The sequence below is a fragment of the Tympanuchus pallidicinctus genome, unplaced genomic scaffold, assembly GCF_026119805.1.
Source record: "Tympanuchus pallidicinctus isolate F22 unplaced genomic scaffold, pur_lepc_1.0 scaffold3, whole genome shotgun sequence".
In the NCBI taxonomy this organism is placed as follows: domain Eukaryota; kingdom Metazoa; phylum Chordata; class Aves; order Galliformes; family Phasianidae; genus Tympanuchus; species Tympanuchus pallidicinctus.
The window spans coordinates 24,579,937-25,469,465 of record NW_026294747.1 but is presented as its reverse complement, the minus strand read 5'-3'; the positions used below and the strand labels follow the sequence as shown (position 1 = coordinate 25,469,465).

General features: G+C 38.9%; 29 protein-coding genes and 2 long non-coding RNA genes across 62 annotated transcripts; 21 read left to right on the top strand and 10 right to left on the bottom strand.

The window, feature by feature from the left end:
- Positions 1-4,679: 4,679 nt before the first annotated feature.
- On the top strand, positions 4,680-19,346 carry LOC128087153 (acyl-coenzyme A thioesterase 1-like). Of its 3 annotated transcripts, none has more exons than XM_052696483.1 (3): positions 4,680-5,274; positions 17,127-17,329; positions 18,602-19,346. In XM_052696483.1, exons 1-3 carry the CDS (start codon positions 4,692-4,694, stop codon positions 19,205-19,207), a joined length of 1,392 nt encoding a protein of 463 aa, XP_052552443.1. In that variant the 5' UTR covers positions 4,680-4,691; the 3' UTR covers positions 19,208-19,346. The 3 variants fall into 3 exon arrangements, with proteins under 3 accessions (XP_052552443.1, XP_052552444.1, XP_052552442.1); XM_052696484.1 differs by lacking the exons at positions 17,127-17,329; positions 18,602-19,346 and adding exons at positions 6,591-6,793; positions 7,238-7,850; XM_052696482.1 differs by lacking the exon at positions 4,680-5,274 and adding an exon at positions 14,249-14,947.
- Positions 19,347-19,436: 90 nt separating this feature from the next.
- On the top strand, positions 19,437-24,335 carry LOC128087021 (acyl-coenzyme A thioesterase 3-like). The gene is made up of 4 exons (XM_052696175.1): positions 19,437-19,534; positions 20,082-20,878; positions 23,398-23,600; positions 23,787-24,335. The coding sequence occupies exons 1-4, from the start codon at positions 19,437-19,439 to the stop codon at positions 23,796-23,798; spliced, it is 1,110 nt and encodes a 369-aa protein (XP_052552135.1). The 3' UTR covers positions 23,799-24,335.
- Positions 24,336-27,724: 3,389 nt separating this feature from the next.
- On the top strand, positions 27,725-41,624 carry DNAL1 (dynein axonemal light chain 1). Of its 2 annotated transcripts, none has more exons than XM_052696486.1 (8): positions 27,725-27,834; positions 30,153-30,191; positions 33,054-33,163; positions 33,627-33,682; positions 35,699-35,754; positions 36,651-36,777; positions 37,178-37,321; positions 37,816-41,624. In XM_052696486.1, exons 1-8 carry the CDS (start codon positions 27,832-27,834, stop codon positions 37,860-37,862), a joined length of 582 nt encoding a protein of 193 aa, XP_052552446.1. In that variant the 5' UTR covers positions 27,725-27,831; the 3' UTR covers positions 37,863-41,624. The 2 variants fall into 2 exon arrangements, with proteins under 2 accessions (XP_052552446.1, XP_052552445.1); XM_052696485.1 differs by having other exon boundaries at positions 37,175-37,321.
- LOC128087156 (uncharacterized) lies at positions 29,798-36,712 on the bottom strand. The gene is made up of 2 exons (XR_008209689.1): positions 36,627-36,712; positions 29,798-30,036 (listed from the first exon to the last, which is right to left on the bottom strand). It is a non-coding gene; the product is annotated as an uncharacterized LOC128087156 (long non-coding RNA).
- Positions 41,625-43,406: 1,782 nt separating the features above from the next.
- On the bottom strand, positions 43,407-109,215 carry MIDEAS (mitotic deacetylase associated SANT domain protein). 10 transcript variants are annotated; one of them, XM_052696472.1, is made up of 16 exons: positions 108,785-109,215; positions 100,512-100,619; positions 99,013-99,099; positions 72,314-72,419; positions 66,483-68,169; positions 61,402-61,722; positions 60,067-60,412; positions 59,527-59,593; positions 55,837-55,979; positions 54,898-55,001; positions 53,970-54,045; positions 52,673-52,761; positions 51,388-51,537; positions 51,003-51,176; positions 50,512-50,711; positions 43,407-49,519 (listed from the first exon to the last, which is right to left on the bottom strand). In XM_052696472.1, exons 5-16 carry the CDS (start codon positions 67,932-67,934, stop codon positions 49,297-49,299), a joined length of 3,345 nt encoding a protein of 1,114 aa, XP_052552432.1. In that variant the 5' UTR covers positions 67,935-68,169; positions 72,314-72,419; positions 99,013-99,099; positions 100,512-100,619; positions 108,785-109,215; the 3' UTR covers positions 43,407-49,296. The 10 variants fall into 10 exon arrangements, with proteins under 10 accessions (XP_052552432.1, XP_052552433.1, XP_052552434.1 ...); XM_052696473.1 differs by lacking the exons at positions 99,013-99,099; positions 100,512-100,619; positions 108,785-109,215 and adding exons at positions 76,629-76,705; positions 97,818-97,901; XM_052696474.1 differs by lacking the exons at positions 99,013-99,099; positions 100,512-100,619; positions 108,785-109,215 and adding exons at positions 97,039-97,099; positions 97,818-97,886.
- A 419-nt stretch (positions 109,216-109,634) lies between these two features.
- Positions 109,635-123,414, top strand: PTGR2 (prostaglandin reductase 2). 2 transcript variants are annotated; one of them, XM_052696714.1, is made up of 10 exons: positions 109,635-109,712; positions 113,320-113,388; positions 114,235-114,353; positions 114,945-115,136; positions 115,901-116,071; positions 116,669-116,878; positions 117,614-117,735; positions 118,561-118,648; positions 119,342-119,381; positions 120,623-123,414. In XM_052696714.1, the coding sequence occupies exons 2-10, from the start codon at positions 113,352-113,354 to the stop codon at positions 120,685-120,687; spliced, it is 1,044 nt and encodes a 347-aa protein (XP_052552674.1). In that variant the 5' UTR covers positions 109,635-109,712; positions 113,320-113,351; the 3' UTR covers positions 120,688-123,414. The 2 variants fall into 2 exon arrangements, with proteins under 2 accessions (XP_052552674.1, XP_052552675.1); XM_052696715.1 differs by lacking the exon at positions 119,342-119,381.
- Positions 123,415-125,563: 2,149 nt separating this feature from the next.
- TMEM62 (transmembrane protein 62) lies at positions 125,564-147,247 on the bottom strand. The gene is made up of 14 exons (XM_052696709.1): positions 147,073-147,247; positions 143,256-143,367; positions 141,993-142,130; positions 140,923-140,968; positions 138,797-138,938; positions 137,074-137,198; positions 136,799-136,921; positions 136,144-136,299; positions 135,040-135,199; positions 133,267-133,380; positions 132,222-132,306; positions 130,595-130,699; positions 129,652-129,770; positions 125,564-128,764 (listed from the first exon to the last, which is right to left on the bottom strand). The coding sequence occupies exons 1-14, from the start codon at positions 147,232-147,234 to the stop codon at positions 128,438-128,440; spliced, it is 1,914 nt and encodes a 637-aa protein (XP_052552669.1). The 5' UTR covers positions 147,235-147,247; the 3' UTR covers positions 125,564-128,437.
- A 662-nt stretch (positions 147,248-147,909) lies between these two features.
- On the top strand, positions 147,910-207,231 carry UBR1 (ubiquitin protein ligase E3 component n-recognin 1). Of its 2 annotated transcripts, XM_052696707.1 has the most exons (47): positions 147,910-148,097; positions 157,640-157,896; positions 159,126-159,204; positions 161,339-161,449; positions 163,499-163,629; positions 164,144-164,285; positions 165,491-165,553; positions 165,884-166,007; positions 166,952-167,059; positions 167,483-167,571; positions 168,314-168,412; positions 169,033-169,190; positions 169,489-169,588; positions 169,853-169,981; positions 170,744-170,924; positions 171,829-171,890; positions 172,059-172,169; positions 172,495-172,560; positions 172,714-172,815; positions 173,798-173,861; positions 174,299-174,423; positions 175,337-175,389; positions 176,436-176,538; positions 176,982-177,030; positions 177,772-177,926; positions 178,799-178,898; positions 179,575-179,684; positions 181,269-181,358; positions 182,680-182,867; positions 184,640-184,845; positions 185,848-185,941; positions 188,257-188,409; positions 188,806-188,903; positions 189,541-189,634; positions 190,844-190,992; positions 193,091-193,146; positions 193,359-193,455; positions 194,013-194,080; positions 195,370-195,520; positions 196,608-196,695; positions 198,072-198,205; positions 199,209-199,317; positions 200,517-200,573; positions 201,048-201,125; positions 201,709-201,879; positions 204,056-204,157; positions 204,613-207,231. In XM_052696707.1, the coding sequence occupies exons 1-47, from the start codon at positions 148,008-148,010 to the stop codon at positions 204,752-204,754; spliced, it is 5,286 nt and encodes a 1,761-aa protein (XP_052552667.1). In that variant the 5' UTR covers positions 147,910-148,007; the 3' UTR covers positions 204,755-207,231. The 2 variants fall into 2 exon arrangements, with proteins under 2 accessions (XP_052552667.1, XP_052552668.1); XM_052696708.1 differs by lacking the exons at positions 198,072-198,205; positions 199,209-199,317; positions 200,517-200,573; ... (2 more) ...; positions 204,056-204,157; positions 204,613-207,231 and adding an exon at positions 195,973-196,022.
- Positions 207,232-211,169: 3,938 nt separating this feature from the next.
- LOC128087306 (photoreceptor outer segment membrane glycoprotein 2) lies at positions 211,170-229,176 on the bottom strand. 4 transcript variants are annotated; one of them, XM_052696711.1, is made up of 5 exons: positions 228,691-229,176; positions 222,090-222,327; positions 217,608-218,276; positions 214,009-214,255; positions 211,170-212,873 (listed from the first exon to the last, which is right to left on the bottom strand). In XM_052696711.1, exons 3-5 carry the CDS (start codon positions 218,186-218,188, stop codon positions 212,607-212,609), a joined length of 1,095 nt encoding a protein of 364 aa, XP_052552671.1. In that variant the 5' UTR covers positions 218,189-218,276; positions 222,090-222,327; positions 228,691-229,176; the 3' UTR covers positions 211,170-212,606. The 4 variants fall into 4 exon arrangements, with proteins under 4 accessions (XP_052552671.1, XP_052552670.1, XP_052552672.1 ...); XM_052696710.1 differs by having other exon boundaries at positions 228,695-229,176; XM_052696712.1 differs by lacking the exon at positions 222,090-222,327 and having other exon boundaries at positions 228,695-229,176.
- LOC128087309 (uncharacterized) lies at positions 222,321-228,297 on the top strand. Its single transcript, XR_008209783.1, has 3 exons — positions 222,321-224,779; positions 225,532-225,626; positions 227,565-228,297. It is a non-coding gene; the product is annotated as an uncharacterized LOC128087309 (long non-coding RNA).
- Positions 229,177-229,434: 258 nt separating the features above from the next.
- Positions 229,435-312,745, top strand: TTBK2 (tau tubulin kinase 2). 2 transcript variants are annotated; one of them, XM_052694083.1, is made up of 16 exons: positions 229,435-229,809; positions 249,021-249,180; positions 252,038-252,185; positions 256,485-256,558; positions 257,608-257,748; positions 261,273-261,377; positions 275,352-275,417; positions 275,961-276,053; positions 277,010-277,135; positions 279,660-279,817; positions 280,879-281,095; positions 282,607-282,818; positions 284,149-284,752; positions 288,766-289,014; positions 302,501-303,765; positions 304,735-312,745. In XM_052694083.1, the coding sequence occupies exons 2-16, from the start codon at positions 249,112-249,114 to the stop codon at positions 305,201-305,203; spliced, it is 3,996 nt and encodes a 1,331-aa protein (XP_052550043.1). In that variant the 5' UTR covers positions 229,435-229,809; positions 249,021-249,111; the 3' UTR covers positions 305,204-312,745. The 2 variants fall into 2 exon arrangements, with proteins under 2 accessions (XP_052550043.1, XP_052550044.1); XM_052694084.1 differs by lacking the exon at positions 288,766-289,014.
- Positions 312,746-313,705: 960 nt separating this feature from the next.
- LOC128086553 (uncharacterized) lies at positions 313,706-318,115 on the bottom strand. Its single transcript, XM_052695338.1, has 2 exons — positions 317,555-318,115; positions 313,706-316,964 (listed from the first exon to the last, which is right to left on the bottom strand). Exons 1-2 carry the CDS (start codon positions 318,039-318,041, stop codon positions 316,306-316,308), a joined length of 1,146 nt encoding a protein of 381 aa, XP_052551298.1. The 5' UTR covers positions 318,042-318,115; the 3' UTR covers positions 313,706-316,305.
- Positions 318,116-318,338: 223 nt separating this feature from the next.
- Positions 318,339-376,023, top strand: CDAN1 (codanin 1). The gene is made up of 34 exons (XM_052696121.1): positions 318,339-318,468; positions 320,613-321,310; positions 322,545-322,769; positions 324,959-325,152; positions 325,582-325,701; positions 326,382-326,460; positions 326,842-326,962; positions 327,971-328,080; positions 328,686-328,775; positions 329,810-329,885; positions 330,871-331,079; positions 331,797-331,911; positions 332,710-332,853; positions 333,502-333,668; positions 334,241-334,322; positions 335,000-335,089; positions 336,182-336,236; positions 337,194-337,327; positions 337,993-338,096; positions 339,539-339,688; positions 340,136-340,199; positions 340,698-340,776; positions 341,754-341,911; positions 342,051-342,158; positions 342,549-342,612; positions 343,690-343,892; positions 344,619-344,726; positions 345,287-347,453; positions 347,555-347,661; positions 348,511-348,666; positions 349,247-349,311; positions 350,329-350,466; positions 358,666-358,765; positions 375,187-376,023. Exons 1-28 carry the CDS (start codon positions 318,373-318,375, stop codon positions 345,410-345,412), a joined length of 3,969 nt encoding a protein of 1,322 aa, XP_052552081.1. The 5' UTR covers positions 318,339-318,372; the 3' UTR covers positions 345,413-347,453; positions 347,555-347,661; positions 348,511-348,666; positions 349,247-349,311; positions 350,329-350,466; positions 358,666-358,765; positions 375,187-376,023.
- STARD9 (StAR related lipid transfer domain containing 9) lies at positions 347,750-446,666 on the bottom strand. Its single transcript, XM_052696120.1, has 34 exons — positions 446,522-446,666; positions 436,331-436,400; positions 433,493-433,609; positions 405,582-405,698; positions 403,511-403,543; positions 403,360-403,421; positions 402,644-402,756; positions 397,491-397,560; positions 394,630-394,702; positions 393,667-393,734; positions 392,944-393,041; positions 392,552-392,752; positions 392,036-392,133; positions 391,489-391,566; positions 390,670-390,741; positions 389,838-390,017; positions 386,377-386,428; positions 385,385-385,522; positions 384,406-384,488; positions 383,283-383,386; positions 381,062-381,109; positions 374,531-374,718; positions 369,935-370,418; positions 358,111-369,177; positions 357,146-357,343; positions 356,266-356,449; positions 354,869-355,015; positions 354,133-354,238; positions 353,406-353,548; positions 352,732-352,796; positions 352,439-352,644; positions 351,957-352,036; positions 351,412-351,570; positions 347,750-350,457 (listed from the first exon to the last, which is right to left on the bottom strand). Exons 1-34 carry the CDS (start codon positions 446,566-446,568, stop codon positions 350,356-350,358), a joined length of 15,051 nt encoding a protein of 5,016 aa, XP_052552080.1. The 5' UTR covers positions 446,569-446,666; the 3' UTR covers positions 347,750-350,355.
- A 2,430-nt stretch (positions 446,667-449,096) lies between these two features.
- Positions 449,097-454,175, bottom strand: HAUS2 (HAUS augmin like complex subunit 2). Its single transcript, XM_052696123.1, has 6 exons — positions 453,888-454,175; positions 453,422-453,514; positions 452,093-452,162; positions 451,086-451,218; positions 450,360-450,468; positions 449,097-450,213 (listed from the first exon to the last, which is right to left on the bottom strand). Exons 1-6 carry the CDS (start codon positions 454,122-454,124, stop codon positions 450,067-450,069), a joined length of 789 nt encoding a protein of 262 aa, XP_052552083.1. The 5' UTR covers positions 454,125-454,175; the 3' UTR covers positions 449,097-450,066.
- A 325-nt stretch (positions 454,176-454,500) lies between these two features.
- Positions 454,501-461,903, top strand: LRRC57 (leucine rich repeat containing 57). The gene is made up of 5 exons (XM_052696124.1): positions 454,501-454,619; positions 455,359-455,494; positions 456,606-456,874; positions 457,346-457,531; positions 457,774-461,903. The coding sequence occupies exons 1-5, from the start codon at positions 454,536-454,538 to the stop codon at positions 457,813-457,815; spliced, it is 717 nt and encodes a 238-aa protein (XP_052552084.1). The 5' UTR covers positions 454,501-454,535; the 3' UTR covers positions 457,816-461,903.
- Positions 461,904-462,090: 187 nt separating this feature from the next.
- On the bottom strand, positions 462,091-478,997 carry SNAP23 (synaptosome associated protein 23). The gene is made up of 8 exons (XM_052696125.1): positions 478,874-478,997; positions 473,837-473,942; positions 473,189-473,230; positions 471,443-471,491; positions 470,563-470,680; positions 467,219-467,371; positions 466,533-466,677; positions 462,091-464,545 (listed from the first exon to the last, which is right to left on the bottom strand). The coding sequence occupies exons 2-8, from the start codon at positions 473,891-473,893 to the stop codon at positions 464,480-464,482; spliced, it is 630 nt and encodes a 209-aa protein (XP_052552085.1). The 5' UTR covers positions 473,894-473,942; positions 478,874-478,997; the 3' UTR covers positions 462,091-464,479.
- A 463-nt stretch (positions 478,998-479,460) lies between these two features.
- ZNF106 (zinc finger protein 106) lies at positions 479,461-516,693 on the top strand. Of its 3 annotated transcripts, none has more exons than XM_052693409.1 (23): positions 479,461-479,599; positions 480,122-480,247; positions 486,472-486,557; positions 487,278-487,339; positions 492,689-492,883; positions 495,059-497,134; positions 498,099-498,720; positions 499,641-499,710; positions 500,678-500,832; positions 500,925-500,985; positions 501,167-501,499; positions 502,219-502,990; positions 503,371-503,426; positions 503,942-504,087; positions 504,387-504,521; positions 505,968-506,084; positions 506,528-506,719; positions 508,363-508,425; positions 509,171-509,290; positions 509,690-509,761; positions 510,618-510,689; positions 511,255-511,401; positions 512,399-516,693. In XM_052693409.1, exons 3-23 carry the CDS (start codon positions 486,504-486,506, stop codon positions 512,453-512,455), a joined length of 5,577 nt encoding a protein of 1,858 aa, XP_052549369.1. In that variant the 5' UTR covers positions 479,461-479,599; positions 480,122-480,247; positions 486,472-486,503; the 3' UTR covers positions 512,456-516,693. The 3 variants fall into 3 exon arrangements, with proteins under 3 accessions (XP_052549369.1, XP_052549367.1, XP_052549368.1); XM_052693407.1 differs by having other exon boundaries at positions 502,216-502,990; XM_052693408.1 differs by lacking the exons at positions 479,461-479,599; positions 480,122-480,247 and adding an exon at positions 480,937-481,012 and having other exon boundaries at positions 502,216-502,990.
- CAPN3 (calpain 3) lies at positions 516,665-542,317 on the bottom strand. 4 transcript variants are annotated; one of them, XM_052693410.1, is made up of 24 exons: positions 541,676-542,316; positions 536,049-536,118; positions 535,098-535,216; positions 533,889-534,022; positions 533,481-533,649; positions 532,728-532,868; positions 530,741-530,824; positions 530,220-530,305; positions 529,698-529,775; positions 529,113-529,273; positions 528,409-528,578; positions 527,776-527,787; positions 526,450-526,658; positions 525,712-525,748; positions 524,665-524,682; positions 523,556-523,657; positions 522,879-522,956; positions 522,156-522,213; positions 521,511-521,575; positions 520,442-520,510; positions 519,827-519,905; positions 519,281-519,397; positions 518,862-518,920; positions 516,665-518,731 (listed from the first exon to the last, which is right to left on the bottom strand). In XM_052693410.1, exons 1-24 carry the CDS (start codon positions 541,964-541,966, stop codon positions 518,705-518,707), a joined length of 2,433 nt encoding a protein of 810 aa, XP_052549370.1. In that variant the 5' UTR covers positions 541,967-542,316; the 3' UTR covers positions 516,665-518,704. The 4 variants fall into 4 exon arrangements, with proteins under 4 accessions (XP_052549370.1, XP_052549371.1, XP_052549372.1 ...); XM_052693411.1 differs by lacking the exon at positions 524,665-524,682; XM_052693412.1 differs by lacking the exons at positions 523,556-523,657; positions 524,665-524,682 and having other exon boundaries at positions 541,676-542,317.
- A 2,241-nt stretch (positions 542,318-544,558) lies between these two features.
- GANC (glucosidase alpha, neutral C) lies at positions 544,559-565,292 on the bottom strand. Its single transcript, XM_052696975.1, has 24 exons — positions 565,157-565,292; positions 564,180-564,242; positions 562,691-562,799; positions 561,621-561,748; positions 560,917-561,099; positions 559,758-559,803; positions 558,691-558,757; positions 557,282-557,378; positions 556,526-556,706; positions 555,552-555,705; positions 554,819-555,054; positions 554,288-554,414; positions 553,545-553,624; positions 553,012-553,155; positions 552,514-552,610; positions 552,067-552,168; positions 551,381-551,624; positions 549,762-549,826; positions 549,408-549,484; positions 548,451-548,525; positions 548,187-548,300; positions 547,530-547,642; positions 546,526-546,629; positions 544,559-546,308 (listed from the first exon to the last, which is right to left on the bottom strand). Exons 1-24 carry the CDS (start codon positions 565,183-565,185, stop codon positions 546,199-546,201), a joined length of 2,745 nt encoding a protein of 914 aa, XP_052552935.1. The 5' UTR covers positions 565,186-565,292; the 3' UTR covers positions 544,559-546,198.
- Positions 565,293-565,328: 36 nt separating this feature from the next.
- TMEM87A (transmembrane protein 87A) lies at positions 565,329-587,893 on the top strand. 2 transcript variants are annotated; one of them, XM_052696986.1, is made up of 20 exons: positions 565,329-565,495; positions 566,222-566,282; positions 569,762-569,859; positions 570,708-570,824; positions 572,422-572,475; positions 572,564-572,620; positions 574,303-574,453; positions 575,203-575,264; positions 576,307-576,490; positions 577,358-577,457; positions 578,066-578,159; positions 579,381-579,453; positions 579,702-579,806; positions 580,924-580,982; positions 581,185-581,288; positions 581,641-581,714; positions 583,017-583,078; positions 583,653-583,708; positions 585,062-585,092; positions 586,037-587,893. In XM_052696986.1, the coding sequence occupies exons 1-20, from the start codon at positions 565,364-565,366 to the stop codon at positions 586,076-586,078; spliced, it is 1,716 nt and encodes a 571-aa protein (XP_052552946.1). In that variant the 5' UTR covers positions 565,329-565,363; the 3' UTR covers positions 586,079-587,893. The 2 variants fall into 2 exon arrangements, with proteins under 2 accessions (XP_052552946.1, XP_052552945.1); XM_052696985.1 differs by lacking the exon at positions 579,381-579,453 and adding an exon at positions 578,743-578,818.
- Positions 587,894-590,253: 2,360 nt separating this feature from the next.
- Positions 590,254-614,835, top strand: VPS39 (VPS39 subunit of HOPS complex). Of its 3 annotated transcripts, none has more exons than XM_052696976.1 (26): positions 590,254-590,480; positions 591,855-591,920; positions 593,196-593,260; positions 594,567-594,609; positions 595,170-595,220; positions 595,645-595,739; positions 596,772-596,870; positions 597,528-597,620; positions 599,548-599,731; positions 600,207-600,327; positions 600,675-600,795; positions 601,626-601,755; positions 602,914-603,056; positions 603,931-604,074; positions 604,631-604,772; positions 604,977-605,063; positions 606,532-606,605; positions 607,148-607,246; positions 607,482-607,599; positions 608,071-608,199; positions 608,652-608,754; positions 609,629-609,674; positions 610,455-610,604; positions 610,759-610,893; positions 611,482-611,573; positions 612,633-614,835. In XM_052696976.1, exons 1-26 carry the CDS (start codon positions 590,408-590,410, stop codon positions 612,706-612,708), a joined length of 2,679 nt encoding a protein of 892 aa, XP_052552936.1. In that variant the 5' UTR covers positions 590,254-590,407; the 3' UTR covers positions 612,709-614,835. The 3 variants fall into 3 exon arrangements, with proteins under 3 accessions (XP_052552936.1, XP_052552937.1, XP_052552938.1); XM_052696977.1 differs by lacking the exon at positions 595,170-595,220 and adding an exon at positions 592,757-592,789; XM_052696978.1 differs by lacking the exon at positions 595,170-595,220.
- Positions 614,836-617,077: 2,242 nt separating this feature from the next.
- PLA2G4F (phospholipase A2 group IVF) lies at positions 617,078-638,127 on the top strand. Of its 2 annotated transcripts, XM_052696979.1 has the most exons (20): positions 617,082-617,326; positions 620,763-620,835; positions 622,557-622,693; positions 623,446-623,574; positions 624,837-624,877; positions 625,471-625,513; positions 626,727-626,793; positions 627,083-627,252; positions 627,503-627,616; positions 628,086-628,123; positions 628,928-629,063; positions 629,771-629,907; positions 630,955-631,177; positions 631,728-631,842; positions 632,653-632,790; positions 634,448-634,555; positions 635,448-635,642; positions 635,962-636,128; positions 636,686-636,872; positions 637,056-638,127. In XM_052696979.1, the coding sequence occupies exons 1-20, from the start codon at positions 617,216-617,218 to the stop codon at positions 637,283-637,285; spliced, it is 2,559 nt and encodes an 852-aa protein (XP_052552939.1). In that variant the 5' UTR covers positions 617,082-617,215; the 3' UTR covers positions 637,286-638,127. The 2 variants fall into 2 exon arrangements, with proteins under 2 accessions (XP_052552940.1, XP_052552939.1); XM_052696980.1 differs by lacking the exon at positions 637,056-638,127 and having other exon boundaries at positions 617,078-617,326; positions 635,952-636,128; positions 636,686-636,796.
- Positions 638,128-645,768: 7,641 nt separating this feature from the next.
- Positions 645,769-664,443, top strand: LOC128087421 (cytosolic phospholipase A2 epsilon-like). The gene is made up of 21 exons (XM_052696983.1): positions 645,769-645,795; positions 646,090-646,176; positions 649,037-649,109; positions 649,552-649,688; positions 651,655-651,786; positions 654,284-654,324; positions 654,738-654,780; positions 655,495-655,579; positions 656,144-656,310; positions 656,456-656,548; positions 656,914-656,951; positions 658,130-658,265; positions 658,613-658,752; positions 658,875-659,097; positions 659,763-659,877; positions 660,002-660,139; positions 660,637-660,744; positions 661,520-661,711; positions 662,221-662,387; positions 662,522-662,702; positions 663,905-664,443. Exons 1-21 carry the CDS (start codon positions 645,769-645,771, stop codon positions 664,141-664,143), a joined length of 2,562 nt encoding a protein of 853 aa, XP_052552943.1. The 3' UTR covers positions 664,144-664,443.
- A 7,420-nt stretch (positions 664,444-671,863) lies between these two features.
- On the top strand, positions 671,864-703,187 carry LOC128087422 (cytosolic phospholipase A2 epsilon-like). Its single transcript, XM_052696984.1, has 21 exons — positions 671,864-671,945; positions 672,438-672,473; positions 677,943-678,015; positions 681,110-681,246; positions 681,936-682,067; positions 682,549-682,589; positions 688,955-688,997; positions 689,462-689,525; positions 690,588-690,730; positions 690,878-690,967; positions 691,649-691,686; positions 693,522-693,657; positions 695,479-695,615; positions 696,709-696,931; positions 697,784-697,898; positions 698,574-698,711; positions 698,981-699,088; positions 699,520-699,711; positions 700,200-700,369; positions 701,770-701,956; positions 702,803-703,187. The coding sequence occupies exons 1-21, from the start codon at positions 671,919-671,921 to the stop codon at positions 703,009-703,011; spliced, it is 2,439 nt and encodes an 812-aa protein (XP_052552944.1). The 5' UTR covers positions 671,864-671,918; the 3' UTR covers positions 703,012-703,187.
- A 2,563-nt stretch (positions 703,188-705,750) lies between these two features.
- On the top strand, positions 705,751-729,030 carry LOC128087420 (cytosolic phospholipase A2 epsilon-like). The gene is made up of 20 exons (XM_052696982.1): positions 705,751-705,876; positions 707,359-707,431; positions 714,492-714,628; positions 714,978-715,109; positions 716,132-716,172; positions 717,077-717,119; positions 717,467-717,530; positions 718,329-718,489; positions 718,682-718,774; positions 719,374-719,411; positions 720,051-720,207; positions 720,551-720,687; positions 721,174-721,396; positions 722,612-722,726; positions 723,375-723,512; positions 724,187-724,294; positions 724,963-725,154; positions 725,489-725,655; positions 727,136-727,319; positions 728,180-729,030. Exons 1-20 carry the CDS (start codon positions 705,850-705,852, stop codon positions 728,416-728,418), a joined length of 2,469 nt encoding a protein of 822 aa, XP_052552942.1. The 5' UTR covers positions 705,751-705,849; the 3' UTR covers positions 728,419-729,030.
- A 2,573-nt stretch (positions 729,031-731,603) lies between these two features.
- On the top strand, positions 731,604-757,615 carry LOC128086482 (cytosolic phospholipase A2 epsilon-like). The gene is made up of 20 exons (XM_052695173.1): positions 731,604-731,633; positions 732,218-732,290; positions 744,555-744,691; positions 745,096-745,227; positions 745,966-746,006; positions 746,615-746,657; positions 747,386-747,446; positions 747,878-748,041; positions 748,304-748,396; positions 749,423-749,460; positions 749,906-750,041; positions 751,247-751,383; positions 751,868-752,090; positions 752,657-752,771; positions 753,286-753,423; positions 755,157-755,264; positions 755,415-755,609; positions 756,089-756,255; positions 756,900-757,086; positions 757,301-757,615. The coding sequence occupies exons 1-20, from the start codon at positions 731,604-731,606 to the stop codon at positions 757,507-757,509; spliced, it is 2,427 nt and encodes an 808-aa protein (XP_052551133.1). The 3' UTR covers positions 757,510-757,615.
- Positions 757,616-765,190: 7,575 nt separating this feature from the next.
- On the top strand, positions 765,191-797,024 carry LOC128086480 (cytosolic phospholipase A2 epsilon-like). Of its 2 annotated transcripts, XM_052695169.1 has the most exons (21): positions 765,191-765,287; positions 766,541-766,654; positions 774,994-775,066; positions 778,804-778,940; positions 779,861-779,992; positions 781,447-781,487; positions 782,477-782,519; positions 783,025-783,082; positions 783,537-783,703; positions 783,821-783,907; positions 785,024-785,061; positions 785,908-786,055; positions 786,880-787,016; positions 787,384-787,606; positions 787,965-788,079; positions 789,200-789,337; positions 790,753-790,860; positions 792,086-792,277; positions 793,027-793,193; positions 794,075-794,261; positions 794,893-797,024. In XM_052695169.1, exons 1-21 carry the CDS (start codon positions 765,192-765,194, stop codon positions 795,102-795,104), a joined length of 2,613 nt encoding a protein of 870 aa, XP_052551129.1. In that variant the 5' UTR covers position 765,191; the 3' UTR covers positions 795,105-797,024. The 2 variants fall into 2 exon arrangements, with proteins under 2 accessions (XP_052551129.1, XP_052551130.1); XM_052695170.1 differs by lacking the exons at positions 765,191-765,287; positions 766,541-766,654 and adding an exon at positions 774,036-774,331.
- Positions 797,025-799,471: 2,447 nt separating this feature from the next.
- Positions 799,472-817,714, top strand: LOC128086481 (cytosolic phospholipase A2 epsilon-like). The gene is made up of 20 exons (XM_052695172.1): positions 799,472-799,675; positions 802,373-802,445; positions 804,203-804,339; positions 804,713-804,844; positions 807,115-807,155; positions 808,037-808,079; positions 808,486-808,552; positions 808,750-808,919; positions 809,042-809,128; positions 810,142-810,179; positions 810,499-810,634; positions 811,568-811,704; positions 812,511-812,733; positions 813,424-813,538; positions 813,915-814,052; positions 814,859-814,966; positions 815,600-815,791; positions 816,273-816,439; positions 816,806-816,992; positions 817,159-817,714. The coding sequence occupies exons 1-20, from the start codon at positions 799,631-799,633 to the stop codon at positions 817,365-817,367; spliced, it is 2,445 nt and encodes an 814-aa protein (XP_052551132.1). The 5' UTR covers positions 799,472-799,630; the 3' UTR covers positions 817,368-817,714.
- A 6,397-nt stretch (positions 817,715-824,111) lies between these two features.
- On the top strand, positions 824,112-863,441 carry LOC128085740 (cytosolic phospholipase A2 epsilon-like). 2 transcript variants are annotated; one of them, XM_052693516.1, is made up of 23 exons: positions 824,112-824,236; positions 829,313-829,448; positions 830,139-830,240; positions 830,589-830,675; positions 836,190-836,265; positions 846,441-846,577; positions 847,344-847,472; positions 848,089-848,129; positions 848,678-848,720; positions 849,133-849,196; positions 850,128-850,297; positions 850,426-850,521; positions 851,275-851,312; positions 852,398-852,533; positions 853,551-853,687; positions 854,069-854,294; positions 855,304-855,418; positions 855,837-855,974; positions 857,740-857,847; positions 858,786-858,974; positions 859,858-860,024; positions 860,553-860,739; positions 862,689-863,441. In XM_052693516.1, the coding sequence occupies exons 1-23, from the start codon at positions 824,139-824,141 to the stop codon at positions 863,003-863,005; spliced, it is 2,937 nt and encodes a 978-aa protein (XP_052549476.1). In that variant the 5' UTR covers positions 824,112-824,138; the 3' UTR covers positions 863,006-863,441. The 2 variants fall into 2 exon arrangements, with proteins under 2 accessions (XP_052549476.1, XP_052549474.1); XM_052693514.1 differs by lacking the exons at positions 824,112-824,236; positions 829,313-829,448; positions 830,139-830,240; positions 830,589-830,675; positions 836,190-836,265 and adding an exon at positions 840,563-840,893.
- Positions 863,442-866,650: 3,209 nt separating this feature from the next.
- EHD4 (EH domain containing 4) lies at positions 866,651-889,252 on the top strand. 3 transcript variants are annotated; one of them, XM_052694425.1, is made up of 6 exons: positions 866,651-866,956; positions 873,283-873,459; positions 876,086-876,183; positions 880,799-881,211; positions 883,387-883,551; positions 886,092-889,252. In XM_052694425.1, the coding sequence occupies exons 1-6, from the start codon at positions 866,718-866,720 to the stop codon at positions 886,626-886,628; spliced, it is 1,629 nt and encodes a 542-aa protein (XP_052550385.1). In that variant the 5' UTR covers positions 866,651-866,717; the 3' UTR covers positions 886,629-889,252. The 3 variants fall into 3 exon arrangements, with proteins under 3 accessions (XP_052550385.1, XP_052550386.1, XP_052550387.1); XM_052694426.1 differs by lacking the exon at positions 866,651-866,956 and adding an exon at positions 870,155-870,471; XM_052694427.1 differs by lacking the exon at positions 866,651-866,956 and adding an exon at positions 871,450-871,467.
- The last annotated feature ends 277 nt before the right edge of the window (positions 889,253-889,529 follow it).

Below are 889,529 nucleotides of genomic sequence, written 5' to 3'. Positions count from 1 at the left end.
TCTTACTGCTTACATTCATATCTAGAGATGGTCACTGTATTTGCAGGGAGGTGCAGTTTGGTTGTGATCCCAGTAAGAAAGACTAAGACTTGGCGAGGCAACAATTCAAAAATGCTATTTGAGCTAACATTAAGAGCACTGATAGTCTCAGGTCCATTTAGATACTGAGCATCAGACAGGACTCTGACCCATGTACACAATGCTATATAGATAGCACGTAGCAGAAATCCTTCTCTGTTGGTCACTGAACTTATTACTGGATTTTCTGAAGGGAAACAGCTCATGTTTATAATCAGGGAGAAATGATGTGTGCAAGAAAACTTGCTGCACTGTTAATATCTAACAAGTTATTTGCTGTTGATAATAAACTGGGAGGAGCTGTTGACTCTCCTAAGGGTGGAGAGGCCTTGCAAAGGGATCTTGACAAATTAGAGGGCTGGGCAGTCACCAGGCACATTAAATTTAATGAGCGAGTGCTGAATTCTGCACCTCAGATGGGGCAACCCTGGCTGTACACACAGACTGGGGAGCAAGAAGCTGGAGAACAGCCATGTGGAAAGGGATCTAGGTGTTCTGGCTGATGGCAAGTTGAACATGAGTCAGCAGCATGCCCTGGTAGCCAAAAGGGTGAACTGTACCTTTGGGTACACCAAGCCCAGCACTGCAAGCCACGTAAGGGGAAGGATTGTCTTGCTCTGCTGTGTTCTGGTGTGGCGTCACCTTGACTTCTGTGTGCAGGTTTGGGCACCACAGTATAGGCTGTTAGAGTATGTCCAAAGGAAGGGTACACAGATGGTGAAGAGTCTAGAGGGGAAGACATGTGAGGAGTGGCTGAGGTCCCATGGTTTGTTCAGTCCAGAACAGAGAGGGCTGAGGGGAGGCTTTGTGGTGGCCTATAGGTCCACACAAGGGGAGCGGATGGGCAGCACTGGTCTCTGCTCTCTAGTGACAGTAACAGAACCTGAGGGAATGACATGGACCTGTGTCGGGGAGAGTCAGGTTGGGTGTTAGGAAACAGTTCTTCACCAGGGGGTGGTCGGGCCCTGGCACAGGTTCCCCAGAGCAGTGGTCAGCACTACGCCTGCAAGGTCAGTACTAGGCCTTCAATAAACGCTTGGACAGTGCTCTCAGATATGTGGTTTGAACTTTGCACGGTCCTATGTGGAGCCAGGAGATGGAATCCATGCTCCTTGTGGGTCCCTTTCAACTCAAAGTGTCCTACAATTCTACTGTACAGGAAAGGCCATGTACAGGAAAGGCAGCATGCTCACCAGTACCAAATGGGAGTTGCTCACAGACTTCTCTAGTTAAGAACAGATGACCAAGTGAGTCCTGCAGTCAGAAGGCCTGGAGGCCATGCCGTATGTACAATGTGGCACAGGCCTAGTCGTGCTCAGGTTAGTTGTGAATCACTGTGGATCACTCATTTCTTGATGTACAATGGTCTTCTGGTCATGATAACCACGCTGACTTCCACTGAGAAAAATAATGAGATGCCTAAATCACAGAATCACACAATTGTAGGGGCTGGAAGGGACCTCTAGAGATCATCTAGTCCAAGCCCTCTGCAAGGCAGGCTCCCTAAACCAGGTTGCACAGGTAGGTGTCTACACAGGTCTTGAATATCTCCAGACTCCACAATTCCCTTGGGCAGCCTGTTCCAGTGCTCCATCACCCTTACCATGCAGAAGTTCTTAGGTACATTTGTGCAGAACTTCCTATGCTTTGGTTTGTGGCGGTTTCCCCTTGTCCTATCGCCACACACTGCTGAAAAGAGATTGGCCTCATCCCTTTGCCTCCCACACCTTAGATATTTATAGACATGTTATTGAGGACTTCAGGCCTAGTGACAAACTGAATTGTCTTGCAACAGTGAAGTGGCCATGCTATTTAACACTTCCCTGAGCTGTTCTATTAATTTCTTTTGCAAGACACATGCCCCCAAGTGCAGGCTATCTGATGTACTCTTACATTTGAGTCCTTCCACATGAGCTAGGAAATGGCTGCATATGACCTGACTTATAGTTGTTTCTCATATTTCTCTAGTAAATCCCTGCTCACAGATATGCCACTACAATACCAGTAACATCCAAAGGAGGAGGATTGCAGCTGTGCCTTCCTCTGAGTGTGTTGCTCCAAGGATGAAAACTAGTAAGCCTGAAGGCAGATTGCTATCAAGAACTTTGTGCCTTGTATTTGGACTTGCCATTTGGAAACAGTGCTTGTGGCAGTTGACCTAACAGGATTTGCAGGTACGGCCTGTTTGGCAGCGAGACACCAGGCCTCAGCAGAGCTGCCAGCCTTTGGAGATGCTCCCACAGTGCCAAAGGACCAGCTGTCATGAGATTGCCCTGCTGCAGTCACTGGCAGAGCTGCAACTATGGCTCCAAGTAGCCTCAATGTCTATCAGCACGCGGGTGTCCCTCACTTGCAGTAACTCTGCCTGCATGTAGGATGGTATGGACAAGGACCATCTCAGTGGGGACCACAGATCTTCCCACCATGGAGCACTAGGATTCACCAAGCAGCCAGAACTTCCCTGTCTCATCAGGCAGTAGGGTAGACTGTCACCCCTGCTGCTTGATGCAAGCCCTCTGAAAACACTGCTCTGAGGGATCTGGGGAAGTGTTTAATCAGGCCAAATTATGGCTAATAGCAGGGAAAGCTCAGCATGCCATAAGGCAAGGCAAGGCTTGTTTGGACTGTATGCCTGGGATATAGCCAACAGATGCCTGCTATATGTGCCTGTTCCTCCAGAAGCACTAGTGTCTGAGGTGCTGGAGTGCAGCAATACAGAGCAGGGATGCGTACTGAGGTACATGAAGCAAACACAGCAGAAGACCTGGCGGGTACCAACATCCCTATACATTCTGTGCAACTCCTCAGCATATCTCAGTATCCTCACCAGTTACCTTCAAGTGCAGTCCAGCTAAAAAGCTGTGCTGGCATTTGGCTCAGGTTGTATTCAATCCAGCATTAGTTGACCGAGTCTTAAAGGCAGCCTTTGAAGTACTGAGGAAACCGCTCTTCTCAACAAGCTCTAAAGGTACAAGTCCATTTGCTCTCCTCCTCTTTGCACAGGAAAGTTATTTCTCTAAAAGGAATTATTTTATTAAACAAATAAACACAAACCTTGTAACCTCAAAGAAAGAAAATCCCCTGTGCTGAATCTTCTTTCTCACCACTGTACCAAGTGGCAAGGGGTCAATTTTGAAACAGATGATCTTCTGAGGTTGAGGACAAGGCCACTGGAAGTTCACTCAGGACCAGGAAGATGCTTGCAAGAGATTTAGCTTTGTTCTACCCTGAGCATGCCTAGGTCTGAAAGACCTAAGCTAACAGATGCCCTTTCATTTATGGAATTAGTGTTGTTCACTCCTGTACCAATTTAAACCCAATAACTTCACATACAGCTGCCACTAGAATTGCATTTACGTTTCCTGTGATTTCCCTGATCTTTCTCAATCAGGCATTGAGAAAAGGAATAGTATTTGAATTGATCTTAACTGCATAGACCATATGCAATATGCTGTTATCTCCCTGGTGGTTTGTGAACTTCAGATAAATGTCTGTACTTTCCAATGAACTATGGTCTCCTCGTCTATGTACCATCTTCAGATCTTTGGTGCAGAGATTTCACCACGTATAGAGTGAATGCCCCATCTCAAATGGGAACATCTCCAACTGCTAAATTGCAGAAGGATACAATGTGGGATGTTAGAAGAAATGTGCCGGTGGCCTTAGTTAAGAGCTTTCAGGCTGCTGGGAATAAGATCTTCCCTCTGGAAAAGTTGTGTCCTCTGTACCATGGGTTCACCTGCCCTCTGGAAGGACGTGCTCTGCCTGGTAATTTCTATTTCTGGCGCCACTGTGCTCTGACCATCCAAGAAACTCTGCTGCTTACTATAATCTCCTCCCAAAATATTTCTATCTTCAGCTTGGTGTTTGGATTGAAAAATCTTTCTTATGCAAGAGATCAGAACTGGCAAAAGAGAATTAGAAATGAAACTCCCTTCCCTACCCAGCGTATTTTGTAATTGATTCTCTTGACAGACCCAGCCAACGCCCTCACGCTAACAATGCTCTCTCATAAAAGTTGCCATCATCTGGTGAGAGGTGCAAGACTATTCCACGCCTACAGTTGGCTGAAGACAACCATGCTATGTTAGGATTGTTTCTTAGGGGTGGGCTTGCCCTGGGCAGCAGTTCATGAGGGAGCAGGCAGAAGCAAGCTGCCATAATGCTCCCAGTGTGTGGTGTCCATTGTCTGCAGGTCTGCAGGCAGCAAAACAGAAACCTGTCTTGTAGGGAGCCTACTGCTTGTTTGGGAGATGGCAGGGAGAGCCTGTGGGAGAAACTGGGTCCAGCCCTGCAAGGAGCAATTATCAGCAGCCCTGGTTTGAGGATCACCGCCACAGCATATTTGCACACTGTAAATCAACTGCCAGTGCTGGGCAGAGCTGAAAGCCGTTGGAAATGCTCCTATGATGTCAGAGCACCGAGCATGCCTCACCACAGACAGCAACAGGGCTGCAGTCACAGCTCCAGGCAGCCTTGAAAACCTCGCAGCCAGAATGGGCCCACGCAGTCCCTGCCCAGGATTCTCCTCCCTCTGTGTGGGAAGCGGCACTTGTACAAAAAGCTCCAGCCCACATGCAAACAGTGTGAAGCGACCTGGGGCCACAGGGCAGATGACTGCCCTCACGGCGTGCCGACAGGTCTCCCGCTGCTGGCAGAGCTGGCTCTCCTGGCCCAGGTTCTCTCCGCAGCCCCTGCAGATCCCTGGGGTGCCCACATCTCGCAGCCTCGCTTCCACAGCAACCGCCATCCACTTCTCACCAGCCACCCGCAGCCTCTTCGATGAGCCGTTGGGCATCTTCGTGCAGGGCCTCAGCCCGCGGCAGCAGGTCACCCTGCGGGCGTCCCTGCGGGACGAGGCGGGCGAGCTGTTCGAGGCCCACGCCCGGTACCAGGCGGCGGAGGACGGCGAGCTGGACCTGGCCCGCTGCCCCGCGCTGCCGGGAGGCAGCTTCAGCGGCCTGGAGCCCATGGGGCTGCTGTGGGCGCTGCAGCCCCGCAGGGCCTTCTGGCGGCTGGTGAAGAAGGACGTGCAGACCCCTTTCCTCCTGCGGCTGGAGGTGCTGGACGGCCACGGGGATGACCCCGGGCGGCTCCTGGCCCAGGCCCAGCACGAGCGGGCGTTCCTGCGCGACGGGGTGCGCAGGGTGCCGGTGCGAGACGGGAGGATCAGGGCAACGCTCTTCCTGCCCCCCGGTGAGTACCGGCTGTAGCCGTCCTTTTTTTTCAAAAGTATTGTGTTTGTCAGGCAAGCTATCTCATGACCTACATAAAGAGGAGCCCATGAAAGCTCCATCCCTGTTTTCCTCTCTACCGTCCCACTGACCCATTTGACTATCATTTACATTCACCCAGGCACTTGAATGCTAGAACAAGGTTACAGAAACAGGCAAAGGAATTATTCTTTCCAAAAGCCAGGTGGTATAAATGTGGAGGAACGCACAGCAAGCAATGAGTGTGCCAGAAGGCGTCTGGAGCCGAGAGGCTGAGATAAAGAGCTGTGCAGAGAGTCTATATGCCAGTCCTGCCTTGCTGCCCAGAGCTGGCTCCACATAAAAACCCTGGGAGTCCTCCTCCTGGAGGGGACTCCAGAACTTTCATGGAGAAGAAATCTTTCCAGCAGAAAAAGACAAACATTGAATAGCTTTAGTAAAGGATTTCCTTTTGGAGGTGTATGACTTGCTCAAGACACCACCAGGTTTCAGTATGTGCTGGGCTGCTAAACAGAAACCTCCTTGCCAGAGTCCAGGGTGTGCTGACTTCTCACCCTCAGCATCCCCCTTGGAAGTGAGGCCAGGGCTCCTCCCCCTGCATGCTGACCAGGAGATGAAGAAAGCTGCTTGCATACGTTTTGTTTCCAAACTTTCCTGCTTCCCTTCACTCATGCTGCTTTACGGTAAGCTGGCTTGTTTTCTCAGTGTCCCCAGGCCTGCTCCTTCAAACAGTGTGTGCTTTAAAATTATAAGCCTTTGCCAGTCCCTGTTTCTTTGAAATGTTTCCTAGGCATAGAATAGAAGGATTTCATTTTCATCCTGCAGCCAATAGGAGTTGGATACCACTTAGCAAACTTAGCAAAGTCTAAAAGTGGAGAGTCCAAATGGCTTTTGCTACAATGCTGTCCCGCCTCCGTTGAGTATCCCTACAGACCTTTTCTGTATTAGGACCTTTTCTGTGCATGTTCAGGGTAAGCCAACAGTGTTGTGCTACACTCAGCTGAGCCTTGGGTCATAGGCAACTGCATCCTGCTCTTTGCAGTACACGGCCTCTGCTTTGAATGCTCACAATCTATGTAAAGCCAGTGAATGTTCTGTCATCTGCATGCAAACAGCAGAGGAAGAGCAATGGGAGAGGTCTTTTTAGCAGCCAACGCTGAATTGCTGAGTGACTTGTCGTGTCCTTTCCACCCAAAACAGTCTTCTGCAGTTCCTGTTGTGCATCTGATTTTATGTGTTCTAAATCAGAGAAACATTTAAAGGACTAATTTCATGTGATACTGCTCTTGTCTGCTGCAGGACAAGCCCCCTTTCCAGGAGTCATCAACATAGATGGAATTGGAGGAGGCCTTTGTGAGCATAGAGCCAGCTTGCTGGCCAATCATGGCTTTGCCACACTGGCCCTGGCTTATTACCAATATGAGGATCTGATCCAGAAGCCAACCAAACTCCACCTGGAATATTTTGAAGAGGCAGTGAACTTCATGCTGCAGCACACACAGGTAGTAGCATGCTCCCTGCCCTCTGGCATCCAGAGGATGCTTCTTCTCTGGGGTGCTTATCCCCTCACCAGAGTTATCACTGGGGGAAGCTGCTGGATGCTTGTGCAACCCCATGGCTGGCATCTGCAGGGTGTCTGAGCTCTGGAAAGGAGGAAGGACTAAACAGATATGCACTGGAAGGGTGGTGGAAAGAGATAAAGCACACTCAAAAGAGACAGCTGAGACATAACAAAGTAGAAAGGCTCAAGCAGGAGAGCCTTCATGAATAACCACCCTTCTTCCTTCTCCTTCAGGGCAGGTGTTTAGCACTTGTCCAGCAGAAAAACTAATCATCCTCCTCTGTACTGTTATGTAAACTCTTGACATTACACAACATCCCCTTCCAGTAATTAGCTGTTGTGTTTTTCAGCTCAATACTGATGGGGCTTTCCTCCTATCCACCAGGTAAAGGGACCAGGGATTGGCCTGCTCGGTTACTCCAAAGGAGGTGATCTGTCTCTCGCCATGGCTGCCTTCCTGAAGAATATCACAGCAGTAGCTTCCATTAATGGCCCTGTGGCCATTACAGTTTTTCCTCTCTGCTACAAAGATAAAACTATTCCCGCTTTGATTTGTCATGAAAACCTTGTGAAGGTTTATGATAAGAATATCCTTGATTATTCTGATATTGCTGATGACCCTTTTAAAGCCCCTGGCAACCAAAGCCTGATCCCAATAGAGAATGCTGAGGCACATTTGCTATTAATTGCTGGACAAGATGATCATATTATCAACAGTAAGTATTATGTCACTGAAGCCTGCAAATATTTGCAGGCTCGAGGGAAGGAAAATGTTCAGACACTCATTTATCCCGGAGCAGGGCACTGCATTGACCCTCCCTTTTCCCCTTTTTATCCAATAGGAAACCACCCAGTTTTTCACAAACGAGCTGTCCTGGGTGGAGAGCTCACAGCTTACTCTAAGGCACAGGTTCATGCTTGGCTACAGATACAGGCTTTTTTCCACAAACATTTAAATGACAAGTGATGCATGTACAAGAAATGCACAACTCTGAACAAACACCTGATGAATTATTTTAAAATTATCAGGTCAACTCCCTTTCCCAGCTGTACCAATACAGCTACAGTGCCTTTGGTGACTTTGCACAACCATAACTCAGAAAAGAATTGGTTTTCATTTTCTGTTTTACATTTTTGGTCAAGTGTCAAGAAAAGGAAGGGAGAATAGGAAAAATATTCAGTTATTTTTCTCATTTGTCTTCTATTTTTATATTTGCTTTTCACATCACTGTGGCCTCCACGTGCATATGCTATTCACATTTCATACTTCAAAGCAAAACCTTTCAAACAATAATTTTGGTGCATGGACTTCACTACTGTTATGGTAAAAATCATAAATGAAAATGCTTCTGAACTCCAAGACACTGGAAGTGTGCAATAATGGATGTTATGGCAAGAATGTCATGGTCTCTCTGGTTAGCCCTCTGGAAGGGTTGTTTGTCTTCTGTTTCCATTTCCCCTTCAGAAGAAAGTGCTTTGCTTCATGTATACTTCCATCTCTAACACGTCATGCAAAAACTCAAATTTACAATCATTGTGATCTTCTCCCATAAAATGTGGAAACTTTTCAGCTTTGTTATTACAGCTGGTTGAGGTCAGACTAATGAGGGAACAGAGCTAGAGCAGCTCATACAGGAACCAAAGGCGTGAAGGGATCTTTCCGCTGAGTCATGAGACTCAGAGTGGACCCCCTTGCTTACTATACTCCTTTTGATGGCCTAGGTGTAGCTAGATCCACTCTTAGTCTTGGTCAGTGGTTCACATCTTAACAGAGTTTCTCTCATCCACACATTGACAACTAACCAGACAGTCACAAATAATTGCAGACAAATTAAAATTAATTCTCCAAACAATTAAGACTTTACATTTACCTCAATAAATAACATCTTCCTACCAAATTTGTCAGTTTACTTGTCAGTTTACATTTACTTTATCGGGTTTTCAGGTTCTGGACTGACCTGTATTTAAAGTCAAAGTGGTAATGTCAGAGTACAGCAAAGAGCCTGCAAACAATCCTCACCGATAATCCCAATAGGGAGTGATTTTTCAAGTGCTTTTTTTAGGGTGGCACCTGGAATCCTGAGGCTGTAATTCCTTCAAGCTGTAGCACCAAATGGGCCATCTGAGTCATGGCACCGTGACTGCCAGAGAATATGGAGACCCCAAGTGTGTAGTAGCCCAAGTACAACTTAACATGGATCAGAAGAAGCCTTATTGACTACAGTCACAGTTAGAAAATATTGGGGCAGCATCAGCCCCTCTGCTCCCCTCTTGTGTCAGATGTCTGTAGAGACCTCTCTTAAGTACTGTTTCAAATAAAGGAAAGAGGTAAGGAAAATCCTTCTAATGTTAGCAAAGCCAGTTGTATATTCTTGGGAAAAACAAATTCTAGACGACTATGAATATGTCTGAAAGGCCAAATCCCTCCACGCCTAGGAGGGATGCAGTCCTTAAGGAGCTTGTTAGCAGCCACAGCTGACAAAACAGAGAGGGCTCTCTGATAGCCCTGTAGGAGAGGCACAGCAGTATTAGCTGAGCTCACAAGTGGAGGTAGCAGTGGGCATTGGAAATGATCACACACTGCTAGCTTTTGCTTAGATAAAATTCTCAGCCATTCCTTTCAAATCTTACATATTTTACCACTGCACTCAACTGCTCTAGCTCCGTTGCCAAATTAGTCTGACCTCAGTTAGAACGGCCAGATCAAGCAGAGTGTGACTTGGAGCAGATCCCTACTGTAGGTGACTCCTTCCTTGGCTCATACCCACTGTACAAGCCGTATCAGTGTGGATAAAATGAGAGCAGACACTCAAGTCTCAGGTGAGAGATGAAATGCATTGGTCTTGGTGGGACTGAAATGCAGGCTGAGACCCTGGGAGGGCTGTCATCTCAATCAGTGTGATTAAAATTCGGGCTGAGATTTGAACAGCAAATCAACATCTTTATATAAAAATAAATCCTAGAAGTAAATAGAAGGTACCTTTAAAATCACAGGCTGACAAAAGTCATTCTGGTGAGGATAATACAGAGGCTGGGATACCCTGAAATTTGACCCTGTGGCATGTGTGTGTGTGAGACTCAGTACAGGTGGGCACTGGACTGTCCAAAGTGAGGGAGGTTGCCCTTAATGGTGGCCCAGCCCGATTTATATACAAAGATTACTCTACTAAAATTGGCAAGGTTGTTGGTCTTTTTGTTTGCTTTGTTTTCATAATGAAACAGCTACACCTGGGATGATGTCCCTCAAAAGTTTCCCTTTGAGACTTTCAAATTTGATAAAATACGGGAGGAAAAAAAAAAACAGGAAAAAAATTGAAAGCAAGATAGCACACACTCAGTGTGATGCTTTTTTTAGTTGATAAGGTGATGCAGCCGAACAGTGCACTGAATCACAGAACTCAGAGCCTAGAAGACTCCCAGGAAAAGCTAAGACAATAAAAATTTAAAATCAGAATTGCTTGGTTAACAAACAAAATCATCTCAACATCGATATATTTCTGGCACACATACTGCTGCTCCTGTAACTGGTAACTGATTCCCTATTGCAGCCCCTATGGATGGTGAATATTGTGACCATCTTTTACTAAACAGCTCCTTTATCCCATGTCCTGATCTCTAGAATGTACCCTTGCTCAATCCAGATCTTATCCTTTCTGTAGATGGCTCTCGCCTTTGTGACTCAAGTGGAAAACTTGCTTCCAGCTATGCTGTCTGTGATGCATGATATATTGCAGTATATTTCCTCTGTTCCTTCTGTACAAACTGCTAAACTTGTTCTTATCTGTGCCTGTATTATGGCACATAGCCAATCTGCAGCTATGTTCACCAACTCCTGCCTTGTGTTTGGTGTTGCGTATCATTTTGGTCAGCTCTGAAAACAACATGCTTTTCTTATGTCAGCAGGTTCCCATGTGAAGGATAGATGTTAGGTATGTGGATGCTCTTTTACAAGCCTTTCTACTGTCTTCTTTAGCTATTGCTTTAAATGTCAGTCTGCCATAACTCTATTCCACCCATTCCATTTGGCTGGAATAGAGTTAATTTTCTTTATAGTAGCTGGTACCACATTGTGTGTGCATCATGGTTTTGTGATTTTTTGTTATCAGTATTCCACATCATAACATCATGTAGAGCACCGGGAGTCGGGAGGGGAGATTTAGGTTGGATGTCAGGGGGAAGTTCTTTACAGAGAGAGCGGTGAGGTGCTGGCACAGGCTGCCCAGAGAGGTTGTGGATGCCCCGTCCCTGGAGGTGTTCAAGGCCAGACTGGATGGGGCCCTGGGCTGCCTGGTCTAGTATTAAATGTAGAGGTTGGTGGCCCTGCCTGTGGCACGGGGGTTGGAGATTCATGATCCTTGAGGTCCCTTCCAACCCTGACCGTTCTGTGATACTGTGAGTTAAAGTGTTAACGCTCAAGTTCCGGGCACCTGTCTGGAAGAGAAGAAGAGCTACATACCCCAGGGATTTGCAGTCATAGAAGAGATCTAACCCCTGGCAAGGTCACCTGATGTGCTCTTCATCTCCCCGCTGCTCAACCGGATTGCACATCTCACCTGAGCGTTATGGTGAGGCCTATCCACCTTTCGGACACTTGCTCTCATTATATTTGATTTATTGGCTTCAATTCCAATTATATTGTATTATAGTGTATTATCTTGCATTCCGATACTATACTTAGTAAATTAGTTTGTTTCTCCTCAGATCGTTGCCACTCTTTTAATTATTTTGGGGTTCCCCGTTTCCCTTTTCTGGAGGCACAGATTTTGTGAAATCCCTCTGCCACGCCAGTCACAGAACTGGGTTGAACCAGCCCGTAAACCATTGACAGTGTTTGTTGGATTTAGGAGGAAAATAGTGTTGATAGCACACGTATGTTTTAATTGTTGCTGAGCACTGCTTCCTCTAAGTCAAAGATGTTTTGGCTTCTCAAGCTACCTTGCCAGCGTGGAGCATGGATGTGCACAGTTGTTCTTTTCTTTCCCTCTTTTTTTATTTTTCTTTTTTTTTTCTTCCTTTTTTATTAAGGAAGGATTTTATCCTTAGTCCATGAGATTTCACAATTCTCTTTAAGCTGTGGGGGAGGGGCGTAAGCAAATGGCTGTGCTGTGCTGAGCTGCCTGCCAGATTAAACCATATCAGCTTTTTCAAGAAAGGACCCAAAATAAGGACTTCCTGTTGCACAAGTTGCATCAGAACCAGAGACATTGTCTACTCCTTGAGGCAGCTGAATAATGTGATGATTATATGATAGGTATAAACCAGACTCCAGCACTATGTAACTCTGACACTGCCACAGTCAGGATGTACCTTTTTCAAACATTTTTGTCAGCTTTCTATGATTCCGTAGTTCTTTGGAGATGAATTCTAAAACCATCAAAGGTGGCAACTGTGACAGGTAGCTACATCCCATACACCTATATCCTCCCATACACTTTTGCTACCTGTAACCATCCTGCATCATTGCAGATTTCTGGGTAGTATTTTTAAATAGTTATTTAACTTTAGACAAAACCAAAAACATATGCAAGAGACAATGTAATAGGATTGGTCTGCTGTGGTTTAACCCAGCAGGCAGCTGAGCAACACACAGCTGGTTACTCACTCTCTCCATGCACGACAGGATGGGGAGAGAACTTGTGGGTTGATAGTAAATAGTAATAGCTTCATAGTAAAGAAAGAAAAATGGAAAATAAGAAACAATGACATGAAAAATACCACAAAAGATGGGACACACAATGCAATTGCTTATCACCCACCAACAGATGCCCAGCTAGTCCCGAGCAGTGGCAGCTAACTCACCCAGTTTTATTGTTGAGCACAATGCCATACAGTACGGGACATCCCTCTGCCCAATCTCAGTGTCCCAGCTGTGACCTCTCCCAGCTCCTTGTGCTCCCCCAGCCTCCTTGCTGGCAGGGCAGTGTGAGAAGCTGAAACACTGCTGGCTCTTTGTAAGCACTACCCTCTAACAACAAAACCATCAGTGTGTTATCAACATTATGTTCCTCCTAAATCCAGAGCAAAGCATCAGTGGAAATGACGATGCAGGCCCATGCTACTTCTTATGAAGATGTCACACAAGGAGATGACCTGGCTGATCATGATGACCTTGCCTGCAGGCTTCAAATTTTGTTGTTAATTATCTTTCTGATTCAGATTCAATTTCTCTTTCAGAACTTTCATTATTATAGAACAATGAACCTATAACTGTGAAGGAAGAGTCCTGGAGGATTCTTAGCTCTGCAGTGGTTGCCAGTTATACCCAATACTTTATGGTCGTGTCTCATTCCATTTTATCCTTCCTTGCTTATGTGTCATACTGCATGGCTCACATTAGCAAGAGAGAATTACCACTGCAGTACAGCAGAAATCCAGAATTTTTCTGTAAAGCACAGCAGTATTGCTGTCCATACTGTACCTGTCCATAACAGTTGCCTAGTCCATAACACAGGCCAGTGTACAAAACCAACACCTGCAGCACATCCCAAACATCAGATACAAGCATATTTCGAACACAGCAGATACACGTCCTCCAAATGGCCAAACACTGTAATTCAGATAACAGTGCTTGTTGTCCTTTATGAGTAGTCAGGGTTGCAAACATACTGATGCCACTAATACAGCCAAGAAACTTTTAAGAGACTTGATACTTTGATTTGACATTTCTTTGATATAGATAGTAATCAAGGTGCTCATTTCACAAGCCAAATTATTAAAAATATTTGCACAGCTTTAAACATTTAGCAACACCTATGTTATGCCTCAGCCCAGCAGTGCAGAAGGAAGAATCTCTGACCTGAGATGTGAATTGGCCAAGGTATGTTAAGAAACAGGACTGAAGCAGCCAGAAGCACTGCTGCTGACATATATGCAACGCACAGTAAACAGGACGTACAGCCTGTCACCTCAGGAGATTCTTAAAGGATGGCCTACGTGCCTCCCTCATTCACCACCTGAAGAACGGCATGAACTTGGCCTGTGATTACCAGGCGTTTTAACACTGCAGATCCCTAAAAAGCGTGGGATATCTGTCTATCCTCAGGTGAAGGAAGCTCTCTTAGTGCCCTCCTTCGGACCGTGCCACGCTCTGCAGCTGGCAGACCGGCTCTACACGAGGCTGCCAACAAGTACCTCGGGTTCGAGGGGAGGAGAGGAACACACGCACTCTGGGAGGATCCCATCCCAACCGCCCCTTCCTACGGCTCGGCAGGGAGGTGGGGACAGGCAGTAGGACAGCGCGGCCCGTTGGAGCGGCCATCAACAGGAAGCGCCAGGAAGCGGGCACGTGAGCCCTACACTTTGCACCAAGCGTTTGAGAGGCTTTAAGGCCACAAGGGGCGGAGCGCGGCAGCATAATTATAAGTATTTAATATTACTATATTCGTATTAAGCACCCAGCGTTCCTCACCGGCAGCCCCGAATCTCCGTGACGAGCTCCTCTCGGCGCCGACCCACCCACCGCTGCGGTGCGGGCCGCCCTCCGGATCCCGCCCTCGGAGGCAAATGAGCGCCCTGACGGCGTGCCGAGCGGGCTCCCGCTGCTGGCAGAGCTGGCTCTCCCAGGTCGGCCCCGCTTCGCGGCACCGCAGCCCCCAGCGAGTAGCAGGGGCGTCCCCGGCCCGCCGCCTCTCCTCCATGGCCGCCACCATCCGCTTCTCACCAGCCACCCGCAGCCTCTTCGATGAGCCGCTGGGCATCGCCGTGCAGGGCCTCAGCCCGCGGCAGCAGGTCACCCTGCGGGCGTCCCTGCGGGACGAGGCGGGCGAGCTGTTCGAGGCCCACGCCCGGTACCAGGCGGCGGAGGACGGCGAGCTGGACCTGGCCCGCTGCCCCGCGCTGCCGGGAGGCAGCTTCAGCGGCCTGGAGCCCATGGGGCTGCTGTGGGCGCTGCAGCCCCGCAGGGCCTTCTGGCGGCTGGTGAAGAAGGACGTGCAGACCCCTTTCCTCCTGCGGCTGGAGGTGCTGGACGGCCACGGGGATGACCCCGGGCGGCTCCTGGCCCAGGCCCAGCACGAGCGGGCGTTCCTGCGCGACGGGGTGCGCAGGGTGCCGGTGCGAGACGGGAGGATCAGGGCAACGCTCTTCCTGCCCCCCGGTGAGTACCGGCGCGGCCCCGTCCGCCCTCCGCGGTGCCGCCTCCTTTGGCAGTGTCTCTCCAGGAGGCCCCTGTGCGCGGTACCGGGGCAGCGCAGAATTAGGACTCGCCGGCCAGCGCAACCCGATCGGCGCAGTCAGCTTCCACCTGCTTGCCACGCTCCTCCTTGTGTACCTTAGCTACAGGGTTCCTCTGCAAAAGTCCTAAGTCCTGACTGTGTTGGTTCCTTTCCTGGCCTTTCTCCAGATCCTCAACTCAGTCATTTCAGAGTTGCTGCAGCCCAAGCTTGTTTTTGCTGATGAATTTGCCCTGTTTCTCTCCATTTGTGAGTAGAAAGTCAAGCAGACCATTGCACACATTTGTGATTATGGCGTTTTTGTCATAGTTCTGATTCACAGAATCACAGAATCACAGAATGGCCAGGGTTAGAAGGGAGCTCAAGGATCATGAATCTCCAACCCCCCTGCCACAGGCAGGGCCACCAACCTCCCCATTTAATACTAGACCAGGCTGCCCAAGGACCCATCCAATCTGGCCTTTAAACCATCCAGTCTGTATGGATGCCTGGGATTCCTCCAGCCCAAGTGCAAAACTCTGCACTTTGCCGTGTTGAACCTCATCAGGTTCACCTGGGCCCACTTTTCCAGCCTGTCAAGGTCCCTCTGAATCCATTCCTTCAACCGCACCACTCAGCTTGGTGTCGTCAGCAAACTTGCTGAGGGTGCACTCGATTCCGTCATCGATGTCATTGATAAAGATGTTAAAGAGCACCGGTCCCAAGACAGACCCCTGGGAGACACCACTCATTACCAGTCTCCACCTGGACATAGAGCCATTGATGACCACCTTCTGTCTGCGTCCTTTCAACCAGTTTCCTATCCATCTGGTGGTCCACCCATCAAATCCATATCCCTCCAATTTGGAGATAAGGATGTGGTGGGGGACCATGTCAAAGGCCTTGTTCAAGTCCAGGTATATGACACTGGTCGCCTTCCCCTTGTCCACTGATGCCATCACTCCATCATAGAAGGCCACCAGATTGGTCAAGCATGACCTTCCCCTGGTGAAGCCGTGCTGGCTGTCTCGGATCACACGCTCATTCCTCATGTGTTCATGCTTGTCATCCAGAATGATCTGTTCCATGATCTTCCCAGGCACAGAGGTAAGACTCACCAGCCTGGTAGTCCCTAGGGTCCTCCTTACTCCTGATTGCCTTACAAATCCTGTGTACAAATCCTTCCCAGCAGTTGCCCAGGCTTATGCTAGTTCTCTGTAGGAAGCCTCTTCCCATTTCCCATCTTTATCTGGTGCTCATTTACAGCTGTCATCACCACCTTTAATTCTCCCTGTGACCCAGAGGCTCACCAGGCATGTCTCCGGTTTTGTGCTGGATTCCATGTGGTCAAGGAGCATCTCTATGTAGTATATGCCTTACTTTCCCCTCCCCTGCCTTTTTCCCTTGCCTGTCCCTTGTATCTTCTCCATTGCAACACTGCAATCATACATGTCCTAGCCAGCACCTTCTTTCGTACTCCCTGTGGCTGGTGGTGAGTTTCCAGTTGTTGCCCAAGTTCCGCACACTCATGTGTGGAAGCAGAGATGGAAGTCTTCCTTCTGTCCTCCTCCTTTAGTCTTCAGTTTCCTGCAGTTCCTCTCAGCCTCACTCATGAGAGTGGCAAGGTTGGTTGCAAATATTTTCTTCCCTTAGTGCCAGAATAAACAATTTATAGTGCATTTACACTGAAACTAAGAAGCTGGAACCATGGCAGATGGGATTTTTGGGTCAGTTTTTTGAGAAATGCAGTGGGGAAAAGCCTCCTGGGTATTTTTGGAGCAGAGTTTGTTATGTTTGCAGTGAGTTTACATGATACAGACAGCTAGCTGTGACTATCATCCTTTCCCTGCCAGTCATATGTTTCCTTATGTTCAGTAAAACATTGGCTAGGCAACTGTTTTGCACCTTTGTTTAATGTTTCATCTTGAAGCAATGCAGCCATTTACTGAAATGTAGTACAGAATTTGAAATGCTTACTACCATTCTGTGCTTTTGTGTGTGTGTGTTTTTTGTTTTTGGTTGGTTGGTTGGTTGGTTTTTTGAAGGCACGTTCCCAGGCCTGTGAATTTGGGATATAAATGAGAAATGATGGGTCAAGATGTCCCATTTTGTGGCCTCTTTCAGGAAACGGTCCCTTTCCAGGAGTTATTGACTTGTATGGCACTGGAGGAGGACTCCCCGAATACAGAGCATGCCTGCTGGCCAACTATGGCTATGCTGTGCTGGCACTGGCTTTCTATGGTTATGAAGATCTCCCCAAAGAGATGAAGGAGATCAACCTGGAATATTTTGAAGAAGCTGTTAACTATATGTTACAACACAAGCAGGTTGGTATAGACACTGACACAGCCTAACTACAAGGGAACTGTCATTAGTCAGCTCCTACCAGCCTGCAAGTGGGGCAAAGCTGTTGTATTTAGAATAGCATCTCTGTTCAGGTCAACTGAAAATAATTCCTTTCATATCCTTAACTCCCATTACAGTGGCTCTCTAGCAGATAATTCCAGTTCTTCCTTTTGTACTGGCCAGGTGACACAGTGACGTGGAGTCACATACCAGTTATTTCTGCTTTGTTCAACCCAGTGTCCTAACAAGGGAACCAGTTGCCTAGAGGCACATCAGGCTTCCAGTGGGGCTTTTAAGTTTACATTCCATGTAATGTGCTTGAGGACTAAATGGCTTTTTTAACCTTGGAGCACATGATATCCTTCTGTGATCTAAGGCTCAAGGAAGTCTATAAATACACATTTGTTGCTGTGTATTGTAGTTACAGTCACTTCAAATATTGATATGTAGTGCATGTGCTTGTTGGTAGCTGGCTGCAAATTCAGCTGAGTTCCTAAGCAGGCACCTCCTGGAAGAGAGCCCTGCTTAGCTCTGCATCTTTTTCCAAGTAGCTGCACATGACAATAGCTAGAATTCCACATGGCAATGTCTGACCTCTCTGGAGAGCTCAAAATAAATACCTTCCTAGAAAGATGAGTAAAGGCCTTTGTGGCCTTTCCGTTGCAATAACCCTAACTGCTTATGCCACTCCTATGCCCCAAATCTTGCACTTTTTTCTTTTTCTTCTCTCCCCTGAGAACAGTATTGTAGACTCTTGTTAACACCTTCACTGATGCCTCTCTCATGCCACATTTTTAACACTTGGCAAAATTTTAGCCATGTTTTCAAATTACCCCCTTTCTCTGCTTCAGACTCGGTGGGTGTAGAGCTTCTCATGCTGGTGATAAAGTACAAAAGATGCTAAATTTCAGCATTTTCTCAGAGCCTTTTTAGCCCTGAGGGTCTTTGAATGTTGTGACATTGACACCCTGAATTTCAGCAACCTGTGAGATCATTTAGCTTTCCTATTATAATTTGTCTGTGTAAAAGAAAATGAAGAGGCCTTGTAGTTTTATTAGGATGCTGCTGCAGTCTCAGCAGGGCTTCTGGCCATAAGCCAAGCACAGAACAGTGCTGCAGGGTCCCTTGCACACAGGACCTTAGGTGCTTATACCTGCAGTGCAGATCAGGACAGGCTGTGTTGACACGGCAGCACTTTCAAGAAATGGTTTGCATATTTCACTGATCATGATTTCTGTTTCTTTACCTTCCAGGTTAAAGGTCCCGGGATTGGGTTGCTCGGTTTCTCCAAGGGGGGTGACTTATGCATTTCAATGGCCTCCTTCCTGAAGGGCATCACGGCCACCGCTGTGATCAATGGCTCGGTGGCGAACGTGGGCGCAGTGGTCCGCTACAAGGACGTCACCATCCCGCCCCTCGGTGCCAACACAAAACGTATCAAGGTCAACAAGTCTGGGATCGGTGATATCATTGATGCACTTAACAATCCCCTAGAAGGGCCTGACCGCCAGAGCTTTATCCCTTTGGAGAAAGCTACGTGTCGCTTCTTGTTCGTTGTTGGCCAGGATGATCACAACTGGAAAAGCGAATTCTTTGCAATTGAGGGGAGCAAACGTTTGCAAGCTCATGGGAAGGAAAAGCCTGAGATAATCTGTTATCCTGGAGCAGGACATTATATTGAACCCCCTTTTTTCCCAATGTGTGCTGCCTCAATGCACCTGCTGGTTGGCATGCCTGTGATGTGGGGTGGGGAGCCCAAGGCGCACTGTGAGGCACAGATAGACTCCTGGCAGCAGATCCAGGCCTTCTTCCACAGACACCTTAATGGTGAGCCTTCCAAGACAGCCAATAAGTTGTGATGTGATTTGGGTTACTGTGCAGAGGAAGATGCTAGTGTTTCACATTTTTTCACATTCTGTGTTTCACAGTTGTTTTGTTAATTGGCTCTGAATGAGAGCAAAGAACATCAGAGAATAAACAGTTGGTTTTTTTTCCCAAGCAGGTGGTGGCTGAGAGTTGCATCCTCTCCACACCTTCCTCTAACACCCAGTGATATCTTGGCCTCCCATTGTGTGTAGTACGGGAGGGATGTGGAAGCATGATGATGACAAGGCTGGGACTGTTCTGAATGCAAGTTTAAGTGGAAAGAAATCAGCTGAGAAGTGGGATGAAAATTTATTTACCTTGTAAGTCTTCCTTATAAGAAGTGTGTTGGATGCTGCTGTCCTTACTGGAGACAGTGCACTTCTTTTTTGTCTGAAAGCAGCTGTTCCCTCTATCAACATCCAGTAATCTCATGTCACTAAGTTGTGTGTCTGCCTTAACTCTGTCCATTTTGAGATCTAGCATCTAGCACATCTCCGGGAAGAGATGACAACAGCCCACAGCCCAAAAGTGCATTCTGGGTATACATACTAGAACTGGTAGGCTTCCCCTCTGGCTTTCTAGGAGGCGTGGGGAGCAGTGGGGTTCTGTTCTGGAGATGCTGAGCAGTTTTTGGCTCCCGAGCACGCACGTGAAAGAGAAAGCACTGAATGTTGTTAGAGAAGTGCTGGCGACTCTTCGCGGTTACCTGAAAAACCCTTCAGTGCCTTACAGCGGCAGGCTGCGCGCACGCAGCTAACTGGCTCTATCCAGCGTTCGACTTGCGCGTCATTTCCACGGGTTACTAACGCACCTTGCACTCTCCGCGCTTTTCTAATTCATTAAAGTGAAACGTTAACTCGAGCACAGCTTGGTTTGTGCACGCGGGACTGGACGCGGCGGGAGGGCGGGGATCCGGCAGCCCCTCTGCCGCGCACCCACACCCCCGGCTCCCAGCGGGCGGGACGCTGCGCGGGGGCGGGCGGTGAGCGAGGCCGCCCCGAGCCGCCGGCGCCGCAGGAACGCCAACCGGTCGGGAGGGCTCCGCTCTCGATTGAGGCTGCCTGGCGGGGGCGGCCGTTACCGCCGTCGGCGCCGTCCGCTCTGTGGCTCTCGTCCCCGCGCCGCCGTCATGTGGAGAGCGGCGGTCGCCGCCAAGGCCCAAGCGTGGGCGCTGCGCCGCGGCCCGGCGCGCGGGGCGGTCAGCGTGGCCGTGACCCCCGCGGCCGGGCTGGCGGACGAGCGGGTGGACACGCGGGTGGCGGGGCTGGGCCCGGGGCAGCCGGTGACGCTGCGGGCGGTGGCGTCCGACGAGCGGGGCTGCCTCTTCCAGTCGTGCGCGCACTACCGAGCGGACGGCCGCGGCGAGCTGCACCTGGGCACGGACGCCTCGCACGGCGGGGACTACACCGGCGTGGAGCCCATGGGGCTCTTCTGGAGCCTGGCGCCCGCGGGCATGGAGAGGCCGTACCAGCGGCTCGTCCCCCGCAGCACCGGCATCCCGATGAAGGTGGAGATGTTGGTTCACCGGGGCCACAGCCAGTCCGGCGCCATCCACGGGCCGGTGATGGCCAAGGCCGAGGTGGAGAGGTGGTTCACGGCCCCCGGCGTCAGGAGGATTCGGCTGAAGGAGGGCGCCGTGAGGGGCTCTCTCTTCCTGCCGCCGGGTGAGTGGGGCCCGGCTTCTGCCCGGAACGGGGGTCACCGGGGGCGTCCGTGTTCCAGAGCAGCACCGAAGGGCGCCCGAGGACAGTCGCCTTCTTCTGGGGACGCTGCTCCGTGCCGGTCAGCAGCGCAGGCGCGGGCAGGTGCCTCTGGCGTGGGTGGAAGCTGAGCGAGACGAAGGCTTGTCGTTTTCCACGCCGCTGCTCTCGGGCTGGGAGATTCTATAGATTGTGGTTTTTTTCCTGAGCTCCCGGAACCCATAACGCTCAGGAAAGGTGATAGGCTTTGACCGTGTGAGCCTCTGTGCAGGATTTTATCCTGAGGATGAAGTGTAAGAGGCAATTTTTCTCCCTGCAAAGCATATGCCGATAAGCAGAGCCGCAGAGGAGACTCTGTAGTAAAGCATTACGGTTCTGTTACGCCAGAGCTCAAGCTAAGCTGCTATTTAGCAAGTTCTAGCAAGTTCTGTTGTTCTGTGTATAAATACAAATCGTTATCTGAAGAAGCTCTGCCTGTTCTCCCCGTGGGATGGCTGAGTTCTATGAGGTGTGACATTCCGATGGGCTGCTGGAAGTTGAAACCTTACACTGCTGGTGGTGTTGGAATGCTTCAGATATGATTTAAACTTCTGTGTTTCACTGGCTGTTGTACTGTGAGAACTGCCATCCGTATTGCCTCTGGAATAGTTTGGTTCTGCAAATCCTGTAAGCGCTGCTACAATTATCAGGGATTAAAATCTTGGTGAATGATTTCCAAACCAGTAATCTTTATTAGCCTTTTAGGTACGGATCCAAAGTCTGCTAAAGAAGGAAAAAAAAAAACCCAACATAGATTGGACTTTGAATGTTCGATCAAATGTTTAGTCAGCATTCTGAAATATCTAACACTGAGATGTGGTTGATACATCCTGCCTTAGAGAACGAGCCGAATTTCTGCGGAACTCAGTGGAAATCCAGAGATCTGCAATCAGGAACTGTATTTTTCCCTTCAGAAAGTCTGGTGTTGTAATACTATGGAAAAGTCCGAGATCATTGCTTAAATGATGCTGGCATCCTTTTAAATAAAGGATCCAGTTACGACACTAGCACCATATCTTTCTTTGCTTCAGGGATTGTTGAGAAAGGAACCTTAAAGGTCAGCCATCCTTGGTAAAAGTGAGATTACGTAAATGGGCTTATGCTGCAATTATGGTATGAAAGATATTTCTCATTTCAGTTATAAAGTTACAGGCTGTAATCTTTTTTAAGTAGTAATAAAGTTGTCTAGAAAGTTATCCTGCTTTTTCGTGAACTGTGGAGAAACTACGCTTGGGCTTTGCAGGCATTCAGGAAGGCAGTTGGGTGTCCTTGTGTAAGTTGAAGGTTATCGTCGTGGAAGAGAAGATAACCTTGACTGTGTCCTGCTTGCACATTCTCACTAGAATGTGTAGGGGTGAGAAATAAAAGTATGCTACAGTTTTTGCTCTCATACAGAATACTGAACTTTAATGAGAAGTTTTGGAACTGACAAAGAACCCAGAAGCATGTTTCAGCACTTTTCTGACTTTTTTTGCATTTCGTTAGGAGGTTTCTCCAATCTAACGTGTCTTGCCCAAATCTTCTTAAGCACCTTGAAACATCAGAGGTCTTTGCAGCATAAAAATAATGCCAGAGGCTCAATGCACTCTTGCACAAAAGGGTACTTTTTCTAATGAGAGCTGTGATCTGGGTCTGAATCTGTCAGTGGTGACATCTGATGGCAAGACACTACACCTCTCCAGAATAAACCCCCAAAATACCTGGGCTCTTTATGGTTGCAAGAGCTTTTAACACAAAATCTGTTAGAATAACAGACTGAAATATAAACAACACAAACTTCACTGCAGAATCATGGTTGCTTGAAGTTGTGGTTCTGGAAATCCCTGTAGTTTTACAGGGCAAGCACATATATGCATGTTTATCTGTGCATCAGTCACACACACCTAAGTGCACCCACGCGGGTCTCAGTTTTACTCTGTCATTTCACACTTGCAATAGCAATTTGGCTGCTGGCTGTGACAGTGCTGATGCCAAGATAGAGCGAGTGAGTTGAGCTGATTTCATCCTGCAGTGGGTGTCTCTGCTGTGCTTTTGTTGGTGTGCCTTATTTCGGGATTTGTATATCCTTGGCCTTAATGCTATTGCCTCATGAGTAACATGTTTTCACTTTGCTAATTAAGGAATGGCTTCTTTGTGGGAAAAAGCTGATTTGAAGCATGATTGTTCTGAGGGTGAGAGTTTAAGATCGTTGCAAAATACACTGAGAAAACAGTTGTTTTAACAAAATATGTTTAGCTGTTCTCTTACTTTCATAGTAAGCTCAGAACCTGAAATAGCTGAAGTCACACAGAGCACCAGTCTGTAATCTCAGCTGTGCAAATGGAAAATTTATGAGTAGTTATAGAAAACATCTAATGCTTTCTATATTTTGATTTTCAAACTTAGCTAGATACTTCTTAGAGTCCTGTTTGATAACTTGTGCTCTGTACCTCTTCTCAATCCAGGGGATGGCCCCTTTCCAGGAGTCATTGACATGTATGGTGATGAAGGAGGTTTGGTTGAATTTAGATCCAGTCTCCTGGCTACCCGTGGTTTTGCAGCTCTTTCTCTGCCATATTTTGACTTTGAAGATCTGCCTAAGGTCATGAAAGAATTTAAACTTGAGTACTTTGAGGAGGCAGCTAGATTTCTACAGCGTCACCCAAAGGTGAGTGTAAGGAGAGATCTCTCCAGACAAGGAACTAGGGAAGATTTGGTAGCCATGCCCACTTGGTGGCAGTGATTTTCTTGGAATGTCTTTGGGCAGATTTAGGCTCCGTAATGGAAAAAGTGTAGGTCCTACATAGGCAGCAATGCGTATCACTGCAGAGTGTATTTCTTCCACCACAAGCAGGCCATTAAATAAATGCACACTGGAAAATTGACAAATGCTGATCATGAGGACAATGAAGTGCTGGAACAACCTTCCGCTGGAACAGTGGTGATGTATGTATGTGGTGTTTTTGTGGGGTTTTGTTTGTTGTTTTAATGAAAGCAGTTAGCTTACGAGAGGGTGGCACAGCACTGCTCAGTGCTACAGACGATTTGATAACTTGAGATGTTCCTTTGTTTTACTCTCCAGGCTAGAACAGGAAAAGGCTGAATACGTATCTAATTCTCAAATGTCATTTGTGAGATGACTTTATGTGCCAGGGACATATTTTGCAATTGACTGTATTTGAATTTCCTGCTACCTGTTTGGGGGAAAATATTTGCAAGAAAATACACAGCGGTTGAATTCCAAGTGATTGTACTTGTTGTTCCTAGCCAACATTCCTATCCAAATGTGATACCAGTGTTATTTTACGGTGTTTGACATTTATTATTGGCTCTGAAGAAGTCTGGGTCCAGGCTATAGCTTTCCAATAGGTCACCTCAGTAATTAACTTTTTTTTTTTTTTTTTTTTAATAACACAACTTCAAAGACATTTGATGGCTAACCCTATTATAACATGTATTTATTCCTTTCTTCCTCTCTTTCCTGCAACCGCATCTTAATCTGAAGGTGAAGGGGCCAGGAGTTGGAGTGATTGGGACTGGGAAAGGTGCAGAATTAGCACTCTCCATGATCACCTTCCTACCAGAAGTAGTGGCTGCTGTCTGTATCTCCGGCTGTAGTTCGAACACGGTTGCAGACCTCCATTATGGTGAGATAACTCTGCCTGGGCTGCGTTTTGATATGAATAAGGTCAGCGTTTCTGACACTGGTGTATTTGACACTTTTGAAGCTCTGGATGACCCAGCAAATCCTGCCAATTCCTCTTGCACAATCCCCATAGAAAAAGCAGAAGGTCACTTTCTCCTAGTAGTAGGGGAAGCTGATCGTATGTGGAAGAGCTCCTTATACGCTGAGCTAGCAATTGGGCGCCTACGCCAGCATGGGAAAGAAAACTTTGAACTGCTGAGTTATCCAGGAGCAGGGCACCGAATCGATCCTCCTTCTACTCCGTTTTGTGAGGTGGCTCTGGATCGTGTTCTGGGGGTGCCTGTGTTGGGGGGTGGAGAGAGCAAAGCACACGCTCATGCCCAGGAACACTCCTGGAGAAAGATTCGGGAGTTTCTGCACTTGCATCTGGGATGAACACTTCAGCACCTGTAAGTTGCTGTCGCTGAGCTTGAGCCGCCACAATGATTGGAGAATTGGAGGTGTTGACTGAGAAAAGCTCTGAAATGTGAAATAGCCAAATGACAGTTACATATATAAATCAAGACAGAAAGGGATTGATTTGCACTTGCCCAAGTTATTTTAAGTAGGTATGCGGAAGAGAAGTGAAGCGATAATAAGTAGGCAGCACTGTAGTACAAATTTGAGTCTGAATTGGTCATGCTATCAAGAAACAAGTGTCTGAAGAAAGTGCTTTCTGATACCTGCTTTCTTGCTTCAGTATTTATGAATCAAAGAACTTCACTGCCAGCCTGTACCCTTAGAAATGAGAGATTGTTTTTCGCCTGGGAGAACATTGGCAACCTGTGGGCCATGAACTTTGATATCAAAATGATGAATGATTCTGGCTTCGGGTCTCAGATTATTTTAGCCTAGAACTTTCTGATTTATAGCCATACACTTTGGTACTTTGGATGTGTTTTCTACTTGCACAAAGCTGGGGATCTTCATTTTAATAAGTTTCTTATACATTGGCCTGAAACAGTGGTCTTCTGTTGGAAACAATCTTGCCTCTTTCCAACAACAGCTATGCTTAAATCCAGAAAAGGAAGAGTACTTCCAACTATAGAGGCAGGCAGCACCAGTGGTGTCCTGAATTGGGGATGTGACCATCTGTTCCTGTAATGCCTTGGGTGGGCAGTTGAGTCTTGGGAGTATCGATTATTCTGTTGCGTAGTACAGTTAAATGCAGTTATTACCATCTGCAAATCTTGCTTCTCTCATTACTTGTTTTAAATAATTAACACTTGCTATTAAGCTAGAGTTTAATTACGTGTGGAACTCTTCGTTAATGATGTCAACAGATGCTGACAGCTGTTATTAGGAAGGAAGGTGAGAGACAGAAGAGCTGGCAAGTAGAAGACTGTGAGACAGGTTGTAAAAAGCTGTCCTCCTGCAGTAATGATCATAATACAAATGAAAATACAAAAGAAAAGGGTAATCTGCGATCTTCTGACCCAGGCTGCCTGAGATTGTTTTTCATACTAATTAATCCTAGTATCTTATTGTTCTCTGCCATTTAGGTAGAAAGAAACAATTTCTTCCCAAATGACTCTTGTCTGTGATGAGGGTCTTGCCAATGCTGAAGACCTATTTAATAGGGGCTTCAACTGATAGAATTCTCCTTCCAAGTCAGACCTGTTTCAGAGCTGCCCAAAAAGAAACAAAACCATCATAAACAATAGTGACTTTTGCTCTGCTCTCAGGGATCTTTTCTCTCCAGTTGACTATCATTATGTTCAGGCCTGATTAGCTTTCTGCAGCTCATATTACTCCTTATCATTTGAGTTAAGTCACTTGTTCTCCACACACCATCACTGCCAGTTATTTAACCATACACTCCTTACAAGATAAACTTCATCCACTTAACTGCAGCGAAGATGTTCTCACACCCAGCCTTCCTCAACTCTCTGGCTGAAGAGCCTTTGCACAGCCTTATCTGATGCTCGGACCTCCACTCATCCTAGCTGCCCCAGGAGTCCCACAGCACATCCTGCTGTGATGTGCACCTTGAGGCACTGCTCATCCTTACTGCCCTTCCCTTCTTCCAAGTTGTAGCTATTGAGAAAAGGGTTGCATATAGGTTTCTTGTTCTGTCTGTCCTTGCCAGTACAAACGACCTGCCTTAACACTCGTGACCCGCTCAGGACTGATACTTGTCTCCGTACTGCAGTCTGACCACGGTACATCAGTTGCTGTGCAGCACTGCAAGCTGGAGACTCGGAAATGAGACAGGCAAAAATAAACCCAAACCATGACAAGTAGCTTAAAAGTCTCCAAACTTTGTTTTGAAAGGTCAAACCCTTAAAGTAATTCAATGTTAGATATCATCAGGTACCTGCGATTTAAAGACAAGTACTTATTTAAAAGCAAGGCAGTGTGAGAATTAGCTACTGTGTTTTGAGTAGCTCATTTGTTTGGCAATGAGGTATCTTTATTTCTCCTCTCTTGTTTAAATAAAATGTTATTATTTTACTGTGGAGATACTTTGGTGGACAGGTCAGGATGCTTCTGAACATAAACATTCACTAGATGGCTTGTAGGAAACCGACCAGTTTTTGTACTAGTGTTTTGTATTTCACATCGCTGCTGGGAGACCAAAACTACCTTACAGACACCGCAAAGACAGGCGCAGCCACTGCCCGAAGCGAAGGAAAGCTAAGCTGGGTGCCCGGCTCAAGTATCACTTACATCGTTTGCACGCCTTCCACGGCAGACGTCCCGTAGCGTTTCTCCGATGGCTGGATTCACCTGATGAGCCGGACGCGGAGGTGCCGCACGAAGGCAACGTGGGGATCCGGACCCGCTTTAGGGCTGAAGGAGCGCGGGCAGCAGCCTGGGGGCGCCGGCCCCGTGAGGGGCGGCCCGGGGAAGGGTCGTCCCCCGCCAACCGCTGTAACTTTCACAGAGCGATTTTAATTCAATAAAAAGCGCACGGCGACGGAGGCGGGGCGTGGCCTTTCTGTTGTCGGTTCCGGAGCCGGGACGGGGCAGAACGCAGCCGCCGGGCCGGGCTTGAGGACCGCGGCAGCCCCTGCGCCGCGTCCCACAATGCGTCGCGGAGCGCCCCCTACGCGACTTCCGGGCCGGGCCCGCGCGCCGCGGCGGAGCTCCGCGGTCGCCAGGCGCGGCCTCCTTCTTGCTCGGCCCCTCGGCCCCGACGCGTCCGCGGCGCTACGCATGCGCGGGAGACGGCCGTGCCATAGCAACCGGAGCGTCGACGGTAGCGACGGCGATGGTGGGTCCCGTCAGAGCAGGGCGTGGGGGGGAGGGCCGCGCGCGCGGGGAAGGCCGGCGGCTCGGGGAGACGGTGCTGGGGCGTCCTCGAGAGGCGGCGGCGGGGGGCCCCGCTCCGGGCCGAGAGCGAGCGAGGCAGGGCGGTGGCGGTCCCTCGGCGCCGTCCCCAAGCGGTGCTCGCGTGGGACGGGCGGTGCGGCCTCGCCGTGCCCGGGGAAGCGGGGCTCCGGGCGGCTCGCGGCGGCGGGAGCGGAGGAATCCCGCCCGCGGATGCTGCGGTGCCGCCGCGTGAGAGGTGCTCCCGGCGCTCGGCTTTGGGGCGGCGGCGTCTGCGGTGCCGCACGGACGGGCCTGCTTTCTCCTGCCGGGCGGCTCCGACCCGCTCCTGACTGCCGATAAATGGGTGCAAGCGAAGGCAGAGCCTCGCCGGTGTCTTGGCGGGACTGAAGTTTGTAAAAGCTCGGTGTCGGTACGCCCCGTGCTCAAAAGACCTCTTTCTGGGAAGAAGAATATTTCAATCATTATAGCTTAAATACATTTGTTTTCTGCTAAGATGTTATATTTCTTGTTCCTGGAGCCCTGATGGCGGTGTCTCAGGTGGCCGCTTCAGCCTCTGATGGCTCTTGAGGCTGTGTGACTTTCTTTCGCCTCCATCCCTGCAGCAGGTTGTTTGGTATCCATCTGGGGACTCCGAAAGCAGCCTTCCGAGGGAGGCTTCCCCAGCAGCCGTAGTGCCTTCTGCCGCAGGGGGCTGCTTATCTAGGGAAATTTCCAGTGCGCTTCAAAGAGCAAAACAAAGTCATTGGCGCACATTCTCTTGATAAGCCCTGTGCTGATTGTTTCTGTGTGCACCTGGTTCTCCGCTTTAAATCTGGTCTGGTTTTACGCCTGGAGCTGGGACAGCAGGAGGCTCTGTGAGGGACTGAGGTCATGGCCTCAAATAGTACAACAGTCAGCTAGCAGAACTGTGGAAAAGTGCTGGAAACTTCCCATCAGAAAAAAGAAACAACTAGAAGCCTTGGCTTAGCTGTCACACTGCTATGGCTGCTAATTGGAGTCTCAGGAAGACTTCTGGAGCGGGAGCTGGGGTTGTGTTCCGAGCAGGAGGTGATCACTTGGGTTGGCTTGCAGCAGGCTCCAAGGAGGCTGTGTTGTGGCAGAAGTTCACCCCCTGTCTGCAGCCGGGCCTGGAGCTGGCTGCTGTGTGGGACAGACAAGATGAAGCTCAAAGTCCTTGGTCTGGATGAGTATAAGTGTCGCTGGGCATTCTGTGCCTGTAGCTGTTCTCTTGGCAGCTATCATGGGTCTTTTACCACTGAGTCCAGAACTTTCAGTGGTCCAAAGTATCTGGAATTAAAGCTCTGTGACCTGAGGTGAATTCCCCTGAGATTTTTGGCAGTAGTTTCTTAGTTATGTTTCTTTTTCTTTTTTTTTTCCCTTTTTTCCTTCCCTCTCCATTTTCGATGGGATCTGATGACCAGAAAAGCTGCCATGTGTGGTTGTGCTACACTGGCTTGCTAGGAAGGAGGCTGTTGGTCAGTGCTGGTGGGATGTCAGTCTCTGGAGCCTTTTTAACTTGAAAAATGTCTTTGAATGTGTTCAGGACGTATCAGTTTCTCTTCATACTACTGTTACGGATATTGCCATCTGGTTGTAATGGGACTGACGTGAGGCAGAAAAGTTGAAAGTTGGTGGCACCTAAAGGTTGCTCAGTGAGTCAAACCTTGAAGAGCCTCCTACAGGAGCACTCAGATTGTTTTTAACTGATAACATGTGTTCATGTTACGTGATTTGATGACAAAATTGTTAGAAAAAAAAGAAATATACACATTTCAGATTGCTCTTAATTTTTTGGTAAGAGGTATCTTCTTTTCCCCAGTGAATTCTAACAGGCTTTATCATTCTGGCTATTCACAGACCAGCAGGAGATTACTAATGCACAGTGATAGTGTGTTTTCATAAGAGTGTTAGACCACATTTTTCAGTGCAGTAATTTCTAATGGCCTTGAATTCAGTTGAATTTCACTGTCAGAGGTGACAGTGCCCAGATTATGCTCCAAGATGGCAAGAGAATAAAGTCAGTAGAATAATGTGCTCTCAGAAGTCCAGCTTATTACTTCTGAAAATGCTTCCGAGTTCCCCAAAATAAAATGAAGAGCCACTCTAGGAGTCGTAGCTTCTGAGCATCAGCTAGAGGAAGATCCTGCAGGGAAGTGGTGGAAGAGAGGAGAAAAGCAGGACAGGAAAAGAAAAAGGGGAGAAGTGAAGAAGCCAGTTGAAAATTTGCAATGAACATTAATTTTAATTTGTTTGTTTTAGGCAAAAGCAACAACTATCAAAGAAGCTCTAGCCAAATGGGTAAGTAATAAAAGAGTATCTAGCTGCTCTGCAGTACTCAGTGGCATGGATTTTTACTATATTTAATTTTCTCTTTTTTCAGGCTTACTCTAACAAATGTTTGCTAGAAGTTTCACAGAGTAAAAATTCTATTCCTATTATCGAATAATAATCAGTTCTGTTGGATTTTCTGTGTGGTCTTGCTAAATTGATGTCTGTAAAGATGAGCCTGTTTTGCTCGCTCACTGTATTCTGCTGAATATGCATTGATAGAAGGCCTGAGGCTACAAAGAAATTTAAAGTTGGAGATGCTGTATGTTGCATTATGCCCTGTTCATTTTACCTGAGTACAGTTGTTCCCACAGGGTGAACAAGTTTGAAATACTGACTGTACTGAAGTCAGTGAACCTTCTGTATTGGCAGGTAGTGCTGTCCCTCACATTGTGCACTGTGCAAAGCTGAGCTTCTTGTTTTTAAAGTACTGTTTTAATACAGTCATCATTTAGTACCTTCAGTCTTTCACATTTATTTTTATTTTCACCCACGAACTTCACTCTTGCTCCCTTGGTGAGAATACAACAGCTTACAGATGTTTCTATTACTAGAGATATGAGCTGAGGTTTTTTTTAAAGTGCTTTTCCTTTTCCTTTCTCACTCTTTCTGCCCTCCAAAACCTGAACTTCATGTTTTCTGTTAAAGATTTATTTCACATTTGCTCCTTTGTCACGTGTCTCTCAGAAGCAGTAGATCCATGTCAGCGAGTTTCCATTTATGTTAACTACAAAGTGCTGAGTGTGCTGTCCTGTTCATGTTGTTTTGGAGGAGGAAAATTTTCCCTGTCCTGCTACTAATGTGTGTCCGTGTGATTTATAACATTGGATCTGCTGTTGTGTTGCATTCCAGATGTATTTCTTCCCTTTGGCATAATGGTTTACCTGTGTTCTACAGTCAGAACGAAATGAATTAAATCAAAGCAACTTTAAGTTGGCAACCAGGTAGCCTGTGCTTAAAAAAAGTGCTCTTCTACCTGTGGTTTCTCAGTGCTTATGGTGGTATTCCATCTGAGGTTTGTTTCAGAGGTGGGTTGCAGCCTGGAAGAATCTTCTTTATTCAGCTGCACACTCTCCACCGCAGGCCATGTTAGGGGCTCCTTCTCTGTCCTGTTTTAAGAGATAATGTAATTTTGTCTGTTGGTTTAAGGTGACTATAAGATTATAAGCCAAGGCTAAATGCAGATAGATACACGGTTGTCCTTGTCATTAGCAAAGGAAATTGAATTTTCAAGTTTGTGTAGTGACTCAGTTTGAGCAGTTCACCATATTCTAGAAAAACGTGTGGCGCACTTGTTTACTAAATTGCTAATTATGAATAAAAATCCTATCCTACTGAATTTGGACAGAGGTTGGAATTTTTAGTGAAACATGGCAACATAATAATGCTCTATTAAATTAAGTTGCCTGAAGTATTTTGGGCACGTAAGACAAAATGATGTCTGATCTTGTGTGCTGTGCTATTCTTACATGTTTCTGGGAAGCAATTCATTTTCTTCTCAAGTAAAGATATAAAACCGACCTCAGCTCTCTCACTTTTCATTAGCTGCATAAAAATGGGGGAGAAAACAAGACTCCTTGTTTTGAAAACAGAGCAGATTTCTCCTTTGTTAACAGAGCTCCAGTCTTCCCACTGAGCGCCGAGTGAATGGACAGAACGTTCCCTTTGTGCTGTCAGGGAAGCAGCTGTCACAACTGGTGTTACTGCTGGAAGAGATACTCGCTCCAAGTCTTGAGTGGATAATTACCATCACTTTGGAATTTTAAAAGGTTTCACAGGGTGTATTTTTTTAATAAACACACCCAAATGCTGCAGTTACGGCAATTCTTCCAAATCTCTGAACTCTGTATTTAATCTAGAAAGTCACCAACTTTAGTTGTAAATAGAAAATCTGTCTTCTAATGTACTCTCTGAAGCGTGAAATCTACCACTCCTTTCTAATGACTAACTAGAAGGGATTTTTTTGTTTGTTTAGAGAATTCTGTGAACTATCAGGATTTATTACTTTACACTGCAATTTCTCTGATTTCTAATTGGCCTTTGATTCAGAGGTGGAATATTATCGGTCCAGGCTCAGAGCTCTCTCCTTTCTGTCCTACACTGTTTGTTGTTGTTTTTTTCTTCCTTTTTTTTGAAGAGTGTAATCAGTTTCTCTTTTCATGTGTGCTCTGTAGGAGGTAGAGCTGAGTTACGGGCTTGAGGCTGAGCGCTAGCGCCACCTCAGGGGAGCAGCAGTCACAGCTCCCGTTTCAGGAGGAGGAATACATGGGAGCTATAAAAATGGTTAAAGCTGAGGGAAGATCTGAGGAAAGTGCTGCTGAGATTTCCACCCAGAATGCACTTCCCTGCCTTCTCAGTTTGTGCTGCGAGATGGGTGTGGGTTCTGAGTTTTCTGAGTGAAGAGGAAAGGAGATTTCTGTCAGAGATTTTAAGAATGTGTTTCTGCTACGTAAGCTTCTGGCTCCCACATGTCAGTCTTCACCGTGATTCAGAGTTTCAGACCTCCAGTTATTCTCAATTTCTTGTCAGTAGAGGACACCTGAATTAATTTGATTAAATGTAACTCCAATTTAAAAAAAAAAAGAAAAAAAAAGGGTATTTAATGTATATGTGCTTTTAGTATGTTGGAACTAAGCTGCTCTTCCACTCTTCATACTGCACTAGCAGGGCTCTTGAAGCACAGTATTAAAAATGCTTTCTCTTTTCAGTAATTTCTTTTATTAACATATTGGAATTACCTCTGTAGTAATTGCTTTCATAGGAATGTTATAGTACAACAGTTCTTAGAGATTTTGTGCAGTGAGCATATTCTTTACCTTCTCTTTTCCTTAGGAAGAAAAAAATGGCCAGAAGGCTTCAGAGGCAAAAGAAGTGAAACTGTATGGCCAGATTCCTCCTGTAGAGAAGATGGATGAATCTCTCTCCACTCTTGTTAACTGCGAGTAAGTTAAGCTAAAGATAAATTGGAAACCAAGCATTCTCTTCTATTTGTACTAATTTGGTTAATGTGCCCAAATGGCAACATGTAGTGGCATGCAGGTTATCTAATTAGCTCTAGGAACCAAGTCAGTTCAGCTGCTGTTTAGCTGAGAAAAATGTAGTGTTGTCTGTGTAGGCGATAAGACAGAGGAAAAAAAGCAACAGAGTCAGGGCTTTCCAAAAGAAATTAGAACTGCCTCAGAACTAAGTTTCTGTGCACTTGTTAAGGCTGTGCTTCCAAAGGTCATCCTGTATGTGAAGTTAGGAACATGTGGTACTTTCCTAGAAGCTAAACAAAGTCACAGAAATCATGATGCTTGAGAGAAGAATAGACAGATATGTCTAGCGCAGTGGTGTTTAGATGTGGAACTCTTCTAATATAGTGATTCCTTTTGTTCTGAGAGTTGATTGTTCTTGCTTTTAAAGGAAGCTTTCATTGTCTACAAACTGCATTGAAAGAATTGCCAACTTGAGCAGCCTAAGTAAGTGACAAACCAGTGATTATAATTGTTTTCTAGTTGTGGATAGGAAATATACTACAATTTGTAATGTGTGTCTAGCTTTATACCTTTTCTTATCCTTTTTAACTTCTTCCTCTTAGAAGGTTGCAGCTGACTTTAAAATTATCAGTCTTCCTGAAGAATGCATGTGTAGCAGTAAAAGCATACTAATGCATGTGTCTCTGTGCAGTCTGGGCAGTTGTTTTGCTGTGCAAGCTTCGTAAAAAAAATCCATGCAGAAGTAGCTATGTAGTCTCCAGTGGGACTGAGTTATGATATTCAACAGTAATTGATTCTAGAGTGATTTAACAACTAATTTCCACATTGATGTTGGAGAGAGTCTGCAGCTGAACAGCGTAATAATTGTGGCATAGTCTGTTGCTGAGGTCAGAGTGTTGGGGGCCGGGATGGAATCTGGAGGCGAGACAAAATGGAACTTCCCTGTCTGTAAGGTACAGAATGGGAGGAGCTCACAGTTATTATTGCCTTCCTCGAGAGAAATCGATGCTTACAGCAATGAAAAACCATCAAGTAATTATGACGTGTTTGCTTTTGTTCATTGCAAAGAGGACACTGAGAAATCCTCTTAAGCGTCCAGCACTGTTTTCAGATAGAAAAGATTAATATTAGTGTGCGTAGTGATATTGTCATGTGATATCATGCTGAGTAGGTAATTCTGTGCAAAGCACCACACCTCAGCGTCCATGCAGGTGAGGAGGATTTAAGTGATAGCAGCAAGTGTTACATTTCTGTTCAGTTGTGTGAAAATATTTCTTGAGGAACTTCTTACTGCTTCTAAAATATTTAATATCGCAGAAGAGGAGCACTAAAGAACAATAATGGCAGTTAGAAATGACTTGAAGGTGTGATGTTTTCTGCAGTCTTTCGTTTTTGTGTTTGTCACTATCCTCTCACCTCTTAGGAATTTCTAAAGCTAGTGCAGGCTTGTACTTTCTAAACATGTGGTACAGAGAGAATGAGAGAAGCTGGATTGTCTCTCTCCTGTGGATGGGGAACTGTAGGGATAGTCTGGAGAATATTAGCTGCAACTGACTTTAGACTGTGACTGATGATGAGTTTTCATATTTTGAGCCATGGCCATGTGTTAAGATGTTGCATTTAAAGAGAAAAAGAATTCTGATTGTGCCTCATATTTTTTCTAACTAGTTTCTAACTATTTTTATTCTAACTATTTTCTAACTAGTTTTTCTGTTTTAGAACGTCTGCCAGTTGTGGTTTCATCCCCTGCATTCCTGGAGATGGAACATACAACTACCTGTTTTAGATCAGCCTCAAATCTTTATCTGTAGCAATCTCCAGGCACTACATTGCTATCTCTGCAGCCTGTTGCTACTGGACTGGGACATTCATTAGTCTCACTGTTAGTTATTGTAGTTATTAGTTATTTGCTTGTTAATACCTGCAAGAAAGCTTATGTGAATACTGAAAAGGAGTTTTCTGGAAAGACTGCTATTTTGTCATAGATCTGAGTTACACTAATATTACACTGACCTCCAGCAACAGTAGCTCACTTCAGAAGCTTATTTGTCAGGGTTCTAAATTAAGCTGAAATATTTCTTATCAGACTTCAGTCTGACAGCTTTATATGCTACCTCCTTACAGCATTAAAATGAGATTAGAACAACTTTATTTTTTAACCTGTAAAAGAAAGGGTAAGAACTATTTGAAATCATTGCTAGGAAGCCAACAGAGCTCAGGTGTAGGATGAAATTCTAGTTTTTTTTCAGTATTTACATGGACTGAATTTCTGTAGGTAACCTACAAATGAACAACTCTGTGCTTGTGAGCACATTTCTGGGTTATCCTCTGCATCAACTCCCAGTCATTGTCAGTTTTTATTTCTGTTGTGTCATTCTTTCTTAAGACAATCTTTGGAATGTAGGTTTTTTAGGAGTATGGAGTTTTACCTGAATTATAACATCTTCTTATGCTTAAGAAATCACTTATGAATGAGAAACTTTCTGTTATCTATTTCAGAAAATTTGAGGATTTTGTCTTTGGGAAGAAATAATATTAAGAACTTGAATGGATTGGTATGTGCATCTTAATCTTAACTCCTTACTGAGTGGAGCACTATGCAGGATGTGGGATAATTGCCCCATGTTTATAGGTCTTGGCTGAATTGTATTCCCTAAATTTTGATTTTATTCTGGCACAATGGTATGTTTACTCTCTTTCCTATCATTTCTGAAAATTCAGATAGTTTTTGTCTGTTTGTTTGTTTGCTTTTGCGGAAAAGATCGTGGTGGGACTGAATCTATTGGGCATAGGAAGAATACTTGGGGAAAAAATGGGATTAGTTTTATTATATTTGTATTATATCTCTATTAAAGCAGAATATTTTTCAATTGACTTTGTTAAAAATGAGTACAGTATTATTTCCTTCCTTCTCGAGTATTGTGTGTTTCTCCTGCAGAATATTCCAGCTTAAAACTATTGCCACCTCTAGAGGTGCCGTTATCTCTTAAGCATAAAATGAAATAAATTTATAAAAACTAGTTTATAAAAACACTCTTTTTGAGGGAGTTATAAAAGCAACTTCTGTCCTACATGACCAAAATACACGTGCACTCGAGACAGACCATTCCCTAGTACTGCATAAAAACCCCAATGAAAGAGTTGCTGAATAGCAGCCCCTGTGTGCACAAACGGCCACATTTGTCTCCTCTGTCTCTATGCCTTAAGAACAACTGCTGTTCCTTCTCTTATTCTAATACTGTGATTTTTGACATCCTAAATATATTTCATGTCCTTTGCTCTTGTTCCTCTGAGTATTTGTAATACTTCACTAGAAACCTGCTTAAAAGGAAATGAAGACCAGTAGATCTTAGTGTTTTCTTACATGAGGTGACCTGCAGGGGTGAAGAAAAGAGAGTCTGAAGAATGAGGACTTACTTTCACTTACCTGAGTAGCTCTGTCATTTTCCAGGAAGCAGTTGGAGATACGCTAGAAGAGCTGTGGATTTCGTACAACTTCATTGAGAAACTGAGGGGTATCCGTGTAATGAAGAAGCTGAAGGTTCTTTACATGTCCAATAATTTGGTGAAAGACTGGGGTAAGCCATTCCAGTCTATTGTGCAGCTTCCTACAAATTACGGTGAATGCATGAGTAAGCAAGTTAAAAAATAGCTCTCCATGTCCTGGGGCTCAAGTTTTACTGATAAGCCTGCAGAAGTACACAGAATCCCTAAATAATTCATGCAAGAAATTAAAAATAGGAAATTGAATTTAAACTCTAAGCCCAATGGAGTTTGTTCTTTGAATCACTTTGCTTGGACTTCTTTTGAAATGTGTACTTGTTCCTTAACCTGTTCCCAGTTCAAGTCCAAATGGTCCCTATCTGTTTGTATCCCAAGCTATTTATGTGTGCGTGGAGTTTGAAAGGAAGGTTTGGTGCAGATGTCCTTTCCTTGTTCATAATCTGGTTACTGTTTTCATATTTGTGGTTGCAGCAGAGTTTGCGAGACTGGCAGAGCTGCCATTATTAGAGGATCTGGTGTTTGTAGGCAATCCACTGCAAGAGAAATACGCCTCTGATCAGAAGAACAACTGGATTGAAGAAGCAACCAAACGGGTGCCCAAGCTGAAAAAGCTGGATGGTAAGTTTGGGGCACGAGGCAACTGATCTAAGTGACAAGAAGTGACAAGCGTAGTAGAAAGATCAGGGAAATAAATTGTAACCTCAAAACCTCATCTGTGCAATCCTGCACCAGCTGCAGGATCTTCTGAAAAGTTGTCCACGTGGTGTGCAGCCCACAGGTTGGGCTTTACTCTTGAAATTAACCAGCAAATAGTTTTAGCATGTCACTAAATTCCCCAGAGAAGTGGCCATGGCACTGAGCTTGCCAGAGATCAAAGAAATGCAAAGCATCAACACTCTCAGACACGTTCTGATTTTAGGGTGGTCCTGTGTGGAGCCAGGAGTTGGACAGCAGCAGGAAATAGAATTATTTCCTCTTTCTGACAGCCTGACTCTTTCCTAGTTTTGATAGTCCAGATTAGCTTTCAAGCAGATCACCATTAACTGTACCTTTCTCTGCATAATCTCTTCATAAAGCTGTAGATCTTCTCTTTTCTTTTTTTTTCCTTGTAGGTACCCTTGTTATTAAGCAAGAAGAAGATGAAGAAGGAGGAAACTGATGAGACTTTTGCGTTGGTTGTTTAATAATTTAAATATCTCCAGATTGCTCAGCACATAGAACTTTTGTATAAATGTTTGTTTTGAAGAAAAGCTTTGGGCAAGTTTTATAAGACCAGCTTATCTCCACAGTCTCTTACCCAAAGAGTTATTTACCAAACTTCAGGCACACCAGTTTCGTCAAGCTTCTGACACCTTCTGCAGAGACCAGTGGAGTTGAGTTCATCTTTTGTTTGGTTAGTGAGAGATCTTTACCTGAGCTAATACCTAGCTATTCCTAATTCCTGACTAGTGGTGCTTATTGTTCGCTCTTGTGTTACAACAGAGCAATTTTAACTTGTTAGATGCAGCTGGCCAACATTCAGTTGAAACACCATTGTTACATTTTAGAACTATGTTATAGACTTTGTTGTGTTTAATCCTGTTACGGGAATCCCTTAATATTTTAAGTATGTGAATTTGCCTTTTCATCCCCTGAAGTATTATGCCAAATAGGCCCAGGAGTTGTGGACATACGCACAAGAAAGGTAATGGGCACATGATCTCTTGTTATGGACTGCAAGTTTTGAATTGGGCTTCTTGCATTGGAACTCTTAACTTCATTGCTTAGAAGGCCATGTATAACTTATATGATGTTATTTATTTTAAAGAGGCAATGGGAATTCTTTGCATGGTTTCAGTGAGACTAAAGCATCTTTTTTTCTCTTTTTTATAAATTATTTTGATTGGAATAAGTAGAGTATTGGCCTACAGCTGGTTCCTGTTCCCAGTCTTGTTTTGGCTCATTGATGGACGTAATCCTTCTCAGCTCTGGAATTTTCATGTAACTATAAGTGGGCTCAGAAACAAACTCAGAAACAAACAGTGAACAAGAGACCTGGGCTTGAGATGTAAAATGTTGGGTTTGGGATACTAATTTTTTTTGTAAAGCACAGATGAGTGAAATGTGTACGTGGTTACTGAGGAAGGTGAGACAAGGTGGGAAATGGGTATTGGAAAATAAGTACTGAAGATGTACTAAACATGCTCTGTTGCACGTTAACCGTTTTAGTGAACCTCCTTATATGGCAGGTAACTATTTTTAGTGAAAAGCATTATGTAATGCTAAAGACAGACATAATTGCACTGTTGGATGCAAAAAATGTTCCCTCCTCTCTACTTCCTTTAGAAAATGGATCAACTCAGCTAAGTGGATTTTTTGGCAGCTTGTTTTTATTGTTTTTAAGTTTTTCTTCTAATTCAGTGCATTATCTTTGTTTAAACTAGAAAAGCGTGCTTGCAGGTTTTAGAGCAGACATGTAAGGGACGAAGTTCAGAACACCACTTTTGTTTGTGAAAGAGTGGCAGGGGTTGATATCCTGGAAAGTCATGGGCAGGGATAAAAGGGTGGAAGGGACCCAGGCGACAGTGATATTGATCTCAAGCTCCAGGTGTAATTTTAGTAGAAGATAATTCTAGTGCTCATCAATATCTAAGTAAAAGGTGTGAAGATTACAAGGAAAGCAGAGCCTAGTTTCAATATATTCTTTCTTGTTATTCTGTGATTTTTAGAGAAATGCTTAAGCATTCCAACTTAAACTGGCAGATACAAATAAGTCTCGAGTTTCATTTAGATCCATTTCTTAAAATAAGGTCAGAAGAACAATGGCCAAAGCTGGATTTATTTTACAGATTGTGTAGTCTCTTGTAATTCCTTCCAGTGTTATGCTTTCTCGTTAGGAAAGGCAGCACTGATTAAGAAGCACGCAGGGAGGGAGTATTATACAGCAAACAACCATTTCACGTTGGCCTCTTAAAACCAACTCAGTTCACTTGCAGCCAATCAGCTTTGGAAAAGTGGATGTGATTTGAAGGAGCACCTAGCTTATGGGCACACATGGTCTTCACTGACCTCAGCTTTTGTGGAAGGGCAACAGGGAATAGGCTTGGGCCATTGCATGAAGTGATTAAAGTGTGCTTATAGTGAGAACTTCAAATGTTAGCAACAAATAGAAAAGCCAATTTCAGATGTGTGTGCAGCTGTTTTCAGGACAGAATATGCAGAATATATGCATGGATTCTAGCCAAGAGGCAATGCATTTAAATCCCTGCACCTTCAAAAACCAACGTGTGCAGTTACGGTACGTATCGCTTAAATTAATTAAATAAATTAATTAGCTCCTCAAAAGAAACAAGACAGAGATGAGAATGTTGTCCAGTGCTACATAATCCTACTGGTTAATTTTGTAATATCTAAATATGGTCTAACTCTGTACATCTACAAAGGCAGTGTTAGATACAGCAAAGACTCTGACTATTGTGGGACAATCTAAGAGCAGAATAGAATTTTAGCATTCTAGGTGGAGGTAGTTCCGTTGCCAAGGCTTGAGGAACCTCCAAGAGGTTCCTGGCTCTTGTAACTGACAAGTTGAGGCTCCACGGATTAATTACCATTAATCAGTCCAGCAATAACTATTGCAGTTGTTCGTTGGTAGAGCTGGGTGCAGCATATGCCTGTTGGCATCAGCTCTTTTCACAAATTAACAGCACAAATTCTTTTTTTTTGCAACTACGTTAAAAATATGAAAATCAAAGCAATCGTTACTGAAAGGAACAGGGCATCCAGTCTCAGCACAACTGTAGCAGCAGCAAGGTAAACTTAGAAGCTTTTCCTTTGCCTTTCACCCTCCTGCATCCTGCAGAACCTTTGCATGTAAGTTAACCCTTTTCTAAGTTTTAGCTTAATGTTATATGTGATGAATTGTGGGTTACTGCCTAGCACAAATCAAAATCCCATGGACTTTACTAGCCCCAAATAAATTAAGTTTCAATCAATTTCTAAAATTTGCACTTTAAAAAATTATGCACTGGATGTGGTAGAAGATACAGGTGATAGAATTTAAGCAACTGATCTGCAATGCAGATGGAGCTGCACTGCGTCACAGATACGCTATCAGAGATCAGATCGTGTGCCCAGGGGAGCGGCTGAGCAGCAGTTGGATGCTGAAAGAATTCTTCCTGTATTATTCTTTGCGCCCCCACATCTCACCACATCTAATGATGTCCTAAGCACATTATTATTCATGGATGAGAAGAGCACCCATGTAAAACTTGCAAGCCATGTGGAATTCTGCTTTTCCCACAGAAATTATGGAGGATTAGCATCCACTTAATTATACAGAGAAATATCCTACAATTAAATTAGAGATAGAAAATAGGTATTTTACTTGCTTGTTAGCACAGACCTCTCTTCAAAGAGATGATGTTTGCAGTGGTTATCTTTCAAATGGCTGGAAAAATGTGAGAAGAGACCCAAGAACCAGCAGCTGATTCAAATTACAAGAGAAGTAGATCCATCTAGGAAAATCTTCAAGCAAGAAAGCACTTTTTAACATCTACTTTTGATGACATTTTGTATACTGTAATTTTGTAGCATGACCAAACTGTTAAAGTTGCTGTGTTTAAATTATTTAGGCTTACGTTTATAAATGAACTTATGTGAAACTTGTTTAAAAATAACAATGCTATTTTATAAAAAAAAAAAAAAAAAGTCTTTGGCTATTGTGTAATGGAATAGGCTCAGCTTCTGGTGAATTTTCATAAATTAATTTTTGTTCTCATTAACTTTTCCTAGCTGCTCAGGGAGCAATGTATTTATAGTATGGAAATGCTGTGTCTTATTGCCTCTATATTTTAGGATAGGAAATAATTTAGGCTTTACAGATGTTGATCTAATTGTGATTGTTGTCATCTGATACATAAATATTTTTCAGTCTTTTAATACAGACACTGGTTGTCAGATTTGTTGTTAGTTCCTAAGAGAAAAGTCTGCTATTTTTATTTGGGGTAAAAAAAATTGCAAGTACATTAAATAAGGGTAAGTCTTTTTTCAGTACAAAAATCACAGGTTTGCTTTGAATTCAAGCTCTGGGAATAGCATTACACAATCAACTCCATTTAGCCAGCTCAGGAGAAGGTTGGTGCTTAATGAACTTCTGTAATAGGAACTTCAGCCTTCAATAAACAGTGCCACTGAAATGTAGTTTAAAAACTCATGAAAATGTAAATGATGTAAATGAGAAAGCTTTCTACTCCACAGTAGTCACCCTCAAAGGGATAAGAATATCATCCTGCACTGATAGCTGTAGGCCTACTGATAAAACAAACGTCTAGGGAATTACTGCAATATTCCTCATAATGTTGCTCCGTCAAAATGCATTTGAGCTCAGAAATCACTGAAGTGCTTTATAAAGTTCTCTCAGTAGATGAAATAACCTTGGATCTACCCATTTTAAAAAGATGAAAACCAAACTGCCCTAAACTTATCATTGTTAATTTTCCATCATCTAAATTTCGTTTGCCCAGTTTTAGTGCAGTGCAGTCAGCCTGTAACACTTGTCCATAGGCTGTGATAGTGAGGCAAGTGCATTGTTTTCTTTGCCATCTAAATAACTGCCACTTACTTCCTCACATGCTATTGCTGATCAACATCCATAGCTGCAGGAGTCAGCTGAAGCAGGGGCTCTTATGCTGCTCGACTAAATCCTTTTCCTGTCATCCTTGCCAACATCCTGGAAATACAAGTTCGTCAGCTTAAAAAAAACAAGGAGAAATTACTCTGAGTATGCCTTCTTAGCTTCTAACTGAGAGCTTGTAGGGGATCAGTGAGCTATCAATGCACATTGCTACAATCTCTGCAAGGTAGCATCTTTTAAAAACTTTCATGCCCACACATGTTAGAAGGAGTGAATAAACAGCATAAACAGCCAGCTTCCAAAACAAAGGAAGCTTTGCTTTGAGGATGGAGGGAAGGATATTGATGTTTAAAAACCCACAGCAAGAAATCCAGCTACTACCAGAGAAATAAGCTAGATCAATGCTATGTTACCATACCTATATTTAAAAAAAAAAAAATAAAATAGATCCAGGTAACAGACACATGCCTTTAAAAGAGTATTCACTAACATGTATATTTAAACATTAAGAATGAAAAATATCAATTACAACTGGTTTTGAGTTATAACCTACCATTGTTTCTACATGTAGCCAATTTAATTCCTGAACAGCAAGAAGCATTACCTCTTTTCCCAGCAGTTCCAGATGTATTTCGCCTGGATGTACTGCCCTGTGTCCCACCTACAACTATTCAGAAGTTCAGATGTAATACACACCCTTCAAGCACCAACTCACTTCATGCCACCTCAGCTCTGCAGCTGTTTACGTGACATCAGAAGCAGAATTCAGCTGTCTTCATTTACTGCTTGCTTGGGTTGGACACACCACCAGTGTTTCTGTAAAGCAAACAGAGCTATATATACACCAAATACTTTCTGGAGTCCTTCTTGTACCTAAGACCTAAAATACATCGCAGGCTGGTATCTTCAAGGAGAATACTGAGAATCAGTCCTGGTAATTGCTGTGGAAAACAGAGGGAAATACAGTCAGAGAGCGGAATTGCTTAAGATGGCTCATAAGAGGACTCAGAGCTGCCTCCTGTGTATGAACAAACCACCAGCCTGAGCCTGGCAGCCACCACTTCGTATCAAAAAAACCCTCACCTCTGAGACTATTTTTAAACCTCATTTAATAAAAGGGTTTCTTAGATATATAGAGGATATTAAGTAAATAAGTTACATAGTACATTACAATCACATCAGCAAGATTGCCTTTAGTGTATTAATATTTTATAAAAAAAAAGCACACAAAAAATAAATTCAGTCCAGTCTATCACAACTGTACAGCAACAGGTAAATATATTTATATATGTACATTTTTAACATGTAACAGTCTTTTAAAAGGTGCCAATAGGCAGCAAACACACAAAAGGAAGTGTCTGCTCACTTGCTAAAATAAAAGTAATATACTTTATTATAAAGCATTTATACAGTAATTACAAAGGCTGACTGCTCCTGTACAGTACACCAAAGCTTCGACTACAAATTTAAAAACAACGTAAAAAGAATGAACTCAACAAAAAAGTTTTTATCAAATCTGAACTACAAGGGGAAAAATACATATGGAGAAGCTGCAGGAAACAGATTTTTAAAATACACATTTCTATAAAAATATACGTTGTTTTTGATTCTCAAGAAGTTAAGTGTTTCTTGGGCTCAGCTGTTGATGGAATCTTGCTCTCTGGAAGAGAACTCCTCAGATGAAGCTCAGAGGCTGCCTTCACAACACTTGGCCTCACAGAGAACGAGGGCAAAAAAAGCAGCTGAACCCAAGTGAAGAATTTACACAGAAACTCACTCCTGTGAAAATCAAACAGTTTGTAGAAGCTGCTTCTTTGTCTCCTTAAAGCTTTATAAACTTTCAGACATACATTAGAAGATAAAACAGAGAATGCTTGCTGGGAAAATGGGGTTGAGAACGAGGTTTCTGGCAGAGGTAATCACTGGACTAAAAGTGCCTTTGTATGAAAGCAGATGAGACAAATACAGCTCTAGTCCTCCCCACTCACATTTTGTTTAGCGTAGGATACAAATACACAGGGACTTTCCAAGACCGCTCCTTGAGGGAGAACTAAGCGGTGCATAACAGCTAAGAGAGGGAGAGCTTGCTCTTTCTGGTTTGGGAAACACTTTTTTTGGATGATGACTTCAAGATAAGCTTGCTGCAAATATGAGAAACACCGTGAAGTGTCAGCTTTGTGAAATGGGAAGTTTTGTTAGCTAATCCAGACTCCATGAATTCCATCACTAGTATGGGAGTAACAGATGGGTTACCTTTAAGTTTCAGAATGTCTCTCTTTTCCCTGCCTTCAAAGCAGCTGCCATCCTGCCTGGCCTAGCTGTCTGTGCAGCTGTTCTGGGGCCTCCAGCTTACAGAAGTGAGTTCTCCAGGGCACTGCAGCCTATTCAGCTAAGCCGCTCCAATTTTAAGGAAAAACATCCAATACATTAAAATGCAGAGTTGCTCTTGCAGCCAGACAGCAGAACACCTGTAGCTATATCAGATATGCATCACGAGTGCATGCTTTACCTAGTAGTTATATATACACCATCTTATACAATGGAGATGCTATCCCATGCAGAGCACAAATCTGAAAGGCTGAATGAATCTATCTGTAAAGGGCAGACTACACAGGCAGAAAGGCAAAAAACATAGAACCAGAGCAAAATGTGACCATTAGCCCAATCTCTCACAGCATCTCTACAACACCCGGAGCTGGCATCGAGATCCAGCTGGGCGATGGCTTGGAAATACAGCAGCCGCTGTGAGTTGTAGCAGTCTCACCTTGCACTGTAAGGGACAAATGATCAGCACACAGCTACAGAGCTGCAGCCCTTATCTTCTATTTGTTCCCAGACAAAGGACAGCTAAGACAAAGAGACATGCTCCTTTTCCAACTCCACTTGGGAGTGCACAGCACTTTTTTCTAGATTAACAGCAAGAGTAGCGAGAATTGAGTTCTGTGAAAGTGCTTTCAAACAGAAAATAATCTGCACAGGACTTTCAAGTGGACAAGTTGTCAGAACATCAGAACAGACTGATTTTTTTTTTAAATCATAATTGGAATAACACAGCCTTAAATCAACACTTAAATTAACGCAGTGAAGAGACACTTAAGTAATTTTCCCCTACGCACAATACTGTAATTCATTCCAGATCAGACAAATTCACTTCAAACGCTTTGTCCACAGCAGATGGGGGATTTTTTTCCCAGTTATTTTCTGTATTTGTTTGCTTTTGGAAACAACTCTGCCACGCTTTGCTAGTTGGCATGATCCAATTCAGATGCCAGGTACTCTCCAAACTGCTTCTGTAAGCAGGTGGGCAGCAGGTTTAGTGCTGCTTGTTTTTAACTAAGACACTTAGAGAAACATTTTCGCTCATTATCATGACAGAAAAGGTTTTCTGGTGGCTACCAGCAATAGGGAAACACATTTGTTGCCACTTACTTGTAATACCTAACTGCTTTTGGTCAGCCCCACTAACCCATGTTTGTAGCAGCCATGCTATCCTCAGAAAAAGCCCTGTTCAGATTTTCTTCCACCAACAGGCCTCTCTGTAACATCTCGCTGTTCTCTGCTGCTGCAGCAGAGTGGGAGAGAAATCATCAGTACTGGATTTGGTGTGTAACAAATACATAGTTTCAGTGCAATTAAAGACAATTTCTTATTTTTTCTTAGCACCTCAATTGCTTACACTTCTTAAGAGGCAAAACAACTTATTGATTGCCTAAAGCAGACAGAATCAGTAGATCTGCCCTTTTAGAACACAGTAATAATGCTTGCCTTAAAACATTATCATGTCTAGAAAGATTACATTGGTACTTAAAGCAATAACATGATTTACTCTTTAAATCTTTGCATTGGATTTCACCTGTTAGTCATCTGCCACTGTAATTTGCTATGCAGTATCTAAAAGTACAGTCACCTTGAAAATTGCTGAGGGCCACTGCTAAGTGTTGGCTCATTGTTAAACCAGCGTACTTGAAGAAACTAAAGGTACTGGGAGAAATGGCAGTGTTACACAGAGTGCTATGGCAAAACAGAGGCACGTGTGAACTTCCTGTCCGTGCAGAGAACAGCTCACAACTACAAACTGTGCATCTGTTTTCTGGGAGGACATGAAATTCTTCTTCCAGTTCATCACCCCATTTTCTAGCTGGGACTACACTGCTGTTCCGCACTTTCCCTCATTTTTTCCTAAACAACTGCTCCTGATCACTGTCTGAAACAAGACATGAAGCGAGCCATTGCTTTGTCCTGATATGAACAATATGTTGTTGGTTGGTTTTTTTTGTTTTTGTTTTTTAAAGGATTAAAGAGTTGATTTTTATTTTACCATGGATAGTGAAAGCGTTTCCTAAAATAGTTTCATTAGCCTTATTTTAGTTATCAGGTTTAGGCAGACTTCTTCAACCTTAACAATCTTCATTTTTTGCCTTGTTTCTCAATGCATGCCATTTCCACCTCTATCTCTATTTCTTCATTCTGTCCTTCCAGGACTTCCCAGATTTTTTAAGTAACTGTACATCATAGTGCAGCTGAGATCAGTACTCCAGGAAATGCATTCATTACAACAACATCTACATTATTCTAAACCCCTTACACATATATAATTTTTTTTTTTTCCAGAAGCCCTGCATATTTCTGAGCTGATGCTCTGCCCTGCAGGTCTCAGGATCTGGAAACTACTGGCAACTTCCCAGAAACATACTTCAGAATTTTAACTGCATCATCACTTCACACTGGAATTAATCCCAGCAGTAGAAGTGAACCGTGAGTTCCAGTTGCTTCACTGGCTGTCCTGGCACAGCCAGTGCTAAAGCTTCAGTTCTCACTGAGGGCCCCAGGATAGCGGCAGACAAGCTTTTTCTCCAATTTACAAAAGGAAAAAGATAATAACACTGAAAATCTTAATAGGAAGACCAATACACTTAAGCTTCTCTTTAACGATAAGTAGCTTTCAGTTCTTTGCAGTTTATGAACGGATTGTAATAGTTTGTGACATGCCATCTGCTTCCATAGTCTTGTCAGCAAGACTCAGGGACATGCAGTAGTCATTCCAATATACTGACAGGATCATCTGGTTTTATTAGGAATGGAAATACAGCACTGGTAGGAAATCAAATGCAGATGGGCAGAATTGTCAACACTGGAAAAAAAAAGTGCAGTCCTTATGATAATGCTACTAGTTTTAAGAGTAGTAACTGTTTCTGTTAAGTCTATAAAAAGGCATATGTATGACAAGAAAATATGGTACAATACATAGCCTCCCAGACTTGGACAGCATGACCATGGTTGCATAAAACTACCTGGAGCAGGAAAAGAGGACCAGATGGCATGCTGAGTCAGATCCGTTTTCCATTGGCAACTTGACAAGTAGATACACTACCTGAAATTCATCTAGCAGCCCGAAGAGCCAAATAATAAAAAAAAATCATAAAAAAAAAATAAATCAGCACACTTCATGTGCAGTAACCCACTCAGATCTCCGCTTGGCCATGCACCACAGGAGCAGCATGCATGGGATGCAACGCACTATTGGCACCCAGAAATTGCTGCCTCCACACACTGCACTGAAGGAGCCAGAACAGGGAGCTGAGACAGATCAACTGTGAGAGCAAGGAAGTGATCTGATGCTCTACATCTTTATGAAGTAATGATGAAGTGGGCTATAAAGATGCACAGACCAATCTCGTGCAGTTTATGTCACCAGGACTCCTTTTGCATCTTCTTAACTTTCATTTACCAGCAGGCTTTTGGTGGCTAGACATTTTTTTTTTTTTTTTTTGCCATTAGCACATGTCAGTTGTGAAGGAAAAGTCAGCATTTCAGTCAGCCGAAGGGGCGACAGTGGATAACACAGCAGGTATGGCTGCCCAGCCACTTGCGTGGAAGTGAAAAACCTCCTGCATATGCAGTCACATACTGTCTGACAGGAAGTATTCGGAAAACAAGGGCCCCACAAATATAAGCTCTCAATGGCAACAGTTTCAGAAGATAAACGAAGGCTGCCACAGGAAATAAATGGATGTGCTGAGAGGTAAGAGCCATTCACAGGGAGATTTAAGGAGCTTGATAGAGATGAGAGTTCATTCCTCCCATCTCTGGGATGCACACAATCTAACACGCAGACAAGGTCCATATTCACTTTCACAAAACAAACTTGCTCCCCTTTAACCAAAGTCAAACCCAACAGTTTTCATTTCAAATTGCACTTGTGAAACCCAGACTACCTTCCAAGAAGTTAATCAAAGGCTAACTATTTTGTTTTCCACTAGGAGACAAACCCACAAGGCCTGTGACAACTTAAATCCCTCAGGATACCTTACACCCATTGCTGAGTTCTTAATAGCATGAAAGAAAACCACCTCAGGGTTCGTTGAAAAATAAAACCTCCTCTCAGAATGAGGAAGCATATCTTGCTCATCCCACTTTGCATTTTTGTGAAACAGAGGCCAAAACCACACACCGTCTTTCCACAAAACTTGCTGGCAGCCAGAATAAATGCTTAGAAAGGCAGGAAAGTGTAACAGGAAGAACAACTTGCTAAGAAAGAAAGCATCTAGAAATCACCAGTATCACAGTAACTGGATACAGTCACCACAGAGCAGAGCACCATTTTCTAACTCTGGTCTGGAAACCATTATATCCAAGAATCTTGTTATCGTAATTTCTGACAAGAACAAGAAGAGAGGTCATAGTGACCCAAGAGAACTTACTTCCACTGCAGGTGACGTTGCTTAATTGTGTACCTCAGATATGATTATAAATAGAATAGATTTTTTTTTTTTTTAAATCCAAGCTGAAAATAATCTTCTTGTCTGCCACTCTGGTTTGGTCAGTACTGGCAAGGTGAAGTGGAACGTGTGGCACAAGGAGGCTGCAGCACTGAAACTGAGACCTGATGGTTCAGGTCAGAAAAGCGCAAGCAAAAAAATCGTGAAACCACTGAGAGGGTGATAGGTCCAGCCTTGCTACTCCCTCCATTTCTAGCTCACTGCTATATTTCTCCATCTTCATCCGAGCTCCCACTGCTGCTTCCACTGCTGCTTTCCCCACTCTCACTGCTCTCTTCCTGCTGGGCCTGGCTGTGGGCTGCTGCTGCTGCCGCCTCTGCTGCTGCTGCCGCCTCTCTCTCTTGCTGCTTCAGTGCAGCTGCCTTCTTCTCCTGCTCTGCATGGCTCTTCATGTGAGCACTGCGGCTCTTCACCTTGTAGAACACCCTGAGGAAATATAGGTGCATTAGCATAGGTCTCACTTACAGCTTTCTCCTCCATTAATTCACTGAAAGAGCTTTCCATAGCTATACCCTCAAGTTTGTGAGCTTCAGCGTGTTGGTACTGCAAGAAAACATGTACAGCAAACACCACTTCTGCCTCAGCATGTGCCAGTGCACTGGTTGAAGTATTAGCAGAAGATCCTGAGCATCCCTGAGATACTTGCTTTGTTTCTTAATATATTTTCTAAATTCAGAGGCAACACTGGCATCTGAAACGCACGTGTGGCTGCTTAACACAACAGGGCCCCACTTTTTAGCCATTCCCCCTACACCACAAAAAAAAAACAAAAAACAATAAACATGGAAGTCAACGGTCAGTTGCCATTCCAGACACTTATGCACACAACTGGAAACATTTGAGCTTTTTCCTCCCGATTCTGCGCTACCATGATCTATCCCTCTATTGCTCACCATTAACTATTTTGAATTGACACCTAGTGTCACAAGACAGGTTTACGAACCCTTGCCTGCTCCTCCTCTGCCAGCAGCCAGGGTCAAGTCTTACCCATCTGCCTTCTAACAGCTCTAACCTTTCCAGTACAATGTGCTCTCTGAGGACACAGCGACAGTATACCTTTTCAGGATCAGCTAAGTCCCAGACATAGCAACAATTTGTTAACAGCCCTTGTGATACAACTAGATGGAGATCTCATTTTCTTGCTATCCAAATACTACACACCACTGCAATGCAGGCAGTGTCTCATGCTATTTGAAGAATGGCCAGAAGGTAATTAGCCAAGTAGAAGTATCTTAACGTCTTTCATACCAGAGGTATATTGATATCTCAAAGCCATAAATTGTTAAAAACAAACAAAAAAAACACCGTAAAAACCCCTTATTTGCAAGATTAAGTAGGGTTCATTAAAATTATTGCCAGTCTCTCCAGCCTGCCCTACTGTAATTCCATGACTACTGTTGGAAGCTAAGTTCTCTTACCTGCCACACTTTTTACATGGAAATGTGTTTTCCGTGTTCTGGATTTTACTGGTAACATCTGATTTTATCTTGTGTTTTCGCCGCCTTCTCTGCACAGGAGCAGGAATAAGCTTTCGAGGCTTCATGGTCGTCTCCCTTGGCCTTCTTCCAATTCTGCCTGTAACAGTTGCCTCTCGACTCCTTATATTGGCATCATTGGCCTTTGGAGAGAGGGAAATGTAAGGCAAACAAACCAAAACCCACTTCTCACTGTGGTCCTATGTATACATCAACTACAAATAATTAACTTGGGTTTCCCTGCCTTACTCATCTCAGTTCTTCCAGAATGGCACACAATCTTGTTACCAGCAACACTCTAAGCTACCTCAGCCCAGCCCTTGTTCTGGAAGAAGGCAGAGACTTAAATCTTGAACTGTTGACCTTGTATTTCCTAAACCACTTGCAGAGTGAAGGTAGTATAAAAAGCACAACATGCACAATGTAGCACTTACTATTAAATCATCTTGTAGTGTCTGTTCATCTTTGAGAAGGAGCGTGCTCTTCTTTCTGTTATCAAACCCTTCCTCTGCCTCCTCTTCCTCCTCTTCTTCATCTTCCAAGTGCCCCTGTTCTTCACTGAAAAAGTCCCTTCTGAGAGGAAGAACACGTGCAAACCTGTGGGAACTCTTTACCAGAAGATAAAGGAACTGTTAACCTTGGTGTCTGCAAGTAAATGTCATTATGTGACACAGGACATATAAGCTTATAAGCTTGTAAGTCTGAACTCTGCACTGGCCAGCCTTTTTTTGGTCCTGATTCTACTACCAAACAAGACAGCACACAAAATCAAACTTAGCGCCATAGCCCAAGAGAGAGGAGAGAAATTTAAGAAATTACCTTGATGTCAACTTCAGCTTCATCTCGCGCAGACTTTTCATGAGCAACATCTATGTCCCCAAAAATTAAGGTCCCATTCCGACCAATTTTCACTTGTTTCTTATACGTGTAGTAGAATTCCACACACTGAGCCACTGTCTTGGTTTTTATCTGGTGTTTGGAAAACATAAAAGTACAATAGATTACATGATTTTAAGAAGGCTTATAAACAATCACTAAGGGTGCAATAAATACACTTTGTGTCTTAATCCCACTACAACTGCTCTTAAACCCTTGTTTCCCATGTTCTCTTCTTCTGTCTGCCCACCCCATCCTACAGCTCATTCCTTACCACCAATGCTATTCATTTTGAGGAACGCAAGACCAGCTTCCCAAGAAAAGCTGGCCAATGTAAAGGTGACGGAACCTGGCACTTTGTTTATTGCACTTCTTAGCCTCTGAAACATTCCAATTGAGCTGTCAGGCTTGAGAGTAGCCTTTCAGTTTTATGGGAGTTTTATTTTACAGCAGCACTTCGGAGAAGACCAGAGCAGAATACCGTTCCAAAAATGGAAAGGAAGGTTTGCAGCACTTTCCCATTTTGGCCACATGCATTTCATACACATGTAGCAATAGACAATTATCAGTACAGATCTATGACCATCTACGTATTCTCTATCAGGGACTATTTTGAAAGTTTGGAAGTATATTCTTAATTTCTGGGCTTTTACAACTTAAATGCATTTTGGATGTTTTATTCAGAGAAAACAAATGCAGCTCCCAATTCTATGCTCTCAGTCCTTCAAGTGCTTTCCTCCCACTGAGGTGTCACACCTCATGGAAAACACATACAAACGATCATTAACAGCAAACAGCACAAAAGGATGCATCATTCACGTATCCTTCTTTGGTCCTTTTCATCAGCAACAAGGATGTGTTTCTATTTAGTTTTATAAGCAAGCCCTTTAAGCTGTACTGGAACATTACCAGCACTCTATAAATATGCCCCATGGAAGCGATATCTGCACTGTGTGGACTAATGGAAGCAATGCAGAAAGTACAAGGGTTGAGTAAACAACAACAGCAAAAAAAAAAATAAAAAAAGCCAACCCAATCCAACCACTGTTGTTCTAGCCATCTCTGGTGAGATTGTGCTGTGCTGGATTATAACATTTCTACAAAATCTTCTGAGTGCTTAATATTGAGGTTTCAGAAAAAAAAAATCAGGATTTAATCTCGTGTATTAAATGCTCAAACATTAGAAGATATCATTGCCATTAAAAAACAGCAACATTAAAACACTCACCAGCTTTTGGACTAAGAAAAAATCCTTCTTGTAGATTGCAATGCCTTTGTTGAAAAGCTTCTTTTCAGCAACTTTCCAACTGTCTGATCCTGTAGATAAAAAAGTTGCTACTAAGTCCTTGCAATTTCAAATGTTAACTCTATGTACTTTTTCTTAAAATTCCCCTTAAATAAAAGGAATGCACACATAGAAGGGTACAGTCTCACTTTGCACCTAATCCTACTTAACTACAGGCTGGTGTTAACCCATCCCTTACTGTTTCGCTTTGGCCCTTCTCTCATTACTTCATTCTAGATCTAGTACTCATCCCTCCAGGCTAACCTAGTTCAGCTCGCTAAAAGCTAATTAGAAGAACTACAACATTTTCCAACAAAACAGCAAGCTTAACAGACACACTCTGTGGTGCCCAGTCATTACATTTGATAAAAGAAAAATGGTAGGGGGAGGAGAACAGGCACTTCTCTTTCAGCAGAAATCCACAATAGCAGATGAGATGTAGCAGCAAACTGTACTCTGACAATTTATAACATCCTAAATACGTCAGTATTCTATCATACCTGCCTCCAATAACAAACATTCCAGAATCTCCTCCTCCCTTATAGATATGCCAAAGCAACAGCATTACAGTAGCAATGTGTAATAATGAATAAATGCAATTTCTTTACTTTATGGCAGCAGGTCTAAAATGTCTCTCTCCCACTTTGCATCAGGACTCTCAAGCAGCTAGGGGCACCCTAGATCACTGAACTTCACTAGTGTCACACAGCCTGACAATTCCTAATTAGGTATGATACTAAAAAGACAGTTTATGGCATGTACATTTCACAGAAACAATGACAGGTATCAACAGTTGGCTGAGCTCTTCACCTCCTAGCTTTCTTCAGCAAGCTTCAGACCTCTTCCCTCATACCCCCTTCTTAACCCCACCGTATGGAAATCCATGCTAAAGAGGCTGTGACCCCAAGGTTGCCACAGTCTTTCCTTTATGAACTAATCATTCTTCTGCAATCACCGTGGTTAAGTGTAAGGAATCAGATTCCTTTTTCCCCTAGTAAAGGAAACCGAATACACACATATGCAAATTCACAGATGCACATATTCTGAGAGATGAAGTGTTTCTTACATTGTGTCATGATTTGCACATGCGAAATTCCTGGCAAGCCATCATCTGACTTACTAGGGAGAAGCGTTGCTTTTAATTCTTATCATAATGTTACAGAGTGCCCCAGAAGAATAGAAAACTATGGAAGAAATCCCTTAAGACATATAGGCAGCACAGTTATTCTGGTTAGCAAACCTGTGTAGTGATAATCTGCCAGTGGATGGGTAGGTGATCGTACTGGCCCTTTCAATAGCAGCTTGGTCAGAGCTCCCTAAAATAAACAACACAAAATTTTTAAATAAATAAATAAATCAGGTAATTGTCAATCCACTCCTTCCTGGTAAACTAATTGAAAAGAAGTTCTTCTCTTTTTCCTACATCACAGTTAATACCTGTGACATGAATTGGGACAATTTTAAAATCACATTCTTGACTGTTGCAACACTCAGAAAGATCAATGCAATGGAATGGTGATATAAAAGATGTAATGACAAAGGGACTAGCATGATAGAAAGGCGTTACGAAAAGAAGTGTTCACCCATCTCTGAGGATCTATGCTTACAATAGAAACTCCATAATGGAGGGATCTCCAACCAGAGATCCTTTCCTGCTGGCACTCAGCCCTTAAATGAGGTCTCAGAGAGGTGCAGCCAGGCTCCACCCCTTCTGGTCACACAGCTGCTAATTGCCTTCACCTGTGCTCCCAGGGCTGACGGTCCTTTCCCCAGGTGCTCAATCAGTGGTTCAGGCCATGACTCAACAGTTACCGTAGAACTGTCCACTAAATTCTGGATACCAATGACAAGTGGTAAGCCTCTTCACTTACATTTAAGACAATGTTTAAAATTTGTTAGGCAGTCTCATCTTACTCAGTCCACTAGATTGACACTCTGTTAAAAAGTCAAAAGTTTGAAGCTTGAAATACGAACAATAGGGAATGAAGATGGTAGTGTACATCAGGAAGAACATTTTAGGGACAGCAGCATCTCCAAGAGATGCTAAGCAATGTGAACTAGAAGCAAAGGACAGAGTCTTCAAGAGGTTTCCATTTGTCAAATAACAGCTCACCTGGCCTTTGTTAAAATCTTTCACCACATCAAGGCAAAAAGGTGGAAAGACTCACCAGAATGCTTCCCTTTTCTTCATGTAAGAAATGCAGTGCCAGCTCCTGGTTGGTTCCACCTCCAGGAAAAATGCTTGAGCAGGCAGCAGCTAGCAGGCTTTCCACTATTCACAAAGAGATAGCAAACAAATTCAGATAAGAAGATTAAAATTGAGTTTCCTAGAGAATTCACATGACTAATTAGATTTTTTGAAGCAAGATTAGACATAACAGAAGATAAAACCAAAATGATGAATGACCTTGCAAATTTATTTGGGTCAGATTTGGACAAAGGAATTAATTAGACTGCAAAGTCACAGAGCAGAGTGCCATAAGCAGCACTAATTACACATGGAGTTTTGTTTTACCAACTCTTATGTCCTGTAATGTCTTCCAATCTCCCTTCACCTCAGATTTTTTTTAATCCCCCCTCTATTCTATCATCTATACCAAGTTTTCATTTCGTAACACCGTTTTTTCTTTTTAAGAAAAAATTCTTCTTCTAAAGACCACCCACACTCCCTCTTCAGTATCTATACATGCCACAGCCTGTGTGCACCAAAAGCAGACAGTTACTCAGCCTGCTAACTAGCGGACACAGCTCCTGATTCCTCCTGTTTGATGTCTACAACTTGATTTTCCCAAATACTATTATGTCTAGAGCATCTGTTTAAAAGTTGACTACGCTTGACAAGGAAGTTTCATTGAACGCAAGTCTCTCTTTGACAGGTAATAATGGTCTCACTTTATCTCAATAGAGAAATAAAATGCCTATCAACCTCCCAGCCCCCACACACAATCCAGAAAAATAAGTTTTACTCCTAAGGTTGCTTTCAAGACCACTTATGTATGCCATGATAACTGGCAGATCTATTTGAAGTTATGCCTATGGTAGACATGTGGTTAACTCTACCTCAGCTATGGCACTCAGCCCTATGTACCAGCCTTCCACATTCTTACCATTCTGTTGGGTGACTCTGTTGGTTTCCAGGTCGTCCCATGGCTGCCACACCAGCTCTGCTTTATGTTCATCAGCTGCTGCTAGAGATCTGTCTTGGAGTGAAGGGATTTCTGCTTGAAAGCGAGTTCCTACATTTATACGCCTGCAGAAAAGATAAGTCACAGTCAGGTAATTTCTACAATACCCAAACAGTCTCATCTCTTGTAAAAATGCCAATTATGGAGAAACCAAAATGCAGCAGGCTCTGTCATATAGCAAGAACAGCTTTCAGGTATTGTGCATTACAACTGAGAAGATAAGAGGTTTTATATTCACTGTCAGTTTCCATTGTCTTATTGATCAACAGTAGCTGGAACTGCACTTACAGTAGGATCTCCTAATAACTGCTCACAAACTTCCTTGGCAGTAGGTGATGGTGTGATAACATTCAGGTATAACTAATGTAACAGAGGAGCTTTATGCAGAACATCATATACTGCCTGTCATTTTCCCCAAAACACAATCTCTAGCTCCAGTCAAAAGTAAAGTGCTAGGGATGTTGTCAAGCGGCATGGCATGGGCTGGGGATAACAAAGGCAGCTGAAAACATCCCACCTGTAATGCCCACAGTTTTAAGTATTTCAGGGTGTCTAGAAAACAGATTCAACAGAATAGATACTGCTTCTGAAAAGTAATTCAATTTCATATATACTGAGGGTGGATGCTGCATGGAGAATAAAGAACCCTAGGAAGAACTCAGTTTGGTTTTGAGTGTTTTACAGGTATAGAAACCTATTAAAACTATAGTTTTCCACTTATTCACCTTTCTTGAATATCTACTTTCACCTTTTTTGATTATTTTGTTGAAAAACGTGATATTGACTGATTATGTTGTTGGTCAGATGCAGCACGAGAGCAAAACAAAAAACAAGAGATTTCATGCAAGATTGAGAAAACCTCGCTAAAGGGAAAAAAAAGCAAAACAAAAAACATTGATACATTCTCATTTCAGCACACTAATGGACTGCAAAATGATATCCGTATGGAATATTCTGCTCACTGTAATTAGTCTCACTTATTAGTATGGCATGCAGTTTTACAGTGGAAGAAAAGGTATGGTTACTGACCCACCCTAGAAGGGATAACTACAAGCAACTGACTTTGCTGTCAAGTGGAAACACAAGAAGTCTGTTAACACTCAGGGAAATTTGGTAGATTTTGTGTCCCCAGGCACAAATGAGGCTCTTCTGGCCTCATTTGTGAGATGGAAAGTAGTGGCTGAAGAACCAGAAGAAAAGAACGGGAGCTAGGAGGGATATCTCAGAAATTACCTTTTATCCTAAAACCAAATGCAGATTTATGGTGTCCCTATGCAGTAAGAGCCTGCAAGTATTGCACCTGCAAAGAAAATCAGATTTCTACCACAAAAGCTGATCAGTTACTTACATAATCTGAACTAACCTGGCCTGCTCCAAGCAGGGGCTTGGACCAAGTGACCTCCCAAGATCCACTGCAGCTAAGTTATTCCGTGACTCCTTTAACATGAAAGCCTAGATTTCAGTATAGCAAAAGCTACTGCCCGTAATCAATGCTGCTGGGACATCCTGTGGTACAATTATACGTGGTATCATTCAGAACTGAGGCTACCTGAGGAGTGACTACAAGGAAGACTTGAAAGGAACTGAACTTCAAGACTCTTAAGACATGCAGATCTGTGACACCAGCTGCCTATTAATCTATTTCCCAAGTAGAAGAATTAAGCTTCATTAGTACATTTCCTATTCCAAATCTCTGCAATCAAATAACCTTTTAAGAAGCATTAGCAGAAGGTCTGACAAAGCAAGCAATTAAGAACACAATATGTGGCAATCATAAGTTACAATCAGCTTTTAACAGAATCAAGAATACAAACCAAGGGATCAAATTGTACTTTTTTTTCTTAAAAACAAAAAATAATTTTAAAAATGTTTCCTGCCATCCTTTCTATAAAGAAAGAAGATATGTCTACACAACAGACCACAACACTACTGCATAAATTAGCACTGAAGTAGTAAATGAATTACTTGGACAACACAAAGTGACACTACCTTGTGATTTTAAAATGTAAAGTTCTCTAATCTGCCTAAACATCTATTCACTGTCTTAAGATAACAACACAGCTCTTTGCACACTAATGCAAGTTCATTTTCTTTTGTCAAAAGGAAGTTAAAAGTCACCACGATTTGAATTTTATAGTAACAAATTTGAAACATTTCATCCACAACTTAATCCACAGCCAATAGTATGTCATTAACTTCAGCAATTTAAACCATTGGAGGCAACAGCAAAACTTGGTAACATCATGCAATGGTGATCAAGATCTACTGAGAAAACAAAAACATCTGTTCTGAAGAGGTTCACTTCAACCAACAACAAAACAATGGAGTTAAGCTATTGTCAAAACTGATTAAAAACAAACCAAAATGAAAGGTGTGCTTGTTTATGAATTTGAACTGCTGTTGGTGAGATCCAAGATACAGGAGCAAAGAAATAGTGATTATCTGCTTGAGTTGTTCTGGAGCCAGACCCTGGGCCCAGAGGGAATTTGTGAAGGTGACAAGAATAACCTGAGTTTATTTGCAATTGCAATAGGTTCCAATCAGCTCAGGACAGCCAGCTGCCAAAAATGTACAAAACCTGAACTTCCAACAGGCAGGAGAGAGAAAGGGAAACAAGTCCTATAAGTTGACAGCAAATGCTACAGCTAATCTTTAAAACGTGGATAATTTTTGAAGTAGAAAACAACATTTATTTGGAGATGGTCTAAATTAAATTTCAAACATTAGCAAGATACACTACAGTTAGAGCAGAGATTCCTGACTACAAGGAGTCGGGTATGTAGAGCCCCATGAATGTTACTTCACATGGCTATCACCATGCCATACATCTTTATGCTTAGATTTTGCAAGAGTTTAAACAAAATTGGAACTACCTTGCTGCAGTTCTACAGGAATTTATTCTCACTGACAACATTCCTGAAATTTACAAGAGCTGTACAGAGACACTTGCAGCTTTGCTTTTCCTGACAGGTTTAACAGGACTGGCACCAACCCAAAATCATAATTCCAGTTTTTCTGTTTCCAAACTGTGTTCCCTAGTGCCACTGGGTTTTAATATCTGAGCTTTCCCAGCATACAAACAGCTAAAAAGATTAATTAAGCTTATTAGTTCTGGCCACACTGCATGCAAATGGCTACCATGCTTTCAGACTGAGCTGGTCTAAAAGGGAACAAAACCATGTTCACATTTGTGCTGAAGCTAGTACCTGCCACAGGGATCTGAAATCTGCGGAGCCCATCTGAAAGCTACCTACATTTGTCCTTATTCTTCTTTATTCTTTCACTAAAAGAGTGTTATTTCCCCACTCTCAAACAATTATAGATCTTCCATATAAGTGTATATAACAAAACAAGAGAGACTCACCTAACTCACTCTGCTGACCAGTACTAAAAAGTAGGTAAAATCACCAGAATTAAAAAGTGCATTTGCCCAAATGTTATTTATTGCACAGAGGTACTTTTTTAAAAGACCAATTATATTTTGAGCCATTAATAGGAATAGCTTTAATGTTTCTAAGAGGATATATCAACTATAGATGGAGCAGGTCAAAGGTTTAGGAGTGGGAAGAGAAGCAGGTTTACTACCAGGCTAAGACTCTGCTGGGTACTTACGGTTCAATGCTGACTGGGGTGGCTTCTCCCACCACAGAAAGAACGGGAGGGGTAACCTCTGAACTGTCTGCAAGGCAAAGAAAGAATTGCTCAGACTCATCACCTTCTCACGAGATATTTTCTTCACACAGATGATTGTTCTGTCAGAGCTATCCATATTTCAAAACAGGTACCCATATGCTAAAGAAGTTTAAGATCCAAGTGTAAGTCCCAGCAGAATTCAGCTTTTACAACTTACTAATAACTACTTACTGCCTACTCAGCCCCAGATAATAACAGGCTATTATAGAAAATGAACTGATTTTTCCATTCCTGAGAATGTCAGTAGGGGGTGTTGGAGATTACTTGTGAACGCATCTTAACATTTATGGACTGATGGAAGGGGCACTGCAATCCCTTCATCCTAGCTACCCAGACTTTATCACCAAGAAATCTCATTTTCACGTACTCCAGAAGTCATGATTATCCTCCTATTGCTCCACAGTTGCTAAGCACAAATTAGCCAAGAAAGAAAGAAGGGAAAGAAAAAGTGGAACTTACTTGATCTAAGCAGAGTTCTGTGAGCACTTTTAGGAGTCATTGGAGGTGGAACGGGATGACCACTTGAAGAGAGGATAGCATTAAAATATAGCCCAGATCCTTCTCTCACTGGACTAAGAATTGGTGGAGGAGTGTAAGGAGGTAGTTCAAAGTTCCTATCAGAAGGATGGTCTGCCAGACGGACAGGTGACCGTAAGTGGCTCTGATACGGTGTAATATTAGAATAAACAGGAGGTGCAATAAAGGTGCCAGCTTTTGGTGGTATGAAGAGTGGCTCAGGTCTTGGGCGCTGCTTTGGTTTCCGGGCAAAGCCCTCTGCTTCATCCTTTGGAACAGCATGTTCATGCTATTAGAAAAAGGTTATATATTTAATTTCATTATAAGGCCTTAAATCACATGAAAAATTTCAGCAATATGACAATGTTCTTCCACGGTAGTTCAAAATCTGATAGGGCACCTCTGGAGGGTGTGGGTCTCAACAATTAGCAAAGGGAAAAAACACAAGATGATAGGGAGCTACGTGGAATCTATTAGGTAGCAACACTATATCCAAACATTTATGAAGCTATATTTTACTACAATCACAAATATGTTTGATTCAACCTTTGGAAAGATGATAACGATCTGATGGTAGCTAGTAAAGAGCGCATATAAGCACAGCAGAACTCTGACACACATACAAAGTGATGTTAGAAGAGATAAGAGAATAGCAGAAAATATCACTGTGTTGTCTTAAATAGTTGTGCATTTAAATGCACAGAAACCTCCTTCGATGCCTGCCATTTATGTTTGGTATCAGAATACTCCATTATACTTCTCAACAGGACAGATAAAAAAGTTTAAAAAACAAAAACCCACTGACCACCAATACAACGAACAGGAACATTAAAGTACTGATCTCCAAAACTTCAGAAAGAGATTTAAATTTCGTAAGAATAAATCTTCAGTTTCCATTTTATTCACTCTTGGAGATATATACACATTACTCACAATTCATTACTGTCTATATACATATGGAGAAAGAATTATTTTCTCAAGGAGACAGAATATTTCTTTTCAGTGTTATTGTCCATCTGGCTTTATTTACTCTACTGTTCAGTAGTGGAGCACTGGTTTACTGTACTGTAGGAGCAATAAGTAATGAAAAGCCAGTGATACCTCAAATATATGGCAATATTATGAAATAAAAAACAAAAAACAACAAACACAAAACATTGTCCCATCCCAAGTTCAAAGGATGAGATCAAACTGCTTTAACAGAAAAGCTTACGGGTAAAAAATACATAATTAGAAGTAACAGCTATGGTTCTCTTTGGTTTCTTCACCTGCCCATACCTGATTTGAGGTTTCCATGTTAGTATTACGATTAGATCGCCTCCGAGTGACTATCACAGAAGGCTTGCGTTCACAGGGAGTTCGATCGTTTGTTTGGCCTCTCTGGAATTTCCCATCCTCAGACTTCTCTTTTTCAAGGTTTTGCAAGTCAATTTTTCTCACTGGCACAGATACAGGAATGATAAGAGGCACAAGGCTGCTATCCTCCCGGGCTTTTTTGGGAGCTGGTGAAGAACTGGCAAATTCCACAACACTTTTAGCAGCTGTAGGTCCTGAAGCTGCTACCAGCACGCTTTTCTTCTCTTCTGAAGTATCTGATTCCTGAGAAGACAGACAGATAACTTAAAAGTTCTGTAGCGCTTGCATAATGAATCAGATGCTCTCTCACCCTGTACAGTATATCAACTTTCTCAATGCTATTTGCAAGCTGAAAGGGATTCGAAAAGCATTACTGGAGGAAAAAGACTACTTGACAAAATCATGATGAACATTCGTTAGAATTAGTTGAGGATTCCTTCAGGTCTCAAATGCTTTGTTATATAACTTCCTCAAAGGTTCTTCAGTTTTAGTAATGACCATAAGCTGCAAATTTTTAATTTCGAATGTTAGACCTCCATACCAGAAAAGACTGAAACTTGGTAACCTTAAATCTTTCATAAAGAAAAAAAGAAAATAAGCTAGGTTTCTAGTGTACTTTTCCAATTTACTCAACAGCAGCATTCCTTATCTGTAAGTGCAGTCTTTGAGATTTGCCTTCCAAACCTCCCAAACAAGTTTTGCTCAGTAGAATCAACAAAGCATAAGTAAAAGCCAGCATGTTTTGCATTGGTGTTATAGCTTCCATATCTCTGCTTTCTTTTACTCATGGAAATTCTAAAAAACCGAGCTTCAAGGACGTAAGAATGGGTGATGAGTTACTGAACAGACACACGGGTACTGGAGCACCAAATAACTTAAGATACTTCTAGAAAAGTGATTTCTACTCCTTCAAATGACTGTCTGCGTGTTCATTCCATTCTCGGACCACTCCTTCAAAGTAATTTCCAGTTCACTTGGAAGCCAGATGTCAAAGGACAACTTTCAAAAATACCTTCCTTCAGGGATGCAAAACTCCTTCTCAAACTCCAGAGAAGCATCATCTAGAAGCTGTAGAAAATGCTTCTTTAGACATTTCAGAACTTCACTCAAACTTCATGCTGTGTTTGGAAAGTGATTAGAATGCAAATTCATTCTCTGTCAGTCACAATCTAATGAAGAATTCATGTGAACAGCTTTGTGAAGTGGAAACTAAGGCACATTATCTCTCATACAATGAGAGATCATGTGCCACTATGAATACCTAATCCTAATAAAAAAATCTTAGCATAAGAAGATTCTGTTGTAAGGTTTCAAAACTGTCATTTCAGCGTTGTCACAGATCAAGAGAGCTGGCTTCACTGGAGAGTGGATGAACTAGCTTTAGCTGGTGCACAAATAATCAAACTAACAGCTAAAAGGACTAGAATGAAGTCCCACTTCAATACTAGATTTATATTCAAAGAAGTGCAACCTCACCATCACAAGATGTTAGATCAGTCAGAGCTTGAAGCTGGAGCTCTGGACTCTCCAAAAGCCCTAAATCTAGGTGCTAAGCCTGAGTAAATAAAACTAATCAGAAAAAAGAGATTTAGGACTTCCTACCTATAAGATATTTTATTAGAGTAGCACAGTATGCTTTATCCCGTAAACAGCCCAGCAGTTTCAAAATTTGGCTGCTTCTTCACAGACTGGAGGTATCATCCTCCACTGCGTGATAATGAAACATAGAACTGATTAGTCACATTTGGCATCAACTGGCACAGACTGTACTGTAGAAGGAATCCATGAGATTTGAAGATCTCCCTTCACTCGACAATGGTGACTGGTACCATACTGTCCCAAGAGGTTACCAACCTTGGATTTGAAGGACATCCATCATTCTGACAGATATGGCGCTCGAGACCACTACTTATAGATATTAAGGGGCTCTTGCAAATTTTTGCAGCCTCTCACCTTCAGGAAAGAGAAACCAACAGAAACATCTTTCTAAAGAGATAAACAAGTCATCTACTGGAAAAAGCTGGCCAAAGAAGCAACTCACAGGTTCATACTGCTATATACAGGTCTCCATTCATCAAGGAGATCTGTGCTGATTATCACGCTATTACTGAGGACTAGTTAACTAACTGGGTATACCTCCAAAATATTCTTTCAGCAGAGATCAACAGTAGATATCTGTGCATCAGCATTAAAAGTGGTCTCTGGCTACTTGCACTGTTTAACACTATAATGTGATGGAAAACACAGTTTTTTTTGACACTGCTGCTGACAAAGGTCTCATTCTTACCAGATGACTGTGGTTTTTTTCCTCCTTGCATAGCTATCACTATTGCAAACACTCTGGTAAATACTTCATAGGTACCTGACAGACTAATGACAATACAAAGAAGTAATGGTGATACTGATATGGGAAGAAGAACCAATTTTGACCAGTCTACAGATCTCAGATACTTCCTCTGGGATACACACAGACCTCCATAGGTCAAGAGACGTGAACTTCTTTCCTGACTGCAAGGAGGAAATTATGGCAGCTAATCACACACAATCACATTGCTTTGGCTCTATGATGGGTCAACTGTGCTCCCTTTATTTTCATGTCTGGGAGGTAACCAGCAAAGCACTCTCTTCTCTGAAGACGGGAAAGATGACTTCTTCTAAGGAAAAGGGATGGGAGGAGACCTGAACAGTAGAAGAGGTAAAAAAAAGGCACCTCTGAGAAATAAATATACATAGCTCAGACAGCCTCCAATAAGATGCTTTGCTCCACAGCAGTGAGATTTCTCACATACTTATGGTTTATTTATTAGGAGGGAATACAATTGATTTTGGAGTCAAGCTATTTATTTGAATAAAACTAAATAATTTTGTAAACTGTTTGATTATGCTCACAGGTAGGCAAAAAGGAATCATCAGACAAGAGACAGGCCCATCATTTGTCAAATTGCTAGTGATTTTCAGCCAGTTCAGTATCCCTATTACAGAAGAGGTGGTAGGAGGGATGCTGGACAATTCCAACAAGTGCAACTTGTTGCATTTTCTCTTGCATAAATACTGACAGATGCACTACTGGCCTAGAGCCTTTCAGTGGATCCACAGAAATCCATCAGCCATTTTGATATTGACCATGTGTACTCCTCAAGTCATCTCTAAAAGATGTCAAATACAGCAGATACACTCAAAATGAAACATTAATACTAAGAGTTGAGATTTCACTGCAATCTGTAAGCAGCAAAAAAATATCTTAAAAAGGCAGACAGAGTAGATGGGCAGATCTGGTGCAAAGCATCATTTATGACACTGCACATATATTTCAATACTGCTGTCTAAAATAATGTTTTCACATGTACCTACTACACTGCAATGTTCAAACAACTGATTGAAATTATGAATATATCTTCTTTTATCAATAATTTAATCCTATAGCCCAATCATATGCTCTTTGCATAATCTGTACTAGGGAAGGCTTCTTGGTTGTTTCTATCAGAAAGATACTGGTAAGAGAAGACAGCTCTCTTCAAAATGTTTTCTTTTTCTCTCATGTGATATCCAACCTCCTTAGAGACAAAGTTAATCAGACACAGGGTAAGAATTTTAACCTCCTTCCAAACCTCATCCTGGAAGCCTGAAGAGATCCAAACACAAAAAGCTCTTCAGCTAGTGCCTCCATGGAAGCAAACAAGCTGCTTGTTGCTACAAAGAACAAATGAGCATTTGTCAAAGTGTTTTCTCTGGTCTTTGCATTATAAATTGAAACGCAAGCAGACAAGCCCTCAAGCGAGTAACTTCTTGTTTCACCTGTTAGGCCATTTTCTCAGATGCTTAGTGAGTTTTCTCTTGCCACTGTGTTGATCAGACTGCAGTTTGTACCAAATCTGCTGGTAAACACCTTCTTCAACCCGTGTGAGAGAAAAAGGATTCATGACAGTGACAGCCATTGGTTGCTGTACAAGATGGACTAGGTGATGGTTACTTTTCTCACTGTTTCTTACCCCAGTTCTTTTACTCAAGAAGCATATCCCTCTAAGGAAAAGACTGGGAAAAAACAGCCACAGGCAGACTAGGAAAAACAAATACCAACAGAAGGGGAAAAACTTTCCTTCCTTTTGTTATCTGATTGGTCAGCAACTTGAACAGCAAACCTGTAGGTAAAAGTAGTTTATGCTCTAACAGTTGTACTTCATCACTCCCTAGCAAAGCTTCCACAGAAAAAAAAGTGTATCTTAGCTTCTCATAAGAGGCACTCGTTGAAAGATTAGTCTAACCACACCCAAAAGAAAACTACAAAGCACACCTCATGAACAAACAACAAAAATGCTACCACTTGTCTCTCCTGCTAATTTTGAGCCTTGCCATCTTGCCAAACTGTATACGTTCCAGTGACTGTTAGACTGATGGGACACTAAAAGGATAGTAGTAGAGAATTACCTTGTCACTCAATACAATTTCTACCCTGTTCAACTCCTACAGAAAGTCTACATGCAGACTTTGTCCTCAGATTATCAATCTGAGCAGCTACTGCTGGACATTCTCAGAGGAAAAAAAAGATTTTATAAGCAGCACAACTTCTTTAAGGAAATTAGGCTTCCTTAGGCTTTTAATATATGGGAAATATTGAACAAGCAAGTAGCATTACGTAATTTTAGATAGCACAATTTAGAAACACCTCTACCTCTATAACTGAAGAATAGCAGGTAAGCAGTAGACATAACTTAAGAGGAGGAGAATGGTCAAAAGATATGTGAATTGTTTATATTTGTCACCCTAAATTCCAGATCAGCTTGAAGCCTAAACAGAAAACATTTGTTTTTTGAGTACTGAACTAAAATCTCATTCAGTATTAGTGAAGTATAACTGCCCTTATGACTACAGAGCTGCACTACAGAGCTTCTTGCATTAAGAGACAATACGATCCTGCATAGTACATAAATTCCTTTGCATTTCAGCCCTCTTTTGTTTTGTCTAAAACAGTCCTCATACTACACTGGCTAGGACGTATGCCTTACCTTGACATTCTGAAGAGAAGCCAGCTCAACGGCTTTTTGGGCCAAAGTTAGCAAATTGGCTTCTTGAGAAACACGCCGTCTCCTTCGTGTACTCTGTATTACACCACCTCTAACACCCTGAAAGTCATTAGTTCTTGAAGTGTTTTCTTCTGCTGCTAATGTTTGTTTCTCTGCATCTCTGCCATTTTGAGCGATGGTGTGCCCGTCTGTTTCTACCTGGCATGGTTCACTGTTGGCCAGGACATCCTTCTGCCCCTGATCCATTCTCTTGGGATGTGAATAGCTGCTTTTGGTATGGGTCAGTGATTCAAGCGGCTGCTGTACCGGGACCTCTTGCTGATGCGCTTGCCAGTGATGGAGAAATAAATTGCCGGATTGCTCTTCTGCCTGCTTGGAAGCCAACACTTCTCCAGTAGATGTCATCAGGACGCCTTCTTTGGAGAGTCTCCGTGATCTTCTTGGAAAAGGAATCTGGGTCTGAGGTAGAACAGTCTGTTGGTTCTGCTCTGTTAGAGCCTTGAATAGTTCCTGGTTCCTCTCCGTTTGCTGAAACTGGTGTGCCATCATGTGATGCTGAGGTGCTGCAGCTGCAACATGAGGCTGTGCTATGGAAGTAGTTTGCTGTAGACCAAAAGCTTGTGTGGCAGCCTGTTGCTGCTGCTGAGGATAGAAATTTTCAAACAGTTGTAGCTGAGGAAGAGCTTGCTGTTTTTGTTGAGCAGTAAATGCTGGAGTGGAAGAAGCTGGAGCTTCTTGAAAGACATGCAATAATTCAGGAAGTCCTTGCTTCTGGCCTTGGTGACCAAATGCAAGCTGAAAAGGCTGTAATGGCAGACTTTGATTCTGCTGCTGCTGTTTCTGCATCTGATGAAAGGAATTCATTTGTGCTTGCTGTCTAACTAGAGCTTGCTGCTCCAGCTGAGCCTTCTGGGACATCATTTGTTGAACTGCATCTTCATACAAATCCATCTGAGACACAAATACACCTTTCTCTTGATTTCTTTTAAGGGCTTCTGGGTGACCATAGAAGCCTGGGGCACCTGCATTGGTGTGGGGTCCTTTGGGATTGCTTCCAAAAACCATACTGTGGTTCCACATTGCAGATGGAGATTGCCAGTGGGCATCACCTCTCTCTGGCAACCTGTTTCCCATTAGAGAATTCTGCCATTTGACAGCTGTTACTGGCTGGGACATCATCATTGATTCTCCCCTATCTTGACTGTAAACTGAGTTCATCAAAGCAACATTGCTGGGGGCACTTGTTAATCCTGCTGTGTGAGGAATCTCCATAGTTTGGGAGGCTGGAATATTCCCTCCATGACCATAATACTGTCCTTCTTTAAGCTGCTGCTGTGGCTCTTTTGATGACACAGTTATATCTTGCTCATTAAAATAAGTCATTCGTTTCCCAGTCCTTTTGGTTGAAGACTTTTGCTGAGCCTGAAGATTCATGATTCAGTCTATTCTTCCAACTGCACACACCGTATTTATAATACACCCATCCCTGAGGCTGGGGGAATAAAGGCACATAAATCTCTCTTTTCCATTCAGTATTAGTAATAAAGGACAGGAAAGAAGTCCCAATGAAAGTGCCTCCACTTCCTTTTTCTTTGTGTGCTTCTCACACTTCTTTTCACTGTTATTCCTTGTTGTTCACAGGTCAGTAGGGTCCACTTAGGTGTAGGTCCTGAAAGAGAGAAGCAATTACAATGAACAAGACAATTACAGACAACTAGAACATAAACACTCATACAATAAGCAGTTATGTGCATATCTGATCTATTTTTGAAGGAAACAAAGATCAGGACAGTGTGTGTAAGAAATAATAGATATGACTTGCTAGGAGAATGTAAAACAACTTAGTTTTACAAAATAGGTATCATATATTTGCATGATGCAATACCCAATTGCACACAGACTTCTGACTAATCAAGCTCTAAAGGCTTTTCTCTTAAACTCTCATCTGGACAATTAGCCAGGATAATCTGAACTCAAAAACACAAAGCAAAACAAAACAAAAACCTCATGACTCACCAAAGAGAAAAATAATGTGTCAGGCCACATTTCCCAAAGACATTCAAACACACACGCACACTAAGGCTGCAGCCAAACACACAGCAAGATGCTCCAGTGAATATTTTGGAAAAAAAAAAAAAAAATCAAGCAGCAGCCCATCATCCTCTACTAACTCTCCAAAATTATAGTTGCTTTCTGTCATGGTTTTGGCCGGGATAAAGCTGTTTGTATGATGCTGTGTTTTGGGTTTTTGGTGAAAACAGTGGTGATAGCACACTGATGTTTAGTTGTTGCAGAGTAGTGCTTACACAGAGAGCCAAGGACTTCTCTACTTCTCATGCTGACCTACCACAGAGAAAGCTGGGGGAAACAGGAAGTCAAGGAAAGGGCACAGCCTCAAACTGACTAGAGGGACTTTTCATACAACATGGCATTGAGCTCAACACTAACTACTGGGGAAAAGAAGAAGGAAGGAGGGAACATTCACAGTGGTGTTTGTCTTCCCAATAAAGTAACATGTGTGATGCCCTTGTTTCCTGGGAGCGGGTGAACATTTACCTGCAGATGGGAAGTAGTGAATGGATTCCTTGCTTTGTTTTGCTTGTGCACCTGGTTTTTACTTTACCTAGCAGACTCTTTATCTCAGCCCACAAATAGTTCTACTTTTACCTTTCTGATTCTTTCCCATCCCACCTGGGGAGAACGAGCAAATAGCTGTGTGGTGCTGAGCTGCATGTCTGACAAGAAAAACCACAACACTTTCCAATGTAGAACTGCCTATCAGGCATCTACATGCTGCAGAAAAGGGCCTGCTCAACCTTTCAGATTGCTCTTTTCAAGAGCTGAAAGCAACTGCTCTTGCTCAGGTCACACTCAGGGCAAAGCAGTTCAGGGAAATCATTACAGTTGGTCCTGAACACCAGCAAACATTTTGATGTGAAGCTATAAATTTAACAGAGAAATTCTTTCTGGATCGTGGAGCCTAGGACAATTCCAGCCTTCTTTTTCCTGAAAAAAATAAAAAAAGGTTGCCACAAATGTAGGCTTTAAAAGCCTGAGAATTTATGCCTACCATATATATATAGTACATACATAAGTATTTCTATTAGGACACCTACAGCCTTTTAAGATCATTAGTTTTGCACTTGTAAAACTTGTTAAACCAATAACAAACCAATAACAATAGGCAAGTCTCTATTATGCTTCAAGCCAGATTGTGCCAATATAATTCTGGTAGATTGTAAGATACTTTAAGATGGATTTAAGATATTAAGATATTTATTGCATTCTTTTCGCCATAAAATCAAGTTTCTGTTGATGAATGGACTTAATTCTCAGGCATCAGAGGCACAGGCATGAACAATAATTATAGCTCTGTACTTGTTCAGGGATTCTGCAAAACATTTGGGACTTTTCCACCTGAGCTGAGATGGTCATCAAGAATTGCGGGGAAAACCTTCAGTAAAGCACCATTTGCAGGTATCAGCTAAATGGCCTTAAATCTCAGAGACCTGAAAACATCAAAGAGAAACATTTTTCTTAACTGATGAAAATAGGTTTGCAAATTCACTAATACCTATTACTGAAATAGTACGCTTCATTTCAGAGTCACAGAGTGTTTTAGAAACTAATACAGAATTTGGGGACCAACTGCAGGAGAAATTTCTTCTTTCTTTATCTGACAAGGCAGCTTTTCTATTTGTACTGTATGTACTCAAGAATTTTCAAGAAAGAACAAGGCTACTTCTCATAAAAACTGCCCTTGAATTTCACAAATGCAGACGCTGGTAAGATTAACAAACACATTCCACTAAAACCTGAAATAAATCCTTTAGTCTTTCTATATAAAAAAAAATAAAACAGAAGTATACAGCACACTAAAGTTCTGTGACTTGGGTTTCCTCTGACCGGATATGGCCACAGTGCAGCTTTTAGTACTATGGCAGAGTTGGTAGTGTGATGAGGAGGAAAAGACAAAGGGTTTAAACTAACTTACGCAACTTCCACCTTGGAGGCCAGGCTTGGCTCCAGTTCTAGTGGAACCATGGGCCTGTGTTTCACAGAGAAGTGACTCACTTCCTCAGTCTGTTACATAGCTGTTCCCTCCACTCCCTCCCCCTTCACCCTGGCTACAAACCATGGACCTCTGCCACCGCATATCACAGAGCCAGGGCGTTCCTTCCTTTTCTAAGCGCAACTTCTCAGCTCATTTTCCAGTCCTCTTTCAACAGGACTAAAATAACTCTAGGAGAAATTATGGACGTGTGAGATGGAAAAAAAAATATCTTTAAATTGTAACTAATACATCAGTGAGTGAAAACTTATTTGATGAAATCCCACTTCAAAATGTCACTATGAGAAGAAAAAAATATTCCACAATAGGAAACTGATTGCACGATAGCAAAAATGTACGGTGAAAACGTTGGTATATGCCTCCCAGGAGTGTTAATGTTATTCTCTCTCTTTGCTTTTTGTAGCACTGCTAGAAATTTATCAGAGCTAACAACTTCATCCCAGTACCTGATAATAACTGCAATAGTAGTTTATATTACCTTTCTGAGATTACTACAAAGTATTTTCCCCTCAAACCAAGTAATCTTATACCAGTTTTCCATCCATTGATGTTTGCGTGCTTTTGTATTGATCAATCACATATAATTATGATAGAAACAACATCATTTTTGTGTGTATATCAGAACAATACCACTAGCTCAAATTTAAATCTGTAACACAACATTTAGTAGATCTGCTGAAACACATTTTCTACTCTTTGAAGAGGAATACAAAGATAACTACCCAAAAGCTGACATACAACTTCAACACTTATTTTTAACTCTTAGAAAAGAAACAAAACAAAGCAAGCAACCTACCAAACTACACACCAACCCCTGATGCTCATCTTAATAGAGATGGCTGAAGTTTGCAACCATCACCTTCAAAACTATCCAGAAGACCTTTAGCAACAGAGTTCTCCATCGTTAGGTATTGCATTTATGGGGCTCCCCAAGCCTCCATTTGCTGTGGATACTCCACTACTATATAGGGAGCCATGGGTATTACAGAGCCTAGCTCAGGCTGGTTTAGGATTACTCTTACTTAGGAAAGAGATGTAGAAAAAGTATCAGGACACATAGTTCTCAAAAAAAAAAAAAAAAAAAAAAAGTACAGAGGGAACCTAAAGTAGAGGAGGGAAGATGCATCTCTGTGTTGCACAAGAGGTTTCTAAAAATATGGTGTACCTCTTACAAAAGTTACCTTGTCTCTCTAGAAGATTGTAATGGCTGAAGAACTGTAGTTACAGCAGTACAAAAACCAAGATAGTGAAAATTACACTCCTAGAGAGAAGTGTTGCATGCACTTTAAAACAAAAGACAGTGAAAATTCCAACTCTCCCAACTGTGTGCAAAAATGAAGAAATTGTAATTGACAGGTCTCCAAGAGGGAGGGACTTACTGCATTTAGTGCTTGATGATAAAATATTACAACATTAACTTTTATGATTTCTTGTAGGTCATCTTAATAATAATAGTCCATAGTTTAAGCTGAAGAGATGTTCAAGCTGCAGCATGACTATTCTGCAGGAAAGCTCACACTTGGCAGCTTCATTGGCTGAGCACAGCTAGCTCTATGACTAAGCAGGCTTCCCTCCCTGAGTTCAAGGGATGAGCTCACATTATCATCATCCCAACCAATTACCTGCACTGAGGTTTCATTTTACTCTAATTTCAGCACGAGTCATACTGAAGTAGCAAAGTGACAACACACTTCCAGGCTTAAGTGTGCTTTGGAGCAGTGAATCTCTGATGAGTTCTTACCTTCAAACAAAGCACAGTGCCAGTTCTGATACCATAATTCCCAGAAGATAATGTTTCTTTTCTCCAGATATACTGAGGTGTTATGATACTCTGCATTGCTTTTACACTGCACAGAGAAAAAGCAAAACCTAACATCAGTACACTTAGTTTTAATAACTCTAAAATTTAGCACACAACACTGTCATCAGTCACTTTCACTTTCAGGAACTCCTAACACATAAGAACAACTTCCAACTTCTTTTCAGAAAAATGCCAACTGGAGGATGTAACCTCCTTTAGTGCTGCAGATATTTGTAGATTTCTAAGGTTGGGTTTAGTTTTTTTTCTGTGTGTGTGTATGTATGTGTGTGTGTGTGTTGTTAAGCTTTTTCTTCTAGATTAACAAGAATTAGACATTTTCAATGGATGCTGATGCTGATGGAATGAAAGAACATACAGTTACTTGTGGCACATTACTGAGAGAAGTTAGAGTTAGTATTTTTAGCTAAAATTTCTCTGCACTAGAGCCCTATTAAAGAAAACAAAGCATATAAGATCTGTCTCTAGTTTGGGAAATATCGTCTAGAAGATTTAAACATATAATGGGATTGAAGAGGTTTCTGCCAACATGCAAGATACTGCTCTCAATTAAATAATTTCAAGACAGCAGATCTGAGGAGTGCAGGACTCAGGCATTCAGAGCCCCACACTGGGCAAGTGACAGCCCTGAGGTCCCATTAATTGATTTCACTTAACAGAAAGCGGCTTCTGAAGAATTGTTTAGACTGCAACCATGCAATCACAATTTATCCTTAGCCTGGAGAGCTTCTCACAAGAAGTTTTTAATGCCATGTATTCTTAAACTAATGTTAAGAGGTTATTTGATTTGATGGACATGCTGAAAACGTCCCACTGTCATCACTTCTTATAGCAAGCCTTATTTTACATCTTCATTTATTACTTTTTGTCTGTTTATGTAATGACCTCCCATCATTACTTCCTCTCTTTATTTACATGCTGTCTTCCATTAAGTACAAACATACTTCACAATTTCACATACCAAGTTTGTGACCTCACACACTGAAGTAACATTAAATATTACTGTTCAATCCATCTGTTGAGGGCTGTGCAGTCGTGTGCTTTGCTCAGTTATCTCTCACACCCCCTACACTTGGCATGCTAAGCAAATTATATTGTGCAGATTCCTAATGTCTTTTGGCATTGTTTGCAGGCAATATTTTCTGACAGAGAATGGTAGAAACGACTTTGGAAAGACTGATTTCACCTCAAACCTTGAAAAAGCTAAGGAAGCAGAAAATTACAATGAATTGTGGAAAGCATTTTCTGTTTCACCACTACAATTCTAGCTTTTAAATATTCCCATTATATATTTTTTAATGTGATAAACAAAAAACATTCACAAGTGTTAGCTAATGTACATTTTCAGCCTTGCTCACAACAGTGAGATCCTTGCAGGGAATCTGTTGAATTAGAGCAATGAGATCATTTCCCCTAAACAAAACCCTCCTGCTGCCAGCAACTCAAATTACTGATCTCCCCTTAGAAAGCTCAATTACTTAATGTTAATTAACAGATTCCAAGAATAATTATTGCATTTAAGTCGAATGTAGCAAGCTAGCCAGTGCCCTGAGAGAGCAATCTAGCAGTCCCCTTTGAACTTGCTCATCATATAATCAAATCCAATATTTCTTAAACAGGTAAAAATCATAACACACATTTTACCATTGAGGAACAGAGGGGAAGGAACTTACTTCTGAGATCACACAACAAACCAGGACAAAAACAGATCAAGAACAAAATATAGAATACTAGTTATCAGTCCCCCTCCATACCAAGAAGGGTAAGAAAGGTTAAGAATAGGATGAGCTACTTATATTCATCCAGTAAAGGCAAAGAAAATGGAATTCCTCCAGTGCAATAGCAGGACAGAAATAATTCAGTGAGTGGGTTTTGTTTCTGTTTGTTTTGTTGTTTTTTGTGTTTTGTTTTTTTTTTTTTTGTTTTGTTTTGTTTGGTTGGTTTTTAATGTTTTTAAATGACTGGAGATTTATGGCATATCAGAAACAAGAACTTTTTCCAGCAAACACAAATTGGCCTCTATCAAACTGCCACAAATTACAACAGTCTTGGGTAAGAACCAAGGAAGTGATGAAAATATGGGACAGTTTTTGTGTTTGGTAGAGGATTTGCAAAGCTTTTGCACAGCTTGTCCATGTCCTATGCATATGAAAACAGCTTCAATCTCTCTCTCAGAAGCCTCTCCCACACATGTACTTTGTCACATTTTCTTTCAGACAACAGCATCAGAATTCCTACAGATTGTTTGCAGCCTCCCACTCACCACCTTCAGACACCTTCAGCTGGAAGGGTAACAGCACAGCTTTCCTACAGATTGCCCTAGGAGGGAGCAAGGGAAAGTAGAAAATAGACCTTGCTTGTAAACTCGATACAGCAAAGTATAGCTATCTACCTGATAGATACAGGGAGGAAAAGGCTGAAAGCAACAGAGTAACAAGAAAGCTAGTTCAAGAAAGCCAAAAAGGTAAATGGAGAAAGATGGTTTTATGTCCCCTTCAGTGTGCTTTATACGGTAGGGCATTTTCCACAGATGACTGGAAAGCCTGTCCCTACAGTGAAAGGCATGTTTTCCAGGAGTCTAGCACCACAGAAGAGCAGCAACTGAAGCTCAAAGTGCACAAGCAAAACCAACCAATTGAACAGTCTCCAGTTTAAAAGATGACAGCAATAAGCCAAGTATCAATTACTCCATCCTTCCTGATAAGAGACTAATCTAAAGAACTGTAATAGATGGAAGTCCTGAAAATCAATAATGCCCTGGGAAATGGGAAGGCTTACTTGTTCAAACAGCATAGTATAGCAAAAAATGAATGCTTTACAGCTTGCCCTTAACTGGGACCAAGGGATCAAAGGAAAATGGCTTCACAGACAGACAATAACAAAAAGGAAAAAAATAATCCAGGGAGCTTGAGAATTTTCACCATTGCTTGAAGGTGTCTGCCTGGGACTAGCACAAACATGCCCACACGAATCGACATGCTGAAGCCTTCCATGGACAATGCAAGTTTTCATGTAATTGGTCCATTTCTATTGCAGAGGAAGGCGGAAGCTGTGACCAACTTCCTCTGGCACAGCACAGTTAAAATGACTTTGCTAGTATTTCCACTTTCCCATTATCAGAGGCTGGGAACTGATAAATATATATTAAATCAGTCAGCAGGCATTCAGAAGTCCATTAGCTTTGTGACATGAAGCAGAGGAGAGAATGGCTGTACTGAAGGAAGATCAGGTAGCAGGTATTACACCACCTTATGTGATGAACTGCTGATGCTATTTACACCATCCCAGACACAGCATCATAAGTTAATTACCTGCAGTGAATGAAACGATGCAAAATGTGTAATTGCCACATTTTTGGGGAAAAATGCACACGTTTAAGAAGACGGTACTAACTACACCAAACCAAGGAGAAATACAAATCCTACTGAAGTAAAACATTCTAGCCTATTGCACTAAAGCGTGGTAGAGATTTGGAGAGGCAGTGAAAACAAGTTCTCAGGAACATTATTTCATTGAGCAGCCTTTCCTTTATGTTTGAATGTTCCTAAAGTTCACATTCTGAATATATTTTGGCCTACCACTTACACATAAGGACATAATTTTCCACTCTCCATCTAAACGTATTGATGTGTTCAGCTGCACAGTATGTTACAGAGAAGAACGTAATTGATTTTAATTATGAGGTTTTGAAGCACCATGGATGCATCTCAAAAAGAAATTTTCAGATAACAGTTATATTAGGAGGGAGTTCTGCATCTTCAAGGAACCTGATAAAAATAACCCATGGTTTGGGTTGCCCTCCTCAGTATAAGCTATAAACTCTGCACAAGTTTTGGAGGATTGTTTTTCCAATCTCTGTGATTTTCCATGTAGTTTTGTTTTAAGAATATAAAAAAGATATACAAAAAAGCATTACAAAGAAAATATCTATTAAAAGCTGGTTATTATTTTGTCCTTACGGGCATACACAAACAGCTCCACCAGATCCAAATCACATGGATGAGGAAAGACAACTATTAAAGAAACAGAGCAGAGTTCTAAAACTTAATAGACGTAAAACTTAAAAGTATGAAAGGGAAAAAAAAACTGATCTATTTTTAAAGGAATTGATAATGTTGTTTCTAGCAGCTCTTGAAAAGGAATTACACTGAATACAAATCAGTTTCTCAATTTAATTTATCCAAGCAAAAGTTTGACTGCTATTTCCAAAACAACAGAAGTTTTGCCCAACACTCACCTTGAGGAAACTAAAGATCCATGATTTGCAGCAGACTCTTAGCTGTCATCTTGCATTGTAATGACACTTGGAAAGAACTATCAGAAAGAGACAGCCACATAAACCAGACTTTTGTAAACAAGAATGCAGGAAAGCCCTTCTTTACAGATGGCTTTAAAACACAGTGCAGAATTACACTTTAACAAAATATATACAGAGCACATTCTAAAATTAGTTAATATTTATAAACTCTACTGAAGTTTGGAATATTAATTATAATCCATCATCATGACAAATACCATGACCTGAATACTTCATGCAGACTCAGAGAGCACAGAGAGCAATTAAGGAATAGGAACCACTGCTTCCAGTCTTTGTAAAGTTACAGGAACGTCCTATGCTTTCCCACTGGAAACGGGTTAATTGTTCTTCTAATTGTAAGCTCCTAGATAGCTATTTTAAGCTTTTTTTGTTTGGAGCTGTCAGGGAAGGCAGTTGCTAGCAACAAAAAGAGCAATGCTCACTCACACGTACAGGAATTACAGAAGGCTCCAAAGTCAGAATGGCAAGAGCCAAAAACTGCTTGCTCTCACACAGCTGACATAGCCACGGTGCATCCTTCACTCCACATGCCTCTCTCACCACAAACACACCAGCTGCAGAGCTGGATGGATACACCCCAGATAAGGAGCAAATCTCTCTGCACTTTTGCCCTGAGTAGAAAATGCATGTGACTGCATTAGGCCACAACAAGACAGACTGCTACAGGTACCCTATTTCCATCTTGATCTCTCCAGCACTCCAACACAAAGCCAGACAGACATTTAGGTGGCCCAGTATACAGAGTTTGGGTGCTTCACCAATCCCTTCAAGACTTTGTAATGAGAATAAGACCTGAAACCCAATACGTTGATATTCATTAAGTATTTTGAGGTCATAGAAGTGATATCATCTTTAACAGTACCTGCTAATACACCAGACAATGATTCTTCCACAAAAAACTTAAGTGTAATTTGAGACATGATGCAACAGCATAGCAATAACCAAAGAGAGAGGAAGCCAAAAATATGGAGACAAAAAGGTCACACAAATACAAACACACAGTTGTTCTTTTGTTATATGCTACTCTCTGCCTTATTCTGCCCAGAAATAGGCTTACCTAAGCTGGAGCAGTGCTGCTCACGGTTTGTCTGCACCCACTTTTGCAGCCAGATGCCAGAACTCACTGAGGTAATCTTTTACAAAACTACTAATAGCAGAGATAGGACTTCAGATTTCTAAAATAATGTGTTTTAAGAAGTCTTGTCACTGCTGAGTATCAGAGAATCTTCTTATTGCACTGATTTGTTACACTAAATTCACTACACTAAATTCAACTATGCAGCTAAGCAAATGAACATTAGTTAGTAGTAGACGTAGGAGCAATGAAAGATATGTGTAAATATAACACAGAACTTCAAAGAATGAGGGCCTGGAAAACACTCTGATTTTGTCTTCCTTAACTGAAGAATCAGAGCATCCTTCAGGCCCCTGGATTCAGAGCTCCCTACCAGTTACCTGCCCAGACTCTCCTCCATTTACAGTAAGGGATTTCAGTGGAGGAAAGAAGAACAGATGGTTGGCACCAACACTGGATTAAAACCAAAGTAATCTCTATCCATTCCTGTGTACTTATTGACCAAACCTGTGCTATGAAGCACTTTAACAACCGGGCACAAGTGACACCAGCCTCAAACTTATTCAGAGCAAAGTCAGAAACTTCCTGAAAGCAGCTGCTCTACAACCTTAGTTGAAACAAAATGACCTGCCCTGTACTTTATAACCAACATGGAAAAAAATTGTTCAATAACAGCACAAGAAAAAGTGTCCTTCACCAAGAATTTTAAATTGAGCAAAGAACTCAATTGTTAGTAAAAGACAAAATTAAAGTCACAATGATTAAGTTAAACATGAAATAAAAAACAAAAACGTCCAAGTTTACTCACCTGCACATGCAATTCTCTGAGAGTTAGGCAGATTAGAAGAGTAAAACATGCATTTACATTTCCTTCTACATGTATACAGTACACTCTACAAATACATTCTAACTGAAGTTATAACATTCTGGGTCACTCACTCAATATTATGCTTTACAAACTACATTTGCTGAGGATATGTCTGCCACTAAAACCAACAGTTAAGTCCTTTATACTTGTGAAAAAACAGGCCACAAATGCCACACACCATCTTAGTGGAAAAGCAGGTAAGAGGATCACTTCTAAGCAGTTGTCCATTCCAAAATAAACTGCTAAGTATTTAAAAATAATAATAATAAATTTTAGAATAATAATAAATTTAGCAACAACAAAAGGCTAACTAACCAATTCTTAAAGTGTGTGGAGACAATCAACCTCATCCTGCTACACCGAATTAAAAAGGCATTGTGAGATCAGTGCTCCTCTATGATCATAACACATTTGGCTTTTTTTCCACCAGCGGGATAATATTCACCTCAAACAGATCACTAGTGCAACTTACATCCCACAGCTTCTATGACTTTACTATTTTGTCTCCAAACAACAAGAAAGAATGTCCAGCCTTCTGCCAGCAGGCTGGCATTTGTTACTCAGAAACAAACTGTTTGTTTTCCCTGTTGGAAAAGCATTTGGGATCCATGGACCAACTGAGGCAGAAAAACATTCTACCAGATTTTACTCTAAATAAAACTTTAGTTTGTGGCAAGTAGTAAGAGGAACTTGCACACAAACAAACTTGCTGTTATTGGACTACTTAATGTTTACATAACACTTTGCAATCACTAAAGCAATAGATTAACACTGACCATGCAACCTCATCCCATACCTAATGTGCAACATTCTGTATGTTTAGGACAGACAACTCTGTGTTTACCCACCTGTGACTAGCTTTGTGTTAAAGAGTACAGATGTAGCCAGTAATACCCCTCCCTGGAGGCGTTCAAGGCCAGGCTGGATGGGGCTTTGTGCTGGTCTAGAGGGAGGTGTCCTTGCCTATAGCAGGGGGTTGGAACTACATGATCCTTTGGGTCCCTTCCAACACAAACCGTTCTATGATTTTAAGAGATTATTCTTCTGGAATACCCTGATTTTCATTCCATCCTCTGTTTAATCCTTCACACAGCGCAACTAAAGACCGCATCCACAAGATGCCAGATAAAGCATCTTCATTTTGAACACGTGCACTAAAATCTAGGAAAAAAATATAGAACACTACTAATTAATACATCCTCTAGAACTCTCCTCATCTCCGTGTCTATGTTTAAGCTATTTTGACAAAAAATTACAGTGTTTTCTAAAGTACATAAATGTTCACCCACCCTTATCTGTGGAAAACTCTAACAGCATTTATGGCAGCATCTTACCAGAGATCTCTAACCAACCCTGAGTGCAGATGCAGTGCTCTGCAGTGCCTTTGCTCAGTTCACAAACTCTGCAGGGAAAGGACTCTGCCATTTCTGTGAACATAATTGGAATGGTGGGATTGTAGCTTTTTTTTTTTAATAATAATAATTTTTTTTAATGACAACAATAACCAAGTATACTCCCTCTTATTATCCATGGCTTAATTTTTTGTGCTGTAGTACAGAAATTGGATTACAGCACTTTTCTATTTTTGCTGGTGCATGGCCCCATAATCACAGAATAATAGCATCCCATACTCTTCAACACACACAGGCAACGCCTCAGTAAGGGAGGGAACTGCAATTATTCTCTTTTTATAGAACAGGACAAAATCAGAGAGGGGCTAAGAAATGGTTTGTCTGAAGAGGTCTATGGCAGAATAGGGACTGCAGCTCAGGATGCCTTTTAGTGATCTCTAATTTCTTATTCAGCTTGAAATCCCATTCCCATTGGCTAAAAGGTAAAAGAAACTCACCTGAAACTTCTATTTCCATTTTAGTCTGCCCATGAGATACTACAAAATGCCATGCTTAACAGTACACTCAAGCACATAGTAACCAGTGCAGGTTTATCGTGGATCTGAGATCTGGCTTTTAATAGAGTTGCTACCTATAAGCCATATATGCACAGTGATACACCAGTCTTGGCCATATTAGTGCCTAGGACTCACATGCAGCAGTGAAGGAGTACTGGGCAGACTATTCAGGTGCAAGCATGACATTAAGAATAATTTTGTCTAGGGATTAAATAACAGTGCTGAATAACCACATCACATCTTTTCCCTGCATGCAGCAAAAAGTTATAACGAAGAAAAAAGGGAATAAACTGATTTATGCCATGAATAGATTATCTTTGATACATCTTTTCATCTATTTTTATCACTATGATCATTATTGGCATAAAAACACACATTTTGAACTCAGATAATGAAAAATTGAAGGGGAACCCTCAAACCCTATAAGGCCACAGTTTTAATAATTAACTGACACATATAATCCTGTCTTCACAACCTCGTTCCCAATAACCACTCCAAGGGGATAGAAGTTTATTCTTTTCCCAAAGCCACCACATCCAAGGCACCACAGACAAGCAGCAGCTTAGGCACACAGGAAGCTCACACATACGGATTGCCTCTGTCCAGAGGGCACCCTCAAGGAGGTGAGCACCCACCCCCCTGCATTCTCCAAATGTTTTGGTTAATCCCATCTCCGGAGAAGCTAAGACCACAACTGATGGTGTTTTTTTAGAATGAGCGTGGCTGAGATGGCGGCAGCCTGCCCGGAACTCACCAGGAGCTGAGGGGCTCCGAGGCACAAACAGCAGCTTTCTGGCAAATGGAAGGGAGAAAGCTAAACTAGTGCTTTCATAGGCACTCAGTTGTGAAATATAATAAAGTGTCATGGAGGAAAAGAATAAGGGCAAGGGTTTAAACAGAACACACAAGAGATGAAAGTATGTCTTGTTTTTCCCCTTTCCATAAAAAGCTAAGTATTTATAGCAGCTGCTCACTAAAATAAAAAGCCTTGAGAGTTATGCATGAGGAATGCTAAGTCGCAGCATTACATAGAAAGAAAGAACAAGTAATAATTTGGACACAAGTGTGATGAAATTCACCTATTACAGTAGATTAAGTTGTTACGTCAACTCTGTTCCTAAGTCTCTCACTACTCATATTCTTGGCATTGTAACTCTTTGTTACGTATCTTGAACAATCAGCATGGAATTTTCCCTTGCAGATGAAACATACTGTATCAGATTAACCAAAGTACTGTCAGCCAGAAAACTGAAGAACAGAAAGAAAAAAATAATAATAAAAAAATTGCACTCATAGCCACCTGCATATTTTTAAGACCATCTGAAAAATAAGTTCAGATGACAGAGCGACTTCTAAACTTACATCATTTCTGTGTATAGCCAGCTAAGATCATGCAAACTTACAGCTTTGCTTAAACCAACAAAGTTTCTACTCTTCAGGTATCTTGAGCTCACCTTCTCCAAGATGTATAACCCTGGAGTTGGCACAGAGCTTCCCGCCTGCACCTGTGCAGAGAATCCCCCTCATTGTGAAGCAGCTTCACAACTCCAGGTTTTCCACCTTTTTTCAGAACTGAAGAATTTACAACTTCCAACTTTAAACAGAGACCAAGCACACTGCTTTGTTTCCACTCTTATTGTATCACAGAGGAAGTTTATGGGAGGGACAGGTGAGAAGATGATTAAGAATAAAATACCTCTTTTCTGAAGCCATAAGCATATTAGTTCTTGCAGATGCACTGCTTCCTGCACTTACATTCCCAGCACATTCTATCCATTTTCTAGAAGATGCTATCCAGTTAAATATACCTACCTACTTCCATAAAGATATCATGGTATGACAAATGTTTCAAAAGACATGAATCATCCAATTAGACACCTGCAAGAACTATTTACTCTGATTTTTAATTAAGTTCTGAATGTTTAAATTCCTCTGATTTATTTACTTAATTCTATCTGACCTAAATGCAATACGACAGATTTGGACAGCCACAATCCTTAAAACAAAAAAAGTTATTCAACACTATAATTACGCTTCTCATCTAACTTTTAAAGAAACAAAGAGTCTTCCCTTACCTTCCACTTCTGTTAATACATATATTTTATTTTTACATGTAATACTTGCACTTTGAAGAGGAGCAAACATTTATTTTCTCGTTATGGAAAGAATAGTGAATACCAAATTTCTCCACTACCATTGTAGGGACTGCTTACAGCTTCAAAGATTTATTATGAATTCTTGAAATTTTTCAAGACTTTGATTTTTCATGCACATACCTCCCCATAACATTCATTAGACATTGGATTTAGATATGTGGGTTTTTAACAGCAGCAGCAGGGAGAAAAAAATAAAGCACAAAACATTTGTCAGCTGCTCAACTTGCAGTATCACTTCACTAGCATCCTAGTCAAATTCTAAAATAAGCAGATCTTCAAGTCTAACGTTAAAAAAGGAAATTGGTTACCACATTCCAGCTTTGGAAGCTTTTTATACCTTAAACAAGTAAAGTAACACTTCTAACGGTTGTTGAATAAATAGGTTAAAATAAAATCCACAGCATTAAAGATATTTTGCTTGCCTAGTACTGCCTGCAGGAGTAAAACTTTCATCAGCAGAATACGAAAGCATTCTTTTCCTGTTCATTGCAAACAAGTAACTCTTCCATAAGAATACCCACCCACTCTTTTTCTTGCTATTTGGTGTACTTACAATGCTCTCTACTGCTGACAGAGATTTAGCTGCTTCACTAAACTTGCCTAGGAATAATTTTCACAATCATTCTGGAGAGGAGCGAGAGGAGATGTATATTTGTAAATAACACTAACACACTCCCTTCCTACTCCAAGCAACAAACCCAGACAAACTGGATACACACTCAAAAATGATAAGCTTTCAATTTCAGAATTTTGGCTTCAATTCCCTGAAGTAGTTTTGTGTGTTAAATCAACATACTGTAAGAATAATCACTGGAGACCAACTTGCTAAGGGCTGTGGAAGGCTGACCTGTGGAGTAGCAGAGAGCTTGTGCCAGAGATCTGGTGCAGTCTCTTCTGTTGCACAGATCTCAGTGAACGTGCGCAGCAAAAGCAGCGCTGTGTCCTCCTGATGCTCTGTGGAAAAAACTCCATGATTAAAAGCAAACACTGACTACCACTTCCTTCCCATGCAAAAGCATAAAGCCTTCAAAAATACTACTACTACTACTAATAATAAAAAAAAGAACAGCAAAGAATGGAAGGCATAGAATTGCAAATACATGCATCAACTCAGTCACGTTAGTCTTTAAGGAATGCAACTCCATCACATGGCCTCTTCTGGACAGCGGTACCATTTCTGCCGGGAGATACAACTCATTTATTTTAAGGATCAGAAGGTATTGTTTTAATTCACATTTGCTTTCAGTTTGATGTTATTTTTTCAAAATAGAATCCCACTGGCAGTAAGAATTCCCTTTTCACTTAAGTGTCTTACTATTTGAAATAATTAGGAATATTTATTTAAAGTATTCATTAATTGAAAAACAAAACAAAACAAACAAACAAACAAAAAACCACACAACAAATTCGCATTATCTTATACCAGATCCACTACCACAGCATTGTAATCCCTTTCCAAAAAACCCAGTCTGTAACAGTGGCTCTTATAAGCACAGCCTGTTGTAATTTTAGCTTTGTACTTTCTCTATTTAACGCCAAATATGTTAGGAAGTATACCTGTAATGACTAAATCTCTTCCAAATCTTCATCTTCTGAAAGATCTTACTTTTATATCCAAGATTACTCCAGCATTTTGGGGGTGATAACATGTTCTTTCCCTATGCACATCCTGACAGATAAGGGCTATTCTCCCCTCCGTTCTCTGAGCATGCTAGCATCCTGCTTTGTTTGTACTTCTGGTACATACACCTCTGGTCCAGATTCACTCACACCGATGTAAAATAACAGCTCCCATACGTTTCTGTGTATCTGTGGATTAATTAATTGTAATGCACAATCCTCCCTTACTTCATGGCTTGTCTCTCCCTAGATCCTTCAGTCTTTCAGACTCCCTAAGATGCCCATCTCATTCCTATTAGGCATCTTATGGAGTAGTGTTCTCAAATTGCTGATGCAAAAACTAGGGTAAGAATGAACTTTCATTTATAGCTCTCCACAGACAAGTTTCTTCCCTTGTTGAGGCAAATGCTGGCCTCAGTATGATTACAACCCATCTGTGCACATATCTGGTAAAAAAGTTATTTCCTTGTACAGCGGGTTATATTTATTTAGCTGTAGTACAGCTGCTCCAAAGCCACTTGGAGTCTAAAAGCATGCTTCTTCGATGTTGTGTTTCCCCTTGAAATGCATCAGCTGCTGAACAAGAACCCAAGCCCTAGCCCGAAGAAACAGTATCTCTGAAAGGAGTTGTGTTCACCCCGCAGCTGAACCCACCAGCCCCAGGGGTCAGGAAGCAAAGGCTGCCCTCGGAACCAAGCACCTGGCAGCCCCCCAGCCCTCACAGGCTGCTGGCGTGCCACAACCTGCGGCTGCTGTGACATGTTTGGCCCTTCAGGGTCCCCCACCTGCCCCTGCCAGACACTAAACACACTGCAAAGACGAGCGAGGCGACAGACGGAAATCAGCAACAAGAGCGTGGAGTCCTGTGTCTAGAGGCGTCCTGGGATACCATCATTTGATGTTGGTCTTAATTATGACAACTTGTTTTGCATTTCTATGAGTAATGAATTGTTTTTTCAACTCGTGCATCAGAAAGGAAGTAAACTTGCTAGAGTAATAAATTAGACAGAAGAGCCTCATTGCAAGTGTTCAAACTTTGCAGAAAGGGAATGATTTTGTTTTGTTCTTCACAGATTGACTACTCACACACTACTTTCACTCACAATCTTCGAGAAAAAAAACAAAAACAAAAAGTATCTCTCCGTACTGCTTCAGTCCTCAACTTCCAAGGCATGCAACACTTTTAAAGAAACTGAGACCTTAACATAATTGCAGCCTGATCAAAAGTGCTCTCTCTAACACTATCAGGACATTGCTATGGTTTTCTCCTTTCGTCTGGCAAGAAAGCAAGAATGCTACTTGCAAAGCACTTTTTATTTGAAATCACAACAGTAAGGATCTGTGATCATTAACTAGCTTTAGTTTACTTTGGGTATGTATTATACCTACACTGAACATATACACCCATACATTTATTTCATGACTGCATATAATACAGGTAAGAACCAGTTTAAATGGAAGTAATTCTTCATAAACAGTTTACTTGCATGTATTTTTTCTCATAATGATGTATTGTCCCCCTAAATAAACAGGCACTACGCAAGCAGTCTGATCAAGTTATGCAGGCTTCAGCTTATTCACAGAATGTTTGCAGTAAACAGCAATTGTAGCACTCATTCATTTACATTTGGGAATGAAGCTCACCTAAGAGAACCATCCAGGGCTTCATAGATCTTCTCACTTCCAGAAATTTAAGCTATCAAAAAAGCTATTAAGCAATACAAAAGTGCAACTACATACATACATATACACATATATATACACAATATATAAGTGTACGCATGTTTAACTAACAAGCTATTTGTAATAACTCAAATTTTCATGTAAAGTGATCTACAAAGGGGAAAAAAATAGATCAAAATATTTTTCAGCATTTTTTTTTATTATTTTTAAAATTGAGTGTGACAAAGAAAGCTTTTATTCCTAAATCTAGGAACAACTAAAGTGCTGTGCAAATGAGTAAGTTATAGGTTTATTAAAATTAAATTTAAAAATAGCACTGAGGATATGAAGAAGAAAAATTAACTCAAATATATAACAAACACTTTAGAAAAAAACTCATACCAAAACAATATCATCACTGCCTTTAAGAATGAAGACTTTTTCTAGTAACTATATTTAGTAATAGTAAAGAACTGTTGCTGAACAGATAAACTGACAGCTGACATCATTCTGTACATTGTGTTGAACTTTTCAGATCTTTCTTATTAAAAGAAATTGTTCATATAATTGCTTTAAAGCAAAATAGACTACATAAGTCCACACAGCAGGCCAACTATTAACTTTTGCTTTATTTCTTCAGCAGCTGCCATTTCTAAAAATTTTCTTCGGTAACAGAGAAAATTAAATCAGTGGTTCTTTCCCATCAAAGTGATTGCTAAGTCACCTGTTCTCAAAATTCAGCATTTGCAAGAAAATCTGAAGTGCTGCTGCGAGACCACAGTGATATGTATGAGCAAAGGGAGATGGAGTGATTAAGAGTAACGAAAAGTTAAAGCTGCATTCATTAAGACACCTGCAAGTAACGCTATCCACAATGCACTTTCAAGTAACTTACTTCAAATAATAAAGAAATTTTCAGTTAGACTGATGACACAGTTGAGAATGTCTGACAGCATAAGAGCACAGAATACTAAAGGTCAGAAGAAATCCAAATTTTGTCCAAATTTCCAATGTGGCCTTGATTCAGTCCTCCTTGCAAGGGCTACAGCAGTAGCGCAGCTAGACAAGGAAGCTTTCTTGTTCGTAGTCTTTCTTATGTTTTATGCTAAGAGGCAATAGATCAGCACAAGTCAGTCATAGGATGAGAACTTATAATAGGAAGGGCAATGTTTCTGCAACACTTCACAGTTGTTACTGTCAGTTTTTGATCCTGTCTGCAGTGGTCTGTATAGCTGCTGTGAAAAAGCTGTACCAACATCATACAAAATACAACCGTGCTTTTCTGCATAATAAGTACTCTTACTGTTTGCAATTGTACTTGTGTGCAAAACAGCTCTGTCTTTTCCCCTTCCCAGCGGTTTGTACCCAGGACCAATTTCAAACTACAGCTATTTCCTAGGAAGGATTTAACAACAGTAAGGGGTTACAGAATAGCAGTCTACCATCTAAACTCCTAAAAGGGGAGGTTTCTTTCCTCCCCTTTTTCAAACAAGATAGCCTACCAGTCTACAAGTATGCTTCAAATATGCTGTTGTGCATTACACAGTTTCTTGTTCGCAGAGGGGTATCACATTTTCATGACAATTTATCAACATCACACAAAAATACCCAGTGGGAAAGCAAAGAGTTAAATTCCCCATTAAAGCTGTCACAGTGATGTAGTAGCAAGGAACTCGATAAAATATTCACCAAGTTTCCTGCAGTCAAAGTCACTTCTCCTCTTCCACACAGGGTCACTGTGTCCTGCCAATTCATCAGCTCCCAAAAATAAACTAGTTGAGTAACTGAAGATAGCAATAGGTTTTCACATTTCCTCCATGCATCTAAACTGTACGACGCAGACAACTATTTGAAAACAGGCATTCCACACTTCAGCTAGAGCAATTTTCCAAGGCAAATTCTGTCACTTACAGTAGCTCAGTTATAGCTGCCACTAAACGCAGAATACCATTCCACCTCCAAACGGTGCTTCTCTCTCATAAATCAAGTCACGTAGAAAAAACAGCTTTCCTAAGAATACTTTTTAAACACACAGCAAAACTGAGTTCTGTTGATTGCCGCAATAAAAACCCAACACAGCAGCTGATAGGTTTAAAATAATCTTTGAAAAACATCCCAGAACAAAGCACCAAAAGACAAAGTTGATCAACCTCTTCCGTTTCTTCTTTCACATTTTTGATAACACTGCCAAAGTTACACAACTGAGAAACAAGAAAAAACCTCAGCATAAGAGCCACACAAATGAGCTAGGCTCACAGAACCATGGACGTAACAGCTCTGCTCACTGACAGCCTGATTTAAAGCTGTGTGAGTAATCTGGCTGGGGAAACTCTACTCGGTCTGCTTCATACAGAAATTGGTACCTCACTTTCAGAAAGGAATCCAGGAGTCTCAGTTCCACATTGCAGATTTTTGTAACACACGTAAAGGGACTAAAAGTCTCTCAGGGAACAGAAAACCAGCCTTCTGAGCAGGGTGTACTGAGAAAGTTCAGTCAAAAGGCCCCATGTGCAAACTATGTGCAAACACTCACGTGAATGAAAACGAGCTGTTAAACTATCTAAGGCTTAGGTGCCACTGTCTGCTGGCAGCACACAACTTGGGTTTAAAAGAGAGTGCCTATATCCTTTTCTGAGTAACACAACCTCTTCTAAAACGGGGGGGACTTGAGGGGGTGTGACCCCCTGCACAAAAGTAGCTGACAACATGAACAGCCATAGCAGCTGTGAATTCAGATTCCCACATCATGCTTTTCCCTCAAAAGAACCCCAGCAATTAGCTCCTCTGGGTGCAACAGAGCCTCTATCCCTACTGGTGATGTTATGCCTTTATTTGCAAGGTCAGAGCATGGCTCTGCAGCCCCTTTGTTAGCATATAAGGAAGACAATTACCTGCCTTGAAAAAAGGATGATAACAAGACAAAAATAATGTAAACTACTGTCAGCAGTGAGAGAGCAGCAAGAAAGGGAGAAAGCAAGAAGCAGTTTTAATGCATGTTCTACAATATCAGACAACATGTCCTCACTGCACACAGGGTTGCTTTTTGCTTGTTTGCTGTTTTTCCGTTTTTTGGTTTTTTTTTTTTTTTTTTTTTTTTTTTGGTGGTTTTTTTGTTGCCTAACAGCTTGTAAATGTGTAGACTCATGTATTAGAAGCAGCAAATTCTATGGCTGGAAGACGAATGGCACTGTGGGTCAGAACAAAGAGCATGCTCGTCTAGGTTCCAAATACATGTCCCTCACTGCTGACTATTTCAGTTTCAGTATAGGCGCCTTGTTGCATCTACAGACAGATAAAAGTCTCAATGGAATGACGAATGCAAACACTTCCCCCTCCCTCCAGCCACCTGTTGTTAACACTGTTTAAACTAGGAGATAAAACACTAAAAGCACTTTGGGCTGATAAGAGACCAAGAGTAAGATTTTAGTTCAGATTTTTAAAGGCTAAATAATAGCCATCGGACTTCTACCAAGAGTATGGCTGTTATTTCTTAAACATTTTTACCCAATTAATACATTAGAAAGCATTCTCTAACTTCAATTTCCAAGCTGTGGTCCTGCAAACAGGCCTCCATAAGAAGTACTTGTGCAGAGTCACAGATTGCAACCTTCACTAGCAGCTCAGATCCTCAAATTTGCTTTCAACAAAAGGGTTATCTATAGCTCACCTAAAGGCCTAAGTGTAGTCCACACCTTTGTTACATATTACTCAAATTAAAACTCCACAAAGCTGCAGTAGAACCATATTGCCATAGAACCTGAAAGAAAAATAGCGTAACTGTGAATTTATCTATGTCATAAAGCCTGAGAATTAGAAGTCATCTTAATTAACTGTCATAATGTAAAGAACAGGAGAAGCAGCCTATCTTAGAAAGACTTGAATTATTCTCGTGAACATTCATCAGTAGATTTCTGCCCAAATTTTCAGCAGGAGAGTAGAGAAAAGCTGAACATTTTGTTCCTTAGCACATCATTTTTCTGCATTAGACAACAAAGAGCTGCTGAAAACATCTATGGCGTCTCTGCCTTTTGGCCAACTCACAAATGAACTGGTTTGAATACTGCAGTTTTCTTGTTTGCTGTTACATCATCCAACCCAGTGACAGTCGGCACAAAAGAAGCAGCACCTTGCCAACACAGGTGTTTTACTACCAACTCCAAATATCAGATAAGCTGTCTGTCTCTTTAAGCAACTATTCCCATCTATGTGGCCAAGGAATTGTTGATGTTGGCAAGTATTTGGGCCACTGCCTTCGCTCTCATACTTAGCTAATGACATCTCTGACAGAGATGCCTTGTGGAGATATCCACAGACTTGTTAAAAATCATCAGTACAGCCCGCAGGCCAACGAAAGGTCCCTGAACCAGGCTCTTTTCTCTTTTCTGGAGGATGCTTTGCTTCTTCCTTCATGACAAGCGTGCCTGAGTTTTTTTCATTTGTTTGCTTCCTGTGCTGCACAATTTCATACATGTGTGCTTACGTCACTCTTAAGCAAACAAACAAAAAAGCATGCATTCTTAAATACATGTGCAAGCAGACAGGTTAGCCTGTCTTAAAATGCCAGGACAGGCTACCTGAATAAGGAAACTAAATCTTTCAGTGTGCAACTTATTATCAGCAGCACCCATTACTTAAGTGTTCAGCTGTAGAAGAAAACTTTACTGCACGATTCAAATCTATTTATTTATTTTTTTTCTATTTATTTATTTTCTGAACAAAGCCCTCTGTACCTTAATTTCCTGTTTGTAATGATTATGTTAATTTATGCAAATGAAAAATTTTAAATCTTATTCAGACAAGATTTGTTCATTTTTTTAAAGAAAAAATTATGAAGCACTGACTTCAATTAAGTTGGTTGTGAGGCTGCCCATTATTCACTTAAGTGTATAATCTAAGAGCAAGTATCATGCATTCCAATCTTCCTAGGTTTTTATTACCTCAGTATGTCAAATGTTCACTCGTTTTGCATCACAAATTCAGATTTAAAATGAATTGCTCATAAGGAGTTCCATATTCTTCAGCAGTAAAAGAGTATTTTACTACAGAACATTTTCTAAAGAAAAAAAAAGTCAGCTAGAGTCATAGCTGAAATATTTCACTTTCACCAAAGAATGATTAGTGCTAAAGCAAAAAAGAGTCAAAACAGCTCTCATACTTCAGTAGGAAAGAAGTTTCAAGGTGTGTTTTGTATACCCACATATATTTAAAAAAAACATAGCAATAAAGATCACTTAAATACTTAAATGACTTAAGTGAATAAGGATCACCTAAATGAAATTGAATTAGAAAAATGAAGCCCATAAGCAAATGAAACACTTTGCACTGCTTACTGCAATAACACCCTTTACGTGCAAGATTCTCCAAATGCCCAAGGAGGACAATTAAAACTAATAGTAAGAAGAATGAAGCAATGCATTTTGATTCCTAGCTTTCATTCGCAGAATATTCATATATTCCTTCCCCAACATCTCAATATCTATTAAAACATATTGAACAAATTTTGATGGAGAAAGTCTGCATGATTTAGCCATGTATGTACTTGAAATACATGTATTTTTAAAAATTGGGGGAAAAAGAAAAGCAAAACAATAGCTTTCCAATAAACAAATATTTCGAGTAAATGAATAATTTTAATTCAGTGTAATGAAGATTCTATTACGAACATTCCTAACATTCAGCATATCACATGCAGGATAACATCCAGGGCTTGACAAAAAAAGATTCAGTAATAGCTAGACTTGGAATTATCTAAGCCATGAAATGAAACTAATCTAAAGGACAGTCAGTTTTCAGTGCCAGTTTCACATATATATGAACATCTTTGGCATTTTAGATTGTCATCATGGCAATCAGAATGCCTTAGGGCTGTGGTTCTCTTTCTTCTCATCAGGGATTTGGTAGTGCTAGGATTTTGTTCTGAAATGATATAAAACCAATTGAAAAATAGAAAAATCCTTCATAAATTCTTCTCCACCCTAGCATAGTAATTTCCCACAAACGTAGCAAACTTTGCTTTCAGGAAGTGCTTGAAAGAATGAAGAATACATTACCTAGGAAAAAACAAAGCCTGAAAATAAGACATTCTTAATGGCAAACAAACAAACAAACCTCAAGTAAAATCTTAAGGATATTTTTAACATATGGCTCTTCGTTTTACTTTTCAATATCCGAAGTTACCTATTCAGGATCAAGAACCAAAAAGGTTAAGGATACTATGAAACTTCAAGGGCAGTTGATTCACATTATTATAAAAATTCTAATATAATTTGTGACAGAATGCTGAGAGGCAGATGCAGGAGTCCAAAAGGAGATGCTCAAGGAATCGTAAGTACGCACAGAAATAACAGTCTGAGATTGCACACCTATGTATGTACGAGTACATAGAGCTTGAAATCACACAACATCACTATTCTACAACAAAGCAATTTGGAGATTATTTAGAATTCAGAAACTATGACAGTGCACACCAGTGACAAGACGAAAGCATTCAGGCATGTGTAGTCCCACACGCACAGCTTCAGAGAACAGATTCCAGTTTACCCATAAAGAAGTGATGCAGCTGACCTGGTAGCTGGGAATTCACCATTTCCACCACATCCAAACTGCAAAGCCAAACGAGTATTTTAAAGTCTGCTCAGTTAAACACTCTCAGTAAAAAGACAAGAGCAATCCTTGCAGTCAAAACTAATGCCTGTCTTGGTCTCTATAGCAGTAACAATACCAAACACAATTAAACAATAAATTAAGATTAACAAGAAAGACAGACAAGCTTGAAAGAACAGCTTTTCTTTACCAACCGTTTTCTCCAACACCACAGAAAAAAGAAATATTTGTTCTCAGGAAAACTGAGTTATAAGACAATGAGAGATTTAAGAGCGTATATCAACAGTTTGTGTGCATACATAAGTAAACAAACAAATAATTTATTTTCCCAAAACAAATATGACAAAGAGGATATATCTATATATGTTATGCAACTATAGCCTCTCCTAATAGTGCAGGGGATGGCCAAGGAATTGAGAACCAATTTTCACGTGCGAAGATAGTATATAGCAAAGAAGTAAGGTCTGAACACTAACTTGATTCCAATTGCTTTCTCTTTGCATGCTAATGCTGGACAGGTAACAAACCAGTAAGATACAGTGAGAAAACGTATCAGAACCGTTTATCAGTTCACTGCTTCATTAATGGCATTTAACTTGTTTCAATCTTCACCAATACTTAAGTCAAACAATATAGAAAATTGCAGTTTCTTAAGTGCTAAAGACTACAAGGAAAAGTATTATTCTATGCTTTGCTGCAGACCTTTCAAGATGCTGTTAAATAAATAACAATACTAACCACTTTCCTACCCCCTTCAAATATTGCTTTTTCCCAGTTTTTAACTTCATAATTAATAGCAGCTATCAATGTAAGAAGATGCATTCATGTAATTTGTCCTTAAAATGAACAACCACTTTTTAAAGATGTAAATTTCAAGGAATATCTATCTGAACATATTCCATACAATAATATAATGGATCATATTAATTCGGGCCTGGAAATGAAGTGGTTGCAAGTTGCACCAAACTTGATAAAAAGCATTAATACAGAAAAGCAAATAATTTAATTGCAACATTTATTCCTGCATCCCCATTTGCTCCCGAATACTTGAATGTTGGCTCCAGGCCAAAAGCATGCACTCACATTTTTTCCAGTGAGAAGTACCTAGCTTTTTCTCGTAACAGTTAGTGTATTTTTCAGCTGCCTGAGTTGATCAGCAGAGCACTCTAGAAGGGCTACAGTTGGAGATCATTTGAAACAGAAGTTATGCAAAATGTTGCACAGCACCTATTGAGCGGCGTCACGCTGGAAACACATGCCATTTGTACACTGGGAGCTGCTGTAGCTGCCAAAGATCTTTCACACGGCATGCAAGCTGCTGGCATGCAATGCAGAGACTTAAATTATTGCTTGAGCAATCACCTCTTTCATGGATCTACACATCACACAACATGGGTTTGTTGGTCTGAACGCTGAAATCGCACCAGAGAGAACACATGATTCAAGCACGAACAACTCCCCTCTGACAGATAGCTCTGTGCCACTCTATTCCAATTATTAGGGGAGGTGCTAAGGATGATATTTCCTTGAATTAGCAGCACGTCCTTCCCACTTACAAATTGCTCAATGACAAGTCTTCCATTTGGAAGCTGACTCATTAGCCTTGGCTTGCCTGTGCCAGAATTTGCCAACTTTCTGGACGTGTCTTGCAAAACTTGAATGCTTGCCTTCTGCCCCCACCAACATTTTGTATGATGAACACTGAGTAGTTTCTCTCTCCTTTTATGTCACTTGGCATACAACTAACTGCACTGGAAACAATATGCACGCTTACAGCGCTGGGTTGTAGCATAAGCTGTAATTTAATGTAACCAATACTAAGATGTCACGCAATGCCTTATTTTTTTTTCTTCCCTCAACAAAAACCAGTAATGTCTTACCCCTAATATGAATCCTCTCAAGATCCTAAATCCACAATTTGATCAGTAGGTCACAAAAGCAACTGCTAAATACTTACCTAAGCTCAAAAGAATATCAGACGAGTTTCCTGAGTAGAAATTCCCCAAGAATTGCTGAAATGCACAGTAATTCCTCTTACCTACAGAGAGGGGAGCACAGGCTACACAGATCATCATTCTGATTCACAGTAGCCATTTGTCTCCCTGCATTCTGAGCCCCCTCCCTTTCACCACACTCACTACTCCCACTCAGAAGAAGGCTGCTTCCAAGGAGTGGTAGAGGCCCTCTCCTGAGGCATCTTGAAGGACTGCCTGGTAGCTTGACAGAATAACATCACAGGCTCGAAAATATCTGCAAGTTCTGCAGCTACCACATATGGGTGACAACAAGAATGAAAGCGCAGAAGCATAAATTCACCTCTGGAATGAGCACGTAGGCTCTTAGAAGGCTCTTACTGTGCTGCAGACCTCATCATTTCATATCACCACTATTCTCATGCACCTTGGTGGGGTAAAGGCTAACACGGCTAAGCTTCTTTTTGCAAATAGGCAATAAACATACGTCTATGACTAATTCCCCAGAGTACCACAGGACAACTCACAGATGTAAAAGTTATCTCCTCATTTGTATACAAGTCCAAAGAATCCTGGCCGGAAATATTTTCTCAAACCACTTAACTGTGGAAAGCAAAAGCTAACATAAGGAATAACTGAACTGCACCACTACCACAAATGATTTAAGGAATATTAAAGCACAATTCTGGGTTTTGCCAGAAGCCATTGATATTAGAACACCAAGGATTACGTATATATAAAGCCAGTCAGGACATGAAGAACAATACAAAGAAAAATCTACAAACAAAACGCCGTAGTAAAGGAAAGGTTACAAGATATTTGTTATTTGTTTGTTTTGTATTAAAACAAAGCATCCCATTAAAGTTACAGAAGGATCACTACGGAACTGAATTTGTCAAGCGATCAGTCCAGTGTTGTGGTTAATTAGCCACATGCTTGAGAGAAGAAAAAAACAGCAAAGCAAAACAAACAGCTTCAGCACATCATTATATTCTTCCTTAGCAATGTTACATATATTTTACACAAAGCATTTAAATTGGCAGTCTCAGGAAACTAACAACAGTAAGACAATCTATGTGTTTAACTGAAATAGCGTGTTCTAATGGAATACCAAGGAATTTTAAAGCAACTTTCCATTTTTTTGTAGCACTTTTCATCGTAGTGCTCAAAACAAGCCTTCCCAACATTCGTTACCTCCTCAGCAATGACTGTTAAAGGCAACATTTTCAGAAAATCTTCTCTAATCCTGGAAAGGCAAATTTCTGAATACCAGATCTGAAATCTTTTGGATCAGATGTTACACAGATTCCAAGGACTTCCCAAACAAAATTAAACTGATGGAAATTACAGGTAACCATTACCTCTGAAAAACCAATCTCAGGTACTCTTATTTGTATCCACAATGACTTTGCCCATCATTTTGATGATCTTTCAAAGCCTCAGTCAAAACCTTGCTTCTGCAGAGTTTGTGGCACACTTTCAACATCTTGTCAGCTTTCACTGCCAGCAGGATCACTAAGCAATATGCAACTCTTTAAAAACCACTTAAGTTGAAACAGCATGTTCAGAACCTATGTTCAATCTAGCTTTGCTTTCAACCTCGTGATTTTTTGTGGTCTGACACAGAAACTCTCCTCAATGCTCTTCTCTCCGTTTCCACACAAGACAGCTGAACTCAGCACTGAGGGTTTTTTTCCCCACACCAGCAAACAAGAAAAAAGATGACATCAGGAATTACACAAAACCTGCAGAACTACTAGCAAACCTGACTGATTTTCACTTTCTGCATAATCACTTCAGAAAAGCGAACCCACAGATTCAACCAGCTTGCTGTGCCCCCTGAGACTGCAGGCACTACAGGTGGCAATTCTGCTGAGTGTTTCAGAGCTGTGCCTTCTACGATCGGCCTCACTCCACTTCTTCTTTTCCCCCTTTCTAATTCTTCAGCGAAGTCTAAGAGGAACATGGCAGCTCAATACAAAATAAAATCTCATTTTAGCATTTGCAATGCAAATCTACGTTTTGTTCAGTACAGAAATCTGGCACAATGGCCTATGCACGCGTATTCATTCCAACAATTCTGTCCTATGCAATCACTCTGTAATTACACACAGTCATAAAGCTGCTGCTGTTGCTGCCTGGAACTGCAGTCTCGCCCTCCAAACAACCTAATGCCAGTCTCTGCATTAGGACATTTCGTTTCGCTCTTTCCCTCCCTCGACTGCCTGTGCTCACTCCAGACAGCCCTTCCACCACACTCAAACTCAGAATGAAAACAGCTTCTTTCTGGTAACAGCCATGATAATTTATTTGTTTTAAAGAGGCTGCCAAGTTGAATCTCTGTCAAGCAGAGAGAATATTTCTTGAATTCTGAAGGCTGCAATCACACAAGACTTTAGAAACCAAAAATAAACCTCGCTTATGCCTGGCAAAAAAACCGTAAGTATTATATAAGACACATACGTGCGTGGGTGTATTGTCAGCTCTGACTGGTAAACTGCAAAGAATCAGTCCTTTTCAGTTGCTGCCAGAGAAAAAGCCGTACGTTTAGGGGCACGGGATTTTCAGAAATGATCTAATAAATTCCTCCCCACCCCCTCCGTCGCATAGATCCCGGCAGAGAAACACAATCCGCGCACGCGGCGAGCCACCGCGCCTTACCGAGCGCCCCGAGTCGCGGTGCCGTACCCGCAGCCCCCGGAGCGCCCCAGCTCCGACACGGAGCCAGAAAGGGAAGCCCGAAGCCGTCCGCCCGCCCGAGTAACCCCACGCGCACGGACGGGCTCACCCAGCCGCAGACGCATCCTCTGCGCGCCGCTGCAGCCGGGCGGCGGAGAGGCCCCCGAGCGCCCGCGAAACTCCCGTAAGGGAAGGACGAGCGGCTCAGCGCCCCCCGCAGCGGGCTGCCCGGCAGAGCCTGCTCGGCCGTCCCGGCCTCGGCCCTGCGGAGCTGCGCGGCCCCGGCGGCGCCACAGGTACTCGTGCAGCTCGGCCTGCAGCCAGAGCTCGGCACCCCAAGATTAAAGCCCCGGGAGAAGCACCCCCTCTCCAAAATGGCAGGAGAACGGAAGCAACTCGTGCGAAGAAAATAAACCCGCGGAAAGCAGGAGAGGGAACAAAACGCGCTTCCTCACCTGCGCCGCGAGGTACGGCGGGGGCCTCCAGGGCTGCAGATTGCAAAGGGTAAACACGGAAGGAAAGACCACCGAGAAAGAGAAAAAGCGGAAAGGGAAAAAACCCACCAAAAAACTTTGTTTCTTTCTCTCCGGGACTCAGGGAAAGCGTCACTTCCTAGTGCGGTAAGCGGGGAGGCTCCCGGGCCCGGGCTCCTCAACTCCTCCTCCTCCTCCCGCCCTCCTCCTCCCTCGCAGCCGCAGCGCGGCTCCCGCCGGCATTTCGCTCGGTCCTGGCGGTGGCCGAGCCCTGCCCCTCCTCCGAGCGGGGAAGGAGGGGAATCCCCGAGAGCGAGGAGCGAGCACGCAGCACTGATTCGGAAGCCCGGCGTGCAGCGCCGTGCTCACACCTGGCAGAGCGTGCAGGCTCCGTGCCCTAAGTTCGGCGCCAGCCTGCCCCAGCACCATCGGGCTTCACGGCCCCTCTCACGGTGGAAAGTACAATCAAGCGTGCGAAGATCCCTAAAAGGGCTTTGTTTTTTCAGAACCCATTCGTAGCAGAAATAATGTGTTATTCCGTTTTCCCCTTTTTTGGTCATTTTTCTTTTTCTTCAGAGGGAGCTGTAAAAGGGGAAAATCAGGGAAGGGAGAAAGGACTTGTAACTAATACAAATCCTTGGGTCACATCTATGCTGCTGGCTCTTTTAGCACATTCTTGAAATTTAGTTTTAGTAAAACAAAAATTATTTCCAAGTCGAACATTTACTGCAATACTGCTGAGGCTTCTAAAAACGTTCAGCTCGTCTGCTGGAATATGGCTTCCTCTGTTGCGTTGGTCTGAAAATAAACAGCGAGCTGGCAAATGCAGACACACTGCTCCTCTTAAGGCAGGAAATAAAGCAGCTGCTTCGTCATTGCTCCCCCTGTAGACTGCCACGGATACTTGAGTTCATTAGCAATCAGGAAAACTTGCAGAATATAAAATAACATTTAGGTCAGCATTCGAAGATTAGACTCTTATTCAGTGAAATGTGCCAAGCAGCATGAAAATGGCAAACCTTTCCCTTCCAACGTGCACATAACCGTGTTTACCTTCTTCCAGGCTGGGATCATTCAGCACTTGCAGGCTGGCATAGAGTTTTTTCAGACCAGCAGGGAAATCTCATTTCTACCAGCCATTGCTTTATAGAGTGAAATACACTAACAGTTTTTGTAGAGTACACTAGCTGGCATTTCTCTCACAATAGTTCCTGGCTGCTGTGCAGAACTTTTCACCAGGGAAGCCCAAGATGCACGGAAAAAGGTGCCCAGAGAAACAACTTACCCATGACTATGAAGCGTATCTGATGCATAGCTGGGTTTGTCCGATGAGTCCCAGGTCGGTAGTTTAATTACCACACCCAATCTTTTCCTGCCGCAGAATAGAGAGTAACAGTGGGATGTGGAAGTGAGGAGCAAAACAGCAGCCAGAGGTACTTTCGGTAAAGCATTTCTCTTCCTTTCACAACTGAAGATCTCATTTGATGAAACACTGGCTTAATAAAACATTCAAGGAAAAATCTGCTCCCATTAAAACATTTGCTCTTCAAAAACCATCAATAAATTGGAGCTGGAGATTAATAATTCAATGAATCAATATAGAAAGAATGTTCAAAACTGCTCACAAATTATGTAATACATAAAGCAGACTTAAACACACGAACACATAATGACAAAAACTGAAGTCAAAGGCATACAATCAACTAGTTTAATTTGCCATAATACAGACTAAAAAGACATATTCCATAATCTGGAGTTAACTCCTTCTCTGTTACAAAGTATTGGGCAATCAGTGTTCTCCATGAGGCACATCATATATTGATAAATTGAAACAGCTTATGTCAGCTTCCATTGTGTGTGTGGAGGGGGAAAGTCTGCTGTGACTGTAAATCATAGTGTTGTAACAGTGAAGTTTAGCCCTTCCTTCCAGCCAGAACAAATGCGTATCATACTTCACCTGCTTGGAGTTTGGGAAGTGAAATGATGAGCAGTGTCTCATATTTCACAACACATAATCACATAAAAGCAGCAGACAGTGGCAGAAACGTCACCATCTGGCTACAGATGCTAAGGTTGCACAGAGTAGGGAGTATGCTTTCTATCCTTGTCTAGGAGGCATCTTAACATTGTTGTCCTTTGTTTCCTGAATTATATGTAAGGTAGATAGCAATCTACCTCTATTCTTTAGTCCAAAGGCAACATAGTAACAGCCAGATCAAAGCTGAAAGACACAGTAAGGGGCAAAATTTACAGGAAGGGATTGTGCTTCTTCCTAAACATTCCAAGAAGGTTAAGACTAAACAGATGTAAGGACATCAACCAGCTTATATATTCGAAGTAGAAGAATCATATTTTAAAAACTCCGTGGAACAAAGAGTATTTTGTGAGCAATAAACAGTTCTACGAAGTGTTCTGTAAAGATTCTACTATTTCACACTCTTCATTATTTTTCTCTGTACTGTGTAGTCTTCATGTCTCCAGAACCTGCCACTGTTTCTTCCTTTCACTAGCAGCTTTTGCTACGTGCCTTTTTTCTCCTTATCTCTTTTATCTGCATATGCAAAGTCTGTGTGCAGGCTACACTTCTATCAATTTTACAGTAACAAAATTTAATGCATGCATATTTCCTGGTATGACATTATTTTATTACTACATTAAATCAGGAGATTAGATGGCTTCTTTGTCTTGTACAGACACATCTTGTGCTGTAACAACATCGACTCATATCATTAAAGAACTACATTGCACTGAGTCAGGATTTGGATTAAAGACTGCTTTACATACTTGTGTTTGCAGAACTGGCTCATCCGCTCAGCAGGTGGCACTCTTTTCTCCAAGTCAGAGCAGAGATGGAGTCTGGTCCTCTTGTTCCAGTTTAGACATGCTGCAGCACTAAGGGACACGATATAGAGCTATCAGTTCTCTCTGAATACAGTTATTAAATGAAAGCCCTGAACATTAATAAGCTAATTAGAAAATAATTACACTCCTTGTAAATGAAGTTTTATATACCAATAAAATACCTCATTTGGAAAATTTCTCTGAAATTTACATTGGATGCAATATTTTTCTTAAATATATATTATATATATTATTTATATTATTATTTATATATATATATTTATATATATATATATCTTTTTTTAAGAAAAATATTGCATCTGATGTAAATATATATATTTATATAAATATATTTATAAAATAATAAAAAAAGGGGCACAAACCAGTAAAATATAGCTGCAGTGATTATCTCACAAGTATATTCAACTAGAGGGCAGGGCTGCCTCTTGGCAAACTAGAGAAATGGACTAATTGAAAGCACACAAAGCTCAATGCAGTGCAAAACCCTGCACTTTGGCCAGACTAAACCTTTTCTGTTGCACAGGCTGAGACAGACAGGTCACTCAGCTCCTCTGAAGAGCATCTGGGGCTTCTGGTGGCAGTGGAGTAAAAATGAGCCTGCAGTGAAGGCTAACAGCAACTTAGGCTGAAAAAACAGCTCAGAGCAGAGCTAGAACAAGGGAAATGATCAATCCCTTTAATTGACATGTGCATCTGGAATTCTGATTCCAGTTTTGAGCACCCAGTTTCAGAAATGTTTCTCAAGTTTATCAACAGTAAAGATTCAGGACAGACAGGTGCTGCAGCACAAGTTCCATAGTGGATGAGAGAACTGAGCTGGCCAAGCGTGAAAGAAAGCAGGCAGATAAGACTTAACAGCAGCCTTCCAACATCTACAAGACTAGATCTTCTCATACACAGTCATACAGGAAGAGGTAAAACCAGGCTCTTGCATGGGAGAAACAACAGTCGTATTTTGAAACAGAGGCAGTTCCAATCAGCTAGTGAGGATAATAAGCAGTGCAGCAGAGGTTGTGGAACACGAGTAACTTCCTTTCTTTCAAGTTTCCAGCACCTGGCTTGACACATGAAAACCCTACACAATCTGGTCTGAATTCAGTGCTGACCATGCTCTGAGCATGTGGTTGAACTGGAGACATACCCAAATTCCTCCAAAAGTTGTTCTGTCACTGAAGAGACAAATCCCTTTATCTCACAGAAGAGAAATACTACCTTTGAAATATTCTAGGGAACAACTTCTCATGAGAAATTTGATGCAACAATATAGAAAGTTCGTAGAGAAAGATTTTGTTTGGGTTTTTTTTAGCTTGCAATAAGAAAAAAAATACTCTTGCATAGTTATTTTACACTCCACATCTGAGTTTAAAATTAGAAACACTGGGTTTGCTTTACTAGAGCAAAAATCAGCTGTTTTGGTTTGCTTAGTGAAAGGTGTGCATGTTTACAGAGTGTATGTGTAAATACTAAGTGTCACAAGCTGTCTCCCTGAGAACACAAATGAGACTTTGCTACATGAGGGAAAAGGAGGGACACTGTGGTTTAGATGAGAAGCCACATGTAAAGAAGTTATTCACATTGCTTGAGCACTTCTAAATGAAGCTCAGACACCAGACTTAGAAATATAGTTTAAGAACTTACAAAGTATGAACTTGTATAGCATGCTAAAAATCAGAACAGAAAATTTTCTGTTTTCTCTGTAATTTTCTGTAACCTGTTTTCTCAGGTTACGTAGCCTTTTTTACAGTCCTTTTGCAGTCCTTTCTACATTTATTGCCATTTTTCCTAGAATCTCATGTTCTTTCTCTCAAAAACAATAATGTGTGGTAACATCAGTCACTGTTTACAACTGAGGAAAAAAAACATTTGGAGAAGACCTGTGTGCTTCAGAGTCAGGTTCAAGGGCCAGACATGGCTGCGATGCCGCTGCAATGTCACTCAGGCAGGGCTGCATCTGGAACCATGTGATTATGCACCTTGATGACCCAATCTATCCCTCTGCTTATTAATCCCTCTTTCCTGACTCTGCACACTTGCTTGTGCTGGCAGCTGACATCTGCACAAATCAGATGTGCAGAGGTTTTCTGCCACCACAGTTACACTGCAATGTGGTTAGCAGATTGCTGCACAGTTTTTGTTCTTGTAAAATTCATGAGCAAGTTATATCACTGACTGTCACACCTGTACACCAGATTAATTTCATCACTCCTCCAAGCTGCATTCCAGTGTCAATTTGTGCCCTCCTGTACTTTTAACTGTTATAAAGTACAGCGTGTTTGATAACACAGAGAATTGGTTTAGTCCCTCTTTATAATCTGATCAGGATAGAACTTGGTACGATTTTTTCTCCACCTTTTACTCCTTTTCCCTGCCCTTCTTCTCCTTTTCTCTTTTTTTCCTCATGAGTGGAAATCTTAAAAAGACTCACATTCAAAGTACAAAGTACAAGAGCTGTTGTGCAATATCTACAGAAGGAAAGTCCCTATCTAGGATGTGGTATTTCTAGGCAAGAATACTTCCCAAGCATATATGTAGATATTATCCACTATGCATTTAAGGTACAAGAAATACAGTAATAAAGCATCAACAAACATCTTCATGTCTGTTGCAGAATTGCTAGTCTGAATTTAAAAACAGGGAGCAGAAATTTCAACAGGTAGTAATGATGTATTTTATCAATACATCTCAGGCATTTTGCTTTCACTAGGCATTTTCTACACACTCTTCAAACTGTTCCCTACTCACAAACTTAGCAGTACCTTTCCCTCTCTGCAAATGCACACTTCTCTCTCACATTACCCCTACTCTTGCAGGTCCTTCTCCAGCTCCTTAAAGCCACGGAGAACTGAGAGAGCAAAGGCAACTGCAAGGAGCTAATGTAAGAGATCTGCGGAAGAACTGAGAGGAATACATGTTGTCTGTGAAGGCAACAACTGGAGAAAAGTATTGAAATACCAAGCAAGACCACTCACTCTAGCTAAGTGTACCTGTTGGTTTACAGCAGAATTAGTTTCTTTGCTCTTTCTTCATATACAGAGAGGCATCTTCCAATACCACAAAAAGTAATGGTGGTACTCAGGAAGCAGGTTTGTTTGGTTTTATTAAGATTAGTGAAAACTTGGCTTGAAAAACAAGGTGGCTGAACAGTAGGTTATCTGACACAGAGCTCAGCTACTCACAGACAGCATCTTAACTGCTGCCAACCAGCTGCACCAAATAAAACATGGTACACGGCTATCACACAAAGCAAGTAGCGCTTCATTGACTCAGACCTGTCAGTTGCCAATTGTCAGTCGGCCTCTAAAAGAAAAAACCATTGTTATCCTGCAGTTGCTTAGCTGAGAGTCAAACAGTTGTCCTCTGAGTATCACACATCCAACAAAATACTGTACCACCCATAATAAGAGGGGGCAAGCAGTGCTTCATAGAATACAGTCATTGACACCATTAATTCCTCCCAGGCTGTGCTTACTGATCACTGTTCTTTTTCTCAGAGGAGACAGGTGAAAATCTTTGCAAATTCTTATTTCCAGGCCAGTGGAATACAACAGCTGATTTGCTGATATCCAACTTGTTAATAATTGAGTGAAAACAACCAAATGCATTCCAGAAGGGAACATTCTTTCACTGAATGAATGGGTGAGAAGCATTCTACAAATATTCAGCAGCCCTGAAGGAAGCTTTGCGCGGAGATTTGGTTATTCTAAGAATGAGTCTTTGGTTACCTCAAGGCTACAGAAATCTTCGTAGTCCTCTTTCACAATATTGTTCAGAAACAGCACTGAATAAATCTGATGCTAGCACAAGTTTCTCCTGAAGTAGCTTGCTCCTCACGATTTTCCTCCTTGTTCATAATTGTCTTACTCTCCTTTTGTCAGCTTACTCCCCCTTACTTGCAACTGTAGTTACCGACGTTCACACAAACGCTACAGCCAAAATTCCAAAGCACAGCCGTTGATTTACAGAGCTCCACCCAGGCACAAAGCAGCATGACAAACTAAAAACTGTCTCCAAGTTCAGATGAGTGGCAATGCTGCATATTGAATTTGGAGAAATCAAGGTAATTTGGTTGTGATGCAGAAGTGTGCGACTGAATCTTAGTATATGAAATATCCCCACATAAATATATATTTATTAGCACCTCACTGGTTGTAGATTTTTAAAGGAATACCAGTATAACTCTTTGTTGTATAATTGATAGATATAGTTAATAGAATTATCTATTACTCTATTGCAGAGTAATGGGAAAAAAAAAAATCTACACAGAGGCTTCTGCTTGTATAATAGGGTGGTTCTAAAATAAATTCCTGATTTTCTAAACTGTTCTGCAATTAAAAAAAAGACATAATACTGATAAGATTCCACATAACAATAAGATAGTTCTAGTCTACAATAACGTCAGGCCTTATATTAATATATTATATATTATTATATATATTATTACATATATTATTATATATATTATTAAAAAATATATATTAACAAATATTAAGTTTTAGCTTTGTAAAGCTGCTTCACCACATTTAATATACAAATCCATAATTATGTGACACTTATGGATTGGATTTAAGAAATGGTCATGAACACATTAAAGACAATAAGAAAATGACTTCCTCTAGCAAGCACCTCAGTATTTTCTTTCATCTTAAGGATGAAATAAGACTTGTGCAGAAAAGGAAACAAATCTATGCGTAAAACTTTGATGATTGCAAAGTAATCATACTATTAGATAAAAGCAAAAGCATATTCATTTTTTTTTTTTAATTAAAAGATCCACAGTGAAAGATCAGACCTAGCAACTTTAATGTAAAATCCTTGCAACCCTGTATTTTCCTTACAAAAGACAAATACAAAGGAGTTATTGATTTATTTCACTAACAAAAGAACTTATTTGCCTTAAAATAAATGCCATTCTTCAAGATATTCTGCAGATAGCCTCCTGCATGAACACAAATAAAAACCAGTAGTTTTGAATAAAAAAAAAATCTGTTTATATAGCAAAGCTTCCCTAGCATCATAAAAATGGTAAGCAATAGAGCAAATCCAGATCATACCTATGCCCCTTGGCCTCTCAGATTTTTCTCCTGGGTTCTGAGATGAAGACAAAGAAAGATGAGTGGTGGCATTCCCAGGTATAATACAAGGGGGGGGGAAAAAAAAAAAAAAAAAAAAAAAAAAAAAAATCAGTTGCTGCTAACATTGGCAATTGCTTATCTGTATATCTCCCTGAACAGTTGAAGCCCACTTAGCAAAGACACTGCTCTCATAAGGCAGCTGAGTACCCAGCTGTAAAACATTCCCACAAATGTCTCTGCCTTGAGCTAATGCTCATTTCACCTGAGACCCACTGTGAATTTTGTTTCTTACTTCAAAACAGAACTTATATAATAAAAACTACAAAATCAGAGACCACTGATAAGCAGAAAACATAACCTGAGTTGGATGATAGCTTGCTTTCCCCAACTGTCTACCTCTTCTGACATTCTTTTTGGCCAGCAGTGAGCAGAGCTGCTCACAAATCACCCTCAAACTGCACTGCACAACATGATATGTCACTGATATAAAGTCAGATAAAGAGCTCAGTTTGAATTGTTTCTTTTCAGTTCACAAATGAGATTACTACACAGACTCAAATAGTCGCTACAAATGGCTGTAATGGCCTAAGATGTTTTTGTTCTCTTCTGAAGTTGTTGCACCCACAGCTGAGCTGGCAGAATGAATCATCTGAGATCTCCTAATGCATTTCATGCAAAGATACGTGAGTTAGCTCAAATGACACTCAGAAGCACTTCAGGCTGTTGGTTGGCATTGCACCAAATGAACAAGGAACATTCTCATTGTCCTTTGGGATCGGTAACAAGGACAAGAACTTTAATTGAAAGCTCGTAAACAAGCAGTTCAGAAAATCTCAAACATCAAGCCTACCTCAGATATATATATATATATATATTTACAATAATTCTTTCTTATTGCAGCCTGAAATACTGCCTTAGAATCAGTATGAGAAGCAAAGAGTTTTTGTTACAGTAGAACATAAATATATCACTTAATAAATTCTCTTCCACAGAAGGCTGCATTTTTTTCTTTGTCTCTTTTTTTTAATGGAGAAGGCCCACCTTGCCACCAGACCTTCAACAAATTTCCATCAATGCCTCTGTAAAAAACATTTGAAAACATTTCTCTAACTTTCTCTACTCTCGGAAAAATGCTTCCACATAGCAGATGACAATTTCACATCGTGTAAGAAACTCATTAAACAAAACAAAAAAAAATAAATTTTGCCAGATTTGAATGTAAATCCAATCAATTGCTTTTATTCACAAAACCCATCAAAGAGATGTTCCTTGTGCAGCCCTTGCTCTCCCTCCTATCTTCCCAGGCCTGTTTACCTTTTAGATGCTCTAGCAGGAATACGTATCAATACGTATCCATGTGCTTTGGCGAGCCTGCTCTGGTGATGCAGCTCCTATTCACCATCACACCACAGTGTTGACTCATCACCTGCACCACTGTGTCACTACTGCTGCAATACTCTTCTTTTTTCGGCAGAATTGTAATAATTTAATCATTAACGGTTATTAAAACAAACACAATACCAACAGCTAAGGAACTGCCCTCTAAGAAAGTCAGGAAATGGAACACTGTAGCAACATGGTATCAAAGATGGTAAGAAGAAAACAAGGACTTCATGGATACCTTTGCAGCCTGCACAGACAGGCTGAGGAGTCTGGCGTCACTCAGAGCTTAAACATAACCCAGGGGATTTTGATGGCCAAAACTTCAATTACATAAGCAACAGCTGTATTATTCATCTACTACCTACTTTAGTGACACTAATTAACAAGAACATTATAAATTACCTGTAAACAATGAAGCATGTAAAAGCAAATTATTTTTACATACCCTTACCAGTATGATCCAAGAGCCCAGCAAACCTTGGGAAATTAACAGGATTACCTGGTGCATAAAAAGCAATTAAGTTCACAGTTTGAGTGGAATATATAAGGTTTTCTTTTTCCATATTAAGGGCAGACTAAACAGAGAAAAAGAGGATTCACAGCCAGATTGTTTTGAAGAAAAAAATCCTCTATAGTTTGATTTTTGAATTCTACTTGATACTGTTGATACTGACTTCATTAAAACTGTTGGGAATATTATCTTAACCACTCTGAAACAGGTAAGAGCTGGGATTTTGGGAGCTAAATAGTCTTCTTTCCTTTTTGACCAGAGAAAGCCTTGAATCTGAGAGAACATCTGTGTGATGAAACAAGAGCCAAACTCATATGAATGACATTCCTGATCTGGGTGCTCAGCAACAGCTTGTCAGCAAGGATCACAGCCATCTTCCAGCATAACCACATCCCCAGTTTCACCTCTGCCCCATCTCTGATTGAATTTAAAACGATGACACCTAGGTTGACTTAAGCAGTGTTACCACATACAAACAAAGCTAATATGTGTTATGTAATAGCTATTCCACAATGGCCTGCCATTACTGACAGCTTTATTTGACACTAAAGGTGACTTTCTGAGGTTTAGCTTAGTCTGAGGGAGATGAAGTCAAACCACAAAAAGGCATTCCTAGCATAGAACACGTGTCCACAAGGCAAGTTGGTGCAGAATGGCTACTGCATTTTAAATTCACACCTAAGATTATTTCACAACAGCTTCCCTTCCAAGTAAGCAGCAGTCAGTGAGAGACAGACAGTAGTGAGAGAAAAGGGAGTAAAAGGGTTCAGCTGAAATTACAGGTGACTGCTGTAACATCTTTCACAATAACTTTGTTTAGCGAGAATATAAAGCCACCACAGCTAGGCGAGACAAAGTGGGCTCATCCAGAGATTTTCACTGCTCACTTAAACACTTTATATAAACACAGCAATCATTAAAGCAGTATTGCCACTGTATAGTATATAGAAACAAAATTATGCACATATGACCATATGGAGCAAAGTTTTCATCAGTATTCTTCCAACTATCAATAGTCATCAAGATATACTACGCTAACACGTAACGTGTAATCTTCTCCTGTTTGTTCCTTTAATGACACACAACATTACAGAAGTAATTATTTCAGAAGCTAATGTTATTTTCTTGCATGTATGAGGCAAGTGAGCATTCATCATCAGAAAAGGCCGTCTCTGTACAGGATACATCCACTCAAAACTGCAGAAGCAACTTCAGACTTGAAAACTTACTTGGAGAGTTAGTCCTGGTGAAGGTGTTATCTCTCATTCATCCAACTGATGTAGTTGAGAAAAGAATATGGAGGTGTAAGCCTTCTTGTTACTCCTCTTTTCTAGACCAGTATCAAATACGTTACTTCAAGTCCTGCGATGTTATGTTGGCACAGATGCAGACGATTCCTGGATACACTAAAATGCCATGGCTAAAGATATAGCAGAAAGAACTTGCATTTGTGCAAGTTGCAGGGCAGAGTCACTGGGACCATTGACCTGGAAGAGTTTTTCAGTCCTTGAAGTGGTTGGTTTGCACAGCACAGCACAGCAGCTCCCAGGGACACGGTGCCCACTTCACAGACCGGTTTGCCTTTCCCAGTCAACCCCACAGCTGCGTGTGTGTGGGCAGCCTGGGGACTCGGGGAGTGCAGGGAGAGCCCTGCCTTTTCATGGCTCATCCTCTTACTACCACTTCTTCAAATAAAGATGCCTCTGCATCTTTATATATATATGTACACACATGGAATTACAATGCGCACCACATTAACTTTGGCGGAATTTTAGGAGTGGCCATAAAGCTATACGTAATACAGCCCCATTTTACATCAGTGAACAAAACCTCATCCACTGAAACAGAAGAAGCACGTATCACTCAGCATTACCTTTAAAAGTGAAAAACAAACCGCCCTTCACAAGCAACAAGTGCCCGCACAGCTCAGTCTCCCTGAGGTGAAGGAACGTAGGACAAAGCGCTCGCTGCGAACAGGAGACGATCCTCCCACCTCAACCCTTCCCGCCTCCCTCACAACGCTCGCGCCCGGGACTCGGCCACTTTAAGCGGAGGCACGCGGCGCGCAGGCTTTGTGCGCACGCGCAGGGGGCGGGGCGCTCGGTCGTCAGTTGGCGCCGCGGGGGTCTGGCTGGGGTTTTGCAGGAGGGGTTTGAGGTGAGCGGGGTGCGTGGCTGCTGGCGCGCGCGCGCGCGGCAGGTGCGAGTTGTCACTGACCATCGCTCCCGCGCGCCGGGCTGGGAGTGAGCAGGCGGCGCGGTGCTGGGGCACCGTCTGGGCCCCTGCGTCAGCTGGGGCAGTGACCGGCCCGACCTCGGGGCCGCTGTTTCTTCTGAGCCTTCTTCGTTTCTCTCTCCTATGCTGTTCTGCCCGCAGCCTCAGAAACTGTGGTGTTGACCATCCACAGACTGTCTCCAGGGTCCCTTCCGCCTTGGGCAGCAGTGATTTCTCACAGTCTATTCACGGCCTGGCAGGTGTTCGGTCGGTGCGCTGCGGTGCTGCCCGTGTGTGGGTGTCCGTGTGCCGCATCGCAGAGCACTCGCAGCAGTGCCAGGTGTTTCTCCCACAGTGACGCTCTGGCCTTTCTGGGAGCCATCTGCACCCTTCGACTTCATCTGTGACTTGAAATTCTCCTAAGGGAAAATAAGCCTTAGGAGTTGGTAATTCTAAACAATTCTCATCAACTCTAATACAAGGCAGCTATTAAAAATAAATAAATAAATAACAGGCCCAAACCTGCCCAAGAGGTGGTACGTGGAAGTTTCCAATATTTAGGACACCTAAATCTGAGAAAACCTAAGTTTATGCAGTCCAACTGTATGTAGATGTGAGTCTGTGTACCTGCTGGAATTTCCAATCTGTGTGTCAGTCCAGTTGGACTGTAGGAGGAACTGTAGGAATTCACCTTGAGAATTAAATGAAGCATGAGACGTTGGGAATGCTGAAATTATTAGTTCAGCTCAGAAAAGTACTTTTTTTTAATGGTATGCATTTTTTCTTCATCATAGTCTGTACTGATTGTGGCTTCTACTTTTTGAAAACTTGACTTTGCAATGTAGTTAATGTTGTGTTCTAATGTACTGCATCTTAGGGGAGTGGTGAACTTTGACGCCTAATACATTGCATTCACTTCTTTGTTCTTTTCAGTTAGTTATGTTTTTCCCCCCCATAGTCCTGAGCTCCTTGCCCATCTTTCCCCATCTCTGCTTTCTTGGTCTCACCTCCTCATTTGTTGTTCCCAGTTCTTCCATTTCTCTCCATTATATTTCTGAGTTTTGCTGGCCCTTATGTTGCTATTCCGTGCACGTTTCTTTCCTCTCACTGATTCATAATACCAGTCCTTCCTTCCCGCATGTTCCTCGTTCAAAATCATTCTTCCTTGAAAGCTCGCTCTTAGGAAACACAGATCTTAAGACATTTTGATACAGTTTTAGAAGATTTCAAGTCTTGTCTTCTGCTTATATTGGCTGCCTAGGCCTGATACAGGAGGAATAAACTGCCCACTCTTCCTTTTTTTTTTTTTTCCCCATTCTTCCTTTTTTTTTTTTTCTTTAAACAGGACCACGCCTGATGTGGGCTTTAACAACTTGGAAGCAGACGAATTATTTTGTCAGAAGTACATGCAACTGAAAACTGTCTTATAAACAATGTCAGAAACAAGTAGATCTCTGCACCAAGCCCAAGACAAACAAACTGGAGTGTTTTAGTGCTGATGAATTTACACTTTGTAGAAGGAGTAGTCATGTGTCAGTTTGCAAAAATGGGAGAAGAAACAGGAGAAGGAAATAAGATTAAAACTGGGCTAGAATCTATTTGAGAATGCCCTAGAGGTGCTGCTATTGTGCAGCCTAATGCTGTTTACTCAAGATGTGGGTCAGACAATCTAGGCCTAGAATGATGATGTCAAAACTCACAATTTTTACTCCATTTGTTTTAAGAATAAAAACTCAGATAACTTTTATTTGGAAAAGCCAGAATGGCAGTGCATGCTGCTTCCTTTCGGTCTTTTCAAAATTTAAAATGGCCTGGGAAACCAGTAGCATTTTTGTTCCCTCAGAACTTCTGTTGTTCAGAGAAGCAATCCAAACTTACATTGTATATTTTTCCACTTGTGTTTTCCTGTGCCATTCCGTACTGCCTTTCCTTTGTTTTAATGTGTTTATATCTTTATTCAACACTTCTTTAAGAACTGCATTTTTTCCCTCTGTACCATAGTAGAAAGCAGATATTTCAAATATGTGTTGGGCTTTTTATGGCCTCTTGTTCAGATTGTGCTTGCATAATAAGGGTATTTGGTTTTGGGATAACAAAAATAGAATCAGTTTTGAGCACGGACATTTCCGTAAAGCATGAGCTGTACAGTGATTCTGCCTACTCTGTGCAGTTTATAAACAATGGATCAAACACTTAATACCATGGATAGGTTCGAACTGAATGTGAATAGTACTTAGAGGAATTATTTGTCCAGATTTCATGTGAACTGTCACGCTGATGTCAGTTTATATTCACTACATTCTTAACTCATTGTTTCTGCACAGAGCAGTGTCATTAATGGCTATAAACTTAAGCCAAGTTCTGTATGTGTGCAAATCGTTTACTGGAACATTTTAAATTATATTCTCTACATCTGGCCATTTGTAAAATGCTCATGGAATTAACACAGATTCTCAGATGCTAAGACAATTGCTATGTGGACCTCTTGAATGTAATTTTGTTATGCAAATACTGTTAGCCAAGGTAGTGTAAGAGGATTCAGAAACTCAAGAATGCAAAATTAGATCATTTATGCTTGAGTTGGCTCAGGAATGACACGAAATATGGAGTAAAAATATGTAATTTCATGTTTATAAAGTCTGTGAGTCCATTGTAAGAACAGACTTGCTCACTTCAAAGTTTAGAGAAGAATATGGATTTTTGTTCTGAAAATATTTTATGAAATGGCTAGAAAACAATGTGCCTAAGATCACACAGGAAATATGTAGTGGAGTATGATGCTGAACCCATGATTTGCCAAAGTTTACCTTAGGCCATCCTTCTTCTTAGGATTTTACCTGAGTGAAAACAGACGTTGTTTTAACTGCATGAGTATAAAGTTCACAAGTCTGTTTATTCTTCATTTGAGATTGTTTTATATGACTATTGGGCATGAATATCAAAAGTAGTGAGGCTCATGTTTCACTCTTTTCAAATTTGTAATGAAGCCACTGTGTGGCCTTCTCTTGGCAATTGCTTTGCCAGGATATCAGGCCATTGCAGATGGATCCAACTGCAACAGAGCAAAAGCAGAGCACTGCATTTTGGCAGCATTATCTGAAAAGCACGGGCTTTGGCAGAAGTCAGAAAGAACAGGTTATATTCTGGCAGCATGGAAATGTGTCTGCAGGGTTTCACTTGCACCACACCTCTAAGTTTAGTTTGTTTTGGATGAGCTGTTTGTATTTACACCCATTTGTTAGTTCTTCCTCTCTTCCGCAGCTCTGTGGTTGCTCATTGGGTTGCTCTCACTACAAATGCCAGCAGAGCAGTAGGAGAGCGGAGCTGTGCCTGGTGGGATGCTCCTGGCTCAGCGGATGGTGCAGCTCTCCCTTACTGCTGTGTAGGGGACAGAGTGGATGTTAGGTTTCCCATGGGATTTGTAAGTGGTGTCAAAACATGTGTTACGTAACTCCTGTACCCTCATTTCCAAATTGCTGAGTACTTTACCCCATTTTCTTTCTCAAGGGATTTTGTGTTTCAGCCCTTCAAGCAGTGTTTTCCTTTGTAGGAGCCCGGTGTGAAATCGCTGCAAAAGCAGGGATGATGATACAAAGAGTAGTGCTGAATTCACGCCCTGGTATGTATTTTATTGCAATAAGGGAGCAGTGTGTTTGTCGTGGTTGCCTAATAGTCTGAAGTGCTGAGAGTAGAAGCAGAAACAACTTCAGATTTGCATATCTTAATACTGTATGCAATAATAAACAAAGTTTATTATGAAGCGTATTTATTTAATCTCTACATGCAGACTTCTAATCTCATGGTTGAGAAAAATAATGCATAATTATGAGAAAACCCTAGGAGTAGAGACTCAGTGGGAAGAAAGATTATCAAGCGTTGCTTTTTAGTTCTGAAATTTCTTCTTTTTGTAAGATTATTAGAATATTTTTATAAAGTTTTCTGCAACAAGCAGCGTGGAAACTATCAGTAAGTACAAGTACCTTGTACTGGCCAGTGAAGAATAATGCCATCAGATTCATTAACATGAAAGTCTACATTGTTTGTCTAGATTTGCATAAAATGTAGATCAAAAGGTTGCTTGCAAATCAGAATAGACCAGGCAAAGAGAATTCGAATAGTGGTTAGTGTACAACTCTTGTGCTGCATACCCAGGATGATTTGAAACAAGTTATTTAATATTTCATTAGCCTTTGGAGATAATTCTTGTAGAAATTAGTCCTCAATAGTCAGGAGGGATTAGCTGAGCATTTTGGAATGTCTGTTATAGCTGTGTCTTCAGTTTGGGTGGTGGGAGTACACCTGTTTAAATCTCAGTCTGCTGAGTTAGCTGATAGTTTTATGGCTATGAACAGAGACAAGCTAACATAATCTAAAAGGGACTACCATAATTAAAAATGCCTTCCCTGTTGATTAAAGGAAGCTCCACATTGATTCACCTATTTTTTTCATTTCAAAATAATTCTAGGTAAGAATGGAGTGCCAGTGCCTGAAAACTTCAGACTGGAGCAAAGTACAATACCAGACACAGTGCAAGAGGGGCAAGTACGTGTTAGAACCCTGTATCTCTCTGTGGATCCATACATGGTAGGTGGTGAGCTTACAACTAAGCCAGAACTTCTTTAAAAATTACCTTAAACTCTACACCTCTCATGATGTTTAATACAGAAGTCAACAATCATAAAATCTCTAGTGGGGAGATACAAAGAAAATATTTAAATATTTAAATGCCAAGTTGTTTCGTTACACATTTCTTTGTGAGGGATGATCCAAACATATTTTACTGTTCTCCAGTGCATGGAGATGGACTAAATGACTTCTGGCTGTTTTTTGCAATCCTACACTTCTGTGATTCATGCAGTCAAGGAATATGAGGAAATCTTGTCAGGTCCAAGCCTTTGGGTATGAGGCTGACTTTGAGGCAATGTCTGTACAACGTGTTGGCTTTGGTAGCACTGGTGAAGGAGATTAAAATGATCTGCCTTTTTGTGCTGCGTGAATAAGCAGGGAAAGAAAGATCTAAGAGAAGATCATGAATATTTGGGGCTTATTGAGAGATTTTTGAGTAGCTCATTGTGTCTGACGTTTGAAACATATCCCATCCTCAACTTCATTTGAACTTCTTATAACCAAATGATGTGTTCCACCAGAGCTTCTCATTAAAGTCTTGTCTTTCAGCGCTGCCGGATGAATGAAGATACAGGTTCAGATTACCTCCTGCCTTGGCAGCTCTCTGAAGTTGCTGATGGTGGGGGCATTGGGGTTGTGGAGGAGAGCAAGCATAATAACTTTGCTAAAGGAGACATCGTCACTTCCTTCAATTGGCCCTGGCAGACAGTGGCCATTCTGGATGGAGGCTTGCTACAAAAGGTATACAAAACCCAGATTGTCACCATTTTATTTTCATAAATCTATTTATTTTTTTAAAAGAATAATTAATGATACTATTTGTTAGTCAAAATCAAGTTGATATTAATAAAGAAACCCATTTCAAAAGGCAGATGAACTCACAGTTGACAAAATCTGTAACAGTTTTTCTGCTTTTAACAAAGAAAAAGATGAATGCTTTTGTTGGCTGTCAGGCATGCCAGTATTATTTCACTTGCTGTCTTTTTAATAAACTTCCCCAAGGTTGCTTCTGTTAATTAATTCTGTTAGTTAATTCTAGGTAGATCTACTCCTGATCCATGGAAGTGTAGTCATGAAAGGTTTTAGGCACATTTAAATCAATTTATTCACCAACCTGTTAGTGAAAGCTTGTACTTCTTCCATAGGAGAAGTGCCACTGATCTGCAATCCTGATGTTTGATAACACTGCTATTTTGTCCTTTATGCTAACATAGGGATAGTTTGCCATTGCCTGAGACTTCTGATCTGCTGGACACTTCTTGATATTTCCATCATTCAAGCTCTTGTGAGTGATTTTACTCACAACCTTTTTCTGAAACTGTGGACCTATAATCTTAGTTTCATTTTATGTAAACTTTTTGTTAAGGTAGAACCAGTTTATAGCTAGCTGTCGCTGTCTGTAAGTATCCTTGTAAATATCCTGAATTAGTCTTGTATCATCAATCAAATGACAAACAGCAAAACCTCACCTTAGAAGAAATGAACATCATGTGATTTTGTTGTAGGTTGTTCCACAACTTGTGAATGGACACCTTTCCTACTTTCTTGGCGCGGCTGGATTGACAGGACTGACAGCCTTGCTAGGTATAAGAGAGAAAGGCCATGTGACTGTGGGTGCCAATCAGACCATGGTGGTGAGTGGAGCAGCTGGCGCCTGCGGTTCTTTGGCTGGCCAGGTAGGTTGGCTGAAGACACAAAGGGTATAGAGTTACTAAATTTGTGTTCTGAAACATGATGATTAGTAAACATACAGATAAAACCATTATAAACAAGTATAACTTCATGGGAAGGTTCACAGATTTGGCTCACACTCATGGAGAAATTTTAGGTATGAAACTCAAGCTTCCTGAAACTGGGATAGCAGAAAAGGGTCTGAGGCTAATGAAGAGGATACTCTAAAAACAGATGCCTAGTGTGTTTCTTAGAGTAGTCTGCCATTTGAGTACAGTCTTTGAGTTGACTGGCAACTTCCATTTTTCCTATATTATCAAATGCAGTAAACCTTTCCTCACATTGGCTCTCCAGTACTGCTGAGTGTTGTAATTCCACAGTCAGTGATTTGGAAAGGCGGTGTAATTCTGTTGGGAACTGCCTCTTCTCTACATGTGAGGAAGGAACAACAAAAGGCTCTTTGGCTGCAGTTATGTCACGTGGGATGGGAATGTACACTCAAATTTGCTGTCTTGGGTTTAGTGGGATAAGACATGCCTAATGTTTATGCGTGGGGAAAACGATCAACTTCTCTTTATTGTTTTGTTCTGTTTTAACAATAGATTGGCCGTCTGGACGGGTGCTCTAGAGTTGTGGGTATTGCTGGCACAGATGAAAAGTGCTCCATTTTGGTCTCAGAAATGGGGTTTGATGCTGCTATCAATTACAAGAAAGGGAATGTGGCACAGCAGCTCCGTGAACTCTGCCCAGGTGGTGTGGACGTTTACTTTGACAACGTTGGTGGAGAGATCAGTGATACAGTTATAAGCCAGGTGATTATGCCAACTATCAGGGTTATTCTCATCATTCTCCAAAGTCTGCGTACCCAGCTTTGAATTAAGCCTGTAATACAGTAGAATAGGCTTTCCACTTTGTTCATCTAATTTTGGTGCTGATCCCGATCAGGAATCAAACATTTGACATCAGTGCCTGTTACTTGGGCTAGCCTTACAGTACGCTAGTGAAAACATAGTTTCTACTTCTGATCTCTTGCTTCATTGGCCAGGAGACAGTAATGTTCTTAAAACATTCTCTGTCAGTGCAGTAATCTTGTGTTTTAGTACTGGTTTACTGGCAGCTCTGCTGGATCTCCATAAATGCTCTTGACCATCCCTCTTTCATGTTAACATGAAACTAGTCTGTGTCGCATAGCAGAGAGACCTTGCTGGCAATGCTGTCTTTGGGATCTCTAAATCACAGCTTGTATCCAACAGCTGTATCCTATTACTCCCATTCCTCACAAAAAAGGCACACAGTAAAAAAAACCTATTATGCTCCTCATATTTAATGCTACATATACTGCATAGCATGTTTTTCCACTCTTTGTCTGCATTTGTCTATGTGGTCATCACAAGTTGACGGGCTGAAATTCTGCTCTTTTCTAGGAGAGGTGACTAAATAAAGACACTTGTGTGAAAACTTTTTGATATATTCTAGTGCATGTCTAGAAAATGTGGTTTACAAGACCAAGGAATGTAATTTGTCTCACTTTGTGCTGTCCCAAATAGATGAATCAGAACAGCCATATCATCCTGTGTGGACAGATTTCTCAGTATAACAAAGACGTGCCTTATCCTCCTCCATTGCCTCCTGACACAGAAAAAATACAGAAAGAAAGAAACATCACAAGGTACATTTCTCCTTTGGAACTAGGTCACAAGATTTTTTTGAGTCTGATGTTCAGAAGATAGAACTGATGGTCTGTAGATCCACACCAGGCGTGTGTAATTGCAGCAGAATGTTGCAACACCAGAAAAAATTAAAACCACAGCATCATTAAATTCTTTCTCTTATAATTGTCTGTAATGGCATAAAAATGGGAAAGGATAATGTTACCTGTTAACATAGATTTGTGATTGCTTAATTTAGTCTTGGAGTCTCTGAGAGATTCTTCAAAATAAGGGAATGTTTTGCCACGGTTCTGTTCTCGGCTGTTCTGCAGCATGCTATCTCTCCAGGTGTAGTGGTTCAGGAGAAAATCAAATTCTTTTTAATGAAAGAATGCAGCTGAAGCTGTGGTTGTTTTTAAATTTCAGTTTTAGTATTTGGGTTTTCATTAGATAATGGGAACTAATGGGAACTTGATTGCTTTAGGCAGCTAAAATTACGCAAAATTTTGGGCAGCTAAAAAGTTAATTTGTACTTTCTATCTATGCCAGGTGCATTGTTCACTCCATTACAGGGAAAAAAGCAATCAGTCTGCATTTTATGGACATTTGCTTGTTCTTGTGGCAGTAGTTCTTGATTTTTGTCATGCTTCCCTCTGATGCTTGAAACAGAAATTTTTTTGTCCAAGATCAGTGTTATTCTCAAGTTCCTGCTCCTGTCTTAACAAGCTTGCAAAGCTCTGCAAGCATCATTGTAATCAGTACTGACATTCCTTCAATTTCAATAACATTGTTGTGTTTCTTTAAAAAGCCTTTCCTAGCTCAAGGCGCACTCTTTTCCTTGACAGAGAAAGATTCTTGGTGTTGAACTACATGGACAAACAAGAAGCTAGTGTATCACAACTCTGTCAGTGGATCCAAGAAGGTAAACTGAAGGTAGGAATCTTTACATTTAACCTGTGGCCTTCAATATTATCTCCTCAGATTAGTGCTATGAGTACAGGAAGTCTATTTCTTTGTCTCTGACTGTATTATCGTGCTCCAGGATCAAAGAGATTTTCTTAAGAATGCTGCAGTACACTTGAAAGCTTGCCAGGTAGTACCTATAGTGAATACTTGCCACGAATGGTGTGGCTGCACTATGACAGACAGGATGCTGATATCTGTACTCTGCCTTTCAGCATAGGATAGAAATGCTTTTTGACTTAAGGGATTTTAAAACTTTTTACTTTTGAATACCTGCTTAGTTCATGTTCTGAATGCTTTTGGGGATCTTGTCAGAGATTTTGTTTCGGGCTTTATAATCACTAATTGTTATTTTGGGATTGGTAAGATTCTTGGTATCTTTTTCCCTGTAAGGTCTTTCTAAATTAGTTTTTAATTCTTCAGATGATCAGTGTGGTTACCTGGAAGAATCCCAAAATATAGGATTTTGGCATGTGTGCAGATCTTCCAGTTCTGATTGAAGAACTAAATTAGCTATAGGTTTATCAAAGTATTGGCTTCTATCTTGATGTTGGAACATAAGTAGCTGAAACAGAGCAGAGAATCCTTACCATTTGTGTGGCAGTTCCTAAGAGATGTTAATCTTGTCTGGCAAAAGCTAAGAGGACATTTTTGTATTGACAGGTCAGAGAGACAGTGGTAGAAGGCTTAGCAAATATTGGTGGTAAGCTTTTATAACATTTTCTAAAAACACTGAATGCAACAATAGTAGAAGCCATTTGCCAATTCAAATTCTTGTTCTTTATTATAACACTAAAAATCATGTTTTAGATAATAAAAATCACAAGGTATTAAAGTGTCCTGTAAGAAACTCACATATCTTTAAAAATTTATTGGATATAAAGTTTGCAGGTTTTTCTCTCCCCAGAATTATGATGTGGGGAGGTGGGAGTTGGGTTAAAGTGTTTAAACTGTTACCTTAGCAGTTCACAATCATCCTGGTCTTACTGATTTAAGGTGCTGCCCATTTCTTGTAACTTGCATACAAAAGGGTCTTTTGGAAACTTTGAACTTACGTTTCAAAACAAAAAGTCCATCTCTAATAGTACTTGTTGCTGGATCTGCTAACAAAAAATGAATTGAAAGCTATGTACAAGGAAAGGGAAAACATACTAGCATGACAAAACAATCTAAGTTAATATTTCTGGAGAAACAACATAGCCTGTAGCCTCATCCAAAAATCTATAATTAATATAAAAACCATGGGGGTCTTGTGACTCCAACGAGACAAAGCTAAAAGGCCAGGTGACTCAAGATGCACTGTAAGAACACATCCCTACCGAGTAACAGGAAAGGATAGGATGTAGCCCATTTATTTCTGTAAGACTGAAAATCAGTAGAAATAGGCATTGGCCCAAGCATATAGATACACATTTATTTCTCATTTTCATTTCTTGTTGATACTTACTGGTAAAAATATGTATTTTGAAGGAATCAGATCAAGTTTTTGCAGGCATATTTCATACCTTATTTACTCATTCTTTTGGAATCAGTTTGTCACATTCCTTGCAGTATGTTGCCTGTAAGCACAGTACTTAGAAGTCTGTTCATTTCACAAAGGTTTGTGAAACTGATAGCACTTGTGGGCTCTCCAGTCATGCTTCATCTTCACGTTTGGCATTTGTGTCCTCGTAACAAAAGCAGAAAATATAATCATGAATTTATATTGGGTGAAATAGGAACTTAAAAATTGATTAAAAAAATAATCACACAAAGCTGCCTGTGGCAGTTTATTACACTAGGTTTTTTTTTTTTTTTCCCCTCCATTAATTTGGCATATCATTACAAATAAATAGGTGCTCCTGTTTGGGGAACTACTTCATGTTTGCTTCTATCGTTTTCTTTAAAAGAAGTTATTTGACACATTTGATTTGGAACTAACTTTTGTCATTATTTCTCTTGAAGCTGCTTTCCAGTCCATGATGAATGGAGGCAATATTGGAAAACAGATCGTCCTAGTTTCTAAGTAACAGTCATTGCTTGGGGAAAAGTAAACGATTCTATCCATAGTAATAAGCAAGTTTTACTTACAGTAACTACCACCTTAAATATACAATTGTTCTTTATGTACTAAAAGCAGATATTTTAGGATGCTAAGGCAAAAACCATGCTAATAAACTGAACAGAATTGGAAACAGGAATGCAATAGTTTATACTAAATATGGTAATATATTTGACATGACTTGACAGCAGTCAGTTAGCACACGTACAAATAATTCATGGGTATTGGAAGTTAGACCACCTCAGGAACTATTTCCAATAAGTAATTTGTATACAGCCACCTGGTTTTAGATGTGCATACATATGTGTTGTTCCTATGCTAATTTGTCTCATTGCCCAAGAACTTGATAATTTTTCATTTACTAGTATAAGCTTAGCTTGACAGTCCAATCAATCTGGCTATCATATTAAAATTAAAATTATATGTGTTATAACTTTTTTTCCCCCAGATAAGAGCAATCAAAAATTCCATTTCTACAACTCAAGTTCTGTGATATCAAAGATACTTCTATTTTGCCATCTGAAACAAGTTTCCACTGATTGCATTTCCCATTTTTCTGTACTGTATCATTATATAATCTATTTTCAGTGTACCTTAAACCTAGTTCATTTAGAATTCCATCTGTATGCTGCCTGAGACTTCCATCAGAGGAAGGTCCAGCTATAAGGGCTAGCTTGTTTTGGCATAACAGTGCTCTTTTACCATTTTGGAAGCTTGAGAAGTCAGCCACTGTTTCCAAGTCCGACTAACATAACCTCAATCCAAGCGATACGGATGCAATTTAAACATCTTCAAAATAAAGCCATTAGAATTCCACCATTATGTACATTTAGAAACACTGGCACATTAATTTAGTGATTAGGATAACTTACGATAGCGTAACTTACAAGCTATTGGTTTTGTTTTAAATATCTGCCTTTAAGAGGAGTGTTTCCAAGCACAGTAGGGTAGGCTGAGAATGGATCCTCTACATCTTCTTGAGTCACTACCTACACTCTAAATGGAATCCAAGAACTAGGAGAGAAACTATACAGGAAGTTTAGCATTTAAGTCTTTTTGCACACTGTAGAAAGAGAACAGATTACAGAACTGCCTCGTATCATTGTGAGCAATATGAAAAACAGTCCCTTGATTTCCTAGTGCTGAAGCTGACCCTGAAAGAAAGCATACAGTGACTAATGCTTTAGGCTTTGAAGAGAAAGACACCTGCATAATAGGATTACATTCACATCCAGCTAGATTCTCAATCCAATATCAACATCACTAACTTGAGCACTAGCAACATCATGCTGGGACAGAAGCCAAATTGTTGTGGAATAAAATCAACATCATTGTAGTTGGCAAATGAAGATAAAAAGCATCAGATGGAAGAAATTCTGTGAATTCCTGCTTACTGACTGTTTACAGATGATACTCATTCCTGAAATGTGGGCATTTCAAGCTTAAAGACTTGATAATTTGTACACAGATGAGAGAGAGAGGAGGGAGCTAAGGGGAATACAGCCTTTTCAAACAGAACCAGATGTTCTATTGAGTGTTCTGGTACATCAGATCATGTGACTTAATTGTCACCTTTCCTTTTTTTCTCTCCCACGTACACACACTTTAGATTGAAACAGCATCAGCCTGGAGGCTGTTATGCAATGCACACCCTCTTCTGCAGTAAACCTTCTACAAGGCAGTAGGCTGGCCTTAATGCACTGTAACAATCTTTCTGAATAGACTTCCTCCTCCTAAAGTCCAGTTCATTCCTAAAGTTCAACTCCAAATGTAAAAGAAAAAAAACAAAACAGCCCACTTCTTCACACAAATTTAAACATCTTTTTGCTAACATTTCCCTATATTTGGCTTCCTCCAATCTAGAAATTGTATGTCCGTTTCAACAACATTTTGAGAAAAAAAGATGCCTTATGATCTTAAAACTGAAGACCCTTTTGTTTTAATTCAAGCATTCTAGTTACTTACATGCATCTATTTCAGAAGGGATTTCATCCACAACCTGTGGTCAGTTTGTATTGCAAGAACGTAAGGAAGGCAGCATAGCAAGAACCACTGCTGACAAGGTGTTAAATTGTTTTCACACGTTATGGGTGAAGGTGACTTACTTATACTTGCTTGTCCAAAGTACAAATGTTGGACTTCTGAACATTGTTTGCTAAAGAGCTATTCTAGAACGAGCTCATAAGTGAGGACCATGAGCTGACACACCTTCCAAGAAGGACAGCCTCTAGGATCTGAATTTTCACAACTGAAAATATGATTAAATTTTAAAATTCCCAGCACTATGATTTTTACAGCAATTGCTTAGTAATCCATGCACTCTGTAAGCCCATTGCAGTCTGATGATGTGAAAGGTGACCCAGAGTGAGGTCATGCTGAGGTATTAATTCTTTACTGTAATAAAGGCAGCTTGATTGCTGCAGCATTCCAGTAGATTAGGTAACTCACTTAGGTAACTTAGGGAGGAATATTCTGTAAGCATAAGTCAGATGACTACAGGAAAAAAAAAAAAAAAAAAAATACAGACAGTTAAAGTGGACTTCATCATGGTACTCCCAATATCTAGAAAACTTTTCTGCATTTGTGAACCCTGGCTTAATGTTGTCTCTTCAGAATAAATAAAAATCAAAGGAAGAAAATCTTTTAAATTAAGTGCCTATATCTGTTAATAAAAACATTACTTTTTTTTTTTTTTTTTTTTTTTTTACTTTTTTTTTTGCAACCTTGTCTTAATTTCTTATTGTAATAGTGTGTCTCTTAAGTGATCCTACATTTTGCACTGTAGGGGAGGTCTCATTTAACAGAAGGTAACAAATAGCTGCTAAGGAAAATCTAGGCCACTCTGGATGTAGCACCACCACTGACTGCAGAGGATCAGCATCTGCACGTGAAGCCTTGCCATGCAGGGGCAGTGCATGGTAGTTCAGATGATCTTAAGTAAGGGCAGACATGAATGCAGAGTAGCAAGTTTGTGACCAGAAGGTGGTACTGGAAGTTTGGCTATGCAGTCTTTATCAATAAGCACTTCTTGTTGCAACTAGTAACATTTAAACAACATTGGACAGATATCACTGAAAAAAATTTGAGCCCAGCTTACACTTGTTTATGTTTTGCCTGTTTCACGCACTCCCATTTTCATCTCTTTTCCTTACGCACTGTGAAAAGTTGCTGTTGGCTACAGATTAGTACTAGGTCATATGGTTTAGTGCAAGGATTTAGTGGAAAATATCAGATACCTGGAAAAAGAGCTTACCAGCCCCCATAGAGGTGGTTCCTGTTGCCATTCACAGTAGCAACTTCAGACAAAGTGGTGATAGAAGGCAGACACCTTTCAAGTAGCTTCATACCTTTTTAATGCATTGATAGTAAAAGCAGATGCAGGACTATTTGTGCTTTTTTGTCTTACACTTTCCTGTATTGCAGCAGGGAAGTGGGAAATGTCTATGCAGTCCATAAGCAGACTGCCAGGGATAAAAGTTCCTAAGCAGAAGGCTTATCCTGCAAGGGTAACAAGAGCTGGAATTAACTCCAGACCTAAAGAATAACTTGTGAAACACAACTGAAAACTTCAGGAAAAAGCACGAAGGAAAATGAGTCGACTGTTTAGCCACATGGACACAATTTTTCAACTAGCAAGATATGTTGGATAGTTATATTGAGTCAGGTACAGCACTCACTGTAGACGAAATGGTGGTAAGAGAGCAGCCAGCAGTACTGAATGAAGTACAAAGCAGCTGGGCAGCATTTACCTAAGAATAGGGAGGTGTTATTTTATAGAAGACTGAGGGAAAACAGTGAACAAGGGCAGTCCCTGCTCCTGTCTTTTCTTAGACTGGCTTCTCCGTAGCTCTGACAGCATCCTCAGAGACCCTCCCTAAGCTCCTATTCTGCAACGTGGAGCCTCTCTCACTGTGCCTTGCTTGCTTTCCTTGTAACCTGGGTTGGGAATTTGGCCAAGGACCAGGCTCTGATGGGGAGAAGCTTGGATACTTGCCAGCACAGTAGGACTTCCTGCTCCTGGTTCTTGAGTGACTGGAGAAAGGCAGAATGCTGTCTACCACTGCTCTCACCCCTGGAATGGTACTGCCTTTACATCCCATTACCCAAACCCTTCCCCTGCTTCTCAGCAATAGCAATCCCACTAGAAAGCTGCACAGGCAGCAGTGAACACTGCAAACCAAAACAGCCTGTCCCTGCAGCTGACTTCATTGCCCTCCAGGTAGCCATCACTTACCACCTCAGCTACCCAAGCAGATGCAGAACAGGTTTCCTCCTTGAACTCTTGGAACTGTTCTTGTTCAGTTGGTTTTTCTTTTTCCTTGCCTTTTTCGATATGCCACAGAAAGCACGAGAAAAGCACAAAGAAAAATCCTCTTTCGTTAGCCAACAATCTCATGAAGAGAAAGTTACAGATGCTTTTTATAAAACTTAAGCTTTAATAATAACAAAAAAAGTATTTGAAAGCATTATCAGAACTTTTCTTTACAAAAGAAAATCTATTTTCAGTTTCAGATAAGAATCAAGTATTTTAAAGTCATTTTCACCATGCAGACTAAAAAGGAAAACCAAAAACAACAGAAGCACCCAAACCTGCTGAGTACTTTAAAAGAAGCGTTTAAATAATGAAAGGCTGATTTCTCACAGATGTTACGGATGCCTGCTGGCAATACGCAGTGTATTCCAGCAGTCTGATTCCATGATCTGCTACTTGCTTTGCTCACTTCATGTCTTGTCCTCTTACTGAACAGCTTGGAAAGGATCCTCTTGGCTTCAGAAGATATCTAGGTTCCTATGGTTACCCCCAACAGCCACATAATATTTTAAGAACCACGTGCTAGAATTAATAAGTGCCAAAGTTGCTTTATTTATAAACTTTAAGAAAGAAACAAAATCTTTCCAGGCTTAACTCATCCCTGAACTGGAAAAACCATGCAACACTATGACATCTTTTTTAAAATAATGCTAATTGATATAAGAGGAATTCATCCTGTTAGTGAGCAGAAGAGCTGAATTTTGAAAGAGGACCCAAACAGGCAATTAATTAGGTCAACACAGATCCTGCTATCACTAGAATGTTTTACTTTAGTCCACCACGTTGATTTGCATCTTTTGGGCATCACAGAGCAACAGAGGAGAAAAGGCATATTTTTATAGGGTGGCTTCCACATTTATTGTAATAGCATCTCCATATTTGTCTGAGTTTCATTCAGTTGTTAGTTTCCTTAAGTGACTGGTGCTATTTTCCCAGAGCCAGGCTATATTTCATAGAACCTATATCTACACGTTTCATTTTAAGGGAAAATCACATACATTGTGATTTTTGTTATCTGCAGTTAAATTGGGCAACCATGTACTTATACATATAAGGACAGCTAAATTAGAACTTATCTCCCTATGTGCTTTTGAGAACTTCCATTCTGCTGAGATGAACAATTTAAAAAGATCTTCAAGCAAATATTGGTAAATAGAGTTTCCCCATGTTAAGTTGCATAGCTCAACTAGCAAAGTTAACATTTTACTGCTGAAGTTCCAGAATATTGGAAAGGAGACTAAGGAAAGAAAGAAATCCGAATTACCATGAGACAAGGTCAGCTTTGCTTTTCTATGAAGCAACAAAGAGCTGTAACAGGTGTACCTTAGAACGGGTCTTTCTGGCATGGGGTAGAATTCTCAGTTTCCACACCACACTTTTCACTGAGATCAGGACAGAAGGGTAGCCCTGCTCATCTCACACTTAGGATGTATTACATCAGTCCCACATACATATGTAATTCACACATCAACCACATGTCAACAGCATGCCATTTTTAGGGAGGTCCTCAGAGCCAGGGACGGCACATCTGAAAATAAAACACCTTTCCTTGCCACACTAAGACTTGTTTGAACAAGTTCTTAAAATAATTCCATCTATCTAAGAAACATCCAAAAGAACCAAGAGGTATAGTTGATTATTATCTAAGAGAATAGGATGGCAGATGACAGACAAGAAAGGTCCATCTCCTCTCAGAGAAAAGTTCTTCCCACAGGCTGTAAGAAGCATTTTATTGCCGTTCATACGCTCTCTGATCAGAAGTACTTGCATTCCTAGCAACATTGTAAAATGCCACATTTGTCATTACATTTCCACTATTGTTTCTCACTAGTAAATGTTAAACCCTGCCTTTGATTTCTTTTTTTTTTTTTAACAGCTTTGCAAAACACTTACATTGCTTATCACAGTGTCATTAGCTGCTAAGTATTCTCTTAACAAGGTATTTAATTTACACAAATGAGGGCTGTTAATATCTTTTTTCTGCTATAGTCAGTCACAGTGGAATGGGAATTAAGGAGTAGAAAGGCTCTCATTTTAGAGATAACAAGTCTTAGTTTTAAGTAGAATTTTCTTCTAGTTTATTGTACTCTCTTATTTCTGTAATACAGTTGCTGTCTTTTCTAAGGTGACATAAGTTATACCTCCTTTTTCTTGACAAACCATAAATAAATTACTAAAATTACATAAACTACTTAAACATTCCACTCACAACAGTCTTATGAAGCAGGCCAGTGTCCTTATTTTATAGATAAGGAAGCTGAGGCAGGAAGCTTAGCAATCACTTTAAGGTATAACAAAGAACCATTATTAGAATTAAGGACTTCATGTTTTGCCTTTTGGAGAAGAAAACTCCCAGTGGGGTTAAGAAGAAAAGCAGAATAGATTCATAATTAGTAAAGACAGCTCTTTTGGCTCTAGTTTCTTAAGTTCTTCATAAATACAACTGCTCCATCATTTTTAGACAAGGAAAAACAAAAATGAGTTTCCCAGGCCACTCGGTGGCACTGAGACCCAGAAACAGAGTCCTGACTCCTCTCCCTTAGTAAGGATACAGCTACTAAACCACAGGATTCCTTTTGGATCTTCCAACCCAAGACAATTGTCACCATTCCTTGCTTTAAAGATGAACTGCTGACTACAACTGTGAATTCCAATGGCAATCATTCCCTGCCCTTTCAGTAGTCAACTATGGGAAAATCAGCAACCATAACAGTGGAAAACAACTATTTCCTTCTAGAGAAAGAGCACATTCATTAACTAGTGCTCCCAGGATAAGATTAGGACCATGGCTCAGGTGAACATATGCACAAATACATATTTAAACACCCAGCAGCCTATAAAGGACTCCTATAGGCCTTTATGAACTGAAAAGTGTATGTAAGCATTGGACTCTTACATTGAAGGCCATACAGAACCTTTGTAATAAGTATTAGTTTATAAGGACATCTGGTCTAATCCTCTAGAAATACACGCAGATCTTGAAATAAGCAGCAGTTACACACAAATCCTGGAGCTTGTTATCCAGATCTATTCATATTTTTCCCAGCATTACAAAAATCAAGAATTTAAGAATTAAAAATATTTTCCATTCAATTACAACAAGTAAACATTTCCAGTGGTGATCCATAGAGACATTCTGCTTTGTATCATAAAAAACATACTACAGATTACACAATTTACTGCACAGTGTATTAATGTATAATTGTATAACATTATACAGTATGCTGCATACGTATAATACAACACACATATATAATACATACCGTTATACATTTACTACAGCTATGCAGCAATGGAGGTGCAGCATCAGATCTTACCACTTCATGGCTGGTCTGTACAGAATTCCAGCAATACAAAACAGTAGGTTGCATCTTCAGTTGAAGAAGTTCAACTATTGTGTTGCATTTCAGAAGCTCTGACAGTTTTTCATTTCTATTGTGTAAGTTCTGAGCTCAGATGATTGAAACGTCCAGGTTTTATAAATCAGAAATGAGGTCAGGGCCACCAACCATGTTCTCATGGGAGAGAGGACAAAAGCCAAGGTCCCATAGGTTCGCTGCAAGAAATAGCAAGAATAGACCTGCCAGGCCAGCAGGAGTGCCATTGCCAGATGAATAAGCACAACCAAGAGGCGTTGGACATGATGGATATGAGAATAGAAACTGTGACCTTTGCACCGCAGGAAGAGGCACCAGCACAGATAGGCCATTAAGGGCACATTGAAAAACAACATCTGGGAAAAAAAAGTAGAAAAAAGACAATGATCAAGCCAAATACTCTGGGCAAGACACAAAGCACGGAAAGATAAGAGCACACAAAACTGTCCCATTTCAAATACTGACTGCAATTCCCAAAGGTAGAAGCTCAGGCTGCACTTCCAAGACACTGCAGCTGAGAGAGGTTGGCTTGCCTGAGCCTCAGTCCCAGGCCAACTATTCCTGCCTGCTCTCTTGCAGTGCACAGCACTAATGTTTACCTGATTCTTTATGGATCTAGTTGAGGGAGCTAGACTTGGCAAAATACTAGTGTAACAAAAAAATGAAAGCCTTTGTCCCAGTTTAGCTCTGTGACCCAATATGGTGTAAAACAAGTGTTAGCACTGACACAAGGGAGGGACAGTGAGGCGTTCAGACTTTGATGCTGAGGAAGTACACCCTGCCTTTCAGATTAAGGAAATGCAGAGGGCAGCCAGATCAAACCAGTGAGAAAACCAGACTCAGGTCTACTTGGAGAGTGACACCTACTGATCTGAAGAATGTTCAGTGTGCAACAGCTGCCCTGAACATTTGTTTTGCTTAAGTACTGCAACTCATTTGTAAGGACAAACAAAAAAATTCAGAGAGAAGAACAAATTTGTAGAGATTGGATGTCAGGATTAGAGGCAGAGTCTGAAACAACATCAAACAGGAGAAAAGAGAAGTGTGAGGAATATATGCACAACTTCCTTCTGTCCTATCTTTTAAGTTTGAAGAAAGGTTAGAAAGCTTGCCATAGAGTCAAGCATGGTTACTAGTCGTCTTTATCCTCCCAAAACTCCTTTCTTCATAAAATTATATAAAAACCCCAACAAAATACTCTCAGAAGAGAGCAGTTTGTCAATGTTCATCTCTAAACACATACCTGTAAAATTCCAACCACGTATGTGAGACCACCCCGTAAGAAGGAACCACCAACAAACACCCCAAAGGAAAAACAGGCTCCCACTTGGCCATCTATCAGTTCGCCTACAAACCATGGTCCTGAAAGAAAATCAACATACTTCTATATTGTATCTGGTGGTGCTGTAACTCTTTCACTAATTCTTAGATCAAAATGCTTGACTGGGTACAATGATTACTGTTTGTTTGTAGTATTAAACATGTTTCATGTTTAACAAACAGCAATCTGATGAACACTCCTGATGTGAATGAATCCTAACCTTTTGCTATGGTCCATCAATGAGCTGCAGTATGCAATTAAAATATTTTTAAGTTGCTTTAATCTCAGTGAGAATTTGTGACAACATAGGTAACATTTCCCTAATGAGAGGGATGAAAAAATAGATCCTTTCAAGTGCTAACCCCACCACAGAATTGCTAAACTAGTAAAATTTAGAGACAGTTATAAACTGAGCCAAGCTGGAATTGTTGACAAGTCAAAATGCATATCTTACACCACTTACTTCCACAACAGTAGCTATTTTAGAAACATTTTAAGAGAAAAGCTAAAATCCTTAATAGCAGAGCTGACACATCTTAGTGATTTGTCATGTGAGATGCACACTCTGTGCTTGTTTTATGCTAAGGCACAGATCTTACTCAAAGAATAAGTGAAACCCAAATTAAACATGAAAATATTCATTTTGCTTTCAAAATGTAATTTGCTAAATCTATTTGAGGATGTTTTAAGTCCAGCTCTTCATCATAAACCTTTATTCTCCTTAGACTTCCAACTTTTAAAGTTCCACATTAATTTCACAATTTAATATCTTTTCCTCCATTGTCCAAGATCTCTGAAATCCAATTTTTCAACAAAATCTGATGTGTAATTTCAAAGAGTAACTTATGCCCTCCAGGTTACTTACCCAGAACAGTGTATAAATTCAGAACCAGAACTGAATAATAGAAGGCATTTATTTTACTGAAGACGTGAAGGGAAAATGAGGTCAGACCCAGGAGTCCTGGCTTTTCTAAATAGAGGCAACATTTCAGAAAAATAAATGTGATTCAGGCTGTAACGTGCATACACATCTTTCTGAAAGAAGTTTGTACATTACTCATTCAGTTAATTAAGAAATATAAAAATGTTTGGTATGTCTACAGAGCAAATGAAAGGTAATGCATTTCTAAAATGTGATAAGAATAAGAAACTAAAAATAGAGCAATGCTAATAACAGCAGAAAAAGACTACCATTCTAAACAAATGCACTTACTGTGTGCAAATAAAACTCAGTGACCATTCTATACCCAGAAAATGAAGTCAGCTAGAATGAAAAACATGGAGAAAGTTCATATTAAATGAAAATAATTTCAAACAGTAACTGTGCAGGTCATGAAGGACTAGGCTTACAGGATATTCTTTGATCAGCTTTGCTTGATGAAGTCTAATAGCAACTCATATAAAACTAATTAAAATTAAATGTTAAAGCAACAGCATTCTGACAAGCATGTCACACTAGCAAGAAAAAGCAACTACTCTTCATTTCTTCTTTTAACTGCAGCGGTTAATTCATATTCTGAGATCCTTCCAAATGAAGTTAGCTTCTAGAAATCAGGCTTGTACATGGCTGCCCTTCTCACAAAGCACTAACTCCCAGAGGCAAGCTTGAACTTTGGAAATCGAGAGCTCTAAAATTTGTTCACTGCTCTGTGAAACACTTGTTGTCTACAGGGGCCTAGCTGATCATGAAGCACTAGCTCTTTCTACTTTAACTGCTGGATTCCCTCGAATTAACTGCAAATCTTTTCTCTTTCTAAGTAATAGGTTGCTGCAGTTGCCTCACAGTGCTAGGTGATTATGGGTGTAAAGGAAGGAACATAAACTGACATGAATCGGAAAGGAGGTGGCTTCTAAAATAATCTCATTAGTAAGGTGTGGTTCAAACAATTGTGTGAAGGATAAACACCTCCAAGCTCAAAGTATTTTCAATTGCCAGATTTATTATGAACAAGATATCAAGTTACAAGAACTGATATTATTATCCTGATAAAGACACAAGCCTGTACATATTGTTTGCAAAGATCAACAAAAATTATTGTAGCAGGAAATCTGTTCCTCCACTCTGGTGACAGCAATAAAGACAGAACTGTGCACTAGCTGTAGTGAAATGAATACACCTCCACAGGACTGATGCAAAATATTCCTCTCCCTATGCATCAGATTTTCTCAGTGAAAAAATTAAGATGTAGCCTTTAGACTTCAATTAATTGATTTTTTTTTTCCCCCCCCTCAAATGAAGATACCTGATTGAGTTTTTAAGCTCTCAACTGACTTCATTTGATGTACTGGAGATTTTCTGGGCCCTCTTAAAAAGCAAGAGCTTTTGAGAACCCAATCAAAATGCACAGTGCTAAATGCAAAACAATGGAGAATAAATATTATTTACATACTGTTAACATGCAAAACAGTAAACAATAAATAAGTTTAGGCAAAATAAGATCTGCATTTAAAAAAAAGCAAAAAAAAAAACGAACATAAACATTGGTTCATACCTTTGAGTGCTGGTTTTTGGAGGTATCTGAAAACAACCAGCAAGGCAATCTGAGTCAGCACAATCAGTCCAAAGAGCGTACGAGCCTGAAAATAAACAGTTTTAAATCTATGCCAGCTCTGAAATATTAACAGCCTTTGTGTATCCCTTTTAGACACTGATAGAAATACACATTTCTGATTGAAACAGGTATGCAATGCTTTTTGGCATTATGGCACCAATGGATTAAGAAACTTATTATGTTTACATCCACTTGCATTTTACTGACTTCAGTTCAGTTGGATGTATGACAGCAGTATACTTGTTGAATCTTTCAAAAGTGGTGTTTGTAAAACACATGTATTTATAGTCCATCAATACACTTCTTATGTAAAATTTTTTTCATACTGTCCTGTATAGAATTGCAGTTCAAGACACTGAAGAATACTGGTTATTAATTAAAATTAATGTAATTGTTTTGAGCCAATATTTATACTGTTTGCAGCCATGTGGACATCAATGCGCTCTTCCAGAAATACACCTTAACTACTGTTGCATGCCTTCTTTCTATGTACTGAGTTGTAATGTCTGGATAATAACCTGAAATTTACTGAAGTCAATGGGAATTTTGCCTTCCTTGCTACAGCTCCCATCAGCAGCTGAGAGGAGACTGTTTTGTCCAGTACACACATTACAAAAAAAAATCACAGTGAAGTTTTCTCTGATTCAATGTTTCCTTTTTCTTATATCTCCAGTAGCTTGTTTTCAATTTCTTGGTTACACAAAACAAGCACATATATATATATATGTTATGTATGTATATATATCAAAACAGATAATTTTGACTAAGCCATGGAAGGCAACTTGTGCAGCAATAGTTCATGCAAACTTCATGTTGGAAGTATGCACCTGGAGAAATGAAAATTGAAATGCCTGTGAAGTTCCAATGGAATTATATCTGAAAAAAAGCAAAGTGCATTCAAGTCTACTGGGAATTAGGATCTGCATCCTGCAGTCCATGGGGAGGCCAGCACAGAATGACAGCTGTTTTCATTGAGAGCACTTACTAGAACATAGTGGTCAGTAAGAAGAATAACAGATGGCCAAAAGCCAAATCTAAGAGGATGGTTTTCTTCCATAGAGAATATATGACCCTGTGTGATAATTCTTCCAGAAGCATCCTAGATTGAAATAAAATAAGAAACCAATTATGTACTAATAAATAGTGCTAATGTAACATATTACACATAAATGACAAAAAAAAAAAATCATGTTAAAGTAGCAAGTTGATCCCTTCAGCATTTCTGAAAAGCTAACGGTTAGTTGCATGCTGCTATATCAAAACACTTCTACCTACAGAATATTATTTACTGACAATTTTACAACTCCATTAAGTTTGAGATTTTAATTTAAAATCTGAAAGTCCTGCACATGGAGGAGATACTCAGCAGTTTTATGGAAGACAGCAACTATTTACTGACTATCACCAACACTTGTCTTTTTGAAAACTCAATTCTAGAGAATAGCCTGCCTTTAAAAAAATAGAAAGTTCTGTTGTACTTAGTTCCTGGCATATTTGCTGGTTACACTGTAAGTAACAGGTATCCTGATGATCCCGTAGCGCATTCTTATTCCCAATTCTGCTGTATTTTTGACAGAATTCTTTGATATTTGTACTGATGTAATATTGATATCTTATCTCCTAGGACATGATGAACTGGCTATTTATATTAAAGAACTCAGTATATTTACTGTGACACTTGAGACCATAACATTTAGACAGCCCCAGAAACAGTGTACAGCAATCAAGTATTTGTGTTTTCTCTAGACATCTAATAGAAGTTAAGGCTTCCCTCTTCTTTCCTCAAACTATTCAGTGACCAGATGTAATAGTGATTGATAACTGGAAAGGAATTTGGATTATTTAACATTCCGTATTTGCAAAAAAATGCGGAATTCCACAAAAAACACCACCATATTGCTATACAGGTCTGTGTAACCATCTTCATATGTTTTTCAGTTTTGTGCATTTGTTTTCAGTAGTCAAAATAAAAATCAGTTATAAAACCCTAAAAAAAAAAAAAAAAAAAATCACACCCTAAAAAGAAATCAGTAACAAGCTAAGAGTTGGAACACTGACAGTACAGAAAAGTCATTGGAGGGGGGTGGGTGGGCAGGGAGGAATTATGGAGCCTTATAAGTCCTTGTCCTGGGAAGAAGAATGCCCAGCTGGGTTCTACTGGGCAGGACAAAGCTAAATTCCCTACTCTGATTCGCCACTTGAAGGGTCAGAAATAAAATATGTTCGCAAAACAGAAGCACTGTATAAGAAATTTTTTTCCCCCCAGCAATCCAATGTGAGTTAAGACTGATGTTCTGGGAAAGAGAAATCACATTCCCTGTCAGCCTGCAAGAGGTTGTAAAAAGACAAATAATGAAAGGCAGCATTCCCACCTCCAAAACTTTCCAGACCCAGTTGCTCTGCACTCTGAACACCATGCTTCTCTGCATTTTCTCTAATCAATCCCAATCATCTTTACAAGGGTAAAGTTCAAAAGTTTCTTTTGAGTAATAGGCAATTTTTTTTCCTGAACAATGACTTGCTTTTCTGTCCTTTTTAAATATTTATCATGAAAAATAAGAAACCTTACACTTAACCAGATGCTTTATTGATCTTCTAGTGCTCAGTAGTCTATGCTTTCCTATTTAGCAAACGTAACTCAGACAAACATCAAAAGTCAGTTGTCATGTATTTCCCCTCTAGTTACGTGATGCAGAAGGCTGATGGCACACACGACTACATAAAGATTCAGCACAAAGAATGCCAAAAGGTGTCTTACCTGGACAGTCACATCTATTTGATGGATCCCTTCACTATAGTTCTGTGGGCTCCACTTCAGCACATAAAGAGGGCCAGATGTCTGATGAGCATTCCCTAGGTAAACTCCATCTATATAGACTTTGACAGAAGTAATGGCAGCAGGGGAGAAGGCCAGAATTCTAAGGATTGAATCAACAACAAAATAAACAGATCTAATTAGAGGAGTTGCAGATTTGTCATCATCTCCTTTAAGAGACTTCCCTTTGTCACGTAAGTCTGAAGAATTCAAAAGAATTAATTAGGAACAAAAATGATAAAATATCTGTAGGCAAATGATAATACAGAGCTCTCTTACAACTAACAAAGGAAATCCCAAGTGGTATTGTGCAAAATAATAGAACAGGAAATTGGGCTGCGGAGCTGATTAAAAAAAAAAGTTTAATATGATCATTAAAATGTTTAGATAAGATTCTAAACAGGAAACTGGAAAGTAGCTTCCTACACTGAGAAGTACAACAAGCTTCTTTTGATTGCAACTCTGCATATTTAATAGACTTGTATTTATTGATCTAATAGCATATCTAAGATGACTGAAAGTGCATAAAACTTTGAAACAAAGTAAAAACAGAAAAGGCAGAAGTGAAAAGATGGAGGAATTTAAAACATAAAAAAATCAGCTGAAGCACATATCCAATGTGTAATATTAAACATTTAATATTTGTAATACAGCAGGGCTGTAAAACTGAGAACAGAAGAAAAGGCTAAGATGTTTAAAATAAACAGAAAATAGACAAAATCCTGAAGTCAGTGAAGATGATGTGAACGTGCAGGATTAACACAGCATTAAGTGTTAAACTCTACCAGCTTTGGTCACACAAAAAAAGATGGACTTGGCTTTGGTAGAAATAACTGCATATGCAAAACAAGTAAGAACTAGTATATAGGATAGAATAGTGCTGTAAACTCTGCTTAAATTACACAAAGTGAGCACTCGGCAACAATCTCTCAGAACAGAGACTTTTTTTTAAGGCACATGTTACATAAATACACATATATACCATGAAATACCTCACCTATTAAAACATTGTCAAACACTCAAAATCAAGAGATTATTATAGGGTACCTGATATGAGTGGAGTAAAGAATTTTCACTAGTGGTTCATGAAAAGAACTGCTGTAAAGGGAGGATTTGGGATTGGTGATGAGAACTGCTGGCCATTCTTCAAAAGTGAGATCCACAAAACTAAAGAGGTCATGATCAAATGCAAGGATCCGGTACCTAAGATGAAAGAAAGATAACTTTGTTGACACAACTATTGCATGTCCAGGTGACACACATGCTTCCCAAGTTCCTACACAGAACTTGTTGGACATAGTTTCTGCTTCTTCTCTTTTGTACACAATCATATGTTAACTGACTGCTGTATTAACTGTACAGCTGCTTTTTGACATGCTGGTAAGGTAACAGCACAGGTAGGTGTTTTATTTCTAGAATTCCTACAGCTGGCCCAGAGCATGGATCTTAAAGTACTGATGCTGAATTTCATTACAATGTTTTCTTACTTAGAATATTAAACAGACATTACATAGACATTCAGATGCCATCTTTTTAGTTTTCAAATATCAAGAATGAATCAAAAGATTCATAGACATTTTTCAAAAAACACTGATAGTAATAACCAGACAGATCTAATGCTTCTCTCAAATTCTTTAAATAGCATAAAAGGTAGAACTACTTAGGATCCATATAATAATTTTCTCACACAGTGTTTACTTACTTCCTGTTATCCTTCCAGTCTCCTAATTCCAGTTCCAGAGTGCCACCACGGTGTTGGCTATACAAGGCTGGCATCAGTCCACCCATTGTATGGAGATGTCCACATAAATAAGCTGTGGCAGAACTAATAAAGAAAACATAACATTTATGATTGTTTGGATAGGAGGGAAACGCCATTGCAGAAAACCTGTGAAGTGACAGACGAGTATGTGAAGACAGACTAGAAGTGTACTTCAGATCAAAGACACACATGGAAAAAAGACAAATAGGCCTTACCTCATTAATGCTCGTATCCCTGGGGCAGGGGATATGATTGTTGAGGTGGGATAATGGCCGAACCAGACAGTATGATTGCTGCGGAGGCTTTCTGTGGCCATCACAGAGAGCTCTTGCATTTGATTCTGAAATGGACAGGTGTTTGGGGAAAAACAAACAAGCAAACCATTAAACAAACCAACCAATAAAACAACTATTTAACTATTTACCATTTCAGTTCTTTGGAAATAATAACAAATGAAATGCAGAAAGGAAGTAATGAAGAATGCAATTAATCTCTTGTCTACAGAGAACGTTCACAGTTGCTTTAGAATAAACAGGCTGCACTACTGAACACATCATAAAACTCCACTGTTGGAAAAAAAACATGAATTCAAGATACTTAAAGTCCTTACAACTTAACAGAGGAAGAGTGTACTGTAAGGATAGATGTAGTTAAGTTACATTTGTCCTTTCTACTGCTTGTTTATACAGTTAAAGAAACATTTCTGTTGATTTACCAATGTATTTACTCTGCAATTGTACTCTTATTATTTCCTGACTTGCTTGACAGCCTCTTACAGCCATGTCAGATCTCAGAACAGCACACCATGTGATTCAGTCATTTCACTGGAAGAACTGTAACACTGACTCTTGGAACTACTACTCTGTCACTGCTGTTAACTTTAAGCATAATTATCACTTTAGACAGCAAGTTGAACTTCTCTATCACTTCTTTGACTGTCTTTTTGACATCAACCACTTACAGTTTGGAGAGACTCAACACCAGCATAAGACTTAACTCAGGAGGCAGGGAAAAAAAAAAAAAAAAAGAGTACAAATCCACTCTTCCACCACTTCACGAAGCCTCTTTTAGACTAAAAGAAGAATCAGGATATTGTTTTCCTTCCTACCTAAAAATGAATGCTGTAATGCATGGACACAGGAAACAGAAATAGATCCTGTATTAAAAACAAATGGATTCAGTATACCTTTGAGTTAGCGTAACTAATTTAAGTGAAATTAAGATTTCATTTGTTTTATGTAGAAATTTTCTTAGAGACTAAACTCATAAGATAGCTATTAGAAACCCAAGCTATGCACTGATACAACTGCAATTTATTCTTTAAATTCTGGGCAGGGAATTGATTTCTAACAGTCACAAGTACCTGGTGACCCACGGCTACCTTTTTTCTTTACCTTAAGATTTATGCAAAAATCTGCAAGTGAGGCACTTCATACTCCTGGTGCTGGGTAATTACCAAGAAAGTTCTCTCCTTACTGCAGCCCAGACAGGAGCTGCATTACTTTACTCCTTAAGAATTTGTATGCAAAGCTACCCATGGATTACAGGAAACAATGAGAAGGGTACTATACCTAGCACTCCTACATCATCTTTCATCTAAGCAGCATCAAGTGATTTAAAAAACATTTAATGAAATGTTGGGTCTCCTTTGGATAAGATTAGAAGAACATGTTACTTGTCTTTGAGGCTGTTACCAAAGACAGAATACGACACATTTGCCAAAATATAGTAACTGTATGCAATAAGTCAGAAGAGTTATCTCAAAAACAGCAAACATACAAATTACACACACATGAACTTAGAAATGTAGAGACTCTTTTTGATGAGCATAAATCTTCCAGGTGATTCTTGATTATAAAAAAAAAAAAGGAAAGACACCCCCAGATTAATACACCTTAAAATAGACAGCAAAATGAAACGCTAGCACTTCTAAAATACCTTATTTAAAATCCCAAAGAAATTATAGGGTCTCTTTGGGCCTGGGCTCAGTGTGGCATCCACGCAGATGAATGAATAGCTCCCAAATGAGGTGGTGTGGACATAATGGAAAGAGCCATCTTTCTGCCAGGCAGAGTACTTCCTGTCATAATAAAATCAAAACACTGTTAATAGGAAAGCCTGCAGCAATGACAAAAATGACACATGTAGGATAAATGCAAAAGTTTGTGCATTAGATCTAGCTCCATATTGTTACTGCAGTAAAATCTTTTGGAAAAAAAAAAACAACAAAAAACAATGGCATTGCAAAACCTGTACTTAACAGAATATATCCTATACTTTCAGTGCCTTAAAGGCTCTCTCAAAATCTTTGTATTTTGAAATTAATGTTATCTTTATGAACATCATGAACTTTTAAACCTGGAAGATCAGTACCACAATCCTTAGATTTCTGCCTCTAGTCTCACCTAAACTATGTGCAACTGTTGAATTATCCCCTGCTTACACCGTGGATGTAAAATAAGAACTCATGCATTTGTCTCATGCATTTGTATAAAAATAGTATATTTCAATACAACTGCTGCCTTCTTAACATTAATACCTATTTGACATCAAGTCTTACTCTGTTATCTGTTTGCTTGGCCTATATTTTTGTACCTGCAGCCTGCAATGCCTCAGAGGTGCGCAGCAAAGAATTATTTGACCAGATATCATGCAAAGGATTCACTGTGTCTCAGACAAAAAAAAAAAAAGAAAAAAAAAAGGATGCTGTCCTTTAGAGTGTTTACTGATGGTGGCAAATGAAAGAAAACTTCCCCAAGACTCTGTTTACCCTGCCATCACCTTTCTATATCCTTTGAGTGTGGCACATTTTATGAAAATGTTCTTTACTTTTTATTAATCCTTTTGAATCCCTTTTGTGAGGCCTGTTTCTTCAGCAGGTGATCCATACACCTTCCCCAACAACTGTCTTGTCCAGGCCAAATTTCAGCACCAAGAATTCAGGGATGTTCCAACAAATTTACTAGTGCTACATCTTCTCACACAATTCACCAGGATTTCTGATAGCAACCATAAATTAAATAGTGTGGAAGACAGATACTACACTGCTGTAAAAAAGAAAGATACAGGGACATGCACTGAACTGGGCCATGCGAAAGCCTCATTAGTGCCATCCCTACAGCCCCGCACTGTAAATCCACATTTGAATTCCACATTCTCCTGCAAATGAAGCTGTTGTTGGATACCATCTCTGAATTCATGGGAAAACATTATCTGCTCTTGCCTGGATGCAGGAACTGAAGCAGATTGGTGAGCTATCAAATTTTCTGTTCTTACTGCGAGAAGAGCTTGAATTTAAGTAGAAATTAGATTTCTAAGTCCTCCCCGAGTTCTAAGAGTCAGAGCTGAGAACATCACTGAAGTTATGAGACAATATTTTGTGTTCAAATGTGAAGGGCAGGGGAAAAAAAGAGGGACTGAACATCAGTAACAGCTGTAGCTACCTTTACAATGTACAAACCAAGGAGTCAATGGAAAAGGTGAAAGCTTCCTGACCAATCTTTCCATTTAGAACTCCAGTGTGTTCCTTAAGACTCATCCACCCAGCATCTTTTTCTTCCCCCCCCTCCCATCTCTATTTCTACTTTTATTCTTTAAAAAAGAAAAATCACTCAAGTGTGAAGAAATAGTTCTGATAAAATTTAGACCCATATGACAAGAAAATGAGCATGCAGAAAGAACAAGTGTTGTGTTGCTTTTTCTCCCCCTCCCCCCCCCCCCCCCCCATCTATTTCAAATAGAAAAGATTCTTCAAAAATACTTGTTTCACAGAAACAAGCCACAAAATTGCTAAGGAAATACAATGCACAGTATGTTTCCCAGACGCAGCAGATTTACAATGTGTGCAATTACAAAACATATGGAGCTAAGAGATGAGAAGTCTAAGCAAGTAATTCTCTGTACTCCAAGTCCATTCTACACAACTAACCAGGAATAGGAATGGCAAATGTGATCCTGGGCTATAGAACAGTCAGGGAGAAAGCATAACTGATAACTGAAAACAGAATATTGCTCAACAATTCCACTATTGAATAAAATGGTGTCTGTGTAGAAAATAGAAATACCTGTAGTAATTCTGAATGCTATCCAGGTGTGGGATGTTGAATGAATCTATAAGAGAGAGGAAAAAAAGTGAATACATTTTCACATTAAATTGATTATTTGTCTGTATTTTAACATCAAGAATTAAAAAATAAAATGGTCTCAGCAAGCAGTGGCAAGCTGTATTTAAAAAAAATAACAAATACACAATTGATAAGCAGATTGTCCAATTGTACATAGAAATCATCATATACTTCATGCAGTTGACCCAGTAGTATGAAAACTTCTCATTCAAGTTTCAATTCAAAGGCAAAATTTTTGTAGACATGCAAGTTGTAATTTAGAGGCTAAAAGCTAACCACACAGTTTCAGTTTCAGCACAAAGCTTTACAGCTTTTCAGATTGAGTGTGTTATATAAAGGTCTAACTAACCTAGGGAAAACAAAGTAGCAATAGCATCAGAGACTAGCATAAATAAAACAAACAACCTGGGAACATTTGTACTGCATTGCACTACCACAGTCCTACTACAAACTGAATGTTTGTACTGGAGCCCACACCTCTCCATTATGGCTGCTAGCAGAAGTCTTCCAGGAAAAATGGGAGTGTTATGGGCCTAACACAGGATGTACTTCTCACTCCACCTAAGTACTAAGCCTTCTAGCTATGCCCTTCCAGTAGGCTATACAAGCCAGCTGTTATAAGGTTATTGATGAACATGTGCTACTTTTAGAATATAAACCAGTTAGAAGATACCTATGAAAAGCAAATTTAAACCATTTCTTCAGTACAGTAAGGTTACAGCTTGCTTTTCTATTAAAAGATGGGGTATATAAAACAACCATCCGGAAATTAACATCTGAAGATACATTCCACCACTTGACTTGCAAAGCAGTAAATGAAGACTCTTACTTCCTTGTTACTAAAATTCCAGTAAGTGCCTGTAAACAAGACATGCCCTTGGTGGAACAGGTGCTTGGATGGCAAGCCTTTCTACAGGCTTATAACCACCATTAATATGCTTGTAACTACTAACACTTCATATTTTAACTTACTTAAATCATCTCTGTCATCACAGAGAAAACCTTCTTACCATGGTTTCCTTTGATGTCTATCCACTTAGTTTTTTCCCTGACTCTTGATCGCTTCAGGACCGATTGGTAAGTTTTCCACTCTTCTTCTACCTGCTCAGATCCCAATTTATCTCTTGTCTTTGCATCTGTCAAATCACCTGCAAATGTACAAAGGTGAGATCTAACTAGATCCATACAGTTACAAATACTTCATACAAACACAAAATAGGCAAGCATGCAATCCAAGCTTCCTAGTGGAAGTGGCAGCAGGCCACCTGGGTATAATGTAGATGTTCCCAACTTCTGGTCTAAGAGGTTACTATAAGGGTAAATGCCTTCTACTGCAGATGCAGAAAGTTAATCAAACACCAAATGAGTCACTGTGGCACTTTTACTAATGCCAGGCTAAGTTAAGTGCTCTGCATTCTTTATCCTTGATAATTCCAGTCACAGAGACTTCATTTGACTTTACACCTTCAGTATTTCCTTAAGCTCTAACTGAAGTTCAAATTATTCTCATTTTCATTTGTATGCTAAGACTTTCCTGCAGTGTTAGTAAAAAGATGAATGCTAAGTATTGCTGAGCTGAACTTAAAAAGCAAATAGCAGATAAGCAACTGTCAGAAATGGAGACAGAAATGGAGAATTAGCACGAAACCACATCTACAGTAAGGGTTCAAAATCCTTTCAATTTGCTTGCTAAAACTTACTCCATTCCAACAGTAGAATTAAGATATCAAATTGAATGGCAAGACTTATTTTACCTGTCCTGGCATATAATAAGTTCAAACAGAAACCAGCAACAAAAAAAAAACTTACATTAGATGACAGCAGAATTTCATACAAATAAACAGGGACTGTTCTAGTGCAGAATAATTGAGGGAGGAATTAACTCCTACTTTCTTTCTGAGACTCTGCTCTCTCCTGCAGCTTCACACACAAAGAATGAAACAACCTCTACAAGAAAAGGTGACTACCAATCACAACTAATGCATAGTGATAAATAAGGGAAAAAAATAATAGCTACATTACAGCATTATGTCTTACTTACACATAATATGCTGAATTCCCATCAAATTCAAGATATTAAGCAAAAAATAATAATTAAGTTCAGAAGTTGGCCTCTTCTACTTCTAGCAATCTATTTTCACCTGCAATTCTACTTCCACAGCTCAATAAGCCTTTAAGTTTTAAGGCCCTCTTCTGAAATTCTAGAGTTTTGCTTATTTGCTCTTTATTTGACAGCACATTCAACAGGAAATCCATACTTCTGAATTGCTTACCTGTTGCGAGAACAAATGCTGGTTGAATTACATTGATTGTTTCAGAGCAGAATTTTTCCAAGTCAGAAGCTCGTGTGGGATCCTGAAATCTGCTTATATGGATATCTGACACCTGCAAAAGAGAACAATGAAATGCTGTCCCAAACAAGTTGTTCTGCAAAGCCAAATGTGCTAGAGTGCAGCACAAGGGCAGTCACATTGATTCATACCTGTACCAAGGATGCAAGTAAGTACAGAAACAGATGACTAGGAAAAAACAAGAGCAGAACAAACATACCACAGTGTTACCCCTGTAGCCCCTAAAATCACATATACATCAAGTCTCCTTAATTAAGGGCATACAACAGTATGGGGAAATACACAGCTATCTACAGTAAGTTTTGATAGCTGTAAGCAGCTGCTTGACTTCCAGATTCTGCAAGTTTCTGCTGCAATACAGTGATCCTTCTGCAAGAGAGACTTAAACAGTTCTGCAAAGCAAGAATAGGTTAAAATCAGCTTAGGACATGAAGCACACTAAGAAGCCATTTCATACCTGATACAAGATCTCCAATAGCTGGGCAGAAGGATTTCTAATATTCTCCCTATTTACTTTAATGGGAATCTGATGAGTCCATTTACATCCCATTCTACGTACCTTCGTGAATGTAAAGGTTACCAAGAAATGAGGAAACTGCTTGTACACAGCCATGAAATAATACATTGTTTATCTCTGAACTAATCAGTCAAAACCTTCACAACAATAAAGGCATATTGAGCCTTAGAGGGGGATTGGGAAGGAAGGGAATTCAGAACAAGAAGAATATGTGGATAGTTATTTATTAAACATAGTGGCTTTCCAGATCTGTCCAACCACATCTTGAGTGAATGCTTTCAAATCATCCCACCTCAGCCAAATCAATACTTTACCCTCCTCAACTTAGGTAAAGAATATTTCACACACAGAGATTAGTGAGCATGTGCTCATAGCTATCTGAGCATACAGGCTGATGGTTGGACTAGATGACCTTGGAAGCCTTTTCCAACTTCTATGATTCTATGCTATCTTTAACTGAAAAAAAAACATGAACTTCCACGTTTTACTGAATAAGTGTGTCTCTTTTTGCTCTTTAAGAAACGCAGGCAAACACCTCAGAAATAAAATGCCTTACCTTCTAGTTTGTCATTTTAACGTACTTGCAAACAGTTTCTCTTAGTTTAGTCTAGGAAAACTTCAAGTTCACAGAGACATTCATAAAGCTATTCATAAAGCTGTAAGTGAACTGAAGAGCATAGTAAAACTACAAAAAGAAAAAACATACCAAAAGAAGGCAATGACAACAGTGCCTTTAAATGGGACACAGGCACTACAGAGCAACACAAGTTAATAGAAAAGGAAAATTAGCTCACCACCTCCAACAACCATGAGCTTAAAAGACATGCAATCTCAAAAAGAAGACAAGCTTTCTTGGCTGCTAACCCTTAAATGAGGCTGAGGAGGGGTGGATCCATACTCCACCCCTTCCAATCACTCAGGTGCACTGCTCACACCTGAGCTCCCTGCATTAGCCACACCTTCTCACCTGGTGCTTAGCCACTGGTTCAGGCTGTGCCTTGCCAATTCCACTGCACTACCTCAATGCATCAAACCTACTTTAATCACTGATAATGCTACAGCATCTTATATCTTCTCCTAAGTCTGTAGATTTGCAACTTACTTATCTCAGCATTCTAACGGAGAATATGCAAACTTCTATCAATGCTGTCTCCAGATTCTTGAGCAAAAGGTCTTATAAAAAACCTTTCTCCTGTTCTACAAATAACAACAGAAAATGTAGATCTCAAATATGATAAGCAGACAGTTGTCAAGAGGCCTGATTTTCTAGAAGGATCTTCCCATTCCTTTTCCCTACAATACTAGCTTAAGATTTAAAAAAGGCTCTTCTTTTAAGTTCCAAGAGCTGCAGCATCCCAACACTTCTGCAGAACTGAAACTAACTTTGTTATTATTAAAAACCACAAAGTATGAAGGTGATGGGAGTTACAAAGAAGTGGAAATGAGCAGGCAAGGGGAAATGTTTGTAATGCTCTTAGCAAATCGGGAAATCATTTTCACAAAAGGAAATACAAGTCCACCTGCCACATTACTTTTCTGCCTCCACCTGATGGATCTAGAAAGCAAGCCTTCCCACCGAGACACAGGAAGAGGCTTTTATGAAAATGGGTTGGAAGAGCCTTAGGAGTGAGGAGAAATCACTATCCACATCCCTAACCTAGAGAAGTGGTTGTTTAAGAAAGGTGGGCATTAAGAAGGGAGTATTACAAGGCTTATAGAAACAGGATATACAAGCTGAAAGAAACAGGAAAAAAAATCCAAACAGTAATCTTGTCAAACCATACAATCATAGAACAGCCTGGGTTGAAAAGCACCTCAAAGATTATCTAGTTTCAGCCCCCCTGCCATGGGCAGGGTTGCCAGCCACCAGACCAGGCTGCCCAGAGCCACATCCAGCCTGGCTTTGAATACATCCAGTAACAGGGCATCCACAACCTTCTTGGGAAAACATTGAATTTGAAAGCCCACTGGGTACTAAGTTTATAAGTTTTACTATAAGAAAGTTGAAAAAACCCTTAATAGATGACTGTAGTAGAGAGATCATAATTTAGTTTGGTTTCACAGGAGATGGTCCTGTGGGTAAGAGGAAAAACATTGCAGAAGCTGCTGAGGGAGGAGCAGAACCTCCCAAGCTTGATCCAGTGACCCAGGTTAAACATGGGGAGTCACCAGGGAGCTTGCAGCCCGTTTCCCATAACATCATCTGGCACAACGCTGGATTTAGCACTTGATTCATTTCCCAGTTAGGTCAATGATAAAGTTGCCGTTAAAGGGCACATCTGAAAGAGAACATAACCACACGAAAGTAAAGCCAAGCCTCAAATTAGCTGTGCCGTGACCTATCCTTGGGAGAACTCCACTGGAAGTAACACAACCAAAGAGGAGTATGGAGCTGTGCGTGCTGCTCGCCAGCATAGCTTTGGAGCTACATACTGTTGTGGATGGCTCTGAGATTAAAACCTCCAGATAAGGATGTTACCTACGTTAATTCAAACAAAATATCGCATTTTGAAAACTGTTCTGCAGTGACAATGTATTAAGTCACAGAAGGAAAAAAAACACTGGAAAAACTGGCTTAGAAAATACACAGCAATCGGAGAGAACAATAGGACTCATAGCATGTTGGACCGCACGCTAAGAGCATTGCCTGCAGCTAACATAGAAAGTGTTTCGGAACAAGAGCGGAATAGCAGGAGCCCATTTGTTAACAAGAACGCTGCAGCCACCCGGCACGTAGGCGAACAGCGCGCGGGGAGCGAGCAGGGAGCGCTGCGGCGTCAGGAGCCGGCCGGGCCGGCACACGGCCAGCACCGCTCAGAGGTGCTCCGGGTTCAGCCTGGAGACAAGGCCGCGGGCACGAAAGCCGAGCTGTACCGCTCTCGTGCCGGCCTAGTACTTCCGACGCTAAAAAACATCGGGGGGATTTTTTCTGTCACCTAAGTTTCCTCATCTTTGGAGGAGGAAAGGGGCGGCCGAGCCCGGTATCACACAGGATGGGGTACTGATACAACACAGATTAATGCAATAATTAGGGGAGCTTTAACTACCCCTCCCCTCTCGCACTTCGTCTCCTAGGCACGGCGGCCCGACACCTGCCGCTCCTCACGGACAGCACTGGGGAGCGCTTACAGAGAAAACGCGCAGAGCCTCCCTCGGCCCCAGCGCCAGACCCCGTACGACCCCCGCCACCGCGGCGGACCCCCTCAGCGGGGCCCCGCTCACCTGCACCGCCCACAGCAGGTTGGCGGCTTCCGCCCCGGGGGCAGGCCTGGGGGCCCGCCGGCGGCGCAGACCCGCCGGCGCCGAAGAAGCTGCCGGCGAGTACCAGTTCAGCAGCAGCGCCGCGGCGGCCGCCAGCAGCAGGCCCGCGGCCAGCTTCAGCATCTTACGCCTCGCCGCCAGCCCGCACCCGCCCCAGGCGGCCCCCGCCGCCCTCCGCCGGCTTCGGCACTTCCGCCCGGCGGCCCGCCCCCTCGGGCCGCGCCTCTGCGGGGGGCTGGAAGAACGAAGCCGAGGGCTGGGTGCCTTGTGCCGCGCGGCACGCGGGAATCGGGTTCTCTGTCCGCGTGGGTCAGGAGCCGCGATCGCTCGTGTTGATGCTTAAGGCACGAGGAGAGCCCATCAAAATTCACGGCGTCTGCGGCCCGGGCTGGCCGCTGTACGCCAGCCCCACTGTCAGCGCTCAGCCAAAAGGGGCGACTACAAACCTGCGGTGCGTTCAGATGAAGATTTGCACTGACGAACAGCTGTGAGAGCACCCCCAGCCAGATAGGCCGAGGAAAACTTACTGACTACAGCTGGGAACGCACCTGCAAGTTTTCTCTGCAGGTCAGGTAAAGGCGGCGCGTGAGCCCCTCACAGCGCTCCTCGGCCAGGCCGAGGCAGCAGCAACATCACCTCGCCCCAGGCTGCCACCTGCCTCCACAGAGCGAGACGCCCGCACCGCCTCCCTAAGTCCGGACACACAGACACAAACGCGCCTCCGCCTACAGGGGCTGAGCTCCGCCGCGCATTCGCAGGGAGAGGGCGGCGCCTGCGCGCTGCAGCCGTGCCGCCGTTGGGGTGGGCCGTGGAGGTGGCGCAGCGCGGCGGCCCGGTGGCCGTGGGAGCTTCTTCCGGGCGGTGGTGGTGGCGGCCGCCTCTTTTTCGCTCTCAAAATGGCGGACGGAGGCAACAGAGGGTCCGGAGCGGCGGCGACGAGAGCGGCGGGGAGCCGGGTCTCCGCGCAGCCTCAGGAGCGGGCTATGGTGAGGCTGCTGCGTGACGCGACGGCGCGGTTCTCTCTGGTCCTGCTCGACGGCAGCCCGTGCCGTGCCCGCGCTGCAACTCCGCCGCTCGGCTGAACGTCCCTGGCGTCACCCGAGGCACCGACGTGCAGCGTTAGGCCGGGCCGCAGTACGCCTTTGTGTGCCTGTCAGTCTCCGCGGCGCCTGCTGAGGCGGCGTCAAGCAGCGGCGCTGGAGGCCGGGCAGGGAGCGGGAGGCACGGCCTCGGCGGGCCGCGGCCTCGGCGGCAGGGAGCCGGCCCTGTCCCGCTCCGGCCCCGCGGGGAAGGCGGGCTCGCCTGGGGCAGCCCCGGCGAAGGGGTTTGTCGGCTGCCGCCTGCGGCGGCGCCTCATCCGTGGCGTCCCCGCCCAAGTCCCTGTGTCGTAACTGAGTCTGTAGGTAATGATCCGAGGTCAGTCTTCTGGGAAGCCTTGGGCTTTCCCACATCCTTCAGTCGTTTAATGCGTGTGTGTATCTTGCTGTGACTTTGTTCCTTAATTAAAGGTAACTATTTTACTGTGAAAAAAATGATGGAGTGGTCATTGTTGTGCTGTGTGTGAATAAGGCAACAAGAAGTGGAGGTTGGGGTTGGCATCTGTGTTTCTTACCTGAACAGAACTATCCTCTTCTTGAATTAAATTCGATAGCAGGTTTAATATTCATTGTGAGCACTTGTTAGGGCTGATTTGTCCAGAGGCAGCAGGTACAGGGCCTTGTAGGCTTCCTTCATAACCTTGCAGTGTCTGTAACCATGCTGTATGCTCTTCTGCTAAAGTAGATTAAAGCCCACTGCTTGTCTGTTAGCTAAAAGTGTGTCTGAATGCCTTTTGGAAGTCCTCTATTTCATGTTAGTTTTTCCTGCTCTAATAAGAGCAACCTGGGTATGTGATGTGATGTTGAACTTCTGGCTATGAATATTTAGAAGTAGGGCAGCGTGGTGCTACCCTCTGTGAGTAAAAACAGGAAGCAGGTACTCAGTTCGTGCAGGCAGCGGCACTAAGCCAGTGACCGCTGTCTGTTATACTTTTGCTCAAAACAGTGAGGATCAAATCAGAGGGGTGTGTAGTCTAATGCCAGAACCATTTCTCAGGACAACCATATTTTTTCTGGCTGTAACAGACGTATGTGTGAATTTCTTTTTTCTATATTAGAAGCAACTTGATTTTAAACTAATAAAAATGTAATTCGGTTGAGTTGCAATGTCAAAAACAAACAAACAAACAAAAAAACAAAAAAAAAAAACAAAAACCAAACAACCAGCAACCAGAGTTAAGAGACTTGGTGAGTTTGAATGCAGCATACAGTCAGAGGAGTACTAAAGGCAGCTGTTACAATCAGTTAGCAAAGTAATAGTATCCTCTATTCATTACCTGGGGATGCTGGAGGCTGACTTAGCTCCAGCAATAGGGGCTATGTAATGATAATACTCTAAACAACACATGGAATGATGCTGAGGAGCATCATTCCATTCAGTTGTCTTAGGTTTTTATGTGGTTTCAGCCAGAATTACCATGATTACAAGTTTCTAGAGAGTCTGTTGTCATGGCAGGTGGCCACCTAGGTTGCATTGTCTGGCACGTGTACAAGCAAACTGCAGGAATTTTTAGAGTTGAATGTGGGGTGAAAGCATTGTCCTTAAGGGTGATTGAAAGAGATGAGCTTGAACTTAGACTGAGCCTGACAGAGTTGACAGAGTTCACGGAATCACAAAATGGCCCAGCTTGGAAGGGACCTCAAGGATCATGAATCTCCAACCCCCCTGCCCCAGGTAGGGCCAAGTTTATTATGTTAGACTGCAAGTGATATTGGACACAGCTGCAGTCTGAAAGCAATACATCCAGTATGCTGATGTATTAAATATGGTACTGGTTAGGTGGAATTAACTTATCCTGTCTGAGTTGTGTCCTTCTAGTGACAAACTAGTCTGTGCCCTTTTGCTGTGGTGGCTTGTGGAGTGTGGAACAAACAGCTGAATGGAGTGGATTTAAGCCAGGCTAAACTTGTTAAGTCTGTGTCAGGGTCAGCCCAGTCAGACTCACTGCTGCTCTTGTTTTTCATCTCTGACTTGAAGGGAGTGTGTTGCTTGCAGTGCTTGGTCGTGTTTGGCTGTGTGACACTTGGGCTGGTAAACCTTTGCAGGGTGTTGAGTGTTTGGTGCTGAATTACTGAATGACTGCAGGAGCCAGGCTCATTCCAGCTTGGATGGGGATGACTCAGGTAACCAGCACTTCTGCATCCAGCCCAGCTCTGTGGTCTTATCTGTGCTCTGAATTCCAACTCTTCAGGTTGGATGACTGTAGTTGGGAATACCTGTGCTTCCTTTTCACTGCAGTATTTAAAGATCCCATCTGCGCTTTTTCTTTCTTCTCTGTAGTGTCTGTATTGCTTCCTGTCCTTGAAAAAGTTACAGCTGCTCTTGTCAAGTTGACACTGACTTAGTAATAAACCCTGTCATCCAGACTTCTGTTTCCTCTGTTTTCTTTCCCTAGCAGCACCTCCAGTTTGCTTGGCTGCCTATTGGGCTGGACTTGGCTCATCTGGTAGTTGGCTAACAAGCACTGCTGGTGGCCAAATAAAAGCCTGCTTAGCAGGCTGAGTCCAGCCCATTGGTTGTTTGTCCATCTGTATTCCTAACAAGTTCCAGTTTGAATCCTACTTGCTTTGGTGGCTGCTATCTGGAATATACCAGCAGGGTTTAGATATTAAAATACTTCAGAGATTTTTATTCCTGCTAAATCTTCAGTTTTTGATGGAAGCGTACCTTCTCGACAGTACTTGTGAACAGATCTTTTTTCAGAATTCAAATCTTTTGTCATCTGTCAATACCTACATATATAAGTATAGTTTTGAATAGAATAGTGTGTAAAGGAAGAGAAAAGCTTTAATGGTAGGATCAATTTATGTAAGCTGAATTAGTTTAAATTGTCAGTGTTAGATGAAGTAGCTTATCCGTATACTGTGTATAGTCCAAGCTGGATGCATGTTAGCATGTCCATGGAATATGAAGTTGCAACAAGTAACTGGAGCGTTGCCAAGGTCTTGCTTGTGTCCTTATATTTAGCATTTTATTGAAGTGCTTTCATTTTGTTGTGGCATTGAGCAATGCTATAGCTTTCTCTTCTTTGTTTTCTTTTATGTTTACTGATGTTTCTAGGTCATTTTTGTGGCTTTTGTTAGTGCAGCAGTAAACTATGATTGTGAAGGTATGTCAGCTTCACTCTAGTTGCGGTTGCTGAAATACTATTACAGTGTTGTGAGGAGTATGTAGCTGTGAGTGGATATTACCCTTTGAGGGCAGCTGCTTAAGTGGCTTCTGGATCCCAAAGCTCTGGAGGAGCTAGGGATGAGCAGGTTGGTTTTGGAAAGTGCAAAGTCATTAGTACTGAACAGTGAGGGATTAGTGTGATTTCTATGGCACGGTTATTCTCTGCAGAGTTATGTATATAGTGGATTAGAAAATTCACGTTATTGTGTGGATACATGAGTTTGAGTACATGTGAATGAATACGAAAACTTAGTATAGACAGATGCGATCTCCCTCCCGGCAGTACCAAATTAGTTGTTTATAAATGTCCACTGTGGCTACAATTTTTGATGAACAGTGTGGGTGCTGGGAAATTGATTAGATATCTTGTTCCCTAGAATGCAGGAGACCATGCATGGATGTTAGAAGAGGAGTGGAGAGGAACAAAGACTTTTCTTTGTTTCCCTAGAAACAAAGGGATCTTCAATCTGTCAAATGAATATTCAGAACTTAAAGAAAAGGTTCTATTTTAAAGTCTCTTATGGAATACCACAACAAATAAATCTGCAAATATTATTTTGCTATTTTTTCCAGGGGGAGTTACTTTTTTTGAAGTATTTATTTTGCATGTTGATTTAACGCCTGATTTTGAATTCCAGTTTCTCATAGTGTTGCCACGTCAGTTACGCATTGCTCTCTGCCTAACTCTGATTTGACCCGAAAGTTTGAAATGTGAAAACTGTTCAGATTGTGTCTCCTCGGGCACCTGTCTGCATCGAAGCAGTTATCTCTGCGCACTGAAATTGCACCTGTGATTTTGGTAGTGAGTCTGATTGAAAACTGACAGCCGAGCAGTAGGGTGGTCGAGCAACCTGCAGCCAGGCCTTGCTTGCCCTGAAGGTAGCCCTGGCTTTATCTGTTCAGCATCTGAAACAGTAACTCGTTGTCCTGGTGACTACTTTTGATTCTCTGGTGGCACTGCTTGGCTGTGGTTCACAGGACTGGTAGCTATTGGAGACCACTGGGATTGCAGTAGGTTCTGCTGTAGACCATTCTTTAATAGTTGGCACTGATATTAAGAATGTTGTTCCCAGTGGGCAAAAACACCTGCATCATTACAGCATCTTTAACATTAATTGGCACCCTGCTTTGGCTTAGGGGTCAAAGATTAATGAATGTAGACATCAAACAGTTCTTTCGTGTCTTCAGGTCAGAGTTGATGTTTTGTTAGGACAATGTTAGACAATATTGAATGTTACCTATGTTGTGCCAGTAGAAAATAACTTTAGAAGCCAAACTTGCTGCTTTCAGTGTAATTGCTGATATCCAAGGCAGACCAAAGTTTGGTACACGACTGGTTTCCAGCTGTATCACATGAAGGAGGTGTGTTACTGACAGGTCAGAAAGCAGATGTTTTGTAACTGAATTGTAAGCAATCTTTTTTTTTTTTTTTTTTAAGCTTAGATTCCCTACTAATCTGTTGGCTGTACTTTGTCAGAGAGTGTGAGACATGAACACGACGTGGTTATGACAAAACTTGTCCTTTACCAGTTTCAATCCCTGACAGTGTTGTCCACCATCCCCTCATGTTTTCAGGAAATTCTTTCCATTTGAACAGCGTGCTGTACTGAATTAAATGTCTATGTATGATATATTTGAGAAACAGGGCATTATTTTGTTCCAGCAATTAAATATAAAGATTAAGTGCAAATTATTGAAAATTGACGTGTGTATAATCAGTTGAACAGTTTTGCATTAGACAAATGGCACAGTTATGTGAGATGATTTGGATGAGTTTGTGCAGAGTTGCTTCTTGGAATTGTCTTGTTTATCCTACTCTCTTTACAGACCTACTGAAATGAAGTTAGGAATAAATCTTTCATGTGTTTATTTATTGTATTCTGATTTAGTAGAACTTCTGCTTTTATTGACATTTAATTTGATTTAGGGTAGGGTGGGACAAATGTGATAATGAGTTTCTGCTTTTTATTTGATGCCTCTTTTTTGGAGAAACCATATCTCTGAATCTCCTTATTATGGTAACTACAGTAATGCCTGATGCTCCATACTGCAGTTGGCTATTTTCAGTGCATTGGGAAACTGATCATTTTAAACTTGAAAAAGAAAAAAAAGTTGAGCTAAAAACATAGATCAGAACCTTACATGGAAATGTTATTTGAAGAACCTATTAGTTTTCTTTCAAAAGTAATTTGAAGTGGTCTGTGTGCCTGTGGAAGAACTTCTGTGTTTGTCCTTATTTTTAAATGCCTTCCATGGTTGCTTAATTGGAGAGACTTTACCAGAATTTCCCAGTTTTCTGGGATCTGTTGTTTTGCTAATCTGTTGGTACCAACTGTTCTGTGCATTGAAGAAGAGGAGCCTTTTACATTTAATATTTCTCTTGAATGTCACTGGCTCAAAATCAGTGTGTTGACAACATTTTATACATTTATTGCTAAGATTTTGCTTATCCTTCCTGCCTTGACAACCAGCTGATATTGCCATCTCATGCTTGACAGTTTTATGCCATGCACAAACTAAGCTTTTTTTTTGTCTGCTTCTTTAAACTGGAATATTGGGCCAGACGTGGTTTTTTAGTTCATGCTGTTTGCATTGTCTGCTCTCTCCTAACTTGCTTTTCAATATTTATAAGTATTAATGTTCCTTCTTTTCACTGGTTGCATTAATGTATATTTCTAACAATAGTCTTGAAATTTATGCAGTCAGTTAAGCACCAAAGGACCAATATGTCAATCAGTGCAATTTAAGAAGAGCTGCTTTTTTATTATTATTGCCAAATGCAAATGATTTGTCTGAAAAGACTTGAGAATTCAAAGAGTGCTTGGAATTCAGATGTGCTTTGAATGGAAAACCATGTTGAGGCAATGGCTACTGGTAGTACATAATAAACCTGTTGCAATGATGAGGTTCTGTCATAGTACTGAGAAATCTCATTTGACACTTAATCTGTAGGTGAAAAGTGACTTGAAAAAGTTTTTTGCCTTTCTTCCTCATATATAAATACACAGAGAGAGAGAGAGAGATGAGGCCAAAATGATGGATGTTCTTCTCTTTTGTAGGAGTATTTGTAGGCAAATGTAAGTCTTCCTCTTGTGACCTTTTCTAATGTGACCCTTCCTTTTGGAAAAAGCTGACGTGCTGCCTTTTCAGATGTAGGACAAAACCAGATGTTTAGCTGGAATTCATTTTGGAAAGTTCTCTGTATGTTTATACATGTGGGAGAAGTATCAGTATTTTGTTCTCGTGGGAGAGGACATGTTTTAATACGAGATAAGAGATGATCTGGTAAAGCCTTTGTACGGCATTGTGAGGAGCTGCTTCTGCAGTGATGCTCTCCTGGAAGGTCGCATACAGCTATAGGTTACTGCTTGTGTTGCACAGGGCACGTGCATTGCTTGGACTAAATGGAGGTGATCTCTGCTCTTTCGACAGAACTGCTCTGCCTTGAGAAACATAGCTTGTCATCTCCTGGTGCCCAGCTTCTCCCTTTTTCCTGCAGTTTGGGAAGTGCCTGAAAAGGCATGTGATTCCTGAAAAGGAATGTGACAGGAGGAATTGGTTAGAAGAGGGAAAGAGATGGGGCTGCAGAAGGTTACAGCTGCAAAGGAGAAGGAAAGGAAGAGGAGGTGATGCGTGTCTGACACGCTCCTTGCTGCTGTCAGGTTCCCAGAGTCACATTTGCCTGCAGTTAGCAGTATCTGGGGAAGCCCACCAGTGTGCTGTGCACGTTGCTGTCCCCATGAGGGATAACAGGCATGTGGTATTGCTGCTGATTGTGGTGGTTTATTTGTGGCTCACGTGAGTGTCTCTGTGGTTCTATATGATGGCTTGTCTGCTTCTTGAGGCAGCATTTTCTGGAAATGAGAAAATAGGACTCCACACCCTCTCACGACAGCCTGTGCCAGTGCTGGCCAAGGAGCTTCAGGGAACACCTGATTTCTGCTTGCAGCTGGCTTGTACCTTCTTTGGACTATAAAGGACACCCAGCCCATTCAATGTACATGATGAGTAGAACTTAATTAAAGATAATGCAATATTTTATTTCCTCTTTACTGGCCAATATGTGGTCAGTCAGGAAATAATAATTTACTTTTGGGAGATAGAAAAGAAGTGGGTAGATCTGAAGTGAAGGTGCAGCTTCAAAAAATAAGAAAAGGAAAATTCTTATTTCCCTTTGTGAATATATTGACTATTTCCTGGGTGATGCATGAGTTGAAGATAAATGAAATGTTTACCAGAAGGCAGCCGGCCTTTTTGGGATAGTTCTGTCTTCCCTTCTTTCCTTTCTGTCAGTACTTCCTGCCCTCCATTCTCTGAATGACATTTAAGTAGAATTAAAAGCTTTCTGTAGGAATACTTGAAGTGTTTCTGAGTTAGACTGTGAGAACCCACTCTGTGTTTCTGGCAGCTTTTCAGGAAAGCTTAGTCCTGCGTTTCTTGGAGCTATTATGTGTTCTGTTCCAGCAATACAGAAGCTAAACTTACAGCGCCTCTTGGGAATGCCACTAATAGAGAGAGAAGAGCTAGAGACTGGGATTCTCTTTTGCTCTGGAAAAAGAGCTTATATAAGCTCCAGCTTATACAGTAACAGAGCAATACCATCATCCGTGCCTTCTCTCTTCCTTCAGTGTCTGTTCTGCATTCTCTTCCCTAACTTTGCAGTTCAGGTGTCACTGTGACAAATCAAATGAGGAACTGCCCCCAGGGTAAGCTAAAGTAGATACAAGGCCAAAATGTCAGTAGAAGCCTCAGGCTAACTCTGAATATACTGGAAGTACAGTGTTTATTATTCAAGATGTTAAGCAAATGTTTTACGTGAGTAGAGCACAGAACAAGTACCTTATGACAGATTAGCTTTGGGTATTGGATATTATTGTAAATCTGGGCAGACTTAACCTGCTATTTTGTTCCTATTTCTTCTGTTTAGATCTTGTGTAGATTATTTTTTGTACTTGTCTGTAGCGAGTAGATGTGTAACACCTCAGATAACAAATATGGGTTTTCTATATGATGTCTTGGAGTTTTGACTTCAATAGTGCTGGAGCTGCAGCACTATGTACTCCATCTGTTATAGTTTCACTTCTTTTTCCAGTGTTAAAGAACTCTTCTGATGTAGGCAGCAGACTAGAGAGCTGTAGCATTAGGTCCATTACTTAATCTTTTGTCTCTGATTTCTGGGGGAAGACCATTGATTCAAATTGATGCAGGTTTTATCAAACCATAAATCAGGATTTTTTGTTTTGTCTTTTACATCTAAAGTCAAGCATTTTTTGTCCTTTAAACAGTCTTTATTTCTCAAGGCTTTCCTCCAGTCCAAAGTTTTCAGTGGTTGCTGTGCTCATTCTCTGCTTCCTGGCCTACAGAAAGCTGTTTGTGGTGTTTCATTTTATATTTTTACAGTGAAAATAAGTTTTTGGGGGATAAATCAAAGTCCTGTATGAAAACAAGTTCTTTTAGGAATTCTGGATAGGTAAATTTGTTATCTGATGCATAATGGAGAAAAATAGAAGTTACTATTAAATAATGTGAATAATATGAAAGAATATTCAGACTTGGAGGACCAATAGAATATACAAAGAGAGCCACTCAGAGAATGAGAGAAGTCAAAAGTGAAATTAGGGTTTTATATTAAGAAAATTAGGGAACTTGGACCAAATCATGACCACTTTTCTCATAAAAACGTGAAATTGTATTTTAGTCAGGTTTCCCAAGGGCATTATATTTATATAATCTGTTGGCCTTCTTTCTCCCTCAGTAGTTATTGAACGCATGAGCAGTTTGAAGAAAATTCTACTGGAGGGTTGAGATTTCAAAGACAATTGAGTTGCTGCATGTTTTGTGACTATCAGCAGGCTAAGAAATAAATCTCAAATCTATCTTCTAGTGAAGGCAGGGAGACCTCTGCTGCTGCTCCTGCCAATTGTTGGCAGCTGAGCAGACATCAGGATTTGTGTATTGGCTGACTTCTGGCATTCATGTGGTTGTAAATTAGTACATGGGTAGCTCCACAGTAGCACAGCACTTGCCAACTCTGCCTCATAGTGTTTTAATAGAAGACTTTAAGGGAACAGAGGTTGCTGTGGTGGGTACTGAAATACAATCAGCAGGGAAGTTTTAGGGAAATGGTGCTTTCTTGGGATTTATTGTGCACAGAACTGACTTGCGATGCAAGAAAGAATTCTGGATTTACAGTAAAAGTACTTAATTGTTCTTACTGTGAGTTCATTAATGTTTATCCGTGGGTTTACTTCTCTTGCAGTGGTGTGATGAAAGATTTGACTTCCAAGCTACGTTTTTACAGTGCTTGGCAAAACATGTGCCAAATATTTACTCAGCTGAGATGGACCCCTTGCTGGAGAAACAAGAAGAAATGGTCCAGGCAGCAATATTTTACCCCCTGGAATGTTATTTATTTGGGGAAGACCCAGATACATTTCTAGAGAAACTACAGCAGAGTGGAATCTCCCAGCTCTGTGGGAAGGTGTTCAAAGGAGGGGAGACAACATATTCTTGCAGGTAAGGATGAAGCTATGTTTCTTTGCAAGGTAGTGCACCAAAGTGGATTTTATAAAAGCAGTTGCTCTGCTGACAGTTCATACCTTGTGTCATGGTAGGTCATTCCTTAACTTAAAGTAACATTTACTTCGGATTCCAAACCACCTTAAAATGAGCAAAATAACCTATGAAAAGCAAGCTCTGGCAGAGTAATGAGGAAGGAAATGAGGAGGATGGTACCATTGATTAAAAATAATGGATGAGAGCCATTGATTAGAAATAACAGGATGATAGGATATGATAGAGGTCTTCACCTGGTCTTGGGGGGTAACACGCATACAAATGTGTGCACTCTACAGTAGTCATAGTCTGAGTACTCAGACTTTCAGAGTCTGAATCAGAATCTAGCATTTCTGATCATCCTCAATCCTCTGCTCAGGTAATATCTATGTAATCAATTGTCGTTTTCCACCTCGTTTCTCATTCTGGAACATGTTAAAGATGACAGTGTATTCATTTGGTGTTTAATTAATTCATATGTTAAAGGTATTTGCAATGGGTTTGAAGATTCCTACTGTGCTGGCAATTCATTAGTCTTAATATGATACAATTGGCATAGTTTATATTAGTTTTCAGTTTAATTTAAGAGCCTAGAAAATTGTACTGGAAGTGCCGGAAAAATGTTAATAGGGAAGAATGTTATTTTGGATTGAAAAACAAATGACGTTGACTTCAGAATTCAGGAAATGTCAAAAATGAATGCCTCTCTGGAAAATAAATAAATAAAAATGGTGAAATGGAATGTAGGGCTTTAATTAGTCACGTAGGATGCATGATGTATGTTCTGGAGCTAATTTTGTGAAGGAGTTCTGTTGAGATTTTGACCTGAAACCACTGAAAAATTTTAAACCACTTGACAGAAGCATGGCTTAGCAAAGTGCCTACATTTGTTGAACTCCACAGTCAGTCACATTTTTTTAAATAACTGTTCATTCTTGGCAAAAATAAAAATGTTAGTAACAACTTTTGATAGTGGATATCAAGGATGTTTCTAAGGAATTTGAAACGTCAGGTTCAAGTATTTGATTCAAGCCTAAAAAGTCTGTGTTTCATCCTTCCCTGATGTGGAATTGTCAGTATCTTTATAATTTGAATCTGTTGTTAATCTGTGTTTTCAGAAGAGTATTTTCTTCTGTGCATGAAAATTCCTTTTGTTTTGGAAAATTCTCCAGTTGCCATTTTTCTTGCAGAGACTGTGCAGTTGATCCAACCTGTGTACTCTGTATGGACTGCTTCCAGAATAGCATTCATAGGAATCACCGATACAAGGTAGAGACATCTTCTCTTAATAAATGGTACACGTAGGTTTAGAGAACTTTTGCTTGAAGAATCAGGAAACTGCATGCAATCTATTAATATTTATTTTAAGTCTGCAATTTCCTAATTAGTAAAGTCATTCTCACATTTTTTTTTTTAGCTGTACAGAGCCTTTGATAAGAGAGGTACATTTCTAAGATAAGAACCAAAGTGTAGAATTGTTTAGCTGCATACGTTATTCTCTCTGGCAGTTTCACCTAAGTACCTGCCATAGCAAAGTGCTGTGATAGAAAATGGCAATTGTATCCTCGGTCCCTTTCAGCACTTTATACAAGAGTGCATTCTGCTTGGAGATGTAGAAGGAATGTTTATAATCAGAGAACACTGTTTCACCGCTGCTGTCACTGATGGGGTATCCACATTTTCACTGTCTTTCCATTTAGGTTCCCATAAACTACTTTGGACTATAAGAGTTAAAGTAAATGTTAAGCAACACATTTTTAGGGAGATAATTGTAGAACTGGATAACCTCTTTCTGGTATCCTCTCGATTCTCTTTGAGCCAAATCTGTTATTTTCAAAAGATTGCCATAATTTAACTGCAGAATTTTTAAAATAGTTCTTAGCTGACTCTCCCACCTAGGCTGTTGACTGTTCTTTACTTCCTAGCCCCCTTTTTTGTTTGCTCTTTGCACTTATACCTCTGTCACTTCAGCACTGTTGGAAGCAGGAATGGAAGGAGCAGTGTAATTTTTAAGCTGGTCTAACTCTGCTGCAAGGAACAAGAAAATGTGCAGAAACGTCATGTATTCAGTTTCATTATCCTTCACCACTGAAAAATGGGCTGATTTTTTTTGTCATTGAAGTTACATCCATTTCAAGGATCTATGTGTATTATCAGCTGATCATAAATCACCTTTAAATGGGGATGGTTCAATGAGATAGTTAGGAAGAAGATCTTAGCAATCTCAAAAATAATGAAGAAATACAATATTCTGCTCTTACGTATAAATCTTTATATATTGATCTGAAAATGTTTTGTAAGTATTGATTCAAAGTTGCATAAAGCTACCCTGGATAATGGAAATATAAATTCTGTATACACAAATGTGCACACTCACAATTTATGGAGAGGCAAGGTGAAACCAAGGGAGAAGAAACAGCAGTGGTTGTAGAGCAGTTTGGAACCGCAGCAGAGCTGAGATGCTGGTTTGGTAACCTGTTGTCCTTTCTGTTTTTTTCAGTAACTCAAGTTTCTGTGTCAGGCAAAAACTAGCTTGGAAATAATAGCAGCTGTGCTGCATTTCCATTTTAAAGATGCAATCTAAGGAATGCAGTCTATTCTTTACAGGTTTATAGAATAATTTAGGGTGAAAGAGACCTAAGGAGGTCACCTAGTCCAATTTTCTGCTCAAAACGGTCTAATTAGATCAGAGTATTTTAAAACACATCAAATAAATAATGACCTCTTCATATTTTTTTTAAGTGAGTGACTTAGTATTTTCATATATAATATACAGCTGGGGAGTTTAGAGTAAGCTATGAATAATTTTTTTGGCCTAAGTTTCTTCTGAACTTTCTGTCAAAGTGAATGGTTGTTATTTCTGAAAGTGCAGTGCAAAGTTAAAGTTGCAAATATGTATTTAGATACTGATTGTCTTACTTCTGTTAGGAATAAAGGCATCTGTTCAATACATACATTTGCTGTATAGATTACATTAAAACTTTTCTGAATAAGATGTGAGGAAGGAATTGAGCACCTTTCCTATAACTTTCTGATATGATCAGAAATATTTTCTGTTTATGAGGTGCTTATTTATCATAGTTCTCATTTATTTCTTGTTAGATTTGCTGAATGTGCTTTTTCTTTTTGCAACACCAAAAATACAACTGTATTTTTTCATTTACTTTCTGCTCAAAATATCTTTTGCTCAGTAAGTACCCATGATTTTTTTTTTTTGCGTTCCTCTGACTACTTTCCTTTTATCTCAAAGAAGTAAGAGAAATTTTGTGATAGGTCTGGATTACACCGGAACCCTTGCATTTTGTAAATAGGCATTTCTACTTGTGTTTTACATAAAGCGTGTTTCTGTTTTCTTTTGCTGTTTATGTGTGTATCTTGTGACTGAGCTACATGCCCTTTACAGATGCATAGCTCCACTGGAGGTGGATTTTGTGACTGTGGGGATACAGAGGCATGGAAGGCTGGACCAGTGTGTACTAAACATGAACCTGGAGCATCAGGTTCTCCAAAAGAAGTAAGGATGTTGCTTAAACAATAAATATTGACTTAAAAAAATGCTGATTCCTTTGTATGAAAGTAAATATTTTGTACAGTCGATGTGGAATGTCCAGGTAGGTCAAATCAGGGTTTCCTCAGTGAAGATCTTAGCTGGGGTAAAATGTATTGATTGGACATTTATTGTCTCCAAGCAGAAAGCAAAAACAAAAGTGCAGCTCTGTCTGCCTTTCTTGTCTTTTTTTGTCTTTGATTCTGAACCGAAATGGCAGTGTCTCACTCCTCTTTGCTACTTGTATTATTTGGTTCCTGTTTACAAATAGTTTCCTAGTGTATGGTATGTTGATAGATGTAATATATATTATGGGTGTCACCCCTGTCTCACAAAAAGACCCATTGACCTAGTTATAGATGGGTGTAAGAGGTATATAATGTTCTTTGAAGAGCTGCTCCCTTTTTCAGCACTGGAATGGGCTGCTAGTAATTTTTATTAGTATTTGGAGCGATTTTTAGTATTTTCTGTTTATGTTACAGTTGATTACAAAACTGGCTGTTTTCTGCAATAGCTGTCTAGATCAACATAAGGGGTGTTAAATATGCTATTTCTGGACACAAATTATTTAGTGTCGAACCTCTAAACGAAGGTTGCCAATTGTTAAAGCTTTGGTTGTATGTGATTTTTGTTAGCTGTATGCACTTAAGAATTTGCAGATAGCTTCTGTAGGACAAGAGGGGAAAAATGGAAGTTATTTGTTCCAGCAATTCTACTTATAGCCTGTACATTCTGTGAGTATGAGGCTTAAAGGTTGGTGGTAGCGTCAGCTACTCAGAACTAGATTTCTAAGCCCTTTCCTTAAAGGATCTGTAAGAAAATTGTGTAACACCAGTTTATCCCACTCTAGTGTTATGTGCTTTACGTTGTTAAGTCATACCCTGGCAGATTTGTATCAGTCTGCATTCATATTTTAAATTGCAAATATTCGAGTCATTGATTTTTTTTGTAATCTCACCCCAAATGAGCTGAACTTGTTAAAAACGAACAGATTAAGTGGAAAGAAAGAAGCTGCCTAGAACCACTTCCATTTCTGTCTGCCTGCTTATATTTAACATCTGGGTGGATTCCTGTAATATCCAAGGTTTGGGGAGCGCTATCATTACAAAATGTCATGGAAACAACATAATAAACTTTTAAATCTCGTTAAGCTGTCTCCACTAGCATTCCAAACTCGATGTGTTGTTTCTGTGCTCTTAGGCCAATTTAAAAAAAAAGAAAAAAAAAAAAAAGCTGATTGTTTAATTCCAAAACATGGAGTAAGATGAATAGGAGCTGATCGAGACCTATATTAGTGCTTATCTGCAATCAGAGTAGCTTCCAGCTCTTGCTGTTCTTACCAGTCTATCCTTGTGCTGGACACTGAGACAAAATTCTCACATACCACAAGCTAAGAGCCGCATGTCTACCTGCTTCCAACTGATAGGATTCTTGGTATCTTTATAGTAGGTGATCAAACATTAGTTGGTTATGAAGGCTGCTATAAGTTTCATCATCATTAGAATGAAAGAAAAACCTAGTTTAAAAAAAAAAAAGAACTGGGAAAATGGAAATCTTTTTGTCAGATTTTTTTGTCTGGTTTGATAAATGCTAACATAACAGTACTTATATACAGTACTTCTAAACACAAAGCTGTAGCTATTCTCTTTTTGGCTATGTTTTGTGCCCTGTAACTCAGCATTTGTGGGTTAAGTTCCTACCTGTATACGATGACCATACGGTGCTATCTGCCATATGCTGGAAACCATTCTGGGCACTTTTGAGGACTAGATCTTAGCGTGTAGTAAGTTAGAAACAATAGTGTTGTGAGATGTGAACTCCAGTAAGGGCTGATGCAACTCTGTACAGTGTCATCTTCTCTCCTTGTTATTCTAAATCTATTCATGTTGACATCGGATCCCAAGGGAACTTAGTGGATTTCTAAGTGATATAGCGAGGAAGAGCTTCATGCAGTCAGCACAGGATTATTATTAATAAGACATTCTACTAACTCTTTTTAAAAATTTCTTTTCACAGAATTCTGAATGTCATTTAAATGAAGAAGTTATGGAGCACTCTAGGAGGGTGTTTCCCTCCGTGGTAAAATACATTGTAGATATGCTTATATGGGAAGAAGAGAAGGAGCTGCCTCCGGAGCTCACAATTAGGTAGGGAACATTCCCAGCTTTTTCTCTGTGCTGTTGAACTTTTATATCCTATTTTACCTGCTGGCATTACTGCAGTTATGATAACTTAGCGTCAAAATCTCTGTAACTAACTCTATAGAATCTTTGATCTACAATTATATTGAGAAAAACTGCTATTTTTTTCTGAAAAGATAGTGTGTGATGGTACTCCAATAAAAATAGAAAAAGACCTTTATTTGTTAACTTGAGTCAAATGGGATCATAACATGGCAAAGAGGGAATAAAAATAGAATATTGGAGAAACTTAAAGATCTCTTCTTTCTTTGTACTTTGTGGTTTCTGTGGCTTATTTTGGTGTAGATGGTGTGGTTTTGGATGGTTTTTTTTTTTTTACATGGAAAAAAGCTTAATTTTGTTACGTAATTTGTATTTGATATTTGTCTGAAGCTTTCAAATAAGTTGTTGTTTGTGTTGGATAGAACATAATTTACATTTTAATTTTGATTTGTATGTTGAAATGTTGGCTTTTTCCCAGCAGGGAGAAGGTTGACAGCTACTACTGCGTCCTTTTCAATGATGAACATCATTCTTACGATCACGTCATCTATAGCCTGCAGAGGGCGCTTGGCTGTGAACTTGGTGAAGCGCAGTTGCACACTACTGCTATTGATAAAGAGGTCAGTGCATCCTGGATGTGAAAAAAGACGTTTTTAAACATTAAGAAGGGCTGCTGTGATCTTCTGATGTTTAGTGGGATGCTGGAGATTGAAGAGAGAGAAAGGCTTACTGCAGAATAATGGTTAATTAGCTTTTGTTTAAGCATGTCATGCTTCAAGGAAGTTTTAAAATTAGTGATTTTTTTTCTTCGTCAGAGAACTCTGTTGAGGTGAAGATTTGATTTGTCTGAATTGCTCTTGTGCTGATGCATCTTGTTTACTTTTACTAATTTCTCAGAATAGATGTCTGTGTTTCAGACAAAAATATTTAAAAAATAAACAACGGTTTACAACAGTACTATGGTTATTCAGTTATATTTAATGAGAATTACGGTTTATATTTTACAAACACCTCTTTTGAAAACTGTGAAGCTTCAAATTAAGCAAGTAAAGTCAGGGGCTCCAGGAGTGAGCATCAGTGAACCTGACAGTTTTACTACTTTTTCTCAAACCACAGTTCCAACCAATGTCTCAAAACAATGGTTGGAGATCTTAATGTAATTTTTTTTCTGTTTGGGAGGGAGCACATGGGGCAGAAGAACAATGGAGGGAAGAATGTTGAGTCTGTGACTTATCTTAAATGCAGCTGTAATTTTTTTTTTTTGTTTCACCTCACAAAAATATAACCCAGGCATTTATACTTAAACAGATGAGCTTCCTCTCTAGAAATTCTCCTGTTGAGAACTTGTTTTGGAAGACTGATATCTTTTCAGTGAAACTTGAGGACTAAGCTGATGCTATTCTTGGCTTTATTGAAAGAACTGTCAATCCTACACTTTCAATACATCCTACTATTTCACATACAAGAGTAAGAAATAATAGGAATAGTGGTAGAAAAGCAATCCAGGATATTTTCGTGTTAGGAAGAAAGTTGATCTGGTTTCTACTTATTGCATTCTGTGGAAACTGATTTCTTCTATTTTACTCTGCATGTGAATTTTCATTATTTACTAACACTCATGTACTGGAACTTTACTTTAAGCTATGCCATTTTAGTTTACATCAAATAGCTTGTTCCTAAAGATAACTACATTGATTTTGATTTGCTTCAAGATGTCTAAAAGCACTGTAAGTGATGTTGGTCCCAGTGTACGCAAGTAATAAATAAAGCCACAGCCAAGCTTCTGTGACACTTGGGTTTTATTTCAGATTGGTTTTTTCAACAGGGTCGGAGAGCTGTTAAGGCAGGACATTATGCCTCTTGTCAGGAAGCAAAGGAAGAAATCAAGGTAACTTCCTCATGTTTTTCTTAAAGTAAAAAAAACCAAACAAACAAAAAAAACACACAACAAAACAAATCAATCTCGTTATTAATGCTGAAGATTTGTGTGTTGTACAGCAAGTTAGTGCTTACATTCCTGTATAGCCTGTCTGTGAACTTCTTGACACGGAATTTATCCCACTACATTTGCTATGAGTAGACATCTTCAGAAAAAGAAACATCTTGTGAATTTATTTTTCATTAGGTTTGCTATTAACATGTGCTTTGGAGAGGTAATAGGTGGTGAAAATTCATGTTATCATTATTCTATATCTACTAATACTCACCTGACTCCTAGAGGCATTCTGAAAATGTTTCACAACGACCACTTCATGTGGAAGTTCTGCATGCTGATGTCATGGCTCACCAGAAGTTTGCCCTGCGCCTTGGTTCTTGGCTGAACAAACTCATGAGCTATTCAAGTAAGTGTAACTAACTTTGTTACAGTAATGCCTGTCAGAATTTTAGTGAGTAATTCTCTCAAGAAAATGTCTTCAGCACTGCTATACGTGATACCTCCTTATTAAAATACTGTTATGTTCCTCCTAATTAGTAAATAAATCATATAAGAATATGGGTGCTGATATTCATTGGTATGGTTATGAGTAGCAGTACTTCATTGTTCTTTCTTGCTAAAGTAAGTGCTTTCCCCTGCTTGAGCTTCTGTTCTTCTAGAAGTTTTTATCCTCAGTTTCAGCATTACATGCCTTATTTCAGTGATACATGTTTGCTTAAAGGCTGCAGTCCCGAGTGCTGGTGGAAAGCTGCAGTGAAAGCTGCATCAATGAAAGCATACATTTGTTTGAATTAATTCCTGTTTTAGGTTTGATATCTGTTAATTAAACAGGGTCAGAAAAGAGAAAAAGCAAACAGTCTTAATTTAAAAATGGGTCCAGTAGGAAGAAGTCTGCTTTAAGCTTTCATATGCTGTTCTAGTGCTTGATGGCATTTCTGGTTTTAAAGAATAAAATGTGTTATTTATTGTCTGAATCCTGTCTGGTCTTTGATACATGTGGAGCTTTGGTGAAACACAGGTGTGACAACTAAAGCCATTATCAAATTCATTTTATGATGGATTTTAAAATATCCTCCTTCAGTGGATTGATTGAATAAGCTGAGTAAAATTAATATGAGAAAATAACTTAGGATAGCATATGGGAGTATGTCCACTGGGAAAGACAGTTAAGAACTGATTGATAATTAAATATTTTAAAAATATATTCAAATACTAAAAAAATAAATAAATTCTTGTTTTTTTTCCTTTTATTATTTCAAGAACAGAATTCCATAATTTTCATCTTATTCATTCATGGTGTTTAATTATCAAGGTATTCTTGTACAAATTACCAGTTTTATATCCCTGTAGGTGACTTTCGCAAGATCTTTTGTCAAATATGTCTTAAAGAAGATGCTGGATCTGAAAAGCCATGCTTCATAAGCCAATTAATGCTTTGGGATGCAAAACTTCATAAAGGTTAGTATTGCCATGTTATTCTAAACTGAAGAACAAATTATTTTTTTTTAATATATTTAACAAATATTTTAAAGTAATTGTTATGCTTGTTTTCATTGTTTGCATATTATGCTTCTTTTGATACAGTCTTTATTTTTAGGGCTGAGATTATTGATATTTGCTGCCTTAATTTTTCCTGCTTTATGTATTTTTCAAGAAAATTTTCACAAAATTAGCTTAAATACAAGTGACTTGATACTTGCTGTGTTTTAAATACATATTGCAAAGTGTCAAAAGTAAAAGAAATGATGTGAATAACATTGTATACGCACTGTGACAATATCAAGGCTTGTAATTATTGTGAAGTATTATTTTTTAAAATCTATTCTTTTTCATGAAAAACTGCATCTTATTAAAGTCAAGTGAATTATTGGTTTTTCACAGGGGCAAGGAAGGTTCTTCATGAGCTTATCTTCAGTAGTTTTTTCATGGAAATGGATTACAAAAAGCATTTTGCTGTGGAATTTGTAAAGGTGAATATTTGCTTCTCGTGCTATTAATGTTTAGTAGATTTGTAAAATTTCCCCTAAACCTAAAAATTGTTTCAGTATAAATGAATCTCGATTAAGCAGAGTTTTAACAACTTACTCAGTCTTTGTAGAGTGTGTTAATCCCTTTTGTCTTTGCTTTCTTCCTTATGATCATGTAGGTATACATACATATTATGAATATAGTACTGTATTTTCTGTATAATTTGGAACAGCTGTTGAAGTGCAACTGAAACTGGTTGGTCTGCTTTAGAAGAAACATGCAATAGTTGTCTCTACAACATAAGGCTGTTTTCTTGAGAGTTTTTAATTTTGATAAGGATGTCTGACACTTTGTGGTTTCCCCTGAAAGTAAAAGAGGATAAATGAAGGCTCATTTACTGTACACCTTTCTGAACAGGTATTAAGCAACTCTCAATGTTTGTTTACTGGAGAAGGAGGAAGACTTGGTTTATAGTATTTTACTGTCTTATTCTTTTTACATGAGGAAGTTTGGTTGTAGGAGATAAAAAAAAGAATAATGTTGGTGCTTTGGGAGAGCAGTTTGTGCTCATCTTCAGTACTAGGGGCTCACATTAAGTACTGAAGTACATTGAGAACATTGTGGCATTTTTGTTTGAGCTACTTCTGTTGGGAAGAAGGGCATCTGAAATATAATTCTTGCTAATAAATGAAACATTTAATTCAAGCTCGTTTTATTTAATTTCCAAATATTTTCTTTTCCCAGTATTACAAGACTTTGCAAAAAGAATACATCAGCGATGATCATGACAGAGTTCTCTCTGTGACAGCACTCTCAGTTCAGATATTCACTGTACCTACTCTGGTATGTACTGCCTGTCTACACTAGAAATGTAAAACAAATGTGAAAATTGCTAGCAGTACTACAGTACTTCTCTACTTGACAGTCTATGTATTGCTGAGTTGAAAATGAATCATTTTGTCCTTGAATATGCAAGTACAGGCATTGAGTATACATGCAAATCTATTGCAGAAGATAATGGAGTGTAAGTAAGTGGATATTTTGGTCAGTGTCATTCTCTGTATTAGCTTATTTTTAATTTACTGTTCGTGTTAAAAATGATGTCAAAAACTGGTTAAAGGCATATTTGTGTGAGTGAGATATTAAGTTCCATGGGGAAAGTAGTATACTTGTATTTTTCTATTTTTTCCTTGATTTTTTTTTTTTTTTTTAACGTTAGTACTCCAGAACTTTTTTGTGATTGTCCTAGATCCATTGGATAATGTCTGCTAAATTGATGCTGTCAGAAAAAACAAACATGCCAAGTTGTTACAAATTGTTTTCATGCATAGTAAATATTATCACATCATTGGTGGCTTTTATAAATGCTTAAATAATTTGTAGTTAAGATACATTTGAAGGGAAAATTTTGACAGTTCTTTCAAATAGAAACAGGGGAAATAAAGGGTTTTAATTTTTTTCAGGCACGCCATCTTATTGAAGAGCAAAATGTAATCACTATCATTACAGAGACACTCCTGGAAGTCCTTCCAGAGTATCTAGACAAAAACGACAAGTTCAACTTCCAAGGTTACAGCCAGGATAAACTGAATAGGGTATATGCAGTAATATATGACCTCAGGTAAGTATAAAGCTGACAAGCTTAAGCAATTCATAAGAATTTGGAAGTAGGATGAGGTCTTGAGTAATGAATTGAGTAAGGTAAAAGCAAAATAGCCAAGTATCTCGGAATTCAACGTCTGTTAATTTCAAATAGAGTTGCACCAAGCACCTCTAATGTTTGGTGAAAATTTGAAGAGTTTGAGTTCAATTGTAATGTAATTTGATGATGATGTTGAGCATTTTAATACAATGAATACTTTGAATACAAGCATAAGCAAAAGAGAATTCTGAAAAAAAGATGTTTTCTTTGGGGACAGGTATGTTTTAATCAGCAAGCCTGCAGTATGGACGAACCGTCTGAGGGAGCGCTTTTTAGAAGGATTTGTTTCTTTCCTAAGGATTTTAACTTGCATGCAGGTATGATACATTCATGTAATTTCTTTCTAGTATGCTTATGTAAAGACAACACAATGCTTTTGTTTGACACAAATACGCAATTAAAATAAATGCTTACGTTTTGGATGGGTGATGAAGTAATGCTTTGTTTTAGAAGTACTATTCAGCAATTCTAGCTACAGCCAAACCACCTGGATTTTACCATTTGCTTATGAGGTTTTCTGTTACTTTAAGCCTGTGACCCTTGATTTAGTGTGTGTATGTTTTGTGGCATCTCTATTTCAGGGAATGGAAGAGATAAAAAGACAGATTGGTCAGCACATTGAGGTGGACCCTGACTGGGAAGCAGCCATTGCTATACAGATGCAGCTAAAGAACATACTCTTGATGTTCCAAGAATGGTGTGCCTGTGATGTAAGGAAACTTGTTGTCTGGAATTCATGTATTCATGGCATCCGTGAATATTTCTGAGTGCTTCTTAAATGGTAACTTTTTTAAAAAGCTTATTGTTGTATAATACAGATCCCCTCAAAAAAAGGAGTATGAAAGAATTGACGTGGTAAGATGTGGAGAGGGGATCCCAGAATATTGTCATCTAGCTGACAGAATTGCATAGAATATCTGACAAATTGTGAATGTTTCTCAGTATTCATAGTGGTCTATGAAGTTTTAAAAGTTTTGAAGCATATGGTGTTCATTTTGAACTGCAGAAACTTCATACTAATTGTATAATTAGCCTGTAAATAGTCTTATTTGGTTCTGGAGTTCATCTCTCTGCTGGGGGAAGGGAGGAAATTGTCTAAAAAACAAAGAAGTTCTTTTGAGATGGATTTCTTTTTTTTTTTTTTTTTTTTTTCCTAGCAAGAGAAAGCAAGAATTACAACAAATGAAAACACGATGTAATTTGGGATGCAAACTTTGCAAACCTATAAAACAGTGCAGCTTAAGTAGGCCTATTGATTTGAGAGTGTTTGACAGAGCAGCTCTCAGAATACTCTGAGCTAGCTTCAGCTGGTGCTCCTTGCTCCAGTCCAGTGTTCTTCGCTGTTAAGTGACAATAGTGATGATGGTGTGAATTTTAAGCAACTATTTGCAACACTGGAAAGAAACATGATGAAGTTTCATGTGTATGTATCAATTTAAGATGCAAATCTCTGCACTTGTTTGAAATTTCAGGAGGAGCTGTTGCTGAGGGCTTACAAAGAATGTCATAAGGCTGTAATGAGGTGCAGCACAAACGGCCGTTCACGGGAAAAGACAGTGTTTCACTTATGTGGCCATACTTTGGAGAGTAGACCTTACAGGGTGTCTTCAGATCCTGTCAGCATACATTTACCACTTTCTAGGACTCTGGCAGGTAGGTTTTATTTTGCTAGCTATTTGAGTTACGTTTCTCACCCATCCCTTTCTTTATTTTAGAAAACGTTTAGATAAAATGCTTCAGAGATCAGTTCCTTTGTGACATTCTCATGAAGTGACCCTGTTCCCCAGATGCTCCGCTATTGGAATTTTTTCTTAAGGGAGCATTTGTTGTATTGGAGGACATTCTTAAATCAGGAGAGAGAGAACAAAGCAGAAAGGCAAGAAGGGAAATGTTTAATGATTTAACAAGCAGAAATCTTCAGTTCTGTCTCAACTGTTTTTGAATTTCTGTCCTTCTTTTCCTTTTTCTAATTTTTATTCCAAAACGGATGTTCATTATTTCTGTATGCCAGATTTATTTTCCAGCCACTTATATCTTAGAACTGTTAAAATGTTCTTCCTAAAAGATAAATTTTTGCAGCATGCCAGGACAGATTTCTAGTCAGAATTCATGGGGACCACAGTGGTGGGTGATCATGGCTTTCTCTAAAATACAAGTGAAATCATATGCTGTTATTAAGCTGTAGATATTTTATCACATCATTTGATAACAAGATACCATCTGTTTGAAATTCTGTTACTAGTGGCAGTATGTTATTTAAATGTGATATTAAAAACTTGATGGTATTTATCATCTCTATTTAAATGGTTTTAATAAATTCTTTAAATAAATAGATTTATTCATAAAATAATGGATTGTAAAACTGGTTAAAACTGTTTGGACAATGTAACAGTTCTTCAGCGTTAAAGAGAAAAACAATGCTATGTTTTTTCTAAATAAGCCTCTTTCTTGTAATTCTGAATTATAGGTAATTCCACTAAAATTTTGAAGTGGTTGAAATAGAAACTTGGCTGATTTGGATTTATATTATATGCTTTTTTTCCTGTTTGTTGTGTAGGTCTTCATGTACAATTAAGCAAGACTGGAACCATCTCAAGATTGCATGAGTTTGTTTCTCCTGTAAGATTTTTGTTTTTCAAATGCTTCATATTATTTATACTTGGGAGGGGAGAAAGCATGTGTGTTGAAGTTACAGAATTTTGGCTTATTTTGCTACTTTGGACATGTCTGTGTTCATTAGCACTCTCTGTAAGATCACTGACAAACAGAACTCTTCTTTAATTCTAGGAAGAATTTCAAGTGGAACTGCTAGTAGAATATCCTTTGCGGTGCCTTGTTTTGGTTGCTCAGGTTGCTGCAGAGATGTGGAGAAGGAATGGTCTCTCCTTGATAAGTCAGGTACACACTTTGCGCTAAGCAGCGGTGATCTTAATGATCTTGATCTTAGTGGTGTATGCAAGTGTTTCTCAGTAGTGTTCTTGACTGATGGTAGTTCAGGGCAGAGAGAGGTTAGGGATGTTACTTTTACAGAAATTCACAGAGCTTTTAGACGGGAACGTAGATGACTTGTTTCACCATTGTTCATTCAGAAAGAAACATGGAACTTGCGTTTTAATAAAGATGCTTTACAATTTGAAGAAGTCTCAGACATTGACTAGTGCAGGTTTGATAGTGTGTTACTTCATCATATCTCCACTTTAAATTTTGTTTTCGTATCTCTCAGGTATTCTACTATCAAGATGTTAAGTGCAGAGAGGAGATGTATGATAAAGACATCATCATGCTCCAGGTATAATGTTCTGAATCATTGCTTGCTTAACATAACGTTTTAATGGATTTGTTTTTTATCTTAAATATGTATCATTTCAAAATATTTTCTTGGTAAAAGGGTATTTTTCATAATGCAGAATTGTAATATCTGATATACTGTTATTATTTGCAGATTGGTGCATCTCTTATGGATCCAAACCATTTCCTATTGCTCTTACTCCAGAGATACGAGCTTGCAGATGCTTTCAAAAAGATCAAGCTCACCAAAGATCAGGTAAGTGTCAAGTATTTCTGCTAATTAATTTACTTTGAACGGAAGGGCACGATAGAAAAACTAGCTACTGTTGCTCACTGCATTTTTTTTTTTTTTTTTTTTAACTACACTACATCAGTCAACAGAGGATCTAGCAGTTAGATAAAACACACGGTCACAGAATGGTTTAGGTTAGAAGGGATTTCTGGAGGCCGTCTGGTCCAACACCTGTCCTCAAGCAGGTCTATTTAGAGTGGGTTGCCCAGAACCATGTCCAGGTGGCTTTTAAAAAATCTCCAAGGAGGGAGAATATCTTGGAATTTCTCCAAGGATGGTTTCCCCACAACCTCTCTGGATAACCAGTCACTGACATGATGAAGAAATGCTTGCTGATGTTCAGAGGGAAACGATTTTATGTTCCTAGACTTTCATAATTTGAAATGAGTGGACAGATTTTGCTCTCTGGCACATGTAGTTCAAAGTGCTTCCCAGTAAAGTAGGCAGTTCAGGGAATAGCAGTACTGGCATGGCATAAGGTTGAATGAACAGATCTGAGCAGTGACCATCCTTCTCTACGTATGTTTTTTTTAGGTTTTTGTTACTTTTTGTTCTGCATTCAGAAGGTAGAATGATTGCTTGTGCAAACTGATTTCCTTGTTACTAATTTAACTTCAGAAGTTGTCCGCTAAAATACTGGAAAATTATTTATCTACAATATGTAGTGTCCTTCTATTGTTGATGAAACTTCCCTGGATTATTGTGCCACTTCTTGAGCCTTGAAACTTTTATGTAACTCTTCATTTGGGACATGTTTATATGTTGGTTTTTTTCCTGAATGTGAAACTTGCACTTCTGTTGCAGAATAGATGCAGGCATTTGTCCTACTCATTATAATGGAGAGATCTTTTCACAGTACAGTGCTTCAGTGATGTAGTGCATTTGAGGTTAATCTTATTTGATGGATTTTCATATAAAAAAACCCTAATTTCTTTCATTTTTGTAGGATCTGATCAAACAATGTAACGTATTAATAGAAGAAATGTTACAGATTATCATCTATGTAGTGGGTAAGTTGTTTTTTTTTTTTTCCTCTCTGGTGTTATGATGATGATGAATAACTACAGTTGGAAAGAACAGGCTTGATTTACTTTTTTTAAAATATAGATTATTTGAGAAGGATAGTAGAAAATGCTTTTTTTTTTTAAACGTAGATAGTTCAGTAATTTGAGCATTTGTCATCTGAAAGCAATAGTTTTATATAATAAAAAAGTCAATGTTTACTTCATAATTAGCTACAAGGTATATCATAAGAAGAAATTCAGCCCAGTTTGTTAGGAAGCTAGGTCAAAAAAATCCTGTCACCTTCTCTCACGCTTGATATAGTGGAAGTTTCTGTTCCTCAGATACTATAAATCTCAGCAATAGCTTTACTTCCTTGCAAAAGTCAGAATTGCTTTGTAACTGTCATGTCTGCCATTGTCTTCCTTTTGATCAAATCTGATAGGAGAAAGATATGTGCCTGGTGTGAGTAATGTGACAAAGGAGGACGTTATCATGAGAGAAATCATCCATCTGCTGTGTATTGAGCCAATGGCTCACAGTGCAATTACGAAATCCTTGCCTGAAAATGTGAGTCCTTGTTTGTTACTTTTTTTAACTTAATTAAACTTCTCTATTTTTATGTCATTCTCCTGTTAACCTTCTGTAACTTTGTATGAAACTATTTCATTTCTTAATATAAACGTTAAGGTTAGTTTGAGAAATAAAATACAACGTTGCAAGTGATGTTCTGTACCTTACCGATGTGAAGGTAAACATAATGATTCAAGAATGGTCTAATCTGAAAAGGTTTTGGGGGAGGATGATTCATTTTGAAGAAGGGGTGGATTTTTTCTTTTTTAATTGTATTTAGGCACAGCTCTCTTCATTTTCAAGAACAGAAATTTTGAAGTTATTTTTTGGCCTGTGGAACCATGCAGTTGGATTCTGTTCTGCCCACTTTACTATCAGTAAATGTGATTATGTACTTCTGATCACTTTAACTGGTGCATTGAAAAGTCAGATTTGTCTGAGAACACACATTTCCCTAGTATTCTATCTAAATGTTGAAAATTCACTCAAAGAGGAGTGCATTAGATTTTGGAGCTTGTGCAGGTTTTCAGGGCTGAAGATCAATGTAAAAAATAAAATAAAAAAAAAATTATTTGCAAATCTAATACCCTGGAACCAGTAACAGGTGATCCACAGTCACTATTTTTAGTGAGTAAAATTCTGTTTTCCCACTCTGCACTAAGGAAAGTCACTGCTCTGTTTAGGAATTAAATGAAATTTTATATAATGGGTGAAAGTATTTGACTGTCTTCAGTAATTTTTTGCAGCTTGTTAGTTGTATCTACTTTCTGAGTAACAAACGGGCAAAATCTATTGAAGAATTATAGAAATTTCTATTTTCTCTGAATTTTTATGTCTGTTTTTGTTATTTGAAGTGATTTGAATCATGATATGCTTATGCCAAATTTTCTTTTTTTTTTTTTTTAACCAGGAGAACAATGAAACTGGCTTGGAGAATGTAATTGATAAAGTAGCAACATTTAAGTAAGTTCATAACAATGCTTTTCATAACTAGCTTCAAAATGAAATACTGTATCTTATATGGGTTAAACAAGCTGCACTGCACTCTCTATTCAGTTAATATTGTACTGTCCTGAACTACATACATTGTTGTATGTGCTGAGGAAAGAAAAGCATGTTGAATATCTGAAGTTGCTGTATTTTCCTTTAGACCCAGTTCGAGGGGCCTTGCAAGTTTAGTGATGTTAAGTGGGAAGATGTTCAAAAACTAATTTAATTTCAGAAGTAGTTGGGAACCATAACAACTTGTTATATCTTTGATCACCCAATCATTCATTCAGGTGTTATTTGTTTGCTAACTTTCTGTAGCTTTCAGATGAAGGGTATATTTTGGAAAATGCAGATGCAGAAAAAGAGTTGCATCTGTTAAGGAAAAATTAGTTCAAATGTCTGCTATATTTTTGTCACAGAAACGTCTTTTTATTTTAATTGGTTTAGTGTACCTTTTTTCAGTTTCATGTGGCTTGCTTATTTAATCAGTGGTGACTATAAGATTATATATATATATATATATATATATACATACACTTTATATATATATACTTATATATTTAAATATATATATATTCCTATAATACCTAGGAATTTTGCTGTGGGAATTGTATTCAAAAAAATTGATGTTTTGGCTCATACAGATGGGAGGTAGCTCTCTGTATTGCTTGTTTTATACCTTGGTTAAAGTAGTAATGGATTTTTAGACAAGAATATTCAACATCTAAAATTGTAAGCCATACAGTTAAATGAATTTACCTGTCTTCATGGTGTGGTGTAGATCATGGAGACATAAATATTTTAGAACTAGGTTGGGTTTAAGGTAGTCAACAATCTTGAAAGTTAAAGACTTAAAGAACAGACTGGGTACAGTTTTTATTAGTTAACAAAGTAACCGTCACTATTTCCTTTTTTAATAGCTTTTTATTGGAAAACAAATCCTGTGTCTGGTTTATTTACTTTCAAAGATACACCAAACTTTAATTACTAATCTCTGTCATGAAATATTTCTTTTTAAGGAAACCAGGTGTGTCTGGACATGGAGTTTATGAACTGAAAGATGAATGCTTGAAAGAATTCAATATATTCTTTTATCATTATACTAAGACCCAGCATAGCAAGGTAAGCCATTGTAAAATTCATTCTCAGAGGTAAAAATTGTTCATGCTTTTCAGTGGCTGAAGGATCTTGCTGAATCAAAGGAGTTAATGGAGTTTGAAGTAAATGATTCTGGAAATGATGTGTGCGGAACTTCAGTTCCGAACTCCTAAAGCAGCTTACACTGTTGGTACAAATTGTTGCAGTGTGGCTTGTGTTAGTACTTTTCCTGTGTGACTTACGTATTAACTCTGCTAACTGTTAAAGGTAAGAGCAGAATGTACCAAGAATTATCTTTGAAGTGGAAGAAAGCAAACGTTGCTTTTTTCCAAATCTTACTGAGGAAAAAATGTATGTTTCTCAAATTTCTTACAAGAAAATGAAGTGCAAAATTAAGAATCAATAAGCAGATTTCATACAGGATTTTAGTTACGTGACCAAATATTGACTTTATATCTTTTCTGTAGGCAGAACATACACAGAAGAAAAGAAGAAAACAAGAAAACAAAGATGAAGGTAAAACTTTAGAGCTAATATCTCAACAAATGGGATAATACAGTGGTTCATGTGGTTGTGTGTAAAATGGGCATTGATGGATGGCTTGTGACTTGCAATGGATAGCTGAGTTCACGTTAAATATGTTGTTACATTAGAAATTGTAATTGATTAATGCTAACACAAGCATTATTCTTCCTTTGAATTTACTTTTACCCATTCAAGTCATGAGCATTAATTGAGTAGATTTAAGGAAGACTTTGTAAACTATTAAGTAAACAATTTAATGAAATAAACTGTTTCCTACTTCTGTTTGATGCAAAGGGTAATTATTTTTTCTCTTCCCATGTTACTGTTCCAGTGAATTCCATAATCTTTGTTACATATCCTCTTACTTAACTGACAACTGGTTTAAAGAGAAGATAGTATCAGATGGAAAACATACTTTGTATATGTTTGTGATACATAAATGACACCAGGCAGTGCTAAATATTGAAGTCTTGCATTTTTAGATACAACTAAATATTGTGATGGATTGCTTGCTTAGCTTAGTTTGCATGTGTTTTATGTAAGAACTTCTTGAAAGTGCTTAGTTTATCTAAAGACAAAAGCTGATTTAAACATTTGCATTTGAGCATGTTTTTATTAATTGTCCAAGTCTGGTGTTTTGCTGATAGTGGTGTGCTTGCTTCCTCTCCTTTTGCTGCAATTGTTGACATGGCAGTATATGTATGAATATATTTGCATACCTCAATTTCCTAGCATTGCCACCACCGCCTCCTCCAGACTTCTGTCCTGCATTCAGTAATGTGGTGAGGATTCTGAACTGTGATGTAATGATGCACATACTGCGAACCATCCTTCAGAGAGCAGTAGAACTGGAAACACACTTGTGGACTGAAGCTATGATTCAAATGGTATGATTAGTTTTGGTCCTCTTCCCTCCATGGTTGCTGTGTTGTCTCGTAACAGCTTCTGATAAGGTCAAAATGTGTAAAGATATTCTTTGAATGATTAGAAGTGACCTCATGGTCTCCAGACCTGTTTTTGTATATCATAAATGAAGAAAATATTTCTCTCTACCATAAAATAGAAATGCAGAACAAAATTGTTAATTGCGGATGTTCTGTTTTGCTTCCCCACCTTCATAGCATCTTCACTGTGTTTCAGTATGTAGTTCTCCTTACCCTCATCCTTGTCATGAAATAACCAACCTTTGGATCACAACATTAGGGTGTTATGTCATCCTGTAAACTGTAGAATGCGAAGGTAGAAATATCTCTGGGGACATCAGTCACAAAATAATTCTGTGAGCATTTATGCATTTTATTGTACCGCAGTTGACTTCGTGCTTTAAAAAAAATTGCTGACTCTGAGATGCTTTTCTGTATTCAAAAGTTCAGGACCTGGATTTCTAGACTTACTAAGTTAATTTTGTCAATTAGAGTACACTTTTTTTTTTTTTTTTCTTTAAACAGATGGCTTTGCCTGCTAAGCCTTGGATTTGGGAAATAATAAAATACTAAATATTTCTGTTTATGGATAAAATTATGTGGTTCGTATTTAGTAACGTAAAGTGTGCAAAATTTATTGACTTTAGTGCAAGAGATATGCAGGAAACTTCATATTGTACGTTACTATTTCATGTACGACTTTTGCACCTTTTCTTATTTCTGTGTTTTATCATGGATAAAACAAATCTATTATAGAATGCTATATTAAGCATTCTTGTTTGATATACTAGTTTTCTAGACCTCTAGAATAAGAAATACCATTTTTATCTTTTTAGGTGCTTCATCTCCTTTCTTTAGGGTTATTAGAAGAGAAGCAGCAGTTGCAGAAGTCTCCAGAAGAAGAAGTAACATTTGATTTTTATCACAAAGCAACAAGTATGTTTAATTTTCTTGGAAAGGGTGGAGCAAATTAGTGTAATTTGATTTTGTGAGAACAAGAACAACATCAGAAAAACCCTAACCTCATTTATGCATTTCTTTGAGGGATGTAAAAGTAATCACTGTTCCATAATAAAACTGTACTAACAAATAATTTATGAAGATCTTCCTTTCTTCTTTTTAATGTTTTTGTCTTTCCGCTAACAATGTGAAATAATTCTAAATGAAAAGTGTTGCAAAAGAAATCTAATTGAGGAGAGTGTTCCCATTTCTGAAGTATATTTGTATTTTTTTAAAGCCAAAAAAGTTATTAGGAGCCCAACTGCAAAGAAGAACATTAGTAGAACTCTATTTCAATGGCAAAATTAGCTCATACACAGCACATACTAAGCTGGTGTAAAATTCAAGGGATCCATTCATTCTCTTTGTAGCTGAAGGCAGCTCTGTTTCTGTTTTCTCTAATTCTCTGTCCTTAGAAGTAGAACTACTTACCACAATTGGGGAAGATTATATGACATTTAGAGGAATAAGTGGAGCTAAGACAGAAGTGTAGCTATACAGACTGTGTTTTCATAAATGTGTGCTATATAATTAGCAGTATTTTAAGGCATATCCCTGGTTGTAAGTACAGGCTTTTTCTCCCCTCTGAATGCATTTGCTTTCTTTGTTAAAGGAATGGGAAGCTCAGCCCTGAATGCTGTAAATGTGTTAATGCTTCTGGAAAAATTAAAAAGAGTTCCTCAGTTGGAGGCACAGAAGGACACAGTTATTTGGATACTGCAGGTACACAACGGGGAGATAAGTATGATTGGAAATAGCTTTTATATTTAAAAATATAATATAATTTATTTAAATTATTTATATTTTAAAGACATGTGTCTATACATATAAATGTATAAAACCTACTAGGGTAGTGTTTGCTGGGAAATGCTGGAATGTTTCTTGCCATATGTGTATTTTATGCATTAGTTTTGTTCCTCGTGGTTCTGTTGGAAAATACATAGGTCACTCTGAAAGTAATGCTGCTTGTTTATTTCTATGGAAACCTACGTCAGATGCAGAGAGCTGCCCTTGTAAACATCTACACCAGTGGAGGTGACCCGCTGGCACCACTGCTGAAATGCACCACCCATTACCTCACTGTACTCATATCTGCTGTTTTGTCATTATAAATGTTCATCAAGCATCAGGGAATGTCAATACGTGCAATTTTTTCTGCATGAGAGGATTAACTTACAAATATATGCACTTCCATGTCAGATGCCATTTTGTCAGTCTGCCCCTCTGCGGTCATCTGTTGCACAGTCATAAATATAACTCAGTACTGGCAGGAAGATTAAGCCTCTACTGCCATACCACCAACATCCACCTCTGATGTTGTGGGCCAGTGTTATAAAGGAGGAGGCATTACTTTTGGAGCAGCCCTCTTTAGTTGTAATTGAACAAAGGTTTATAAATTGGGAGAGCATTTCAGAGACTGCTTGTATGAAGACTTCAGTCAGACTTTATATGATGGCTGTGTTGGACATTTGATTTGGGCTATTTTTCCATCTTTCTCATTGTCTTTTCCCAACCAAAGAGATGGGAAAGTCCTCTGGAGCTGTGATGCCTTGCCCAGTGTAGAAACATTGGGTGCGGCTTCTGCTTAGCAGGAATTCTGCTATCAAATTTTGGGCCTTTGGTTTAGGTGGCAAACAGAATTCAAGTGCTCCCAGAAAGCAGTAGAAATGAGGACAAGAATCCATAGTAAGGTTCCAAGGCTGTCCTTAGCTATGGAAATTTGACTACCCTGGTATATACTGCAGTGGCAAGTTTGAAAGGTTTTTGAAGAAGTTATTCTTGTAAAATTCTAAGAGCAAAGGTAAAAAGATACTTAATATATAATTTGCTTTTTTTAACAATATGTCAATGTATTTAAAAGTATCTGAATTGGAAGTTTCTTAGAGTAGACAGCTGGAGGAAGTAAAAAAATAAAATGTAAATTTGTCTTATTTTTAACTAATCAGACATAAGCTGCAAAACTTTCTCTTCCACACGTTGATATTAGTGTCCATGGATTATTCAATCTCTTTCCTCATGGAGGTAAGCTAGCATGTGATATACAGATGTCATTCTGGCGAAAGCTTTAGCTCTTTAGAAATTTTAGTGCTGGAGAAGGACTGGAAAATTTGGTGTAATTCTACTTTCCCTTACATTCAGTAGTAGTCTTCAACTGCTGGGCTGCTTTAGTGATAGAAGAGCAGGGCATTTGATTTCATCCATTTGAAAATCTGAAAGCAATGAAACTAGATACCAAGAAGTTTGATCTTATGTAGTTAGAACAGGCAATTTGCATTTCGTTTTTAACGTGTAACTCTCTTTTTGTAGATGTTTGACACAGTGAAAAGAATGAGAGAAAAATCTAGTTTGACAGCAGTAGTGGCTCCATCAGGCTCAGAAACTGCAAAAGGTGATGAGGTAATAATAACACTAATAAAGTTCAATAGATTAATAAACTTTAATGTTTTTAATTGCATTCTCAAGGAGGTACATGATTTTATTATGCAAAAATAGTCATTTCAGGTATTAATTCCTAGTACTGCCTACAGATGGCATTTAGATTTCAATTCTTGTATTCATTAAAAAGAAATATGCTAAGCATGTCTCACTGAGTTAGCAGCAGCTATGTGTTTTTTGTTGTGCTTGTAGTTTAAGTGAGAATATTCAGGGAAAGTAAATGGAAAAGGGAATTTGCTTGTGTCTGTTTTTGCTTTTATCTTTGATTTGATCACCTTTGATTTTATTTGTGATAGTGTCTTCTCTATCCAACTTAGATGATTGCTCTCTCTGTGCATCAGTGTTTACTTGCTTCTCTCAGAGTAACTCCTGAATCCAGTGATGAAGTGACAGAGTCGAGTGGAGTTATTACAGATTACTGCAGTCCTAAAGTTTCTTTTAACAATAGGCAGCTGAATGGGAGAATCTAATTACTCTTAGTATACAAAAGCAGGCTGGTTTAAACTGACACATTCTGTTTGGCAATAACTTGCTGCTCAACAACTCCTGGGCAGTAATTGTGTGTATAACTCTAAACTTAGCGTGTGCTGTGTTTCTTTTTTGAGAAAGGTGTAATGTGATAGCTAGTAAGGGAAGTAAACAAAGTACAAGAAACCATAAGAAACCAGTTGATTAGTTCTCCTGCTTAGAGAGTAACTTTTTTTCCTGATTTTCTTGAAAAGTAATGGCATCCTGAATGAAAACTATGCGTATGACATTAAATTTGAGCATAAAGTTGTCGAATCAGAATTTAGTTTCATGTATTTTATCTGTGTTTTTGAATTCTACATTTTCAAGTTACGTAAATCCTTTCCTTTCTAGTTCTTGAGAACATGATAGATGAGAAAATACTGAAAGAGGAATAGTTGTCCAGTCTACAGTAAAGAAGAGTAGGGGGAAAGTACAATCCTCAGATGCATAAAGTTCTGCCATAAAACCAGAGTGACAGTCTGTTGGCAGTGTCTTTTGCAGACAGTTGACGACAAAATTATCTTAAACTTCTTAAAGGGATATATAAGGTTCACATTAGGGATGATGCTTAACAGTTTCACTTACAGTGGGAATAACAACACTAGAGAGGCAGCTTTGGGTGTTTGCTGAATAGACAGTGTTGGCACTTAAATAAAAATCACTGAAGAGATGTCAGCTAAATAATTTGATGTCAATACATAAATGCATGTAATAGTGAAATGAATCTACTCATTTTGTGTTCTCTGTTACTTGTGATTTCTTTTACTCTAAGACACAGAGCACTCAGGATAAAGAGAAAGCTGAGCGAAAGAGAAAGGCAGAAGCAGCTAGGTTGCATCGTCAGAAGATAATGGCTCAGATGTCTGCTTTGCAGAGGAATTTCATTGAAACCCACAAGCTCCTTTATGAAAACACATTGGAGGCACAGGGGAAAGAAGATGCTATTATGGAAGAAGAAAGGTAAGAAAAAGCAGATGTAGAGTTCTGGTGGGGAAATATTAATTACCTGAATGGGATTCTGCCATGAAAAAGTCCTGACAGTAGAGTCATCAAATTAGTTTCTCAAATTTCTCACCTGCAATGCTTGTTCGTTCTGTTAAATAATTATACATAAACTAGGTTACTTGTTGACGCTAGAACAGTGGATTTGCTTTATAGAGGAACATAAATTAAACTGTAAGTAAATTATTTTTTTCAAATGGTAAGTAATTATCTGGAGAATATCATTATAAAGGTACTTAGCTAACATCACTGTACTTCAGGAAATGACTGTCTACCTTGTATGAGAAATACCTGAAAAGATATGGAAGCCACTATGTGTTATGTTTAAGTTGCAGTGAATAAAATATGCTTCTTGTAGCTCTAGTTGCTGTTATTTCTTTTCATTAGTTTTTTAAATCTAATTTTATATTGGAGATGTTCAGTTTAAATTGATAGAAGGGAAAAAAAGGTACTTCAAGAGAATGAATTGCTAACTTGCAGACTAGATAACTCAATTTTGTGTTACTCTGTAATTATATGTACTGGAATAAATACAGTAGAATTCATTTGCTATCACTGAGGTCATACACAACTCAGAATTTTTTTTTTTCCTCTTGTACTGCTTGAGATGAGTAGGTGCATTATAAGCTTTTCTTTTTTCCTCTGTTGAGGCTTCAAATATATAAACAGTATTGTTTGTATTGGACAAAATTGGACAAACCTCTTAACTGGTTACGGTAAATCCTGATTTGAGTGTGTATTAACATCATATGTGACTTTTTTTTACCATCTTTATAAAATCACAGATTTACTATCACCCACTCGTTTTAGTTCTTGTGTTAAATTTCTTTGATTTTCCTTTATTAGATAAGTATAACTTGTATGTATAACTTATGTGTAACTTACAATGTTATATTTTTAAATGAGTCAGTTGTAGAGAAAATACTGCATTAGCAGACAAATAATTGGAATTGAAAGACATTTGCAATCAAAGGGGTCCTTGTTATTCATGAGTGGTGGATAATGAGAGTAGTGCAGCTGCACATGTGTGGGAAAGCCAGATGCAGAAATGTCTTAGCTTTGTGTCATAAACTTTCTGCAGTATGATTATACTTTGATAGGCCTTTAGCAATGCAGTTAATAACAGACATTCTTTTAATATGGGTGGGTATTGTTTTAACAAAATAAAAAAGGCAGAGCTTTGTGAGTTTGAGCATGGCTTATCATTTATGAGTAGAATAGTTTTAAAGAGTAACTATTTTTAACAGTTTTAACAACAACATAATTCTGGACGTATGCATTGCTCCTGTTCTAGAGATGCTTCAACAATACACTGCACTTACACCAAAAATTATGAATTGTCTTAGATTTGTTTGGGAAAGTAGAGAGATCTACTGTATGTGTTGATGGCTGGTTTTTTGTTGTTTTTTTTTTTTCCAAGAATGGGAGATACAATTTTACTGTATCTGTAAGATTACAGTAGGCTTAATTCGATCTGTATTGCATGTATTTGCCTGAATGACCTGCTGTCTGAACTGATTTCTTTCTGTTATTGAGCGTTAATTGGCTTCCATTTTTTGTTTTAAGAAAATACTAGATTTTAATGAGGATTCATGTTTCTTCATCATTTTGCCATTGTTTGGTTTTGTAAAGCACTTATGTATAAAACACGTGATGTTGGCAGTATGCTTTGAAGTCTGTTTCTTCAGGGAAAAAAACATTCTTCTTATCTGCTATCTGTGTTATTTCAGCGTATCTTCAGCAATCGATTACTCCAGAATTGCTTTGGGTCCCAAACGAGGTCCATCCATTGCTGAGAAAGAAGTTCTGACCTGTATTCTTTGTCAGGAGGAGCAAGAAGTAAAGCTGGAAAGTGCTGCTATGGTATTATCTGCTTGTGTCCAGAAATCAACTGCCTTAACTCAGAATAGGAGCAGAATTCTTGAATTCTCAGGGGGTATGCAGTTTTCTTCTTTCAGAGTGCAAACAGTTCTGTTCCTAGCGTTATGTCCTTTGAACTGAATTAACCTCTGCATTCAGATTGCTAAATGACCCACTTCTATTAAGGAAAAAAAAAAAGTGAAAAATGTTAAACTGCTCTAAAATCTGTGCTTTAACATTTAAAAATGAGAAGTGTGTGAAGATACAGACTTTTCCCTGGCAAATAAGAAAATGCTTTAATTATTCTCACAAGGAGTTCAAATGAACTTAAAGATTTGGTGGGAGTGGTTACTTCAGAGGAGGAAGAAAGCAAAAATGTTAACTTTTTTTTTTGTTCAAGTACAACAGCAAACTTTCACAACATAAGGAAAATACATTTTCAGAGTGCCAATATGGTAATCATGAGGGTTCTTTCATGTTCAGGAAGTGTGCTTTTCATGTTCAGTTGTGTTTTTTTAGGTATGTCAAATTCAGGTGTATTGTTCAAAATCATAAAAGTACACCAAATTTAGATTTAGAGATCTGCTGTTGTTGAGCTCAGCATTATTTAGGTATGTTTAAGGGGAAGATTGTATCTTGGCTTGGGTTCATATGCAGCACAAAGGCATCAGTATGTTATTAAGATAATGCTATAAAGATTTAGGCAGATTCAGTTAAAAGATAGCCTTCCCTTTGTTATTCACTCATGGTGTTTATGTTAGTGGCTTGTGAAAGTACAGTGGGTTAGTTGAAGAAATGTATTATATAAGGACTAGAAAAGTGCTTTGTTCATTTAGAACCAAATGAACCTCATTTTTAACCAGTTTACTGTTGCTTTTGGATTTCTTGCTAGCTTGTGGAAAGTCTTCAGTAGTTTGTGAACTCAGGCTTGTGATTTTGTTAAAGTACTGCTCTGGAAATGCTTGTGAAATCCATTTTAATTTGATGTCTTATATACAGGTGGTTTTTTCTGTTCATATTGATTAGAAATTGTTTCTGTTTTTGAATGTTTTTGTTTCTGCTCTGTTTTTTTTTATAGATACAGTAGATCCTCTGTTCATGCATCCTGACTTACCATGTGGAACCCACACAGGAAGCTGTGGCCATGTGATGCATGCAGCCTGCTGGCAGAAGTAAGGATAGATCATGGCAGTTTTTCCTGTTAATTTACCTATTTTCTGAAAAACTCTAAATGCATATTCAAAACACAGTATAGTGAATGGATATTGAATTGAAAACTATCTACTCATCTAAAAATGAAATGGCACAAAATAATTTTTCAACTGATGAGAAAATGCATCATCAAAAGGTTTTGGTTGCCTTTTATGACCCAGAGAAGAATCTGAGGAGGTTAAATAAAACCAATGGGTTAAAAATAGTCAAGAATAAGGAACTTTATCTAGTAGATCTTATTCTTCCTCAGTTTAGTGAGAACCGGTAGGAGCCTTCTAGATGGGTGTTCTACAGTAGTCCTTAAACACGTGAAGTCTGTTGTGTCCTCAGTGTTTTAAGTTGAAGCTGCTTAATCCCAGTGAACCCAGGAGAGAAGCGGGCATTTAGACTAGAACACAAATAGTTTAATCAATGAATGCAGTTTATCCCCTGTCATGTTTAACAAACTTAATAAAAAGTAAGACAGAAGAATTGGTACATGGATTAAAAAGTGTAATAGGCGTTTATTGTTTGAGGGAGCCAGGGATTTACACCAAAGGTGTTGGATTAGAGCACAGTCTGAAATATTAATAGACCAGTCTGCTCATTTTCCAGTTTATAGTCATCGTGTTTTCCTGTAGCTTTCTGTGTAGATCACAGGGATTGAAGCTAACATCTCTGTGTTTTGAATCCATAAAGGGTCAGTAACTCTAAACAAGATAGATACTGGGAAATAATACTAGAACTTCAGTCCCACCAAGGGACTATCAAGAGATAGAGTTGGGTCATGCAAGTACAAGTTATTTTATGTTGTCAAATAATGTAAATATTTTCTTGATGGTTGTTTGCACTTATGCCATTTTAATTTAAGAAGCCTGACTAAACTTCTGGTGTTTATCACTTATTTTTTTATATTAATGTTTTTATTTAAAAAAAAAAAAAAAAAAAAAAGAAAAAGAAATGCTACAAGAAAGATAGGTGCACACACTTAAAATGATACAGAAGTATGTTCCTTGAGTATAATACATCTGCTCTTGGCAGATCGATCCACATCTACGTAGATCTAAGTAGTACAACACTGGAGCTCAATTCCCTTGCTCTTTTTAAGAAAAGATGACTTGCTGTGTGGGTAAATGGGATTAAAATGGACAACAGGCTCTTCTCATACAGGATGGCACAGAAGGTTTGAGTATAGTCTTTTATTTATTATGTAACAGACATTCTAACTTACTAATATTTGTCCAAATTTTCCCTGCCACCTTTCTAGAGTGTCTGTGCAGCCTAAAAATACTGCACAATACTCTAATAGAGAACCTTTGTAGTTGATATATATGAGGAGGCAGAGAACTGCAGTAACAGTTGTTTAAATTTGGGAGAGCAGATGTATGTTTTTGTTGATTGTTAACAGATTGCTTTCATAAATACTCTGTAATCATTAGGATCTGTCAATCACCCCTGCATACAACCTTTTTCTTATTAGGTAAATTATATTTTTTTCTTAAGATATTATACTTCAAAGCAAAACAATAACTAGCTACTACCTTAGTGTGGAAGTTAGATAATTTCATATGTTTTGAAGATCCTACATGTCCAGCCTGAGTGTTAGTACTGAATTTACTTTCCTGTAGTCAGACAAGCAGGTTTGAGTGTTGGGTTGTTTTGTTCCCAGTAATGTCAATGCCACAGTGACGTTAATGAAATCTGAACACTTACTGCATTCACTAAGGGATCACATTTATGTAAGAAAACCTGTAAAAACATTATAGTTATTTCTCAGTTTGCTTTTGAGTTCAAAATGTCATATGATGTTGTAGTACAAATTACTCTTTCTTTCTTTTAAGAAAAGGCTATGGATTTTTTTTATTAAATCTTAAATAGATTTTCCTAAAATTAAATACAACTATGTATGAATCCTATTTCAGTGTTTTGAATGAGTTTCTTATGAGAGATATAAGATACTGTGTTTAAATGTTTAGAAGATGGGAAAGAAGAAGAGAGAATATAAGGACTGTTTGTGTATGAAAATGTCATTAAAATAAATCTAAAAGGATCTTAAAGCAAGGAAGAGCTGCCATTATTTTGACTGAGTGGCATACAATGCATTTTTGCCTGAGTTCATATAAGTGATCAAAGGTTCAATTTTATTTTCATGTCCAGGCACAAGAAATAGTTATCAAAGGAAAGGTATTAGGAAAAGAATTAATAGAGATAATAAGACTTAATTATGTGAAATTTAGTTTTCAGGTCACATTTGAGCCAATTCTGTTTTCTAGTAATTCTCTTTTCAACGTTCTAGGTACTTTGAAGCCATGCAGCTGAACTTCCGACAACGCCTACATGTTGAACAGATATTTGACTTAGAGAATGGAGAGTATCTTTGTCCACTTTGCAAGTCTTTGTGCAATACTGTGATTCCCATTGTTCCATTGCAGGCTCAAAAAATAAACAGGTGAATTAATAGACTGCATAGCCTTCTTTAAGAGTGATTTCTGGGGTGGATTGACTTTTCATATTTTGGGAGGGTAATCTTGGGCTGAGCTTCTTAGTCTGTGTAGATGGCTGTTTATCTGCTTATTGACCACTTGCTCAAATATGCTGCTTTCGGTAGCCAAAATCATTTTTGAAAGCATTTCTAAGCTATTTTTGGAGTATATGCCACACAAGGAAATATTTAGGTCTAGTACTTAGGCCAATGCTGCTTTTTTTTTGTTTGCTCACTACTTTGCCTGCAAAAGTATGCAACTACTGAGGTACTGTATTTTAATTGTGTGTCCTTTATTTTTAAAGACTTCATAAAGATTATTTCAGTGTTGAAGTAACAACTGCTTTCCATTTCTTCTCTCAGTGAGGATGCAGAGGCAGTAGCTCAAATTCTCTCCCTAGCCAGGTGGCTGGAAACCATCATAGTCAGGATATCAGGCTACAATGTGAAAAATGCGAAAGGTTTGTTATCTTCATTTTGAAGCTTGTTTGTGGGATGTCTAATACACCAGTTTTAAGTATGATACACGTGTTTTACGTAATATCCCAAGAAAACTTAAAATTTAGGGCAATTTTGCTCTCAGTCAAGTCAGGGTAAAATAAAGCCGGCATTGAAGTCATAGGGCTTTCAGAGCTTGATAGCTTTATTTTGGGGTGTTCTCACCAGTTTTCTGGTTTGTTACCATTTCTGCCTTCCCTGTACAAGAAAATTCCATAACTTAGGGAGGATAGATGCTTGTTAACGCTCAAAGTTAAGTTTTTGCTTGAGGAGTTTGTAATGAAACAAAGAAAAAATTAATTCAGGGAATTAGAATGAAATGTTTAGGAAACATATGTTACAAAGAATCAATATATTCCTTGCATCCTATGATGCAGGAAAGTTTTCATCTGCTTTGCTGTATTTTTTTTCTCCTTTCTCAAACTAAGAAAAAGCAGTATTTAAATCCTCACATAGTTTTAAATAGAAATGTTAGAAGTATCAGTAGAGTATCTTGGCTGGTCAGGTCTGTTTACAGTTATTTTCAAACCAGTTAACAAGGATAACTGTAAAAATGATAACTTATTTGTGTTTTAATTTGGATCTGATTTCTTCTGGAAGGAGATCAGCAAAATGCTCCAACTTTTGTCAACAAGGGATTGGGGAACTCAGCTTTGGAATTCCATTCTATCCTTAGTTTTGGAGTTCAATCCTCGTAAGTGCTTTTTTGGCTATATTAATTATCCATGAAATAATCTAAAAAACTTCAGGATTTATATTGAAGGAAGACATTCACTTTTTCAATCTCAATACAGGCTTACTTGTATGTTTCTCTAAGTGTTCATTGAATATCAGCTCTATACAGACCTAGATGAACCTCTTGATCAAACCTAGCCTGGCAGTGTTTGATTTATTTGTGCAAAACTGAGTTTTCTATTTCAGAATTCCAGTCGTTTGGGCCACTTTCTGTGCTTCTAGACAAGTCACTTAATGTCTGCTTGCCTTAACTTTCCTGCTATATGTGTGTTTCAGGGTAGTTTTCAGTTGTTTTAGATAAAATAATTTAATACAGATTACTCAGAGGTGTCTTGTCCACTTTTGTTGCAGTGGACAAAAGTTCTACCATCAAAACAAAGCAAATAGGTAGGGGCTTCTGAAGTGTACTTAGCTGTCTTCTTTTAAATCAAGTACTCTTAAATCAAGTACTCTACTACTGTTACTTCTATCTGACATCATTGTTATGCAAAATACTTACACATTTGCTATTGTGAAAATGTCATCAGAAGGTTAAATCAAGATCATAAACAGGAGGAAGTCTGAGTTTTACAGTCTGATAATGATAGGACAAGAGGGAAAAGTTTAAACTGTAAGAGGGGAGATTTAGATTAATGTTAGAATTTTTTTACTCAGAGGACATTAAGGTGCTTGAACAGGTTGCCCAGAGAAGCTGTGAATGGCCCATCCCTGGATATGCTCAAGGCCAGGTTGGATGGAGTTGGATTTCTTCCTCCCTAGATGGCTCCAGCCTAGCAGCTCTTATTCTTTCTATTTTACCCTATCTATTTTTCCATTTTATTGCTATTTTATCATGGCTCTTATTATTTGCAGTAAAAAAGAGAAAAAATAGGAGGTCCAAAATGAGATTTGAGTACTTGGAAAACAAAAGTTAGTGAGAATCAAATGCATTCCTTGCGCTGCTTAAGTGCAGGAAAGTTCTTTTTTTCTGCTTCTGCTATTTTTTTCCTTGCCAAGGCATGAAGAAAGGAGCACTGAAAGCTAGTCATTTTTTCCCCCTCTTTAGGAAGGGTCTTTGTATTTTAACAATTCTTTCATAAATAGTCTTGACTTTGTTAGCAAACGACTGACATAAATAACAAGCACTATTAATAGTGCAGGCTGAAGTTATCTTGGTTTACTCTTGCAGGGCCAAATACTCAAGCAGTATCAAGGAGATGCTTATTCTGTTTGCAACCACCATTTATAGAGTTGGACTGAAAGTTGCTCCAAATGAAGCTGATTATCGGATTCCTATGATGACCTGGAGCACGTGTGCTTTTACCATCCAGTGTATAGGTAAAGTATAATTTGGGTTCACTTCTTTTTATGGTTCAAAACTCTTAAGGCTGTTTGATTTGTAAAAATGTGTACAGTCTGGATGTATGTACAATAAAGATGGTTCTATATAAGAAAAATATAGGTTAATTCTTATTACATGTAACACATGATCTTTAATCTGGTATAAAGAATAGAATGTTTTTGTTAGTGTATCTATACAGTACTATCTATTTACATATGTAATGCTAACACTGGTGAGTTTAATCTTTAAGAGCTGTATTATGAACTGTAACATTAAGCATCTTCAACGATTGCAAAGCTGCTGAAGATGATTGAAATGCCATGCATCTTCTGTGTAGCCAAATATCTAATTACTATTGAAACAGAAGTTCCTTTTTCAGATTTTACTCAAAAACACTTTTCAAAGACTTCAGAATCTTTAATCATTCTTGAATGATCTGCATGATAGAACTCATTATTTCTGTTTGTCTTTATTCTTGAAAAATTCTCATACAATTTGTAGAACAAATGTGGTTTTCTGTAATCTGAAGTTGCTAAAAATGTGTTAGAGTATTTATTTTAATACCATGTGAATCTATTTTTTGAAGGCAGAATAACCTATTAGCCTAAAAATGCTTGCCTTTTCTGGCTAATGTACCTGCTTAGTGGTCAGTGTTGCTTCATTTGTCTGCTGTATGCATAAAGATGGCACTATAGACATGGAGCTGTACCTAAATCAGAAGTGGCTTTCAGGCAGGGAGAGAGTCAAGAGAAGTCTTTGTGTTCCAGGCATTGAAAATGTAACTCTACATATCCATAAGAATGATTTGCCAAGTATGCCAGTTTTCCTTCTGACAAAGCTGTTGAAGTACAAGTGTAGTCTACTGTAATTTGGTAGTGCACTTGATTCAGCTAGAGTGTCAGGAGTTCAGAAGGTTTGTAGGAGTGCTAGGAAGAAGGTAGGAATAGCCAGAAAAGCTAATTACAGCTATTTTGAATTCTATCAAATGTGCAGATGGTTAGGAGAGGACTGGAAGCTGCTCAGCTGTATTTATATGCACTTAATGCTGTGCATTGGTTGTTTTTTATTTTATCTCAAAGATAAATAAATAAATCTAAAAGCCACCAGCCTTGGTGGTTGTCAAGAGTAAATTTTTGTCAACAAGGGTATATATGGAATAGCTTCTATCACATGTGATATCAAAGACATATGAAAGAAGTCTAAGATTTAGATGCATTACCAGGCAAGGATTATAGCATATGAGAGGTTGATATGATAGTCTGACATATGCTGGGCCATGCAACTTCAAAATAAAAATGATTTTTTCCATGTTTTGTCTGCAGCACTACATGTTGCATATTAAACTGATGTATAGAAGTGCTAAGTTAAAGCACTTCTTTATATTAAAATATATATATGTGTATATATTAATATAAAGATATGATATATAGATATAAAGATATATTTGGTAAGATGAAATTTACCAGTTCATCTCTGAGGTGACTAAAACATAGTAGCATTCATTTAGATGTCTTTTTACTCAGTTAAGTTCATTTAGCTGCTTGGTTTTGTTTTGTTTTGTTTTTGGATTATTTTCTCTTTACGATCTCTCCAGAACCAATGTGCTTGGGGAGGGAATGTGAATTGTGTTCTAATTTGGGAAATGTGTTTTTACAAGATTTTTATTAAACTACAATCAAATGAAGTAGTGTGAAGTTGAGGACAAAATAGCTGTACAGTATCTCTGTTAACATACCTTGATATTTGTGAGCATTGGATAAGAGTAACTGAAAGTACAACTAAATCTATCCTATTATCCTATTATCATTCAATGAAGCAGTGTTTCTTTAAATCTTAGAAAGATCTGAAGACTTTAAAGAAAAAAAAAAAAAAGAAAAACCCTTGTTACAGCTTTTTACATAAAAATCCTTTGATGCTATTATGCTGGATTTTTCAAGAGAATTCTAAGCAAGTTGCTCATCAAATTATGCTGTGCTTTAAGAAGGATGTATGCTAAGAAATGTTTTTACACTTGATCGTGTTTGTATGTGTAACTCAAACAGAAATGTTATGTTCCTGTAGAACAAAGTAATGTTTTCTGTGTTTAATTTTAAGAAAACCTCTTGGAAACGGAGGGGAAGCCTTTATTTGGATCTCTACAAAATAGACAGGTATGGGCAAGTAGATATGTGATACATTTCTCTGTTGAGGATTATCTCTTAAAATACAGTTCAGGCTGATAACAAAAATGTTCTGGAAAAGGTTTCTGTGTTACATGGAAGTTCATATTTAATTCACTTGTCAATGCATTTCCTGTTTGTAGGGGTAGGATTTATTTTACTAGTATCATTTTCTTGTCCAACCATTTTCTCTTGTGCTCTAGCACAGTGGCCTTAAAGCATTAGTGCAGTTTGCAGCTGCTCAGAGAACAACATCACCACAGGTCCTGATTCAGAAACATCTGGTTCGTCTTCTAGGAGGTATTGTATTCCTTTTGTGTTGCAGAAGTTAAAACAACATAGAAAGAAAAGACAGATACTGAAAACAGTGCTAACTTCAGTTTCTCTGTTTCCTTACATCACAAAGTTTTGCTGCTTGACATAAACTAATTAGTAGTTCCAATCAGTAGAGCCAGCCCTGTATCATTTGAAGTTCCAAAAAATCCTCGAAGGCAGTTTATCCAGGCCTTGGAGCTACTTAGAGCATTAATGTTTACAGATGGCAGTGCTCAAATTGTAAAGACTGAACAGGTAGAAAAGGCCACAAATCAGATATTTCTCAATTGTTAGACTTAATCTATTTAGTATTTTTGAAAGACTACTTGCATTATAGTTTAAGATACCTTAAGAGTCTCAGAGAGAACTGTTTTTCATATTTCTTGCCAATGTGCTGAAAGTGGTGACCTTTTGTGAATACTCTTTTTTAAGTAGCCTTCCACTGAGCAGGAAGCTTATGTGTACAGGCTTTTGGATTCTGCTAGATTGCAAGGCATCTAGTGTTGATGGTGAGATGCATAATTAATATCTCTATTTTGCAGTTCTTCTACCAAACTTTAAAACAGAAGACACTCCATCCCTCTTAGAAGTAGATATGTTCCACATTTTGGTAAGGAGGTTCATTTTATTCTTCAGTAATAATGTTTTTGTTTTGTTTTTTTTTGTTTTTTTTAGAACCTAGATTTTTGTGATTTTAACCTGCATTGATTCTTCGCTTGCATGAATTAAATGATTGTGTGAGAGCTCTATACGAGCAAATTATTGTATACTTCTGTGATGAAGAAGTATTTACGCTTTGTTCAGCTGTTTCTAATTTTTGTCTCTGCAATCTCACTCTGTTTGAATTTCATATTTGTAATTGCAGCCATCTTTTTACTACCTGTATTGCTATCAAAACCTGAAAAAAAGCATGAGTACCCTTTCTCAGACTGTCATTTCCTCATTTTCCTTTTGTCCAAATAGGCCTCATACCTTTTCATTTATGTTCATTCTCATTATCTTCTTTATACTATTTCTCAGCATCTTCTTTCTTTCATAATAAAAATATTATATGAGGACCACGCTGAAAGTAGTGCCTCCTATTTTATTATGATGACCAGTGTCATCAGAGGCAGATGGTGGTATGACAGTAGAGGCTGAACCATTTTGCCGGTATTCTATGGCATTTTTGTTGCCATGCAGCAGATGACAGCAGAGGGGCAATGTGACAGAATGGCATCTGACATGGAATTGTGTATGAAGCAAAGGTGTGGAATTTAATTCAAACAGGAAAAAAGTGCACCTGCTGACCTTCATTGATGCTTAGTGAATGTTTATGGAGACAAACCAGTGGATGTGGGTGCACTCTGGTTCATAATTGGTGAAAATGCATAGCTGATGGTGATGACTGCGTTGAAAAAAGTGTTTTGTAGCTGAGAATTTGTTCTATCTGTAGTGTTATTGTGCTTTTCTTCTCTGTTGTAGTTTCCATGGAAATAAATAAGGCATTACATTCAGAGCAACTTATGTAGTTTTTTTTCTAGCTTAAAACATAATTTGCCCTCATTATCTTTCTAACGCTTGGTTTCCTTTCTCACACTTGTTCAATGTTCTGTTTTTTTACATGGAACAGAAACTAAGTTTTCTTGGAAGCAGACAAGCTTTCTTGACAAGTACAGTGAAGCTGTATCTGTTCCCTATGTGCTAGTGGGACAACTTGTTTTCAATGAAGTTTTTGCTTTATATAGTGTCTATATATATAGTTTATATATATAGAATTAAAACCAGCAAGATAAATGATGTCAAATTGACTACGGGAATGCAGTATAACTGTATAGTAATGATACAAGTCTTTTACATTACCCATTTAATTAATAAATTTCTGTTACTTGAATATTTACTGCTTCCTTTCCACTGTAGGTGGGAGCTGTGTTATCATTTCCGTCTTTATACTGGGAGGATGCTGTAGACTTGCAACCTTCATCAATTAGTTCAGCCTATAACCACCTCTACCTCTTTCATCTGACAACACTAGCACACATGACACAAATTGTGATTTCTTCAGCAACAGGTAGGGATGTATTTAGGTTGTATCATTTCAGCAGTTCACAGAATTTCTTAACAGTAGTGGTTGAACCTTTTGCTAGTAATGATTAACATCTTCCAGATAGGAACTTTCTTTTTCTGAACAGCTTTCATTGCTAGGTAGAAATAAACATTGTTACATTTGAAACAAACAGAAAGGTAGCACTACATCGTTTTCAGATCATTTATTTTATCATTTGTGTGTTTTGCATAAGAAAGTGAGGGTAATTACTGATCAAGTCCATCATTCCAGTGTTGGAACATACGTTCTTCCACTCCTTGCAGGAAAAGCAAAGCGCTGCCCAACAGCAGCACTCTGAGCAGTACAGTGAGAATCAGTATGGATTTTGGAAATACTTTCCTTTACCCATCAAACTATTAAATAGCCAGGATATGGAATCCTATAAACTGCTTAAGAGGAATTTTTACTTTTCCCAGTGTATGGGAACTGCTGAATCATGGCCTGAACCTCTGATTGATCACCTGAGGTGAGCAATGAATCAGCCCTGGGAGCAGAGGTGAAGGCAATTCACCTGTGCTGCTGGAAAGGGTGGAGCCTGGCTGTACCTCTCCTAGACCCATTTAAGAGCTGACTGCCAGTGGGGAAGGATCTCTTCTGGAGATCCTCTCCTCAGGAGTTTCGTAGTGAGCCCAGAGTATGGGTAAGCATTATATCTGTTCTGTTTTGGTATAATAACTGCGTAGCCAAACTCTCTGGTATATTTCATAACTGTAACATCTGTGAAGTCGTAACCTACAGGCTTTCTGGCTACTACTTCCTGTTTTCTTGAGCATGACAGAAGGAGGAATACAAGAAGTAAAAAATCCTGTTAACTTAATCCATACAGAACAATAACTTGTAAAGTTAACATGAAGAAAGCCGTTTTTACAGGAGTGTGCCAGTGAGACAGTAATCATTATCTATTGTAGCGTGCAGTTTTAGGAGGGCGTTCATTAGATTAAAAATAAGAAATAGAAAAGAATCAAAATGATATGGGGGAAAAAAAGTTCAATTTACTTAAAAAGTCACAAATGAAGTGCATTTACATTACGATTCATGTTTGTGTGTCCAGAATCCTCTACTGCTCGATCATATGACAACAGTGAGGAGGCATGCTCTGCCCAGGCTTTCTGTAGAGAAATTTATCAGTACACCAGTGGGTAAGTAACAATTCAGTGGCAGTACTGTGTCCTCAGAGAGTGACCTGAACAACAAAGAAAATGAGGAGGCGAAAAAACCCCAAACAACATTTCATATGGGGAGTTTAGCACAATGCCTTGTGCTTTGTTTCCAATACTCCTGAAATGTAGAAAGAAGAGGGAACTAGAGAAAGGAACTGGTGTCATTAAGAAGCCTGCTACTTGCAGGCAACGGGGCAAATTCTTACACTAAGGATGAGAAGTTACCTATGTTTATCCTGGAGGGAAATGTAAATATAAGTTAAAGAAATGTGAGACTATTTTGAATTTTTTTACTTACACTTTTTCTACTACATATGTGTCTAGTACAAAAGAAGAGGTGAGAAGTATAAAGCTAATTGTAGTTATTTGTTTGAACATTAGTACTGTCTTGGACTTTTTCGTTGGCTATTATCCTCTGTGTAGTGAAGCTCTTAAGTGCTTCAGTATCTATATGAAAAAGAAGGTAGGAAAAGTGGATGCAGCCTCCACAAATCCTGCTGTGACTTAACTTCACCAAAGCTAGTTGCAAATGTGGATTTTTTTTTTTTTCAAGGGTTGAAAATGCTGCCGTGTCTGAAAGTCTTAAGACTAAATTTCTGAACATTAAAAATTTTGTGTTTAAATAATAGTAATTTTTTTTCATGCGTGTGTTAGAATCATAGTTGCTGTATATTTTGGAGTGTTCAAACACAGAATTAAATGCCAGAATTCAGGCTGAAACTGTTAGCGTTGTTATTTCTGTATACGCAGTACCTCCTGATCCCACCATGCTTTAACACTAAAAATAGTAATTCTGAAATGGTCTGTGATGGAGCTTTACTTGTTGTTTCTCAGCAGATCCTCGACAATGCTTGTCATCATCCTGCTCACATAAAGGTGTACTTAGTGGTGGTTAATTTTTTTCTGAGAAAATTATCACTTCAGTATTTATTTTTTTTTTCCAGAAGTAGGACTAGGATAGTTTAAAATAACAAGAATAGTGTTGTAGTTTTTATAACATAATGAAATGTGAGGCATATTATTTTCAACTGTTATTTTTGCTGCGTGTGACGATTACTTAATCTTTTTTCTTCCTTAACCCTTTTGGATTGCATTTGGAGCTCTGAATGCATGGAAAAATGCTGTTAATTCCAAGAATTACTGGTTTTCTGTAATAAAAAAGCTGCAGATATACATTAGTTACTTCATGTGTATTATGCCATGCTGTATTGAGCAGTTTAAATCGGAGTTGTCTGAAGTTGGGCAGCTTTGTTTTGTACATAGCTAACATTGTAGCAGTTCTAGACAAAATGTGAAAGTATTCTAAAGATGTGCACTGTAAACTACTGCAGGTATTTCTCATTTGTGTATTACAGTTGCTTTAGTCAGGATATTCCAGGCTGGCTTGTGTGGGATTGTGTTAAGAGAGGCATCATGCCTTATCTTCGTTGTGCTGCTTTATTTTTTCATTATTTGCTGGGAGTTTCTCCACCTGAGGAGCTACTACAAGGTAAACATGAGAAAGCAAATGTATCCTTGTTGAAATTGTTTGTTCTGTTATTGGTGTGAAGGAATTTTTAATGTTCACAATAACTCAACAGTAGATAACGTTAATAAGACTTAAAAGGGAAAGATCACCATAAAGCTCAAAGAGCACATCAACTTTTTTGTGCAATTGCTGATGTTGGCAAATGCTAGCAAAATAGAACTTATTAGAAATAAAGCATGTTACAAAATTTGAAACCTATTTCTTAAAGAATTCTAATGCATTGCAGATACTAAAACCAAAGTGCTTTGTTTTTTGTTAGAATGCAAGGAAAAGCTGAATTATCAACTATTTGAAAAGGAGAACCAAAGCTTCAATACACAACAGAAACATAGTCTTGCACTTATTTATGTAAATTATGAGCTAAGGTTGAATATCATTAATTTGATTTCAAGTCCAAATCTTTGCACTGTACTTTTGTTGCCATAAGTAGAAAAGTGCTGTAAGTACCATGTGTAGAAAGGAGTCTCCTGGTGAAGCAGCAGTGCTGTTTCCTGCAGGCCCTGTGAGCCAATACTTGACCACTTAGTAAGCTAGTAGCCTGGCACGACACTGTTGCATGTTAGCACTGACTTGATCATAGAGGAATTAAATATCATTGCATGCTCAAAGAGTAGTAAAAAGCTGAAATAGAATAGGTAAGGAAATCTGCTGAACCAATGTGTTAGGTACTATGCAATGAAATTAAGTTTAAGCAATAAACCACATTTTTATAATGACTTGTATATGACTTAAATCTGATGTTATTACAGTATTATAAAACCAAAAGCAGATCTTGAGCTAATTGTCATAGCCCCAATTACATCAATGGAGCTATAGTCAGTTGTACAATCTCAAGAAGCTGTGCTCTGGCTGGAAAACCTGAATTATTAAATGGAAGAAGAATGGGGAGAATTGTAGTTTTGAGCGAATTATTCAGCAACACTGAGATGTTTCAACTGTCACTCTTTTCTTTTTTTTTATGCAGTTTCTGATGAAGGGCAGTTCAAGGCACTTTGTAGTTACCTTTCTCTACCCACCAATTTATTCCTGCTCTTCCAGGAGTATTGGGACACTGTAAATCCACTCCTTCAGAGGTACTAATTGAACATGGACAGGACATGTTTTTGTGTTGTGATGACCCTGTGGGAATTGCATCAAATTTCTTAACAGAGATTGAGCTCATGCTAGAGTTGTGAATGTTCACTTGATGTGCATAAATATAGTGAATTTTTTTAAGATCTTAAAAAACTTAGAGCACAACAATTATTTTTTCATATTTTACTAGTTATATTAATTTTATATTACAATTATGGTGTAAGTAACTAGTGCTTGCAGACATACAGGAGTTTGAGTCCTATAGGCAAAAGGTATCATGAATCGTTGCATGCATGGTGTGGCATCTGCTGTTCACTGGCCTGTTTTTAATGTCAGTAGCAAAAGTGTTGATTATATAAGTTATGAAATGAGAGCACTGAAAACTTTATAGCCTGCCAGATGAGTCTTTATACTGTATCTTCTCTGGAGACTGATGAAGGTAGAAGATAGCTGAATTGTGTAATATAAATATTATGTATGTTGTAATCTGGCAGTAAGGAAATAATTGGTAAAAATTCTTCTTTCAAAAATGCAAGTAAAATAACTCCTTGCTACAGCCGGCCCTCATCTATGAGAGTAGTTGAATAATTCTGCTTTATTGTGGTGAAGAATGTCTCCATGTATTTACTGTGACTGTTTCAGTCCATGGTTATGTTAATTATTATTGCTGATTCTTGGCAGAGTTCTGTGGATCTCACTAGCTTTTTCAGGTTTTTTTCTGCCTCTGTTTTGTTATCTAGCTTTCTTCAATTTAGTTGACATTCTGAGCTGCCGACTCCAGCCTACAGTTTATATAGCTCATTTAACAGTCTGTTACATGGAAGTTTGCTGTAGTTACATTTGTAGTATATACTATTGCAAATCAGTAGCATCTCACAAGTGTATAAGTTTGTGTTTAGAGTTTCTACATGTGTGCTCAAAGAACTTGTAAGAGAGACCAGCTCTCTTGTATGTGCTTGTAAACTTCAGCAAGTAATTGATAAGGGCAGATCTGAGAAATCTGTTGTAGTCTTCATAGCAAAAACAGAAGTTTTGAGTGAGATACAGCCTTTTTTAGGCAGTAGTAACAGCTGACAAGTCATCGTATGAGCTCAATACTTTACCTATGTATCTGCTTATTTCTTATTAGTTGAGTTTAGCAACACTGAAGGTATATTATCATCAAATGCTGTCTTCTGCAAATCTTTTTTCCAAATAGGTGGTGTGCTGATCCAGTGGTGCTCAGTTGCTTGAAGGGCAAGAGCACTGCAGTAAGGTTAGTAGAATTGGTTTTATTGGTTTTTGGGGGTTTTTTTTTGGTCCTTTTTTGCCTTAAAACTGTGTAGGAATGAAGTGGCTGCTAGGAGTTAGCAGTGCCTGTATTTTTTTTTTTCCTGTTGAAGTACTACTATAAATTCATTTCGCTTTGGCTCGGTGATTCTTCGTTGAGAAGGCACAGCATTCTGTTAACCAATTTATGTGCTTTGTCTAGGGAAAAACAAAAGCTAACTGAAACATGAGATACCTTTGTGCAAATATGTTATATATGCAATTTAATTTCATCAACTTTGTTGGAATGTAGAAATACTGAAACTTCCATCTGGACTTCTAGAGAAGCTGGTCAGGAATTGGAGTTTACATAAGGGACCAGAAACTTAGCAGGATAATTATCTATATCCATTATGCTTTTTGCTGTGATGTGTATATATATATATTTTTTTTGTGTGTGATATTTCTTTCACTTATGCAGGTATCCTCGGAAAAGAAATAGTTTAATAGAGCTTCCTGAAGATTATAGCTGCCTTCTGAACCAAGCATCACAGTTTAGGTAATGTACTTAGTTGTCCTGCTGGGTGTTTTGTCACTTTGATACTCCTTCAGTTATTGTAGCTATTGTTAGGACTATAAACAGAAGTGGTTTTGTGGAAGCAAAAGCACTTCTGCAGTTATACAAGTCAGTACTAGCAGTTGTTCATTTTAAGGCTGCAATGCAGCAGCTTGCTCAATGTATTCACTTTTGTTTGGAGGTATTCCACTTTAATCTGCTGGTCATTTTTCACCTTTGTAATGTGGGTTTGATGTGGCATTCAGCCTGAGTATTTTTGCATAGGACACAAGAAGCCTGTCAGGTTGGCTCCCCGTTTTGTGCCAGGGAGTATGAATCACAGGATAATTTGGATGAGAGTGACTTCAGCACATCATCTAGTCCAATCTCCTGCTTGGAGGGGGTATCTTGCAGCTGGAATCTTTGAAGCAGTGTAGAAACAGAACCAAAGGAACCAAGTGTGTGATACAAGGTTATGACAACAATATGTATCTTAAGTGTGGCTTTCTTTTTAGGAACATTATTGGTAGTTAGCTTTCTTCTGAAGTTTCGTGCTTAAATAACAATCTAATTACACTTTTTCTAGATGCCCACGGTCTTCTGATGATGAACAAAAACATCCAGTACTATGTTTATTTTGTGGGGCTATGTTGTGTTCCCAGAATACTTGCTGTCAGGAACTTGTGAATGGAGAGGAGTTGGGAGCCTGCACTTCTCATGCTCTCCAGTGTGGAGCTGGAGTCTGTATGTTTCTCAAGTAAGTAGCTAGATGGAATTTAACATACTAGTGAATAAAGGGAAATATTTGAAGGTCAAAAAGCAAAACGTTGTCAAAGCACTTAATTCTTTTCAGGCAAAACAATAACAACAACCAACAGTGACAAAAAAAAAAAGACAACCCAAAACATTACTTTAACCAAGTGGTGGTTAAATGTTAGTAGCATTACTTTTATACAGAATACTAAGAAGTCATATTGCTGCTGTTAGTTGTTTTGCATTGTTCAGGTTCTGAGTCAGATCATATGCTTTACAGAATGGGTATAGATATGAACTTGTTTGAAGGTGATACAACTACTCTGTACTGAGCAGTTTCATTTAGATAAGTTAGAATTACATATACCATACCTTTAAGCTGTGATTTTTAAGTGAACTTTACCATGGATTTAGCATCTAGGGGATTATCTTCTGTGATTAAAACTTCCCTGTGTTTCTGCTGTACCACTTAAAAATGTGAAGGAAAGAACTGATCTTTATCTTTTTTTTGTTGTTGTTGTTCCTAGTTCACAAAATGTTTGTATTTCTACTTCAACATAGGATTCTAGAGGAAGCTGTGTGGGTCTTCTGTGTATTTAGAGGATCATATACTGTGGCATTTCTAATAATGAGGTTAAACGGAAACCTGGAGACTTAAATTTAGAACGCTTTATTTCTTGTGGAAAGATAATATCAGGCATAACTGTAGTCCATGTCTGTTCTTTAAGTTGCCTAAGTTAAAATGGTGCTGTAAACATGGGCTCAGTTCTGGGATTGATATTTTTTCAGCATATCTGTCTAGACTACTCAGTGCTTCTCTTTATTAAGGTGTCAGTGGCAATACAGCTGTGACTCACACTAATCTTTCTTCACACTTAAAGAGCCTCAATAGGAATAGCAATCCAGAGGCCTGTGAGTTGGCAGAAGCAGAATACCTTTTTAGCTCCAGAGAGTACTGTCCTGCATAGTGTACTCAGAGATATAGGTACTATAAACTAACTTTTTTCTCCTTCCATTACTTAAACACACAGACTTGTGCATAAGTACAGCTATAAATGGAGGGGGGTATGTTGTTAAAGCTGGCTGGTTAATCAGCTGAATGGCATTTGATACATTTTTGGGTAAGCAACTCGTTATTGCTGCACTACTGACATGGCCACAAAGGTAATTGTAACAAGAACAACTTCTTTGAGTAATGAAGTAGCTAAGCACACAAGCCCAAAGAGGATGTACTGAGGTGCGTATCTACCATGGAGCCATGGCTGTAACCTCTTCTGAGTTGTGCACAGCACCTTGAATTGCTAGCAGAGGCAAATCATATTAATGGTATATTTTGTTTGGATTGGAGTTGTTTTATATCGTAGAGGGTGGATGGATGAGTTGTGGATCAGAACAACATGGTTTTCAAAATGAACACGTAACATTTGGTTACTTGAACAGATTCTAATATAGAAAGGAACCTAGCTGCAATAACTTCTAACTAATAACTAAGGAGTTTATACAGGATAGCTCACAGTTTTCCTTACCTCACGCAGGACTTGTACTGTCTGAAGACTGCTTCTGGTAGTTACACTAATTCTCATCTCAGTACCCCACAGTGTAGAACAGAGTATAGATATCTAGGTAGTGCCTCCATTCAATAATGATCTATGGGAATAAGATCCTGTTATGGCTAACCTGATGTTACAAAATGAGTTTCATATTTCCTCCTGTTTCTGAACTCTTAAATGCTATCAAGGATTATACTTAAAACAATCTTTAAAGTTGACTTATGGTGACACATAAGTGTCCTTGCTGCTGATACTGAGACAGTAGTTTAGATCTGGTGTATCTGTTTTTAAGCTAAATGCAATCCATGCTGTTGAATCTATCATAATTCATGCTATGTAACTATTAGTTTAATCTGTTTAAAATAGCTCTCCTGTGCAAAAGGATGTTTGCTGCAAAGTGATTGTGGTACAAACTCCATGCTTATGTCTGTAAGTTGGAAAGTTAATATGCTGCATGTATTCGACCACAAGCTGATGCAAAGTAACCTATATAAATCCTGACTAATTGAATCTGCTATTGATGTAGATCATACTTAAGCTATCAAAAGGTGTAGGTTATGAAAAATAATTTTGTGGTGATAATGTTGAAGATAGATATGTTTAAAATAAATACCACTATTTTTCCTTAAGAATCAGGGAATGCAAAGTTGTCCTCATAGAAGGTAAAACCAGGGGCTGCTTATATCCTGCTCCATACTTGGATGAATATGGAGAAACGGATCCAGGTCTGAAGTAAGTAAATGTTCGACTTGTTTGCTTTCTACATTTCTGTTTTGGTGCTTTTGTTTCTTAAGCACATTAGACATGACCTTCCTGCTAGTGCGTACAGCACTGTAATATGCATCTTAGCTTGGTGAACTTGTTTAACTGATGGCAGTTTCCACTCGTGAATGAGTCATTAGCAGTGGGAAAATCCACTTTTTTGGTTCCATTAAACTTTCTTAATTTTCTAAGGAAAAGCGTACAGCAACTGCCATTACTGAAGAGTCACCTTGGAAGCAACATTCATTGATCGTTATGCTTGGAATTCTTTCATTTCCTGTGTACTTGTTGGAGTTGCTGTTTATACAACTGTTCAGTATTTATTGGCTATTGCTAAGACTTTTAATGCTAGACTATTAATGAAATAACTTCAGTTGATATTCTGATATGCTTATTTGAGTATTCTCCTTTCTCCTTCTATGAAGAAGAGGCAATCCTCTGCACTTATGTCGGGAGCGTTACCGGAAGCTGCATCTGCTATGGCAGCAACACTGCATCATAGAGGAGATTGCCAGGAGTCAAGAAACCAATCAGATCATCTTTGGGTTCAATTGGCAACTGCTCTGAGTCTCTTTATAGTAGTGAAATCTTTTACATTTGGCAGTGCTTTGGAAACAGAAAGGGGAGTGGCAGTAAATGCTCTAAAGTGGGTTCTGTAGTTGAGATGCAATTGATGGATTCTCTAGGTTGGATGTAGTGCTGATACATTGAAACAGAATTTCATGTCAATTGTCTTGCTTTGTTTTATTTCTCAAAAGGAAAACTACCTTGTATAATTGTTACTGAACATTCAGATCCAGAAATATTTCCACTTTTTTTTTTTTTTTTTTTAAATTTGCTATCGTCTCACATGTTTGATGAGGACAGCTTTCCAAATCCTGTGCTTCAGGGCACATATATTTGTCTCTTCCTTGCCTTGAGAGTATACTTAACTGGTGTTGCTGAGTAAAAAATAACTTTATTTTCTTTCTTTTCCCAGGTTTAGTGTGACTTTTAAATACGTTAAGATCTGTGGGTTGGTAGTAGTACCAAGCCTGTAGTAATCTGTAGTAACAGGAACAGCAAACATTAAGTTGTATGAAAAAAGCCTGCATTCTGCTATATCCTGGAATTTAATGAAGAGTTTTTATCAATAAACTCTTTAAAGGAGAAATATGCATAGAAAGTGGAATTACCATCTTGTTTGTTCCATTAAAAGAATAGTCTGTGCTTTTCGCACTGCCAGAACCGCACTTTATCTAATGAATTTGTCCTCTATTAATGCTGTATATCCTGAGAGGTCTAGGGCTGCAGCGTTTGGTTAGGTTTGGGTTAGTTTTACTTCTTTCAGTTTTCTACATGATTTTTTTCTTGAAAGCCAAACAGGAAAATAACTGCTGTAGTATATCTCTGCAAGTTACGTAGGAGCCTGAGACTTCAATAAAGTAGACTACCTTCAACGCTGTCACTGGACTGAAATCAAGGCCCTAAATCAGTCAGCCTTGGAATTAGAAATAAATTTATTTGCCTGTGTTTGGGAAACTTTCCACTCTTCATCCTCTGTCACAATTGTTTGGAGCCCTGCCTGCATAAATGAAAACGTGTTTTGGGGGTCACATTCAGTACTAGGAGCAGAAAAGTGAAAGAAGATAAGTATGTCTCTTTGCCCTTAAGTAGTTAATGGCACATCGTGATTGAGCTCTCTCTTAATGCTGTAGGATTGTGCTTCAGTTCTAAATGTCTTTTGTTTTCTGAATTACAGCTGTAACATACATGAGAGAATTAGTTATGTAATGGATAAAAATGCTTTCCAAGGAAATCACATTGGCGTCAAAGCTGGAAGTTTTCAATATTCTTAATTTCTCCTCCTTTTGCTATTTGGATTTTTTTTAATGCCATTTTAATAAGGCTCACAAGGGAAAGTTTTCAAAATAATATCTGAGAATTTGTTTTTCTATTGTTTCCTTTGTTTAATTTTTTTTACTGACAGGTAGATTCTCAGATAATGATTTAGATATAATTAGAGCTGTTCTCCTAGTTTCTTAAAGCTTTTAGAGTACATGAGTACGCTGAACAGCGCCATAATTCATCTACAAATGGAGTACAGGTAGACTTGAATATTATGATTTGCAATTCTTTTTTTTCTCTTCAAGAACGTTTGCAGTAGTCCTTCCCTGGTGATATAAACAGCTGACTTTGGAGTGTTTTCTAGGCCTTTTTTTCTTGCAGTTATGACTATTGTCCTTATCTTGATTCTTGCAGATTTTAAACCTGAATATACAACCCTTCAAAGACGAGCATAATTCTATTAGACTTATCTAAAATGTATTTGAAACATGTAAAGAATTTAGAAGAGGAGTTGTGATGAAAACTTGCAATTGCTGAAGATATCTAAGGACGTTAAAACACTTTTTACCAAGAAAAACATGAGTTCAGACTAGGAAATTGTGGCTTATTGATACCAGAACTGTGTTGTTCTTCTGGTTTTTTTTTGTTTGTTTTTTTGTTTTTTTTTTCTTTTTGCTCAGAGTTCTAGCTTTTCATTTATCAGAAACTTTCAGTAACTTTGCACTTCAGTAATAAATTCTGTTATCGACGGTGAGGTGAAATCAGTGTTATGTTTTCTGTCTGAACTGTAATATATTTGTAAAGATGGCAGCTGGTTTGAACAGGTGAGCTCTTGTTTGAAGCTCTAGAAATACGTGTGTAGTTGGAAAAATGAGAGAGAAAGAAAAGGGGCAAAGTTGTGTCTCCACGTATGTTTGCACATACTCATTAGCAGATGGGCTCCCGTATCATTCACTGACTGGTGTGGTCATCTTTCATTTCATAAATTACTATGCAGTTTTGTTCACTGTGAGTATGATCTGTATTTAGTGATCACAAGATGCTTATGCCACCAATTTTCATTCCATCCAGGCTGACAGAAGAAATTTGATAATGCACATATTGGTTTCTTTAATTGCAAAAATGTAAATTTGAAACTTGTATAATGTTCTTGTGCTTTTGAAATAAAATATCTTGTATATGTATATTTAAAAAAGGAAATAAAGTAACTTCTCATAGATTATTCCACTTTTATTTGGAGGCACTTTCACACTTCTGATTTTTGCAAGAGTGTTACAGAAGGTCTGCAAGTATGGAAAAATGGAAGAATTATTAAACAGTGGTAAACTGTGATCCGCATCATCATTGTACCAGTGAGTACTGGTGGCAGTTTTTCTTATTTAAATAAATATTCCACTTGAAACTTATGCTAATATTTCAAAGATGCAGACTCCTGCAGTGTTTATCTCAATTTTTAAGAGAAGTCGTAAGCACATAAGGTAATACTCAAAGGTCTCTACCTGATTGATTGGTACAATGTAGAAAATAATATGGAGGATGATTATGGCCGTGATATGTTTTCTTCAAAGATGAAAATTGTTTCATTTCTGTGGCACAATCTTGTATTTTTTATCTATGTTTTGCAGATGGAGGCTAAATTTATTTGCTGATACAGAAAACAAATGAAAAACAAATACTGACTTCTCTACAAGTCTCTAAAATCCAATTAGTCCTAGTCCTAGCTGTTTCTGGAAGCTTATGTTGTGTGGTTGAATGTGTAGATTAAAGAGGAGCTGTTCAAAAAATGTGCCTGAGAGAGAGACCTGAAATTATATGTATTGCTTCTTGCAGTGATGATTAAGGTGTGAGACCAGGTATTAAGTTAAACATGAAATACTGAAAGTTGAGCCTGAGCTGCTTTTTGTATTGCTTGTTTATGAGGTCACTGTCAGGAAACAGGACTGTAGTTTAAGCAATTTAATTATAGGCTGTAACAATTAAGAATCAGACTGACCTAGGAAATTTCTAGGCTTCATGCTTGAAGGAGTGGGCCTGCACACCATGCGAAGCAGGGACTGGCACTTGGGTTTGGTCATTTTAAGCTCTTCGTTTATCTCTGGGGAACTGTGGCAGGGATTTTTCTGCAAACCACAGAATGTCTCCTCGCAGTACCTGGACTGTAATACTAGCTTTAGGTAAAGGTAGTTAAGTGCAGTCTAGGACTTGGAGAGAGGCCCTTCTGATGCACCTTCGAGTTTCTGCTTGAAGGTTTTGCAAAACATAACCGTGGCAGCTTGAGAAATAATCTACCTAAGATGATAAAAATGCTCCAGGTTTCTTTTGTCTGCTTTTTTATTCTATGAATTATGCTGTAATTAAAAATGGCAAAACCAATGTGTTTTGGGATTGTGATACTGAAAAATGATCTAAGAAGATTTATTTTCCCAGTTCAGACATGCGCAGAATTGAGCAATTTGGTTTTCTCAGGTGGATAATGCACAACAGTGTGACTTCAGGCAGCCCCCTCTGTTACATGCCTTGGCATAAAGCAGCAGACTGGAACAGGAGCATCCATTTATGTGATACAGTCCTCGTAAGAGCCACCTAGGTGATGTGGGCTTTCATACCTTTTTGATCTTTCTAAACTATGGAGTAGGAGTATCATGTGTGGAGACTAAACTGTTACCACGGTGGGAAACTGATAAAATGTGTTCCAAATGATTTGTCAGGTTTCAATGCTATTTGTTGTATTGGAGAGAGCTGTATGATCTCACACCAGTTAAACCAGTTTGGGGAGGTTTCCAGCTTCTAAGGGAGAACAAATGTGATTCTTAATATGCAGTATTCATATATGATTCATTATGTTCTTCTTTATGATCAATGTACAGCAGTAGTCAGAGTGCTTTAAAGGAAGAGCATCATAACTGCAGTTCCTGCAGGAGCCATCGCAGTGCCTTCAGCAGGAACCGAACATTAAAACGTTTCAGTTTTATGAAGAGCTCCATAAAAAGATTTTGTAGTCTTATATAGAGATAAATTCCTTGCTCTGGAAGTTGCTGGAGTTTCTTACACAAATGTATTGTTATTAATTCTGACTGGATTAGGCGTTAATAACAAATAGGATAAGAAGTGTCCCACAAATCGTATTTATTTCTGTATCTGAGCAGATGCTACGGATTATAGGCTTGACTTGCTAATGCCATCTTTGTCTTTATACGTTACAGAGAATTAAAGAAAGTCTGCACTGTTACCTGAGGGTTTTTTTTTTTATATGGTGGCAGTAATTTAGTTAATTACACAAGTTAATTTCACAAGTTTTCACACAGCTGTTTCTGCATCTTTTCAGCAGTTGTCTGAAAGAAAGATTGACAAACCAAATATTACTTTTTTATGGTAAAAATGTGTCCTCTTCATGTGAAAATAATCTGTGTGAACTATAGGAAAAGTGTAGCTGGCTATTGATACCACTGCTCTTTGTGCTGATGTGGCACAGCACTACGTACTGCTTTTGCTTTGTGTCATTTTACAGAGACACTCGGTCTGGGTGGTCATTTCAGCTCGCTCTTCTGCTGAACCTATTTTTTTAGAGCAAGTTCATGACCACCAGGGACCTCTGCTAGAGAACTGGACAAAGCTGTTGTAATTCAGTAAGCTAAATAAATGGCCTAGAGAGAGATTGTACGTGGCACGCGATGCCAGGTTTTATCTGCTTCTGAAGTTAAATGTGTTCTGCCATCAGGAAATTTTTTTGTATAATACTGAGCAAAAATCCCCTTAAAAAATATGAGTTTGTGCTCTTATTCCATGTCTTACAACTATTTTCATCAAGCTGAACCATTCCTTGCTTTTATTTTTAAAGTATTTTATTTTTTAAATTATTTCTGTCAAGTCCTCTTGATTCATTTTTCCTAATGAAGCCAAAGTTCTGTTTGTCACTCTGTTTTTCTTCCCTAATTGTGATCATTTAATTAAGCAACCTAGAACTGTTTTTCCAAATATAGATGGATTACAATTTTACTAGAAAAATGACTATTTACTGAAGCATGTGATGCTCTGCATGCTGGTCTGTAAAAAAAAATACAGGTAAAAATTGCATTTTTATCATATTATGTTGAAAAGTGTTTAATTTGCAGCATATGACTGCCTTTCTCCTTAATATGTAAAAATGTCAATTTTCAATGTTCATTCTTTTTCCAGTATTATATCATCTAATCTTAATGTTTCTGGTAGGCTCAGGAAACTGTTGTGCTGAGTGTTCTGCAAACCATGAGCTGCTTCCTTTGGGATTGTATTTCCCAGGTTCACTGAAGTTTGTTTTGTCTCACTGTCTAAAAGGTGGGTTACTTTTCTTAGTTCAGTGAGACATAAAAGCTGGGTGTTTTTCAGCCCAGTAATAAAGCTCTATGGAATTTTGTCATTACCACACTGAATGATAGAAAAGAAAGGGAGTCAGGATTGTGCCCAAGGGCATTAGGTAGAATTAGAAACAGCATAACAGCTGTAGAGCAGAAATGATATTTTTGGCTCTCAGAAATGTTTGAAGGAATGACGCACTGGTTTTTGCCTTGATATTTTTATGGATGGCTTTGTGAAAATGTTCCCCAAATGCTCAGACTTTCAAAAAAAGCAAGCAATGACAGGAAGTCTTAGGAAAAAGCCAGAAAGCCAGTTTAATTCATAACATCCTCGGTGTTACCTTGTTTTTCATTTAAAAATCATGAATAGTGAAGAGTTACAAAAACTGCCAAAGAAGAGCAATAATTTCAATAGGCAGAAAGATTAAATAGCAGCTTCTTCAACTTGGGAAGGTTGGACAGAGATTTTTAACTGAGGACAGTAAAATCAGGGACAGCATGAAGAGAATATCAGCTGCATCTTACAGCAGAGATTAAGGGATATGCATTGAGGTTAGGGAGTCAAAAAGCAAAGCACTTCTTCAAGAAATGCAAAGCTGAGTTGTGAGAAATCAAAATCTGCGTTTTGGATATGAAAACCATGAATGGGTTAAAAAAAAAAAAAAAAAGCACTATACAAATTCATAGAAAAAAAATCCATGGAGAGTTATTAAAACATTTGTTTCATATACAATCATGCCAAGTTAACAATATGCTGTTTCCTGGAAGTTAGGAAGCTTTGTCAGGAAAAAAGTGGTCTTGCTTCTCGTGTGCTTTCTGTAAAACCTCAGCTACGGTTACTGCTACAGACAGACCTGTAGTATAGACCTCTCTATTTTTATTTTTAACATACTTAAGTGATGCAACTGCATTTGCAATTACAATCATGCATATAGCTTGCTTGACTTACAATATAGATTTTTCCATCACACAAAGTATAATTCTTGCGTGCTGTAGTGTCACAGAAAACAATGTTGGGACAGGTAAAGCAATTTTTATTCTTAATTTTGTACAATTTGAAGAGCAGAATAGTTCTGCTTTGAATATCATACTGATGGGATTATTCCTTTTTGTTGATTATATACAAAGAGTGCACAAAGTGACCAAAGTTATATTCAAATAGTGTGTTATTCACAAGATATCAAGTAATATATTTTGTTTTTTTTATCCTCTGTTCTGTATGTATATGTTTTACTACTTAAAACCGTATTATTACTGATGAATTAAGCATAGGCATCCTGTTACTGCAAGTACAGAAAGGCTTTTGTGCTGTACGTTGACATACAAACTTCATAAGCACTGTACTAGGAATGTGATGGGAGAGATGACAATCTATCTTGGTCTTTGTTGGTTGCAAATAATCTCTTGTTTTCCAGCCTGTGGATCTGTATAGCTACTCCTGAAATTATGAGCATTTTTAACATCTGGGGCCATCAGTATTTGTTTTATGGGAAGTATTTGCTTATTTTTACTCTTGTGCTAGCACGTGCTACTTGGAGTTTTAATATCCTGTATGAGCTATCAGTTAGTGGTTTTGAGCAGAGAACTCCTTTTAATAGTGCTCTAACTTTCAGGCCAGCTGGCTTTCTCTAAGTTTGTCTTCAGATTGTTAAAAAACAAAACAAGTCACATACACTAGACAAACCAGCTTTTGTTGCCTTTAACTTGATTTCAATTTTACTTAGCTAATAAGTTATTTTGGAGGAGTGATAATATACTTCAATTTGGCTTAAAATTTACCTGTTGTAACTTAGACTTTAGTGCAATCTTCATTTCTGTGTTTGTGATCATTCTTTCTTTTAATAACCTTTTTATCCAGAGAAGTTATTTCTGATGAAATTTCTCTGCAGCTGGGATTTCTGAAGATGTGACAGTAATCACAAACTAGCTCAATCCTATCTAGAGCATACTGATCCAAGCTGTACGTCCCGTTTTGTATAATCATTATTCTGATCTATTCAGACCAGGACAGGAATGTGTAGGCAGGGGAGACAAAGAGGGAAAAATTCAAAAGACTGTTTTGTACACATACAAAAATCAAGAATTTCATTAGAATTGGTAAAGAAAATACATCCTGCCAAAGAAGCATCAGCATCCTGTTGCTGTAACCAGTCTATTTTTGTTCAGTTATCATATTGCTTTTTTTCCCATTAGTGAAAGTCCAGTGTCTTAAGATCGTAGTATATCAAAACTGAGCCATCATTTTGCTGAAGACTTGTCTAGCTGGCTGCAGGGATAGATTTTGGTGTAACATTGCTTTTGTCACAGTTTGTGTTTTGAACATTAATGTTGGGATCATTCATGCCTGAGACAGTGGAGATCTGGTTGGCTTTGCCAAGGTTCTTGATAATATTGATGTTGTGTTTGGCAGTTTCCATAAAGCTGTTTTCTAGTAACCAACCATCTGATTCACCCTGCAGATCTCCTCGCAGCAGAGTGTTCTTCATTGCTGTTTGTAGGTACCGAACACCAATAAGTACAGAGAGCTGTAAGGAAAGGTTAGTGCTTAAACAGAGCTTAAGTTACAGTCTGGATCCTACCACTAAGTCAGCTTTTGAACTTGATTGTGTACAGACCTAATTCTCAGTAAAATAAATAGCTTTTTTTTCCCAGCTATGTATCTAAACAATCAATTAATTACATGTTTTTGAATAAAAAAAATACCAAGGAGAAACTTTTTTGCTGTTTTTTCTCCCACTCTTCAGATAGCATTCCCACTTAATGTGATTAGTGCACAGATACCTGGAATTACCTGGGAATGTTGTAGCCTCAGACTGTGGCTTATCAGTGCAAAATAGATGATCAATTAATGGGGACATCAGTGGCTGGATGAAAAATCCTAGTCTGTTAATCTTTGTGGAAGTCTTTCCTCAGTGACATTCATTAAATTGGTGTTTCATCAAAGGTGTTTCGTTTGTTAAGTAGGCAATATGCATCCTACATGCCAGTGCACTAAAAATGAGGAAGGATGGTCTACAGAGGCATGGAGATGACAACTTTCTTTACAGGCACTAATAGAAAGACTGCATTTTTTCAAATGTGTATACTTGCCACTGAAGTGCTCATTTTGACTGCATAATAAGTAGTCTAGTCTATACCTAAAACGTATTCCATGTTTATGTCATAAAGCTATGCTATCTATAAGGGAATTTTTGAGCTATTAATGTTTACACTCAATTTTGGCCGTGGAAGGCATTCATACATTCAGCATAGGTCTGCCTCACATTTTTAATACTCTTTCTTAAGAAAAATTGCCTTTTAACAGTCTCGTGCCTTCCACCTATTAATTGTGTTAGTGCATGTGTTATCCTGCGTGCTGCCCTGTAAATGTTCTAGGAAAGTGAATATGCCATAATCTGTTGAAAAAGCTCTAAATATCCAGAATTATGTGCATCACTTCTAGTAGTTCTCATCTTCAATGAGATTTACTTCTCTACTGGATGCTTTGTGGAAACTATGCGTTAGAGGAAAGTCCTGCAACATTGCTGAAATCCTTATGGACTTGTTTTAGATATTGAGGTGCTTCTTACACTCCTCATATGTTACAGCATATTTATTCCCCATCCTGGAGAGCAGGAAATCTCTGACGTACCAAACACAGAGCATTTTCATGAGGCTTACCTCAAACAACCAGATAAGCAATGCCGCAATACCAATAGATCTCATTATAGCTGTGTAGTAGTCCAGCAAGGCCTCTCTGCACCCCTTCATCCAGATATTGAGCTCCTCTGTCAGGAAATCATAATTGTAGTGGGCACTGTTGTTTGTCAGCTGGTACTGGATGCAGGGCCGTGGGGAACTTGGATTGCAGCAGCTGAAGGGTACTCCATCCACTAAGAACTTCCCATCAACATTACTCTTGAAACGGCTGCAAAAGGACAGAAAGTTTGCATTACAACTGTGGTATCTGCAGCAGGATGCATCTGTAGTTTTTCTAAAAGGATGTAATTTGTCTGCTGCGAGATAGGCTTCTCCAGTGTAACAAAAGAGAAATACATTCTCATTTCCAATTGGAAATGTTGCTCACTACAAGAAAACCAAATTTTTCATTTGCAATGCTTTTCAGTATGGTATCTGCACAGTTTTCAATATGGCTCTTGGTATTATGCGTGTAAGATGTACACAGATACAATATGTTTCTAGATTTGTTTGCACTGAGAATATTAAAGATGATTTTAGAGTTTATCCTCATTTGTTTATAAAATTTATTTTTCCATTTCTGCTACAGATTTTCTAAATGAAAGAGAAGGCAGGCATTGCAAGAAGCTGACCAGGTGAACATAAGCAGTAGAACTCTGTGGTCCAGAATTTAGAAACTAAGTGTATCTTTCAAAAGAAACATAAGCTGAAAGGAGCCTCAGCATTTGTGGCAGTGCTGGCATGGCAGAATAATTGCCTTCATATTATTGTTTTGTGCCTCCTTTCTCTTTCATATATATATATATATATATATATATTTTTTTTTTAATTGTCTTTGAGGAAAATATTTTTAACAGATATTTCCAATTACAAAAGGAAGACCATTTGCTGTTTCCCACTGAGGAGCAAGTTAGGCATAATGCCTTTTCTTTTTAACATCTAGCTCTTCACTTTGTGGCCAACCTGCTCCAAGTAACAGAAGCAGGGAAACTAATGTGAAAGAACACAATCAACTGAAAATAGAATTAAGTGTACAAACAGTGTAAGTGACATAGGCAAAATGATGTAGAAAAATGAGGGGAGCCACAGAGGTACAGAAAAGAGGGCCAAAATGTGGGGAAAAGAAACTGTACAGAAAATGAAGATGAAGACAAGTTGGTTGTGAAATGGTGGCTTGTACCTGAACAAGTCTAATGCTGTATGTTTCAGTGATGTAAACTAAAACAATAGGACAGCATCTGAAATGGTTGAAATACAATCACTTAAGCTAGCTCTTAAGCTTCACTTTTGATCTGAAGCTTTTTTTTTTCTCTTTTCCTGCCATGTATGTGATAAGGTGATAAACTTCTTTCTCCTGTAAATGGTAACAGTTCCAGACTGGTTATGTTCCCCTTGCCATTGTATTTCCTTGTAACAAACTGAAGGAAGTTGTATCTGGATATTGCTGGAAGGGGAGAGCTCAGTAACAAAAACTGAGAAAGAAAGATGTTAATTACTGTTGTATTTCAAAATTGTAATGAAACTATGAAGCAAAAGTTGCTTATGAGACTACAAAAAGATTATTTTTGCCTAACCAAAGCAGTGATAGGATTGTAGTGCTGTAAACTGCTTCATCCTTGTACTGCTCCCATAGATGGACTCTGTTTTTTGTGATGTTGTGGCATTGGTAATGAAGTGATAGAGGGAAGAGAAGAGGATTATGAAGGAAGGTGAAAAGTTCAGTTCCGTAGAGATTCTTATTAAGTATGTCAGTTCTCAACTGCGTTGCCTCTTAATCTACCAAGTACTAACTGACATACACTACAAGATAAAACGAGGAAGATTTGATTCCTTCTCCACCCTCTCTAAACATTACAAGCTGGACTTTGGTTCTAGTGATTTCTTACCAAATGTTTCCCTACAAGGTTCTGAAAATCATAGTATAATTTGCCTATACAGTGCCAACTTTGATTCTAGCGATTGAGATGAGATTATAATATAAATATAAATATAAATGCAGTAGAAGTTCTGTGCTGTATTTATCTTCTTCACGTATTGTCTTCTTTCTACGTGGGGATAAGAAAAATTAACTGTATTTCCAGAATGTTGGCAGAGCACAGATGACTTTGTAGATGAAAACTGAGTTCAGTTGGACAAAACATTACTCTTAGTACGTGGCTCACAGAAATAAAAAGTAATGTTTTACCTATATCCATACAATAGGGTACTACTGTAAGTTCCTGCAGACTATATTTGTTGTCTTATGACTTTTCAGAGTAGAACAAGGATTTAAAACACCTTGAGTCAGTTTGCTTTGTGTCACTATTGCTCCCTAACATCTTCCTTTAGAACATCTGTTCTAAAGCTTGTTATTTCCTTAGCCAACTGCCTAATGCATGCTGATGTCCTTGTTTCACAGGTCCTGTCCTTTGGTATCTTTGCATCTCTGTTTATATGCTTTTCTGTAGGGCCATCTTCAAGTTACAAGTTCTGTTAAAAGAAGATCACTGACTTTCTTTCATCTGGCTTTGTTCCCCCTTTTTCGACAAAGCAGAATATTCCTTAAATGCCATTTAAACTTTTGTATTTATTTTTCCTAAGAATATATAGCTGCCTGGCTCTCATCAGTGAAGACTTTTTCAGCTTTTGAAGATGTATATTGGATTATCTGCTACTTTTTTTTCTTGTATTTTTGACTGCTACCATCTAAAATACTGTTGTCTATGGAAATTATCACTCTTTGTTTTGAGAATTTCACTTCACAATTCTGTGAGGCACCAACATACAAACAAATATCAAGGGTTTTTCTACTTTTTTACTGCAAGGTACACGGTGTTGACATGTGAACCTGTAAATCTGAACCTGAATTCTAGTCTAGTATGTGAAGGGAAATGTGAAGGGAAAATTTTTCAATGTTTAGGATTGAATGCATGATGTATTGGTAGGAAAATCTTTTTTTTCTTTTTACAACTCTTTATGACTGAAATTTTGAGGTAGATAACTTGCTACATTAAAAAAGGAAAGCGTATCGTTGCATTGCTTAGTATCCTTAAAAAGTTATCAAAAGATGACTTTTCATTATGTAGGTGTTTTAGCATATTTAAGGAGTAACATTGTCAGTCTACAGTTTTGTGATTAAGACAGTGATCCAGCGAAAATTATCTACTTGGCTCTGTGAAGTGTATGCTAGAAATTCAGAGTGATTAAATATAAGCAGAAGGATCTTTTTGGCCTGATTACTTCCGCATTTGTGTTTTTAAGAGAAACAAGTAATCTTGAAAAAGTGTTATTACTGCTATTGTTTACTAAGAATTTACATTAAAGTACCAGAGTGTTTGTAAATATGCATATGATTACATTATATATTGAGGTAGACTTGTTAGCAATTATTCGGATGGATCTTTGAGAGAAACCTAGCCACAAGTTGTCATGTAAGGAGGGAATACTGCTAGCATTTTGGGCAGAAAAAAATCAGTCTTACTGTGTTGTCTTTAATGTCAATATGTCTCGATCTTTTGACACTACTGTTCCTGATCAATTCTAGTCCTTCTTGAAGGAGTTTTTTTCCCTAGATTTTTCCATTAGAACTAGTAAATACTTACTCCATAACTTCCTTAGAAGCCATGTTCAGGTAACGAGCAGATACCCACTGAACTTCAAACCAGTCTCTAAAGCCGTTGTTTCCACAGCACTGGAATCCAATTTGTAACATATCCACGGTTTTTTTTAAGAAACATCTTCCAGGTATGTCTGTGTCCTTATAGAACTTAATAGCATCCCTCAGTCCCAGATAGAGAGATTCTTCCAGCTCATTCCTCATGGTATAGCACATGAGAGCACCCAACAGGATGCAGAAAGTAAAACAGAAGGTACATATGATGTATGGGAACATAATTAGCTTCCATCGGGAGAACTTGTTGGCATCTGAGCAGTCGTAGCAGATTTTGCCCCCCAAAAAGTTGACAACACATGCTATGACTCCTACAGAGATCAGCATGTTGGGAACAGAGTTAATGTCCCCTTTTGCCATCACTTCGTTGCGCTTCTTGATCTCTATTTTCAGAAAGAGGCCAAGACTGAAGAGAATGATCCCACTCACTACAGAAACCCAGTTGAGGATCCATAGGATCTGAGCCAGTTTGTCCCTCTTAGTTTTGGTGAATTTTACTTTGAGGACAGCCATAGTCAGATCAGCATTAGGAAAAGAAGCATAGGTCACGGAAAGCCCATAAGCTGCTTAGAAGCATGTATCCAAGGCATGCAGTAGAAATCTGAAGAAGAGAGAGAGAGATTAATGTCTGTTTGACTGGCTATTTATAAAGCCTACCAAGATCTTCCTGTACTGCCTCACGCACCTGAAACCTGCCAAGGGAGTGCCCCAGGTCTTGCTTAAGCTTCATACAATACCTCTTACAAAATTGGACTAGATCAATTAAAAACAAGTGACCATTAGAAACAATGAATGGTGGATTTCTGTGCATTTTCATCTCGAGAGCAGTCATCTGTGTGGATTTTCTGATATCTAGAAGTGAGCTGATCTGCTCACTGATTTGTCCCTTCAGAAGCCTAATGATGCTTTCTTGTTCTACACATTCCTGTCATTTTCTTGATTCTAGGAAATTATAATTCTTAGATTACTGTGTCATGGCCATATGTAGGTTTAAAAGCTGGATAAGCAGGCAGATAAATATAGTGTAACCATATAAGCCTTTTTCCAATGAAGAATTATTTTCGGGAAAAGAATTGCTGCTGAAGTCTCTTAATGGCTGCACTTTCTGCAGCAGCCTTGACTTCTTCACAGTCCGTTGGAATAATTTCCATTCTCTTGCGTAAACATTCCAGAGTCCAGGGTTACCAAAAGGAGTTTATTAGCTTGTTTTTGATGCACCTGTATTATGTCCTGGTAAGTAAGAAAGGTACTGTCCTTTCCTAACTTGCCCAGATAATATATAGTCACTTACATTTTTCTCTCAAAAGACCACAGTGATGGGCATAAGTTCAATTTCTCGCAACCACCCATACGCACCTAGTTTCAAATTTAATATTTTCACAGCTAAAGAATGGCTTCTGAGTTTCAAGATCTGTCATCTTTTCCCCAGCAACTAGCCAATCTAAGGAACTATCTTTTCATCACATCTTGCCTTGCTTCTCTGTATCGTTATGGTTTCTGTAAGACTACTACTGACTTCTTTGTACCCCTGCAGTTACATCACATTCACAGGCAGGAAGCAGTCCAAGACACAAACCTGCTAGAGCTGGAGACAGTATGTTTTCAGTGTACGTGATGTGAATGCAGAACTATGCTGCAGTACCTCAGGATTAAGTGGTGATCTCTTGCCATCCTTTATAGCTTCTGATGCTTTGTGATTGCCTTTCCTTAACACGTGCAAGAACTTCTTTCCTGCTCACAAAACCTGCTCTCAGCATGGTTATGTTCTAATTCAGTAATTTTCATTAGTGATTTTATATTATACAAATATGTATTTACATGATTCTATGTCATCCTTGTGGATTCTGCTACTACAATGGCATTTATAAACAGTAAAACATAATCCTATAATTTGAGGAAAGAAGGAAGTGTAAGCAGCTTTATTCATGCATATTTGCTTTTAAGCTTACTACTTAAGTTAAAACAGCATGAAAACCACCTGCAGACAAACCTTCCAGAAGTAGGGGCTGTACACTGCCCATCAAAGGATCCACAGCTGCAATGAAGCTTAATATTGGGCAAGTAGACTGCTGCAGAGTGCAGTTAAAAGAGGTAATGATACCATGGTGTTTTCATGTGTGTGTTGGAATGAATCAGTTCTGTTTGTACAGGTTCTTCCTTTCGTATTAGGATGTGATTTGTATATTAAAACATTTGAATGGCTATGATATCTAAATTATTCATGTTGCATTTATTTTTGCTGCGTACAGAGAGGAAATTGATTTCCTTTAAAACTGTTCACCTCTGTGTGTCTCTTGCACAATACACAGAATACTGTGCAAATGGAAATGAAGCCAGTAAGGAAAAATACTGAAGAGGTTTAGGCTATTGTCACTGCTTGATTTTTAAAAACAGGTGCCTAGTTTAATAATTAAGGCTGATTATCAATTATTGTTATTTATTCTGGTAATATTGTTATAATTATTTTGGTTATCATGGTGAAATACTTTTTTTTTTATAAAGATCTCTGTACAAAGAAGTCTGGAGAATATTCGTAAAGTAACAGTACCTTTTTCACACTATTCTTCCATGAAATACTTCAGCCCTCTTTCAAAAGAATCATACTTTGCTGGAACAGGATTAAGCCACCATAGCAATTCAGCTGACAGCCTGTCTGCTAAGCCTGCAGACAGTAGCCTTAACTGCTTCACCAGTTAAGCAGTTCATGACTTAAACTGAAATAGCTGTAAATGGCTGCTGCAAATTGTCTTTGCTTTGAATACTCAAGTCTCTGAGCATGCAGTAGAGGGAATCTGTTGTTATGAAATTGCTGATACAGGCTTCACGTTCTGCGCCTGGGGTTTGTGAATACGTTGCTCTTCATTTCTGTGAAATGTATCTATTTGCAAAATGCTTCTAAATTGTTAGACACACATTCAGTTAGCAGTATCACACCAAAAGGCAGTGACTTGGTGAACATCTTTTGCTTTAACATTTGAACAAAGTTGTAAGTTATTCTGTTTTCACTTAATCTGCTGTTTTTTATTTTGGAGGATGTAAATTTTAGGCTTCCTATTTTAGCATTCTAGCCATAAAGAAATCTGAAGCTGACTTTCATAAAGAGACACAGTCAGTCTTGTGTAGTTATTGTCCTACAGCTTCCTCCCCATCCTCAGATGACTAAAGCTAAAAACCTGGAACTTGCATGTGCAAAAACAAGTAATTCTGTGCCTTCAATAATTCTCAAATGCTATTTCAAGCTTTCTTGATGAAATTTTAATTACAAGACCAGAATGTATAGAGTATTCACATTCATTTAATAGAGGTACTTGCACCATAGTTCTTCAGCAGAAGAAAATTTGCCTAACACAAGCTATTTCACATAAGCCATACCACAAGAGGGAAGCAGAGGTAGGGTGCAGTGCAGCGACCATTTATTGTCTGACCCTGGCTGTCACTGGTAGAGCTGGAATTGCACAAAGTATCTTCAGCACTGTGCTTCTCATACAATGAGTGCCTTGAGTCTGGGACAGAGCAACAACTTACCTCATTTATTCCTGACAAATTAGTCTTTGGCAACACCAGATTTAGAAGATCAAGTGTACCCAGCTTCTATTTGTTTGTGTTTTTTAGCACCAATGTTTACTGCATTTATTTCAGGTAATATGAAGACTCTCTTCCCTTTATAACAAATTCTGTAAATATACCATAATGTTTTTATATCCCTAACTATTCAGTGAAGTGTTGGATATATTTATTCTGCACTGCCACATATTTGTTGTTTTGAGTGCTGCAAAGAAACGTTTTTTCAGCTGGAAGAACAGAAGCACAATTTTAAACTAGAAGTGTCACTGTCTTATTCTGCAATGCATATATACTCTTCTCCAAATTTTATCTGTGAGACTACTGCAAAGTCACATGTGCTCCTAGCAGATCAGAGGAACTAACCTGCCTATCTAAGTTTTTGGAAGCACACCTCAGTATTTCATATGAGCCACTCCAGAATTACAGTGTGTACATACAGTTTTTTTTCCCACCTTGTAGTGGGAAAGAAGGCTGGACTTTATTCTGTAAAGGGAGGAACATTTCTTTCAACAGAAAAACACGAATAAATGTGGAGATGTTTCCCACATCACCAATCCTATTCTTCAGCTTTTCTTGTCTAAATTTGAACTGAATTTGAACCTCAGCACAGTGTAGCTGTTTACTTTCCAGGTGCCACTTACCTGTTCCTTTGATTTCAAACATACAACACCACATCACAGCTTTTTATTTGCTTATAAAATGTACTTATTAGATGTAGTTTATGACAAAATAGCAAGCTAAATTTTTAGAGACAATTTACGTCTTATCTCACTGATTTTGCTAAAATGGCCCTTTTAGCTAGGCACAGATTTAATATTATTATTAACTTATTGCAAAAGAAACAACTAACCTGCTTCACAGGACTGGGTGAGGTCACAAAACTGGCACCTTGCTGAGTTCATGGGAGAAAATATCTGGATCTGGCATCCTGAGGAAGGGTGAAGTACTGATTTCCTGAAGTCTGTGTAGTTCTGTCTTTGTGCTGACACACCAATGGAGATGGTGCGAGACTTCAACTCTCTTGCCCATGCTAATCTCCCTTGCATCTCTAATCGTATTTCAAGGTTCTTATGCCACTGGGTTCAATCCTGCAAAACAGGCCAATTAACTGAGTGTGAACTGAGACCTCAGTGACCAGTTGAGTTTATGATAATGATTTTTTTATTCCTCATGAGTTTGGGCTTGTAAGAAGCAGAGATTTCATCACTATTTGTTAATGTCTTCATAACAACAACAAATAAAAACAAATTATCAATAAATATGAGTCTGGGAGAGAGAATAATGAAACTGTGTGGTTCTGTGAAAGAGCAAATTAAGATTTAATTATGATTAATTAAATTTTAAGGCATTAAGACATTAATTATGATATAACTTATCCATGATTCTGTATGTTGTTGCTTTATATGGAATTTGTCACCTCTCAGTGTGTATTGGCTGACTGTGAGACAAATTCAAGTAACCAGAGACAATGAGTTCATCGTATATGACTCACAGTAGATTCTGGCTTTGGAAACTTTACAGATTCAAGAGCAGTACAACTGAAACCTCTCTCCTAGATTCTTAGAAGCTTTAGCCAAGCCAGAAGCAAATGCATATTATCCTCCTCTGTCATTTCTGAGCTCTGCTCAGAGCTGTCAATCTGTTGGCTGAGTTGAACTGGCTGCAGAAGCAGCAGCAAGCTGAGTTTGCAGTGCTTGATCATGATAGTGGTGATGTTAGTACCATGATGGAGTCACTAAGAAAGCCCTGTTTTGTTCTATAGGGTTTATAATACCTTTAGCACAATGGTTCAGGGAGCACAAGCGACTGCAAGGGCTGTGCACCACAGACTGTCATGAATATGGAGAGTCTCAGAAGAATTAACTGTCTTCTCCCAGCTGATGATAAGCAATACAACGTGATTGTAATGTGAATGTAAGTATCCTTGGAATAAGCATGGGAATTCTGGGAATATACCTTGCTTATGCTCTAGGGTTTTTCTAAGGGTAAACACCCCTTTGCATGCATGAATATTGTGCTTATTATCAGGGAAAGGTGGAAGATGAGTTATCAATGCAACTCGGTTCTACAAAGCAAGGCAGAGATTACTGTACCTAAGCACACTGCTATAAGAAAAAAACTTTTAGCTTACTTGCTAGAAGTCATAATCTTATATGTGACACTGTTGAAGAGGAAGGCTCATCACTGCCAGTATCACTGTGCCTCCGTGAGGTGAAAAAACCAAGGACATGTCTCAGTAGGATAAAGACATACAGCAAGACTGTCTTTTTGATTTCTTCTTCTGATACGATCAAACTCATAACTAATGCTTATGCTGAAAGCTCCATCCATCAAAGCAATATCTAGAACAGCATAGCAGATTCAAACTGCAGCGTCCTTAAGAGTATGGGAGTACGTGGAGTCATACTCAATGTGCATTTTGCTGGCATCTTCCTTTCACAAACAAACAAACAAAACAGTTTTCCATAGCCTTACGTTTTTAAGGAGAATATCTGAAGAAGGGCTTCTAGTTCTGTCTTGCCTCTGTGCTCATGTACTGCATACTCAGGAAACTTCAGATTTAGAGTATCTGTGCTACGTGTGGGACCCTTACTGCATGTGAATCAGGCTAATGCTTGCAGGTGATCAAATGCACCTAGCCAAACTAAGTTTGTCCTATGCATGTGGATTGTTTATGCTTTAGGTTTTCTATACTTCTGCAGACTGCAAGGAATACATCACATCTGTTCAGTTGTGTACATATGTGCATCGTATTCAGCATATATTCCCTGTGGAATGTGCAATAGTACAACTGTATATATGTACAAAATGTACAAGCTTACTTGGGATTTCTGAGCTACTGCTCTGACTGGGATGTGGTGTATTAGCAATCCTGGATCAATTTTTTTTCCTGCCCAGATAATGCTTTTAAAAAAGCATTTTAAAAACATTATTTTTAAAAAAGACCTGTGTTATCCCTCAGTATTAGAAATAGCATTATTGCCTAAGATACCTACTAGAAGAAAAACGAATCTGACCTGTTGCTTTGCAATATGAGCCCAGTTCTCACATGCATGAAAAAAAGCAAACAGAAGGTGGCAGTGCTGCTGTATGTAGGTTTTTCTTCTACAATGCAAAGCAAATAACTAAATTTCAGCTAGAGAGATAAGATTAAAGGTCACTCAGTCAGGAATGCAAGCTCAGGAATGCATCATTTTAAAAAATAACTTAAATCTTCATGGAATTAGAGATCAGTGCTACCTGTGCTTTTTGTTCTGTATCACTGGAAAATTGTTTCAGCTGCCAAGTTAATATTCAGAATTGAATTATTCACACATCAGTTGTCTTATACTCATCTATGACTAGCCACGATATGCTGCTTTATTATAGACCTTCTGGAAAACCTGAACCCCAAGACCATAATGATTGAGCAGCATTTTCTAACCCAGCAGGAGCAGTTGTAGCTGTGGGTCTGTCAACTGTCAGCCAGTGATGCAGAAAGAAAACACGCGTCCTACTAACAGGGAAGATTTCTGTGCTGCAGCTTCAGATCTGAAAGAGGTATAAATGGATTAAGTGTTTGTCCAATCTGTTTAGTACTATTCATATGTAAGTCTGTAAGGGCAGCTATGTTATGAGTTAGACCAATTAAATACCTACTAGTGGTGTTGCAGGGATGGCTGAGATAATGTCAAAACTCATGGCAAGAGGTAATGAGGATAGATGGCAGTTTGAAATAACCCACTTTGTACACTAGAATGCCACAGAGCTTACTGCGAACACAGTCAAATTTATCATATTTTTAACTATTTCATTGCCTGAAAAGCTCTTCACAGATGAAATGAATCAGGAAAGAAATACTATAATTTTAACTTTACAGTTCGCAGCTATGTGGATGCAGAACCCAATTTCAGGCAAATGGGAAATTATAGCAGTCTTGCATGAACTGCATTGCTCTTTAACTGGTAGCCTCTGGGGCCCCTGCACGTTCCAGGAAATGCCAAACAGGTATCTACGAAGCTGGCTCTGATTTCAGTCCATTTGTAGCCGCACTGTCCGTAAGCTCTGAGTCATCCACTTCAGACTCACAGTGAGTCATTATAAATGGAAAACTAAGGTACAGAAGTGGTGTATTCACCTTAGAAACAGGCTGGCAGTCTACGGTAAAGCCAGAAAGTGAATCTGTATTTTAGGTTGGTAGCCTAAAACTCCTTCCGTCTTGGCTATAACTATTTTTTGAAGACCAGAATTTTTACAGCATTATTCATAACGAGACCATATAGCAATTTTTGTTTTTCACCTTCACTCCCTAGATAGTGCAGCAAGCCAGCCCTCAGGAAGCTTTCTGCAAAATGGAATTATACGCGTATTATGAGGGCTTAAAACAAAATTCCCTTTACATAATGAGGTAAAATTTCCTTTTTCAATTCTGTAACTCATAGCATCAATACTTTTGGTGCACTACAGTGCTAATAAACCTCTTGTTTCCTAGCAAAATATTCAGACATACAGTTTTACATTTCTCTTCTAAAATACAGGGCCTCCTATACTAACCATGAATCCTCCCTGTTCTTGCTTTATAAAACTGATGCTGATGTCATTTCTCATTCTCTAGATAATACTGGAATTAAACAACGTTACTCAGGACATCCTGTTGGAGAGTTGGTATTCTTTTAAAAAGATTCAGTGAAGAGATGTTTGTAAAAAAGAGAATAATGATTCTGAAGCTGTTGAGTAGGAAAAAAACAGGAACTGGACACTGCTCTTCTGTGTTCTTCTGAAAAAGATCCAAGATCCCTCTGTCCCTTTAGTGGTGACATAATGTTTTACTGACAGTTTGTGTCTAGAAATCACACTCTATGGAAAAAAAAAAACAACAACCCATACAGTAGGAGCTCAGTTTTCCTACCAGCACAACAAAAATGCTAAATTTGTTTGCTTTACATAGTGACTAATCAGTTACAATAAATTTTTGTGAGGTGTGCCTTTGGAATTGGGAATAATTTGACAGTAATCCTCTTACTTTCTAGCTTCGGAGTTCTGGTCTGCAGCAAGATTGCAAGGAGACAAAAAGATATTTTGGATTGATCTGTGACAAAACACACTGTGTTTTACTGACTGACTTTGCTTTTCTGACCACCTGAGACATTTAAAAATCTTCAAAACAAATGTAGTGGTGTCCATTCACAGTGTTTTACAACAATTAAGTAAGAAAAAATTCCTAAGTAATTTTTCCCTGTTTTGTAACCAACAGATTGTCTGCTGATATAATTGTCTGGATATCTAAACCAGCAGACAGTTCTTTCTAGAAGTTGTTCTTCTCCAATCCAAAGTGAAATTCTCTCAGAAGTATCTGAAACTCAAGAGTTTCAGAAACTTTGCAAATCGTGAGCTGCCCCTTCTTCTGTTTTTGACCATTTATCTATAAAAGTGATATTTTTAGCATGATTTATGATACGAACATTAACTTAATTTCAGTTTGTTTCTTGGAAATAATGGAAGTGATATAATAGTTCTAAAGATAAATATGTAGGTATGCTCTTTACAGGCACAAAGAAAGATAAAATGTACATATGAAAATTTATTCACAGTAGAAATAGACTCCAAGATCTGTAGCAGCTTGAAGCCTTTCTTATTTCTTCTTTTCCTTCTATAAGTACCAGTATACAAAACATGACTAGATGAATTCACAGCTACATCAGAGCTAAACGTTTCTCTCTGTTAAGCTACTGCACTTGAGTATGTTTTTAAGAGCTTTCTTTTATGTGAGGGTCTAGGACACGCATTATTATTCTGTGCAGGTGCAGAGGTGGCTCTCTGCTCATATATATTGATTCAAAGACTGCACGACAAACTCCCTTACAAAAGTACAGTTACATCAGAACATATGAGGTACCCTGTGGGGTCAGACTGGTTATGCACATACCTCATCCTCTAGTCTGTCTCTCAGAGGACCAATAACAGATCCTATTTAGATACACTCCTTACTGTCAATTCCTCTTTTAGTCCCCCAGCTTCCAATATTATTGTGAAAGGGATGTTGCAGAATATAAGATAGTTACCATTCAAAGATAGTTACCAAGATAATACAAGGGTGGGTTGGAAAGAACAAGGTTGGAGTTAAACTGCAAAAAGTTGCACACCTTTACACTGAAATAGCCAATTAGAACTGGCAATGTAATAGTAGAACTTCAAGAACCTCTTTGGTACATTCATGGAGCAGTAAATTCAAGATTGTGTTCTTTTTGTAAAGGCCTCCTGCACTTAAGTGGAAATAGATTTTCCTGTTGAGAAGATTCAGTTTTAGTTCATTTTTCCCTGCTTGACTTTTATTTGAACCGTGCAGGTTTTGTCTACTTAAGAAGATTCCATAGGAAATGGAAAACAGGTGACACAACACATTGCTAGAACTTGAAAGCTAACTGACAAAGGAAAAAGAAGAGTTTGGTCTTCTACAGCTTGCAGTGCACGTGCTGACTAATATGTGGAAGACGTGTGCTGATGGTGGGACATTTGTGATATTGTGCATGCCAGTGTGGTTATATTGGAACCTGTGAATTAACTTGTGAAGTTACAAACTGATGAGGAAAACTGTGCCCCTTGGATTAACAGTGATAAATAGGTAAACAGACAAACCAGACAGACAAGTTTGTTAAGGCCTTTCCCTTCTGTTTAACTGAATTTAAAAAGTTTTCCTGAAGAACTGTACAACTTAGACACCTGAGCTAATTAGGGAACAGTAAGGTGTGGGGAATGAGCTCCCTGTGTGATGATGTTTAGCTGCTGAGCAATGGATAAGAACATTAGTACCTTCTAATGTTACTATTTCAACAGTAAAAAGAGAGAATGTACACACTGAACATGAACTCAGTATCCAGAAAATCTAGAAACTTTTTTCATTGAAAATTTAGACCCAGAACGTTGTATGCAAAGAGCTGGGGCCTAGCCAAAGGATTAGGTTTATTAAGTATTCAAGAACTGTAGCTCAAAACCAGCATGAGCTGCAGCTGCGATCTCAAGTGCCAGTAACATTTGCAAGGACACATTATGTGCGTGTATACATATATATATACATACATAAAAATAAATTCTCATCACCTCTATCCATGTGGCTACTGCTGCTGTACTGCTGCTCATGCTGGTTCTCTCTGAATGAAGACACACCTGCCTGAAGCTGACTCTTAGAAATAGTAAGGGCAGTTAGGTTTTGCTGTTAGGTTGGGGTCACAGCCCCCCTGCTAGGGGCTCACTGGTGTGCAGTGGGAGCACGAAGATCCTGCTTACTCATAAAGCAGCAGTAGGAGACGCTGCTTTCTAACCCTACTCCCTGACTAAGCTCTCCTTGCAGTGACTGAAGAGAGCCTCAATTATGCGCACTGTCATCATCTTCACGGCCTGGCACAAGGGAAATATAAATCCTTTCTTTCCTCCCTTCAAAAACTTCACGTGAACGTAAGACTGCAGTGTGTTACCCACTTCACGCAGGCTGCTGGGTTCAGGCCAGGTCTGTCCTTCCCACGGGACGGGTCTTTGGTTGCCGGGCTGCCGCCGCGGCCTACGGACCCGTCCTGCCAGCCGTTACGTGGTGCCCGCACGTACCGACGGCGTTCAGAGGGCTGGAGCTTCTTGCCTCTAAGGAGGTGTCACGCTCTGGAGCCGAACCGTTCACCGAGCGTGCCGGCCGGTGGCCAAGCTGCACCAGTGCCTTTCCGCTGCCTCAGCGCGTAGCCCGGGGTGCCAGCCCGGCTGCTCGAGGTGGGCGGCTCCTGCTTTTGGCGGGGACGGGTCCCCTCCCGCCTAAGCCTCGGGCACCCCCGGCGACACCGGGGTCCGGCTGGCCCCGCGCTGCCGCGAGGCGAAGCTCGACACTGCAGCGGGGGAACGCGGCTCCCGCACGCTGCGGCGCGGAGCCTCCCGGGTCTCCGTCGCTCCCTCCGAACTGCCGCGAGTAACGGCGGTGTCGGCCCCGCCCGGAGACTGCATTGCCCAGAGGGCCCCGCGGCCCCGAGGCTGCGCGGGGGCGGATAGCGGGGCTCCGGGAACCTCAACCAACCCGGGGCTAAGCGCCGCCTCGTGTGTGCCCGCCTCTGCCGCCGTGACTGACCCGGCCGAGAGCCAATCGGCTGGCAGAATTCTCCGAGGCCACCCAATCGGCGCTCCGGAAGCATGGCGGCGGGCGGGTGCCGGAGCGCGGCGGACTCGGTGGCGTCGCGGCAGGGGAAGGGAGACCGCGGCGGCGGTAGCGGCGTGGCAGCGCTCGGAGCGGGACCGCCTCAGGGATGGCGGCGGCTCGCGGGTTAACGCCTGCGGGTTGGGCCGCGGGCCGCCCGTAACGCTCCGAGCGGCCCTCGGCGCCGCGCGCATCAGTTACCCCTCCCCGCGGGCGGGCCGGCTCCCGCCCGGCACCGCAGTCGCTATAGAGACCGCGCCGCACGCCACGGGGCGGAGGCTGGGCCGGGGGCCTCCTCTCTAGCCTCCCCCCGCCCCGCTGCCCGCAGGCCGTCGCCGCGGCGACGGGCGGCACCGTGCTCCGCAGGGACCCGCGGGGACGCGCGCCCCGAGGAACCGCCGTCGCCTCGGCTCCGTTCCAGGTGAGGAGACGCGGGGCTGCCTCGCGCCCGCCTCGGGGCCGAGGGCCGCGCGGGGGTCGCGGCCGGGGTGGGTCTGGGGGTCAAGGAGAGGGCACGGCTGTTCCTAGCCTCCCTCCGGGGCTGGGATTTACGGACGCTCCGTCCCTCCCTCTCGCTTGCCGCAAGGAGAACGGCGCCGTGGGGCGGGCTCGCGGCTCCGTGCAGCCGCACCGCCGGCCCAGCGTTGTGGCGGGCGGCAGGGCGCGGTGCGGTGCGGTCCGGCCGGCCGGCAATCTGCCGCCCCGAGTCTCGCAGCCATTAGCGGGGGCATCGGTACGTGAACGCGGCTCCGCCTGGCTAGGCCGCGGTGTGTGCTCACTACGGATAGTAGTAAACATACGGGCTGCGTAGGGACGGCGTTTAGAAGAGCGTCGTTGCGTGCTCTTCTCCTGAAGGAAGGGAGAGGGGAATGCCTCGCTCCGAAGGCTGCTGGGATCCCCGGGCTTGTGGCCGCATCCCTGAGTACGGCGCTGGAGCGGGAGCGGAGGGGACAAAGATCGGAGCGGGGCCGGTAACCCGGTAATGTCAGCGCAGGATGGGGGAGGGGGTGGGCAAAAGAGCCCCGTGCTGCTTCTGAGCACGGCCTTTTGGGAAGCGCCAACGCTATTCATTATTAATACGGAAAGGACTGTGGAAAATGGGTTATGAAATAGCTCGTAATAGCTCTCTTTGGCCGGCTGTGCAGAACCAGTTGAATTTTGGGTGAATTATTCAGAGTTATTCAGAAAATGTGTATTGATGGGAAGGTTGAAAACCCCCAGACTAAATGTACTCTCAGTTTGGAATTGTGTTGGCCTTAAAGCGTAGAATTAGTTTCCGTGCTGTCGTTCTGGAGGAACAAAATCACCGCCGACGAGAGTTCTTATATATTCTCCATAGTTAATGCCATGCCTCTGTGTATGTCAGATGGTTTCAGCTGCCGTATTTGAGCAAACAAAAGATGAAAGCTGCTTCTCTGCTTGTTTAGTTTTGGAAATATTTGAGGTGCCTGTTAATGGTATGGTGCAAATGTATCTACCACTTCTTTTCTATGTTAATGTCACAGAATACTTCTTTATGATGATCCCTCTGTTTTACAGCGTGAACTATGTTTACGAAGTATTAAAACTTTCTTAAGTTCATAAATGAGAAGTGTGCTCGTTGACGTTGATTTAGTCTGTAAGAAAATCTGACTGCTGTAATGCATTTCCTTATCTGTGAAAAGTTGTTTTGAAAATGAAGATACTGCAGTTATAAAAATGCAAAGATGGATTTGCTTCTGGCAAATACTTTGTTCATCTTTGATGTACCATTGTGCTCTTGAAATCCAGCATCCTTTTAGATATGTTACTTTGGAAGTATGAGGGGTTAAAATGAGAAGAGCCGTGTGTGAGGATGGAGCATCAAGATGCTGGTCGGGCTTGGTGTGGTTGTGGCACTACTTCTGCATGCGGCAGTTTCTCTTATCTCTGACATCACAAATTCCAGAGAGGTTTTTCTAGAGTAACTGATTAAATCAAGAAAGATTTTAGAGTGTAATTAAAAGAGAAGGATGTGTGATGTTTCCCCAGCTAGAAACTGATTTCTAACTGACAAGCTTCTGGTGATTCTCTGTGTATGGATACCTAAGGTTAAACACTTGCTTAGCATGTGAATTTGTGCTATATAGCGTGCTAATATACTCTTGTGTTTTCTGTTTCAACTGAGACTCGTTTATCTAGTGGGAATGAATTGATGCTCAGTAACATCAAATAACAAAAAGGAGATGTGCAGTTTCTGTGTTTCTCAGTGTTTTGTGTTGTGCCACTCCTGCTCTGTTAAACCCTGACACAAAGCCTTTGTGTTTGGCTGGAGGGGAGGAGAAACAGCTACCTCCTCTGCATGACACTGACTGGGGTCCTTCCCAGTCTCTCAGGGATGCATTAAATGCCATCCAGCCACTGTCCTTCCTCCCTCTGCCTACCTCGTAATGCACTCTGCTCTTGGCAGGGAAACCTGAGCTTTGTTGCATTGATCTCATAGATCAATGTGTTGTGCCATGCATCTAGGAGAAAGGTCTGACAGGCTAATTGCTCAGGTAGAGATGTGCGTAAGTTTAAGCATGCAAAATTGACTAAATGTGAGCTGGACATTAAGGGGTCCAATAGGTTGTGTTTTGTTTAAAAATGACTTACTGTCAGCTTGGTTTCTTGTCAGTGATGGGGATAAAAGAAGCTTTTTCAAATGCATGATCTGTTACATTTTTCTTTAACAAGCCGGTGTTTAGGCTGCCTGACTGGGAATTAGTACATAACGCAAAATTATTTTGGGCAGTTGTGAGAGTACAGGTAAGTGGGGCAGTTTAACTTTTTGCTTTTTCATGCCAGCAGAGTGCTATGATGGCTGTGCTGTGTTCCAAGTCAAGTAGTGGTGGAATAGAAGTGGATTTCCCTGCCTTTGTTGGAAACACCAAATATTGTGTAACACTGCTGTTAGCAGCCGTACCCATCACGGTTGCTTCTTTGAAAATATTCATCCAATCTTTTACTTATTATTACAACTTTAGTGTATTATTGGTATCTTCCTTTTTTTTTTTTTTTTTCTTTTTTTAACCCACAATGATAACTGTTATTTCCTACATTACTGTTACACATCACTTATTTAGAAGCATAATTAGTAGAAAATAAGAAGAATGTAATGTGACCTTGTGACTCTTTCTCTTGATTTGGTTGAATATTTTCCTCAGTTTTGAGAAGTCCTGCAAGCCATGTCTTGAATAACTTACTCTTCAAGTCTGTTTCTCAGTAACAGAGAGAAATCTTTGAGAACTTGAAGGAGCTTTTTGGGGAGAAGGAAAGGATTGAATTTGGGAGGAGAGAAGGAAAAGAGGGCGGACTGTGAGACTTAAGATGTCTGTAGCATTTTTATAAATCTGTTGTGAAGACTTCAAAAATCGGTTCACTGCTATGTTCAGGCATATTTTGTTTTTCCTGTGAGTCCAGTTCTTTGTGGTTGATTCTGTGATGAAAAGCGTTGTCAAATGCTTTTCAAAATGCTATCTTATGCTGTTGCTTTGTCTCCAAAGAGAGTAATCAATTATTGAGAATTAAGTTGTTTGCACTGATGAGGAATTCCATATGATAATTCTTCCTTTCAGAGAAATGTGTGTGTGTGTGCCTATGTTGCTTTGCCTTGAGTCTGTTTGCAGCTGGAGGTGAGGAGGGCTGCCTGTTCTTCTGTGGGTGAAGCTGATGAGCTCGCCCATGCTATCAGGGATGGAAGTCAGATCTTGCAGTGCACAGCCATCTGATGTATAAAGAGTAAAGTATGCTGAACTTGCTTTGAGAGCTTTTAAAAGATGTGAAATTGTTTTAATGTGAAGCCCATTTCTTATTCCTGAATGTTGCAAAGGGATTCATTAGGTGATGCAGAGATGAGTTAGTATGTGGAGCTAAAAGGAGGAGAAATTGAAGTGATCAAGGTGGACATCATCCTGACTTGCCTACATGTAAATAATATTAAGTTTTTGATGCACTGCTCTCAGCTGGAGTTGCCAAGTACTGTTCCTGTGTTAATAGGCTGATTTCAGTGCATTTGTCTACAGTTAGAGAAGATTGCCTTGTGTAATTGGTGTGTTCTGAGTACTTGGGAGCTGTCTCTAGTCAGCAGCCATTAACTGTGCACTCCATTACATCCCAAAGAATTTTCAGCCATTTGTTGAGTTTTTCATGCTGCCTCTCAGTATGTTCAGATTTTGCAACTTTTCTAGCAAGCTGCTTGATACAATGTTCTGCAGAGGAGTAGTAGAATTGGGTTGCTTTCTGTACCAGCAGATTGTGTTTTGTTGCAGCTGTTAAGTTTACTGCTTCGGGATCGCTACTCTTGTCCAGCAGTAGGGCTTCTGAGCAAATTGAGCACATCTGTTTAGCTTCTATGTTGACTATTTGAAAAAAGAAATTGAAAAAAAAAAAAATGAGGTGAGGAGGTGATCTGTAGATCTGTAAGTAAAGAGTGCTTCCCTTCAGCATACAATGTTCTTAGAAGATTGGTGTCATTATTTTGCTGTAAACAGTGTTATGTCCAGTTATTTACAATCTGAAAATGGCTTGTTACTTTCCTGTCTTTCCATTTGTCAGCATCCTGCACTACGTAGATTCAGAACGTGCGTTATCTGATGAGTGAAGCTGTATTAAAAGAGAAATGTCCGTGCTATTCCTTGAATTTCATTGGGTATTTTGCCTTTGCGTGTGACACTCTGACTTTCTGTTTCCAGTAAAATCAAGGAATTATTCCTGAAGAAGAGTCAGCCTCAAGCATACTGGCCTGTTGTACCCCCCAGAGCCGAAGGATTGGAATTGATATTAGATCAGGATGCTATTTCAATGTAACATTTATCTACTGCTGTGTAAGGCTCCAGGGATTATTGTGATGATCACGATGATTTGGGTGAAATGATATTTCTACAGTTTTGAGTGAGCCAGTGTTTCCACTGGGGAAAACTGTGGAACATTTCATCTGGATGGAGCAAACTTATGAAAGAATCATAAGACAGATCAGTAAGAAGAAAGTGTTTATTGGTCTTGTGGGAGAAACGTGCTAGCTAACCCAGGCAGTTTTTGTCTTGAGTAGGCAAGAACTAAGAAATGCTGAAACTGAGGAGCAAATTTGAGTCTCTCACAGTAAAGCAGATGCACAGAGGAAAGAAACTCCATCACTTACTGTTTTGTTCTTGACATTTACTTACAGAATGCACACGCAGAAACATAATTTTCATATGTTAACTTCTGCAGATGAAATTGCAGATTGTTGTTGAACCGAACAACTGGTTGCTGTTTGAGAAGAATGTGTCTTCTGCCTGTGCCTTTTCTAGCACCCATTGATCTCTGAGCTGTGCCTGTACAAACTCATAGGTTTGGTAGTGAATGATTGTAAGAAGGGAGTTGTTTATATTGCTTTTTTTTTTAAATAGGTTTATAATTCTTATTAGGTCCTGCTGTTCGGTGCGTCTTCACTCTGAATGGCTAGCTGAGGGAAGCAGTCATAACCAGATCCTTTCTGGTGCCGCAGGCTCGGTGCTTGGTTGGAGTTTTCTGCCTACTGTCAACTCAGAGAAGAGGCAAGAATAGGAGGAGCGTTTTATCTGGAAGTCTGTTGATAGGTCATATTCTTCTTCCTTTCCTATTGCTCAGGAGCGGGAAACTTGGACTAGTTGTTTCATTTGGTCTGGATGCTTCTTAGTGTTGATACTGTTCTTATATATTTAATTAAAATTATGATCCTAGGATACCTTGTTTATTTGGCTTTTCTTCTGTAATAATCTCCAATGACTGGATCTGTTCTTTCCTTGATGAGTCAATTTTCCCTTGTCTGCAAGACAGTTGCATCAGGACACTTTTGCATGTTTGGCAGCTAACTAAAATCTGAGCAGGCACTTTACCTCTTCTGATGTGTAAGAAGTTAATATCACTTTTTTAGTTCTCTTGGTCAACATGTTCATAATACATAAATTCACTAATTCTGTGATACTTTATTTTATATCCAATCCCTTGACTGTTAAAATATATTTTCTGGACTTAGGGCATACTCAACAAACTAAATTTACATAGGATAATTATAGTTCCCTAATGAAATATACTTTTATAGTTGAGTTTCAAGGATTAAGGAGTAATCAGTCTGTCTGCTTTGAGGGCAAGGGAGCCCTTGTGGTTACTGAGGCTAACTTTGTACACAAGAGCAGCTTCCCTTGGACTTCTCTGAGTAGTGTTTGTTAACAGTAGTTGAATAGAAGCATATAATTCAAAATAAATAATTTAGTTGTCTTTTAAGAATCCTCAGTAATGAGGAATCCATTGAAATAATTCATGAAGCCTTACAATAGTAGAATATCCTTACTGACTAAAATTAAAAACCTCAGGTCTTTTTGTAAGTGATCTAAATGTTCAACCTCTGACTATCAGGATTTTCTATGTCATAATGGATCTCTTGTGATTCCTTAAGCTTAAGCCATTTTATTTGGTAACCTAAAGGCACTGAACTTTGTGTTTTTCCCACTCAATGCATGTTGTCCAACGCTTTAATAGCTGTTTTCTGCCCCTTTTCTTGACATGCGAAAGCAGAAACTGGGTGTAGTACTCCAGCAGCAATTCTAACACTAGCAGGTAGAGAGGTGTTATGATCTCCCAAAGTATTTATTTGCCTACTCATCAGCGATTGTCTGAGCCTTACTGCTGCAGTAGATGAATCTAATTAGGAGTGACTGATTATCTGTATCATGTCAGATGATGCTTCCGTGTGTTCTTTGCTCCCTGATGTATAATGTCCTCTTTTATCTGAGTTGGAACACGTGCAGTTTGATTGCAGTACATTAAATGGCTGACACTGTTTGTTCTATGCCACTTCTTTATCTCAGGATCAGCTACAGACCTTGTATATTGCTTTTCCTAAACAATTAATAACAGAGATGTGAATAAAGTGATAAATTAGTTCCTGTTGGGACTAATTAGAGCAGCATTATTTCGGCTAACTTAGTTATATTTTGAGACCTAGTCTTCATTGTGATGTACTCATTTTTCTGCCGTTTTAGTTTCTTAAAAACAGACTTCTATGTGGTACGTGTCTTGTGGAGTGTTCTCACGGTGGTGTCGTTGCCGTAGGGTCTTTATGGGCCAAAGTTGTAATGTTATCGTTAAAAAGTTACTTTGACAAGAGCATCAGTTGAACAGCAGCTCTTATGTCTCGCTTATTCTTCATGCTTCACTTGTGCTCGCTGTGTCCCGGCGCCGTACCCGCTGCTGGCTGCGGCTCCCCGTGCTGCTCCGAGCCGCGCTCCCGCCTGGCCGCGCCCGCGCGGAGCTGGCCATGGTGCTGAGCGCCGCCCTCGGGATGCGAGTGCGTTCTGACCAGCTCCTGGATCCGCGCAGCGTTCTGCCTTTGGACCTTCGCCGCAAACCTTTCTGCCCACTCTCTGCTGTGGAAGAGGTTTCCCCAGAAGCGGCTGTTGCAGATTTCTCACTGCCCATGTTACATTCATCATTAGTAGCAGATTCCTTGTGGTCCAAATTGCATCATAGGTGTTTATATCAGCCTTGAGTGAGGGAGATAAACTCGTGCAGTTCTATTAGCGCCGCTATAATGTGACACTTGAGCAATCGCAGTCTGTCAGAATGAACTTTTAGATAGTATAATGTGCAAAATCATGGCTCTCACTGTTTTGTGATCTCAGCCCTGGTCCTCATCAGAGTCCAACAGAACAGCATCTGAAGATGAGCTTGAAAAATAATACATCTATAAGCAGGTTTCAGCTCACTACAAACATTTAAAAATGTATTTTCATCTGCTTTCCACTAATAACTGTATTCTCCTTTTCTCCCCACACCATTCTTTTCTTTCTCATGTACTTCAAACATGATTACTAATGGCGCCATTTCCAATGCTTACTAAATATGCTACACATAACCCTCTCCTCCCCCCCAGCAATCAAATAAAACTTAGAAAAACGCACTTGAGACTTTCCTTCCTTGTATTGCTCCCATCACCAGCTTTCTCAGCTTGACAAAGTTTCAGTAGACAGATTGTCCTTTGATCAGACTTTTCAGCTGATAATGACTGACAAATGGATTAAAGAAATGTACTTTGCTCTGGTCCCCCTACATATTAGTCTTGCAGGGTCTTTAATATTTAATAACGTGGTAAAAGCCTAGTCCTCCTAGGGCAAGAAATTCCATGTCAGCAGAAGCATCTGATTACTTACCTAGCAAATGCTGTAGAAATCTCTTCATCATTCTTCCTTGTTAATAGGTAGTGCCAGACCACAATTAGATGTATATGCACTGAATATAGTCAGGGCAAAAGTATTTTAATCCAGAGATAAGAATTGAATTTTTTTTAAAAAAACCTCTGTCTTTATACAGGGTTCGTATTTAATCTGTTGCCTGTGGAAAGGTAGTGAAACTAAGATGACAATTTAGCTAAAATTCAGAGATTCCTTATGAAATTATATTGAGGAATAACCCACTGAATTTATTTAGAGAAGTGAAAGTAATGTCAAGAGATTTGACTATTATATCAACTCTGGCAACAGAATTATGGGTTTTGCATTGTAACTTTTGTAGATGGCATCATATGTTTTCTGTGTTTTATGGCAGTTGTTTCTGGCTGTGTATGAGAGATGTTTTTTTGTTGTTGCTATGTGATGTTCTATTTTTTTCTTTTTCCCCCTGAAATAAACACATCATTGGAAATGCCTTAAGTAGCCACAGGTAGATACAGAAGTCACAGTTTTGGGGAGCTTTTTATGCTCTTGCTTCTCTTGATTCTCAGGTCTTCAGCAGCCTAAAATTTTCCAGTCGCATCACTTGTATAAAAATGGTTGTTTATGTAGCTGCTACCTGAAGTAACAAACTTTCATTCAGAAGTTGATTTCTTTGAACTCCAAGTGTTGCTTAGCTGTCCCCAAACTTCATTGTGCGCAAATACATTGCAGGAATTTTCATTGCTAAAAATCTGACCTAGAATCCCTCAACCAGCTATTAAGTAAACTTGAGGTTAAGAGACATGTATTAATGTGTTGGTTCTCTGCATCCAACCAGTGGAATTAATCAAATGTAATGATGAGAAGCATTTCCTTATCTGAAGCCAGATACTGGGATGAAAAAACATCCCTTGTCTAATCAATATCTTTCTGCAACCATCTGTAGTCTGTTGTTTTTGGTTTTTTTTTATATTGATCTTTGTGTGCAACAAGTCACATGCTAAAATGATAAGCAGAGATGATTGCCTTCTTAGGGTTGGCATAAGATCCTCTTGGCTTGAACCCTTTGGCATCTGATGAAAGATAAAGTAATAGAAAAATTGCAAGTAATAATGAACTCATGTATTTGCTGTTTTCAAGTAACTGATGTGTGGAAGTCATCCATGATCCTCACAGCTATGGAAAAGTTCACACATCCACAATAACCAATAATCACGCCATACTTAAATACTCCATTGGCTCAATTCTGTGCATGCACAATTTTCCCAACTGAGGAGTGTTTAGTTTCACTGGGAAGAACTATTGGGTATGTGAGAAGTAGGCGGGCCGTTAAAAATGAAGAAATAACATGATTGTGATGTGATTGTTATTTAAAAGATTACCATGCTTGTGTGTTTTTAGCATGTTTTTTATTTAAAACTAAATCCAAGTGCAGATTCCGTAAAGCAACAAAGAATTAAAGATGATTTTAGATATTCAAATTAATATTTTCGCAAGAATATTAGAGTAGAGGAGAAATAAATACACTCCATAAAGCAAGGCTCTTATGGGGGTTAGAGAAAAATAAATTGCTGGCAGTAGCGATGTCTAACTAATTATAACACCAACGTTGCTTTACTTGTAAATGTCACTCCTTTAAACTAGCACTTCCAGCTTGAAAGCAGTTCCACCCAATCCCTGCCTTTAGGAGGATTTGTATTGCCACATGGTAATTCAAATTAGGGAACTATTCTATCTTAAGACTAAACTTTTCTGTGAATCACCAATTTTAAGAAAGTTTTAGAAAAGTACTGCTGCCAAAATTTGTGATGACAATCTCTCTGTCATCTGGTATAACTTGCAAGAACAACATACATAGGAAAAGTAGTGCTTCCTAGGCTGATTCTGTTTTTTATTAATCTAAAGAACTGTTGTAATTGAAGTAGCAGTGCTTATCATTAGAGGATGATATCATATGAGTATGATTATGTGATGTTAAGTAATTTTGATAGTGCTGCAGGTTTTTAACATTTGAGAGTCTTTTACTGTAACTGCTTATTCTGTGACTAGCTTAACTTTATAGCAGTAAGTATAATTTAAAATTTTACTTCAAAGGATTTTAGCAAAAGCAGCATTGTAAAAGAATATCTGCTATTTTTTAAAGAATATAATTGCTGTTATAACCACATATTTTAAGGAACAATAATGAATGAATGTAACCAGAAGTGAGACGCATTTAATAGCCTATGAATGGTTTGATCTTTGCTATATTTAAAAATGCTCCAAGCTATATTTCTTTTGATCTTTCTTTGTGGGTTTTGTTTTTTTTTTTTTGTTAAAAGTTAATATTTAGTAAAAGACACATGGAAATTCAGTTTCAGGAGTCACTACTCATTATTTTCTTAAATACATATTGTAATAGATTGTGATACTTCAGCTGGGGTGTGCATTTCTGATCTTAATGAATCACAAAATTGCTCTTTGTTAAGGATAACAAATCTTAAAAGGAATATTGCACTTTCATAAGTGAAAAAAACATGAGCAAATATGAAAATTGTTGAAAGTTACAGGGATGTGCTTTAGATGCGAGTTATTAAGTCAACACAATTTAATTGCTGAAATGGTCTGCAGCATGATTTGATGTACCTTGATTAGAGGTAGAATTCAAGCTTATAATATTAGTGATTAGTATTAGTTTTTAATGTGTATATGAAAAATCTGAATTTGAATGAGAAGTATGACGATGGAGGGCATGGGAAGCATGTCAACTGATGGGAAGAGTACTATAAATAGATATATTGAGATTATTATAGACAAAACTCAGTATAAAAGGGGAAGGTGAAATGATGGAACAAACTGTACTTGGAGATCCTGAATGTTTTTTGCATACAAGATTTTTTCTTTTCCTCCAAGTAGTTGCCTAATGGAAGAGCTAGAGAAAAAGAATTTACTTGAGTTGAAGTTGCTTTCTGTCATCATTCCAATAACAGCTAGCTAGCCAATAGGTTTAGCGTTGGAACTTCTTTGAAGCAAATGACAAAATGTTACAGGCAAGTATTTAATTGCAATTAAATCCTCAGTTCAGATAATTTGAAATTATGGTATTATAGAGAACAGAATTTCTCCTCTCTACGTCTTCCCAGACATAATGTATGAATGTATAGTTGTTTGGTTTTTTTTAATAGGAAGTACTTGAATGGTATGCAATATTCAAGGTACCAGTGAACCAGGGATATAGAAAAAAGCAGAGATGATCTTTGTGTTGTTCTCTGTTTCATCTGAATTGCTAATGTTTGATTTTATTGCTTTTTGACTGCTACTTATTATTAAGTTGTCATCACTTTTAACTGTATATCATAAAAAACAATGTCTTATTTTTGGTTGCTAGTAGTCTGTTGTGTCTCTAATGAGAAGTTATGATTATTTTTTCTGATGTACATAATTTTACATTTATCTACGCAGAACCTTAACTGATATTTCATTCCCAAGTTATTTGGTACCGTAAGGTCACTCAGCAGTTTCTCACAGTTTTTTCTTGTCTTTTCTTTCTTCCTTTTTTAAAAACACAAACAAAATAAAAGACACTAAATGACATGTTGTCAACCGACTTCTGTTATTTTAGTTCTAGTTCTGCTTTCCACGTTATCTGTGAAAATGTTGATTTGTGCTGATCGTATCTTGCTCCTTTAGTCCTGTTTTGTGCCTTTTAACCAATTATTGTGTAAAGCACTTGTCCTTTTATGCCATAGCTGTTTAGTTTCTTTAAAAAGACTTGGTCAGATACTTTTTAGGAATTCTGGGTTGTGCTTACCAGCGTGACTGTTTGTTTAGAAACTCCGAGATTTGGAATATAGCTCTTTATTTCAAGAAACCATGTTATCTTCTCAACTATATCCCTTTTATTCCAATGTTCAGTAGTTCTGTTCATCATTACAACATCTACTAGTTTGCTAGGTGCAAATATCAGATTCCCAGACCTGAAGTTTATTGGATGTCACATGTAGCACTTCTTAAAAAATTGGCAATATATTTGCCACACTCTAATCCTTATATATCACTGCGTTTACAAGTGAGACCTTTTGAGCTATCATTTATAGATGAGTCATTTCACTCTCAAGCTTCTTTCAAGCTTTGGTGAATTCTGTCTGACACTGGTGACATTAATTTTTGTTTTATGTATTCCCTATTCCTTTCAATTTAAGGCAAATCTTCTGATGAGTTTCCTGGAGGAGCGTTTTTCCTGGATACTTTCTCATTTTCTTTCACTGTCAACACAGATGCAAAAAGTCACTGAGTTTCTCTATTGCAGTCTCACTTTCTTTAATGTAGTTCTTATACCAACAGTTTATTCTTCCTACATATTTTCTTGTAAGATTTACCATCTTGGGATTTTTTTAATTAGTTTTAATGTATTTTATTTATTCCTCAGTCGATTTTGCTTTGTCCCAGTTGCTCTTTTGCACTTTCAGTAACTTACCATTTTTTTAAAACTACATACTTTTTTGTTGCTTAGGAGTTCTCCTAGTCTGCTCTTCATTTATGTGGGATTTTTTTTTTTTTTAAACTTCCTTCAGGTCTGTCCTAATTGGTATTTTATGCTCTGCTCTGTGCTTCCTACTTGGTCTGTATTAGAGAGACTGCTTGGTTTGCAAGACCAAAATGAAGCTAAACTGGGAGTTAAGTTCAGGCAGTCTTTGAAGAATGTGACCATGAATTATGGCATGTGCTAAATAATGATCTTCTTGAAGAAAAATTGTGTTTAAATATCCAAGAAATCCATTCCAAAATTTGAAAGCAGTGCTATTAGTGATCCAGATAGAAGATCATGAGTCAGTTTCTCTATATATGAATAATTTCTGCAATAATATATTTTTCAGTGGAACTTGAATTAAAAATGTAAATATTGATCTTGATAAGTGATGACTCATCAGCCTAAAAATAATAGCTCTCTGTGCTGTACTGTGTAATCACAGATGATCTAGAAAAGCTGTGAATAGTGAAGAGACAGTGATGATAAAAGGGCATTGAGAATAGCAAAGCTGCAGACAGGCATGGAAGTGCTGCAGAAAGACATTGCAACTCTGAGGTAATTATAGATGAAAATTATTGTAAAGGAGTGCACAGATGGAAATAGTTTTGAAACGTACACAGTGATAGGCCAACCTTTCTGAAGTCTTGCAGACTTCCTGAAAATAGCAGTCCAGTGCCTAAGAACATCTCATACGGTTTCTGGTAGATCAGGGAAAAGTACACAGAAAGGGGAAAAACAAATCAGTGGTAAAAGAATAAATAGATGAAGAGAGACATGAAGGGAATATGACAGCAAGCTATTCCCTGCATGGGTCCAAAAAGTGAACGGGGAACAATTGCAAACTTTACCTTCCAGTACAAAGGTTAGTGAGCCTCAGATGTAAGTAACAGAAGATAAATTGAAAACAAAAACGTTCTTGCCACAGCATGGAAATAAATTGTAGCTTATTTGCAGTGATGTTATGGATGCTAAAAGATTTCATGGGTTCAGAAAATATATGATGAATTCAGAGCTGGAAAGTCTTAAATATCATCTTTGGCTCAAAAGGAGTTTTTTGTCCCAGCTTTTTATATCCTCAGAAAGTATCCCAGAAAAGTATGATAATATACTTTCTGCATCTTTTTTTCTTCCCTCTGCATATGCTGTTGGCAGCAGTCACAGACAGGAGATTGGGCTGAATAGAACTTGATCTAACTCAACTGTCTGCTCTCATGATTAGCTGTCCATGCTATCTACTCTTCTACTGTCTAAATTAATTATAGGTTAAGTGTCTACTACAAACTAACTTCATATTTTTTTTTGGATTTGTCCCAACTTGTAAGTACTGTTGCCAAAGTTCCATTTGAGTTTCTTAATATCTGTCTCCCATTTCAAACCAGTCATTATTGCTTGAACTAAAATTTAATTTTGATGTTGCTGCACTTATTTTGGACTTAAAAATGGTTTGTGTGCCTAACTTACACATTTTTTTCTGCCTATATCAGCTAGTTTAGTTAAAGATAATGTACTTGCTCCTTCCATAAACTTTGCCTTCTTTTTTTTTTTTTTTTTTTTTTTTTTTTTTGTAACATGTTTTGTGCTGGATTCTGTTGCATACTGGAAAATAGTGTGGGAACTTGAAGTACTTGTTTTTAAATAAGGCTGTTATCTTGAAACGAAATGCTATATATTTAATTTGTCTTCAAACTGAGGAAAATATTGCCACTTTTGTAATAACAACATAGCTGAATGTGCTGAAGTTCCCAGAAGGAAATCTAGGCTATTTGGCAGCAGATCACAAGACAGCTGGGAGCTTTTCACACCTGGAATCTGCAAATGGTAATAAGAATTTTGGTACCCAAAAGCTTGAAATAGAAAAACATAAAATAGCATTGGTTAAGTATAGTTTTGTGATTTGTTCTTTTTTTAAAAGAATTTCTTCATAACCAATGCAGTTGGAAATTTAGGTCAAGGTCTTAATTTTAGTTTTTCTCACTGACCTGCTGGATAATGATTATCATTTATTTTAAAGACCCCAACATTTAATTAAGATATTTAGAAAATACTTAGTTTGTAAGAGGAGAATAGTTTTCAGATACACATTTAAAGCATTTAGATTTTGCGTTTTGAACATGGACTTTACCATAAATGCTATGGAATTAAGACCTTTGAAAATGTCCTGTACTGATTCTCTGTTTATTCAGACTTACTGAAATATACATGTATGTATGTACGTATATACGTCTGTACATATATTCTGTAGAACAGAAGCAATCTTCTGTCCTTATTTGTTCTGTCCTGTGACTACATTCAGCAAGCACTGTACTACTTTCTCACCCTTATGTTCAGATTTTAACATCTACAAAGGCTGATTAGCAGATATTGGCTTCCGTTTTGGGCCATCTGTAAAGAAATTCTAATATACACAAGCATACATGTACACAAATTACATGTCAGTCTTTCCATTCTGAATTGGAGTCAGCTCTTAGAAATATGATAGTTTTTTTGGTAAAGTTTTGCTTTGTCTAACTGCGTGTAATGTTTTAATATACTTGGTTGGGTTAAATTAAAGAGTTCTTTCAGGTAGATGATAAGTAGTTATAAGTAGTTTAAGTGGGTAGAAGAGTATTGAATGGTGAATGCTGTTTGTACAATATTAAATTTGGTTATAAGCGCCACTTGTCCTTTATATTATACTGTGGTCAGTTCCCAGACAAAGGAAGGCTTTTGCTATGGAACAAAATCTGTACTTACAATTTTTTCCTAATTATTCCATGAACTGTCACCTGGAAATAAATTGCCAAAGGGATAATTGCCTTTAATTCTGGTAACTCTGTTATCCTGTTTGTTTACTCTCTTGACATAAACTGATCTGATAGTGAAACTGATGGATACATAATTTCATGAAATGCGTTGCCATTGAAGTGGTTGTTGTTGTTTAGGAGAGCAGTAAAGAAAAGTTCATTTTGCAGAAAATGGCCTTAGTGCCACCTGTAGAACTGCACTGTTGAAAGATTCCTCCCTTGATCGAATAAGGGAATGCTTGCACCTTAACTGTATGTCGTTAACTACTCATTTGCTTCAGTAGGATATGGAACATGCTGGAATGCTCTTACGTTGTTTGCCACCATTGTAAAGTCTTCAGTTGCTTTGCTGAAAGCAATAGCTGGCTGTATTTCAGTAATGTAAATGGAACTATCTGTGTTTTTATGCACTTCATAGTCATCTGTGGCATTTAGAATGTGTCTGAACAATCTTAATTTGAGTCCTCTAAAATTCAGAAACTTTTCAGTTTCATCCTGAACACCACCTCCAAAAAAAGTCCTCTGAAGGTAGTCCTCTCCAGAAATGTCTTTCCATATGAATTTTAATAGGGCTGGAGTCTGAACGGCACATGAGTGTGTTTTCTATCAAGATATTTACACAGTGCAGTGCATTAATAATTCTTAACTCAGTTGTTCAAGTCATTGGAGCACACAGCAGAGCAGTGAAAATCAGTATATGTCAGAGTGTGAATAAAAACTTTAAAGGAACCCTGTTCTCTCAGCAGTGTAGGCATGTAAGCATCTGATACAGCTGTGATTTTGCAGAAATGTAAATCAGCTTTGGACTTAAATTAGGAAAAAAAGGCTGTTAGCATAAACAAACAAAATTCATCTTTTCTCCATCTTAACCATTGGTATAATTGAGTGTAATTCAGTGTGTCTAACTGGGAGTTGCTGCCCATACCGCAGGAAGAATGTGGAACAAGAAGAGGCTTCTCAAAGGAGCACCACAGAGAAGACCCATGGGATAGGAAGGAAGGCTTAATTTAGAGGAGGTTAAAAATGATTTGATCTCTGTGTTTAGGATGCTTAAATGAGTTAAAATTAGTGGGACTGGAACTCAGTTTCCAAAAGTGTGACAAAATCCTGTGGTAAGAAACTAAAATTAGACAGGTTAAACCTTGAAAAAAAATCATCTGCTCACTGTGAGAGAAGGGACTTGACAGAATGCTTTATAGAGGAGAGTAGGGAACTTGTTGCTTCTGATGACCAAGTATGTGTGCATATACACTGCACAGGGTGAAGAGCTGCCTGAGCAGGTAGAGGTTCTGACTAATTTTAAACTCTTGTGGTCTTGAAATCTATGTACTTAAAGACTCCTACATTTGGGGAACACAAAGTTGTCCAAATTAATTGCAACATGTTTATAACATTTGTCTTTCTTAGGTAAAACAGTGCTTGGCTATTTCATGTGTACCAAAATAGTGCTAGCTTCTTAAGGGAACACCTTAGGGGTGCTAATTAGCATCAGGGGTCAGGAGAGAACTGCTTCCTGTCCATGATTCTTTAACCTACCCTCAGTTTTTAGTGTTTTAAATACTAGTCAGTGATAACGTAGAATAAATTTTCTTGCTTTCCTATAATGGAGGATGGCAAGAGATTTAACAAGGAGTCAGTATAGTGGAATAGAGAAGAAAAGGCTGAGGGGAGGCCTCGTGGGGCCTAGAGCTCCTCATGAGGGGAGTGCATGGGCAGGGCTGATCTCTGCTCTCTGGTGACGGTGACAGCATCCAAGGGATCAACATGGAGTGCACTGTGTATTAGGTCCCCGGGGCAGTGATCAGAGCCCCAAGTGCTGGAGTTCAAGGGGTGTTTGCACTGCACTCTCAGACATAGAGGTTGGATTTTGCATGGTGCTTTGTGGAGCTGGGAACTGGGCTCGGTGATCCTCATGGATGCCTTCCAACTTGGGATGTTCTGATTCTTTATGAGTAACACTGAGGAACTGTGCATAAAGGAAGATTTTTTTATCCTGGCCAGGCAGATGTTATCTACAGAATTATGGTACTTTTAAGGTAATTCTTAAAAATGTGGTATGTTTCTGTTGGTGTACATCTGTGTGGTAGCGCTGCACTCTGGGCTAGTTACTGATGCTCTCATAGCGTGCTCAAGACTTTGGAAATTGAGAAATCTCAAAAATATTATCAGAGCTGTGACTGTAAGTTGTGATTTGAAATGTATATTAAAAAGGTATCGAATCTGATACCAGATGAAGGCTGGTAGGAATACCAGTACTAAACTCTAAAACCATCGTTGTCATGTATTTAACCAAGTATTTAGTATTTGTACAGATGATGAATTTCTCTTGTGAGAAAGCTTTAGCAAAATTCAAACTTGTCAATTTTTGATCTCATTCCAAGCAGATGAATACTTTCTGCACTGCTTTTTTTTTTTTTTTTAATAAATAAACAAAACATGTGCCAGGGGAATAAAAGAAGTAGGAAAATAAAGAAAGATATGGGAGTAAATACAGTGCTTAGTGAAAAACACCACATAATTGGAAGGGGGTGGAAGGGTAAACAAAGACTCGAACAAATGGAAAAATCATTGAGCATGCTGTAAACATGTAATTTTAGAAGTGTTTAATAGACCTTTGTCAATTTGTTACTGCTGTTTAATTTTCTCTTTAGCTTACTTAGTTCTTATCTGTGTTATGATAACTCCAACCAAAAAGGCCAGTAATCAGTCAGCATTTCAGTAATGCTAGGAGCGTTAGCTTAAATTACTGCAACTTGCTGTATAATTTTGACCTTATATATGGGGAGAATTTACCAACACCAGATTAGTTTAGTTCAACTTGATTAAATTCCAGGGTGGACTTTTTGACTCAGAATATACAGTCTTAATTTGGTTTCCCTTCATTTGTTTGAGTTAAACTGATTCAAGCTGTGTATTCTTAATAAGTGTGCTTTCACAGGTATCTAATCCACTCTAACTAACTAGGTATAAATTTAAATCTTCAACTAATTCAGATTAATTTTCCTCCAGAGGTTTCTGTTTTGTTTGGCTCAAATATATGAATTTACAGTTGAAGTGAAAAAGGCATAAATGAATTAGGAAAAATGAATATGAAAGAGTATAAATACGGAACAAAACCACAACCAAATATAATTACTGTTGTGTTAAACCTCTGTCTTCATTAAGCAGTAGGGTTTTGTTTGTTTTATTTCTTGTGGTTTTTAGGTGTAACTTAGGCATGGTATTAAACTGAGCATTTCTACATATGAAAAGAGATCCTGTGAATTTGCATCAGAATGGTTGTGGAAGTGTTTACCATTTGGGTGCTGATTCTGGGGTGAGATGATTTTTCAATTTTAGCCTATGCTGTTTTGGAAGTGATTGAAATAAAACTGTATCAAATACACTTTTGATGAGTCTTATTGAATAAGAGAGCTTCTGTCATTGTATCAGTATAACAAACACAATTCTAGAAAAGCTGGTAGCAAAGAATTGTAGTAAGCTTTTAAATGGTTGGAGTAGGTGCTGATGAGAATCGTTGTATGTGGATTAATCTTCCTTCCCTTCAAAATATAGTATTTAAATTGCTGTATAAAGTTTGCTGTACGCTCCAACACAACTTGTTTCAGGTCTTTGTTTTTTTTTTTTTGTTTTGTTTTGTTTTTGGTGTTTTATTTTCTTTACTTGTTTGTACCCTGGCATAAACCAGTAAAACTGTACTTACAGACATAGTAATACTAAGTGTGTGAACTACACTGTAAAACATGAAGTAGTTGGTAGGTATTACAGTAAATTAAAAATAAATTGCAATTCCAATGTAAGTATCTATTTTTACTTGTGTAATTTTTAGGCTAATATCCTTTTCTAAGTTATTATTATATATTATTATTACTTAATTGATTATCTACTGAAGTGTTGATTGTATAGTTGATTAAAAGTTATTGTTATTAAAATAAAAGAAAAAGTTTATAATTTACAGTAGTTTGAAACTGCCTACGTATTCTTATTAACAGATTTAAAATTTATATAAAGAACAGTATACTTTGATTTCTTTCTCTACTGGAAGTTGCTTGGCTTAATTCTAGCACGAGTCACTATAGGATGCAAAAATCCTGGTTAACATGCTATGTGAGAAACATAACTTTCTGTATTTCTTGCCAGTGTTACCTTATGTTCTGCTCTTATTCTGCAGCCAGTGGTTAAATGGAAGCTGCTTCTGGGATCTGGATGGTTTTTACTGACACAAACGTGGCATAGCAGCTCCATCACATCAGGAGGTTGCAATGAGTGGAGGTGGGGAGCAGCCTGACATCCTCACTGTGGGAATCTTGGTCAAAGAAAGATGGAAGGTGGTAAGTATGTCTTCCTGCAGTTCTTTTTCATTTTTTAAAAATACTCCTGTTAGGATTTTCAATCCAATTAGCTAGTGATTATGTCAACCATTTTGGTAACCAATCAAGCATTCTATTTCAAGGCTGCCAGCAAAAAAAGAGTATCATGCAAATTTCATTTCTGCAATAGCAATTCTGTTGCACTCAGCGCGTGTATTTAAACATATTTCATAATCTAGCATAAAATAATTATTGATTATTTTTGCTGGGATTCTTGAAGGAACAGCAAAATTTCCTTGAGCAGGAAGATGAGGTGGCGTAAGGCAGTGGACTTCAAGATTTTGTATGAAGAATCACTGACCCCTATTAGTGCTCTCTCTGATTGTTCCTTGTGGAGTTCTCTGATATCCTGCTTTTTCTCTCCCCGTTGAAGATTGACAACCCTGCAGTTCGATTGCATGAGAATGTTCTATTGCAACCACTTTAAAAATAAATAAGAAATAAATATGTGCAAATTATATGTAGATCTGTGGCCAGTGTAGAACTGAGAATTTTTGCTTCTCAGGATTTTGTTTTTTTTTAATAATAAAATCACATCTGGAGTTTTTGAACATGACCATTTTTTAAACCTATGCTCAAATTTTATTTTATGTAGATATTCTTCATAAAATTTCTAATTTGGGAAGTAAACATAGGAAAGATCTTATAAAAGTGTTTGTTCTTCTCTGTTTCACTCTCTCTGCCAGTTTCAGTTAGTGTGGCTCCCTGTATCAGTGCCTTTCTAGTCCCTTTTTTTTGCCTTTGGAGCTGGAGAAATTGGAATGTAATTATAGTTTTTTATAGGTAGGTTTAAGACCATAATTTGGTGCGCAGTATAACAAAAAGCCCAAAGAAAAAAAAATTGGAATAGATGTACTTAAGGCTTGAAGCGTAGGAGGAGAAGAACAGTGGAGAAGAGGATGGAGAGAATGAGACAAGAGATGCTGAATGCAAAGATGGGAAGTGTGAAACTCATGTGCAGAGTGGAAGACTGTGGTGTAGATGTGAAAAAGTGCAACAGCACCCTTGTCAAGGTAGAAGACATTGAGTAGATGTAGCAGGATACCAGTATAAACAAAAACTTCTGTCTTAACTCAAAAGCAAGATGTTTTTGAACAGAAGGTGAAAAAGGGGCTGGGCTGCCTGAAAGGAAAATGGAATTTAAGAAAACTGGAGTTCAGCCTACAATTGAAACTTGGGAGATATATGAAAAGCAATCGAAAGACTTCTATAGGAATGTTGGCAACAAAAAGAAGACCAAGAAAAGTGTGAGCTCATTGCTTAATTTCGTGTGTGACCTAGTGAAAAGGAGGTGAAGAATGATTTTTCTGTCATCAAAGAGAAGTTTATTTGTGCCTGAAATTATTGTGTGCCATGATTATTGGATGCATGTTAATGATTCTGGTGTACTTCATCTGAGGACAGAAATTGATCTGTTTATTAATATGGACGCTTGTTTGTTTATTTTAGCCCACAAGCAGAACAAAAAGCCTTTCAGAGGCAGTCTTTCCCCGTCTGGCCATGTCTCAAAGCTGATAAATTGAAATTACGTGATTAACTGCTCTAAGTCTGTAGAAGTGACAAAGGTGACTGTATCTCTCTATCCTGTTTCACCTTTCTAATGTGCATTTTCACTGTCCCCGCTGTACTTAGATTAGTGCTTATGCTGAAAACTGCAGTCAAATAGACATCTACGTTTAGCTGTTTGAGCCTGAGCAGATAGGTAGGTGGGTTAGTTATGAAGTCTTAATGTAATGTGCTGTCTACACAGTGCATGTTTTTAGCGGTGACAATGAGAGACTAGAAGTGAAAATTGCTAGGTAGTATTTAGTATGCCGTAGTCATATAACCTTAGCAAATCTACATTTTCAAATGATGGTTAGAAAATCATGTCATTCATTTCAAGATAAAATATATTAAAAAAATTAAAATGAAAAGTAAGCCCTAAGGACTTTTTCTACCAGTCCTTAGGATAAGTTCGTTTTGACTCATTTTCTCCTGTATCAGTTGAACAATGGTAGCTACAGGAGACTTCACAATATAAGAACATTCAATGAAATAGCATTGACATTTTGATACTGGAAGAGACAGGTCTTTGTCTCTTATGAGCAGAGTTAAAACGCAACTATCAATATCTGCTCTGAATGTAGTGTATGCCAGGAGCATTCTTTTTGCTTCCTCCTCAAACAGATGAATTTTCTATTGGTGCCTGTTCCTTTAATATATCTGATAATAAGAATGGTGTTAGTGAACACCATTCTTATATAAGTAAATAAGAAACATTTAATATATGTATTCAAAGATAATCTTAGCCATTTTTAGTCATGTGTAAATCATTGCACAGAATAGAAAATTCTGTCTTTTTGTAGTAACTCCCAAGAAGTTTTGTACCTTTAGTATTCAGTGCTTATATTTCTGAGGGGAAGATAGCTTATTTTAAAATGTCACTGTACGTTTGTGTTTTGAAGGTCTGTGGGTAGCATATGGCTATTTGAGGAAAGCTTATATTCAGCATGCTGACTTTGGCCAGATTCATGCTGGGAGTTGTATTCTTATATTGTGTGAAATTGAGGAAGTTTAGTGCAGATAGGTATTGTGTGTATTAACTTGTCTGCCTAGGATTCTCTTCCAAATTTTATGCAGTTAACCATATATTTGTAGATTTTTCAATAGCTCTTTCCTTCGTAAAGGGTACAATTATATTAATCTAAAATCTAGAATAATAGTGTTTGCAGTTTGGAAGACAGTTGGAAGAAGTGTTGCTGTTTTGTTTCTTTCTGTTTCTGCTCCTCCTTTTCTAATCTTTTGGTTTTTTTTCTTTTCTTTTTTCCCAACGTAGCTAAGGAAAATAGGAGGTGGAGGATTTGGAGAAATTTACGATGCGTTGGACTTGCTTACTCGAGAGAATGTGGCACTGAAGGTCGAGTCAGCTCAGCAGCCAAAGCAAGTGCTGAAAATGGAAGTAGCTGTGTTGAAGAAACTGCAAGGTAGGACTGTACCTCGGATATACAGGAAGTAGCATGTCAGTGTATCTGTTAAAAAAGAATTAGAATCACAACGTAGTCGTAGTTTGAGTAAGTACTCTCCATGTTGTCTAAGTTTTTAATTATTCAGCCTCTGGAAGTTTTGCTACAATGAACCTTTTCTTTGAAACAGGATGAAATGAGAAAAAAAGATGAAAAGTTAAATTGCTTTCAGAATCTGTGTTCAGCTGTACTTTATTCTGGATCTGTTTGCTCTCTTTATCTTTTTTTTGCTCTAGATTTTTTTTTTTGTGTGTGTACAGAAAAAGGAGACATTTAAAAAGAGGAAACAAAAATACCTATTAGGCATTGAATTGCTGGTCCTTCATGTAGCACCAGTGATAAGAATACTCCTATTTCTTTTTCTCTTGTCAGTTCTCTTGCGAAGAGTTTTTTAAGCTTGAAATTGGAAGCATAATTAAAAAAACAACAACAGTGTACAGGAAACAAGAAACAACAACAACAGTAATAAAAATCAGCCCCAAACCACAAATTTTAAATCCTGTAACTCATAGAAAAAGTAATTATTAGTATCTAGAATACTTCTAGGGTTCAGTTCCTTGACTATTCAAAATTGTGGCTTTGGGTACTCACTTCCAATGTACCTTTTAATACTCAGGTCTGAAGCTAGTAGCACAAGTAAGTGTGCAAAGGTGTCTCTTCACTGCTTTTCACAATATTTGAATAAAAGGAGTGTTTAAAAAGTGACTTTTTTCTTTAAACAATTTATTCTGAATCTGGAAGACTGTGACTAATCTGTTGGTCTCTGTCAGCAGCCAGATTTTTTCTGAACTCTGAGTTCGAATAAAACAAAATCTGCATGACATATGGTGCTGCCTAATCAGCTGTAAAGGTCACATTGCTACAGAAATTGACAGCCTCTATAGATTTAAGAGGGCAAGTATGTCACGTGTGACAGTGTTAACAAACTGTTCCTATGTTCGTATCTTTTTAAAGAATTTCACAAAAACATCTATTAATACACAGCTGAGTAAGAAGATTCAGGGAGTCTGTATTAGTTTTCTTTGAACATCAGCATTAGTCTAGCGATGTAACTTTAATACGAGTTGAACAACTTGAATTTTAATTCGAAATACTATATTGGAACCTTCTAATTTGAATTTAAGTACAGTGAATTTTGAGTTCAATGGTTACAGAGGTTCTTTTTTTTCATTGAAAATTTTTAACTTCTTTAGCTTTTTTGCCTGAAATGGTCGTTTCCAAATATTGCTGTTGGACCTTACAAAACTTATAATATTTTGTGTCAATCTTACTTTGGGAATTTAACTCACTAATTCTACTGAATCTTAGTAAATGCTGTCTAGATGCAAAAAACTGAGTAATGACACACCTGAACAACAGATCCGCGGAGGCAAATAATTCACATATATTATGCAAATAAAGACCTCTCAGGTTTTGTTAATTATTTTCTCAATAGTTATTGAAATAATTGGAAGTTTTTACATAAATGAAAAACTGATTTAATAAAAGTACTTTAGAAGACACTTTTTTTGTCAAACCTTCCTTATATGAAAACAATCTAAATAATATTATTCGTTTACTTTTTTAATATTTAATTGTTCATCTCCTTATTTTTAAAAATACAAAACAAACAAACAAAAAGAAGAGAAGGCTGTGCTTTTATGATAGTAACGCAGGAAGTGACCGTTAGTTATTGCTGTTCAGACTGCACAGTACAGTGCAGCTGCTCTGACTTTAGGTGACGAATGTTGTGGGTAATCAGGAAAGTGACTTTGGTAACTGACGAGACAAAGATGAACTTTATGGTAATGTTGAGATCTATATTTCACACAGATATGTAGCTTGATTTTTGTGTGAGTGTATTTTTATCTGTACTTGATGGATTTTATCAAATGGGATGTTGAATTATGGTAGAGCAAACCAGTTTACAGAAAATCTTGATGCTTAGGAGCCATTTCCATTAAGTTTTCTACCTTCGTAAGTTTTCAAAATGCTAAAAATCTGTTGGAGAAAGAAAACCAAGAAAAATGGATAAGTGGGAGTAGAGAAAAACTTATTGTAATTGCTTCCCAAATAATATATGTTTTGTTTCTTGTATGGTATTTTTTTCTTATTTTTGATTAATTTTTTTTCTTCCATAGGCTTACAGATTTAGAAAATGCGACATTGTAGACAATTAGTTTAGGATACTTTTGTTACTACCTTCTAATAGCAAATGTGCAGTGTCAAAGCAACTTTTATCTTGTTCTATCCCTTTTTGCCACATGTCAATATAAGTATGTATGTGTATTCTGTTCCCAAAGAGCTCATGCTGTCTTACTTTCAAGGTGTTGTAGATACTTTGAACATAAATCAGATGGAATGAAACTGTCATGAAAATCCTTTTCTTGCACATATTTGGAAGGTTTCCTCTGTGACTAGTAGGTAACGAAAGGCATGGTGTTGCCCCACTGTTAGTGTAAGGTGACATTGTTCAGAACTCTCATGATGTATGGGGCTGATTTATTTAAAAATACGTATAATCTCATATATTTTCTGGGAAAATTGGGAAGAAATAGGCTTAAGGAAACAAATAGGTATAATGTGTCCCAATCCAGCCAAACAAATCTTTCAGTCTTTATTAGAACTGTACACGTTCTCATGGTTATGATGATGCTTTAGAGCATTTCTGTACTAGAATATTATTTCACAGCAACTGTGAAACTGAAATGAGCATAGCTGTTGGCAGAAGTGCAGGGCTGTAGTATTTTTTTTTATTATTTTTGCTTTGAGACATTTTGAAAATTAAAGCAGTGTGGTCATTCTTTGCAGGAGTGAAATGAGTCATAACTTTGTAGATATGCAGTGAAGTGAATAATAAAAAACTTCAAAGAAACTCTTATAAGACCCTGGTCTATCAAAACATGCTTGAATATATGAGTAGCTGTATGATTTATCTCATAATTATGTGGGAGGAGTATGTTGACTGATACGGCCATCTATTACATTCAGTTACCAATAGTTTCCTTCATTTATTTGGTTATTTACTTTTTCATGCCTATGATGCTGTCGCTTAATTCTTGTTGGCAGAATACTGTTTAACTCTTTAAATACAGTTTTTTAAAAGAAATCTGCTGCAACAGATGGTTGTTCTATTTAATCATGTTGTTAGGCCATCTGTTCACACAGTCAGATCAGAGAAGACAGATTTGTCGTATCTCACTCAGCGAGAGTGAGACTCCCTCAGTTGGTTTCTGTCTCACAACCTTACCGACTCTTATCTCACTCATTTACATCTCTGCAGCATAATTTGATGATTGGTTCCCTCTGGTGTGGTCCACAAAACTAGCTGTAGTGATACAGTGCAGCTTAAGGAATGGTTGTTGGTGCTCTCTGGCTAGAAATCTTTCCAAGGCCATAGCCATTTGCTGCAGCCTACTCATGTTTTTTCTCCTCACTCCTCTCCACTCACAGGCTTACAGATGTTTTATACTTAGAGAAAAGGATCTCAAGGTATCTGCAAAGGTGTAATAGGTACACAATGTTACACTAAAGTGTAAGAGAATTAGGTTATTTGAATAATGTGTTTAGGCCCTACTTCTGCCCTTTGTCACTTCTTCAGTTTTTTAATGAAAGTTAGTTTCCAAAGAATTTACCACACAGTTGGAATTGAGGCTTCAGATAAAAGGGATTTACTTGGACAAACCAAGTTTTGGACACTTACTGGAGTTCTTAGATAAGTCTCACCATGAAAAAGTGGACTGATGTGATTCTCTGAACTTGTTACTTCAGTATATCCACAGTGACGGTAAAGTGAGTCGTGAATGTTTGAGATATGAATTCACTAACTGGAAATGGAAGCAATGAATATACAAAACTTCATCTTGAGAAATGTGCTGTAAATCTTTCATAAAACTGTGTTGTCCATGCTGCTTTCCATCTCACTTAAATGAGTGGAAGAAACAGAAAAAGCAGTGTTATTGTTTGGCACTTATGTATTTGTAGAAACTGTAGAGATTTCTTTCAAAATCAGTTTAGAAATTATTTTGAACCATGAGATTTTTTTGTTTCTTTGCTTGTTTTTAAATAATTATGGTTAAATGGTGTTTGGCAGGGAGCTTCCTGGGGAGCTATTAAGTAGGAGCCTGTTCTGTTAAATGAGCTGGAAGTATTCAGAAGTTGTAAAACTAAGTTCTAGGGTTTTGTCTGAGCTTTTCTTGTTACTTACTAGGAATATAAAAGAGAAAAAACACATATTTTCATTATTATTGCCTAATTTGTTTCTTCTTATTCTTCCTTCAGGAAAGGATCATATCTGTAGATTCATTGGATGTGGAAGGAATGACAGATTTAACTATGTGGTCATGCAGTTGCAGGTAAGTGTACCAAACAAAGCTCAAATGTTTGCTTGTGTGATTTGTTTTATTACCCAAACATTAAAATAGTATGAGAACAGTATAATTTTAGAGAATAGCAAATGAAAATAAAACAATTCAAATTTAATAAGTTGTAGGGAGCTAACTTAAATTGACCCTCTCCTTGTATCGTTATCTTTCACATACTCTCAAAGAGGAGAAAGTTTCCATCATTAGAAAGGTTTGATTATTGAAAGGAAGAGGTTTTCTGTGATAATGCGCATTCGTTTAAAGACTTCATTTGGAGGTAGTCTAAAATATAGTATGCTTGTCTTTTCATCTTGTTAGCATTTTTGGATGAAAGTTTAAAAAACAAAAAAACAACCAACAACTCTTCGCAAGTCTATAAAAAAAAAAAAAAAGGATAAAATATGTGATTAATACTTGAAATTATGATATTGTGGTTCTGCATCATCTTGATTAATATGAATGGTGGATGAAGAAGAGGCTGGCCCTAGTGGATATGATACTGGAGAAAGAAATGAGCTGTTAGTCATATTGTTGATTGTTGGTTATTTTGGTAGACCAATTGTTCTTTGATGTCATAGGAGTGTATTTAGTGCATTATATGAATATTTTTCATCTGTTTCATTAAATCATCTAAGATATATTAACTAATTAAGTAAATTACATACTTTTCCATAAACAAATGAATGTAAAGTTGTCTTTGTGGGTATTTTCTCTCTGACTTTTTTTCAAGTATCCTTGATGGAGAAATATGTGTGCTGTTTTCTAGAGATTATTTTGGTCCATGTTATTTAGCTGTAGATACTAAAGATACTAAAATTAATATTTTTAAAAATAATTTGTAAATTTAATATTGTAGATATTTGGGAACATCTGCTCATTAGCTATGTTATTCTTGAATATGAAAACAAGTGATAAGAATATTCTATGGTCAACCACTATAGCTAAAGACGTGATGGGAAGACTTTATGCTGTCAGTGAATGTTGATATTAGGTTGTTTCGTTTTGATTTGTTTTTTTTAAATGTCCTTTTAATTTGTCAGGGTCGAAATTTGGCAGACCTGCGTCGGAGCCAGTCTCGGGGAACATTCACAATTAGTACCACTCTGCGGCTTGGGAGGCAGATCTTGGAATCTATTGAAAGTATTCATTCTGTAGGATTCCTGCACAGGGACATAAAACCGGTAAGTCTGACCGTTAAAACAACACAGGCAAATATTATGTGGATGTTGGATGGCTATGGAAATAAGAATGTGTTCTATTCTACAAGGGTGGCTGCAAAGGTAATGCCTCCCATTTTATAATATTGGCGCATGACATCAGAGGTGAACATCACTGATGTGGCAGTAGAGGTTGAACCTTCCCACCACTACTCCATTACTTTTTGTTGCCATGCTACAGATGGCAGCAGAGGGGCAGTTTGACAAAATGGTGGCTGACATGAAAGTGTGTGTGAAGCAAAGTGTGTAATTGAATTCTTCCATGCAGAAGAAATTATACCCATTGACATTTATTGATGTTTGCTGAATGTTTATGGAGACCAAACAGTGGATGTTATCACAGTGATGCATTTCAGCAGTGGTGACAGTGACATGAAGGGCACGTCATGTTCTGGATGGCCATGCATGGCTGTCACAACATGAAATGAAGAAAGTCTCAATCGGCTCACCCACACAAATCACCAGATTATGACAAGGGAACTGTACAGAGCTGAACTTCAACTTCAGTGTATTAGAAATGATGTTGGCAACACTGGAATATTGCAAAGTTCATGCCATGTGAGTCCCACGAATGCTCATACAGGAAGAAAAGTACGGTGTATGTGATTTTGTCATGACCTACTCAACGAATAAGAAGCTGAAGGTGACAGTTTCTTGGATTACATCATTACTGATGATGAGGTACAGCATCACCACTATGAGCTGGAATTAAAACAGCAGTCCATGGAGTTGCAACATGAATTTCTTGTTGAAGAAACGGTTCAATATATGGCCCTCAGCAGGTGGTAGAATGATGTGTATTGTATTAGGATAGGAAAGGGGTGATCCTTCTGCATTTCCTGGAGCCCAGACAAACCATCGATTTTGAGCACAACGTCATGATGCTGACTAAGCTGAAGGCTTGAATTTCCCGAGTCTGGCAAGAGAAGAAGACAGTATTTCTCTTGAAGCATGATAATACCAGGCTCCATACCAGTATGAAGACTCTGGGGCACATTGCCATTCTTGGCTGGACTGTCCTATCCTCCCTTCCCCCACTGCATAGTGAGGATTGGCACCTTCTGACCTTCTGACTCAAGTCTGTTCAGGTAGATGAACAATGGACTCCATGGGCAACCTTTTTGTAGCAAGAGTGATCTCATAGCAGCTTTGAAATAGTGGTTTATCTCCATTGGGACAGATTTTTACAAGCACGGGATGCAGATTCTAGTACCTGTTGTCATTTCCACTGAAATAAATGAGGCATTACTTTTGGAATGATCTGTGTGCATGATAAAAGGGAAAAATGAGAAAAAATAGAAAAGTAGATGCTTATTTACCAGAGTAGAATTTTTCTATTAATTAATGTTGTTTTGCAATGACAGTAACTTGTTCTTTTTCACCATTGCCTTGAGTACTTAGACCTCCTTGCAGTTTCCCACAATTAACACTAACAGCTCTTATCTGTAGAGTGTTCATGTGTTGATCACACATAAGTCAGTACGTGGTTTCGATTGATTTTTACCCTCCATCTCTGAAATGGAGCAACGCTTATATGTATATATAAATACGTAATTAGGTAGATTTTGGGGGGAAAACCCAAACAAATGAATTTGCCATTGTAGCTTTGTGTTTTTCATCAGAGAGATTTTCTGTTCTTCAAACTTTGCTTCAAAACTTGTGTTTTGCAGTTTACTAAAACAGTCAAACTTTAGGAGATAGCATATTGTATAATTGCTTACTTCTAATGAGAAGCAAGCAACAAGCGTTTCACCTTTTTGGAATGTTGCAATGATAAGTCTTCCAGTGTGGATCTTATCTATTATAACCTTTCAAATTCATCAAACTGAAGCTTTAAGCAATTCTATACATTAAAAGAAAAAACAATTGAGCAATCTTCCCTCCTAAGAAATACTAGTTGCATTGTTCAAAGGGATTCCTAAATGTTCCTTTTATCTTGTTACAGTTCTGCGTATTTTTTGGCTTCTGTTATGTATTAATGGCTGGTACTGTTAAGGTGGAATCAATGCATTTTTCTCCAACAAGATTTTCCATCAATCATTGACATTACTTGATGTGCATTCCTCCCTGCAATTTCTTATCGCAATAAGAGTTGTTTAGCATGTCTAGCTCATCTCTGGCTTCCCTGCACCTTCCATGATTTTCTATCTAGGTAAAAATTAGGAAATGTTTTGAAAAGAGCTCCCTTGTCCAAAGGTATATTTTAATTTCAACTTTTTAGCTCTGAATGGTTATACCAATAAGCAAATAATCACTTTGCTATTTTGTTTTCTTTCCCTTGTAATAGCTATGGGTTACTGGCAAAAAGAGTTCAGGAAAGTAGTACATGTATCATTAATAATCAACTAGGAAGTTGTGCTCTTTGCTGTAGCAGTGGAATCTGATACAAAAGATTCCCGTAGATTCCTGTATATTGCCTATTTGCTATTTTCTGGAATCTCTACTTTTTCTTTCACAAAAGTGACAGATTAAAGTTTGAGTATTTGCTACTGCCTTGTGATATTTTGCAGCATATTTTGAAAACTCAAGATTGCAATGTAACTACTCAACCTTTTTTGTTCTGGTGCAAACATACATTTGTGACCTCTTTCAGGTATTCTTTTCGGATTTGCATGAGATACATTGTTCCCCAAGGCTCTGATTTTTTCCCAAAGATAGGTGAAATCCAGTCTGGGTTCTAAAGGACTTTAAGTACTGCGAAATCCCTTAACACAAAAACAGAAGTAGTTTTTCTAGAGTTAACTTGGTGTAACTTCCATCTTGCTCAGATGTATAGTTTCAGTTTCATGTTGCAGAATCATTTCATGTTGTATCTTTTTTTAATGTTATGTAATTTGAGGGGATTTTGTGGGAGATGGATTTGAAACAATTCAGCCAATGTGTTGGGGTTTTTTTACAGGTTTAATGTGGAATGCTAATCCAGAGAAACAAAAAATTACTTCAGAATGAATTATCTCCATAAATCCTCATGACTTTCCAGCTCTTACTGATTTTAAGTTTCCTTCTCTCACATAAAAGAAAAAATGTTTGCACTCTTTATTCTGTATTCCTTGTATATGTTATTAGTGCATTTGTTTAGGTGACCTTGTTAACTCATAGATCAGTAGGGTTTTTTCTTGTTTTTTTTTTTTTTTTAAATGCTCAGATCAAAAAATATGAACTAGTGAGGTGGATGGAAAATTCTTGCTAAGAATGTGTGGTCTCTAAGTAATAAGGTGAGGCAGCAATCTATTTGGGCCTTCTAATCTGTGGTTCAGATATGGCAAACTGAGTGTCTGATGTTCTTAATGTTTTCTTCAAATTGGATAGGAGTATAAAAGAACTGAAAACATGGAAGGAAAGGTAGAGAAGTAGAACATGGATTTTCTGTGATGGTGCAACTGTGTTAGTATGTACACATTAAAATATATATACGTGTGTATATATTATATATTGTGTATATACATATTGTATATAAAATGTATATCTCTATTTGTTTTTCTTCCTAGTCTAACTTTGCAATGGGACGTTTTCCTAGCACCTGTAGGAAGTGTTATATGCTGGATTTTGGCTTGGCACGACAATTTACGAACTCATGTGGGGATGTCCGACCAGTAAGATTCTTTTCAAAATTATCAATTGTTGATGTGATTAATTAAATGTGGTAATACACCATTTCTTTTTTTCCTGGAGAAGTGTATGAATGGCATTGAACTGGTTGCTTACATAAACTTGACAAGCATGATCCCAGATCAGGAATGCCAGCTGATGTATGGGTTATGTTAAAAGATTGGCAGTTAGAGATGAATCTTGTTTCTGGTTTGAAACGCAGCCTACTCCATGATTTTTATGGGTAGTGAATCATTTGATTTGTGAAAACAAATCTGTATCGGAGTAGTGTATCAGCTCTGAATTTCACTTGGTAATGCATATTCTGTATTACAGAAAAAAATATGAGCAGGAAAAAAAAAACCAGTGAACTGAATAGTCTTGTGAAAGGGAATGGCTAAATAATTAAAACAGTGATAGGACACTGATTATAATATTAGCAGGACATAGCTAAGTGTTTTTGTTATTTGTCAATGTGATGCAGTTGGGAGAAAATTGTTGAGAAAAGAATATAAATGAGGACATTACAATTTAAGTACAGTAGAGCCTCCCTAATTCACTGGTGGGAGTCCTTTCAAAATTTCCAAGTTTCAAATCAGTATCGTGATACATGGCAATGTTTAAATGAAAAGTATTGTCTTTATTGATTTAATTTGTTTTTATAATAATGAATACTGTGCTGTTGAATGATTCATTGACTAATCAATAGTCAATATTGTGTATTGTATTTATTAATGTGGAACAGTGTGAGTGATAGAATCTACCTGTACAGGATTTTCAATTTGATTTTTCCTAAGGAGTTGGGAAAGTGGCAAACTTTTGTGTGCAAATTATGAGGTGTGTGAATTAGGAAGGTAAATTAGCGAGGTTCTGCTGTACTCTATTCCTTCAGCCATAATGCTGGACACTGCAATGAAAGCAAAGAGCAGGGGAGACCAACAGAGTGGCTGCTGCTGTTGGAAAGGTGAGCTAAACAATTTAAGTAGTTTTACATTTTTTTTTCTATTTATCAGTGTTCTTGTCTTCCGTATGTTTGTCTGCTTATAATGGTTTTTTTTTTTAAACAGACCTTAATTTTGAAAATAAAGCAATTCCCAAGATTCTGTAATTTCAGTATGTACACAGGAACACGCACAGTGGTACTATTTTCAGAAAGCGAGTAATAACAGATATTATTATAATATTTCTGCTTTTTTTTGGTAACGACACAACTCTTGCTTTTTGTTTTTCATTGCAGTGCCCTACAGTGTATCTGAAGTAATTATTCAGCTTAATCTATCTATAATTTTCAGACTAATCTATTATAACTTTCAAGGGTACGGTTCAAAGCAGTCAAGTTTGTTAGGACTGCATTTTCCTCCAGAAATCACTGACCATCTGCACTGGCTAATGTTAGCATTTTGATTCTTCAGTGTTTTTGGTACTCACTGTATTTTTCATTACCCTGAGGTGTCATATGTAGACAATCTTTTTAAAGCCCAGAGGAGCAAGCAGTTTACAGCTTATTTCACTATTCTATTCCTTAGTAGGATTTGCAATAGCATGATTTTCACCTTTGTTATAGATTACAAAAAATGACCTTCATTTGTTTTGCAGCAGGCTCTATGACTGGTTTTTGAAGGTTAAAAAAAAAAAAAAAAAAAAAAAGACTTGAAGGAGATGTATTGTACTGCTTGTCCATCAAGAATGTGATGGAATCTATGTTTGCCTGGATCTTATGTTGACTGCAAATACTTTTGAGATACAGGTGTAGGTGGAATTAGGATGAAGAGTATGGAAATTCTGGGAATAGTCTATGACTACATAGGCTTCTGAAACACATTTTTCTTGTTAAGATGGTACTAGGATGCAAGTATTTTGTGTAGATATAGAATGAAATTCTAGAATGTAGGTTAATAGGACAACATGGGATTGGTGGCAGGAACCTTTTTTGGTAACTGCAAAGATTCAAAGAGTGAAAAACGCATCTGGAAAGTAGAACAAAAGTTGCTGGAGATTATATAGGCTGTTATGGAAGGAGCAAATGATTTGGAGAATAAATTGCTAGAGAAAGGGAGGAAATGAAAATTTGAATCAATAGTATAGATAAGAAATGACTACTGCAAAGTGGGGTAATTAGAATTTAATTGTAGGGAGCCAGTTTCTAATCATCAGGCAAATACATTTAACACAATGTAAATTCAGTATGCTTATGCTCATGGTCTACTTCTGTTTTAATGTGAAGGTTAACTGCGAGTGTTCTTTGAGGTGCTATTAAAATTACTACAAAGGAAACAAAACAAAGGAAAAAAAACAGCTATTCTTCACTCTCAGAAAGATTAATCTTTCTCTTATTGAGCATTTAGAAATGAATTTGAGTTCTTAATTTAAAATCTGTATATTAAACTACCAGGTACTGTCACAGATCTGTTTTTTGTCATCTCTTTTATATAGACTGTAATTTTGAAATAACAGAATTGTGTTTGTTATACAAAAAAGAGAGTGTAACATGAAAAGCTAAGATAAAACAATTTGAAAAATATCCATGAGAAGTAGGTATCTAGGATAAAACCTTTTCATCCCAAATATCTCTGGTTTTTTTGCTACAGCAGACACATCTTACTGACTGGCAGCATAAAGAATTACTCAAATTAACATGCAGTCCCTTGAGTTTGGTGATTTAGACTGCAAATGTGAATGAAGAAGGAAACTTTTTTTTTGCCCTCTGAAAGAGTGGTCTAGTATTGGAATGGGCTGCCCAGGGAAGTGGTGAAGTTGCCATCCCTGCAGGTGTACAAGAAATGTGTACCTGTGGCACTGAGGGAGATGGTTTAGTGGGCAGATGGACTAGATGGTACTAGAGGTTTTTTTTCAAGCATAATGGTTATATGGTTCTATTATTGTTTGATCTGTATGTTCCCTCTGAGAGTATCGGAACTAGCAAGTTAAAGGGTAGTCTAAGGAACTCTCTTTTGCCCACTTTTTGGGTCAAAGGAAGAGTTGCTCTATGACTGTTTTCCTCAACTTCCTCCTGTCCTCCCAGTGAATAGATTTTTGGTTGTTATTCAGTTGTTATTTAAACCAAATAAAAAGCTTCGAAAGAGTCCTCTTCCTCATTGGTTTATTCAGCATGACCTTAATATCAAGTGTGTAAACTTTCCAGTAATTATTTAAAATATAGATTAAAAAAACACATTAGCATATATTCAGGAAATATTTTAGATCTAAATTGCTATGTTTTATTTAGAAGTTTGAAATCTTAAACCACTCCAAGCTGGAAGTTGTGATTTTTTTGAACAACTAGGAAATGTAGTACAGTTTTTCTGATAGGCTTTGCGTTAAAGGAATCACAAGATTCTTACTTTGAACATCAGCAGAAGTATTTAAATCTGAAGGAAATGAGTGTCCACCAGTATTTTCTGACGAGTTATCCATGCTCTTTACTGCTACTGTCAACCACTGAGTAACAGACAGTAACAGAATTCTGAGACCTGCTAAAGCAGAAGATGCAGCAGTGGCTGTGCAGACTGACCCATAGAAAAAAGCACAGCAGGAAGAATGCGAATGCTTAGATCTTTTTATTCTCTGGGCAAATGGTTACAGAACTGTTCACATCAAACCACAAGCTGAACCACATTCAGATGTTTAGGTACAAAACCAGTTAAAGGCTGATTGTCTTTCTTTAGCGCTCTCAGGTTCTGAGGATTTTCCAGCAAGTGAATTTTTATCTTGAAATTTCACTTTTGTACAATGACAATTTCACTTTTGGTGTCCTGGAAATTACTTTAAGGAACTGAATTCCACACAAAACAAACAAACAAATAACAACAAAAATATACACAAACCCTCCTCGAATGCTGTGCGGAGATGTGTTGCTAAATGTTAAAACCAGGCATTAAATACATTTTGAAAGCTTTCAAAGTCTATCATAGTTCAGTTAAATACAGAGAATATAGAAAGAAAATATACATTGTATATGCGTAGTCTTATTTTGTATGGGTTTTTTGTTTGCTTTTCCTACTTTATGAAGATTTTGAAATGTTATGTGTTTGAATTACATGGTGTTTCTTGTAATATTCTGGATGATTTTGATTGCTGAGGAGGACTAGAGAATGCTTCCATCTTTGCTTAAGACTTAACTTGTCTTCTTGGCATAAGAAGATAGAGTTGTGGATTGTTTATTTCTGTGGTGAGAATGGAACAGAGTTCTTGTGGTACTGAAGGATTAAACACTGCATTGATTAAATCATAGAATCATAGAATCACCAAGGTTGGAAAAGACCTAACAGATCACCCAGTCCAACCGTTCACCTATTCCCAATAGCTCCCACTAAACCATGTCCCTCAACACAACATCCAGCCTTTCCTTGAACACCCCCAGGGTAGGTGACTCCACCACCTCCCTGGGCAGCCCATTCCAGTGCCTGACCACCCTTTCTGAAAAGTAATACTTCCTCATGTCCAGCCTGAATCTCCCCTGCCGTAGCTTGAAACCATTCCCTCTGCTCCTATCACTGATGACACGAGAGAAGAGGCCGACCCCCAGCTCACTACAGCCTCCCTTCAGGTAGTTATAGAGAGCAATGAGGTCTCCCCTGAGCCTCCTCTTCTCCAGGCTGAACATTCCCAGCTCCTTCAGCCTCTCCTCATATGGCCTGTGTTCCAGACCCCTCACCAGCTTTGTTGCCCTCTTTTTTAAGATGGGCAAGAAAGTGGGATAATTTTGTGAATTAAAGAAGCAGCAATGAAGCTACAGTGCTGTAAGAAAAAAGATCGCTGTGAATGTTTTGTCCTTTCTGAAGGCCGTTTGGACCCACATACATTAAAGGTAGATGCTCATACATGCTTCTCAATATTCTTTTCAAGTAAGTGCTGTTAGAATCTGATCTGCAAAAAGTGTCATTACTTTTAAAAAAAAAAAAAAAAAAAAAAAGCCAGAGAGGCTGTCCACAGACAACACCAACTAAAACTGATGCTCTTCTCTATATTTGCCCCAGTGTCTATTTAGAGTTTATGTCACTAACTTTTCCCTGGTAGTACTTTGACTGCATGCTTTTATAATAAGTAAGAGACTACACGTGAAGTTTTCAAGAATAGCTACTGAACTTTGCTTAGGGTGAAAGTTCAGATTAAACTAAGACACTCTCATCCACCTGCCATTAAGTTTAAAGAGTAGGCAACACTGCAGTCAGCTTCAAGAGTTGTAAAATTTATCAGGTTTCCATTTTATGTGAAGGGCAAGAAGATACGGTATATCTTCAGCAGTCCTTGATACATTCTCTTTTATCAGCAATACCAATTGAAGCAACATTCAGGAACAACCCAGACATCTTTTAGAATTACAGTCTTAAATGGCAATGGATTACATGAACAATACACCAAAAAAACAAAAAATGTGACTGAGACTTGTGGCATATGAAGTCTATAGCAGATAATTGGCTAAAGTATGTTAACTGGTTGAAGAGACCGTTTTTCCAAACCTGTCCAAATCTACTGAATGTCAGATGCAGCAGGGTAATGGTCTATATCATTTTGTTAAGCATGCTGTTCAGTGGTTGTTTCATCCTATCAAGAAGCACTTTGTTGCTGGCACGTACCTTATGCTATCTTTTCCCACTAATGTTCTTTCAGTCTCTAACAGTGATGTGATTAGTTGAAGACTGAATGTTTTCACTGAAACAAGTAAAAAGATATTTTTCTTCTTAAAATCTTTTCATACTCCTCAGTTCACTTTCCTGTCTTTAACATCCATTGTGACTTACATTTGCAATAAACCTTTGAATTCCCCTTCTTCATTTCATTTTACCTTCAAGTTATCAATAAAACATACTATTTGCTCAATGAAACTTGTGTAAACTTCTCTAAAACTCATCCACGTGCCTTCTCTGTTATGATAAAATTTTCAGCAATCCCTTGGTTATTTCTTTATCATTTACACGGTTTCTTCTATTTTAACCTTCTATTTTGGCTGTCGTTATCGTACGAGTAGTTTTTTGTTTTGTTTTGTTTTGTTACTGGAGTCGTGTTTCACTAGGGATTGCACTGCTGTGTCTTTAGGCTGCAAGTGATGAAGGTGACAAAGAAGTGTTGTGATAGTTGTAGGTGCTAAGTACCTGCTGAGCTTAGCTGGAGGCATCCCTTGGCATGGAGCCCCCGGGAGCTGTGCAGCTCCTCAGGCAAGGAACCCCAGGGCTTTGCAACGCTCCTACAGGGTTCATTTGCTGAGGCTCAGGGAAGGTTCTGTTTACTGCTTTTGTACCTAACTGGCGATGCTGATGCACAATCCTCCTTACTGTCATGGAAATATTCAGGTTGCAGGAAGGCTGATGAAAGAAATAAATTATGTTAATAAGTTCTTATCTATATAATATTTCTTTCCAGCTTTTGTACATTGTTATACTCTAGAGTACTCCCTTCATAAGTTGTCTGGGTTACCAACCATTATCTTATACTGTAATTTCAAAGAAATTACTTAAACGTTTACTTTGAATAGTCTCTCCTAGGATTTTAAATATATGTTGTGTCTGGAGATGGGCTCTTTTATTAAGCTCCATTAACAGAGAACGAATTTGCTTTGTAAAATGTATTTAGAAATAATTTCTACCTTGCAATTCATGTGCAGTATATATTTAGGCTGTTGGTGGATAAATAATTTTGGGAAAAAATGCATGGCAAAAAGATGTAGAGTGAACAAGAGGTAATAAAGAAAATAAAGAAAAATTTAATATCTGTATGCTGTAAATCTCAGTTTATGGGAATAATGTTCTGATTGTGTGTTTCTGCAACAATTAGCAAAAATCAGTTCAGCTCTTGTGGCTCAAATAAAAACAGAAGAAGGAACAGTAGAGATGTATGTGATGTAATTCAGCTGCCAAATAGAACTCCGGGAAGAGGAGAAAACTTTTTACTGTATGTTCTTTGTTTCTAAAACAAATATTTTTATTAATAAGTAATGATTCAGAGGCAGTGTTGGAAGAAAGCACCAGGGTTATTTTCTGGAAACCTGACAATCCCTTCCTGTTACAGTCCACTTCTCCTATTTCACGTCTATAATGTTGTGTTTTCTACATTTTGCTACTGTAGAACAAAGAAAATGTTTAAAGAATAAATAACTTAAAACTACACTTTTAGTTTTTTCTTCACTAAATCTACATCACGTAGACTACATCACGTGAATTTTTGGAAATAGATGAAATTTGCAAGATTTCCTTCTAAGTTTTGATCTAAGTACTTAATAGTTAAGAACTTTTAAAAATAAAAATGTACTTTAAAGGAAACGAACTTTGTTTCAGTGAATGGAGTCTAAGAGTCTAAACTGAGTTATTACAGCTGTGTATATTCTTTATAATTTTAGTCATGTAGTAAAGATTAATATTTAAAATCAGAGATGTTGTATGGAAAGGAATAAGCATGTAGGCTCATTCTTAATCTCCTATATACTCCTTAATTCTTTTCTTCGTATAATCTGAGTTGATAAGACTGGAAAGTAGTTAATTATTAATTTTTTTCTTGAATAACAGGAAAAACTGAAAAAGTCTTAGGTTTTTATGTCAAAATGTGCTATAGGGAAATATTGCCTAATGGTTATTTTCTGGATAGACTAAGCGAAGAGCAATTTGCTTTTTTTCTTGTCATTGTTTTCTATAAGCAGGAATCTGCATGAGTTGGAAGAGCTGTGACACTAGTCATTTGAGGCTGCATGTCTGAATTAATGCTAGTTTACAGGAAAGAAGAGATTTGGTTTGTAGAGCTTTGTGCAGGCATTATTTTCTTCCAGACTATTAGGTTTCAAAGTTTTTGAAGTCACGCATCATATAAGTGGTGTTATATCTACCAGTGTCATGCTATTTACAATATTTCTCTGCCATAACTTCCTTCAGAAAGAAAGAAGACCATTCTTTAAGATACAGTCTTAAAATATATATGTTGAATTTTTTAATAACTGCTGAACTTGATTCTTGCAAGTTGATTGAATTAGTGTCAAAGAAAAAATGAAGGAAATAATCCAGCTGGTGGTGTGCATGATGGTATGCAGTGAAAAAGGCAGGCAGTGAGTTAATGTAAAAGTTGAAAAAAAAAGCACTGTGAATCAAGCTAAAGGGTGACACAAGTAGAGTGAATAGATTAATTTCATGCAGTGTGATATTATTTTGTAACATCTCTATGGAGTATTCTTGCAACGATGAAATTAAAGGAGAAATGTAGGAAAAATAAAACCCAAAAAACAACAAAACCACGCACACTAAACAGCAACAACAAAATCCCAAACACCTAAAGATGGGAATTTCATTGAGAGGAAGAGTCTTTGTGGTTTGGGTGATAAATAGAGTTTACAATCTATTAATATTCTGCCTGAAGGAAAAGGCTGATGAATTGTTGAGATATTAAAAGAATTTAATTCTTATAGTACAGTACTTTGTTATTCTAGGGGTATATTGGTTTTTTTTTTTTCCTTTTCAGTGATGCATGGAACATGGATATAATATCCTAGCAATCAGAACAATTTAATTTAGGAATTCGGATATGTGGTATAACTGTTCAATATTCTAATACAGCAGTTCCTTTATTTCCCTTAGAATGGTTAAATGCTTTAGGGAAGAATAGGCTACAACTGTCTATTTCCTGCTAGGATTTGGTATTATATTTGAAAAAATCTATTCCTTAAATGGTGAAATTGACTATTTTCCTGTTGCTTTATGTACTACTTCCTTTATGCCTTTCAAATGTCACTATTTTCAGCTCTATACTACACCCAGCCTTTCTGACCAGGATCCTAATAGTTGATATTAGCAATTCTAGGGATAGGCATGTGCTCGCTTGCCACCTAAAATGCTGATTGACCAACTGATCGTTGTCTGTTGAGATGGATGTGAGCCATTTCTATTGAATTTTAATTGACTGCCTCTGTGTCACAGTACTAATTTAGGTTCTCTAATCACCAATTTTCATTAAACTTGCAGGAACTGAAAGTCTTTGAGAGCTGTCCTATGTGCTTGAAATTAAAAGCTATTATAGTGGAAAGACAGATGGCTTGATCTAGTAGAATTCCTTTCCTGGTGAAAGTAGAAGCAAACCAAAATGAAAACAATCTCTAGTCTTTTTAATTCTTTCTGAGCTGTGAACTTCTCTGATTTATGAAAAAATATTACCAAATGGTTTAAAAAGAAAACACTTTTTTAATATACATTAACTTGTCAGCCTTAATTTTGCAGTCTTGAAATAAGTCTACTACTGAATTAACTTTGTACGATAGTATCGTAGTAAGTACTATATGTGATACATAAAAACAAGTAAAAAATTAGGATCTGAGTTCTCTCTTCTGCTAAGAACACAAGAATTCTGATAATGCAGTAAAAGCTTTTTTTCTTCTGGAGATGAGAAAAACATTATTTCGTCTGTTTGGAGAAATCCCCTGCTAGTGCATTAGCATGCTAAATAAAGTCGCTGGTCTTCCTCTTACGGTAATTTCTCCTCCATCCCCTGGTGTAAGAGAAATCACATACAGCAAAGTAAACATGCACATGGAAGGTGTGAGATGTACCCTGCGTGATTTTTTCACTGGAATAAGTTTAGGTTTGTGATAGACATACGGTAGATTGTTACCACTTCCAGCCTCCAACTTGTCTGCTTATGAATCAATTTTGAAAAGTCTGCTGTTTTCAGCTAGTGCATATCAATGCTGAAGTGAATACGCTAGATTGAAAATGCTCAGGAGCTTGTTTATGCACCAAGTGTTGCTGTGATGCTTTTTATACCACGGAAGTTGGTGCTAAATTTTGATTTGTTACTACATGCCTGTTAGAATCCACAATAACAAAATTAAATTGTACTGCTAGATGTTAACTCAGCTCGTTACTCAGCATCTGCTGGAACTGTGTAGCAGTATGGAAATCACAGTTTTTTGTTTAGGTAAAATGGAGATCAAGCTGTATGTCCTACTGATAGTTGGTAGGAGATAATTTAATAAGGATTTTTCAGTGTGAGTACTCTGTTGTTAGTGGCTTAAATGGTTTTTATAGAGAGCTAGAAGTATGGCTTTGAAAAGCTATACATTAAAGTGATAACTAATCATGATGTATTACTTATTGTAAAGGCAATTGTGTTTCAGCTATCTGATCTTTGCTTACCCAGATGATCCCTGAATGTTTCATTTTCTTAAAACTGATGCTAATGCATGCTAAGCAGTAAATTAAATTCCGAAGCTTATATCCACAAAAAAAAATGAGGGTGACAGAGGGTGCCATTTGATATAAAGAAAGGTAAATCCTAAAATTGTATTCCCAGTAGATGAACAGAAGAAAGGATTCTTTACAAACGGAAATAGAGTGGCTGCTTCTCGACCTATCCTCCTATTCAGCTTTAGAGATGGTATTGAGAAGGTATTGTTCACTGCCTGAGCTGGTTTCTCAATGTAAAAGCCTAAAGGCACTGAAGAATTACCAGTCATTGACTGGTAGAAAGATACTTGTAGTTTGTCAGATAAAATAGGAAGGAAGTCTTTATTGTTTTTATTTTTTTCATGTTTATTATATAGTTTCTGTGACTGTAGTATAAAAGTAACTTTTACTCCAAGTAAAATTTTCAACAATGCCCAGAGCATTTCTAGTGTTACTGAACTGTGTTAAAGGAGTATGATTTGCTTTCTCTATTGACCCACCAAAGAACCAGTGGATGTGGACAGGTTTGTAAGCTAAGTGTTTCTCAAGAATGTGCAAACAATTCTGCTTAGAGGCAATAGCTCCCTTTTCTAGTAACTCCTGATTTCCTTCATGTAGTTTTATCTAAATATTTTTGAATGTTTCTGTGACAGAGCGATGTCCAGGGAAAAAGGAGACTTAAAAAAAAGAAAGCACTATAACCCACTAAATTTCAAGAGGGGGAGGAAGAAGGGAGGGAACGAGCAGGGGAAAAAAATAAAAATTAAAAAAAAAAGGAAAAAAAAAAAAAAGGACAAAAAAAAAAAAAAAAGAGAGTTAATTATTTTGTTTGTCCTGGGAAGGAACATAATGTGGTCCATTTAATCAGGGATGTTAGTGGAATTCACAGATGCACTGAAACATGAAATTCACCATATCTTTACTGCAAATACATTCTGCAGCTACATGCTCCAAATATTCAATGATAAAAACACCACCAACCTCTGTTGTTGTTGTTGCCGTTTTCCCCTTAACAAGGAAATTTTCCTGTGCTTTGGTGGCATGTTTCTTAGATATCGGATCTGAAAGACATGACTATAAAAGTGGATCTACGAGAGTATTATTTCTCAGTTTTTGTCACATTAACTTGGGGGAAAAAACGAGTTAACATGAGTAGTAGCAGAGAGGCCACTATATTTGAAAAATGTAGTGAATCATTCAGGAAGTTACTATTATTGCCTCTAATGCTTCTCTTTTTCTACATGAACTGTAAGGTGCATGAGGAGCTCTGAAACAGTTTGAGAAGTTTTGCAGATGCTTAGAAGTCTATAAATTCTCTTGTGAATTGAGCGAACATGCTTTGGGCTACCAGACCCATAATTTGTGTAAATTACACAGTATAATTAATTTATTGTTGAGTGGGATTGTAATACAACTTCTAAATAGTGGTCAACTGCTTTACTAAAATGTATTTAAATGTGTCTTAAGAACTGGGACACAGTTACAAATCCTTTTAAATCAGATCTATGGGTACACTTCAGGACAGTAGCTCTTTAGGTTGGGAAAGGATTTAGATGTCCTTATGAAGTAAAGAATTCAGAATTTATTTCACAAACTAATATATAGAAAGAGTTAACATTCATTCTTTTCCCTGACCGGTGATCCTGAGATAACAGAAAGCACTGGAACTCTCCCTCTTCCTAGGGCAAATAATTTCATAGGTATATTTAAGGATGACAGTGGGTTCAACATTCAAAAGTAATAGACTTAATGCACAATGAAATACTTCCATTAGACTTTTCTCCCCAGGATAGTGCTGAAATAGGTTAAACTGTTAATTTCTGCAAACTGAATGGAGTCATTTAGATCCTGTATGCCTTTTCTTACTCTCCTTTTTTTTCCCCCTCCCCCTTATCAAGCAACTGTTTTTGTTTTTGTTTTTTTTGTCTACTTGTTAACAATTTCTTTGTCTACTTGATATTCTAAGAATAAAAGCCTCACTCCATCCTTGTTTTCATATTTTTCATTATTCTTAGAAGAATTATAGAATTAGGTTGGTAAAAGTGAATATAGTCCTTTCTTTTTAACATTCATGCCACAGGTTGAAATCAGTGTTTGTATGGTTTAATCTTCTGAAATTTTAATTCTCTTGTTTACTGAATTTATGGTGTTCTAAAGTTGTACTCTCAGTGCCCTTCTGAAGATGTGCTGTTGATCAAACATTTTGGAAATGTATTCTGATTGACTTGGCAATGATCTGTATTGTTCTCATTTGGATAATTTCTGGTCCTCAGCACTATTGGGAAGGAGAAATATATATATATTTTTAATAAAGGACTTTATTTTCTTCTGAAATTCAGCAGTACTACAGAACACTTAGAACTACTCTGTTTATTACTGTGTGATGTTATGAAGTTTCCACAGCTAGTGTTGTGCTTTGTTTCTGGGTAATGTTCAGAGTGAATGTGATGACTGAAGACAGTAACTCAATTGTCTGCCCTCCTGAACAGAAAATGTGCTCTGAGCATTATTCAACCTTTATGAGAATGTGAGAAATCTAAAATGATCTAAATGTAGAGTATTGTCTGAGGTCCTGGTCATATTAAAAATGTCCTAGAAAATACTTTTCACTTTAACACTAATTCATTTCTCATTGTATCTCTGTAACAGACATTGATTACATGAGCTGTTAAATCGCTTTAAACACCTTGCTGCAGGATTATGCAGGATTTAATCGATAGGTTTACTGACAATATTGGCAGCTCCTGATATACTTAAATGATAGTTCTCAGTATTACTGGTATTTTATTAATATGGCAATGGTTCTGTATTGTGGTTATCTTTGTGTGTGTGTGTATCAAGATTTTTAATGTATTGTGCAGAATTTTGTATGATCTTAGGAATTGTCATAGATCTCAAGTTTCTCACATTCAGTGTTGTAAGAGACAAAAAGAATTATTGATTAGGAAGTGCAGAGTACAAAGGAAAGCAAACTTTGCAGTTCCAGCAGTTCTCTTTAGTGTATACAGAATGATTGATCAAGAAGTGTAGAATGGATTGCATATCTGGCTTAGGCAAAGTAATAACACTACTTTGTAATTTTTAAATTGATAAATATACATTATTATCATTTATAGTTCTTTTTGTAACGTTTTAAATGAAGGAGGGAAGGCTGGCAGTTGACTTAGATGTGTCCATGCAATACCTACAGTGTGAGGGAAGAAAAGCTGGTATTTGGAAAATAGGAAAGAAATAAGTATTTTTAATTAGTGTCAGTTGTGAAACCCTTGTTGGTTATTGTTCAGCCTCAGCTTTCCATGCTATGGCTGGGACATGCACCTGTGGCTGTACTTTCTTTTGGAATTTCTCAAAATTTAGTGGTTTGCTGATTCAGCAAATGATTTGGGAAAATGTTGCATGTGTGTTTTGATAAGTACCTACTTGTGGCATGTATGTATGTGCCATATTGCATTTGAGCAAACTGGAAGTAATTGTTATGTTTTTAGATCCTGTCAAAATGTCGAGACACAGACTTGTACTAGTTAATAGCAGGAGATATTTCATTATTGGAGAAGAAAAGGAAATATTTCTGTCATAAAGATTTATTTTTTTGATGCATGAATTAAACAGGTTGTGATGATTCTGGAGATCAAAAACTGACAAACGTATGATTTAAGAAACTATGATATGTTGCTTTCTGATGCCTATGTAGATTTCCACTGATAACTGATAAATAGCAAAAATTGAAATAAATCAGTGATATTTGATATTTGTTGTGGCTCCACACCCACTTGATAGCTACATATTTAACTGTTCAGAGGGCTTCTTTCTGACGGGATCTTTTTTATTGTTATTCTTTAATAGCCTCGAGCTGTTGCTGGTTTTCGGGGAACAGTACGATATGCGTCAATCAATGCTCATAGAAACAGAGTGAGTATCTGAAACTGTATTATATCCATCTGATGTAGCTGAAAGCAGAAATGCACTTGCTATTGATTTTGTTTTGTATCCTGATATAAGTACATTTGTCTTGTAGAGCTACATACATCTAAATTTGGGGGAAAAGATGATGTAATTTACAGGAATTGAGAGTAAAAAAGGTTTCTGCAAAATAGTAGTGATATTAATGATTATCTTTGCTCAGTTGTACTGCAAATTTTATAGAACTGAGCTCTATAACATACATAATCTCTAACATGTTTTCTTACAATTAAACACCTCTTCTAGTGTAAAAGCTCTTCTAGTAAAGATACTATGTAATATTAGCACACTTCAACTTTTATCTGTATCTTTTATGGAAATAAAATTGTCCGTTCCTAATTATAATTAAATCGTCTATTTTAACAACTTATTTGCAGTGTTTTTTAATATGATTTTTTATGTATAACAATGTAAATTTAACAGTGAAGAGTTTATCTGTTCTTTTGTCTTACATCTTTTTGTAAGATGCATTACAGTAATTCTTTCTCATAGGAAATGGGTCGACATGATGATCTCTGGTCCCTGTTTTACATGTTGGTGGAGTTTGTGGTTGGGCAACTACCTTGGAGAAAAATAAAAGATAAGGTAAACCTGGAAGTGGAACCAAAGAGTATGAGTAAAATTAGTTGTGAATTGCAAGCAGATGCCCTGATAAAGATTCCACAAAGAATCACTGCTTTGTTATTTTGTACATTATTCTTTTGAGTGTTTTCTAGTATTCTTTTTCCTAATGTCATGATATAAAGTACAACCAAGCCTTATGAACTGGGAAACTTTAGTGGGAAAGTGCACTATTACTTCTAGTTTGAAAACATTTCAAAAACAAAAGTTAATGTATACACACCACTGAATTTGTGCTCTTGTTCTCACTTGGATATTTTTTTTATTTCACCTTTTGGACACTGAGCATTATTTATTTGTGAGGTGGGCATTTATTATGTGCTGATGAACAAAAATTAATCAATCAATATGCAGTACTCTTAGGTGAGATATTCCAAGAAAAATGGTATTTAAATTAGCCTATTAGTATTTCTACTTTCAATTTCTCCTGAATTTATATTGAAACTAGGTTACTCCTGTAGTTCATGTGTTAGTAGATGATAGTATGCTGTGCTGTGTAGGTAGCTTCTTTTGGTTTTGATTTGCTCATCTTACACTAAGCAAGATCTTCTGTGATGTATTGCAGTGACCGAATAATCACCAGAAAGTGATTGGACTTCAGATGATACAAGATATTTTAATCTTTAAAGCAGGGTTTAATCTTTGGAAGGGTTGAAATTTCTAATGATATCAGGCAGCATTCAGGCACAGAAGCGAACAGCTTTTCATATTCAATTTGAAGTTAGTATGTTATTCTTGTGTATGTACTGATGGCAATCTCTTATCTTGCTATCTGATTAAGAACTGCCTTCCCCAGTACTGATCAGTGTAACGCAACTGTCTGTCTGGTTAGTATTGTTTTGAATGGCTGTAAGGTGACAATGTGGGTACGTAGCAGAGAACAAAGGTATGCTAACATTTTTTGTATTATTTGCTCCTAGGAGCAAGTGGGATCCATTAAAGAGAGGTATGAGCACAGACTTATGTTGAAACACCTTCCTCAAGAATTCAACGTCTTTCTGGATCACATCTCTAATTTAGATTACTTTACAAAACCTGATTACCAGGTAAACATTTTTACTTTTTTGAATCTCTGGTTTTAAGTAGAATTTTATGCAGTTGCATCTTCAATTTCCTTTGATTTCATTGTCTGGTCTTGAGTGTGGCAGTCTCACTTCAGTGTCTGGCATAATTACAGAGAAGATTATTCTGGGAGTTACTGGAAAAACATCTGAAAGGCAATGCAGTCATTGGTTACAGACTACATGAGTTCATGAGGGAGAAGTCTTGCTTAACCAACTTAATCTTTTATGACAAGGTTACCAACATCTATGAGAACATTACCAACGTAGTAGTAGGAAGCCAGTTGTGGATTTCATCTAAGCTTTCTGTTTCTCACAGTATCCTTCTGGACAAACTGTCCAGACAAGCGATAATGTGGTGGGTGAAGAATTGGATGATCGGTCAAGTTCAAGTGATTGGAATAAATTGATTACATCAGGCTGTTGGTCAGGCACTAGTGGGCTGTGGAGAGGCTTCATTTTAGGACCTGTTCCCTTTAATGTTTTCATTGGTGACTTGGATATAGGACTTGAAGGTTTTGAAGGTCAACACTAAATTGAGAGGAGCTGTTGACTTCCTCAAGGACAGAGAGGCCCTGCAGAGACATCTTGATTAATTTAGAGGGCTGGGCAATAACAAGCCATATTAAATTCAAGAAGAAGTGCTGGATTCTGCACTCCACCCTGGGTCAGGGCAACCCTGGCTGTACGTACAAACTTGTGGAGGAGAGACTGGAGAGCAGATCCCTTGGAAAGGGATCCCTTGGAAAGGGATCTGGGTGTTCTGGTTGATAGCAATTTGGACAGGAGTCAGCAGTGTGCCCTGGCAACCAAAAGGGCCAACCGTACCCTGAGGTGCATCAGGCCCAGCTCTGTTCTGTTCTGCACTGGTGTGGCCTCACTTTGAGCACTGTGTGCAGTTTTGCGTGCCACAATGTAAGAGCATGAAACTATTAGAGAGCATCCGAAGGAGGGTTACAGAGATGGTGAGAGTTGAAAAGGTAAGACATAAGAGGGAATGGCTGATGTCCCTTGTTTAGTGCAGCCCAGAGCTGGGGGGTTAGGTTTCTAAAAGCGATTGTCAGTTGCTGTGCAGTCAGAGATCTCTTAGGTTCAGATGTTGTGCTCATATTCTAGGCTCCAGTGAGTGCTCTTTAAGTTAAATTGATGAGATTGTTTTATAGTAATAAGCACTCAGGCAATTTTCAGAAATCTTGAGCTCAGCACCCTTGATACTTACAGCTGGATCATGACATGAATCCATGCTTTTTTTTTTTCCCCCCACACTGAAGTATTGCCTACGGAGATCACTAGAAAACTAAATAGTCATTTTTCTTTGTTGAAGAGAATATTGCTTGCTGAAATAGGCAGCTTCAGATTGGTGATAAAGTAGTGTATTTTTAGTCACTCACTGTTGACCCATATTTTAACAAAAAATTAAACTAAAAAATACGACTGTTTTATGCTAGCATGTTGGAAACGGCATTTGGTTTTGCATTATAGCAGAAATTATAGAAAAGATTTAAAGGAGAATGCTGTCTAAAATAATTTGAGAGAAAGTGATGAAGGTACAGGAAAAATCGAATAAAGGAGAGTGTGAATGGGACAGAATGAATTGTGGCTTTGTGCAGTTCAGTAGGGTTTTGGATTGACAGAGATAGATAGTATTTTTGAGAGCTCTTAAGAGTAAAGATAAAATGAATGCATTTTGTGCAAGAAAAATAATCCAAACTTCCCATCCATTTTAAGTTAGAAAAAGTAGGTATTTTTAAAAGAGGCAGAGAAATTTCCAGCAACCTTGATAAGAAGAAAGAATGAAAACCAGAGATTTAGCTTTTAGGAAAAAAGTATAATTTGTCAAAATGTTTTGAAGCAAGAGATGATGTGATACAGACACAGCCTTCCCACCAGTTACTGGAATGAGACAAAAGTTTTCCAAAGCAAGAGGAACGAAGATATAATTTCTTTCTCTCCCATGGACACGAATTGGCCTGGATTAATTTTCATAGCATAAAATTAGAGAGGAAAGCTTCCTCATGTGGCTTTTCTGTGGTATGAATGTCAGCACTGGATAATATAAATGATGCATAGTATTAAATAAAAGAAGTATATAAATTAGTGAATTGGTATTCTTCCTATGCACTCCTGATTAATTCCCTAGCATTTAATGATTTAATGATTAATGATTGCTGTATATATTCTTTCATCCTTCTCTCTTGGAAAGCTGTGGCTCCTATTCTGCAGCAACTTGGTCATGCCTATGTGTACATTTCTACCTTTTTTGCCTCTCTTTTCAGCTAGAAACATGGGGAAGATTTGGTTGTCTTTTCTTGCTTATTTGTTTTTGATGTAAAACAGAAGTTTGCATATCTTACATTTGAAACATTGCAAAAATGATAAATCTATATTCCTGGAAAATTGTCACTCAGAATCATGAGGGAGTATGCTGAATTATTATTGGATAATATTTTTAAATTGTTTGATCTCTGTGACAAAAATGAAGCTAATGAACTTTTTCCTTCATTTTTAGCTTCTCATGTCTGTGTTTGATAACAGCATGAAAACCTTTGGGGTTATTGAAAGTGATCCTTTTGACTGGGAGAAGAGTGGAACTGATGGCTCTCTGACAACAACAACAACTTCAACCACACCTCAGTTACACACTCGTCTTACTCCAGCTGCAATTGGGTATGTATGCACATTGTGTATGTATGATCACTGAAATTAATTCTGATGGAATGGAAACAATTACTGAATCTGAGAAGAGACAAAAGTTGTATCAATAGCTTTTTTGGTAAGAAGCAGACATTGTCTTATCTTCATGCTAAGATAAGTGTTAAATAAAGTTATTCTAGCTAAATAAACGCATGGTTTATAGCAGGTGTGGTTTTTTAAGCACACTTAAAAAAAACACAAAAAACTACAACATTTGAATACAGAGTAACTATTGACTGGGCTATGGTTAAAATGATAATAGTTTGAGAGGGAGTTTTTTAATTTCATGCACGTGGATTATATGATTTGTAAGATATTTTCAAACTTTACTGTTATCTTCATTATTCTTTGAACAGTCAAATTTGTCAAAACTGTTTTCGGACTATTAGTCCAATTAATTAAAACAGATACTGGAAGAAAGAAGTAAAAAGATTAGAATATAGTAAATGGTACCTATTAACATTTGTCTTCCATCAGGACTATTCATTGAAGTCAGGTACTGTACTTTCCAAGGTGATAATCCTGGTTTACCATATTTTACATGCCACTGTTTGTTCAGTATATTTCTGTACAGTATAGAAAGTAAGACATTACTGTTCTGTCAGAACATCCCGGTTTATTTATCAATTGATGGTCCTTGTTGATTTCAGGAGTGCAACCAATGTGAAGGACTTCATAGTCCATTTCTATTCCTGGAAGTACCAAGAGGAGAACGTTATTCCAGTTACTTTGAATTGTTATATGCAGATACTAAGCAACTGTTGAATTCCATTTGGAAAACAAACAAACAAACAAAACAAACAAACAAACAAAAAACAAAGCAGAAAAAAACAAACATTTTTCAACTGAACAGCATTTATAGAGGATTTTCATCCAGTGATGGAAGAAAATAGTATTTATCCAGTGGTCTGTAGATATGATCTCTAACAATTTTTATTCAGAAATTACTTTGAAAATGTTCAAGCAGCAGCTTTTAAGTGATTTTCACATGATTAAGTTTTTTGACTTTTCCAATATTTTTTCTACTTTTGTAGAATTGCCAATGCCACTCCTATCCCAGGAGATTTGCTGCGAGAGAACACAGATGAAGTATTTCCTGATGAACAGCTCAGTGATGGAGAGAATGGTATTCCAGTTGGTGTCTCACCAGAGAAGCTGCCTGGGTCTCCTGGGCATCAGCGTTCTCAGGAAAAAGACGTTTGGGAAGAAATGGATGCAAACAGAAACAAAATAAAACTAGGGATTTGTAAGGTATTTACAAATTTGTATTGTGAAGATTTACAAACAACTTCCTGTCCTCATGGTACACAATAGAATATCATTAATAATACAGTCATGCTAGTATGCATTACTTAGAGTGATCTAAGTAAACAAGATTTCATGGTAGAGTTTACGCTTATTATTAGACTAATCTGTGTAGTAGAAAAAGTAGACAAGCTTTTGGGCTTTTCTGGTCTTTACGATTAATAATTTGCTGACAATTTTAAACTTGAGTCTCTTTCAAGCTTAATCTGAGAATTTAGTTTGCTATGAGAGTGAGATAGTTTGTAAAGTATTTGATATCATTTCTTAACGTGATCGTCATATTCACGTTCTTCAGACATCATTTCAATTCTTGCTCAGGGTGTGAAGCCAAAGCAGATTTTCTGTATTTTGCGTGAGTAGAATTTAAATACAGAAAATACAAAAAATGTTTTAGTATTATTTATTGTCTTTCAAGTGACAAATTAACATTAAGCATGATTGGTAGTACCCTTTTAGTTCATGTGGTGTTTTTGCTTTGGTAAGATATGGTATCTTTCTACTGATGCAGAGAGATTAATGGGTTAATCTTTTGGAGACAAAGTTTCTTATGTTTGACCTGTAGTCTCTCGGGAGTGGTTCCTATTTCCCTTGTTCACTTTCACAGCATTTCATATTTTCAGATACAATCACTACACTTCATATTCAGAAAATGTAGCTCTTTTTCTTGATATAAAAATGTTTTAAACAGCTCAATAGGCATGTGTTAATGAAATGTTCCTTAGATAGAGAGATGTCCAGTTTTCAGGCTGTTGCGGCTTGTTTCTAGAAAAAAATGTGTTGTGGTAGGCCATAAGACATGGTGCCTTTTTTCACTGTTGCTGAACTTGTTTTTTTTTTTGTTTGTTTTTTATTATTCTTTATTTTTACCAAAGAGGGAGCAAGCCAATTGCTCTGATTTAAGCAAAAGCAATTTCTGTTAGTTGCACCTGTTGAAATTAAGGATAATCATGATTCCCAAGCTTCAAGTTGTGTCCAGCTAGTATACCAGATGAAATGCAGTTGAGCTAAGATAAAGTTCTAGATTGAGGATCATAAGGACAGCTTGGAAACTAACTTTTCTGTAATAAGAGCTGTTGGCTCTGAAGTAGTCTGAGGATGCTTCTAAGTGATTGGTTTCAAACTACTTTTGAGGAAAATTTTAGAGATGGGTATGAAAAATCGATATAGATTTAAGTATATGACTGTTTTCTGTTTTGTTTGTTTTTTTGTTTATACTCTTGTTTTTAGACCTGCCCAGAGCTATTGCATTACTACTGACCTTTTTTTTCTGTTGTGGCTACGTGCTGAAGACTATCTCAAAAACTATCTCAAATGTGGTGTGAGCTTAAGGAATGTTCCAAATACAAATTGACTTATCAATGGATAAAATCCTGGATGGTATTCACTATACAATTCTGTGTCTTCCTTTATTTTACCATTCCTAGTGTGTTATGTTTTTACTTTTACTTTTTGCGTAGGCTGCCACAGAAGAGGAAAACAGCCAGGGACCTGTGAATGGAATGCTGAATGCACCAAGTCTAGGTTCTCCAGTTCGTGTCCGCTCAGAGACCACCCAGCTGGACAGAGACGTCCCACTGGTTCGAAAGCTGCGTTCAATTCACAGCTTTGAACTTGAGAAGCGTCTGACATTGGAGTCAAAGCCAGACACCGATAAGTTTCTTGAAAACTGGTAAATAAATTATTTCTATTTTATTTTTATGCTTAGATTTTTACAGAATATGTTGTTAAGACAGTATAATCTCTCTGCTGTTACTCTGTTGATTTACAGCACCTTGCGAAAATCCTGAATGTATTTGCTGAGTTGTGCTTATGCAAGCTACAGCAAACAATATTAAATATGTTCATAACATCACTCAACTTATTGATGTTGCAGCTTTACCTAGTCTTTATTTAAAAAACAACAATGGAATAGAAAAAGAAGGAGAAGACTAATGCTAGTGTAGAGCTAAGGTCATTTTTATAAAAAATCTTTTGTTACAGGGTGATGCTTATTAACTTTTCTTCACTGGATTGGTCTTGACATTTGACAGTCATTACAACTCATCCAAAATAAGAATGATGACGTCAAGTGCTCAGTAGAGCTTATGTGGGACTGGTTGCTAGGAGATGAGAAGGACAGCTTACAAGAAGCTGAGTGTTTTGTGGTTGTTTTTTTTTTTTTAAGAAAGTCAAGTTAAAAGTCTACTTGCGTGTAGCAGATTTGATTATACTAAAAAATGTTGAACCAACATAAAAAGAAACAAAAACAACAAAACAACACGAAGTTGTTAGAAAACAAAGGTCTTAAAATGGAATTTGAAGACTGAGAAAGGAAAGCTATATCAGAGCTGATTAAATCAAATTTACCCTTACATAGAAAAAATAAAGGAAAGTAAAGAAAGATGCATTGTAATCTGTCTGAGAGGCAGTAGCTAAGGTGGGACACAGGAGAAGATAGATGAGATGTTGACAGTGGCAAAATCCTTCTAATACACCATTGAGGATTAGTAATTTGAATTTGTTTGAAACAAATTAAGCAAAGCATAAATTGGGAGTCAGTCCAAAAAACAGAAACACTGATTTTGAAAGCATCTTCTAACTGCTGTTGGTGAATTCTGCTTTTACTGTTCCACTTGGATTCTTTGTAGCATAGCTTAAATGCAGATGGAAACCAGAACACGGAGCTGTCAATTGCTCATGATTCTCTCTGCCATTCTCTCAGGGTAATTGCCTTGATATGTGTGCAAACTTCTAAGACCACCCAACCATTTTTACTTGCCATTAGAGTTATTTTTTGAAGAAGTGGATAATAAACATCACAGTGAAATAATTATTTTCTATATTTGCTTCTCTTTTCTTTGGCTTAATTTATGGAATTGCTTCAAGTTTTAGCTCTTTCACTATAGGTTTTTCTAAAACGTGGCAACAATTTTTTAGGTAAATCTGGTTTTCATAAATTGAAAAACTATCAAATGTAGCTTACATCATTAGTAACTAATTCAAATATTTCTTTTCTTAAGTTTGGAGAAGAGGCAGAAAGACTTGAATGCTGCAGCAGAGACTGCAGTTGCTGCTGTTCCTCCTCCTCCTCAGAAATCACTCATTCCTGCTCCTGTGGCTGCCCGCATGGACCATGTTTGGCACTATGATGAAGAATATCTTCCAGATGCTTCAAAACCTGTGTCAGCTGGTTCTCCAGAACAAATTGATGGTGTTGTTGGCAATGGATTTGTAGCTGTCAACTTAAGCTCCTGCAGGCAGGAGATTGATTCTAAGGAATGGGTGATAATAGATAAGGAACGGGACTTGCAGGATTTCAGGACAAATGAAGTTTTAGGGCACAAAACGACTGGAAGTCCCTCAGATGAAGAGCCAGAGGTACTACAAGTTCTAGAGGAGTCCCCTCCAGAAGAGCAGCCCAGACAAGAAGGCTGGGCAGGAAACAGTGTCCATGCCAAGAATCAAACCTCAGGGGTGGAATTTCTTGTTGCCATGGAAAGTCATCCTGCTTCTTCTGAACAGCTTACAGACAAATTGGAACTTCTGACAGGAGCTGCTGGACAGCTTCTTGCAGCCACCCCTACAAGTCCTATGGAAGCTCAAGCAGAAGGAGCACTCACTCCGGTAAGAAAAACACTCGCTGTTTTATTAAATCTCTCTTTGCTCAGAATTATGTGAGGAGATAAGTGAAAAGGCAGTAAGTCAATTGCAGTAGTGTAGCAGAAATTCATAGTTTATTAAAAATGGGACTTGATTCTTGAGGGGTAATCTTCCATGCTTTGTTACGAGTATTTACTTTCTCCCATGGACTTGGATAATCGCTCTGCAAGTATGATCCACAGAATTTGCCTCAGTTAAAACATATTAATATTCTATTTATGCAGAGGTTTCTAATCAAGGAGAGTAACACATATAAGCTGGTATTAATTATACTTGTCATACATAAACATAAAATCACAATGGATGTGTGAAATACTGTGCTACAATCTTTGTTGCAAAGGTAAGTTGGAAATGGTACCTGAAATCTCTAGAACAGCACCTGTTCTAGAAGTGAGCCAAGTTACATTATACTTTCCTCCAGGACCTGTACTTATGTACATCTGTATGGAGGCAGCATGACATGCTATTTGAAACAGGTAGGACAGACTACCTTAATCTTCAAAATATTTGTTATGCGATGTTTGAAAGGTTTTTTTTAAAGCAGTTCTGTGGTTGAACTAATTTTACCTTTCATAAATAGAGTAATCTCCTTAATCTGACATTCTCTATGGTAGTAAATTAAAGTTGACTAAAAATGATTGCTCAAGGTAAATGTCATGCTGTATTTTTTCTGTAATGCCATCAATTCTTTTTTCTTTACCACAGACTTTTCTGTCCACTATTTATCTCTTAGGGCTATACTTGTTACTGCCAGTGCAGTTCAAAACAAGAGACACAATTATGGGAGAAGGCAGTAGCCTGAAGAGTCTATACTCTGCCTGCTGGTTGGATATTTTTATCTCTCAATGTATACAACTGCTGCCAAAGCCGTAGTATTCAGATAAGAGAGTCTCCTTTGAACCGATATAAAGATAACAGTAACAAATACTACAACCCCTTGGTAAAGCATGTTATGGCTCAAAAAATTTTGTATCTCACACTGTATGATTTGGCTTAGCACGTGCTTCCTATTGTATGTTGGACCACAAAACCAAACTGGGAAGCAGAGTACAGTTGCATGTGAATGTGAATTGCTCAAGATGATATGTGAAATGCTCAAGATAATATGTTTCCAATAATAAAAATGCTTTGAAAGACTTTGCATAATTTTAATAGTGAAGTTGGTGCTGTGTTTATGAAATGATAACAACCTTAATTAGATTTGAATGTTTTTGTGTAGTAGTTTTATCTAGATATTTCCGTCCTGACAACAAGTACAGGTAATGGGCAAAGGGTCGTATTTTACTCTTCTGCTAATTTCAGTTATGTTGAATCTGTTACTAAGAGATTGGATCCAAGAATTTAAGTTTGGGACCATATATCAAGTGACCTAAAAGAAGTGTTACTAAAAGGGGTTAAAGATAGATGTTGAAATTTCAGAGTATAGTATCTTAACATAATTTCTGAACAGATTATTCATTTCAAATGGCTTGAAACCATTCTTATCTTCAGAATCATCATGATTATTAATATACCTCCCATATGGATTTCTAGTGACCTTACTTCATTATCACTTAGGAGAAGATATGATGAATTATGGTCTTTGAGTTTATTCTGAGAGTTTGACAATTCAGATAGCTTTTTTGTTTTTGTTTTTGTTTTTTAAATATGCAAGCACTTAATTTAATGTTACAGTAAGTGAATAGATGTAATATTTTTAAGTAGTAGCAAGGATGTTTCTGTATAGGAAATTGAAGGTTTCTCTCCCCCCCCAGTTTTATTTTCTTATGAGGGTAAGAAATGGCTGATCTGTAGTCCTTCCATTTGCAGGTAATTGCTTTTCAGGATATCATGTGTATACCTGGTTTTTCTGTAATTGGTGATAATATCATTTCTTACCAGTTATACACAGCATCAGTGCTCCTATTAAGAATGTGAGATTGTAGCAGTTCAAGAGGGAAATCTGAGCTCAAAGAGTAAGAGAAAAAATATGTAAGTTATTGGTTTGGGATTAGCAAGTTTTAGGCTTAAAAAAACTAGTCAATTATGCAATTATTTGTGGAAATGCATGTATGTAAAGAGATAATTTTCTTGTTATCAGACATGGTTTTGCATGAACACACAGAACAGATTACCCAGTAAATACCGGTTTGATGTGTCTTGGTCATGGGCACGCAGTCAATTTCTGTTGAATTACTCATAGCATGCTGGTATGTATGTGCTGACTGTATGATTTCATGTTGGCTTTATGTAGAGTTTGGCTTCAGCAGGACAGGCAGTATCTGATTGACAGTAACACCTGCTGCTGTTAAGTTAATTTGTCAAAAGAATTGGAAGTGATATAAACTATTCAGAAATTTACATTGGAGCAGCACTTAGCATCCTATTGCTTTTTTCTTTTTCTTTTTCTTCTTTATCTGGTTCTAAGAGTTTAATGCTGAACTTGCTGTGTTGCTAACTATGGCCTCATTAATTTACTATCTCTGTATTGAATTGCAATGACCTCCATATAGTGGGATGCACAAGACTGTTCGCAACATAGGATATTTGTCAAGCAGTTATTTCAGCATAAAAAACAACAACGGTGTTAAAGTAATCCAATATTTATCAGCTAATGCCTGTTTCAAGTTCAATTTAAATTAGACAACAGTTTACTCTGGTCACATTTTCTTGGCAACTACTACCAAATACATATATATGCACGGTTATAGAAGTTATTTAACTGTGAATGCGCTTATTTTTATTACTTAGAAATGTAGCTGAAATTAGCATTTTATACATCGAGTTCTGTTGTATCGATAAAACTGCTCTTGAATTTTCATTTATTGGAGGGTTCTTAGTTCTGTAGTGTTCGTGTGCTTTATATTCTCAGTTTCTGTTTTCATGAGACACTGGAAATAATTTTTTTCTTTCCTTCAGTTAAATGATAGATATGTAGTAAGGGAACTGAAGCTTTAGGATTGACACAAGTGGGAATACCTTTTCCTTGGAAACCGCAGTGCTGACAAGTGTGCTCTGTTTCCAAGGAATACAGGTTAGAATTGCAAGTATCACAACAGGAAATGGAAAATCATATTTGTATAGCTTGCAAAAAAAAAGTTTCCATATCTATACTGTTCCTGAATTTGTCCAAATATAATTGGAACAAAACCATGTAAGCCATAAACACTAACATCTCACTAACAGATATTTAGATGTGTCACCACTTATTCAGCAAAGGTAAAAGCCTTGGAAGGGGTCGGTTGGCTTCAGAATTGTGCATCAAATCTATAGGTTTATTAGAATTACTGATAATCAATTAGAAAATGTACTTCCTTTAAAATTATTACTTTGGAACACTTTGACTTTACCATTCCTGTTGTTTTTGCTCTTTACTAAGTGCTTGCTTGATATGATACAAAATGAAGCAGATGTTGATGGATTCTCTGGGCCAGTGTATCCTGCAAATTCAATTCCATGTTTGGAAATTTCATTCTCTGATGCTAATCTTGCTGATCAATCCCTTCAGCTATGGTTCTTAATATACACTGCTATAGCCATAGTTATACAGTTGTGTATTTAAAGCATGCAATGGGTGCATATGCTAAAATTATTATTATCATAGAAAACAACGCTGTTGAATGGATATGCTGAGTATTTGTGAGGACCAGCCAACAATCAGCTAGCCTCTCTATATGGCATCCCTGGAACTGACTGTGTTAGTTCATTAAATGTGCCCTAGGTTCTGACTGACTGAATGACAGGAGCCAGCAGGAGAAAGGATGCTCGCTTCTGACTAGGATGTTAGATTTTTTTTTGAATTGATGGAAAATATGGTAATAAGACTTCAAAAAAATAACAGCAACAATCAAAAAGAAACTTCTTAAATTATTAGCTTTTACCATGAGAGGGAGATTGCAATGCAGTCTCCTAAGAAAATGCATATATGCAGGACAGAAACAAGAATTACTACAGAATTGATTTCTGAACCTTATTTTTTCCCTGCCATGTTCTCACAGCTCAACTCATCTCATATGCTGCATTTCTCCACTCCAAGAATTTCAAGTCCCATCCTCCGCACCATGAGCCCTATAGCCTATCTGTCCATCCACCCGGACCCTCTGAAAGAGGCTGGTTTACCAAGGAGTCAATCAGCTGAGAGCCACTCCTCTTCTTCCCGCTCAACTGGTCGTAGGCAGCTTCCTGTCATTCCCTGTGGCAACAAGTTTCTCCCTGTCATTCGCATCTCAAAAGCACAACTTCAGCAGGTGAATAAGTCTTGTCTTCATAGAAATGACTGCGTTATAGCAGTCATCTGCAAAGTTTTTTAGTTGCTCTGCAGAGGTTGGTACTATGTGCATATGCTAGTCATACTGCTACACACAATGTCTTACAAAATGCTTTGGAAGATAAGATGGAATAAGAGAATGAGAAGCAATCTTATTAAGGAATTGAGGCAGAAGTTCTCTTACGAAGATATATGTAATCCCATTTAGAAGTGGTTACTCTGGATCACAGGTTACTGTGATCTGGAGCATCAGATATTTCTGGAAGATAGATTCCCATCCACAGAGGGATTTTCTCTTGGAAAAGGTAGGATTAATAAATCTAAGAAATATATATATTTTTTTCTTTCACAGTGGAAATTAAAATCTTTTTTTTTTTTTTTTTTTTTTTTTTAATTTAAAAATTTTCTTATAATCTATCATCAGTAGCAGGTAGATTTTGAATTGGGAAGCATATTAAAATTTGGACTACTGTAAATTATTTTAATGTGTGGGAGTAGGATATAAGTTCTACTTACAGCATCAGGAATTTCAAGAACTGTTCTATGCTTACAAAATATAAAGGAAAGATGAGAACTGCTGCGTTAATAATTAATGGAAATATCATTGAAGAAAGCAGAATTTTCATAATTTTGTATTCCCAATTTATTTACATCACGAAGATGAAGAAGACTTGAAATCAAATTAAAGTTTAGTGTAATTTGTGTATTATTAATGAAATTGTTAAAATTTGCTAAGCAGCATCAGCTTACATTGCCTGTAAAGCAGTATGACATGGCATTAGTGCTGTAACATATCATCATCATTTTACCATTAATATCATTTGGATTATATTTTATGTTGTCATTTTTTTCCAACATATCTTTCAGTATAACTTTATCTATGTGAAAGGTTTATTTTTCTCCATGAAATGTGCACAGAAGTATTGATTTTAAAAGTTAACCATCATCATTAGGTTCTTTCAAACTTCAGTAGGATCAGTGGTGAGAGATGACACAGGTGAGTGAATATTGACTAGGGAAAAGGACTTTGGAGAAATTAATCATTAAAAATAAAGCTTGTATCACAGGATATGAAATGGATGGGTATTTTTTTGCCTGTAAATTTGCAATTTAAATTTTTCAATTAGAATGTATCGCAGTTTCCAAGTAATTTCCAGGCTCCTCACAATACTCCAAGTAGGTTTTCATACAGAATCTTCTCTGGCTTCCTTAGTATACCCAGCAGTTGCAATATTAAAAGTGGCTCTGAAGTGATATACTCTTGTCATGTGAAAAAGAATAGGTATTGTGCCAGGTGCTGCTACTGAGCAGGGTGAGAAAGGGAAGGGATGAAGATTATATGCAGGATTTGCAGTCTTCTCTCAAAAGGACTTGGTAAGTCCTTTACTGCTTTATTCCTTTTCCTTGATTTTTGGCACTCCTGGCTTTACTGAGAGTGTCATTTCCAGAGTTTCATTTGCTGTGGAAGCTACAAGCATGTGAATCTTCAGTTTATTTCCACAATGAAAGCCTTATGTACTTTATGGCTTACTGAAGAACTGAAATAATTTTACAGATCATCCTCTTCTTTTACCTTTCAGTGATGTTAGGTACTTAGCAAGTTGGAAACTCCAGCAGCATGAAAGATGAATATGCATGTTAGTAACCTGAAGCTTTTATCCAATTAAACGCTAAAAAATATTTTAATACTATTATGTATAATTCTGTATAAATATTTAGTACTAAATATATTTTCCTGTGTTTACTGCTGCTTGCCCTTTAATTCAGCATTCGTACCTAATGAATTGCAGAGCTCAGAGATCTTCGCTGTTGAATTTTGTTTCATGTACTAAAAACTAAATAGTGATACATTTGTTCCTGAAATCGGGCAAAGGAGTTTTCTTTCCTGATTGTTGATGAGGAAGAGTTCAGGATCTGTATTGCAGCCTCCTTTGGTTTGACATCAGATGGATTTGGGTAATGAGATTTATGTATATTCCTCATTCACTAGAGCAGTGAAGGTTATAGGATGTAGGTCTACCTTTATTTAAAAAAAAAATAAAAAAAAATCTCTCTCTCTCTCTCTCTATATATATATAAAAATTAGATAAAGATAACTCTTCTCTTGCCCTACATATATGATGGAGGAGAATTGGAGTATTTTTCTTCTCTCCTTAGTTGCTCAACTTGCAGCATTAGAGCTGACAAAGGCAGAATGAATTCTTTGATGTTACTTGAATCTGAAAAGAGAGGTCACAGTGCTGCTAAGTATCCTTTTCTTGAATAGAGTACAAAATTGTATAGCAAACCTCCATGAAACGTAACATTAATTTCTGTGATTTTTTTTTAAAGTCAGGTAACTTATCTGAACATTGTTCATTAGAGAAATAATAGGATGGTGAGTGAAGACCATGGAAAAGGAGATGGAAGCGTAATAATGACTGGCCAGAGCTGTGTGTGAAAAGATTGCTTAGGTAGACATCCTGCTAAAAGTCTATGTCTTGAGAAACAATCAAAATCAGTGATCATTTATTTATTTATTTCTATGTTTCTCAGTTCTAGTTCTTCAATAAGAACACGAAAATGTTTTCTAGCTGTGGCAGTCTGGCAGTCTTCTATTGTACAACAGCCAGTTTATAATTATTTTAGAATTCAGCTTTTAATGAATGTAGATTCCATATTTGTATATCATTCTAATGTTTCTTCATTTTTTTTAAGTGCTTAATGAGACATGTATAAACAGGGCTAATTTTAAATTCATGATTTTATGGCTGTCTATTCTGTTAGGGAATGGTAATCTGTATCTCTTGTGTAAAGCAGTTGGAATTGGTTAGCACTTTCACATTTATTTTCTCATAGGTCTTATTTTTCCCAGTAAGCCATCTTGCTGCAGTGTTTTTAAAACTATGTTATAGGCATATAGTTACAGTATTAGCTACAAAGTACTTTGAAATCTTCCCACACAAAATACTGTGGAAATGCAAGCCATCATGTCCAAGAGGGGAGATATAATGCACTAATCTGAGTTGGAAATTTTACCTTGATTTCTAAACTTCTGACTGGAATTCAAGTGCATACGGAATAATAAGGTAAGACTTGTTGACATGTTCAGGGGATATTTAGAGAAAGTATGTATGTCCCATATATTGCTGTCATTTTATTTTGGGTGTTGTAACTGCATCAGCCAGGGGTTAACATAAATGTAAAATTCTACTAATTTTCATGAACTAATTTTGTCAAATTTCAAAAGTCTGCAATAGCAAGAGGTGAATGTTTACGCTCATGTCCACATTTAATAATACCTTTCATACTCACAAACAAAAAAAGTGAACTGCTCCTCTGTTGTTACCTTGTTCTTGAAAATGATTTTTAATTTGTTAGTGTTCTTATAGTCGCCATGCACTTCAGGATTGAATTAGAGCTCAACTAGTTAGAGCATTAGTTAGGCATTTTACCTGTCCATTAGATACATCAGAAATAGATATATTTGTCAAAAAGCCCACTTTAGAATTTGTTTCAAGACATACTACATTACCAAATAGGTGTGTCCTGGAATGAAAAGGAGGGAAAGGCTTTTCTTTGCTCAGTGAGTCTCCTTTTCAGTGTTGCCACCATTCAAGTTGTATGTAGCAAAGAGACTTCTGCTTTCAGGATCTACAGAACAGTCACACCCTACCCTATCCTGATGTAAACTATATTGGGTCTGCATGAAGTTTAAGTGTTTTCCCAAAAGTTTACCATTTGCTGTGAAGTTACAATTGTCATGGAAGGTAGTTATTTGATAATGCTTATGATCAGGTTCAGAGGCAAGCTCAGATCCAGAATTCTGTTTTCAGTTTTTACTGTTAAGTACTTTGAAGGGCAATCAACATATGGTTACTAACTATAGTGGTGTTGTTTTCTTTGTTAGTCAGTTTCTCTGTAGCATGTGAAAATTTTCCAACAAAAGCACATATTCAAAATATGAGGAAATATTAGGAAATATTTCAGAAGGAAAAATGATGTCCTGAAGATGCACTCAAAACCCACAAATCACCGCCGTTCTTTTAAGCAGTTGGATTTCAAATGTAGAATGATTTTCTTTGAACAGTTTTCATCTACAGTCTTTCCTCCTAATGCAAACATGTAAAAGTTGTGTATTTGTTACTGGTGTCCATGTGGCAAAGGCAATAGCTTGACATCTGGAAATCTAAATGTTGCCTACTGAGCTTAGCAGGACCTTCTGTCTGAAGGAGGGAAATTCTTTAGGCATCGTTTTTTCCCCATCAATTTTTAGTGTAAGGAATAATTAAGAAGTATGTGTATGGGTAGCTTTTCTTTCAAATGAAGCTTTCCAAGCTGCAAATTAAGAAGTAATCAGTAGAAGAAAACAAGAAGTCAGAGTGAACCTGTTATTATTATTTTTTTTCCCAATAGTGTGCCACCTGCAGAGAGCAAATCAATTTTTATTGACAGGATCCTCTTGCCATTTCCCTTCTGCAGGTTTCTCTAGCAGCAGTGGCAGAAAAGTGAAGGAGAGGGAGATGAATTAGCCTTAATAAAAGCATCCATATACACTGATTATTAGCATGTGCATTGAAGTGTGGACAAAAAATAAAAGGAGAAGAAGAAAATGGATATTAAAAAAATTAAAAGCTACTATTTTTTTTTAACATTTATGTTCTGTGGAATCTATAGTACTTCTCAAAATTCATAACCACATGATTAATCTATTCTTGTCTGTCATCCTTGAAATGATCACTTTGTTATATTTTTTTAAAATGCCAAGCTAATCTTATTCCAAACATATGCTCTTTAGTACATTTTTTCCAGCATTAAAATTTCACTGACTCATGATAATAAAAGATAGTAAAAGGTGCTTCAGAAAGGCTCAATTCAGAAAGGCTCTGCAATTTCCCAGAGTGAGCTGATCAACTCTGGTGAAAAAAAATTTGTTATAATTAAAATATAGTCCAAATAGATTGACAGAGGAAAAAAAATCCGTACTTGAAGTTTGTGAGTTTACTAGTATCTTACTGTTTTCTTCTGATTAGATACGTTTTTCATATGGAAAAAGAGAACTTTTTAGAAAAAAATAATATATAAACTACTAAAATTAGAACAGATAGAAAGAGGTCTCTACTGTTTCTAAATTACCACTATATAATTTTTGAAAAGTGGTTGCTGTAAGGAGTTTATAAACATGGGATATGATATGCATAGAGTTCTCAGGTTGGTTGAAGTGGTGCTGCCTTGTTGCCATATCTCATCTTGCTGTTACTGTGCTTGAAACCAAAACAGAATCAAATATACTGACTTCAGACTTTTAAGTACCTTTTAAATTTCTCACTGGCAACACGTAGCCTGTGGATCATCTGAGTGATCTGAGGGAAATCAGCTGTGTTGTGACTAGATGATCTTATAGGTCATTTCCAACCTTGTGATTCTATGATTCTGTGATTCTATATGGACCTGTGCTTTATATTTATCATCACACCTGTGCACAGAGGCAAAGCTAGGTAAGGTAACAGGCTGCCAAATGTTTAAGGGATTTTGTTTTTAGAAGATAAGCTGGGTTCTGATCTTTGTCTGCACATGGTGTAACTGCAACACCTTGCGTATAGAGAAGAGTATATATTAAAATATTGAAAGAAAAGAGAACCAACCTTAAGACTGCTATCTCTGGGTCTGCTTCCTATAAAGAATATCTATAAAGCATGCTTATAAGCAAACTGAAAGCAGACAGTTCTTTATATGAATTATAACTACTCTTGGTGGTGAAGCTCTATGGACATGAGAAACCTGTAATGCTTTCGAACAGATCTTAGCTATTAGGAGAGATTTTTAAGAATGTTTATCTAGGTTTCAAATTTTAAAATGAAATTTCACGTCTACTTTTATGACTGCATACATTACAATTTGTATTAGAATCATGTTTATGCAGTTTGGGTTTCATAAATTCTTCTGATGTGTTTTATTTCCCAATGGAAAGTGTAATATTCATGGATTGTTTCCCTTGCAAGCATAACACACACTTTGGGCAATGTGTGCAAATACAGTGCCAATTTTATAATTGGATAGAACTGGATTTAATTTATTACAACACACATGAGTAGATTCACTGTCTCACTGAAAAATCAGAAGGGAGATGCTGAATTTTGTTTCTTCTTGTTGGTTGTGTTATTTTTGTGTTTTTTATTTTAATGTTGCTGTTTGAGTCTGAATGATATTTTTGCCTTTACAAAAGTAAAAAATATAATGCAAACAGCAAAATTGAAGCACAAATGAAGCATAGGAGTAATCTAAAATTATATATCAGTTCATAGAAATCAGGTATAAAAATCAGAAATACAGATCCTTGAAATCTGCACGCTGAAATAAAGGTAGATCTTATGAATTATGTGATATTTCATGATGACTCTTTATTGAAGTGATATAAGGAGAAGAGTATTCAGAATTCATCTGAACAGTAGTGGCTGGACTCCACTGCTGTTATGCAGAAAAATATTTTTATGTGATTGATAGTCTCTGTATGTCTCATTTTCATGACAAAGGAAGACTGCTGTGTTTAAAAAAAAAAAAAAAAAAGGGGGGAGGGGGGGAAACACCAGCACTGTCTCTTAATAACAATGTATAATATTACTTTGAAAAGGAGATCTCTTGTTTTTGTTGTTTTTTTTTTTCCCTGAGGAAGTTGTAATCCACGGTTTTATTGTTTCTTAAAGTTGCAGGTATTTTCTCTATAGGGACAGATGTTAATATAAAACTTAGCTTCAGGAAGATAATTCACAAGTAGAAAAAAATTATTCTAAAGTTAGAAAAAATACATTCTGATGTATTTCTGATAGCTTGATGCTGAAACTAGACTTGATTAAAGATTCTTGTATCATTATTATCGATTTGTACCTACTAGCTTCAAAAATATTTTAAGCGCATTTTATATATCAAATATCTGCACCAGGAATTGAAAATAAGTGCAACATTGTATTTGCAATCCTCTATTGTCAGGATGAACCTCTCTAATTTGTAGCATTTTGCTTTGTTTCTTAATTGAAAAAGCAGGATATCTTGGGCATGACCTCTCGTGGCAATCTAATTACCATCCTATGAAGGTGGTTAGATATGTAGTAAAATCTCAATTTAGAAATGCTGACTGAATTGTGTTCCTTAGAGTGATATGTATTCATTAGCTTTGATACATAAGCCACAGTCCTCATGAAATCTGTAGTTTCCAACTTTCCACAGGAAAATATCATGAAGTGGCCATGCTTCTTCAGTGGTTTTAATCTCTACATGTTTTATACCATGCGAAAATAACCATGATAAAGTGGGAATTTGGTTTCTGTGAAAACAGAAATGAAAGCATGAGATAAGCGTGATACCAGTTGCTGTGTTTTTACATCTCTGAACTGTGTCTAAGGCAAACGGATGCTTTGTTAGAAAAAGACTTTCTCTGTGAAACTGAAGAACAGTGTTATGATACTAGCCCATTTTTAATTGCAGTATATATGACAGGAGTATTGTGTGAGAGCTATAAAATAATTATCTGGAATTGCAGCTGCTTACCAGTTCTCCAACAATTCCAGATGTTCTATACAACATAAGTAAGTTTGAAGAATATTCTTTAATTGATGTACATGTTGTATGGAAGTTTGAAATTGAGTACTTGTTTTGGTCACATAATTAACAAACTAATTAGCCCCATATTACAATGACAATCATTGTCTGAAAGCAATTAAAGATACTTCTTACAGAGCAGTCAGTATTAGCCCTGTGGATATGTGAGTATAGGGGTTTTTGTCAGAATAAAGAACACCTTCCTTTACCTGTTAAGTGATATAGGAATAACTGAAAAAGGGAGATATTTAAAGAATATTGAAACTAGGCCATGAACAATAGATGCACTTAATAAAGACTGTACACACTGTGTGTTCTCTATCCTCAAAAGATAGCCGTCACCTCAGAGGATATGAAAACACTGTTGTCTTGTGCCTTTCTAATTCTGCATCTGTTTCTTTCTCTTCCAATTTCTTGCATCCTTCACAAAAGGTTGATGCAAAAGATAGCATTATAGAACAGTAGAAAGAATATAATCAAGAGCTGTGGAGAGTTATCTTCATATTCTGTTTTCCTCCAGGTTAAGACTAGAGCGTGTTGTGTGTGAATTTTACCAATTGTGTAATATCTTGGGGACTGCCAGTTTGTTCAGATGAATACAATGCTTGCAGTACTGTATATATGTCAGAAGGGATTGAGTATCAAGACTTAAGAGTCGTCTTTGGGCTCCATAACACCATGAACTGCAGTCATATATTTGTCCTGTTTATCAGCATGTTAGCCTATAATAGAAAGAGACGATGTATTTTAGGAAATCTTGAACTAATTTTGTTCAGCTTCTTCCTTGCTGCGACATTAATCTGGGAAGGGGATGTAAAGAATACAGAGGATTAGACTCTGGAAGGTCAGAAGGAATGATAACAGTAGATGCAGAGAATTTTGAGGAAAACTATTCTGAACAGTCAGCTGGTAAGTTACGTACAGAATATGTAAGCATCACAGTGGTTCAATCACGTCAGAGTAACAGTAGCTGTAAATTACAGGATATTTGCATTTCTTTTATCCTTTCATACAAATTGCAGTTGAATTTTCTTTGCAGAAGTATATAGCTGTGGAAGAAAAATTAAGCAACAGGGAAAGAATTATGAAGTAAGAGGAAGCTGGTGAATTGGAAAGATTCAAGGAGACTGGTATTGCAGAAGCTACAGGCTTGTACTAACGTTGATCATATTGCTTCCAGGCTTTAGAGCCAAAAATGGATGAAAAGTAGAAGGGAAAAGAGAAAAGACACGTGAAGTTTGATCTCATAGATACATGAACTTATCAAAGGTAGGAAAGAAGTTCTGAAGATTAAATTGATGAGTGGAGGGAAGAAGCTGTTGCTGCAAGGTCAGGTTCCTACCTGCTAGTATTTTACAGTAATCCATATTTACACATTTAGATCTTTCAAATTTAGCTGCTTTATCAACCAAAGACCATTATTTCATTCCTCTGCAATTTGCTGTATACATTCACAGAAGGTTTGATCCCAGCATATCACTTGCATATCAGTTGCAGCCTGTCAAAAGTTTAGAGAGAGGAAAGCCTGACGGATGCCATAAAGGATGTCTAAGAGATATTTGTTGTTTTGTTCATTTTCTTTTGTAACATTCCACTCAGTATATTGTAAAACTTCTTGAAGAAAATGCAATCTAATGTAATGCCTCAGAAAACAGAATGAAATTAAGAAATCATTTAGGGAAGACTGATGGATTCAAGGTAGTGGTGATAATTTCATTTAAATATTCCAGAAGAAAAGGAGATATTTTTGCAGAATAAAAGGAGCATTGCATCTAAGAAGAAAATTGTGCAAAACAGATTTTAAATACTGGAGGATACAATTCCAGCATACTGGGTGTAATCAGTTTATAGCATTATCTACCTGATTGTCACAATTCCAGGACTTTAAAAGAAGGCATATGATACAGCAGTTTACTGAAAAGGACTGAGACAATATACAGAACATTTTCTTCTTAGATGCAGCACATTATAATCTTTGTTCCTCAGGTTCAATGTTGTGCAAAATTGATGTAATTAGCCACAGAAATCTTATAGGATATGATTGTAGTTTGTGGCAGAAGAAAATAGAGTACAAAACTTACTTATGATGAAGCCAGAATTTTAGTTTTGCATACTTGGCCATGTATTATTTGTTTCGTAACTAGATATGTATCAAACAGTCTTTAGATTTCTGTGTCCCTGAATTAGATTAAACCACCAATTAAACTGGTGTACATTGCACATCTGAGGATCAGCCCTTCTCAGGCTACTTGATTTTCACTTCCGTTGTGCAAGGTTTCACAAGGAAGATGACTATGGGATGATTAGGGTTACAGAACTATATGTTGCTTTTTTTTTTTTTTTTTTTTTTTTTTTTTAAGTTGCTTTGAGAGTTTTTAAATACAATTATTTAGAGTTTGAGGAGAGTTAAGGCATGAAGGACATCTTTCATGGCTCATAATTAAATTCAGAAGTTAGGATGGAATTTTCTTATCCTTTCACAGTTGCCAAACTTTCTTCTGCTGTTGTTTACATCTCATCCTTATGGCCCCATCTCAGGGAACAAGCATTCACCTTCAAAGAACAGTCTCTCTATCCTTTCTAGGGATGTTCTTACAACCCTACAGTGTGAAAACACTAGCATTCAGTAAATGCATAATATGTATCCCTTCGTATTTTCATCCTGTGAGACCTCAAATATCAAACTTGTATAATAATGAAATTATTATAAAAGTATAATTATAAAATTATTATTATGTAAGTAAATAAAATTGTATAATATAATAGTGCTTTTTAAAATCCCTTGTGTTTCTTTTTGGCCTTGTTCTTTTTTTCCCTCTCTTGGAGCTGCACCTGAAGTTGTAAGAATGCTTGTGTGAGAGACACTTCTGCATGATTTGTATTTCTTGCATGTGTAAATGAAATGTCAAGCCTATTAGGGATATAATTTAATCCTTGCGCTTTGAGAAGAATAACAAAAAGATTATTGACCATCTGAGAAAACAAGCTTCTTTTTGTTAGTGAGCACAATTCAAGAAAGTGATACATGCATTCAGTAGGCCAGTGCTGAAACTGAGCTTCTCAGCACTACAGAGTCTTTGATGATACTTAGTGTGCTTTTCTTTCCTTCTCTTATTTCGGTGTTTTTCTTTCACTAAAAGCTCCTTCTCGTCCTATTGTAGATTCTTCAACAAGTCTACTCCTGCATTTCTTGGATATAAGTGCTAAATCTAGATTGATCAAGAGCAGTCTAAAAGGCTAGAAACTGTTCTCTCCAGTTGTGGCAGAGAAGATGAAGACTGAAAACTGTAAACAGATTTCATATCAGAATTGGTTTCACCTAAAAAAGGATTGACATATAAGGGAGATGTCATAAGGAAAAAAGTTTCTGTGTAAATGTATTTAAGCAAAGCAAAAAAAAAATTAACTGCAATTACAGCTCTTCTGGAAAAATACCAGGAAGAGAAATAACATTGGAGAAGCAGATAACTAAGGCTGTTTTACTTCCCAAAACAGAGTCCACCAGATATCATTCTGTTCTATGGGAAGCCATCGTTTTTCAGAAACGTGGAAGACAAGCCTGGTAAAAACTTTTGAAAAGGAAGCATTTTACAGGATTTCCTTTTTTGGAAATTCCACCTGCAGCCCTGTGGAATGGTTTGTTGAAAGAAGATAAAGGTAGAACTGATTGTAACTCCCCTGTCTCTTATACCAGACCTATTCCCTATTTTATTTCTTTTTCTTTCTATGCAGAGTTCCTGCTAAACCATTTTTATGGTATTAAAATTCAAATTAAAATTTAGGTATTAGTTGACTTAATCATGAATAGGTGCTTTTTTCAAATATCTACTTCTTCTGTTCTTGCTGTGGCCAAACTGATTTGCACTGGTTCTCTCACAGGAAAGCTTCTGCAGTAAGAATTTGCTAACTCAAGAGAAATGATGTGTCTTTTGGAAGAAAGGGCTGGACTTGGGAATAAGAGTAGGCAAAGAGGACTGTTTTGCTGAATGAAACTAAACAATCTCCATTTGTTTGTCAAGGTAGAACTTCAATTCAGCAAACATAGAGGGACATCAAACTAAAAAAATGATCCAACTGGGAGACAAAAGCTAGTCTCTTGCTGCCGGTCTCAGTGGTTTTTTTTGTTTTGTTTTGTTTTTCATTTTGTTTTTAATATATGACTTTTTTCCCCCCAATTTCAATAAATTTCAGCTCGTTGAACATGCTACAGACTGATACATTCAGAAAACAGGAGTTCAGTTATTTCTGCTCCTTTTCTCCACGTTTTCTTTAAAAGAAAAAAAATAAATAATAAAGCCTTGCTTTTTAGGTTAAGTTCCAAAATTGTATTAGGTAAATTAAAGTATGTTCAGAAAACATTTTACAGTACAGAAATATTTTCTTTAACAAACAATTACCTTCTCTTTAATTCATCTCTATTCCAAACTGTGATTTATTTTTTTGTGTTCTGTTCTAATGAGCTGTTTACAGTACACTTTTTTATATAGTACTCTTGTTTATATGCTCTTGTTTCATGTAGGTGAATGTGTGTGCATACTGATAGGAATGATGTACAGGATTATCAAGAAAATGAAAAAACAAACAAACAAACAACAACAACAACAAAAAAAACAGCAAGAATTTTAGAGAAGAATCTTCAGATTCCCATGAGGGTTTATATCCTTGACTGTTCATTGGCATTTCTTATTTTGGAGAGTTCTGCATTTGTGAAGTTGGAGTACACAGTATGAATTGTTGCTGGTCCAGAAGTACCAATGCACTAGCTCTTACAAACAACGCGTTAAGCTCAGCAGCATGTCTAGATAATTTCTGTAAGAAGTTCAAGTGAAATCTGTCTTCTGTACCACAGACTATTTGGAAATAGGATCAGTAGTTGTCTCTTCTACTGTCACTGAATCAACAGTTTCAGGAGCTCCTGTCACTTCTGTGTGACCTCACCCCCGACCTCATAACTCCTGCACTTCTTACTGTGCAGTGACCTGTCTTCAGTAGGAAAGCAAAAGAGCAAATCCATTATGGTTCTGCCCATACTTGATGGGAAAGAGAGTTTGTGTCCCTCAGGGTGGTAAGAGACATGAAGGCAGGTTTCCTATTTCCTGGCTGTGTGCTCCAACAATTGAGCTATATACTCAATTGTTTTTCACACTGACTCTGAGTCAGTACTGTATATAGGTTTTGGGCGCACTTAGGATTAGATTAGACCCATCAGGAGATTTAGTTGTGTGAATATTTAGTTTGTGAATCTCTTAATGACCTTAAGTAAGAAGTCCTGACCTGCTTGCTCAGTTTAATAATTAAAAAAGACGTAAGCTTATATAGGGAAGAAAATAGATAAAATTTGTGCACTCAGGAATATTTATGAGCTGTAGGTATTAGGGGTACTGATGTATTCAATTAGGTAGATAAGGTTTTCTTATTAGTTCTTTTGAGAACAGTGTCTAAGTTCTGCTTAAATTGAAGTTTAAGTCAATTCCTGAATCTGGACCTCAATGTATTCTTTGTCTTCTATACTTGTCTAGAAAGTATTGTGGTGTACTTGTTAAAGTTCTATGTTTACATAAAACTTACACTGAAAGTATTCAAATTAATGTAAAATGGTAAAGTGCTTACCTCTTAATCTGAGTCTCTTTTCCAGGATGTTCCTTGGTAACTGCAACAATTTCCACTGAGATTGTTTTTATGTTATGCATTTCTGTCTTGGGATGATAGAGTATCTAATTTTCCTAGTTACCTATACGTAATTTATGAAGTTCAGGGATTATTTAATCATTGTGATTCATAGGAATCATTATTTAATGTATTTTGAATATATGAAATCACAAATGCAATATAAAGAATGCTTTCTATGATATTCCTGAATTTTTCACCTTCTCCTTCTCAAATTTTTTAAGGTAACGATACCCAGGCCTTCTGCGGCATCCACACAGTCTGCTTCAGAGAGCTTTCATTATGGCCACCAGCTAGATAAAAGAGAGCGGGACGCACAGTCTGTGGAACAAACAGTGGAACTTTTATCTCCAAGGGAAACTTTGCCATGTTTGGTTGTGACAGGAGATGCCACAGTTAGTGGCAGCAGACCAGATATGATACTTCATATCAGCCAAGAAGTGCTTGAAAGGGAAGAACATGTCAAAGAACGTACCAGAGTCCTGAGCAGTGGCCAAAAGGACCTACCTGAAAAACAAAGCGGGAGACAGGAAGAGAAGGAACTTGAAAAGCTTCCTGTAGAGACTGAGGAAGAACTACTTCCAGTGGTTTCTGAGGATGCTGTTGTAATGCTGAGCAAAGAACAGAATTCTTTGCCGGGAAGTTCGAAATCTGCAGATGAAGAACCTCTAACTAATACTGATGCTGCTGAAGAATCAAAGCCAAGGCCTGTCTGCTTGGTGCCAAATCAAGATGAGCTTCTAAAGTCAACAGCACCTGAAACACCAGAATTTTCTCCGTCAAGACGCATCAACCCATATGTTAATAGACAAACAAGCAAAATAGCACCAGTTCAGGAAAATGGTTTTCATTCTAATAAGGAAGAAGTCCATGTCCAGGACTTGCAGTGCCACCAAGTGGCTCTTACTACTTTTTTGCACCAGGAGGACAAGAAGGAGAAAAATGCTCCCAGAAATGGAGAGTTATTTCACTGCATTTCAGCAAATGAGAATTCTCATCGATCTAAGAAGGACTTAGTTAAATCTCCTTTTGTATTCAGGCAGAGCCGAATCCCGGTTTTAGCACAAGAAATAGACTCAACATCAGAATCCTCTTCTCCTGTTTCAGCAAAGGAAAAGCTTCTTTTAAAAAAGGCCCATCAGACAGACTTGGTCAGACTACTTGTGGAAAAGAGGCAGCTCAAATCTTTTCTTGGTGACCTCTCAAGTGCCTCTGATAAGTCACTGGAGGAAAAAATGGCTGCTGCTCCGGTACCATTTTCTGAGGATGATGTATTATCCTCATTTTCTAAACTGACACTGGACTCTCATTTCAGCAAGCAGACAGAAGATAGTTATTTATCTCCAAGCAGCCCTCAGTCCAGAAAAAGCAAGATACCCAGACCAGTCTCCTGGGCCACTACTGATCAAGTCAACGGTTCAAGTTCAACTCATTTCATTCCTCGGCCACCACCTGGAAGACCACCTACTAGGCCTGGGGTAGAAGCAAGGTAACACCGTGAAAATAGAGATTGGTTTTCAGGTTGAAAATGGATTTGAGCTAGGCTGCAGTTACTATGCAGCGTGTAATCATGTAGAAGTCCCATCCTTATTGTTTTTTAATTGCTGGCCTTCAATTCTCTGAAAAACCTTGCATTATTGGAAAATGAATGAGGAAAGACTGCTAGTCTGCTTCACCAGTAAGTTTTATACATCAATACGTGTGTAATCAAAATTTCTAGATCTGTCAGTCTGTAACTAAATCCTTCTTCAAACGCAACCACTTACTCAGAATGTCAATTATTCACAGACTTACAGAAATCAGTAGGATTTATCACATGCAGCCCCAGTTAACACTGAACTGTCCTTATTGTAGAAGCTTTAATTATTCTTGTTTGGAGAGTCCACCCATCAGTATGAAGTTAATTAACTATGCTCTGATCATGGCTAAGTAAAAACAACCACTTAATGGATGACAGAGTGAACTGTAGAAATGCTCCTTTGCAGGTTCTCGATATAGACAACCATGATCTAGTTTATTCAGTGCCTAAGTTACCAGGATAAGGAGAATTATGCTATAATCAGTAGTGTGAAATCCTCGGAAGGAAGTTGTGGTTTGCTTTGTCATCCTTTGTGTATAGGAGTGTACTGATGATGGACAGAAATGGATACATCCCATCAAAATAGATCTTGTAAGCATTGCTTTTCTGTGCACTTCAACATTGCTAGGAAATTTCAATTTTCTTTTAGGTGCTTAAACTGTTTATGTAGGTGAATTTATACAACTAATTATTGGGTTGATTAGAACAACATGGAGGCCAAAACCTAGATGTGAACATCTCTGCCTTACAAGAAAGTTCACATTCAGATGTCTGTTCTGCCATGTAAACTCCTCCTTAGTTTCCAATCATACTGTGTGTCTATTTGGATTTTGGTGAGTAGATTAAAACAGAAATATTTTTTCTTCATTTCTTCTTAAGGTTACGCAGATACAGAGTCCTGGGGAGCAGCAGCTCAGACTCAGATCTTATCTCTCGTCTGGCTCAAATTCTACAGAACGGATCTCAAAGACCAAGGAGTTCTACACAGTGTAAGAGTCCAGGATCTCCACACAGTCCAAAAACACCACCCAAAAGTCCTGTCAACCCCCGACGCAGTCCCAGTGCCTCCCCTAGGAGCTCTTCCTTACCCCGTACTGCTAGTTCTTCCCCATCACGGGCAGGGAGAACCCACCATGATCAGAGGAGTTCCTCCCCACATCTTGGGAGGAGTAAATCACCTCCTAGCCATTCAGGCTCCTCATCTTCTAGGAGATCCTGCCAGCAAGAGCACTGCTACAACAAACCAAGCAAGAATGGTCTGAAAGGATCTGGCAGTTCCTTATACCATTCCCCAAACACTAAGACTCCCACAGGAAAGAGCAAATCAGCCACTAAGCTTAGCAGATAGGAACTGGGCCTTGACAGGTATAAATCCGCCTCTTAAGTCTGATGCATGTTGTGTCTGTGTACTGTGTATTTAAAAAATTAATCAAAAAAGTATATTTAAAAAAAAAAGTGTTGAATCTGCGCTTTTTAAGAACGTAAGCTTCATAAACTACTCATGAGAAAGCATACTTTGTAAATGAGTGGCCAGACATTGCCTAAGAGCAGGCAGCAAGCAGATCTGGGGGGGGAGAGGGGTAGAGGGCAAGAAAAGAATGACTCAGGCAGTCAAAGAGGTGGAATGTGTTTGAAGTAAAAAAATATCTCCAAGGTGAGTGTTTAAAAAGAGTATCTCTATGTTTTCAGTTTACTTAACTAGAAGATTTGGCCTAATTATTTAAGGTTTGTCTCAAGAATTATTTAAGGAATCAAAACCATTATTCCCAAAACGTCACCACTTGGGAGATAAGTGCTGCTCAAGCATAGTCTTTATAGTTTTAAAAAAGCACAGTTTATACGACAATGGTATTTCTACCTTATGATTCTCTTTCATTTTGAGTTTCACACATCCAAGTCACTTAGTGCTCATCTTGTCCCCTGTCTGTTATAGCACAGATTTACTTACGTGAAGTATCGTGTTTCTTGCCCCTTCTTTACTCTGGTGACATTTTAAGTATGGATATTAACAGTTTCTAAGATGTTTTTGTAGTGATATTTTGTAGAAATTTGTTCAGTACTAATTATGATCCAATAAGCTAATTCTTGGTTCCATGTTATACACTTTGGGAATCATAAGGGGTTCTACCTCAGTAGGTAGAATTTGAAAGAGCATCCTCATCTAGGAGATGAGAGAAAGACGTCTGCAGTTCACTGAATGTTGCAGATTTGCAATGGATTGCAGTGAATGTTTGAAAAGGAGTGCCTGATTTTTCCCTAACCAAAATGCAAAAAGAATCCTTGTTACTGCTGGCTTTTGTTTTTATTTTGTTAGTTATGGATCACTGAAATCACTGATCTTACAGTATAGAATCAATTATAACCAAGATTATTTGTTTTAATAAAAACATGAAAGGTAAACTCCTTGGGAGGATTCAGGTGACAGAAATACAGCCAATACCTTACAAAATGAGTAAGAATCATTACAGCAAAATACATAGAAAACAATCTGAGATATTTTGTTATTGGGTTTTTGTTACTCTTCCCAAATCATTCTTTGATAGCCAAACTTTGTTATCTGCCAGTGAAGTCCACAGTGTCTAATTCTTCTGATTTTTTTTGTAGTAGTTACTTAATAATCTCTCCTGCTCTACAGAATCTCAGTAGAGAACACTTAGCACTTTTTGCTACATTCAGAAGAGAATACTGGCTAAGAATAGTAACGAGCATGAATGCAATCCTAAAAAAGATGCGGCCAGCTCTCCTTGGTTATAACTGTTGTGGAGATACTGGATGTGTAGGAGACTTGTCAGCTGCTGATCTGCTTGCTGTAGTCATATGCCTCTCCAGCCAGCATCTGTGCTTTTTTCTATTTAACCTCTGCCAAATGAATACCTTTGGATTAAAAGGGAATATTTTGTCTCTGAGCTAACACATTCTAATGCTGCATTAAAGCTGCCCTGGAGCTGCACTGAATTTCACTTGCTCTGTCAGACTATGTTGATTTTTCTTACTGTTTATATGTATATTGTTTCTCATACGCAATGTAGCACAGCGTAGAACCTTAATTTCATTCAGGTTTCAATCACTACAGATGAATGCAATAGGTAGGGTATACCTGCTTTTTCTGAAAAAAAAAAAAAAACTGTACCACTGGAAAGTCTTATTCCTTTGTATTATATTGTATAATAGGTGCTATACCAATAATTGCATGTCCTCATGGTAAATTATATAATATAAATATTTATATATACATACATGTACATGCTTATATAAATTCACTTTCTCATTTTTCACTTGTAATTTATGGACCACACATAACGCAGTTCCCTGTTAGTTCCTGAATACTCTTGGCATTGCATCTCCTATCTCCTGGAGAAAAAAAAAGTCTGGAATGCACAAAGTCTAACAACCTTTATATCTTGGGACAAGATTGAAGGACTACTGATTTCTCAACCAGCCAACATTTTGTCTTGCAGCTCTCTGTCTTTCTTTAGAATTGTGTGCATTTGCACATGAACAGGAACAGAAACTGAAAGGTATTTTCATTTCTTATCACAAATAGGGCTTGTTGATTATTCATTTTATTTTATAATGTATGTTCTTAATTGTTGTGAATACTCATGATATAGGTACAGTGGTAGTCAATGAATACTTGATAGATGAATGTGACAACAACAATTCTATCTTTCCTTCCTGCTTTCCTCATGGCATAAAAAAAAAAAAAAGAAAAAGAGAGAACATTGGTTCCCATTTGTGATATTTCTACTCTGGGCACCGCTGGAATTATTTGTTAAGGTGGTATAGCAGCCTAAGGTTATTTTCCCTCCACTCTCTCTTATTTTCCATTTTGTTAAGGTCCTTTGAGCTAATTCCTACATTAATAGGGTCAGTTTGAATAAGTGCCAATTTTATGCTTGCTCTCCTGAAATGCTGAAGTTTGAGGTGTTTGTATTTTCTCTCTAGTACAACAGAATCTAGAAACAGGTAACTTCTTTATAGATCAGAAAGAATATTAACACCTAAGGATTTTTTGTGCTCTTTCCAAAAATACAGACTTGTTCATTGCTGCAGTTTACTGTATATGACAGGCGAGTTAGACTACTTGATCTTTAAAGGTCCCTTCCAACCCAAACCATTCTATGATTCTATACAAAATAAGCCAATGTTGTAGACATTCACCTGTACTTGAACTAGTTGCCAATGTAACAGTAGTAAACTATGCCAAAATAGGGTAAGAAATGAATCATGATTGATAATCCAGGCTTATTTCAGTGCAATACAAGGTAAAAGGCCTCTATATCACCGAATGCTTCTTGCTGCGGATTCCACAGGGACTAGTGAGAAAATCATGAAAATGCAAACAGGAAAGTGGTTATGAGCAATAGGACTTGAATTACCTGCTCTTCTAGAAATTTTTATTGCTTGTTGCCTTCTGCCAAAAACATACAGAATTGCATACTATAGACTAATGTAGCAACTGGTTAATGTAGTTAGATAGCAGTCACTTGATCACCTCATCTATATATTTGTTACTGTACTATTTCCAGGGGGTCCGTTTAATCGTGAGCTCTGTAATCTCCGACACTTGCATATGCAACTGACATAAAACCATCAATGTATGTGTGTGACCCTTGTGTAGAAGGGGAATGAAGGATCTACATAGAGTATCTGCAACAAATTTTCAGGAATGGGAAGATTTCTCTCCATCGTATACAACAGCTATAGTCATTTTGCTTAAGCATCCAGCAACTTGTATAGCAATTTTTAGCTGAAAAACAATGTAATTCAAGGAGCTGTTGCTTTGTGCTTTTCAAGTATCCATTTCTTTGGAGTGCAGTGCAATGGAGACATGGCATGTTCTGGATGAAAATGCTGCATGTGTATTTCCTTTTCACAGTGTTACCTGTGCTGTTTTTTCCAACACTTTAAAGCATTTTTAGAGAAATTGAGGCAGAAGCCTGTAAAATAAAATCGAACTTGAAAAGATAGAACATGTCACAAAAAATTATGTCCTGCAATTTTACGTGATACACTGAATTTGAGTGACAGCCTTGAAAATCAATATTAATATCAACAAAATTTGTTATTAATTGCGAATTCTAATTGCTAAGTAAAACTGTTAAAAATAACAGGAGTTGTCATACAGTATAATGACATTGGCAAGTCATATGATGGTAGGCACCTATCTATTTGAGTAGGATCAGTAAGTTTTGAACAATTTCAGTGTTCAAAAGCAGGAGCAATAGGAGGTTTTAACTGCTAGTATGTGCAGTTATTCAGGAGGCACAGACCTCTGGGGAGTTATAGCCACCAGCAGTAACTTGGAAAATCTGAACGTATTCTTGCCTTGAAGTCTCCATGCTTGAGATCAAGTTTTCTATCATACCTCACAAAACAGTCATGGTGTAGAAGGAAAGGTGTAGTGCTGTATGTTTCAGAGATTTTTCAACTGAAAAAGGCTTGCAAGAGCTCTGCCAGTTAGAATTTATAATTATTATGGCATTGATTATCGCTGGCAAAACACAGAATTTTAATTTTTTAATATATATATAAATATACCTTTGTACATGTGTGAATATACACATTTACCTAAATACTGTATGCTATATAGAAATATATGTTATTTATATATGTATATACACATGCTTATGTGTGTATATAGGTAGAAACAGTCTCAGCTGTTGCATCCTGTTTACTTAAACTCATTTACCAGAGTGAGCTGAGGTCTGTGGTGCTTTGACTTGGTCTGATTTCTCTGCTTTATCTGCCATAATTTTGCCATGCCCTAATGTTGATTCTCTTCAGTTTTACAGGGCCTGATCCTGTAGTTCTCTTTTGGCAAAAGTGCTGTAAGTCTTTCTTATCCCAGTAACATTTATACAACGGTTGATCACAGTGCTCCTAGAAATGTGTTATTTTTCTCTTTGATACGAATGTAGACAATGCCAGTTAAATGGTGGGGACTTTCCTGTAAACAGATTTTTTTCCATAGTGAAATAGAGATTTCTGTAGGACAGTAAGAAGCAGAAATTCTGCTAAAAAGATGATTATTTCAATGTTTTATAAAGGTTTAGTTGCAAACCAGGAATATTTGCCTACAATTTTTGTATGAATGTTAAAAATGAGAAAGAAATTGAATCTTCCAGAAGAAACAAGAGAATAAAAGGGAGCTCAAACTCACTAATGAGCTCAATAACTAATTCATGGAATATTCTGATATAAGTTGTTGTTTTGTTTTTTTTTTTTAATGCAGGAATGATCCTGCAGGGTGGTGAGAGGTCGTTTTGTCTGTTCAATGCCAGTGTGCAAGAGGGTTCTCAGGTGTCTAGGTTAATACCATGATCCCATGTAGTGCATTCTCCATAGAATATTTTTATTCAACTTCTTTAGCAAACCAAGTAGGCAATGAACTGAAGGATTTTGTTTGCTGTTTTGATTTGGCTGAAATGTCTTGTTCACAATTTGCAGTGACTGGTAACTTTGATAAAAGGAAGCAAGGTTCAGTGTTTCAGCTCCATGCAGTCCATAGGTGTGGATCATGCTGTTCTTAGCCAATGTGTGCAACCACATAAACACACTCACCTCACACAAGGATACCTCAGCTATTCACTTGAAGCCAGTCTTCCTCTCCCCTATGTGTAACATTTGTAAAAGAGAAATGTTATGAAATTCAGTCTAGATTCTATAATAACTACCTGGAGTTATCTTAAGATATTGCAAAATGCTGAGTTTATTTAATCACAGTAGCAACAAGCCTCATTTGGTGGTCTAAGTAACCAGATTTTTAATATTAACCTCTGAGTGTTTGTTTGTTTGTTTTTAAGGAAGAATTGAAGAGGAATAAGAGGAATGTATTATTTTAAAGTCTAAAGTATTGACTTGGCAATTTTTCCAGCCTTTCAGGATTGAGTGCATAGGGTGATTTTACTCTCTGTTGCTGGTAACACATCCTCTCTTAACAGGAGCAGTGACAACACCTCAAGAACTTTATACTTTTGTGGGATTAATAAGCATTGCTTTTCTAACTTTCTACAATGGCTGGCAATTATGTGGGCTGTCTACAGGAGTTACGTATTTTCCTTTTGGGAGATTTCTTCAATAAAAACAACCATGTGGTTGACACAACAAATTTAGCGCAGAGCAAATTGCGACCTGCAAACCCCAGCAGGGAAGCTGAACCTGGGCTGCAAGGGGTACCCACAGCTTCCAGAGACTGGCTGGTTTTCCTCTACTGCTGCAATAGAGAAATTGTCTTTCAGAGAACAGGAATTTAGTTGCAGTGCTCTGCAACAAGACCTGTGTACCCTGCTCCTTCCTTACTACAGAAGAGTTCCAGCTCACGGGTTAATTTTGGTGCCAAAATCCTGGGTGAAATTCTGGTTTTGTTTCAAGTATGTCAGGATTCCCACTAATGCAATGCAAAATTTAAACGCACAAAGTTGTACGTACAAATAATAATGAATGTGGATTTGAAGTTTCTGCTCTAAGTGTTGAGCAATGCCTTTTTTTGTAGTGCAGATGTTAGCTTGTGTTTTGCTCCTGTTTCTCCCCAGTCCACATAAACAGCTTGGATCCTTTCTGTTCTTGTGCAAGTGAAACTTTCATTAAAATAGACCCTAGTTTTGTTTAGCTTTTTTTTTTTTCCTGCGTAGGGTCTGAAGGAATAAATTCACTTATAAATCTTGCATTTTCAGTTACTTTATTTTAAATTGGAAAATGCATATTTTTGGGAAAGACTGCGACATGACTTGCTTTTTGATCCCTTACTTTCTGTAAGAATTACTGCTGTTAGTCAGCTTAGGCCAGGAGTACTGAGTCCACTGTTTCTTTTGAAAACAATACTGCAGGTGGGCTACTCATACAGGGTCCTGATGGTCCCCAGTTGGCTGTGGTAATTCAGCTAGTATTAATTGGTTACAGATGTTTGTTTCATTTTGCCATCACTTGATCTTTGACCGAACTTTTATGTAAGGGACCTCTAGTAGCAGCAGGCCAGCTTGCTCTCGAAGGTACATAATGTTGACCAGCTTGGTCTGCATGGCTTCAGATTCTTTTAAATCCTGATCTGGATTGTGGCAGACAAGGTCAGAAGGGTTTGACATAAGATGTGGTGAGGGATTTTGGTCCATTTCACAACTTTTCCTTCTCTCTGGTATGACTGGAGATCTGGAATGATTGGCCAGCAGCCTTCTCTGCATCTTCTGCTTTCTTAGTTTGGAATGCAACACTTAAAATTATTCTTGAACTTCTAACTGATTTTCTGTAGAATCAACCCAGAATTGAGCTGCAGTGTGTATGAGAGAGAGAGAGAGAGAGAGAGAGAGAGAGAGAGAGAGAGAGAACAGGTGTCAATTTTCAAATGCTTTCCTATGAATATCCAAACTGCTAAATCAAGGAAATCACCAGCAATGCCTTCAGACAAGTACTGACTTTTTGAAGCTGCAAACCAATGGCTGCTAATTGAAAATCTCTGGGCAATACCACAAAGAATGAAATTGGTCTATTAGCTAAAAATACAATGTTGTTGCTCCATAAGGAATTAAGTACTTGATCTGCATCATGATTAAATTAAATGCAAAGTAGTTCTGAGGTTATTTGTTACCATTGGATAAGACAAATGTTGAGTCCTTCAAAATTATTTTGCTCAATAATTGCTGTTCTCTTTCCCCTCCTAGGAAATCTTCTAAGCCATTCTTTTTCTTTTAAGTTTGCTCAGGCAACCAAGAACATAAGAGAGTTGATGCGCTTGTAATGGTCATTTGTACATAAAGGTGTAATTATTTATTTTCTCATTTGTACCATATCAAGGCTTTGTACAATGTTTTAAGTTTTGTTTTCAAATTATTTTGTATTTTATTTTTATAAACTGGTTATAAATAAAATACTCATTCAGCATGCAAAACTTCAATCCTTGATTGTGTTTGTATGGTGATTTTATTGCTTAAAATATACTGTATAAGGTTGATTTTTTTTTCCAATTTTTTTGTTGTTGTACGTTAGATGGAAAAAAACTTTGTTTTCTCTTATGAGAAAGCAAAAAGGAAGTGTCAGTTGGTACTACTGCAAAAGAAGTTGATGCTCATACTGTAAGAGTGAGTCAATGAGAATTCTACTGTTTAGTATATCGATGTATTGTGTAATAAGTAACATTAGGAACAACTCAACCCTCCTCCTTAAAGGCCTCCTTCTCTATTTGCTCATGTTCTTTATCCATCCTCTCTGTATTCACCCAAACAACAAATGACTGCCATGGCAAATCAGAACAATTTAGTGATGATATGGTGGATCCCAGCCTTGTTTGTGTAGCAAGCCAGCTACACTTATTAATTTGTAAATGGGCTAAATTATAATTTCTTATTTAGCCACAGGCCACTGTAATAAATTTATTTTGTCCAGCTGTCTGGACATTCATGCCAAGCTTTTACAGCCTCTTGTAATTTAGCTGCAGATAGCAAAAACATTACTGAGGTTGTTATTGAATCTGGGTATTTTGATGCAGTGTTAACCAGTTGTTCTAGTTCCATCCAAGATCCTTTCATTTCTCTTTTTAGAAAAACTAGATAAAAGTACAATGTCATCACAATATTTGTGGTCTATGTGCACACTTATCTTAGTCCTTGTGTGCTGTGGAAAATACTGCTTGCTCTTTGCACAGCAGAATAAGGTTGCTAGGGAAGTCTAGAAGAATTGGAGAAAACTTCCGGATCTCTTTCTTGACTTTGCCACTGTTATGCAGTGTATGTGAAGCAGATTAAAGACCAGCTCTGCCCTTAAGAGCAGCTAGAAATGTACTGTTGTGCTTCTGGAGGGTGTTTGTTCTTAGTGTTCCCAGTAAAGCCACTATCTGATTACAGAAAAGACACAGAAAGAAACAGAAAGTCAGCTTTATTAATTGGAATTTGAAAATAAAAGTGTACATGCTCTGTACTGGAGGTGAGATATCTCAGTATCTTAAGTTACTTAGAATATTACATAAATAGTGATCATAACCAAAATGAGACAGTGGTCTCAACTCAGCTCCGACATACCTAGGCTGTACAATTGAGAGACTGAAGATCCAAGGCTGGAACAGGAACACCACTGGAGATCAGTGCTGAGATCTGCTCATCTGATTTCTGAAGCACTTTTTTCTTTTTTTAACCATCTTCACAACCACAGCAGACACAGTCCACTAGCTCTTGAAATCTTGCTGCACTTCTTTGCACCTGGACCGTAGCTTTCTCTCTTGGAAACATAAACGTGAGACAGCTGTGTAGCACACACAAGCTAGCTTTCCCTAAGAAGGCTGGAGTAAATGAAATTAAAGAATCAATAATTGAAGAAAGAATTGAAATACAGAAAGAACTGGCTACTGCATTCTGGACAAGCTCAAATAGCTGCCCAAAAAGACCAGGTAAACTTCTGATTCACTAACATTTTTCTAACTCAACCTGGGATATCACAGATTGAGAGGCTGCTTTTTGTATGCGAACAAAACACAAATGAAGGCTTGGCAGATTCCATCTGTACTGAGGAGGAGAAATATAAATGCTTACATATAGAGGTTAACTCTATCCTGCTTTTGGTATCAGCATTTTATGAGTAAGGTAGTGGTAGTTGTCACCCACACCATCTCCTTTTATAAGGGAATCCAGGAGCCAAGAACCTCCTCCAGGGCATAGACCTTGTGTTAATCCCCTGTCGTGGCTGCAATTGAACTGCACCTGGCTGAGCTTCAGGATTTGTCATCCTCTTCTACCGTTTCCTTCTTAAATAGTTCTTTTGGGCTTCTTAAATAATTTTGTTTCCATTCTTTGCTCAGCAACGCCCCAGAAGAAACCTGTTAAAATCCAGCTGTCCTGAGCTCCATCAGACTCCTGCACAGGCCTAAGATGAAATCCCTTGCTTTGAGGTAATTATTCTAATAGTATGTAACTGGTGATGCACTCCTTGCATTATTTGCAGCTACTGTTAGCTCCCATATTTATCACTTTTCAATGAAAATGGCCTACTCCCCCCCCTAAAGATGGAAGAAATTAGTCCTGTATTTTTGTGTAGTATAGTGCACTGTCCAAGTTGACATAAAAGTATATACATACCTTGCCTGATGTTTACTTGTTCTTATGTTGCTAAAAGGGGTAGTTGGGTTGCCACTTTGTGTGCAACAAAAACATATGTGCAGAATCACTGGAAAACCAGTGACCATTACCATAGGCCAATTTATCTTTAGAATTTTATACTAGTGATAAATGCTTATGAGGAGGACTTGAATGATTTTTTAGGTGATAGGATAACAGTGCAGGTGAGAGGGTTGCTGTATTTCCTTCAGTGAGTACGCTGAAAATATAAATGGAGTGCTTTTTACAAGGCACTAATATACAAGCTCTAAACACCAGTCTTCCACATATCTTAACGATAGCATCAATAGTAATATTTTCCTCCTGTTCAGAGTTCTTCTTCCTCGGATGTACAAGCATGGCAGATTTTACTAATCTCTCTGATAGGTAAAGATAAAAGCTTCTTTTCATGAGCTATGCAAGAACATTTTTCTATTCAAAATCAGATGCTGCCTCCTGTAATTTATTTAACAGCAAGTCTAAATGTAAAACAATGCAGAAAGATTTTTTTGTTCTTTGTATTTCAAGTGATACCAATTCCAGAAAGCTTGCAAAATCTGCTTACAAGCCATAATAAGAAATGTCATTCCATGTCAAAGCCAGGCATCACTCATCAGTTACTGTTTTTGTTTTATGTCTCTATCTTAATAATATCACAAGAAATAGCCTGCTCTGCTAGTGAAGTAAAAAAAAATGCCTCTGAGAAGATGCATTTGGCAAGCTGGGAATGAGCAGCAGCCAAATGGAGCAATGCTGTACGAATTTGGAGAAGCACATTCATCATCAACAGCTCAATCCTGAAACCATTCCTCAGGGAAGCAGGTGTATCCGACCCTTCCTGCCATATCTTCCTTGCACAGCTGAGACTTAGAAAAACAAAACCTCAAACCAACAGCAAACAAGCGAACAGTTATAAGTATTACAAAAAGCAACTACTTAAAAACACCAGCTCATTTTGCCATTTGTTTAATTAAAAAAAAAAAAAAACCAACAAAAACTAAGCAACTCATGTAAGACAGCTCCTGGTAGTCAGTAACCATAACGTTACTTTTTCACCCAAATCTCATGCCTTTTATTTTCCAAAAGGTCACATTAAACAAAGAGTAATACAGACAAGAGTTATAGCCAAAATAAATCTGTTTGTTTTTGAGAGAGTAAGAGGATAAAGAGAACAGCAGAAAAACATTAGCCAACTGAAACTGAGTTAACAAACGGAACTGGTATTTAGTGTTTAATGCCACCTCCTATAGAGAAACATTTCCCACTGGGAAAAAATGTGGGGGGCAAGTCCACTTTGCTCCTTCAAGTCACAGGCTGGAGCAGAACAAACAACAGCACCTAACACCACAGTCACTGTACATATATTCAAGTTTTACATGTCTGCAAAGCAGAAGTAGTAGCAGCCGTTTGGATGTTCTTTCTTAATGGTTCTCAGGGGGGGCCTGGGAAACTCTGAAGGACCTGGTTCCTGGGATGTAGAGCTGGAACTGCAGCTGCTGCTCCTGCTGCTGCTCCCAGCCATCTGCACCCGGCCTCTGTCCTCAGCAGGGGAAACCTGGGGAGAACCTGGGCTCAGGTACCCGGCTGTGGTCTGAGTAGAGGTGGTGGTGTATGTAGTTGGGCCGGTGTTGTTTTTCATGTAGACGTTTTTGATAGCAACAAGCGTATGCGCCATGATGCTGAGGCTGTTACTCAGATCCTGCATGCCTTGCTGCAGCAGCTGAAGATTGTGGTTGACACTGTCAAAGCCAGACTGAATCACCTGCATCTGGGTCTGCTGAATCTGCACTAGGTCCGCTTCAGTTATTCCGATTTGGTCTGCCTGGGATCTGCCTTTTGATTTGGCTTTTACCTTCCCTGAGGAAGCACCACCCGATGTCCCCAGATAAGGCAGCTGCTCCTGGCTAGGTGGGACTACTGCCATGTCCTCAGAGCTTTCCTCCGGCTCTACCACTTTCACCACTATCTCTTCTTTTAGGTTTATCTTCTCAAGACCGGGTTGATGAGATGGGCCGGGATCATCGTTAAATCCTAGAGATGAGGGGAGAGGAAAAGCAGAGCAAAGTCAGTGAGGAACTTCACAGTCAAGTCAGGCGTGCTTTTACCCTTCAGCACACCCACCACCCTTGAACCAAGACCCTACCGCAGCAACTTGCACTGTGCTGACGCTTTTAGAACACATATCACCTCTATACGAGGGAAGAAAACCCTAAAATTCCATTTACTGAATAGCCGTGAATTGTAATTCCCTTACTGTCCCCACCGCGGGGGCTAAGATGCAGGTTCCAAAAGACAAATCTTGTTCTGCGCTGTGTGTGTGCACGGTGACGCCGATCGCGGGGAATCCCTGTGTACTGCAGCTGCTGTTTCAGCGCGTTAACGCCCCCTCTCTCTGGGACACAAAACCATACGTAGTCACAGCACTTCGGGCAGCCTAGGATTGCACGCTGGCATTCTATTTCTGCAATTTCAAGAACGGGATCTACAAACGTGGGCAGAAGGGGCTTAGCGCCGCCGGGACGGGAGGTCCGCTCCCACGTGCCGTTGCGCCGTAGTGTCACGGGCCGCTGGTTGCACGCAGCACTGCGCGTCAAGGCGCGAAGGCGGCGCCCCACACTCACCCATCTCCCCCACGGCAGCGCCGGGCAGCTCCAGCGTGTCGATGCCGCCCACGATGGGCACGGCCTCGGCGTGCAGCAGGGAGCCGTAGGCGCGGGGGTGCAGGTGGTGGTGGTGGTGGTGGTGGTGGTGGTGGCGGCGGACGGGCGCGGCGCCGGGCGGCAGCTCCTCGGGGGCCAGCAAGAGGCCGAGGGCTGCAGCGGGGCCCGGCGGCCCGCCGCCCTGAGACAGGCGGCACAGTTTGCTGCGGTCGCGGCGCTTCAGGTCCCGCCAGCGCTTCTTCAGATCCTCCACGTCGCGCGGACAGGCGGCCACCGGGTTCACCTTGTGCCGGATCAGCTCCCACACCTTTCGCTTCTGGCCCGGGGAGGCGCGGCCCGGCCCCGCCGCGAACAGCAGCCGCTCGTGCTTCAGCACCTGCTCGATCAGCACCTCCGTCTCCGCCTCGTTGAAATTGGCCTTGCGCCGCTTGGGCGAGTCCTCGGCCATTCTCCGCCGCTGGGGGCCGGGGGGGCCCGCGGGGGGCGCCGCTGCCCCTTCCCCCGGCCCGGCCCGCGGGCGCCGCCGCCGCTAGGCCGGGCCCCGCGCCCCGCCGGGGAAGGGAACACCGCGCATGAGAGGAAAGGACGCGCGCGGCCGGCGCAGGCGCCCCGTGCCCCGCGTGTTGACATGGGGAGGGGGCCCGGCCCCGGGCCCGGCCCGCGCCCGCTCCGCCCCCGCCCGCCTCCCCCCCGCCGGGATTCCCCGCCGCCAGCCCGCCCCGCCCGGCCCCGCCGCGGGTTGTGCGCCTGCTCGGCGGCGGCTGCTGAGGCGCCCGGGAATGGCGGCGGTTTTGGAGCTGCTGCTGAGCGAGGAGGTGGCGGTCGGCGCCGTGGTGCGGTGGCTGCGGCGCGCGCCGGGACAGCGCCCGGCTGAGGTAACGCGCGGCGGCACCGCCCCGCACTTTGCGGCCCGGGGGGTATCGCGTCCCGTTGCGGGCCGAGCGGGAAACTTTGCGCACGGGGGAGGCCCGCCTGAGGCCCGGGGGCGGCCGCCGGGGGAGCGAGCTCCGCCGAGCGCGCGGCGGGAAGGCGGGACGGGGGCCGCGGGACCGCTACCTCTCGCCGGGCCCCGGGGCGAGGCGGAGGTGGAATGGCGGCGAACGTGGCCCGGAGCGCGGTGCCCCGTCGCCGCGTGCCGGCTGGGGAGGCGCGGTGACGCGGGGGGCTGTGCTTCCCGCCGCTTCGCCGGTGGGAGCGGCGCCGCTGCCGCGTCCCGCTACGCGTCGGGAGCTGCTCGCGGCCCCGTGCGCACGCTGTGGTATCTCGCGACCTGTTGCTGGTCTGAGCTTGGGGATCCGCTGCATCCGAGCACGCGGAGCTTTGTAACGCGCTGCGGGCCGAGCGTTGGTGTTGCCGTGGTTGTAGAAGCCTTTGTAACCACACGTTGACCAGGAGCGCTTATACTAAAGTTACATCGTGGAGAACAAGGTCTGTACGTGAAGCATTTTCAGCCCGAGCTCCTTAGAATGCCTTTAATTAAGATCAGAGCTTACTGCTGTCATCCCAAACTTCTCCCTCCTTAACCTGTGGGCTGCAGATGTGGGCCTGTGGGTGCTGTGCAATTTGAGGTGCTGACTGCTCAGAACTGGAGGCTGTGGGCTGGCTAACGGGGGGTTTGCTTTGCCGGGGGCTGTGGGTGGTGTGTGGGGTGAGAAGGCCAGTAGGAGGCTGGGAGCTGACAGTATGCCCTCATCCTACAGCAGAGCTATGATCCTCTGTTAACTCACACAGTGAGAGAGGAATAAAGGCATGCTGTGCTCGGAAAGATTTGAGGAGCTGACTGGCCTTGTGTGCAGACCGCAAGCAGTCTCAACTCTAAACATAGACGGACAACTGAGGAATGATAGAATACATCTTCCCTGGCTTTTGTGGGGCAATTCTGCACTGCTGGCACCTGATGGGTTTTGTGTGCTGGCCTTGGTCTGCCCAGGGCATCAGCATACTGAGTCCGCCCTGTACCAAGGCTGTGCCAGCCTCAGGCTTCATTAGGGGAGCTGCTGTGCTGTCATGCTTTCGAGGAAGAGTTTCAGCACTGGTGTCGAGGATGGCAGGAGTGAGATCATGGCCCTGCTCTCACTGCCTTCTTTTGTAAAAAGTACTTCCAGAACAGTGCTTGCTCTTCTTTCTTAAAGTGGAGATGGGTATCGAAATGAAACAAAACATGCATGCAATTATTTTCATGTTACTAAGGAAGAAGTTGCTGCCTGTGAGCTTCTACTGTTGTTGAGATGGCACAGAGTACCATAGAGAAGAAACAGGAATGTGCGTGTTGTTAGAAACAAAAGACACTTTTCCTAGCGTACAAGGCTTTGAGCCATGCATGGGATATGAAGTCTTTTTGTCTAGTGTTACCATGGGAAGATCACCACCTGTTTAGTTTTATAACATGTTGATTCTATGAGTGTTTTTTTTTTTATTAGTTTTTGTGTGTGTGTGTGTGTTTTTTAAAGGTTTGTTACTTAAAACGTCATGCATGTTGAAGTTGTGCAGTATCTGTTAGCTCTCTGGGGGTTCCCAAGCAAGAGGAAATACGTAATTGAAATCGTCTGATATTTGGCACCACAGGACTCCAAGTACTTAAACACTTGTTCTCACAGCACCCCTCTGTGGATGTAGGTGGCGTAAGTAGGGAACAGAGAAGTTGTAGGCTTTTGTTTTTCATGTTAGAATTAGCTGCTTGAATATCCATGCCCTACTTTGAAACATTGGATGCAGAGGTGCCGGTTGCTCCAGGCTCTTGCTGGCCAGAGCTCCAGTAAGTGTCACTGCTGTTTCCAGGGACAGCTCTGCTAGTTCCCAACTGGAGGCCAAAGTGAGTGACTCCATTGGGAATCCTGTGCCAAAATGACTGTGTGGAGGCTGACTTTCAGGCTTATGTTAAGGCCATTTGAACTGTATTGGCCTACTTTGGCATATCATGTTGTTTTTTATTGTGTATTGCAGTACTAAATGAGTCTAGACAAGTGAAAAGAAAGAATGAGAAAGCGACTTTATATTAATGCTTTGTCCTCTTTTGTAGGAGAATCACATCCATGACAAGCTGGTATCGTTCAGTTTGCTTCAGAAGGACTTTGTGCCTTTTCTGCTGAATTTTTTAAGGGAGCAGACCAGCCAGATACTGACTAATGGACCCTCCACTCCTGCTAAAACTCCCAATTCCAAGGCCCACAGGAGCCAAAGGACAGGACCAGAAAGGAGAGCAGGCCATGCGACTAGCAGCCGAGTGCAGCTCTTTTCCCAAAGGACTTCGGTGACCTCCTGCACCACAGACACCAGCTTTTCCCCCGCTGCTGTATCCAGTGGTTCCTCTTCCTGTTCTGGGTCGAACCTGTCAAGCCCTTGCAGCGACTTCCCCAGCGTGGTGTCCAGTAGCAGCCCGAGCTTTGGGTACAGCCCTGTGCTCACCCACAGCGAGAAGCGTTCGGCTCAGAAGGCCAACCTGGGGAGCTTCCTTGCTGCTGCACCAGAGGCCTTGCCAGCAAGGCGGGGCAGGAGGAAGGGCAGCAGCTCTATCAGTGCCTCTGGACGGCAGGTTGCTCGGGACCTGGGGCGTTCCTTGGCCGAAGAGGAGGATGGAAAGAATGAAAGTGCATCGTGGAGTGGAGGGAGAAGGAAGCGGAGCGAAGTGCCTCTTGCTGCTAGAACCCCTCCCAGCCAGCTGAATCTTAACAACCTAGAGGAGTTCCCACCCATGGGTACCGCCTCTGGCTGGACAAAGTAAGAGAGTGTCCGCCTCGCTGTCTCATTTGGATTGTCCTGCAGGTTGCTGTTCAGTTCTGTTGTGCACCTCTGAATGCTGTCACAAACAATACCCTGCTGCTGACTTCTTGTTCTCCTTGGCCAGAACAACCTTGTAACTGCTGCTGAAGAGGGGAATATTGCTGTCACAGGCAGTCAGCTTCTGGCTCTGTGTGCTCACCTCGGTGCCCCTTCAGCCTCTCACTTGTGTTGTGCCTGCAGCTTGCTGGTGCACAGGCCAGCTGCCGTAAAGCTGAACGCATCTTTGTCCTTCTGTGTTCTAACAAGAAGAGCTTAGATAATGCTGACGTGTTTCTTGTTTAACACAATAGCAATTGCTGATCAAGTGCAGCCCTGGAAGGCTCTTCAGCTTTACTGATGCAAGGAAAAAAGCTTTTGGGTTGATATTTTCTGAATTCTGGTAATGAACATCAGTGTGCAGCTTTATTTATGTCATGTGGTTATGGACAAATAGATGGCTAATTCTCATATTCACTTTGGTCTTCAGCAGGCCCTTCTCTCCCTGCTGAGACTACTTTTGCTTTGGGGCAGCTGTTTGTCTTGTGATTGCCTCACTACTCTCTTTGATTTTTTCTCTTCAAAACTTTTATTAGCAAGTATAATGCTTTCATGTCAGGCTGTTTACTCTGTAAGCCAGACACTGGCCTCTGAAGGGATCGCTTTCTAGTTGGACAATTAAATTTCCAGCACAAAATTGATAATCTCTGTGTTTGCCGGGGAGTGCCTCTTACAGAGCCTCTTCCTGAAGGTCCAGTCTAGGTAGCATAAGCGGGAAGAATGGGTTCCCCTGAACTTTAAGGATAACACATTACTGGGATATAGTGGTAGCTTGTTTATTTTCGGTTGTTAGAAACTGCTGGTGAATCGGTTTCATGCAAAAATAATTCACCTGATGTCCTTCTAAACCAGAGTTGTTTGGAGTAGCTGCTTGGCAGTCTTTGTCACTATTCTGTGCACTGTTAATAATTACATGTGTTGGCAGCAAGGGGCAGCAGGCTGTTTTTTGCCATCCGTAGCTCCTTGAGTACTGACAGTATCTACAGATAAAGTTTAGAAGTTCACAGTGCTGGCTTGATATCTGTTTTGTTTTAGCATTAGGTTCTTTTGGAAGAGTTTAATGTGTATCAGTCTTGAGATTTAATTTCTTCTGTAGTTTTGGTGATGTCAATGAAATCCCTTCTCACTCCTTCAGCAAAAGCAAGCCATCAAGGCGAATCAACCCAACTCCTGTGAGTGCTGAACGCCCTCTTTCAAAGCCAAAGATGTGCTTCACTTCAACGCCTGTCAGCCAGTCTCCAGCTGCTCGATTTTCAGCGGGGTCAAGCTCTGAGGCCTTTACCACTGTACAAGAGGGAAGCCCGACTTCTGTGATAAGTAGCAGCCTTCAAGAGGAAAGGGAGATGCTGAAGAAAGAACGGTACAGTTTGAACAGGGTGTTGAAGGGCTTGTATTGATTCTTAGTTCTCTTGACTGAAGATGGTATTGATAGGAGAGTGGAAATGACCAGAAAAGTATCTAAAACAGATGCTGATAACCTTAAACTTTAATTTGTCTAAAACCAAGCGTGACTGCTGTCAGACCAGTATGTTAATGCACTTAGCTCATGCTTGTCATTTTAAAGGTGTACTCACTCTGGAATGGCAACCTTCATTTTATCTTCAGGAATCTTTACTGCTTTCTTACCGTTGCCTTTTCATGGGTTTGCATGTGTGGTTGTCTCCTGTCCAGCTTTTCATAGATTGTAGATGTGAAATGTGTTGGTTTGAGTGCATGTAATCAGGTGTATCTGAAGACGTCATCTGTCACAGAAGGTATTGTCGAGTTTGAAAAAAAAAATGAGTTAACAGTGCAAATGTGGGGAAAATGTTAATGGAATTTAGGCAAACTAACACAGGCTTGTGGTCGGAGAAACGGGATACGGGTAGCAGGAAATTCAATTTTAAGAAGTTTTAAAGTTGCTACCACAAATATCTGACTAAAATTATGTGTGCTGGGAGATGAGGTGAATTCCAGCTTCTAATTTTGTCTGCTGCTTGGATACTAAGTGACTTTTCTCCATCTGTGAAATGATATCACTGTTAGTCTGTGATGATTGGTGCTCTGGGAAAAAAGCAAAGCATGGTAATATATAATTGCTGACACAACTGCTAGTGTTCTTTGTAGCTTTTGTTTTTGGGAAAGCTCCTTGGGACACGAGTGGAATTCTTTCCTTGGCAGACTTGCAGTTCACTTCAGTGGGACCAGAATAGGCTGGAACAGACTCACTAGGTTCTCACAAATTCCCTTTTGTACAGGGCCTGTACCAGAACTGGTCAGGATTCAGACCTACCTTTGTGCTCTTCAGTGGAGCACATATTCCAGTCTGAATTCCACCTGCGGTGTTCCAGTAATCTGTATAAACTAAAGTAGGTGAAATAGCAGTACGTGGGCTGGATTGGACCCATGAGGTGATCTCATCTAACCCATCGTGCTTTCAACAGAATGGTTAGTGCTTGGGGCTAGGAGCTGCTGCTGTGCTCTCAGTAGTGGTGGGAAGTGAGCAGTAAAGCTAAGACAGTCTCCAGCCAACTGGGTTTCTTTTTTGAGCAATGGCTCAAGGGGAGAAATTCATGCTGAGGTAGATGACAACACTGAGGTAGAAATGAAGCTGTGTGTAACTGTGTTTTTGGAGGCTTACTGTGGTAGGTTTAAGAAGTGCTTAGCATGAAGTATTCTTCTTCGGTTCTAATTCATCAAGTGCTTATGTTCATTGCAAGATGGATGTTAGTAAATAACCTTTCTGCTTCCATTTTGAGACTGATTTGTTTTTCATTGCTGCAGTTTGAGGTTAGGCCAGCAAAAAAGTTCTTGGCTGTGATGAAAAATGTTTGTGTCTTCCCCATAGCCTTTCAAGTTACTTTTAAAGATTTTACTCTTGAGACAATTTGGACATAAGTGGATGTAATGTTCACGGTGTGGATGTTTCGTTGAGATGTTAAATGGTCATTTTACATTGCTGTTAATGGCTTTTCTCTTGCTTCTCATGTGTCTTATGTATGCTCCTGCATTTTGGGTGACCTCAGGCTTTTTTTAAGCAATACCTTTGTATTTAACTGAGTAATTGTTATTGATTCAGAATCCAGCAATTTAAGTAAGCAGTTTGTCTCTTCTGTTGCTCAACTTATCGATACAGGATTTCATCAGTTGTTGCATTGCCTTTGCACGTACTCATATTGATTCTTCTCAGGGCATTATTTACTTGTAAATATCACTGGGAGTCTGGAGATGAACCTTATTTTCACAGACTTTGCAGTGTCTAGCTGTCAGAAATTACATGGAGAATATTATTTTTTTGAGGACAGGTTCAATATTTTTAACAAATACCAATTTAGATGAAAAGAGACAGCGTAAGCATCCAAAGTGACAGGCTGCATCATCAGAGTAGGAATTTGAATGTGTTTCTTTAGCACTGCCATGCTAAAAGCTGGATTAGACAGTATAAATGATGTGGTTAGTTACTGCAGGACTTCCTTCATGCTGTCCTGGAAGGGAAAGGTCTCTGTTCTGGTCACATGGTTGCTGTGTGTCATTTAAGCCACACAGTATGTTGCTGCTCTTGAATTTCAGATGCAAGTTGCTGCACCAGACATCTTCTCCTGCAGGGATATCTCCTGATCCTGGGACTCCTACTAAGCCCACTTACACTCGCAGTGCTAGCCTTCCTGCTGAAAGCCATCTGGTGACCTGTGCAGATCCTGCAAAGGTTTCCTGCAAGAAACAGTTGGAGTGTCTGGCACAGCTCTACTCATCGTGTATAGCAGGTGAAGACTGAGATGCGACACTCACCCTTCTGTGAGCCTTGAGCTCATATGTGCACTGTGAGGGGAAGGCAGATAGCAAGTAGAAATTCTGGCGTGGTTGCTGTGTATAAATAACTCCTAAAAGAATAAGCTATGCCAACTCAGTTATTAAAATAAATAGATTTTACATGAAAATTTTGGGAAGTAAAATGATGTGGTACTCTGACCTGTAGGAGGCTGCAGTTGCGTGTCCTATCTGATAAGGTAAATTTGAGCAACCAGACCCTTCCCTCACACATCTTTCCTTGTTGATATATGCTGTGGCTGTGTGTGGGGAGGAAGTTCCTTACAGACTTTGTCTTAGAGCAGTTGTCTGTCTTTTTACCTTCATTCATTAATACAGGTTAAAACACAATATTCATCTCTAGTATCACATGTCTTCTCTTCCAGAAAACCTGGTACCAAATATTTTCCTGGAGGTTTTTTTTGTTCTGCAACTGCTAACATCTAAAGGAACTTCTGTTTCAGAGGAAGAAGAGAGTGACCTTGAAGTCAGTGAAGGAAGTAAAGGTAAGCAGTAGAATTGAGTGGAAAGAATGTCCTTCCTGCAAATGATGATAAAGTGATGTAGGTAAGTTGCCTGGAGCCTGAACAGTTAGTATCCAATGCCATAAAAAACACAGTGGGACTCATCTGCAATACTGACAAAAATCATGCGTGTATGTGAGGTATTACTTCAACATGGGTCACAAATGTGGGCATGTAGGCGCTGTTAATATAGATGAATTTTGGCAAATCCATATTTATTCTTGATACAGTCAGTAGTTTGATATAGGTATGAAAAGCAGAGAGTGGCTTTAAGATGAAAACTTCAGAAAACTTTATTTATTTAACCTTTGTTTTCCTTCTCAGTGTTTCTTAGGGCTGAGCTTAGGAACACAACGTGATCGTCATCATCAGCTGATCAGCGCTTGCAGTTGGTCTGCTTGTTGTTTGGCTCTGCTTATTGCTAGCCAAAAATATTTTCTTTCCCATACAGCATCGAACAGTTTAGTTGCCGTTAGTATCAGAAAGATGGGGATTTATCAGGTGCCAGGGAATAGGAACTTTTGGAAATTCAGTACCAATCTGGAAGATGATTTGATTTTTTGGATATGGCAGTTCCTTCTTTCCTCCAGAGCATATTATTGATTGCTTAGCTTATGAATTGTGATAGGTATTGTTGTCACGTTTCTTTTATTTCCCATTAGATGCATCAGGGAGGCAGCACTTCCGAAGTGTGCACAATTGCGTGTACTTCGCTGTGCAGGTCTTGGATTATCAATATGAGTGAGTTGAGATGGTTTGTTTGTTTTTTTTTATTTCCTCTGCTTGTGTTTGAGATAAAGCAAGTGTGCTTGGATCTTAGAGCTTTACTAATTCCAGGTTTGGAGATTAACTTTCCCTCAAAACACCCTTAAATTTGGCTTAAATTTGGATGGCTGTGAATTTTCCTTGTGCTGGCCTCTGTGTGCAAGAGATGGGAAGTCATGAGATGAGTGCAATAAGAAAAAATGTCCCTGCAGATGTCAGTGAGATTTGATCCAGGGTGACTGGGACTTAGAACTCTTTATTTGGTGGCTTCTTAAGGATGATGTAAACATTTCTTTGGGTCTGATCACATCGTTTGTGTCTGTATGTCTGTGGGTTTTATGGATGTTGTCTTGGCAGAATTATTTCCCATTTAGAAAAGGGGACACTGAAGTTCTTGGCAGAAAATGAACGGATTGCAGCTTTTTCTCCCACCCTGCATGAGAGGCTCAAACAGGCGTATGAAAGCAGCACTGCCAAGGTAAATATTGGCGGACCTCAACTGAATGCTCGCTTACACCTCTGCAGTGATGAAGTTTTATTTATATTGGCCTTAATGCTAACTCTCGTTCCTTCTACAGTGGGTCTCTTTGTCATGTCGTCTTTGGGAAGTGTCTGAAAGTTGGTTTTTGTATGTTTTTTTTTTCCTCATTGAGTGAGTGAATTACATAATCTCATCACTGCTAGTTGTGAATCGCTGCTGGCTGTCCTGATGTTGTGGACCTTAGCTTGCGGTTAAACAGATCCAAGTTTTGCTTTTGAGATTTGTATCTAATCAACATTAATCCCAGAAAAATAGCCAGCTAGTTGCAATATCATAATGTAGTTGGGAAGAAGTGAATTTCTTTCATAGTTACAGGCTTCTTCGAAGCAAACAAAACTTGCAGTCTGGAAAAAATGAGTTTCCTGATCGGATCATCTGAGTCAGGGAATTGAAGCTTGATGCTAGGAGTCTATTTTCTATTTAGTTTCATGCATCCCATTGCATTTGCTAAAGAAAGTACAGTGACTAAAGCATGTCAAGAACTGATCAGTGTAGCTAAAGTTATAGATAAGGTTTTCTGTTATTTGAAGGCATATACTTTTAAAGTAGGAGACAGAATACAGAAATTGTACAGAGGCTTCTGTCCTCCTGCACTCTCAGAAGCCTTGTGTTGAAGACACGCTTTGGCTGTTTGCAGATCATTCTTTCTACACTGTATGAATACTAATTGCAGTCTGTTGATTGCAGTAAGAAAAAGAAGTTGCTTTCATATAGAGATAAGAAGCTTGCATTCATAATGAGTGATTCTGCCTGTGGAGTAATGTAGATTTTGCAGCCGTTGGGGTTTACCAGCAGTTGGCAACTGGGAAATGACTAGAGTCTGAACAACTCAATTAGTGATTCTTGTTTTCATCGTCACCTCTCTCCACTGCTTATTCTGGGTGTCAGACTGTTGGATAAATTACACTTGCGCTTGCCTAATTGTTGCTTTTATGTTTTCAACAGGTGTCTCTGCTGCTGCCATGCTCTGTGCAATCTGTTTCTTTCCAGCCAGAAACTGACAATCGTTCTAACTTTCCCAGTGACAGAGCATTTCACATATTTAAGAAACAAAGGTAAGATTCTTTTACTGTTACTGTATGGCTCACAAGATATTATCTGCCCATAGTTGTGAACAAAAGAAGTCAAGAATATCCCGTTTATGCTACATACTGTAGATTTTCACTCTAATTAAAAAAAGAAAAGTCTTTGTCCATCTTGACTGTAGGAACTAAATGTTTCATGTCTTTAGTGAAGAATAGCCTAATTCTTCAGGAGTTTTTGAGGCTTCTGGTAAATGCCAGTACATTGTGCTACCGTATATGTAGATTGCTTCTGAATATGTATCTGGTATGCTTTGTATTCTTCCTCCCACCTCCCTCCATGCTTGCAGCAACAGAGTGAGGGGAGAATGGCAAGTTGTCTTGGTCCTTTTTTTCTCCTCATAGGTATTATTTTGTGTGGCTTATTTTTTCCCTCTTCTCAGTCTTCAGTATGTCTGATGAATGGGTGCTTTGATCGTTCTGTCTGAGCTTGGGCAGAAGTATCAGAACATGTAGATGCTTGAATTACTTAAATCTAAGGTAGAGTCTCACTGAGAAGTCTGGAAGCAATTAAATGCTTAGTTGTTGCTACTTCAAATGTAGAAGAGTAGAAATTCCTTAAATGTATTGGTTCACAGGGATATCTTTTATGAACTGCTGCGTGAGTGGGAGGATAACCATGAAAAACCTGGTTGGGACTTTGAAAGAGTTCTGGGCAGCAAGATCAGGTAGGAATCTTCTGTAACCCCATCTAGAACTGAAATTTAGCTTTCGTGTAGCTAAATTCCTGGTGCAACATATCAGACTCAGCATCCTAATTTCTATGTTCTTCCTAATGGTCTGACTGTAAAGGGCTGTGCTTCTTGGCAGGTAGCATCTGTGCAAAGTTGCTTCTATATTCTATGTAAAATTTTCAACTATCCTCTTAAAGAAACAAGGTATAAGTGGTGGTGGCCTAAGACGATGAGTCTTGGTGTAACTCTTACCCTGTTCCCAGTCACGGAAAGAGTTACTCTCACAACCAGTATGTTGTGGTTTGGGTGCATTTTTCTGCATAGTTCATATTTCCAGTGCCCCACTTGTTTAAGCATGTATGTGCTTTATGTACAGAAACTTTTATCTCTTGTAAGTATTTCAGCAGGTTCTGGTGTCTTGGCACTGAAAACAAGACTAGTATGTCTCTTCATGTGGAAAGCAAATGGCTTTATTTATTTACTGTGTAATCAGTATCAAAATACAATGTATATATAAAGAAACCATTGTGTTTTTGAAAGCAGTTGCCTTGTGGGTTTCTGTGTTAATCTTAACCACCAGCCTACTGAAGTTACATGGACCAAAGCAAGGCTGAGGTTTAAATGAGGAATGTTCATCCCCTTTGGGCATCAGAACTACTGCTGTTTTCTTACTTGCATCTATGTGAACTCTCAGCTCTCTGCACAGGAGGAAATGGAAGATGAATGTATACTTCTTCTTCCTAAATAAAGATACTATTGCAGGAAAAGAAGAGAGTCTTTTTGTCTCTAAAGCTGTGTTTGCTCTGTAGACACTAAGGAAGAATCCAGGGAGAATTTTTGTTTCCGTGATCAGCAAATGGGGCTTGCAACCTGGTTGCAAAGAGGCTCCTTTTTTTCCATGGCCTTTGAAAACTGAAGACCACTTTCTTAAAAGCTGGTAGTTTGTGATTTTGGTGTAATTTGAAGTTAAAATACTATTTTTGTACCACAAAGATCTAGTCAGCATTTTGTGAGGTTTTCCTTCACAGGGCCATGATGGCTCACCTGTCTGCAACCTGCAACCACAGCCATTTTGCCAGGCTCTTTCAGAAGCAGCTCACCCAGGTATGTTCCTCAGTTTTTCTTTTTTTTTTTTTTTCCTCATGAAGATATGTGTCAAATGTGATTTGGTCCTTCCTCAGCCTGAGAAATGAGCTGTTGTGCAAATTTGAGACTTTCCTTTTGAAACTTTTTCTTTTTTGGGGCAGCCCACTCTTCAGGAAGAGAATTTCCTGCATTTTCTGGAAATACAGATCAGTGATGAGTTACTGATCCTTATCCAGTTGTAAGGCACAGTGAGCATGTCATGAGTTGTGAGAACTTATTCTTCGTGGTTATTTACCCTTGACACTCTAGTTTTAGAACATAGTTTTTAGAAATGATAACAATACGTTTTGATGTGTATGAAATGAAGAGGTTCCCAGTTCCATTCCTTAGAAACATTATTATGCTAACTTTAGAGAGTCTCACGTTCTTCTGTGTAACAGCCAAACAGGCTCTATTTGCTGTTGTATTTGCAGGAATTTTTGTCCAGTAGCTGAAGGAATGAAAAAAGAAAGGATGCTCCTGATTGGAGTATAAATTCTTGCTATATTCCCTCTATAAGTGGTGGGCTTATTGATAGGTAATAATATCCTTTTGGGTGACCAGAATAGGCACAAAAAAACCCCCACTCATATTACATGAAAGATGTGAGCTATTGAATTCCTCGCGTCCAATCTGGATTTGCGTCAGTGTTCTGTCAGGTAAAGACTGTGCAAGTGATGGAGGTTTCTCCACGTGCAGATGTTGGCTGCTAGATGTGTCTGAGTTAGTTGTGTGTTTTCCATCTCTCAGAATCTCTAGGCTATTTATGGCCAAGGTGGGTAGTGTGTCTTACATGAGGTAAAGAGATTTTTCTGTGTGTGCTGGCTGAAAAGACCATGCTTGAATTCCTTCTAAGACAAAATCTCATGAAGAAGGAAGAGTGCATAGGGGAAGAGACAAAATGAAACGATGTTTGATTATGAGTTTTCTACTTACTTTTTTTTTTTTTTCCTCTCACTTAAAGATGTGTAAAGATCCTATTGGTGGTGGTGTGAGCTGGGGAGACACTCCAGACCAGGATGTCCTTAATATGCTGGGTCCTGATAATCTGAGCCGTCTGAAGAGGTTGCAGGAAAGATTTGTTGTTCCTCAGAGCATCAGGGGACCTTGCCCACCTCCTTCATTCCCAGGGTGCCAGCAGTTCTTCAGGGACTTCATCCTCAGCGCAGGAAGGTCAGCTGGTTACTATTTCCACAGCGAAGCATGGGGTGTGTGGGGAAAACTGTGTTGCTGTTGCAGCAGGGGTGTTCAGAGGCCTTGGGGCACAGTGTAACCTAGGTAGAGCATATCAGCAATATTCTAAGGCTGCGTATCACCTCACTTAATGTCCTTGGCCAGTGAGCACATTAACAGACAGGTTTTTTTTGGGGCATGGAGTGCATTACTGCACTACATTAGGCTGGATGGTGTAATCACTGAACCAGAACATCTTGTCACAAGCTACCTGCATTTCCCAGTGCCGACAAGTGCAGGCATGTACAGCAAGGGCACCAGCCTGTCCAAACCTTTCTTGCAGTAGTGTAAGGAGCAAAGGAGATAGAGGATGGAAGCCAGTTTCTTGGTTTTCTTGAATGAGTTTTTCCCAGTCCAGAGCATAGATGAGTTGCCATATCTGACAGATTTGAATGTAAGTTCATTTTCTTCTTCCTGCTTAGGTAGGTCCGTATTATCATCCTTTTGCTGGTGCTTACTAAACAGTGTCTGCTTCATAGAGCTTAAGGGAGTCAGCCAGCACTAGTTTTATCACTTGGTTCGTTTTCTGTCAATTGCTTTGTTTGTCATTTAATGCTTGATATAATTGAGAGATCAGTTTTAAATTTTGTGGTGTGTTAGTTGAGGTTGTACTGCTATTTGCAGCCCAATCTGACTCATCATCATCTTTTGCTGAAGTTACCAGTTCAATCAGCACCTGGTCGATAGCCTGTGCCTGAAGATACTTGAGCTAGATGGCCTTACTCTGGTGGAGCATGAGCACAGTGACGGGGAAACAGATATGGATGAACAGGTAAGGCTGTATTTTGCACATACATCTGGCTGGAGTTTCCCTGAACTGAACCTGTACTGAAAGAAATGTTTTGGTTGCAAGCTGTTTTAAGTTTCTACTAGTGAATTTATGGGACAAGAATTTCTTTCTTCTGTTTTGTCATAACTCTGTAATTTGTACAGTGTCCAATTCCTGCCTATTTACTCATGTTTTAGAATGTCTTATAGAACTGTCTTAAGAGATGAGATGTGCTAGTTTGAAAAGTGATCTCCTGTGGAGGAGCCTCTTTTTGTATTGTTAGTACCTTGTGTTAGATCTGTTTCATCATTGAAACAACTGAGTTTAGTTGTTGCATTCAGTTCCCATAGCTCCCTTATTATTGCTATTCCATGCAGAAAAACGCAGTGAATTTGTGGTCAAGGCTATTCAGGTGTCCCTTTACTCACCTATACCTATCACAAGTACCATAGCTTTTAAACTGTTAGCAAAGTAGCAGCCAAAGATAGATGAAAACTTGCAGAGGAGTTGTGGTGCAAAAGAGGCAGCAAAGGGTCAGTTCTCGTTGTCTCCAAAGTTGTTAACATGAATATATGACTGAGCAGCTTCTTGTTCTAGAAGGCTCTCAGTATCTTCTCATGGTAAGTGACGCAGTAGAGGCAGAACCGATTTAAAATATGTGTGGCAAATATGCATTCTGGAAACATTTATAGAAAGCATTGATGAAGCTATGTGGCCCTTGGAATGGAATAGAGGTTTAGTGGGGGTAGTTGCTTTGCCAGCTCAGGGTGACGTTCCCCAGTTTGCTTTTATTCATTGCAGGATGAAAAGAAGCGTTTCACTGTGGTACTGTTAAGCTTGAGACTCCTTGCCAAGTTCCTGGGCTTTCTTGTATTCTTGCCATATCGCACTGTGGAACAACCAACTAGAGACCTGCAAGACACTGCAGTAGCATTGAGGAACCAAGTAAGAAACAAGAGCTTCAATCTAATGTGGCCTATTGCTTGATAGGCAGGCTTCTTAATCTAGTAATGATATTACGAATAGTTACGCCTGTTCAAAGCAAGGGAGTGATTCCTGGGAAGGTGTTACGCTATTCTGTGCCCCATCACACATTCTGAAGCTGGAAGCAGAAGAAAAAATTATGTAACAGAAAAAGGGAGCAATGCATTGATGCTGAGGTATGAGGTGCTGTTATTTTTGCTAATCAGGGGCTGCTAGACTGATGAGTGTACCTTTATAGAGTCTGCCTTTATAGTGTAGAATCCAGCTACCAGGAATGATTTGGTAGTTTTTCACTCGCTTCCTAGCAGTGTGATGTAAAGAACGCAAGAAGGTTTAACCCCTGTTAAGCCTTCACTCCACCTGTACCCTGTCGTGCTTTTAGTGTTACAGCCTTGTTTTTGAAAGTCCCAGCGGGACCTGTGGTTGCTGTCCCTCATAGCCTAGTTTTTGCTTCTCCTGACAGATAAACGTTGTCATTAGCCAAAAAAGTCTCCTTTTATTTGTACAGAAGAAATCTTAGAAAGAATAGTAATGATATAGAAAAACATTTTTCGTTAATTATTAAAAGATAACTTCAAGCTGTTGCTTTAACTTTTTTTGTTCATTAAGACTTTGCCTGTGCTGGACATATTGAAGCTTCTGAGACGATCCATTCGGAATCAGCGTTCTGTCCTCACTATTCCTTGGATTGTGGAGTTTCTTTCTCTTGTGGATCATATTGCTCCTTTCCTTGATTACTATAGGAAGGTATTTTGTCTTTTGCTGCAGGTATACAGGTAAGAGCCTGGGAAAATATATCAGTTCAAAAAGCTCTTTTGTGCATGGTTTTGTTTGAGAATACATGCTGGTGCTAGTTTGAATTTCTTGTAAAGGTATTTTTTTGTGTGCAAATCATGAGCATTCGTATCTTAGATAGCACTATAGAGGGAGGGTATTTTAAACAAAGAGAGAGAGATGCAATAAGTTCATGTTCATTGAGTAAACAAGATTCTTTTCTTCTCACTCACCCATTCCACATCTGCAGCTGCAAGTTTTAAACCTTGAATTTAAACCTCAGACCTGCAGGGTGAGCAGAGCCTAATTAATGCTTGAGTTTTCTTTGTGATATACATGAGGAAAATTTCAAGCACGTTCTAGAGAGTTGCTTAACACTATTCAGCACATTATTCAAACGTGTATGCGCAAAAGAGTAGAATTTGCCCTCCATTTTGTAGGCAAACAAGTAGGGAATGTGTACATGATTACAAATAATATGATTAGAAACTGAGTAGTTTGGAATGTTTTTCCTGAAAGTGAATTGCAGTAATGAAATCTAACACTGCCTTTTGTTGCTTTTTATGCATGGCAGGCTGATGGTCCTTTCTGAAGACAAAGAGATGAGTTTCCTGAACAAACTGCTGATCCTTGCAGTTCTGGGTTGGCTTTTTCAGGTAGTCTATTGTGTGCACACAGATTTTCCCCAAAGAAGAGGCAGACCACAGGACCCAATAAATACTCAATACTGAAATGAATTAAAACACTTGAAATTACTAGGTTCTTCTTGTGCTACTTTGGGGTTCAAACAATCCTCTGTGTTCTAATAGAGAGCTGTTGTCCTGTAGTCAAACTGTGTGAAGTAACTTTTTTTCCCAGTATGAATTCTAATTGCTGCTGAAGCACACTTGGTCCTTAAATCCACATCCTTGTAAGAATATTGGCAAATTCATGTTAGAACTTGGGGCACAAAAGTGGAGTGCTAACTGGTGTCCTCGAATGAATGGGGATTTTTTTGTTGGATCAAAAGATGGCATGTGATAAACTTTTAAAATTCTTTTGTGTCTTCAGGTGGAAGTAAGCAGGAATTTGCAGAAAAGGTTGAAGATACCATAGGGGAGGTTAAGGAAGGTGGCATGCATATTAGTGATTAAATTAAATCTTCAATTTTACAGCAAAGTCTCCTTATGGCGGAGAGGATCCTTGTTATGTTTGTTTGTTGGTTTTTTGTTGGTTTTTTTTTAATGGTTAAAAAACTACTGTGTTCTTTCAGTTCACAGTTTCACAGTTTCTTTTCAGAAATGGTGTAAGTTGACTGCTATTTGGGCTGTTCCGACTGGGGTTTCTGTTTCAGGTTCCATCGGTCCCTGAAGAATTGTTTTTTGCCACAGATGTCAGGCAGGAGGGATTGGTGGTGGATATTGTGACATCTGCTCAGGCTTTGGTGAGTTAGTGCAGTAGCAGGCCCTCTGAATCCTTGGATGAGGGTGGACCTACTGTGGCCTCAGGAATTTCAGATTTTGTCAGGAACTTGGCATCAGTGCAGCTGCATTGAGTGAGACTATCTAGGCCAGTGTCATTCTCTGGTTTGTCCAAGTCGCTAGTTTGCATTGCATTCTGAATTGCCAACTGTATGTGTTCAGAACTCGGTTTTGTCAGGCAAAGGGCATCTCAGCTGTGGCTCATAGAATGGATGCCAAGTTGTGTGGGAGGATCTTATAGTCTTCTCTGATTATCTCAATACAAGGTGAGCTGATTAAATTGCAGTTCTTCCTTCAAGTAACTAATAGTAATTGTGAACTCAACAAAAATAGTACAATAGGTCTGTCAAAGCAAGATTACTATTTTTGGTGTCACATGTTGACCAGCTGCATGATAAAGAGTGAGTAAACTAAAAATAATTTGAGCAAGCAGAGAAGTATGTGTTTAGGTAACTCCCAGACATGCAGGAGAATAGATGGTATTCTGTGAAAAATCAGCAGTATGTTTTTGAAGACATATGTAAGTCTTGTCCAAACTAGAAACCTCTGTTTTGCATCATCTCTTTAGTGGCAGAGATGAGATGCAGAGGTAAGTGAATATTTTGCAAATGAGTACATGACATGGCTGCCTATGCCCATGGGATCAGAAAAAGCTTTTCCTCCAGTGCCTCTGCCTGTCCTGTGTCATACTGAGGTGGTGTTACTCCATAGTGTGGTGTTCTAGCAAGTCTGGCTGAAGACACCTGTGGAGGCTTACTGTGCAGCAGGTGTTCCTCGTTTATTCTGCTCTATGGTTAGGCTCCTGTTTTACAAATAGCAGCTGTGGCAACAGTCCTGATTTTCTAACTATCAAAATTTAGTTGGGCTTTGACAGTGATCAGAAGAAAAGATTGAGATACACTTGGACTGCAAAGTACGTAATTTTACTGTGAATTTGGAATCTAGCCGTTTCTGTTGTTTTCACAGAATAGCAGTTTTGAAACCTGCATGTGACCACGTGTATAAGATTTCTTTCTTGCTGTGTTCCTTCAGCTTTTCTTTTGTTCTCTCGCTAGGACTCTGTCCCCTTGGTGGATCAGCAGTTACTTTATACCTGCTGCCCCTACCTTGGTGAGTATTTTATTTTTTTTTGTCCTTTAAAGCATTCCTTAGTCCTGTGAGTCCTTGGATTGTCTTTCTTTACCCCTCCTCACAGCTTTGGGTCTCAGCTGTGTGTAAGTGAACCTTGATTAAAAATCTGGAAACACCTGCAACTGAGAATAGTTATTTGATAACTCTAGGGGAGGGAGGCTGCACAGTCAGGGCAGTTGTACAGAGCTTGAATGCAGAGGAAAAGGAGAGCTCGTCCTTTACAAACTGAAAAGAAACACGATAGTGAGTAAGTATACAACTTTTGTATCCTAGGTATAGGTGTTTGTACTGTGAGAAGTATCTTGAACTTTGGGTGTTTCTGTTATTAGGCAGAGGGGAAGAATCCTGTTGAGCTCTGCTGCTTTATCAGGTTGTTGTCTCAGACATCTTTTTCTTGGAATAATTGATGGCGTCTTTATGTGTAGAGAACAGAATGCTAGATGGTGGGATGGTTCTCTGCTTCTTGGGACTTAGCTGCTAGGAAAACTGTGTGATAACCCTGGTATCCTGCATCATAAAAGCTAGAGGTTGAAGAGCTCTTTAAGCTTTTCCCCTGTGGTTTCCTTCTGACTCTGTTGTATTTCTTTCGTAATCTTTCTTGTCTTGTTGTCCTTGTAGATTTTGTTATGATTTCTGTTTACTGTGCTAAAAAGGGTTTCATAGAAATGACTTCTTCTGATCTTTCTGAACAAGTCTGTACATGCCAGAATTTTCTGGGATCCTGTTTTAGCTTTGGAGCCTGCTTTACTCTGCCCTGCTAGTTAGACAGGTGGAATGCTTCTGTTTCTGAAACTTCTCTTCTGAAACTTCAGCTTTCACAAAATCTGAAAGAATTTGCTCTGGAAACAGGACTGACAGTGTGAATTTCTCCCTGAGTTTTTGGTTTGTTCCCTTGCTTATGGGATAATGACTGCTTTTGCATGTCTCTCTGTACAGGAGAGCTGCGGAAACTACTTGCCTCTTTTGTGGCTGGTAGTGGAGTAAAAAATGGTGGCTTTATAAGGAAAATCACTCCAACAGCTGCAGAGTCCTTGGCACCAAAGACTTCCATTACACAACGGAAACTGCAGGTAATCTGGAAGTCACAAGTGAAAGCAGAGTAGGAGGAATTCCCTGCATGGTAGTAGGATACGCAGTAGTATCCCAATGTTAGGGAAAGAAAAGTATGGACCTAGACAGCAAGGGATGTTGTGTTTGACTGTCAGTCTTTAGTTTTCGTTATTCTGGTTAAATCACGTGGCTGGGAAACCACATGGATGTTGAAATCTAGAGAAGTTTAATAAGCATTCTTAGAATAACTCTCTCTTCTTTAGCATAAAATGTTGGCACATCTCTTGCCAACTGCTTTTAGTTAGGTTGTAGCCATGCTTTTTGTAGAGTGTGCAGAATTAATTACCAGGCATTTGGGTAGAGGATTCTTTGTTTCCAAAAACAAGCCCTATGTGGTGACTTAACATTAGCAGCTCAGAGCTTTCCCATTCTTCTCTTTACTGATCATTTGCTTTTGTAGCTTCATAAACACTGATCATGAACTTTGAGTTAAGTGGTTAGGAGGAAATGAGGAATGGGTAGTTTGCAGAGGCACCAAATATTGCTGGAGCAGAATACTCAAGTGTAGGCAAATTATGTGCCTTGTAGCACAGTTACGTATGGCAGTTCTGTCTGCTCCTGTGATGAGGAGAGGAGGATTTGGGTGGAGTGCTCTAATCAATTGTAGTGCTTTTCTTTTGAACAGGTAGAGCTGGAACAGGCCTTCTTCCACAACCAGCCTCCCTCTCTGCGGAGAACAGTTGAGTTTGTGGCAGAGAGAGTGGGATCAAACTGTGTTAAGCACATCAAGTAAGTGCTGGTGATCTGTTCTGCGATATAAGAAATAAACATAGTAGTAACGAGGCAAAGAGATGATCTTGAAAGTTGTGCGTGCAGAGGAGGAGGAATGGGGGAAAGAAAGCTTCCCTCAGAGCATGCTGTACAGCTGAACACCAAGGCTGTATTGGGTTATGACGTTATGTCCAGTGACATCAGATTTCCTTTGTGGGGGGGATTTGTGATGGGATATAAAGAGAAGGACTGCATGACTGTGGAGCACTTGGAATGTGAACACAAAGGAGTATTTTGAGATTTAATATCTGTTTCATAGCATTCTTGCTAATTATAGAAAAATGTAGGTTGAAAGGAACTGGAAGTTGGGCATCATCTTGTTCAAATTCACACTCAAAGCAAGGCCGCTTTTATAGTTAGGTCAGGTTGCTTGGCATCTTGTCCAATTGAGGTGTGAAAGCCTCCAGGGCAGAGATTCAGCATTCTTAGCATTTTGTTTCAATGCATAATTTTACCAGTATTTGTGAAAAATCTTTCCTTATATTCTATCAGAATTTCCTTTGTTGCAGCTTGTGTATCTTGTCTTTAATACTTTTGCTGTACATTTCCTGTAAGTCTTATTCTGTGTTCTCTATGACCCTTTCATCCCACTTCACCTGCTCTAAGCTAAATGAACCAGGCTCCCCCCAGTCTCTCCTTGTAGGTCATGTGCTCTACCATCCTAGCTGTGTTAGTGGTCTCAAGTGCAGCATTACAGTGGTGAGGAGAACTGTAGCTTCCTCTTGACTTGCTTGACTGCGCTCTTGGTAACCTGAGGCTAGTGAGAAGCCACTCTTCTTTGGTACAGCCTGTCTGCTGGGAATGCTAGATCCTTTTCTGGAGAGTTGTCGTGGCTGGGAGATCTTGGCCCTTATACCCAGTACAGAATCACTATCCCACTATCAAACCATTTCTTCACCTTGTTGGGGTCCTTCTGAGAGATAGCCGTGGGTCCTCATATGCTCTTCATCAACTTGCTGAAGATTTACTCTGTCCAGTTGTCCAACTTAAAGACATTAAGCAGTATCAGTCTTTGAGGAGCAGTGGTTGTACTGTGCTGCTGGTGACATCTCTGCGTTTCTGACCACAACTCAGTGAGATTGTAGAAGTATTGGTGCCAGAAAAGTTACCGTATAACCATTTATTTCTGTTAAAACTCAAACTTTTGACTCTGGAGTGTTAATACTATTCTGATATCTCTACTTGCTACTTTTTTCCTTACCTTTTTGGTATTAAAAACAACAACAACAACAACAAAGAAATTGTGTGATTAATACTGTTTTATTAGAGTAGCTAGTTGCATTTCTGCCTGAGAGAGAGAGGTATCCTGGAATGAGGGAACCAGCTGATTACAGTTAGCGTGCATTGTTCCTTTTATTGATTTCAGTATGTCTGAATTGTTTTATGTTGTCTTTTCACAGGGCGACATTGGTAGCAGAGCTGGTTCAAAGGGCTGAAGTCATGTTGCAGGATAAAGTGAAGGAGGAGGATGCTAATCATGATAAGCTGCTTGAAGAGGTGTGCGCTCATCTGTATGATGAAGGAGCCCAGGCACTTATCAAAGGCAGAGAGTAAGGAGGAGAAGTTATTTAAATCCGTGCCTTTCCTTCTCTTCTTACTGTGGAATCTGTAAGTCTAATCTGGCTCGGCCTGTCTTGCTCAGGTTCTGGTAATTACAGACCCTGACCTCTGCTCTTCTTAGGGCGACTGTCTGCTGTGCTTCCAGCCAGATAACGCCATATCTGTAGGAAGGAATAAAGGTTCTGTTTGTCCCTCTGCATCCAACTCCAAACTGGCATTTACTGCAGTTGTTGTATTGCCCTTCTTTGGAAAACTGAGTATTGCAGCTTGAGGGCTTGTAATTCTTTCCTATCTGGTCTTGTTGCCTTGGCTTATTTCTCTGTAGTCTTCCAACTAATTTTGACTGTAGGAGGGCATGTGAAAATTCCTGCAGTAATGAATATCTGCCTGTTGCCCAAGAACTTTCTGTAATACAGAGACATGTTATTTTCTTGCAGATTTTGCAAAAAGAAAGGTCCTGAGGCGGTAAGGGTCTTATTGCCTGAAGAAACATCTGCAGCAGTACGTATTTTCACAAAGACTTCTTATAGGCCTTGTCTCTCAGTCTGTGTTATCTTTTTTTCTCTTGCTGCCTCACTTACCCCTTAATAGCTTAGAACAACGGGATTTATTGATGTTATTATGATGATATTATCTCCTTAATATTGATATTAAGGAGAGTCACCTCTGTCAGGCTGTGCCTGGATATCACACTAAAGTGATGCTCTAGCCAATAGCTAACTGCTGTGACTAGAGTGGTAGGTAAATCACATATATCTTGCAAGGATGGCGCTTCTGATTTTAAAATCAACTTCGCAGATAATTGATAATTTTTGTATGGAGTCAGTGGGGTTTGTTCTGTTGTTCAGAGTTAATGGTTTGTCTAGAAATCGTGATGTTCTATTTAAATATTGCATGTCCATATTAAACTGTATCTCTCTGGAGGTTTTTTTTTCTGATTTTTTTCACTGACTGTTAGCGTTGTGGTAGTAAGCCTCCTATCACCTCCTCCCTGCGAAGGTTTTGAGCAGTGCAGAAGACATTGCAGTGGAGCTGGCTACTGAGAAGGCCTGTGGCTGGCTTTCTGCTAACATTGCAGGTGAGCTTTCTCACTCTGAACTTCTAGCCTGTATATTAAACTCTTTTTCTGAGATCAAGGGATTGAAGTTTAATCTGGTGCTATGTGAAGTACTTAGGTGTAAGAGCGGAGGCAGGCAGGAAGTGTGTTCCCTTTTCCTTTACTGGGAAGAATGCAGTTGCTCTGTCCCTCCTTCTTTAGTAATAAAGGGAGTGATTTCCACGAATCTTTTCAGTCTTGGCCCTTGTGAGTGATTTTTAGTCATGGAGGTTGTTAGGATGGTAAGAATGAATGTTTCTGAAAATACTCTGGCAGAGTTTGTCATAGCATTTCAAATGTAGGATACAGACAACTGTCAAGCCACCTTATGGTCCATATGTGTAGAGAACTTCTGAAAACTTCTGTACAACAAACACATCTTCAACTGTGTATGTTTTCAGCAGGCTGAAGGCAACTGTAATCCTTTTAATCTGTAATAGTGCTCTGGCAGCTCTTCAGAGTCTCTCAAAATCTACTGTTTCAGGAGATGCTGCCAAGAATTTGGGGAAGACTATCCAGCACCATTTGCAGCAGCAGGAGATTAGTGTTTTGGATGCTGGTCAAAATTTATTTTGGTACAAAACGTAAATCTTCTGTGGGCACAGTGGTTGAACTGTCATGCTGATTCAGCTTTCTTCTTTGGTAATGAATGAGCCTCCTGGCTCAGCTACCTTGTTCATAACAGCTACTGAAGCACTTTTGATGGAAAATGAAATGGGTTCCCAGTGGTATCTGGTAGTAATGGGCAGCTCCTTACTTGTGCCTCTGGCCATTAATATAGTGGGAGCTCAGAGTCAGGCGGGCATGAAAGTGTGAAGTCCTTTCCTCACTCACAGCAGCTCTCAGAATGAGAGGCAGATATGGGTAGCATTTGGAAACAGGTTGTCTGCCTCCCTGGAAAGAGAAGTGGAAGTAGATGGGTTATTTTTATTATTATTTTTTTTTTTCCTCCTTTGTAGCACTGATTAAAAGAGAAGTGAAGGCAACATTCAACAGAATGCTGAAAGTCCCAGGACTTCCCTTGCCCAATGAGGATCCTGTGGAGTTGAGAAGGGGCTGCTCCCCGGGCTGTCTGCACCGTGCGCCATTTCCCTCTCAAATAATCAATGAGATTAAGGTACATGCTTCCTGTCTTTCCCTTACTCCCTTTCTACTTTTCACCTGTTTGAAAAGCACTCCTCTACATGGGGCCAATGATCTCTTCATGGAAAGTGCAGAATAGTAGCAGCTCAATCACTGTTGTCTTTTTCATCAAGGATGTGCTCTGCATTGCTGTGGGCCCACGGGATGAAGGGGAAGTGATTGATGTTGGCTGGCTGGAGTGCTTGCTGGGTCGACTGAGTCAGACGCTTCGGTGCAGAAAGGTAAAAGTTAAAAATCAGCAAAAGTGATAACAGTGAAAACATTGGACTACTTTGAGCCACCTTTGTGCCTGTTTGCCTTGTCTCACAGTTCAGTTCAGGCAGAGAACATCAAACTCAATTCAAGTTTGCAAAGTTGAAACAGCTGCATTGCATTTGTTAGTCTCCAGATGTGTTCGTTAGTTACAACTTGCCTTTGTGGACTTCTTTGTCCTTCGGGATCTTGTCTTTCAGTCTTTGTTGGTCTCCTGATTGCAGCTCTGTGCTTCCTGCTGTAAACCGCCTCCTATTCTCTGATGCTTTTATCCCCTGATATTTTTATCCCTTGTGAAGTCCTGTTTTGTCCAGTTTGCAGTGTGGGGACAAAGATGCAACTCTTTCTCTGTTTTTCAGTTCATGTGTCCCACATCAGAACAGCAGCTGGCAAAGTGCACGGTTGAGTTGGCTTCTTTGCTGGGTAAGTCAGTCATGAAGAGCTGTTTAAGTCTTCTTTTGAATTCTTGGCTTCAGAGATTTTGTTATTTAGAGCTGCTGATCTTTGGTTCTCTTGGTGCCATTGAGTCTGTTGGCTTTTTTTTTTTTTTTTTTTTTTTTTCAAATCTGGATGGTTTTTATTTCCTTACACCTTCTGTAGAGGTTACTAACTGTCCTTCATATCTGGTGCTCTTATTCACATCTTCATTGGTTTTCCTTTATTGAAATCTTTATTTAAATGTGCTGTGTTTTTCTTCTCCTAAAAATGTTGTTGTGGTTTTTTTCCCACCTAGAAGTGAAAATCTTATTTCCTTCAATTATATTTTCATGGCTTTTTTTAAATTACTTTTCCCCCAGTTGCTCTAATCAGTTAAGCTATCACTTTTCTTAGTCTGATCTTGCTGTCTGTATGCAGATGTTTTCTTCTTGAGCACACCATTTTTAGAAACTTTTTTAGGAGTTTTTACACAGTTCACTTCTTGGCCCATGTCTGAATATATCGAAATGTCATTTGAGGGGATAACAATGCAAATCTGACCATTTCCATTAGACTGTACCTAGGAGGACTTGATACTGTTCCCTCTGTGTATGTTTAGCTGCAGTTAAATACTGTAGGACTTTACTTCCACTTGTGTAAACTCTGCCTATAGTCAAAGCTATGTACAACTGTTCAATCTTTCCTAGATTTAAATGGTGTTTTCCTTTGTTACTCTTTTCTTTGGAATAGCACCTAGTTCCTATTTTATTAAATGTTAGGCTGACTGAACAGAAACTGAAATAATCACCTTTCAAAGTTTGGGACTATATGCCAACTAACTTCTTTATCTCAGAGAAATATAAATATGTTCCCATATAGTGTCTCTTAGTATATAGTTTCAGAGCACACTTTTGCATGTTTCAGACTCTACTCCCCTTATGTTCAGTGGTTTACGCTCAAGAGGTGTTTCTACTTTAGTGATTGCTTAGTTATCAGCTACGCAAAATCTGCTGTTGGACTGAGCTGATGGCTGTAGAGAAAACACACAGGTGCAGAAGTTCATCTTCCTTCTGTTTCTTGCAGTTTCAGGTCGTGTTCCTCTTAGTCTTGGGATCAAGCCCCCAGAGGAGAGCTCTGAGAGGCTCCGAGTGAAGAATAATCCCACATATGACCTTCTGAAACTGCTGCTTTCTGTCTGGAAGGAGGACTTTGGGACACCTGTTCCTGTGCAGCTGATGTTCAGCAGGAAGAACATTGGCTATCTTGCAGAAGTGAAGCAGCAAGAGGTAGGTTTATTTGTCTCTGAGGAGTTGCTGATTACTTGCTCTAGTCTGACACATACGCATGGAAGTTATCTCACTTGCAGAGTGAACTGATTGCTTGTGGGAGCAAGGCTGATAGCATCAGGCTTCATTCACAGGGATAGAGAAAAAGAGGGCTGCACTGTGGTCAGTCTCCAGTATTTGCCTTGGGGGCTGTTGGGAAGGCACAGCTTAATTTGGGAGCAAGTGATGAAATGGCCACTCGGATCTAAGTGATTATCAGGACTGAACACAGTGACTGTGCAATTGGTCACCCCTGTGTCTTTTAGCTTTCATTTTTTGTATACATGTGATGTTGCCTTACAAGATCCTCAACTAGCAAAAGCTGAAAATTGCCTTGCCTAGTTGCAGGCTGAAACCAGCTTAATTGGGAAGGATATGAATGTTTTTCAAGCTGTTTGGAACGCACAGGAATTAAATACTCAGTATGTTTTGGAACTGAGAACTAGAGATGTTTAGTTTTGAAAATGTTATGGTAGAATACCGTGTATGAACGAAAGTAATTTTGCTTATTTGTTTTGGATGTTGCTCTTTGTTTTATCCTTTTGTTCATTTTATCCATGTTCTGATCCAGGAAGGCAACTCATGAACTATATTGAGATAAGGGAACAAACCCAAATTGCACTTATTTTTGAGATGTTGATATCTCTTTTTTTTTTTTTTTTTTTTCTTTTCTTTTTTTCTCTGCAGTGGGATTTGTTCCATTTCATCCTTCATGGTCTTGTAGAATATGATCTAATGCGGACCAGTGAAATAGAGAGTTGCTTGCGTAGCCTTGAAGAGTTCCCTTGGCCCTCAGTAAGTAATTAGGGGTGTGTGTGTGTGAGTAACAAGTGAAGCAAAAAGTAAAGCTACAGAATAGTAAATCCTCGTAGTTCAGTTTCCTGTAGATGCAGGTTAACAGTGTCCTGTCTGCATTTCCTGCTTAATACAGCAAAGGGATTGTTTAACAATAACTTGTTACTGTAACTAATGTTGTAACTTCGGTTGAAATCTGTACCTGACTGAATCCAGAATATCCCATGCAGTGGAATCATTGCCGAGAAAACTGTAACCCAAGTTGGAGGCCAGCTCAGAGTTACCATCTTTTACTTCATCCTGTATGCATTTGCAGTGCCCTGGCTGAGAGTGACGTACTGGGAAGGGGCCTAGCTGAGCACTCACCTTCAGGACTCTTTGCCTCCCACAACCAGAATGGGAGAGAAGCCAGAATATTCTAGAGAGGGGGCACAAAATACAGGGAAGGGCCTGAGACCTGTGCTACAAAATTGCTCGTATTTCACCATGTGGTGATGCTTGCACATTGGAGGTTGATACTTGTTGATAAAGGTTCTCAGGTTTGTATTTGTCTGTTGCAGGATTTCTTAAAAGCTCTGGGCAGCATTTCCAGTTTATTTCTATCGGAACATCTTATGGAAGAGCCCAGGAGTAACCGCTGTGACCTGACCAGACAATCTCTAGGTACCGTGACAGCACAAAGTTAGTGGAGATGGACTCTCTGAGGATAGAAATTACTAATGAAGATGCAGATGGAATTTTTAGTGTTTCTGAATGCACTGTGAGGTCCTTGCTGGGAAAATACTGCATGTAGGAGGTCTCTATGTGCGAAACCAGCACTGGTCTTTCTGTTTGTGGATGTGTTGCACTGGTGACTGCTGAAGGATTCATATCAGCAAATAGATCACCAAGTCGGAAGTTCTTTAAGCACCTTGATCATTGCTCAGAGCTGTTTTTTCAGACTCATGAACACTTTTGTGTTTGTACAGTAATAGACTGTGATCAAACCAGGAATCAAGTTGAATGGACAAGTCCCTCTGTGAAGCAGGGGGATTGCTTCCTGGTGACTGGCTCATCTCTGAACTTAATGTGGTTTCTTGCCAGGGGAGGGAAAAGGTAACCTGTTCTGCAAGATGAGCCCGTATTTATTTTTCACTGTGAGCTCAATTTCGAATATTTGATTTTAATGTTTTTAAGACTCATTTTAGAAGTTAAAACATATTAAATATATATACACCAGAAAATGTGTAACATTATTCTTAAAGGATGTAGATGATTAAGTTAAGTTTTCTTCCACCTCTTGATGGAAACAGAGCTTGTTATTTCTTGGAATTTTTAATTGAAATAAGGGAGAAAATACTTGATTATATTTTTCACTGAAGGCAGATGGCAGTATTTTTATGACTCTTTTTATAGTATGTGAACATAAATGGTATGTAGCTGCTATTTCTTGTTTTTTATAATCCTTCTTGCCTTGAGTTTGAATTTTATCAGACAGGAAATACTCCAGCAAGTAAACTACAGACTAGAAGAACAGACAAGAAATTTAGCAGTGAAAAAAGCAGTGCCACCTTCTGGAGAGATGGTATGAAAGGAACCTTTTTTATGGAGGGCAGTGGGCATTTCCTGCTTTTGTGGATAGATCATAAAGCCAGGGTGCAAGTTCCCTTTCACCCAGCAGGGATCTTCTTCAGCAGGAGTTTATGCTCGGGACTGCTGGGGGTTAGCAGAAAATTACCTGCTCATTAGATGATTCAGGATAATTTTTCTTTTCAGAGGATCTTTTTTTCCTTTTGTCTGGCAGTCTGCCATTAGTACAGGTTTGTCAGAAAGCAAATATTGTGTTAAGACCAATGTTTGGACTTGAAGCTGAGTATCTTGCTGATTAACTTACTTACCTCTTCCTTGTATAAGGTGGAAAAAAGTAGTTTTCTCAGTTGAGGTGGAGGGGAAAAACACAACCAGGACTAACTAGGTAGAACTGTGGCATCAGTTGAAATGTGTGATACGGAGGGGAATGCCAGCATCTAAACTCCATTGAGGTTGATTGGGCATACACCATCTGTGTGCTTTTTTTTTTTCTTTTTCTTTTTTCTTTTTTCTTTTTCTTTTGTCTTTCTAGGGATTTTAAGACATGACTGAGTCAGGGGTTCCCTGAAAGTAGGTGTGCTGTGTGTCTGGTGAAAGCAGGGTAATGCAAATTGAAATAGCGAGTACTGTCTCTTGTTTCATACCTACTTCCTGAGGCTGAGCATTGGGTGATGTTTTGCTGCAGAGCTCAGTTGAAGTTGTTGTTTGTTATAATAAATACGATTAAATGTCCTGTTTTGTGTCCAAGCTGGTGAAATACAGCCTCTTTGTACTGGGACAAAGTACAAAAAGGTGCCTTGTCACAAAGCACGGTGAAGAAAACATATGGTGATATCTGTCCTGCATGCTGCTGTTTTGCCTGTGCTGCAGTACTGCATCTGTTACTTGACCGTGGGAGATAGAGGGAGAAGCTGGATAAAAAGGTGCTCAGTCTCTGGAACTGAATTTATTTGGGTATCTAAAACTATTTGCGTAGATACTGCGGCCACAGGTGTTTTGTGAACTCAACCTAACTCAGTTATCCTTCTGTAATACAACATGCGTGGAGGTATTTATTTAAAAGGTGATCTAAACCTGAAGATCAGCTTACTACTGCTAGAGAATGTAATTGTGCTCCATTGGGCAGAAGTCAGTCTGTTCTTCAATGTTGTCCAGCAGGTAAGAAACACCTCTGCTTCTGTTTTCTTACATTGTCATGTCATTAATCTACATAGTTAATGGGTATCTCATGTTAATTATGCTTGGTGACTTTGGGGAAGCCAGGCACCTGACTCTGCAGCCAAACTTTGCAAGAAGGATACAGCACTCTGGGCAAGTAGGAGACCTACGCCTTCTATCACAAGCTAACCTTTTTGGCTTCATCCAGGTAAGTGTTCACTGAGTAGAACAGCACCCCCTCCTGTGTAAGTACAGTTCCAGACAGCTATCTTAACTGGAGCAAATACCACAGGGCATTTCTTTTTCTTGTGTAGAAAATACATTTTATTGTGGATATGAAAATAGCAATCTTGATTAAGAGCAGAGATGTAACAGCAGGTGGTACAGATGCTTGGTCTGATCATCTACTGCTCAGCAGTAATTGACAGGAAGCTGGGTTTTTCCCATTGTAGTTTAACAAAGTAGATGATGTCTGCTAGGTTTTATTTCTTCCTTCCCAACAAACCATTGCCATACATTAAGAGGTACTAAAAAATGTTATATTTGCAAAAGAAAACATCCATATAAATAGGCTTTTTAGTATCAATTGACAATTGTATTAAAAAAAAAAAAGTTACATTAATACCGATAAAAATAAAAATCAGCTTTGATAGCATATAAAAATGCTTCAAAACAAGCATATATAAATAACTTAATTTGTAAACATAGAAAAACCAATCTTATGTATATATAAAAATAAACATCTGCTGCACTGTACAATAAGACATTATCCTTCATAGGCACTGGTTTCATTGACCCAGGAGTCCCCCTAGATGTTTTTCCTACCAAAACTGCTTCAACTCTAGTGCCGTCTCCAAAATAAAAGGGAAAAAAAGCGAAGCACTGAGCAAATCTTTTGTGGACTGGCTGAAAGCCACTCATCTCCTCCTGCAATCCCTTCTTGAAGCAGCATTGGTGATAGCCAATAAATACACCTTGCTGCAGTTCCTGCTCACTTTTTCTAGGGCTTTAATGTATTACCTTGTTCAAGCTTCTTTGTTTTGCCTTCCCCAAAAAGGTACGACAGGGTGCAAATCTGGACATCTGCCTTTTGGTGCAGTTGCTGAGGCTGTGGAAGATGTGCAGTGCTGCAGGTGAAGCATCCCCTGACGCAGCTTGGCAGGCTGCTAAGAAAGGCTGAGCCTCACCCCAGGAGAATGGTAATACACTGAAGGTGTAAGAATGTAAGAATGGCCACCTTGAGTAAACACAAAACAAATTTATAAGAAATGATGTGTTTTATTACTCTTCCTGCTGCACCTGGGCAGGGAGGAGCCTTGGGCTGATATGCCTCAAAACTACTATTTCTTAAATATCAATTTAAAATAGCCACTGTCACTTCATTTAAAACTTCTTAATATATTAATGATAGGAAGTAACATAGAAGCTGAGAGCCAAAATTACATCTGTGCAAAGATAGAGTTAAAAATAGATTTTGGCTCTTGAAGCTATGGTGGGAGGTGTAGTGAGCTTGTGGTATGCTGGGAAAACATCTCTGACCCAAAGTACCTATGTGTGTTCCAGTAGCAGAGATGGCTCTGGTAAGGTGGGTGCTTGAATAAATGTTTCTCATCTGACAAATGTAAAATGCAACAGCCACGTGAACAACGTGGGCTTCTGTGAGCTAAGGAAACTATTCTAGCAGCCTTTATTGCTTAGAGAAGCTAGTTTAGGTGATTTCTGTACTACTGTGCTGAAGACCTACATGAAGTTACTTAGATACTTGAGTTGGCTGTGGTTTTGTTTAATTTTAGGAACCTGTGACCAAACACTTGAAGCCTGACAACATGAGTATTGGACAGAGCTCAACAGCTGCCAGGTAACTGAGAGGGGAGACACTGTGCTTACTGCTATAGAGGCGGCTGTTTGTCTTGTGAACAAAGAAATGATGATGAGAACAGGACCAGGCTGGATTTCCTGCTCTTAATGCTTCTAGGTAAAAGTAGAGACAGGCTGATGGAAAAAAGCCATTGTGGAAAAGTGCTGGAGCTACTCTTATGAGCGGGATTCAAATTTTAGGAACATGCTGACTACTCTGTACTACTTTCTATTAATGAGTTATTGTTTAGAACTGTCAGTTTGGTTTCTCTATTTCAAAGCACCTAATTTTGTAGTGCAGTAAAACTGTGTCCTGAGGTGTGGTGGTTTCCACTGTTGCTGCATAGTGTAGTGGTAATCGAAAATCCCTTGTACTGTACTGGCTGTAAGCAGTCAGCCAACTATGAGAAAAGTCTGAGATGACTTATAAATGTCATGTTGCCTTAGCTTCTCTCCAAGGGGAAGTAAATAATTTACCATGGCAAGCTGACTCTAGCTGCTGCTAGAGGGATCTGTATCTGATATTTATCTCAACACAAGGACGTGGCTTTGCATTTCTGCTCAAAAGTTTGTAAAAGGTCTCAAGCCACGTGAATACTATTTCCAGGTTTTAGTACATTTCATTGCTTCCATTGCCTTTTTTCTCGCCACTGCTCAAACTTTACTGAATGGAAAAGGTCAACTTTTTATAGTTCCTTGGAAATTGAAACAAAATGATACAATTCTGGTTATTGTAAAGAGAATTCTCTTCCTCTGCTATTGATAGAGACAGCACTCCCTTCTGCTCATGGAGAATTTTCACAGCTGTTTCCAGAAGATAGGCTACTCATAAAACTTGCTGGGTTTCTTCTAAGCAGCATTAGCTAAAATGATGTTTGTTATTTTTTTCCAAGCTATACGTTTTAGTAGTCCAGAATTAGCAATTAGACTCCTCAAGTGAGGCTTGATTGTTCCTGATGTAAGAGCAGACATTTTACATTACCCTTATGGATGCTTGTGTCTCCTTGCTACCTTTCAGATGAATATTCCAGTTTCTTGATCAATGCTAACTGGCAAGGAAGTGTGCTAGTCGAGCAATGACCAAAGGCTGCCGCTTAGCGATGGAGCTCAGGAGCCGTGCTGGGATCGCTGGGGCACCCAGATCCACCTGTACAAGGTAGAAGAAAGGCAAGTGTTGCATGACCCATTTTTGAACACTTTCTCCAGGCTAAACTAGCTCTGTTGCTGCACATAAAATAGTAAGCACGAAAGTAGTTTACAGCCAAATACTGTGATTTCTGTGGTGGACTGGATCTTTTTCTTCCCAATACTCTGTAGACTTTGAAGGCTTTGCATATTTGATAGTAGTTTCTGCAAGTACAAACCACGCTGGTTCTGGGTTTAAGCTTAAATATTGCTAGTTCGAAACACAGGTTTGTAGTGTTACTGAAAATACATATTGCATTCCACTAATACATGCATAAAAATGTGTAGAAAACTTTAAAATACGTTGTAAAGGGATATGCTAATAATTACTATTTGAGGTTGCTTTTTTTTTAAATTACCTATATAAAACGTGTTTTTAGCAAAGTTTAAAGGACTAATTCTAATTGTCACTAGCTGCCTTCTAAAATAAATTATGCAGCATGATATTCTTTTCTGGATGTATTTAGGTGGTTGGTGTCACTGACCTAAAGGAGCCTGCTTTTTCAGATGACTCTGTAGTCAGTGGAAGGCGAGATTTTCTCACTCTTAACTAGAATCCTCATCTTCTCTATTGTGTTTATTTAAATGCAAAGACTTAATGACTTCTGTTGAAGAAAGTTAACAACGTGCATTTCCATACGTGTCAAAAATAGTTTTAGCAGAGGTGGACTTCTATGTCTCCAATAAGACAGAAATGCAAGTGAGATTCTCCAGTCCCTAACACTGAACTATCATGTACTGGTTCACTATGCAAAAGCAGAATGTACAAAAGTTGTGAATTAACAGTTACAGAAGAGACTTGGTGTCCAAGGCAGCAGATTCACATAGTGTAAAAAAAACTGTGGATCATGTACATAAAAGCAGAATCCTAATTAGACTGTTATCGAACGTGACGTACAGTAATGAAGGGTCTTACCTGAGCCATGTAAATAACTCTGGTGATATCTCTTCCATTCACCACATCAGGTTCCAGGATCCATGCACTGGGCAAAATTTCCCCTCTCACCACGTCTTTACAAGGGTGGGGCATGGATGCATCGTACACAGACTGAATAGCCAAGACAGACAAGTTCTTCTGCATGAAAGAAAGCATAAAGAAGAGAATTTTAATTTTTTGATGCACGCAGCATTGTTTTGCTTACCATGAGGCATATTTCTCACTAAATCAGCTCCTGTTTCGGTTTTTTTTTTTTTTTTTTTTTTGTCAGAATCCTGCTTGTTTGTAACAAGAATATGCTGTAACAGTTGTGAACCAAGCACTATTAGGCAGTAACAACTGTCAAATGCCAGTAGATTTAATACATAATTCATTTCTGTCAAATGAGCATAGCTTTTCTTCCTGTTACAGCTTTCTCTGGAACTATGAGCATAACCTTCTCTCCCTTCTGCCCTTGAACAGTGAGTTCAGACAAGTTAGTTTCCTCTGTCTTAGAGAAAACACACTCACCACACAAAACTTACCTCTTTGGCTTCTACAGTAATGCAGCAGAAATCCCGTGGCTGCTGTAGGTAACACAGGGAGGTATCAGTCACTAAATACACTGCAGAAAAAGTATCCAAAACCAACAACAAACAAAGGGAAAATTAATTAGGCTTTGACAACTGTAACTTGTCACACTTCCCCCCATCCTTCAAAATGCACAAACAAATTGTATTTGAACTTGCTGCAGTTAAGAGCAAAGTTCAAGCTAACATGAAGATGCTAATATTAAGGTACTGTAATTAAAATGATGCTGTTTGAAAGCACCTGTATCTTATACTTCTGCAGCGTATGATTTGTAATAGCTGTACTTTGAAAAAGTCTTGCAAAATGGAAGCTCCTACACTAAGTAATGAACTGGCTCTTCAAGTCTGAAGAAACAAGATGTATATTTCTTTCTGGCTGATCTGAGCTGAAGACTCCACAATGGTAGTTCTGGTCAGTCAGTGCAGTTGGTACTCACCCAGCTGAATGTGACTTGTTATCTTCTTGTGTATTCGAGCTGTGCTGATGGATCTGTCATACAGGTGCCTTTTGCCCAGATCTCTCACTAGTCCCCACACATATGAAAGAGGTCTTTCTATCACTCCTGCTCCCAAAAATCCGTGCTTTGTTGCTGAAGGGAAGACTTTGTAGTAAACCAGCACCTCCTTTTCTGTACATTGGTATCTGTCAAAGACAAATGAAAGGTATTGGCACAAAAGATGATCAACTGCATTAAAGATCTCCCATGATAAACACCTGCCATAAACTTACTTCCAGCCAGCAGCTGCTTGACACGTGTAGAGATTCCTCAGGTTATGAGAGCATGCTGCCATTACCTTAGAAAATAATGACAAATGTACATATAAGTGGGAGTTATCTACATTTAAATTATGTTCAGCTTCTGCTGAAATTATCTGAAATTATGTTCAGTGCTGCTGCAGTATCTTCTACTCAAGCTATTCAGTGAGCTTTACAACAAATATTTAGTTTTCTTGTTCTAGTATTACTCTGGGAGTTTTAGCAGTCAGACTGATAAGTCCAGCCTGAACAATAGTGTAGACCTCTGTGAGAAAACTGCACTGGGGGAAGCGTGCATCTCCAAGTCAAGTGATTCCATCTGATCTGAAATGTGAAGTTTGCATGCTTTGCTTCTGGCTATAGAGGCATACAGGTATTTAAGACTTGCACTGTACAAACTCTTAGGAGCTAGAAGCATTCAGCATTATCACCAGCTTCACTTGAATATTTCAGCTCACATGCAGCGGTCATTCCTGTGCTCCACTGTTACAGCCTGTTTCCTCCCACTATTTAAAACTGCTCAGCATATCCTGCTATACCCAGCACTAATTACCTACTAGGAGTGCAGAAGAATAAGATTTGTCTCACACACTTTCATTACAACATCCAGTAGAAGGAATAAGCAAAAACTGTGCTTATTTACTCACCTCGGTGGTAGCATTAGCCAAGATATGTTTGGATAAATCTTGGTATCCTTGTGTTGATGAGGAGCTTACTGAAATAGTTAACCCATGAGTGAACCTACAACTGATGCTGTCTGAAGGAAGTGGTGGCTCAATTCTGCTGTCTTCTGCAGGAGACAAAATTGTCATAGGAAAGTAATAAAAAGGAAAATCATCACTGAAGTGGTGCAGAAGATGTAGCATTGAGCATTCAGAGGAACTTCGACCCTCCTAAAGAAAGACTGTTATCATTCTTGGTCTGGACAGCCCACATATTGGTAATTACATTGCAGTTACGTTTTGCATTACTCAAGTATAAACATTATTAACTACATATAAGCTAATAACCTAAAGAATAATATGAAACGTGACTCTGGGAATACAAATAACAACTTGCATGTACAATCCTATACTCTTAGCCCCATGCTTCTTTGGTTCATTCAAGACATTATCCTCCTTGCAGCCTCTCCAAAGACTGTACAGCAATGCTACAACATCAGAAGAACAACTTTCTTAAGAGGAACTAAATCTCCAATTACTTTTCTGTGCTTTAGCTACTGATGACAGTATTTTTTTTTCTGAATTCATGTAATGGTAAGACAGCTTCAAAATACTTAGAATCAAATTAGATTGGGATTAGCATAAATTAGAAACCTCATTAGGTTTTGGGATACAACACAGAAATAAGCAGGTGAAAATATACTTTACTTACCCAGTGTTGAATCCTTTTGTAGCTGCTCTATCATAAAAAGCTGACTGTTTCTAACAGCTGAACGACCACGTGTGTCTCTTGAAAGCAGTGCACTTCCAGAAGAAACCTGGTTTAGCAAAGAGCAGAAGTGGAGACTTTTGGATTGAACCAAGAAAAATAAATTGTTACATTATCAAGAAGAATATCTGCAACCAGCCTGCCTTTACGAAACTGGAAGCTTGACATTATGACAAGTTAATTTCTTTGCCTCTCAGCTGGTTATGAAATGATAGCTTAACTGAGGAATTTCAGCAGACAAGTATGACAAGCTAGCATAGGTGCACACTCCAAAAAGCAGTTTAAAGTAAGGTGGTGTTCACACACACAAATCCCTGAGTGCATCTCTCTTCAATGAGGAAGGCACACTGAAAATACTAGATTCTGGCTCATCACAAAAAAAATGTTCCTTATTGCTAAAATGTGACAGACAGTGGCACTGCTGTCAGTCATAACACACTGGCTTTTACTTACAAGTTAAAAAAAAAAAAATCTGAAAAATGAAATTGTCACTGTCCTTTGCAGGACATGTTTAATGCTCCCTCCTCCCCCGTGTAGCCCATCTATGTGTTTGTTAGGACACAAACTTGTCCTGCTTGATAGCTGTGACAGAATATGAACCACCTAGAATTTGTCCTTGTTATCTCTCTTACTGTTAAAGCATTAGGGGATGTTGGTCTTGCAGCCAGTTATTTCTCACCTGTCCTTCCCAGCTGCTCAGTTTACTTGCAGTGTATGTAGCAGTATTGCTGCTGTTGTAACCTGATGTTGGGCCAGAGGATAGACTGAGGCTGGATTCTGTACATAAGGTGCTCGTACTTGCAAGAGTCTTCAGCCTTGCTTCCTCCTGTAATAGAGATCAGAGCATCACAAACTTGTATAGCACTTACTCAAATCAGTAACGGCACTGGAAAATGAAAGAGGAGTAACATGAAGTCCATTTTCTTTCAAGGAGCATTGGTAAAAGCTGTTACTTTTTGCTTCATACAGAAGATATTTAATAAGCAGGCTCATTTGAAACTGTAAGATTATATGAGCAAACCAATGCATCAGTCTAGGAAAATCTGGATAACTGGAGCTTCTGACATTGTCAGAAGAGTCCAGGCTTTCTTTCAAACCAATTCCCAGACGTCTTAAGGGGGAAAAGAAGTTTTAAAAAAAAATCTTTTCTCAGTCCCATTTGTTACTTTTTTGCCTAATTCTTGTGCTTAAATTATTGGTCAAATTCAGTTGTTAAGCACTGAAGATCTTACTGCAGCTCAGTGCCAGCCCAAAAGATGAAGGAAAAATTACATAAGAAAATACTGAGAACTTCAAGATGATTTATTCTTAAAGTAAAGGGTACTTTAAGTATTTGGTTTTCAATTCAGCTGAAGTTTCACAAGAGAAGTATGGAAGCAGATGTGGTAAGAACCAGTCACCCATTGGAGATTCCTGAACTCTAGGTGCCTTGCAGGGCAGAGAGCAACGAAATGACAGTTCACCACCTATGAGAGGAAGGCTGCAGTTCTAACCAAAACTGCACGGTCAGGCTGTGACAGAGATTAGCGCATGAAGGTGTAGTCAGAGACCAGGCAGAACACGTACCTTCCAACAAGGTATTGTCCTCAGATACCAGCCAAGTCACACTCATTGTGCAAAATAGGTAACAAAGTGCAGAAGTTAAAACAAAACATGCACACACGGGACAGCATAACAAGAGGAAAAATAAAAAAATAGATGAAGGTCTTTCTGCTTAAGTACATGCTGAAACACTGAAATAAACTTATTCTCTTTAACAAAACTTCTCCAAAGACTGAGTATGTTCCCAGCAGGATGACTCCAAAAGTTTGATCCAAAGTGAAAACAGAATTTTCTTGCACAAAAAATGTGCTCAAGAAATAGCTCCAGGAAGATATAGTTCAGAAGCACGAATAAGATAACAGTTATCAATCTCAGTAATAATGATTACTGAGAATTTTTTTAAGACCAAATTTGTATTTCATTATTTGTTTTTCTATGAATGATGTCAGACAGAAAAACTACTGAGCTATAAAAGCCTATTTAAAAAATGCATCAATGTGAGTAATGGGGAACAATTTCCTCTGTAATGCTCACCTTCTGTAACTGAGCAAATATTTGCTCCCTTATACGTCTTTTCTCTTGCTCAGCTCTCTCTCGAAGTTTGTCCCTTGCTCGTGCAATTTCAGTTTTGGTTTCCTCTCGTGCCTTTTGATAGTCTCTGAGCATCAGTTCAATCTCTGAAGGGTGCTGAATGCTTCTTCTTTTTGGTTCTTGAACTCTGTAAGGATAGGTAAGGGGGAAAACATGTATACTTACTTGAAATAAGGTCACCTCATGGAATATTGTGAGAAAGTCCTCTGTCAACATGGAACAGGACAATTTGCCAGAACAGCAATTAAAGAAAACCAGTAAGTCTCCCTTTGCCCACTAAAGGTTGTAGGAGAATTAATCTTGGAAAACGATTTGCACTGAGAGTGCAGTTGATCAGTGAGATTACTCTAGCAATCGCTCTGGTTTCTAAGCTTTGTAAGATCTAAGGTTATGGCTTTGGCATAACACCCAGAAAGTAACTGTGTGTTGGGAAAATGCTGCCTCCTGCCCAACTGCAAAGGAAGCAGAAATCATTTAGGGGATGTAGTGGGGGATGAGAAAACACTATTAAAAATGATAGAGGGTTCTGAAGAACTTCATTGGTATGAAAGACTATTTGCCATGACTTACAAATTAGAGATGGAGCGAGAAGACAGATTAGTCAAAACTGAATCTTTGGCATACATACATAAAGCAGGTGCTGGTTATGAACTGAAACTCAGTGGAAGATTGTAGTGAATGTTTCCTATAATCTGGCACACATTTATCCTGAGACAATTAAGAATTCTGCCACAAGTCTCAGATCTCAACAGGAACCATGAATGCACATCCATCGTGAACACTTAATGATCAGAGGGTCAAGAGTGAGGGTTTGAATTCCTACCTGGTATTTTCCACCACATCTTTTCTCAGCTGTTGCAGATATTCACGGCGCCTGCTAGGAAGATCCAGATCCCTGTGACTTGCATCCAGGGTCTGCAACAGACTCAGATGCTTCTGAGGACTCAGACTTCGGCTCCTTTGGTATCTCTGCAGCCTTTTTTCTCTCTCCTTCCTCAGGGTCTCAATAGTCCTCATGTGTCTGTCAGGGAAGCACAAGTAGAGTGACAAAATGAACCCTGCAAAGTTACAATTTCTGTGGTTATTTTTTAACCTTTAAAATGTAAAGTCTTAAATACTAAGTAGCTTTGTAGTAAGAAATTTCTAAGAATCTAATAAAATACACTCCCCCTACAAATATCCCTTTCAGTCATGCACTGAAGAAAAAGAAATTCTAAAATGCCACTGCTTTTGAAAGGGAAAATGGAGGAAGGAGATAAGTGCAGCTCCTCCTAACCATTTCAGTTACAGCAACTTCCCAAACAGTTCTATAATCCAATCTCTAGAATTTAGGTATAGATTTTTTTCATAATTTGTTTAGCGTCATTACAGGTTGCTTTCCCCCCCCCCCCAATATTCCAAAGGTTTTATTCAGGGAAGCATGAGATGCATAACCAAGCTGCATGGATTATATATATATTATATATGGATTTTTTTAACAAATCTATGTAATACACCATTGTGGTCACCAGGGAACACATGGTCTCTCTTATAGTGACTAAAAGTTGTAAGAATGAGGTGTCACTAGATGTGAATTACAACGAATCTTACACTTACTTCAATTTCCTTAAATAACTCCAAAATTTTTATCTTAAATCATTATTTAACTACGTAAGTGTAATACTGTACCTCTTCACGTAGTGTTCTTAGTGTGACTAAGTGATAAAAAGCGCTCTTTATTTACATTGTACGAAGCTATGCGTGAAGTCTATTCAAAATAATTAATAGGGAACAACTTCAAGCAATTACCTTTCGTAGAGCTGCTGCTTTACTGGAACCGCCATCAGGTCATCTGCAGCTCCACTCTGCAGAACCCTCAGCAGCGCGTCCGTTTCACCAATGCCGTAGTTCAGCTTTGCCTCAGTCAGTTCCACAGTAAGGGGATGCTGGTGCAGATCCAGGTGTACGCCAGACATGATCTGAGCGCGCTCTCTCTGAAGTCTCTCAATCTCTCTGCTTCTGCTGCCCCAAAGTTGGGATTTCCCTTCAATTTCCACTGTTTGTTGGCTTCCGGGCTTACTTTCTGCCTGGCTGTGCAGGTCAGTTGCACTGCCACTCAAGCTGAGTGATGAAGGTGGAGGACTGCCCTTAACACCACACCAGTTGCTAAACTTGTTGTGTACAGGTAAGTCACGAAGACTGTAGCTCCGAGGCCTGTAAGGCTTGGCTGAAGTAGTACTTTTCTTCAGAGGAATTTCAGTGTCACATTCGATTTCAGTGACAGAATTTGGGTTGTCATTTTGTAAGGAAATTTGTGCATCGCTCACATCAGAGAGAAGAGAACAACTGTTCTCATTTTTCCAGAAATCGTGTAATCGTAGAGAAGCTGCTCCTACTAGAGGTTCTGAGGACTCACTAACATTTGCCTGACTTGAACAAGTGGCACTACGCTTTGGATTAAAAAGTAAGTCAGAATCTGGAAGTGAGTGTTTGTGAATCAGAGCAGTATCAGAATTTCCAACATAATTCTCATGTCTGATTCCCCCGAGCACAGATCTTCCTTCCCCTGTGACATACATACAATGGAGTGAACGTGCCAGCGGACTGGGGTCTCTAACATCATCTGTTAAAAACTCAGTATGGCCAGAGACCTCTAATGTGCTGCTAGAGTGGTACAGTCGTTTTGCACAAATTGTAGTGTGTGTGCCAACAGTGAGTCTGTGCTGTTGTTCCACAGCTTTTGAGTCATCCTTTCCTAAAATCGTTTTGGACACTTTTTTATCTAAGCAACTTCCAGATATATTTCCTATGCCATTGCTGTCTCTAGAAATGCTGCATTCACTGTCTGTTTCAGTCTGTGAAAAATTGTCCACGTGAGGTTCCATGCTGGAATGTGGACCTGATCTTTTCTTTCTCTGACTGTGAATGGGGCTTGAAGCATCACTGGAAGATCCAAAGGGTTCCTTAATAGGGCAGAAAGCCTTACTAAAAGCGTTCTGGCTTTTAGGACTAGCACTAAGAGTAAGAATAGGGGAAGAGGCTCTGTCCACCAACAGAGTATTTTTGCAACGAAGTTTTCTTTCTGCTGGAACCTCTAGCTCATTGACACTTCTTTTACCCTGAGCATAAGATGATGGAGATTGAAAGCTGCTACTAGTAGGGCTGCTAACTACAGTGCATGAAGAATCATCTTGCCCTGAACTCACTGAAGAGGATGGAATGGATGAAACTTGGGCACTAGCAGGAGCAAAATTCTGCTGTGCATTTAACGATGGTTTTTGAAAATCTAAGGTGGAGGTGGAGGTTCTGTGTAAGAGAGGCAGGCACATAAAGGAATCTTCCAAAATGCTGTCAAGACTGTCATGGAAGTCAGCATTGCCCAGATTTCTCATCTCTGTTCCTTCTTGTCCTTCTTCCAGAGAGAATGTTTTCTCCTTCCTTTTAGGAACCTTATCTGTTGCATCTGCACTGATTCCACTGAAATTGCAGTTTACTGCTTTAGCTGCCCTTAATTCATTTTCTAATTTTGTCTGCACTTGTTTTTCTTCATGTTTGCTTTGAGGTTCTTCCAAAGTCTCGGTTTGAGTGCCTATATCTGCTGTAGTCTGAGTGCAGCTGTCTGATCTAGTACTAGTAGCTTTTGCACCCTTTTCCATTCTGCTTTGGTAGATCTTGATATTCTGTTCGTTATCTATAATATTTTGTTGGGAGAGGTTTCCCAGAAGCTCAGAAGTGTTCTGAATAAGCTGTGACAGATGCATGGATAGATTCTGCATACTTGTCCAAGAAGAATGTTGCTGAAATAGGTCCCTGTTTGTTTCCTGCCTTCTTGCAGAAACATCTGTGTAACTTCTCTGGTGTCTTCTCTGCCTTTTATACCTTGCTGTAGCCACTGTTTGTGTTCCCTGCTCACAGGTAACCCCTGGTGATTTTTTGGAAGACCTTTCTGACTCAGATGGATATAACAATACAATTTCATCAACTTGCACTGAAGAGTTACCAGGTTCTGCAGAAGGATTCTTACGTTCAGCAGTGTCATTTTCTGGATTAGTTTCCAGTGTTTCAATGGACACATTGCTGTACTGCTTGTTACTGTCACTCGAGTATGTGGATTCAAAGCCTGGTCTAGCATTGTCCCATCCTTGAAGACCTTCAATACTGCTTAAAGTGCTTGATAAAACTTTCGCTGTAGCATATGAACTGAGATGAGAATGAAAAGGAGAATTCTGAGAATTCAATCCATTGTCCACACTAGAACATCTCGTAACTTTACGATTATCCAGGTTTAAAGGCATTTGATGGTAAGAGACATCGCTTGCACTTCCAAAAACATACTGCTTCCAGCCAAGCTTGCATGATTCTTCTTGTTGCCATGGATGAATATATGGGTTGATATCACTTGAACTAAAATGCATTGCATCTTTACTGTCGTGCAAAAATAAATCTGTTCCTGTTTGGTACCCAGCTTCTTCACTACACTGAGCTACAGAACTGCTCTTTGAATGGATATTTTCTTTCGCACCCGCAGAACTGTGAGCTGTGGGCAGTAAAGATGATGGAGAATGTACAGTACTGTCTTTTAAGGACTGGCTGCTTTGGGTCCTTGCTGCATAATTTTGTAAATTTTTTGGATCACAGTTGGCAATCTTCTTAGTGTGTGTCATTCTTTGCTGAAATCTGGGTTTAGATTTAACCTGCAAAATGTTCTTTGATTCCTGCTTTGAAAATCTTTCAATTACATGAAGATCATCTTCAGTTGGTGATGGAGGCTCCACGCTCATATTTAAATCTTGTAGTGATCTAGATGCAGAATATAACAAAGAATCTGCCAGAGATGAAGCTTTGAAAGTATCATCTAAATCAGAGAACACAGCTAAGGCTGGAGCTGATAGTCTGTGACTTTGCAGATAAGGTCTCTGTTCAGTTTTGCAGTTCTTTGTATTATATGTTGTAGAACATGGCCTTCTGCTCCTGAATTGCACCAGTTGGGGTTCTTGGGAAGGCAAACCATGGTTTACCATGGTTGGTAAAAATTTTAAGGGAGTACTTTCATTATTCATTAGAGAAAATTTCAGTCTTTCTGATTTCATTATATCATCTCCTGCTATTGAAAAACTGTCAGCATGAACATCGGAACCTGCATTATTTTTGCAAAGTAAAATCTCTTTTCTGTCATCTGTATTTGTTCTGCCTGGGTTATTATCACCCGTAGGCACGTATTGACAATTGTCCTGCACGTCCGCAGGACTTTTTTCAAAACCTAAAACACTGTGATATGGTTGTCTGGGATCAGAACTTCTGCTGTTTGTGGGATATGCTGGACCAAATGAATCATATGTGTGTTCAGGATCCACATTAACATCTCCTGGATACAGATGTTCCAACACCTCTGGGACTGTTAATTCATTTGGCGAATTTGAAGATACCTTAGTTTGCATTTCAAGATGTTCTTCATCTACTGTTTTCTCTTGCTTTTTCTTTACTGCAAAATGTTCAACCTCAGTACTTGAATGCAGTTCTTCCTCGTTTCTGTTAAGTATTTTTCTTATCTGTCCCTCTTTAACCAGAGCTGATCTTTCAGTATCCCAAAGAGGTACTGTTGACAATACCAGAGATTCACTATCATCTGGCACTTTCTCTGCATGTTCTGTGCAAGCTTTCTGTGCAGGAACTTTACCCCAGTGATGTTGATCAACTTCAGTATTATTGTCAAGTTGCTGACAGTTACTTCCATAGACAGGTTCCACATCTACAGCAGAATTCTCATATGAAGCAGAGTTTGTGTCTGATACTGGGTAATGCTTGTTTGCTTTTGCAAGAGAAAGTAAAATAATCCCTGAAGCATGTATTGGCTCATCAAATACCACAGACTTATCAGACTGGGTGTCTTGCACTTGTAAAACAGCAAGTGGAGAATGCTTTAATATACTTGCGTGTGATCTATCACACGTGCCATTTTCACCATGGTCTATATCTGAAATTGGAGAAGATTCTGAAAACGTTCTCATGGATGGGTGATTAATTTCTGCAAATGCTGGGGCAAAGCCTTCTTTCGCTGAGTGCAGATCAGCAGAACTAGACGATACCTGCTCAGTCAAAAAGGTGTCTTGAAGTGAGACTTCAAGCTGACTAACTGTTAGAGATTTTGAGTCATCGAGTGAACAAGTGTTGAAGACGCTTACGTTTTTGGAGTTCTGAAGCAGTATATCAGTGGGGGTATTTTCTGCAAAGTAGGATGGAGCATGCTTTGATTCTTCACTGCCAGTCTTTCCTTGGCTTTGAAAAATGGGCACTCCTGATTCTGGTATAGTCACACTAGAAGTGTTACTGTACTGTTCTAAGTATTCAGGCATTTTATTTTCTTTAGTATCATTGCAGTTCTGAAAAGAATCTTGAATTATTTTCCCCACTTGATCAGTTCCCACAGTTTCTTCAGGGATTTTATTACCTTGAGCATCTGTAGCCTCTGTAACTGCAGAACTGCCATTGTTTTCATCTCCTTTTTGTGGAACATCAGGAAAAGTTAGACATGCACTTAAAACAGTTGATTCACTTTCAAAGTATTTTGTTTCTTCAGAGAGAACAGCATCATTTTTACATTTCTCTCCACTGCTGTCAGTCAAATCATTTGCATATGATCTTGGGCTATTCAGGAGACCAGCAGAATGTTCAGAAGTACAAGATTTCCTCTTGTAATTTGGAAACCTTACTGAAAGGGTCAAAATGTTCTCAGAAGCAGTGATCTCAGGATAGTCTACACAGCAATCCTTGGAAGTCTCATGACCCTGATAATGTCTTGGCTCACTCTGGCATGTCTTGATATCTGGAAACCTTGCATTATCATTATTACTGCTTGTTATAGTATAATTTGTGTTTAAGCATTTCTCTTTGTTATCACTTTGTGTTGAACTTCCTGAGTGAAGTTCTCTCTCAGCTGTACTAATGTTGTGAAATATATTTTGAGAAGAGATTTCCAGTAAAGCATGCTTTGCTTTTCCCCCCATATCTTCCCTTGCATCTTTCTCTGAAGGAGAAAGCAGGCTTGAATTACTGAAGAGCAGCTCATCGGGCATTATGGTATCTTTTTCCTCTTGATCTTTTCTTTCTGTGGAATTAAAGCAGTCTTTTGATATTTTGTTAATCATTAAATCTACACTGTGTTCTTCATGTGAGTTAACACCCTCAATTATATCTTCAGAAGAGTCTAATTCTTCTGAGGAAAATGAATTTCCTTCAGCCCCTTGCTTAAGCTCAACCATTTCAGGTTCATGATTGTCCACTCCACAGGGCATAGAAAAGCTGTTCGCGTTGACAGGTTGCCCAGATGCAGAATAATCATTTCTAAATACAAAGAGGTCTTCCTCATGTCTGTCCTTTGTGGTCGTGTTTTGCAGGAAAGCTTCATTTTTACTTTGAATTTTGTCAGAATGAGCTTTGTTGTTTCCCTCTTTTTTGACTGTTTTAACATGTGTATCAACAGAGGCCTCGTTTTCCATTAATGTTTCATAGTACAGAAGAACAGCTTCAGTTCCAGCATTGCCATTAGATGGTTTTGTGTGACCTTTCAGTGCAGTGGAAGCATCTTGAACAAGATGGGAATTATCACTTACTTCAAGACATAAAAGGTGACTTACAGATGGGCACGGGGAGTCTTTAACTGAACTTTCTTGGATGTTTTTGGTAGTCTTCAATGTTGCTGCTGAATTTTCCTGTTTGCTGTTATCTCCATTATTTGTAGAAAAGCTAGTAGATACCCATTGGCTTTCTTTTAAGATTTCACTTAGTCTGTTGTCCTCGTGACAGCTGTCTTTGCTTTCAGGGAATAATTCATTCAGGTTTTGTAGAACTATCAGTTCTACCTCCTCCCTGTTTCCTAAAAACATCTGCTTCTCTGTTTTGACCACAGCTTTCAAATGCGCTTTCTCATCAACAATTCCTGAGCCTGTAGCATCCAGTCCACAAATTTCAAGTCTTCTAACAACACTTACGTTCAAGTTTTCTGAAGTGCCATGCTCAGGATATTGTGTTGAACAACTCAGATACACATGGCTGTTCTCTTTACTATGAAGACTTTTAGATTCTTCTTCAAGTCTGTATTGGTCATTACAAATATTATAATCAACTGAATATTCATACACATCTATATCTTCCATAGATGTATTTCTTGTATCTGTAGCAGAGTCTTCTGAGCCACCATCTTCATTCATTTCAAGAGGACTGTGGTATTGTGAATCATCTACTGACAGTGTATTCTCTCCTAGTCCTGAAGGTGTAAGGTATCTTTCAGGGATCTTGAACTGATTTAAAATTTCTTCTTTGTCATCTCTGTTACAGTACATCTGATGCAGAGCTGGAAATTCTTCAGTAAATTGAACATTTTCATCTGTGTGTTTGTCTTCTTGATTCCTAATAACCATTTCCTCTGTGTTTGTCATGATGATTTGCTCTTCACTCCCAGTCACTTCACATACATCAATCTTGTTTTTCTGGTCAAAGTCTTCATGGGGCAAACTATGTGGCATGTAATGTTCAGTTAAATTGCTAGAATCTATTTGTTCTTCATTTTTGTTTTTTTCTAAAATATTTCCTTGCCTATCTGTGATTAGTTCCATAGTTTCTATATTCTCTACATTAAACACATTTTCTCTTGTTCTGTTCATCTGCAAAAGCCCTTCACAAGCATCAGGTAAGCCTTGAGCATTCTGAGTAAAATCTGTTCTGTGGGAATGCATAGCTGAAGGCGAGCTTTGGGGAGAAACAGAAAGCTCTGATGAATAAATGCTGATTATTTTCTCTCTTTCCTCTTTTTGAAAAAAGCTATCAGAGTGCATGAGTACTTTTGACTCCTGAGCGTGTTCTATACCGGTGCTAACTACCTGTAATTCATCTTTCTCTGCCTCTTCAAGTGTCAGGTGCAGATCTGTATAAAACTCGCACTGAACCTCAGAATGTATGATACGAGTGGGTTTCTTCAGATTCTGAGATAGATTGATGCCTTTAAAATTCTCACCACTCCTATCTGCAGTTACACTTTCAACTTCGGCTACTGAGCAGTCAGGTACACTTTCTATCTCTCTTGATTTCATTTTCACTCCATTTTCTTCTAGGTTGTTTGCACTATTGTTTAACTTTGTCATTTCTCCAGTGTTTGCTTTTGTATTCTGATAAGGAACCACATTTTCTTCTGGATCAGCTTCTGGGTTTCTTAAAAACTTGGATTCTTTACCCGTACATAGACTCTCCTCTTGGGAAACAGTACCTAGTGTATCTCTGTTGTATTCAAATACTCTTCTCAATTCTGAGTTAAAATGGTCTTCAACAAGCAAAACGTCCTCTGGGCAATCACATTCAAAAAAGGGTTCTTTCTCTTCTCTTGATTCAATTAAGAACTTTGTTTCTGTTTCCAAGGGAATGGTTGCATCAGATTCCACAGCACTGTCGGTCGCCTTACACATACTGTTCTTCTCCCCTGTTGATGTCGAAGAGCACGTTGTACAAAGACAGCTGGAATGTATGACAGAACAACATTTTGTGGCCCTGGCTCCCAGAGTGTGATTAGATGTGGCATCACAATCTCCTTTCACTATTGTAACATGCTCTAATAGCGTATCATAATTTTCAGTCTCAGATGCACTTTGAAAAAAATTAGCTTTCGGCAAAGCTTTGTAAAATATGCTTGAATTGGATTCTGGGAGCAAATCACCTGTGTTCTCACCAACAGCAGCAGGGAAGGACTCAGTGTCCTGCCCATTTACATTCACTGTGAGATAACTAACTTCATTTACCAGTAGGTTCTTATATTTGGATGAAAACTCTTTCTGATCTGTAACCCGAGAATTCACCGTACCGTGTTCTTTGCTTTCACTGCTTTCTTCTCTTATGTTGTCAGTGCACAATACAGAATTTTCTGAAACGTGCTGGGACAGGCAACTTACAGGACTGTCTGCTAGACAGCACCCATAGGAGTAATTTTTTGGAACAGGTTTGCTTTTAAATTCATAATGATTTAATGAAGACAAGTCTTCATCCCTTGGTTCATGTTCTTCTTTCTCTCTGAGTGAAGGCTCCTCTGATATAATCTCTGATAGGCTGTCTATGCTTGTTTCCATACAGATTTTCTCTTTTTCATACATCTCTATTGGTGTTGCACTGTAAGCAATAACTAAAGGGTTACATTTATGTGTTACCTTCTGTGAGGAAGAATCTGTATTTACAGTTGCTGCTTCTGCAGGTATTTGTTCATAATCTGTATCTTGCAATGCTTCCAATTTACTCTCCCTAGACCTGAGGAGACCTTGTGCAACAGCTGATTCTGCCCCTTGTCCAGCCAATACTTGATGCTCCTGAGTGCTTCCCGGGGAGCACTTCTTATTTGTTAAGTCATTGAGAAAAAAACTTTCATCACAACACGTTGGTATTTCCCTTCTTGGAAAAAGCTGCACACAGTTTCCAAAATGTACTTGTTTTTCTGCTGAAGTCTGTGTTGAGACTACATTATAGGCAAGTTTTGTAGAAGATCCAGCAGCAGATGCACCGACAGGCGTACTGCCAGTGTTTGAATCTGTTATCCTTGGTTCTATCATTGAGTTATTGCAGTCATCATCTAGGTCATCTTTTTCAATAGTTCTGAGGAAATTGCCTTCTAAGTCTGCTTCCACACAGCTGTTTCTCTTCTCCAAAATGTACACAGGCAACACAGAAACAAAAGGTGGCTTTTCCAGCTTGAGATCTTTCAACAGTTCTGGATGAGTTGTAGGGAAAGAATCCTCCTCTTTTCTGGCTATTGGTGACAAGCTGTCTGCAGTAGAGAAGCTTTCCAAACAGCTGAACGCTTGTGTGCATTCAGTGATAGACCTGTAAGCGGATAATTCATTTATTTGTTCTTGTTCAGGATGATTTGCCATTGAATGTTCATAATAGTCAGGTTTTACTGAAGTATGAGCAAAAGAAGAGCTTGGTCCTATTGAACTTACAAATGTGGATGTTATGTCTTGAGATTCCAAGGAAGAATTTTCATCTGTGTTTATACATTCCTCACTCTCAAAGCCTCTGCTTGCAGCTGTTGTTTCAGGTAAAGGTACTTCTGATGTGTCAGAGGAGAAACTTGTGTCTATTTCTTTTATACCATGTGATAAATGAGTAATGCTGTGTATCTGCTTAGAGCCAGAAACAAAAGAAACTTCAGCAGCTGACTGTTTTAGATCATCTTTCTTCAGCCAACCTTTTGGTTTACTCAAAGAATAGAAATGAGCATCTTGAAATTCTAGATGCTCATGGGAAGAAGGCGCTGTTATTCCGGGGCTGCTGATTTCAACCTTTGAGTCATACGATGACCAAGCATCAGTTGTAAGCAAAGGATGTCCACTTGCATAATAAAGTCTTCTATCAAGTGACCTTTCTTGCTCTGCAAAAGAGACCTTTGCATCCTTCAGAAACTGCTTGCTAGCATTATTGAAAGCAGGCTGTTGCTTAGTGTCCAAATAGAAGGAACTACTCAGCTTCAGATTATAATTTGTTACTTCTGTATCTCTGCTGCAGATCTTGGACTCATGGCCTTCTTCAGTCTGTACAGTTGGTGGTCTTGGAGTTTGTAACTTCCAAAAAATCTCTGCTGGGACTTCATCAGATGAATCAGATTTGGATTCTTCTACTGGATCTTCTGTTGGCACCTCTTCTCCATCACCCAAGCTGTCCAGAGAAAAGCTTCTTTCAGCCTCTCCCAGTCTCCTGTGTGATGCATACGATGTCACTAAAGATGAAACACGGTGTTCAGATCTGCTTTTGTAAAGCTTAGCTGGCTGGTGGCGGGCCTTTAATTTCTGAAATTGGCTTTTATTTTGCTTTTTGGCTTTATTTTCCTTTTCTACCAGAGAGTCTTGTGACATCTGACTGTCATCACTCTCAGAATCTTCTGGGTTGGCAAGACATTTATTTCTGTGGAAATCGTCTTGCTTCAGCTTCTCTGTGAAAGCTTTTGCATAAGCGCAGGAGAGTGAATCTACAGAGTAAGTACTGTCAGTATCAGAAATCTCATTTTCCTCATCTTCTTGCCAGTTCCCAAGCACGTCTGTGGCTGTTTTAGACATTCCAGCACTTAACAGCTCAGCACTATGCCATTTTTTTTCAACATAAGAGAGTGGTGCCTGTGTGTTCATCTTAGTGAGATTTCCAACTGATGTTGCCACCATCAGAAATTCTTGATGTTCCACCGATGAGTTCTCATTACTTTGTAAGTCTGAGGGTGGCACTCTCTCCAAATTCTTAGCTGCTTGGTTTGGATGTGCAGATGGTAGGTTTCCATACACTACTGCTTTCTTGATTTTGTTAACAAAATTTTCTGGGGAAGGACTATGGCCTTTTGTATTGATATCCATTCTCGTCTTTTTATTGGACACCTGAGCTCTGTTTGATTCTAGACAGCTATTTGCAGGCTGACTTAAATCTCCTAGCACCTTTGTTTTTGTCATTCTTGTCCCTGTAATAAAGGTTTCAGGCTCATTTTTCTCCTTACAACAATCAGGAGAGGAGCCTTTAGAGGTCTGTTTTTGACATCCAGCCTCCCCTGGGCCATCATTCAGCTTCTCCATTTTTTGATCATTTTTATTGATATGAGCCATGACAGCTGAGTGAATACAGTCCCTTTCTGCCCCTTTTTTATTTCCAAATGAAGATACTTTTTGTTTCTCAGATAGCTGCATCTGAACTAAAAAGGAGATACCTTTTTCATCATTAAAGTCATCACTCCTGGGAAAGTCTTTAAATTTTCTGTAACAGTATTCCACGGATGAAAACTTCCCTGGTGTATTGCCTTCGGAGCATTGATCAGTATTTGGCGAGGTAGATAACTTTGAGATTGTTTCCCCATTCAACAAACAGCTGTGGAGATAAAGAAGAAATAAAGCCCAATACTTGCTTAAATAACATGCTTCATGTTTCCATATTAGTAACATCTTGCAGTTAAAAGTAATGACATGTGAAACAACCACCTTAACAACAAATTAATACCTTGATGCTAAGTTGTACAGCTTGATATTTAATCTTCACAGTTTCAAGTAGCTGCAAGTTTTAGTTAAAAATAGAAGATGGTTCTAAGTCACAGGGATTCACTTTGCGGACTTAAGCCACTTCCTGCCTCGGGAGCCATGCTGTGATAGACATGCTGTTGCCCTGACATTTTAGTACTGTGTAGTGCTGTATTTGGCTTGAGAAGGTTAATCAACTTCAAAGTCCAAGGCAGAATCACACTAGTAAAAGTATTCTGAAGGAATAATTTGATCCTAATCACAATAATAATGCAGAAACAAATATTTACCAGCAACACAAAGGCGGCAAGAACAAAGTTGAGCAAGCTCTGGTAAGCAATCACAATGAGGTAAAATGTGCAGAAAGGATTGATGGAGGAAAGAAATAAACAGCAAGACCACGTCAGAGACCTAAGTAGGAAATGCACTGCATAAATCCAAGGAAAGCAGCAAACAGCTCCAGTGTGATGTACAATATACTACGTGATACTGCAAGTTTTCAGGATTGTTTCAGTAAGCTAAAAGGCATTCTGGATTGCAGGTAGCCATTGAAAATACCATGAATTTAAATAATATTTGACATTCAGAGGAATTGGTGGATGTTGACTCACCTGGGTACCTGGGGCAGATGGATGTTACAGAATGAATGCTGACTGTGCAGTGAGTAACTCGAACCCAATGACCTCCTCCTATTCTGTAACTGGTGATCCACGGAGGCCTGTCCTGCAATATTTTCATTTGGGATGTGGGATTGTTTCACACGAACTTCACTGAGCCAGCAGTTAGCTTCCAGCTGCTCTAGGTTTTGCTTAGCTTCCAATAACTTCTGCTTCTTGACTATCCTTTCCAGCTGGAATTTGACCTTTTTACGTCTTATGTTTCTTTCTGCCTTTTTTAAGGAGCACCTTCGCAGGAGCTCCAGCTGCACCAGTCTCTTCTTGTTCTGCTGTAGCAGCGAAGGCGAGATCTCCAGACCAAGGCTGCTCTGTACCTCAGCCTCTGCGTACAACGTAGATTCTGTTTGCACTGCAAATTCTCTCTGCTGTTGCTGAAGGGCAGCTAGTCGGTTACTCTCATTTATAAGCCACTGTTGGTCTACAAACAATGATTGAAAGAAAGTAAAAAGCATAGAAATAACATTGTTCATTAATTTAATTAGCCGAGAATCCACTGAAGAACAGAATTCCTATGCAGATAGAGCAAATCTATCTATCTATCTCTATGTTAATGAAGAAAATAAAATTTAATGCACATACTAATGAGCCTTTGGTAAATAAATTCCTACTGTTTAGTGAAGAAAATGCAATATTAAAATGTAACTGACTCCTCATCAAAGAGTTTGAGCGTTTTACAGCTGCTGTAAGACAAACACTGCTTTATACACATTTTTGCTCATGTCCTTTCCTTTAAAATTAACTTGAATGAACCAAAAAAAAAAAAATCCACCTGCCAACTATTTCCTCTCATTTCTCTATACATGCTGAAAATGAAGGAAATTAAACTCATGCTGAGGGACTTTGTGTTCAGCACACAAGAAACTGGTGGCATGTTCAGTAAACTTGAAAGCTCGATCTCCCAGCACTACAGTCAGGATGTGCATCATATCTGGGGCCTGCTGCCAGCCCTCAGGCTCGTGGATAGGCATGCAGCCTACTAAGTGGTTTGAAGAAAAGGCTACTAGAAAGCTTCCAAGTGGCTGCTTGCTGGGCAGTTCTGCTAGCCTCTCTACCCACCAGATGGAAATTTCTCAAGCGACACAAACATTGTGTGGTATCTGGGCTGAGGTGAAGCAACAACCACAAAATTTTCTACCTGTTGTGATTATGGCTGTTCCAGAGCATTTCATAAATGCCTGGTGGGAACACATGTACCGTGAATACGAGCAGGTTAGCATGCAACATGTTTGAAATTATTCCAAAACACTCATAGCAAGGATACAAGTGAAATCAACACAACCATGAGTTGTCAGGATGAACACATACAAACTCATATCACCCATCAATGCATATTTTTTCATAAAATCAGGAGTCTACTCCCAAAGAGAATTGGATTCTCCCTTTTTATGAACATTCCCCAAATTTCACAAATGCTTAATATTCTTTTCTAAGAAACCAATTGATTAGCCTTATTTAATAAGAGTATATTACATCTGTTTACATTTTTAATCTTCTCTAAATCTTAGGAGAATCTGATCTTTGCAGTCAGTAGAGAAGCAGTAGAGAAGAACAGGATCTGCTCTGTTAAAAACTTTGTTCACGTTTACGCTGATATGAAAATATACATATTCAGCTGCACAGAGGAACAAACATATCATTAGCTGAAAAAGCAGTATAGAAAACCACACTCAAAGTTCCCTCATACATGAGCATTTCTCAAAGGACAGATGCTTTTCAAAGCACTTTAATCTTCCTAGCAACACTATTTTGCCTGGGCTTAGCTTCAATGTGCTTAGTTGCAGCCCCTCACTGAGGAGCCACCTGTAGTCACTTATTCATGGAGTTAGGAAATAAGAGTTTGACATGGTCACGAGCCCTGTGTATGACAGCTGAATACTTGAAAGGATTTGGGGGCTGTGGATGCTTCCCTAATAGAAGAAAAATAACCACCTTTAGCGGAAAAGCATTGCCAGCATCAGTTGTGTGGTAACTACAAATCTCATTAAACATTCTCTATTAGTGATTCCCACCTGAGGGAGTCTCCAGTTTACATCCTCAGCTAGACACACAGAAGTAGTGATACTTTATAGATAAGTATGTTTACCCTATGGATAAAATGAAAGCATTTTAGTCATAATCTGTTATTACTTCTTAGTAACATCTTAACCTTCACATACAGAAGAGTTTCCTCAACTCTTTATTCCCAGATCTGCCCTCTTCAGCATGTTTCTAGGAAGCAGAATATTTGGCAGATGAGTGTGCCCCTGTAATAGACCTGAAAGTTCTAAGACACTAATTAATGTCTACTCACAAACTTGCCTCTGTCAGAAGCTGAGAAAAAGAGGGTGCAAATAAGGCAAAAGAACTCTGGTGGGCTGCCAAACAAAGAATTAAATTTGGCTGCAAAAACTGCTTGTCTGGCTAAACTTAATATGAGCACAGCTACAGTGGAACTAGACAGGAGCAGAGAACTTGTCCTGTTTCAAGAAATACGTTTTGGAGAAGCTCTGCACTGCCTACACACTAGGTCTCCTTCTGATACTCCCCATCTCCACAATTTTCCTTTTAATTTCTTCCTTGCATTTGGCATAATTTAAAGATGGTAAACTGCCTAAGTTTGGCTCTAGGAAGCCTCTAAACATTCAGAAATTATTCTAGGAACCAGTAGCAGGCTTTATGAAATGGAAATGGTGCCTTTGCAATAGACGTACTCTTCTTATCAAGAAACTTGGATCAGACCATTCAATAGAAGACAACAGGAAGAACACTCTATCTACCCTATTTCAATGCTCAAGAGCTTCTTGAGATTTAAAATGTTACCAAATCTCCCTACAAACTCTGTTCAGCCCCACCAGGACAAGTCTTGCTAACTATGTCCTCGTGCAAAGCAGCATCACTCAGGGCCAGAAGTCACTGATGCTGACAAACACCTCTCCAAATATGCTATGGCTCCACCTTTTGCCATAGCTATTTACTATTCAGAATCTGATATCTGATCTAGTCTCTAGCTTGAATAATACTATCAGAACTTGCTAGAAATAACTCCTATTTGAACCAAAGCATGCCTTTTTTTTTAATTTTAAATACAGTTTTGTTAAAAAAAAAATAAAATCAGCAATGGAGAATGCAGTACCACGTATCAATCATCTTTAGGGTAAATAAAATTTGCATCTTACTTTTAATCTTAATTTGTCTCACTTCTGTTTCTACCACAGAATTTCTTCCTACATTTTTATTTCATACTACCAATGCCTTGTTCCTACTTATAGACTTGGATGAAATCACCTCCAGCTTTACTGTGATCAAGGCAAACAGGCTGAGCTCTCGGGATCATTTATTATACTATGCTATCCCATATAGGTTTGTTAGAGTCATCATAATATACCTCTAAACTTGTATGTCCTCTGCAATTGTGAACGTCACAACTATTCTCAATATTGCAAACAGTAGTCATGCCAGTGATTGGACAAGAATCATCTTAGTACCTTTTCTAATCCCAATCAGGCTGTTTATGTACCTAAGAATTAGTTTCTCTTCTGTCGAATCTCCCATAAACATGTATCGCAACACATCTTCATAAGTTAATCAGGTCTTTCCCTAGCTGACAGTAACTAATGAGAGGCCACAGAACAAAGTGAAAGACACAGGAAAATGAGAAAACTGAGAAGAAGAGGCTGTCAGAGGTTTGCAGAGTGAATTAGGCTCCTATTGAGATGAACAAAAAAACCCAGTATAAACAAAATCTGAATTCAAAGTGATTCTTGAAAGCTAGAGAGCTACCTTTTCACTGAGCTTTTGAAAGATCACTTATCTTCTGATGTTTTGGGATTTCAAAATGTTTCAAGCTTTTCATGGTATAGTTAGCATAGAGCTGAGGTTTGTGTCAAACCAACATCATCGATACTTTACCTAGGAACAAATTTTTTACTCAGAGGGTGGTGAGGCACTACAACAAGTTGCCCGGACAGCTGTGGGCACCCCATCCTTGAGGCATTCTAGGCCAGGCTGAATGGGGCCCTGGCAGCCCGATATAGTTGGTGGATGGCAACTCTGTCTGTGGCAGTGGGGTTGAAATGAGGTGATGTTTAAGGTCCCTGTCAATCCAAGGCATTCTATGAAGCACAGAAATACCGATAGAAAAGTAGAAAATACAACAGCAGATTCTGTCTATATTGCTGCAAGGGAGAACTGTACTGCAGATATAATCAGAGCAAAACTAGAGAAGCAGGATGGGGAGCAACTGGAGAGATGGGAGGCTTGGTGCCACAGGAGGAGCAGTGAGCCTATCCCAGTCAAGACCTGCAGAACTAATTAAACAGTGCTGCTGGTGCTCTGCAAAGTTAATCAGTGCTTGATAATTCTCAAAGGAGTTCTCAAAGGAGAGATAATCATAGGAGAAAATTAGTACTGTGCTGTAAAAAACAATAGTAACAACAACAACAAAATTACAACAACAACAAAAAATTCCACCACAATACAAAGCCTAACTAAGACAAAAACACGAAGAGGATGAAATTACAGAAGAAACCTGAGGGAGGGGCAGGTGCTTACTTTCTAGGATCTGCTGGTTGATGAGGGCTTGGTCATTTTCCAGTTCTCTCTCTGCTTTGACCTGTCCTTTGAGGATCTGCTGCTTTAAATTCTCAACATAGAGCTGCTGCTGTTGGATTTGTTTTCTGTGGAAAGCTTCCTGCTCTTTCAGTTTCTTCTTGTACTCTTCATGCACAGCATCTATGTCTCTGCAGTTCAAAATGTTGGCAATTAATTTAAACAAGAAAAAAATACCAAGCATTTGTAAATGCAACACGTCATCTTACTAAAGAAAGAAAACTTACTAAAGAAAGACAATATTCTGGATATTGCTTTGTTCATTAAGGGTGCATTACACAAAGAACTCGTGATGGTAGAGAGTATATGCACATCACAGCAGGCCACAGTCCTGGAACTGTCAGAGATGCCAGCTTTCACCATGAAAATTGTTATAGTGAAACTGAAAATCCCATCACCAGAAAGAAAACAATAGAAATAATTTAAAAAACACGTCACTTGTCATTTTGCTTCCAAAGGGAAGCGGGGAATGGGAAAGTGGCGTTTATGTTTTATAAGTTAATGATCACAATATAGGATGTTTTTCACCCAAGTACTTAAAAAAAATAAACAGAAATAGAAATGAAAAGGTTTTTAAGGAAATAAAAAGGTTTTTTAAGATAAAAAATCTTAAATCTGGAAAGAAATATGGAAATTGCTGAGATTACATCAAAGGTCTCCAGCAGCACCAAGGAAAGAATTCAGTCACCCAACTCTCTCTCGTATGCAACTACTGCAGGTTGCTCTGTCTATATCTGGAGTAGAACGGTGATCAGAAAAGTTACTATCCTGTAAACAACTCCATGCAGTCCCTCCAAGCGGCCTGTTTCCTGACTGTGCACCAAATGTCATGTTGTTTGTAAAATCATTATCAATCCAAGGCCAACGAGCCTCTGACCTTTGCTACATCAGGATTTATTTGTAATCTCTATCTACAACCACAGGCATGTGTTTGAAGCAGCTATTTCTATAGCAACAACTTTATGTACCAGATTAGCAGACAAAGCAGATGTAGCAATTAAGCAGCTAACATCCTCACATCTGATGGAGTCCCTCTAGATTGAACATTCATTTTCACTTTCCTAGGAAGCAGCAGGAAAACCTGACTATATAAATGACTTAAGATTCTCAGTAATTGAAAATATTATTGACCCTCTTTCATTCACCTGAGAAAAACAGAATTCAGTTTGTTTTTTATGTTTATGTAACTGTAATGCTGATGAGAATAACAGAAGAGGAGCATGTTCTGTTCTGTTACCTTACATGGTGCAAGCAATCTGAGTAAAAGTTTTGTCCCTTCCATTTTCTAACTTTTTTGAGTCTATTTGAGACTTACAGAAACAAATTACAATAGGGATCTCCAAGATCCATTTGTATTTGGCTTGACTGCTAAGATTTCAACAATCTGTGATGTATACTTATTTCTATTTAATAAATGGTGTTTGAATTCCAGGAAATAGGACTGGACTCCCTGGTTTCTTATTCACTTGAAGTAGGTTTAAATAGACACTTCACTGCTGCACTGAAGGGTCTCCTATGGCCACTTCATACCCGAGATTTTCAGTTGTTTGTAGTGAAATCAGCTACGGGGGGACAAACACAGAGCTTAAATGTAGGCTGGTTAACTAAGGAAGAATCAGTTTTTGGGTATGAAACAAAATCCAAAAGGTTTCATTTCAGAAGAGCTCCCATGGTTTTTATTGTAACTATGAAGGAAGCTTTCCACAAATTAGGCTTCCAGGTTATGTTGTGTATTTTCCAGAGAAATGTAATGGAGCAGTAATATAACCTGGAGGTTATTATGCTGCTACTGCTCTGACATAGACAATCACAATGATTTTGGAGCAGTTATATCACCTCTGTGCTTTCATGCACTTACACTGCAAGGCCTTCAGGGCAAGGACTACTTATGCACTTCTTAGTTCAAGAGAGCTTTTATGTGAGCTGAAGCCTCCTCTTGCAAATACATTAAAGTAATAAATGTTAACAGCAATTGTAAACGTAAAGTCTCTGCAAAAAGTCTAATTCTACTTATGGTGAAATAGACTTTAGTCTGACAATCTGATATCTGTGATGGTAACACATCTGGAAAATCTGAGACTGCATGCACATGACCTTGTAAAAGTCACTTAGTTTGAGACACATGCAAAAGAAACAAAGTACGTTCATCCAAGAGAAGCGAGGAGGATCCATAAACCACATCAAACATCAGAAAGCTCAGTATTAGAAGAGATTAACTCTATTTGTTTAACATTATCAACAGTATTCTATATAAGACTGAGGAAATAGAATAAGTCGTGGCCAATAATGCTGAAAAGCAGAGTTTGTTAGCAGAAGAGTAGACAAAGAATTCTTGTTCTGCATCTACTTACTAAAACCAGATACAATTTCTTTTAGAAAAATGTGTTATGTTCTAAGATCTCAAAAAATGCTTGCAGAGGTAGTTAAGTAACATCTGTTTACATTTGGGAGAGGGTAACAGGCTCATACTTTCCAACAATGCTGAAACCAACTCCCAACTCCCAGCCATATATTATAATGAACTGGAGAATAAGCAGTGCAAACAATGGACACAGAAATGTGGTGTTTACTGTTCTCAGCAGCACTAGCATATTCCCTCATGCAGATTTAATAGCTTTTTGCTGATCTAACATGAAACTGTAAAATCTTTTCCAATAAGCACACGTGTTTGCACATAAAGCAGAACACAATGCAGGCCAAACAAACGTTATTGCTTACTGCTCCACTCTATCATTACACCCCATAAGGGCAAAGAGCACACAGGCATAACCATAATTTGCTTTAAATCTTGGAAAAGAAACATCACAGCAACCATCACGGTACTATTGCTGCCTTGTTTTGGTGAGGTAGCTGATGGATACAGTTCTCTATGGTGAAAGTTTCTGTAACAAAAGGCAGGTTGACTGTCTCACCACTGCTGAGGGTACATACATAAATTGCAGTTCTGCTGCTATTTCAGTTCCTTTTTGCCTCATCTCCTATCCCCTAATTTTTAACAGTACACAACAAAAGCCAGTCAGGGTAGTAAGGACAGCTCCGAATACAGGAGATTGAACATCAAAGCTTTTTACAAAGTTGCTTTTTAAAAATAGCTTTCTCAAGCGAGAGAAAAAGATTATGAAAATTCAGGCACAGCCACTTACATAACACAGGTACTATGGCAGAACAGGGAATGCTTTTCTTCTGCTTGTCAGATACTGACCACAAGAGCAAAATGACCGGCTGGTTTGGACTCGAGATACAGATCTATCTCAGGAACTGCTGATACCAAAACCATGAATTGAGAATGCTCCCTTTCTGCTGCTGAATACACTATGTCATGTCAACACGTCCTTGATAGTTTATAGAAATCATACCATAAATTAAACTCAAAAATGAGATGACAGTAGCCCCAAAAGAAAACAACAGATTCACGCCCACTTAGGGGCTAAATCACCCAGTGCACAATTTTAAAAAGAGCTTCTGTAACAGGTATTTGAGTGGCTAAAATAAAGACAAATATCAATCAAATTAACATAAGAATATAATATTCTGAAATAGGCAAAAATCAGTCATTTATTTAAAATATCTTAACTAATATATACTATATAACTATATAAATACAATATATAATATATGTAATATATGCATTAAATGTAGACTTAAAATACAGGAATCCTATGAAACAGGAATCAAGCACAGATACATTTCTGCTACTGCTTGTATTCCTTCCTTCCCACAGCAACCTTTCCCCAGTTTAGCTATAGCTATATAACCCCAGGATAAACATAAGACAAACAGTTTCATTTTTGCTGATATCAAGACAAAGGTAACAAAATCCTTATTTCACAGAACTTGGCATTCAGCATTAAAAATAAATGCAACACTGCATAATATTTCACAAAAGCATGCAGATTTCTAGATATACCAAATGCGTCAAGAAGTGTCAACAGTTACCCCTCCCTCCAAGTAAGCCTTTAAAAACAGGAATTAAAATCACAACAGAAAGAGAACAATCTTAAAATAAGGATAACAAATTACTAAGAAAATCTTCATATTATACCCATATTGCCGGATTGCTTTTCCGTCTCATTTTTCTCTCCACAAAGTTTGCATGACGCATGCTAAATGAACCATCTGTAAATCCACATTTTTTCCAGCCTGTTTTGTCATCAGCTCTCCGGGATCCTATTCTGCAATTCTCCTCCCCTCTTCCCCAAACACTTCCACTGCTGTTGCAGAGGCTGGCGGCTCCTACAGCATAATGCAGCTTTCAGTAACTATGGCAGCGATAGCTCTGTGCTGAGGCAGAAGGTTTTCTGCAACAAAATCTTAAGGCTCAGCTAGAGAAATTCAAGTGGAAAAAAAAAAAAGAAAAAGAAAAAGAAAAAGCGAGGAATACTTGCTAAAAGCTGAGATTTGCCATTTTCCTAAAGGAATCAGTCAGGTCATCAATCAGGTTAGCACACCCATCCTTCTCTGTCTGCCTGATGTTCAAGTCTTTTTCTTTTACTAATGATTTTTTTCCAGGGAAAGAAGAGTTAATAATAAAGCAGACAAAAAAGATGTTGGCAAGGCATTTTGCACAGTTGCAAATCCCAGCACTGAGAGCAATCACAAGTCAGGGTTACAGCCCATCCTCTGATATACATTCCCCCCTTGCTCTGTCCTCTCCTCCTCCCTCTACACGTGTCCAACCCAGGGCCCTTCCCGCAGGGCCTCAGCATCACACAGCAGCAAGCAGCACACAGCACAGGACTGGCAAAGACTGTGTGCATTTGCTTCTGCCTATCACTGTGGCTCAGACCTCTCTCTCCTCCTCCCTAAAGCAAAGGGAAGAATGATGAAGGAGCTCTGAAGCAATGCTGCTCACACAATTCAAAGCAAAAGTTGGGGGGTGAGGGGCAGGAGATGGAAATGAGAAATCAGTAACAACTGCCAGCAGTCAGAATTTTAGGAAATAAGGAACATTTAGAAATATGCACAAAGGAATCCCTGTTAAGGAAATTTACCACCACATAAAATATCATTCAGATTTTCAATTAGCAGGTTTGCTTGCAGGTTTGTTTTGTTTCATTTTTTAGCTCTCTCAAAGAAACTTCTTTTTGCTTCACTTAATGCCCCCAAAGCAACAGAAAGGTAATGACTTAGTTAAGGCAGTCTTTTAAATATGCTTCTATGCTATCTTTGGCAAGAAGTCACAGGCACAAGACACAGACACACTTGATTAAAGGTCACTGCTGCATTGCTAAATTCCAATTCAGCTGTAACTACATTCTATCGCAGATTTTCCCTTTGTGATTTCTGTCATATATAGAACCAGTTCCCCTGCTAAAACACTATTTTGCTGCAACTTGTGGAGCTGCTGTAATTGACAGTGAATTTCTTTGTGAAATATTTGAGTAAGGGTTGCAAAAGACTTCTTTAACTTGTATTTGTATGGCACTTGGGAATTCTCTAGCGTTAGTACGAACACTGACATTATTTTTACAAGTAACAACAGGACATTTTAAGTGTACCACAGTAGCATGAAAATTCTGTTGTGTTCTCCAGTATCAAATGCTTTATTTAGAGATACTCTTTACTGTCCCTTTCCTTTTCCACATTCTTATGTTTTGTTTTTGTCTTGCATTTTCAGGAGAAGACATTTACCAACTTCATTATCTACTGGTATGTGGTGATGCTGTCATACAATCATTGTTGCCAGCCACAAACTTTCCATGTGTTTGCTTGCTGACAGTGAGCATCAAAAACGTGAAGCGCAGGGGTATATGAGCAAGCAGAAAAGTAACAAGTGCAACAAATCCTATCATTTTTCAAGGAAAATTTCATGCTTAAAGTTTAAATACTTTGGCTTAACAGTAAAAATTTGTTCTCTATTGTTTCTGAAAATATTTTAATATATATTTAGAGCTTGAACTGGTGATTCAATCCAACGAAAGCAGATGAGCAAAACATTGCAATATTACTGGCAGCACAGGAGATAAGATTTTAAGTAATGATTATAACAAAATGTATGTCCATATGTTCTGAAATAAAAACTCCAGAGGAAACCAAAATACCATCAGTTGCTGATGAAAGATTTCTAAATGCACAGAAGCCCAACAATTTCAGAAAGATTTTTGTGCGTAATTGTCATCCCGCTTTGTATGAATTGACCATGTTCTATGCTAAGTCTTTTGTTTGGACTCTTCCATAAGCCATTTTCTTCTCACAAGCAGAGAACTCAATTAGTCTAAAGAAATTCTGATATACTAACGAGTATTTACAGGACCTACTACTGACATCAAATTTATTGTAAATCCCACTGCAGTTGTGGTTTTGAAATACGGGCTGCATGCTTACAATTCAGCTGCAAGTAGAGATTCTTGTTTCAATGTGATAAAGTCAAATTAAAGCTTAGAGCCTACTTGCTTCTTCTGGAGGAAGCGTAGAATAAGAAAAAGGCAAAGCTAGAGAGACCAAATTATTCAGCATGATTTAGACGTATCTTACCTTATTTCTGGAGAACACTTTTTTTCTTTACAGTTTGTACATTTTTTACTGTAAATATAAAAGTAGGAAATTACAAAGATGTACAAAGAGAAGGCAAGAAAACGTCACTGAATACTTCTAAACACAGAGATGATGTTATAATTTTGAGTATAAGAATGTTCTAAGATGCAGACTGGTAGCAGCTGGGAAAGCATATATGAACTATTAAGAGTGTGTGTGTTTCTATGAAATATACTTATAGCTTACCCCATTCTTTTATAATTCCTCTAAGGACCTTCCTGACTGAGACAAGACACTGTGCTAGGTAGATTTTTTTTTTTTTTTTAGTGCTTTAGTAAATAAGCACACTGTGTACTTCATTGAGTGCTATATTAGTGTTTATAAAGTACCTCCCATTTTTAGCACCTGACATTGACTTTGCAAAGGCTAGACATTTTAAATGATTTTTTATCTCACTTTATTTTCATATTACAGATCCTAGGCTGTATATCTTAATCATAACTCCCTCCATGAGCACAACTGCTTGTCCAAACAGAGAGGGGCTTGCTGGTTATTTTAAGGGAAGACCAAGTGCATCAGTTCAGCTTGCCTTTGCCAAAATAATTACTCAAGGCAAAAAAAATAATCATTGGATTACATCAAGTGAAAGAAAATTAATTCAGACATAGTGTACAGCTTAATTCTCTAATAGATCAACATTCATGAAGGCAATACAGTAATATTTCTAGTAAAGAAATCATTTGAAACACTTGGGATAAGTCTCAGGTAAAGTTATATTATGTAATATGCATAGCCCTGTCCAAACAGTTGAAAATCTGATCAACACAAAAGAACCTGTTACTTGAACACAGTCTGAAAAAAAAACAACAATCAGAACTATTCTTTATTTTTGTCAGGTTAAAAAGAGCAAAATAAGTGCAATGCTTTGCTGTTTGCAAGACTTCCAGATTTCTGTATGTGTATCTAGGAGCTAGTTCTATAACAAATGCTCCACTGCTGATGTTTAAACCCATGCAATGATTGACATGGTATCTACTTCTGAGATCATTAGAAAAGCTATTATTCTTACATGTTTTTTTTTTTTTAAATTTAGCTAAATAAAGAAATAAATATCAAATACCATTTTGTACAGAAAATACCACTGCAGCAAATTAAAAAAATAAGTGCAGAGATTAGGTAAGTTAAAGAGAGCACATATAAACACACTACCCAAGGTGGAAAGCAAGCCACTTGAATAGAAGGATGAAGAGATGTTCAAAACAGGGAAAACATTTTATGCTTATAAAAACAAGATGAGATACTTCCCCAGAAAAAGATAAGATTCCCAGTATGTAACCACACAAAAACACACTAGCAAGAAGCATAACTATCAACAGATATGAACGAGAAGATGGCTGTTTCTTGCCTTTGACAGGTCAATTGAATGTGCCAGGCTGAGAGAAATTAAAAAAGAAAAAAGAACCCAATTACATTTAGTTCTCCTATACTCTTACAGTATTACACACCAAAACACAGGAGGTAACTTAATTCATTTCCCTGATATACCTGAATAAATTAACCACTGTCTTTATCACACCAATACTTTCCTTTCAGAAAGCCTCTCTCAAGAAATGCAAACACTAGATGTTGTGGATATGAGCAGCTCTTCAGCACTTTGGAAGCAGCCTATGCCTTATTTACAGCTCACTTTAAAAAAACCCAAAAACTTTTCAATTGCCCTCTGAGATGAAGGGATTGATATTTCTTGAGCTACAGGGAATTTATAATCAAACAAACCTTATTTTCAGAACAAATTAGCAGGAAAAGTGAATTGATAATCACATTGCATAAATCCTGATTCATTTTGATAAAGTCCTTTTGTGCACTGAAGAACATTGCAAAAATTATACATTAGCTTGTAAACAAAAAAAACATAATACACACGTGCAAGTGAACTGAATTAAGACAGCCTGACAGTCTCAATCAAAGCATTTTCTTGATTGCACATTAACATTCACTGCGTATCAATAAATAATTCTTGAAGTTTACTGATTGAATATCCTAACATTTTTAAATTAGTAGTTCAGCTGATGCATTTTCCTGAACAGTTTTATTTGGTTCTGACCAGCTGAAAACATGAATGGACTTACTATATATACAACTCAGTTGTACCTGAACAAAGTTCTTGTTTCTGAGGTTGTATTAAAGGAGAAATAGCTTTGTTTTATATTTTTAAACTTACTTTTGAAAAGAAGAAAGGATATAATGAGGAGAATGAGTATGACTTCCATCTAAGTTGAGCCAGTCCAAAGCTCCACAACTCAAAATAGGCGGGACATCATTAATCTAAGCATGTAAGAATAGAGAAGAAAAAAAAATATCACAGCAATCCAGGAAGTTGCAACACATCAGTCATACTGTTGCTGCTAAGTGCTGCATGCCACATGATGTATAATATGCAGGATATGCATAATAATATCTCCCAAGTGAGCTTATAATCACACTTACAGTTCTTCTGCTTAGTCTTCAGTAATCTATAAAGCTGTTAAGAATTGGTTACTGAGGACACCCATTCTTGCAATTCTACTTTAATGTAGTGCATCTTGTATTACTCAAGAAATAAAGGATGAAGGCAAATTGAAGTTAAGCCCTTTATCTCAACCACAGAAGGAAGTACAAGAGGACAGTAGTGAGTACAAAATGTCAGTATGTAAAATACTGTTTTAAAAGGAAGTTTATTGCCAGTATCATTTATATGATTATGTCTTAAATCAGAAAATCTACTTTTTCTTTCTTTAGGGGGAGAGGGAGATATTTAAATAGCTGAGCAAACAGTATCCTGCAGCAGTTAGTTCTTGTGATTACTGTACCAATAAATACCTATTTCCAGAGTATGTAACAATTAAAAGTCTTCTGGCCTAACAACACTCAAGCACTTAATCCTGAAAATTTTCCATTTCTGTTAGTACATGTGATTAAGGGTGGTGAAAAGTCAGCATATAGGGAATAATTCAGAAAATAATCAAAAATGGAAAGACTCTAAATTAGCCTCTTCACAGCAATCTTCTGCCCTTAGGATTCAATCCCACTGTAGTTATGACTAGAAATAGGAAATGCTAAATTATTCAAGGGATCTGCATCTTCATTTGATAAGTGCGTCTGAATGAAGAAATAGTGTCCTCCAACAAAGTTTATGTCACCATAGCCCATTAGGTGCAGGAAATGAAATCAGCAAACTTGATGATGTTAAGAAATATTACCTTTCTCAGGCACCCTTTTTAGACAGAAAACAAAACGGAAAATCAATAAGAATCAGGAAATCAGTGGAGAATTAGAAAAGAAAAATGCAGATCCTTAGAACTTACTGATCTTCTTTGCCTTAAGGCAGCAGCTTCTGCAGGGTGATTGAATCTAAATTTATGAGACCTGCCGAGGACAACAAGGGCCCCTGTAAACAAAAATGAATTAGAAACCTACAGACATAATATAACAAATGGTGCCCTGAATATTCAGATTTTTAGACTGGTGTGTAAAGACTACTGCATATTTAAAGTACTGTAAAATATTTTGTTTAAAAAAAAAAAAAAATATATATATATATATATATATATATATATTCTGACCAACAACTTTCTAACATTTACAGAACAGAGAACTATTTAAAATTTGCCACCAAGGAATGGCAGTTACCATTCTGTAATGATGGCATCCAAACTGATCATAGGGTCCTCTGCAAATCCAATGTAGCATTAAGTTCCCCATTCCCATACTAAATACCAGCATGACTTCATACCAAAAAAACAAAGAAATGCATTATCAGAAAGTTGTTTTTATACAATCCAAGTTCCCAGTAACTGGATTTTCTATTTTTTATTTTTTTAAACACAACCCTAAAACATGATAGCCCAATACATGTCATCTAAGCTTATTCATCGTAGCCTATGACTGAATGGCTAGTATTCTTTACCCAAACACACCATGAATAAACTGAAGATCATTTCAACCATAATATCCAATCATCAGTAGTCTGCTGGCTTGAAGCCAGCCTCCACTATTTTCCACAACACTGACTCTGACTACAGGCTTTTTCTTCTCAGGAGGCTACAAACTACTGCTGCCAAAAGTTGTCTTAATATTGTCACTAATGTCTTTATTTTACTTCCTGTAGGTAGTTCATTTAATTGCTCCAGTCTGGAAGCTTTAGCCATCAAGCCTTGCAGTGCTAGACAGCAGTAGCTTGAAAGATGTATTTCTTAGGTCTGCATGAGCTAGGTAAATGCTTGTCTCTAAACTCCTGAGATAGGTTGTTTATAATGCACGACTCACAGAAAAAGCAAGCCTTACCTTGTGACAGACGGCATGATCCAGTGACTTCACATCCATTCACAGTGCAGTATGCTCCCTGAAGTGGTCGTAATGTCACAATCCCACAGTTGTTGTCTATCATACAGTGGTCTTTTTCGATCCACCGCCCCTTCAAAACTAGAATGTATACCTGATTTTATTTCACCTGTTCAAGGGGTCAGGTATCCTGTATTTTCCTCAAGATTGGAGTGCCACATGGTTTTACCCTATGACTGCACACTTCATACCTCAAAGAACTGTCTCACTTGCAGAAAAAGGACAGCCAATTGTCATTGTTGATTGTTAGCTCAATACCAAATCATAAAAAAAGCTCAATTGAAAACAAAATTATCCTTCAAAATATTTCTTGTTCTGGAAAACCATAAGCTGCTTTCTGATTTGTAAGCTGGTGTGCAAATTCCTCTTAATGCTATTATAGCATTTATTGGTTACAATCTTACTAAACAGAAATTAGAACAAAATTTTGAAACAAAGAAAGTTATAGTTCCAGAAAGCGCCCTATTTCAGTATGAAGTTTTGATCTGAATCATTATTATCTTGAGATTCTTACTGTGAAAAATAAGGAAAATAAGGATATAAAAATACTCAAAATGCGTTTCAACTCTCCTAGGACAGAGTATCACAATCACCTGTGCTGCTTGTTTAAGAGAGGATATATCAAGATTTGGATGTTGGACAGAGATATTTCTAAACTCTAACATAGACTTTAACATGCATGAAGAAACTGCTAAAGAGACCTCAGTCACTTCCATTGGCTTTTTGATTTTTCAGACAGTAACAAAAAAACAAAAAATAACAACAAAAACCCTGAAAGATCTTAGCCAACTTACATAATTATCCTTTTCTGCTTACCTTCTTCTAAAAGGAGAACTGACAAAAGGAAACATAAGCTAGATATTACAAAGACAAATGTAAGCCTCTTGTTTCAACATGAACATACAATAAAATAATCTGTAATATGATTCTCTTACCAATGTCTTGATCTTGGTCTGAATCACTCCTTCCAATTTTGGTTGTTCCTTCCTAAAATAAAAAACTACAACTAATATAATAAGTCAGTTATCAAGGGTGAATTCTATGCAAGGATTAAAAGCTCTGGTTTGGAATATTAGCAAGTATTTGGAAAAAAAAAAACAAAAAAAACAAAAAAAAAAACCCTCTCAGTTCTGGAGCAAACTTTACACATAATACTTGGTCTGCTATAGAGATGCAACTACTTCTTATCCTGCAGCTATGTCAGTTTCTTTTATGACTCCAGTAGATGGAGTAACCCTCAGTACATAATTTTTGGAACACGCTGAAGACAAATATTTTGAACATGAACACATGTTCTGATGCTTTGAACTTTTATAGTGAGCTGGGTTTTTTTTGTTTTGTTTTGTTTGTTTGTTTTACAGAAACAAGATTATTTTATTAGAATTACTCACATACAAAGAAAGAAGTCACAATATGATTATTCAGTTAACCAGTTTTTTTTTTTTTTAGATTTCACAATTAAAAAAAAAAAGTAACTGAATTTAAGTTTTATAAAGGAACTGTATGTCAGAGACTATGAATTCATCAAAGTATCCACTACTGGAGAACTTCTTCCAAATCATATTAAAGCCTAGATTAAAGCTGAAACAAGAAGTAAGAACTGGAAGCCTCAAAACTGGAAAAGGGAAGTTGTGCATTACTGTAAGATGATACAGTTACAGGTAATTACAAATAAATCATACTGATTTCCTGTATTTGAGGTCAAGAGCACAAATACCTTTCAGTTCCTCGCATAGCTTGGATCTTTGAACAGTGAGGAACTGAACGAACAAATCCCTCTGCAACAAACCATGCTGAGACCTCCATCCTTGCTGGAGAGGCAGATGGCTAGATTATGACCAGTTTCCATGGTTTGGAGGGAGCGTCAGCTTAACATTCAGCAGACTCAACCACCAAATAGCCACCTGTAGAAAACCTTATCATCCATTTGACTTCTGACTTACCTCACAAAAGCAAGTGAGCTAGCACCACATGATTTCTGCAAAGAGAGTAAATTAACTCCCAAATCACGTTTCATCAATATTGACTAAGCAAGGAGACAGTTATTATCTTACCAGATGAATCTTTTTTACAATATTCTAAAATGACTTTCGTGAAATACAATTTAATTTGGCAAATTGTACTATGGCTGTATTGGCTTATGAAATTCACAACAGTCAAATGCATCCCAACCAGTGGAGTGAATTTAGATGAGTTTAGGTACAACTGAAAACTGCAGCTGAGAGCAAGGATGCATACAGCATGCAAGCAACTAACTAAAGTTGAAGACAAAAGCAGACCAACTAGCCACAAACAAGACCTATTTCAAGTTTCTTCTAATGCTACTGAGCTAATAATTTAAATATTGATTCTCTTTCCTAATTTAATATCGATTAGTCTACCTAAAAAAAATAAATAAATCAAAAGGCATATCATTCAGAATAAATGATTGCATAACTTCACCTCAACATACAAAAGTACATCTTCATATCAGTAAGTAATTTTATGTTGTTTTTCTCTTCTGACAGTGTTTCCTGACTAAGGATAGAATTCCCACTGCAAATTAGAGAAGCATAATGAGGGAGTTTACTTCATTCAGTTCTGGGAGTACTTCATCTTCAAAAGTTTGTGAAAAATCTTCCAAAACAGTGAAAACAAATCCCATATTTTTAAGATAATTCAATCTATAGAAAAAAATCAGTGTTTTTGTTAATGAAAGCCAGAAAAAAGGAATGGAACCTAAGAAAGAAAGGTTCATTAAGCTCAGTACAGTGGATTAGTGCAGTTAACACTAGAATAACAAAAAAATAGAAGAGTAACACAATGTCTGTTACACATGATCTGAAGACTGATGCCATGATTTCTCACAAGCAAAAAGTAAAGCTCTGTTATACACTGAAGTCCTTATATGTGAGGAACCCACTAGTGTTTTACCTTCTTGCTGTTCAGATGAAGGTAATAGACACCAGAGTCTAAAAGATGCAAAGCACAAAGAAAAGAAAAGGCACCATCTAGAAGCAAAGAAAGAGGGAACAAAGATGTTAGTCTGACAGAGACTCTGCCTAATGATCTCAGAAGATGACCTTTCAAACTAGGCTTATTTATCAAAATTAATATCTTTAAATTACTTCAGATGTTGTTAAAATTACTATGTGAAAATATCTACTGTTTCTAAACTGCACATAATGGAAAAACTTCTAAGTGATAGCAGTTACTTTGAATAAACATTTAATGTTAATGATGGAGTAGTAAAGCTTAAGCGTGTTGATCAGCACTGGATGTTATTACTTGTTCCTTCATCATAATCTAGTACAATTCCTTTGTGCTGGCATGAGAAAAATCAATAATAAGGTTTGTTTTTCAATATAATGAAGAGTAGTATGATTTCTGTTTCAAATATTTGTTGCAGTTTTTTAAGAAAAAAATATGGTGTCCAGAAACTATATCAAGTAGCACAGAACCTAGCTTGGGGTTCAGTTATTTTTATTACCAGACAGATACATAACAAGATCAATTTTACAAGACAACGATATCTAACGCATTTTTTGCTAACAAGTGCCTCTGAGTTTCTCCATCATTTATTTTAATGTTAAACAGCATCAGTGTTTTCATAACTTCTGTTCATTTAAACAATTTCAAAAAAAACTAAAGCCCAGCTTAACGTTTAGCCCTGACTAAAAAGAAAAACTCTGAAACTATTTGACCAAGTCACTCACATCTTATGCCACAACCTACAGGAATACATATGTGATGTTATGAAAAATTACTGGTAAAAAAAATTCTCTTAAAAGAATAGCTACACAGAAAAGCAGATTCTATGAAGACAGGATTTCCACCTGAGCCCAGAAAATAAGCAGAATCATGATTAACCTGCATTCAAGCTACACATGTGGAATCTATTTCATGAAAACAGGAACAGCTGTAAACAGCAGTCATTGCCAAATTAATCCTGTCAAAGTTTACTTTTATACTGGAACTACAGTTACACAAATATTCCAGTCTTGAGTATACAAGCATCTACTAAAATCTGGACCACTAATTCTGGTATACTTTAGGCACCATCATTTACATTTACAGAGATGCACTCCTATCTTCTTGCTTTGCAGGCAAACTATTAATGCCTAATTTGGGTACTTTACTTCACTTACCACACATTATTATATGCATATTGTCATTTGTGTGTGCATTCATAAAAGGTAAAGTTACTATTCCATAAATGAATTCTCCTCCACTTCCATTTTTGTATGTTCTTTTCTGGTGCTGTTTTCATTTTATCTGAGTATTTGTTCTTTTTGTGGATTGTGGGCTCTACTTTTTGCTAACTTTTGTTGTAATGCCACCTCAGCCACACTCCACTTTGTAAATAAAACATGTTTTTAAATTCAAAGGGAAAATAAAACAACAAACAATATCTCACCCTGAGATGATACAGCACCACTCCTGTGCTGAGGATATCATCATCCATCGCCATTAGATGAGGTAAATTGGAGTCTATTGTTACTCCAGCTTTTTCTTTGTTGATGTCCACACTGTACTCTTCCATGATTGCCTTCCTGTCCATCCACTTACTTGTCCAGTCTTTGGTCAGTTGCTCAATCTTTGAGGAGAACAGGAGAGGAAATAATTTCATTTACTAAGTAGTTGAATTTTTCTCATTCATATACGTTCTAACTGAAGAATATTTCTGTGGCAACAAAACCTGGGTAGGAACTACTGCCACCTATTGAAGTAGATTAATCCATTGAAGAGTCATTCCCAAAATATCAGAAAGATATATGATCATGATAGCTACTCAATTTGCCTGTCCTGACAAGCTTCAGCAAATCTTACAACCAGAGACTTCAAAATCTCTCTGCATCTCTAGTGAAGAAATCTCTGTAGAAATATAGTGACTGCACAATAATTTCCTTTAATTAAATTGGAGGAGTTTAATCTTAATCTTGGAAGACAAAAGATTTGTATAATGAATTATTGTGGTACACTTAGACGGTTTTCAAATAAGTAATAGATAGTGCAGACTTGGTAATATACAGTGAACAGTATCATCCCGTCAAGGACACAAGAGGCTTTTACCACTAATGGGTAGAGAACATGCAACATACACAATAAGGATGACTGTTTTCTGCATTTTCAGAGCAAACAAGAAAAGATTAATGCAAAAACGTTTTCATAATTGCCTCAAAACAATGGCAATGCTATCCCTCCCAGCCCTCTGGAATGGGAGAAGGTTACAGGTGACTCATACGCACCTTCATCTCATTCTGAAGAACCAGTTCAGTCAGATTTCCATCCCTGTCATCACTCCAAGGACTGGAATTCCTCTGTTCAAACAACAGTCACAGAGATCTAAGGGTTGGTTTCCTTATTCACCACTGGCAAGCATGTTCTTTCCAGATTTCAAGGTGAATTTAGGAAGAAGGACAAAATATACAGACATTCAATGATGCCTACTCCTCCGTAAATACTGCATGCAAATTCTAGGGGAGTGCAGGTGAAAGAGCATTAACAGAGGGATTTCTATGTACAGAATTCCTGTGGTTCCAGCGTCTTTCAGGAAAATAGGCTTCCTACAACATGGAAAGCCAAGATACTACTATTATTCCAAAGAGAAAACCACAAAGAAGCCAGCTGCATTGTTATGACCTAGAGACTCACACCTTCTTTCAGGAGACAGAATGCACAGACAGATTGAAGCCTCCAAACTACTGTTGAGGTTTACTAGTTTACATTTCTGGCAAATAGGATTGTAATTAATCTTGCTAGGAAGTTACATCAGTGATTAGTACTCTGCATTGCCTTCATGCTTTGTCCCTACAGAAAAAAATGCTTCAATTTCAAGGTATTTCTGGATAACAAAGCCAGACAACTCCATGAAAGGCAACAAGAAAATCCTTCCAAATAATCATACAGCTGCTTATACTTCAGGATTATCAATATTATGCCAGAAAAAAAGGAGAAATGGCAAAAATGCTGTTAGTCTTGTAATCATCACAAAACGATGGAGATTAGATGAAACTAAGGTATTGAAAGCACCATTAAAACTACAGTTGGGAAGCATTCCTACGTACCAGTTCAAAGCTCATCAGCAAAGTTTTCAATCTATCAATTTCTTCTCGCAGTTCTCTTATCAGTTTTACATTTGCATCCTGAAACATTGAGACAAAGATCCTAGGAAAACCATTCTTAAAAAATTCCAGCTGAAGAAAGTGATGCAGAGCCAGAAAGAGATGAAAACAGGCAAACTCGCAACAACATTGCTCTGCTACAGGCTCAGGGGTTGGTGGATCCCATCTTTGCAACTCCACCAATATTAAGGATAAAGACAGAGTAAACATGCATTGTCATAGTCATTCAAAGAGAATAAAGATGGAAATGGAAGGGATAGATATGAAGATATATAGTAGGTGTGATATTCTAAATTATTGAGGGAAGGAATAATTTAGGCTGCAGGGAATCAAATAAATGATTTCTGTAATAACTAGTCACCTACTTAGCTCCAGTTAGCATGAGAAAAACAGGTACGAATTTTATTCAGAGAATAGATATACTGAAGAAAATTTAAAGGCATACACAACTAAACTGAACAAGAATGAAAAGCAGAACTCAGGGCCTCACCTCATTCACTCTGGGCTTGTTAATAATATTTTTGGCATTTGAAGCATATCTTAAGGTACTCATGGTTTCATTGTAGCTGGAGCTTGCAGGAGAAATAGCTAACAAGTAGAAAGCAAACAGTGGTTTATTTAAAAGAAGTAATCAGCTTAACCAAACACTTTTTTAAAAAGCTTTTTTTTTTTTGTTGCTGTTTTTGTTTTTAAATTCTGCTTTTTTAGAAAACAAATCCAATAATATCTTTAAGGATTCATCAAGCTCATAGAGAATGACTGCAAGAGACTGTACTTACAAATGAGTATTTAATCAAAGCTGTGATATTCAAGAGACTCTCATTCTTTACTTCATGCACAATTCAAATAAAAATCCAACTTTTTATTTCCTTATGTATCCTACAAAGTATTTATAAAAATCTTTCCAAGGTCAGAATCTAAGTGATGCAGCTGACTAACCTCAGAGTTGTGTTTTAGGGGTGTAATGCAGTGCAGAATTGTAAAAATTAACAGAAATCAAACTCACTGGCAATCATAATGGTCTTGGAGTTGCCCCCCAGGCTGTCCTTAAGAAGCCAGGTGAGGATGGAATCACGATATGGAATGTATGCTGGTCGTCTGCTCCCACTGACACTGCCTGTGGAGGGGTTATCCACATGGCTGCTCTCCCCTTCACTCGTTAGGGTGTTTATACTCTGGCAGCTGCTGAATATCTGTGAATTTTGTGCTGAAGGAGAAATGCAAAAGTGCTCAGGAAATGGCTTATCTTCTTCTGTCATGGCTAATTTTCTTAAATATTACAGTTTATGAAGTCCCACAGATGTTCTGTTCAGATTTTATTGTAAAGATATAACACATATATAGCTATCTGCTATACTTTTATCACTACCATCGAATATAAAGAATCGCTGTGCTTACCTAAAGTGGAGATGACAATTCCAAGTGTAACCAATGACTTGTTAATATTGGCACCTTCTGTAATTCGATCTTTGCAGTAGCTGGGATCAGCTCTTTCACTGAAACACAAAAGTGTGATAAAGTCAATGCAAACCAAATAAGTGCATTTAGTTATTAACATACTATCCATAATAAAGCATCTTGCATTTTCCTTAAAAGAAAACAGAAATAGACAGGTGTGCAATTAAAAAAAAAAAAAAAAGACATGTTTTGAACACTTTCCATGAAATATCACTCTGGTTCAGAAAGTCCACACAATCAGCAGCGTAAGTTGTTGCTGAAATCTACCCAGACAGCAGTGAGATATGACAGTTCTCCCATGCTAGGTAGCAATTAAGAATATATTCCTCTCTGCATCGCCCGCCCGTCCCCGTCCCCCCGCCCCTCTTTTCAAGCTTAGATTTATAATTCTACTAACAGATACTGAAAAATGCAGTCAATAAGAATAAAAGCTTGAACAGAACTCAACATTAAGTGTTTGCAACAGCAGAGCATTCCTCAGGCAATTCCTTTCCAATGAAGTCCAGAGTCCAGACCAGAAAAATAGATGACAGATTATTAGCGCCTTGCTACTGTACACAGACTTGGACTTACTGTCATTTCAATGACGTTTTAATATTTTTAAGGCAGTACTATCATTCTTTCCAGATAAAATTATCATTTTGCCATTTGGTGTACTATTACCTGCCTGCAAGGTCCACTAAGTTGATCTTGCTCGCAATTTCAGTGGGTAGATTGTTCTCCAATATAGCCTGAAAAGGACAACGTAGGTAAGGAAGATTATTCCTCCTAACTCATTAATGACAATAAAATAGGTGCGTTCTCTCGTCTGAAATTAATTCACACTTCTGATTCTTGCTGCTGTTCTTTGTGACCTTGACTCACTAACTGTGTTCAAACCATTAACATCTTTTTCAGCTGACAGAGGAACTGCCCTCATATGTGGATTTCCTCTTGAAAAAAAACTTCACTGCCTAGCAACTGTGAAAGCATTTCTTGTAAACCTTGCACAGTTACTTTCCACCGATGTATTCCAAAGGTCTTTTGTGAAACTAATGAAAAATATCCCCAAATGTTCTGTGATTACAGGATGTTAGACATGTGAGATAGAAAAGGTCTTTTGGATCAATGAAAGACCTCCCTGCCAGGAAAGGATATAATTCCTCCAGAGAAAGAGTGCATTGTCTTTGAGAGGAATGGATGCCAAGTGCTAAAGAGATGAGCACATCTGAAATGCTGGACAGATAGAAAATGTTGGTGTTAAACTAATGATATACTTCAATTACAGATCTTAAATGAGTGTGACATAAAAAACATAAGAAAACAATTTTTACAGCATCTTAAGGGAATACTGCATTTCAAAGGACTGGTTAAAGCTTTAAACTGTTCTTTTTACAGCAAGTTTACAGCAGCACTGCTAACTACAAGCCTGCATAAAAGAACAAGAACACTTCAGCAAACACTCAGCACAGTGTATCAGCTGGTGTAGGAAGTGTAACACATCTGCAGTGTGATCCAAAGGAAATAAGTAACAGTTTCCACAGAGATCAGTAAAAGCATCACAAAACAGTGGCAACTAAACAATGCACAGCACATCAAACAATGCTTTTTTAGAGTGAAGAGGAAGTTGGATTATTTATATCTAACCTGAGTGTAGTGGATGGTGAAGATTGCATGGGATCTGCTGCTGGCATTGTGAATATGCGTTGCTGCTGTAATTCTAGAGAAAAAAAAAAAAAACCAAAAAAAACCACATTCTGTTACAAAAGGCTTATTTCCCTGTATTCAGAGAAAGTACAAATAAATAGAGAAAAAAATGATGCAGAAGAAAGAACATGAAAGTTTGAGAATGCAGCATGCTGCATTCTTTGATCTGATCACACAAAGTTTGGCAGAGGACATAGCTGGATCTAAACCAACTGTGAAGCTAAAGGTGGTTTTGTACACAACAGAACTCTGAAGAAATATCCCAAAACAGTCCTACAGCGATAGCATCATACAGCTCATCCCAGACAGCACAGAATGTACCAGTCCAATATCTTTTTCATAACGTTGTTCTCATTTTTATTTCTTGGCCCTTCAGAAAGGGTCCAAAAACATTCCTATACCACTTTCGTGAACTCCTTCTGTTACAAGGCTGTGGCAAGTAGCTTCGTGCTATTAGAGGAGGGCATTGAGATTAGCCAGCCTACCAGTATCAAATGAATGCTGTTAATTCACTCGAGTAGCACTTCCTTGCCTTTCCCACATGGACAGGCCAGTCCCTCATTTCCAGCTTTCTGACTCACGGATTCTGGCTAGTGGGTACCAGATGCAGGAGGTCTCTGTAACAAACTTTTGGAAATACTCCTTTCTTTGCTATTGTTTTGTTGTGACAAACTCAAAGAAAGCACACTTTTGCCAAGGGCTGAAGCCAGGTGACAGGTATTTTCCTTTGTCACTCTTGTAGTTTGTCTTGAATACAAAGAGACATTACTGATGATCAGACATCAAGTTTTGAGTTTATCATAGACAGTGGGGTTATTTTATTACTGGAGACAAGGACTTTGAGACCATACATTTGGTATGAGCCCAGCTACCAGAGTACTGCCCAAAAATTCTGTGGTAGGGAGCAGAGTGGCAGCTGTATGAGAACAGCAGCTGTATGTGAGCAGCAGCTGTGAGCCCCACAAGAGGCCAAAACCAGGACTCCACTACCTATTGTTTCCTACTTTCTGCTACTCCATAGCCATGTGACCTGGCACTGCTAAAAGCTACAAGCAGTCTAGTGCATCATAGCTTTAAATCAGCCTAAACTAAGGAAGCAGGAGAAGGTGATCTAATCTCCAGATCTTGGAGGACCAAGACAAACAAAGAGGTAAAGGGCAGACGACAGCAAGCAACCCTACAACGGGCAGAGAATACAGGGGAACAGTTCTGAAGTTTATAAAGCAAAAGTGAAAGAGAAAGTGTCCCAGGATTTGGAGGAGAAAACATTAGTGCTAGCTTCACACCTCCCACAATATACAGGTTGATTGGAGGGAAAGTTCTCACCTCAACTATTCACAATCATGTCAGCATTTTCATGGGAGAATGTACATATTAATTTTTTCCACATATTCTATTCCATCATGGCATTCTTAACATTTTATTCTTAAGCATTTGAAACTAAGTTTGGCAAAGTGTCAAGAGAAAAAAAAAAAAACTGTGAGAGTTACAACAAAAATAACAAGGGCATGTTGCAAAACCACATTTTGTTTATTTTTAGAATAGATTGGTGCAACCAGATTTGGGCTGGCAATGGTCTCATAAAACCATATGATATAAAAAAAATGCCTTCCATAAACTTTGTTGTTAGCCCAGCTCTATCACAGGCACCAACCATGTTCAAGGACAGCTTCCCTTCTGATCTTTTCTTTACACATGGGCAGGTCATCATGCCCCATCTACTTCTCTCCCACCTCTGGCCAGGAGGCAATTGCAACTCCTCTGTCTCTCTAAGATCTTGCAGATATTCATGTGGTAGCATATCCCACTGCAGATGTTTCAAATTATCTTGGTTGCAATTTTAACGTGCTAATAAGTATTCCAAAGAATATTTCATAAAAATAGAAACCGTAGGTAAATAGAATAAATCCAAAAATGTTTTTGAAAAGTTACCCCAAAATAGCAGTTGCCTGGTTTCATGCAAGGAAGTTTAAAATTCATTATCACATAAATTTACACAAAATTCTGAACTTCTGACTTTTTTTTTTTTTTTTTCTTTTTTTCCTGCAGCTCCTAATTCCTCAGCAATGAGACCACTGTAGGACAGTCTTAGTTTGTACACAGTCTGGAATTTTGTTGCTATTCTGAAAGACTGTTATCTTATCATAGAGTTACAACTATTCATCACTACAACAGAATCTATGTTTATATTCCATGTTTTTGTCCTAATGTAGATTAGTTTTTTGATGTACCATAGCATAACTGAGATTCAAACATTATATCTCCTCTAACGATAAGAGGTAATATTATATTTGGAGGATATATTCAAATTATACCCTTTTCTACCAATTTAACAGCAGATGTACTGATGACCAAAACTGCCTGTAGAAAAGAAAAAGGTAAAAATAAAAAAATTGCTAGACTAGTAAAGGCCAAATTCCAAATTATAATAGATAATTATAAAACAAATACAAAAATACACTATCTTTTCAGCAATTATAAATCATGAAGTTAAACTGACGAGTTGAAAGCTACGCGGTTTAAAGTGTCATGAGCAAATAGAGAAGAAATAAAGCCTGTTTACAACAAAACATTTTCCTGGCACATTTTTCATTCCAGACAGCTGGTGGAATTCTGTGGGTAAATTTTGAAGAAATATGTTGAACAACACCTTCATGAGTCCTTGTAACTGTTACTGTGGGTATGTAGCATCAAAAAATCAGACAAAGCATTGGCAACACCATGTGCAAAACAAACATCAATGAAACCAGTGCATAGTGAAAGAGGCGTTAAGTAAAAATCGAGCTGGTTTTAGAAAATACCTTTTAGCTATTCCCTCTTCTAGAAGTTCTACAACTTGCTTGTAGTCTGTAACTAGATGTTGAGATAATCCTGTCAGAGATTTAAGAAGAGTTAAATGCATATTTTTTCTCAGGAGTTTCAGTCAGTTCATTTTATTACCTACTCGGGAGTAATAATAACAATTTACCCAATGCCAGGATAAGGATATTCTGCTGGGATGCCAGCCAGTTCTCTACAAGTAGTCTCTCAACTACAGTAACACTTTCATTAAAAAAAAAAAGTTGCATCTGTCAGACAGAGCAATATCAGTACAAAAAATGTCTTGAACGTGCAAAGTACAGACCTTTGCAAAATAATGGTATTTTAAAAAAGGCCTAACTACATCTTCACAAGGAATTTTCAGCTATGTCTTTGCTATTAACTGGGTACACACCTTGTAAAGGAGATTTTGTCCATTGGCTCTGAATAACGGCTCTGCTCATATGACTTAACAGAATTGGGAACCAATCACTGTGAATATTTAACTAGGTTAGAACCTGGAACGCTGAGGAGTCTTCACACTGTTCTTTCTAGAGGGTATGCAAATATGAAACACTTGGTCTTTTTATACTTTCTACTTTCAATATCCTCTTTAATTTTATTTTTAAGAGGAAAATAACACATGGAAAACAAAAGGAATAGTGCATTGCAGAGCCTACTATATCAGAGCAGTCATTGCGACTAACATAGTCCCAGTGGAGGGCAGCACATTGCTATGCTGTAGTGGCATTGCCAGTACCCTACAATATGCAAATTCTAGCAGATGCACAAAATTGATTTCAACAGACTTGTATTTCACATAAATCCTGTTTAATATTCCTCATTTGCATTTTATGGTGATGATTAGTTATCATTTGTACTGCAGCGGCTCCTAAAGAAAATCACCTAATTTTTTAAGCAAGACATTCCTCATCATGCAGTTCAGGACAACATTTTTTTTCCCCCCTTCATACTAACTACTACATGCACTGATTCAGGTTTGTTTAGCTTTTTTCAGGCCACAAAAGCATGGATTGCAGGCAAAGTACTTAAAAATGATATTTACTTGGACCAAATAATGTATATACTGCTACACTTAAAGTCAAATGAATGCAATATTCAGCAAGACTGAAATGGGACTGAAATGGTCTCTGAAATTATTAGAGTACCTTATGCGATAACAACTTACTCAGATTTAAATGAAAGAAAAATCTAAGCTAAATACAGGAATTTATTTTAATTCCTTAGTGACACACAAAGAAAAAAAAATTAAGAAAAACCCCTCTCATACTTGCAAACATTAGGCATAGGATAGTTTTCAAAGAAAAACTTTTCTTCAGCTTTCTAACATTGCCTTCCAATACAATGGTTCCTAAAGTCATCACATTTTCCATTTGAGAAAGAAGATTGTTATTTCTCCAATAGTGACAGGATCATCAAAACTCAGAATTATGGAAATTAATTTAGTGTTTTCCCATATCATTTTTCAGGGTACTGAATAAAATACAATATAATGGAGGTTATACAGAGGAGGCATGGAGGAAACTGTTGCCCACCTAACATTTTCATAAGCAGTGGAACAATGAATCTAGCACAGAATTCTGGTTTTGTTTTTAGTAAGGTAAACTGAATGTTGTAAACATTGTTTGAGAAGAAATGACAAAGTGTTCTTTTGGCTGGTAGAAGAAGAGATCATTTTGAAGTCCAATAGAAAGATCAAAAACTCTTGGTCATCTAGAAATCTGCCTCAGGGTAAGACAGAATCACCCCCAGAAATCTGTCTCAGAGTAACAAAATAGATTGCATCATTTCCTGATTCAAGAGAGGCCAATTCCTTAACAGTGCAACCATCTGTGAGGGAGAAGTTTGAAACAATTCCAATCCAAAGCACTGAAACACTTTTAGCATTTTAAAGGCTACAATCTCACAGCCTTTAGGTGGAAAAATGATGGGCTGGAAACTATTCAAAATACTTAGTGTTCAGAGTGGGGACTTCCTGACTGGTCTTGAAATGGAAAATTTATTGCTTGGAGCAGTGCAAGTATCAAAGCAACTAGGCATCCTTAAAGAGGTTAAATTCTGATTTTACTCTCTGTCTGTTCTTCATAGAAGTGCTAGCTGTACTCAGCATATCGATATCAGCCACACAGCTGACATTCTAGCAGAATGCTGGAGAGCACCTGCAAGCCTTAGAATTGCTGTTAACTTGCAAGAAGTCTAATGCAAATGCAGACGCTAGTCCTTAACACGTTGTATCTAAAGGAAATAATTCAAAGTCTGCTTATAATTCTGATCTCAGCCACCTAGTTCCTGGATATAATATTTTTGCATTCTTGTTTGGCACTGAGAAACTACAGCAGTAGGCTTCAGCATGTAGATGTCACTCATTACAGAGAGCAACAATTGTTGACTGCAGCAATATATTACTGCAGTTGACAAGGTCGTTTTGTATTAACGTATTGAACCACTTCATTTTTTTGGTTTTGATGTTATTAAAATCATGCTGACTGTACTCTTCACTTCCATGCAAAATACTTTTGGTCTTCCTCACCAATTGTTATTTGCAATGTGAGCTAATGAGTGTAGTTCCAAAAACAGTGACACAGCCAGATCTTGATTAGTTCCCTCTCCTCAAAAGAAGTAAAGGTTGTCTCAAGTAAACTAAACTGCTACAGTTATTAATTGTGTAAACTGTACATAAGCATATTTATTTGTGTTAACATATATATACATATGCTCAAAAATATATGAAAAAGAAAGAACTTATGCCCTGTGACTCATTCGCCTGAAACTAATTCTGTTCATGTGCTCTCACAAGGGCATGTAAAAGCACCCCATGATGCTTTCAACAGAGAAAACATTTCATTTTTCATGCATGTGAAAATCTAAGATTTTTTGAGACTGTCATAGGATGCAGAACACTGACAGAGAATCTCCTAAAATAAAGCATTTGTGCTGGATTTATTAACGGCCAAAACTTGCAAATATTACCTAACTTAACCTTTTTCCATTACGCTTTTCTCTTATACTACAAAACTACAAAATCTATTCAAAAGAATAGCTTTCTGGGATATTTCAGAACTGTAACAAAAACTCTCTTACTTTAAAAATTTTAGCTGTGCCTAAGTAGTAACTACTTATTCAAAAGGGGTAAATTTAAATTAAAAATCAGAACTGGAATAGAAGCGACAGACTTGCCTGGAAAATTCCAGATGAAGACAGAATAGTGACAAAAGGCAAGCCAGCCCATTGGCAGAAGCTATAACTGCATTTACTTTTGAAACAAGGAAACTTCATTATATGTAGCCAAGGAATCACTGGAGATATAGTCCTGAGAAAAGGGATAGAAATTGCCAAGGAAGGAAGTAGTTTAAAGACCTTTTCTCGTGTGGTGAAAGAGCAGCTGCTAAAAGAAAATAATTAGTATCTGTACTCCATCAACAATAAAGTTCTCCGATAACAAGCAGGTAGAAAAAGAACTTTGGAAAGAATTCAAAAAAAGGCCAAACGTCTATGAATCTGCTTTTCAAAGAATGATAAGCTTGCCATACTAATGAGAACATCAATTCATCTACTTTCCAGCTCTCCTTAAACAGGGTGCTGATGTGCTGGGAAAGCACAGCTGAAATGACCACAATGTCAGATAGTTTCCTTTTATTTAGGACCATGCAAGTTAAATGCTTCCCAAGTACTTATTTCAAACTTTGAGAGAAAGAATCAGTAACAACTATCAGTTGTTAGATGTACTGTTACTGATACTGCAAGTGGCCAGGAAATCAGAACTGTGAAATTCAAATTCCATTGAAGCAATGATTCACTTAGACAATCACCCTATCTGTTGCCACATCACATCTTAATTTCTGAATTGAAGGTAAAAATCTGATACGTAATCTTGTGATAAACAGAGGGAGAAAACTGAACCAGTAAGGATGAATTTACAAAAGAAATAGAAACAAGAACTCCATATTTAAAAGGCAGACCATGTAAGTAAGAGGTGATAAAGCCAATAAAGTTCTGTGTGATATGCACTTTGCATATTAAAGGCACACATCTCAGGTAACCAGCCAAGCACTTGCAGAGTTAGTAATAACATTGTAATCATTTGGAATTCTGCACATCTGACAGACAAGGCACATGGAAAAGGAAATATGTATGTTTACCTTCTAAACAAACTTGCCAATTTCTTAAACTTGCACCAATTCAGAAAAGACTATTCTTTCTGAATGCTGTAGTAAAATTATGCTGCATGATTTTGCACTGGGTTTTATGGGGCAGGCTTTTTGTCAGTCATTGGTCAGATAAACTGCAGTGTAGCAGGCAAATTTTACAGCACGTGCTAATCAATTTACAAGGCAACAATGGCCAAATTCCTATCTAAAGCTATGCAACATCCTGAAGTGAAGATAGTAATCAACAGTGGAAATGAATAAAAAATACAGAAATGATGAGAGAGAAGATAACTAAAAATAAGACAGACACATGAAATTGAAAGAAGTAAATTATTTTTTTGTCCATCTTCTGTAACCTGATTTGAAAGCTATGGTTTACAAGAAAATACAAAACCAAGGGACTGTTATTTATTAAAGTGTAAATTAAAAAGTGTGTGATGTTAACTGCACAACTGGATCTACATTACCTAACCTGTGCCTTCTGAGTGTAAAAAAGGGCAATAATCACATTGCATTCTCATTTGGGTAATAGAGATTTTTAATTGCTTCTCAAGGTGCAGTCGGGAATATTAAACAGCTAAATTTATCTACTTTCTAATTATTACTATTTTCCAAATATACTGATGCCAAGGACTGAAATACAAGGGATCTTAGGCTGGTCTGTAGAACATATTTAAAGCTGATGTTAGTGGATCTCTTGATTAAATTTGATTCGAAATACAAGAAAGCAAGAAAACAAAATACTATGGCTTATACATGATCTGCACCTGGAAAGGCAAACAGAACTGTGCAGGATGTGCAGACACTGAGATAACAGAGCCAAAGCCTTCAGTATAATAAATATATTCATACTAGCAGCAAAATATTTGAACAGAGTAACTGCTGAAGAGTGGAAGCAATTAGGATCAGGCCAAGAACATGTGCAAAGATACTTGAAGACCTGATCCACATGTAATTGAAATTTACTTGAAATTCTGATCGCCCACCTTGTACGTACGGTCCTGTTTCAGGGTGCTCTCTGACTCTGAGAGTGTAAGGCTTCTTGTGGTCCGACTGTTTTAACAAATCTCGGACACGCTCATTATAGATTTCCAGAAAACTGCAAAAAATGTTCAGTGCACGCAATTAGAAAACAGAAAGCATTTATTTAGACTTAGTGTAAATACCTGAATGTTGCACTGATCATGCATGACAAAGTTAATTACTTCATTATCCCTGTTACCGTTCCTTCTTACACAGTACATGTAGAAAGAACTTAAAGCAGCAAACTTCCAAGAAGCAAGAGGTATCCATTATTATATTTAAAAATTAATAAAATCTACATTCGTAAAACAAGTAAGTTCAGATCCCCAGGTTGCCAAATGCAGTGCTTCATTAAGAGAAGGAGATCTTGGAATAAGAAAGGAATGGAGAATTTTGACTCAGATTTAAGTTACACAAACAGTAAGTATATTCTTCATGCAGTTCAACTTCAGCTGTCTATACTAAACTGAATGGACAGTATGCAGAGATCTATACTAAGTTGGAAAACTAACAACAGTGCTTTCTCATCCATCCTCTACATCTTCCCTCTTGGCCCAAAGGATTATTATCTGAGAAAATATGCATAAAAACAACAAACCAGTCTTTGATTTGTTAGACTATAGCAATATATTTTTTGAAAGCATCCATAGGATTGCCCAAAAGAGTGACACACACTTACCTGACTTTTACTCTGCAAGATGCCGTCTGGTCTGAGTAATCGTCTTTCCTTGAAAAGAGGCCCTGCACAAACCAGTCTATGTAAATTTTAAATACATCAAGAAAATCTAGCAGCTTAATCAAATGCAAGTGAAATTAAGAAAAATAATTACCTCACATATACGAGGTGTCAGCCCAATGGATGCCTTCAAATAATAACAAAAAAAAAAATTAAACAATATACTTGCTATTACTCATTCAAAACCCTTATTTAAATATGAGTTAAATTATAAGAAAAGGATAGAATTATGACACAACACTGAAGCAAAGACTGCATGGCAGATTACAACACAGACCACTCTGGATTGTCATTCAGAACAGCATGGCACAGCTCTACTATTTCAGCTGAAGCACCTTGAGCACGAAACACTGCAGGAATTAGTATGCTGTACAATGGCAACTGTCTTAGCTTCAGTGAAAATCCTGCTCACAGCAAAAGTCATTTTAGAGCAACTTCAGCAGCATCAATGAGAAATGTAGAGAGTTCCTGGGTTAAATCCAAGAGTTGTTCAATGTGAACACACTGGGCATGCCTTTGTCAGTGGTGTTGCAGCATAAAGGCAGGATAAAATAGTCTAGTTTGATTGATTAGTCATATTTTATTTTTCTCAATTTTAATTTTATTTCTTATTGCTACAGAATCACAGAAATTTGTGTTCTAGAGTTACAAATCTGATCTCCCAAAGAAAACAGGATACAGGCTGCTAAAATCACCCAAACTACAGAGTTTAAAATTTGCCCAAACATACTAGACAGCACTAAACTAATGCTATGTTTTTGAGTAGCAAACTGTTATTTTGACATGATTGCTCATACTACAATGATTACACTGCTAACACACCCAGAGAAAGACTCTCAGACTTAGGTGAATCCCTTTACTGAATAGAATCATAGAGTTGCTTGGGTTGGAAGGGACTTCAAAGATCATCTTGCTCCAGTCCCTTGAGATGGGTAGAGTCACTAGCCAATAAATCAGGCACACGATCAGGCTGCCCAGAGCCTCATCCAACCTGGCCTCAAATGCCTCCAGGGACAGGGCATCTACAGCTTATCTGGGCAATCTGTTCCAGTGCCTCACCATCCTAAAACAGAAGGCTTTTAAAAGGAACATTTGAAAAGGGTTGAGGAGAGAGAAAAGTCCAGATTTCTTGAGTAAATGGACAGAAGTTCTGGTTAGACCAAACATTTCATTCTTCCTAGTTATGATCACTGTTCCACAATGAATAGACATTACCATATCAAAGAAAGAGTTCATTGAAGAAACAAATCATTTTATAAGCCGAGAATCAATTAGAAAGATAACTACCTAGAATTTCCTTCCAAAAGAAATAACAATTTCGAGAGTTGGCTATTCTGAATTGCTAAAATATTTTCAAAACAATAACATATTTTTCAAAATAATGTAATAACACAGATGTTTAACATAACATAGATGTTTATCTCTCAGTGACTCTAACTTTAAAAACTCTTCAGGCTTTCATAGAGTTGTTTGATTTAAAAAAATCAAACAAATTGAAAAGCAAGTTATAATTTGACAAACTCCAATTCTGATGTCTGAATTAGCATGGGGATAGTAAATAGTGCCCCCTCTCGTCAACAGGCAACTCACATTTCACCAACAGCCAGGAACATTTAGATACGGAAAAAAATTGCCTTGTGCTATAGTCAAACAGAGGAATTTCTCAACTGATTGCACTGCACTGACAATGAAGACTAAAACAGAGTGTTTCCCGATATCCAAGCATCTTAAAATACAACAGTTTCTACAGATACCATTGAAATTCATTTCAAAACTTGAAACAAAGAAAATATTAGTTTCTACAGGTCAAAGTACAGCTTCTGCTAAATAAACATATCTTAAATAGTGAATGAAGACTATTACAAAAGTATTACTATAAATTTTATCTAGATTATAGACTCTTTGCCTCCTATCCTAGCAACATGGCGAGATGAGGGACATCTAAAAGAAATATTTCAACTACATCACATCTTCTAGAATTTTTTTTAGCTGATGCTATGTTATTTACCTAATTGTAAAGACTTGTGTCTCATTTTATATATAATAATAATAACATATGTAAGCATCCTGCACAACCAGCATACATCACAGTTCAAAAATAAAGCAATACTTCTGAGGGGCATCCCATCCTCAACCCCAAGTGTAAAATGAATGCTGTAACTCACAGGTGTTCCCATCATTGTGTAAGTTTTTCCTGAACCTGTTTGTCCATATGCAAAAAGGCAGATGTTGTATCCTCTGAATGCACCCGACAGCACAGAAGTGCCAAGGTCCTGGAACACCTGGAAAGATCAATAGAGACAGAACAATCCATGAATAATATGCCTCCCTAGAAACATTCTGCATTACTTGTAGATGTTCCAGTTTTAATAATATCGTGTGAACAATAAGTTTCATAGTATTTGTCTTTCTAATCTATCAGACACAAGGTTAAGTGTCCAGCAATTGCCTGTTAGCTCATCCTCCAGAAACTGATATACTGAGCACAGTGCTGACACCAAGTAGTGTTTAGTTGCACTTCCTTGCCTGTCATCTCTTATTTTATGCTTGTAATGGAGATCCCTTTTTTATCCCCAAACCTTCTACAATCCTCTGCATAAATCTAAACAAATATCATGATCAAGGCTCCTTGAAGCAGTGTAACATTAATAGCAGCATCAGACAAGATAATCACAGATCAGAAACAAAGCAAGGTCTAACCCAGAGACTGTAAGCCATACCTTGCCCAAGCAATACTTCTATCTGATCCATGTGGTCAGGAAGTGATGCCACAAATTTATAAAATGCTTTCTCTTCTGTTCATGCCACATGCACAGTGATGCGTGTTCTGCTTATAACACAGACCCTGGAAGAATTGCCACCAAATCAGCATCAGCAACTTCTGAATCTTGTACTGGTCTCCTTGGGACTGCAGAATTTGAACCATCACAGCTAGACTGCCCATGTAGCCAGCTCTGAATAATAGCTCCCTTTGCTTTCCCTTTCCTTGTTCAGAGACACAGCTGCCCCAGATTGTGGCCATGTTTTCAGGACATCAAAGCTACCACAGACCACTTGAAAGGATACCTGGCAAGATTTTCTAGGAAGTGCACAGTGGATCAGAAAGTTCCTGCAGGCCAGCTGCCAATTTCTTAGCATAGCATTAGCTTTCCAAAAGAAGCACTGTGAGTGTTAATACTTTTGCCTTTCACATAGAAAACTAGCTTAGAAATACAGAGAGATGCATAGGATTTCACTATATTCGTGCCGTGAAATCTTATCAATCACCACTCATTTCTTTCTCTACTGGACAGCTAACTGTATCAGTTAGATAAGAAATTCAATAGCAAAACATATTCCACCTAAACTGCATAGAAGAGAGATAAAAATTATCTCCTGAAGCTTTTATTTTCAGATCACATTTCAACTCAAGGTGAGACAAGGTGCTGATTTCCAGCTAAAGAAACAATAATAATCCCATTCAGAGGAATTTGGCTAGCCCCACCCATATTCATAAGGATATGTAGAACATGAGAACATGTGCTTCATTAGAATTATCAAATCAAGCACCTTTTCAGTTCACGGAGAGCCACAAATAACAGTTAAAGTCATAAACAAAATAAATAGACACAGACTGCTAAACAGGAGGTCCACAGTCGAGCCAGGAATATTAAATGGGTAGAAACTCCACGCTGGTAGTTCAGGGATTCAGCAGAGAGGTGCACGTGAGCATACGCACACTCACTAGAGAGCACCAAGCTGGGCTACCAGATAAGCAGAAGATCCACAGAGCAGGGCTTGGGATCTATGTAAGGATATTAGATGGGCAGAGGGCCCGTATTGGCATCTGAGAAATCTATAGTCATACGCATTCTTAGACCTGGAGAGTTAGGGTACACTAAATATCACTGAAAATATCACCAGCCAACACCAGTTCTGACCAGAAGAATAGGAAGAAAAGTCTCATCTGCCTATGCTTATGTTTCATGCAAATGCTGATACTGCTCTATGTGAGTGCTGCTGAAGGCAGAACACTCTGTGGCATTTGATGCAGGAAGCTGCATAAGCATCCTGCGTCCTCTGCCCTTGTCAGTGACCATGTTATTGGATGAGAGTGAAACTCACTACTGGCTGAAGCTGCAAAAGGAGAAGTAGCTGCCTCACCCATCACGCTGAGATGAAGAGAACTCCAGGTTTCCAGGCACACAGTGGTGGCTTCCAGGGGCAGGAAGAATCCTGAGTTTCTGGAGTCCACATGAGCCAATGGCCTCATCAGTGGACTACATACATTTAATCACATTATCAGAAGCAACTATTTATGGCCTTTCACTAAATAAAATTCAAGAGTCCAGAATACACTAAGGACTACTAGTTTACTTGCAGCACATCTGACTAGTAATTCCTTATGAAGGACAACATGCCATAAAAAGGTCAACTTTTATGATCAGAGAGATAAGTATGCAATAGTATTAGCAAAACACATTGACTATGCATAGTTTATGAATGAGTACACAAATAACAGATATATTACTGTGATGGTTAAAAGTTATTAAAATAAATGTTGCATTGCAAACATAAATATCAGTAGAGAGAGAAACATGAAATCAAAATATGTCCTATCAGAAAGGTTTAGAATCTCAACAAAGAACCCAGAAATGCAAATGGTAGAGAAGTAAGCTACAGAGAAGATCATTTTCTACTGTGCTACAATGGAAAGAAAGTGCATGGTTTAAGAGAAGAACATCATCTAGCCCTAGCCGGACTGTTAGCAGCAAAGGGGCTAGGCAAAAAATTGTAAGACAGCTATGACAGCTGTGCATTCAAAGCACCATGTAAAAGAATGGTGAAAAACAGTACAGAGTGGGTTCTGAGTCTTGTAGGTAAGGAGGAAAAGTGTATTGGATTTGGTAACGGGAAAAAGGAAGCTTCTTCTTTCCAGCAGCAGAATGGAATTACCACTAAAAGTCCTCGCAGAGTTTTTACAAAAGTAGTTATTCTGTTGACCACTCCAGATGTAAATGTTTCCTTATGCCATAACCAGAACAGAGAGAAAATTGTTCCATATAAATCATGTACATACTGGAAAGTATAAAACAAGATCACAGGCAGCACTTTGCCCATGAAGCTTGTTGCCTTCTGAGCTGTGGGAAAGTCCAAAAGCTGGGATTAGGCTGGGGGTTGGGTTTTCTCAGAGATTGCTTCTAGCACTGTTTCAACATCTGTTTTTACTTACATCTCTTCTTCTCTGTGGAAGTCCCACTTAAAAATAGTAATAGAATAAATATATCAAAATGTGCAACGAGCCCTGTTGCTTTTTACTTTACTTGATCTCTGAGATTCAGAGGGACTCAGAGGGACCAAATGCAATGGGATTTCTTGCATGAATAAGGTCTACAGAACTTGACCCTGTATTTGTTATAGAGTTCACTTTCATGACATATATTGAGCACTTTGCAGCTCCTAATTTACTGTTTTTGAGGGTTTATACCTTGATTACTTTTGGCTACATGTGGACTGTATACAACGTATCCCTATTTTATCCCAGCCCAGCTTCTGCTTCTCAACAGAGAGTCACTGTTTGTTGCACTGATCTTAACAATCTCCTAGCAGAAAAACAACCACAATTAACAGCTGGAGTTGAAAAGCAAACCTTGGCCATAATCATGCCACTGCTCTAGAGCATAGTGATAAATATCAAGTAAGCTATGTCCTAACCACTCATTATGAAGATTTTTTCAGTACAGCCAATGAAACTCTCCCATTCTCAGTTAAGCTCTACTGAAGAAAATAACGCCGTAAATATGGGGCTGACATCTATAACAGATCAATCTGTTTTTCTTCAGTGAAGTTATTTGGAAAAGCATAAGAGCATTAATGGCAGCAACGCAAATCACTGTAACAGATTCTTGGCACAGCTTATCTGTGTAGGCCATAAGACAAGTTCTATTATGCTGTACAGCCTACAGAGCACCACAAAAACGATCCAGGGGATGGAACACCTCTCCTATGAGGACAGCCTGAGACTACTGGGGCTGCTCAGCCTGGAGAAAATAAGGCTCTAGGAGACCTGATAGCAGCCTTTTAATATCTAAAGGGAGGCTATGAGAAGAAAAGGGACAGACTCTTTAGCAGGGTCTGTAATGGCAAAATGGTTTCAAACTAGATGAAGGAGGATTTAGATTGGATATAAGGAAGAATCACAGTCAGGGTAGTGAGGCACTGGAATGGGTTGCCCAGAGAGGTGGTAGATGCCCCATCATGGAAGACATTCATGGTCAGGCTGGAGGTTGCTCTGAGAAACCTAATGTAGCTGTAGGTGTCCCTGCTCACTGCAAGGGAATTGGACTAAGTGACCTTTTAGGGTCCCTTCCAACTCAAACAATGCTATGATTTTGTGAAAGTTGTTTAAAACACTGAAGATGAGAAAAGTTATCTAAAGGTTATCTAAGATTCTAAACTGAACTGCCACAGGCCTGGACATCTCTGAGACATGACGCTTAAACCCAGAGTACAATAAAAAGTCTCTCTTGAATGAGTGGCTCAATGACTTTCAGTATCTGGGAATCTGATCCAAGTACAAGACAGTAAGAGCCAGATCTGAATATTAAGATGTGGTTGGGGAACTCCCAGGCAAAACGACAACTAATGATGACCAGTGACAGCAAAAAGATGGAATGAAAAGAAATAGGGACTGAATAAGAAGAGTTTAATGGAGCAAAGGTGGGACTAGTGTCTACTGGGAGCAAGAAATCTGCGGGAGAGACAGAATAAAGACTGAGTTTTGGAGCTAAAGCAAAGGAAAACATTAGACTGTGTTGATAGTTGATACACAGGACAAAGATCACAGAATCACAGAAGGTTGGAAACGACCTGCAAGATCATCTAGTCCAACCACCATCTTCTCCCTAGATACCTAGGGAGAAAAGCATAAACAGCAGAAGTTTCATAGATCTGGAGCCTAGATAGCAAGATTTTTGGACTGGAATCAAGCAGTAGAAAGGAAAGGAATAAGAAAATGCAGGAAGCATCATCTTGAAGTTAACAGGAGCAAGGCGAATATGTGCTCACTTCCCTTCAGAGAACCATATGTAATACATTCAGGAATTTAGCATGCCCCATTGTACGAAGAGGTGGCCTAAAATTAGTCTGTGTACTCCATTCCAGTTTAGAAATCTGTTCATCAAATTGTAGATCCTCCTACAACAGAAATAAATGCAGCTCAGGAAAGCATCTTAGTTTTATAGTACTGTTTCCTCAGTAAGAACTGCCTTTCTTTCTGCAGATTCATAGAAGATTTTCAGGAGTTATTAATTGATCCAGTTATAACAACACAATCTTCACAAGCTAATGCACTTTTCTGATAGCAACATGAGCAATAACATCTTCATGGAGCTAGAATCCTGGAAGAACTGTAGTTCTGTTGTTCAAACTCTTGTATGACATTGTGCAATCCACTTAAGAATTTTATGGTCCAATACTTCTACGGGTTAACGTGTCAGTAGAAAATTGTGGGGTGTTCTCACTGCTCATAAAAGTACTTGTGTTCTTGTCTTGAAATGCTATGAAAGTTCTAAGTGTTCAAATTATGCTGCTCTGTATCTCTCAATCCAGAGTGAACTTCTTGAAAGAAGTTCCAGTTAAGCTAAGCTCAACTGTGCTTACTCTCCATTAATTACACAGGGCTACTCATGCTGCAATTCAAATGTTTCAAATCAGTATTTGAATTAGGTCTCAAAAGAGGATATTTTACTACAATCAAACCTGGCTATTCAGAAAACAATGAGTTTCAACCCTATTATGACAATGAATTAGAATTTCAAAAAGTATTTATTGAAATCCTATTAAAAGCTGTTTTGAACTTTGATAAGTTCAAAATAGTAACTCTGATAGTAACTCTGTAGTAACTCTGATAAGTTCAGATAAGTAACTCTGATAAGTTACCCTCCCTCATTCTGTGAAGATAAATCACAATCCATCTACTTGACAAGTCTCAAATCAGTCAAAAAACCTCTTAGCTTCAGTGTAGTGCTGAAAAGAAAAAAAAAAGGAAAAGCAAAGCATAGCAATGAATTCATAACATGTTTAAAAATAAGAGAAGTAATTGAAATTAAAGCTTTTTCTGTGCTAATATCAGAGGCATTAATCCAAGTTCCATCAGCATGAACAGCTGTATGTCATACAAAATGCATGACAATTAAGCTCTCTGGACATGTGTACTAACATATTTCATTATATAATGAACAAAATTGTGTTTTCTGTTGTTCATAAGAAGAAAAAAAAGATCCTTCTAAGATTCTCTCAATTCTTTCTTCTAAAATAAAACTTCAAGAACATCAGGTTTGTCAAGAAACATGAGCTGCACTTAGCTTCCTGCAGACTGTATTCCATTTGGCCAAAAATTCTGAGTCTTCCATGTGTGGCTGCTCTACGTGATTGGAAGTGTTTAGTTTGTTCCACACAAGAATGTTTCTTTCAGCAAAGCCTTTAATGGCTTTGATATGCCTCGTTTCTGCACTCACCCAGCTGTAACTGGTACATATCCCATGGTGATTTATGGAACAAACTTATTACCATCCAACTGTGCTAATAGTGGGAAAAAAACATGTCTTTCTGAAGAAGTTAAGAGGGTATACTAAGACAACTGTTCTCATCCAAGGTATTTCGCTGGCATGCTTATTCTGAAGTGGCCAGTTTTCAGTTCCAACCTAGTAAATCCAAAATCATGTGAATTAGTCCTCAGGATAGAACTTTTACTACAAATGGGAGAAAGGGGAAGGCTTGGTCTAAAACTAAGCTGTGTTCTAATCATACAGCTCAGAAATACCAAAATGCTGTCCAAGTTGTCGCAATATGCACTTATTTGGGGTTGAAACTGTTTTACAGCAGATTTGAATCACTTCAAAATAAGAACAAATCACTGAAGTAATTTGAAATCTATTTCAATACTGTTAGAAAACACAATACATTTTTCAGAGAGATAAACTATTTGCAGAGCAAGTACACTTGTGAAATCTTACATTAACAGATTTACTGTATGCCAGAAGCACAGACAGATTGCATTAAGACTCCTGCCCCTAAGAAACCACAGAGGATCAGTTATATAGTACATAGTTATACGTACATACAACTATGTACTATAGTACATAGTTGTACTATGTACTATGTACATATAACTGTATAACTATGTACTATAGTACATAGTTATACAGTTATATGTACATAGTTACATCGGTTATATAGTACAGAGGATCGTGTAAAATCAAGATCAGAATACCTATTAAAGTAAAACACTTTCAACTCTTAGGCACCAATCAAAACTTTAAAAATTATTCCTAACTTAGATTAAGAATCACAGAACTTGATTTCTGAAAAATCACAGTGTTAGTCATAGCTCATTCATACTAGAAAAGAGACTATTTAAACTTTTTTTTTTTTTTTTTTTTTCTTAAACAAGTTTATATTTACAGGTTTATGCCAGTGAGGCAAATACTTCTATCATTCAGGTAAAAATATAACAAACCTCTGTGCAAAGACTTCTCAACTATCTCTTTTGTTGGCTTCAGAGTCAAAATTTATAGTAGCTTTTCTACTTCTTTCTTAAATAGTTTTCAAGATATTGAAAAAAAAATACTCTTTTATTAGCCTGAGTATATTGAATTTTACCATGAGACTTGCACATGTATGCATAAATACGCATACCAGACACATGACGATAATTTCTTCTGGAATGGACAGACATACTTCTGGTGCTAATGCCAAGAAGAGACAAAATAAGGCAAGGAGCACCTCTAAACAGACACCATAAGTGTAAGACATTTATAATTAACAATGTTGGTTTGGGACTTTGTTACCTTACACTGAAATCTTTGCTTGGATGTTAAAAGAATGAAGCTTTTTGGTTTTAGCGTTCACTTTTTTTCCAAAACAGTATGTTTAACTTCACAACATAAAATTTTTACCATATTCTATTTATCCCAACTGCTAGGGTTTATTATGTAGCCTCTATATACCAATATTTTTCTTTTCTTTGACCTCTACATTACTATCATACCAATAGTGTCACACACAAATTAAGACAGAAGCATGCTGGCTCTCAGATTTTCTTTTGATCCTGACAAACAGCTGGAGATTATTAAACTCTTCTTTAATGCACACGATTCAAAATAATCCTAGTGAATACTCAGCACCAGCCACAGTTAACAACGAATATCTTTGACTTTTCATTGAGTTAATAACCTATAAATAGGACAGTTGATTAAAGCAAATCGTATACGTATGAATACGTAAAACGTATGAATGGCACTTTAAAACGACATCTCTACTATGTGATAATGTCCTTTTCTAATTAATAAATGCTTTAATTTCAAAGATAATGAGTACATTCTAACAGGAATAAAGTTTTGGTAATATATGAATTCCAGAAGTACAAAACTGTCCTTTCTTAGCTCAATCAGAGACTGAATCTCAGAAGGAAACAAAAAAAGAGTTGTTTAACACTACAGTAAATTGTCTGTTATGCTTGAGGGTTGAATACTTTGGGAAAATGAAATGTATGCCAAGTCTCAGAGAGATGGAAAAAATCCAGTAAACCTACAGGGACAGCACACGACGTTGAGCTTGCAAATTTAAGGAAAAAAAATACCGATATATCACTTTTTGTGCATTTTTAACTCTAAGTACTTTCTGGTAAACAATGCTTGCATTTGGTTTTGACGTTGGGCTGGGACAAATTCTGACCAGAGTTGAAGTGGAAGGAGGTGGAAGTGGAGGAGTGTGAGCTGCACCATTTGGGATCAGCAGGATAACAGAATTGTTTTCATATGTGAGTGCTATAGCATCCATTTCCTGATTTGCATGTGTCTGAAATGGTCAATATTTTCTATCATCATTAGGAACCTGAACAGATCTTGAAAATTTCAGAAATTTCAAGGGAATATGGTCCAGGAAAACAAACAGACAAAAAAAGGTATTTTTTATAATGGGGTTTTGAATAAATAAAATCACGACTTACTACAGTCCCAGGCCACAAACATCACTGTGAACAAAAAACTCGCTAAAAGAAAACTGTTTGTACCGTAAAACATTAGCCCAAACACAGAATAACAACATGAATTTCCATCACTTAATAAATGAAAACCAAAAAAAAGTCCTCTTCTTGCACAGCACAATTTAAAAATAGCCTTTTAAAATACCGCTACTTTAATGAAAGAGGAAGGGACTGAACTTATATAGAACAAATATGGCCAAAAGCTGCTCCTGGCAATAGAATAAACAGTTGAATTTATATGTGCTGGAAAGACTCAACCACTTCATTCCCACTAAAGATTTGACATGCAAACCAACAATTAAAAAGATGCCTCGTGAGTAGGTAAAAGCTTCAGGACATCAGCACAACAATTGTAGCTGACCCAGACACAAAATGGATTTACTTAAAATAAAATGTACCATTATTTACTATACAGACAAAATTGCTCTCAACCAGTAAGTGAGGATAGTTTAGGCAACTGCGTGAACAAAATAAAACACAAGAGGCTCAGTCCTGCAGTATCCAGTTGCCACCGCCTCCATAATAAGGAGCCAATATGCAGTATCTCATATAGCACGATTCCCTACAGAATTTGGCCCACCTATAGCAGTAAATGCCCAAATTATAACCAAATTCTGTTTTAATTAAATTGCTACATCTGATATGTAGCATCCAAGGCTTGTGTTTAAAAAATTATTTCACAGAATAAAATTATTCAGAAATAAACATTTCCTGCCAAAACAATGGGAGCTTTTGTCCTAAAATTTTCTCAAAACCCTGAAGATCAATTTAAATAAAAAAGGCAGAAAGAGGATTCAAGGAAGGAAGGAATATCTGAAAACAAATCTTGGCTTTTACTCCACTACTGCAAGGCTTTTCTGCACGTGTTTTCTCTTAAAGAATATTAAAGAAACGTCAACTGAGGGGCTTTCTGTACACAGACAGAAAACACAAGCAAAGGGAAGCGCATTATGCGGATCAACTGCACAGAACCCTCTACTGTGACATTAGGATTACTTCAGCAACATTATCCCATTCAAACCAAATAGAAGAGGGAAATAAAAAACAACAAAAACCAAGCACTGGTCCATTAGTTTGGGAACATTTCTTCTCTCTTCTTGTTAAGAGGCCACAGCTCCACAGCTCCGATTACTCCTCTCCCTTCCCTCTATCCAGTCTTTTCAGTTTCTTTTCCCAGTCGAACAGGAAACTGAGTGAAAGAGCAGGCTTCCCTCCAGCTCGAGCTGCTTGGCCTGTGGCAGGAGCATTTGCACCACAGCTTGAGAGAGATTGGCTGTAGGCTCTGCCAACAAGCTTCCTGCGTGCTCTTAAATCCCTTTGTGCTTTAATTCCCCCTGGGAAGGACAACAATCACGTCTTTGTTCATCTACCAGCTGTCATTTTTTCCAATGCAAAAGCTATTTATCGTGTGCATCATAATGTACATACATTCATGCTGTTAACATACTGTAAGTCAAGCTTGGTTAAAGCATGTGGGTGGAACTGTTGTCTGCGACTTTTTCCTAGCATCTTACATGGCAAATAAACACGCTATCCATCTGGATAGAGAGTGGAAGAATGAGATAGTTCAGCCAACGAGGCTGAACAGTCACTTTGTATTTCTGCTGTTTTATCACCAAAATACACAATCATGAAAATATACCTCATTTGTTTATCAAAAAATGATTTTGTTTTGAGAGAGAAATACCTCTATGCTTTCCACATTCATCTAATTTATAGATGCTGTGACAAATTTTTTAAAGTGCTCCATCAATAAGGACACAACTCCATGCTTTTAAAAATAAAATATGTATATATATATATATATATATATATATATATATAAATTGCTGGTGTTTTATTGTAAAGATCAACCTGAAAGACGAGATAGCCATCACAAAAGCACCACCTGCTATTTTCATCTATCTGTGCAGAACCACATTCATAACAGAACCCTCCTTTCCTGCCCAGTGGGGATTCTTATCATGCTATCACTAGATGAAAGAGCAGTCACAATCTGAACACAACAGCTGTACAATCCACAAACCAGTGTGTGAAACTCACCAATATCTGAATCAGCTTAGTTCAGATACAGTTGTGGTGATAAACCTCTCTACCTAGAAAACTTATGTTTTCATTGATGAAGCCAGAAATCAAGATTTACACACTTCATTTTATGCCATACATGAATTGAATTCTGCTGTTGCATCCAGCCTTTGAATCAGCATAGGTGAATTCCTACCCATTAAGGACTGAATGAATCCCTTTCCATTTACTTTAGTGAAATGCAAAGCAGACGCTAGGCTTGCTAACAACAGATATTTGTCAGAGAGACACACTGTAAATGTCCTCCGATTTTTCCCTCTACCCCCAAAAGCTAATGGTTATGAGGTATCAAGATTTAAGAGTAACTAAAGGAAAAGCACTACTTATCTTGTAGGGGTGCTTTCTGTTTCTGAACTACAACTAATGATCAACTGACAGAAGCCTAGCTTGAGTTCTTTCCCTGCAGATGCACTGTAAAATAGAATTCTTACAGGTAGTCTGTTTTTCCAAGAGCCCTGTTCCATTTATTTAGTATAGTCCTTAAAGATACAGTTAACAGGGCATATTCAAGTTCTCATGCATATCAAAGGAAAAGTCTGAAAAGCTGAGTAATTCTGGATCTCCTGTCTAGACTTCAGGAATACCTCCTGCCTACAAGCCAGCTACAGGAAGCTCCTTGTTTGACAAGAGGATGAAGGACAAGTAATAAAATCTTCCTGGATACTGTTGCAATAAATGACAATAGTGATGTTAAAATAAATAAAATTTTTTAAAAGGTCAAACTGATGCATTAAGAACAAAATTACGCACCAACAGATGAGACACGATAAAAAAAAACACACAGGATTTTTGCTTAAGCCCGCCCTGTGCAAGGGAGTGGCTATTCCATAGCATCACTCTATTACCTAGTTCTTTAAAATTTCTGCAACTTTTAGAGGAGGAAGGAGAAATTTACAAATAGACAGATAGCTCATGCACAAGCTGCAACAAACAGCTTACTAAGCAGGTGTGCAACAGCCTTTGTTGCACTGTGTGAGCAGTAGGGGATGTGGAGGTCAGTTCTGTTGTGGGCACATGTGCACCTTTGGCTGAGTTGAGGAGCAGGATTTGCCTCTGCTCTGTGCTTCTCCACTGAAACACAGTGAAAGATATTTCCTGAGTGAACTCTGGGCCAGAAAACCCAAGAAAAGAATCACAGGGAAAACTTCAGCTTTTCTAAGGGATAATGTCACAGCAGGAAGAACAGTGAACCCTTTACAATCAGGCTGCTTCACTCCACCGAGACCCAGTAAACATTTCATCTATTCCACTCCCCTGGCCCAGATGTGACTTCATGTCCTCTACTGCCTTAGAAGCAGAAAAATCACGTGAATCAACTATTTAAGTGCTGTGATTAAAAAATAAAAATAATAAAAAAGCAGTTTTAATGATGTCACCTTTAAATAAGCAAAACAGAGAGCTGTTCAGGTTCAAAATTAAAAAAACAACAACAACAACAACAAAACAACAAAACACAAAACCAACTCTCTTTTGCAATGGAAAGAGTAAGGAACAAGTAACAGATAATGAAGTTATAAATATCCCACATTTCTCCCACCATGGCCTGCTCTTGGCTGGGATCCCAGGTCATTAGCGGATGTCTGCAATTCCATGTGAAAGGAAAGTAAAGCAAAACAACAAAAATTACTAAGTTTTATTGTTTAAGGCAGCAGAGACAAGTATCAATTCTCAGCTGTTTCTAACAATAACAGCCCATTAATTTTTTAAGAGAGGATGGAAGATGGAAAAAAGATTGTTCCTTGATTTTATTACAAGGAGGGGAAAGAGGAGCAGTGATCCAAATTTTTCAGTAATTCAGTAAGGGCTAACCATCTACTGAAATACTTGAATACAGTGCAATGACGTTATCAAGATAATATTTCTGCCTCTCCCCTTCACCTCCTTCAGCTGGCAATGGGTATTCTCGTTTGTGCATCAGCTAATTCAAGTTGCTACTTTTGTTATTCGATCATTAGCTCTTAAAATCACTGCACTGGAAAACAAACCTTAAGTCTATAAAATGCACTTTCTTAGAAATAAGCTAGTTTCTCCACTTTCATACAACATCAGACATCATTGTGGAGAGAAATCACTGGATAGGTGAACCTTGCAAAAATAAATGCTCATGGGGCTCACCAGTACTTGGCCTCAACTGCATCTCCAATGCCAGTTTTCATGAGTACAACTACAATGGCTGGTTGAAGGAGATACAGGAGTTGTTTTAATATAGTATATCCTAAGTTTTCTCCATGTAAATAACATAAGTTAATAAAACCCTAAAACTCATAAAAGTGAAAAGTCGGAATGATCACTTTTTAAAAGTTACACTGAAATTGGACTCAAAGAAATATTCCCCAAAGACTTCTAAAAGCTCAAAAAACACAGCATTGAAAGTTACTTGAACACAGTTTCATTTTTAAACTATTTTCACTCTCCAAATTCACAACATAAAAAATATAATCAAATGCAGCTATTACAAATTCTCCACTTTTTAGTGGACTGCATTTAGTAGCAGCGTATGTATAAATGAGCTTCGGATTTCTTGCAATAATCTTATTTCCCTTTAAATTATTGCTCCCTTATAGTAGAGATGAGAAGGTTCAAAAGACACTGATTTGTGCTACACAGCAGTCACATCTAGTTTTGTCTTTCACATAAAGAAAAAAAAAAGTAGATTACTGCATTTCTGATAGTTTTAGGCATTAGACTTGAGACTAAATCTGTTTTAGTCATTAGAGGGTTTTTTCTTCTCTCTTGTTGCTTGTTTCCTGGGAATAAAGGATTTCCAAATATACGAGATGACAGACTTAAAATGACATGCTTTCTGATAGGAAAGCTCGGCCACTTTTCTGAATACGTGCAGGGCATATTGCCAAAAGAACAGGTTGAGGAATGCATATCCCATCATCATCCCTACTTGCAAATCTGCAGGTTTCAGTCCAGGCACAACAGAAGAGCCAGCTATCTTCATAAAACATGGTTCACAATGGAGGGATCCGCTCCACTGTTCTCATAGGTACTGGGACATGTTGCCTCCCTAGAGTAAAGCCCTTTTCAGCAATGGAACTGCCTATACATCCGCCTGGCTGCTCAGAGAGCTACACCTCTTCCTATAAAAAGGACATGACGGAAAAGTATACAGACTTGCATGAAAACTGATCACTTCAATGTTTACTGAGAAGATTCAGAAGCAGCAGTCAGATCCCCAGGAAAATTTCCTGACTTTGGTTTAGCTTTTCAAAAATTGTTGCAGTGTTAAATTTGCACTTCTTTTTCCTTAAAAAACATGATAAAAAAAAATATGTAGAAAGAAAGAAAGAAAGAAAAGAATGCTGGAATGCAGTCTATGATACTCACCACAACTATTTTAAAAAGTGTTTTGAACTCATACAAGATACTTTCTAAATTTAAATGGTTTTAGTAGTTTCCAGGAGAATCCAAACAACAGGAGCCAATATAAGGTCACTTTGAGTTCAGGGAAAGGGCTCTTGGCATTTCATTCTCAGCAATATATTTACAATAAAGTTTGCCAGCACTAGTGGTTGAGGAAATTGTTAATTCCACTCTTCTGCCAGGTTAGCTGCCCCTGTGCATTTCCAGCTTGCAAGTACTGAGGGGCAGCACATTAATGGCCAAAGGTGCAATGAGCAATCACAGCTCACCTAATTAGAAACGCCACACTCAAAAGGCTGCAAGGTCTATCAGTTCCTTCTATATTTGCTCCCTTGCTGACAGAAATTACTGGATGTTTCCATTATTTTATACAGCCCTTCTCTTACCCACACACTTCGTATCCCAACCACCTCAAAATGGGTACAACATATCACAAAGATCACAAACACTTCCTATTACACATCGCTAAATAGACAGAAAGCAAAAAGCAGTAAGAAAATATCTACAAAACCAATCTTCTCAGTACTTTCTCAAAGCAGTAACACTGCCATATATTTTCAAATACAAAACCATGCAGATCTCGTAAAGATTAGAGAACAAACAGGCATATAAACCAGGAAATTCTTAAGTCTTAATTATAGACGCATATTCCTGTGTCATTGCAAGCCCAGTGATAATCCAAATTTTGGTATTATGAAGACGAATAAGGACACTCTGGAAGAACATAAAAAAAGAATTCTCCATATTAAGTCAAGCCACTTCCTTTGAAGATAATACTAGAGTTTCACTGTAATACATAATACTTACTAGGAATGAAAGGAAAAAAAAAATCCATAAAACTATTCAGGGCTGCACTTGATCGTCTAAGTGAAACAGAATATTTTTATCCATGATGAATTAAGGTGGGGCTGATCATTTTTTTGCTTTTTTGTTTTTTATTTTAAAATGAGACAGAAAGTAGAGATTTCATCAGAAATCTCATTAGAAATTTTATTAGAGATTTCCCAAGTTGAGGATGCATTAGATTTTATTTCCTTACAAATTAAAACCTTGTGTTAAGAACCACATTAAAAAGACATGAAATGGGCAAATAACTGGATGTTCAAAAGAATGACTTTAAAAGGATTGAACAACAAGACTTTCATGTATTCACATGAGGTTTTAAGTAACTCTCCATCATTCTGTATTTGCTTTCCAACATGTTGGTGCAATATTTTTATGTTGAGATATAAATATAGAAAATATAGTGACGGTGTGCTGAAGTTTATGGGTGATTTTCACATAACTGTGCTAGTTCAGATGATAATTTCATGCTTATCTTTTTTCAGTACAATGACTTACAGTAGATACACAGTGTGTTTCTTGCATCCCACATCTACATTGTTTGCTCTCCTCAAAAACAATCCTAGCATCTACAAATTCTGTCTGTTTTAGTAGATAGCTGCAAGGTCTGATCAAAGCTGCACAAACAAGTAGTATTCTGTACAAATCAGGGTATTTCACTTGTAACATATCATTTTTACTAGTTCCTCAACTGCCTGATCAGTAAAAGCCTGACTAGAAAAGGATTTTTAAAAGTTTACCTTTCTTTCATACCATTCAGTGCATATTGTTGTTTCCTCCAGATTTCCTTTATCAAATAATTTCTCCCTCCAGCTCCGTTTGTACATTTTTAAAAAGTATCCTTAACAGAAGATAATTTAGTTCTCAGGTATGTAACAACAGAACAGTGAAATTATGGCAAAATATTTTCAAATGTCATTAATGTGTTGCTATTCTAAGCAACATTAACCAGTTCATTATTTCCAACATGCTTAATTACTCCCAAATTGCTATCTTAAGTTCAAGTATATTGCATATGCAATCCCAACAAATTAATAATACAGGTATATATGTATTTAAAAACCAAGAGAAAAACTGTATTGGAATATAAATGGACCACGAAGTTATTAAATTGTTGTTTAGGAAGTGTAGCATAGATAATTGACAAGTCTATATCATTTTGAACTTAACAAGAATACACTTCAGCTCTTACATGGATTATTTCTTCATGCCCATATCTCATTCTGCCTCATTAATAACATTACACAGTAGATAATCTGCATTGCAGATTGTAGATACCTGCATTGCCAGTGGTAAGAAAAGCTAGTTGATACTCTCTCTACAGTAAGTGAAATAAGTCTGTAAAGTACAAAAAGCTTCTGGGTGGACAGTAACTGCCTTTTACATCAGAAGCAACTTACAACTTATGACTGCTTCTGGGATGAGAAGCAGAAGAAGGAGGCTCAATTCTGTGCTCAACTATGTCAGCATCTTTTCTGTTCTCAGAAAAGGTTATGCACATTACTTGCAAGCTGCAACCTCATGGAAATAGTTGCAAGAACTTAGCATGCAGTCTAAATTTAGTAATGTTTTCTTATGGCTAAGTCTTAAAAGAATAAAATAATTTTTAAAAAGGAACATTATCTTTCCTTCAAGTGACAAATTGCCTGTGTCTTGCCTAACCTTGTAGGTCTTATTAATGTTTCTTAAATGTTTAAAAATGTATTTAAAATAGCTGCAGTTACTTCCTCAGATCTGTTAATTAGGTCCTGTTCTTGTTTCGTCTCTCTTTTCTGACTCCTATTCCCACTTCCCCCTAGGCAAGAGGAATGAGAAGTTCATCACTATCTGCGCAGCAAAAAAAAACCAAAATCAAACAGAATAGAACAATGCAGAAGGAAGATATAAAACATTATAGAAAATTTCAGGGATGTCTGACACAACATGGATGTGGTGAAGAACACGTTCCCATGCTCCGCAGTGTGACAGAAGATCCATCACGAGTCAAGTGCCTGAATTAGTGGATACATATATGAAAGAAACTACAGCATATAGCAGAAGGTGAAAGAAGTAGCTTCAGCACTGCACTATTCAGAACCAGTCCTAAGTGTACCAAAACCTCAGGACGTCACAGTGCACACATACACTGCCAGACATAACAGACAGCATCACAAAAAAAGGTTCTTGGTGCTTTGTATGCACCATTAAGCAGAGGTATTAAATAGCACGTAAAAAATTCCAGCTCTCATAACCGAATCTCAAGATCTAATCCCTCTGCTGGGAGCAGAATTCTTCACTTCCCACCACAGCTGCACACACACTGTTGACTATTTCCTACCCCGCAAGGAGTGGTCATTTGCAGCGCCAGTGTAAATGGCCACACAGTTCTGGTTGGGAATAGACGTGGCCCTGCCGGTTCCTCTGCTGTGCCTAGAAGCTATAATGAGAAGTGCTGGCTATCCCAGCCCAAACAGGAGCAGGAACTGCTTCAGTGATGCAGTAATGTAGGTGATCAAGCTGTGGGGCTCAGTGAATATTCCCTGACATTCATCTGAACTGGTTAGTTTACCTGTAAAGGTGCTATGAATAAAAGTGCATCAACTCTATGTTAATAAAAAGAGGAGTTAAACACGACCTTGTGATTTCGTTTGCTCTCCATCGTGACAATTACATTCAGTTGTAGAAAGCCACTTACACTGATAATAGATGGAGTAGAAAAAGGTTATATTCTGCATATTGTAGTGAGCAATACAATTATGCAAATTACATGCAGTTGAATGAGAGAGAATAAAAGTGTGCTGTACCAAGTAATATCAAGTAATAGGAATGAGGCAAAGGAGAACAACATGAGGAGCTGGAAGCAAGTTTCTACCACCCTTCAAAATTTCTGAGATTTCAGACCAAAAAATGTCTTTAAGGCAGTAACAGGTTTCTGCTGAATTGTAGTTTAAGTTAAAAACAACAAAAGCTGCTTAAGCACAGAAAGTGCTTAATAACAAAAGCTTTGCAATACAAGCAAAACATCAATGCTTCAATGACAAATTCATGTTGACTGTCCCTCTGGACTCTAACAATGATATCACCACTATTTTTTATTTTTCTATTTCAAAGCAGCTTTTAAACAGCTCTTGGTTGTAAAAACACACACGAAAAAGGAAAAAAGGATAAAAGCAAGAAGGTCCTACGTTCTGTTTAGCTACTGAAAAAGTCAGCAAAGTCAGAAACACACATTTTGATGTGGAACTTTCACTGTATCAGCAAAGAGGTTGTAAAATGCAGCAATAAAGAAAAAAATATCAGCCACTCATGAACTACTCTGGCTGTTATCTTCAGTCATTAAGAAAAAGAAATGCAACTAAGAGCATCAAAACAAGGTAGACAAGGAAAAAGACTTCACAGCAGTATAACTGAGGACATCACAACTGACATGTCTGGAGCAGGATAACCCCAGTGTCACCTTTGGAAATGGCATTACCTACACAGAGAAGGGTCCTAGAGAGGGTTCATGAGAGGGACTACAGAAGACATAGGCCCACAGGAGGCAAGAAAAATCATGTGGAGCACAATGTCCACAGCTGAAGGTATGCTTTCTAGCATTTCAGAGAGGAACTGTAGCGACATGTGTTTCTAGGGCGCTAGGAAAGGAATACCTCCTGATCATCCTCCAAAGTGCTGAGGTCAGACTTGTTGGTCACACGGCAAAGCAAGTCCAGCAGTCTACGTCTTGGACAGCTCTGAAATGATGTGGCTACTTCAAAAGACTGGAAATCATCTCTCAGCTGGGTAGATAATTGTTCCTTGGTCTTTGGCTTTTCAACTCCATTAGGAGACCTCATTCTTTCACAAAGAGACTAACACAGTATTATCCATGAAGCTTTCAACATCTTGGTTCTAGCCCTCCCTCAGAATTATCTATTTCTAAGTATATCAGCAGTTACTCAAATCCATTTGCTGCTACCAGAACAGAACACTTAACATAAACTAACACAAGATAAGATGTCTCTTCAAAGCAAATGCTGTTGGCACTTACACTCAGTTTTCCTGACAGACACTAGATACACAGAGTGCACCCTTTCCAACAGGCAAGCAGAATAATTCACTAAACAATAATGGAAAGATCAGTAAGAACACACAATCTCAGAAAAAAGTAGTAAGTTCTTGGCATTGTTAGTTGTCATTCATCTTGCAGTGAACCCATCAGTTTTTCTCTAACCACTGTGATTTCCAGACGTCTTGCATGTGAACGCAAAAGCCTTCTGAATTCACTTGCTAGCACATGGTTATGTGGAAGGATTTTTATTTTCTAAAAACAAACAACAACAACAAAAACCATCATATTGTTTTTTGTTTGTTTGTTTGTTTTTATTATTTAATCTGTTATATAGATAAGCTGTTGGTTGGTTGTTCTTCCTTACTTGGAGATGAACGTTCACAATTTCAATTCTCTTGTGTTTAAGTGCCTGCCACAGTTTTTCTTCCATGCATGAAAAAATTACATTTCCGCTGTTTCTATTCCGAAATGAAGAGCAGTGTTTTTTCAGCAATCTGTTAGTAATGTTGTGTGAATGACTTCACAGTTAGATTAGTCCTTTGGCAACCAAAGCTACGGGAAAATTAGCAGAGCTTTAACCAAATCTCTAAGAACAAACTGGTCTGAGGGTTGTGTAAGCACCGGATTGGAGGGCTGATAGACTTTTAGAGGTTTTTACTGGGACAGGTTTGGGAGCTTTTTGTTTTTAACAAGCAGCTGGCTTATGAAAGATTTTATTGGGCAGGCTTAAGCTAGCACTGAATAGTGAGATACATTTATGCAGCAGCTGTGATCGTGATCAACACAGCCATTTTGTTTACTCCTGAAAACGTGCCACGTTTCTGACATGTTCCAGCCAGGAGATTGGACTTGCAAGCATAAATAGCTAACGCTTGAAAAATTAAATGATGTGGTGCCTGTAAACAATCCTGTATGGCTGTTTATTAAAGTGTTGGGTATGAATAGCAACTGTTCCATTATAATAAAAACCAGCCTTTTCCTTTCTCTCTTTTGTGTTTTTTAATTTGTGTTTGCTCTATTTTTCTTTGCTAGGGGTTAATTTTTATACTTCCCGATTAATTAAGATATGCCTCAGAGAGATAAGTGTGCCTCCTTGAAGACAAACCAAACAAATCATCCTTTTGGCTGGATCTGAGCACCTGCACGTTGACTCCCAATTCAGCTTTGTTTTTAATCAGCAGAAAGTATGCCCTTGAGAGCTTACTTGTGAAAAGCAAATTAACATCGTTGTTCAGTTGTGCTTTTTCTGCTAAAACAAATTTTCTTAGCAATGCTCCTAAATTGCATAAGAATTAAAATGAATAAAAGTAATTCAGTGTAGAAACATTAACTACAGCCTTAAAACATAAAAAAGTCAAAATTCTGAATGCTAGTTTAGATTTCCTTCTCCCCAGATTTACATGCTATTCTGGATAAATTCTCACTGTTTAAAAGCATAACCTCTGTGTTTTAAAGTCAGGACACTGTTAGCTGAAGCATGGATTATGATGTTTCAGTATCTTAGGCTGAGGAATATATTTTGAAGTACATCTTGCCAGGCTATATCACTGTCATGTGAAATAGCTGCAGAATAATGTTTAGGAATGGACCATTTGAACTGGCCCTTGCTTAAATAGATTATTTTCCCATGGTGAATTCCCATGCTGAATCACAACTGAAATTACAGCTATTAACTTTAATATTAACACCTGCTCTAATGTTATTCCAAGTGTTTTCCATTCTGGACTTTGAGACACGCCTCTCTTTCACACACACAACACATCTTTGTATTCCTGTGCTGCATCATCAATACTGTGTGTGTTAAAGCGCTCCTGGTGGATTTTCTTGGAGAGAAGAGGCAGCCTAAGAAGTACATGCCCCATCCTATGTGACAGATCAACATAAAAACCTTTCAGGTCTGAAAAACACATCTCAGGGACTGCAAAGAGAAACATCACATCTATATAGAAAGAAAAAATCCTTTATAAATAACAATATGCTGACAAGCAACTTCAGATAGCTTGCAGGTCATCAGTACAAAGTTTTTGCCTTCAATTGCAAGACATGTAGAAATCACAGTGATTATGGAAGAACTGCCAGCTGCGATGGTGCAAGATGCACAGCACCTGGTAACACAAAGAATTTACTATTCTTTTTCTAGGCTGCTGAATATAGTTACTGTTCCTTCTGATATTGTTTGGTGAATTATATAGCTTGCCTATTGCAAATAAAGTGCACCATGTATCCCGTGCCTATAAGGAAAAATGAGTGAGTGGGTATAAGTACTAACACATCTAACATCTGGGTAAAGTTGAATTTCATTGTTTGAAACAGGTTGGTTTTGTTTGTTTGTTTTTGTAGGTGGTTTTTTTTTTTTTTTTTTTTTTTAGTATTGAGTATTTCCCTCTCCTTTCAAATACAGCTGTATTAAAATATAGTTGCATATGCATACCCATGCAAAATAGTTACTTCTTGCAATTAACTGAATGTCTTATTTATTTAAATCTAAATAGGTAACGTATATGAAAGAAAAAAAAAAAATTCAGTGTTATCTGTGGTAAATTGAAAATCCATTCAATTTTTGTCTTCCAGTAATGCCTGCCTTGAAGTTTACGAATATCAGCTATGAATATCACATCAGTTTTCTTCAGAGAAGAGAAATCCTGGTCATAGCAAGGAAGAATGACTTCATTTGATCGTGAACTGAACAGAGCAGCTGTGCTGCTCGTTGAAGATACATAATAACCTGCACTGACAGTGGTTTCCCTGCCTTCATCACAATCACAAAAAGCCATTTTCTTACAGTACATTCTCCTTTCCACTTCTATCTCATTCTGGGTTGGAGAAAAAAAAAAGTTGCAGATGGAATGTTTACTGCTTTTCAAATAATTCATATGAAAATGCCTCTTACACCCACTGCTGCCTCTACCTCACCCCAGCATTATAAGTAGGAAGGGGGATGGGGGAAAAGATGAAAAGAGAACAAATTGAAGGATTACAGAAATACAAAAGTCAGCACTTAATTCTAAAGAATTTTAATGTAATAAAGCGCATATATCAGGGAACAGATGTGCAACTAACAACTGGAATATCACAAGGAACACATGGAGGCATGGAAATGCCACAGACTCATCCCAAAACGGAAAGGCTCCTCAATCTGAGTTCTTGCATTACACAAACTACCAAGCTGCAAGTACTGTCAGTGTATCTCATCAAGATCTGGAAAGTATGCTGTAATGTTTTGGTTCCAAACAATGCTCTTGTATAACCTTTTAAAGCTTTTTCAACTAACAGGGAAAAACCAAACATTCCTGCCTCCTCCCATTCTTAACAAGCCAAGAAACAGAATGCTGCACTGAGGATGCTGCATATTAAAACAAACATATCAGTTTCATCTTCTGGTTGCTTTTCAGTTACATTCTGACAAAGATAAGAAAATCATTTGCCCTTTCACCCCTTTCTACAGCTACATTCCTTAGCTTAGTATTAAGAAAAAAAGAAAACGCAGCTACACACAAATACAATGGGAAGCCAAATGTGAAAACGATTATAACACTTTAAATACAAATAAGAAATGGAAAAATCCATCTTCACACATCATGTGTGTTCAGTTAGAGAAGCTGCCCTTGGCAGCTTCCATTTCTGTACTTACAGCACAGATTAAAACCCAATCTTCCTAATGAAAATATAATTATAATGAAAATATTTGTAAACAGTGATAGAAATCATCGCACAGTGAAACTAAAGATATGTCTGATTCGGAGTTCTTCCTAGCATACATGTGCATTGGATAGGCAAGCAGAGAGATCCCCTATTACTTGATACATCAAGTTCAGAAATAAACAACACAAAAGTGAATGAGTTACTCTTTTCAGCTTACAACTATATCAGTAATTCACAGTTATAACAGTAAGCCACTGCTTACAAGAGGCAAGGGGGAGAAAACAAGGTCAAGAACTTTGGAGCAGTTGATATTTGCAATACGACTTTTTTTTTTTTTTTTTTTTTTTTTTTTTAATACCATCACTGCTTTTTCCTCAGTAACTGTATGAGGGCTGTTCCAAAAGTCATGCCTCCTATTTTATTATGTTGGCCCATCGTGTCAGAGACAGATGTTGGTGGTACGGCAGTAGAGGTTGAACCTTCCCCCCAATATCCCATCACGTTTTGTTGCCATGCAACAGATGACAACAGAGGGGCAGTCTCATAAAATGGCAAGTGTAATGAAGTGTGCAAGAAGCAAAGGTATGCCACTGAATTCCTTGTATTATAAATCTCTGTTTAGTTGGTAACTAAGGCACACAACTTAAACTTCAGATCTATGAAAAGTGTTCCCAGTCAGAGATTTGGATCCCACTGAAATCCAAGCAAGGCAGGCACTTAAACACTTTTCTGGATTTGACCATCACTACCAGTCATGCTCTATTAGTCATGCAATGTATTCCTCTTATCAAAAGGAACAGATTACTACATGAATTATCTATGGCAACTGCTGTGTGTAAATACCTGCTTTTACATCCTGTTGCTCAGTCTGCCCACCACAATTACTGCAGATACACAATAACCGGATGGGTAGGATGGCTGGAGGGAAGCCGAGAACTGAAGTTATAACAACCAACCACAAGAATATTCAATGCTTGTATGGGTTTCTGTAGTTGTGCACGAATATTCTCAAGATTTTGTTTAAGTCTTTGCACTATTAAGTTCAGATGAGTATACATTTAGATGTTCGTTTGTGGGATAACTACAGAGGTTTCAAAGCACCTACATACTCTGATATTCAGCCACCACACTGAATCAGCAAGTCTGAATCTGCCTATTAGGCTGAAAATTATAATCCTAATCAAATATCACTACAATATCAAATATAACTACAATATTATTATTAAACAGTATTCCTATCTTACAGGCTTGCAGCACATTTTATTGCTAAATAGAAGTATGTCATGAATCACTACTAAAGGATAATCCCATAATTACACAATTGCCTGAGAAATGAATTTCCTTTGGAAAACAATCCTAAACTTCCCGAAGACACCTGTGGAAGAAGTGGGAAGGAAGAAAAACTCTTACAGGTATCTTCTCCATTAAAGTGGGTTTGTACAGTGCCACATTCACCTTCCAAAAAAGCTCAGTACTGGAATGCAGCGAGACACTGTGAAACAGCACTTCATCAGATGCAAACAGAGAAGCCCAGGTGCAGACATCCACCACCTTTCCATTGTGAAACCAAACTAGTTCTTATGGCATAAAGGCAAAGAGAAAAAGGAACAGTTCATCTCAAAAAGGCAGGAGAAGGAACACACACAGAAATATTACAGCTTCTCAGCTCTTTTCATATTTACTTGCTGTTGAAGGGAGAATAAAGGAAACAATGACCAAAAAATGCCAACACCTGCACAGTGAAGGTTTGGAGTAACTATTCCATAGTTAATAACCACAGAAAATGAATGTAATACATTGCAGAAGTAAGATCAGAAAAAACCATGCATGACCTTTTGCACTCATGCTTAAAATCTTTCAGTTTTCTTTTGCTTCTTATTCCATTCAACACTCTGTTCCTGTGCTTAGTTTATTCTTACACCTTCCTGTCCTTTCGCTGCTTCCACACAACTTTATGACACTGTATCCCAAGTATCAGATTTACCCTACTGTGCACTGAAGGATTTAGCACATCATTAGAAGCTTAGTAGATTCATATTTCCCTCCTAACTGTGGTGAAACAAGGAAAACAGACCCCTGACTCATGTCTGGTTTCTCAAACATTTTGAATGAGAGTACAGTTTTCAAAGACGTCCACTTGCACCTGAAATCTCCTGAAAACAACTACTATCCAATAGGTTGTCTCTAAAACATCACTGTTGATGTTTGAGAAATAGATACGTTTTTCAGTAATCAAAAAATAGGTTTCTTTTTATTTTAAAATAAATAAGTCTTTTCTCTTTTCAGATATGAGAAGGCTTACCATCTTTATGTAATAGTACTCAGGAAAACATTCATATCATCCAAAGTAAGAATTACTTTTAAAATTCAGTTTCAAAGAAACACATAGACAATAACATTTCCTAAAAATAATTTGTATTTATGACTCTGGTTTAACTTGTTGAAGTGAAAAGGACTGCCAGTTGCAGAGTCGCTAAAAAAAGATTAAAAACAAAGGCATACAGTCTGTCACATGGGCATTACTCATTCATTTAGGTTCCTGTTCATTCCACTGTATTACAAGGTCCGCTCTCCCCAAACTACACTGGAAAATTAACCTTATTCACCTCCTCCTAATCAAGTAAAGAAACATTAATATGAACACATTAGAAGAAATAAAATGGACAACATGTATCTACATTTTGGCAAACATAAGTGGAACGCGGGCAGTAGAGAAAATTTTTTAATATGGATTTGAACATCTTGTCACAGCATTTGAAAACACAGATGTGACTGAAACCTGGCTTAAGTGTGTAATCTATATGATCAAAATATACAGGGAATAAAATACAGTTTGTGTGGTCATATTCAGAAATGCAAGAAAACAGAATCCGAAATCAACAATGTTAACATTCAGATGAAACTAGAAGCAATCAGAGAAGCAGACTTATACCTTTAAAAATCATATTTTCAACTATGATTTGCAGCCCATCTACTGCAGTTGTTACAGACTGCGACAATAAAACAAAAACTGCCACAACTTTATTTTTATATGTCAGTCCAGAGGACAAGAAAAGGACACTTCAATATCAGACAGTTCTCTACAAAAATGAACCTGAAGGCACATACTTCAACCTGTTTTTCATCCTCAACTGATACACCAACCACGTATGATAACAGTTGGCAGGGTATCCTCAAGGAAAAGCTAATCCAAGGTCAGCTCATGAAAGAAAGCTTTTATCGGATGAAAACATTACTGAATCTCCTTTGGCTGCCATTGCTATAAGGAAGCTTAGAAACTTTGAACTCAGCATTGAAGCACTGATGCAAAATATGGAATTAATACAATAAGCTTCATTCATATAGTGTAAGAGGGCAAGATAAATGCAGAAAAGCACAGTAAGATTGCAGTACTCCATCAGTCCTTTTCTAAATGACATCATGGCATCCTAAATTCACCAAGACAACTTTAGATAAATAGCCAAGAAACTCACTCATGACTCTAGGCCTTCCTCAATGCAACAGTCTATCTTCAAACATTTCGTAACACACAAAATAGGTCTTTCCAAGGATCAGTAACTCAACAGTTACATGAGGCAGTGCTGGATATCCTTTTGGCCAGCAGCAGGTGCATTCAACAACTATGTCACAAGTAAGACAACAACTGCTCATTTGCTTAATTTTCTATGGCCAGTGAATTTGTATTTCCCCTTCAGCATTTTTATTGGATAAAAGCGTGTTGTATGACAACACAAAGCTTTTTAAATACCTGCTTATTCAATTTTACATCCTTTCTGAGTTGCATTTGTATTTTATAACAACAAAAATTCCACTTTCTATCCAATATTTATTTCCCACTCAGCAGTTATGATCTCTTTTTGTACTGAGTGGAGAGAAAACTGACTTGACAGATTGTATTTATCAACATCCCATTTGGTAAATCATTCCAGCTAGAAACATAGCTGTATTGTCAAGAGCTTTAAGTGGCAACACTTATATTATGAGAGAAACTTACAAAGACGACAACATCCAAACATGCAAGTAAGAAAACATTTGGGGAGGGTGGAGAGGGGGGGAAATACGGAAACAACAACAAAAAACAGTTCAACACTTAAAGATTTGTCATTTGTAATCCCTAAAGTGGAAGTTTATCTTCTACTGTGTACTTTAGAGAGAAGATTTCCTTTTTTAAACACTACATGCACACTTCCTGAATTCCTAAAATCTCTTCCACACTACAGCACCAAGCAGGAAATCTGGCAAAGTTAGGAATTTGACTGATCATTCTGATAACTACCAAATCTGATAGTTTTTCCAAATACTCTATTGAAACAGTCCTGTGTTCACTGTCACCAGAAATAAGAAATTCACAGAACTAGTTCAGTCTTTAGTGATACTTTCTGTGAAAAGCTGAAGGAAAAACAACAAAATTACATAGTTTAGAATATTGGGAACAACTGTACTGACAAGGAAACGAAAGAAGAAACAATTCTGAAGACAGAAAGTATGCAAAATCTCACTGTAATGCTGACATATATTTCCCTGTATGCGTATCTTTTATCTTTAAACAGTTTTACCATGCATGATGCTTACAGTAGATTTAATAACACAGCATTTTTTTTAAAAACAAACAAGCAAATCTTAACATATCTCAATACTGAAATCTTAATCTATCAAGCCCCACTCAGTTACAGAATTCCTAATAGTTGAGCAAGAAAAGGTGCTCAAAACAACACACTACAAATAAAATTTAATACCATGGTTTAAATACGTGATTACTTAATTCAAATCACTTTGAAGCTTTTCTTTTAATTTTATAGCTTTCTTATACTAGAATCTGATCCCTGCGCAACTGAGCTAGCATCCTAAGGTCATCACAATAAATGATTTTTATCAAAGCTGGCATCTAATGAAAGTAAAAATTTGTTTACAAACAAGGATATTGCAGATTATGTACTATAGCATTACAATCAATGTAAGGAAAAAATGGGGGTAGATAGACAAAATTTTCTTATCTAGCTTCATAATCTTGTTCTGTAGATATGAATAGGAAAGGACAAAACAGAGTGGAAACAAACACAAAGAACAGCATTACTTACCATTTCCTGAGATGCATACTTTGGATCTTCAGGATCAACTGACCAGTAGCAGTAATCAAAGCTGAAGGCCACAGTCTTTTCTCTTGAGTCCCAAGTGCCATCAAGCCTACTGTCAACCTGACAACAGAAGGAAAAAAGTCAGACTTCACTCCAAAGCAGAATAAATAGCAAGCGTTTTAGAACTAACAGGAATTTTACCTAGGATCTACATTGTGGAAAAGAAACAACAGTTAATTCTTTTTGTTCATTTTCCTTTGATTCACAGAGCGAGGAGGCAGGGATGTCCATGACAAACCTGCTGAGAAATTTTTGCTGAAGGGTATGTTTTCTATAAATTAGGTTCTTCAGCTTAAATACAATTGACAATTGTGAGTCTCCACAACATCTGTATAAAGAGAAGCCATATAATCCTTTTTGTACTTCTCAGTGAAACTGATAAATGATACAGAACTGCATCACAGAAATGAGACACAAGCAGCGCTAAACAAAATGCATTTTCTCACTCTATTTAAAAATCCAAGTCTATTCTCCCTTTTCCCCTTTGTCATGTTGACAAGCTAATAGATCTTTTGCTGTGACTGCATGCTACAAATGCAGCCAATTAATCAATAACTTTATCATAACCTTAGCATGTGCAATAATATAAGTAGAAAATTCATTATTCATATCTAAACAAAATTCTTCACTGATGTCACCACAAACCAGGGACTGACTATACTGTCTGTCAGATTACTGAATAAATGGGATGAAATGCTGAAGACAAACATCAACTGTAAATCTACAAGGAAAATGAATCTATAGGCTCATCTGAGGGTTTTGAGGTGTTTTTTGTTGTTGTTCTTGTTTCTTTAAGCCAAGAAACAGCAAAATAAAGTGTTAGAAGTAATGTCCAGTTATCTTTGATTTGACAGGTTATGTGTATTTAAAATCTCACTTAGCTGTACTTGATTCAACATAATACCTTTAGAATCAAAATTTCCTTCACGTAGACTTCACACCTTAATGAGCCAGCTGATCATTCTCACAATGCTTTGATTCAGAGATCTTTTTATTAAGTAATCTTTTATTTACTTAAATTTTCTACAGCAACAGAAAGACAGGAATACCACAAGCTATCACAACTTTAAAAATGAAAAGTAAAAGAACCAAACAAAAAACCCCAAACCCCTTCACCTCAAGATGTACTCCTGCCTGACAGAAGAAAATCTGTACCTTGTAAACCTTGGCATCCTTTCTAATTTTCAAGGTTTTCTTTAGTTTTTAACTACAAAGTAAATGCACTTCACACGCGATGCAAACATTAGTGTATAAATACTAGTTTGTGCACTGCAGTAAGCAGTCTAAATTTAGTTCATGCATTAAAAAAAACTCACCAATTATGAAACATCAGGAGAGAAAACATTCACAAGTCAGCTCTTGCACCCCAAACAACCCAGCTACGGAGCCTGCTTTGACTTCCCAGTGCCCCACAGAAGCCACAGATACTCTTTTTAAGAGCTAGAATTTAAAGTTTGTTGTGTCACACGGCTCAGCTGGACCCACTTACCCAGCTGTGGGCCTCCACCTGCCTGCAGTCAGTCCCAGCTGGTGGGGGTGGGGATGCTGCAGCATCGCCACGGTAACCAAAGCCCTCCCCAAGAAAATTAGATTGCAGCTGGAAAGCAGCTGCCTCTTGGAGAGCTTTATTACACGTGCAAAGAATTGGGAAAAATTGTTCAAGGGAATAGTGAATTTTGGGCTCTGTAAATACAGCCTTGCAAAGTCATTCACACCTGACCAGGAGGGAGATCACTGCAAGCTACTTTTAGTCCTATTTTCAGGAGATGTGTTGTCTTACCAATGGTAACTCACAGCCAGAACAATGGCACTTCTGCTGACTGAACTAAGCAAACCCTGGAAGCATCAGCACATCAACACCAGCTCCAGTAAAGAAATGCAATACAAAGATAATTTGCAACAATTTATATCCATGAGACATTCCATACAGCGAACTTTTTTCCCCTTCTGTCTTTAAAAAAAGAACACCCACAGTCATTACCTAAAAGTTATAACAGAAAAAGGTAAACAAACAAACAAACAAACAAACTCAAAAACCATCAATTTTATTTTTCCCTGTCTTTCTCTTCAAAACCTCATGAAATATTTCTCTTCAGCCAACCAGTTAGAATAACTGGGTTCCTCACAGCTATAAAGAAACACATCCATCTCTTAGAGTCCCTACCTTTACCTCGGTAATTCCACAGTTTGTTTGCTTTTCAAGCAGACAGAAGTTTGACTACACAAAATTACTTGGTTTTCATTCCATTAGTTTAGTTAAGGCACACAGCAGTTTTAAGTCATTTAAGAGTCTAAAACAGAGGGTTGATTCCTATGTATGTAGACACTAGAGCTTTCAGAGGAAGTCAGACACATTAATTTTCTTCTAATAGCTCTTGGCCTTTTACTAAGGCCTGAAGTGTAGCTGAACACATTTTGCTCCATTTCATGTAAGCCAGTCACATTCTACGTACAAATAGGAGAGGAGGAGAGAAACAGGGAAAGAAATCATCCAGATGTTGGTAACAGTAAGATAAGCACAAAATCATAAACAAATTACCAACAGCTTTGAATAATGGCCCACAGCCAAAGCACAAAGATAAGAACAAAATATAGCAGTCAGATGCTACGTTCCCTGACACCATGAAAAAAAAAAAAAGAAAAAAGGAAAAAAAAATTTTCTAGAACTATGCTAGTTTAAATGTATCCCTTAGTATTCCTTTCAAAATGTCCAGTAGCCAAACAAATGCAGTAAAGCATCACATCAGGATCCTTAAAGGAGAAGCATACGAAAAGGCATACCTTTACATTTCTGACTGTTGTCACTTTGTCGTCAACTTCCACAATCACTCTTCCTCCTTCCGCACTCTCTCTGGAATCAAAACACATTCAAAAATTCATTTGAAATATGAAGACTCAGATGCATTTCAAATTCATAAACTAGAAATTTGCATTCCCTTTCAAGAATTTTAGAAGAGACAAAAAACACTTCATAAAACATTTATTCCTAAAGGGAACGTAATTTCACTTTAGAAACATACACTGCATTGTTACTCTGAAGCAGAGCAGAGCCTTTGTAGACTGGCAGTGTTTTGTGCAGTAAGGATCCAAGTCACAGACCCACAAAATACAAGTGTTGTCAGGTATTATAATCTAGTTTTTACCACATAAACCAAAGATTTTATTGTAGTCCTCAAGAAAGTTCTTTTTAGCAAAACAAGCCTGTCCTGAAATGTGATCAGTTTGATTGCTCCACAGCTGCAAAGCACCATGCACTTCTATACTTTATTTGCATAAAATCACTTGGTAATCACCTGCTTTGGCATCATCAGTTTAGTTTTAAGGCAGATAAGACAAAATGAGGGTTAGAAAACTGAAATCTGATTGACCACCATTCATTTGTGACTCCAAATGTCTGTTTTAACAGATTTCTTTACATTTGTACAGGATGTAATTACTTCCTAAGGCAATTTCTGCTTTCATTGGCAGCTTTCAGTCAGAACTAGCACAGTGCAGCCTGCCTTTTTGTCAGTTGAGTAGTTTTGTTCAAATCTCAACTGAAAAAATATACACCAAATTTCCAATTCTAAGTAAGTGGAAAATCCAAATAAAAGACCACCATAGGTTTACTTTTAAATATTTAACCTCATCTTCTATAGTTGCTGAACTGTTCCAGATGAAGTTTAAAAACAATTAGAAACACCTGCCTGAAACAGGTGTTCATGCATGGAATAATTCTAGTAACTCGCAGTAACTTTAAAAGTCAGGGTATTCTCACAGAATATATAAGAAAACTTCAACAACAGCCAGCACCTTCAGTCCCACCAGCACTAATTATGAGAAACTCACTGACTTCAGGCCACACTTGCCATACAAACTCTACAAACGTGTATTTATATGGTTCTCATCACCGATATACTCATAGACTGAAGTCATTACTAGAGATCTAACATAAAGAAATTCCAAATACAAGACGTTAAAGGTATAAAAATTACTCTCAAATATAAAGTTAAAATGCTCACATTTAAATACTTTCAATGACAGTACAACAGAAACAAGAGAAAATCAAATTACCACACCACAGTCTAGCACAGGGTAACGATGATTCTTCACTACACAGCAGCTGAGTAGCTTTGTTCAAGACTCACTAGAAAGCTAGCAGCAAATAGAAATAAAACTAATCTGCTCTGGATGTAGATTCACAGCATACTTATCTCAGCTGATGGCTGTTACGAAGGGACAATTTGTGTTCTCCTGACCAATACCTCACATGTGTTCTCATTTCTTTTTTTGTGTGTGCATGTGTGTCTGATCTAGCAATCACACCCCCATACAATGACTCAGATCAGCTGTGATCAGAAAACACACACAACTGCAAAAGCCAAAGCAAGAAAAAGTTCATGGGTATGCAGTGGTGGAACAGAGCTGCTTTTGCAATAGCTCACAGCTGAAAGAAAGAGAACTGAGTTTTTTCTAAATAGAATCATTAAGGTTGGCAAAGATTGGTAAAGGTCTCTAAAATCATCTAGTCCAACAGGTCATCTACCACCAATACTGCTGAATAATGTTCCTAAATAATACATCTACCCATTCCCTTAAAGGCCTCCGGGGATGGTGACCATACCAGCTCCTGAGCAGCCCGTTCCCACTGGAATTGCACTCATTTGGAGAAGAAATTCTTCCTAATATCCAACATAAAACAAAGCTGGACTTATACCTGTTTCCAGTCCTAAAAACTATTTGTTCAGCCTCCCTGTAAGTATGTGTTTATTTCACACTTCACTTAGGTACAAAACAGAGAACATTAGGAAAGGAAGCCCAGTTTAATATCTAAAGTCCAACAAACAAAGCACATTTAGCACATTTACAGGTGTTGCAGATGTTCTGCCTTAATTCCAAATTCCAAACACTACAAGAAGCTCTTGCAGCAAAAATCATGTATGTTCACACAGGTTATATACATGTATTACAGTTTGTATTCGAGTAATAAAACAATATTTCATCCTCACTGAATGGGTGCTCTGCTCTACCAGTATGAAAGCTGTATTACTTGTATCAAAAAAAATCATCCCCAAGATTCATTTCTCTTGTGATACGTTTGACTCCCACTATTCAGAAATCACAGTGATCTAAATATTCAGCCTCCCTATCATCCATTCTCTTCCTTTTTGAATAAATCGTGCTGTGCTTGGGAAATGCTCTCTTCTAAGTTACTTTGTACAAACAACCTTTTCCTCATGCAGTGCTGCAAAAAGATCGTTTTGTGGACAAGCCTGCACCTTCCCAAAAAGCTTCAGCAAAATGCAAACCCAGTGACAGACCAGTAACAAAAATACAAAATGCAGCAGCAAGGCTGCAACAAGGAGCTACAAAAAAGACTCAATGGAAGCAGTGGCAGTCCTACTGTGGCAGTCCAGCCAAAACCAGGGGGAGCTCAATGGAAAATCTCCGTTAACAGTTGCTGGTCCTTTGACAAATCATTTCTGCAGCCCATCAAAGCAAACACAATCCTAGAGAGACAGCAGATGCTGAAAGACCTGGAAGAAGGAGCCAGCAGAACTGAATCATGGGAGGATCAAGGCTCCCTTAGAGCAACATTTCCACATCTTGCTGGATTGCATAGAAACTAGGTCAGATTGCAGAGTGCAGAAGTGCAAATAGGTACACAAAACTGGAGGCAGCAGTGAGTGGGAGAAGGGCAGTTGCTTATTTTAGGCTTTATAAAACTTCCACCACTTCTCCTCCACCCTCTCAAATAATAGTCATGCACTTAGAGAACAAAGGAGCTGACTTTTGAAAGTTGCACGTTTATTTTAAAAACATGTACATGCAGTAAAACAAAAATAATGGAGTCACTAGCACTAGACACGTAATACAACAAAACATCTTCTACAACAACTGAGCACCAAATACTTGAGGTAATTAAACATAATAAAGCCAAAATATACCACTCAAGTACATGAGAAATCCTAAATAGTTCTTGAAAGAATGCAGTACACACCTTCTTATACATATTTAAAAAATAACCCTGCAATGCATTTCTTGCGTGCATCCTATGCTTTTCCTGCCAGTGCCCATGACTCAAGCTAACTCCAAAACCAATTTCAGCCTTGAGAGTCCAGCACTGAGAGTTGATAGTGCCTTCAGCCATGAGAGCTTCTGCACTGTACTGACAAGGTACCCCCAACCACAACCCAGCCCAGCATCTCTCCATGACAGCAGCATCTTCTGTATCCTCAGCCTTGCTGCTGTAACCTGGGAGACTCACAAGCTGCAAACAGTATGAACACGCTTCCTTTGGCTAATGCAGGATTTATTTTTAAAATATTAGCAATTAAAAGAAATAAACAAACAAACAAACAAAAAAAAAACAAAACCACCACCTAAAACTTGTTTTCAGTGTTTTTCATTATGCGGGACAACCAATACTATTTGGGATATTACTTACTAAGTATTTTACTGGGTCTTGTAAAAGAAGAGTGCACACCCAGTCAGCAACTTTCCTACCAAATTCAGAACAGATGTTGATAAAAGTCTATATTGAAGCCAAGTACACAAAGTTCACCAAGACAACACACTGCTATACTAGACATGCAGCTCAAGTTATCTGTACAAAGCTTTCACTGGCTCTAAGAACAGCTGAGGCAATACGATTGATGGTGATTTTTGTCTATGTGGCTTCCCTCTAGCGTTCTTTGTGAAGATAATACAGCAACAAAAACAGGAATATTTGGTGCAGAGAATCCTGAGCCGTTGCTGGCGCTCCCTCAAGATAAAGACCTGCTCAAATGGTCAACATTTTCTTGTTCATATTCAGACTTTTGATATCTTGATGGGAGGTGTTGGATGGCCTCCTCCGGTGGCCCTGTGTGTGCTGTTTTTGAAGCCTTGTACTGCTGTAACATGAGTGTCAGGCATCTTCCTGCAGCAATCCAGTGCTGCTCACGATTCACCAGTGCTTTGAACAGCCTTGAAATGACACTGCTTTCTGTCTTAGGTAGAGGCATTTAGAGGGGGAGGAGGGTACAGAGAGGAAAAACTTATCTATACCACCAGTGCCCAAGAAGCATGAAAGGAGGAGGATTTGAAACAATATTGCACCCCAGTCAGTCCAGTTTCAATCAAAACCGATACTTTTCCACCCTTGATTCCCTAACTGAGTAACAAGACATTCATCAACTTTAGCAAAAATGAATTCTGTGCCTACACCGTGTGATTTCCTTGGAAATCAGAATTTAGATACACTGATCAGTTTTCATTCCAATGGGACAGAACCACAGTCCGTGATCACAGTTAAACAAATGACTGTTTCTCTGAATGCTGCAATGTACCCTCATCACTCTTGCATAATTATTTATCTCATTATACCACAATCAGCTCTGATGGTGAACAATTAAATTGTAAAAAGCAGACATTCAAAACTTTTAAAAAAAAATACAAAAAAACCTATGGCACAGATAGAAAGATGGCTAGAGAATTTTAGAAGAGTGGGATTAAAGAAAAGGAAATTGGGGAAACTCTATGCAAATTCCATGTGCATATCTTGTACTGCACAAAGGTTTCACAAGAGCAGCTTCCAACCTCTGCACCATGCCCAGGGCAGATGGGCAGCAATACCTTGCATAAATCACATTATTTTACATTAATACAGTTTTACTCAGAGAGAAGGCATGGTCTTAGAAATCAAAACTGCCAGGCACAGACTTGGTTCTAGCCAGGTTATTTAATTATATTATGTCTGATTTTTCTTTGCTGCATAGAAAATAAAAAAAATAATAATAATAATAATTAAAAAATCTGATCCCTGCTCCAAATCATTCTGATGCCCATAAAGTACTTACAGGACTTTGTGGTCTATGAAAATCAAAAATTACAGTTAATAGAGTTTCAAAAGGTTGTGGTGATGTTGTTTTAGGATATTGTTGCAGATGCTTTTGCAGGCAAGAGAAGCGAAGAAAGATCCAGCCTCTTACTTCAGACATCAGACCCACCAGCAGCTTGCACCTTGTATCAGGCACAAGGCTGTCACATAACATCAGCAGAAACATCACTGTGGTTGCAATAGCCTTGCAGCATTTGGACACTCAGAGCACATAGAGTTCAGGCCTTTAAAGAAGCCAGAAAACTTGTCCCGTGGAAAAGCTAGAAAGCATGCTCAGTGTGACTGCAAGAATACATCTGGGAAAGGTTGCTGATGCAGTGCCCTTACAAAAACACAGATGTTGCTTATGCAAACGACCTGTTAATGCCAAGTATGGTTACTAAGAGAAAAGAGCAGCCATCTCAGTGATAGTTTACACAAAGCTTTAAATAATAGACTAGGCAAAGGAAAATAACTAATCTGAGTGAACTAAGGGAAAAGATGTTAAGATAACCTTAATAATAGGCTAGGTTACAAAACAGGACATGTGAATGTAAAAATACATTTCTTTGGGATAGAGAACTCCTTTATAAACACAAAATTGGCTTTCTTCAAAACAAAACAAAAACCTCAGCTCTTCTGTGGAAAAACAAAACAAAAAGCTTGAAATCATGAACAATGCAGAACCAATGCAATTTGTGCAGAATTTCAGACAGCTCCTGGAGGTCCAAGACAGCTTTCCCACCATCAGGTACCAGCCCTGAACCCACAGCTTTTGGGAGAATTGGCAGGAACTGTCAGGTAATAAAAGGACACAGAGGAACAGCACTCAACTGTAATTTTTCATTTTCATGTTCATCAAAGCAGCCTGCCATTCATCTGGGCAATGGCGTGAATCACCAAGGTTACATATCTGCAATATGTAATTGAGAAAGGTGATAAACTACAGTCAGGGTATAAGACAGACACTTCACTGGCATGACTATATTCCATGGCCTGCCTCATTCTAAACTTTGTCGTAATGAGAGGTATCCGAACAATCCTGAACAAACTAAAAGGTGTTTCCTACTCTTGCATGTCACCTATTTTTTCCTGTATTTAGACCTTTTCCTTTCACAGAGACATTCCAGTCTCTTAGAAATCAAGAGCAACTTCACCATTTTCTCAAAAAAAAAAAAAAAAAAAAGCAGTATTTTGTCCTGTATTTGACAATTACGTCCATATGGAACATATGCTGAATAATAAATCCAAATTCTGCTTCATCCATTCTGCAGATAAATTTTCATCTCTAACATATTTCTTGTGCTAATGTAAAATATATACACATTTCTAAGTAAGTTATTTCAATTTACATCCAGTAAAGCACTTAATAGAGATGATGGCAATACTCCAATAACAGCTAATTTCTCCAACACACATTTGAGCTTCAGAGTTTAAGTTGATCGGAGAAAAGTAACAAAAAGAAGAAAAAAATGCTCATATCTACCATTATAATGGAAAACATATCTCCTCTCCCTGCAAACCCCATTATTTTTGTCCAAGAAAAATACAAATACAACCTCTTTAAAAAAAATTATCTAAGAAACAGAAAAGCTAACTTAATCAGAAACTGAAATTATAAACAAAATGTAACTGCATTAATGATGCCAACACCTTGCGTCACTACACTTCAGATGTATGTAACACAAGTGTATATCAAGTTGAATAAAGTTCAGGAATTGGGGGATTTTTTTATTTTTTATTTTTTTAATGTAACCAGAAAATGCTTTTGAATTATGAACCTCAACTCATCTGGCTATATTTGCTCAGAATATATCCCCCTTAACAACGGCATTATGAAGTTTTAGGAGTGAGATACTATAACAACCAGAACAGGAGAGCTCATTTGTGAGTTAATAAAGATCCCAACAGCATCTTTCCATTAAGAGCTCCTCGCCTGTCTCTTCTTTACCGGGTTCCACAGGCAACTGAATACAGTTTTCCAACAGCAGAACTTGCTTTCTGTTTTGCTGGGTGCTACACATGCAGCTCCCAAACCTCAGGGGAAGGTGGTTGACTCACCATCCCTGGATGTGTTTAAAAACTGTTTGGATGTGGTGCTCAGGGACATGAATTTAGCGGGGAGTTGTTAGTTAGGGTGGTATGGTTAGGTTGTGGTTGGACTTGATGATCTTTAAGGTCTTTTCCAACCTGAGTGATTCTGTGACTCTATGATTCTCAGAAAGCATCCCAGGGAAACTTGTACACCCTAGTGTCAAGGTAATTTACCTTGTTTCTCGGCCAGCCATGTGACTTCCATGTCTGGACCAGATCGAGTATCACACCACCATGCTGCAGCATATTCCACAGCAGCACTGGAGAAATAGGAAAGAGTGCCTGTGTCCCTACTTCATATAGTTACATACTAGCATTACATTTTTAATCAACAGCTTTTACCCCTCAGCCAAAAACAACATTAGGCTTTCATTACAAAAGTTTGATATCTAACAGACCAAGCAATAGTATATCTGGAAATAAACCACAGAGGGATTTCACCAGTTCCTAGCTCTTGTTTAACACCTGAAAATTATTGCTGTAGTCAATTTACTGCACCCGTTCAAGTTTCCAAATTTCATTCTGAGGAATCAATGTGGTTATGCACAAGTATCTGTGTACCCACACATAACAAGTTCACTTTATTTCTTGGTACTTAGGATGGCAAATATGTAATAAAGATTTTCAGAAGAAATGCTACTCCAGGGAACACACTGGCAGGATTTTACACTCAGGACAATGCTTTGATGACAAAAAATAGTCTATTACTAAAGCGTAGTCTGTTACTGTATAACTGATGGCATTATGAAGAACGTTGGCTACAAGCTCTTAAAAGCCTAAGGAAAGGAAAAACTGCATTCTGTACAGCTGTATGTGCTTTTTAGCTACTGAAGATTATTTGTGCGTAGGAGTTCTCTGATGAAGAATGCATTTCGATGGGCGCTGTACAGGCAAAGAACAAAAAGACCTCTCTTTACTTGGCCTTATGCTAAGTAACAAATAGCAGATGCGAATAACATGGATTATAATAAATGGATACTTTAAACAGAAAGTAGAATTTTATGATCTCCCATATAAGACCTTTTAACTTCTGAATATTCTGTAAATTGAAGATGCAAAACCAGAATTCACCCACTCACATAAATTAAACATAGCAATGGACAAGTTTGGATAGTCTAGAAATGACCACTAACACTTTAGTGCTAGCCATTGATCACAGATTTTTAAACTCTTGAAAATGAAAACCTTAATCACTGGAACTGCAGTTGCACACACCACAGTACTTCAATCCAGCTTAACCCAAAGAGTTTTTGTAGGAAGCTTTTCCTTTCAAAGTACCTAGGAGGTCCATGGAGCTGTGGCAATCTGTTAATGGCCATCACGGCTACGTGTACAGAAAGTGTGAGAGGTGCATGTGACCACAACATGAAGTGGTTTAAGAAACTAGAACGGAAAGTGTAAGCCTCTATCCTCACTGATCCCTATCAGGGTTACATTAAGTATTCAAGTATTTGCTACTTGCCTTGAATTTATCATGTTTGAGCAAGTTCTCCCACCAGAGCCTTCATAGGCAGCATTCAATTACTTCCCCTTCCCTTTTACAAAACACAAAAAGCCATCTGGAATATTTTTGCTGATCCCAGCAGGGGCAACGCAGTACAGGGAACAAACAGCTTATGGCCTGTATGGTCAAATACCACACGCCATCAGTGAGGCTGCCACAGGTGAAGCAGTAGAGCCGTTCAGTGTCTGCCTGTTACCCCCCGAGCTTCTGTCTCCCCTTTGTTGCATCTCCATGTCAGTGCCAGATTCACTTTGCCCTTGTGCAGGGAGGCTGTCTGGGATCCCACCCACCCAAGATCCCACTCATCCCTCCAAACTATGCTGCTGTCACACCACTGATCCTCTCAACTATGCCAAAGGTTTTCCTGTTCATCACACCTCACCTGGCAGAGCTATGGGCACAATTTAATGCTATGATGACATATGTACAGTTACGTGCTACCCACTGGGGAAGAAACATTCAGCCAAATGCGATGTAAAGCCAAATGCTATTGTGGGAGAACTGGCTGCATGACGAAATACATCACCAAGTCAAACTTTGAAGCTCTTTCAACCTCTGGTTAACCCTGCAAGACTCTGCAAAATGGTCCCGTGGTCTGAATAGCTTGATCTCATTACCAGGTTTTCATTTTAATGTCAATACTTCTATGCTAGGAATGGTGAACTATATGGAAGAAAATAAAAACAAGAAATGTCTCCAGCATTAAGCAAAGAAGGTCCAAACTTAACTTATTTCCATGCTACAATTTGTCTTAAAATACGCCATCATCTGTCAAAACGTGTTCCATTCACAGCTGTGTTATAGATCAGAATTATATATATAAAAAAAGAAACGTGTTTGTATAAGATAGTTATGGATTTTTAAATCCGCTAAATTTGGGTTAAAAGGTAAAAAAGCACAATGAGAACTCTGCTCCATGGGAGGGCCATCTACCACAGGCCCACGCAGCCAGAAGACGCTGTGCGGGACTCACGCTAACGGGGCGGGCTGCCCCACATCAGCGCTGCCCTCGGAGCTCGGACCCGTCCTCAGATCACTTCCGCCTGAACGCTACAGCATTTCTCTAACAGCAGAAGCAAATTACCGGCCACTAAAATTTGGTTTTCTTTTCTTTCCTTCCCCAAACTTCCGAACTCCTCACAGTTTTACTGATGCGTTGCAGCGGCCCCCCGGAGCTGCCTCCGGGCCGAGCTGCGTGCTGGCCGGGACCACAGCCGAGCAGCCGGGAGGGAGCAGAGCAGGGCGGCAGAGGGAATATCCGGCCCCTGTCTGCTCGGGACAAACGGCCACAACCAAAGGGGAAGAGCACGTTCCCTCGCGTTGGGTGACAACGTTCAGCCTAGAGGAGCTCAGCGATAAAAGCCGAGCAACCTCCCCTGCTCGTCAGCATTCCGGAGGGACACATCCCGCCTCCTCACCCGACGCTGCCCACCGCCGGCTCCTTCCCCAGCCGCAGCTCCGTCCTTCCCGGGCCCCTCGCAGCCGTCCGGCAGCGGCACGGCCACCCGCGCTCCCTTCACGATCCCCGCCGCACCTTTTGCTCAGAGGCCGGACCCGCACGGCCACCTTGACGTTTGCCATGGCTCGCCTTACGCCTTGCAGCTCCGCACCCGCATCGCGCCCCCAGCACGACCACCCAGCGCCCGTGGTAGAGCCGCCCCGTCCCGTGCAGCTTCGCCTCGCCCCGCCCCGGGGCAGGGACACAGCGGGGCCCGCCCCGGCACTCCTCGCTTCGGCGGCAGGGAAAACTGCGGAGGGAGTCGGGGAAAACCCTGCCCTAAACAGCTGTGAGGGCCGGGCTGGAAGTTTTTGCAGTCCTTCCAGCAGCGAAACTGGGCATTTTTGGTGCCTATTTAAAAGCCAACTGGCGGTCGCTGCGCCTACCGTAGGTCTGGCCGGATAAGGAGCCAGGAGCCGCCGCTCGCGCGTTGCTCCGCTACACGTGCACCGCTGCAGCGGGGGCTCGCGGCTCAGGCGCGAGCGCCGACACGCGGCCGCTGCGGCACGAGGCCCGAGCGGCCGCGATGGTGTGAGGGCGGCGGTGCTGTGAGCGAGCAGCACGGGGCGTGCTGGGGAGCACCGAGCTGTGGCGGGTTTTATTTTCAAGAATAAAACACTCGTGGTCTACTCCTTTATACTTTTGATACATTTATTTCCAAGTAAGGTGCGGGCAATCCAGAACTCCAGTGTGCTTCCAGCACGAAGCATCCCACATTTGATTAACGTGACAGGAATTTAAGGGAGGTAGTAAGGAATTGATTAACACTGAAGGAACGCTAAGCTTTTGAGCACTTGCAGTTGCTTTAGAAACTCCAACCTTTATGCATTTATTGTAATAAATCTGGATTTATATTATTATACTATTATTCTATTATATTATCTGGATTCATTGTAGTGCATTAAAATACCCCATGACCTGCAATTGAAGGCAATCACAATCTATCAAACTGACAAAAGTTTTACATCTAGAGTAATGTAAAAACCATCAGAACTTGAAAAAAAAGATTTTAAAATATTGTCCTTGACAGTTACCAGTGTGACTATGGGGATGTGAGAGCATCAGGTACACCCACAGGCAAGACACAGGATGCCTTGGGATATTCTGACAGGCAAAAAGAAACAATCTTCCCCCCAACCCACACCCATAAAAAAATAATCCAAACCCAATGCGGTCATTCACTTTTATTCGCTGCATTTCAGAATATTGAAGATTGTGCTGTATCTGAATAGGCAACTACAGTACCTTTACACCAGATAATCCTTGCCATGTAGACCATTGAAACAACCCTGCATTTTGTACTTTAAGTATAGCTCTCCTCAAGAGATCGTGTTTCTTAAACTGCAGAAATATTGAATCTAAATGAAAGGTGCCACAACACAGAAACCTTCCAGACTGAGGTTCTTCAGACTCAACGCTCTTCCCAACTCATGACCCTTCACAAATCCATACAAACTGTGAGCTGCTGTACGTTTCAATAGGTTTAATGACCTCATATGTCCATAGCTAATGGCATCAGCTAAATTCCACCATCTCCACAGTCAACTCTCCAATAATGGGTAGAGCAGAACAAGGAAGTATGTTCAACTTTTTGGATATGGGAAAATGTACATATTTATCTTTATTCAAAGGAATTATGATGAACAAAGTAACTGGAACTGTTCTCATCCTATTTCTCAAAGTCTTAAGTTACAATAGCTTTAATTTACCTGATGTAAACTATCACTGTAAGGCAACTTAAGACAGGTTAAACCTGGGATAAAGGCACTGGACTAAAAGTCTGGATTGCTTAGTTTCTGTTACTTCCCATCTCAGAAAAACAGAAGATACAGCTCTTCTGCAACTGTGTGGAAGACCTTTTCTGAATCAGAAAGAACAGTCGTGGGAGTTTGTGCTCAGATTGCGCAGAGTCACATACCAAGTGTTCACATGAAGACTTCATTTAAGGCTTACAGGACTCAAACTCCAGCTTTGTTCTCAGATCTTATCTCTTGACATTCTGCTCCACTTAATCCAAGCCGTTTGTCTTTTTAACTTCACTCAGCAGCAACAAAAAGGAAAGCTAAAGGAAATTCAGCTACACTTGTATATGACATTAGAGAATTTTTAAGCTATACTTTGACATCATGCTCTGTAGAATGATGTGGCTCTCTGAAAATTTCAAGCATTTAATACTGGGTAGACCAATTACAAGTAAATCTTATTAGAGTGTGTTCAACAAAGAGCCAAGTATTTCTTCCTTAACGCTACTTTTTTGATGCAGCTCTCAGATAAATTTGAGTGAAATTTGTGTGGTAATGAGCCACCTGGTGGCTACTTTAAGAAATTAAAGGGTTCCTTTTTAGAAACTGAAGTTGTGCATACAGAGAATTCAGATAACAGAGGTTACAGCAATAGAAATAAATACATCTGCAGCACTTCTCCAGTTTGATCCATGTCTTCAGGATGAAACTGCACATCCCCAAAGGCAATCAAGCTTCTTGATTTATAGATGTCCTGCCAGTGATGTGTTACCAACACATCTTTCAACACATAAAAGTTATTAAGGCTGTGAACTGTAACCATCAACCTCTTGCAAAAAAGAAACAAACAAAAAAACCCCAGACATTAATACTTGTGTAAAATGAGTTGTATTTTAAGAAGGTCACTGAAGACAGGGCAAGCAATAGAAGGGACTGAATAATACAGCTATCACTATGATAGAAATCTGGGTTATTAGAAAATTAGAAGAATTGCTACACATCACCAAGTCCATTCCTTGCTTTTGCAGTCAACAACATCATAACTCTAATAAGCTGTAACTTAAAACTAGTAAAATTTCTTGGTTTGAATCCTTAAGTGCCAGTTTATGCTTCAATCAGTGAGTGTACAGAAGTTAGGCTAAGCAGAATTATTGTGATAGAAAAATATTGAATGGAAAAAAATGCTCACTGATGTTGTAGGTTTGCAATAAACTCCACAAGGAGCGATCTCCAGATCCTTTCTCAGTGGCAGTCAGCACTTAAATGGGATCTAGGAGCTACCTGCTGGTAGCACAGGTGAATTGCCTTTACCTGTGCTCCCGTGGCTGACTCACTGCTTGCCTCAGGTGTTCAATCAGAGGCTCAGGCTGTGACCAACAGTTCCCCTACAGTTTTCATAGCATTCTGTATCATTGTTTTAAATGCAAAGTTCCATAACAAAATAAAGACTTAAATCTTAAAATCTAGTACTTTTATTGAAGTGTTATAATGGCATACAAAATACAGTGTATTATCAACATACCTCTAAAAATGAATAGAGGTTCTAAAGCCAACCAATTTGCACTGAAGATAAAGGCTCAAAGAGTCTGTCAACTATTTCAAAGAGGAACTCTCTAACAGTCCCCTCAGCAGTTGACTACTTACAAGCTACCACTCAGCCATTTATCATCTGTTTTTGTTTTCAATTAGTTGGAAAACACTGAACTACAACGTCAAACATAAATACAACTATCTACAAAATCCCTGTTAACTTAAGGCACAACTGTGTTGCAGTTTCCACAGGAGACTTGCATGGCAGTTCTTCAAGCAATTATCTCACATGAAGAACAATATCATTTGTTAGGTAGATAAGCCCAAGTCCAATTCAGCAGTATTGCAAATGCTGTCAGAATACACTTCTTTTTGCACTTCTCTCCACTGCAGTATTTGCTCAGTCAGCTCTTCCAAGTCTGTCACCAGCACTTCTGTTTTTGTCAAAGCAATGTCCTGAAGCAGAAGAGGATGGGATTTAATCTCCACACATCCTATCAATCTAGCAGGAAACAAAAAGATGCTAGGCAACAAAACAGCACTGAATTCTTAATGCTGGAGGAGATGAAAGGCTCAATTATTATTATTTTTTTGCCACTCACCAGATTCTTCATGAAAGTTGGTACCTGAGGGATCATTTTTACAGTCTGCAAATGGTTTTCCAACTTCTCAATGAAAGTCACAGCCTCAGTCAACAACTCCACTACATACCTGCAGCCAAGAATGAATTCTTAAGTTGTGCAAAACAATGCAGGATTTAATACTTGCAAAGTCTTTCCTGTTTTCCCTGCGGGTTTTCTTAGTCCTCCAGTTTTATTTGAGTTCCTAGTCATCTAATTAACTTCTGTGCAATTACAATTCTTCTGCAACTCTCAGCAACATGTAGGGCAGGAATTACAGAAACAAGTATGCACTTCACTAACAGGACTAGATTTTTAGAGAAGGACTAGTTTTAAAACATGTACTATGTAAATCTGAGAATCATCCACACATTTCTGCGCAAGTCATAACGGAAAAACACCAAAGCTGAAATAGTATTCTTACCTATGCAGAAGCATAACGAAGCGAGCATTTTACACACTCGTTTGAAAATACCTATTTTTCATTGTGTAATATTCAGAAGACAAATCAACTAAGCAAACTGTCACAAAAAATAATTATCACTACTGTTCCATGAATTTAGCAGTTAATAGAATTTTAGCTTTTAGCTTTGGTCCTGCTATCATTTCACCTCTTACTGATGTGAATTAAAGTATATGATGCTTACTGCCTATGAGTTACAATTAATTTTGACTCAATCAAACAAGTATTATTTTTTATATGCCTACTTGTGGAAATCAGCCTTAATAGGCAGCGTCTCTTGACATATAGGCTTAATCAGCCTCTGCCTAAGTCTTCTCTTCTCTTTCAGTACTGCTTCCAAGTGTCTGTTCACATCTTGCAATATCTGATATTTTTTACCTATAAGATAAAATTGCAAAGTTGAAACTGCTGTCCTGCTAGAATAAGAGCAAAATTTCTTCAGCAGAAAGGCAGAAAAAAAATTCTGATCTATTACTCAAGACAATTTACAGTCAATAAACATATCATTACTCCAAGCTACTTGTACTCGATTGTATAGAACTTAACATCAACACTCACCTTGAAGATAGTCATACATACTTTTTAGAGACACAGCTTTATGACTGTTTTGCATTTTGTGTAACTCTAAGTAAACCCACTTCTTAACCTATACCATAGGATAACAATTTTACAATGTACTTCACTATCAAAACACATTATTAGCAAACTAGAATCTTTTTAAGCATCCATCAAGACAAAATGGAAAAAGCAAGAAAAATAAAATAAAATTAATCCTTATGCTCCCAAGAAAAACTAAAGAAAAACAAACAAAAAGCCCTAAATAAATAAGCAAACAAACAAACAAGGTAATTCTAAGGGCTTACAGACGGAGCAGAAATGCGTGCATCAGGTTACTGGAAAATCAGCAAAGCTGCACACAAATTAAGGGAAGGAAAACAAATTACTGATGATTTCAGAACTCCCAATGCTCCACTGAATTTGGGAAACTGAAGACACACAGGGACACATGATTACAAATACGTACACCCACACACACCCCTTCTACTTTAAGTCATTTTGATGAGATTCAAATATTATGCAAGCATTCTTCTGGAGGAAGTTAACAAAACACCTGTCACCTTTAACAAACTATGCAGTGAAAACAGCTGCAGCCTCTTCTAGAAGCATGATGAGCACTATGTAATCAGATGAAACAGTCTGCTGATACGCACCTTTAAGACTCTTGGTGTTTTTACAATACAACCACACTTACTTAAATAAAAAGGATGAACTATGTCTGCTGTCTCCAGCTCCAATTGCAGAAGTTCAGTTTCCAGTTTCTTCTACAACAACAAAAATAAAATAAAAATGCATCTTAAACACATTTTTTGTCTCTCTTTAGGTGGGAAGAAGAAAGAGAGGGAGAGTTAAGAAGGGAGATGGTGCAAGTGTGAGAAAAAGCTTGATCACATGCATGACAGCATGCTATCAAGCTCTCTCAAGTTTTAGATTCTATTTTTGATTAATAGGAAGACAGTTTAAAAAGAACAAACCAAACACCACCAGCACACAAAGACAAGAAAATCACTATTTGGTGATGTATTGGGAACTTCTGCTTCAAAAGACAGATTCTGCAACTCATTCCTAAAACATAGATGCTTACTAGTCCTACAAAGCAATTTCATAATCCAGATCCTGCTCAAGAACTTCATAGCCCAAGCTTTCTGCCTTTGGAGAAGACAGTTCTGTGGTCTTGATTGTCTTAAGCTGAGAGAGAACCTCTCAGGAGAATCTTAGCTTTAATTATTTTTAACGATAAATGAGCACAAAAGCAACAGGTATCTTCCTGTGGCAGAAAATTCAGGTCATTTTGGCTAGACAGGAAAAGACTGAAGAAAGTACAGAACAGAACAATAAAGTCTTTCAGGACACAGAACTGCTCCTTTGCAAGCAAGGACAAAAATTATTGTTTCACTCACAGCACAATGAACATTTGTCAGAGACGGTACTTTGTAAGCATAACCTTTCAGCAAGAGGCTACACAGCCACTCTACCAGGAGCTGAAAGTGTCCTTTCTTTCTGCCAGTCATATGGGGTAATGCCAGTTAATTCATTCTCCAAAAAGTTAAAAGCCAAGTTTGTCACACTTTTGCAGTAGCTGCTGGAGTTTACATGACTCAATTCAACAGACACAGTCTGCATACCAGCAAGCAAATGCTCAGAAAACATCACCATAAAATACAAATCAACAGACAACTCAGGCAGTAGGAAGTGACTAAGGTTACCTTTTGCTAACCAAGAAAATGGTCCAGTTGCCTATAAAGAAACACATTTTTGGGGAATGTAAGCGACCTACAGACTCTTATTTGTTCTTCAGTTCCTACAGAAAGGTAACACTTCAAAGACACAAACTGCTACATCTTTCCAGTTACACTGAGAACTTATTTAATCATTTCACTCTTTGTTTTATGCCAGGTAAGCCTCCAGAACACACACACATTTGACAATGGCACACTGCAGTCTGATGCCTCATTAGTGACATGTATTACTTGTACAGATGAGGTGCTAAGTGCGCGTTGACAGAAGTGGAGGCCATACTTACCTCATTGATTTCTGCTCGAATCTTCGCCATTTTTTCCCTCTCTGAAAACCTCACAAAGCATTCAAATTCTTCACAGGCTAAATCCAACGTCTCCTGTGAAAGGAATGCAACATGAAATGGCACAGTCAGCGGCACAAAGGCAAATTCTCAATATTGACTTTTAATAGTCTAAACTTACCGTTAGCCTATCACCCTGAGAGACAGAGTTAATTTCTTTCAAACAACTAATAAAACACAAGCGTTACTTTGGGAACATCAGCACAAGCTAAAAAAAACCCCAAATCATAAAGGACTGCTCTGCAGTCACTTCCTAAGGTATTGGTTTGCTCGCTTTGACCGCCTCCGGGAACGGGGCATCACGGCTCTGCGGGCAGCTGGGCCAGCGCCTCAAAGCCCCCTCAGCGGAAGATCCTCCCTTTTAGCTGCAGAGTCGCTGGCGGGAGCTCCGCGCGGCCCCGCGCCGTACCTGGCTCACAGAGCCCTCCGCCACGCACTCCTCCAGCACGGTCGCGATCTCCGTGGGCTCGTCCGACCCCCAGGGGCCGGAGCAGGGGCCGGAGCAGGGGCTGGAGTCGCTGCCGACCGGTTCGACGCTCTGCCAGACGCTCTGCCTCAGCCTGCAGCAGACCTGCCGTGCCTCTCGGCGGGGCCCGGGGCTGGCGGGCGCCGTTGCTGCGGAAACCAAACGGCGGCCCTCCGCCATCCTGGGCGACCCGGAAGGGGGGCGGCGGGCCGCCGCCACGGCGGGTGTGACGGCGGGCTGACAAGGTTCCGCTTCCGGAGGAGCCGGTGAGGGTTCCTGGCGCTCCAGGTTTCGAAGGGAGGGGGAAGCGCGGCGTGAGGCGGCTTAGAAGTGAGCGACCCCCGCGGGTGCGGCGGCCGCCTGACCGCGTCGGGATCGGTACGGAGCTGCGTCGGGGCTCCCCGCGTCGCTTTTGGCTCCTGGCGGAGCTGCGGCCTGCGGCTCGGTGCGGGCTGTGAGCTGTGGGAAGTGGGTGTCAGAACAATTTTGCTTTGTGATGCAGAATTTGGGTCGTGCTCCTCCATCGCAGAATAAGAGAATCTGTCTGAAAGCACCGCTCGGACTCCGTACACTCGAAGAAGAAGCGTTAGGATGGGAAACAGTGCGTTGAAAGCCCACCTGGAAACAGCACAGAAGACCGGGGTGTTCCAGCTGACGGGAAAGGGACTCACAGAGGTAACGTACCTATAAGGACATGTGGCCGTTTGTCGGTGGGACTGACACTGCTGAAGAGCAGTTCCCACTTAGGTGTGGTCATAATGCACCACATAGTGTATTTCTTATAAATAGGGATGGATAATGTTATCAGAAGAATGTTTTTTTCTTCTCGGCAGAGCAGATTTTTGCTTGCACCGTCTTCTGGTTGAAGATTTGCCTGTCAGGACACTTGCAGGCTACTGATCTTATGCTTAAAAGTGAATGTACCCCAAAGAAGTAGTGGATACAGCATTGTGCTGTTAAAAAAAATAAATAAGAAAAAGGCTTGGAACTTCAGGAAAAAATGTAATTTTACAACAATATTGCTACCTAGAAAGATCCTCCGCAATTTTTCATGCTTAGATATTTGTGCTGCATTTAACTGTAGCCTGTACAGGATGTTCACATTGCTGCAAGCATCTTGGATTTCAGTATGCAGAAGTCATCTTGACTTTGACTTAATGGCAGAAAAACAAAGAATATCTTTGGACTATAAATCTGCCGAAAATTCACAGGATAGCCAAAATTCAAAGCTGAAAATATATGCAGTAAAGAAATTTGTCAACTACTTTCTACACAACGATGTCTAGATATTGTGATACATATTACAGTATGTAATAGCAATATATGTTTTTCACTTAAAGTTTTAAAGCTTATCACTTGAACATGTGAAGCTGTATCAACTGTTTAGACAGTGTATCTTTTTTCTTCACCCTAGTTTCCTGAAGACCTGCAGAAGCTAACAAGCAACTTAAGGACAATAGATTTGTCGAACAACAAAATAGAGCTCTTGCCACCACTCATTGGAAAATTTTCCCTTTTGAAGAGCCTTGTTCTAAACAACAACAAACTGAGTATGCCTGCTAATTAATATCTCCACAGATTTTTAAAGTAGTACCTGACTTCTCTGATCAGAAACTAAATGTAATGGTTTAACTCTCACAGGATATAAATGGGAAGCTTAGTCATGTAAACTGAAATCTTTGGGATTCATGTACAGGAAAAAATCAAACCATAAATTCTGCAGTACTAGTTGCCAACTTAGTTGTATTATCAGTTTTACAATAACATGTAAGTACAAAAACTGTATAGTTTGTGTGCTCTGACTTGTCTGATCTGAAAGTTTAACAGTGTCAAGTGGTTTAGTATTTGCTTAGAAAACAGGCGCTGAAGATTACCTGTAGAGAATGTTGTGGGCCACTGATTAGTTGTTGCTGCTTCTTTTGGACAAACATGAGTGGAAGGTCAATAAAATTCAGGTTATGTTTATGCTATGAGAGTTGCAGTTTTCTGGATGATAAACAAAATTTTTGCCCCTTTATGGAAAAATTAGGCTGAAGTGAAGAAGCCTTTTTTTTTTCTCTTTTTTGCGTGTTCATTGTGTATTAACTGCCTTTTTTGAAAAACAAATGTAATTTACAAACCTCTTTGTTTCTGTAGTGCAACTCAGGAGTGTTACAGGTTAGACACATGTAGATAGAGTGAGGATGAACTGTAGCAGTGCTTACCTGTTGAGGCTTCTCTGCTGGTCTGATACAGTACAGCTTATTTGAGAATTTACTACTGAGTGAGTGGAGCGATACCTTTAAATGGCTGCAGCAGACCTGAGGCTATGAACTGTGTGGTAGATGAAATGCCATAGAATACATTAGCAAATGGGCTGGTAGAGAGTATAATTTATAGCATTCAATCCTCAAAGCAGCATTTTCAGCTTATGGGTTGAAGGTCTGTCTTGTCTGGAGATTATTTTTAAGATATTTTTAGAAGATGTTTAGAAAGCACATCTTGTTAGCGAGTTTAAGTTTCTATGCAGGGATCGGTGCTTTCATTGGAAAACGTGGAAGAATCCTGTGGGAAATTACTGTAATAAACCACTGTTCTTCATGCAGAAATTTAACATAAATGGTTACAGAAGTTTACTGTTCATTTTTTAGGTCATCTCTTTGTTGTGTGATTTATTTCTAGCTGCTCTACCTGAGGAGCTGTGTAGACTGAAAAAACTGGAAACACTGCATTTGAATGGCAATCACTTGAGGCAGCTACCAGCTGCATTTGGACAACTTTCAGCTCTCAAAACTTTGAATCTTTCTGGGAACCAGCTTCGGACTGTGCCTACACAACTTTGTGGTCTTCGCCACTTGGACGTGGTGGATCTTTCCAAAAACCAGATCCAGAATGTACCTGACAGTGTGGGAGAACTGCAGGCCATTGAACTCAATTTGAATCAGAATCAGGTCTGGTAACAGATGTTATAGGCATGTGGATGTGGGACTCAGTTGTTTACATTAGACATAGTTTGTCCATAGACCATAGGCTGACACAATCAAAACTTTAGAGCTAGAAGATGCATCTCTTCTGCACAGAAGAAATGAGGCATCATAACTACAATTTGTGTACTAATACATTCAACTGACTGATTTTAACAGCTAACATATCCTGCATTTAATTATATAGAAAATATTTGGACAGATACTGAATAGGAATCTGCTTACTATTTTAGAAGAATATAAGTTTCATTATAGAAGAGTATAAGTTTCTTGGCTTTCTTTAAACATTATTATGGCTTATGTACTGCTAATTAGTCATTGTTAATGTAATCTATTTTTGCAAAATGATATTTGTTCCATATCAGTCTGAAGCACAGACCACTTGAAGTAATCATGGATAGCTAACATTCTAATCCCATTTTTTAAAATTCCTACCAGATTTCCCAGATCTCAGTGCAGATCTCACACTGTCCACGTCTCAAAGTCTTGCGTTTAGAAGAAAATTGTCTAGAACTTAGCATGCTTCCTCAGAGTATCCTCAGTGATTCCCAGATCTCACTGCTTGCAGTTGAAGGCAACCTCTTTGAAATCAAGAAACTCAGAGAACTGGAGGGTTATGACAAGGTTTGTATATAGACATACGTTTTTTTTTTTTGAGAAGCTTCTGGTGAATTCTTTAGATATGACTGCAGAACAACCGGAAGCATCATTAACTTTAATATCAGTTCACCCTTAAAACCCTTCAGTTAGACTTCAGCATTTGTAAGGTTTCTTAGTCTAGAGTATCAATCCATTACAACAGATGATAGAAAAAGGTTAGATTTATTAAAGTGTTGTTTAAATGTCTTTTTTGTTTTTCTTTGTAGTACATGGAACGGTTTACAGCTACAAAGAAGAAATTTGCGTGATTTTGTTCTGGTTGTGTGTATCCCTGGTAAGAAGTTAGTGACTGAGCCACCCGCTTCACTGACATAAACCAAGACTGATAAAGGAGATTAGAGTATCCTCTCTATTAGTTGCATACAGTCGGTAAGACCACATTGAATAAACTGGAACTAGAGAGCACAGGTACTGTACTGATGAACCTGCCTAGGGGCCAGTTTTCTTTTTGAGCCGCTATAACTTTTTAACACAGTACACATTCTCTGTTGTCAGGGCTCGTTCTTCCATAGAGAAGGGGAAAGGGTATTCCAAATTTGCCAGTTTCCCTTTGTCAGGAAGCTACTGATTGATTTCTAAGAGAATTATTTCTCCTAGAATCACTTTCCATGATAGTACATGGAAGTTTTGCTTTCAAAGCAGATTCAAAACATTGTATATTTTGCAGTAACTCTTCTACAGTAAACTCTTCTACAGAGAACTTCCACAGATGTTTTAGTTCTTAACTTATACAAATTTTTCTATGAAGCACAGATAGTTATAGCTAATTTTTATTAACTGGCTCTAGTAAACAAATGACTTGAACATTCTTCATTCATACTTCTCTGTATAGACTTTCTTTTCCCATAAGTAAGAATTGCACTACAGTCCTCTACTGCTTGAGCTATGTCAAATAAAAATGAAGTTCACCTTTAGTGTATTCAGTAAAAATGTATACTGCTGGAAAATATCCTTGCACTGACTCTTAGTGAAAGTCTTAGCTGTCTCCCTACTGCTGCTGCCTTAGTACCAAAAGCACCTAGACAGAATTGAAGATGTATGCAATTATTTAACTTATTCTAAAGAAGGAAGTGTACTTGTTTATTTTAGTAAAATGTTTTCAAAAACTCATTTCAAGCTTTATTTGGTGTACCTGCTGCTGTTGTCACTTTTACCAGTAGTATTAAGCTGTCCTACAAACCACCACTTCAGATACACTGTTTCATCAGTTGCTGTTAAGAGTTGTACTTCAACCCTTTGAAAAAGCAGAGAAGTCAAGTAAGTCAACACTTAGGTAGCAATTAAGTTAACATGCACAAAATAGCAAAGTAGGAACTGTACTAGGTGCATTTCTTAGCAAACGAAGATGGATGCACCTCTTCCTAATCAGATGGTCTTCCAGTCTCACTGCATATAGTAATTATTGTTTTATGCATAACCTTTCATACTTGTGGTAAGAAAGGCATTTAGACATTCAACTCCTTGAAGGTGCAGGTGTGAAAATTATATGTAGTCAATGTATTATGCCATCTGCAACTAAGGAAAAGAAAATGAAGTGACCTCTGTGCCAGTGTTTTTCCTCAATATACTAATCTTAATTGTAGTTATCATTTATTTTATAAGATGCTTAGGAATATTGAGTTCCCTGGTCCCGTTGAAGTCTTGTTTCATTCTTAAACTGTAATACTTCTTACAGTATTTTGGGGAACATCAATTAATGATTTAAAGGATGGGTATGATCCATCATTAAACAGGTGTCATGACCTGCAAGTTCCCCAGACTATGAGTGCATAAAGATTGCAATGGTAGACTTAGAGAATTCTATAATATGCAAGAACAGGTGTTTTATTTCTTAGCTTTTAATTACTGACTACTACTATTTACCACCACTAAAGCAAGTAATTAATAAAGCACACGTTATTTCAAGCGTTACCAGCCTGCTGTAATACTTGCCAAATTGCTCTCAGGACTGAGGGTAGTTGATGAAGGACAAAGTTTCACTTCAGAGATGATTTGCATTGTAGAGTCCAGAGTCAGCTAGGTGTTCAGACTCCAAGGTCTTGTCTATCCCTTAGATCTCGAATAGAGATGTTCTCTCAGGGGAGTAATAAGAAAGAAGTTCCATTTTGAGTAGACAGCAAGATATTTTTGGTTGGTAAGGACACAACTACCTGCCACTGCTAGCTTTTGTTCTACCTGTAACTGCCACATTTGTTTTTAGTTTCTTGCTTTCCTAAAGCTTCTCCCCTCCCCTTTAATGAACAAGCAAAAACAATACCATTCTCTGATTAATTTCCACTTTTTACCTGTTATTACAGTTTGTTTTTATAGTTATCAGAGCTACCCCATCCCTATCTGAGGCTCTCAGGTACCTAGAGAGATCAAGGATGGTACAGATTCTTGGGCTAGTAGTTCCTTGTCTGACAGACATCTTCTGTTAGTATTGCTGTCATTATAACCAGGCTGGCGACAGTAGGAACCGGTCTACACTTAAGGACTTCCCCATTCCAGGTGCTATCTTAAACAAGAAGTAGCTGACAGGAAGACAGTGCTTACTATACTGCTTTGTTTTGCATGTCAAAATAATTGCAAGGCCAGATAATCAGAAACTTGTTCCTCTATATTAATAAACTCCACAGATGACAACTTGCAGAAATTTAGCAGTGAATAGGTTAAGCCTCAAACTTGTTTCAAGTTCAGCTCCTTTCAGTTGATACCTGAAATCCAATTTGAAGCAGAAGCTTTCTTCCTACAGACTTGCAGTGCTTGAGACACCCACAGACCAACCCCCCCTTCATTTTAGCAGATTTCCCAATGCATGGGACAGGAGCAACTGACCTAACAGTACAACAGGATAATTTATCATTAATATCATGCACTTTGCAATACTATGCCGTGGATCTGTGGGTGCTTTTTTTTTTTTTTTTTAAACTGAAAATACTTGTTCTCAGGCATGCTGCTCCTCTTAAGCTTAAGTTGTTTATCAGCATTCTTTGTCTGAGATTTGTCAAAGATTTGTATGCAGGAACAGAAAGTAATAGGTATTAGGAAACAAGAGCAGCAGAATACTTGAGAAAGTGTCAGTTGGCACTGCCATAAAAAAAAAAATCTCAGTGGTTTTGAAATATTTGAGATACTACATCAGTATTTCTGTTGTCTATGTGATTGCCAGTACATTTAGAAACCTTTCAGTTACTCATGGCTCTTCTGCTACCTTGGAGTTACAGCATCTACCAGAAGTTTCATCAAGCAAAGGGAAACACACCATGAAAAATACTAAATGCTGCCAAGTTAGTCTTGAACTATACAAATCTGTATCAAAATAGAAGGGGATTTGTTTCAAGAAAAAAATTTCATGTTCTAGGTCACAGTAATGAATGTGTTCAAGTACAGAATAGCATCCAGTTCAGTGACGCTTCATCACTACACTTAATCTATCAATAGTTTTACATCAGCAATTTCTGTTTTCCCTTCTCCTCACCCCTTATGCAAAAGGATTTTATTTCCATGCACAAAAATATATCATTTTACTTTGGAAATTACTGAGTTAGAAAAAGTTAAATGAACTGATTGTAAACTAGGGTATTTTATTTCATACTGATTTCATTTGCTCTCTAATTATTTTTATTAGCTGCATAAATATACAGTTTTCATCTGTTTATTCAGTTAGTATTTAGATAAAGTACTGTTACTTCAAGTGCAAAGGCAAATAAGCACATTTTTCCACAGCAAAGCCTTTGCAGAGGAGGGAGTTTTGCAAGCTACTGCACAAGCAATATGTACTGCAGCTCATATATAGCTACCTGTCAAAAACCTTACTCACTTTTCACGAAGACGTAGGCTAGCTCAAATTTCATAGTATACCATGAATTACTGTATAAATATGCCTAAAGGACATCTACAACACATTCAGAATAATTATATACTCCATTTGTCCAATTCTTAAAAATTTTTAACCTAGCTCTTAGTAAAAATATGCTAGGCAGCCCAACTTTATATGAGAAATGATTCTTCCAAGCCATTTCCGGATACCACTATTCTTTCTTGAAGCTCAGAACTGTTTCAAATCTGTAATCCCTCTATCCTTAAGTGCATTCTGCCAATCTGATGTTACAGTATCAGAGAAAATACTATTTCAAATAGCTTTTCAAGTGCATTGCCAAAAAGTTAGATCTCTGTATTTCATCTACTGGATCCTTGCTTGATATCTGTTACTAGTATTCATCATCTTGAAGAGTAGTCTCATTTCTTATCAGTCCTTCAAAAAAGATGGACACATCTGATAGATTGACATTAGGTGATATTGTCAGTTATGCCAGAATGGAAACTGAATTGTTAAAAAACAACACAAAACAAACAGATCTGTCTTTTCCTCTCCTTCCAGCCACCTCCCTTCCTGTGTTAGCATCAGGGTTTCTATGAAATAAAAATAGAAGGGAAACTTCCTATTTGCATAACAGCAGCAACTAGTTCTGCCAAGTTTTTCAAGGACAGGAAACTAAACAAAGACATTTCTAAATAAGACAAAATAGTTCTAAAACACATTCAGTTATAAAAGTATGTATTTTGTGCACAATATGCAGTTTAACAATCAAAAGCAGAAACTGTAAACCTTCATTCTTAATAGTATTCAGAAATATAAAGATGTACAAGTTTTGATTACATCCCACAAACTTGGAAAGTAAGCATCTATTCTACAGACAACAGTAAGATGATTCAAGAAGCAGACTGCATTGTTCATTTACATTAAAGCACCAGCTCCCTGACAGGTTTGGCTCTTGCTGCATCAGAAAATATTGATACTTACATAATACTCAAGCTTAGAGTTATTTCCTTGTGTGATATTCATTGCAGTATTAAGATTCTGTGTACCAATCACAACAGTCTCTCATCCAATTCGTGCTTAATGCTCAGGGAAGATCAAGAACATAGACTTGTCGCAAGGAAAAAAAAACATTTCAAGATGCTACAGAGCAGCCTTGCACTGTTCTAAGTACAATAAGGCAAATGCTTTAGTTTTCTGTTCCAGATGATGATCACAGGTAATGCATGCTTTGCTTTCGTGATCAGCAGCAAATATTCCTTCAGTTAACCTGAAGTTTGTAGGAAGGAAAACAAGATGACCATCCCAAAAATGTCACAAATTCTAATCCCTGGTGCTTTCCCACACAAAAGGTTATAAGAATATCATATAGTAAAATTATAATAAGTACTTTTTTGCTACTTGTGTTTTTAAGCATTAACAATAGGAGCTTTTATAATTCATTATCTTTCCAAGAACCGTCAGAAGCCAATATCTAGCATTTAAGTAACCAGACCCCATAAAATTGGTGTCTTACATAAGAACATCTATCACTGGCCAATTTACCACATGCAGCAGCTCCATCCTTTGGTTAGTTGTTTTCTTTGATTTTTGTTTAATATCAGGTTGTACTGGGAGCAAACTGAGAATATACTAGTTAATATACTATACACAAATTGTATTTCTACTGGAAACCAGAAATGTTACATACATTCATTACATCTCCATTTCAGCGGTTACTGTAATCTCTTTAGCCCGAGGATTTACTATTAATGGTTACAAGATACCTGTGGACTGTCAAAAGCCCTGGGAATAAATCTGGGTATATTGGAAGCGGAAAAGCATTTTGGTTTGACTACAGAGATGACAGCTGTACCTCCACTCAACTGGTCTTCTATTCTGCAGCAGAATAGGAACTTTTTAGTTTTAAGCAACTCATATCAAGTATTTCCAGCTGCCAGTCCCAAGGCCTGAAATAATAAGCTAGTCAAGAATCTATTCAGAACTAGTTTATTTGGAACTAGCAAACAGATCCTACATACATGTACTGCTTCTTCCAGACCCGTGACAAAGTAGTATCATAACAAGATGATCTTTGCTTTTGGTAATTTTAAAAAGCTCCCCTAAAGTCACTGCTGAGGACAAACCATACTCAATCTCAGTCATTCTATTTCAATGGAGAAAGGCCTGAACTGAACTTCAGCAACAACTAGCCAAAACAGAATACAATATGGGATATGAGAAAGCTGCATGCTTTTCTATTCTGTTTCTATTCAGATCCTTCCAGTTAACATGCATTAAACACTTCAAAGCTAACTTTCAGACTGTGGACAAAGTTTTCTGTCAAATAAATGCTTTGGGGACTTTTTTTGTTTTGTGATCTACTCACATGCACATAGGTTTTAGACCAGATATATCAACACATACCACAAACATTACTAGAAAAACGGAACATCGTTTCCTAGTCATAACTTCCAAATGTCAATTTACAGTAAAGAAATGGAAATCTGTATACCCCTCCAGTTAGCTTTACATTAAAGTTTGCGTGTTTAAGAAGTGTTTTTAAAGCCCTCAACCCAGAAGTAGTAATTAGTGGGCTCTTGAATTCTGTAGTCCATAAGCCCAACCTCAAACCAGTTGTGGTTTGAACTGTGAAACTGTGGTTAGCCTGCTTAGAGATGTAAGTCGAACAATACTCACCAAGTCCCTATTTCATTGAAGACACTCAAGTTATGAGGTATTTCAAACAGTGCAAAGTGCCCTCTCCAGCTTTCCACAACTGTGAATTCACATTACCCTGCTTATTCAACTTCAGTAATGAATTGTATTTTGGATGCAAGAAAAGAGACTGAGAGGGGGAGTAAAACATGCAAGGAGGTTCTCAAAGCCATGACACTTCCAGCCCTGAGCAGTTTAAGAAAGTGAAGGCAAATGAGTAGAAGAAAGTTACGCTGACTACTTTCTTGGAGTCAAAAACCATGTCTACATGAATTAAAAAAAATCCCTATAGAAAAGGTAGATTTCATTTTTTCCCAGCCCCCTCTTATTTCAGAGTAGAGAAGTTTCACAGATCCATGAATATGGTGGCTTGAAGATGGAGAGACAGTGTCACTGAACAACTACAATAGGTTCTAATTGTCAATGAGTTTCTTCGCTCTGATGTTGGCTTGCTCAATGCGATCTCTATTTGTATCTGCCTGAAAAAGACAAGTGTATAGGTCATTTGCAAACCACACACAAAACAGTTTAAGAATTCAAACTGACACAAACTCCTGAGTTGCAGTATTATGGTAAATATAAAGGAAGCAATTTCTTTTATAAGTTAGATTTTATATAAAATATTGATTTGAAAAGGTAGGAAGCCACAATATATTTCATAACGTGTTTCTAGAAATAGCTGATTTGAAAAAGTAGCTACACCATACATTTTAATAGCATATTTTTAGAAATATAGTTGTTGAACTGTTGTATCATGTGATTAGTTCTTGCATGCAAAACTGTAATAGCTTTTAAATGTGAATAGTTACATAAGTAGCACTATACACTAGAAAGCATGCTGTAATACTATTCTGTTTTAATATGAGACCTTCAGCAAAAGAGACAATAACAATATGAGTAGGCTTGTCAAACATCAAAGCAGCCATGGCCTCCACACAAAAAGGAATTGTCTCACTCTGGGAGTAGGTTGGGATGCAAGATACTCCCCTCTATCCTCATTATCTTCCAACATGCCAATATATGTCATTAAAAGACAGCTTGCCAAACTTATCTCTATCCAAGGATGAACAGATGTCCAGAAAAAAGGCCAAGTGCCAAGTGAGCAAATGTTACAATTTTCGTACTTATAAATTACTTATAATAGGTATTCTTCTACTAAGCACGCACCCATGAAGTTCATCTAGAGAGTGACTGAGGAAGACTACTGGATGAAGTAAAAGGCTGTAGATTGGACTGTCATAGTACTAAAAGGATGCTAGATGAGACCATGGAATAGAAGACTGGAAACCTCATAAATCACTACCTGAGATAGGTGTGTATGTTAATTATCTCACAGGTAATTGATGAGTATGTACTATCTGTGGAAATGTAATGGAGCCTGAATGCTGTGATCTTCGAAGCGCTTACTGTAGAAATATCCGCAGTGCTTCCTGGAACTGCTAATAAAGAACACCTGACCTAAGTCATAAAATTTCACTGTTAAGACAAAACCGAGATGCTGACATAAATAATATCAGCAGCATTTATGTCACACTAGCCTATGTGGCTCTGTATATTTGATATCGTTAATCCTATGGGGTTTTTCAGAAAAACCTTTTGACCTGCAATTGCACTTCATTTTATAAGTACACAGCAATGTGTACCCACTTCTGCTTTTTAAAATGTCTCATACACACCATTCATTAAACTTCTGTACCCTTTATTGGAGAGACTGTTAAAAAGCTTCTATTCAGTTCAGAAGATGGGGATTCCTAAAACATGGCTAAACTTCCTCACAAGTTGCCCACTGAAAGAAAGCCCCTTATAAAAACACTTATACTATTTATCCATTTAGGGAAGTTTACCTTTAACACCAGGTTACGATGGGATGCAGAAAGATGTTACTGTCTGGGACTAACGTAATGCACAGATAAGAGTAAAATAGGATTTTGTAGATGCACAGGAACATATTTCTAATGGACATACCTCAAGAGACTTTGAATTAAGACAAAGAATTACCTTCTGATAATAGAAAAGGACCGTGGTTTGTGGGATTTTTGTTTGTTTTTAAGAGTAATTCCAAAAGAGTTGCTATTATTTAACAAACAGTAACAAAAGAAACACACTATTCTCTCCCACACACAGAAAAATTACCTGCAAGCAATAGGCCCTCAGTTTATTTCCAATGCATGTCAGAATGTTTGATAAGTACAAATTAATTATTTCTAGAATAAACAAGTTACCTGTACCATATTAAGACTTTTTTTATTTTTAAAGATTCTTGAATTTGAAAATATTTGAATTTTCAGCTGCATAACAGAACACTAAGATCATTGTTTATATCACTACAACTACAGGACTGTATGATCTTAATTGTGTATTTTACTGCAAATGCTGGAAGATAAGAGTGAGTCTATTCTTTATCACTTCTTAGTAACAGGAAGTTGTCAACATAGGCTGAAGGCAGAGAATACCTTTGACACTTACCTTTACATTTATCCGGTCTATTTGCTTATTCTGTGCATCAATCTCATTGCCCATATCCAAAGCCATATTTTTTAAATTTCCAAGAATGTTTCCTACTTGAGCAAGATTTTCATCCATTTCATCTTCTCTGGCATCATTTGTTATCCTTTTCAAACAACAAAAACAGAATTTCCAAGAAGAATGAACATGCTTTTCTTTATCGAAACTTCAGTATTTTTGTTATTTCAGTCATCCAAAAGCTAGCTATTGAAGCCAAGGTATGTTTCTAACATTTGAAAACTACACATTCTAAGCAAACAGTCCATTAAAAGGAGAGTTTTAGATTATTCATTATTAGAAAGAAATTCCTTAGTTTAAAACAGTAGCTACTAGAGAAAATTTGAGACATCAGAAGACATTAGTTTGTCTTATAATTGTATGACAGTATTTCACTTTAAAAAAAACACCAAAACATTACTCTCTGTAACTTTCATTGGAGCCCTACAGTTCTCACTGTAGAGTAAGGAAGTGCAAGATGTATGCTTTCAGTACTGTATTATTTCATTCTTGCCACCTCCACCTCCTCTCAAAGTAATAATAGATATTCCAAATAACAGGACAAAACTTTATTTAGCAACTTCATCTAAAATCTGTCTGAAGGAACCTTATGATTTCTGTATTTGGGATTCATAAATGAGGAAACAAACCTTGTAATATATCCACCACTTGGTCCTCTAGAATTCTGTGTCTGTTGCTGATTCATGCTTCTTGGCTGCATGGATATCACATGATCTGCTGAGTTCTCTGTTCCATCTCCCCAGGTTGCTCTGTATGCTTTGGTAGACTCGAAGTTCTTTGTCCTACTCCATAAAAATCAGAAATCTGAACTACTCTATCAAAAAAATGGTTTTCTGATTGAGGCTCCCCATTAATCTAGAATTGTCAGAAACACTTGTCTTGGGCCCTAAAGACAGATTTTTATGTACTAACAAGACAAAGCTTTTTATAGTTTCTCAGAATACTACAAGCATAACCAAGTTACTCTATGGACAGTTGGCTAATCTTGTCTCACATTTATATAGGCACAATACCTTCCTTAGTTAAGTAGTATCCTTTAGCAGAATACAGGAGGCTTACAACAGTATCAGGAAAGTTCATATTGTCAAGAAGTTGTATTTAGAACAAAAGTTAATCTCTAGTTGGGCATAAATACTTTTCAGGGAAGGGATAAAGAAGCTATACTATGCAAGATCAATCTTACTCTCAACCGATTTGACCAACAACTTCTACACTGAAGTTCTTTTTAAAGTTAATAAAAACAGACCTGAGAAACATTTCAAAATAATACTATACAGCTGCTTCATTCTAAAATTTACCATTATACTTTTATTACTTTTACTACATAATTCAAGAGCAAACAAAACAACCATAAAACACTAACATGAAGCAATCTTAAGAATCGTAGCTACAAAAACAAGACTGGAAGAAAATATAACAGAAAAGTGATTTACATTGGGGTAACATCTCACGAACTCTAAAGAACATATTTTGAGAAGAATATTCTAATGTTCAACTTGTGTGCTGTCATTTTCATGTTTATGCTATATAATCCAGACACTACTATCACTTCCCTGGAAACATGTGAAAACCAATGTACTGTATCTTTCTTTACATCTAACTACAGGTAATTCAATATTTGTAGTGCCTTTAACATCAGTAGCCCAGATGTTTCATACTTGAAGAGATGTAAAGTTGCTAGAATGAAGAGATATTCCCTTCTCATTCCTTTGACATTTATATAATCAAGATAGGAAATGCTTATAGGAGCTTTGGATGCCTCATCCCTGCAGGCATTCAAGGCCAGGTTGGATGTGGCTCTGGGCAGCCTGGTCTAGTGGTTGGCATCCCTGCACATAGCAGAAGGGCTGAAAGTAGATGATCATTATGGTCCTTTTCAACCCAGATCATTCTATTATTCTATGAAATATAATCTAGTATAAATACATTGAGAGAAAGTAAAGGCGTCAGCTCTCAATTCATAACAGAAAGGTTGCACCTAGTAGAATCCTGAGCTAGTCAATTCTGGGTGTATACAGCCTTCAAGATCTCCTTAGGTTTGCTGCAAATAGCTTGAGCATTATATTTTAATCTCATTCATGAGAATGTTGCAGCAGCAGGTGAGATTTTTACACTAGTCTTTTGAATTATCACAGTATTCAGTGTCAGAGGTAACAGCAAAAACCTTATTGAGAAAAGACAAGCAGCCTGAAAAGTACTTTCTCATCTAAAATAGCTAAAAGACAGCTAGAAACAAATTGCTTAAATATAGTTAAGAACAAAACCTCTCACTGCTTTCACTGCTAAATATTTTAAGAACTTTTAAAAAAAGTTACTATGCATTCACTTTTCTCAAGTTTTGTTTCTGTAAGGGTAAGGCAATCTACACAGCTTGTCAAAGCAGCAAGGGTTCAAGTAATAGGTCAGTATTGCCACAGCTAATGCAACCCGTGATAATTGTCATTTTCTGTCCACACAGTATTACAACACATCACAGTTCCAAGGAGACCTGCATGCAGATACCATGCACATGCAAGCACACATCCAACAGAAGCACTGCTTTAGACAACTGGTTAAATGCACATGCTGCACTAATAAGACTGACCTTGTCCTAAAATCCGCTTTCCCCAGTTAAATGAATACAGCTTCTCATCCTAGTCTTCATTTTTAGAAAGCAAGCATCAGTGTTAGAAGAGAACAGAGAAGAACAGTAAAGACCAGTGAACAGGTAAATCGGATTAGTATACAGATTATATGAGTACTGCTAGTATCTCACATTATCACAAAGCCTTTATAAACAAACTGATTAAGCCTAGTGAAAAATAGAAAAACCTAAACTATTGAATTAAATGTTCTGATTTACATTTTAAAAAAGCTTTGGAGATAGCCAGTTGGCAAGTATCTCAGACATTAATAAAGCATCTGATATAGCAGTAAAGACATTGATTTTCCTCTTCATTGTCCTCCACTTGCTTATCTCACAAGTTTTTCTACATAAAATTTTCTGCTCATTTTGGTACCCAGCACTATTTCTTTTGTTATTTTTGTATTTGGAATGCCATAGCCATTCACAAATTCAAAGTTCACTTAGTGCCAGTAAGTAGCTTAATTAATTTCAGTGAAATAAGACTGCCAACTACAGAAAAGAAAGACTGTATATATGAAAATGCTTGAAGTCCATCAGCTTGATACAGTTAATATAAAATAGTAAGCACATCTATCTAGAAGGCAGAACTACCTCCTTTTTCAAGATACTAAGATTTTTCAGTCTCAAAGACCATATCTGTATCTATCCTAAAAAAGATTTCTGAAGTATTATTTGGTGAAATAAGTAGACTCGCTACTCCAAGGAATTTTTACCTAGTTTTATGCTACCTCTCAGCAGAATAATAAATTGGTTCTTCTAGGTTTTTTCCCCCCCAGTTACACTAAAGAGCTAAAAGCAAACAGAAACACAGAGATGACACTGAAGTACTGTGAAGCAAGTCTGCAAGAATTTGCATAGTCACTAGTGAAAGCTTTAATCTCTAAATTCAAGATCTGTTATCCTACTTTTTCCTAAAGCATTAATATATTTTTCTAAATACTAGAAAATCACTATTGTGACTCGAAAAAGAAGAGTAAGTCTTCTTCCAAGATATTTAATTCTAACATTGAATTGTCCAGCATTCTAAGCTTTTATCTAAGTATTTAGTACATTTATATATGTACTTGCAATGTTCTACCAAGTGCATTTCAGAATCACCTAGCTTTATACAGATTAGGGTATAATTTACAGAATGATACAGAGTAGCTACATTTACAGTGAAAGGAGCAAAATCTATGGTTAGATGAAGTATGCTTTAGCTTTACTCATAGGATTATGATAGTGCATCTCTACAAACCAGAACAAACAAACAATTGTTTTCTTTAGCTCTTATAAAAGACCACCTCTGAAAGCAGTAGCTATTGGGAATACTCTAGAATTTCAGACCCACAAACCAATTTAACTAACCTGTTACAAGGACAGACACAGAGTCCACAGCATTTGTTGAGCTCCGTCAGCGTTTTCTCAGCTTCTCTCACATCCTTATTTATCTGGTCCATGCCTTCTTCTATGCGATTTAGCTGTTCTAAAAGAGAAACAATTATCCAGAATAAATACAAACATTCATGGGCACGTTGTATATGCATTCCTTTCAAGCAGGTATCTATAAGCTTCAGTTCCATCTTTATATCAGGCTGAAATCTCATTTGCTTTCCTGCCCTCTGACATTTCTTTTGTAGAAAGAAATTAAAGGAAATTGGTTTTTATTTTTACTGTATTAAAACATTTATTACCTTATCCTCAGAACAGCACTTTGGTTGCTGCTTTTAGAAGAAATGCAGACAGTTACAGTCACATCACAGTGGAAAGAAACTGCTTCCGTAACAGAGGCCTCATTACATTGTAACTAATTTGATTTCTTAACTACTTTATCTTAATGCTACAAGTACGTAAGAGTACCCAATTAATAGACTGGATTCATTTTTTGAATCAGTTAACTAGACTGGAAAAGACTTTCTAGATCATCACAGCAACCTGAGTCCCATCACTAAACCATATCCCTTAGTGTCATGTCCATGCACTTATTAAACACTTCCAGGGATGGGGACTGTACCACGTCCCATGTGAGCACATTCCAATGCTAGAACACTCTCTACAAAAGCATTCTTCCTACTATCCAATTTAAACTTGTCCTGGTACAACTTGAGATGATTTTTTTATCCTATCACTTGCCATCTACTTTCACATAAAGGTCTTGAACAAGCCTTTAGTTTCCACAACACTTCAATGATAGTTTTTTTTCTTACAGCTATAGAACTGGTCATTAGCACTGGGAGGAAGAACTCACCTCCTTGTTCATCCAGCATGGCGATAGTCTTGACGCCAACATCATGGGACTGCACAAAGAAAGTTATTTGGTGATACAAAGCCATTTCAATACATCAGTGCAAGATAAGAATATCTCCAAAATAAGTTTGACAAGTCAGACAAGTTTGTAATAAAACACAGTGCTATGAAATAGCTTCTATAGTAAAGTTACACTAATCTTCAAATTTGATCTTGTTAGGCTGACAACGTTCTTACCTGTTATGCCATATCACTTAATATTTTTTAACTATTATTAAAACAAGATAAAAATTGATTACAATACTTAAGATTGAACTATATCAAGGTCAAGCTAAAAAAAAAAAAAAAAAAAAAAGAAAAACAAAACCTAGCCATATCTTGTTTTAATAAGCGGCATTTAATTCATTCTTTATCCCTATAGCTTTCAGTAGAACTGAAAAAAACTTTTAGTCCTGGAAGTCACAAGTGAAAGTAAGTAATTTTGAAAAACCAATAAGACAAACCCTGGAAAACCCTTGTCGGGAATTTAGAAGGTATCAGGAAGAAACTTGCCCATCACTTGGCAAAAACAAATTGTTAGTGAGGGACATACCAAGCTACAGCTCTTCACTGGCTCAAAGTCTTCAGTTTAGCAAACAAGTTTACACCCACATTTTACAGTAAACTTGCAGCTCAGAACTGTGGTAAGCATTATTTAAGCTTCTAAGAATTGCCAAAATGTGACACTAGAAGATACAATCTTGTTGCATTGTGTGTTTTTGACATCCATGTTTGAGAGGAATTCATTAGGCCATACTAAATCAAGCATCCTATTGATAACAGCAGCATCTTTGTTCCATGCAGTCTGCTACCATCTGGATGCGAGTGTAGGTTCTAAAGCAGTACTGATTAAACTCTAATGTTCTCATTTGTAGGATTAATTTTTAACTAATCTCACATAGACAAGAAGTCATCTCATCTTCTGGGCTAGAAGTAGTCATTAGCTTTACTGCTCAGTCTCTGCATTCCCATTTGCCCACAGCATGCACAAGTACTAGCAAAAGTCTCAACTGAACCACATAAGCTTTATTATCTCTAACAGAATTGATTCTCCAGGGATCTGCTCTTCATTATGCATTTCTGAAAATAAAAAGTAAGCTTTCTATAGGTTGGGGTTTTTATTTATTTTTTTTACAATGGGATACACAAGTCATAGAAGCATAGAGGAACTCACTGATAGTATCATCCAGATAGACCCGAAATACAGATTTGTTTCAGGTAATGGACAAGGGTGTTAAGAGTTTATCATACCTCACTGCTTTTAAAAAAAATAACTAGGGAACAGATGGTAAGAAGGGATAAGCAGAAAACTTTTGTGTAGGAAGAAGCAAAAGCAGCGCTGCTCTCTACTACCCTGCCACACCCTACTAAGCACTAAGGGATAGAGGGGAAAAAAACATTAATTGTTTTGAGAACTAAGCAATGAAGCAGCCAAAGCCATCTGTGACAGATGAGTGTTTACAACTGATCTGAAACATCTGGAGATTTGACCATTTTGCTTAGAAGGAGAACAGTCAAAAATACAATATTCATTTTGAGACTCAAGCCTAATGGCTTTCACATTATATGAAGTCATTGTAACTCAAATGTCTCAAAAAAAAAAAGTTTGGGAAAAAGAAAAAGCAATGAAGATCACTCTGTGGCAGTTAGAATGTTTCTGCTTATTCAAATTTATACATCCCTAAGGAATTCAAAAGCTTTTCCTTACCTCAATGGCCAAGCCAAGAATTCTCCTTGTGCTTTCCAAAGACTAGGAAGAAAAGAATGTTATGAATGTATTAACAGCATATATCAGTCCTAGAAAAAGTTACTTATCAGTTCATTGCAGTAAATCAACTAGTTTACATACTGGCAGGGTCACAAGCCCTTCCAATATGCAGCTATAAAAACCTAGTAGGCTACATCTGTGTTGTTTTTTGGTCTTTTTTTTTTTTTTTTTTTTTTAAGTTCTCCCCAGTGACTAGTAAACTTTTGCCTTTCCAGAATTCACTAGTACTCTGCTTGTCCCAAGTGAAAGTCCAAGTAAAAATACATTTACTTCTCCTTTTATAAAACTCATTAGAAAGGAATTAGATGCATGAAATAGCAAGAGGATTAGGAAGGGCACTCAACCTGTATTTTCTCAGCAATCAGGACTGGGTAGTGAGTACTCAATCAAGCGGGTGGCCTTACAATTGAGAAGTTTAAAATTCATTGTTACTTTCAGGAATAGCCTCAGCTTCAGTACTTACCAAGAGAGTGATTGGAAACATTCTGCTATATCCTTGCAGAACCATCACTCTAGATTGTCTTTAAAGGATACCATAATCTTGCCATGTAACTGCTCTAACCCCATGCAGCTTCTTAAAATACTTACCTCATCAGTGACCTGGTTGGCCTTCAGCTGGATTTCTTCAGGCGATAGTTCAGCCATGATGAGGAGCTATCACTCACAAGTAATCAAATTAAAGAGAGTCTTCACACTGTAAATAAGAGATACCAGTTCAACGTTTAGAACTACTTCAAGTATTCATACTGTACAAGTCACAGAATCACAGAATTGAAGTCCAAACAGCATTTTTCACAGCACAACACATGTTCAGAAGGCACTAGGAATTGTTCTGCTAATATGCCTGTACTTCTCTTCTGATGCTCCTATTTGGACACCTGAAGCATTCTGCCTGTTGTGAAGCAAAACTGTCTACAGTGGTGGTTCACATTTTCAATTCACACTTGCTATGGCAACTGACCTCTGTGGGTAGAAGCCAAACAAAAGCACTCATTACACTTTGATGCAAATGTTCTGACTATCTTGTAGCTGTACCTTTTACCTGTGCTACTTTCCAGTCATTTCTCATCAGTTTGGTTTGTCTAGACTTTCATTTCTCATGTTTGGTTTCTCTAGACTTCACAGCAAGCTTACCCACCTTCACTTTTCAGCCACTGCCATTTGAGATATGGCAAAGATGCATCTCCCTGCTAATAAAGCATACTCTTTACAACTTGATTACAAAATCTGTTTCAAACTGAATAACCAAAACTGATTCATTAAAGGACTCAAAAGCTGTAATTATATTTATTTGAGCTGGCCAGCTATGCTTTTCACAGACAAGCATACAACCTGCACAGTAGCTCTGGTGTCCAGCAGATAGAGATGTCCCAAGACATTCCTGGAGTTACAATTAAGGCGAGGTGATTTTTACTGGAAGAGCTCAGCTATTCCAATTGAACACAACTTACATTAATAAGGAATACTCAGGTCTTCACCACACAGTCGCTTAATTATTTTACTTAAGAAAAACATTTTGCTATTCTAGTTCATTACTATGGCTGAGAGAAATTTCAAAGAAAAAACAAGACATGTCTCACAAGGATCTTTATCTCCATTTGCCTAAAAGCAAAGTAGAATTTCTTTTTAAAAGTAGGTAGTCAGCCATATTTACCTTGTTGTTAAGAAGTGCTCTGCAATATTTGCTCAGTTATCAGCATACAAGGATTACAGTTTAACGCATTCCAGTGGAACAGCCCTCTTAGCCCACCACTCCTATAGGAACATTGGCACCCACAAGCAGTGTACACCTAGGCTTGAAATGAAAAGCTAATTTTATTGAAGTAATGGGCGTTGAAGCTTTTCTACAAAGTTAGGAGACAGCAAACAGCTTAACTATCCCATAAAATGAAAATTAACTCCGTAAAAATGAAAATTCATCAACAAAACAAAGGCAGCATGCCAACAAACACAGATCACAAGAATCCATTTTCTCTTCTCTGCTATGCTTTATTCTGGAAAATGAGGTGTGAAAGAAAGTTCTTGGAAATTCCAGTTCTGACAAGCTTCAGATAAGACATTATCTGTCCACAAGTTGATGTTAATTACTGTAGGACATCCTATAAGCTTACTACTATAATTTGGACCATAATATTCTAGCTTTTATGGAAGTTGCTGAGGATGGACTAGAATTAAGTTACTTCTACCCTTTGGACAAGAGGAACAATGAGATAAGAGAAAGGAACACAGACTTTCTCCACTTGCTATGTATTCAAAGTCAGTGGCTCCAGAAGCTCAGAAAAACCTTAAATTCACTCTCCTATACAAAGTCTTAAGGTTGGAGAAGGCTAGGAAAGAGATGGTAAAGGAGATTTTATAGAACAGCTTAAAACATTCAACAAAATAATTTCTGTAAGGGAAGTAATGACAGGAGAGGCACTTTGGGGCTCCTATCTGCATGGTGTCAGACCTCTTCAAAGCATCATTGGCTAAGAGAGCTTCATTTGGTAAGTTTTCACACCCATGAAGCACCTGAAGCATTTTAGGAGTTTCTTTATCTAACTTGAGTCATACCAACACTCAGTTCCCAGTTCTGGAGTGTAAAAGTAAGCAAGTTTCAGAAGTCATCATATGTGATATTTCATAGTCTTCTCAGTCTTTTAAATTACAAGCCTTTTTCAAGGCTTATAAATAATACGTCTAAAGTAACAAAAGCTATAGCAGACCATTTACACACTACTCGAACATGCTTTTCTTCAGTACCAGCTGTAAAGAAAGTGTAAGGCTTATTGGCCCCATGGGAAAAAAAAAGTGCTTCCTTCTAAAACAAGTCGCAGTATATTCATGTCATGCTTTCTGAAGCACTCAAAATCCATAAGAATTTCCTGTCCTCCAGATCTCTGGATTTAAACCAATTGCAGGTGATTAGAAGGCCTACAAAAATGCCTGTTGAGATGTAATTATAGTCTGCACCTGGAAACTGGATAGCTGTTTTAAAGCAGCATTCAGCATAAGACTGCATTTTAAAAACATCAATACAATTAGTCAATAATTTCTCCCATTCCTCTAAAATAACACATTTTGAAATAAATGAAAACTTTCACACATATAGAATCACTCAGGTTGGAAAAGACCTTAAAGATCATTGAGTCCAATCACAACCTAACTACACTACCCTAACTCTAACAACCCTCCACTAAACTGTGTCCCTGGACACCACATGCAAATGGTTTTTAAACACATCCATAGATGGTGACTCAACCACATCCTTGGGAAGCCTATTCCAGTGCTTAACCTTTTCTGTTTTTCTGTTTTCTGTTTCCTGATATCCAACCAAAACTCACCCTGGCACAACTTAAGGCCATTTCCCCTCATTCTGTCACCAGTGAGAAGGGACCAGCCCTACTCTCACTGTAAGCACCTTTCTGATATTGGAAGAGAGCAATAAGGTCTCCGCTCAGCCTCCTTTGCCCCAGACTGAACAGCCCCAGTTCCTTCAGTCTTGTAGGGCATATTTTCAAAGCCCTTCACAAGCATTGTCGCCCTTCTTTGGACATGCTCTAGCACCCCAATGTCTTTCCTGTACTGAGATTTATGTTTCCATGTATTTCCATGTTACTAATTTCCAGCAAGTTGTGATATAAAAAAGCCTATTCCTTCGATTTCCAAATGCTCATATTTCATGACCTCTTCTTTTCAGGTAAATTAGAAAATAAATCATCTACTTCCCCTTTTTAACATAAACCCCTATTAAGGATACTAGCAAATAAAATTTTAATATCTTATAATTCCCAGGTCACTTTCAATTGCTGTTTAATACAAGTATGAAGACAGAAATATTAAATATGACTGAAAAATGCAGTCTCTGCCTTTTAATGAATAATCTCATCACAAAGGCATGAAAAACAAGATGACATAATCCTGCTGTTGCAACAACTGACTGAAAGCTAGGAGCTCACGAGTTGTAATTTCAGCCAGCAGTGAATTGGTACAGCACCTGCTGAGCACAGATGCTCTCAGGTACTTCACTGACTAAGTCAGCAGCTGTCTTTCCCATAAAATAGAAAATGAATGAAGCAATATTTTTAGAAAAATCTGGCCATTATTTATGATTTTGTTTGCCTTTTTGCAAAGATTAAAAACTAGACAGTTTACAGAATAGGCAACTTTGGATTAATTTGGTTTTGCTTCTCCCCCTCTCCTCCCTCCCCCAAATTTCATATTGCCAATGTGGAAGAAATTATTTGTTGGGTCGTCCCCCCCCCCCCCCCCCCCAACATTTCCTTAGACAAACAAGAAGTTATTGTGCTTGTTAGGCAGCTGAAATTCAGCCCATCTAATACAGCATGGTACAAGGTATCAGCATCAGAATGTACTCCTCTGTGCTATTATGGCTACAAGATAAATGAACAAAACATCTGTAACACTGAGGGAGGAGGCCACGACTAAGAACAAGACACTACTCTGCAGGCTTCCTGCTCTATCTTATCAGCTTCCTGAGCACACTGCACAGAGGCGATAGCTGAAGAATAGGCGCTAGCAATACCACCTCCTCTCTGTGTTGTGTCAAGCTCCACATCCTCTCAACAATCCATGTCTGTCCTTGGAAAAGCCTCGTGATACCTCTTCCAAATTAATTATTGGCCAACACAAGTTAACAACCAATCTTAGAAACACGTACAGTCAGCAACACATATTGTTTCTTCTAGGGGCACACACAGCAATATACAACTAGCAATCGAAAGACATGCAGGACAGAGGAGCTCAGGCACTCAGATGTGTTAATTACTGGTCTGTCAATAACCAATTAATGGTTCAAGACAACAAATAGAGCAGTTGGTACCACAGGAGGCTGCTCCTTCGCCCTAAAATCATTGGATCATTAAGGTTGGAAAAGATCACCCACCTAGCCCAACCACCAGCCCATCCCCATCATGCCCACTCAGCTATGTCTCTCAGTGCCACATCTACCATCTGTCTTCTTTAAAGACCTCCAGGTTCAGTAACTCCACCATATCTTCAGGTAGCCCTATGCCAATGCCCCGCTGCTCCTTCTGAGATTTTCCTAATATCCAGCCTGAACATCCTCCAGCACAACTTGAGGCCATTAGCTCTTATCTTGAAAAATGCCTTTTGATGCAGTGCTGCAGTTTGCAGCATAGCACCAGGTTTGGTCACAAAGGAGAAGTAAAGCACTACCCAGCTGTTCAGTGCCGTCCTTTCACGGAGTGAAAAAGGGGAAGGTCAGCGGCCAGAGAAGTTGCACAAAGTGGTTTCCGAAGTTCCCCCACCTCAGCGGCCTAGGCTGTCAGATCAACTGCTGTCGCTGGACAGGAGGTGTGCTCCACTCGGAAAAAAAAGACCGTAAGAGACAGTGCGAGCTAACACCACAGCTCCCCACAGCGCGAGGCGCACGGCTGACAAAGGCACGGAGCCAGGGCTGCTCCAGTTGCCCACAGGATTGGCGGAGACTCCTCCCGCAGAACCCGCGGGCTGCGAGCGGGGAGAGCTGAGACAAGGCCTCCTGCCGCAGCGCCTCGGGAGCCCCCGGCCGAAGGGCAGAAATGGGAACCGGAGCCTCTGGGCCGCGCCCAACCCAAGGCAGAGAAAGCCACAGAACCCAGGCCTGCCCCACCACAAACCTACCGCTCCCGGAGGCCGCTACGCCGCCGCCCTCAGGCCGAGCCCAGCCGCCTCCAGCCTCCCCTTAAGAGTCCATGTCCCACCCGTCGTCCGCGCCCACCCCCGCGAAGCGTCACGGCTGCTCCGGAAGCGGGAGGTGGAGCTTCCCATCGAACGGCGACGCCACTCCCAACATGGCGCCGCGAAAGCGGCCACCACACAGAGCAGTGCGGTGGAACGCGGCCTCACTTTCCTGGTACACTCAACATGGCGGCTAGCTGGAGGTTTGCGCATGCGTCAACTGTGAGCCACTTTCCTCGACTGTGTGTGCTTTAAAAGCGGCAGCATGTATTGCTATGCAGCGTTTATTACACTTTCTCTCTTCATAGTAGTACCTTTATTGATAAATTTATTGTTACGGCTTTTGCATTGTTATCATCAGTTGATAAGCATCCCTGATAAGCATCCCTACCTGTCAGGGTGGTGCTGCCCTCGCAGTGAAGTTGGCCCCGGCACAGACGCGCGCTACGGACGCCGGGACTACACTTCCCAGCAGACACCGCGGAGCCGAGGGAGCTCTTCCCGGCGCGCAGCGCGGCCGTCTGCTGCTGCCGCATTGGCTGTGGCCAGAGGCTGCCCCGCGAGTCTCGGTGGGGTCGCCCCGACACGGGCGCTGCGTGGCCGGCAGACCGCGGGCGGGCTCGGTGCCGGCGGGGATGGGAGGCCCGCCCCCTGCCCTGGCCGCGATGTGTGAGTAGCGGGCGGAGCACTGGCTATCCGGCGGGAGCTTACTCGGTGGGGCTGAGGCAGGGGCGGAGGGCCCGGGGAGCGGGAGGCGTGTGCGATAAGCATCCCGCGTTGCTGCGTGCTGCTGCGCTTTGCAGTCCGGCTAACTGGGCTTTGTGAGAGCGGTTCCCTGCTAGAGGCGTGCAGGTATGGCTGTGTCTCGGTACCTGCGGAGGCTGAATTGCAGCTCTGGGCTCGAGTTGTTCAGTTACTGTCCTTCCTGTCGTGAAGCCAAAATTCGTCTGGGTGAGTGTGAGTGGATGTAATGATGAATGCCCAGTAACCTGCAGCGAGACTGACCATGTGCGGATCCTGAAGCAGCTCCGCATAGGGCGGTGGAACAGGAGATGGTTCATGTTGGCTAGAAGTGGCTTTGACAATTAATAACCATGCTCCATTTCTGAAATTGTTCTGTAAAGGCTTGGTTTATTATTTCTTTTTGAGAATGTTTTTTTTTTTTCTTTGTCATTCTGTTTTCGGTGGCAGTGGCTTGATGGAATGGTCCATGGCAATGCTGTATCTTCCTCCATACCTTCTGCCTGAAGCACGGCTTTGAAGAGGTGTGGTGCCACTGCTAGGTGCTGAGCAGCAGCCTAAGAGAGCAAGACTGAGGTTTGGTGGACTTGGCTTTCATTTCCTGGGGCTTCTCCTGATCTCTGATGGTTGTTTGTGGCCTTCTTTCACTTGCTGTTTCTTTCAGTTAAGCCTAAATTGCTTTATTAAGTTTTGCTGAGCCTAAAAAAGGCTTAAGCCTTCCAAAAACTTGGTTAAAGGTTTTCATGAACTTTGAGAGTACCTCCCCATTAGGATTGCAGTATTTGATGTGAATATGAATATTACACATCTTTTAGGCTGATTAAGTTTGGCTTTGTAACTTTAGAAAACAAGTTCCAATCCTGACCTGAAAGCAGACTATTACTTCTTCTAAATGCAAGTATAATTTTTTTTTTAACCTCTTACTTGGCTTTAACTGAATTGTTAGGCAACTGCGTTTGCATCACTTGTATGTTCCAGCATTGACTGATTTCTATATGTGAAGTTTTTTGAATAGATGTTATGTTGTTACACCCTCAATTTGAGTAAATAGATGGTTTTGGTCAACTATGTTAGTCACTTGAATCACTATGACCAAATGTATGAGAACTGTTGAGTCATGGCCTGAACCACTGATTGAGCACCTGGGGAAAGGACCAGGTCAGCCCTGAGAGCACAGGTGAAGGCAATTCAGGGCTGTGAGCGGAAGGGGTGGAGCCTGGCTGCACCTCTCTTAGACCTCCATCATTTAAGGGCTGAGTGGCCCTGGGGAAGGATTTCTCCCTGCACATCCCTCTCTTTGGTGAGGCTTTCTCCTGCAAACCTGGGATCTTCTGATATTGGGTGAGCAATCTTCTTCCCTTCCTTTATAGCACCTTTCTATTGTGCCAATCCTTCTGTCATTTTACCTCTTGTGAAACACCTTTTTCCATCATGTTGATCTGTCCAATTGCTATACCAAATTTCAGGTAGCATCTGGCCTATATGTCTGAAAATGTTGCACGTTTGATGGGATATCAATCAAATGCATCTTAATCTACACAGGGCTCTGATATCTGTACAGTGTAAAGAATAACCACAATTACTGTATTATAAATACATACCCAGATTGTCTATAGGGGTATTCGGAGGCCCAGATAAAGCTAAGGCATTTTTCCTGTTGATTTTCCACTTTATCTTTTAAAGTTTATAAGATATCTTGAGTTAAATTTAGGTTGATAAAATTATTTTTAACATCTGACAGTTCTCTTTTGTGAATGTACCACCAGATGGTGTCCTAAGTTTTGAGATGTTACCTGATTCAAGCTGATAATATGAAAACAAGAGAATGCAATAAGTTACAAAAACACACTTGTTTTATGTTATACATATTTTTTAAAAAGTATTGCTAGTTTACTGGGTAGTGGATTTTTCTCATCTGATCTTGGCAATTTTGCATTTTGATTCCAAATTAAAGGAGCTGTTATTACTCACCACTGGGATGAAATGTCTGTTACATAGGTGTGATAATTCAAGCAGAAGCCTGTTTTTTTTTTTTTGTCTGATCACTGATGCCTGTCAGCCTAATCTTTGGGATCCTTGACTTGAATTTACTTGGCACCAAAAATGTATTCTGTCAAGTGACTTGAGTACTGTGGTTTAAGTGCCTGAAGTCACTTTCTAGTGATTCTAAATACTTTGTGGTGACTGTATTCATAGAAAAAGCCCAGTGACTGGCTAAATACTTCCCAGTGCGCTTTCCATTGAACAAATATTTTCCAGCTCAGCTGAGTATGTAGTACATGGACTTTGTAGAGAGTTACTTATGAAGTGTGAGTTATTTTGCCAAGACCAATTATCTGATTTTGTGGAACTGCTACAGATAAATATATAAAGCAGTCTGTTTTGGTTTGGTTTCTGAGCCTCTGTTCTTAATTTACAGTCTGTGACAGAAACACAGTTTGCATACCTGTCAAGGCTACGAGCTCAAATACCTATGAGGGGGGGAAAAATACACAGATTGCTGAAATACCAACCACTTTATTTTGTGTCTCTTTGTGTCATGCTTGTAAGGGCCTCTTCATCAAAGATCTCTTACAAAGTGGTGTAAGATTATCAGGATAAGCAGACAGGTCTTTTGGTAGCTGCAGGTAGATCTAACTGAGGCAAGCCATTTGTGCTTGATCTTGTGGAGGGATCATTATGTTGCTTCTTAATGAAACTCTGTTTCACTCTTTAGAAAATAATGTTTGAGGCTCCTCTCCAAGGAGGAGGCTCCTGCCAGTGGGCTCAGTTGGAGTACTGTGTCCAGTTTTGGATGTAATTCTTTAAGAGTTCTTTAGGCAATTTGGAAAGAGAAACTGAAATTTTAATAGCCTTGAAAAATATGGTGTTTCAGGAAAACACCTAAAGAAATGAAACTTGTGTGAGTCTAAAAAAGCCATCTAGGTGTGTGGATGTTAGATCTCTGCAATGACAGCATACCACAGTGGTGCTGAACAGCTTTCCATTTTCATTAATGTAGTGCACATCCCCGTGTCTGCCAGTGTGTAAAAAGTGCATGGTAAGTAAGACAGCATGAAGGTGTTTATTTTCTCTGGGAGGTGTTCCATCTCAGTTTACAGCAAGGAAAGCTTAGTTTGGTTATTGGGAAACTATTAGCATTTCTGATAGGAAATTGGAAAGACAGTTTAATTCTGACTTAGGGTTTATATATTATTCTGGTCTGTGACTTATTTGTAGCCTGGCTTGAAATAAAACTAGTCTTTAATGGAGGTTCTTGTTCCTGACAGGTGTTCCTGTGCATGTGCTGCTCTGTTTGTGTAAGGCGTATGTCTGCAGTCTCCTTATCTCCAGTGTACCTTCCCCGTATATTATAAAAATTCATTGTTATTCATGGGGCAGCATACAGACAGTTCCTGCAGATGTCTTGTTAGGATAGTTAGCAGAGTCAGCTATGTTGCCTTGAGCATGGAGATGTTGATCCATGCAATAACTTTTATCTCCTGGCTCAGTGGCAGAGTAGTTGATCGCTCATTTGGCAGCATGGCTCTGACACTTGCTATGTAGTTGAGCTCAAGAGCAGTGATTCTGGTAAGCAAAGGTCGTTTTTGAATTTGGTGCTTTATTCCACGTAACTTCTGTCTGAGGTGATGAAACTTGATGAAATTTGAATGTAGGCCTTTCTTTGTGGCAATGAATAACTTAGTTTTGTTCAGCAATCTGATAGTGGTACGAGAATTTTAGTGTTTGGGGCAACATGTAGTAGAGGGAAACGACTTTAACTGTACATGTTTTATCCCTAAGAAAATCACTATTTTACTAATTTTTAATGAATCGTTGCTTTGTAGCATTGGCTTATCTCAGCAGGTGGCTGTGGTGTTCTCCAGGTTTTCCTGCAAGGACCAGGCCTCTGAAAATTAGCAGAACAAGTTTTCCAATAATCATACTGCGCATGGCCTAACCTAACAGTGGTCATTTAGCTGCCTTCCAGGACCTAAGATGCACTTCCATTCCTTTCTCTCCTAGGCCCAGAGGCTTCCCTCCAAGGCAGAAGGGCTTCCTATCCACCTCTTCCTCCTATCGCCCAACAAAAAGCCCTTTCATGAAAGGGCTTTGTGGTGAGCTGCATCTTTCTAGCCTGTCACTCTCCTCCTTTACCTGTGTCTGTGGTAGCTCTCATGTTCCTCTCATGCAGCTCAACCAGGTTTGTGCAACTGGTTGCTGCAGGAGAGATATCTCTGAGGCAGTGGGCTGACGCCCCTCTGAGGGGCTGAGGAAGGTATTGCTGCAGAGCATTCTGCTCTGCTGAACTTCCCGGCTTCTTTTTTTGTCAAGTGCAGAATATCCACTGCTATCTACAGTGTGTAAAGTGGCTGTGAGATGGGCCCCAGTGCTGCTGCTGAGTTCTGGGCAGCTGGTATGCTGGTCTGCCTGCCCTGCTCCATGGCTTGTGGCTTTATATAGTCACTTCTCAGCCATTGATCTGCAGCAGATTTAGCCTTGACATACATTTTTAATATATGCTATCCGGTGAGGATGAATAACTGTAGACAAATGGATGTTGTAGCAGGAAGTAGCCTAATGCCCTCTTTTCTTTGTAGGCTATTTATACTTGTGAGAAGTGTTCTCTGCAAGCCCTAACAGACTTGCTGAAGTTAATTAAATCTGGCTGCTGTTTCTAGGCTCTGGGCAGGTGCAGGCTGTGGGTAAATTCCATTTACATCACTGTTGTAAAATGTATTCCTTTACTTTAGAACAAACAAAATCCCCTACTGATAGGTAATATTCCCTCAAAACAGGAAGTTAGCGTAACACCTTATTTGCTTTAAAGGCTTTACATTTTGCTGTTGAGATATGCTTCTTTTATGTGATAGTGTAAAACCTTATCTTCGCTAACTGTTTTATTTTTTTATACTAGCTCATTTTCCCCTTAGTGACCCATGAGAGGTAATTCCTTTTTCTGTATGCAGGTATTGTGATTGAACAGATTGGTTGGTGTATGATGAGGGCAAATACCATTACTGAGTACATGGCTCAATCACTGTCTGGTTCTTGTTAGTGCTACATAGTAAAGGAGAGGAAAGCATGTTTTTTTGAAGTGCTTGATGAGAGTCTTCGCAGAGAAATTGATGTACTTCATTTAAGTGAGTCTTAGGTTTTCTAGCAGAATTTGTGAGAAAGACAAGTATGAAGGGAAGTGATTCATCTCCATGTAGGTGCTAAGTCAAGAGGTGATCTGAAAATAGAATGTGGATTTGTGCTCTCCTGGCCACTGTATGTACGTTCTATGGCATCTACAAAATCAAACTACTCCCGAGTTCTTGCTTCCAAGAGCTTCTCTCTGTGGAAGTGAAAGCTTCACTTTTCATGGTGACATCCAATAGCATTTGAATTCTATTTGTATTTTTAGTACTCTACCGTAAGAAATGCCCTGTTTGGGCAGTTAGCCTAAAACTCTTCCTGTAATCGTGTATAGTTACTATATGTTTTAATTAGTCAAAACAGGTGTTGTGTTAGGTCTCCGTGTGATAGCTTTTTGATGTTATGTGCAAACTGGTGTCAGCAAGTCACCACACTTCAATGAATGACCTGTTTGTCCTGGGTTAGGTCCCATGCTGCTGTCTTTCTCTTGTGCAGAATGAATTCCATGGGTGCTTGAGTAATCTTAAGCAAGATCCTAAACATGTGATACTATTCCACTATATGACAAAGTGTTAGTGAAGAAGACCAGGGAAGTAGAGCATATTTTCATGCAAAAAGAAGCTATCTAAAATTGGAACAAGAATCAGCATTTTTTGCTTTCCAGGAGTAGATTAATGCTCTATATGCATGTTCTGTGTGGCCTGGTCTGATGCAGAGTTCTGAATGATCTTGTACTGTTGTGAATGCTTTATGAAAATAAAAATATCTGTTGCTAATGATTCTAGCACATCAGGTGCCCGTGTGATAAAACTGGAGAATGTGTATAAATACCACTGAGATTTCAAGAATGGCATTCTACAAATGCTGGATAAATAACATAAGGTGATTGAATCTGCTGTTGCATTTTGATTCACTACCACACTAAAACAAACATGTTTAATTTAGGGAGGAAACTGCTTTGTTTGCCTAAAGATTATCTCAGTTGCATTCCCTTTATGCTGGACAGGTGCTGATGCACGCCTTAACTAAGTGTATGTCCACATTCAAGGGAAAGGAGTTATTTCTTCAAAATCCACGTTTTGGAAGTAGATGGATATGATTTTGCTTATTCTGTTGCATTGAATGTCAGAGCTGCTTTAACTCTTTGCAGGCTGGTCTCAATGTAAGTACAGCTCAGTAAGCTCAGCTATGCTACAGCTTCATTCAGTACCAGATTGTCAGTGTCCCAGAAACAGAAGGTGGATGGTGAACCATTGGGGTATGATAGGATAAGCTGTTGGAGGCTTTTGCCAATTGAATTAGATCATATTAGCTGAACTAGCTCTGAAGGTGACTGATGTTAAATAACAAAGTGTGAAATGGACTGCCTCTTTGTGCGGAGACAGAAAAATGCACAACAGCATTAATTAGACTTTTGTTAATCTGGTTTGGGTAGCTGAGAGCAATCCTATGTGTCTTTGCAGAATAAGTGCTGTATCTTGGAGGACAAGGAGAAAAGAAAGAAAGGGAAAGTTTTTTTTTTTAACAGCTTTCTAAAGGACTATTCAAAACTACATGAGAGAGCTCTTTAAGGAGTTCAACACACTCGTTTTCATGAATGGTAACTTATTTTTACTTTCCTTACCGAAACAGATTAATGATGAAAAAATTCTGAATGTTTGTTCTTGAATTATTTGCAGGTATGGGATAAGATCTGCCTGGGGTAGTAAGCATGGTGCGAGAACGAAAATGCATATTGTGTCACATTGTATACAGCTCAAAAAAGGTAAATAATTCATACTTGGTTTACATCTAACATCAGTAGGCACTAATATTAAGTGTATGTGAGAAGTTCTCCCATTTTAAAATTGCATGAACTCTGAGAATTTTTTTCTTGTATTGGGAGCACATTGATCTAGATCTGTCACAAACCAAATAGTATATTTACACGTGCTTTAAAGCATCTTCCTTTAAATGAGCTCTGCAGTATCCTTGATTCTAAATATAAAAAAATAGGGAGGGTTTCAGAGTATTTTTTTATATTGCTGCATAGAGACAATAGGGTGAACTGTTTGAAACTTCATTCAGTTATAAATTGTGCTGCTTATTTTTCCTTTTGGATTTCTATCTTGTTTCTATATGAATGAGAATGAGGAATTGCACAGCACATATTTTTATTAATGGTGTCAGTGAGTGCACGTTGTCTTTTTCATGGAAAGCCTGCACTGAAACAGTGCTTGTTTTTTTTAATTGTAGTATCTTTGTCTAGCCACTTGCCACAAGGCTATTATTCAAATGCCAGTGTAATAATTCACTCAACTCAAGGGGATTGGAGGTGTCGTTTTCACTTTGGAGATGTGAATTCAAGGACTGGGGAGGATAACTATTAGTGTCTGTTCTTTGAAGATTTCAAAATATTTCAGCTCAAAAGTCAAGAGAATGTGGAATCTTTAGAATTGCTTTCTTGTTTTATAACCAATTCTACTTTTCTTTCTCTTTACTGAAGGAGATGGAAGAACACATGAGGAGCATGCTTCACCACAGAGAACTTGAAAACCTGAAAGGAAGGTATTAGAACCATAGTGTATCTTGCCTCTTTGTGCAGTTTGTTATTCTCAAGAATGACTAATGTGCTATTTCTCAAACAAGCTGAATTGCACAATTTTAGGCATGGTATATGATAAAGCTGGCAATGACCATGTTCTTGAATACCTAAAACTCAGGAGGCTTGTTAACTGAGACAAATGATGTGGGAAAAATAAAATGAAAGATTAAAAAAAAAAAGAAAAGTTTTTGTTCTTGGCAGCTTTTTGTTTGGTTTCCTGGAAGCACTGAAATTCTGCCTTTGGTAGAATTACAGACACTGGTTTTTTTTCCTATTAAAACAAACTTTTTAAGTCTTTGGTTATTAACTTTTCAACCTCTGTGGGAAATCTGGCATCTTGGATGTAGGACTGCTTATGTGCTTGAGTGTCAGTCTTGTCTTCTGCCTCTCTGGTCTGGTTGTTTGGTTGTGGGAGCTAACCAGGGTAGATGATGGCTTCCATGGTTGTAATTATAATCTCTGGAAAGCGGAAGGAGGTAGGGGGTATTCAAATACCATCCTGATAATATGGAAACCGGATGCAATCAGAGTGCCCTTGCAAGTTCTTTTAATTTTGTGTGATCTTTGAGGTAGGCAGAGGTATCAGATGATCTACACTTAAATACTTGACTAGCTTATAATCATCTTGCACCAGAAACTTCATATAAAAATTGCACATCTATTTAAGAAGTTAAACAACTTCTAAAGGACTAGGAAGTTATTTTCTTTCAACTCCTGAGTGTGGGAGATTAATTTTATTGGGACAAGTATCTTACATTTGAGGAAGATAAATGGTAGACAGCTTCTGTTTGCATTAGTTCTCAGTTAATGTAGCTTTTCTTCTCTTTTTGTGCAGAAGGAGAGCAGCTGTTATGGCTCCAGGCCTCCTCTTAAAACTTAAAAAAGTTTAAATATTGAACACAGATGCAATGAAGCAAGACTGATTCTAATGCCAAAATAGTTTTCGCTAGTTTAGAATTCCAATCAAAATTTTAAACTGCTTTGTTTTATAATACTTCAAGACTAGAGAAACTTAAAAATTTATTTCTCTGAATATTTTTATATGCAAAGATTTATGTAACTGCAAAAAAGTGCCAGTTTTTGAGTGCAAGATTGCAATGCCTCCATGCTGCAGCTGAATACACTTGCTTGCGTCAACTGTGTAGAATTTTATGTTGTAAATTATGTTGTCAATTGTAAATTATTGCTGTAGTTTTGGCTAAAACAGTAATTCTATGTGCTTCTGTATGGGAACTGTTGAATCATGGCCTGAACCACTGATTGAGCACCTGGGGAAAGGACCAGGTCAGCCCTGAGAGCACAGGTGAAGGCAATTCAGGGCTGTGAGCGGAAGGGGTGGAGCCTGGCTGCACCTCTCTTAGACCTCCATCATTTAAGGGCTGAGTGGCCCTTGGGAAGGATCTCTCCCTGCACATCCCTCTCTTTGGTGAGGCTTTCTCCTGCAAACCTGGGATCTTCTGATATTGGGTGAGCAATCTTCTTCCCTTCCTTTATAGCACCTTTCTATTGTGCTGGTCCTTCTGTCATTTTACCTCTTGTGAAACACCTTTTTCCATCATGTTGATCTGTCCAATTGCTACAGTTTCTAATACAAGTCCTCTGGAAAATATTTGGAAAATGAGTATGCTTACTTACATCTGCTAACAAGTGTTGCAGTGAAATTAAAAAAAAAATAAAATAGTCCTTATAGGAAGGTGAATGCATTGCAAGTAGTCATACTTCTAACCTGTTTTACAGTCTGCAGTGGGTTCCAGTTGTGTTGTCTTTGCACCAAGACTGCAGCTAGGATTTGAGCTGTACTGTGCCTACTACTTTATAAATTTTATGCTGTATAAATGGAAAGATATTGCTTACATTGAACTGCATATTAACTGGCAGTAAACAACCTCTGTTGCCCAATTTCTTCTTCCATCTGATATTTGATTAATCTGTCTGTGGCTTCAATTTTTATGTTCACTTTGAGAACAATGTATGAAAGCAGCTTTTTTCAAATAAAATTTGCAGGCTATTTTTTTGAGTTCTGCTACTTATTTAGAAATAATAATAAAAACCCCAGGCCATCCTGCTTCTATGCCCCACACAACTGGCCTTGTCAGCTAGGAATGTTCTGAAAACGTGTCTGCCATCAAGCACATCGTAATATTCACTGTGTTGGTTGAGAGTGAGAAGAACTTGTTCTGTTACTGAACAGCTGGGAACTGGTTGCTCAGAAACCAGTATGCCCTCAGCACTAGGAGTTTATTTAGGGCTTCTGGTCAGCTAACTTGTAGAGCATTTCTATTCTAGACTTTCTTCTGGTAGTAATTCTGAGATTAGAGTGACTACAAGGGCAGAAAAGTGATGAGTTGAAAATTTAATGTATTTTAGCATCTCATTTCTTGCTGCTTTAGTATTTTTATAGTTCTTGACTCTTACAGGTAACACAAATTTTTAGAAATTGCATATTATAGAATTCCACAGTTGCTTGTCAGCGGTCTGATGACTCTCGGCTTCCTATTTCCTTGAGACTGAAATTAGATTACACTTTTAATCAGTATTATTTTTTTACTGGGGAAATGTGTTAATTTAACTGTATATCACTTATTTTAGAAGAATGCTTAGAAGGTATTTGTTCTGAAAAAGAACTTATGGACTTTTTACTTTGCAGTAACAGCCAGGTTTAAAATGCCAAATGCAAGCAACAGCCGCATAAGGATGTTTGAATTGTGTGAAACATGATGATAACATAAAAATTATATCAGCATTTGCTACCTTCAAATGTAACTTCAAGATGGATGTTAAATTTTAGATGCACATACTGGTTCATGCTTTTCTTCCAAATTTAATTTAGTATCTCATGGACTAGAACAGCTTTTTTGAACTACTTAAGGCACTTTTTCTTAAAGCCTTATTCCTTGTGGTACATTATGGGAACTGGATGTCAAATAGGAAGCTTAAGCAGACTTCACTTTTGTAATTGAAAATGAAACAATGCTTTTGTATGAGGACATAGTCTGCCATTTGAAATATACAAGAAATAAAGCTCTTGGATGCTGTCATTCTGCGAATACGCTTCTCCTGTTCACTTAAAACTGCTTTTGATCTCCTTGTTAAAGAACTGATATTGTGTGGTGTTTCAGGTGACTTGTAGGGAAATGTACACGTGGTGGGAGCATGCCCAGTTCTGGCTGATGTTAGTAGGAATAGTGTAGCAGAAGTGGTAGTAGAAATAAAATACCCGTTAGCATAACCATTCAGGCGCTCAGGCAGTTCTACTTTAATTTCAGTAGTTGTCCATGTAGGGAAGGAAGTTTTAGGTTTCTTTTGTTTTGTTTCTTCTCTTTTAGGTTCTTGGAAGTTAACAAGAAGCAGAAAGGCATTATAATTGTAACACACTTGAGTCTTTTCTTTCCAGACTGTCAAGTGCTGTAAGAGCCACAGCTTAGTAACTTCTCACACACATTACATGTTATAGAAGCAACTTCGTCTGTAGCCCAGCTGTGAATTTGTCTGAGATTAGTAGAAACTGCATGCATTTAGTCACATTGCAAGTGTGAGTGATAGAAGTTCTGTATGAGAATAGAAATGAAGGATTTGGAGTATTCACTAAGATGTAATATATCCCTGAGGTATGTTTCGTGTTGAAGTCTCCTTGTCATGTAGATGTGATGTTATAGAGACAGAGCACTTTTTTCTGCAAGAAGTTTTATGTGCAGTTTGCCTTAAGACTAATAGTTGATCTATTCATGGGTGTGAAGATTGTTCTTCCAGTGCATTAGTAAAATTCACTAATTGTATATGGGGTTAATAAAACAGACTGAATATATGTATAGAATTTATACTTTGACTGTTTACTAGTGAGTGTGAAGTCAGCAAAATGAAGTGCACCCTTCTCCAGGAAACACACTGTGTAAGCTGCCTCTTTCATAAATGAAACTTATCCAAATATTTCATCTGAAATGAAATACGAAGAGTGTAATTTCAATGAATTAGTCTACTTAACTGGCTGTGACTGTGCCTGGATGACTTAATTGGTTAGGTTTCTTAACTAAGTTAGGAAGATGAAAAAATTCTGGGGAAACATTGTTTTTAGTAGTTTGCTGGTGGCACTCCACTTAAGGATGCTGGCTTAGTATTTTGAGTAAAGGTGCAATTTATTTCTGTTTCTCACTTTATTTTTTTCTAAAAAACCTGGGGATTCATGTTTGACCTTTTCCATTATGGATCCCAGTTTCTTTACTACAGTTGTGAACTGTGCTGGTAAAACAGTGCTACTGTTACAAGACTTCAGTCTTGAGTGTGGCATGGAGTTAGGTAGATTTTGCTAGTATAAATTCAATGTCAGAGTAGTAGGAAACATTGTGGAGGCAGCAAGTGAGTCCTGACTTGTTCCAACTGAATTGGTTGGAGTGAACTATACTTATTCATGTTTTTGTCCTTTTTTTAACCGTGAACATGCTTTCCCTGTTTGGGTTATTTTTAAATTCCTATTTTCTTAAGAATGGATTTTCTGTTGGATTTGTTAGGAGAACAAATAGGGTATTTTTAGATTTTTTTAATAAAGGAAAAAAATTGTAACCTTAGTCCAGTATTCTCTGAAACATGAGTGAAACCATTTGTCTGCCACAGCTGTCAACTTCCTCCAGCTGAAATAATTACTGTATTTTTTTTAAGATATGTCCTCTAAAGTGGAAAGCAGATCTCATGCACATTTGAACCAAATAAAGTACAGTGAACTGAAGACACCCTCCCATTGCTTGCTGTGCTATGGAGTCTTTAGATTCCAGGCAGCAGTCTCAGCTGTCCCAGTTTAGGTTGTGCTGTAGTAGGATTGGCTGTATCCATGTGCTGCCTCCTCCCTTTTCTAAATTTCGCTGGGGGAAGGCTCAAGGCAAAGATTAAATGTAGAAGCTGTCACCAGGCTTCCCCAGTGCAGCTGGCACCATGGAAGGGCTTCAGAGCAGCTCCTGCTAGCTCTGTAAGCCTTCCATTCTGCCTCCTCGCTCACTGTGTTTCCTCTGAAAAGATTTTGAGTACAGCAATTCAAGACGAATTCCTCCTCCTATTTAACACAGCTCTACTACCAAGTCTTCTACCTCTTGATTGTTGGAAAAAAATCTTCTAGAAATCTTACCATCAAAAAGACTAGACATTGAATGAAAAAAACAAACAGAGAATTCAAGTAACTTAAACATACTGAGCAAAACCTAGTAGCCTTGAACACGAGCCATTGGCTAAAGATAAGTACATTCAGAGGAAACAAAGTAAGACCAAAGATAATCCACCATGCCTGTTGGCAGAACCGAAAGCCCACCCTCCGCCTCTCTTCCTAGGGACAGCAACCACGAGTGCCAGGTGTGCAGGGTGACACTGGTGGGCTTGTCAGCATATGCCAAGCACATCTCCAGCCAGCTACACAAAGATAATGTTGATGCCCATGATAAAGTGGAAGAGAAAGAGGAGACAGAAGAAGAATACCTTGACAAAGAACTCATTCAACTGATCAAACAAAGGAAGGAACGGAACCGGTGAGTTTTCCTTTCTTTTCTTAGTTGTAACATCGTAAGAGTGCTTATTGCACAGTTGTGATCTGCTCCAAGGAGTGGGTGCTCATGAAATGCAAACTGTGTGCAGTCAGTATGCCTGTTACAAGAATGGCCTGGGAGAACTAGGTGGAGACTGTAGTTTTCAATGTGTAAAGTTGATTCTGTTAAATGTACTTGTTTTGTTGATCTACTATTTGTAGGGAATTACGCTATCCTCCATTGTAAATTTAAAAAAAAAAAAAAGTTATACTGTCTCATTCAAGTCCCTAATGTGATATCTTGTGCTTTGAGAGTCCTTATGCTGTTATTTTAGCATGTGATATTTGTTTTAACAGAAGGGTTTAGTAAATATGATGGTAATGCTGTTATTGTTTTTAGTGTAATGGGAGAATGGTTCTGCAGGGACACAGTCTTTTCAGAACTGTTGGTGAATGTGTTTTGTTTAAAACTTTTGATCTGCCTTTTTAAAAATAAACTGGCTTGTTCTGCTTATGTCACACTAAAATCCTATAATCCATGAATGAAGTTATTTGCTTGTTTTATCTTGCTGCTTATCAGCAGCTAAAGATAATTCTTGTGACTCACTGTGAAATACAAGGCTGCAGAGAGTAGCAAGTGCTGCCGTTTATCTTGCATGTGACTGCAAGTGTGCATTGCTAATGTCATGTTCCAATTGGAAATTTATTTTTTCAATGTGTTTACAGCATGGCAGTAGTACTAAAGGGCTGTGTGATTTTATTTTATTTTTTTTTTTTTTGAAAGAAGCTCTTGCTCACTACTGGAAAATTTCAATTAGTGCCTTAATGTGCATAACTGTAGTTACTGTTTGTTTTGAATCCATTTACTAAAGTGTCTCTGTGTGGTGGTCGTGTTTTTATAATAGTCGATGTAGATAGTAACAAGGTCATTTTTCTTCATTCTTTAGTGGAAGTGCTGTTAGTACGGTGCTATTCTGAGACAAATAAAATCTTATAAATCTCTCAGTTGGATATGCACTTGGGGAAAGAAAAAAATTACATGGGTAAAGTTACAGCAAAACTGTTTCCATTAGATCATAGTCTAGTTGAGTCGTCTCCTAGAACTAAAGGTATCACTGAGACATCGTTTATTTGATTTCTTGTCTTAAAGCTCAGTTTAGCTTATCCAGTAGCTCATTTCCACTAGACATTAATTATTTGTGCATCTTTTCGCAACATTGGAATGTGTTGAAATCTTAAAAGGTGGTACAATATAAATTTCAATTTATTCATATCAGTATTTTTTAGCAGAGTAGTATGAAAGCTTCCTGTCTTGCTTGTCCAGGAACTTAGAGTTCGTGTATTTCTGTGATCAGTTTTTGGGAGTAAAAACTTTTATTAAGCATTCCTCATTTGGTAGAATAGATACTTAATATGTTTAGAGTGCTGACCCTGGGAATAGCTGCAAATGTTAAGGTAGCATTTATCTTTAAATGTGCATGTGATAATTTACCATGTGCTCTTGACAGACTGCCAACCACAAGTATTATCCAAAGGGCAGTAGATAGGGCTTTTGGGAGGCCCTTGCAGAAATGCATGCTGTGGACTCCTGGTTTGTTGTTTAAAACAAGACAAAATAGGTTTTTGTATCTGAGTTGTGGTTTCTGTGAATGTTCAATATCTGTGAGATATACATAAATTGAGCTTTATAAACTGAGACATGTTCTTAATTGTTTTTTTTTCTATGAAGTAGAATAACTGCTTTTCTCAGTGGTTTCTAATTTTCCTTCTATTTTGTATCAATTCACTCTAGTTATACTGTCTAGTACTAACAGAGTAGTCTTCAGGGAAAAAAATCTGACTACTTATTAGTTTTTTTTTCCTATATAGATCCCTCAAATTGCAAAGAATGTACAACGAAAATAGGCTTTCTGACAGCTCTCTTTGAACTATCCCTGAATCATGTCAGTTGTTCTTGTAGGAGCAAATTTGAAATGCAAGGTTTAAGTAAAGGCATAACGCTAGAGTTGAAAGTCAACCACTACAGAACCTTGAATGATAAAGTCAGCTAAGCTAAGTCAGTTGTCTCTGTTCCTTCTTAAAATATCTCCCTAGCGAAAGATAAATGGATGAGACTTGTATTATGTCGAATTTCATTGAAATAGCATCAGAATTTGTTTTCTTCTAAATTGTTTTGTAGGCAAGTTGAACCATGCTGTACAAACCAAGAAACAGAATGCGATGATAGGAGATCACAGAGGAGGCGAGAAGAGAGAGCTACATACAAAGAAAGAGAAGCTTATGATCAGTCATCGTGGCATCATCATAATGCATTACAAAGGGACTGGAAATGGGAAAGGGATGATTATATTAATTCTAGACAGGGCAGATTTTCACACTCCCAGAGAAACGTTAATATAAGTAGGCATCCAGGTGGCCCAAGGGGACGCTCTGGGTGGCACCAAAATGTTTCAGGAAGCTCTTCAAGTTGGCATAAGTATGGGAATTCTGGAGTTGTTTGGCATCCAAATGGGCGAGGAGGAGGAGGAACATCAAATTGGCATCACAATGCCAGAGGGAGGAATTCTACTTGGCACACGGAAGGAACAGGTAATTTTTCTAGTTGGAATTGCAAGAGTTATGGAGGAAACTGGAAGTCTAGTTCTCATGGTGCAAATAGCTGGAATTTTGGAAGCTCTGGAGATACATACTTATTAGAGCCAGCTAAATATAATAAGGAAAGATATATGTGGCAGTGGCAGGAGAAAGACATGACTGTTCTTCCATACAGAGATCGAAATAATAGGAGTGACTCATTTGATTTTACTAGTGATAAACTTCCTTCTGAGGGGGCATTGGATTTTGGTACTTCAAAGCAACCAGAAAGTAAAGCTCCAAGAAACAGTGGGAAAAGTGGGAGCCCTTCAAGAGAAAAAATACACCGCTGGACTCCCTACCCATCCCAAAAATCTATAGAGCAGCAGTCATGGTTTGAAGATGTTTCTAAAGCTACAGAGAAAATGGATTCTGTATTTTTGCCTCTTACTGAATCACCAGGAAAGGGAAAAACTTGTGAAGCCACCGCTAGCCTCCCAAAACTTAAAAAATCAGAAGCATCTTCCCATTCTAATGTAACTCTAGATTACCCTGATTCCAGTGATGAAAAGCCTGACAAAGATGATGGCAGAAGTAGTAGGATGCCATCGCTGAAATCCCCTCTTCTAAATATTACAGACATGAAGTTGTCTTCCCAAAAGCAAGACACCAAAAGTCTGTTAAAAAATGTTAAGTCTCTGTTATCCTCACCTAATAGCAAAGAACAGAACTGTTTGAAAGCACTGAATCTGGAAGCTAACAATTTACCTTCTTATTCATCAAAGATGCGTGGTCCGTCTGCTGATAACTTAGAAGGAAGCAACAAAGACGCACTTAGCAGTAATGCTGGGGAACCTGCTATTAACTTAGGTGAAGCAGAACGAAAACCCAAAGATATTCAGTCCAACCATTCCTTACAAAATCCTCCCTTAAACTCTTGCAAGAACACAAGTGATCAGAATATGGAAGGAACTGGGAAAGCGTCACCAAAGAACAAGTTCAGACTACATTCATTGGAAGATGTGAGTGATGATGAGTTAACAGGAAGAGAGAAAGTAGAAATAAGAGCTGAAAAACTGAGTCCTTCTGTTAGTTCTTGTTTACCCTATGACACTCCAGAAGGCAAACTTGCTGCCTCTGAAAAGGATGTTGATGAAAAGCCATCTGCTTCAAGCATTGCATCTGCTGATCTGAAAGATTCTGCATTTCAGATGGAATCCACAGTTTCTTCATCAAACAGTCAGGATCACTTGCACGTGGGTTTGAAAATCTCCTCACAGGAGAAAGAAGCGAATGAAGAGCATGTCAAGTCAGGCGGTCGCTTTGAAGTGGAAGGTTTTGAAAATCATTCAGACCATGAGCTGCAGAAGGGAGGAAGTCAATCACTAGGCCTCCTTCCTGATTTAAGCAAACTTGGCCTCCCAGCCTCTCTGCAAAGAGATCTGACGCGACATATTAGTTTGAAGAGCAAAGTGGGAATACACCTTCCAGAGCCCAATCTCAATAACGCACGGCGCATTCGGAATATAAGTGGCCATCGGAGAAGTGAGGCTGAGAAAGAATCGGGCCTTAAACCAACCCTCAGGCAGATTCTTAGTGCTTCCCGGCGAAATGTAAACTGGGATCAAGTCATCCAGCAGGTATCAAAGAAGAAACAGGAGCTTGGCAAAGGTTTACCAAGGTTGGTAGCTTTCTAGTGTGACTGTGTGTGTGTTTAAGGGAGTGGGTTGTTTTCACCTCATCTTAGGTGAATTTCAGAATGCTAAAATGAGGGCTTTATAATCGAGCATTTTGACACAACCATCTTTTTGCACATATAAGTACTTGGAATTTTTTTTATTGCTTCTGTGGCAGTCTGTCCACAAATAAGTGATTGGAGTTTGCTGCTCAGAACAGATTCTGATCAGCTCGTAATAATGGCTTAATACCTGAATGTGACATCATGACATATATGACACTAGGAACACACTTGCATTTCAGGTTCTAATAAATGGAAGTATGTAAAACATAATGAGGATGTGAACAGCGCTGTTGCAATTACTTCATGCACTCAGGACTACAAAAATCGAGTTTGCTTGAGTTGTTGCAGACAGAATAAATGTTTCCTTTTCAGATATTTATCTGTTTTAATCTGATAAGCAGTTTGTGTTTGTATTTAGAGTGACTGTAAAATAGTTAATGCTTTAAGCCTCATAGAGGGCCTGAAGGTTTTGCAGACTCTTGAAAATATGTAATCTTTGCTAGTACCAAACTGGATTACAGGTAGTTCTGAAAATGATATGTTTTGCTTCTGTTTGAGATTTTGCTTTAGATTTGAGCTTTATAAGACACTGAGGAGCAAAGGTATCAGCTTTAATGTTGTTTGAGTGATGAACAGATCTTCAAATTTCAAAATTCTAAAAGCTAATGAAGATTCTTTTCATGATTTGGAAATTGTCTTGTCAGTTCTTAGCAACAAAATGTGATTTTGTGATGCACAGAAGATACTGCTTTGCTACATGAGGCATAAACTGCAGAATACCAGTTTAATGAGTTGCTCATCTTTTCAAACAGTAACATGCAGCTAGGAAAAGGGGAGTCTTGTGTTGTTTTTTTTTTAGATTCAAATAATTTGTTTCACACATGGTTTTTTCTTTTTGTTGAAGGTTTGGTATAGAAATGGTGCCTCTCGTTCAAAATGATCAAGAGAGTCTAGAACTTGGTGAAGAATCTGATCTGTCTACTCTGGAAGGATTCCAGTGGGAAGGGATTTCCTTAGCAGTGCCTGGATCAGCCAGAAAACGTAGCTTTTCTGAAAGCAGTGTCATTGCAGACAGACACCCTTCTGCTTACAGCTTTTTTAGTGAACAACCCAAAGCAAAAGAACGTGAGGAAAGGCAAATAGTTGCAGACAGACACCTACGTGGTATAACATCTGGATACGAGGCAAGTGTTGACATTGAAGCTGACTTGAAACAGGAGACCTCTTCTCTTTCTTTGTCACCATTTATATCTGAAAGAACTGAGACCCCTGGAAAGAAACAAAGCCTACAGGCTACTTCTGAGCTCACTGGCCTCACAAAAGCAGAGCAAGACAGTCTAGACAAGAGAACATCTCTTCTTGAAAAACAGAATGTGTTAGAAATCTCAGAAGAAAATCCTCTGGCTTCAAGTGATGTACTTCTTGCAGTGTCTAGTAACGTAGATGCAGCAACGGACAGTAGCTACACTTCTGGTACTGAGCAAAATGACAGCCAAGGAATTGGAAAGAAACGAAGAGCGACAGGAGTAAGTGTACAGTTTTGTGCAGTTTTGGTGTGCTAAAAATGTAATTTCCCAGGTATATATCCCATCCTAGAAAGATGACTTTCTCTTTGTCTTATTGCCTTGTATGTTAATAGGTTTATCTTGCTTATTTGACGTAATTGTATTTAAATATTTTCAATTTCTGCTTTTTTAGCACAAGATTTTTGGTTAGTCCTTTTCTATTAGTAGGAACTACAGATGCTCTTCAGTTCTGATTCAGTGATAAGATAGTAAGTAAGCTGTTAAAATATTTCCATGAAAGTAGTTAGGGTTGCAGTGAGGATCTTTTGTTTTCTAAAACTGAAATGAAAGCTAAAATGTAGTAGACATTTTGTTTTCTTAGACATTTCAGGTCTTACGGTCAAACAAGGGAAGACAATCCTCTTTACAAAACCAAACACTTAAAATAAGGTAGAAAAAGATTGAAGATGATAGCCTATCTGTCTCTAAGCCAGAAATTTCTCCATCTGAATGTTTAATTGCCTTGTCTTAGTCTTACACAAAGTAAAATAGATGCTTCTGAACAAATTAATCAGAATGGATTTGCTAAATGCAGGATGTGAGAATTTAAATTTCTCAGTAATTTCATCCTTTAGATTGTCAACTAAATCTATTAAACAGAAAATCTGAACCAAGTATGGTCTTGAGAATCTAAGCATGTTGAAAGCTGACTGCTTATTTAATATTTCATGTTAGTTGAGATGAAAACATGGCACTCACTTTGTTTCATTCTCACTTTTAAGAAGAGAGGGAAGGACAAGTTACATAAGAATGCGCAGAATTGTACATATTCTTTCTTGTGGTTAGGAATGATGCTTCTTGAGATAACAGTGGATGTTTGTCGTCTTGATTTAGGCAATCTTGCTGTAGTGTCTTTTGTTAACAAGAGATCTTACTTGTAGGAAGGATCCTCTCCTGAAATCCCCAGTCTGGAAAGAAAGAATAAAAGAAGAAAAATCAAAGGTAAAAAAGGTGAGTGACTATTATGTGCATGTATGTCTAGGGTAGAGATTGTAAATGCCTAGTAGTGTTCTGACTTGGCTGTAGTGGCTGTTCCATAGTGTTACATTGGTGTGTCTTGGCTCTTGCTCAGGGTCATAGGGTAGACTCTTGTCAGGTCTGTAAGACCTACAGAATTAGAGCTAGAACAACCTGATATGTTTGGGTCTCTTCTCTTTCCATCCTTGTTTGGAATCCTGGCTTCTGGGTGACTAGTAAAATTCAATGTGTGGAAGGATTTGCTTGTATTGCTTGGTTCTATCACCATATTATTGTAGTAAATCTATTGAAAGAAATTAACTTGAAAAAAGCTGAGGAGTGCACAAATTGAAACTTGATTGATTTGGAGCATCTCTGTAATGCCAGAGGGCCTCTAAAAAAGAATATTTATTGAAAACAGTGCTTGCAGATTGTTAGGAGATTGTAAACAAATCTAGCAGCCGAGATGGTATTTTAATTAGTAAATGATTTTGTCATAGAGGTCTTTTAGTCTTACCCACCTTTTTTTGACTTCTGAATTAGCTGAATAATTTAAATGTTTAGTTTAAATTTGTCTTTGCCTTTTTTTATTACATTACTGAAAAGTATGAATTTGTACTTCCTGTGTAAATATACTTCATAAAAGATCGTTTTGGAAGAAGGTGACTTTCTGTTCAGTGCTGGAAAAACTGACTTAAAAAAAAGCTACTGCAGTCAAAGTTGAGATCATTTAAAGAGAATTATTCTTGTTCTGCTATATAATAAGTGGCTGTTCCTGAGCACAGATGCTTTTAAATCTCTTGCATAACTATTAACACTTTACCTAATTCATGTGTTTGTTTGGAAGTGATAATATTTGAGGTAATACTTGTCATGTATTTTACTGTGTTGCAAGTACCATTATATTATATGTTTATTATATGTTTATTATATGTTAAATTATGCTGACTTTTTTTTCCAGAACGTTCTCAAGTAGACCAGTTGTTGGCTATTTCACTGAGGGAGGAAGAATTGAGCAAGTCCCTGCATAGCGTGGACAATAGTCTCTTGCAGGCTAGAGCTGCCCTGCAGGCTGCATATGTTGAGGTTCAACGGTTCCTTGTGTTAAAGCAACAGGTAACAGTAGGCTTTTGAGACTGGTAGAACTAGAAGTTAGCAGCCTGAGAAACTACCATTAATAGAAGTGATTAAAAACTCCTGTTTTGCAGATAACCATGGAAATGAGTGCACTGAGAAGCCAGAGGATCCAGATCTTGCAGGGCCTACAAGGTATGAGATACTGTGAAACAATAGCACTGAAATACTGACTCATTCTTTGAACTCAGTGTCTTGTAAAAATTGTGCTTGTAAATAGTACAACAAACTTTAGGCTTTTCACAGTGAACTCTACACATCTCTTGACACCGCTGACTTTTTTTGTTTTGTTTTTCCTCTTTTCTTTTACCATTAGAGACGTATGAACCTTCTGAACTGTCAGAGCAACTCCCCAGTAGTGTCTCAAGTGAGAGAAGAAACAGTGAATCTCAGGTGTCAGCTGATTTGCTTCCTGCAGGCTCTTTCTTGCCCCTTTTGGACACTTTGTCTGTACCTCCGCTGGGAACTGCTGTTCACATAGACACATCAACACCACTCCATTCTGGCATCACATTCACCACTCCTCCAGACTCCTCAGTACAAATTAAACGAGAACCTGTGTCTTTGGAAGCCTCAGAAGAAAATGTGAATACTGTACTCCAGAGCTCTCTGTGTGCTTCACGAACAGAAGTGGTAGCACAGAAGGATGGTATGTGTGGCTCTTTTTTTAAGGAGTAGCGTTATGAAAATGCAAGAAATTCTTTTGCTTTTTTCTGTAGAATAAGCCAGTTGAGTGACAAACCTGCAGGCTGTTGTGCAGGAGTGAACTCCCATTGAGCAGCTGAAGCACATTAGTCTTGAATCTTTTGCCCCTTTGCTTTGATTCTTGTACACAAGTAAACATTTTATTTCCCAGTGGCATTTTTTAAAGATCGAATAGCTGACTGGAAGAGCAGATGTGCATGTGTACATATCCTTTCAAGATACAGGAATATATACTTGTAGCAGAAATGTTAAGTCATAGGCTTGAAACAGAGATTAAGCACCTGGTGGGAAGTCAGGGCCAACCCAGTGGAGCATAGCTGTGTGCAATGCAGCTTACATTGTGGCTCCACCCCTTTCCAGATCTCATTTAAACATTTGCACTGGAGGCAAGCGTATCTTGCTGAAAATTCCTGCATACCTAAGGCCTTCCTAGGGTAAGCAGATTCTTTCCTTTGTTTCTCTGTCCACAGCTGCCACATTTGAGCAAGTCCTCATATACTGCAGCCTAGGACTTTGCTACTGCACTGTCATTGCTGTGCTTTCCATAGCATTACAGTGTTACGGTACTTTACATGCACATTTAATTATAAACGAAAAATTGCAGGGAAAGCAAGCTTTGCATCTTTGAGAATGAATATAACACTAGTCTCTTTTCTTCAGAAGAAATCATCCAAAAAACATCAGTGTATCCGGTTATCTCTGCAACCATATCCCTATCAGAGCTGACAGCTTGTTTCCAGCATACTAGTCAAGAAGTTCACAAGCCTGCTGTGGATAGGGGAAAGGCTGGACTTCTGGAGAATCCTTCTCCTTCGCTGTCTACTTTCAGCAAAAGAGAAGCAAATGGAGTGACTGAAAGCTTTTTACTGGATCAGTGTAGCACCTTGCTTCCAGATCGTTCAGTCCTTCTAGAAATGCCAATGGATAAAACTCCCAGATTGTCAGCAGAACCATCGGAACAGCAGGCAGCAAACACTCTAGTCCCAGCAGAAAAGGGAAACAGAAGGAGAAGAAAGTTAAGGAAAAAGAAAACGCTGAGGGCAGCTCATGTGCCAGAAAACAGTGACACAGAACAGGATATAATTGACTGTAAGCCTACCCGGAAGGTCAAGAGTGGAAAAGTTTCTAAGGGAGAAAAAATTACAACATCAACTCCTCAAAAACAGGGAGATTGTGTTGCTGTTCAAGTAGCTAGAAACAAGGATGAGAATGATAGTGATGCTTCTTTGGAACTAGTGGAAGTTGCAGTGCCCCAGTGTGAAGTGGTTGATGTTGGTTCATCAGAGTCAGGAGATGAGAAACCAGATAGTCCATCAAAGAGAGAGTTGTGCAGCACTGTGGACCAAGCAGTCTTAGAGGCATCTTGCTCAGGTTATGATGAAGTGAGCTCTACCAGTGAGATTGGCACAAGTTATAGGGATGATACGAAAAGAAGGTAAGATTGTTGTAGATCTCTCAAAAGTAAAAGCATTAAATGATACTTGTAAGATGTATTTTTTTCCTGTTGAGAAAGTTATACATCAGTAATTCTGAATTTTGTTTGGAAATTAAAATTGACAGAAAATGTGCCTGTCTGTATGTTGTAAATTGAATTTGCTTCTTTAATCCAACTAACAAGTGTACATTGTTGTCTGCCAGTTTCTTTAACAATTGGAATGTGGTCCTGCTGCATGGAAAATATTTTTTTATCTTAGCCTATTATAGACAGTTTTCTGCTTAGTGCAGAGTCTTGTGTTCTGGAGTACTACTTATACCAATAACTTATTGGAAAATGAGCAAGCAGAATCCAATCTTGCTACTTTATTTCTGTTACAGTGTGGCTGACACACAGGCTTCTATATCATCACTAAGAGGATCAAAGAACTCATCAGGTATATCTTTTAAGCTGTTCTTGTAGTTTGTGTATCATAGATTGCAAGAACTGAAGTCAGGTTTAGACTAAGCTGCTGCCAGAGGAATTTAGCTATGAAGATGAAGTACACTTAAAGCATTAAAAGTGAAGCATGCTCATGTGCATCATCCCTCACTGAGGGCTTTGTGCCTTGAGCCTTTGCTACCCCATCCCCCATTAACAGTCCTTCTACACAGTTTCTGTGAGGCTGTGGGACAGACAATAATACAATCCTCTTGCTGTTTTTAAAGATCTCTCTGGATTTGATATATGAAGACTCTTCAGGTTTTTTATGTTGTATTGTGACACTTACAGACTCCAGCTGAGAACTACAGTGAAATCTATAAAGATGCTGAGCCTACATAATAGTTCTAGTGTTTGGTGGGGAGAAAGGAGGAAAAAAAAAAAAAAAAAAAAAAAAACAACCAAAAAACCAAACAGTAGTATGTTTATGTTTCTTCACATAATCAAAGAATGTGCGTCTCTATTCTACAGAAGTGTCTTCAGAGCCAGGTGAGGATGAAGAACCTACAGAAGGGAGCTTTGAAGGACACCTGGCTGCAGTGAATGCTATTCAGATTTTTGGGAATTTGTTGTACACCTGCTCAGCAGACAAAACAGTTTGTGCCTACAATCTGGTTGTAAGTAAGGTTGTGACAATGGTGTAAGAATAGTTCCAATCACAAGGTTGCAATTGTGTGTTTGTGAAGCATTATGTAGTTAAGGAGATAGCTGCTTTGAGTGCTTTTTTGAGCGAGTTTTTTTTTTTTACTCTATCTTCAAGTCTCTCTTCTCTCCCCTTCATCTTGTAAGAAGGGTAAAAGGCATTTGTTGCAGGTCCTGCTGTTTTTATTAGCTGCTCCACCCTACTTTGTCAGGCATGGATCCTGAGAGGTATTGCAGACCTTTAGTGTGATGGACCATATGCTTTGCTTTCTAGAGCAGGAAGTGTGTGGCTGTCTTTGAGGGACATACTTCAAAAGTGAACTGCCTCCTGGTCACTCAGACAAATGGGAAGAATGCTGCGCTTTACACTGGCTCAAGTGATCACACCATCAACTGTTACAATATCAAGGTACTTCAATTCTGTGTTGATGAACATGTACTGCTTTGTTATGCAATGACTCTTTGCAAATATAAATGAAATAAGTCATTTAAAACCTGGTGAGCTATACATGAGCTTTACTTCATACCTCATTAGAGCAAAGCAGGAAGAAAAAAATGAAAAAAAAAAAAAGGTAATCTCTTGGTTTATCAGTGGACTCCTTGTCAGAACAGCATGATGAGACCTCATTGGGAATGCAAATGTGTGGGATGGTCGTCTATCTGAATTTTGAATTCACTTTATCTCTAATTTCATTTCTGATATAAAATATAGTTCTCCTTAAAGAACAGCTTTTGATAGAACAGGCACAGAAGGCTGAGGATTTTTTGAAGCTGGAATTAGAAAGATAAACAGTAGGAAGGCTTGTTCTACATGTTCGCTCATCACTCCAAAAGTAATGCCTTCCAATTATTTCAGCGGAGATTAGAGCAGATGCAAAGGGCACAATAATATTAATTGTGATTTGATAGAGCAAATTCTCAGCTGCAGAACTCTATTTGAAGATAGTCACCACCATTAGCTGTGCATTTTTTCCAGTAATAAACAAGAGCCTGCATCCTATGCTTATAAAAACCAGCACCAGTAGAGGTGACAGCTATGCATGGACATCTGGAATGTGACTTGTCTTTCACCATCCTGTTACCACTGCTGAAATGCAGCACTTGCAGCCTGACTGTGCTCACATCCTCTGTTTGATCTCCATAAATGTTCAGCAAGCATCAGTGAATGTCTGTGGGTGCCATTTTCTCCGTATGTGGGAGATCAGTGACACCTGTGTTTCATATGCACTTCATGTCAGGCATCATATTGTCAGACTGCTCTTCTGCTGCCATCTGTCGCAAGGCAACAGAATGTAATGGAATATTGGGTAGTTTGCCTCTATTGCCAACCACCAATGCCTCTGATGTTGTAGGCTAACATGATAAAATAGGAGGCATTACTTTCAGGGCAGCCCTCTTAGATTTAAGGACTGGAAGATAAATATCTGCTTTTGGGAGTAAACTGCCAGATGCTTTTAACACTTCAGATGATGATTCATGGCATGTTCCTGTGGAGGACTTCATGGGTATTCCTTGAAATCAAGCTTGTAACAGGGTGTTTTTCATATACCTACTCTAAGCCGGTATATATGTGGCTAGAAGAAATCTTTTAGTGCTATAGATACTACAGCTAGTTGCTTAAGTACCATCAAGTCCCAAATATAGGAATGAGCAGATAAAAAAAAAAAAAAAAAAGAAAAAAACAGGATCGGACTGCTGGGTGACACCAGGTATTGAGATGTTTTTCTTCAGCTCTGCTAGTTCAAAAAAATATAGTCTTAGGTGAAAATCATCATTCACTCCAGACTTTTTTTTTTTTTGTCTCTGAACTGTTTTCAGTTGATGAAAAGCTTTAAGTAATTATTTCTATTGTCAGACCAAAGAATGCATGGAACAGTTTAAACTGGAAGATCGGGTGCTCTGTTTACACAGCAGATGGCGGATCCTTTACGCAGGCCTTGCAAATGGCAGTGTGGTTACATTCAGCATAAAGGTTGGTTTGTTTGAATATTGGCACTTAAAAGCCCACTCCAATGCAGTTTCAACTTCATTTTTCTTTCAGTCCTTTCTCTTGAGTAATATGTGTATTTGTAACTTAGGTATTTTGATATAAATAGTCACTTTAGTCCTTCTTAATCTTTCTTACCTTTCTCCCCTATTCTCCAATTGCTTTTCTCTTAACTAGTCTGGTGTTTTGGTTTCATTAACAAGTTTTGAAAGCTGATACATGTACCTCTATGTGTTTTTTCTCAATGAATGCTTTTTGCTCTCCTTTCTCTAACTCTGAAGGGGGATTTACTGGGCTTTTCCTTATTACTTTTTTTGTTTTGCTTTAAAGCCCAGTTAAAGGAATTTCTTCCTTGATTTGGAAACTTAATTTCTATTTAGTCATAGCAAAGTTTTAGTTCTTAAATACCAATTTTTCCACTCCAACAGAACAACAAGAAAGTTGATACCTTTGAATGTCACAGCCCTAGAGCAGTGAGCTGCTTGGCCACAGCTCAGGAAGGAGCACGCAAGCTGTTGGTAGTGGGCTCCTATGACTGCACCATCAGTGTACGAGATGCGCGGAATGGGTTGCTTCTCAGAACTCTTGAAGGTCACAGCAAAACTATACTCTGCATGAAGGCAAGTGTTTCCTGAAAATGTTTTTTGACAAAGGATCCTTAGAACTGGGCAATGGAATTGCCAGATCACAGCCTGAACCAATGGTTGAGCACCAGGTGAGAAGGTGTGGCTAACTCAAGGTGCTCAGTTGCAAGCAACTTACCTGAGTGACCAGAAGGGGTGGAGTGTGGATCCACCCCTCCTCACCCTCATTTTTAAGGGTTAGCAGTCGAGGGAACAGCATCTCTGTGAATAGGGGTTTTGCTCCTCTTGAGCTATTACTGTCATCATAAGGGGTCAGCCAATTTTCCTTATTACCTGCTATTGCTCTGTGTTGCCTGTGTCCCATTTGAAGGCACTGTCATAGTTTTCTTTTGCTTTATACTGTCATCTTTTTCCTTCATCTAATAATTAGCAGATTGTGGTAGACAAGAGATACCTTCTCCGTTTCAAAAGATAACAATGGTTTGATAGGAAAACTGTCATCGTGCTGTAGAAGCTGATGTTTATGTTTGTAGGAAGCACATTTGTTTCTTATTATTAAACAATTTTAGGGAATCTTGAAGTGTGAGATCCCCAGAATGAAAGAATGGAGGAAAAGTTGGTAAAAAGGTGAAGCTAGTTTTCACATACCTTAATTGTAGAAACCTCTCAGGAAACTGGAAAAAAAAAAAAGTATCTAGAAAACTATCCTTCAGTAAAAGAATCACTATTTATTCTGAACTAAAATATGCTTTTTGCATAATTTTTTCCTTAAGTCTAGGCTTGAAATTTTTGAGCTGCTGAATGTGGACATAATTTCAGGATATTACTAAAAGGACTCTGTTACTGGTATAGCCAGAGCCAGCTTTCCTGTCAATGAACAGTCTTCAAGTGGCATATATTGCATTTCAGATTGAATGGCTCTATTCATGTTAAGAAGATTGTTTTAATTTTGTCATTATGAATGACATAAGCCTGCACATTTGATGGTTATGTTACATCAGGCCAAACAATAAAGTATTGTCTGAAGTCGGTGTATATGCTGGTCTGGCTGCTTTGCTCTAACCAGAGTCATCTATAAATAGGGGATGACTGTTCCATACGCAGTCCTTGTTGTCTTGGATATGGTTCACTGACATGATGTGTTTTTTCCTTGTGAACTCTCTGCCCTAGTCCAGCGTGCATGTCAGTGTATTGTGGCTCCTTCTTGATCCATGGTGGAACTGTTTAGCATCCTTTCTAGACTGATACTTGTTGGGAATGCTGTCTTCTATAACAAAAACACACAGCAGATTCAGCAGTAACAGGAAGCATTAGGTTTTATCGTGCATGTGGGAACAGCATTCTGTATTTGGTTCACTTGGTCCTGGATCTGGAGCTCAGTTAGCCCTCAGAGAGTAGCCTGCAGGATAAATTAGCCTGGTGGGCTTCTAATGTCAGTTGTGAAGTATCAAATTATCATTAGGATAGCTTAATATACTTCCTAGCTCTCGATTAACTTGGTGCGTGTGTTTTTTTGTACTCGATTGATTTTTCTTATCTGTCAGATACAGGAAATACTATTTTGCAACTTCAATCATGAATCAGAATGTTCTGAACTTCAATCAGAATGTTTCATTTGGCTAATTCCATGTTATTACATAGAAGTGAGTAGAAATAAAACTTTTTTTTTTTTTTTGAAGGTTGTGAATGATCTGGTGTTCAGTGGTTCCAGTGACCAGTCTGTCCACGCCCACAACATTCATGTAAGTCTTTCTCTATAAAGCTGGAATGACTTCTGTTAAGGCAGTGAAAACCTGTGCTACAATGTCAATATTGTAAATAATTATGACTGGTGGTAGGAAAAAATAACCTTCAGGAAAGAAAACCATATGTTTCTGTTCTTTATTTAATGTGACTATGCACTACCGTAAAGGGGGGATGCATGGGGTAAAATACTTTAGGAAACATCGTTAAATGTGTTGACTCACTCAATATGGTATATAACACCCTTTTATCAGGGGCTCTTGTTTTTGTGAATATTTCTACAAAGCTACTGATAATGTGGAAAGGGTTTCTGTAGCCATGCAATGAATGAGACTAAAACTTACCACATTTTCAGTTAATTGACAGGGAAAAAAGTTTCTGTGTATTTAGCTAAATTTGCTCAATGGTCCTTGTGGTTACATAAATACTACTGGTACTGATCAACATGGTACCAATTGCAGGGTAGATGGGAACATGTAGATAATAATGGAAAGAGGGGAAGTAGATTTCTCATAGTGATGTGCATTTCTATTGGACTGCAGTGGCTCCTTGTTAACTTAAGCAAAGAAAATATTCTTTATCATAATCTGTAAGTGCTTTTGTAAGAAATGGAAGTCTAATAAAGGATATATCTGTTCTGTGATTGGTGAGGGTTGAAGCTAGCAATTCAAATTCAGTGAAACTAAAACAGTTTTGTTTCACTAAAAATGATAAGCTGCTTGGCTCTCCTTGTTCTTGGCACAGACTGGAGAACTGGTACGGATCTATAAAGGTCATAACCACGCAGTAACGGTTGTGAACATTCTGGGGAAAGTGATGGTAACAGCGTGCCTCGATAAATTTGTTCGTGTTTATGAACTACAGGTAAGAGTATAGATGGTTATTAAAATCTACCTAATGTGTTAAATGATTTCAGGAAGTCATCTTTGTGCTTACTGGTCTCTGGCCCACTCAGAATTTGCGGCCAAAATGCGTGAGCTTTAAGAGAGCATAACCTCAACTATTATTATCCAATGATAATTTCAGCTCAAAGAAGTGGGAAAGTGACTTCATCTTCTTGAAAGATCAAACGTAACAGAAGGAATCACAGAAGTAATGGAAAGTAGAGAGCTTTCATTGTGCCTACAGAACTTGGAATATCCACTGGGTGGAGTGTTGATTACTAGCTAGGAAACTGCTTTTGGAAGCATTGTCACTTGCATGTCTGTGAAAAATAACTGTTAACTATTGTGCCAGTAAATGTCTGTTTCTCTTTCTTTCAAGTCACATGACCGCTTGCAAGTTTATGGAGGCCATTCAGATATGATCATGTGCATGACCATCCATAAGAGCATGGTAACTTCCCTCTTCTCACTGATCTCAAATAGGAAGTTGTATTTTCCGAAAGCATTTAGACAACTTTATTTTTTCCTCAGATAATGAAATGAATTTGTTCTTCAGCTAAGGCAGAGGTATTCACAAATGTCAGCCAAAAAATCAAGTTGTTACAGCAGCCTTGTTTGTGTAATATTGAATGGGTAACTTTCGAAAGAGCTTACACAAAGATATGCACTTGTGTTAAGTGCACAGACTTATTTCTTCAGGCAAGGTAGAGTTCAGAAACACTTCTGGATAAATATTTGCATTAAATAGTCAGTAAAAGTACTTATCTGCATGATGTGTAGGAATTTGTTTGCTAACTTTCAGCTTATTGGATATGTTAAAACGTCATGGTCGTAATCTGTAAAAACAGAATTGATCTATGTATTGGAATACCTATGGCCCAAGCTTCACTTCTCATATGAGAGAGATGGAGAGCTAAGTGCAGCCAAGCTTTGTCCTCTCAGTCTGAAATTTGAGTAGTCCTGCTGTAATAATCCATTCTGGGCATTCTGAAATCAAAGAAGCATCCGGATAAGTGCCTTTATTGAAGAGTGAAGGACAGTAATTTTCTGTGGTAGTCAAAAAAGGAAGTTGTAGTCTGTCACCCACAGCAAATTCGCTGTTATATCCTAGTGATGCATTTCCAGTAGGCAGAAGGACTTGAAATAAATAAAACTTCCAGCTTGTATGGTTCTCTGTATTATTTGTTTAAATGATGTATCACTACAAGAATCTTACATCTAATATATTCTACCCTGAAACCTTCTTCAAAACTTGATTTCATTTGTTCTATTCCCAGCTTTTTTCTTCATAAATACTTCTTTTACAGATCTACACTGGATGTTATGATGGCAGCGTCAGAGCTGTGAGGCTTAATCTGATGCAGAACTATCGTTGCTGGGTAATGAGCAAAACATCTTTGGCCTCTCTTTGGTATAGCTTTTATACTGATTTCTAGAGATGGTCACTATTCAACCTTGGGTAGCTTGACCTTTAATGTATTACAGTTCAATCTTTTAAATATCACTTTGAGTATATACTGTTAGTTGCATTTCTCATGCTTTGGGGGCAAGTCAATGGTAGCATCTTCGAACTATTTTTCTTTTGGATGATCTTTAGATAGTGTCATGAAAATAGTTAAAAGAGCAGGAAAAAAAACAAACCAACAAAACAATGGTTCTGTCTCTGGAAAGCTGAAGTTCTGTAAAGGCAAGGCCTTGTTTTCCTAAACTCATTCTTGCTGATGATCTTGAATGGTGACTAGAAGCAGGAAAAAATCTCAGACTTATAACTGAATGAAGAGAGTCCACTGAGAATGTATGGAATAAGAACATTAAGAAGTTAGAGGAGGCATGTGTGAGAACAATCCTTGTTGAATATTGTTGAGTTGCAAGAATAAAGGGATTAACTACTTTTTTTTCCCCTGGGTGATTTTTGGGTATGCTTTTTTTTTTTTTTTCTACCAGTGGCATGGATGTTCACTGATCTTTGGAGTTGTTGACCACCTGAAACAACACTTGCTAACTGACCACACCAACCCAAATTTTCAGACCTTAAAATGTCGTTGGAAGAACTGTGATGCTTTCTTTACTTCCAGGAAAGGTTCCAAGCAGGTATTTGATTCAAGTTTGTATTTGGTACTTTGGTACTATACTAGAAAGGTTTAAAAAGAAAAACAAACCTCAAACTCCCACACCTAAATATGAAGTACATGCTGTCAATACAATTATGGGACTTCTATTTCTCTTAAAGATTAATAAATTCTTCTGTTCTTAATAGCCTAACTGAATGTAGTTAAACCATACAAGGCTAACAGGGTTCAGCTTGTAACAGGTAAGGAGTGCACTGGTGTATAACTTGAGATATGGTAAACTTAAAATAGTTTGGTTTAAAAATCTTACATGGAAGTGGTAAAATTCTTGAAATGCCACAAGAAATTCTGGTAATTATACTTAAGATGTTAAGTTTTTGTGGTATAGTTTACTGTTTAAGATGAACAAATATCAGTTTGAAATATATTTATTTAACTTTTATCTGTACATGCAATTTCTGTGGATACTGTTGCTGTGTACTCTTTGCTGGAGACTGGTTTTGGTAACAGTCTGTGTAATTGTAACATTCTATGTTAATGCCAGCACAGATGTGAAAACTGAAGAAGGCTTGAGAGTTGGAGTCTAGCTTGATCAAGTCATGAGGAAAGAGGAGGAGTAGGAAGGTTGTGCCATTTATGTTGATATGTAAAATCCATGCTTTACTCTATGGCAATATACTGTGCCTCTCTGTTGACTGCTTTTGCTAATACACAATAGAAGAAAGTTTCTTTTAGAACTGAAAAACAGAAGTAGAGTACTTAATTTCAGTTTATGCACTTTCTTTAGATAGGATGCATTTACCTAGTAAGGCTTTCCTGTCAGAAAGGAAGCTCTTGTTCTGTTTTCTTTGAATCACGTGGTGCACAAGATTTTATGTAAATTATAATAGCTTGGTATTAATTCTTAAGAAGGCTTATGCCAAAAATTTATTTTATCCAGAGTGTCACCTTTACTGAGGCTTATAGAATCTTTTAGTTTTTGTCATTTTTTTTCACTGACTTCTTTGTTTCTTTTCTAGGATGCTGTGGGACACATTGAAAGACATGCTGAGGATGACAGCAGGGTTGACTCGTGAAACTTTTCACCTCCCACATTGGGAAGTAATTCATGTCAAGATTATTCCAAATAACATCAGTTTCTTACTCCAGTCTTTTCTCTTGCTTTTACTACTTGGAATGCAAAAAGGAAGTGGAGCTGAAAAGCCTTGCTACAGAGCTGCAGAGTATGTTACATGCTGTAGACATAAGGCTGGTCACTTAAGAAGTGGCCCAAATGTAAGATTCTGTCAAGTTTTCAATTTGTTGACAAATAAGACTATTTTCCCCCCTCATCTGCCTTCTTTTATGAGGTATGTTCTTGAGAATGCTTGGGAAGTGCAGAGGGGTGTTGAGAAGTTAGATGACGATGGGTGCTGGTATTTACACACTCAGCTTGAAACCTGTTAAGTGTCTAACTAAAACATGCCTGTTTTTATTATATCTATTTTTGCTGATTTTAATAAAAATCTGCAAACCAGAACATCAAAAAATCTGGCAGTGTATCCAGAATACATATTGGCTTTCTTCATAAAAAGAAATGGTATTTTATGGAGAACTGGAATGAGTTTTTTAATGTTAACTGTAATTTATATTTTAATCTTTGTCTAAAAAATTTCTATAATTGCCACAATATATATGGTGACAGGCTACCCTAAATATTACATCTCCTGAGGTGTTTTGGTGTTTTCTTTGGAGGAAAGCAGTCCTTTGACAGGTATGCGAGCAGCAGCAGAACAGCTCTGCTCTCATCCCTTTCAATCTTAGTCTCTCATAGGTCCTAATGTGCAGGAAGGGAGAAACCAGTATCAGCTTTTGTTTCTCAGTGTAACCACTATTATTTGATACATCACTAGAGTTGGATTCCTTATGTGATTCCTTTGGAATTCCATAATCCTGTATCTTTATTACAACGCAAACAAATAGAAGTTCAAAGTCACTATAAAGTAGAAGAATTTAGATCTAGTGTTATTTTGTTTCTGTTGTGAACTGGCTTAATTTGCTGTATTAAGTTCACAAAAAGTCAACAGGATTCTATGATTTTTAAGTCTAAAATTCTCAAGCAGAAGCTGGGGATACAAAATGCATGTTTAATAGAAAAAAAAATTCTTGTTTCCAGAAATGTACATAATGGACACAGGGAAGCCAGTGCAAAGTGGAAGAGTCTCTACTTGTGCAGGTGCCTCTGCTGCTGTCTCTTAGGGTTGCAGACTTGACCTCATTTTTCTATTGTGTTCAGTGAAATTGAACTTTTGCTTTCGTGATGCTTTTTAAAGCATCATGCATCACAGCAAGATGAATCTGGCGAAGAAGTCTCTTAAACAATGAAACTAATCTGCCAAAAACCTTTCTGTTGGTGTTTGACTAGCCTTCTGCTTAATTAAAAAAAAAAAGCAGCAGTCTCCTTAAAATGTAGCAGAAGATAAAGATATTCCAGTGTCAAAACTGAGTCACTTATAAGCATATCCAATGCTTTTCAAAGTGAATGTACTGCTTTCAGTGGACATCTCTTTAACCATCCGTTCTAGACTTCCTATGCTATCCATAGACCAAATGTATTTTATAGCTTCATTCTTTGACTGCAGCAAAATCTTTTTAGGCCAAGACTGACTGAAGGAGGCCCATTGATGTTCAGCTCTGCTATCAAATCAAGGGATTTCAGGGCCTTCTCTGAAGCGCACAGTGTTAATATTGTGTTATTACACAAGCATAATTCCTCTGTATTTGCTTGACATTGATGTTTGTTTTTTTCTTGAGAAAGACAGGAATAAAGTAGGAACAATATACAACAGAATCCTACTTCAGACATAGGAATTCTTGAGGTTCCAATGCATTTTGTAGTTCTTCAGGTGATTTTTTTTTTTTTTGGAGGTGTTTTTTTGTTGCTGTTATTTGTTTTTGTTTTTATTAAGATGTTTGTAGACAGGAGAAATAAAAGCAATATGTGACTTAGACTCAAGGCAGCTTTGAGAGTTTTATGTATTTTTTTGAGGGGGGGAATGCATTGTTTTCTGCTTTATTGCTCTGGAATCTCCAAGAGTGTTTGAGATATTTTTTTTTTTTTTTAATAAGTAGAGGGTTTCATATGACTTAAACTATTTCCACCATGACTGATATTAAAGAGGTTTTTTTGAACCCCAGTGAGGGAGATGTAGAAGTATCGAATATTGACTTTTTGAGCTATTCTTCATCAGTTGTGATTGAAGTGATGGTGTGGAGCTCTGTGGTCAAAGGACAAGCATGTGGAGTGGTTCTATCACTAAACATTGTGTGTGAAAGTAGATTTTGATACTTGGTGATTCTTATCCTCTCAGCTGATGCCTTTGTTTTCAGGAACATGCAGAGATCTTTCTCACTAAATGTTGCAACAAAGGCAGTTATTACACTTTATTTGCATTCCTGGTTAGTTATTGTGTTGATCTTTTTTAGGTGGTGACTAAAAGGAGACTTTTCTTGTAGTCAGTGATATTTCCTTCTTTGTTCTTAAAAACAGTCCGATCCAAAATTTTGGACTTCAGAAATCCAGCTTTAGCAGTGGCGTCTTTTGCTATTTCATAGGTGGTTACAGATCCATTTTCAGAATCTTTAAAATGGGTAAGAGACAGGAAAATAGCAGAGCTGCATGAGTGCTTATCAATTTTGCTTTGTATGTGTAAAAAGATATATGTATATTACTCAAGGGCTCAGAGGAAATATTGTGCTGCTTTGTCATGAGGTTATCTTAACAGGATTTGCTAGGAAGTTGTCATGCAGATATGAAATTCCACGTACTTCCTTGGACTTCTGTGGGGAATGCAGCTTCCATTAATGGCTGTTTGTTTCCTCCACATGTGGTTGCAGAAGAGCAATAGTAAATTGGTATGTTAGATCGGCAGCCGTTGATGAGATCCTCTCCAGGTTTGCAACTGGGGGTTCTGACCTATGATATACCTATGGTCAGAGAGTGGTCAGGAAGGGCCATTGTGAAACATGAGTGGGGCAACTTCCGTGTGAGAAGCAGCACTACACATCTGAAGCCAGTGTTCAGGACTGTTTTTGTTATGAGTTTGGTTTTTATGCAACTAAGGAGTTGTGGGTGTGGAAGAGTGAGTGAAGTGAAGGTTGATTTTTTTACGGTTAGCTGTTTTTATTTCATTAGTCAAATGATAGATATGAGCTCTGGACTTGCAGAATGCTGAGGGAACGTGAGTGGAAGTCACTGTTCTCTTCTTAGCAGTCCGATGCTGCTTGTTCAGCTGTGAGTCCTCAATGGGCATGAAGTGCTCAGAGCTACTGTATGTATCTTTTGTAATATGGAGATGGGAGAGGCTTTACTGAAACCAGTTAGATATCATTCTTTTCAAAAGTGGGGAAATGTGTTGTGGTGTGCTTATATTAAGCCCTACCCAAGCTCAAAAAGAAGAGTGCAAGTAGCATAAAATAATCACTTCAAAAGTTCAAATGTGCCACAAAGCTTTATCTGACATGCTCACATGTGTTGAATCAAAAAACAGTGCTTAGACTGGTATTATTTGTTCCATTTTCCTTCAAATCAAAGCAAAAATAATAGCTAACTGACAGTGCAGCACTGCATGGCCTAGTGCTGTTGCTTCCCTGTCTGGAAGGGGCCAGAGGCAAAACTTGCATCTGTTTGTATGAAGATGCATTACATACCCCAGCTTCTGCTTGCCTTGATTAAGGTGTGTGGTTGTGGACCTTCCAAACAGTTCAGCTCTGTGCTGCGCTGAAGTAGCGCAGGTCTTTTTGCACATTTGCAAACCATGTACTTGTGCTAAATCATGGTAAACAATGACTGAAAGCTCACAAACTGTAGGATCCCAGAAATAAAAGCATGGTGCTGGAAAGATTTTTTTCATTCTCTAAAATTAAAGTGTAGGTCTGGATAAATCTTGGTTTCCAGGCTTTTATGGTACTATAGTTCAAACATAGTCTTAAGTTGTCCAGAATCGCAGAATATATGAGGAAGGATAAGGAAGCAGTATCAGCTGCTAATTGTAAAATATTCAATGGTGAAAGTAAAGAGCAAACTGTGTAGGTATATATTCTGTCATATGCACCTGCCAGCTTCTCAAATTTCATTTGGCTGCAAATATTAATAAGTTTTTAAAGTGGAATAAAACAACATGGTTGAGTAATGACTTAAGCTATGTAGAACATTTGCACAGATTGACCTTGCTTTTCCTCTTTCATTTTGGTACGAAACTGTGAGTGTAATAATGAAACTTCACACAGCCAAAAAATGAAAAAGAAAATAAAAATAAAAGTTCTTTATATTGTTTATGGTTTGTCAGTCGTCTTTGTTTGGAATAGAAAGATTCTTTCACAGGGTTCAGTAAAGTACAACATGATGTTCCCTTTGTGGCTGGCTGAAGTCAGCCAGGCTGTTCTGGAGCTGTGTATTTTATGCTGCAGTGGCCAAGCTTCAGTGCTGACAGAGAGGGCTGATGCAGTTTTCTGCTTGCAGGGTGCAGGAATTGAAGATGTCATAGTTCAGCATGGAAGATGGAAACCATCTACCCAACAGAGGCCACAAGACAATGCACTGAGACAGTCTTGCTTCATGGCTTGTTGCAAAGGGAAGTTCTCTAGAACTGTTTTTCACACACTGGGAGGTTTAGAGCCAGTTTCAATTGCCAGTCAAAAAATCCAGATCTTTTGACTGGTAGACTTTGTTTTTCTGTGAAGACCCCAACCAAGAGCATCTGCCTTATTTTTGTATGGAAAATAACAGCGTAGTGGAGATAATGCGTGGCTGGAACCCGGGGCTCATAGTATTCCAGTCATCATGGAGGCTTAAGTTGGGTTAAAACAAAAGCTGAGCTTAAAGGTTAACTCATTACATAAACTATGACTTGCTTACTCTTTCAGAGGAAGTTACAGTACAAGACAATAATATTAAGAACTCTATAGTCAAAAGGTTTATGTGTTTCTTAGTGATCCCTCAGTTAAATGTACAAACTATCAGAATAATGTTGGGTAGATGCCAAGATTTGTTTTTGTAGTTTTGCTTTACTGTAGCAGATTGCTTTCTGCTGCTGCTTTTTAGCCCTGTCATCCTCTGTTGCCTTATGACCACGTGTATGAGAGTGGCTTTCCTCTCAGAAGAAGTTCTCCTGATAAAGTCTGGCCTTCGTGCTCTCTGTTGTTGCTGTTTTTCTATCCATTTTTGTGCTGATACCTGACCAGTTCTGAAAGCCCATCAAACTCACATTTTACAGTGCATCTGAAGTAAACCAGTAAGTGTCTGTGATAAAACCAGCTGCTCTAGCTCCAGAAGAATGATGGGACAGTGCTCAGTACTCTGCCTGTGTTGGGGTCTGGGCAGTTCTGAGATGAAAAGAGAACCCAGAAACTGTTAGTTAAGAAAAATAGGACTCTGAAGACAAGTGTGCATATGTAATTAATGTATACTTTATGTGTTTTTTTTCTTTCTTGATCTACTTCCTTGAAAGCAGAAAACCACTTTCTCAATGTTACAGAGAATGGGATACAATTAAAAAACAAAAAAAAAACAAAAACAAACAAAAAAAAACAACAAAAAACAAACAACCAAACAAACACCAAACAACCAACACTCTAAAACTACTGTATGTCCAAACATGGTAGCATGGAGATACTAAAAATGGGAGCAAGTAGCTTAGTTCTGCTGCTTCTACTGAGGCATCAGAGCAAGGCATACACAGACACTGCAGTCTGCTGTGCATGGTGCCCACTTTTCCAACACAACAGAGAATCAACCCACAAAGCTACAGCTGTAAAGACATATGTGATCATGACTCATTAATGTAATTAGCACAATCTCAGTGAAATAGTCAATGGTATGAAAAGGCTGAAATGGTAGTAGCAACATCAGAACAGAGTTAATGACCAGAGTTAATGACTAATTACAAGGTGGTAGGAGACACTTTCGACTTGCACAGTTCAGATCCATACCCAGTTTTACCTGATCTGTACTGACTATAGAGATGGTGCTTCCAACTGTCAATATAAACAGAGTTAAGGTGTATGCTCTGTGTCTGAACATGCAGGAAAACCTAAATATAGTCATCAATAAATTAATCCTCATTGTTGAATGTAAATGTCCAGGAGATACTACAGCAGTAGGTACAGGAAGTAAGCACTGCTTTGCTTGCTGCAGCGTGGCTGTCTCTTTGTTCTTTCACGCATGTTTTATCTTTGGTGAGCAAAGCAGGAATCTTGCAAAATGCTCATTTGTAATGGGGATGGATGGAGTTCATTACTTAAAACAGCAATCTGGAGCAGGTCCTTGATTAAGGCTCTCCTTGATGTTAGGCGTACATGGTGAGCTGCAGCCACTAAGGAAGAGAAGGAATTAAAGATCAGGTCAACTTGGATGTGTGAGACAGGAATGTGCGAGACAGTGCTGGGAATTAATAATGTAGTACTGGGGTGTCGTATTGGAAATAGCAACATATAGCAGTTTACCTCCAGGACGTTGAGTTTTATGATTCCATCTCCATCTTTATCAAAGGCATGGAATGCCCCTAAATCAATGACAGAAAAATACACAGGATCAATTATTGTTCAACCAAAGTGTAAGGATGATCCCATGTAGCAAACTAAATCATGTTCCCACTGTGTTATCCAAACTTGTGCATGTGTTTGCTTTTTTGGTCAGCAAGTATTTCTGCTTGGCTTTTTCCATAGCTAATACAAGGAGATACATAATGGCTTATTATTTTTTGTGTTTGTATGGGATGGCTGTCATAACCTAGCACACATCTTACATTATTAAAATTATACATAGGCAATAATGCTGTGTATAATAAACTCTCCTTTAAATATCAGAGTGTGTCTGGGGGCAGGGAAGAGGACAAGGCTGTAAAATGAAGGCAGCCACTCACTGAACATAGCATCCAGTCTCACAAAGCAGCAGATGAAGCTGTCAAAGTCGATGTTCATGTTCTTGTCAGCGTAGCGCATCGTGATGATGTCATAGAGCTGGTTGTTCAGCCGAAACCCTGCAGTGGGGCCAGAAATGGATTTGGTTGTTCCTTTTACAACAATAAAGAATCTACAGCTTAAATGAGAGCAAGTAGGTAATTTTGGTAGCTGACTGCATCATTGAAAGCTAACTTGCACACAGCTGGGCTCCCTGATGCACATCCCGTGTGCTCTTAGTAGAGTTGCACAGATGTTACACAAACTCTGCTCAAATTAAAAGGGTAGAACTAGGCAAGTGTGAGTGCTGACTTAGTACTTATTTGATTTTGATAATTTGTGAGACTGAGATATTTTTGAGAACTTCTGCTGGAGGAAAAAAAAAAAAAATTAAAAATTTCTCTAGGGCTCCTCCTTAAAAGGCTGGGCTGTATTCCTGACCTCACTGTAATACATCAACCAAAAGAAGGTTTATTTGGCTGCTGGGCATTGGACAAGGGGGGAATTACCTGCATCTTTGACTGCATTGCGCATCTCATAGCTGTTAATGGTTCCTGAATGGTCAGCATCGTAATGCTTGAAGATTTTCTGCAAAAAGGAAGTACACAGCAGAAATTAAAGCTTATACTTTTGTAGGACATGCCTGCTGATGTGAGTGCTACCCTGCAGCACCTGGAGGCTTTGCCTTATATCACCATGGCTGCTGTTCAGCAATCTGTGTTGTTCACACACAGCTCCCCTCACTCCTGACACCACGTGAGTTAGATCTGTGCTGTTAGAAGAAAAAACTTTTCCCCCCAGAGACCTTCCTCATTTGACTTGAGTTTATGCTGTTAATCCTCTCTCTTAATTGCCCTAATTAAGCTAATTGCAGTGCCTGGCTCTATTTCCCATCCTCCTCCTCCATCTTGCGTGCCTCCCCCTTTCTTAGGGGGGAATCTCCTCACATGAATGCTGTAGCTCTAGATGTTTGCTTAGGCTAAGAAAAGGCTGAAGGAAGACATTAGTCTTCATCTTAAAAACTAGTTTGCAATTCTGGGAGCTTTTTTGGTGTAGGGCACATAATGAGGTCTGGTTTCTCTACACAAGATTTTGCACTGTGGAGCTATGAAGAGCAGCACTACCTGCCAGCTTTTGATTTTGTCCCAGAGGTGTCGGAACTCATCAAAGTTGATCTTCCCTGAGCCATCTGTCTGCAATGCAAGCATTCAGGTAAAAAACCCCAATATTTTAAATGGAAAACTAATTATTTCTGTGGGTGAGAGGGGTGAGTGGGAAACCCAGCTCAGATTTCCTGAGCACTGAGAGAGGGCTGAATGGCACAGTAAAGTGTTGGGGAGCGCTTTGGTTATTGAGAGTGTTATTTTGTTTTGGGATTGTGAAGTGTTATTTCCCTGTGTAGTAATAAACCTCTATTACAGGCAGGAGAGATGCTCCTGGAGCTGTTGTAATGTACATAAAGCAGCGTGTTTTAGCTGCTTTTTCCAAGTGCCCCCACTGGTGAAGTTCCCCCAAAACTGCTTAAGACAAATGAGCTTTATCTTGGAGTGAAGCTTTTTCTGCCTTGCTGAAATGAATTGAAAATCAAGCAAAATGTTGACTAAAATAACTTACTGAACTGTGTTCAGCCTCCAACCATTATGGTTCTAGGCTGTAATTATAAGCTCAGTATGGTCTGGTTTGAATGTGCTTATGTTCCTTCAAAATCATATGTTATGGAAGCATATGGAAACGTATATGTTTTCCTCCTTAGGTAGTAAAACTGAGTGATGCTGCATTGGAGGTAATGCCATGTGACGTCTTGCAAAGTGTTTTATTGTACTTGCTCCGAGAGAGTTGCTACATGCTGAGTGCTAAGCACAAGGTAGAATGTGTGACATGTTGAAAATGTAAAGAGAAGAGAGTGAATTTGTTGGCAAGAACTGTAGTTCTGTTGAGATGACTTAAAGAAAGGGCATCGTACTTACTCCATAGTTCTGTGTTTTGCTGTTTTCATCTGCCAGCTATGCTAACATTGAGATGACTGCAGTTAATGTGTGCCACCCTGGAATGCTGGGTTATCTGACAACAGCCTGTAACACACTGGTCTGCTTTCCAGCTTACTAAAAACAATTTGTGTGTGTGTGGTCAGGGAGTAAAACTCAGGTGGAGCAGTGTGCTATCAGGCACTCCTCTTTCACTGGCAAAGGATACATCCATCAAAGCAATCATGCTGCGGCAAGATTCTAGTTCAAATCCTTCTGTCTTTAGGTCCTTATCTGAAATAAATGATACAAAAGACCATGTAAGTCAGCAATCGCTTCTTCCTCCTAGGTAGGACTCTGAGTACTCAAAGTATAAGCCAAACTGACTTAATTCATCCCACGAGGTATAAGTGAGAAAAAATATCTGTAAAGGCTCTGAGTAACAGTATTGCTTGTGTTTCATAGGTGAGTTGGGACCTGCTGTATACAACAAAAGCCTTTGGAAAATCTAAATCAATTTCCAGTTAACTAAGCGAGCCTAGGGTTTGTAGGCTAAAATAATTGCTAAATGGGAACAAAGTTCCTCCCCGCTATTAGGACTTGTTTAAAGGGACCTTGCAGTCTGCTAGAAATGTTTATTAACCCGTGTGGTGCTTCCAATGAATTTTTGCTCATTTCTGTATTATCCATATCTGATCACCCATAGAGACCATCACTATGTAAAGTTTTCTAGCTAAAGCCTGCAGAAGTGAAAGTAGAAAAGCTGTGAATTTGAAACCGTACATAATTTTGAGAATACTGCTCAAGGGTGGGGATGTATGTTATACCATAACTGTCTTTATCTGGGGTTACTGAAAAGCACATTCAAACTCACGTTTTTTAACAACGTTGTTGAGAACATTCCTGAGTTCTTCGGCATTGATCTCCATGTCCTGGTGGGAAACATGGGGACAGTATCATTAATTGCAACATTCCTCATTATGAAAATCATTATATGAATGGATATACTAGAAGTATGAAGTCTCTGGTCACTTTTCACCATGGCATGTTATCCAAAATAGAGAGCTTTCTATGTTTGTATAATTTTTCTTGAGGCCACAGCTACACCTTCAGTATGAAGCAAATCTAAAGTGATTGCACGGTATTTATTAGAAAAATGTTGGGAAAACAGGCAGTAATTCCAAGCCAAAGCATAAGCAAAATGTGAAAATCTCTGCAACCCTTCTGCAGCCTCTTGTTTTGTGCAGTTTTGATCTGTTCTAATTTCTTTAGTGCAGATACATACATGTATCTATGCATTACTTATACATACTACGCAATACTGATTAAGAAATCATTAATAGCTCCACACAGTAGTGATTGAAGTAAGAACACAAATTTAAAAATTTTTGTACGCAATGAAATTAAGTTGCATATGCATTTGGGCATCGCTGTGTGCTTAAGTGAATTTCATTTGATTTTGCTTAACTTCAGCTCCCAAAGAAAATTTGGTGAAGGAAGATTTAAGTTTTCCATGTTTTGAATCTGTGAAGAAGCTGGATTAGGTGCTGCTGTGGCTTAGCTGTTCTGCAGAGGTAGGGATTGATCGTGTACTCACATCCCCTGCAATCTGTCGGAAAATATTCCTGAACTGTGTTTCCTCTTCACTCTTCTCACGAGCTTTCGCTGAAGACCGCTGGAAAGATACAAGCAAAGAACACGTGCAATCTTAGCTTTGCAGGAAAAGGAAGGGATCTGAGTGGTTCACCCCCTTCACACAAATAAGCCTCTTAGCGATAGTGGCACTCTTCAGAGGAGCAAGTTATCCGCACGGACTTCCACCCTTTCTTTCATTAAATGCCCTCCTTAGTGAACCTGCTGCATCATTACCATCCCCTCGTTGTTCCCGTAAGTCTTGACACAAATCTAAATGATTTCTTTTACCAATGGATCTTTACATTCTGGTTGTGTGTTTTCAAAGGAGAAATTTGGAGCAGAAGAGGAAAACATACTCCATAGCTACCCTCTAGCCTAAGAATTGTTCGAATGGGCTCAGTGGCTTTAGAGCATTTTGCAGTGTGGGAGGCCCTGTTCTGGAGGCTGTAATACTGCATTAGATAGCATCACTGTTATCATTTCCACTTTTCTCAGACACATGTAGAGAACAGCCTCAACTCTGAAGCTGGTAAGTATCATAAGGACAGTCATTTGTCCCGTTCCTGTGTTCTCTCCAGATGCCCTTTTAATTCTGGCCAGACCAAACTCTATTCCCCGCCTTGAAAGTTGCTGCAGAACCTTTTTCTCATCTACGTGGGTTTTTTCACCATCTTTGCCAGCATCTTCGTCTGTTGTCAGCTCCTTATTGCTGTTTGCTCTGTCAGAAACAAAGATGATAGGCTAGAAAAAGAAGGAAGAGAGCAGAGGAGAAATAGAAATTACACAAGAAATAGTGTGAGGGAAAGTATTTGAGGCCATCCATTCTGTGGCAAAGCACATGCAGCCAGATGTGGGAATGCAAAATAAAAGAGGAATTTCTCAGGTTACTACTATCCTCATGCTAAAAAAGAAATCTGCAGAGCTTGTGTAGGAGCTTGTTAGTTACATGAGGCATGTGTTAATTTTTTATTAATTGCTGAGGCATTCAACCATAAGGAGATGCATGCAGTTGTTCTGTTTTAGTATATTTAAAGCAAGGAAAACTGGTATCAGATGTGAATGTGTTATCCTGCAGAAATAACTGCAATTGACCAGTCTTAACATTAAAGTGTTACATTTTCAAAGTCCTTGTAAGAAACAGCAATCACTCTTCTATGTGGTGCTCTGATTTATGGAGTTTCGTGGACTACTTTGGTATATATGAAAGAGGAATGCAAATTAGAGTCAACACTCTACTCTTCAAAATCTCTCCCTTGTGGGTCTTTTTGTACCCTTCTTCTAGCCAATAATTTTCCTTGTAACTTCATAGTATGTTTCTTTTGTTTGCTAAATGTATTGTGTGGACTCAAAAGGGTGATCCTGGACTCTGGTGAGCAGAAGCTGCAGGAAGGAGGAGTAGCTGCATTGGGCAGTGGAGGGCATGTGTCTGGAGGAGGGGAGATTCTCACTGGGAAAGGTTCAGGATGCCTGTGGAGGGTCAGGTAGGCAGGATACTTAAAGGATCAAGCTCATAAAACTGAAAGGTTTATGCTTTCGCCACCCTCTTAAGAAAGAGAAATATCTGATGCTATAGCTGTACTTCATTGGATTTTTGTATAGGAGGACAAAATCTTTGCTGCCTGAAAATGGTCTCTTGTTTCCAGTGTTCTTTATTAACTAGATCAGCTTCAGAAGCACAGCAACTCCTGCTGCATTCACTGCACATGCATCTTGCCTTTTGGCACTCAGCATGTTGCACAGGTACCCACCTTGCCTTTTTTCTTCTTCTATATAAACAGAAACAAAATAAGAATGAAGTGTTTAAAAAGAATTATGGATTCTACCAGATCACATTGTTAAATAGCAGTGTTTCATTTTTTTTCTTTCACTTTCCCACGTTTCTTTTTCCCATTCCTGTAGTCATATATTTTTCTTCAATTTTATACATTCATACAGATTTCAAATCTCAAAAAAAAAAAAAAAAAATTGGAAGGGGGAGAGAAAGGAAGGGGGAATGCAGCCATGAAGAAACAGTATGTTAAAATTGCAGAAGCAATATCAAATTGCAATCCACCTAATCTGGGGCTTTGTCTGCTTGAATAAAATCTGTTATCCCTAACTACTTTTATTTTCCCCAACTAATCACTGCAGTGTAGATTGGACTTCTGTGCCCACATATCCATGCTTTTTGATGTGGCAATTAAATTCCATCAGATCTGGGCAGAAATTTTGGTATCACGATAACAAATGGAAGGGGAAGGATTCTGAAGGTTTGGTGGAACTCAGTTCTGTGCAAGAGCATTCTGTTTTTTTAAAGACTGAGTGTATTCTATGTTCCAATTTATTCCCACACAGATGTGTAAAACCCCAGGCTAAAGAGTTAGTTTGTCATGGATGCTAATTTGAGTCACAATAATATTAGAATCCTTTTTCAGAAAGTTCATAGTTCAAAATAAGGCACTTTTTTTCTTAATTAGATGAGCTGCCAGGCTCTCGAACAAAAAACACTCCGAAGGATGGAGCTAGACTCCACCAGAGCATGAATACTCTCAACTGATGGAGGCAAAGGCAATGCTTGGCATGGGGCTTCTTTATGCGAAGAACAAGTTTCAAACCTGACAAAAGATTCTGGTCTCTCCAAATCAGAAAGTAGCATATATAAATTCAAGTGTTAATAGGAATATCTTGATGAGAAAATGTGGGAATCTGTTGAAGGAGCTGTTGTGTGGCTGCAAATGGTTTCCTGCTATGGGTTTCCCTAAATGTGACACTCCTCCCCTCTGTTCCGACACAAAAGAGGACAGTATGGTACTCACTGATGGGCGATCTGCCTCAATCATGTTTTCAACCTCCCTAGAAGAAAGCAGAAAGTAAATAAATCAGGAAGGAGTCTGCTTCCAACACTGTTTATTTCTATATGTGGTTAGTAAGCAGGTGGTGGTGTGGGCTGGCTTCCAGGCATTACAGCTCAGACTCTGGATGTAGTTTTTCTGAGTTTGAGCTGAGCATCCCGAGTATTGCTTCCAAGAAAACTGCTGCTGGTTTTCTTCTTCTTATACACTTGGCATCACTAAATCTTGACGGGGGAGCAAAAAAGAAGTTTTTTGGCCTTAGCAAAGAGGTACTAGCTGCAGTTTGAGCTTTGGGAAGCTGCTTAAAGAGCAGGACGGGAAAGAAATAATGCCTATTTCTGGATTTTGTTCATGACCAAAATTAGGTCTGTCTCAGTGGTCTATCTGGCAAAAAACTTCCATATGGGATGTAGCAGTGACATATAGCATTAAATAACAAACTTGTTGGTTTTCATTATAAAAACAGCAGAAATTGTGTTCACAAAGGATATCCTGCCAGTAGTCTCCGGTGTCTCCAATGGAAATTCAAAACAGGTTTTTGTTAAACTACAAGATAATATTGGGGATATGAGTTTGCATCTTGGAGTTCATAACAGGATTAAGAAAAATTAAGAGTAGAGCATTGCAAGCAGGGAACACAGCTATAACAGAGTAGGGAGCTCAATTCCCCCTTTAGAGCCAGATGAAATATCTGTAACTTACTCTGAAAGACTTCTTTTCTCTGAGAAAACCCTCAGGATGAATTCTCCCTCCTGGTGGGGTTCGTATGTGGATGGGATGATAACGTACTCGCTGGGAGGCAGCCGGAAGCGCTCAGAGATTTCTCGCATGTTTATATAGGTCTTACTTCTAGCTTTGGAAGCATTGTAGAGGAAAAAATCCTTTTGCAAGTGGTGCTTAGTACCGTGCATCTGCAGAACAATGGAGTCAATTGATCTTCAAAGAAGTCTTACCTGTTCCCCAGGTGGCTTGTCATGCAGTGGGACAGAAAACACAAATGAAGCAGTGGCAGCTTAGCAAGCAGGGATTTGATGGGGGCTGCTAGCTTGTTACCAGTTACGGAGTCTGTCATCTTTATAAGCTGCTGCTAGCTGGGTTTAGTTGACTTCTGAGAGCTGCCCAACATCCCACATGGAGACTGCTGGCTGGCTGTTCTGCTGCATCCATGATTTTATCTGTATTGTTGGATGCTAATGGCATGTAACCAAAGTTCAGTTACTTTCTTTGAAGGTGGCATGCCAAGGAATGGTATATGCAGGCTCCTATGTACTGCATGGTAAAGTGAAGGTGTTTTCAGAGGTAACTTACCTGGAGAAATATGAATTCTGTATCTACCAAAGAGACACTGCATTCATTTAAATATGAAAAATAAGTCAGTGACTGTGGGCTAAGAACAAGTGCTTGCGGTTGCTTTCTACAGAAATAACTGTCTGTAAAACACAACAATCCAGATGGTCATCTTTGTATTCTCCAGTGAGTGCTTTTATGTGAACTCACTTTCAAAGTTGTGGTACCAGTGATTCTGGTATTGTCAGGCTCAGAAATATTCAGTCTGTGCACTTCTAATATATTTTCTTCAATGGCTGAAAATAGCATTTGTTAACAAACAAACAAAGAAGTCTGATGCTGTAGAGCAAACTCTAGGACTGCACGATATAAATTGCTGGCATTTTTTGCAGGAGGAAACAGAAGTGCTTTAGGGGTCTTCTTTGTGGGGTGTGGTGTCTTAAGTGCTACTTCTTCCTCTAGTCCAGGTTCACTATGGGATAGTGAAAGCAGTGGCCAGCTCACATATAGAACAGAAAAGGACTGAATGCAGGTAAAAACAGTACAAGTAAGAAAGAATTTAAAATGACTCAGAAAATGTTATTAAACACTCAAAGCATAATGGTTAGCAGTTTCACTTCTGTAACATCCCTGAAAACAAACTCGAGTGGACAGTTTCCCACTGACTTACAGACAGGAGCAACAGTGACACTAGCTGTGAGCATACACCAAGTTGTCAGTCTGTCCCCATTCAGCTCATACCTCTTTGGGTACCTTAGGGAGTAAATAACAAAGAGAAAAAACAGAAGTTCTAGGTGAGTCTACTTGCTTATAAATCTAACAGAAGGGATTTTTGGTGTTGCAGCTAGTCATTAAATTACCTCAACTGATAAAAGTTTTCTAAGAAAACTCCCCCTTCCTTTCCAGATTTCTTGTGACCCACACAAGATTCATTGAGATTTGAACCAAATATTTTTGTGCAAAGGACTGAGTCAATTGACTTCTACCTGAGGTCACTAGAAGGACAGACGTTGATCACTACTTTTTGTCTCAGCTGTTTCCCTTTTACGTGGTTCTGCCAATTAGATGTTTAGTTTCAGCATGGATTAAGGCAGTGTGGAGACTGAAGTAGATATGGGGAAAAATATGCTAAAATCTGACACAGAATCACCACAAAAACCTATTAAGTGCATTACTTAGAGGTATAAACTCTGAGGTTAGTATGGGCTAAATGATACTAAAGCTTTGATATTTTTTTTTCCTCTCTTCCACATTTCCTTACAAAGGAGAAACTGCAATTATGTAGTCAGGATGAACAGTTCAATGACTCCCTTGGTAAACATGTACTGTAAAAGCTGGGAACCTGGCACTAAGAACTAGGTCTAGAACTGGTACCTCATAGATGGCAAAGCCAATGGTGTAGAGGTTGGCTCCCAGCTTGCGTTCTTTCCTCCTGTTTTTCTGCATCAGCGCTACCAGGAAGCTGCAGATAACCTCTTCATCTTCAGGATCATCATCTTCCTCTAGGAGCTTCAAGCGATACTGGGGATTGGTCCAAAATGTATCTGTGAAATGTCACCCAAAGCAAACATACAAATCTTCAGTTTTCTAACAATACTTTTGACCAAAGAGAACTTTTGCTATTCCCTGTCTGTAGTTCCTGAGGGAAAGGATAAAACTGGGCTTTTATTTTTATACATACAATGTGTATATTTTAATGTGTTTGGGGGGGGGGTTATATAGTTCTAACAACTGTGCAGCAAAGGATTTAAAGTGCAGAACTAGCATTGATTAAACTTTCAGGGAACCTAAACGTGGCAGAACTTATCAGAGAATTTCCAAAGTTAAATCTAACTGATAGAGTGAAATTGATCTCTCTTACCTGCAATGCAAAGTATTCGAACAAGAATTTATCTTTGCCAGGTTTGCCTTTTCGGCTTATGAAGCACTGTCACAAACATAGTGACAGGAGATAGCTGGATAGAAAATCATGTGACTCATCATGAAAGCTTTCCTGTGGCTGAGCATTGATCAGCCTGTAGTGTGACTTAGCTTAGCCCCCGTTAGAGAGGTGGCAGCTCTTAAGATTCATTGGTCACCTGGATAATTGCGGCACCCTCCAGCTGAGCAGCCTCTCACCCAGCGTCCTTCGTTGACTGACACAGTCCAGGTCTGAAGCTTATCAGCTTCCAAAGTATCAGGTGTGAGGTTACAGATCTCAAGTTTTGTGAAATGCCTCATGAAATCTTCAAATGATATCCTGGAAGAATTGAAGGGAAGCTGAATTTGCGTGGTATGTAGTTGTCTAAAAGATATACTGTTACTAAAGTAATTGTATTGAAGAGTGACCCATATTACTGCTTCTACTAGTATAAGTTTGCAGTGGAAGCTCCAATTTCCTAATGTGTTTGGCCTATTGGTCGATTAACACAGGTCCAGCTCCAAACTAGGGAACAGTGGAGTGAGGGGACAGATCATAGGAAAGGGGATGGAGAGCTTGTGAAGTATGGGATGATTAGATGGGCTGTGGGACTCAATATACCCTGGTGGGAGAGTGAAGGGATTGTATAGCAAGGTTTGTTGGGGAAGGAATTAATGCCAGTTTTAGCATGTTTAAGTCATGCAGCGTGACCCATAGTTGCATATCTCCTATAGAAGCACTATTTTTTTGACAGATAATTCACCAGAATTCCCCATCTTCCACAATCTTGTGTTGCAGGCGAATTTTCTCTTCTTCTTTAATGAAGTTCCACTCTTCTGATCTGCAAAAGTGTAAACAAACTACATTATGTTTTGCAATACCCAATTTTTATTTGTATTCCTGTTCTTTACTGTAAGCCTCATAGTGAGAAAAGTGAAGCACTGTCATTCTGCACTCACAAAATATGTTCCCTTGTCATTTCCACAACTATTTGTTCTCAATGTTTCCATCTCCATACATTCAAATGGAGAAGCAACTGCCCTGCTTCACTCTTCCTTCCCTTCAGACTTCCTATTAGAAACTCTCAGAAATAAAAAAATGAATGTGTTTATTTTGTTTAGCTTAAAGACAGAAATGCTTGCAAAGTTATTGATGGAGTACCTAGTGAACTATCTCTTAGCAAAACCTGATAACTCATTGTTAAATGCAAGGCTGCAAAAGGAAATAAAGCTGCAATTTATATTTTTTCCAAATCAAATGAAGCTCCTAGACACTTTGTACTCACTTATCGCTCCAAGGTCCATTCCACTCCACCTGTCCCCATGGGTTTCTCAGCCTTATCAGACGTATCTTTTCCCCTTTAAATGTTGTCTAATTGAAAGAGAAGGCAAGGAGAATCAGCTGAATTATTTTGTAAGAAATAGGCTTAGAAAGGAAGCCTATTCTGTCAGTCACATCACTGATACCATCTCCCCAAGTGACAGTGCTCTCCAGGGCCATCACTCAGCTTGACGTGCCCTGAATGAGCGTGGGAAGGCTGTAAGACTAAGAAGCGGCCAGCTGTGGCCACCTTTGCCCATATAGATCATGGAGGAACATCCATTCACATAGAAAGACAAAGCTGAGACTGATTGGTTTCTCTATGAAGCTGTACTTTATTTGAAAACAAAATTTCTTTCCTTTATTTCATAATTTGTATCTTTCCCTCCTCTTTTGTCCCGCTGTATACAGCTCTGCTGCCATGCATCATGCTGAGCCAGTCTAGACTAAAAGACCCCACAGCAGTAGGCAAAAGACTTTGCTTACCTCTTCCACAGCTGTGACTGAATATGCGTGACCTTTGACCAGCCCACAAGACATCCGAGTTTCATACTGCATTGGCATTATAGTCTGTTAGACACAGGATAAAAATACAGAAAAGGCACGTGAAGGTCAACCAGCAGCTCTGAGGCAGAAGGGAGGATGACACTGTTTGGGAGACCTTTTTTTTTTTTTTTTTAAATCTTGTTTTCATTTTCTATCAAGAAGACCCAACTTAGTATCCAGAGAATATCACTGATTTGGAAGGAGCGAAGAATTAATTAAAGGAGCAAAATATTAATAATATTCATTGTGAAGGACATTTTGTGATATACTCTTTCCCTTTCTGTAGTTCGCTGCTGTTTGCATTCAGAACATGCTAGTGTATAGCAAGCTTAACCAAAACAATTAATTTTTCCATGAATAGAGCTTTCAGCCATTTCTAGGATAGTATACTATTGTGTGGCTCAGTAAGATTTTGTGGATAAAATTGGAAACACAAGAGCAGCTCAACATCTATTAGAACACTTTCTTTATGCTCTGCTGCAATCTCCTTGTGACCCAATTTCATATGCTGTTCCTACTAACATTATTATTAAAATGTATTTCCTGTAGATATGAAGACTTTATTTCATAATCCCTGAGATGATAATGTTTTTCACCTGACACACAGGAAATACATTGCTTTCTCCAGCAGGTACAATATGCTTGCTATCCTGATAATCAGCTGCTACTATGCTCTTCTATTTATCTGGAAGTTGAAAAACTGAGAGTAAGAAGTCAGGTTTATACAGCCTGCTATGCTTGTAGGGAAAATCTTGGAGAATGGTGGGAAAGGAGGACTATGCAAAATGGAGGTGGATCATGTGTGAAACTTCTTCCCTTGTTATGTTTGTCACTGAGAAAAGACTGCAGGGCTCTGTTGGTAACTCTTCCATCTGTTTTTGATAAATCTGAGGACGTGAGAAAGTCAGTGCTGGAAATGGAGAATTAATAAGGTCACACAGCTACATTCTCAGCTTGCACAGGGAGGAATCTCATCCAAGTATTTCCTGGCTGTCACAATTATTTTCCATGATTTCCCTTCTGCTCTTGTTTCTTTTATCTTATTCCAGTTTCCATATTTTTTTCTGCCTATTGCCTCATATCTATTTTCTTTTTTTTTCTTATTCTCTCCTCACATTAGCATTATTATTTAGCAGAACTTCTTTCTCTCTTTTCTACTTAAGAGTATTATCATATGCTGCGAGTGCCCTGGCCTGCTTCTCTGGAGTGCTTCTGTGGCCTGCACTGTGGTCTGCTTCTTTCCATTGAGAGTCACAAATTTTTCTGGTGATGGCTCGGAAGTGTAACAACCAGCAGTAAAAAAAGCAGCAACTATAGAAAGAGTTCTGTAATGTTCTATTAGTTATTCATCTGTAATGTCTGCAAATGAGGGAAGTTCCCCCTGAAAACACGGGTGATTTGGAAAGTCATGCTTGCAAAAGGCAGCCATATTGGGCTTTCCCAAAGAATTACACCATGTCAGTCATTCAGGAAGACTAAATAGGGATGTCTGAAGAGGAAAAATTGACTGCTTCTCCTGCAGGAGAGAGTTTGCACAATGAAATGTTTTAGGTGCTATAGTATGTTTTTTCAGTGGTGGGTTGGCATTTTATTTTGTTTTTTTCTCCTCTATAAAGAGAGAGAATTAGTTTCTTCCACTGAAACACAGGTCCCTAAAAAGTAAGGTATGACAACTGCCTTACCAGTAAGAAAAGGACAGCAATGTGTCCATATACAGATTTGGAAGATTTAAGTTTGGAAGTTTTATGGCTTTTTGTGTGTTTCAAAGAACTGAAGTCCTTTAATGTGAACATCAAATAGCATTCAGAAGAACAGATCTTTAGTGTTGGGATAATTAAGTGAAGAAAAAGAAGAATTTAAAAACATAGGTGATGTGTTCTGGCTGTAAATAAAAGTGCTGTGAAATTGCTTCTGTTGATGTACAAACCCAGGCTGGCCTTTCATCTGTCCCCTGGTGGTCCACAGTGGAGTGAGTCATCTGTGCATTTTCCAGATTCTTCACCATTCGAGCAATCATTTCTCTAATGTCACTTCGAGGAGCTGCTCCATAGGAAAAGCCTAGGTTATCCTGGTAGAGAATGGAAGAAAAATTGAAATAGGAGATGGAGAGAGAAAAGAAACTATACAAAAAAAGATATATGGTGAAAAATGGCCTAGATAACTTCTTTACTTCCTCAGTACTTGCTAGATTGTCCACAGTTATCTATGGTGATTAATATGACCAGTTGTTTTTGTGCCTTTACTGCAACTTCACAACTATTGAAACTAGTGTTTTCTTACTGTCACTTTTAAATTATCCACAGTAAATTAAGATAATCTAAGGATATGCTGGGAATCAAATGGGTTTATTTCCTGGATATTTGCATACTGTTAGCATCTTCACCACAGAGGATTTGTATCTTAACAGAATTGTTGCACCTCACCGAGAGAAGGGTGCTGGTTTTACTGATCCAGATCCCTTCCTTTCTTTCTCCTGCCTCCCTATTCTGCTTCTGTCCATCTCCCTTTTGGTGCTTGCTGTTCTCTAATAGAAAGTGTCTAGAGGAGAGTACCCTACCATCTGCAAATGAACGTTTGTTTATGTGGACTCAACTAAGTTATTGCAAAAGTTGATACGTGATTATAGGTGGAGATTTCTGCCGTTTCTTATGACTCATCTACAAAGTTCATATAGACTCACATCAATGGAGCTGGCCATGAGGGATCCTCTGGCAATGGCATGTTTCATGATTTTATAGATATCTTTAGGAGCATCCTTTATCTCATAGAACTCTGTCACCCCTCCAGTGAAATCCTCCATCGCCTCCGTGGTGTTGCCTCCTTTCAAAGCTTCATAGGATCCATGGAGTCTTAGAAAGAGGAAAAAAAAAAAAAACTTCTGAATGAGTAACAAAAAAAAAAAAAAAAAAAAACACCATCAAAACAAAAAAAAGCAAGTGAAAATATGCTTTACATCATACTCAATTAGAATCTGTGGAAAAAGGTACTGAGATGTGCAGAGCTAATGTATACATATGGCAAGTTCAGTACAATGCATGAACCCTGCAGCCCAAGAGAGTGTGGCACAATGCAGCAGGCTGTGACTTACTTTGCATAGGCCTTTTCCAGGAGAGCACTCCAGAACTCATTGCGCTGGGAGGATTTGGTGAAGACCAGCTGGTTGTTGTATGTGGGTAGGCAGTCATCAATGATGACATCCACCCAGTCTCCATAGCGCCAAAACTGAATGAAGGCAAACAGAAAAACATCTGCGTGATGTTGCGTGCAGGGAAGGGGAGGTCTGGCTGGAGAGCTGAGCTGAGGAAGGAGAAACACTTAACTGTTCTACAACTATTAAAACTTAACCCTTTTCTGTTTTGTGACTTCAGAGCTGACCCATGGCAACCAGACTTTGCTGGCAGAAACTGCAGGTCCTGGTTTGGTATGGTTAGATGGTTTTGAGGTCTAACACTCCCAGGAGTCATTCCTGGGAGATTTTGAACAAGTTGACTCTTTGCATATGACTGTTCCACCAGTTCTATTCCTTCCTCTCTTTTCTTAATTTCAGGCATTTCCAGCAAATCCTTCAGAGCTAGATTACAGTTGAAGTTGTAAATAACAATTCCTGCACAAAGTGTGAGATTGGTGGGATGGGATGGACACACAAATGCAGCTGTGCAAGAAGCCATGCTCTGGCTTAAATTGTGATCAGAAGCAGAGAATCTGTATTCCTTCAAATTTACCTGGTGTTCCTCCAGCCACCTGAATTTTGGACACCTACTGGTAGTGGGCTGTGTCCTGCTTTATAACGTGCCAAAAAGCGATGTCGTGGGAAGGGAGGCAGCCATGCTGAATTTACCTTGGCAATTGATCCATCTTAAAAGAGGCGTTTTTAGAGAACCATGGGGAAGATGGACAGCAATCAATCTCTTCTGAAAAATCAGTTCTTCACTGACTTATTTTTGACAGAGGCCAGCTGCTTGCAGCCCTAAAAATAGATGCTCTTACCACTAGTATCTCTGTGCTAGCTGTAATACTGCAGCTGAGCAGGAAGGCAAGACCAAGCACCTGTTGCTATCTGTCACACATAGGCCATGCATCTGCAAATGCTTCATGAGTGGATTAATGTTCCCTAATTACCTTCCATGACTGCCTTGCTGGAAGAGTTTGGGGTGAAGGAATTCAATCCTTCTTCCTTTCCTGCTGTTGCTCATGCTTTCACAGGGTGGAGGAAGGAAAGGGAGCAATGTGCCAAGTGGTGAGCTTGCTGTTGGGTGAATATAATTACATCTCCTTAATGCTAAATGAGGGGACTCACCTGGAAGTGAAAGATGCCAGCATAGTTGTGTATGAAGGACTGGTCATGAGGTATGACTCTGCAGAGCAGTTTTTTATTCAGTGTCAGGCAAGCAATGGCAGCCAGGAACCAGCAATCGCCTGTAAGCAAGCAGAAGCAGCAGGCAAAATGAGGGGAGAGAGCAGCTAGAATCAAAGGGGAAAGTTAAGGTACTGGCAGGTACACTGATTTTCAATAGAGTGTGCCACGACCTTTCAGTAAAGAGCTCTTCTCACTGTGTTCTGCGGCGCTTCAGCACTTCTTACTTATTGATGCTGTGGAAATGCTCACTGGCACCACTGTCTAGGCACACACCTGTCACAGGAGAAGCAGTAAAACTGTGGAAGGCATGGAAAAGCTGAGTGGGAAATGTCTTCACAAAGCAGTGCAGGTGAGTGCCATGTGGCTGACAGCCGCCGAGTTGTCACTTACACCTACGTAGCAGCTTTATATATCAAAGCAGTTTGAGCATCTGAGCTTAAGTTCTTCAATGTAGAGGTTATCCTTCAGTACAAGGCACACTTGGCTCCAGAAGTTTTAAAATAACAAGAGTAAATATCTGAAAAAATACAACAGTATTTGGAGAAGGACCAGGTCTTGCCAAATGGTGCTTTGCAACACTCGTGACATTAGTTCATGAAAAGCAAAGTGTTGTTTGCTCAAAGCTTCTCCCTAGATTGGTAGCAGGCAGATGTCATCCATTTGCTATAGGGAAGGAATCAGTAGATGTGTAGTGGTATTCTGAGAGAATCCCTGCTAGGCAGGGGGGTTGGAACTACATGATCCTTGAGGTCCCTTCCAACCCGGGTGATTCTGTGATTCTGTGATTCTGTAATTAAAACATCTCCTTGGAAGCAAATGAAAATTGAGATTGAACTATGATGAGTTAAAAAAAAGTTCAAAATGTGTAGGGTGAATGTGACAATTTCATACCTAATTCTCCTTGGCAGATATCTGTTCTGTTGGCTCCACCAATAATAAATCGTGGATTCTCACAAATTTCCTGGAAATGAAAACAGATAGATGAGCATGAGAACATACACTGGGATGCCTGACTTTCACAGAAATTAAAGCTGTTTAAAGACAATGTAGTTTTGGTTGTTGTTGTTGTTTTTAAGTTTTTTTAGTTTTAATTTAACGTGAGACAGTTTGTGGATATCAAAACCTGTTGCTTAGTTTTTAGCTGCAAATCTCTGCTGACAACGTTAGTGGATATCGCACGCTTTGGGCAGTTGCAGGAGTAGCAGGAGGGAAACTATTCCTGTACTGACTGGCAGATGTTAAAATGAGGAAAATAGGGGAAAATATTTTTCCATACAATGAAAAAATTTTATTGGAGGAGAGCAAACAGATGGAAAGAGTGTTTGAGAACTAGATTCAATTTTTTAATACTGACTTCAGGTTACAGGAATCCAACTTGCAAAAACTAGAATGCTGATGTATATATAAATAGAGCTGAAGACTGCATTTAAGCAGGAATGATCTCCAGTAATACTCTCTGAAACCTGTCCAGAGTCGGATATTTGATTCTCAGGAATAATCAAATATTGAGTGATTTTATTCTTCATGTTGCAGTATTTAACTGCCAATGCTGAACTGAGGAACGTAATATAGATATCATCTGTTTCTGAGGACAGGAATCTCTTTTGTCCTGCACTTGGGACAATATATTAGGTTTATCAGTAAGGACAGAATGGACATGAGATGCTGTATGGGCATAAATTAAGGTATTGCTGTAGGGAGTGAAAGACTATGTAGGAAGTACTGGTAAAAGGAGACAGGACTATTACAATGTTTGCCTTTTTCACTTTCATTACATCTTTGTTTCCCAAATGGGACAAAGGGTATATATATTTCCTATACTAGAGGGTATAGGAAAGCCAAAGGAAAAATTAGGCATAACCTCTCATACAGGGAAAAGATTAAAACAGAAGGTGTCTGCTTTATCCTATCCTATTCTATCCCTCACACTCAAATACTTGTGTTGGGAAGAAAAGATGTGATTTTTTTGACCATCTCTTGTGAGGGTAAGAAAAGAAAGATACTGCAAACTGAGGACAAATTTCCTGAGCAGTTGCTAATGGGGAAAAAGATACAGTCCAAGAACCCAGATGGCAGGAATATCATGGGGCTGGAGAGGGAAGAAGAGAGAACACCTGAAAATTCCTTGTGTGAGTGGAACAATTGGCAGTACAGACAGCTGATGCTAATGCTAACTCTGCAGTCTGAAGATTTTCCAATGTAATCAGGGTAGCCCTGGATTTTCCCAGACTCAGGTTTCAGGTCTAATAGCGTCGCTTGGCTTGAACTCACTTATTGCTCCATTGCAGTAATCATCAGGGTTGCTTTGATATAACTGTTTGGATTAGTCATAGAGCTAAAAAGAGACCTGCTTCTGGCTTCCCAGAGCAATTGCCATATTATCCCTGAGGAAGAGAATGGAGGGATTGTCCCATTATTTCAGGCCTTAGTCAGCTGTCCTAGGGTTCAGTTCTGTCAAGATAGCTGTTTGAGATACCTTCATGCTTTTCTCCGCCACCAGCTTTTGTGAAAACATCCTTCTTCACTTTGCCTTGGTGATCTCTAGAAAACTAGGTGTGAGAAATTTGAGATTTTGTTTCTTCCTTTGCCATTACTGGGTTTTTAGCCTGACTCTGCTCTCATTGCAGTAACCAGACCTGGAGTCCAGCATGCTGTCTTTTGGGTTACATTATGCTTAAGTGTTCACAAATGTTAAATGTGCATTGATGATTAATTGTTATTCAGTATGATTTATTGAATCTTATGTTTGTCTGCTTTGGAGGATGATCTGTATACAGAGGAATACGGAAGAGGGTTTCAATGTGTTCTGAGGCTAATGAGAAACACACTGTCACCAGGTGTTTGAGATGCAGGTGACACAGCTGATCTTCCAGTGCTGCTGGCTGAGCAAGAGGTTGCTCTTCATCTCTGAGGTCATTACCATACAGAATGCTGGCAGGCTGCACTTCGTTGATGCAGTGAGTCACTCAGTCACCCTTAGACTGCCTTAGTACTATTCACCAGACCTTTCCTGTCCTTGGAGTTGATTCAGTTTCGGCCACAGATTCATTACAAAGAAGCAGAGTGACTGTTACAGCAGCAGAGACAGAATCCAAGGAGAAACCATCCATAGTGTATATGCTGCTTCCTGGACAGATAGTACTTGCACATCAGTTGGAAAATACCAAGGCAGCATATGACTAAAAATGGCATTCGACCTTTGCTGCATTTTCATGAGCTTTTTTTCTCTGTCAGGAAAAGTTCTGCAGTCAGCTTATACTGTTGCAGCAAAATACATTTATTCCTTTAAGAACATTCTAAGTAAATTCCCTAAACCAGTCCTGTCAAGCAAAGGAAGTATCATTTTGGCCTAAGAAGGTTTGTAGGCTCCTGCTTCCCCCCTGAGCCCCTGTGGTCCAGACTTTGTCTGTTACTGCATGGTGCAGGGTGTTTAGCCAGTAGCTATTAGAGATCTCATCTTACAACAGGGAATCTATGCTTCCCTGTGACCTAATTAATGTAGCATTAGAAAGACTGTTTCAGAGGTCCTTGCCAGCACACGGGGCTGGTAAGCCCTGCTGTGTACCTCAGCAGCTTGGCCAGGCATGGTGCTGCGGCCTGCTCTGGCCATGCTTGGCTTTAGTCCAAGCTGCATGCCATGAGGGTGCATTCACATCACAGCACAGCTGTCACCATATAGAATTACAGGGCTCCTCACCACTCCACCAGCAGGCTTCACAGATGCCCTGCATGGCAGCCACGCTTTAGATGGCATTCCTTGTGTTCTCGCTGCCACCAGGACCAGATGCAGCAGAGCAAGGGGTAGCTCCAGGGGTCTCGTCCCTGTTGCATGATCTTGCCCTAATCCCAGAAGCAACAGCAGTGTTGGTATGTCATGCTCAGATATTAGTTCACGTGCTGTTCAACTGAGGATTGTCACTATTACTAGTGCTTGGTCATGGCATTTGGGAATGGCAGACGTGTGCCCTTCAGACTGACTTTGTGATTCCTTGAAAAAGACTTCTGGAAAAACTTGCATTCAACAATTCCATGTTAATTGGTGTCATAGCAAATAATGCTCATTCAGTACCAGTATCACTCTTTTACTCCTATTATATTCTACATCAACCTCTTGGGCTGAGAGGAAAGAGCTTAGGTACAAATGTCTGGCACGGCATGGCTAAGGTGACTCATAAAGCCAAATGTGGTCAGGAACACATGACTTCTTCCCCAGATCTCTGTGTTAAACAAGATCCTATGGCACATGGGCCATTTGTTTATTCACTATTTCTGAGGGTAAGTGACATACACAGTACACTACAGAGAAAGGATCTGGAACAAAAGCAGTATTACGATACTCTCTCAGAACTTCTGACCTTCTGCTATTTTGCTTTCATTCAGAATACATTCGCAAATTTAATTCAATTCGACATGAATTTCAAACCAATTTGAAATTACCACTTTCTAAGACTTTATAGTTTACAAACTAGCCTCTTTATTTGCCAAAAAAAGTCACTGTAATTTAATAAGAACAGAAGTTGTCCATATTGTTGCAGTATTACAAAACGTGGCCCATGCGGTTTATTCTTTATATTTGGTGCTTCACAGGTTGCTTTAACCTCTTATCATTGTGGTCTTTACTACTATATTACTACTTCATGTTCATTTAACTCTATGTTTTTTTTATAATATGGTTGTCATGTCTACTCCCATGTGTAATACTATCAGACAAGTCACGCTATCAGTGATACATATTGTACACTTTCAAAATCCAATGAAGCAAAACCTTAAGCCAATCTGAGATCAGCGTCAACATACATAGGTCTCTTGCATCAGGTCACAAGAGCAATCTCCTTTTGCTGTCATGATGTGGATCCGTTATAAAAGAAGCAAGCACCATGTGCAACTCCCTCCCTCTTTGGGGACCTGCTGGGTACAGCAATGACCTGAATTACGGTGTGGTTTTGAAACAAACCTTTCACAACAGAACGCATGGGTATTTCCACCAGCAAGGCCCGCTGCACCCCAGGCAGGGCAGCCCCTCTGTTTCTTGTCTTGTTCCAGTGCACCAGGACTCAGCAGGCTCAGCCTTGTGCTTTGTAGAGCTCCTGTATCTGTTCTAACCTGTGACTGGCACCACCGACACGCCAGGTGCCTGAATGCTTGTGCTGAAGAACTAAGATAGCTTTAATTTTTGGTATTTAAGTTGTATTTTGAATCTTGTGCAGCCTCATGCATGTTGTAGTTATGTGAATAGTTGACAGCTCCCAAAGTTCATTGGGCAGCCCAACTTTTCCAAAAGGAAGCTGCTAATTTACATGAAGTGATGCTGTACCATCTAATTTTAATGTTCTGATGCCTTTTCAGATGCACAGTTGCAGTTTGTTTGCCCCAGGATGCTGGCAAGTATCCTCTATACCTCTTTACCACTTTCCTCTCTCTAGAAATACAGGAAATCCCCTCCCTTTCAGATGATCGGCTTGTTTCCACATTTAGCTCATTCACACACATTTCCAAGAGCTGATGCAGCTGTGATGATGACGATGAAGGAGTGGGCTGCTCTCTGTCATGTGACAGCACGTGTACACACAACACTACTGACAAAGGGAGTCCTGTTTCTCTCCCATGATGTTGCTTGTTGCTGTTATTTTATAGTTACGCTCTAAAGCACTTGGTCTTCTGCTCTTTACTTATGTTCCTTTAGCTAGTTTTATCTACTGCCATTAACTTTGTTACTGAAGCATGGATTTCTGCACTGAAGATGGTACTCTGAGGGAACCAGAGTAGCTCCCTAGAATCACATCCCTGTTGTAGGGCAGTGGAGAGGAAGCCGCAGAGCTCACTTGCTGGAGGGCAGCAACCGCCCGGCAGGAATGATAGGGAAAAAGGAAAGATTGCTCTGTGGTAGGATGGGGAATTAGTTAGGAACTTACAAATTATTCTTTCTTTCCCACAGGAAAGGTGGTGGCTGGCTGGGGAATGGCCACAAGATACAATAAGGAGAAAGAGGGTTGGAAGTCAGGAGTCTCTCCTCATAGCAATTGCAACACCCCTACTCTTGGTAAGTGGGTAAGGAGCATCATGAGTCAGCTAAACAATGTGAAGAACTAAGAACCAAGTAAAGGCATGTTTCAGAGCATAACCTGTTCTTTTATTTTATGAGAGTACAAAAACAGCAGAATTCTAAATAAAAGCTGTAAGTGAAGTAAGGTTGAAAACCTAGTAACATGTTGCAGAACAAGGGGGAGAAGTTTTCTTGGTTTGTTTCAAGTGAGAAAATTCCTAGCAAATCATGGAAGAATAAAATAAAATTCCATATTTCTGTTTCTACATACTTTCTTCCATCTCTTTCTATTGTTGTCATATTTTACTCATTATATGTACTTTCAGAGCTTCTATTGCTTAGCCAGCTATCTCCCAGGAAAGCTCTAACGAAATACATTGGTAGCTTATTCCTTTCTCTCCTTTTCCTGCCCCTTTTGCAAAAAAAAGCACACATTCACAGAAAGCAGAAGGCACTCAGCAAATGCGTTACTTACACGTGGTCTTTTCCATTCAAACTTGATGGGGACTTTCTGGCTGTAGAAGAGGGAAGTCTCATTAGGTGGGAAATCAGGATCCTCATAGAGAATGTTTTTCTCCAGACACTTCTTGTGAAGCTCTTCATAGGTCTTTTCCTTTACTTTGATAATGGGCTGGTTGCGGCTTATAATGGCAGAATAAATCCCTCCTGTGCCTCCCCCTGTACCTTCAGTTGTAGTGCTGGTAGTGCTAGGAACTGACCCAGCAGCTGCCTGCTGAGCCACCGCTGCATTTATGGCGGACGGCATGAGAAGTGGCCTCACAGCAAGCGTTGAAAGAAAGCAAGATCTTGCACACTGGAAGGAAATTTGAGAAAAGAGGAAGTTGCCGTTGCCCCTTTTTGTTGAAATCTCCTAGTTAAAACTTATAAGCAATACAATCCCATCTGGTTCAGCTCTCCGTGCATCTTCTCAAAGGGTTGTACTTTTGCATAAGAAAGTGGAATTTATTCCTTGATGGAGAACAAGGTTCTCTGTAGGCTAAGTCCTGTGCCTGAGTTGTTCTATCTACAGCATCTGTGTGTGCCGACCCAGTGTGTAGAAGCACTGAGAAGAGACAAGCTTTAACCAGTGAAATCTAAAAATATCTACCAGCAAAGAGTGATAGAGAGGGAAAATGATAGGGAGGGGGGTTAGCATGGGTGTCAGTCTGCTGTGAAACTTGTGCCCAGGCCAGGAGCTGTGTGTGGGCTGATTCCTGGTACACACAGCTCATCTCTTCCTTAAGCAGAGAAAAACAGTGACACTTCAAGCTGAGCTCCCCCTGGTCTGGGAACACATTTATGAAGAACTCTTAGCCAATGTGCTAGTCCTGACACTCCTTATGAATTGTTCTACTTATTGTTTCTGCCCTTTGTTACAGATAACGTGTATTTTACAGAGCCATTCATCTGAAGACATAGCCTTAATAATAAAAAAAAAGTAATAGTATTTGATGCTATTGAGGTCAGTTCAACACCTCTCAAATGGGGGCTGGATTCTTCAGGCTACCTCAGAGGGAGCAGCTGGCCAGGGCTGAGATTCATTTGCCATACCTGTTTTCCATGTAGAAAAGGCACCTTTTCACTGGGAGCAGTGAAGTTTCTTAGGGGCCCAGTGCAGAAATTGGGATATTCTGTGTGTGTCAGGATATACCAATCTTAGGCAAAGTGTCTGACTTAGCAAGTTTATTCCCAGGGACAAATTCAAAATTTCTGTGAAAGAAAGTCAAGTTGCCTTCATTTATACACATCGCTCTTCTCCCAGCGTTCCTTAAAAACTGACAGTGCCTGTATGGCAAGAAAAGCCCTCTAAATCTTGATGGTCTTTGACTGGGAAGTCTGAAATCACAAGGTGACATCAATGCTACTTTTGTCTAACAACACTGGTATCTGGACTCTGGCTGACCTTCTGCTCTAGTACTATGCTATGCTGCCAAAGCACTGATACTTTTTTCTCAGCTATTTCCTTGGTTTGCTGGCTTCAAATTGAGTACAACAGAGAAAGTCTAAAGCTCGTTTGTCCCCTTTCAGAACTTCACTAGGGCAACCTCTGAAGAAGGTAATATAGTTAACAAGCTTGACCAACCTCTAGGAATACTCATCCCTAAATGGTGGCCTAAATCATTTTGATCATGAACAGAAGCTTCTTGAACAAACAGGGCATTCAGAAAGGACTGATTTGACTGTATGTGGAAATAGGAATGCAGTTGCTTCAGGATGGGCTGTCCAGCTGCAGAATTGATTACTTCCTCATTACACTCAGATGTGAGGATTGCAGGTCTCGTATTTGACGTGGCTTTGCATGACAGCTTGGCAGAGATATGCGTCACTCTTTCCAGGATATTACAAGTGCAGTGCAAATAGTGAAACACAAGGTTTTCAGACTTCACAACTTCAGAAAGGAATGTTCATTATGTAGCCTGGGCATATGTTTTTTTTCTTTCATTTTCTCCCTTCTTGCTCAATACAAACATTCATCTATACAAAGAGCTCTATTATGGAAAGAAAGACAGTAGTAGCGCAGAATGTGATACTTGACAAACTCCCTATGGGCTGCAGAGAAGGATCAAGTGAAATATTAGCAATGTTTTTATGTATTTGTTTTTCCTGGGATGGGGAAATGGCAGGTGGGCATGCCCTTACTGCGCTACACTTTTAACCCAACATTGCTCTTTATGGATGTTCAGGAGTATTTTCTGGCTATACCTGTTCAAAAAACAGCTTCCTCTCGCTATTGTAGATCTTCTCTGTGATAAACAGAGTTGCTAGTAAAAGAAAACCAGCATATGTTTTACCATACACAGAAATGTCTGCAACAAACAGCAAAAAAAACCAAAACCCTTTGCCATTAGAAATCAGACTACCTTTTGTGATGGAATTTCTTGTGAGCAGAAGGGCCCCCATCTACAACTCCTGTTCAGATGGTAAATCAAAAGTGATCTAAATGAGTGACAATAATTTAATTTTTATGAAGTTCTATCTCTAGTTGTTTTCAATATCTGAGTTCAATTACTTTTTGTAGAAAGGTAAAGTATTAATTCATTTCTTCATTTATGACAAAATATGTGGAAAAGTATGTAAGTTGATACAAGCATCAATGTAAATTTTTTTGAAATTTATTTAACTTTATTATATAAAGACCTAACTGTAATAAGGTTTTGTGCAACTAATTTCTCTCAAAGTCCCCAGAAGTTAGGCATGTTGTAACACTGAACATTTGACTTATGAGTACTTATATCAGTGCAGATTTGCTGCAGGTCACAGCATAAAATTTAACCATTCACTTTACTCACAAACAATTAAAAGAATACTAATAAGTAATGCTCAACAGTAAAAAGAAGGTTAGATCACAGCACATAACTCACTTTGCTGTTACTTTATTTCACTTTCAAACTTAGCAATATTAGTTAAAACATTTCATTAAAACGCCCCAGACAATAATTACACCCTGTCAGCACCACCATGTTTAAATAAAAGAAACCATTATCAATCAAAACTTTAGAAGCTGATAGAAAAATAGGGTCTGTCTGAAAAACAGAGTTTGTCTATCTTCTCACAGATGTAAAAGATCTATTTGCTACTGTTCCACCTGGATTAACTTGTCTTCATTAAACACGGCAGCTAGGCTGCTAGTTCCCAGCTCCTGGAGTGGAGGTTCAGAGTGTCTGCTAAAAAGAGTCAAAAAAGAGCTCTGCAGAATAAAAAAAGAAGGAAGCTAAGGGTCTGGTGGGAAACAAGCTGCACTTGGTACTCAACAGCGTAGTTGTCACCATTTGCTCTCACGCTGTTATTCCCAGAAATCTGTCCTGCAGAGGACGAACAGCAGCAGGTGGGAATGACTGACCAAGCGCTGAGCGGGCTTAATACAAAGTGTAGGGGACAATGTACAAATGCACTACCATGTTCCCTTTAATGGACAAAAATTGTGTCTATCCTTCTCTTTCCCTAAGAATTCACTATGGAAAATATTTCCTTATCGTGTTAATAGAAATAATTTCTGCCTTTTTCATTGCCATCTACTAAGCTCAAATTTCAGCTAGATACCCAAAGCTGACCAGGAAATTGCTAAACTAAATGTAATGGAAGCCACGGCTTAGCAAAAGCTCAAAGACTTGGAGGAGCAGATTTCCAAGGAAGGATGTTGCTTCACCAGGCTAACTTCAACCAATGACATTTAATCATTCAAAAGAGGCCAATTCTTTCCTAACAAATTAATTTTCAAAGTAGCGCTGGCACAAAGAGGGAAGCAGTGCTGTGGAAAACATTTCCATGGGAACCTAGCTGCTGCCCCAAACTGCTACCATTGCCATAGACATACACCTTTTCAGAAGCCAGTTTCCAAGCCATCTCTTGGAGAGAATTCTGCACTCTGAACTGACTGGCACCACTTCTTCAAAGCCTGGTGACCAAATTGTTCAGCTAGCCTGTTGTTTACTTTCCCATGCAGATTGATGAATTCTGCAGGCTCATAAGGACTGGAAATAGGAAGCATCTGCAACCACGGTGGGTGGCTTTCTGAGCTTATTTTTACAAGGCAGCTTTTGCAGGCAGATCTCAGCATCTGGTATATCTACTGATGCTGTTTGTCAAACTGGTGCGGTTCTGCTCTCCTAAAGTGCTCTAAGCTGTGAAAGGTGAGATTTCTAAATCCTTAGATAAAATCCCATGCAAATGAGCCACAACCTCACACAATCAGTTCATGATTTTTTTTTGGTGTAAGTAAAGACTGACTGTACTCTTAAAGCCTAATTGAAGCTAGCCTAGAACAAATACTCCTTAGTTTTCCTCCACAGACAATCATAGCACTATTATTTTGCCAGACAGAAGAGTTATCCAAGTTTAAATCAATGTTCTAAAAGGAAAATTGTAAGAAATGTTACTGTGGGGCTGGGTGGGTGGGAAATATTCCTTGATTTGATTGGATTCAAGTGAACACTTCAAGTCTTTGAGGCTGATTTCTCCTCCACCTCTCAATGAATTATTTGAAGAAGTTGTCCTGTTTCACTTGATGCAAATCTCCCAGTCACTATCAACTCTCAGGGCTAAATTTTCCAGAATCAGTACAGCAGTCTTCGTATCATATGTGAAAACCACTTCTTTTTCTTTCCCACCTAGAAAGGAGAAGAGAATTTACTATATGATTTAGGAATAACCCTTCTGAAACACAGTTATATGTGAATCACTTCAGTTTTTACTTCAGACTGTCTTTGCCACTGCTGGAAAGGACTGGATACAAAACAAATAGGAGTCAAATGTGCCAAGTATATACATAAGAATGTAGCAGAATCAGAATAACTAAATGTAGTAAAACGAAAGTCGGTTCATTACCCTTGGAACAGGCTGTCACTAAAGTGGGCTGTTGTCCAAGACCCATAAATATCACGCGCTCGACCACACACGTGGTACGGTATTGACCGCTCTCATCTGTGCAGCTGAAAAAAAAGAACAGTATTTTGCATCGTTTCTGCCCATCACTAGACGTTCAGTCTTATACTGAGAAAGGACTGCTTCAGTCTTACCCTGAAGATTCCCTAAATCAGTTTCCTTTTTCTCTATTTACCTTTCTCCTGAAACAAGTAAAATTTTTCTGCTGTTATCTGCTAGTATTTGACTGCATAGCAGATTTCATAAAGTCAGAAGGGGACAAAATAGTTTGAGAAGATTTTGTGACACAAAGCATGGCTTTGACAACCAGAAATGTTCTGGATTTCTGTGAAGTGGTAGTGGAAACCCCAAAACACAAATGTAAAGTCAATTCTAACATTTTTCAAGTTAGATGTTTCAGTCTTAAGCTTAATTATCTTTCGTTTTGAAACTACTTTAATTTATATATTTACAAATATAAAAACTCGGATGAAAGTCAGATTTTCATTTTTGGTGGCAAAGGGTTATATTACTCACCTAAACAACTTTTTTTCCCCTGCAACTTCTAGATTTGCAAGTAATTTAGCAACGTGCTTCATTTCTATCCTTAAATTTGAAGATGTTCAGATTTGAAGCATGCTTTTACCTACATTGTTTAAGTAGTCTACAGTTTTGCTTATTCTAAACTATGTAGTTTGAAGACCAACTAACTACTGCATATTTTTGAAACTTAAGAGAATAATGAAATGCCTTTAAGTTCATTATCTATGCACCACATAGCCCTAGGGGCAATAGACTTCACTAGTAAAAGTCTAATATTGGCAGTTACAGGATTCCTTACCAGTAGCTATTGCTATTCTGGGGGCTTCACTAAGCAACACATAAGATTAATATTCCCATATTTTACAAGACATTTCCACTGACAATATGTATGTTGGGTGGCTTCTATCTGCCTCTGTTGCTGTTACCTGGAAGAGAGAATGTTCTTGTGAAAAGTGAATTTCCGGTACAGGAACTGCTTTTTGTGGAGATACTGAAATGAATGTCCATCATCTAGGTAGAGCTCACCTACTGCACAGGCCTGTGAAACACAACAGATGGAGTCCAAGCTATCAGCATCTTCTAGTATTAGACAAAGAAACACAGAACACTGTTTCATTATGTGTTATGCTTCATAGTGAAGGTTGTGAGGTTTCTGTGTGTGTGTGCTTTTTATCTGGTTGTTTTTTTTAGCCACTTGTATCTCCAGAAGATTCAGGGAGACCAGCTCTGAGAGTGCTCTGAAAACTTGGATGTTCTGGTTCTGCAAGTTGATTTAGCTGATAGGTGTCACTTCATTTATTAGAAAGGACACTTGTGGGAACTACTACCTACATTCCAGCAAGTTTGTGCCCTGCCAATTCTCTGCTGCTTCTTCTTCCAAAGCACTGGTGGAGGGCTGAGAAAAGTCAGCAAAATGTTCCACCCATGCTGCGCTCAGACAGTTTCACTCTGAGGGAATACTGGGAGGGAGGAGGGAGCCTCCACTAGCAGAAACTTAATAGAGGGCCACTGGAAGCACCTTCAGGCTTTAGGATAAATGTGGCAAAAGACAACTTTGTAAGGGGAACATGATTTCAGGGTACCTCTGCGTTCAGTGCCACGCGGAGTTCGTAAGAAATATTTGTCATCCATTCAGTGGACTTTCCAGCTGCAGTCTTAAGAGGTATCACAGTGCCCCCTCGCTGGAATATGGGAATCTGCCAAAACAAGGCCAGTGTAGAAACATTCATGTAACTCTGATCATGCAATTTTAACTGGGAACAGGGAAATCTTAAGTTTTTTCTTTGCAAATCTCAGAACTGAACTTTTACTGTAAGCACATAAAGAAAACTATTCAACTAACATACATTCTCCAGTGTTACTGGGATCTTCAGAGTGCCTTGATCTTCCATTCGTTTAAATTTTCTGAAATCATACCAAACCTAGGAAAAATGAAAAAAGAATGAGCAAGAATTTACATGACAAGATCTGTTCCCTTTGCAGAGAGTTCTTTTTTGCTTCATCTCTTACTTTCACTATTCCTAACAACCTAATTCATTTGTAAGAAATATTATATCTTACACATAATTCATGTGTAAGAAATTACATTTACTTTTTAAATTCAATAACCTTGGATAGTAATGAAACTTTATTCTTTCCCTGAGGCAGAAAAATAAACCTATTTTTCTACAGTTTGCATTACATCTTGCATGTTTTAAAGCATCTGGTAGCTCAAAATAATTTTTTTTTTCTTTTTGGTCTAGAAATGCTCTGTTCCAGAATGAGTGTATTTATATTGAAGTGAAAAAATAACAAAAAAGAGCTACATCTGAAATTTCCCATGCATCACTCTTGCCAGCAGGTTTAACTACTTCAGGTGAGCCAGGCACTGAATTCCCACAAAGATCTTGATAAGAAAAATATGTTTCATAGCTTGTTTGGAGAGCCTCATCTATTTTTTTTATATGGAGGAAAAAATCGTTAGTGTCCTCGGGTCCATTAGAGTAGTAACAAAGCTCTGCAGTCTTTCACACTTCCCTTCACTGCTTTCATTTAGGTTTAAACCTCTGGGTTTAAACCTCAAGCTTTCTTTCCCTTCTGAACTTTTTTTGCCGATTCCTTCCGTTCTTTCATTTAGCTGCTGCAGCCAAGTAGTTTGTGTACGAGTGGATCACAGTGCCATCCTGTGGAAAAGGAAGGCTTAGAGTGGCACAGAATGGCTGTGTAGTGGCAGTGCATAGCAGTTATGAGGTGGGGAGCAGGAAGGTTGCTGTATAATATATTTCTGTGAGCTGAAAAGCTGAGCAGCTTTATATCGTCCATACCTCCTTCAACCCTGGAAGTAGCACACTCACAGCCTTGGCCTCTTTGTCCGTGACTGGATATACCAACAAAGCATTTCCTGGAGAAAAGCATAAACATCGCAATAAGTGATCGCTGTGGTGCCTGAGGCCTCATCTCACCAGCAGCAGTCTGCTCTGGTTTTGCGTAGGTTTGCCAGCTTCTTGTATTCATTTTAAGGGATTGCTTGAGCCACATCACGCTCACTTGAGCACCATGTGTTCACTTTGTACTGGAGAAAAAAGGCATGTAAGGAGTTGATGACTGTTCAGGTCTCATTCTGCTACAGCACTGTTACGCAGCAAAGCTGTGCTGCACACCCAGACACACGGGCTTACCTAGCATGTATTCATCTTCCACTCCAAAAGTTTCTAATTTCTCTGGGAACTCTATCCAGAGAGGCCTGAAGAAAGACAGAGAGTGGAATTCAATTAGTTTCTCCTCTCCCACCACCCTGTTCAAGGCCTGCTGGCATTTTTAGGCTCCACTTTTTCCTTCTCTTAAAAGCAATTGAGAATTGAAGATAGAGCAATTTCCTATTCCATGCCTTAAAGTACCACTTTAAGGTGCACTCCAAAGTACCTATGGTTCGGCCGCCTGCAGCCTCACTTTCTTCATTGCTGCCTTCTTCTTTGCAAACTTGCATTACAGATGCCTTCTCTCTAGCAATGCAGAGATGGATGAGCTTTTCTACCAGCAATGCTGACATTTGATGATGTAGTCCCTGAGCAAGTCTTTTCTGCTCTGTTTTGCAGCATGTCTCCTGGTCACACGCTGGAAAACCTGCACTAGTTCAGCTTCAGCCTTTCTCAATAAATAGAAGTGCGATAGTCTTCTAGACACATAATAAATGTGTATAGTTTGTTTTGAGAGATTATGACAGAAAGAGCTCATTCAAGTCAGAGGTGGTCGGCAGCAGCTCTCTGGGGTTTCTCTACAAAGAAGCTTGGCTCACGTGTTACTTATAAACCTCCACTTGTTCACTACAGCCCTGCTGGCCATGTACTAACTGTACATGTACTAACATGTACATGTACATTTTCTACACTGAGAAAAATACCATGCTTCCTCTCTAATTGTGTGCCTATTTCAAAAAGACAGAAGCCTGCTGTCTGCCAGTGTTGTACATCAGGGGCTTCTACATCTACATACATGCAGGCAGATGCCCACACAATAACTATAATGCAAACCACTATAAACTCAAAATACTCAATCTCCTTCAAAAATACCCTTTTAAAACAAACAAACAAAAAAAAACAACAAAAAAAACGTAGAAGTATTTTATTTGCATAATAATGGATAAAGGCAGATGTGCTGGAAAAGGATAACTCTAAGGGCAAATTCAAAGGCACAGTAATATCAAAGAAACTGATGACATTTATCTCTTGCTGAAATGATTTCTGCATTCAGTTCCACTGTGAGATTTTCTTATAAGTTAGCAGCAGAACAAAAGCTGATTTTCTAACTTCATTTCTGTTCTAGACTACTAGATTCTGTACTAGAAGAAAAATGATAAAATATACTACAGAGATAAATAAGCAAGTTATCAATATGAAAAAAAGCTTTTATAACACCAACAATACAGCAATAACAAGTACTTTCATGAGCAGCAAAATTGCCTTTATGTTTTTTGGCCAGCAACTTCAGAGCCTACTAAGCACGGTTTTAAGTGTGGTTTGGAACACCAGACAATGTTGTTTATTATGAGAATTTTGGAGTCCACAGTTCTTTAAAAACATTTTTAAAGACTGTATGTGAGTTAGCGTGTCTGAGGTGTCATTCAGTAAGCATGATATTTAGTTTTCTCTAGTAACCTTATCAAGGCTTGCAGAAAGCAAAATAGAATTTAGACTTCAAACTATTTAAGTAATCACAGATGTATGAGACAGTGATTTAAGTTCCCTCATCTAAGTGGCTTCCTAAGGATAATCACTAGCCTCCTGACTTACGTGCTTACCTCATAACTGGTTCAGCCTCTGTGTGTGCCCGATAGAACAGTGTGTATAAGTATGGCAGGAGGACGTAGCGCTCTCTAATGGCTTCCCTGATGATCTGGGTGTTCTTCTCCCCAAAGAGCCACGGTTCTCGCCGTTTGCTCTTCATGTTAGAATGACCTCTGAAGAAGGGCTGGTAGGCTCCAGCCTGATACCAGCGAACAAGTAATTCTGGTTCTGGATCTCCAATGAACCCTCCCACATCAGCTAGATATTGCGCAGACAAATAAAAATACACATTTTTGGAAATTATTCTGAAGAATTTGAAGTTCTCCTCTAACAAGCATTCCAAGTATATTAATTCATGAATTTCACAGTGTACTTGCGGTTCTGATGTTGGATAGCCGCTTGTCCAATTTAGAGTGGAAAACTGAGGTAACAAATTATCCTTTAATATAAACAGCAAGAGAGTTTTAGGAGGTTTTGAACCTCCAAAGACCGCTACAGTGATGCTACAGACCACCACCTAGAGATCACTGTTCCAAGTCACAAACACTACAGAAAGACTAAGTGGAGAAGTGATGGTGAGAGACAGCTTTTTAGTTTCTGAACCAGATTCATCTGTGAATCTACCTGGAAATGCACTGGACTGTTGAAGCCTGGTGGCACTAGTGGATGTATGGTGAGCAACTTCAGCCAAACACCTTACCTCCACAGAATGAAATCCCTGCCATGCTGATGGTGAGAAGCATTGGAATGGAGATTTTCAAGTAACTCCACTCTGCTGTGTTGTCTCCGGTCCACACTGCCCCTGAAAATACTCAGTTTCAGGATTACATAGGAAAACTGGGTTTACAATTCAGTTTATGCTTGTAGTTTAGCAAAGAAAACAAGAATGGTCATGAACGTCATTGTTCATTGCAATGTATTTTTATAATACATGCATGATCTTGAATTATACAATAAGGTTCATAGTGGTCTGTCACAGGATACAGATTCTTACTGACTTGTATGTGCTTTGCCAACTTTTCCTGAGTTTTTTCAGTTTAATAATTTCCACTCTTCAGATAGTTTCTGTCCTCTTTAGACTTACTATTACATGGCAAGCTGAAGAAAACAAACCACTAGTGAAGGCATGCAGCTAGTCTTTGCTTACCATACTTTTGTGATCCAGCAAAGAAAGATCGTGTGAGAACAAATGGTCTCTCTTTTCCGGAAGAACGTTTTATGAGTCCTTCAGCAGTTGCCATTTGCTGAAAATCATGAATATAAAAATTCGGAGGATGATCTCTATAATTAAGATATTTGCTAAACTACCTTTTTAGCTCATTATATTTAAGAAATGTGTGCTCATAGATAACTGCTATTATTAAACTGATACTTTTCTCCTGGAATAGACTTGAACAACAACAAAAAAGATTAATATTGTGTTGTCACAGCCACTGTGATGTTACAGAGGCATGGATACTGTCATATTGTCTTGTTACCAACCATGGAGAAGTTTATTTCAAATACAGCAATAATTAGTGCGGCAGAGTTTCGTTTCCTGGTGGAGGTTACAGAACACCTGCTACTGTGTAAATAACATCCTTACTACATTACACGTAGTCCACAAAGACAGATAATTGCTGGTCTGTGCCTCCTGATACTCTACCTGGTAGAATCCGTAGAGGTTGTGTAATTCCCGATGCTCCCAGTTGTTGTAGTGCACAGCATCTTTCTGCATTGTTAGCTCTGCCCCTTTGAAAACGGATGGCTCGTTCATGTCATTCCACACAAAGAGGATATTAGTGGACCCCTGTAACAGAGTTGCAAGGTCAAGATGACATGACCACGAGCTACAAGAAAGCATGCCTATTACCCCGTTTGTATTGTCATTGTAATAAGCACAAGAATGCAAGCCCTCTATTAGATGATGGGTTGAAAAAATGACTGCACTCTGTCCATCTACTGCTACAGCTAAGTAAGCAGTTTCAGTGGTGGAATATGGGTTCCAGCTTTCTGACAGTAGATAAGTCCATGGAGAAAATCCTTGTACAGTATTTCAGCTTACCAAGATGCTTTCCTGTATATAATAATATTACAACTACAGAAGCCATCAATTTGCTTAGCCAGCAGTTTCTCTTCTTTCTTTTCCCCATTTTTAGGCTTTCTGGTACATGTAGATCAGTGTAAATAGATACACACCTTGTATGTTTTGAAGGCAAATTGATCTGCATACCATTTTCGCACTTCAGGATTGGTGAAATCCAGATAGTAAGAGGAACCTGTGGATGTAGGAGATTCCAGTTATTTAACTTATTTCAAGATCATGTGTTATCTTTGCATCTAAATGCAGTAGCCTGCAGTTAAGATGCTTTCCACAATGGGCACTGTATGAGAATTGCTGAATCACAGCCTGAACCTCTGATTGATCACCTGAGGTGAGCAATGATTCAGCCTGGGAGCACAGGTGAAGGGGGAGGAGCTTGACTACATTTTCTAGACCCCATTTAAGAGCTGACTACCAGCAGCGATGGATCTCTTTCTAGAGATCCCTCCTTTTGGAATTTTCTAGTGAGCCTAGGACAAAGGTAAGCCCACTATCTATTTGTTTTGGTGTAATAACCTGCTTAGCCACGTTCTCTTGTATATTTCTTAATTATAACACCTGTATATTCATTGATTATACAGACACCAATGATTGTTTCTAGCTCTGAGTAATGGGACTATCTGCAAAGTCAACAGACAGAGCAGAGAAAGGTGTACAGCTAAGCCAATTGGAACATGAATGTACAAAGCCAAAGAAACCACAAAGAACTTGAAATAATAACTACAAAAATAGAAGTATTATGAGAAGTTAATTCTATTTATGATTCTATAAAATTTTTAAAATTAACAGCTCAAAATGAAGAAATGGAGCAGCTTTTTTTTTTTTTTTCTTTTTTTACCTGGCCAACAGATGCCCTCAAAATCTTTTCCATTCCTGTCTTTCACAAAATATCCCTTTTCTTTTCCCTGTGAATACAGGGTATACGTGGGATCAGCTTTAATATGTGGATCTACAATGACGACAAGCTGCCAGAATAAGAAAATAAAATACATGATTAACATCAACTATACTGAGTAAAACAGTAAAATTTCACTTTTGTTAAAAGACAAGCATAGCAACTACCGTGTTTTCACAGTGGTGAAAACTCATGTTAAGTCCAGCACTGGGCTGCTTCTGCAATACGGAGCTTCAAAAGGGTCAAACCTGGCCTCATGCTCAAGGGTAGAGGACAAGCTATGAAATAATACAATGGCATGAGGAGCAGGATTAAAAGAAATGCCCACTGGAAGCATCACCGTACTGCAACACAATCTAATTTGCTTCTGTTATAGTTCCATGGTTTCTAGTATCTGAAATACTTTGGTTAAAGCTGACTGGGGAACCTCACACTGCAATTGAATACCTTCTTCCTTCTTGAGATAATATATACCTTGCGTTTTTTCTTCCTGAGAAGTTCTTGCATTCTCTTGGGGTTCTGGAATTTTTTCTTGTCCCAGGTGAAATATCTCTTGCCATCTGTATGTTCTATGTCCAGCCATATCACGTCATAAGGAATGTCATGTTCATCAAAACCTGCATCAACTGCCTTGACGTCTTGTTCATCTTCATAATTCCACCGGCACTGATGGTAGCCCAGAGAAAAGAGGGGAGGTAGTGCTTGAGTTCCTAGGAAGAGTATATGAATGAAGCCAATACTTTTAATGCTTTTCAGGATTTTACCTACAGACTATGAAAGTTAACTTAAGAGCCATGATTAATATATGTGTCTGGATACAGGGAATTCTTGCCAACACTGTGACTAGAGCGCATTTTTCATATCCAAGAGACTGAACTCTTGAATTAACAATGCTTACAACAGGCTTAACAGCCAGAAGGCTGTAATGATAATGCATGACAGAGAAGGTATTTCTACTTTGATTTCTACTTTGGTGACACTGAAATATCATTGCAGTAAACAATATAATTTTATTCTTCATTTTTTTTCCTAACGTAAAAATATTACAGATGAGTTTAACTGTCATTAATGCAAGCAACTAAATAATCATAGAATTACAGAACATATGCAGTTGGATGGGAGCCACAATCATGAAGTTCAGCTTGAGTACAACAAGTGCCTCAGAAATTCTCTGATGTAAATCTGCTGTAATGATTTGAATTAGTACCTGTCAGTTGTGCAAACTGCTTGAAGATATCAAATGCCGTGGGTCCCATCAGCAGAAAAACATCAATGATTCCACTTTCTGACATCCAGCGCACATCAGTGAGAGGCACTGCCCTCTGCTTAGAAATATCTGCAGCAGATTCGGTGGGTATGTGCTTTAAAGGAAACCAAGGCAAAGCTGAATCACTTGCTATCAAATTGTTGTTCATTGAAAAACCAAAGATGGAAACCCAAAAGATCTTACCACTAACATGTTGTCTGGCAGACATTAGGAGTATGCACTCCAAGTGTATTATACATAATTTACAAATTCTTTATGTTGCATATCAGTTACACAAAATAAAGATGACAGAAAATGGATAATGAGGGGCAAAAGAATTACAATTTTTCTGTGATTAGAGTATAATCTCACAGCATATTTGCTGCAGGATCTTTAGAATCATTCACTAACAAAGAAAACTAATAATTTTAACTATATAATCAAGTGTTGGAATAAAGCAAGATTTTTTCACTATTTCAACTTTAGTAAAAATCATGTATTTGTGCTTCAAGATGTGAGCTTATCTCCTGAACTTCTTGTTTCTTGAAGACCAGCTACATTCTACAGATATATGAGCCTGCTGAGCAGAGACGTGCTAATTTCAATAATTTATAAAATTTATCAAATCCAAAAAGTGGTCAAGTTTTGGTCCACCCTTTTACATTTCTTCTCCAACAGCGCATATTTCTTCTCTCCCTTCTTTTGTACACCTATTAAGTCGTAAGTTCCATAATTTGCCTTTTGAAAGAAATTCTGTTCTTTTCAGTGGTTTAATACAACAAATTCTGTAGTAGGAAGGACAGTAGAAAGAGATCGACAATTTTTCATTAGGGAGCAATAGAAAAATCTCCAACAATGCTGTCATCTTCCTTTTGGCCCTAACTTGTGGTGTTTTTGGTGGTTATTAAATTCTGAGGAAAGTGGGCTAATCTCACCTCAGCTACTGCCTTTGTATTAATCTCTACCAGTGTTTCCGAAGAATTCAGCCAGAAGATCCCCAGAGTTCTGTCAGGTTTGTGTGCTATGAGAAGTGGCACTGAACCATAAATGCCTATCTTGTCGTGTATCTTGTGGCCAAAGATGTCCAAATTATAAAGCCGGTATGCATCACCATCACTAGGACAAACAGACAGATATCTTTGTTAGATATAAGCATCCTTCACTAAGCCAATTTTAGCTCTACTATACTTCCAACGAACACAGTGAGCATGCTGTATTATAGTCTTATGTTTAGCACCCAGGGCACAAATGTGGACAGCCTAGAATGCAACATCTTTGCCTCTACCTATCTGAACCGAGTAATATTATTGCTATTGAGACTACTGCTATTTTGATCCAAGTCCTAAAAAACTGAATTCTGAATTCTGTCCTCCATGGAGTTGCTCCTTTAAGAGTTATGCCTTTTTTTTTTATTGCATGGTTAGTCATGTTTAAGCAGAAAAAATTGAGAGAGAACAGAAGAGATCATTTATTAAGTTGAAGAACATAAAGCTGAGCAACTTACTCCCTATGGAAAGTCTGTGATTCAGTTTGCTCTATCATTAAACTAAAACACACGTGATACAATATACTTGTATAAATATATGCAATGTTGCATAAAATACAAAATATTTAATACAAAATTGTTTGCAGTAAATTATTGAGACAGTGTTGCAATTCCCCTCTACAGTAATGAAATCTGCCATATTTACCTTGTGTTTTTGAGAAGAAGTGATTCTGTATGTTGTGGTATTCCATAAAGATGGTCAAATCCGTGTAAAGAGAAGTCCATGCCTACAGAACTAGGACCTGTGATAACAACATTAAAACAGAAGAGTACAGAGTTCCATTCTCAGACTTTGCTGAAAGCAACAAAGCAGAACAACCTAATTGAAAAAATGAAAAAATAAGCAAGTTTTAACAATTAGCTATGTCAAACTTGCTTTCAGCTTCTTTTGTTATAACTTATGTACTGCAGAGGTAATCTTTTCAATATTCTTCCAGTTTTTATTTGCTTAAGAAGATGAATTGCCTTTATAGGAAAGAAAAAAAAACCAAAACAACAGAAAAACAAACATGTAATAGTGGATAACTCCTTTACTGTGTAGTAATACTACTTAAAATTATCTCATTTCTACCCCAGTACTTGCAAGGCAAGCTTAGTGGCACAATGGTGCAGCAAAATGAATGCTAGAATAGCTTTTCTAATACTCTTCTCTTCAGCTTCAGCCAGAGGAGTAGCATAGAGGAGAGCTGCTGCCAATGATATCATCGTGTCATGTTACTCAATCCAGAGGAAATTCTGGGAGGTGACTAGAGAATGTCTAGACTGACAAGCAGTGGCTTCAGTATCAGTGTTTCACCACAGGGACCTCACTCTTCCATTACTGAGAAGGAGCACAATCATGACGCTGGCCTAATATATCAGATACAGCATGAACAACAAGGATGACAGTCTCCTGCCTTTAATGTCTCAACTGTGAAGAAGCCCTTGTCACTATAAGAAAGCTTCCCTCTGCATACTGCAGTTGCTGGGCAGTGCCATTTGCTATAGAAAGCAGCACAACAGAAATAACTAACAGACAAAGCAAACCAAATTAGTTAATGCAACAGGACAGACAGAAAAAAGGCCATGGGTTTTCATAAACTATAATTTAAATGGCATCTGAGCTACTGACTGGCAGATATTAATACCCTTCTTAGTATCCCTTAGCCCTGCTCAGCATTTTCCTTTTTAGTTCTTTTTAGAGGTTCTCTGTGAAAATTATTGCTTACCTATCGTGATTTGTGAATAAACAAGTGAAATCAATGTTATGTGATAATGCATTAAAAAAAAAGACAAACAACAACATATAGTATACTACGTAGTAGTTGGCTGCTGTCAGAAACAGCACAGAGTTAGCTGATGAAATGGGTCACATTTAACCTGCTTCCTCCTCAACAGGAATCTAATGAACACTTTCAGTTCTTTTGTCAAATATGTTATCCACTGACACAATATAGGCAAGTTAAAAGGAGTGAGGAAGACACTGACAAATGTTAAGTAACTAAGCAGTGATATGAATGTACAGAGGCAAGTACAAAGCAGTAAAACTGTTTTCAGAACTACGCTGAGACTTACCATGAGCTTTGATGTCTAAGAAACTGCCAAATTTCTCTTGCCAGAGACCTAGATCCTCCTGATTATCCTGCATAAACAGAAATAGCTAAGCCTGTAAGTGCAACTGCTCTCACCATGTATTAAGAAAAATATCTTCATTCAGATGAGATTCACACATTATTAACTGTTGTTTTTTGTAGGTGTTTGTTGACTTTTTTTCTTTTCTTTCTTTCCCTTTTTTTTTTTTTTTTTTGTTTCCAAATGGGGCTAAAACAAGTAAATGCAAAATGCAATTTATATTCTGCTGCAGCAGTGTGTCTCCCCCAAAGCAAAATCACTCTTTGGCAGAGTCCAGACTTCGGAGCAAACATACTGAAAGCAGCACAGCTCCTCCCACTTTTAACTAGATAGTGCAGTAAGCAGCCATCTGTTCTACAGGAGGCTAAAATTACATCATAGGCATAACTCAGCCTCCTGAGAAAACTGGTATGTGCTATATGTACTGCCAGGATTGGTCTTTTCCACAATGAATCCTACAACAGTACTAAGCATGGATGTACATGCAGGTGTATCTTTGGACTGCTACAGAACAGGTCTTTTTCTTTTGAAATGCTCTTTAAAAGGAAAAGAGATCTTTAAAATGACCAAATACTACCATGAACTTCCCTGTACTTTGAATTAAATGACCAAGAACAAAAGAGCAAGAATTATCTAAATAAAAAGGCCACAGAAAGACGTTTTAAAGCCTAACTGGTGTCTCTTATTGCCCTGGTAAAAGCACATGAACTTTAATTCAACTACGGATTTGAAAAATATCTCTGTCTTAAATACCAGGTCCTGAATTTCTGAATTTCACTAAGCAAAAGTTACATCAGATACATCTCATAAAGGAATAGTCGACGTTGGGGGCCTTCGGTCACAACCACATCGCATGTGAATGAATGGCCCAAAAGTCCAAAAAGCAGTGGCTGGCCCTTAGTTTGGCTGTCTGTGACTTTCTGAGAAAAAAATCATAAAATGTGATTCTATTTACTCAGTTACCTCTTCTACACAATACTAACGCTGGAATTGGAGTAAGTGTGGGTTACCTTAGAGGAATCACCTGCTGCCTCCTCATTTTCTGTGGTAGGGTTTCTAGTGAAAACAAATATATAATCAGTTTATTCTTAACATATGGAAAGATTTCAAACAAAATTCACATATCGTTATGTATTGCCTTAAATATTATATAGATGTTTTACAATCATTGAATCATGTAGGTTGGAAAAGACCTTCAAGATTGTCAAGTCCAACCACCAACCTGACCTACCAAGCTGCTATCACTAAACAGTGTCCCTTAATGCCACATTTACACATCTCTTAAATACCTCCAGGGAAGGGGGGCTCTACCACTTTCCTGGGCAGCCTGTTTCAATGCTTGATGACCTTTTCTATGAAAAAAATCTTCCTAAAGTCCAATATAAACCTTCCTTGGCTCAACTTGAGATTGTTTCCTTATGTCTTGAGGCGCTGAACTATACTGAAAACTGAGGTTATACTTGAGAACTTCAATTGGCAAATTATTTTAATATTCAGTGTCTTAAAATAACCTTAACTCCATGCCTGAATTAAGTTCATCCTTTTGGCTTTCACATTTGCTTCTACCTGTGCCAGCATTTTACTCACCTAGAAGATCCTCATGTCTTTATTCTTAATTAGTGGTTCTATGTTAATTAAAATTTTTGAAATGATTCTTACTATGAGAAAAGCACTTACTATGCTTTTTTCCTAGCCATGTAATATTCTGCACTGTAGCTTCTCAGCCTTCCAGAATTTTGCAGTGGGACTGACCTGAAAGCTCTTGCAGCTGCATGGAAGGTGTTAATTCAAACAGAACTTACTTGACGAGCTTATAAGGTGAATAAATCTTAGCTAAAGAATAAGTTTAGTCATAAGTGGAGGTAAAACTAAGAATGTTACACTATCACTGCTCACTATCAAGAAAAACAAGGGGAACAAGACACCAGTTTATTACAGAATTGGCAAATAAAGGTGGTTAGCATGAGCATCTGGCTTCTGTGACAGATCCAAACAGTTTGCATTTAATTCCTTTTTTAAGGCTTCACTAGCATACTTACTGGTATTTAGTAAATGAGAATATAAATTTCAACGCATGAGAGCTTGTGTTGTAGAAATTTCAATTCCCATTGGATTGTTTACGTTCAACTACAGTGAAATTAGTATATGGAGGATAAAAAAATACTGTACCTATCACTGGGAGGTGGTTGTAGGTGCTCAAAATATAACAACCCATTGGAATTCATGCTCAGAACAGTCTCATCCTTGAACTGTAGCTCAACCTGCAAGGGGTTTGCTGTGAGTCGAAGCTTGTAGTCCTCATTAACACTTGTCAACACCAAAACACCTTCCTCCTTCTGGGACATAGAGAGTCTGGCAAATGAAAAGCAACAACAGCTTTATATGAACCAGCAGCACATGAAATCCACTGTAGCTAAATAACAGTTTGAAATACAAAATGAGCGGAGACTATCTCTGTACATTACAAAAACCTCAAGGCTTGAGTTGAGGTGAAGAACCCCAGAAATAAGTGCTGTGTTCAGGCTTCACTGCACAGTGCAGCAGGTGACTAGAGAACAACCATGAAAATTACCCATAGTTTGCATTTCTTTCACATTTGCATGTAATGCATTTGGTACAAATAATGCAACATAATAAGCAGGCTATTTTTTCACTATGTCAAATAGTCTGAAGTTTTTCATATGTATGACTAAACTTTCACCTCTGTATCTAGCATGATTTTTTGAATGTAACCACACACATTTTTATTTTCTCTTCCTGTAACAATATTATATCACAGAGAAACAGCTGTACTGTAGCACAGATAAGAGAAAACAACTTTGCAAATAAAACTGTAAGTTACTAAGGTGCTAAATCACCTTCCCATCACTTACTTCTGGGTGGCAGGTTCCTTTACAAGAACATCAGGAACTTCGTATCTTGCTCTGAGAGGAGCTGCCTCATTAATTTTAAGCCTAAAAATATTGCCTTCTATTTTGTAGATTTCCACTTGTAGAAGAACCTGGGAGCAAAAACACAGATAAACTGGAAGTGATAAAAAAAAATCAACTTACTTTTCAACTCAACATCATCAGATACTTATTGTCTGGAAAAAAATCCGCATGCCTGCTATCTGCTTTCTTTTCTTTAGCATTACAAAGCAACTATTACCATCCATCTGAATTCACACCAGCCAAATCTGCTTTACTGCTTTGAAGACATAACTCTTTTTTTAAGTTGAGTCTTTATTTTCAAGTCTCTCATGCCTAGCATTATGTAGCTCTCTCCACAGGCAGCAATGAAAACAGGGATGGTAAACACTAATGTTGAAGTATGGATAATTTTACTACTGTGCTACTAACGTAAGTAGCAGGGAACTACTGAGATGTGGGCTTTCTGCAAAAGCATCAGTGATCGGTGTTCATTGGTACTCACAGTGGTACTCACACTGATGAACCACATCAAAAAGACAACTGAAGAAAGCAGATGATACTGACCTACTCATCAAGATGTGAAACTTGCTATTTTACACTTCTTGGAAGTGTAAAGTCACTTTGTTCTAGTTCATACAAAATGACTTTTTTTTTTTTTCTTTTTTTCCCCACCTGTGGGGAATCTCTGTAGTCAAATGTTTTTTTCTGTGGATTCCCACCTCTCCCCTGTTTTTTCATTTTCTGAATCTTTTCTCCTCCAAGACACAAAATTGGCTTAAGAATTTTGGCCTGGTATCTTTTCCTTTCACCTGGAAGATGATCAGCATCACTGTCTTCAGAGGCATGCTTTTTGCACAGTCTCAAGTTGACAAATGAATACTGAACAGCAAGGACATTTTTAGGCTAATGCTTTGCATCGTTATGCAACTAGCACTGAAATCTCTCAAAACCTTCTGCAAATATTATCAGACCTACTGATGATAATCACTCCTTGTTCTGTGTGCACCCTCTTATACCAGGTGAGATCTCACCTTATTCTCCTCATGAGTAATTTGGAATTTAACATTCTCATCACTTAATGAGACTGTATCCAACAGCGCTCGATACAAGGATTTTCCAGGACGAAGAAGTTTCTGACGTCTGTCAAGACAGAAAATTATTTTCAGTCTCCCTAATTGTTGTGGCTTCTATCACACATAGGAATGTAATATTAAAAATGTGTAATTAATAAATGTCTCAATTTTTTTTCAAACAATTATTATCAGGAATAAAAAGGAATATAATTCTAAGCACACATTGGTGTATATGAATGATATGTAGAATAGTGGGATTTGGTCATTCATCGTAATCCCCCTATGTTATTTTTTTTTAAATAATAACAGGCTTAATTCAAGTAACCAAATTCTCAGCTGCCCGATTGCTTTCCACTTTCTCCAGTAACTCAGAAATTTCAGCTGAATAATCCATTTTTTATTTTCTGTCATACACCACTGCTTGGTATCCAACTCTCCAGAGAACAGCTTCTACATTATATAGAGATTAAGCAACACATTTGTAAACTCGTGGATATACAGCGAAGAGAATACTTTTCAATGGATACTCCCGGACCTACAAACCTGAGGTTATCTTTTTCACAAGACCCTGTGCTTGAGCTGTGAAACTAAGAGCTGGGACAGAAGGAGGGGAGTGGCCAAGGGGCTGCTGCTGAGTTTTGACTGCGCTTTCACAGAATCACAGAATAGCCGGGGTTGGAAGGGACATCAAGGATCATGAATCTCCAACCCCCCTGCTACATGCAGGGCCACCAACCTCCCCATTTAATATTAGACCTGGCTGCCCAGGATCCCATTCAGTCTTTTGGTCTTTATTATGTTGTTAGGACAGAGACCCTGAAACAAAGTCTCCATCAGCTGTTTGGAGGATTCTCCTTGCTGAGTCAGATCTTATGAAGACAATCTGAAAATCTTTAAAGGAATGCTTCTTTATCAATAACTGGACTTGGTTCCCTTGCAAGCAGACAATGCACAAATGTGAGCAACCACATAAAATTTTTATTTTAAAAGTAGAGCAAACATAAGATCTGAGGCTTGATAATATGTGGCAACTTCCTGTTGAGAAATGGGGTGTCTTAAAGTCAAAATGGTGACAGACTAGAGGGCTGATGTGAAAGGAGGAGACTTGCTCCCAAGGGCAAAATGCTATTTGGGGTTTCACAGCATAATTTCCTGCAGAACAGGAATGAGTATTTGAAACTGTAACCAGTACAACAGTGGCTAATTGCTGTATTACTGGGCATTACTATTACTCTTTTTATCCAGGCAATACTGGATAGAAGACAATAGAGGTGAGATTCCACTTTTTAAAATATGCTGAATAGCACATGCTGACAGGTGAGTGGCACAGTAAGGTACATCCTGAAAGTAGCACACTTGCTGTGATTAAAAGCTGATGTGAAACTATTTCCTATAACTTTAAACACTGACAGTTTACAAAAACCTATACTACAGTTCTTCTCTTTACCTGTAGAAAGCAATCTGGTTGCACTCCTTAAAGTTGCTTTTGTCCACAGCTTCATCTTGAATGCTGGAAAGAGCAGATAATATTTAAATGTGACACATCAGCTGATGGGTGTCCTCAAGAGCAGTGGGGATTAAGCAGAGCTCAGACAACTGTGACATAAAACATGCTGGACTTTGAACTGCTGTGTTTGGATATGGGAAGAATTTTTACTCGTTTAGTTCAGTACTATAGCACTTCCTTTTAAACCTGAGTAATTCTGACAAACAATTGAATCTGTGAGTAACAGGGCTGAATTCTCACACAAGTGAATTCTTAGGGCTTTTCATTTTTTTGCAAGTTTTGTATCTACAGCCCTTATAGTTCAACAAGCTCCTGTACTAAGAATGGGGAATCAGACAGGACTGGCAGAAAAGCAGAAAGCCTGCAGCCCTTTTTTCCCTGCAGAGGGCCTGATGAGGGAGGGAGGCTGCAGATGGCTCTGTATTACTTCCAGAGAACTTCTGGCCGATTAGAAAACAGAAAATTGTTGGCTTGCCTGAAATAATGGACTGTCATCAGAGCATTTCCCCCGGCATATTGAGTTCTGCCTCACACGGAAGAGAGTAAGGCTTTAGTACCAACGGATACAGAGCAGAAGCTCGTAAAATACTTACTGATGAAATACGTACAAAAATACCCACAGATGACAGCCATGACGACTTAGTCACAAGCGAACTAAACTTCAACATACCCGGGTCACCGCACAGTCCTCACGGCGACCACCCACCCCAGCAATGCTGCCCTTCCTCCTGCCGCACGCGTCCGTGCGCCCGGGGATAGCACTGGCCCGGCGGCCGCAGGCCTGCCTTTACCCTGGCCGGCTCCGGGCCATTCTTGGGGCCGGGCTCGCCGCCGCTATCTACCCCGGTGCGCAGCCGACCGGCACGGCGGGGAGCGAGGGGAGGCCGGGCCGAGGAGCCGTTACCAGGCGGCGTTACCTGGCTTCCCCCTGCGCGGCCGCCTCCATCGCGGCGCCGGGCCTTTCCGCGGCAGCGCGGCGCCGCAGTCACAGAGCGAACCGCCGGGCGGCGGCGGCGGGGGGGCACCCGGGCCCAGGCGAGCAGCGGCTCCGCCCCCGCCGCCCCACGGAGCCGCGTAGCTCGCGGGGAGCGGAAGAGGTGCGGCCACGGCCTCCGTGCGGCGGGATGGCGGCGGTGCCGCGGTGCGGGGGGTGGCGGCGGCCGGGGGCCGTCCCGCTGAGACTGTTGGCGTTGTTGGCGCTGGCGGGCGCGGCGGGAGCCGGGCAGCTCTCTAAATGGCGGGTCCCGGTGCCAATGGTGAGTGCGGGCATCGGAGGCCGAAGGTGCGCTGCTCGCGTGTCGGGGAACGTGGCGTTCCCGTCCGCGGCCCCCGGTCCGCCCGGGGTCCTTCTGCCCGAATTCGGCCACGGTCGGCGGTGGCCGCGGGGCGGAGGGAGGCGGCTGTGCGGGCGGCTCGGGCGGAGCGGCTCCGTGAGGCTCGAGGGGCCCGGGCTGGGGGCAGCGGCCCTGTGGCGCGGCTGGGGCCTGGCGGGGGAAAGCCGGGGCTGAGTGGGAGGCGAAGGGTTTTCTGTATTTCTGTGCCGAGCTCTGTGTGAAACGGCGTGGGGAAAACTGCGTTAAACTCGGTGTGTCGAACTGTAGAAGGGAGCAATGTGTGTTTCGTGTGAGAATGGGAGCAAAATTACAAGAGTTGGGATGAACACCCCTGTTGATTTTAAGAGTGAAAGTTTCTGTGGTTGGATAAGGTCCAGATCTTCTTATCGGCAAGAAAATGCAAATCGATATAATAAACTATGGTAAAATTGATTGAGTTTTGCAGAACGACAACAGAAAAGTCTCTTAAGCCATCTTTGTGAGCAGATTGAGCGGGTGGTGAAGCATGACTGGAAAATCCAGTGAGACTGGCTTCTGGTTGTCATTTGCTTCCATTTCAGTATTGATTTAAAACTTAGAGTGCAAAGCAATGTGTAAACTGGGTGTTGTGAAGCCCTCTGATAATTTCTTCTCTTTTTGCCTTTCCAGGGGAAGAAGTTCTTTAACTTTGGGAAGATTCTCTTCAGCAACACCACCATCTTTCTGAGATGTAAGTGGTCCCAAGGGCTTATGCTGTGCATGCTGTCACTCTACTGTTTCACATAGTCTCTATTTCACGTTTTGGGACCAAATGACTGTGAAGTGTTTAATGGAACTGATTGAAATGACACCTTGTTTCCTGTCACTGGGTGAAAGCTGCAGCTCTGATATCACTGAGTCTGAGAGCAGTGTTGAAGCTGTTGAAGACATGATCTGTTTTGGCTACAGCAGAAATGGAGGGTTCTGTTCAGGCAAGGCAGTGGAGTGAGATGGGCGATGAGAGTACCATTTCAGGTAGACAGTAATGAGGTGTGGGATGTGCTGAGCTCTGTAGTGAAATGTGCTAACTGGCCCCATGTGGAGAGAGTTTGAGTCTTGACTGGGTGAGGGGCTGTTTATATTGCAGAATCACTGGTGGGTGACTGTTGACTGTGCTTGTGAGGTTTTAGGGGACACCTACAACTCTGGAACTGATAAGAGGGTGAAATTAAACACTGAGACAGAACTTTCCTGAAGGCTGTTTTGTCTTCATGATCACGGTGTATGAGTGAGCTACAGAGAAAACACCTACCTTTGCAGACTTCATGTTTGTTTTGTTCTATTGTTTATTGCTGATCTGGCCAACTTTGGACTACATAGATCAGTGCCCTAAGGAGAGTATAAGTCAAATAGCCTTGATCTGTAAGCACAAAGACAGTGCTGTGATGTAGGCGACTTGAGGAAGTGGCTGATTTTGCAAGGGTGACATCTTTACCATGCACTTCTGAGGGGTTGTTTGCACTAGTTCTTACCAGTGATGAGAAGGTGAAGCTCTCCATCTGCTGATTGAGTAGTTATAAATGTAGAGTGTCTGTGATTGGCTTTTTGTGTTTGTATTAAATGAGGAAATGTCACTTCAGGAATAGTCAGTGGAATCCGTGCCTTTGTCACTTCCAGACTTACTGCAATGATTTCATTCTTTATAACTGAAAAAAATTATGGTGGTAGAACTATTAACTGGTGAGTTTTGATTAAATTGTATACTTCTTTATGTTTAGTACTTTCTGTATTATTATTCAGGTTTAAATTCAGATGCCTGCCTATCTTGGGACAGTGCTTCAAAGGGAGCTTATTAAAGTGCCTCCGTCAACCCCAGGTGAATCTGAAATAGGAGGCTAGTGTAAAGGTGGTTATTAGTGAAGACCCATCAGGTCAGAATGGTTTTCCCATTTATCAAGTATGGCTTAAATGCTGAGTTTCACAGTTCTCAGGAAGGCAACAGCAGGTCTTGGGGGAAAGAATAGTGTTTTGGGAGAGCATCTTGAAGTTTAGTAGGGTTTAGAAATAGCATGATCATACTGATATTGCTTGTAAGGTTTAGGTTCCCACAACAAACTGTGGTAAATCTAGTCATGAGGTGTATGGCTGAAAAAACCAGGAGTAGGAAGAAACTAAGAAACTGAGAAAAAAGAATTTGTTACAAGTCAGATTAGTGGCAGATCTGGCAGTAAGAATTTAATCTCCTGGCTGCTGATACAGACTGCAGTTATGTGGTGTCGGCCTTTGAACAGGGGTAAAGCTTTAACATTCTCTGGTGAAGACATCTATTTTACATACCATTGTGTTTAAAAGATTTACGTGGACTGAGATTAGCACCTGTGCTTCCTCCTGCTTTTTCTCTTTCCCCTTGGGTTGTTGATTTTTTTTTTTTTATTTTTTTATTTTTTTTTTGTGATGTAGTCTGTGTGGTGGTATCTAATACTTCTGCTTTTTGCTTCTAACTGAGAAAGCTGCCACAGTTGTATAGCACTGTCTGCAATACATTTTTTTTATCTGATGATTTTCTTAAGTGCTATTCTTGAAGACATCTGGTTTCCTGTCTAGAATCATGCGGGAAATCCCACTTCATCTATAAATGAGTATAGAGAGTTTAATATTTGAGTTAAATGTTGCTGGTTTTGCTTGAGGGCAAAGGAACTTCGATTTCCTTGTTGCTGAATTCAGTAAATGCTATGGGTGACTTTTCTGTTCCGTAGGAGTATTTCCTTTTCAGCATTCCTGTAATGATTGCTTAGATTGGTACATTATTCTGGTCTTGTCCTGTTTTGCTTTTAGTTGGTGTTGCTGCTGAATGCAGATCTTCTGAATGCAGATCTTCAGAAATTCTATCTGTTTTTAATAGATGGAAAAGGCATTCAAAGTATTTTAAAAATAATTTTGTTTATAGCACAGCTCTGAGGTATTCCTGACTTAATCAGTTGTATCAGTAAGGTATCTTTCTCTTGAGAACTTGTCATATACCCACTCCATTGTAAGTGTTTGTTGCTTTTTAGTTGCTTTGTTTTGCCATCGGCAACATCTAGGGCTGTGAGGAGAATGTATGTATACCTTGTTTTCATGCATACCAGAACGTGTCATAAAGAAACTTATTTTTCAGTGATTGCATTCCTTTTTTTTTTTTTTTTTTAAATTGTTTTTTTTCCCGTGTCTTCAACATTGGGAACTAGCTCTACAGAGGCTTGGTTTGGTAGTCATGTGGCTTAAAGCTGGGTTAGTCAGTTAGGATTCCTTGGCAGGGTCTCTTAATATCTTTTTTTTTTTTTTTTTTATCTGCTATGGTCAGTAGAGGAGACAGTCACTGAAAGTTCTGCATGTGTAACGGATATGTAGTCTGAGATAATGTACACTGTGAAATTGTGGTGACAGCTCTACGAGAAACGTGCTGTCATTTATTTTCTTTCGGTACCTGTTGACTGGCAGAGCCCAGAAGTTTATATGGCTTCTGAACTGAGTAATGGCTGCTGGTTTTGCTTACATGTGAAGTTTACCTTCTGAACGTCAATTTTTCTTCACCAGGATTTAATTTGGAATGAGATTTGAGAAACAAGAATGATGGTGAAATCTTTCTTGATTGAATGATTACTTTTTTGTTATTCTATTCTACTATTCTTAGTATATTAAAATGGAAAGATGTAATATTTGGACTAAAGGCAACGTTGCAGTTTTGACAGTGAGCCACTGTGGGGATGGTTGTTGACTTGCAAAGCTTTACCTCTTCTGTTGTATTGGTGATAATATTAGTGTGTTTTAGTATTGGTATATCAAAAGTATCTATGCAAATTCCATGTAGTATTAACCTGCTGTATACTGACATATAGAATCATAGATGTATGTTGGAAAGGGAAATAATTTTATGTACTGTGATCATTTGGAGTCACTGCTGTCATCTTGTTTGCTTTTTGTTGTTGCTGGCACATTCCTTGTTGTCTTAAGACCAAAAAAATTCCAAATGATCTTCAGCTCTTTAGTGGAATTAATGTGATATTACAATAGATGCATACAAAAACAGACTTCAGTTTTTTTTTCCACTGAACAGTAGTGGATTATTTGAGAGTAATGTTCTTTTGTTCATTTACTTTTTGTGTTTAAACTCAATTACAATAGTTTGGCACAGAATGGAAGGAGCAGATTTACATAGAAAAGATGCCTTATATGTTGTTGTCTTTTTAGTTGAAGGCGATGAGAAGTCTTGTGATCCCTCCCAAGGCTACAATGTTACGTGGTACTTAAGATATTCTGATTGCTACAATGAAGTCTTCAACTTTGGGGTAAGAACTGTATGGAAAATGTGGACTGTGGTTTTTTTTGGTTTAAGCAGGTCTGAAACTGAGAGGATCAGGGACTGCTTATTTTACATCATCATTGCTTTGTTGGCCAAAAAAGAGAACCAACTTCTGCGTCACTGAGAAGATGATGGAGAGAAATAAATCTTCAGCTTTTGGGGATTAATGACCTTTCTGGGGGTAAAGTGGATGTATTTGTCAGAATTCTTCAAAATCCGGAAGCTGAAATAAGTGTATCAACTTTGAACTGAAGTGTGTGAGTTTATCTGTCGATTGAGAATATTATTTACAGAAGTGCTTAATGACAGCCAATGGGAAATAATATATTCATGTTTAGTCTTAATTCTGTTCTTTTTCACATGTATGTTCAAAGAAGTAGTGATTTATATGAAAGGCGTAGTGTGTGTTTCAGATGTGGTAGAACACAGCTGTGGTTTATACTGTTTGTAACACATTTTCCTTGTTTACTTAAAATATTAACTATGACAGTTGTAACTATTAGCCTAGCACAGTACTGAGGTATTAAATCTCTTCATAATTATGTGGAGTTTATTCATACAGACTCAAGTTCTCGCTAGTTGCTTTACCACTGCAGGAGTAGATTTTTTTTTTTTAATTGAGTATTAATTCTTACTCAGATTTTGTGTGTGTTTGTGTGTATCTGTATCCTTTCTGGAGGGAAAAGGGTCCTGCATGGCTTCTGGCCTATTAAACTCTGCTTAAGAGTTTATTCAGAGGGAAGTTTTGGTGCTTTCCAGGTCTTGCAGCTGCCTGCTCAGATGAAACATTTGATATAATGAATACTAATTTAAATTCTCTTCTCTGTTTGGCAGGAAGAACAGGCAGAAAGTTATTTTGGGACTACGTCTGAAGAGCATCCAGGCTGGTCAGGGTACTATGCCACATCTTCTCTCGTCTTTCCAAATTGCTCCAAGCTGTTCAAGCCCCAGGTATGGATAGAAATTTTAGTTTGCCCTATTCCCTCATACAGCAGACAGATGGCATTAGATCCTGCTAAATGAGGATCACTCACATGAGGATTGCTATAGGTTGGAAAGTACTTTTTTTTTTTGGTCTGTTTATGAGAACCAAATTGCAGCAGTGACTACTGAATTTGTGCTTTACTTTTGATTTTCTGTTCGACTTGTGACCCACCTTGAGAAAAAATACCCACACTTTAAAATTGAGTTCTTCTTTTTGTTTGTGGTTATGTGCTCTGAATTTCATTTAGCACTAAGAGCTGAGTTATGGAGGTGTACTGCTAGATGAGTAACAGTGAGCATCTCTGGCAATAGAACGAATCTCCTGTTGAATTTGGCCCAGTGGAGGACTGGGAAATTGGTTAAAAGAAAAAGAAAACAGAGCGAAATGGTGGTTGAAATGGGAAAAAAAAAACAAGAAAGACAGTGCCATGTGACTTTGTGAAATAATGTTTGAACAAAGGCTCTGTGCCAGCTATATATATCACCAGAAGCTGTGCAGTCACATTAGTGGTGGTGTCAACGTAACAGTCTGGTTTTTCTTATGATGTACCTAAGGATTTGAAGCAAACTGTGCCATGTTGTGTCTTTATTGAACCACTCCTGATTTAGACAAGAAGGTGTGAGTAGAAAATACTGGGAGTTGTCTCCCAGCTGTTGAATCTAGTTTTTTCTTCTTTCCTGAAGAAAACAGCTTGCCTAAAGGTGACTTGAAAAGGTTTTTTAATGATCTGATTTGCACACCTCTAACTCCTTTCATATGTGAAGATGACTTGAAAGGAGTTTTTAAAATACACAAATACTGCCTACTTTTTAGGTTTATTAATATTAGAAATATTTGTTCTGTTTTTCCATGGTTTTATAGAAAAGCTGTTGAGGGCTTGTCTGTGTAATATGAACTGAGGCATCTCAACTGAATATTGATGAAGCTGGGAATTTTAAAAACTTTTAGTGATTTTTTTTCCTCCCATTCCTTTGCAAAGTCTACTGAAATTTTAACAAGTTATTCTTCCCAGGTATTCATTTTTGAACTTTGATATGAATGGCTCCTTATTAGTTTTTGGCTTTGTTTCTTGTGATACAGTAGTTTCACTAGGTTTAGAGTTTGAGACAGTTGGCAGATCCTGGATCCTTGTCTGCATAATAGACATACATTTTTCTGGGGGCTTTTTTTGCATGTACCAAGGCAGAAATCCCAAAATCTCGTGTCTGTCCTTGCAAGTGCCATTTAGTAATGGAGGTAGCTAACAGATGCATATTTGGGAAGTAACATTAATTTCACTGCTGTCATGTCTACAGATCCAGCTCTAAAAATACAGACCTGTTGTATAAGAGAGGAAGGAGAGAAGCAATTCTCAAGTGACAAAATATTAATCTAAGTATTCAAAATTCCCTGGACAGTTGTTTGATTTAATTAAAGAAATGAGAACTCTCCAATGCTGCTGCTGTTTCAGAAAATCCTTCCTTAAATCTTTAATGGCAGCGATGTCATGTTAACACACAGTACCTATAAATACTGTACGTTTTAAATTTTTTTCTTTTTTTTTTTTTTTTTTTACTCTTACAGGTTTTCTATAAAGAATTTGTTCATCCAGAGCCTCTCTCACCTGAGAAACAAGAGGTATATTTTTTCCTTGTAGTGAATGAGCATAGAAGTGAAAGAAAGAGTTTTGATATCCTGTCTTATCCATTTTCTGTTTTTCTCTAAGGGCATGAAAGATAAGGCAGAGAGTGAGGGAAATCGCACGATGGTGGCAGATAAAACTGTATGTATTTTGAATTGAAATGCAATTTGGAATCCAGTGGTGTAGGATTTTTGCAATTTTTTTAGAAGAAGAGCTAGAAATTATCTAGTGATGTTTACAGGAGTAGTACAGTTTTGTTGCATGTTTGTTTTGTTTTGCAGGGACAGGTGGGTATGGAAGTGGGGGGGATACTTTCTGAGACTTTCATTTGCTTTAGCCTGAAAATAGATTTGGGGGGAGAATGGGGGTGGAGGAAATGGCTATAAGTATATTTATAATGATTCTTCCATGTGAAATATAGAACTTTAATCATTCAAAATCATGGTGTGAATAATTTAAAAAAAATATCAGCCTTAAGGTGAAGTAATGAAGTAATCACTGCTGTAAGAGATCACTATTATTTAGAGATTACATTTGTTTTCGTCTTGACCTAATCAGTACTTTAAAACATTGTATGTAACAAGGTGAATGATTTCTTTTGGGTTTCTGTTAGCATTTTTATTATGTGTTATGTTCAAGTCTTAACCAGGAACAGTTATTAAAATAACTTCACACTGAATTTCCTGAATGCAAAAAAAAAAAAAATAAAAATTCACTTCCTTATACTATTAACAAGGCCATAAGGCTAGAAAGTAAATGTGTGGCTGTGGAATAAGGAATCAGTGCAGCAAAAGATAGACTTTTCCTTTAAAATACATCTATTTTATTTCAGGCTTGGTATTTTTTTAACTAAGCAGTTTAACTTATATTAGCATAAACATTTTTGATGCATAAAATTCTGTTTGCTTTAAGTCTCGTAGTCAAGAGGACTCTTAGAAGAAAAGCATGGACTTGATACTGAAGTTCTCTTGGAGATGCCATTATTAAAACTCTTGTACTAGGTCTACTTTGGTCTTGCAAGCAGCGTATGTGTACACAGTCCTAGCTTTTACCTCAGAGCTTCTGGTGAACAATTGCAGTTCTTGATATGGTTTGGATTGCCTAGTTGTAGAACTAAGTTTTGTGCACTGGAACTCAAAATAAAATCTCTGATTTTATGTATTTATTTCCCTATGGTTCAAATACTTAATCGGGTAAGCTTCCTTGCTCTTAGTTTACTAGTAATATTTGGTTCTTAGAGGCATGAGAGCTTTCAGAGGCAGTAGTAGTTTCCAGAGGAAATGACTAATAAGGAATTTTTAAAATTCTCTTCAGTTTATCTTTTATCTCTTTTATCTTACACTGTAACTTAGTCTTCGCCAGAGAGCCAAGTTGTATGCCGGTGCCCTGTTGTAAAGCACTTACTTTCAGGAGTCAAGAAGCATCGCTGACAATCTGTATTCCTAAACTGACAACAAGGAATAGCAGCTTTATTGAATTCTTTGTAATGTTTGCAATACTTTTGAGATCACTCTTGCAATAAGACAGTACACAATTTCTTAGTAAGCCCTCATCACCTCTTCAGTCTTTTAATGATTCTTCTGGATTCAAATGTAGGCAAATTTCAGACTATTTAGATATGACTCATAAATTAATTAAAAAAAAAAAAAAAGTAACAAAACAAAACACATCAAATATTTATTAACAAGCTTTAGGATCACGATCAGATGAACTTTTTTTTTATATGGAAGATAGCACCCATGTATGGAGAGCGTACTCTCATCTATTTCATGTACTATTTTGTTTTTTCATATGTTATTTACATGCAGACATTTCATTTTCAGACAATGAATGCTGTTATTAAAACTTGGAGAGATGGGCCGTATATATTTATTGTGCAAATTGGAGTTACAGCTCCGAAAGATTCTGCTAACAAACTTAAAAGAGCGGAGAGAACAACACCTGCCTCAAATCCTAAAGAAAAGCTCTTCACAAGTAAGACAGCTAAAAATATACTGCTTTCTTAATGTATAACATTCTGACTGGTTTCTAAGGTACTTCTTTATATATACTACTTAGTTCATTTTTGTAAGTCACTATCTTTGACTTCACATAATATACATAGTACTGACCACAACATCTTAAGATAATGTGATGACTTTGGTGGCTAATGAGAGTGGTTTGACAATCTTAAGGTTGTTGGTCTATCAGCTTAATGATGGAAGTAGAGAAAATACCCAAGCAATTCAATTTTGAGGGTTTTTTTTTTTTTTTAATGATCAGACCAACGTAATGATTTACATCAATAAGCTCAAATCATGTAGAACATAATTTCAAAATGACAGCTATGGCCTTTATATTATCGTTGCACTGATAGATAAAATACAATTATCCATGTTTTAGAGAAGACTTAAAATCCACTTAAAAAGATAGTACGTGTATTTTCAAACTTTACTGTTACACATTAATCCACAGCACAAAGTACTGTAACTTGAAGTGCTACTGCAAGTTACTTGGTCACAAAGCATATAGTTTTAATTGCTTTAATATAATTTAATTAGTTGAATATGTTACGAGTTTTGTACTTGATTCCAAAGTGAAGTTAAATTTAAAGGCTTCTTCCATGAGAAGATGTGGGATTTCTTTATGCTTGAGTAAAAATTAGTTAAGTACCTTATAACCTGGCTTCCCACATTTGCTTCCTGCTTAAATTGGTTGCTGTGGTGTTTTTTTTTTTTTGACAGTGACAGTAGAACTCAAGGGGCCATATGAGTATCTATCACTTGCAGACTATCCTCTGATGATTGTAAGTAAAACAGTTTTGCTATCAAGTTGTCAGTGGATGTGAATCTCTGCTAAATACTCTCTTTCTGTGCTTAAGGGTGACAAAGGCTGTCAAAGCTTTCAAATACTAATCTGTGAGAAGTTTTTCTTGTAGTACTACATACAGGGTAGGGAAAACAGGTGTAGATTTCAGATATTTGCATATGCCGTTAATTTCTGCTTATGGATTGTTTGACTTGACGACTGTCAGTTTTTGTAGTTCCAGAAGGTATCAGTATAATTAAACTGAGCAATTTTACTGACACTCTTGTTTTTTTCCTTAGTTCATATCTTAGAAAATTCACTATTCTATTGTTTTGTTTACAGCTGCTGTTTCATTTGGCGTTGCTATGTTCTCTCATAGTCTCATCTTCCTTCTTCCACCAGCTATCCTCCACACTATGAGGAGGTCCTCAATACTGCTTAATAGTGAAAGCATAATTGAACTACAAAGAGCAAATTCCCCTTTTGTTCAAAGGGATTGCTGACTTGATCGATAGCTGCTTCTGTCAAGGATGCTTAGAAAATAAAAGAAGTTATCTAGTGTAGGCAGACTTTAGCTGGGGATCAATAATAAGTAAGATATCTAGCCTGTCTTTATTGTCAAGAGAAAACTGTAAATAGGAGAACCTCATGGTGTTTCTAAAATGTGTTTTACTTGCTGCATAAGTAAGAAGTTTCCAGCATTTCTGATGACTTGTATTTTGTAGGTGTGAATATCTGCATGTGGCAGGTCCAGAAAAAGGTCTCTGTCTACTTGTTTCTGTAATGGAATATCTGAATATGAACTGGCACATTTAGGTCCTTTGAACATTTGAACTGTGTGGATGCTTGGGCATGAAAACCTGTAAGGATCAGAAAACTGTTCTAAGAGATGTTTTCAGTTTGTGGAAGTTTTAAAGGATTGTGTAGCTAACTTCCATGCTTTTTCTGTAATGGAATGTTTGAATTTATATGTATGATTCTTCAATTTTTATTTTTCTTTCATCTGAGTGCACTACTTCTTGCTTCTCTTTGTATAATAGTTTTTCATGGTGATGTGTATTGTGTACGTATTCTTCGGAGTTCTGTGGCTTGCATGGTCAGCCTGTTACTGGAGGGATCTCCTGAGGATCCAGTTCTGGATTGGTGCTGTTATCTTCCTGGGGATGCTTGAGAAAGCAGTTTTCTATGCAGAGTTCCAGAACATCCGCTATACAGGGGAATCTGGTAAGTGACAATTGCAACTTGCACTTTCATTGATGGGCACAGCACTAATTATGCTAATATTGAATTAGTTGCACATATTGAATTAGTTAAAATTCTTCTGTAACCCTATATGATTACTTGAGGATTGCCTCAAAACAAAGAATGTGAAACAGAGTTTCTGTATGTCTTTTAATATACTGTAAATTCTTTTTATGATCTCTTGACAGCCTGTGCTCTTCTAAAACTAAAATGCTGTGTCTAAAACTTCTGATGTAGAGCTTCAGGAGCATAGAATGCTAGATTCTTTAAATATTCACTGTAAAACTCAATTGAGGTTTGAAACAGGACTTCTGAAGTGCAGCTTGTGATTCACATCTTACAGTTAGCCTTGGAAGGAGACTTTCAACTGTTTATTGTGACCCCATTGCCAATAACCTTTGGCTTTCAGCCAGTAGCCTGATAACTCATCATAGACAACTCTCAAAAAAAATCCTTTGGGACACTGTAGTATGCTTCCATCCTACGAATGAAATGAAGTAAAACTTCATTATGACTTTTTTAATTGGTCACATCACGGTACAGGAGGTTTTCTTGATTGGCTTGTTTGGAAGATTGTCCAGGCTAATATTGTGAATAAAAAAATGTATGGATCTTTACTTTCCACTTTCCTTGGATTTAATTTTCACTTTAAAAAAATAATTTTATTTTTAACAGTAAAAGACTTAGGTATTCTGAAACCTTACTCCAGACGTAGGCAATAAAGGCATTATACATTTTAATAGCCTACTTGCTGAAAATAAGTGTCTGCTCTTATACTACAATTATATGCAGTAGTCAATAAAATCCAAGTTATTTTTTATAACCTAGCATCTTCTTTGCTTTTTTTAGTTCAAGGAGCACTAATACTGGCAGAACTGCTTTCCGCTGTGAAACGTTCACTGGCTCGAACTCTGGTCATCATAGTCAGCCTGGGATATGGAATAGTCAAGTGAGTAAAAATCTGTTTTTCTACTAATTTAAGGTTGTGCTAATTTGCCTGCACTTTGCAACTTAAAAGATAGATGCTTGAGTTAAGTGGTGTAAAGCTCCTTCACTAGTCAACAGAGACATATACTTCCATGTGGTGATTGCTCCTTTTTTGCATCCCTTTGCTTACTGTTGCTTAGGGTTCTGAGAGTCACTGCTGAGCTCATAAATCTCTAGCAGAGATCTGCTTTAGGAGGCTTCTGCTCCTTATCTGTCTCCCCCAGCTGTATTATGTGGTAAAACAGTGTCATGTGGCATTGAGATCTTCTGTCAAATTGGGGTGTGTTGTGGGAACTGAAAAAGAAGATGGAGCCTGGGACTTCTTGAAATGGTAATAAAATGCTGAGGGAGTTAACTGTTACTGATCTCTTCCTTAGCTACATCAGGTCAAAAGACATTTAAAAAAAGGTAAGCGTAGGAGCACAATAATAAAATGATTCCAAAGACCTGGGGGTGACTTGTCACAAGAGGCTTTTATTTGCATGCCTCTTGCCTTGTGCTAAACTCGAGTTGATGTGACTTCATTCTTCTCCTGCACTAAAGATTAACTTCACTTTGTTTTTTTTACAGGCCTCGTCTTGGGGTTACTCTTCACAAAGTAGTTATGGCTGGAGCCCTTTATCTATTATTTTCTGGCATGGAAGGTGTTCTTAGAGTCACAGGGGTCAGTAACTGCTGCTTGAATTTTTCCTGTATGCTACAGGTTCTACTGTCTTAAAATTAAGAGCCAAGGGAGAATCCCAGAGATTCTCCAGAAGAATCCACAAAAGAAGGAAAAAAGACAATTGGCTAAATTCTGTAACTGTTGATGTGGTTTATTGATAACTCTTTTAAACTTGTCTGCTTTATGCATCTGGATGTAATTGTGTATTTTGAAATAGTTTTCATAATTTAGTCATTAGCTGGGTTCCAGATGCTGTTGTGACTTTAGATTGGGTAGAAATTTGAGGATGGAGGGCCAGTTCCAGACCTAAAGGTGATTCAACTGGCTATGAGTGTTGTTTTTTCTTAGTTTTTCTGTTTTTTTAAAAAAAGAAAAAAGTAAAAACAACAACAAAACCAAGCAAATCCAGCAATAAACAAACCAGTGTTTTATATTTGAGGCTGTACGTGAGGAAATGTTAGTGAGTTGTGCTGCTACTTGCTTCATTCTAGAAGTACTATTAGTGTGTAAATTTCTGTTATTGTTCACTGTTAGTGTCTCGGGACAAGGTATTTAACATGTTATATATTTGGTACTTTTTCAGTTTTTCTATGACACTCTGGCTCTGATAGCAAACTTGGCCCTGTCCATGATTGATGCCTGTATTATTTTGTGGATATCCTTTCATAAACTGTAGAAAGTTACAAGCTTGTTCACAGAACCGTTCATCTGATATTTTAGAAGCAGTAAAAAATGACTTGCTTTTATTATTTAGGACTTCCATAGTTGCTTGTATACTCAAAAGGCAACTTTTGCAACTTTCAGTCAAACCCGTGTGAGCATTGAGTTCTTCCATGAGTAGTGTAGAGGATGTAATTACTGTATCTCTAACAAGCTGATTGCTGACTTTCTATAACAGAAGTGGCCAGACTAAATCTTTGCAGCAGTGATCTTAACAGAGGCTCTTATTAATGCTGCTAAATTGACTTAATCTGGAAAACTACTTCTTGCCTTGCTGACAGAGAGTTGGGAACTGACAGTGTGCTATAGTTTGCTTTTGTCCTTTATAAACCGCTCTGTGCATTGAGTTGAACATCTTGTTCAAACACTTGTTTCTGTAATAAAACTCAGAAGCATTGTGGTGAAGTGTCTGCAGTTTCTCATAACATAGCCTGACACTCCTTGCTCCTGCACCTTGTTTCCTTTTCAGTTTGTTCTTACTGGCTCTCTCTTTGTCTCCAGGCCCAGAATGATCTTGCCTCCTTGGCTTTTATTCCCCTGGCTTTCCTAGATACTGCCCTGTGCTGGTGGATATCCTTCACTATTTTACTTGGTGGGGGGTGTGTTTTCTTTGAAATTTGTTTGAAATTCATTGAAAAGGGAGTGTTTGATATTGCTGCCATAGGATGACCTTCTGTTCTGCCATGAGTCTCCTCTATGTCTTAGAGGGTTGTGTTCGTGGGTGCGTGTCTGGGTGGGGGCTGTTGTTCATAAAACCTGTGTCCTTTTAAGTTTGTGTCCTCCTTGTCCTCTCGGAGGCTTTCCTTGACTTTCTGTACATATTCATCAGCTTGACTCAAACAATGAAACTGCTAAAACTTCGAAGGAATGTTGTGAAACTCTCTTTGTATCGGCACTTCACCAACACACTCATCTTGGCAGTAGCAGGTAAGCAGAAAATTACATGAATCAAATAAGAGTTAGTTGTTTTGAATGTATAACTTGATTTGATCACTAAAGCAGATCTTGAATTTAGTAACCGTTCTGTAAACGTAACGAAAATACTTATTATTTCTATCACTTGACCTGTTTCTAGTAGTTTGTCTCTGTCAAATGTTACATTGATGCTTTGGAGGCAGTAGATCATTAGTCAGGAAGTTAGTAAGAGCTTCTCTAATGGAGTGCTTTTGTCCCTCTTAATAATAACTGTGCTTGAAAGGTTTTTTTTTTCCTGGCTGGGCGTTGCTAAGATCATTTTTTAGTGTTCCTTCCTCCTTAGCTGAAGACCAGAGTGACTCTTGAAAAAGCAGTGTTCTTAGGATTGTAACACAATGTCATACCTGTATTCTGAAAGAATAAAAGTTGAGATTCTCTCTACAGCAGTGATAACTGAACTCCAGGAATTATATATGTTATATCTTAGAAGACAAGCACCTGGCAGCACTCTCATATATTTGGAAATGACATTCATACAGTGAACAAGAAAGCTTCTAACCAGCGTGTGTGCATATTTATTTATTTATTTATTTATTTATTTTACATAAACAACAAAACAGCACATTCATTTAATTGCCAGCTCTCATTAAATTCCTTGCAGCATCTGGTTCTCTGTCATCAGTCTCCTTAGCAGAGGGAGGTGTCACCTCTAAAACTGTTGAGAGCTTAGTTTGAACACTGGGAGTCTTATGTGTCAAGATCTGAATGTTTTTGTATTCAAGCAGATCAAATGGTTCAGTTACTGCAAGGCAGCTTGTATGTCAACCAATAGTGAAAGTGTTGTGTGGAAAGCAGGTTGAAAGGAACATAAGAATAGTAAATAGGGATAAGGATTTTGGTTAAATAGTAATTCCTTGACTTACACCTTGTGTCTTTGGCTGTGCCTAAACTACTTCTTAAGGTCAGGTCAGTAAGTCAGTCTCATGTTTTCTGAAACTAATAGTTTACTTCTCAGGAATCTCCCTATTTAAATCTTCACCCTTCAGTTGGGAAACACAATCCTGTTAGCAATGTACAAACGGTAGCACATGTTGTAGTAATAAGCAGTTTGTTTGTTTTAATCTTGCAGCATCCATTGTATTTATTATCTGGACTACCATGAAGTTCAGGCTGGTGGACTGTCAGTCGGTGAGTTTACACTGAATGCTCTCTGTGATTGGTGCCTCTTTTTTTTTTTCTGTGACTTATGTCTAGAGTAGTAACCACACAGTAAAATTATCACTGTTGTAGGAAGTAGCCTCTTTCACACGTCTAACACATCTTTGGAAAGAGCTGAAAACATGGATTTTCTTCCAACAGCTTCTATTTGTGCTTCTGTTTTCATTGACAGGACTGGCAGGAGCTATGGGTGGATGATGCTATCTGGCGCTTACTGTTCTCAATGATCCTTTTTGTCATAATGATTCTGTGGAGACCTTCTGCTAACAACCAAAGGTTCAGCTTTTCTCATCTCTTTCTAAAAATACTGTTTTGGGGAGTGCTTGTTTATCCAAATTAGCCCTGTTGGGTGATTTCAGTTGCAGTATACTGATCCATAGCATACTAATGTAGGATACTAAGCAGCATATGCGGGAATAGATGTGAGAAGTCACATAGTTAAAATTCAGTCTGTTCCTGGTGGTGAACTTATTTGAAAAGAAGTCGTTTGAACTCTTCTTCATATAGTTGAACACAGGTCTTCAAAACAATATGCTGCACAGAATAATGAATAAATGTTAATGTTGGAGTAATAACTCTTACATGGCAATACACGTTCCTCTAAGTTATCTTTCTTTCCCTCCTAAAGGTTTGCTTTCTCACCACTGTCTGAAGAGGAGGAGGATGATGAGCAGAAGGAGCCAATGTTAAAGGAAAGCTTTGGTAAGGGCAAAATTTCTTTCCACATGATTTGGAGATGTCTGGGGAGAGATGTCTTTCTGTCAGGGGGTAAGAAATAAAAATAAAGTTTGTTACTGCTGTAGAAGTGGAGGATGCAATTGCCTGTTGCAGAAGAAGAATGGCTTTATATTTTACATTTGCAATTTGGTGTTTTCAGATGACATTGAGCACACTGCCGCTGTTGTGGTTGTTTTACCATATCCATTGGACTATTTTTTTTTTTTAATATGAGCAATGTCCTGTTTGCATCCGGCTATGATGACGGAGGTCTCTTAGATATTGTAGTTAGTCAGTGGGTTAGTTTGCAGTTCCTCTTTTACAATCTGTTTGAATTATTCTAGTTTATTATCTGTTCTCTAAACCCTGCAGAAATCATCATAGAACCATAGAGTAGTTTGGGTTGGAAGGAACGTTAAAGATCATCCAGTTCCAACACCTCTGCCATGGGCAGAGTTGATGCCTGCTAGATCAGGCTGCCCAGTGCCCCATCCGACCTGGCCTTGAATGCCTCCAGGGATGGGAGAGGCACAAATTCTCTGGAAGTGAGAGCCTCCCCACCCTCTGAGTAAAGAATTTCTGCCTGACATCTAATTTAAGTCGACCTTCCTTTAGTCTCAAACTATTCCATGTTTATAGTGAACAAGGGGGAAATGTCCACTGTAAACATACGGATGGACCTCAAAGCAGTCCTGCTTTATAACACTAGGTGGCACCTTTCTCTCACTCCAACTACTTGAAATCTCTGTACTATGTCTGTTATCCTTCAAGCAAAACCATTTGTAAGCATTGTAAAAAGGGTAGGTGTTACGCATACTGCTGCTGGGATAGATGAGAGTCATTTGAGAAAGTATGTATTATCTCCTAGGTGTGTTTGCCAAATCATCTCTATTGGCTGTCTGGCAGGCTGGGAGATGCATGTTGCTTCTCAGCTCTTAAACAAGGCTGGTCAGCAGTCAAGAGGTAAAATAAATTTGGAGAGTTGTAGAAATCAGAGAATGGCTGAGCCTGGAAGGGATATCTGGTGATCATCCTGTCCAAACAGCCTGCCTAAGGGAGTCAAATAGAGTAGGGTGTCCAGGGCCACATACAGACAGCTTTTGAAGATCTCCAAGGAGGGAGACTGCACAGCTCTGAGAAGCCATATCTTTGATCCTTGCACTGGTTTAGAGAAAAAGAATAGAAATTGCAGTTTTATCTAGGAAATATCAAAATTCAGGACAAATAGGTATTTCACTTATCAGGACCTTAGTTACCAGTCTTTTTTTCCCCTTCTTTTGTTTTCAGAGGGAATGAAAATGAGAAGTACAAAGCAAGAACCAAATGGGAATGTAAAAGCAAACAAAGCTGTAAGTATGTCCTCCTTAACTGAGAGAACCTTTTGTTTGTCTGCCTCCCAGTAGTTCACAATATGCAAAGCTGTCAGCTTGTAAATGTGAGTTTCCTGATTTGGTTCAGAGTGGGAGTGTGTCAAAACTTCATATGTATACAGTATCCTATGCTCCTGAAAAGGAAGTCTGCCTATGGAGACTTGAGAATTCAGTCTGTTCTTTAGGAATGCTCGCACAATCCAGCATAGATAGAAGTGTGTAATGCTATATTCTGATAAAGAATAATACATTAGTCTAACAAATTTGTCAGGCTAAGGAAGTTTTTTAATTTTAAGATTTGTGATTCATTATGGGTGATGTGTACAGTGTGAATCTGTCACGAGTGACTGACTGCTTTGCTTAGTAACAAATAATTACGGAGTTATTACAGAATCTTAAGTTGTTAATAATTTATAGGTTTCTTTTCTCTGTTGGAATTTTTTTTTCTGTAATTCAGAAATCACTTTTAATGTTTTTCTCAAGTAGGCTGTGAAGAAAAATACACTATTTTGGGAAAAATGACTTGTTTTCCATTTAATTTCTGTACTTGTAGCAGGAGGATGACCTGAAGTGGGTAGAAGAGAATGTTCCTTCTTCTGTGACTGATGTGTGAGTATTTTTTTTGTAGTCACAGTACAAGTGGGCTCCTCAGATAGTAAGCACTCTAATGTATTTTTTGTTCCTACATCTTGCATGCTGCCCTTACATAAACAGATACTGAAACGAGTCTGGAATTGGCTTCCTGTTTTTTTTTTTTTTTCTTTTTTTTTTTTTGAGCAGTCTTCCACATGGTTATGCAGTTTCTCAGACTTACGATTTATGCTGCTTGAACATGTGCTAACTTACAGAACGCTCTCTCTGTGAAAACATAAACTGATTTATTTGCACTTCACTGAAGTTAAAAAATAAGAAAATAAATCTGGAAAGCAAAGAACAACCAAGCACCCTCTTTGTCTGAGCATCTTACTGGATGTAAATCACTGAGTCATTTCATTTATTTCTGTACATTTTTGGAATATTGAGTCATTTTTATGCAATTTAGTCAGCTGTATACACAGTCCATATGTATTCTGCTTTTAATGCTAGTTCTTACATTCTAAGAAGATCAGTATGTGTATCTAAATTTTTCATAGCAAGTTCATGGATTCCTTGCATTCATGCATTTGAATGGTAAATTTTGGCAGATTCTTTAGATTTAAGAACAAAGCTCTGCTTGGAGACATTTAAAGACAAAAAAATCAAGTGAAGCTTCAAGAGGAGAAAAAAGTACATTTTCTCAATTGAATTCTTTTTTTTTGTGTGTGTGTGTCTGGGTCAAGCAATTATCTATTTGAAAAACTGTAGGTTTCCTTAGTACTAGGCTGGTATAAGCTAGAAAGGGTCACTCTGAGGTGGTCTGCAACAGGGCTTTCTGTCCTTGAAAGTACATTGATCAGGATTATGAAGAGCTGAAGTCTCAGTACGTAAATGGAAGGTCTGTTGTGGCTGAAAAAGGCTATGATACCAGTGTAACTTGTGTGATTTTATAAAAATTTTTTTTCATTACAGCATGGTCCCATATCCTAAATGTCTTAAGTATGGCTTAGCACTGTTTATATATTTACAAAATACCTCTTTTGCAGTTGCAGTCAGGCTGGTAAGATGCTGTGAACACAGCTTATTTCCTTGCAACGTGAAAATTGTTCAGTTCATAATGAGAAGTCAGAAGCAGAGTACAAAATTGTGTTTGAGTTGTGAAGGTCATTGAGAGATTACTACTTTGGCTCTTCCTCCTCCTTGTATTTTTCTTTAATATTTATGTATTTAACTGAAAGGTCTATCTTCATTATTGTTCTTTTTTTTTTTTTTCTGTCCTAAAAAGCTTAAGGTACAAGGTCAGGCTGAAAACAGTTTTCAATATATGCTCTTAGTAGGCGCTTCAGTTTTCTTAACTATCTTTTTTTTTTTTTTTTTCCCCTGCAGTGCTCTTCCAGCTCTTCTGGATTCAGATGAGGTCAGTGAACATATCTTTAGTACGAAACAGTCTTCTGACATACCAGAAGAGTCACGAGTCAGCTGCTAGGGACTTGGCTTATTAGAACTAGTCTCTGATCTTGCCAGTGCAATATTAAAATACTACTAGGGGGACAATAAGAAGCAGAACCATGATACAGCTTTTGAGAATGCAGTTAGGTCTGAAAGATTTGCTGTCTGCAATGCTTGTAATTTTACACACAGAATCACAGAATCACCCGGGTTGGAAGGGACCTCAAGGGTCATGTAGTTCCAACCCCCCTGCCTAGCAGGGCCACCAAACATACACATTCAGAGGGATTTTAGGAATGATTGGACCTGTATCGAAGAATAGAGTTCAACATAAAGCAATAGTTTTTTGAATTACAAGCTCTTCCTGCTGTAGTCTGTGTGTCTATGCAATTTTTTTGAGGTTTCCTACTCAGTTTCACTTCCTCTTCGTTAAATGATTTGGGAGAGATGTGATGCTGTGGGGGAAAAAAAAACAATTTAGTTAGGTAGTTTGGAGAAAAATAGTTTTGATCAGCATTGTGAGTAATGAATACTGTTGTAACGTTTTGTTGCAAAGATATTCTTAGCATTATGATACTGTTAAGTACTTTAACACCTGTAGTGAATTTGAAAAGCATTGTAATATATCTAGAATTTAAATGTTTGAAATAGGAGTGGAGCAGAAGCACAGTATGACCCATCAGATACTTAGGGAGAGCTGATTTCACAACAGTGAAAACTGTGGTGTGGGCTTGTGCATCAATCATGTGTGAATGATGTGATCTGTTGGTTCTAAAAATAGTGGTATGTCTGCTGTAAGCCGTGTTAAAATGCACGAGTGTGTATTGTGTACATGCACAGCATATCACCTTATTTCTGAATAATTTACATCTCTTGGGGAAAATGATAGAATTGGAATTTCTTATTTTGCAGGAAAGAATGATTACACACTTTGAAAGGTCCAAAATGGAATGAAGGAGGAGGCTTTTGCTATTGGAATTGGAGACATCTCTTTTAAAGTTGCTTGGTGGAGCAAGTACATCCTGCTGATTTGTTTCTTGATCTCAGTCTTGGAAGTTTGACACTTTATTGTCACGAGGGCATCTTGCTGTGAAAGAACTTCACAAGGACACTGATAAATCTTTTGGAAATTTTCAAATTGCGAAGTTGCTGCAAGTTTGGATTTTTAAGCAATTTAAATGTGTACTATTCCAGCACCTTCTGTAACTTTTTTCAAATATTTAATCTGTGAAACTAAAATTCCTAATGTCTGCTTGAGGAGTTTATATTTTAATGTTACAATTGACACTTAGAGGTGAATTGCCTTTACCTTTTTTGGTGGAGGGTGGCAACAGCAGGAAATAAGCACTGAAGAAACAACAGACCCATTTTCTGGTAGATAAGGGCTTATACTGTCATGTTGTGTGTCCAACATTAATGAAAGGTTTTAGAGAGAAGCTCCCATTGATGAAGAAAATTAAGAAAGGAGATATTTGGAAAAGTTACAGTGATAAGAGTTTTAAATCAAGTGCAATTTTATTCATAACACTGTGTAAGAAAGATTTTCTATTTTAAATGCCATTGACCTATAGGTAACAGTTGCGTAGAGCTAACCCTTGCTGTTAGCAAGTTGGCACATCTCATTGCCGGCAATGTGGTGGTTGCCTGGAAAAAATTATTCGCCCCTACCTTCCACGTGTTGCATGGTTTAATTCAAAGGGAAACAAAATACCAAAAAAACAACAACAACCAAACTCCAGACACACTCCTGCAGTGTTCCACAATTGCTTGACTATTCATGTTAAGCAGCTACTTAAGCAAACATTTCAGAAAAAACTTTCCTCCATGCAAATCTCCCCCCAAGAAGTCGGCACTCTTCTAAGAGAAGATGGTATTGCTTCCTAGAGGGTGTAGGCACTGCTGCACCACGAGGCCTTGATGGTGTACACAGTGCTGGGATATTTTTGTTTCCAGTGTCTGTTTAGAATTGCCTCGCATGTTAACAATTTTAAGATGGGCTTTCCTGTTACAATTGATCCTTGTAGCCAAGATCATTGTGTTTAAGTCAAACTAGAAATTTTCTATACAACTGATGTTTTTTTGTTTGTTTGTTTGCTCCTTTTCAAATGAAAAAGAGCTTTTTGACAGTTTTCTATTTATACTCTGTTCTTGGTTGTGGAGGCTTTGCATGCAAAACCTTACACAGGGAAGCCCAACACAGACTGTATGACAAAAGCTCTTAATTTGGATTCATATTCTTTACATCTGATGGTTACCAGGTAAGTGTCAGCACAGCTAGACTTCTAGGGAGCTGCTAGACAAACCTCTGTGAGTACTGGCTTAGGGAGTTAGCTTTTCTTGTTCTTAGCTCATAGCTGTCTCAGCAGAAGTGAATGTGTGCCTGTACTTCATTCAGCTGTGAAGTCTAATAGCTTAGCTCTTGTTCATCAGCAGCAGCAACTTATACTGGCTCATGGCACTTTACAGTAGAGTAGCTGAGGTGCAAGTGCATAGTGTCTTCTGTCAGCTGTGCTGTGAAGGCAGTAAATCCCAAGCAGATGGGCAGAGAAAAAAGGTGGGGCTATTACATTTGACTCTGCTTCTGCAAGACTTGTTGTGGCATACTTCTTCCAGCCCTTATAGGCCACAGATACATGCTGTAGAGTCTTTAATTAGAAAACACTTCAACTTTTAATTTGCTATGCTTAATTGATTAAAAAATGAAACAAACATGACCTCCATGCCCTTTTGGGGAGAAGAAATTTTGTGAAATAAAGCTATTTGTCAATATTTAATGTTTTTTTTTTCCCAAGTCCTGTTGCTTTGGAGTGGATTTTTTTTTTTTTTTTTTTTTTTTTTGAGACAAATAAGGAAATATGTTCTCTATTGGAAGCACAAAAGAAGTTTGTATATACAATTTAATAAAAGTTAGGCAAAGAGTAGAAAGGCTTGCATGGTTTCCTTCCACTTTTCTCTCTCACGTGAGTGAACAAGTAGTATTAACGTCTTCACAAAGCTTCCTTGCATAACTCTGTGGCCTTACATTTACAATTTTTTTTTCCCATTAGTCTTTTTAAAAACATTTTTCACTACATTTGGCTTATCAACTTGTTGAAAAGCTAACATAGGCAACTCGCACATTTCTGAACAGAAGTGAAAGATCTGAAGTTTCTCCTGCCAGTCCTAGATTACTAATGTAAAAAATGAAATAAATACAGCAGTTTTCTGATACTTTAAGCCTACAATTACATTAGGTTTGTCTTCTGCCTTCTTCCTTTCTGTCCCCTGTTGGTATCTTCCACAATACTGGGAGTAGCTCTGAACTCCACAGATGACTTAACTGCATTAAACATCCTGGTTATAGCTTATTGCTTTCCTTGGTAGCTCCTCTGTTTGACAGAACTTACATATCCTTGCAGGTTATATCTGTGTCTGCACACACAGCAGGCTCGTGCTGTGACCTGTTTGTGATCTTAAGGAGAACTTTTTTTCAGAGATTTGTTCCCAAAGTATAAATGGATAAAGCCAGAAATCCTGCAGAATTGTTAACTTTAATAATGTAGACAGGAAAAACTGAAGTAAAACGTAGACATGTTCTTTTGAACCATACTGTAAAGTTAACTGTACAAGCTATTCTGAAGACTTGAGCGAGTGAACAGGAAGGAAAAAAATCACTATTCTTAGGCCTCATATGTACAGATGTTTTTAGTGACTAGAATGGTATGTAGAAACTGGCTTCAAATGTTATCTTCACCAAGATGTTGGCAACTGAGAATGCAAAATGGCAGCAATTTAAACATGGAGGGAGGGTTTTTGTTTTTGTTTTTTTTCAAATGAGATTTTTGCCTTTGTGATCTGTGTGGATTATTTTTCATTTTTGAAGACTGGCTATGATAGTATTGATACAACTTGTAGCATTTTCATGCTGCACAGAGGACTGAAAACAGTAGCAGTAGTGAGGAAGATGATGATGGTGACCAGCTTTTTCTTAGGGTGGTAAGATGATGCCAGAAACTCTGAAGGAGAGACTAAGAGATCATATGACGTGGCAAAAAAATTTAACAGCTTAACAGGCACAATGTGAATTAAGATCATAAGACTCGGTAAGACAGGGTATGTTTGTGTCAGATTACAGTCATAGGGGTGTGTTTATGGTTTTTTTTCATCATTCTATTTCCTCTATGGCATTGCATTCTGAAAAAAAAATAAGTATGCTACTCTTCAAAGTCTGATGAGGCCAGATTGTACTTTGGTAGAGATGGGTTACAGCCACTTGCATGTTGAGATATTATTACCTATTATTACTGAAACTCACCCTTCCTTTCACTACAGGGTGCTACCTTCCTCTTGCTGTTGTAGTAATCTTAGTTAGGACAAGGAGACCTGACATACCCAAGGCACATTTCCCTTTGCAAAAAGAATGCAACTTAACATGGTTTCATGCTTCAGGTCTCATCCCTGGGCAGGAAAGCAGCTGGATGGATGTAAGAGTGCCTTGCTGTAAGGGACCTCACTTGTGTTCTTCCATTCCTGTGCCTCAGTCTCCCACCACAAAGCATCTTTATTCTCCATCTTCTCCCATAGCGGTCTCAGTCAGTGAAGATGCTCAGGGAACTCAGTACTGTGTGCTTCTTTCTTGCTGGGTTTAGATAGTTTAGACTTACAGCAGAGTAAATGCAACTATCCTCTTCAGGAAGGGATGAGAAAACAAGTGAAGGTTTCTTCATGAAGGCTAAATTTCGTTGACCTAGCTCATCCTGAAGGAATATATCAGTCTTCTAACAGGAAAAAAGCATCAGTTTGTGGATGTCATCGAGCTGGAGAAAAAAATAAAATTTAGGACCTCTGAAAACAGTTACTTGCAGGAGATACTTTCCCGTTCTTGTCTGGTTTCCTCAGGTTCCTCAATTTTTGCCTTTCCTATGCGCTCCGGTTCCGTGTTAGCGAATGGCAACCAGACGCCTGCGCCAGTAGCGTTTGACTGAGAAGCTACAATTACCGCCTCCGCCTCAGCGTCCCCCCCAGCCACGCGCGGCTATGCACTTGCGCAACGGGGCAGCCCACGGACTCGGCGCACGGCCCCGACGCAGAACCACCCCCTCCCGCCCCCGGACCCGCCCCGGCCGGGGCGGGCAGGCGGGCGGGGCTTCGGCACGGAAGCGGCGGCGGGGGCTGCTGGGAAGGGCAGGGTGCCGCGGGCCGGTGGGGCTGCTGCTGTTTCTGCGGCGCGGGGTCCTTGCCCGCTCATCTCCTGGCCGGCGGGTGCTGCTGCTGCTGCCGCCAGCGCCCAACGGAGCCGCTGCCATGCACGACGCCTTCGAGCACGTGCCGATCCTGGAGAAGCTGCCGCTGCAGATCGACTGCCTGGCAGCCTGGGGTGAGCCGCCGGGGCTGCGGCCGCGCATCTCCCGCCTTGCTGGGCAGCCCCCCTTCCTCCTTCGTCCTCGTCGGCAGTCCTCGGGGCCGCTGGCTGCGGGCTGCCCGGCTGCGGAGCGCCTGCGGTGCAGGCCCGGAGCGCGGTCGCTTCAGCGCTGAGAGCAGTTCCCTGAGTGCTGGCTGGTTCCTATCCGTAATGCCAGCCGGGCCTTCTAGCCTTAACGTTAGCGCCTGCTTGCTTGTGTTAGTGTTATATAAGTGTATAGGTGGTACTTTGGGGTGTGCACGGTGAGGGGGTTGCGGCGCTTGATCGGGTGCGTTGGGAAGGCTGCTGTGGCTGCTTGGGCTGTTCTGTACTGTGCTGCTGTGAGACAAAGCTGCTATTAAAACTCCTTCAGATGCTGTGGAAGTGCGACTCTTTAAATCTGTTTACCATAACCTCAGTAATAGCACTGTAGTTGGGCAATGACACATATGTGATAGAATTATATAGCAAAGGAGATGAGAAGATTGTTTATTTCTTTGTTGAGATTTTAATCTTTGTCACTATGAAAGTGTTTACCTTGCCAGAGTATAGGAGGCCTCAGATGAAATGGTTGGGTAAAGTCAAGCAGTGGAAGGAAGAGCTTGCAGGAGAATGAGAACGTATATAAATACAAGCATCTTAAGTAATGAGGAAGTACTGGGAGGAGGAAGATACATCCATGTGTATGTTTTTCCTATGTGATTCTCAGCAAAGAGGAAGATTTTCAGTCAGAGTTTGTGACCTGGTAAAGATACTACGCCTTTTGATTGTTATGAGTGCTGTAATTTGGAACAGTCTGAAACTTTGCTACAGAGTTCATATATAAAAAGTTTCTCTTTTATAAATCTTAAGTGACTGCTGGTTTTCCAAGCACTTCAAATGCCATTTAAGCAAGGATGCCACATTGATTCAGGCACAGCTGGCAATTTTGGGAAGTTCTTATAAAAAGCATGACTTTATTTTAAAGCATAGAACTTCTCCTTTTCATTTTTTCCCCCCTATTATGTAGCGGTGTTCGTCCCTGGGACATAGTGATGCCTCAGTAATAGCTTATCGACACTCTTGATTGAAAAAGATGTAACTGCTTGTTTATCTACAGTTGTACCAGTAAGCAGGGTTTGATGTCTTGGCTGTAGCTTTTGTTTTACTGTTTGGTTTTTGGCCATCATATGGTAACAAATGCTGCAGTCTAGCACTTGCACAAGAGCACTGTAGGGAGATGTGTCTATGGTTGCCATATAAAGTCCTCTTTGGCTTTTGAACCAAGCTTATAGGTGTTAGGATAAATACAGCTTAGTTGGATAGGGCATTCTTTGCCAGAACTGATTATTTTCTCCCTACTCCTTTTAGAGGAATGGCTCCTTGTTGGTACCAAACAAGGGCATCTTCTTCTTTACAGGATCAAGAAGGATGTAGGTAAGTTGATTGTAAGAATGACACAAGAAGTTGATTATATTATTTTTATTTCTTTCGTGTCAGATGTTATTGTGATATTAACACAAATGTGTGTGATTGATGATTTTCCCTACTTAGAGTTTAAAGAATGTGTGAGATCTTTAATAGAACTGTACACACTTTATCAGATAGTTAAGAAGGATAGGTAGTAGTATCAGCCTGTTGTTTGTGTTAGAGTGTACCTTATATAAGGTTGTCAGATCTTTCTTTTGCAGAAAGTGTAATTTCTCTGAATGCACTCACTCTGCATAAACTTGCACAAAAACAGTACAATGTGCTTGTTGCTGCAGGTTTGCTTGTCATCTGCTAATGAAAGGTTGGATTACTAGATGAATGAAAGAGCAAGTTTATTCAGTGGGCTCATCAACATCAGGGGTTGGGAGAGAAGGAACTTCACTATTTTTACTTTCTCATGTTTCTACTGTTCGCTCTATCTCTTAGTTATAATTGCTCATAGGCTATTCTGGAGATGCCACAGAGAATGCTGTTCTGTTTGAAACTTAGTTGATTTTCACTGGATAGATATATATTTTGGGTTTCTATATAGTAGCTGATAATGCAAGTTATTGAATGCAGTAATGCAGTATAGCATGGGACAGCAAAGGGAAAAAAAAATCCAAATGTTTCTATCCAGGATCATCAACTATTGGAAAGATACTTGTTTGTATCTGATTGAGACTGAATTCAGCTTGCTTTTTCTGAAACTTATAGGACGTCTGTTCCAATTGGAACATGCTAGTCTTGAGTTGCTAGTGTCTTATCTCACCTGGTAAATTTCTCCCCCTTTTTTGCATCAGTGCCAGGAGAGGTTATGTCATCAGAAAGTGTCTGTAAGTCTTTATCCCTAAAACTCCTTTTAAACCCCTTGTGGTGTAGTGTTTATTCCTTGTCTACTTTGCAGTGATGTGTTCCTTAGCAGTTTAAGTTTTTGATACTTAATTGGTGTTGATTAATTCTTTATGGATGTCTTTGTATCTTTGGGTTTCAAAATGCTTAAATCTTGTTATCTGAAATCCCAGCAAGGTAAAAATGTAACTACTGATGAAGTTCTCAGACAAGTACGAATAGTGTTATTTGAGTTCTTACCTGATGATGTACAAGGCCTTCTGATGCATTTATTGTTAAGCGTTTGATTTTGCTTTTGTAGTTCTTTGTGGTCTATTTACTGTAAAATCTATTCTGCCATAAATTTAAAGGCAACTTCAGTTTATATGCTCTCTCAAATCTTTCTGATAGGTTGCAATAGATTTGAAGTGACACTAGAGAAATCCAACAAGAACTTCTCAAAAAAGATTCAGCAGGTAGGAAGTAACATTTTCTTGGCATGGGGAATCATATTCCTTGTGTTCAGAAAAGAAGTGCAATCTTACATGTACTTCTTGAATCTCTGATAAACTTTAAAAATTTCCCTGAGTCTATAGTAGATTTTTCTAGGGGCAGCACAGCCAGGTATTCTTGCCCAGTATTTTCCCATATCAGCAATGAGTTTGGTGTGTTCACTGAAGCGGAAAGCTAAGCATTGGGATGTACAAGCTTATTTCTGACATTTATGGAAATGCTGTTATTTGCAGTAAGTGCTCAACTGCTCTGACAAAATAGTTGTTATAGCGATGGTAAGACACCAACAGACTGATATAATTTGCCTTTGCATAAAATGTAGCAATGTGAATATAATTTATGTTACTTGGAATTTAGAGTTAAAGTAACTGATTATCTACTGATAATCATATGAATATGTGATTGTTTATTTTTAGTGGGGGAAAAACTTTGGTTCATTGGTTATGCTCAGGAAAGCATCTATGTCAAAAAGATTAAGCAGCCTCTTTTACTGTCACTCATGCGTGTTTTTTAGAGGTACGCCTGTATTAGAGTCGTAGAGTTGCTCAGGTTGGAGCAATTCTTAAATTGATCTTTAATTCTGATTCTGGTCTTTAATTTTTAAAGATCATCAAGTCCAACCACAACCTAACCGTACTACCCTAACTAATAACCCTCCGCTAAATCGTGTGTGGTTTTTAAACACATTCAGGGATGGTGACTCAACTACTTCCCTAGGGATCCTATTCCTGTGCTTAACAACCCTTTCTGTAAAGAACTGTTTCCTGATATCCAACCAAAACTCACCCTGGTACAACTTAAGGCCATTTCCCCTCATCCTATCACCAACGAGAAGAGACCAGCCCCGCTCTCACTGTAAGCACCTTTCTGATATTGGAAGAGAGCAATAAGGTCTCTCCTCAGCCTCCTTTTCCCAAGACTAAACATCTTCAGTTCCTTCAGTCTCTCCTTGTAGGGCGTATTCTCCAAGCCCTTCGCAAGCATTATTGCCCTTCTTTGGACCTACTCCAGCACCTCAGTGTCCTTTCTGTAGCATGCCAATTGTTTTTTGTTTTTTAATCAGCTTAGTTTGCAAGCTCTGTGTGCTTTGTGAAAAACACGGTGTAAGTGAAACCAACTGCAATATCTCTCAGAAAGATTATGCATAGATAGCATAGTTTTTATTATTTTGAGATTATGTTTAATGCTTTTTCTTAGACTATCTATAATCAGGTTTCTTTCAGAGGTTTTGTTCATGGATGAAATCACTGATAGAATTCTTTTTTTCAGATTCATGTTGTTTCTCAGTTTAAAATTCTGGTCAGTCTTTTAGGTAAGTAAGGAAAATATTTTAATATTTAATGAAGTCTTCCTGGTGCGGTTATTTGGCTTGCTTATGGTGTGCCTTCCACATGTGCATAGTACTTGAGTTGTTGAAAAGTTGTCTTCTAGAATTTAGGCTTTTTCACCTGGTGAAGGAAGCATTGTGCAGCTTAGAATGGGAAGCAGCTTTGCTTGTTGTAAGCCAACTTGAAGAACAAAAGTGTTAACACTTTTCACGACTAAACATGGAAAAAACGTGCATATATGCTAAAGTGTGTGTTTGCATCTACAATTTATATGCATAGAGGCCTATGTGCATTAACATATTACATATTGTATGTATGTATGCAGACTGTAGAATAGTCTAAAATTTCTGTTGTACAAACTTGTTTGATGCATGAAAAACTTACCATTGCTATGTGGCATAAAATGCAGCTTATTTGCACATGGCAGTCTTTTATCCTGTTGTGGAAGATCTGAATTTGCTTGTTTCAGGCTTCCATTTAACCTTATGGTCTTTCCATGTCTGTTTTTGCTTATGTTGCTACTCCCTTTTCTATGATCTCCAAGTCCCAGCTCTCCCGACTCCAGCATGTGTAGATTTCAGCTGCCTGCGTCCTCGTGCGTACAAAAACTTGACCACAGCACCCTCTGTTTGAAACTGTTCACTTCTCACTACTTTCAGGAGCCAGTTCAAAATGGTCTTTGTTCATACAGTCTTCCATCACAAGCTTGCCCTGATCTAGCCTGTTTGCTGGCTCTTTCACTCCCACTTCCTCTGCTTGATTAGCACCTATTCTCAGTTCCTTCATGTGATTTTTACCAGAGCTGGTGTTAGTTGTCTTTTCTGCATGTGTACTCTTGTATTTCTGTGCCTCGGCACTTACTTTTCAGTTTTTGGGAGAAGATTCCTTTTCCTTTCTTACAGTCTTATTTTCTTTAACAGTTCTTTTTATGCCACCGTGAACTGCAATAATTTGTATGAATTAATGGTGAGCTCAGTGTGTTAAACATTGAAAAATAATTGGAATTTTGTTTAAAACAGAAAATAACATTTATGTCCATGACCTGTTGACGTTTCAACAAATCACTACGGTTTCCAAGGCAAAAGGTGCATCTCTCTTTACTTGTGACCTTCAGGTAAGATGAGGAACACAATGGCATAGGTGTTCTTACCCCCCTCCTTTTTAAAAAGAAAGTTTTAATGTTGCTGTGTAGATTTGGTTCATTAATTTTGTGTTTGTTTGTTATATATCCCCTTGTGTCTGTCTTATTGTGACCTTGAACTTCAAGGCACTCCTGTGGTAACTGTGGGGGGTGGCTTTTCTGTTTGCACTGCATCACCAAGCATTTCCATTGCTTGTTTTATTCTGGTTTTGTTTCTATTAAACTGCATTGGTTCAAGGAGTTCCATGATGGTTATGGCAGATCCAGGCCGTAAAATGGTTCCATGAGGTGTAACAATCCTCTGTTAGTATATTGTGGTTTATTGACTCCTTTGTATCCGAGGTTTCTCAGCCTACTCATATTGTACAGAAATCTGGTCTGTAACCAGAAGAGATGGCTTAATGCCCATCATCTGTATACTTTTAATCCCATGGGAAACTTAGTATTCAGTATTTTCTAGTAAGTATTGAGTGTTTCCTAAGTGTTAAAATTAGTGATGTCTTTTAAAGTGCATCTCATCACTTCAAAGTTCCTCAATGTTTGTTTGTACAGGCACTTAGCTTTGTTAGTATTTTTTGTCTGGAAACTTTTCCATTGAGATGGAATATGAAAGGTAGTCATTAATGTTTAGTGTTATTAACATAACACACTCTTTGCGTTGTTCATTTCCTTTCCTATACTTTATAGAGCTTAAGCTGTTTATCATGGTCTTCAGGGTTGGGCTGACAGCTCTCTACTTATCTTCTGTTTCTGTGTGTATCTGTATTCAGCGCTCTATTTTTTGTATTTCTGTGGTGTCACAACTGCTGCCATCTAACCAAAGTTCATTTTCAACTACACCACTTACCTACTCTGTGTTTTTGTGCTTAGAGACTCCCATTCTGGCACGAATGAACAAAGCTACTCTTCAGCTGACGGCTTTGCTTCAGGCTGAAGATTCTTTTGACCTTGTATTATCTTCTTTGTCTGTTAGTATTGATGAGTTTAGGCCTGTCTTTTTTACAGCGTTCAGATAATGGAGAAGAGGTGCTGAGAATGTGTGTGGCAGTGCGGAAGAAGCTACAACTTTATTTTTGGAAAGATAGAGAATTCCATGAACTACAAGTGAGTTGACTGTTTTGATAGGCTAGCATGGCTCTGTAGGAATTCTATTTACTGCTTTTTTCATGCAATCCCTACAAGAGGCAATGCTGACTTTTAGAGTATATTGAATATCCAAATCCTGTTGGTTTTGTGGTGATTTAACAAAGCGGCAGCACATAAAGGTGCAAATACAGGGTTTAAACTACGATTGGTAGCATTAGTATAGTTTCATGAATTAAGTAAAAGGCTGTGTTCAGTTGTAGTATGTTAGTAAATAAGCTAATGTGTGCAGCTTTTGTAAATGCATATGTAGCGGTAACGCTGGAGGTGGATCATGAAAAACTTCAGATTCAGGGAGGTTTTTTCAAGTATGTCAGTAAGTCAGAAGGTAGTTGCTGACAAGCCCAGAGAACTGCACTTGAGAATACCACGATGATAAAAGTAAGCATTGGAAATGCATAGAAAAGTTTCCAGTTATCTCTTCTAGGAAGTTGTGCAGCCAACTGACAGCATGCCTATTTCTGTGTATGAATCTGGCCTTTTAGTTGAACATTGCTTTTTTTGACCAGCTGAAGTCAGGTGTGTGTGTGCTAGGGAGCTTGATAACAACAGTGTTTCCTGTTACACTCCTATTTTGATTTTTCTCTTGTAACAGTCATTTTGACTTGTTTTCCTCAGGGTGACTTCAGTGTACCTGATGTACCCAAATCTATGGCCTGGTGTGAAAACTCCATCTGTGTAGGCTTCAAGAGAGACTATTACCTGATACGGGTAAGGACAGATTTTCAAATTCAGTGTTTAAGGAGAAATAAATAGCAGTAGAGACTGTAGAATGTTCCTGTGTTCACAAGTTGAGCTGACAAACAATGGCAAACAGTGTTTGGTATTGTTGTATGTGATTTTAGAAAGGGCAATCTAAACGTATCCCTTTAAGCCAAAGTTTTGCCACAAAGAGATCTTCTCTTTATCACTGTTGGAACTAGTATATGAAAGTCTTGTAGGAAAAAGATAACACAAATGCTTACGTTTTAGTTGGGCAGCAGAGTTTGTAAGCTCAGCTTGCATTTTATGCAGTATTTCTGAGAAGGAACTTTACTCCAAAATGAGGAAAGACTAGGAGTATGTTCTGATTTGGGAGAAGGAGCAACCAGGTGTTTGTTTTTTTTGTTTGTTTTGCAGTTGTGGGTTGTTTTTTTTTTTTTTTATTCTCTTGCTGAATAGTAGTAATTCTTGTTCGAAAGTCTCTAAACTTACTGCCATTCATTTACTATTACAGTTTCTGCTTATGCTTAATTTGACAGCAATACTTGACTCTCTTTTCCACCTTTAAAATTGGTTTCTGCTGATATTACAGGAAAATGAGATGAAGGTGAGGTATACCTCATTTGCATACATCTATTTACTGAATGGCAACTCTGTTCTGTAGTTGGCAGGAAGATTGCATGGTAATTTTATGGCCAGTTCAGATGGATACTGCTGGTAGAAGCAGTCCTTTTCTGTGTCCTTCTTGCTGATTCCCACTGTTTTAGTGGTACAAGTCTTTCTGTGTCTGCTCAAGGAATCAGAGTTGAGATTTGCTATCATCTTTGTGTTGGCTCTGGTGCTTGTCCAACCTGTTGCTGAGCAGCTGGATTTCACTGAATATGTATAAAATATATCCATGTTTTTGAGGAATTGTTCTCTGCTGTTTAGCTGATGATTTATAGGAGTTCTTTACTGTAACACAAGGGAAGCAGCAGGAAGATGTAGCTGGACTGAGTGAATAAGCTTGTCTGTTTTGGCAACAGTGTGTTGTTAGGTCAACTCATGAAACATCACTTTCATGTTGTTTATTAAATTTATTTATTTATTTATTTTGTTGGAGTATGCATTTGAGTTCAGATACCTGGATTATCTGCGGCCACAGCAGTGAATGGTTAAGGAAGGGAAAAAGACTGGGGAGTTTGCTTTAGTTTTAGTTTATTTCTTATGTTACAGTAGTTACTCATGCTAGAATGAAACCATGTTAAAGTTTTGACCTAACTGAAATCCTGCAGTTACACCAAGAGTTAATCGGGGAATTTTGCCACTATTGCTGCTGTGCTATGCATTTTATGTGCCTGAATAATATATGTACTCAGCTACTATCATGTGTAGCAGAAATATTAAGTCACAGCTTGACCCGGTGATTGAGGTAGGAAGGCAGGGCTAGCCCAGAGGAGCTCAGCTGCATGCAATGCACCTGAGTGACCAGAAGGGTTGGAACTGGGATCCACCCCTGCCCAGACCTCATTTAAGGGTTGGCAGTGAAGGAAAGGGTATCTTGCATACCTGAGGCCTTTTGAAAGTAAGCAACTTCTTTCCTTTATTTCTGTGCATGTGGGTGTTGTGTTTGAGCAAACCCTCACCTTGCTGCAGCCTGGGACCTGCTGTTCTGCTGTCATTGCTGTGCATTACATCATGGTAACAGGAATATGTCATTTCTGACAAAAGAGTATTAATTCTTTATTTCCAAATTAACATTTATTTAGATTATGCTCATATGCAGAAAATTCTTGCTGCAATTTTAAGTTAGACTTGTCCTAACTGTGATTAATCTGAGTTGAAAATCTCTCTACTAGGTAGCGTTTAATGTGCTCTTGCTTTCAGATACTTTCTCTTCTATATCTTTGAAATGTTGTTTGGAACAATAGGCTTTCTATTTTCTTTATTATCTTAGGTGGATGGAAAAGGATCCATCAAAGAACTATTTCCAACAGGGAAGCAACTGGAACCTTTGGTTGCACCTGTAGCAGATGGAAAAGTTGCAGTTGGTCAAGATGATCTAACTGTTGTCCTCAATGAAGAAGGGGTCTGCACCCAGAAATGTGCATTGAATTGGACAGATATTCCAATAGCCATGGGTGAGAATTAGCAGTAATTTGTTTTGTTTGCCTCTTTACTCCTTTGTAAGTGATAAAATTGTTACTTTCACAGTGTTTAAAAGCTGGCTGGATTTGGAGAGACAGCTGGCTTCTAGAGTGTTTTTAGTTGTATTTTCCAAGTGCAGTGAGTCCAGCTTGTTTATTCTATAATTTCATTGTCATTTTCACTCTTAGCCTATTTTCTTCTTTAGAGAAACAGCCTGTTTCTCTAAAGGAAGAATATTTGAAATGGAAGACGATGAAGTTTTTCTGGGCACTTGAGCGCTGCAGGAATTCTGTATATTGAAAGATGAACAAAAAGCCTTGTAGTCTGTAAGCAAATTGCTGTCAGCATTGGACATTGATTTCTGTTGCTAATAAGAAAACAAAGATGGACCTCAAGGAGAATTGCTCTTTCGTGACACAAAGTCGAGAGAGAACAATTAACTTATATTTTCACCTGTTTTTCAAATAGAACATCAGCCTCCCTACATCATTGCTGTTCTGCCAAGATATGTGGAGATCCGCACATTTGAACCCCGACTGCTGGTACAGAGTATTGAGCTGCAGAGACCACGCTTCATCACCTCTGGAGGGTACTAAGTAGAACATGATTGCTTTTGTTGAGCTGTCTGTGTGGTAGCATGCTGAAAAACTGGGAGAAGAGCTCTTCATACTCTCCTGGCTTAAGTAATAGCACTGAAACAGTTTGCTGTTGTTTGTGAACAGAAAAATGTATGTAATATCTTGAGGAGTGAATTATAAGAATAGAGCATCTCTGGGAATTCCTGATCACTGGAGATGTTTCTGCTCCTTCCCGCTTTGTAGTATTGCTTAATTTGCCTTTGTCATAAATGCATAAATTAGCCAGGATTGTTTCTGGTAGAGTGTTACTCTTTTTCAGCATTAGGATGTGGTAACAAACTTTTTGGCTTCTTTGCAGGACAAATATTATATATGTGGCAAGTAATCACTTTGTTTGGCGACTCATCCCTGTGTCCATAGCCACACAGATCCAGCAACTTCTGCAGGATAAGCAGTTTGAGTTGGCTTTGCAGTTGGCAGTAAGTACTCCAAATCCTTGGGTTTACAGTGGAATTTTCTTGTACAAAAGTATGCAAAAGAATGTTTGTCTACTGCTTGACTGCAGCTAGGCTGAAGACCTTAACCTCCTTACTGCCTACTTTGCACACACTCTCAAATTATTATTATTTCTTCTTTAATGTAAGTTTTAGGGTTATGCTGCCAGTTTTCTGTGTTGATGTAGTTGCTTTAGTTTTTTTGGTGTTATCTTGCATATGAGTTACCTCTCTTAGGTGTTTAATCAGCTAACCTTCTTACAGACTTGGGCAGTTGGACTTTAAGGCCTTTGGACCAATTGTAAACAGTGTTGCTTAGCTTTGTGTGTTTTGTTTTATCAATGACCAGGAATTTTTGTAATAGCCCTGTATGTTACATAATCTTTTCTTAGAGATGCTGAAGCAGTGTATTTCATTCCATTGCTTATACAGTTTTAGGATTTTCTGATTTCTGAAAACTTCTGTGGTGTTAATTTAAAATAAATTAATTGCATGTATGATTGTGAACTTGGGAAAAAACTGAATGAAATAGCAAATGACTGTAAACATACTTTCTGTTATATTGTTAACCAGAGGTGGCTTACAGACCTTCCAGGTTATCTCAGTGTTGCAATTTACATAGCACATAAGAATTAATGTTGGAGGTATTCACTTAGGAAGATTATGCTTTTTTGAGCATAGCAGGCTTCTGGATTTCATATTCTTTCTAAACTATATTCTGTGATTCTGTGATATTAGTCCTGTTATTTCTCTAAGGCATTTTCTTCTTGTTTGTGCTGCCCAAAATTTTTTAATATGTATCAATTTGTGTATAGGAAATGAAAGATGATTCAGATAGTGAGAAGCGACAACAAATTCACCACATAAAGAACCTCTTTGCCTTCAACCTCTTCTGTCAGAAGCGCTTTGATGAGTCAATGCAAGTTTTTGCCAAGCTTGGTACAGGTAAATGCTTAAGTTGATCTTAAGATAGCTGGCTTGGAAGAGATGAAATGAAGCTTACATATCATTGTATGTTTTGGTTTCCTTTTTAAAATAATATTATCTTGTGCTGACCAGTCTCCTTGTGAATAGCAACTAGTCTAGGCAACTGTTTAGCCTCTTATAGTGCTCAGCTCAACATATCTGAAGTTAATTTAAATCATGAAATTGCCCTTTGTGCAGAATATATTTGTATTGTAGCCTGGTCTTGCAGTGCATATAGCATACATGCAGATGTTGGAGGCTGGAGGTTTCTGCACATGTCAAAAGTCTACTTTTAGGTTGGAGTTGAAAATAAGGAGCTTCTGTAGATCTGCTACATTCTTGTCCTCTGATTGAACTGAGGACCCTAAACCTTGTTTTTGCTTTAAGGGCTAAACTACTGAAGCCAGGAAGGTTTTTGATGGCTTTGGAAGTTAAAATAATCTCTGATATTCTTCAGGTTTGTTTTAAGATAATTGGAAGATTGCCTGAAGACTGGTCTGCATCATAAAATACTGCTTAAGACTGAGATTCTTTCATTGTTGACAGACAGTACATCCCTTATGCATTTGAACTTAGAAATTTCCTTGGTGACGTCTAGCATCATATTTACTTTTGAAAGCTACTTTAACTTGAAATATTTTGAACTTAAATTAGAGGGTGAAAATTTGGAATTTATTTAAACTCCATGAAAACAGCGGTGTGCTAATATGAATAATGATATTTTCAGTTCAGGTTTCGTAATTTTTTTTTTTTCCTGAAAACATTACTTGTTCGTAGAAATCCTGTCCTACTGTTGAAGTTGTCAATGTCAGGATTCTGCAAGTAGAACAGTAGAAGGATGATAGTAATGGATTGCCCTCTGTGTGTGACAGGAGCACAAGTTGAAACTTCTGCTTGGACTTTAAAACAGTCTTTTTCTTGCTGCTTTTTTGCCTTGTTCTAGCTTTTTTTTTTTTTTCTCCTCATGGTAAACAATTTATGTTACCTGAAATCTAGTGGACACACAAGTTGATGAGGCAGCTCTGTTGGAAAGTTAACTTTATGTTTAAAGCTAACTTTACATTAAAGCTACGTTACATTTAAAGAGTTGGCAACATTATATGTTATGATTACTAATACTAGTTATTTTTTGCTTAGATCCCACTCACGTGATGGGTCTGTATCCTGACCTACTGCCAACAGATTACAGGAAACAGTTACAGTATCCCAACCCCTTGCCAGGGCTCTCTGGAGCAGAGCTGGAGAAGGCACATTTAGCTCTGATAGACTACCTAACGCAAGTGAGTACTCCTATGTCTGTTTTTAGAGCAGGGTTATTCAAGCTGCAGCATCTTTTGTTGTGCAGATTTTTTGCAGGAAGCAGTACATCTACTCCAGCTCTGTTAGGCTAGCCATACTAAACTGTCTTCATGGTCATGGCTTCTCTGAGATCTGGATAAAATTTACTCCTGAACTCAGATCTGAATTTGAGTCTGGTATTTTGTTTTCAGTAGCTTTCTGAAGAGGTCTTGGGCTCTTGACCTTTTGGTTTTGTTTGGTATCTATTATGGAGGGCACTCTATTCAGGAAATTGGTCTAAAGTATGCATGATAAAGTTGAACAGGAGGCAGTGGATAAAATAACTTTCTGACCTCTTTATTTTTGTGGACTCTGAATTGTTCTGCTGCTATTCTTACTAGACTAACTGGGAACTTTGTGTTTAGGAGAATGTTTTTGTGCCTTGTGGTTCATGCTTAAGAGGCTAGATGAAGCACTTAGGATACATAAGTCACCTTTTAGTTACAATAAATGCCATTTGCTACTCCTCATATTGATGTCTGTGTCACTAATGGCCCTAGTGAGGTGATGGCACTAGCCCCTGGCGGACTGGATCTCGAAAACGGGGACAACAGTTCTCCAAGTGTTTTAAGTGTCTCCTGATTTCTTAAAAATGTCTTTGCTCAGGTTAAATATATATTTCAGACATCTTGTGAAACTACACTTTTGCAAAACAAATTTATATACCTTATTGTGGTTGAAAAGATGGTATGTTGAGCAGTTGGAAATAGTAAAAATTCTTAAGGAACCAATTGATTAAGTAAGTTACTTGTTTAGTTTTTTTGTTTGGTGGAATATAGTTTCTGGGGTACTAAATTTTCATTTGATGTCCTTCAGAAAAGGAGTCAGCTGGTGAAGAAGCTAAATGATTCCGACCATCAATCCAGTACTTCACCCCTCATGGAAGGGACACCTACAATCAAATCCAAAAAGAAGCTGTTACAAATAATTGATACCACCCTGTTAAAGTGTTACCTCCATGTGAGTTTTCACCTGACTTAGAAGTTGTTCCTATTAAAATGCAAATTCTGTTGCAATATCAGGATGAAAAAATTGAGCGGGATGAAGGGATTATGTCAAATTCTCAAACAAAAACTGTCTCACTTTTGGTCTAGAAATGATGTTGGAGGCTTTGGTCTCAGCTAGTTTTCTCATTTATCAGGAGGCAGTTTCATGAAAGGAAGTACTTGTAGGTGCCTCAGTGAAATGAACATTGTCTTGCTTATTTGTTTTGGCATTTTAACCATTGCTTATTATGTTGCCTTTACTGTTAAATGCAGCAATGTTATCTTTTGTTGTCAATAATGCTTTTCAAAGCAGACCTCTTTTCTGGAAGGGGAATTGCTTTGATGTATTGTTTCTCTTCTCTTCTAATGAGTTATGGAATGGAGCTTCTTAAGGAAGATGTGGCTTTATCTGGATGTGAAGCTGTTGCTTCTTGAGCAATTTCTCTGTTTCAACTCACTTTGTGTACTACAAGTTTAGGAAGAACTTAGAATGTTAGAAATATGTTTGAGTGCTCCCTTCTTGCTTGCAGACAAATGTAGCGCTTGTGGCACCACTGCTACGTCTAGAGAACAATCACTGCCACATTGAGGAGAGTGAACACGTACTGAAGAAGGCTCACAAATACAGTGAGCTCATAATATTGTATGAGAAGAAAGGCCTGCATGAGAAAGGTAGGTGTGGGGTTGGGATGAGGAGAAGGAAAGGGATAGGAGCATATGCTCTTAATCTTGTGTCATTACTGCCTGCGTGTTGTTTACAGCAAAGCTTCCTTTTTTTTTTTTTTTTTTTTTTTTGTTCTCAAGTAGCTTGTTGTGGCTTAAATTGGAATGATAGTTATGCTTGTAAAGGAATTAACCTTTTTGTTTGTCTGAAAGCATTACAGGTGCTGGTGGATCAGTCAAAGAAAGCCAACTCGCCTTTGAAGGGTCATGAGAGGACAGTACAGTATCTGCAGCATTTGGGTAAATGTCTACATTGTTTCTGTGGAAGTGTTGCTCTTTCCAGATTTTAGTTATTCTATTGTTCAGAAACTTCATAGATACTATCAAGCTAAAGCACAACCTCATTGTCTAGTCTGCTTTCTTGCGTGGTGCAGACTTTAAGAATTAAAGCTCAGGAGTGTCCAGTTTAAACTTGAGAATCTTACTGGTAAACATTCCTTATTTCTGACTTAAAAAAAAAAAATAAAAATTCTACTGTAAGAAAATATACCATATTATTTTGTATTTTATTCTGGTAATGGTTTGCCATCACTGATGAAAGGAAAGCCTTACTTCTGGGATAGGCTTTCCAGTGGAAAGTCTAGCTACTAGTTGCTGGGCTTTGTAGTGTCTTTCCCAAAATGAAGAGTCCTATATGAAGCTTTTGTTTTCTGTGTGTAGATAAATCTAAGTTATAACCTGTGTCTAGATTAATCTGGGTTATGACCTAACAGTTCTAGTTGCTGGTTATATAACATTGTAGTAGGAAATTGCCTAGCTTGGCTGTTCATCTTTACTTAAGACCTTCTCTGGTTTTGTTGTTGTTAAGAATAGTCCCTTCCCATATGATTTATTATTATTTAATTCTAAATGCACAACTCTTTCATTTATCACAGTACTGGTAAATCAAACCCAACCATTCAAAGTAGTTTATGGGAGACATAAATTTTTCTCTCACACTTACCGGCAAAGCTAGTTTTTGTATATAATTTCAGATTGTGTATCCATCCATATACGTATATATTTAATATTTTTATTCATTATTTCTTGAAAGAGCTCTTGCTGGCTCTTGATAGCATCATGGTTATTCAATGATAATGTGTTACTTCCCATGGCTTTGACACCATTCCTGTTGTGCTCTGTCTCTTACACTTGGTGTAATTTGATAATGTCACTCACCTATTAGAGATCTGTAGTGATATTCAGATTATAGCCTAACAAAATAATCTGTTATTTAAAAAATTATTTTTGTAAGGATTGTTATCTTGATAAATTCATCTTGATGGACTTATATCAGCTGCTAATTTCTTACTTACTGTGAAAGGATTTGACCCTTTGCCATAGAGGACATTGGACTGAAAAGTGGAAATTGAAAGAAACTGCACAATTTAGAAGTATAGTGTTTTTCACTCTAATAAGAAAAATTAGTACTGTTAGTAAAGGAAAATGCTTAGGAGTTGATTAAGAGAACATGGTTTTGGTCTGACTTGTAGAAATTTTGTGGCGCTCAGTATTTGAGTGTTAATTTTTGCTCCTGTTTGAAATCATTTTTGCAAAGTAATGAATTGTGTCCTTAGACTGCAATGTGTGATTTGCTTGATTGGAGTGGAGAAAACAGAAAAGAATTTTACTATCACTGAAACGTGGGTATCTCTGAAAGCATCTTATGTTGTGAGTAGGTAGATCTTTAGGAATATGGTGCTGAGCACTGCTACCTCTTGTGTTCCAGGTGCAGAGAATTTGCACTTGGTATTTTCCTATTCTGTCTGGGTGCTAAGAGATTATCCTGAAGATGGACTGAAAGTAAGTTTGCCACTGAGATTCTTAGTGCAGCATATGGTGTAAGAATGCATGTGGTAACATTAAATCCAATTTAGTGTCTGATATTGTCTGCATTCAGCACTGTAACAGAATGCTTAGCAGTAGATGGATCAGGACAGCTTATCATTTTTTTTTTTTTTTTTCCCATTCTTAGAATACCTTGTTTTATAATAAGTGGCTAAGAACCCTTGAGTTTGGTGTAGCATTATTGTATGAGAGCATGATTGGATATTTAAAATCCTTTAATTTAAATGTTAATTTCCTTTTCTTAATTTTCTTTGACTTCTGTATTTGAGAGGTGTTGGGTACTGTAAAAGTTATGTGCTACAGAAGTGGAAATTTGGTCATCTATTCAGATGGGAGGTATCTTCTGGGTGTCTAAATAAGCTGCTTGGATTTTTTTTTAATACTGCTTGTGCTTACTCTTCAGACTTACATACTGATATGCTGAACTTCATTCAGCCTCAGAGAAAATACATTGCAGCACTTTAAAAATATTCAGTGAATAAAATTTCATTTTACAGATATTTACAGAAGACCTCCCTGAAGTGGAAGCATTGCCACGAGACAAAGTGCTCAGTTTTTTGATTGAAAATTTTAAAAGTTTGGCTATTCCATATCTGGTAAGAACTCAATACGTGTTACTGCTTTATGGTTAGTACATGTTCATATAAGCCTTTAGATCTCAAGGTGTACATGGTAGTGTCTCAGAGAATGCTAGCTTTGCTGTAACTTGTGCAGGAAATAAAATCTTGAGTTCAAGCTTGGTAAAAGTAACCATGAAGTATGGAGTTGTTGCTTGCTTTTAGCAAATTACTTTCCAGAGTATCTTTAACTAATCAGAACTTGTGTTTACAGGAACACATCATTCACGTCTGGGAAGAAACTGGCGCAGATTTTCACAACTATCTGATCCAGCTGTACTGTGAGAAAGTGCAGGGCTTAATGAAAGAATATCTCAACTCTTTCCCTGCAGGTATGTTTTAGCCTTTTCTGGTAGCCCAGGGGGGTGGGATGGCACAGGGGAACTTTCACAGTGTATTGCTCTAAGCCTCTACTCTTCATATTGAGAAGGAGAAGATACCCTAAATGATGAAAGAAAGCGAACAACAGAAATTGTTGGTTTGTAGGCAAGTCTAGTTTCTTGCTACCTTGGAAATCTTAAGTGACCGAGTTACAACTTTGCTCATGGTTAAAAGAAATGACAGCTACTGCTCACTTTATTCTGTTAAGGGCAGAGGTGGGTTTTGGTTAACCATATACTGTCTAATCAGACACTTGTCCGTGTGTTTTAGAAACCTGAAGTTATTTGTCAGGTGCACTCAACTCTTACAAATGGAACAGTTTCATTAGAATGTGGTTTATCCTAATTTTATTTTTTCCTCTTCTGTTACTAGTGTCATGAAATAGTTGTAATATGGTAACTGATATTCTTTCTTTCATACAGATAAATCTGCAGTGCCTGCTGGGGAGGAAGGAGGAGACTTAGGGGATTACCGGAAAAAACTCCTCCTTTTTTTGGAGAAGTCTAGTTGTTATGAACCTAGTCGACTAATTAGTGACTTTCCCTTTGACGGTGAGTTCAATTCCTTTAGCCTAAACTAAACCTTTCTTCTATTTTACAACAGAACCTTCTCAGTTATTAAGAATCATAGCAACTAAAAGAAGAGAAGATGGCTAGATCTGTTGTAATACACACTGTGTATGTATTCACTGTATGTGTGCTGGCAGAACTGTTTTTCTCAGTCCTCACAAGACTCATTTAAATGCTGGCTTAAGACCTTCAGTGACATCTCCTATCACTTAAGTATTTAGCCAAACCTTTAGATGAGCTTGAATTCCTCAGTAGTTATATCCTAAAGTTACTTGAGAATTCAAAAATATTACTATCTCTACTTTGTAGTAGACTTTGTATAACTTTATGTTTAAACTCCATTTTATTCTTTTTTCCGTTAATCTGGTTAGTAATGGACCTTATGTTGTCATTTTTAAGTGTAGCTATTGACTAATCGTTCATCCTACCACTAGGTCTTCTAGAAGAACGTGCTCTGCTCTTGGGTCGTATGGGGAAGCATGAGCAAGCTCTGTTTATTTATGTTCATATTCTAAAGGACACCAACATGGCTGAAAAGTAAGGATTTTTTAAAATAGATTTTTGTAGTGAGTTATTGCTGTATGTGGAGTGTGAGTGCTGTATGGTTTCAGGATCTTGTGTCCATGTTTCCTTGAGTTGTGGGCTCTTCAAGTTATCTGTTGATTACAGGTAACGATGTAATCCCCTTGTGGATTGACTTTTCACATTCTTCTGTTATTCCACTTCTTAGCAATATTACTCACATCAAATGAGTTCTTTGTTTCCTTCCTGTCAGATGTGGCTTTCCACTGCTTACTTTCCACTGATTTCTTTAGTTTGTGAGCTTGTGGATGTTACTTTACTTGCCTTCTGTTATCACAGGGATTCACTAGTCCAGGTGCAAGTTAAGTTCCTTCATTTAGCACAGCCCTGTAGCAAAAATGTGTTGGTTTTTTTTTTTTTTTCTGGATCCATTGTGCCAGGAAACCATCTCAGTGAATCTGAAGTATTTATGTGAAAATAGAACCCAGTACTGACAGGAATGTCTGAACAGTGACACTTGTTCAGTCCAGGTTCTTCTGAAGTTAGTTTCATGAAATGCCTAGCAGAGACATCTTTTCCTTAAAATGGTTAAAATACAATAACATCTCCACTCCACCCCCTTCCATTCTTTTTTTAATATAATGAAATCAAGGTATTAAATTCAGTTTCAATGTGAAAGTTTTGTAAGTTGAATGGAAGTGGAAGACATGCACAAAACCTGCCTTTTCTCAGCATTGTAATGCAAAGCAACCAGTGATCAGAATTGGATATATGGTCACCTGATGTGGATGGCCTCAGCAACTGAACTTTATAGATGATAATTTCTCTGGAATAAGTTTCTGGGGTCCAAATCTGTTCATGCATTTCACTTGATTCTTCTCTGTTCTAGCTACTGCCATAAACATTATGACAGAAACAAAGATGGCAACAAAGATGTAAGTAGCTCCATCTTTGCAGACTTCCTTTTTCTATAAGGATGTTTTTAGACCCTGGATACTTAACCTTTTGACTTACCTGAGCCACAGTGAGTGAAGAAGAATTGTCTTGGGCTGCATATAAAATATGTATTTAATGTATATAAGTAATAAAACATTTCTTAATATTTTTTTCCTGAAGCACTGAAAAAAAAGGGACAACAAAAACATAAAGCTAACAGGTTGGATGCATATGTAGACTGCTTGTGCCATGGTAGGGAATGTAAACTTTTTGCTTTGGATTTTGTGTGAGGTGTACAGGAACCTTTGTATAACCTCTTGGGATTTAGGAGTTACAAGCACAAATGTACTTTATTTTTTTGTTTGTTTTTGTGAATGGTGCTGCATTATTTGAGTTGAGCATATATTCTGCAGATAAATTCCTGATGCAATTTAGATAAAATACTGCATTCTTATTCCACTTACATTTACAAAAAAGTTAATGCTAAAAATGAAAGTGTTGTTTTCTAAAGATGAGTTATAGAAGATAAATGAGGGAGGCATGATTAAAAGATACTACTTTCATAGAAAAACCTTAACATACAATACAAGTTTTAAAAGTCTTTGAACATCACTCGTACATCTTTTTTCCTGTGGTTTTAAGAAAAAAGCTGCTTAAATGACTTAGAATTTGGAATGGCAAAAAATAAAAATAAAAAATAAAAATAGTACTTTACTAGTACTCTTGCTTCCTGAGTTCATGAGTGCGATGATTTCAGCAGCTTTCCTTTTGTGTAACAGGTCTATCTGTCTCTGCTCCGGATGTATCTCTCTCCACCTAGTGTTCATTGCTTGGGGCCAATCAAGATGGAAGTGCTGGAGCCTCAAGCCAATCTGCAGGCTGCTCTGCAGGTGTTGGAGTTGCATCACAGCAAATTGGATACCACCAAGGTAGGAAAGACTCGTATGTACTTTAAGTTTGTACTGTAGGCAGAACATACTGGAGCAGGTGTGTGTGCAGGATGCTACAGTGTGAATTGAGTGAACTTATATTTTGTTCTCTATTTATTGTAATTTTTCCTAACTGGATAAATATTTGCTTTAGGCAATAAACCTTCTTCCAGCAAATACACAGATTAGTGAGATTCGAATCTTCCTAGAGAAAGTCCTTGAAGAAAATGCCCAGAAGAAAAGATTCAATCAAGTACTCAAGAATCTTCTCCATGCTGAGTTTCTGAGGGTAAATACCCATAACCAAGTGGAATTATGTTGTAAAGCTGATGTTTGGTATTTTAATCAACTATTCCTTATATGTGATGTGTTTTCTCTGGATGGTGCCGTAGTTCACCTGAAATTAGTAAATGTGCACCAGATAGTTTGAATGTCCCCTTTTCAGGGTATGATAGCAAGTGCAGTCATTTTAATTTGGATGGAGCTTGTGCCTTTGTGAGTCTCTGGACTCACTGTGCCCTGGGGTGCATTGCAGGATGGTCTTGGAGAGCATGGACTGGATTTCTTCCAAGTAAACTAAATCAGAGGATGCACTTCAGTAGTGAGCTGAATTCTCTTAATGGGTAGAATGCTTTAGGCTGTGGTTCAGACTAACTCAAAATAAAATCCTGGAATACCTGTAATGTTGATGTTGGGTCTTCACTATCACCTGCTCTACTCTACACAAGACCAAGTCCTTATTTTGTGCAATACAACTTGCTGATGTAGATACAGCCACTGAAAATTGAATGTTCTGATAGTTTTTTAGTTTCACCAGTCTAGAAAGGAACTGTACCATGGTATTACTTTTTAAGCAAGTTTATTTACTGTCCCATAGGTTCAAGAGGAGCGAATATTGCATCAGCAAGTAAAGTGCATAATTACAGAGGAGAAGGTGTGTACTGTATGTAAAAAGAAGATAGGCAACAGGTGAGAGAGCATGTGCTTTAAAGTTTGGGAAGCAAAATCAAATGTGAATCAAATCTTAAAATGTGTGTATACATGTTTGTTATGTGTTTGTGTCTGTATGTATCTATATACATGCCATCAGAAATTCTAAAGACATCTTACTTTACTACTCTGGAAGGCAGAAAATCGTATCTGATACTGAGAATGTTTTTGTAAGAACACTGCCCAGTAACTGCTTCTTAGCTGCAATTTAAGGAGAACAATGTGAAGAATCTCAAACTAAGATGCATGTGGAATAGCTCTATATCTAATGGCTTTGTGATTCCCTGTCTAATTTATGTTTTGAAGTATAGCAATCTTAAAACATGTAAAAATAGAACTGTTTCACTTGATGCTTAGATTCCAGTAACTTTTCTTCTGCTATTCCTAGTAAGTAATGATGGGTTGGTATAGAACATTATGGACATTTTTTTTTTCTATCTGAAACTCCAGTGGAATGCCGTACAATCATTAATTGTTTATCTTCTTGGTGTGAACTGTTCCAAAATATCATTAGCATTCACGATTACAAAAGAAATAGTTCTTTTCCAAAATATTTTAATGAACGTGAGTCTGAAGATAGTAATTTTCAAGTTTCTTATTAGTGTATAGCTCGTAACATCAGAATTAAAGTTTGTGTGTATAATGTTGGTTTGGTTGTCTAGGGCTTTTCTAATGCTGTGAATTTCAGTAAGGATTTGAAGGACTATCATGTCAGTAAGTTACCACATCTCCCAAAAACTAGGATGAAACTTAAATCCAAAGTCAGATAAAAAATGGTGCCAGTGGCTTCGAAGAAAAGTGTGCCTATAGAAATAAAAATAGGTTGGTTTTTTTAATGATACTCTCAAAATCCATAGAACACTTTTGTTTGATTTTATCCGACAGAATATTCAGGGTGAAATCTCAATAGGAAAGAGCCAGTTCTGTGTAAGCACCTTTTTCTGATTTTGACACTGCTCTGTTCTTGTTCCAACAGAGAGAACTGTATTTGCTGTGTTTCAAAAAAAAGTTGATGTTTTTGTTTCTATCTCTTCACAGCGCATTTGCTCGATACCCTAATGCAATAGTTGTGCATTATTTCTGCTCCAAAGAAGTCAACACGTTGGACACCTGATCTGGACTTATTCAATAATCCCAACACTCCTATGAAGTTCAGAAGTGATGGCTTAAAAAGTTGATGCTTCTGAGATTACTGAGGCTTGTTTCTAGGTTCTCACTAAGTAGAAGTCATTTGTATCTAAGGACAGACTGTACCAATATGGTCATATTGATTTATTAGAAAATGACTTAATCTTGTCATTATAGTGCTGACAACTATGTTGAACCTCTCAGTACTCAGATGAAGAATAAAAACCGATCAGCCATAAGCTTTGTAATGCACTCCAACTTGTGAAATGAGTTGTCAGACAATTGTAAGCTGTTCACAAGGCAACTTTTACAGCAGAAGTCCTCCTTGGGGTAACAGTATTGTGATTTGGCCTTGTATGTAAATAGTCATTCAAAAATGAAAATGTATTTTGAGTCATTGCAGCTGTATCACTACCGCATGTAAATCACTAGATGTATGGCATAAAGGAGGCTTCTATGCCTATTTTGAGATGTAGAAAATAGTTTTATTTTTATCACAGTAATGGGAATATTTAAATGTTGGCCAAAGGAATTTGTTTATTGGTGTTCAGTGTTATCACCTGACTTTCAGATAAAAAGAATTTGCACGAGAGATAGTCAGGCAAACAGCAAATGCATCACTGAAGAGCTGCTTTTTTTTTTTTTTTTTTTTTTTTTTTAAGAACTGTAAATTGAAATAATTTGTGTGCTGTTGGCTGACTTTGGTCACTCTTTGCATGACTGGAAACTCAGACTGTTCTAAGAAGTTCCTGTATTCATATAAAAAGCAAAGAACACCCTGGAAAGCAACTTTTTTGAGGGATTGAACTACAGTTATTGCTTGAACTTCTTGACTACGCTTAAGATGTTATGTATATAAAGCTCTTTGGTCACTGTTTCACTTCCCAACACTGAAGTAAAATCTAGACTATTTCAACATCTCTCTTTCTCAAATGCTTTGGAACAACTGCGTTCTGTGCGGGCTGGTACTGTTCCTAAGTTACTCTTGGGCCAGAGGTCTAAATTGCAAAAACTGGGTTGTACCACACTCCTTGAAGGCTGTAACCTTTTTGTCTAACTAATTTTTCAGTAAGCTGTAATCTATCGCACATTGATACTGGAAATACTGAAACGTGTGATTGGTGCAGAAAGAATGTGAGCAGCAGTATTGAAAAGGAAGGAGTAGCACATAAGTTAATTGTCTTGATCTTTGTCTCCAAATTGACTCCAGCAATACTTACACATTTGTAATAATTAGATAATATTGTTCATGATATGTAACTATCAGATGTTACATTTTAATGATTGAGTAATAAAGCCTTTCTGCCCAAGGTGTAACTAAATCTCAGCTGACTTTGTAGGTTTAGTTAAGCCACTGTGACATGGATGTGTTTATTTTAGGAACAGATCTGCAGTAAGCTGTCAGGAGTCCTAATTCACTTTAATTTACCACTGCTAATGGTTTTGTTTGGTAACTGTTTTCCTTTTCCACGTATTTCTATTTATTGTTTATATACTGTGCATTCCTATGAATTTCATGGTCCAGTGTTTTGCTACGTTTATGCTTGTATATCTCGGGTGATATTGCTACTAAGGTCTTTCTGTAGAGTCTGGGAAGAGGGAATCTGTGGTATTAGTGTTTTTAACCTTGTATTTCTTCTATTGGAAGAAAAGAGTCTAAAGTACTTATATTCAATTTGCACATTCTGTATAGGTCTTTATATACTAGTTCAGGTGCAGAGGGAAGATAGTTTGGGAGAGTTGTGTTTACAGATCATTGAGAATGAAAGAAGGGTATTTATCAGGCCCTGTATTCTTTATATACAAATACGACAATATTGGTCTGATTTTTACCTATCTTAGATTTAATACTGTTAGTATGATTTTTATTTACTTCCATCGTCTACTACCTGGAGAGTGGTATTCGCATATGAGGAACTTCATTGTGCTCTTACTTTCATGGTTAAGGTTGTGCCTCTGTTCATCTTTGTTGCATAGCCTTTACAAAGAAGTGATTTGTGCTGTATTTTTGTTGCTGTTGTTGGTTCTTACAATGTGGCTTGGATTTAATTAACCATACAGCAGCTACAGCAGGTTTGTCTAAAGCAATAGATTGTAATAAATATTGTGAACTGGTGTGTGTGTCAGTCATTGTGCAGTTAAGCTTTCTGGGCTTTATTTTAATAATCTTCGCTTTCTTTTGAAAGTCAGATTTAATGCAGGGATTCTCAGTATCACTTCTGCTTTAATGCGTAATTCAGATAAGGCCATGTCACCTGAGAGCTGTTACTGTTTCTCAACTTCTGCTTTGGATTTACAAGTTTATAGTATGTTTGTGAATGTTCTCAAAATACTACTAAAAACACTTTTGTATCCTTTGAATAATGTTTTTGAAAGTCTTATACAATTAAATACATTTACTAGAGAATACTAAAATCATTGATGTGTTTTTTTGAGTGGTGATATGCTGTTTCAGGGGGAAGGTGACTGAACAACACTGTGCTGAAGTCAGGAAATAGTAAAGCTCACAGATATGCAGTTGCTTAACTTTTTTAGGTCTACTACTGTGGTGTTGGAAATAGAACATACATGCTCATTTTCCCATTCTACAGAAATGGGAGATACTGGCTCTGAGGTAAAGTCTGTCTCCCTCACAGGTAGTTGAACTGGGGTGGGGGAAACAGCAACAAATAAAGACTGAACAATCAATAAAAAACACTGAGAGCATTCCTTGGAGTCTTGATATCATCAAGACTCATCTTCAATATTTATGTGTATTTTAAGTGCCATATAATATAGTTAGTGGTGTTCGTTATTTGTTCACACCTGCTGACAGAAAATTAACTGAAATGTAGATACACATCTGTCTTGACCACTGGTGCTAATGGTGCTAACGATACTACTGGCATTATGCTGATACTAATCCCCCTAGAAATGAAGTTATCCATTTGTGAGACGGTCTTTCTCATTTTGTGTTTTGATGTTATTTTCCTTGTTTGCTTTCTTAGTTTCATAGGAATGGACCAAAGTAAGCAGTTCCTTGGAAATTAAGTTGGTTGTCAACAGTGTCGCTATAGCTAAAACTACTCACAAACAGTTAATGCATGGATCTGTGACTATGCAACAGTTCTTATATATATGTTTTTAAAAGCTTTTGGACTTTCTTGAGAGAGAAATTCTATAAACATTAGGTTCCTGTGGTGAGATTTCACTGGAAGAGGGCAGAGAACTTCGGGAAAAGGCAGGTAAGCCTGACTTAAATGCAGTTGGGCACTCACAAAATTGTATGTTGCCTCAATTTTCCTCTGTTTCACAGTTGTGATGCTTATAATTCTGCTTTTTTTAATAAATAAAACAGAATGGGCCTCTTAACTTTCAGTGTAATGGTAAGATGAAATGTAAAGAAGCACTTTTTCAGATGTGTTTACATAGCACTTAATGCTTCATGAGAGTTTAAAGCAATCACTGGCTGTTTTGCACTAATACTGTATTTGCTTTTTTGCCTTTAAGTCTATGAGTTCACTGACTAGTACTGACTTGTTTGTACTTCAAATACCAGTGCCTATGCTTTATTAATTTTCTTACGTTCTAATCTAGAGACTGACACAACAGGAAGTGATTAATTAATGGGATCTTGCTAGCAGTGTGTCACGTTCTCATGTTGGTCTGCATTGGTGACATGCTGCACTGCTGGCTTTCATACGTCTGATACTACTATCTAACTACTGAAGCACGTAAGTTTCTTGTCTCGTGCTTCAGATTAATAAAAGCCTGCACGTGAGGTGCAGCTGTTTTAAAAACCTCATCATTTTCATTCATAACTACTAAGATATTTCTGAAAGCACAATGGATCCAGGACCTAATCTGTTGTACAGCGTTTTGAGAAACTTTGGTGGAAGAATAAGGACAGTGCTGTGAGGAAAGGAGAATAATGGAGGGACTTGCACAGACTGCTCACATCGTGCAGGGTTAGATGTGGTTTGGGGTTATTGTTCTCTGATGCATCCAAAGGCAGACCAAATCATAGTGCCTCTGTTCAGGGCTCTCAGAAATGTCTCTGAATGGCTACAGTCAGTGATAAATTCAAGGCTTGCAAGACTGGAATTTCTATTTAAAACTATTGTTTGATCATGGGTGTTTTCAAACTCTTTCCAAATTCCAGCACAAGTCCTAAATAAGATCACTGGAACTCCGAAAGAAAATCTGGAATGGGAGTTTTGAGGCTGCAGCCTTATCACAGCAATGCTTTTTCCTAGCCAGAGCTTCCATATCCAGTGCTGCTTTGCTGCTATCTTTCACCAGTATTTGAAAAACCTGTCAGTGACGTGTAGAACTGGGCTGTTTGACAAGTGCAGGCCACACCTCTGCTTCACAGCTGGAATGAAGCCCAGTCTGTGTGAAACTTCAGATTAAGGCTGTAGTAAGCAGCTCTTCGCAGCCAGACGTCTGGGGGTTCTTCTGCTTTTTTTTTTTTTGGCCAGGTTTTCTATTGAGACAACGGGCCATTTTTTTCCATGTTCCATGGGGTGCTGCGGGGCTCGGTTCCACCCAGAGTGCTGCCTTTTCTGGCAGCTGTACTTTTCCAAAGAAAAGAGAGAAAGGAGAGTGGATTTTATCACTGTCAGGTAAGACAAGTTGTAGCGCTGCCTTTAGGACAGTATTCCTTAGCAGATCTGTTTGGCAATGACTTATTGCTGCTGCATGTGTATGAAACTACTCCTGTAGTGATCACAGGAAATTTATAACTGAGTGAAATTTTTGGCTAATGCTAATGGAGATTCCAAATTTTTTACTAAGTCTGTGTTCTGAGTGAAACAATTCAGGCATTGATCTCTTGGTTCCTCAGGTTCAGGGGAACACGTGGCAATCTTTGTAGGGGGGAACTCCAGCATGTCAGACTCCTCATCAGTAGAAATATAAGGGCTCTTATGTGTTTTCTTGTGAAATATCCTTGATTGCCTTTTCCTTCCTTTTTATTGTCTACTTTATCTCACCAGGCTTTATAGTTTGTGGTAGACAAGGATTAACGATGACTTAAACAGTCCATTCATAATGCAGTACAACCACATTAGATAAGTGGTTACAATGGTTTGTCCTTCAACTGATTTTTATTTATCATTCTATTGTATAAAATGGAATGCCTAATAACCTCAGTTTTGAATTGCACTCAGCTGTTTGAGAAGGAGCCTTTGCCCAGACAGTCTTATCTGTCATCGTGTTATCTGCCTCTCCTACTACAAATCTGGAACTTAAAATTGAGGTGACCACTGAATGTAACAGGATGGTTTGCTGTCTGTATGCCACTGTGCTCTACCATTTGCTTTGCGATGAAAATGATTGTTGCTGACTTGAGGTGTGTTATTTATTTAGTAATAAAATAAAAAAAAAAAAAGCAAAGTCATATTGGCTTATAAGTTTAAAAACAAAACAAAACAAAACTACTTAATAGTGAGCAACGAGGAGGGAAGTAGATCAGCATTTGGCTTTGGAGAATTCAGTATAATCAAATCTTTTAAGAAATTTTGCAGAGTTCAGCGTAGAATATTTGTGGGCCCTGCACCTAAGATAACCTGTTTTACAGTCCCTTGCTGCTGCATCAGCATCTTCAGTTTAGGTGAAGAGTCCAGACAGTGTTTAAGAGTGAGAACTCAGTCTTGTACCCTTACATAAGGATTTCAAGTTTTTTGCAGTCTCTTGAGCTCTGAGGAAGGGGTGGTTTTGAAAAATCATTAAACTGTAAATTAGGAATTGGCTGCTTGTAGGCGTCATGTACATAGGAACATTGTCATCTACACTGATGTAGACAAAATTGTAGCTGTCACTGAATTTCTACATACATTTCTTGCCTATCTCTTCCTACATGTGTTTGGATTGACCTTATCCAATACTTATGCTTCATTGCTATGTAAGTTCATATTACGATATGTTACAGCATTGCTACGCCTTGGCTAAAAAATAATAATGGAAGGTGAAATAGGAGGTTATGGCATACTGATAGCAGAGCTTTGAGAGAGCAAGAAGATATCTGCTGCATTATGTGCCTTTAAATCATGATCCGGGTGAGGGAATTGTATCCTCAGTGATGTAATTGTTGGCTACAAATAAATGGTTGTTAGAGACCTTTGGAAGGGACTTCTGAACTTGTGACTATGTTGACAGATGGTGTGCAGTACAACAAGCCATGTTCTATCTTTGTGGAGTTCTGTGCTTCCTCTGCTGGTAATATTTGAATTCAAGGTGATAAACTGTGTTAGTGAAGATTGCTTTGGCAGCAGTGAGGATGTGATCATGTAGCTTTGCCTCTCAATAATCTTGAAGAGTTGTGGCACCCTGCAGGGAATCAGTGAGAGTAACCTATGGAATCTTGTATTCCTTGCTGTAGTCCTTTCTGTAGCTTGAGGAGGCAGAAAGGAGAGCAGACTTTGCCTGAGAAATTGCTCTGTGGTTGGGAATAAATAAATGTGCTTAGGAAAGGCTTAAAAATGAAGAAAAAGCATCTGAGGAGCAGAACTTGGGATAAAATTAGAAGTTAAGTCACATCTTACTGCCAGAAGGAAATGTGGGAAGTCAACATCTTGAATATATTGATGTTGCAAATGAAAGCTCTCTGATGGTAACAGGCAAATAAGCTCACATTATGTTATTCAGTTTTATTTGGCACTTGACTATGAAGAATCTTAGGCTATGCATATGACTTTTATCCTTGGTGCTCTTAGTGGATGTCACTCAGAGAAAAGAAATTCAGTATAGTAAGTATGTCTTGGATTTTCTGTATTGCTCAAACCCTGTTTTGCAAAAGCTACTAAGTATCTTAAGGTGGTAAGAAATAAGGGAAAGTGCACAATTAGGCAACTGCCTAACGAGTACAGTACAATTCATTAGTTGGTGAACATTCAAGAACAGTTTAACAGTTGAAGGTTCATTATTTATTTTTATATCCTTATCAGTGGATACCAAAGGCTAATGTTTTTATATAACAGTTTGCACTCTGTGGCATTTTATTGTAAGCAAAGATGCTAGTGAATATAGTTGTCAGTGAATGCTTAGTTTTTCTGAAATTGAACTCTGTGGTCTCAAGTTAACCCTGTAGAAAAGGTAAGTGCAGATCTAGTGACCACTTGTGGAAAATGTATTAAGAATAGAAAGATTTTTTTAGCTGGCTCTTGTTACAGTTGGGTTCATATTGTAATTGAATGGCATAATTCATGTCATTCTGTTTATGAACCTTATGCTATTGTTTTTGCCCAATCTCTGCACCATATCCTTCCAAGCCATTTTCTTTCATCTTCCCCTGCCATTCACCTACTTCTTCATGATCTTCTAGGATTTGGTCAGGTTTATATTCTTCCTCACATCTAGTCCTTTAGAAACTAACATTACCTGCCAAAAATAGCCGTATGGATGCTTTCCTGAAAAAGGATTACATTTTGATCAATGCCGGTAAAGTAATGTGCACTTTTAAAAGTGTTGATACCAGTAACAATTCTGAATGAGTAGGAATTTGAGGTTTGCTTTTCCTTCTTGCTCAAGCTGCTATGAAGTTTGTTTCTACAAATAAGTGTCTTTTTCTTCCTTATTGTTAACATGTGCTTTCTACATACTCAGACAATGCTATTAAGATTCTTGCCACGTCTGCTATTACTCAAGCATGCGTGTATCCTTGGCATGCCCTCTTAACAAACTAGTCAAGCCATTATTAAAATTACTTGAGGAGTTCCAGTTTCGTTTTATCCTTCAGTAGGAATGAGCTAATGAAGTAAATAAAAATCTACCTATAATTAGAGGAAACCCTAAATCAGAGACTTATTTTCTGAAATGTGTGGGGAGTTACCTTAAGACATTGGTCATTACCATGCTGAAAGGGAATTGAGTTTCCTTCTAGCCTCCTATAGCCTTCCTCCAGGACACTTAAAATACTTTCTATATTCCCAAACTGAGTCATTAATTATTTATTTTTGTTTGACTTTTCTGGTCCTTTTCTCTAAATTGTCATTAGTGTGGTTACAGAGTAGGTATTGTAATTGAGGTACATGCTGAGCCGTGTTCTTCCTGTCTTTTCAGTGGGAGAAGCACCCTTACTACAACCTAACAGTAAAAGTCCTCAGAGCAAGAAACATCAAGGGTACAGATCTGTGTGAGTATCTGGTAAAGGTATTTGTTCAGTAGTCATCTGTAACACAGGTATTATTGTTATGGGTTCTTTTTACATACACACTGTATTGCCTTGGCATCTACACAAAGGTTTCTATTGTAAAGCCCCAGCTATATTTTAAGGCTTAATCTGAGGCCAAGATACAGATTAACACCGTTGCTTTGTGGAACAAAATCAGGTGAGTCCTGGTAACATTTTGCTTCCTGCTTTTTTTTCTACACTAACTGTTGTGGTCTACCCAGCATTCTTTGAGTTCAGCACTCAGGTTAAGGGAAATGTTACTCTTTCCATTGCTGAACTGTCTTCCTGCACCTGGAAGAAGCAATTTGCATTTAAATAAATAATTGGAAGCTATAATTTGTTAGTATCTTTTTCTTTCATTTGTCTGTTTATTTTGTTTGCATCGTTCTGTCATTGATCTAAATGGCAGTCACCAATATGTTTTGGGAGTCAACTGGCTGGAAAGCAGTTGGTAGTAAAAGGTCTGGGAGTCCTGGTGGGCGCCAAGTTGAACAGGTGTCAGCTTTGTGCCCTTGCCACTAAGAGGGCTAATGGTATCCTTAGCTGTATTAGCAGATGCCAGCAGGTCAAGAGCATGATCCTGCCACTGTACTCAGTACTGGAGCGTTAGCTCCAATGCTGCACTGTCTGCTGTGAGAGAGATGATAATATTGAAATCTAATGAAGGGCTACTAAAACTGATGGATTGGAGCATCTTTCTCATGAGAGCCTGAGAGAGCTGGCAGAGAAGGCTCAGGGTGATCTTATCACTGTGTACAAGTATCTGAAAGGAGAGTGTTAGGAAGATGAAGCAGTGGTTCCCAGAGACAGAGACAGGACAAAGAGGCCATGGGCACGAGCAAATACGTGTTCCATCTGAACATGGAAGGAAAAGCTTTTTTTTTTTTTTTTTTTTGTAACTGAGAGTGACTGAGCACTGTCACAGGTTATACAGAGAGCTTTTGAAATCTCCATCCTTTATGGTATTCAACACTGAAGATGGTCTTAGCAACCTTCTTATCTAAGAGACCTTACTTGAGCAGAGGATGGAAAAGATGACTTCAAAGATCTCTCTCAACCTTGATCTTTCAGTGGTTCTTCGAAAGAATGTAGCTATGTGACTGAAACAAGACAAATAACATGGTCAGGTAGGAGTTGTGGAAAGCTCAGAAAATGAAATAGCTGAAAAGGAGTTACATTAACTCCTATTATATCTGCATTGTTCCTTGAAGTAGTACCACTACTGGATTCTTGGTGCAAAGCAAGACTTGAAAAACTGTATAATATCATAATGTAATAATACTATATATCATATTAAATTAAAGTTGTATTTCATAGGGTAAATTCAGAGCAAATTAACAGAAGGAAGTTTTTAATGGGTTATATTAATTTAACAGGATTTAAGGATTTCCTTGCAACAGCAAGGAAATGGTTTTGCTTTGGTTCTGGTATCAACACTCCTTTTCTGAAAATAAATCAAAAGCTTTGTAGTTTGGGTGAACCAGGAAGAGAAATACTGACATTGAACACTCAATTTACTGCTGTTCAGAGCTGTAAGCTTCAAGGCATTTGCACTACAAGCCCCATCTTGAATTTGCACTTTTTTTATTTTCTGATGCAATGCAATCTAGAAAGAGAAGAGCTCATGGGAAAGGGCATGTTTGAGTAACAATTTTGTTGCGTCTCTGAACTCTCTGCTCTAGTGTCGAAGGCAGACTGCTACGTGGAACTGAAACTGCCCACTGCATCTCCACATGTCTCCCGAACTCGGGTTGTTGACAACTCTGATAACCCAGAGTGGAACGAAACATTCCAGTATCGAATCCACAGTGCTGTCAAGGTAAGGAACATACTTGGTGGAGCTGGTTGAATCATCTGTGGTTGTGTGTTGGCTTGCTTTAATACTTCATTCAAAATCAAGGAATCTTCATTACCCTCAAAAGCAGAGGGAGGTGTAAGGTGATGGTTTTCTTCAGTGGTACCAAATGCTATAATGGCAACCACCATCTTTTGCAAATAGCAGCCAGAATTTGCCTTAAATTACTTTGTGATAAAACTCAAGAAAGGGAAGTTAGGATAGTGTCTGAGAAAGCTGATGGAAATTTCCTGATGATGCAACTTTTCAAGGGTTGTTTCTGCTTCCACATTGTAACTGTTGCCTTCTTTTAGCTCTGCTCACCTTACACTGACTATTGTTTAGGACTCCAAGTCAAATCACTCTGCCACTTATTTCACTGTGTCAAGTCTAGGAATGATTTCCTATGATCAGGAAAAGCAAAAATCTTAATATAGGCAGTCCCGCTGTCTGAGCCAAACAAAGCTTCCACACTGTCAGCACTTATTCTCAAAGTAGACTCTAATGACAGAGGGAAGGAAACAGTTTTTAAAGTATTGGTTTTAACATGACTGCCAAATAGAAGCTTTGTGCTTAGTTATTCTGTAAGCCCTGCTGGAAGTGGCAAATTCCTTTCAGAGAAGGCAAAGGGATGGGGTACTGATTAATGCATAAAATGTCTATTGTTCACAGCTACTGTAGTTCATGGAAGTGGCTCTCTGTCTTCACTTGAGCTGTTTGTTTCTGTTTGGTTTTAGAACATTTTGGAATTGACCCTCTACGACAAGGATGTCCTAGTCAGCGATGAACTCACTTCCATTGTCTTTGATGTAGGAGGCATGAAGCCGGGTCAGCCCCTGCTGCGCACTTTCAAGTTGAACCCACAGGTTAGTCCTCAGCTCTTCCCAAGTTAGCTCTGAATAGCTGCTGTTCACATTACTGAGGTGAGGCAGTGTGTGCTTGTTTATTTGTCTGTTGTAGAAGCCAGAAGGGGAAAATATATTGACAGATGATGGTATTACAAATGGTCTTACTGTCATCTGAGATTTTTTTTTTTTTTAAATAAAAATAAAAAATTGGGGCTTCCACAGTCTTTGGGCTGCCCAGCTAAATAAAATTTGGGATGGGTGCTGTTTTAATGAAGATATGGCATTGAAACGCCTTTGTAGGTTTTGAACTGTTTCTTAACGTGCATAAGGGGCAGAAGCTAGGCTTAAAATGAACTGAATTTACAGCAATCCTTTTGTGAACTGCAGACTACCTTATTTGTTTGATCATCGTCAGTTTGCAGTAAAGTTTATTGCTTCAAAGGTTACTTCTGTGTTTAGTAACTGAGAAGCTTATATGCAGGATTATGTACAATTACATTTGATTTCTACTTCATAGGGATGAAGTTGGTGCCTATGAGCTGCTCTCAGTCCCTATGGGCTTGTTTATGGCCTTGCAATAAGACAGCTTGTTTCACATAACTGAAGTCATGTCACCAACCTGAACACTTTTGACACTGCTTCAAACACATTCCTATAATAGGCCTAGATCACAGGTTTCTTGAAAAATCTGTTGGTACAATCAGGAGTAGACTGGTATACAGTTAGTCAGTTAGAATCATACTTTGGCTTCAATTGGAACAGGACTTTAAAGATCATCTAGTTCCAACCCCCTTGTAATTGAGAGGTTGTCACAGGCCCTCTGAATGATTTATGATCACAAGCATCTTACTAAAACCCTTGTTCCCACCGTTTGCTGAATGATTAAAAGGTAAACTTGATCAGTAATTGTGGAACTGGAAGCAACTTCAGTGAAAGAGAATTGTTCAAATTGACTTCTACTCAGTTATTTTGAATGCTGATCTTGATCAACACTTTAGTGGATATTGCTGAGTCAAAGTCTCCTGAGGGTGCTGTTTTTAGAGGTGGAACTGCAGTAGTACTTAAGCTGGATAAGTCGTTTTTGGTGGAGTAATGGATCTGAGAGCCAACACTCATTTATGCCATGCTCACACATCTATGTTTAACATAAGAAAAGCCTGGGAGGACAAGTATGTTTAAAAGAGCAGAATGAAAAAAAAAAGCATTATCTGTAAAAGCAAAAAAATGAAAGCTTGTCTTGGTTGTATTCAAGTTTAAGAGTCACGCTTCTATTTTTAAAGGATAATGAAGAATTGGACGTAGAGTTCTGTTTGGAGAAATGGTGAGTCTTACCTAAAGAGCTTAATGAACCTGTACTCTTGAGAGGTGATTTCTGTTGCTTTTTGTGTGCAGCATAGACTTGTCCATATAAAAGCTAATGCACAGTACTTCTCTGTGGTCCTTAAGCTGATCACCAGTGGCTGACAGCAAATGTCCTAAAAGTTCAGCTGCCGAAATTTGTGGAAACCAAAGAGGAAATAAAACAAAATTGACTTTATGAGAATAGCAGCACTGCAAAGGAAGGTACATCAACTTTTTTTTTTTTTCATGAGCTAAATCAGTTAGGATTGAAAAGTTTGCATTCTGAAAGTATACAAGTGTTTACATTGCAAGGATAGATGTGTGGCAGTCTATCTAATCTCAGCTTATATTTAGGTTTTCAAATAATAACATGCATATAATGGCAGAGGAATTTCTCCTTCAGTAATTTCTTGTATTGCTCTGTCACAGAAAATAGTGTTAGTCTAGTTTGCTTAGATCTCTTGCATCCAAGGACCTGCTTTTCCTACTTTTTTTCTAGACAGGCAGTTTGAAATGTAGGATAATGCAAACTAAAATCAAAACTTATTTGCATTAAATCTCTTCCTTTCACAGCTCAGATGCTCCTACAGAGGTATTGACCAATGGAGTACTTGTGGTGAGTACACACAAGTCAATTATATATGTGCTGAGATTTGTACCTGATGGTATTTACTAGTAAAAGAATTGTTCAGAATTGAAACCCTGCATTCAAATAACTCATATTCTCTCCAGCACTTCCCTCTGGTTTTGAGTTTCATGTTTCAGTTTTTGAAACTTTAAACCAACTCATTGGGGTGGTTTGTTTTGTTTTGTTTTTCCTCCCCCATGAGACTATTTAAAAGACATAAAGGTGTTTTTGGAAGGCTGGTGAACCCTGTGGATGGTCCTGAGTTTTCTAGCCTAGATGCTGGCTGGGTATAGTCTTCCTCCTTAACATTTCTAGGATTTTTTTTCGGTGCCATTTTAAGTAGGTGACAAGCCTTGTGATATTTTCTTGTTCTCTTGGGGAAAATAAGCTAAAAAAATATATGGTATATTATACACTAAAAATACCTCTCTTTTCCCCAAAGGAAAGAGGCTCAAATGATGATTTATATGTATATATATATTTTTTTAAATAAAGAAAAAAAGAATGGAAACTTCTGTCATTGTTAAAATAAAGAATTTTAACCGTTTTTCAGGGAAAAAAATGCTGGTTTGTTGTAGAACGATTCTGCAGAACAGTTCACAGTAAGGAGCCCCTTATATTCATACTTACCTCAGCAAATCAGTCCTCTGTTCAAGCTGTGGAGGAATTTCCTATCTTTGTGAGCAGCTATTCCCAACTAAATATCTCATTGGCTGTTCTAGAAGGGAAGCTGGTGACTGATTGGTGTGAGAGACAAAGTTTCTTGAGGATGTGGATCATCTAGTACAGAAAGTCATGGCTGAATTTATGAACTGATTTCTAGGACCTGAACAGGTTCTGAGTGGGTACTCACATGTGCATTAAAAAAAAAAAAAAAAAAAAAAAAAAAAGAGGAGGAGAAAGAAAAGGTGAACTTGTACATATGAAGTGCAGGTCACAGAAAACAAAGACAAAAGTACAATATAATAAGAAGAAAACAAAAAAGAACTGGAAGAGGAAGAATGCTTTTGGTTCTGAAATGAACAAATAATCTGTTTCTGTTGAAACTATACTTGCTTTTTCTTTGGAAAATTAGTGTAATCCCTAATGTCTTTTTTTTATATGTTTCATTTGTAAACCTGATTCCTGCTATAGTAGATTAAGCTTCAACTAGAAAGTGAACTCAGACCTTGTAACCAGAACTGATTTCTTCTTTTTGTAGGTTCATCCTTGTTTGTCGCTCCAAGGCACCCTCAACAAAGAGGAAAAAACGAAAGAGAAACAGCAAGGTATGATTGCCTGCAGGGCTTAAGGATGTTTCTTCCATGGGAGAGAGGGAACACTTAATACTGTCTGTATAGTGCATTCTTACTGATTACAAAATTGACTTTTAAAATTAATTTAGTATTGGAAATAAAAGCTGAGTAATATTGTGCTTCTGCCATTGGGTGTCTTGTGAGGGAACCTTGAGTCTTTGCTTGTGTTTTCCTAGTCTCAACCACGTTTAATAGAAGTATCTAATTTGGAACATTTAAGTAAATGGATTCTGCAGTCTAAACTTCTTATTTTAACTCATAGGTAACTGTGAGGTCAAGCTGTCTGTTCCAGGGGCATATCAGAAGCAGCTGTGTATTCCTTGGAGTCTGGACAATGAAGAGGAATGTGGAACCTCCTTTGTCTTTCACGTGGACAAAGAAATCCATCCAGAACTACAAGTGGAACTGGAACAAACCATATCTTTCCTACAGGTAAGAAGCTGTGCTGACTGCTAGAAAGTTCATACGCACTTTTAAGTAAATTCACCCAGAAATCAGCATCTCCAGTCCATGAAAAAGCCTTTAAACATAGATTCAATATCCTCAATTTCACCATGGACCTTGAGATGTCAAGGGATTCAGTTTTAGATATATTTTTTTGGGGAAATGTACAGATGTCAAAAGCAGTCATACTGTTAATGATTTTTCTGGAGAGCTCAAAAGGCATTTTGTTTTATATTAGGATGGAATGAACCCTGATGTTGAAAAGCATTCTACAATTCTAGGACGGGGGACTGTGCCACTTAATTCCCTTCCTATTGGAAAAAAAATTGATAAAGTTGTTCCTCTGGGAGAGGTAATGTGAACGATTTCTATATATTTTTTTTTAATATATTTCAGGTGTTGCTCTTCTCCTATAGGCATTTTGAAAGTTAATTGAATGTGATTCTTAGGAGTGCTGTTTTCTTGTAGCTCAAGAATGATATAGCAAGCTCAGTGAAGCTCTTTTTAAAATATATTTTCATGATTGTTTTTTGCAAAAACAAAGTCAACGGGAATGACTGAAATATCAGAGGAAGAGAAAAGCAAGAGGCTCGTGGAAGAGTGAATGTGCTCAGAGGGTAGAGTGAAAATGTTTGTTTGCTGTGGAGATTGCTGAAAATGTCTGAAATAGACTGACGATAAAAATGTTCCACAGATGTAGTTTTGTGCGAGAGAATGCTGTTCCTGCTAGTATCTGGTGGCAATGCTGATGTAATAATTTATAGTTAGTAGTACCATCCATGAAGTTGTTATCAATTGCAGAATTTGTTCTGTTTTTACAGGAAGAAAGTTTGGATATAAGTTTGAAAGCTGTAGAGAGGTGAGTGGGAACTTCAGTGATATCTAAAATGAGGAAAGAGCTTCATTCTCATGTGAAAGCTCTGTGCCTGCTGCTCTGAGAAGTGCCACTGTCCCAATGCATCTCTTGAGGCAGATTAAAGAAAAAATCTTGGCTGTTTTTCTTTTGGCATCTGTGATTATTCTTTTTGAAGATACTTTCTCAGACACTGGTTTCAATCCTGCTCTAACTGGGGCAAACTTTTCTGTTTTCTAACTTAAACACATGAAATATGATTAGCTGGTGTTTTAAATATTATATAACTTTGATAGCTGCAGATAATTCCCAGAATATACATGGTGCTGTGCTGACAATTAGGAGAGGAGCAGCTCAATGTGTGAAGATCTTGGATGGGTGCAGGGTGTCCAGACATTTGTTTTAAAATTACAATCTCTTTATGTCCTCCTTCATGTTAATGCCGTGATCTCAGTTGCCCCTTATATAACCTTCCTTCAACCACTGAGAATTTTTTCTTCCTTTCTGTGAAATTCCCAAAGCTTAGGCTGAATGATTGCTTGACACAGATATTGTAATTGGACATTAAGGAAGAAATACAGCAGAGAGGTGTTTCATTTTTAATTTCAAACAATCTTGTTAAAAATAGCTAGTCTTACACATTACAGACAGCTTTTCATGTGATAGTCATCTAATAGTGTAATCCAGTGATTCAGATCACCGCTTAGAATATACTTTCAGAAATCACTTTTCCTTGGAAATTACAAACCTTTGAAAACCTTGCGTGTGTTTTTGTTTTTTGTTTTTGTTTTGTTTTAAATTTTATTTTAGCACTTGGGATCTAGATGTACGACTGGGTTTTGACCTCTGCAAAGAGGAGAGAGAATTTGTGGACAAAAGGAAGAAAATTGTTTCTGAAGCACTGAAGAAGACTCTTAACTTAAAGCAGTCCCCCCAGAGAGATGAGGTATTGAGCACAGTGGGAAACTGATAAAAATCCTTTGTGTTTGGCTGGTAGTTAGTAAGGTATGTAGGATTCTTTGCCTGTAAACAGCATGTGGCTTACACTTGCCATGAGAGATCCCTGCAATGTCTCAATTCTGAAGTCTCAAATCTTGTATTTCTGAAATTCTGAAGGAGGTGTGTGCTTTTGACAAACTTGAAATTTCTGAATGCATGCACTTCCTTTAGCCGAGCTCTTGTGTCTTGGGCTTTGGTTTCTCATGGGAAAGTCAATTTCAGAGTGGCATAATTGAATCTTGGCACAGCAGAGCTGCTTCCAAATTGCTTATTTAGTGATGGTGCTATTTCTAGGTAACCTGATGCATTGTCCTGTGAACTGTAGGTGCTCCTATGAGAAACAGTGCCTTTTTTTTTTTTTTTTTTTTTTTTAATTTATTATTATTATTATAGTGTGTGTATTCTGTGGCACGCAAGTGAATGTGCAGTAATATACATAACAACTTCAGTAAGTCACTGTTGGCTGGAATTGCTGCTGTTTTTTATAGTAAACAATACATTTAAATTACAAAATAGAGAAAGTGCTGATTGAAATCAAACCTGAAATTAATGTAAGTAGATATTATGTTTTTTACACAGCATTAATTCTGTTTAACTGGTGATTTGCTGGCAATTCAAAAGCCTGTGATTGACTCCTGTGTTTGCTGGCTGCAGGTTCCAGTTGTAGCAGTCCTGGGGTCTGGAGGTGGGATGAGAGCACTGACATCATTCTACGGCAGCCTAGCTGGCCTTCAGCAGCTGGGCCTTCTGGATGCTGCAATGTATCTGAGTGGAATTTCTGGCTCTACTTGGTAAGTTTTGTGCAGTGCTGATTCCAGAAAGTTAGTTCAGAATGTTAGTGTTTATGCAGTAAATTAGTCTAGAACTGTATCTTTGCCATCTGTAGACAATGAAGTTAAATATTTCATCAGATCTCACCTGAGAGTTCTAATATAAATCCTAAAGTCATTCTAAAATCTATTACTGCTTTTGACCCATACGGGCTATTGGCTCTATTTATGAATCTACTCTTTTGCAAGTATGGCAATTGAATATTTGAACTTATTACCTTGATAAAGCTGCTGTGTATTCTCTCAGAAGCTTCATTTCAAAAGATTTCCCTATTTGCTTGCAAGATTTGCTTGGAAGAAAACAAAGATGCTTCAAGTCTGGAAACACACCTGCAGACCACTATGTTGCTACTTTCCAAAATGGTATATGCAGCTGACTGGGGGAATGGTGCTGGCTGTAGTAGTCTGGAGCAATGTGCTGAGGTGTCAGACATGGTTAGAATGTTTCAGTAAATCAGTTCTTAGAGTACATAGTGAAACAATCCTTTGTATCAGTACACATTGTTTTCATGAAATGATTTCACTGAGGAATTGTGCAACCTGACCATATAATCCCCCCTTCCAGCACTTTGTGCAACCTGACAATAAAATATTCCCTTCTAGAGCTTTGTGCATTAACTCTGATTTATGCGGTATTCTTGCACTAACCTCATGATCTGGTCTGTGCCTTTTGATTCAAAGCCAGACTGTGAAACAGATTTAGTTATCTGCTAATCAAGCACACAAACCAGTTTCTCATTTTAATGAGACCTATGTTCTGATGAAGTTTATAGCCTCAATTGCTATATGCAGTAGCAGCCTTGCTGTCTGCTAGTTGTCAGGGTTTTCAGCATGTCTTAAAGCATGAAGATCCATTATTTCTGTCTCTTGATGATCTTTTATCTTTTAGCTTGACTACTCGAGCCAAGGAGTAAGTATTACTCACAGGAGTAATATAATATCTAGCTAAAATTCTTTGTTTATGTAAAAGCCATTTTTACCAATGATATTTAATGTAAATATTTTAAGGTGTTTATCAACATTATATCAAGACCCTAACTGGTCCCAGAAGGACCTTCAAGATGCAATTAGCAGAGCTCAGAGGGCTGTGTCCAGCAGCAAAGGAGGGGCGTTTTCCCCAGAACGACTGAAATATTATTTCCAGGAGTTGAGTGCAATGGAGAGTAGTGGACGGAAAGCTTCCTTCACAGATTTGTGGGGCCTTATTGTGGAGTATTTCTTACAACAGAAGGTAAAAGAGTTTGTTTGGACGTGCACTATTGCTTGACTTCTAGTTGAGACCTTTGCAGACCTGTATATTAAGTGTCAATAAATTAGATACTCTCCAGCTTTGTAGGCTGATCTGGAGTAGGCAGTACTGTAGAATAAACATAAGGAGTACTTGCTTCTGTCTGCTCAGTTTTTCTAGCACTTTTCTTGGTAAAGGATTTTGTAGCTTTAAATATTAGTGCTGTAGAAGAATGGAGTGTATGTTTGGAATAACTTGTTAAATTAATAGCTTTTGTATTCAACACATTGTCTGAAAGAATGTTGATGTTGGTTTTACAGAACTATATCACTATGCAATATTTATTACTGAAATCAGAGGAGTAATTAGCTTGTTAATAACACCTGACATTCTAAATATTCTGTCAAAACCTAATCATGTGCACAGATGGAAGGAGGACAGGGGGCTTTGAATTAGCAGTATTGTTTGATGCTAAGAAACAGCTTCAAATTATTTAAGTGTGAGGACAGAATTTATCTTACTTAGTGTGTTTCTTCTTCCTTGCTGTTACCAGGAAGATCCATCAAAACTGTCTGATCAGCAAGAAGCAGTGAAATGGGCCCAGAACCCTTATCCTATCTATGCAGCTGTCAATGTGAGACCCAACATTAGCAGTGGTGACTTTGCAGGTATGAACATGGCAGCTTTATTTTGGCTTGCTGAAGTCCATAAATTCAGTTCACCTGTGCTGCTCCAGTCCTAGTCACTTACAATTTTTAAATATGAGGCAGTAATTGCATGTAGATGTAAAGAGACAGGGACACCAGTGCTTGTGTACACCTGCATACCATTATTGATCTTTTATTTTTTCACTGCTATTCTTTTGTTCTGGAGAAGAAATGTATATACGTGAAGAAAAATTTTAAAGCAGAACTTGAAGGACAATGAATTTCACTTGTAAATATTTATGGAAGTGTGAGGGTCATTTCAATGTGCAGACAACTCAGGAAGCCTAACACAGGGTCAACAGAAATCTGAAATTAGTCTTTAAAAGTTCTTTAAAACTTCTTTAAAAGTTGCTGGTAAGTAGTGAGCAGAGCTCGCTAGCAGCAGCAGAGCTGAGGAAAGTGAACTAGCTTCCCTTAGATGTGATGAAAAAGATTTAGGGTAGAGTTGAAATAGGTAGGATATTTCTCTAGTAATAAAGTTAAGAGCAAAATATTTTGTTTGTTTTTTTCCTAGAAGCTAGGAAAAAAGAAGGTTGTATTTAGTCAACAAAAGTCTGGATAAGAGTTTATATTAATGATTTTTATCTAAAATAGAGGCTCCCTGGAAAGAGTGACAGGAAATCCACAATGATAGTAAAAGAAGTGGAGGTAGATTCCTTTCTGCCCCTTTTCCCCCTCCTTGTATGAGCATTAATTTCAGTAGTGAAGTGTTTGCATGTAAGCTTACTCTGTGGTGAGCAAGTCCTCATTGATCTGTTGACTCTTTCTTAGAATGGTGTGAGTTTACTCCCTATGAAGTTGGGTTTCGCAAATATGGGGCATTTGTCCGAACGGAAGACTTTGACAGTGAGTTCTTCATGGGAAGGCTCATCCAGAAACATCCAGAGCCTAGAATTTGTTTTCTACAAGGTATGAACTTACAGCAGTAGGACTTTTAGGACTCATCAACTTTTAAATTAGATCTCTTCAGATCCCAGAATCTGAAGAGGGGAAAAAAATGTTAAGTTCTTCTCCGCAGGTTTAGGCACTGTTTTATAGTATTATAGTCATATATTCCTACATGTGTAAAAAAATTCTTTAAAAAGCCAACGGTATCCCACTGCTTTTGTAGTCATGCCTTGTAGGAGCTAATGTTTTCTGCTGTAGTATGCTACTTCATTCCATTAACTTCATTTCTATTCCTTACCTATGAATTTTTTTAATGGGTAATACCTGTTCGACAGAAAATTTGTTCGCTTTCTGTCAACTTTGTTTATATGTTAGATATATACATATATGTTATTAAAAATGTGTCTTAAGCTTGGTTGGGTAGAATACTTTTCAGAACTGAACAGGATGAAGTATTCAGAGTGTTAGTTTAATGTTTGGTGATAAACTGAGAGCAAACATGTTGCTGAACAGGATGTATGTGGTAAGTAGAGATCCTTTCCCACAGATAAAGTGAAATTCTTGTGGGAATAAACTACTGTAGATGAAAATCGAGGGCAGGGCATGGTGTGGTTGGTCAGGGAGGGCTACTGCTTTCCTCAAAGTTGAAGTGAATTATCCTGTGCTTCCAAGTATTTTCATCTGACATAATGTTCTTTTCCAATGTTGCCCTTGGAAAAATACTCAAGGTTTCTTGACACTGCATACTTGCCTGTAAGTGTTGTGGTGCTATCTTCCTAAGGCTAGTGCCTGGGTGTGCCTGAGTAACAAATCAATTCAATCATTATATGCTCCTTATAAGTTCAGTGCAGGAGATGAGGCAAAATCAGAATCAGAAATGCAGCTGTTAGTGAATTTGATTCTATAGGTCTTGGTGTTAGGTGAGGCTCTCCAACTCCCCTCTGTTGTGATCATAGATGTCCTTACAGGCTTTGCGTTGAAGAACTATACCCTATTTGAAGCATCCTCCTTGAAGATGTCTACAGGCAGGCAGTGACAATCTATACACAGATATTATTTTATTGGAATCAGTCAGGAATTTTTTATACCATGTTTTTGTCTGAGTTGGGGAAAAAAAAAAAACAACTGAAAAAAAGAAAGAAATAGAAGAAGTAAAGCTAATGTGCCAGAAGTATTTTCTTTCCGTAACTTTGGAACACAATAGTAGTAGCTTGAAGCTGGAATTCTTCTTTTGGTTCAAAAGATCTTTAGGCCCTGCAAAGCTTTTAAAGCTTTATTAAAGCTGCTGCTTCAATCAGACATTCTCATGTTGCTGATACACAGAACTTCTTTGCCCATTCAGTCTGTCTTGGAGTCTGCTCTGGATACCTTGGTGATCTTTCTCAGCAGTTTTGCATAGGAAACTAGGCACTAAGTCTCTTACAGCTCACCACATCTCTCTACCCAATCTGCTGTTGATCCTAACTGTCAAAAACTTCTCTAGATCTTTTCATTCTCTTTGCATCTTTTCTCATATAAGAGCTTCTCTTTCACAGAAGTTTCTGTATTTACAGAATAGTGGGGGTCAAATGGCAGCCCTCTGCACGACATGTAGCAATTGAGCTACAAGCCTTTTACAAGCCTTTTTGCACAAGAAAAAAGCATTCAATTATTGAAGTACAATTCATTTCTCCTGCAGGAATGTGGGGCAGTGCCTTTGCTGCAAGCTTAGATGATATCTGCTTAAAAGTGGTTGGTATAGGACTGAGCTTTCTAGATCCGTTCAAAGATGTTATCAAAGTCATAGGTAAGAACACTCTTTAAAATTGTTGGATTTTTCTGAAGGTTCCTGGTTTTGGAGTGACTTTAAAAAGTAATGTGACTCAAAAATGTATTACATGTTGTTTTGAAGACTAGCATTTCCTTTTGTTCCGTGTGTTAATCCATACTGTCACACATGGAGATTAATGGTAGTTTTCTTGTTTACTTTTTTTTTTTTCTATTTTTAATTTATTATTTTTTTTTTTTTTAACATGAACCTGACTATACACTTTGTCTAGTTCTGGGAGATGTCTTGAGCATGTTTTGCAATTCAGGGGGTCTTAATCATGAGAAGAGAAAGACAAAAGCTGTACAGCTACAACAGAACAGAGGTGAAGAGGTGAAAAATAAGTTTTCAGTTCACTTCTTAGCTTGACTTATTTATATATGTATATATTTACTAACACTGAGTAAGCTGGTTGTACATTTGTGTTCTCCATTTGTACGATAACTCCCTAGTAGTGTAAAGGAAACCTATTAGAAGCTGAGAGATGTTCAGGTGTGTTTTTATAACTCCATACTGAATAGTGGCAGGAGGGATTTTTTTTCCTCTTTGCAGTTGTTTAGCTTCTGTAACTATAAATGTGACTGTTGTTGTTTTACGAGACAGAAGTGGTTGTCACTTGCTAACAAGAGTTTTTGTATGGATTTAAAATTAAAATGGACAGTGATTTGTGTAATTCCCTTTAAATACGATGAGTAAATATCCAAACTATAGAAAATACAGCTGATTTAAATTTAATTACAATACTTTTTAATTAAAGCACAAAGTCAGCCTTAGGACAACTGGTTAAACTTTGTAGAAAAGAGGTCTGATTGAAATGATGGAGCTGCGTAAGCATTTGCTATGTATTCTATACACTTTGTGACTTCTATAGATGACTGCAGAAGATTTCATTTCCGAGATCCAACACGGCTGAAGACTCGCTTGATTGTACCTGGGGGCCCCCTGTTGCAAATCTTCCAGGATTTCTTCAAGTCCCGGGTCACTTGTGGAGAGACCTTCAACTTCATGCACGGGTTATATCTTCATAAAGATTATGTTAAAATCAAGGAATTTGTGGTTTGGAGAGGTAAATGAACCTGTATATGTCTGGAATGTAAAATACTATGTTAATGTTCTGTAACAGGCAATGTTACAGAGTGTAAAAAGGTTGACTTTGTCCCACTGGAGTCAAGGAATTTAGCCCTTTTAATGTCAAAGCAGAGATTTGATCCACTGTGTATATTCTGATGTATGAGGCAAGCTCATTATCAGATTTTTATGACCAATCTCAGTACATGTTATAATGTGTTTTTTTTCTTACAGCCCTAGCATGATCTATGTTGTTTGTAGTCAGCAGTGTGTAACAAAGCATTATAGTTACTTTTGTTACTTGGAGTGTCTTACAGGCACTCATCTGGATGCGTTTCCCAACCAGCTGAGCCCCATGGAGGAGAACTTATATTTAGTGGATGGTGGCTTTTCTATCAACTCTCCCTTTCCACTGGTACTTCAGCCAGAGAGGGATGTGGATGTTATTTTGTCATTCAATTTTTCCTGGGAAGCTCCATTTGAGGTAAGAGACACAGCACTATTACAGGAAGATAAGAGTGCAGAATCACGTTCCTGATGATAGCAGATCAGTTGATGTTGAATGCAAACGCTGATGAAAGACTGCATTAAAATGAATCCTCACCACTTTAAAATATTGTTGTACCATGCTTTTTACTCTCAATATCATGAGAGATTGGAAATGACAACTCTGATTCCATTCAGAAGCTTATCATGTTACCTAGAATATTTGTTTACTTCGTAGGATTCTTGTTGCAGTTGGTGATTTTCTTCATGCAAGTGAGTTTTTCTGTACATACATATTTAATTTTTTAAGTGCAGAGAAGTTATGTATACTTAGAGTAGTAAAACATAAAAACAGTTTCAACAAACTGTTGATGTTTGGTAATGCTTTTTAGTTCTGTACTTCTTCTGTATCACCAGCCAGAGAAATTGATTTGTGCAGCCTTAAGGTGGATTTCTGTCACTTGTTTTGTGAAAGAGCCTCCCTCTTTGAGGATTCTAGTTACAGACACAGTGGTTGGCTGGTATTCTATCAGTGACACTTGTTTTTGACAACAGGTTTTAGAGCTGACTCAGCAATATTGTGAGGAGCGGGAAATACCTTTTCCAAAAATCAAAGTGAGTGAGGAAGATGAGAAGAAGCCCAAAGAATGCTATGTGTTTGTGGATGATGATAATCCAAAGGCTCCCATTGTGCTCCACTTCCCATTGGTGAATGACACCTTCCAGAAATACAAAAGTCCAGGTAAGGAGCTTTGCCTTCAGCTTCCAAGGACTTTGGATCATAAAGAAGCTGAAATCCCAGAGGAAGAAAGTGTTTCTTTCTTTAGGGAAAGAATTGTGGTTCAACTGAGAAATTGACTGTGATATCCTCCTCACATGAAACATAAGTCTATTATGGCTGACGTATTGTTTTTTCTTGCTGCAGGAGTTAAACGTGAATCAGAAGATGAGAAATCCTTTGGGGACTTTGTAATTGAGACAAAAGATTCTCCTTACCGTACGCTAAATTTCACCTTCGAGCCGTATGATTTCAGCAGGTTAGTGGAAGTGAATCGCTACAACGTTCTAAACAGTAGCAACACTCTCTTCAAAACCCTGAACTTGGCTCTGCAAAGGAGAAAACTGAAGAATGTCATCAATACAGCCAACGCATGAGAAGCTCCCATCATTGAGAATAAAGACAGACTGCAGTGTTCAAACTGGAAACTGTCCTTCCAAGAAGAGAGTAGAGAACGCGACACTGAAATTGTGCGACTGCGAAATTTCACTCCAGGTGCCACGTTCTTGGAAAAACCTGAGAGATAATGATGTTGTACAGAGCAACAGAGCATGTTGCTATGTTAAACAGGAAATAGAGATATGTTTATGTGGTGAAGAGTAGTTACCTAGCCCAATTTCCTCATCTAACAGTGCTGATGACTAGAGAAATCTAGGCAAATAGTGCCAGCATCTGGAGATAATCTTCAAAGTTCCACTGTTTTGTGGATAAAGGATTTTTTGTCAAAGGTCTATGAAGAAACACAGATTTCTTCCATACCTTTCTTGCTTTCTGAACCTCCATACAGTGTAATCATTTACATTATCTGGCCTTGAATTCCATTCGTTATAACCATGCACTAAGAGAGAAAAAGTGTCCTTTTGCTTTCAACTTGCTACTGACTGATGCCTATGTATTTGAAAACATAGGAATGAAGGCTGTTAGGAAGAGTCTGAATTAGACTTATTTTTTTTTCTTTATGCTTTCATACTTGTGCTTGCAATTCAGATAGACCTTTGCTCAGGGTATCTGTGTTTTCATGTTATAGAAACATTGTTGGTTGAGGTAGGAATGCTTTATAAATGTTAATAAATAAAATAACATCAGGTGGTGCCATGCTGAAGCGTGGAATTGACCTCCCTTTGCAGAAAGCAAAATTATATAAAGGCTTATGAGCAGATATGGTTCTTGATTTCTTTTTTATATGTGTTCCTCTTTTAATAAATTTCACTTTTTATAACCTGCTTTTCATAATTATTCTTTTTAGTACTTGATATATATTTCCTTTTTATTTTGAAGAGTAAGCAGAATGTCAACATAGTAACATTGCATAGTTTCTTTTATTACTTCATTATAACTGATGCAGTCGGAATGGACCACAAGTCCATTTCTGGTTGGTCTGCACAGTAGTAGAAGACATCACTTCATTATAAAGCTTCTCTTTAGGGATGTGTGACTCAGATTCTTTTCTAAAAATAGGTCTTAATTTTTTGATGTTTTGAGCAGTGACTTCATTTGGGCAGTCAAACTTGATTGATATCTGGAAGGAAAAGTCCTTACAGCTTGCTTCCTTAAGCTGAAATAAAAGAAACAGCAGTTGAAATTGCTCTTTTTTAAAAATTATAGATGCCAGTAACCTATCTGCTTTGTAGGATTTGGACATCTTGAATATACATGTGGTGATGTTTTATATATCTTTCCACACAGGATTTTCAAGTGTTCCTTCTCTGCTTTTAAACCTCATGCCATGCCTTTGAATTTGTAGTGGGGTTGGAGTTTCCTGAGCTGGTTTTTCTTCTGATGTGAATCTGAATTCATGGCTTGATTACTTGTACTTTCTTGCTTTTGAGGTTCTCTCCTAATAGGAGAGGATTTGATGCTGTGGGAGTGTGAGTACTTATATAGCAGGATATAGGTGGGAAGATGGAATGTTACCTGCAAAACTGGATCTGCTCAAATTTGCTAGCCATGTACAGAGGAGTCTTTTAAGGTACAGCTTCTCAGTAAGTTCTGCTACAGTAGCAGTGCTTCTCTGTTTTGAAAAGATGTGAGGTCTTGACAGTTCATTTTAATTTGTTACCTTGATGTGTAAATAGCCACCTCTTTTGCAACTGTGTGTTATGGTAGAATTGTCCACAGACAAGTCAGTACACTCGCAGTGCTACATGTATTCTTCAGTCTTAAAAATGCCAGAAACTCACTTCCACTGAGAAACTGGAGGTGACAGCATTGGAAAGGTGAAGAATCACTGGAAGTTGTGCCAGTGAACTGAACTGACTCTCGCTTAGATCACAATCTCTTCATTTTGTTGTCCCCACAGCAAAATTTCTATAAATAATTTTTTTTAGAACTGGTTTAAAAGTTTTTGGGCTTTGATTTGAACTGAGTGAAATAACATGCTACTTATATGTGAATATCTTTGCCCCAGTCTTTTGCAATTCTTGGTTTTATTGCTAAGCTTACTTCCTGGTCTAAGGAATGTGATCATGTGTAGCCCCGTGCTGCTCCCTCCTTAGCCTGAAGATACAATTACAGCACTGCTGTGAGGAGGCGAAGTTCGTGTGATCTAAGGAGCAGATTAGTGCACTTGAAAACATCTATTTACCCATTCCAGAATTCATATGGATTATACCCAATATCTTCCTTCACTTCTAACCTCACTATTCTGATGAAACAGTGGCAGAGCTCAGCAAAGCTGCATAAAAGTGTTTGTTATTCTAACACACTTTATTGCATGAAGATATATCAACAACTTTTTTTTTTTTTCCTGAGACTAGTTTCTAGCTACATTTCCTAAATATGGCATCTGGAAGGGGAGGGGAGCATCGACAATGGTATCAAATTTTGCTTCTATTTATTGTTCCTTTTCATAGCACCAGTCCCCCGATTGAGACAGTTACTACTGGTGTTTTGGTGGTAGGGAATTCTTTGCATCCTGAAAGTGATTGGTTTTTACAGTCTGAGCTACAGCACTTGCAGATACCTACATGCTTTTTCATATCCAGCACATTTTTTAATGCATTAAAGGGTGAGAAAGTGACTTTTACATGACACTGCAATGACTCTCCACCTGCTCTCCAACCTGCTGTATTTATAATCACAAAATATCATAAGGCAAGGCCATGAGCTACAGGGGCAGTAGCTTTATTAAGCTGCAGCCAGAGTAGGCTGCTGTAGTTAGTGGGCATGCTGCTGTGAGGATTGCCTCCTATCTTATTATGTTGACCCTGTGATGTCAGAGTTGGATGTTAGTGTATGGTAGTAGAGGTTGAGCCTCCCACCAAAATGTTCCATTACTTTTTGTAGTTGTGTGACAGATGGCAGGAGAGGGGCAGTCTGTCAAAATGGTGTCTAACATGGAAGTGCGTGAAGCAAAAGTGAATAATTGAATTTCTCCATGCAGAAAACATAGCATCCATTGACATTCACTGATGCTTGGTGAATGTTTATAGAGACTAAACAGTGGATGTGAACACAATGAGGTGGTGGGTTTCAGCAGTGGCAACAGTGGCAATGAGTCACCTCTGCTGATGCAAATTTTTTATGAGCATGGTATGCAGGCTATTGATCATCGCTGATGAAAATGCATGGCTAATAGTGGTAACTATGGTGAAAAATAGTGTTTTGTAGTTGAGAATGTGTTCTATCAAATAATGTTACTGTACTCTTTGTATTTCTACAAGTAGTAAAAACTGCTAGTTTCAAAGGAAATAATTAGGAGGCATTACTTTTGGAGCAACCAGCGTACAATGAAAATCAAACTTTGCCATTCATTTATAATCTCTCTGGTAGAGAAAAATAGTTGGAGGTATGGAAAAGTGTAGTTCTTTGAAAGTAAAATTTCCTAGTAGTGTACCTCATCTCTCCTGCTTTAGGTTCACTGGTGTGTAATCATGCCTACAATTTTGACTGTTGCACTTGTATCCATAATTTTAGTTAAGCTCAGCAGTGCTGTTGCAGTGCATCTGTTTCTGTTTTCTTGGTGAACTGATTGCTGGGTTGCTGATCACGGCATTCAAGTCAGCTCAGGTCTACTAAGAGTTTTATAGTGTCCTACGAACTGGAAATCACGATGAGAGTTCCAGAGAGACAATGATTAATGCCCATGTGCTTGCCTCATAAAGTTTCATCCATGGGTGTTGATGTAAATACCAGGCCGAGGTTTCCTTGAGGGCAAATGTGGAGCTGCAAAGCTTGACTAACTAGTTGTGATAACTTCCAGGAGAAGGAAAGCTGCTCAGAACATTATGGATGAAAATTCAGATCCTGTTCTCTTTTTTTTCTTTTTTTTTCTTTTTCTTTTTTTTTTTTTAAGTTCTGCAATATAATTAGTAAGTAATTAAACTTTTGCATTCAGCCTTCAACTTTAAAACAAACAAAATCATAACCCCAGTGGAAAAAAGGTCTCAGCAAAAAGTTAATGATGGTCACTAACCCTGCCAAGCCTGACCAATGAAAACACTTCCTGCTGTGTGAAATTGAAATTAAAGTAGACTTCTATATTATTGCTGTGGGGTTTACCAGTCTCTGATAGGTTCTGCACCTTCACAGTATATTTATTTCCATCTCCATTGTTTAAGGGATCCTACTGCATCAAGCCTAAATTCTAATGCAGAAGTGGTACTACTGTGACATTATGTCATTGTCAGGGTTAATATAAGCATGTTTGAAGTTGATGTAATGGGGATCTTTCTCCTTTAGCATCTACCATACAGACATTGACACTGCTAAGTGGAGATCCACTGATGATGGAGTAAGGTAATTTCCCAACTCACCAGGGAAGTTTGTTCCTGCCAGCAAATTGGGGAAGCTGGAAATGAAGGAAGCTTGGCAGGGAAATAGCTTCAGAGTGGGTGAGACTGTATTTTACAAGTGCTGCTTGAATGCTTTGTCTGCAGAAGTTAGCTGATGTTTTCTAATGATGTGTTCTAGAAAATGACATCTGAATAGTTGCATTCATTACTCATTGTGAAACACAACATGCTTAAGCATGCTATATCTTTGAATTACGCCTTTGTCTCCACTGTGGATGCATTTTTGAAATCTGCATTGCTAAGCACACGATGCTTTAAGGAAAATATTGCACCAGAAGTCTACTTAAAAATGTGTCAGTGCTTTAGAGCATCATGTCAGGAACAAACAGCGATTAAAAAAATGAAGGAAACGTTCTCTGGTTGAACCAATGCCAGATGAAGGTAGGATCACCTCTGATGCACTGGAATACATTGCCCAGAGAGGCTGTGGATGCCTTGTGGATGCCTTGTCCCAGGAGGCATTCAAGACCAGGCTGGATGTGGCTCTGGGCAGCCTGGTCTAGTGGTTGGCAGCCCTGCCCATGGGTGGGGGTTGAAACTAGATGGTCTTTGACATTCTTTTCTACCCAGGCCATTCTATGATCCTGTGACTAAGCTTCTAGTTCTGCCTCTAAGGCAGGTGTTCTAAAAGGTTTTTTAAATACAGATTATTCCCTGAAAATTTGATGTTTATGAGTGCTCTCCCCCTTCCTGACAGTGATCCCTGGGAAAATGCTGTGGCATGCATCCAGTCTTCTGAAATACTGGGGAATCCACCATTAAAACACCTTTAAAACAATCAACTTTGAGGTGGAACTGTAGGATTTATTACTGTTTTTCTTTATTTTTCAACCAGCCACCACAAAATTGCTCAGAACATTGCATAGCTGAATCAGTGGGATTTCTGAGGTCCCCACATGAATGCCTTTTGTTTCTGTTCTGGTGTTGCTCTCTCCCTGCAATCAGCCTTTAGGTGGCACTCTGTCACTGGAGTGTGCAGCACCTGTGTCTACACCTGAGCCCTCCTGACACTACTGCCAAGATCCTGCTTGCTAATGTAATTCCTTAGGAAGTTACAAATGCACCAACAGTAATTCCTTCCTTAAGCTCTTCTTTCATGGAACTTACTCCTCTGTGGTAAAAGTCAAACTGCTCTTATGAATCAGCCTAAATTTTTCTTTGAGGAATTTTTCTGGGGTGGAGAAAAAGGATAGAGGAGGCCATCCATGGCTTCTTGAATCTAGGGGACTGAAATCTCAATGCCCCATACGCAGTAAAGGTAAGTATAGACCAACACTCAGTACTGTGCTGGTGACTGTCTTCTCAGTTTAAGCAGACATCTATGCTGATGTAGTGGCTCTGCCTGGAGAGGAGCTAGCGGGAAGGAAAGGCGCTGTGATGAAGGAAAGCTGTGTTTCAAATGTGTGACTAAAATGGTGTTGATAACATGTTTTGGCTATTATTGAACAGTGTGTGCATGTTTTTTTTCTCTTTTTGTTATTCTGCTCATTCCCAGGGTCCGGGCTAGGGAGATGGAAGAATTTGTGAGGTGACACAACTAGCCCAGGCTGTTCAAAGGAGTAATCCATGCCACATGATGTCATGATCAGCAATAACACCTTCGGTAGAGGAAGAAGGCAGAGAGGTGACTACCACAGTAGCTGTTGCTCTGAGATTGGGGAGGCATCAGCTTATAGGAATTAGTGATTACTTTCATGTTACTAGTTTCTTTTCCTTTTTCCTTCACTTAATAAACTTATTTCAGTCCTTGGGTTTTCTCACTCTATCTCTTCACATTCACTCTCTGTCCCACTGGATGGTGGAGGAAGAATGAGTATGAGTCTGTGTAGATGCTTAGCTGGTGGCTGAGATCAACCCACCACAGTTCACTATAGCTATGTCACTGTTATACTTTACTGCGTTTTTTGTTAGTTAGAGGAAAGCAGCAAATCCATAGATTATAGGCTAGGCTTTGCACTATACTTAATTTTCTCTGGGATTTATCCATAACAGCCTGAAAGTCCCAAACCCTTTTTCATCTACTAAAAAACCTACAACACTTCCTTTAAGTCCATCGTGGAATTCAAGTGTCAGACTTGTCTGAGTGTTGCTGCAAGATTTATGATCTTGCTGACAGGGTCAGGTGACAGAAAATCCCAACCAGTCTTTGATCCATGCACAGGTAAGTGTCCAAGTAAAATATTTGAGTAGCTCATTGTTGGGTGGGCTTTTAAAATGCTTCATGGCTACTGCTCATGACCTCATTTATCCCACTCTGTACAAATGTTTTTCAGGGTAGGAAGAGGGAGGAAAGCAAGTTTCTGGCTGCTGATGACTAATGCATCATGGTGATATAGTATGATAATTGTAGGCACTGAAGAGAGCTGGGCATTTCCAAAGAGTGCTTTAGCTCTTAGGCACTACCAGAGTGTATGTTAGCTTGTTTCTTTCCAGTGATGATGGTGATTCAGCTGCAATTATAAACTTCATCAGCACTTATCTCAGTCCTGCTGTTGCATATCAAAAGCCTGCAGCTGTAATCAAGTAATAAAAGTGAGCATCACAAAAGAACATGCACAGAAGATGATCTGGGATCTTTTCTTCTTCTGTCATAAAAACGCAATAACTCCAATCAGTCTGAGGCTGTTAGTCTCTGTGCCTATTTGCGCACTTGACCTCAGATCTCTGGTGTAGGATCATGCTGCACTCTATGTATTACAGATAAATGGATGCCGATTTCTGATCTCAGATGTGTGTCTGAGCTGAAAATCTTGGGAGATGAGATGCAGCATTCCCTGTGCACTGAGCATGGAAACTCAAGTAGTGCAGTCTGAGGAATGGGTGACTTTTGATCTAGAAGAGCTGGAGAGAACACATTGCCACCAAAATGAGCCATAAAATGACTTCAGAGCCTGAACCAAGAGATACACTGGCTGTTGAGTTCAACCTCACGTAACAGCATGAGCTGAGTCTTCTGCTTCATATCACCGAGCATTACTTCAAAAGTATGATCACATAACCTAAGTGAAATAGATATGTTGCAACAGGACTGTCCCACAAAATAATATTAAAAAATAGTCCAGCAACCAAAGAAAGAAAAAAAAAAAAAACAAAACCAAACTCAGCTGTAGCTAAGAACTCATCACACTTTGCATAAACGTCGCTATACTCTGAGGTAGACAGTTGTGTGTGCAGTGCCAGTCTATGAAAAAGAATAAGAATGATGTTTTTTTGATTCCTTATGTAAGGCAGCTCTCCTCCGTAATACCATTGGGATAGGACAGATTGACTTTCAGCCATTTCTAATGAAAGGATTTTTATTATTCTGTGAGTCCTGTTGCTTCAAAAGGCAGCCTTCTATCTGGCTGAAGAAATTTGAGATTTAGAAATATTTCAACTGCAATTTTATCATTGAATAGTATCTAGTGATTCAAAGAACACTTAATGCTTGTTTAATGGATAATGCTAGGCACGTTTATTTGTTATTGTGCATTGTGTGCTATTAAAATAATACGAAGCTACTGTAGTAGAGAGATAAAAAATTTAAACACAGACATTTCAATATTTTGAAAAAATGTCATACGTAGTTATTTGTGTTAAAGCTTAAATGTGTTGTTAACACAGTTTAATTGAAAGCAGAGCATTCACTAAGGAATACATTTCAGTAACAGAAGTTTCTCCTGGTTCTGTTTACCCAATGACATCTATTATGCAACATAAATGAGGGGAGAACTCTTCCTTAGATAAGAATAGTTGCAATGCTCTCTCAAGAGGTGAGTGCCTCACCATATCCTCCAGTATGTGCTTATACAAGACTCACAGTGATGAAGAACTGCTTTATTTTGGGATTAGCCCAGTCAGTTTGACCTGTGTCCTTCTTTCCCCTAAAACACTACAGCAGTAAAAGAAATAATTTGGCAAAGAATAAGTGCATAATTTGTGCTGTTGAAATCAGCAGGGGGTGGAGCTCTGAGTCAGTTTATACAGCTCTGCTTCCCTGCTACTCTGCTGGTTGGAGAATAGTGTGCTCCTGGAGCCAGCTGTCAGCTGGACCACCACACCTCTGCTTTTAATGAAGTAGAGGTATAATGGGATCCTCAGCCTACTCGCCTCTGGTAAGAGGAAATCAGCAGTGGGATGGGATGATGTGTTTGGCTATCATAGTTCAGATGCCTGAAAAGCAAAGTGCTTGGTGAATTTTGGTCCTTAAGTGCCAAATAAGTTTGTAGTGGGCAGAATTATTAGTTAAAGCAGCTAGTAGATGTCACTGAGCAGGTAGCACTTTATCTCATCTCGAGGAGAAGAGAAGGCCTCCTGCTATTGCTCAGGTGGATCTCAGTAGAAACTAAAAACTGGAGGTTGTTGGCTGGTGGGTTTAATCACAGTCCTTCTCATTTCCTCATCCCCAGGATCAGTTCATCCAAGCAAATAATCCATGCAAGAAAATTGAGATCAGGAAGGGGAATCGTGGAAGACCACGCAGCGCTGAAGATGAGGTATGGAGTAAATGACTGCATCTGGGTTCCAAGGGAAGGGCTGGAAGGTACAAATAGCAGCTGTGACACCGAGAGAGAGTCTTCCATCAGCATCTATCATCATCTCTCCTTGAGCTTGACTGTTGTTATAAAAGGTGTTATGTTTTAGCGGTTTGTTAAGGGAATTTGTTTCTTCTGTGACTGTGCTCCCCTGGGTGGAGAACATTTGCAGTGTCATGGGGGTTGGGAAGGTGAAGAAGATGAGGAACTCGTGGTTTAGATGCAGGGCAAGGAACTGGGAGAGCTAGATGTTAGTCTTGATTTTATGGTTACATTGGTATATGATGTTAATCATACCTCACAGAACCCAAAAATGCCTTCATGTAATTTTTCCTTTGCTTCATGGAGGTAGATCATCAGATGCAATGTATTATTCAGTATCTGCTTCTGAAAATAATTTGAAGCCTGAGTTTCTATGAAATTGAATTATTAAAAGCTGTTGGAATGTACTTGAATGTGGTATGTAACAAGTTATTCTATTTTTCTGTGTAATGGCTGGTTTGAATTATATTAAATGGAAAAAAATAATATATTATTTTTAGTATTAGAGATCCTGCATCTGCTCCCTTTCTGTAGTCAGTGTAGAATTATGAAGCTATCCGCTTGCTAGATCTACAATTAGACCAAGTTGACCAGGCTCTGAGCACCCTGCTCTAGCTGTAGGAGTCCCTGTGCATTGCAGGGGAGTAGGGCTAGATAGCTTTTAAAGGTCTCTTCCAACTCAAATGATTTTACAATCTAGTAAAGCAGTGAACTCATTACTGGCCAGCACTATGGAATAATATTGGCTTTTATGTTTGAATATTTTCTTAGTCCTCCAACTGTCTCTAAGCTTTCTCTAAAATATGAGCTCTGTATGCTCCTAAAGCTAAGAATTAAAAATCAATCACCTGTATTTAGGATGACAATTTGTGCTTTCTGAAATTCTGATCACCAGCTCCTGTCACTTTTTCTATCTCCACTTTAGAAACGTTGCTGTCAAAATCTCTATTGAGGTTGATGGGTTTCTTCCAAACCAGCAGGTTTTGGTCAAATCACAGTTCTGAGAGAAAACCACTGGGTTGAGAATTTTCCACTGGGCTCTAAGTACCATCTAGGATGGTGACAGAGTTTTTTAGATGGTAAATCTGCTCCTGTCAAGAGACTCACATATCAAAGTAAGAAGTATACAAGCAGACTCTAGGGAGGCAATTTATTAGAAATCATGATACTAAGATGATTTAATTACTCCTTTCAATTTAATTAATGGAGTTACTGCTTCTATATTTTACTTCTGATGTTCTTCGGGATTATCTTGTTTATCCTGTAACCAAGTATAGGGTTGTTCACAGCTGTATCAGGGTGTGGAAGGGAGAAAACAAAAAAGGTTTGGGTCACGCAGCCTTCAAAGATGCTGCCGTGTAGTGCCTTATGATATGGGATATCAGTATACTGTTATACCTCAGTGCTTCTCCATGGTGAATCAATCAAGTCAGCCTATTGTTTTTCAGTATGAATGTATTTGTATACTAATTTATTATCTGAAAGTCCTAAGTAAGCCAGGGCATTGTAAATAACATTTATACTTTTCTTTCTTCTGTATATTCATATGAAATTATAACTTCTGCTCTTGCTCCTTTGTGTTTAATTGCCTAATCTGACACAAAGTCCATTTTACATTATTTTTCCACTTCCATCATATCAAGTCTATAATTCAGTTTGTATTTGCAGCCTTCCACTATCTTAAATTGTTTATAGTTTTGTCACTTACTCTTTCTTCTGTTCTGTTTTTCTTTCAGCTCTTAGTTTATCAGTTTATGGCCCGGTAATGTGGTTTCATTTCAATCAATGCAGACCCCACCTGTGGATGATGAGCTATCTTTGTTAGTGTCACAAAGAGCCAAAAAAACCCTGCAGCCTCTTTTGCCTTACAGCATATCATCATATCACTGAAACACAAGAGGCACTTTGCAGTGAGCTGGACCTTCATGTGAAATGAAAGAGCGCTTACGCAAAGCCTCTGATTTCAGCCTTCCTTCTGCCAATGTACCTGGAAGAGCTCTGGAGTCCCATGCTGGGATGTCCACTTCTGGAATCTTTCTCTTCCTTGTTTATTTTTTATGTATTTATTAGAGTTACATAATTTGGTATAACCAAAGACACTGAAGTGTTATGAATCGTGCAGCCAGATTGGCCAATAGCAATGATATTTTGAGTGGGATATTTTATAAGGGAGTGGATCTGTCCTGCTGCTCAGTAACGTTACGTGGCTGATGGGAGCAGTCTCTGCCTGAGGAAGAAGAGAATCCCATGGCTCCCAGGCTGACAGGTTGGAAACTGCTGTGCTGTAATCTATTAGGCTCTATTGCATTGAAAGCTGAGAAGCAAACCCTATAATTTGGAGGTAGATGGATTATAATAGGGATAAATACATAATGGCTTTTAGTGAAAAAAATTTTGTTTTTTCTTACTACTCCATGTTAAAAATTAACCTTTAAAACCTTTAATATTAAAACAACAACAAAAGCCAAGCAAACAAAAACCCCACACAACAAATCCAAACAAAAAATAATACCTCCCTCACCCAGCTCGAAACTTAACCTTATGTACAACTGGTGCGTAAACTGCAATCTAACAGGTTATGGTGTCAATTCACAAGAACCAATTTCTGAGTGGAAATAATTACAATGAAAACATATTCACTGCATTAATACATGAGAACAGTGTATGATTACTAATTTTCTAGATGTCTTCTCCTTTGCTTTGCTATAGGAAGAGCTGTGTTAATTATCTCTGAGTCCTTTGCTAACATGTTTTGTTTTTTTTCTCTTTTATTTTGCAGCCAGGAATACCTCAGTTGTGTTGGCTTACTGTAAAAATTATAGGTATGAGGAATCTCCGCAAAGCAGACCTGTGTAAGTACCACTGGTGGCATGTTTGTATCTCAGTGCTGGAATTGCTGCCAGTCAGCTTAAGGCTCCTGGGTAAAAAAGACCCCAGAATTTTATTCTTTACTTCTTGAAAAGTGAAATTTCAAGAGGTGAAATACAACATGCACTTCATTGGAACTTGGCAACTATTTAAAAGTAAAAAAATTTAGAAGAGCTAGCATACTTCTGTTCAAACTGTATTTTGATGTTTGTTACCATATAGTATTATAGTATTGAAGTAGATGTGTTTTTTTTTTTGAATCGACGTACATCTATGTAAAGAGCTATGAACTCAAAATGTTTACTTTTGGGTCTGGTGAAGTATTTAGAAATTCTCAGAGGTTGGGTATTTTCCTACTTGGTTGGGCAAAAGAGATTAATAAAAGAAATACTGCTGTGATAGTCACACAGCTTTCTGTTAACCCAGTGAGCCAAACTGACTGCTACGTGAGGCTATGGCTGCCAACAGCTTCACACCAGGAAGTCCGGACAAGAACTGTATCCAACTGCAGGAACCCTGTCTGGAACGAAACTTTTCACTTCATGATACAAAGTGAAGTGAAGGTAAGCCCCGTATCTATTCTCATGAGCTGAAACTTTCTACAAGGGATGTTTTCATCTGCTGTGTGTCTCTGGTACCAGGTGTGTGCTGCAGGAATATATAAGAGGATGTTGTACTGATGTTAGAGACCTCAGCCACCAAATTCCTACTCTCTGGAAACATTTATTCTCATTTTAGCCATGGAGTAGCTGAAAGCTTTATATGTGCACTATTTTTCTACCTAACACCTACCCAAAAACACTTCTGTATCTATTTGCGTTTTCATTTCTCCTATGAAGAAAGGTTGAGCGAACTGGGCTTGTTTGGCTTAGAGAAGAGAAGGCTCTGGGGAGGCCTCATTGTAGAGCATATAAACAGGAGGGGAATGGCTGTTTACAAGGGTGGATAGTGATAGGACAAGGGGGAAAGGTTTTAAACTGAGACAGGAGATTTAGGTTAGATAGGAGGAAGCTTTTCATGCAAAGGGAGGTGATGCACTGGAATGGGTTGCCCAAAAATGTTGTGGATGCACCATCCCTGGAGGCATTCAAGGCCAGGCTGAATGTGGCTCTGGGCAGCCTGGTCTGGTATTTGGTGATGCTGACTGTGACGGGGGGTTGAAACTAGATGATCTTTGAGGTCCTTTTCAGCCCAGGCCATTCTATGATTCATTTCTCTGTAAACAGCTTATGGGCTGTGGTCCAATCTCACCATCAAGCATGGGGTTATGAGCATTGGGCAGGGGAGGGTCATGGGTCTGCAGCCCTGTCCTGTTTGCTGTCCTACACAGTCCTCTGATCTCTGTCCCGTGTGAATTCTGTTTAGCCCCACTCTCATTATGCAGCCTGTCTGGCCTCTGTCCAGCCTCTTACCTCCTACAGAATTGTAAGGGCTGGAAGAGACTTCTGGGGATCATCTAGTCCATCCTTTTTCTGCTGAAGTAAGTTCCTTACAGGAGGCTGCACAGGAAAGCAACCTGTAGTCTCACCCAGTGCAGTCCTCAGCTATGCGTCACCAAAGCAAATTTTGGCTTTTATTCTTACAGCACCCCCTCCTCCTTCTCATGTGCAACCCAGTGGGTCCTTTTTCCATGCTTCCTGTGGAAAACAGGAATCAGAATGTAACCTGGAGATGGATCTCAGAGCCCACTTGTGAAGCATGAGAGCAAAATGGGTCCTATCAAGTGGAACATACCAACTACATAGCCAGCAACTATTCTAACAGCACTTGCTATCATATGTCATGCTATCCTTAGAGAATAGGACTAAAAAAAGTTTTTGCTTCTGGTGGAGTGATCTGATCAAAGGACAATAGTGAATTATGGGTTTGAATTTATTAGTAGGCTTGAATAGGTAAGATAAATGTACTGAAGTTTGACCTTCTCCATCCTTCTTGGTTTCAGCTAACCTCAGAGAAATGCAAACAGCTGTTCAAAACCTTGTGGCTTTCCCCTCTCAGCACATGCAAAACAAAGATTAAATGAGAAAATTTTCCCTTTCGTTGGGACTTGAATTTGGCTATGCTGAGGAGTAGGGTGGTGAACGAGAGATGCCAAAAGCTTCAAAGAGAACAAGGGAGATTTGCAACATATAGCAATTACTGTTTCCTAACTGTCAGCAAGCATGCAGATTTTCGTATTAATTTTCTGCTGCCCTGATTGCTGTATCGTCTTTCAAAGACCAGTCACCATCAATTGAATCAGAGGTCTAAAAAGCTTTTCAAAGTCTTGGTAATATTTTCTTATTAGCAACCCTGAGGTCGTTTTTTTAATTTTAATTTTTTATTTTTAAACCAGTGCATTTTCAAAAGCTTAATGGGCTGTGAGACATCAAACTTTACATCTAACATACAGACTTATAATAGAATCGTGCCCTTCCTGTGCTTTGAAAAAGTGTAAACTGGACAGTTGCAAGAGACTCTCATGCCTTCCTTTTGAGGTCTCTTATCCCAGAACAGTCTGTTCACATCATTCTCTGGTGCTCCCCTCAGAATGTGCTGGAGCTGACAGTCTGCGATGAGGACACCATCACACCTGATGATCAGCTTTTGACTGTTCGCTTTGATGTAGCTAAAATCCAACCTGGAGAGAAGGTTCGCCTGATTTTTGAGTTGAATCCAGAGGTAAGAAATAAAAAGATGAATGAAATGAAATGGATAGTTAAAATAACATTATTTGTCGGAATTTACTCCTAAGATAGTATCTATATTACAGTTATCTAATTGAATGTTTAATGATAGCACATAAAAACTATTTTAAAAGGCCTATGTTAAAGCACAAAGTTAAATGCTTGAGGTTTAGTAGAAGCCAGAAACAGTCGCTCCTGTGTTGCATTTACAATTAAATGCAGAATGGCTTTTCCATGCTGAATTTTTTGATATTTGAAAACTGTTTCTGTCTTGCATCAGAAAGGAAGGCAACCGTTATAGCATGTATTTTGCAGGGGAAAAAAAAAAAAACAGAGATAAAAGATAACACTTGATTAAAAAATTTTCTGCAAATCTGCTTGATAGTTGTGGTGAAGTGAGTCAGCCTCCTCTCCCGTATAGCTAGTGATAGGACTAGAGGGAATGGCCTCGAGTTGTGCCAGGGGAGATTCACCTTGAATGGTAGGAAGAATTTCTTCTCTGAAAGGGTGATCAGGAACTGGAATGGGCTTCCCAGGGAGGTGGTGAGTCACTGTCCATGGAGGTGTTCAGTAAAATGTTGTACTAAGGAACGTGGTTTAGTGCGGAAATACTGGTGGTAGGTGGACAGTTGGACTGGAAGATCTTGGAGGTCTTTTCCAGACTTGCTGACTCTATGATTCTAAGCTGTGAGTTAGCTCTGAGGTGTGTGCAGTAGTAGCTTAGCCAGTGGCTTAGCCAATGGCTTAGCAAACGGCAGTTAGGGAGATAGGGCCCAGTGAGCTGTGTCTCAGGAATGTTGTGACCAAAACTGTACTTATTTGAACCATGCAAGTACCCTTGAAGCACCACAGACAGTGGTCTAAGCATAGACTTTTAGAGCACTTAGGAAATTTTTTTTTAAAGACATAGTAATGAAATGTGCTGTGTGGCCTTAATAGTAGGTAGCACTGCCACCTCTGTCCATTATGATTCATTTCATTTACCAAAGCTATCTCAAGCAGTGGGCTGAGGGCAGATGGCTAATATCAGAACAAAGGGCTACTTCCTGCTTGCACCTCTTGCTCACTGTGCAGTTCAACAAGTCTTTCCATTGCTGAGCTCCAGGTTTCTCACCCGCAAAAATGTGACTGAGATTTAGTAGAAATACAATTTATGTGTATGCTTACAGCACTGTAAAAAGAATGGAAACATAAGACAGGCACAATTAGCCATATGTTGTAACAAAGGTTCTCCTGAATGTGGTTTCTGCTGTTTTTGAGCAAGGTTGGAAAAGACCATCCACAAGCTTGAATTGCACAGTCTGGTCACAATCCAACACTTGATGAAATCTGTCTTTTATTTGAAAAACAAGACTGCTTCCTAAAACTATCTCTCAGCCTTCTGCTGCATGCTGATGCAACCGTTCTGTTTCTCACAAGTTGGAAGATTTGGGAGATACAAGTAAAAACAACATACTGCTGACTTATGTGCAGCATATCCAAGTCACCTGATGTTTCTCACTTACTGAAATGAAGTTGTAAATTAAAAAAAAACAAATGCTCACATTTGCCTTCACTATAGAGGTGGTTTTACTTTGGCAGTTGCATTGCTAGAGTTGTCATGGTTTTCAGTCTCTTCACAAAATTAAAATAGGCTGTGCAGCCAAGCAGAGAGGATGTTTGGTAGTAAAAGTTAGCTCTTCTGAATGTGAATGTGAAATTTTACCACATGGATATTGTCGGAAAGAGATTTATGTCTTCCACTAATTGGTATTTTCCTCCCTGAAAGTGATGCTGAAGATATCTGGTATGTGTTTCTTGGGCAACGTTTCTTGGATTGGCTGCCCCTCCATATATGTGGGTGACTGATCCAGCAAATTGCCTCAGTTAAGGAATATTGTTACTCAGCCCCTCTCGTATGTTGATGCAATACTTTTCTTTTACTGTTCCCTGCCCTCACATTCTTTCCCCTGTTTCTACTTGATTTGGCCTTTTGTGAACTCTCTCTCTCACCCCACTTCACAGCCTCAGTCTTCCTATGCTAGCAATTTTAACGCTCTATGCCAGACTTCTACTTCTCACTTTTAAGTTTAATCATGCTCTGCAAATTCTTCTGTGTTAATGTAGATATGATCACCACTTACTTCGATTTATTGTCAAATGTGTTCTACATCATTCACTTGTTATCCCTCCTTTTCTCTGTACTAACTGACTTGTGTCTCATATCACTAATAATGAACAGCAGGGCCATTACCTTCTACTTCATGACACTTATTTCATTCTTCTGCTTGGGAAGACAGCTAGTTTGCAAGCACTAGAATGGTAGAGAGACATGAAACAAAAGAGTGGCAAAAGAAGGCTCCACCTACCTATTTTATGACACAAAAGTGGTGAGAATAGCAAATATTGTGGGAGAGGATTATGCAAAAGCACTGTAGCTCCATCAAAATAAATTTTTTTAAAAAGCTTATTTTGTTCATTTTCCTTAAAAGAAAAATAACTCTTGTTTTCAGAATCAGGAAGAACTGGAAGTAGAATTTCTACTGGATAACATGTGAGTAAAGTCTGAATGTTACAAAAGTTGTTATTGGAATACTTGATGTCTCAGAGTGATAACGCAGTATTTGGGAAGTGGTTCCCTGCACCTATGCTATGACATCCCATCTTGTCCTCTTCCCAGTGGTTCCCTTTCTGTCCTGAATCGGGTGAAATTGCTCCTGTAGTGACAGTCACGGTAACTATTAACAGCTGAGGATGGGTGTTAGTTCAGTAACAGTTTTAGGAGAGATGATGCTGATTGGAGAGGTAAGAAAGATAGAAAGACAGACTGTGATACAGCAGCTGGTGGCACTTGGCATCTAGAACTGTGCTCAGAGTCATTAAAAATTAAGCATTAAAAATGTTTGCATCTGAAAGATTATCACAATGTACCTACTGTCAAATAAACCCTATCCTTTTTCTTTTCAGTCCAGGTGTATCTGAAAAAATAGTCACTAATGGTGTGCTAGTGGTAAGCATTTTATTTTTTTTTTATTCTTAAGTAGAGCAGAACTGAAGGTTGTGGTTGGAAGAACCATGCCTTTAGGCATAGCATTTATTGTCTTTCAAATAAGCCAGAAGTAAGACTTTGGAACTTTGAATTTGGTAGTGTTTGTAGTGCATTCTATGTTGGGAGAGAGAGAGATCACTCAATCAGTGAGATGCTCACTGATGAAATAACAATAAACATAAGGAGAAGTCAGTGAATCCAGTGCCACTGCAAAATTTGTTACTGGATGCCAATCTTGGAGCTGGAGGCTCTTCTCATACCATTTCCAAAGTACTGTCTGATGTCTTTATGATGCTACTTTGTCCTGTGCAGCACCCTTGGGAAGTTGCAGCTTCAGCCTAGAGGTTGCAAAGTACAAGCCCATTTGACCAATTGTTCTGCAGAGCTCATAGGCATCCTGCTCCTCGTTCTTTTGTAGGGGAAAATTAAAGCACAATCTAGATGGTTGAAAAATTCCTTGTGTTATTTGTTGGAGATTTAATGATATTTGATGTGTTTTATGGAACAGATCTTCAGCTTTATTCACCATAGAATTGCTTCCATGGTATATACAAACCACCTGCTTATTCACAGGACAACATGGCCAAGTATGGTGTAGCCATGGGACCCACAGATCCTCAGTGAGGATCCTAGGCTGTTTCTGTGACCAGTGATTTTATTGCTCGTCTCTTCCAGTCTCGAGAAGTTTCCTGTGTGGAAGTACAAGTGGATGACACAAAGATGAGGAGTCCTTACACAAGAGAGGCTATTGATTTAAATGGTCTGTTAATGCTTTTTGTGCCATGAAAGATGCAGACATATGTAGAGCATACTTGATGGCTTTCAGTCTCCTCTATTTACATCTGTCCTGGTAGGGGATTGAGGTTTATCCTGAATTATCCACTTGTTAATGGTGAGAATCCTCTGCAGATTGCATGACTGCATAGCTTCAGGGAAACTGGAGGTGGCTGAGAAAAACTGAGAAACATATCTGTAATATGATGGTACAGAAAAACCTGTGATGAGGACAGAAAGAAAAGGGAGACACGACCAATGGGAGTGAAAAGACTGTGGTGGTGGGAACTCAGAAGATGTGAAGACTACCAGTGGCATCAATTGGTCTAACATGAGCTGTCTCCAGCATAGCAGGGAGAAGCTCCAATACTACATTGGCCTTCTGGCGTTTATTCAGTTTGGCCCTTGTTTATGCTATGGGTGTTGAGAGGGAGTGTTGTGTGAAGGAAAGCTGACTACAGCAGGGCTGGAATGTTACTCAAGTTGCTTTTATTTGTTATTTTCTTAGGGACAGATGTAGTTATCATTATTCTGTACTCCTTGTTCACAGGGAGAAATTTCACCTTCATAATGAAGGGATCCTATGAAGAAACCCGGAACATTTCCATGGGTCCTTCCTGCGGCCAGAGAGGCAGTGATTCTACCATGTTCCACTATATCAAGTACAGCCAACCCAACCTGGATGTGATGTTGCCAAAGGAATGTTTATACTGCGGTGTATGTTTTTATTTACAGACAGTAACAACAGCTAAAGTAACTTTAGGAGAAGCATGTCGAATTAACCCTTTTCTGGTAGATTTATACCTATGGTTTGTAAATAATTTTCCCTTTATAGCTTTTTTTTTCTTCTATTTTAATTCAGCATGATGCAAACAGGAGGGAAAAAGATATAAATGGTCCTCTATCTGTGCCTCTGAATTCTCTGAACCTGGGAAAGAAAAGGACAGTAGTGAGAGTGAGTAACCTCTGACAGTATTTGGGATTATTTCAACAAAGGGTAAGCTGTGTCTACATGATTCTGGGTCAATTATTAATTTTGTTATTGAAAAAGTACTAGCTGAGTATATACATGCATTGCTCTGCATACACTTGAAAGTATAACTGGTATTCAAGGAAAAACTAACACTGCTTCAGGTATATATTAAAAGCAGGATCTATCAATGTTTGTGTGCAGAAGGCCTGATAAACAGATTAATGATTTATTACTAGGTGATATATCTGAATAACTGTTACTTCTGTAAAAAAAAAAAAAAAAAAAAAATTGCCATTGCAGATGTTCAGTTGTTTAAAACATGTGCTGTTGTCGTTCTTCATTCTCAGGGTGCATCTTATGAAGTGTCTGTGAAGGAAGAAGATGGGTAAATCTTACTTCTTCTGAATGATTACTTAGGACAATCTTTTCATAGTATGTTCTTTAGATGAAGGGAAGCAACAGTTTAAACTAGCTCATTATTTCAAAACAAGAAATAAAAATTGTAATCAACTAAAAAAGACTGAAATATAGGGAAGGGTTAATGTATGTTTTTTGAATTGATTGGTAAGAGCCCAGGATAGAATAAATGGTGCACAGTCATGGAATATAACAAATAGCAACATTTTTCCTGATCTTTTCCCTTGCTAATATTGATGCTTAAGAATGACCCTGTTTTGTAATCTTTATAATACAAACTCATTTATATATAACACACATTTACCAGAGCTGCATTAAAACAAGGCAACAGCAAGTAATTTACAGACTGACTCACAGAGGTTTTTCTAAGGGCAACATTACCCCCTCCTGATGAGTTTGCTACACTGCAAGCAGACTGAGAAGATAAATTGGAGCTTTTACTGAATATTAATTTAAAGTCACAGAAGGGACAAAATAACCTCTTTGGGAAGAAAACAACAACAACAACAACAACAAAAAAAAGCCAAGCAAAATAACAAAACCCAACATCAAGCAGCCCCAAACCTGAAAGAGTTGACTTGTGAAAATAAATGTTATGGAATTAATGATTCACATGATGTTCATAATTATTTACAGATATAAAGGGAAACATTTAAAAGACCTCTTCCTAAAAAAAGATTTACAACTCATATTATCAGCAGAGAAGAGCCTAAAGTGGTATTAGAATCAGATTAATTAGAGTTGCGTTCTTCCTGAAATGCATTGAGTTTTGGCAACTGCTGGGCCTGCCCAGCTATTCAGGAAACATGTACGTAGGAAAAGAAATGTCCAGATTTGAGAGCTTAATGTGAAACAGCTTAAGTTTAAGTTCAGATATGTTCCTTCCGTTTTGTCAGCATGGAATTTGATTCATCTAGTTTCCTCGTGATTGCATGAAATCTCTGTAGTAAGGCAGAAATATATGGCCTGTGATATCCTTCATTTGTTTGCATATGGTGGTCATCACGTGCATGGAAATGGTTTTTCTTTTAACTGGTGTCTTTTCGGTGCTGATTTTTGCCTGGCATCTCAAGCAGTAGCTCTAGACATTTAATACATTTACGATTACATTTAATATGTCTTCTTTGTTCTCATCTTGTTCTCTAGTAGCAAGAATTTAGATTTGCGTTTGGGGTTTGAGCTATGTGCAGAGGAAAAAGATTTCATCTGTAAAAGGAAGAAAGTGGTTGCTGCTGCTCTAAAAAATGTTCTTCAGCTCGATGAGGATTTGCAGGAGGACGAGGTGTGTGGGACAACGGCTTGTGAACTTGAATTTTTCTGCCTCCTTTGAATGAAGAGAATGTGATATACTTTCTATATACTATCTATATATATATATATACTTTCTATACTATCTATATAGCTTCTTCACATCTTTTAGACTAAAGTGTATAAACCAGAGAACACCTGTATCCAAAAATTTTTGGTGCTCCCAGAACACCCTTCTCTCGATGCTGTGTGTGGGAGAATATTTGTCAACACAGTCTTAAGTGCTCACAGACTTAAATAGTGAGTAGAACACTCTCTAGTGAGTAGATCACTTCTCTATTTCATCCATTAATGAATGACCCCATGCCTTTGTGTGCTAAGCAGGTGCCAGTGGTGGCAGTCATGACCACAGCAGGGGGAGTCCGGTCCATGACGTCAATGTTTGGCAGTCTTCTAGCTCTACAGGAGTTAGGTGTTTTGGACTGCATCTCATACATCAGTGGTTTATCTGCCACAACATGGTAAGGAGAATTGGGCTTCTCTTTGTTGTTCATGTTAGCAAGTGATAACTAGAAACACGTGCGTAAGCTGAGTCTGTGAACTTTCAGATACCAGTGCTGAATCTCAGTATTCTTTTTACCAGGACCATGGCAAAATTATATGAAGACGCAAATTGGTCACAGAAGGATCTCAGAGGGGCAATTGATGATATCCGGAAATATGTGATCAAGAGCAAATTGCACTGTTTCTCCACAGATCATCTGAAATACTACGAGAAGGAGTTGTGTGAAAGAAAACTAGAGGGGCACAAGCTCTCTTTCACAGATTTATGGGGACTCTTCATTGACTCTATGCTACACAGTGAGGTATTATATATCCATCCCTTTTTTCCAGAGGATTTCTAATTTTTCATATCTAAAATTTTGGAACCAGTTATGCCTGAAGAGGAAAGGATCTCAAAAACTGAGGTCACTTTCTTTTGATTTTTAGAAGAAAAACATGATTAGCCTAAAATATAAGCATGTGGGGGAAATGTCTGGCATGTAAAAAAGTCAAGGTGATCATGAAACTGATTTGCATCCTTTAACTTCAGATCAAATAACCATTCTAGTAACACGTAGAGGACAGGTGACTCTGACAGAACAAAATTCAGCATTAGTCATACCAGCAAACAATAAAACAGTATTCAATGGCTCTTAGTTGACTTCTATCCTAAGCATCTCCAAGTTAATAGCTTTATGTTTCCTTAAATCAAGCCACAAGCTAGTGAATATAGAAAGAAATTTCCCTTATTTCCCCTCCGACCCCCATTTGAAAACCAAACCTCAAAAGCATCAGTGGTAATACTTTGGCAAGGTTTTGGAGAGTGCCAGACAGATCAATATGAATGCATTCAGGTAGTCAAACAACAGAAGCATATGGAGCAAAATCTGCTGATATTTAATAGATGTTTTATTGATAGTCCATATTTCGAAACTATGGAAGTACATCATGTTCATCTTTTTCAATTATTTCTGTTCTTAATAAACAGGAAAATACTCATAAACTGTCTGATCAGCAACTGGCAGTGAATCAGGGGCAGAATCCACTGCCCATTTACCTGTCTCTCAATGTCAGGGATAAATTTAGCACTCTGGATTTTAAAGGTAATGTTTATTACATGCATTTTTTATATATCTAAGGAGCTTATTTTTAAGTCCAGATAAATGCCAAAAGCTTTTACTGCAAGTCCAAGTTAATAAGTCTTTTAAATTATTTCTTCCTTTGCAGAGTGGGTGGAGTTCACGCCTTATGAGGTGGGTGCCCTGAAATATGGGGCCTTTGTTCGCTCAGAGGACTTTGGTAGTGAGTTTTTCATGGGCCACCTGATGAAGAAGATCCCAGAATCCCGGATCTGCTTCTTGGAAGGTGATTTACCATCTTGGAAAAAATATTAACTTTACAAAAATATAATTGTCTGAAGGGAGTAATAAGCATTTAATAATTATTGGTCTGCAACTGGAGCAATGCTAGTAGCAGATCATGTATTTAAGCTTCAAGCAAACCAGACAAAAGTAGCAAAAAAAGAAGCAAACTTCTAAGATTGAATACAATTAATTTGCTCTTGTATTATTAGGTTAGAACAAACCAGAACGCAATGGAGCAAAACAGAACTGATCATCTGAAGAATATAAAAGTCAGATTGTGGTTTTAAAAGTAACGTGAGTTTTGAAAGTAGTTTAATAATCCAGTCATTATCTGGAATGGTATGACATTTTGTAGTTTCAATTCATAATATTTTGTAAGTGAAACGGAGCTCATCTAAGCTGCCACAAAATTTGAATCCAAGTAGATCTCCACAACTTTGCTGTAAACGTTCAAAATAATATTAATTATGACTCTCTATTTTTCTGTACACTTTCAAGGCACGTGGAGTAATATATTTTCCCAGAGTTTTATGGATATTGTCTACCTCTCGGGTCATTCAGAGGACTTCTGGCACAGATGGACCAGAGGCACTGAGGATGACATTGGTTAGTTATCTGGATTACTTTTTACTTGCATCTGCATTGTCTTCACATCTCTCTGAAATGTCAAGATTGATATTTTGAATGGGTTAAGGTTTATGGCCTATTTCTTAGGGAACACCAAGACTTTGTGAGAGAAGGAAAGCAGGAAAGAAAATGTTGTGCTGTGAAACAGGGGAAAATATTGGTCTGCTTGCTGTTCAGCATCCCTGGCAAGTTCTGTTAGTTGTGAGAGGGCTACCACAAGACCTTTGGGGGAGAGAGAAGCTTGGCAAAGATCAAATTGATATTATGGCACTGAAACCCATCTCTGGCCCAGAAGACCCTGCAGAAAGACGTGTGTGCCCACTGTGCAGGGCGTAGTGGTGGTGTCCAGCACCTTGACTGGGGCTGCTGCGTGCTGTTTTGTGGGTGCACCCTTGAGAGGAACTTCTCCATGTTCCAGCAGATAGTCTCCTCAGGTTGAGCTTACCTTTTTCTGCATGCTCACTGAACTCTGACAGACTGCTGGGCACTGATTCTTCTATCAATTTATTTAAATCATGGTTGCGTGTTGCTGAAATAATCCTCTTCTGTGATTCATTACTGATGATTATGAGCTTGTTCTGCTTTGGGGCTTCACTGAGCTCAGAGAGCTAGTTGTTACTTTTCATTGCCATTTGTTAAAGTACTCAGATTAACTCTTGATCTTAGACAATCAAAAAATCAGATTCCTTCTTTGTAATTACCGGTATTATAAAGACTGACGCAGACACAGACCATCTTCCCATTGCCTCTGCAGAGGAGCACCCTGCTCTGCCCACTCGACCTCATGAGCAGACAACTCGCTTATCCCTTCCCAAGGGTTACCTTTCCAATGCTCTTCGAGAAATGATGACAGGACGTCCAGCGGTTTCATACTATCATAATTTCATCAAGGGCTTGCAGCTACATAACAAATATTTAGAGAATGAAAGCTTCCGCATGTGGAAAGGTAAAGGCACCTGGTTTTAGATGCATTTTTGAAGGTAATTTGAGTGCTGATAACTGATGGGGACAAATATTTGTTAAAATATAGCATAAAAGCAGATTCTGACAAATACTATTATAACCAGTTAAGTAACTGTACAGTGGGAAGCTGTACAGCTGGAAGTAGTTTGCTGAGCCCCAGGTTATTTAACTCTAGTCTCATTTCTGCCTTGGAAAAGCCACACCAGGACTTGCTTTGATTCCTAGGAAAGAATCACTAGTAACTATCACTGAAGCCGAGTTAAGTAGCTACGCATTTACACCAGTTGAAAGAACAGTTTAGTATAGCTTTTTGAATGAAGTTGAGTCTCAAAACTTCTCCCTCTCACTGATTCTCAAGCCTGATCCATAGAGGCTAAAATGTCAAAGCCTAAGATAAGTGTGGTCTCTGTCCTTTCTTTGTTATGCTGATTTAGAAAGAAATGGCCTTGCTCCTTCCATAATTAATTGCTAGTGTAAGTTTTTGACTTTCAGATACAGTGCTTGATTCTTCTCCCAACCAACTGAATGCAATGGATGACTACCTTAAGCTGGTAGATACAGCCTTCTTCATCAATACCAGCTGCCCACCGTTTTTGAGGCCAGAGAGGAAAGTGGATGTCATTTTGCATTTAAATTACAGCGGAGGATCACAGACTCTGGTGATGTTTTGAAACAGTGATTTTTTATCTGTATGACTCCAGCAGATGAATTTCACATCTTTTTTTTTTCTTTATTTTTTCCTTCCTAGAAAACAGTATTTTGATAAATTTTAATTTTCTTGTTGTCGATTCAGCCATTGGACCTATTCTCAGAATACTGTTTAGAGCAAGGGATCCCATTCCCCTGCACAGAGCTGAGCCGCGAGGATCGGGAGCACCTGAAGGAGTGCTATGTGTTTGAGGACAGCTTAGAGGCACCAGTCTTGGTATATTTCCCACTTGTGTGTGATACCTTCCGAAGATACAAGGCACCAAGTAAGTTTAAGCATTAATCAATAATTGATCTTGGTCTTGGATATGACGTGGTTCCTTTTTTTTTTTTTTTTTTTTTTTTTTTAAATTTAATTTTTTAATCCAAATTATCACTTTTCTAAAACAAGAGGCTGGAATGTTCTCACTTGGCTCAGTCACCATATTTAGAGTCCTACTGTGATGGATATAATTTTGGTTAAATAATCAGACTGAACAGATGAGCTTCAGAATTAGTAGCATTAACAATCACACTTTGAGGCAAAACTCATTTTTTGCTATCCACTGTCTGCTTTCCTTTAATAGTCCAAGAACAGGAGGCAGCTAATAAAGTTATATCCACTTATAGCTGACATTCTGTCTTAACAATATGATGATGATAACGAGATACTAATGGTGTGCACAGTTAACATGATAAAAATCCTCTAATCATTTGGTTTAAATGAAAAAAAATTGAGAATAGAAAGGATGGAAAACAATGAAGTGAAGGATTTTCCAGAGTAGCAAGCTAATCTGATATCTATCAGTTCTGAAAAGCTGCCAGGTTATTTTATATTGTTCAGGAGTAGAATAGGTAGTGATTTATCTGCTTCATTAGAAAAATCACTTGTCAAATTCACTTTCGGTTTGGTGATACTTTTGTGTGCATCATCTCTAATTTTATTGCTTTCAATTTAGTAAAAGAGTAAACTTTCCTCAAAATAATGAACAAAATTAATGAACTGACTGATTGGAGAAACCTCATTAACTTCACCCTTCATTCTGTTGCATCTGCTTAGAGTGCAATATATCTCAACTGACTTAGGAAGAATTCCCCTTCCAAGGGTACTCAGGTGTCATTTTCCATCAGATAGTAGATAAGGAGCTGTCATCTCTGTGTACCCAATGGAAAAGCCAAAAAGACAAAATTATGTATTTACAAAAGTGAAATATTCTCATGGAAAACTGTAATCTTAAAAGCAAGGTATTTTGCATGACACAGTGGTTCTTCCAATTAGTTATGGATATGCTGTATTGAGACCTATCAGCAAAGTGCTGGATTTTATTACTGCAGCAGAGGCAGTATACTTATGGCAATTATATCTTTATCCATTTTCCTGAAAGAATAGAGTTTCCCATGTCTGTCACTCTGTATTTTACATTGCCTGCTAGGAGTTTTGCATTGCAGTAGCCTTGCTGTGCTGAACTTTGCTATATTCTTATTGCAGATGTGGAGCGCAGTCCCGCAGACATGGAGCAGGGAAGAGTAGATGTGTCCAATATTTTTGCTCCCTATGGCACTGGACAGCTTACATATACTGAAGGGAATTTCAACAAGCTGTTGAACCTCTGCAACTACAACATCCTGAATAACAAACATTTGATTCTTCGGGCTTTGAAAACTGCAGTGGAACGAAAGAAGCGATTTAAAAATTGTTCACCACCTCAGTCATCTGACCTCTCTTAAAGTATATTTGGACAATTCCCTTCTGGAGATATACAGATCTTTTGATAATGGACTCGTAAATATCCTGGCAACATGAATCTGTACAAAATGAACCTTCATGTTAACTTATTAAAAAAGAAAATCATGTGTTTTATTCAGTACTGTGTGGTAGGATTAATGCTGGTTTTGGCATTGGTCATAGGAAAATCATAATTAGTTTGTAAGACTGTCCCTAGTGTTGCAGTGAATGAGAAGGCACTTATGAAGATAAAGGGAGCTATGTTTCAATCTCACAAAAGTCTGTTCCAAAGTTACGTGCAGATCTTAGCAGTATGAGGTCTCTGGTTCAGAAATCAAAGCAAAGATGAAGCAAAGCCTTCCTTTGCTCAAAGAGCTCTGCTTGTGACAAGGGTAGACTAGACACAGAAAGACACTTGCATATAGCAAATGATTACTGAAAATGGTAGAATGGAACTGCACGTGATATCCTCCATTTTCTCAGTAGCAATCTTTTAGGCAGAAGTTGAACCTTCAGTGGATTTATGATTCTGGCCATCACTGCATCGAGTCTAAATTTTTTGAGTGATTACTATTCCAGAATGATTAACATATCATATATAGGATGATTTTTCTGACAATTCTATGATAAAAATCATCTGTCTGCATCCATTTTGCTGGGCTTTTTTTCTGCACTACTGCCTGCTAAGTGGGTTTTGAAGCCGAGGATTCAGAAGCTGAGTTTTGAATCCTACACTTCAATGGGCTTGGAAAATAGCTCAAAAACCTGGCCTTTGGCCATAATCTTATCTTTATTAATCTTCCTATACATGCACGATAGCGACAAAACTCATAATAGCAATTGCATTGACTTCTGCAATGTTATAATAGTTAGTGTGTAGCTGCTGCTACAGATTTATTGCCATATATCTAAAACACACAAGGAAGTATGTGTGTGAAGATTTTCATACATGTTTTAGATAAATGTCTGTTTAAAAAAGAACTCATAAGTCATTCTAAGAACTTGTTTTCTCTTGTGTTTAATAATATGTGGTGTAATAGCTACCATTCAAATATAAAATAATAATGCATGAGCCTACTAAAAGTTAGAATTACAGATGCACACATTGATGTATATAATTTTATTAAGTTCAGCAAACTAATTTCATTTAGTGATTTTTATCTGGGTGATAGTGCTTTTTGTTTTTGATATCAACAAACCAAGTATAGAGGGGACAAAAACAACCATGAGCTTTGCAAATGACCTTTGAAGAAGAAGAAAAGAAAAATAGCCACTTCAGTTGGAAGATTTTTTAAAAAAATAATAATTAAAAAAAATGCAGGAAATTCTGCTCTTAAAGCCAAGATGACTGAGATGATAACGAGAGGTTTACACGTCCAAATTACTGGTACTTGCAAATACCAAAGTATTTGTTCAGTAACAGGGAGTGCAGTGCTTTGCCAATGCTGTATTCCATATCTAAATTCTTATCAGTTTTTTTCTTCTCCACTTTGACATCATCTCGTTCATTACACTGATGTGGATTTCACAAAAAGAAGGAAGTACATCCATCTGTATGCCGGCAATGTGGTATGCTGCCAGTAAGTTGACACTGCTCTGGGAAAATTGTAACTGGTATTACTATCTCATGTGCCATGCTTGGAGAGTAATGGTAAAACTATCACCCAGTCTTAGAGGTCTTTTTTTTTTTTTTTTTTTTTTTTAATTATTATTTTTTTATATATATATATAAATTAAGCAGGAGATAACACCATACTTGGTTCCTTCTAAGCAAGTTCTATTTTCTATGCATTAGTTCATGTTCATTAGTAGTTATCTCCTTTCAAACTTTGCTGCTCTATGAGTCAAGACAGAAGCTTCCTTTCAGAAAGGAAACTATTGGTGGCAATCACTTGGACATGGCTCTAGGATGGCTGTGTTCAAGAACTCTTTTTTTCTCAGTTGTTGCTAAAGTCTTTCATTCTCAACTCTGTGAACTTTACCAGCAAGATGGCAACAGTTTTCTGTGAGCAAAGAAGATTGGGAGGATGTCTCTCTAACAGTTCAACTGTTTCATAAGTAAGTTTATTTTCAAATAATGATGTTGGATTTAAATAAACAAATAAATATTTTTTGCTATCTACTTAAAATGTATTTTAGTTATTTTAAAGAATCCTTTTCACAGTTCTGGGAAGATGTAAGAGAGGCAGTATTTTTTGTGCTGGGGTATTTCACCAACCGGTTGCTGGTGGTTGCAACCTTTGGCATTGCTCCTGGACCTTTACTCAACCAAGGCGTGGTGGTGATGTGTTGATGTGCATATTTGGCAGTAGATCTAGAAAATTAGGATGGCTTAGAATAAGCTGTAAAAAGGGAGCCCACTTTAAGAAATTTGGGCCTGCTAAGCAAGCCACTGAAAAGTCTTACGCTGTCCAAACTAATTAGCTTTAACAATTTGATATTTTGACTTGAGGAAAATTTGGTCAAATCCTGGTTTTTGAGTAAGGACCTGACTCCAAGGATACAACATCACATACAAAGTCAATATTTTCCCCGGTCACCAAATTTGGTGGACTTTCTGTAGTGGCTTATGAGTTTCCTTTACAATGGACTCATTAGACTTCTTGTCTGGGGGAGAAAAGGCTTCTTTTTCTGTCCTGTTGAAACTTATTAATATTACTGTATTGCAGCAATATGTAAGTCATCCCTGTGATGCTATGGTGAAAGGCAGTGTAAAAGTAGAGGGGAAATAATGCTTGTTTAAATATAAATCAAAAATAACAAAGCAAGAACAAGATCAGTACCTCCAGTGTGGACATACGTGTATGTTTTTTAATGGAAACTGAGGCTTAGTGATGTATTGGCCTGCACATGCACTAGTAATGTACTGGTATATTGGCTGGATTTTTGAAGTGATTCAGCACTGGTGTAATTGTTCTAATCTGGGTCCAGTCAGGTCAACAATTTCTTCTTTTAGAAACACTTGTTTGTGACCTGTCACACAAGCTCTTCTTAATGTGATGGCACTCTACTGGAAGCAATTAGCTGCGAATATTTATAGTCTTCTGGGACTTAGACATTTCTCAGGCTGACTGTAGGTGCAGTTAACCCCTTAATTAGCTCATGACATAAAGTGACTTTGACAATATTTTGAGTATTGGTTTGGTCTCAGTTGAGCTCTAGATTTCTCTGTGAAGTTCCTAGGCTATGTGTCTTGCCATGCTTATGCTGCAGGAATTACTGGCTCATTAGGTGACACAGAGAGGTGTTTCACACCTCTTGTCTGAGAGGATTAGGGAAGAAAAAACATTGTCTGGACAGTTTCTGAAGTGTTGAATGAACTTGGGATATACTTCCATATTTTTGTATGGGAGACACATTCAGTTACTTCCTGTGAGTGAGTAGGAGGGGTGAGATCTTTATCTCTTCAAAGGATGCCAAGGACATGCAAAATAATTTTTAAACAAGTTTCTCAATACTTTTTGGAAGGCAGAATCCTCCTTCATATGTGTCATAATCAAATTAATGCCTTAGTAAAAATGTAATCCCCTCTACTCCCTGTCAGCTGATGTGATTTCTCTCTGCAGTGGCAGTGAATTTGCACTTCTCATTCTCGGGGATTTGGATTCACATTAAGTTTGAAGGTCTTTACTACTTACAAGAGGGTGATATACAGATTTTCAGATTTTTTTTTCTGGCCTCTGCACCTGGTCCCCTTTAGATTGCTTGAAACCCTTTAGCAATTTGGTTCAGCATGTTGTTTAGGTTAAGGAAAGAAAGAAAATGTCAGACAGTCCTGAAAGATTTTAACACATTGACTTTGGAGAAAGTGAAACTTCAAATAATTTGCATGATTTCTGGTGTGGCATAATTTGTTAAGAAATCATGTTTTAGAAATGTGTTTTAAATTAAAGAAAAAAAGGTTTCATTTGCAAAATTCCCTATTCAGTCAGCACTTCCCCAGAGTCATGTTATTACTGATTGAGTGGAGCTCACTTCTCATTCTGTAAAAGTACACCTCTGATTCTGGGTGTTTTCAAATCGAACCGCAGTCCACGATACTGACAATTGTTGTGATCCTGGCACCAGATTTCTTTTTAGCTAACAGCAACATCCATATCTCTCTTACAGCTCAACACTAGGAAGATCTACATGGAGTTTACCATACAGGTCCTATGTTTCCCACCTGACAGGAAAGAAAAGTATGGGCACTGACGGAATTAGTTCTGCCTTTACTTTGAGTGCATTGTAGAGTATGGAAGAGTAAGTATGTTGAAGATGAATGTTTCTCAGAATGAAATCTGAGACTATGGGGAAGGGGGTGTCATTATTCATCCATGGTTAAGCCTTCTCACATGCAGAGATTCTAGCTTAGCTCCACTGTGCAACTGAAATTTGATTTTGACCTGCTGCTTTTCTTGCTTGATTGACAGGTGAATGTCTGTGTAGATTGTATAGCTTACAGATGTGTTTTAAAATAATAATAATAAAAAAAAAGACAAAGGCTAGAGCCAGAGAAGATCCTCCATCTGTAGAGCTGACGCTCTTTATTTACTTGTTAATTTGTGTTATTTGTTAACTCTGAATACTTCTTTCCTACTAAGACATCTCACTGTCATTTTATAACACTTCTCAATTGTTTTTGGGGTATTGAACTACCTTTGTGATTTAATTTAAACACTAGTCAAGGTGCTTAAGTGATGAGAGGTCATTACAGAGGTAGAACAATCATACTTTTCTCTTGTAATAATATGAAATCCCCCATTACTCATACATTTCTGTAGTCCTAGATGATCAGAAGTTGATGAAGGTGTATATGAGGTAATCATAAGATGTTGGATGCAGTTGTTACTGCAACTTATTGCAACTTGCAACTTACTGCACTTATATCCAGATAATTGTGTCTCTGTTGGGGACAGTAGTCTTTGCAGTAAGGCAGTTCAAATTAATTTTGGCTGCATCAGATCAGCAAGATATTCATATTTGCTTCACTTTCCTTTAATTGAGACTGAGATACATGTGTATGTAGATGCGTACTTCAAAGCAGATGGAGAGCAGAGAAAATTACATCTTCATTTTTACTTTCCTTTACATTGCTCAGAGCTTTAAAGATTACTTCGCGTTTCCTTGTGTGTAATTGTCTCCCTAGTCTTTAAAAAGTGAAATAAGAGTATAAGTAGCATCTATATGGAGAACACTACTGGTTTTGAATTATTTACTCTGGAAATGTACTGGCTAAAAAAAATCTGTTAGTTCCAATATATGGCTTACGAGACTTTGAGTAACTTCTCCCACAGTTTACTTAATGGCTGTCTTTGTAAGTCTCCGTAATTTGAAAAGAATTCAAGAAAAATGTAAAAAGCCCCAACATAATAAATTATACTTTGAAGTAGAAATCTTTTTTGAAATCACAATCCTAGGATGCATTTCTAACACTTGTTAAACAACAGCGGGACAGACTGCAAAATCAGAATTTATTTGGACATGGATTGTATAAGCCTTGCAATATTACCTTTCCATGAGAACAGTGGTCTGCAGACAAAGCTTCTTCAGTGATGAGAAAAATGTTCTGTTAGAGGTGTTATTTGTTAATGATAGAAAGAAACACTACTTACATCTGTTGATCATCATTCTTGACTTTTACAAAGCTTTCAAAGTTCTCTCGCGTGTGTGGGATAAGCTGTGGCTAAGGGAAGGCTACATCAGCTACAAAACTTGGTGATGGTTGTGAGCAGGAGAGGAAGAGGTACTTAAGAGCATGTTTTGGGTGTTGGAATAATTATACTATTTTGAGAAAGCAATCTGAATATTAAACTGTTCAGCAATAAAGATGCAATGAATGCAACACTCCAAATTACAAAGAGGTGATATCCCCTTTTTAGATGTTGTACTAAGGGACATGGTTTAATGGGTAAATATTGGTAAGTGGACAGTTTGACTAGATGATCTTGGAGGTTTTTTCCAATCTTGGTGATTCTATGTTTCTATGAAAGTAATGCTGGGCAGTATTGCATTGGCTTTGAAATAGCTGGGGTGGTAACAAGGGGCTGCTCTGTTTTGCGGCTAAGAAATGAACTAAGTAATGGGTTCTGATTGCCCAAGGAGAGGATAGAGTTCCTCCTCTTTTTCCAGCACAGCATCTGCTGTGGCAAGCTGAGGAAACCAAGCTGAATGACTGATCCTCTTTCATTTGATCAATAATGTGTGGTGGTTTATTTATTTATTCATTGCAGCAGATTCATACTTTATTTTTTAATACTGTATTTTCTTCAGAAAAGCATTCTTCTTTCTAAAGCTGGAAAAACTAGTTTTGCAAGAGCATAAATGGATGATACTCAACTGTGAGTGCTCTGCCTGGATTTATTCATAAGCATTTAACACAGATATAAAGTAACAAAAGCAGAAATTAAGGAAGAAGTGGATTATGCATCAGTATGAAAGGGGCTGATTTAAAAATGTGTTTCGGATACCGAACCTTTCCTTACCACAAGCCCTGTGCCCTACTTGGGATCTGTGATGCAAGTGTTAGTACTACCCTCCCCCTGTCATCAAGCAGGGAGACAGGAAGGAGAGTGGCAGAGCAAGAATCTCATGTCACACACTCCAAAGTTTGCCAACCTACAGACACATGCTAATGCAGGGCTCCTGTAATACATTGCCCTTACAAGCACTGAGTCACTGCACACTAAGTAAATTATAGAAATAAAGAATGGCATAGTTGGAGGGGACCTTAAAGATCATCCAGTTCCAACCCCCTGCTATGGGCAGGGCTGCCACCCATCAGATCAGGCTGCCCAGGGCGCCAGCCAACCTGCTTTGAACACCTCCAGGCACCCACAACCTCTCTAGGCAGCCTGTGCCCCACCCTGCTGTGAGTACAGAATTTCTTCTTAACATCTAACCTGAATCTACCTTCTTTAGTTCAATGCCATTCACACTTGTCCTATCAAAAAGAGGCACCAGGAAGCATTTGGGACCCAGATGTTTCCGCTGTGGTGCCAGCTGGAGCTGCTGTGAGTGGGGCACACACAGGAACCCTTTGTACGCTATACCCTGCTGAATGAGTGGCTGTGCTCCCAGGGCCCACGCACTGAGCACAGCCCCTCCTGCCTCACCTGTCCTCCCCCAGATTTCTCCTACTGCTTGTAGCTCCTGATTTTCTCTCACTGCACATAACTGCAAGCTTTTCTGGGCAATGATTCTTTTTTTTTTTTTTTTTATCCTGCAGATAGACTAAATATCCAGGCAAAGGATACTGAGCATGTGGTTAGGTCACTAAGGCTAGCACAGAGATGTCCAAATAACGTTAGAAGAGCATGTATGCTGCAAATTTAGCTGAAGCACCAAGTCAGTTTACCTTGCTGAGCAGCTTGCTGCTATGGGTGCTGGATAGAGTTCAGGGTATGGAAGGCAGCTTCTGGGATCTCTTCCCAGTACTTTGGTAGCTTTGTGGTAGGGCGGCTGAGAGCTGTGATTTAGTAAGTAACAGACAGTTGAGTTAACAGTTAGCAGTAGTATTTTGTAGAAACCCCCAGGTAGACAGGGGTTTCAGTGTACCCTGAAACACAAAGTAGGTAGAAAAGGAATCTCCTCATTCTGCTGACTCAGCTGACATGCTCCAATAGGCTGCAGGAAGCAGGGAGGGGACTGCCTAATGACTGGGAATAACAAAGGGGTGGGGCAGGAGAACCTGGTCATAAAATCCCTAATCCTCCACCCCTAATATGCATGAGGAGTTCCTGCCAGCCATACAGCTCGGTGTGTTTTATCATTGAACTTAGATGCAACTGGGGCTGCAATGGGATCAAATTTAAGCTCAAATGAGGTAAGCAAAAGAAGCTTTTAGCATACAATCATAGAATCACCAAGGTTGGAAAAGACCTAAAAGGTCTTTTCCAGCAGGTGTAAAGTGGGTGGAATTCTAATTTTCCATAGCCGAGAACAAGCTGTTTTAGGTGTATGGGCAAGCCACAGGAGGCAGGGTTGCTGTTCCTTGGATCTTAGGGTTGCAAGGAGTGTTTTCCTAGGCTAGCATTGTGCAGAACCTTGTGGCATGTCTGTTTTCCAGTTACATTTTCAGGTTAGCAGCATCACTTGTTGTGCCTGCTGAAAGGAAAAGCTGCATGTCAAGAAAGCAAGAAGCTTCCATGGAGTTGTTGACATGGGTTTGGTGACTACTAAAGCACCTAATGGCTGTCATTAATACTCATGGCCCCAAATCAGATTTTGAATGGGAGATGTTTTTAAATGCCAGCCTAAAACAAAAGTTGAACATTTAGTTTAGTTTTTTAACTTTGCCTTGTATTGTTCTTCCTAGACATTTACGGGCACCTCAGCGCCAGTGGAGAGAACGGTAGGTAGTAATTAGCTGCCCCTTCATTAAATGCTGTCCAGTGCTGAATGTACAGCACCAGAAAAATGTTGGGAATTCAGTGGCTCAGGGGAAAACTGTGCTGGCTTAGTTACGGAATGCTGAAAGGTTAAGCTGCAGCTTCAGCTCTGGGGGTGAAGTATTGCCTTACTTTTTTGATGCTTTTGGTGCTGTTGGTGCTGTGCTATATCTGGGCAGGTTTGTTCTTCAACAATTGATTCCTTCAATTGAAGGAATCTTCAATTCCTTCCCCTTTTTATATTATATTTTGATTTCTTTGGATGAAACTTGCCTCTTGCATTGTTCTTTCTGTGTAAGTGGATGTTTCAATGTTTCTTAGTGCTGTAGTAATCTTTTTTTTGTTACCTCTCATTTGAGTTACATGAGTATATACCTCTCATATAACTTAACTTTCACTGCGTAATTGCTTAAAAATTCAGCTTCAGAACATGTAAAACTGGAATGAATGTGTCTTATTTTGTCTCTCCAGATTCATTATCCTCACAGTAGAAATAGTGCCAAAGCTCTAAATGCAAAACAAAAACAAAAAACCAACAAAAACCAAACCCTAGGTATTCTGTTGAGATGGACCTGAGGATGCATTCTTCGGCAAATGAAAACTTCCTGAGTAATTAGCAGACATTCAGGTTGATAAGTATTAGCATAAAGGAAAATGTCAGATTAGCTACTGTTCTGAGCTGATGAATGGGGGGTAGTGGCAGCAGAATGGGGCTGTCTTCAGATACTTGCCATTGGCTGGGTGCTCTTGCCCTGCATTGGTGATGTGGTGGCTTATAAGCCTGGTTGGTTTGAGCTTTGATTGCGCATGATCCTGGTGGTGGGGGACTGCGGTGAGGCTCTCCCAGATGGTGGTGATTTTGGTCATTGTCACATGAAGGTTTGCTGTTAGTGATGGTATTTGATATCTGATTTTGACTGAGAGCCGTTTGATGCTGTCTATGCTCCTCCAAGGTGAAATGCCATAGTCAAACAAGACTTTGACTGCAATGTTTCTTTAAAAAGTGGCTATGAAAATGATGTTTAGGCTTCTGTGTATAATCTCACAGTCAGAAGGAAGCATGCTAACATCATAAATTATTTTTTTTAATCCTTTGTTTTACAGGATCAAACTTGTTTTTTTTTTCCTTTGCCTTTCATTTTACAAATGGGTCTCTAGGGGTGAGAGCTGTACAGTTCTCTGGCCTTAGGTCACGCCTCTCATCTTTACAGTATTTAGGGTGGCAGAGCTGAACTGAATATAGTAAATACAATATGGAGTAGGACACAGAGCCCTTTTTTTCTTGCCGTTTTAGGAAAGGAAAACAAGAACAAGCAATAAAATCATTAAGGACCTGACTTTTTAAAATATTTTTTTGGCCAAGGCAATTAGTAGTTGTGATGATAAATATGTGGATGTCAAACATTTGAGATGTTTTATGCCACTCTAGCTCTACAAGGAAACTAGCTTTCATTACGAGTCAACGTCAGGATAATTCATGGAATGTTTATGTGTTTATGATCAAAACTGAATTGGTCACTTAAATTAAAAAGATAATGTAAGGTACTTGGTGGAAAAATGTAGAGAAACAAACAAACAAAAAACCCAACTTTTTTGATTACTTGAATTACTGTATCATATCAAAATAACATAGACCAACATGGTCTTTACAGAAAGCCATGCTGAACTGTGCAAATTTTAGACTCAGTTTCTCTTCTCTTCCAAGTTTTGGATTTATTCTAATGAGAATGCCGTGGAAGTGCAGGTGGGGAAAAAGTGAAAAACACATGAAAATGGCAGTCTGAACCATGCACATTTTACATAGCTCTTGGAAGGAATGAAGCCTTGGTCCATTTGTTTTTATTCTGTGTCAACCCTAGTGAGCTTTGTCAACTTTTAACATGACCTAGCTATGGGATATTTTAAAATGGGTGAAATAAATATAAAATGCACAGTGCGAGGAAAGTGTTTATTATACATCTGACCTTGCCTGAGGTAGCAGACATGGTAACGTAATGAAATCCTGCCTGGCCCTGGGGCTCCAGAGCTCTTTGAAGTTAGCAGGTGCCACATACCTGATGGAGGCCAGAGCCATGGCAGTGATGTGGGTTTTGGTGTCCTGCTGGGCTTTCTGACAGGGCTGAGCATTTTCTTTGTTGGTCTTCTCAAGTTTTAGTATAGGGATGAGTCTTCTATTTTGTTTCGAAGAGAAAGCTAAGGAAAGAAGGCAGTGCTCTAAATACATCTGTCACGCTGTTTTGCTTTAATAATTGCCTTTTCACTTGATTTAACTCAAGAATATCATATGTGTTTCTAGTCTCCTGAAGAACAATTTCTTTAGAAGTGCAGAAGGAATTTTACTGAAATAGAACAGTTCTAGGGTCCACTTACGCAGCTCTTATTCATATGGATGAGCAATGCATGTGAACAGTGCCACTGACTTCCCTGGGAACAGATATGTCAGGATTGCACAAACGTGCCACAGGACTTTTATCTGACGTAGGACAGGGTGACCAATTCCTGTGTTTGTAATCTCATATATTTAAGTAGTTTCAACAGTGATTATTAAAATGCCTGGCTTGTGTTTCCGGTTTATGAGGTAACAATCAGGTCTCAGACCAAATAAACACAGAAGCCGAAAGTTGTAGTGCATGTAATAGCTGACCTGGGAGGCTTCTGGCCTTGGAATTCACCCAGCCTGTGATACGGTCATCATCAGATTAAAGGGAAACATGTGGAAATCATTGCCAGCATTAACAACATTAAGTCATTAACAGCAAAGGATCCAGTTTAAGATATGCCTCTCAGGAGTTCTTTTCCAAGTGACTGTAAGTTGTTGTGATCTGGATCTGACAAAGCATTCCAACACCTACATTTAGGAGACATAATGTTAGACTTCTGAGTCTTCACAACCCTGAGTTAAGCACTGGGGATTGATTCAATACATTTGCAGAGTTAGATTCCATATATTTGGTGAGTTATACTGGTATGGGAATTGTTACAACAGGTAAGGGAACCATGTAACTAAGCACACCCAGCTGATGGGGAAAACTGAGCTCAGGGACGCAGTTATAGCTTATATCCTACCTCTGTATGCTACTTAGGGCTGAATGAAGAAACCACTACCCACTGGATAAGCAAAGCAGAGGTCTAGACCCTGGTATTTAAAGAAAAAGGCAAAGTTTATTTCCTAAAAATGGCATCCAGCCTAGTGGTTATAGCACTTTGCTGCAATGGGAGATTTTTCTACTCATGCCCATTCTTCAGTATTCAAGAGATACAAGATTTAGCTTTTCTGGGGAAAGGTATTCTCTACATCTTCTGCTAAAATTGTACTATTGAGGACAAAGACATTCAGGATTTTTTTGGGTGAGAGAATAGGGACCAGGTATACATGTAACAAATACATCAGTGTGTGTGGCAGGGATAGGCAAGCCTTGGTTGTTGATCCTTGGGTCTAGGACTGGTTCTTTGTCATGCCCAATTATATTTAATGCATAGAATCATAGAAGGATTTGATTTGGGCTGCCCAGGGCCCCATTCAAACTGGCCTTGAATGCCTTCAGAGATGGGGCATCACCTGATCTCTGGGCAGCCTGTGCCAGTGCCTCACCATCCTCTGAGTAAAAAATGTCCTCCTAATACCTAATCTAAATCTCTCGCCTTTCAGTTCTAGTGATTTCTCCTTGTCCTATCGTTATCTGCCAATGTAAAAATCATAGAATCATAGAATGGTTTGGGTTGGGAGGGACCTTTAAGATTATCTAGTTCCAGCCCCCCTGCTATAGGCAGGGGCCCCTCTTATTAGATCAGTTTGCTCAAAGCCCCATCCAGCCTAGTCTCGAATGCCACAACCTTACTGGACAACTTTTTCCAATTTTCTCCCCATTTCTTCATGATTTCTTCACAATATCTAGTCTAAATCTACCCTCTTCCAGTTTAAAACCATTTCTCCTCATCCTGTCAGTACATGTCCTTATAAAAAGTCCCTCCCCAGCTTTCCTGTAGGCCCCCTTCAGGTACTGGAAGAAAAATGTCAGTCTCCCTCATGTTTAATGCATATAGGAAAGCACTTCTGTCAGTTCAACTCTAAAGTCTGAGCATTGTGTATTTTTGTTGTTTCTGATTGCCTCATGGGCCTTTTGCTAACCCAGGGGGAAGAGGGAAGGGTGTTAGCCAGGTTGTTTCTTCGAGGTTTTTGCCATCCTGGAGAAGCCAGGGGCTTTGTTGGTGAAGATGTAGATCTGCTTTATTACACTATAATTGGGTCCATTGCCAAGTTATTGTCCTGTTTGCTTAATTTTGTCCAAGTGTTGTGAAACTCTACAGGATAAAATTTCTGCTGCAACTAGAAAGACATGGTCCAACAAAGCCTATAATATGTGAAGGAATAGTAATAAGATACATTTGATTATGTAATGTCAGCAAATCATTTTTACTTTTTCCTCTTGTGTTGATATAAACACTTCAGGTGCAAAGTGATAAAACCCATGTGCTTGTGTTAGAACAATATGTGTTCACTTTACTAGGGTGTATTATGTCTATGAATGCAGGCGTGAGAGAGTTTATGAGTAAAATTAATACATTTTCTTACCAACTGGCATAGATGGAAAGATTAGACGTTCTGAGGCACAAAAAACCTGTTTTTGGTCTTTCATAGAACCAGTAGACTCAAAGCTCAATATCAGTTCTAAGAAAGTGTTAAGTGAAATTATATATTCATACAACAATTTTAAAAAGAACAATGGTACCTATGAAATGGAGACGTTAATGCAGGAGTGGAGAAGCAGAGAAACATGTTAAGCAGTCATCTCAAAGGCGAAATGGGGAGGAAGTTCAATTTTAGCCTAAGGAACATGGTGACATGCTAGTTTAGTACATAGAAGTTATGAGGTTTTATAAAAAAAAAATTTCTGAGCTGAAGGTACCTGATATCGAATTATGAGTTGATTCCCAGGATAGTCACTGATAAGAGTAGTTTAGTTTTCTGCTGGGAACCAGGGCTGTAGATCAGTGTCTTCATGAGAAATATCTCCTGACTCTCAGTAGCATTTCTGGTCTACTTGCACAGCAACTGTGACAGCTATTAAGAGTCCCATAGGCAGTCCATTACATTCCAGACCCAAGGACACCAAAGTGCATGATGTAAGGAGGCTCATTTTGATAGTAGAGAAGCAGAGTTAGAAGGAACTGTTTCTTATCAAACTAAACTCAACAGCTGTTCTCACCTCATGTAGTTTTGAAATCTGCACCTTCTTTATCAGATCTAGAAAGGATTATATGCCAAAAATACATATAATTTTTCCAAATAGTTCAACTAGTTTGATAATAGCCCAACCTTAAAATCTGTTTTATCCACGTGCTTAATACTTCAAGGTTAGAGCCTGCAGAAGTCTGACTAGAGACTGATATTCATCTTGCTGTTGTTTCTTTTTCTTTAAATTGTTCTGCAGAGGCCAGTATCTCCTTTCAACTTGCTTACTGTAAAAATACTAAGGCTGAGGAATGTCCGGAAGGCAGACTTGCGTAAGTACTTCTGTAGTTGTCAAATATTGCTTATAGTTTCTTATTTGGTCAACATTATTGTCCTCAAGTTGTGTGGGAATACTGAAGTGTATTGCTATAAGTTTGTAAGTTCTATTTTTACTGTTGTCCGAAGTACTGCTCTCTGCACCTTAGTATAAAGAGTCCAATCTGGACAAGGTGGTGCATTCAATTTCAGGCTTCATGCCTCGTTGTATGAGACTTATTTTAGAGTGCATCATCAACATTATGTTCGCCAGAATCATGCTGAATGTGTCTCAAAATTAATTGTCTTCTCAGGATTTCATGCAGTTTAGCAGTTTCTAAGGAAACAAAATATGCATTTTAGTTTGTGTACTGTATATTTTAGGATTTTATCTAATGTGATGGGTAGAGAGTAGAGAAAGCTTGTCAGAAGTTGGAAATGGTTGCTTAAAGGAAGAATGTTGTTGGAACATGTGGAAATTGTGCAACAAGATTATTTTTGAATGAACACTTACTATCAGAGAACAAATCTTTGTTTCACTCACTCATCGTATTCTATATTACTTAATCCTATGTTTTCTGCAATGCAATACTAGTGTACTTATTTATTGGGTGTCTTCAGTTTTCTCCAAGAGAATATTCTATTCAGTGTTTATGTCTCGATGCTTTTTACTCTAGAAATTACAGATCATCAAACTTTTATTTCCATAGTATCTGCCTTGTCACAAATACTATTTGCAAAGCTAAAGAGTATTATAAGTTGTGAAGTTCTAGGTTTCTTAGAGGATAAAGATGTATTTTGATTTTCATAGACATGCACTTGATAGTTGTAGGCTTTGTATGCACTGCATTTTTACTTAACAAAAAATAGCTATTCAAATGCTTACATGGTGATTTGAGTGGGTAGTCACTGCAATTGCACCCGCAAACCTGCATGCTCAATTGTGTGTGCATTTGTGTACTCCAGCAGGTTGCCTGCTTATGCTTCAATTCATTGTGGTTGTTCACAGGAAAAGAAATTACTCACAATCATTGCTTGCCACAGTGAATAGTATGGCCTTTCTTCATGAAGCCAACTGATTTGTTTGTCACAATGTATTGGCTTATTTCCTTGTGTTCTGGTCCCAAGAATGGATGCATATTGTATATTTCTTCCCTTAAAATGCCCCAAATTCAGAACTTGAGTATGGTTTTCAACAGGTTTGTTTAAAGCATATTTGGCAGAGAATTCTTAAGCAAGAGTGTCTTCTCTTGCAGAAAATTTGTTTTCTGAGAAAACATAATTATTTGGGGAAAAAAATAATTTGAGGTCTTTTTGTCTGTAGCCAGAAGGACATGTTCTGAGGCACTGAAAAGGCATTTGAGAATCCAAATATTTTCGTTTTCCTTGAAACCTCAGTATTTTAGGCTGCAGGAAGAAATCAATTTTCTGTCTAATTTTATAATACAAATGATATGCTTCTCATTACAATCCTAAGTTAATGCTTTTTTGCTCTGCTTTGGCTTTTGTTTTTGCTCTGATTAAACTTCGATGCTCCCCATTCCAGTGTTTTTTCATATTTTACCCTACTATTGTTCCAGAGTAAGATAATTTTAATAGATTTGGGTATAGGCCTAGTAATTTAGACTGTGCTTTGGACCTGGTTCTGGCTGTGTTGTGGAATCCTGGGCAAGTTATTCAGGTTTTCTCAATGTACTTAATTGCTTAATCCTTACATTGCCACAGTGAAGTAAATCATTGGTGTGTGTCAATCTCTTTGAAAATGGAAACTCCACTATTAATCACCATTAACCATTTGAATTTCCATCTGCCTACACTTGTGCCTTTGCTGAAGATCTGATTGGTCATGTCCTTCAGATCAGGGCTGGTCTAGGCACCACCTGGATACGCTGTGCTTCCCACGGCAGTTACCAAGCTCCCTCAGACTACAAGTAGTGTTGTTAACTGTGTGATGAGGGTGCAGCTTCAGCAAAGTATTATGTTAGAAGAACCCAATTCTTTAACTGTTATTGAAAGATGATGAGGAAATAACAGGAAGAAAATTGTATTTAATGTGACACAGTAACACTGCTACACATTTTGGGTGATGCAGGGACTGACTAGGGGTTGAATTATTTGACCTCTTGACTCATAGGGTTCTTTTGAGAACCAAATGACTTGTTAAGCATTGCTAACATGAAATTGGAAGAATACGTAATACATTCTAGGTATGAGACCAGGGTCATTGCATCCTGTACCAACTTTCTGTAAGTTGCTCTCTGGCAATTTTCCATCTGAGTGTGAGGGGTTGGAATATGGAAGGAACTGATATCTCTGATGGCGCTTTCTTTTCCAGAAAGGAGTGATGGCAGGATTTGTCAGTCTGCAGATGGGGCAGTAGAAGGGAATAGGATAAACTGTAACATAACGATGAAAACTTTTTGAGGAAGATACCACTTCTAAAAATTGTCAAACATTAATCAAAATGAAATTGCTGCATTGTGATTTGCGATAAGGATTAACAGAGGTATGATACCTTTTGGCAAACAAACAACAAAAAAAAAGGCAAGCAAACAAAACAAAACAAAACAACAACAACAACAACAACAACAAACAAAAAAAAAACAAAACCAAAAGAAAACTGCATTCATTTAAACAATCACTTGGCTAAAGGCTTTCAACTACTTTTAAGTCCCTCAAAAATGAGGAGAGCATACAAGAAGACAAATCTCTTTGCTCTGATGTGAGTGCTCCTTGGACAGGGCATATACTGATAGATGCTCTTGGCTTTGGTAATGATAAACTACTTCCTGCTCCAGTCATTGAGCAGTCATGAGTATAGAGTTTACTGCAGCATGGATAGGTGTGCATCTATAGAAAATGCTACTGCAAATAAAGAGTCATGTTTTAAAAGAGAAATAATTTGACCAAGATTAAAAAGTGGGAATCAGCCTGACAAACATGCAAGAATGTTTCTGTTTTCCAGTGAGTACTTCATTGTACTATTTATTCCTTAATCTACATGCTTCAGGAAAAATCCCCTATGATGTTACCTCAGTCTTATTGGCGATAAACAGATATTGCAGTATTTCTTTCTCTAGACACATCATCACTGCTCTTTTTGTTATGCAGTCACCCTTTCAGATTGCTATGTGACATTGTGGTTGCCTACTGCCTCGTCTGAGAAGGTTCGGACCAGAACCATCAGGAACAGCAAAAATCCAGTCTGGAATGAAGCTTTCTGTTACAAGATTGACCGACGAGTGAAGGTAATGAAAATAAATGCTTTTCACTATTCACTACCTGCATGTAGTCAGTACATCTTGCAGAGCTACAGCAACTACAACTGTTGCTTGCATCCTCCTTGGTAAGTTTGGTACTTAGATGTCTACTATTCTGAAACAATAAGAAGCAATTAATTTCCCTGCAGAAAATGTCCACAGTATCCAGTTCCTTGTCCTAACATATACAAGTGAAACCCAAGATAAAGATCACATAGAAGATAAACATGAAGTTAGCTCTAGGTATGGTGGAAAGAAAATCCTTTAACAGCTGTGCCCATTCTATATGCTTAGAGCCAAAGGTCACACAACAAATGCAGCAGCATTTAATACAGTTATTTACAACAAATTCATGAGTGTTCTGCATGACGCGCCTTCCTTGTTTCCTTTCCCCAAGCACACATTCTATCAAATCAAGCCCCAGGGCAAATGTGAGGCAAATTATATCACCTAGGCTGTATGACAGATTAATGTGCTTCTTTGTATATGTATTTTTTGTTCAATACCCATGCTCCCAAATCCCCTTCCCTTTTATGTGTCTTGTAGTCCTTTTTCCTTCTTTCCTTCAAAAATTGGAGGGAAAAAGAAAGCCTAATCTTGAGGTTATACTGCCTTACGAAGTTCTTTGAAAGACAGTATTGAAAGAAAACCACAATATTCTTAACATCTCTTTGCAGAATGTGCTGGAGCTGAAGGTTTGCGATGAAGACACAGTCACCAGGGATGATGAACTCTGCACGGTTCTCTTTGACATAGATAAACTTAGTGTAGGACGTACTGTTCGAGTGAAGTTTCAACTGAATCCACAGGTGAGCAATGGAATCAGTGAGCATGAAAACTAATTTTCTTCCACCAAAATATATCCTAATATAGCATTTCCCTACAGTTTCACTGAACTGTATTTCTTTGTTATTATCAGAAATAATTAAATCCCTATAGCAGTGTTCCACACCAGTTTGAACTTTTGTAATTATAACACAGCTAATTTTTTGCATTCGGAATTGAAATGTGAAAAATGGCTGTTTTATGAGAATGGGCAAATAATACATCTGCATGTTCGTATGTGATTTAGATGTCAAAATATTAGTTTTAGCAAATGTTTTTTCAGTATTTCAGAATTGAATACCTTCATTTGACACTGAAGTTTCTTTCTTTTGCAAATTACTCTTATGTTCAGGGAACTGTTCCAAGTGCAAGTATAAATATGTTTATTTTACAAATGATACGCAACTTGTGTACGTGAAGAACATTAAGAAATATACTCTTCTTTCTGCTTTTTCCTTTTTTCAGGCACGCGAGGAGCTGGAGGTGGAGTTCACATTGCAGAACACGTGAGTAGACTCTTATATTCTGTATAAGCTGTCATATTCAGTATAAAAGTAGTGTGGAAAGCTTATTCATCTGTGACAGCACTTTTCAACCCGCAGTCTCCAAAGCAGTGTCTAGATGTGTTCATTCAAGTCTAGTAAACTGGAATTTCAGAATTTAAATTTCAGAATTTATGATTTACATATCTGAAACTAATTTTTGTCTGGCATGACTAATGCCTCCTGGGCACCTATGTCCTCCAGTTCTTTTTTCCTCATTGGGTTAGTATAGAAGGAAGTACAAGTTAAAATATTACAGAAACTTTAACGATTAGAAAAAGGAATGCTATACCTTGGTATCTCGTATTGACCCTTTTCTGGCACTCTGATTCAGGACAATATCTATCTCTGTAGTATGCTTTATCACTCTGGGAAAGTTATTTGAAAAGATTTCTGTTATCAATTATATGTGATATGTGTTGTTGGACTGAAAGCATTGTTAAAACAACCTTAGAGGTGAGCTGGTATTGCTGGGACCTTCGTGAGGCATTAAGGGTGTTTTTGGAGGATCGTCATGCTAATATGTTGGTGAAGAATTTGGAAAGTGCGATATTAGTTCCAGAAGGGAAATCAGGAACTTGTGGAGAAAGAGCAGTAGCACAGTGTTATGTGCACAAGCAAAAGAACTTTCAGAGATAAAAAATAGTCCCAGAATCTCTTATTACAAGTCATATAAACTTACCAGTCTGGATTGTTTGTTGTTTACTGTGTACCAAAACTGGCAGAAGACAAATGTGCCTATTACAGCTCAGGATGTCATGAAATCAGTAAAAGCAACGGGGAAGGAGCTCCACTAGATATTCCAAATGATCTGACTAAGGTCTTCCCAGTTGTAGGATGGTTTATGGATTTGGTGTGTAGAATTATACTCTTGATAATTCTGTGTTTTGATGAGGGAGGTCTGGGCAGGTGGGTTCATGTATGGGTGCAGAGGATGTAATGTGTGAGAGCTGGCTGTGTGTGGAAACTGTTATTTGAATCTTGCACCTAGTTGCGTTTTCCTAGAGGCATGTTAGGTAGATAAAGTCAGAGAGAAACCATCTTCTGCAGAATCTGAGAATTCTATTGACTGAAGAAAAATCGCTGGAGAATATACAAGTAAAAAGGACCCTTGGCACTCCCAAGGAAGAGAGATTTTAGTTGCTACAAGAATGCTTCTGATCCACATTTTATTCATAGCATGGTAACTCAGTGACTAATGCAGTAATTGTGACCTGAAGAACTCCAGAGAAAAGGGGAGAAATTGCTGCACTTGGGATAGGGGATGTCACTGAGTGGATCCAGCAGGCCTGGAAAGATGAAAAACACTTGGGGAAATATGCTTCTTAAGGTAGATAAATGTTTCACTTGCTATCCCTCATTCATGTTTCTTGCACATGCATGGAAGTTGATGGTGTTCTGCCTATCAATCGAGTCTGGAATAAATGTGTGAGATGATTAAAAATAGTTTTCGAGAGAGCCCCCTTGCTAAGAATACTGAGGCGGCTTTTTGTTTGGTTGTTGTTGTTTTTCTGTCAACACAGAAAAGTGTTCTGTCAGGAATAATGAATGAAAGGGTTGGTGCACTAAAATTAGAGACTATGGATTGCATTACCTGTGATAAGCTAGAGAGAGCTGAAACACTGAAGTAGCTGGGATGGGTCACCAGTAAACTATGGACCAAAGTGGCCTCTCCTGTGCTGAACAAGCTCAGCAGGTTTTGGCAAGGCAGCCAAACGAGAATCCTTGGCTGTTCAGCAAGGGGTAAAATGAGCCCTGGGGAACATAATATGTGCTTTGAAACTTCTGATTGAGAGAGACACCCACGTGGGGAATTTCAAACAGGAAAAGGAACAGCATCCAGGAAAAAAATGGGGACATTACCCTGTAGATAGACAGAAGGATGTTAGTGATGCTGGCTCCCTGCTTAGACGCAGAAAAGATGTGCTGTCAGAGATAACAGATGAGACGTCTTTGCTGAAGCCAGGCTCCCAGAATCAAGGTTTGACTGTTGAAATTTGAGGGGAAACTAGTGGTTGCTGAGCCAAGCTCATGGGGTGGGCACAATAAAGCTCTGCAGGAAAGTACTGAGGAATAGATCTCTTCAAAATGAGATAAGAAGATATTTAGTGGCCAGAGAACCAACTAGAGGACTGTGTAAGCTCCTCTTCTTGTGATGTTAGCAGTCATCTTAAAGAATTAATGTGTCCCAAAAGCATCACTGCACTAGAGAAGTATTGACAGAATAAGAGATAATTTTCATAATTACAGCTTACCATGTGTAATATTTTCTAAAAAATTGTATTATGATGAGAACGTGCTTTAAAAAACATCTTTCTTTTTTTCCTTTTTTTTAATTTGGCGGTTTATCTTGGAAATGATTATCATACTGTCTGACTTTATCTATTCATCTGAACTAGTTTGCCATTTCTTTCCTGTCTTTATCGCAGACTTTACAGATTACCAATTGCAAAAATCACTATATTAGCCTCTTCTTCATTTCCAACACTTCACATGAATAATATCATACAGGAGATGTAATTCTAGGCCAAATAATTCTCCTGGGTTGCACCTATGATAGTGGCTTTGTCACTCCTATTTTTGTTTGCCTTACTGCAAAAGTTGTTTCTGGGTTACTTTTACAGAAGACTATTGCAAAAGTTCCTTCTTGATACAGAAATGGAGTGTGTGAAATTGGTTTTGGTATTTGTTCCTGTTTTGTTCAAAACTTTCTGCTTTGATAGCTTGGTTTCTACAACTGCATGGTGACTGTCCTCCCTAGTTTTGCCTCACTCTTGTTCCATTGCCTGCAATACTTTCAAACATACATCTCTGGCTGCCACTACGCATGGCATGCACTGAGAGCCAGACGTTTGATCCTAACGGCACAGAGAGGAAGGCATGCTCCTTCCTCCAAGTACTTTTTCACCAGCAACCAAGAAAAGGGATTGCAAACACCCATCCAGTGTTTTATGGGCCCATAGCATGAGCCCAGCTGGCATGAGAGCTGCTGCCCTTGAGCAGCAGTGACAGAAAAGGTAAGGTCATTGTACACAGATTGTGGAATTGCATGTCTTAGTGCTTTTTGTGTTACTTTGTGGTGATTACCAATAGTAACACAGGCTTTCTCCCTCATGTTTCCTCTGGTAGGGTCCAGCGACAGCATGAGCCCTTACGGATTGCTGGGGAAACTGAGTCTCGCTGGACTCGGTGGCTTCGCTCCCTCAACATCCCTCTCCCTTCTGACTTTTACTGAAGATTGGGCCTGTGATTAAGTGGCCACAAATAGACTTCTGATGAACTAAAAGGTACTTCAAGTTTCCAAGGAGAGGTCTGAGGGGCCCAGAGTATTTCCGGGTCTGATGATCTTCTTTTTGGTCTCCTTCTATCTTTCAGATATCCTGAGTTGAGGAGGTGCATCTCTAACAATTCTTAGAAGAATGAAGGACTACTCTTACACAGCCTTTCACCTCAGCCCTTTCCTCTTATTTTTTTCCTAAATGTGAAAGACAGTGCTTAAAACTAAGCCCACTTAATGCAAATGAATGTAAATAGATGTACAAAAAGTTGTATAAAACTTGAATGTTAATTATTAAATTATGGCAAACAGATTATTTTTAGAAAATAAAAGCCTTTATTTCTTTCTGTAGTTCTGCTGTGTTGCTTTGAGAAAGTTTCCCTGTGTGTCTTCGGAGCAGCAGATCATGTCTTCAGTTTGGTTTGGGTGCTGCTGGGGAAACTGAGTGGGCTGAATCTCAGTCTGTTGAGGGCTGAGTAGTGTACTGTTCTTATATGTATTTGTGTCAGGAAGTTTCAAGTCCTCAAGGAGCACATGAGACAAAAGTTTTAAGTCAAGGAAAGTAGTCGCCTATGAATCTCTTGAGGCTAATACATTTTTTTTTTTAATTGAAATAGCTCCATCCTCCATCCTCTCTCAGGTCATCAGAAAAGTAGCCTATCGTATGCAGATGCCACTAAAAAGAGAAAGGAAGCAGCTGGATCTGACACAAAAGAATTATGATTTCGTGCACAGGTAGCTAAAAGTGACTTTCCAGTAAAACAGAACATGGTTTTCTACTTTAATTGAAGTTGTAACGTAAGAATCCAAGTGGCATTAATTTCCTAACAGTATTGGCTGCTTCATTATAAACCAGGTATGGTGGAAGGAGGAAAAGGGAGTTTGATCTGGAGCAGGTGTTGTGTTGCAGAGGCATAGGATGGGAGGTGATCCACTGGGTCACAAAGCCCATCAGTCTTGGCTACCCCATTTGATAGATATTTAGTGGGGAAAGATGTCCAGGGTTTTTGTTCCTGGCTTTCCCTGCTGCAGGCCATACTGTTCTCCCAGTTGCCTTAGTAAAGCCAAGACCTGCATTATAAAGGCCACAGGTTACAAACTGTGATGGAGGACAGGACAGAAGTGTTACTGTGTGTAATGAGAGTCATGTGATAGCAGGCTGTTTGTTAGGGAAACTGATAGCTAGTAAGTGTATGTTAACTAACAAATTAGTCAATAAATGGATGTTATTCAGTACACAAGTATAGGTAAAATATTCAAAGGTCCCAATCAGAAGAAATGCTAAGAACTCTTCCACACTCAGCTCCTCTGTGTTTCATCTCCAAAGCTTCAAAGAAAGGTGAATGCCTTTGCTCTTTTAAAAACAAATGTACAGGTCATCAGGTTAAAATAATAATGTATGTCCTATTCAGTCAATGGCAGAAGCCTTGAAACTCAGCATCTAAAAGTTGAAAGTGCACTGTAGAGAGTAAGCAATAAATGGCAGCAACTGGGCTTCCTTACTATAATGGCCACACAGCTTCTACCTCTAAAGGGATATCTCTTCTGGCAGTGCTCAAAGCTTGTGCTGTCCTAATTCTTCCCAAGTGTCTTCTGAGTCATTTGGTGCAACAGTTCAAATTCTTCCACCTGGTTTGAAAGTCATGCTTTGGATCTCAGTTTAACTTCATTCTTTGTTGATACCAAGAACTCAAATAATACTACACTCTTCTGGATACTTACCTCCATCAGGAGGCATTTTTCCTTCTTTTTCCATGTTCGTCTTAACAGCATATGCAGGCTGAAATCTTTTATTATCCATCCAGCTGTTTCTCAGTTTTCCTTGCAGTACTTCATGAAATATATGAATATAGTGACACTATTAGACATGTATGGTTTAACTACAAATAAGTGGACAAGTTTGAAAGAAATCTTGAGTTGCAATAATATCCATTTTCCTTACAGATAGAAACATGTAAGTATGTTCTGTGCCTGATATTCTTTGAACTCATTTAACATAATCTTTCAATATGAGATGTTCCTTCAAGATTCTGAAAGAAGTAACTTTTCCTGAGTTTGCTGCATTTAGCCAAATTGTTGTGGTGGCAGTTGTTTTTATTTTTTCTTGAAGGAAAACATTGGTTTGAAAATGAAACTTTTAAGTTGTTTATCAGGTCTGAAATTCTGTGAGAATTCTTTGTCATGAGAAATTCTGTGAAGCTATTTTCATTCATAAATTCTAGTAGTCTGTGATAATATTCTAATAAATAATATTCTAATAAATTTGGTAATAATGTAATTGATCTGAGTTTAATGGAAGCTTAATACATGGTTTCTGCTTAGATGTGGTACATGTCTCACACAGTCATACACTTGAGATTACAGTATGTATAATCAATAACTTGTAAAAGTCTGAATAGATTACTCATAGTTTCTGCATTGGATTGAGGAGTCGGTGCAAAAGTCTTATGATTTTACATATGTTTTAATGAGGAGCTGCCTGGTTATTTTTTTTTAGTGGTGTGATTTTTTTGCTTGGTTTTGGTGGAAAAAGTATTTAAGAATCTGAAAATTAGTTTCTAAGGTATATGAACCAATTTCTGCCCTTACATGGTTAAGTAGAAACACATCGACATATGGCGCATATATTAAAATTTCACATCCTACTTGCGAATGTCTTAATAGATGTGAGTGTCTTTGTCTTCATACTTCTATGGTAACCTGAGCAAGTGTTTTTTTTTGGTTTGTTTTTTTTTTTTGGTACAATAACTTAGGCCAAACTGTGTAATGCTCAAAATGATCAGAATAGCTGTAATGGCTCCAACTCAACTCAAACTCACTATATTCTGTGTTAAACACTTCATTAAAGGAAGTGTGGAAAATGACATAAGTAAAAACCATGCTTCATATTTTATCATGGGACAAGGATGGAATGACCAGTCAGTCTGCTAGAATTTTGTTTGTTAACAGCTTTAAAACATTTCTGAATTGAGAATGAATATTAAAGTTGAAAGTGTCAAACTGGTGGGGGGAAAATATTTATCTGAAATGTTCTTTCCATTTTATTTTCCAGTCTGGACTATCCTGATGGCATCATTACTAATGGAGTGCTAGTGGTAATTATTTCTTACGATCTTTCCTATGCCTGTATAACAACTGTACGTACTCCTAACTTGGATAACTGAGTTATGTCCCAAACATTGTATTGTCAGCAACAGGAAGGCACTGATGGGTAGTTTCCTACAAACTGTTTCTACATTATGCCCCATACTAGCAGGAGTTAATGAAGAAAGTAATAAAATGCTCTATTTAGAGTCCTGTATCTCAAGACTCCTATTATTTTAAATAGGTCTCATCTTCCTCACTTCCTTGGCTCTCCAAGTTCAAAGCAATTCATGAGTTGTTCCTCTTTACTTTCCAACCCATAAAAAATGCTTTGTCAGTATTATCTCTTAATAGTAATAATAGATAATAGCTGTGTTGCCATTGATCAGCTAGAGGGTTTGGTTAAGAACACTATGAATCACTTGCAATGACATTGACATTTCTCTTAATCATCATTTGTCCTCTCTTGTTACAGGCTCGTGAGGTTTCCTGTTTGGAGGTCAGAGTGGATACAGGGAAGCTGAAGCAGCAATCCACAAGTGAGGTTATTGCTTCATTAACCTACTGTTTTTGTGTTGTGATTCAGTCATTATAACAGATGTTGAAAAATTAATGATCAGTTGTGCATGTTACTCTAGCTGTGTCACATAATACTTAGTTTTGCCATGCTCTGCCTTGCGGAAAAAAAATGTGTGTGTTGAAATTCAAGTTAATCAAGTATTTGGTTAATTTGGTTTGGTACATGGCAAATTTTAAACTGATGCAAAAATAATGCCATCTACACCTTTGCCTGCCAAGGGAGGTGGTGGAGTCGCCGTCCCTGGCAGTGGTCAAGATGCACCTAGATGAGGAGCTACGGGATATGGGTTAGTTTGTGGTGGCAATAGTAATGAGAAGAGGTTGGACTAGATAATCTTACAGGTCATTTCCAACCTTGTCATTCTATGATTCTATGAATTAAAAAATTGGGAAAAAAAAAATGGTGTTATCTTTAGCTATTACTTGCTCGATATGAAAATTGTTAGGTAAATTTTAAAGTTATAAGTCTTTTTCTTTTTAAAAGTTTTAATATAGAAAAAACTTTATTTTGTATGCTTGATTTGAGATTGAGTATGTCCAAGGTTTCTGCATACTCAAGGCCATTTCTGTTTTGGTGACACAATTCTGATGGAAGAGTAATGACACAAGGCATGTGTCAATTATTTTGCACTATTTTGAATTTGAAACAATGTGCAAGATGAACCAGAACAAGCAGATAACAAATAAACGAATCTTTTGTTCAATGTGAATAATCCTAAATTCCTTTGAACTAACACTCCTTTAAGTCTAAGTTTCTGTTTTACTTATTCATGGGAAGTGTAATAACATAATAGCATTTCAAAAGTGTGTGATTTCTGTTTATTAATGACTTATACCAAGGTCTACCAAGTGTTTCTATATTAGTTTTTGATTTATTTTGGCCACCCAAAGTTTACTTTATCATTGAGGTATAAGAAAAATCAGACAAAAAGCATGCAGAGTAAAAACGTATTTCAGTTATCAATTATGTATGTTTGCTTGGAATAGTTAGATTAATTTTTGTTCCCTGCCTTTGTATTTAGATCAGGAGCTTATGTTCACAGTGAAAGGATCCCATGAAGGAAGCCAGAAGATTTCCCTGGGCTATGAACCCAGCCTTCAGATCATTGTATTTCATTGCATCATAAATGACCAGACAAGACTGGACATCATGTTACCAGAAGAGGTACATTCCTCTTCTGTATGTTAGAATTAACCATTGTGACATTAGCAGAAAAAAAAATAATGAAGCCAACCAGTCTTCTTAAAAGCAGAAGTGCTAGAGATTACAAACTTTTCATGTGCATCCCTGCTGCTTTTCACATTATTTCAGCTGGCTGACAAAAATGGAACTCAGGAATATGGAGTCCTCTCTTTTCCTCTGAATTCACTCCCTTTGCAGAAGGAAATAACAGTAGAAGAGGTGAGTGCTCGAGAACATTTTTGAAATAAATATTTTAGAACTTTTCTTAATTTTGTCCTGCTAGAAATAAGGTCACCAAGAGAGAAAAATTGCTGTGTTAGATTATATAGATATTTGCTGAAAGTGTTTAAAAATAATAAAGGTTGTCATATTCACTTTCATGAAACAGATGGTAGCAATCACTGTAGTAATTGCTTAATCTTTGCAAATCTACATACCAAAATTAGAATTAAGGAGTTTCAAGGGAAAAAAAAAAAAATGGCCATACGCACATGTGTTCCATAATTTGTTATTAGAATAATTTCACAATGGCTATTAATTAAAAGGCAGCTCAGAATATGAGCTTAATTCAGATCTTACCTCAATGTTGGTGTTAAGAGAATGGTTTGTAATGTTTTGTAACATTTTCTGTAGTATTTGTAATATTTTTCAATGAGGCTATTTGGTGGTTCTTGCTCTAAGCGTGCATGCTCAGTGTTACGTGTGAGTTCCTTGTCCCAGGCAGGCTTATTAGATAAGAGAGAATTTGATTCCAGAACAGAGTTTGTTTAATTGTACCAAAATAACACTCCCGAACATGTGAATTATCTTTTGAGAACCTCATTCCTTGCCTAAGCTGAAAGGAGGGAATAACTATTTTTAAAATTTATTGGCAATTAACTTTGTTTTCTTCATTTCTAGGATCAATCCTTTGAGTTGTACTTGACATCAAGAAAATGGTAAGATAGCCTCCTTTTATCCAAGTGTCCAGGATTACTGTAAACAATTATCTAGGGTTTTTTCTCTAGACAGTGGAGAGAGGAAAACTTACCACGTGAGTGTTTTGTCCTGTACTCAGGTGGTGCCCGAGGTAAGTACAAGTCTATTGTGGTTACAGGGTCATGCAAGACAATATAAGTTTGAGTCTTTCTACGTTTTTATTTTCAGAGTAAGTTAGTTTATTTTACAGCCGCCATTCTTAGGCATGAATAAAATTATGCTTTTTTCATATTAACTTTATATCAGTAGTCAGATCTAATGGGTTAAATAAACTCTATCCCTCTTTGACTACGCAAAGTCACTAGAAAAACAACAAATGTTCCTTCTCCTGCTTCACTTAGCAAAATGTGTACTGGGACCTGACCAGATGCACCTCTCACTAGCAATTAATGGGAACATGTTGGTGCCAATGACGGATAACACTGAAGAGAATGAGGTTTTATGGTACAAATGAAAACTTGATACTGTTTACACCGTTCTTACTCTTGGGTGACATGCAAAAGGGAAGTAACATCAATTTACAGAGCATAGGAGGAGTTTGTGTAGATAAATGTAGGGCATGGATAAGAGAGCCTCCTGTTCAATCTCAGCCCATTACAAAATCTGTTGAAGTGTAAATCCTAGAGACTTAGCAAGTGAACAACAAGAAGTGCTAGAGTTTTTTGTCTACCTCTAGGACTGTTGTTTGCTTTTAGGAAGTCAATCAAATCACCTTATTTTATTTTCAAAGTTAATCTGGCATGTACCAAATTTACTGGAGTGCAGAAAATACTAACAACAACCCTTCAAACTTTTGTGTTCCTAGGCATTAGTGAAGGTATGTTCAGAATAGAATTTGTGGCCACCAGAGGGTGGTGTGACACAAAAGATTTGAGCAATATTGAGAACACTTTTTGTTTGTTTGTTTGTTGTGTTTTGTTTTCTGTACTAAGCAAATTTGCTTCTTGGGAAGGCACAAAAAATCAATTGCTGTTTGGTTTTGTGCTTTCTCTTCTGCAAAACTCTTGGCTTGTGCTTCACGTTTCTCAAGGGATAAAATTCAGCGTGGCTGCTCACAGGGAAAAAATGGTGGATAGTCATATATTTGCAAGATTAAGTTCATAAATGCTTAGCTAGAAATCACACTGGTAAAAGGCATTAAGTATCTGTATAGCTATGAATGAGCTTATCTGTAAGCACAGGTGAAAAGACCACCATAAAGTAATACAGGCGGAATGCTGCAGAGAAAAACACACTCACTCTGAGCATCACACAAACTGCCTAGTGCTACTCACCTGTTTATCTGACACATTTCCATAAGCAAAGACAGACAGCTCTGTAAAGCTTTCCAAGTGCTGTCTGGATTTCATAAGACAGTCTGAGCAGAGCGATGTGATGCTGTGGGACTTGTCCTGAGTTACAAGCTCCATTACACATCTTGACACGACCTCTGCTTTCAGATGTTAGTGAGCTGACTAAATCTGAGAACAGACAACACTGGTGTCATTTGAGTTTTCTTGGATGTCATGGTGATAGAATGGAATGGATACAGAAAAAAGCCACCCTTTTTTGGTGATCTTTCTCTGGCCTGTGTATCTTTACTTCTGTGCTCCCATTCACAAGAGATCTAAAGTACCTTGGAAACTTATCATTGCTACCTCTTGCTGGCAGTAGAAATGTTTATTCTGTTCTTTGTTCAACTTCAATACAGACTTGGCAATGTTTGTTTATGGAATTTGCAGACTACTTCCCCTTACAGGTCCTGATACTGGCTATAGCTGATGCACGTATTGATTTGTCCCATTGCCTGTTCCAGCTCAGGAGATCTGGATGTGCGTCTGGGGTACAGCCTGTGCAGGGAGGAGCAAGACTTCCTGCAGAAAAGAAAGAAATATGTTGCTGCTGCTCTGAAGAAGATCCTTAATTTGGAGGAGGATCTGAAGGAGCATGAGGCAAGCCATGCGATCCCCGGTGGCAACTTCTCTCCAGGAATCAGAGCTTGGCTCACAAACTGAGACAAGAAATAATAAAGCAGCTTAGTTAACACTATTTTTCTAGAGCAGGCCTGCTGTCTAGAGCAAGAGGTAACCAAGAGAAGCAGTGGTTGGTCTCTGCAGCAGCATGGAGAAAGCAGGATGTGCCTTTACAGACTCCAAGACTTCTCCACAGCTCTCCAGTTTGACCCACTCCTGATAATTTTTGATGTTGCTCGTGGGTCTCAGGAGGAATATTTTTGTTGGGCATACATGGGAAAGCAGGGGGATGCTGTTTGGGAAACTGCATGGTCTAGCTCAGTAGCAGAGGCAAGGCTTTCCTGCAGAAGAGTTCAGAGCTTTCCTGAAAATTCTGAGATGAGAAAGCTACGTTTTCTCAGATATGGGAATTAAAAGTGTTTTGGGTTGAGTTTGTAGCAGAAAAGATAATGTGGGAAAACGCTTACTGGAATAAAACTGTCCAACTGGAAAAAAAAGATTGAATCTTGTAGCACAGTTGAGATGTACAGGTGAAACTTTTGATTATAAATTGAGCTTTGTCACTGTAATCCCTGTTCTTCCTTCCACATTTGAATCATAAGCTTTGTAGTGGCTTAAACCCAGTTACGTTGCTGAAAATGAAGAACTCTGAACATAACAATTGCAAGAATCCTCTTTAGCTGAAGTGAAAAGGAATAGAAGACTTTTTACTTAACTGTCTATGGTTTCCTGGGGCAAATGGTTGAAATGATAAGACTGAAATGATAAGACCAAATTTCACTTTTGAAAAGAACTCATTACTCTGGATCTGCTTTTCATGTACTTAATCTCAAAATTTTGATAATACCTCCCTTGTAAAATCTTAAAAAACATTTTCAGCTCGAAGCCATCACTAGCATTTTAATTTATGTTGAAAGAGATTGGAAAAGGTAAAGAGAAAAAAATATGTATTTTTTGAAATTATTCTGATTTTAAGTATTTTTTTTTCTTTTTTTTCTTTTTTAAGATTTTTCCTTATTATTTTGTAATTATTTTGTAATTTCAACTAGAGGTTGAGCTCATAGCAAGTGTAGGGTAGAACTGTTTTTTGAATTTTTTGGGATGGGAGAAATATTTTTTCTTCAAGCTCTGTTCAGTGATTTAAGAACAGTAGATCTGTTGATGAAATTAGAAGTTAATAATGGAAAGGTGTAAACATTTCCCAAACAGCATGGAAGATGTTAACGGAAGCAAATGGCATACTAGATTAGGAAAAGATTAAGAGAAGAATAGTCTCTTCAATTGCACCTGGAATTTAAGAAGGAAAAATAAACAACCCTATCAATGCTTGTGCCTCAGGACATGAGGTAATTGCTGGCTTGAGGTCAGGAAGGCTTTGGCTGTTGGGCGGTTTGACTGATTACAGGGTGCTCTGCATTCTTCTGAGACACTGATCATTGTTAGAGGCAGAATCACAGATCGTTAATCAGCTCTACCATGGCAAATCCTGTATTTTTTTTTTATGATCGCCTCTAATGATACATGTTGAGAAGAATTCCAGGGTGATGAGGTTGATTTCCAATTATATATTAAGTAAATAGCCTCCCCCCCACCCAATCCAGGTGGGTAAAACATGAACTTTGCCTCCCCTGCCAGTCAGATGGTGGCAACAGAAGTCTTTTGCATCACATCCTTTTGCACAAAGTGATGTCATTGCTTACATCAGTGCATCTAAACTGTTACTTAATTTCAGCATTACAATGTCTTGTCTCTAATACACACATGGCTTTCTCTGCCTTTCTGCCCTGCTGTGTTGGACAGGTGCCAGTGGTGGCCATCACGACGACTGGGGGCGGGACGAGGTCACTGACAGCGATGTATGGCAGCCTACTGGGGCTCCAGAAACTCAATCTGTTAGACTGCATTTCTTACATTGGTGGTTTATCAGGTACCACATGGTGAGGATTGCCTTAATAAGTTGTATGTTTTCTCTGCTGATAGTGTTGATTGTTTGTACAGCACTGTCAGTTTATAATGAATGCACTCAGTAAATCAAAAGCATTTCTGTTTTCTCCCGTGATATCTCGTTTTCACTTAGAACAAAGAAACAAATGTTCTCAATAAGAGATCAATCATCACCACATTGACACAGTCTGTGACTGATATTTTCATGTAAATGCTGTATTACCTTTTCACATTTTATCAATTATACCTTAGACTGAATGCAATGAATTTGTCTTTAGACTGGAAATTGAAGAAAGATGGGAAGAAGAATTTATGACCGCCATTTGCTGGTTAATCTCACTTCCATTTTGGATTTAAAGTGCATCTTCCTCTGGTAAAAGACGTATTTGGGGCTAGTAGAATTAATATTGTTGAAGATGGTCCAACAAATGATGCTGAGTTACCAGCCTCAGACAGAATGCAACTGTTGTTGCTAATTATAAATGCTTGCTTCTCCCAGTGGGTATACAGCAGTTGATGTCATAATGTAAATAACTGTTAAAAATTTATATGGGTTTTAGATAGTTTCACTCCTCTACACTCTGTTGGAAGTGGAGACAGTTTTTGTGTTGAGTTAATCACTCCAAAACTTAATGACAAGTTTGTCTAGGTATTCTTTCAGTTTATCTGTATGCATGTAGAGTTTTCAGTGTACTTGTCTGCGTTGTGATTTCAGGTGAACAATAGGGATTGTCCAGGATGTGTTTCAAGTACTGCCTAGTGCTATCACAGGCAGAAGCCAGAAGCCAATATTAGGAGAAAAATTAAGTCTAGGGCAAACTTGTAGGATTTTCTGGGGACCTGTTTAGTAGTCTTGCCAGATTTTTATTTTTCTTGAATTTCTTATGCTATTTTTGAACCCACTTGTCATCAAAATTAGGGAAATTTAGGAGAGGATGTATTTGCTCTCAAAATGAAAGGATTTCAGGAGAATCTAGCTTTCAGTTGTGAACCCTATAAGAAGTGAAACAGGCAAACGCGTTGCACAAATGTCTTCTGAAGTCAAACCACAGCATTCTTTCATATTTTCTTCTAATGTTTCTTCAGGACAATGGCAAACTTGTATGAAGATGCTGACTGGTCGGAAAAATATCTGGAAGAGGCGATCAAGGAAGCTCGCAAGCAAGTAACAAAAAACAAGATCTGCTGTTTTTCCTTGGATTGTTTGAAGTACTACTACAATGACCTGATGGAGAGGGTTAAAGAAGGACGTAACACGTCTTTCATAGACTTATGGGGGCTTGTCATTGAATCCATGCTACATGATAAGGTATTACTCTTTTTTTTTTTCCTAGAAATTTGATGAATGTCTATACATAGGAAAAGAAAATTAATCTTGGGATGGCACAACTAATCTTGGGATTGCACTACTAGTGCAAATGGTTGATTATATGCTGAATAGTGAGATTCATTATTAAAACACTTCTCTCACTACAAAGTGAGGTTTATCTTGAAGGCACAGTAGCGTCCAGTCAAAGGTGTTCTCTTTTCTAGAAAATAAAAAAAATCCAAATGAAAAAGATTATTTTGTAATGTAAACTCATCACTTTGGACATTAAATATTCTGAAACAGATTCTGATTAGAATAGGTTCTTAAAAATTAGAAATAACGTATTTCGCTGGCACAAGCTTTAGTTACAGGCTTTTTCATATGGAAGATGATTCAGTGGAAAGACCATTCTTTAAATATTTTGACAAGTTTTAATAGAAATATTTGTACTTTTAGAATAGTATTACTTAAGAAGTTTCCTTCTAATTTATGTTTATACCAGGAAGTTTTGTATTGTCATGTGCAATACAATATATTCTTACATATAAATGTACTTGTAAAACACAGTAAAATATGATAAACTTCGTTCCATGCACATCAGCCAAAAAAGTACCTTACATTTCACTTACTTGCATACTTCTTCCTGGGAACTGTCTGAGAACCCCTATATTGTAGCTGCTGTTTAATGGATACTTAACTGAATTTTGGATATACAAAAGCAGATACTTCTGAACAGTCCAATGAGATTAAAACAGGAAGGAGAACATGATAAAGATCATAATTCACATGATATTATTTCAAATGCAAATTGTTTGTCACCTCATTCCTTTAACCAATTTTAATCAAAACCAGAAAGATGAACACAGACTCTCGGATCAGCGGCAGGCAGTGGATAATGGACAGAACCCATTGCCCATTTATGTAGCCATCAACCTCAAGTCCAACTATAGTGCTCAGGCATTCAGAGGTAATGGTTATATTTCTTAATTTTTTTATAATGTAAGTAATCTAAATGCATGTAATCAGCTTCAGTAGTACAATAAGTCCATTCATTGTAATAACAAAAAGCTTTTTTCTCTACATTGCCAGAAACAAAAGTATGTTTATACAAAAGAAGAGGCCACTTTTTTTGTGACCAGAATAAATTGCAACTTTTTAAATTAAATTAATTCTTGTGATGATTCCACCTATTCCAATTTTGAACAGTAAGATGTTTGAAGTTTTTAATCGAGTGGCAGGAAAATTACTATCTCCTCTGTTATTGATTTTCATGGTGTTTATTTAACATCAACAGCTGAGTGCTGTCATGACTGCCCTGAAGGAACAAAGATACACATGAGCAATACACATTTTTGGGTAGGACTAACAGGGAATGATAATAATTTTATTCAGACTAAAGCTTTTCTGCAGAAGATTGCTGCATCTAAAGACTTCACAGTCTAGGACCACCCGCCCTAAAAGTGAAAGAAACATTCTCTCAGGGCATAAGTTCTGTGAGCAATAGAGATATAGCAATAGTTCTAACCAGTATATCATGAGCTAGATAGCATCTGTTTCACTTGCTCTTGTTCTCTGGCCCTATTCTGTGTAGCCATCGTTAATGCATTATTGTCTTTTTATAATTTGGCTGTTGTCTCCATAGAGTGGTTGGAGTTCACTCCTTATGAAGTCAGTCTCCTGAAATATGGAGCATCTATCCGTGCAGAACATTTTGGAAGTGAATTCTTTATGGGAAGGCTTGTGAAGAGGCTCCCAGAGACTCGGATCTGCTACATGCAAGGTGACTATTGCATAGAAAGCAAGGTGGTCCACTTGAAAGAGGCTGGTGCTTTTGAGCATATTACATGTGGAGGACAACCCTGGGAAAGCACCAGCAAACAGGTTAGGCAGGTGTGAGGCCATATTAGTGAGCACATACTTAGGAAGCGTGCCCACAGAGATGGCCATCTGGACAGAGGAAGTATCAAAGGGGAATGACTGAAGGTATGTACCAATTAAAATTCTTCCAAAACTATTCCATCAGTTTATGTTCTCTCTTTCATGTTACAGGCATGTGGAGTAGTATATTTTCCATAGATGTGATGTATGTCTGGAATTTGGCTGCTGATTCAGAGGATTTCTGGTTCAGATGGACCAGGGATAGAGTAAAAGATATTGGTGAGATATTTTTGTGGTTTTTTTTCACCACCAGGTTGATTGTCTCCCTAAGTTGGAAAATGTTGAAAGTTAAGTGATATTAGCATGTTTTCTGGATTGTTCTGTTCAAAGGCCAATGCTATTAACTTATCTTTTGGCTGTCAGCTCTCCCCTGCACCACACACTGCAGTGAAGGTGCACATCATTCAAGGAGTGTGAGGTAGTGCTTAGTGCCTGGAAGCTTGCTGCCTGCAGGTCACATTTAATTCACAGTATAACTGAGTTTTATTTGGTAGTACATGCTTCAGGGCTTATTGCTGTATTTGGTTTACGTTCCGATTGGAGATGGTGGCAACTGTAGTTGTTTCATGCTTGTTGTTGTTGTTTTTGTTTTTAGATATAGATTATTTGTGAAAAGTGTCCTAAACTCAGAAATACTTTCATTCTTGCAGAGGAAGAACCCTTTCTGTCCATGAATCCTTGTGAGGTAGACACGTGTATGCTCAGTCCCTCATCCACCTTCTCCTCTGTTCTGCGAGATGTCTTAACGGGACGCCCAACCATTGCACAGTATCCCAATTTTATCAGAGGCTTACAGATGCACAGCAAGTACCTGGAGAGTGATGGATTTTCTACCTGGAAAGGCACAGTAACACAGCATGTTTTTGAGCAGCATTTTTGGAAGGTTTAGGTTTGGGAATCTGCTTAGGATTTCCAGCGCAGAGGAAGAGTTAGGGCTGACTTCTGAAACTCCAAGTTCCCCCAAATGGAAGAAGTGACAGCCAAATTTAACATGTATTTCAGATTTTTGTTTCATTAGGGAGGTAGCGGTGCTTTAAAAATTCAGTTTGACTGGGGATTGTGTGCAATGGACAATAGAAACTCAGCCTGGGAAAAAAAAAAAAAATTAGGGGGTCTACCCTTTATAGCCTGGAGCTGCATGAGGTGTCTAAGGAGGAAGGAAAAAGCTGTACTATGTCATTTATTCCTATAAATCAGTGCCTGTTGTTAGTCAGCAAGGAAAGGCAGGGGAAATTGAGGGCAGAATTCTCTGTTCTTCCCTCTTTGATTGTTTCTCTGTAGAAAGTGAATATTGTTTTTGACTTACTGACAAAAAATATTTGTGTTTCAGACACAGTAATAGACTCCTTCCCAAATAAACTGATGGAAACAGCTAATGATGAGCTCTCCCTGGTTGACACTGGGTTTTTCATCAATACCAGCTACCCACCACTTTTGAGATCGAAAAGGGAAGTGGATGTCATCCTGCATTTAAATTACAGTGGGGGATCCCAAACACTGGTAAGAAAAGCCGATGGTATTTGAGATCCTTTTCCTTTGTGTCTGTTTTAATCTACAGCATTTATCAATTAAAATGATTAACTTTCCAGTACTGAAGTGGGAAGAATTAATCTTTTTCTAGTTTCTACCACCACTTTGATGATGATTTTGCCTCTCTGTGTCAGAAAATTGTCACCAATATTCTAGAAGGACAGGTAACTTTCCTTAGAGTCCTCTGCTTAAACTAGGAGACTGGCAGTAGATGCTATGACAAAGAGATATGAACAAAAGAGTGAACTACTATGAAGAATTCTTTAAATTATTTCCAGAATTAAAGATAGTGGTGAGGACATTGCTCTACTTCAAGGTAAAAATGGAACTGATGGGTGGAGCTGCCAATGATGTTGCAACACCCTTCCCAGTAGCCAGCATGCTCAGTATGATTTTCTATTGTATGTTGATGAAAAATAGCACACTGGCTTGCTGTTACAATATGTATTGATTATGATGATTTATTACTTAGATTACTAGATTAATTTCTCAGTAGCAAAGAAGGATGATCAGAGACAGTGGATGAATATTAGTGTTTTAAAATCATCAAAGTCTTTGCTGCAGTGGACTTAAGGTTTTTGAAGGGGGATGATTAAGGAATTACCAGGTACTCTGATACTGATTTTTGGTTATCTCTGAATTGAGAAAATTACAAAGGTAATCAGAGTCCTTACAAAATTTTAACAGATTACATGGAAAAATCTACGTGGTTCTGGGCTTGTTTATCTCATACTGGTCTTAGAAAAATGGACTAGCTGAAGCTGGACTTGATTAATAAAGACAAGTAAGATAATTAATGTTGCGTATGTAGTGAGATAATTATAAAAATGAACATAGACTTACAGTAAATATAGCTGTTTAAACAAACTGTTTTCTTTATGAGATCAGTAAGTATGTTGATAAATAGTCATATATAAATATGTTGATAATAGTCACTTTTAAATGATTGCAAACCATGCAGAAGATGGAAAGACTGGAGAAATGACAAAAATTGAAGAGGTCAAGACAGTGGTGCAGGGTATCTAGACTGATTGGTTCCTTCTCCATTCTTGCAGTTTTGTATTTCCTTTCCCTCCTGAGCCCATTTAAAGAAACTGTTTAATTAGAACCACAAAACCAGTCCTCTGGCTTTTGGCTTTATTTGCAGGTTTGTAGAAAGTGGGTATTTTCTTGTTTTGCCTGAAGCAATGAAGAAAATAAATAAGTTGTAATGTATGGTATGGTTAAGATCATATTTCTGAAACTTAACATCTTCCCAGAGGAAGAAAATTCAAGCCTTGGATTGTAACTGTTAGCTGCTGGAACTTAAAAAAAATGAGTACTGGATCTTCTGTGATTTTTTTTTTTCTTTATTTTATTTATTCATTCAGCCTCTGGATCAGATTGCAAAATACATATCGGGGCAAGGAATTCCATTTCCCAAAATTGAGATAAGTGATGAAGACAGGGAAAACTTGAAGGAATGTTATGTTTTTGAAGATGCTGACAGTCCACAAGTTCCAATAGTGCTCTTCTTCCCCTTAGTGAACGATACTTTCAAGAACTACAAAGCTCCTGGTGAGTCACCTGTATCTTCCAATTTTAATAAAGAGTTACTTGCCTGGTGTGCCTTCTCCATCTCATATCTAACCTCTCACTGGTTATCTCTGACATTCTTTCTAATGCTGACATAGTCTCATTGCTGACAAAGAACTACTCTTTACTAGTATCTCTGAACCAAGCAAACCACAGAAAAACTGATCTAATATATTTAGGATGAAAACAGGCATTTATTCTACAAGAATTGCTTGAGATAGCAAGAAGGTAAATCTTCCAAAATATATACAGCATGGGTAGCAGGTCCTCAAGCTGTCACACTATATTGACACACACTTCTTATGCACCAGTACTTGCAAAAAGAAATGAAACATTCTATAGGTTTTGGTGGTAGTCTGGTAGGCTATCTTCTTCCCAATTCAGAACTGAATGGACTGGGATTTTTTTATTTTTAATTTTATTTATTTATTTGTTTATTTTTAAGTATGAACTGTGTCCTCTCTCTGAGGGTTATCATTTCTCCCAAACTTCCAGTAGGCATTGCTATTCCACCCAGTACAAGATTGTTTTCCTTCTGCTTCCTCATCTCTAGTTTGAACAACAAAGACTCCATGTTTTCTAAGCAGTGGTCTACAAGTGCTTCTGCTGATAATGGATGGCTTTCTTATTCCCAGCTACATGGGTATAGTTCAGTCTTGGGCAGAGGCTTGATTCAGAATCTGAAATATATGATGATACTGAGCTAATCACTTCTCCTTCAAATCTCCCTTTTCTACCTAAAATTACTTAATTGATATAATTATATCATCGATATAACTACATGCTGTGTTAAAATCTTACTGTTGCCTCTTGTGGTTTTTCCCTCAGGTGTGGAAAGGAGTCCTGAAGAGATGGCTGAAGGCAAAGTTGATGTTTGCAGTATCCTTTCCCCATTTACAACAAGGGAGGTCTGTTTCAGTGAAGAGAATTTTGACAAACTGGTGAAATTGACTGATTACAATGTCCTGAATAATGAAAACTTGATTATTCAGGCCTTGCGCATGGCAGTGGCACGGAGGAAGCAGAGGAATTACTAGCCGCCATTTGCTAACTTTAAACTCCCATGTGATATTTCTTGAGTTATCTGTCATCTAGTGAGATTAAACTGTTTGATGCTTGCCACTCTAATCTGCAGTTGAAATTGCATCACCCCTTGGAATTGATGGACTCCAGTTCATTCTATTTAAGTGACTGTTCAGATGGGCAGAATGGAATTCACAGTGGTTTAATCCAAAAGAAACTTCAAAACAACAAATTTACGTTTAGTTTTGTTACCTTGTTATTTTTCCAGTGGAGATATATATAATATAATTTAATACAGTGTTTTCTGTGATTACAATGAAATATGTAGCACATTAAAAATGTGAATCAAACCAAAACTCATACGTTTTTCTGTCTGGCCAAGCAGCAATCCCTTGAACTGGAATCTCTCTGTTTGTTAGCTTATTGATAGTGTTGGTCTTGCTTATCTTAATCATTGACATTATGAAGTTTGTCATCTCTGATGTGATTGTCTACTCTGAGATTTTTTTTAACTCACTTCACTAGTCTTTGAAAATAAGTGCTTTTTTTCAAGTTACTACCAGTGTTAAAAATAATCTATGAAGCTTTGACCATCTATTAAAAGAAAATCCAAACAACTCAGAATGAAGTTGTCACTGTTTTATACTGTCATAATTGTCCTTTAAAATGCTCTTCACAGAACCACTTATAGTCAGCCTAAGTAGTTGCTGTGTTTCCCAGCTACTTTGATTTTTCTCTTGGAGTTGCTGCGTGTTCTGCCTCTCATCTTCACCTGTCTTGAGTGTTCCTGTCAGCAGTCCATCTTCCAATGTTTCGGAGAATGGGAAGTGGCTGATAGCTGGTGCATAGAATACGACAATGCAAGAAAACCTTTTGAGCAATCTTCCGGATGCAGTTTTTGTAACTGTTCAGCATTTTCCTGCAAATAGTTGTGTTTTTTTGTTTTTTTTTTTTGTAGAGATTGTGCTTTGTGCTGAAAGAGTGATTTTCCCATCATCAAAAATTCAAAAGGCCCTCTGAGGGAAGCTAGTTGCCAGAGGCAATCTTCTCACAGTTCTGCAGTGGGTAGATCACAAGTTGTCTTTCTCAACAGCTGCTCTACACTGTGATACATGAAGAGTCTGCTCACAGCAGCTCAAATAATGCTTGGGATTGTCTTGCTTTTGGTAATAAAAGAGGAATAATAAAAGGACGTGGTGTAACCTTGTTTCCAGGTGCAGTATTGCATGTTGAAATTCAGATTATTAGCCCTGCATGTTATGAGGCAACTGTAATTGTGATTCAGCTCCAGAACACTAGAATCAGCTCAAGGAATACCTTTGGGTCTTTCCCAGATATCAGTTTGATTTGTGGTTTCTAGGATTTCTGGGAGGAAATGAAGCAGAGTAGGGTAGAAGCTCTTTCTATCTGTTTTTACTGGGAAAACTTCACAACAGGAGAGAAAAAAGCCAGATAGGTACATGACACAACCTGAGCCTCATTAACCAACTTTTTCATCAGGACTAATTAGTCCATTTCCTAAGTAACTATGACGAATTGTTGCAAAGACGTAACAGTGTTGCTTCCCGAGTCAGCCTTGGGGTATCTCTGCATTTTGTCCTGCTGATAGGAAACTTGCTTTTCTGTCTCTGGGAGGGGGGTTCCTTCTGCACTCAGGTTGCTCCATGATTCTTCCCTTTATCTTCCCACTGCTTCAATATCATCTGTTCAAAACAGCATGTCCAAAATGTTTATTTTCTCGATAAAACTAATTTAGCCTGCGATAGGTTTAAAACTGAACTGTTTGCAATCTTTTGGGGATTATTTCCTTTGACTGCTGCTTCTTGTTGCATCCACTTCTTACGTTACAGTATCTTTGGATGTCAAACATCCTATTGAATTCAAGTTAGATAATATCTGTGGAATTACCTTAATTATCATTTCATTGCAAAATGAAATGAAATTTTGAGTTCATTTTTTAAATTAAATTTCATAATAGCAAGGAAGTTCTTTTTTTAAAAGTAAGTCTTCAATTTTATTATCTGCTATGTATTCACTTTAAGCACTGTGATGATTTCATGTGATGCCAACAGTGCCCTGCAAAGCAAAGTCTTATAAATGCAGGGATATAAGATTATGCTAGAACATGAAGAATAAGTAACATTAATTTCAAGTGACATCATCCAAATATGTTATCTTTGAGATAATTCAAAATTTTGAGAAAGTGACTGAGCCTTTAAAGCTTTGCCTCTACCATGGAAATTCTCTTCCAGTCTCAACAGCTATTTGGAAATTTTTTGGCAATATTTTTCACTGCAGTAACCACTTGGCTGAAAGACCAGCTTACTGCCTGAGAGCACCATGGAAGCTGAAGTAGGGATGAAAAATCATCTTTCTCATATGTCTTTAAGCAAATACACACAGGCAATAAAAGACTACAGAAACTCTTTTGCATTCTCAATGACTTGCTTGGATGTTCTGGGCCAAGGAAGCCATGTGCAGTTGGACAGATCATTGCTGGTGCAGCTGATTTTGCACAGGAGGATGCATCCTGACCCTCTGGTATGCAAGAGCTATGTAGCCTCCTTAAAACCTACAAAGGGAAGATTCCTGCTGGGTATTGACACCACTCTAACTGCGGCTGGGAAGAGTATCCTTCTGCTGGGGTATCTATGTGTCACCTGCCAGCAGTGAGGAGGAGGAGCTGGAGATTGCTCAAGGGCTGGTGGCTGGGGCGAGGTTGGAACTGAGTCAGTCATCCACACACCTGCCTGTCTGCTCCAGGCAGCTTAAAGCAACAGAAGCTTTGGGTGCTCCTCAGTACCCATCCGCTGCTGCATTTCACACCTGGTTTGAACGTGGGGAAGATCACGATGGGGGTGTTTTATAGCACAAGCCAGGTAAGGAAAGGGAAAAAGAAGCTCTGGGATGAGTTGTCCAGGCAGCTTTAGTGGCAGATGGGACCTTGTGTAGGAGCATTGTTCAACTCTGAGATTCCTTCTTCAGCACCTGGGCTGACAGCAATGACTGGTTTCTATCTGGGTTTTCTGCTTGCTTTGATTTTTTGCTTTGAGGAATCTAAGGGCTTTCATACTGTAGCAATTGTACCATATTTTGTAAATGCCCACTTTATATACTGCTGCTTCTTTAACTCTCATCCAGTGGGATCTAGCAAAAAACCCACTGATGAAAACTATAGAGATGTAACTAATGTGAATGAGCACAGAGGAAAAGCCAGAAAGGTGTTAAATGTGGGCTCTCCTAGAAACTGTGGGAGTCTGTGGGCATTAGTGAACGGATGGTGACACAGAAGGCTTTCTTTGCTATATGTGGATCTACATACTTGTGGCAGTGATACTCCCTGCTCAATGAGTAGCGTGCATGAGCTCTCCCATATATTTGTTACAAAAATATGGTCTTTTTTCTTTTTATTTCTTTTTTTTTTTTTTTTTTTTTTGTGTTGGTGCTTGTTTTCTTTGGTTGGTTCAGTGTTAAATTGCAGAGTTTTTTTCTCCTTTCATTCCTTTAAAAAAGGGAATCATCTAGGGAGCAAACTACTTCACCTTCAGCCCCCCATACATTTCATTAAGTGTTGTGTTTGTCCACTCCTTGCTCAACAAAATCAAACCAGTTCCCTGGCAGGTTTGTTAAATATCTTTAGATAACCACCTAGGTATATGTGGTATCCCAGGATTTCCAATGACTCTTTCCTGTGTCGTTGCTTAAAGGAGTATTGTATAACCTAAATTATTCTGAGAGAAATAATTACAGAATTGTTTCTTATGTCGCCCCCTTCAGAGAAGTTTGGAATGGGTTCCTGGAAGACATTTTTCAGGTCCTCATTTTCTGAAAGCCAATGCTGATCCACATCAAACATAACAGTGGAGGTATATAGCTATATACCAGCTGACACACAATGTTACAACATCATGATATCATTACTAATTCCTGCTCTGCTAGATTGACCACTATTTGTTGTGAAATAAAGTAGATCTATATAACATACTTTGCATTTGCACAGACCAAGATGTATATCAGTTGTATTAATACAACACAGTGAGGCTCACTATTTTTCTGTGGTTGAGTTGTAAGAGTCAGTCCACCACTACAATCTGAGGAGTTCCATGAGTTTCCTCAGAATGAAAAATGGAGGGCAGTGGAGATTTGGTCTGTGGCTGAGTGTACATCTAGGGACTTTGGCCCCACCTGGCTGTAAACCTTCTGGGAAGACAGAGAAGATGATGCACAAGGAAGAGCCTCAGTCTAGAAATGTTTTATGTGGTTGATATTGAAACATTTAATTCAACACTATATCTGACTGTGCTTCTGTTCTTTCTCTCTACGTGATAATCCCGTGTATTTTGTACTCTGCTCTTCTATAGACAGAACCTTCTCCATGCAACTTACTCACCGTAAAAATCATACGGATGAAAAATGCCAGGAAAGCAGACTTGTGTGAGTATCTTTATATACCTATAGAGTATACATGTGCTTGCAAACCTACTTGAAATATAACCAAGTGTGGAAAACATCACAGAGCATTTCTAAAAGGAGAGAAGCAGAGATGTTTGACTGTGGTTGGTGAAGATGAAGTAGCATAGTTCATATTAATTATTCTTAGATTTTTGTCAGCATAATACTGAGGTCCATCCATCAACTCTACGTAGTTCAGATCTGTTTGCACAGAATGCATAAAATGTAGATTCAATTGTGAAAAAAAGTGTAGATATTTATTTGAAGGAAATAGTGTGTGAATAAATTTAGATGAGGGCATTTCTTTCTATGGTTGCTTCTTACACTGATGTCCAACCTTACACTGATGTCCAACCAACAGAATATTTTATGTGTGCTCAAGACTGGATATTTGACATCTCTCATTGGACTCATCTTTTATGGAATAGTGTGCAACACTTGTTGCACAATTGTGACAGATTGCCCAGGGAAGTGGTAGAGTCACCATCCCTGGATGTATTTAGGAGTTGTGTACATGCAGTGCTTAGGGACATGGTTTAGGGGTGGACCTTGTTGTGTTAGGTACTGGTTAATCTTGATTTAATGGATCTTGTCCAGTCTGTATGATTCTATCATTCTGTGTCTGTTGCATTTGATTCAATCATAGGAGATGTTTCATAGCATAGTAGAGGGCTTGCACTGTTACTGTTTCTGTTATTAGTAATTTTTCCAAACTATTCAGAAGTTGATAAGTATATAAACATTTATTAATACTCCATAAAAATCTGACCAGCAAAGCACTAGAGAAGAAGGTGAAACAACCACTTCCAGTCTAAGTAGCTGGCTGATTATCTTGCATTTATGCACTTACGTGGATAGGAGGGTCTCAGTCTGGAACATTTCTGTAGGAACCAAACCAAGTTAAATTTGCTGAGTTAAAATGATGCAGGTCTGTAGCTCCACAAGAGATTAGTTTGGGCCTTTCTGTAATACTGCTGTTGTTCTTTAGATCTCAAATATGTATAAAGAGTAGTTTATCATTCTATTTTTTTTTCTGAAGAGAAGCAAGATAAATTCTTGTTGTTGAATGTATGGAGAAGAAGAGTCTGTATGAACTTATTCCTAATGCGTGGAAAGGTGATCTTTAATTTAAGGTGATAATTTAAAGGCTGGAGGAAAATCTCCTGCTACAGCCAAAACCAAACTGAAGGTACAAACTCTAAGGCTCTGAATGGAAAGAAAGAGGTGTGGACAAACAGGGCCCTTAGATATATTCCCTGATAATCATGTCCTGTCATCTGCATGATAGTGAGCTTACTGAATTTACTCTCTGCCTTTTCCTCCTCTCCACAAATTTTGCTTCTGGTTTCAAACTATTTTTACTCTGAAGGGAGTTGCCTGTTTTGCTGCTCTCTTGCAAACAGCAGAAATTTTTAGTGCCCAGGCCAAGTACTGAGTTGGTTGAACATTTCAGTTTGCTGGCATGAGGCAGTTCATCCGGCCCCTACCTCTCCTCAAAGGAGAGGTTTGGGTGGCTGCAGTGTTTACAGGGCATGCCCTGGGGTCTTGAGCAGCACAGGCTCTCCAGGCTGAGGTTATTTTGTATTACACTGCAAAACTTGTACTGGATGTTATTTGCAAAACAGGGCAACAAGCATTTCACCACCAATGTTGCCAAGCCGTTATCTGCTTGAAATGGTCATGTCAGTCAAACCCTGGAGAGAGAAAATGGCACAAACAGAATAAATACCATGCTTGTAAAGGTGAATGCTTTGTTTATTGGGTACTTCCACCATTTGCAAAGAGAATCTCTGAAAGAACTGTCCAAGATACCGAAGAGAAGTTGGGAATAATGTTTGGATGTAAAATAAACACCTTTCCTATCAGGTAGGGCAGTTAGTTTTTTGGTATCCATACTAGCATGCTAGGAGATGCGCAGGTAAGAATCTCAGCCAGTCTGTGAGCAAGACATTTTGTGAGTCTAAGTGAACTGCAGCCTCCACTTAGTGGATGGCAAAGAAAAGGGAATTATATGTCTGCTTGTTAGCTCTGTTGACTAGGATTTCTTGTTATCACTCCTGGAGTCCAGGACTCAATGCCAAAAATCACATCCTCTCCTCTATACTCGGCTTTGTACCCAGGAACTTGTATTTTGAGGATTACAGAATTGTACCAGTCATAACACTGCCTTGCATATACTTGATTTCTGAGTCCGGTTTTGTTAATACCTGCTTACTTCCATTTATCTGAAAATTTTGCTTTCAAGCCACTTCAGCCTGTAATTTGCTATACAGTGAGACTTGTACAAGTCATATGTTTCAATTATACACTCTTCATCATAACAAATAACACTGTGATTCAATTTTTTTTTAAATAATGACTTTCACATCTGGATAGTCACTGGCAATGGAAAAGCTAGCGCAAGTTTCCTGTTTGTAACTATGTGGCTTTCTCTGAGAAGAAATAAATGGGAGTCTTAAGATGGAAAATGCACCACTTTTGTAAAGTTTAGCTACTTTTTTGTGTACCTCTGGGGAACATGTTTTTCTGTCACATTTATAATCACCTGGAGATTAGTTTGGCACACTTAGGAAATCCCAAAGTATGTGAGCTTCCATCCCCAGCTATGCTGACTTATTTACAGTACCATTTTCTTAATGATTTTTTTTTCTTATTAGTCCTTTTCAAGCTTTTATTTATTTATTTTTTTAAATAGCTGCCTTTTTCCTGAAAACCTTCCTGAATAGAACAGGATGGCAAGAGTCACCTATTTTCCGGCCTTCTTAAACAATTTCAACACCTAAAATCAGTTCTTCCTGTTTCTCTCCAGTCATGCTTATCCTTTTTTTAAGAAGTTAATTCCATTTTGTTATATTCTCCTCTGAAGATCCTTCCCTGCACTATTTCTGAGCAGTCTTAGCATCGCTTTGCTTAATACTCATCTAGTGCTTAGACATTCTTTCATTGGGGTACTATGAGTTAATTTCATTTCTGCTCTATCTGCTTTATCTTCTAGACAGTAAATGGTAATGGGAAAACCAATCCATCACAATAGTCTCAAAACTTCAATAGCGTCAACTACAGAACAGGTATTACAAGACTTTTACTGGAAGTTCAAAGACAAATTACTTTCAATTTTTTCAACTCTTCATCCTTTTAATACATCCTTATACTATTTCATCTCTTTTTACCACATTTATCAATGTGCAAATAACACATCAACATTGATTTCCGTTTGTGTATTCATGCATCACTGATGTCCTCTGTGACTTTGGTGCCATGTTTGTGATCTGCATGTTCCCTCTTCTCACTGAGAACACCCATCAGACTCACTGGAGTTATTAATATTCCTGGACCAGCAAACACTTGCCAGTTCCCAGATTTGGGTGTGTACCTTGTCTGCATCCTGACTCCTCAATAGGGTGAGACTTGGATGTGCACCAATCCAACCCAATCTTAAAAACAATTTCAAATTTCATTTGAAATTTGGACAATTTCAAATTTCATGCTCAGCCTGTTAAAGTATATGGATGTCAAAAGTTTGTGTAGGCTCAAGACAGAGATTAACCATGTTCACAAAGAAAAAAAAGCAGCAAAGATTGGCTTAGAAAGTCTCTGAAAATAAAACTGAGGACTGAGAACGCTGTGTGATGTTTACCCTCTTCTTATGCACTTAAATCTGATCAAATGTGGGCCATGGTCTTCTTTGGCACTTATTTCCATTCCTAACAGGATGAAAAATCCTTCCCCAATAAAGGGACAAAAGAACTAAAGAAAAAGATCCTGTAGAGGAAGAAATTCATTAAGTGGAATTGAATAAAAACAAACAAAACGTAAGTTTTGAGAATTAAACAAAAAGCTAAAAGGGAGCTGGGGAGAAATCATTTTCAAGCCATCATAATTTGCTTTCTGAAAGCATTCTAGAGATTTAGTAGATACAGAAAGACACTGGGCTAAATGGACCTTGGCTGAACTAAGTAAATTCTTCAGCATTTTCTTGGTGAAATAATGATCTTTTGTGAATGTCTTGGTGGAAAAAGTGAGGAGGGAAAAGCAGACTTTTATTTTTTTAATATATTTATTACTAGACTGGTCAGTTTTGAAAGATTTTAGGTTTGATTTTTTTTTTTTTTTTTTTTTTTTTTTTAATTTAAGGCCTGTGTTATTTTGGATGCAATATTTTATAAGATCATGAAGTATAGTTTATGTTTTTTATTTTAAAACATATTTTATGGCATTGCAGTAGCAGTTCTGCTGTACGTGAAATCAAGTTGTGGAAAGGTCATTGAGACCCTGAAATTAAAATACAGTTGGTGAAATATAGTATTGTTTGAGGATCTGTGGTCCAATCTGATGCTTATTACAGGAACTCGCAGACTTCCTCTGGTGTTTGGTTTTTGCACTAAATTATTATTTCATTGTTATTTATTACTTACTTCACCATGATATTTAAGCAGCTGCCATTATGTACCATTGTTCTAGAGGCTACTTGAAATCCTGTTTAATAATAAGAGGGTGTGAATAAGGAAAAAAAATAAAGAAAAACAGTGAGGTTGTTATTTGGTAGAATCTCAGCAAAGATTCTGTAAATACCAATAGTGTAAATAACAATAGTGATACAGCTTTCTTTACAGTGTGCCACCCTAGGTGAATGCTAAGGTGTGAATGTATGAGAAAGCTTTTTATTGAAGTTTAGTTATAGGCAATGGAGATTAACATTAAAAGTTGCCTGGAGGAAGGAAATGCTCTCCCAGGCCTGTCTGAATTATTATAGTTATATTGTGAAGGGCCTTGGAAACAAAGACATTTATTTCCATAGAAGCAGCCCATGTCCTCTTTGTTAAAAACAAACAACAACACAAAACCAAACAAAGCAAAAAACCCTCAGTGATCTAAATTATCTAATAATTTGCATTTTAGAAAACAGCACTGTTAATCTACCCATCCACAGCCATATCTGTACTCAGATCCCCAGAGTTGGATGAAGAGCAAAAATGCATTTCTTTGGTGATGGTCTATATTTCATGAGATGGTCCAAGTGAAGGACATCCATGACCACGGTAATGATTTGGGCAAACAGATCAATATTTGAGACCACATTCTTGTTTTCAGTACAATAAGAAAAACTATACTTTGAGAGCCATAAGAAAGCCTTTCCCCTAGAAATGGCCTCCATTTGAGTGCTTACAGGCAGTCCAAGAGGAGGAGGATGCCCAGACTGCTATCCATGAAGGCTGGAAGTTGTATCTGTTAATATCAAAAATAGGAGAAACTTCATGTTTTAGCCAGAACAGCTGGTGCCCTGCTGTTGTCTGAGGTGCAGCATGGTACTGGGACCATGGTGTTTTTTAGCATGGGTCATGCAGCTGTAATGCTTTCTAATGGCAAAGTGCAATTAGGATCCAGTCCTGCAGCTATCCTGTAAGATAATTAGAAACATAACGTAATAATTGCATGAAGACTGTACTTTCATAAGCACCTGCTGCCACACCTGCTTCTGGCAGGATATTGCCCCACGGTGATACTATGGCTGCCACCCCAAGTACATTTCAACAAATGTGTCATGGTCAAGTTGAGGTACACCAGTTGCTGCTGGGAAGTTCTGCTGTGTACGTCATATGGGCATCATCACTGCTGTTCCCCTTCTATAGTCAGGTAGTGTTAGGGTTACGTACTAGAATAATGAAGATTTGCACGCATGTGCCTGCTGAAGAGTGCCTTGTATGTATAAATGAAAAGTTTCTCAACATAAGGCAGTGTAGTTTTTTGCTGCACCAATGATGGATAGAGTGGAGTGCCAGTCCTCACATCTATTTGTACATAGAGTGGATCAAGCACAGTATCAAGGTCGCTCACAAACTTAAGTGGATCCTTCTGATCCTCTGAGATCTGATGGGAGTGAGTTAATCTCAATGTGGAGAAAAAAAAAAGAAGAATCAAAGTGAATCAAAAAAAAGATTTTCATATGAAGATTTCCTCTATGTACATGGAAGTTTGGGAGCTATTAGGACTCTGTGAATTTGTGTGATCTCTCTGTGTTTTGGTATGTTTATAATTTAAATATATATATATTATATATCACAACTACTTTAATCAAAGTTACTCTTTTTTTTTTCAAAGTTACTTAAATGACTAAAATCTCAGGGCAGTCATTTAAAAAAAAAAAAAAAAAAAAAAAAGAAGTTCACTAATTCTTCAGTAGCACGTGGCTAAGGGCCAAGTCAGTGACTCTGCATTTCCCAGTCAAGTCAAGTCTACTGCTAAAACTAAATGGAACAAAACAAAGTGTAGTCAGATGAGGGTGTGTCTGCTGCGGTTAAAGGAATGCTTGAGTAGGTGGCATTAAAAATAGAGAAAATATAATGCTGGTGATGAGATTGACATCTGTGGGCAATACTGTGTCCATGCTATCTTTGGCATTTATGTGGTTTGTTGCTCCTAACCAATAAACTGTGTTCTGTAGAGTGGTCAACCTTGACTTCGAATCATGGATCCAAAGGATTGTAAATCTCATGATTCACATTTACTTTTTACTACTTAATGATCGTGACAAAAAGCATTCCAGGCAGAAATGATGAACAAAGCACTGTAGACAGCTGCTAACCAATGTTTCATACCAAAACTTAGGTCCCAAACATCCCTCATGTACAAAGTAGCTCATGCGGGAAGCCAAACTCTACAGCTGAGCTTTTCAACTGGGAAAGGGAATTTAAAACCCCAAAGCTCCCCTCCTTAGTATCTGTCCACATAAAAATTCATAGCCAAACTCTATGACCCTGATTGAAAAAACAAGGCAAGAACAACGCAATCTTGTGCAAAGTATCAACATCACCTCACTTTGTGCTGGAAAGCACAGGCAAGATTTCACCTGCCCGTTGTGTTGCAAATGCCATTACTACTCTCTCTACTACTACCTTTGGTCATATAGTGCTGACTTTATGACATCTTATCTGGCCTCCCAGCTTGCATTCTGCCTTGTGAACTCAAAAATTCAATCAGTGCAACACTTTATGGGGTGCTAAATGTGGCTTACTGATCTGTTACTTTCATACTTTTTCCACAGTAACCCAGTCAGATTGCTATGTGAGTCTGAGACTGCCAACAGCTTCAGTGCAGAATTTCCGAACGAAAACAATTCCGAACACCAAGAACCCAACATGGAATGAGACCTTCCACTTTACTATTCAGAGCCAGGTTAAGGTACGAAATGTAGCTATGTTAGCACTTACTCTCTAGGCGTCTCCTGATTACTAGGCTGAAGACAGAAGCCCAGATGCCTTCTTAAATAGAACCATAGCCACACATACTGTGTGTTTTCTTGAGTATTCTTTCTTATGAAGCACTCACACTTCCTTTAGTTATTTAGCTTTCAATACATGAATTAGACTGTTCCGGAATTGTCAATAGAGCCTGTGGAGACAAACTGTAAAACAATAAAACACTGTTTCCTTTGCATTCATTCTTGAAGTTCTTACCCAAATTCTTCCAGAACTATCGGTACTATCTTATTCCTATAAAAACTTACACAATCTGTTTTTCATGTTTCCAGAACATTCTGGAGCTGAAAGTTTGTGATGAGGACAAGGTAACTCAAGATGACCATCTCCTCACTGTTTTCTTCGATGTCTCCAAAATCCAGCTTGGAGAAAACATTCAGCTGAGTTTCCAGCTGAATCCACAGGTATGGATAAATTTCAAAGAGAACATGGTTAGGTGAGAATGTGTTTTTCTCAGCTTTTCTCTCCCTTGTTTGGTTTATACCCCCTTTTTACTGTCCGTTTAGCCAGCTGAGTATATTCATCTGTTTCAGGGGCTGCTAAAGGCTCTTGTCCCTGTAATTACAGTGAATTTGGGATGCTACTTTTGCAGATAGCAACGTTATCAGACTTGTTTGGTTGCTCTACTTGATGTTAAATATGTTGAGAGATTTAGGCAGTCCTTTGCGATTGGAACTCAGGGTTCTGAGGAAATTGAGACAATCTCACGCTAAAGTTTTAATGATGATGTTTAGGTCTGAAAATACATCACTTGTGTGAGTGCTGATTTGATTTGATAACTGTTTTAGAAAGGCTCCCTGTGCTGTCTTCCTTCATGCTGTCTCTAGAATGTGAGGGATGTAGAATTGCACCAAAACCTGCAAAGGAGGGTTGCAAAAGGTGAAGACTGAGCATGCAATTGGACTCTACCCAATCAAAGTTCATTTTCCAGAGCACCCTGGGCTTTATACACCAAGGCATGCCACCATGTTAGTGTGCCATCAGGCCCATTTGTACAGGTTGTGGTTGAGGCCAGAAGAGGGTCAGGATGGTTTAAAAGCACCAAAGAAATTCAGTATTTCTCATGCTAAGAGTTAGTGGGGAGCACTGAGAGTTTCTGGCAGGGGAAGAGGAATTGCAGGTGGTCTATGAACTAGTGAGGATGAATGTATGCCTATGGAAAGGCAAAGAAATTGTCAAGAGGTCCCGTAAGATGTGTTCATGTTTGGCCCACAAGGTGTAAACTAGAAGCCTGCTGATATAATTCCTACAAAGTTCAGTGTATGCAACATTAAATATAATGGATGCGACACAAGGAAAATGAAATCTGTTGCATGTGCAGTAGCTAAAGGTGGATGCTGGCTTGCTGAGGAGCACAGATTCCTACAGGGTATCTTTCTGCATATAAGAATCGTCACGTAGTGACTGTCTTTTCTTAATTTCTCAGGGAAAAGAGGAGCTGGAGGTTGAATTCACAATGGAGAGTAGGTAAGTTTTAAATAGATGAACAATAGAGGAATGTAACTCAAAGAGAAAATATTTCTGGTACAAAATACTGTTTATGCTTGCAGCCCCCTAACACTGTCATTGTCTGAATAAAACAGATGGGAACTTCAGGTGTTCAGGAAATGCTTGTGTACGATAACATTTAAGAAAGAGGTGCATGGCAGTGTGTGATGTGTGTGCATCAACACCGGGGCATATTGAGACACTAGAGCACTGCCACTAACAGGAGCACAGAGATGTCTCCAGTTGCTGATGCTCCTTAGGCTGCAGGGACGTTCTGTGCAGCAGGACATTATAAGTTTTAAACCTGTTCTGCTCTTTACTGTCAGTTTCCAGATGCTTGCTTTGTTGTGAGAATGCGGGAAAATGTCACTTAAAATTTTAACAGTGGAAATAGATCTACAAATAGTTTTTACTGTGTTTTTATGCTGACTGTACAGTTAATGGAGAAAATGGGCAAGTAAATCAGTCCTAGTGCTGCTGTTGATTTTTAAGGTAAATTGTAATTTTTTTTTCCTCTTTTTATTATGGCATGTTGGATGAATTCACCAGCTTTTCAGCTGTGGTCCCCCCATGTTTATGCCCGAACAACACAAGGCAATAGTGTAATTCTGCCGTTTCCATAAATTTACTTATGTGCATCAGAAAATGATCCTATCTGATGTAATGAGGAACTCCACTACTCAGCAGCTCTTCACAAATAGAGCTTAATGTTCAGAATCAGACCTGTAAGAGATAGACTGGATTGATGCCCAACTAGAGTTTAATGTGCCTATGCTGGCTGTCCAAAGACAAGTTTTTAAAGATAGAGAAATAATGATGATTGAAAAAAAAAAATTTGGAGAGTGCTAGTTGTGAACTGATTTTTTTCCATTTTGTCTTTCAGTCCGGATCCTCCTGAAAACATTGTTACTAATGGAGTTTTAGTGGTAATTTTTATTACCTACACCATTCCCTGCTGTAGGGCCATGTTTACTGCTATGCTGACACTAATGGTGCTAGGCAGTTGCTTCATATGGTGGCATGGAGGCATTAGCTGTGGGCAGACCCAAACAGAGCATGGTCAGGTGGACATCCATCTATCTCATTCTGCCTGGTTTCAGCTGGGTTGATCATCCTCCCTGGGGCATCCATCCCACTTCATCCTGATGCCAAATGCCACCTTCCTGGTCTGGTAGGGGCGGTGTACAGATTAAGCATATGCCCATGGGTCTGGTAAAGCAGAGCTCAGCCAGTAGTGAATATCTTTTTCCCTTTCCCTCACTGTCTCTTCCAGTCCCGTGAAGTTGCTTGTCTGGAGGTGCAGGTGAATGGTGGCAGGCTGAGAAAGGATAGCACAGGTGAGTTTTTGCTCATTTATGGAGAGTGTTACGGCAAAAGCACTCAGCATTTCACCCCTGAACTCCCCTGTTTAAAATGACTGAAGATGCAAGGTGAAATTTCAGCAAAATCAATGGCCTCTGGAGTGGGCTGAATTGTTCAGAACTACTGAGTGCACTGTGAAGAATTTGTGATCTGATTTTCCTGCAAAAAGACTTTCTCCTCTAATAACCTCTTGTCAGATGGCTATGACTTTCCAGAATGTTTGTGTACCACATTGAAGTTTTATAAGCTCTGAAGTAGAGCAAAATCTCCCTGTCTTCAGATAAAAGGCAAAGATAAGCATAAGGACTCTTTCCTCAAATTTCACACTTAAAAATTTATTTTATGTGTAACAGTACAAAATATGCCACTAGGTGAAAGATGAAAGACACAGTATATTACCAAGGGTACCTGTTGCACATTATAATTAGCACATCACTGCTGTGTTGAGCCTGTGCTTGTAGGCCTGTATATGTCCTATGCAATTTTTAAAACTTCATACTCTGACCTCCTAATACTTCCATACTGAAAAGCACGTTTTTTGAGAGAACTTAAATCAAGGACTCCTTTTTAGTTCTCAGCATAATTTACTTGCAAGGTGTTGTAAACAACCTTGGATCCCACTGACTACTGGTGGGGATCAGTTTCCCGGCATGAAGGAAGTTTCCTTGTAGTTATGAAGTACAGACATTAATAGAGTGGTTTTGGGCATTATTAACTTTAAGATAGCAAAGACTGTTCATGGGGATGTGACATTTGTTCTGCCATCTCTTCAGAGAGGAAATTTGCACTGACAGTGGATGGCTCATATGAGGGGATGCAGACCCACACGCTGAACTCATGCCTGTGCGCGGCCGCACCAGCGAGGTTCCACTACATCAAACACCATCAGTCGGCGCTGACTGTGTCACTGCCACGGCGCAGACGGCTCAGTAGGGTATGTGGTCACCCATAATGGGCAGATGATTCTACATGCTGTTTGTTTGGGGACCTCTGAGGTCTGTGTTGTGTAGATCTGTGTAGGCAGAGGATGAGAAGCGAGTGTGTGGATGTGAGGCTGGGAAGACTTCTCTTTTTCCCCTCGTGTAACTATGATTATTGCATTTTTACCTTTTCTTTTCCTTTTCAGTCTGTATCAAGTCAAAATGAAAGGGATATGAATGAGTCTGTGACTCTAGCTCTGAACTTGCTTCCTATACAAGAGAAAATAACTATAGCAGAGGTGAGAACAAGTATTTCTTATAAAATCCTGTCCAACTTATGCTCAGTTTGGTGGGTGACATGAATTTTACTCTTCATGATTCAGCTCCAGTCAGACACATGTTGCATTTGTAAAGTGAGAATAACAGTTGCTCACTGTGTAGCTATACAATATTTATTTATTGGTTTTGTTTGTACTGCATGTGGTTCCAGGCACACTTTTCAACTCTGTTCTGAGCTTAAGCTGATTTCCTCAGGACATATCTAATACAATCATCAATGCTGTATGTGAGCTAACAGTAATAGGTAAGACACTTAAGACTGATAACTGCAGAAGGTAAAACAGTGAACACTGACTTGCCTGTGGTTCAGGTGTCTCTCTTTCAGTGAGCTCCCTTGAAAACAAAGGGAAACTAAACGTTCATCCATGCAAAGCAGAGGGGCCCTATTTCTATCCAGCCCAGACTGCACTGGAACCCATTATTGATCTCAAAACCCAGACAATTGCTGGCCAGATCCTGCAGCAAATGCAGTAAAACTCAGCCTGTAGATCATGAGGGTGAGGAAGATGTAGAATTAATGACCTGAATGTGCTTACAGTGTTTGTATTGTGATTTTCAGGACAGGACAATTGACTTGTATGCAAAAGCAAATGAATGGTAAGTAAGTTTTCAGCAAGGCCTGATGCTGTAACTGGGAGTCACTTGCACCTACACATCTGAAATCAGCAGGGGGCAGTGCAGGCTCAGTTGCAAGCGAGACTGCTCTGCTTCTCTTTGCAGGCTTTTGTGCAAGAGTCTCCTTTTTCAGTGATGGATAACTAAATCAGTGGTCCATTTTCCTTTGAGTTTCAGAACTGTGCGCTGTTAAGCCCATGGATTGAGGGAACAGCTCCACACCGAAATCATATTTCTGTATAATACAAACAAACAAACAAAAAAAATAAATAAATCCAAGGCATGGAAGCTATTTCCCTAATTAGCTACAGTGCCTGCTGACGGTGGTTATCTTGTTACAGTCACATATGGTAGGCAATACTGAAAACTGAAAAATCAATTATATGAGCAAACAAAACCAGAAGCTTGCCATAGGAATTCATTACAATACCAGGGCAGTACGAAGTGTTCTGTCTCTCATTCCCATTTGCATTTTTAGTAAAAGCTGAGACAATTAGCAGAGGCCTGTCTGTGGTGTTGCACTTTCTCATTTATTACATTATTGTTCAAGTACCAATCTGTAAACACAACTGGGATGACTACTGCAAGCAATAGCATGTAATATTTGTTCCCTGGTCTCAGGACCCAGGGTTTGTGCTTCAGGCCAAGAAACCTAGATGCTCGTCTGGGTTTTGACCTGTGCATGGATGAAAAGAACTTCCTGCAAAATCGGAGAAAGGTGGTTGCTGCTGCACTGAAAGATGTTCTTCATCTGGAAGAGGACTTACAAGACCATGAGGTAACTAGGAAATGCACTGCTTGGGGATTTCTCTCTTTCCCTTAGGTCTTGAAATGGCAACAGGAACAAGGCCTCTGTCAGCAACTGCTTCTCTTAGGCTCTGTTTGCAGCCAAGGTGTTCTCAGATAGAGAGCTCAACAGACTGCCTAAAAGAGCAAATACTCTATTTTCAGCTGACATGATGGGGCTGGGTTGATGGTTGGATTAAGAGATCTTAGTGGTCTTTTCCAACCTAAATGTTCTATGATTCTATGTGTCTAGGTGTTGCTTTAGCTTGACTGTCTTCTTTTGATGCAAATGTCCCTTGATGCCACTTTTCTGTGTCTTGTTTTGTGTTGAGCAGGTACCTATAGTGGCTGTGACAACAGCAGGGTGTGGGATAAGAGCACTGACAGGAATGTATGGCAGCATGTTGGGTCTTCAAAAGTTGCGCGTTCTGGATTGTGTTTCATACATCAGTGGCTCATCTGGCACAACATGGTGAGGAGTCATTTTGATTCTATTGTTTGGATCTTATTATGTGAAGCAAAACCCTGCTTTGTCTGGGCTTTAGATCTCGGAAAAGATAAAAGGGGTGTACTGAGTTACTGCTTGTTCCTTGATCTATGAACAACGGGGTCACCCAAGAAATGTCAGTTGTGCATCAGACTTTTTGGTGTCACTGAAGTAATTTAACCCCAATTAAAAGTTGAAACTTTAATGGCAGTGCAAAGATCCTTAATCCTATGCAAAATTATCCTTTATAATTAATTACTGTTGGATAAAACAGCATAGAGAGCTGATGGAGCTGCCTGAATAGGATTCAGAGCAAGTGATTATCTATAGATTTGCATTTGTGTTCAAAGTAAGCTCGAAACAGAAGGGTGACCTAAAGCTAGTATAGTTAGAAGTGCCCAAAGTGTATCCTCTCAGTTTTAAAAGCTTCATTTCACTTTTGCATCTCCCCATCCTGTTTCCTGCTTGCAGGACCATGTCAAAATTGTATGAAGATGCTGAGTGGTCGCATAAGGATCTTGGAGAAATAATTATTGAAGCTCGAAAGCAAGCAGCCAAGTGCAAGATGAGTGCTTTTTGCTTGAGAAGTCTGAGGAATTATTACAAAGAGCTGAGTCAAAGGACCCAAGCAGGACATAAAACATCTTTTATTGATCTGTGGGGACTTATGATTGAATCGATGTTAAATGATGGGGTAATGTCTACACAGCTATCTTCTCATAAAGTCGGTTACCTGATCTTTATGACCATTACAAGAAATTAAAATCCTAGGAAGAAGTACCTGGCCAGTAACACTATACTTGGTATGCAGGCAGAACACGGCTTACTGCAGTAATAACTTGGAGATACAGTGCATGTCTATAATGAATTCTAAAATGTGACTGAATATAATGTAGAAATGACTCACACTAATTCTAAAGTAACTGGCATGCTAATTAACCTTTGTAGCTGTCCAAGAATTTTTTTAAATTCTGAAGTGTTTTTTACAGCTTCACACTTTTATGTTTCCACTGCTGTAATGTTTGCTGTATTACACAAGCTGTAATCATATACTGTACATACCGCAGATGTGCTCCTTACGTAGTTACTGCACTTTGTGAATTAGCACTGAGAAAGTGTGTAGATCTGTTGCAGGAATAGTGATTCTGCAGGTGTTTTCAGCTGTTTTGAATTTGCCCTCTCAAGACTGCCCCTTTCTAATTCTGTTAAGCAAAATTATCCATGTAAACTGAAAGACTGATGTCAGCTGAAGAAAAAACTATTTTATTTTAAAGTCCTGTAAATATTTATATTTTGCCCAGATGAAGCAGGAAAACAGAAAAAAAACCACAAATATTTTTGCTTCATATCATATTTCACATTGTATTTCTGGCTTCACTGCTAGCTAGTTGCTAGAATTTCATTTGGCTGAAGTACACTCAATATATCAATTTCATGTAAAAGATAAGCTGTTAGTATTGAACAGCTCAAGGATTTTTCCTCTGTGGATGGCACCTTCCAATATGTTTCATGACTGTTTTTGGCTAGAAGTGTCAGTAACATCATGCCTTGAATTCTTATGTTAAACAGATGAAAGATATGATAATAATAGAATTAGCCTGATCTGTTGTTTGTTCATCATTCTCCCTCCCCATATATTTAACAACATAAAGCTAGAACAGCATTTAAAGCATGTTATTCCTGGTGTCATACACTGAATGTATGACATGACTGGTTCTCATAACTTAACTTATTCTCTCTCTCACGTGTTTTTCTTGCCCTCTTTATTTGTGATATGGAAATAACTCTAGGTGGAAATTAAGATAAGTAATATTCCATATTCAGACATTATAAGATGATGCCTTTATGAAATGGATTATCAGCTAATCTTTTCTAAATTATTATTATTATTATTATTTTTAATATCCAGAAATGCTACCACAGGCTTTCTGATCAACGTAGAGCAGTGAACCAGGGCCAGAATCCACTGCCCATCTACCTTGCCCTGAATGTCAAGGATAAAGTTACTACCAAAGATTTTAGAGGTAATGATGTTCCATTTCTAGGAAAAGACATTCATTTTTACACTGTACGTATAGATACTGTGTATAATGACAAATAATTTTAAATTCTTCCTCCAAGCCAGAAGTCCTGTTCAGAGAATGTAAACAATAGCTGGGGAACCATAGGATACAAAAGCAGCAGTTTAACATCTTGTAAAATCTCCTGGCATGTAAATATGCATATTTAGATATTACCTCCAGGTGACCAGTACAGCCTAGATCCATGACACTGCCTTAAAAATGCTATCAGTTCTTAAGGAAAGTGATTCCTAGAAACTTTAAGTTCACTTAATGAGCATTTTTCATACTAAATGTAATAAGCGCAATAGATAACAAACCACATTCTAGTCCTCCTTTCATAAGAGAACACCCCACTTTCAAAAGAGTTGCTTAAAATTTCCCTCACCTCCTACATAATTCTTTTGAACCTCATGAAAAGTGTGATTGCTGTTTCAGTTGCCTGCTAGATCTGATAGGTGGTGGTAAGCAGGGTTTGCTTTGGGCTCTTGCTAAGCCAGCCTACCTCCAGTAGCACTGAGGTTCACTCTTTGTCTGCTCACGTTGCTGCTTTTAACAACATTATGTCCTCTGGGCTGGTGGAGCTAATGCTGTTGGTCTGTGTGTTGTCAGAGTGGGTAGAGTTCACGCCCTACGAGGTGGGCTTCCTGAAGTATGGCGCCTTCATTCGTGCAGAGGATTTTGGCAGTGAGTTCTTCATGGGTCGCTTGATGAAGAAGCTCCCTGAGTCCCGAATCTGCTTCATGCAAGGTGACTTACCAGCTTGAGGGAATGGCAAGAATTTAATACAAAAGCTGATGATTTGGAAAATTAGTCCCTAGCAAGCAGTAGTTTTGCATATTGTAGCAGAGGCACAGGGTCACAGCAGAGAGGGATCAACGCCTCAGTCACTTTGATTCAGTGTGTTTCTGAGACTCACATACGTACCCATGTTTTTTATCACTGAGACTAACAAAATTAACCTTAAAAAAAAAAAAAAAAGTCATATACTTTTGCAAGTGCTTTTACAATATCACCTCCCTTTAGCTTGGAAAGCGTTTCAAAAGTTGCAAACTTATGTGACTTGGCAGAAGCTGAAGGAAACAGTAACAAGAAATAGAAGGAGGGAATCAGTGAAGAAACTGGCTGAAAATAATCCTTTATGGAAAGAGAAAAGAGCAATGCAAAATTTGTCTTTGCCTATATATATGTTGTTCTAAGTAAAACATGGTGGTAGGAAAAGAATACTGATATTTCTTCTGAAATAAGTTTGCATTATGAGTCAAGTTTAGCACTGAAATAGATGTCTGGGCCCACTTAAAAGCTGGATAGAAATGCAAAAAAAAAAAAAAAAAAAAAAGCTGTGGAAGGAGCAGAAGGCAGTTTTTACATCAATTCCTTATGTTTACCTCAGTAATGCCTATTATACCTCTCTCACTTCCTAGGAATGTGGAGTAGCATCTTCTCCAAAAACCTCCTGGATGCCTGGCATGCAGCGGACAATTCAGAGGACTTCTGGCACAGATGGACCCAAGACAAAGTGACTGAAATAGGTAAATCCTCAGTACCTTTTTGACTTATGGCCTTCTTCTTCCAGGCCCCTATGATAAAGTAATTGCACTCATATTTCTCTGTTTTGTGGTGCTCTTGATCTCAAAGTAGTGGAGACACTGGGAATGTGAAGTGATTTGATGTTACTGAATAGCCAATGCTTTGCTTAATCTGAGACTGGCAATGGTGAGATTTATGTCGGAAGATAAGGCACCATCAGACAGACCTTGATAGAAAGAAGGTAGGGATGAATATATAAGGTGTTCTCTAATGTGCTGAGTTAAAAAGAAATATTTCTGCCAAGGCTTCATGTCATCTCCATTTTTAGCCAGAAGGAAGCTTGAGAGTTTTCTTTTTTCAATTTTATTCCCCCTAAATTGTGCATCTTTCCCTCAAAATCTGGCTGAACTGCAAGATCTAGTAGAGGTCCGAGGAAGTCAATAGAGTAAGGATGCATAACACCAGCTAAGAAGGGCAGCTCTGTACTAAATGACCATTCCTTAAAAACATCCATGAGCACCTTCATGTTAAAATTCAAGTGAAATCAGTGATTTCATAGTGAACAGATTTAGGTGACATTTCTGTCGCTGATTCTTCCTCCTCTTTGTTCCTGATCATAAATATGTGAACTATAATTCAACTGCATGTAATTTATGTCATGTACCTCTAGAGGAACAACCAGACTTGCCTGAGAAGCCCTATGAGATGGCTACGTGCATGTTCACTCCTACAAGCGGCCTCTCCACAACTCTGCGGGATATTCTGACAGACCGCCCTGCTGTCTCCAAGTACCACAACTTCCTGAGGGGCTTCCAGATGCATAATGAGTACATCCAGCACGAACAGTTTGCAAGATGGAAAGGTATAGACAACTCTCCTGCTCACGCATACTTCCAACATCACAACTATTGAATTGTGGGGGTGTTAACTAGTGACAGTCTTTATTGGGAGTAAAATAAATAGAGATGGGCTTTGGATGTACAGAAAACCTGCCATGGGTTTTTTTGCAGCTCATGGGTTTGGAAACACTGATAGAATGTGAGTGGAGAGGGTAAAGAAAGTTTTAGGATTGCTGCATGACATCCAAAAGCAAAGGAAAAATCTGGAATGGGAGGGGAGCTTGCCATCCTTTTGTTTTCTAACTTCACTGATGTTTTTCTGCAGCTTACTAATAGCTCCAAATTTTTATTCTTTAGACACTTTGCTCGACACTTCTCCTAATGATCTGAGAGGCCACTCAGAGCACTTGGAGTTGGTGGATGCAGCTTTCTTTTTTGAAACTAGCTGTCCACCCCTTATGAGACCAGAGAGGAAAGTGGATGTCATCATACACTTAAATTACACTGGTGGATCGCAGACCTTGGTGAGAAGTAAAAAATGTCATTGTTTAATAATGGTTTTTTGTTTGCTTTTTTCAACTCTTGTACAAGCATCTATAAAATATTATTAGTGGAAGTTGATAAAAGTGTCTCCAAACCTTAAAAGAAGAGTAGAAATTCTCAGAGGGAAGAATATATCAGCTTTTTTCTAAAATCGCCTTTGAAAGAGCCCTAAGTAGAATAGTCAAAGCTCTCTGCTTCACCAATAACGTACAGAGTGGCACAATGAAGTTATTATGGTTGTGCTGCAACTTCCATTACAAGTGACTGTAAGATTTTATAGCACAGATATGGTTGGAAAAGCTTTTTCTCTAATTCAGATGCAGAATTTATTTTGCATCTTCCTTAAGCATATACAATTTGTATTTTTATTAGACAGTGTTTTTTATTTGTCCAAGATGGCAAGTGAATAATTTTTGACTTTATTTTCATTTTATTTCAATGAATGCATTTTTTTCTCTTAATGTGGTTATCTTGAAGAATGGTATCAAATACACTTACTGTGTTTGCTGAAGTCTGATTATAAAATGGTTATATAGTTTTCAAAAGTGATATTCACCACATAAAAAGACAGAATTCCAAATGTGTTGTTGTAATTGTAAACCTGCCTCTGAAGTGCACCACAGAAAACACAAAGTTCACTCGTTAAGGTTCTGTCATTGATTTCAAGTAGATCATACATTAATGCTATTCCTGCACTGTAATGCCAGATGAAAAAAATGTTCATCTCTGTTCCGCAGCTGGAAAAGTACAGTTGCTTGTACGGACATTTCTTTCTAGTAATCTCAAGTCCTTCAGAAATATTTAATTCAAACAAACTGAGGTGTTATTTCAATGTATTGTTAGGTACGTTAACAAAGTTTGAGTATCACAAATGAGCTTTGTAATTTAGTTTTGTATTTTCAGATTTAATACGCATAAAATGCTAGAAATTTCACATTATTTCTAAAACTTGAAGTGTAAATTGGGCAAGTTCGTTTCAAAACCCTACAGCTACAATCCGCTGAAGTCTACTCACAAGTTACCACTGCTACACAAACAGATAGTATAACTGTGAATCTTACTGTCTTTAACAGCAAATTTAGGATTGCAAATTTAGTTGTGTTCAGATTAAAAAAAAAAGATAATTCTAACATAATTCTCCTTTAATTAATGATGCTCTCTAACAATCTTTGAAATTACTTGCCTTCATCATAAGTTATACTTCAATTTTAGAAATGTGCCTTGGCACAAATTTAAACCCTCTTTGCCATCTTAATACCAGGTATTTTATTTCAAGTCTATTTTCAAATAACTCCTCAGGCAACAGGAGAATTAGGGATTGCATGTGCTCACGTTATCTTCATTTTTACAGTACTATTGAGTCATCTTGTGCAATTTAACGTGAATTACAGGGCTACAAAAACAACCTAATCTTGTGTATGTTTTCCATTTTTTATACTGCTGCTATTGGGCAATGACCAGCCTCTAAAGCAAGCTTGCAGTTACTTCTCAGAGCAGGGAATTCCATTTCCCAACTTTGGGCTGAAGGATGATGAGAAGAACCTGAAAGAGTGCTATGTGTTCGATGGTGCAGACTCCCCTGGAGCTCCTCTGCTGCTTTACTTTCCACTAGTGAATGACACTTTCCAAAGATATGTAGCACCTGGTAAGTTAATATTATCCAGCTATTTTATTGACACAGTGAGTGTTTTGACCTTGAGTGTTTCTTCTTTATCCCAATACAAAAATCCTTTGCTTGCTTGTTCCTACTAGTAAATGTAGTGCATAACGGGATGACACTAACTACTTCTGAAATCTTGCGTATAATTTCAGTTTGAGAGTTGGTGCAGTTCAGAGAAAGAAGAAATGCATTCCTCAAGTAGAGGAATAGGAACTTATTTCTTCTTGTGATCTCTAGAATTTTGCTTCACAGTGAAGAACAAAGCGCAGTTTTTAAATAATGTATTTTATGACACTCAGATCTAGGAAGAACTACCTTTACAGTACAGAATGTTACTGAGGAGGAGCACTGTGCTTTCTTTTTGGGTTGTTTAATGCATTTCTTGTATGTGTTGGGAAATGAAGGCAATAGGATGTAAACTAAGACTTGTTAAATGTAGTCACGGTGTCCTTTTGGGCCAGTGTTTTAGACACTGCCAATGTTTTTATTATGATTTCCAAGGCAACAGATGTTCTGCCTTATCCTGTGCTGTACATCTCTTTATTCCTTCTACTGTTAGTATGTATTCTATTTGTGACCCATGGGGTAAGACTTTGAATGACCCTCATAAGATGGCATGCTATGAGTCGACCAGTAGAAGGTACTAGTTGCAATGGAATGATGTCTAGTGACACTTGTTCATGAATTCCAAAAAGACTTTGTTCAGAAGTACATTTTTCAGAGATCAGAGCATTGCACTTCTGCTTGCAACCACATCTGTAATCTCTCTAAGTTATTATTGACATAGTCTATCAGAAGACTGTAGTTCCCTGGGACTATACAAACTCCCTCTTTTCCTCTGACAGGCATGTCTCGCAGTGCTGCAGAAATGGAACAGGGCAAGGTTGATCTCTCCAGTTTCTGCTCTCCATACTCAACAAGGGAAGTGTCACTGAAAGCAGAAGATTTCAACAAACTCCAGAAGCTGACTACTTACAACATCATGAACAATGAGAATATGATTATTCAGGCCTTGCGCATGGCTGTGGCTCGGAAGAAGCAGGCTCCAAGCCAGCCTGTATCACAGGCACAGGCCACTGGTTGAACAGTACTTTCTCTCTTACTAAGTATTTATCACAACTATGCAGAATTATCTATCAAATGCAATAGCTACTTCACTCGTCTTGGGGAGTGCCATTTATTTCCATATAGCCTTCTCATAAAAAAAACTCCAGAACTTGAAATACTTCAGAGCCACACAGTTCAGTTTACTAAGAATAGATGCTATTTTTGATCGGAATTTTGATGTCAGATAGACTGATCTGACGTTAATACCATCTTATTGTTATGCACAGAATGCAAATTCAGCTGTGTCTGATAGGGAAGTAGTTTTAACTTTTTCTCTGCATTCTCTTATTGTTTCGGTGGTTAGTATTTTTTCATATGCAAAATATTCTAGCATTTCATTGGGACTGCAGGTAGCAAATTCATGAAGCTCATAGAAGGTGGTGACCAAGCAGTATCAATTAAAACATTTTACTTGGTTCTAATAACTTGAATTAAATGGTGTTCTACCTCATAATAGTTTTGTTTCTCACATATGCTTTTTGTCATTAACTGTCGTGAGTTATCATATCATACTTAATTTTTCAGATGTGTTGAGTGATGGATATATATATATATATATATATATATATAGATGGTGGCCTTTAGGTCTTCAATGACACCTTTTTATCAATTGTACTTCTGAATTTGTTTTGAAAGGTTATTACCATTTTCTCCCACAATAACCATATTCTGACTCAGATTGCATACATGTGCTGCAGTTATCTCTCTGGAAAGCAATTTTGCTTCAGCATTGTCTGGAACTTGTTTGGTGTAGTGAGTTGAAATATTACCAAAACAAATAGCATGTGAGGGGAACACTGAGTTTTATGATGATGGCATACACAGAATCACACTGTTGAAATGGAATGAGGTAATTTTTATTTTTTTTTTTTGCTCTTTCACACTTGTTAAACAACTATAAAAAGTGCAATACAGCTGATAGGTACGCTCGTAAAAAGTATGTTACAATTACCACAGACTAACCTAGTCATTTGACAAGTACAATGAAATACAGTGGCTAAAGGGAAAAAAAAAAAAGCTGGCTTAAATGCACATAAACACATGACAGCTCTCAAACATCAGCACAGCTACTGCAGAACAGATGAAGAAACATCCAGATCATTTCCTGGGAATGCATTAAATGATGAGGGCAACCTGGTGAGCAATCCGTAAACAAAACACAGCACTCTTTTTCAAGCTGTACATGAGACTGGTTTGTAACACAGGAAGTGATTTTGTGTTGTTCCAAAGAATCAAGAGCTTGTCCACTTAAGCATGGATGTTGGTCAATCATCATTGCATCTGAGTGAGGGTATACAGCATAATAATTATCTTACATTTCTTCCTTTCAGGCTAATGAGAATTTTATAAGTAAATCCTTTGCTGTTCTGGACATATTTTTCAGATACTGTGAAAAAAAATATAAACTGTTTTGGTGAAAAAATAAATAAGCTCATGCATTTGGAGAAGTGAATCTACTCACACAAGTGAAGAAAATTCCACCAGAGAAGGATGTGCAGTTTCTATTTCTGATACAAATTTTTCCTCAAAGGCAAATTATTGGAGAACAACAGTCTTTTCTAGAATTGGAGCTAGTCTTTTTGGCGTTAGACCCACAGGGGGGTTGTGAAACATGGATAGGAGTTGCTATCTGGGCTTTTGTCAATGGCCAGCTAGGTTGAGAGTCAGAGTAGTCCCTCATCTCCTTAGATAGAGGAGATTTTTTTTCTGCTTTTCCCAGAAAGGCACATAGACAGTTTCTCTCTTATCTTCTATGGTTTAACTAGTCTGAAGATGGCAGTAACAGGAAGAAGCTCACCACTTACCATTGAAAAGTCCTGAGACAAGTCAAGCCTTAACACAGAATCACAGCATGGCTTAGGTTGGAGGGGAACTTAAAGATCATACAGTTGCAAGACCCATGCTATAGGCAGGGCTGCTACCCACCAGATCAAGGCCCAGGGCCCCATCCACCCTGACCCTGAATGTCACCAGGAATGGAGCATCTGCAGCTCTCTGGGCAGCCTGTACCAGCACCTCACCACCCTCTAAGTAAAACATTTATTTCTAACATCTAACCTAAATCTCCCCTCTTTCAGTTTAAAGCTATTCCCCTTTTCCTAGCACTAACTAAGATGGTAAAATCCTGACCAAAAAAGATCCCTGACAAGGGACAACAGCTGAAATATGAAACTAAACTGGCATATCCCAGGAGCTCACAGACTTGGCAAAGCTGATGCAGTGCTCAGATCTTAAGAAATAACAGCAGGACTAAATGACAAACATGGTGAGTCTGTCCCTGACAGATATGAAGGATTCAGTCACAATGCCCATTTTAACAGATCAGGTTCCTTCTTTTGAGCTTTTCAGTGTCTTTCTGGATAGAATATCAGGCCAGAACTACTCTTTATTGCATATTTTCCTGATGTTTGCAGAAGAGGAAGGCAGGCATGGGTACTGTGAGAATGCAGTATCACCTCTAACTGTTCTCACTGTTTCAGATATTTGGACATGTTAGTAGCTGGACTCATGGAAGGGTTGTTTACTCACATATCTGCTGTATGTACTAATTTGGAGGAAAATGTGCTCTTTTTTTCCTTGGTTTACTCCGTTTTTTGTTTGTGGGAGTGTCCTGAAAGCACGAAAAATACAAACCAAGATGATCAAATACATACACAAAAGTGAGGAAAAATCAAACAAAAAAGTAACTCTGCCCCTCCCACCTAGAAGAAAAATAAAATAATATCTAGCTGAATTTTGGAGTCTTCAAAGGTTTTATCCAAAGCCCTTTTGACTGTTGATTGCAGTGCTGTAGAGCTGCTGTTTTGTTTTTTTTTTCTTTGACTTATGCATAACTGCTGTTATCTTCTCTATTTGTGCATTGTTAGGAGGCCAAGTCATGGGTATCCATTCCTGTGCTGTGTGCACTCTTTGGACTCTTACCTTGATTTGCTATTAACTCTAAGTGTGTAAAGCCTTCCCTCAACGCACACTCATGATGTTCAGATATCAGTCTTCACAAATTCCCTCCTCTTCTCTGTCCATACTTTCCCTTTCAGGCACTAGAGAAGGTGGGGCATGGATAATCCTCTCAAGTTGGCAGAGGTACTTCATGAGTCACTTCCAACTGTTGTCTCTAATACTGATGTGACACCCATAGCTCACTTGTATGCAGCTGGGAGCATGATGGGATCATATTGGAGTGCTCACGAGGTAAGAAATTCAGACTGTAATCCATTAAAGTTGGCCAGGAATGGGTTTGAGATTGGGATTCCTGTGCCTTGGAGAGGTCTTGGGAGATGACAGTCCAAATTCTTGCATGTTTTTACTTATGTTAGACAACTTGATGGGTTTCCTGATATTGGTAGCTCTGTGGAGGCATTTTTGGTAGTGAAGAGAATTTAAGATGCATTGAGTGATCCATGTAGAAGCTAGGAAGCAGTCTGAGATACCAGGAATTTGCGAGGGATGTGATAAAGTGCTCAGAGCCCTTCAGCTTGGGACTCCTATGGCTTAACAAATAAACCAAATGAGTCTAACTCAACTAGCTACAGAAACATTGGGCAGAGAATGGTCCCCTAATCATCCTCTCTACTCTTTTCCCTGTCCTCAACCACTGAAACAGCCTCATGAGAAGGGGCAAAACAATACTTTCCTTGTTGATGAAGGGCAGGAGAATTATTCTTCCAATTTTGCTGCATGATTTTAAAAATTGCAACAAATATTTATGTGAGGGCATGCTTTTTGAAGCATAAATGTTTCATTAATTCTGCAATTGTTTTGTCACTGTCCTGCAGTGTGAAGAATGCCCATGCAGCTCCCTCTCTGTAAAAATCATAAGGATGAGAAATCTGAGAAAGGCAGATCTGTGTGAGTATCACAGTCTTTCCTTGCACTTCTCAGTAGTTCAGTTCTGAAAGCAGTGAGTATAACTGAGCACAGCAACTTGTATCTGTTTATAAAGTGTCACCATGGTTCCAGATACTGCTGTATATTTGAATTTGGACTAATCTTACAATACAGTCTGTTATAAACAATACCCTTCAGTTTACAGAAGTGTTGCTATTAATGGAAATATCAAAGGTCTGCTGAAGTACAATGTGAAGTGTCTTAACAGCTGAAAAGCTTCAGAACCAGTTTTGCTGAACAAATACAGCTGTTAATTATCAGTTACGTTCTGTGATGTGCTGTGATGAAGGCTGCACCTCTAATTCTAGATGAAAATGCCAACACTGACAATGAGTGGCTGCTAGAGGCTATGTGGTAACACTGGAGCTTTACTACCATCTCTCTGTCTTTGCAGACAGCAGAAAAACATTCAGGCACTTTCACATTTTTGTGTTTGATTAAAAAAAAAAGGAGCATTATGAGCATTATATATTGTATGAGTTTGTTCTCAGACAACTCTTTCTAACTCTTTCTGTGACATGTTTACTGAAATGCATTTGAAATATCAGACTTTCAAGGCAAAAACAGCATGACTGAAATGTTTCTGGGAGCTTGGTGGAATTGGTGAGAGTGGAAGTGAAGACAGAAAATCTCAGAGGCTACTGAGGTAGAAGAAAACAAGCTGCAGGACAGCTCAAGTATCTGTCTTGGGGAGAAGGAACAAGACAGGAACGCAATAGGAGGGAGGTGGTTAGGAATCTTTATGTGCTAAATAAACACAAGCAAACTCAGCAAGAGTATTTGCTATTTGCCTCCATGGAGGCTTTCAGAAAATTACTGGATTGACCCTAAGGTTTTGCTTACTTTTTTTTAGAGGCTAGTATTTGTTGTCAACATGTCAATAAGTGAGAAATTAGTCACTATTAAGAAGAAAGCTGATATAAAGTAATTTTTTAAACATAATAATAGATTTATATCATAATTCAATAAAACTGATAATAGTATCTGTAACTAAAATTACAAATAATTTTGGTTTTAGAATTAGTCTTTGCTCTGGGATTATTTTTGATAATACTTTTTGTGGAAATGCATTTATCATTTAATTCATGGATTTACTCACATGTTTGTAAGCAGTTGAAACATTTAGTTTAAAATATATTTTAGGAAAAGTAGAATCCAACAGTTGTATTTCCCCACAAAGTTACTTGTTTCAATAACTATTTTTGTATAATTTAAACTTATTAAGAGAGAAAGAGATGCTGACAAAGTTGAAAGATGGCAAAGAAATAATTCAAGCTGCAAGAAGCCATCAGTGCATTGATACAGTCAGGATCTGATTAGGTCAGGCTGCATTTTTTCGAAGACCACAGGTCAAAGATGAGTATACTTTGCTACCTTTTGTCTGTGGCACTCTGCAGCTAAAGGAGGGACAGCATCCTCCTTTGTGCAGAGGGATTGCTACACACAACCCACTGCATTCATTCCTCCTTAGATCTTGCACATATTGTATAACATGGGACTTGTTTTTCACATTACAGAATATCTGTGGCAATCTGCTATGATCACGATCTCCTGAACCTTTGTGTCAGATAAATGGTCCTATTTGTATGCAGTGAGAGCGTAATAACACAAATTAGGCTACTAATGTAGGCTACTAATGCGTGTTGAAATCAGATACGAGTACGGCTTACTCATGAATCAGAATGATTTGCTCCTACGTTAACTAGAACACAGCATTCCCAAGATGCTGTTGCAATTTCTGCACATTTGAATTTGACTACAGATTTTCTATCAAAGTTGTAAAAATGGTGCTACCAGAGCTGTCATCTGGCTTGAGAATCTCTTCTCAGAAGTGGACAACAGATCCTCTTGGACAGGGCAAACACCAAGACGTTCTTTTCCCTGCCTCGCTCACCCAAGAGATCTGTGGCTTATGAGGTCTGTAGCTCAGAGATCTAGGTCTTGGAGGCCAACAGAGGGTTTCACTTTGGTAAGTTACAGCTCACTTTGCATTGGATGGGAGCCCAGATTCCTTTCTGTCAAAGGAAAACACAAAAACCACTTTCAGGGTGTTATCAACTTTAGTGAGGTCTGTTTGTTTATACTGCTGATTAAATAGTCATAGCTTTTTTTTTTTCTTTTTTCCACTTTGCCTTACATAGCAGAAATACGTGCTGGAAAAAATCTGATCTTTTCTGGCTGACCTGAAAAAGCCATTTCTATGCATTATTTAGGGCTCCCTCTCACACAAAGACAATTGTCCCCATGTATTCATTCCAGATCTGGCTTTTAAATTGTGAAAACCTTGTGTGTGAACCTTCATAAATCTATCCACCATGCCTGCACATAGTGTCTTGTTGCCTGGACGGTGCTCTTTCTCTGCAGCTGCACAGGGTGAATATGTGGAGATGTGTGTTTTTAAGTGCCTGAAGTCTTAACATCAGTCATCAGACTGGCTTGAAGAACAGGTGAAATAGGGAGTTGTGACACATCTCTAGGGCAGGTACAAGAACGTGGCTGCTTTCTACCAGCAGAGAAGTGCTGGCCTTGCATTCTGCTGCTACTGCTCGGGGAGGGGGGGAAGTTAGCTGTGTTCATGAGAACAACTGGGTGCAGAAGTAACAAGGTGAGAAGGGCCTGTGCTCTTCCCATTCCTGTATTCCCACTGAAGGGCATAAGGCACAACAGCTGCACTGGATTGCACCAAAGGCGTTTCCTGCCAAGTACAAGAAGGACCAAAGACAGGTGCTATGATCTCAGTGCAGCTGCACTGGATTGCACCAAAGGCGTTTCCTGCCAAGTACAAGAAGGACCAAAGACAGGTGCTATGATCTCAGTGCTATCCTTGTAGTGGCAAAATCAGTTTTATTTTCAGTACTGACCTTGCTCTTCCATTCAGTTGCTTCCCATGATCTTGTCTTGCTCTTCCTGTCAGTTGGCATAATGGAGTTTAGCTTTCAAAAGGCTCCTACCAAGTGTAGGAAGAAATCAGTTGTTGCAGAAGTCTTGTTTGTCAAGGGCTGGTCCACCATCCAAGATCTTCGTAGGAGGGCTCATTCTTCATTCCCAAGTCCTCCCACCCATTTCTTCACAGACCTCTTTGAAGCTACCTTTATGCAGAATGCTGCATTTCCACCACATGAGAGTTTCCTTCTGGAGAGATTTACCTACTGGCCAAGTACAAGTGCATTTCAATCACATGCTAGTTGTAGACAAGAATTAGACCCATACTGTGTAAATTCCCCAGTGCAGATTTCATTTTCAGTGTGGATGTTTCATGCACAGAAGTGAAAGAATGCAAAGTAAACAGCCTGGCTATCAGCACAAACCTTGACTGCTGAGCTGCTGCTGCATGTGAGGCCTTCACATTGTGCCTGCAGTTAAATGCTGGCCATAGCCTTTCTGCAGGCAGTGAATTTTGAACATTCACTCTGATAGCACCCATGCTGCTCTTAAAGTTGCTGCTGCTGCTGCTGTGCCTGTGTCCACAACCACTTTAGCTTCCTCTCCCCAAAGCCTGCAGTGCGAACAGCTTGCGGGTTGCTTGCCCCAACTTGCTGTGTGCTGTACTGCCTGGCTTGTGGGAGCGCAACTTGAACTTGCAGCCCCCGTGCTTACACACCTGGGCACTGTCTGCTTCTCAAAGCTGGCAGATCTGGTTTACTGTGGACTTTTCTGTACAGTTCACTGCTGTTTGGGGAGGGAAAATATGCATTTTTGACAGTGCAAACTCTCTCTCATAGTGGAGAAACCTGTTTAAGAGCTGCAGGTAAAATATCAAGTAATCTCTGCTACATGCACATATTTTTAAAACATTATTTCAATTAGGAGTAAGAAAATGTCTTTAACATTAGTTTGCCTTGCTTTGTATTTAGCAAACTTCAGGGTTCCAAAAAATGTGTACTGCAATGGCCCAGAACTACAATTTTTAATCTTTCAGAAATGATAACATAATTCTCAATTAGCATTTCATTAGATAAAGCCTTATATTCATCTTTTTATATGGTTCATAAAATTATAGAATCATTAAGGTTGGAAAAGACCACTAAAACCATCTAGTCCAAGCATCAACCCATCCCCATCATGCTCACTAAGCATGTCCCTTAATGCCATAACTACCCATTTCTTGAACACCTCTAAGGAATGGTGACTATACTGCTTTCTTGTGCAGTTATGGTGCTAAATCTGAGTCTTAATGTGTCATTTCGTAGCATACTCCTAATACTGCACTGGTCATTAATTTTAAAATTTGGAAGTCAGTTTCACTGATTATTTTTTTTTTATGATTAAGTCCTGGGCAATACCACCATAATAAGAAAATTTCACCTGCATTCTAAAGGAAACTGGTAGGAAAGATATGATTGAAGATGTGATCAACCAACTACATATGTTGCTTCTTGCCTTTTCCACTGCTCACAATATGGAAGACAGGGAAGACAGCAGAAGCCATGGTGTGAAGTGGGCAGACAGGCAGCAAAGGTGAGCTAACCAGCACTTGTGATCGCTTTCCTGTTAAAATGAATGTGGTCACCCAGGATGACATGGTCCTCAGAAGAACATTTTTGCAAGGCATATGATAAAAGTTCCTCATGATACTGGCTGTTCAGGCAGGCTGCATTTGCATTGGGAGAAATCATCATGGTAGGTGAAGAGAAATGCTTGGTAATAGGAATCTGAACAAAGACAGAGAAATAGTTATGCAGGTACCTACAAAGGTTGCACAAAAGCCTGTGAACAGTGATTTCTTAGTTGGTTAAGAAACTGAAACAAACAAATACAAGAGCAATTGCTGATCACCAGGAACTCCTCCCTGTGACATCATATCTGAAGGTGGGACTTTCTTACTGTAATTGTAAGTTGTTTAGATCAAGATCAAAGTCTAACTGAATGACTACTGAGGCATCTGGCAAAATGGAAATCTGGTTCTGAATGATGTTTATCATGTTGATATCATGAATGATGTTTATCATAGCAAACTAATAACCACAGTTAATAATATGAACAACAAATGAATGAGTGATCTCAATACTGTGTCCTTTGGAGTTGCAGCTGTTCATAAGTTCTTTCCCTTCTATTCAGTTTTCTCTTGGTTTTCATTCACTCATGTTATCCATCTCTGCTTTCAGTCTTCCTCATCTCATTGCTACCATCTACATATATGCTAAAATCCAGTTTCCCTCATTCTGTGTTTTCTAGTCCAAGAGACTATTTCTCGGTCTTTTCCTTTCCTGTTTCTCAACCCCTTAGTAGATTGTTGGTGATACACCAAGGAGTGTATCATGGGCAGTATATTGCTTGTTGCTTTGTATACAACTGTATAGTATTCTGTATTCATAGTATTCATAAGGAGTACAGAGATAAAAAAAACCCGTGCTGTGACTTGACAAAATCATAAGCCTCCACTAAAAGACACAATGCTGTGTACAACCAAGGAGCTCAATAAAATGTTATTTGCTTAAGAATCTTCATCAGGGCATCTCCATGCAGGTGAGAAGTACCTACTGCTAGGTATTAACAAATTGTACACAGGCACACACGTATCTTGCTATTGCTGTCCTGACTTCTGTGTACTTCCTGTGTGCAAGAATACAAAGCTGTTTTGGTGGTGGAAGGTATTGTATAGAATGTTTTGTTGCAATTTGCTGTAAATTCATGGTGTAACCTTGGAGAAGATGTTTTTATGCAGAGTTTTAGTTCCTTGTGAGAATATGAAAATGGCATGGAGCTGCAACAGGGAAAGTTCAAACTGGATATTGGGAAAAAGTTCTTCACCAAGAAGACGGTTGGGTAATGGAACAGCCTCCACTGAGCTCTCAGAGTTCAAGAAGCATTTGGACAAAGCTCTCAGACTTGTGGTCTGATTTTTGGGTGGGTCTGAGTGGAGCCAGTTGGACTCAGTGATTATTATGGGTCCCTTCCAATTTGGGATATTCTATGATTCTATGGCTTTCTCTAAAGGAAGGACTGCAGAAAAACATTGGGTGCCTTACATGGGAATTCGGAGGATGAACTGGTTACTGCCTGAAGGACTGATGAAAAACATTTACTACCTGTGATAGCTGTGTTAGGCTTGTTCCTGTCTCAAAGGCAAAAGCTGAGCTACCATGCTCTTACCAGCACAGATGGTATTGCAGCTTTTATGCTTTACTGAACATGAATGATCTTATAAAAGCCTTTTGTGACTTCACTACCCTCACATTTAGAGGAGGGTAACCACTCTAGTTAATGAGTGGTTGAAATGTGTTTTTAACTTTTAAAATGTTTTTTTAATGTCAAAACCTGTTTTAAAACAGCTCTGAAAAAGTCCCAGTCGATGAAAATGCATGAGTGGAAAGCTTGGGTGGAGAAGAGAGGGATGGGTAGGTGACAATGGCAGCAATGCCGAACCACCTGTGTTTTGAGAAAACAGAGGTCCATGCAGAGATTCACAGCCCTTCATTTCTTCTCTGTCTTGCAGAGCTAGTAGGCTGTGGCAGACTGTTCAGGACATGGCTTTGTAGCTTGAGCTTGGATACCTGATGGACATTTGTGCAGAGCTGAAATGCTTTTCATGGAATGTTGTGCTAATAAGTAATACAAATGCAAAAACCTATCTTGAATTTTCTTCAGTTTCTTTCAAATGTATGTGGGCAGCTTCAGTGGTTGTTAGCAGATAATTGCATATGTCATCAGGTTTCTGAATTGGCATTCTGTATTTACAAATATCCTTCGGCTGTCTGTATAATACCTTCCTATGACTTATGAAACTAAGCTGAGCATTTTTTTTTGTCTATGCTTACAGTGTTGCACATCTTAGAATTTGTTGCTTCTTGGCATTTTTTATCACCCTTGATAAGGATCACATTTTTACTTTATATCCTGCTTTGTGTTACATTCTATACATTGATGTATTGAATTTAAGACTGAAGATTACCATGTCTGACACTGCATGCTGACGACAATGGAATGTCACAATGTCTGTGCTAATTGTTATGTGATACATTCAAAGATGTTCATGAAGAACATGAAGATTGATACAGATTATACTTACTTCAAGATTTTTGAGGTAGTTCCCTGAGAGAGAATGTGATACAACTGATTGTCTTCAGTATTTTAATGTGAAAAATATATTTTTTTTCATTAACTCTTGCACACCCTTGAAGAATCTGCAAAATCTTTTCTAAAATCTGTCTTATTCTGGTTTCGTTAGAACAACATTATTTGCAGACCATCCAGCTGTGCAGTAAGCAGTGTGACTGATATTGTTATCCATGATTCCTTCCTTCCTGCACTCACTGAGTGGAGAACATTTGGTTTTGTGCATGCGTACTCCTTCAAAGTCATTTAGATGAGATGAAGTGTGGTGCTGAGGTGAGCCTTATGCTGAAGGAGCAACATGATAAGGCTTGTGGTATGTGTTAGTCCCTGTCTGAGTTGATTCTCACGACTCAGAGCAGTGCCAGGGAAAGCCTTGTCCACTGGCAAGGTACACAGAGCTTGAGGACTTTTATCAGTGATGGTCTCCAGAGAGAAGCTTCAGGCAATGTTTTTACTGAGTTGTAGTCATTGATTAGCTTGTAGATAAGAACCATTATCCTGGATGTGATTTACTGTTACATATGAGACCAATGTAAAGAAGAGAGGCTAGATTTAACATTGCTATGATAGTCTGCATTGATGAAAAGATATGTGTGTGTTATGAGACTGTGGCTTCTCTCTTGGGTATTTTGTCATGTTGTATTCTTTGCAGAGACTATAGGTAGCACTGCAGTAGTAGCCAGTGAAGGTTGAAAGAAAGCATCAATGTCAAATTTTAGTGCTGGTACTTTATCATTTTCTACTATCTTAACAATTGCTAAACTGGCAATCTTTTGGAATGTCTACCTAGCAAAGTATTCACCTGGGCCTATTCATCCAGTACCAATGTTTACTGTCTTTCAAGAATTTCCTTCTGGATCAAGAATGAAAACTAGAGGGGTCTCAAGTGTAATTTTTTTTTTTTTTTTAAATCATATCATATTTATTCTTAATGTTCTCATTCATTCTTTTTCACAGGAAAATTGCTGTAGACTCCTGGATTAGTTGAGAGTCCCAGAGGATTTCAGTCAGAAGTGTGAACTCATTTGATTTCATTGTGAACATAGGTTTAGTTGTAGTCTTGCAATAAAAGACAGCCTGTAAGCTGTGTGTCTATATGCAGTTCACTTTGATGTGAAAGAAGCTGACAGTGACATTTTTTGTAAAAGAGACATATAAAATGTGAAGATGACTGACAGAAGCAAAGCATGTGTTTGCAACACATGTGACTTGTAGTATTTATGGCAAGTGAACCAATGCTGTGATGTAAACTTTTAGTCCAGACTGAATTAACAAATTAAACTGTAATCTCTGTGTTTATACCCTGTAGATCCAAAATTCAGTTCATAAAATGGTGACTGAGACTTACAAGTTGAAAGTTTCAGGTACACTAAGACCCATTTATATTGTCGTGTAAAACACACCCTTGCTTCCAGTGAGTTGTCCCAGTGTGTTATAGAGTTTTTCTCACCAAATTAACTCATCAGCAATAACATCTCTACCTTCATACTAGCTGTGAGCCATCATGTGAGGGAGTGAGTTTACTTATTGCATCCTACTTTTTTATTTTATTATGATGATACGATATTATGATGTTTCTTCAGGCGCAACTCTTCCATCCCCATCTTAAAAAAAAAGAAATCTGTATCTTTTTATTTTTACTTACGTGTATTGAATCTACAGTCAACTGTGGATTTTCAGTGCTACTTCCTTTAAGTGTGACTGTGGGATATTTTTAACATTGCTCATCATATTTGCAAATGTTTTCCGCTTCTGGTTTGCACCAAACCCAGACAAGGGAAAACACCTCATGTCAACCAACTGTATTTACCATTTAGGTAATGTGATTTATCTCTGTTGTTCCAGAGGAGCTGGAGTGGAATAAATAAGTTTCAGCACAGCTGTTTGTGGGCATCTCTGCACCGTATGGTTTTACATTTGTATTGTTTCCTTTTGACAATTGTGTTGAGCTCATACACAGATATTCTAGCTATGGATCTAGCTCATGGTACATACATGCTGTGTGTAAGAAAAAAGCAGACACTTTCCCAAGGAACTTACAGTCTTACTCTGTGCATGTTAAAGAAGGAGATTTGCAATGGCTTTGGAGATAATGAGGCCTGTCACCACCCATATACTATATTAGAATGTGTGACATGGGCTGTGTACAGTACAAGGATTTCTCTGTTGCTTCCTACTGTGACAGGTCAGGGCTGGGAGAGAGATCAGTTAGTTTCTAAGATGATTGATGTGCCATGATTATTCTGTTTATTGCCTTCCAGCGTAAGCACAGGTATCACATGGCAGCAAGTTCAGATTCCATTTGATATGTTTGTAGCTTCACCTGGAAGGGTCCTCTTCTCCTGAAGCAAGATCAAATTTACTTTATCTGTCACTGGTACATATCTAGGTAGGGGTACCCTCTGAAATGAGTTAAATTATAAAAACCTCTCTCACTAGAGCTAACTGTTTTAGAGCTGGAGCAGTTTTCCTAATGTTTGTCTTTATTTCCATCCTGCCATACTGAGACTCTAATCACTGTCCTCTTTATAATAATCATTTGGACATTCCAGCTCTGGATGTTACCATATTCTTTGCTGGTCTTTGCTGTTGAGTTAGCAAACTCAGATCTTTCAGTTCTTTCTCATATGCTAGGCTGTTTAAACCAATCCTTTTCAATCTGGACATATTTAAATTCAATAGCTGGTGACAGCTAAAGTCTTTTTTGGTAGAAGTTGGAAGAAAGTGGGAAAGAGCTGGAGCATGGAAGACATTGAGCATCCATTTGTTCCTGTGCATGAGTAGGAATGTATGCTAAGAGATCTTAGTCTCCTGTACTTAAAGCTAGCATTGTGTATTTGGGATCTGGTCCAAAAACTCTGTAAATCTGTGTTGTGTGTGTGTAAGTTATCAGATACATCTTGCAACAATGTAGTTTTGTGGCATAATTTGTTTTTCTTCATGCAGTGATCTGTCTGTTTCAGATTCAAATGCCTTTATCTGCATTTTTGTCTTGGGCTATGTTGAGACTCGGTGATTACTGACTGGGCTGGTATTAGTATGGATGATCAAGCTGTGGGAGTGTTTTTCTCTTATTAATAATACAGTCTTGCTAAAGCCTGGAGTAACTTCTCAAGTTTGCTATAGTTCAGCTGTATTCAAAGAGAATGAAGGAAGAAAGTTCCTACCACAGCTCTACCTAGGTTCAAGTCATGAGTTTAGAAGTGGCCTCTTTGATACTCTGAAAATATCAAATGTCCATCTTCTCAGAGGATTCTTAGCCAGACCATAAGTGAATGAATTCTCAGAAATGCACATACCTATGTATTTGACACTGCCAGAGGATGTACCTATGCAAAATCAGTATTCTCATTTTCACTTACGAAAACTCAATGGAAGAATTATTGAAAATAGTAGAGGGAGGTAAATAAACTCTTTTGTGACCTTCTTAATCAATAAATTGTTATATAAAGGTACATCATGCATATTCTGTATCGAAATTTATAGTAACAAATCTAAACTTTCCTAATACTAATTACCAGTATAAACGTCTCCACTTGGAATGTTCAAGTCATCCTTTCCTGCTATGGACAGCAAGGGGGAAGATGTTTAATATTCAGATTTTATCAGAAGACTTGAAAGAAATCCTACATAACATGATTCCATAAACTGCTTTAAGCAATACCTATTAATTGCCACATAAATAACACAATTATAAAGAATGTGTGGAGTGAGAAATGAGGGACTGATTGAGAAGGTAAAACAATTGCTGATAAGATGCTTTTTTTTTTTTTTTTGTGGGTTGGTAATACTATTAGTGGTAGTTATTTTTTGTTTTGTATGTTGCTTTTAATTGTGGAATATCAAAACAGATTACAAGTGAGGAAATGATCATTTTCACTGTTTTATTGATGTGACACAGATAGAAAAGATATATTTAAATGTAGGCAATTGCCCACAATTACCTAGCAGCCTGGAGCAGAGCTGGAACTGGAGCCAAAACATCATGAGCCCTTTTCCAGCAGCTTACCCACTTGGTCGTCATGCTGCTTCCCTGCATGTATCCTACAGTCCCAAATTGCTTCTTAGTACATCACATCTAAACTGTTACCGTAATCACAAATTTGTTCTAAGGGCTGGAGACATTAGAAACAACTGTGGTTGTTCAGCAGACGAAAAATAAAGTGTTGTGTAGAAGTGAATGCAGAGCAATGTATAAAACTACAGAATAGCAGATTTTCTCCAAATGGGAAGACTAGAAAGGGTGAAAAACAGTGCAGAGAGAGTGATTCTTGCCATATTTTTCACTATATTTTCAGGATCTCATCTTATGAAGGTTCATGAGATACCATGAGATATCAGCTCTTTCCCGCACTTAGTAAGAGATGCACAACACTACTCCTTGGAAAACGATAACAAAACAAACAAAACAACAACAACAAAAAAATCATCTTAGAAGTATCAGTGAGAATCCTAACAAAGAAACAATTTAAATACATCAGATTGATCTATTTAACACACAGATGGAAAGTTGACTGCACAGACCTACAAGTTTTCAGCTTGCCTCACCTAAAAGCTGCAGCAATCCCCAAGACTCGGTCAATACCCTGCAACACTGTGCTCCCCTGCTACAAGGTTATTTACCTCCATCTGGGGAGGAGACAGTTTCTGGGAGCCCACCTCAGTGCAACCTGCATGTATTGTGAAGTTTTAATGCTGTATTTTATCTAATTTGACAACCTTGTGTCCAAACTATGTTTAAGGTAATGCTACACTAATAAATTAGAAGTTTCTTCACAGAGGGTGAAGACTGCTCCTTATCTAACGTGCTTGAAGAGTTAACTAGTTAAGTACCTTTAAAAAAGGTTCTCAAAATGCAAATCTTCACCACAACAGATCTCGATTTCCCACAGACTGGGGATGTATCAATAATACGTTTTGATATGTAAAATCATTCTTCCTCCCCCCCACCAGTTCCCTTTACTTCAGTAGCTTCAGTTTCAGCCTCCTAGACAGGATAAAAAGTAGTTAGTGCTGTTGAGTAAAAACCTGTAAGAAAAGTATTAAAACAATATCTCCTTTTTGCAGTTTACTGTCCATAGAGTGCTATAAGCTTATGCTCTAAGATCTTTTTTTTTTTTTTTTTTTTTTTTGTAGTTTGTTAGTTAAAATGTATCTTTCTATATACAGTTAGTCAAGCTGATTGCTATGTAAGCCTGTCCTTGCCCACTGCTTCCTCTGATACTGTCCGGACCAGAACCATCAAGAACTGCAAAGATCCAGTGTGGAATGAAATATTTTGCTTCAGGATCCAAAGCCAAGTAAAAGTAAGATGCAAAGTGGATTTGTTTTTTCTACTGGGGGCAAAGATCTTACTGTGTGATGTGTTTGAAGGGTGCCATAAAAAATATTTGCAAAGGATTTGAGGGATATGGGTAAGTGAATGTAACAACAGCGTGCAGCAGCAAAATTCAATTTTATTTTGTGATGTGTAGAAAATAGTTGAGATTTCACAGCTATTCACATAATGTCTGATCCTTTTCCCTTTTCCCTTTTCTTTTCCTCTCCTCTCCTCTCCTCTCCTCTCCTCTCCTCTCCTCTCCTCTCCTCTCCTCTCCTCTCCTCTCCTCTCCTCTCCTCTCCTCTCCTCTCCTCTCCTCTCCTCTCCGACCTCATAGTAGCCCAAAGTCTCCAAACAGAAATGGTCTTAACCCTCCATCTCTATTCACAGAATATTCTTGAACTGAAAGTCTATGATGAAAATACAATCACTAAAGATGACCTCCTCTTCACTGTCCTCTTTGATGTTGCTAAAATACAGCTTGGAGAAACTGTTCGCTTGACTTTTCAGCTAAATCCAGAGGTGAGGAATAAAACAGTCTTGCCCACAGGAAGGAAACGTATTTTTTGCTATTACCTCCCTACATGACTTATTGTAAAGCAATTGTAGGCAGGAGAGTTTCTATCATATTCATTTGTCCTTCTTTTATCCTGTATGTCCAAACCTTGTTCAGTACAGTAAAAAGTGCTCCTTACTTTGAACATTTTTGCTAGCTACTCAATCCTTCTGGCAGCAGAGTTCCTTTTTTTTTTCTTTTTTTCTTTTTTTTTCACGTGTCTAGAATCTGTTTCTTAAGTAGATTTTGTTGAGGATAGAAAACTCCATTGCTATTGAGCAAAGTTTCTGTCAGAATTTCTTTTCCTGAGACAAGCACTTGAGAGTTTTGGCATGTGCTGACACAGTTATTGAAGTGCTCAGTTAAAGGCTGATAGCTTGTATTCTTTAATATAACACAAATATCCATGCTGAGATGGTAAAGATGATAGATAGCCAACTATTGTAACTGAGGATTCCCTAAGTAGCCATTTTACTCTGCCTCATCTTTGAATGGACAAGCACAGCCTAAAGACTGATTTGATAAAAGATGGAGAATACTTTCCAAAATCACCCTTACTCAACTGCTTTTATTCATTTGAGCATGCCCTAAAACAAGAGTGAATTTGGGTTTTAAGAGCCATTTAAGGAGCCAGAATACTCATTAACAAGAATAGTTGGTGACAAAATTAATTCAAATGCTTAGAGTAAGTTAATCTTTTACAGACACAGGAGATGCTGGAAGTTGAGTTTGCATCAGAGAGCATGTGAGTAAAGCCTAAATGGAACCAACAAAATGTCAAACAAATGCTAGAGTTTAGTATAACATAGTTCAAAGCAGCATCACAGTCAGCTGATGTTTATCAAATTATCTGCATACTGGCAAAAACATTCTCTTCCTTATCTACCAAAAGTCATCCTGGATACTACTCTATCCCAGTACTTCCTGGAAGTGGGATAAAGATGATAAGAATGCAGTGACTGTATTCAATATTTCTTAGTATTCATTACTATTACATGTTGGCTACAGAAGCTGTGGACGCCCTGTCCCTAGAGGTGTTCAAGGCCAGGTTGGATAGGGACAACCTGATGTAGAGCCTGATTTAGTCATTGGCAACTCTACCCACGGTAGGGGGCTAGAACTAGATGACCTTTAAGGTCCTTCCAACCCAAGCCATTCTGTGATTCTATGATTATCATAAAAAAATGAAGAAGTCAAATTTTAGATGTCTTTTGAAAGCAACAACAAAATTAAAAATCAGGGATTTGTTACAGACTGTGTTAGATAAGACAGCCTTTAAGGAAAGTGTTATTCCCACAGTTCATTTAAAGAGGTATTTAGGTCATGTTCTGATTTTGTTTTTTGTTCTTTCAGTCCAGTTCCTCCTGAAAAGCTTATCAGTAATGGTGTCTTGGTGGTAATTTCAAACTATTTATCTGTGTTCATTATCTTTCTGGTGTTGGGAATGATAAATATGGGAAGGGCCCCGAAAAGTAATTGCAGTCAGAGCTGAAGGAAAGGGAGATGCGGGATGGTGGGAGGAGGAGCATCAGAAACTGGCAGCCATCTGCCTGCATGGCTCTTGGGGTAAGGATGTATTAAGAAAGAGCAAACATAGTCACTGAGGATACCTACAGGCCAGTCCTCCATCATCAGCTGATGGCAAGCTTCTTGGCAGAGCCTAAAGTGCTCCTTCATTTGCTTGCTGCCTTTGTGTCATTCCCCCTGGGAACTGCTCCTGGGACTCCCAGAGCCATCTCTATCCTGGATGAAGTGGAATTGGCCTTCCTGTCTGCCCCTAACTAACTGCTTGGAGGGAGGTAGCACTTCACTGTACAGCTTCATACAGGCAGGACTGCAAGGACAGCTCTGTGATTTGGCTGCTCATCAGTCCATCTTCAGGAGGCCTTGGCATACTCCCACTCCTTTCATTATGTCCCCTTCTTTCCTATCACACGGACAGACACACTGCTACAGCCATTTTTCTTTCAGCTGGCACATCATAAAAGTGCTCATACCTGCCAAACACACAGTGGGCAGGTGTCCAGACCCCAGGAACCCAGATGGCCAGAGTTAAATAGCAAAGTTATTGAAATGTGGCATAATTTGGATATTTAATTCTCTCATTATTCATCCCTGTGACAGTCTCGTGAAGCTTGCTGCTTGGAAGTCCTTGTGGAAAATAGACAGAAGAAAGTAGTTTCAGGTTAGACTTCAAGCTTTTAACACAGAAAAAAATGTGCTACAAGAAAGGAAATGTGGTGACTAGATCTTAAACCCTGTGAAATAAAACAACTTAGATAATTAAGAACTTCTTCTATTTTGTCACTTTTTTATCCAGTAATTTCCCTCCTTTTTTCTTAACAATAGAGCACAGATATTAGATGGTTACAAACAGAAGTTGTACAGATCCAACAATTAGTGTCTATGCCAAATAGCAAAACTGGAGTTTGAAATTAGAGCATGACCTTTATTAATACTGTAAAGTAGAAGTAAATATATTTTTCTATCTCAATTATTTCAGTTTAGCCCAATTTTCCCATATGTCTGAGTTTCTTATACAGCTATTTTTTTTTTTATTCCCCCCCCCCCCCTGTAATATTTCTTGTTTGGAATATGCCTGTTTGTTTGTTTTAGAAAAAGACTTCCTGTTCACAGTGAATGGATCCTATGAACAGAACCAAACCCTGTCACTGGGCTCTTCCCTGCAACCCCCAAGGCCTCTCATCTTCCATTGTCTGAAACATGGTGTGGCAGAGCTGCGCATGGCTCTGGCAGAAAAGAAGCCACACTTCTGCTTGGTACGTGATCTTCTACTTGAGTAAGCACAGCAAATTCATAGTTTTCCATATTTCACTGGGACATATGGAAAAAAATATCATTATTATTATTATTTTAATTGGAAGTCAACTTCCATGATCATCTACTCTGGAAGAGCACTGAGACACCTAGATAACAACTTGGAAACTGCTGGGAGTCAATCCTATTTTTAAAAAAATTGGTGACAGTACTTTTTATGGTGTATACATTAAATATTTTTCTACTTATAAATCTGTTTTTTAGTATACCTCAGGTGAAGAGAAGAAAAACTGCGTTGCATCCCTCACTGTTCCTCTGGATTCACTTCCCTTCAAGGAGAAAGTAGCAGTGGCAAAGGTGATTGACAATAACTCTATAGAATAAAACTGAAGCTGTGGTCCCAGGATTGACAAGTGTGAGTTAACCAGATTACCATGAGGTAGAAGTTTAGATATCTAACTGCTAATCCTTATTTTCTGCAGTCCACTGAGCATTAGAAAACTATGCAAAATAATAAAAGTCAATGCAAGGGTGTGGGAAGGGGAGGAGGGAGGAAGGGGGTAGTGGGCCCTTAGGATCTCAGTTTATTGCAGTTGTTTTATGCAAAAGACTTTATTAAATAACACTGGCCAGTATAAGCTCTCACATAACGTAACAGACAATTCTCATATTTTGTGGCTTGTTTATAGATATGTCTGTGATTCTGGCAATACAATCTTTATGTCTGGGTTTTTTATCGTATCTTTGTGTTGAAGTTTGCTACTCTCTGAAGTTTTAAGTAGGCTTTTTTATGGGATGGGAATTCATGATGCTAGTGTTGGCAAAAAGACCCTGTATTACAGAGCTGCAAACTCAGCAGCTTCTGAGCAAGGAAGGGTTTTACACCTTGCTTGAAATTACTATCCAATAAAAATACAGTGTGTCTGGAAGAGATTTATTTTGTTCTTAAGATGGTGAACAGGTGTGATAAATTTATATTCCTATACAGTTACTGACCTGCACATTTTCATCTGAGCTGAGCACAAATAAAAATCACAGCCGAAAGTTTGAGAGAAGTGTTTCTGTGATCAGTTGGACTAATGCAAGCTAGAGTATATGCAAACAATGAAGCAAGGCAAGGCACAGTGACAGAGCTGGTGCTGGTCTTTGCTGTATTCACTGATGTATACATCTAAAATGGCTGAAGCTTCAGTATGAATAATGTTAGTGGACATGGGGAAGTTCTAGAAATTGTATGGTTTTCTTACTGTTACAGCCTTGTGTGTCCAACACTGCTCTTATAAAAAGTGAAGGGCTTCAAATATAACTGTAAGTAAAGGACATAAGAGCATCTCCAATACTTATGATGTGTTGTGGTTTTCTTTGTTTTGTGTTGCTTTCCAGAATGAAACAGTCAATTTACATGTAAAGTCAATGGACTGGTAAGAAATTCTGTCTTTACTTTTTGTGGTTTTGTGATGAAGATCTTTTCTGGCTGAAAAAAATTTACTGAACTACAAGTTTAGAAAACCGTATTTGTGCCTCATTTTCCTTGGTTGCAAAGGATTCGAAATAGCTGAATTTATAAAACTTGGAGTAATTCAGGCAATAGATTTTAAATGTTTCAATGTTTGTGGTACCTGTAAATGGATACAATATGTTAGATGCTTCTAGAAAATCAATGTAGAAAAAAAATTTTCTTTCGTCTAAGGCTTTACAACCTTTTCACTTATCTTTTCTGATGCCTTTGTAGGATCACAGTAGCAGCTTTTAAAATCCTGATTATGGAATTTACAACTTGTAAGCATAGGTCCAGACCTTATTTGTAAGTGATCACATACTCGAGCTTCTTACATTCCTTTTAACCATGGACTCTGTCTTTTTGAGGTCAAGAAACCTTGATGTTCGCTTGGAGTTTGATCTATGCATGGAGGAGAAAATTTTCCTACAGAAACGGAGGAAGTTGGTGGCTTCTGCCCTGAAAAAAGCACTTAACTTAGAACAGGACCTACAAGACCATGAGGTATGGGGAGCAACATTGGGCCTGGACCTTGTTAGTGTGACAGGAATGAGTCAAATCCACAGCCGGTTATTGGTTGTTCCTTAACTAGCACTGATGTGGAATTTACATCCTCCATGTGAAGTGCCCCATGTAAAGCATCAAGAAATGTTTAGATGAAACAATGTGAGAGCATGGGTAGTATCAAATCCAAGAGTTTGAACTTGTTCATGTGCATGCTGTCATGGAAATGTTTTACATTTTAGGGAGGGAATATAATCTGAGATCAGGCACTACAGAATTGAAGTTTTCATTTTGGGAGCTTTTTTACTTTTTTACTTTTTTACACAAAGTGGTTTTCACTTTGCCCAGGACATCTGGGCCAAAGGCATGTTAAATATTATATGACAAAATGGTCATATAATGAGCTGTAGAGGATGTCCCTGCTCACTGATCACACCAGTATATTATTTCTCATTAGCACAGTATTTTCAGTGGGAAAAACAAAAACAAGCAGACAAACAACAAGAAAATGGCTTGTTTCCTTCATTATATCGAAATCAGAATGCTTTGCTTTAACCTGAAATGCTTGGTTTGCATCAGGTGAAAGAAGCAGAGCTAAATATTTTCTTGATATAATTGCCTGGAAATGTGTATAGGAAATGTCATTTAGCCACTACACTCCCAGTGGGTTTTAGTTGGAGGAATTTATCTTCCTGTAATATAATTTAGGTTTCTATTTAGCTGGGCTTTGTGCTTCATCTCTGCAATTATATACTCTAGATACTTTATGGGAAATGTAATCCAGTCTTTATTTTTTACTTACTAGAGAGGATGAGCATTTCTAGTTCTCAGAATAGAGCTCTCAAGAGATGATGTTCCATGAAGGGAAATACAACCTAATATTGAAAATATTGAAAATAAAAAGTTATGAGCTGTTTCAGTAAGCCAGCATATTACAGTATAGAACACTGTTCTCTGTGTTGAAAAATATCTGAACTAGCAAATTGTCTTTTGTTGTTGTTGTTTTTAGTTTTTAGGGTTTTTTTTTTTTTTTAATTTCTGTGCAAAGTACCAGCATTTCATCTTTTTCTCCTCTGCTTGGGGAAATGATGAAATGTCAGAATTCTTCCAAGACAGAAATGTGTAGTTCATGTAGCTGAAATATAATGTGCTAATATGAACTATGATGTTGTTGCTTACTAAATGCTGTATTCATGCTTGAAAAGGTTCCAGTTGTAGCAGTCATGACAACAGGAGGTGGCACTCGGGCACTGACATCTTTGTTAGGCAACCTGCTAGGTCTTCAAAAGCTGGGTCTCTTAGATGCTATTTCTTACATCACTGGGTCATCTGGCTCAACATGGTAAGGAAATGCTGAACAAAGATATCATTTTTCAGCTCTGTAAACTGCTGTATGAGATTCATTCTCTTTGTTGTGGTAAAGGAAGATGTATGTTTTTAGCCTCAGGCTTTTTTACTTTTGTATTAGGAAAACACTGTAAACCATTTCTGCTGTTTTTATGATGTTGGATTTTTCAGTTCCTACTCCTAAATCAGCTTTATCTTGATTTTCATCTTCTTGACATTTAACAGTTAACTTGAATGGCATAGCATCTTAATTTAGTTAATTAAAGTACAATAAGCAATTTAGTTATATGTGGTAGAATTTCCTGGGACCTAAATAAAAATCTAGATCAAAGAACGTCTGAGCCTCAGACATGTTTTCATGTTTTTAATGAACCTCAACTACTTTGTTTGTTTGTTTGTTTTTGTGGTCCTTAAATCCAAGTCTAGGAGGTGGAAATATTTATGAGCATATGACAATGTGCTTTCTTTGTTTTCCTCAGGACGTTGGCACATCTGTACCAGAGTCCTGACTGGTCACACAAGGATATCTCTGGACCAATCCGTGAAGTCCGCAGACATATGACCAAGAGCAAGCTCAGCTGCTTTTCTCCGGAGAGCTTAAAGTACTACGACCAAGAGCTAAAGCTGCGGAAGCAAGAAGGATACCAGATCTCTAGCATTGATTTCTGGGGGCTCCTGCTGGAAAGAGCATTAAGTGATGGGGTAGCATGTCCTTAACAAGTCTTGAATACCACTATACAGAAATAGAAGCTCCAGGGACAGGCACTAGCCTGAGAGCCTGCCAGTGTTATCCAAGAGATGGTTTCTGTTGATTAACAAAGGGCTTTTGACCTCACATCTCTCTCAACTTATAGCTACCATTCTGAGGGATATTCACTAGAGCAAGAAACCTGTATCTCACTATACCTATATGAGTATCTCAACATCTGGTTCCAGCATCCTGATTTTGGTTTCTTTTGCTCTGTTTATCCCTGTGAGAACTTGCATAATCCATGCAAAATGAATGCATTTTCTCAGAGGAATGAAAACCCTCTGTGCCACAAAATTCCCATAGCTTATCTGTAATCAAAAAAAGTCTTTGTAGGTGTGTAAATGCTTAGGTAATTCTTCAGTTAAAAAAAAAAATAATGTTTTGGCACAAGATGAGTAGAAAGAATAAGAAACGTAGCTGGAAATAAGTATTATTTTTCTGTAATTTTCCAAGCTCATGCACAATGTGAAGAAGGTCCCTTGGTTTTGCTCTTTCTCTTTTTCTGGTCAATACACAGAAAAACAATCACAAACTGTCTGATGAGAGACGGGCATTAACTCAAGGTCAGAATCCCCTTCCAATCTACATGATCCTCAACATCAAAGATGACTACAGCCTTCCAGAGTTTAAAGGTGATGGCAAAACTAAACTGTATCTGGATTCAGTTCTATCTCTGTTACCAATTACAGTATATCTTGCAACCCCTTGCATTGACAAATCATAGCATTTATAAACAGTTCTTTATCTTTTCCATTTTCAGACTTTATGTCTAGTGTCTGGGGGAAATCCAGCTTCTATGGGACAGGAAAAGTGTGGGGACAGTATTTAGGGCAGCCAAAGTACTCCCAAATCACAGCCTTAGATCTATGTATGGGTTAATTTAGGCTGAACTTCTTTTGGTATAAACTTCATTTATGTTCTATCTTGAGCGACTCATTGGAGAGTTCCATAGGAACAAGTCTGGGGAAAATTGCTTGAGAGAGTGGCTGAAATTATCTTAATGATATCATTACCCTGATGAATGCGAGTCCGTGATGACCATGCTCATAGGGTTTGTCCTGAAGTTGCTTCCCTGTCATTTCAAGGTATTTCCTGCTAGGAGATGTGGATGGAATGAATTAAAATGTCTGTTTTGTTTCTCTGCAGAATGGGTTGAGTTCACACCTTATGAGGTCGGGTTTTTAAAATATGGCGCCTTCATTCGTGCAGAAGATTTTGGCAGCAAGTTCTTCATGGGTCGCTTGATGAAGAAGCTTCCTGAGTCTCGGATCTGCTTCATGAAAGGTGATGTGCTTCCTTGATAGACTTTGGATAGCATAAAAATATGCTTAATATGCACAATTCCTAAATATTCCGTCAGTGCCCTGCAAAATGCAGGGCTGAAATGTACAGTTCTTGTGTAATCAATTCAATGTGTTTTGCTATCCTTGTTTCAGAAAAGTGGTCTCAGTAATGCAGGAAGGACAGCTTTGCTATTTTTATGTAACTCTTCTTGTTTTATTTTTTTCTAACACTAGAATTCTTTATGACACTACTTTCTATTCTGGTTCACTCTTCTGCTTCTTCTGCAGAAGAGTCCTTCACACGTAAATAAGTATGACACACGACAGCTCACCAAGAACGCCAATAAGAAATATGACTGAAAAACCCACATTAAAAACAATATCTTTGATATTCTTTATCTGAAGTGCAGAGAAACCGTGCACCTCAAGGTGTTATGCAAAAAGCCCAGAGTCATATTGCTACTATATTTAGAAAATACCTGGGCACGAGGAAGACTGCGTTTAGCTTCACAGACTCTAATTCTCAGAGCTTTAATGATTATATTTGAGCTTATAGTGATGTCATGAGTAAAGAGAAGAGGCAGCTGGGGGACAAGACTCATGTTATCACAGGAGGCAAGAGTATGTATAGGTCTAAAAAGGGGAGGACGAATTCATGAAAGGTAGTTTCACTGGTGACTCCATAACACTATAACCACCAGCTACTGGAATTACCAAATTCAGACCCATGAGGTGCTGGAGATTGGAGAAGAGACCACACTGCACTTTTAATTTCTTCGTATTCTTCTTCAAAGCACTTTGTGCTAATGATCAGAGAAAAGAGATGGATTATGGAGTTACATGGGACTACAAAGCATCTTCTGAGAACATTTTGTCTCATTGCATTTTTGCAATGTCTGTGGTGTGGTCATACCCAAAGTGTCCAGGTAGCAAGCACACCTAGCACATCCAGTTTAGGCTGAGCTCTGTGTTCCTGTCCTCAGAGCCTGAAATGGGCTGGTGATCCCGAAGTCATAGGTGCATCTTTAGAAAGGGCTGAGTGGAGGTTTAGAGCTATATTGCCACCTAGTGGTGTACTATGCAAGTGCCCTCCTGAGGTACCATTAAAACATACTGATAGTGAAACACAGCAGCTATAGGATAAAAAAGAAATGTAATTTACAAGGAGAAGTAATGTCTTAAGTGAGAGGACAGAAGTGGAAGAACTATGGGAATGAGGAGGCAGAGATGATTCTCACTCAAAGTAACTTGTGGAAAGGAGAAACAAGAGATTTTGAAGATGTCTTGTTTTAGGGGAAATAAATACTCTGTAGGCCATCTCAAATTGTTCTGTAACCACTTGGATCTTGGCTGTTCAGGAGCAATCCCTAAATCTTTAATTATTAATACAGTTGTTTATGACATTCTTTATAGACCAAACCCTTGCTTTAGGTGAATTGGTATGGTTTTACTCTCTCATAGAACAGGAATATGCAGGATAGAAAATGGTGTCTTGCAATGTGTACTGGTAATAGCTGTGTGTGACAATGAATTATGGTAGCTGAAGGCCTAGTACAATGTTTAAAACCATTTAGGTTCCTCTTGAGGACAAACTGTGTGTTGCTGTGAAAGAACTTACTAACGTTTTTTTATGAGAAAACACTTTGCATGTGCTAAAAGCCTCTGGAAAGATCAAAGGGATATTTTCCATTTAAATGTTTCTAAGCAGTTTCCCTGTTCTCTATCGTTCCACAGGCCTGTGGAGCAATGTCTTTTCATACAACCTTTTGGATGCTTGTCATTCATCAGATCCTTCAGAAAGGTGCTCACTGAGATGCACTCAACCCACAGCTGTTGATGTTGGTTGGTTATATTTCTGTTTCTACTGTATCTGTTACTTTACTAATCTTTAAATGAATATAACATCTGGATGCATATAGAAGAAAGTCTTTATTTTAAGTATTATTAAATCACTATCAAAACAATGACTTGCTTATCTGCTCCACCCATCAGAAGGAGATGAGCCTTCTCCACCAGTCAGGAACCATGAGTTGGAGACTTACATAGTCACTCCTGAATGTGGCATCATGGGCATTGTTCGGGAAGTCCTGACTGAGCGAGTAATGGTCTCAAAGTTCTTCAACTTCCTAAAAGGGTTCCAGATGCACAATGAATACCTTCAGAGCAAAAGCTTTTGTATATGGAAAGGTAAGCATCCCCAAATACTTTCTTATTCATTTGTTTTTTTTTCTGGTTAGATGATTGGTATTGTCAATAGTGAACAGAAGGTCAAAGGTGAATAGGCATTATTCTTCACTTTGGAAACAAAAATTTCAAGATAAATAGCCAAATTTCAAAAATGAATTTGCAAAACCACTCTAATTGTGGCACAGCTCTTTTTTTATTGAAATTAAAATGTTAACAGATATTCCAAGAAATACGCTGGTTCCTAGGAAGGACAACTGCTGCTCATCAGGAATGGAAAAAGGACAATGTGAAAAGTGGAGGATCTCTGTCTTCTTTCTATGGACAGATTCTTTTCTGAGTCAGGATGGAACTTATAATGCAGCAGGATCTTGGAAAATGAAAGTAATGAGAAGGGGCTTTTATTTCCTCTTTTATTAGCTAAATAACAAATATATTACTTCTTCATTGAATTACTCATCATAAGAAATATTTCCTTTTAGATACCGTGCTAGAGAATTTCCCCAACCAGCTGACAGAAACAGCAGAGTTCCTGTGCCTTGCAGACACAGCAGGATACATTGATATCAGCTACCCACCACTCATGAGGCCGGAGAGGAAAGTGGATGTTGTCCTACACTTAAACTATTCTTCTGGATCACAGACATCGGTGTGGTAACCACTTTGTTCACTTGTGTAATTATGACTGTCTTTTCTTCTTTTTAAGCTCCCCAGAAGTCAGAATAATTAATGTAGAAAAAAACTAAATGTGGGAGAAAAGGATTCTTGGTATTCAGTTCCTGTTTTCTAGATATCTGGATCTTGCTTTAATATTGGTTTGACATGACAAATCCCTTAGGGAGAACTTCAGAAGTAGTATCAGTTTAATAAATCTTTTCTTTTAATCAAGTTCATCATAGGTAAGCATTATCTTATATACCTATATGCACCTGGGACCTTGACATGGCTGCTTGTGTCTTCTGTGTGGAGAGTTTCTTCACTAAGGAGTATGCTTATGAAGTGGCTGTGTAACCCCTGCACACAGCTATGAACATCTTATTTATCTTGCAGATAAAAGGCTGAGGAGGAGGAGGTAGGGCAATCATCAGGAGTGCTAGTTGATGTCTTGGTCTTGAAATGTTGTTCTGTTGATAACCAGTACATAATTCCTCATGAAAGAGACAAAGACCAAAAGAAACACTGAGAGTGATTGCTGTTCCCTGATCTCTGTCTTGCCTTTGGTGAATGTGTTATGTTTTATGAAAAGTTGAGGGGAAGGTAGAGTTTCTGACCTTTTCTCCTGTCTGAATGTAGCCTTTGGAAGAAGCGTCAAAGTACTTCTCAAAACAGGGAATTCCATTTCCAAAAATCCACATGAGTGAAGAGGAGAAGAAAAATCTAAAGGAGTGCTACGTCTTTGAAGATGTAGAGACCCCAGAGGCACCAACAGTGGTGTTTTTCCCTCTGGTGAATGACACATTTAGAAAATACAAAGAGCCAGGTAAGCTATGGGACGGAATTGATCCTCCCACCACTTGTGCAGCCTTTATTTGTATTGGAATGGGAGGCAAGGGCTGGCACAGACCCCTTCCTCCCCTGATGTGGTTCCTATGGAAAGTACTGTGGTGTTAAGTTAGAGAGGAACAATGTTCCTCTGGAGAGGAGGATGTAAGACCATCCCTATGCCCCATCAATGACTTTTCTTGATTTGGCAGGTGTGGAGCGCAGCTCTGTTGAGATGGCACAGGGCAATGTGGATGTTTCTGGCATTTTTTCCCCATACTGCATAAACAGCTTTACCTACACAGAGGAGCAGTTTGACAATCTGATAAAACTGACCAGCTACAACATTCAGAACAACAAGGATATGATTCTTCAGGCTTTGAATTCAGCAATAGAGCGGAAACGACAACACAAAAAATAAATGCTGCATTAAGTTTCAGAAAGATGTCTGTATCACTTTTTCTCCCCTGCAGAAGAATCAGAACCTGCTGGTGAATGAATATATGGACTTGGGAAAGTACTGAGACTTATCTCAGCTTGTGTTTCCTCTACGCCAAGTAGCAATCCTAGATAAACCCATGAAACGAAACAGTGATAACTCTCATGCATTAAAGCAGGTTTACACTGCTAGTAAACATTTTTTTTCCATGTGTATATTTACATATGTGTATATACAGTAAATTAAAGGTTAGAAAATATGGGGTTTGTTGATGGTTTTTTTGATTTTATGAATGTGGAACAGCAACACTTCTTGCAAAAACACAAGTGAAAAATTAAATGTGAAGATAAAGGAGCTACGGTTATTTAATATATTTCAAATTCAGTGCAATTAGAAAAAACATGGAACAAATGTAGGCAATCCCAAGGGAAAGAGATAACTAAATTTTGTTATAACGTCAGCATTAAATTTTATTGCAAATAGCACACAAAACTAAACATAAAAAGATAAAGAAGAGCCAAGATTTACTGTGTAAGATGCAGACTTTCTATACTTCTGAATTTACAAGTTTTATTATGCCAGCAATATTTGGGTTTGGAAAATCCTATGGAAGTGATCATTCCAAACCCTCTAGAGAGTCACAAGCTGCTCTTCTGGTGCATGCATAAGCAGCTGACCTGAGATTGTGTTTTTAATTGAATATTTGTGATGTTCAGAGTATCCAGTTTAGCATCTACTTCCCATTGGTTTCAACAGGTCTAATAGTATTTCTTGTAATAACAAGACAAGGATGCTGTGAGAATAAAAACATTAAAAACAAACATTCAGATTTTGTGGCAAGGGAACAAGCTAAGTGTTTTAAACTGATATACATGGGTAATTCATGAACAATTACATTTTTTCAGTCCTTGAATGTATACAAGTAATACAGGCTTTGTGCAGCTACTATAAATATCACAAGGCAATTTGTTGAGATCGCTTATCTTTTAAATGAAGATCAAAATATTTATTTGATTTATGAAAGATTTTAATAATGCAAATACTCTGCAAACCTAGCTGTAAAGAAGATAATGCTTCAGCCAGTATCGGATGCCCTTAAGTAGTTCAAATTTAAAAGAAACATAGTGACCTGTCTGTGTTAAAGTAACATAAATTGACACACAGAGCTGTGCATGGTTTGTTGTAAATGATGTAATTGTTGCCAAAATAGAAAATAAATTTTTAATCCAAAATGAAACATTAACTTAGAAAAGGTTGATTTTTTTTTCCTCTTGCTGTCTTTCTCTCTTTCTCTCTTTCTGTCTATTCTGCCTTTCTCTCTCTTGCTTTGTGCATTCTTCTATGTCTTTAAATCTGTGTCTTCTTTAGTCTCCCATTCTTACCTCCAATTACCTCGGCCCCTTAGGGTTGGTCTGACCTTGTTCCAGCTCTTTTTCCAGGCCCTCACACTTCCACTCAATTTGCAGCCCTGGTTCAAATATCTATGGAGCTTGAATGACTGTTTATTTGTCTGTGCGCATCAAGGGCTCTTCTCTTTGTGATCTCTGCTGTTGAATTACACGGGATCTTTTGGCATTGCCTTTCCTCTGCCCCAGCTCCAAATCCCTCCTGGGCTTCCTTGTTTGTCATTATGGAAAACCCCTTTTGGGGTAACAGATGCATTTGCTGCTTCTCCCACTTGTCTGTCTTCCAGCTGGACTTTTGGCCATCTTCAATGGTTGCAAATGGAGCTCCCTTCTTTTCCCACTGTGGCCTCAGTGACTCCAAGTTTCAAGTGGTCTACCTCTGTTTACCCTTCCCTGACCTTAACTATAACCCTTTTGCTTCCCTTGCTGTGTGTTTGTTGTTTTGTTTATAAGGAGGAAAGCCTCATTTATTCTGATGCTGCCACAACAACCCTCCACAGTACCCCCAGGGGCTGAGCCTGTCCCGAGGTGCCCTTGCCTCTTGCAGGCAGTCTAGCCAGACTCTGGTATGGGTGAAGCTCTTGCATGAGAACTATGAGAACTGGATCTTCTTGTCAGTCCTCTCCTTGCAATTCTCAATCATCCATGGCAGTCCTCCTCCTGGGGCAGTGAGGGCCTTCACCCAGAGACAGGCAGCAATCCTACATAATGCTCCTGAGCTGAGGCTGGGACACCAGCCCCATCTTTCTATCTGCAGTCAAGCCCCATTGAGTTGCCTCAGCCACTCAGAGCTCCATGACATCATGCAGGCCCCTGTAACCCAAGTGAATCAAAATACGTGACCTGTGCCGTAGCGTGTCTACAGCTGGGAGAAGGAGGAAGCACAGACATTTGGGACAGTTGTTCTCTTTCTCTCTGAGATATTATGGATGTGGCTCCCAGCAATGCTCCTCAACAGAGACCTGCTCTCCTGACTCCCATCCAGTCAGCACTCTTGGTTTATACTTAGTGGAGATACTTCGCTCATGACTTAGGGGGATGGGGCTGGTTAATTTGCTGGACTCATCTTGCTTTTTATTTTTAATTGTATTAATTAATTGCACAGAATGCATGCAGAAGATTCTGGTGGTCATTTCTCCTCCTGAGTCTGCGCTGAAGCTTTGTATGGTTTTGTTCTCTGGAGGTTTGGTTTTGCTTCAACTGCTAATTGGGAGTGTTTTCCTAGGGCAGCCTCTGGGCTGTACTAAGGCATTGAAGGAATGCAAGTGACAGCTACAGATGTGGGCATTTAAAAACTCTTTTTGTTTTGTAGGCTGGGAGAGTGTCTCTTTTTACAGGAAATAGAAGTAATTTCATAAAAAGATCTCCTCAAAGTGGGAAACAAACTAGAGGGGAAGATGAACTGCAAAAATTCAGGCCCATGCTGCATTATGGCTTTAGCACAATAAAGTAAGCATCATATTTTCCTCAATATTTTAAAAGGCAGAAGTCTTGACAACTATGGTAATAGGAACTTCATACAATAGCACAGCGACCTCCTTAATTTTAATGAATATGTTCTCCTTCTTGTTGTTCTCCTTCTTGTCTGCGTCTAGCTTTTCTTTCTTAACTATTCATTATCTGTAGGTAAGCGAAGGTATTATCATGCAATTGCACATTTGCCCCAGCCCTTCCGATTATCACAGGGATGCATCAAGCACTGGGAAGCTTAGGGAGGTGAGTCAGCCTGTAGGATCCCAGGGAAAGCAACAGTGGGGTTTTTGAACACCCCATGAGGTGTGTGAGTGCTCTGACAGTCTGCTCAGGTGAGCACCATTGAGGACACAAAAGTTAGTGAGATCTTCAAGGTACTCTAGCCATGGTGTTGTGTGGTTGGCAGCATAATTGAATGCTGTTCTGTAGCCTATAGAGTAATCAAAAAAAAAAATTATTACAGACCATCTGAGTGGAATGAGCATTTTTTTTGTGAGTGTCCATGTTGCACCACGTGAATGATAGGAAGTATTTGCCAGAGCAGATACAAAAGAATATAGGTGACAGGGTAGAATTCCTTTCTGAGAACACCTGTGCCCAAACCCATCCACAATAAAGCACTATTACGTATTACTATTACTCAGTGTTACCAGAGCGAGTGATAAAGCTTCAGAGAACATGGGGGCCTCCTTTCTAACAGGATGGATTCCCTCAAGCCCTCATCATGGTACACTGCCCCACAGGTAGCACTGAGTGACAGCTCTGTCTTTTATACCATTGAACACTGAGCTCCTTCTGAAAGCCTGCTCCCTGCAAGCTTCCAACCTAAGCCCACCACACCTGCAGCATTCTCTTCCACAACACCTTTCCCACTCAAATAACCAAAAAACTGTGAACTAGAACACATGACGCCATTAAATTCTGCTGCTGAGATTCCGACCATTGGGCTGCTCAGACTTTTGGACATACGGTCTGTGAGTTATTGTCAACTTACAGCTATCCTTCTCTCTGGTGTTAGACACTGGGAAGATCTGGTCCCTTGTCCCCTAGCAGTAAAACTTTTATTGCCAACTGATGTTTTTTTGCACCTTCTTCTCTTTCAGCTAATAATTTATAAATTGGTTGTAAATATACAATGTTTACATGTAAATATAGAATGTTTGCACCTCTCCTATTTCCTTTCCTCTGATGAGATAATGGAACATCCTTTGAGAAAGATAATGATCAGGTATGGAGCTGCAAGTTTCTACATATAGCAATATACACTTTTAAATCTTAAGCAATTAATCCTTACTTTAATTTTTGCAATTTCTGCTCTCCAGCTGGCTCTCATCCAAAATAGTTTTGGTAAGTCTGTGCTCTAAATTCTTCTTTAAGCACTTATTGGTTTGGATTACTATCTACTTTGTAAATGCATTACCTGGTTTATTTCTGAGATTTGATTGATGATGTAGTATCTCAGAGAGATCAGGATCTGTGAAAGAAGATGTGGACAAAAATTGCATGAATATGTCCTGTAATTTAAGGCAAACTGAAGTGCTTTAGTCGCATATGCATAGTAGAACCTTAAAATGTCTTTTGTGGTCATTTTTAATCTGTGACCCATGATCACAGCTGGTATAGGATCTGATGGCCTGTAACACGTACCTCGTTATGAGCATGGGAGACATTGTCACATCCGTCACACTGTTCTTGTGATTTCCAGTTCAAGTTAATCATGTATGTAGTTTACAGAAGTGTGGAGGGTGAACAACAGTTTAGAAGAATGTGGAAACTATTTTTCCAGCTTACTCCTGGGAAACCTTCTCCAAGTGTGAAAGATGTCCCACATTCAGTTAACTACATGTGCAGAGAACTTTATCACTGTACAGGTAACCAGTAAGGACTGTACATTTGAAACATGCATAAAATCTAAGAAATCCTGTGAAGAGTGCAGATGTCTGCTTCGATTAGGCTGCTCAAGGAGTGGTAAGTGCTGATTTTTATCCAGTGTATCAGTAACAGTAACACGAAATAAACATAGGCAAGCATTTAACTTTGAGTGCACAGGTGTGAAAAGTTATTAATGATGTCAGTTATTAATTATGATCTTTACTCAGAAAATAATACCTCTCATTATTAGAATTGTCATGTCTTGATGCATACAAATGCTGATGCATAAATGTAATGGATATAAAGCACCACACTTTTCTCAGTGTAATCATTATGTCCTAGCAGCAATGTATTAAAGAATTATAAAGCCTTAAAAGGAATATATTACAGAATTTTGCAACTCTGACTAAAAGTTTGTCTCAAAATTCATTTCCTAGATTTCCTCTCACCTGTGAAAGAGGTCAAGATGAGCAGCAGCAGTGTCCCTGCCCCCAGTGAATTTCCTCTCCTCTCCTTCCCAAATCACCTTCACTTACTGACCATAAAATGGTCTGAGACATTGCCCTTCCTACAGGAAGAGGATGTAGCTGAGCCAGAATGACTTTGCTCTCTAAGTTTATGCAAAAGTATATGTGTTTGAGAACTTGTAACATGCAGATCACAGCAGATGCTGTGCGGGATTTTTGCTTGCCAAAATTAATCCCAGGTTCATTGTGTCTGACCTTTCTGAAGGCAAACTTTTATTGCAGCTAGACAGGAGGGACACTGGCTATAATCATCTGTGGTCCAGTCCAAGATGGTGATAAAAGAAACCACAAAACTATTGTTGAACATGTTAAAGCATGGGAGTTCCTCCTGGAGCTCCATTTCTCCTCAGTGTTTCTGTGCAGTCAAACATAATACAGATTTGTTTGTCAAGTCGTTCTCCAAAATGAATAGTGTGTGTAAATAAGAATCCTAAGTATGAGAGGGAATACTAGGAACAGCAAGCACTAAAGGAAGTGAGTAGTGTGCTATTTGCCACCATCACAATTATAGTTCATTAGTTCTTTGAGGCACTTAGGTTGCCTGTCCTTATCTATCCTCAAACTGCTGAAATACATTATGTAAACAATCGATTCCTCTTGGGGCCTCTGCTCTTTATTATAGAAATTGAGACAACTTGAATTTGTACAATCAGGTTTTGAATTAGATAACATTAGTTTAATCATTAATGACAGGCATTAATGACAGCCTTGGAGTTTTCTTCTTTTGTGATGTTTCCTGTGGAGTCAGTTGAGTGGGAGAAGAATAACTTGGTTTTGCTGAAGGCTGAACATACTCTACCAGGCAGCTCATTGTGCATATAACTGGGCATTACCTCAACAGATGTGGAAGTCTGAATGCTGAGTCTGTGTATTCTTCACTACTTGAAGGGATGCACCACTTTCCTTGAGGACAGGGATTCTCAATCTTAAGAAAATCCATCACCTTTAGAGGAGTTTCTGAACATCATCATTTATGCTAATAATGGTTCTCTGAATTCAACAATCTTGGGAAACCTGGCCTGGTCTAATAACAAGTATACAATTATTTTAGTGTCCTGTGTTTCAAGGTTGGGCAAGTCTCCTTTCCTGGCAGGGCTAGAAAAGAACTCTGCAGAAGAACTTTGCAGGAAGAGATCTTCAGGATGTAGCTCAGAGTGTCTGTGACCTGAGGCCAAAAGATGCTCCTGTACTGTAAGTGTGGGCAGAGCTGCTTTTCATGCTGGAATTACTGATGCTATGACACAGCCTACTGTTACTAGAGCTGCAAGTTTGTTATTTGTTTTCCTGTGTTTCAAGATAGTAATTTCCACTGAGTATGCCAGGAGATGTTCATGTGCTCTTTTGTTCATGCTCATCAGCTGTAAAATAAAGCTAAAACACTGGATGGTGTATCCCATTAACATATTTCATTGATAAAAGTTTCTGGCAGCTGCTGAGTAAGTTCAATTGCCTTTCTCGGAAAGTGTACAAAATGATCATTCTTATCTGTTTTACAAATGTTATTTTTTGTGGTTTTTGTTTGTTTGTTTTTGTTTTTCTTTTCTAAAAATTTATTACTGCCAGATGCAGTAGTACAGGGCAATAACTGTAGCAAAAGGCATTGACCTTGAGATCTCTGCTAACCCTTGCAAATGTTCACTTCTTTCTCCTTGCCATCTTTATGCATTCAATCTGGGACAAGTTCTCCACGTCGTTCATTCGCCTTCTCTTTCTACAGCCCAGCTCTGAAAAGGAAAGATCCAGCCTTCACCTTGCTTTCCAAGAAAGAAGAAATGGAAGCAATCAGAATAAGCCAGGAGCTGCTGATTGGTGTAGTAATCTGTCAAATGGTCAAGGTGGTACCTTCTGGGAGTGGTTCCTGCAGGGTGCAGGGCTGTGCCTCTTTGTGCATCTTTATGGGAAATGTGTTCAGATCTGCCCAAATATATTGAGGCTCTGAATGAAGTGGATGAGTGTGTGTCTGCATGTCATGGGTAGTTATTTACATACAGAGACTTTCTACAGGGCTCAGTGCCCATGCTACAGGTGGGAAGTGCTGAGCTGGAAAAGCAGACACTAGGGGCAATGGCTTCCTTGCTTTTTCTCTGGTAGGCAGGACAGTGCGGGCCCATTCTCACTGTGCCGAAAGAGTGCAGAATCGGAGGCCAAGGGGCAAGAAAAGGCTGGGAGAGGTGCCCTAGCTTCTCAATCAGAGGAAGATACTGCATCCCTTCCAGCTGTTGCTCTTTCCCTGTAGGAGCCTTTCCCAGTGTAGTCATCCTTAGTGCTCTCTCATATCCAGCAATGGGAGGGGAGTCCTTTACTTATAGAGATGAGATGGGTGGAGCCTCAGGTCATTTTATAAAATAACTTGTCATTGACTCCTACAAGCATAAATCCTACAAACATGTCTCAGGAACTGCTGCCCGTGGAGGTGCCAGAATCACTCAGTTATGTGTATCCAGGGAAGACCATGATGCCATCGGGTACCAAAGGACTAGAGGTAAGAAATTCACTTTAAAAGTTTGTTTAAGGTCCAGTTAATATGTGTTTGACAGAAAACAAAATCTGGCTTTATGATTGTATTTATATACATGAAACTGTACATACTGATTGATGGAACTAGGCACTGATGTTTCTGCATAAAGAAATATTAAGGTGAAATGTTTGCTTCACGACCATCACTGGCAAAAGTCCTTCTGCTTTCACTGTAGCCAAAGATTTCTGTCTTATAGGCAATATTGGAGAAGACTGACTAGCAAGGGGACAGATAGTAGAAAAAAATGAAAATGGAAGGAGACAGTGTTTAGGGGAGTGAATGATCAGACCCAGATTCACTGCCCCCAAAAAAGAAAGTTTTCTGTATTTCACATTTTTTAGAAAAAAAAAAGGGGGGCTCATGCTTCTTCCAGAATCAAACATTACTCTTGTTAAAAACCAAGTATTTCCATATTAATATCAAAATCTTGATACATTATGATTGAAGTAACAACCTCTTTTTTGTTATCGTTCTTGGAAAAGAGCTATGGATAAGGTAAAGATTAAAGACTGGAAATTATATTTAGTTTCCACATTCCCACTTTGTTCCAAATTGTTTTTGCATTCTCTGGATCATTTCAGTATTTGCATTTGATTTTAACTGTATTATATATTGTCTTCTGTGCTCCTGAACTAGATGAAGGCACATCACTTCATGAAACAACAATTTTCTAGGAACTGTCCCACAGTAGTGTTTTCCTAGCAAGCTTTTCGAAAGGGGCTACTCTACATTTTAGAATCATTTTAAATCTTCTGTTTCCTAAAAAAAAGAGAGAGAAAAAAATGAATTTTGTGTTTCAGTTTTTGCAATTGCAGTGTTTCCTGTTTAAGGTGCAAAACCAGAGCAGATAGTTGGAAATCTTTTTCATCAAGGTTTAACGACTCCTGAGAGGAGGAGCAGGTTGCCAAAAGGTCACATTCAAAACAAAACCCACGCTTTTAGTCATGAAATAAATTTAGGCACTTTTTTGGAGTATCTTGCAACTGAAATGGCTTCTCTTTCATTGACTTTCTGAAAGGGTTCCCCCTGTCTTGGTTTTGGTGCCAGTGTGTGCTGAGCCATATGGTGGTCTGCTTATTGTGCTTAGCATTGTGCCACAATAAGATACAACCAACTGCTGTTCTAGCTGGGGTTTCAGCATGAGTTACTGAAAGTAGGAGTTAATAATCTAGCATGATATACTGTTGTTGTTTTAATGTTATCAATTATTTCTTCAGGGTGAAGAAGACGCAGATTTTTTGCATCATTATAATCCTTATGACTATTCTGAAGGTGCTGGACCTCAAGAAGAAGGTGAAAGAAGTATTGAACCTGGCAAAGGTGATTTCAAGGTATTGTAAATAAGGGAATTTTGAACGAAAGAGGGCTGGTGGTTTTGTTTTGCTGAAAGGAGAGAAGGCTCAGCCAGATAAGTAATGATGGCAGCAATTTGAGTGTTACGAGGAAAACATTTTAAGATTTATTGTTTGGATATTTTTTGTCTATGATATTTAGAACAGCCACTCATATTTCTCTTTTCCATTTAATTGGAAGTATACAGAATATCTGCATACTGTTTTTATCCCTCAGTTATTTGTAAAGGAAATCGACTGTTGTATTTCCAATTCTGCAGTGATTTTCATAAATGAAATGGCCAAAAGTAAGTGATTCATGTTCTTCTGTAATGGTTTGCAAGTGCAATCTTTAGCTTAGCAGTTTAGGGGAGAGTTCTGGAATATTGATCCCCGATTTTGCATGACTTCTGTACTACATCAGAGGAAAAAAAGGAAAGGTAATGAAGAATTCTGCTAAAGAAGCAATGTTTGAATGTACTTAAACTATTTATTGTATTTGATCAATACTTTATTTTTTTTTTGTTAGAAATTATTGATTTCAGTGAGGATTCTCATTCTACTACTTTGCCATTTGTGAAATAAGTACAGACATTGCTTCCTATCTATCTGGATAAGAGAGGTTTAAGTGAAGACATAAATCACATATAGCAATGTCATCGCAAGAAGCATCTGAATTGGAGATAGATGGTTTAATGGAAATATGCATTATCATTGATTCAGACAAGCTCTGCTGAAACAAAAATGAACCTGAAAAAGGAGCTTTATCTGGAAGTCAAAGCACCATTGTAAAAAAGCAGACAGGAGTGCCTTGCAATAAGATATATATATATTATATGTGGGTAATCTGAGTACAATTTAAGCGTCAAGAAGTTACAGCAAATTCCCATTTCCAGTATTTTTACTTTTTCACATACACTAGTTTTCAAAACTTGACTTCTTTTATTTATCCAGTACTAGGATTTGTATTAAAAACAAATCAATGTCACATAAAGATTTTTCTGTATTCTCTCAGGATATGCCCCACAAGTTTGGGATCTTCCATGCTTTTAGTCTTGCAGATATTTAGCTTACAGTCTCTATCATCTACAGGCAGTAGGGATACTGAAACTTTGAGGCATGCATTAAATGAAGAATTTTGTAGATAGTAAAATATGCTGAGAAACAATGAATTAATGAGACTTTAGTACAATGCTTTCTACTTAATAAGTGAGAAGGCACCCAACCTCATGAAGAAGGAAAGCAGTAAAATTTGAGCTCCTGGATTTTGATCATCTATGATAATTATGCCCATGACAGGTGACATCTTGTCTCCATTTCTTAATCCCACACAGTGATATGTTTGTTTTTACATTATCTGCTTAGGATACAAGCTTAGATCAAAATCTTGTCATGGTGGTGAGATTTTGAGGGAACAGCTGTGACAGTGCTGTGGACTGAAAGAAATATCTTATGTGTATAGAATCACAACCTTCTTCTATACCACTACTCTACACCTGTCTCTTATAGAAAGATGATTTTTCACATTTCAAAATTTGCTGCATGTTCTTGCATCTGGGTTACATGACCACGGTTTTTCCTTCTGTGATTAGAACATAGCCTTCTATTCTGTGTGCCTGCATGATCATCCCTTTGTGTGAAGGACACATGCATGCTCTTATCTTCTGCTCAGTCCTTTTCAAATGCAAATGTCACTGAAAGGTCAGATTATTTAAATGAGGGTTGCCACCTGCTAAGAGGAATCGCATGTGTCTATACACAAACATGCTGATTTTTATCTACGTTAAGAAATATAAACTATTCAGGCCTGAACCGGTACTTTGTTTCGTGCAGGCAGAGCCAGGTCTTGTATTGCAGGCATCAGTGCTTATGTTAAAATGTTTAAGGATTGCAGCAGGTCTCATATGACAATTAATTTAGAGGAAGAGAGGCAAAATAATGGGAATGAAGTTCCGAATACAGCAGGAGCTATGTCTCTAAGAGGCTAAGATACCTCATAGTTCAGGACATTTTGCTGTTGAGCAAGGAGTCCTTCTTGCAGGGTTTATGTAGCTGTGAGAACAGCAGTCCTTTAACAGAAGAGGGATGGATTAAATTCTCACCTGTGTGCAGAGTGGCTCCGTCTTCTGATGGGTTTTGGAGTTGCTACCCTGCATAGCAAGGCTAAGAGGAGGTTTCAGCTGCTGCCTCTCATACAGGTGAGATTTTGCTGTGAGCACCAGCAGCACTTACTGCCACTGGCGTAAGTTCCCACTGCTTAAATTACGCATTCCAGCATGTCTCCTACTTCAAAAATAAAGCCTTGGAAATTTGAAGGAAGCTACTTCCTATCAGCTCTTAGCTTTGAAATAAACTCTTTCTTACCCACATTTTACATTCGAAACATAAAACATCTCTGCATTAAACCTCTGGATTCCTCTCAGCATCAGTAGTCATACATAGATTTTTCAGTGTGTTGTGTGTCACGTGGTAATGTCTGCCTTAGGATGAGACTCCACAAATTCCTAACTGCTGTCTGATGTAAACACCCATTTTAAAGCTATCAGGAGTTATGTGAGATGAATCTCAACCTTCTGCTGGTTAACCCAGTTAGTGTTTTTCTCTCACGTTTATTCTGGTTGAGAAGAGCAAAACAGGACTAAAGGTCAGTGCCTTTTTACTGGCGATCTATCTTATTCCCTTGGCTAAAATTTTACTTATGGAAATAATTTTTTATGTGTAGTTGGATTATCTGTTTTCAAAATCAGAACAAAATCTTGTTTGGAACATCTGTAAATACAAAAAGATAGAGAACAATGTCAACAGTACTGAAATAAATGAGAAACCAGCTTGAATTTTCAGACTGCAAACCTCTGCAGAAGTTGGGATTGTAGGGCTTTGAATACCCATTCAGTATTGACCAATATTTTCTTCGAAATTTTCTTGTAAAAATATTTCAAGCACAGTACCATATGCACTGTTTTTACTGGAAAGTATTCTGTGGCCCATAACTGCTATTTGTATGAGGAAGCAATGATCTGAAAGACACAGAATGAGCTGTGGCTTTATCTGTACTTGCCAATGCTGCTGTCAGCACAGGTGAATTTTCCCTGCTGAAATCAGGGCTATTATGGCCATATGCATGAAAGGAGTGTTTCCGTTTGGCTGTGGAAGAGTTTGATTCCAACAACATCCAGCCAAGACTTCTCCTAACAATGCTGAAAAGAAGATCTGATAAGAAATTATGTTCCTAAAACATGTAACATGCAGCTTGTGGAAGCCAATGATGCTGACAGCTGCCTCCTCAGTGCTCCCCAGTTCCCTGCACAACCAATAGCTGAGGTGTCACAGCCTTGTTGTCTGGAGGTGGTAAAGGAAGGAAACAATTAGAGCAGCAGTTTTTCCAGCATGGAGTATTGGTTCCTCAGGAATGAGGAAGAACTTCAGGGACATCACCAAACACAGCAGCCAGCCATTCTCAACCTAAGAAGCATGCTACAGTGGGTTCCCCTGGCATCTGCTATGGTGGTGGTAGATGGACTTCAGAACACTGGCACTTAACTTGGCTGAATGATGTTCACAACCTGAAGCATTCTAATTACACTTGTAGAAATACTCTGTAGAAACTCAAGGGCGTATGCTCTCTAAAGGGACCTGATTCACAGATATAGCTCAAGATAGGCATATCTTCACACACCCCCAACTCTAGATACACCATCAGCAGCAAAGCATTTTAGTTTCTTTGATTTGGTCTCTGGCTACCATCTAGTTAAATTGGCACCTGGAGATGAAGAAAGGAGCACCCTGGTGACATCCTGTGCATGATTTCATCTCTACAGAATGCTTCTCTAGGCCAGGAATGCAGGGGGACATTAGTAGAGAAGTTATCTTTGCCAGGAAAGGCTGCCATGCCAGTAGATGACATAGAAAAATATGCAGGCATTATTACTGGGTGACTGCAAGAAAAATGTTTGGGTGGAGGAGAAAATCTTTTCATGGTTTTCGTAGAGAGCACTTTTTTTCTTTCAACCTGATCAGAAGAAATGGTCTTTTCCAATGGTTGTAAATTTCTTGTCTTCAAGTTTTGTTGTTTTTTGTTTGTTTGTTTGTTTGTTTTGTTTTGTTTTTTTAAATCTCAACTAATCTTTGCAGGATGGCCTGTGGACTAGCATGCATTGTGGTTGCATATTACCATAGGTAATTGTACCAGCACATTTTGGCACGTGGTTTTCTTTGCTTCCTCACCACACTTTTTCATCCAGTCCTGAAAGAGGCCACCTCCTCACAAGACCAGATGGCAAACATTCCATATTTCATTTAGAAAATCAACAGCTGAGTGCTGGCTTGCAAGTAAGCTGCTGTATGATAATGGGGATAGTATTCATCACACACACTGAAGATGAATTTCAGGAACTCTGCACGATGTTTCTGTTTGCTTAGACTGACTTTGGAATAAATACCAATCTAAGAAGGGCTATATTCAATACTGAGTATATGTTGGCTGCCTCCAGAGGTTGAAGAGCATATTCTCCTCTCTGGAATCAATGGTGTTGGATGACTACTCTCTGTTTTGGGCAAGCAAGTACCATATTCCACTGACTGATGAGACATCTATGTTAAAACAGGCAGCTAACACTGAAAACCAAAATATGTGCTGATGTGGTATATATTTGATAATAGTTTTGGGATACTATGAGACTAGAGTAATCTACAGTAGATATGATGGAGTTGTGATAGTCTGTATCATTGGTACCACAAGTGCAGAAGATGCTGTTAGCAATAGCCCATGCTGGAAGAGCCTGCTGGATGAAGAAATATAGAAGCTGAAGAAAGCCATGGACAGAAGAAGTAAAAAAGGTAAAGAAGAATAACCATCTTCTGTTTTCATGGACTCATTAGGAAGAACTGCCATGTTAGAGCCACTTGTGATGTGACAGGATGTATTATACAGCTAACATAGCATAGCATTAACACCAGCACTTTCTGATGGCTGCGTGCCACACATTCCTACTTGTAAATGCGAGTGTGACCTTAAAGAGGGCTAGGATAGACTTAGGGACACACAAATATGCCAGGAATGCAGACTGCTTGGAATCCTCATAGAACTCACTACAGAGAAATTTCTGTTTTGATATTCTTGCTAGACTGAGTGGGAGAAAGTTGGATTATTTGTATGATGGAGGAATCCTTCATTTCCACCAACATAGTAATATGGTGCCAAGTTTCATACTGAGTTCTTTTTCTTTTGAGAAGTGGTGGAAAAGTGGAAGAGAATATGAATTCTGCTTTGTGTTTGATGGAGGTGCTGTTTGGAGAACTCCAACAACCTTGATTTCCCTGGGAGCACAGAGAAACTGGTAATGAACACTCTGCCCTGTTTGTGCACAAGGTATCTCAATGTGCTACACTGCTTGCAGATAGCACTTGAACATAATGCACACACAAGCACAGTTTCGGAAACACTGAACTAATGTCAGGGTGACAGACAAAAATCAGTGAAACAAGTCATAGACCAGCCACCCCAGTCTTGCTCTTATTAAAAATAATGATATTTGGTGACAGCACTAAACAGTAGTTGTAGCATGCCCCTTCCTTGCTCCAGCACTCAGTTCTGCTTGGTGTCTTTCACCACGCAAGGCACTGCAAAAAGCCCCTCAGTGCGTGCAGCATGATAACAGCAGTAATGCTAACATGTAAAAAGGTCATAATAGGTTTTACATAGACTGAATAACAGGACTTATATCCTTTTCATAGAATCAAAGAATCATTAAAGTTGGAAAGAGCACTAAGATGATCTAGTCCAACCATCAACCCATATGTGTGACGGCTAAAATCATGTTGTTCAGTATGACATTCACCCTTTTCTTGAAAACCTCCAGGGATGATGACTCCACCACCTCCTTGGGCAGCCTATTTTCTTTATGCATACATAGCTGGTACTTTCTTTGTATAACTAAACCCTAACACATCATATTACAATTGTCATGGATGCTTTTAAAATACATTAATTAAGCTTAATATGTTACTGGAATTAATTAAAATAGTAAACCCTACAGAGAGCAGAAGAACTAATGGGACCTACCGGGTGATTTCTGTTCTCTTTGGTTTTGGTACCACAAAGATGCTATGGGTGCTCTCCAGCTGCTGGGTTCAGGCTGGCTGCTGCTTCTCTGTAGTAGCTGGCTTGTGGCACCTGCCTTTCCTGCCAGTGTGAGTGCTGCACTGGATTTCTGTAAGTTCTATGATGTTTTGTGAAACCTTAGGATGTGTATTTGAGAAACCCATGTCTGAGAATGGATTTTCCCATGTCAGTTGTATAAATTTGGCCAGCACATTAGAAAATCATTACCTTGGAACTGAGGGACAAATGATTGATCAGATGAGAGCAACTGATTATCACTAAAAAAAACAAACAATAAATAAATTAAAAACAAAACAAAACAAAACAAAAAAACCACTTCCACATCTTATCTAAGACATCTTAGATAAGAATCTCAAACTGCTTTGCAAATATTGAATCCATTGGTTCTTACTCAAGCAAGAGAGCTTCCAGCATAACTGGAACAGGTGTATGAGCTGGCAGCACCCTGTACCATCCCTGAGTTCTTTTCAGATAAACAGCTGCAGGAATTGCTCCACGCTTATGCAGATCTTGACAAACAATGAGTTTCTGCCTTCTAGGGCATATGTTGGGCTCCAAGGTGCCCAAGCACATTCTTAGCAGGTGCGTGTGGTGTTCCACCTTTGCTAATTACCCAGCTAAGAAGAAGTGTTAATCAACTGGGTGGAGAGCTGCATTAATATGGCTTCACTGGTTTGGAAATGTGAGCCAGTGTCTTTGCACAGGGTTAAATGTGAGGACATACTGCTCCATCAGTTATTGCTTGCAAACCTGGCAGCTCCTGTTATGAGAATGCTTGAAATAGAAGGCAAGTAGATTGATGAGGATGATTTTCGTGAAGAAGTACTAAAAAAGGGCAGGAGGTAAGGATTTCTTGCAGTACATAGAGGCAGGCCAGCAGAACTCCTTTTTAAGATCTCAGCGTAACTCTTCACCAAAGCATAAAGCATAAAACAAGAGAGAACTTTAAACACAAATAGGAAAAGTAATTTTTGTAACAGAAGATAATTAATTTTCTTCCCATCTGAAAATAAAATCCTTTTTGTTTTGTTCTATAAAAAACGTTTTTAGCAATGGTTCACATATTGTTTTAAGAGAGGTTCTTGCAGCCACTCTTTATCAGTCTTAGCATCAATTTTGTCTGCTTGTTTATAATCACTCTAGGAAGTCTCTGGAGTGCTATAGAAATAGAAGGATGCTCCTGCCTGAGAGGAAACCAGTTTATAAAAATAGCAGTTGTCAAATGTAGTAGTTTGGAGGGTCTCGCTGTAACCACTTGTGCAGGTGGAAATGTTTCTAGGAGTCTGAGGAAATGACCATGTGTTACAGCTTCAGGGAATGCTGATTTATTTATTGGCTTTGTTAAGAGTAGACTTTTGCAGATATGACTGAGCCAGAGGCAAGTTTTTGGAATAAACCAGCAGGAAATCACCTTCCTTGGGAGAAGGAAATCATGTTACCCGCTATAATAAATAGGATGAGGTGCCTGCAGTCACAAAATCTAGAGAGACCTTTTTTATAGAAGATTACAACTGAAGTATTCAAAGCAACCAAAGGATGTTAAGCACTTCCCTTCTGTATGGTTTTTGAAGGGAGTGTTAATTTCTATTTTTTTCCCGAAGGAACCCATACCTAATTCCCTAGCCTTTATATCCTTTGAAAATTGTTCTTTGCCATTAGTTTATGTTGTACTCGTGATCCAGAAAAATCTAGAAAAAACTCTATAATGACTGATTTTTTGTTTACTTTTTGTTTTTGTCCTGTAGAATAGTAAGGGGAAAAAAAAAGAGAGGGAGAGATGTTGGGGGCGGGGGGAGGGGGGGGCAGCTGTTCTGTGTTTTTGAAGCAGAAGTCAAAAACACCTATCTGTGAGCATTATTTAGGGTTTGCTTGTGTCAAATACAAAGAAACCACATGTAGCTTAAAAAGTCCTTAAACATCAAGTTGTAGCAGACTTGGAGAATGGTTGTAGGTAATGCTGCTTTGCATTTGTCTTCTTCAGACCCACTGGGATCACAGTGAGACAGAGAATCCTGAGCTCTCTGTTCTGACCCACTTCAGCTGTCTTTGCACTATGCTATTATGCAGTATTGTTGCAGATTTTCTTCTGCAGAATAGCAAGATTGTTGGCATAATTTTTCCTGAATGCATTATGGTCTTGTAGCACTTGGTCAGGTTGCTCATTTTTTGTTATTTTTCCTGCTGAAGATTTACTCATACTCCATTCTCTGTTCTCCAGATAGAATCCTCTCCCTGCTACCTGCTGACTGTAAGGATCATCCGAATGAGAAATCTCCAGCGAGTGGATGCCTGTAAGTATCCAATTGTTCCTACAAACATCTTGTTTTCTTGAAAGTACTTCAGAGGTAACTGGACACTGTAAGTACAAAAGCAAACATCAGAAAATTCAAGTTGATGATATCATTGGTATTTATCCAAATAAATGAATCACTTTGGCTGATTATTCCATAACGCAGGATCTACTTAATCATGCAAGGATAAATGGTTAAATAAAAGCAGGTATATGATATGTATAATAGTATATTGTTAAAAGGATTTAAGTGATGCCTAGGATACCAGTGACAAGTTTTCTTTCATAACAGTATAGCAACCCTTTGCAAGTGTTTCTAAAATGATCGAGTGTTTATTTAAACTAACTGTTACAAACCATGTTGCTTCCTGCTGTTTTGTTGAATGTTATTCTAGCCCTTTCTTGATGAAGAATGAATGTGCTTTTGAGGATAAGTACTTTCTCCCGAAGAAAGGAAAGTTTTTACATATATGGATGAAAAACTCTATATCCTTATACCCAGTAGAAAATTTAGATTTTTGCTCATACATTTATAGAAAGCATGTTCATGAATTTATATGTACTTCCACTATTCTCTAAGTTTAGTTCCTAATAAGCAGAAGTGAAGCTGAGGAACTGCTGAGTAGGCACTGCTCAGTGTCAGTGATCCTTCTTGCTCTGCCTGTTTACCCCCTAGCCCTAAATGTACCTCTGTGTGGCTGGCACATATAAAAAGCCTGGTAGAGTAGATCTGGTGGATCTATTTGTCTCTCTCCCATCAATCTTTCTGTCTCAATCTCTTGAATGTGTTATGGCCAGGTGCCCTTACTACTGATATACTTATCACTGCTACTGTGATAAGCTTCCTGTATTTCCAAAAGCAAGGGATAATTTTGCCATTATGTTGCAGAAACTTGGGAAGATCAACTGACAAAAGCAAACATATTTGTCCACTACAATAACGTTTCTGACACAGATGAAATGAATGAACAAAACCCAAAACTTTCTAAAATCATTACCATCAGACAAATATCACTGTTAATTACTCTGAAAAGGGTATCAAAGCAGGTGCAGAGAGATGGATTCCTCATCCCTTCTTTAATGCTTGTGCAGCAGCCTTGCAGTTGAGAGTCATATGACAGAGAAGTGACAAGAGCAGGAAAGAAAAGCAGCACTTTCGAGTTAAAGAACATGCATTATGCCCATGCACAATAAGGAGATGCATTAAACATGAAATAGACCTGTTAGCAGTTTCTGTTTGTGGAAACTGCTACTCATGAAATCTTCAGGGTGAAAGAAGGTAGCTTCAGGGATGAGCATGGAAGGAAAACTATAACCCTGCAGTCCTTAGGTTCTTCTATTTCAGTATGAATGGCAGCAGCTGGCACTATAGCCTCATGTACAGGAAGAGTCTGGGAACATATTCTGAAAGGCGAAGGTCTAGATTTACTGTGAACTACTACTTCCATTTTACCCTGTGGAGTCATGTTTTTCTAGAAGGTGTATTAGAGGACTTCCTGTGTCACAGCTGTGAGATACAACTGCCATATCTTAGGTCGTATCATTGGGTCATGCTCTTACATTTGCACTTCCCTTCCTTCCTGATGGCTGTGGCACTTGTGTGGTGACGCAATAAAGCAGAAAAATTTCATCAAGGACTTGTCTACACTATTCTACATGTCAGGTGGCAAGATAGAATTACAAATAACTGGGTTGCAGGAAGAGGTTGTGCAAGTAGGACTGAAGTAATATTTTGAATTAAATACACAGCTGACTAGTATGCCTGCACCCACTCATATAATTAAAGATTGTTTGATATGCTTTGTATCCCAAAGCACAGTTAATATGCAAGAATGATGACTCACATCAGTTGAACCGAGTACTTTGTAAGCAAAGACTATGTAGGCATCGATGTTCAGTAATAAATGTAAAATCATACAGTGCTCATAGAGAATTGCATTTTAAAATTAGTATGATTTCTTCTAGGGTATCCAATTTTTATTTTTTTTTCAATTTTAAATCTCTTTTAAGAATTATGTGCATAGAATTTCTGAGATCAGAAATCCAAAAATAAATTAACAGTCATACAGAAACAGATCAATACTCATGCAAGTCTCTGGGAGGGATATATATTCACTAGATTCAACATAGGTTAGCTTGTTTCTTCAACTCTGCAGAAAGGTGGAAAGGGTTAATTTTTGGCAGTGAAATTATTAAGAATTTTATTTTATTTTTAGTGTAAATAAAGCCTATTGTTTTTTCTTGTCTCATTTTTGGCAACAGCTAACATTTTCCAGATGAAACTTTCTCAGAGTAGCCAGTCCAAGACATACTTCCTGAAAATGTGTGAACTAAATACAGGAATCCGACAAGTAGACCTTAAAGCTACGTATTAGATCAACTCTATCTATAAAAACAGAACAAAACAAAAAAAGACAAGCAACTTCCTTCACTTGGAAAAGATGCATGTGGGACATTTTGTTCCTCCTTCAAAGATGTATGAATGTGCATAAGCAAAGGAGAAACGTAAAAGGCGTCCAGATTGACCAGGCTGAGTTGATGTGACTCCACTGGGGAGACATTTAGGATAAACAGCCAGTGTTTTCAGTCAGTCTCCTAGCAACTTGCTGTGAATATGCAACAACTATGTTACAGTGGCTCTCTGCTGTCTATTAATGATGCTCTTGATGCTGCTAAATGTTCATCCATACCAATGGGAATTGTGAAAAACTGAGTACATCTCCCAGAGCTTAGTGCAAAATTGGTAGGCGTGTAAGTAGAGCAGAAAGCAAGGAGATCTAGTATTCAAACAAAATGTCTGAAGTGAAAAGATCCATCCCTGGGAATTACTGTTCCCACAGTGATCAGTTTGTGAAGGCCATCATGCTGTGATATGTGTGCAGGAGAAACAGAGGCTACTGGGTTTATTTGTGTCTGTTGCTTCCACCAGTGGGCTTGAACAGAGAGCAGGAAGATAGCCCATTTGAGCCTATTTCTTCCCTTTGGAATTTTGTTCTTTAAGAAAAGGAAGAAACTTGAATACTGAAAGCAGAATTTCATCTTGGGTAACAGAGCCAGAAAGAAAGTAGAAGTAAGGAGGCAAAGAAAGAAGAGCAGTGGGAAGGTAGGAGTGAAGGAGAGCAGAAGATGGCACTCCAGACAAGGACAGTCAAGCTGTTGGACAGAACCTTATATATATATGTATATAAATAGAATATATACACCTACATACTACTATTATAAATGCTATACATGTTATTATAGATATTATAAATACAAAATATGCATATATACTTCTATATGTTACCTTCAAGATGATTTATGGAAGCTGGGTAAGACCAGAAGAGTTTTTGCTTTTCTCCGTAAGTGGATGTGCAAGCTCTGTTCCTCTGACCTGCCTGCAGAGTCCTTACCTGCTGCTGAAGAGTGCTTTCCATTTACCGTTACCATCATTTGTACTTCTCTTATGTAAGGATGCCCATACTTAGAATTAGGAACTTTTTGCATCTGCTTATTATTTTGTCTTATTGTGTCTGCTTATTTTATTAAGAACTGTCCGTGTGACAGAAAGTTTTGCATCTTATCATCTGTGTGCTTTTTCCCTCAGAGAAAATATCTTGGAAAAAGTTGCCTTACCTCGGGCATTTCTGCCTTTAAATAAATCACACTTGCTGTAGGTACCATACAGTCATTTTTTGTTGTTTTATGCAGCAATGGTTACTTTCACATTAACAATGCTCTGTTTCTTTCCCTGCTCAGTAAGCCAGGCTGATTGCTATGTTTCACTGTGGCTGCCTACAGCAGCAATCGAAAAGTGCCGCACCAAAACGATAAGAAACTCCAACGACCCAGTGTGGAATGAAACCTTCTACTTCAGGATCCAGAGTAAAGTCAAGGTAAGGAATCAAATCTGTCTGCCTGAAGATGTCTGAGTTTGGTCAGTCCTACTCCCTGTACTGTCCCAGGATGAGTTCCTAGAAACGTTCAATGATTCTGTTTAAATTGCTCATGGAGGCTTAGCTACAGAGTCTGGAGTTAAATTAGGACAGAAAACCTTAAACTTTAAATAAGCAATACCGATTCTGTAGAGTTTGTTGGAAATGATGTGAATATGAAGAGGTCATAGAATTCAGATTTCTTGTAGAACTCATTCTCCACATGGTCTTTCGTTGCAGCTCAACTATTATAATGTGAAGAGAAACAAGGTTTGGCATGTAACTGGTGTGCCATACAACTAATGTGCTGTTGAACACTGAGGAGGTGCAACAGCAGATAGCACCCACTTCTGATACATCCTCCCTAAGTATCTTCTCAGCAAAGTGGATGAATAAGCCTTCTGTGTACCCAGAAACATGTTGGAAGCATGTATTCTTTATATTTGAAGCGCCAATCTACAAAAACTGGCTTTTGCAGTAGTATGATGAAAAAATGGCTTTATTCAAGAGTGTTTATCTCAAAATGGTTCCTGTCTGTCTAGCTTTCATCATGAAATCTGGCCAGGTATTACTGGATGGTCAGACTGAGTGCTTTACTCAGGTTCTAGGGAAACTAAGGGACTTGTACCAGTTAGTGCAAAGTAGGTAGAGACTTCAGGAGATGAAGAAGCTGTCGTGTAAATATAGACAATGTATTACTCATGTTATAGCAGTTAAGCTGTACAGAGAAGAACACATTTTAAAATTACAGTATGTTTCTCCCAGGTGAGATGACAGTTAATTCTTCATCTTCTCACACACATCCTCACTACTCTTTCTTCTCTACAGCCAGTGTTGTCCAGACTTTAGAAAGTTTTAAACCCCTCTCCTTATCTTTCTAGAATGTGCTGGAGCTGACAGTGTACGACGAGGATTTTGCAACACCAGATGACCATCTCCTCTGTACACTCTTTGATACTGCTAAACTTCCAGTTGATAGAACAGTGCTCCTATATTTCAAGCCCAGCTCAACGGTGAGCTCTGTGAGATCAGTATCTGTAAGATCTGGCAGGAGGGGGTGGAGAGGGCACAGAAATTTGAGTTTTCAAGCCTCATCCATAAATTGTAATGTTTCAGTTTCCTGCTCTATGTATTGCCCTGCTTTGTCCTACTTCCACATCTCTGGCAAAGTCTATTGAGACCCTTCTCTAATGCATCTTCCATGAAAAAGTCCTTTTTGGCTACAGTTACTTAAATGCCAGAAGTCAGCATTAGTTGGTACTCCCATGATGGTATCCTTGTTTTATTTCCTGGGATTGAACTCAGGAATTGCTGCTCCAATTTTATTCTTCTTCAAAAGCTGTGTGACACCGAAAGGTTTAGAATACATCAACCAAGATACTAGTGGGGAGTTACAGAACAATTCCAAAAACTTGGGGTGAGATTTCTAAATCCACAGTGAACACTTATCCCAGTAATTGGTGTGTTAACTTCCACTCAAAATATAAATGTAAGTAAACACTGTGGTCATAAATCTGGGTTGGAAAGCCTGAGCCCCTGCTGGTGGTGTTTATATAAGTGATTAAGGAGCGAATGTCTGAAACAGTGCAGTATGCAGAGGAGGGATCTGACTGAGTTATCTCTGAGCCATACCAAGACTCTACAGCTACTGCAGAGTGAGTGGTCTGTAAAGATTTTTTTCCCATGTAATTCATAGCCAGTGTCCTCTGCCTCTTTGATTTTACCTACTGCTATATTGAAGCCATGCCAGGAAGGAAAGCTGAAGTAATCTCCTATTCGTATCTCTCTGCAGTTTGCTACAATGATACCTCAGCTGGTGAAAAGCCAGCCAACAATTGTTTGGCAATTAGTGCTGTTTCCAGGCTATGAATAACTGATTTAGCCATCTGTAAAATGGGAAAAAGAATCTTGATTTCCTTTGAGGTCTATAGATCAGATTGGAGAAATATCCTACAACTTCTTGCTACAAGTTGTTTCTGGTACCCAAACTAGGTCGCTTACAAATAACTCATAAATAAATATCAGCACTGCCTTACAGGGAGTTGCATAACTCTAACTAAATTACTCAATAATATCAGTCTTTTTTTACTATGTTAGAAGCGATGACTGGAAAGTACCTTTAACTTCCAAGCTAATAGCAAGGACAATTCATCATTGCTAAATAGAACCAGGAATAGGTAGGAGGGAAAAGCAGAATTCAAATAGCAGAACAAGTTGCCAGCTGTCTTACTGGAGCATTTTCAGTAAGAGATAAAAAAAGATTGTTTTGATATAGCTAGTAGAAGGAAGTAGGAGAGGAAGGAATCACTGAACTATTAAATGGTTGTTTCCAACGTTCCACATTGGTATCTTTATCACAGGCTGTACACTGCAACCAATTACTTCAATACTTCATAATTGTTACCTGGGTTTAGACAAGGGAGAAAGCATCACACTACTTCCTTTAATTTCCTGTTCTTGTTTTCAGGCCAAGGAGGAGCTAGAGGTTGAATTCAAACTGGAGACATTGTAAGTGATAATGTTGATTCTTTAAAAAATCTGGTAGTGATTATTTGCTAAAACACAGAAACAGCACTAAATCCCACACTCTGTGGGATTTCTGTTAAAAAGAGACAGCATTTTTTCTTCAATACCATTACTGCTCTGCTGGAGTGAAACACCTGGCTGATTCCTGGCAGCTTGTTCTGTATGTAGCTGCTCTCAGAGCACATTTCCCAGCATTATCTCTCCCATCAACAGTGTCAGACCTTGTCGTCTGCAAGACGATTTCAGAAGGCTTTCTAAGTGCATACATGTAAGCTTATGTCTGCATGCAATTGTATCAGTCTTTTCAAGCCTGTTTCTGTTTAAGCACTGGGCAGACTTTAATGCAGAACCGTTATAGTTAGGTTTCCTTTGTATCTTTAAATTTTCCACTTGCAGCACCATTTTGCTCCTACAAATTCTCTTTCTTCCCTGCCCAACAAAATGCCATTTTGTTTAATATTCTAGTAAAGGGCTTTTCCACCAGCATGATCAGATTTTTTTTCCATTCACATTCTCTACTCCTTTGATTATATTTGCATATCAGCAAGTACATAGAGCTGTCCTTCCTTCAGGGATATGCCGGTGTTTTAGCAAGTTCTTGGTGGAAATCTGTGCTTTGCATTACAATGACAGGAACAATTTGACTGCCTGACTGCCTAATCAAAGATTTCATTTTAGATGATCAAGATGCTACATTGAAAACAAACAAACAAACAAACAAACAAACAAAACCAACAACAACAACAACAACAAAAAAGTAGTCATGATGTGTGTCATTCAGCTTTGGTACTGGGACAAATGCCCTTGGAGCAGTACTCAGTCCAAGCAAGTATAGAAAGGAGCTTCTTATGTAGCTGCAGGGGTCCCTCTGGCCCTCACCCTTCTAAAAGGGAGAAAGAGCAACATCATGAACAAAGATAGGTGGGCATTTGTTTGATCTAAAAAGCTATGTTTTTCTTTTTATATCAAAGGTCTGGTCCATATGAAAACATTGCTACAAATGGAGTCTTAGTGGTATGTGTCTTTTTCTTAAGAAATCGTCTGTAACTATTTACTTAATACGAAGTAGGAAAGCCTGGGGGTTAGCAAAACTGTGACCTAGTAGATAGCCGATATGCCATTCTTTCTTCCTCCTTTCCTGTTAAGGTAATTTGAGAGTGGAATATTTTATTTCTGTGTTCACTGGAGAATGATTATGGTATCCAATTATTTAATGTCTGCTCTGTATTTCAAGCCACACACTCTTTCCCTCCATTTCCATCTGGTACTCCTTCAATAACATACTGCTGTTTATTTAAGCACAGTCATAAAGAGACTGTTAAGCCACTTGTTGATAACTAGCTCATTTCCTCCATGGGAGATGAACCATGCCTGGTGGGTAAGCTCAGCACTAGACAAGCATACTTACTTAGTGTGAAAGAGATGTGAATTCCATAAAACAAACAAGCCCCCCAAAACACTATTAAAGGCAATGCTTTTTCAGAAAATGTCATGATCTTTCTCACCTATTCTTTTACAGTGTCGTGAACTTTGTTGCTTAGAAGTGGAAGTGAATGAAAAGCAGCAGAAAAAGTCAAGTAAGTTTATTGCTTTGGTATCTAACAACAGTCTACTAGTGAGAGGATGCCTATTTCATGCAACATTTTGAGTTGGTGAAACAAATATTATTTGCATTATTCAGTGCAATTAGCACCAGGCAAATTCATTATGTTGTTATATACTTTGATGACTGCATCCCGTAATCCGTTAGGTATATGCCAACAAGACCACTTCAAAGTTGATATCTCACTTGTATGTAACAGTAAGAATATGTAGAGTCCTCTCTTTAAGAAAATAGTCTCAGTTTTGCTTTTTTCCCTTTGCTACTTGCACTCCTTTCAGATTGCTTTCCATTAGGCAATGTTGTGGTCCAAACTCTACAACTGTGGTATCTGCACTCCACCTTTAATCAAGGCAGTACAATTTCCCAGTTTAATCATACTGACTTTGTCATATACTTTGTTCTGTGTGTTGCTTTTTCTTTTTTTTCAGAGAAGGAGCTTTCCCTTACTGTGAAAGGATCCTTTGAAGGGACACAGGATATCACACTGGGCCCTGATGGAGTGGTCAGCCCATCAGGTCCTACCAAGTTCCACTATATCAAGTATGCTGAGCCAACGTTGGATGTCATGTTGCCAAAGAAGAGGCGCTACCACCCTGTACGTTGGAAGTGGCCTTAATGTTGAACTGACCATGAATTGCTCTCTAGAAGGTGGGAGGAGCTGGAGAGGGCAAACCTGTGACTGTTTTTGTCCTAAAGCATGTTGTTTTCCCAGTGGACCTGCAGGTTCAGTACAGAAACAGGATCCCCAGTGCTGATGCTGAATTCACTGCCTATGGGAATGAAAACGACAATTGCAGAGGTGAGCATCACTTCCTTGAGGAACAAAATGTCACTCAAGAAGAAATCATTTCTTCTTCAAGCCCCCCTAATACTGTCCCACAGGAGTCCCCGTAAATAGCTACCAAAAGAGTGAGGAATATTCTGATTTTTTCTCATGCCGCTAACAAACAAGAACTCTGTTCCTCTGGCTGTTTTCTCCATTTGTCTCCATCATGTGCCAGTAGCAGATAGAGTGACTTTCAAAAAAATATTATGATTTCTTCACTATATATCTCCATGTTCATGGATCCCTGTTTTGCTTAAGGTCTGAAGAGAGATTTCCCTTTGAACACAAGCTATGGAAAAGAGAATAAATCTGCCTACAGTAAATTATTTCCTTTAAGGGACTGTATATAAATTGTATTAGAAATATTAAATTTAGTGTATGAGTTTAAATTATGTGATAAGAATATTGCTTAAAGTAGGTATGGTTGTATAAAGCAATGAAATTAATTGAAAAAAAAAAGTAATAAGAAGTAGAATAAGGAGCAAATCCTTGTTTTAAAATATTGTGTTACTGTGAAGAAACACCTACAGATGTCTAGGGAAAATCTCACGCAAAGAAGTGAGAGAACATCAGATTTCAGGGCCATTAAAGCATCCCCCTAGAACAGAGCACTCTTTGCCAGTTAAATAACAGTATGAAAGTTGCAATAATAATTTTAAGGCAAAGTTAAATCTGAGAAACAGTGAGTGCAGAATTGCAATCTCTTCACTGCAGGTCTGTGGGCAGGAAGTCAAAGATCTGTTGCATGTCAGAGCCTAAAGAATGGGAAGCATAAAAGAAGTGGTATTTCAGGATGCTGCAGAAAGTTCATTCATAACACAGGAAATTGGACCTACTGCACTAATCTCAGCATCCGTTGTATGAAGTTTGTTAATGTGTCCTGGAAGAACTTGGGATCTGTGGGTAGGAATATTCCACTGAGGACAGATGAATGGTCTTGAAAATATATGCAAAAAATCTCAGACATTTGACTTAGTTATTGCCAGGCTTTGCTGGAGTATAAGTCAAGCAATGACCCCAGGAGAGAAAGGGGAAAAAGAAACTTTAAAATGAAAACAAAAACATACTGTTTATATATTTATTTTTCAGGAGAAAAGATTTGATTTGAATGTGAAAGCAGAAAGATGGTAAGGGGTACTCTACTCCTAAAGGTTTGAGCTATTGATTTTGACATTGTTTAAACCACATGGAAAGAATATAAGCAAACTGAAAAACATGTGCAGTATATTATATATAATTAGGCTTGGAATTTTACTTTCAGCAATAGATGTTGATTATTATGTATTTATCTTAGCATTATTTTGACTTTGACCACATAATATTATTTTTTATTAATTTCTGTCTATGAAATTCAGAAAAATAATAAATTTGACTTAAAAAAAAATGAAGCAAAAAAGCAAAAGAGAGGACCCAAAATTGAACTCTTCGGGAAACATGAAGATGTTTCATGTTATCCATAACCGCATGTAACACACACCACTGGGCAATCTGATCTTTTCTTTTTGTGCATAACTAGAAAGCAAAACAGAAAAGTAATTTAATTCTGAATTCAGATTTTTCTCCTCAGCGATGCTCACCGCTAGAGGGGGATACGCTCCCACTGGAGCTGCTCAAAAGCCAACATTGGAAAAACTGTTCTTAGATTTGCAATGAGAAAACATAGACTGAAATTCCTCGTGAAAGGGGAAATCAATATACTCATTTTAGAACATTTGAATAGATTTTTGAATTTTGTAGTTCTTTTAGTTTTAGAATATATATGTATATTTCATTTTAAAATGCTGTATATTATTTTCCAATTAGTTATTGCTAATTGGTATAGAATGCCACTGGTTAAGCTTACTAATTTTAATATGTTTTTCTTTCTTTCAAAAATAGTTAGAATATTCTCATGTTCCTATCACATTATCCTTGGCTCTATCTACCTATATGAGTTTATTGATATGTAAAATATGTGCCTGTGTTTATCTTAGTAACTGTTCATGCCAGCAAGACCTGGACATGCGCTTTGGGTTTGACTTATGTTCGGATGAGAGGGCTTTCCTGGGCAAAAGGAAGAAGTATGTAGCGAGCGCGATGAAAAATGTTTTTCACCTACAAGAGGATCTACAGGATCATGAAGTATGTGTGTGTGTGGTGGGGGTGGATCTTGAATTTCTAGCACCTTTGTGTACTCTTCTAGAGGAGAGGTCAGCAAAATGGGTCACACATCTGTTCTGTATCTTTGCTGCTAAGTTCTATTATTTCAAGAAACAGCAGTTGCAGTAGTTCTATCCTACTTGACTCTCAATGTGCATTTTGTCAGACCTGAGGTGTATCCATCCCTCCCATCCTATTCTATAGTTGGCTTGATTCATAAATACTATGTGCATATTAAACACATTAAATAGTAAAGATTTCTTCCAGTGTTCAAATATCACAATTTCTGAAAGCTTAGGATAAACATCTCCACTGAATACATGTTATAGTGTCTTCCTTTTCTTGCAACCCTGAAATTCTGCAAAGTAAATATCCTGTGCAACTTAATGTTAGTGATGAATAACAAGGTTGATGAGAGTTGTTCAGCAACAGTGGAAGTATTTCTTCCTGAGGCTGGCACTCTTTCAAAAATGTGTAGTAGATTCATGAAACAGAACAGAGTGGCAAAGGGATGGAAATATAGAGAAAACACATGGTCACCATCAAATAAAGCTTTTTTTCTTGTTCTCCTGTGCCCTCATTTGGTCTAAAATAAATATGGACAGGAACCCAGGTTTTAGATGATCTCTTAACATGTATTTATAAAAAGGGAAGCAGAATTAGTAGTCATTGCTGTTTCAGAGCCTGTCTTTCCAGAATGGGACCCAGGCTTTTAAATTAGGATCAGCCTGGGAGCAGTGGCCAGACCCCATGGCAATCTGTTGAGTGCCATCAGTGTGACTGTCCCATTCTCCTCTGTCCAACAGGTCCCTGTTGTGGCTGTCATCACGACAGGTGGTGGACTAAAGTCTATGACAGGACTGTATGGCAGTCTCATGGGACTCAAGAAATTAAATCTCCTGGATTGTGTAACCTACATCAGCGGGCTGTCTGGCACCACATGGTAAGGCCAGTTCATGCAAGAGAGTAGACAGGTCTTTTTGAGAGTGATGCTCCTGCATGGAGTTGCTGTCACACAGCTACTGATTGCTAACAGTGAGGAGCCTGGTACTGGAAGTGGTAACCTACTCCAAAAAATAATAATTCACTCTTATGTTAAAGCAATTTTTAGGCCCTCTTCTTTTGAAAGTGAGCTTGAAAAACTAAAACAGTTACTAAGGATTTGGAAAGCTCGTTCAGCTAAATAGAGCACCAAAAATAAAGTTTGTACAAACAGAAATAAATCCCTAAATGTAGACCTATGTTCCCAGAAAGTTTGAAGCCTTCTTTTGATCCTTTTAATTCTTCTTATCTGTCTTATCTTTCTCCAGGACCATGGCCAACTTATACAGGGATGCCTACTGGTCACAGAAGGATCTCGACTCACATATTAGTGAAGCCCAGAAACAAGCAACCAAATGCAAGATGGGCTGCTTCTCTATGGATCGCATGAAGTATTACAACAAGCAGCTATGCCAGCGGAAAGAAGAGGGATACAGGACATCATTTATTGATCTCTGGGGGCTTATGATTGAATACTTACTGAACGATGGGGTATGACACATTCTCTTTCTTAGAGAGCTGCTTTTACTTATTATTCTTATTTCTGCTGAATTGAGAGAAAATTTGCCTGTCAGTTCAAAGAATATACCTCCAACTAAAGCAAAGTTCTCCTTGTCAATAAATGCTCGGACATTTTTTTTTTTTTTCAATAATCTCCAAAGTGTATGTCAATAGAACAAGTTGTGAATGCAGCCTAATTTGGCAAGTGCCATTAGATTCTGGCTAATCTTTAGATAAAATTAGATGTGTTCTCAGGCAATTTACCTGAAGTGCGGATTGTACATACAGAAAGAGTTTGAGACAAGTTGTTTCCACCTCTTCTGACATAACAGTTTTTCTTCAAAACCAGAAAGACCCCCACAAACTTTCTGATCAACGAGAAGCGCTGTGTGATGGCCAGAACCCACTGCCCATCTATGTTTCAGTCTGCGTCCGGGACAACTACAGCACTCAGGATTTCAAAGGTAAAGGCAATATTTCAGCTCCTGTGGTGCTAAAACTGGCAACTGGATTCCTGTGATTTGATTTGCTCTTCTCTGCTTGGTAGCTCTGGTCTGTTTGCTGTTTTATAGAGAAATAGCCATTACCTCAATACAATTTTAGTACAAGAGTTATTACAGATCAGCTATTTCAATATTTTTGACACAGAGAATCAAAATCCTGCCAGAAAAGCCATTTTGGAGATATTAGATGGAGCACCAAGAGTAAAAAATTATTGAATATGTCTGAAAATCAAATTTTGCCTTTTGTAAATGCCCATATCTTAAGTGCTTCATTTTTTAAATATTAAGAAAGACCTCATGGTTGTAATAAGGACTGGAAAAGCATCTGGCCTACTTCCAACTGAATCTTTTTCTTTGCTCATTATTTTGATTAGTTTTTTCATAAGCAGAAAAAGTTAGATTGTGGGAGAAAAGGGGGAAAGTAAATTCATATCAAATTTTTATGGTTGAGGTGAAAAACAATGAATCACGTGAATGAAAATTTGGTCTACAGTCTCTCTGTCCCAAACTTCGCTCATACTGCAGTCATATCAGTCAGCTGCTCCTCATTACGAGAAGACATCCAAGAAAGTAAAAAACTAGTACTATCTTCCTTACCTTACACAGGGTGTATGGGTGTATAACTAGCCACTTACAACAAACTCGTTCTTCTAGAGCTGAGTATCCATATTTGAACATACCTGAATTATTCAAGGGAAAAAAATGCATCCTATTAACTATACTGGTAACAGTGAAGGTACTTCCACCTAGAGGTGATGGATGCAAGGGCAGAGTGAAACCCAATGCCTGCTGGATTGGTGCAACATGTGAGGTGTTAATGGCTGGAGCCTTGCCATGCTCACTACGTACACTCTGATGCCACCGTCACTGGGCAGACTGCTTCTGCCTCCCTGCGATTAAGGAAACCCCATTGCCACCACGTCTGAGCTCAGTTGCCTGGCTCTGCAGGTGGCTGTTTATCAGTTAGGCTTTGCAAAGACAGCACAACAAACAGAAATCTGACTGGTTTATGTCCTAGCAGCTCCATACCCAGCTGAGAGCCCAAGAAAGCTCAAAGCGTCCTTTTGTGTTGGTGTTACAGAGTGGGTGGAGTTCACCCCCTATGAGGTGGGGCTGCTGAAGTATGGTGCATTCATCCCTGCGGAGAATTTTGGAAGCAAGTTCTTCATGGGACGCATGTTAAAAAAACTGCCCGAATCCCGGATCTGCTATCTGCAAGGTGAAGTGTTTCATTCCTCTGGCTCTTCAGGGGGTGGCAGAGCACATGGACATTTCTGGTCAGACCTACTGACCTCTGCTATATAGAAGGATCACCTTCTAGAATGGAGGTGCATTATAGTTTAGCCAAAAGTTTACAGTAAGAGATGTCTTATCCTTTTTTATTTTGTTGTTTTCTTATTGCTGTCCTGGTATGCTTAAACTTTCTGAAATTCTGTGTTATTGATGAAATCCATAAACCTCCTTCTTCCATTCTAAGGAATGTTTTACACTGATTTTCTATGCTTCTGATTCTTCTCAGAATGCACTCCAATTTACAGATGTTTCGACACTGCAGGAAACACGCAGCTGCACTTCCACTGTGAGATATGACATTAATGCCACATAGCGAAACCTACGTGCTAGAGATGTAGGCTGCCCAAGATTACAAATGAGACCAGAAGCAAAAGGGTTTCTGAATCCCTCTGGTCAGTGCCTGAGTTGTACTGATGGGTTGCGTCTAAAGGCAATCAGCTACTTTAACAAGGAATTGGAGTAGTCAGAATTGATGACATACCAACAGATGAACACAGAGCAAGTTTGGTTTCAGTCACCTCTTCTTACATTCACGCTGCTTATAAGCTCCTTGATTTTAGTATGCTATGACATTAAATAGCCAGTACCCCAGGGAATATTGTTGAAATGCTGGCTCTCAGTTTGGTCCATTTTACCTGCTCCACCACAGGAAAATTCATTTTCTAATTACTGGATATGCTGCATTGGTTTCTGTGTCCCACTGAAAAATAGGAAGTACAATTGATCAGAATATATACTTAAATTTACAATGGCAGATGAAAAAGTGGCATTGTTGGGGCTGTATTTTGTCAGCAAAGCCATCAGTTCCCTTGTGAAAAGTCTGAGAAGAAAAGTCCTGGATAGAGGAAAGAGTGTACAGCAGAGCAGAAGCCCGTGCAGTATGTGAATACTTAAATAGTAAGGTGTGCGTTTTTCTCTTACAAACCAAATGGCTGAACAGGCTTTTCCTCCCTCTGTGAAATGATTCATGGCTCACAAAAGGTGACCAGAGTGTCTGTAGAAAAAGACGATCTGCAATAAGAAAGACAGTTTTTTAATATATTTTTGTGAAGTCTGCATTATCTGAGCTCTTAATTTTCTCCTTGAGTGGGTTTTGCTCTTTTTCTTCTCTCCCACTCTGTTATTTCTTTACTGTGCAGCAAAGCCATGCAGTAGATGAGGCACAGAACTGACATTAACAAAAATAGAGGTCACTGAGGTCTATAGAGAAATTGGACAGCCTCAATGTTTGGAAATATTTCAGATACAGACATTCCAAAATGAATCTAGGAGATCAAAAGAAAAGGAAAAAAAGAGTTTATTGTTAAAATGTGTTCTAATGGTCAATAATTCTCTTTATAGGTATGTGGAGCAGTATTTTTTCTGTGAACCTCTTACAAATCTGGGGACTGTCACACAGTTCAGAGGATTTCTGGAAGAGATGGACTCAAGACAAAATTGATGAAGTTGGTGAGAAAGTTTTAGACCTTTCACTAATGGTCATTTAGTCTTCTGAATGCCTTTTGGTATCATATCTTTCAACTAGAATCCAGAATCATAGGATCCTTATAAAAAAAAAAAAAAGGCAACTTCCTCTCCCAACCTAAGAACTAAGAGGAAAAGAATAAATGGGGAAATAGTGCTGTAATTATTAAACTTATGAAAATGCTATTGATTGAAAGGTTCAATCTTTACTTGGAAGATTTACAGGGGTCACACATATCACAGGAAATGTTTTGTTATTGCTCATTATCACTCAGACATGTTCAGACTCAGAACAAAGACTCTGTATCAGAGTGTAAAGTTATTTTTACTTCCAGTGCAGGAAATCAACCTGTATATCAACTGGCTGATCAATATTTCCTGGATTTTTATTTCATTACTCAACACAGTAATTATTACATTGGATTCATCCTGGCTTCGAGATAAATGAGGCCCAGAGGGTGTTTTCTGAAGCAATACAAAAACCACAATATTATTGCTAAATCATTCAACATGATGGTAGCTCTGATTGAACACATCCTGAAAATAAAGAAATACATGTGTGCAATGATAGAAACTGCAAGATCTCCCCTGTTGCACTCTCAGCCACCAGATCTGGCATAGCAAGTTGTGATTTCAAGAAACCACCCCTTGTGTCATTTCTGCTTCTCATCCACATATGCCCCCATGTAGTCACCCTGGAAACTTCCTGTAATTTCTGAGTGTGAATGTATTTCCCGGGATATGCTCATTCTACTGATTAAGCATATACTCATGTAGCAGTGGGTTATTATAGGGTAGAAGCTGTCATCTATTGTGGTAAATCTTGTGATGCCTTTCTATTGCCCATCTGACTGAGTGGGAGCATATGCTTTAGCCCCATTTTGCCCATACTTACTTTACTTCATGGAATCTTCATGTGTGGATACACAACTTTCCTTCTGACTGAAGGAATATTCTCTGAATTGTTTGGTTCCCTTAAGGTCTCCTTTTTTCAGGACTAAAGATTGCTTCTGATGAGCCATCTTTAGGCCAGACCTCAAGATCACCAGCAAATCTTTGTGCAGCAGCCCCTATTCTGCTCCAGAACAGGTTTTTGTTTGTTTGGTTTTTTTTAGAGTATGTTCAGTGAAACTCTGAGATCTCTTACATGCCATTCCAACCAGAAACAAAAATGAATTAGTTATTCATTAACATTTCTCTCCTTCTCTAGATGAAGACCCAGTGTTGCCTACAAGGCCCCATGAGCTAAGGACTCGCATGTACACCCCTCCTGGCACCCTATCCAGTGCTCTTCGGGGTGCTTTAACCGATCGCTTCTCAGTTGCCCAGCATCACAATTTCCTGAGGGGTTATCAGCTGCATAATGACTACTTTGAAAATGAGCACTTCTGCCAATGGAAAGGTAAAAAGAACTTAAGAGACATCATATCCAGGTGGTGTTGGGATGAAATTTTGAAAGAAATCTATTGACAAGGGAAAAAAACCTAAAACAAATTATCTTTTTTTTTAAATGGTGAGAAGAGACAAAGAGTTGCCAGGTAATTTAAGTTTGCTTTAAAATGTAAGCATGTGCTTATGTGGTTTATCTGAGATGTCTGTGGACCCTACTGAGAGGGTAGGCTCGATGCCAACAGAACAAAATTTAAAGTAACAACGAGAATATGGAAAACACCTTAATTCAGCAAGGCTGTGCCTCTAACTGCAGATGTGACTGAAAAAATCCCAGAAAATATGAATGATGAGAAAAAGCCTGAAAGAAATGGGGCTTTCTAGTACAAAGAGAAGTGGAAGGAGAGCGAACCACAAATCTACATGTAAAAAAGGAAAAGGATATTTTGTTCTTCATATCAGTGATGGACACAACATGAAACAATGATTGAAATGAGAGATTTAATTTAAATATTAGAAATAGCTTATGGATGGCAAATTATTAAAATAGATTACTTGGAATCTCAATATAGAACATTTTTAAGAATAATTTTTAAGAATATGAATTTGGGTGGTACTTTGAGGTCCCTCTCGTGTCTATTTGACATTTATCTATTGCAACAATGAAAGGTCTAAGAGATGGCTAGTTCAACTTTGTGGGTTGTTTTTCCCATCAAAATAACAACAAATCAGTTCTTATCCCAATAAATATTTTCCTTTTAGACACTGTGTTAGACTCACGTCCCAATGAGCTGATGCAAAATCCTGATCACCTGGGCATGATAGATGCTGGATTTTTCATCAATACCAGCAGTCCACCGCTTTTAAGACGACAGAGGGAAGTAGATGTCATCATATATTTAAGTTATACTACTGGATCTCATACATCGGTAAGGAGGATCATGTTAAGTTATGCTGTCTCAATTTGTTTGCCTATAGAACCTAGAACTACTCATTAATTCAGCTGCTTTGTTTTTAACTTCTGTATTCCCTTCTTCAAATGCTAGAAGAGGTCAGTGATTTCTTCTTCAAGGAAAGGAGAAATGAATCTGCTGAGTGACCTAAATCCTCATTTCAAAAGCTGTGATGTCAGCCCTGTATTTAAATACACTCCTTTTCAAATTATCTTGCTGTTAGAGGATGTAGCTTCAAAACACCAGTTTCATGGGGATAAATTTAATTAGCTGTCTATAAAGGCTTGGAGAAAAATAATTTGGGTCTTTATAAACTTAGTTTAGTCAGAAATGTAGTGTTAAACATCTTTGCCTGTTTAGTTGAAAATGCACAATATACCATAGTACTCTAGTCTTTCCTCAGTAAAATATTTATCTATGTGCCATAATGCCTGCACAGACAAAATTGCACATTCAAACTTCGTTATCTTCTGGCTTCCTGGCTTCTAAGCATGTAGTAATATATCTTACACTTTTTCTTGCTGTGATTTATTTTTCTGATTAATTCTATGGAGTATATCAAACACGGGCATTTCCACTTTTAACACTACTTGATTTACCCCTTCTGTTAATTTCTTCTGCTTTTATAAAGCTGAATCCTGAATGAAATCTGCAACTCTGTTATTGAGATGAAATCTTGAGATTAGTAATCCATGTGGTACATTAACACGTGGGGTAGCTATGTGTATAACAACCCTTGATAAGAAGGAACCCACTCTATGGCTCCATGTCACTAAACATTAGTGATAGATATTCATTTTGGGGCCTCAGGACAGCCAGGCTGAACTCTAATGCAGATCATATTTGTGATACTCCAGACTCTAGATAAGGCGTGCAAGTATTACTCGGAGCAGAAAATCCCATTCCCAAAAATTTCTTTGACTGATGAAGATAAGAAAAACCTGAAGGAGTGCTACATCTTCCAAGATTCAGATTCGCCACGATGCCCTATTGTGATTTTTCTTCCGCTTGTGAATGATACCTTCCAAGAGTACAAAGCACCCGGTAAGATACAGGGGCAAAGAATTAAACAAAAGGCAGCACTACCCACTTTCCTGACACTAGAGGCTCCCACTCTTCTTCTGCCCAGGCCACCTGCTTTGTATTTGTCTCCTTTACTGACAGTTGTTAGAATACATTTGCTTTACTTCTTGGTAAGCAGGGAGGTAGAATTCAAAATTCTGCTTTTGCTGAATTTGGGAGACATGAAAAATGCAAATGCAGGGATGGGTCCAGGTGGCAAGCTCCTTAAGACTAGAATCAGGATGCTATTCTGTAAGTAGCATCTTCCTTTCGATCATCCAGGTCCCAGTTGCTCAGGGGACCAATTGTGTACAGGTGCATTGGCAGTGGTGACTGGAGAGCCCACTGAAGCTGATATCCTTGTCTGAACCGTGATTTTAATGAAACAACTGTTGAGAAAGCTACAGATGAACATTATAATGCTGTCCCTCACTTTTCTGCCCTCATTGCTCTGGGCGCACTTTAACAAGAGGCAGCCACACGTGACTGCATTATTGGTGCATTTAAACTCTGAATTCTCTCCTGGAAGAAAGACTCCCTCTTTCTTCTGCTGTGGAACTATCTCACTGCTGACTGAAGATACGTCACGTCAGCAACTTCTCTTTTTCTACAGGTGTCAAGCGCTGTTGCTCAGAGATGGAGGAAGGAAAACTTGACCTGACCAGTCGGTGTTCCCCTTACTGCATGTTCTCAGTCAGGTATACTGATGAGAATTACCGCCGGCTGCTGAACCTCAGTGAATACAACATCCTGAATAACTCACAGATGATTATGCAAGCCTTGCAAACAGCAATGCAAAGGAGGAGGCAAAACACGTGCTGCTAACTATCCAGCTGTCTATATCTTCTCAGAGCAGTTTTTTCATGCTCTAGCACACAGGAGGAACACAGCTTTTTGAACACTGGCTGTTCTGTGCTACAGAAAGAAACTGCCCCATGTGGCTCAACGGGGTTTTTTCATTGCTGTGAAGTGGCTTCTTAAGGCAAGGACATTGCCTGGGAGATCTTTACATATGCTATGTTCCCTAAAGTAAGGTTGTCTCTAGAGCACTCTTTACAAAATTCTTGTTAGATTTTTAAAAATAGTCTTATTTTAAGCCTAATTTATTTTATGACAGATAAGAAAAACGTTTTCTAATGCCAAGGTGCTATAGCAATACAACGTAGCTAACACACTGACAGGCCACAAGAGAGGGATATGAATATGAATGTCTCCTCCCTACAATTTCTCTTCATGTATCAAACATGTATCAAACCTGGAAAATGAAGAAAATCCTGAGACCCAGTTGCAATCTGGCATCAGATCCCTTAGTCAACTCTATTTTGCAAGTATTTTGAAGAGCAGCCAGGGGTTAGAAAGGTAACAGGGACAAGTGTGTGCACACAGCCAGTACTGTGAATCATGTCCATCTCCTGAGGAATCTTGAGCTGTGAATGTGTCACATATAGATCAGAAGGAAAAACCTAGGAGGAAGCAGCATATGATTTTTCCAGCATTGGTTATTGTTTTTTTTTCCCCCAGCAAAAAGTCTAATTTGGCTACATCAGAATTTCCTCTGAATTTCTGTCAATTTTTATTGTTTGTATTAAAATAAAAAAAATCAAGATCTTATTTTGAATCTTTAAAAATAAAAAACACTGGGAAATTTTTCCCAATTGATTTATTTCTCATATCAAACTTCCTTTCTTAAATCAAAAGTACTTGAAATGAAAATATTATACTTCCACTTGAGAATAAAAACTTTTATTGCTTAATTCAAGGGAATTCGCATAATTATTTCAGGACACACACTCATCAGCAAAAACTGCTCATTTGTTCACTTCTACCAAAATGTGCAGACAAGAAAGAGAGAGTTAATAGTTTGCAATAACTAAGACCATCTTAAAAGAACATGAACAGGCCTTCTGTAGAATCCAGCACAAATATACCCATACCATTTGTGGCAGGTTTGCATTTTCAATCTTTCTTCTTATTTCCTTTTATGGAAAATGACTTTTCTGAACTCTTGAAAGTGCTGAGGATGAGTTGTAAAGATTATTAACCTATAAAAACCATTGCATTCCAAGAGAAAATCAAATTGAAGATTCCCTTAAAAGAGACTATTCTTGAAGAAAATCTATTAACTAGACAAGTTAACTAGATGACCTAATCTGAGACTAAAATAAACCACGGAAAAGTGCTTGGTAAGTTGAAACGTTTTTGAGTTAATATTTTCTATAACACCTTCATTTTGAAACATAAACTTCCTTTTAATAGATAGCCTACCTCATTAGCCTGGGGAATCTAATCTGAAAGCTTCATTAACAATCAAATAACCTGCTTGGTTTGGTGCAAAATGACTCTTTTAGGATTTTCATTTTGGCAAGAAAAAAGACAAATTTTATTTACAAATGAGTTTGAAATTACTTTTCCAATACTTCTATCATTGAGGATGTCAAGTAAAACTACTTTTTTGTGCATCTATATTATGACATTGAAAAGCTAAAAGTCAGAGCGTACATTTTTACGTATAAAAATCTTTGAGTTTTGAATGAATACACTCTTACACGCTTTTTTACTGTTCTATGGTAGTTTCATGAGTCATATTCTGAAATATGGTGCTTTGTGCTCTGTATATAACCCTGGGAATTACCTCCTTTGGAACATGAAATCTCCGATATGAAAAAATAGACAGATTTTTCTGATAAAATCATCTCCGGCTCTGAGGAAATACTGGCTACATAAAAATCTTTTGTGTTAACAATATTGGACAATAAATGCCGTTTTCAAAATGGAAATTCTGCCCTGCTCCACATATTCAGGCATCTTGGTGATATGCTCTAGGTTCACAGTGTGTTCCTTGTTCCAGGAAAGTGAAACTGTTGTTAGTGAAGAACATTACAGTTTCCCAAATGCTTGCTGTGAGCATCGTGAACAAGGAGATGACTGTAGGGCTACAAAGTGAGCCACAGTCCCACCTCGCCTGCAAAGGGCCATATCTGATATGGACTGCCACTTGTCAAAATGGAGGAATAATGACTGCTCCTTTCCCACACCAGGGGAAACCTCAGTCTTGCATTGCCTCAGCTGACATACTTAGTTTGGAATACCCCCAACGAATTTAGTTCTCCAATGGGTTTGTATCCTTTCCTTCTGATCTTGGCCAGCTGTGAGCATCACCCCTGGTTTCTCCCACCTGGTGTGCCTAATTTTCTGGGGGATGAGTGATGGTACAGCCCAGAGCCACTGTGTTCGAGGGTTTTTTGGTCATTGGCACTGTGGGAGTGATGTTTTCAGAGCTTCAGTACTGGTTTATAGCAAGCTTTCCAAAAAGGTGTCAGAATAATGCACTGACTTTAACCATAGCTGGAGGATGCTAGTGTTGCCAAGAGTTTTCTCTGACCTAGTGAAAAATGCATTTCATCAAACTATAACTGCAGCTGGCACATGTAGATAGACACAATTCTTCACAGCATTGCGAAACAACACGGCCTAAAGCAAAAATTTATTCTACTGAGTCGTCTTTGATGATGGTGATAGTTTGCATGAGAACGTGCAGTGTGGGAATGTGCATGGGAATTGTGTTTGTTAGTAACTATATTTAACAAATAAGCTAAGAAATGCTCAGGACATAGCTAACTTTTTGCTCTTAGGCATTACTCCAGAACAGGGAAACAAAAGCATTCCCTTCCTCCCATAATTTTGATCTGTTATGATGTGCTGAAGATGCAGCAGCTTTTGATGCCCTTTTAAATCCTTTCCCAGTGAGCTGAAGGCTATGCCAGCATAGGGGTTAGCTGGGTTCTAGGAGAAGCAGAGGCAAGGTTTGCAGCTGAACCCAAGAGCTCTACATTGGTGATAAATCTTGTGTCTGGATGGCAAGGTTCACTGGGTCAGGCACAGGAGCCAGATTACAGTCAGAATCAGCCTGAACTGGAAAGCAGCACCAGAGTATTCACAGGGGTGGAGTTAAGGAAAGTCATTGCTTCAGGACTCTTTGTCTTAATAGTGGTGATAATAATGAGCCATAGGAAAGGAGGGGAAGAGGATACAACTTCCTAGGAAGAGACCCATCCTGGCTGGGCCTGGGCTGAGTAGAGACAAAACAACCTATGAGTGTGTCTGCTCTGCACTTTTAGACTTGAGATGGCAAGGATAGGTGGTACAGAATCCCTTATAATGGCTTTTGCAACAACCAGGTTAATCTGAGAGAAATCGTATCTTCCCTCTTTTTTTTTCTATTAGCTTTTGTATCCTATATAGTATAACAGATTATCTGCATTTTGGTTATGTCACTGTTTCTGCATTTTATCAGCCTTGCTATGTGGAAAGTTCTGCACTTAGATAAAAGGGTATCCTTCTCTTACCGTTAGTTATCAGCTTGCCATTGGCCAGAATTGGGCAAAGTGATTCAAACAGTTACTTCCAGCCATTGTACAGGTAGGGATATTTTTTCCTATTTACTTTACAAGATGCTGCACAAGAAAATGGGAGGGGAATAGCTGGGTTTAAGAAATCAGGCAGAGGTGGGGCTCTGAGTCAGTTTATAAAATAGTCACTCACCTGCATGAGACATCTAAGCTATTGGTGTCTCTGGAAGCTGGAAGATGTAAAGTTGTGCTGCCAGAGATAACACAGGACATGTACGTGACTGCGCCCACAATGGAGTCAGGCAATGCTTTGTCTCAGGTAAGAAGGGTGCAGAGCCAAACAGGGTGTCTGGGGCCTCAGCCAGCTGTGCTGCATATTGTGCACTGATGGGACTGCTTTCCTGACCTATCATTGACTTTAAGTGGCTGCACAGGAAGAAGAAATCAGTGCTTCAAGAACTCATTACAGAAATTAAAATGATAGTGAATCAAGGAAAGGAAGGGAAATCAGCTTGGGGAGTAAAAGTTTATTTACAAAGGAGGCATTTTGTACATGTTAGAGTTTTCTTCATTTCAGAAACGTGCCATATGAAACCTTAGAAAGAACTATTAAGTAGCACAGAGATGTGCTTCAAGGTGAAGTACCAATTAATTACAGGGTGTGTTTACTGAAGACAGGTTTGCTGCTATTATAACAGCCAGAGCCAGGAGAAGCTGTCCCTGTGGTATGTCACCAGAGCCTGGAGCAGTTGTCACAGAAAGGGTGGACCTGGCTGGGCTGCTATGGCCCTGCCCAGCCTCACTGAGGCAACACAGCATGGCAGTGGCATCGCTGGGGGCACTGTCAACTGCTGAAGCTCTGAAGGGAACACTGGCTGTGGGCTCTCCTTCATTGCTGTGCAGCTATGAATTCTTAAGGAGGATTGCTGTTAGGAGCCAGCAAGACTTTAGCCCTTTCCATTGCAGGAGCTGACCACCCAAACCAGTCCACTGGATGGAAATATGTGGCTGAATTGTGATGGGGAACAGTGGACTTCTGCTACAAAGGTACTGCAAAAGAGAATTTTAAAGTGGAACTGTAGAAGAGAATATTCTGTCAGGTAGAGCCTGGGTGAGATTGGTTTCAGTGTCTGCTGAGCAGTCTAATTAGGTATCATAACTCTTCCAGCTGCCTCCATGAAACCCCATCCAGCTTATCACTTTAATCACTTTGCTGTGCCGTCTTGCTTCATGTTCAAGTTCTACTGTTGTTTCTGTCCTTGGCAGATGGTAAATGAATCCCGTTTTAATAAGATTAATAGTTATTAAAGAGTGGGTTTAACTAGGCTTTCTGCTGCATATGTCTTACCAAAGCAAATTTGCTGCCAGTGTAGGTAGTAATAACTGTGAAATTGAGCCATTTACTCCCACAAAGAGTATGGCACAATCCTGAACTGGCTTTTCAACACCGGATTTCCTGAATTAACCTTACTTTTGGCCTCTGCAAAAAGAAAGGAATCTCAGCTAAGAGTTTTGCAGGAGAATTCAGGTATGTTAAATGAACTCCTTCCTTTTAGAAACCACAGGACCAGGTGTGCTTTAATGGAATTTTTTTGGAACTTTTTCTCTCTAATTTACTGCCATTTAATAGAATAGAATCATTAAGGTCAGAAATGGCCTCTAAGATCATCTATTTCAACCATCCACCTATCACCAATTTTGCCCACTAAACCATGTCCTAAGTACTACATCTACCCTTTCCTTAAACACCTCCAGGGACGGGGACTCCCCCATTTCCCTGGGCAGTCTGTTCCAATGCATTATCACACTTTTTGAGAAAAAAAATCTTCCTAATATCCAATCTGGACATCCTTTGACACAACTAGAGGTCATTCCCTCTTACCCTATCTCTGTTAGGTACCTAAGAGAAGTGGTTGCCCCCCACCTGGCCATAACCTCCTTTCAGGGAGCTGTAGAGAGTGTTAAGGTTTTCCCTGAGCCTCCTCCAGTTATGAATGGTGCCTTTTTCTCTTTTGAGCTAAGATGCTGAACAGAAAGCATTACGCCTACAGTTCAGGGAGTAAACAATTCTTTCTGTTGTTTCATTGAATGGAAAATGTGAAGATAAGAAAATACTTTCTAAAACGCAACTCTGCAATGCAGTGGCACAACAGGTTCTGGGCCATGAACCCACCCTCTTAATCTTTTTTAAGCAAAGCACATACTCCTTTCACGATTTGCTCCTCCATGGTGCCTAAGCCAAGATTCCCTCGTTATGGTGGGACACATCCACATACCTGAGCGTTTTGTTCAATCCCACAGTGCTGCTTTTGGATCACTACACAGGCCGTGAGGGTCACTCCATAGGATTCTGTTCCTGAACTTGAGTTGAGCCCTTCCAGAAAATGTCTTCTGCAAAGCCAAAGCCAGCCCCTGACAGCACTGGCACTTCCTCAGTCCCTTCCTCATTCCTGACCATGGTTCCTTGCTGGGCATCCTTTGCAGCCTGTCTCCCTGAGGGGCTCCACACTCCCTGCATCGCAGTCATAACCCACACACAACAGCTGGCAGGCAGCTTCACAAAAAGAGCTCTATATGGTAAAAACAAGGTCAGCAGTTCTAATAAAGCTGCAGACAGAAAGCTTTGAACTAAAGTAAAAAATGACTAAGCAGAAAAATACAGACAGCACAGGGTTTATTCTTAAATATCTGCTTTCAGTTTCCATCGCCTCTATTCTGTCCTTGCTCAAATCTTTGAGTGTTAAGGGCTGGCACAATGCCTTCACCCTTATGTAATCACTGTACATCTTGACTGTACAGTGCCTTTCTGGCTGTGCCTTCCTTATTTCTATGCCTTTAGAATTAGGTTTTAGGCACAAATGCAAGTGGATTGTCTTATCCAGAGCTGCTCTCTGGATTCTGATCTATGGTTTGATCCTATCAGTGTGCACACTCAGTCACCATCTATGCAGCTGAACAGTACTAGTGCTCTTGGCTTTTTACAGGACCTGGTGCTTTGCTGTTACATGAAGGGTTCTTTTATCTGGTTCTCCACTAGCCTACTTGCTAAATGTCCCCAGTATGGATATCATATTTGTTAGCCTCAGCTGCAGCTGGGCTAAACATTCTGAGAGATACCAGGTGGACATTTGGCACTGAGAGATATGGGCAGTGAATATGATGCAATGAACTAGAGGATCGTAGTGGTCTTTTTCCAACCTTAATTATTCTATATTCCATTTAGTCTATAAACACTGATGCAGCACTGGAAATACTGCATGTTTAAAAGAACAAGAATGGGGAAAAATCATATTCCGTAGCCCAGTAGTCTGAACTTGAGTCATAGCTGGATGGGAGCCAATCCCCACAATAGTAATTTTATCACTTGCAAAAAGCCTAATGCAGCTTTTCATTTTCTACCTTAGAAGTATCTCCTCTCCCAAATTGAATTGGAATCTTACCACTATACAAAGCTGAATTTTGACAAGAAAGCACAGCAATTCACCAGGATTACAAAAATCTGCAAATGATCTATAAGAGTAGTGAAACCTTTTGGCCTAGTTCATGGCTTAGATACTAGCAGAAGAAGCATGATAGAAGCAGAAGAAGCATTGACATTGGTCATTTCTTAATCACATAAGAAAATTCAAATAAGCTGTATACAGTTTGAGTATGTCTCTCTCTAGATTTTTACCTCCTAAATATGCTATTTACATTCAGCCTTCATTCCAAAATTTTACGTGTGGCTTTATTTTTTCCTTGCAGATAGAATCATCTCCGTGTTACTTACTGACTGTAAGAGTCATAAGAGCAAGAAATATCCACCAGGCAGATGTTTGTAAGTATCTGTAGTGCTCTGTACGGACCCTTTACCCCTCACGGGCTACTAGCCAATCCTCTAAGGAAAAGAATTTTCTAGGTTTATTCTGTGGCTGGAGAAAGTCCCTTGCCAGCATGTTTGTTCCAGAAATGAACAATGTGCTTCTCTTTACTTTCATCCTATTCTGTGAAGAGATGATTCTCTCTAGTGGGATGGCAGAGATGGGTTGGTGGTTGGACCAGATGATCTTAGTTGTCATTTCCAACTTTTATGATTCTGTGATTCTGCAAGGTCAGAGGTGCAGCTATTATACATATGTTCTACATTCATAAAAGGGATGGACAAAACAGCTACTGCAGTATGTTGCAAGCAGGAAATGCAGAAACATCTCCTGTGTTTTCCTCTGAAGTAGATTCATGCAACAAAAGACAAAAACTGATTGGAAGAATGGGACAAACACAGGAAGTGGAGTAGCCTTGTCTCAAAGGGTAATAAATCCAAAGTACTACAGCCTGCCTACCAGCTTTCACAGATTAAACCAGGTGAAGTGTCCTTCACTTCTGATGGTCTGCAGCTGTGTCTTTAGCAGGGTCTGTTGTGATAGCATGAGCGGTAATGGTTTTCAAATGAAAAGAGAGGAGACATTCAAGGTCGGGCTGAGGGGGCTCTTAGTACTCTGAACTGGCTGTAGGTGTCCCTGTTATTGCAGGGGGGTAAGCCAATATGGCCTTTAATTGTCCCTACCCAATCAAATGACTCTATGAAATATAATAGAAGATTATGGCTCTATTTATGTAGTCAAGAAGCGGGGTTTTTTTCTCTGTTTTGTTGAGGGGGGGAAGGGGGGGAATAGTGTGATAATAGTGCCAGAATACTGTGATAATTTTATTCTGAATTACTATTTGGAGGAGCAACTAGGAAAATTACTCTCTGCTACGTATTATTCTGATTTTGCTTTTGTTTCTATTCATTTTTCAAAGTGTCCATCGGTCGTGTTGGTTAATATATTTGAACATGTTTCTCACCTACCAAACGATTCCCTTTCGTTAACGTGATGTCTTATTACAATTTTGACCTTGTAACAAATTACAACAAATCTGGTACTTGACTCAAGTTGTCTACATCATCAATATCACATCTAATTTTATTCCAAACCAGCTGACAAAGTCACTACGGTATTGCTAAGTAGCAGCTTCTATATGTTAATGAACCCACAAGGCAATTTAGTTTTTTCAAAGCAAGTACTGGTGTTTAAAGTCACTGTTCTGCATTTCTGCAGTGCTAAAACTCCCTTAACAGAAACCTCTCTATCTGTTTTCTGGATCCTTACTCCACAGCATGGCTTGCTGGTTCCACTACTTTTTTGTAAGAGCTGAAACTGGCTTCCAGATCTCCCAGATCTGAAGAGGGTACCATAAACAAACTTTTAGTCTGTGTGACAGTATGGAGTGCCACAAACTTTTTTTTTTTTTTTTTTTATTCTGAGCTAAACCGATGACACAGGAGGAGAAAACCCCCTGTGACTTAATTTAAAATCTCCTGTTATTTAATGCATTTATTAAATATCTAATTTCATTTATTCAGAGAAGACTCATGTCCCTCTCCAGGTCTTTTTTTCTCCATTCCTATCATCTAAATTGTAATGTTTCTGTTGGATATGTATGAATATGTACCATAGTCTCTCTCTTTGAAAGTAGACCCTCATGTTGTGCACGTCATTCTTTCTCCTAGAGCAAATTTTCACTTTAGATGTCTTTGTGTTTCTTAATGTACAGTAAGCCAGACTGATTGCTACGTGAGCCTGTGGTTGCCAACTGCTTCAGCTGACAAATTTCAGACTAAAACCATCCAGAATTGTAAAGACCCAGTCTGGAATGAAACCTTCTACTTCAGAATCCAGAGTCAGGTCAAGGTACTTAGCTGGGATTACTCTGTTTACTGTGATCTACGGATCACAGCCTGGTTTCATCTTTTTGCAAAGCGGACGTATGTAATTGTCCTGAGAGGCAAAGAGATTATACAGAAAGACATGAAAATAACATGTACCCTCAATATAATTGTCTATGCCATGAAAGACAAGAATATCACTCAGCCACGTGCACCTTTGAGATGTCTCATTTCTCATCATGCCTCCTTATAGGTAGATGTGTACACTGAGTTCATTTCTGCTCCATTTCCTTCCCTTCCTGCTCTCTTTACTTTCTCTCACTCATCACAGAAGTGGAATAAATATAGATCTACTGCTTTAACTGATACTTGTAACATTATTTTACTTTCCTTTTCAGAATGTGCTGGAGCTGGGGCTCTATGATAAGGATGTTGTCACTCAAGATGATCACCTCTTTACAGTGTACTTTGATATAGCCAAACTTTCCCTGGGAGAACAAGTCTTCATGCATTTCAAGTGCGATTCACAGGTGAGGTCTCAAATAAGGTATAGAATTTTTTCACGGGAAGATTTTATGTCTGCTTTTCTGCCTAAAATGTTGTTTGAAATGGTTTGTTTTTTGTTTTTTTTTATCCTTCTTATGTATGGATTGCCCAACCACATAAGAGGGAGAAGTTTTCCCACCCTAACTTGAGAAAGCCTCCTCACTCCTGCATCTGTAGGCACACTGAAGTTGGGTGCTGGTGTATTTGACCACAAACTGTAGATGCCTCTGCAAAACTGTCACTTTGTTGAGCCTGCCCCCATCAAGGATCCTACAGGAGTCTGTCCTCACCAATAAAAATCACATGGTGCTTTTGTCATCACTTGCTACTTAACCTAGTAATTAAGAAGTAATGGCTCTGTGATCAGAGCCAAATGTCAAACCAGTCTAGTTGCTAATTACAGACTGTGGCATGACTTGTTTGAATAAGGTGTCCAATTCACGTCATTCAACTTCACAACAAGAAATGTTCCTGTTTAGAGTGTTCCGGGAGTCTCTGAATGTTGCATTTGAAAAGTTCCAATCTACTGAAAGCACAAGATGTACTGCATAGCTGCAGGGAAGGATTGTCTGACCTGAAGGCTGATTGTTGGGACCTTTATCCTGTGCTAAGCAGCACTGCTAACACAGCTACCACCAGCACCACTGTGCTGAGAATTTTCATTGCACATCTCTGTGGAGAATCTTGACATGCTTTTAACATTTCTCAGGGAGGCCAGTGTAACAACAGCATAGGGCATGAGGACTGACATAAAGCCCTGCTACCTTTCTTAGGTGTGCTGGCACCTTGCATGTGAAAGGATGTCCCGTGCTGTGAAGAAAATCCCATATCCTGAGCAGAAAGTATGAGAAAGATAGATGTGTTATGTGGCTGTATGGGATCGTTGGTCCCATGTTCTGCCACCAAGCTGAACCACATGCGAGGCTGTCACATCAGCCTGTTGCACCTGTATGTGCAACCTTGCATATCAACACTTTGAATCCAGCCAGCCCACATGTTATCCATGGGAGTGGTACTGTCTGATACCATGAAGGCTAATTATGTGTTTAAGGATTCTCTGCTGCTGGTTGGTCATCTTCCAGCTGCAATTGGCCTCTCTGGAGCCTGTTTAGCTCTCTTTGGCAAGAGGGTAAAATGCCCCCACCTTGGCAAGCCCAGTAGCTTCACTGAGCTTCACACTCATCAGGCAGGCTCCTTTCTCCAGGGACAAGTGTCACACTCTAGCAACTAAATATCAGGATTGAGCAACAGGAGGCTAACTGATGAAAAGGTCTCCATGCTCGTTCAGGTAGAACATCCCCTTTCCACCTCACTTCTCTCTTAGTCTCTTGTGCATCTGTCATGAACCATCCAGTTGACCTTAGCTACATACATCCAAACTGCAGTTCATTGACAATAAATGCCTTATCTAAACCTTTCTTTGTGAAATACCAGATGAGTAAAGTGTGAACTTCCACTAGCCCTTAAAAGAAATAGAAATTTTCTGCTAGCTATAGTCTAGCTCATGACTGTCTAGGATCCCAGGTTCTGTATCCAAACCTTTCATTTATACACTTTGCAGCTACAGTGGTTAGAATTCATGATCTTCAGGCCTTCAGAACATCTTTTTTTTATCCTATATTAGTAACTTTTTAGTGTCTTCAATGCAATAAGTACTCCTGTACCCTTTGAGGAAAAAAGTCGACTACAATACTTGTTTCTCTGTTATTATCTCTTCTGTCCCCACTTGTGTTTTCCTCTGTCTGATACTTTCTTCCATCAAGGAATTATGCTCTGTTCCACCGCCCACAGAGGAAGTCTTAATGCTAGAATTACCTCTGCCCCAGTGCCCTCAACATGCTGCCAGACAAAGTGATTGTCCTCTTCTTCCACTGATTGGTATACCACCATTTTCCCTCTTTGCACCAGGAGGGTTTGGCTGCTCCTGTCAGCAGCCCCTTGTTCTCTTTGCTGGCAGACTCAGTATGAGGCAACATCTCTAAAAGAATCTGCTGCACTGTGGATATCCCAGAAGAAAGGCAAGCTCACCACTTTCTTTGTCAAAAAAATGCTCTGGCGGGCATCCAGAATCATCCTATCCATAAAAGAACTTTATACCCAGGGCAGTTAGGCAAAAGGTGGCAGGTGCATGTATTTTAAGTGTGCTGCCAGTCACGCACAATGTGTGTGCATATGTTATAAGAATGAGAGCTTGCATTATGAAAACCACCAGTAGGCTAGTGTCAGATATTTTCTTCCTTTCTTTATTTTTCAGAGAAAAGAGGAGCTAGAGGTGGGATTTGCACTGGACAATATGTGAGTAAACATGAAATGCAATAGAACCCCACCCAGGGAGGTGGTGGCATCACTGTCACTGGAGGTGTCCAAGAAACACACAGATGTGGCACTGAGTGACATGGGTTAATGAGCATGGTGGGGATCGGCTGATGGTTTGAACTAAGTGCTTTTAGTGGTCTCTTCCAACTTAAATGATTCTATGATTCTATAACCTATAGCAAAAGGAAATGGCAATTCAGAGACATGAAATAATCTCGCATAATTGTCCAGTGTGCATCATTCTTTGGTGATGCCGATGACTAATACAGTTTCCCATGGAATCTACGGTATGAGCTGATGAACTGGTAATATGAACTATGCCAGGATGACCTTCCATGAACTTCAGGCAGCCAGGGAAAATACTCTAAATTTTTTTCTTTTTCTACTGTAATGAAAATTATTTGAGGACAGAATACTAGAACTGCTGTTCTGTTCAGCATTTTTTTTTTGTCTTTGAGAATTGCAGGAGAACTCACTCTTCAAAGCATAACAGAACATGGAATAATCACTAGATCCTTGAACTAGAGTCCATTTTTTGTCCTTGGACAAACTACAATTCTTCAAAAACAGTTTAACTATCTGCAGTTTCAGCTTGGGGCTTAGTATGAAGTCACTGCACAGTTTGGCCCTGCGGAACCTTTTTTTTTGCTGAGCCCCAGGATGGGACCAGCGGGTTTGATGGTAACTCTGCCTTGACAGTGCAATGAGGAAACACGTGCTATGAGTCTCCTGGATTTTTTTCTTTCAGATTCAATATATAGCTAATAATAAGGAGGAAAATTAGGAGAGGAATGTGGTTCATGAGTTATACTGTAATTATAATGAGTTATTTAAAATGTATTTTTCTTCCTGTTTCCTAGTTCAGGCCCTCCTGAAACCATCGTTACTAATGGAGTACTAGTGGTGAGCATTATGTTTTATCACCTTTCTTGTCCTTTTGCCCTCCTTGTTTCACCTGACTCACAATGATCAGGCCAACATATGCTTCAGCTTTGCAAAGTTAGCACTTAAGTGCTGTCATTTTCTATCATCATCATTTGCCTCACAGTACATGTCCTTACCTTCTCCCTTCTGAAAGCTCTGGCCTTCCATGCCACCCTGCCAGCCTTGCCCTGGCTATGTCTGGCTTCTCAGAGACTCCTGTTCCAGTCAGCATCTGACATCAAGGTTGTGGTTTAGAGAGAATGATTTCATTGGGTCACAGCGCACCTATGTAGCATCTTTTTGACAACAGTAGGAGCTTAGAGTGTACAGAATCTCAAACTGGGAAATTCCCTGTCTGTGTGTGTTTTATTGCTGTCTCTTACAGTCTCGCAAGATCTGCTGCTTGGAAGTTCAGGTGGTTGAGAAGAAGAAGGAAAGGAAATCTTTATCAAGTGAGGTTACTTCTCTGTCACCTCTTTTTTAAATCACAACTTATTAATTTTATGAAGGCAATTGAAAAAAAATTGAAAAAAAAACTGAAAAAAAAAAGGCAACAAATGAAACCATGAAAACAGCCTTGTGGTACACTTTGTAAGAACTTTTATTTCCAATTTTGATAACAAAACTGCTGTGTCTGTTTCTCTCTTAGAAAAACAATTCTCCTTTAAAGTGCAAGGCTCATATGAGGGCACCCAAGACATTACACTGGAATCTGATCTCATCTTTGGTTCCCCCCATCCTGCCAAATTCCACTATGCCAGATACAAGCAGCCAGTGCTGGATCTTATGTTACCAGGGAAGAAACCACCTAATTCCTATGTATGTTATTATTGGACTTCATAAAGCATGATAGTGGCATGTAAAGTAACATGCGCCATAAAGAGCAATATTAATTTGCATCTGTGGAAAGGGACTAACGTTCCTTTATATTGAATTTTCAGCACTCCTATTTGTGTGGCACAAATTCAGGCACTCAAAACATGGAGCTTCATTCCCTTCCAAGTGGAAAAAATATGGTCTTAGCAGAGGTGAGTGCCTGTTCCTTTGTGTGATAGATTGAGAAACCTGTGTACGGACATTTGCAACTTCAGTGAATTGTACAGCACATTAGAGCTCCCTATGACAGAAGTTGTATCCAACTCATCCCTGTCCTTGTCAATGCATCTGCTTGCCACTGACAAGACTGGTCCTACTGTGGGACAGCCTGGTTTCTCTGTGTGGCACTGGGAGTCCCAACCTCATTGCATTGGTCTGGATTAATGGGAATGGGGCCAGTAAGGTCTGCAGAGCAGAGACTTCCAGTTTCTGCTGGAGGAGACTGGGAACTCCTGATGCATTTGGTCATTTTTAAATGCTCTGATGATTACCAGGGTAGTTTCTGATGAAGAAATTATACAAACAAAATGCTACAATCAAATACTGGTGGTTCTTCAGGTAATAAGATTAACTTCTATCTTCTAATGTTTGAATGGAGTGAGAATACAAAGAATGTTGTTATCCCACCTTGACTTCATGCTTTTCTTCTTGTAACACATATGTGAGGCAGATGTACTAACGGGGATAGCACCAATCTCCTGCTGATGCTAAATGTTCCTTGCTAAGAAATTTTAGATCCACACTTAAAGAAAATCCTTATAGAATCAGAGAATGACAGCTTTCATAGGGTATAACAGCAGAAAAAGGAGGAACAAAGGCTGCTGTGCAAAATAGTGCTATGGCTTTAGCCTCACTGTCTGTCCTATTATAGCCCAGAAGAGGTCATGCTGGCCAGGAGGTACAGTGTGTAAATTATAATTGCTTTCCTTGTAAGCAGCTGTTGTCCTCAGATGTTGCATTCATACACAAACATTGGAAATTACAGAACAACTTCTCTGACAATAAACCATTCGGAACAATTCATGTACACAGCTGAATTATTCAGAGCTCCCAATTTGTATCTGCATTGCTAGTATAGCACAAGATGAAAGTCTTCCCGATGCTGCAGGGAAGAGGGCTAAATCAGCTTATCATGCTTAATGCTGTTTGCATTCTTGCTTTCCAGGATAAAGGATTTGATTTACACGCAAAGGCAGAAGACTGGTAAGAGACTATAGAGAGCGGATTTCTCAGAAATTGCAGGAATGTCTTTCATTAGATGTTTTTCTTTAGAATTATTATTATTTTAATAACTGTTATTTATGTTATAACATAAATATAATTTGTGTTATTATTTTAATAACTGTTTAAAAAGTTCCTCTTTCCGTCAATTTCAGGCAGCTTTGAGTACCTGTTTGGCAGTGTAAGAAAGAATTTTCCTGTAAACGCAATATTCTGTGGGTTTAGTAAGTTTATTTGTACTGAAAATTGTTGCTTACGTACTGAATATAATGCAATTTTTTATTTCTGATCTCTGCTCCAGCCCAGACCACCTTGATGTGCGTTTAGGGTTTGACCTCTGTGTTCAAGAGCAAGACTTTCTATGCAAAAGGCAGAAATGTGTTGCTGCTGCTCTTAAGAAGGTCCTGCAGCTGGAAAAGGATCTGCTGGATCATGAGGTCTGTAGTGCAAACATTCAAAACATCTGAAAATGAGAAAATGAGCAAAAAATGAGTGCCTACCAGTTGGAACACATAATTTGATACTGAATGTTCACTATTTCTGTGGCTGTGTAGCCATTTGTTTATTCTTTTTCATTCTAAACCTTTCCCACTGCTTTCTCCAAAATTTCAGTTTTGGTTTTTTCCCCCATGAGATGTACCCTGGCTAAGTCCCACAATTTGCATTCTTCTTTCCTGTTAAGTCCTCACTGTCATGGCAATGAAGGTCCAAAATACTGCACCTTATTTCATTCTACTCCGGTTCTCTCCTTCACCTGCCTTGTCACTGTCCCAGTCCAGATGTATTCAGTGTTGTTTTCCTTGACATTGAGATTGGATTTTTAGCTGTCTTAAAATTTCCTATATGATCTGTCCTCTTCCTGTTCTTATTTGCTCCACCTTCTCATATACTTTCACTTACTGTTCATTTCTAATGCTTTCAAATGTCTCTATAGCTTATATTTGTGAAGCCTCTGTTCTTTTTCTCTTTGATACCTTGCCTCCCTTGCATAATCTCTCATTGGCTATCACCCCTTATCTTTCCCACTTACATTTTTTTGCTTTTTTCCCCACCTTTTATCTTACATACACTTCCAGTAGTGTCCTATTTCTCTATTCTCATCCCGTCATTTATGTCACTTGCAGACGTTATCCTGAATTTGACTCTTCTCCTGTTTCAACTTCCAGGCTAAATACACCTTGTACAGAAATAGCTTCCTCCGTAGTCTTTACTTGGTCACTGCCATCCTTGCTGACAATCTTCTTTTTGACATATGAGATTTCTTTTTCCTGCCTTTACTGCTGATGCTTTCTCTCTTATTGTCACGCCACTCTCAGCCTAGCTGCAGGTCACTTCCTGATGCTAGTCCTTTTTGTCCCTGTGTTGCCCAGACCCCCGTGGTGGCAATCATGACTACAGGAGGAGGGATGAGGTCTCTGACCGCGCTGTATGGCAGTCTGCAGGGACTGAAGAAGCTCCATGTCCTGGACTGTGCTACATACCTGACTGGCTTGTCTGGTACAACTTGGTGAGTAGCTTCTCATGGCTTTCCTCCTCATGATACTGTAGCGCTGAGGTAGGCTAGGGCTACCAGCAGTAGTCCACTAACAACAACTTCTCAGCTGTCTTTTTTATCTCTTTCCAATGATAGATTAGAGTCTTTGCATGTGAAAAAATCATGTAATTTGCAACAGCATAAAAATGAGTGTTCTTCTAAAAATAACTCATGGAAAATTGTTCAGGTCATTTTGACTCTTATCTCGAGGGGCACACAACTGAAGAAAATCATAGAATCACAGAATCATATAATTGTTTGAGATAAAAGGGATCTTTAAAGATCATCTATATCAACTCCCCTACAATGGATAGGGACACCCACAGCTAGATCAAGGTGCTCAGAGTCCCTCCAGCCTGAATGTCTCTAAGGGTGGAGGACCCACCACTTCTATGGGCAATCTGTTCCAGTGCCTCACCACTATTATTGTAAAAAAAACTTCTTCCTTATAGCCAATCTAAATCTCCCCTCTTTTAATTTGAAAACTATTTCCCCTTGTCTTATCACAACAGACCCTGATAGAGTCTGTCTCCTTTGTTAAACACTCTCTTTAGATACTGAAAGTCCACTCCCGGGTCTCCCTGGAGCCTACAGGCTGAACAGAGCAAGTTCTCTCAGCCTGTCCTCGCAGGGGAGATGTTCCATCCTTTGGATCATTTTCAGAGCCTTAAGAGTGGAAGTTTTACTTAGTTTAAAATAAAGAACTGAAAATAGAAGTATGAAATGTATTCAACCTCTTTATTTTTATTTTTCCTCTTCAATGTATTTCCTCTTCCTAGGACCATGTCAAACTTGTATAGAGATGCTGACTGGTCACAAAAGGATCTCGATAAGCAAATAAGCGAGGCTCGAAAACATATGACAAAATGCAAAATAAATTCCCTTTCCTTGGAGTATTTGAAGTTTTACAAAAAACAACTGCACCAACGGAAAACAGAGGGCCGCAAAACATCTTTTATAGATGTCTGGGGGCTTGTCCTGGAATCTTTGTTGCATGATGGGGTACAGTATGTCATAAAGCAGAATGGCTTACAATTTTCTGAAAATTAATATCTTTAAATTTTACTTTCTTGTTTGTTCTGTGAAAAAAAAAAAACTTGTTATGAGACTGTGTATATACAAGCAGTCATTTTCTAAAAGTTTAGTGATAGTTTTTTAGATATCTTTCTGGGGTGGAAAACATAATCCTTGCTTCTGAGATTTTGAATATTTTCTGATAGAATTGCAAAATCAGTATTTTGGAGAAATACAGTATTTTATGTTGAGATTTGTTGGCATGTTCTTCAAATATTTTGTTTCAAAACAGTAAAGTTAGAGAGAGCATCTTCATGTCAATGAGATTTATTAACAGATAGACTTGCAGACCTTTGACATATCTGTGAGGAGTTTTTCATAAACTTGCAATGTAACGCATCAAGATTATTTTAACCATTGTTATTGCTTTCTGCTCTTGAAAATTTCCTTTAATTTTCATCCTAATGGTCATTAAATATTCTGGCATCTCAGGTCTTGATGATATTTGAGTAAAACAACTGTCACAGGAATTTTGAAAAATATAGAGGATCTCAAAATTTAAGGTCAGCACGTGCTTTACTTTAGAGGCAGGAATTTTACTGCACTATAAGTTTAGGTCCAGAGAAAATATTACTCTGTTTTTTTTGTCTCAATGTAACTGTATTTCTGGGATCACAGAAAGACAACCATAAACTCTCTGATCAGCAACGGGCCATTGATCGTGGTCAGAACCCACTGCCTATCTATACTGCAATCAATGTCAAGAACAACTATAGCACTCTGGATTTCAAAGGTAATCATGAAATTTCTGAGAGTCATTTGTCTTTATATTTGAATTGGTCCATAAGGGAACAGTCTCTTTAGGTAGTCTAAAAAAAGCCTTCTCTGCTAAGGACCAGAAACTCAGCTGATGTATACTGGCATAATGTCCTTGTAGCAGAAGTCTGACCTTCTACAAAGCAGACTCAAAAATATTCATGTCTTCCCATGTTTGCTGGTTTTCATCTGTGTCATGCTCATAATTCCTTGCTATTTGTCTGAAATATTAGACAAAACTGTAGAAGTTATTCTAATTTGTACCTTCTTTCATTCAATGGTAGCAGTATTTTTATTCACAGCTAAGGAACTGTAGTAAAATATTGTTTTCTTCCTTGCATTCCTTGTCACAGAATGGGTGGAATTTACCCCTTATGAAGTAGGATTGCAGAAATACGGGGTTTTTGTTCGCTCTGAAGATTTTGGCAGCGAGTTCTTCATGGGTCGGTTAATGAAGAAGCTTCCTGAATCTCGAATCTGCTTCTTAGAAGGTAATCTATTATCTTGAAAACATCTGAACTTTCCTCTAGTTTTGAGTTGCATGAACGAAGCACTATCAAAGAACACGTGCATGACAAGCTGGGGAGAATAAATATCTTATCTCTGAATTAATGCTTAGTGTAGTAGATTCAGTTTATCAACAATAGAATCCAGGCCTCTGGGAACTGATGGTTCTGACAACACGGGTCCAAAAAATGTGACCTTCAGAGCAGCTCCAAACATGCTGCCTCTTGCCATTTCACTGGTAGTTGGCAATTTCTGTGCTTCCCACAGACACACAGGTTCTTCTCTGCACTGGGTGTGTTTGAGCATGTCAGGTCCTATCCACTCCACACAGTTTCCCTTGGCTGTGCATTCACTGACTTGAACACAGCCCTCTCTTTCAAAAAATAATAATAGTAATAATAATAATCTCATTTTTAAAACAAATTTTAAAAGATATATTGCAGGTAATCCATTACTAGTATAATTCCTCATCTAATACCTCATCTTGCAAGTTTTCATTCTGTCTTTTTATATAAGCTTTGTGATACTTTTTTTTAAACTTAGCTCTTTAAATCACATAAAAATCTTACCATTACTTGGAAAAAAAAAAGTCTATAAAACTGGATAGCAAAATAAGGCTTACAAATCAGCAAATTAAAATGGAAAATTAAAAATCCAAATTAAAATGAGACAGCTTCCGCTTAAAGCAAACTAAAGAAAAGCATTAACCTTGTGAATTTTGTCTCATGATAACAGTTCTGAGATTCATGACGTGTGAATGCTTGAGTTAGAGAGCTCTTTTCTTTCACAGGCATGTGGAGTAGTTTATTTTCATTGAATGTGTTATACATCTGGAATTTGTCTCATTCATCTGAGGATTTTTGGCACAGGTGGACCCAGGACAAAATGGATGATATAGGTTAGTTACACTTCTTCCTTGCCCTGTGTTCTTACTATTAAAGTCTGGTAAATAGTCACACACATCTATGTGAAATACACACCTTATGTTTGGCATTTTGATGAGTTTAAAGGCTATGTAATTTTTTTCAAGAAGGAATCACTTTTAAAGTCTCATATTGTAAAGTATAACTGATAATGAAAAAATCTCCTGTCTAGTAACCTATGTGCAAATTGAGGGCTGTAAAGTGTTCAAGATCAATAAGATTGTTTTGTAGACAATTAATAAAGCAGGAAGATGTTGACTACCTCAAACAGGAGCTATGGTAATATAAACAAGTACATCAGTTACCATTTTGAGAGCCTGCTTTCAGTCTGTTTCAATGAGGATGTCTATGCCTGGAGCAGGTATTTATTGCTGCTTGCTGCTGGATTTTGTTTCCTACCCACATATGAACAGTGTAAGGAAATAGCATTTGACTGGTAAAAGTAGCATTCTGTTTTCTTTTTTACTTTGCAACTTGTGCTCATCAATTCTTTTCATCCCAGGCTTTTAAAGTCAGTAAAACACTGATTTTATCACTATTTATTTTTGATGTTTTGAGGGATTACCTTGTTGTAGGCAGATAAAACTTAACAGTCTTTCACTGTGCAGAGGAAGAGCCTCTCCTACCGCTGAAACCCCATGATCTGAGGACTCGCCTGCTCACCCCTGCCAGCCCCCTCAGCAGTGCCATCCGTGATGCCCTCACTGACCGCTTCTCTGTTGCTCAGGAGCACAACTTCCTGAAGGGCCTGCAGGTGCACAACGACTACCTGGAGAACAGGCACTTCTGCAGGTGGAAAGGTAGTAGAGAAAAGCAGGGAAGGATCTGTGTGCTTAGGAAGGGAACTGACTAACAAGAGAAAAGGAAAACACAGATTCAATATGAAACACATTCTCCATGGTTAGAGTCCATGTTTGGGTAGAATCACTATTAGGTCAGCCAGCTGTGGGACACGGGGGTATAACGTGGTGCAGAATTGAGCTCCACACCAACAAATTGCCAGCAGAACACACCTCCCTATGGCTGGGACATCAGGTCCTGCTGGTGGTCCTCATGTTCTCATGTGATAGGTACAAGAAACGTCCATCATGAATCTTGCCAGTGCAGGCCCCAAACTAGCTCTAGCTGGAGTCGGGAAGACAGAAGTGAAGAGATATGGTGAATTCCCCTTCCCAGAAGACAGTCATCAGTCAGGGCTCTGCAGCTGTTATCTGAGTGTGGAAAACAGACTAACCGTTTTTGCACTGTTGCATTTACAACATGAAATATCTTTGTTTTTAGATACTGTGTTAGACACGTTTCCCAACCAGCTGACACAATCAGAAGAATACTTGTCTCTGGTAGATACGGGATTTTTCATCAATACGAGCATCATGCCGCTTTTAAAACCAGAGAGAAAGGTGGATGTCATTCTGCATTTAAATTACAGTGCTGGATCTCAGATACTGGTGAGAGAAATTGAAGTGATTTCTGCATCTTCTTCAATTACTGCATTCCTGGATGTTTTTAATACCTTGGTGCTTTTGACACTGCTTCTACTAGAAGTCCTAACCACTATTGCTTTTAGCTTATTGCTGTAACGTGATACTCATTTTATAAGTTGTATATATTCTTATTTGCTTTTCTTGTAAAATATGACTGCTTTGTAATAAGAATTCATGGTAAACAAATGCCTTCTCTTCACCATTAGTGTGCTTTTCAGTTGGGGTTTTATAACTCTCACAACCAGCTTGGAAAATGTCCCTTTGGACTCCAAGAAACCCTGATTGTATCTTCTTATTTAAAATTTAGTAACACTTTGTTCATTGATCCAGGCTCTGGACCAGACCTGCAAGTACTGTTCAGAACAGGGCATTCTATTTCCCAAAGTAGACTTGAATGAGGAAGACAGGAAAAACCTGAAAGAATGTTACCTTTTTGAAGATGCTGAGACTCCAGGAGCACCAATATTGTTATTTTTTCCACTAATTAATGATACCTTCCAAAATTACAAAGCACCAGGTATGTAATCAAGCATGTTAAAAAATAATAACCCACCCCCACACAGCAATTTACATTATGAACTCTCTCTACGGAGAGTCCTTTCTGTGCTCAGTTAAGAGCTTTCTTGCCTGTGACCAAAGAAATTCCCACCTCTCAGCAGTGATTTGCTCCTCCCTCCTTGTAGGTCAGAAGCGATCCGAGTCAGAGATGGAGGATGGCAAAGTTGACCTCTATGGCCGCTGTTCCCCTTATTCAACATACTCGGTCACATATACTGAGAAGGCATATGACCGTCTCGTTCAGCTGGGTGAATACAACATCCTGAATAATGAAGAGCTCATTATGCAGGCCTTGCACACAGCAGTGGAAAGGAAAAGACAGAAAAAGAATTAGTGTCAGATGAAGATGCTTTTGTGTCCATTTGTCATCCCTTGTGACCTGCTGAGAGACTAACATTCCCTTAAAATCAGCCATCAGGCTTCAAAGGATTCCTGCTCAAACCTGCTAAATGGCATTCTCAGATGAACAAAGAGATTAAAGAGAAACTTTATTTTCCAAAGAATTTCACTGCAACAATTCATTGCAATTGAATTCTGACATTGGAGAACAGTTTGTTGTATGGAGCGGATTATGGAGAGGCAGGAGGAATAATGTGCTAAGATGATCATAAACATGGTGCTAGTAGCCTTCAAGACTTTAACATGTTAAGCATTTCAAGACAGACCATATTAAAGGCATATTTTATTAACATAACTTGTGCTTTGTGTTTGTGAGGTGGTGGTGAGGGCAGAAGCAGCCTTTGGGCCAGGTCTGTGGCACATTGTAGGCAACTGTTTAGGGAAAGAGAGATGTGCATCATGCAGCATTTCAGGTGCACAAATCACATTCAGGGGCTTTGGGCAGGGACAGAGGCAGAAGAGGCACAGGTCATCAATATCTGACATGAAAGCAAAACAATGATGATGAAGGTCTCCACTGCCCATCTGCCATACTTCTTTGTATACTTCCTCTCTGGCTCCTGCCAGCTGTGAAAAGGACAGGAGGAGTGTAAACCTGCAGAGATCCCAGGCAGTTCTTGGAAAGCTTGCCATAGCAGGCACATCCTTCCATGTGGCAAGCTGCTGCAGGAGTTATGCCTTCCAGGCTGTAATTCTTCTTGGACTGCCTCTGTACCATGCTCAGCACTGATGTGCACATACAGAACATAATTTGCCAATGTGAGGCTGCCTAACCTAGGCCTCTGTCACTAATCCCTGGGTGAAAGACTTTGAAGAACTTTTTCCTTGTACCCACAGCAAAGATTGTCCAGCACCTTTTGTGTGCCTCCCACTGCCTGATATTCCCTAATGTTAAGATGCTTTATTGTTTTTTCATTGGAAAAATGACAACAAAACCAACACAACAAAACAAAAAATTAGCCTCATAAAATGAAAAAAATGCAAACCTAGTTCATAGATTTGTAGTTATCTGAGTTTGCAAGAATATTTATTTTCAAATATATAAATAAGCTTACTTTGATTAAGAACATTGTAGCTAACCCATACTCTAGGATTAGTTAATAATATAAAACATATATATAAATATATAAAATAAAATACATATAAAATAATATTAAAAGATCAAATAAGATATTTTATGTTTCTCCAGAACATCCAGCTTCTCAGTTCCCAGTAGATGTTTTCTAGCAGAAACTTCCTAGGACTTCATAGATCTCTGTTTTATTAACCAAAATAATATTGAAAGCAATAATAAAAATAGGGCACATGGGTGATCTTTACAGCATGTGACAAATATCTCAAAGTAAGAAAAGCCTATCAACATACGCATACACCTTTTCTTCTTTTTAAATTCTGCACTATTTTTAGAAGATTAGTTTGGAAGATGAAAATACAGTCTTAACGGATCACCTATTATGAATTGTCAATGACTTTTCAGCCAGATCAATTTTGAATCCATAAGCATACAAGGGAACAAGTCGACTGTGAGTTTAACTGCTTTCCACTCATTATTCAACTATTTGTAATCCATTTTCTCTCTTTTGTCACTTATGATTAATTTTTAATTGGTGAAGCTTCTCAGTGTGCGACAGTACAGCAGCTACAATTTGCAGCTTGCTAAAAACATCATCAACAAATGTACAAATTATTCTGGTTACAGAATACTGGGTTCACACAGAAAGGTTTTTTGTAGTGGGGAGTGCTTTAGGGCTGGCCTGATTGTCCTGCTTCCACATTTCAAGGCTCACATGCAGGTTTTTGTCTTTACTTTCCAAATGAGAAGATATATATGCAGTATGCTTGGCTGAGTCACGTCACTCTGCAGCTTTAAATAGCATCAAAAGTCTGGAAGAGGGAGCTGGATTCAGTATTTCTGTAAGTCAAGGACAAAAGAGCTGTGTGTAGCTCCCTACTCTGAAACACAAGGGAGAAGGAGTGTCAGCGGGTGGGTAAAGTATCATGAAGTGCAGCCTTGTTACTGTAAGGGACCTCCCTGGATAGTCACTTCTATTTTGGTACTGCTGAAAGGCTGTACCGCCAGCGATGTGGTTTGTCCAAGTAAATCCTCAGAAGATATTTCTGTGAGTTTTGGATGTTTCAAAACTCACAAAATTTGCGCTTGTTCCTCTGGAGTGAAACTCTTCAGTCTTTAGTCAGCACAGGGTCTGTCACCAAGCATTTCATTGCCCTTCAGCAATTTCTTGGAATTTTCTCTGCATAGCACAACAGATGCACTGAGCCAGTAACATGCATTCGAGCTCTTTAAACAAGGGTCTTTGGGGCCCACCTCATGTCAACATGGCTAGAGGAGGCCTTACGCCTTTCACACATGAATCCAAAACAGGAGGCTCAGCAGGGAGCAGTAGTAGTTGGCTGCAGTAGATAAGACTGGAAGGCTTCAGGAGAGGTTTGGAAAGTCTAAAGCTCTCAAGTTTAAAGGTAAGTGTGGAGAAATAGTCAGGTTGTTTGGATCCTTCCTGTTTGCATTCCTTATTTGCAGCTTTGTAATTATAAGTCTTTAGCAAAATTCTGAGGACATTTTTCAAGTTTTGATTAGGGCATATCAGCTTGCATCTATCCAAACAATTCATTTAATAGCTCTTTAGAGCTTTCCAATTGTTTAGCTTCAGCTATCTCCTACTATGCTGTGGAATAACAAAGTAAAACAGTATATGTGCTAAATCATTTGTCTTATTTCTTCCTGCAGACTAATAAAAGCTGAAAATACCATCAGATCATTTTGTTTTACTTTCCATGCAGTTACGTCAGTGTTAGTCCTCTGGCTGACCAAGGTCTCTCGTGGAGGAAAATGACCCCACTTCTTTTTAAAGACGTCAGGAATGATGAAATCACCATATCTCGTGGAACTATATTCTAATGGGTGATTATCTTCCAACAAAAAGTATACAACTTGTTTTTAGCCTCATTTAGTTTAACCAGTTCTTGTTAAATTTTTTTCTAGTAACTTAAAAGCCATTGCATAACCACCGTTATTTTCATTAGGGTTGAGTTTATAAAATGTGTCCAGGTTATATCACAAGCTTTTCATCAAATCAGTAGATTCAGCCTTTCAAGTCCTCACTATAAAAACTCTTTGTTTGTTTTATCCAACCATAGTTTGTACTTGCACTCCTTCCAACTCTTCATTGTCAAATGCACATTCCAGTATCTTTCCACTAACACTACATACTGAGGTGAATATTGCCTTGTTATTCCTATATTCTTACTTACAAATGACTTTCTTGATTATATATATTGAATACAGTTGTCCTTGTTTGCCAGTAGAGACTTCTGCTGAGTTATCTTCTATAAGCTGGTGAATTACTGTTTTCCAAACTACAGACTTCCCTTTCATAAGAGGGAGTAAATTGTAGCATGCATTTATAATTCCTTTACTCATAATTTCATACTTTAGTGCATTAGAATTAGCTGTGGTTAATCAGGCCAATTTATCAGGCAGGACACATTGCTCTGTCCAATTGCCTGTACTCAGTACTACTCAGTGCCCTATCAATTTTTGTTCTACTGCAAATCTGATCAGGATTTCAGAATGTCATGCTTATTTCCAAATCACTCATGAAAATGTTGAAAAGAGTTTGAGGCTAGTAAACTCATTAAAACTCCTCAGGAAAAAGAAGAAAAATACATTTTATTTTTTTTTTCATTGAGAACTAATTCTGAAATTGGCTTACAGATTTTTAGCCTCATTATTACATGTTGTTCTTTTTTTTTTTTTTTTCCATTTTTGCATAAAAATGTCTCATTATCTTTGAGCAAAAATCTATAGAGTTGCCACACAGAACAAAGTCAGTTTCTTCTCACAAAACAAAACTGGTCTTCCCTATTTAATGTCTCCCAGAAGGTAGCTCAGGGTTTACCAAAGCTGCTCATTACCTTACAGAGAAACTGGCTAATACTGATCCCAGAAAGTTTTTCCATGCAGTTGCATTGCATCACCAGTTTACTAAGCATTCACCTTCCTGGTGGAATTCACCTTCCTGGTGGAACACCCTGTAATTGTTTTGACATCCTTTACAATCCTATTGCACACTTGTCACTGAATGAGAGCTCCACTACCCTGGTTTGCAAGATCAATGCACTCATAGGAACTGTTCACTTTGCTTTGGGCAGTACACTGGCATCACCTGCGTACCTAAAATAAGGAAATTAGAGAAAAGTTTATGTTCATTTTTCAAATACGATAATTTCATGAAGCTTTAAATAAATGCATTTATTTAAGTGAAAAAATATGCACAATTAGGTCTGCCTCTATTAAGATCGGCACCCGGCAGCTTCTCTGTCCTTTTATTTACCAGTTCTGAACTTAAGCTGTTTACTCAATTCTACAGCTACACATCTAGCTCTTACACAAGCCATGTATGTCCTTACTTTTGCCTTCATGGAAACGGTTTGAGACATTATTTTTACTCCTGTTCACCCCAAGTGTTTTCATACACACATGCACGCACACACATATATGGAATTTGGATGGGCGGGACCTTATCCTGTCCAGACAGCTAATCGTACTAGTTAATAACTATCCTAAGGCTAACTCATTATGCATCTATAGTCTTTTTTGGGAAAAAAAAAAAGTTTCTATGTGTGGTGAAGTTTGCAGTGTACAATTGCTTTACATGCTGAAACTTGTATTTCATATAAACATGCATATATTAACATATGTTACATAAAACATACAAAGCATAAATGGAAAGAATGTATGCAATTTGAAACTAGCTCTTGACTTAAAATAGGCATTGCTATTAACTATTTTGGGGATGGTGGTATATTTAGCATGTACAACTGCAATCCTGTTTTTGAGGAATACCAAGAGAACCAAGAGTAGTAATATAATGGTAATGGATTTTCATTTAAAAACACGATGTACAATATTCCACTGGTACCAGAGAAACCAGTCTCCTAGCACCCGGCTATGTAACTCTTGAACTCTTGTAACTCTTGAAAATTTGCACTACATACAATTTCTTTCAGGTCTCTGCATTTCTCCAGTATCCCAAGACTTAAAATAGATGAACACTAAATGGACAGGAATCTTTCTACATTACACTTTTAGAACAAACTGGTAAAAATTATCTCTGTTTAATCTTAATTTATATCATTTAATGATCATGTGTCACAAACCAGTTTGTCATATTTGTTAATAGAGCTTATGTTTCTTCTTTCTTAGCGCAGAACCGATGTGTTTTATTGGTATTCCTTGGCTGCATTATTAGCAATCATTCTGGTATATGTATGAAGTAATGAGCTTAGATTTTTATTACAAGTTTACTTTTTCCTTGTATATGTTTCCTTTATGTTTACATAGATACACACACTTCTTATTGTCAACTGTGCAATATTTGTTTTTTCTATACTCTGTAACTTATGATTTACTCTGTGTTTCCTGTGTTCCCATATGCCATGCATTGCTTTGTCACATCCAGCTGCCACTTTCTTATCACTTCTAAAAGATGTTAGGCTTTCAGCCAAAATTGTGAAATTAGGATAGCTCATATCATGCTACTGAGATTTCCTCAACTGCAGCAGGAGTAGTTACTTGTGCCTCTAAGACATCCAATTCACCTGGCCCACCTTTACCCTTCCCATTGATTTGCAGCATGTAGGTGGAATGCTGAGCTTCCAAAGCAATCAATCACACCTGTGTGGGTTTTTTTTGTCAACAGCTTGTCTAAACTTGCGGTTGTCCTGTATTTGCAGATATGTAAGAAATAACCTGTTTTCCTTTTCCCTCATATCTCTCTAACGTGATCTAATTGAGTAGGTTTCAGGCATTACACCACATAGGGTCAAAATATCAAAAGCACACGAGAGCTTCATGCAATAGCTGTTCAGAGAAACATCCACATGCTTTAGTAACATGTCGCTCCCCTACATTTATTACAATGGAGATTCAGCAATGCTTGCCCCTACCAATTTGTCTTTCTTTAATTTGTGTTTTCTTGATCTGAGAGTCATGCTTGTCTTTGATGTTGGTAAGTTTTAGCACAAATTCATTTTGCAATGACAATTTAAGTTAGCGTGTAATAGGATGTACTTACATAGTTACCTATCTCAATCTCCTGGAGCATGTTTCTTTCCTTACGCATTTCTCAAACACTTCCCTAAGATGTTGTGCAATTATTTCTTTAAAGACTTTCCAGACTGGAGCTGTTAACATAGTCAGATCTTTGTGATCAGCACTTTTTGTAACTAAGTGGCCACACTAGATTCCTTCAAAGGTTTGTATTTTGTTCAGCAGGAACATGTGGAATGACAGAAGGACTCCTTTGCATATCCGCTCCAAATTCTCTCATGTTTGGCTCCACAGCCAATTTTGGAGTCTTTTGGAAGATCCTGAGAAAAGGCTTTATTCTATTAACAGCTCTGTGGTATCACACATGTAGCATCACTGAGCGCACATCCCATGGGCAGCTGGCACAATGCATGGATGATGGATGGCAAAAAATGCAGGTGGAGTGTCCGTGTAACTCCCACCAGAGCCTGAGCATGTTAAATACTGCTTACATCACCTACCAGATGCCCTGGAAAGGATAGCTCTCCATGCTATTGGTCACAACATACTGTATATAGGGCAAGTTACTCTGTCAGGCACTCATCTTCAGATTGCACAATGGGTCACAGTGCTTGAAGTCAACATGGGAATGGAAAAATGGCTTCTGCACATGTGAAGAGATACAGGAGAGAGCTTCTGCAACAGCCAGCCTATTATCCTACAGGAAAGAGGACTGGGAATTTCAGCACTACAAGGTGGGCTGTAGTAAGTACATCATCAAATCCAATGCTTCCTTTTCCTCTTTAGCCTGCAGGTGGGACAGGAAATAAACCAGAGCTTAGCATCCTTGCCTCAACTATGACTTTCCTAATGATCTTATTTTACCATATCTTGTGTTTTCTCCTAGGCTGTGCCTAGGACTGACAGCCAGGGGAGGAGGGAGTTGAGTATTTTATAGCAGAATCTCTTGGCCTTTTTCTCTCCACTTGGTTCCTTAGGAGAGATTTCATTCCTTTGTAGTACTGCATAAGATGTAGGCTCTGATCTCACAGTGCACTGTCCTATCTTCTTCTGAAACATATCAAATTAGGAAAAGGTTTAGAAATTTTACCATACCAAAGCTTAAGCCTTTGCCATGTTGACAAAAGTTATCTCCTGATGTCTCTTAAATACTGCCTACATTGCTCTGGGCTGAGAAAGCTGTTGTGCTGAGGAAGTAAATGCATTCCTGCTGAGCAATGGCTTTGAGAAAATGCCTGAATTAGTGGCAATCTGTCACTTGCATTGAAAACTGTGATTCAGCCTAGGATTCTCAAACTAGTATCCCCATGGAAAAACATGTTTCTCTCTACATACTCAGCAAATGACACTGATGATCAACAGTTTTATGCATGGACTAAGTTCTTGTAAATGTACTTTACTTTCTGGAGCTAACTGAAGTGATGGCTGGCAATAAAAAGTTAACAATAGTACGTATTGTCTTCAAGAGGAGGAGACTCAAAGGCATATTCCCACCAATGCTCACTGGCTTTATTTGGATCCTCACTCAGTACTGAGCCACTATTAGGATGTTGAGATACAATTAACGTAACACAGCTGGAAATGTTTAGAAGCCAGTTATTTCACTGTAAATTGCTTTAGCTGTTCTAATCTCTTTTAAAAAGAGACTGTGGTGACACTGGTAAGGATCAGAATCATACCTAGCATATATCTTACAAGAAGACAAGCTAATTTAAGAATTTTCTGTATATGCACAGGTCTCCTACCAGTCAGATATACCAGAGAAGAGATTACTTTTTCCATATCAAAAAGCAGATTTTCAAGGATGTTGCAAACCTGATTTTCTACAAGTGTTTATTGAGAATGTTAAGAACTTTTCAATCTATTTATGAAATATTTGTGGGGTTTTTTTTGTTTTTTTTCTGAGTTTGGGAAAGTTGATAAGATATAAAAATAAATGTCTGTAACCCACATTCATCTAAAGAAGATCATACAGAGCTCTCCTAAAAGGATAATATTCCTAGTGGATGGAAAAATTCCTTTTTCCAGAGATCTAAATTAACTGTCCAAATACTCTCAGGTCATTTCTTTTTATCTCCTTATGAAATCATATTGTGGATAAGTATGTGTACATATACTTATGTATTCTTACAGAGAGAAATTTATTTTATTAAATAATGGATATATGGGTCACCAGGAGCAATAGTGTGCATTAGGCAGTTTCACAGCTCTGTCAGAACCTGACTGTCATTAATGGTATTTGGCATTGCTACACAGAGGTTTCTGTAATGTCTTGACTTTTGACATTAACTTGAATATTTTTGCTTTTTTTTTTTTAAGATTGGCCACCATATATTAATAATTTTGTCATGCCTGAAGGTTCATACTGCTAAGAATGGGAGCTGTCCCTTCCTGTATCCTGAGGGAGTAGAAAATGGCTGTTTCTAGTGAAGATAATCATCAGGAGTCAAACAGAAGGACTTTCAGAGAAGCTAGACCTTCCCTTTCTTCTTTGTTCAGAAAGTTTTTTTGGGAAACCTGAGGGGAACAAGAGGGGCTACTGACATTGCTAGGGTATGATACAAAAGAACAAATAGAGATGAGACGTAAGGGAAGTGTGTGAGCTGCAGAGGAGCTGGAAAGGATGGGAAAAAGGATGAAGGTTATTGGGAGAATGACTGAGGAAGGTCAAAAGAAAACTAATAGATCTAACAGATCTTTTATTTGCCCTTTTGCCATGGTTTTAATAATATTTGAATAATTAACTCTGATTCAATTCACATCTTTGAGCAGTAATGCTAAAATTGACCTAGCTCAGTCATTGGTTGTAGTTTTAAATTGGGCTGATAATCCTAGACACCATCAGACTATTCAGGAAAAAGGAAAAAATTATGTTAGAGGAGAAAGCTTCAAATGACAGTTACTTTGAAGCAGAGCAATGCTGGCTGCTCTGCATCTCACAAGTTCACCAGCTGATGAACAGGCCCTTGGGACTGCCATGAGTGTAGCTATCTAAGAGCATGATCCTTCCACTCCTCCAGCTGCACTAAGTCAGTCATCTGACTCCTGGAACTCTGCCTGAAAAGTGGTGAGTGCTTTACCTTTGGGTGGTTTAAACACTCCTTTCTGTACTTCCCTTTGTAATTCTACAATCTCTCCAGTCATGTCTCAAGTGGTGATGGAGCAGCTGTTGAACTTCCTCAGGCTGCAGTCTGAGTTGCTACAGATAAACAAACTTCACAATCCATTCTCAGTATTTCTGGCCATGAGCTGCTGCTGCACAGCTTGTGCTTAACTAACATCAGAATTGTCTCTGAGATGAGATGGGGACAGTATCTCAGAGGCTGTCCTATTTGTGGTCACAGGGAGCCTTAGGCTGAAATATGGAAGGCAGTTTGTGCTCAAGAAACATAGTGGTTTTGCAGAGGAGGCATTGCTTTTAGCATTTTCTGCTACAATCAGTATCACCAACCTATTCTTTATTATCAAGAGAATTTATGAAAAGATTTTTCATTTACATGCTAATAGACCTTTTGCCCAAGGGTGTTTTGCAGCTTCACATTGCAACACTCTGAGTTACGTGTTAACAACACAACCAGAGCTCCTCGGCATCAGATTCCCTCAGCACCAGTAGCTTTGGAAACCTTTAGCTATTCGGAAGTTAGTTGTTATGTACAACTTGAGCAATGAGGCTTCTCCAGTCAAAAGAGAGAGATGTGACCCATGTAGGTGCCTGCAGATGCCTGCTTTATTTTTCATTCAGAGCATAGAAAACCCAGACAATCGGCTCAGATTAGAAGTCTATCTTTAGATGACTGCACTTAGGTGAGGTAGAGCCTATTCTCAGTGTGTGTCCTGTGAGAAAGCCATCTTTGCCTCCAAAGGATTTGTCCTTCATAGTGAAAAGAAGTTTGAACTTTGAACTAATTTGAGAAATTCAATAATAGCACCATCTTTGAGTCAAAGGCATGTTTGGCTGCATCTGACGTGAGCTTAAAAAACAGGTATTTCATATCGGAAGGCCTGAGTCAGGAAAGAAGAGTTAGTCAACAAGCAACCCTTAGTCACGTTCCTATGGAAAAACCTGGAGGTTTTTCCCCTTCTCATTTCCTTTTGTCTTAAGAACCAAAGGTGCAGTCTGATACACGTAAATGTAAACCAGCTCTCAAGCAAAAGCCTCACCCATTTGCTACCACATATTGCAGAAACAAGACCTGGTCATAATAATCTATGCTGGGCACAATTGAGAAATTTTCACTAACATCGCAGTACCTCCATCCAGATAGTGCAGTTCTGCTGTGCTCTTCAATCAGGAATACAGATAGGCTGTAGTAGAACAAATAAATACATTTTTTTAAAGTGCGCTTTTGTATGCACATTTGTTTTTCTCCAATTCTCCAAATTGTCTCTGGCCATCATTCTTACAGGGGAAAAGTAAGGCAGAAATTTATTTATTTGCTTATTAGAGGTATGTATGTGCTTGTACTGAACAAAGCTTGAGCCAAAGAGTGGGAGAGGCTTTTGACCACTGCTTTGGAAAGCTTCCATGGAACAGCTTATGACTGTACTTTGTTTATAACTGTAGTTTATCTGGTTTCGATCAAGCAGTTCCCAATCCATCAGAACATTTCAATATGATGAAAGTGAGAAAGGAAGTTCATAGCAAACCTTTCCCCTGAATGACGTGATTAAAAAAAAAAAATTAAGAATATATTTAAAATGATTATTTAATAAAAATACATAAACACATATCAAAAGTGGAATGATAAATTGTACCTAAGAAATCAATTTTTGCAACTATGGAATACTGCAAAATATCTATATGGAATATCTTAACTTGTTCTCCTTGTAACACCAGCTTTTCATCTAATTCTTTTGTGCATATAGGAAGTGAATGCAACGAGACCAATGGAAGTGACTGGGTTTGTGTCTAGTTTCTGTCAGCCATGTTCTTGTACAACACTCATTATGACTGTCAGGAATGACTGTGATTTCATCCTTATGCCAGTGTCTAACAGGAAGCATCATGCTTTGTCACCCTATTAATCTCAAATCCTTTCATAAGCTCTAATTTTAATCATTTGGGAGGATTTTCAATACAAATGCATGTATGCCTAATGACGCTTGCATAATGGATTAGAAAATTTAATCACTAAGCTTCCTCAAGGTGTGCTTAACAGATGTAGATCCTCACTAAACATGAGGTTGATAAAATGAAGAAGTTGAGTCCATTAAGCTCTAGAAATTCTAACAGTGCTCAGCTGGATGCTGATTTGAATGCATTTGCTCAGAAATCTGAACATTTATTTCTTTGTTTCAAAAGGAAATGACAATACTGAACAAAAGAAAAATACAGCAACCAGCTTTCCTTAATTGCTTGAGTTTTTTTAAATGTTTCAATGCTTTTCAAGGTGAAATATTTAATCTCATTTACATTTTCTTAGATGCATTTTGTATTAAGTGTGAAAAGCAGATATAAGAGGCATTTGAAATGGAAATGTGATACATTATGTTTTAGGGATTTAGGCTTATCAAACTTCTCCGTTCTTTCAAAGTGGACTACTATAAGAAACAACCAACCAACCCCCCCTAAAAATATCACACCCAAAAAAAAGGCCCACCAAAAAAATACCATGTTCAGAAATAATGATGCAGTAATGCTCGTTAGTGGAAAAATGTTCCTTCCAAAAAATTCCTAGTATCTTCCTACACACACAGTTTCTGTGATGATCTTTCCTGTCTCCTCCAGTTCATGTCCTGAGGACTGTGCTTTCCCACACTGTCCTTAAGTGTATATGTTCTCATAACACGTTCTTTCTTGTGTCTTCCAGAGCTCTGTACCTCCCCAGGTCTGCATTTCATCTCAGCTCCAATCCACAGGATCACAGACTGAATCTGTTCCTCCTGGTTAGTTCCTCTCTGCCCTATCCCAGAGGGAATGAGGAACCTCTGTTGGGTAAAGGAGGGGCAAAAGATTGGAACTGTGTAATATGGGAGAGATGTGTGAGGAACAAGGAAGAAAAACAGTGCTTAATTCAAGTGGGTTGAGAGGGCAAGTCTTTCTAGAGGATCTGTCGCTAGAACTTCATCCTGTGCCTTGTAGGTAGTTTGGTAACAGGAATCCACAGCTCACTGGTGATCATTTGTGTAAATCTTTAAAAAACGAGTTGCTATGTGAAATATATTGGCAATCAAGAAGTTCCTTAGCATTTTTTAATCCAAAGAGATTGCTGCCTTTGGTGGACTCCTCTCCCACCATGACACTTATGAAAGAGGTGGTGCATAGAATTTGTCTGGGGCTTTGCATGAAGACAGTAGGCAGATGTGTCTCTTAGGATGGTACTGTAATCACTTTTAGATTATTACTGTAAGGTGTTCTCTCACATGCCACAAGGTCATCATCAATCAGATTAATGCTTTTAGTACAAGTTTGCAGGCCCCCAGGTAAAAGTGCCTTGGTCTTATCAGGCTCTGTTCAGTCACAAGAGCTGCAGATGTATGTTCGCACCTTACAACAGACTTACTCTTAGGACAAGTAATGTGGGTTGGGAAATTTTCCTGCTTCAGAAATCATGGAGGGGTGGAGCTCTGACTCAAGGTAATAAAACACCTGTTCAGCAACTTCTGACACTCTTCAAGACTGTAAATATGTTTCAGAAGACACTGGCAACTGTGGAACCTAATATTAGGGTGCCATTTGCAGCACCCATTTTCAATGCAGCAGTGATCTCGATGGCATCAACATCTGCCTTATCTCAGGTAAGTGGAAAACAGAATGAAGCTGGCAGGTGACTCTGAGAGTTTGATTCAGATTTGTCCCCAAAATAGAGACAGCTCAAGTCCACCCAAATCCATAGGTTATAAATATTCAAGAAAAGAAGATATTCTTCCTTGGATATTTGCAGCTGTGGAGTCAATAGCTTTCCATACAGAGCAGGAACAGCTGCCACTTTCCTGGCACGTTCCTCCTTTCCAAAGGTGATGCAAACAATGAGGCAGCACAAATTGCCCATTACACATTGCAATTCAACACTGAGAAGCCGAAAGAAGAGGGAAAAAACTGATCTTTGCTCTCTTTTTCATCCTTTGTCCTCCTTCTCTCAACAGCATCCCAGCAGCAAATCAAGCCCATTGCAAAATGAAGGACAAAAATGGATGGTGCAGGATACAGAGCAGAGCTATGTTGATGCTGAGGTACCAACCAGAACAAACAAATTATGTGTGGGACAAAACCACACATGAGAAGGTCATGACCTTCTTTTTTCCTTTATTGTCTTCTGAGTTTTATATACTTAGAAAAAGACATTTCATAGGAGAAAACTTTCTTTACGTGAAACATCTGTATTCCTTTGTTGGTTTTCTTTTTCTTTTTTCATTCTATTATTTTATCCATTTATACAAAGTTTTTAAAGTTTTTATTCCTTACTGAAATTTCTTATGGGAAATGTACTTAATTTGCTGTTAAAACAGGACTGAGTTTGGCTTCTTTTAATGCTGTCCATCTCTATTTATTTTAATAGAGTTTTAGATCTGAATGAATGGAGAATGTTGCCTGTGTCAGCAAGTCAGAATGTAGCTGATGGTGATAAGTTTGGGCTCGTTTTGTACACTGTGCATGCTGCAACAAAAGGAGAACATCTCTAGCAATTTTAGAAAGGCCAGTAACAGGAGTTGTATTCGCACTGAACATAGGCCAGTTGTATCAGTGATGATTTTCCTCTCTTTCTTTGATTAGCTTGTAGCTGACTGTACTTTTGCCAAGTTGTTTCAAAGTAAAACAGGATGGTTCCAAACAAAATGCTAGCTTTTGTTTGATGATATCGTAAGTGGGGTGTGATTCAATGCCTGCAGCTCGTAGGAAACCTGTGTGTTTAATTCTTGTTTTGTGTGATCAGAACTCCAGATCAATAAAAAATATAAGCATTGCTTTGTTTTTCTTCAGGTGTATCATAAAAAGATTGAAGCCTCTCTTGCTAGTAGCATTTTGACATTTCCTACAGGTGGAAATTAGAGTATAAAAATAGTGTCTAACTATCACTACGGTGTCAAATTCAACATAAAGGACAAAGTAGCATAAACGAAACTGAATTGTTGAGACTTTCTGTGTATTTACATATATTAAAGCTCAGAAAGGGAACGCTCTAAAGCAGGAAAAGGATCTATTGAGCAGTGCAATGGCCCAATAGTGGTAGCATTTCTTTAGTGGCTAACTGCATTTATACTGATGTTGTTTTTTGGTTTAAAAGGCTCCTGGCTAAAGGCATCCAACCCTATTTTAGCACTAATGTAGTTATACATGTGTATAAAGATTGTTAGAATTTAGCACATTTCTGAATCTATGTAAAGCAACGTTAAAATGAAATTGTATGGCCATAAGCCCTGGCATACAGGGGACATGGGGGTTCCTTTCTAATGCTTTAATTCATAGTCCTTGTCATAGTTTCTTCTTATCAAATCCATCGAAAGTTCTCTTTTGCACTCCAAAAGTGTTTAACAAGAAAGGTGTTCTCAAGTCACTCTATTTGCCTTCTGGCTCTTGAGCATGTCTTCTCTCCTCTGTAATAAAGCTTGGCAGAAAATTGGCATTAAAGGCTTGTGTGAGCTGCCCAATTTCTGCTTCTTAAGTATTGGGTTTCCTAGGCAGCTTTCAGCCATTCCCTTGATCTTTGTAACCCATAGTTTGCCATCTAGGAGAGGAAGATGACAGTAAGTAGAAAGTTATTACAAAGGACAACATACTTTTCTTAATGTTAATGCTCAAATATTTGCCCAATTATTTGCTTTATTTTGAGAGGACTTTGTGTAACTGTGTGATGAATTGAATATATACTGGACTGGGATTAGAAAATCATGCCCATGGGCTGCTGCATGGAGGTTTGCTGTGTCACCTATCTAAAGTGCAAAGTCAAAAATTCCCACTGCTAAATTATCTGGAAAAAGTATCAACTTTATAAACCTGCCCCTTCAGCTTTTAAAATGGATGAGAACAACTAGAGTATAACTCTTTGCCTGTTTCTGGGAGTCCTGAGTTGTCAGTTTGCCTTCTAGCACCTTAGTCATGAATACAGGAAAGATGAAACATGCTGAAAAGATCATAAATAAGTATGAGTAAGCCAGTCCATAATAACAGCAAATCTAGTAAATTTATCGCTATGATCTGTTAGTGAATTGTCCTTCTCATACATCTACAGTGTAATTCATTCAAAAAATGCTACAATTAAATGACAAATTACCAGACTAAAAAAACTTAGTTGTTGGCTCATCTTCTGTAAATGCACTGAAAATTTAAAGAATAATGCAGGCAAACATAATCTCAGCTCAAGTATTAGCAGTGAACAGGAAGCTTGACCAAGATATTCTGCCAGACATTAAATCATAAATCAAAAAGAATTAGGAGAATATTCATCGCTTTTTAACTTATGTGATACTCATAAAGTGGTGTGCATCCCTTAATGGTTTGCTACAAAACTATAAAAGTAATTATGACATTATTTTCAAGACCCCCATTGTCTATCCATTTGAAAAAAACCTTACCTCTTCCATAGGTAGCAATAAGTCTTTAAGGAAGGCTGCTCCATCTGCCCGTCACCATCTCTTTGTAAGGATGGGTTCAAAGATTTAGTGTTTGCAGATTTATCTTTATTAGAGAAGACTGCAAGAGGATTTGCCCATCTGTGACTGTGGATACTCAGACTTTGGTTAACACTTTCTTCAGCCTACATATCAGAAATATTCTTGGCTTAATATGAAATATTGTACAGAAGATGGCTGTTTATGATAATTAGTCACCCATGGATAGTTGATTATATTACAAACTCCCTGAATGAATCTTTTTTTTTTTCTCTTTTAATTTAACACAAATGATCCTCATCAGTAGTAACACGCTTCTCATGTAGTTTGTTGGCATTGCTGTTGCATTATCACAATGAACTGATGACTAGAGGGAAAAGTGGATTAGTTGCATGATTTCCATTGAAGTATCAGGATCTTGAGCTTCAGTTATAAGATGTTTTGCTCTTGGAGTTTTCTGGAGCAGCATTTCTGTCTGGCATTTGGCCAACAGAAAAGTATTATGTGGAGTAATTTTTCATTAACTTTCATCTATAAGGAAGATAAGTCCCCCTTTCATTTGTCTCAGATTTATTTAGTAATTTATAGCTTAATAGTTAGCAGTTCTCTTCAGAGATATTTGTGTTTCAAATTATGATGATGACGAAGATCACCGAATGTTGTTCCTCCTTTAATGCCCTGAGGAGAGGAGTGAAGATGTGCTCTAGAAATGCTGTTTTTTCTCCTCTTGCTTTTTCATGAAAGACCGATTTGAGAGATATGGACCTGAGTGTTACACATAGAACAGACTGAGAGCTGTGAAAATCCTTTTCTTACTGGTAGAAATATTGAATATAAAGACTAAGGCTTTCATTATTCCTTCAAATTTAAAGTAATCATTGTTCTATGGGACAGGATAGAACAGGAAGGGATTTTGTTTATCTAGTGAATAGACTCAAAGAGCAAGGCTCAAATTAAGGAAAACTCAATCATCATCTTTCCCTCCACTTGACTTGTCCTCCATGTCCTCTACCACCAGCATAATTGATTGCTTCTTCCAGGTTCATGTCACTAGCTCTTTCATCTTGTTAATTCCTTGGATTTCTTTTTTCTACCTGCTTCTTGAGGTCTTTGTTCTATTGATTGTATTTTGGGTATGCTCTGACTGACAAAACCTGTGCCTTGCTGTCTCATAGGACTGAGATTTCTCAGCCAATACAACAGAATTTTCTGTGATGAGGACCACCTGAGTCCTGTAAACTGTATTTCCAAGCACAGCTCATTGGCTTTTCTCTTATGCAGCACCAATCCAGAGCTCTCCTCCCAGGGAACAGCTCCATATGAAATAAGATGTTTAAACACTTGCATAATCTTTGACACTATCTGATCTATGTAGTATCTGACTGTTCTTCAACGAAATACCATATAAGTTTTATTGTTTTGTTTTCTTCTTAATATAATCCTCCCATGTGCTGGCTCTCTTATCAGTCTATCTTCATTTGTATTCACAATACAAGGTCCCTGCAAGGCATTCTTCATGTATTCTCTATTCTGCTCCACTGTAGTGGCATTCAGGAATGAGCGTATGACTGGTGCTTGATGTAGATGTGTCTTTGCACAGCTCACACTAGTTTTTGTTACTGTACTCTTAAGAAATCCTAGTAGTGTACATGCACCTCTAACAGCATTTGAAAACACAGGCTCTAGAATGCTGATTGAAGTACTGGTGCCACAAGTTTTCACTAGAGAAATTATTTCCTTTCACTCGTTCCTTCATTTCTCCTGAAATATATTTGCTGTTGTTTTGGGTTTTTTTAATTTGAAGACTATTTTTGAGAAGGATATGGACCAGACAAACCCAATTAGTCAGTAGGTTTCTTTAAAAACAAAGCAGGTTTAGGTAAGATGTCACAGGTTTTCCATTCTGATGACAAAGGAAGGCAAAGCAGTGATCTGCCATAGTGGTGGAGGCAGCCGTGTGGAGCTGGCACAACACAGATTCCAGTAATACTGAGATCTTACCTCCCTGCTTTAAAACAAACCGTCCTATAAAGTGACAAGTTGGTAATTTTCTATTTAGTTTTAGTATACATCCATCCAGAAGCTAAGTAAGCGCACATGCATCTTCTACTTCTTGTAGCCTGTTACAGAAAATGTGTTTGTTCAGAGCTTCATTTCCCTCTTGTTGCTGTGAGCGTGCTGATTCTGCACCTCAGCAAAAAGTATTAGAATTTTAAAAAGTCAGTTTACTGAAAACTTTCTGAAATCTTGCTTCCTGGCTATAAGCATAAGCTCATGGGCAAAGCCTTATGGTTATTTTAGGCACTGGTTAGCATTTGTATAATATTCATCAAATTATCAAGATTTTTTTTTTAAATCATGCTTGCCATTTCATAGAATAACTTTGTAGCTTGACTATTGCTGTGCTTTTTTTTTTTTTTTTAAATGACCTTCATGTCCTTTATAGAGATAGAAACAATTTGGGAGATTAAGTTGAATTTTATTATGATGAATTCTTCATGGTCCCATGCTTTACACACTTCAGCTGATGTGCTGTCTAGTATCACTGATTTCTTATACCTTGACCTTCTTAGCAGTCTTTGCCTTTAATCACAGTAGTAGTAGTCAATGAGTTTTCTCTTATTTCACTTTGTACTTTCTCCCTGTTGTTTTAATCAAGGTTTATCAGAAAATAGATAACAATTATTTCATCATCTTCTACCAGCACTCCTCCATTTTTACTTTAGATAATCTTTTCAAACTTCTAGTCATTAACTTTCATTAATTCATTAGCTCCCTGTTCTTATTGGTTTTTTTTGAAGTGACTTTACTAAGAATTACTCATCTGTTTGCCTTCCTCTATGACCTAAACTCCTCCTTGAAATCTGTCTGAGGGTAATTTACCCTCTACCTCTACTTTCCCATCCATCATTTTCTTCTACACTTTCTGTATGGATGCTTAGGTGATTGCAGACCAGTGACTGGTGAAGAAAGTGTACTTTCTTACTTACTGTATTGTTGTAAAAATTACAATTTTAAGAGATGGCTTCAGCAGAATCTGGATTCTTTCACTGTTTGATTGTCATTACAATACATATACCCAAATTTTAAAGCTCATCTCCTTTGTTAATTTTTTTTTTTTTTTTTTTTTTTTCCCAGCAGGAAGAAATATCAGCTTACTCCCTGCTCACTGTCAGAATCATAAAGATGACAAATGCTCATCAGGCAGACTTCTGTAAGTATCAGATTTTTCTTACTGACATTATACAGTTCTAAAATTACTGGATTCCCACTAGCACTAGCCACTATACAAATGCAAAACACAGAAGTCATACATGCTAAGAATACATATTAAATCCAAATTCTTTTGTAGTATATCTGTTTCCAATTTCAGGTGTTTCTTTTTTTTTTTTTTTTTGTTTTTTAATAAATAAATAAATTTGGCAACAGGTCAGTAGTGCCAGTTTGGGTATGAGTAAAACTCAACTGTCTCTCTGTGCTCATGTCCACTGTTTGGTTTCCACAAATGTTCAGCAAGCATCAATGAATATCAGTGGTGCCAATTTTTTTCTGCATGGAGGGATTCAGTGACACGCCTTTGCTTCATACACTCTTCCATGTCAGACAGTATTTTATCAGACTGCCCCTCTGCTATCATCTGTTCACTGCAGTGGACTACAGGCAAGAAGGTTCAGCCTCTACTGCTGTACCACCAACAACTGCCTCTGAAGTCCTGAGCCAACATAATAAAATAGGAGGCATTGCTTTCAAAGCAGCCCTCATACATCACTTTCCTGGTGTGTTGACTATTTCAGAGATGTGAAAACTTCTTCACACCTTTTTTAATACATAGGTGTTTGTATCACATATCAGTAAGAAATATGTAGAATACAGGGCTGAAATCCTTACTCTGTCACTCTTAACTGCTTGTTGGGATTCCTTACAGCACATACCAGAAGTTCAGTGGAGTTGTATAATTTGCATGTCCTGAGCATCATAACATCAGCCATATTGTTATGGATGTTTCTGACTCTGGTCACACACTGAAAGTTGTATAACAGGGGACCATAGTATGTAGTATGCATGTTACAGCTTACATGCAAAGTGTTCTGAAAAGGTGTGGTATTTACCTGGCACTCACCCTTAGTGGCTGCTCCATTTCCACAATATTTTTTCTCTGCATAATTTTCTTCTGACATTTCAGTGTGTGCCTCATGAACCTGGCAGGTTGCTAATAACCGCAGCCTTGTGTATCAGTTTATTATACTTTTCTTTCTTATCATGCTGTGCCTTTTCTTTGTTTCTGGGGGAGTTGCGCTGAGGTTCACTGATACCACAGCCTCTCCACTGCCCAGTGTCTCATATAATGTTACATCACTCTTCTGTATTCCTGATTTTTAACCTTTTTTTTTTTTCCCCCCGCAATCAGTAAGTATAAAATGTAATTTACAATTATGTTTGCACAGAGCAAGGTCTATTCTTTATCTTTGGTACTCCAAAATATGTTAGTTTCAGCAAAGCTGGTGCAATCCAGGACTAAGGGTCCTCCTGCTAAGGAGGCAGGTCATCAGAGAGTCTTTGAGGAAGGCTAAGGACTAGGTGGGGTGCCTTCTTGTTTTTCTCCAAGTGCTATTTGACTTCCACTGGATAATTCAGAGATGGCAACACTTTAATCACAAATATTCCCACTTGTTTTTAATTTTGTCTTCAATGGAAAAGTATTCTCAAAGACTTGTCACCATCTCTGTATATTTCACTGACTTTGGAGTTTTAAGAACACAGATATCACAGTTGTCAATTATCCATCCTAATGGAGAGAAATATTTGGTTCACGTAGTCTGTAATACTGAATTGCAGAGATTAGAAAAAATATCAGAGGACAGCAAAGAAGGTCAGTGCTGTTTCACAGCTATGAAACAGCATGACCTTACCACCATTCCTTTGAAGTGCTGTTTTAATTTCTTTTAGTATCACCTTTGATCTAGAATGGAAATGGAATGATAAGAATCATGATTCACCATGTTATGCAAAAGGATTGCATGAAATAAGATGACAGTATTCTCTCAGAAAATAGTTAAATGTTGTGACCTCATCCTCCATCTTCCAGCAGGATTTCACAAAAAATCCTGTGGAGTGAGATGCAGACATTTAGGAAATTCCTAATTTTCCTAACACCAAAACATACATCACTTGAGTAGGGATCAAGAATTGCGGGCTCTGTTTTTAGCTCAATGTATGGACTTCCTATGTACATGTAGGCAGATCACCTGAGCACTCTAGCTCTGCTTACCTCAGAACTTGTATTTTTAAAAAAAAAAATGTTCTCCCAGATATTTTGTCCATCTTCTCTGTTTAGGTTATGTGCACCTTTTGAAAGGCATGACCTATTACTATGTGTAGAGGGATCCTAATTTAAGATGCAAGACAAATCCTGGAAACAATGAGAAGCATCTCCAGATTCTTTTGTAAATTACTGGCAAACAAGGGTTGGGGCCAGTAGCTGAAGAAAAGGAACTTTTTCTGTCAGAAATTTCCCAGCTACTGTTGTGGCTTTGTGTGCATTCTTTAAGCAAATTGAAGTACAGTAAGCCATTTGCAGTTGAACACTGAAGGCAGAACAATATCAAAAAGGCCTTTGTTGAGTGAGCAGCAGCAATCTGCCTATGCTCACAAAGAAGTTGGAGTCTCCCAGGGAAAACTATATGCAACAATATAATCCCAATTCCTTGTGATTCATTGGGTCACATTCATTTGGATGTGATGCCAATGTTTTTTTGACTTAATGTTTCATTTTTTAAGTATTTGAAGCATCAGAAAACTAAAATAGCTACATATACTATTGTGTGCTGATGAGAATTAGAAAACGACATAGTTAATCTCAGCTCATGTTAGCAATATAATCTTTTTCCCTGGAAAATGGAGCAGTTGGTACAGGTGCCATTAAGTTTGAGATATCAATGGAAGGCTGACAATTTTTGTGATTGTCATTGCCAAATACCAAATCAAGGAACAAGGATCTACTTTCCAACCAAGTGCTGCAGGTTCTAGGACTTGCTTTTTCTGCCAGCATGCTGGCTTCCTTTCTAACTACATATGGTTATCAGTCTGCTCAAGTTTCTGTTCACCTCTGCTTAGATAAAGCATGTTCACTTTCCTTGATTTTCTCTCAATTCATTGCAAGTGTCATGCCAGGCCATTAGAGCTCTTATAATTTTCTTTGACTTGCCAAATCCTTGCTTCAGGGAATGCAACTTCCTATGTACTTCCACTGAGGTTCCTCACTACTGCATATACCAACTTGATCCTATGTTGTTTTTAAATGTGCATCTTGAGACCCGTGGGATGTGTGGGAGGGAGTCTTGGCTTATCTTGAGAGGTAGTGCTACACCTTCGCCCGTAGATAGCAAATGCTGATGGATCTGAGCAATCATTGTACCTGTTTACAAACAGAGACAAAATTAAAGCAGAAAAAAAACACCTCACTCCTCCTCGATGGGCCAATTAACCCTTTTAATACACCTGGTGTCACTCCACCACTTTTGTGGGCTCCTCAGCACTTAGGTAATTCTCAGCTCTGACTTTTGCTTCATACTTCACATGATGGTTTCTGGCTTGTCTCATCATGCAGATGCTCTTGACAGACCAGAGCTAATTAGTTTTCACTGTTCCTAGCTGACCCTTTTGTCAATTCATATAATGGGTTTGATTCAACTGCAGATTTCAGGCACTCCCTGATCTCACTGTGGGTATTAGAGAGGTACTAAGGTAAGAAAACTAAGATTCATCCTGTAGGTGCTCGTATTCATTAGCAGGTTCTGATATTCCTATCAGTTGCACTGGGGAGATGGTAGGCAGTTCAGGAAACAATACTGATGAAACTTGTGGGATCTTACAGCCAAGTATCTGCTTTGCATTACCTCCTCAGCCCAAAAGATGCAGACAGTCTTGAGTAAAAGAGTGACTTAACTTTTTCGGTTATTTGTGTGTTCACTTGCTCCTTTTCATCTGGAGTTTTGCAGGGCAGAGTGGAAACTTCAGGGACTGTGAAGGCACAAGCGCCACAGGCTTTCATAAATCTCACTGACTGACAGGAGGAATATCTGACCAGGACAGGGTGGTGGAGAAAACAGTGCATTAGCTCCTTTTCTCATTTCTAACACCCCCTGCAATGATTGCATTTGCCAGAAGGATAAGGAGAGGAGCACAGTAGCTCAGGTTCTCAATATTCTTATTTCTTTCCTTAAACAAGCCAGTTACTAAATGACCATGCAGAGCTGCACCATCGTTAGCATTTACTCCTTTTATGGTAGTCCCGACAACACACAACTGGCGTTACCCCACTCTTGTGGTCAAGCAAGTAATCAGTGAGAGGCTCTGCATGGTCTGACACATCTGAAGCTTCAGCATTAAAAAAGAGAAGAGCTGTTGTGCTGCAAGTGAAAGATGACCTCTCCCAGGTTTCTGGGTAATGCTAATGACATTATTTATTATGTGAAAAGGTGAAAACCTCATGGACTCCACTGGATCTCACATAATCCTAAGGAAAGATTTCTCTGTGTTGGATGGCTCTTTGATGTTATACTGTTGTAGATACTGAGTAATATAGTACATCAAGAGTTGATCTTTGCTGCTGAAGAACATATGTAGGCAAGTTAACACAGAAAAGGTGAAGAGAGCAGATGGGAAGTCTGGCCTAATGTAATCAGCCCCATTAGTGCTGGCTTGCTGCGATGCTGAATTTGAGCTGTGTCGCCTAATAAGAAGTTACTTGATGTTTTCTTCCCAGCAACAGCATCTTCTTTGCTGGGTGTTGTCCTACAAGTTACAGAGGCTATGGCTAGCCCCATGATATGGCTATTAGAGGTAGGCCAAAGTAAAGTCTTGGAAGGTTGAAACATGGGTGTGATATCAGATGTATTTTTGAATTGTACAAATTGGGTGCATGTGGAAGCTGGAACAGACTGTGGCTTTGTTAAATGTTTCTGGAGCTGGAAGTGAATCTGAGTTTTGCTTCAAATATGTACTGGAAGCTTTCTAAGCTGGAAGCATTCAGAACAATTATGCTTCTCTGTTTGGTCTTACGTTTGCTTTAGGATTTTCTGTTCATTTTTCACCTTTGCATGAAGGGAGACCTTTGAATCTTTTAAAAGAAAATCTCATATCTTTCTAGTTCTCATTGGTTTAAACAGCTACACAGGTTGTAGGGCTTGTTCACATGGGGACCCTGTCCATTCCTTGTAAAAGACATCTCTGATAACACAGTAAGGTCTTTGAGACTTCATCATTTCCACAAGCAATCTGCAAAGAGTAACACTGCATTTATAGATGAGATTAAAGGGAAGAGTTCAGTTCAAATCAGTTTTTAGGCAGATAATATTTGGAGGTAACTTCATAATGCTGTATTATGTTGGTGAAGGAAAACGACCCTGGAGACATCATCTGAAGACTGAGGAATAAGAGCAGCCCTTCTCCTCCTTTTAGGTGAAGTGAGGTAAACTCAGATTCAAGGGAAACCTGTCTGTGCAGGTAGAGAGGAATTCACTAGGAGAAAATTATATGTGTGTGTGTGTATATATATATAAAACTCTATATGTTTGGCATTATGAAGTGCTGTAACAGGATAGATGGGATTTTATAGTTTATGTTAATTGTTCTTAAAAGACTGGTTTTTCTCATATGGTTTGTTTTTCAGCGATGTCGTTTTTTTTTCTGAGAGACATAACTGACTGTGGCATGTGATTGTTAATTTTAGAAACATGCCAAAGGACTGTACTTTCATGGTGCAGCAAACAGTTGTTAATGGTTATGAATATCTGGTTTAAGTTCTGAATGTTTGTCCCATTTTTAGCTTGAGGACAGAGATGAGAAATAGTCCAACACAAAAGGAACAGTTCACAAAGTTGAAAATGGGATTAGGATATAAATGACACCTAGTAGTGACATACAAGAAGACCATGAACTCAGATATCTTAGTGTCTCCATAGAGTTACATTATATTATCAGGGAATGAGGTTGCCACATGTGCTGTGATGTAAGAGCCATGCATGGCATGAAATTGCTAATGATGCCCAGCAATACAGAGTTGCGTTAAAAGTAGAGCATGAAGAAAAAACAAATATAATTTCTTTTATTAGCTCCCAGGTAATAATGAATGAACTCGAAGATTTTTGCTTGCTCTTCCTTACTTTTTTTTTTTCCAGGGATAAGAGGGATCAAAGAAACTGGTTAATCATTTCAAGTTCTCCCACATAATAGGGTACAACAATCTTCATCAGACATCCTGCTATCCTGTTATTTTTATTGGTCTCCCTGTTTGCCTATCAAGTTGACTTCATATGAATTAATGACACTTCTACAGGAATATATAACATCAGTGTCACAGCATGAGGAATAGCTGATCCTGTATGTCAAGGAGAACATAGGAAATAGCAGGAATTTGATGGGAAACAACCCATCTTCCTATCAGTAGAGATTGTAGACAAGCTGTGGCACAAACATATGTGGCATGGTTTATTTCTCCACCGGAAGACGATATGCTTTGTCCTAATGGCCCCACCTCACCTCATCTTCAAGGTCAAAATCTCTTACTAACAATTATACATAATTTGTCTGTGATTAGCTAGGCTTGACATCATACCCAGAATTAGAGTGGCTGAGGGAGGAAGGTTCCTTCAGACATCAAGTCAAATCTTCTGATCAAAGCAGGATCAGGCTTTTCAGAGTGATGTTCAGATGACTTTGAAAGTCTCCACGAATGGAGACTCAACAATCTCTCTGGCCATCTTGTTTTGGTGTTTGACTACTCTCACAGTTATTGTTTCAGTTTTGTATTCTTAAACCTACCTTTCTGCTATGTTTAAATGGGATTTCCTGTATTTTGATTCGAGCCTATTGCCTCTTACATTTCACTGAGCACTGATGAGGAGAGTCTGACTCTTTCTCTTCTTGTTCCCATTGGGTATTTAGATTTATTGGTAAGGTCCTGTGGAGCCTTTTCTGTTACAAGCTGAAGAGTCCCAGCTGTTTCAGTCCTTCCACCTATATCAGATGCCTCCAGCCCCTGATTCTTTGTGACCTTCTGGTGTGCTCACTCCAGTGTGTTTGTCTCTTTCTTGTCCCAGAAATGGTCTCAGCACTCCTGATGTAGCCTTACAAGTGCAGAGTTGACAGAAAGTCAACCTTCCTCTACCTGTTGATAGTGCTCTTTCAAATGCATCCCAGGGGGCTGTTGGCGTTGTCAGCCATATTGCTGGCTTATGTTCCACCTGGTGTCCACCAGAATCCCTAGCTTCTTCTCTGCAGAGATTTCCCCAGTCATTTGGCCCCCAGCTTGTTCCGGTGTGTGACATTATTCCCATTTATGTGGAGGACCCGGCATTTCCCTTGATTAACTTCATGAGGTTCCAGCTGGCCTGATCTGTCAGGCACTCCTCCCAGTTCTGTATCATCTGTAAAATCCATACCATAACCCACATTGTTACTAAGATGCTAAACAATATTGGCCTCAGTGTTAGGCCGTGGGGTGCACCTCCAGTGGCTGGCTTCCAGCCATACTCTGTGCTGCTGATTACAATTCTTTGAGCCTGGCAGCTTAGCCTGTTTTTAATCAATTTCATTGCCTGTTTGTACAGCCTGTGCTTCCACAGTTTGACGAAGAACTGTCAATAGATCATTTTAAGTATATATCTGTGAAAGCAATGCTCATATGGAAAAATAATTTCAGCAAGTAAACTCAAGAAAAAGTTTTATCGAGGGAAACACTCCAACAAATCTGTAGATGAAAGGAAAAATAATTTCAGCAAGTAAACTCAAGAAAAAGTTTTATCGAGGGAAACACTCCAACAAATCTGTAGATGAAACAGTAACAAAAGAGATTCATAAATGCTGTGGCAGGTTATTCATGCTCATCACTTCTAGCATTGTCAGCTTTTTTCAGTTTTATCATGAGTCTTATCTTATGCACTGTATCGTTGAAAAGATAGAACATCTCTATTCTCATTTAGAAGAGATGGAAAGAACAGGCCTTTGCAGTTACAGCAAAAATATTGAAAAGTTCTTCCTGTATCTTATAGTAACCAGATATCAAAAAAGGAGAGAGTTTATGAGTCAGATCAGTGTAGCATTTTTGAAGTACGTTACATTGCATCTGCTTTGGTGATTCTGGGGGAAGATGGAGTCGTGTTTTTGGAATGCTTGGCATCGGGAGTGATAAGTGCATTAATAAGAGGAGGGAAAATCTAGATGGCCTGAAGTCATGTGGAGATCTAGGCTTCCTATTGAGAAACTGTAGATCGGAGCTGGTGATACCACATATCAGAATAAGTACTTCATAGCTTGGCAGGCCATCAGATGTTGCAGTGAGGGGAGTTATTTCAGTGTATCAGACAGATTGGTAATTACAGCCCTCCTATATAGTGTAAATAGAATCCTACATCAGTAGTTGCCAAAATCAAGATATTATCCTTTTGCTTCGATTATGTAAGAACCCACAACACTGAAATATTTCTTGTGGAATCACTTTCAAAGACAGAAAGGCAACTTAGATCCTTTGTGCAGAGTTTACTTGGTAGTATTAAGAAATTCCTTCAGATTCAATGTAAAGAGTTATCTGAAGGTCTCCCTGCCAGACAGTCATCACCCTCCAGGGTTATCCTACAACCCCTGACATGGCCTCTAGATTTCAAGTGACACTTTATATTTAGGCAAAAAAATTGCAAAGCAATATATCTGAGCACAGACACCAGAACTACCCCTCTTTTAACTTCTGACATGGTACATTTTGCCCATAATTCTGACTGTGTTGCAGACTGCTGGTGAGCACCTTGCACTGCTTGCCTGTGCTTCTCCTCCCACACTCTGTGGGTCTGCCAGCTTCAGTGGGCTGTGAGTGGTTTACAACATTTTATCAGCAGTCAGTGTTTTCACTGCATGCTTACAGAAAACAAGCATTAATGCTTTTGTCCATGGGGTAGGTAGTTTTAGTGATTGATCTGGGACCAGATTTCTCCCTTTCTCCGCTTTTCTCAGCAAAGCATATGTTTACAACAAGGGAAGGATCGGTTGTCTCTGGAAAAGTTATTGTTCAAGATCTCAGAATCTCTTTGGTGTTTACTTGGCTCATGATCTCTGGGGTTGGAATCCTTGTAGTAAATGCAAGTTCCTTCCCTTCATCTGCAAGTTGCAAAGCCTTTCTGCCTCTTCATTTTTCCTGAGGAGAGAGGTGGAGTAGGAAATGGCTTCCAGGTCTTTCAGCAAACACCAGGAAAGGATCCCCGGCTTCCTATTGACATACCGAAGGAACAATTGTACTGCTAGTAGATCTTTCCCTTCCTACCCCACCTAAGGAGACAATACTCAAGATGGGTGGGATAATTAACTTTTCTGTCGTGGAAGGTTAATGCGTGCCAGATAATTATTATCTGAATCGGACTCAAACCCTGATTTTTTTAAGATTTCTTATGGAATTAAATTGCAGACATGGAAATGAGAATTTGAAAAAACTAGTTTCTAGATCATATCCTCATCTTGTTAATATTTTTTTTCCATACGTAAGGGTTGCATATAAAAATGTTAAGAGCACATACAATCTTGCACATAGCAGTTATGAAGCAAAGTAGGTCAGCATTAAAAAAAATGCTAGGATTAAGTATGCTCCTGTTATGTTTGTTAGCCCCTATAACCTCCCCTGTAACCTCCCACCTTTCTTGGTTAGTTCCTTTACTGGGGTTGGTACCTTCTTCTCTTGCTATTTCCTTGTTTCAGCTGAAATTCATTTCTTTGCTTACTGCTCATGCCAGTCTGGCATATTTGGTGCTGCCACCCTCAGAGGTCTGGCTGAATGAGCTATGGACCACTATTACCATGGAGACAACTTATATCCAGTTTTTCTTGTTGTCTCTTCTCTGTGCATCATGGAGTCTGAGGCTGAGATGTGTGGAGCATAGGGATTTTTGCTGCTGAGATCTAGCAAACACTTGAAAGTATTTAGTTTGCCATAAGGTAATAGCATGGTCAAATACAGGCAGATTTCTATGTGGCAAATTTCTTCTCCTGCAAATGACCAGGGAGCTGAAAAAAATATTGATAAGGGACAATATAAGGCTTCTGGCTGCTTATATTGTTATATCACTGGCTAGGACTGTATTTAAGTATATAACTATTATATAGTTTTGTGCGTAACTATTTGGGGCATTGTGCATAACTATTTGGATTCTCTGCTTATTAAAACAGTGTTGCAAGGAACAAGTTATCTTTATCTAGCTGTATGATTCCTATCTTCTTGCATCAGCCTGTGGATATGAGAAAGAACTGGCCATCTCTTATCCATGTTCAAACTACAGAGCACTTATGTGCTTCCATCTTTTGTGCTGTGGTTGCTTTACCAGACATTTTGTGCCTATGTCTCTATAGTAAGCCAGTCTGATTGCTACGTGAGTCTCTGGTTGCCAACTGCTTCAGATGAGAAATTCCAAACAAAAACCATCAAGAACTGCAGAGATCCTGTGTGGAATGAAACTTTCTACTTCTGGATACAGAGAAAAGTCAAGGTACCCAGAGCTCTCATCTCATCTGTATGCAGTTTCTTTTGGTTTAAACCAAAACAGGATGTCAATACTTCTAATGCCTATCTGAGTTTATGTAAAGTTCTAGCAAGCTGAAGTGAACATCTTTGGCTTTTGCTACTTCCTTCCTCACGGCTGCTTTTTGTTTGTAGCCTGAGCTGCTTGCAGAAGGCTGAGAAAACCAATGGCAGAGTGACGTTACAGAGAAACAATGAAGTAAATCTACAAAGCAGCCTTAGAGCAGAGAGGACAGGAAATAAATGCATATCAAAGCCAAGAAGCTATTACATTCTGGTATAATTAATTTTTTAATCTAGTTTAGTACTGCTAATTACACTATTCTCAATGAACACTGCAGTTTGAAGGTGGAAAGCCCAGGAACAGCGCAAAAAGCCGGACTTGAAAGTTACTAATAATGAAGTGACCTTTACTGCTTCTGTTGATATGGGACAATATAGTACTAATGGTTATCTGTGTTACTTCCTAAAATATTGTGCTTGGTGAGTTACTTTTAAGCAGAAATAATGTCCAAAAAGAAATCTCATTTCAGCCTTAATTGATAAGGCTAGAAACTTTTTCTTATAAAAGCAGATTACACCGATTTTTCTTACTCTGGTGCCAATTTGTCATCAACGCTTTTCTATTTATTTCCTCTCTCCAAAGCTGATGCTGAGCATGGGATATTTGCACAATGTTATATTTATTGAGGACATGCTAACAAATTGTACATTTTTTTAATTTCTTTTTACAGAATATTCTAGAAATGACTGTTTCTGATGATGACATCTTTCGTGATGATGACCATGCTATTGTTCTTTTTGATGTAGCTAAAATCTCCCTTGGGAAAAGAGTGATGGTGGCATTCCCATTGAATTCACAGGTAAGAAAGCAGTCAGAAGTTTAACCAGAAGGGAAAAAGCATAAATGTCTTGAGGTACTAGATTTGATGTCTTGTACCACCAGAACCATGGCAAAATTTCTTAAAATCTTGATAACTGTGCATTAATGGCAAAATTTTCTGTCTTCTCAAATTGCTGTTGGTTTCATCTGGCGCAGATTCTGATCAAGTGCCCAAGTCCCAGAACAAATGAAATTTTAGGGAAGCTTTGAACTTAACTGACAGAAAATGACAGTTTATCTAATCTTAACACAGATTATAAAAACCAAAACAATTCAAGGGCACGATATCCCATGACAGTTTTCTAAACTTCAAGTTTTAGAATGTTGTTCTCAACATAGGGAAGCTAGCAATTAAGAAGTTGTGAAAAATGAAGGTTTTGTAAACATCCTTTGCTCTGCTAGTACAACTGAGATCACCCTTTCCTTAGAGAAGAAAAAGCTGTATCTGTCCTTTAATGCTGACAACAGCAAGCAAGAAACAGAATATTGTTGTTTAATAAAGCATAAAGAAACTGTGCTTGCACAAAGAAAGGCTACATTTGCAAACCTCTGCACATGCTGACTGAGAATATCTTTTTTTTTTCATTCATTTTCAGGGGAGTCAGGAGCTGGAAGTTGAGTTTCTCTTGGAGAACATGTGAGTAAAACCCCATTATTATGGAAGCAGCAGCTCAAAGAGAGATTCACTGATGCAGGGAACTGTTCTGTATGCTCTGTCTCACCTCAATAGCAAGTTTCCCTTTCTCCAAGCTCGATGTGTGCATCAGCAGATCACTATAAGAAAAAAAATGCCACAGCGTGGAGAATAAGTTCATGATTTTAATTCTACAACATTCTTTTGAAATTGTTATTTATGTGGTTTGGAGGTGACTTTCAGAAGCTGGTGATATGCACTGCAGTAAGTCTATGGGCTCTCTTGGATGGCTCATGGCTGAGGATAATATTGCTACCCAATCTGGGGCATACCTGTAGTACTAAGTTTGTTACAAGCACTTCCCAGGTGCTTTATTGCAATTGAATCATTTTTGCTCTGTAAGCTATGTGGCATCTAGTGAAAATGAAGCATATTTTTACAAACAATAGAAAGGAGCAAGTAAAACCAAAATCTCTCAGAGAAGTACATCTCGTTTAAAAAAAAATCCAGATGATATGATTTATAAAATACATGTTATTTTTGTTTTCTAGCCAGGATCATGCTGAAACCATCATCACAAATGGGGCAGTAGTGGTAAAACATAAAACATTATTTGTTTTGTTTTCTTGCCTTCTTGCCTTCCTTGTTCCTTCCTTCCCTTAGCTGACTTGACAGTAGTGAGAGAAACAATGTAAGTCTTCATTCTTTGGTGACACTTCTATCAGGAGGTTTGTTAGAGGAGGCCAACACAGTTCTAGAGGAGCCTTTAGACTGCTGCCATTTTCTTTTGTTTTTTCTGCATCCATAAAATATTACAACTCACTTAGCATAGCACCATCTTACCATATGATAGTGATAGTTAATTCTCTTTCACTGGGTCTATCAGAATTCTTCAGCATGTTTAACCCACACATTCAAGCAATGATCCTTCCAACATCTGCCAGCACTGGTGTTGAGATGGCTGGATCAGTAACCTAATTCCCTGTCCTGGTCATGTCTGTTACAGTGCCGTGAGCTGGCCTGCTTGGAAGTTGAGTTTGACAGCAGGGTGAAAAAAAAACAGTTTGCAGGTAAGCTTCCTAGTTCTTTAACTATTAGTGATTTTTACTCTCTCTAACAATACCTAGAAATTGCACCAGCTGAATACTAAAGCTTTAACTGACCACATCTAAGGAAATTTGTAAAATCTTTCTAGTAGAGAATGCTGCTTGTTCTGCAGCAGGTGCAGGTTCGAAGTTCTGACTGCTCAGAGAGCCTTGTGCCAGATGAGAAATGATGTAAGGTGCCTGCATGGGAAGTATCTAAAGCCCAAGATAAGATGCTAAAAACCCCTGCTGTACTATTGCTAACTCCTGAAGAATCTTACCTCCTTCAGTATGATAGTCCCTGGCCTTAAATTTCCTCAGGACCTGTGGCAGATTGACTTGTGCACACGCACAGAAACACCTCATTTTTTGCAGGGGTTAGCCACTCAGCAGCTGGCTCACGCCTGACCCCGGTCAAGAACCAGAATCTAGGAGTTCCTCTGCCCACCTCCCATGAGGGGCTGCATCTGGTACGCAACCTCAGAACATGCACAACACACTCCAGCAGAATTAGCTGAACTCTTTGGATAAATATGGCCAACTACTGCAGAGTCAGATGTTATTTCAGGGGACTGAGAACTTTTGTTGCTCATTGTTTGGCCAAATGTGAAAACATCTTATAGCACGAGGTACCTGGTGGCACTTAATGTGATCATGGCGCTGCAATAGAAAAACAGCTGTCTAAAACTTGCTGGCATTCATATCACACCCATAGCTGCCTTTTTGTTCATTGTATTATAACAACACAATGACCTGTAGTGTGTGCTTGGATCACTTTCAGATGTCAGCTTTCCAGGTACATAGGGAGAGGAGAAGGGGATTTTTTGAAAATTGCTTTTTTTTGCTTCCTTTTCCCCTTTTCTCTTTACTTACAATTAAAAGTAACTACTCTATGCGTTTTATGTCATTGTTTTAGAGAATGAGCTAACGTTTACAGTGAGAGGATCATTTGAAGAAACGCAGAGAGTTTCACTGGGCTCTGGCTCCCGTACCCCTCTCCCAGATCCCACTCTCTTCCACTATGCCAAATACAAGCAACCCTCATTGGATGTTGCACTCACAAAGAAGAGGAGGATTCCCAGCTTTGTACGTTAACCCCTGAACATGGTAGTCAACATGTCAGACAGACCTATGAACTGACCTTTATATGTGAGTAGGCAACAAGAGAAGAAAATTTCTGTCTTAACCAAAAGGACCTCCATGCTTCTTTTCAGTGTGCTTGTGTGACATGCAGAGAAAGGAGGAGCAGAAGCATCCCCCTGACTTTACCTCTGAAGTCGCTCCCTTCTGAGCAGGAAGCAGTCAGCAAGGTAATCAATCATCTGCCAACCATTGAGAATCCTTTGCAAACTTTCAATAATTCCTACTTGTTCTAAAGATGCAGATATCAAAGTCCCTCTGTCTTCATACAGAACTGATTCTGATTGTTTTCTAAACTCCCTTGCATCTAGTGTGACACATAATGAAGTAAATTGATTTGAGCAAAATAAATGAGAAAATCATGGGAGAAGAAAACGTCTGAGCTGCTGCTCATTCTCCTTATACGGTCATGTCCTTTACCAAGCTGGAAGTCACTGGATGCTACTAGGGCTACTAGGGTGAGGCTCAGCCCCCTTGGAGACAAACTGAGCTGCACGCACATGTGCATATGGAGTTCAGCCTCTTTGGCTTCCTCTTGCATCTCACGTTTTTGCATGAAATACTGCAGTTTGTTCTAGAACAGTGTTTCCTGATGAAGCCTTCCAGGGATGTAAACCACTGCAGCTCCTCTCTTCTTTGTTTGTGTAGCTAAGCAGTGTGTGAGCAATCTAATCTGGACTTCTTAACAGAGGGAAGATAAAGGCTATAGATGATAGTGTTGAAACCTTAACTTGTTAAATCAGCATACATCTCTGGGTAATAACAAAACACTGAGGAGACAGTCTATCTCCCAGTCTTAGTTTAACGAAGTCAAGAACTCTGTAGATGTAATGATGACCCAAAAGTACTATGCCCCTTTGAAAGTGAGGAAATCAGACTGTCTTAAAGTATCTATATTCATTACTGTACCTTTTGATTTTCAGTGCAGAAAATTTGGTTTGCTCTTCAAGACGAAAAAATGGTAAGAGATCTTAATTGTCTTAATAGAGTTATAGGATCTTTTAGGTTGAAAAAGACCTATAAGATCATCTGGATCACTACTGTCCACCACTAAACCACGTCCCTTTGCTTTTGGGTAATTGTCAGTTAATTTCCAATCCGTTTGATATTGTCTGTGTTTTAAGTACTAACTTGTCCTCTTTTTGGGCAATTAAATAAAATGGGCCTGCAACAACACGGAGTTTCACTGTGATTTTATGTAACAGAACTATATAATGAGTTAAGAAGAGTCAAGAGTTTTTATCTAGAACACATAATATTTTTTGTTGATATTTTACTGTGATCAGTATTATTCATCAAAAGGCCAATGTGAGCACTCACAGAAACCTCTAGCAATTATCACCAAAGGTAGACTTTCAACAAAACTTCATTTCAGAACTCAAAGAAACCAATTGTGTTTCCTCAAGCACAGACAAGGGAACAGGAAGGCCAAAGCCAGAGTATCTGATGACTTTAGGATATGAAAAAAAAAACTGACGTAATATAGGTACCTGCATAGATTTTAATCACTAAACAAAGGAATAAATTCACATTAACTTATTTTTAAACCAGGGAACCACGTTGTGTATTTTGAGCCATGGTTAAGGCTTTTGTAAGTTTTGGAGGATGTATCTGTGACATTTTGTAGGAGCTTCTCTACAAAGCCAACAACAGCAAACATTTGCAGCATACCTTCTGTTCATGATGTGAGGGTGCCTGTGGATGTTTGCACAACTTTTGAAGGTGCATTTAAAAGCCATCTTCAAAACCCTGCCCTCTGCAGGCTTTTGGCTTCATGTCTGAAAGGGAGCTGTCTTGTTACTTGCAGCTCTATCTAATTTCATGCATCTTCAGTGAGGAGTGGGCAAAAAAGATGGAAAAAAAATATCTCCCTAGTCCATACAAAGATGTAGTGTTGTTCTCTAGAAACAAACCTGAGCATTTCATCTTTTCCTGTTCTGCTTCGTGTGCATAATGGTCAAGATATGTCTATTTATGAAGTAGAAGCAATATAATTACTGAATGATGCTGTAAGCATGATGTAAGATACTTGACGCTGTGTTCCAGCCAGGAAGACCTCGATGTACGGCTGGGCTTTGACCTGTGTGCTCAGGAACAGGATTTCATTTGCAAAAGGAAGAAGGTTGTTGCGGCTGCTCTGAAGGACATTCTTCAGTTGGAGGAGGACTTGGAGGACGATGAGGTAGCTGAGACATAATTATTCTTTGCTTTCTTTGCAGCTGGATGTCAAAATATACATTTGTATTCATTTTTTCTTACTTTCAGGAAATCAGGAAGTTTAATGTGCTTACTATAGCTATAACATTTGTTATTCTACAGAATAAATGAGTACTCATAGGGAAGATTAATAAAATCCTCACAGAATTGAGTTAGAAAGGACCATGAAAGGTCACCTAACGCAGTTATCCTGCAGTGAACAGGGACGTCTACAGCTAGATCAGGGTAGAGTAAGTAAAGTATTCACAATGCAATACATACCAAGTATTGTGCTTACATACGAAGTAGGTTGGGTGCACATGGCTCCTCTTTCCCTCCAGAGTTGTAAAAGGGGATGGGGTCATTACTTTCTGGTCTCACTTGATCTGAATTGGTCAGTGCTCTCTTAAAATCATCAGTTACGATACATCTAGTATTGTCATGAAATACTTATGCAATAGTAGGGATAAGCTTTATCATGCTTAACATGAATAACAGATTGTTGTTACTCACAAAGAAATTGTGAGACAACACCCATGTTTTCTGGTCTGTTGCATCTGGTAAAAATCTGGTTCAGGTGGCAAGAGGTACCTTTTCATGCTCAATCATTATTTTTGGTTTTGCAATAGCACGCTGAAATTTTGACGTTTGAGATAGTGGATCTCATGTCCAATTGCACAGCTTCTTGGCAGAAAAAAGCAAAATCACAGAATGATTGAGGTTGGAAGGGACTTCTGGAGCCAACTGATCCAACCCCTTCTCAAGCAGGAACACCCAGAACAGGTTTCCCAGGGCTATGTTCATTTGGCTTTTGAAGATCTCTAGGAGAGAAACTCCATAATCTTTCTGGGAGTCTCTTATTCCTTCTGTGCCCCATTACAAATTCAGGTCTTTCTTGTCCTTGCAGACCACTGGTATGCAGCAGCTTTATTACTTTAGCAGTGTTGTAACACTCTCTTTTCTAATCAATGACGTATTTTGCACATATTTTGGGATTGAACAGGTACCTGTGGTGGCAATCATGACCACGGGTGGTGGAACCAGAGCTCTGACAGCCATGTACGCTCACCTTCTGAGCGTGCAGGAACTGAATGTCTTGGACTGTGTTTCCTACGTCACCGGTCTGTCTGGCACAACGTGGTAAGGCCAAGTTAAGCAAAGTTTTCATTTGTTTGCCGTAAATGATTTCTGTGAGTGACTCAGAGTTACAGTGGTGAGCTGCTAGTTGGAGCCTCATTTGAATATCTAGTGGTTACTACCTGCAACACCAGAAGCCATCATTGTTCATAGCATTTTTGGCCAGTGCTATTAAGAAAAGGCTTTCCTCTTCTGCTGTGGCTTTTTCTCATTTCCTTCAGTAGGTATTTGTTAGCATCTGGAGCTAAGGCAGTCCTGCTTAAAGATGTTTGTGGTACTGCATACATGTGTGTTTTGTTATGAAAATCAAGAGATGATACAAAAACCTCCACAATTTCCTAAAGCTCAGCTTGAGATTTCACACTGTGTTTCTTTCTTCTTTAGGACCATGGCAAACTTGTATGAAGATCCTGACTGGTCGCAGAAGAATCTTAAGAAAACACTCAATGATATCCGAAGGCATGTGCTTAAAAATAAATTCTTGGCTTGTTTTGCTCCAGACCGTCTGAAATACTACTTGAAAGAGTTATGCCAAAGGAAACAGGAAGGACATCAGATAAGTTTCACAGATCTGTGGGGACTCATCATTGAATCTATGTTCCATGACAAGGTATAACAGAAGGACTTTTCAGATTTGTATACTTAATGGATACAGTAGTGAGGGCAGAAGTAAATCAGAGTGGCTGAGATTGGAGTTTATCTGCAGTCCAACAACTCTGCCTGCGCAGCTATGGAGCAGGTTGTCCAGGATTGTGTCCGGTCAAGTTCTGAATACCTGTGTAGGTGGAGACTCCACAACCCCCTTAGGAAACCTGTTCCATTGTCTGGCCACACTTTTCTCAAGTGGCAGAAGGTTGGTTGGTTTTCAGATAAATGCCTCAAGAACATGCCTTGTCAGTATCATGTTCATGTGTTTGCTGACTGTATTATGCAGACATTAACGTCACACCTGGGACAGATAGGGTGGGAATAAAAATAAATAATAGAAAACTTCTAGTATGAACAATTTAATTAACAACGGAATTAATGTGTAAATACTAAAGTGAAAATCCTACTGTTCTTTTCAAAAAGAACTACACAGTGTGAGAAGGCAAAGAAAAAGCACAGCTTCCACTGAAGCTTTGCCACCACTCCCAAACCATCCTCTATCTTTCTTAACCATGTCAGATGCTCCACAGCAGAAGCATAAAGGGACAAGCCACGCTGACTATTAATTCTGTCTGGGCTTTGGCATAGACCCGAAGAAAGGAGGATCTTCTGAGATGCTAAAGACAGAGATTACTCTTCCTGAATGAAATATTTAATGCCAAAAGCGTTTTTCAAATATTTCCAGACTTATTTTTCTTTTAAGATAATGTAAATAACCTTCAAAATCTCAGTTTTTTTCGTCATGTGAACTTAGACCATATATATAGACAGTCCTTATCATGAGGACTGTTTGTGTGCTATAGTGCTGAGATGGAGGAGGGTCAGAGAGAGGAATCAGAGCATCTCCCTATATTAAAGTAGTGGGGAACCTCGTAGTTAGTCTGGGACGCTCTTTGTTGTCAGGTTTAGATGAAGGTGAGAAGCTCTTCGTGTCATCTCCCTGTCCTCAGCTACTTCTTTCTTCAAAACAGGAGGACACCCAGAAGCTCACAGATCAGCAGCAGGCACTAAACCGTGGTCAGAATCCCCTGCCCATCTACCTCTCCCTCAATGTGAAGGATAAAATCAGCGACCAGGATTTTAGAGGTAATCATACTTCTGAACTGCTTTTAACTTTTAATCCCATAAAGGAGTCCATTTAGGTTCAACTAGATAAATCAATTAAGTGCACAAATCCCCTTAGGGACCAATTCACCTAGAAGTAGATTTTTAATAGTTAGATCTTTGAAGTCCTCAGTATATGGATGATAGAGAGCATTATCCTGAAATTACCTGCTCAGCATGTCAGTAGAAAGTGCCATAAAACCTGAAGTTTGCAGACACATTTAGATGTAAGGGGGCAGTTCACTCTTTCTGTTCACACTGCGAAATACACAGTGAATAAAATAGCTGTCTGCTGTAACCAGAACCAGACTGCCTTAAATTGGCTAATATCATATGTTTTATTCAACTAATTTGAGCCTCTGCTGCTTGTAATCAACCTGTTGTGTGCTTTTCTTTTCAGAATGGGTGGAATTCACTCCTTATGAGGTAGGATTCCTGAAATATGGTGCCTATATTCGTGCAGAAGATTTTGGCAGTGAGTTCTTCATGGGTCGTCTGATGAAGAAAATCCCAGAATCCAGAATCTGCTTTTTGGAAGGTAACTTTTTGACCTGGGTAAATGTGATGTAATACAATCCATCCTGGGCAAACCCTTCTTCTGAAATGAGTCATTTATCACATTTTTATCTACCAGAAGAATTTGTTAAAACATAAGAATTCATAACAGGTCACCACCTGGAGGACTCTTTATTTTCTCTGAAACATTGTTCAATAGAACAGATTTATTTGACTTCATATATGTTTATGCTTACTGACATGAGACCTTTGTATTATTTACATACCTTTGCCAGCAACAGAACTTGTCTAATATCATAGGTAATTTAAATTAGCAATCTGTTTTTAGCTTAAGACTCTGCAGTAAAGCCTTTTCTCTAAAATGTTACTGCTGCAGCAAAAACTGATCAGTCCTCCAGGACACTTCCATTTTGGATTGTAAATAGATCTTAGTAGCTACTTTTTTTTTTTTCCCTTTCTTGCACAAGAACACTCAAATCTCTAAGAAATGCTTTTTTCCCTTTGCGAAAGCAATCTCTTGCCTCATTGTTCTTCCAACTTCCAGCAATTGCACAAAGGAAGTTTCAGGGGTGTTTGGAGAAGTTAAGATTTTTTTGCCTGTGTGGAGATTTCACTGTAGCTCATGAGGAGGCACAAGGAAGCAGTTTGATGTCAGAACATCCTCTTGCCTGCAGATATCCAACAGAGTGCCTGCATGTCCTCTTTCATGGCCAGAAATGTCATCAGGTCACCAGCACCCATCCTACACCTCTTTCCTTGGCATTCTCCACTTCTTCAGAGCAATGCTGGGACACTTCTGTCTCTGTTTCCAGCCACTGACCCAGAGTCCCCTTATTCAGTGTTACTTATTTCAGTGACACAGTTATTCCAAAGGTTTTCTGCAAATGAAGCAAACTGCTTGGCACCTCAGCCCCTAAACAGAGCAGGGACTGACCGTGTAGGTCCTTGTAGCTCCTTCCTACACAGCAGAACCTTTTCTACACAAAGGGTCAAGGCCATGGCCAAGCTGCCTGCGTGCAGCCCTTTCCATCCTTCACTCAGTTTCTCCCAAAAATTCCAGGTTTAGTTCTGCAGTTTGGAGGGTATAGCAAGGCACTGCTGCAAATACAGTATATGCAACTACAACAGGGAGTGGTGTTTTCTTACCCTGAAAGATTGCAGATAGGTGGCAGTCTGGGTTGCCATTACATTCGCTCTTTGATTTATTCCTTTTTTTTTTTTTTTTTAAACCATTTAATGTATGTTGATGGATGGAAAAACTGAAAAATATAGTTCAGATATACCCAGAAGACAAATAAAAAAAATTTATGCTCTTAGAATTCCTACTTCCAAAAGCTGTAAGTCAGTCTTCTCATTCTGATTCTTAAATATTTCCTGGCAGTCCTGTGTGACAGTTTTGTACCTGTAACAGGGCTATGTGCTGTTAAATAAATAAAGCCTTTAGAACTACAAATACTGGGAACTTGAGAACAGGAAATGTTGAGGGCAGCTGGAAAATACTAAATTTACTTGACAAGATGATATTTGCAACATTACAAAAATGTATATTTTAGCAGATAGATCGAAAATAGTGCCAGCTCTGCTCATACATACTGATAAATCAAATTCTTTATATACATTGTGGATTCATATACTGATTCATAACGATGATTCCTTTTGTTTACCCACGAAAGTAATGTAATGAATAGTTTGCAGGAGAATGAAGGAAATAATGAAGGTCATTGTAAATGAAAATGCTTCCAGATCTTTACTGGTTTCCTCTCTGCCAAATATATCCTATGCCATAGGGATCTGGAGTAGTGTATTTTCCCTGAATCTTTTGGATGCTTGGTACATATCTGTTCATTCCGAAGACTTCTGGCACAAGTGGACCCGAGACAAAATTACTGACATTGGTGAGTTATTTCTATTCCATAATGTTTCTTCCTTCTTCTTTCTTCTTTCTTCTTTCTTCTTTCTTCTTTCTTCTTTCTTCTTTCTTCTTTCTTCTTTCTTCTTTCTTCTTTCTTCTTTCTTCTTTCTTCTTTCTTCTTTCTTCTTTCTTCTTTCTTCTTTCTTCTTTCCTTTATGTTCCTGTACAGTAGGAGTGACTGGAGACCTCCTCTGCAATCCATTTGCTTCCAATTCTTCTCTTGGAAATTTGACTGTGGCAAGAAGCTCCACTGAAAGAAAAGAAAGAATGATCTTTTCCTCTATGGATCCCACAAAACTCAAACTCAAGTACTATTGCAGGCCTAATCATAAGGATGAGATTTGCAATACCCACCAACAAGTTAACACCCACAGGGTGGGATTTCAGGAGGAAACATACAACGCAGACATACTACAAACTGAAAAATGAAAGAGAAATGTGGCAAAAATGATTTATTTTCTTGTATTTGTAAGGGGTTAGTTTCTGATTGTTTAAATAAGGAGTTTGCTAGTAAAGAACAATTTTGTATTCTCCCCTCTTCTTCCCCCTCCCCTTTTTTTTTTTTTTTTTTTTTGCATAGTGGTGAGATATTAATGTGAAGTAGCACAGGAAGACGGGGCAAGTGCAGGATGTTGTAATAGGTAAAATCGAAGAAAAACAAAAGAAAGAGATGGATTCATACATGGTGAAGTACAGTACAAGCCAGGCTTTTACTACTATCAGCTGAGAAGCTGAGAAGAAACGAATTTTTCAAAGCTTCAATGAAAACTGAGATTTGTGGTACGAAAAAGAGCAAGAAGTCAACGTTTTCCCAAACATGTTAAGACAAATTATGACTGTAGTGACATGTGTATGACATGTGTGACACTGTGTATGACAACAGTGCTATCACATAAAAGACTGTTAACCTTTCCTTTACAGATGATGAAACCCTGCTCCCTAAAAGACCGAATGAGCTGGAAACTCGAGTGGTTTGTCCCACCGACAGCTTTTCAGACATCTTCCGAGATGTTGTCACATTACGTCCAGCAGCTTCAGAAATCCCTAACTTCCTAAAAGGCCTCCAGATGAACAACAACTACCTAGAGAGCGAATTTTCTAAATGGAAAGGTATGGTAATAGCATCCCACTTTTATGTATATTTTAAACCATCCTTTTTAAAAGCATGCAATGCTGAGTGGGTTGTTAAGCTGACTGCCTTTTAGTTCTGTTCCCATTCTCTGATAATATTTGAAACTGTTGCCAAAAGGTAAAATTACTCAGTAGAAGAAGCTTCAAAAGTAAGTTCCTAAGAAATTTCTGAAGCCTAGCAAGTAATCAATCAGTGTACACCTGCTGGTGTGCCAGCCAGCCAGCCCACACTCTTGTGGCAGGGGATTCATGCCATCATATGCTGTCTCTTGCCTGGATAGTACTCAAGAGGTGTGGTTTGGAGCCCTGTTTCATCTTACCTTCTCACTTGTAATAAAGATAGGATGTTCATAACAGTGTTCCTTCTTGCACCAGCTGGGAGCTTGTACTCAGTCTGTATCAGATCTTCCATGTTCTGTAAGGAGCTATGGCTGTCTACCTTAATACCTTTGTGCCTGTTCTCACTGCATGCCCAGCACTGAGCACATTCAATCTTTATTTTGTTGAGACAGTGAGTTGCAATTTTAATTTTTCCCCTATTGAAAAAAATTGGCCCGATCAGAGTTGTGAACAAGACTAGGGGATGGAATTAACACTATTTTCCTGAACCTCAAGTTAACATCTCAGAGAAAAGGAAAAGAAACTGCAAAGTAAATAGTGGAAAGAGGAACCCAGAAATGACTAAGCTGTAGCTATCAACTACACAGGTAGGCCTGAAACCACCCAAAAAAAGCTGAATTCTCTCTCTCTCTCTCTCTCTCTTTTTTTTTTTTTTTTTTTTTTTAATAATTGACTTTCCTGAAAATGCCAGAGCATCTCTTGCACTGAGCACCCCCCTGAAAAACAAATCCTTCTTTTCTAGACTGCGAGCTTGACTCTCAGCCCAACCACCTGACTGGAGCAGCAGACTACCTCATCTTGATCGATACTGCATTTGTTTTTGCCACCAGTTACCCACCACTCATGAGACCAGAAAGGAAAGTGGATGTCATTTTGCATTTCAATTACAGTTCAGGTTCCCAGACCAGGGTGAGTATTATACATTCCTCTATAATGACCTCTCTGCTTCATCATTCACTTCGCAGAATGGCCAATCCTCTGCTCATAGAACACTTTTTTTTTCAATATTTAGACAGCAGTAAGAAGCTAACAGTTTACCAGGGTCACATGTATTCATTGAGCACTATGCTGTTATCAGTAAAATAAGCATTTAGGAAACTGATCCCGCTCATTTTATGTGTGAATGTGTTTCACTTGATCTGAAGGCAGTTAGATGTAGAACCCATACAGCTGAAAATGCTTAAAAACTTAGTTGTGACTCTGTAATGCAGACTCTGCAGAGCTATGTGTGACTCAGACCACCTGCTACCTGGCCTTCCAGAGCTGGGCTCCACTGGCTGCCTACAACACCTTAATTGGATACATGCCGTAATCTGTCAGAACTTGGCCCTAACCCCACAAGCCTTCCTGGTAAAGCTGGAGTTTGGTCAAATTCAAAATATCTCTGCTATGTTCTGATGCTTTATTTCATTTTCTTTTCATATGATGGCAAACTAGCCTCTGAAAGAAGCCTCTGAGTACTTTGCAAAACAAGGAATTCCTTTCCCTAAGGAGGTGCCAGATGATCAGGAAACACCACATCTGAAGGAATGCTACATTGTTGGTGAAAAGGAGAGTCCAGAAACCCCTATTGTAATATTCTTCCCTCTGGTAAATGATACCTTCAGGGAATACAAAGCACCTGGTAAGTTTATAGTCACCAACCACATTGTCAGAGGCAGCCTTTTACTTTGTCTTTGCTACTGTACAATATCTGTTATTCAGACCACCCTGTAAACACTTGTAGGCTCAAATTCCCTCTTCTTACATCTGAACCGTACCAAAGAGATGAAAATACATAAATTTTCCTCAAAAGTACAGCAGCAGCTGAGATCAGCCTTAAACAAAAATGCCCTTCTTCAAAATTTGTTTATTTATTTTGGCTTTTCATAGGTAGGTTCTGGAATTAAACAACGAAAAGTGTATTCTGTTTATCTGCAATGGCAGAAATTAGCAGGGCTATTTCCTCTCATAGTTCTCCTCCTTGCCTCTTATGGAACGCCCTTGGGAATCTGAAGGATTTCATTGTTTAAAATCATTTTCAGGCTTGTAGTTAATGTAGATAACCTTGAAAACAAAAGTGTGAATTGGTGAAGTGATGAAAATTATAGCTGAGGCACACAGTCAGTTGCTATGCACTTCAGTGGGCCCTATTTTAAAACTTTAAGGAATTTTAAGAGCAACATTGCCAGTCGTTTCAAAACAGATGAATCTTGACAGAGCTCTATTCTACCTCTGATAGTGTCAAAAGTCTTGGTTACTGCTTCTGATTCTAACTAGAATCCCTACTTCATGCTATGAGATCAGTTTTTAATCACTTCAAAGCCCCACAGTGTACTGAAAACCAAAAGTCCTGAGGTGGTATAGGTGCATGAAATGTAATAACAAAACATCCAGTAACTACTGCCCCAAATGTATTCTTGAGATCAACCTTTTTCTGACTCACAGGTGACATATGAAGGCAGAAAAAAAATAAATGATGTGTACTTGACACTTTCGATACCCAAGAATTTGTTGAGATTTGTGATTCCAGGATAAGCCTTGGATGTTTTTCCCAAGTACCAACAACACGCTGTGGAGGTTCCTATAAATGTCTGCTCTCTGATAGCCTGCAAATCAAGTTCTGAAATAGCTTTCTGTTATTTAATTCATTTAGCAAGTTAATAGAATTTGTCTGCAGATCATCATATATGATGAATCTAATATTTCCAGAGACTACACTTGTGGGACTACTTGCCTGGTTGTTTTCCTTGGGTCTGTGATGTATATGCTGATTATGCTGGGATGATGAATTGGGCTTGAAAGGTTCTGTCAGTATCTCAGCCAAATCTCAGGAAACATTAAGTCCAGCATAGCAACTGACATTACATAAAGCTTGTAGTTTTTATAGCAGCAGGTAGCTTGAAGAAATTACAGAAAATATCTATGCCATTTGCTGCTGGGCTGTGTTCCGATCATGGCTCTGTGAAGTCTCTGAGTTCAGACAAGAGGATGTCACTTTTGAGGTCTGCTTTCTGTATCTCTTAAAAATTCATTCCAGCATGCAACAAGAGTTGATGAGCAGATTATGCAGAGCCAAGGGAGAGCTGAGGTTGCTGAAAAGGCAGCTCTGCATCTGGAAAGCTTGAATCACTGAGATGTCTGGATTTTCAGCAGTCTATTCTGGAGATACAGCAGTGAGGGATGTAAAATACGGAGGGCAAGAAGGAACAGAAACTGGCTGTTTCTGGCATCAAAAGCTCACTGCCTGGAAAAAAACTGCTGTAGTAAAATCCTGGCTGTGGTTACTTGCTCTGGGAGACAGGAAAGAAAGAGGGAAAGAGTAGACATGATTCACTTGCCACCTTAGCTGGAAATAGAAGGTGCTGCTGCAATGACCAGGACACGGCAGCAAAGTGAGGGCTGGGGAGCATCAGCACCAAGCATGGCTTGGTGACCTGGCTGCCACCTTGCCCCAGCAGTAAAATTATCCCAGCAATAAAAGGCCTCTGAAGGGAAATCTTTGGGTTGTAATCAACTATGGGTGCATGCCTGAGAGATGCCTGACCCTAATGGCTGTTCTGCTGATTAACCAAGTCACTGTTTGTCCCTTAGGGGTGAGACGTAGTCCCTCAGAGATGGCAGAGGGTGATGTTGATGTTACCAATAGCTGTGGTCCATACTACATAAACAACCTGAGTTATTCAGAGAAAGATTTTGACAAACTGGTGAACCTAAGCTACTACAACGTCCAGAATAATAAAGACTTGATTCTTCAGGCCTTGCGTGCAGCAGTGGAACGGAAAAAGCAGCAAAAGAAACAGCAACCACTGCAAAAACCACCACCTCCTGGTGATGATGACATGGGTGTGCCCAACAGAGAGGTGTCCCAGCATCTGCCCACCTGCTCAACAGTAGGGAAAATGAAATAAAACATCCACAAGCACTGCTAATTAAACAAAACAAAACAAAACAAAAAAAAAACAAAAACAAAAAAAAAGAAGAAGAAGAAGAAGAAGAAAGGAACTTGCCTAGGTAGTGAAAAGCTGAAGAATGCTGAAAACACTTTGTTATCGGAAGTGCTGCAGCCTGTCTGTCAGTGAAGGATGTAAACACACAAGGCTGAGCTCTTCCTTAATGAATTAATGTCCTTCCCTTGCTGACAAGCCCTGGAGTAGAGCTGGGTGCAAGGTGCTGTGCTCCTGCTTGCAGAAGTGACCCTTCAGGCCAAGGCTGCGTTTTATGGACATGAGGGCATGAGGAAGCTGACACTGGCTGCTGATTTTCTACCTGCATTGTAATAAGAGAGGTGCGTAAGTCTGGAACTGCAACAGAGAACAAAATCCATTGTTTCTAAATCAAAACCTATTTGGGAGCTATGAATTCTTTATGTGAATGTAAATAAATATTAAACTTTATACAAGAAAATACTTTTTTTCAAGTCAGAGTAATAGGAAATAAATATTTTTTGCAGCAAATACATGTTATAGAAATTTCTTCTAGGAGCCTCTTCCTCTACTAGCAAGCCAACTTAAACATGAGATGCAGACTTACTTCAGACCTGGGTGTGAAGTGTCCCAGGAGCCTGACACCATTTAAATTCCATTTACAGCTCTGCTCTATGAGAATTGATTTACACTAGTTTATTTAGTTAAATCACATTTAAGTATTAATGCTTCATGTTGAAGGCTTACAAATGCAAAGATTTTTGAGACTATTACATTTGAAAAGAAAGGAGAAAGAGAGGTACAGCAGCTCTAAAATTCTTAATGTCGCTCATTTGCATGTGACTTTTTAACCTGTTGCTGAGTAGTCCAGCAGAAGTTAGCTTCTCTGATATGAGCAGTCCATTTTCCTGATATAGATAAGCATTTTCATAGCACTTGGATAAGGTGCTTCATGGGAGCCTCACTGGAACTCTGTAAAATGCTGGGCACCATGGTGGGAAGTAAGAATCAGGCTCTGCTGGGGTATAGAGAAGGACATTCTTCTGTGTGGATGATCTGGGAGCTTAAAGTTATCTGCAGAAGAGAACAGTAGCTGTTTGTAAGACTCATTTATAATACGCAGGAGTAGATTGGAGACAAGTATATAGAAGACAGCAAAAGAGAGAAGAGCAGTTCATTTGATTACTGAGTGAAACAGCTTAAAGCATCTCTGATGCTTAGTCTGGAGAAGAGGATGCTTAGAGAAAACTTTATCACTCTCTACAACTGCCTGAAAGGAGGCTGTGGTAAGGAGGTGATCAGCCTTTTCTCCCAGGTAACAGTGACAGGATGAGAGGGAATGGCCCTAAGTTGCACCAGGGGAGGTTTAGGTTGGATATTAGGAAGAATTTCTTCTCAGAAAGAGAAGTTGAGGCATTGGAACTGGCTGCCCAGGGAGATGGTGGAGACACTGTCCCTGGAGGTGCTCAAGAACACTGTGGAAGTGGCTCTGAGGGAGGTGGACATGGTGGGGATGGGCTGACAGCTGGACAAGATGACCTTAATGATTCTGATTCTATGATGGCTAAATGAGAGGTATGAGTTTCTAATTGCTGAAGCACTGTACTGCTTTTGTGTTCAACACTGAACTTAGTTTGAGTGCTGTGGTTTGACAGGTGGATCCCCAGTCTTTGATTATTCTTTTTCTAAAGTAAGTTTAGCTTCTATTCAGTGTTACTGGCATATATCCACAGGCCTGCAGGCTCTCAGTATGCTTCCTATAGGCTTCCCTGCCCATCGGTTCTCCTGTAGTATGTTTCAGCAAGAGACTGTGGGCCAGAAATGGAAGCCTTACAAATGCCTTTGCTCTCAAGGTCAGGGTCTCTTCCCAGCTGAAACACAGGGATGTAAAAATGTTTATCACTGGGGTCAGCACATCCTCACCTTCTGGAGCATGCTGCAGAGCCTGCACAGCTCTTGTGTGCTGAGGGTTACATCCCATGGAAATCAGAGTGTGTGTGCTGGTGCCCCTCACAGTATGGGTGCAGCCAGAGGGCACAGCCAGACCTGAGAATCTGGAAGCACTCCCAGTTACCCACATATGGTCGGAGCTTTATTGTCTGAAGGGCAAACTGTCCTGCTGACAGCAGGAAGCATGCAGGCAGGAAGTCTGAAGACAAGCAGAGCTAGGTGTTTGAGAGCAAGCACTGCCTTGCCCTTCCTGCTGCCTTCCAGCCGCCACGAAGGGGTCATGAAGAACAATGGGCACTTTACCCCACTTCACAAAGCACAGAGTGGGACTGAAATAATAACTCATAACTCTGAGTTCTCTATATTCAGCAAGAACACAAGGGAGAATGACAAGGATGGCTAAAGAGGTGGAACAGCTTCCACAGAAGGGGCAAAGAGATAAGGCATCTGCAACCTAAGGAAGGGACAACTGGAATGAAATGCAGGGAACAGCGTGCACTGCAAAATCTGCACTGAGCCACCAATTCCAGAGGCAGCAGACAGCCCGAGGAAGAACCACAACTCCCTTGCCCTCTTTGATGCTCTGTTGCCTGAGTGCTGGCTGCTATCAAGGACGAGAAGGAAAGAGCTCTGGCCCCACATTCAGATATTTTTGCAGATGATAAATAATGAGAGCATTCAGAATTTGTAAGAGCATTTCACGGAATGAGGAAGCCAGGCAACGGGGCCCTTCGTGAAGCAGCATAAAATGTTTAGACTCAGCATGGAAATTGCAAAACATGTGTGCAGCCCTAAATAAAATGTGAAGCAAGGAAGCGAGGCTGAAGAGCGCTGGTACAGCTGGAAGCTGTTGTTTTAGAGAACAGCACAAGGAGGGTGGCAGGGAAAGGGCACAACTCAACCTGATGATGTGCTTGGGAAGGAGAGGGAGCACAGAGAGAGGGTAACAGTCCCTGTGGAAGTGAGAAGGAAAGAAGGTAAATAGCTAAAACTGTGGGTCAGTAGGCTCAATAAGGTGCTGGGCCTGCCAAAAGGAATTTAGATTATAGGGATATTGCAGAACAAACAATGATGTCAGATGGCAACACAAAGGAAGCACTTCCAACGTTCTGTTTAAACACAGATTCAGAGGAAAATCCCCACTTTTTTTTTCTTTTAACTGGGAAAACGAGCTTTTATTTATTTATTTTTAAGTGGAGAGAGAAAAGAAAGTATTCATTTTACGGATATCCTCCATGTCTTGGCATATTTATGTATTCTGTTAAAATCTATTCCAAAATGAGTGGAAAAAATGATCCTCCCGGATGGCTGAACGTGCTACCGAAACCTACGGTTGAACTGGACGGCAAAACACGAATGCCATCGGGGGAATTTCCTCCGCATTTAGGACAGCACCTAATGCGGCACCGGAGCGGCGGCGCTCGGTGACACAGAGAGCCGTCAGCAGGGAAACACGAAAGGCATCCAGACGGCTGAGCTGCTAGAAGAGCCGCCGGGTTTCATTGCGAGGGCCCTCAGCATCAGCTCCGCAGTGGAGAAAACCTTTAATTTGCTGGGGGCGGGTTTGTTGGGGCGGCTCGGTTAGGGCCATGTTGTAGGCTACAGCTACCTCCTCCCCCCCAGGCGCTCCCGGCCCTGGCACCGCCTCCCCGTCGGGCAGGGCCGTGCCGGGGGAGGGACGAGCGGAACGGCGCTGCGGGCAGAGCGGTGCGGTGCGGTGCGGTGCGGAGCGGCAGGAGGCGGCGGGATGTTCAGCTGGTTGGGGAAGCAGGGCGGCGGGCGGGAGCGAGGAGTCGGCGGCAGCGACGTGGTGCAGACGGTGACCGGAGGGCTGCGGGATCTCTACCTCCGCAAGCTGCTACCGCTGGAGGAGCACTACCGCTTCCATGAGTTCCACTCGCCCGCCCTGGAGGAGGCTGACTTCGAGAACAAGCCCATGGTGCTGCTGGTGGGGCAGTACAGCACCGGCAAGACCACTTTCATCCGGTAGGTGGCGGACCCTGGCCCGAGCCCCGCAAGTGGGAGCCGCCCCGGCCGAGCCCCGCTCGCCTCCTGCGGGCTTTGCCGCCCAAGCAGGTGCTGGCGAGGAGCTGGGCGGCGTAAGATGTCCCGTGCTGGGGATGGGGCTGCTGCCGGGCGTGCTCGGTGTTCTGTGGTTCTTCTCCCAACTTCCTGGTTAAGGAGGTTCTCTCGATTTCACGTCGTGCTGGCAGTAACCTCGTTGGGTACTTCCTGTTAACTTTTCTCAGAACTGGTTTGCGTTAAAAGGCATCAGTCATCAACGACCACGTAACCTTATCTCCACCTTTTCTTTCTCCTAAATTCAAGATGTAGTTGGTACTTTCGTAGTGTTTTTGTATCTTTTCCGTTCTTGTTGTGAAGTTTGCGGGGATTTTAGGAAGCTGCAGAGTGCCTGCGTTTATCTTGGTGTGTTTGTCTCATGTTTCATTTTAGTATCTAAAGATGGGCTGTGAGAAAGGAGGATACAGGCTCTTTAGCGGGATCTGTTGTGATAGGACAAGTGGAAATGGTTTCAAAATAAAAGAGGAGAGATTCAGCTAGAATATAAGGAGGAAGTTTTTTACAATAAGGGTGTTGAGGCACTGGAACAGGTTGCCCAGAGATGTTGTGGATGCCCCATCCTTGAAGACGCTCGAGGTCAGACTGGATGGGGCTCTGAGCACTCTGATCTGGTGTGGGTGCCCCTGTTCATTGCAGGGGAGTTGAACTAAATGGCCTTTTAGGGTCCCTTCCAACTCGAACAATGCTGTGACTCTATAAAGATCGTTTAGAACTCTGCAGAAGATGCTGAGAGGTCTTCGGGCGAAGATTTAACCTTCTGTAAAGGATAGAAATATGTCTCTTTCAGTTCTAAAGGTTACTGCCTGTAACACTGTTTCTCTTTGCAGCGTATGGCTCCCTCCTTCCTGCTCTGCAGAGCAGAGTTTGCCTTTGCTCACCTGTGCTATTTCAGATGTTTGCAAAGGCATTTGTGTTCCCTTCCTGCTTGGCAGCTGCATGGGAGCTCTGGGATGAGTGTGGCTCTCTGATGGGTACTGAACTCCTGTGGACACACAGAGCAGGTTTGCATTAAAAATAGAAGTGGGGCTGTCACTAAAAGAAGGGAAACTCAGTTTCAGGATCCCCAATGCTAGCTGAAAGGAAGTCTGTGTTTGTGACTTAGGTTTTCCTAACATTTCTTTAGACACCCTGATTCATTTTCACTGTTGCTTGTGCTCACGTGATAGCTGTGTTGGTGGTCTGGGTGTGTTTCCAGGTAAGCATTTCCAGAACAGATTGCCCAGAGAGTTGGTGGATGCTCCATCCCTGGAGACGCTCAAGGTCAGGCTGAACTGGGCTCTGAGCACCTGATCTAGCTGTGTGTGTCCCTGTGTCCCTGTTCTTTGCAGAGGATATTGGCTAGATGGTCTTTAAAGGTTCCTTCCAATTCAGTGATTCTGTGATAAATCATAGAACACCCCAATTTTTTCTACATGTGTGATGAGGGCATGGATAACCTGGAGATAGAACAGGCCAGAATACTGTGCACCTGAACATGTGCCACCTGCCAGCTGAATTGCTGGGTCATTTCATAGAATTTTTTTCCCTCTCCTGTAGCACTTTGCCTTGGATGAGAATTCGCATTCTTCCTTTATGGGCATTCAGAATTTCTGTCCTTTACAGGTGCCCATGTTAAGTACTGGGATTAAGTCAGTATGATGGTCCTCAAGGTTGTTCACAAGTGCTTTTGGTGCCATTGCTTTGTAAGTAACATGTTACCACTTTAACAGTAAAATACAGAGCAATGGGGCTAACTGGTATTAACATACTGTCTGGATGAAGAAGGAAACTTCATTTCCAAACATTTTACCCTAATTTCCCACAGCAGTGTAGTCATCTCTGCTGGGGTAGGAGGTCTGGACATAGTTGAACCTTCTGGTAAATGTCAACTGAACTTGACTGACATAAAGGTTTCAAATCAAAATTTCAAATCAAAGGTTTTCTCATACTTCTTATTAAAATCTGTGACTGAATGGAAGAAGCAATTTCTTTTACTGTGTTGTGCCTTTCTTTTTCCCCACCTACCCCTTTCATCCCATCCCTATTCAGGTAAATCACAGTGTGGTTTCGTTCTTCACGGGATGCTGGAGATCTCAGGAATTGACCACTGAGACCCTGTCAGTGACAAAGCAGTTGTTAGTTCTCTGCAGGCTGACCTCAACACCAGCACATTCCCAGGGGGCAGATAAGCATTCATTACATCAGGGTTTGCCATGGAATAGATAACACCTGTAGATAGCAACTGGCTGCAGCAGGATAGAGAAACAATTTTCAATAGCAGCAATTTATAATGATAGTATAGAGATTATGTTACAGCGATTGATATTCAAAGTCCAGTTCAGAGGGTGATTTTTCATGGGAAAAATGCCATAACCTCTGAAGATTGTTATAATTCAGGGTTAGTTTTCTTCAGAAGGAAGTTAAGACCTCATCTCATTTTTCCTTTTATTGTTGCCAGTAGCCTTTTGGCAAGCAAGCGTTACTTTAAATCTTAACTAAAGCAACTTTTTGCTTCATCTTTCTTCATCTTATAATCAGAAGGACACGCTTGGTCTATTTCCATGTTTGCTATCACATTCATATGTGAATCCACAAATCTGTTCTGCTGGTGATTATTCATTTCAGTTTTAGTCATTGCGTTTACCCAGCACAGTGTAATCTGATTTGGAAATTATCGTGAGAACTGTACATTTTCATGGCTCAGACACATCCACCCAGTTCCTTCCACCAAATCTTCATGGAAAACACTGTGCAATGTGCAATGACCATGTATCCCAGGAGATGGAAAAACAATCACGGTCAGCCCCTCTTGTTTTTATCCTTGATGCTGCTGATATGCTTTGCACTAGGAACAATGTAGTGAAACCAGGAGGTAGAAGACTCCTGGTTTCACTGAGTAAGATGTATTATTATAACACCATTTTAGTCAGGTATCTGACAGTGCTGACAACTCAAACAGCAATACCCAGGCCCAAGTGGTAATGCTTGTCTGATTGTTTTTTTAATAGGGTGGGAGGATGTCTGAGTGCCAAGTGCTTATCTCTGTAAGCTACTTGGCACTGTACCTATGCAGCTTCTGGAATGCTCTCAACTTCCCATGACTGCTTCAGAGTGGCAAAAGGAGGGACAGGAGAAGAGAATGGTTGTGTACCAGAGACAGGGGTCGTCTATGCAAGTCTGTAGTCACTGAGCTTTTACTTTCCTTCCCACCATGCATTGAACTTCCAGGGTGATACATTTAACTTATTAACATCTTCTCTTTGAGATGTGTGAGAGACTGAGTGTTGGGTTTTTCTTTCTCACTTACTTTCTTGCTTTTTTTTTTTTTTTCTATTGCTTTCTTTCTCTTGCATTCTTCCATGCACTTACTGTGACTGTGATGAGGAAAACCAGAAGTGAATTCCTCAGCTTGCCAGCTGATGATCTTACTGTGCTCAAAGGTATTTATGCAGAGATGAAGATGGTAAACTTTCTTCTATTTACTTCAGCCAGAGCTGAATTCTGAGAAAGCTCCCTATCCTAGCAGTAGTATCTGGTGTGCAGTTCAGTGTATGGCAAGAATGGGCAGCATCATTTTTTTGTTGGAGTTGACAGGGAGAGGCCTTTATTTCTTTGTTATTCAAACAGAATGAAAGCAAAAAGGAGAATGCTTCTGAACTAAAGCAGGGGAGATTTAGATTAGATTTTGGGGAAATTTTTCACTCAGAGGGCAATGAGGTGCTGACACAGGCTGCTTAGGGAGCTGTAGGAGCCGGGAGGCATGCAAGTGCAGGTTGGCTGGGGCCCTGGACAGCCTCATCTGGTGGGTGGCAGCTCTGTCCACAGCAGGGGACCAGATGATCTTTAATGTCCCTTCCAACTCATTCTATGATTCCATGATTGTATGAATTCTTCTACTGCAGCAAACATTTCCTGCTGGTTTTATGTTCTTAAAAACAAAACAAAACAAAAAACAACTGTGGGGGATTTGTGGTATCATGTAGAATGGAGGAGAGCAGCCCTGTGAAAAGAGGCTCAGTTGGTCTTTCTATACATCACACTGCATCCTTGCCCACTGCTCATCTGTTCAACTAGCCTGTGTTTTTTTGTTAGCGTGGCTGAACTGAAGCGTGAAGACTTTAGATGATTATCAGCATCCGCCACTGTGAGTAATCATTGCTATCTCTGGAACCTTGTGAACTGGTTTCCCGGAGTTTGGCTATAGATCTGGCCAAGGGATGTAGACAAATGGTTATTAGAGCAGCAGAAAGGTTATAGCCCAGGTGAAAACAAAAGGAGAAGAGCAAGTTCCTCGAGTCAACAGGATGTCTGCTGTTTGATCCAGACTGTCTTTGGAGCGCTTGCTATTTTTAAGCATTCTTCCTGTGAATCTTTTTGAACTCCCTCTGGTGAAAATTCCTGAAGAGGGCATGTGGTCACGGATACTAAAAATCCAGGTAGTTTCCTGTGCTAAAATCACACGCGATACAAAGGCATTTGCAGCTTTTTAGCTTATAGAACGCTGCTCTTCCCTTTTGTGTGGCTGAGTGAAAGCAATATTTTCATAATGAGAGGAAGTGTGATATAGTTTGTACCGCCAGCACTCAAGATCTTGGGGGTTTATTTTAGGCTGTCCTGATTCTGGATGTGCATCTGTGAGCCAGCGCCTTAATGGAAAATACCTGCCCTGCAAAGTGCTTGCTGTCTGCTAAAGAGCTGTGCCAGGCATAGCACTGGCTGCTGGGTGGGACCCGTATTTAGAAGGAGCTCCTGCCTTCCTGCATTGTCACCACTTCAAGTCTGGTTTCTAAAGCAGCATCTTTGAAGTCAGCATGGAAGTATTGCAGCTCCATAGCACTTTGTTCATATTTGTTCTATGTCTCAAATACGCAGCTAATTTGAATTTACACTATTTTTTAAAGTACTGAGCTGAAAAAAATGCATGTTGAAAATCCTAAAAGGTGCATGATGCTGCCAACTCTTTGCAAAGTTTGCAAGTGTTGCGCATGCTGGCAACCTCATGAGCAAGATATTAGTCATGTAAAAGAAGACCACCACTGAAGGTTCATCATCAATGCCTGCCGGTTTCATGAGCTTTTCTGGTTGAGAGCAGTGATCCTATTAACATGGAGGTGTCCTAGCCTGCATATGGATCCCCTACACAGATGTAATAGAATCATCAAATCATTAAAGTTTTCAAGGATTCTTAAAGGCCATCTAGACCAAATCCCTTGCAATCAGCAGAGACACCTACATCTAGATCATGTTGCCCAGGGCCCGGTCCAACTTCTGTTGAGTGTTTCCAGGGATGGGGCATCCACCTCCTCTCTGGGCAACCTGTTCCAGTGCCTCAACACCCTTATTGTAAAAGACTTCTTTCTTATATCTCATCTGAATCTCCCCTCTTTTATTTTGAAACCATTTCGCCTTGTCCTATCACAACAGACCTGCTAAAGAGTCTGTCCCCTTCAAGATGTGGTTCCTTGTGATTCTGTGGGATCTGGGACTTCTTTTGTGTGCAATTGATTCAGTATGATGTTTTTCACTGCTGCTCCGGGAGCTTCTTGTCAAGTCTCGATTTGCTGTATCAGACCTGACCCACTGTCTACATGCAATCTGTGTCTGTGAGCAGATTGCTCACAAGGGGTGCAAGATGGTTTCTATCCAGCGTTGCTTGATCTCATGCCTCTAGTATGGTTGTTACCTTTAATCCTGAAGTTATACGTGTCTAACTTATTTAACAACAGTTTTCTAATATACAGACCAGAATAAAAGCCCTTTCTTCACTCCCAAATAAAAGTAGGTATATGTTTCCTAACTGTGTTGTCTCTACCTGTGTAAAGGTGAGTTGAAGTTAGTAAAAATCCTGTGTTGCGACAGAGTTCATTGAACGGTTAGATCTGTCAGCAAGCTGATGCTGCTCATGTTCTGTGTTTCAAACCACTCCCTTTCAGTACTAGAAACTCTTGTAAGGGTTGAAAACTTGGGCAAAAGAAAGTGATATCTTTTAGCGCAAGCTACAGTACTATGATCTCTGATAGAAATATCCATCTACTCATAAAAGAAACTGGAATTTGATCTTTTTAACTTTTCCTAGCTAATACGAACATTGAAATGAAGATAAAAATGCAATTTTATGGTTCTGTTGTGTTTACTAAATTTATGATTCTGTTGTGTATATCCTTAGGAATTTTCAAGGACATTGTAGTTATTGACTTTAGTCTTATTGCTCAGTCATTCATTCTGTTACTTTATATATTCTCCATCAATAGATACCTGCTGGAACAAGACTTCCCAGGCATGCGGATTGGTCCAGAACCTACCACGGATTCTTTCATTGCTGTGATGTATGGAGAATCAGAAGGAAGTGTTCCAGGAAATGCCCTGGTTGTTGATCCTAAGAAGCCATTCCGTAAGCTCAGCCGGTTTGGAAATGCTTTCCTAAACAGGTGAGATCTGATTGTTTGCTATCTTTGGATTTTAAGTCTCAATTTCTACTTAATTCTACTTTCAAGCATCAATATTGCTTGCCAAGTCTTTTTTGCTGTATTCGTTTTGAGCAGTATGAAATAAATGTTCAAATAGGAGCACTAGCTTAGAGCTGTCTTGGTTTTAAGACACTGTGCCAGCTGGAACTCAGGAATAGTTTGAACACAAATTCCTCTGCTCGATAAAACTAATAGATAAGTACTATTATTTAATACTACAGTTATAGTACTTATAATAGATGATAGACAAATGCTATTGTTTAAAAACTACCATCCAAAATACAGAAAGATCTACTTCCTTTGATACTGTCTTGTTCCTCTAAACTGATCACATACACTGGAGATTTTTCAGAAACTCTTTAAAGTTGTGAATTGTAGGGATATCTGTAAAAAGACCTGTGAGAAAGTGATTTATTTTGATGGCTGGAACAGATGAAGCTGGTTTTCAGGCACTGCAGTAGACTAGAGTAATAGCAATATGTTCTAGATGCTTGCTGTGTATTTACAAAAGTTGTTCGGGGGCTGTGAATGTTGCAATAGGTAGCTTAACTCACCATCTAAATATTTCCATTTGGAAGTTATTAATAACTTTGTCCGTAGTGTGTGAGTAATCACCATGTTTTCTTCCTGTGTTTGATGTGGTTTGACATGGAGGTCTACTTTTGTGAGCTAATTAATCTAAATTGGTTCTCTCTTAACAATAATCTTTCCTGTTTGGCTGATAAACACTGGCATATGTGTTAAAAGTTTATCATGTACAGTTTTATCTTTTGCTGTGCATATTCATAGAAGAAAGTTTATGGCTGCTCGTGGTCAGCTTGGCTATCAGTTTTCTGAGAGATAATATCAGCTGTGGGAAGCTGCAATCAGCTTCAATTTTAAATATTGTCTTTGGGATCCCTTTTCTGTGAGATGACTAGCTAAGTTCTGTCCTTCCTCATCATTGTGCACTGGGTTATCTATGAAAACAGCTGATATAATCCTACTGTGAATGGTGTTTTTCACCATAAATAAGTATTTACACTGAATGTTTAATAATGCTACATCTTTGTTTGAATGAAAGGGTTTTGTTTTTGTTTTTGTTGTTTTTTGTTTGTTTTTTTTTTGTAAACCATCCGTTTAGCTCGTGGTGTCAGGTTCTGAATCATATGCAAACGTAGGTTTTTTACTGGCTAAAGGGATGTACATTATCTAGCTAAATTATTTAAGTACTTTCGGTGACTGTGATATTGTTGTACTGCAATGCTGTAAGCAACCTTATCTTCCTCATCATTCACATTAGCTCCTTTGTCTTTGTTTTGCAGCTGAGATGTAGTTGCCTCTTTCCCCAGCTCCACCCTCAGTCTGCTGCTCTGATCGTATTGCTGGTTATTCAAAACTGGCATCTCATTTCTTTCCTACTTAGTTGAAAATGCCCTACACTTCATTATAGTATCTTCAGTAACCCCCACTGTTCTTACTTTGCTTTCTCATGGCAGCTTTTTATTTGACTGTCCAGTTTGTCTTATGTGGTAGAGTGCAAGCTTTGCAGAGGCTGGATTACACTGTGCAACTGTCAGTATAGTCTTCAACCACTGCCCCATAAGAAGATTAAACTCTTATGCAAATCTCTTAAAAGCAGTTCATGATGAAGGGAGGTAAAGTTTCTTGTTTTTTTTTAATCATGAGTTATTCCAGAAGCATCAGAATAATTTGAGTCTTACATGTGAGGTGTTCTGAACCTGAGGGAGATGTAACTCTCAGAGGCTGTGTGAGTTCTTATTTTTCATAATACCACCACTGAATTTGTGTCCCGTCACATACATAGGAGATTATTACTCTAAGCACATTGTCTGTAATTTAAACTTTCAGTTCTGATAGTATGGAAGCTTTTTCTCTTTAAATAGTATTTATATATATATATATATATATATATATATATATATGTATATATACATATATGTATATATGTATATGTATATATGTATATATATAATTATATTTTATATTTTATATAATATATTTTAAATAGTATCGTTTTAATAGTATTTCTCTTTTTAAGATAAATACTATTTATTTACATTCCTCTGCAAAAGCCATCCCAGAAGGTTGGTAAGGTAGAAGCAGTCGCCATTCAGCCACTGCCAGAGCAAATGAGGGCTGACTTGGCAGTAATTTAACCATATTGTCTGCGTGGCTTTCCATCTACTTTCTTTCTCTTTTGGCTATTTGAATTTAAGCAAAAATCAAAGAACATGAGTCGTCATTTCTTATATATGCCCATCTGGATCCTAGCAAAATGTTTGTTTTATACAGTGTGATGATTTTTGGTTTTCTGAATGTTACATGGATGGCCCATGTTTTCATCTCTTTGTTTTGTTTAGTTTAGTTTTGAAAGTGTGGTGACAAATATAGGAGTAAAGGGGTTCACTAAGGACTTCAAAAACTTTTTCCCCCTTTCCCCTTCTCTGCTTTTCGCCTTTCATTTTTGTTTAATATCATTTAAGTCTTCCTAAAAGCTAGTACATAAAAGAGAGTTCTCAAGGTACAATTTATATATAAGCTAGAGTTCTTTGGTAATATTTATTTCTCTCCACCTTCCTGCCAGATTCCTGTGTTCTCAGTTGCCTAACCAGGTGTTGAAGAGTATCAGCATCATTGACAGCCCAGGTATCCTCTCTGGAGAGAAACAGCGCATAAGCAGAGGTGAGTTGCAGGAGCTGAAAATAACTGAGCACACTTGCTACCGAAGATGGTCTTTTAATACTCGATTCTGCTTTGCTGCTTTGGAATCCAGTTTTCTTTATATTCCTCCTTCTTCATTTCTTAATTTAAGAGGAAGTAATGCTTGGCACTATTCAAGTATCTGCTGCCACTTCAATAACAGTATGGAAGTGAACGTGAAATATTCAGAAAATGGAAGCATCATTATTATCAGCCATTGAAAAAGTGAGTGAGTGAATGAGTGACAAAATTTAATGCTGTCAGGGATTGCCAAGGAAGCACCAGACTTGATGTGTGCATGGAATAAGGTTGTTTTGTTTGAGGGTCAATTTCTGAACAATATGATATGTACCTTAATGGCCTAATTGGCCTGCCCTTTGATGCAGTAGATTTTCACATAGGCAGTGCTTGGTCATAAGTTTAAGCCCTTCTTATCTATTTACAGGGTTTTAATTTGACTAGTTATATTTAATCAAGATGTTTTTCAATGTGTTAGGGATTTTCTCAAATACATAACTTGGGATAATTCTTCAATAAAAAATGTGATTCTGCTGGATGCTGTTTAAATTTAGCCAGCATGGTTGTATCATAAATGAGGTTTGGCAGTCAGCATTCCTGGTGTATCTGCACCTTGCTTTATGGAGCTATTACATATGCACTTATTGCATGCTGTTTTGTTTAGGCAACGTTGTGCTTGCTTGTGTTTGAAATATTTTGTAGTCAGATATGTTTCCTTTATATGACTTCCAAATTGCTTATGCAGATCTGGTACTAGTGGTTTTGTGGAGTGCAAATTTGACTTATCCTGTGATGCTGCACTGCATGGCCTGTCTGAACTGCTTCTAGAATGACTTCAACATATGCTAAATAAGCCTAGTTTAGCACATTTTGAAGTTTGAGTTGTTTAGATTTCCTTCTTAAATCAAGGAATACAAATAAAAGCAGATTCTACAGGATATTTTCTGTTGTCCTTAAATATGCCTCTATCAGACAAAATTCTGTTCCTAACTGAAGTAAGGCGACAGCTTGTGCTCTTTGCTGTTGGAACTGCCATTTCCTTTCTGAAGGAATTTGGTTACAAGACTTAACCATGGGTACTCTTTTATTTGCTTGCCAGGAAAGCTCTAAACGTACCTGGAGATTCTTTAGCAGAATTTCTTTTCTGACAGCTTCAGACTTTTGTATTTTGAAATTTTACAGGGTTTTAATTTTTGCTTGCTTGTTTCTTTTTTTTAGTCTTCATCATCTTTTTATTTCTTTTTAAGGTCGTTTTGCTAATGAAACTTGATGCTATTTTCTAAAGGATATATATATATATATATATATATATATATATATATATATTTATAAAATGAGACTTTTCATAATCCAACAATGGAATGTGACATGAAATAACACCTCTGAAGTATCATTATTAGTTGCTTTCTATCCTGTACATGATTGGTGCTTATTCACATCTGAGTTTTTCAGTTAGGTTTCTAGAGGAGTAATTATAGAATCGTTTCAGTTGGAAGAGACTTTTAAAGGCCATCTAGCCATCCTCCCCTGCAATGAACAAGGACACCTACAGCTAGATCAGTGTGTTCAGAGCCCCTCCAGCCTCACCTTGAGTGTCTCCAAGGAAGGAACACCCAGGAAGTTTAGCTTATTTTTTTTCTGGCTGTGTTTTAGCATGTTTGATGGAAGAGTAAAAACCATTCTTAGGTTACAGGACCTCAACTTCACTCTTTTCATCAACAAGCACATATCAACTTTTAATTTCAAAATACAGAAAAAAGTGAAGGGACTGCAGAAATATGGGTGGTGCATTGCTTTCCAGCTTGTTATATTTATAGCCCTGGAAAGATGACAAAGTGGCCAGGGATGAATTGCTTTTTGAAAAGCTGATTGCATTCTGAAGGATCAAAAATGTGCAGTGGGGACAATATTCAAAGCTGTGTTTTTTTTTCTAATGCACCTTTCCTGCTCCCGTTGTCAGAAGGAATATTTGCCCGAAGCTTCCTGCCTGTCAGTTCACTGTCTGTGTAAGTGACTCGATGAGAAAGTGCAGATGTGTGCTGGCATTGTCCCATCAGACAATGGCTGTCCCTGTGCTGCTGCCGCCCCGTGAGTGCGCGAGGAGGTTCTGCAGCATCACTGGGGACAAAAGCTGATTTCAGACACAAACGTGGTACAGTCTGCAATATTTGGAAGGAACAATGAGTGTAAGGAAAGGAGAAAGATGAAGCAACGGCTGCCAGGGTGTGGGGAGGAACTGCTTTGAGAAAGGGAGGAGAATTTGATTCATGGCTGCTACAATGGTTGTCCTCAGCAGGATTAAAGTAATTACTCAGAAAATGTGATGGCTTTTCCTCTTGTAGTGTTCCGGGACCACGCCTTGATGATTTTACTGCAAATGCCATTGAATGCATGGTGACAGAAAAGGAAACGTACATTTTTCTATCTGGGAAGCTAACTGGTACCAAAACCTAAGGCAAAAGTTTAAAGAAGCATGGGGAAAGAGCTCATCACAAAATGCAGGACATTGCTTACCTTGCATGTTTTAGAAACAGAATTATTAGATACTCATAATTTTCTCAGTTCTGTGTTGTTTCTGAAAATGTAGTTGGATATTAGGAAAGGTGATGCAAAGAACTGTGTCAAGCTTTCCCTGCAGTGATGCACTGTAATCCTTGGGATCTTGCTGCCAACAGGAACGCAGGTTTTCATTGGCATAACTGGAAACTCACTCCAGGACAGAGTTAACAAAAGAAAAAAAAAAAGAAATTGCATTTTTTGTGTGGGACTAAGCTGCGTTTGAAATACTGGGCAAGTTTATGTGCATGCCTGTCTCATAACAAGAAAAGAGCAGTAGACTTTTTTCTGGCAAGAGCTGTTCCTATCCAGGTCCAGAATTTGTGTGTTTGCAGGCTTATTTTTATGGCAATTGCTCCAACACTCTGCCTACCCCAGCTTCATGAAGTAAGTGGATATTTTCTCCAAACATGAAGGCTCTTCACTGCAGCATTCATCCATGAGTTACCTGTGTGCTGCTGCTGCAGTAACACCAGCCCCAGGGCTGGAAGAACTGGATGCTCTGCCTGTCCCTGTTGGCAGAGGTTGGGTGCCACCCATTAGATTCTCCCTGATTGTTTCCTGAATTGGAGAAACTCTGGGAGATGGTGTTAGGGCAATCCAGAAATCATTTACTTTGGTCTCCAAAGGAGAAGTCTATCATTCGTCTTAATCTTTGTTGATGACTGGCACAGCAAATTGACCCCACTTGTACTGCATGATTGCATAGCTATGGGCCTCGTGACTGTTGCGCGTAGGGCTGGTACTTTGCCCTGGGCCAGTAATACACAAGAGTTACATGTTCATTGCTCTCATCAGTGTTTGCAGAGCTGGTCAGCTCGCACCATATATCTCCCAACTTTTTCATCTCATCCACATAATTCTGTTTTGTTCTCTGTGTCCTTGCTGAACATGTCATGGTCACCTTATCCTGGTGCCTCTGCTGGAGGCACTGGCTCCATCCCACCTGATGCTCAGGATGAGCTGAAGTGTTCTGCAGCGCAGCTCCCTTCCATCCCTTAGCTGGATATGAGGGTGACTTGTGGCTTTACAATATGCACTTGCAAGTAGATGTAACTTCTGAGATACCCTCAGTCTGGATATAGTAGTTGACAGTAGTCTTTGGGACAAACTTTTGAAGAAGTAGCAACAATAGAGCAGCAAAAGGCTGAGAAGCATCTACACTTCTTTCTGAGAGGAAGTGCTGGGCTGGAATGTCAGTTCCTGGTCAGAGTTTGCTGTTCCTTACTCAAACAAGATGAGTCACATGCATACCCAGCCCAGTGCCATATCATCTGTGGTGAGAGCAGATAGAATTTGTCACTTCCAAATTAAAGAGTTCCTGAATGCTTTTTGATGTCTGCATTAAGCTTTCATCTGCATTTATAAAAGCATTCAGACAGGCGCTACAAGCTGTCTTTCCTTCAGAACATCAGTTTCAGATGGTCAGAAAGGTCACTACTGATTTGTGTTCTGTAACCTGTCACATCCTCAAAGCCATCAGCACATCACTTGTAAGTTGGATTTCAGAGTTTGCTGTGGCAGAAATAACAGCAAGTGTTGCAATGTAAAGCGATAGGAGCTTGGAAATGGTTTTTAAATCCAAAAATTTTTGATTGTTGACTTAGGCTGAAGTGCTGCATTAGCACTTGTTAGTACAGATAGACGGTGCCTCCAGAGTGGCTGGCATTAACAGTGAGAGGAGATCCTGTGATAAGAGCCCCACTAAGCTGCTCAACTCACTCCATGATGAAATCAGAACCTCTGGAAGGAGGCAAACGTGAGTGTATGCTGGTAATTAACAGCAGCATGGAAGATTGTAGTGTGGGCGATGGATGGAAAGGCTGAGGAAGATCAGAAGGGCAGCAGTATTAACAAAAGGTGGTAACAGTGAAATCTGTCTAAAGAAATGTAGGATACAGTTGTTTTGACCTCACTGTCAATTCTTTCCTAGTTGGTCCACCTCCTCTTTTTTTCCTTATTCTACACCCTACCCTACATTCTCTTTGAGCAGGAAAACTGTAATAGTGTATTCTCTCCTCAGGCTATGACTTCTGCCAAGTCCTCCAGTGGTTTGCTGAGAGGGTTGACCGCATCATTCTCCTTTTTGATGCCCATAAGCTGGATATATCTGATGAGTTTTCAGAGGCCATAAAAGCATTCCGGGGCCAGGATGACAAGATTAGGGTCGTGCTTAATAAGGCTGACCAGGTGGACACACAGCAGCTGATGAGGGTCTACGGAGCACTCATGTGGTCCCTAGGAAAGGTGATCAACACTCCAGAGGTGCTGCGGGTCTACATTGGCTCCTTCTGGGCCCAACCTCTCCGAAACACAGAGAATCGAAGGCTGTTTGAAGCAGAGGCACAGGATCTTTTCCAGGATATCCAGAGTCTCCCTCAGAAGGCTGCCGTGCGGAAGCTCAACGATCTCATTAAGAGAGCAAGACTTGCAAAGGTAAAGATGTTAGCTAAATTAACTGAGGATTTTTTTTTTCAGTATACCCTTTCTCATCCTTCCCAGTCTTTCTCTACCCAGTAAAGAATCAATAAATTGATTGAATGGTCTGTTTTTTCAAGAAAGAAGATGCAGAAGTAAATAGGAGGAAATAAGGACTTGTATTGGGAAGCCTCCCTAACTTTAAAGCTGATCATTACAATCAGATCATTTCTAGGCATTTCTATGAACATAAAATAAAAATAATAAAGGTGAATTCAAAACACAGCGCCTATGGGGCACGCATATCAGCTCAAGAAGGAGAATAAGCTATATATTTTTAGGATAGCAGCAGTGTAATTCTTCCGGTGTCATCTTTCTGCCTTGCGCTCTGAACTTTGATTATTTAAATTATTTAATTATTGATTCAAACATCTTTGCAGCATTGCATGTTATTTTGGACTCTATTTCCATACGACTCTGTTCTTAAGCCCTTCTTAAACACGTTCAGTAACCCAAAACAAGTGCAAACTGTTAATTTCCTGTCAAATTTGGGTATTAGACAATTTTTTTTTTTTTTTTTTTTTTTTAAAGTCCTGTGACTCACTCACTTTCCCATTCTGATGAGAATTCTTCTTATCTTTAAGAAACATACATGCCTGTTGGCACACACCAGCAAAACTGTTACTGCTTGTCAACTGCAGACATAATATTTATTAAAAAAAAAAAAAAATTCAGAAAAGTATTTTAGGCATAAGATCCGTAATACTGCCTAATATTATTTATAAGTTGTCGTGGAAATATCCCTGCTTAATCGATTGTCATTCTAGAGAATATTCACGTCTCCTCTACTAAAAAATGCCATTGTTTTATGTAAAAGCCATTACTTCTTTATGCTGCTTTTTTTTCCTATTCTGTAGGAACTTGAGTATATCTGCAATTAAAATAAATGTATTCCTTTTAGATAGAAAGTGGTGTTGGATGCACATCATCTACACAATCTATTTTTGCATAGCTGTTGTTTTGTTAAGCCAAATATGCCTTTAAGTTTGAATTTAAGACATGCAAACAAAAACTGGTTACGCTATTTTATTTTATAAGCAAATATTTTTTTTTTCCAGATTCTAGTAGGATTCTAAATGAATGTAGTAAAAGAATGGAACCATCCTTTTCCCTGCATAAGTTATGTGCAAGGGTTATACAGAATACTGTAAAACATGTTCTGCTGTGGTTTGGTAGGCGTTAATTATACTCACTGCCATATAGGCATCCTCATGTTTTTCTACTGATGCTTTTTTGTAGTAGCCTATCTTCCCCCACTATTGTCCTGGACCATATTGCTCACTGCCTGGCCACACAGATTGTTCTATTGGTGAAAGGTGATGGGAGGGCAGCAAGTGGAAGAAATGTATCACTTGGGGAAGAGTGGATGGAGGATCAGTGTGTGGGATGGATGCTGGTTTATCTTGATCCCAGCAGATCGGAAACTCAAAGAATTCTGCAAGTATCCAAGTGGTTTAGGACTTGTTATCCTAAATCAATGTCTTTACTTATATGATAGAATCGTTTTACTTTTCTTCCTGACACTTTGCACGGCAACCAAGGCATGCTATTACTATAGCATACTGACTGCTCTGTCATCCGTTTGTGGCTACATATATAGACTGTATGTGCTCGCTTTTCTCTGAGTAAATAGGTAGTAATACAGTGTCACTTCAATTAGATAGGCAAGCCACTTAACGTACTGGGGTTACTCCAACCATTACCAATTGCTTCTCACAATAATTGGCAAGACAAGTAAATAGTGTTACAGCTCTCCACTGATGACATGGATGGACCATCCAGCTGGTGCTGTCTGTACAATCCATGAATGTAGCGTCAGAATAATATCTCTATAAAGTGCTGTGCAATACTCCTTCTTAAACTGCACTCAATTTTCTTTTCCTCAAGTGTACATCTTTTTTTAAAAGCAGTTGATTTCATTTTTCCCTTAAATGGAATGCTTACAGCAGCAAAATCTATTTGACAGCTCTTTCTCTAATTGTGAGGTTCCACAAACAACTGTTGATAATGTTGCCCTTGAGATATTTTAGGGAGTATATTCTTTGTTCTTACTTTTGTGACCTGGGTGAAGAACACTAATGTTGTTAAGCTTAGATAAGCAGTAGTATTGATTTCAACTTTGCTTCTTCTTAGGTACATGCTTATATCATCAGCTATCTGAAAAAAGAAATGCCCTCTATGTTTGGAAAAGAGAACAAGAAGAAGGAGCTGATCAGCAGGTTACCTGAGATCTATAGCCAACTGCAAAGAGAATATCATATCTCAGCAGGGGACTTCCCTGAAGTCAGGAAAATGCAGGTAAAATGATAGTTTGCACTTACTGAAATCATATTAATTTTCCAACAAGATTGCCAAATTAAAGAAGATAGGACAGAGTGTCTCAGCACGATAGTTTGGAGCCTTCAGGCAAAAAGCAAAGGAGTAACAGAAATGGCAATCAGTTACTCATATTAGAATGACATGGAAGCAGCACAAAATGAAAATGACTGATAATTTCCTTATCGTGTCCATTTGTAGATACAAGACTGTAGAAATTGCTTTAAGGAATGAGAACTGACCTTTTAGCCAATATTTTGTCTGTTGTGGCAGAAAATACTAAACATTTCTGAAGATGCTGCAGATAAATTTGGGGTGTCCTAAATATGGGTATTCTACTGCTTTTGTATTGCTAACAGATATTTGGAAGATATAACAGATAGGGGAAGATACCTGTAGTCACACATTATTCATGTTCACCTTCTTCTGTTCTTGCACTTACTGATACTGTTTGCCAGTAACAAAGGAATTGTATTATGTGAAAAGCGTGCCTTAAAAGCTTTTCTTTTTTTCCCCTCTCCTTTTGAGATTGTATAATTATGTGAATAAGAAAGATAGAAGTTCTTAGTTTATACTTGTATTGTTAATTTTTAAGTATGTACTCTTTTTTTTTTTTTTTTTTCTTTAACTCTGCATAGACTTTTGGCCACTTCCTTTAGAGAAGGACAGCTGTTGTGTTATCAGTGCTTTTCCATTTATTATCCAAACTTCAGTTCACAATCCATTGATCTCAGATCATTGACATCTTATATGATATTTTAATTAGAAGATAACTAATCTTCCAAGCTGATGAACTTGAGATGAGGAGTTAGTCACAGCTGTGATGACGAATGTTTTTCAGATGGGCATTTATATAGAACTCCCAATTTATGTGGGATATTTAAACACTAAACATATAGAGTGATGGCTGATTATTTTAATCTGTCTATAGGGATGTGCAAGTTTCTTCCATGAATTAAAAGATTTAACTTAGGAATCAATTGTGTGAGACAGTAACCTGTAGATTTAGCACAAGATTTTCTCAGGCAAGATTGCTGAGAAAGGATTTAATGATGTTAGGTTTTAGAGGGAGTTTTGCAAGGGACAAGTTGAGCTTTTCTCTTCTTCCCTTTGCCACTTTTGTTCATGATAGGAAATAAGAAATATTACTTCTCAGTTGGGGTACTGAAAGAATTTGCACACAACTTTATCATATTAATAGTGTATATCACTAAATTTCAGCAGCAGATGGCAGCAAATGTATACGTGAAAGACCATGTCTGTACTGAGGAAAAAACTGTGAGAAAATAGATAGCAGATTTGACCTTTGCTTTCTAAGATGTATCGTACATAATAAATCTAAACTGCTCAGTTGCCACAAGTCAGGTGACTGTGCATAAATATTCACCTGGTTATGCATAAAATTCTGCTTATGATTGTGCATAAAATTCATCTGATTTCAACCTGATCATTGTTGGTTGGAAATTTTTCCTTTGAGAAATCCCAACTTCTTTGTGCACAGGTGAAGTAACTTCTCTGTGCTTCAGGTTTCTATGTTTATGTAGATGTGTAGATGAGTAGAGGAGTAGATGTGTAGAGGAGTAGCTTTAACATCATCTGTTTAAGCAGTTTAATGCCATTCTGGTTTGGTTAGTTTTTTTTAGTGTTGTGGGTTTTTCTGTGTGTGTTTGTGTATAGGTATGTTTCACCAAATCACAGAATGGCCCAGATTGGAAGTGACCTCAAGGATCACGAATCTCCAAACCCCCTGCCACAGGCAGGGCCACCAACTTCCCATTTTATACTAGACCAGGTTTCCAATGTACCTCTCTTTCTGGATAGTCTTCTGCATGTAGAAAAATGAAAAATATATTTTTAAATTTTTCTACGGTCTGACATAGGACTTGCTTGGACTTGTGTTGAAATAGGGCATCTCACCCAGTTAAAAATCTCACTGGGGTTAGTAGGAGTTTATGTAGAAGATGGAAACTCAGCAGGAGGAACGAAATGACTTCATGACTTATGGCAGCTCTTTAAAAAAAACTGCTGCTGTTAACTCAACTCAACCTAACTTTTCTTTATCGATAAAGGATATTGCTTCATGACCTACCCACAAAAAAGAAGTTTAATCTATAAAATCAGAGCAGTCCTGCAAACTCCTGGATTTATTTTTAACCTTAAGCACTTGCAGTAGGGCTAGGAGGACTAAGGCCCTACATACATACTTACAAGGGAGTATGCAAGTAGGGCTTTAGCCCTGCATACTCCCTTGGAAGTATGCTAGTAGAGAAGAAAATCATCAAATGAAAAGTTGTTAGGTAACATTGTCAAATGCTCGTTTCTTAAGCACTGCCATTTTGAAAATCAGGTTGTAAATGCAGTGTTTGCTTTGCTTCTCTTTCAAGACAAATTCCAGTTTCAGTTATGGAAACTACTTCAAAAAGTTACAAGTTATTTTAACTTGAAATCCATTCCCTACATTTTCATTGTATCGAAAGCTTTTCTAACTACTGTCACCAAAACCTTTTTTATATCATTGACAGGAGCAATTGGAGATGTGTGACTTCACTAAATTTCACTCTTTGAAACCAAAGCTAATTGAAGCTGTGGATAACATGCTGGCCAACAAGATTGCCTCCCTGATGAGCCTGATCACCCAGGAAGAGAGCAATATGCCCACAGAGATGGTACATGGTGGGGCATTTGATGGCACCATGGCAGGACCTTTTGGCCAGGGATATGGAGAAGGTGCAAAGGAAGGAGCTGATGAAGATGAGTGGGTTGTTGCTAAAGATAAACCTGCTTATGATGAGATTTTCTACACTCTATCACCAATCAATGGCAAAATATCTGGGATCAATGCAAAGAAAGAGATGGTGACTTCCAAACTGCCCAACAGCGTTTTGGGTAAGATCTGGAAGCTTGCAGACTGTGATGGTGATGGAATGTTGGATGAGGAGGAGTTTGCATTAGCAAAACATCTCATCAAGATTAAACTGGATGGATATGAACTGCCTGGCACGCTACCTCCCCACCTGGTGCCACCATCTCACAGGAAACCATTGCAGACAGCAGAGTGAAAAATACTAGGGGAAGGATGAGGATTTTGGATATATTTCAACAAAGGTTTTGAAACTACCAATGTTTTAAATTAGGCTTAGATATTTAAACCCTCATAACACATTTCATGCACATTACTGAAATCAGAAGCAGGGAAATGTTTGTGTATTAGTCCCTGCTGACCATCACTGAGAAATGCTTATCCACAAGTGCCTTGTATAAATCTATCATAATGTGTGATGGTAAGGTGATGCTGCTTCCATATCTTGCTGCCTCTACAACCATAAAGCAGTGAAAAAAATCCCATTTATTGAATAGCTGACCTTCACCAAATGTAAACACTTAAGCAACCACAAGTTTCCCCAAACTATTTATTTTAGTTAGTGCAAGGAAGCTCTAAATGTTACATTCACCTGCCCATACAAACATTTTCTATGCTAAAAGCATACTTCAGATGTTGAATGTTAGCATCTTTTTTGATATATCTTATTTGAATTGGGAGTACAGTAAAAGAGTAGTTGTGGCAGGAGTCTTTTAAGAAGTGCTCAGAATATGACCAGGCTTGTTTATGAGCAGACTGGTTTTAAAACTTCAGTACTTAGAGCTATAAAGTACAAAATATATTTCAATCTGTCATCACTGTGTCTTATCTGAATATCTGCTTCTTCAGATTTGTACAGCACTATATACTCAGTATTATTGTTGAAAGAACAGAATCTCCTTTCTTCTTTGCCTTCAGAGTGTCTTTTGAGGTTTCAGTTTAGCTGCACTACAGACAAATTCCTGAATGTTTCAAAGTGAGAGCAGAATGCTTTCATAAGTTTGAAAAAACATAAACTGGTTTTCATTGAAATAAAGCTTCAGATTCTGTTCAGAAAGAAAAGGTGCATCATTCAAAGTCAGCATCTTCAAAGTACCTTGAATTGTCTCAGAAGATTTTCATGGGTATTTAGTTCCTATTTACAGGTAATGATACAGATATCTGTATATATTATTTTATATGCTTTTTTTATTTTTTTAGGGAAGTTTTTCTCTTTATCTTTTGCCAACACATAGCTGACAACCACCAAAGAGAGACTGGATTGATATGGTGGCAGATTTGAGAGATGGAGCCATTAACAGGGATCTTTACATTAATTGAAATAAAGTTATAGACTGTCCTCTCCAAATATTATTCCTTTATTGTAAACAATCCACAAAAGGAATAGATGCTTAGTAAACATTCATTTTTCTAACAACGCAATCAAAATGTTGAACATACTGATTTTTATCACTACTTTAAAAGAAGTTAAGTTTCTGGCCCTGTGAACTTTAGTCTTTTGGGGAGGGCCAGTTCTTTTTTGAAGTCACACTTAGCAGTCAGGTTAGGTCTATGACTGGGAGCAAGAACTGACTTGTACTCCACCATCTGTAGTATGAAATGCCTGCATATCTAAGGTACTGTAACTTCAAGCACTTTTTCTTTGAGTCTCAGTAAGGGTTAGCAATAGTGCCTTCTGAGGTAGAACAAGCCAAAAAGTGTTTTAGCATCCTTGCAGCAGTATTGGGGAGGAAATTAGTTTGAGTGTTGTGTCCAAGTTAAGACTTCCGTTTGATCTGTAGGTGATTTAAGAAAAGCCTCAGCTTTTTCTTTAAATCATACATTTGTAAATTGTCAGTCAGGTTTCATACTTTGAATCTTTCCAGACCTCCTATCTTCCTGCATTTTTTCTATAATGATGTGAAACTACCGTGAAATTTGTGACTGCACTACTATGTGAAAAAAATAAAGCTATTTTTAGTGATGGAAAATCACCTTTATCTTGCCAGGCATCCAGCCCTGTGTCAAAGATATTCTGGCATAGTTGATCATTCTTGTGGACTTGCTCTCTTTCATATGTCTTAGTTTTGTTCTCTTATCATTCAACTATACCATCTTTATTTCTGTTAGACCTATGTTAGAAGCCAAGATAGCCTTTGTGCATCTCCATTCTCTTCCATATAGCTGTGAAATTTAACTGTGAACCTACTGTATTTCTGCAGAGTAACCCAACCCATTTTCTTTCTAACTTATTTTTGATTGAACACAAGGTATCATATAGACATTGCAAGGGTGTTAAAAGTCAGGCTGCACCAGTAGTGATGTGTGTAGTGTCTGTAGTCAGTGACAAATTTGTGCAATAATGACTAAATAGATCAGCATTGCAAGGACGGTTACCAAGAAAAATAAAGAAAGCTTGCATATTGTGACCACTGTAGAGTGTGAAAAACTGAAGAAAGTTATTGATCTTCCAACTCTGTCTTGCCTCGCTCTTCTGCTGAACAGGATTCCAGGGTGGACCTGTGAATTCTCACTACATGTAGCTTCCAATGCATTAGAGTGGTGTTGATCCCATGCTAGTAGAAATATCCTCCTGCAGTGAAGGGAGAGGGGCAAAATAGTTTCTCAGTGATTTATTTATTTTTTCTAGTTTTATTGGTAGTAAAATGGACAACACAGGCTTTTATTCAGGCTCCATGAGAATGTGCTAATTTGGACTAGAGGAGACAAATTGAAATGTGTCATTTTGATAAGTTAAAATACTTTGCTTAGATACAGTTGAAATGGTTGGCTCTTTTCCTGCAAGACTTGAAGGGGAAGGGGAATGAACGAAGCATATATAATGAGGTGGATTTGCTCTGTTGATCTGGAGGAATAAAAGCATGCAGAGCTATGCACATAAATATATATGCAGATATGTGGCGCCATGCACTGGCGTGTCTTAACAGAGGTCATACTTAGTTGATAGAAATTCAAGTACATTTCACTTGGACTTTAAACTGCAATTTCTTGCATAGCTAAACCAATCTGTGCTGTTGCTCAGGGGATGTAATCTGGATAGTGCTCTGCTGAGTTAGTGAGCCAGTGTGTGGAGTATGAGAAGAGAGGAGGGGAACAGGAT

Excerpts from the sequence above, each read along its gene's own strand:
- LOC128085740 (XM_052693516.1), top strand. The coding sequence starts at position 824,139 with ATGGCTTCTGCACATGTGAAGAGATACAGGAGAGAGCTTCTGCAACAG. Across the intron at positions 829,449-830,138 it reads CTCTGTTGGGTAAAGGAGGG|AAGACACTGGCAACTGTGGA; the intron begins GCAAAAGATTGG and ends AATATGTTTCAG. Across the intron at positions 848,130-848,677 it reads GAGTTTCTCTTGGAGAACAT|CCAGGATCATGCTGAAACCA; the intron begins GTGAGTAAAACC and ends TTTGTTTTCTAG.
- TTBK2 (XM_052694083.1), top strand. The coding sequence starts at position 249,112 with ATGAGTGGAGGTGGGGAGCAGCCTGACATCCTCACTGTGGGAATCTTG. Across the intron at positions 279,818-280,878 it reads CTTACTCCAGCTGCAATTGG|AATTGCCAATGCCACTCCTA; the intron begins GTATGTATGCAC and ends CTACTTTTGTAG. Across the intron at positions 281,096-282,606 it reads TAAAACTAGGGATTTGTAAG|GCTGCCACAGAAGAGGAAAA; the intron begins GTATTTACAAAT and ends CTTTTTGCGTAG.
- CDAN1 (XM_052696121.1), top strand. The coding sequence starts at position 318,373 with ATGGCGGCGGTTTTGGAGCTGCTGCTGAGCGAGGAGGTGGCGGTCGGC. Across the intron at positions 325,153-325,581 it reads CTACTCATCGTGTATAGCAG|AAAACCTGGTACCAAATATT; the intron begins GTGAAGACTGAG and ends CTTCTCTTCCAG. Across the intron at positions 328,776-329,809 it reads GTTCTGGGCAGCAAGATCAG|GGCCATGATGGCTCACCTGT; the intron begins GTAGGAATCTTC and ends TTTCCTTCACAG.
- LOC128087153 (XM_052696482.1), top strand. The coding sequence starts at position 14,356 with ATGAGCGCCCTGACGGCGTGCCGAGCGGGCTCCCGCTGCTGGCAGAGC. Across the intron at positions 14,948-17,126 it reads AACGCTCTTCCTGCCCCCCG|GAAACGGTCCCTTTCCAGGA; the intron begins GTGAGTACCGGC and ends GGCCTCTTTCAG. Across the intron at positions 17,330-18,601 it reads ATATGTTACAACACAAGCAG|GTTAAAGGTCCCGGGATTGG; the intron begins GTTGGTATAGAC and ends TTTACCTTCCAG.
- LOC128087421 (XM_052696983.1), top strand. The coding sequence starts at position 645,769 with ATGGGATCCTCAGCCTACTCGCCTCTG. Across the intron at positions 649,689-651,654 it reads TGATACAAAGTGAAGTGAAG|AATGTGCTGGAGCTGACAGT; the intron begins GTAAGCCCCGTA and ends TGCTCCCCTCAG. Across the intron at positions 656,549-656,913 it reads AGAAAAGGACAGTAGTGAGA|GGTGCATCTTATGAAGTGTC; the intron begins GTGAGTAACCTC and ends CTTCATTCTCAG.
- CAPN3 (XM_052693410.1), bottom strand. The coding sequence starts at position 541,966 with ATGCCGTCCGCCATAAATGCAGCGGTGGCTCAGCAGGCAGCTGCTGGG. Across the intron at positions 535,217-536,048 it reads TATCTGCCAAGGAGAATTAG|GCGATTGCTGGTTCCTGGCT; the intron begins GTATGAAATTGT and ends GCTTGCTTACAG. Across the intron at positions 528,579-529,112 it reads AGGGTGCCGCAATTATCCAG|ATACATTTTGGACCAATCCC; the intron begins GTGACCAATGAA and ends GACATTTCACAG.
- LOC128087420 (XM_052696982.1), top strand. The coding sequence starts at position 705,850 with ATGGGGGTGTTTTATAGCACAAGCCAG. Across the intron at positions 717,120-717,466 it reads TTACTAATGGAGTTTTAGTG|TCCCGTGAAGTTGCTTGTCT; the intron begins GTAATTTTTATT and ends TGTCTCTTCCAG. Across the intron at positions 720,688-721,173 it reads GGCTCATCTGGCACAACATG|GACCATGTCAAAATTGTATG; the intron begins GTGAGGAGTCAT and ends TCCTGCTTGCAG.
- VPS39 (XM_052696976.1), top strand. The coding sequence starts at position 590,408 with ATGCACGACGCCTTCGAGCACGTGCCGATCCTGGAGAAGCTGCCGCTG. Across the intron at positions 605,064-606,531 it reads ACAGTATCTGCAGCATTTGG|GTGCAGAGAATTTGCACTTG; the intron begins GTAAATGTCTAC and ends CTTGTGTTCCAG. Across the intron at positions 610,894-611,481 it reads TCCATGCTGAGTTTCTGAGG|GTTCAAGAGGAGCGAATATT; the intron begins GTAAATACCCAT and ends ACTGTCCCATAG.
- LOC128087306 (XM_052696711.1), bottom strand. The coding sequence starts at position 218,188 with ATGGCTGTCCTCAAAGTAAAATTCACCAAAACTAAGAGGGACAAACTG. Across the intron at positions 214,256-217,607 it reads GCTTCTAAGGAAGTTATGGA|CCGTTTCAAGAGTAATGTTG; the intron begins GTAAGTATTTAC and ends GTCCTTTTGCAG. Across the intron at positions 212,874-214,008 it reads TGCTTATCTGGTTGTTTGAG|CTCTCTGTACTTATTGGTGT; the intron begins GTAAGCCTCATG and ends CTTTCCTTACAG.
- ZNF106 (XM_052693407.1), top strand. The coding sequence starts at position 486,504 with ATGGTGCGAGAACGAAAATGCATATTGTGTCACATTGTATACAGCTCA. Across the intron at positions 499,711-500,677 it reads AAAAATCAAAGGTAAAAAAG|AACGTTCTCAAGTAGACCAG; the intron begins GTGAGTGACTAT and ends TTTTTTTTCCAG. Across the intron at positions 511,402-512,398 it reads CCAGGAAAGGTTCCAAGCAG|GATGCTGTGGGACACATTGA; the intron begins GTATTTGATTCA and ends TTTCTTTTCTAG.
- SNAP23 (XM_052696125.1), bottom strand. The coding sequence starts at position 473,893 with ATGGCTGAACTATCGCCTGAAGAAATCCAGCTGAAGGCCAACCAGGTC. Across the intron at positions 473,231-473,836 it reads CCAACCAGGTCACTGATGAG|TCTTTGGAAAGCACAAGGAG; the intron begins GTAAGTATTTTA and ends TTTTCTTCCTAG. Across the intron at positions 470,681-471,442 it reads CATGCTGGATGAACAAGGAG|AACAGCTAAATCGCATAGAA; the intron begins GTGAGTTCTTCC and ends TTTCTCTTTTAG.
- TMEM62 (XM_052696709.1), bottom strand. The coding sequence starts at position 147,234 with ATGCTGAAGCTGGCCGCGGGCCTGCTGCTGGCGGCCGCCGCGGCGCTG. Across the intron at positions 142,131-143,255 it reads AGCATTTGTTCTCGCAACAG|GTGATTTGACAGATGCAAAG; the intron begins GTAAGCAATTCA and ends GTACATTTGCAG. Across the intron at positions 136,922-137,073 it reads GGGATACGAGCATTAATGAG|TTCTGCCACAGCTTATTTAT; the intron begins GTAAGGCCTATT and ends TTTCTTTATTAG.
- STARD9 (XM_052696120.1), bottom strand. The coding sequence starts at position 446,568 with ATGGCAAACGTCAAGGTGGCCGTGCGGGTCCGGCCTCTGAGCAAAAG. Across the intron at positions 391,567-392,035 it reads ACAAGCCCAGAGTGAATGAG|GATGCAAATGTAAAACTGAT; the intron begins GTGAGGCCCTGA and ends TCAATGTTTCAG. Across the intron at positions 374,719-381,061 it reads AAGTGTTCTCCAGAAATAAG|AGACATAGATGCTGTGCATG; the intron begins GTAAGATACGTC and ends TTTGAACTGCAG.
- DNAL1 (XM_052696485.1), top strand. Across the intron at positions 33,164-33,626 it reads TCCACTCTTGTTAACTGCGA|GAAGCTTTCATTGTCTACAA; the intron begins GTAAGTTAAGCT and ends TTGCTTTTAAAG. Across the intron at positions 36,778-37,174 it reads TAATTTGGTGAAAGACTGGG|CAGAGTTTGCGAGACTGGCA; the intron begins GTAAGCCATTCC and ends TTGTGGTTGCAG.
- PTGR2 (XM_052696714.1), top strand. The coding sequence starts at position 113,352 with ATGATGATACAAAGAGTAGTGCTGAATTCACGCCCTG. Across the intron at positions 117,736-118,560 it reads AAAGAAAGAAACATCACAAG|AGAAAGATTCTTGGTGTTGA; the intron begins GTACATTTCTCC and ends TTTCCTTGACAG. Across the intron at positions 118,649-119,341 it reads TCCAAGAAGGTAAACTGAAG|GTCAGAGAGACAGTGGTAGA; the intron begins GTAGGAATCTTT and ends TTGTATTGACAG.
- UBR1 (XM_052696707.1), top strand. The coding sequence starts at position 148,008 with ATGGCGGACGGAGGCAACAGAGGGTCCGGAGCGGCGGCGACGAGAGCG. Across the intron at positions 169,589-169,852 it reads GGATTTTAACTTGCATGCAG|GGAATGGAAGAGATAAAAAG; the intron begins GTATGATACATT and ends TCTCTATTTCAG. Across the intron at positions 172,170-172,494 it reads GTCTCTCCTTGATAAGTCAG|GTATTCTACTATCAAGATGT; the intron begins GTACACACTTTG and ends CGTATCTCTCAG.
- MIDEAS (XM_052696472.1), bottom strand. The coding sequence starts at position 67,934 with ATGAATCTTCAGGCTCAGCAAAAGTCTTCAACCAAAAGGACTGGGAAA. Across the intron at positions 55,002-55,836 it reads CAGAGTCACCCAACAGAATG|TGGAAAGCCTGCTAGCTGCT; the intron begins GTAAGAATGTGG and ends CTTTGTGAATAG. Across the intron at positions 51,538-52,672 it reads TTTTCTTAGTCCAAAAGCTG|ATAAAAACCAAGACAGTGGC; the intron begins GTGAGTGTTTTA and ends TCCAAACACCAG.
- LOC128086553 (XM_052695338.1), bottom strand. The coding sequence starts at position 318,041 with ATGGCCGAGGACTCGCCCAAGCGGCGCAAGGCCAATTTCAACGAGGCG. Across the intron at positions 316,965-317,554 it reads CGCTGCCGTGGGGGAGATGG|GATTTAACGATGATCCCGGC; the intron begins GTGAGTGTGGGG and ends CCTCATCTCTAG.
- LOC128087021 (XM_052696175.1), top strand. The coding sequence starts at position 19,437 with ATGTGGAAGCATGATGATGACAAGGCTGGGACTGTTCTGAATGCAAGT. Across the intron at positions 19,535-20,081 it reads GATGAAAATTTATTTACCTT|CTTGGTTTGTGCACGCGGGA; the intron begins GTAAGTCTTCCT and ends ACTCGAGCACAG. Across the intron at positions 20,879-23,397 it reads CTCTCTCTTCCTGCCGCCGG|GGGATGGCCCCTTTCCAGGA; the intron begins GTGAGTGGGGCC and ends TTCTCAATCCAG.
- TMEM87A (XM_052696985.1), top strand. The coding sequence starts at position 565,364 with ATGGCGGCGGTGCCGCGGTGCGGGGGGTGGCGGCGGCCGGGGGCCGTC. Across the intron at positions 578,819-579,701 it reads CTGTATTATTTTGTGGATAT|TCATCAGCTTGACTCAAACA; the intron begins CCTTTCATAAAC and ends TTCTGTACATAT. Across the intron at positions 583,709-585,061 it reads CCTTCTTCTGTGACTGATGT|TGCTCTTCCAGCTCTTCTGG; the intron begins GTGAGTATTTTT and ends TTTCCCCTGCAG.
- LRRC57 (XM_052696124.1), top strand. The coding sequence starts at position 454,536 with ATGGGAAACAGTGCGTTGAAAGCCCACCTGGAAACAGCACAGAAGACC. Across the intron at positions 454,620-455,358 it reads CGGGAAAGGGACTCACAGAG|TTTCCTGAAGACCTGCAGAA; the intron begins GTAACGTACCTA and ends TCTTCACCCTAG. Across the intron at positions 455,495-456,605 it reads TCTAAACAACAACAAACTGA|CTGCTCTACCTGAGGAGCTG; the intron begins GTATGCCTGCTA and ends ATTTATTTCTAG.
- LOC128086481 (XM_052695172.1), top strand. The coding sequence starts at position 799,631 with ATGTGGCTGAATTGTGATGGGGAACAGTGGACTTCTGCTACAAAG. Across the intron at positions 799,676-802,372 it reads AGTGGACTTCTGCTACAAAG|ATAGAATCATCTCCGTGTTA; the intron begins GTACTGCAAAAG and ends TTTTCCTTGCAG. Across the intron at positions 815,792-816,272 it reads GCACTTCTGCAGGTGGAAAG|ATACTGTGTTAGACACGTTT; the intron begins GTAGTAGAGAAA and ends CTTTGTTTTTAG.
- LOC128086480 (XM_052695169.1), top strand. The coding sequence starts at position 765,192 with ATGTCTCAGGAACTGCTGCCCGTGGAGGTGCCAGAATCACTCAGTTAT. Across the intron at positions 766,655-774,993 it reads CTGGCAAAGGTGATTTCAAG|ATAGAATCCTCTCCCTGCTA; the intron begins GTATTGTAAATA and ends TCTGTTCTCCAG. Across the intron at positions 793,194-794,074 it reads CTACTGGATCTCATACATCG|ACTCTAGATAAGGCGTGCAA; the intron begins GTAAGGAGGATC and ends GTGATACTCCAG.
- GANC (XM_052696975.1), bottom strand. The coding sequence starts at position 565,185 with ATGGAGGCGGCCGCGCAGGGGGAAGCCAG. Across the intron at positions 561,100-561,620 it reads AAGGAACCTGCCACCCAGAA|ACTCTCTATGTCCCAGAAGG; the intron begins GTAAGTGATGGG and ends TTCATTTGCCAG. Across the intron at positions 555,055-555,551 it reads GCAGTTTGCACAACTGACAG|GAACTCAAGCACTACCTCCC; the intron begins GTACTAATTCAA and ends TACTCTTCCTAG.
- PLA2G4F (XM_052696979.1), top strand. The coding sequence starts at position 617,216 with ATGTTCCATGGGGTGCTGCGGGGCTCGGTTCCACCCAGAGTGCTGCCT. Across the intron at positions 629,064-629,770 it reads AGTCCCCCCAGAGAGATGAG|GTTCCAGTTGTAGCAGTCCT; the intron begins GTATTGAGCACA and ends TGCTGGCTGCAG. Across the intron at positions 636,129-636,685 it reads CCTGGGAAGCTCCATTTGAG|GTTTTAGAGCTGACTCAGCA; the intron begins GTAAGAGACACA and ends TTTTGACAACAG.
- HAUS2 (XM_052696123.1), bottom strand. The coding sequence starts at position 454,124 with ATGGCGGAGGGCCGCCGTTTGGTTTCCGCAGCAACGGCGCCCGCCAGC. Across the intron at positions 452,163-453,421 it reads TTCGAGCAGAAATCAATGAG|AAGAAACTGGAAACTGAACT; the intron begins GTAAGTATGGCC and ends TTGTTGTTGTAG. Across the intron at positions 450,469-451,085 it reads ATTAAGGCTGATTTCCACAA|GTATGTAGTGGAGTTGTTGA; the intron begins GTAGGCATATAA and ends TCTTGGCTGCAG.
- LOC128086482 (XM_052695173.1), top strand. The coding sequence starts at position 731,604 with ATGATGGGATCATATTGGAGTGCTCACGAG. Across the intron at positions 748,042-748,303 it reads AGAAGCCACACTTCTGCTTG|TATACCTCAGGTGAAGAGAA; the intron begins GTACGTGATCTT and ends TCTGTTTTTTAG. Across the intron at positions 755,610-756,088 it reads AAGCTTTTGTATATGGAAAG|ATACCGTGCTAGAGAATTTC; the intron begins GTAAGCATCCCC and ends ATTTCCTTTTAG.
- EHD4 (XM_052694425.1), top strand. The coding sequence starts at position 866,718 with ATGTTCAGCTGGTTGGGGAAGCAGGGCGGCGGGCGGGAGCGAGGAGTC. Across the intron at positions 866,957-873,282 it reads GGCAAGACCACTTTCATCCG|ATACCTGCTGGAACAAGACT; the intron begins GTAGGTGGCGGA and ends CTCCATCAATAG. Across the intron at positions 876,184-880,798 it reads GAAACAGCGCATAAGCAGAG|GCTATGACTTCTGCCAAGTC; the intron begins GTGAGTTGCAGG and ends TTCTCTCCTCAG.
- LOC128087422 (XM_052696984.1), top strand. The coding sequence starts at position 671,919 with ATGGGATCAAATTTAAGCTCAAATGAG. Across the intron at positions 682,590-688,954 it reads GAGTTCACATTGCAGAACAC|TCTGGACTATCCTGATGGCA; the intron begins GTGAGTAGACTC and ends TTTATTTTCCAG. Across the intron at positions 690,968-691,648 it reads AGGAAATAACAGTAGAAGAG|GATCAATCCTTTGAGTTGTA; the intron begins GTGAGTGCTCGA and ends CTTCATTTCTAG.